The sequence below is a fragment of the Triturus cristatus genome, chromosome 9, assembly GCF_964204655.1.
Source record: "Triturus cristatus chromosome 9, aTriCri1.1, whole genome shotgun sequence".
Taxonomy (NCBI): domain Eukaryota; kingdom Metazoa; phylum Chordata; class Amphibia; order Caudata; family Salamandridae; genus Triturus; species Triturus cristatus.
This window is the reverse complement of record NC_140592.1, coordinates 841,401,943-842,372,365: the sequence shown is the minus strand read 5'-3', so window position 1 is coordinate 842,372,365 and position 970,423 is coordinate 841,401,943. Positions and strand designations below refer to the sequence as shown.

The 970,423-nt window shown below is 45.6% G+C and overlaps 3 protein-coding genes and 1 pseudogene across 12 annotated transcripts; 2 read left to right on the top strand and 2 right to left on the bottom strand.

Moving 5' to 3' along the window:
* The first annotated feature begins 40,650 nt into the window (after positions 1-40,650).
* Positions 40,651-41,993, top strand: LOC146798930 (18S ribosomal RNA; annotated as a pseudogene).
* A 9,109-nt stretch (positions 41,994-51,102) lies between these two features.
* XRCC3 (X-ray repair cross complementing 3) lies at positions 51,103-229,143 on the bottom strand. Of its 4 annotated transcripts, none has more exons than XM_085626282.1 (11): positions 229,031-229,143; positions 219,987-220,048; positions 219,788-219,839; positions 203,942-204,068; positions 165,802-165,911; positions 138,437-138,574; positions 138,050-138,262; positions 116,379-116,533; positions 82,021-82,233; positions 66,908-66,954; positions 51,103-51,482 (listed from the first exon to the last, which is right to left on the bottom strand). In XM_085626282.1, the coding sequence occupies exons 5-11, from the start codon at positions 165,854-165,856 to the stop codon at positions 51,233-51,235; spliced, it is 1,071 nt and encodes a 356-aa protein (XP_085482408.1). In that variant the 5' UTR covers positions 165,857-165,911; positions 203,942-204,068; positions 219,788-219,839; positions 219,987-220,048; positions 229,031-229,143; the 3' UTR covers positions 51,103-51,232. The 4 variants fall into 4 exon arrangements, with proteins under 4 accessions (XP_085482408.1, XP_085482409.1, XP_085482406.1 ...); XM_085626283.1 differs by having other exon boundaries at positions 228,985-229,082; XM_085626280.1 differs by lacking the exon at positions 219,788-219,839.
* A 608-nt stretch (positions 229,144-229,751) lies between these two features.
* Positions 229,752-445,493, top strand: ZFYVE21 (zinc finger FYVE-type containing 21). Of its 2 annotated transcripts, XM_085626284.1 has the most exons (8): positions 229,752-229,955; positions 299,219-299,269; positions 303,513-303,681; positions 307,705-307,780; positions 307,883-307,974; positions 308,399-308,452; positions 386,173-386,315; positions 444,574-445,493. In XM_085626284.1, exons 1-8 carry the CDS (start codon positions 229,836-229,838, stop codon positions 444,607-444,609), a joined length of 741 nt encoding a protein of 246 aa, XP_085482410.1. In that variant the 5' UTR covers positions 229,752-229,835; the 3' UTR covers positions 444,610-445,493. The 2 variants fall into 2 exon arrangements, with proteins under 2 accessions (XP_085482410.1, XP_085482411.1); XM_085626285.1 differs by lacking the exon at positions 308,399-308,452 and having other exon boundaries at positions 229,765-229,955.
* A 70-nt stretch (positions 445,494-445,563) lies between these two features.
* On the bottom strand, positions 445,564-954,699 carry PPP1R13B (protein phosphatase 1 regulatory subunit 13B). 6 transcript variants are annotated; one of them, XM_085626276.1, is made up of 17 exons: positions 953,486-954,699; positions 795,306-795,453; positions 790,488-790,607; positions 743,850-743,920; positions 658,752-658,853; positions 653,885-654,059; positions 650,611-650,807; positions 647,924-648,088; positions 635,616-635,796; positions 605,730-605,881; positions 599,425-599,917; positions 575,906-576,660; positions 568,391-568,528; positions 568,169-568,302; positions 537,809-537,975; positions 507,396-507,595; positions 445,564-447,677 (listed from the first exon to the last, which is right to left on the bottom strand). In XM_085626276.1, the coding sequence occupies exons 1-17, from the start codon at positions 953,492-953,494 to the stop codon at positions 447,636-447,638; spliced, it is 3,249 nt and encodes a 1,082-aa protein (XP_085482402.1). In that variant the 5' UTR covers positions 953,495-954,699; the 3' UTR covers positions 445,564-447,635. The 6 variants fall into 6 exon arrangements, with proteins under 6 accessions (XP_085482402.1, XP_085482400.1, XP_085482401.1 ...); XM_085626274.1 differs by lacking the exon at positions 953,486-954,699 and adding an exon at positions 835,865-836,079; XM_085626275.1 differs by lacking the exon at positions 953,486-954,699 and adding an exon at positions 835,865-836,079 and having other exon boundaries at positions 647,948-648,088.
* Between the last annotated feature and the right edge of the window lie 15,724 nt (positions 954,700-970,423).

Genomic DNA, 970,423 nt, shown 5'->3' with positions numbered 1-970,423 from the left:
CAGTCCTATGGATACTATGGTCACCTATGGCGTGTGAATATTTCAGGTTTCAATTAAATAAAAACCAGAAGAGTCTTACTACAGAAGACTCGGTACCTTTGACAATTGCCTGCATAACGTCTGAAAAAACGTTGGACAAAAGACCCTTAGTGTCCTTGTCTACACAGACAGGGCGTTTGATAAGACGAGAAAAACAACAATCACGAAACACACAAAAAACAGACCAGATTCTACTGGGCTGTTTGTACTTGAAGGCAGCGATGTAGTGAAAACAGCGAGCGCTCCTGCCTTGGGCTATCTAAGTTGAAAAATGCTTCAAGCACGCTACGGAGTTAACAATATGTTTACTATCCTACCTGTTCATCGGTACCTCTATGCAGACGCAGAGCTGGATGGGGATGTGCCTAGACAGGGTAACGTAGTTCTTTAAAATGCACAAATCCATGGTGTGCCTGTGACAAGGCGCTCGTAAATGACATCATCAAAGCGCACTGAAGTAAGATGGGACTTGTAGTTCAACGCTCACAGGTTTCGTCGCAATTACAACTATTAATGTCAGCTATGTTGTAAATCAAAACAAGGCGGAAACCTCTACTCGCAAGCAAATCAATTCTCATCTTTGAAGTATTATAAAATATTATCGAACTGTGTAGGCAATATAAACAATATACAAAATCTCGCTGTAAACTGCCCATTAGTACAGCGAAAATTGTGTATACAGGCCCTCTAGCGGCCAAAGAGAAGAATATTTATACTCTTGTTTGCCAAGCTATAACAGTTTAAGGCAGGGGTACTCACAAACTTTCTGTCGGGGGCCAAAATTACAGTGTGGTTAGTGGCCGAGGGCCGCACTGGTAGGGGTGGAGTCAGTGGGGGCGGGATCAGTGGGGGGCGGAGCTAGAGTAAAAAAAAAAAAACTTCCAAAACATTAGGCAATGCTGTATTTCACAATCAGATGCAACTACAAAGATCACATTTTCATAATACATTTTTATTTGAAGGCATTTAGTGAAAGTAGAACAGCAAGTACAAAGGCAAACATAATGGGGAAAAGTCTTTCCCAAGGCACAGAGTTTATCCACTAATTTTACATTTCATGTCCGCAATTAACTTCTTATATTCTGGAACCTTTTCAGAGAGTGCAAGTCTCATGAGGTGATCCAGATGTGCATCAGTCAGTTTGTTTCTTAGTTTGTTTTTTATAGCACCCATTGTAGAAAAGGAATACTCGCATACAAATGTGGAGCCAAACATGCAAAGTATTCTCTGTGCCAAGGTAAAAAGAAGAGGGAATTTCTCAGGTGGCACACTTTGCCAGAAATCTTCTGGTTCCTTCCCCAAGAAAGAGGACTCGAGCACAGAGCTGAATTGCATGTCAATTAGTTCCATCTCAGCTTGTGCCCTTTTCAAACCAAGAAGTTCAACAGCTTCAAGATTCCTTGCACTAACCATCCATGGATTTTCTACAAGTCTGAAAAGTGGGGTGAGAACTCTGAACTGAGAAAATCTCCTCTTAATGTCCCCAGACACTTCCTCCAGATAAGTACACAGATTGAGACTGAACAACATTTCCTGAGCTTTTTCAACCCTCTGTGTTAAAGCCTGCAACTTAGGAAAGTGTGTGAGATCACCATCGTTCATCTGCTCTCGGAACAGCTCGAGTTTACTTTCGAAGGAGTATATGGCACTCATCATTGAGGACACAAGTTTCTGTCTACCTTGAAGTGCCAGATTGAGTGTGTTGAAATGTGAGAAGATGTCACACAGAAAATGGAGCATGGTGAGCCATTGCAAGTCATATAATTCTGGGAAGGACTGCCCTCGGCTGATTACAAATTGTTCAATTTCAGGAAGCAAACTAATAAATCTTTCTAGCACTCTACCTTTGCTCAACCACCTAACCTCAGTATGCAACAACAGATCTGCATATTCACTTTCCGCATCCCTCAGCAATGATTTAAAAAGTCTGTGGTTGAGTGCTTTCGCTCGAATATAATTAACAATTTTAACGACTTGCTTCATAACCTCATTTAGTTGCCCTTGTTTTATTTTGGCGCATAATGCTTCCTGATGGATTATACAATGATAATCAATTAAAGTGGATGATTGAAGTTTTTTTCTTAAGAGATACAAAGCCCTTCTCATGTCCAATCATGGAGGGTTCCCCATCTGTAGTGACACTTACAAGATTGTTCAATGGCAGGTGATGAGTATCAAAGAAATTACACATGCTGGCCAATACATCCTCTCCTCTTGTGTGACCATGCAATGGCAAAAGGCAGAGTAGCTCTTCCTTTGGAATGATTCCTTGTTCCAAATACCTCACCCAAATCATTAACTGTGCCACATCACCTACATCTGTTGACTCATCCACAGCAATGCTAAAGAAAGGGGACAGCTTGACTGCATTGATGACCTGCGCTAGAACATTGTCACCCATTGACTCGATGCGACGTGTGCATGTGGAATCTGACAGTTGCAATGCACCTATTTCCTTCATAATGTTTGCTTTATTAGGATAGTTGGCAAATAAAATGTCTGCTGCTGAGAGAAAACACTTCTTAACCAGCTCTGCTTCTGTAAATGGCTTTTTATGTTTGGCAAGTAAGTAGCAAATTTGGAAGGATGCCTCGGTTACTGCCTCGGATTCTTTCATCTGGCACAGAAAGAGCTTTTGTTGGGATACAAGTGCTTCCTTTAGTGATGCCACCTTCGCAGAACGCAGTTTGGAGTTCAGTGGATAGTTTGCAGTGTATCCAGAGTGCCGCGTTTTGTAGTGCCGTTCCAGATTATATCTCTTAAGCACATTTACTTTCTCTTTGCAAAGCAAACAAGTGGCTTTTTCTTTTGGGCATTCCACAAACAAGTACTCTTCTTCCCATGCTTCCTGGAAGGTCCTGTGTTCACTCTGGATCGATCTGGGTCGTTTGCAAGGCTTGGAAACTGGACTGTAGGCCATTGCGGAGCTCTCCAGCTACTTTGTTACTACACAATAAGTAACACGGACCAGGATTCGGATTTTGCGCCCGACAGCACCCTACGACTGGTAAACCGACACACTCCACGACCGATACTGCGTCACGACCGATGGACCAACACCACTTCGCGCAACAGATCTGTGAGCAACATCAAAGTAATGTTTTGTTTAAACATACAACATAATGGGTAAACCTGCACATGTCACTCAATAGGGATTTGAAATAAATGGCATGCCCACACACGTATTTAAAAGCACACGTTCACGCGCAGGTATCTTGGCGCTAAATAACAGATGTTTGTTGCTACCCAACTCAATTTATCGACCTCAGATGCATGAAGGGCAGGACCCGCCGGGATTTGACCCTGTGACCATGAGGTAGAACGCAGGCACCTGCAGTGGACAAGGGGAGGGCCCTGGTTTCAGGTGGGGACAATTTTAACAAAACATTGTAGCTTAACTTTGCCCTATATGCCAGCTGGTATCTATGCTTGAGGCCGAACCCGATCAATCAACCGCCATCAATCAATGCCCCTACTTCGTGCAAATTTGTTCACGCGCAAAGCTACTTTAAAACAGAGCCAACTAAATCTCACATAATAGGATATTTTGCTGTTTATGTTTGCACTGCTTTTGTGGAAAAGGGGAGGGAAAGCGCTGATGACAGAAACTGCACGGCTGAGAGACAAATGGCTTCTGATAGCACTTTGAAGCGTATTTGGGACACGTATCCCAATTTGTCAATGTATTTTAATGTCTGAAGGCAGTGCGTGTTTTTCGCGGTGCCTGGTAGTGGGTCACAAAGGTGTGACTCATCCAGTTCTTGGCCTTTCTGGTGAACTGAGGAGGGGATAGGGAGGAGGCCAAAAAGGGTCACATTTAGAGCTCTGAGATTTACAATTGACCTTACATCCTCATATGCACAAAACATGAAAGCCATGTGGTTAGCAAAGGGCTGCCAAACAAGCAGCACTGTCACACAACATACACCGTGGAAAATTCAGCCTCAACTTACCATGCCCTAAAACGCATCACAGCATAATTACCTACCAGGATTGTGAATCATGTTAGAGGACACTTTACTACTGATTAACATGAACAATTGACCACACAATCCAAAGAAAAGAAAGAGATTGTAAAGGTCCTTTTGGCGCACCCACCCATACACAAAAGGAACTAAAAAGATCTTCAGAGCGAACACAATTTACTGTCCTGCTAATAAACAATCCAGTTCTAAACTAAATATCATAACATACTCTCTGCTAACCTCATAATCATGTGCCAACATGCGCAAGAGATCGATGGCCTCCCCAGATTACTGCAAAAGGGGGCCCAATGCTATTGTAATGGTAGTTGTTGATATACAAATGCAAATAACATGAAATAGTAGGATTACTGTTTGCTCCAAACACACCTCTATGGTCAGCCCACCCAGAGCAGCTCACCAATCCGAAAATGTATTTTCCGGTACAAGGACAACTATACTTCACATTAAAAGTTGATTCGCACACAAACTAGCTCCCAACATATCAGAAACAGCCCTTCACTTGACTGTGATAATCATTAAAATATTGCACTTTCCCCAAACCCTAGAATAGTTTCAAGAAAAGTACTATGTGAGAGACAATTTAGTAAATTGTGTGAGTCAGCAAAACTTGTAGCATTTATCGCAGGATTACAACACCACTAATAGAGAAGCACCCCCTGCGCCATCAGCTAGGTAACGAAAAAAAAACAGATGGGTTTCATTCACTATTAATTATTCCGGTCCAAGAACACAAATAAAAGGTATTGCGATTGGCCCGTCTTCCATCTCTAGAAGAGCTGAGTGGGGTGAACGTGCAGCAGGGCGATGGTTGATGGGAATTAGTGGCAGTAAGCAACTGCGTGGCCCGGCAGTGGTCAAAACAACTATTTTGTGCGTACAAAAAAAACATACCAGTTCAGGCGAAGAGACGCTTTTCCGGACACCAGGCGGCTGCGAAGGTTCTCCGGGGCTGCGGGCTGGAAGGACGACACCAGGCTGCTGCGAAGGTACTCCGGGCTGGAAGGACGACGACACCAGGCTGCTGCGAAGGTACTCCGGGCTGGAAGGACGACGACACCAGGCTGCTGCGAAGGTACTCCGGGCTGGAAGGACGACTACACCAGGCTGCTGCGAAGGTACTCCGGGCTGGAAGGACGACGTCGTCAACAGGAAGCTCACCAAAGGGCCTTTAAAAGTCAGCTGTAACTAGCGCTAGTTACAGCTGACTTTTAAAGGGCCTGAGCTTCGCGCCGGGTCCAGGTGTGACATCAGAGAGGCAGGCAGGCGAATCGCAGGCAAGCAGTAAACAGGGAAGATGGCCGCAGGAGGAAACATTGTGAATACGTATGCAAGCGTATTCACAACGTTTGCTCCTGCGGCCATCTTCCTTGTTTACTCCAAGGAAGGGCATACCAGCATAGTGTATGATCGAACATGGTCCGCGGGCCGCCAATGAAGGCCGGGCGGGCCGCCACCGGCCCGCGGGCCGTACTATGAGTAACGCTGGTTTAAGGGGATAGGCATAAAAAATCCCACACGGAGTGTTAAGACCGTTTTGTTTGCAACATGATTGCAGGGGATGTAAATTATATATAACCAATATACAATAACGTCAAAGGAAGGGCATAGATATTCCCATACCTGATGTCAGCACTAGATAGAATAAAAACTTGCTGCTATATAGATTGAAGAATCAAGTTCTTAATTATAGAGCTACCCACGGAATTTCGTCGTTCAGACCCTGGACATCACTTTTGAGCTTGAAAATCAATTACTGTTCCTTTATGAACAGAAATCTAGCGATGTCACTTATATGTGATGGAATGATTGGTTGCTCTAATACTGTCCATCTCAGTTCCTCTGCTTTATGTTTGTGTAAGAAAGTGGTTTGTCAACCTAGTGGCCTGTTTATTGCACCGAATAGTGCTTTTGTGTTCATTTATACGCAGCTTGATTTTGCGTGTGGTCATTCCCACGTATCTAAGTGAACACAGACATGTGATGATATAGATAACTTTCTCATTATTGCAGTTTGTGTGTTTTGTGAGAACCCACGGTCTATCCATTCCTATGTCAACTGTTTTCATTTGTTGCGTTTGTGGGAAAGCAGTACATGAACCACAAGGAAAATGCCCTTGTACAGCAGGCAAATTCCAAAGGGTATCCAGTCTCATAGGTGGATTACTTTTCGGTCTGGTATACACCAAACTATCTCGTAGGTTGGTACCTCTTTTATAGGAAAACAAAGGTGTCGGAATAGTATCTTGTCCCACATTAAGGATGCACCAATGTTTTCGTATGCTTTTTTGTACCTTGTTGGTAAGTGTACAAAAAGTATGCACAAAAGTCAATCTGGTCATCGGTGTTTTCTGTACTGGGGGCTCCAGGAGAGCGTCTCGATCGTTGTTAGAAGCTCTCTTCCATGCTCTTTTCACTAGATGTGGTGGATAATGGCGATCACTTAGTTGTTCAGATAAAATCTTCGCATGCCTTTGAAAGGTAGCTTTGTCCGAGCAATTCCTCCGAATCCGGAGGAATTGCCCTACTGGCAATTTTTCTTGAAGTGCCTTCGGATGATGGCTTTCAAAGGTAAGCAACGAATTTCTAGCCATAGGTTTCTTGTATAATTCGCTACCTAGATAACCCTGTGTAGGATGTATTCGAATATCTAGAAAAGGCAAACTCTCTTTACTGCATTCAGCAGTGAATTTTAAGAAGTTGTTCTTAGTATTGAGCCATTTATGAAATTCTAGAATGTCTGCTCCTGTACCTCGGAAGACAACAAAGATGTCATCTATATATCTTTTCCACAGCAAAATCCGATCCTGGAATGGATTGCTGTGAATAAAAACATGATTTTGTTCGAACAAATAGACATACAGATTGGCCAGACTTGGGGCAAAAATACTGCCCATTGATGTCCCGGAAGTTTGGAGATAAATATTATCTTCAAATCTAAAGAAATTCTCTGCCATGGCCGATCTCGCACATTCTAAGATGAAAGGTACCGGTGTAATGGTGTCCAAATCTTTATCTTCCAAGAGACCATGTATGGAATCTAGAGTTTCCTCTTGAGGAATAGAGGAATATAAAGATTCGATATCGAATGACACTAAGAAGTCAGAATCGATGTTAAATTCAATTTCTGGTAGCAACCTTAGGACATCTTTAGTGTCCTGTAAGTACGTGGGCATTTCTTTGACCATGGGTCTTAAGAAATGATCAACAAAAGTGGACAAAGGTTCCAACAATGAGCCTATTCTAGATATAATGGGACGCCCAGGTGGTGGCCTTTGGGCCTTATTTATTTTGGGCAGAGCATAAAAGTGGGGCATAACCGGATATTTGGTCATTAGAAAGTCAGCCTCATTTGGTGTAATCCATCCTTCTATTTTAGCTTCCTCCACCAAATCTTTGATTTCTTTGGTAAGTCTCGCCATTGGATCTATTTCAAGAAGATGATATGATCGAGAATCACTGAGTTGTCTAAGGCATTCATTCCGGTACACGTCCGTGTCCTGAATTACAGTGGCGCTACCCTTGTCTGCAGGTTTTATTGTTATACTAGCTTCATTGGCCAGAGTTCGCAAAGCTCGTTTCTCAGATGAGAGTAAATTTTGATAAGACTTTTGTTGGGTGGCACACAGGTTGACCATATCTTGTGTGACCGCCTTCTCAAACGTCAGAACTTGATCTGGTATCAAGTGATGAGGTGGGTTGAAGTTTAAAGGGGGTTTAAGACCTGTGTTGATAGATACAAGCTCTAACGATGAAGCTTCGGTGTTGGCCTCGCTATTTTTGAAAAAGAAATGTAAGCGGATTTTTCTAAAGAATCTCGCTAATTCGCACCTGATCTGGAAAGGGTCACCCATGTTCGTAGGGACAAAACCTAGTCCTCTGTTGAGGACCAATGTCTCATCTGTAGTGAGTGTGCGTGAACTCAAATTTACTACTAGATTGTCATGTCCGTGCTGGTACCTGCTTGTTGTTGACCCTTCCTGCTGCGTGTGTTTGGTGGAGGTGGTTCCGGCTCCCAATGTACTTGTGGTTGACCTCGTCTTCTGCCCCTGTGTCTTCCCCGGCCTTGTCCTAAAAAAGACTGATTACCGAAGAATTGAGGTTGTGGTGGAAATTGTGGCATTGTCTGTTGGAATTGGGGGAGTGGGTAGCCCCATGGGACCGGTGGCCACCAAGGACCTTGTTGTTCCTCGTCTACGATTGTACCTGGAATACGATCCCTTGCCTCTGTTTTGTTGTACATTAGAGGTGGAGGACTCAGAGTCACTAGAATAAGTATCAGAACCGGATGAGGAGTAATATTGCCAGTACGCCTACCTTTCCTGTTAAACTCGGGGGCCACATAGCTTTCACTGGTGTACGGATATACTTTCTCCAGTGAAAAGCGAGCTAGGTCCTTTTTAAACTTCTCTATTTTAGTCAAAAGAATTGAGTCTTTGTATTCCTTGTTGGATTTGTTGGCTTCATCCATATTCTTTCTGTATATGGTGTTGGTAATGGTTGTTTTAATCTGACCCTCTAGTACCTGGATCTCAATTAGAATAGCATCAGCCATTCTTTTAGCTGTACTGATGATCAGTATAAGCCAATCGCGTGTGCAGCGCCAAGCGATTAGTGACCAATCTTTCATGAAAGTTTTGTCAGAAAGAAACAGTCTAGGGGAGTTCGTAACTATCAATCTGGTAGGGGCACAATTGCCTTGGAGATATTCCGTCATTATGGCACCGTGAATAAATGTCCGTGAGTGGGATTTCTTCAGATTCAATAAGGTTTGCCAGTCATCTTGTGTGTTGGTAACTGTCTCTTGTATTGTGTCGAGAATACTCAGATTATTTGTCAAAATGAGATTGTAAGACATAATCATCAAAGCTCAAACCAGTAAATTCAGCCATGATGAAAACAAAATATATGATTAGCAGAGTAGAAATGTATCAATCTCACATTGGAGAGATATGAAAAAGGGGACCCGTAGCCAAGGCTGCTCAGAACAATAAACAACAAAACATTAGAACAGGGGGTCCAAGCGAAAATATTCAAAGACCCAATGGTTTCAAATCCCTTAAAGTCAACATGAGAACAACCACAGAAACCTAGGGCCTAAACAGTTGAGCACTTTAAAGCATAGTAGAGTAATTCATAACGTAAAGTAAAATCTCATGACGTGGAAAGAAATCCCATCAGCCACCGAAGAAGCATGAATACTTCAAAGATGAGAATTGATTTGCTTGCGAGTAGGGGTTTCCTCCTTGTTTTGATTTACAACATAGCTGACATTAATAGTTTTAATTGCGACGAAACCTGTGAGCGTTGAACTACAAGTCCCATCTTCAGTTCGTTTTGATGACGTCATTTACGAGCGCCTTGTCACAGGCACACCATGGATTTGTGCATTTAAAAGAACTATGTTACCCTGTCTATGCACCTCCCCATCCAGCTCTGCGTCTGCATAGAGGTACCGATGGACAGGTAGGATAGTAAACATATTGTTAACTCCGTAGCGTGCTTGAAGCATTTTTCAACTTAGATAGCCCAAGGCAGGAGCGCTCACTGTTTTCACTACATCGCTGCCTTCAAGTACAAACAGCCAAGTAGAATCTGGTCTGTTTTTTGTGTGTTTTATGTTTGTTGTTTTTCTCGTCTTATCGAACGTCCTGTCCGTGTAGACAAGGACACTAAGGGTCTTTTGTCCAACGTTTTTTCAGACGTTATGCCGGCAATTGTCAAACGTACCGAGCCTTCTGTAGTAAGACTCTTCTGTTTTTTATTTAATTGAAACCTGAAATATTCACACGCCATAGGTGACCATAGTATCCATAGGACTGACACATATTATTAGCTTAATACTGGGCACAAACACGTGGGTCTTTGCATGTTTGTACAATATCGACATCTGAGGGTTTGGTAAAAAAACCTGGGGTCACTGGCTCAGTTTAGTTCAATGATATGACGTGCGCATACACAGAGAGAGAGAGATATATATAATTCATGTTTGACATCAATCCAGTCGACTATGTTCCAAGAAATCACTCCAGCCTTGATGATACAATAATGTATGATAGCAACTAATATAGAGGTACACATTTCTATAGTTGGTATGATTGTAGGAGTGTTTTTTCCATATCTGTTTTACCTCAATACAGAGCGGGCCTCATTTCCTGAGCGGATGCCAGGTGAGGTGAGGAGAGCTCCTGCGTAAAAACGGGTAAGCTAATTAATCTTTCTTTTAAACTTTTAGCGAATATGTACATGATTTCGCTAGATGAGACGACAATGAGTATCTCATAATAATAATATATGATAAAAATTACCATATATTGAGCACTTTTTTGAATAGTTGAGCTATTGTAAAAAGTTACCTTTCTTTTACAGGACTGTGGTCGATAATCCTGTGAAAGTCTCCAACATTTTCTGGAATTTACAGGGTAATGCAGGTGGTATTATATTAACCACTTTTCACTGTGTTTTATTTTTACACTAACACATTGATTGCAGTAGCAAAAGTATGTCTAGGTCCTGACGAAAGCCTGGATCAAGTTTGATCTGAGGGCTGAAACATGTAGACCTTCCTTTTGGACTTAAGTAGTTATTATTTGAAACTGCATTTGCACTGTCTTTTTAATCTTGTCACCTGGACACCATCTATTAAAGTTTTTCTAGTGTCCCGAAGTGATCCACAATGCACCAGCACACTTGCTCCACTTCAGATTTTTTTCTGCCATCGGCTTGGATGTTTGGGAGCACTGCTCAAAAAAATCAGCGTTTTTTTACACACCCAGTTTCTTGTTTCAGTATTGGGTCCAGTAGCTCCCTCTTCTAAATGGCAAAAGAAAGCGCTGCTGCATCAAGGAAAGCTTCCTTTCACACAAATGGTCAACGCCTCGGACACTTCAACACATCGTAACCTTAATCCTCCATCCTCTCCAGGGTCTGCCGAAGTTTACTCAAAAATGCACCTAGGACAATGGTATGAAATGCACCCCGTTCCACTTATGTAATAGGTGTAACACGAAATACATCTGGACCAACCGCAATGATGATTCTGCAGCCTCTGCCTCTCACCAGAGCATATTGAGACATCCTGTGAAGCCTGCTTCTCCTTCCATTATAAAAAGTCTCTCCATAATCAGATGGAGAGAAGGTCGGCACATTATAAGATGCAGACAAAATTGTTTTCGGGGTTGCCAAGACGTTTGTAGCTAAATATATGCCAGGTGCAGAAGAATAAGAAGCCGGCCCTTCCCCTCATTCCATTAGGCGAAACCCATGAGGCAGTGTTCTCCAAGGCCTCCGTCATTGAGGAAGATGTCAAGTTCCTCGTGCCAGCAGTGAAGCCAACCTCCGGTCTAAAGTCACAGTTCCCACCTCCTCCTGTGAGAGTCTGACATCAAGGCTGGAGTTGAGCCTGAAACGGCATAAACCTTGGGGTCTTGTACTTCCAGCCCGTAAACCGGAGACTTGAGAAATTGCTTCAATGCTCATTAAGGCACCCTCATAGCTACTGAAGCCCCCCATCCTGCGCTCCCCCCCCCCAAAGTTACAGAAGCTCACCATGCTGCAACCCCCCTCCCCCGAAAGCCAACCTTGGTATCAAAGTCCGTCCCACGCAGACACCAAGTTGCAGAGAAACCTCACTTAGAGCTCAAGTTGACACAGAACCCCCCCCCCCCCTCCCGCACCCACCACAACTGGCATCGAAGTTGGCCCTAAAGCTCCCTCACTTCAGAGGTCAGACATCTCTGAGTGGTCAGTCTTTGAAAAGCTTGCTGGTGTTCTGTACTAAGAGCAAAAGAACATTTTCATTCACCTAGACACAGGCAAAATTCTTGCCAAACTACCAGCCCCAGGACTCATCCGCATCCCTAAGAAGCAATGCCTCACCTTTGAGGAGAATCCATAGTTTCTGCCTCCTGTGCCCTCAACCCCAAAAGGGTTAGAGACTGACATCAGCCTTACACCATTCTCGCAGCAACCATACACACCAAATCCACCACTGCTACCACTTCACTCACCTTCACATGTTCCACAAGATACTGACTCCGAGTCACGCATTCCATATTATCCCCTGGATCCCATTGATAAACTATTTAGGCAACCAGGGGCAGATAACCCTTGGTAGCATTATGCCATAGACACACACACAAGCACTAGAGCCTTACCCTAGCAAGCTAGCCACCCCAAGATGACACTTCAGCATTCCATACAGTAATTCAGAGTGCGGCACAGAACAACCACATAAAACTTCAAATAGTGGAGGACTACGACGTCTTTCTGATGGATACATCTGCCTGTGGATTCCTCACCTTTTGAATTACTCCTGCGCCAGCATTTCCACTGAAACTTTTTTCCTAGCTCTCCCACATTGAGGAGAACGTCACCATGACATGGCTCCGCTCGTGACTCCGTCTGACGTCATCGGAGCCACAAGTAGACCTCGTCGGCGTGCTGACGTCAGTTTCCTTTTTTCCGTGCCGACGACTCGTAACTGTTTTCTGGGGCTCTCCATTTAGTTCTTAGGTTACTTTGTTTCTACTATTTCCCTTGGAGTGGCAGTGCGATGGCGTCGAAGATGTCAGGATTTAAACCTTGTAGAGAATGTGGGGCCCATATGTTGATCACGGATCCCCACGAAGACTGTTTGTGGTGCCTCTCTTCAGACCAAGATGTCGATGGTTGCACCAGCTGTCGGAAGATGAACCCGAAGGCCTTGAAAGAACGTGAGGCCAAGTTGTTCATGGCAAAGGCAAGGAAGGAGAAAAGAGGTCGAAAAAGATCGAAGTTGAAGTAGTCAACTTCGCATGCTTCGAAGTCGAAGAAGCACAAGAAGAAGAGGAGGCATGGTTCTCTACGTCATTCGTCGAAAGGTAGGGCTTCGAGATCGCCCTCTCCAGCTCTGAGGCATTGTTCTAGAGATGTCATCTCTCCATCGCCTTCTCCTTATCCAGTGACTCCGGCTCATTCGCCGACACCGAGAGGTTCTCTGGCGCGTTGACCGATGCCGAAGGGTACTCCTGGGCCGAACTCTTCGCTGGCGCTGAGGGATTCTAATGAACCTGTACCTGCGGCCTCTCCTGTCTTGGGCCCGACGTCACCGGCGCCTTCACGGCCTCATGTGTATCTGCATACGGCTCCTTATCCATCCTTTCCTGGGTCTGGTACAGATCCATCGCAGTTACTCAACGCGATGTATGACATGTTTGCCAAGGCTGCCTACCCTACTGGTGCGCCTTCGGGCCCCGTAGGTCTGCTTGCATTTAATTTGGGTGTTCCTCAACAATATGCCCAGGTGCCTTTTATGCCGACGGCGCCGTCCAGGCACTTTCCGGCTCTGAGGTTCTCGAAGCCGGTCTCCCAGTCTGTGGCTCCATCTGGTGGTCACTCTTCTTCTCGGCTTCGAGCGGCGCCGTTGCCTGCATCGGAAGCTGTACCTTCGATGCCGGTGCCTGTTTCATCAGCGCCGTGTGTGGGGGCTTCAACACTGATTCCTGTTCCGAAGATGACAGCTAGGAGAGAGACACAGTGGCTTCTAGAGGAAGAGGAATATCAGCAGGATGAGGCTGAAGAAGGTGAGATTGAAGAAGATGAGTTTGAAGGCCTTCAGGAGGCAAGTGGATTAGACACTTCCCCAGAATGGGAACTTTCATCTCCAAAGGCTTTACCCTTGCAAGATGTTGCACCTTATCATGCAGTTATTAGAAAGGCTGCTGAACTTTTAGATCTTCAGCTACTCGCTGCTGATTTCAGACCGAATATTCTGACAGAGGTATTACATTCTACTTCCTCTGTGGTTGAGCCTCTTTTGCCATTTAATGAGGCTTTAATTGAGCCTATTTTGGAGGTGTGGAGGAATCCCCTTTCTGCACCTGCAGTTTCAAGGATGTGGTTTTGGCAGGATGTCTTCCTTTTGAGGCCGCCAACAACTTCAGCAGCAGCAGAGTCTACAATACAAATCTTATAGAGGGAAGAACAGGGGTCATTTGCGGGGTGCAGCCCGTCAACTCTCCACCTCCTCCTCTTCTGCCCCTGCCACTGGTGTCTCTGGAAAGCAGCCCAAGATCCCCCCCATCTTGGAGCATGCTGGTCCTGTAGGGGGTCGGGTGTCCCATTTTCTACAAGATTGGAAATCTATGACGCTGGTGCACGGAGATCAGGTGGGCTTTATTCCGACCCAGGACACCGCCATGAATGTTCGTAGACTCATGCGCATCCTGGGGTCCGACACATATGATAAGGAGGAGGCCTGCATTTTCGCGGTCGATATTGAGAAGGCCTTTGATAGGACTAATCTAGGCTATCTTACTAGTGCACTGCGGGAGTTTGGGCTCGTGGAGCGGTTCATCCGATGGACAGCGCTGCTGAATCAGTATTGGGGGCCTAATTTCTGCTGCCTGTGAGGTTGCCCGAGGAACGAGGCAGGGTGTCCGCTGTCCCTGTTGCTGTTTGCTCTGGCAATGGAACCAATGGCTGCACATGCCAGGTCGGGCAGTTATTACGCTGGGCTTTTTGTGGCGGGACAGGAACAGCATATTGCGCTATATGCGGATGACTTACTCATGTTCCTACCTGACCTTCGAAATGCGCTTCAAGGGGCGAAGCAGTTATTGGAGACTTTGGGGAGAGTGTCGGGGCTTCGTGTGAATTGGGCCAAATCGTGCCTGATTCCTACCAAAGCAGGCGGGCGAGATCGGCAGACTGGGGGGGGGCGATACCATGGGAACCTTGTTGCCTCCCTTACCTGGGAACCCGGATTTATCATGACAGTAATGACCTGATGGAGGGTAATGTGGGGCAAGCGTTGCGTAGTGCCAAATCTAATTTTGAGTTCTGGGGGTCCTTCCCGCTCTCTGTTGCGGGTAGGGTTGCCTTGGTGAAGATGGTCACCTTGCCACGGTTCATTTATTTCTTTGGGACGCTCCCCGTTTGGATACCCACTAGGTTCTTTGTACAGCTCAATTCTTTAATCACGGTGTTCCTGCTGGGAGATGGAGTCGCGCTGCTTACTATGAAACGACCCACGGTGGATGGGGGCGTTGCGCTGCCAGATCTGGAGGGCTATTATCACGCTGCGCAATTTCAATGGTTTACTGGCGGGAGACCATATCGGTCTTAACGACTGTGACGGAGAGGGAGATAGCACTGACACCAGGGGTTTGTTTGCTACATGAGTTTCCCCACACTGCGAAGACCAAGGTCACCAGCAAGTTCATTGACCTGGGATTAGTGCTGGCGAAAAGAGCTTACTAGCCGGTGGAAGGCGAGGCAGGGACCTTCCCTTGAGCGGTGGAGACGGGAGCTTGTAAAGTGGGCGGAGAGTGAAGGCAACTGCAGGATGGGCATGGCTAGACGTACGGGCAACGAGAAATCAATGGAGCTGGCCAGGGCATGGGTGGCGCTTGTGGAACTGACTAAGCATCCGCCTGGTGATGAGGAGTGTGTGTTGGCTGAGACGGGGGCGCTCAAGACATCTGATATTGCGGGCTCTAACTAACGGAGAAGTGCATTGCAGCCGATGGCAGGGCAGAGGGGGGTCGCCTCCAGTCTTTCTGCCCTACCAAGAATGCAGATTTGAGTGCTGGGGAGTCAGGCAGTCCATGGAGAAGAACTGGGAATACCTGGAACCTTTTAGTTAGTAGCCAGCGGCATGCTTTGGTGGGGGGGGGGGGTCTACAGGGGACTTGAGGGTTAGTAGGGGAGGGGGGTGTTGGGGCTGGGTGTTTTATTGTTTTTGTTTTTTCTTCATGCCTACGATGACCCTGCACTCTGAACGATAATATACATGGAGCTGCTAGGGATTGTATAATTGCATAAAGCGAGGACTCAGGGGAGGGTTCAGTATTGGGGCATGAGGGCCATGGGGAGTCACTGAGCGGCGCCCTATGGGAGGCTGCGGCTATGACACTAATTGCACTTGTAATGTATTGCTCCCCAAATCATTAATGTATGCTGTCTATGAAGCTATTTGTTTGACCTTCTCAGAAACTCAATAAAAATCTGTTAAAAATAAAAAAAAACGATTGGAAATCTACAACATCAGACCTTTGGATTTTGAATCTTGTGGAAAATGGGTACGCCCTTCCCTTCCAGGAGTTTCCTCCTCGCCAGGGCGGGTGTTCAGAGGACCATTTGTTGTTTCTACAGCAGGAGGTTCTTGTGTTATTGCAAAAAAGGTGAGATAGAGGTGGTCCCGCAGCAGGAAAGGGGTCAAGGGTGCTGCTCCCGATATTTTCTGATCCCAAAGAAGGATGGTAGGTTAAGACCTATTCTAGACCTCAGGGTCTTGAATTTTTACCTCAAGCAGGAGAAATTCAAGATGTTGACCCAGCTCAGGTTCTTCTGGCATTGCAGCAAGAAGACTGGATGGTTTCGATTGATTTGCAGGGTGCGTATTTTCACATCCCCATCCTGAAGTCTCATCGGAAGTATCACCATTTCACAGTAGGGTCCCAACACTACCAGTTCGCGGTCCTCCCTTTTGGACTGATTTCCGCGCCTCAAGCCTTCACAAAGGTGGTGACGGTGGTGGCAGCACATCTCAAAGTCAGGGATTCCAGTTTTCCCTTACCTGGACGACTGGCTGCTCAAGGCAAAGTCACTGGAGATGGTGCTTCATCATTTGCAGGTAATAGCGCAGCTGTTGTACGTTTTGGGTTTCTCAATAAATGTACACAAGTCTCACCTCGTGCCCTCATAGCGCAACCTGTTCATAGGGGCAGTACTGGATACTACAGTGTGTCGATACTTTCCACCTCCGCAGAGGATTCTCGACATTCAGGAAATGATTCCCTTGTTTCACGATGGAGCGGTTGTTCCAGTCCTGAAGGTCCTATGCCTGCTCGGTCTGTTCGCTTCCTGCATTCTGTTAGTCAACCATGCACGCTGGCACATGATAGCACTCCAGTGATGTCTCTGCAGGCAGTGGTATTAGCTCAACGGAGATCTCAGGGAGTCAGTCAGGATCTCCAGAAAAAACTGCAGCGGATCTGTCTTGGTGGAGTGTGCAGGACAACTTGTCTCAAGGAAAGCCCTTTCAGCTTCCTCCACCGGTGGCCACAGTGATCACGGTTGCCTCCACTCTAGGGTGGGGTGCTCATCGGGAGGTCAAAGGTCTTTGTTCTCCAGAGGAAAGGTTGCTTCACCTCAACCTTCTAGAATTGCGGGCGATTCGTTTGGCACTAAATGCCTTCCTTCCGTCCCGTCGCGGACAGGCAGTTCAGGTCCTGACAGACAACACTACAGCGATGTGGTACATCAACAAACAGGGAGGTGTAGGGTCATATAGCCTCTGCAGAGAGGTTCTGCGTCTCTGGTCTTGGGTTCAGGGCCATCAGATTTGTGTGATGGCAAATCATCTGGCCGGTGTGCTGAATGTACGTGCGAACAGTCTCAGTCTGCATTACTCGGCCGATCAGGAGTGGCGGCTTCATCCAGAGGTGGTCCAGCTCATCTTCAAGATGTGGGGATTTCCTTGGTTGGACCTCTTTGCCACTCACGAGAACACGCACTGCCCTTCGTTCTGCAGTCTCCAGTATCCGATGCAGAGAGCGTTGGGGGACGAGTTTCAGTTGGATTGGAGTTCACAGCTCCTTTACGCGTTTCCCCCATACCCTTGATTCTTCGAGTTCTGAGGAAGACTTGCCAAGACCGGGCCCAAGTCATATTGATCGCCCTGGATTGGCCAAGAAGGGTGTGGTACACAGATCTGCTTCACCTCTCATCGCACCCTCTGCTCCGTCTCCCTCTCTGGGCAGACCTCCTCTCGCAGTCGCAGGGGCAGCTTCTACACCCCCACCTCCAAAGCTTGCACCTTCATGCCTGGAGATTGAACGGGGCAATCTGAGTTTTTTCACTCTCCCACCAGATGCGGTGGATGTTATTTTATCATCCAGGAGACATGCCACCAAATCTATTTATTCCTCTAGGTGGTCCAAATTTGTTAAATGGTGTTGAGAGAGGTCCATTGATCCTTTGAAAGCGTGTTTGCCTAACATTCTGAAGCTTTCTCTTTCTTTGGCCCAGCAGGGTTGTGCTGTGGCTACAGTAAAGGGTTATTTGTCTGCTTTTATATGTTTGCCGGACCAGCCGTCCTTATTTAAATCTTCCATTGTTATGAGGTTCATTAAGGGCCTTACCAATAGGTTTCCTACCTCTCCTTTCATTATGCCTCAGTGGGATTTAAATCTTCTTACATTCCTGATGGGTTCTCCTTTTGAGCCTCTTCATAGTTGTCCGTTGAGGCTTCTTTCTTTTAATACGGTCTTTCTGCTTGCTATTACCTCGACCAGGAGGGTAAGTGAGCTTCAGGCTTTTAGTTTCAAACCTCCGTTTTTGACCATTCATGCAGAAAAGTTGGTTCTCAGGACCAGGGCTGCTTTCCTGTCTAAGGTGGTTACTCCTTTCCATCATGGGCAATACATTACCTTACCTACCTTCTATCCTCCCCCTCACCCTTCCAAGGAGGAGGAGAGACTTCATTGCCTCGACCTTGAGAGCTGTCAGTTTCTATCTGGACAGAACCAGGGATCTGAGGTTGTACGATCAGCTCTTCGTGGGATATGTTGGATGAATGAAGGGCAAGGCTGTGCACAAGCGGACTCTCCCCAGGTGGATCATCTTGTGCATCAAGATCTGCTACGCCTTGGCCAAGAAGGAACCACCTGAGGGTATCTGAGCTCATTCTACTAGAGCTAAGTCTTCCACATCTGCTTTGGCTAGAGGTGTTCCTTTAGTGGACATTTGTAAGGCTGCAACATGGGCCTCCCTCCACACCTTTGCGAAGCATTACTGCTTGGATTCGGAGGTTAGGAGGTATGGCCCTTTTGCACGTTCTGTGCATCAGAATGTTTTGGTATAAGCAGGTGGACACCCTGCTCCAGGAGTGGGACTGCTGTGGGATTCAATTCCAAAGGTGAGGAATCCACAGGCAGATGTATCCATCAGTAGATCAAGTTAATCACCTTCAGTAACGCAAATTCTGGTGGATACAGTATCTGCCTATGGATTCCTCACTGACCCACCCTCCTCCCCGTTGTCCACCTTCGTATACCAAAGGTATTATTGTTTATTTATAATAAATATCAAGAGGGGAAGAGGGAGGAAAAACTAGAGCTAGTTCACTTCCCGTGGTAAAATACTGAATCAAAGAGAACTAGCTACTGGGTAGAAGCTCCTAGTGTGTGTTTGTTTCAAAGGAAAAAACATTTGTTTTTTTAAGAAGACCTTCACCCACCAACCTAGTTGGTGGCATGCTTCATCATCGGGTCCCACCCAAGGCACCGAGTGTACCTTGGGTGTGCTTCAACGCCTGGTTACAGCGGCGCAGGTTTTGAATCGTGAGTGTGCAGTGAAGGTGAGATGCATGTGAATTAAAAAACTGTCCGCAGGGTCCCAGAATTCAAAAGACTATTTTAATGTTGGGCCCTTGGCAGTGGTTAAAAACTGAGAAGTGGATATCAATGGAGATGATTAAAGACTCCGGTATCCAGCGTGGTCGACATGTTTCAGCCAGGTCTCAGTATTAAACTGGCTTTCATCAGGACCTATGTGCGTGAATTTAAGAGTGGTCTAAAATAAAATGTTTAAGACCAACTATGTGGCGCACACACTAAGGTGCGATATGTGATAGAGGATGGTTTCCTCTAGTGGCTCATTTCCTGTAGAGGAAAAAAGACAAACAGACAAACACATAAAATAATGCCTTCTTTTAGACATATAATTATATATTGTTCGTGTGATTCCAGAGCGTTGTGTCCGTGCGCTATACGGAAAAAACATAGTGAGAACCCAACGTGTCGATTTGTGGCAGGCCTCTATGTTTACCAATTTGAAAAGGAGCACATCCTACCAGCGACAAACCCCTACAGCAACAACATCCAATTTTGGCGTCAATATATCGACGTTATACTTATGATCTGGACAGGAACATGTGACTCACCGGCCACCTTCCTAACCTGGCTCTACGAACGGGATCCATACCTGCGCTTCACTAGCAGTGCTATCGCTTCAAGCATAGCGTTCCTGGACCTCACCATTGAGTCCAATGAGGGGGCACCTCCAGACTACCACGTATTATAAACCCACGCCCAGGATCTCACTACTCCAATTCGAGAGTTTCCACCCTAGGCCCCTAAGAGAGAAACTTCCCTTGGGCCAATTCCTACGTATACGTAGGAACTGCAGTCTCACACAGGTTTACCAGAAACAGTCTACTGACCTAGCCCACAAACTCACAGAACGAGGGTACCCTGAAAAAATCATTCGAACAACAAGAAAACGGGCAAGAAACCAACCTAGAGAGGCTCTCCTGGAATACACCAGACGTGACAACACTACTATCCCTCTCACATGCGTCACCACATATAACACAGCTTCCAACCAAGTGGCAAAAATAATTAGAAAGAACTAGTGCATCCTGAACACGGGCACCATCAAATGGGAACTACCACTTTTTTTCATATAAGAAGGCAGGAAGCTTGAAGGACCGTCTCGTCAGTAGTCGGCCCAATAGAGCCCAACCACCAGCTGCCAACACAGTGCTTAATGCATGGGGACTACCAGTTGTAGTCGGCCACTACCCCTGTGGTGATTGCAGTGTCTGTCACCTCACCTTGGCCACAAAAGCTCTAGACCTGGAGGCTGGAACCATCTGGTATCAAAGGAAACACACAAACTGTAATTCCACTAACGTCTACCTCATTGAATGCCCGTGTAGACTCCGCTATATAGGAATGACTAGCTGTAAAGTGAGAACACGCATTGGGGAACACCGCAGCACCATACAATGCAAAAAGAACACGAGCAGATTGACAGATGACTTCATTGAGAGAGGTCATACCCCGAATGACATAAGGTGGACAGTGATTGAACAAATCGATTGCCAGAACTCCACAAACAATAAAATACTCGTACAAAAAGAACAGCGATGGATATATCGCCTTTCAAATCATAAAACGGGATTAAACGATAATATCCCATGGAATAGCCTGAATCATCACTGACCAACCCTTATTGACCTCCACAGGCATTAGTCCCCAATGAAACTGTTTATATCAGGCTTATATGGGCACTTGACCCAAGGGTGCGACCATGTCCAACTGAGACCTATGACCTCATGCCAGCAGAGACAATTAACAACAGAGTGCTCATCACCTCTTTACGGAGGCAGAAGTGGTTTTGCACCTCACACATTTGGCCAGATTGTTCCCAATGGTCCCTGGGGAAATCCATAAATGCGCTATATAGATGCCCTGCACACCTTCAGGCATCGTTCCACTGTTTACACCAGGCTTATAAGTGCGACCATGTTCGGAACTGCACCACAGCACACTTTATAACAAAGTGCTCATTATCACAGCACAGTGGCCTCTTAAGTACTAAGAGACCTACGACTCTATACCAGTAGGGACACTTCACATCAAAGTGCCCATCACGATCTGAACACACTGAGACAGAGGTGCCTTTGTACATAACATGTTTGACTATATATCCGGCCAACAATTTTTCCCATCATGGCCCTAGGAGATACCTCGAGAGATATATATATATATATATATATATATATATCTCAAACAAAGAGAGTTACCCTCGTTGGACCAGCCACACACAGGTAGGTTTTCTAAGCGTGTCTTTATTCTGGAAGCTGCAACAAGGAAAGTCGATACTTCCCAGAGAAACAGTTGCCTGACGCGTTTCGTGAAATGTTCACTTTCTCAAAGGCAGGATATTTGACACATGCAGAGCATAATGGGCACTTTATTGCTGTTCTTGACACGCCCAGTGGCGGTTTGCAGAGCTAGCAGGTACACACGCCCAGTGGCAGTTCGCAAGGTTTGCTGGTACCTGTAGTGCCCCTAGTCTTCCTACAGTGAGGTGCACTCCGCTGCCAAAATCCAAATGAAATCCCCAATGGGTCTGCAGAAAGTCTCGCTGTTCCTTGCTGTCAGGTACGAACTTCCAGCACGAGCCTCCTGTCCTGAAAGACACCAAATGGCGTCTTCGACGGGCCACTAGAGATGTGCGGCGGGGCTAGTCCACGGCTGGGTCAGCCGCAATCAACATCAAACAAAGAGAGTTACCCTCGTTGGACCAGCCACACACAGGTAGGTTTTCTAAGCGTGTCTTTATTCTGGAAGCTGCAACAAGGAAAGTCGGTACTTCCCAGAGAAACAGTTGCCTGACGCGTTTCGTGAAATGTTCACTTTCTCAAAGCAGGATATTTGACACACGCAGAGCATAATGGGCACTTTATTGCTGTATATATATATATATATATATATATATATATATATATAGAACGCGCTCCCACAGACTTTATTAGTGGGTTCCCAAATGCTCAGTCTTTCTTCTCTCTTTTTCTTCCCTCTCCTTCACGGAAAATCAATACCTCGATTTCTCCACACTGAAATTCAGGAATCGCCACCATACAATTCCTTCTTACTCATTTAGTATTTACCATTGATTCAAAAAAACATTATGTGTCACACTATTAGAGCGTAGATCACAAATAGAAACAAGTGCCCGCGCTCTCTCTTCTATGTCTTTTCCTTTGCAGACGCTACTCGCAGAAGCGGACTGCTCGCACCTGGAGAAGTTTACAGGTATTTAAACTCCCGCTGAACGCTCGGCACACATCAACGGAGTTCCGATGTGGCCGCAGTAGGTACAGGAAGCAGGTCCCTGACTTTGATGAAGTACGTGGGGTAACCTAGGGGGGTGATTTTCAGTTTCCTCATGATATGCCGACATGCGGAATCCTCACGCAGCCGGGCTCGCTTTCAACAATCTTTGTGTCATTTTCTCTCCCTCATTTGCGTGCACAGAGTGTTACAATAGGTCGGGCTCCCCACGGAACTCATGGGGCGCATACCTGAAAGACTGAGTAAGAATTACTGCTCATTGGCATGTTTCTTTATATATCACGCAAACGCTATTTGTTACCACCCGATAGTGCATATTACAAGGCGTCTTTCTTTAAATCATAAAGCACAAATTGCCACGTTCCGTTCTCACTACGTATTTTTCGTATAGATCATGGCCACAACGCTCCGGAATCACATGAATGATATATAACTATATGTCTAAAAGAAGCCATTATTTTATGTGTTTGTTTGTTTGTCTTTTTTCCCCTACAGGAAATGAGGCACTAGAGGAAACCATCCTCTATCACATATCGCATCTTAGCGTGTGCACCACATAGTTGGTCTTAAACATTTTATTTTAGACGACTCTTTTAAATTCACGCACTTAGGTCCTGATGAAAGCCAGTTTAATACTGAGACCTAGCTGAAACATGTCGACCACACTGGATACCGGAGTCTTTAATCATCTCCATTGATATCCACTTCTCAGTTTTTAACCACGGACAAGGGCCCAACATTAAAATTGTCTTTTGAATTCTGGGACCCTGCGGACAGGTTTTTTTTAATTTACATGCAATTCACCTTCACTGCACACTAGTTTCAGAACCTGCTCGCTGTAACCAGGTGTTGAAGCACACCCAAGGTACACTAGGTGCCTTGGGTGGGACCCGATGATGGAAGCATGCCATCAACTAGGTTGGTGGGTGAGGGTCTTCTTAAAAAACAAATGTTTTTTCCTTTGAAACAAACACACACTAGGAGCTTCTACCCAGTAGCTAGTTCTCTTTGATTCAGTATTATTGTTTATTTGACATGGTTGTTTTCCTGTGTCTTTTGAATGCCTTGCTTTTCGTTTATAGGTAATGCTTAGTTTCTTTTGCTTTTTCTATGATTCTTTATACTGTGGATATTTCAATTATGATGTCGGTCCACCCGTTTGCCTCGGAGGCACGGAAAAAATGGGTGGAACTGACGTCAGCACGCCAATGAGGTCTATTTGTGGCTCCGATGACGTCAGATGGAGTCGCGAGCGGAACTGTGAAATTGTGGCGTACTTGTTTACGTGGGAGAGCTAGGAAAAATGTTTCCGTGGAATGCTGGTGCAGGGGTAATTCAAAAGGTGAGGAATCCACAGGCAGATACTGTATCCGCCAGTAAAAGCGTTACTGAAGGTAAGTAACTTGTTCTTCTGGCCAAAACGTTGTTGTAAGACCAAACGTCAGATCCATTATCTACAGATGCTTAAACAGTTTGTCAGCCAGTGACAACTTCAAGAAGGCAGTAAAAGACAGTGTGGTCATCCCATGAGTTAGAAAAATAAATATAAGCCTACCACGGATGACCTGGTTTATATTTGGGGTCAAATAATTCCAGGCTTCTTGGTAGTGCCAACTCATATAAGAAGCATTGGCTTTGCCAATAGGTCTCGCCTTTGGGACTTTTTAAGTGTTTAGCCATGTGGCACATTATCCCGGGTTCTACAACATCTACAGTTAAGAGTTGTGTAGGAGGTGGCAGTGTATACCTCACACATTGCGGAGCACTCCCACTTCATGCTGATCAATGGGCACAGGCTTGCCTCCTTACCGTGTGTTAGTGCACCCCCTACAGAGTTGTGTATATTCAGCAAGCCTCAGGACTGAAAAACGGAGCAGAGTGAGTTTTAATGTCAATGTACAAAATGCACGCAGCATTAGTTCTCCGCAACAGACGCAGAACCTGCTGAACTATCTCCCCACCAACAAACACAAGGAAAAATATTTTTTGAATTAAAAAATAAAAAAACGACAAAAGGAAAATGTTTCGTAGAGACACATCTGATAAAAACAATATATAAAATATAATATGAGGTCTTGAAAGACACCACATCTTTTGATAAAAGCTCAGCTGAAAAAACAAACCACTTTAAAAAGAAAATGACGAATTGGAGAGCAGGAAAAAAACAGATTACAAAAGTGCCACAAACAAAAACAAGAACACCCTGGCAACAGTATTGAAATGTGAATTTAATTATAAAGAAATGCACGTTCAAAAAAGTGAAAATGTGTAATTAAATACACAGTAGTCTTAAAGATTATACCATGAGTAGACACAAATATGGTTATGTCATAAGCTTGCAACTCCTGACCGCAGAGCACACACTTTAAAGGAATTATAAAAATTACAAAAAGGATATTATTTTGATCGCCGAATTCTCCAGGCTTGGGGGATGCGGCAATGCAACTGCTGCCTTAGTTTGAAATTAATTTACACAAATGCTTACGGAAGCAACAAGAGGTCAAGCATGAACCCATTATGTTTCCATCGAAATAATAAACAAAATATCAAAAACACACTGGAGATCCCCAGACTCTGTATCTGTCCCCACCCACACAGAACTCTGCATTCCGGGGAGCAGTTCATTTGGGATGATTACCGGAGCAAGACCTCCGTTTGCTACTTGAACAAGTACATCAAGACGCCACTCGGTGCACAGTGGGCTCCTAGACAGATGAGGTACAAAGAAAGTTTGCAACGGGGGTGGGTGGAAGCCATGCTATAGCGCTGCTTTAAGAGGCAGTAATGTGTGTGACTGAATATAAAAGAAGCCATGAACCGCATGCAGTGCATGCTTCACCTAGACATTCATTAACACCTAACAATTTTATCCGCTTGTGTGAATCTAGTCACATACAATACGCCAGGTAAATATGGTGGAATAGTTCAGAACTCACAGCTGAATTCTTGGGCGGTCCCGAAGCGAGTGCGTCTTTCACTTAACTTCAACATCAGCGCTGTTTATGTGTCTAGTTCTCATGGCGATTAGTGGGCCATGCAAAAATTGAGTGCGCAGGAGGGAATCTGTTAAACAAGCGAAAGTACATTGTACTTTACTGGTGCTCCTCAGCCTTGAAAGGAAGTGACATATCGGCTGCAGGACGAGACAGGAGGCAGCAAAGCAGAGCGACGATGGACTGCACCAATGGTAAGTAGGAGGCGGGAATGCCGTAAGTTTACTGATAACAGTAGGTCTTGCAGACAGTGCATGCGCACTGTAGCTCGACCTAAAGAGCGCATCTGCACAACCACAGGGGAGGGTCCCCTGTCTGACAATGAGTTCAAGAAGATCGACACTGTCAGGATGGATGCGCTGGTAAAGCACCTTCCAGAGGCCCATTGAAAGAGGGGACAGGAGCTGGGCACTGAGGTAAACTATTAACACTGCTAATATTAGGTGGGCCTTCGCCGCAGACACAGTGGCTAGGGGTGTTAACATAGCGTCCTCCTCCTCAGGCATGCCTGGCCTAGGGTGTCCGAGTTTAGGCTCAAGGTGCAATGGCACCTCTTAAATGTATTTTCATACCTCAGGTCGCCGAGATGCTTGAAAAGGAGGATGTAGCCAAGTCTATGGACACCATACAGTCCCAAATCTGCTTTTTGTAAGCAGCAAACCAGGGGCTTAACCAAACCAGGAGCCTCAGGCTAGAGACCCACTTCACAATACCGGCAGTCCTTTCAGGACCTCCAACAGCCAAAGTCCTTCCACAAAGGGGCTTCTAGAGGGAATGAGCTTGGGAAAGGCAGTAGTGGCCGCACAAGGGGCTCATTCACTACAAAGCAGTGAGTCCCCTTCCCCTCAACCACATGACACCGGTCATATCTATAGCCAAACATGCTACAAATGGAAAATGTTATCCTGTAACCATCAGTTCATAGCGTGCACTGCTGTGGATTCACATGCGCCCACCTTCCTCCACGTAAGTGAGCCATGATCAAAGATATTTTCTTTATCCTTTAAGTACTTCTACTGTGCACACCACACTCTGCCTTTGTACTCCACTTACAAGGAGAACTGAAAACTATCTGAGGTGGATCTAGTGTGCTGGTGGACTCACAGCATGGCTTGTGAATCAAACCTCTTTGAAGAACCTCAAATTGCAAATATATGGGCCCAACACCCGAAAGCCGGATATGCAGAGCATGGGGACTATACAGCACTACACACTACAAACTGACAGGTACAGGGTAAAAAATATTTTCCTATATATGTAATCTTTAGTGATTTACACATTTGGTCTTTAGAACATTAGAAGATACAATTGAAAATGGGATATCATAGAAAGGCCTTTTTTTATGCCCTTGTTCCATCCATTGTAGAAAATCATTTGATGCATCTCCATGGCCAATCATGATCCAACAGGTATGAATGTCCATTGTGGAGTTGAGGCATCCCGTGCAAATCATTGGGGTAGATTTACTAAGTTGTAGTGCAGTGCATCACAGCACACAGACGAAAGTTGTGCAAGGGGGAGAGAGCAGCGCAGAGCCTTATTTTCTAAATATTATCTGCTGCCACTCTTCTAATGCTGAGCAAGGTCCACACACAGGCTGTCTACCGCCACACACACACACACACACCTTTGCTCCATAGATGTCTAACATAGATTTTCCCCTTCAAATACAAAATCATCTGCCTAGACAAAATTAACACATTTCATGCGTTGGATGTGTGCTGTACAGTGCAGCATACATGCAATTTGTCAAATATTAGGGGGGAAAAAGATTTCTTCTTTCTGCTTCAAAGAGCCGTTATTTTTTTTTGCAAAGCCCAGTCTAACAATTTTAGTATATAGAGCTACCAGGTCAATCAGTACTGTTTATGTCGCATAAACAGGACCGATTGATCTGGAACTTCCAGATACCACACATGGAATGCCTCCTTGATGCCAAGCACCGCAAAACACTTTTTGTCTTAAAAAGGGCACTTAACCAACACAAAAAAAAGCTTAGTGCTGAAAAATAATTACCCTTTCAAGAATTTGCGCTGAAATGGTTGTCTTATAGTAAGGATTCCTTGAGCAGTGAATAAAGAGATGATAAAACTGCCTAAAATATATTCACAGTACTTCTGTAAAACATTGCTGTAACTGAACTTCAAAGTACGATAACGCAGCTTCCTTTGACAGTATCCTTTTCTCATTCTGCAACTTCGACCACCTCTTTGTCATTAACAACTGAAATGTCCTTTCATCGCCCAAAAGGCCAATAGCACTGACTGCCTCGCTATCATCTCCTACTAATACATACCACTGGGTGGCTGTTTGCTGCTTGATGCTCATACCATCCATAAACAAGATTCTGTTGTCAGGGCCACTGGAATATATGCTGCAGTGAAGTGTAAAATTATGTATCAGGGTTGAGTAAATTATGCAGCATGATAAGCCAAATTATGCAGTGTAATGCAGCGCATTTTATTTATAGTATTACTTCATTATTTTGTCATTTTTCCACTAATCAACACTGAGCAATGGTTGCACCACATTAGCACCAGTCTAACATCCTAACGTAACAACGAGCAACAGAAAGGTTACCATTGAGCTATGTTCCCTCTAACGTGCGCGCCTGAGCGCCCGCGCACCTTAAAGGCACTGAGCGCGCAGTGCCCCATGTGAAGCGCGCACACATTCTCGCCACCGCCCGCGTTTAAAACGCGAGCGGCGAAAAACGGCACTTTACTGGTTGCCTGAGACCTTTGTGAAAGGATTCCTGTTAATCCCAGTGCCCGTCATGCGCTGCAATTAACAGGAATACTTTCACAAATGCCCACAATCAGCTTCACAAATGCCCACAATCAGCACCCAGCCGTGCTCTATTGAGAAAAGACATGCATAAAGTCCAACAGCACGACGTGTGCTTTACACATCGTGCTTTCGGACTTGCTTAATTTCTTTTCTAAATACAGCTGGGTGCTGATTGTGGGCCATTGTAAAAAAATTCCTGTTAATTGCAGCGCATGACGGGCGCTGGGATTAACAGGAATCCTTTCACAAAGGCCCAGTGGCGTAGCTAGGGGGGGGGGGGGGGCGGCAGGGGCGGTGCACCCCAGGCGGCACTATTTTGGGGACGGACAAAGGCATTCGGATAAGGCTCGGCTTGCTTTCGTGGACGTTTGGGGCAGAGAAGGAATAGGACTCTGGCAATGTCCTCTTCTTTTTTTTTTTTTACAAATCAAGCACTGACCAACACTACTTCTCCCAGAATGCATTAGGCTGTTGGATGAAGCCCTGGGAGCAAGGCCATGGTGTCCTGGTAACATTCTGCCGAGATTCCCCTGGAAACCCTACAAAGAAATGTCTTCCAGAGATAGAACAACAAGCTCTGTACCACAAAGGTCACCTTCGGTCAGTCCTGGTACTTTACAATATGAGAGTTCAAGTTTTGTTTTTGTGAACATGTACCTCAAGTCTCGCTGTACAGACGCTGCTCGCTGATAAACCCGGGCTGGGCATGTGTGCGGTGGGAACCAGGCTGGGAGTTTGTTTCCCTGGGCGCTGCCAGCCCTCGTGTCTGTCAGCCAGTGGCGTAGCTAGGGGGGGGCCGTCCGCCCCAGGCGCCACTATTTTGGGGGCGGACAAAGGCATTCAGATAAGGCTCGGCTTGCTTTCGGGGACGGGCAGAGAAGGAATAGGACCCGGGCAATGTCCTCTTCTTTTTTGTGCTGGCAGCTGCCCCCCCCCCCCCCTCTCTTCCTATTATTCCCTCTCTTTCTGTCTTGCTCCTTACTTACTGAAAACCGTGACTTGAAGAAACGGTTCACAACCACTCTTTCCTTCTTTCATTTAGTTGCTTCCCTGTGAAATGGATCCAAAAAAGAAAAACACTCTTGCGGGAAATGCCCTTTTTCTGACATTTTTCTATTCCAAAGTGCAGCGGGATGGAGAGAAATAGAAGGTTTTAAATATGAAAAATAAATACATACCTAAATAAAGCAAGACAGTTGCAAAGTGGCCAGATTGGTTTTATTCACATCCAAATACATCAGCCTCACTTTACAGAGTTTGCCAGTGAAGCGCTACTTTTGTTTCTCGTCTTTCTTTGAACAGCATTGTTGTTCCCGGGTGGGAAAGTGTACCATTCCTGGAGGGACTGCAATACCTGGTTGATGGGTGGATTGGAAAACAAAATGTGTACCATGGCTCTGTGTTTATGGATGTGGTCTTTTTAAACCATACTGCTTACGTTTTGTAAGGATATAAGCAATGGACTTTGAAACGAATCCCTTCAGGGCCCTGTAGTCATGTCCTTAAGTTTTCAGGTAAAACCACTCGCTGATTTCTGAATAGTGAGTGAGAGATCGTTAAGGTAACCATGTTGTTTCTGCTTACATTTCACATGCTTTACTTAATCTTGCATACCCTATGAGTTTTTGCTTTTACTTTTTTTTTTAGGCAGCATATTACTCTTATCAAGTGCATAATTTGAATTGAGCCATATCCAAGTGTTTATAGCGGGCACAATTAGGTTGTAGCAGAAGGCAGTGCGAGTTTCTCTCAGTGGGGCAGTATGGTGTTCAGTGGGGGAGAGGATGTGGCACTATGGCCAGAGCTGTCGAATTTGGAACTGGGGAACTGGGTTCAGCCTTCATGACCAGTCCACCAGACCACTCTACTGAGGGAGCATATTCCCATGCTAGACCTTAGAAGGCCCCACTAGACCTTAGAAGGCTTGATGTCTTAACACAAGCAGGTGTAGCCTAGTGGTGTCAATTGTGAGTTAACCTTGAAGGCCTGTCCATCACAATCCATACTGAAGTTCATCTCCAGTCTTGCAGGCAAGCCTACGAAGCAGCACACCCTAGAGCAACAGTGATCCAGTCACTGTGACTGTCACTGAGGTCACATGAACCTTGAGCAGGTTAGGGCGGTGCGAACGGTGTGACCGCACTGGGTATCTATTTCGGGTGGGTGCGTAGTGTTTGCAAGTATATTATGGTTTGAAAAAAACTTGCTGCCTCCTTCCTGGCCTCCAGCAATTTTCAGAAACAATAAAAATGTCATGACAACTTCAGTGATTAATGCTCTTCCTAGTGAGAGATCCCAGTTTTGTCTAGTGGAAGGGTTGACTCCTTGAAAGGTAACACAGAGGATTAATGTGCCTGCTGCAAAGAACATGTACCATGCAGATCAGAAAGTGCACTGCTTTAATGGGTGGACCATGATGAATGGTCATTTAATGTCAGCTGTAGATGATGGATCCCTGAACAGTGTCATGTATGTGCATGTTTGCATTGTGCTGAGGGGATTACCAGGTAATTGTTCACGCAGCTCTCTGATGGATGTCACATGCGGTTTTTCTGAGTCCCCAGATAGATCATGCAGTCTGTGTGTTCTCTTTTGTACTGCCAGTCACTGGTGTATTCAACTGTGTAGCCTTGGACCGTGTTATGTATGTGCATGTAACTTGCATGATCGAGCTAACTATTAGCGGCGATACTACGTGTCTCTCGGACCTCTTTCAAGTGCTTGCCGTCCTTTTTCCCCAGCAACCCCCCCTCCCAGGGACGGCAATCTGAGGGATAGCCGCGGGCGCCACAAGCTCTAGCTACGCCTCTGCAAAGGCCCACAATCAGCCGCAGCCAGGATTCATTACAAATGCAGCAAGTCCAAAAGCACGAGTGTAAAGCACACGTCGTGGTTCTGGACTTGATGCATGTCTTTTCTCAATAGAGAGAAGCTGCGGGCTGATTGTGGGCATTTGTGAAAGTATTCCTGTTAATTACAGCGCATGACGGGCGCTGTGATTAACAGGAATACTTTCACAAATGCCCACATAATTCACATGCAACGTCCATGTACATAGCTGCCAATGTGTCAGATTGCTGTGTGTGACATTTTCCTAGTTTTGGTATATTTGAGTGACATTTCAACAACAATGAGTGACACTTTTTGCGAGCAGAATCACACAGTGATGACCAGGAAAACCTATAAATATCAGAAATTACACTCTGTCCTCCCTAGAAGAGGTCCTTTCATCCCTCCTATCTATTAATCTCTCCACCCTTTAAGCCTTTCATCCAGCGTCCATTTCACCTGTCTATTCATGCTCCCATCCGTCTGTCTCATCATCTAATCCATCCATCCTTCCTTTACCATTCCATCCATCCATCATTTCACCCACCTTTTATCAATCACCCATCCTTTCACCCTTCCATCCAGGTTTCCATCCATCTATCCAAACATTCATCCTTCAATCCATTCTTACGTGCCCCCACCCATGCAAATATAACTTTATTCTTCCATCTCTCAAACCTTTCACCTTTGTATCCATCCTTATATTGACCTCTCCTTCTTGTCGCAGTTTCTTCCTTCTTTTCATATTTCCTATATTTCATTCTTCCTTTCTGCCCTCTCTTTCTCTTTCCCTCATTCTTTCTCCATCTGTTATGGTTTCTACCCCGCATTTAGAAAAGAAATGCAGCAAGTTTTTATATAGTGCGAACACAACCCAAAAGTATTGGAGCGCTTTACATGATTTATTATTATATATTTTTTTGTATGCATGGGGAGATTAATTGATTTGCCCAGAATCACCGGATGTTAGGCTGACCCGAAACTAAAAACCCATTTCCTAAACTGACAGCTCGAGCATTAAGTCACAACCCCAACCACAAGAGCGGAAGCATTTTCAATATTGTATACAACTTGATGCAAAAAACAACCATTGACAAAGAAATAGTCTTGGCTTCTTGTAAGTGTAATGTTACTTGTATTATATATCTGGATGCAATGACAGAAGCAACAAAATATCAGTAGGGTGGCACACTATGCGATGCACATATTTTTAGCGTAATTGCTTTAAAGCCACATCCTTAATTGCATTGGTTACGCCCCTTTGAAAGATCCCCGAGTATTTTCATCCCACTCAAAGCCTTGGTCTACACGCGTGGTCAGGTTCTTGGCGCACATAGCCTTGGCTGCAGCGCACAGAGACCTTACTCTGCTGCACACAGAGGAAAATAATTTGAGGGAACATTGCCAGTGAGGCTTTGCAAAGGGACTTCCACTGCGCTGCAACACGTGTTGCTGCATTTTTATTAACTTTTGAACCGTTTCAGCTAAAACAATTTTTTTCTGCACATGATGGAATGTGGCAAAACTATGATAATGCAAAAAAAGAACGCCACGGCCGCACTATCACATAATTTGAGTGGCCCTGGTTATTTTCCATCTTTAGCACAAGAAATATTTTACTCTCAGTCTTATTCATGGATATTATCACACCTACCTCTCTCCACCCGCACCTCACCTTTAAGACCAAAACTACCGCCGGAGCTTGGCACAACCTCCCCAGCAGCTCCCAGCTATCCACAACTCTTTCATTCCCTAGATATCACCAATAAGGACTGCTAGTGTATTCTGCTGCTAGAACTCTCACTGATAAAGCAGGTACACAGGTCTAACGGGCCCAGAGGATCAGCACCAACTGCAAGTCAAGGTGTTCTAATACTCTATTCCCATAGATTCCAATACAGAATTACACTTGGTAGAAAGACATAACAAATTCAGAATTCTATACCATAAAGGACAGGAAGAGGGAAAACAGTAATATGCAGAACACCACACCTGGCCACCCTCTCTGCTCAGAAGCACCCTCATGTCCGTGTGGCTTTCACATGTCTTTATTAGAAGGCTCTTCTCGAACCAAGAGCTGTCACTTGCATCTACAGTTTGGAAGAAAGATTTGCGTCTTCCTCCCTCCAGACTGAAAGTGGCCCTAGCCATCACTCGCCTTTGACTCCGACCTCAAAACTAAAATGTGGGCCACGTAGTACTGGTGATTTTTTTAAGATAATGTGTTTGTTCTTCCATTCATCATCATTCTTATACACGTTTGTGCTTATCAGGTGCATTATTTCTTTCATAATATGCTTTACTAGATCTAGGTCCCCAAGTCCCGCAATTTGTAACAAATACTTAGTGAACAAAGAAATGCATTTAAAAAATAAGCATTAGCAATTGATATAGGTTTGTTGCATGCAGTCAATTGCTGACAAATGTAACGAAAACAAGGCTGTCGCAGTGCAGGCAACAATAAGCATAGTTTGTGTACACAAAATATGAATATGGTAAATAAATAAATGTGTGATCAAAGTGTCCTTTTCAGATTTAAAATAACCCCTCTGGCGTTCAAATGGAGGCAGAAGGATAAAGGGAAACAAGCAATAAAAAGGTAAAATGTGCATGTTGCTGTGATACAATGTTATCAACCAGATCTTGAGCTAGAGGGTGAACCAAAGCCAGTCCCCCTTTTATCTCCAAATTGCTTAATATCTCTGGAGGCTCAAGAGACACGAGGGGGCGGAGCTCTATTTATTTGCAAGTTCCTAAATTCAGGACATTACTGCTTTGAAACATTCTTTTCCCCGGAGATGCCATCTCCATACGGAACTCTTCCATCCAAACTAAGACAAGCATTGGCATAGCCAATAGGTCTCGCCTTTGGGACCTTATAAGTATTTAGTTATGCAGCACAATATCCTTGGTGCAACAACATTAACTGTTGCATGGCTAAACACTTATAAGGTCCCAAAGGCGAGCCCTATTGGCTATGCCAATGCTTGTTTCTCCAGCTGACAAGATAGTGGGACAATTAATTGTGTTTCCAGTGGTTGGAGGGGGTGGAGTGGAAGGACCTATTCAGCTAGATGTGGTTGAGTGGGTCTAATGGCCATCAAACGTGCACAAAGTAAAAAACACAATTAGTGCTTTTAATATCAGTGTGGCAAGGTTTATCGTTGAACGCGAACACTATTGTTTATTCCGATCTTCTCTGCCCAGCACTGGTTTACACTGACCAAATAAGTGCAGTGGAGAGCAAACAGTACATTTTTAAGCAAGAATAATCGTGCTAATATGGTTTTACAGGCGTAATGCCTCAAAATCGAGTGTGGCTGGTCACTGTACCTACAAAGTAAAAACTTGTCCGCAAAAAAAGGTTTGCTTTTGCCACATTAGAAAACTAGCCCTGTGGTGGGGGAGGGACAGTTGTGAGAGGCGCCATGAGGAAACAATCTCTCGGCATGCGGGGGCGGGGAAGCGCATTCCAGGCGTGGGAGCGGACCCTTTGAAGTATGATGCAGAGGCTGTGGCTAAACGTGAAGCGCTTCCCCAAACGCATTGCATGGCGGCACAATGCACGTGATTGTGCGCGTGCTCGCCATGCAATCCACTTTTGGGAGCACTTTGAAATGCCCCTCTTACTAGAGTCTCGCATAGCGATTGCTTAAACGCAATAGCTAGGCGAGACCTAAAAAATTAGACCAAATACTGCCTTCAGGAAACAACTCAAAGTTCACCCAGTCAGTCAGTGCCTGATTGAAACTATAATCTGCACCATCATCGCAAGCCCACCTCAGACTGTCCTTCATGGTTATAATAATGCTTAGTGTTTTATGTTTATCACTCAGTTGCCTTCCCGTGTATAATCATTGCTATCAGTGAAGTGCCCTGAAAGCCACGGGACCAGGTGCTTTTTCTAAAGGTGTAAAATAATTGAATAAAACCCTAGAGTAGCAGTATAGAATACAACGTTTAAAAATACAACGTCTAAAAATGCACTATAGAAAACGATAGTAGGTGGTACTGAACAAAACAGTTTTTGTCACATAAACAGGGCTCATCTGAATTGAAAGATTTCTTGATGTGATCGTTTGGAAACTCTATACCAATTCTTTTTTTAAGAAAACTATAACTGTACGAAAAGAAGTGAAATTAGCCACTACCTGAAACATTTACGAATCGTGCATACATTATATATATATGAGAATCCTGTATCACACTGAACTACTCTACTATGAAGTGATCTGTCATCAACAGAACGCTGACCCTGTGAAAACATTTCCATCCCAAAAAAAAAGAAAGTTTGATGTTTGATGCAACGGATTAACTTTCGGTAAACTTGTGAAACAAACATAAAAAGGGGGGGGGGGGGTGTTAAGAATTCCATAAGATCCCATTAAACTGTATAGTTCTCCTATTTCACACATGAAAACATTTTCACATTTTGTCAAAACGCTTTGTACCAATAGGGATACCAAATCTTTTTCATGCATATTTCTACCCTCCCTCCAGAATCTCTTTTGCCTATCTTGTTTTCTTATTCTCAAGTCCTTTAGTTATTTTCTGCTTTGAACCAAGTATTCCACGGGTATTCAGGTCCAAAGACTTTTAAGAAATTATGTGAAATTTCAGACGTCTTAGGGGATCCTGCCAAGAGGTGTGTCTGCTTTGGCATACTAGAGGGCAGATTTATCATCAAAGTCACAATTACGCACATTGTTGATATTGTACTTTACAGCGGAGATCTTCATCTACGCTGCAAACTAGCCTTAACATTTAATGCTAATTAGAACTTTGGAATGTTGAGAGCTCTGTTAAAGATAATGGAGGGGTTTAAGGCTGGTATAGTCCTTCTGCTCCAATATTCAATTTTATGTGTATCCCTTTTTAATTTAGAACATTATACCGTCAGTGGGTGGAATGTGCTAATAGCCTCATTGCTCTTCTGCCTTCGGCTAGAACAGTTCGTAAATACCTTATTCCTTATTACCTGCATAGTCCATGGCAGCAGGCTAGAAGGTTATATAGCACTCTGCGCTGAGGATGTCCCATGCGTGAGTGGTATATGGACATCCTGATGCTACCACACATGGTTTTTGATGCGAATCCCCATCTCTTAACAGTAGTAGATCGGGCTCTGCACCAAAAAATGCTTTCTCAAAGCTGGTGGTAAGTTGGAGAAATCATTTAATTTTGCCAAACATTTCGCACATTGCATATATGCTGCGCTGTACAGCACGCAATAAGGGAAAAATGTAAAGTTAGTCTAAGCATAGTATTTTCTATTGGAAGGATACCTTTCCTTTATAAAACTTAATGGTTTACATCTCATACACATTCCTTTGCACCACGGTGCAAAGTTGTATGCATGGTGTCAGGTACCTGTCATTGGTGGAGTGGTTGCCAACAGCAAGGCAATATCTTTGTACATATGGCTCTGCACTGTTTTTTTAGTTTTTTTTTTTTTTAAACACAACGCAGCAACTGTGGTTTTTAGTCTGATCGAAACTTCAAGCTGCAGATTCCTTACCTTAGAATAATCCCCAGGCGTCAGACTGGATCCAGAAGTTTTTGAGCAGTATCCCTCCGCACCAGTAGGTGGTGTCATTTGGCTCCGCGTCCGCATCGTCCGCGCGAGAAGTCATGTGCGCGGTATCTATATAGGCTCCACCTTGGTGTGCTTATGTCAGTTCTTTCCTTTACGCACCAGATAGCGCTGATGCAGGCAGAGCTACCCTTAGTCATTTTTTTTGTCTGGCTTTTTACTTGACCTTTTGTCAACGCTTTTTTGGGACATTTTCTCTCCTGGTGTGACAGGATGTCTAAGACGGGGTTCGCTCTACTCTCCTGGAGCAGGAGCGATCCGAGCCCAGCTTAAGACTTTTTATGAGTTCATGCACCTCTCATATCTAGGCGGCCAGGCCCCTCTGGAGTGCCCCCAGAGCACCACAGGCTTGGGAGGGGCCCCCCACTGAATCCTTGCAGGCGGTTCGCCCTTGGCACCAGTCACAGGCCCCATGGAACCCATGTTGAATGCAGAGCCGCTGGCAAAACTGAAACCTTCCTCGGCACTCGCACCAGTGCCGCACCCACAGCAGCGCCATCCCCATCCTCATTCCCAACTCTGACACAGAGCCGGATGGGCATTGCACAACGCCGGTTGCGGCGCTGACTGACACCATGCTATCCGATCGAAGCCAGTGCCTTTTACATTTCACAGGCTTGGAGAGGGAGACAAATGAAGGTGTCTCAGGACCCTTAAGGATACCAGCATCTCCAGATGAGAATGAGGACAATCAGCATGGGGAACTGGTGGAGGGCAGTGGGTTAGATGCCTCACGGGACACTGGCCTGTCCTCCTACCATGGCTACAGAGGAGGAGCCTCTTTCGCTGTGGTGGAGCGTAGGGCAGCTGAGGTCTTGGACCTTTAGCTACCCACAGTGGCAGTCAAAACATGCGTCTTGACGGAGGTGCTTCAGTCAGGAGTTGCCCCTTCCAAACCTTTATTGCCCTTTAAAGAAGCCCTTACCAATGTCCTATCTTATGGCATCTCTGCACTCCTGGCATGGAAAGTCACAAAAGTAACTGACATCAGCGCACCAGGGTAGCATTTATATAGGTACTCTGCACGTCACTTCTGGCGCGGACGACACAGAGCTGAATCACGCCACCTATTGGTGTGCAGGAGTACTGCTCAAAAACATCCGAATTCAGTTTGACACATGGGGATTATTCTATGGTAAGCAATCTGCTGCTAGTCTCTACCAAATAAGGCGTTACCAGTGCCTAATTCTTTTTTTTTTAAAGTGTGCCAGTGCCCAGGGTTCTGCTTAGAAGTCATGGGGCAGTGCAGATAAATGTCAGTATTCGGAATACTTTAGGCTGTGTATTCCTAAATCCACCTCATGCCTCTTTAATCCACTGCCAGACACTACCAGTTTCTCTCACTCTTGCAGGTTCCTGCTTTCTTTCGGAGTCGCATTTTAGCTTTGTGTGTTATTCCCTCACTTGTATTTGGTAAATGTCTAATGCAGAAAAATAAATGCTGGTTGCCCCATCGGCTCAAATTAAGCACTGTCTGTGTGAAATTGCAATTAAAGGTCATTTACAACATCTACAGAGGTGGTGCAAGATGTGCCACCCCAATGGTGACATTTTGTACATGAAATAAATAAAACCTGTCATTTCTTACACATGATTCAGTGCTCACGATCCCAAGCTGTCCTGGTAACCCCCAGGAGGGATAATTTGAAGCTTCAAGCCCAGTCAGGGTTCTATGAGGCAGAATACATTCTCTCAAATGCCACTCGAACTACAAGGATTCCAAGAATAGGTGGGCCAAGGGTAAGGACCCCAGCACCTGGTGTTTGTGCACTAGACTGCTGTTTAGCAAAGTGCCTGGGATGGTGTCCCACATGCTTAGGACAGGTCCCCCTGCCAGGTGAAGAAGCTTTGAATGGGTCCTGGATCAGAGCTCCAGTTGGCCCTGAGGTGGAAGCCCCCATCCTGGGTTCCATTGTCTGAGCTGCTATGTCACAAAGCGCCAGGGACGAGGTCCCACAGGCCTTGGACCTCTCCCTTGCATGTGGAATGATTCCCTACAGTCCAGAGGATCGCTCCCTTGCCTGGCCAGGTGTTGAAGCTCTGCCTAGGCCCCAGGACAGAGCTCTAGCTGGCACAGGGGTTAGAAGCCCGCATTGTGGGCTCCATCATCAAGGCTGCCATGTTGTCAAGTGACCAAGATGGGGTCCTGGAGGGCTCCCCAATTTGGTTGTTTGAAGAAGCTCTAACTGAGACCCAGGTTGGAGCTCAAACTCTACCGGGGCTTAAAGCCTCTGTCACTTGGCTCCATTCTCCCAGCCCACCGTGTCACAATGTCACCAGAATGAGGTTCTGTAGTCACATCTGGAACGGAACATCCTAATTGACCCTCCGAATCCGGATTCTGCAGCAACCACAGCAATGGGACAGCCCTCATCCCGATAACCGACATCATCTGAGCCCTACTCAACCTAGGAGAGACTGCAGCTCTGATCCTGCTGCTCTCATTTGGATTGCCTCTCTTCTCAACAGAACGCAAAAAAGCCGGCTTCTCCCCTTCACCTCCGAACCCAAGGAAATCATCTGTGGAGTACCCCAGGGATCCTCGCTCAGCCTCACCTTCTTCAACACTTCATATCCTACACCGACAAAACACAACTCATCCTCTCACTCTCCGAAGACACCACCAAGACCAACTTCCACAACTGCATGACAGACGTCGCTAGCTGGATGAAGGACAACTGCCTGAATGAAGCTCAACACAGACAAATCAGAGGTACAGATTTTTGGAAACAAAAACCCCCAATGGGACGTATCCTGGCGGCTATCAGAACTCAGACTTATTTCTATCCCCACTGACCACGCTAGACACTTAAGCATCATTCTGAACAACAATCTAACCTTGACAGCTCAGGTCAACTCCATCTCCTCCTTTTGATTCTTCATCCTCAGTAAGATATTGAAATGGCTACCCCAAAGCTCAAGGCACACCATCACCCAGGCCCTCATCTCCAGCCATCTGGACTATGACAATGCTCTCTACGCTGGGAACGCGGTTAATCTCCTCTGACAACTACAGACCATACAGAACTCTGAAGCCAGACTCCTCCTGGATCTCCCTGGACAATGCCACATCACCTCCTACTGCATACCAGGCCCTACCTACTTGTTCCACCGTCTGAACATAAATCAGCCATCCAGATACCTCAGCTCCACGTTCCTTTCTCTAAGCCTCACCCACGCATCCGAAGTGGCAGATGCGAGGGTCGCTCCTCCTACCTAGCAGCAAAGACATGGAACAAGCTACCCTTTCATCTACGGACCACCCCATCTCTTCCAGAGTTCCGAAAGTCCCCGACGACCTAATTATTCAGTTAGTCAACAGAACCTTCTCAGTCTCACGGGTTACAAAAAGCACTCTACAAATCTACTGATTAATGGGTAGGGCACTCCTGTCTAGCATGGTAAGAACCTCTGATTGGTCCTCTCAGGAGAGAAGCCCCTGGCCTGCCATCTTGCAGTATACCTGAGATGGGGCTGCACAGGCCCAGGAAGGCCTCTGCTGCTTGGCCGGGAAAAAGCTGACTTACAGGGGTCAGAGCTCCAGGGGGCACTGGGTGGAAAACCTCCCTGTCACTTGGAGACTGGAACGGGGTCCCTCAGGCTTTGGAAGGACTCCACTGCCTGCCCATGAACTGATGCCTTGAATGGGACCCGAGTCAGAGCTCCAGCTGACCCATCTGTGAAAGCCCTGGTCTCCACTCTCTAGGCGTCTGTGTCCCAAAGTGCCCAGTAAGGCCTCCCTTACATGTCTAGGTTAAGAAGATCTGAATGGACCCCACGTCAGAACTGCAGCTGACCTCAAGTTGGATGCCCTAGCCCTGACCTCTATTTTCCAGCCTGCTGTGTCCCTTGGAGCCCAGGACAGGGTCCTGCAGGCCCAAGCAAGACTCCCCTGCTTGGCTTGGTGAACAAAATCTGATTGGCCCGGGTCAGAGATCCTTTAATGGGCATCCATTGTAGGGTAAGTCTTGTGCCAGCATCAACAGTATTTCCAGCTTCAAAAGAGTATATTAGTTGCTTCAGTTAGAAAGCTTTTATTTGGATCTTGAAATCGAGCTGGTGGTACACCGAGAAATGAACTACTACCTCTTTCAGCCTCTGCCACTAAGCAACCCGATTGTCTGAAGTTTTTACTTTGAAAAAATGTGTGGCAAAGCAGGCTGGTCCCCTAAATACTGCAGCTAGGAGTAATGGACAGTGGTACCATTTGTTGGTTTTCAGAACTAGGGCTTCGATTAAGAGAGATGGCTGGGGGCCCTTATATTGTGCTTTTAAAGGTGAAATTCTTGGACTGGCACAAGACAAACCAAAGTGAAAGCATTTGCCGGGAATGTTTTCATCAATCAAGCCTGAAAGTCGGAGGTTCAAAGACCATCACATACCATTGTAGTTCCAACCATAAACCATGCAGACTAGTGTACTGGCTGCGTTCCCATGACCAGCCAAGCAGCTTCTGGGAAATCAAAGTAGGTACCAGGGGGGTGGTAGCTAAAATGTAAAGGAATTGATGGAAGGGACCCACCAGGAGTCGAGCCAGCAACTTAATTTGACTAAACATGGGAAAACTCACCTGACCTGGACACAGAAAGGATAGAGAGATTAATAGCTCTTTCATGAATCTGTAGGTGGTCGTGCATGGCCGTTCCTAGTTGGTGGAATGACCTGTCTGGTTAATTTCGATCTCCTCCATGCTAACTATCTACGCAACCCCCAGTGGTCGGCATTCAACTTTGTAGAGGGACAAGTGGCGTTCAAGCACACAAGGTTAAGCAAAAACAGGTCTGTGATGCCCTTAGATGTCAAGAGATGCATGCTCGCTAGACTGAACGGCTCAGCATGCGTCTACCCATTGCAAACAGGCACGGTTAACTCGCTGAGACCAGTTCATGACAGGGGTTGGAAATTGCAAGCATTTCCCACGAACAAACTCACAGTAAGTGTAGGTCATCAGCTTGCATTGATTAGGTCCCTGCCATTTGTAAACACTGCCTGTTGCTACTCCTGACTGGATAGTTTGGTGAGGTCTTTGGAACAGCAACGGCCTTGGTGGATTGCTGAGAAGACACTCAATCTTGACTATCAAGAGGAAGTCAGTCGTAACAAGGTTCCCGTAGGTGAAACTGTGGAAAGAACACATAACAGAGCTGCGTGAGCGAATGACAGCGCCAGCTCGAACCCTCGGCCACCTCCCAGACAGCAGAGTGGTCTGCCCCTGCCTGGTTCTTGGGCAAGAACCAGGCATAGGACGGGCTCCTACTCCGGTCTGGAGGTACCCTGGTGGGCGACCACAACCCCTCCAGGAGGGGCACAATGGCACAAAACCCATTTTAACCCAGTACAACCCGAGGGGAAACTATCGCAGTGCCTCCCTGGCCTGGGACAGCCCCCCTCTAAGGCCCGGCTGCCTGGGCCCTCCCATGACTGATCTCAGCCCTACCTGCTTGCCAGCAACTGAGGAACTGCCTGTATCAGACAGCAGAGCAGTCTGGATAAGAAGGAGCTGGATCAATGAGAGAACCTTGGCTCCTTGCCAGAGACGCTATGCCCCTCGAAGTCAGTGCAAACTGCTTTGAGGAACGGGAGGTAAAGCAGCCCCCAGAAACTCTGGCTGTTCCCTTGCGCCTCCCCTTGGGCATGGAGCCCCAGTCTGTCAGCATGTTTCAGCTGGGAACTCTCCATGCACAGGGGCGAGCCCTGGCTCCTGCTGGGTGGCAGATAACTGACATGCAAGTGAGTTGACCCTCCCTCATTGCCAGGTATCTCGTTGCACGGTACTGTGTGGTCAGGCTGGGATTTGAAAACTTGTGTGGTCCCTCCTGGGAGGGCCAGTGCAGAGCTGCCTACCTCTGTTGGAGCAGAGTGCCTGCCTGCTGCGGTAATAGAGGGGGGCTCCCAGGTGAACGCCTGGAAACATTCTTTGAATTATAGAAGCCACCTCCGAGAGTTGGATCATGAAGGGGGTGCCAGGCTGTCTTGCGGCGAGCACAGTGGATGGGAAGCGCTGCCTTCCTCCTGCCTCTTCTTCATCACGCAGGTGGGTGAATGTTGCAAAAGTTGCCAGTGACTTTTGCCAGTGGATCACTCGGCTAATGCGTCAATGAAGAATGCAGGTAACTATGAGAATTAGTGTGAATTCCAGGGCACATTGATCAGGCACTTTGCAGCCAGGTTCTACCCTGGGCTATGCCTCTCCGAGGGTTGCCTAAATATCACTTGCTCTAGGGCTCTCCCAGGGTGTGATTGCTGTGGTGTCATAGGGGCTCCGCTCTTGTCCTCCCCCCACCCCCCCTCCAATCAGACCCCCAATAACCCATCAGTGCACACCCCCTCTCCCTTAGTCCTGCTGCAGAGGTCTGCCACTGCCCACCTGGCTTCACCCCACCAGAGTGGGACAGGTGGGTGACCAGTCCACCCTGGTCATAAAAACCACCTGGGGTCCCACGGCTGATTGTGCGCACCACCTTAGGTGCCTACTCCTGAGGCTGGGAAGTCCCCCATGCCTTCCCTGCGGGTGCTAGTTAAAGCTTGCATCGCCATGACCCCCACCCCCCGCAGCCCAGGGATTAATTCCCTCTCCCCATGCTTCAGCATCCAACTACAACAAGAGATCAGACATGACCATCCACTTAATTCAAGCATATTACTAAGTGGTGGAAAAAAATTAACCAAGATTCCATCTGTAATGGTGAGAGCTGAGTCTAGCGCCAAACCCAGGCCTGGCGGCTTGTGCAGAAAATGTGGTGCACAGAAGACAGTCTACCTGCATCGCTCAGAGGACAAGTTAGACCTTTAACAGTCACCGGGGCCAGGATAGGCCCTTCTTGCAGTCAAGTTGCTTGAGAATGCGGCCTCAAGTGGGAGGTGAAATCCATCTAATGCTAAATACAGGTGTGAGACCACTAGCCAAACAAGTAGCATAAGAAGAAGTTGAAAAGAACTTTTAAGTTTAAGAGGGCGTGAAACCCTCTAGAAGTAAACGGTTTGGATCTGTGCAGTCCGTACTGTGGATTCACATGGTGAAAAGGTCAGTCACCTGAGAGGTCGGAAGACTTTGGGGTGGTAGGTGGCTCTCCCCTCCAGTGGAGAGTGTTACATCTCCCTGGCAGCATCTCATTCGTATCTACAGTGCTGGGGGGAGATTGACCGCCTCCTCACCCTCATCCCACAATCACCTGGCCCCTCACGGTGTAGGGAAAATTGGTGGGACCCCAGCTCCCATCATGCCTATCAACTGGGGTGGACTCTGCTCAGTGCATCTCTACTGTGTCGCACCGCTGGGCAGGGAGGTCCATGCCCGTGGTTTTTGGTGATGTCGGTAACCCACCACATGACCCGTCTTAAAACTCAGACCAAGGAAGCGAACACATGTGGAAGTTGAAGAGCTGATCAAAGTTGTAGAGCAATGAAGGTGAGGGTCGGCACCTGCACCCATTCTGTCTAGGAGGTGGAGTTTGAGTGTGTGTGATAGGACCCGAAAGATGGTAAAATATGCCTAGACAGGGCAAATCCAGAAGAAATTCTGGTGTGATTTGTAGCTGTCCTGACTAGCAAATCAATTGCACAACCTAGGAATAGTGATGAAAGACTGTCGAACCATCTAGCAGCTGGTTCCCTCTGAATTTTCCTTCAGGATAACTGGCACTCGGAACCCCCTGTTTTATCTGATAAAGTGAATGATTAGAGATCTTGAGGGTGAAACAATCTCCACCCATTCTCCATCTTTAAATGGGTAAGAAGCCCGGACCACTGGTATGGCGCAACACATTGAATGCATGTGCCTAGTGGATAAAGTTTGGTAAGCATAACTGGTGCTACGGGTTGAACCGAACGGTGATTGAGGCACCCAATGCTAACGTTCATAAGTTTCCAGAAAAGGTATTGGTTTATACAGACAGCAGGACAGCGGCCATGGAAGTCGAGATCTGCTAAGAAGTATGTATACAAGAACTCACCTGCCAAAGCAACTAGCCCTGAAAATGGATGGTGCTGGAGCCACAGCCCATACCTGGCTGTCGCCGGCACAGAGAGTCAAGTTGGTGTTGCAAACTATGGCTGCTTTCCTTCCAGAGGTGGTGTCAATCCATCCCCCTACCAAGGAGGAAGAGAGGCTTCACAGGCTCGAACTGAAATGTGCAGTAAGTTTCTGCATCAGCCACACAAAAGAATTTCACTCTGACTACCAGCTCTTCATCTGAGACACTGCTGTAAAAAAATTAAACCTGTAAGAAGCGAACTCTAGCTCACTGAATCATTTTATGCATCAGGATCTGCTATGCTGTAGCCAAAAAAGACCTACCTGATGAAATCGGGCCTCATTGCATTAGCCAAAATCTTCCACTTTGGCCCAGGTTAAAAAGTTTCCCAGTGGCTGATGTCTGCAAGGCAGCTACATGGTCCTCTCTCATACCTTCACCAAACACTACTGCTTGGATTTAGAGGTTAGAAGAGATCGCCACTTTGCCTGGCGTATCCTTCACAAATTTCTGGTTTAGTTCTCCATTTCCATCACCCAAGGGGAGTATTGCTTGGGAGTCTATATAAAGGTGGTGAATCTGAAGGTAGTAGCATCCTTCAGAAGACAAAATTGCTTACCTTCAGAAACTATCTTTCTGGTGGATTCCCAATAAGATGGCAAGTTAGTTTTGCATTGCACCTTTGCTTGACTTTCAGTCTTCTTGATAACGCATCGGAAATCGCTGCAAAAACAGTGTTGAACTGACATCAGGGCTTCGATTATGTCATCTCAATCCTTATCAGAGACTGTGCCATCTCCGTCACTGGACAGTTATTGCAAAAAGTTTCAGACAGCCTGGCATCTGAGGAATATTCAAAGGTGAGGAATTTGCAGGTAAATGCAGAATCAAGTAGAAAGATCATTACCGAAGGTAAGTAACTTTTTCACTCCAACTATGTGATGCTCCTAGAGTTCTATAAGAACATCTGTCAAAATGGTAAACATTGAGTACATAATTCAACCATTAAGAAAAGTCTGAACAAGTACAACTAATATGACAGTGTAGTATGGAGAAAACCCCTTCCCTACAAAAAGAACATTGCTTAGTTTTGCTAAACAGCCCCTGAATGAACCACAAAACTACTGATGCCCTCTGGACAGATGAGCCCAAAGTGGAGTTGTTTGGCTGAAATGCACAACAACATATTTGATATAACTCAAACACTGTGTATCTTCGTTATAAACTCATGTCAGCCTGGACGCCACATAGTCCTTGGGCCCACCAGGAATTCCTCTCTATACCAGATCATTTGAGAGGAACATGTGAGACCATTGGTCCGAAAGTGGATCAAGCAACAGAATGACCAACAAAACAGTAATAAATCTACAACTAACACGTACAAAGTGGCCAAGTAAAAGTCCATACCATGCACTAATTGAGATGCTGTGGCAAGACCTAACAGATCTGAGCATAAATAAATACTCTCACACAACACCAATTTGAAGCAGTTTTGCAAGGAGGTGTTGGCCAGTATCAATCATTTGTAAAGCGCACTAATCACCCGTGGGGGTCTCAAGGCACTGAGGGGAGGGGTGCAGCTACTGCTCAAATAGCCAGGTTTTGAGAAGTCTCCTGAAGGTCAGCAGTTCCTGGGTCTGCCTCAGCTGTGCTGGTAGGGTATTCCATGTCTTGGCGGCGAGGTAGGAAAAGGATCTGCCAGTGGTGGCCCTTTGGATGTGTGGGACTGTGGCGAGGGCAAGGTCTGCGGAGCGAAGCTGGCGGTTCGGGGTGTAGAAGGTGAGACGTTTGCTGAGGTATGCTGGTCCGGCGTTGTGGAGTGCTTTGTGAGCGTGGGTGAGGAGCTTGAAGGTGATCCTCTTGTTGACTGGGAGCTAGTGGAGGTCTTTCAGGTGGGCGGTTATATGGGTGTGGCGGGGTATGACGGGGATGAGGCGTGCGGAGTCTTTTCTGGAGTTTGGCGGTGGTTCCTGCGTAGAGGGCGTTGCCGTAGTCCAGTCTGCTGCTGACGAGGGCTTGGGTGACCGTCCTTCTAGTTCCGGTGGGGATCCATCTGTAGATCTTTCGGAGCATGCGGAGGGTGTTGAAGCAGGAGGAGGAAACGGCGTTGACTTGCTGGGTCATTGAGAGCACTGAGTCCAGGATGAACCCCAGCTTGCGTGTGTGGTCGGTGGGTGTGGGTGCAGCTTGCAGCTCCCGGGCGGTCGGCCACCAAGAGTCATCTCAGGCGGAGGGGGTGGAGCCGAGGATGAGGACCTCTGTCTTGTCTGAGTTAAGTTTCAGGTGGCTGCTCTGCATGAGGTTGGTTTTGGCAGTGGCGGGGTTCTTGGTGAGTGAGAGGATCGGCTGAGTGTCATCAGTGTAGGAGATGATGTTGAGGTTGTGCGAGCGGACGATGTTGGCAAGCGGTGCCATGTAGAAGTTGAAAAGGGTGGGCAGAGGGATGATCCTTGGGGCATGCCGCAGATGATCTCGGTGGCTTCAGAACGGAATGGGGGAAGGCAGGCCCTCTGGGTTCTGTCGGTGAGGAAGGAGGTGGTCCAGTCCAGGGCTTTGTCGCGTATTCCTGTGTAGTGTAGGCATGTGTGTAGGGTGTGGTGGCAGACGGTGTCGAAGGCGGCCGAGTGGTCCAGGAGGGTGAGGGCCGCGGTTTCTACGTTGTCCAGTAGGGTCCTGATGTCGTCTGTGGCAGCGATGAGGGCGGTTTCGGTGCTGTGATTGCTGCGGAATCCAGGTTGGGACGGGTCCAGGATGTTGTTCTGCTTGAGGAAGTGGGTCAGTTGCCTGTTGACTATCTTTTCGATGACTTTTGCCGGGAACGGAAGCAGGGAGATGGGCCGGAAATTCTTGAGGTCCTTTGGGTCTGCTGTGGTTTTTTTGAGCAGGGTCGTTGATCTCGGCGTGCTTCCAGTTTTCCGGGAAGGTGGCGGTCTCGAAGGAGCTTCCGGAGTTGGGGTGCGATGATGCGGTTTGCTTTGTTGAAGATGTGGTGAGGGCACGGGTCGGATGGTGAGCCGGAGTGGATGGTGTTCAATGTCTTGATGGTGTCGTCGTCATTGACATGGGCCCATGAGAGCAGGCGGTTGGCAAGGCTGGGGGGTGGTGAGTTTGCAGTGTCGGCGGCTGTAGGGAGGGTCTGGGCATTGACGCTGTCGTGGATGTCTGCAATCTTGCGGTAGAAGAAGGTGGCTAAGGAGTCGCTAAGGAGTCGCATAGGTCTTGCGACGGCGGGATGTCGTTGGAGCTGGGGTTGGAGAGTTCCTTCACGATGTTGAAGAGCTCTTTGCTGTTGTGTGCATTGTTGTTGATGCGTTCCTTGAAGGAGGTCCTTTTTGTGGCTCGGATGAGTTGGTGGTGCTTGCGGCTGGCGTTCTTTAGGGCTGCGTGGTTGTCCGGAATCTGTTCGTGGCGCCACTTTTTCTCGAGTCTTCGGCAAGTCTGCTTGGATTCCTGGAGGTCGGTGTTGAACCAGCTGGCCTTTCTGTCGGTGAGTCTGTTTGAGGGTTTTTTGATCGGGGAGAGTGTGTTGGTGCAGTCGTGGATCCACTGCCTGAGGTTGAGGGCGGCTGTGTCGGTGTCGTCTGTTGGTGAGACTCGGGCGAGGGTGGTGATGAGCTGGTCTTCGGTGATCTTGTTCCAGCTGCGGTAGGAGATCCATTGTGGGTGGTGGTCCGGGGTGGGTTTCTTGAAAGTGAAGTGGATACAGCGATGGTCGGTCCAGTGGATTTCTGTGGTGTGGCTTAAGGAGACATGGCTGCTGGCAGAGAGAATGGGGTCGAGCGTGTGTCTAGTGGAGTTTACTGTCTTGATGTTTTTGGGTAAATTCCTTATGCAGGATATAGGTTTTCATGCCGTCCTTCGAGTTATCAAGCCCTTCAGTTAATGGAAACTTGTCCACTAAAGTGTGCACAGTTTATGAAGGAAGTAGCATATTGTTTGGGGTGAATGTTGTTACAAAGAGAGATATACACCGAGTTTGATGTGGAGTTGTGTTCACCAACCTGCGTAATTTTTGTTGTGCTTGCTATGTTCAATTATTTAAATTATGACGCCTGCATGCAGTCTTTCACTGCAACTTTTGAAAGCGTATACTCATTTGAAGCCGAGACATTACATGCGGTTGAAGGAATTCGCATTTACTGCTACTGACCAATGTTACCTTGGCTTGAGCATGCCCCTTTTTTTAATTTTATTTTTTAAATGTTTTTATTGAATTTTCATCCATATACCATCACAATATGTAGCGATCATGATTACCACTCGTATACAATCAGTCTGTCCCATTACCTGAAAAAAGAACACATCTTTACATTTCTTGTTGTTTAGGATCAATTTAGATCGCATATCCAGTACTGTACAACTCCTGTTACATTGGGATATGAAAGAGCAATATCAGAAAACATATCTAAATTATTTAACTGTTAACAACCCACCCCCCGGGTCACCTAGGTATACACCTCCCGTTATCTAATACCAGTTGCTGTATCTTTCCCGTGGACCCACTAGTCTGAGATCATCTATATTAATTCTCTATCTTTCAAGCCTTGGCGAACTAACTAACACAGGCCACTGCCTGGGAGGCAGTGGCCTGTGAAGGGGAAACCTCCTCCTCCACTTCTAGCGGGACCTCTGAAATCATACCCTGCCATGCTCTCACATAGTCATCTAATTTTTCGTCCCTCCAGACTCGTCTCATGCGGATTAATTCCGCTGTAGCCAATGCCTCTAGGTCCCTGGTCCAGTTTTTCATTGTGGGTGGTTGCGTGCTCATCCAGCTAATTGCCACCCGTCTCTTTGTCAACACTAACCCTAGCTGCAGAAATCGTCTCGTAAGCTTTTTGCCCTGGGGCCTTGGGATAATTACCAGCTTGCTGGAGTGCTGAATCAACCACCCCGTTACTTGTTTCAAGTGGTCCAAAAGCGCCTCCCAGAAGGGGGCATTTTTGGGCAGTCCCAGGTCATGTGTAGGAACATAGCGTCGTTATACCCGCACTTGGGGCATTGAGAGGACCTGTCCGGGTTGATTCTATGTAATGTACGTGGGGTCAGATATGTTTGGTGTACTATATTAAATTGAGTAATCCTAAATCTCACGTTCGAGCTAATTTGATTGAACTCTACCCTCCTCCACTCTGCCTCTGTCAAGGGCTCTTCGAGTAATCCATCCCATCTGCCCTGTACTGGCAGCGGGTCTACAGCAAGGTCCTCTCTCAACGCCTTGTATATTTGGGACACCAGTCTGCGGCCCCCAGCCATCGTGACGAGGGTCGTAAGTGTGGTGGTTATGGGTGGCTCTTCAGGGAATGATGGCCCTATCTCTCGCGCAATCGCCGAGATATTGGCGTACTGGAGATACTGTCCCTGTCCTAGATCAAACGTCAATTCAGCTTCCTCTCTTGTGAGGAAACATTGACCCAGATATAAGTCTCCCATAGTGGCTCATCGCCCCGCTGTCCACCGAGTGATGGACATATGCTGGCTTATTTTCTTGAACTGTGTCACCGCCCATAGCTGGGCCTCCGGGGCGTACGGTGCCCTTTTCACTACTGTTTTTACTGCGTATTCCCATATAGTGGCCACCTACCTAATGATGTTGGGGAAGTGCGCTGGGACCCCCGATCCAATCATGAGGATTTCTGGGAGAGGAGTTTCCCCATAGGTACCCTCAGCTGCTTCTCCCAATTGTCATTTTCGTCCAGCCAGTGTGTCGCGTGTTGTAGTTGTGTCGCTATGTAGTCGTGTGTGAATCTGGGTATCTAGCCGCCCCTGATCCCATGTTAGCTGCAAGGTAGTTAGCTTCACTCTTTCCCGTTCGGATCCCCACAAGAGTTCCACCAACAGTCGAACCTGTCGTTTAAAGTACACCCATGTGATACGATAAAGAGAGCTCTGCAGGACATAGAGGCATCGTGGAAGAACCACCATTTTAATCAGGGCAATCCGCCCCATCAGAGATAGTGGAAGGTCTCGCCAAAACGAATGGAGTTTTGAACCCCTTCTATGCATTTCCCCACATTATGATGATGGTATGCGTCTTGCGTGTGTGCCAGCCTGACCCCGAGGTATCGGACCGTGTCAGTGACCCAGCACATTCCCACTACCGGCAGAGCGTCTATTCCCACACCGGCTTGAGCATGCCCCTAAGTCTATATAACTGTGTTTTTTGTACAAAATAAAAATAAAAAAACAAATATATCAGACAAAAAAAAAAGAAATTCGAATTGGCAATACCATTGACACCTTAAACTTTTTATAAAGAGCTGGAAAAATGTTGTATACGCTTAGAAATATTGTTTATTACCATAATAGGAAAGTAAAGGCAACAATAAGGCACCTTCCAAAATGGCTTTTTAGCCAGGAAATCTCTTAAAGTTAGATTCTTTCTGTGAGAATATATTGAAAATCATGACATTCCCTCTTTATCTTCCACTCCTTTCACACCTTCCACATTTATAGTGTAACAGCAAAATGACTGTGGAAGATGAGGTGCAAAGACAACCTCCAGAGTCCGCACTACTCCGCTGCAGGACAGCGATGCTTCCCCAGCACACTCCTCTGGTTCACTGCTCCGGGTTCGAGTGACCATCAGCCGCATCAAGAGTTGATTGGACCATGTGATTCCAAGAGCTGGGGATACCTTTTTATTCAATATACTGACCAAAAAGATAAAAATATATTAATCATTTAGTTCCTGTATGATAAATAAACTGCATTAATATAATCAAAAGCTTGATTCCACGTACAAAAGCCACAAATACAAGAAAATTGAAAAGCTATGTGTAGGAGTCTTTCTTAGTAGATGGTGCACACTTATTTAAGGGAAGCAACCTGCACTAATCCACACAACCCTTTTGGTGATTTTAGTGATCTTAGACAACCGTATATAATTCTCTAAGTGGTAGCTGTGGAGAACAGCCATCGGGCTTCGTTCAGAAGTGTCAAGCAGCTTGATTTACCAGTACTAATCATAATCATATAGTGTAGGTTAAGTGAAAAAGAACCAAACTGTATTTATAAAAATATGTATTTACTTTAAACATTCACTTACATGTTGCAATACCTCCTACCCGGAGATATAATCACAATACACACACTACTTCAACAACAGAACAGGTAAGTAGCACAAATACATAGTGGTCTCCAGGGGGAAACCAAACATATACTAATAAAGTGGAATGCAAACCGCGACCGAAGTCGAGACTGGACCCAGAAGACTAACCCAAGGTAAGTACCTAGGAAGCCCGTGGAGGCCGCGTGCTCAATACAAATCGATGGGGAAGTCGCGGTTGCATATTTCAAGAAGAAGTACCCTTCCCAAAGGACGCTGAAGAAACCCCGTGGAATATAGAAGGTCGTGGATACCCCAGGAACCAGGACCAGGGAAGCCGGGTGCATAGGTGTGAAGTGACATCAGAAACCACCGTAGACCACAATGGAGGACTTTAGTGAAGATGCCACTGGTGAAGAAGGTGAAAGAATCCAGTGGAATCCAAGGGTGGATTCTTGAAGAACAGTACCTGCAAGAAGAGGGGACAGAGTCTAGCCCCCTCTGGAGTGACCAGGAGGCACAGAAGATCAATGACCACTGATGATGGAAGTTGCAGGATAGTTGACGGCGCCCTTGTCGCTGCAGCTGTGAGGACCAGGCAGCGCTGTGGAAGACCAGGAGCCATTCACCAGCTGTCCCAAGTCGAAAGTCGAGAGCCAGGGGGTCGGTGTCCAGCGGGAGCGCCAACAAGCCTTGGCAGCAGCAACAGAGGAGGAAAGCGAAGAAGGTGCAGTATCGGGACCAGCAAGGTCCAAGGGACTCACAAAGTGCAGGAGAGTCAGACCAGCCCCGAGCAAGCAGGGGAGCCCACTGGAGCCAAAGAAGACCCTCAAGAGGACCCACAGGCTGAAGGCACAGGAGTCGCAAAAGGACCGTGAGCAGCTCACCAAGAGTGCAGGCCCACGGTGCAGAGGATGCGGTGAGGACGCAGATCTTGGTAGCAGGAGATGCTGGAGACTGGTGCTTCTTGGAGCCCGAAGATCTCTGGAGAACAGAGTCAACAAGCCTTGGCAACGGCAAGTCGATGCGGTGCATAGGGATACTACTCCAGCAGTTCTGACGAGGGATACTGACTTCAAACTTGACAGTGCAGGCCTCGAGGGAGTTGCAGAACCACCACCTGTGTTGCTGAGCTTTTCGGAGTCCATGGGACGGCTGGAGCAGCAGACTGGTCAGCTTGGTTGGGTGCCTGCAGATACAGCTTCATCCGGGTGTCTTGAATGTCCACAGGCCTGGAGAAGAACCTGTATTGAGCACAGGCACAGACAACGCTGAAGACTGGTATGATGACAAGACAGGAAGCAGCAGGAGTCTTCCCAGATGCAGTCTCTGTTCCCGAAGCGAAGTCCAAAGTGCCCAGACGGTTGAAGATGAAGTGGTTTCGGATCAGAGGGAAGGCTGGACAGAGGTTAGGATACTCACATGTCCTTTGTCCAGTTTCGCGCCAGAGTGGGAGCAAACGGCTCCCTGCACTGGTTTGAACTGGAGTATGCAAGGAGGGCAGATCTTGGTGCCCTTACACACCTGTTAGGGAGTCATGCTTCATCACTGGGCGCTGCAATGCCTGATAGGCCTGAGGACTCTTTGTTGGAGAACTTTTGATCCAAAGACACCGGATAGATGAGTGCAAGTGAGGGAGCTAACTAACCGTGTAACCAGTGAGTGGTGGCTTAAATTGGCTCTGGTATCCTAAAAACAAATTTTTATAGAGGAAGGGTACCAGGTCCAAATAAAAACAGTGGTGCTATCATGTGGTCATTAAGTACCAGGATAGTTTCTAGTGACGAGTAGTCAACATGTTTCATGCACGAGAGCCAAAGAATCGGGCAGCACTTCGTCAGGACCAAAAAAACAAAGTCTGCCCCAATCTGGGGCTTCAGGTCTCCCTTCTAATAAGGGGTGACTTAACAATGTTCACCGGCTTGCCCCTAAGTGTATGTCGGCCTATGATTCCACCAAAAAGAGAGGGAGACATAAGGAGGAAAAATACATGCAACAGGTAATTAAAAACAAGTTCTTGGTCCACCGTAGTGATACATAGGTGAACTCATACATGTCTTTAGAATACATGTAACAGGGGGTGTCCTTATAGGAGATTACAAGAAGGGACAAGACGGTACTAAGGAGTGACTACTAAGCCTACTGACCAAGGCAAAGCCACCATTTACATAGGACAGGGACAGGAGCCACATAACAAGATGGGCGGAAAGTGGGCGGACCTTTATGCCCATATCATGAATACACATTTTTAGACAGACAAGGGAACCCAATAAATGGTCAGGGACCTTGAGTATGAACTGTTTTAAGGAACAAGGGTCCCTAACAAGAAGGTTTTTAGCTCGCAGCAAATACAAATAGAAATACAATGATGTCTATTTTTGATGTCCTATTGGACATGATCATTTAATGTAAAACTAAAGAGAAAAATATACAAGTGGGAGCATAATTAAAATAGGGATTTCAGGCAACCGGAGTTGTGGCCGAACAAATTCAACATTTAGGCCACTAATGAATACATTTGCACATTTCCTATAATAAATATTTTTCAGGACTAAAATCATGTGAAGAGGACTGAAAACTTCATGAGAAATGCTTTTGAAAACATGTCTATGTGCAAAAGGTCGGGACAGAAAGATTTTCAAATGTTCCACGAGAGATCTGATAAACCCGTCCAGTCCGGGTTTACTTTTGGGATTCTGGCACATGTAGTATTTTATTCGAATAAATGTGGGGCCTATATTACAATCCTACCCAAACATTTGGGAAGAAATAAACCCAGAGCCCAGACATTTTCAAAGAGAAAGTTAATTGTTATCCCCTCTTTCTAATATATTTAGGTGATGAACAAGTTACTTACCTTCGGTAACGATATATCTGTAAGAGACATAGATCAGTTATAGATTCCTTACCTTAGAATTACCCCCAGGCATCAGACTGGATCCGGAAAGTTTTTCGTCAGTAGTACCCCTGTGCGACGAAATGTGGCGTCAGTCGGCTCCGCGTTTGTCATTGATGTCGTAGTTGCCGGGATGATGTTGCGGTAGCTACTTAGACGCCGCCCTCGCGCGCTGACGTCAGTTCTGTACATGACTTTCCACGCCAGAAGCGCAGAGCCATGAAAGACACTGACCACTGGTGCACAAAACTAGGGCCCTGAAAGGAAGCCCTTAACCTTGGAAATCAGTTCTCAGAACAGGGAGGATGGGTGGGGCGGTAAGGAATCTATAACTAATCTATGTCTTTTACAGATATATCGTTACCAAATGTAAGTAACTTGTTCATCTGAAAGAGACAATTAGTTATAGATTCCTTAACTAAGAATAGATACCCCAGCAATACCAACCCCGGAGGTGGGTCTGCAAACCAAGTTCACACTAGAAAGTCCTGGAGAACAGAACGGCCAAAGAAGTCGTCTCTCCGGACTTGGCTGTCCAGGCAGTAGTGTTTTGTGAACGTGTGCAGCGATGCCAAAGTAGCTGCCTGACAGATGTCATTAAGGGGGACTCCACGTCCCAAAGAAGTGGTAGCTGCCGTCGCCTTGGTGGAATAGGCGCGTAACCCCACTGGAGGCTCCTTCTTTGCCAAGGAATAGCAAGCTTTAATGCACAAAACGACCCATCCAGAAATGATCCGTTTCTGCACGGCCCGACCTTTCTTGGCACCCATGTAGCCATGAAAGCGCACGTTTTGAATCCAGATGGTGGAGCCTCTCTTCTTTGGAAGGATGCGGAGGTGGGAAGAAGCTGGGCAAAGTGGTGGTCTGTCCAATGTGGAAAGAAGTAACCACTTTGGGAAGGAAGGAAGGACGAGTTCGAAGGACAACCTTGTCTGGATGAACAGCCAGAAAAGGAGGTTTAGAAGAAAGCGCTTGGAGCTCACTCACCCTGCGCGCAGAGGTGATGGCCACCAGAAAGGCAGTTTTTAAAGTCAGAAGCCTGAGAGGACAGTTATGTAGCGGCTCAAAGGGAGCACACATAAGATACATAAGAACCAAGTTCTAGTCACACTAGGGCATTACGAAGGGAACAGGAAGAAAAAGATGAGTAATGCCCTTAAGGAAGTGATTTACAACAGGGGACTTGAGAAGAGAAGGCTGATCAGGAAGCCTAAGAAGAGCTGAAATGGCCAAGAGGTAGCCCTTAAGAGTGCCCAGAGCAGAGCCCTGCTAGGCCAAAGAAAGGAGAAACAAGCGAACCTCAGAAAGAGGGGCGGAAAGGGGATCCACAGCCTTTGCTGTGCACCATGCCACAAATGTGTTCCATCTGCAGGCGTATATGTCTTAGTGGAGGGACGCCCGGCTGCCAAGAAAACATCACAGACTTCGGGAGGAAGGTGGAAAGCTGTCAACTGTCACCGCTCAATCTCCACGCAATGAGGTGGAGGCTGGACAGGTTCGGTTGGAGGATCGTCCCCTGCTGCTGCGACAGAAGATCCTCCCGAAGAGGCAGTCGGATCGGAGGATCGATGGTCATGTGTAATAGCTCGGGATACCAGACTCTTTGTGCCCAGTCTGGAGCCACAAGAATGACTTGGGCACGGTTGGCCCTGATCTTCTTCAGCACTTTGGGCAGAAGTGGTATAGGCGGAAAGGCGTATAGAAGACCGCAACTCCACTCGCAATGAAAAGCGTCGCCGAGCGAGTGCTGCCTTGGAAATTTCAATGGGCAATATTGCTGACATTGCATGTTCTCTTCGGTGGCGAATAGATCTAACCAAGGCTCTCCCCACTGTTGAAAGAGACCTTGCACCACCTATGTGTGAAGACGCCATTCGTGATCCATCATGCACCTGCGGCTGAGTTAATCCGCCCTGGCGATCAGCGAACCTGCCAGGAGTTGAACCACCAGGGATATGCCCTGATGTTCCAGCCATGTCCAGAGGCGGAGGGCCTCTTGACATAGGATCACGACCCCACCCTACCTTGTTTGTTGCAGTACCACATGGTGGTGGTGTTGTCCTTGAACACCTGCACTACTATTCCCCGGACAGAGGGAAGGAATGCTTTGAGTGCGAGACGAATCGCCCAAAGCTCCAGAAGGTTGATGTGGAGCCCGGACTCCACCGGAGACCAGAGGCCTCTGATCTCCGCCTCCCCCATGTGGCCACCCCATCCCAGATGTGATGCAGTGGTCACCACTGTGAACTCTGGTTGGGGAAGGGAGAGGGATCTGACGTCGACCAATCCTGGTTTATTAGCCACAACTGCAATTGGTTTGTAGTGCCCTCCGAGATCCGGACGCAATCGGACAGGTTCCCCTGATGTTGTGCCTACTGGAACTTCAGGTCCCACTGAAGAGCCTGCAAATGCCATCTGGCATGGTCCACCAGCAGGAGGCCATCCGGCCCAGTAGCTGAGTGTCATCGTGACCAAAACCTGGGATAGAGGCTGAAAGATCGGAATCATAGCCCGAATATCCTGGACTCGCTGTTCAGGAGGATAGACCCAAAACTGCTTCGTGTCCGGAACCGCTCTGATGAAGAGGAGCTTCTGAGAGGGAGTCAGCTTCAACTTCTGTACGTTGATGGAGATCCCCAGCGAATGCAGGAGGTCGGCCGTAGTCTGGAGGTAGGAGACGACAGTCTGGGGCGAGCCCGCCTTCAACAGCCAGTCGTCGAGATAGGGGAAGACTGGAACCCCTGATATGCGCAGATGGGCTGCGACCACCGCCATCACCTTTGTGAACACCCAAGGGGCGCTGGTACGCCCAAAGGGGAGCTCGGTAAACTGAAAACGCTGGTGGCCTATTTGTGAACCGCAAATAGTGCCGGTGGGCCGGCAGGATGGGGATGTGAAAATAGGTGTCCTGCAAGTCCAACGCTACCATCCAGTCTTCAGGGTCGAGGGCAGACAGGACCTGAGCTACCGTCAACATTCTGAACTTCTCCTTCCAGAGGAAGCGGTTGACGTTCCTGAGATCCAAAATAGGACGCAGGCGTTTGTCCTTCTTGGGCACCAGAAAGTAGTGGGAGTAGCAACCACAACCTACTTCCGGGACAGGAACAATAGAGCCATAACTTCCTGTTGGAGAAGAGACAGATGATCCCCGACATGCGATGGCACTGAGGTGGCATGCAGGGGGGGCGCAAAACACCCCTGTCCGACGTGATGGTGCGCCAGTGGGAGAGGTGATGGCGAATCCTGCCGCCCACTGGTGATTGGTGGCCCTGGAAGGTCGGACTAGGAGGGTTTGGAGGCTGCTGCAGAGGGAGAAGTGGTGGACTGGCCTGCTTGCTGGCCCCCAGACCCACAACGGTGGTTCCCACATCCCCGGCAGCACAGGGGCTGAACAGCTTGCGCCGGCCTGTGGTCTTGGGTGGAACGTGGTGGGGCACCCCTTCTGTGCCCACGAAATGGGGGAAAAGCAGACTGCGCAGGGCAAGTGGTGGAGAGGCCCAAGGAGACTTGGCCTTAGCCTGTGAGTCCTTGAAGCGCTCTAGTGCGCTGTCTGCCTTGTCTTCGAACAGGCGACGGCCATCAAAGGGCATGTCCATAAAGGTAGATTGGACATCCCCAGAAAAGCCAGGCAATCTCAGCCAGGCGTAGCGTCCAAGGGCTACCGATGTTGAAATCGCTCTACCTAGCGAGTCGGCAGTGTCCAGTCCACAGCGTATGGTAAACTTTTCTGCGTCTCTCTGCTCGGCAACTGCACGGGAGAGTATGGCCCGGGACTCTTCTGGGCACTGGGGCAGCACCTGCGCCACTGTATCCCACACGGCCCAACAGACATGCTGTGTTTACCGACTGCAGTCCCAAGCTGGAGGAAGAAAACATCTTCTTCCCAAGATGGTCCAGCTTTTTGGATTCCCTATTAGGTGGTGCGTTGGGGAATGCACCTTTGGATGTGGAGGCTTGAGCTACCAAGCTCTCAGGGGTGGGGTGTTGGGAGAGGAAAGTGGGGTTGCCGGAGGCCGGGCGGTGGCGTCGGGTAATCATCCTATCCACAGGAGCCGCTGTGATGGGCCTGGACCAGGTGCCCAAAAGGATGTCGGTTAGGGCTTCATTGAACGGCAGCAGGGCTCCGAAGAGCTCGCTGCCGGCTGAAGCACCTCTGTCAGGAGGTTAGTCCTGACTGCCACCATAGGCCGCCCTACGCAACACCACTGCGTAAGAAGCTCACTGCTCCGTAGCCACGGTAGGAGGAGACAACATGACAAGGTCTGGGCAAGTATCTAGACCACTGGCTGCCCCCAGTTCCTCTCTCTAGTCCGGGTCATACTCCAACTCCAAATCTTCACTTTGCTCTCAAACTTAACCCTAGGCTGACTTTAAGAGGCATTTTATTGTATCGGCCTCCAGGCTCTAGAAGCACCCCCATTTCTAATCTAGATAGCCTTCTGGAACCCACTCTTTTAAACAATGATTTTACCATCCCCGGATATTTTAATTTTTACCTTGAAGACAAGGACAACAGGGAGACAGAGACTCTTCTAGACACATTGGGAGCCGTAGGCCTAACTCAACAGGTACAGACCCCCACTCATGAGGCGGGACACACGCTAGACGGTATCTTTACCTCGGTTCAAGGTCTCATACTCAAAGAAACTCTCCCTTTGACATGGTCAGACCACTCATTAATTAAGTTCAGTGTTCCACACATCACTGTCGGGATCGGAGGTATCTCCAAGCCCCCTGTCTCCACCCATATAGAGTGGAGTAAAATGGATAAAATGACCCTCCATACACAGTTGGAGAGCTCTCAAGCACAATTAAATGGTTACTCAGAACTAGCTGCCACCAAATAGACTGAATGGCTCAATGAAGCTGACAATGCCTCAGTACCCACAAAGAAATCGTCAGGGAATAGGAGCACCCCCTCTGCCCCCTGGTTTTCTGACGCACTACGGAAAGAAAAGCAAATATGCCGTCGACTAGAAAGGTGTTGGCTAGCAAATTATCACTCACCTGAGAGGAAAGCGTACAAAACTGCCCTAACACAATATAAAAATGTACTCATATCAGGAAAGAGGGATTATTTCACCAGACAGATTGAGAATGCAAAAAAATCCCCTAAAGCACTATTTGCAGCAGTAAATAAACTTACTATACCCAAAAATACAGGGTTCAAGGGCAATCAAAAGTTCTGTGACAACATCGCAGCTGCTTTTAAAACCAAAGTCCTGGACATTTTTAAGATCTTTGAAGACACATCAGTTGACCTCCCCACCACTCTACCGACAAGCCCTGTTTCTGAAAATACTACCCTGTGCAGCTTCTCCCCCACTTCATCTGAAGCAGTGGAAAAATATATAAAAGAAGCTAAGTCGGGATCTCCCTCCGACCCATGCCCGCCGGCATTTCTGATAGAAATAGCAGATCTGGTGAGTCCCGGGCTCACAGAAATTTTTAATTCTATGTTTGAATCTGGCAATTTTCCTTCCAGGTGGAAAGATACCTCCATCTTTCCGCTGCTGAAAAAACCCAATCTGGACGCGGCTAACCCGAACAACTATCGACCAATAGCCCGGTTGCCGTTGCCAGCCAAAATAATAGCCAAAATCATGAATACTCAATTAACACAATTTATTCGTGTAAATAACCTGTTGGATCACTTCCAGTTTGGTTTCCGCCAAGAACACAGCACGGAAACGGCACTTATCAAAGCCACTGAGGAGATCAGAGCGGTGATGGATGGAGGAGGCACAGCCGCCCTTGTGCTCCTCGATCTGTTAGCTGTCTTTGATTCGGTTGACCACTCTCTCCTGGAACAGTGACTGGAGTGTCTGGGGGTCAGAGGCATGGCACTAGCCCTACTGACCTCCTTTCTTAAGGACAGGAGATTAACAGTCTCGGTTGATGGGTATCATTCAGAGCCTTACACCCTCCCATGTGGAGTACCACGGGGCTCCTCCTTGAGCCCTTCTCTTTTTAATGTCTACATCTCCGAACTGGCTCCTCTGATCCGGGACTTTGAGTTTAGTCTGACGTCGTATGCTGACAACACCCAGGTAGTGGTGGCTGCTTACAAAAATCAGGCTCCCCCGATTCAACAATTTTAGAACTGTATGTGTACCATAAACAGATGGATGAGTACACATTGTCTCAAACTCAACTCTAAGAAAACAGAGGTCATGATTTTTGCAATATGCAGCCAAACTGGGGTAATCTGTGGTGGCCGGCTGAGATGGGAGAACCACCAAAACCAGTGGTCAAGGCTAAGAACCTTGGAGTTTGGTTTGATAACAAACTATCGCTCTCTCAGCAGACAAATGCAACTGTCTCCGCCTCCCACTTTCTTATCAAGAAAATAAAGGAAGATCTTTCCTTGTATTCCAGCGGACACCAGGAAAACTGTGGTAACTTCGCTAATCCAGTCTAAATTGGATTACTGCAACGGGCTTTACTTGAATGTAGAGAAACATTGTTTAAAAAAACTTCAGATGGTTCAAAACTCAGCAACACGTTTACTGGTCAATATCCCCAGGGGCAAATCTATCTAAAGAGATTCGTAACCTGCACTGGCTTCCTGTGTCACAAAGCATCAAATTCAAGGCTCTTTGATTGGTGTATAAAGCAATGACCCACACAGGTCCTTCCTTTCTTCAAAACCTTTTTGTCTGAAATGAACCAACAAGACATCTCCGTTCCACAGGGGCCAGACTCTTGACAGTGCCCAGAATTCGAACATTGTGTTGGGGTGGCCGCTGCTTTCACTACGGCACCTCCAAACTCTGGAACACTCTTCCGAGTGAGCTCAGAAGTGCAAGTTCCCTCTCCACCTTCAGGAAAGGACTAAAAACTGTCTGTTCATGAATTAGACGTTAGAACGGCCTTAATGTGTCCTCAGCGCCAAGACACCCGAGGGTATTCGTGTGCTTTATAAATACCATTAACATTAACTGATCAGTCAGAGGGTCTCCAGACACCTCACAATCCTCCTCGCCCTCCTCTGGTTGCCAATCTGGCCTGATTGGAGTACCAGGGTAGAACAAGGACACAAAGTTACCAATCAGCGCCAAATTTGGCGTCAGTCGACGCCGGTCCGGCTCCGTGTCCAGTTCAGGGCAGAGGCGGGGGTGGACACCGGCTGGGGACACAACCGGCGTCGGCTGCAGACGTGGTGCCAGTGGAATCGGTGCTGGGGGAGATGTAATCAGGTTGACCAGTGCCAATCCGGATCCAGGCCTGGATCCAAGGGGTTCCTGCGGTGCAGGGCTGGAGCTGGCGGCGGCAAAGGCCCAGGGCCCCCTGACGAGTCCGCGGGGCCCAATGGCGCATCCGCGGCATTGGGCTGCCCAATGGTGGCATGCATCGCTTCGTAAAAGGTGCAAAGCTGGGCAGGGGTCACTCTGGGTCCTGGGAAGGGAGGGAAACTCAGAGTCGACCCTTCGGGCTCCGCACGTGGAGCCGCAGGAGGGGCACAACCCGCATCCCTTGTCGCGTCGCCCGACCGACGGGGAGAAGTCGAAGAGCGACAATGCTTCTTTGACTTCTTCTTGTGCTTTGACTTACCTGAGGAGTGCGAAGACTTTGAAGAAGACTGGTGGTGGTGGCTCGACGACCGGTCCCTCGACCTCCCACGCGACCAGGACCTCGAATGGCGCAGAGCCGACAGCCAGGCCTCGAGGCGCTTTCGGGACCGCCCCCGCAAAGACTTGGGATTCATGGTCCGGCAGTCGGAGCACGACTTGGGATCGTGTTCGCACTCCAGCTAAAACAGGCACACGCAGTGCGGCTCCGTCATGGGATCAGCCGGCTGCAGGAGCCGCAAGCCTTGAAACCGGGCATCCCTAACGTGCACCAGGAGTTGAAGACTCAAACGGTGTCGACAAAAGTTGCCAAAAAGTCAGTCAAAAAGTGACAGGAGGTACCGCTCTCTCCGGAACTGCGCTGACTGGCGCGGAAAAAGAAAGAACTGATGTCAGCGTGCGAGGGCGGTGTCTAAGTAGCTACTGCGACGTCATCCTGGCGACCACGATGCCAACGACGAACGCGAAGCCGACAGACGCCACCTTTCCACGCGCAGTGGTACTGCTGACGAAAAACTCTCCGGATGCATCTGACGCCTGGGGATACTTCTAAGGTAAGGTATCTATAACTAATTGTCTCTTTCAGATATGTTTACACGGGCAGGATGTTATTACTACAGTAAATAAAACAGCCTCTTGTATATAGACCCCTTTTACATAGGTAATAGATAGGGGCATTGTGGTATTGTTAGTATTTGTTTAAGTTGGTATATTTCTTTCTCCCCATTTTGTAATGTATTGTTTTCCTATTCCATTCTTTTATGGAATGCTTGTATTCAGTTGGACAAAGAGTTGGATCTGGTTGAGGAGCTGGAGCTCTGTGGCTGCGCCTGGTTGTGGCTGGAGTTTCTTCCTTAAAATAAACAGGACTCTGCCAGAACTATGTGTACTCCTCTTAATTACCTGCTCTTCAACAAAGAACTTCACATTGGCATTGATCGGTTCTGAACCCCTGGGAGAAACTTCAACACGCGGTTGAGGTGAGGATTATTTGTTTTCAGCCCTAAAGACTTCATTCACGCTCTAAGGTACTGTGCTTTCTGCCGTGGGTAACTTGGAAACGAAAGGAAATTTGCTTGGATTAATATTTAATGATTTGCCCTTTCTACTCGTGCGCAGGGCATTTGAGCTTATTCACTTGTCTCCTGAGGCAACCATGCGCACCTCCATTGACGCCGACACTCGCTTGCTTCTTGCGCTCACTCTCTGGACACACTCTACAGCTGTTTCCAGCTTGTGCGGCTTCACCCGCCCCCACGAGCCGAGGCGTCTGCGGCTTCACCTGCTCCTGAGAGCCGACTCTACGGTGAATTCCTGCATGCGCTGTCCCATTCACCTTCCTCCCCTCTTGGGGGTTACAGATATGTTAAGGCACCATTTGGATGATGGTGAAACTGTAGCTCTCATCCGGCTAGCTCTTAGAGCTGCCTTTGACATCGTGTCCCACCATATTCTGCTGGGGAAACTGGGTTGTGATGAAGTGGCCCTGGAATAGTTTAGCTCCTTTCTGAAGGACCGAACCTTCCAGGTCTCCTCCTCTTCGGCTAGATCAAACTCCCACGCCTTTTCCTGTGGAGTCCCTCAGGGCTCGATGTTAAGCCCTCTGCTATTGAACATATAAATTTGCCCTTTAGCTGAGGTGGTTGAAAATGCTGGGCTGTCTCTTTTTTCTTACTCCGACGATACCCAGATTATGTTCTCTCTTTCTCCAACGAATAGACACAGGCCCTCTGATCTTAGTTTGGGTTTGAGTAAGGTCTCTCTCTGGATGCAGAACAATCTGCTTAGACTCAGAGACAAAACCAAAGTTATAATTCTAGGTAAAAGGTCTGATCTCTGGAGCCCGCAGCATTGGCCCACTGACCTGGGAGCTCTCCTCACTCCTTCTAGCAGTGTTAAGAACCTGGGGTTCAATGTGGATGAGTCACTATCCATGAAACAAGAAGTGGCCAAGGTGACGTCCACCTGCTTTGCAGTCCTCAGGTGGCTAAAAAAGATCCTATGGCTGATTCCTCTCTTAGCACAGAGGATGGTGATCCAAGTCTTTGTGATTTCTAGACTGGATTTTGGCAACGTTATGTATTTGGGAGCCGACAAATCCACCATCCACAGACTGCAACTCGTGCAGAACCCAGCTGCAAGGCTTCTCCATCGCCTTCCCAAATTCACTTCGGTCTCCAGCATTCTTTGTGACCTACACTGGCTGACCGTGGCGAACCGCATCCAGTTCAAAGTACTTTGCTATATCTTTAGAGTCAAATATGCTTCTGCTCTGAAATACCTCCTGGACTTAGTCCACCTCTACTATTCCTCCCGTCCATCGAGATCTGTTCTGCAGACTCGGTTTGTTGTACCAAAAACCCTACTGGCTCGCATGAAAGTCCGTTCTTTTTCCTACTTGGGGCCATTACTATGGAACTCCCTGCCAGCTTCCTTGAGAGACTCAACATCCCTTCTTGCTTTCCGTAAGGGTCTTAAAAACGGGCTTTTCTAATCACTGTTACAGATCTCTCCCTCTCTGTTCCTACTCCCGCCCCGCACCGGGAAACCCCTCAGGGTAGCTGTGCGCATTACAACTCTCGTAATAATAATAATAATTCAGCGCCTGCCACACAAGCTCAGTCCTCGCGCTGGGCTTCAACAGGACCTTTGCATTGTTATTATCGCAGCTTCATGCGACACCACGAGTCAACACTGCGCTCATCTCACAGAGGGTTGCTCTACCTTTCCATAGCGGCCGCCAGTCCTGCTCCTGACTGCTCAAAGAACTTCACAGGTATGTGCAACTCACAAACACGCATGCAGAGGCCCGTGGCATGTGATTCCTTCAGGCAATCTTGTTTTTTTTTTTTCAACAGCCCTTAATAAGCTGGAATGTTTAAGCATAAACTTAATAACTGAAAACCAACCCAACACGTCCTAGAATGCAAGGTTCTGCTGGCATCTTAATGATGTTGAGAAGTTGACTTAATTATCTTTTTCTACTTTAAAGAGTTCTCTGCTTTTTCAGATTCCCACATTCTGAACAAAAGGGTATCTACGCTAAAAGCTTCACTTTAATTCATTTACCTGGCTCCTCACCAACCTTTTATAGCCAGTGATTGCATTTGTATGCATAGCTCCTGAATGCTCAACTGTATTATCATCAGACAGCGTACTGCCTGAATCGAATGATTTTCGTGAAGCCTGATTTTTTTTTGGTTGCTAACAGTGCACCAATGAGAACATCCGAAACAATATTAGCTTGGTGAAAGGGCTACACACTTCTTAAAGCACAAGACTTGCCTGCCTTTCTCGATGAAATCCAAAGCCTGCAACTCCACATAATGTACCCAGCTCACTTAATCTTATATCCTTTAAAGGATTTGGCACATAAATGTTGTCAGCATTGTTCATAAAGCGAATCCCCCCAAAATGCAAAATCAGCCATTGGTGCAAACTTGCATGTTTTTATGAAATGCTTGACGACAGAAGACACAAGGAGCCCTACCACGGAAATTACTAGGATAGGATTTACATATGTGACAATAAAGATGGTGGCTTACAGCAAAGCATGAACCAGTAAGTGTGAGGAATTAGACAACCTTTAGGCTGCCAAACTAAAATTCTTACAGCAATACACAGAAGGTGGCAGGTGGAAAAGGACAAATAAATCAAACTGCTACAATAAACGTTTACTCCAAAACCCTCTTAACCACCTTACTTATTACTCGTACTCAATTGTTAGCCCGATTCACAAAGGTAGGGTTTCAAAAGCTGTAAATTCACTCCTGCGTGGTTAGTCTTACATATGGAAGTTTTGCTTTTAAGGAATGTACATGGAATCTGTTAAGTACTCCAGTAAATCTTTGGCAGATCTGTGATAAATGTGAGTGAGTAATCCAATTCACAAATGTAGCCACGAGGATTGAATCGCGGCAAACTGTGCATTCGTACAGATGCCCCTTGAGGTAGGCGAGAGTTCATCTTCCGATAAGGCTGCACAAACAGGCGGTAATCACATGTGACATTTGATTTTTACTTACGAGGATTGTTGTACTTTTGTCTGTTTAACATTTGGACAGTAAACATTTTCTTCTCTGGCATGGAAAATATTATTCTAATGGGGAAACACCTCTTAAAACCCCTTTAAATATCGGGATATTCACTTTAAATATTTCCGTCCAGGAATTGCACTTGCTCAATCCCCTTGCAAAAGTTTATTTTAGTGTACCAAGCAAAATTAGAAAATACGAGTTTGTGGGCATTCATATACTTCTGCAGGGTGGTCCGTCCTAAAAAACAAGGCTCTTGTCCTAGCTTTAGAATGGTGGAAATTCATCATACTAGCTGACTTACCACCATCACAAGTGCATTTTATGACTGTAATATATCACAAATCACGCGCGAATCTGCTAGCTTTACAATTACAACTTTTTTGTGTGCACTTAAGTAACGCTCGGATGTTCAAAATGTTTGTGAAAAGAACCTTCTGGATTTAATATACAAACATTTATGTAGATACATATTTTAGATACATAGTTATGTATATATATATACGTTTAGATTGCTATAAAAACATACCCAACATGACTCTGCCCAACACTCGTGTCGCCAACTGCATCAGTAACCTGGAAGAAATCAAATTATATCAGTTTGATTTATATACTCCACCTACTAATCAATACAGATAAAAACGTGGTTTACGCGCTGACCCACCGTTTTAGCAGTCAAGTAGGGCATCGCCAAAGCAAGAGTTCCCCAGTCAGACCCACAGCTCCTGCTTTGGTCAGCGCAGTGGCTCACCTCTCCCAAACAGTTTGTAAACAATGTAAGAGTAGGCACATCAAATGCTCATTACCACGTCGAAACCTCACATTTTTTAAAAGTATTGAAATAATTTCTTAGGCTGCTGGGATCACTGCAATGCTTGTGGAGATTCATGAACTAGAGGAAATGCTGAAGAATGTTTTGAAAATCCAGGCATGCCGATCTCTTCGAACATAGCAGACACCAGGAACAGCTTATGAACGCCCCCACATATAGGCATCAATTAAGTGATCTATCTAGAAAATACCTAGCAGTATAAAAATTGAGAACACAAATATTCTCTGATGACCAGACGTTGCGTCGTTGTTCTGAGGTAAAAGCACACTTGGGGCTTCAACGCCTCCTTCAGCTTGTGGGGTAGCACAGGCTAGCAGTAAAGATCCTGCACAAAGTTGAGCTTTCAAAGCACCATTGACTCTTGAGTGGTGTAGATAAGATGTCAAGGCCTACCTCGTTGGAGCTTGTGTGAAGGCTCAGTCAGGTACAGTGTAACAACACTGATTATTATTTATCACAAACACTGTATACCAATGTTCTTTCAGGCCTACTAACCTTTTCGGACCCCTTTTCCCTGTTTAATACTCTGCAAGACCGCTACAGGTCTTTGTTGCCTGGAATAGATGTTTCCCTGATAGCTCAAGTCAGATCTTTCTTGGGTTCAAACCATCTGCCCGAAACAAGATGCCTCAGAAAATACACACATTTCTCAGACAAACTGCACGTCTCCTTCCTCATGGTCATTACACTCTCATTTTACATTTAACACTTTTTCCTACGTTGTATCATGTTCCTTTTTATCAGATCTAAATATCAGGATATCATCCTGAAAAAATGCTACCCTCTCATTTCTTTAAAAGGGATAATGGGAAACCATTACCAACAGCAAATTCTGATGCTGATCCAAACGGCATCCTTTTGTACTGAGAAGCTCTTTCAAAGATCACAAACTAGGTTAAATGTTGCAACTCCCTGTGGAGGTCTACCCGATGGTACGCTGACAATGTGTCCAGTGTAGAAGACTGAGGCACATTCGTAGTCACCAACATCTCTGTGATGTTTTGGAGGAGACCGCGGTCCAGCCAGGTGTTTCTGCCAAGGTTGTGCAAGTACAAAAAAAATCTTAAGTAATTTTGTAATTGCACACCACACTGACATCTCCATCGCTTTGGTTGTATAAGTCACAAAGTTTCTTTAGTTTATTTCTGACCTCCTATCTTAAACTCCAATTGGAACGCTGCAATTTTTGTGAACACAACTCTGGGTACTATCTCATGACTGAGTCATTTGAGCTTTCTACCTTTCTCATTGAACCCACCAGGAATCTCACCACTCAACTGGTGCCATTCACTGTTCAAACTTTAAATACCTCTTTGCCACTCCACCTACTTTTACTGGCACATAAATGCTGATCTGGGTGTTTGGGATCTAATCTAACTTTAAGATTTCTTTGCTCACCCCAACCAAGAATGCAGGTTTCATCCCTTGCTACAAACACTATCATTCCTATCTCATTTACCCTAAACTCCAGCACGGCATCAGCCTCAACCAATACCTCAAACGTGTTGCAAATGAGGAAAAAAATACAGTTGACTTTAAATTTCCTGAGTTCTACCCCTAGTAAACTGTCAAACATGACCTCTCAAACAAGCGTATATGCTGATCCTGAATCTGCCATGACCCTTAAATTACCATCCAAAGCATAAGTTTTACAATTGTTTTTTTAATAAGTAACTTTATTGGCATTTCAACATGTCATACAGAAAATAAAGAAAGGAAGTATAAATGGACATCAATGTAGGTTACTTAAAAAAAAAAGGTAATTTAAAACTTCAGATACCGCCATCAATCTCATGCCTCTTATCCATTCAGCAGTACAAAGGAAAAATGAATTAAACTAAATTGGAGTTACTCATCCAATTCCATCCACCATGCCATAGTGTGCTGTCCAAGGGCCCCATATCATTTACCTACAAATGTTAACAACTTTCCCTAAGGTGTCCGATGTGATCACATACTGAAAGTCGGAATGCCTGATCTTCATCTCCACAGGATAAGGCGCACGGGGCCACCAGGAGTCAGCAGCAGGTAAAGCCATACTTCATCCTTCACCGCCAAATGTCAACAACTTCCCACTTCAGCAGAAAGCCCCTGCATGGACATGCTGGGGTTGCTTTTAGAGCAACTTGGTCAGTGAACAACTGAAACTACACAGTCAGTTAAACACACAATTTGTGTCCCGCCAGCTCTGCTAAAAACAGCGCTCCATTACTGGACAAAGGCATGTACCTACGCTAAGATCCAAAATCCATACTCCCCAAACATGCCACTGTGCGGCCTCCCCACAAGACGGGGGGTGTTGCATGCCGGGCAAATACGGGCATGGTCGCAGCAGGGGGTGGAGACTATAGGGGCTTTTTTCCAAGAAGGCAACCTGATGCCTCACGACGAGTTTGTGAGAGTTAACAGGGTGCCCGACGCCCAGTTCCTGCTCCACGCTGCGATCGCGCGATATATTCGAACGCATTGGCGGGCGCTGCCGGCGGAACCCTCCACATTTCACCTTCTGCGTTCCCTCCACATGATGGGCCATGGACGATTTTTGGTTAAATGGCTTTACCGGGGCCTCCGGGAGCACACTCAGGTTTCTGTGACTGCTCTGCGTACGCAGTGGGAAACGGATTTATCACGGACTTTAAGTGATCAAGAGTGGGCGCACGTCTTGGCATACCCTAGAAAAGTATCCCGTAACTGTCGATTAAAAACTATACAACTCTTTGTCCTTCACAGGGCCTACCTTACTCCTCATAAGCTGGGTAAGATGTACAATACGGCGGATGCAACCTGCCCCCGCTGCGTGGCGCCGGATGCGGACCTGGTACACATGCTATGGGTTTGCCCGAGGTTGCGGGGGTATTGGGGTGGGATAGCGCACGTCTTGAGCACGGTTGCTGAACGTCCCTCCTGGGACATGGCAGAAGCTTGCTTACTGGGGCTTTTACCGCTCCCCTTGAAGGCGAAGCTGCTACGCCGCTTCGCTAACCTGGCATTAATGCTGGCAAAGCGCCTGATAACACAACGGTGGAAATCCCGCACGCCGCCACGTGTTAAGACTTGGGGAAAAGAAGTGTTACGTTGGGCGGTGGCGGAACGCGAGGCGCTGTATCGTGAGGAGAGTCGGGGGCTGCGTAAGCGGCCTATCTCACTGGAGTGGGCGCATCTGACTGAATCATTCAAGAGTGAGATGGAGGAGGCGGAGGGAGGAGCTACGGTGCCTACCCCCCCGGATTCCCCCCGCATCAGTGGTGGTGATCGTTGATAGAGGTGGATCGGTGGGAGTGAGAGGGGGTGCCTGACTCCGGGTGTTGTGCGGTGGGGTGTATGGTGTGATCGGGCCCCTCTGTCGGGATACATGGATTGGCCTCTGTTCGCCCTCATCCATGTGCTTGGGATGGGGTTGCCCTCTGCCACGGCTGGCGGTCCCTTCCATTCCCCCCCCCCCCCAAGTGAATGCTTCGAGGCCCCCAGACTGTGACTGTTTACTTTGTGGCATGGGTGGGTATGGAGGGTGGGTTTTGGGTGGGATTGGGGTTTGTGAATAGTTGAGCGGTTCCCGCTCCTCCTGACCACATTCGTTCAAAAGCTGGGTATGGAGAGCATAATACTGAGACGTACAGGCGACCCTCCTAGCGTGATTGGGACGTTATCGTGTTCTATTGTGGACAACAGCGCAACTTGACAGGATAATACACAAAACCTGAATTGTATCCTGTGTTTCCGGAAATAATTACCTGTGCAATGTGAGGTGTAATTTGTAATACCTGCATATGAAAATCACAATAAAGTTTGTTTAAAAAAATAAAAAAAAAAACACACAATGTGTTTATTCGAGCAAAAGCGAACTGCTCCACAACTTTCCCTAACAAGCAGCAAGTTAAGCATATAGAATCCATCCTCTCCTTCCAGGTCTCTACCCATTACTTAAGTATTAGCAATCTAATTGCTTTCTTCATTCATCTAACACACACAGGAAAAATATCACTTTTTATGAAACCTGTGGCACATTTCAAAACATGCAGGACATCTTATAGAGTTGCTCTCATAAAACTTGCTTTATATCGAGCATGCCCTTTAGTCGTATTTTCAGTCTGTCTTCTGTCTCTTTTTACTTTCATCCTGTTCTCAAGCTCTGTTTTTAGATTCCGCTTTTCCTCGCGGCTGATACTCTTGTCAGATCCTGACAGCTCTCTCATGTAAAGTGCAGCATGTTCAGTACCAGGTGGTATTGCCACTTTCTGCTCGAAGTGGAATTTTCCATTGATATGTTTTTCTTGCACCTACTTACTATTGGTTGCGTCTATTAATTGATTCCTCTATGGTACATGTCAGGGATGCCAAATTTCTCCTACTTTGATTGCCTTCTTCAAAGACTTTTTAGTGATTTCTCTTCAAGAAGATGGTGTCCTTCTACCACTAACGATATTGCTGTCCAAGTTGAAATTATATGTGGCTAGTGTAGTACTTTCGCTCAAGGTAACTGTTAGATTTGGGGATCTCTAGTTGGCAGAGGTAGGTACCTTTGACAAATAGGGACCCTTGCGTCTAGTCAGGGTAAGGGGGTACACTCCTAAAATAACCCCTGCTCACCCCCTTGGAAGCTTGGTACGAGCAGACAGGCTTATCTCAGAGGCAGTGTGTGGACGCATACAGTAACCAAGTGACAACACTACAGATGGACACCACACAAGTTTTGTATAAAAAATAAGTATTCTTTATATAGATTTAACACAAGACCACAAACGACAAAAATCCATAATACTGTACTTAAAATGGTAGAATTAGCTTAGTTCTCTTCAGATGTTAAAATGCGACACTTTGAGTCAATTTACCTGTGGATGTGTAATGCTATACAACGAAAGTGTTGCAGGGAAGGTGATGCGTCGGTTCCTTATACATAGGAACAGTGATGCATCGGTTTCGTACTGCGCTTCTGTGGCGATGTGACCCGCAACGCCGTGGTGCGATGAAGATCCTGTGCAATAAAACAAAGATGGCGTCGTCTTCTTGTTGTGACACGATGCGTGCACGCCCGACGGAGACTCAACGATTCTTCTGAGCCATGACAGGCCCTGCCACACGCTTCTCCAATGATGGGAGATGTCTCGACTCGATGAGACAGCTGCAGTGGCGACACCCTTCTTCAGTGATGCGACGACAGCGGCGACACTATTCTTTGATGATGCGAGACGCTTCGGCTCGATGCGACACCTGCAGCAGCAACACCCTTGTTCAATGATGCGACGACAGGGGCTGCAGCACGCTTCCCTGGTGATGCGAGACGCTTCGGCTCGATGCGACAGCTGCAGCGGCGACACCCTTGTTCAGTGATGCGACGGCAGCAGCACGCTTCTTCAATGTTGCGAGACGTTTCTTTACGATGCGATGCGACAGCTACAGCGATGACACCCTTGTTCAGTGATGCGACAGCGACACGCTTCTTCGTCGTGAGTCGCGCTTCCAGCTCCTTGCAACACGCTGTCCCTCAGAAGGCCCCAGTACAGCTGCAGGCACTTCCAAAGAACTCTGGGGAGCTGGTGGTTGAAGTCTGTTGTCCCTGAGACTTCAGCAGGAGGCAAGCTCTTTTCTCAAGCCCTTGGAAATCCTTTACAAGTTGAATAAAGTACATACAAAGTTCCTTTCTCCTTTCTTATTGATTATTGAATGCCATAAGCTTGATTTAGTCTTTGTAACAGACACTTGGGCGGACGCAACTTCTGATCCTGATCTGACACTTGCACTTCCCACTGTATTTACAACAGAGCTGATAGGACAAACAAACGGGGAGGGGGGCTAGCCATTATTGCCAAAGAAGACCTATCAGTAACAGGATCTTCGCCTGGTTCCTCCCAGGACTGCGAACTTTTATCATTCCAGATACTGCTAAATAACAACTATTCTCTAAATGGACTGTTAATTTACCGTCCACCCAAGGCTCAGACCCTCAGATTAAGCCCTTTTCTGGAAGCCAGCATAAACTATACAGATTACACAATTTTAGGAGACTTTAACTACCATTTAGAAAACTTAGCTGATCACAAAAGTATCAAACTCACTGATGTTATGTCAGGTCTCTCTATGGAACAGCTAGTCAGAGAAGCTACTCATGTTGCAGGGCATACCCTGGATGGCATCTTTACCTCTAATACCATGCTTAAAATATCTGAGGTGCTACCAGTCCCTTGGTCTGACCATAAAGCTATTATTTTCTTAATTAAAGCTAGCTCCCAACAAATAGCAACAACTATTACACCTGTTGCATTCATGTACCAAGACTGGGCCAACATTGACATTAACTCTCTCCATACTTCACTAATGGAAACCAAACCTGTGCTGGCAGGAGATGCGAACGAAGCAGCTTACACTCGGACATCTTGGGTCAAAAAGGCGGTAGACGCCGCAGCACCCTTAAAAACTATCATTTCCAGAAGGAAAAAACCTTCCGAACGCAAAAACAATTATGTAGAAGAACCGAAAGACAGTGGAGGTCAAACTACGACCAGGCGTCAAAAATAATATATATGCTCAATCACTGCCGTTATATAAGAGACTAATTATTGAGGAAAAAAGCAAATACTATACAGCAAAAATCTTGGAGGCTAAGAATTCCAGCAGGGAACTTTTCTCCACTGTTAAAAAACTACTCAAGCTTCCCGCCAAATCCAAAATAGACAGCAGCCCGGAGTTTTGTAATACTCTAGGTCAGGCATTCGTCAACAAGGTAGAGACCGTATATAAAAGATTTTTGAATAGCAATGCTCCCTCCACCAAATCTCCAAAATCAGTGGCTGATCCTTGCACGCCCAAAACTAGTTTTTCCTTCTCGATCCCTTCGTGGGAACAGATCATTGGAATAGTAAAGGCAACCAAATCTGGGGCCCCAATAGACCCTTGCCCCCCAAAAATCTTCAACTTATTCCCAAAAATACTAAGTGAACAACTGGGCTTACTGTTCTCAGAAGTAATACTCTCAGGACAGTTCTCTGAGGCCTGGAAGGTAGCTTCCGTACTACCTCTGTTGAAGAAACCCCATTTGGATCCAGAGGATCCTAGTAAATATCGGCCAATCTCCAGAATACCTTTTCCATCGAAGGTGCTGGAGAAATTGCTTAATACCCAGCTTACCTCTTATATTTCCTCGAACAATCTTTTAGACCACTCCCAATATGGCTTCAGAGAGGGCCACGGAACGGAGACTGCACTGATTACAGCAACAGAGGAGCTTAGGAAACCGCTAGACGAAGGAGGGAAGGCCGCCTTGATTTTGTTAGACCTATTGGCGGCCTTCGACACTGTCAATCATACAATACTAATTGACAGATTGGTGGAGCTGGGCATGCAGGATTCCGCTATTGCTCTACTAACCTCATATCTTGCCGATAGATCCTTCTCAGTAGAATTGGGCGGCTCCAGTTCCAAAGTCTTCAATCTACCGTGCGTGCTGCCTCAGGGCTCGTCCCTGAGCCCCACGCTGTTTAACATTTATGTGGCTCCTCTGGCCACAATAATCAGGCAGTATGGTTTTTCCGTGATCTCTTATGCTGACGACACCCAGGTGGTCGTGTCCATAACTAACAACGAGGACGAGACTGCTGATCGCTTTAACAATTGTATGTCTCGTGTTAACATCTGGATACAGACCAATTGTTTAAAGCTGAACTGGGAGAAAATGGAAGTCTTGCTGTTGGGCTCCAACCCATTTATCTGGTCGCCGAAATGGTGGCCGGCTAACCTGGGAGACTGCTCAACACCGGTCGTCAAGGCCAGAAATCTAGGTGTGATCTTTGATAATAAACTGATCTTTGACAGCCATATTAACAACCTCTCGGCCACCTTCTGGGGCATTTTGAAAATGATCAGGAAGATTCTCTCCTTTATTCCCGCCAATGCCCTAAAAACTCTAGTAACTACCTTAGCGCTGTCCAGGTTGGATTATTGCAACGCCCTCTATGTGGGGATCCAGGCCCAATATCTAAATAAATTGCAGCGCCTACAGAACGCTGCAGCTAGACTGATTTTGGACATTCCAAAATATGAATCTGTGTCACAACGACTAGGTGTGCTGCACTGGTTACCAGTGTAAAAAAGAATAATATTCAAATCGCAATGTATTGCATTTAAAGCATTCTACGGCAGAGGTCCCCTATATCTGAAATCACATCTGAAATGCTATGTTCCACCTAGCACTCTTAGATCCTCACAGTCAAAACTGCTTCAAATACCCAGGTACAGACAGGCACGTTGGTGAGGCAGAAGTTTTCTAGTAGGAACGGCAAAAACCTGGAATATTCTACCACTAGTGATTAAAAACAGCACTTCTCTTATTGCCTTCAGATAATCTTTAAAAACATGGCTTTTCGCGAACTGATCACGGAGTCCTGCTAGTTAAGGCGTCATTGCTCTTTATTTACGTCCAGCCAATTAAAGCGCCAACACGCCCTTGGGCAATCGTTGCGCTTTACAAATCTAAATATCAAATCAAATCTTTGGCAGTCAGGCAACCACTGCAGACCAATCCCCCAAGCAGCACTTCAGCTTAGGGATAGTCTCTCCTCAGTATCTCTGGTTCCTCTCCTCAGCAAAGGTTTCTTCTTGTTTCCCAAAAGTGATCTAAAGTTCTTGGGTTTGGGTCCCAATATTTATACCCAGTTTCTCTTTGTTCTCTGAAGGCAGAGAGGCCTTTGCCTAGTCCAAACCAGTTCTGGTCAGTCCTGGAGCACTTTGTTGACAAGACTCTTTCTTTCCTTTCAGAGTGCAGGGCAGAGACATCAGACGCACCACATGAGGTGGAGCCAGCATTGTGGAGGGAAGGCACAGCCCTATTCAGGTCCCAGGTGCAACGCCTCCAACCCATCTAGATGCAGATCTCTCTATTCAGCCTTGTGCTGACTCACCCTGTCTCCTGGAATCCCCCAGCCAATGTCACTCAAACTCCAAACAAGGAATACACAACCTAGCAGAGGCAGGTTTGGATGGTTAGACCAGAAAATACCTACCTTGCAATAGTGAAAAACGAAAATAGCTGTAATTCACTATTAGGACATGCCACACACACCAGGGCTTGTCCTACCTTATACTTACAATGCAACCTGCCCGTGGGCCTACAATAGGGTTGTCTGATATGAAGAAAAGGGAAGGTTTAGGGACTGGCAAGTGAGTGCACTTGCCCAGTCAGCATGGCAGTACCAGACTGCACACAGGCTCTGCAATGGCAAGCCTTAGACACACTTTTACAGGCTGCTTCTGTGGGTGGCACAACCAGTGCTGCAAGCCCACCAGCAGCATTTGGATTACCAGCTCTGGGCACTCCTGGTGCACTGTACTAGGGTCTGACAGGTAAACCATTCCAGCCAATCATGGAATCACTAATCCACACATCAATTTACAATAGGGAGCACTTGCACTGTGGCCCTGGGCAGCAGTGGCACAGTGCCCAAAGCATCTAACACCAGCAAAAACACATGAGGCAACAGCAAAAAATGGAAGGGAGACCCACGCCAAGGTGCCAGGTCTAACAGTAACTAGAGAGAACTTAGAATGGGGTTTGTAAATATGAATTTCTAAATGCAAAAATAAATGGATGAGCCATCACGACCAGCACCACCGCTTATCTTAAGACAAGCTCACCAACTCTGATGATTCTCGGCACACCCGCAGGCAGGACATCATCAGACTGCTGATGACTAAGAAGGGCAAAAAAGACAAAATAAAGCATCAGGCCTTTTCCATCGTTCCATTCAGGATCTAGGTCAACATCCCTATATCCATCAGGACCGCATTAACGCTGCTCCAATTTAGGAAGCAGTTGAAGGCTCTCCTCTTTATAAAATGCTACATCAGAATTCATTAACCACCCACAACCCAGCTGCCTTGCCGGTCACTTTTTGGTGTTAGCTTGTCTTGGACTCCGAGCAGCTCTGCTTCCTTTGGGCTAGGTTCACACTATAGAAATACCATATACATACTTATAAACATGCATACAATGTATTGGGAAAATATTTAACATGATATGATCCAGGTGTGACATTTTTACTAAGGATTTGTAAGGATAAGACCATAAGCATTCGATTGCTGGACTTTAGATTTCATCCTCGCCTACTTATTATACCATTTAATTACTGGAGATCTTAAGAATGAAATATTTTAAAAATTTGATGTTCCTGCTTTTGGACAAAATATTTTATAGAAAGAGCTTGCAGTGGTAGTTCTGAAGATGATGCCCTTGTGTATCACGATGCCACATGATTGTACATTTTTTTTTTCCTATCGTGCAAGGTGTCCATAGTGATAACATACTGAAGGTCTGAATGCCTGACCTTTGTCTCCACAGGAGATCTGGACCTCCAGGATTCAGCAGCTGGTGAAGCCACACTTCAGCCTCTGCTATACTCTTACACAATGCCAAATGTCAACAAATGCCAACTCCAACAGAAAGCCGCTGCATGGACATGCTGGTGTTGCTTGTAAAGCAACTTGTGGTCAGTGAACAAATAAAATTACACAGTCCTTTAACACACAATAGTGTTTATTCAAGTAAAATCTAACTGGCCCACAACTTTTCCATACAAGCAGCAAGTGAAGCATATAGAATCCCAAAGCCTTCAACAGTACCAAAGGACATCACTTGTAGCCAGAACATACAAACTGCATCAACACAACCCTTGCCCTCCACTTCTACCTTCATTTTGTTGCCTTAGACTTACTCCAGGCTTTCCATACCAATTTAACACCATCTCTGCCCTCCTCTTCCACCTTCATTTTGTTGCCTTAGACATACGCCAGGCTTTTGATAACAATTTAACCCAATCTCTGGGTTCCAGCCTTGTTTATGCAATCCCATTCTGGGATATCTGGATTGTTTAGAGAAAACTTGATCCCCCCTCTTCCCCCCCCCCCCCCCCCCCCCCCCATGTTTTATGTAGCGCGAACTTAACCCGGAAATTTCAGGTATCAGATCGCTTCACATGAGCAGCAGTTGCGTTACACAAGGACACATTCATTTCTGGGTTTTTTTAGGCACGGGGAGATTATCAGGGGTGGGTGGAATTTGCGTAGTCGCGCTACACAAAGCCCTGCGAAACGGTAAAAAATCTCTGCAAGCGCGCAAAAGTTCAGCGAAAATGCGAAATTGCTTGTTCCGCCCGTTCGCGATGCTTTTTTCTTGTTCGCGAACGCTGTTTGCATGCTCGGGAGTAATATCTCGCGAACAGGTATTTTGAAAGTGCGAACAAGCAAAAAATTCCACGATGCTGCTCATCGCTGCATTATTGGCAATTCCACGTTCTCCGCGGAACGCGAAATTACCCAAATTCCGCGAGCGGAACGGAATTTACCACCCTGGCCTAGAGATTATGTGATTTGCCCAGAATCACAGGATGTTGAGCATCCCTGCCGAGACTCGAACCCGGTTCCCCAGCGTCGAGGTCGGCCACTCTAGCCGTAAGGCCACATCCTCTCCCTGATTAACGAGGCCTTTGTGAAGGGTCTTGTGATGGGAGACTCATCTGTTGACGAAATGCTGCCAAGATAAACAGCTCCAAAATACTTTAGGCCACACAATGAGTACTTATAGGAACCTGTAGGTTTACACTTAGTCTCCCACCACATTTTCTGTGTATTTATACATTTATTTAGATGTGCAAAGGGCACACTGTAGACCAAACCACATTTAGAAGATGAAAAATAGGTGGTTGTTTATAGACAGTTGTGCATCATGTTCAGCAAGAAAGTTTAAACTTAACAGTTTTTCTGAAGGATAACAAACTCTTTTCTCCAGATATTTAATGATTACTTGGTGCCAAGCTCTGGAGCAAGTTATGAAAATCTTAGGTCACCTTGAAATTTATATTCGGTTTGGGGGGCGGGGACTACAAGCAATTGGGGGTTACTAGAAAGCAATCTTAACTGATAGACAGATTTGCTTTGCAAAGTACTATGGTTTTAGTCCAAGCAGGTACTGAAGTCAAATTTTGAAGTACCCCGTTCCCTTCAAAGGAAGCGAATGACTAGCACTTCTGAAGTTCGAGACAAGGTCCGTCCCTATTACAAACTTCAAACGGACTTACCCTGGAGGATCCACTGTGAACATTGATATAACATATATCTCTACTCGTCACTTTCTAATGAGGACTGACTCCTATGGAACACACCCTACTTTCTTAGCTCAAAAATTAGCCAGACATAACACAGATAGAAAAACAACTATCTGATAATGGTTATACCATACTTTCAAATGAGCACATTCAGCCTTTTAACCCTACTCACTCCTCGATCATACGCATCCTAACACATCTCTAAAGTGAGAATGAAAAGAGCCAAACCAATGTGAACAAACTATGAAAAATATAATCTATCCATTAACAGAACAAGCATTGGAAAAGCCAACTGGTTTTGCATTGTCTATGTTTTTTAGCCATGTTGCAGAGCAGCGCTATGATGAGGTTAATACTGGCTGCATCATAGCATGTCTTTTTTTTTACTTTCAACCATGCTGCACAGCAGCTGTGATGCTGTGCAGCACGGCAAAAGAAAATTGACAAATACAGCAAATCTCTCATAAGTGAGACCTATTGGCGTTGCCAATGCTTAGGGAAAAAACCCTATGACCCGGCCAGTGCTAGCCGCATCATAGTGCTTTTTTTCTGGCGGGATGGGGCAAGGGGGTGAGGCAAACAACATTGGAGTGAAGAGGTTGGGGCAAGCAACGGTGAGGTGAAGGGGCAGGGGTACGGTGCAAGCAATGATGTGGAGGTGAGTAGGATAACAGGATAAACAACGATGGGGAAAAGGGACAGGGTCTGGGCAAGCAACAGCGGAGAGGGGTGCGATGGGTACGGAGAAGCAACGACGGGACGGGCAGAGCAAGCAATGACTGGAAGGGGTGCAGGGAATTGGGGAAGCAGTGATGGGCGGAGGTGGGGGAACAGCTCAAGCAATAACAAGTGAGGAAGGAGGATGGACAGGACAGCCGCAACTATGGACAAAAATGCAGAAGGGGAGTGAGGGATCAGGCAAGCAACAATAGGGGGTGTGGCGAACAGGTCAAACAGCAATGCGGTAAGGGGACGGGCAAGGAACAACACACAGCGGGACGTGGGGAGAAAGCAAGATGGTCTGCGAGCACATGCACTTTAATAGAGTGCTACAACTTAAAAAAAAAAAGTTCTTCTGGAAACATACAATAAGGGGAAGGACACTGGCCGCCAATTGGATGTAGTACTTGGTCCATGCTCAACGGAAGGGACAAACACACAAACAAAAAGTGAAACAAGTATACAGTGACCGAGGAGAAGCAAGGAAATAAGAGTGACAATGAAGCCAACCAATGGTGAGTAATTTGCAGGCTATGAGCCCCCTGAACGTAACCAAAATGTCTTGCAAGTAACAGCGCATTAATTGTCTCAGGTGAGACCTAAACATGAGGAGCCCCTACTTTCTCCTTGTTGATCCCAACCCTTTAAGAATTATTCCGGCCTAAAGTTACCCCATGTATATAATCCCACCCTCCCCATCCACTGCTTATTTTATCTATCCGTGAAGGGCAAGAAGGTGGCACAGGCCACCAGCAGGACAATACTTTGTATTCCTCTTCCTGCAGGGAAGAGAGAGACCCCTACAGGTGGTAACATAAACTTGCAAATAGCCAAACTATCTAAGCACTTGAGATAGTCAGAAATTGTTCAGAAATATTTGTCAACTGCACTGCAACATACTCAAGCATTTAGGTATCTAATTGACAATTGACATGGCAAGCCTTGCTTGCTAATGTAATCTGAAAAAATGCATCATATTAATAGTACTTTTACAAATGTTAGGGGCTTTGGGCCAGACTTCCTTTAGCCATTGGTTTATTGAGATGGTGGACCAGCCATCAGGAAAGCATACATATAATGTGGTAATGTGTTAGTCCTCTTCAGTTATTGACTTGATTGAGGTGTCAGTTTTATCTTGGATCAGCACACAGGACAGCCATGTGGTAGTTACACTGTTAATCATGTTGAGTGATGGCATTTTGCCTGTGCATGGAGTCTATGATTTGAGGGGGCAGAAAGAGTGTGGGAATGCCTCTGCATATTAGACTTTTTATTTAGCTTTGGTTGTGACAAAATTGGAAAGGACGTTATTGTGAAGCTGTTGTTTCTCAGAGCAGGCACATGTAATTGGTGTAGTTTTATTCCTTGCAAAATGAATTATAGCTAAATGTGAAAGTATTTTACTGTTAGTCTGATGTTTCGCTTCGTTTTTTGTTTTTATAAAGTTTGAATGTTATTTTTTTAACAGTACGCTATTAATATACTTAACTCTTAAATACTATATGCTGTGAATAGCATGAATCCTTTAACAGTGTGATATTGCTTTGTATAGCGCACTAATCACCCGAGAGGGTATTAGTGCACAAAGTCTGTGTGCTTCTCTAATAGTAAATGGGTGTTATGGGCACATTTTTAGAAACTATGATGTAATATAAATCTAATCTGCCCGCAGACTAATAACAATACGAGTTTTTGCTTTATATGGCTCTACTGCACTGTTGCTATTTCGAGATGCTGCCAATAACCTATGATATATGTAGCAGCATCCTTTCTTTCTTTTGTTGCATATGTTTCTGTTACGTCAACGTGTGCTTCACGAAGGCCACACACCTACCTTTCTTGTGAATAAACAGTTAACCATCGCTCTAGGACTGATTCCAGACGGACAAGGCCAGACCTATTGCTTAGCAAATGCTTATTTTTAAAGTGATCTTGGAAAAACTACTAAAGCTTACATTTATAGAGGTTCCAAATGGCAGGAAAGATGTATGTTCCCAATACCTGATTGATGCAGAAGACTGGAGCCAGGAACCTGCTGCTCAGGCTGTGAAGCTGCGCCCCCAGCGTCTGCAGATGCTTCGCTTTGACGATTGAATCCTTGGCTCCAAATTCGCTTCGAAAGAGAGCAGCGATGGAGTCGATGACAATCAGTCGGGCCAGGCCCCTCAGGAGCAGTATGGGCACCCTCTTCGCAATGCAGCTGTTAAGAGTCTCCTGCAAGAATACACAGCACACGCCTTGCGAGACTATTCAGAAATTGAAGCCTATATTTGCATTATATGCATACAGTTCAATAATATTCAGGTAATCGTTTTCAGACAATAATGGATATCTGCCACAAGGGCTATGAACGTTTAAAACAGTATTTTCCATTTTATGACAGACACTTTTATTTGCTGTTACTTTACAGACTATGGGTGACACTTATTTACATGTAAATAAAATACCACTATAAGTTTCCCCTCCAGGAAAAAAAACATGTTTCTTTCTTGTTCATGAAGCATATGGCATGCTCAGTCTTAGAGGAGAAATGTTACGTTAACTTGCTTATGAATAAGGGGAAGGAGGAAGGCCCATGGAATACGGACGGTATAGGTTGGAATTCATGATTCTCACGGATATAGCACGGAATTGATGGAGGCACACGGACAGACCAGGAAGGGGTAGGGAGGGGGGTAATTTAATTTAGTTTGGGAAGAACAGTATAAATTCCAGCCAAGATAACTTGGAGATTTTCGAAATGCACATATATGATCCTGCATGCTACATTCATAGCATTATTATTTCCGTACTGTGGAACTGAGGGATATGAGGGTTGAAATGTGTATATTTTCTTATGGAAACAGATGAGTCAATTTTACACCTAAAATGAAAAATGCCATGGATATTTGTTGTATTGTAATGTGCACTGAACAATGGCTCAAAGTTTGTTATAAAAAAAAAACTTGCTTATGAATAATAGCACTGCCTTAGCAAAAGTACTACAGCTACAATATGGAACAGTCAAACAGTGGCGCTTAAAAGAAAGCTAAATTACAAGATCAAAATACAGCTGGAATTGTTTTATGTTATATGCGAGTTGTATTTATTTATTTAAGCTCAGAAGTTCGCTTTGCATTGCAGTACCTCCAGAAACATGTTGAATCAAATACATAGAAATATGGATCAGATTCGGGAAGTAATAGACACCCGTCGTTCTTGTATAAGCAGCTGATGGAATCAGTCAACCTTGAATGATGCAACTAATACGATGAGACCATGGAGAAGAGTGAACAATCTGAAGTGAAGAGGATAAAGGGGCAAAAGCAGGGTTTAGCCATCCAATCAACTAGAAAGAGAACCTAGCCGTTGAGGCAACCTGCTCAAGTTGAGGTTGTCTGATTCCATCCTTAAAATCAGTGAAAGAGTTCCACAGAGAAAGGCCATGCACATGGAAGATCCGTCCTCCAAATTTATTATAACAAGATTCGGATATAGACAGTAAGTTAGGATTGGCTATGCTTAGGCATCTGATGGGAACAACTAAGGCAAGAGATACACCACTTGGCCACGTAACACTTAATGACCCAGGCAACCTAATCTAGATTTTCTTAGTATTTACGAAGGAAACTCTTAATTTTAAAAAGAGCGCAGAGATACTTTTGCTCAAACAAGTAAAGGCAGTAATATTACAGTACAATATACATAGTAATTATCAATAACTTTATATAAACTGGAAAAATAGTGGAATATATACATATCTTGACTGCGAGCAACAACAAAAGAGGACTGTTTGCAGTCAAGATAGGTATAATAAGTGGTCTATGGCCCTGATTGGTTAAGCATTTGGGCTACAGTTTGCTTCCCATTGGCATATTGTTTCTAAGCCTCATGGGATTAGTAGTTTTTCTAATAGTCTTGACTGCTGCTATTCAATAAAGCAAGTTTAGAGAAAGCATAATAAGAACCTCTGTGACTTGCCACAAAATTTGGTCTTTCATTTACCGGGCAGTGGAGTGACTTCATAGCCGGCGTCATGAGACTGTGATTTAAGGCCTTCAGAAGAGAAGTCTAGAGTTTGGATATTTGTAGGCGAGTTCAGGATAAAGATTGTTTTATACAGACAAGAGAAAATCCCAGCGAGGATTGAAGTAATGTTCTAAACAAGGTGAAAAAGTCGTAGAACGCACAGTAAGTTGTGGAAAACTGATTTAGAGACAACATTTGTGGGACATGAAAGAAAACTTGCAGTGAAATAGCGCACAAACTCTGCAGGTTTCTTACCACAAATGCAGGGTAAATCCAAGGATTCTGGTTATGGCATTGGCAGTGATACCTTATTTAAATAAATTTTGGACAATCCACGACCTACAATTTTCATTCTTTTTCTAGCCAGTCATGTATAAAAAGGTCATATATCATAAGCAATCCCGACCCATCAATACTTCAGGAGTATGGCAGCCATGTTTTCTTTCACATCTTGGCTCTAGAGACAAAGTATTGATTAGCTTGCTCAGCCGAATAGGTTACGTTCTTTTACCAACTGAAGGTTGTTTCCTTCCTTTCTCTTGATCTCAGTCTCATCAAATGCCTGTTAGTAAAATACAATGCCTTTGAGTCTTGTTTCTGCTAAGCAGCTCTTATTTTTAGGTCGAGCCTAGCGCAGCGCGCATGCGCTGCTCTAGGAGAAGGCCTCTTGGAATCACTTCAGACTTTCTGCAAACTTGTGCGTGTAGTGTTCGATTTTCCACACATGCTATTGGCCTTAGCGTGTGGCTTTCAAAAATGAAAGCACGCAATTGGCCAAAGGCTGGTGCATGTCGCACCTTTTCTGAAAATGTTTACTCCCACAGCGTTTAGCGGTCGGGAGCGAGCAGCGGCGCGCAGCATGCCATCTGTTGTGGATCATGTTTAATTTCTAGACCTTGCAGCTTTCCTTACAAGGCACGTCCCCTCCACCCCGGCCAAGGGACAGACCCCACCTCCACAAGAGTGCGAGCTTCTTTTTACAGCACTTGTATTTCATCTATGTCAGCACTCTCTTCCTGCACGGTTATCTTTTTTTATTAATATGTTATTGTGAAGACATTTGCTGCACTCTGTAGTTGGCCTCTATAGTCGCCTCTTTTAACATTAGCGTTTTTCATCACAGTGGTGCGCACTTCCTTTCACACCTCTGCGCAGCTGTGGTGCGTGCTACCTTTGACATCTCTGCATAGTGCACAGCTGTGGTGCGTGTTTCCTTTCTCCACATTGCTTTTGGTGCTCGCTCGATCCAGGGGCGTAACCCAGGCCCTTACTGGGGGCTTAATTTGAGCCGGTGTCTGCCGGTGCGCACATGGGCACTTAATTATTAGAACTTGCTTTTTGTGCGTGCTTGCTGGCACCGGTTGCTAAATAATGCCTCTGCTTAGCTTTGGTGTGTGCTACCTTTCGCATTTCTGCACAGTGTACAGCTGTGGTGAATGCTTCCTTCCCCCCACTGCACAGTACACAGCTTAAAAATTGACCGCACCTTTTAACATTCACGTTTTTTCACCACCGTGGTGCACGCTTTCTTTCACACCTCTGTGCAGCTGTGGTGTTATATTTCATATTGGTACCTTAATATAGGTCCAGAGAACATCGTACTCTTTCCCTAAATCATCTCCCCTTCATTTCATATGAACGAGCCTAATAAGGACGTAACTCCTAATAAGGACAGAATGCCTCATAGGGACATAACGCCTTACCTACCTACTCACATGCTAGGTACACTTAGGTAAAGCTAGACAGGCATCTTAGGAGTATGCGCTTTATTTTATAAATGCATTTTATATTCAGGTATATGTTCATGACTATTGCAAAATGGTAGAACTGTACTATTGCTTTTTATATACTGTACTACTGATCCTATATCTCTGCGATTGTGTAACAGTTGTAGCAGCGCATATATTTTACATGAGAAGAACAACGGTACAATAAATTCTTATTTTAAACATGCCCGACTGTTTCTTCTGTGTATCTCTCTGAGAGAAAATGAGCAAGCACGAGTGACTGGGTGAAAAGTAGTATATTGTTTCCACGAGTCTGAGGAATCGGGGTTTGTTGTGTTCTGAGGTTGCCAAAAACGAATCTCTCTGATAAAAAGAGATTCTAGTGGCACTGAGGGCTAGCTAATGCATAAAGAGGCTAACATACTTGGTGGGGGTGCACAGAGTCAGTCTGCCACCAGACCCACAGTATATGTTATTCAAAAACAGCGCAGGTCCTGCATGAAGGGTACTATAGGAACTACACTACATGGCGCCACCAACGTTTGGTACCTATTTAACAGTAGAATCTGAGTAGCTCAGTCATGCTTATTCTCAGAGACCCTACTTACAAAACCAGAGACGTCTGGAGTGGGTGGGCACAAAAACTCCACCGCAGCTGGATAGGCGAGATATCCTATCTATTGGCTGTTGGTTAATCAAGCTTGAAGGAATTTTCTCAAATTGTGCATAAAACCTTATATTAATTTCCTTGGACAAATAGTCTGTGTTCTATACACAATGGCTAACGAAGAAGGAGCTTTAAACCCAATAAACCAGGCACTTAATCAGTCTGAAGAAGATGATGCCAATGCAATACAGATTGCACCCAATGTAAGACATACTCTGACAGTTAAACTACTAAAAAATGGGTTACCACCCAGAGGAGGTGTAGTAATATTCGTGATAGAGGCACAAGAAGATTTCCAAACAGAGGTATTCTAGTCATGGGTTATATTCCCAGCAGCGAATGCCGTAACAAATACTTTTCATTATTACACACATGAAGAAGTTCCAGCGGTCTACACTCCATTTGCGGAGATTGAAATTCCGCTTACCTACAAGGAACCTTTTTCTGGTTTAATGGCGCCCTTCCCCACGGTACAACAAGAGCAAGGCTTGGTCCTTTAGGAAGACCAGGAGCAACATGGCCGATATTAGCGACCTATGCACCACATCCTGACATTGATACAATGCCACGTGATGAACTGCTTGTTCAACTCAAAGAGTTGATAAAACTTTACAGAAACATGACACACTTCGTATTGAGGAGACAAGCGGTCCAACCTACAGTAATTACACCTAATGCAGCTCCTACACAGAGCACAGGTACTAAAATTACTCCACAAACATTACACGCGGTAATGGGCAAAGTGCCCACAAAACGTGAACAAATTCCTTTCTGGGTAGCTCAGAAAATAACCCAGTTAGAAGCAGTATTCCCAAATACAACACTATTTGAAAAACACAGAATGTTAACAATGTGCTTGCCTATGGGGATTACACCACAGTTAGAGGATTGTACCTCTTGGGGTACAGTCTTTGCTGCCATATATACCAGAACTCACGGTATTCCTTCATTAGCAGTAATACCAGATGTATTAAAACAAATACAAAATGAGTACGGAGCAGAACCTGCCCTAAACTTAGCGATGAAGTTATAAATAACTATGACCAGAAATCAGCCATAATACTAGCTAACATTAAAGGGGAAGCAGCATTCATGGCAATCCGCCAACGCCTATGGGAGTACTCTCTATTAGAAGAGGGGAATAAACTACCCAAAATGACTGAAACTGCGTATGCAGAATTAGGCAGGGATAGTTTGGGGGGGGTGAAGAGCTTTAAAACCTCAACTACAGGGCAGTCCTGTGAAGGACACTTCTAAGCAGACACCTACTTCTTCTAAAAAGAAGTGGGATAATAAAAAACAAAACTCTAAAGACAAGAGATCTCAGTCCCGAGGTAGGTCTCCTCCATAGGAGCCCTCTGAAAAGAGGTACAACCTTAGGAATAGGGATAATATTAGGAAACCTGACATATCAGGATACTGATACACGTTCCTCTCGTTCCTTTCAGGGCTTGAAGAAAAGCTCCGAAAGAGAAGGGCGGTCAGAACACAGAGAGGAGCGCACACAGCCCAGAGACAAACAGCACGCTCAAGATTTTACTTCTAAAAAAGAAGATAAGCAAAACTCAAAACCTCAATTTAAGAAAAAGAAAGTTGCTGGTCTGAAAATCAGTCCTGCCCAGAATTCTGAGGACAACTTCTGAACGGGGAACAGGCTCTGACGATGCTAGACAGTGTGGCAGAAGTAACAATAGCTCGCCAGAACCTGAAGGAATTTCTGGTGACAGCGGACTTGAATGATTACATCACTGTGGAAACACCAGACACCAGGTTGAGCGTCCCACATAAGTTTTATGAAATAACACTCCGGTTGGAGGGTGACAAGCCCAGGAAAGTAAAAGGACTTTTTTGGAAGAACTTATCATTTGGTTATGACATCCTGTTAGCAGAACAAGATTGGCCGCCAACATTCGTAATGGAGTGCCCCAGGGGAGAAAGTGAAATTTTTCCTGAATTTTCCAACCACTTTCCCGTTCACCTTAAACATACATATGCACAGGAGTGGGCAGTAGCCCAAGCTCCAGCATTGTACAAAAACTACGCTGGGTGGGATGAGAACTCAACCTACCACGTGATCCCGTTAAAAGTCTCACCTAATGCTCAGAGGCAATATCCAATAAAGCAAGAAGCTAAAAAACAGGTCAGGGAGATCTTAGATCAACTTGAATACCAGGGGGTCATTGAAAAATGTACCGCTCCAATGAACAATCTTGTTTCCTGTCTCTAAACCAGACAATACATATCATCTAGTTTTAGATTACAGACATTTAAACTCATGCACAAAGACATTTGCTGTCCAAAATGCACATTGTGCGCAAAAAATACAAAACCACACTTGATATCTCAAATGGATTTTTCTGCCAAAATATAGCGCCTGAAAGCAGGTATCTGATCGCATTCAGTGCATTAGGGTTCCAACGACAATTTTGTCAACTAGCCCAAGGGTTTAAGAATAGCCCCAGTGTATTTTCAGCAAGAGTAACAGAGTCACTTCAAAAATTTGATGAAGAAGCTTTGTCCTACGTGGATGATATTTGTCTAAGGACGACGACTTAGTGAGGCACTTGACCTGGGTAAGCACCATTATTATGCGATTTGCCACAGAGGGCTACAAATTCAACTTTAAAAAAATCGAAAATAGCCAACCTCAATGTCCTATTTTTGGAATATGAGCTGTCAAATGAAGGCAAAAGTCTGGCAGCTAACGTTTTAGAAAAGTGTGCTCTGGTCCAACAGCCCAAATCATTAAAAAATGTACAATCAATACTGGGATTTCTAAATTTCATCAGGACATGCATTTTAGATTACGCACAAAAGGTAAAACCTTTCTACGACTTAATAAAACCGGACTTTTCATCCGGAGATTGGACACAAGAACATACTAATATTCTTTGTTTACTCCAGGAAGACATGATTGCTTCCAAACACTTGTAAACGTTCGCCACTTGGTGATCCGAATAATTGCGGGTCAATGCGGGTTCACTTATTTGACCTTCAATGAAGGAGAAACAGTAACAATCGCATACAAATCACACCTGTACACAAATTCAGAAATGCGTTTCACTTCAACAGAAAAAATACTGACAGCCGTTCAGACTGCGGTAGCAAGAGAAAGGGCACTGGCTTAGGGGAAACACATTATTGTCGTAACCCCGGTACCGGGTTTAGAAGTTGTTACAAAGGCCAGCATCCCAAATGCGAAAGCGTTACATCCAAGATGGATACAATGGGCTAATTCTCCTACTGCAACAGACGCTGAATACAGATTTGATCCAAGTTTAAAAACACATGCATTCCTGCAATACGAACAAGAATATCTTCTACCAAATGAAATCTTGCCTCTAGACCAGTATGAATATATTATTTATACTGACGGATCTGCTCAACCGGGCATTGGAAGTAAGCAGCAAGTTCCATCCTAGTTGCACAAAAACGCAATCTTTAGGAGACTGCACGGCTCAGTTGGCAGAATTAAAAGCACTGATACTGGCACTTGTAAATACGATCACGAATTTCCCACACTAATTGTGTGCCATTCCTTTTACTGTGTACACTCGTACAATGAGTACTTACAACATTGGGAACAAAACTGGTTAAGGATGCGAAAGGTGGCACAATTAAGCACAAAATGCTATGGGAACAGGTAACAGTTAAAAGCAGAGCTACCGAGGACTCACGTGATCCATACACTGAGTCATCAACGTGATGGCGTTCACGTTGCAGGGAATTCATTGACTGATGAAGCCGCAAAGAGGGCTGTTCGCACGGCTTCCTTAGCTGCTCTGACTAGTTTAAAAATGAGAATAGACGGGGATATTATGGTAGCTGTCAACGCTTCACGCAAAGGCAGCACAGCAGTACCTAAGAACATTTCCACTCAAATACTCCTACAAGTTAGATGCACAAAACATTCAATGTGCTCAGATTCCTGGGGTGGAGAATAGAGTAATACCAAATATGGATCGTAGGCAAGGCTTAAAACTAGCTGCACACAAGGGTTTGGTTTGGGCTCTGCGCACACAGGCGTTACAGTGACTATTTCTTTCCTGAAGCAGTGCTATTGGTTGCCAGGGTTAACTAAGCAACCTAAAGACTATGTCTTGAAATGCGACATCTGCCAGCAGATGAAAGGCTCCACCATTGCACACCCGGCACAGACGCCATTATTAAAATCAGACAAACCTCTCGCATGTGTGTACTTGGACTACTGCGGCCCCTTACAAACGGACGGGGCTTACAGATATATTATGGTTGTAGTGGATTCCTGCTCGAGATTCCTATGGGTATGGCCTTAGCGCTCGGCTGACGCCCAAACTGTTATCACAGATTTGCAAGTCTTTATCGGCACATACGCAGTTAGCACGTTACATTCTGACCGCGCCTCTGCGTTTAGCTTTCGGGCTTACAAAGTGGCCATCGAAGGAATTGGCATAGCATTGCGCTTCTCATCTCCGTACCATCCCGAGGGAAATTCGGTTGTGGAGAGAAAAAAACGGGACTTAAAGCATTCTTTAACAGCTAGGGTATTAGGCAAGGGTGGTAGTTGGGTCACACACCTTTATGGGGTACAGCGGGCATTGAACAACCAGCCAAGAAACTCTCTAGGGGTTGTCACTCCATATGAAGTCCTCTTTGGGACACGAATGTGGGTACCTGATCTTGATTGTGAAGGCGCATGGCGGATGAAAAACCATTTGATATCCATGATTGTTTGGCTGTTTTACAGGATCTAAATGAATCCACGACAAAACAAAGCAATGTCCGTCTAAAGCAGACCGCCACTGAGGAAGTCAAGGTAGTCACGGCAAGACCTGTCTGGATCCCAGAAATCGGGGATCTGGTCAGAGAGAAAATTGCAGACTAAAAGGAATTTGGTCTTTCATACAGAAAACCTGTACCAGTCCTTGAAGCAAGAACTGTGCTGCTCCCGCCTCTTGCCGGAAAAAAGGAGAAAAGATTTGTCTCAATCGACTTAATCAATCCACACTATGTGGCAGATACTAAACAGTAGGCCTCGTTGGACACCGCTGTAGCAGACTCCCTCCTCTAGCTACAATCCAAGAAGTTCAAACAGAAAGACTCATCACGTTTGAAGAGCTACCTGTAAGGAATGAAGGACTAAGCAACAATGCTATGGAACTTGTTCTACTTGAACCAGACATTCAAAATGAAAATCAGAATAATTCACAAGTTGCAATTAGACCTAATACAGACGTCTACATCAACATGCCTTTGTCGAGAGGAAAATAACATTTCAACTAATCCCGATGCAATTCCAACAGTTGATCGAACTGCTTCTGGCTACTTCATTAACTTTGATACGTTCTCTCTGGATCCAAGTGAGCCGGAAACGAAGCCAGCCAAAACACCGTTCAAGCAACAAGCAAATAACTTTTTTCTCTTTCTTCAAAAGACATACTTGGTGTCGCCTTGGATTGAACTCTGGGTAATTTCTGGGATATTGTTTTTTCTTTTCTGGCTAGGCTTGGTACTAACTTTTAGTATGCTTATTAATGGACACTATCTTCAACAAAGTTCCACAGCCCAAAAGGTCAACATCCTACTGAAGTCACATACATCATCACATCGTGAACAAAGAGACTTTTCATCAGTGAACATTACAGCAGTTCCTATACCCGATGGTATAGTATGGGACAAGGTTGATTTTAACATATTCGGCCCGACCGAACTTTTAAAAATTAATCATGTATTTAAAATACCATTAAGTGATATCATTACCTCAAGTACATTTTCTGATGATTGGGACACTGAAACAGTAAATAACATGTTGTCTGATTTAGAGAAAACTGCTGCATTTTCTAATAATGAAATGCTAGAGGGTTTTTCAGACTATGATACATTGTACTGTTACCAACATTATGGTCATCATTTCCTGCACAAATCCATTTAACCTAGGAATGTTTTTGAATGCCATCAGTGGGAACATTGCCCAACACCAACAGAAAGTAGTTCACAAGCGTTTGAACAGAAATAATCATACTTTCAAAATTTAACACAACAGATCCAGCCTCATAATACTATAAGGTTGCACCAACATCAACACTGAAAATTATGTTGACAAACACTAAACAGATTTACTCTGCTTCCTCTTTGGCCCAATTGTCTGAACAGGGTTTCAATCTATGGAAAGACAAAATTGACTCAAAATCAATTTGGGGTTCGAGGGACTGGCAAGTCCAGGGTACAGAGGCACTATTTAGAGCATGCCTCATTCCACAGCAGATGATCTTTTTAAATGATACTGTGCAACAGACATCCTGTCTTGGACTAGCCAAGTTAAAGGACCTGAACACTCCAAGGTATCCTACACCAACACAGGGGTGGGAGAATTCTTCTACAACAGAAGGGCCAACAGTTGATGACATACTGAAGTACAATAGATCAGACGCAAATTGGAAGGAGTGGGTGGTTTGGCAGACATAAACACGTCATAAACAGTTCCTGAACATCACCGAGGGACTCAGCATGCATAGGCCAGACCCATGTTATCTACAGAGAGAACATCCAGGGGTAGTGACATCCTACAGTGTTGGGAAGTTGTGCCTAGATTGGCTAGAAACCTCAACACTTGCAGAAGTGAAACAACACTTATCTTTACTCTCACATCACATGGACCTTAGGGACTTTTTACAAGGACCCAGGAAACAACGTCAAAAACCTTTCATATATGCAGGCATTTATGCTGCCTATAATGAAAACTGGAAGATTTCCCAACAAGAAGCCGCAGAGAGAATACAGGAAATAGACCGTGTAAACTTAGTAAAAGCTTTAGCTGTGGTGGATAATGGGTTAACAACTTTGACCTCCAGGATATATTCATTGGGCAACATTGTATCTTCTGCTATTGACATGCCGGAATAGGATTTAGCCATATTACAACACGGCCAATCACAGTTCCATTCTATTATGTTAATGAGCTGGACGCTGCAATCTTTGCGTGCAGGCCTTGTGCCTTGGTGGTTTATAAACAGGACGTCTCTGTTTTCAGAATACAATCCAACTGATACACAGATTGAAATGGCACAAAGGGGAGCTAAATATACAATGCTGCAAATTGAAAAAGTGGACAGGCTACCATTCACTGTGGCTGAATTACAATCAACAGAGTGGCTAATTCACGGCCAAATCACTCTCCCGGTCACGACCTTTCAGTTTCACTATTGCCTTGAGCAAAGGCAGGGAGGCAGATATGAACAATTGGGTAAAGAATACATTAAGAAATCCTGGAATTTACCATATAGATTTCGATGCCGGAGTGGGGATCAGGAAGTGTTTCTTATTGGTACTAACTGCAAGAACGCTTTAACCGGTTCTCTCATGTGCCAAGATGTTGTTTTGCACGGAGCTTGTAAAGGTTCAATTGCGAATCTGTCTTGCCACATGAAAGGGACTCCAGCTGCCGTGATCATGCCAGTGTTAGAGTTACTTTCGAATGGGAGTTACTTGATGCTGAACGATCAAGGTTGCTGTGGGATGCTTCCGGGCATTGCCTATCTGATTACCGTGAACACCAGAGTTACTTGCTGTATGCAAGTATTGTTTCCTCCGACAAATACAATCAGGGAGGCGCTGCTAAGGCCTTCACTAAATGTTTCTTTTAAACAGTTTGATGCTTTGAGCAGAATGAAAGCCATGCTTTTACAGCAGACCATACCCTTAACCTACGCTCGAGAAACCTTTGAACTTCAAGACGCAAGGACCTCGACAGAGATACAGGCGCTAATACGTACTAACTGCCCCCGACATTTCGTAGAAATGGTGGGTCGTATCGTTAATATGTCAGATACGAGCGGCATTGTACACCTATTTAAGACCATAGGGTCAGGATTCCTTAGCACCTTCCAGACAATCCTCAGAGTTATTCCAAACTTTATACACTCTGTATTTGGAAGCATTTTCGGGGGTCTACCTCTTATCCTGCTCGGAATGGCTGGAATCATGATTGTCGTTTACCTGCAACGCAATGGACAGACCAACCGCCAGCGAGATTGCAAAAGCTCTCCTGGAGAGAGATTACCGTGAGCGCATGGTACAACATCTGGGTGCACCTCACCTTCGAGAACTAAGTGCTTCTTGGTTCTTATCCTTCAGACCAGTCTTCGAAGACTGCATCGTACCGGTTTTCCGATGCCAGTTTTGCGGAGGAGAATGCGAGTTGGACATCTGTCTGGCACCTCTAATGGAAACGCCGGCGGACTTAGACTCCAGACTGGAACCACTGCGTTCCCATGCTCAACTGTCCTCCGCGTATTCCCATCTTGACATATGCATTCCTCGAGGATCCGCAGGTGCCCCTTTTCAACTGAGTTGAATTTCAGCTCCACCATTGGCACCGAGGTATCGACTACAGCACCGGCTGCCTCTCCAACAGCTGTTGGCAGCACAGAATTTCATCTGTGCACTCTTTACGTGCTTTGCGAGGTATTACAATGTTTGCAGCGATAATGTTATGTCTCCCAGCCAGGATATTTAATCTAAATCTGGCTCACCGTGTGCTGGGAACGAATCAGCTTTTTCTTTCCCCTTTTTCTCAAAATAACTTTTTTCAAATTAACACTTTCCATAACTAAGCATGGCCTTCTAAGTACAATTGCAGTAATACAACTTGTGTGATCAAACTCATTTAGAACTGTGATTTGCGGAACTTTACTACGAAAGTCAAACTTTGTCAAAGAACATTTTTTTCCTTTTTAATTAAACTGTTTTGAAATGAATTGTTAAAGTTTTTTTAAAACATTTTAAATGACTCATTGATAATATTATGCACTGACACCTTTATAAATGTGTATCTCAAATTGTGTATAATTATTGTTGAGTATTAGGTGGAGTGGGTGTTATATTTCATATTGGTACCCTAATATAGGTCCAGAGAACATCGTACTCTTTCCCTACATCATCTCCCCTTCATTTCATATGACCGAGCCTTATAAGGACATAACTCCTAATAAGGACAGAATGCCTTATAGGGACATAACGCCTTATAAGGACTGACGCCTTTTATGGACTAAACCTTTCACCTAGTTCCAGGCAGAAGGTGGGGTTTTCCAAATCGATATTGCTAAGTCGTCATCCTTAGTACATATGAATAATTTATGTGAACACTCTCCAGGGGGTATACTTCACCTCTCATATCTGCACACAAGGTTTCATCCCCAATGTCATCCTCATACTGAACAATGGCTGACACATGCACATGGACTGTATAAATACAGCACCTCTTGCTATCAGTAGGCAGGAGGGAACCGAGACTTCAAGGCCGACACACTGACCAGAGATGCTGAAGCTCTGACATGCAGTTGCTCCAGCTGACAGTAGTCTAACCATCCCTCGCGGGGTGTCCAACTCGAGTCCAGGACGAAGTCCCACACACTCACTATTCAGGTAATGGGGTTCGACTAAATCCTAGCGTGATTCTTGGCTCTTAGACTTTTAGGCTCTTAGGCTTATTAGCTCTTTCACACCTACTCACATGCTAGGTACACTTGGGTCCATTTAGACAGGCATCTTAGGAGCATGCGCTTTATTTTATAAAAGCATTTTATATGCATGCATATGTTCACGACTATTGCAAAATGGTAGAACTGTACTATTCCTTTTTATTCACTGTACTGCTGATCCTATATCCTATACAGTTGTAGCAGCGCATATATTTCACACGAGAAGAACAACGGTACAATAAATTCTTATTGTAAACATGCCCAACTGTTTCTTCTGTGTATCTCTCTGAGAGAAAATGAGCAAGCATGAGTGACTGGGTGAAAAGTAGTATATTGTTTCCACAAGTCTGAGGAATCAGGTGTTGTTGTGTTCTGAGGTTGCCAAAAACTAATCTCTCTGATAAAAGGAGACTCTAGTGGCACTGAGGGCTAGCTAATGCAAAAAGAGGCTAACATACTCGGTGGGGGTGCACAGAGTCAGTCTGCCACCAGACCCACAGTATATGTTATCCAAAAACAGCGCAGGTCCTGCATGAAGGGTACTATAGGAACTACACTACATGGCGCCACCAACGTTTGGTACCTATTTAACAGTAGAATCTGAGTAGCTCAGTCATGCTTAGTCTCAGAGACCCTACTTACAAAACCAGAGACGTCTGGAGTGGGTGGGCACAAAAACTCCACCGCAGCTGGATAGGCGAGATATCCTATCTATTGGCTGTTGGTTAATCAAGCTTGAAGTAATTTTCTCAAATTGTGCATAAAACCTTATATTAATTTCCTTGGACAAATAGTCTGTGTTCTATACACAATGGCTAACGAAGAAGGAGCTTTAAACCCAATAAACCAGGCACTTAATCAGTCTGAAGAAGATGATGCTAATGCAATACAGATTGCACCCAATGTAAGACATACTCTGACAGTTAAACTACTAAAAAATGGGTTACCACCCAGAGGAGGTGTAGTAATATTCGTGATAGAGGCACACGAAGATTTCCAAACAGAGGTATTCTAGTCATGGGTTATATTCCCAGCAGCGAATGCCGTAACAAATACTTTTCATTATTACACACATGAAGAAGTTCCAGTGGTCTACACTCCGTTTGCGGAGATTGAAATTCCGCTTACCTACAAGGAACATTTTTTCTGGTTTAATGGCGCCCTTCCCACGGAAGGAATTTTCTCAAATTGTGCATAAAACCTTATATTAATTTCCTTGGACAAATAGTCTGTGTTCTATACACAATGGCTAACGAAGGAGTTTTAAACCCAATAAACCAGGGACTTAATCAGTCTGAAGAAGACAATGCCAATGCACAGTGCACAACTGAGGTGCGTGCTTCCTTTCCCCCCATTGCACAGTGCACAGCTTAAAATTGAATGCACCTTTTAACATTCACATTTTTTCAGCACCGTGGTGCGCGCTTCCTTTCACACATCTGTGCAGCTGTGGTGCGTGCTATGTTTGACATTCCTGCACATTGCACAGATGTAGTGTGTGCTTCCTTTCCCCCATTGCACAGTACACAGCTTAAAAATGGACCGCACCTTTTAACATCCTATGTTTTTTCATCACCGTGGTGCGTGCTTCCTTTCACATCTCTGCGCAGCTGTGGTGCGTGCTACCTTTGACATCTCTGCACAGTACACAGCTGTGGCGAGTGCTTCTTTGCACCCCACTGCACAATAGTGGTGCGTGCTTCCTTTCACAAAACTGCACAGTGCAGATATGTGGTGTGTGCCTCCTTTCACCCCAGTGCACAGCTGTGGTGCGTGCTTCCTTTCACCTTATTGCACAATGCACAACATCACTCAGCACCACCTAAGTATCATTCACTACCACCACAGCATCACTAAGCATCACCTCTGCATCACTCAGCACCACCTAAGCACCTCATCACCACATAACAATATTAGCATCAACACAGTAACGCCTCCTCATCAGTGCACCACCAGTGCAGCAACAAGTCACCATCAGCACAGCACTACCTCAGATGCACTACAGCAACACCTCATTATCAACACAGCACCATCTCAGCATTAGCACAACACCACCTCCACATCAGTGCACCAACACCAGTACAACACCAGCTCAGCACCTGCACAGCCCCACACCAGCAGCAATTCAGAACCAACGCAGCACCACTTCAGCATCAATACAGCAACACCTCAATACAGAACAAAAACAACATCACTTGGCACCACATAAGCACCAGTTCAGCTACACAACCTCGGCATAACTCATCACCACAACATCACTCAGCACCACCTCATTATCACTCAGTACCACCTATTTATCATTCAGCATCACATAAGCATCACCTTGGAACCAGCGCACCACCACTTCAGCATCACCTCAATGTCATTCCGGATCACCTGAGCATCACCTCCACCACTACTCACAACCACCTCAGCGTCACTCCACACCACTTCAGTTTGGCATAAAAATTTGACATCTATTAATTCTCCACAAATATTTCTCCACTACTCCCATCTATTTAAAATACTATTTCACAACATCCAGCCTCCCGTTGTTTATATCCCACACCTAACAACAAACCCTATAACAAAAAGCAAGGAAATTGACAGAATTGCATAAACAAATAAACTAGAACACATTTTTTGTATTAATTTTGGTTTTTAGTACGATACTTCAGTTGCATATAATGTTTTAGATACAAGGTGACACAAATAGTTATAACACTTTTTTAAATTATAACTTATGCATTTTCAACATGCTGCACAACATTCACAATGCTCTACAACACATATTAAAAATGTTAACACAGCCAATTGCTCTGTCTAAACACTTATAACGCCCAGAGGCGAGACCTATTGGCTATGCCAATGCGTGTTATACAGTGGAAGGGAGACCTCTTTTTAGCAGATTCCGTGAGTCACAGATATATATATTTTTCTTTTGTTATTGAACACTTTAAGACTTTCCCTGCCCTGAGCACAAAGTTTTCACTAATCGAGACCAGATGATTTCCCTTATGTTGTCATGTTCTGGGACTGACAACCCTTGCATAAAACGTGAGATACAAATTGAAAAAAACTGTATGATTAAAGCGGTCTTGTAAAATTATGCCTCAAACTCAAATAACAACAATCATTTAACTGACAATGCTGAGTCCTCAGGCAAAGCCATTAGCATGATTTTAATATGAAAGTTCCATTACAGTAGCCAATTCATAGAACAGTGTTGTGTCAGCATGGGATCATGCATCAAGTGTGGCAGAGTAATAGCCATCATTTATCTGGGTGAAAATATAGGCAGGCTCCCCAAACATCAAATTATAGGTGTCGGTCTAGACTGTGGCCTTCATTAAGAGTGGCCCAGTTGAGTAAGTGAGTCAGACCCTGTGCAGAAGGGGTGGCAGCATGAAGGGGAGGCACGGGACAAGTAGGGGCAACTGGGCCTCAACCGTGGGTGCTGAAGTTGTGTGCCTCTGATGTCCCGGGGTCCATCCTACTATGCCTCTAGAACAGCTTCCACTTGATTCTCAGAGGCTGAGATAGTGAGCAAACACAGGAAGGCAGTGTGGAGAAGCTCAAGCTCAGACTTAAACATTCAATTACCAATTCATAAAGGGATATCCAACCCAGTGTGTACCTTTCCAAGAATGAAAAGTACTTCATTTCACCCTAGAACGCAGTATGACACACTAATATCAACCTAAACAATTTATTGTCCCTGGGTGCTATTGAGGGCAGTGCTAGGTTTCCTCCAGCTCCCTTCCTGCGCTCTCTAAATGGGATCAGGCTCTCTCCCATAGGAAATGCAGTAGTACAGACTACGCACTGCCAAATAAGTCTGCTCATAGTCTGAGGTCTCAAGTTCTTACCACAATGAAGTGGAATCAGCCCTTGTAGGTTGGCCTTGCCACCTAGCCCTCAAACATGCCTGCACACTCTCTGCTTAAGAAGCAGCTCAGTGGCCAGCAGCTCTTCTCTATAGCCTTGGGGCTGGGGCACTACAGGGCAGTGGACCCACAGACAGCAGAGATCGTAGTCCTGGCTTGGTGTGGACCTTACCGGACAAATGATGAGTATCTATGGCTTTGGGGTCTTGGCACTGGGCCCATGCCGGGGTCTGCGGGTCCTCACTGTGACCCTGATTGGGCTTGGCAACACTGGCAGATGCAGCCTCCTAAGACTAGTCACGACCTGGGTGGCTGCAGCTCTGCATGGGCGGGATACAATGGGCATTTGCTGCCCCCGCAAAGGCTGGTCACACTGGGCAGTTGCAGCCAGACACAGCCCGGTATCTGGCTGGGCACAACACACTGCAGTTGCAGCCATATGCAGGCCTCACACAGGCTAATCCAGACACTCATTCACAGCCTGACCGCATCTTGTCAATTTCAGCTATGGCATCACAGTTCCCGCCACAAACTGGCACAGAAAAAATACTGCAGGCCAATTGATGCTCGGGTCTGGCAGATCGCTCTCAACAGTTCTCTCGTATGAGTGTCCGAGAGACATACTGCACCTTGCTCCTTTCTGAACCGACATGCCTCCTGCAAGGCTGGCAGGCTGCTTCACTTTCTAAGGAGGCAAGCTTCTAGGTACCTCTGACAGGCATAGGGCTCATCCAGGAAGAGACCAAGCTTTCAGGTCACAGCCTCTCGCGACTGGGAGACTGGCTGTCAGACAGACACCAGACCTGGTTGCACAGCAGTACTCTGACTACTCTGCACAGCACGCTCAACCTTGGCCAAAGAGGACTTGGAACCGGAACAAGTGGAGTGGGGGGTCCCATCTTTATACACAAAAGACGTGGCTCCGTATTCTCAAAATTGTAGGTTTGGCTTAGGGTGACAAATTATCCCGCTTCCTCTCCTCCCCTTTAGGGACTGCATACCTAGTTTTTTGTACTCTGAGCAGGGCATGTATGCTGGACCTCTCTTAAAATCACTTTGGTCCCCCTTCTTTGATTGTAATTTACTCACGTTGCCACAGATGTAGAATCAAGACTTTTATGTTTAAATACCGAAACCGACCGTAAATGGGCAAGTCTTGATTCTACATCTTTGGCAACATAAGTAAATTGTCGGACTCGCGATGGGTTTTTGTTATAATAATTTTTTTTCACGTTTTCTCACATGCTTTAGTTAGAGGATAGCACTATTTAGCCATTTCATTTATTCATTTATTTGTCTTTCTTATAATAGTACGCACAATTTGAAAACAGTGCTAAGGACTGCATGTTTATATACAATAAACATCTGCTTTACTATATGTTTTACCTGATGTTTAGGTGAATGTTTATTTAGATTCCCTACGATGTTGATGAGCCATTTACTATTTTTACATTTTAGTCACTCCTAAAGAAGGGCCTTAAGCCCGAAATGCATTGGGTGGATTTCCATATGGTTGCCCAGGACGTACAGTGAATTTCCATTGTGCTATTAGATAAAGCTTGGATGGCATGTCTTTTAGCATCTGAAGCTTGGAATCACATTGCTTCTATCATTAATTTGAATAAAACTTTGAACGTTATGGAATAAATATGGATTACTTGGATCAAAAAATCGTTATGTTTGTTGACTCGTGCGACTCGCACTGCAACTTGAATGATGCATGGCGATGCACCAACAACCTTCATGTTCTCGTTTGTGCGGTTAGGACACGGCATATCAGTCAAGCTTGCACGCATAACCTTTGCCTTAAGTACTTAACAGTTAAGAAGGAGCCAGAGCGCTTCTATCACCTATTCGCACACATATCTGCCTCCCATTCAGTCCCCAATGACCGGAGAGTGTCTGGCCTCCTGTTTTGGAGGGTGTGGTATGTTAGTGCTGTCGCTTTTGAACGCATCTCATTCTGCTCTCCAAGGGACCATTGTCCTCTAGTGCACCACATGGTATCCCTTTCATTTGTAGTGCGTGGTGGATGTGGATGTAGCGGAATCTTTGTGTTTCTTGCAGGTTGTATTCTGCCTGCAGGGCTTGGGAAGATTTGATACCTACCCAAATCTTGGAAATCCCGCTCAGGTTCCATGGGGTAGTTCCTAACACCCCCAAGCTCTTTAAAGGAGTCGCTTATCCACAACGGGGTTGCGAAGAAGAGTTTATTCCTCCATCCCACACATGCTACTGCTTTGTCCCAGGCTTCCAAGGTGCTTCTTGGGCAGAGCAGGTGCTGGCAATACCCTTTCCCATATAAATAATGAGGTGAGATTTGTCCTCCATTACCGACCTCTCAGCAGGGTCATTGCGGCGGATCAGTATGAAAAACAACATTTGTTAACTGCCTGGGCTAGGATGCCCAGTAGTATACACTGAGATTTGGCAGTGAGATGCCCCTATTATATACATTTCTCTGTAAGGTGCGGGGACAATGCTCGGGGGACCTCCGTCTCCTAGTAGGGTCAGCAGTGAACTGTTGACTTTATCAAATAATTCTTCAGGTATCGGCCACAGGGTGTTTTCTAGCAAATACAGAAATTTGGGCAATATAATCATCTTAGAAAGAGCCGTCTTCCCTTTGATCGAGAGGGTCAATCGCCGCCATTGGTCCACATCTTGCTGGAAGGACTGGTGGACCACTTCCACATTTCTTTCAAAGAATTCCTGTTTGGTTGTCCTAATTTCTATCCATAGGTATTGGAAACCCACTCTGATTGTCACCATCTGGGGCAGGACTGCAATATCCGGGCTCCACGTGCCCAGTTGGTATAGGACAGATTTGTCCCAGTTAATTTTATATATCCTCCATACTTATCAAAGTTCCTAAACACTGAAAACATTGCCAAAATCAAGGCAACTGGTCTGAGAGATACAGTAATATGTACCCTCACAAAAAGAAAAGGAGGAATATGAATGATCCGAAAGATCAGAAGCAATTTTTAGGAAAGACTCAAAGTTTCTTTAAAATGCCCTCACCAACATCCCCGCGTGGACCAATGCCTGGGATGCAGCAAAGGGAAGGAGAAGGACAATATAAATATAAATCCTGGGATCTCTGCAGCACAACCTAACAACAAGTTGAATTTAAATCTACCTCTGGGGTGCACTAAACTCTCTGATGTGCAGCGTCATCTCGTGCACCTGACCAGTCCCACTGGCGGCGGCATGTCAAAAGCAGGCTTCGGGTTCCCGCTCCTCACCAAGTACAGAGAGGGCGCAACGGGACCCAGTTAACCTGCCATGCCAAGTAAGAAAAACCATTGTTAAACGGACAAAACTTATCTCCAATTTCAGCCAAGGGTAAATAGTCACTGTCCCACTATTGTGAACCATCTGTCCCCAATAGGTCACCATGGGTAAGGGGAACCCACAAAGAATCTAATACCAATGAAGTACATACAACTCTTACCCTACTAAATAGGTACCTTTACAGCCTGTGAACTTGCCCTTATATTACTCCTGCAAACTAACACTATTTCTGTTTTGCATTCAGATGTGTATGTACGAAATGTCTGCCCATTGTACCTCTATGCTGCTACTGCGCTGAGTTAAACAGCAGCAAGCCCTTAGAGGTTATTACGTTGATGCCACGGAATGTCATCATTCAGACCACCATCATGGCTACAGATCCTATAAATCCATTTCTGCTCCCTTTTTAGCAGAAAAGGTCTGTGTGTCTGTTATGAAGAATTGTGTGTTTATCAAGTACAGTCTAATGGACATCTTCCACTGTGTGACTCATTTCAGCTAAGTGTGCTGTGAGCTTGGTCTTGATTTTTGTGCACTTCACATTACTTTTATGTTCCATTATTCTCACCTTCACCTTCCGAGTCGTCATTCCTATATAGAGTAGATTGCAAGGGCACCGAATCAGATAAATGACATTATCCGACTTGCAATTAGTGTGTTTAGTTTGAATCAATCCAACGTCCACTGATTTAGAGTTCTCAGTCAGATTGCAAACGCCACATGATCCACATGCTGTCTGGCCTACCACCAGCGGGAGATCCCACACCATAGGTTCATGATTTTGAACATTTTGTTGTGGTCTAGCGTGGACCAACATGTCTCTGATGCTTGCACTCTTTTTGAAAGAAAGCATGGGCGTTGTCAGTTTCAAACCACTGGAGTTCAGAATCCGCCAGTTCCTATTAATGAGCCGTTTGACTTAATTGGACGGTGTGCTGAATATAGTGACACAAATTGTTCTATCAATGTTAGGTTTTGCCCTATGTTCCAAAAGGGCATCTTTGTTGTGATCGTTGGACAACTCAGTGTGAATAGTTCTTTTCTAGCAATTTCTTGCATAACTTTTGTGATTCCATCTTGAAATCACTCATGCTAGAGCAATTCCTACGGTGTCGCAAGAACTGTCCAAAGGGGATATTCTTGCAAAGGGATTTGGGATGAAAACTGTTAAAAGACAACAGATTGTTCCTGTCTGTTGGCTTATAATATACTTGTGTAATCAGTTTTCCCCTCCATTGCCTTGATTTCTAAGTCTAAAAAAAGGGCAGAGAAGTAGTAGTGAAAGTAGAAGTAAAATACAGAACGGGATTTCTACCATTAAGCCAGTTCACAAAATTGTCAATGGAATTCTGATCTCCTTTCCATATCAGGAGCACATTGTCAATAAATCAATGCCAATGTTTGATATATCTTCTCCAGGGCTTATCTGGTCCAAAGATGTACAGTCTTTCAAATTCTGAGACATACAGGCATGCTAGACTAGACGCTAATGCGCTGCCCATGGAAGTACCACGGACATGTAAATAGACGGTTCCATTAAATTTAAAGACATTTTGGGCAAGCGTTATCTTTGCCAGATCCATTATAAATGCTCTCGGAGTTTGGTAATCCCAGTCCTCTTGGCATAGAATATCTTCAAGTACTCTCCGTGTCTCCATCTGAGGTATGTTTGTGTAGAGGGATTCTATATCTAAGCCAATCAGAAATTCGGAAGTGGGATCAAATTTCATGTCCGTGATAAGGTTCAGGACATCCTGAGTGTCCTTCAGGTGTGATTCAATTTTTTGGACTAGAGATTTCACAAAAAAGTCACAAAATTGTGACAATGGTTCCAATATTGACCCAATCCCAGAAACAATCCGGGGTGGGGGAATGGGTTGGGGGTGTTGGTTTGTACAGTTTTGGAAGAGTGTAAAAATATGGAATTGTTGTTTTTTCTTTGCATAAAAAGGAACCTTCGTTATTGGAGATCCAACCATTGCTCACAGCCTCATTAACAAAGGAACCAATCTCTTTCCGTGATTCAAGAGTAGGGTCCCCTTGAAGTACTTGGTAGTTGCACCTGTCTGACAGCAGGCGTAAACATTCCTGTTCATAGGCCACCTTAGTTTGTATTACGATGGCTCCCCACCTTGTCGGCAGATTTTATGACTTTGTCTGGATTTTGCCTGAGTTCTTGGATTGCTTCCATCTCTAGGCTAGATAAGTTCCTGAAGGGTTGGTTCTGTGGCCTGCTCAAGCCCTCCGCATCATGTATGCTGCCAATTCAGGAGGTAATTGGGACAACTGCGGTACAAATGTCGATTTTGGATGGAGGGCCGCATCTCCCTTCCTCATTTTTATCAAAATATATTCTGAGGCGTACTTTCCTAAAGAATTCAGCCAGTTCTTGTCTCAGTTGGAATGTATTCAATATGTTGTTGGGAACAAACCCTAAGCCATTATTCTAGACTCTCTCTTGTTGTTCCAATAACGTGATATCCGTAAGGTTCATGACCAGATTTACTCCTTGCTTGTCCCTGGCATGAATTCCCTGCTCATGCTCCTGGTGGTCCTCTGATTGAGATCCTCCCACAGGACTCCCTGTCCTCTCTTCTGCCTCCCTCTTCCTCTGCAGCTTCCTCTTCCTAAAAAAGGAGGTGGGTTCTGGTGGTATTGAAAGGGTTGCATCAATTGCATATGTGGATACAATGGGGGCCACCCATAACCTTGGCCAGGGGGTAATGGGAACAGATGGTCTTTTTATTGCACTTTAACTTTGGGGTGTTGCTTATTAGAGATGGTAGTCTGCCGACGGAGGTGGACAGATAATGGGTATGATTCAGTATATAAGTGCATGACAAAAATGCTTTTCAAGGGTAAGACAACATTCAGAAAGTGTGGTGAGACATTGATCTGTGGGGAGCAATCCTAATTGTGTTACAGAAAGACGCATTGTGTTGTACTTATTTATGTGGTTTGTCATTTCAGGAATCTCGAGTGTGTGATCATAGAAAGTGATGCATAAGGTCAATATATTGGGATAAATATATCCTACAAAATCATTATTTAATTCGTGAAGGGGACTGAAATAAGTGGGGTCTCAAGTCCTGTGGAAGGCCGAACGACCCCTTATGGACGATGAATAACGGACAAAACATGTTGTCAAAATGAGCAGTATAGAGGGATGAAGGGGCAATAATTACACCCTGTCCATCCCCAGGTTTCACTCTTTTTTAATCCTATCCGGGGAGCCTTAGAATAAAGAGTTTAGAGCATTCCTGAGATAGCTTTAAAATCAATTTTTTGTATGTTGTTGAGTTGTGCTGCATGGATCTTAAGATTTAGGTTTGTATTGCCCTTTCCCTTCGCTCCATCCCAGGCTTTGGCCCGCGGGGGGATGTTGTAGCAGCCCTATGATAAAGCATGCCACTATTTTGTGGGTGAAGGCATTTCAAAGAAATGTTGCATCCCTTCTAAAAATTGCATCTGATCTTTGGGATCATTTATATTCCTCCTTTTCTTTTGTGTGTGGGTACAGTTTTTCATAGTGTGTGTTGAGATACAGTAGTATGTCATTCGCATACAGGGGAACCTTATCCGGTTCCTCCTGGAATCCGTACACGTCTCCTCTGATGCTCAGCTAGCAAGGCAAACAGGACTGGCCGGGGGGCATCTTTGGTGAGTCTGCCTCTCCAGCCAAACTCCCTTAAAAAGATACCATTCCTCTTGATCCTTGCTACTTGGTTGTGATGTAGCAGGCATATCCATCTGTAGAATGTCGGGCCAATCCCCTTCCTGGCCAAGACCCGAAAGAGGTACTCCCACCCTATGGAGTCAAATGCTATCTGTGTCCAAAGAAGAGCTTAAATAGAAAACAGGATGCCATTAGGCAGTATAGAAAAGATGTCCCTAAATCAGTATAAATGATTTTACTGTAACCGCAGGTACCGTCAAATATTTCACTCAAAAATGTACAAAAATTCGGTGTGACGAGGGTTAAAAGTAGTTTCATCTGCGTCAATGTATCACAGTAAACAGATCAGTTAATTATTAACAAGTATTTGCAGTATGCATTTTGTCAAAGGAAGGGTTTACCTAGAAGTCAACCTTTCTCCTAACTTCACATTTGGTTGTTCAAAAATGGGCAATAAACCTGTAACTGTGTTATTCCAGAAATGCAAAATTATATTGTGGATATTTCCAATTATGTGAAACCAAGGGGTTTCCGAACTTTTCCTGTACTGAAAGCTACCGCTCAAGGAAAATCACCGTCAACTACGAAAAATCACTGCACAATAGTGATCAAATCTGTTAAAATTACAGTAGTTACCACTCTGGTATGGATTGTCAGTAACAAACTCAATTTACATAATTTCTGCTTTCAAAATATCCGTTTTCATATGTAGTAATAAACAGTCCCCAAACATAAGCTTGTCATTTTCATCAATTAATTAGATGCACAATTGTCTCACATGGACAGATTCTACTTTAAATTTCCAGGCATTACAACCACATGCCATGGATGATCACCATGATCCTAAATATACCAACGATATGTCAATAATGCCAACCCTTATACTAGCATCACTGTGCCAAGGCTGAATACCATAAAGGCCAGGTTTCCTATAATATGTGACTAAATTACAACATTATTATGCCAGGGCAGCCATCATTATGTGAGGGATCGCCAAAATGAGGTCAGTCATGCTCACAATATGTAAATGATGGCTGCTACTATGCAACAACTTGACCACAAATGCCCAAAATATGTCAAAGATAACCAGATTTATGCCAGAATTAACACAATTGTGTCAGAGATTAACCCTGTGTTAAAGAAACCTATATATCATGTTGATGATACTGGACACCATGCAAAGCTTTCAGGGAGCAACACTGTAAGGGAAAGACACAATGCCAGATATGTACGCAAACATAGCCTTGTACACATACATACAGCCACATGCAGGCTTATACAAACATTCACATCCACACACATGCATGCATGCACACACCACGCACCCATCTCTCTGAAAGGAGGGAGGCTCTTAATTGCCTCAATTCTTGATTCAGCCTCTGCTCCCCTCAGCTCCTGGGTTAATAATGCACCCAACTGGCAAACGCTCCCCTCAGAGTCCTGCAGTCACACACTTCAGTGGCTGCACTTGGACTTCTTTTCTGGCTACTGCTGGTACTTTTATTTCCTGGACCATTGTTCACACACATATTGTGATTGGCAGAGCAGAGCCTATAACATGACCTATATCCGGGTGACTTTGCTAGTTTGAGAATGGGAACAGATGGTCATGTGGCAGGCCCCAGAAGCCGAAACAGTGTTTTTCAGGCCCCAGAGGCAGAGACAGTGTTTTTCAGGCCCCGGAGGCCGAGACAGTGTTTTTCAGGCCCGGAGCCCGAGACAGTGTTTTTCAGGCCCCGGAGACGGAGACAGTGTTTTTCAGGCCCCGGAGGCGGAGACAGTGTTTTTCAGGCCCCGGAGGCCGAGACAGTGTTTTTCAGGCCCCGGAGGCCGAGACAGTGTTTTTCAGGCCACGGAGGCCGAGACAGTGTTTTTCAGGCCACTGAGGCCGAGACAGTGTTTCTCATGCCCCGGAGGCCGAGACAGTGTTTTCCTGTGTTAGCATGAGGCCGACTTAGTTTGGCTGGTTGCCACTCAAGGGGTTTGAGCTGAGCAGTAGTGCACACTGACTCTCTGAATGATGTACTGGCTGAACTCTCCCACTAAGACCTAATTCTAGTGTACTGGAGAGCTATCAGTAGCTCTCAAGCTACTCTTTGGAGGTCCTTAGTTAAATAAACCAATCAGCCTCAGCAGTGCACATTTTGCACAACCATCCAACAAGTTTGTTTCAGTTGAAACAGATTCTTTTGTGGGTCCATTAAGCATTTAACTGAAATCAGTGAGTGCATCTGAGCTGAGTCTGGACTCAGTGGCATGCCATGGGCAGTGTGATGGCATGCTGCTTGTTGCTTGTATAACGTTTATGCTGCCCCAGGACTGCTTCGAAGAGCTGAGTGGGATGAGAGAGTGTAAAGGGGCAGCAGGAAAGGGAAGAAGCTTAGGTCTGCAGGGACCTGGGAATTAAGCGTGAAATTTCGACATGCATCATTACAAAAATATCCGTCTTTTTTACAGGCAGGAATCCCTCGGTAGGGACAGAATTAACAATTAATTCAATTCCAGTGGCTTGAAGCTTCTTGCAGCACAATATAAAAAATATAAAAGCCCAGAAATAATTACACCGACAAAATGAGATAAGTTATCCTGAAAATACCACTCCAAACTCTTCACAGCAAACGCTATGAATTTATCTCTTTCTGAGAAATGTGCTTACAGTGGCTAGGGCGTCCATATTTCCATGGAAGTGAATATAAAAAAAGTCAGTTGGTTGTAAATCTGGGAAGAATAGTGGAAACGCTCTGGGTATAAAAGCTATTTTTAAAAAATCCAAAGGAATGTCATGTGGTTTGGCCCAGTAAACCACTGGCACCAGCTCTGTTTTGTTACAGATTGCTCTGCCTTAATTAAACTTGGGTACAATTACTGACCCAACCTGAAAGATAAACAAAAATGTAAGAAAAGTCTGGGAGAGATGGGAGTGGGCTTTCCGATACAAGAATATGAGATTTTGTATTAAATGGCTCTTACTGGTCATGGTTACCACCAGGGAAAATCCGCCAGGAACTCTGATGGAAGCCAGGCATTTAATGGTAAGAGGAGAACTAAAGCAATAACAGGTGGAGTTAGTTAAATCTTTACCTTGGTATTTATTTTTTACATTCCTTTCCTTTCTAGAATTACAAGCTTTCATTAAATTAAAAACGCATGTTCAGTTTCTTGCTTCTGAATGAAATGTCAATATTTTTTTTTACCTACAAGAATGAATTAGGATTTCCAACATAAATCATGAAAGTTGAAATGCTACAACTCAATGCAACATGTTTTGGAGATTCGTTCTTTGAAAACATGACAGCATTTTTTCAGGCCTCATGGGTTGGCGAGACAATTTATGTTTCTAGGCATAAGCCAGCTACATTGCTTATGCTTCGCCGGGCATGTTACATTTTTAAATAATCGCAACCGTTTTTAGGCCCTCATTCCACACTAGCTGGCAATTCCAATTTGCACACAAACAGAGATTTATGCCTAAATCAAGATTTGAAGCAGTACGAAAATACTACCCTCTTTCACTCCAAACAAATTTCTCTGGTACTGGCTGGCACAACTTGAGCAGGGAAAATTCCACAACTTCGAATTTTGCAACTCGGAATAGTGAAAACATGCAACATTCCTGTATTATCTCCCAGTGCTTGGCGCAGAACTGGAAATGGGGAGGTAATACCTGATAGACGTTGCATCCTGGGGTATATGTTTTTAACGGCCGCGGTATTCCCTCCATAAACAACGTGCCACTCCAACTGAGGCTTTACTTTGGTTATGCCTGATCAAAAGTAAGTAGCAACCCAATCAATTCCGGATATTGATGTTCTAAAAAGAGGAGGTGTCAGAAGTTCCAACATAGACCCAATACCCATCTTACTCTTAAAAATAAGAATTTTATTGCATGGATGGAAATAAATTGCACACCTGTCACTGTATTTGTGTAATCTCAGCCGGAAACTGTAGTGTGTCACTCAGGTGCCCTCCAAGTAAGATGCCCGAGGTAAATGGAATGATCCCCCGTGGGCGCTAGGTGTGTTGGTGCAGTCCGATGGACAGGTCGGAAAGTTAATATAAGCCTGGGTAGAACCGGGTGTGGCCAGTTACAAGACCACCATTTTCTTGGGTCACTATTGCGCCACCAGTTCACTACAGAAACCTCCTCTGTTCACAACATACAGAAAAGCACTGCCTTGTGTAAGTTTCAGAGGCTGTGTAGTGAGAGGACACAAATGAACACCTGTGCCTCTACTACCTAGTTACTTGGGACCTGAAACGGCTTCTCACCTTGTTAGGTAAACTATTTCACTGTTACACTCCCAGTTCGGGCTGGACTGTTCCCATGAGGCACAGGGTCAAGACTGATTTGCATATGGCTGGGTTCAAAGTGGAACCGCATGGTGAGCAAAAAAAGATGGATTTAGGCCCAGATCTCTGTACTGGGGTGAATGTATGACATTGTTCTGCATTCTGTCCATCAACTGTTGTTTTTGTATTTGTCACCCCGAGTGGGAAGGGTATGCCCAGACGTGGGTCCCGTGCTTTCCATGCCACTGAAATCAAGCTATCCTGGCTGAAAAGGGGTGAAACCCCAAAACCGGTCCTAAGATGCTCGTTTCCAGTCCAGGGCGGACCTGGCTTGGCAGTTCGGGCTGGACTGTTCCCATGAGGCACAGGGTCAAGACTGATTTGCATATGGCTGGGTTAAAACTGGAACGGCATGGTGAGCAAAAAAACGATGGATTTAAGCCCAGATCTCTGTACTGGGGTGAATGTATGACATTGTTCTGCATTCTGTCCATCAACTGTTGTTTTTGCACACTCCCAGATCCTGACACTTAGCCAAGCTCCATACGCACAGCTTCCACTTGGGTCCAAAGCGAGCAGGTTGGAATAAGGCAACTCCAGACACAAGTGATCCTTGTTCCATTGCTCATATGAGTCTGGCTTGTTCCTCAAGAAGCAGGAGGCAGCAAAGGGGAAATTCAGATATGTAGCTGTTCTCAGAGGATGATCCAACAATAGGTGCTGAGAGCCAGGGAAACCTGGCCCGTGACTGCACCAGGCAGACCAGAGCAAGGTCCTGCTCTTCGAAGATCTGGAGTGATGGCGAGGAATATGGAGGTCACAAAGTCTTGGATATGGTACACCTCGAGAGTTTTGTCAAACAAGAATGTAGTAGATGTCAAGCTTAAGGTGTTGGGATTATCGGATTAATGTAAGCACCCTGCATGAGGCGGAAGAATACATTTAATTACCAACAAGTTACCTGTTAGAAATGTAAATTATTGGTGGCAAGTAAAATACACTCTTTTGAATTAATTACTTTGAATAATATATATATTTTCACTAAAAAAAACATAGGTTTCAGGGGCGTTATAGTTAGCTGGACATTTCCCTCGTACAAAACCCTAGAAATTCCCACATTATAGTTAGTTCAGCTAACTATAACTCACGCCCCCGCAATGCACTGCTGATGATGTCACATATTACATCACTCATGACATGGTCAGTGACATCACTGATGACGTCACTGATGACGTCATCCAGTGAGTCTGTGTTTCTGTAAAGTTTAAATATGTTTAATATATATAGGGAAAGGCCTATGGAAGAATGAGTGGGTGTATAAGTGTGTGAATGGATGATTTAGTAGGTGCGTGACTGACTCTATAAGTGAGTCTTTAAACGTATCTCACTACAGACTAGTGACTAAACTGTGTGAATGTCTGTATCTGTCTATCTGTTGGTGTATAAGTGGCTGCATGGTTTTGTGAATAGCTATAGGAGTGTCTATATGGGTTATTGATTGGTTGTCTGAGTTTCTGTATGGGTGCCTGAGTGTTTGTGTGGGTAGGGTGTGTATGACTCTGTGCATAGATGTGTGAGTGGGTGATTCTATGGGTGCATGGTTTTAAGAGTGCATCTGTGATGGACTGCATGGGTGGGTGAGTGTGTGTATGGTTGTGTTAGTGATTGAATGTATATCTCAGTGGTACATGTGACAGTAACTACATATGTGAAAGGCAGTATATATGTGTGTAAGAGTATATAACTGGCTATATATGAGTGTGTGATTGTGAGAGTGTGTGTATGTATGAGTGTGTGCTTGTATCATTAATTGTATAAGAGCGTAAGAATGTGGTAGTATTTTTATGAGTAACTGAAGTTGTGTGTGTATAACTGTATAGGTGAGTAAATTGGACTGTGATTAATTATTTGCATGACTGACTAGGTGTGTCAGTACCTCGATGGATGATCGGCGGTGTGTGAGTGTCTATATAGGTGTATAAATGCATATGATAGTCCTGTACTGAGTGACTGTAAGTATGAGTGACTGTACAGGTCAGTGAGTGGAGGTGTATGTAGACCTAAGAGCCAATGAGTGGGTATGTAGTTATGGGTATTGCAGTATCTATGGTTTTCAAAATGGCCGTCTGAAATTTTGAGTCGGTGTATCAAAGGTTATATTAGGGTGTGAGAAGATGCACTAATTTATCACATGGATGATGTCATCATTGATGTCATTTGAGATGTCATCAGTGATGTCATCAGTGATGTCACTGACCATGTCATGAGTGATGTAATATGTGACGTCATCAGCAGTGCATTGCGGGGGCGCGAGTTATAGTTAGCTGAACTAACTATAACGGGGGAATTTCTAGTATTTTGTACGAGGGAAATGTCCAGCTAACTATAACGCCCCTGAAACCTATGTTTTTTTAGTGAATTTCTAAGGTTTTTTAAATGCCAATTCCTAACTATAACGTGCATGAAACCTATGGTTTTTTCAGTGAATTTCAAAGGTTTTTTAAATGCTAATTCCTATCTATAACTTATCTCTAAAGCTGTGATGTTTAATGATTTTCATTGGATTTCTAAATTTTTGTATTTCAGTGTGTTAATTCCTTTAATTATGTTTTTTTAAATACTTTTTTATCACCATTTTTTAAACTTATTTTTTCAATTAATTCTTTTAAAAATTATTATTTGTTTTTATTGTACTTTAAAAAAATATATATATATATTTTTTTAAATATTTTGTAAACTATATTTTCAAAACTTTATTTTTTCAATTTTTTGGGGGATTCGCGCACCCTATGCGCACCGTTCATTTTTGTCCACAAATTGAGAAAGCTAGGAAACATGTGAATAAATCTGTTTCTGCTTTTCTCCGAGACTATAGAATGGGGTCCATTTACAATAACAATCTGCGCTTTCATATGCAAGAGATGTATAGGAGAGATGGAGTACACTTTACTGATGAAGGAAACAGAGTTTTCCTCAACAACTTTAGACTCTGTATAGGTACTTACTTATAAGTACCAAAAACTCTAAATGAACACAACGGCTCTTTTTAGAGCCACTCAAGAACAAAACACTTAAGCTTGATGTTTATCTCCCAAAAATTTCAGGATTTTTTCCTTGGATCCGCGCACCCAACGCGTTAGGAACCGCGCACCCAACGCGAGAGAAACCGGGCACCCAACGCGTTAGGATGCGCGACTCCTAATTTGACCGTAAAAAAAAAAATAGCCCCATCACTAATTTTTAATATCCCAGGGGACCCCATCCCCCAGGGCTTATAAAAAAACGTTGGGAGACCGTGGGGGGAGCCCCAACTCCCCCACGGTCCCAGCCGGCTCCCTGCGTCCTTCAGGAGCCGGCATTGCTTTTCCACATGGGGAGCTGCGGACATGCAGCTCCCCGTGTAGAAAAGCAATATCGTTTGGATTTTGAAAGAGAGAGCAGGTTTCCGTGCTCTCTCTTTCAAAATCCTAACAAAGTTTGCTATGGCAGGGCGGGAGACTCCCGCCCTTTCATAGCAAACAGTGTCCTGGGGGTGGGCACCCCAGGACACTGTAGGAGCCGGCCCTGGGGGGTGGCGGTCCCCAGGGCCCTCGAGGGCTCCAGGAGGGGGGCCATGCAGCCCCCCTCCCCCTATTAAGTTATAAACATTTTTCCCCCGGGATTTGGCCCACCCGGGGTCTAATTATTAACGTAGCGCGGAAGCCCGCGCTTCGGGTTTTTTTTTCCCCAGCCGGATCCGCGCACACTGCGCGCATTTCGCCGTTTAAAAAAAAAAAAAAAGGGAGCCTCAGGGGTCCTTCTGGGACCTCCTAAGCAACACTAGAGGGTCAGAGTATTTCTACCCTGCCCCCTCTACATCTTTCACACACTTATTTCCCTTACTTAATCAGCCTCGCTTCTACCGAGGCACAAAATGGCTGCCAACAGTTCCTGGTTTCGAATATAGACAGACACTCGACAGCCAATGAGCATTCAGCGCGTGATCGGGAGGGTGCGCGCTCGGTTCGCAGAGGGTGCGCATAGGGTGCGGGGATCCTCCGAGGCCATAGATATATCGATCTTTTTTACTCTAATTTTCTCAGGAACTACTGAACGGATCTACACCATTTATGCAAAAGGCACGTGTCTGAACTGAGGACTACCTCTTTGCCAAATTTGGTGTAATTCCGTTCAGCAGTTCGGGCTGTAGCTGCGTCAACAGGTCCTATGGGAAATTGCATGGGGAAAACGCGTTTTGAGACCCCCCTTTTTTCTCAGCCCCGCTTGACGAATCACCACGAAACTTTCAGGATAGGAGCGGACCGGAGCTGGCCAAAAGTTTGGAAAATTTCGCGACGATTCGTCAACCGTGGCCAGACTTATTGGGAATAGAATGTTGTGGATTTCCTATGGAAAATAGGTCCTAACTATAACTACCTACTGGCGACCGTCAGTAGGTAATATATATATATATATATATATATATATATATCCAAAGCCGTCCAACGGTTCCGGATTAAATGGCGCTCAAATTGAAGGTGCGGCGCCCTTGCGGCTTGGACCGCCGCTATTATGCCAACAATTTTTCCTCCGTTTGAAAGAAAAGACAGGGTCGCACTCCAGCGAGTTGTAATAATCCTTGTTATTTTATTCACAAATCCACAGGTTCCGAGATGCACAAGAGAAACCAACGCGTTTCGTCAGCGTCCGCTGACTTGCTCACGGTTAATTCACTCATTTCAAATCAAGTTTTTTTAAACAAAAAAAGACAGGAAATTGACAAACCCTCCTTTCCTGTCACGTGCGGGGTGGTTTAGAGTTCCCCGGATTCCCCACCAGAGGGCACACCGCAATGTCGACCCACTAGAGGGTATTTATTTACAATGTGATTGTGAAATTGAAACACGGGTTTTTGACTTACCATGAAAATTGTTTTATTCTGGCATTGCAATCATTATTATATTATGTTTGATATTTAGCCTTTCGTTTCAAAATCCAGATGAATACACAAGTAAACATTAGTCAATTAACGGGACTACACTTCCCAGAAATCCGGGGAACTCTAAACCACCCCGCACGTGACAGGAAAGGAGGGTTTGTCAATTTCCTGTCTTTTTTTGTTTAAAAAAACTTGATTTGAAATGAGTGAATTAACCGTGAGCAAGTCAGCGGACGCTGACGAAACGCGTTGGTTTCTCTTGTGCATCTCGTAACCTGTGGATTTGTGAATAAAATAACAAGGATTATTACAACTCGCTGGAGTGCGACCCTGTCTTTTCTTTCAAACGGAGGAAAAATTGTTGGCATATATATATATATATATATTCATTTGTTTGATCCACTAGAACAACCTCCACCCCTCCAAAAAAAGCAACCAGCTCTGCAACTTACAATATCTGCTGCATGCTCAATGAAAATATTGTCTCCGAACTTTATTTGCTTGATGACCTCTACAGGAACGCAGGTCCTCAGTTTGTTTTGTAGACTAATCAACTGCTGCAAACGTTTATTAGGGAAAACATCTTCTGTGCAGATATAAACAGCGCCTGGAAATAATAAGAAATATAATTGCACAGCAAATAGTGAATATTTAGTTTCCACACTTCCATTTTTCCGACCACATCACGGACGGCAAGCACTCAATTCATTTTTTTATAATCTATTGTATTTAATTTTCATACATTCAACACCTAAGACAAAACAGTGAAAAATATGTTTGTATCAACTGATGCATCTAATCATATAACATGAGCAACCTCCAAGGAACTCTTCGGGTTAAAATAGGCAAGCAAATTGAACAGCAATATTGGTCCCTTGGTGGGTTTACACCGAGGTATCTATTTTTGTATTTCAAATACTTTATTGAATTATCACAATAAACAAAAATGACGTTTGGAAAAATGTACGAGCTGATCAATCGACCCACTGTTACATAAGATCAAAACATAAAACTTGCAAACTACCAATAATTAGGATTCCAAACCATACATAAACCAATGATAAAAAAGAAGAAAGATTCCAGAAAAATAGAAGAAAAACAGAAGAAAAGAAAAGAAAGAAAAAATAAAATAAAAACCCTAAACAACTAAGCATCAAGAGAGAACCTATATAAAAGGTACTAAAATCATTTACATAAGACTGTTGATAAGCTTACTGTAGACACAGGGAACGATGGTGAACAAACATATCAAATATAAACAAAATACTTTTACAAGGAATACAAACTGCACTTGTAAGTTCACAGAGGTTTATGTGTGTTGAAGTAAATGTCCAAGGAATTCCACAAAGTTCTAGAAAAGGGTTTCCATGGAGAATACTGTAGAGCAATATTGTCTGCACCCCTGAGATGAATAACCCAGTTCATCCATCCTTTAAATGAAGTCTTATGTGCATCTTTCCAATTGTTAAGTACCATTTTCACTGCTGACATAAGTAAGAGAAATAGAAGGGCTTTGTCAATATCATTACATATATCAACCATTAAAAAACCAGTAGAGAATTCTCTTTTCATCTCACATATGAATAATTTCGAAAGAACGTAAAAAACTTTTTCCCAGAAGGTCAACACGGACTTAGTGTAAAATAAGATGAGCTAAGACACCAGTTTCTGTTTTACAGTTCCAGCACAACGGATCATCACAAATACCTAAAGAGTGTAATCGAGCAGGTGTCCAAAATACCTTGTGCAAAGGACAACACTTAGTTTGAGAAAGTACTGGAGATATTTTATTGCTTCTTATTAAGTTCCACACTTGTGGCCACAAAGATTCGGGAATCGGATCAGAAGTATGCTAATCCCCAAAAGCTACAAGATTGTTATTGAGTTTGGAGGTTTTGGGGTGAAGAAGTTTATAAATATGAGAAACTCGGTGACCTAATTTATTAAGCTGTGACACAAACCTTGGTAAGGGCGGTAGGGCATTATGTAGTTTGGCTTTAGTTCGTGCCGCTCTTACTTTTAAAAAATTATAATATTCGATGTTGTCTAATTTATAACTGGTTTGAAGTTCCGCAGACGTAATTGGATACGAAGAGTGTTCTAGCTGCTAAGGGAAAAAAATATCCTTGTTGATCCAAGTATGACATTTTAAAGTTTTCCCTTTATATACTATCCTACGATTAAGCCATAAGGATTCCATCTTAGATCCCTTAATACTTATCTCAAGTTTCTTGTCTATCAGCAGAAGTGCCAATTTTGTGTTTCTAAAGATAGATTTAGATCTATTCGGATAGAGCTGGTTAGAAGTAAGAAGTGACAAAGGATTGATATTACCTGGGGTGAGGCCAAGCCGCGCGCGGCCTTTAAGCTCCATATGGTAGCCCTGCAAGATACTGGCTGTCTCCGAAATAACGGCACATCGAGCCGCCGAAATGCCTGGTACGAGCTCCGCATCTACTGGTGCACCGATGGACCTGCTATCGACCCCACAAACCGCCTGCAATGAGATTAATCATCGCTTCAGGCCTTGGAGGGGCGGAGTCGGCGGCGGCATCCGGCGCGGCCTCCTGAAGCTCCGGCGCTAACGAACCAGAGGGGCGCCTGTATCCTGCATCAGGGGCTGTGAACGAGTACCTGGGTGCAGCATCGGCAGCGGTGAGTGCGCTTACGGCTCCCCCGTGCAGTGACTGCTGCGGGCTCCCCCGGTTCCCAGATCTAGTGGGGGGCCGTGAAATCCATCGGCGGTGCTCCCGGAAGCCTCAGAGGTGACAGGGTCCTCGAGAGTGCCAGGGAGGCGGCCATCCGGCCGCAATCGATAGCGGGGGCGGGGATGAGTACATTGGAGCGTTGCGGGCCTGCCATTCTCTGCACGAAGGCCTGCTTGGGTGCGACCGAGCGCGACCCCGCCTCCGGCTCTACAACTTAGCCGCCCGGATGAACGTTCCATCTTCACCTTGAGCCTGCGGACTAGTTTTGCATCACCGTCTGCCCACCCTTCAGCTCCATAGCCCACAGTCCCTGGGGATCGGCCTGCCTGCTACTCCTGCCGGGGCCCCTACCGGTGTACCGTGGAGCAACATATACTCCAAATCTTGGCCGTTGGAGGTCTGGGCCAGCCACCGCTGACTCTCAATGCTGTTTAGCTCCGCAGTAGATTAACTAACGACTACTTACTAGTGATCCTCGCCGCTGAGTGGCTGCTTACAGTAGGACTACCAGCTCCCCCTTGACACTGCTGAGCAGCACCCTCGAACTGTGCTGCAACTGCTGGCGCTGTGGGCGGCACGCTCTTCCCCACACCTGGGCCACTTAGATATGGGCAGGAAGGATCCCAAGCAGAGGATACTCACGTTCCCTGTGGCCACAGAAGGAGTTCAAGATCGCGGCGCTGACAAGGCTGAGGGTGGCCAAGTTTCAACCACTGCTACGGAACTGACAACGTCTAATCCCGATCTACTGGCGGAGCTCAGGGCCGGGTTCAAGGCATTGGACAATAGGTTTGACAAGTTGGAAAACCGCTTGGATACTCTGGGCGCAAAATTAGACATCCATGACCGACGTTTGGACACAGCAGAAGGCCGGATATCGGATCTGGAAGATGGCTCTGCGCAGTCAAAGAGGCTGGAGCGCATGGAAAAAATCCTAAAAGATATTGCAATTAAGAATGAGGACTTGGAAGCGCGCAGCTGCCGCAACAACCTCCGTATTACTGGAGTTCCGGAGTCGACGAACACTGGAAAAGTGGATAAGTTTGTGGAATCCTTGCTAGTGGATTTATTTGGGAAGGAGAAGTTCACCCCTGGATTTGTGGTGGAAAGGGCACATTGATCACTGGGTCCTCGACCCAACCCCGGCTTTTCTCCCAGGCCTATAATAGCTTGCGTCATGAACTTTCGGGACCGGGACACTGCGCTGGGGCTCGCCAGGGAACGAGATGCGCTGAAGTGGCAGGGGTCATCGGTGTCACTATACCCGGACTTCACCCTCATGGTTCAGGAGGCTCGCCGCAAGATTTCAGGTGTCAAGGTGACGCTGCGGAACCTGGGCCTTAGATATAGAATGTTATATCCGACACGTTTAAGGGTGGACGTCAACGGGCGTTCCCGAATCTTTGACAACCCTACTGATGCACAAGCTTTTTGCAGGTCCGATAAGAACTCAGACGGCCAACGGGGGGAGGTTGGACAAGCCCCTTACCCCCCACATAGCGGATCGGTTGCCCGTGTTGAGCTCTTCTCAAGTGAATGACCGGCAGGCCTGAACTGTTGTAGTACTTGTCTATAATTGCTGCATGATGTGTATATATTATAGTTCGATGTTCTGCTATTATAATGATTGGGGCAGTACACATAGCTCATCATTGTTATCCTGCACTAGCTGGGCGCCATCGAAGCGTTGCCTCCCCTCTAGGTGCGTAGCACACTGTTGTTCTTACAGCTTGTAATGCATCAGTCCTGGTTTTTGACTATACATATGAGTTGCTTACAGGATGCATTTGATGCATGGTTGATGGGTTCTTTGCCTTGTGAACTGGGTCGCGAGGCTGGTTGGGGGGTGGGGAAGTTACCTATAACATTTAATGTTCTCATGATTCTCACTCCAAACATGATATTTGCCTATTATCAGCCACTATGACTTTCTTCATTACTCTAATCCATAGCACACATGGTTGCTGCCCCTGAAATATCTGATCACTCACTTCTCTCGCTAATCACCTGGAATGTGCGTGGGCTTAATAACCCTAAAAAATGCAAACACGTGATACATTATCTGCAGCGACATAACGTTGACATAGCCTTTTTACAGGAGACTCACTTGCCCAGAGCGGACACTACACACTTTGCGGGATGGGGGGCTCGCCACTTTTTCTCCAACTATAGTAATTATGCCAGGGGTACTGCAATCCTCATCCACAAACGTCTCCCTTTCTCCTTTCTCCTTGACATGTTGCCTGACTGACCAAGAGGGGCAATACACTATTGTAGTTGGTAGGTTGATGGGCCACACGGTCACTCTTGTGTATGTGTACGCCCCAAATGTTGACAGCCCCGACTTCTTCCATGAACTAGATGCCAAGCTGGTACGGGTATGCACGGGTGGGTTGCTGATGGGTGGGGATTTCAATCTACTCCAAGACAGTTCCACTGATAGTTTACCCAATGTAGCGGCCCCCAAACCTCGGGCACGGCAGGTTTTATTGGACATCTGCGAGGAATTTCTGCTCTCTGATTCATGGAGAACTCATAACCCAGCGAATCCGGGGTTCACACACTATTCTGCTCAACACAACACCTGGACCAGATTAGACTTTTGGTTACTCTCCCCCACCCCCACCACTTGGTACACTGCTATAGACATACTCCCCTGGACTTATTCCGATCATGCCCCGGTCGTGCTTAAGCTTAGTCTCCCTAGACCTGAGGGACACGAACGGCAATGGAGGTTTCCGGGTAGAGCGTTAAATGATTACTTATTTGTTTCTGAAATTGGGGATGCCATCGAGGAATACTTTGAACTAATTACGGGATCGGTGGACACATGGCGACTCTCTGGGATGCCTTTAAGGCATACATACGCGGTGTGGCCATCGCTAAGCATGCTGGGGTCCTGAGGAATCTGCGGAAGCCCTTAGCTAACATCGATTGGCAGCTTTTAGCTACCGAAGCCTCTATACTTTGCTCCCCGACTCCGCTGAGGATGAGCGGCGTCGACTGGCCCTACTAGTAGAGTTCCGGGAGGCGGCGGAGCGGGCAACTCACTTCCTCAGTAAATATGCTGTGGCACGTAGATATGGCGAGGGCGAACGACCGGGGCGCACTTTGGCACAACTGCTAAGACCCACGTATTCCAAGTCCTGCATTACAGAAATCTGATCCGACGAAGGAGCTATACTGACTGACACGTCCGACATCAGGGACACGTTGTTAGCCTATTATGAACGCCTGTACACCTCTAAACTAACACACACCTCCACGGAGCACGAAGAGTACTTTGCTGAAATTGCGTTAGTATACCTGGAGAAATATATGCAGGACTTCCTCGCAGAGCCATTTTCGAAAGACGAAATAACAGATGCCGTAGATGCTCTGAACGGCTTGTCTGCCCCCTGCCTTGATGACTTCACAGGGGACTTTTATAAGCAATATAAAGACATCCTAGCTCCGAAACTTATAGAAGTATATCACGAATCATTAGAAAGAAACCAGCTGCTGCCGACCCTGCGGGAAGCAGTGATAGTTTTACTACCCAAACCTGGCAAGGATCCCTTGCTTTGTGGGTCGTACAGACCGTTATCCCTCTTGAACTTCGACTATAAAATATTAGCGAAAACAATCTTGATGCGCCTTGCTTTAGTGGTGGACAAAATCATATCTTCTGTTCAATCTGGGTTTGTCCCACGCAGATCTACTTCACTAAACCTCCGTATGCTTTTTGCGATACTACCTAGAATCAACCCGGCCACTTCGGCCGCAGCAGTATTACTAGATGCTGAAAAGGTTTTCGATTCCCTTGAGTGGCCTTTTCTATGGACGGCCATGCGCAGGCTGGGCATGCCCTTTGGGTTCATCAACCTGTCGATGCTGCTATACTCGGCCCGACTGCCAGATTGGGCTTAAATGGCACGCTTTTCTGATCCTTTGCCCTATCCCGCGGTACTAGACAAGGCTGCACCCTGTCCCCACTGCTCTTCATTCTAGCAATGGACCCCCTCATTCGACACTTCCAGGAGCGACACCTTCATAGGGGGCTCCAGTTTAACACCGGGCCACTACTGGCTTCTTTATATGTGGACGATATTATCTTATACGTCCGGAATCCCCAAGAAAACTTAGATCCTCTCCGGGAGATCAGCAGATTTGGCTGCTTTTCTGGCCTTGGTATCAATTGGAATAAGTCTGTAATCTTTCTCCTTACTGCGGGTACGATCAGATGGGAATGTGAATGCCCACTGACTTGGTGCTCGGACTTCGTTAGATATTTGGGTATAAACTTCCATTTGCATATCAACGAAATAATATTATCAAACTATGGTACAGCGATACATACACTGGAAAAGCAAGTGGACAGGTGGATTAGGTTACCACTTTCAATTGCGGGCGTATCGCACTGATAAAAATGATTGTCCTGCCCAAACTTTTGTATTTATTCAATAATATTCCTATTCCGTTACAGAATCGTTTTTTTGACTCTATACGCACCCACCTCATTAGGCTGACATGGGGGGGCAAACGCCCTGGAGTCCACCGGGAGATCATGACACTCCCGTATCACAAGGGCGGTTTTGGCGTTCCTAATTTTCAGATGTATTACTTGGTCGCACAATGCAGCTACGCTCACGCTTGGTTCCATCCGGACGCCAGAATCCCCTACTTATGCCCTGAGGCTGATCTAGTCCTTCCGGACATGTTACGTACAGTCTTGCCCATGGGTTACCCACGTGTCCCACACGACATTCAGACTGTCTCCACAACAAGCTGGGCTTGGCTAAAACTGGTCCGGATGTTGGGATCACCGCCACTATACTCCCCGAGCCTACCACTCCCGAATCCACGGTGAATTTCCATCATGGGGGAGGGAATAGTGCAGCAGACTCTTTCACGGTTTGACATGGTCTCCATTGGGGACCTCTACATGGACAGACACGTTTTTTCTGCCTCTGATGGACACAAATTTGCGGGGGCGTCGTTTATGGACAAGTTTATACTTACTCGACTTGGTCCCGCTGTTAAGGCCAAGCTTCCTGGTTACCCGGTCGAACCCGACCCGTTCCCCCCCCACCATAGTTCCAGACAGCGACACTGGGGAACATTTGATCCTGTATGGAGATAGTCCCAGTACATGATGCTAAAGTACGGGCCGCATGGAAGACTGATCTGGGTCACCCAATTACTGACGACCAATGGGCTGCATCCTGCGCCGTATTTACATTACTCCTGCGATGTCCCATAAACTAGACCCCAACAGATCCCATTGCTGCCTAAAATGCAAATCCCAACAAGCAGACTTTGCACATAATACATGGACCTGCAGCAAAATCGGCACATACTGGTCCGACATACACCATATAATTGAGACAATGACGGGCTTAGTCCTACCCCCAACTCCGGAATTGGCCCTTTTGGGATACGTGAAAAATATGCCAAAGGCTGTTCGGAAATTCACCGCCGTTGGGCTACTCTTGGCGAAAAGGGAAATAGCGCTGAAATGTGGGAAGAGGGTGGCGCCGACGAGTAAAGATGGGCTGAATAGTATGGCATATTGTAACCTGAACTACAATTTATATGCCTCCACATTGCCCGGCCCTGTACCATTTGGGGCCCTTTCAAACAATATACGGCAATAACACAGTCTACACCAGACGCACGGATGGAAGCCGGTCTGGAACCAGCGGGTATTGGTTAATCCAGGACTACCCACACAATGGACTTGGACACAAACTTTATGATGTTACAAATAAATTGTTACTCGCATTAATTGCTGATTGGTGCGCAGGTTCAGGCGTTGGAGAAGTGATGAGTGAGGTATCATACTGTGCAAATGTACTTTTGTTTGAACACACTGTACATTTTGCCAAGATACTGCATATCATATGTTAGACAACTTCTGTTAAAGGCAATTGTTTGTATCCATTGTCATGAAGCTGGAACGATATTTTGCTGTCATTATGAAATTGATAAATAAAATTGATTGATATTACCAAGGATAGACTTTTCTACTTCCAACTACACCAAAGTATAGTGGGCAGGGGTGAAATCCAGAAAAGCTGATTGATATAACTTAAAATCTGCTAGATTCACTCCACCCAAGGATTTATCAAGTCTCAATTTTTTAATTTCAATTCGAGCTTTCTTGCCACGCCGTAAAAACTTTGTAAGGAGGATATCTAGTTTATGGTGAAAGTCCTCCGTCAAGATGAGTGGGAGCATGCTTATAAGAGAGTTAACCAAAGGAGTGATCATCATTTTTATGGATTCTATCCTCCCCCACCATGTAATAAATTTTGGTGACCAGGAATCCAAATGTTTTGTGATCTTTTCCAATGTTAACTTCTCGTTGCGGTGAAGGGTGTCAATAATATTACTACCAAATTCAATCCCTAAATATTTTATATATCTCAACTGCCATGCCAGGCCAGAGTTACCTAAAACGTCTTTGGTACAGTGCACCTTCAATGATTTTACTTCAGATTTATTTTTGTAGCCCGAGTGAAAAGAGTATTCTGCAATCATAGACATCAATGCTTTAAGTGAAGGACCCGGAATTTCAGTCATTATCAGGATATCATCCGCATAGGCAGCTAACTTAACCTGAATGTCGTTAACGCCAACTCCCTTTATATCTGTATTCAACTTAATATCTTGAATTAGAGGTTCCAATGCCAGCAAAAACAAAGACGGAGACAAGGGGCAGCCTTGTCTAGTACTTCGTTGGAGGGTAAAAGGTTCCGAAAGAGAGCCATTGATCGCAATGCAGGCCCATGGAGTCAAATAAAGGGACATAACCATATTTATGTATGTCTCCCCCACATTAAACGTATGCATACATTGTTTTAGAAAGGCCCAAGAAACCCTATCAAAGGCCTTTTCTGCATCCACTGTAATTGGAATTGTTGGATCTAATTTAATCGCAGCATTCTCTAAAATATGGCATAGCAATCAAGTGTTATCGTTAGACATACGACTTTTGAGAAATCCTACTTGAGAATTACTTATTAAACGTGGAAGGACAGTGTCAAGTCTTATAGCTTAAGTTTTTGCATACATTTTACAGTCAACATTGATGAGAGATATTGGCCTATAGTTCTTTGGTAGTAAAGGATCCTTCCCTTCTTTAGGTATGACTATTATATTGGCTTCTGTCATGGAGTCCGTCGTACGCCCTTTATTAGTTATATTATTAAAAACTTTCAACATGGTCGGTTGTAATTGATCTGAAAAAGTTTTATAAGAGGTGGCTGTAAAGCCGTCTGGACTAGGGGCCCTATTATCTTTCATGGTTTTTATCGAATTCATAACTTCCCTTTTTTTTTTTTTTTCTCTTTTTTTTTTATTATTAAATACCTGGTTTGATAACAGTAAATACATTTATATAATAGACAATCTGACATAACTAGTTTTTTACATTATTGGTCAAAAATAATACATAGTACATAATCAGGTGTTTCATAATCCCATTAAACATATAGTACAAAAATATATACATTAAGAAGGCAGTTAATTCATGAATATTAAAAAAAATATATATATATATATATATATATATATATTTTAAGAAATCTGAATACAATCTGTATGCAGCTCTGCCCTACCATTGGGAGTTCCTCCACCTCTTCAGAGGAGCCCATACTTCTAACCCCACTTCCCTCATCTTCCTTCCTCTTCGACTGTATAAAGCAGATTCAATATTATGTATACCCAGAAGTCTAGATAACCAAAGTTGAAACGTAGGGGCCAAAGCGTCTTTCCAACTTCCTGCTAACATTATACGCAAGACAGCTAGACATAAAAACACAAAAGCTTCCTCCTCCATCTTCAGCCCCAAATTGCTGTCAATACCTGTTATCATTAGGGTTGGGGATAGGTTGATCTTTCTACCTAGCAGCCCCTCCCAAAACTTTTCAATCTCTTCACAAATTTTACTCAGTTTATTACATTGATAAAACATATGGATCAGATTGGCGGGCCCCTCCAAACACCTTGGGCATTTATCGTCTTCCCTTTTATTCCACTTATATAGTTTGGAGGGTGTATAATATAAGTTGAATACAGTTTTGTAATCTTGTGACTTTAAATTTGTGGAGCGAAAGATTTTCCCTGCCATTTGCAATGCTTTGTCCACATCGACATCCGGATCACCTAATTTCAACATCCAGGAAGCTTCAACTTTTTCAATGTCATCTTGTAGACTTAATAACAGGGTGTTATATACCACTTTAATTTTAGTCCCCCCACCTAATATATAGTCAAACACCTTGATTCTACCACCTGGACATATCCGGGGTCTGATACCCATTAAAGTATTACGAATCTGTATATATTTAAAGCCTTGATTATCTTGTATACCAAATTTCTGTTGGATAGTGCCAAAATCTAGCATTTGCCCCTCTTCCCAGATATCCCCTATTCTTGTAACCCCTTGTTGTTCCCAGATTTTCCCCAATCTATCATAGCTAAGTTGAGGAAAAAGACTTGAATTCCAAAGGGGGGTATAATAATTTATTTTATGCATTCCTATTAAACTATAGAACCGATTCCAGACCTTCCAGGCGCTATCCATCAATTTATATCGTGATTTTGTTAAATATCTTTTATCCGTTCTCCGTAACAGAAATCCTATGGCTTCCCTGCCCAGCATTAGTTCATATATAGATGGCAATTCAGAACTACCATATAGGTTATCTGTATGATGTTTGGCCGGTTCAATTAGTGTTGCCATTTGGCTAATTAGACAAGCATAATGGTAGAATCTGATGTTAGGCATAGCGAGTCCACCCTTCGCCTGAGGCTGCGAGAGATATTTCATGGATCGTCTTATTTTGCCATACTGCCAAATAAAGTTCATGAATGTTCCCTCTATTAATTTCATTAATCCTTCATCAATCATATAGGGAATAGAACGAAAGAGATAGAGTATTTTGGGGAGCATAGTCATCTTCAATACATTGACTACCTATTATTGTCAAATGTAGAGCGTCTATTCTTTTTAAATCCACCGTAATATTTGCTAATAAGGGAGCAAAATTATCTTTTATAATTGCTTCAGGTACCGGGCTCACTCTGACCCCCAAATATACTGCAGAATCGATGCGTCTTTCGTCGTTCATTACAATATTACTCGTACAAACTATCTGGGTCTTACTTTCATTTAACAAATATCCGGAGCCTCGTCCAAATTCATTAGCGATCTCTCTTATACTATTCATAGCCCGGCCTGGTTCAGGGTTTAATATTGCAAGATCGTCGGCATAGGCCAATAGCTTGGTCTCAAATCCATTACTAACTATTGGTCTAATATTATCACAGCCTATCAATCTTTGAATTAACGGGTCTATATATAAAGCGAAAAGAATTGGTGAGCAGGGGCATCCCTGACGTGTCCCCCTGGATATAAATATTCTTTCCGAGCTTGTGCCCATTAATTGGATTCTGGCCGTCGGTTCAGAGTACATGGCCTTGATAGAGCTTATAATTTTAGGCCCAAAGCCTCTATATTCCAATATCCCCCAAAGATATTTCCATGTGACACGATCAAAGGCCTTTTCTGCGTCGAGAAGGATCATGGCCATCTGTCCACCCGTGGCAGCCTGCACATCAAAAAGTGAAATAACCCGCCTAATATGTTCTGTAGTCCCACGTCCCGGAATAAACCCATGCTGCCACGGGGAGACGAGTCCGCCTATGATCCTTCCAAGCCTTTTGGCCACAACCTTTGCGTAGATCTTAGTGTCACTATTAATGAGGGCTATTGGTCGATATGATGCCGGGTTCTCTGGGGGCTTCCCTTTTTTATGAAAAACTATTATGTTGGTATCTTTCCATGAATCCGGGATTACCTCAGAGCTCATTATACCATTAAATAAGTCCAGAAGTATCATAATGATCTCATTCTGTATACATTTGTATACCTCTAGCGGAATGCTATCGGGCCCAGCAGCCTTCCCAGTACGTAAATCTTGTAATGCTTCAGCAACCTCCCCTTTTTCAAAATCTTTCTCCAATACCGCTAAATCTTGACTACCTAGACGTGGGGCTGAGTCTAAAAATTCACAACTGTCATCGTCTGACAGGTTTCCTTCCTTATATAAATACTGATAGAAGCGTTTAAACACATTTATTATATCTTCAGGTTCAGTATAAGACCTTTCCCCCTCTACTATATTAGTTATTTTATTCTTTATATTTTCCTTTCTGATCCGTAGGGCTAACAATTTTCCTGCCTGCTCTCCCGTCTCATAGAGTTTATCCCTCTGAGTCTGATATTCATCAGCAGATTTTTGTGTTATCCCTTTAAGTATCTCTGCTTTAATGCATAAAATCTTCTGCTTAATCCCCAAAATCTCTCCCCCCTGGCTAATATATTTAATATGTTGCTCCTCTGCTTCTGCTAGCTGACCCATTAATCTCTTATTATTTTCCCGCTCTTCTTTCTTCCCTCTAGCTGAAAGACTTATTGTTTCCCCTCTAAGAGCTGCCTTAAATGCATCCCATACAGTGTTTCGGGATGCACTATAGCGATTCATATTAAAATACTCCTGGGTCCACTTCCTTATATGTTCAACAAAACTGGGATTAACTAAAAGCTTCCTTTCAAATGTCCATTTTGTTTGTTTCCTATTCGGGCTATCTGCCGGAATCTCCAGAATTAATGGGCTATGGTCCGACAGAATTTTTGGAAGCTTCTCAATTGTGACATTCTTAATTTCAGAGCTAGAAATCAAAAAATAATCTAATTTGGTATATTTATTAAATGGGTGGGAAAAATATGTAAACCCAGGTTCATTTGGTTTCTTATTTCCCCAAACATCTATCAGCTCGTGTGAATCCCTTAGTGCTTTTAATGCGCGATATACCTTGGGTTTACGGCCTGTGTATATACTATTTTTGCCAAAATCGCCCGAGATATTGAGATCCCCGCATACTATCAGGGGTCTTATCCAGTTAACTAGTTCAATCTCCAGCTGTTCAAATAATTCGGGATCGTCCTGATTCGAACCATATATTGTGCATATTGTGTATCCCAAATCAAGTTCTACTAATGCCCATCTGCCAAGGGCATCTGACATTTGGCGTTTTGCCCCCCCTATAGATGATTTAGCCAAAATTGCAACCCCTCTGATGTTAGATGTCTGGGTGGATCACGCCAACAAATCAAATCCTCTAATATTTAAAAGAGATCTTTTTGCCCAAGGAACATGGGTTTCCTGAAGACAAACTACGTCTAAATGATTTGACCATACAAACTGTCCTAGCCGTTGCCTTTTCCTCCAATCATTCAGACCACCAATATTCATCGTGCCTACCCTAAGCCTCCCCATTTTCCTCTACTAAGTAACCACACCAATTGATACAACCAACATCAATTTTATATATCGAACCTGTTTCGAAGTTACCATACAATACCAGGTATTTCTTTTTCTCCCCTCCATCAGGAGCCCCCCCACCCCACCCGACCCCCCCCTGTGAACCCCCAACCCACCCGATCATCTCCCTCCCCAACACCCGCCGCTCCCTCCACTCCCTCCACCCTGTAGAAGCGCTCAGACCTTAGTCTGTGCATGTGATGTGTGTGTGAGGCACTAGCGGCCTGGGTCAATCCAAATATTTTTAAATCACCCCCATAATTCAAATTCAACATATGGCCCAAGTAACGGAATATCTCTTCCTTTGGTTTTCAAAGCCATCCCAAAACCGATATTACTGCGTCTTTTATAGGTCTTTTATAAGTCCAAAGCATCCAGGTACTCTCTGGCTTTTATTTCCGATGCAAAATATCTCGTATGCCCGTCATGAATTATCTTAAGTTGCGCCGGATTTATTAGATGTCTCTCTACAGTTGAGTGACAGAAATCTGGCCGTACAAAGAAGGAGACCTCTCCCACTGATCTCCTTGCCTCTGGCCTAGCCTTTTCTGATATTGCCTGGCGCAAGAGGAAATTGCCAAAGTAAACAAGAATCTCCCTTGGTTTGTCCCCCTCAGTAGATCGAGCACGAGGTTTGAACGGAGTTCGGTGTGCTCCTTGGATCTCTAAAGCCCACCTCCAATCTGACAACTCCGGAAAAGCTGATTTGAAAAGATCGATTATATATGCCCTCATATCCTGTCTCTCCTCCTCCTCGGGGATCCCCAGCACCCTGAGATTATTCCTCCTTTGTCTGTTCTCGAAATCTTCCAGCTTCCACTGAATATCCTTTATTTGAGTGCCTTGGGCCACCGTCTGAGTTAGTGCACTGGTAGCTTCCGCTTCTGTTGATACTATTCTTGCCTCAAGATTTGTCACTCTATCGCCCATGTTAGTGCATGCTTTGGAAAGTTTTCTGACAACCCCCTGCATCTTTCTCATTGCGGCCTGTGCCTTTCGGCTATCTTGACGTGTTTCTTCTCTGTGAGAGAGAATGGCCTGGTGTATTACCTCCAGAGTGGGGGAGATTGTTTCGGCGTCTTTCGGTGATGTACCAGTACCAGATAGTGGTGAAGCCGATGAATAGTCCCAGCTTAGATCTTTTTTTCTCCCGTCTCTGAATTCCGGGACACTGCGTTAATTTTTTTTCCGTTACCGGGGGCTCTGGGTCACTATCCTCAAGCTCTGACTCTAGGTTACTGGCCCCTGGCGATGAGCTTAACACGTCATCTGACCACTCTGCCCCTTCTGAAACAGAAAAAAAGGCGTCGCTTGGCTCCTTATCCGTGTCAGTTCCATTCTTACCCCCTACCACCGTATCTTTTGCTAGAGTCAAATTATACAACTCAGATGTCGAGGGGGAATGCCAAGAACCCTTTCCTCCATCCTCTTCTCCTATTGGTATGGGAGCTTCCTCCTGCACATTTTTGCCGTTTTCTTTAGTCTCCTGATTCCTAACAATAACCATTGCTTCTGTCATACCTTGGGGGAGGGAGGCCGGGGAGGGAGTCGAAATTACAGTATCCAAACTAACTTCAGCATCAATATTGATACAGGAACCCTCGCCTTCAGGCTCACCTCCTAGAATCTCTCCATCGCCCCCCATGATCTTTGTGCTCGGGATCACTAAGGTACTCCTAAAAGTTCCAGAGATCCTTGCTGGGCTCACCTCCTTACTCCGCTTCTGCCTTGTAGCAGCTTTCTCCGTTTTCGCTTTTGTTGCAATTGCTGTGTCTGTCTCCGCCTCTGCCCGTGGTTCCTTTCCCCGCATCAACAGATCTGCAACGGAGGGGCCGGCAGGGCGATTCTTTCCCGAAACTCCGCCCCTCCCTCTCCTCGGCGGGTCCGATGCACTGGGCTGGCGTTTTCCCTCGAACGACCGTTCGGAGACATCCAGGCAAGCCGGTGGATCACCCCGTGTCCCTCGAGCCGATGCTGCCGCTGCCTTCGATCCGGATGCACTCGCGATCTTCGGAGCCATTACACTAACTTCAAGAAGCAGTTGAAGCAGGTATTTTTGGACAAGGCGTTTAGTTGATCGAGAGTTGGTTTTAAGCAAAAACGCCCAGGCTCTCTTGGTGAGAGTTCGTATTACAAAATTAGGGGGGGGGGCTGAGTTTCAGTAACAATACACCAAATGGGGGCCTAAATTTAAGCGTTTAGACCCAACGTAGCCCGCTAGTGTTTCACTCGGCCACCTAAGCGTCCGCCATCTTGCTTCCTCATAACTTCCAATGCGCTGATTGGTTTTCCTAACGTAAGTTTGTCTGTTTCAGACAATTGGGGCAACTTAAGTCTATTCAAATATTGGGTACTATCTCCAGATTAAGTTCCTGATCTTTTTTGTATAACTCCTCATAGAACGATTTAAAGGTGTTTAGGATATCTTTCTGTTTTGTATAAGTTTGATTATTGACATCCTTAATGGATGAAATAACATTCTGGTTCTGTTTATGTTTAAGATATGAAGCAAGTAATTTACCTGCTTTATTGGCTTCGCAAAGATTATGGGCTTTAAATTTATTTACCCATACTCCTGCCCATTCACTCAGAATTTTATTATATTCATATTTCTTTGGCGTTAGTAATGTGAGAATAATATTATCTTTTAAAGAAGTGGCATGAGAGGGTTTTAATTTCTTGTTCTAGTTTAACTTATTTAGCGTTAATGCGTTTGTTTATATTTGTTTTAATTTCGATAATTATTCCCCTAATGGTGGCCTTCAGAGCATCCCAAAGAGTATTTACATTAGTTTCTGCAGAAACATTATGTTCAAGATGATCTATGATAGCCTCTTCAATTTTTTTTTTGTCCTCAGGATCTGATAAAACATCATTGTTAAAGCGCCATCTTTTAGGCGAAGGTTCATTGTGACTGCCCGCCAATTTAACACTAATACACGAATGATCTGACACTAGGGGATATATCTGAGTGTTCAATTAAATGTGTGAACGAGCCTGAGATAAGAATGTAATCTATTCTAGTATATGAATTATGTGGTGTGGAATAAAAAGTATAATCTCTGGAATCCGGGTGTTGGAGACGCCAGGTATCTTTGAGATTAAATTTAGAACATATAGTGTGAATTATGGCATGCGATCTGGTGGGGTGATAATTGCAAGTAGTTTGTCTACAGATTATCGGATCTAGTGGAATATTAAAGTCTACACCAACTATGATAAGTTCTTCCTGGGAGAGATGTTCTATGGTGCTTGAGATACCCTCCCAAAAGTATGGATCAACTGTGTTAGGGCCATATATATTCACCACATGTATAAGATCTTCTCCTTTTCTTAGGTGGGTAACCAATAATCTACCGTCATTATCATGAGTTTGTGACTCCAACAAAATATTAGCCTTTCTAGATATCAGAGCAATTACACCCTTTTTTTATGATCTGCCGGAGAGCACGCAACTTGTGATGTCCAATTACATTTAATGAAAGTAGCATCTTCTTTAGATTGTTTTGTTTCTTGTAACAATATGATGTCCCCTTTAGTTTTAGCTAAATAATCAAATATTTTCCGGCGTTTGATTGGGTGATTAAGTCCTTTGACATTTAATGATACTACATTGAGATCTTCTGCTATATTGTATGACCTAGCTTGAACCATCACATATAATACTGAAAATAAGATGTATTGAATATGTGCATTATAAAAGAAGTCCTGACTTCCAAAATAGTCCCTATGTTGACAATGAACACTCCAAAAACGTCAGCAGTATTGATGAAATAAATAGAACATGGGTACTCTTGTTTAGTAAAGCCAAAGTACAACCTAACCAATAAAAAGAATGAAACAGAAGACAGAGGAGAAAAAAAATGAAAGATGCAAAAAAGAAATAAAAAACAACTGGGAATACCCAAAGAGCAAATCACAGCACACCCAATGACATTCCACATCATCTGGGCATTCTACCCCAACCTCTCCTCACCCACCTCCCTTTCCACCCTTCCCTGCATACCTCTAATGTAGGAGGTGTGACGGCAGGAGCGTCCAACTGTCAAACGGAGTTTTGCTTAATCTAACGTTATAAAGCCTTCCAGAGTACATCGCATACATCAAAACGAATTATATACTACATGTACACAAAATCACAGGTCAGTCTGTTATTAAGGAAAAAGAATAATCCCAACATTTTTAAACCTATTAAGGAGCGATAAATGCAACAAAAATAGACACTCCCTTAATATAGAGACTCAGAGTATTGAAAACTGACTATAGCACTCGTAACACTCACATAGCGTAAGAAGAAATAACCAGTGAAGGTGGAACATTTAGTACATTCACCCATGAAAGCTCACCAGAGAGCACCAAATCTGTAAGCAGAAAAAATTTGAGACATGTACATATCACGACTTCCTCTTGTTGAGAGAGGATTGAGAAGAATCCATGTCCTGAGTCGGTGGGCCTGCTAGAAAGTTCGATAAGTCCATAGGGTCCGTGAAATAATGGTGACGACCATTAACTAGGATTCTGAATTTAGTCGACTGACAAAGGAGAATAGAATATTTTTGTCTCTAAGCTTATCTCGTAATCTGGGGAAGCCCTTCCTTGTATCCACAGTAGGCTTAGAGTAGTCCTGCATGAAAATTATTTTATGGCCATTCCAGATGAGCGGTCTAGTTTTACAGGCAAAGTTGAGGATAGTTTCAGTGTGTTGAAATCTCAAAGGCCTACAGAAGATATGACAGGTTTTTTGCAGTAAAGCAGAGTTAAAAGTAGGGATTCTGTGGGCTCGGTCAAACTATAGAGGGTTTGAAAATTTTAAACCAGTGAACTGAGGTAACCAGTCCTCCAAGAAAGCTAGACAAGATCCTGCGGCATCTTCGGAACCTTCTGGAACACTTAGAATTCTAATATTGTCCCTCCTATTTCTATCTTCAAGTTCGGCTGTTTGTTTTTGAAGTTTGGTTGTCAAATCCCTGAGTGACTTCAGTTCCTTGCAAGATTTGAAAGAAACATCCTCAACATCGCTAATTCTTTGTTCTGCAGATGTTATTTTAGAGTTAATAGTACTCATGTCAGCACGGATGGCAGTTAGTTCTAGCTGCATAGTGTCCGTATTCTGTTTGGTGGACTAGATCGTGAACCTCCGCTAATTTTTTAAGAATCATGTCCATGGTACTGTTAATGTCCGCATTGGCTGTGATGGGAGAGTTAGACAAAGAAGGTTCCCCCTTATTTTTTTGTACTGGATTCTGGACTCCTTTTCAGCCATTGTGACCACCTTATAAGGAAGGGGGGATGAGACTCTGTTCAGATTGAATTTATAGTAGAGGTACCAGCGTTAAGTATTAATGAGATATCTCCTTAGAAATGCAGAGTAACACACTTGGACATGAGCAAAAGGTAAGCGGCGGGGACAACCTAATATTATTATAGCCTCATTGATTGAGCAACAAGGTGCTCCCCTTTTGAAACAGGCGCTGACTCAGTGACTGTTATTTACGCGCCAGAATTGCAGCATTCAGCATAACCAGAAGCTACACCATGTCGTCATGAGGCCGCCATTTTAAGGTAAGGCATCAGTTGTGATGAAAACATCAGGCATTAGCACGGTCCCTCCGTAAACAGCTTCACATGGGACTCATACGCTGCATCACCAAGATCGCTCATATGCTCAGACTTTCCAACACTTCCTAGCCCTTCACACTTGCCGGCGACTCTCCGATCATCTCATTGTAATCATAGTAGAGTCAGGCCACGTACATGGAAAACCCTCCGCAAAAACAAAGGGATCGGTTTTAGAGGTAAAAATACCTTAATGGAAGTTGTGACCAGTCATATCCATATAAATCAGGCGTTGAGAAGGTTCATGATGATATTACTGGCATCTTGTGAGGTCTGGTGTAACGACGCTTGCGATCCGCCATTTTATGATTACGCTGTTTCTATCGGCAAAAATTCTTACCAAATAATGTGCCCGAACCAGCACACTATGGACATACCCGGTAGCACCCACATGAGCAGTGCACCATCTTCAATCAATTTCTGGTGCTCCGGTACGGCCACGATCACACTGTCTCCGGAATCGCTCTATTCAATCTCCGTTCGAGACAGAGGAACGCACTCAGGCAGTCATCCGCACTGCCGTCCAAGCCATGCCCCCCTATACTGAGGTATCTTTAACCCAACTTGGTCCAAAGGGCACAAGTAGGTGGACCATGGACTCTTACTAGCCATGGACAGCCTAGGAAAAGCAAGGGGATTGGAAACATGTTTTAGAACAGTGTCTATCTATGTTGCCACTTACCCTGATATTCAAATATCCTCTACCCATATATTCCTTTCACTGTTCACCTTCATTGGAGACTTTAGGCCAGATGAATGACCATTCCATTTTGTGAGTCGCAAATTGCGATGTTTTGCGACTCGAAAGTAGATTCCCAAATGGGTCGCAAATGACGAGCCTCATTAATATTCATAAGGCAGGTCGTAATTTGCAACCCATTGGGAATGGCCAGCACTCACAGGGATGGTGGCCTGCTGGGGTCAGAAGACCACCATGTCTGTGACTGCTTTTTAAATGAAGCAGTTCTGTTTTTTTAAACGCACACAGTTTTCCTTAAAGGAAAACAGGATGCATTTAAAAAAGAAAAATTTAATGTATCTGTTTTATTTTTTAAGAATAGGCAGTGGTCCGTGGTACTACTGCCTGCTCTTAAGAAATATTTTTGCTGGCCAACACAAAGGGGAAGGGGTCCACTGGGGACCCCTTCCCGTTTGTGACTGGCTTACCACCTACTTGAAGTAGGTGGCAAATTGCGATTGTTTTGCGACTGCATTTGCGGTCGGAAAACAATGGTACATACCATTGCGACTCGCTATTAGGAAGGGACGTCCTTGGCCCGGCCATTCTTAATAGTGACTAGTAAACCCTATTTTGCGAGTTGTAATAGGTTACCAACTCGCGAAATAGGGTTTATACATACCACACACCTTTTTAACGGTCACAAACAGACCGATTTCCCATTTGCGACCGCTAAAAAGGGTTGTACAACTGGCCCTTTATTCATTACACTGAGTGACTTTTTGAGGAAAGTAATTTCAAAAGAAGGATTTCTAAAATAGTGTTAATTTTCTGAAATGTTTATAATATGTATGTTTTCAATGGGCACTTCACATAGGATGGGGGCACTTAAATAAAAAAAATAAAGAATAAACAAACCACACCTGTTCTAGTTAGTGTTCAAAGAGATACCAAAGGGGATGATGGACGGAGCGTTTGAGCAAATCAAACACTCACCCCCAGTCAACTGATCTGGGTTTAATCCATCATCATTCTTTAGTTCACTCCACGACCCCTGTTCAGACATGGCCGTATGCAAATCAGTCTGACCCTGTGCCTCATGGGAATAGTCCAGCCCGAACGGCCAAGCCATGTCTTCCCTGGACCGGAAACAAGCATCCTGGGACCGATTTCGGTTCATAACCCTGCTCATAAGTGAGTTCCGTGCTCTCCATGCCACTGGAATCAAGCTATCCTGGCTGAAGAGGGGTGAAACCCCGAAACCGGTCCTAGGATGCTTGTTTCCGGTCCAGGGAGGACCTGGCTTGGCAGTTCGGGTTGGACTATTCCCATGCGGCACAGGGTCAAGACTGATTTGCATATGGCTGGGTTCAAACCGGAATGGCATGGTGAGCAAAAAAAACGATGGATTTAGGCCCACATCTCTGTACTGGGGTGAATGTATGACATTGTTCTGCATGCTGTCCATCAACTGTTGTTTTTGCACTTGTTAGTGTTCAGGCCTGGGTTGTATTTGCAACTATTGTAAAAATAATAAAAGGAATCACCCATACAAGCACTCAAATACAGTCAGTTTGCTTGACATATGATTACTAACTGACGCGTGACTGAGGTATATTTGTTTAGTGATAACTGGAGACTCCATCTTCGCGGTCCTTATTGGGCCATCCCATTTGTTTTTATTTATGTCCAAACATAACTAAGACATCTCTAACTAAAACGAAGAGTTCTACTTTGAGATGTTATACCTGCTTCCAGTCCTCCATACGTGCACGGATACTGGACAGAAAGGCACAGCTGTATGGCTATCTGAGTCTTCCCTGCAGCGCTCTCCCCACCAAGCTCTGTGATGCCCGTTATGGGTAGTCCTCCTCTTAACAAGCGGTCCAACACTGGGCATCCAAGGCTGAGTCTGCGATGCTGTGCTACAAAACAAGCCTTTTCATGGTACATCTGGAGCACTGAGTAACACAAAAAGACATGCTTGAATTATTTCCTTAAATAGAACTGGTGTGGGCATGCATCACAAGAGAGAGAGTAAATGAAAATGTGTCTTATCCTTGGTTCCTATCGATAATCTGCTTCTTAATACTCTTTGCAAAATATATTGTGTCTATCCCTTGAGGCGCTCTCACCTGTAAGCACTGTTGGCTTCTGCAATGCCGCAGAGACTGCGACAAGTAAGTGCTGTACATCAACATTAGATAATTTCGTCAGCCTCTGCAAATCAGGTCCAGAAAACTTCAAAATGTCCTCCGCTGATTTTATCCTAGCTGAAAAAAATGTGAAATTACACTTTTTTGTAGAAATAAAAGCGAAGCAGTGAAAGAGAAAGATGTCTATGCATATAACAAGAGACATTCACCTCTACTGACTTGTGATATTCAACATCCGTAATATATAGATTGACCTTATTATTGAGCTACAGGCTTTTTCTAATTAATCCATTGTTAAAACAAGTATTACATTTACACCTATATGTAAAAGAGAGAGTTTTTTTAAATTACAAAAATGGGATATAACTCAATCAAAAATAATATTAATCCACTGGAAACTATCAACAGTGTACACTGATATTCATAACAAATTCGATTTCTATGTAAAACCAATCAACTGAATTTGTTTTGGGAAACTTTCTGAAGGACTACACAATAGATACAAGAACGGTCACATCTTTCTTGAATCTATTGTGTGGTGTGATGCACCTTTCTTGAATCTATTGTGTGGTGTGATGCACATTCCAACATAACAGTTGTGCACTTGGCCTGTATGCAAGTACTAATTCACAGGCGAGACCTGCATGTAGGAGGACAAGGCATTTCCATACACTATCGCAAAATCTGTGGGTGTACCTCCACTGCTTTAATGTTCACTGTTTTTAACCCACATAAGGAGGAGTTCCAGGAACCTGTTCAAGTTAATAAGTAACGCTACTCCATTGTTATTCCCTGGACCAATGCTAAAAGCTTTAGCTCGGAAAAGTTAAGGATATCGGGCCACATGTAAGTAGGTTTTATTTTGCGAGTGCCTAATAGCGAATTTTTGCGATTCGCTATTAGGAAATCGCAAAAACCTATGTACAAATGTGTCCAAGACACATTTAGCAATTCCTAATCGGGGTCGCAAATGACCTACCTCCTTAATATTCATGAGGTAGGTTGCAATTTTCCACCCATTGGGATTCGCTAAAAACACCAGGATGGAGGTCCTGCTGGGGACAGCAGACTACCATGTCCGTTTACTTTTAAATGAAGCAATTTTTTTTTTATGCAGCCCCTTTTCCTTAAATAAAAACGGACTGCATTTCAAAAAGAAAAATGTAACTTTTCAGTTTAATTTTTTAAGAGTGGGCAATGGTCCCTGCGGGCCACTGCCTGCCATTCACAAGGGGGAAGGGGTCCCCTGGGGATCACCTTCCCGTTTGCAACTGGGTTACCATCTACTTGAAGTAGGTGGTAAAATGCAAATGTTTTGCGACCACATTTCCACTCGTGGTCGCCTGTATCTCCTCTTTCGTAGTTAGGTAAGGGGAGGTATGACGGCATGTACAGCTTTTGATGTAGTCTGATACCTCCTGTTTGAATTTTGCATTCTACATATACTTTTTTTGAACAGTGCTACCACAAAAGCTGCTGAACAGAATTACATATATACCATAGAGAAAATATTCTATTTTGCCACAGTCATGCTTAATTGGTCTTGCGAAGAGATATCACCTATAATCACCTTTTTTGTCCTTTTATGAAAAATATTACAAATATCTTTTAACTAAAAAAAAAAAAGAGAGAGGTGCATCTGAGATGGACTCTTTGAATAACAGTAAAAGGACATGCCTTAGTAGTCAATAGTCTGTGTCATCAAAGAAAACTTACAGACTAACTTGGACAGCTAAGGGCACAATCAGGATCCCTATGGGTAGTGTCCTTCTAGATATAGCAGGACCAATTTATCAAAGTGAACCTGAGGTCAAACGATATCTATTTACCTACTGAATAGTGAATATGATGTAGAACACTGCCAAATCAGAAAGAATTTACTTACCTCACGTGGAGGAAGAGTGAGTAATAGTGAAAGATCAAGCTATCCTGGCTGAAGAGGGGTGAAACCCCGAAACCGGTCCTAGGATGCTTGTTTCCAGTCCAGGGAGGACCTGGCTTGGCAGTTCGGGCTGGACTGTTCCCATGAGGCACAGGGTCAGGACTGATTTGCATATGGCTGGGTTCAAACTGGAATGGCATGGTGAGCAAAAAAACGATGGATTTAGGCCCAGATCTCTGTACTGGGGTGAATGTATGACATTGTTCTGCATTCTGTCCATCAACTGTTGTTTTTGCATAACATCAAGGATTGTCATGAGGAGGTAAATGTCAACTCAGCAATGGCTGTGGTTAATAGTTATCTGTAAGCATGGTTAATATCTTGCAGAACATGCTGAAAAGTAGACAATGGTCACGCTCTGTGTCACAGTGCAAAATGAGAAGTTGTGCCAAAACCAGTCTGGCGCTGCGTGTGTTCCAGTCTGGATCACCTTCCTCACAGAGACCTGGACCAACGGAAGCTCTGCACCCAACATCGCAACCTCCATCCCTGACAGATACAAGATCCTGAGAAAAGACTGCCCAAACCGCCCAGGAAGAGGCCTCTCCATCGTCCACAAAAGCTCCCTCCAACTGACAACCACCAACTCGGACGACGCCTCACCCCCCATGGAACATACACTTCCAGACCCAGCCCAACCCCAAAATGACGCTCCACGGAACACTTGCCTACAGACCTCCTACAGACCTCCTGGACCCCTCAACCCCTTCACCAACGCCATCGCCAACCACATCACACCCCACGCCCTCGGCTCTACAGACTACATGCTACTCGGTGACCTGAATTTCCACCTGGACAACCACCGCCCTGCTGGAGAACCTCACGAACATAGGACTAAAGCAACTTGTCTCAACCCCCACCCGCACAGCAGGACTACTCGAACCCATCTTCGCCGGAGGAAACATCATTTGCTACAGCCACACCACGGAACTGCTCTGGACAGACCACCACTGCATCCACTTCTCCTTTATAATACCCACCACACACAAACACATGCACCGCCTCCCACGCAGAAGCTGGAACAAAGTCTCCGAAGAACACCTCACCTCCACCCTTACCTACACTACACTCCCAACTACGACTAACGCCAACACATCGGCAAACAACCTCCACCAATGGATCACCAACTGCGCCAACACTCTTGTCCCCTTTCCAGAACACCACAAGACAACACAACAAGAAAGCTAACTGGTTCACCACGGATCCCTGAGAATCCAAGCGCTCCTCCCGGCGACTGGAGAAGATGTGGAGAAACAGCAAAACCCCGGAAGCACGCTCCACCTACAAAACAGCCAACTCCGCACACCACCAACTAATCAAAGCAACAAAGAAAAGCTTAATCCAAGACAGAATCCACACCAACGCCCACAACTCCAAGGAACTCTTCGCCATCATACAGGAATTCACCAAACCCAACAGCGAAACAACCGACGTCCCTCCCTCCCAAGACCTCTGCAACAAACTCAGCTCCTTCTTGCACCTTAAGATCAAGATGCTCTACAACTTCAACAACCAATACCAAGACCACGGCACTGCCTCTACTCCCACCCCCAACGACGCCACCCAACAGACCCTTCTTACCTGGACCCCTCTCACCACAGAAGACACCTTAAAGACAATGAAGAGCATCCACTCCGGTGTACCTTCTGACCCCTGCCAGCCGCGTATTCTTCCACAGGACCGCCATCGAACCTGAGCTAAGCCGAACTACCAACTGCTCCCTCGAGACCACCATATTACCCGACAATTTGAAGCATGCTAAAATCAACCTCCTCCTAAAGAAATCCTCCACAGACCCCACGGACCTGAAGAACTTCAGGCCAGTGTCATTGCTTCCTTTCGCTGCCAAAGTTATGGAAAAGGCCGTCAACACCCAGCTAGCACACTTCATAGAAACCAACAGAATCTTAGATACCTCTCAATCCGGATTCCCCAGCAACCACATTACTGAGACCACCCTCCTGAACCTATCAGCAGCCTTCAACACTGTCTCCCACCGCACACTATCCACCAAACGCCATGACGCCGGCATCCAAGGAAAAGCCTTAGATTGGATACAATCTTTTCTCTCAGGCAGAACTCAGAGAATAATACTCTTGCCCTTCCTCTCAGAACAGACAGAGATCAGATGCGGAGTACCCCAAGGGTGTTCCCTCAGCCCCACTCTCTTCAACGTTTACATGGCCCCCCTGGCACCCATCGTCAGAAACTACAGGCTCAACATAGTCTCCTATGCTGATGACACCCAGCTTATCCTCTCCCTCAACAAGGAACCCAATATCACCACGCGCAACTTCCAAGAAGGGATGAAAGCCGTCGCAACCTGGATGTACAACAGCTGCCTGAAGCTAAACTCAGAGAAACCAGAAGTCCTCATCCTCGGCTCCACCCCCTCCTCATGGGACAACACCTGGTGGCCTCCTGCCCTCGGAAACCCTCCCACCCCAACAGACAATGCATGCAACCTCTGCATCATACTCTCCCCTTCACTCGCCATGAATTGCTAGATCAATGATGTATCCTCCGCATGCTTCAACACCCTCCGCATACTTCGCAATACGTTTATGTGGACCCCCGACTCCAGGAAAAACGTCACCCACACACTCATCACCAGAAGACTGGACTATGGCATTGGCCTGTATGCTGGGATCAACAAGACACTCCTCCGCAAACTACAGACCGTCCAGAACGCCGCAGCCAGATGTATTCTCGATATCCCACGACACGACCACATCACCCAAGACCTCCACGACCTCCACTGGCTCCCCGTCGAAAGACGAATAACCTCCAAACGGCTCACACATGCCTACAAAGCCCTCCACAACACCTGACCCTAAAATCTCAATGACCGAATCTCCACCCACACCCCCATGCAAAACCTCCGATCAGCTGACGACGCCTTAGCCACAATCCCTCGTGTCTACAAGACCAGAGCAGGTGGAAGATACTTAAACCTCAAGATCTGGCTCTTCGAATGACCACAACTGAGCTGCTGCCCCACCAACCCCCCCCCCCCCAGCGCCTTGAGACCCTGAGACGCCTTGAGATAGATTGATTGATTTATGGGACCTCATGGGAAGTCTGGGCTTGACTGCTTTTACTGGAGCAGGTCCAGGACTGATTTGCATAGTCTAGAGTGGTTTAGTAGGTGAAAAGTAATGTGTAGCATCCTCCCCAGCCTGGGTACATGCAAATGATCACACCACACATGGAGCTTGGTATTAGACATCTTTATTCCTCAGCATATAACCATTAACTGAACATTCTACACCCTTAAGTCATCTCTAAATCACAAGACATACGTCTCCCCCTTTGTTAAATAAAAAGTACAAATAATACAAATATACATCACAACTCTTCAATAACACGTTTTGGTGCACAAATCAATTGCCCAGATCTGCTCATGTGAGGCTGCGGAGATACCAGAGAAATCTCCATGGCTGGCACTGGAGACAGAGACATTGGTGCAGTTGTTGGGCTCTCCGAATTCCCAGATGGGTAAGCCTCACTTCCGACATCAGTAGTTGGCGAATGTCGGGGCATGTGCTTGAAATGTTAAGTTTCTCGCGTAATGGACTTTCCAGGACAGTGATCAGCCACCGTGTGTCCTTTACTCATCACAATCCTCAGTGGGTCAGCATCAAAAGGACCATCAGACTTGCGTTTCCGTTTCTGCCGGACAATAACTTGATTATCTCTTTGACACACAGTGCTCAGAGCACAACGGCGTCAGTCAAGTTTATCAATGTCAAAAGATCTTTCAGTGGTCCATGATGGCAGTTCGGTTTTTATGGCTCTCCCAAACATTAAGGTAGCAGGGCTTTTACTTGTGGTAGAATGGGGAGTTGACCTGTATGCATGAAGCGTAGACAGATGAACTGATTTGAGTTTAAGCTTTTCCAGTGCAGTGCACTGAACGGTCTTCTTGATGGTGCGCTTAAATCTCTCGACAACACCATTTGTTTGTGGCCATAGAGGTGTGCTTTTCTTATACTTGACATTTAGATGAGTAAAGAAATCTTTAAATTCTCGACTATTGAAAAGTGGGCCATTGTCGGATTTCAAAATCGAAGGAACACCCCATGTTGCAAAAATACTTTCTAATCTCTTAATGACTCTGTCATGAGTAGTTAACGACAGATCTTTAACAAGGGGAAAACGGAAAATTAATCAACAATTACTAGTAGATGATGTACATTTTCATGGGGTCCAAAGTATTCAATTGCAATAGTCTCCCATGCATGCTTTGGAAGATCAGAAATGTTTAACGGATGCTGGGTTGTTTTGGATGACAAGCAATTGCACAAATGACAAGCTCTTAACTTTTTGTTCAACTCTTTCATCAAGACGAGGAAACCACACTCGGTCCTGTAGAGCTTGTTTAGTAGCAAAAACCCCACGATGTCCCTCATGAGCCAGTTCAATAACTTGTTATCTCATGACGATTCTTGACCCTCTTAAGATTATGCCTTCTGGGGTAACTGAAAGTTCTTTCTGCACATTTATGAATTTCTGGTATTCAAGGTCATCATGAAGAGGTAGAGTGTATTTTTGCCACGATTGATGTGTAATAATGTCTCGGAGTATTAGCAAACCTCTGTCAGCGCTCATGGCAGTAATTATTTGTTTCACCGATATGGCAGCAGGGATACTAGATTTGATCATAAAGTTAACATACACATCAGCTGCTTTAGAAGTAGTGTTATGACACTGTATTGGTACACATGAGAAGCAGTCAGCAGGGTTTTGATTATTTCCTGGACGATGCACAATCGTATATTCACACTCCTGCAATCGTAACCCTCACCTCACAATGCGAGGAGGAATCTTGGCTTTAGGATTGCTGAAAATGGTGAGCATTGCTTGGTTGTCAGTGACAACTGTGAAATGCTTTGCATACAGGAACACTTTTTTTTTTAAACTTTATTTTTCGTTTTAAAACATACAATCTTATTACACCCCCCTCCCCCCCGACATCAGTGAAAAGCAGTACATACAGGTCCAATCAAAACACATATACTTATGTAGTACCTCAGAGTGAGACAGATCACAGTCTATATCGTGTGAGAATCCGGTCCAGCCCATCTCAGTGCAGTACAGGAGTAGCCTCGCCGTCATCTCCTCCCCCCTCCCCCTCAGAAGTTAGCGGGGAATACAACTCTCCACTTGTTCCCTCCGACTCACTCTGTGACAATTGCCCCTCCACCGCCAATCCTTCCATACACAGAACTCGCCACGCCAGAAGGTCCTCCTGCAATTTTTCGTCCCTCCTAGAATACTGCATATGCGTTTCTTCCGCCAGCGTCCATTCCCTCACATCCCTGAGCCATGTGTCAAGCTCCGGGGCCGTCCGTCCCATCCAGGTAACCGCGACCCTACGCCTTGCCAAAACTAGCATTAACTGCAGCAATTTATAGGATAGTTTCCGTTTCCTCGGCTTGGGAACCAGGGCCAACAGGCAGTGTAGGGGTGTCCGTTGGATTCGGAGGCCAGTGGCGGCCGCGATGCGGCTTACCACCCCAATCCAGAACCTCTCTACCAGCGGGCAGTCCCAGGCCAAGTGTAAGAATCCCGCCCCTGCTGCGCCGCACCGAGGGCAGTTGTCCCCCCTGCCCGTTCCAAATCGACTCAGCGACTTCGGGGTAAGGTAGGTGCGGTGCATAAAGTTAAAATGGGTGAGCTTGAATCGCGCGTTACAGGATACTCGCCTCGTCAAGGCTCCGATTCGCGTTCGTTGCCCTTGATCTAATGGTTCTCCCAAGTCCGCTTCCCAGGCCGCCCACGCCGGAGGTTCCGGAGGAGCAGAGTCGCGTTTCATTGCCGCATATAACAATGCAATCAATCTGCGGCCCCGGCCGCACGTCAGCATTACATGAAGGGTCTGAGTCATCGGGGGTATATCCGGGCACTGCGGCCAGACCGAACGCACCACCGCGCGCAGTCCCTGATAATGTAGGTATTGTCCCCCGCTAAGGCCATAGAATTCCTCCGCTTGCTCAAATGACAGGAAGGTTTCCGAGGGGTACAGATCTGCCAGCACTTCACAACCCCCCTCTTTCCAGTCCCGGTAGGACACCTGACGTTCTAGTTCCACCATGGGGGCCAGTATCCAAATTGGTAAATCCCTATGGAAGGGTGCCGCACCCAAGACCCGTTCGATAAAACGCTGCCATACCTGTGCTGTATGTTTCACCACGTAGGGCAACGCAGCGTCCGCTCCCGACCCCTGCATCAAAACCAATTTAAGTTCCTTCGCTGTAGCCCTTCCCGCCAATAATCTCGTCTCCCACACATCTGTGTCTGCAAACCATCTGGCTGCTGGGAGAAGCTGCGCTGCATAATAATATAAGTCGAAGCACGGGGCTTCCAATCCCCCCTCCTCAAAGGCGCGCACGACCATCCTGAGGGCCACCCTACTGCGTCCCCCCGCCCAAAGCAGGGATGTCAGCAGCGAATTGAGGGTCCGGAAAACCCTAGGAGGGAGAGGGCACAGCGTATTCTGGAGGACGTACAATGTCCTCGGCAGCATTACCATTTTGGCTACAGCCAAGCGTCCCATTAGGGAAAGCGGCAGGGCGTTCCAAAATGTCACAGACTGCCGAAGTGAAGCAATCACCCGGTCTATATTCCGTGCGAGCGCCAATCCCTCCGTGGCAGCCACTTGAATACCCAAATACCGGAAACTTGTTTGTTCCCAGCGCAACCCAAGCACCGGCAGGTCCTCGTAGGGCACTGCATCAAAGCCCGAAAGCAGGAATATAAGCGATTTACTTCGGTTGATCCTCAGGCCCGACGCCTCCCCAAAACGGTCCAGGTGGAGCAGCAAGACTGGAAGTGCCTCTGTCGGTGCCCTCAAATAAAACAAGGCATCATCTGCATAGAGCGATATTACATTACGCGTATCCCCCACCTGGATTCCCCATTGCTCCATTTCCGCCCGGATCGTAACTGCGAACGGCTCAATCGCAAGTGCGAAAAGTAGCGGCGAGAGGGGGCATGCCTGTCTCGTGCCCCGTCCCAGCCGCCACTCCCCCGATCCCGCGGCACCCAGGCGCACCCTTGCCCTCGGAGCGCTATATAAGATCTGTATCCACCGGCGAAAGTTGGGCCCTAGGCCCACCCTCCGAAGGACCTCCTGCAAGTATGCCCAACCCACGGTGTCAAACGCCTTGGCCAGATCAATAGAGACCAATACCGTCCGTTCTTCCCTACCTCTCACTTCATGCTGAATGTGGTTCAGGCGTCTGAGATTAATCGCCGTATTCCTCCCCGGGATAAACCCACATTGGTCCTGGTGCACTAAATGCCCCATATGGGGAGCCAGCCTGGTGGCCAACAATTTCGTTAGGATTTTGACGTCCGTATTCAACATGGTGATCGGGCGGTAGGACGATGGATCATACTTATCTCCCCCTGGTTTGAGGATCATACAAATTTCTCCTTGGGCCATGGTCCGTGGGAGGTCACCCCTCTCCAACGTCTCATGGAATACTTGCAACAGAAGCGGGGCCAACTCATCCTTGAATTCTTGGTAGAACTCTGATGGGAAACCATCACTGCCGGGCGATTTAGCACGCGGCAAGCTGGCCAGCGCTCCGCGGACCTCTGCCAATGACAAGCCCTCCTCAATCCTTCCCGATCCGAGTCGGCCAGGGTCAGCATACTCAGCCCTTGTAAGTATGGCAAGTATTGGGCCTCTGAGATATCTGGGGCCGCCTCGTACACCTGCCGCAAATGAGTTTGGAGTACCCCCAGTATCTCCTGCTCCGAGTATACCACGCGGCCGGTGGAATCCCGCAGGGCCACGATACGCTCGGGGGTCTGCTCTCTCCTCAGGATCCATGCCAGCAGCCGCCCAGATTTATCCCCCTCTCTATGGAGGCGCTGCCTATATTGGCCCAGAGTGAATTTGTCCAACCTATCTAAGGTGTCCTGCACCCTTGCCCGAGCCTCCCTTTCCTCCTGCTGCTGCGCCGCATTGGGGTCCCCCACCCTCTGGATCTGTCGGAGGAACTCCTACTCTTTTTGTAGATCCCGGAGAAGCTGTTTCCGGACACCGTAGGTGAGCCCCATACATGCGCCCCTCACTACTGCCTTCAGGGCTTCCCACTTTGTGGCCACTGCAATGTCTCCTGCTCCCTAATTTAGGTCCACATAGTCCCCTATGGCTGCCTCCACACACGCCCTCCCCACCTGGTCCCGGAGGAGGTCCGTCGGAAGCCTCCAAGTACGAAGATGGACCACCGGGGGTCCCCACTGGACCACGCATGCCACTGGCGAGTGATCCGGGTGTGTGACCTCCACTGACATACCCCTCCTCTCATCCGCCACCAAGACCCGATCCAGCCGACTATAGGTGTTGTGCGTGGGAGAGAAGCAGGTGAACACCTTCTGTGTGGGGTTCTTTTGGGGTTCTTTTGGCACCAAACATCCACCACCCCTATGTTTTCCATCACTTTTTTGAGTTGGTCAGTCATACGTGGTTTCGTCCCCTCCCGAGGGGGCGCCCTGTCCAGTACCGGATCCAGGACACAATTGAAATCTCCACACCAGAGTATCGGGGTCCCCAGATCATAAGTCAAGACGTCCTGCAAGGCCCTAAAAAATGCGGGGTCATCTATATTGGGCGCATATGAATTCAAAATGACTATTTCCCTGCCATCTAATTGCGCCCGGAGGAGCAGGTATCGGCCTTCGATGTCCGCCTCCATATATTGGATGGCGAACAGCACCCCCGGTGCCACCCAAATCAGGACCCCCCTGGCGTATGTAGAAAAGGACGCATGAAACAGCTGCCCCCGCCATTTTTTCCCCCAACTTCTGCTCCCCTTCATCCACTAAATGGGTCTCCTGGAGGCACTCTATCGACACTTTGTGCCATCGAAGGAAGGAGAGGACCCTGTATCTCTTTGTGCACGTGCCGAGCCCCCTCACATTCCAGCTCAAAAACTTGTATCCCATGATCTCTTAATCACTCCACCCCGCCGCGGCCAACTTGTCCCGGCGTAGCCCCACTCTGGTGCCTGACCTGCAATACAACTGATGTCATCAACTTTCCCCTTCAACATCCCCCCCAACAATGCCCCCCTCACCCCTCCCACGAGCACTATACCAGCAACAACCAAACATGCCAATATGCCCTTACCCCGCTGGTGCCAGGACGTGCACAGCCACCCCATTCACACAGCATACAGGAACACTTAACAATGCTCACAAGTCCATACAACAGTGAGGCTTTCTTTTTCAGGTTGTGAATAGGCACATTCCGTCAATGACAAACTTCGACAAGAATAAACCACAATGTCTCTTGGGGCATTGGGATGTCCAGTGTGCTGGGCAAGGATGGCACCAAACCCCATTGGGCTTGCATTGACAACTTTCATCGGCAATTTCGGTAAAAGTATGGCATTTCAGTGGTATTTTCAACTACATGCTTTATTTTCTTGAAGCTTTGTTCACATTTATTTGACCATTGAAATATAATATTTTGTTTTGTAAAGTCTCTCAATGGGGCACTTACAGTGGCAATGTCGCATATATACCTGGAATAGTAACTGGCCATACCAAGGAAAGATCGCAGCATAGTTACAACTTGTGAGGGAGAAGTGGATGACAAGGCTTGTACTTTATTTGTATCCAGAGTGTTTCCCCCTTCAGAAAAAATATGACCCAAAAATTTCAGTATAGTTATATGAAACTCACACTTTGGCGCAGTTATAGTGAGACTTGTGTTAGAGCTTTATCATGTTCCATTCGTGTGGCCCCAAAAATTAGAATGTCATTATTTATTTCAAAGCATTTTGTGACTGGGCTGTATTATGCGACAAATGACATCCTTAAAGAGTTCTGCAGCCGATGATACTCCAAAACGCCAGTGGTTAGTTCGTAGCGGCTGGATTAGGATACATATTGGTTGGGTCGGAAGATCACGGGAATGGAAAGCAGAAGAGTTACTTATCGCTATGATGCTCATGTTGGAGAAGGTGACATTTTAGAATTGTTTTGAATGCCGAAAGAGATGACTATCCTCAGATCATCTAAAAGTAAGTTCCAGTGTAGGCACTTAGGAGGCTGAAAGACTGGATCTAAAAAACACACACTGGAGCTTGAGGGCTGTAATATGCAGGGCACAGGTTTCTGGCAGGAGTGTAGTGGGAAGCATGTCTGTGGTATATATAGAGGAAGCTTCAAGAACGGCCATGAAGATTAGGGCCAGGCATTTGTACAGCTCCTTATTTTGACATTTTAGTCATATGGCCTGGTGTTGGTATCTGGAGATAGGTTTAAGTGTGGAGATGGTGTGCACTGCAAAAGTACCTGGTCTATCACAGGACTATGTATTAGGGGAGGCAAATGGCAAAGAATAATTAACTTTGCTCCGTACTATAGCACTGGTCGTGCCTTGGCCTTATGTAAGGTATTGGTGGGGCCTTTTGTTTCTTCAGTACCTGGTTCACTGCTGCTGCAGCTGTAATAAGTATGATGATTTACTGGTGCTAAACATAATGCAGGCAAATCTAGCTGAAGGGGCTGGCATGAGTAAGTCAGTGAGAGCATTAATGAATGAAAAGCCATACAACAAGGGATTTCGGTCAGGTAGTCTGAAATACTGCACTAGACATGATGGGAAATTATGGAAAAGAGAAACAGATTTAAGTGTCATCAGCAAAGAGGCAAAAGATGAAGCCAAATAAAGAGATGTTATCTTGTATGGAGGAAGCTTAACAGTCTGACCTTCATGACAAGTCACCCAGAAAATGGCCATATTTTTCCCAACCCTGGAATACCGGTAACTGTGGGGTGAGGAAAATCTGGCCCATTATACCCTAAGAGTTCACTGAGAAATTGGTAGTTCTGGGTCCTATCCCCCCGTAGTACCTTATTTATCCATAGACTTTCGAAGAGAATTTCAGCTGTTTCAGCAGGCGTTCAACGTAGTCTTTTATATCTATATAAATCAACATGAGTCGAGAAGGTAGTAATGTAACTGCAGCTTTCCAGTTCGAGTTTGCTCATGGAGGGAAAAGACTTTGGCTCTATTCAGCTGCGTAATCATGTCAGCAATGTGCGGACTTGGATGCGGTTCTCTTTCAATCGCCTTGTTCGCATAGCACATATAAACACAAATGCACATGGCTCCTCCACTATCCTTCTTCGGCACTACCACTATGGGTGATACCCATAGCGTCGGACCAATGGATTATGTTATGCTTTCATAGTGTCTCACAGGTTTTACAAGGCGACTGTGAGCTAATGTGATCAAATCATCCTAAAGCATAATGTTACTTACCCAGTAAGCATCTGTTCTTGGCATGTAGAACTGTAGATTCACATGCTTTGCATACTCCTGCCATCTTTTGTTGGGTCCGGATGTTTGCAAGTTGTTTTTCATTGAAGAAGTCTTTCCAGTCACGAGGTAGGTGACTCCTCTATTCGGTGATAGTGCGCATGGGCATCGACTCCATTGTTAGATTGTTTTCCGGCAGAGGGTGAGAATGGAGATAGTAAAGGTAGAATAGAGATGGCCATGCGTATGTATGTAAAGTAAGAAAACTGCAACAGGTATAGGGACCTGGGGAGGCGGGTGGGCGCATGTGAATCTACAGCTCTACATGCCAAGAACAGATGCTTACTGGGTACGTAACATTATCCGTTCGAGGTATGTGAGCTGTAGATCACATGCTTTGCATAAACTATACAGCAGTAAACTCCCAAAGCGGTGGCTAACCTGTAGCAGTTGTTTGAAAAAGTGTTTTAAGTACTGCCTGGTCCACATTAGCTTGTTGCCTCGCTAACACATCTACACTATAGTGTTTGGTGAATGAGTGCAGTGTAGAACATGTTGCTGCCTTACAAATGTCAGCTAGGGGAATATTTCTCAAGAAAGCCGTAGTAGCCCCTATTTTTCGGGTGGAGTGCGCTCTAGTGGGTATTGTCAAGGTTCGTTTTGCTTTCACATAACATGTTTGGATACATTTCACGATCCATCTTGCAATGCCTGATTTAGAAATTGGATCGCCTTTGTGTGGTGGAGAAAAAGCAAAAAAGCTGTTTCGTCTTAAGAAAATCTTTTGTTCTTTCCACATAATAATATAGTAGAGCTCTTCTAACATCTAGTGTGTGTAGAGCTCGTTCTTCTTCAGAATCGGGTTGAGGAAAGAACACGGGTAACAACTGATTGATGTGAAAAGCAGAAACCACTTTAGAAAGAAATTTGGAATTGGTTTGAAGAACCACTTTGTGAAGTTGAAAGACAGGCTCTTGCATAGTTAGTGCCTGGAGTTCACCAACTCTCTTCAAGGAAGTGATTGCAATAAGAAAAGCAACCTTCCAAGAGAGAAATTGTAGTTGATACTTGTGCATTGGTTCAAAAGGTTGACCCGTTAACCTCGTAAGGACTATGTTCAAGTTCCATACTGGTGCAGGTAGAGCTCTTGGTGGTATTACTCTTTTGTGTCCTTTCATAAAGGCTTTAATCAATGGTACTCTGAATGGAGATAAGTGTTGTCTGTTTTGTAAGTATGCAGCTACTGCTGCTAAATGCAATCGAATGGATGTGTAGGCTAATCCAGATTGCTGTACGTGTAAGAGATAACAGATGATGTTTTGCACTGAAGCATCACAGGTATTGATATTGTTACTGTATATAACAAATCGTTTCCACTTTGCTGCATAACATGCCCTAGTAGTAGGTTTCCTAGCCTCCTTTGGAATATTCATACAGTCTGGTGGTAATTGTAAATAACCAAACTCTATGACTTAAGAAGCCAAATCGCTAGTTTGAGTTCCTTGGGATTTGGATGCCTGATTTCTCTATGGCTCCGACTGAGGAGACTGGAGTTGAGATGCAGCTTTTGGTGAGGGACTACTGAGAGCTCTAGAAGGGTGGTGAACCAAGGTTGACGTTCCCATGTGGGAGCTATGAGAATGAGTTTGAGGGATGATTGTCTGAGCTTCCGAACTACCAGCAGAATGAGTTGGAGAGGCAGAAAAGCGTAGGCAAATATCTCTGACCAGTTCATCCATAGGGCATGTTTGAAGAGCGGGTGTGGGAACCTGGAGGCGAAGCTTGGGCATTTTGCGCTTTGAGCTGTGGCGAACAGGTCTATGTGAGGAAATCCCCATTCCTGAAAGTAGGGAAGAAGAATATGGGGATGAAGTTCCCACTCGTGGATTTGCTGTCAGTCTGCTGAGAGGGTCTGCAATTTGATTGTTTACTCCTGGAAGATGCTAGGAGATACATTTTGTGATGTATGGCCCATTTCCAAATGGCTTGTGTTGGGCGTGACAGTTGGAGAGAGTGTATCCCCCTGGTTTTGTATATAGTACATAACTGTCATGTTGTCTGTGCGGACTAAGACAGTTTTGTCTATTAGGTGAGTTTGAAAGGCTTTGAGCGCTAGAAACACTGCTAGTAGCTCTAGGTGATTTATATGGAGGCTCTTGTACTTTAGGGTCCATAATCCTTGGACTGTGTGACTTTATAGGTGAGTGCCACAACCAGTGAGCGATGTGTCTGCTGTTAGCACTTTCTGTGGAACAGGGTCAAGAAAGGGCCGCTCTTTGGATCCATTGCAGAGAGCGATGGGTGCGGCCATCTATCAACACTAGATCGGTCAAGTGACCCTGGGACTGGTTCCACTGACTTGCTTAACTTTCTTGAAGGGGTCGCATGTGAAGTCTTGCGTGGGGAAAAATTATAATGCAAGACGCCATCATCCCTAGCAGTTGCATGAATACGTTTGCTGGTAATGATTGGTTGGGCTGAAACGGAGTGAGAAGGGACTGAATACTGTGAATTCTGGCTGTATTGGGAGAGGCTAGAGCTTTCTGAGCGTCTATCATGGCTCTCAGATAAGTTTGTGTGTTGGAAGGCTGTAGATGAGACTTCAACGCATTTACTGCAAACCCTAGTTGGTGAAGTAAGTGAATAGTGGTTTGAGTACGTTGGAGACACATTTGTTAAGTGCTGGCTTTGATGAACCAGTCGTCCAGGTATGGGAAGACATGGATGTGTGTTCCTCTGTGCTGCAACCACTGTCAGACATTTGGTAAAAAGCCTGGGAACAGTGTTGACTCCAAACGGTAGTACTTTGACTTGGTAATGATGATCGGCTCTAATGAATCTGAGGTATTTGCGATGAGCGGGATGATTTGGAATGTGGAAATAAGCGTCTTTTAAGTCTAGAGTAGATATAAAATCGCCCTGTAGTAGAAGTGGGAGCACTTGTTGAAGTGTCACCATGTGGAAATGCTCTGAACTTATGTAGAGGTTTAGTTCTCAGAGGTCTAGAATAGGTCTCAAGGTGCCGTCCTTTTTGGGGATGGGAAAGTACAGGGAGTACACGCCTGTCCTTTGATGTTGTAACGGCACAGGTTGTATGGCTCCTTTGGACAAGAAAGACAGGACCTCTTGCTGATGTAAATGTTCTGGTGACATTTTGTGAGAACGTGGTGGAATGTTTGGAGGATTGTCGATAAGCGCCAGGCAATAACCATGTTGGATAATTCCTCACACCCATTTGGCTGCGGTGATAGATTGCCAAATGGGGAGGAATTGTAGAAGACGTCCCCTGACAGGTGTTGTTTGGTGGGGAAGTGTAGGCAAGTCACTGCTTTTCGGGGGAGGGGGCATTACGTGATGTGGAACCCCGGCCTCAACCTTTGTTGTTGTTGCCACTGTATCCTCCTCTAAAGAAGCCCCTTGTAGAGGAAGATTGACTGTTGTCTTTGTAGGAGGTAGCAGTATTGTCTGAGGACATGGTTTTCAACCCTCCACAGTAGAAGGAGCGACAAAAGGAGCTCCCATAGACTTGGCTACTTCTGTGTCTTTTTTAATTTTTTCTAATGACTTATCTAGTTTGGGCCCAAAGAGATGTTCCTTGTCAAAAGGAGTATTACTGTTGTACTTCGGGTTTGAAACCAGAAATCCTCAGCCATGCATGTCTCCTTAATAACACACTAGTGTTGATTCCTTAGCTGCTGTGTCAACAGCATCTAAAGAGCATCTAATTGAGAAATTGGATATGAACTTCCCTTTCTGGACTTAATCCTGGGCTTTTGCTTTGTGCTCATCTGGGAGGTGTTATAGCAACTGCCCCATTTCTTCCCAGTGTGCCCCATCATATCTGGCTAGCAGGGCCTGGGTGTTGGCAATGCGCCAATGATTTGCTGCTTGGACGGCTACTCGTTTACTGGAGGCGTCTGATAGTTTTGACTCTTCGACTGGAGGGGGAGCATCGCCTGTAGTCTGTGAATTGGCCCGTTTACAGGCATTAGAGACTACCAAGGAGTCTAGTGGTAACTATCCTTTAATAAAGACTAGATCTAAGGGAGCAGGCTCATATTTTTTATCAATTCTGGGTGTGAGAATGCGAGCAAGCACTGGATCTTTAAAGATATCATCGGCATGTCTCCTCATGCCTTTAAGCAGCAAGAGTGTGGCTAGCCCTTTGTGTGCTACTGAGCATTTCAAATAGGAAATCTTCCTCTAGAGATTCCTTGTGTAACTGTACCCTGTGATATTCTGCAGCTCTAGCAAGTAATTCTAGATATCCTACATTGTCGTCAGGAGGGGAAGGCTTTGCAGGGTAATGATCTGGGTCATTATCTGTAGGTGAATCTGTGTTATAATCCTTCCAGGGGTCTATTGGTAAAATATTGTCCCCCCCCATCTCCATCATCATCATCAGGTGGTGGTGGTGGTGAGTTAGTTGGTGTAATCAGTAAATGCTGGAAAGGTCGAGAAGTTGGTGAAGGGAAACGTGGTGGAGGAGGAAGAGGAAAGGAGAGCTTAGTACCTACATTCTTCCTCTTCAAAGGTAGATAGATATGTTTATTGTGCAGTTAATTAAAACCATTACAAAAAAAGTTGGCCTCTTATAAACAATAAAACATCAGTTTAAAAGGCTGGTAGCCACTTTTACAAACACACATTAAAATTACGGAAAAGGTCCCCACACCCGGCCCTAATGGCCCATAGTCCTGTTTCCTCATTTTTGTTTGCAGAGATTAGCAGCAGTTTGTGAGATAAAAATTACCCCCCTTGTCAGAGTCTTTGCTACAGAGTGAGGGCAGGCAAATAAGTGCAAGTTTAAAGTGCATAGTACCGCATTACCATCCGTTAATTTGTGCAAAGACATCCTATGGTTAGCCGATTGATGCTTTTCCTTAAAGCTTACATGTGCAAACATGCTTGAAATTATGTGCTTGAAGCGCTGTTCCAGTTATTACGCGAAGGGTTGAAAGGGCGTCCCCAGCTCAGTTCTAATCAACTTCTTTGATGATCCGGCGGTAACTATTTTAAGCAGAGATCGGCTGCAGTTAAAATTTTTACCAAGCAGCAGCTTAGTTGAATGTCTTCACCAGAGAAGCTTGCAAGCACCGCTTGTCTGCACGACCGTATTTGATTCTTAATAAAGATAGGTCCTCTTCAAAGGAAAATGGTAAAGGGTGTCCTCTGACTCAGGTTTGCGTTTCTGAGGTGATTTAGTAAGAACACGTCCTATATCTGGATTTATATAAAGTTCCTTTTGTTTAGGGTCCGATTTGGGTGTTGGGGCATTAAAAATCGGATCCTGCAGCTTCGGATGAACAGTTTTACGTTTCGGCACTGAGGATTTTGGTGCAGGGGTAGAATGGCTTTTCATCGTGGAAGGTTTCGGTGCCGAAGGAGGCTTTGTTTTTGGTGTCAATGATTTCAGCTCCGGAGCAGTTTTCGGCTTCGAGCCTGAAGATTTCGGCTCGGCGCCAGGCTCAGTGACGTGTTTTGGTGCCGAGCAGGAGGGCGGGGCATCAGAAACATCTTGTCGGTGCCGACCGTGGCCCGTAGGCGGGGGTGGGACTGAAGCCTTTTGTTTCGGTTGAGCTGGAGTTTGGGTCAAGGGACGTTCAGTACTCCCGGGACGTTGACCTTGTGGCAAGTCTTCTTCCATCTTAAAGTCCGATTCTGGAATGAAGGCAAGTCCTTCTTGTGCTCCCTTGGCCCCTTGTGTGTCAAATTTGTGCTCGGATCCTGTGCCGAAGATGTCCGCCGTGTATTTGACGTTTTGACTCTGCCTTTCGCGCCGTCGATCCCGACGATCATGGAGGGGTTTCTTTAATTGAAATGATCTGCGTGCATCGCAGTCCTGTTCGTTGTGCTCCGGAGACAAGCACAAGTTGCACACTTCATGCGAGGATACTTGACATGGCATCTAGGGCAGAATATGAATGGCATCTGTTCCATCGACTGCGAAGTGGACTGACACGGTTAGGCCAGATGGCCTTCCCGAAGGTCTTTGATCGAAATAGAGGTTTTCCTCGACAGATACAATATGCAGAGAAGTGGGATAACCGTCTGAAACAACACCGACATGGGCAGAGTGGATTGTGCACCGAGGGGAACCCGAAAAAACAGTTTCGAAGCGAAGCGTAGCAATACATGTTCGAACCCGATGGCGGGAAAAAAACAATCTAACAATGGAGTCGATGCCCATGCGCACTATCACCAAAAGGAGGAGTCACCTACGTCGTGACTGGAAAGACTTCTTTGAAGAAAAACAACTTGCAAACATCCGGACCCAACACTAGATGGCAGGAGTATGCAAAGCATGTGATCCACAGCTCACATGCATCAAACATATAGCATTCTACATCTCAGGCGTTAAATCTGAAGCTCCCCTTTACTGTTTTGACTTTTATTACTCTAGTATCTCTACTAATAATACTGTAAATAATTACAGAAGCAGTCTTGAGAAATTGAGATAATTCATTTAGAGTAGGTGCAGAACATTTATGGGGATTTATAGCACGCTGGAGGCACACTAACACAGACAAACTATATATATAATATATTGTTTTCTTCATAGCCAGTGGTCAGGACCAGATAGGCAGCAACATTCTGGATAATCTGGAATCTATTGAGCGTGCCTCTATTAATATTAAGGTGTAGGGCACTGCAATAGTCCATGTGCGATGTAATAAGTGCAATGACAACAGTAACTCTAAGCTTGGCAGCGATGAAAGGAAATACCTTCCTTAAGAGTTTGATGCTATAGAAACAGGACCTCACAATCCATTTCGCCTGAGTGTCAAAGGAAAGGGAGGTATCAAAGACCACACCTAAGTTTTTAGTCTTACTAACAGGATTAAGTAGGGGGCCGTAGAGCTCTGGCCATAACTGCTCTGACCATACCGACCCTTGTTCTCCAAAAATCAATATCTCAGTCTTGTCAGTATTCAATTTCAGCCATTTCTCCTTCATCAAGTTGTTAATGTCCACCATACAATCTTTAAACTTTTCAGCCACCACTGGAATATCGTCGGCAATTGACACAACCATTTGCATATCATCCGCATAAGATAATATGAAGGATCTAAACAATTCAGCCATGGGGGCAATATAAAGATTAAACAATGTTGTGCTAAGAGAGGAGCCTTGTGGCACCCCACACAGTAGCTGGAAGGAATCAACCCTAAAGTTACCAAAACTCACGGTGTGAGATCTTTTGTTGAGAAAGGACGCCATCATAGCAGAGTGGTTCCCTCAGCCCAGCACGGCGTAGTCTATGTACAAGGAAGGAGGAGGACAGTATATTGAACGTCGCTGAAAAGTCTAATACCACCAAAATGGCAAATGCTCCCTGGTCAACCTGATGATGAATAGTGGCAGTGGCAGCCAGAAGAGCAGACTCTCTGCCATGACTCCGAAGAAACCCACTCTACAACGGATCAAAGCGATTCTGGGAATCTATAGATGCTACCAACTCTTGATTCAGATATTTTTTTTAATATCATGGATGTAGCAGGAAGGAGAGATATCAGGCGAAGATAATTCAAGTCTTCAGGGTCCCTGGTAGTCTTTTTTACAAGTGGACCACTATATCCTCCGTCCAGGAATGGGGGAAGATGCCTCTTAAAAGGATACAATTGTAAACTTTTTTGTGGAAAAGAACGATCTGATCAGAAGCTAACTGCAAGATGCGAGGTGGACATGGGTCATCCGGAGAACCGGAATTCAAATGAATAAGAAACTGCTTAACTTGGGTGCAAGAAACTGGGGGAAAGACGGACAAAGTTACAGAAGTGGTGCTGTTGGTGACCTCCTCGTCTTTATCTGAGGGGAGGGGGTGATCATCATCAAGATCAAAACAAGCAACAATCTTTAAAATGTCCCTAAAGTGAGCTGCCACGATGTTAGAGAAACCTTGGGAACTTTTGACGGCTAGCTGGTGGAATGGAGAGATTTTTAACCACCTTGACGAGTTCTTGAGGGACATTTGTGGCCAACTTCATTTTAGTAGGGAAATAGGAGAACTTAGATAGTATGTTTATAACTGCATAAGTTCTTTATGTTTCTCTCTATCTTTGAAGGAGGAGGTAAGTAGCCACATCCGTTCCTGCCTCCTGCGCCTATGCTCTTTAAGAACCTCTGAGAATCAGGGGGCAGAGAGTCTGGATCTAGTCTCTGTATCAGAAGCATGCGGAGCAAGCTGATCAATAACGGTCTCAACACACGTGTGGAAATCCTCCGCAGTATATACAAGGGAACTGTTGTACCTTTCTAAGTATTCACAATGTGCAGCATCTATGTTCTCAGCAGAAATCTTATTTCACCTCCTCAGGATGGTAATTTTACTCTGCGACTGGCTACTAACCTTGTGTATAGTGAATGTAAAAAGTACTGCACTGTGGTCAGTCCAGCAGAGGGGAATAGAATCTCCCAAAGTCAGAGCCACAAAAATACCATCCAAAGTATGTCCTGCCCTATGAGTAGGTGAATTCACCAAATGGCTGAATCCAAAATCCTTCATAAATTCCAGAAACCTGGTGGGAGTCCATACAGCCGTTATCCACAAAGTAGAAATTAAAATCCCCAACAACGGGGCATGGCTTGGCGAGCCAAGATGGTGGACGTGCTTTGAGCCGGCTCCCGCCCGCCCGGTACATTTATCCGTCTATTTATCCTGTTCTCCGAAGCTGAGGCGCCCTGATTATAGGCTGTGGGGGTGTGACCGGCGCCAGCGGCTGCAGTCCGAGTGATCCTGGAGGTCTGGGGTCCCCTGTGAGCCGCCGGATGATCGCGCGGTGCTTCTGGCCTGGTGCGGCGGTTTGAGCCGCGGCATGCGGGGCTTGGCCCTCACGCGTTGAGCAACGGTGGGGATCCGCATTGAGCCCAGCAGTCGCCGGACGGGGTGTGAGCGGCTGGTGGCGCCGCGAGGCAGAAGAGACAGCCCTGCCTGGAGGGGTCCTGTGGTGGCTTCCTGGAGCGCACTTGCCTGGAGGGGCATACGAGGCGGAGAGGTGCGGTGAGTGACTCGGCCAGGCTGTGGGCCCCGCGTCAGCGTCACTCCCCGGCTCCTTGTGGACCGTCTTCCCCCCCTACACCAGTGACCAGGGGGGTTCGGCGGCCGATTCGGGTCGCAGGGGGAGAGGGGACCTGTTGGGGGCTGCCGGGACGGACCGACAGATCTGGCCCAGACACGGTGGGCTGCAACATTCTTGACCCCTGAGACGGTGTGGCCTAACCCAGTCGGCCTACTAGGCGGGTGCGGACGGCGTGCCCCCAACGGGGCATTATCCTAGAGATGGCGCATGGAACCTGCTGGTGGTGATTGGACCTAGTTCAGTGAAGGCCTGTGGCACACGGATCGGGCGGCGGCGGCGGCCTGGCGCCTGGGGCGGGGAGGCCAGGACCCTGATCCCTATAGCTCCCACCAGACGGTTGGCGATATTGACTCTCCTCAGGGGCAGCATCCCGGCAGCGGTGTCGTCGGTGGCAGAGGAGACTTACCTGAGGGCCCGTCGGGTTTTGCACGGCAGTGGCCTTGCAGCAGGGCCTGAGACGATGACCAAAGACAGGCATGGTGGAGGTGCGGCGAAGCAGGGGCCGATAGACAAATTCACGGGCCCGGGTCTGGCGGGGGCGGCCGCAGGGGGCTCCTCGGCCGCGACGCCGGACAACGCAGATCTCCTGGCAGCTATAACGCAATCCCGAGACATGCTGGATGCCAAGATTGGGGCAGTTGGATCGGCTGTGATGCTGCTGCGCCAGGATCTGCGCAATGCGGTTGTCCGTATCACGGAGACTGAAACTAGGGTGTCAGGGTTTGAGGATGAGGTGGTGACGCTGAGGAAGCAGGTTGCGGCTTTGGAGTCGACCCAGCGGGGCCTAGCGGGCAGGGTCGAGGATGCAGAAGGGCGGGCCCGCAGAAACAACTTGCGCTTTGTGGGTTTTCCGGAAGGTTGCGAGGGGAGCAATATGGAGCGCTTTCTTTCCCCATGGCTAGAGGGCTGGCTCCCGCCTGAGTCACTGTCCCGCTGTTTCGTGGTGGAGCGGGCACACCGGGCACATATCCAGAAGCCGCCAGTGGGTGCCCGTCCACGGCCAGTCATCGCTAGAATCCTTAACTATCATGACAGGGACGTCATTCTCCGCCAAGCCAGAGAGAAGGAGCCTCTTCACTTTGACAACTCCCGCATCCTCGTCTTCCCGTCTTTCCTGGCAGCCAAGGCTCGGCTGCGAGAACTCCATCTCTCATACGCTCTTCTATATCCAGCTCGCCTGAGAGTTGTTTGAGTTCCGTACGGTGTTCTTTGGAGGAAGTATTCAAATGGACAGATGAGACAGTAAAGCTGTGCCCTCATACACCCCCTGGTAGGGAGTCGGACTCGTCCCAGAATGAGGCGTCAGGAAATAATCCGCAGGGATTATCGAAGAGACAATGGCGATCCAGATCCCGCCGTCGCAACAAGTCCGGGGGGGGCCCGGCATGGGGTTTGTTTGGTGACTGGTCATCCGCCGTCTGGGTCCTGAGGGCCCAGGAGTTACCTGGGTTCGAGTTATGTTTGCTTTGCCTCATGTGCTAGCCTTCGGATGTTTCATCTTCCCGTGTGCGTGGGGTTTCCTTGGCCCCGGAGAATGTTGTGAAGGGCAGATACCATCGTAGAAGGTTGAAGGTGGGGATTCTGTGTTTTAGTTGTGGGAGGCAAGTTGGGGATCCATTGGTTGGGAACTCCTGAGGTCCACGGTTGTGGCCTTGGGATGTCTCTCACCGCGACAGGTACTTCAGTGTTTGTGAGGTATGGGGTGGGGGAGGAGGGGGTGGGGGGTTTGTTTGTTAGTCGGGCTTTCAGTTTGGGTTTTGACTGCACTTTTATACAGAGCTGGGCATGGGCAGCGGCAGACATCTGAGTCTCTTCGTTGCTACCATACTATTGTCATACCTCCCATGGCGGCTGCTTCCCGGGGGGCTAGTGGGCGATTGGCCACAATAAAAGTGTTGAGCTGGAATGTCCGGGGCGCCCTGGACAAGATCAAGAGGGAGGCTATCCTGCAATATGCAAAGAGGGCCGCTGCTGATGTACTGCTCCTACAGGAGACGCACCTTTTGGGGACGAAAGTCCTGTGCCTCCAGCGCTATGGCTACACACAAGTGTTCCACTCGGGGTTTGTTCAGGGCTCCAGGGGCGTAGGCATATTGGTACACAAACGGGTCCCATACACGCATCATCGGACTTGGACAGACACACATAGGAGATATATCTTCGCTCAGGGGCAGATAGGGGCCGATCAGGTAGTTTTTGGTAGTGTGTACGCCCCCCCCACCCCCTTGTCCTGGACATTTGCTGAACAACTTATGGCGCTCTGGGCGGACATCCCGGATGTTCTGGGGATTATAGGAGAGGATGATGTGATGGATCTCTCAAGCGACCGACAGTCCGGGGGCCGGGGCGAGGGGATGGTGGGCCTACAAAACTCAATGCACTGGTCGGTGGCCTGGCATGGGTGGATGCCTGGCAGCGCCGCCACAGCAATGCTCGTGAATACACTTACCTGTCTGCAGTACATGGCTCCTTCTCCCGCCTTGACTACATTTTCCTCTCTGGGGCCGCGGTGTCCCGATTGGAGGAAGCGGAGATACTTCCGCGAGGTCTTTCGGATCATTCCCCAGTGTCCGCTGTCTTCCAGATGGGGGGCGCGGGGCGGCCATTCCGTTGGCGACTTTCGGTGTGGCACCTGCAACAAGATGACTACAGGCCACACAGGACTACTGCATTAGATCAATACTGGACACTGAATGTGGGATCCGTGTCCAGGGCAGACATGTTGTGGGAGGCGTGGAAACCGACACTAAGCGGGCTGATATCTCATACTGCGCAGCGGCCTGCCGCAAGCGTCGAGAGGGGTTGGTTCAAGCGGAGGCCGAAGTCGTGGAACTGGAGAGTAGGGGCGGGGAGGATGGGGGAGAGGTGACTCGCCGGCAGCTACTCTGCGCACAGCAGACGTACGGTTCTCTCTTGCTCGACGAGGCACATCAGGCCTGGTTAGCCACTAGGAGCCGAATATACCAATGGGGGGGGGATAAATCGGGCACAATGCTGCACAGGTTGTGCCAGGACATGAAAACAAGTTACTTACCTGTAACTTTGGTTCCCCAGTATTGGTAACTTTCATAGATTCTCATGCTTTGTATCATTCCCCGTCGTCGGAATGGGAGCCTCGGTAACAAAAATATATATATATACATATGTATAACCATAGAAACAAAAGAGAAAAAATAGGCCTAGGCCTCATCTCATTTTGTAGTATATCACCCTCTTTGTGTAAAAGAGCCCAAACTTTTGCCAGGACCAATCAGCACAGCCTCACCCTCTGGAACCTTCCTGTTAGCCCAGTCGGAAGACATGTCAATCTGTTGGCCCTGGGACCTCACTTTGGACCCTGCCACGTTCATTTTCCAAATGACACTGACCCAAGGCCGTCAGGATTGACTGTGAGGGGGTCTGCCTGGCTTGGTCGATTGCCGGGGCTCGGTGGAGAGCACACGGACCAGAGTGATTCTTGGTGGGTGTTGGGGGCCAAAGGGACCGGAGGCAATATGACCCCTTTCCTGACGCTGTCTCCACCCCGCAGCGTATCCAGACTTGGCATTACTGCGAGCCGGACAGTGCTGCCCCCTGCCTACATTGGCCTCCACATTCGACATCCTGTGATCGGGGTCTGTGCAATCTAGCTGAACACCTGGGGACCCTGCATCCCAAAGTGAGGTCCCAGGGCCAACAGATTGACATGTCTTCCGACTGGGCTAACATTTATGACTCCCCTTCGAAGCCACTGACCGGCTGAATGGCGAGTCGTGAGGCAACAAATGAGGCGATACTATGGTTGTGAGACTGGTCTACACTTCTTCTATCCATGGCAGCCAGTATTGAGACCCCCATTGTTCATCTGCCCACTGCTTGCCACTGCGCCTAACCCGCTTGCCACCCTTTGATCCACTAAGCCAATCTTCTCATGAACTTTAGTCTAATCTCTTGGAATGTTTGTGGCCTCCTGTATCGTATTAAGATTACTGAGGCCCTCAAGTTTCTCTGCCGCCATCAACCAGAGGTTGCATTGCTGCAAGAGATGCATCTATTGGATACCCTCTGCCCCATCCTGCGCAGATTTGGGTATGACTGTGTCTATCATTCCGGCTTCAGTAGGGGATCCAGAAGGGTGGAGATCTTCCTTTATAAAAAACTTACTTTGGTGGCTATGCAGATTACATGACCCCCAGGGCTGCTATGTGGGGTGGTGGGGATCCTGGAAGGAAAACCGAATAACCTGTTGAGCGTATATATACCTTCGAGTCTGCATGGGCCGACCCTCCGAGACCTAACTGGGGGGGTCGCCATGTTACCACATGTGATGTTTGGCAGGTGTGGCACCTACGGGAGAGGGCTTATTCTCACACCTCTGCATCATGCGAGTACTCCTCGTGTGATGATGGCGCCATCGTCACACGAGGAGTACTCACCTTACGGACCGGAGCTTTTTAGAATACCGCTTAGATGACATTGTTGTATTTACTTTTTGAATATGAGGACATGAGCTTATTTTTGATGTTGCCAGACTATTTACAGTAGCTGCCCTGAAGAAGTCAGTGGATACTTCCACAGAGATGAAACAAGTGTTAGCTAAGAGTTGTGTTGCTGTTGGTCAGAGTTACTGGCTAAATATTGTTTTGCTGATGGCCAAAGTAACTATTTTCGTACATTGCTTGGAATAAACAATAACTAAGAAGATTTCTATGAAGAAAAACTGTGTGGACTTATCAATTTATTATGGACTCTTGTTGCTCCGGATATTGAATATTTCAGGGTGAGCAGGGGCTGGGGAGATAACACAAATGGCGCATCCGATGCAGCTCGTGGCACAGCACACAGCCAGCAACTGCTGCTCGTAAGCTGCCAAAGCGAACACCCACCAAGAATCACTCTGGTCCGTGTGCTCTCCACCGAGCCCCGGCAATCGACCAAGCCAGGCAGACCCCCTCACAGTCAATCCTGACGGCCTTGGGTCAGTGTCATTTGGAAAATGAACGTGGCAGGGTCCACGGCTAATTTAAGAAGACATGGTCAGAATAATAACATTTACCTTTCTTTACAGCAGCAACCACTTTAGGATTAAGGTCCAACTGATCCCAGTCCATTTCTTCATACAGGGTATTGGTTTTTGAAGACTGGACTAGAGGACAATTTGACTTCCTAACACAATAAAAAAAATACACAATATTACATACATGCTGTGTCTAAACAAACTTTAATTGGCATACAGACATTAATAAGTACTTTGTTGCTTTTAAGTGCTATGACCACCATACTTTGAAAATGAATCAAAGACAAATGTATTCAAGGAATTCCTATTATCGGTAACATCCTAGCAAAGTATTAATTTATTAAACTCCTTTGGTGTTTTACTGCATTGAAAACACTTTTATTGAAAACAAAATGCACAAATGGGGTCATTTCCAAGCACTTCCAGGCTGCAGAGAAAGAAACAGGGTTTATGCATTATAAATGATGTTGAAGATTGGTGTGCAATATGTTTCTAATTGCTACCAATTTTGGTGAACATGGAAACAGTCAATGGAATATATAAGATATTTTTCTCTTTAGTACACCATTTTGATCAAGTGTGGAAGCAAGAACTACAATGGAAGTCTCTTAGTTAGAAAGTGCCCAATTTAGACCATTCATCTGTCAAACACACCGGCAAGAACAAATTCAATCCATAGCTACAATAATGGTGATACATGGCTTGTCTAGAACATAGAAACAGAAAATTTCCTCTCGCTTGGTTTGAGGCGCAGAAACGAAGACAAGGGCGTTCACCAAAAAAGATGGCTGGCTTGATGCTGAGACCCATCATTGGATGTTAGCGAACGAGATCCAGCTGGAAGGCACTTCCCGCAGAAGACAAACCTGAGTGCTTTCTTGGATACTTGTACAACACACACAAAACAACTCTCATTAAAGACAAAGGAACAGTTCTCATCCCACAGAAAGATGACTGTATAAAGTCAAGCAGAAGGGCTTCAATTTGTTCTAGTTGCCAACCAATAAAGAATAAGAGCTGGCACTATGTACACTTTTTGAGAGCGAACAAAATAGACAGTGTAAAGTGTCTGGTTGTAAAACACTCATTGTCAACTTACTTGTGCCTAAAACCTGCCCCTTGCTTACCACTTGTTAGCTTTATTGTCAGTGTAATTTGCTTACTTCGTCCATATTGTGTTTTCCGTCCCCTGGAGCATATCCTCTTTACTTGTGGCCTTCCACTGCTCATTTTTAGGGAACAACATTTTTCTTTTTGCTTATCTCTCGTTTGCTTCTCTTTCCCACTGCACTCCGTGCTGCTCTCTTGTCTGTGTACTTCTCTTACCCCACATTTTGTGTTGCTCTCTCTCGCCTCGTGCTCCTGTCCCTTCACGTTCCAAGTTCTTCTCTACCGCGTGTGCTCTTCCCCCATTCTCCTTGTTTCTGACTCCTGCATGTTCCGGTTTTATTTACGCTTTATAAATAAAAGCGCTTTCTACGACTTCATTTTTTTAATTTTAAAATAACAGTCCATATTGAATCAGTAACTTTTTTTAATGGCGCCTACGTCAGGAAGCATGCACGCACCTACAAAATGACGGAGTTGTCCGCAGCTGCGTCAGCACCCCCCCCCCCCCCCCCCCTTGTTTACACTGAACACCATCTTGGATTTTGCCAAAGTTGTACAGCATGAGCAATAAGCATTGACAACGCAAATATTTCTTAAAGGCAAGACTTGTTGGCTTTGCCAATAATTGTGATTAGCTGCAAATGCAGTCCTTCAGTCTTCTGTGTTATTCTGCTTCCATCTGTCGGCCTGTACCAGGAAGGACAGAGAACCAGCAGCGATGGGTAATCTCCACACAGGACATGGTTACACTGAGGCCCTATACTTCATAGCAAGTTATCTCTTTTCAGCTGGCAACTCTCTGTGCCACTGAACAAGGCTAAAAATAAGACTCTCCTATGCAGACCTTGTGGGCCAGTAAACAAACTGCCACCATTTTATGGCATCGGGTTTCAGGACTCAAGTTTACCTCAACAAAATTCCACTGGGAGACCAACCAACGTTACCCATGTTAGCACAAACGCTTCCCTCCAAGGGCACTACTACCTTTTGATTATAAATGAGCACCTTTGTGCAATATCACACGTGCCTCTTGTCTCAACTGAGACCTTGTTAGAAGATTTCCAAAAATCCCAAATGTTTCCACAAATGACATCATCAATAATATCATACCCTAGTATGCATGTCCCCATGAACTGTCCAAGGGACTGGTTGTTGCTGTGTCCTTAAACGGTTTCATGTATGAGATCATGAGCCCACACAGCTGGTTGAGAGTTAGAAGTGCTTAGCTAAATTCACTGGAAAATGTTCATGTTTTTGAGACTTTTGGTGGTAAACACAATTCCAAATGAGCTGAATTTTCATCTCCTAATGTCATCCAAGTCAATGTTAACTGATACTTAAATAAGTTGCTGTCGATCATTACTGTTTTTTTCCACTGATATAAACAACCGTGCATGGCAAGTGTGTGGCAATTGAAGAAGGCTGTAGAACCAACCCCCATACCACTGAACCAACAATGCCCAATACTCATGCCTCCGAACACACTCAAACAAACTTCGGCAGTGGGCCCTAGACACAGGGAATGAACTGGAGCTGCACCCAGTCTCATACCCTGTGCCGTTCTACATAGGAGCACTACCACTTACTATGATCTGTGCATGACTTTTGGCAGTTTGAGTAAAGGGCACACTCCCCAAACCCGCAATACACATATACAGAAGAGACTGGACACAGTGATTGTCTTTAAGCCACGAGATTCACTTAAGCCCAGCACCCCTGAATCCACTAAGCAAAATCTTCAGGCAAGTGCTATGGATACTGAGCACAGAGAATGGCCACTAGCATGCCTTTGTGTACAGTCACCTTGGCCACCAAAGGGACCAAGCACAACTGCTGGTGGACTGCAGCACACGTTCAGAGTCTGTGGCCTTTGGCCAAACACTGATATCAACCCTCATACCCCTAAACTTCCTGAGTATGACCTTTGGCCATGTACAAGAGGCACTGAGGTTCATGGCATGCCGGTCACTCAGCGTCCACACCCAGTCCCGAACGGTACACCCACTGTGAATGATGAGCGCAGAAGCCAGGGTTAAGGAGATGGTCTGCAAATCATGCATGCTAGCAGCCAGGTCCTTGTACCACCAAACACACTGGATACAGCCTTCACCAGTGCTCAGTCTGCTCAGGGCACAGAAAGTGGCCAACAACCACACCCTGAACTCAGTCCTCATGCACTCTGAACAAGGACTACTAGTGAAATCTGAAAGCTGTAGGTAGTAAATACCTGCCCAAATGGGATAGAGTGACCAAGCCAGTCTTTCTCTAGAGTGATTCAGGGTTGGGGAGCTCTCCCCAAAGGAAGGGACCTGTGGTGCCATTTACAACATATCCTTCTTGTATTGAGCGAGTTCTCCTTTTTTACACTCCAGAGTCACAAAATATTCTTAGTGTCGCTCCCTGCACTCTTCTTCAAAGTGGTTGATGGCAGGCCTAAAGTACCAGTACAATTTGTGCGGTAGTCTTTCCGTCACCTGGGTCCCAAGGGCTGGAATTCTGTCAGGACGGGAGATAAGGATTAGGCAGCGAAGTTTGAAACTTTCCTTCCAAATAGCTAGGATTTTATAGATTCTCTTCTTTTGCATTTGAAAGGAGAATATAATTTCGCAAGAAAAAAATAAAACCTGTGCATTTTGATAGCTATTTGCTTTTAGCCTGCACTTTGCATACCTCATTTCAACAGCGACCTACCATTTTTGGGTGATAGTCTCCCCGCTTTACAAGAACCTATATAGATAGATGGGCGTAAATTGCATAATTCAGAGATGCTGAATGACACATTGCAATACTTCTGTGGTATGCTTTGCTCTCCCCAGGGTTGCTGGTGCTAAACCCTACCCAAGAAAACTTTAAAAATATAGTAGGAAAATAGTTGAATTGGTAGCACAATTGCCATACAAAAGTGCTAAAGAACTACACGATTACAAACATGTTTTAAAAAAATCTAGTTATGCAATGACACATGCCCCATCACATTTCAAAATGGATATAGCATCTGTTTTCACTTTATTTTGGCTGTGTTTCTACAAGGATGAGGGAGGTTGGAAAAAAGCAATACAAATAACAAAATGATATATAGACAGAGCTGGACGAGCCCCACTGGGTCAAACAGCACTGCTGCTGCCCAGTCAAACATAAATGAACAGGATCAAACTGGTTATGCCAAGTGTGCTGTTCAGGCCTCAGACTGTCCTAGCAAAAAGCTTTATCAATGGAGATGATGAAACACCCAGTCATGGAATAACAACCATAGCTACTGGCTAAGGGTCCTTTGGTACCAAGAAACCAAAATCGACAATAAGTATGCTTTCAAAACTCAGCATAAGTTTTGTTTCAAATATAATATATTTAATGAAAGCAAAAATTCTTAAACAACAACACGCCTGTTTCTGAAAATACAAGCATTTTGCCCAGAAGTACATAACATTCATTTTAAAGAAATAAACAGATGTGCCTCATTTTCAGAATAAAAATAGTCTTTTTTATCCAAAACAACCAATGTAACCTTTTTTTTATTTATTTTTTTACTAAAAACGTGTTTTGTCCGCACACAGTAGCCTGCCATTTCCACCCGTGGTAATATCACATGGGCAGCCTTTGCCTTCACTTATCATTAACATCATCTTCAGGTGCAAGGGATTGTCATCATATAGCAGGAAGATTTGCCACAACTAATGCCAGTGATAGCCAGAATAGTCACTACAAGCCATGTTTGGAAACCATAGTCTCAGGTCCATGAAAAGGAAGGTCACAATTAAATCAAGAGCACACACGTGTCTAGGGTGGATACCATTATTCAAGGTACAGCCAGAATATTGCCAAGAATAGACATAATGTGCCAAGAATGGCCAGCTCACCATAAACCAGCTACAGCCAAGAAAATGTACTCCAAAATACTGCAAATTGAGAACATTCCCTCTCCAAAGACATAGAGCTGTAAACCATGGTTCTTGGAAGCAGCTGCTTTTCATGGGCAAGGTACACAACCCATACTCAGTGGATGTGTTGGGTCTGCAGCACACCAATTTGTGACACATCAGGGTTATCAGGGCTTGTAGGTGCCTCCATTTTTTTAAACCATTCTCTTTATTTGCAATTTATAGTTTTCTTATGAAATACAATGTAAAAAGGATAAGTTCACACTTGTCCGCGCCAACATATGGCAAGTTTCATTTCCACTATCTCGACATGCACATTTCTTACATAATACTTTATGACGGGCAGATAAAAAAAATGGATGTCAGTAACATGGTTCACATATTTAATATCTAATAATAAATTGCTGGTTTAGGTTCGCTCTATATGTGTATCCCATGTAATCATGTACTTACTTTACTTGGATATTTGCAATGCAATGCTGATGCTATTTACTATTCAAATGCTCAACACAATAATACAACTTCATTGACAGTTTGAGCGTCTCCCACTGTATTTAACCCTCTCCCTTCCCATTTTGGTTCCTCTCCCCATGTCTGTAAGTCGGTAAGTTGTATTTACTTATACGTCAGTCCTCTCCCCATTTATTCTCACTGTAAGTTCGTGGCGACCCAAGGCTGCATGCCTTCTTTGATATAGTATGTTTGCAACCACTGTTTATCCTTTCTTCAGTCTCCACACTGTGGTGTTACCCCAGCCTGCATTGGCCCCGTATGTTGTAACGTTACCAATATGGTGTCCCCATGTTGCTCAATGGAGTATTTACGCAGACTGGCTGTATCTTCTTGGCGTAGAGATACGCTTTCAGCCTGGGCCCACACCAGGAGTGATCGCTGCCAGCACTCTGGTAAAGCAGGATATTTATTCTTCCACCTACGGGTGACCTGTCTATCATCTGCTATAACGCCTAGATCTATAAATCTGGATTTTACTTTGTGCTTTTTTTGGCCTGGGGAACACGCCTTGTATGCATACCTCCAAGGTTTGTAACAGTGGGAGGTCAGTGCACTCCGACAAGCAGGCCCGACCTTCTGCCAATACCTGCATAATAGAGGACAGGACCACAGCATATGAAGAAGGTCAGCTCCGGCCTGATCGCAGCGGGGGCAAGCTGCCATGGTTAGTTGAAAGTAAATATTTTGTCCGGGGATAAATAGGCTCTATGAATGGTAAAAAAAGGAATGATGCGGAATTTTGAATTCTGTGGAATTTGCGTGACGTTTGCCAGTAACATTTCCCATTCATTTTCTTCCCAGAGCCTACCTCTGTCTGCCTCCTAGTTGGTACGCAGTCTCAAAAGGTCTAAATGTGAGTGTTAGTAGTGCTTCTGTTAGCCAATGCACTATATAGCTGCCCGTTCCCAAAACATGCAGGTATTGTATTACTAAATGGGGTTGGGAATCGGTGCTCATGTCCCCCCAGGTCCTTGTCAGCGTAGATATTACTGAGTTGTAGACTATAAATTGACCCGGTGGCATGTCTGTGTCTTCAACTAACTTATCAAATGATAATAGTATTCCATCTTCAAATAAGTCACCCAATGTCTGTACCCCCGGAGGATGCCACAGTTCTAGCACACCACTTGATGTAACCACTCCACGCCTCAGGTGGCCAAGAAGGGGCAGTGCAGGTGCATTACGGGTTATTCGCCGGGTGAGGTACAGGCTACGTCTGTAGCAGCGGCGAGCCAGGTCTAGTGAGACCGACGTTGGGGTGGAGTTTTTGGCAATGGGGTGAAACAGGTGGCAGATCTTGGAAAGCAACCAGGGTGGTTGTACAGTGGCCATGTCAGCTAGCTGCAGTCCTGCCAGCCATTCTGTAGCCCACTGCAGTTGCGCGGCTAAATAGCATAGTTCCATACTGGGAACTGTCAGGCCCCCTTTCTCCATTGGTGCATATAGCTTCCATAGAACTACTCTGTGGCGCCCTTTATTCCAGATGAAATCTCTAAGCAAATGTTCCAATTTGCGAAACGTTTTAGCTTGAACTTATATGGCCAAATTTGTGAAATAATACTAGAGTCTCGGCAGTATCACCATTTTGGACATGGCTATTCTGCCCATGACGGGTGAACGATATGGCTCTAGTGAGATTGCCATCCAGAATATCTTTTGCAGAGTGATGTGTGTATGCCTAGGTACCGAAAGGACGAGGGCTGCCACTTAATAGACACACCAATCTCCACTATGATGTCCGGCACATTATCAACGTCTCTTAAATATAGTAGTAGGTCATCTGTGTACAAGGACACCACGTGTAGACCGTCACCCAGACAAATGCCCCAGCCATTACCCCTCCTGCGGAAGTGTGCCGCAAGCGGGTCCATTGCCAATGGAAATAATAAAGGATAAAGGGGGCACCCCTGTCTAGTTCCTCTGCCTATAGGGAAGCTCTCTGGTATTTGTCATCCTGTGTGGATCCGTAAGAGAGGCTGTGTGTATAGCAGCCTCACAACATTCAGAAAAATTATTCCGAAACCATATTGGTGGAGGACTGAGAATAGATAGGGGCATTCGAGGGAGTAGAAGGCCTTCTCTAGATCTAGGACCAGGCAGCCCCAGCTGGGCCAAAGCTGTGTCGCATATTATTGAAGCCGGAAGAATCTCCGTATATTAAGGGAAGTGTTGCTGCCGGCACAAGTCCATTATGATCCGGGTGCACCAACGACTGTACCAGTGGGGCCAGCCTGGCCGAGATGACGCTAGCTAAAGTTTTATAATCAGTGTTGAGGAGTGCCAGCGGTCTGTATGATCCCAGTTGTAATGTATCTGTATCTGGTTTAGGGAGAGATATTAGTAATGCCTCCCGTTGTGATGCCGTAAGTGTGGAGGCCGACAGTGCGGCATCATACACTGTTTTTAGCTGTGGCACAAGCAGTGTGGCGTATGCCTTGTAAACTTCAGGCGGCAGGCTGTCCGGGCCAGGGGACTTCCCTGTAGCCAGAGGGCGTATACCTGCTAGGATTTCTAAGGGGGTGACCTGAGCGTCTAACTTTAATTGTTTCTCGTGTTGGGGCTGGGGGGGCAATCTTTACAAGAAATTGTTGGATCTCCTCAGGCTGTGCCGTGGTAGTGGATCTGTACAACTCTATGCAGTACCTTGTGAACTCCAAGTGTATTTCTAGTTGTGTGTACAGTAGTGTGTCATTCGGTGCTGGAATCGCTGTTATGGGCGCCCGGAAATCCTCTTGTCTGATAAGCCATGCAAATAGGCGTCCTGCCCTGTCTGCGGCGCGGTGTGTGCGTGCTGAGTGTGACTTATAATTGAGGCATCTCAATCTCTCCAGCAATGTGTGATGCTCTATTCTTTTCTCTTTGAGTTGTGGTCTCAATAGAGAGTCTTCTATCACTTGAGTTTCTAGGTGGAGTAGCCCATCTTCCACCTTCCTGATGTCAGTTTCTGTAACTTTTCGCAGTCCTATTTGTGTGTTTAGGCAATGACCCGTATTACCATTTTGAAGGTGTCCCACTCTATAAGGCGTGAAGAAGCTGTACCTGTATTGTAGCTAAAGTAATGAATGATTTCTGTGTTGAGAGCTTCGCGAAATGGTTGATCTTCTAGTGTCTCGGGTTGTAAGCGCCACCTGGGGATGGCAGCATGGGCAGTATCACATGACATTTGCAGTAATTGTGAATTATGATCTGAATGGGTCCTGCCCAAGTATTCAGTCTTGGTCACTACCGTTGCTATCTCTTTTGAGCAGAGCAGCCTGTCCAACCTCACATGTATCCCATGGTAGCCTGAGTAATAAGAGTATACCTTGTCGGTGGGGTTTCTTTGCTGCCAGACGTCTATGAGCTGCCAGTGCGACATCCAGGCATTTAATGCCCTCATGGCTAATGTCGTGGGTGTACCAGGAAGGGGGAGGAGGAACGGCCAAGAGCTATGTCCAACACACAATTGAAGTCCCCACCCAACAACCATGGTATCCTGTGCCAGTTAGAAAATTTGCCAGTCAGCGTATCTAAGTACGATGACTGATCTGTGTTGGGTGCGTATATGGAGCCTAATACTATGCATCTGCCATCCAGATGGCCTTTTACAAGACCATACCACCCCTCTGTGTCTATCGCTGATTCCTCAATTTGAAAGGGGGTACCTGGTCTGATCCAGATCAGCGTTCTTCGTGCGAAGGCTGAGTATCCGGTAGCGTAGAGCTGCCAGCGCCATCTCCTCTGCAAGTTCGCTAATTCTGGAGTTGTGAGGTGTGTTGTTTGCAGAAAGACTATTTGGGCCTGGTGTCTTTTAAGGTAAGAGTATATTGAGGACCTACGGGAAGGTATGTGGATTCCCTGGTCTGTAGCATGTATGTGGAGCCATGTCGAGAGTGGGATGGTGTATTATTGTTGGATTCTTGTGGGTTCGTAATCTGGCTGTAGTACAATAACAAACTGAACAAATATAAACTATCATATTAAATACCACAAGGGCGATTTCGCAACATGCATCCATCCAAACTTTCATCCAAAACATTGTGCCAACATTGGCTAGTAGGGTCGGGCAATGTGTTTGCCGGGTATTAAATGGGTGGATATGTGAATCCTCTCGGTGGTTATGTCATGCGTGGGAAACAGTGCTACTTCTATACCCGCTTGGGTTTGTGGCTCGTGTTTAGTGTTGTGTGTCAGCCATCTAGTTACTAGTCCTGTATATCATCACTAGCTCGTTTGTTATCAGTGGCAAGTGCAGTATCAGTCTATGCTCATGAGAGCGTGCTATTTAAGCAAACTTTAAACATATAATGTCCTGGGATACTTGCTTGGCCTTGGTTAATGGACAAATGTTCACAACAGCATAGAATCCAGTGTGCAGTTGTATGATGTAATCTGCTGTTTGTGGTGTGACCTCTGGTGGGGTGCCGGATTCTTGCGAGTAGGAAGCCGCCTCCACCGACTCCGTGTAGATCATAGACCTTCCTCGGACATCAAGTCTCTTCGATTATCACTGATGTCTGCTGCTGCCTGTAATGCTTTACGTTGGTCTAGAATAATTTGCTCAACATTGGGTGCATGGCCCATGGGTGTCTCCTGCGGTTTGCGTCTCTTCCCTCTGAGGAATCCAGAGGTTACTCCTGGTTGAGGTTTTCCCTGTATGTCTGCTAGTGGGGTAGTGCCCCCCAATTTGGCAGAGTCCATCCATTACCAGGCAGCAGTGGGGGTGTCAAAGAAGTGCGTCTCGCCTTTTGCCACTATTCTTAGGCATGCAGGAAATAGTAGCGAATATTTAAGGTCCAAGCTACGCAGGCGGTGTTTCACTTCTAAACATTAGTGCAGTTGCTTCTGTTCTGCGACTGTGTAGTCTGGGAAGAGCATTACCTGACGGTTTGCAATTTGTATAGACTGCAGCTTTCGGGACTCCTGCAGGATCGTGTCCCTGTCTCTGTAGTGTAGAAAGCGGAATAAAAAGGGCCTGGGGCCTGCCCCTGGGGAGGTGGTCTTGTTGGGAGCCTGTGCGCTCTTTTCGCGGCAAAGTGCTTCGAAAGTGTGCCTTCAGGCATTAATCTCTGTTATGTTATGTTATTTATATTTTTATAGCGCACAGCTGCCCCAGCAAAGGGGCGTCCTGGCGCTGTGACAGATGCTACAACATAACACACAATAAAAGAAAAGGAAATTAACCAGACACGGGAAACAGTAAAGTTTTAATCGCCTGCCTGAAGGCGAGCAGGTCTTCAAGAGCTCGGATGTGTACCGGGAGCGAGTTCCACAAACCTGCCGCGAGCACCCTAAAGGAGCGGCCACCCATTCTACTCAATTTAAAGCGCGGACAGACCGCCTCTCCGATCTCAAAGGAACATAGGGCGTGAGTAGGTTAGCAAGTGCCGGGGGCGAAGAAGATTTCAAAATTTTAAAGGTCAGGCATAGCGCTTTGAACTGAATTCGCTGTCTGACCGGGAGCCAATGTAAGGCCGCGATGGTACCAGACACTGAGCAATGTCTAGGGAGGCCCACAATGGCCCGAGCCGCGGCATTTTGCACCCTTTGGAGCCTAGAGGCCTCCTCTTGATTCACCCCTAACAGCAGTGAACTGCCGTAGTCCAGCCGAGATAGTATAGAGGCCTGGACCACAAGCTGTCTGGTGGGGGGATCAAAATACTTTAAGACCGGCCTTATTCCCCGCAGAATGCCATAGCACGTGGCAGCCACCTTCTTAGTGTGGTCCTTGAAGGTGAGCGCAGAGTCCAACCAGATGCCTAAATTTCTCACTCCAGAAGCTGGAATGGGAGTGACCCCCAACTCTGATGGCCACCACTGGTTACCCCATAGCTCAGCATGCTTCCCTAATACCAACACCTCTGTTTTGGTGGCATTTAACTGAAGGCAGTTGGTGCGAAGCCAGCTTGCTACTGCCAACAAACCCGCTCGAAATTTGGGGGCCTCCACCTCAGGGTCTCCACTAAGTGTCACCGCTAGCTGTGTGTCGTCCGCATATGAGGCCATCGTAAGACCCCCCTGTTTAACGACACCAGCCAACGGTTTCACATAGAGGTTGAACATAGTAGGGCTCAACGAGGATCCCTGTGGTACCCCCAGCTCCAGGGGATAAGTGGCAGATTGGCCAGGTGGTATGGCCACTTTAAAAGAACGATCTGATAGAAAAGACCGAAACCACTGGAGAGCGAGATCAGTCACTCCCGCCTCCTGTAAGCGTTGGATCAGTATATGGTGGGACACAGTATCGAAGGCAGCGCTTAGATCTAATAGTAAAAGCGCTGCAGTGCGACCTGAATCCAGAACCTGGCGTAGATGTTCCGTGATGTAAAGTAATGCCGTCTCGGTACTGTGTCCCGACCGGAAGCCGTTCTGACTGGAATCCAATATCTGGTTGCGAGCCAGATGCTCAGACAGAACAGAGTTGACATGGGCTTCTGTTACTTTGGCAATCCAAGGCAGCAGGGATATGGGTCGATAATTCTCTGGCAGCCGGGGGTCAGAGTTGGCTTTTTTTAGTATAGGAGTAACCACTGCCTGTTTCCAAGCCGTGGGTACCATTCCGCTGGACAATGACATATTGATAAGATTCAATATGGGGTCACGGCAGAGTGGGGAAAGTGTGTTAATTAAGGCTGGCTTTAACGGGTCCGAGGGAGAACCTGACTTGACCCTGAGGCTAAGCCTATCAAAGGTCTCAGTAGTCAGTTCAGGTAGCATTGCAAGAGTCTCATATCCCAACGTATCGGGGACAGTAACCTCTCGGTTCTGGTGGAGTGTGTCAAAGCTTTGGTAGATTGTTTCCACTTTCTCCACAAAAAAGGAGGCCAGCTTATCACAGTGGGAATCTGTGCAAATCACCTCTGAGGTGGATCTGTTTTTCATAAGATCCTTCAGTATCTTAAAAATCAGTTTTGAAGGGTTAGGGCTGGTGGCAAATTCTTGAGCGTAAAATGCGGCTCGTGTTCTGCAAATAGCTCTATGATAGAGCTTCAGCTCAGTAAAATACCGAGTTTTCAGAGCAGGGCTGTAGGATCTTCTCCATTCCCTCTCTGTTTTTCGGCAGGCTTTTTTTAGTTCTGCGAGTGAGTCATTATACCAAGGACTAGGTGTTTTTGTCCGGCCTTTCGACCACCGTAAAGGTATGAGAGAGTCCAAGGCATCGGTGATCCAGGCGCAGAACTGTTGGTAACCTTGTTCCACATTAAAAAAGATGCTCAGAGGTTTCTGTTCCAGTATGCTATAAAACTCCTCAAGCCTAAGCTTATGCCAAGGCCTTTTTAGAATAGGTCTGTCAACAGCTTTAAAAGGCGTATCTGTATCCAGTTCTCCTCTCCCTCTGGCAGGCCAATCACTCTGACGTTATTCCAGCTGGATCGGTTTTCTGAGTCCTCCGCCCTGTGTTCAAGGACCCGCACCTGGGTCATCAGTTCTTTTGGGCTAGTTTCTGCTTCCCTTGCCTTGGGAGACAACTCTTCCATGGCGACCTCTAGTGTGTTGATTTTTTCTGCTAGTTTACAATGGTCTGCATGTAGGAGGTTTTGGTCACTCACTACTGTGTCAATCTTGGTTTCAAGTGAGGTGCGGGTTTGCTCCAACGTGTTCCCCAGTCTTTCACCTGTAGCTAGGACTGCGTCCAATTTAGTGGACATGGAGTCGGTGAACGCCACCTCGGGCATCTTATCTGTCTGAGCTCGGGTCGGCGGCAGGTGGCAAGAGGGTCCGCCGGCGCCAGAGCGAAGCCTGCCCATGTCTGACATGTGCTACCTTATTAATCTCAGTGGTCTACGTCTCTTCCATGTCTCGATTATGCTTGCAGCTCTGGGGACATCGATCTTGTGTGTGCTGGCCAGGGGGGTTTCCTTCACAGCTTACTGTCGCTGCCGCCCAGTGTGTTTAGTGCCTTCATGCTCCAGTTTGTCACGTTGTCCTAACCAACTGCTCGGCACCCTTACACCATCCACCTCCAACCAGTGGCCACGCAATTGTGCCTAGTAGTACTCGGCCTGTTGGTGTCGGATCAGTCCTCAACGCAGGCCCCTGCTGGAGTTCACATCTTGCCTTTGGCTGGCTACACCATGCTTTCAATGATCCCGTCGCACATCCAGTGCATATGTCCGATCGGAGCACCCGCTGCTTTCCAATCCTGCAATGCACCTGTTAACTTGCTCGCTTGGCTCCACTCTGTTGAGGCCTAGCACCACAAACCACCTCTGTCTGGGGTCGCCTCCACGCCTCAATCACTCATAGACATGTCTCTGCTCTGAGACTCACAGCGTCTTGTGGGGTCATAGCCCTGTGGTCACTTCAATCTTATTTCGCCTTTATCAGTTTGAGTACCTCTAGCTTCTAGTGCAGTTCCAGTTATGCCTCCGATATCGACTTGCCAGTGGATTCAGGCTCCGGACGTTCCGGGTTAGGCAGTCACATCAACAAGTTCACACGCCCGTTTGATACACCTGTGATTGCCTCGTACCAGCTCAGGCCAGTACACTCCGAGCCGACGGCCCTGTGGCTGTGTCCAGTAGGGTGCGGTTTGCGACTCAATCCTGGCTGCTGCTACAGCCTCGCGCCCAGCCCTGCTTCTACCCCCAGCCACACGCATCGATATGCTGCCCATGGTGGGTCAATACAAGGGCCCTGGGTATGTGTGCAGTTAGGCCCGATGGCGCAGTCTACCTCTCCATGCATTCGGCCGCGGGCTCGTCAGTCCTCCTCCGCAGCACTGCGCCTCTGCTCTGCACGACCCAGATCCAGATCATCGCCACACACAGGTGAACTACTGTTCTTTGACAGACTTCGGGATGTCCGTTGAGGCTACTGGATTGTTGTACAGCCACTGGTCCCGCTTTTTCCCAGATAAATTCACGATTATGAGGGATGGATGGCGGAGCTCTAACGAGATGCATCCGCCATCTTAGCAAGCGTCCTTGTAGGTGCCTCCATGATATGCCACTTGCATAACACAACAGCTACTCCAGTGCAAGATCGCTACTGTTGCCGATACCACTTGTATGACCACTCGGCTCAATCCACAGGAGCGACGAGAATTCCCCACACTCCCAAAGCCCTTCCCTGGGTGAGCCCTATGCAAAGGAACACACACCAACAGAAGAACCCTCGGAGATGTGGGGCAGAAATGTGAAGGCAGCTACACTTCGGAACCCCCAGTTGGTTGTTTTCAGAAGGAACAGGATGGGCACAACCTACAGAGGAAATAATGAAGAGAACGTTAATGATTTCTGTCCCCCACCCCTACTTAGGAGACACCCACACACCCAGACTAATTACTAAATGCTGGCGTTATGTATGACACACAAACACAATGTCCCTTACCAACTGAACATCTCCTCTCGGCATATGATGAACTGAATGACACAGCAGTGTAGAAGAGACTTGATGACGGCAATCTTTGGGAAAGAAGGCAGCAGCATTTAAGGCCTCTAAGAGTGTAACCAAGGGAGCAACCAGCGTATACCTGAAACCAAAGGCTACACTGACACAAGGTCAAAACCACTGTATTCCGCGTGGCTTAATCTGCTACCACCTACAGCAGTGTAAGAAGGACAGAACACCCAAACTATGGTCAGAGGAAAACGACACTGCTAAAGACACACCAAAAGGGAAAAATAAGGGAGTGATTTCTCAAGAACACTCTTGCGAGTCTGGAGTGCACGGGGTACTCGCTACACTGTTTCTCTCTTAGAGGATAACTGACACGCGACCGCGTTGTAAGTAGGAGGTTACTGTCGATACGGTCGATGTGTCTAATCTAACCATACACAGTGAATGCAACAGTAGAGCTCGCCTATGTCTGGTCAGGGAGCGGGGAATTAGAACGCCGACGCACGGCAAAGAGATAGGGAACGCGGCTCAACAGGAAGGCGGGGCAGCAGTCACACGCGGTACTCAGGAACAAACCGCTACTTACTGCCACCGCCGTAAACACTCGCCACCACAACATCAGAAGGGGAAAGCCTCACCCGCTTACTGCGAGCATACACCCACGCGAGCATACACCCACGGGACCAAACGAGGAAGGAGGCAGCACGAGGGAGGAGGCAGCACCAGGACAAACAACACGTGTCGACCTCCGTCGTTTTCACGAAACCAGGAACACTAAACTTCACAGGAAACAAAGGGGCGTGGACTAGGGTCGGTAATCCGAAAGCCAAGCACCGGCTTCAAGTTCCATCAGCGTTTATATGGAGGGAACGAACGAAACCACCTCCTCAAGGGACCGTCTTAAAATTGTGTATCATCACAAGGCCAGCAACCAATTCTCTATTTCGCAGTCGATCCCCAAGTAATAACTGCGCAAGAGACCCTACCTCTAATAGTTCTCCCACCCAAAGGCCGACTGACAGGGCGAGGTTTAGTGGGGTGGAGGGCATGAAACCTTCGAACCAAGACAGGGGCGTGTACATTTTCAGCCGGTTCCCAAGAACGATCTTCCGGAGTATAGCCTACCCAGTCAATTAAGTACTGTAATTTACCCCTGTGTCTACGGGAATCTAGGACTCGCTTTACTTCGTATTCCGTGTCCCCACCCACTAGGATGATAGGAGGAGGCTGTTCAGGATTCAGAGAGGGTTTGTATTCTTTGAGTAAGGAGGTGTGGAATACGGGATGAATCTGCATTTCGTCGGGTAATTCAAGTTTAAGTGACACAGGAGTGATAATTTTCATGATCTTATACGGACCCACATAACGAGGTTGTAACTTCTTTGGACCCGCTAACCTTAAATTCTTGGTGGACAACCAAACCTGATCGCCTACTTGATAATCGGGAGCAGGTTTACGATGTTTGTCAGATTGAGTCTTCAAGGCTTCTTTGGTCTTTTTTAATTCTCTGGTGGCGGTTTCCCATATCTCTAATAGGGTGGCATGATGTTGTTGGACAGCAGGAATATTGTCTAGATGACTGGGTGCTGGGAAAGGAAGGAATCTAGGATGATGTGCATGAACAAAAAAGAAGGGAGATATCCCCGTAGAGGAATGTGTGGAATTATTGTGCGCAAATTCAGCTAAGGCCAGAGCCTGTACCCAATTGGACGTGATAGAGGATAGTAAACATCTAAGGAATTGTTCAAGAGTCTGATTAGTCCTCTCGGTTTGTCCATCAGTCTGGGGATGATAGGCTGTAGACAATCTGTGATCTATTCCTAAGGTTGCACATAATCCTTGCCAGAAACGGGAAATTAATTGTACACCTCTATCAGTGATGATCACAGACGGAATTCCATGCAACTTAACTATGTGGTCAATAAACACTTGTGCTAATTCCTTGGATGATGGTAATTTCTTTAAAGGAATAAAGTGTGCCATTTTTGTGAACAAGTGTTGTAACCCTGCACGGGAGGCAAATCAGTAATGAAATCCATACTAAGAGTATGCCAAGGGACTGGAGGTATGTGTGTAGGATGTAACAATCCAGCAGGAGCAGTGCGTAACGGTTTTTGTCTGGCACAAACAGAACAAAAGGAAACCTAAGCCAGCACGTCTTGATTTAAACCTTTCCACCAAAACCATCTCTGACAAAGTTGTATGGTCTTTTCACCCCCTGGATGACCTGTTAAGGAGTTATCTTGACACCATTTGATGATTTGTTGTTGCAGATCTGATACAGGTACATAGATCTTCCTATCATGCAGATACAATCCATCTCTTATCGTGTGTTGTGGCTCTTTCATCCATTCTATCGGTGATATGTCTTCATACGCTGTCATCAATTTATTTAAGAAGCAGGTGGTTGGTGAATCCCTATCACTGACTCCCACAATCTTATGGCAAGGAATGAGAGGGGGAGGTTCACAGTTTACAACTCTTTTGTCAGCTCCCAAGCGAGATAGTGCATCCGCTTTTCCTTGTTGCGGTCCAGGACGATAGGTAATCACAAAATCATACTCACTAAAGAATAAAACCCATCTCATTTGTCTTGGTGTTAACGCCTTAGCGGATTTAAAGAATTGTAAGTTACGATGGTCTGTGTAGATTGTAACTGTATGTGGAGACCCCAATAAATAATGTCGCCACTCTTGAAAAGCAAGATTTATGGCCAGGAGTTCCCTTTCTCCTATGGTATAATTCTGTTCCGCAGGGAGAAGGGTTTTAGAAAAATATGCCACAGGATGTAATCGACCCGTTGTGGGATTTCTTTGAGATAAGACACCACCCACGGCATATTGAGACGCATCAGCCTCCACATAATATGGTTGTGTGTTGTCAGCATGACTAATGATGGACGCCGTAGTGAACCTACTCTTGAGCTGAGAGAATGCATTTTCCGCCTCAGCGGACCAATGAAAGGTAGCACCCTTGCGCAACAATCTGGTAATGGGAGCAATCAAGTCTGAAAAATGATCGATAAAGCGTCTATAAAAATTCGCAAATCCGATAAAGGATTGGACCTCCTTTACCGAAGAAGGACTAGGCCAATTGATCAGCGCTTCTATCTTTTTTGGATCCATATGGATTCCTTCAGGGGAAATGACGAATCCTAGAAATTCTACTTTATCTGTGTGGAAGGTGCTTTTATCCAATTTCGCGAATAAATGATTCTCCTTCAGTTTTAGCAATATCTTCTTTACATGTTCCACATGTTCTTTTTCTGAATTTGAAAAAAATCAGGATATCATCTATGTACACGATCACGAAGAGATCTAGATATTCACGCAGTATGTCGTTTATGAAAAATTGAAAGGCCGCGGGGGCAATGCAAAGACCAAACGGCATGACGCAGTATTCGAATAGACCGAATTTCGTACGAAAGGCGGTCTTCCATTCGTCCCCATCCTTGACTCGTATCAAATGATACGCCCCTCTAAGATCGAGCTTGGTGAATATTTTGGCTCCTCGCACTTGATCCAGTAGGACCGAAATGAGTGGTAAAGGATATTTATTTTTTATGGTCACTTTGTTTAAGGCGCGATAATCTAGGCACGCCCTTAACCCTCCTTCACGTTTAGGGATGAAGAAGAGTGGGGAGGACACAGGAGAGGTGGAGTGTCTGATAAACCCCTTCTCTAACATCTCCGAGATGTATTGTTGGAGGTATTCCGTCTCAGGTTCAGTTAATGCGTATACTCGGCTCACTGGCAAGTCGGCCCCAGGAATTAAATCAATCCTGCAATCATAACTCCTATGGGGGGGTAAGACCGAAGCCTTTTCCACGTCAAAGACTTCACGAAATTCACTTTACATGGTAGGGAGGGCCCTTTCGGCTGCTTCTATTACACAACATAAAGGGGTTTCCCACTCCTGTGCTTCTTGATAGCAATTTAGCATGCAATATGCGGATTTTTAGGTGATTTTCCTTGCATTCAAATCAATGTGTGGATTATGAGCCTGCAACCAAGGCACCCCAAGGATAGCCCCGAAATTGGGGGTGTCAATTAGATCGAACACTATGTCCTCTGAATGCCCGTTGCTACAGACCATAGTCAATGCAGGAGTGTGGTAAGCTATTAACCCGGAGGACAACTCGGTTCCATCCACGGCTCGAATGGGCTCAGGTTTGATCTTGGGAATAAAAGGTATCTTCAGTGTCTGAGCCAAATGTATGTCGAGAAAATTACCCATAGCTCCTGAGTCGAGCAGAATGGGTAGCGTCTTGCGACTCTGTACAGAGACTATCAGAGTAACAGAGATGGTAAAATGGCGGGCTACAGGAGCAGTAACACTAGCTACGTCAAAGGAGACCTTTGCTTGCGAACAACTTGAAGAAACGGTCTCTCTATTCTCCAAGTTCACTAGTTTCCCTTAGGGTACTCAGAGTCCTGACAAATTGCCGCCACCTTAGTACTAGGGCTGATTTTGGCAGGACAACTTCTGGCATAGTGACCACCTTTGCCACAGTATAAACAAAGATTTTGCTTTCGTCGTCTCTCTTTTTCTTCGGTAGTCAATGGCTTTCTCATACCACCGATTTGCATCGGTTCACTAGTATCTTTCTGATCTTTACCTTCCTTTTTATCTCCTCTCACCACCCAAAAACGAGCTAGGGTTCCACGGGATATTTCTCCTTTCCGTTCTGATACCCTGTGATTAAGCTTAACCACTAAATCTATGAAAGCATTACATTCTTCGGGGGGGGATCTACGATGTGAGAAAGAAGGTCTTTCAGATAGTCATTTAATCCTCTATAGAATAAGGACTTCCGTTTGTCCTCTGGCCATTGTGTTTCAATTATTAGTCTATTAAACTCTGTTACATAAGTGATTAGATCTTTATTCCCTTGTTTCAAGCTAAGTAACTCGCTGTCGCTGGCTTGTACATAGGCATGACGTGCGAATAACCCTTTCAACTTATCTTTAAACAACGTGAAATTATACAAAAGGGGGTCATTACTCTCCACTAAAGGGACGGCCCAATTTGCCGCATTACCTCTCTAACTCTGTGTGGAGATGTAGATTCTCGCCTCTAAGTCTCCCTACTTCTCTTTGGAGATCTATAAGAGCTGCCCCCAACTCTTCTACGGTGGGACTATGCAAAGGAGTCTCTGTTGAGGAAGTAGCACCTTCGAGATTCATCGTCGTTCGGGTGGACCTAATTCGTGGGCTTGGCTTTCTGTTGCCGATACCACTTGTGTGACCGCTCAGCTCAATCCACAGGAGCGACGAGAATTCCCCACACTCCCAAAGCCCTTCCCTGGGTGAGCCCTATGCAAAGGAACACACACCAACAGAAGAACCCTCGGAGATGTGGGGCAGAAATGTGAAGGCAGCTACACTTTGGAACCCCCAGTTGGTTGTTTTCAGAAGGAACAGGATGGGCACAACCTACAGAGGAAATAATGAAGAGAACGTTAATGATTTCTGTCCCCCACCCCTACTTAGGAGACACCCACACACCCAGACTAATTACTAAATGCTGGCGTTATGTATGACACACAAACACAATGTCCCTTACCAACTGAACATCTCCTCTCGGCATATGATGAACTGAATGACACAGCAGTGTAGAAGAGACTTGATGACGGCAATCTTTGGGAAAGAAGGCAGCAGCATTTAAGGCCTCTAAGAGTGTAACCAAGGGAGCAACCAGCGTATACCTGAAACCAAAGGCTACACTGACACAAGGTCAAAACCACTGTATTCCGCGTGGCTTAATCTGCTACCACCTACAGCAGTGTAAGAAGGACAGAACACCCCAACTATGGTCAGAGGAAAACGACACTGCTAAAGACACACCAAAAGGGAAAAATAAGGGAATGATTTCTCAAGAACACTCTTGCGAGTCTGGAGTGCATGGGGTACTCGCTACACTGTTTCTCTCTTAGAGGATAACTGACACGCGACCGCGTTGTAAGTAGGAGGTTACGGTCGATACGGTCGACGTGTCTAATCTAACCATACACAGTGAATGCAACAGTAGAGCTCTCCTATGTCTGGTCAGGGAGCGGGGAATGAGAACGCCGACGCACGGCAAAGAGATAGGGAACGCGGCTCAACAGGAAGGCGGGGCAGCAGTCACACGCGGTACTCGGGAACAAACCGCTACTTACTGCCACCGCCGTAAACAAGCGCCGCCACAACAACAGAAGGGGAAAGCCTCACCCGCTAACTGCGAGCATACACCCACGCGAGCATACACCCACGGGACCAAACGAGGAAGGAGGCAGCACGAGGGAGGAGGCAGCACTAGGACAAACAACGCGTGTCGACCTCCGTCGTCTTCACGAAACCAGGAACACTAAACTTCACAGGAAACAAAGGGGCGTGGACTAGGGTCGGAAATCCGAAAGCCAAGCACCGGCTTCAAGTTCCATCAGGGTTTATATGGAGGGAGCGAACGAAACTCCACCTCCTTAAGGGACTGTCTTAAAATTGTGTATCATCACAAGGCCAGCAACCAATTCTCTATTTCGCAGTCGATCCCCAAGTAATAACTGCGCAAGAGACCCTACCTCTAATAGCTACTACACTTGTTCTCCTGCAAAACTAGTGTATAAGAGAAGGTGTTGTACGCTTTGGGAGATTTTCACACCCAACCTACCATTTTCTCACACAGTGTAGAGGATTTAGATACAGTGATATTGGCCCTCATGTCAAAAATTATTATTTCTACCTCTCCTCTCTTTCCTCCTTTTGAAAGAGGAAAACCACTGAAACATATAATTAAGTGTTTTGTGAATAGTTCTTACAATTCAATCTCTATATCAGCCTCTTATTCAGATTTTACCCTTTTCCTTCTTAACCTGCAAAGGTATCCGAAATATTCCTGCTTATGTTAGGACTCTAAATGTTGGTTTTCTCAATTATCTGAACCAAGGCTTTGATATCATTTGAAGTGGCTCCAAGGTTAAATGCCCCAAAATTTTGCAATTTTTTCTACACGCTATCACACAGCAAACAGTTAGGTTTTTGGCAAAATCAGAAAATTCATGGTTAAAATATGTTTGGGCTTCTCGGTCCATAAAGTTGTTAGGGTTCATAAAAATTGCTCTATTTAACAGCCCCAGCCAAATGTAGTCTTATAGCTGAATGTCACGGTTACTGCAGTCAAAAGTAGAGTAAGTACTTGGCTTGTAGAATAAGAGAATAGATGCTCTTTGATGCAATTTCAGAAGGTCCATGGACTTGAGCTTTTCTGTATTAACACGGATGAGTGAAACACTGGCCAACTGGGAGGTGCTGATGCTCAGGCTGAGTGTGGTGATCTAAAGTGGAAAGAGGTATTCGAACTACAATACCACCCTCTGGGGCCACAAACAACTAGAAATCTCAATGTTGACCTCTCTTCCATGGTCTCTTCCCACATCGGCTAAATCTGATGATGTTAATAAAGCTGCCCAAAGCCCTTGCGATTGTGCAGGGCAGGGTCTGCACCTGGGGCTGGGGTGTAGACCTAGTCTGACACCCCAGTGGGGAGTCCTAGAAGAAGCACAACTACCCTATGCAGATATTCACTCATGAAAAGAAGTCCGCAGCAACCTCTGAAGACTGCTGGGGACCAACCTGTGCAGGATTGTCCACTGACTTGGGTGGAGACCCTACTGCTGCCACGGAGTACTGATAAAAAGCTGCAGACTAGTTAATGAGCACAGCAGATGCAGTTAACCCTGGGCCCACCATAGAGAGACCATCATGGTTGGGAGTGGCTTAATAAAAAAAGACAAATCAAAATGTTTCCTTGGCATGGCTGAGGACCTCTATTGCTTGGTGGAGGAGTGGCACCATGTCTTCTGCTCACTTTCAGGTGCATAAGTTATTTAGGGACATATCCCTGGAAAAAGTCTTGTATCCGTTGAAAACTCAAGAGAGAGCACTGAGATGTGTAAATGGAGTGGAAAGTGCGTAGAGGCTTGAGTGACCCTTAATAGTCTTAAGAGGGAACAGTGAAATAAAAAGAATGCCCAGGGGACCCCAGAAGAACTCAGAGTGGGAGCCTGCTGTGAAATGTGCCCAGAACAAGGGAATGAGGCGATACAGGGACCCTACAATTTCCGAGGCATATCTTGAGTGTGTCTTGACTCTACAACAGGGAATGAGAAATGAGGGAGCAAAAACAAAAAGTTTATACTTTCAGACCTTCCTTTTTAGAGTCGTAGAGGTAGCCTCACAACTACGTGAGCAATGGAGCGAGGAGCAGATAGCCATGGTAGTAATGGTACTGCACGTAAAGTGCTAAAACGTGTATGATAATGAGATGGTCCACCACTACTCTGAACCCATTGCACACAAGTTTTGGCTGTGCAAAAGACTCACTGGTTATAGAGTGTGGCCCTCAACCCTGCCTTGCACCCTGGTCTTGTGGCCTCAAAACCACTATACACACCTTTTGATCATGCAAAAAAGGCACTGGGTGGAGGGTGTGTCCTCTGACCATACACCACAGCTTATCACCATGCCCAAGAACTCTCTGTACACTGCCTTCAGATGTACACAGTAGGCACTGCTCTGCACCTACTCCTCCCACCTATAAACCTCCTGTGGGCGGTATTCAGTTGTGAGCAGGGGGCTTTAGTTCACAAGACAAGGTCCTAGGCCTTTTACTATGCCCTGGACTAGTCCGCTTCAGACCAGTGCCCTTTTTAGCACTAGGCAGGGGGGGGGGGTCAGTATTTTTTTAATTGGCTTGCAAGCTATCTTCAGCAAATCCTGAGCAGCTACTACCTCAAGATGATCACCATCAAGTTAAAATAGCCATTTGCGAGCAGCAATTGTCGATCTGCTATGGTTTGACAGAATTGGTGATTTTTTTAAAAATAAATAAATCCCTCAGAGATGGTTCTGAAATCCAGGAATTTTATTTTACAAACGAAAAAGCCATGATTGCTGTTTTGTTTTAGGAATTCCATCAGCATGTCAGTCTTACTCTCACAGCAATTGTTGGAAGAATATCAGGGCAGCTGACAGCCAGGCTTAAATAATTACAAAATCTTAAGTGAAGCAACAAAAGGATCACCATACCTGGCCTATGTTATTCTATTATCTAGAAAAGAGGCAAGCCGGAGCTATGCAGTCTATTCAATCCAACCTCAGAAGACAGTCTCTCCAGTAATAAGCCCTGAGATATAGCACTGAAAGCGGCAGACAGGTCTACAGAAGTCACTGCATGCATAGCTGGTCTGTGAACCTTGTTTTGCGCCCAGCCCTTGTTTTTGTGAATGGGCTGGGTACAAGGCACAGCTATGAGCCACACCTACCATCCAGCTTAGTATCTTCGGCCACATGCTGCACCCAGTCCCCTGTCCCCCAAACTCTCCATACATAACCTTTGGCCCTGCAACAGATCTCCATCAATCTCGAACAACTGTGCAATGTATTCTGATATACAGTAAGCACTAGATGCAGCGCTTGTCTCTAAGCTCTGCTCTGCATCCAACCCTTATACCCCTACTGTGGCTTGCGGTTGTGCCCATTAAGCAACGGACATGACCTTCAGTCATGCCCGAGCCCCATGACTTTAACCCCTGCACCTACTGTAACAGACTTCAGCTGTGTGCAGTTTTCGTTTAAAAGATATGTCACCAGATGATCACAAATCGTGAGAAATCTTTCCTAAAAAGCAAAGCCACTTGAGCAGCCCTTTTTTCACCTGCATTAGCATTACAGCATCACCAGTTCTCCATCTCCACTAGCACTTGCCAGGAGCTATGGCAAACAGTTGCCCGTGCATCTTTAGTAACCGATGTGTACATATCTTGAAAATGCTCTTTGTTTTCACATGTGCGAAGGAGGCATCTCATCTGGACAGATTAGCATTTTTCCTAAACAATCTCCTCCACTGTTCAACTTTATCTACAGGCATTGAATCAATGTGTGTCTTTACCATATGCAGTGCCTCCACCTTTGCCCATTTCTGTAGATCATTCTGCCATTTCGTCAATGAGAGTCCCTGTAACCAGTGTATGGCAACCCTTCTCAAGTCCAACAACATACAGAGGGCTGCAAACTCCTGTCTATGTGTTGCCTTTCCAGATGCGTGTGTGCAGACCGAGCAAACAAGGTTTCATATTTATAATGGACATTTTGGCTACGACGTGCTTCCAGAAAATCTCTATTGCAGAGCAGGGCTAAACCATCAGCATGTAGTGAGCGTGTTACCTACATCTATGACAAGAGTCTGTTCTTTCCTGATATATGCATCGCAACAGGTGTCAAACGGGTTCTATGTAGAATTTTAACTTGGATCAATTCAAATCTGATGTTGCTCTATATTCTTTTTTTTTTTAAACAACCTGAAAGGCTGAATGCCATTCTGGCCCAGACAGTTTCACCTCACAATCTAGGTCCCAATTGGCTTTAACAGCCAATGAGGATGACCAATAGTCCTCCCTAAAGGCTTTGTATGTTGATGTTGTTCCGTGAGACCTTCTATGCATACTAAAGTATCAAGTAAACATCACTATCTTGGTTTCCCAGGGAATTCTGTCCATATCGATAATGTTATTTGTATGCTGCCTGTAGAAGTCTTGCATAAATTAAAAAAAACTGTCCAGCCTGTAAATTGAACCGTGTCCACGCTTCATCATATTTAATGAAAGTATTGTTTTCAAACAGCTGTCCCATCTTGGAACTACTACCACTTCTTGTCTGAGTGTTAAAAGGTTTTGGTATATCTTACAGCAGTGCTTCATCGTGATATGCTACAACGCCTCTTGCTCGTCTCCTACATCTTTCACACATATAGGATGTCAGGTGGACCAGGTAGGGCGAACAGGTGCCAACACATCCCATCAGAAATTGGTTATTTCAGTTATTTCCAGCATGGACTTCTTTATAGTGGGTTTACTACCTAGCCAATCTCTTACATATTGTAGATGTGTCGCATAATACTATAATTCTAAATTAGGAAGCATCAATCCAATCTCCTCACAGGATCTTTTCAGGGTGGCCAGCTTCATTCTTTGTCTTATAGTTGGCCACAAACTGCCAGCATAACATGTGGGCGTCTTATTAATAGTAGGGTAGCTTGGCTCACAACTATGCTGATTGCTCAAGGCTCATTATCACTCTACTAATGTTCAGATCTAGGACATGTTGAACTCTATTTCTTATCTTTTTCCTGGATATTTCAGTGCCCCCAGCCTCCATGTTAATCCCTTATTCGGAGGTTCGGTATTAACTACTGGCTTACTGTACCCATCAGGAATAATTATGATTTACTCTAGTTCGTATTGAGTCTTGGGAGGGTGTGAGTTATGGTTAACCATAACAGTCAATTTAATGTCCTGAGTTTTTTTTTTAACTCAATATCGTAACCATAACTTCAAATGAACTGTGTTTCTCCACTCACAATAGAATGCAAGTATACACGTCTGCAATACCAACCATTATGTATTGAACATAGTTCACAGCTACAAATGCACACAAAATCATTATGTAATGTGAACAACATTTATTAGTCTACGTGCAGGGCATTACCAAAAACATTTTTTTAAACTGTCAATGAGGACTATATTACACTCTGGTATGTTCTGTGCAGGTGTGATCTGAATTTCACGAGTGTACAGTCATATGGATATTGAATTAGGAAACAAAATGCGTATCAGCCATTTCTGGACTAAATTTGTAGAAGGAGTTGCGGATGTGAGTGATCAGTAGGATTTCTCTATATAGCAGGCACTCAAGTAATGTACCCCACAGAACACACTGCTGTGAAACATTTGCCACAAATGTAATGAAAATAGAACTCTTTTGCTCACTCTGAAGCATTAATCACACAATTAATCAATCGAGTTCCTCTCAAAAGATTGATTTTAAAAAGCCAGGAAGAAGACATGGTTTGCTTCCATCAGGCAGAACTACTAACACAAATGAAAAAGAAATATAAATATGTTCCCTCGGTCTGTGTCACCAACTTTAGTTCAGCAACAACTCGTACTAAAGAATGGTGAAGCAAAATTTGCACATTTGGAATTTTTCAAAGAAAATAAGAAAAAACAATGCTTGCCCTGAAACAATGCAAGCATATAAAGCAAAGCCTCTTATGGCACCCTGAACCAAAAAAAGGTAGACACACTAGTTACTTTCTACCTGGGGCCTTCGTGCTCTGGACACACACGCTATGAAACTACTCAGTGTGCCAATTTATCAACCACAACTATACGAAATAATTTCCACACAATGGGATAACCTTGCCACTATCACACTTCAGCAACTAAGTGTAATACAAACAATGTAGACTGTACCATTTCCAGAATATGCACCTGGCCTTACGGCTGGCACAATGAGAACAAGATCAAATAGACAGTAATTTGCGTGGTCTCCTAGGATCCGGTAGTAGAGTGACCTACGTTGACACAAAAGCAGGTGTTAATGATCCTGAGATTCTGAACAATCGAGCAAGGTCCATATGAGCCATACATAGTGAAAACATTGCTATAAGAATAGAGAATAAAAACTATATATTGCAATACAACTGGCAACACCAGAACCCATCTTTGAGGACAGCAAAACAAACAAACCTTAATGACACATGCCTAGCACTGTTCCATTTAATATAAATTAGCATATATATTTATGTATTTCACAGACACAGGGGTTGGTCCAGATGCACATTTAATCAAAAAGGCATTTTTAGATTGGTAATAACGTTGGTGCCATTTCACTGATTTTTCAGCAAATATTTCACTGCTTGGTTCAACCTACTACGTTTTGGCATGTCAAGTCTGTGTAGATTCACATGGTGGGTGGGGAGCTGAAATCAAGGGATGGGATAAAAAAGTAGTGTTTCACCCAAAAGAATTGTTGTATTCTTTGCAGCAAAAACATATAAACCAAATTTCAAATAAAAGGTGATCTTTACTCAAAAACATGTTTTTTGAGGTATGGGGTAAGCTATTCAGTAGATTCAGAAAAATCAGTGCTACAAAAATAAATTGGGTAGGCTTTGTAGGCTACTCCCTTTATTTAATTTGTCTGCATGAAACGTGAGTTCTGCAAATGAAATTTGAATGTTTAGAGTGGTGAGTCGTCAATGAAGATCTGTTTATTTGTATCCGATGTCTTGAATTTGCAAGCTTCATGAAACTTGCAAGTTTGGCCTGCTGGACAATTTTTACATAGATGAAAGGGGAGGCATCATGAGTGCTGTTTGAGGACATGAGGAAAGACAACAGTCCCAATACGAAAAGAAAATGCTTTGAGAGGGATAAACTATTTAGATGTGCTGAATTTGGACCACCATTTAGGATATGCAAATGATGTGGTTAAGATGCAGTGTCCTTTAAATCAGACATTTTTCGTTTGTTTTAAAATTTGGGGTTGTTTTAAGAATGTGCAGGAAATTTGACATTTCAATGAAAAATAAGCAAAGTATATCTTTAAATGCTTTTCATGACTGTAGCTATTGTTTTTTATTTATTCAATGTAAATACCATGAAAGAAATGACAGAATAATCTAACGAGACACACATACGTTTTACCAGAGTTGTAAGTTAACATCAAGTATATTAGAACTCCTACATGAATAAGTAATATTGTGAATATTTAATATTTTACATGTCTTGGCAGTGAAAAACCTTCAAAGTTGTTTTTCACTGTGGCAAGGCTGTCTCTTCCATAGACGGGTTTACACTATTACTTTTAATAAGGTTTAAACTCAGTTTGGGAATGGCTAGATAAAGGTTTCAATGACTCATTTTGAAAGTAATTTAAAATCCAACATAATGGTCAAATCGGAGTGTATAGTTTTATTTTAGAAATTACACTTATAGAAAGTTGCAATTTTCCTGCCTTAAACCAAAAGACATTTCTGTCAGTGTCCAGCTGTCACCTAAGTCCTGATAGCTCCCCTGTGGTGAGTTGTGTAGTGATCTCAGACCGTGGACGAAGGGCTCAGGGTGTGGGGATGGACTTTCCTTGCTGGACAGCATGGCCTAGGGGCTGTGACCTACCCAATCCTGAGCTTCAAAGGATGCTTACATTGTCACCGGCAGATGAAACTCACACCCATGCCTGTCTCCATTTTGTTTCAACAGTGAGTCTGCCTTCAAATCCAGTGAGAGGGGAGTAATTGCTCCGATTTAAAGGGCGGACCAAGGATTGCCCTGCACCCACATGCTGGAACTAGGCATAAAAGTGGATCCCCCCCCCCCCAGAACTCTTCTCAGAACAGCCCAGGGCTAGTAAAGAATTAGAAGAAGCCTGTCCTGCTGTCTGAGAGAGGACTGGACTACTTTCCTTGACCCCAGGTCCCGGACAGTGACACCAGGGTCAGTTGGCTGACTTCCTGTTTGAGATACAGGGAAACAACAAGCTTTCAGAGACCTCTCTCTCTCTCTCTCTGCAATTACACAGCTGACCTGTTCCAATTGTACCTGTCCTGCACCCTGCTGCTGGCCTCTGTTGGTGTGAGTCCTAACCCCCAAGTGGTTCCTCCCAGGGCTTGGACCCTTGGCCGGTGTTAGATTGCACTCCTCCTGTCCCCAAACTGCAAGATGTGAGACTTACAAACTTTTTGTGAACTTTCTGCCTGGAGAAAAGACAGACCAGAATTGCAGCTGAAACCAAAGCAGTCAATGTTGAATTACCGGTCGCCCTCAACTTGCTGGTTTGCCCCGCTGAAGGAGATTCCATTTCCAGAAAAGTTTCCAAGTCTGATTGTAGAGGGCTTTATTGGGACCGACGCTGAACAGCATCCGATCGATGTCAAGTACTACACCCACTCTGAGCTTTCCCGCTTTCGTTGAGGACCTCACTAGGACCCCACTCGAGTAATTTGTCGTCATCGTGCCTTGCTTCTGATCCAGCTTGGAGTATGCTCTGCCGACAACTAGTCATTGACCACTTTTTCACTATATAATTTCTAAGTCAGAAGATAAACTTTCCACCAGGATGAAACTGATCGTGTACCTGACTCACGCTCCATCGCTGTCGGCCTTAAATTTTGGCTTGGTCTAGTGTGACCAGATACCCATGGTTGACGCTATGTGCATTTTGTCACTATTTTTATTCAAATTCTAAAAGTTCATAGCTTCGGTTCTACTTACTGGATTTTTGTTGTTTGCTGTCATTTTATTTTTTTTAAATACTTACTATTTTCCTAAATTGATTTGGGATTTTTTTGTGTTAGGTTTTCACTTTATTACTTTTTGAGTGCTGCATAAATACTTTACACATTACCTCAGAGATAAGCCTGGTTGCTTTGTGCCATAGATACCAGGGGGTTGAGCATAGGTTTATTTAGTGACTTTTGTGATTCACCCTGACAAGGACTATGATCATTATTTGAGGTGGGTTCACGCTGCCCTCAACTAATACTGCAATTTCTTACAGTCTTGATTAACAGAGGTGTTATAAGACATAGTCCATTATGTATATACTGAGAGCTGACAGCTATTTAAGTTGCCTCAGATTAGTGGTGGTGTTAACATGGGGCTGAGACCCCAAAATGCGAAACAAAATAGGTTTTCTACTGTTGCTACTTCATAAAGAAATTCCAGGCTGCTCTGACAGGTCTCTTTGAGAGCCTGATCAGTGCAATGCTGGCTCTCTACTTAAAGGAGAGGAGAGAACACAGCTTCAGGTGGGGAGGGGGGAGGAGGGAAGGCAGAGGTGGTGGTAGGTAGGAGACCAGATGTTTTCTTTTTGTGGTTGGGGGGCATGTTATAAATAACCTCATTACTCATCTACCCCATTGTAAATAATCAAAGCAGAGGCAGGTGATTGGGGGAGATGCAGGTAGAGGAACATAAATAACATAAGATTTAAGATGGGTAAAAACTGAATAATTAGAATGCTTTTTACCTCATGCTTTTCAGTGACATCAGAGGCTATTGGAGCTGTCCTCTCACTGTCGATTTGATGTCACTCAGAATCCCTTAACGAAAAACAGCCTAGCTCAGAGGTCTCCAAACTTTTCTGTAGTGAGCACTACTTCTGATAAGTGAAAATCATTGTGAGCTACTGAAGGCTAAACAATGCATGCATTGTTACCAGACACCCCCACAAGCAGCTTCATTAACTTTAAACCTTATTTCCATAGAGCCAGATACTGTGGCTTGCACAAAATACTTTGACAAAGGGCCCTATGACAGGGCTGCCATTTGTGTCAATGAGAGCATGGTTTTTGGGAATGTATGAGCATTTGTGCGTATGAATAGGATTTATTTGTATGGGTAGCTGAGAGTCTGTGTTATATGCACTTGCAGCACAGGACATACCTTTCGCCAAATGTGGCACCATTACATGTATAACACAAACATACAATCATTTTTTTTTTAGACAGGAGAAATTTAAATTGCAGAGAAATGTTCTGCAAAAATGTCCATAATATGAAACATTTTATTGCATTAAAATTTCTCTAATTTAAACAAAAATTGAAGTATTTTTTTGGCTATATGTATCGCACAGTGTCTACTGGCCGCGGGAAGTAAGAGGCCTGCTGTTTGTAAATGCAACTCTTTGAAATGGGAGGAACTTAAAGAGTTAACTTAATCATTAAGGCAGCTTTTCATCCTAATTTTCTCTAATTTAAAAGCATTCAGACACATCTTTTTGTTCACAGCTCCAATATTGAGTTGACAAGCAATTTTATTTAACAGTTAAATTCCTCAGTGCTTCAGTTGTTTACCTCTGTGCCCTAGTCCAGGTCATAAATCTGACTGCTCAGTGCTCGTTATCAGGCCCTGCTATCTGCAGCTTGCTGCTAATAATGTTAAATAAACACAGCCTTCTTTTAACCTTAAAATGAAAATGTGACCATGAGCTTATTTAAATGAACTCAAGGCTGTGAGCTACTCTAAAGGTGTCTGGGAGCTACTAGTCGCTCGCGATCGACTGGTTGGAGACACCTGGTCTAGCTGTTCACTGTTACCCAACTAGAAATTCTCCATATTATTTATATAATGCTTTCCATAACCCTTTAGAAGTCAGAACTATTACATTTCTAGAGAGAAATAAACAAACATTATCGATCTAAGGCATTCAGTCAAATGATACAGCACTTCTTTATACTTCTTTAGTATTTTCTTAATAGCCATAAAATTTGTTAATGCCGTTGGTGATTAATAGTGTGGCCACGAAATATGACGATCGACTAGCGCTGCCAAATGTCAGGAAGTACTATGAAGCATCCTAGGTCAGCATAGTTAACGAATGTGCATAAGCGGCCTTGGATGACCCAGCTTACCGGATGCATAGATGGGGAATGGGCAAAAGGAGCTACCTGCATGCACTATATGAGGGGAGACTGGACACACGGCGAGGCCGGCCACATTGACAGTAATAACTACATTGCATAGATTAAACAGAGAAATGAAATGGAATGATAGGTTAAACCCTAAGACACCATTATGAGAAGGGACCAGACGGGAGTCTATGGGAGCGCTGCAGGGTTTTTTACAGGTGGGATGACATCGGCCTTTCTACGTTAGAGGATTGTGGAATCCAAATGGGATTGTCCCATTTGAGCACTTGCGGAGAGAATATCAGATGTCCACAACGCAATGGCTTAAATATAGACCGCTGTGGCATGCGCTAAAGTTGAGCATACTCAGGGATGAAGAGACCCAAGAGGAATCCCCACTGGAAATGAGATTACTAGTTGGGCATGTCCGAATGAGGGCTATATCGTTAACATATGGGACATTTAATGAGAAATACACAGGGGGAGTTGGTGAGGCTGAAAGACTGCTGGGAACGAGAATCTGGGTGAAATGGATGAGGAAGATTGGCAAACTCGAGTTGGTTTCACTACGGAAGTGTCAATCAAAGAGAGTTATCGACTGATCCAACTGAAGATTCTACATATAACGTACTGTACAAGAACACTGCTACATAAAATGGGGATCGTGGGGGATGTGCAGTGCCTTTGAAAATGTGGGGATGGAACCTCGCTCATACACACTCTTTGGCATTGCCCGAAGGTGTGATCCTTCTGGGAGGCAGCCACAAAAAGATGGAGGAAGCGACTGGCGAACACATGGAGATGCAAGCCAAACTTGCGTTGCTAGGGATATGGGACCCTTGTGAGGCAGCACAGCATAAGAAGATCCTGATGAATGTTGACTTTTACATGGTGGCAAAAGGGATATTGCCCAGAAATGGGGGAGAAATGTTATCCCTTGGCTTCAGGATTGGGAGACAGGTATGGATAGGTGCATGCTGGTGGTGGGTGTATAAGGGTAGGGGTTGTCCACAGAAAATTAAAACAAGCATCGGCAAAGCCAATAGGTCTCAGCAATGCCCGAGCTATTGGCCTTGTGAATGTGAATGTCTTTTAGCCATGTTGTCTAGCAGCACATCTGCTGTTCAGCATGGCTGAAAGCCTAGAATCACAGAATGTTGAGCTGGCACAAAGTCTTTTTGCCCCCTCCACCCCATGTTGAGTTTACTGTCCTGCCCCTCCTGACACAAAAAAGTTATACGAAATGGCCTGCGCTGGCCGCATCATATCGCTTTTGTCAGTGAAGTTCAGCCATGCTGAACAGCAGATGTGCTGCTAGACAACATGGCTAAAAGACATTCACATTGACAAGGCCAATAGCTTGGGCATTGCAGAGATCGTTTGGCTTTGCCAATGCTTGTTCAGTGTTGACAGGTCTTGTTGAACAAACGTGGAAATGACAGTGAGAAACAGTTGAGTAGCTTTGAAGTAAAGTTAAAATATGGCGTAAGGGCAAAAGCTGCCGACAGGGAAACTGGAGAACCAGGTTCGAATATTGGGGTTGGCTGGGCAAATCACTCACGCTTCCCCCTCCATAAGAACAACGAACGAGTCACTGTGTAATGTAACTCGATCAGCATTTAAAGCACTCCAATACCATCGACTGGTGTTACCACTGAGGCAAAATTGGAACAAGCGTTCCAAGACCATCAGATCGTGCAAAAATAAATAAAAGCAGCAGCGCGAGGGAGGTAGTGGGGGGGACTGGTCAAGCAGGGAATCAGTAGATGGGCAAGCAACGTCAGGAAAGGGTGGGTGGAAGCAACAACGAAGTGGGAAAAAATACCTTAATTGAAGCAGGATCAGCGACAAAAATGAATGTGTCAATCTGGAATGTAACTGGTGAGCATTTAAAGCGCTCCAATAGCATAGGCTTGTGTTCGCGCTATGGCAAGACGGAGGACGGAGCAAGTGCTCCAATACCATAGAATTGTGCAAAATAAATTAAATAAAGAACTTCAGTTCATTTTTTAGCAACTTTTTAAGAAATGCATGTTTATGTACACATGCATGCATTTTAGTGGTATGTGTACATGGGAGACTATGGCAAGAATGAGGACGGAACAAGTACTCCAATACCATTGGATTGTACAGTTGAAATAAAAAATAAAAGCAGCAGCAACGAAAGAGGTAGTAGGAGAATGGGTCAAGCAGAGAAGCTTGGGGATGGGGAGATGAGCAAGCAAAGATGGGAGAGGGCAGGAGGAAACAACAATGAAGGGGTAAAAAAGACATTAATTGAAGCAGGATCAGCAAGAAAAATGACTATCATTGTGGAATGTAACTGGTGAGCACTTAAAGTGCTCCAATACCATTGGCTCGTGTTCGTGCTATGGCAAGACGGAGGATAGAATGAGTGCTCCTAATGCCATTGGTTCGTGCAAATAAATTAATAAATAACCAAGTGCAGTTTGTGTTTTAACAACTTTTTAAGAAATGCACTAATTTATGTACACTTGCATGCATTTTAGTGGCATGTGTGTCTGTGTACAAGGGAGACAGCCTGAAAATACAAGTACTCCTATGGAGTGCTTGAAAACAAAGAAAGAATAGCAGCACAAACCGGGAGCAGTGTAAGGAGACGAACTTGGTCCATGCGCTAAGGAAGGGCCAAACACAAGAAGATGACATGACGCCCACATGCCATGATGAATGGCATCAAAGAAAATGAGAGCAACGCTCAAGTTTACTAATAGCAGGAGATGGACAGCCTGTAAGCCCACAGATAGAACAAAACACATCTCTTCGAGACAGCGCATGCACTGTCTAGCCGAGAAGCACATGTGCTGTCTAGTCGAGACCTAAAAACAATAGATTTCACACAGGCGAAACCTACCAGCTTTGACACTGCATGTTGAGTTTACAAACGGGGAGATTAAGTGGTTTATCAGTATTCACAAAATGTGGAACTGAGGCCGAGGCCAGGGAGAGGATGTGACGTCCGCTTGCGAGAGGATGTGGCAGAAGGGTCACAGCTGCAGACTATCAAGCTGAGAAACCGGGCTCGAGTTTCAGCTTTGGCTTAATATCCTCGATTCTGGGCAAATCACGTAATCTCCCCGTGCCTACAAAAGTTAATGTGTCCTTGTGTAAAGGAACTGGTGCTAATGTAAAGAACTCTAATATCTTTGAGTGATGTTGGCGCTACAAAAACTGCACACAAAACAAACAGAAAGAATCACAGTGTTAGGCTGGTTTACAGTGGTGAACATGAGAAAAAAAATAGCATCGGCAACAACATTTAAAGGACTACTTTTGCCATGAACACATAGAGGCAGGCAGTTCTTGATGACATCAAGACTTAGCTTTGCTCCTTTGAAGAGAATTCAAGTTAAGCAACAATCGCGCATAGAAACACTTCACCACTTCACCTGTGAATAAGGAAAGAGTGAGAGTGTCCAGACGGGAAAAATTTGACGAAATGGAGTCCCACCCTATGCAATGAGAAGCAATAAGGTGAATACAAACAGTTCAATCATTTCACACAGGAGAAATGTGGCTATGCAATTACAGTAGAAGACACTTTAGAAGCTCTGACATGCCCTGTGATAACGCATAATTGATTCACTTGAAGTCTGATTTTCCAGCTATAAACACCAATGCCGAATTACCACATATGGTGTAAACATACACCCACACCTAGCACTCACATGCGTGGAAAATAAACACAGACTGCACGTGTGCCAAGTAATAGCAGCCGTGCCCACATGTTCCAACCAGCACATCAGTTATACACTAACAGGACGTTAAAAGGTAGAACACCATCACTCACTAGAACAAAACAGCCTACAATGGGGGTTTAAAGCAGTGACGAAGTTGGGGGAGGGAGTGATTTATGGACGGGGCAAGCACTGGGAGGTGCGAGGGAGCAAGCAGAGATGGGAGGGAGGAGGTGGGGGAAATGGAAAGAAGCAGCGAAGGGAAAAGCAGTGACGTGGAGGCGGAGGGAGAGGGTGCGATCTGTGGACGAGCTGGTAAAAGCACAAGCACTATGTAGAGTGCTGAAAAAGAAAGGAAAAAGTAGGTCCTAAAATGCTCGTAAAAATGAGAGCAGTGGATGTTTACAAGTACCTGGTCTTTGTTCCGGGGGGGGGGGGGTTAAACACAAAAAGAGGCATGACCATGCATGCCAGGGACAAATGACAAAGAATAGGAGACAGACGATGGAGCAAGCAAATGGGAAGCCTGTGGGTAGGCTGAAGCCCACAGATTAAACACAACATGTCTCTTCGAGATGGCGCATGCACTGTCCAGCCGAGACCTCAAAATATGGGGAGGCTGGGGCACAGGTAGTGAAAGCTAGGGTCAGCAGAAGTGCAAAACGGGCCATCATGGAAGGATATGGGCAGAGGGCACGGAAAGTCTCTGTTATAGATGGGCTGCGCATGCATGCTTAACCATCTAGAGCAGGAGACGACGGATACAAACTGTATACTCCGTGAACTGTTACCGGTACTAGACACGGACTGACTTGATTAATCAGTCGGTACTGGGGTGGGGGAGAGGCAGACCTGGTAAGAGGGATGCATTGTACGATGTGTCTTTTCACTGTTTATGGCTGTTGTATACTTAGAACAATAAAAAAAGTTATAAAAAAAAAAAATAGTGTGGCCTCGGTACCTGACTCTTCTAGGTGAGATTACAAGTGGCACGATGCAGGGATTTTGAAATTGTTGGGTCTAGCATCATCGAATCCAGCCAGTAATTGCACCCCCTGCTTCATGCAATTACATGTCTTTTGTCTTTCGAATGGGTAATAACATGTGGACGGAGAACTATGTGTCTTTTCCACGTGTGCATTTCCCATTCGGGAGAAAACTCTTCTCCCATTTACTGCTTACCTTTAGCAGGTGGTAAATGGGAGCAGGGTGGCCTCAGAGGGTTGTGCGAGAGTGCATGGCAAGGGTGGAAAAGAGAAGGGCAGTCACAGCTAAGAGTTTCATGTCACCGTACCTGGTCAAACGGATAGAGTGACACTAGGGCACTTGCGATCAGGGCTAGCAGTATCTTCCCCCAGAGGAATAATCCTGTCTGACTGATAGTTAGGCCCTAAATAGGGTAGATCTTTGCCCATGAGTGAATAATTGAATATACTCCTGCTTTGATCTACTGACACTAATTTTGTTTTTTTTAAATAAACAAGTCCTCTCACGAGTTATTTTACACTCTTGTTTTATACACTTTGCATCTTTGACTGTACATCTGCTTACAAGTTGCTCAATAATATATATCCAGGTAGCATCCTGTTCCAATGTACTTTCAAATTAGAAGACATCCCGCAAACGTGAAGTGGCACATTGTATCTGGCATTCCAACTGGGACTCCCCCATCTGTGACTGTTCTAAAGCTTTTTAAACGGCAACCGTGTTTTTGCCAACTTATGTACGGTATTTGCCCACTAAACTAGTAAAGATTGGGCTAATTGTTGTTTCCAGAACTGACAAATAGAAAGTCTAGTGGTCAAAAGCAGGTGAGTGATTAGTTTGTCCATTGGAGTCCTGATTAAATACAGTCAACGCAATGGTCCACCAAAAACAAAAAACACTTGTTTCTTTATTTTTAGTGTAGTGTTACATGAAGATGTTCAAGTTACTTCTAATAATTTTATTTGCAAACATATTACAGAATACTTTTTCCTCTCCATATTGCAGGAACGTATCCCTGGGGTGTATTCTTGACATAAACAGAAAAATATCTATACTTCTAGCATATTTAGAGAACACTTGTTGGTAGTCCACACTATAGACGTAGATCTAGGATACATATAATTAATTATAAGTGATTGTTTCTATCTATGCCCATACATAGTTCAAATTACACTGTAATTTTACCTTCAGTGGTTCCACTAATTCACACCCGTGTGTCTACTAGATTGCTTTACTATTTATTTTTACAGTAAAAACAATAACCTAATTCTCCATATATTTTCCAACAATGTTACTGGATGTTGTATAACAATCTCAAAAAGTAGTAATGGAAAGATATAGGATTATTTCAAATTTTTTGAGAATCTTCAATTTAAGAGTTTCAAAAATGCACTTGCTTTGCTGTTACTGAATTTTAAATATTTTATAAATGGCACTCACCAACGTGATTAAGTGCATACTGATGTCTTCCTTGCCGTTCTTAAGCGATTCATTCCGATCTATAGATTTCCGCTGCTTAATCTATACATCATGTGACTTTTCATATGACTGTACACACGCACAAACACTGTGAGAGAAGGAACAACATTCATCATGAAAAAGCACAGTTATATCACCACCATGACAAACAACATGCAATGCATAGCATAACTATTGGCAAGTCTGACCAGCTAGCCTACCTTAATACCTGTTCACTTGAAAGTGGGACAGATAAATGCGACTTAAGATGGACAGGGATTAAAGATTTGTGAAAGAAGGCGTTTCAGTTGAACACTTGTGTTAAGAACTGCAACAGGACATATCTGTGGATGGGATCTCCTGCACATGCTAGGCACCATTCCCGAGTCCACTCGCACACCTCAAAGAAACGTTTGGACCTTCAAGGGTTCAAACAATTTAATAATTGTAAATGCATTGTTCTTAAAAGTATTTGTTGGATGTGCGAAATATAATTTAAACAAACAAAAGAAGGAGTACATCCGGGAGACGGAGCAAAGTCTCCAAAAAGTTGGGAAAGGTGCACAAGGCAAGAAAAAATGTATTTTCTTTAGAAGACCCCTCACTCACCAACCTGGTTGGTGACATGCTTCATCATCGGGGTCCCACCCGGATAGCCGAGTGCTTCGACACCTGATTACAGTGGAGCAGGTAGTGTTTTGGTGCAAGTGAGTGAATAGTGGATTAAAAATAGGCCAGATATAACTCACTAGGAAGATTTATTCTGGAGCGACTGGCCAATCTTAAAAACGTTGGGTGGCTACCTTGTTTGGTTAGATTGACCAATGGTATCTAGAGGTGGAAAATAGTGCTAATAAGTGCAAAAAACGGTCTACATGTTTCAACCTGTGTGATGGTATTGTTAGGTTTTCGTCAGGACCAAATGACGTGACCCGGGCGGTATACACACGCTAAGGTGTACCCTACCCTTGATCACTGTGACCTAACCATCTACTCACGGTCAGGTGTCCTGTCATCCAGTTTGAAGACAGGAAGAATTAAAAGACGCGTAATTGCATGCCTCATGGGAGTCGGGGTCGTGGTGCTTGCTCAGAAACATGATTTGGTGGAGCCAGTCACCGGCCTGTATGCCTACCCTAAGCGACCTGTATATGCTCCCCGAGGAACCCCGATGATGAAGCATGTCACCAACCAGGTTGGTGAGTGAGGGGTCTGCTAAAGAAAAGAACATTTCTCTTGCCTTGTGCACCTTTCCCAACATTTTGGAGACTTTGATCCGTCTCCCGGATGTACTCCTTCTTTTGTGTGTTTAAAGTATCTCAAGGGGACTAGGAGTATTTCCCTCCATTTTGATGACAATTCCCTTTTCGCTCTCACTTGTTTTGTATACGAAATATAATTTAGTCAGTTCAGAGGTAAACTGTATTGATGAAGGAAAAGGACTGCGCTTGATCATAAAAAAAATCCTTTTGTCTGATCTTTTTTATTAGCTTTTGTGGTTATACATGAGACATTTGTTTCCAATTATTGAGTATGGTTACATTACAGGGGTGCAGAATGGTTATACAGTAGGGGCATTCGGTAATGTCCGCAACTTTTAATCAGTCGCTTACATTTACCGATTGACAGAGTACATGCATTTCAGGCGTGAACCTGCTATTCAATCAAAAAGGGGGGAAACCCCTGTACATAAGTCAAGCAACCATAAATCCTGGGAAATTGCTATTTGTCATTACAACAACCTCCATCCCATGCATGTGTTATGTGGGCACAGGCGTCCATGCTAAACATTAGAAGGAAACTGCACACCATTGATCATAAAAAAAAATCATAACTTATTCTGGTGTCTGAGAGTACGCAGGAAGAGAATAGTCATAAGGGATGCACCCCCGGACTCATTTTTTAGAGTGAGCGGTAGAAGCAATGTTCAGAAGTGCATCCGGTTGTCGGAGCTGCTATCTCGTTCAGCCATTATCGCATGCACTGACTGAATTGTTTTGTGGACTTCCTTCAATTTAGCTTCTGCTGTTCAAGAATCCCATCATACCTTCAAATGTCAACACTGTTCAATGTATACTGTCCAATTTTTTATGCAGATCTCCTAGAAAGACAGTCACTGTCCATTTCACTTTGATCATTCCACCATTTAGCCCAAGTGGTTACTGCTGGGTAGCAAGACTCTTTGTCAGATGAGTGTGGCCCAAAGAAAATCCTTCCACCAGGCTTCCCTTTTTTCTTGCCACCCCTTTTCTCCTCAAAACAAATGGGACCTCAGAGAACTTTAATTGCTCAAGCTTTCCTTTAGTGTGGATTATCAGCAAACATTGAGATGGCCAGGCCCTACAGTTATCAAGATAGAATAATGCCAGTTCAGTTTCTGTCTGTGGTATGATGTCAGTTAGTCTCCCTCATCTTTCTGGTAATGAGATGTCAATATTGGTGATATCTCCTGCTCATCCAAACACTCCATCACGGGGTTGGCTGCTCCTTGTCTCAGTTCTGATTGAAAAGTAGCTCTTCGATTTCCTCAAAACAGGAAAATCAACACTGGTTCTTCAACAGGGGCATTAGTTTGTCACTTAGCACTTGTTCATTTTGTTTTATGCTAGCTACGACAATGGTCACCATCACTCCTAAGCCAAGTGGGAAACTCTACTTTTTAGGGGAACGGAGCAGGCCTCCAAACAGCAAACAGACGAGATTGATGCATTACCACATTTCCCATACACAGCCATAATTTTGAATCATTTTCTTAAATCATCTTTACTGGCATTTTGTCATGAATGAAAAAAACAACTTCCACGGAGGAACAAATTAAAACATTTCGCACTGTATAGGTAATAGAATATATTAATGAGCTGACGCGGAATAGAGAAGGGGCTTGATTCATCCTATGTTCGTGCCATAACCCAGTGAGACAATGTCTGCTTTCACAAACAATTTCATACAGGTTAAAAGGCAAATTTAAAAAAAGGGAAACTAGGCCAGGTGCTGGGTAGCCACAATCTCAATCACGCTTCATAGGAGGAGCAACTATAACTCCCAAACCCCACCCCCTCCATGGAGCATATGGACACGGGGCACATTAGGGGCAACCGCGGTGTATCAGATGTATTGACAGAGTCACTGTCAGGAGGAGAGAGAGAGAAGCAGGAAAGCGCTGGGGGTGACCTCCTCTTCAAAATGGATTCCATCTTGGTGGAAGCACAATATCAGGGAGCCACATTGCTGACTCATATTAACCCATGTCTGAAAACAGTGTGATCATGTCCCCTATGTAGTTACTAAGGGATGTCTATGGTGGCATAGAGTTATCCGTTGGTATCTGGCAGGGTGTTAGGAGTCATATATTGAGTAATGGAAAAGCTACGGATAAAACAGAGCTGCACTGTGTGAACCAGGTAAGGTAATCGTGTCTGGGATTGAGTTTTGGAAGAGCCATCTTTTTTTTCTCCAACCTCCGCTATACTCAGGGAAGGACCAGCCACAGAGGTTTCTTCTAGTGAAAAGCACGCTAGCCAATGAGACAGTCACTGGAGCTGCGCAGCACAGCTAAATATAGTGCTCTAAATTGTGGAACTCAAACTACTGCCACTCAATGGGAAGGTACAGATTGATCAGGGTGACCATTCAACGACCACAGGCCCAGAAGAGAAGATCTCCCAGAAGCGCGTCCAAATCCAGACAGAATTTCCAGGTAAGGAAAACAGGGATAATACCATCACCACCTTGGACAGGGCTAAGCGTCCAATGTTAGAAAGTGGGACCCCTCCAAAAGGCCACCTAAGCTCCGAGGGCGCTCACTGCCCTGGACAGGTTGCAATTTAAAAGGTCACCTTCAGAGTGATAAATATAGATGTCCAGGTAGCAAAATGAAGTCCCATCCCAAGTATAGGGAACCCGCCAAGGGTTAAGCTGAGCGATGTTTCTCTGGTGACAATGGGACAAACAAGACTTCTATGAACTAGTTAGGAAGCCGAATGATGCTCCAAACTCAATGAGGGTGTGGGTGATGCTAGAATGTTATCCATTATCTTTAAGGTAAAGCAGGATATCATCAGCATAACGCGAGACTGCATGAGTCTTGCCCACCTCTGGGATTCCCACTCAACTTCCTCCAATCACAGATATATTGCCAATGGCTCCATCATCGGCATAAAATGGGGGGGGGGGGGGGGGGGGGGGGAGGGGGTTGTTGTTCCAATGTTCACACTCAGGGGGGCCTTTCCCCACCCACCCAACCGGACCATAGCAGTAGGATGCATGTAGAGCAATGGTTCTGAAATCATACAAGGAAATATCTCCTGCCAAAAAAGGTAGAATCTCTCTCTTGGCTGTTAGCTGAACAAGTATCAACACCACCATCCGACTAATGAAAGCACTGTTCACTGAACCAACTGTCAGATAAAAATGCAGTTTAGAACGAATACAAACAGCAAAGACATTACAGAAAACACCAAACTAAGTCAGTAAACTGATTTTCTAGAGCTTTCATGCGTCTGAGGATATTCCTACTAGCACATCATTTCTACTGGGTGTCTTGTGAAACAAGATGATATTTGGCAAGTGACCCAAAGTTTGGATCAAGGAAAACAAACCACCTTCCAGACCCTAAAAACAAGTATGGAACTCTTGACGGTGACCACTATAAACACTCACATCTTCCTCAAGTATCTGAATAATCCACAAACTGCTAAATCTGCTCCTTATTGTGGTATTTGATCTCACTGCAATTTTGAACAAGGGATCAACCAACTACAAAATGAAATCTATAACTCCCTGGGAGTCTTGGTGTGGCTCGGGCTCGTTTCGGCCTGCTCTTCTGTCCTCCTCGCTCTTGGTGGGTTGCTGCCTGTGGCTTTTTCTCCCTGTGCGCTCCTGTTCTGTCGGTCCTTCTTTGTTGGGCTGGGCAGGGCCTGGTTGTTGGCTGGCTGGCTGTGTGCTCGCTTCGGGGGCTCGCTTCCTTCTTCTGCGACATTCCTGGGTCGGGTGGCTTGGTCCCTGTTCCGGCTGGTCTCGGGCAGCCTCGCTGCGTTTCCCTTCCTGCCGGGCTTTTCGCTGTTGGCTGGTTGGGTTCCCTTGGTGGCCGAGTCTCTTCGGTGTCGCTTCCGGCGCTTTCCTGGGTCCATTTGGCCTTGTGCCTGCCTGGGTTCTCTCCTTGGTGTCGCGATCCCTTCCGGGGGGTCCTTTGTATAACTGGGGTCTGTGTCCCACCTGTTTCTCTTCCTGCGGGTGTGGTTGTGGTGACCCTTGCTCTTTTTGTTGTTCGGTGGGCATGCTGGTTTCCTTTGCACCCCTTTTCCCGGTCTGTTTGGTGGCGTCTGCTTCCGCTGCCCCGTTCCTCTAGTGGTTTCGGTTCTCTTGCGGGTGGTGCGCATCCTTGTGGTGTTGCTGTGTTTGTCGGGCTGCGTCTCTTTCAGTTCCTCTTTGGGTTTTTGATCTCCTCTCACTTTTGGCTGTCCGTTGGGCAGTCTTGGTGTGTCTGGGCCAGCTTGCTGCTTTCTGTTCTGGGCCCTGTTTGCTGTTGCCTTTGGTCCGTGCGGTCTGATTCCGTACCTTCTCTGTCCTACTCCGGCTTTGCTTGGGGTGGTTTTTCTGGCTGCACTTCGGGTCTCTGGGGTCCTGGTTTTCGGCCTTCCCGGTGTCTTTCTGTCCCGGGCTGGTTCTTCTTGCTCGTGGTTGCCTCTCTTGGAGGGTCCTTCCACTCTTCGGATCTGTTGGGTTTGCCCTCTTTCGTGGGCGTCCCTTTCTGGTCTGTTGGTTTCCTGTGAGTTTCCATGAAGCCGCTTGGCTTTGGTATGTGCTCAATTTGTTAGTCATGTGGCGAGGAAAACTAACAAGGAGGTAATGCCCCGATTACTTACCGGTAATCTTCATTACTCCGAGTATAGTCTTCCTCACCACATGAGTTCCTATCTCTCCCTCCCTGTCTGGCTATCGGCTTCATGTTTGTGCTTGGTAGTTTCAGGCTGATGGGTTGGGCCGGCCCGCCTCTTATAGGGGACATGGGTGTAATGGGTCGGCCATATTGGGAAGGGATGGGAGGCATGGGAGGCTGACTTTTTTGCTTTGGAGGGTTCTGGTGTGGAGCTGAAGCTCACTTTGTTAGTCATGTGGCGAGGAAGACCATACTCGGAGTAATGAAGATTACCGGTAAGTAATCGGGGCATCCACGTGGAACCAGTAGCATGAAGTGACATTGCGCCACCAGAAAATACAGCTGTAGTTAACACTCACCAAATCCCTCTTGTTCGTTCGGGAGTGTTAGGAGATACCATCTGATTCTGGGTCTGCGGCTCACCCAGATGAGCCAAGTCAAGAGGCTTTTTAAAGTGGCAAAAAAACTATTAGTTGGATTGGTATGTTCATTAAAAAAAATGTAAAAACAGGGGAAGGACTACCACTTTAATAATGGCAATGTGCCCTGCCATTGATAAAAGTTATTTGATCCAGAGCTCAATTTGCGGGGTACCTTGTTCACGCTGGGCCATAGTTCATGCAGATCACCATCTCCTTCTGTTTATGTAGTATAATACCTAGGTATTTAGTAGAGTCATTGCACCAGGAAAGAGGATACTCGAGCTCGAATCGTGTCATGGTGTCAGTGAGTGGGAAAAGCTCTGATTTGGTCCAATTAAACGGAGAGGCCCGAAAGGCTCCCAAATCGTATAATTTTGCAAATAATGGGGGCCAAGTTAGCGGTGGGGTCTCTGATAAATAGTAAAATATCATCCGTACACATGGACACCGGAAGTGATCCATGGCGAAACCGCAATCCGAGATGTAGATGCCATTCTTGTGTCGGACCAGCAGTTTGGTTTATGGCCTTTATTTGTCCCACATTTTTAGGTCTCCCCTGGAGTATTGGCCTATTACGTGTATCCTTTCTTTAAAGGCTTTTTACCTTTGTGTTGGCGCACTATTTTATTTTTGTGCAGGCTGCAGCATTTTGTAAAGAATGTTCCTTTTTGGTCTCTATAGTTACAAAACCCTATGCGCGATGTATTGTACGCTAATTCCACTGTTTTGACTAACATAGTATAGTGTGCACTTTTTGTAGATAAAATCCTTTTTTTCCTATTTTATTTAAAACAACTTTCACACGCTAATTCAAAGCCTATTAGCCGATGACAAACATTATTTGTTAACTCTTCACATTTTGTAAACGTAGCCACTGTTTGTGTCACGTTTACTTTCGTTGCAGACTCGATTTTATTCTCATAATGTTAGTTTATTTCTGGGTTTAACGTGGATGCAATACCCTTATTCCAGGCACAAGATTTTACTTCGTTTAATTAGCGGAGTGAATTTGTATTTTTTGCTTTCTATTTGTTCACCATTATTGATGCGAAGGCTTGACGAATTTTGGACAGGACTTAGAATGAGCTCCATTCTATATTCCTTCTGTATAATAATGTCCTAAAAACACAATTATTTGCACTAATTGGGGTAGGGAATAGTCCCCTATATGGATCGGGACTCTAAGTCCTCCAGACAGTTCTGTTGGCTGCTTCTCTGGTCCCATCTGTGATTCCTCTTTCTAAGTCCTCAAAGCAGTGCTCCTAGCTGCTTCTCTGGTCTCACTGGTAAGTCTTCATTCTAAGTACTCAGGCAGGGCTGTAGCTGCATCTTTGTTCCCAGTTGTAAGTCCTCATTCATAGTCCTCTAGACAGTGCTGCAAGCTGGTGTTCTGGTCCCAGTGGTAATTCCTCATTGTAAGTCGTCGGGGCAGTGCTGCAGCTGTGTCTCTAGTCACAGTGGTAATTTCTTATCCTTAGTCCTCTACGCAGTGCTGCTAGCTGCTTCTCTGGTCCCAGAGGTAATTACTCGTTCTACGTTCTCTAGGCAGTGCTGCTAGTTGCTTCTCTGTCCCAGTGGTAAGTACTCATTCTAAGTCCTTTTGGCAGTGCTGCTAGCTGCTTCTCTGGTCCCATGGGTAATTCCCAATTCTTAGTCCGCTAGGCAGTGCTGCAAGTGCGTCTCTGGTTCCAGTGGCAATTCCTCATTCTAAGTCCTCTAGACAGTGCTGCTACTCTTGTCCTGTCGGTAATTCCTCATTCTAAGACCTATAGGCAGTGCTGAAGCTGTGTCTCTGGTCACAGTGGTAAATTATCATTCTTGGTACTCTAGACACAGCTGCTAGCTGCTTCTCTGGTACCAGGGGTATTTCCCAATTCTTAGTCCTCTAGGCAGTGCTGCAGGTGCGTCTCTGTTCCCAGTGGTTATATATCATTCTAAGTCCTCTAGACAGAGCTGCTAGCTGCTTCTCTGGTACCAGGGGTAATCCCCAATTCTTAGTCCTCTAGGCAGTGCTGCAGGTGCATCTCTGTTCCCAGTGGTTATATCATTCTAAGTCCTCTAGACAATGCTGCAGTTGCTTCTCTGGTCCCAGTGGTAAATCCTCAACCTTAGTCCTTTAGGCAGTGCTGCAGCTGCTTCTCTGGTCCTGTTGGTAATTCCTCATTCTAAGTCCTCTAGGCAGAGCTGAAGCGGTGTCTCTGGTCACAGTAGTACATTATCATTCTTGGTCCTCTAGACAGTGCTGCTAGCTGCTTCTCTGGTCCCGTCCATAATTCCTCATTCCAAGTCCTCTAGACATTGCTGCAGGTGCGTCTCTGTTCCCAGTTGTAATTTCTTATTCATGGTCCAATAAGAAGTGCTGCAGCTGCTTCTCTGGTCCCAGTGGTCATTCCTCAATCTTAGTCCATTTGGCAGTGCTGCAGCTGCTTCTCTGGTACCTTCGGTAATTCCTCATTCTAAGTCCTCTAGACAGTGCTGCTTCTATGGTCCCGTCGGTAATTACTCATTCTAAGTCTTCTAGGCAGGGCTGGAGCGGTGTCTGTGGTCACAGTGGTAAATTATCATTCTTTGTACTCTAGGCAAAGCTGCTAGATGCTTCTTTGGTCACAGTGGTAATTCATCATTCTTGGTACTCTAGGCAAAGCTGCTAGATGCTTCTTGTACCAGGGGTAATTCAAAATTCTTAGTCCTCTAGGCAGTGCTGCAGGTGCGTCTCCGTTTCCAGTTGTAATTCCTCATTCATAGTCCTCTAGACAGAGCTGCTAGCTGCTTCTCTGGTCCCGTCCGTAATTCCTCATTCCAAGTCCACTAGACACTGCTGCAGGTGCGTCTCTGTTCCCAGTTGTAATTTCTTATTCATGGTCCAATAAGCAGTGCTGCGTCTGCTTCTCTGGTCCCAGTGAAGTAAGTAATGTATTTATTGTGCAGTTAATTAAAACCATTACAAAAAAATTAAACATCTCGTATGAACAATAAAACATAGATTTAAAAGACTATTAGCCACAGTTAAAAACGCACATTAAAATTGCAAAAAAGATCCACTCCCCCGGCCTTAGTGTCCCATAGTCCTGTTTCTTCATTTTTGTTTGCAGAGATTAGCAGCAGTTCATGAGATAAAGATTACCCCCCTTGTCAGAGTCTTGGCTACAAAGTGAGGGCAGGCAAATAGGTACAAGTTTAAAGTGCATAGTGCCGCATCAACATCCATTAATTTGTGCAAAAATATTCTGTGGTTAGCCTATTGATGCTTTTCCTTGAGGCTTACATGTGCAAAAATGCTTAAAATTATATGCTTAAAAAGCTATTACGGTTGTTACGCAAAGGGTTAACAAGAAGTCTCCAATTCAGTTCCACTCAACTTCTTTGATCATCCGGCGGTATCTGTTTTAGACGAAGATCAGCTGCAGTTAAAAATTTTACCAGGCAGCAGCTTAGTTGAGTGTGTTCACCAGAGAAGCTTGCAAGCACCGTTTGTCTGCACGACCGTATTTGGTTTTTGTTAAGGATAGGTCTGAGTAGTAACCGGCGCTCCCGCATCAGCTCACGGCAAATGGTTATGATATGGACTATGTCCTCCTCTCCTTCCCAGCAGAGACGGCACATTGCGGGCTTCGGAGGGCGCAGCCACTGAGGCAGATGGTATGCAGATGGTAATAAACCTAACCTGAATTTTAAAAACTTCTCTTTGGTGGTTCTGGGGAAGTTAGAGAGGAGGTAAGCTTGAGGAGTCGCTTTACTGTAAGATTGTATATTGAGCCAGCCATGCGAGCGTTCTATCAAGGCCGCTTTGTTTTGTAAGATAGCTTCTTTTTTGACAAGGTTATTTACAATTTTTTTTAAGCTTGCCATGGTCCCCGACGTTGCCCAGAGTTGCCGTAACCCCAACTGGTCCAATACAGTGTCCAAAAAGTGTCTAGCTGGGCAGGTTTCTGAAGTTTCTACTTCTCTCCACAAGTAAGAGTTTAACGTTTCTGGCTGCCCTTTTTTGATCTTAAACCAGGTTTTAACAAAGGCTCCTTTTCGGGACAGCTCTTGTCTTTGTATCCCGAATTCAAGTCTCATTTGCGCCGGAGATGTATATCCAGGCAGCCGTATATTATTCTCAGTGCTCTTGCGATGGTGCCGTTCAATGTTTCCGCGTCCCTCTCTCTCATGGCTTCACTTCCATAGGTGATTGATGGAATCAGTTTAGCCTGTATCACCTTGGTCAGAGGGAGAAAGCTTGGTCCAGCGGTCATATTTTTCAGGTTTCTTAATGCTACCGCTGTTGTTAATCCCCTCTTTTTTATTGCCTCGCATTGTGCTTTATAATTGCCTTTATTGTCGATCATGACCCCCAGATATTTGTAGTCTTGTACGACTTCAAGCTTGACTTTTGCCAGGTACAAATTGTTTTTATTTTCCGGTGATTTACACACATGACTTTTGTTTTATCTTGATTAATACTTAGTTTGTTGGTCTCTGAGTATTGAGATGTCATGTCCAGCAGGCGTTGTAATCCTATGGGTGTCCGACTGATGAGTACTAAGTCGTCTGCGTATAGGAGGTTGGATAGCTGCCGGCCTCCTAGCTTCGGGTAATGCGAATTGCTTCCATTAAGTTGAACTGAAAGCTCGGCCATAAATAGGTTAAAAAGTGTTGGGGCAAGTACACACCCTTGTTTTAATCCTGAAGTTGTGTTAATCTTTTTCGTTAAATGGTCTCCTGCCCCCAGCTTTACTTGTACCCAGGTGTTCCTATGCAGAAGGATTAGGTGTTTTAGGAGCAATGATGGAATACCTAACGTTTTTAGTATTTGCCACAGGATATTTCTGTTTATATGATCAAACACTGAACTGTAATCAATGAAGCAGATGTACAGGGGCTGTTTAATTACAAGTGCAGCGTCTATCATTAGTGAGAGGGCGGAGATGTTAGTGGCAGTGCCCATATCTCTGCAGAAACCGGTTTGATTGTAGGGTATTGCTTTAATTTCTGTGGCCCATGTTAGTTCTTGGAGGAGTACCCCGGCATAATGTTTGGCTTCATTGTCTAAAAGAGCTACCAACCGATAGCTCTTTGGATCACTCCTGTTGCCTTTTTTATAGATGGGAGAGATTATTGAGCCCATCCATGATGATGGTACTGTTGATGTCTGCAGGATTCTGTCAAAGATCGGTTTTAAGACTGTAGCCCAAAATTCAGGGTCTTGTTTGAATAGTATGGGCGGAATCCCATTTGGGCCTGGAGCTCCCTCACGAAGGTGATACGTTTAAAGCCGTAAAAAATAGAGATTTGTCTCCATCTGTCAAATAAATATATGGCAAATAAATAAGAAATTCTATAATATATACATATGTCTTACAGCCACGAACGAGGCATCTGACTGGGAGATAGAATTGAGATTCATCAGTAAAATCGTTGTTTTAACCAGAAAAGAGTGGTTAATCTGAGACACTGCGGAATTGATACAGCGCATTGAATGGGGATATAGGTAAGAGGGTCTTGAGTAAACACTGATGAATATAAGGTACAGTATACATGTTCCATAGATATCGACTAATTAACTAAAAATGGACAATTATATTGCCTTGTAGATTGAATAAGAATAAGAAATACTAGATCCATAAAGAATTCCCCATAGAGACTGGAAAGGTAAACAACGTCGATGTATAAAACTTTTTTGATAAAAGCTCATGATGATGAAAGAATGTGATAGTAATAGAAGTGATATATGTCCTCTATTTTAGAAAAAATAGGGAAAACTGTCCTAATATTCTTGATGACCAGTGGGAGAAGTCACAATACCTAATCTCCGAGTGCAGGTTTGCACCGGTGAGTGCAGAAAATAATTAACTGTGATTCAATTACAAAATTGTGAGCAAGTATGATTGCTTTAAGTGTTGGTGGAGCACTGTAGGGATTGAAGCACTTATGGATTATAAATGTTATAAGAAAAGTATAGAAGATTATGCTGAATTAATGGATAAATAAGCTCGCTGTAAAGAACTACTAAGAGGGTGGTATATAGAGATAAAGAATGATGTAGTATAGAACTGATATAGCCGGATGTATATGCTTACTTGTTTATTGTCTTATTTGTTTATAGGTCCGACATTTAACAGATGGTTTTAACTATATGAAATAAGGAGAATAAACTCAATGTCCTGAAGAAGGTGGTTCCAATAAAATACACCACCGAAACAAGTCGACGCATAATTAAATGTTGTAAATTGGGCAAGAGCCAGTAGCAAATTATAGACAGGAAAAACTATACTCGTGCTATATGCCGGCTACAAATCAAGCCTGATTAACACAGGAATGACATAGTGTATTGTCTTTATATTGTCTTCTTTTTATTTTATATGTATGTTTTTATATTTCATACAACAACTGTTTATTATAAATGTATTTGTGAAATTGCTTAAGGTCATTTGATTGAACAAACAGAAGAATAAATCTATATGATTTTATTATCTTATTTTATCACTTGTGTCCAATTTAAAGATTGTGTGTATGAATGCTTAAATGAGAGTGTGAGAAATTGAATCTGCCCGTTATTCAAAGGAAAAATCTTTTTCTTAACTTTATGGTTCTGGGTGCTCCATTCCTTTGGATATAAGAGCCCCCTCTCCTTGTTATTCAAGGCTTCCTCACGTCTGCCTTTCGAGATTCTTTTGCGGACTTGGGTATTTGTGATTGTGAAATTCTGTCCATGTTCTGCATTAGAGTTTGGCTGGAATGGTTGAGTTTCCATTCTAGTCGCAGGGTTATTTAGGCCGATTTGGGGAGTCTGTTCTTTGTTAAAGTGTGGTTCGAGGTACGTTATCCATGCTTCTTCTGTGACGTTGGAACGGATGCACTGACCTTGCGGGTTAGATAGGGCATTAATCTTCTTACAAAACTGTGCACTATTGTTGTTTTTGATGTCATACAGGAGTCTGGCCCAAACAGATTCTTCGGCATCCTTTTTGTTTTGCCAAATAAGTTTTTTACGGGTGGCTTTTAACTGCCTCAGTTCTTGTAATGCCGAGGGGTCTTTCTTCAACCTCCGTAATGTGAAGTTTATCCGTGCTTTTAGCTGTTTTAATTTGGCGTTATTCCATAGGTTGGAGCCTGACCGTAGGTTTTGATGGCACGTTATTCTCCTGTTTCGAGAATGTCCCTCTTTATGTCCATAGCTGTTTCGTAGGGTTTTTGTGAATGCCTCCCAGCCTCCAAGTATGTCAAGGTTGGCTGCTTCCCCTTCTTCCCAGAGTTGTTTCGCAAAAGAGAGGAGGCCTTCGGGATCGTTGGTGCTGCATTTTACTCTTCTCTCATTGTTGGTATATTCTGAGCAGAGTGTATTTGCTGGGGGCAATTTGTATACTGATGGCTCTTCTACCGTTGTCCCAGTGGTAATTCCTCAATCTTAGTCCATTAGGCAGTGCTGCAGCTGCTTCTCGGGTACCTTCGGTAATTCCTCATTCTAAGTCCTCTAGGCAGTGCTGCGGCTGTGTCTCTGGTCACAGTTGTAATTTGTCATTCTTTGTCCTCTAAGAAGTGCTGCTAGCTGCTTCTTTGGTCAGAGTGGTAATTCCTCATTTTAAGTCCTCTATAGAGTGCTGCAGATGCGTCTCTGTTCCCAGTTGTAATTTGTTATTCATGGTCCAAAAAGCAGTGCTGCAGCTGCTTCTCTGGTCCCAGTTGTAATTCCTCAATCTTAGTCCATTAGGGGGTGCTGCAGCTGCTTCTCAGGTACCTTCGGTAATTCCTCATTCTAAGTCCTCTAGGCAGTGCTGCGGCTGTGTCTCTGGTCACAGTTGTAATTTATCATTCTTGGTCCTCTAGACAGTGCTGCTAGCTGCTTCTCTGGTCCAAGGGGTAGTTCCCAATCCTTAGTCCTGTAGGCAGTGATGCAGGAAAGCCTCTGTTTCCTGTGGTAATTCCTCATTCTAAGTCCTCTAGACAGTGCTGCTAGCTGCTTCTCTGGTCCCAGGGGTAATGCCCTATTCTCAGTCCTCTGGGCAGTGCTGCAGGTGCGTCTCTGTTTCCAGTGGTAATTCCTTATTCATAGTCCTCTAGACAGGGCTGCTAGCTGCTTCTCTGGTCCAGTCTTCAATTCCTCATTCTAAGGCATCTGGGTAGTGCTGCAACTGTGTCTCTCGTCCCAGTGGTAATTCCGCATTCTTAGTCCTGTAGGCAGTGCTGCTAGCTGCTTCCCTGATCCCATCAGTAACGCCCCCATTCTAAGTCCTCTGGGCAGTGCTGCAGCTGTGTCTCTGGTCCCAGTGGTAATTCCTCATTCTTTGTCCTCTGAACAGTGCTGCAGCTGCTTCTCTGGTCCCAGAGGGAATTCCTCATTCGAAGTTCTCTAGGCAGTCTGTACAGCAAGTCCATGAATAGTGCAAAAAACAACAAGCGGGCAGCGACGAACTTCTGTAAAAAAATAAATTAAAAAAAATAAAACACTATTCTGAACAAGTTACTTTTTTTTTGTAAAAAGAAAATTAAGTGCCAGGGCTCTCGTTAGGAGGTCACTGCATCTTGTACTACACATTGCTGCTACCATGCTGCCAATGATAGTAACCACACAACTACTTAACCATCACACTCCTCCTACACGTGTGACAATTCTGGGGCTGAATTCTTTGTCAGTCCAAGGGTTTTCATGCAACAATAACAATTTCAAGATAACGCTGATGAATAATGAGTGCCAGAGCAAGATAAGCGTTTTGCCTACTGAAAGTTTTCACAAAAGAACATGAACTTTGCAAAACTGTATTTTCTGAAGATTAGCTGTGAGATAGTACTTTTTACTGGGTTAGTGCCCATCCATTTCTGGTGCTTTAAAGCAGTTTTAAAATCTTGCTAGAGTATCTCATTGCTCAAATGGGAATAATTTCTGATATTTATATGTTTCCCTTATCTTAATTTCTTGATTTTTCTCGTGAGAATATGTCCCTCATAGTAATTGAATGTCAATCATCAATGAATCAATCAATGAATCATGGGTATGTAAAGAGCGGCTACTCACCTGTGAGGGTCTCAAGGCGCTGGGGGGGGGGGGGGGGGGAGGGGCGGGGGGCTGCTGATCCGCCTGGGTGTGGAGGGTCAGTCGAAGAGACATGCTTCATCATCTGGAATCTCCTCCTGGTTGCACACTAGTGTAACCAAGGGCTACAACCCTCTCACTAAGAGAGGGGAACTCACAGATGTTTTCAAAACAGTGTGATCTAACTAGGGAGCTCTATAGGATCCAACAGATGTGTGGAAGAGTTTAAGTGTAAGAGTGATGGGTGCAGTGCATGAAAGTGAAAAGTGAACTTAAAATTGGATAGCAAGAGAAAAAGATTTAATAGGTATCTCTTGTTGTCCAAATTAAAAACAGTGCAAAAGCAGTATTAACAAAATAACTGCAAAGGTGTAATAACTGGGTCTACATGTTTTAGCCAAAGGGATAATTGATAAGCCTAGGCCTTCCTCAGGACCACAAAAAAGTATTGCTACTGCGTAGTGATAATAGTGCAAAATATACAAAACAGCGTTGGAACAAATACAACCATGTACCCTGATATTCAGGTGTTCACATCCTCCATAATTAACAGGATGCTGGTGGCACCTGTAAAAAGAAATGCTTTTGAGAAAACAGGAAATAGGTCTAGTGCTCATGTTATTTACCAATATACAACGTGGTGCAAAGGTAACCATCAGTTTGTGTATATCTAACTAATATACAATTCAATATCATGTATAAGATTGTGCTTACCCGTATCTTACGAGGAATGGACCTCACCTCACCTGGCGCCAGCTCAGGAATTGAGGCCCGCTCTATGGACAAGAAGAAAAAAGCTACCAATGAAAAGCAGACACAGAGCTTCTCCCCAAGTCTGTCATATCATTTGCTTCTATATTCCAAAATATGCATTTGTGCAACTCTGTAAAGAACATCAAGATAGCAGAACTAGGTAGTAACATATGATTGGTGTATCTGACTAAGAAACGCCTACGCTACCATGAATGGGCGATCTTAGGGTCATGATTCATTTTAGAATGTAAGAACAGCAATCTTCCAAGCAGCTAAAAATCAATCCAATCAAGAACCACAAACATATTGAAAAACGGGGATGATGGACGGTGACCCATGCCAGGGAGGGCTCCTGGAACGCACTTAAGTTGGTAGAACTGGGACAGACCACCCCTGCAAATAATACGTTACGGGAGTAGGGCTTACCATCGATAGACTAGGGGTAGGGGGCACACTGACAAGGGTGGAGGGGGGTGGAGGGGAGGGGGGCCCACAAGGGAAGAGTATTTATGTAATTGTATAATTGTGTAGTCGGACTCATATGATACTCTTTTGTGCCCTGTTGGTACCCTCGGGGGCCCTGGGGAGTTGTGTTGTTGAGAAAACAATAAAAAATGTTTTTACAAACATATTGAAAAACGTGGCTTGACATATTAGTAGTGAAAAGGCAACCTGTAAAACGAGCGTGGTGCATGCCTACATACAGTATCATTTAAGACAAAGTGTTTAGCACTAAGCATACCGTCATAAGGACGGTGGCGTAGTGTGTCTTCTTATAGTGAATATATAAGGGCACTATGTGTAGTTTCAAGGTCTCTCTAAAGCCGTTCTTTAGATAATGTCGAGCGTATGGTTAACACTACGCTAAAAGTTATTTACACCAAACAAAAGCGAATGCCTAGGTGTGCTCTAACTCCAGCGACGCTGATTAAGCTGCCTGAAGTGACTAGGCAACAAGGCTGCCCTATCTAACCGGACCGGCGCACTCTACCGTCAAAACCCCAGTCAAACGCTCAGAGCTTTACCGCCATAAAGTGCTGTCAGAAAATAACCAAAGCTGTCACAAAAGCCCTTACCTATCCGTCCGTACCCCAGGCTACTTCTGAGCCATGTTCGGAGGTGCCGACGTCAGGAAGGCTCCATATTTATGGTGTCATACCTTCGCAGGTGCCGCGCATTACCTGCCGGTATTCACATTTTGATGACATTGTAGTACCAAGTCAAAGTCCCTACGCCACTCTCTCTTGTCTATATGTAAATAATGATACTGAGCTGAAAACTGTAGCGTGAATCTCGGTCGACTGTAATGTTGATATAGACGTAACTGTCAGTCAAATATATGTATATCAGTGCGACTACGCTACACACCTAATGCCATAGTAGTGCATATATTCTGTTGATACAGATGTATGCTGGATTTCAACACAGTTTGAAATAGAGATACCAACAAACTCCCCACATAGGAAGTATAATTTGCGCATAGACACAGTACACTTGTCATGCTCAAGTGTGATAGAGGAATTACTCTAGAAGTGTACCGAGGCGTTGAGCAATAAAGCGCCGACATGTAATGTGTTGTTGCATAAGTATCTAAACATGCACAGCTCACACTGTTAAATGGACCCATGCCTTAATATATGCATCAGTCTAGATGACTGTGTCGCCTGTTCAATTAACTCAAAGTGTCCAATAAAGACATAAAGAATCAGGGATCAAACACAGTCATAAAGAAGAAGTCCACGGTATCTTGTCATTCAGCCCCTGCTTGTCGCTCTGCAGTTTAAAGACCCACTTCTGCTCTTTAGTGAACTGAAATTTAAACCCATCAGTAATGTGATTGGGAATAAATGGTTGTTCGAGAACAGTCCATGTAAAATCTTCAGCTTTGTGGTTAAGGTCTATGAAATATTTTGTCAATCTAGTGGCCTGTTTCTTGCACCTGATTGTGCTCCAGAATTCTAGATTTGACCTTACGGGTGGTCATGCCCACATAATGATATTTAGAGGGACATGTTATCAAATAGATCAGTTTATCGCTGTTACAATTAGTGAATTTATTTTGCACCCAAGGTTTTGGACTGTTGAGTCTGTGGACACGCCGCACAAGACCCACAGGGGATAGGTCCTTGGACTGCTGGACCAAAAACACATCCAATTCGGACATTGGGGACTCTGTGGGATCCACAGAGTCCCCAATGTCCGAATTGGATGTGTTTTTGGTCTAGTATGAACTAATTTATCACGTAGGTTAGTACTTCTCTTAAAAGAGAATAATGGTAATGGGATTTTTTCTGTACCAATGTTCAATATTCGCCAGTGTTTGCGAACACTACGTTGAATCCCATTCGACAGTGTACTGAAGGTATTAACAAATGTTAATCTAGTCATCGGAGATTTGGGTGTTGGTAGGTCCAAAAGTGCTTCTCGGTTGTTATTCGTGGCTTGTTTGAAAGAACGCCGCACCAGTCTCTTCGGATACTTCCTAGCTTGAAGTTGTTTAGATAATGTTTTCTCATGGTCCTCATATTTCTCTTTTGTAGAACAATTCCTCCATAAACGGAAGAATTGGCCATACGGTAAATTGTCACAAAGTAACTTAGGATGATGGCTGTCATAGCAAAGGAGAGAATTCCTGGCAATAGGCTTCCTGTACAGCTCACTCTCCAGGCCAGTGGGTGTAGTAAATAACGCTAGATCAAGAAACGGTAACCTGTTCTCATCAAATTCCACCGTAAATCTGAGGAAATTGTTCCTTGTGCTGAGCCAGGTTTGGAAGCAAACGATGGACTCAGGGTTTCCTCGCCATACAACCAACACATCGTCGATGTATCGCTTCCATAAGCGGATGGAATCATGGAAGGGATTGGCTTCATACAAGATGTGCTCCTGCTCAAATGCCTGAACATACAGGTTAGCCAAGCTGGGCGCAAAAAAGTTTCCCAAGTTGGTCCCTGAGATTTGGAGGTAGATGGTATCCTCAATTCTGAAGAAATTCTCTTTCATGGCCAGCTGAGCACAGGCCATGATGAATTGTACAAGAGTGATGGAGTCCAACTTTCTGTTAGCCAGTAGTGATGCAATAGTGTCCAGTGTCTCATCTTGAGGAATGGAGGTGTGGAGAGACTCGACATCGAACGAGACCAGGAAATCTGTGTCCATGTCGAACTCAACTTGCGGAAGCAGACGTGGGATATCCTTCGTATCCTGAAGATACGCCGGCATCTCTTTAACCATAGGCCCTAAAAAGTAGTCCACAAAGGTGGACAACGGTTCGAGAATAGAACCCAAACCAGATATAATGGTCTGTCCAGGTGGAGGTCTCTGTTGTTTGTGTACTTTAGGTAGTGCATACAAGTATGGCATGGCATCACAGGGTGTGCAGTTTGCAGAAAGGCAGCTTCATGAGTGGTGATCCACCCTTCATTGGTAGCTTCTTCAACCATATCGGAGATAGCCTTCTTAATCCTCTCTGTAGGGTTAGTTTTAAGAGGGCGGTAAAACCTACTGTCCTCCAGTTGTCGCAGGCATTCTGCACGGTACGCGTCAGTATCCAAGATAACAATGGCACCGCCTTTATCCGCCGGTTTGATTTTTATACGACCGTCCATTGTCAGTGTGCGGAGTGCCGGTTTCCTATCTTGGGAGGTTGTTATAAGATCTCTTCTCAATTGTGCATAATGTAGTCACGTATTCAATTACTGCCTTCTCGAAAGTCAAAACCAGGAACGGCACAGTGTGCGCCGGTGGATTAAAGGTCGAGCGTTTTTTCAGGCCAGTATTGGCATCCTCAATTTCCAACGGTGCTCCTTCTTTGTCCTTAAAGAAATAATGCAAGAGTATTTCGCGAAATTCGCACTGAGTCTGGAAGGGGTCTCCACTGAAGGTGGAGACAAACCCCAGTCCTCTGTTGAGTACCGACTGCTCATCTGGCGTTAGGATCCGTCTACTCAGATTCACCACTAAGTTGCCTCCGCACTGGTCCCTGGTTGTGGAAGGGTTTTCTTCTTGTTGCTGCGGGTGTTTCTGGGAGATGGTGGGGGGCTCCAGTGTACCTAGGCCTGTTGGTTTCTCCATCTGCCTCTGGAGCGCCTGCGGCCAAACCCTAAAAAAGGTTGGTTGTTAAAGTCCTGATGATGGGGTTGAAATGGACCCATTTGTGGCTGAAATGGAGGTGTAGGAAAGCCCCACGGAGTGGGGGGCCACCATGGTTGAAACTGTGGAGCTTGCGGACCATTCCTCCAATTTGATCTGTTATTTCTGCCACGACCTCTATTTTGTTGTCTATTTCTAGTTGACGAATCAGAGTCACTCGATTCTTCTTCGGAACTAGTGGACGAGTAAGTTGAACCATACCATTGTCCTTTTCTATTAAATTACAGCGGAGTGTAATTATCACTTGTGTACCGGTACACTTTGTCATGTGAGAAGCGTGCCAGATCTTTTTGGAATTTCTCAATCTTATAAAGTAAAATGGAGTCTTTGAAGTCTTTATTAGTTTTATTTAATTCTTCTAGGTTCTTTTTAATAAAGTAATGGTAGTTTTAATTTGAGACTCAAGGAACTGTATCTCAATGAGAATAGTATCAGCTACGCGCTTGGCTGTGCTTATATTTAGTATTAACCAATCGCACGTGCAGCGCCAAGCTATAAGAGACCAATCTTTTAAGAAAGAGAGGTCTTCTGTTGATGGAAATCCGTCTTTTTTAAGGATTTTACTGCTCTAAGGATTTTCCTCTGATAATAGGATTACAGGTATTTGGGTCTATAGTTGCTTCAGGGTATGTTTTGACTCATTAGACCCATGGATATCTTGGTTGTTTTGTGAGTTATCGCTGGGGAATACATCCACGCTTGGTCTTTAAATGTTCCCTTAGACCGTCTATTCCTTGTTGGTTGTTTTTGGGTCAGTCGAAGAGCCAGGTCTTGAGGTCCTTCCTGAACTGGGTCAACGACACAGATTGCCTATGGTGGAGGGGCAGGGTGTTTCAGGTCTTGACTGCAAAGTAGGAGAAGGATCTTTCACCAGTTCTGGTCTTGTGGTTCCGTGAGACGGAGGCCAGGCGATTTGGGCAGAGTGGAGTTGTCTGGCGTATGTGTGGAAAGCGAGGCCATTGTTCAGATATTCTGGTCCTGTCTCGTAGAGAGCCTTGTAGACATGTGTGAGGAGCTTGAAGGTGATTCTCTTGTTGATAGGGAATCGGTGGAGTTGTCGGAGATGTTGTGTGGCTGTGCCGAGGGATGTGGAGGACCAGTCTGGCTGCGGCGTTTTGGACATTCTGTAGTTTCTTGAGCTGTTTCTTGGTGACACCGGCGTATGGTTCGTTGTAGTAGTCAAGTCTACTGGTGAGGAGTATATGGGTGACCGTCTTTCTGGATTCTGTGGCGAGCCATGTGAATGCCGTTGGGAGCAGGCAGAGTGTGTGGAAACAGGATGAGGATACTGCGTTGGTTTGGCAGTTCATTGAGAGCAAGGAGTCCAGTATTTCTTTTTTAAACATACTTTTATTGATTTTTTATCTTTTATGTATCATATCATCATGTTACACATCTTGTACTGCCATTCTTATCACAATAAGTAGACACATGACTACTGCATATTCTATCTGAGATGTTGGTATACATAATGCTTTCTAGTAACATTATAAAAGTCCATAGTCATTTCGTTGTGATGTCGATCTTGGGAGCAAGGAGTCTAGTATGATGCCAAGGTTGTGTGTGTGTGGTCCATTGGGGTGGGAAGGGCCACCGGGAGTCGTCCTAGGCTGAGGGGTGGGTCCCAGGATGAGTACTTTGGTCTTGTCTGAGTTGAGCTAGAGGCAGCTGTCTTCAGGGTCCGGACTGGGAACAGAAACTGGCCCTGGCAAACTGCTTGCCCAGCCCCCCTGGGAGGTGCGGCCAAGCTGTTTGCTAGGGACGGTTTTGGCCGATTTGGTTACAGGGGGCCGATATTGCCGACCCCCTTAACAAAAATAGCCCCCATCCTGACGGCCCACCAGGGAAACGCCCAGTGCGCGCTACGGCCAGTCCGGCCCTGGCTGTCTTTCATCTAGGCAGAAACTACCTTCATTCCGTTGTGAAAGTTACACTGAAATTACGAAACTGTCACACATAAGCAATCTGAAAGCTTGGCAGCTATGTTTGGTCCTGACAGTAATCCCTCTAGACAGTGCTGTTAGCTGCTTCTCTGGTCCAGTCAGTAATTCCTCATTCTAAGTCCTGTAGACAGTGCTGCCTCCTGGTTCTCTAGTCTCAGTGGTAATTCTTAATTTGAATCCCTCTTGACAGTGCTGCAGCTGCTTCTGGAATCCCAGTGGTAATTCCTCCTCAAGGCAGTACTATAGCTGTGTCTCTTTTCCCAGTGGTAATTCCTCATTTTTAGTCCTCTACCAATATGTACATCGCGAAAAGCTCCAACTTTCACAAAAGCGAGACTGACTGCATTGCAAATGCTTGTGTAAACTGGGAAGCCAACTTTCCTCATCGCAATTGATGGAGCAGGGGAAATACAAAAATTAACTACCCCCTTCGAAGTTAATGACCTCATAACGTTAAAAATCCTAACTGTTTGAATGCATGAAGTAATCAATAAATGCACCTTTAATTGGACACTATACGCGGGAAACTAACTGGCATTTGCAAAAATCTAATTTATTTAACAACATGAAATTAATTTAACATAGGTTTGTGATTTGTGTAGAAAACAGAAGTAAATTGCATGTATTTCGTTTGTAGTAAAATATATTGTGGCAAAACGGTTGCTCACTGCTAGATGCAGGGACTGTGGAGAAGGTTGCAAGTGGATGTGAGAGGGATGAGACGACGTGCGTGCCGGGGGCGGGGGGGGGGGGTGGGTAGTCGTTGGGATATGGTTACGGACACTCAGGGATTGGACCAGGTTCGTAGGAGTTGGTGGGCATGGGTAGGATTGCCTTAAGATAGGGCGGGCTGCGGTGTAGTCTCGGGTCAGGTGCAGGCACTGTATTTCAGAAGTAAAGGTGACGGGTTCACCACAGGTGAGGGTTCTCCTGAAGCGCCGCCGGTCCTCCGGGATGTCGGCTGAATGGCTGTGTAAGCGATGTCTGCACCCCCCCCCCCGTTCCCCCCCCCCCGCTGATTAGCGGGGCCAACTTATGGTTTCGTGACTTCACGGTGTATTGACTTGTCCGTTTTACATTTATCAATAAAGGTTTTTGAAAATTAAAAAAAAAAATAATAATAATATATTGTGGCAAATAATGCAGATGGTAAGTAAAATGGCTTTAAATGTGGCTTATGCTAGGTAACACCTAAAACGGGTCATTAGAATGGCGGGTGGTAAACAGAAGGGCTTATTTTCTATGTCTAAATTAGCTATGTTGTTTTCATATTAGTTCCGTACAGGCCTGCTAGGCCTCGCTGGGAAAATGGCTGCAGCCGAGAGATGTGATTACGTGTAATAAAGATTGCCCCCGCGCATGAGCAGAATGGAAGTCCCAGTCACGAATGTGTGGCCTATGCCCGGAGTGAGAGATGTCAAGGACAGAGTGACCTAAGACCAGAGTTGTGCCAAAAATCCCTGCATGAATGCTTGAGAACGAATGAGAGACTCGAACTGCAGATGATGATTTGATTCCTAAACTGATGTTAATTGTTGCAAATATATTAACATAGTTAAAATATTGGGACTTGATAAGTCACGAGAGTTGTGCATGAATATAGTATTTACAGAACCGGTTTAGGCAAGGAGGACAATGAGGTGACCATCACCACCCCTCCAAATGGACCAATCAGAATGAATGTAGCCCCTAAAAGGTTTCAATTTTTGGGTATAGCAAGTTAGTGAAAGGGTATAAAAGAGTTGTGCTTATAATGACGTGGTCGCACTCGCTTATTCTACATCGATCTATGCAACACGACACGCTGTCTGTTGAGACGATTTTTCTTCCTGATGCTGAAAAGACTTTGACCATTTTGAACTTCGAACATTGATGGGGAAAAGGAACGAGACAGTCGCGGGATTCTATCCTGGGAGGGAATACGTCCGAGGAGGTTAGAGGGACAGTCAGTCAGTTTTGGGAACCTATCCTGTGACCTGCGGTTCATGTTCTGGTGAACCATTCTTGTCATCGCCCTAAGGCCAAGGGTAATGAGTATTTTCAGTTTCTATTCAAATCTTTACTTGAATGCTTATGAAAATAACGTTTGGAATTTTGTCTAATAAAGCTATTCTTATTCAATGGATCTAGATAAAATTTCATGCTAACAAACTGAGTCTGTAGTTATTAGAATTAAAGTTATGATCAATAACTGATAAAGGTTTAATTGTGATTGAGCTGGACTTAATCGCCATCAATTGATTCCTACTAGTTGGTCCATCGACCCAAATAGCGGAGTACCTTGATGTTTAGAACCGACAATTACAGAGTCAAATGTATATAATGTATATAGATATTATTTAGGTAAAAATAGTAACAAGGTACCCCGTATGTCTTGCAGCTCGTCAGCTTATCACTGCTCCAGAAAACTGAGTGAATGTGTGTATCGGTGTTACAGGCCCCATCGATGAATAAGTGGCGTAAGGGTTTTTCTGGGTTGGTGTCATTTGTAAAAGTTTGTTAAAGTCACGCTGCATCACAATGCACACTCACTAGCCCCGGGGGACGGCGCTTAGGTTTAAAAGTGAATATATAAAAAGCAGGTCTTGGCACTCCATGTTACAACAGGCCTACGCTGATGCTGCCATTGCTGGCAGAATTTGCATCTTTACCGGTTTCTTTGAAAAATAAAGATTTTGAACTCTGGTCAGACAGACAATATGATGCCGGCAAAGTCGTATTTAACAAGTACCTTTGCTCTCTAGTTCATCTAAAAGAAACCGCATATGCGCGGGGTAGCGTTAAATAGGTCTAAACTGCCTATCAACGTCTGCTTCTTTAAGAGGTCTCAATCACCCGAATGTTTTGACTCTGCTGAATATTACCTCCTGCAGTCAATCACCCGAATGCTTTGGCTCTGCTGAATATTACCTCCTGCAGCTGTTTGTGGCTCGTCTTCGTTTCTATTAGTTGTAGTTCCCGCCTTTCTGACGTACAGTTAGCCTGAAGAACGGACTACGAATATGAATGACCCGGCAGTCTGGAGACCCGCCCTAATGACCCATTTTCAGGAATCTCCTACGATTGAACAAGGAGACGTCGGTATGTAGCAGCCATATTGGAACATGCTTGTTGTCTACGAGATTATCTAAGCATTGGTAGGGTAGATGATATTAATGTAGCCACCAATCGTGATATTTTGTAGCTGTGTATTATTTATTTCATCCACTTTTCGCGTGCTGCAAATGAGAAACAACGCGTTTCCTTATATCCAGGAGAGGATGTAGCGTTACGTCAGCAGAGAAGCCTTCGTACAGACGTCTCTCTTCAATGACTTTCAGAGGAAGCGGTGCTTAGAATTTGGGTTACGCCTTTTATGTTTATGGTCACTATAACCTATTTAATCATGATGTTTTATTGGTTTACCCAGTTGCCACGAAACACTATCATCGCAACATTGGTGTTGAAGTGAAATGTGATTGGATGAAGCTCGGCGGTACAGAGCAACCGATTGGCTGAAGCGTGGCAGGACAAAAACGGAGACTGGCTGATTTCTGACGGGACAGACCCTCCCTTTCAGTGTTTAGTCAGAAGTTACAGATCTCAGCACAATGTTTTGTAATTCTCGAAACCACAGCCAATAGTAGCTCGAGACCCGCCCTCGTGGCGCCGAGCATGTACGCCATTGGCTGGGACAGACTGGTGGCCACGGGGATGGTAAGAGGGCGGTGAAAAGATGTCTTCCGATGGGAAAAAGCTTGTCCGTTCACCTAGCGGGCTGCGCATGGTTCCTGAGAGCAGCGCGTACTGCAGCCCCTTTTGCCTGGAAGAGCCGCCTTGGGTGCCAGACAAGGAGGTTAGTGTAGATTCCTAGCGGCGCTGTCTGCAGACGGGTGCACGCATATCTTTGTGGAGACCCTTGATGTTAGTGGAGTTACAGTGTGACAAACCTTTCTTTCATCTAGTATTGAGTGCCCGCAAAAGCAGTCAAACATTTTGGACAAAAAGTCATTGTTTCTTGTGTACGGCATCAGGAAAACATACTGACAATATCTCACATTTGGTCATGTAATACAAGTAGTAAGATTGATGAATTTTTCAGAAGCATTATTTCTGCATTACTGTGTTATCTTGGCAAACCAGAGTGGGTTAATGGCTGTTTCGCTTGCATGTGTTTAAAAGTGTTGAAAAGGAATATCTTGCAGTTTCGAACGGTTAAGAATCGCTTAGTGAACTCATCTTCCCACGTACCCTTTGATCTCTTTAGGAGGGAATAAGATTGATTTTACAATCTGTGATTATAATAAAGAAGGTGTCATTTATCTAGAGCCTTCCCAATATGAAGGGAAAACTAAAAAATGCTGGCGTTAAAGGCAGATGACGAATATTGTTTAGCCTGCTCGATGGTACTCCAGTAGTGAATACTGTGTAATAGTATTCGCATACATGATGTATTTGTTGGGAAAACGGTCCTTCCCACAGAGGGTTTTGTCCCTTTACCATGCGAAGTTTGAAGAGATTGAGAGGGCAGAGGTGACCAGGAGAACATGACGAAGATAATTGTAGAAATACTGCTAGTTCTTAAAAAGAAAAAGAAGGTTGATATTGACAGCGAAAGACATACAGGGCAGGAGGGATGGGGTGGGTGGGGGTTGTGTGCTGATGGTGGCTGTTTTGAGATGAAAAGCGTCATTAGTGTCATCCCAACTGGCACAAAATATTCGTGGACATCGAACCTGTAACTCCGCCTTCACTTTGGGCTCAGAAACAGTGCCTTATAGCTCAATGTGATAATACAGATCCATAAACAGTGAGCTGGATTCATTCTCATCAACTTGGTACTTAATGGATAGTGGACTGTTCCAGCTGTCTCGATAACTGAAAGGCAAATCAACATATTTTCACAAAAGCTGTCATGCCTCACACAGAGCATCGCTCGCTTAATTTCATTTGATATACCAGAATAGGGATACGACTCTGTTGATTCACTAGACAAAGGTTGTCATGCCTCACACAGAGCATCGCTTACTTCTCGTTTGATATACCAGAATAGGGATACAACTCTGTTGATTCACTTGATATCCCAGACAGTGCCATGGCTTGTGGATCTTCAGGGGTTCACTCACATCGTTGTGCAATTTAATTTGTTCTCTCGCCTTCTGTAGGGTTTTTGTTAGACACTTCAATAGATAAAGGGCATGTTTGAGCCTTTAGAGAATTAGACGTATTTGCTCCCTTAGTCTCTGTGATCTATATTGCAATAGCAAACACAAGGACCTGGCCTGGCAGTTTGGACTGGACTGTTCCCATGAGACACAGTGTCAAGACTGATTTACATATGGCTGGATCCAAACTGGGGTGGTGAAGTGAGCTAAAGAACTTTAATGGATTCAACCCGCATCTGTGACTGGGGGTCAAACTACCAGTATTAAACAGACCCTCATCTCCTTCTCTATCCCCTCTGCCTACAGAGGCAGAAGTCATCTTGTGAACACCCATTTTGTTTGGGGACATTACAGAGGAGGCTTGCCATGCGTCACCCATTTTCTATCTAACCTTGAGACCAATGAATGAGTGTGTTTATGTTTGGTTCTGACAAGCTGCAGAGACAAGTGCTGCCCTTGGAAATGTACCTGCCAGTGTCACAACTCGGAGTCACAAGCATACACTATCCTTCCAACAGCATCTGAAGACTCATCTTTTCAGACTTTCTTTACCCCTGAATCACTACTCTCTCATGTTGTAGATATTTTGTTTCCCACGTTTCAGCCATCAATATCTCTGATAGCTCACTATTAATTATTCTTCTCCACTGCCTCTTTGAGTATTCAGTGGTTGTTTGACACTATACCTAGTCTCTGCCCTGGCTGAGCAGACTTGCTCCGTATATCACAATCTTTACGTTACAGCAAATCTGAATTTGTATCTGCTGTTAACAGTGCTGCTAATATATATTTTTGCAATACTTCAAAAGCCCCTTCAACCTTGGATTTATCCATCACTGTTTAAAGCCACTGGTTTTCTACCCTCATCCTTGCTATTGTATAATTATGTCCCATTGTCTTAAATTATATTGTACAAGTTGAAATGTAAAGTGCCCCCATACCTTTCAGGTCACTACGTGCTATATAAAACTGTAAATACACCATCACTTACTGGCAGGCACTCCTCCAGTCTACTTCTCATTTGCTCCAGTTGACGTGCTACATTCTGTACCAACCACCCCATGTACCTCAAAGCTTACCTCTTTAATACTTCCTGCCAGTCTTTTTCTCTCCATCTCTCTCTTCTGTGACAGCAAACCTGGTGATTCGTGGGCATCACAATTGTATCCACAGTGAAGAGATTCCTTTACTCTTCCTCTTCTCCACATGGACAGGTCCCTCAGATCGGTATTTATGCTCAGCGGTCAAATATGCAAACACCTATCACCATGCCATTACCATATCTACAGCTATATGGGTCTCATCAGATCCCACCAGGCCCACCCACAGAATGTACACCCACCTGAGTACACTAACCACTATTATTTCAGACACAGTCAGACTTGACATATGCATTATCCAAACACATGCTTTATGAGTTTGTACTGCTCTTGTATTACCATGACTTCCTTTACTAAATCTCCACATTGTTTGTGCCTTCCATGAACAGCCTTACTGCTCACACTTTGATTGGACCTTCAGGATCTATATGTCACCTAGTGGAATCATCCACGTCAGCCACATGCCAGTCATCAGACATATGAGACCCACGGTGATTCTGAGATTCTTCTTCCCACACCATGTGGGGCACTTCAACTAGATTTTGAATCCACCCTCCGGTTCTGCTGATAGCTGCACTTTAATCCTGCAGAAATCCAACTAGAAGTCACGGGTTGCACCCTACTTAAATAGGCTTCCTGCTCATACCAGCAATCTCCCACAGAGGCATTCCTCTGGAGATATGCAGACGCCCCTGTTCCCCCTAGTCAAAAGCTAGGTTTAGCAATGCACACATTAAACCAGCACATTCCATCTTCGAGAAATTTTAAATTCATGACGAGAATAGAGATAAACAAATGTTCAATTTTACTTAATACCAAAGAAATGATGGTGCATGGCACGTAATCATTTTTTGCACCATTTTCTGTTGGACAAGTTGCCCTCACAAAACTATTAGCTAAGCCATGCAATACTTGTAGGCCTTTCTTGCTTTGGTGCGAGATTCAACACTTGATCTTCACTACCATTGCACATTCTTTGGCGAGGTGTATAATGACTACCATTCTGACCATCTGCACTTGCAGTTGAGTGCTTGCTGTGCCTCAACTCTTCTTTGCCCCACTCTGTGTTCCAGGGCATGGAGAATCCCCAGCCCTCTGTCCCCATTCAGTGGCATGTCTTTTGTACACCATAGCCCTTATTTACTCTGGGCTTTCCAGTGATCGATATAGGAAGCCCTGCACACATCCAAGCTAGTTACCAGCATTGAAGTGACTGACCCACACAGCAGAATTCAGGAGCAGAACCCATCCTAATTTATTCTCACCCAGCTAGGTTTAAGGACATACAATGATAGCTGCTTTTTTAACTGATCTGCAGCCCAAAGCACATCGGTTTCCTTGGTTCTACACTGCCTCCTGATTCGGGAAATTTGCTGAGATGTCGAGTGGACCATACTGGATATTCTGCCGCTAGTAATTCTAGTCAGCCAACTGCTGTTTTTTCTGCATTGGCTTCCCGGGATTTCACTTCTACGTCCAAGGGAACCCTTTTCTCTATCAGGATCATTCAGGAAGCTAGATTTCTCTGCTGCCGCCTAACTGTGACTGAATGACCAGACAGCTCTGCTCTGGGGGGCTTGCCTGCACATTCAACCCCAGGAACATTTTTCTTTATGAGCATGTCACTTGCTTGTAAATTCTCTTAGACTGAGTCAGAGAGACCATCAGTCGTGCCAGGATCTGCCTTCAGTAACACAATCCTAATGAACATGCCTCCATTCTCTTTTGGCACACTGCTGTGGGCTCATAGAATCTCTTGTACTCACACACAACCATCTGCATGGTAATTAACCAGATAATCAGCCACTCTCTCAATCTGACCAGTAAAGAAGATGTATCTACACTTCCATTCAGCTATTTGGAAGGAGCAACCCTATAAACTCTGGAAAAATAAAAGAAAGTGTGTCTTCTGACTTACAGAATTTAGCTAAAAATAAATGGGCCAGTGTTGGCTCCTGCCCCATTGCCAAAGAAATCAGTGAAAAGGCAGCTGTCAGTTGTATCTTCCAGTAGGGACCGAAAAATAAACATAGAAAACATCAACTTATTTTCTCAGAAAAATTAAAGCTAAATATCCTGACCACTATCTCCAGTGAAATCAGCTTAGGACACAACATCCTGCTGTCTTCACAGAATAAATATCCAGGCAGGCGTTCTTAACAACTCCGCCAGCACATGTATAAACGGGCAGAATGGTGACTTCTTTGCACATACTTCAATCAAATTTTTTATCTGGAGTTTTATATAGCGCAAACTTGACCAGAAGGTATCAGAGCGCTTTACATGAGCACCAGTTGCGTTACAGACGGAGATTTTTGATTTTGTTAGGCACAGGGAGATTGTGATTTGCCCAGAATCACAGAATGTTGAGCATCCCTGCCAAAACTCGAACCCGGTTCCCCAGCTTCGAGGTCGACCGCCCTAGCCTAGGCCACATCCTCTTCCCCTATGGGCCAATGCAAAACCAAATTCAGGAAGTAGAAATTGTAACATTTCAAGTCCATGGACGCAATTTAGAGAAAATACACATGCTCTCCCGTAAACTTTCCTAATTAATTTATGTTTCTTTGTAAAATGGGAGTGTTGAATTAATAACATAAATGCAGATTGGGGGAGTTGGAGTCCAGTCAAATGGGTGGAAGACCATGGCTGATATTCTTCAGCTGCACACCCAGGTTCAAGAAGGGCTCAATTAAGATTAGTCTGAAATCTAATTTTTCTGAAATTGTCATTTTTTGTGATTGAGTTCAGATCTCAAAGTAGGGGTTTGAGCATACCAAAGTTTGGGGTAATGTACACCCAGAATCTTGGTGTTTTTCCCTCTGAAAGATTGTTGGTTAATTATATGAGCAGATGCTCAGTGTTTCTATTTATTTTTTAGCAGGCATTCAGCCCTTTACCCCAGCATTCCTTCTGAACAGCGCAGAGAACCTTAAATTTGGTTTTACGCAACTGGAATCCAGCGGGGTGCTTCATTACTAAAGAAAACAGTCATCAGATATAATAAAGGCTGAGGAAATATCTCTCTAAGGCAAATGTCATGGACCAATAAATATACATATTCGAAGAGTCACAAAAACTCTTATATTTAAATTAAGCTGATCACAGAATTGTCTGCAGTGAAATCCATTGCAGCTCCCATGATCTCACAGGGGCAAAGAGGGTGGCAGAGAGAAGTATAATGAAATACAAGCAGCTAACCTACTTTTAGACCAAAAGCGTCCTTTATGGTCTACACCATCGACCCCCTGCGTGTATCATTTCTGGAAGTAGCATTCACCTCCACCTCTCTGAGGTTAGCTTGAAATAACACATTGCAAACCATCATATTCAGCTCGGCTGGGAGTGTAAGCCTTCCAGAAAGGCTGTGGTTGATTTCACTTTGGAGAACAGTAACACAAACAATGGTTCGGGATGGACCATAAATTTAAAAGTGGAAAGGTATCATGTGGTTATACCCTTAATGAAGATAAATTTCTGGAGAGACCTGGTTCACTTGCATTAATAATTGTATTAAACTCCTACACTTTGACAGTATCTAAAAAATAGTGCATTGTGCAGCACATTGTGCTCAAGTGATCACACAGTGGGAGGCAAAAGCCAGTGCAGTGGTGTGCAATGGAACAACAAGCAAAATATACAATGTACAAGCTTGTACAGTTCGATGTTCTCAAATAATCAGACTCCAGTTCGACTGATAGCTGTATTTTATACACATGACTTAAGTTGTTGACTACGTTTTGATCCGTGGTGGCTTGAGGGTCCCCCTCAGGCCTAGTGAATAAATATAGAAGAGCAGGGAATCTGTGAGAAAAAAAAAATGAATTATAGAAGTGCAGCGGGCGAGAATGCGGGATTCAGGTGACCCAAAACTTAGCTGGGTAAAAAAAAAAAATGACTTCAATACCAGGCTGCCGGATGCCAAGTATATAAAAAGGATTCAGTAATGAAGCCCTGAAGAATTTAGGAACAATTAACAAATAAAAAGTAAGTTCCTGAATCAGAGAATGGATTAAAGTTCATGAACATTTGTAAAAGCGGTTGGATACTCACAGGGCTTCACGCAAGTCTGCAGAAAGAGCAGGACAACCGCAAATGTCTGCGCCAAGCTTCTGTCTGGCACTTGGCACATGACCCTTCTGGGTTCTGTAGAAACTTGACAAAGAACACAAGTGTTGATTTGGAATTGATCAGACAAAGTGTGAACAGGTTTAAGGAGCGGGGCAAATCTACATTTGGTTCACTTTGTGCAAGAAAAATTAACTTCTGTGTAGTTGATCTCGTTAGCATCAAAAGTCCCGCAAGCAGCCATCCTTTAAACTTTGCCTTGGAGGTGTCTTTCCAGTTATTGAGTAAAATTTTTATTCCTGCTGTTAGAAGGAGGTCGAGTAGGTGCCCGACAGGAAAATGTGGGCATCCCTGGAGAAATACCTAGACCCGTATGATCCGCCCTGAATAGGCCCAGTAGAACTACCCGGATAGCAACCCACATTAGACAATAGTGAACATGCTAACTCTCATTCTATTCAAACAACAAGGTAACCGTTCCTATAGCGGGCAGTCCCAGTAAGGTATACTGCCTGAAGGGTGGAGAAAAAGTGGTCGAGGAGGTTCGTGGTGATGTCTGAGATGTAGGCCAGATACTCCTGGGTGGTGTTCCAAGTGCCCTCACACACCCTTGCGGGTGCAAAGCATCATCATCGGGCGTTGCTCCTCGTGGGGGTGGCGCTGCAGTCCCTCACGGGCCCTTCAAGAGGGCTCTCTGTCGGAGATCTTTTTGTTGGAGTAGCCGTAGTTGTGCGTGCGGGTGTGTGGGGATAGTGGGTGATGTGGTGAGACTAAAAAGACCCGTAGGTACCCCAAACGGTTTATCAGTGAGTCCGTAGGGTCTGATTAAAATCTAACGGGGAGTGGTGCCTGAATAGCACTCTAAAAAATAGGGGAAAGGTAGATTGTTCTGCTACTCTCAACCCGTGTGTGACAAAATTAGAGTGAGAACGTGAGGTGGGTGGTCAACATGTTTCGCGCTGCCCGCGGTCCCTAACGGATCCGTAGCGCTTCGTCAGGACCAAAAGTAAAAAGAATTACAAAAACTGAGCTATAGGAGCAAGTGTATCCTATATTCCCATCTTAGAGGGAACACGTATTGTTCGTGTCCCAAAGAGCGAACCTAAAGGGAGAAAGGGGGGAAAAAAAGGGAACAAGGAGACAAAAAGAGGCAAAATAAGGTGGTCAGCAACGTATCCAGAGTGCGTAATACAAGTCACCGGTGTACAGGCGAACCGGTGCAGAGATATACTCGGATAATGGTTGTGTCACATGCCAGAGGAAGGGGGGGAGGGAGGGAATGTGTCAAAATAAGCCCTCAATTGGGCAGGTGCAAGAGAGACTCGTGGCTCTATCAACTCTGTGGATATCCTTAATCATGCAAGTCCGTTTAGTGGAGAACAAGTGCATGATGGACAGTTCAGGGCTTCGCAGTGCTAAGGTCATGCAAGGTTTATAAGGGAATATTGAACACAGCTGTTAAACTAGTGTCTACATACCGACTAATGTCGAGTTAAACTGGGTGTTATCGACATGCCGGAAGTTCGACCGTAGAAAGTGGCGAGGATGGACGAGTGAGCCAACAAAATTGTTTAACAGTATTCCGTGACCATGTGCAGACTACATTATAGTACTAAAGATGTGTGGAGCTGGTGGGAAACCGGTAAACCTACCCAATATTAAGTGAGTCCAAGCTGTACCGGATAGAGATCAGCTGGGGCGGGGGCGCCAGCTAAAAAGAGACAGCCAGCGTTTGTGAAAAGCTCATACTACGGGAGGAGGAAAAAGACACAACAGTAGTACTGCTCGAAGCAGAGTAATAGTAATCGTTAATATACAAAGAAGTAAGAAAGAAGATAGTGACATGTACTTACTTAAGCCCCGGGTAATCTATTCCGAAAACCTACGTGCCTGCAGGATCGCCGGTAGTTGAATCGGTGTGGAGGTTCAATATATACCAGGAGTTAATTGGATGTTCGTCCCGGATGTGGGTCAGCTGTGTGTGTGGTAGAGACTAAGGAGGGACTGAATATCCATGGTACTGCGGATGGCGGCCATGTTGGAAAGGTCCGCAACACACTAAGAGGTGTCATAGTGTGGATGTCTCCGTGTCACGGGGTTGGGGAGACTCATGGAGGGGTATTGTAGGGGTGGTACGTAAAGACCTATGTAACGGTCCCTGGGAGTCGGGCGGAAAAGTAATGTCCTAATACCCCCACTAGCCTCTATGGTATAAGCGTCGGCCATGATGGAACGGGTCCGTGGCTATGTTTACGTATGTGTCGACAGGTTTACTAATCGTGTTTGGTCAGACACAGGGGCTGGGTTTGGATCTCGTAATGTCATCGAGGTATGGTGGTATCATAGTGTGCTCAGAGAAAGTGGTCATAAGTGAGCTGGAACTCATAACTATAGGTGTATGCACACATATTGTAAGAGTCTGTTTACTGCAAGTGTCTGTACATAAACTATAATGGGTCCACACAATTTTTACTGCAATTGTCTGTAAACAGACTGTGAGGGACCCGCAGTGTTGGTTCTGAGGCTGGAAACAAGGATGGCACTTTGGTCATAGCAGAAGATGGTGTCAGGTATGCAGTGGAGAGCATGATGGGAATGTGCTGCCGGATGTTATGGATTAAGGGAACTCCATGGGATGTCGTCGTTAAGACCGGTGACATCAGAACGGAGTCTGAAGACCCAACGTTGTTCAGTTTTGAACAGATTGGTTGGTGTCCACGAAGGATTGTGATCAATCACAGTCCAATTAAGACTGTCAGGAGAATGGTTGTGTTCCAGAAAATGGTTCTGCAGTCTGGTCTGTGTTTTCTTGCACCGTATTGTACTCTTATGTTCCCCAATGCGGGTTTTGACAGGTCTAGTAGTCATGCCTATGTATCGGAGTCCGCAAGGGCAGGTGATAAGGTAAATGCAGTTTTTAGTTAGTGTGGCGTCTCAATTGCCATGGTCTGGGTAGTCCTAGATCCAAGATCCAACTCTTTCATAGGTTTGGTTTGGGGACAGGCGATGCAGGAGCCACATGGGAAATGGCCTACAACTGGGGGTAGAGCCCAAAGGGTTTCTCGTGGTTTCATATTCTTTCTAGGGCGGGTATGCACTAGAATGTCTCTTAGGTTCTGAGTGCGTTTGAACGCAAACAGGGGGCAAGGACCAGGGTCAAAAGACCCAGTTTTCAGTATTTTCCAGTGTCGTCTCACTATCCTCTGAATGTTGTTAGAGAGAGGGGTGAAAGACGTCACGCACGTTAGTGTCGTGTTCTCTGATTTGGCCTTGGTTTCCAGCAGCGCATCACGATGGTTGTTCCTAGCCCTTTTATGTGCTGTTTTAATGATGTTGGTAGGGTATTTCCTGGTAATAAGGTTCTTTTTGAGGATGGCCGCTTGAGCTTCGAACTCAGTGAGGGTATTGCAATTCCTTCTCAGTCTTAGGAACTGTCCCACAGGGAGATTGGCCCTCAATGCTTTCGAATGGTGGCTCTGATATAGTAGGAGACTATTCCTATCAGTTGGTTTTCTATAGTTCGTTGTTAGTAAACAGCCATCTTTCAGGGATATAGAGAGGTCCAGGAAGGGAATCGACTCGTGAGAGTGGGTACCTGTGAATTTGAGGAAAGGGTTAATCGTGTTCATCCAGGCAAAGAACGCAGCACAATCATCTGTACTCCCCCTCCAGAAAACAAGAATGTCGTCGATGTATCTACGCCACAAAAGGATGTTATCTTGGAAGGGGTTAGATGGATTTTGGATTTTGTCTTCCTCCAGTTTGGCCATATAGAGACAGGCCAGGCTCGGCGCAAATGTGCTCCCCATGCACGTGCCCTGTGTTTGATGGTAAAGTTTGTTGTTGAACTCAAAAAAGTTTTCTTTGAGTGCGAGTTGGGCACATTCGCAGATGAAAGGTATGGGAGTGACAAATGGCCATGGGTCAAGAGTGTGTAGAGCATCTTCCAGGACCATCAAAGTGTTGTCCTGGGGTATATTAGTATATAATGCTACTACATCTAGGGTAACTAGAAGATCAATCGTGTCAGGGGAACTGAACTGTTGTATCAGATTAAGAACTTCCATGGTGTCTCTCAAGTAGGTAGGGGTTTTTTCTACGAGTGGTCGTAAGAAGAAATCACAGAATTTGCTTAGTGGTTCTAATACAGAATTGATCCCTGACACAATAGGGCGGCCCGGGGGGGGGGGGGGAGGGGGGGGGGGGTTGATACCCTTATGGATTTTGGGGAGGCAGTAGAAGAATGGTGTCCGTGGATTGGTTTGGTTAAGAAATACTGCTTCATCATGTGAAATCCAATCTTCAGCTTCGGCTTCGGTGGTCATGTTCTGTATTTTGGTCACCAGGCGTTTCGTGGGGTCCACGTTGATAGGTTGGTAGTATTGCATGTCCGAGAGTTGGCGTTCGCATTCTGCCTGGTCCCCCTCTCAGTGTGTTAACTCTCATTCTATGCCATCCTCTCTCTCTCTGCTCTGGACCCCTGTCCTTCTCTGTGCTTTCTATAAACCATAAGAGGACAGTGGGTGGAAGATAGCCAAAACAGGCTAATTGTAACTCAACCCACACAGCCAAAGTGGGCGACCCTGTAACAACAAACAATGCAGAGTGCATGTTAATTGTTTTATGTATGTGTTATGGTATATGTTATATGTCATGGGTTTTGGGGAGAAAAAACAAAATCTTAATAAAAATCTACTGAAATTAAAAAAAAAAAAAAAAAAAGTCCCGCAAGCAGTGGGAGGAACATATCAAAGTTAAGCTTTGGTGCACACCCTTGCACTGTCCTGAAGGGGTGTAGAATCACAAGGCCGAAATGTATCGGCCATCCATTCCAGGAATCTTGCCTCGCAGGAATAAGAAAATGGGGTTTCAGTTTTGCCAAAGACCAGTTCTCTAACTTGCTAGAGACAATTGATTATTTACTGTAAGAGCTGGTCTCATCTTGGACGACTTACCTGGTGACAGACTTTACTCCCGAATAATGGCTTTGTCTGTATTTTTTTGTGCTCGATATCCATATATGTGATTGTACTACAACATGTTAACTTGAAATTGCTTATGATTGCGCAACAATTTTTTTCCATGTATTTGATTTTGTATTATTTTTGCTCAAACACTAGACAAAAGTACAATCCTTTCTTTGTCTATATGCATGCCAGCTGCCCATCTTTTTTGCACAACAATGATGCCTTGTTGATAACACAAATACTGTTAGGCATAAAAAGGTTTAAATAACAGTTTGATATGTTCTCTTTTCGATAACTAAGAAGATGTTATCACTAATAAATTGTTCCTAACTCGGTAAATTAAAGTCTCAGTTAAAGTCCTGTTAATCAATCCCTCTCTCCTTTCCCTCCTCTCCCTGCTCTCTCTTTTCCTCTTTTCTCTCCCCTTCCTCTTGATGCTGCCTACCAGCAAGGAAACCTCAAATCAAAGAAAATACAAAACAAACAAAAGTGGTGTGGCTTTTCTGGTGCACTCAGAGTAAACTAGTTAGGAAGGTACTGTCACCTCTGGTAAATTATACAGATAGTCGACGCCACCCTTTTTTCTGTACTTCTCAGATAACTGTATCAGTGACATTAGTATGAACCCTGTTCATCAAAGTCTTTATTTCGGGAAAAATACCATAAAAGACACAAGGGATTGAAGGATAAGTTTCGTGCATATCAAAATAAATAGGACCATACATTTCGATGATAAAAGCAATATAGTCTAAAAATATCATTAAGTATAAAGATTAAGCTAGCAGACGTTAAGAAAACAGAAATTAGGACCTACAGATACTATGTAGGTCTCAATTATCGTCACGAGTTCATACCAGCTAGGAGGATAGATATGCAACCTGAGCAAAGTCCCATTTCAGAAGTAAAGACATATTCGATGACATCGATTATATCCGCCAGTGCAACAGTCCATAGTGATCATCACAAATACCATCCCTCAAAAAGGGTTGAAGTGCTAATTTAACAACGTCCCGTTGCTAAGGTGCAGGTAAACTTTGGGATTAACAAATTTGGCATGAACCAGAGTCTGATGCAGATGCCTTGGCTGCTGTTAATTACATTCTTCAGTTATGCAAGCCATTTTCCATCACGGGTTCATGTCCACATGGAACATAAGTGTGCAAAATCTGGCAAAGAGCCGGTATTAAAAAGGCAAGTGCTAAAGGATTCAGTCACCTGTCAATGTAATAAAAACATTAAAAACACATTTCATACTAACATATAAAAAGACAAAAAAATATTACTTCCAATTTTTCAGTTTGCTGTTCTGTGTAGCAATTATGTATACTAAGGAACCCATTCATCACCTCTGACGCACTTAAAAATAACCCCCAACACTTATTTAAGCCACGATTCTGATTGAGAACCGTGACATGGGAGCATTGCGCCTTCCTCTCCAGTACTGCGGTCCATCTGAGCTCTCCTGGTCTCTAAAGGTGCTAGTCTCTCTTCCCTTGTTCTACTTACTCATGAATCTCTGCCTTAGATAGTCTCTTATCTGGCCACAGCTCCTCTTGTCTTGCGTCAGTCTCTTCCAGTCCTGAGCATCCACAGTGTCTCTTTTCTCTGTCTACTTGTCTGTTTTTTCTCGTTGAAGTTCTGACATTCAACCCTGTCATGCCTTTCGCTTTCATTCTTATTGGTTGCATGACTTTCTACTTCCTGCCCCCTTGCGGAAGTCCCTCCCTATAACAAAACTTGTTCTCTGGGCGCCACCATCTTGGAGGTATATGGTTGCTCCTTATCCTCTCTATCACAAATACCCGTTTCTCGCTTTAAATACTAAAGTAGAGGAAATTAAAGTATAAATGGCTTTCTCAGGGGAAGCTGAAACAACGCAGACCTTTTCCCCCAAATGATTTGAGATTTCAGAAGATACATCACAGTAGAGCTGTCATAAGAGTTTATAGGCAGACTATATGGTGAAGGTGGGAGAGGTTGGGGAGGAGTCCGTTGTCCTAGAGGGCCAAAGACTGCCATTATAGTTGTCATGGCTCACAGCTATAAATTAGGAGCCCTATCTTCTGTGAGCGGTCTAAGACAACCAAAGGATAAGTAGCCCAAAGCCATCAGTGAGTGCAATCACTACCTTTTATTAGGTTTGTAATTTTATATCCGCTATAGGAAAGAGGAAATGGGCTAACAAGAAGCCATGGTTATACAAGTGTGGTTGGAGGCCTCTCCGTACCACAGAAGCTGAGAGGTACCGTAGCAAATTGGTAGGTTGGAAGCTGCAGGGAGCTAGTCAAGGAGCCACGGGTTGATAAGACCAGGCCCTTGAGAGTTAGCACTTGAAGATCATGTCACAGGAACTGGGCTGATTACCAAAACCTTTAATAACCATTCCCAAAAAGTATAAATTAGTTTTGTATCTTGCAACAGAACCATGTATGCTTCTGTGCACTAATGGAGAGTCTGATAATATTTCCGATTGAAACATACTTGTGATCGGACAGCGTCTGTAAATTAGGCTGTTCTTAAGCCTTGCAACTGATCTAATGCCTAAGACGCACCTTAACATCAGTAGTTGATATACGCTTACTAATTTACTAATATGTCTCTAGACATGTCACCATCTCCCTGTATGTTATTTAATGGAATAGTACAGTATAGGAAAATACTCCTATAGCGTGTGGAGTCCTTGTGCAGTAGCAGATTTAAAACATTTAATACATACAAAACATAATTGGCCTGTTACCTAGTCATATGTAACATCATATAAATTGGGCAAATCATAATCTGAAAACTACTAAAATAAGTTAATACTTGAAAATGATGTATGCAAAAACATTTGCTGTACACCAATATATCGACAATTAAACCAGTCTGGTTGTGCCAGTACTTGCCGTTTTGATACTGATTGTGAGACAAAGTACCATACATTTCCATTCTAGCCCCATACAGTTATTTAAGGTGCAGTGTGGATTTTATTTATTTAAGGGTGGCTAATTTTATCATTGAAAGGCTAGAGAATGCCACTGAGCAGCTGTTCATAGAGTAATTGGTGATGCAGATAAAGTTTTTTCTTGAACATTTAGCCATCTTTCACGAAACCGTCATTAGGTATAGTGAACTAGACGTCTGATGTGAGGCATATAGTGGTTTAACAAGAGCATAAAGTTTGGACCCGCCCATTACTTACCACTGGCTGGCTTTCCTTTCACTCTCATTTGCCTACTTATTATTCTTGACCCAGCTTGCCAGCGTTGTTTGCCTCCCTATAGAACATTGCTTCTCTAGCATCTTTTTGATTAGCTAGCATCTCTGCTTCCACTGCTTTCTTTTCAAGCACAATTTTTTATTTTCTATTAAGGACTCCATGAGAGTTTGTGTTTTTTTTTATTTTTTTTAGGTCTCCCCTGGCGTTAACAGCACGCATGCGCTGCTCTCGCCATGCGAGGGCTTCTTGTAATCGATACAGTTTTGAAAGTGGAGTGTAGCGTCATTGTGCACGCTAAACCCTGGCTTCCCATTGTTAGTGAGGCTTTTTAGTCCTGCCTGGTTACCACCCTGTCCAGTTTTAGTCGCGCCCACCTGGACTGGATGCTTTACTGGCGGTGTGACACTCCTTTTCATTACCCGGTGTTCGCACTTTGTTTTTTCATTAAGGGGAGAGCCTTTCCGAAATGGCGACAGCTTGTTTATTTTTGCATTGCGCTTTTACTTAAAGCGAAAGCGCGATGCAAATGTAAACAAGCGGCTGCCATTGCAATGTCGAGAGCTTGTTTAACATCCCCGCGTTTCCCTAAGATTATTTTGAGCCACGTCGCTGCGCCGGTTGTGATGTGTGCGTTGCAGGATTTAATTTCTCACCTAAACCCTCTGGAGTCTTGCGGACTGCAGCCCGGGGCAGGATAGGCGTAATATGAAAATGTAAAGACAAATGAGGAAACACGTACTTCTTAAAGCTAAGCCCGCCCCTACGAAAATGCCCTTACATAAAGTCATTTGTTTTTTATTGCGAGCACGGAGAAAACCATAAGAAAGATACAGTGCTACCCTTAAAGGCATGATTTTTTTTTTTTAGTTTCTATTAAATAGAAAGCATCACAAATGCGGTTTGAAAATTTAGAATAATCCACATTTATTCTCTTAAAGACGTTCGTAATAAGGTGGGCTGTATACCGTCTCCTGTGGACGAAACTTTCACGCTGGTTTTAAGTGGTGGGGCGGGTTTTCGTTCCAGACCCGACAGTCATCGTCGGACCCCTGCATTTAATCTGTTGACTAAATTATTAAACGCAGAACCAGCCCCGCAGAAGACTGGCTCAAAACAAGCAGCTGCCTTGGAGGCGATCGCTGCTGCAGGGGAGGCAGCTCTGCCTTCAAGATCAGACATAACCCTGCAGCAAGACCCGGCGCGCCCTTCCCACAGGTGGACCAAGTAACCCCTGCCCATCGCCCCTCTCGGCTCCATGATAGGCACCATTCGTCCGATGGGGGTGGGGGAGTTAGGGAGTCTAGAGGGGGGGGTGGTTGATGGCACTTACCCCCAGATGCCGAGCTGCCGGCTTTGGGCTGTAACAGCAGGGAGCTGGCTCCCACCCCCTTTGAAGCCGGACCGGGCTGGAGGAAGTGACGGGTCTCCCTTAATGGAAAGAGAAAGAGCTGCGGGGAGGGCAGAGCAGCACCGTCCCGGGATCTCACGGCAGAGCCAGCCCCCGGGACAGAACAGCAGCCAGTCCTGGGACAAAAGAATCACCATCCCCCGGAGTACTGCCCTCCCCTGCCAGACTCTGGGGGAAACATTCTGCAAACTTTAGAAAGTTTGATGAACCCGGAGAGCAGGCGGGGAGTTGTGTGTGTTTTTGCCTTCACTCCCCCCGCATTCTTCAGGTCTGCATCTCTTGCTTAGCATTCAACTCTCACCCGTCTTCTATGACGGTGTGTACTCCCTCACCAAGACTCCTCTCCGTAACCTATTGGCTCATCCTTTGATGCTCCACTTCACAACAATACCTCTAGTTGTTTCTTCTATCACTTGACTCTCTTCTGGCCATCATTTCTCTCCGCCCATTTTGTCCTGTTTCTGTCTGTTTCCCCGGTTTGCTTCCCTCAATTGTTTGTCCCCCCCCCCCACTCCCTGCTTCACTCTCCCCGTAACTTAACTCTGCTCCTCCACTCTGTGGCCCCTCCCCACCCCCTGTGTCTGGATGTGCCCGGGGGGATGTGCTCTCTGCTCTTCACCTCTAGCCTCTCGTCTTTGGGGGGTCTTGTGCCTCCTGCTGGCCCTGTTGCCAAGGTCCATGCTGGGATTGGCCGAGCTCCGCCTCAGGGTCCGGCTGGAGGATGGAGGTGGACAGCGAGCAGGACTGCATCAGCGTGGAGTACAAAAAAGCTAATGGGACATTTATCACCCTCCTGGCAGACTTTAAGCAGGTGAAAGGCGTGAGTGACATGAGGTATTTATTGATTACAGTGGGGTACAGAGACCCATGGCCAGGGAACATAGCAAGGGAACATAGGACAGATTAGGGACGAGTCACTGACGCCTGTGTAGGTTGTAGAGTACCCCAAAAATTCATTTAATTTGGCCCCTCATGCCTCTGGGTCCCGGTGCCACAGAACCTGCTGCACAGTTGATAGCTACGTCCCTGCCTGAGCATTCCGTTTGCAAGGTCGTTTTACTTGCATTCCTTTCACTTATGGGGTAATGCAAAAGCCTAATGGCATGCTTTATGCAAATCAGCGTTGTCTCAATACCAGTGTTGCCTCACATGAGTTTGTATGCACAGGACTGGTGCACTGCGTTGCATTCTCACACATCGGCTGGGCATTGCTGCATAAGTTCGCCAGCAGTAGGCATAAGTTTTATACACTTTTTAATATATAGCTCAAAGAGTTCTGCTGTACCACAATTGGTGTAATTCGTTTTCCAGCAATTAATAAGAACGTGAGTCATAGAGCTTTTACTTGCCATAAACATTATTCAACCCTGCCACATAATTTGTTTGTCCCCGTATTGCATAATTTCAGGGGTTTGAGCTATTAATCGGTTGACCGCAGTGCCAGTGTGAGTACAATATTAAAGCTGCAGTGTTTCTCACAACTCCATAGCCTGTAGTTGATAGTTTTCCAGTCCTAGCCAGTTAAACGTCCAGTTAATTGAGCTTTCATTCTAATGGGAAGATAGTCCTACGCTCTCTGTTTAAGCTTTGTTTATTTTGAACATAAATGCTGAGCATGGCGCCCACTTCAGGGACACCGCGCTCTCTGTAATGCAATAGGTCTCGTATTTTTTCCAAACTTTGACCTATTGGTATTGTAAATGAGAATGCCTTTTATTATCTCAGTTTTTTTTAAACATATAAATAAAAGGCATTGTCATTTACAGTGCCAATAGCTCAAAATCTCGCAATTGCAAGACCTATTGCATTGCAAATGCTTTTTTTTTTTTTTTTATGTTATGTTATGTTAAAAAATATTTGTAACGCGCGCTATCACCATAGGTTTCTTGGCGCTCATTGATAGGTAACGTGATGCAGAGTGAGAGGGTTAGTCATATGCGGACTGAAAAAGCAGGGTCTTTAAAAGTCTGCGGAAACAGTCGTACTTTGGGCAGAGACGGAGTGAGGGTGGCAGAGAGTTCCAGGTGGAAGAAGCCTGGACAGAAAAGCTTAAGCCGCCGTGCTTTTTCCTTTTAAATTTGGGGACCTCAAGGAGATTAAGAGAAGCTGATCGAAGAACTCTAGAAGGGATGTAACGAATCAATCCCGAAGAGATGAACGCGGGGGCTGCATTCGAGAGGGCCTTGAAGGTGGAACATGCCAGTTTGTGAATGCAACGTTTGGAAATAGGGAGCCAATGCAGACTATGGAGGAGGGGAGTGACGTGCTGATGTTTAGGCTGGTGGAAAATCAGGCGGGCAGCTTGATTCTGCACCAGCTGTAATCGGTGAAGGAAGCAAGCAGGGATACCCGCGTACAGCATGTTGGCATAGTCGAGCCTGGAGGTGATGAGTGCAATGACAACTTGGGTCAGGGCTTCTTTGGTGAGAAACCTGCTGATCTTGCGGATCCGCCTGAGGTGGAAAAAACAGGCTGAGGTGACCGAGTTGATTTGCGGTTTCATCGAGAGATCTTCAGAAATGATCACCCCCAGGCTTTTGACTGAGCGCACGGGAGTGGGTGCTGTCCCCAGAGATGTTGGCCAGAAGGTGGAATTCCATGGGTGATTGGGGCCTCCTACCAGGACGAGCTCAGTTTTGGTAGGGTTCAGCTTTAAGTGGCTGTGGTACATCCACTCCGCTATGGTCAGCATGGTGGTCTGGAAATTAAAACGGGAGGAAGGAAGGGAATCTATGGGAAAAATTAACTGAAGGTCGTCCGCGTAATTAAAGATTGTGACCGGGAAGTTGCGAAGGGAGGCTAAGAGGGGTTGGAGATACAGATTAAAAAGAAGCGGGGATAATGCAGAGCCCTGTGGGACTCCGCAGGGAAGGGATGTGTAGGGTGCGGACAAAGTGGAAAGATGAACGGACTGTGATCGCTGGTGAAGGAAAGATCTAAGCCAGTCAAGGGCCACTCCCTGAATGCCGGCATTGTGGACACGGTCGATCAGGATGGTATGATCGACCGTGTCGAATGCCGCCGAGAGATCTAGTAGGACAAGGGCCTGGGGGGTGTTATTGTCAGCGCCCTTCCTGAGGGTGTCCATGACTGCTACTATGACTGCCTCGGTGGAATGGAGGGGTCTGAATCCCGCTTGTTGAGGGTCCAAATAGGAGGATTTCTCTATGAAAGAGCTCAAGCAGCGGGTGACGTAGGTCTCCAGAATTTTTCCTAGGTAAGGGAGGAGGGAGATGGGTCTATAGTTACTGAGTATGGTGGGATCTGCGTTGGGTTTCTTTAGGATGGGTAAAATGGCAGCTTGCTTGAAGGAGAGAGGGACCTCCCCCATTGCAAGAGAGTTGTTGAGTAGTGCTAGGGGGGGGCCTGGACATGCGAGGAAGGCTTCTCTCAGGATCTGCGGGGGACAACAGTCATTGGGGGAACCCGACCTGACTTTGTGAAGGAGTGAGGCGAATTCTTGCAAAGAGATAGGTGGAAACTCCGACAAGGTACTAGTATTTCTGGGGGGGAGAGGAGGGGGAATAGGAGATGCCGGGATCGGGATATTGTTTTTTATTGTTGTTGTTTTCTCTGTGAAATAGGAGTTTAACGAGTCACAGAGGGTTTGGGTCGGCTGGGGCTGGGGGGTGACCCTATCCGGCAAGGAGAGCTAATTTACAATTGAGAAAATATCTTTCGATTTGTTATTTGAATCCAGGATTATTTGTGAGAAATATGCCGTCTTGACTGCCAGGATCGATTGTTTGTAAGATTTTAAAGCCTCAGTGTAGACAAGTTTAAGCTGTGGATCATAATGTCGACGCCAGCGGCGTTCAGCTTGCCGCAGGGCGAGTTTGTCTGCTTTGAGTTGGTCCGTAAACCATCGTTGTGCGTCGTGGGGGCGCTTAGCTTTGATCTTATTTAAAGGGGCTACTTTGTCACTAGCCTGACGTATCCATTCATCAAGATTGTCAGCCTGACCCTCTAGAGAGGTCAGAGATGTGGGAGCAGTAGAAGCTAGTGAGTCGTGAAATTCAGACAAATTGGCTTTTTTCCAGTTGCGGGCCATGAGATTCTTAACACGGGGGGGAGGACACAGAATGTGCAAATGAAGGTAAAAGGAAATGAAGTAATGGTCAGACCAGGAGCAAGGGAGAACTAAAGGAGATGAAATGTCGAGGTCAGATGTCCAGACTTGGTCGAGGATATGACCTTTTTGATGAGTGGGGATGTGAATGTGTTGGGAGAGATTCATGCCTTTTAGAAGGTCAGTGAATTCGACCGACAGTTGGCTTTCGTGGACATCAGAAGGCCAATAATTAAAATCACCAATCACCACGATGTTGGCGTGGTTGATTGCTAATTGGGCGATAGAATCGCTGAAAAGTTTGGGAAAGAGAGGCATATAATCGGGGGGTCTATATACAAGAACACAGATAAAAGACAACTTAGGGGAAGTAAATTTTAGTGCTAAATAATCAGTTTTAGGGATAGAAGTCACCGTGACATCGGAGAAAGTGTGTTCCGAGCGGATGATAGCCGCCACTCCGCCACCAGTCTTCCCCGCGGGTCGGTTGGCGTGCATAATATAGTATCCCGTAGGGATTGCTGCGAGAATGTCGGGGGCTGAATCTTCAGTGATCCAGGTTTCTGCTAAGAGAAGAATATCTATGGAGCTTTGATGCAGTAGTTGGAAGATCTCAAGCTGATGGCGGATAAGGGAACGGGTATTAAGATAATAAATCAGTAAAGAGGCGGAGATCTGCGGTAGTGAGGGGGAAGGGTCGTACAGAGAATCAAGAGTCGAGAAGTCAGATGGAACAAATATGCCACATGCCTGAGCCGCTCTGACAGCACGGGCGGGAATGGGTCCTGAGGATTTGAGTCTCAGGAGATCGGAGGAAGAATAAGAGAATGATTGGGCATTATGACAGGGCCCTGGGCCTGGTCGGCCGCGGACGGGCGCAGACGGGCTTGACTTGTGCGCGACTTCGGCGCGAAGTCGGCGCTCCCGCTGCGCTCGTCCGCTGCGCTTCCTCCATATTGCCATTAAATACTAGGGGGTGAGGGAGCACTAGACCGCTAACCTGCGAAGGTTTCGTGCAGGGCGGAAGTGGTGTCACGAGCAGGAAGTGAGACTCCTCGAACTGACCCTCCGCACAAACGGCACAGAGCCGGGGCGGAACGGGGTCACGAGGGAACGAAGAAGCAGGTCAGTACAAGAAGTGCAATTTACAGTTTAAAATGCTTTTTAGGCGTGCTCTTAAAATCAGCAGCAAAGTACAGTTTATAAACAGAGTCCGCAACAACATACAACACGCAGCCTAGATCGCCGCGTTTTTAGCAGTTCCCCTCGTGTACTTCTTTCCCCTTACACTTGTGTTGCTCTCTGGTGCCTGAGTGCTTCTCGCCATACCCCTGTTGAGCTTACACTCATGTTTCTCCCCATTGCCTCCGCGTGCCCTGTTTTGCTTTCCCTCACTCGCGTTCTTCTTCTCTCTTCCAGTTGTTCCTTCCTGCACCTGTGCCCACTGTTGCCTTCCCCCAACTCCAGGGTTTCTTCCTCGTACCTCCCTCCCCATGTTGCTTTCGTCTCCCTCCCACCATACCCCTTATTGCTTCTATTCCCCCCCTCCCAGGCTACAAACCATCTTGGACTGGTAACTAAAAAGAAAAAAAAAAACATCCACGTCATTTTGTAGGAGCGCGTATGCCCACAAAATGGCACAGTGGCTTGAATTTTTTTTTTTACTGCTCTTTAGCCACTCTGCACAGCTTTGGGGATGCTGTGCAGCGGGACTAAAACCTACAGGCAAAGCATTGAACAGTGTAATGAGCCTTCCGATGCTGACTTGGGTCCATAGAAGGGATGGCTTGTTATCACATCTATGTTGAGCGTGCATAGTTTAAGAGTGTACCTCCACAGCTATCATTAGTGAAGCGAATGGTCACTTTACATGGCTTTGGGAAGACTGAAGAATAAGGGGTGGACAAATAAAAAGAACCAGAAAGAACTTGGCCCGTTTGGAATGTTGAATGTCCCCTGCTTGTGGTAGTGGCCAATATATCAGGCATGCTTGCAGCTCTGAGCGTTAGGGAAACAAGGTGGTGTGTTGGGGCAAGGATTACGCTCACTCCCTGCTCGCCTGCCTCAGTCGTGCAATAGCATATTAGGATCCTACAGTATCTGGGTCTGCCGGGGAGGCGGGGACAGAGACTTGTGCATCACCTGGTTGTGATCCCTGAAAGTCCTGCAGATTAGCATCCCAGGTTGCTGCTGTATGATTTTTGCGGAGGACTAAGTGCGCAACGCCACACTTTCCGCCCCAGCCCACACCAGCAGCGACTGTCTCCAGGCCATTATTGTGGGAGGGTCGGGTGGCTACTATCGTTTTGTGCAAAACCAAAGGGGATGATGGACAGAGTGTTGAACATTGCAAGCACTCGCCCCCAGTCAACTGATCTGGGTTTAATCCATCATCATTCTTTAGCTCACTCCGCCACCCCAGTTCAGACATTGCCATATGCAAATCAATCTGACCCTGTGCCTCATGGGAACAGTCCAGCCCGAACTGCCAACCATGTCTTCCCTGGACCGGAAACAAGCATCCTGGGACCGGTTTCGAGTTCATAACCCTCATCAGCCAGGCTATCTTGAATCCAGTGGCAAAGTGAGCAATCGTTTTGTGATCAGACGCTTGGCTGTCGGTATACCCTGGTCAAGAAAGCGGGAGGTGTCCTTCTGCCGTTTACCTCTAGGGTAGAGGTGTAATATATACTCCTCCAAGTTGTGTGATAGGGTGCAGCCAGTACAGGCGGCTAAGGCAGTGCCGACCAAGCACCAGTAAGTGTGCAAAGATGGGCAGGCCCACAGCATGTAAAGAAGATCAGCATCAGTGACCTGGCACCTAAGGCAGGCTGCATCCGCGCGGTGGAAAAATCTGTTTATTTTGTCAGGAAGGAGGTATGCTCTTTGGATTATTCTCCAGTATTGGGGTATCTTTCGTAGATTCACATGCTTGAATCCTTCCCCGTCGTCGGAGGGGGGAGTCCCACGGTACATAAAAATAGCAATAAATATGCATAAAATAGCCATGTCATAGGTAAATTAGAACCAGGAAGTAAAATAGTTACAAGTTAATAGGATTTATTTTTTCACTTTTATGACTCGTCCAAGTCATTATATACAGTCCAAACTACAGCCAATCAGGTGATGGCACCCTCCAGAATGTTCTCCCCAGAGGCTCAGGCTCTCAGATTTTCTACCGCACGTCATGTGAAGGGAGTCTCCCTGAGCTCTGCTCAGTACTTCCAAGTTTTTCTTCAGAATTTCTTCATTTTATGATGTCTTTTTCGAAGAAATCTCTCTTCAGACCTTGTAAGTCTTGTGGGAAGCTCCGGCTGTTTTCTGAAGACCCCTACAAGAAATGCTTTTACTGCTTGTATCTGGACACCAGGTGAGGGACTGCAAGATTTGCAGAACTTTCCCTCAAAAGACTTTGAGGGACAGAGAGGGACGTCTACTTCTGTGGCTATAGAAGATTAAGGACCAAGGCTGGCAGGTTCCTCCATTCCGATGTCCTCAGGGCTGTGCTGATGCTGTAAAGGGGCCCACCTCTGGACAACCCCAAGTCCGGCATGTAAGTGAACATGGACTGTTGGGGTAATCGAGCGGGGGAAGGAAAGGGTAGGGACTGCGGGGAGGGAGATCTGAAAAGCAAAGAAAAGACAAACACCATATGAGCTCCATGTCTGTAATAACTCTGTATGAACTGTTTACACGCAAACCAGCATTACATACACTGTCTCGCCCAGCTCACCTGAAAAGCAAAGAAGGTGCGGCCTAACTTATAGGGGAGAGCAAGAGACAGTGGCAAGGATGCTTCAGGCAACTAGTATTAAAACAATAGAAACAAAGACCACACAAATCGGATCGACACTTCAGTGATAATAACACATGGAATATAACATGCCTCAGTCTCTTCACTTGCATATACCCACTTGTGTATGAAGCACTATTCTCATGCCCAGCGGGTATGGCACCACCCCTTCTTGATGAGGCTCTCTCCTATATCTAATAGACGGAACACAAGAAAAGAAACAAAAATGAGGACTGGCTGCTGGAACGTGACTTGCTACACGTCCTGGCTTCTGCCAGTTTCTGGGTTATGCCAGTATCAACTATGCATCATTGGTTCCACACAAGATAATTCACGCACACTGGCAGTATGTCTTTACTGCCCCGAAATGCAGTCTATGAACGATATGACTGTTGCCAATAGTGTTTGTTTGATAGTGTGATTGTGTGATCTCTAGCCACTCGGGGAAAGTCAGGGCTGAGAATCACTCACGCTCTTTCACCCCCCTCCTTGCTTGAGCTCCGGAACGGACCTCCTTCAAACGGAGTGATCATGAGGCCCTTCTGGAGGGTTGAGGAGCTTCAATACCAGAAACGCTCCTCTGCATGGGACCCTCGAGTTATGGTCTCCTCCAACAGAGGGGCGAGCTGGCTCGAGGGTATTGAAAACCCAAACGCTCCTCTCCGTGAGTCCCACTGTTTCCGGGTCTCGGTCCTCGGAGGAGTGCAGGTATGAGTTAGCTAAAACACGCCTACCTCATTAGTCTTGTTGTCCCAGAGAGGGTGCGCAGCCCTCTCGCTGCCCGGTTCTTCAGTACTACGGTGCTTCTCTCCAGTACAACGGTGCTTCTCTCCACGCATCTAGCCCGGAAGAATTATCGGCTCCGAAGGAGTCGACCTTTGCCCTTTTGACGTCCGCGACGGGCGTTGCGCGAGTCACGTGAAACGTCTCTCGCAACGCCCGCCGGGACTGGTAGTCTCGGGACAGACTCGTTCTGAGCCGCCGCGTATGGATTTCATGGCAGTTGGTGCGCTGTCGATCGAGATCCTGACAAAGGCAACCCCTTATCTGTCAGAACTGCTTCCTCTAGGAAGAGGTCAAAATAAAGGGTAAACCCATATAAAGTCACTGGGACCTGGGTATAGAGCAGTATGAGAACAGTGGTCCCAGCATACAGAATCCTTCAATACAAAACATTTAGAAAAACAATGTACCAAGAAACCTTATTAAAGGGGTTCAAATGCCTATTTAATCACATTGAACAGTAGTAATTTGTTATTACTGAGCTCCATAGTACAGACAATATTTGAGTATTATAACAGTGCCCAGAAAAGAGGAGGAGGAGTCAGGAGGTGAGTGATAAAGTGTAGGATTTGGAAGGAAGTGAATACAAAAATTAGATACATTCAAGAACACAATCAAATTAATCGGCAAAATTAACTCTCTGCCGTATTTACATTCCGATCAAATCATGATTCAGATATCTACAATTCTTAGAGAAGCCATATGAAGACAATCACAGTACATCCTGAACTGGTGATAGTATTGGCAAAGATGTTGTGTCGACGTTTCGACCCCTTAAGGCATGTAGGTACTCATTGCGACCTTACGGGATGGGGTCTTCATCAGGACTGGGGTGCAAGTGGAAGGGGGGGGTTGGTTGTGGGCACCTAAAAAACAAAATTAAACGAGCGTAAGGCTAATGGATCTATAAAAACGCAAAAGAAACTAATTGCATAGTTTTAAAAGAAGGTTACCCTATCTGTCAGAAGACAGGACTCTAAGACGTCAAAAGATCGTCAAAGGTGGAGGGTAGCAAGCTCCTCGAGGGTAATAACAGAAGCGGGAAAGGAGGTATCCACCTAAAAACGAATAGGTAAATTAGTGGATAAAGTGGAGATAAATTACCAAACAAATACGCTCCACGATTGAGCGCATAACTTACTGAGTCGCAGAAAAACTTTTCTGTCGAGTTACATCAGGAGGCTCCTATTATTCGGCACTCCCGGAAAGAAATCCAATTCAGTATGAACAAGGCAAATGGGGACTAGTCACCACTGATTCACCACCAGGGAATTAATCTAAAAAGGAAGGGAGGGAGGGAGAGGATTAAAAAAAAACCAGACGTCAGACAGGACCTGCATAAATCACAAAGCATGAATGAACGCACCAGGGTCTTGCTCCGTGGAGCTAGTGAAAAAAGACCGTGCCCTTGATACGCGCGTTGACAACAGAATCACGAAGGTATCGTGATCTGAAACATGTGACCCCAAGGGTTCTTGAGTTTGTTAAAGAATACCCAAACGGGGCCAGTCACTAAGGATAGTAGGACATAGGACCGTGTTGATCAATGAATTAATCAAAAGTATAAGAAAGCGGCTTAAGTCTAGGGGCGACACCGCAACTAAAGGAAAACAGTACAGTTGTCAGGAAATTAAACGGACAAACTGTACAGAGTAATACAACATATAGTTAAAGGGAAGCTACAACGGTGCTCTTACCCTGCTTCTCCGGTCCCGTGTGAAGGATGAAAGGGGAAGCGGGCCGAGTGAACGTAGGTTTACTTAAGACGCGAGATCAACACGTGATCTCCGTTACTGATCACGGAGCAAGACCCTGGTGCGTTCATTCATGCTTTGTGATTTATGCAGGTCCTGTCTGACGTCTGTTTTTTTTTTTAATCCTCTCCCTCCCTCCCTCCCTTCCTTTTTAGATTAATTCCCTGGTGGTGAATCAGTGGTGACTAGTCCCCATTTGCCTTGTTCATACTGAATTGGATTTCTTTCCGGGAGTGCCGAATAATAGGAGCCTCCTGATGTAACTCGACAGAAAAGTTTTTCTGCGACTCAGTAAGTTATGCGCTCAATCGTGGAGCGTATTTGTTTGGTAATTTATCTCCACTTTATCCACTAATTTACCTATTCGTTTTTAGGTGGATACCTCCTTTCCCGCTTCTGTTATTACCCTCGAGGAGCTTGCTACCCTCCACCTTTGACGATCTTTTGACGTCTTAGAGTCCTGTCTTCTGGCAGATAGGGTAACCTTCTTTTAAAACTATGCAATTAGTTTCTTTTGCGTTTTTATAGATCCATTAGCCTTACGCTCGTTTAATTTTGTTTTTTAGGTGCCCACAACCAACCCCCCCCCTTCCACTTGCACCCCAGTCCTGATGAAGACCCCATCCCGTAAGGTCGCAATGAGTACCTACATGCCTTAAGGCAGTGGTTCCCAAACTTTTTTGACCAGTGGCTCCCTTTACATAATTGCCACTTGGCCGTGGCTCCCCATCATGTCACTTTTGTTTTACCGGTGGGGGAGGGGGGGATGTATGCCCGACCTAGGGAGTACTTTGTTTTCTGCCTGAAGGGCAGCAGTAGCCAGAGGTGCTGGGGCACTAGAGGGGGTGCTAGATTGCGAGAGCTCAAGAAACTGCCATGCCAGAGAGGTGCCACCCTTGATGGTGGCCATTCCTGCTGCAATACTAGAGATGAGAGATATTGCTGTGCTGTATTACGTGGGACCTCAGAGTGCTGAGGCTGTGCAGAGCAGTGCAGGCTTAGGTGAGGGTTTTGGGTGCTGCAGTGCCTGAGAAGTGCCAACCTGGGTGAGGGTTTGGGGGTTCTGCAGAGCTAGAGAGGACCCAGATAAGGTGATGATTAGGGTTGCTAACGTGATATAGGGAGGTGCTGGCTTGGATGAAAGTTCAGTGCCAGGGATTTGCCACACAAGATGATTTCTAGGGGGCTGCAGCGCTAGAGAAGTGCTGGCCCTGTTGAAAGTTCAGGTCAGAATGTTGCAGTGCGAGAGTTGCCGGACTGGGTAGGTGTTTATCAGGGTCCGGTTTTTGGTCTGGTTAGGTTGCTCCAGTGGTAGAGAGATGACGGCCAGGGTGAGAGCTAGGGGTGCCATAGTGTCAGTCAGACCGGTGCTGCCCCGGGTCGAGGGCTCGAAGTGCTGCAGAACCAGAGGCCCAGAAGAGAAGCTGGGTGGGTGAGGCCATGAAGTGCTGCAAAGCCAGAGAGTTGCTGGGTGGGTGAGGGCTCGGAGTGCTGCAGAGCTCAGGCTGCTGTGCCTGTCTTCATGTCAGTGCATGCAGGGGTAAAAAAACATCCTGTTTATCTCTGCTTTGGTAATCCGGATTCGGCCATCACAAGTTACCAGCTGAATGGAGATTACAATTTCCACAGAATAATCTCCTGTTGGTGTTTACCCATCCCCCAGCATTTTTATGAGCTAAAAATGGTGAAATGTCTGGGTGAGAAATCAGATGAAAATGGAAAATTGCCACACAAATGTGTGCACCGCGGTAATTGCAATTCCTGAAGTAAATCAGCATTTTTCAAGGTCAATGTCAAAATAACAGTATTTCCCAAAATTACAGATAATTATTTGCAACAATCAATATTTTATTTGGGAGCGGAAATACTGCATCAGCCTCCTTGCCCTCCTTATTTTATATATCATGTGTATGTGAAACATTCACACAAAATAGGCATATGGCACACATGATCTTATGGGCCCGCTCGGCTTTTAGCAGAATTTAACATAACAGGACATTTGTAAAACTGGCCGTTTTATGTTTACTTTTACCAGGTAAACCAGACAAAACTCTGCGCTGCCTTTTTCGTGTCTGCCCCAATATCGAGTACGTCTTAGTAACAAATGTAGAGAAATATAGGTTTCTTATTATATGCTCAACAGTTTGGATATTTTTGTAGTTAACCGATTTACCCCGTCACATTTTAATTTTACATTTCTCTCCCCAGGAAAGCGGTAAAGATGATTGCCTCTTTAAAAATACACGGTCTTGGTGGTTTGTTTTTGTAGTTATTCTAGTGACCTACATGATGTAACTTTTAAAAATACACAGGCCTAATAGTCACAAGTTTGTCTTTACGGTTATCCTAGCAACCTACTTGATGTAACTTGTGAACAGGGTCCCCAGAGGCGCTGCAAAACACGGGCAGCAATAATGCTCGACAGTCATCCTGCGTATGCGGAGGCTACATGAACACGCACACGCGGAAGGCGGCCCTGCGCTCTTGGGCCAAACAATGAATCCGGACTTTACAGGTGGCGCTTGTAACTCCCCAGTATGTTGCGCTGCAGCTGAGTGTATTTAAATGAGGCACACTTGCTGGAAGGCTGACGACACAGCCAAGGCTGCCGGTGTAAATAAAAAAACAAATGCAATTATCTTCGATTCATTGAGAGCTCAGCAGAAACTGACAAAAAGGGAAGACCTATGCATGAGTCTGATAATATTAGAACACTGGGCCATACCACGATTCCTGACGCCGGCTGACAGGTAGGGCATCAAAAGACGCATCATGTTAAAATTGCTCACCACATGATTTGCACATTCCAAAGATGTGCTCGGCGCCCCTGGCTGCTACTAACGGCGCACCGGGGTGCCGCGGCGCACAGTTTGGGAACCACGGCCTTAAGGGGTCGAAACGTCGACACAACATCTTTGCCAATACTATCACCAGTTCAGGATGTACTGTGATTGTCTTCATATGGCTTCTCTAAGAATTGTAGATATCTGAATCATGATTTGATCGGAATGTAAATACGGCAGAGAGTTAATTTTGCCGATTAATTTGATTGTGTTCTTGAATGTATCTAATTTTTGTATTCACTTCCTTCCAAATCCTACACTTTATCACTCACCTCCTGACTCCTCCTCCTCTTTTCTGGGCACTGTTATAATACTCAAATATTGTCTGTACTATGGAGCTCAGTAATAACAAATTACTAGTGTTCAATGTGATTAAATAGGCATTTGAACCCCTTTAATAAGGTTTCTTGGTACATTGTTTTTCTAAATGTTTTGTATTGAATGATTCTGTATGCTGGGACCACTGTTCTCATACTCCTCTAGGAAGAGGGCTAACGACACGGATTTGTCTTCTCCTGGGGCTAAGGTGTTAAAAAAACAGCACACCTCTAAGATTGCTGAGTTGCCTTCCACATCAAAAAAGGCTCCTCCACCTCTTAAGGGTAAAACTCTGCCCTCTACACCCCTGAGAAAGACTGTGAAATCTCAGGCTTCAAAACCCATTTCTGACAGAGATTTACCTCAGAAACGGGGTCCCTCATCGATGAGCTTGATGACGATGTCTTCGTCGACGAAGCCTGTCGTCGCCGTGACGACATCAACTGCAACTTTCTCGTCTCCAAAGCCTCAAATGATACTGTCGTCTGCTTCCTCGCCGTCGACGCTGGTGTCCGTCTCCTTGAGACCAACCACGTCAATCACTTCCTTCTCCTCGTCGTCGACGAAGAAGTTGAAGACTGCCGTCGACGCCCCTTCGTCGACGAAGAATAAGAAAGCCTCGTCGACTACTCCCTCGTCGATGTCCGCCTCGTCGGCCGCTTCGTCGACGGTCACCTCGTCTACGCCCACCTCGTCGACGGCTGCCTCGTCGACGCTGCAACTATCTTCATGCACTGATCTCCAGGGTTGGTTTTGGTCTACTGGCACAGCATCCTTAAAGTCATTTATGGTACCGTCTACGCATTTACCACCGTCGATGGCAGCGTCTTCCTTGCTTCAAAGACTCAAATCTTCCTTGGAGGTCCTCTCTCCAGTTCACACCTCCCCAAGTAAAGTTCCTCTTGCGTTGCCTGAGCAGTTATTGGATTATGGGGCCGATGAGGAGGAATCGGATGAAGACGATAGATTTCGTATTGCCAGGAGCCCTTCAGAGCTCTTCATTAAATATCCAGATGAAGATCAAGAGGGTGATTATTACCCTGAGACTGCTGCTTCAGCTCCAGAGTCAAACCCTACTGCACAAATGCCTCTAACTCTTCTAAACAACTTGCAGCACATGTTGGATGATTATTATTGCCGATTACCTCCATCTGAATCTTCTGTCCCACCAACACCGTTCCTCAATCTTCATCAGTGCTGAGGTCGCCCAGCCCAATTTCTCCGGTGGCTTCGGTGTCCCATCACCCTCAGGAAGCTCACACCACGGACGATGACAGAGTAGATGGAGAATTGGATGATAGATCACTCCTTACGGAATGGGATGACTATCGGATACAAACTCGGTCTCCTTCTACTCCTGCTCCTATTGACTCGCCTCCAGTTGACATCGGAGGTTTTCATATTCTGATGGAGAGAGCGGCACAACGGTTCCTCCTTCCTGTGGAAACCAAGACGGATGATTGTTTCCTTTACGATTTTAAAGATCAGCCAAGGAGACCAGTACGCACAATCCCTATTATCGACTTCATTTGGCAGGAAGGACTGAAAATCATGATGATTCCTGCCTCGTCTCGAAAAGAAATACAAGGCACCGGATAATTCACCAGCATGTCTGATAGGTCAGCCTAAGGCAGATTCCGTTATCTCCCAAGCAGCACAACGCCGAGCACGGAATCCCTCCCCTCCATTGTCGGCTCCCCCTGATCGGGATAGGAGATGTCTAGACTCCATTGGGAAGAAAGTTTCTACCATGGCGGCCACTACTGTCCGTGCAGCCAACTAGCTGGCCATCTTAGGCCGCTATGATAGACAGATGTGGTCGGACATCTCTCCCTTCATCGAGATGTTACCTGAGCCCGCCAAGTCAGAAGCGTTAAAAATCCTCCAGGAGGGCAGGGCTGTGGAATTTAATAAAATATCTACTTGTCCATGTGGCAGGTTACTTCATAAATCTACTTGTCCTGTAACAAAATCCACTTTGTCTCTTTTGTGCCATGTAATGCGGTGACAAATTATGGCAGCAATACCCTTATATAAGAACTCAAAAATAGCCTCTCTGAATATGCCAGGGCTCCTTCCATAGCAGGGTAGGAATACTAGCAATTCCTTTATGTTGCCACGTTTCCGCAGATCTACATACTGGCGCTAAAGTTAAGCAACAGTTTCAGGGTTGGAATGCCCTTTTGAGTCTGTGCAAACCTACTAACTTGCATGTTTGAAGGGTTTTCACCAACTCTTCTCTAATGTTTTCCCATACTGAGATAGGTTGGATATTTACTCCTGACAATGGCAGACATAAAACTTCTTCCTGGGTTGGGGAAAAAAGTGGTTGGAGGGGGATTAAACTTGCAAACGCTCGGATTTTCGCATGAGCAAATCTACACATGCATATTTGCTCATGCTAAAATGTAGTTCACAAAAATTTTCTAGTACTACTATTTCTTGGCCTACTTCTTTAAAGTCTTGTGAATTCAGGAAAGTCGTATATCTGCACCTAATGCAAGGACATAAGTGCACTTTTGAGACTTTACTTAATAATTGGCCCCCTAATTAGGTCTGGCGTTAACCAGGACATGTGTTTATTAAAATGTCTCTCTCTGTCAGTTAGCTAGCTTCACTGTGAATGACCGCATTCTGTTCTTTCACAAGGAGCATAATTGACAGTCGTTTTGTTCAGTGCCAGGAACTACTGTGGCAATGTGTGCTTTTTGAGACCGAAACAATTTTTGCTTTTGCCAATGTTTGTTATAATGAGGAGGGCCCAGCAGCACCCACACCAATAACGTTTTACAAAAAACATGCCAAAACAAGTCACGCATTGATAAAACCAAAAGACTGACCAAAAATTTCAGACCAATTGGCTTTACCAATGCTTGCTTATTTTTATGTTTCCCATAATCTTATTAAAACTGGTTAGTGATTTTCAATTATGAATATTTTTGGGAAATACTAGCATGCATCAACACATTTTACTAAATGATGCTGCAGAAAAACACTACCTACAATGTTACAGTAGTTTAGCTAAATGTTTTTGCTTTTTTTGTGAACATTTTATCTTGAAAGCAAAGAATAATCAATCTTGCTTTCAAGCATCTCCATATATTTGCATCTAATCAGAGAGCATTCTGGGAGCAGTATGCATAGCCTCACAGTGCTAAACAATGAAAGCGTGCGCACCCATTTTTATACTTTAACCACTGGCAATAGTAGTCTGAGCTTACAACATGTACTTAGATCGCTCACCCTAATAATAAAGGGTTTGCAGTTATGAACTATAAATACAAGGTTGAACAGCGTTAAAACATGGAAACAAATATTACCTTAACTGCAGGCAATGCTTTCCCTGATCCATCATGTGGGACTATAAACTGGCAGTCAAAGGGTTTGTGATGTAAAGGATTGGGCCTGCTTGTCCCAAGGACAAAATACACATGGAAACTTGTTGCCCTTGACCCCAAACAATATGTCCCGGGCGTCGGACTATAGGAATTCCACATCCCTGGGAGGGAGAACAAATCTCAACTGAGATTATCGTTTCTGCTGTGGATGTTACGTCTACAGGTTTTCGGCAACTGGCAGGAGCTGCGGTCCGACGGCGACAGGGCTGGTTGAAATCCACCTCATTTTGTCAGAAAGTTCAGACAAAAATAATTTACATGCCCTTTGACGGCAAGTCTCTTTTTGGTCAGCATATTGACGATGCCCTCCAAGCCATTAAAAAAGATACTGAGACGGCAAGATCTCTCGGTACTTTTCAGTTTCGAGAACCACCTTTTCGAGGCGCTAGGGGCCATGGATCCTTCTCCGGTCGAGGAGGCTATAACCAGTTGAGACAATACCAGTCCTATCAAGGAAACCAACGTTGCTCTTCTCAACGACAACAATCCTTCAGGCAACAACCAACTACATCATATACTCAAAACAGAAGGAATTCCTCCTACCGCAGACGTGATAAGTCTAAGAAGCAGTGACAACTGCCACCTGCTCTACCGCTCATTCCTACAAAAGTTGGAGGAAGGATCTCCTGTTTTTACTCAATCTGGTCTGCTATAACCACAGACAAATGGGTCTTGGACATTGTGGCCAGAGGCAACGTTCTAGAGTTCGTCAAACTTCCTCCGATTTCTCCTCCCAAAGGCCCACCTCCAGCTCATCTCACAGAGCTTTTCTCCCAAATAAATTTGATGTTCAGGAAGGGAGCGTCGAAGTGGGTCCAAAATTACAAAGAGGCACCGGTTTCTATTCTAGATTTTTCTAATAAAAAAGAAATCGGGAGAACGGCGCCCCATTCTGGACCTTTGTTCCCTAAACAAATATCTCAAAAAGCAATCCTTCCGGATGTTGACTCTCCAAGAAGTCCTTCAACTCCTCACTCTGGAGGATCACATGACCACCACCGACCGCCAAGACGCTTACTTTCATGCCCCGATTTCACCCAGACACAGAAAGTTCTTGAGGTTCAGAGTGGCTGGCAGGGACTTCCAGTTCAAAGTCCTTCCCTTCGGGCTACGTTCCGCACCCCGTGTCTTCACCAATGTCATGGCACCGTTGGCTGCACACCTTCGACAAGAGGGAATTCAAATATTTGCTTATTTAGACGACTACCTTATCAAGGCGAAATCCTTCGCAGTCGCAAACGCCCATACTCCGAGATGTCTGTCACTTTTCCAATCTCTGGGTCTCTCCATCAATCTAGACCAGTCTCAACTCATCCCCTCGCAAACAAAAAAACGTTCTTAGGAGCCACCATAGACACTCTAAAGACACAAGCCTTTGTCTCAAACGAAACACAACAAAAGCTTTGCAAGCTTGCCCAACCACTACGATCAAAAAAGTGCGTTTCTGTCCCACAGTTCAAGTTACTTCTGGGGATGCTCTCATCCTGCATTCCCCTGGTCCCTAACTGTCGTCTCAAGATGAGACCCTTGCAAGAGGAGCTCAACAAACAATGGCTTCAGGTTTCAGGGTCCTTCGACGATCTCATCCGCATCACACCTCCGATACGGAAAGCACTGCTCTGGTGGACTTGCAAAACGAACGTTGCAGCAGGCCTCTAATTCCTAGTGGAGGCTCCAAGTTTTGTCATCACCACAGACTCCTCCCTTGAAGGGTGGTGAGCGCACCTTCAAGGACTTACAGTCAATGGCAAAAGGGATGCTCAACAAAGGACTTGGCAGATCAACCTTTTGGAGTTGTATGCGATCTTCCTAGCTCTGAAATCTTTTTGCACCATCATTCTCGGAGCATCAGTGTTGATCCGGACGAACAACACAACAAGTATGCACTACCTAAACAAATAAGGAGGAACAAGATCCACTTTGCTGTCCCTGCAAGCCCAGGAAATTTCGGCTTGGGCAATCCGGCATCAAATAACTCTGGCAGCGGTCCATGTCCCGAGAGCATCCAACATCCTCGCGGACTCCCTCAGCAGTTCAACAGCGTCCAACCACGAGTGGGAGCTCCATCAACCAATGTTGGATCGCATATTTCAGAAGTGGGGTCGACCCAATTTGGACTTGTTCGCGACCAGTCTGAACCGCAAATGCCCATTCTGCGCAAGTTGGCTTCCCCAACTGGACTCGTGCTGGAATGCGTTTTTGATGAACTGGTCGCATATCTATGCCTACGCTTTTCCGACGATACCGTTGGTTCCCAGGATTCTCAGGAAAATGAGAAAGGAACCTTGTCACCTACTTCTCATAGCTCCCAGGTGGCCTCGCCAGTTCTGGTTTACCGAACTCCTCCTTCTATCCAAATGCAATCCCATTCAGTTGCAACCAATACCGAATCTCCTATCCATTCACAACGGCCAGATCTGCCATCCGGATCCTGCATCTCTGCGCTTAGCGGCCTGGCGCCTGAACACCTTGAATTTGCTCACTTAGATACCGAAGAATGTAGGGAGGTCTTGGCTAACGCTGGAGCGCTCTCCACAATAAAAACCTACATGCTCCAATGGAAGCGATTTTTTTTTTGCATGTGGTGTCAAGCCGCCAACATTCACCTGATCCATGCAAAACCAGAGCAATTTTTGCATTTCTTTCTACATCTGGCATGGTCAGGCCTTTCCCATTCTACTCTTAAAGTATTCTTAGCGGCTATCTTAAGATTCCGACAGGATGGTTCACACTCTCTTTACCCCTCTAGGATCAGTCAACAATTCTGCAAAGCATTGTTTTGTATGTTTCCTCCCATCCGTTGCCCACCTCCACCCTGGCATCTTAACATTGTTCTGTTACAACTCATGCGACACCCTTTTGAACCTATTCATAGGGCCGATTTGAAGTTTGTTTCGTGGAAGATGTCTCTGCTGTTGGCTCTCACATCAGCCAGGCGGGTCAGTGACATTCAAGCCTTCACTATTAAACCGCCTTTCCTTCAATTCACCAGGGACTCTGTAGTGCTCCGCACTAACCCCATTTTTATGCCTAAAGTACCTTCTGATTTCCATCTCAATGAATCGGTCATTTTAAAGACTTTCTTTCCTAATCCTCAATCACACGCGGAAAGGACTTTACATACACTTGATGTCGATGTCTAAAATTTTATTTTCAAAGGACATCCTCAATACGTAAATATGATCAGCTTTTTATAGCCTATGGAAAAATGCATAAGGGACACCCAATATCAAAACAGTCCATTGCTCGTTGGATTTCTGCTGCGATCTCTTTCTGTCATCAGCAAGCGGGTAGACCTCTACAGGCGACTCAGAGAGCACATTCTACTAGAGCAATCTCTTCTACTGCTTTCTGTGCTGGTGTGCCTCTTCATCAAATATGCAGAGCTGCAACATGGTCCAGCAGGCACACCTTCACCAAGCACTACTGTCTGGAAGCTGCCAGCAATGCAGACACGTCCGTGGGACAAGTGGTTCTCTGTAATCTCTTTAAATAAGGTGAGCCTCTGTTCTTCCCTCCTCCTCATTGATGGCATTCTTATGTACATAGCTATCTATATTTATATATTGTTACATTTATACATATGTGTATTTTATGTGGTTGTGGGGGGTGTGTGTGTGTGTGTATGTATATATATAATTTCTTTGATGATCTCACAAGCATTATTATGGCATTTCTGCTTACTACTCTGATTCAAGCATGTGAATCTATGAAAGATACCCCAATACTGGTGAAGAACAAAAGTTACTTACCTGTAAACTGTGGTTCTCCAGTGTTGGTGTGTTTCATAGATTCACATGCGACCCACCCACCTCCCCTCAGAGGCTCTCCTATGCCCTTTTACTCTTTATCACTTGTGCTGGAAAATCTGAGAGCCTGAGCCTCTGGGGAGAACATTCTGGAGGGTACTGTCGCCTGATTGGCTGTAGTTTGGACTATATATAATGACTTGGACAGTCATGAAAGTGGAATTTTGTTTTCCTATTAACTTCAAACTATTTTACTTCCTAGTTCTAATTTACCTATGATATGGCTATTTTATGCATATTTATTGCTATTATTGTGTACCGTGGGACTCTCACTGCGACGACAGGGAATGATTCAAGCATGTGAATCTATGAAAGACACCAATACTGGAGGACCACAGTTTACAGGTAAGTAACTTTTGTTCATCTGCAGAATACTGCAAAACTCTAACACAGTTGGCAACTGTATCAGGGAAACTGTAACCACCCTCAGTTGTCTTATTACGGGCATGCCACAAAGATGCAGAATGATGCCAAACGTATTTCCACTGCGTGAATTTCGTTCCAATTCCGATTTTCTCTAAATGTTCACCTTTTGTACCTGACAGGAAAAGCTACAATAGCTACATGTCCTTTTTCCCATCCAGTGTAACAGAAATTGTGAAGCAAGTAAGGGAGCAGTAGTACACCCAGGCCTGTTCCTTGCCTGTTTCCTACATGCCCTGGCCACGTGAGTGACTGAAAAGCTACGTAAAGCATTGCTTTAAAAACCTTGGTTAGAAGGAGTAGCACTGGAGCTTATGCCTACTGCATTTTCCACTGTAAACCTACTGTCTTCCAGTGGTTGCTCTTTCTCGAAAATGACTGATCGAAAACCATTAACAGGCAGGCAACAATCCATCTAATCGAGCCATTCAGCGAGTGAATGTTCTCGAAGTCGTGCACAGGAATCTTTTTCTGAAGTGTTGATTATTTCGGCCAACTTTTCTACACTGCACGATTTAGCAAAAGCCCTGTTCTGCTTAATATGCAAAGTTGTGTGGTGTAGTGGGTGCAGTCGGTTTTACACTTAGTTCTTCTTTAGAATGTAGCGGGGGAACACAGAATATTGTCTCACTTTGTGTAATTTCCAAAGCGTCACTGTGGATATTCCTTTACTTTACAAATAATTCTCTAACTACAGTTTATTTGTCATAAATATATTTGAATCATATGTTTTTTTAAAGTATGCTGGCTGCACGTATTAATTGTGAACTGTACTGGGGTGTTTTGATTCGATGACCTCGAACAATAAGTGTTTGAGCCTTGTACATGATATCATTTTTAATCATTCACTCCCTCCTGTCATGACCTTTGGTTATAACAAAAATTGTGCTTGCTCCAATATTGATTTTGTTTGACACAAGGTAAGGTGCAAGTTTCCTTTTGCTGAAGCCCTATTATAGAGTGACGTTTTACATTCTCAGCAGCAGGGTATGCATACACGCACTATTATTTAGTAAACCTAGAATATGATGAAGAACATAAGAATAGTTTAGGAGGATCTGTATTACCGTTGAAGGCTTTTCTGCACTTGACGACCACTGCTCTTGAACATAATACGACAGCGAGTTGAGTAGTATATGTTAATTTCTGTTACAGAATTCCAGATAAGGGATATTAGTTGTGTAACATTGATTTACTTGTTTTACTTTGTGTCCCCCAACCACAATGTCTCTGCTTACAATTCTATGCGTCTTTTTTTTAATTTTTTTTTAGTGTTTTGTTTTGGGACGATGACATACTTACTACCCCAGCAAACTTTTTGTTGTCCTATACCCCACTTTCCATCCTTATTTCATGGATCGTAACATTTTCTACACTTTTCTGAAGCCTTAATAAGTGGATGCTCCTTCGCCTGCAACGCAGGTTTACACTAAGAGCACTTTTTACTCCTTATGATGTAACTCCTCCCACCTTCTGTCTCCACATCTAGTCACAGATTGTTTGCACAGAGAGGGTTACAGGAGTTTAGCATTAAATCATTAAAACGGTCATTTGCAGATGTACATCAAAGCAGCAGCATCTGTGGTGGCAAAAGATGAACAAGTTAGATGGGTGTGTTTGCGGCCAGGGCAAAAAATATCCTTTGTATCAAAATAATATAGGAAGGGGAGTTATATACTGTGTTTGGGGCAAATATGATGTCATCCAGTACTGTAGCTGGGAGGCAGGCAGGAGCTGGACTGCTGGGAATTGGTAGCAGTTGAAACAACATTGGCATAGCCAATAGGTCTCGCTTTTGGGACCTTATAAGTATTTAGTTATGCAGCACAATATCCTTGGTGCAACATCATCACCTGTTGCATGGCTAAACACTTATAAGGTCCCCAAGGTGAGACCTATTGGCTATGCCAATGCTTGTTGTGCCATGCCACTTCACAGCCCACTTATGAATAACTCCCACATCCTGTGGTGGAGGGACTGAAGGTGAATATTGTGGCCAGAAGCAAGATGAAAGTCCCCTCCACTAATATATCCCGAATGTAGATACCACGTTTCCTCTACCCGTCTCTTGCACCAATACTTTCAAGGAAGCCTGAATGGTGAGTAATACCACATTCCATGGTGTTTACCTCATAATTTCACAGCTGTGGCAGGGTGATACTGAATCCACCAGTAATTAGTTACAGATGCAGAGTCTGCGCCCGCCTGAACCGTGCAGCTCGTAATCGGAGGCATCAAACCTTGTTCCTTTTTATATTGCTTATTGGTTTTGAAATCCAATTGTTTGAAAATCGAAATACATAGGAATTATGTCATCACTCGGAATTAAAATGCACAGTTTACCGACATTACATGATTTCTATTGATTATGATTTTTGAAAAACGCTTGTTTGTGAACTAATAACAGCCAATTACTTGGAACAATGATTTTTATAAACAGTATTTTTTATGGAAGAAAGAAATAAATAAATTGTCAGAAGTATCAGGATATTCCATAAACAAAGAAAAAAAACCTAGGGATTTCCACAGAATAGTCACTGTTCCTCAGCAGTGATAAGCTTTTCGGGTGTAAAATTGCAAACCTATAGTTTTGAGTATCTAGTTTGGTAGAGACCAAAAAGTCTCCTCCCTGAATGAAAATACAACCGTAACAAAAATTTAAAGATTTACATTGCGCATGGTCACCTAAATTCATCACATTTTGGGGAAGAATTGAGACCATAAAGATAACCTCCCCCATAGTCAACTTCCTGTCCGATGTGTTTTGCTCTCACTATCTTTCTTCAGAACATTAGATAAATATATTCCAGACTTCCTCTGGCAAGGTTAAACAGCAAGAATAGCTCCACACAAACTTAAATTGAACAAAATAAAAGGAGGCATACATTTCCCACACTTCAAAAGATATCAAACAGCATTTCTAGTTGTTCAGGTGGGCATGGTGGTTTAATTTAGACACACAGAGCAAACCGATATGAGTACTAATTGAAGCCCATTTGTTAAACCCTCTGCCTTTTAAGCACAACTCTAACAATCCGCGATATCAGTCACATCAAACTTGAGCACTCTCATAAGTCAATTGTTAGCACTACAGAGGCTCTAAAAAGACTAGACAAGAAGCTCACTCTACAGATGCTGAATTCTAACCTGGCTTTCCTTTGGCAAAAGGAAAACCTCAAGATAGAGGAGAATACCATCTACTGGTAATGCTGGGTGCTCAAAAGGGCATTGGTCTTAATGTGGACCTAGACTCACAAAAGGAGCATAAATCTTTCTCTGAATCAAAAAACAAATACAACCTTCCCAACCTGATTTTCTACAATTTTCTTAAACTTATTGTTGACCTCAGGAAATTGGAGAATGTCACACCCCTGATCTCTCTTCCTTAATGTGCAAACTAATAGAACTAGGACGTGCGGTGTCTAAGCCCTACAAAACACTAGAACCAACAAAAGCCTACGTGATGCAAAATGTAATAAAAAAAATTAAACCTACATCGTGTGGACACAAAGTGTCATCCTTACTTCAAAAGGATGTGGCAAAAAATTGTCTGCTCCCCTTTTTCGGCTAAAATCGCTCTCTCGTTAGCACAATTAAGACTTTGAGCAATTAATAAAGCATGCTGGACACTAGACACATTTGACAAATTAAGATCATTTGAATCCAACCAATACTGGAACTGTGGAGGGGGAACAGGAGATACAGAACACATTCTAATTGAGTGCAGACACGTTAAACCATTTTGAATTAAGATACAGAGCCTCACGCAGAAACCTTTTAACATCCAGTTCCCCATGTTTTTCCTACAGTATCAGGGATTCTCTTTGTTCACTCACCCCTCCCCCCCCTCTTAAATTACCAAACCTAATGCCAACTGACCTTCACTTATTATGAGAGATCAAATTGCACTATCAGAATGGAAAAGCTCAAAAAAGATATCTTTCCGAACATGATGGGCCTGGTTATGTTTCACTAGTGCATTCTACTTAATCAACTCAAAAACACAATTGATACACAGCTAAAAAAACTATGGGACATCATTGATACCTACTTGCAAAAAAGTTATCCCCTATAAACCTAAACCCAAGGTAGACCGCTCTCTGCAACAAATGCTCCCAACAATGTACTCATACAACACATAACGTCACACAGATGCAAACAAACCAGGGTCGACAAAAAATAGTGTTTATAGTATGATTACAGCACCTGAGGGAGTCCTTTAACTCTGGCTGCGCGGAAGGAGCTTCCTGAGCAGTCAGCTTTGTTTTTTTGTTAGTGGAATGACGATCAGACGTCATTACACTAAAGTGAAAGTAAAACAAACCGATGATACTCTTTACTTTCACTGCATCAGTGCTCAGGGGGCTTATATCAGCCCCAAGCACTGATTGGGGCGGGAGAGGTATCGTTGGAAAGTGGAGAATCTCTCCTTCCCAATGATATCTCTCCCCAGCAGGTGATCCCTGCTTGAGCATAGCGATAGAAGAGCGATCCTCAATCAGGGATCCACCCACTAGCACCAGCGATTTTGGGGGGAGTGGCCCCTTGGGCAAGGGCTTGTGCAGAAAGTCCACTAGACGCCAGGACCGTTTTTTTTTTAGCATAATTATAGGGGGTGGGGGCTGTCCATTACTATGACAGTCTTTCTGCCAGCCCTGGAGGGCAAATGGGGGTGATTACCCCCAATCTGCCCCCCCCCAGGGGTACAGAAAGCCCACTAGACACCAGTGAATGTTTTTATTTCTATAAACAAGAGAGATAGTCTTTCTGGATAATTCTCCTGCTCTGCCCACTAGACACCACGGTCATATTTTTTAAATAATTGTAGGAGGTTGAAGCTGCCTATTATGAGTATGCCCTGCTCCCACCCCCAAAAACTATAGCAAGTCGTTCTGCCCACCCCCGGAGCACAAGTAGGGGTGGGCAGAAAGGCCACCCCAACAAAAGAGAAAGTCTTTCTGCCCCCGCGGGGGGCGGATGAGGGCAATCACCCCATATCTTACCTGGATTGGGAGGAGGCACAATGGTCACTAAGATGGGGGATTTTTTTTTTCTTCGGGTGGAGGGCTGTCTGGCATGGTTTTACCCACACCCCAAGTGAGTGGGAAACCAGTCTTTCTGTTCCCCCTGCTGGGCAGATGGGGGTAATTGCCTGCAGATTCCAGAACTTTCCATCACAGAAATGTGAGGAAAATGTGTTTTTTAACGCAATGTTTGTGGTTGGTTGGGGATTCTGGGTAAAACAACCTGGATTCCCCCAGGTGTCTAGTTTTCAAAAATGTTTGTTTGCTAGGCTTCCCTAGGTGCCGGCTGAGCTAGGGCCCAAAATCCACAGCTACCCACTCTGCAAAAAATGGATCAGATTTGAGTGGAAAAATGTGATATATCCATGTTGCATTTTGGGTCGTTTCCTGTCACAAGTACTAGGCCTACCCGTACAAGTGAGGTATCATTTTTATCAGAAGACAGATGGGAGCAAAGAATAGTAGAATATTTGTTATACCAATAGTATTTCCCTGCATTTGTGCCTTTCAAAGGCAAGCTAGTGTGTAAGAGAGAAATTACCTCTTCTGATTATGTTGCATATGGACCCATGGCATTTGCTCATGAGTGCTGTCTTCTCAGAGCACATTAACACTTTCAATACACCATTAGGTCCATACAGAAGCTGCTGATTTTCAAAACTAAACATTTAGGACAATGGTTTGCTTGTTTTCACATGGTTCACTAACACGTGTTGGTGCTACTGATCCTGTTTATCTACGCTTGGCTCACTGAATGTTCTCCATTGTGAACCTGGCTCTTTTAGCTCAGTACACATAGACTGTTTTCTAATCCATTACCTCTAAATGCTTTGCGCACACACGTTCTTCAGTTGACAAGCGTTGCAAAAGCCAATAGGTCTGGCCTTGGCAAACGTGCAGTGGTTTTTATTTTATTTTAAAACAAATGCAATAGAAATTTGAAGCTAAAAAGTACAAATGCTGTCCTCTGAAGGTGACATGCATATGTTCGCCTGGAAAACTAAATAAAACGAGCATTAAAAATGCAATAGGTCTCGCCTTTCATTAAGTTAAAGCCATTTGCTTTGCTATACAATACCATTAACAAAGCAAATGGCAAAGGCGAGACCTATTGCATTTTCAATGCTTGTTCTGCTCTGACACTAGGTTGTGAACTCATCAGATTATATAGCATACCTTGTGCTCAATACTAGCTGTAGGTATAATTTGAACAATTTGCAGTAGCATAATTACATAAAATTAGAGCCAAAGTAATGTAATTGAGATTATGCAAAAAGCGTAACCCAAGAGGCACTTCGTGCTAAAAAAAAAATAGCACTAAATGCAACATAACATGAAGAGGAGCAGCAAACAGCCGTTCTCGCTCCCCAAGTTCACTGTTCCCGGGCTCCTGCCCTACGACCTTCTTGCCAAATTACTTATAATTACGACAAATGAATGGGTCTAATGAATTTCACTACCCTGCACCAGGAAGCGGTACAAAAGGACAGTGTGAACTTTAATAATACACTATCAATCCAAACAGTCTGGCCAAGAGCATTACTGGCTGGTTTGAACAACTATAGGACTTTACATTTAGGAAAAGTTTAATGACAAGTTGCCAAATAATTCAAACATTTTATCTTCCTATGTATATTTATAATTTTAAAAAGCCTCTTGTGTACTGGTTTTTATTAACAATGCAATAAACTTAAACTGGAGTCTCATAATTTTCGTGTGAAGAATAATGCAAAATTACTTTTTTACCTTCTCCCAGGCCTATGTAAAACTCTATTATGGGCAATCTGCAACACTGCACTGAAGTTCAGACACTGATGTATACCATAGGAGGCTGTGTCTACAATATTTGATATTTTGATCCCTGTATATTTGTCCTTGTGTGGCCTTCAAAGTAGATTAGCAAAACACATCAACACAAATAGAGTAAGATTTTAAATAATTTTGATGGCTAAATAGAAATATATCCAAAAGATGTTATACTTGTTGGTGGCAGTATGCTTCTTTCATAATTAACACATGTAAATGAATGTGTTATACATATTTTGATTAAAAGTAGGTACCCTGAAATGATGATACAGCTTTCTGTAAAGTGGAACATGTCGAATGTTGATAAGTCATTAAAAAAGATTTAAACCAAAAAAGTAGGTACCCTATAGAAAGCATCACAACACCTATTGTTTCACTACAATATACAAATATTTTTTCACGATAAAGGTCATAATTAAAGATTAACCTAATTTTTAATGTCGGGACTCTTGTTTGACAGAAAGGAGGAAATATCAGAATGAAGTTTACTATTGGAAACAATCACTTATGCAACAGTAATACACAGCACATGTTTATGAATGAGCTGCGATTTGAAAAGCATATGCAAGTTTTTCCCAGAAGGAAATCCTTACCTACAGTGATGCACCAAATATTGCCCCTTTGCATCTCTGGAAAACTCCTCTTGTTCAGTGTCATGCTCTGACATATTGCTTGATCACTCCCAGCCACGCAGATTAACTGTTCTTCTCCGAGACCTTCACAAGTCAATTAGACTGCGCTGTCGCATGAGGAGCAGAGCTGGGGACAGTTAGCATTTCATAGTAGCTCACTGCGGAATCACCGATAGATACCTCAAAGACAGGAGAATCCAACAGAAATAGAAACAGTTGGCCATCCTATCCAAGGTTTCTCTCTGGAAGTTCAATAAACACATGGCTAATTGAAGGGTATTTTACAGAACCTACACCTAGGGGTGTAGAGTCACACCTCACTTGTGCTTCCATCTTACCCAAACGGGACAGCAGCCTAACAGAGCTGATCCATCATGTGTCTCCTGCTGATTAGCCTTATGGATGATCTTGGTTTCTTTTGACATTTGCCACTCTCTGCATCTTCAAAGGCAGAGAACAAGAGTGTGGGAATCTCCTACCAGTAGCTCAAACCAACTCATTTTCTGAGAAACTGATTTCAAGCTCCTCTTCATGGAAGAAAAGGCACTGCTCGTCCTAGTCCTTCACCCTGTGGAGTAGATCGGTTCAAAATTCTTCATTGCGTCCATATTACTGGAACATTATCTCGACAAACATGCAGACACTTCCATTCCAGTGCAAAGCTTATCTGTTTGCAGCAGGTGCTGCCATTCAATGAAGTGCAGGATTACCAGATGACTCCATTTCAACAGGCCAGCTTTTTACAGCCTTAAACTTGCACTTCACAAGTCAGCGCATTCAGGGAGTCATAGTCCTGTTACAGTCAGACTGGATTAACACACTGGCAAACAATGTTTTAACAAAGGATCCAGGACCCCTGAAATACCGACGGGACACTACTCTTCTTCAGTCACATACCGGCACAGAACACAGTTCGGTAAAGTTAAAAGCTCTGTCACTTCCAGTGATCATTTAATTATGATATTTAGTATTCCTACTAAATAAATTGAAAGCCTGCGAAGTACATAGCACTCTTCCACATGAATTGTTAGTCTGTTTGTCAGGCTCACCGTACCTGTGACGTCACTCAAAGGCATGGTCACTATGCAGTGGATCGTGGGTTTCGGAACCTCCACCCGGTTCCATGGTTCAACTTGCGCTACGACCGCATCCATTTTGCTTGCCACGCACGGTGTCCTCGTGAGGGCAGGGTTTGTAGCTATAAGGCGGAGGCATGCACTGTGCCATGCTTTTCTTCAGTGTTTGGGTCCTACTCATAACTCGTTTGTCGCATAGAAAGAGGACATGGCTGTTTCTGAATTTGCCAGTATTGGATGATCATTCAGTTTAACACTGAATAAGGTGTTCAGAATGGGACGAGGATTAATATTGGGGTTCGTGATTAAAAGGACACAGTCAGTTTCTTTTGTCTCAGTGAGCGCGATAAAACGTCTTTTGGCTGATGACGACGTTGTAGAGCCGTGTTATACTCCGGTTCGTTAAGACTTCGGAGACTCGAGTGGGTTGGCAGAGAATACATCGCTGTTGAGGGAGGACAGATTGAGTGTTTTCTGATTAATATGGTGTAAATGGTTAGATCCAGGGCATGGGCAAGCTCCGCAGCGAATATGTTTACGTTCATTATCAGTCAGTGAGTCCTAGCAATTAAAAACAAGCTGTCGGCGTTGGGAACAAGTGCTCACCATTGCCTTGTCCACCCCGTGACCCCGTGCGCCTCTGAGCCCCGTACCTGCTTCACAGCTGTCGTGAATCCTTTTCTTATCTGCTTGTTAAATAGACAAGCAGATAAGAAAAGTCTTCACCACAGCCGTGAATCAGGCGAGCCAGTCAGGCAAAAGCGAAAGGAAGGCAACGAAAAACCCTCCTTTCCAATGGGAAGCCAGCGTTTACCATAAACGCTGATGCTACCCAATGGAAATGAGGGGCGGGGCTTGAATCCCCTTCTGAAAAGTAACTTGTTTACTATAGCTCTCACAGGCGAGGAGCGCATGCGCTCCAACGCCAGGCGAGACCTAAAAATTGTCATTAAGCGGGTGGCCACTAAATCAGACACAAAATACTTCAAACAGTTGCTTAAGAGTGAAGGACTGGTACACCAGCTTGGCATTGAAGTGCACTCCTTTTCAGGCAGCTGTGCACATGTGATCAATCAAAGCGCTGATTCAGTGCATGACAGCCAGGGGTGGAACTGAACTGAGCTGTTTGCTTCATTCTGTATGCTTTGGTGAGTGGAAGCACACTGTGAAGGGCCTTTGTTTAATTGAAGCGGATGAGACCGCTAAAGCCCTCCATTCCAGACCTAAAATTAATAACACACAATAGTATGTGCAGTCTGCATCATTAAAATAGGCGACAAACATATTTATCATTAGATAATGCAGTTTTTTTCCCCCCAAAATCAACCATCATAAATTTCATAACATTTGCTTGGTTTATCTAGATTACATACATTGTCTGGAGTTATCCTATGATCAGTAGGCTAATATATATATATTTTTAAAAAATTTTAAAGTCATTGTGCTGAATGCTTTTTATTAGTGCTTGGTGCTTTGTCATTGACTAGTCTTTTGTATGGTGGTTGCAAGACTGATGTTTTTGGCACAGGGACTTCTTTTTCGTCTTCAGACGTTGACCCATGGTAGGAGATGGAAACGCAGCAAATGGAGAAATGAGGAGGAAGAGCAAGATGGATTAATAGTGAGAAAGGAGGAATGCAAGGATGAAAAATAACCTGTAGGAAATCCGCCTTTTCTGCGTGGTCTCCTCATATTCTTCACCTTTTGCTTGATCCTATAAAATCAGAATACCTTTATTCGAGTGCAAATTGCACCCATAAAAGTATAAAATCCAAGTAAAAAATATAAAATATATAAATTGCTCGTTTAAGTACAGTTTAAAATAGCACAACTGAATCACGTATAAAAATACCGCCAGACAAAGGCATACTAGAACATATCAGGATACAGAATTAATACATTATTCAAAGTCCTTCGTGACTGCAAAGTGGCTCTCAAAAAAGAGCCAACATAGAAACAAGACTCCTCATCTATCAAATATTGTAAAAAGGCTTGACTGCACTGCCTAAGGTTCTTAGACCGAATGAAAGAAATTAAAAGTTGTTTGGTGTATTGATGTAAAGATAAAATGCTACATTGACCCTATATTTTTGCTAGCTTTAGAGTTGTGTGCACTTTACTCCTGCTAAATAGTAGTAATGTGCCTATGCTCCTCATTTAAAAATGGTCGAATATTCCTAATTGGTATATTTAATTTACCTCTAAATCCCTAGTATAGGGTACAGAGTGTAGCTGGGCTTGTGAATTAAATGCCGCTAGTGAACTGCAACACCTATTGTACCATCCTCTACAGTGACAATGCAAATATGGGTTCAGGCCTACTATAGCAGCTGGACTGTAGCAGTGTAAAAACTGCAATTCGACCGGTCACAATAAGCCCTTATTACTGTTAGAAACCTGCCTCTTAAATATTAATACGTCACCATAATGTAACCCGTGATGTCCACAAGGCAGGGTGCGTTGTATAGTATGTGCTTACTATGGTTAGCACCTCAAAGCCATTTTCACTATGAAAGTGCTGGCTGGCCCATAGAGAGACTGGAATGTTGTATTAAATCCTACTGAGTTCAATTTTTAATAAATATTAAGCAAAAGTACGTTTTTAAAAGTTACCTTTTCCCTGCCTGATGCTCCTACAGGATGATTTGCATTTTGTCTCCAACTTCTCCTATTCAGATATTAGCATTTGAATAGACGTGAAAAAAGGTGTGAAATGTCTCACAGGAGCTACACAATAGGTCGCTCTGATTGACAGGTAGACCTGAATGAGCAGGGGCCAAAGTGGGTAGGGTTGGCCCCGGGAACGTTTATATCTGTCTTACTGAAGATCACCTCTATCTCCTATGGCATTATCCCTGAGCATCGCCATTCTGCATTTTGCTTTTCTTCACTTTTCCCTTCCAAACACTCACCTCGTTTCCTTGACTCAGCAAGACAGTTTGCTCCTTGGGAAAGTGAATTCTCGGACTCCCAGCAATCCTTTTTTAGGATACTTGCTTTCAGGGGCTTCTCTCCAAAACTGCAGCTTTGTATAAACGCAGCAGAAAGCCATGGAAAGTGGAGTGATCTGGCCTTTAAAGGAAAGGCCATTTCACTGTAGGGTCATGTCGGAGCTTCCTCTGCCCAGGAAAGAGTTGAGCCACCTGTCCTCTATTTAAGACCAGTACCTATTTCAGGGAGGGTTTGTAGGAGGTAATCGGGACATCTGCAATTCTCCACTTCTCTACTCTATAGGGCACCCGGAGGAGAACTACTACAGTACTGAACACGGTACCCAGACTATACAATCCTAAAAGTAAGAATGGCCTGTGATTGGGAATAAATCATAAACGTCGATTCCCTGGCCTCTTGCGTGGTTTATGGTAATAGCTTTTCAGCTGTGGCACTTTCAGGTGCATGACTGGGAACGCCCTTCCAAAGACTTGTATGTAAACTATGCATTAAAAAATTACTCCGCTCAATATTTATTATGCTAATGTTACAAATTTAGTGTACTTTAGGATTATGTGTTTTTATTCCATTATTCAGGCCAATGTAAATTTTAGTTTGACATTTGTGAGTATCTTAACTTCTGATGGTGTAACCTTATTGGCATGTTTGATTAGATTTCATGATGGAGTACTGGAATTTTTCACAATTATGTAAATTGTTTGTTTGTACAGTTTGGATAAACTGGAATTAAACATACATTTAAAATAAATGGTAATATGTAAGCATGTTTTAAAATTAAGTCTACGCAATAAGACTGATTTCGATATCTAGCATTATCACTTTCTTTATTTGTAAACATTTGAATACTGAAATGCCTTAAATCTTTTCATCTGTAGGTGCCACTTCTTTAAGTATTTACATCTTTGTGAAATGCCTGTTGCGCATTGAAGCTATTTCACAGTATTGGGCAGTATTAGACTATTAGTATCTCGGGAACCCAATTATTTCGATGTAGGTTATTTTTAGACCGTCATGTGGTAAACTTGACACCATTTCATTTTTCATCTCGTTGTGTTTTGTTAGATATGCCTTTGTAAACTATCCTTTCTTTGACGCAAGCTTTTCTTTCTTTGGGATAGGATGCTGTACATTTGATTAAACTTCATATGTTTTCTTTGTAAGGACTAGACCAGGAAGAAAGCTGTTTCAGGAAGAATATTGCTGTTTGGTATGTAAGTTTGTGATGGGCTACCCTCTCTGGAGCAAGATTTCATTGCTGGCAGTTTGACCAGAGGAAAATTGGAATAAGCGTATGATTTCTTGAAAGTGTTTACAAGCATGCACAGGATCTTTCTAAAAGATAAATAGGAATTTGGCTTTTATTTACCAGTTTATAAATATTGATTTACCAGCAGGCATGTTTGACAAACGTAAAACATAAACATAGATATAATAATAATAATGTAATATTATTGATATCCCACTCAGACTAGACAAGCATATTTCTTGTTGGTTTATTTAGCCATTGTAAGAAAGTATATTTTCATTCAGTGTACATAACCGCATACTTCTAACCATTTTACATATGATTCCTATTGTAATAATTGGGTATCTTTTATAGAAAGAAATAACTTTCTAATTGTGGACAAACCGCAGTGCTACAGCCAAAGGGTCACTTAGCTCTCTGCTAAGTGGCTGCAAAGAGACATGTATGGATTTGAAGGAGCTGAATGGTGTTTATAATGGGCCTCATAAATGTCTATAAAACGTTGACTTAATCTGCAAAGTTACTCTTCCTGTGCAACTGATTTTGGGTGACTTCCGTGGGACTGTTGGTGAGGTAGGGATTAGCTGTTATGTTTGGTGAGTAGATGGACTATTCTAGCTAGTTTATGCAGGTACCTTGAAAGTAGGTATTGGAAGTCTTAGTAAAGTGTCCATTGTCGTCAGCATTAAAAAATTTCCTAGGTTTGTAATCTGGGACTCTTCGAGCATTGTTGAAAGGGATCATTTAATTTGTCTCCACACGTGAGCCTTTTTTCTTTCATGTTTCAGATGTAATTACTTTATTCGGTCACATTTGCTATCTTTCCATTGGCTGAATGTTTGCATGCAACTATTTGACCAACAGTGCAAATGCAAAGGAGATGGGGATTCCTTGTTTAATGGCTTGAAACACAAATGACTGTATTCTAGTGAACTGCAGCACTGCGACATGGTTTCTTACTGTGTTGGAAGCCCTTTACCTGTAGGTAAAAAACAATTCTAACCCCAGCCTTAGCACCTGATTGTTCATAGTAACGTATACATTTGGTAGTATTTACTTGACATCCAATAGATGTTCTTCCTCTAGAGGCTTAATGAACGTTAAAGATGGTGGATCTATTTGAATAACTCGCAGTTGTGACAGTGGCTTACATATTGGCTATGTGCTATAGACCATGTACAGCAAGTCGATTCATGGATGATACTTGCCTTTCCCGCACAGAATGGGGAAGAATGTAAATGGTGGTGTTGTAGGGGAGAACAGTAAAACATATAATTCTTACTTGATACATGTTGTGTAAACCGCAAAATTCTGCATGCATATGCTTCTTCTCCCTCCCCTCCAAAAATGATGAAATTAACTTTGTGTGGGGTGAGAATTGCTGTGTCATATACTTGTACGGTCTAAAAATATTTTGTTTAGGGAATTTATATATACAGTAATAGCATTTGAGAAACTGTGATGAAGCTGCCACTGCTCAAGCATCATCCCCTTCACCTTGCACTAGATTTCTAAAAGGAGGTTGGAAGAAAGGCTGAACCTATCACAATCTAGATTTTTAAAAAAAATCATTTCCATTAAGACGTTGCATAAAATACATGTAGACTGAGATTACTACATGTCCTGACGTATAGGAGGGTTAACCTTCTTTACTGTGATCCCTCTCCTCTGAAAGATCATTAGCGGGATCCTACAATGTCTTAGACATTTGTAGAATCCTCACCCAAGTGATTAGTGGGATTCTAGCATATCTTAGATATTTTAGTAGGATCCTCACCACAGGTACCATCTATGGCATGCTTCATCATCGATCCTCACCCACTGCACCTAGTGTGAGTGGGTGGGTAGCAAGCAATTCGTTAGTGGAGCATGAGGGATTTAAGTGAGAATTAAAATTGCTTTCTGGATTCTCCTCATTTACTTTGAGGTCCTTTGGCAAGGTTGAAAACGGTGAGATGTGTCTGTGTATAAATGACCTGTAACATCAACGGGTTGACATGTTTCAGCCTTTTGTGTGTCTCTAAGGGTCAGCAGGCTTTCTTCAGGACTACTGTGTATATTTAATCCCTGCAGACTGTTGTTTGGTATTACCAAAGACTAACAATTTTTAAACATACAATATAAAGCATGTAATGCTGCTCCCTTGACCCTGAAGGAGTAAAACTTAACTAAGATGTCCCGGGGTCGTTTCCGGTCACCAGCTTCTAGCGTCCCAACTATGTGCACCCTGTCATTTAATCTTTGGTGGGGCTCCCCTCAGCAGCCCTGCAAATAGGCTTGTGATGTAAGCTTCAGGGTCAGGTCCCTCCACTCCTTCTCCCAGGTCCTGTATGCTAAGATTATCCTGTCGAAATCTGTTCTCCAAATCTTCTGATTTCAGTAGGGATGTGTGGAGTTGTTTTTGTAAGGAGGTGGAGATCCTCCATTTTATTTGTGTGTCAATCCAGCTCCAGAACTTTAGAATCCAGATCTACTACCCTAGTGCCCACCGAGTCCGTCTTGTTGCATTGACACCAACTACTCATTAAGAACAGATTTAAGCATCTCTAGAGAGGAGGCCATACCCGCCTTGAGTTCCTTATGGAGTTCCTTTTTAAATTCCTTCAAGGAAAGGAGCGGATCCTCTTTTATGAGAGCCATGGGATCAGCTTTGTTAGGTACAGAGTGAACAATCCTAGTTTCCGCAGTGAAAAGTAGCTTGAGACCCTGTTAGATTGGGTTTTCTTTGGAGGCATATAGGTAAGGAGCGCCCCTATGGGCCAGGCCAAACACTCACTGCCAAGAAAAGGGAGGCCGCCAAGCAGAGCTTGCTGGGATCTATCTTAAGAGTCACTAGCACAGATCTATTTAACTGCACTCCTTCAACCCCCTCCTTATGAATTAGTCGGGCCCAGCTAGTCAGCAGGCTGCCCCCAAAACCAGTCAGTGGGGGCAGCCCCCATATCCCCCCTCCTCCCCCCCCGGCTGCCTCTGACAGTTTTCTCCAGTACTAGTGTTTCCCTTGTGCGGGGTCAACATGTGGTGATCCTCCCAGCACTGGTTGGTGAAATAAAACTTCATCTCATCAGTCGCACGTTCCTCCCAGATGCCATTTTAGGGTCAGGCATTGATGGGCCTGTCGCGGACATAAAGAGTGCCCAAACCTAAAAAACCAGAGGGCCAAAAGTGAACTTGAAGTGCACCCTGCACTCTCTTCCATCTGGGCATCAACTGCACTGTTCTGTGGTCTCGGGTGCTCGGTTTCACCATTCTCTTGAGGCCAGCCGCCATCTTAGGGCAGGTCTGTCGCCGCCGTTTTACCCCTGGCTGTGGGCCCTTGACTTTATCACTGGTGGGGAGGGTCCTTCCATCGCCGCCAGACTCATTGTCGCCGTTGTTGTCTGAAGAAAGGAGGGTCCGCTATGACACAAGCCCCCCAACAGCCGTACAGGTGTCGTACCTGTGATCCCGTCACACACCGGGACCAGCTTAAAAGCCCCTACAGGGGCTCGCCGGCACACAGACCAGGTCCCTGGTGTAGTTGTTGGTCGAGACTTCACTCCGATAGGTGTCCCACACTGGTTCGGATAGGCGTTGTGCCTAGCGTTTCAGCAGACTATGCAAACTCAGAGCCTCGCGCTGCAGCTGCCACCATCCATCAATTCTGGGTCCTCAAACCTCCTCACTCTGATGTAAAGGTAATCTCTGCTGTCATCACCAGTGTCTTGCCTCCGATTATAGCGCTGAACACTCAGTTTCCCCTATCTTTGCAGCTAGATGCAGTGGAGCCTCAGTGGATTACATCTACTCAGCCATTTTGGCTGGCCACACCCCCTGCCTCTTTTTCTTTAGGAATACATAAAAGTGGTGCTGCTGTTGTGTTGACATTTATATCTGACAAGTGTCCTTGTGGTAAATGTTTCACTTTGTCAGTCTGGACCTTTTAACAGACATCGAAATGTATTCTGGAGCTTCCAATGTTGCTGTTGACATTCTATGGGTGGAAAACCCCAGTAGTTAAGTGCAGTTGGGCAAAAAAACAGGTTTAGCTGAATGTATCCCATATAACAATGGGACGTGTTGCCACTGTGCATTTTGTTGGTATGTGAAACGTCTTGTCATGTTTTTTTTTTTTTTGTGGAGTTTTATATAGCGCGAACTAGACCTGAATGTATCCGAATGCTTTACATGAGCACCAGTTACATTACATCACAGATGAACACATTCTTTTTTGTTAGGCACGGGGAGATTAAGTGTTTTGCTGAGAATCCTAGAATGTTGTGTCCATGCCGAGACTCGAACCCGGTCCACCAGCTCCGAGGTCGGCCACCCTAGCTGTTTGGCCACATTCCCTCCCAATACCTTGCTTTGACTGTTTAAAGTCAGGTGTTTGGCAGGTAATGTTTGTCAGGTTACCTGCTGTCAGTACTGACTGACTTAGAACATAGGACTGATGTATAACCCATTCGGTCTGTGTGTAAATGTGATACAGAATGGCAGAGGGGTGTGGAATTTAATAAAATATCGACTTGTCCATGCGGCAGGTTGCTTCATAAATCTACTTGTCCTGTAAACAAATCCACTTGCCCCTTTGGTGCCATGTGGTGCAGTGACAAATTATGACGACAATCTCATTATACAAGAGCTCTGATGTAGCCTTTCTGATTATGCCAGGGCTCATACCATAGTAAGGTTCATACTCCACAAGGAAGAAGGGAGCAACACTGGCTTTCTTGGCCGATATCTCAATCCATGACATCTTCATCGTTTCCACATAGTCCTCTGTGCATATCTTTAAGAAGCACTTCTGTGTTAAAATCAAAGCAAGCACAGGTGGGACACAAGGTACTGAAACAATTGTGTGCAAACACAAACTCGTTCTCTACCCAACCTCCCACATGACAAAAGAACACTCATACACAATCTATGCACAGCATTTGAATCCAGAAAGAATCAAGCTGCAAAACGAAATGGTTATTCACATGCAAACCTCCCACATTTGCTGGAAAACATGTATGGAGATTTGCAACATGGAGCAAGCAACACTTTATTAAGACACAAGGGAAGCTACATACATGAGGACGCCAGATAAAAACAAGCATTGGCATAGCCAATAGGTCTCGCCTTTGGGACTTTATAAGTGTTTAGCCATGCAACAGTTGCATAACTAAATACTTATAAGGTTCCAAAAGCGAGACCTATTGGCTATGCAAAGCGGCCACGAAAGGGAAAGTGATCACGATCACACATCAAAGCGGACGCGAAAGTGAAAGTAATCGCGGTAAAGCGCGGCGCGCGCGCACATGCACTGTAGCTCTAGGCTGGCCTGGTAGCACTTTTTGGAGCCCTCTCAATAAGTCTCGCCAGACCAGCGCATGCGCTGGGTCAGGTGAGACCTAAAAAGATCTGGAGATGGCAACCAAGCAATGGAGCTTCCTAGGCATATATGTGATGTCATTAACAAGGAACTAGCCACCAAATGTCAACGTGCCCACTCCAAAAAAAGTAATAGAGGGAAGGAAAGCAGAGACAAATCTAGACTCACCCAATTGTTTGTGCCCATATTCAGTGCTAACAGTAGACCTCTATAAAAGGCCTTTGATGCCTCACACTTGATGGCTAAACAAATGTCATATCCCATGTGTATCTCTAAATATTCTTGTACCTGCTCCCTTATTTCTCATACATGCACCACATTTTTGAGGAGATATTTTTTGAGTCGTAATCTTTATGCTTACTTTTTGAGGGTTAACAACCTTCCATTTCTCTTAGACGTGGTTATGGTCTGACAGCGATTTATCCCCCATCACCCAGTAGTCTAGCAACATTTTCTGGTCTCCAAAGAGATCTATTCCTATGTAAAGTTGAGTGCCAAAAAGAAATGAGAATAATTTCTCTGTGTGTAAAGTGTGTGTATATCTTAGTGTCAATAAGTCCGAAGTCTCACCTCGATTCTTACTGCTGCCCTGGTTTTCTGCCCCTGGGGACTCAATCTGTCAAGGCTTGCACCCCAGACTAGATTGAGATGGCCTCCTAGTATAACCTCTCCCATACGTAGGTTACTGAGTAAATATATGGTGTCAGTGAAAGGAGCTTTGTCCCGAGTTGGAAGCATAGATATTATGTAGACTTTTATCCTTTTGTGGTCAAACCTGGCTAGTACATACCTCCCTAGTGGATCTTTTTTCGTTGTGGCATATTCTAAGGGTACATTGTATTTAATTGTATTTACCAACCCACTCTTTTAGTTTTGTATGAAGAATGCTCAGGGGTGTGGAATTTAATAAAATATCTACTTGTCAGTGGGGCAAGTTGCTTCATAAATCTACTTGTCCTTTAACAAAATCCACTTTTCCCTTTGGTGCCATGTAATGCAACGACAAATTATGGCAGCAATCTCATTATATAAGAGCTCTGATATAGCCTCTCTGAATATGCCAGAGCTCATACCATAGTAGGGTTTGAATACTAGCAATACTAGCAATTACCTTATTTTGCCTAGTTTCGGCAGAGCTTCATACTGGGGCTGAAGGCAGTAGTAAGCAATAGGTACAGGATTGGAATGCCCTTTTGAGTCTATGCTACGCCACTAACTTGCATGTTTCAAGGGATTTCATCAACTCTTCTCTAATCTTTTCCCATACTGAGAAAAGTTGAAAATGTACTCCTGGCAATGGCAAATGTACAAAATATTCCTGGGCTGGGGAAAAAAGTGGTTGGAGGGAAAGTGAGCTTGCAAACACTTAATAGATTTTCGGATGAGCAAACCTACACATGCATATTTGCTTATGCTTAAATGCAGTTGACACATTTTTTTCTAGGAGCGCCATTTCTTGGCCTACTTCTGTAAATTCTTGTGAATTTATGAAAGCTGTAAATTTGCACTCAATGCAAGGGCTTATACCATGGGTGCACTTTGAGACTTTCTTTAATATTTGGATCACTAATTAGGTCTGGCGTTAACCATGACCTTTTGGGTTTATTACAATTCTGTCTCTCTCTGTCTCGGTCTATTGGCTGGCTTCACTGTGAGTGACCTTATGCTGCTCTTTCACAAGACCATATTGACACACAAAGTAGTTTCCGTCTGTGCCAAGAACTACTGTCGCAATGTGTGCTTTTTAAAACCAACATTTTGTTTCTGCCAGTGTTTGTTATAACGGTGAGGGCCCGGCAGCTCCCACACCAATAAGGTTCTACAAAAACAGTGCCAAAACAAGACACACATTGACAAAACCAACCAATTTCATACCTACTGGATTTGCCAGTGCTTGTTTATTTTTGTTTCCCATAATCATATTGAAACTGTTTACACCGATTTTCCCATTAGGAATATTTTTGGGAAATGCTAGCATACATCAACACATTTTTCTAAATGATGCTGCAAAGAAATGGTACCTAACATTTTACAGTAGTTTAGCAAAATATTGTTATTTGCATTTTTTGTGAGCATTTTATTTTGAAAGCAAAGAATCATTAATCTTGCTTACAATCTTCTGCAAATATTTGCATCTAATCAGAGCACATTCTGGGAGCATTATACATAGCCTCATATTGCTAAACTTTGAAAACATGTGCACACATTTTTATACATTAACCACTGTCAGTAGTGCAGTCTGAGCTTATAACATTTACTTGGAGCCCTCACCCTAATAATAAAGGCTTTGCATTAATGAACCATGAATACAAGTTTGAACAGCATTAACACACAGACGCAAATATTACCTTCACTGCAGATAATGCCCTTCCCTGATCCATAATGTGGTACTGTAAACTGGCAGCAGGGGGTTGGGCCTACTTGTCCCAAGGACAAAATAGACATTAAAACTTGTTGCCTTTACCCCCAAAAATGTCTTTTGTGCCGGCCAAAGAAATTCCACATCCCTGAATGCTTCTGGATAGGTTATTTCTTATATTTCATTCTCTCCTGGGCATCCTATCTTAAATGTGTTTCATGTAAAAACACATATTCTAAGCTGCACTCCTGCAAATAGTCCCGGCACCGTGGTGTTTATTCGGTGAGCTGAGACCTCTTAGTATTATTGATGGTAATTTGAATGCATGTTCCCTCGTTTATTCCCTTCTAATGCAACTTAACAAAAATGTCTTCTATGTGTGTTTTACCCCTTCTATCCTTCACTCTAGCTTTTAAAAAGCTTCAATTAGCATGACTATGGGAAATAACTGAACAATCAAAATATTGTAATCTATCCATATTTTAGTCTTCTAAGTGTGTCCTCTATCACCACAGATATAGAAGGCCTCCCAGGAGGCAATTTTGTGATGAAAATGTGTATTTGCACTGCTGATATCGCCAGCAGAGGAAATGGCAGAATCAGTTGAGATGAATTGGTTGTTAAAAATAGAACACAACCTGTCTGGAAGCCGTAATGTAATGTGAGTTAATGCAAAACAGCAAGCAGCACAGCAAATAAGACATATGTAATTTCAACTAATCGGCTCTCATGCTGGAAAATGGTCCGTTGGGCCTAATGCTAAAATTGTTTTAATTTAGGACAGTTTATAAATATATTCTTCCTAGTACAAGTCTATGGAGCCAAATCATGTGACAGAGACTTGTTACTTTGTGAAAAAACGCACCTAATGAGCCGGTGGTAGACTCTTCAGCTAGAGGAAAGGCAAGATATCCTTGAGGAGAAGATCTTCATGAATTCAATACTGAACTCATTATTCTCCCAAACTTCAGTTTCTAGTTGCCTATACTGGAAATGCAGAAATGTGCAAATGTACCGCCCTGAATAAAATGGTTTCTTTTTCTACTAGACCCATGTAACGTAGCAATCAAATTTGTGGTTAAGGGATACTTTAAATCAATAAGAAATTACATCCATATTTGATTATAAAATATATTGTTGCACATTACACCATATGGATATATATAAAAAATAACACTGCAGTACATAGAAATATGATTGTTTTCAGATGGCTATATCTCTACTGTAGAACATCTGCCTTACCACTAAGAGGTCAACCTAGATTTTTTTACCTTTTACTTGGCCCCTTGAAATTATGCTGGCTGTAGAAGTCTGAGCATTTTACCCTTGCTAAGATTAATAAAGTGCATGTGCTCCCCCTTTAAACATTATTATATTGGAATAGTCCTAATTAGTATATTTAATATACCTACCTAGTTTATGGCAAGATGTACCCTAGGCCTGGAACTTAAATGCCACTAGTGGACTGCATCACCTATTGTGCAATCCACTACAGTGGCAGTGCAAACATAGCTTCAGGCTTTCCATTCTAATTTGTAGCAGTGTAAAAACTGCAGTTCGACCTATCAAAATGAACCCTTTTGACATGTCAAACCGTCTTTCAAATAGGAGTAAGCCACCCTTATGTAGGCCTTGTAACCCACAAGATAGGGTGCATAGTATTTAAAAGTAGGACACGTAGAAATTCAATGTTAACTTGTCCTTATAGTGACTAGCACCCATAAGCTAATTTTCACTGTGGAAGGCCTAACTGACCTATGGAAAAACCACAGTATAGCTTAAAATCCTTGCACTGTATTTTAGGGACGGGACTCGCTTGAATTTTAGCCTTTGGGTATTTAATATAGATTAAGGAAAAGTATCTTTTAGAAACTAATCCTCTCTCTGCCCTAAGTTCCTGTAGGTTAATTTGCATTTGCTCTCCAGCACCTCCCAACAAGTAATTAGCATTTGAATAGGTGTGAAAAAGTCAAGAAATGTTTCACAGGAGCTAACAATAGGCTGACCTTACTGAGCAGAAAGACTCCTATGTCTCTCAAAATATGCAATGTGGCCGTGGGCATCTTTTGACATTGCATTGTCAAATCCAGCTTGAGCATCAAACGCTGCTTTACTGGTCTGCTGGTCTGCTGGTGGGGAAGGTAAAGTCTTTGACCAAGGTGAACCTGGTTGGTGTGTCCCTTCCATGATCCATCGCGGCCAGCCTCAAATTGCTCAAGTGTCTCGGTCTATCATGACCATTGATGATCATTGGCACTTTTTACTTTTTGGCTCTATTTCTACTTAAAACTTCCAAATTCCCTGTCTCCTTTTACCCTTATTGGTTGTTTATTTTGGTGTTATTTTCTTTAACTTTTTTCTAATCCAGTTTGGGATTTTTATTGTTTTGCATTTTACTTTGTTACTCTTTTGGTACTGCATACTTTACACATTGCCGTAAGTTAACCTTGTCTGCACTGTGCCATACCTAGCAGGGAGTTGAGCGCCGGTTAATTTACTGACTTTAAGGGTTCACCCTGACAAAGGCTGAGATTATTCTTTGTGGTGGGTAGTCACCCACCCCTTTTAATAATCCAGTTTCTTACAGCTACTTATATAGCATTTCTTTTATGTTAAATTTAGTTGGTTCTTTTCATCTTGTACATGCAATATAGTTCTATAGCCTGTATTCCATAGTCCAGGAGTCTCCTTCTGTGGGTTTATACTTTTTCAGTATAAGTATCCCTACATGTTGAGCTGATCAGAACGTACGTGTGCAGTGTCTGTATATGGTCTATATGTTGTTGTTTCCTTAATGTTGTTCCCTGTGGACTTATTGCGAGCAGTCTGGTTGCAAAAGACAAATTACTATGAACATACAGGGGCTTGTAGCCTGCCCGCGGCTTTCCGTTGGCTTTACTATCAATCTTATTTGCTTGCTTTCTATTCAATAGCTTTCCTTATTTATTAATGCATTTTTATATAGTGCAAACTTTACCCAGTGGTGTCAGAGCGCTTTAGAATAGAGCAAAGTAAATTACATAAGGAATAAGAGTAGCCTAGAAGTAGGTAAAACTACTTATTTGTACTCGTGGTGAGATTTATAGATTAACAAGTTAGATTCATTCAAGAATATATAATACGAAAAGGTGGAGCTATTAGGTTTATACAAGTACAGATTACATATTTACAAAATTGAGCACTCGTGAGTGTCCTGTGACAATCGGGGTCATGGCCTGAGATGAGGCGAATTATTGATAGAAGTGTCTTTGGAAGATGAGAGTTTTAAGATCTGTTTTGAAAATCTGGAAAGAAGCAGTGATCCGAAGGTTTGGAGGTAACTAGTTCCAAATTCTAGTCTTATTGCCCGAGAAGGGCAGCGCTATAAGTCTTTCCCTTTTGAAAAATGAAGGTTCGAGCAGTAAATTTTCAGCATTGTGTGAAGGTCTGGAACCGCTTGATATTTTGAGTTTGTTGACCAGGTAGTGAGGGATGGAGGTGCGTATGGCTTTATGGGTAATGCAGACAGTCTTGTAAATTGACATCGCTTCAATGGGAAGCCAGCGAAGAGAAATCAGTTTGATTTGAGACTTATAAAGCGCACAAATGCCCAAGGGCGTCTTGGCATTTGGGTGTAATATGGTCATTTCTTTTAGCCCCATAGACTAAACTGACCACTGAATGGAGGATGGATTTTAGAGGGGATAGGTGGGCTTTGGGGAGGCCAACAAGGAGAGAATTACAGTAGTCCCGTCTGGAGAGTACCAAAGACTGAACCAGAGTTTTCAGGTCTTGCTCAAGAATGAAACGCCAAATCCCCCAGAGAAGGCGCAGTTGGTAGCGTGTGTCACCCTTTCATATTGCCCCTTCCTGGTTAAATAAATGACTAAACAAAGGAATGGAGGTAATTTTAATTCTGATCAACTCTTTTTTTACACTATTCACTCTCTAATTTCAGCTGTCTTAAAACCAGACGGTCTCCCTCCAGGTGGAGGAATGCAGATCACTTGGAGAACTGAACACTCAAGTGAGCAAAGACACAATGATGCTACTCACCCAACCAACAGAGCGGAGAACCAACCATAATGCAACCTGAGTTATATGTGAATGAGGGTCTCCAGAACACAAGATCGTAAGACCCTGGCAAAAACGGGATATGTGATTCATTCTCCTCTGATTCTAACAGCATGTGTTCTTGGCCATGGTGTTCATTTGGGAATGTTAGTTGGGTCTTTTGTCAAGGATGACACCTAGTGATTTGGCCCAGTCAACAATGGTAGGTTTGTTGTTAAGAATGTTCAGATTGTCCATCCATGATTGAACAGGAGGTGGAGAGTTTGAGGTTGAGAGCAGAAGGAATTCAGTTTTAGAGGGATTCCGAATTTGATGATGCAATGTCATCCGATCTTGGGTGGAGTCGAGGATTGAAATGTTGTGTGCGGAGTACACCTTTAGGTAGAGTTGGGTGTCATCAGAATGGAGGTGATAATAGATCACAGACCTTTTTAGAAGCTTTTCCATTGGTTCCGTGTAAAGATTGAAATGGGTGGGCACGAGGATCGAGCCTGGAGTGACGCTTGATCCACAGGCTTTGATGTAGAAACAGTTTGCTATTATAATCATCTGAAATCTGCCCGAGAGGTATGATTCAAACCATTTGAGCACTGTGCCTTCAAATACCATTCTTTACTTTAGTGTGTTAGTGTTACGGTTAGCAGTGTTAAAGGCTGCAGATAGGTCAAGAAGGATCAGGAGACAGAAGGTGCCCAAGTCAAGTACTCGCAGTGCATCGTCGATAACTTGTAGCCATTCTATTTCAGTGCTGCATCCTTGATTAAAGCAGGATTGAAATTCATCAAGAAGGCTGTTGTCCTTTATATGTTGAGAGAGTTGCTCCGCTACACATCTTTCAGTGATTTTAGCAAGGAAATGGGGGTTGGTAATAGGGCGGCAATTGTTAAGGTCATTCACATCGACAGAGGGTTTCTATAGAAGTGGAGTAACCTGACCTGTTTTGAGGGCATCAGCTAGGGAACCTTGGAAGAGGTTAACCAGACTAGTCTAGTAGGGGAGCACGTAGGTGTAGAAGTCTGTTGCAATGTTGCTAGGGATGGCTGACCTGGTTAATGTGCGATTTCACTTTTCCATAGAAGAATTGTGCAACTTCTGTTGCTTTCTTGGGAGGGGTCATCAAATTTGCTGGTTGAGGACGAGTTGCTGGTGGTTTTGACGAGGTCAAATAGTTGTTTAGATCTGTTCTCGGCAGAGTCGAGGAGAGTTCTGAAGTGATTCACTTTTTCTCCAAAGATGCATTTGTGATAACGCGATCTTGCATAACGAAGATAAGAGAGATTAACGGTGTAAGGGGACTGTCTCCATTGCTTCTCCAGGAACCTCTGGTTCTTTCTTTCATCATAGTAGGACTTACTGAACCATGGGGCAGAAGGTGTGGGTTCTTTCTTTTTGCTTTGTAGTGGAGCAACATTGTTTATCAAGACGGAAAGACTGGTGAGACACTGGGTGGGCAAATCGACGTCAGAGTTTGGGATGAAGACTGGTTGTGCAGTGTTGCAGAGTGTCACATGGTCAATGTTTTTGGTGTTGCGAAACCAGGTAGTTGCCATTTTAGATTGGCCAAGGGTTACAGAATGAGATCGGTGTAATAAGAAGGGTCTGAGGAAGTGGTCAGACCAGTCTACTGGTATAGGATTATCGACTGTAAGCATGTCTTCTTTGGAAATAATGTCAAGCATGAAGCCGTTGGAATGTATTGGTTTTGTGCTGTGTTGTAAGAGATCATTTCCTGAGAGAAATGTGGCAAGCTGGTTGACAGCTGAATCTTCCAAAATGCCCCAGTGAAGATTAAAATCGCCTAGAAAGATCAGTTTATTACTTTGTGAGTATTGGTTATTTGCAAAGTCAGTGAATTCCTTGGCGAAGGCAGAGCAGTCAACTGGCGAGTGATAAATGGCATAAAACCTGAATGGGGAGCTGTGCTGTACATGTAGTTCCAGCGAAAGCTATCTGAAGGTGAGGAAAGAGCTACTGGGGATTTCCTTGAATTGAAGGGAGTTTCTGAACATAGCTTTGACGCCTTTCCCCCCTACTTTACCCACCCTATCATTTCTGATAAGGGAATAGGCCAGGGGATGCAGAAGATCGAGAGTAGTGTGAGAGGTGTCTTCGAACCAGGTCTCATTGAGGAAAAGTACATCAAGATTGTAGTGATTGACGTCTGAGATTTCCAGATTGTATTTTTTTTTCCAGATCTTCAGTTGTAAAGCAAACCGCACAGCTCTGATAAAACTGTTTTGGTGAAGGGGGTGTCGGGCTTTTAGAAGAGCTAGGGGGGATGTTTCTAAAGGTTGATGCCTGGGTTGTAATTGGCTGGCGTTTGGTTCAGACCAGTGAGATGGTTGGTGTAGTGCAAAGATTTGTGTTGTCTGGAGAAGAGAAAGTAGGGGAGTTGGAGGTATTGTAACAAGCCAGTAAATTGGAAATATCTGTTGGGGACGGATTGTGTGTAGCTCTTTTGGGGCGTGGGAGGAGAACACTCCTCGGGATAAGGAGTTTAGGGTATTGTGTACTCGCCAGGGGAGTCTGGTACAGTAGACATTTTATAACTTGGGTGGGAGATGGTAGCTTCAGGCTGGGAGTTTGAGTGGATGAGGTGGCCTAGTTTTTTTCCTAAGGTGAACAGAGCTGAGCACAGAAAGTTATGTTGCTCGAAAGGGGGGAGTTCAACTTGAGAGGCACAGTAAGCAGTGGGGGAGGAATGAAGATGTGGTAGAGTAATGTATTATGATATGGAGGGTGCAGAGTCAAGTGGTGTTGGTTGGAAATAAGAGTGGGTGCTGCTGTGGTGTAGAAACCATTCTCAGGGCATTCATTGAAGGAGATAGATATATTGTGTATTAAATGAGGTGGAGAAGGGTGAGGTCTGTAGTGTGATGATGGTATGTAAGAAGGGGAGAGATGTAAGTTGAAAAAAGGCAGGGGTTTGGGTAAGGTGAAGAGAGAAGGAGGGGTGATGGCACGTGAGCGAAGTAGTGTGAGTGTGTGAAGGCCGGAGACATGGATGATGAGGACAATTATCCAGGAGGGTAGATGTAGATGTGGATGGTTCTTCTTGATTAGGCAAAAGGGGAGTGGAAATTGACCTCTCATACGGGAGTAATGGGTTGAGCGGCAATACAGGAATGAGGGTGAGGTGTGGAGAGATGTATGGGATGTGGTAAGGATTCAGGTTAAGGGGAGAGAAAGCAGGGGAAGAAGAGTGGGGTGAATAAGAAGGAAGAGCGTATGGTGGAGGTGTCGCTAGGTGAGCTGGGTAGTCTGGCTGTTGGAAAAATGGACTGGATAAGTGGGTAAATAACCTAGTTGGGGGAGGGTTTCTTTGAAGTCCCGAGAAGGTACGTGGGGGTAAATGAGATTGCTGGCCATTGGCTGGGATGTGGTGTTGAGGATAATTCCTGGCTGGAGAGATTGGAAGGAGGGGAGCGGGTGGGCCAGTGGAGGATGCTGTTCCTCTTTGTGGGAAATGCCTGCTGGTGTCCAGGTGGACTGGGAAAGGGGAGTGTGAAGTGAGGGAGGAGTCCATTGGAGAGTCGGGAGGGATCGCAGTGCCAAGGATAGTGATCAGGGATGGAAATAGGTGATCAAAGAGAGAGAGAGAGACCTGTATTTAGCTTGATGCATGACCTTACTGTTGTTGTAAAGGGAGATAGTGAGTGATCCATTGAAGCAAGCTTAAGGGTAAATGTTTAATTGGTATCTGTGTGGGATTGTGGAGGGGGAAGTAACTTTAAATGAGTTGTTGAAGACAGTGGTTCAAGATGAGATGTTAGTGAAGATGAGGTTAGTTTTGAGCCTCCCATGTCAGCCGCTGTGGTATTGGTTGACAAAAAGGTAATTAGGAAGTTGTTCAAGGTAATATGTTTGAACCTTTTTCCGACTCTTTGGACATATTGGGAGGGTAAATGATTTTGTAGCAGTTGGCTCCACTTTTAATTGTTTGGTCGACATTATTGTAGAGTAGAGAGGGTGTGGTGGGGATGATGGTGGGGAAAGGAAGAGCACCACAAGTGTAGTGGCAGCGTAGAGAAGCCAAAGGAGGAGAAGGCACGTATCTCAGGGGAGCCTAGGTAAAAGGAGAGGACAAAATGAAGGGTTATTTACCAGTTGAAGCTTATAGCACGTTGACGCCGCTGACCTTCGGCAATGTAGGAAGGATCTGGTGGGGCCTTTTTACCATCTCTTATTGGCTGGCTTTAGCCCTTCCACTGCTCACTTTTAGAGAACTTTTTTTCCCATTTTGCTTAAGCGCTCATTGAGTGTGTTTTTTCCTTTCCAGCCCCTCATCCTATTCCCATGTCCCTCCTCCCTGTGTACTTATTCAGCAGCATTTTTCTTTTGTTCTCAGTTTACTCTCCTTGCTGTAAATGTGCCCCGGGCTGTGCTGACCATGTCATGTCTTCACGTGTGGAAATAAATCTCCAGAACATCTTCAAGCAGCACACCGTCTGGAAGGATACATTACTTTTTTGTTAATGTGCTGAATGACTAATCATCAGAACTGTATTTCAATGCTCTGCCCCTAACCAGCTACTCAGGTCCGCAACTCTTTCTTCTCTATACATCTAGGGGAAATTCTGCCTCGTCACCATTTTATTCTGTAATTTATCCTGACGCTCTTTTAGAAAGCAAAGGGTGGAAGAGCTCGACTACAGCTCCCATCAAATGTCCTTTTGATTTGTTAACAGCTGATAGGTCCGGAGGCTGTACATCATTGCAGTTAACATGTGATGAAATTGACTTCACAACAAGATGTCTTCAAAAAACCACTGATCATGTCTCCAATTACAGCCTCAATGCCTAGTTCCAAACTGGTTCCTTACCACATCCGTTCTAAATATCTTATCCGAAGACTTCACTGCTCTTTACACAGACATCTTCATCCATTGATATCACTGCCAATCTCTCAAAAGCTGAAGCTATTTGATCCTGGGCAGAGGAACAAACCAATTTTCACTGATACCGTTGCCATTTAAAACTCCTATCTGATATCTTTTCCATTTTTAAGTTGGTGCTTGAACAATGCGTGGCAATTATCACTTTTGAGTTGCCAGATGAAGTTATTGGTGGGGTTCACTAATTATCCATAAATGTTCACTCCTCATAGTAAGAGGCACTTGGCTCTTTCAATTTTAAAGTGAATTAATGTGTGCTTATATTAACAATTACATCCACACCGTGAAGCTCTTTACTCCATAAAACAGCTGCTGTAAAGCTATAAGACACCATGTGTTTAGGTCTGGCTAAGAGACTGCTTTTTTTTGATAACTTATGTTTTAAAAAAACATTATCTCCCCCCCCCCCCCCCCCCCCCCTTATTTGCTTCTTGTCCGTTTGCTAGGTTGAATACAGAATCTTCATCAGTGTCCTGGCTCATTACCTTCACTGCCATAGGTCTTGTCAGCCCTCTGCTGCCATCTTGCCTTTACGGCTTCTTCTGGTTCTTGTTGCTTAGCCAGTCGTTTTCTGGCAATTGGTAAATGGCCACCACACTCTGTAACGAGTGTTCCCATTGTGGCAGTGCCTGCCTATGGGAAGCCTTTGTGTTTTAGTCTGATCGGGTTTCCACAATCCTCATCTTTGAGTCCAATCACTCACCACTTCTTCTTCACCTCCTGAGTCCTGTTCTGCAGACGCAACCCGGGGTGCCGCAGCAGCCTACCTAAGGTTCCCTGGCATACTGTGACTAATCTCTGAATGGAGTTCTGTATATTTGTCTCATGCATATTGGTTATTGTTCGTGTGGCGGAGCTCTGCGGTTCAGTTGTACATTGCCGCCATCATGACTCCTTTCCTTTTAGACCATTATTTTTAAGCAGCATGGGAGAAAGGATCTGGGCCTTCCAAGACAAGGATGTGCCTTTAAAACAAACATACAAACCGTTGTCTAATCAGTTGTGTTTTAATGTTCTTGCCGAACAACGTGTACTTTGAAGAACTTGGGAGTTTGTTCCAAGATATCCCACTGCGTGGGTCCCAGAACAAGGAAGGCCAGACTAAAGCAAAGTATCCCAGTGAGAGTATAGCTTGGTACCAGTTCTTCTTTACATTTTGTGCCCTTGCTTGTTTTCATTTTATACTTTGCATCTTAGGGAGTCAGTGGAATGACTAAAAGGCTGGGCATATATGTTTTTCTGACTAAAGTTGCTTCCTTGCTGCTTAAAAAAAAAATAATCCTTTACAGATATTCGGTTTCAATTGTATGTAGACTTGAGTACACTATATTCAAATAGTACAAACTTGCAAGGATTGACAATCTTGCTACTTCACTATGAAAATTGTAAGCGAGTATCTTCAAAAAAGTCTGCTTTCCTGTTCATATCATATACCCTTTTCCTCACCACAACTTATTAAGAGGGAATTCACACACTTGACAAATATATTCATGTGTATAAAGGACGCTGTGCTGTCAAAAGCTGCATAGGTTTGTGGCTGTTGCCACCATGATGTTGGTCACCTGTAGCCATTTAAGAGACGGGGGGTTGATGGAGTCATTGTCAATTAACTCCAAGTATAAGCATCTTTCTTTCAACCAGTTATGGGTGTGATAGACATTCTGTTATGTTTCTCTGGTTGGGTGTGGCTCTGGGCATAGTCTACTTACATACAACCGAAACTGTACGCAGTATTGCTTTTTGAGTTAAATTTGAGGTCACTTGTAAATGTGGAATAAATGCTGTGACTTTGATGGTCATGTTGGGCCTCACCAGGTAGGATGCAGGAACTTTAGTGCACCGAATCAGTTTTGATGTTAAAGCTTCAGTGTTGGCAGCAGGATTCCATCAAGCTGACAGCAGTTCCAAATGCCTATCCACACTTATGTAGTCATTTAATAAGTAACTGGTGATACACCATGCTGTGAGCAGTGAATATATTTAGAAAGAATGTGGCTTCTAGCTGGTGGTCCTCTCTACCTACAATGATTCCTTCATGATTATCATTCATTATGGACTTGTTTCCTTAGGAGGGTGAAAGCCTGAATGGCAGTCATGAACTCTGTTGAGTACTTTTACATACTTGTGTAATTATTTGATATTCTGTTGTCTTGTTTGGAAAAGAAACTCTGCAAAGGGGGCAGTAGTTAGCTTGATTATATAGGTTATAGGGAGGGTCCTTTCCTAGTAAAGGTGTAATCTGTGCAAATTTCAGTTGGTTAGATTCCCTGGAATGAGAAACAGACTTGGATAATCACTGATGTAGAAAGCAAGAATAGTTCTCAACCTCCGAGTTTGTCATAACTATTAAAACAAACTATGTATAATAAACTATAAAATGACAGACATTGAAGTAAATAATATGGACAGGCAAACTGATTCAGGTTATTTTAAAGTTTGGCCTGAATCATCAAGTGAACAAGAAAAGAAGACCCCTTCACTGTGCTTCAATTCATTGACAGTTTTATTAATGGAACATACAGTCTGACCAAATCAAGAGTGAAAGAAATGTTTGTAGTGCACTAGACTAGATCAAGTATACAATGTGTAGTGGTTTTTCAAAGTATGCCTTTTTATTTTTCAGTGTCCAAGATGTATGCAGTGTGACACCAAATTCGATTTCATAACTAGAAAGGTAAGGAAAATATTAAATGCTTTGAATGCTCGGTTTAAGCTAGAGCGTGAAGAAAGACTTCAGTGGAATTTCTATAAGGCAAAACAGCCTACTTTAAATATCTGTTCTCAGGAAGATAATTTTCTCCCAGCTTAGTTATATATATGTATAGTACGTTTGTATTCCAGGGTTCTCTTAAAAATGCTAGTAGTTCCTTTTAGCAGTTTATCAAGTTGTTATACTTTTGCACCCATCTTGTTGATCGCCTCACTTGAATTTTCTTTAAAAACAAAAAACGGCTTGTTGTGCAGTGCCAATCAGCCTCACTGGAGTTTTGGTACCCAAACCATTGCAGGTCAAATTTTGCAAACAGATCAAACTTGGCATGCCCCCCAACGTTTTTCCACAGCATTGTTGGTATTCTTAGCCAGTTCTGAATGCAATGTTTTGATGGAGTGTATCAGGACTCGCTCTTCATTAATGGAGTCTCAGCCTTATCTCGCAGTCACTTGTTACCTGCATTTCTGTGAGGCAAGAAGAAATCCTCCTTTTTTCTTCCTTAAAACATTGAGAAATCCAGAATATATGTTGATTGGAAATGAGCAATCCGCTTCCACAGGATTTGTAAGCATAACAAATGGTGTGACTTGCAGCTCCACTGACCTGCATCCAGAGTTCTACTCCAGTTATGGAGCAGGATCCGGCACTCATTAACATCCTATCTTGTCTTCTGGTGCATGATGGATTCCACTGTTGGTTATTCAGGTGCATCCTCTTGGTATCATTTGTTTCCCTGATTGCCATCTTAGTTTCACTGCAGCCCAGTTAGGCAGCAGCATGCAAGGGATCTGATTTCTCCTTCATTGCAGGTCCAGCACTGCACACTGCACCAGGGCATCCCAAGCCAGGCTCTACTCATCCTCATTTTCAGGCCATCAACAGAGTGCCACCACCAACTCTGGTCGATTGTGGGTGGGGTAGTGCGCTGCTGATTGCAGGCAAGGAGATGGTTACAAGAGCCCCTGGCTGAAGCTTCCACCACCAGCAGGCTCCAAATGTCAGCACTTTTGTGGGTGCCAAATTGTGTTTCAGCCTTTGATCTTTCAGCAGCCCAAAAATACCTTAAATTAATCTCCATGCCTAATACTTTCTGATATTTATATTTGTCCTGATTTGATGTAAACATCAACATCTTTGTTTCAGTCAAACTGTATTCAAATTTTCTAAGTTTCCTCGAAAACCTTTGGCTGCTGAGATACTATCACACACATATTAGGAAAGTAAGAGGTCCAAAATGTATTTATACTTCTGCTATTTGTAAGCCTGTTTTTGTTCCTATAATGTTTAGTATCGGACAGTGGTTTTAGGCTGTAAAGCCAGTGTTAAAGAGAAATAACTTAAAAGCTTTCTTCGGTGAGAGTGGTCTTTATTCTGGCATTCTGTTCCATGCAACATCAAGAGAGAGGGCATGCATTTATTGAGGTGTGTCTGTGTAGTCTGTTCAAACATGGTTGAGTCTGGATATGTTCTGTTTTTTCGGTAGTTGGTTATTTGGATCATTCACTTACATAAGATTCTGATTTTAGAAAGAGATTAAATATTGACAGGTGACCATGTCTCAGGTTATAGACCTTGTTTCTCGCATTGGAACATATGCTTGGCTTTTATTGTACCTGATTAAGAAAATCTAGTACACTGACCACAAACCACCTCTGATCAATCCCTGTGGGTAGACTGTTTTCAAAATAATCCTGAGGTGCTGCAGCCCATAGACTGATCTCTGAAGAGAAGTAATGTCCTGCCTACTACAAGTCAATATGTTACTAACTAAGGCTCTGTTGTACACACGCCTAGTTTATGTGGTTACAAAGTTCGGAACGCGGGGACAGGGAGACCTGGTCTGTTATTTCTGGAGAAAAGAGAGCAGTGAGACACCATTGACACGAGGAAATAGGCATGCATTCTGGGACTGGAATGCAAGGCCCTCATGACGAGAAACATGGATGCTCCTGATGTAATGTATCTTCAGGTTCAAATTTATTTATTAACTTTTACTATGTTGTATTATTGAGCATAATACAATTGCGACATTCACCAGGGACAAAACCCAAAGGCAAGGTGCAACATTACATATCCTTAATAAAATAAACGATAAAACTAAGACAATAATACATTCCCAACATAAGTCCCTCCCACCCACCTACGATTCCGGTTTATTATTTCAAGATACTGATCCACATTACAAGATTGCGTCGGAGCTGGAACCTCCCTCCGTCTCCGTCAAACGCAGAAGATATAGATATTTTGGGCATGTAAATTCCCGAAGTTCTTGAGTAAGGATCGCCAAGAAAGGACCCCATAGTTTCTCAAAGGAGGTGCCCTGGCCTGCGAGCGTTGTGGAGATTCTCTCCATACCCAGGATATGCCAGAGGCTATACAACCATCCCCTGTGGGTGGGCAATTGTGTTGTGCGGGGTGCGAAAGTATATTTTGGGTTGCAGCTCCTAAGGCAAGGCCTATTTGTCTGCCCCATGATGTATCTTTATACAAAAGTCTAAGGAAGTAACAGGGGAACCCTACTCACGACGGAACCAGGGTAATGTTTATATATAAGAAAACAATGGTTCCTGTGGATAAATAGAACTAATATTTGAAATACTTATGCACATTTGCAATAAAAAGGACCATCTAATGTCGGAGGGCAAGAAAAACCTTCTACACAGTTTGCTCGGTATAACATATTTTATGAATAAATAAATAAACAATAGGTACACTTCTTACAGTCCAAAGTAGTACTGTTTGTGCATTGTGTCCCCAAGTGAAGAAATGGAACCAATAAGTGAATATACAAAGTGAATTATTATGTACACGGTTTCCATCAGTTGTGAAAAACGACCATTCTTATACAGTATTTTTTACAGCTTCAGTACACAATGATACGGGCTGGGTAGTCTGTTCTTTTTTACTTGTCGATGGCGTTTCTACCCTTCTATCAATGGGGATCTCCTCAGGACTAACGATGTAGGGACATCTGGATGAAGAGAGTGCTGCCTCTGTGACAGTGAAGTGAAAGGTGAAAGTAAAAACTCACGTGAGGACCCAGCCGGGTTCTCAAAGTGAGGTCAGGCCGGCACTTCCGGATGTTAGATGGCCGGTAAGCTCTTCTATAAATTCGCTACAGCGTTCTGCTGATTACAGTGACGGTGCACTATAGGTTATTTTTGTTCTTCTCTGGATAAATCAATTTCTTAGGCAGCAGCGTGTGTCCGCTGCAGTGAGGCCTCCCAAGTAGGCTCTGGGTGCAATTTATACATAAACACGAGGATAGTGATAAACAAACTGGAATGGTGAGCCATGCCCAGAGAGTCATAGACCTTGACATGGTGGGAAGAGGCATTGGACAGGAGCATAGACCCGGAATTAGGAATGCTACCACACGGACGGGAGACACTCACACTGGAGCACAGACATGTACCCTAAGACAGGAGTGCAAATCGATGGAGACACAGACTGGTAGGATGATTCATAGACCGTTAGATCCAACAGTTTGAGGCAGGGATATACGGACACTTTGCAACATGGATACACGCCACCTAGACAGTTAACATTGAGACCACCCTAGTATCAGGTGTCCGCCTTATTCTCAAATGCGTCACTTCACAAATACCCCATAATGGTAGCAGAAGTAAAAGTTTAACCCTCAAATGTGGTTTCCTAATCAAGAATCTGTTCAAGTGCAGTATGTGTAAGTGACTGAGTTTTGGTTGTAACTCAAGTGAAACACCAAAAGGAATGCAGCCTAAATTTTGTTAAAGATCGAAACCATACTTTTGTTCATTCACCTTTATCATTGATCAGTGCCAGATTAACCTGGTCTATAATATTCTACGTAATAAAGCTGAATAGCTGCGTGATCTTGATTCGTAAGCTAGAGATATTTACAGGGCTAGAATCCATGATTAAAAAAAAAAAAAAACCTGCTATCCATGTGTAGATCTCAAAGTACAGAAATGCGTGAACCCTTGGAGTTAATCTTGTTCTGCCAATGATTTTCTAGTAAAAATTCTTTGTTTGTGGTGTTACTTAAATTTCGGTAAAAGATTGACACAGCCTAGCTTAGATTGGTACAAACTGGAACGTGGTTTAATTATAAAGTGTTTTTTGTCCCCTCTCTAAACTTTTAACTATAGCAGATTTGCTACCTCAAAATATACAGCTCCCTTTCCAGAACCTTTAATGATATGGGTACCTTGTTTTTGTCTAGCATCATTGTCGGAGATGTGGGAAGTGTTACTGCGATAAGTGCTGCAGTAAAAAAGTGCCTCTGCCTCGTATGTGCTTTGTGGACCCAGTGCGCCAGTGTGCAGAATGTGCACTGATGTCACAGAAGGAAACGGAGTTTTATGACCGCCAGTTAAAAGTACTCATGAGTGGTATGTATCACTGGTGATATAGCTCGGTGAGTTCTGTACTTTATGCTGAAATCTGTGTGTAATTTGCAGATCACAGGCTTAACTCCTGGGAGGGCCAACTTAGCATCTCGTCCTTCTGAAGGCAGTAAGATGAGTGCCTGTAATTTTGGTAATAGTAACGGCACAAACAAATGACAAAAGTGTGGTAGCAAGTGTTTACAAAAAAGTATATACATTTATATATTAAAAGGTTGCTTTTATTGTTTTAATTATTGTTGAGCCACTGCATAAAAAATGCCCCCCACCCCCAGTTTTTAGGTCTCGCTACTAGACTGCGGATATAATATATGCTTTGCGAGTTGCCAGTAGTCTTCTGGACCACTGCTTACTTGGCCAGACAATATTTTCAAAATTCACAAAGGGGACCCTTTTCCCATTTGTGAATGGATTGCCACCTCCTTTGCATCTTTACTAACAACTCCACTAATTTAGCAAATTGTAGGACTTGCGACCATCGAAATGTGTTGTACATGTGGCCCATAAAGTTTGGGCCTGTTCCTTTCAACAATTTTCTTTCTTAAATCAGCCTCTTTTTTGACTGAAAGCTACTAACTGTTTGAGTCCATCCCTCTGACTCCATTTGAGTGCTTGCGTTGAGCTGCATGAAGGACAATTCTACAGCTATAGCCCTTTAGTCCCTATCTGCTGGCTCTCTCATATATTCCTCACACCAATGTTCATGTGCAAGTGTGTTAATTTAACACCTATTGGCTTTGCAAATGCATGTTTCTCTAGTTGTTCTTCCCTGACGTTTTCTCTCTTACAGTCACTAATCTATTTTATCTCTTTTTAACTGTCCGTGCTGCTTTAATTTCTTATTTGCCGTTTACTTTAACTACCTTCCTACCAGCATCTTGTAGTTTTGGAAACCTAGTTATTTAACTTTTAACATGTCTAACCCAGCCTTTGTGACCTGAATTTGGTCCAATTTTTTTGTGTTCAATATCCTCTTTTGCTGCACCAGCAATGACTTTTCTTTTCCACAACACATTTTATTGTTCGCAATCACAATGGACCTGGCCAACCAATACAAGATACATGTTGACTTTTTTGATATCTATCAAACCATAGAAGAACAACAACAATATAGCATAATGCCCCAACAGGGAGCTGTAGTGTCACATTACTGCTGCATTGCATATCACATATTAGGTCTAGCCACATTTCTCCGTCATACATACCCACACCCATGTCTATCGCATATCCCCACTTCCATTGTCGCGAATATTAATCTATGGAGGCCGCTGGGATAGGTTTCAAAACCAGCCCACGGTATTCCGCCCACCGCTTCCAAATCTTGGGGTGTTTCTGCGGGCATCCTCTCGCTTTAAAGATAAGCAGTTCTATCCCCATGCAAAAATCAAGACCCTTCTTCCACACCCCAACCGGTGGTGGGGACGCGTCTTTCCATGTCCGTGCAATGTCACACTTAGCCAATGTAAGGCCCAGCAGTTGTAAATGATGTTTATAGATATTACCCCCGATGTCATCGGTAATGTAGAGCAAGACCAGGTGAGATGTGTAGGGGATATCCCACCGAGAACATCCGATAAACATGGAATAACCCCACGCATAAACCCAGAGAGGGTGGTGCACTGCCACACCGTATGTATAAGAGTACCATCGGACATTTGGCACCACAAGCAAAGCGGAGATGCAATCCGTCCGGCCCGCCAAAGCTTATACCTGGTGTAGTAAACGCTATGAAGATATTTAAATTGGATATATTGTAAGCGTGCCGCGATGGCTGCAGTTATTGGGGATTTCAGAGCCTCTGCCCAGTCTTCATCATCAAGTGGGCCAATATCTTGCTACCACGCCGGTTGTGTTTTATCTAGGGTAGTGGGGCTGTTTGTTACTAATGTTCTGTAGATCTTGGTAATTTTATGCTCTCCTAGGTCTCCCATAAATACTTTAGCTTCGATGGGGCTGAAGTCTGGCACGGTACTCTGGTGTGTGAGATATGGGGAAAAGGCATGGCGGAACTGGATGTATCTATAAAATTGCGGTCTGTGCATGGTGTACTCTTGTTGTAGTTCTTGAAAGGACCTCCGTGTCTGACCATGAAGGACATCAACTATATTAGAAATACCTATAGCCTCCCAACCGGAGAATGCCGATAACTCAGCCAGGGAAGGGAGGGAGGCCATTGTGCCATAGAGGTGTCTCTCTTGTTAGCCTGCCCCACCATCCCATTTGTTTCAATGATCTCTTCCAAATCTTAAATACTGTGACGGTATCCGGAGGCAGTGTTCTCAGGGTTGAGTTTGTTTAAAGAATCATGTGGAGTGACATATTACCCATCTGCAGGCACTCCAGTGCATAGGCGGGATCCTCTCTGTTCCCATACCACTAATCATTCAGGATAAGAAGATGTGAGGCTGCATAGTATGCCTGAACATCTGGTGTCGCTATGCCACCACAGTAGGTGGATTGGAAGCACGTTTTCAGTTTCACCGAGCTGCATCCCTCTCTCAGAGGAAATGTCGAAGAATGGAATTGAGTTGTCTAAACCAGACTGGTGGAATCGGGTATGGGTGATTTTGAAGCTGGTACAATAAACAAGGCAGTATGACCATCTTAAAGATGGTGGATCTGCCAAATAGGGAGAGCAGTAAATGGGACCAGGAAGGATTCTGTTCCTTGATCTGCGTCCACAGTGGGACAGATTCTTTTCCCAGGATATACGTTGGGAGTACGACAGAAAGACCCCAAGATACGTAAATCCCTCACGCACTGTCGTCACCTTGCGTTCCCATTCGCCCGCATGTCTTCCGCTCGCAGATACCACAGATATGATTTGCGGGTATTCATATAGAGACCAGATGTCTCGCCAAACATTTGCATAATTCGGAGTAGTCTGGGCCGGACCTATCTGATCGCGTCAGGAAGAATAGAACATCGTCCGCATAAAGTGTAATGCGGTCAGAAATCTCTCTGGACCACTCAAAGCCGTGAAACTGTGCTTCAATCCGCACCCAGGCCACGGGGGGCGCCATGGCCAACGCTAAGAGGTATGGAGAGAGGGGCAGCCCTGACGTAGAGTCTGCCACTCGGATGGAGGTGGTAATGTCAGTATATAGGAGTTGAATGTATTTGAGGAGACTAGGGCCGAAATTTAATCTGCTCAGGAGTGCAAATAAATATATCCAACTAAGGGAGTCAAATGCACGGTCTGTCTGCCAACAAGAGTGCCGCAGGCTTTCCGAGGCGATCCACAGAAGCAATGGCATTTTGTACACTTCGGATATTGTCGTGTAGCGCGGCCCGGCATAAAGCCTGCCTGGTTGGGGTGGACTAGACTCGTAATGTGTGGTACTATACCGTTGATAACTTTGGCTAGGAGTTTGCCTTTGATGTTGAGGAGCGAAATTGGGCGATACGAGGCATGTTGTTCAGGGGGTCGACCGGGAAAACGACGATTTCTGCATGGTGCCAGTCCACGGGTTGACTTTTTTTTTGTTTTTGACTTTCTTTTTCTTCTGCACCGAGATACTCCTCTTCCAGTGGCCTCTGCGATTTGGCCCAGCATACAAGCTGGCTTTTATAAAGACTATTGTGTTTGATTTATTTTCATTTCTTAGATTAAACATCTGCATGTGTACTGTTCTGCTTCCCCTGCTAGCTGCCCCTTCCTTTTGACCGTAATGTGCTTTGACTACCTAAATGTCCTGCGCGCCCTTTATTATATATTTGCAGTGGTAACAATTGCCCTCCAGATCTCCCTGTACCGGATTTTATCACTCAACTGCTGATGTGTGCACCAAAAAAACTAGGTTTTATCCTTATCTTTCATGATTCTTTGCTTGTATTAATATTTTTTGCAGACAAAATCTATTTATTTGTTATTTTCATATGTCCTGTTTTGGAGTCCTTTGTGTGTGATGGGTGAAAGTGTGTATGAGAGCATCAAACAAAATTGCTCTCCAAAACATAACGGGTGTAATTCTTTATTGTTAATTCTTTGCCTACACATTCGCATAGGTGCCACATTCTTTGTAACTGCGGAACCATCCGAAGAATCTGAGACCATGGTTTGTAGGCTGTCCAACAACCACAGGTGAGACCGAAAGGGCAACATATACATCCAGATCTTTTTTCCAGTTTTGTTTTTGTGCTCCACACATCCTTTTTAACCTGTGAGTGTTACGCTTTTCCTCAGATATCTGTTTTTGGATGGAGGCAACCATTACGAAATAGAAGTGGCTCGGATTTCAAGTGTTCAGATCCTTACAGAAGGATTTACTCCTGGAGGTAAAGCTTGTAATTTATTTTAATCAATTTTTGAAAGATGTCCTGTTAACATTTAAGCTCAGTGCTAGTGCCCCAGAAGTGTCTTTCTCCACCATCCTTGTAAATTGAGAACTTAAACTTTTGAATGAACTTTTTGGCTCTTTTCTCCTTTCTGAAATATGCCACTGTAAGATTGTTGTGGCAACTGGATACAGTTGCACTGAGTATGCTAATCCATTTTTGCACCGTAGTTTAGGTCATCTTTAGGAAAAAGTTTCTCGATATTAGAATTAAATGTTGGTAATTAAGCAGTTGATCTTGTCATAGTTACCGTTTACTGTTGTGTCCATGTCTTGGAAATGTGTTGCCTTTGTCTCAGTAAAATTATTGATTTAAATATTTAATTAATCCTCCTTTTCATCCCATGCATGCTTTCTTGACGTAGAAAAAGATATTCACACTTACACGAGCCTACTGGAGAGCCAGTACATTACTGAAGGTCAGAAATACCTATGTGAGCTCTGCTTCTCAGTCTTGTGCCTGGACCCTGCGGTCACCTTCACACAATCAGCTCTTAAGCGGCTTGCCTTCTCTTAATATTGTGGATTTAAACTAGTAGGTGTGACATGGGATATCTAGCCACCACTGTCACTGCTTTCCCAACACGCAGCGGACGTATTGGTTGAAAAACAAATCTGCAGTGACTGACCTTTTTGTCTGATTCACAAGTGAAATAATTTAAATTTTATTAGTGACTCAATATATTTCATTAACATACTCCCTTGATCCTAATTTACATTATGTGAAGAGGCATTCAGCATATAGATTACCTGAAAATTCGACCGTTCAAATTTGCAAACAGGAGGTTAATTTCTTTTAGATTGTATTACAGCTGTTAGCAGCAAGCTTCGCAGCTGCTGACAGTCTGGTCATTTGGCAGCTAGCACTCATTTGTAAATCTTTCTACTGTTCCTAAACACGTCAAAAACCTTTTCACTGATGTCTAACGGAAAAATTTGTTCTATTATCAAAACAAATTTACACATTTTTACTATTCCTACCAAACAAGATTTTGCGCGTCCATACATTGTTAAATCCAAGAAATTTATTATTCAGAAGGCAAACCTTTAACTGCTGAAAACTGTGGTTTCTTGCGGCATGTTGATCTGTGTTTGTTTGTCTTTACCTCCTACAAGTCTTCGTGTTATACGGTTGGACATGAAACATTATTTTGTATGAACGGAAGTATGATAAATTTGCGGATGCGCTCGGCACGCTATGTTTTGCCTGAAGCCTTGTTGCAAATACTAAAGCCTAGATCAAAAATATGTGTTTGGGTGCATTCTCTCTCCTGAACCACAGTCAACAATACTCTGGTTCTAGAGCCTACAGCTGAATCTATGCAGCCCTTCCAGTAAATGTAAAGATATGATTAGGGAACGTGCGCTCAATGGTTTTATTTCCTTTTTTGGTGGACATTTGTTGGTGAACTCCTGTTGACAGTGTTTGTGGGTTACATTTCTGTTTTTTTGTGCTTTACAGATATTAACTGCATATTTTTTAATGCATGACTAGTGAAAGTTTCTGAATTCAGATAATATAAAGGGTTTTTTCATTATTAACTGATCTCACTTGTGACAAGACGCCATGAATGATCTCTATATTTCAGTAAAAAACAGATTCTTTAAGGATCGTCAATGCACATAAGAACTAGGGAAATGATTCATGACCTCTGAAAAAGGATCTTGTGCACTACAGATACTGTGACGTGCTTTGAACACATGGCTATAAACCATGATAACAAGTCGACATCACCCTCTACTGTTTCCCCACTGATCTTTCTCAAAAGCATGGACACGAATTTACTCTTGCATTATATCTTCTTGTTTGTTCTGTTAGAAAAGGATATCTCAAATAGCAGTTAGCAGCTGGTGAGTAAACCTGTATTCCTTGAGAAGGGCAAAGTATGTTTCAAAATATGTATGAAACAACTTTGGGAGTAAATTTAAGGCAACAGTACTTTTGCCAGCTCTAAAACTACGTAACTGGTCCAGAGTGTATTGCTGTTCTAGTATGCGTTTTCGCTAGTTTTTTCTCCACGCCACAAACTTTTAAAAAGAAACGTCTTTAACTTTGAGAAGCAAAATGTATTATGTACCAATTACTTCAGTGTACTACTTCGGCACTCCAACTATTACCCTGTGAGTACCTTGCCTCCGATTGGCGGGACCGAAAACTGCTTTCCCAATGTTGAATTCTGAGCTTTGTGTATTGATTGCCATGCATATGTAAGCCTGTTTTCAACCCTTGTCGCTTCCTACTTGGAGGTATGCACTTCTCCTTTTCACGTTTTTACCACTGATAACTGTGGACTGGATTCTTCCTCTCATCCTGCTCTTATTTTGTACCTGTACTGTTTTTGTTGTTATGTGTTTTTTTTTTTTTAAATCTCTCAAGCTATTCTTTCCTCTTGGGCTGCCTGTGCCTCCACACTCTATTTCCAAGCCATTTGTACACACCCAGAAACATATCCTTGCAGCTAGTCTACACACTTATTGTACACCATTTCTGGGGACCTACGGTATGCTTTCATTGCCTCTATCTGGTCCAGCTTCTCAAGAGCGGATTTGCTTGTATGCAAAGAATGGCACTCCACCTATAAGATGTTTGACTTTATTTTTAAGACTGAGTTCTGTCATAAGGACAGGTAGCCACAAACCGAATTCTGTAGAATCTCCCTATCCATAGTTCGTTGGCCACCCACGCGGATGCCACGCTCAGTGGCTTATAGCAATGTGCTACTAACCCTTAGGCAGGTGAAGGCATTGAGTTGACCAACCTATTTTCACCTGATATAGGATTACGTGTGCTGGGGCTGGATCTGGTTGGCAAGACCCAGGAAGGAGCTCATCTCATCCAAAAGTAGAAGGCCTTTCTGGTACTACATGTTCCACTGCTTCTCAGAGGTCATTCTACATGGGTTCTATCCCCCTGTATAAGTTTATGGAGGCTCTCCAACTGTTGCATCATAGAAACAACTTGCATCCACTCGTAGTGCTCTGGAACCTTATTGGGGAATAGAGGCAGTCTCCTTTTTTGGTTTCCTGATACTTGAAATCCAGAATACTGAATCTGGGGATTATATCAACGAGTGAAACTAGTCGAGTATTTTCCTGATCAGTCTGGTCATGTTCCTTTCCAGTAGTCGAGGCTTGTTTTTGTTGGGTGTGCCCAGCTTTAAGGAATGTTCAAACTAGATTGTGGCCCGGGGTTTCATTCTCTTAGGCCCACCCAACTTTCACCCTGAGTAGAAAATCATCACCTGCCTTCCACTCCTCCAGAGTCCTTGTAGCCATAAGTGATAACATTGTTTTGAGTACACATGTTCTTGCAAATGCCATTTTATTTAGTTAGTATCAGGTAGGTGAGGAGGTGGAAGTCAATGGGGAGGGGAGTTGGCCTATCGGCTAGGGCGCTCGACCTCGGACCTGGGGGACTTGGTTCGAGTCTCGGTAATGACGCTGAACATCCTGTGATTCTGGGCAAATCCCGTAATCTCCCCGTGCCTAACAAAGAATGAATGGGTGTCCTAATGTAACGTAACTGGTGCTATGCAAAGTGCTCTGATACCTGATTGGATTCGGGTCAAGTTCGCGCTATATAAAACTCTGCAATCCACAAGATAGGAGGTTGAACAAATTGCTCTTTGCATTTAATGACCATGCTGACCATTAGCTTTATTACTGAGTAATGACACCGGGTATTACTAAACTGCCCAATGGTATATGCATTCTGAATACTGTATTGCAACACAAATAGCACACACTGGTGAGAAGGTCATATTACTTTGCAGTGCTTATTGCTCAGCAGTTTCTTGTTTCAGTGTGTTAACATGTTGCAATGTTGAAAATGGCATTCGTTCTCATCGCTCTGCTTGGAGCACATGTATGTCTCTTTACATGTTACTGCATTTACTAATCTGTTTTCTGCAGCAGGCCTGCCAACTCCCAAAGTGCCACTGTGTCTCACAATCACCCGGTGAAGAGCTGATAACACACGGTGAGCTTGAATCCCCTGCTCATAGTGATGTTCCAGCTCGTGCCTGAAGGCTCTGCACATACACGATCCACTAAGGCTTCCAAAGCAGCCTCCGGGGTCACAAGGACATACAAATCTGCTTCAGAAGACGTTGTTTTAGGTTTGGGGGCTGCGAGCAGTGGATGCTAAACTTGTGTTTGACATAAAGTCCTACCCTTCCATGGCACCATGGTTTTTTCCTCCCCACCTCCTATTTCACACGACCTGATCATCTCTCACACTATGAAATGTTATTAAAGGTTGGCACGTCTGCTGCAGATAAATAGAACAACCCGTGCTAGCCGGGGAGGGGTCTGGATGCACATGGAGCATATATCTGTGCCTTTCTGTTTGCTTAGATGCTGTCATTGATTTGGAGGGACGTTTTCACAGCTGCTTTTGATGCTGTATATGGTCAATGATGACGCCCTTAGCTTCTACAGTTGCTGCCTGCACCTTACCTCTTATCTTAGTGAAGTTGGGTGTGCTTTGCCTGTTACGTCTGTCTCAAGGAAGCTTCACCACTGCTGGCATGATGGTCCTGTTGTGTATTTAATATAGATGTTTACTGCTGCTGCCGGCGCCGTACAGGTTGTATGTAATAGATGCTCACAGACCCGCTGTTGTCTGTCAACTCTGTTCGAAGGACGATTATTCTGGTAGACTTTATAAGTGTGGATGTAGCGGTTAACTAAAAAGAAAACTGCCCTTTATCTTGGTATGCCTCTTTCTAAGGTGGCGGCATCAAACCTACCCTTTATGAATAGCTTTTCTGTCTGAAATGTGACGTAGTTAATTTTCTGTAACCGGTCATATGGTGGTTCTGTCTGATACGTCAGCCTAAAGATACTTGTGACTCACTGGATTGTTCTACTGTCGGAGACTCGGGTCTGTGCCAGCCTGAATCTAGAGATTTTTTTCAGCAGTTCCCTTATGTAGGGACGTGGGTTTCTGTTGCAGTACCCCCCCCCCCCCACACCTTTTGCCAGACTACTGATGCACTTTTTCTTGGTGTGTCCTGGGTCCCTGCCAATCAGGTTCCCAGGGCCTGTGTTCTTTACCCAAAACGAACCCAATTGGCATCTCTGGCATCAGGTCAGCTCCTGGTAATTGGTACCACAGGTACCCAGGGCACTGTTAACAGGAAATACCTCTAAGGGCTGCAGCACTTATTGTGCTACCCTTAGAGGCCCTGTACCTTTACACACACACACACTGCCTTTGCAGGCTGCGTGTGTTGGTGCAGAACAAAGTAAAGGGTCGACATGGCACACATCCCTGTGTGCCATGCCTTCAACCCACTGCCCTGGCATAGATCAGTCACCCCTCTAGCTGGATGCCCTATGCCAGCTGTGAGGGTACAGGGGGCTGAGCCCTGTACCCCTACAGTGTCTAAGTCCAATTTTAGACATTGTAAGTGCAGTGCTGCCATTAAGAGTATATGGTGCTGGGAGCTTGCCATTACGAACTCCACAGCACCATAATGGCTACACTGAAAACTGAGATGTGTGGTATCAAACTTTTCTCTTTTTATTTTTATTTTTTAAACTTTTATTTAACGTTTTACACATTACAGCCATTTCACGATACAGCATGAGTATATAGAGTAACGTATACATCTAGCAAGTAAACACAGATCCCAACACCATCTGACCACATATTTCCGTCAGGGAGCTTCGCACTTGTCCAGGTCTGTACATGATACATATCCCACCATGTCCCATGGGCCCCCTTCATTGGGATGGCTTAGTATTATTGTACAGCATAACAAAGCCATATATCTTGTAGACTTCACACTCTATCCCTGCTGCCCTGAGATACAGATCTGGTCCTCTTCTCGTTATGTACCCATGCCAAAAGCTACCTTCAGCTGCGGCAAGGACCCCCCCAAGAGGAGTCTGCACAGCATGAGAGCGGAGTTAAGCACCGTCCGGGTTGTACAGTTTGCGTATCAACAAGAGCCGCAGAGGAAGCGAACCCCCCCCCCTCTAGACTCCTGCCTCCTGCTCCAAAGAGGATGAGACCGCCGCCTCCGCGGTGGTCAATAAGAGATAGTTCTGAAGGGGTCCCCAAATGTCCTTCAGTCTGGACATTGACGGAAGGGTCTCGGCGTACGTAGCCAGCTGCCCCTGGCAATAGGTCAGGTCATCAATCCACTCTTTGTATTTAGGAGCCCTTCCCCTACCCCACCTACAAGCCACCCTGCGCCTGGCCAAGAGCAAAACCATACCAGTGAATCTGCGATGTGCCTGAGGAAGGTGTGCAGTGTAACCTAAATGTGCCAATACGGGGTCCCTCTCCACTGATGCACCCACCATCTTCCCGAGAGCCTGGAAAACCTGTGTCCAGAAGTCCTGTATCCTCAGGCATTCCCATGCTAAGTGGAGAAAACCTGCTCCTGGACGGTGGCACCTCTCACACCGATCATTATCCGCCAGTGCAAAACGAAACTTTTTAGCAGGCGTGTAGTAAAGGCGCTGTAAGAACTTGTAGTGAATGACCCTCAGTCTGCTACTAGCAGATACCCTTGCAGTTTGGAGGCAGCAGTATTCCCATTGCTCTTCAGTCACTTCCCTTCCCAACTCCTCACTCCAGTGGGTCCGCGCCGTACATTGAGGTCCCGAAGAATGTGTGCGTATATTATGATAGTCGGGAAACTAGGTGTTTGCCATCTGCCGATCCCAGCATCTGGTGCAATGGCACGAAGACCTTGGGCTCCTGCGGGAACCCTGGAAGGATAGAATGAAGGCCCTGCCGCAGCCGGATATATAGAAATGTATCTAAGGCCGAAGGAGAGGCCTCACCAAATATTTGTGCAAGCGAACCAAACTTACCACTCCGAAAGAGGTCTCCCCAGGTGGCAATATGCACCCGTGCGCACAGTTGATGAAAGACCCGTTCCTGCAGCAGCGGCATACAGGGATGATAGGAGAGTGGAAGCTTCGGGGAGTACAGCAATGAGGAGCCACAGAGTCCGACTAAATCATGCCACGCGCACACTGTGCACGTTACATTGGTGGGAGGAATATCTTGGGTACGCTCAGGGGCCAGTATCATTCCATCTAATGGGAGGGGGTCCACCAGCCAATGTTCTGCGGCCACCTGTGGCATGTACGGGGGGGGGATGAATCCAATAATACGCATAGTGTGCTTGCGCACTAAGATAATATATTTAAAAATCTGGAATTTCGAACTCTCCGCGAGCATAAGGTTGGGTTAGTATGGACCATTTGAGCCTAGGCTGTTTGCCACCCCAGACCAGCCTAATAAGTTCCGATCTGAGGGTCTTAAAAAAATATCTCCCTGGGTGATAAGGTATGTTCAAAAACAAATACAGAAATTGCGGAAGCGCCATAATCTTTAATAAAGATTATGGCGCTTCCGCAATTTCTGTATCAGTGTCTCGAAGTACAATGTTATCCTATGGCGGATAGGGGGGCCTCCAGTTGGTGGTTGCTGGCAAGCAGGCCACACGGCTGTGGGAGCAAAGCTCCTAGAGTTTAGGTCAGGGCAAATAGGGAACCAAATTAGGACCAAAGGTGCACCCTCAGCGGCACTAGGGCGGCCGGGTGCAGGGTGCTGTTTTGAGGTCAGGTGCCCTGTTTTCAATTGAGAACCTCTGGTTTGCAAAAGCACTGCAGGCAGGGAGACGAAGGACTTCTGGGTGCGACCACCACTTCAAGAGGTAAGTTGGGAAGTTAAGGGTTGGTTAGGCACTGTTGGTTTGGGCACACAAGGCCGTGAGGCGTAGGGTGCAGGGGTGCCTTTTGGGGTCGGATCTTCTTACCAGCTCCGGGTCGCGGTCAGGTGGGCCTTCTGGATTTAGGCTGGAGGCTTGAGGCAGTTCAGGGGTCGCAGGATCTCGGGTCATGATCGCGGGGAGGGGGGGGGGGGACCTCCTCGTTGTGTTTTTCCGCTGGAGCTCGGGCCGGGTTCGGCGAGTGCAGAGTGGCCTGGATTCGCGGTATCCGGCCGGAACCAGAAGCTGCAGTTTAAACAAATCCGGTGTTCACTGGAGAAGCAGTCTTGGAAGTGAAGGCAGACAGGTCCTCCGGGGTTTGAGGTTGCTGGCTGCAGGACACCAGGATTTCACAGGAGCAGGTTCGAGGGGATACAGGCTGGTAGGGCTGGGGCCAAGTCAGTGGGCGTCGTCCTCTTGTTAGCTGGCTGCACAGCTGTTCGGTCCTCCTCCTTTTCTTCTTGTTGCCAGGCTGGATCTGAGAAAGCAAGGTTCAGGGTGCCCCCTAAATACTAGATTTAGGGGCGTTACAGGTAGGTAAAGGGCAGGGACCAATGGGTCCCTTCCCTGGGGTGGGCACACCCCCTATCATGCCACCCCCAAGTGGGAGGGGGGCAGAAGCCTGTCCCTGGTGGGTCGGTTCCCTCCATCCTCAAGATGGCAGGGACTCAGAGTTGTGCTTCACCTCACCTCCCCCACCTGAGGGGTGGAGTTCGCAGAGGTGGGCACACCTCTTTCCCGCACTTGTTTTTCCCACCGGCTCTCCCGCCCAAAGTGGGGGGGTAGAACCAGTGGGGACCAGTTGCTGAAAGCAGCAAATGGTCTGGGGAGGCTCACAAAGGCGGCATGCCTTTGAAGCGTCCCCTTCGTGAACCCTGCCCATCCTGGGGGAGGAGACTTGGCACCTTGTCCAAGGATGTACATTGTTTCAGGTCCAGAGAGCAGCAGGCTCTCGGCCCAGGGGTCCAGAAACATTTTTGGTGGTGGCAGCTGAAAGCAGCCACTCAGCCTAGACACTAGTGGTGGGTTAGTTTTCAGGGGGCATCTCTGAGATGCCCTCTGTGTGCCTTTTTCATTAAATCCCACACTGGCATCAGTGTGGGTTTAATGTGCTGAGAAGTTTGATACCACACGGGGGCGCTAGGTGGCGCCGCGCAAGATGGCCGCACGGACGTGAGGCTCCTGCCGCCCGGCGCCGAAAATCCGAAAAATATCCTGCCCACAAGCGATATAGAAGACCGCCCGCGCTTGTGCCTACTGCCTGACACTGCGGGGGCCGCTGGCAGAGATTCCGAGAGGCTGACGGGCTCCCGCGGCAGGGAAACGGCTGCGGGCGCCGCAACGCTGCTCCCAAGAAATCACAGGCAGCGCGGAGTCCGGCGGGTGGACTGACGCGAGCCCGCGGCTGCACGCGTGGCGGGTAGGCCTCAGGGCCTGGAGGCGGCAGAGGACGTCGGATCTGGTCTGGCTTGACCCGGCGACTTCCTCAGGTGAGGGGCTGAGCTCCGGCCGAGGCTGCCTGGGGGAAGAGAGATCCGCGAGGGAGGAAGGAGGCAGCTGACGGTGCGAATCCCCTCTGGGGCCTGCCTTGGAACTTCCTGGCCGGCTTGGCCTAGGGGTGAGCGGCCGGGGACGACGGGTCGAGGCCCCATGCCTGGCTGCTGCAGACAGAGGGGAGTGGACATTTGGTATTGCTGCGGCGCTCCCTGGGCCTCTGCTTCCCCCCCCCCCCCTCCTTCTACCTGGAGGTCTGTTGTCGCCCTGGGGGGGCTGTGCGGAGACCCACAACAGCGCAAGAGACTGCGGATGCTGACCGTGACCCGTCTGTCGGCACAACGCACACCTGTGGCTCCTGCTAGCCGGGGAAGAGCGTGGATCAATCGGATGGTGTCCCGGGGTGCGTACCCCCTGATCGCCCTGGCCGCAAACCTGCAGAGCTAGACATTGTTGGTTGCCCCCAAGCGAGAGGTGTACAAGAGTGTGGACTGCCGGAGGAGCCAGATTGAGGCTCCGATACGCTGATTGTGCGGAGGTGGGTGTCTGCATATAACTGTGTTCAACTACACTGCACCCCGGAGGAGTGGGCCCGCGGTGACTTGCGCGGCTTCCCAGCTGGCGCTCAAGATGGGAAAATCGGACGCCAGACAATCTCGCCTCACGTTTGAGGCGAAGAAGACAAATCGCACCCCGCAAGAAGAGCGGGCCGCATCGGCAGAACTGAGTCCTGTTGGCTCCGCCCAGCCGAGACGACGGGAGAGCTGACTTCAATCCTCCAAGAGGTTAGGCAGGGCTTTGCGACCATGGCGGAAAAAATGGATGGCATGTCCACGCGCATGGATGCCATTGTGCATAAATTGGATAATCATGCAGATCGCCTACGGGAGGCGGAGCGTCGCATTTCGGATGCTGAGGATACCTCCACTCGGGTCTCCACTCAGGTAGCACAAATGGACAAACTACTGAAAATTATAGCAGCCAAGAATGAGGACTTGGAAGCGAGGAGTCGGCGAAATAATATCCGCGTTCTTGGCGTACCGGAGACCACCAACACGGGTAGAATGGAACAGTATGTGGAGAAGTTGCTGACCTCGGCCATCGGTGCGGAACACCTATCCCCTCACTTCATCGTGGAGCGTGCACACCGATCTCTGGGGCCTCGTCCGCCACCGGGCAGTACGCCTCCCCCCATCATCGCTAGGCTACTCAACTACAGAGACCGGGATGCGGTGCTCCGCGTGGCCAGAAGCAAACAGCAACTCAGCTACGAGGGAGTTACCCGTTCCATATATCCTGATTTCACAGCTTCGGTGCAAGAGGATAGACGTAAATTCATGGCAGTAAAAAGTAAGCTAAGACAGGCGCAGATAGACTACGCTCTGCTGTACCCGGCACGCCTCAGGATCGCCCACCAGGACAAACAACGCTTTTTTACTAATCCATAGCAGGTGGAGGAGTTTCTCAAGCATCTCAAACACGCTGGTGGTGGCTCTGGCTCGCCGGCTGCCTCGCGGCGCTCCACCTCGCCAGACTGATGTATATCGCCACCGGACATGCCCCGAGTGGGGGGCAGGAAGAGACGCGATGGACAAGAATAAAGGACCGCTGGTACATTTTGAATTGTAAGATATGGGCGGCTTGGCGCTGCACCTTGCCTGAATAAGGCGCACCTGTGGGTCTGACATTTCCCCCCCCCCCCCCCGGTCCCCTACAGGGTTCGTCTACATCACCACCCATGGACTCTGGGGGCGGGGGGCTTCCGGATTGCCACCTAGGGTTTCCCCCCAGCGAGCAACCCCCTTTGGTTCTAGTTTGCAAGTCTAGCAATGTATTTACGAAGTTGTGGTTTGGAGGGAAGGGGGGGGGGGGAGGGAAATGTGATTCTGGCAAGTTGGGGCTGCTTCAGTGGGAGGGGGGAGGACATCACAGGGGTTCATCACAAGTTGGGGAACACGCGACACAGCACTGCGATTTGAGGGATAGGAACGTATCAGACGTTGAGAGCATGATCACAGCACAAGACGATACTCAGGAAAGGCCTCTTCCAGCCCTCTGCCCAACTGTGAGGGAGGGAGCACTAATCTCTTTCTTAGCCCGCATCACATAGGGGACACGAGCGCCAAGATCTCTACGTCCCAACTAGGGGTCATATCATGGAATGTCCGGGGCCTGGGAGACCCTAGGAAGAAGCGGCAGGTCCTGGCTTACTTGGATCAGCATCAGATTAAAATTGCTATGTTACAGGAAGCACATATCAATCCTACACTCTAATGCGTTTGCTGCTAAATGGGCGGCGCATAGGCTGTTCTCATACTCCTCCTATGCACGTGGCGTGGCGATTTTAATAAAGAAACAGACGCTGTTTGCTCTGGCGGAATCTGTAGCGGACTCACAGGGGCGCTTTGTTATTGCCTGGGGAAGATTGGGAGCAGACTCGGTTACACTGGTCTGCTGTTACGGCCCTAACTCAGACACACACGATTTCTTCACCACACTCTGGGGTAAGATAGTAGACATAGGATCAACTCATATCATATGGGGCGGAGACTTCAATGCGGTGATTAACCCTGCGTTGGACAGATCAAACCCTGCTCCCCACCACTATAATCGCACCCAAGGGGTGCTACAGGATATATTGAGAGAGGGAGGTTTGGTGGACGCCTGGCGCCATTTTCATCCTCAGACCAGGGAAGGCACACATTTCACGACTCATGCGGCTACCTGGGCGAGAATAGACTACATTCTCCTTACAAGGGGGTTGGCGCCGACGCTGAGTGCAGCGACACAGCCGGCTAGAACGCTCTCCGATCATTGCCCAGTGAGAATAACACTTCATCCACCAGGATATGACAATCCCAGACCTAGGTGGCGACTGCAGCCTACAGCGCTGCTAGATTCAGTGTTTCGGCATGAGTTGGGGGAAGGGATACAGGACTTCTTTCAACGGAATAGGGGCTCGGTGGATAGCGTGGAAACGATCTGGGAGGCCTTCAAGGTAACGATAAGGGGGTTCTGTATTTCTAAAAGCTTCGGAGTGCTCAGGGATATACAAGGGACGTTAAAGACCCTGGAGACAAAACTTAAGGCCTTAGAGCATCACATGGAACTGGGCGAAACGGGTAAGGTACAGGCTGACTTTCGGGCACTTCTGTCTGACTATGAGGAAACCGCTCAGCGCGAGGCAAAATTCCGGGGGCGATACTGGGAGGCCCGCAGATATGGTGAGGGTGAGAGACCGGGAAGGGCATTGGCGGAGGTGATAGTGAGACCACGCTTCTCTACTTACATCTTATAGATTCTGGACCCAGCGGCGCAGAGACACAGGGACACTGCACACATACTAGATACGTTTACAACGCACTATACCAACCTATACACTACATAGCGCAGTGGCTCGCTGGATCTTGAAGAATTCCTGGGAGATGTTACGCTGGGCTGGCTCTCCGATATACATCGTGGGTTTCTCTGCATACCGTTTGAGCTAGACGAAATACGAGAGGCCATTATGAAAACGCAATCGGGTAAAGCGCCGGGCCTAGATGGCATCCCTATTGCATTCTATAAAACATACATTGACATAATGGCTCTGGTACTCAAGGAACTGTACGAAGAGTCGCTGGAGGTAGGGGAGCTTCCTCGATCGATGCGTGAAGCACTTATCATTTCATTGTTGAAGCCGGGCAAACCTGGTGACTCGTGCGACTCATATAGGCCATTATCCCTCATCAACTGCGACATGAAAATCTTGGCAAAAGTCATTGCCAACAGGGTGTCGCTGCTACTGGAAAGGCTCATACTCCCCGACCAATCGGGATTTGTGCCGGGACGGGATACATCTCATAACCTGCGTACCTTCTTCTCTCTTTTACAAAATGTTGCTCCGGAGCTGCCTTTGGCCGCGGTGTTCCTAGATGCTACGAAAGCGTTCGACTCCGTGGAATGGGACTACCTGTTTGGGATACTGGGACGGATGGGGTTCCCCCCGCTCTTTATATCTTGGATTCGGCTGCTGTATTATAAGCCCACTGCAAAGGTGTTGATCAACGGGCACCTATCCGGGGCCTTCCCCATAACCCGGGGTATGCGCCAGGGGTGCCCGCTTTCCCCCCTGCTGTTTGCCATAGCATTGGAGCCATTGGCCTCCAGGTTGAGGCAGCGCCATGGTGACAAAGTGTTCCGATGTATCCAGCGTCAGATACAGTTTTCCCTGTACGCAGATGACATTACATTGTACGTGAGGGACCCTCAGCAGAATATAAACCCATTGCTCCGTGAATTTATTACCTTTGGTAGGCTATCTGGGGTACATATTAATTGGGGGAAATCGCAGGTATTCCCACTGACAGCGGCAGCCACCAGGTTTGATCTAGACTACCCGCTGACTTGGTGCGACTCAGATCTTCGGTACCTCGGGATACAGCTCTCTAGGGATCGTGACGAGCTGATCCGCCTTAATTATGGTACCGCGGTGCAACGCCTCTCTGATAATGTCACCTGATGGATTTCCCTGCCTCTGTCGCTTGCTGGACGGGCGTCCTTGGCTTAGAAGAACACCGCACATCAGACTTCTCCCTGCATACTGCCTAACTAGTTTTGGTGGAAGGACAGCTGGCTTCCAGAATGACATTTACTACCTCATGAGGAAGGTCAAAAGCAGCTGTTGCTACTCAATCCCGAGCATATAGGTGTAAATTATTCAGGCTCTGGTGTAGGATTCTGCCCTGCTGCTGTTAAAGAAGATCCTCTCAAAGAGGCAGTCAAATAGGAGGACAGATAGTCATGGCCAGAAGTTCTGGATATCTCACACTCCTGGCACACTCCGGAGCCAAAAGAACAACTTGGACTTTGTTGTTCCTAATCATCTTCCGAACCTTTGGCAGGAGACATAGAGGCAGGAATGTCTACAGGATTCCCAAACCTCATCCATCTGAAAGGCATCTCTGAGGGTAGATTGCCTTGGAAACTCCTATGCACAAATGTTTGGACCCCGCACATTCTTGGCAGTGGCAAATAGATCGAGACCGGGTTCTCCCCCATTGCTGGAAGATGCGCTGTGCCACCTCTGAGTGTAGCCACCATTCCTGATCCGTTACTCAGCTCCAGCTGAGTTGGTTCACCCTGGCATTTAATTATTCTGCCAGGTTGTTGTATTACCAGAAAAATGCCCTGACTACGTGGCCAGTTCTGGCGGCATAGACTTTGAGATGGAGGGAAGGGTCCTCGAAACAGCACCGTGCCCAGGATGGATCCAATGAAAGGGAGTCTCTGTGAAGGAGTCAGATGTGACTTTGGCACATTGATGGTAAATCCCATGGAAGTCAACAGATTGTCCGTCAACTGGAGGTGGTTCATGATTGTCTAAGGCGAGCCCACCTTTAGCAACCAGTTGTCGATGCACAGGAAGACTGGCACTCAACCTCCACAGGTGGGCAGCAACCAACACCATACATTTCCTGAACATCCATGGGACACTGTAGACGAGGCATAAGGGGAGAACAGAGAGCTGGTACTGTTTGTGACTTACCTGAAACTGCAGTTAGCATCTATTGGATCGCAGCACAGGGATGTGGAAATGGGCATCCTGCAAATTCAATGCCAACATCAAGTCTACTGAATCTAGGGTAGACAGAACATGGGCCAAAGTGATCATCTTAAACATGTCCTTCTTGAGGAAGTCATTCAGAGGGCATAGGTATAGAATAAGGCATCCTCTGCCCTTTTTTAGCACCAGAAAGCAATGGGAGTTGTAACCAGCCCGACTCCAGCTGCTGGCGCAGTTTCAATATCTCTCCTTTTTCCAAACTAGTGTGAGCTTCTTGTTAGAGAATGGACAATTGGTCCTTGGGAAGCCATTGTGGTGGAGGTTGCATGTCTGGAGAGGCGGTCAGGAGAGGGGGGCATTCTGGTGGTAGGATTGCAGGACTCAAAGGGCCACACACACCTGTTACCGGTGGGCAAGGGGAATTGCTGACCGAAATCTCCACATCCAATCTGGTGCCTGGAGGTGTTCACTAGGTGAGGAATCTGTGGTTAGAACTATCCATAAAAAATATCTTTTTTTTGTCCAACGCCTACATCAGTAAGATCTGTGTAACACAAGAGATAGACATGCTGTTGCACTCTCTGGCCTGTACGATCTGTGTAACCTAAAATAATGACTATGTTGTGTAAAGTTTCAGCATTTGAGATCTGTGCAACATGGGGTAGAGCTCTGCTGCCTTTACTGTGAGTCTAGATGATCTTTGTAACCTGGGAAACATGTTTGAGACTTGACACTGAAGAAACTTTGACCAAAGGGATTACTGCCTGAGCCTGTAACATATGCAATAATTGATTAATAGTTCCCCAGTAAGAAGATTGAGCATGTAGTTCCTTCACTGCATTCAGAGGGATAGTGCTGATGTTAAAAACAAGACTCTATGATTTGCATAACTTGAACACTAGACAGATGTTCTAAGTAATGTTGGAAAATACATCTGTCTTGATGCCAGTTAACTAACTAATAAATGTTTACAGCATTGAGTGTTTACGTCTTATCTAGCACGTGTATGTGGTGCAGCTTCCACTAGTGTGGTGTTGCATCACTGTGGAGCAATAGCTGACAGACCTGTATGTTTGCTTTAATTGATATGCGTTTGTATTATGACCTGTGTGGGAAGTGATGATGGGTGTGGTCCTATTGCTGTAACATGGACGCTTCTGGGATACATGTATATTTTTATAGAAATGTGTGAGGAAAAAGTCTGCTGCATGTAGCATTTATTCTCTATAGTTTCCTGCAGATTCATCACAGGATGGGGGAGTTGCCCTTTTTGTTGAGGGTGGTGATATCAACCAAAATAGTATTTGAATGTCACAATACATGGTGCTGTGGGTTCATCCAGCAGTAATGTAGATGCAAACCAGAGGTAATTCATAAATAACAATGTAAACGGTCTGTGGGGTCTACCCAGAAACTGTGGTGGCACAACACAAGGAACTTTACAGAACCCGGTAAATGGGTCACTGGGGTCCCCCAAAGAGATGAATGCTCAACCTAATGAAATCCCAATAGAAATCTCTATGAAGACCAGTCAGTAGAATTGATGCCCAACTCAAGAAAATCCAAGCAAAAGTTCTGTGGTGTCCACCCAGGAGCAGTGATGGCACAGCCTACTGCTGAGGGTGAGGATTAAGGGAGAGAAGTGAGGATTTCAATTGGTAATCCCGTGGAAGGAATCTAGTTAAATTACCAATGATGCCATGTTACAAGTGGTTGTGAAGATACAAGTAAAGGATAAGAGGAAGGAGAACAGAGTTCAAGGGCCTACATTTTCGACTTAGGTAGACACCCTTCACTTCTCTGCTCCTTATGTGTATGACCTGGAAGAAGAAACTAGGTAGTGAAAAGCTGGTCCCTGTGACTGTCACAGACAGCCAGTGACCACATAGGAAAGGCTGGATTGTGCGGAAACATGATCCAACAGGAAGGTGCTTTTGGAAAGTAAGAGGGGGATTGAAAATGGAATGCAAGTGGATTTTGAATCACCTGGCCGCCTGAACAAATCCCTCAGGAACGATAAATCCAGTGACTGAAGACAAAGCAACAATATCTTGAGCATTGGGCACACAGTACATTAAGTGGCAAATTGTAAGAAATAAAAAGTATTTGGAAATGCACAACTGAAAGGTTACATGAAATCTGCATCGAGCTAATTTCGAATTGGTTGACGCTCACTTGAAAAGCGGAGCACTGCATCTCCCTCGGTCTGGTTGAATTTATCACCCCTAAACACATCTCTTAAGGATCAAAGAGCATCTTTTGCTGCAATGTCCCCTTTGTTGCAATCTTGTTAATAATCCTGGATATTTAATTAATCTGCTTCACAAAAAATAAAAAACCCTTGCAATCGAAGGTCTGAAACCTGAGCAGACACTGTTTGTACCAAGACTGTTGCTATCTCAATGCTTTAAAAAACAGGTTATTTCAAAGGAATCTGAAGAAGGTCCTGAGTTGAGGGCCTGTGTGTGCAATTCTGTTCAAATTCATGTAAGGGTTAGGATGAGCTACACACCTTTGATTCTGCACCCACAAGGATTTTATTTGTTTTTCAACAAACTTCAAAGATTGATCCAGCATGTAAGAAGAAGCCAGTTTGGGTAGGGTACATTTAAGAAAAATTGAGAGCATGCTTGATTATGGGACAAGGACAGATATACCGTCTTTATATACAATATGGTATAAATGTCACAATTGGGCATGTTGGGCTTTAAAAACATATGTTCGAGGCATGTGAGCTGCAGATTGTATAGTTTTGCATAGATCGCCATCTGGTGTTGGGCTCGGATGTTTGCACGTTGTTTTTGTCTTGGAAGAAGTCTTTGTAGTCACAAGGTAGGTGACTCCTCCCTAGGACGATAGTGCGCTTGGGCATCGACTCCATCCTCAGATTGTTTTTTTCTGCCATCGGGTTCGGATGTGAATTGCTGCGCTCTGGGTTGATATCGGTTTCGAATCCCCCTTCGACGCGCAATCCCTCTCCACTCGACGGTATTGTCTCTATTGCGTTTCCCTTTTCAACGCGCATCTTAAAATTAACTCCTCGACCTTCGACGCGGGCCGTTGGACCTCTCTGCGCCGACCACGCCTGCAGTCAATGGAAAGGACTCCTTTAAAAAAATGCCCCAGGTGTGGTGCTAAGTTCCCACACACAGACTTGCATGAGGTGTGCAATCTCTGCCTTTCCCCGGAGCATGAAGATACAAAACTGCAAGACCTGTGAATCGATCAGGACGAAGAAAACCATCCGTGATCGTCGGGCTCAACGTCACGAAATGTCTCGTGGAAGCAGTTCAATTCCAGACATTTTCGAAGCAGACCCCGATATCCAGCCAGAACAATCAGGAGATGAAGAACACATCTCCGTCTCCAAGGCCGATGACTCCGACGCCGAACAAGAGACCGTCCGGCTCGGGTCGACACCGGCAACCTGTTTCAGACGCCCCGTCCTCGGGCCCGGCTTCAAAACCTAAACATAAGCCTTCCGACTCGGTCTCGAGCCAACCCCATACCGAAGCCGGAAAGTCCTCCTCGGCACCGAAGCAACTAGTCAAACACTTGTCCACAAAGAAGACAGCCTCGATGCCAGAGCCCTCGGTATCAAAGCATAGCAAAAACAAACACTCGGAACCGAACAAATCTTCGGAGCCGAAAAAGGCTTCTGACTACAAAAAATTTCCAGAGCCGAAAAAACCTAGAGTGTCTAAGATCCCACAGAAAGCCTCACAAACTCCCTCCAAGGAAGGTTCGGATCCAAAATCTTTTACACCGAACAAAGACATTTTGCCCACGCAGCCTGCACCTGATTTGGCAGATCCAAAGCAAAAAACTTTTATTGACCCAAACACAGACAACCTAGTCACCAAGCCTCCAAAAAAAGGAAACTGGACAGTGCAGAAGAACCTGCTATACTTCTCAAACGACAGGACATGGGCACTAACACGTCCCCACCTCCTTCTCCCCCTCCAGTTAATCCACATCTATGTATTTCTCCACCACACTCCCCACAACCTATATTTTCACCTCAACCATCAGATAGTGAGGATGACACAGGTAGAGATATAGACCCACATGGGGATGATCATTCACATAACATCCCACATGAAGTAGACACTTGGGGTGACTACCATACAGATCCCGATCCACATAATGATCCGGATCTCTATCCATCTAAGCCGTCCCCACCAGATGACAACACTGGGTTCGCGCAACTAATCAACAGGGCTGCCCAAAACCATGGGGTCCCCTTACATTCCGATCCCTTAGATGAAGAATTTTAGCTAGAAACTTTCGCACCCTCGCAAAAATCAACAAGCACCCTGCCAATGTTAAAAGGCTTGCTAAAACATGCCCCAGAAGTTTTTAAGGACCCAGTCAGAACCAGGGTTCTCAATCCCAGGGTGGATAAAAAATACAAGGCAGCTCCCAATGACCCAATTTACATTAAAGGTCAGATTCCCTTAGATTCCCTTGTGGTAACTAACGCACGCAAGCAAGCAAACTCACAAAGTACAGGCGACACCCCCACTTCGGATAAGGAATCCAAATTAATTGATGCATCTGGGAAACTTATTGCGTCGCAAGCTGCAAACCATAGGCGGATCGCCAATGCCCAAGCTTTATTGGCCAGGTACAACAGGGCTCACTAAGACAAGCTTGAAAAGCTCATGGAACACCTTCCCGACCAGTACAAACAAAAATCCAACAACCTTATCCAGGAGGGCAAACTTATTACCAACACCTAAATAAAATGTGCACTCGATGCGACCGATACCGCATCTCGTGCAATTAACACTAGCATCTTATTTCGTAGGCATGCTTGGCTCCGGGTTTCCGGATTCAAGCAAGAGGTTCAGACTGCTATTTTAAATCAACCATTTGATCAAGAACATCTTTTCGGCCCCCGCAGTTGACACATCACTAGAAAAGATGAAGAAGGATACCAAAACTGCTAAGTCTATGGGGACCTTACAGTTTCCTTCCCCTAGAGGCTCTTTTCACCGCTCCTTCTACAGAGCCGGCTACAAAACCATGGGTTCAGAACATCCCTCCTCCTGCAAAAACCCAACTCAAACATCCCCCGAAAGCATACTTTTGCTGAGGCTGCAGAGGCAACAATAATAAAGGGAGAGGTCGTGGCAACAATAGCTGCACCCCCCCCCCCACCACTAAACGGTGACTTCCCTCCACTTCCCCCCGATCATTCCACTCCTGTCGGGGGGACGTCTCTTACAGTTCCTACCTGTCTGGAATTCCATCACAACAGACAAGTGGGTAAGAGAAATTATCCAGTATGGTTATTGCCTGGAACTCACTTCTACCCCCCAAACATTCCTCCCAGACAGCGTCCCATGTCCTTGGAACATCTGACACTTCTCAAACAAGAGTTTCTCTCTCTATTACAAAAACATGCAATAGAACCAGTCCCCTTCCCTCACCAATGCCAAGGGTTTTACTCACTGTATTTCCTAATCCCAAAAAAGGATGTCTCCCTCAGGCCCATACTGGACCGCCGACCGCTAAACCTCTACATTCAGTCAGACCACTTTCACATGGTCACTCTCCAACAGGGCAACTGTCTCTCCACTCTGGATCTAAAGGACTCCTACTTCATATTCCCATTCACCCAACTCACAGAAAATCTCTCAGATTTGTGGTAGATGGTCAACACTACCAATTCAAAGTCCTCCCATTCGGGATCACTACAGCACCCAGAGTCTTCACCAAATACCTCGCAGTAGTTGCAGTCCACTTAAGGAGACAACATATTCATGTCTTCCCTTATCTGGACGACTGGCTCATAAAAGCAAAATCAGACAGCAGCTTTGTGCAACACACACAGCACAATTCAGCTGCTTCCCAGCTTGGGATTCACAATAAACCTCGCCAAATCCCATCTCCAACAGTCCTTCATACAACAATACCTAGGGGCTACAATAGACACTTCAAAAGCTCTAGCATATCCCAGTCCAGTCAGGATAAGCGCCATACAGACTCTAATCCAAACATGTACGCCTCAACACTCCCTACCGATGCACCGATGCAGCAAATTGGGATGATGGCCTCCTGTATTCTTCTCGTCCCTTATGCAAGACTCCAAATGCGTCCCTTACAGGAATGTTTGGCACGTCAGTGGAACCAGGCTCAAGGTCAGCTAACAGATCTGGTGTTGGTAGATGACCGCACCCATCGCTCTCTGCTGTGGTGGAACACACAAAACCTTTCCAAAGGGCGGCCGTTCCTCGACCCGGTTCCACAGACCGTGCTAACAGCAGACGCATCGCTCACTTGCTGGGGAGCTCATCTTCAAACCCATACCATCCAGGGCATATGGACCCCCAACAAGGACAATTCCACATAAACTACCTGGAAGTGTTAGCAATCTTCCTAGTGTTAAAATCTTTTCAACTTCACCTCCTGGGCAAAGCTGTCCTGGTCTGTACAGACAACATGACAGTAATGTACTACATACAGAAACAAGGGGGAACACACTCTCTGCAGCTTTCACACCTAGCTCAGAGCATATGGAGATGGGCCATTCCGCAAAACATTTATCTCCTTGCAGAACACCTTCCAGGTGTACACAATCAGATAGCAGATCTGCTCAGTCGACAAACAGAGTAGATCCACGAATGGGAACTCCATCCTCAAGTTCTTCTTCCATTCTTTTGCATGTAGGGCCTCCCAGAAATAGATCTATTCGCCACACACCAAAACGCAAAATGCCCAACCTTCGCGTCCAGGTATCCACACCTATTGTCCAAAGGGAATGCGCTATCAATCAATCAATCAATCAAAGACATTTATAGAGCGCACTACTTACCCGTAGGGTCTCAAGGCGCTTTGGGGGGTGGGGTGCCGTTACTGCTCGAACAGCCAGGTCTTGAGCTTCTTCCTGAAGGAGAGGTGGTCTTGGGTCAAGCGCAGGTCGGTCGGGAGGGAGTTCCAGGTCTTGGCGGCCAGGTAGGAGAAGGACCTTCCTCCTGTTGTCGCTCTTCGGATGCGGGGGACGGCGGCGAGGGCGTGGCTGGCTGATCGAAGGTGGCGTTTGGGAGCGTAGAAGTTGACTCGGTTGTTGAGGTAGCTCGGGCCTTGATCGTGAAGGGCTTTATGTGCGTGGGTGAGGAGACGGAAGGTGATTCTTTTGTTGACGGGGAGCCAATGCAGGTCTCTCAGATGTCCGGAGATGTGGCTGTTACGTGGGATGTCGAGGATGAGTCTGGCTGAGGCGTTCTGGATCCGCTGGAGTCTCTGCTGGAGCTTGGCGGTGGTTCCGGCGTAGAGGGCGTTGCCGTAGTCCAGTCGGCTGGTGACGAGGGCCTGGGTGACCGTCTTCCTGGTCTCCGTGGGGATCCACCAGAAGATCTTCCGTAGCATGCGCAGGATGTTGAAGCACGACGAGGAGACGGCGTTGACTTGTCTGGTCATGGAGAGGGAGGAGTCCAGGATGAAGCCCAGGTTGCGTGCGTGGTCCGTCGGTTTGGGTGCGGTGCCCAGGGCGGGGGGCCACCAGGAGTCGTCCCATGCGGAGGGCGAGGAGCCCAGGATGAGGACCTCCGTCTTGTCTGAGTTCAGTTTCAGGCGGCTGGTCGTCATCCACTCTGCTACATCTTTCATCCCATCGTGCAGGTTGGCTCTGGCGGCGGCGGGGTCGTTGGTCAGGGAGAGGATCAGCTGGGTGTCGTCGGCGTAGGAGATTATGTTGAGGTTGTGTTGGCGTGCGATGGCCGCGAGGGGGCTCATGTAGACGTTGAAGAGGGTGGGGCTCAGCGAGGATCCTTGAGGGACGCCGCAGATGACTTCGGTGGCCTCTGACTTGTACGGTGGTAGGCGGACTCTCTGTGTTCTTCCGTCGAGGAAGGAGACGATCCAATCCAGTGCCTTCTCCTGGATTCCGATGTTGCTGAGGCGCTGCACTAGGGTGCGGTGGCAGACCGTGTCGAAAGCCGCAGAGAGGTCTAGGAGGATGAGGGCCGCTGTTTCTCCGTTGTCCATCAGGGCTCGGATGTCGTCGGTGGCGGCGATGAGGGCGGTCTCTGTGCTGTGGTTGAGCTATGGATGAACTGGTCAGGCAAATTTGCTTACGCTTTTTCGCCTCTCCCACTCATTCCGTTAGTGGTTCGGAAACTCAAACAGCATTCCCTCACAATGATCCTAGTTGCTCCAACATGGGCACGACAACCATGGTTCACAACCCTATTGGAAATATCAGTAGTCTCTCATCAAAAACTATGTCTCTCACCCAAGCCTCTCACTCAGAACCATGGAGAGATAAGACCTCCAAATCCCAATCAACTCGACCTTTGGATTTGGCACCTGAAGTCTTAGAGTTGAGCTACCTAAATCTTCTGCCAGACTGTATGAATATCATTAAAGAAGCTAGACGCCCTACCACCAGAGCATGCTATGCAGCAACATGGAAACGATTTGCCACTTATTGCACAAACAACAAAATAAATCCACTAGATGCTTCTATTCAGAACATTATCTGCTACCTCTTGCATCTACAACAATGTAACCTAGCATATACATCTATTCGGCTACATCTAGCTGCCATAGCAGCCTATCTCCAAAACAGACAACATTTGTCTTTGTTTCGAGTGCCCGCTATCAAAGCTTTTATGGAAGGGCTTAAAAGAATTATTCCACCCAGAGTCCTGCCCTCTCCAGTGTGGAACCTATATATGGTCCTTACCAGACTCATGGGTCCCCCTTTTGAACATCTCCACAAATGCGATTTACAGTTCCTCACTTGGAAGGTAGCTTGTTTGGTTGCTATCACATTTTTCAGGGGAGTTAGTGAACTCCAGGCATTAACCATACAAGAACCATTTTTACAAATCCATGATAACAAAGTGATTCTTAGGATTAACCCAAAATTTTTACCCAAAGTCGTATCTTCCTTCCATCTCAACCAATCTGTGGAACTCCCAGTGTTTTTCTCTCAACCAGACTCAGTGACAGAACGAGCTCTTCACATGCTAGACATTAAAAGAGCAATACTCAGGGCCGTGGCTTAGGAGTCGAACATGGCGGACACGTCTTCTTAGAGCTCCGCTGTTCGCTCCCTTCCAGGGTGATCATCCGCCATAATCCTGGACCCCAACACTTGTCCGTGTGAGCTGCTTACACGCAGCGATCCCGCTGATGTGATCCAGCGGCGGCGGGGAGCCTGATTCATCTGATACACCCGCGGACCGTCTGACCAGAGGAGACCGCGCACACATCAGAGGGCGGCTGCAGCCGAGCTGCGGCGGCTGCGCTTCACGAGCTGCACGGCCGTAGCTGACAGCGCCTTGCCCAGGAGCCCCCCTCGGGGGTACAGATTGTGTCCTGGTCCCTGAGGGTGGCAGAGGGTGTGATCCGCCGGCAGGGATTGTATCTCCTCAGCCATGCCATTGCGGCGCCACTCCCCCAGCTGTGCCTGCATTGGATCCCGCGCTGGAGGGCTTTGGACCTGGTGAGGCCTACCTTGGGCCTGGATTTTGCCGGTGGGGTCTGGAGGGCCTACCAACGGCTGGAGACTGCCGCTCTGCCTACAAGCTCCTGTGGACTCCATTATTTCGGTGAGCCAGGCGGGGGCTCACCGGGTCAGACTCACCATCTGCGCACATCGCGCCCATTTCCTGCTGCCCCACGTGCCTGACCCCCAGTTGAGGAGAGAGTGATCCGCAGGTCGGGGCCTTCTAGGCCGCGGAACTAGACGGGGAGTCGGTCCGTACCATCCAGTCTCTTCCCCTCCGGACTGACGGCTGCCTGGGGAGGCCACATCGACCATCCTAACTTTCCTGTTACACTGGAGGCCCCGGGGGATCTTTGAGAGGCTTCCTGATTGCATCTGCTGGGATCGGGAGCGCCCGGGCTGGAGACACAGTTGCGGTGTCCCACCTGGCCCTGCGGTGGGTGGCGTACCCTACTGCTCCTCCTTCACCCTTACCTCTGGCTGTGGCGCAGACTGATCGGGAGTGGACCCTCTGAGGAGCGCCCCACATCAACATGGGCAAGGGCAACACTGGTGCGGCGGCACCCAAACAACCTACCATGGACCATTACACCACAGTCGCCTAGGCAGGTAAGGGAGCCGTGGAGGGCCTTTCCCCAGACACGGCAACACTCCTGGAGGCCATTAATCAATCGAGAACCACCCTTGAGGCCCAGATTGAGGCGGTGGGGTCCGAAGTGTCGTTCCTCCGCCAGGACCTCCGGAAGGCGGTCGACCGAATCACTGAGGCGCAGACTAGGGTTTCCACAGTGGAGGACACAGTTTCCGCCCTCCAGAAGAAGGTCGACAAGCTGGCCAGGACTTCTAAGGAACTGGCGGCGTGGATCGAGGATGCGGAGGGACGGGCCCGCCGCAACAACATCCGCCTGGTGGGTTTTCCAGAAGGTTGCGAGGGTTCCTCGATGGATGGCTTCCTTTCGGACGGGCTTAAGACACTGCTACCCGCTGAAGACATCTCTTCCTGCTTCATGATCGAGAGGGCTCACTGCGCTCTGACCAAAAAGACGCCGCCGGGGGAGCGTCCGTGACCAGTTATCGCCTGACTTCTTAACTACACTGACCGCGATGCCATCTTTCGTTTTGCCAGGACACATAAAGAAAAAAAAATGTGAGTCCCCTCCCATCATGGTCTTCCTGGACTACACCCGGATAGTTCAGCATCCTTGTCAATCCTTTGTTGCCACCAAGCGGCGGCTGCATGAACTGAGCCGATCCTATGCACTCCTGTTTCTGGCCCGTTTGAAGGTCATCTACAATTCGAAAATATACTTCTTCGATACCCCGGAGGAGTTATTTGCATGGACGGATGAGCGACGCAACCTCAAGCCGCACTCACCACCCCCTTTAGACTCTGACTCTTCCCAGGACTCGCATAGGACCAGCCTACAAGGCGGAGACGCAGCTCATCGACGACATCGATCCGGTTCCAACTGGCGTTCCTAGAACAGGAAAGATACTGAAGACTGAGGTAGCCCTGAGTTTGGACATACTTTGTTATATTGACCAATTCTTTTCTCATTTGACTGAAGGGTCCGCTGGCTGCGGTGACATGCCGAGTTATCCCGCCTCTAGGAAATGGGGCCTATGCTATTTCCCTGGAAGGGGCGAGACCTTACACGCCTTCCCTGTTTTGAGTTCTTAATGGGTGATGTTGGGAGGGAGGGGATCCATTGGGGGTTCCGCCAGGGTTTTCACGTTTGGGGGCCAGGACGATATTCCTCCGCGACAGGTACTCCATATTCTAGGATGTATAGGGTCATGGGGGGAGGCGGGAGCGGTTGGGGTGGGGAATTTTTGTTTGTTTGACAGTTCTTTGCACGATGCATGCACCACAGTGTCCCATATTTCCACATCATCCTGCACACTACACCTTAAAGATGGGTCATGACCCCCACAGCAAGCGACATTCCTCTAGGAGATCTCAACATTGTTTCCTGGAATGTATGGGGCCTATTGAATAAGATCAAACGGGGGTGCGGTATTGCACCTGGCAAAGCGTTACTCAGCCGATGTCTTGCTGCTGCAAGAAACCCATATGCTAGGCAACAAGGCCCCATGTCTTTCTCGCTATGGATATGCCACAGTGTATCACTCCGGCTTCTCCAGGGGGGCACGCGGTACAGCCATACTAATTCATTGCAGAGTCCCATTCCAGGTTACTCAGCACTGGTCTGACCCTGGTGGCCGCTTTACTGTAATTTCCGGTACTCTGGCTGGGGAACAGATCTCAATCGGGAGCATATACGCCCCACCTCCATTCGGCCAGACATTCATCGACAGACTGACGCAACTCTGGGGAGACCTCCCTGATGGCCTGACTATCCTCGGTGGGGACTGGAATGACATCATGGCTCCCTCGGATAGGTGGCGAGCTTGACCTCCTGCCACCCCTCCTCCTAGGTGTAAACTCAACATATTGACACATACATTGGGTTGGGTGGTCGCCTGGCGGGCCTTCCATCCCTCTGCGGCCGGATTCACTAATGCATCATCCGTACACCCCACCCTCTCACGCCTAGATTATCTGTTCCTCCCACGTAGCTATATTCATAGTGTCACATACCGCTATTCTACCACAAGGCTTGTCCGATCACTCACCAATTCAGCTCAAGCTCCGCCTGCAGACCAGTCATGCCCCATATCGATGGCACATGTCCCCTTGGTTGCTTAGAGATACTGGCTATCAGGAGATACTACATCGGGCCACTGCCGATTATTTTAGTTTCAACGCTGGGTCCACTCAGTCCCCGATAACTCTGTGGGAAGCCTTTAAACCTACAATTCGGGGGACCTATATCGGCTATCGTACTGGGGAAAATAGGCGCCGCATGGCACAGGTTCAAGACCTAGAAGATAGACAACTTGCTCTTCAAACCATGTTGGTGGAAGGCTCCGACGTAACTTGCTCCATGTCCAACAGCAGCTACACCAGTTGCTCACGGATAACGCCAAAGAAGCCTGGCTGGCGACTCAATATAGGATCTATCAATGGGGTGATAAATCTAGTCAGATGCTCCACAGATTATGTCAAGCAAGAGCCTCCCAGACGCAAGTCCCCCTCTTGAGATCCCCCTCCTGGCGACACGTGCACCTCCCCCGGGGCAGTGGTACAGGCCTTTGCCGATTTCTATGCTGCCCTATACCGCGACCGTGAGGGACTCGCTGAACCGCTTATAGATGCCTTTCTTTTAGATATCCCCCCCCAGGCGCCTTTCGGACAAGCAACGGAACGCCCTAGATAAGCCCATCTCTCTGGATGAGTTGCAGGCAGCCCTCACCAGTACACACCCAGGTCGCGCACCAGGCCCAAACGGGTTCCCCTGCGATTTTATGCGCCCTCATATAGGGACCATTGGTCCCCACCTCCTTAACACGCTACACCAGGCATCGGAACAGAAGATCTTGCCTCCAGACTGGCGCCATGCCGAAATAGTCGTTTTCCTAAAATCGGGCTGTCCTCCGGAGGCACCAGGCTCATACCGCCCCATATCCCTACGAAACTTCGAGCCGAAATTACTGGGGAAGGTGCTGGCGGACCGCCTCCGCACCTGCATTCTGGACCTAGTGCATGTGGACCAATCTGGCTTTATGCCTCAACGCTCTACCAGGCACAACATCAGGCGCGCACATACTGCTGTAGCTGAGGCCCACCGTTTAGGATGCCCTGCGTCTGTCCTGCTAGCTGATATTGACAAGGCGTTCCACTCATTGAGCTGGACCTATCTTTTTAAACTTCGAGAAGCGGTTAACCTGGGGCCCCGTTTTCGTGCTTATGTAAAATTGTTGTATACAGATCTTACAGCCTCAGTTCGCGTGGCCGGCTACCATTCTGCCCCCTTCCCCATCCGCAGGGGGACCAGGCAGGGTTGCCCCCTCTCTCCACTCCTCTTCACCTTGGCAATAGAGCCATTGGCTGTGTGGGTGCGCTTAGATGCAGTCTATCGGGATTTGGACTGCTCACCTGAGTGCTCGGATAGGATAGCACTGTATGCTGACGACGCAATATTCCTTTTCACTGGGCCGAGGGTGCTTCAGATTTTGCGGGTATTCGGCTAAACGACCGGACTGCATGCCAACCCGTCCAAATCGGTTCTTTTCCCCATATGCGGCGAACAGGCGAGTCAAACTTGGGCCACACATCTGGTCACTGCTGACGAGGGGTTTAAGTACCTCGGCGTCCATATCACCAGATGCCCCACTGTGGCGTGGTCGCTCAACATAGCCCCCTTGCTCCCGGCGGTACGTGAGGAGATGACTGTGTGGTCCCACCTTCCCTTATCATTATTTGGCCGGTCCGCTATTTTCAAAATGGTGTCCCTGCCGCGCTTGCTCTATAGGCTGCAGAATTTCCCGTATCCCATCCCTCCGTCGTGGTTTCTTCAAATTAATGCGCTCCTAAACAGATTCCTCTGGGGGGGGGGAGGGAGGGGAGGGGGGCGATTCGGGTTGCCCTGGCTACCTGTATCCAATCAACCTATTGTGGCAGAATTGCAGCAGCGGACGTGCGGGCGTATTATTGGGCATCTCAGTTCTTGGTAATCAATGAATGGTGGTACAACCCTCAAGCCGATCCGGCCTAAAGGCTCTTCCTGGCGTAATACTCACTACTTGGTCTCTTATACAGTAATTCGTCCTTGGAGGCCCTTCCCCCGGTCTGCCGTACGGTAATTCATATCTGGTGACGTGTGTCCCGGTCCATAGGCTGGTGGGGCATGCTGACAGGCACAACACCCTTTTGGCAGGGCACGCACCTCCGGCCCGTCTCCACCCTGACCGGATTTCGCAGATGGGATACTATAGGAATATCTACACTAGGAGATCTGATGCGTGGGCCCATGCTCAAATCCTTTCAGAGGCTGCAGAAGGAGTTTGACCTACACAAATCTCAGTTCGATAAGTATTCACCGCTCCGCCATGCCCTGTCCCCTCCTGATAAAGCACCTCAAGTCCTTACCTGAATTCCACCCTTTGGAGGGCAGACTGTTAATGGGGGATCTAGGAGGACATAAAATCCGCCAAATTTATTAAACTTTGACCACACACTCCAAGACGAACATACTTCGGACAAGGGCAGCGTGGGAGGCAGACTTACCGGCCCTGACAGATGATGATTGGACAGAGGCCCTTGCCAGCCCCAGGTATGCTGCTGTCTCCTCTAGGTACCGGTTGATCCAGTTCAAATACCTTCACAGAAGATATTACACTCTCCTTCGCCTTTGGAAGATGGGGGCTATTCAGTCACCTACATGTCTCTGCTGTAACTCTGATGAAGGGTCGTTTTTTCACACGGTCTGGAGTTGCGGTGCACTACAACTCTTTTGGTCAGGTGTGCTGGCCTGTCTGGGGCGGGTATTGGGGTGGGACATCCCGGCTGACCCTCGTCTGACACTTCTTCACAGCACGGAAGACATCGAGGGGAACAGATATGAGACACCTCCTGTTCCTAGCCCTCACCTTAGCCAAGTGCGACATCACGCAGCATTGGAAGTCTTCCTCTCCCCCCGGGGTGGTGGCATGGAAAACAGCCTTAGATGTATGTCGGCTGAAGTAGCAGTATTTCAGGCACGGGGTTGCCCGCAGAAACATGGAAAGATCTGGGCCAGGTGGGCTAAACACAGGGGTATCGACCTGTCCTTCCTTTTACAGCCAGCAAACCTAGACCCTATTGAACGACTGGTCATCAATGACTTCCCAATCTAATGTGCTAATTGGTTGTAGCTGTGGACCTATTCTTTTTATCGTGCATGTATTTATTGTTCCTTATGGGATGTGTGGTGCAGGGTTTTGGGGGAGGGGAAGAGGGGTGGGATGTTGGATCGAATGTTTTGCAGACCTCCTGGTGAGGCTCTCTCCAGTATCTCATTTTCATGCATTCTGTCATTTGCCTATATGCTGCTTACTGGGTTTTGCCCACTTGGAGTTATAAACTCAATTAAATGGGTTGTTAAAAAAATAAAAAAAAAAGAGCAATACTCTACTACATTGAAAGAACAAAATCCTTTAGAAAGACCAAACCACTCTTTGTGGCTTTCTCCCCACCTCATAAAGGCAATCCCATCTCAAAGGCAGGAATTGCATGGTGGATTGTTAAATGCATCCAAATAAGCTATATCAAACCAAACGCACACTAACCATTCCCCCTAGAGCTCATCCCACACTCAAACTAGGGGCTTCCATGGCATTCTAAGGGAACATTCCCTTAGATGACCTCTTCAAAGCAGCATCTTGGGCTACACCACACACCTTCACAAAACACTATTGTGTAGATGTGCAGGCAAAACAACAAGCTAGTGTGGACCAGGCTGTATTACGAACAGTTTTTCAAGGAACTGCAAAAGATGCAGGTAGCCACCGCTAAGGAGGTAACTGCTGTATAGTCTATGTAAAAGTATATAATCTGCAGCTCACATGCCTTGAACGGAAAATGCTACCTACCGGTATGCATTTGTTGGCATGTAAAGCTGCAGATTCATATACGCCCACCTGCCTCCCCGGATACCTATATCTGTTCATTACTATCTTTCTTAGATACATTACACATGGACATCTCTTTCTACTTCTTACTACTCAATCGTGACCCTGCATGGCAAAAACAATTTAAGGATGGAGTTGATGCCCAAGCGCACTATCGTCCTAGGGAGGAGTCACCTACCTCGTGACTACAAAGACTTCTTCCAAGACAAAAACAAAGTGTACACATCGGAGCCCAACCCCAGATGGCGATCTATGCAAAAGTATACGAATCTGCAGCTCTAAATGCCAAGAACAGATGCATACTGGTAAGTAGCATTTTTCTTACACTTGGTGAGTTGAAGTTTCATACTTACATTTTTGAGGAGCAGATAGATTCAACAAAGAAAGAATACATGTGGTGTTCGGTGTCAAGCAGATGGTTGTTGTTACTATTGGGAAATTAAGTGACACTTCAGATGGTGACTTCATGTTTTAATTTTCTTGGGTAAGTATCCTAAGTATCTGCCTCTGTTTAATGCAAAGGGAGACACTGAACTCTGCCATTGAGACTGGCTGTGAACTGAGCTGATCTTTCTGGCTTTATCTGGACTAATGAGTGATCTGTGTGAGCTTAGAAACTGGTCATCTCTCAGGTCATTGAGAAACCACTATCTATTTCTTTTCATTGTAATACGTGAATGTTTATTTAAGACCTTTGTCTTTCAAAATCCTTTATAATATTACAATAAAACTGTATACCATTTGCAGAACTATTGAATCACCATTGCAATAAAATTGTCTCAATTGTCAGCATAATATCGTTATCGCGTATCTTTGGGCTAAACAATGGTGAGTTCCCTTCAGAGCTGATGGGCGTTCTGCAAGGTAAAAGTCAAATAAATGAGGTGCGAGAATCCAGCCTTGTTGAAGCCAGTTGTAGATCAATATTCTCTACAAAAGATGGCTGACTGACTCCATTTCAGCCTGGACCAGTTATCATTAATAAGCAGTTGTAACCTGCAGAGAAGCCCCCATTTATCTAACTTTGTCCTTAATGTGGGACAATCTATTTGTTTAAAGGTTGCCCGAAAATTCACAAAACCGCAACATAACTAGCTGTTCACATCAGTGGACTATCAGTCAATCAACCTTAGAGCAAAGCAATGGTCCATTGTTGAACAACAAAGCTGGAACCCACCTTGTCACAATTCCTTTATCCGTTGACCATGCCACTAACCTTTTCTACCACCATTCTAGTGAAAAATGTAGCGATGCGTCCAAAATGTGATGAGTGTATAAATTAAGTGCCAAGGAGTTGCCCTAAGGAAGAGACCTTTTTGGGGGTGCGCAGGAGGCTAGAGGCTAGAATCCCACTACTCTGATTCAGAATTTCTTGTGGGAAATTGTCAGGTACAGCAGCTTGTAAAATTACAAAATTATTTTAAGAATTCCACTGAATTCATCAGAACCAACAGTTTATACCACAATTTTGTGGGTCCGACCCCTCCCAGTTGTGAGCTAGAGCCTGATCATGTAAAGTCAAGAGATAAGCAGCTCATGCTTCTTCCAGAACTGAATGGACTGCGGTAGAGGGGATTGCATTAGTATTCTGAATTGCAAAAGACCAACACTTTTGAGAGTCCCTGAGCTCAAATCACTTCAGTCTTGGCTTGCACTATGAGACCTGTTTTGTTCCAAAACATTTCTATATTTTGATTTTATTTGTTTCACTTTTTCAAAAAGCACTAAATGTGAATATTTCTTTACTTCTCGCGCCATACAACTCACCCTGGATTTCATGAATTTTCATCATTAAACCTTTGCTCCCCAGAGAGATTAGCCACCCTGTAGGAGAGAGACCAGGACCATGATCTAAATGCCTTAGTTATGCGCTTTTGAATCAGCTGTACCAAAGTATAGTACCAGACCATTGCTGTCCATATCCCCTCATGATTAGCTTCTGATGGAATCAAAATGTTGGATTGGAGTTGAGCCGAAGCCAAAAGCAAATCTGTATATAATCAGGCATGAATCATCTGTGGCTAATTTAATGAATGAGAAAGACCACTCTTACAAGAACTTTGGAGACAAATTTGCCATCAATTGCATTTTATCCCTGTTAGTCATTCCTTTAACTTCAGAGTTAGAAAATAAATTAACATGCTCAGTTGAGACACAAATATAGTTGATAAGAGTAATATTACCAAATCGAAAGCTGGAGCGTGCAATGGTATTATCATTGGACTACTGGCCATTTAAACAAATATGCCCCGGCTGGGCTAATAAAGACCCAAGGGCTGCAGTATTTTCTCTTGGTTGAAAATGATTGAAATCATCTTTGGTAACCCCACCCCAGCCTCGAGCTGATTTGACAAGGAGTCATTAGCAAATGCTGGATGAATTATGTTTAAATCACTTGCCAATATTAATACAGACATTGGAAAGGAAGTTCTTGGGTCGTTTAGGTCCTGTTCCAACAAAGCAAGAAAATCAGCATTGTTTGATCGATCAGACGGTATATTTCCATTAAATAATATTATGGAATGGGACACTCCATCCCCCATATCGAATGCACCTTTGCAACTTAGGGACCATGGGCACTTCATATTAAGCTCACAAGTTAACATTATGTAATTAGTTGAAAGTAAGGTCAGCAACCTACCTGAAGGTCCGCCACTGTTTAATTTATTTTTCGCTGCTGCTACAAATCCTTCAGTATTGGGGCATTCCTTCTACTAGGACTCTTGGAACAACGTTACAGCAAGAGATGACCCTAATTTATCAGTGACTTCCTTTTCAGTTAGAGCTTTAAGGCCCTGAATGTCCCAGGATAAAGTTCCTCGGCTGACTGGGAGCCCGTACCTCTGGGATTATCATGGGACCCAACTAATCTTCCCTTACATTTAAATAGAGCAGAAATATGGACATGGTAGAATTTCTTGAAAACCCAAAGACAAGGTGTGTTTTGGAGTTCAACCTTAAAACTTTTCTTAAGTTATCACAATGATCACCAACCTGAGAATTGAACTTGGGGCACTAGTCACCCCTATTAAAGCACCAACGGCTGACACATACCAGAATAGACACTAGGCCAGCATGGCAAGTTAAAGCTGGAGTATGTTTTTTAATGTCATCTCCTTAAGGAGAGCAACAACCAGTTGTGCCTCTGCTGATTTTTGTTCTCTTCGTGACCAAAGCTGATGAAAAGATGGCTTTGGTCAAACTTCTATCCTGAGAAATCTCACCTGCTTCACATCCTTCAAGTCAACTACTGCCAAGTTTTTAATGTTCTTAAAGGCCTGAGGACCTTGCTCTAGTAAGAGGTCTGAGTTTCTTTTCCCCCAACACTCTTGATGTTTAAATGTCAGTGTTTTGACTGCTGCAAGAGGGAAAGGCTGGGAAAAGATTGGGCAGAGCCCACTGCAAAACCATGGGGTTTCATTTGTCAACCCCCAACCAAAGTCTTATGTATGTCAGTCGCACACTACACATTGCCCTGTACTGAAGTTAAGTGGATGCCATCATGTGTTGCTTGAAGAATCGCTGATTTAAAATGTTAATCTAGAGATGTCTTGATGGATTGAGTCAGAGGAGTGTGCGGACCAGCGGCAGTAGGTTTATAAGGTGCAGATAGCAAAGCAGAATCAGATATTTACGAGTCCATCTTCACTAAGAGATTTTTTCTTGAGCAGAGAGACCTCATATTATACATATATATATAATCACAGGATTTAATGCATACCACACTACACTGAGAAAAATCCTGCACAAACATTGACAGACAGTCCGTAGTGATCCGGTTTTGGGACCAAAATGCCCCAAAACCCCGGCCATTAGTTACAGAAGAGCTAAATCCATGCGGCAGGAATTGGTACGCAGCGCACCTTCTGTAGCGAAAAGTCAAACTTGGCTACAATCACCTAGAGGCTTTGTTAGGTGTAGTAGATGCAAAGCCTGCAAACACGGCAATAACACCAAGTCTGTTATAATGCCTTTCAGACATTCACCATACGTTATCCGTGGCAGCTTCAACTGCAAAACGGACTTTGCCGTGTACGTGCTACAATGCACATGCCCAAAACTGTATGTTGGCAGTACGATCCACCAAGTCCACGTTCGCATTTTGCAACACCTGAGAGCAATTGCGAATGATGACCAATCATACCCAGTGGCACGCCATATCAATCTGTGCCACGGTGGCAAGACCCAGGACCTCTCCTATTTTGTGATTGATAGTGTCCCTAAAAATCCTAGGGGAGGTAACAGGCAATTGGCATTGAGGAGATTGGAATCAAAATATATCATTCTCCTCAACTCCAAAATCCCACATGGGATGAATGCCGATGAAGCGCTTAATGTCCATCTCTGATTCTTTATTTGAGAAGATTGGCCTCTTCGTTTGAACCCTTTTCTCGGAGCATGACTGTTCTAAACCTTAAAAATCTTTTCCATTTTTTATGACATTTCACATTTACCTGTAAATACCACCCCACTATACATGTGCTTCTATTCCTGTATATTCTTTGTTCAAGTACAGTAGGAGGGCAATAGGTAATTCATTTCCATTTCTGGCCTGCCAATACAGATCGTATTTATTCTTTTTGCCCACTTGGGCGGAAGAATCCCTTAGCTTTGTATGTACTCCTTATCCCCTGGATTAGCACTAGGGGCTCTTTATGGTGATATTTAACCCACCCTTTTCCTTTTAATCTTTAACCGGTAGTGGCACTTGTCATCTACGCTGTTCCCCACATGTGGATGTAAGGAAATTCTCCAAGTGGCAGTCCCCACTTTCTTTACTTTGCATTACGATGTATTTGTGGTCTCGTATTCTGAGACTGTACACACTAGCGTAGACTGTGCAGGCCGGTTAAGTTCGCCTTTATGGTTGTATGATAATCATATGTCACATTCCCTCCTCTGCACGCCAATACAGCCACATTGGTTTAGAGCACATTACAGGGGACACACTGAGACTGGATGTTCCGCCTCTATTCGAGCGGTACTCCTAATCACTTTTGTGTTTTTCTATTTTTAGAGTGACTTTCGAACTCTATCTTTATTTAGGAAATAATTTGCCTAAAGATGCGAATATATATTGTTTAAATTACCAATGTATGTTATTACATATGTTCACGCACAAATGTATTTTGCAAAGTCACGGTGAAAAAACTTTTATGTCTATGACATGTACTGGTTGTCTAGGCAACCACAGGTAAATGGTGGAGGTATTTGTTTGGCTGACACTGACAGAACATTTCATGCAGTGAGCAAGGCGGTTTTACCGCCGAAACGCGTCTGACCTGAATTTGAAATAAATCGCCGTCTGTGCCATAATTCTTCACGGTGTTGGTGCCTGTTTGTGGAAAGACGATCAGGGTGTTAATAAATATATATATATATGTGTTCACTTAAAAAACCATAGGTTTCACACATGTTATAGTTAGGTGGATATTTCACTCGTAAAAAACCATAGGTTTCACACATGTTATAGTTAGGTGGATATTTCACTCGTAAAAAACCAATGTAATTCCCCCGTTATAGTTAGTTGAGATAACTATAACTCGCGCGCCCGCAATCCTGTGCTCATGATGTCACATATTACATCACTCATGACATGGTCAGTGGCATCACTAATGACATCACTCATGACATCATCCTTTTGATAGAGTGGCGGTCGCGCGGGTTATAGTTATCTCAACTAACTATAACGGGGGAATTTCATTGGTTTTTTACGAGTGAAATATCCACCTAACTATAACCTGTGTGAAACCTATGGTTTTTTCAGTGAATTTGTACGGTTTTTTAAATGCTAAGTTATGTATGTATTTTTTTTTTTTTTTTTGTAAACCTTTATTGTGCACATTTATGTTATCTTACAACGCACAGTCACCGTCCAGGTGGTAAAGCAGTTGGGTAAAGTGTACATCTCCAGATATTAGAACACAGCCATTTAGCCGACAACCCGGGGGTCCGGCGGCATCATTCAGGGTAACATGCGCACAGAATGGAGGTGTGTGCATTGGGAAGGGAGTAGGTGCCTAATGTTACGTATGTGCTTTTTAAATTTTAGTGGTGTCCCAGGTGCATGCTATCAACGGTAGAGGATGGCGCTGTGGTTTAGCCCACTCCACGGCTACACCGGCCGCCACCCAAGCCCCGAGCCAGTGACTCAGCGTGAGTCTCCGTTTCCCCAGAGTGTAGAGGCCTCCGGGTGGTCGAGCGCCAGCAGCGCGTTCAGAGTGTGGGCCGAAGCGCGGCAAGGATAACGCAGTATAGCTCACAGCTAGCTAAGTTATGTATGTATTATACATTTTTTTAATATATTTATTTTTCAATAAACTACGTATTAAAAATGTTTTTTTTTTTAAATGGTTTTTCACCATGCGCGCACCCCCGCGATTTAAAAAAAAAAAAAAATGTAAATGTTTTTTTCTGCCTTCGGGGTCCTTCAGGGACCCCCTGACCAAGGCTAGGGGGTCAGGAACTCTCTAACCTGCCCCCTTTTCACGTTCGCCACCTTCCTTTTCCACTCTCGCACTGAAAACAAACAAAATGGCGGCCGACACTTCCTGATTTCGACCGATTCGAACGTTGACTGACGTAACAACCAATCAGAATTACGCTTGCGCACGTTAGGGTGCGCGCACGGTGCGCGGCTATAGATATGTATGTGCTTTTAACTGCAATTTTCTCAGGAACTACTGAACAGATTGACTCCATATATGCAAAAGGCACATCCCTGACCTGAGGACTACCTCTCTGCCAAATTTCAAGTAATTCTGTTCAGCCGTTCGGGCTGAACCTTCGACTAAAGGTCCTATGGGAAAATGCATGGGGAAAACGCGTTTTGGGAACCCCCTTTTTTCTCGGCCCCCGCTTGACGAATCCCCCCGAGACTTTCAGGGTAGGAGCTGAGCGGAGCGCCCCATTAGTTTTGAAAATTTTGCGAAGATTCGTCAACCGGCGCCAAAGTTATTCAAAATAGAATTTTGAGATTTCCTATGGAAACACGGTCCTAACTATAACTATCTACTGGCGACCGCCAGTAGAATATATATATATATATATATATAATATATTTCTTAACCACTCGTAAGCACACTTCCTGGAGGGAAATCACGAGCGCAGACCTCTTATCGTGCCAACAGTTTTATTTATTTGCAATCCCCATAACGGATGTCAGGACGCGTTTCGGCCGTCACAGCAGCCTTGGTCACCTGACCACACATCCGTGCAGACCCAGTATTTAAAGTGCAAATGCAACACATTTTTTTACTTTTCTGTCATAGACATAGAAAACATGTATACACGAAGAAATACTATATAGGCACAATGCGATTGAAATGGAAATTCAGTTTTCACAATTTCATAAATTGTATTGCATTGCGACTGACAATAATAAGAGCCTAAATGCATATATTAATATCAGTAAAAATACTTCAATTGTGTCTCTTTGTATCACGTCATAATATGTCACATTAATATTCCTATAAAGTGCTCACCGTGCTAAAGAAAAAAGCCCTAAATGAGGGACAACTTAAAAAGAAAAAAGGATAACCACAATAGTCCGTCAGATAACAAGTATGTTAAAGTGCATAAATGCCCCACTGATGGGAGGACATAAAGTGGCTAGTGCTAATCTAAATAGAGTGAGGCGAACAAACCTATAAAATCAGATAAGGTGCATAATGCAACAGTACTTGATAATCTAGTTTAACTAATGCTACTAGTGCTTGTCAAACTCTATGTACAGTTTCAGATAAAGTGCATAATGCAACAGTACTAAATACCATAAAGTGACCAGTGCAACTAGCGCAAAACACATCTCGGCAATCAACTAATGGAGACTACCGATCTAAAAATACAATTCAATCCTATTATGTAAAAATACAGAATGGATGGAGAAAATTTCCCATACGCAGTTCATTTTTTGCAATCAAATTCATCTGAGTCACGAAAGGCAAAAAGAATATACAGACATTATATATGAGGGATAAAAACCAATGACATAATTAAAATGATCAATAAAAGGAGATGGGAATATAAGATTATTAATACTACCCTACAATGTCCTAAAAACCAATCATTAAAATACGCACATAGGACCCCAATATGTATTCCACCTATATTTGTTGTGTGATGGAACTAAGGAATGGATGTGTATGCCTGTATAAAATTCAAAGAAAGGTGTAAAGATCCTCCGTGGCATTGAGGCCACCTGGCCATTTCGAATCGAACTCTAAAATGTATTGAGTTTCCAAACGACGCAGTGTGGCCTCCCTATTGCCACCTCGTTTTCTCAGTGGTACAGATTCAATGGCAAAATATTTCAGGCATTTAGGGTTGCTGTTGTGTACCTTTTCAAAGTGCCTAGCCACGGGGTAATTTTGATCCTTGTTATTAATGGCTCTAATATGTTGCAAAATGCGTTTGTGTACCGCCAGCTTTGTGCTGCCAATATATTTTAAAGTGCAGTCACAATCCAGGACATAGACACAATAGTCCGTTTTGCACGTAAGGTGTTGTTTGATTTCCCGTTGTGTATTGGGGAATTTCGTGCAATAAGTTTTGGTATTTGTACCAAATTGGCAGGCCTTGCATATAGAGCATTTGTAAAAACCATTTCTAATAGGCAGCCACATTTGTTTGTTGCAGGTATCTTGGCTATTGCCAGTTAACATGTTACCCATACTTATTGCTTTGCGGAAGGTGATAGAGGGATTGAGTGGCATAAGTCCCCCTATCACTGGGTCTTCACGTATAAAATGCCAATGTTTCCTCATGATATTCCTTAATTCCTTTTCCTGTTTGGAATATGTTAAAATAAGGCGTATTGGTTCATTATCAGTATTTAAAACCTCATTTTTATCTTTTTTTCTGTATTCCAAAATTTCCTCTCTTGGTTTTAGCCGGGATCTTTTCATGGCCGCTTCCACTACTTCCAAACTATACCCTCTATCTAAAAACCTAGTCATACATTCTTTTTGTTTAATTTCCATATCCAGAGGGTCACTACATATACGTCGGATACGGAGCATCTCCCCATACGGGATGCTTTTAATAAGATGTGGGGGATGCGCACTGGTTGCATGAAGGAGTGTGTTGCCTGCCGTAGGTTTTCTAAAAAGGGTAGTAGTTAAAATGTTATTATTAACTAAAACCTGTACATCTAAAAATGTCACTGTCTCATTACTAACATTTGATGTAAAAGAAAGATTAAAATTATTACAATTGATTTCCTCTACAAATTTAAGTACACTTTCCTTAGATCCCTGCCATATGATAAAAAGATCATCAATATAACGAAACCATCGCATCACATTTTGAGTAAAAACCTGCTGATATTGTCGCCTGATCACCAGCTCCTCCCACCAGCCCATAAATAAACAGGCATAGCTGGGGGAGAAGCTGGCGCCCATAGCTACTCCTCGTAGTTGCTGGAAAAAACAACCATTAAATAAAAAAAAGTTATTTTCCAAACAAAAGGATAGCATGTTCAGTAACATTTTAGTATGATCAGCAAATTCAATTGTCCTGGTACTCAAATAAAACTCTGCCGCTCTCAGGCCATCTTGATGTCTGATGCTGGTGTATAATGAACATACATCCAGGGTGACTAATAGATAATCCTCTTTCCATTTAAAATTATCAATCTTTTTAAGGAAGTCACCTGTATCTTGGATGTATGAATCCAGTTTTTTCATATGGTCTTGCAGTAAATAGTCAATGTATTTTGAAAGGTTCTCAAAGGGGCCATCACAGGCAGATATGATAGGTCTGCCCGGAGGTGAGGTCAGACTTTTATGGACCTTGGGGATGAAGTACATGTAAGAAGTTGATGGATATTCTTTTTTGATGAATTTGAATTCTTCCCAGCTAAGGAGACCCAAACCTTTCCACGCCAATAGGTTTTTAAATAGAGTCTCCTGCGCATTTTTATATTTGAAAGGGGTACTTTTGCTATAACATCCTACTTCATCCAATTGTCTGTACGCCTCTTTGAGATAGTCCGCTGTAGGCCAAAGTACAATATTTCCCCCTTCATCGGAGTTGCGGATTATTAAATCAGCCTTCTGTAGCTTGGAAATCAATTGTTTAAATCTCCTTTCTTGATTGCAATATTTCTTTTTTCTTACTGAATTGCTCATGTACATAAGTTTTTTTAGTTGAACTGTCACATGGTCATTAAAGGTGTCCAGCCCGTTATGGGACGAAAGAGGGATACATTTGGATTTGGGTTTGAAGGGAGTATCAGGCTTCTTTTGATTGAGAGTTGGCATTGATTCACCTGCCTCTACATGGTCGCCTGTTGCCAGTTGATATAAATCATTGTATAAGGCTGCATCAGAGACTTGGAGGTTGCTGGGACTGATACTGTTGCTAGACCTTTTGTCAATATCCAGGGCCGGCTTCTGTAGATATAATTTTTTGAGTTTTAGTTTCCTAATAAATAGGTACACGTCTGCCCTGGTACGAGTATAATGGAAACTCGTTTCCGGGCAGTAGCTCAGGCCCAAGCTCAATAGTTGGTTTTCTGCTTTCGTGAGGTCTATTTGTCCCAGGTTGATGATAGTCTTGATTTTCTCAGCCTGAAGAACAACATTCTCTGTCTCTAATACCTTCGGGAGCGTCCGCGACCGCGTCCTCTCTTCCTTGGTTCGCCGTTGCTTGTTTGCCCGACGTCTCGCCCGTCTTCTTTGGCATTTTGTGGTGCCTTCATGTCTTGTGGTCTTGGTCTCAATGTCTCCCTTCTTCCCTGTTTTAAAACATCCAACTCTTCCCCCACCGTTAGTTTAATTCCTGATGTATTACGTGTCCCTTCATTTTCAGATTCACTTTCCAGTGCAGAGCTGGAAAGTGAGGAAAGTTCCACTTGTTCCATTTGAGGTCCCTTATTCCCATATCTTTTTTTGGCTGTAGCTGCTCTCAGGGAATCATAGCGCCGCGAGAAGGTGAAGATTTGACCATTTGCGTAATCATCGCGGTCCCTTTTAAACTTCCATATCTTCCGTTCCTTTATTTTCTCCTCCTCTTTTTCCAGCCGCTTGTTCATCTCTTCCATTAATTTTGCTTGCTGCTGGGGATCATGTTTTTGTTGTTCAATTTGTGCTTCATGCGCGTCTATTTTTATTTGCAAGGCTGCCCCATCTATTTCAGCATATTTTACTAAAATCTGGACTAGACGCCTGGAAGAGTCCAGATTACATTCTCCCCATTCTGCCATCATAAGGGGATTGGGTGTCTCATAGCTGGGGGCCAGCATAATACGAAGCCCCCTTGGAATTCTTCCAACGTCTAAATATCTTTTAAGTGATCGGGCTTCCCACCACTTGGCAGTTTCTTGTTTTTTCATTTTCTCCAGAATTTTGAATTGTTCTCTTAAGCCAGTAGGCTCTTTGTTAGTCTCATTTGATGCCTTTGTTTGTATAGTCGCCTCATTCTCTAAAGCATCAGAGAATATTTCATTAGCGGCAAGCTCACGGGCTGCACGCGTGTCAGCCGACATCCTTTTTGAGGGGTTTTGACTGAATTAAACTGCTTTTTTGCACACTGGGGAAACAATATTACGGACGGAGCTAAGAACACTTGTAAGTCCGTTTCTCCTCCCAGTGCGGGCACACCTCCTTCCTGGTAACCTCCAAGCCAGAAAGCAAACGTAATTTCTTACCGGAGGGATATATATATATATATTCATATTCTACTGGCGGTCGCCAGTAGATAGTTATAGCTAGGACCGTGTTTCCATAGGAAATCCGCAACATTGGGTTGACGAATCCTCGCAAAATTTTCAAAATAGGTGGGGCGCTCCGCTCCGCTCATACCCTGAAAGTCTCGGGGTGATTCGTCAAGCGGGGGCCGAGAAAAAAGGGGGGTCCCAAAACGTGTTTTTCCCATGCAATTTTCCATAGGGACCTTTAGTCCAAGGTACAGCCCGAACGGCTGAACAGAATTACTTGAAATTTGGCAGAGAGTTAGTCCTCAGGTCAGGGATGTGCCTTTGCAGGTCTGGTGTCAATCTGTTCAGTAGTTCCTGAGAAAATCTAAAGTAAAATCATATATATATGTGGGCGGAGCCTAACCACACATCTCATCCTGAGATCTGATTGGCTGTCAGCACTTCATCCAAGAAGTGTTGGCAGCCATCTTGGGACCAATATACATGATAGCACCTCATTAAAAAGCATTGCAGTTAATAGAAGGTTTTAAGTCTTTAGTTACATTATAAATCATTTGTTGATGGTACCATTCTCATTTTAGGACTTGTGGTATGTTCTAAGGTGATTTCACCATGTGAAAAAGCCTTCTGCTGGGATATCATGATTGAGAGAAAAATATTTTCTCATGCTTTTCCCACAGAGGTTTGGAAGGTGATCTATAAGCTAAACTGAGAGCTTATTTTCTGTAAATTCACATTATCTTTCTCAGTCATGTGAGAATGAAGTCTGATATTCTCAGTAAAACATGTACATCCAACAAGGGCAGAGACTGTCAGTTGATTCCTTTGTGTTCTACTGCAGCTTCCCAGAGTGTTCCAAAGAACAACTAGAGCGCTAACAGTCCTACTTATGATAAACGTATGGCACACCTGAAGCCATCTTGCTTGGATTAAAGTGGTAACTCTTAAAACATTTAATTTAAAAAGGAACAAAATGAGGGGGTTCATTTTTCCATAAAAAGTATGATTAGTGCTGCAGAAAGAAAAATTAGGGCACATTTTGAGTGACTTCTCAAATCCTCTTCTAGTTCATTAAAAAATTCTGACATACAGACTGAAACATGCACTTTCAATACCAGCAGCAGTTTCCCCTGGTGATCAGTAGCTTTACTACAGTGATCTAATGAGCAAAAAGAGTGCTAACATTCTGAATTTATGGCAAATGTGTGACACATCTGAATGCCTTCTTGATGGAATCAAAGTAAAAAATAAAGTATTTCCTACTGAGGAGACTGCAGTAAATGAGGAAATTAGGAAACTTCATAACAAATAAGTCTCCCAAGATGACCACCAGAGACAAAAGAGCCCAAATATAGCCCAAATATCACCCAGATGTAGCCTAAGTATAGCCCAATGACAGAATGTCCCAGAGTGTTCTTAAAAACAACTAGAGCGCTTACTGTCTTCATTATGACAAAAGTATGGCACACCTGAAGCCATCTTGATTGGAATAAACTGGCAACACTTAAAACATTTAATTTAAAAAGGAACACAATGAGGGGGTTCATTTTGCCATAGAAATTATGATTAATGCTGAAGAAAGAAAATGAGGGCACATTTTGAGTGACTTCTCAAATCCTCTTCTATTTCATTAAAACATTCTGACATGCAGACTGAAACATGCACTTTTAATACCAGGAGCAGACTTCCATGGTGAACAGTAGTTTTACTACAGTGATCTAATGAGCAACTAGAGTGCGAACATTCAGAATTTATGGCAAATGTGTGACATATCTGAATACCTTCATGATGGAATCAAAGTAAAAAACTGAAAGCATTTCCTACTGAGGAGACTGCAGTACATGAGGAAATTAGGAAACTTCATAACAAATAAATCTCCCAAGATGGCCACCGGAGACAAAAGAGCCCAAATGTAGCCCAAAATCACCCAGATGTAGCCCAAATATAGCCCAATGACAGAAGTGTGCAAAACACTTATTATTTTGTGTTTTTGCAGTGTTATATAGTGCAGACTTGTCAGGTATTGGAGTGCTTTACATGAGCATTGGTTACATCACACAAGAACAAATTCATTTTGGTTGTAGACATGGGGAGACTAAGTGATTTGACCAGAATCACAGAATGTCGAGCTGAAGCAGAAACTCCAACCTGGTTCCCCAGTTGCAAAGTCTGCAGTTCTGGAAGTAACACCACATCCTCTCCCCTAAGTGCAACATTTAATCAAGTGGTCAACTGGATAAAAAAACATAAAGATAACAAATAATTTAAAAGTGCATTGTCGCTATTTGAAAACTCAGAAAATATGTCCTTATTTTAGTCTTTTAGAGCACTAACCATAATTTTTTTTTTGAAAAACCTTTATTACAATTTCAGAGAAATACAAGTATGGGCCTACAACCAACAGGCCGGCCGCTAAAATGCAGTGTGACCCTAGGTACAACTGGAACATTCACGTCGATAAAGCCATAAAAGGGGGTCACTGGAGTGTAAATCCTTGCCGTCGGCCGCAGTTGCAGTCCATGAACAAACAAAGGTTTCATATTTTTAAGAAACGAAAAACAACAAACACACAAGGCAAGGAATTTTAGAGCAGTAGCATGTGCCCATCGTATCGAGGGAGTAAACCAACCCGGGTAGACAGAGGGGGAGGGGGGCAAGGTCGAAGAAACCAAACTCGCATGTCGCAGGAGCGTACAGGAATGCGCGGGCTAGGGCGACAGCGCGGCATCTATCTCACGCGTCGGAGGCGGGGCACATATATCCCCGCGATAGGCGTTCCAAGGACCCCACACCTTACTCCACTTGCCAGGCTTGCCTCTCGCCACGTACACCGTTTTCTCTCTGAACATACACCAGTCCATGTGTTCTTTCCACTCGCTGACCGTGGGCGGCCTCTGGGAGCCCCACAATTGTGCAATGTCACGCTTCGCTACCATATAGCCCAGAGTCACCCACTGCGTCTGCGTCGCATTGTAATCAGTAGGCTCCCAGACATTCAACAGACATCGCCGTGCCTCCGGCAACAAGGCCACATGCGTGACTTCTTCTAACACAGCATGCACTCTGCACCAAAACCGAGTCACCTCCGGACATTCCCACAGGATATGGAGGAAACTCCCCAGTAGCCCACAGCCTCGCTTACACAACCCATCCACCGAATATCCCATACGCATCAAACCAGGCCCCGTGACGTACACTCTGTGGAGTATTTTAAGCTGGACGAACCGCAATCGGGCCGGGATAGCCACCTCTTTCGGGGAGGCCACCGCTGACACCCAATCCTCGTCGTCCAGCTCCAAACCGTCGGCAATCCAAGTCTCCCGCAATGAGGCCAGCAAACCCACCCGATCATTAATAAGCTTCTTGTAAATCAGCGAAATGGTGCTATCCGGCACATGGCCGTCCAAGACCCTGTCCTCCAACGGGGAATTCTCCGGAATAGCCGCCGCGTCCGGAAACACGGAGCACAGGGCATGATGAACCTGAGCATACCGATAGTATTCCCTATCATTCAACTGATATTCAGTTTTCAGCATGTCGAACGTCTTGAATTTCCCTTTCGTCCAGAGATCCCCTACCGTGCTGATACCAATCGTATCCCACTTCTCAAAGCCTTTCGTAGTATACAGATAGCCCAAGCGCTGAGATGTATACAGTGGTGTAGCCCGAGTCAAGCGATCCCTCCACCCCATCGCCGCATTTGCTGCATGCCACACCTGTACCGCGACCCGCGTCGGGCCCGTCAACCGCGCATCGAGGGACCCCGAGTATAAGCTCGATTATAGTCACCGCCCGGCAATAGCAATTTGTCCATCTCAAAAGCCGGGTTCAAAGCGGGGCCATACATCCCGTGATTGACGGCAGCCAACTGGGAGGCCCAGTAGTATCGCTTAATGTCCGGGAGGGCGACTCCCCCCATCGTACCATGGCAGGGTTAGTTTGGCAAGAGCAATCCGCGGCCGCCCATCCCAAAACAATCGACGCTGGAGACACTCCACCTCCCGAAAATAACGGGCCGGCACCAGGTCCATGGTGTTCTGTAGGGCGTACAAAAAGCGGGGCAGCGACATCATTTTGAACAACGCTGCCCGGCCAAGTGGCGAAAGCGGCAGCCGCCGCCAACCCGCCACATCCGCCCTTAGGCGCTGGAGGGGGGGGGAGAAGATTCCGTTCGTAGCGGGCCACTGGGTCCAATGTTATAAAAATCCCCAAATAAGTGAATCCCGATGTCGCAATCTGGATAGGGCACCCCCGCGGAAGGGGGGGGGGCCTCCCCGGAAAGAACGTACACACAGGACTTAGCCCAGTTGATGACCAATCCGGAGTTGCGACCAAACGAGCTCAAAAGGTCCACCAACACGATGAGCGATTTGCACGGCGATGCAAGATTCAAGAGTATATCGTCCGCGTATAGGGAGACCCGGTCCTCGTATTCCGGCGTCCATCTAAGACCACGCATCGAGGGTTCCCATCGCAACCACTCCGCAAGGGGCTCCAAACAAAGCGCAAATAGGAGAGGCGACAGCGGACAACCCTGTCGGGTGCCCCTGCCCAAGATAAAGGGAGCCGATACCCGTCCGTTGACCACTACCTGTGCCAGCGGATTGTCATAGAGCAATTTCACCCAACCGATGAACCCCGGGCCAAAACCAAACTTCGCCAATGTTGCCCAGATGTATGGCCATTCCAGGGTATCAAACGCCATGGTAGCGTCCAAGGACACCAAGATGGCCGGTTCACGAAGGAATGGTGCGCGAGCAAGGACGCCATGCAACCGCCGCAGGTTCAAAGCGGTATTGCGATGGGGTATAAAGCCGGATTGATCCTGATGAACCAGGTCGCCCACAACCCGGATCAGACGATTGGCCAGTACCTTGGCGAGGATTTTAGGTTCCGCGTTTAACAAGGAGATGGGCCTGTAAGAAGCACATTGATCACGGGGCTTCCCCTCCTTATGGATAACAACAATGGTAGCGAGACGTTGGTCAGAGGGGATAGAGCCTGCCGCCCTAGCCTCGAGGAACATGTCCCTGAGATAAGGCGCAATAACATCTGGGCGCAACTTGTATAATTCAATGGGGAGTCCGTTAGGACCCATGGCCTTGCCCGATGCAATCGAGCGGATGGCCAAAGCAATCTCATCTGACGACAGGGCCGCATCCATCACTACTTTATCCTCATCGGACAAGGAGGGCAGAGCTACGTCCCGAAGCAGCAGTCGAGAGTCTTCTACCGAGCGTTCCGAGACCGGAGAGTAGACCCCGTGAAAATACTCCGCAAAGCAATCAACTATATCACCGGGGTCAGTCACACGCACACCGTCCACCCTCTCAACCTCTGGTACCACTCGACTCGCTCTCTCCTTATCCAACCAAGCAATCAATTTCCCGGCCTTATCACCCATATCATACAAACGTCCCTGTTGCTCCCTGCTCACACTCCTAGCAGATTCAGTAACCAGCGCCTTGTAGTCGGCCTGCTTGAGCTCCAAGATATGCAATCTGTCATCCGTTACACCTTGCTCCAACTCACTCTCCAACTCAGTAATCTCATTTTCTAGCCGAACAACCTCCTGCGCAGCGCATTTTTTGGTGGAGGAAATGAGAGAAAGGGCCTGTCCCCTGAGCACCGTTTTAAAGGCCTCCCAAAGGGAGATGGCGGAAGACACCGACCCCACGTTGTCCTTGAAGTAATGTTCCAGAGACTTGACCAAGTCTGCACGAATCGTGGGGTTCCGTAGGTACCAGGGGTTGATCGGCGCCACCCTCCCCTCCGCCCCCAGGGCGATATCCAGGTGTAACAAAAGGGGGGAGTGATCTGAAATACCGCGTGCCAAGTGTCTCACCTCCCCGATCATCCCAGCTTGGGCCGCAGGAACTAGCATATAGTCAAGCCTCGAAAGACTACCATGGGCCCCAGAATGGAAGGTATACTGCGCCTGTCCAGGGTGTTTCAACCGCCAGCAATCTATCAGTCCCAGGGCATCCAGAAAACCCCCCAACCAACTCTGGGCCCGAGGGAGGTCCCTAGGGTGGTATCGATCCTCAACTCCGGAAACAACAGCGTTAAAATCCCCCCCCAGGACCACCACCCCCCCCGGGAGCCCTAGCAGCAGACGTCCCAAATCAGCATAGGTGGCCGTCTGCAGGCCCGGCGGGACGTAGACCGTGACCAGCGTAATCAATCTACCCTCCCACCTCCCCACCAGCGCAGCGTAGCGCCCTCTGTCGTCGTGGATCACCTCATCCACCACTAACGGGAGAGAGGCCCTGACCAAAATGCCCACTCCCCTCGAGCCAGAAGTGAAGCCAGAATGGGCCAGAAGGCGATACCCTCGTCTATTCATGGCATGGAAAGAGTTTCCTATGAGGTGTGTCTCCTGCAGGAACACAATGTCTGGCGAGATACGTTTCAGAAACTGCAGGACTACCCCCCGCTTTATCCTGTCCCCCAGCCCATTCACATTCCAGGAAAGAAGTTTCAGCCCCCTACCCCCCATCCCTCCCAGCACAGAACATCCCCCTCCCGGGTGGCACAATCATAGTAGAACAGCATGAAATATTGTCCCGCCTTGTGAAACAAACAAACAATCCCCAACCCCGTCCCATCAACCCCAACAAAACTCCCCCCTCCCTGCACCCCTGCGTGAGCCCGAACAGCCCCCCCAACCTGCAGTGTGCCTGTCGCCCCATTATAAAATTCACTACAAAAAGGACAAAAAAGAACCCCAGAAGGAGGAAAGGGCCCCAGCAAGCCCCCCGCAACCTCCAAACACCACGGGGCAAAGTGTCAACAACTGGAGTCCGGTGCAGCCACAGGCGCAAAACGTTACCAAAGCAGTCCAGCGCCAGAATCACAGTTCCATTCCTACTCCGGCGAACCTTCTCCGCTCTCCGTCATCCGCCCCTCCGGCTCCCGACTCTTGGGCAGGGCATCCAGCCACTCTCCCACCGCCTCCGGCCGGTCGAAGAAGTGTGAGCGACCATCTAGCTCGACTCGCAGCCTAGCCGGGAAGAGCATCGCATACTTAAAGTCCATGTCTCTCAAGCGCCGTTTGATGGCCGAGAAACCCATCCGTTGCTTTTGAACCGCTTGCGTAAAGTCTGGGTAAAAGCTAACATTAGAGTTCTCAAAGCGTAATGGCCCCGCCACCCTCGACGCCTGCAGGATAGCGTCTCTATCCCGGAAATTAAAAAGTCGGGCAATGATCGGCCGCGGGGGGGCACCCACCTTAGGCGCACCCCCTGGAACCCTGTGGGCCCGTTCCACGGCGAAGAATTTGCTCAGCCCTTTGGGTGCTAGATGAGTCACCACTAAATCCTCCACAAAGAGGTCCACAGCAGATTCCTCCGATCGTTCGGGCACGCTGATAATGGGGACGTTGTTCCGCCTGGCCCTGCCTTCAGAGTCCTCGAGGCGACGCTCGGTCAGATCGCTTGCGAGCTGCAACCTCCGCACCGTCGTCTGCAAAGCGGCCACATCCACCGTTACGCTCGACGTCGCTTGGGCCAACGAGTCGACCCGGTCGTTGGTTTTCGACAGGTCTGCTCTGACCAAGGTGACATCGATCAGCACCGAGTCCAACTTATTGGCCAGAGTATCCAGTTGCTGGTTCACGGTCACCTTCATCTCCTCGATGGCCCCCATGACATCCAGCAGAGTCAATTCGGGTGATGCGCCCGAGGCCTCCTTGGGCGGCTCAGGCGATTTACGTGATCCACTAGGGGATCCCTTTGGCTGAGCATAGCGGTCCATATTGTTGGCCTGAGAATAGGCTCCCCTCCGGGTAGATTTGGGTTTTAGCTTGTCGCCATCCACTCTTGTCGTCATCGTTGGCGATCAGCAAGGTCAGCACCCGGAGGAAGGCCCGGGGATCCGGGCCGCTAGCTGATGTCCAGGCTTGGCACTCCGCACTCGGTGCAGCTCTCCCGATGTCTCCTCAACAGTTTCGGCCGGTCAACTCGAAACCGAAAGTGAAAGTACGAGTTCCAGGGCAGGCCCAGCCTGGCATGCCGCTGTTGTTCACTTTGCAGCCTGGCACCTCACCAACCCGAGTCCGGGACCAAAGCCGGAGAAGGCCGCAAACTTCAGGTCGCCAAAAAACCAGGTTCCCGGAGTCCAATTTCGATTTGGAAAACGAGTGGCACCTTAGCGTAAGATCATAGACAAAAGCCCGTCGAAAAGATCAGGATTATGACAGGATAGACGTGGGAGGTTGCGGAGGCCCTCGGGAGCCACAAGCCTACGCGGCCATCTTGGTTGCGCGCTAGGCTCCTCACTAACTAACCATAATTTTGATGCCAATAAAACCCTCTCATATATGTAATTTTTAAAGGAAATGCTCTAGGAATTACAGTTTTGATTACATTAAGATGACGTCAGGCGTTCCACACTTTTGTAATAAATATAGAATGTTAGCAATCTAGTTGTTCATTAGGATACTGTTGAGAGGCAGAGGCCAGGGGCACGGAAAATTGAAGGCAGGTAGGAGGGTGCAAAGGCAACAATTTAACCACACTGAGCAGGCAGGAAGGGCCGTGCCAGCACAACAGACTATGGAGGGCAGTGAAAAGGGGGGCAGGGGCAACAAACCAACAATACAGGACTTGCAAGAGAGGCTGTGGCAATGTAATAGACCATTGTGGGCAGAAGGAAGAGGCAATGGTAGTACAACCATACATGCCAACAGACCCGATTCAGCCAGGAAACGTCCAATGTTTTTAAGCTCAAATGGGCTTTATTTGATCTGTCTCCTGTCTACAATCTCCTCTTTTTCAATGTAACTCAAAGGGGAAAATCAATACCCCAGTTTTTTTTCAAAATCTCCCTCTTACCAAGTTCAAAATGTTCGCAAGTATGCTACATTGGATCATGGAAGGAAATGGGGTAGGGACATGGACTTAGATAACAGAGGACAGGAGGGACATGGAGAGGTGCGCCAAACTGACCCTGCAGGGCAGGCATCAGGGTTTGCAGCAGCACAATACACCACACAGGGCATGCGGGACGGGAGTGCAGCACAACAATCCATAGAAAGCAAGAGGGAGGGGACAGGACCATGCACATGGACAACATAGAACAAGAGAGGGGCAAGAGGCAATGGTAGCTAGCTGACCATAATGGACAGACAGGAGAGAAAGCTGCAGCATAACAGACCATAAAGGGCAGGAGGGACGGATCAGGGGCATTACAATGGAACAGACCAGCCAGGAGGGAGGGAGTAGGGGTCTGCACATGTAAACAGAGGACTGGGGGCAAGGGGGCAGGGCAGGAGCAGCAAGATAGCCATGGAGGTCAGGCAGGATGGGCACTAGAAGCAAGACACACCATGAAGAGCAACAGTGAGACTGTGATGGCATACACACAGACCATGGAGGGAAGGTGGGAGGGGGTCGGGGGCAGCTAACTGACCACACAGGGAAGGTGGGAGGGGCCATGGCAGCACAGAAGACCATGCATGGCAAGTGGGAGGGTTAGTGGCAGCACAATGGCTATGGTGGGCAAGAAGGAGGGTGCAGGGGCATGCACAAAGGACGATGGAGGATAGAAGGGAGGGTCTGGACCTGTGCACAGACAAGAAATTTCAGGGGAAGGGGCCTCACAACAGACTGCACGGGGCAGGCAGGAGGAGCAGTTGCAGCACAACAGACCAGGGAGGGCAGAAGGGTGTGGCAGTACAATGGACCATGTAGGACAGGAGGAAGAGGATAGGGGCATGGCATGTGGACAGTCAGGGTGGAGGTGGCAGGGACATGTTACAGTCATCTGACCATGCTAGGCAGGTGGGAGGGGAGTGGCAGCTCAACAGAACACTCAGAGTAGATAGGAGTGGCAGGTCCATGGAACATGGTGGGCAAAAAGGATGGAGCAGGAGCATGCACATAGACATCGGAGGGCAGGGGGAAGGAGAATAGGGGCAGCATGCTAAGCACAGAGTTTAAGCAGGAGGTCAATGATGGGGCATAGAATTGGGCAATGGAGGGCAGGAGGAGTGGACTGTAAATCATACTAAATTGAGGGCAGTGGCAGCACATCAGACCATGCATGGCAGGAGGGAGGCTAGTCCATGGATTCACACAACAGAGGATAGGGAGGAGGGGGATGGGGCAGCAATTTAACTGTTCAGAGAAGGCGGGTATTAGGAACTTTATTGTTTTTAAAACGTGTGTCTGTGCGAACTACTTAAAATATGAACAAGTATGCAGCATAATCTCACTTTTATTCAGGAAGAAGAGGACGTTTGTGACTGTGACTCCGGGCTCACTTGGCAGAAACACCCCCTGACCCTCCACCCCCTATCGCAAAATGTAATGCCCGTGAAAAGGGTAGGTGAACACAGTGTTATATAGAACATAGTCCTGAGAGCACGATTGAAAATGAAAACTAGATATAGTGTATGGTATGAACTATGCACCAAAAAGTGTGATATAAGATGAACCGGGCGTGAAATATAATATGCAATACATTGTGCGCAGTGACAGATTAATTGGAGAGCGCGAGATAGCACAGGCACTAGCGCGTGCTATGCTATATGCGCCTTGGAGTGTAATATGCACAGGGCAGTGTTGTGTAACCTAACTAGTCTGTAAAGTTGTAATATAAAATATGTGCTGGGGATTGTAACGTTGCATATGCACTGTGACAAAGATATGGATCCCAGATTGTAATATGTATGGCATAGCACTGTGCGTTATAACAGAAGCATCGAGGAAGGCACGTTAGATGGGGCAATATAACCCATGCGAAGACAAGTGTGGCATGACATATTCACGGGGTGGTGTTACAGTGCACATGGGCTAGAGAGTGTCATAGTATATGCACTAGCTAGTGGAATACAAGACAGAGGTGTGTGGCACTCAGCAGGCAATGGTGGGTGTAACACAGCATTGGGCTCTGCCAGGAGCGCGCTGTGACTCTCAAGTGATGTTCGTCCCCTTTCCAGAGAGTAAAATAAAAAGTATTACACATCCGGCAGTGGATGTGTGTTTTATTAACCGTGAGGTGGGTTTCTTGCATAGTTTTGGTCGAATTTTTGTCGAATCCCCTTTGAATGGCTTGGTGTGCATGTGTATTAAATGTGCCCGTCAATAGATACCCATGTTTGTATAAATAAACGACAAGGGTGTCTACCGGGATTAGGCACGGTAGGCCATCAGACATGTCAGAGCTTCACTAGTGGTGTAAATACATTCCACGTGGATTCATTGTATGCATAGTCGCCTTTTAATGAATATCAGGCAAATCGTCGTGGTGATAGGTACGTACGGTTTGTCCAGCATGTCCTAGGTGTGTCTATAAATATATATTTTTTAAAAATAATAAACAGTGGCCGGCCCTGAGGATTGGGGTCAAAAAAATATAATTAGGAGACAGGCCCTGGGGGTTGGGGTCATCAGGGCCAATAAATTAGAAGAAGGGGAACCACACAGCCCCCCTTCTTAAAAAATTAAAATAAATAAAAGACTGGCATCGTGCCGGAGGCCATGCCCCCTCCTTGCAGCACTCTGCAAACGCGCCCCCTGGCGAGTTGTAAGTTGGGGAATTAATTCCTCTTCAATACTGAGGGTCCCTGAGGGCCAACTAGCCCAACAGGCATCTCCAGTATGCGCCAGGGAGCTGCGCTGCAGACAGGTGTTCTGAGGCCAAGCCCTTTTTTACACCTCTCTGCAATGCAGCTCTGTGGCGCTTACTGGAGGTACCTAGTGGTCCAGTTTGACCCTAGGGACCCTTAGGATTCAAGGGGACTTAATCTCTCAACTTAGAACAGCCACAGGGCGCGTTTACACAGTGGTGAAGGGAGGGGACGGGGCCTGAGGTGACGTGTGCAAACACGCACTATGGCACGTTTTAAATTGGGGATATAATTTCCCTTCAATACTGAGGGCCCCTGGGGGCTAACTAGCCCACCAAGTGCTTCCAGTAAGCGCCACTGAGCTGCATTGCTGAGAGGTGGTCCAGGCCGTGCCACTTTTTACACCTCTCTGCAACGCAGCTCTGTGGCACTTACTGGAGGTACCTAGTGGGCTAGTTGGACCCTAGGGACCCTCAGGATTCAAATGAACGTAATCTCCCAACTAAAAACGGACACAGGGTGTGTTTACACAGTGGTGAAGGGAGGGGACGGGGCCTGAGTTAACGTGTGCAAAAACGCCCTGTGGCCTGTTTTAAGAGGTAGTTTGAATCCCCCTGCCCTATTATATACTAGGGGCTTACAGAGGAGGTCATGCTAATCACAGGGGGGCCCCAACGCATAATGTTCCCTAGTGTATGTAGGTGTTTTCACTGTATTCTAAGTGTCTTTTAACATAGCACTGGCTCTAGGACTGGTAAGTCAGACTCAGTTACCACCAGTATCCGTCTGAAAAAGTTGAGGGTACAGGATGATTTTGCAACAAGGCTTCTTTCTGCACTTCTTTTTTTTCTTTCTGTGCATTTTTTCTTCTTTCTTCACATGTCCTATCTCTGTAGGCATAGTTAGAAATTAGCATTTAAAACACCTTTGAAATTCACAGAAAAAACCATAGGTTTCAGGCACGTTATAGTTAGGAATTAGCATTTAAAAAACCTCAGAAATTCACTGAAAAAACCATAGGTTTCAAGGGTGTTATAGTTAGCTGGACTTTTCACTTGTACAAAACCATTGAAATTTCCCCGTTATAGTTAGTTCAGCTAACTATAACTTGCGCGCCCGCAATGCACTGCTGATGACGTCACATATTACTTCACTCATGACATGGTCCGTGACATCACTCATGACATCACTGATGACATCATCCTTGTGATAGAGTGGCAGGCCTCCTCTCACCCTAATATAACCTTTGATACACACATTCAAAAATAGAGACTCACATTTTCAAAACAATGGACATACCAATACCAGTTACAACAACCTCTTCAGTAATTCTAAGATCCACATACACATCCACTCATTCACCAACAGTCCTATACAGTCACTCATACATGTACTCACTCTTCATATGTACCCATACACCTATACATCCTGTTACACATGCCACTCATCCATAGTTACTCACACACATAGTCACTCATGCTAATAAAGAATCAAACATACATTTACTTGCATATACAGTTATACACACACCACCACACTTACTTCTACGGAAACGTACACATACTTAGTCTTTTAAACAATCACTTATAGAAACACATACTTATTCATACAGGAACTCTTTCAATCTCTCACTCTCACATATACTCACTTATATACACCAATAGTCACATATACTAGTTTAAAACATATGTAGTTACTCATAAAGACACTATTGAGACAGTCATTCACTCACTAACACACCCATACACACACTCATCCACCCATACAGTCCTGCACACATGCTGTGTTCAACACATACAAACAGTGAGTCACTCATTCATGCACCTATGCACTACGTAATACCCCCCACCGAACCATGCAGACACTAAGACTGATACTCAAAAAACCAACTAATAACCTATATAGACACCCATGTAGCTACTCACCAACCCATGCAGCCACTTATACACAAAGTGAGAGACTGATACAGATATTTACATATTTAAACATTACTCACTAAGCCATGTATTCACTATGATACACTTAATCAGTCAGTTACACAATCAATTTTTCAAAAACAAATCATCCATTTAGACACTTATATACCCATTTATTCTTCCATCGACCTTGAGATATACATATATAAAACATATTTAATTTTCAGAAAAACACACATTCACTGGATGATGTCATCAGTGATGTCATTTGAGATGTCATCAGGGATGTCATGAGTGATGTCACTGACCATGTCATGAGTGATGTAATATGTGACGTCATCAGCAGTGCATTGCGGGCGCGCGAGTTATAGTTAGCTGAACTAACTATAACGGGGGAATTTCAATGGTTTTGTACAAGTGAAAAGTCCAGCTAACAATAACACCCCTGAAACCTATGGTTTTTTCAGTGAATATATATATATATATATATATATATATATATATGTATGTATATATGTATGTATGTATATATGTACATATGATTACCTGCATACTATTTTTAAGCGGCTGATGTAAAAATTGATAGGCTTTTGGGCCCCTGACTGCTTGAACTGTCAGTGACACGATTTGGGGTCCGTATCGGCTCTTGGCTTTTTGCGGGCCGAGTTGTCACGGAAGTCCAAAAACTAAAGCATCACAAGCACAGAAGCCCTCAAATACAAGGATCCTCTGAAGTGCACATGCAGCAGCAGTTAGTATGTCCATGAGTTCAGTGTTTGTGTGCAATTATCCAGCCCCACTTGTAGAGACCAGGCCTAACCTTTCCACTTGGTTCATTAGGATAACTCCGTACTGGTGCAATTCACAAAGAGAAGAGACCTGTCTAGCAAAAATATTTCCCTTCCCAAGCACGCCAACATATCTTCTATTTTCATTTTCCAAAACCCATCTAACTCAATACTTTCTCCTTCCATATCTCTTATTTGCTTTGATTTCACTGTGCTGGTATTTTTGATTAACTCCTATATCTGTTGATCCACAGTAGCTCTTTGTTGTCAGTGGGGTCTTGAAAATTATAGTGCGTTTACACTACTTAGGAATTTGCATGGAGAAAATTGTATGTGTGTATATACATAAACAGTGTACAATTTGTAGCCTAGTCCTGGCAAATGAGCAAGGTAGCACTCTGCACAGTAGTGGGTATGTGGTTGCTCTTGGTGTAGTTTTCAGCTCTCTTCTGAAGATGAGGTGTGGAGGATCAGGGCTATTATTTTGTACATTGGTGATCCCATCTCCTGGGTGCATAGTACAAGTGAGATTGTCTTCAAGCCTTTTCTGTTTTTTTGTGTGCCTAGATTTCAAATCTCGATCAGCCCTGGTTTTTGTGCAGTTTAATGGCCACTTTAGATGGCCTTTTGAGATAGTGATACTAGGTAGAGAATAGTGTGTCGTTTCTTTATTGTATGTGATGCAGGAGATCTTGAAGATGATGCAGTCCACAAGGTCTGCTGAGGCTGTCAGTGTAGCACTATTAGTGCTGGAGTAGTGTGGTCGTACTTGTTAATTCATGTGATGACTTATTTGGAAGGCTTTGTTTTGATCAGGTCTGTAAATCTGATTGAAAGTGGAGATCTGAGAGCGTGACGTGGCTGGTAAGTTCCACAGTCTTGGTTGTATTGGGTTTTATAGAGTGCATACTCATGAGGCCATGCGCATCACTGCAAGGTCTTGGAGATATATCTTTAACCACTTATGTCCAAATGTTGTTACAAGTTGGACTATTGTGTACTACCAACTTGACCTCAGACATTCTGTACCTGACCAAAACCCTCTTTGTTTGTCTCAGACTCTCAGTTCAAGAGGGGGTGGCTGGGCGAGCAGAGGTACTCACTACTTAGTATGCAACAGATGTGAAGGAATAACAATTGCTTACCACATGGCTGAGCTATCCACAAACACATCGCTACTGAGCTATCACAGCACTCGTGAGCATAAGAAGATTTGTTGCATGTGCTGCTAATAGACTGGCCTTTTTGGAAGATCTCCTGCTGCCCTAGGTCGATCTGTTATCCCGAGAGGATCTACAGCTGCCCATAGCAGACCAGGAGGTCAAAGCAGCCATTCAGGTGTCAGCTACATGCAAACTCCCGGATTGGATGGCCTTCTGGTCGAGTTCTATAGGCCTATGTAGACCTCCTAGTCCCAAAATTACTGGAGTTGTATCAAGCGGCGCTAGAGGAGGGAAATCTACCTCCGACTCTTCGAAAATCCCTTCTAGTTTTGTTGCCGCAACCCGACAAGGACCCATTAGAAATGGCGTCTTACCGCCCTTTGTCAATGTTAGACACAGACTGTAAGATACTTGGTAAGGTTATCGCGGGCTGTCTTCCAGAACATATGCCCCAGCTGGCATACACAGACCAGAGCGGTTTCGTCCCTAATCGCTCAACCACCCTTAACATCCGAAGATTCCATAGAGTGTTGGAGCTGGCGCCGGCCCACTGCTCGTTCACAGCTTGCCTATTAATCAATATGGAAAGAGCGTTTGACACAGTGGACTCGACCTACATGTTTGCAGCGCTCTTGAGGTTCGGCATCCCCAGGTGCCCTTTCGCTTCATCCGCTTCTTTTATTCAGCCCCCATGGCTCACATTAAATTAGGCCAACCAATCTCGGCCTGATAGTGGGCATCCCTGGCGGGTGCCCTGGCCGATCTCTATCACTGCTCCTTTTCGCGTTGGTAATGGAATTGCTTGCCAACGGTTGCGGTGTGATGGGGAGTAGTCGGGTATTCTCTCAGGGAATGAACTGCATGCCGTTTCTCTCTATGGGGCAGATGTCCTCATTTATATTCGGGTCATCAGGCAGGGACTCGGAAGTATTGAGTTCGCCCATGACTAATTCAGAGCTGCCTCAGGACTGGGTGTGAAATGGACTAAGACCGGTCTGTTCCCCCTGAGCCCAGATCACCCGTCATATAACCTAGTGGTGGGCCCTCACCTTGTACACAGGAAGCCACGCACATTTTGTTACCTTGGTTGTTACCTTGGTATTCGTATTTGCTATGGCACACTTAATAGACTGAATCCTTATTCGGGCTGTTGCCTCCCTGCGAACACAACTGATGTTTTGGAGCAGACTCCCACTAACGATGCAGGTCCGGGTTTCACTGTCCTAGATGGTAATGCTTCCAAGTCTTGTTTATTATTTTCATAACCTACTGGTCCATATTCTGAGCTCCACATTCCGTACTCTCCATGGCATGTTGGGGACTTTCATTTGGAATAAGGGAAGACAGCGAATAGCCTTTCAGAAGCTCCAGTTGCCGTTTGAAAGAGGGGGTTTGAGCGCCCCTAACTTTGAGCACTACTATTTGGCAGCACACCTGCAATGGAAAACTTCCTGCACGATCGAACAAGCTCCTGGCTATAACACAAGCCAGTTACACTAGAAGCTTGCGGCTATCCTCAACTCTAATACGGTACATGTCGAATAGCTGCATTAACTCCATACGACCCTTCAGGGTGTTGCTTTTGAGGGAGGGGATGAAGCTCTGGGAGTCAGAGGGAGTAGATACCCTGAGTGCTCTATTCCAGAATTCCACCCTTAGTTCATTTGAGCAACTCTACTTGGATTACAAACTGCCCGTTGGACATTTTCTGGCTTATCATATCTTACTGGCTCAATTACAGCGTAACTGGCAGCTTATAGACACTGAACCAGGCACACGTTCCCTAGTACATGCGCTCCACATAATGGGTAGTGGACGTTGCCTTATCACATGGTTCACACGAGCGTTGGCGTACACCCCCACAAGACTTATTGTACCACATCAGACAAGATTGGGAGTGGGATATCGATCGTGCCCTGTCACAGAAAGCGTGGGACAAGATCCTTCTATACATGCACAAACTTACTCGCAATGCGCAACATTCTGCATAAAGCCTACCTCAGGCCTGCGTGCTTACATAGAATATACGGCACTGCACCAACTTGTCCCAGATGCAGCTTCAAAAACGCTGACATGGTTTGCATGTTTTGTACTTGCCCAGAGGCAATGTTGTTGTGGAAGGCAGTTCCAGATGTCCTGACAACTATCATGAGGAGGGAGAACCTGTGAATTATGAAAATGGGTTTATTGGGCTGTACAGGCGTAGGAAGGCGGGAAGCTCCACTAACAGTTTTATAGACCTGGCATTACTAATAGCTCAGAGAGCAATTGAAACGAAGTGAAAGGATGCCCTCCCTCCTGGATTACCATATTGGTACATGGCCACCCTCAAGTGGGTTAAGGTCGAATCGGTTGCACTCTGTAAGGAAGAAGTTAGAGGTTTGCGCAAAGTCCCCATTGCACTAGAGTGGGACACACTCCTCCATGAGCTGCAGGTACTCTGAGGAGCCCTGATGTCCCGAGATAGCTGGGGAGCTGTGACGTCCAATACACTCTCTTGCACTCTGCGAGGGTTCTTTGCTGTGCCCCCCCTATTGTCTCTTGGTTCAAACATAATGTCGGTAATTGGATTGTCCTTCCGAGCAACTTTTACTTTATTACACTAATCGCGTTTGGATACAGTTCCTGTGAGTTTCATCAACAGGTACTGTTATGCTTATATATTATTTGAGCAACGATTTAGACTAACTATGACTGTTATGACCTGCCAGTTGCAATTGTTTTACAAGTTTGTTGATTTATGTAATGCTTTGAACCAATGTCTTCTGTAGTGCTCCATGCCATTGCTAAGGGTATCTAGATCCTCTGGGAACCTGTAATGTGATGTAGCTCGTAACTGTCTACTGTAATTGATGTAAAACTGTCTGCATCAATTGAATTCGATAAAAATGGTTCAAAAATATGTGAGCTTAAGATGATGATGGTTGTCTTTTTCTTCACTACCACACATGGATTTAAGTCACCACAAGCCCTAAGGTTTGTGAGACTGTTTTGTACAACTCCCTTAATCGCAGCCACTCCTGCCTCACTCATGAAGGAATATCTGGAGAAAGCGTGAAGGCTATTCCTGTTAAGTGCAATATAGTGAGAGCCAGAAGAGGATAGTTCTAATAAACCCACAATTTCATTATCTATAAGTAGTGAGGGGGGCTTCTCTCAATACTGGAGCAGTATATTCTTAGCCACTTCTTCCACCACCAGCATTTAAGATGATTATTGTGGTTCTGGTGGTGGCAGCCCTTCCTTGGCAGCTAGCAATCTAGGCTTGTTACAATCTTGGAGTTCCTCTGAACTGAATAAACCTATCTCTAAGTCTACCTGAAAGATAGATATTTTGTGGTTGTTCTGGATTTGGGAATGTCGCATTCACACTTTGTTCTCCCTTCCACACTCCAAAATGTGTGTTCTGTATAAGGTTGTACTACTATGTATGAGAAATGCTTCATAACATCGTGGCAGGAGTCCCAAGATTTTTTATAAGATGGGGTTGTGCTTGATGGGTAAGATACATTTCAGTATGCCTTTTTTCAGACTCCTTTCCAACCAAGAATGCTGCTAAAAATCAACACCTGGGGGTCTTTGTTGTTTGTTGGGACCTTGGCCTGGTCTTCTGATGTGGTACTACACTTTTTTCTGCAGTCACTCAACTTTAGTGTTTGATTCCTGAAGAATTAGCCTTTGCTCATCTGGGGGCACGTTATACATGCAGCACATTTTCCTACTTTGTGCTGGGCACACCTTTTAAAAGGTGCGCCCTGCGTAATGAAGGAACATGCACCTCATTATGATGACGGGGCAGCATATTTCTTGTGAAAAACAGAGTGGCTGCTTTGAAACGGCTCAGTGTTTTCACAGTGCAGTTGGCAACCCGCCTGCGCTTTTAGAGGGTATTAGTGATCCCCTTGCATCCGGGTGCAGTCAGTGACTGCACCCGCCTGCAAGGGGATGTCTGGGGGGGTCCATAGGACCCCCTCTCCTCCCTCCAGAGTGCTGCTCTCACGGGGCACACTGACAGTGCGCCACCTGATAGCTTCTTTGCCTCTGCACCCGTGTCTGTAGTACGGCACGGGTGCAGAGGCAAAGGGATTCCCAAATTTGCATGGGGGATGTCCCCATGCAAATGAGGGAACGCCCCCTGAAAAAAACACTGGCGCTTTATATGCGCCAGCACTATCTGTATTACAGAAGGGAGTGCACAAGCATTCCCTGCCCCTTCTGTAATACCAAAGTGCCCCAGGGGTGTGCAAAGTGGGCACAAATGCCCGTTGCGCCCCCGGGGCACTTTGTGTAATATGACCCCTAGGATTCTTCTCTAATATCTTTTGGAATTCAGGCAGCCACATGGCCAATTAATGACTTTCATGACTTTAGCTAGAGCAGCAAGATTGACTTGTGGAGAAGAAACATATAAACCACTCTCAGCTGAAGTACTACATATTCTGTTGACACATGGGTAGAATAGGCATGTCATGACATTATTCTACAAATCCCTGTCGACCTGCATATAATCCAAACATTATGATATTGAAAACAAAGTGGCAGGAAAAATTAGGCAGAGAAAACTCCGACAATGAGTGGACGAGAAGTATAGGCTACATAAGAAAGCTATTTAGAAATCTTCACTTCAAATGAATTCAGTTACTAACATCAGACATACCTCTCCCCAAAAAGACTAAACAACATGTCCTGAGGGCTTCTGGTCGCTGCCCTTGGTGGGACAGGCAAATGGTAGACTTTTACCATTGTGTGTGGGCATATACATCAGTCCTGGAAATCTACCATCCCTTATTGTGGAAATAGCGAGGGTGCTTAGAAGAGTCAATGGCTTGCCTGCTGGGACACATACTCAGTCCTTACAGAGATAAAGCCATCAGTAAATTCATAATCTTTGATCTTCTTTTAGCCAAAGGCAGAATAGCCTTGAATTGGAAAGTGAGAAAGGCTGCAAGTTTCATGACTTGGCTTGACTATTAGACTTGAAGGAATCAACCACTGCCGAAGTATGCCATCACTTTACGAAAAAGGCGATAAGATTTTGGTGATGGGGTTGGCAGCATCTTCAGCAGCTGAATGAAACTTGCACTGAAAATAGATGAGCATTTGCCATAAACATAATGCGTCTCACTGGCATAGTATTCCACACACCCAGTAATTGCAGCCCTTTCACACGCAGCACTTTGCATTGAAGGGGCGTTCCATGGGTGTTGCTGTGACACATTTCCAGATTTACGAGAAATCGTAAATTTGGAGATGCGTCTGAATGCTACGCCACCCTAGAGGTGGCGTAGCCAGGCGCAACGAGGAGAAATGTTTTCATTTCTCCTTTTTTTTTTCCTCTTTCAATGCGTGCTGCATTCTACATCACACATTGAAAGAAGAAAATGCCTGTAGTGATTGTTTTTGTGCAGGAAGGTGCCCCTTCCTGCACAAAAACAATCTCCCCACGACGCAGGCATCCTTGCACCATGGTTCAAGGGTACCTGTGCCAGCGCATGGCTGCAGTTTGTGCGCCAGCGCAGGGTGAAGCACAGAGAAGCGGCATTTTATTATAAATATGTCGCATCCCTGTGCTTTGGAAGTGCCGCAGCGTGGCGCAGGCAAAGGGCTTGCGGTGCCACACTGCGGCACTTCCTTGTAGATCTGCCCCGGAGTCTCCACTTTCAGCAGATAAGCAGATTGGCTCCTCAACAGCATTTTTATCCAGGATTAATGTTGTATAAGCTGGTTTAACAGAAAGGACCTGCAACTCGCTCACACACCTAGCTAATGTTATGGCAATGAGAGACTGTTTTTAACATCAAAGGTTTCATGGGTCAACTGTGCAGCTGCTCATAAGGGGTGCGCATCAAAAAAGTGAGCACTAAATTTAAGTCCTACTTTACTATCACAAAGGGTATTGGTGGAAATAAATGATGCAAACTTTTCAAAAATCTTATCACTACAGGTAATTTAAATAAAGAAGCCTGGTCCGGCAAACGAAAAAACCCTGAATGAACCGACAAATAGCCTTTACCAGTGCCCAAAGCAAGTCCATGCTGGGCCAAAGACAAGATAAACAACATAACTTCAGACAACTTGGTTTGCAGTAGATCAGTTTGGCGGGTACCGCACAAAACCGCAAATTTGTCCTGACGACTGGCGTACACTGATTTTGTAGAGAGACTCTTCACCCCCAAGAACACAACAACCTCAGGAGAAAGGTCAAATGAGGTCAACGGTCGCAACTTGATCTCCAAGCATGGAGATGTAAATTGTGCAGGCCCGGGTACAGCACCCAACCCTGCTGCTTTGACAAAAGATCCTCTCAAAGCAATAGCTTGATCGGAGGACAGATTTTTATGCCCCAGAGTTCCAGATACCATACTCTCACGGCCCAATTTGGTGCCACTGGGTGGACTTAGGCCCATTCGTTCCTGATCTTCTTTAGAACTCGGGACAGAGGAGGCCATGTTAGGAAAGCATACAGGAGTCCCGAGCTTCTCTCCAGATGGAATGTGTCTCCAAAAGAGAGCGTTCTTGGGAACACCTGTGCGCAAAAGTGGCGACATTGCTCGTACTCGTAGTGGCGAAAAGATTAAGGATCCTCCCCATCCATGGAAAATGCCCTGCACTGCCTCAGGATGTAAGGGATAATCGTGGTCCGCTAAGCATCTGTAGCGGAATTAGTTAGCCCACCTTTTAGAGATTCCACCAGGTGGTTCACCCACAGAGAAATCCCTTGGTGATTCAACCACTTTCAGAGGCGTAGAGGTTCCTGGCACAGGACCCAAGATCCACTCCATCTTGCCTGTTGTCTGTGAGCACCTGCACCAGCCTTCCTCTCATGGTAGACAGGAAGGCCTTAAATATCACGCGGATCACCCTCAACATCAACAAATTGATGTGGAGTCGAGCTTCTGCCTGAGACCAGAGACCTCTCTGATCGCCACTTCTTCCAGTCAGCCTCCCCAACCCAGAAGGTATGCATCTGAGACCACTGTCAACTGGGTGGGGTATGGAGAGGGGCCTGTTACTGACCCTAACATGGTACAGCAGCCACCACTCTTCACTGTGGGAGGAAGGTATGAACCTGTACCATTTCCAGAATAACTCAGATGAAAGGGAGCGATTTGTGTGTCAGGTGTGACTTTGGCACGTTGATAGTGAACCCCAACAAATGAGGTTTGCTGTCATCTGGAGGTAGTTGATGACTCCCTGTGGAGAGCCCGCCTTCTACTGCCAGTTGTGGAGGTGGGGGGGGGGGGGGGGGGAGACAGGTACCTCCAACTGCCAAAGGTGTACTGCAGCCACTGCCCTCACTTTTGTGGACACCCAAGGGGCACTGGTGAGGCCAAAAGGAAACACTGAGAACGGAAATTACTACTGGCCCACTGAGAACCACAGGTAGTGCCTGTAGGCCTGCAGTACAGGGATATAGAAGTAAGTGTCCCACAGGTCCAACGCCACCATCTAATCTGAGTTCCAGGGCAGAAAGGACCTCCGCTAGCGTGAGCATCTTTAATTTATCCTTTTGCAGAAAGTCATTGAGAGGGTGGAAATCTAAAATAGGTTAACTGCCTCAGTCCTTCTTTGGCACCAGATAGTAGCAGGAGTAGCACCCAGCTCCTACTTCTGATGCGGGACCTCTCTATGGCCCTGTGGACCAAAAAAGCTTGCCCCTCCTGCTGCAAGAGGGACAGCTGGTCCTCAGTTAGCTGCCTTGATAATGGTGGAAGAAGGTGCGATTGGGTGAAAAGAAATGGGAGGGTGAAACCCTGATATACAATTTGGAGGCGCTGGCTTGCCACCCCTGGAAGGAATATTGGATCCTGCCTCCGACAGGGTGATTTTGTGCTTGAAAAGACACACTAAATTGGTTTTGCGACTGCAGTTGTTTGAGGGACGGCGGTCAAGGTTGCATGTTCCTGAAGCCCTGAGCATTGTTTTGGGAACTGCATCAACAGACACGAAAGGGCTGGAAGGCCTGCTGGGCTGGCGGAGGGCCTTGATGTTGATGAAACTGAAAAGCCTTTGCAATATCCTTAGACGGAGTGAAATTGCTGTTGGAACTGTCTGGTCTGGGTATATGCTCTCCTTAAACCATTCCAGGGTTGAATCCCCTCGGAAGGCAAAAAAGTATGAGAGCCATCAAATGGCATGTCCATTAAGGATGCCTGGACCACATCCCCGCATGGTGCTAGAGTGCCACACTTGTATCCATCTTCCGACCTAAACAGTCAGTCGTGTCAAAGCCAGAGCACATTAAAAATGTAGTTGTGTCACAGCCATCCTGAATAGCTTGGGTCAGGGACACCTTAAGGTCTGGAACTGCCTGTAGAATTTGTGCCACCATGTCCCATAAGGCACAAGAGTAATTGCCTAAAAGACATCTGGTGTTTTCACACTACAGAGTAAGGCTTATGGATCAGAAGATACACTAACCAAAATACTCTATCATTTTAGAATTGCATTCTGGTGGGCTGGCAGGAAAGGGGTTAGGATTAATGTTACTGGTGAACACCTCCTCAGCCAAACTCTCTGGTGTGGGAGACTGAGTAAGGAAGTCCTGGTTCTCTGGTACCTAATGACTTGTGGTCCCTAACATGGTTTCGCCCCGGTGCCCAAGTGAGGGCTTCTTTGAATGGCAATAGAGGTTCTGTAAGTGCTTGACCACCTGGAGTACAACTGTCAGAACATTTGTCTTCACCTCCATAGTAGGGAGTTGTAGATCTAACGCTTTTGCCTCCCTCTGCTTAATCACCGCAGGGTAGGTGCAGGGCAGGGAGGAGTAACAAAGCCAGTGCCTGTAGAAAATATCCGGGCCAACTTGTATTTTTTTTTTTTAACCAATTATTCTCATCATATTCGGCAACAAAATCATTCCTTTCATCAAATTGTCATCCGAATCCATGCCGAAATGCAAATTCTGGGCCTGACAGTATGGTGAGGGCAATGTATCCGACTCAGAAAAGTTACCAACTGGCAGAGCTCCGGTGGGATCACTGCGCAGCCTCAGTCGGTGTTTCGGTTTTCTCAGAGTCTGAGATCACAATAGGTTGTGTTTCCTTCTTCGGTGGTGGCACCAATGGTGTTGTGAAGGGAACAGGCACAGTGGGTGGCGCCAGGACCAAATCTACACTGGAGATTGACCAGAGGTGGGTTCAAGAGGCACAGACAACACTGAGAAGGCCAACTGGAGGCCTCTGCAGTTCCTTGAGGCCTGAAAGTGCACTAGAGGGAACCGGTAATGTGCTAAAAAAACGACGCATGGCCTCCATAAATGCATACACTTGCTGCAACGTTGCCGAAGGACCCAGAAACTCTTGAGTGCACCAGGACTAGATTTAGGATCGACTGATGGAGCTTGGGAGTGAGACCGGAGCCAATATATGTTAAAAAATCTGTTAGTTTAGACATTCTAGCTGCTTGTTTCCCATGTATTATTTTATTGCAGTGAAATCTATCCAAAGGCTGGTGAGATGCAGACCTAGAATAAGAATATTTGTTAGTGGCTGAGCACAATATAATGCCTAAAACACAGGAGTCTATCTTGTTTATGCCTGGAAAACACTTGCTCCAGGTTTCTTCAGAAAACAATCCTGTACATGTTGATTCACATAAATCCTCCAAGAGGCAAAACTACAAATGTATTTTTGGCAAGTGTGGCGTTGGCGAAACAGCGCACTTCAGCTGAGCTTGTTGCTGCCAATAAAATGGTTTTACAGCCTCTACTTTTGACCCATCGGTACCCAACTTTACAAGAAAACCGTTTTGGCCATTCTGATTTTTGCTTTCTCCCCTTGGACAAATTTCATGAAATTTCCAATGTTATTTAGGGGATAGGTGTTTGCCACACTTGTGATTTCTTGTTAACACCCCCAAATGGACTTTTGCCACTACCTGGCAAAAACAATTCTGAAAGAAAGTATAACATTTTGGGAGACACTTCATGTTTGGCTGTATTTGATGTTTTCATCTGAAAAGATGGCATAAAGGTCTATAAAGGTTTATTATTAAAATATTTATTAAAAGATCCTTGAAACTAACTGAAAATGCTTCTCCTGAACTGCTTTGACATTAAAAAGGCACAATGTGCCCAAATGTACAATATAAGGAATTTAATAAATTAATGAATGAATGTCTTCTATATAGCGCACAGCTACTCGGACAGTGTCCCGACACTCAGCATAGAAGAACAGGTGAGAAGGGGCAGAGCCCCCAAAAGTGTACCAAGTCCTAAAGGTTTAAAAACAAATTGTGTCTTCAGGGCCTTCTTGAAGGGTGCTTCCTTGTTTATTAATCCCACATGAACAGGCAGCTGGTTCCACATACTTGCTGCTCTGAGCATAAAGGAGGACTCCCCATCCTGGATGTTTTCGAAATGGGGGATTAACAGGCTAGCGCTACTAGACCATAACAGTCTTCCTGGTCTGTACTCCTTGATCCTCTCATTTAAGTAAGCAGGACCTCTATTATAGGGGGCTTGGTGGGCCAGAGTCATAGTTTTGAACATTATTTGCTTGTGGACTGAAAGCCAATGAAGTTTCTCCCGGTAATGAGACACAGAGGCAGGTTTAGGTAGCCTGAAAATAAGGCATATTGCAGTGTTCTGTATTACTTGTAGACACATGGCTGAGTAGTCAGGAAGACCCAGATTCAGAATGTTGCCATAATCCAGTAAGGACATGATCAACATCCTGACCAAGGTTACTTGAGATTCTTAAGGGAGAAGACACAGAAATTTCCTGAGCATTCGGAGGATCCAGAGACAATATCTAACCACCACCGAAACCTGGGCCTAAGAGGAAAGTTAGAAGTCAAACATTAAGCCCAGGTTTCTGGTCACTGACGTGGGTTAGGTCAGAGGGGCAACTTCACTGGGCCAAGCTCCATTCCACCCTAAAGAGGGGTTTAACCCAAACAGAAGGATCTCTGTTTTGTCTGGGTTGCATATTTTTTTTTTTTTTATATAGTGCGAACTTGACCCGAATCGGGTATCCGAGCGCTTTACATAGCACCAGTTACGTTACATGAGGACACACATTCATTTTTGTTAGGCACAGGGAGATTAAGTGATTTGCCCAGAATCACAGGATGTTCAGCGTCATTGCCGAGACTCGAACCCAGTTCTCCAGGTTCGAGGTCGAGGTCGACCACCCTAGCCGTTAGGCCAACTCCTCTCCCTGATTGCATTGTAATTTATTAGACTGAAGCCAGATTAACAGTGCCTTCATACAGCAAGCAAAAGATTATTTGGCGCTCACTGAATCCCCTTGATAAGAGAGCAGGACCATTGCATATCCAAATGCTTAATTGCAGTCTCTTACTCACACCTAAGGACCTAACCCCAAGCTTAAGGCAGGAGGAGGCCAGAAGGAAGGGAAAGGAGAAGGAGGGGGAAAGAACATCAAGAGAACAAGTTATCCTCCGTAACAACCCCAGTGTAACCCAACCCACTCCAGCCGCACAAACCGGCTGGGTATAGCCTCCCAGTCCCAACATAGCCATCTATGGCCAACAATTCTACAAAAAAATAATCATTCTTAAGGGGGATCCACTAGGTGCCCAGCTCATCCCAGCTGTGGGTAGCTGGATGGCTGGACCATTCTAATTCAGCGGGATAGCCTCCCCCCCCCCCCCCCCCCCCCCCCCACTCCCCGCTGGGAAGGCAGACCTCTTCAGACAATTCAATAGCATATAATTAAGGTGGTGAATAGTTAAGTTCCTGTAGGCTGCCATTTACTGCCCCACGGGCCCAGTACCGGGCTCTCGTCTGTGAGGGGCTGATGTACCAGGCCCGTTTAATTGTTATCGCTGATGTGGCTATTGACCTCTTGACGAGGAGACCACCCAGCCGAGCCGTGGTTGCGCACAAACTTGGTGGCCATCTTTGGATCAGTAAAGTACAAAGTCTTGCCCGCGTGAAAGATCCTTAATTTCGAGGGGTATATCAGAGACTACTTAATGTCGTGTTTTTGAAGTAGTCTCTTCACCCGCATAAACTCTTGTCTAGTCACCTGCACCACCAGGGTGAAGTCAGGGTAGAAAGACACCGTGTTCCCCAGATAGACAACTGCTTGCTGATCCATTGCCAGCCAGAGTACAGTGTCCCTGTCCCTATAATTCAACAGGCCAGAAATTATTGGTCTAGCGGGAGTCCCCGGCGGAGGTCTTGGGCCTAATGTCCTGTGTGCCCTTTCCATGATGCATACTGGTGAAAATGAGTTTCCGTAGAGGGACCTCAACATTTCCTCAATGTAGTCTTCCACCACTGTCGTCATGGCAGTGGACTCCAGAATTCCCATTATTCACAAGTTGTTCCACCTATGCCTGGCTTCTAAGTCCTTGTTTTTGTTCCGGATCACCTCCAGAACTTTTTCCATGCTGAGCAGCTTCTCATGTGTTGCTACTCTGTCGTCCTCTAAGCGAGAGGTGCTTTGCTCGAGTTGTTCGATGTGTTAATCGTGACTTGATACCTTGTCTTTCAGTCTATCAAGTCTGCCCAAAAGGGAGTCCATTTTATGATCAATGGCAGGGAGAGATTTCTTTTAGTCCTTGAACATCTCACGAATATCTGGCACCTGTGGGGGCTTCCTCCATAGGTGCCATGCTTCTAGGTGGTTTCTGCTGTTCAAATACCAATTTAGATTGACGGGTGTCTGTCTTCCCCATGTTGGTCTGGTTCTTCTGTGCACTCACAAGGCTACCCTGCAATCACCGTGCAGTAGCCTACGCAATGTTCCTGGTTAGAGCGCTTTGCTGGCTAAATCCAGAGGCACTATCTCTGGCTCCCGCAGGCCTCCACAACGCCCTCCACAACGCAGCCTGGCTCCCCGGTAACGTGGACAGTTGGGTGCCGCCTCACAAATTATCATCAGCTGGGCAGATTGTCAGATGCTGTTAGCCCTTCTCACTTGTTCCCAGGCAGGAACTGAGTCCTCGGCTCACCGGACGCACAGGGGCCCTCTCAGTATAGATGGTACTGCACCTGGCTGTGGCACTATGACCCTGCTCACTTGGCCACCTCCCACAGCCAGCCAGGAGTCCAATGGTGATGGCTGCAGCGTAGGCAGTCTTCCTTTTCAAGCTGCTCCTTATTGGCTCTCCACAGCCGGCACAGGAGGCAACGGTGTATCCATCTTCAGCAGAATCACTATCAATATACTCCAAAGTCTGAAAGCCGCGTTGATCCTCCACTAATGTTTGCCAATATGTTCAGGTCAGAGCATTCAAGGTGTGCCGTCAGTTGGACTCCACTACCGCCTCGGGAAACCCATCATAGCCCTCAGTGTTGCAGGCCTCAGCATACCGCCATGTTGAGTCGTGGTCCACGTGGCTGCATTGCTCTGCGCCCTTTACTGTTGCTCAGTATCTGAGTCAGTCCCATCCGAGCCTCTGGTGCCAGCAGAGCATTAACCATTTACTTTACAGGTACAATGTCTACCAGAAAGGACGGATAAAATACGGATTGGCCTGCAAAGCCTCACAAAGTGGCGGTCATCTTGCGGCCGGGCTCTGTAGCGCCCCCTGCTATGGATTAACCTTGTAGTCGGATCTTAGCTAGTGTCTTCCAGTTAGGGTTGCCTTGCAGTGCTCCTGCTTTTTTTGTAGCACTGGAACTTGTGGTCCTTCATGATCACATATTTCCAATAGAATCCCTAATTTGGCAAATTATCAGCACATCACGTATCAATGTGAATGATGAGTGATTTTTTTTTTAATCAGAAACCCTATTTCAGATGTGCGACATATGGGGGAACCTGGTGAGGGTTTGGGCTGATAACTGGCTGCCTGGTGAACCTTTAGCTAACTAAGAGTACAAAAATACCAACCTAACGACTGCCATTAGAGACACTATACTGTGCTGAAGGAGGCAACCTATGTCTGTAATTGTCAGAGCAGATAAAATGATGATGCTACCCTGTCTCTTTTTATTTTCATAATTTACTGCCATGTTGGGCACTCCCTTCTTTTGAGAGCTTCAACCTCTTGACAAGTCTAATAAGGGTGTGATGGTCGGAGGAGGGTTGTAATGGACAAATTACAGCTACCACTAGTGGTAGGTGGGATGGGTGCCTCTGCCATGGAGTCGTAATAGCTGGCATTCCATCAACAGTTTGTGACCATGTGATTTCTGGCAAGTGAGTCTCTGGCGAAATCCTAATTTAAGAACAGCATTTGGCCAATGAGTCTAGCAGCTGCAATGTTTATTCAGTGGTCGTCTTAACTTCTCCATGCTGCTATGTGGTGGCTAATTGTTGGAGGAGGTGCTCCTTACAGATGAATGATACCAGCTTTCTCCCAGTAATTTCTATCTGAGGTTTACTCCATTTTGCTGAAGTTGCACAAGGCACCTATATATCTCTGTGGTCTTGTGTCTATAACACATGGTGGTGAGTTGTATAATTCTGATGCTTTGTGCAAGGATGCTGAAATGAAACTGGACCTCTCGATCCCTGCTTGCCGTTTCTGGTATATGAACTTCTCACCTATGCAGTCCATCAGAAGACAGGATGTGACCCTATGGACGTTTCTATCCATAGATTGGCAAAGACCTAGGGGGAAGATGATCATACTGTTATTGTGGTCGATGTTCTCATTATAGTGCCATATGCTGGACAATGTACAAGCCAAATAGTGATGGGATGTGAGGGTGGACTTCATTGATGAGTAATAGGACATCGTAGTCGCTCACGCTGCCAAAGTGTCCTGAAATGCAAGATTTAAGTTTATAGAATGTGATTATCTGCACTGCACCTATTTGGCCCCTTATCTACCAGAATACCTTTTGTAGCATGTCGTAGGTGTAATGGAAAAAGTCCTTACTCTTAATGCATGATCTGTGCCCAGGCCTGCAACCAGTTTAGGCCTAAGTGGTTGATAGGGTTTCTTCTCTGACTGTAGAAATCCATGTACTCCAGCCCTAATTTTTTGCTCGGCCTACCGATACAACCTTCTCTACAAATGCCTGCCATTTATTTTGCGAAATGTAGGATTGCCATGTCATGCAAGTGGATATCTATACTTAAAATTGCTTGACTGTAAGAGGGAACTTTCTACCTCAACCACTCTGGAATACATAACATTGAGGGGTGACCTGAATGAATTGATCATGACTGCACAAACACCAAAAATGTGCACACTTTGCATGTACCAGCAGTCTCACAGAGTAGTATGCAGGTGAATAACGTCAATTAAAGCTCTGTGCGCTTTGTTGTAGTGAGATCTTCTGTGGGCGGTGTATTTTCTTTATTTCTTTCCGCGCAAGTTTTCGTTGTCCGTATTCCCATTACTCTCTCCTCCCTTGTCCATGTCCTTAATGACTACATAGGCTGGCTCCTGCTGCCACGTCCTAGCCTCACCTAGGTCCTCTCCTTCATCTCCACTCCTATGTAAACTCTAGTCTTCGGGCACCTGGCTTAGGGGTTGAAGTTTCCGGTTGTTCAGACACGTGTACTTCTTTGATCTCTTTGTGCACCCATACAAAGTATTTTTTTAGCACATTCATGGGTATGTATTGGTGCAGACCCCACATCCACTTCTCATTGCAGCCTGAAGAATTAGTGAAAAATGTGGATTTTCATTTTTTTTTTTTTTTTATAGTTTTGCTCAATATTTTGTTGTATTTCTCAAATGGGCAAATCTAAATCCCGGAATGTTAACTTAGGAAATGGTTATCTGGATGTCTGGAGTCCAATATCAAATATATGTAGGTTTTCCTTGAGAATGTAGTAAGCACAATCATGTTTATGTTGCATTGTTCATTTGATGACAAATATCAAATTCAGGACTATTTTTAAAGTATAAAAACTATATATTTTCTAATTCTGTACAACCTAAGGAATCTAATGATGCAAGCCAGGGCACCCTTGCCTTATGACGAGCTAGTTTGGAAACTGCTCTGGACATGACCTTTGTCAGATTTTCCGTATTTTTTTTTTTTTCCTAAAATGGTAATTGCCTCCATTTGATCTTGTGCATGAACAAATCCCTAGGGGTGGGGTTTCTGGACATGTATGTGTGTTTTTTTATGAGTTCGGGGTGTCCAAAGGAGATGAACTGGTTGCGGTGTTCTCAGGAAACTTAGAAAGTCAATGACGGTGGAATACCACCTTAGACTTCCTGCCCTCATCGCAGGTATGACCCTTTGGCCATATGAAAACATACCACAACCGTATGTTTTCAACGTCTGCACTTCCTAAGATTTCTATTGCTGTGTGCCTAACCAACTTCGACGTTGAATAGCTGGCTAGGAGAACACGCTGATTAGGACGTTTGTCAGATTTTCAAAAATGTTCTCCAAAACATGATAGTCTCCTTCAATCTCTTCAATCTGCCTAATACATTTCCGCCAAGGCTTGACCAATGTCTGTGTTCACCTGGGTCCTCTGAGTCGGAGTGTGAGGGTGTCTGGTGCGTGGGTTTCCAGTGTGTTCGAGCAGTGATCCGCACACTTGACACTAGGGAATGTTTTCGATGGAGATTTGCTGGTGAATGTCTGCAGTATTGGGGCTCCCCCCTACGTAAGGGGAACGTATCAACTCTGGACATTTCCAAGACTAGAGTCTTATGTGAATCTAGAATGATCTAGCCTGCACATATCTAAATATACTGTATTACCCAGAGCCACGTGCAAATATCAAAATGAGTAAAACAAAATTAAAAAAAAGATTTTTGGGACCTTTATTTGATAGAAAACTTCAGAACTTCCAGCAAATGGCAGAAGTCTTACTGTTCCCACATTTATCCCAATAAAAATGGTACTCTACATGTCTGGGTGGACGTATTGCTCACATAGTATGCGTGAGGTGCTGTATGTCTGTGACCCAACTAGAGGCCTCTGTTTTTGCGGGTTGTCTCTGCCCCGACAAGGAGCCAGAAGCTAATCGATTTTGACTTGACACAAGAAAACATCCAAACTGCATCTGGCTCTTTTGGTTGGACACAGACACACCGCTCCTCCCTCTCATGATGCTTATCATGGAGAAAGAAGGAATGTGAGAGGAAGAAATTGTGCATTTGTCTGTGACCAAGCAAAAAACATGGTTTGGATTTTTTCCTAGCCTTAGAAAAAAATCAAAGCAGGTCTGTCTCCTTTCTGGGGTACAGACTTTCAAATCTTTACTGTTACAATTTTAAAAATCCACATCATCTAACCCATTTAAATTGGAGGATAACTTAGTTGATATGTATAAAGGTCAGCAGATTGATTGGCTTTGACTGTTAGACATTTTGTGATGATGACTTCTACCTCCAGATTTCTCACCTCTTCAATCTCCTGCAGACGTGCCAGACTGGATCCAGAACGTTGGAGTACCTAACCCACTCTCGTAAGTGGTACCTCAGCTCCGGGTTCCATCACAGAGTCGTTTAAGGTGCCACACCAACGCACTGATGTCATTTTGGTTTTTTTTTTCCATGTACCCTTCGACACCAAAACAGAGTTGCTCTCCCAAGTATATTTTCTTGCATTTACAGTATTTTCAGGATGTCTTCCCAGACAATATCAGGATTTGAACCTTGTTGCGCCTGTCAGAACAAGATATCATCTCAGCCCTCATGACATCTGGTACCCAAACGTGAAGTGTGGCCTCATGCATGCCAAACCCATCAAGGAGAGGAAGGCCAAGCTGTTCATGGTGCATGCCTGGAATTAACAATGAATTCCAGACCCAGAACCCGTTCTAGCTTGTTTTTTTACCAGCAAGTCCTCGAAGTCCAAGTCTTCACAAAAGGTAATGACAGAGGTCGCAGCACGTCTTTCCAGGTCAGGGATCTGTTTTTCTGTACTTGGACGACTAGCTGCTGTTTGGCGGGGGAGGAGGGCCCACCTACAGGCCACGCTCGCCCATGTTCTTTGATCAGGGGCTTTGATCAATCTTCCTGTTTTACCACCTCCAGCCCACCCAGCATGCCTCTTCATCGAGGTACAGCTGGACAGTGCCTTCTTCAATCCCAGTCCACCACTCCAGTGAGTTCAAGACATTCAGGCTATGACCCTGGGTATTCTACTTCTGGCACTGACAATGTCCTATTTCTTGGGCCTGCTCACCTTGTGCTCCCTGCTGGTGCCCCCATGCTCAAAGACATATGCATGCATGACAGTGGTGTTTGTTTTCAGTGGGCCCAGCATGGGGCAGTTCTGAGGGACAGCATTCCGATTTCTTAAATGCAGTTCGAGACCTGCGGTGGTGCATGATGTTGGACAATCTCACATGCACAAAGCCCTGGCAGTGACCGATTCCTCCTTCCTCGGTAGGGGCAGTCATCTTGATTCAGAGGCCTGTGGCTTCCTTCGGAGGAGAAATCGCAGATCAACCTGCTTGAGCTCTGGGAGATATACTTGGTACTCATGGCACTCCTGCCTTCCATCTCTGGTCAATCAGTCTGTCATGTTGGACAATACGACTGCTGTGGCTTACCAACGAGAAGGCTGATGTGTGCTGGTGCCAGTTGTCTCTTGAGATTTTGAAGCTGTGATCCAGGGCTTAGGCTTCCAGTGACTGGCTAATTGTGAACCGACTGGTGGGCTCACTGAACATGCTGTATGACAGTGCTGATCACAAATGGTGTCTTCATCCAGCCATCGTTCAGTCCATCTTCATGCACTGCAGCAGTCCTCTTGTGGACCTCTTTGCCACTTATTAGAACTCTTGCTGCCCATAGTTCTGCACCTTACAGTTCCCGCTGCAGGGAACCCTGTGAGACTTGGACCCTCTGAGGTAGGATTTCCCTCTCTACTATATTTTTTTCCCATTGTGATCCTTCCGATTTGGAAGATGGTCCATTAGGATTTAATGCAGTTATTTGCAGCAGACTGGCTTCGGAGGCTATGGGACTGAAATCTGCTCCTCCTGTCACTCTACTGCCTTCTCTTGTAATCCAGGCCGAACTACTCACTCCGTGAAAGGGGAAGGCCTTAAATCAGATCCTCTAGAGCCTTCACTTCCATGCCTAGAGATTGAGCACAACAATCAGAATTTCTTTCATCTGCTAGCTTTGTCTCTCTGTGCGCTGTGGCTGAATTTAATCCCCTCAAGGCATGCTAATTCGAGATGTTGTACTTCACATTTTACTTGGCCGGCAGATCTTTGCTGTCGGAAACTGTTAAGGGCTATTTGTCTGACCTTTCGACTTTTCTTTGCCAACTAGAACAGCTGCGGTTAAATCTCCCATTGTTATGCGTTTTCTGTAGTGGTGAACTGGTTAGTCCCACCCAGTTATCTCACTTCGTTATACCTCAGTGGGACCTTAACTTGATGTTCATGTTCTTGATGGGTTTACTCTTTGAGCCCATCCACATTTGTCCTTTTCTGCTGCTTACCTCAGACTATGCTCTTGATTGCCGTTACCCCTACGCGTAGCGAGCTAAATGCTTTGTCTGTTAGTCCTACTTTTACTAAAAAGAAATTGCCTGGATACTCATAGGACCCTCAATTCTTTACATTGACAGGGCTCACGTGTACTGGATTGATGATCAGCTTTTCCTTGGATACACTGGTTCCAAATAAAGGCAAGGCGATTCAGAATTTGACTTTTTCCTATGGATTTGCGCTGTGCATCATATTCTGCTACACTTTTGCCAAAAATGTGAACCGGGAGGACATCCGGTCTCATTCCACCAGGACAAATGGCACTTGTTCAGTACTGTTCAAATACCCCACCTTGGAGGCCTGCTTGGTTACTGATTCAAGAGGTGAGAAATCTGCAGTTAGAAATATCCATCAGAAGAAAAAGTGACTTTCCTCTTGTGATGATCCTTCTGGTGGATAATGTCTACTTGTAGATTCCTCGCTGATCCCACGTCCCTGCCTCCCTGCACCCCATCCTTCTGAGGAGTGGTCACTCGAATTTTATGAGGTCCCAACTTCGATTTGGTACACTGTAATATCTGTTAATTGTGTCCACCTCTTGATGGGCTCTGAGCATGTGGAAAAAGGGACAGGGAAGTAGGTCATCAGTTCCTGAGTGCTCTTAAGCATGTGGCAGTCACTTCTGGCTCAAACTTGTTCCTTTTAACTCAACAAGTTCTTATCAGGGAGTACAGTCTCTACAGTTTGCTGCTTTTCTTCCTCAAAAGAGTGTAGAATTTGACTAGATGGTTGTATATTAAAATCTGGGACCACTTAACATAGACTTGAGTAACCACCTGCATCATAGTGGAATTTACAACAGTCTTCAAGCGAAGATCACGTGCAGTGTTCAATGTACAGAACATTAAACTATAGTCCTTTAACACTTACATTTTTCTGCCAACTGTACTTAGTCATTTGAATTTTATTTGTGTGTAATACTTTATCTCTCTATCATCCAGGGGGAAATACCCGTGCTAATGGCATGCTGCTTCAGTACAAGGTGTCCGGGTCGGAGGACTTCAAACAGATGAAATTTACTTCATGTGAAGATGTAAATTGCAACAAAAAGCTCTCTGCATCATGGCTTGCAGCTATGCACAAGGTAATTTCTTCATACCTTTTCAGTTGCTCTACCAAACAAGTCATATGGCTTTTTATAGATACAAGTGTATAAGAAGGGAAAATCCAGAATAATTTCTTTCTGGCTTTACTCCAGAAAATCTGAATGTTCGAGGCCTATGTTGCTGTAGATACACATGATGTGTATAATTCTGCCTTCTACTGTTGGGCTCAGATAACTGCAAATTGTTTTTCTTCTAAGAATGTGTTTTGAGTTACAAGGGTGTGTGACTTCTCCTCTCTGTGATACTGCACATGGGCATTGACTAGCGCTCCAACGAGATTATCTCAGCTTCCCTTCGGTTCACAGGTATTTCAATTAACTCAATGGTATGGTCTTGATCACGTAGTTCTTTTCCACCTCAAGCACAAAATCAATCCGCCACGTCGAATCACTCGAGTCACCGTAGCAGCCTTCGGGCCACGCCCGCCTGGGCGTTTTTACCTTCGTCCAGCTCAAACTGGAAATGCGCTGCAGATGGAATACACTCTGTTCCACTTTTGTTCAAACTGTCATTCTAAATACCTCCATCCCACCCAACACTTGGTCTATAACATATGCCTCTCACCCGCTCATCGAGAAGATACATGCGAGGACTGCAGGTTCTTTCGATCTAAGAAGATCCTTTGGGACCAACATGCACTGCCTCTAGAAATGCAGCGCAAAGACTACACACTGGATATCTTTGGCCAGTCAGAAGAGGAGGTAGAATATGCCTCAGCAGCAGTGGTAGAGTCCATCGCCATACAAGACTCCAGCTCCGAATTCAACACAGGAAAAGACACAATCCACTTGGAGTCTTCAGAAGATCGTCAGAACGGGAGTGCAAATGCCCCCAATCCGAAGCCCAAAAATTCTGCTCCGGCCAAAAAACCTGTTCACGGTGCGCCACTGCACAAAAGTCATTGCGCGCACCAAACTACATTCGGACGCCTCGCCTTCTGCATTGAAACTTCGGCCAACAGCAAATTCTGCTTCAGAACCAACACACCAAAGCATATCCACAGTACCGAAATCAAAAGCACACAGTTCTTAGACGCCGACCACCCAAGTACTGGAACAGGCATCGGCAACAAAATGCACCAATTTGGACCAAAAAAAACACCTGAGCTAATTCGAGACAACGCAAGAATGGCCCAATCAGAGGCAAAAGACATTACAAATTCAGCCCGATACAAAGAAAATAGTTGTGCAACCGGCAAAGCCTCCAATACCCAAAGACAACTGGCTTTTGAGGTTGCTATTAATCCTTTTATACAGCCTAGGAGAGGCTACACATCCAACAGATACTTGGAGTGCAAATAATTTAGATCCGGGGGGGGGGGGGGGGGGGGGAGGGGTACTGACCCAGACATCTACCCTGCCTGCCCATCCCCACCAGGTGATGCTTCAGCTTACCAAGATTTAATAGCTAGAGCTGCAGAATACCACCAGGTGCCCTTACATGAGGACCCAGTAGAGGATGACTTCCTTTGTGACATCTTCGCCAGTGCCCAAAGAGGCTCACAATATTTTCCCATGCTTAAGGGAGTTCTAGGTCACACGGATAACGTTTTCAAAGATCCTGTAAGAGCAAGGATTATAACACCCAGGGTTGACAAAAAATATAAGGCAGCACCATCTGACCCCAATTACATCAGAGGCCAGTTAACCCCCGGCTCATTAGTGGTGCCAATGCAATGAAGAGGACAAACTATTAGTCAACAGGAGCTGCAGCTCCCCCAAACAAAACTACAATTAATTGATGCATCTGGTAAACTGGTGGGTGCACAATCGGCTAATCAATGGCGAATAGCAAACAGCCAGGCCTTATTAGCACAGTATGACAGAGCATACTGGGACGAAATGGAGGGGCTCCTCCAACATCTCCCAGACTAGTATAAAAAGCGGGGGCATAGACCAAAAAATGAGGGCAAACTCATTACAAATAATTTGATTAACTGTTCTCTAGATTCTGCTGGCACAGCAGCAAGAGGCATTAACACAAGCATACTATTGCGAAGACCTGCTTGGCTGCATGTTTCTGGGTTCAAAACGGAGGTTCAGCAAGTTGTCCTTAATCTACCATTTGATAAAGAGCACCTTTTTGCACCACAGGTAGATTCAGCCCTAGAAAAGATGAAAAAGGTCACAGATGTCGCAAAGTCTATGGGTGCCATGCAGTCACCCTCCTTTTGTGGGTCATTACGTCACCCCAATTTTAAACAAGTTACCAAACCTGCATCAACAGACACCTATAAAATCCAACAAAGGGGAAACATCAACCTATAGAGGCTTCTACAGAGGTACTAAATAATTACAAAGGGCGTGGATGAGAAAATAACACCCGTACCGCAAACACTTCCTCCAATGGCTCCCTCCCCATTCCCCTCCGATCATCTAACACCTGTTTTGGGATGTCTACAACAATTCTTTCTATAATGGCAAACCATTACAACAGACCAATGGGTGTTGGACATTATCCAACATGTTGACTGTCTGGAGCTCAACACAACTCCTCCAAACATTCCACTGCGCAAACACAAACTTCCCATACAACACTAACTTCTGCTCAAGCAGGAAATAACAGCTCTTTTACTAAAAGGAGTCATAGAGCCAGTACAACCTCAACATCCAGGAGCAGGAGTATATTCACTATACCTTCTCATTCACAAAAATGATGTGTAACTTCACTCATTTTAGACCTCCGGTCTATAAATCACTACAATCTTTCCCTGCAGAAAGTAATGCCCTTACTACGAAAGGGTGATTTCATGTCCGCATTTGATCTCAAGGATGCCTACTTTCATATACCTATTCATCCTGACCATTGCAAATACCTACGATTTGTCTTCTAAGGACAACACTATCAATTCAAAGGGCTTACCACGGGTATTCACAAATACCTGGCAGTAGTTGTGCAGAGAAAACATTCATATACTTGGGTGATTGGCCCATAAAAGCCAACAACTCCCAAATTTCAGTCAACATACCCAAAAGACAATCCGCCTACTACATTGTCTAGGGTTTACCATCAACATGCAAAAAAGGCATCTCTAACAGTTATAAATACAACCATCCTTGGGGGCCATTCTAAACACGCAATTAGGGTTAGCATACACAAATACAGCCAGAATTCAAAACATTCAAACTCTAGTCTAACAGTTTCAAACAGGGAAGTCATGCGCCTTTTAGGCATGATGGCATCTTGCATCGCAGTAGTTCCACATGCACAACTACATGTGAGACCACTGCAAGAATCAAAACGGTTGCGTGATATTGATGATATCAGACCCAGGATGCATCGTGCCAATGGAGGTAATGAAATCCTCGTAAACCAAATGTATTCAATGTCCACCACGTTTTCTCACATAAGATTCATTTTATGTACATTCGTTGAAATTATAGAACAAGGTGATTCCAATTTTCAAGTGCTGCACAATGCCCAAACGCCTTAGATACAGCATGTTAAAATCCCAAGCTCCGAATAATGTCAGAAGTTTAACCCAATGCATTTCGGGCGATTACTGCCCTTCGTCAGGGGTTCTTTTCTGTAAAGTTAAAAAACAAAAGGAATTGCCATTACACTAATATGGACTTGGTATTCACAACATTACATCTTCTCTTCCCAGTTCTCCAAACTCCCATGAAAAAGACACTTTCCCTCTACGAAAGCGCAACTGAACGCTTTCACAATTAATTACCAAATTTGACCAGATAGTTATCAACCTCCCAACATCCTCCATATTCTGCAATAACCATAAACTGAAATTGATAAGGTGATCCTCCATACCTCAAATATCCATTCAGATGCAAACATAACGCATTTCACCTTCCCCGTTCGGTTCGGTTCGGTTCGTTTTACCCTCCCACGTGATGCAACACAATTTATACGTAATGATTGTTCCCACCTGATTGATCACAGGTTTCAACCCGCCCATTATACTCTGTTGAAAAACTACATTCCCCACAAATCACCCTGTCTGTCAGTTAACCTTCCTGAACCAAATCTTTATTAATTTGTGTACTTGCTGTTATGAAACCTCCCTTGGTAATACATATAGAATGCCCCGCTCTTCCCTGAGATGTCAATCAAATGTGCCGTTTCTATACCAACGTTGTTAACAATATTTAGCATGTGTACGATAAAAATCACATATCGAGTTTGAAACTTAATACAATGTTAAAAGTCCAAATTTCTTATATCCCAATGTAGCAAACAACCCTTGTTTTCCACTTGTTATAATGTCCATGAATGATTTGCTTATTTTTAAATTGAGTGTAATCCTTGGGTGCTGGGTCACGGTATAGGACGATGAAAAGATTCCCTGGTCATATGCGGCACCTTCCCACGGCGACCCAGGGGCGTAGAGGTGGTAGTTACCGGAGGCAGCGAGCACAATGGGACCCCTGAGAATGCGCAACGCACTGCTGTGAGGCCTCACAGCCGGGAGTGTGCTGTGAGGAATTGAGGGGAAACCACACTAGCTGGACTGCAAGTTTTGGCACCGCCGCTTCCACACTTCATCGGGCTTGCGCTGCCCAGTCCATCGCGCATAGCTGGGATACTCCTTTGTGGCTTGGCAGAGGACTTGCTGCCTTGTCATTCGGGGGCTCCTTTCACAACCCGAGACCTTTGCTTGCTCCCGGAAGGCCCTTGGCCCGCATCGTTGTCCATAGCCCCCGAGAAGGAGCTCCACTGACGTTTGACTGTGATCGTGGGGGACATTGACCCAGTCCCATCCCTGATCCCCCTGGTCACGTTTGGTTAACGACAGCTGGGCCATGACTGGAGGTTGTGGCGTGAGGTCAGGGTCCAGGCCAAGCTGAGTAAATTTGCATGGGACAAGGCCCCTGGGGTAGAGCCGGAGGCGGATGCAGCCGCAAGGGAGCGGATGTGACCCGGAGGAGAGGTGAAAGAACCCACGTTGCAGGACATTCTCGTTGCCATTGTCTGTACGTACCTCGTTGGAGTTGTGGATCGATTCTGTATCCTCTTAAGTCTCCCTCATTTGTGCGAACATGCGCTCCATGAACACCCGACTGAAGGATGTGGAAATTAAAGCGAGCTCCCTAGTCGAGGATACGTCTGACCTACAGCGCAAGATGAACGACCTCCGGGCCCACACCGACAAGCTAGAGGTGCAGCTGGACGACTATGAGGGTTGCTCTCGATGTAACAACGTCCGCATCCTGCGAGTCCCGTAGAGGGCAGAAGGGCCGGCACCGGACCTGTTCGTGGAGGAACTGATCACTACCTACCTCAAACCAAGCTGCCTATCCAATTTCTTTTCTGTGGAGAGCGCACACAGGGTACTGGGCGGCAGGCCTAAACCAGGTGCCCCTCCACGGCCCTTGTTGGCTGGGATCTTTAACTTAAGGGACAGAGACATCATCCTTCAAACGGCCAGATCAGCGCCCCCATTGGACTTCCAAAATAGCAGGGTCACCTTTTTTTCCGGACTTCACCCTTAAAGTACAGAGACAGCGCCGTAGCTTCCTCGACGTCAAGATAGCACTTCGTGAAAAAGACCTGAAATATGCCATGCTCTTTCCGGCCAAGCTGAGGGTAGAATCGAATGGGAAAGCTTGGTTCTTCACCTGGGACTAGCACACTGTGGGCCGAAAGGGCAACCGTGCCCGAGGGACGATAAGGGCACTGATGGATCTGATGGCGACTCGCAGCCTGGGGAACTGGAGGTGCCGTCTGTAGGGTCTCAGTGACTTGTCTGTATGTTTTACTCTTTGAGGGCTGGGAAACTTTCCACTCCTCGCCGAAACTGAGTTGCGGTCAGGACCCTTTCTGAGAGTGAACTGCTCTTGATCCATGATTTCTAGATTTCATAGTGATGGGCATAAAGTGTTTTGATATTGATTACCAGTTGCCCATATCTAAGGGGCGGGTGCCCGGTTGATTACACGCACCCACAAGTTTGAGGGGTGGGTGATAGGCACTCTGCAAGTTTGGGTGGGCGGGAAGTTCTGACACTGCCATGCCCGGAGGCAGGGAGGGGGATCTCGGCTAGCGAGTTCTGGGCACTTGCTGGGGATGGGGGGCGGAATTGTTCTAAGTTGTGTTGTTGTTTTTTTCTGTTTAGGTATGGCATGTTCGACAGGCTGCAGGTATTGACTGGTATGGGTTCCATACTCTTGGTATATATATTTGTGATGGTCCGGGGGTCTATGGGAATGTCTCCTCCTGGGGTCCTCCACAGTGGGTTTCCTCCGCGACTGAGTGTACTCTTAAGAAGAGGTGATGGGCACAACGATTAGACAGGAGCTCAAGTTGCTGTTGTGGAATGTTAGCGGCCTGGGAGATAAGATCAAGCGCAGAGTAGTTCTCAGATTTTTAAAACGTCACTCCCCGGATGTAGTTCTCCTACAGGAAACCCACCTGCTTGCGAATGCCTGCAAGGCCCTGTCTCGCTGGGGCTTCCACCTGGTGGCCCACTCGGCCTTCGGCTCTGGTTCCCGGGGTGTGGGTATATTGGTCCGGAAGTCGTTCCCCTTGACTGTTGATTTGGTCCACACAGACGTTTTGGCTAGATTTGTGGCTGTCTCCGGGACTTGGAGGGGCACACCCTCAATCTCTTCTGTCTACATACCACCGGGATTACACACTCAGGCCTTCATAGATCTTGGGAACCTCCTCCTGAACTTACCCAATGGCAGATTGTTGATTGGGGGCCATTTTAACTCTATTGTCTCAGACTCCCTCGACCGCTGGCCCCTGAGGGCTCTACCGCCCTCCGGCAGGCGATCCACAGCATTTTGGGAGCAATGTGCCTGGTGGATGTGTGGAGCAGCTTGCACCCGCCAAACTACAGTACACCGATCTCTCAAACCCTCTTGGCAGTATGTCCTGTATCGACTACGTACTGACGCTAGCGCATCAGCTCCACATCGCCAGGGACGTACAGCACCTTGCTTTCTGATCAGTCACCTATTCAGTGTCGCCTAGAGGTGGGCAAGCCCACAGTTGGCCGTATTGCCCCGATCAACTCCTGGTACCTCATGGCCTCCCAGACTAGGGACAAGGTCCTAGACGAGTCTGAACTTTCCTTTCAGGAAAATGAAGGGTCGGTTGACTCGAAGGTTACGCTCTGGGAGGCCTACAAGGTCGTTATACGGGGGTGGTGTCGGCCCAGATCGCCAGACAGTGCAGGGAGAAGGCAGCAGACGTGACGCGCCTAGAGGGTGAAATCTTGAACATGGAGGATGCCGTACGGACGCAAGACTCGGCGGAAATTTGCCAGAAATTGCGTATAAAAGTCAAGGAATTCTCTGACCTAGCGACGGAGGCCGCCAAGACATACTATAGGGTCACGCTCAGCAGAATCTACGACGTGGGCGACAAGTCTGGTAAATTATTGGCTTGGCTGGATCGCAGAGATAGGGCCCAACGGGTCATGGTCGAGATAGAAACAGACTCGCACTCTTGCCTCACCGCACCACAGGATATCGTGGATGCTTTCGGCCACTACTATCAGTCACTTTGCACATCCCACACGTTGCATACGGAGGACGAGGCTTCCTTGCTTCTACACGATATCTGGATGCCGTTGCTTACTGAGGAGTGCTCCGACTGCGACATCACTGTCGCAGAGGTAGAAAAAGCAATACAAGACTTGGGGGGGGGTGGGGGAAGCATCGGCCCCTAACGGTCTCCCCATTTAGTTATTCAAGCTCACGGCGAGCAAGAAGTCTCCTTATCTCACCGAAATGTACCGTGAAAGTAAAAAAAGAGGGTATCCTTCCTGAGGACCAGCGACTCTCCAATATTGTCGTAATCCACAAAGTGGACAAATCAGCTAACAAGTGTTCATCTTATCGGCCGATCTTGCTGCTTAACTGCGAAGCCAAAATCCTAGCAAAGGTTCTTGCCACTTGCCTGCACGGGGTTCTCGCCCGCCTGGTCCATCCGAACCAATCGGGATTAATGCACGCTAGAAATACCTCTCTCAACTTGCGTCAGCTCCACAGTATATTGTGCCGGGTTGACACGATTAGGGAAGACGCGGTCGTGGTATCCCTTGACGCTGCCTCAGCGTTCGACACCATCGAATGGCCCTATATGTTCGCAGTTCTTCGTAAACTTGGCTTCGGGCTCGAATTTATTAACTGGGTGCGGCTCTTATACCATCAATCACTCGCCCAAGTAGTCGTTAATAATAGGAAATCTCCAGTGTTTGTTCTCGGCAGGGGCACCAGACAGGGTTGGCCCCTGTCTCTGCTTCTCTGCGCCTTAGCCTTGGAGCCTTAGGCGACATGGGTTCACCAGGACCCCGCCATAAGGGGCCTTAAATGGTCGTCAGGCTGGGAGGACCGCATATCGCTGTATGAGGACGATATCTTGCTTTATCTGGCCTCCCGGCGGCCTTCCTAAATCTGGTCCTAGACATATTCCACGTCGTTGGTAGGTTTGCAGGGTATACAATAAATTGGTCTAAATCGGTGCTGTATGTCCTTTATGGCAAACGGCCTTCCCTCCCTCGGGGTTGCCAATTGGTGGAGGCAGCTGATGGCTTTAAGTATTTGGGTCTCTAAAGATCTATCTAGATTCTACACTTGTAACCTCCTGCCGCCTCTAGTGCATCTTAAATCTGACGTCCACCACTGGAAATCGCTTCCGCTGAACCTTCTGGGACGAGCGGCCCTATTCAAAATGATGTCCCTTCCCAGACTCTTATATGCATTGCAGAACACCCCACTTCCTTTCGCCCCCTCGTACTTCAAAGACATCGACGTTGTCATTTGGGACTTGCTGTGGGAGGGTAAACCACCTTGTATCGCAACACACAAGCTCATGCTAGGATGGTATGATGGGGGCATTGGGCTTCCAGACATTAGGAGGTATTATTGGGCATCGCAACTCGCAGCAATCAACCAATGCATGTACAGACCACATGGGGACCCCGCTTTTCAGATCGACAGGTTGCTCCTTCCGGGTGGTGGCTTTGAGGGTGCTCTTTATGTACGGTCTTTGAAACCGGCTCTGACTGGGCCTACTGGACATGTGGTGCATGAGTGGAGGGTGGCGGCTAGGAGTCTGGGCTGAGAAGGAAAACTCACACAGGCCACGCCACTCTTGTACAGTGAACAATTAGGGAAACTGATCTGCTCGAAGGGCTTCGATAGGTGGGATCTCATAGGCATCTCCAAAGTGGGTGATTTATGGAAGTCAGGTGATGTGGTCCCCTTTCCCCAGTTACAGCAAGAATACGACCTGGCCCAGTCTGAATACTTCAGATAGCTCCAAATTAGACATGCCCTACTAGCTGTGCTTCTCAGGGGTAGTGAGCTCCCTGAATCCTCTCCACTCGAAGATGGGATCTTAGACGGTGAACTATCGGAGAAGGCTATTTCACTCCTCTACAAAAAACTCATTAACAATATGGCGGATCCTTTGACCCGCTTGAGAGCCAAGTGGGACCACGATGTGGCGGGTCTAGAAGATGAAGAGTGGCAGGCGGCAGTGGCCATCTCCTCTCGGCTGCGCCTGGCGCAGTTGAAGCTTCTCCACAGATCCTACTTGTCGTGGCCACTGATGGTTAGCATGGGTTACTCGATGGTGCGACAATGTAGTCAGCAGGGGACCTTTATCCATACACTCTGGGGATGTGCAGTGATACAGAGCTTCTGGGAGGGGATTGTGCGTCCGATGGAGGAAGTGTTGGGGCAACAGATCCACTGTAATATTAAATTGGCACTGTTGAATATATGATACCCTACTGATTTGAACTCCAGGGAACGAACATGGGTCACTTTGGGGATGATGGTTGCGAAAAGGAATATTGCCTGTTTGTGGAGGGCACAGAACCCGCCTAGATTGGGGCAACAATATGGACTGGTGTATGGTGACGGAGAAGTCCATCAATGAAGCCAGGGGGTGCCCGAACAAATGGACGCAAATATGGTGGCACTCGAATGTCCAAGGGGAGGTATTTGTGAACCTCCGAGACCCAGAGAAGATGTTATCGGTTGAACCTAGTTTCGTACATCTGAGACCGTCAATGTCACTTTATGCTGCATGTTTAAAACTCCATTTTATGTACAACATTAATTGCCATCTTGAATACTACTGTGTAGCCTATATGGCATGCCTTTTTTCAATAAAAAACTTTAAAAAATAAAAAAAAAAGACTTGCCATATGGCTCCTGAAGTCACAGAATTTGGATATCTAAACCTTCCACAACAATGTATGAACATCCTTACCAAAGCTTGCAGACCTACAACTAGAATATGCTACTCTGCTAAATGGAAATGTACTTTATTGCCGCCAGCAGCAAAATGTTACCCCTTGACAGACGCAGGTACAAACAATTGTTTATCTGCTGCATCTTCAACCATCAGATTTAGCCTACACTTCAATACGTCTACACCTTGCTGCCATTGCAGCCTATCTGCAAAATAGACAAAATTTATCTTTATTCAAAATACCAGTCACTGAAGCATTTATGGAGGGACTTAAAAGAGTAATTCCCCCCCTAAACTCCCACCTGCCCCAGCATGGTATTTAAATTTTTTACTAACAAGGCTAATGGGGCATCCATTTGAGCCACTACATTCATGCCAACTCCAATACTTAACTTGGAAAGAAGTCTTCTTGATAGCAATCACTTCACTCAGACGTGTCAGTGAGCTCCAGGCACAAACCTTGGAAAAAACTCTTTTCCAATTCCATATAGACCAGGTTGTGCTCAGAACAAACCTAAAGTTTCTTCTCAAAGTTCAGCCTGATTCAGTTGCAGAAAGAGCCCTACATACTGCCGATGTTAAAAACACTTTAATGTATTCTGTCGACAGAACAATGGCATTTAGGAAAACCAAGCAATTATTCATTGTTTTCTCACCTTCTCACACTGGAAATCCTATTTCAAAGAATGGAATTTCTATGTGGATAGTTAAATGCATTCAAACTTGTTATGCTAAAATATTTGTTCGAGGCATATGAGCTGCAGATTACACACTTTTGCATAGATTGCCATCTGGTGTTGGGCCCGGATGTTTGCAGTTTGTTTTTCCGCTTGGAAAGTCTTTGGAAGTCACGAGGTCGGTGACTCCTCCTTTGGTTCGTATTGCGCATGGGCTTCGGCTCCATCCTCAGATTGTTTTTTTCTGCCATCGGGCTCGGATGTAATACTTCGCGCTCCGGTTCCGAACTTTTCAAGTTCAACGATCGACGCAAAATCCTCGCTCATCGGTATTCTTCAGATCCAGATCTCCTCAATCACCTTCTCTTCGACACTTCTTCGATTCCAGTCGTCGACGGCGGCCTTCGGGCCTATCCCAGCTCCGGTCTCGGCTGATGGAAAGAACTCCATTCAAGAAGTGTCCGAGATGTGGGTCCAAATTCCCCCACACCGATCTTCATGAGGTGTGCAACCTCTGCCTCTCCCCTGAACACGAGGCTCGAGACTGTCCCGCCTGCAAGTATTTTAGATCGAAAAAGACTATTCGAGATCGAAGGGCCAGACGCAACATGGCGCACGCCTCGACCTCCGCTCCAGTCGACATCTTCGGGTACGACGCCGAAGCTCCGGCACAGCAATACACCGAAGAAGAAGACCTCGTCAGTGCTTCCGAAACCGACGACTCGGATGTGGAGGACATCACCCCGGCGCAGAGGGTTTTGAGTACCATACCCCCTCCCACACCCACGCCGACACCCTTAAAGGCTCCGGTCACGCCTTCGCCTTCGGGCCTAAGCAAGACCAAAGACACTGCTTCAAAGACCCCACCTTCGGGCCCGGTGAAGAAGCCACATAAGCCTTCCGGTGGCTCGGGCTCGAGCCAGCCTGCCAGCGGTGCCGAAAAACACACTTCGGCACCGAAAAAGACTTACCAAGGATCCAAAAACTGGACATTTGACTCTCTCTTCTAAAAAGAGACACTTGGAAAAACCGGCTCCGCCTCCACCTCCAAAGAGGAAGGACTCTGCTACCTCCCCTTTCAGAATTCCTTCCCCACCTCCTCCACCTCCTCCACCCTCTCCACCTCCGCCCCCTCCACCTTCTCCACCCCACCTCATCGCTCACCGACCCCGCCTCCAGACGATGATGATCAGGGGGACCCATATTATCCAGGGGATGTGCCACAAGACCCCACCCCTACAGGATCCCCAGACCCTTGGGACGACTATAATAATCCAGACATTCCAGATGTCCCACAAGATGTCCTTTACCCATCCAGGCCATCACCACCGGAAGACTCATTAGGTTTCCATCACCTACTTCAGAGGGCGGCACATTATCATGGGGTAGAGCTACACACTGACCCGGTAGAGGAGGATTTCCTCCTCGACACCTTTGATACGCAACATAGGTCTACCGCTATACTACCTATGCTCAAGGGGGTAATTAAACATGCACCAGAGGTTTTTAAAGACCCAGTAAGGGCTAGGGTCATTAACCCACGTATAGAGAAGTACAAAGCAGCCCCCACAGATCCTGCCTATATCAAAGGGCCGGCGCCACTGGATTCCCTAGTGGTTTCCACTGCACGGAAGAGGTCAAACTCCCAGCCGTCAGGAGAAGCACCACCGCCTGACAAGGAGTCAAAGCTACTAGACGCGTCAGGAAAGCGCACTGCGTCACAGGCAGCCAATATATGGCGTATCACCAACACTCAAGCGCTATTGGCCAGATACGAGAGAGCGCATTATGATGAGTTAGAGACCATCTTCCAGAAAAATAAAGAAATAGGGCCAATGAATTCATTCAAGAGGGTAAAACCATAACCAACACCTCTATAAGATGTGCCCTAGACGCAGCAGACACAGCCTCCAGGGCCATTGACACTAGTGTCCTCCTCCTCCGCCGTCATACTTGGCTCAGAATCTCAGGCTTTAAGCCTGAGGTACAGGCCGCCATTCTAAACCATCCCTTTGACCAAGAACATCTATTCGGTCCAAAGGTGGATGAGGCCCTGGAGAAAATAAAGAAGGACACAGATACGGTGAAATCTATGGGAGCCCTGCAGTCACACCCTCCTAGACGCTCCTTTCGCCGCTCTTCCTTTCGGGGTACCGCAAGAGGATACTCCTCAGATAGCGCGTCCACTTCCTACAAATCCCCTGCTCAATCCACCTTCACAAGGGGTTATCAAAGAGGCGGATATCGGGGCAATAACAAAGGCAGAAGCAAAACAAATACCGCCCGCTCTGCCACACCGCCTACCCAATGACTTCCCCCCTGCTCCCTCCAGACCATCCCACTCCGGTCGGGGGCAGGCTACAAAATTTCCTTCACGTCTGGGAGACCATCACCTCACACAGATGGGTGACCCAAATTATTCGTTCAGGGTACTGTCTAGAATTAACATCTACCCCCCCAAACATTCCACCCAGACAACGCCCAATGTCACAAGAACATTCCACGTTACTAAAGCAGGAGGTAACCTCCCTCCTACAAAAACATGCCATAGAACAAGTCCCTGCCAATCAGCAAAATTTAGGGGTCTACTCCCTGTATTTTCTGATACCAAAAAGAGACGAGACTCTACGACCTATTTTAGATCTCAGGCCTCTAAACACTTACATACATTCGGACCATTTTAACATGGTAACACTTCAGCAGGTACTTCCGCTCCTCTCCCAGAACGACTTTCTCACCACACTGGACTTGAAAGGCGCATACTTTCACATTCCGGTACACCATACGCACAGAAAGTACCTCAGATTTGTAGTGGACGGGCAACACTACCAGTTCAAGGTGCTTCCATTCGGGGTCACAAAAGCACCAAGGGTATTCACCAAGTGCCTAGCGTTAGTGGCGGCACACCTCAGAAGACAGCACATTCACGTCTTCCCATATTTGGACGACTGGCTAATAAAAGCCACGTCCTACAACCAATGTGCACACCACACCGCCACTACAATCCAACTACTTCACCAGCTAGGTTTCACGGTGAACCACCAAAAGTCCCAGCTGATACCATCCCACACAAAGCAATACCTCGGTGCCACCATAGACACCTCAAAAGCCATAGCCTATCCCAATCCTGCCAGGATTGCAAGCATCCAGGCTTTGCGTCAAAGATTCATACCTCAACACTCTCTCCCAGCCAGAGTGTTTATGCAACTAATAGGGATGATGGCCTCTTGCATTTTCATAGTGCCTCATGCAAGACTCCAGATGCGTTCACTCCAGGAGTGCTTAGCACGCCAGTGGAACCAGGCCCAGGGGCAACTGACAGATCTGGTGTTGGTAGACGGTCGCACCCATCGCTCTCTGCAGTGGTGGAACACCACAAATCTTTCCAGAGGTCGACCGTTCCTGGACCCGGATCCACAAATAATCCTAACAGACGCATCGCTCTGCGGCTGGGGAGCTCATCTGTTACACCTCACAGTGCAGGGCACATGGACGCCGCAACAAAAGTTACTCCACATCAACCATCTGGATTTACTGGCAATCTTTCTAGCCCTAAAATCCTTTCAGACGCAGATTTCAGGCAAGGCAGTCCTGATTCGCACAGACAACATGACTGCCATGTACTACATTCAAAAACAGGGGGGCACACACTCTCCACAGCTCTCTCAACTAGCACAGAGCATATGGAGATGGGCAATTCCACACTAAATCTTTCTCCTAGCCCAACATGTCCCAGGAGTCCAAAACACCATGGCAGATCTGCTCAGCAGACAGACGCAGCAGATCCACGAGTGGGAACTTCACCCACAGGTTCTTCACCCATTCTTTCAGATGTGGGGGCATCCTCAGATAGACCTCTTCGCCACCCACGAAAACAAAAAATGCCCAAGCTTCGCCGCCAGATACCCACACCCATTGTCCAAAGGCAATGCGATATGGATGAACTGGTCAGGCAAATTTGCGTACGCCTTTCCACCTCTCCCACTAATTCCATTAGTGTTGCGAAAGCTACAACAGCACTCCCTCACACTCATCCTAGTAGCTCCAACATGGGCCAGACAACCGTGGTACACCACGCTGCTGGAACTCTCGGTAGTGGCACACCAAAAGTTACACCTCTCACCATGCCTCCTAACCCAGAACCATGGAGAGATCAGGCACCCGGACCCAACTCAGCTCAACCTTGCGATCTAGCTCCTGAGATCCTAGAATTCGGGTACCTTAACCTTCCCCCTGACTGCATGAACATTATCAGAGAAGCTAGACGCCCTACTACTAGGGCCTGCTACGCTGCAAAGTGGAAAAGATTTGTTGTTTACTGCCATAACAACACAATCAACCCTCTAGACGTATCTATACAGCACATCATCTGTTACTTGCTCCATCTACAAAGGTGTAACCTAGCATATACATCCATTCGGTTACACCTCGCAGCAATTGCTGCTTACCTACAGAATAGCCAGCACCTATCACTTTTTAGGGTGCCTGCCATTAAAGCCTTCATGGAAGGCCTCAAACGAATAATTCCACCCAGTGTGCCACCCTCACCTGTGTGGAACTTAAATATAGTTCTCACAAGGCTAATTGGACCTCCTTTCGAACCTTTGCATAAATGTGAACGGCAATTTCTCACATGGAAAACAGCCTTTCTTGTAGCCATCACTTCCCTTAGAAGGGTCAGTGAGATACAAGCACTCACTATACAAGAACCTTTTCTCCAAATGCACCAGAACAAGGTTGTCCTCCGTACCAACCCAAAATTCCTACCCAAAGTCATTTCCCCCTTCCATCTAAACCAATCGGTAGAATTACCGTTTTTTTTCTCGCAACGTCAAACTGTTGCAGAAAGGGCTCTACACACGTTAGATGTTAAAAGGGCCTTACTTTACTATATCCAGAGAACACAACCTTTCAGAAAGACCAAACAACTGTTTATCTCTTTCTCTCCACCACATAAAGGCAACCCCATCTCTAAATCAGGGATAGCTTGGTGGATTGTAAAATGCATACAGATTTGCTACCACAAGGCAAAACGAACGCTATCTGTTCCCCCTTAAGCCCACTCTACAAGGAAGATGGGGGCTTCTATGGCTTTTCTAGGGAACATCCCATTAGATGATATCTGCAAAGCAGCAACATGGTCAACACCTCACACTTTCACAAAACATTACTGTGTAGATGTGCAAACCAAGCAACAAGCTAGTGTGGGCCAGGCTGTACTAAAAACACTATTCCAAACCACTGCAACGGATACCGGTGGTCGCCGCTAGGGTTGGGTACTGCTATATAGTCTATGCAAAAGTGTGTAATCTGCAGCTCATATACCTCGAACGGAATATGCATCTGTTCTTGGCATGTAGAGCTGCAGATCTACACACGCCCACCCGCCTCCCCGGCTACCTGTATCCGTTCCAGTCTATCTTATTTAGATACAACACACATGGGTTTCTTCACTATTATTACTACGCTCCATCTTTCCCTGCTGGCGAAAAACAATCTGAGGATGGAGCCGAAGCCCATGCGCAATACGAACCAAAGGAGGAGTCACCGACCTTGTGACTTCCAAAGACTTTCCAAGAGGAAAAACAAACTGCAAACATCCGGGCCCAACACCAGATGGCGATCTATGCAAAAGTGTGTAGATCTGCAGCTCTACATGCCAAGAACAGATGCATACTGGTAAGTAGCATATTCCTTACCTTTCCCCTCTATGGCTCACTTTATTTAAAAAAAAATATTTTTATTAGATTTGTCCGTCAGCACAACCAAACCAACAACATATAAAAGACTCATCCCTCGATGTACATGCCAGAAGAAATCCGTACTACCCACGTTTCCTCCCTAAGGCCCCAACCCTCCACCCTCTCTACCCCCACCTTCCCCTGCCAGTGTGCCCGCGTCAACCCCTCCTTCACTTCTGCTGGGAGGGGCCCGGGGTCCGAGAAATCCAAGCCCAAGGCAATCAAAAGAGCATGTCCACTGTTAATCTATGGCTCACTTTATACGTAAAATAGGAGCCTCTGGCTTTTTTAGGGAACATTCCTATTGCTGACATTAGCAAAGTAGCAACATGGTTCCACAGCATACACTTTCACAAAACATTATTGTGTGGATGCCTTGGCATGTCAACAATGTAATGTTGGACAAGCAGTACTACGTACTCTCTTTCCAACAACTGCAGCCCCCACAGGTGAGCCACCGCTTGGAGAGAGGTACTGCTTTACAGTCTTTGCACTGCATGTGTACCTACAGCCACACATGCCTCAAACAGATTGTTACTTACCCTGTAAGCATCCCTTTATTCATATTACTAGCATAAACATCACAATACTAATACTTACTCCAACTCCATTCTCACCCGCCTTTGCCAAAACAATCTAATAATGTAGTTGATGCACACATCCTCGTGACTCCAAAGATTTATTGGGAGAAAAACAACTTCCAATCATCCATACCCAACACTAGATGGCGGACTTATAACCAGGATGTGAATCTACAGCACTACATGCCATGAACAGATGCTTACAGGGTAACAATCCTTTCATGCCTGCACCAATTTTAGATCTGTCTGCAAAGTTTAAAATTCAGTCAAATGATACCTTGCGGGTGCTGTGTCACCAAACATATTTTCTGCATGATGCTCACTGCCCGTGAGCTTCATCGTGCCTATACAAATGTCTTTCAATCTGCATTTGAACTCCTCAGACCACAGGAAAAACAGAAATGTCAACCACAATGTTTCCATCGGAAAACAATGTGGTTTCCCTTCTCCCGCAAACAGTCATCCATACTGGTTATGGGATGCAGTTTCAGCTGTCTTCTTTGTCCTTAATTTGCTAAATGTTCTAAGGGAGGAAAACAGGAAAATTTCGTCTATATGGTAACTCAAACTCTTTGATAAGATTGACTCTTTTTTTTCCCATTCATAATATTCCAAAAGAATCATTGGAAATTTTAAGATAGTTGTAGATTCCCAGGAGCACTCAATTGTGCAAGTATTTTAACATGCAGTAACATCACACACATTTTTGTTGTTGCGTTTGGAAAATCTTTGTCTATATGGAGAAGCTCTTTCCACAACACCCCGTTAAATTATGATGGTTGCCACTTTTCCCATCCTCACTCTGAACACACACTTACTCCTTCCCATAGTAAGTGTAAATCAGTGCATTATTTCATCTGCAAATCTTCAGTGAATACCTTCAGGTGTGAAAGTTTGTAGGTGCTCACCAGTTTTTGCCTGGGGACCTAACAAAGGACCATACATAAACCCTGTTCTTAAAATAGATTTATCATTGTGGAAAGTCCATCAAACTAATCAAATTTTCAGATCCTATTTGCAATGATAAATGTCAGTCAGATTTCTTATTCAAAGAATGGACAATTATTGTGTGCTCTTAAATTGAATTTACGTTTGCAAAATACATTTAAGAATCAGGCCCAGAGTAACCTGAAAAGCAAGTGCTTAATAGCTCAGGCTTTCATAACCAGACTCATTTGGCCCACTACCATGCCCACTGTTCTCATAAATGATGTCATGAGTGTTGTTCTGAATGCTATGATTCAGTATGCTGTAAGTGTTGTAATATGATAGGGTATAAGCAGTGCCTGTGGAGGGCGTGAGTTATAGTTAATTTAATCTGGCTAGTGAGTTGACCACTCTCTGCACGAGTTATGGTTACGTTTTGGGTGGGGCATAAATTATAACTTTAATTATAACTATAACTTTCGAATTTCTAAGGTTGTGTAGTTTAAATAATAACGAAAATGTTACTTACTCTATAAGCATTTGTTTGTGGCATGTAGTAGTGCTGGAGATTCACATGCTATGCATACTTTTGCCACCTAGTGTTGGGCTTGGACAAGTACAAATTGTTTTTTCTTCTGAGGAAGTTTTTCGGGGTCACGGGGTCTAGTGACTCCACCTATTACTGATATTGTGCATAGGTATTCACTCTATTTTTAGATTATTTAGCGAATACAGTAAAGATGACCATGCAAAGTAAAGAAAATGATAGGAAAAAATAGAATCTGCCGTAGGCAACTGGGGAGAGGGTGTGTTCATGTGAATCTGCAGCACTACATGCCACAAACAGATGCTTACATGGTAATAGCATTGTTCGTGGCATGTGTAGCTGTAGATGCACATGCTGTGCATAGACTGTAGAGCAGTCCTCCTAAAAGAGGTTACTTAGCTAGAGGATGTTGCAGAAGCCTGAAAAATTGTATGTAGAACACCCTGGGCAATTGTAGCTTTTGGTCTGGCCAGAACGCCCACCCGTTAATGTTCAGTGAAGGTATATGGGGTGAACCAGGTAGCTGCTTTACAGATGTCAGCTAATGGTATGGGTTTAGTATTAAATGTTTTTGTATTAATTTTCCATTGCAACAAAAACAAACAAAATAAAACATCAATAAGACTACAAAATCAGCAGGCAGTACACGTGGAGGCAAAATCTTTAGTAAGTGGAAGGGCCAGCAGCTCTGGAGCCACCGCCACCAAGAAGGAAACGAAAGCCCAGTAGAAGATCCCAAACTACCACAAAACCAATACACCAAGCACCACCAGTCTCCCATTGATTTCCAGAAGCTCTACGGCATACTCCGAAACTCTGTGCCATGATGGTCACGTAAATCATACACCTTCAGCAGCAGACATCCCCAGCCTATGCCGTGACCAATTAGGCAGCTTAAGGGGAAGATACCTCTGAGATTAATTCATCCAAGATAATTTAACCCTCATGTCCCTCTTGATGACAAGCCATGAATATGGAGTCCCGTGCAGGCATAATCGGTACCTTTCACACTCCTCTGGCCTCTTCCTTGTGAAGTGCCGCCCATCTCTCCAACTCCCATCTATAAATATCTGGCCCGAGCCAATTTCCAGCTCATCGTTATCTGCCAACAAGCAAGGATCCGAGCCAGATCCAGAAGCTTATGCAAAATATTCCAAGTCGCTGCGCGGTCATGAAAGGGAGTTTGAGCTTAGCTGAGGGCTAAGCTCAAACTCCCGATCGGTAACACCATGAATCACCTGAAGGACCAACATCCAGTATAGCGACACAACCACAACATATGCAAAAAGCTGGTGTCCTCAGCAGCACATTAAGGACACGCTGATGCTGCCACAGGGAACATGGTTTATATGCGCCAAGGGGTAAGGTAGGCCTGAGTCGGATAATAAAATTGAATAAGTTTGAAGCAAGCATTTCGGGACACCTTCGAGGTGCACTCCAGAAGCCTCCTCCAAGCCTAATCAGTCAGCGGCGACCCAATATCCATTTCCCAACTCGTGCGGAGCTCCATAAGATCTATTTGTTCACCTGCTGGAGAGCCCTAGACAGTAAGATGACCACCTTTGTCTGCTCTGTGATTAGAAAAAGAAGGTGGAGGTAATCGTGCTCTGGCAGCTCCTTCTTGCCAATCATGCGGATCAGCGTGCTGTGCAACAAGAAATGCCCCGTTGGAAGGTCATAGGACTCCGGAAGGGGCACAATTCACCACCTACAAAAAGATCACCCAACACGGCTGTCATCCAGCGGTGGAGACCAGGCCGACCCCCTCGTTGCTCCCAGCGTCGAGCCAGCATGAGTTTGCGTGTGTTCAGGGTCATGGTACGCATCCTCATAAGGGCCCTGGCCCATACATACAGTGTTGTTCTAATGAGCACATTCTAGTTCTGCACACTAGGGTGTGGCCTTAACAAAATCCTGGTCAGTAACTCCTCAGTCGGAAAACCACTCTCCTGGGTACCCACTGCTTCCCACAGGCAGGACTGCCAGCAAGCCACCCACTAGCTAATGGCATGTTCCCCTCAAAAAGCCATGGAAGCCCCTTTCTTACGAGTGGAATGAAGTTTGGGAAGGGTTCTTTTAGCTTTGGCTTAACAAGTTTGTATGCATTTAACCAACCAATGTTCTACACCTGCTTTGGAAAGAGCACGTCCCTTAGAAGGCTTGGAGTATGGCACAAACATTTGTTTGGTCTTGCAAAATGTTTTTGTTCTAGCAATATATTACATGAGTGCTCTTTTGACATCAAGAGTATGCCGAGAGTGTTCTGCTACAGATTTTGGTTGCGGAAAGAAGACTGGCAGATCAATCATCTGATTAAGGTGTAAGCTGTCATTCCCAGGTTGTCACCACAAGAATTAGCCAGAGGGCTGTCTATCTGAGTTTACTCACCACGAATGATAGGAGTGGGAGAGGTGGAAAAGCGTAGGCAAATATCCGTGACCAAGTCATCCATACTGTGTTGCCCATGGACTGTGGTACTGAGAGTTGAAGCCAGTTGAATTAGCACTTCGCCAATGGGACGCAGATTGCACGGACACTCTCCCATCCCGGCATCAATTTTCTTGCTCTCCCAATCAGGGGGAGGGGGTGCATCACCTGTGCCCTGCATGTTAGCACGCTTTCTGACTGTGAACCAATGAAATTGTTAGGGTATTGGGCCACGGATGTATGGCCGGTCATTAGGGGAGGCTTTATACTTTCTTTCCACCCTAGGTGTGAAAACTCCACCTTGACAGGATTGTTACAAATCTCGGCGGTAGACTTGAGGGCACCCTTAAGCATGTGAAGATATTGAAGGGAACATTGAGTGGAAGAGCGGGTTTCAACAAGGAAAACATCCTCCTCTTGCAGCACATGGAGTTCTACATTGTGGAAAGTGGCTGCTCTGTGGAACACCTCTGTACGAAGTGACATCCTCAGGTGCTGATGGCTTAGTAGGGAACAAATCTGGGTCTGTGTCTGCGGGGGGGTTCAGCATCATAATTATCCCATTGGTCCAGACCCTGCGAGTCATATGGGGTGGTCATACGGAAGCCTTGGACCTCCAAATGTGAAGAATCTCTAAGTGAATGCTGTGGTGACCCTTGAGGCAAGACACAGGTGGAGGAGGAGGCAAGGTAGAGGTTGCTCTATTTTGTCTCTCTTGCTTTTTGTGGACTGGAAATTCAGGTGGGTTGATGGCCTCCTCAAAAGTCAGCTTCCTCTTGTGAGGCGTAAAGTCCTTTGTCACGTGTGGAGGTTTTGCCAGCATCCAATTTGTGCCTGATTGGATATGAATTGCTGTTGTTGGGCATCATTGTTCCTGCTGCAGCTCAAGAATTGTCTGATCAAGTTCCTCAGAAGAGTCAGTTGAAGGCGGCCTTGATGGGGCTGCAGAAGTTTGCCGAGTGGAGGGTGCTGAGCTATATCTTGGTTCAGATTGCTTTAAGTTGACAGTCCTCGATGACTAACTCTGCCTCGGCTCCGAATGTTTTGGTGTAAACTGTCTCGGCTCCGAAGATTTCAGCCCCAACCCTTTTGAGTGTGAGGGTGGCTGAGTATGTGCCTTTGGGTCCAGAGGCTCGAGGCTTGGAGTGGGACTTCGGCGCTGAATGTGGCTTCCATCGCTGGTCCATCGCCAAATGTCTGTCTGCCATGACCAGAAGGCAGTGGTGTACCAGAGGCCTCATAAGCGATTGAGAGCTAGAAGCATGCAACCTCTGTGTGGTGAGTTATGGCATCATCTGTACTCACTGCGATCTGAGGGTGCTGGGTATTACCCAATTATCTCTATACCTCACCATGCTTTAGATACACTGCTTAATTTGTGCTGGTGGTTGAGGGGTGGTGGGCATGCTCATTTTTTAGAGTTTGGGACTTAATTATCATGGCTAGAGTTTGAAACAGAGTAAGATAGACCATAGTAAGGGAGAGTAAAGACTGAGAAGGGAGAACGTGGGAGGAAGAGAAAAGAGGAAAACTGTGATAAAGAGAAAGAAGGAATAAAAAAGTGCAAGGGTGAGACAAAGAGACAAAAAGTTAATGGTGTGGCCGACAGAAGCATGGGATGGAATCAAGACTATACAGGCAAACTTTGTATTTCAAATCCTGGCATTCCGCAACACTGGTATACTCTCTACAAATACCTATCCATACATACACAGGACAAACCTTTTAATAAGAACACTTCAGAAAGACTATCCTCATAGGGACAGAGCATAGGGCGACATTCTACAAGATATAATTATAGTTAGGGGGCAATAAAGAGACTTCCCAAAAAGAGAGAGGGCATAGAATAGGCATTTACCAAGAGATCACTGCAACTGCAGAGAAGATGTGGCGTAACTGCAAGAGTTGCCGACCTTGGAGCTGGGAGACCAGTTCGATTTTTGGCGTCGGCTCAACAGCCTGTGATTTTGAGCAAATCACTTAATCTCCCTGTGCCTAACAAAAATGAATGTGTCCTTATGTAATGTAACTGGTGCTCATGTAAAGCGCTCCAATACCTTCGGGTCTAGTTTGTGTTGTATAAAACCACAACTTAAAAAAAAAAAATGTTTTTAAAAACTGGACCACACTGTGAGGTACAGCACTGCAAAGAGAGCTCCTAGAGGAGACCGCACAAATAAGATGAAATACCATCACAAACAATTTGCTGTAAAGAGACTGGGTCAAGAGAATAAGACCCCTACCAAGAGACTGTCACGACGAGGATGCTCTAATGAGGATGATGTATTAGGGAAAGTGTGTAGTGTAGGGGTCTACAAAGAGATCGTTTGAAAGAAAGCAATGCAAAGAGACCGTCCTTTGAGAGACAGAGCATAGGCTAAACCTCTTATACATCTGCAAAGAGACTATCCTGCAATGGAGATCCCTGTGAATAGAGTGACCACTCCCAGCGGAAGAGAGCGCAGACGTATGAGCAAATAAGAGACCTCAGCAGAGACAATTCTAACAAGGAGAGAAGATAGGCAAGACCTCTACAAAGAAACTAATTCAAAAATACTGCTCCAAAGACTGCTTCCTAGCAGGGAGAAGAATGCAAAGAGACAGTCTTTAGGAGGACAGATCAAAGGGTAAACCGCTATCGAGAAACCACTGCCAAGAGACCAACCTCAGATGGCGATGTTGCAGGAGAGATATCTGCAAAGACAGTGGCACTGATGCAAAGAGATTGTCCTGAGTGAGTAGACCGCTGCCAGGTGACCACTGTGAGGTGTAGTGAGCACAGGACAGGACTATGTAGAGTGACCATCGCTAAGAGACCACAACAAGACAACTCTGCAAGGAGACCTCTGCATGGACACCCCTCTAAAGATACCAGTGTTAGGTGAAGAGAGCACCGGAGAGAGGGGGAAGAAAGAATGGCGCAGGGAGAGAGATGTAGGGGTGGAGATGGGGACAGGGAAGTGTCGTAGACAAGATAAGAAGAAACAATGGCAGAAAGGATGGGAAGAAGGTAAAGTAAGGGAGAGAAAGAAGGAAAAGGAGAAAGCAGCGAAGAAGGATTGTGAGGGAGTTACATCAGCACAAGAAACAAGAGGTGGTGAGTGGAAAATGGAATGAGACGGAATGGGAGCGGAAGAAGGAAGAGGAGACACGGTGTGGAGATGTTAGAGAGACAGAAAAGAGACACCAATGAGAAGAAGGGGTGGGGCGGGGAGAAGGGTCGGATAGAAGCTGGAAGGAGAGCGCCTGGGGAAGGCTAATTTATGTTGTAAGAAAAGAAATGAGTGATGGAGAGGTGGAGAAGAGAGTATGTGGGGCTTGGATAAAAAGGAGGGTAGGAAGGGAAACTGGGGTAAGGAACAGCTGACAGAGCCATCAGGGGTAGAGGAAGGAAGAGAGATGAAAGTGACTGCAGAGGAAAGAAGGGGATGAAAGTGCGACAAGGTAGTCGGGGAGCAGCGCCGCCAGGCAGAAGGGATTAGGGGAGATGCGCTCCAGTGATGGAGGGAGCGCAGACAGCTGTGAATGGCAAAGCTGCAGATACGGGCCCGGTATCTCCGGCGCCATCAAAGGCCCAGGTGTCCTTCTAGTCGAGCCTGGCGCTGGCGGGCACGAGACGGAGCTTAGAGACCCGTGACGGGGCTGAGAGATGGGGAGAGGGGAAGTGACGGCCATGGAGAGACAGAGGCCGACAGAAGCAAAGATACCCAGGCAGGGCCCCACACTAAAAGAACTGAGAGACAGAGGCAGGTGGAGACAGGAATGCTGTAACAGAGGAAGACAGAGCGGGAGAGTGACAAACACGCAGAAACTGAGGCAAAGATAGACAGAGCGGCAAGAGATGATTTGCAGAGTGGTGGCGACAGACAAAGAAAGAGCCAGACAAAGGCCGACAGAGATATGCAGAGTCAGATAAATGCAACAGAGACCGAAACTAACAAACATCCATAGAAAGACCCCCAACAGCAACAGACAGTGGCAGGAACAGAGGCCGACAGAGATAGAGAGCGCCAGGCAGTGGCTAGAGAGGGATACAGAAGCATAGACAGAGACAGGAAGTAACAGATTGGCAGATACAGAGACCTACAGAGTCAGAGAAAGAAAGAGACAGGCAGGGGCACAGAGGCAGAATTAGAAGGAGGTAGACAACAAGCCGACTCCGAGATCGCTGACGCCGTGCAGGGTCCCCGGGAGCTTCCGAGATGATCTGGAGCCGATGGGGGGAGGGAGGGAAGGTGAAAGCGCGCCATGCGCGCTGTGTTGAAACGCCGCATGCACATCTCCTGTCCTTTCGGACGCGTGCACATCTCCTGATGATCTGGAGCCGACGGGGAGGGAGGGAGGGAGGGAAAGTGCGCACTGTGTTGAAACGCCAGCCCTACGCGGGGACAGGAATTTTGCACGTGTACGGAGTGCACATCTCCTGTCTCCCTTCCGCCCAAAAAGCGACGAGAATAGATCCCCCCAAGGCGAGCAGCGCATGCGCTGCGTCGCTAGGCGAGACCTAAAAACAACCTAACCATGGATCTGATGGCCATGTGCAATATCATTAATAGGTGAAGTCCCTAGAATTCGTGACCCAAAAGACTTCCTTCGAAGAAAAGAAAGTTGTACATATTGAAGCCCAACACCACATGGTGGAAGTATGCACAGCATGTGTATCTACAGCTATACATGCCCTGAAGATAAAGTTTTAATAACTATTCTTAAACCTTTTTTCTTTTTTTTTTTCATTGAATTTGTTGTTTAAAAAAACCAAAATTCTAATCATATAATGTTGCCTATTATGGTGGTGATTATTATTATTTTTTGGTTGTGCTGTACTTTCACAGTGGGTCAAATTTCATTATGAACGTCATCATCATCGGGGTGCTAGTTTTGCTTTCAATAGGGGTTCCCCAATAGTGGCCAATAATCCAATCATTTAAGTCTTTATAGATTTGTTTCTCTGCCTCTGTGTTCCATATTCATGTATTAGTCAGATGGTTAGGATTTGTTTTGTTGAGTAGTTTCATTTGTCCTACATTTTTGTTTATAATTTCAATAAGTACCGCCGTACTTTCTAGATAATTTCAAGAAAACACCACAGAACTGTGTAAACGTTTCAAAAAAGATATAGCTCAATAAAAATACTTTTTTCTACAGTTTGCTAAACTGCCTCAATTTTTACTATACCCATTATAAAAAGATTAATAAGCTATATTACACCTTAAAAATGCATACCAAAGATAAAGTGTGGTCTAAACAATGTGGCTGCCTTTATATTTTGCAGTGGCTTCCATTAACCAATAATGTTGTGTTTTGTCATCGGCATGTACTGTGGTATACTGTGAGGGCACCTTGGTCCAATACATCACAATCTTTGGTCCTTATTACTTATAAATAACTGAGAAAATTCAGAACAATTAACAAAAAGGATCCTTTCCACACTGTAATCTATCTTGCTGCCATATTTCATTTAAAACATTCAGGCAAATTGCCTCTACATCTGTTTAAAAACTCTATGGAAAATGGATTGGTGGAAAGGATAATGTTATCCAGTAAGCATCTTCTCTTGGCATGTAGAGCAGTAGATTCACATACTTTGTATACTCCTGCCATCTAGTGTTGTGTCCGGATGTTTGCAAGTTGTTTTTCTTCGAAGAAGTCTTTCCTAGTCACAAGGTAAGGTGACTCCTCCTTTTGGAGATGGTGCGCATGGTCATCAACTCCATTGTTAGATTGTTTTCCTGCAAGAGGGTGAGAATGGAGTAAGTAAGTGTAGTATAGAGATGTCCCTGCGTATAAAGTGAAGAGCTGTAACAATTATAGGTACCCGGGGAGGCGGGTGTGCACATGTGAATCTACAGAGTTACATGCTAAGAACAGATGCTTACTGGGTAAGTAACATTATCAGTTCGAGGCATGTGTGTTGTAGATACATATGCTTTGCATAGACTATAAAGCCGTATACTCCCAAAGCGGTGGCTAACCTGTAAATGTTGCAATTGTTTGAAACAGTGTTTTAAGTACTGCTTGGCCTACATTAGCCTGTTGTTGTGCTGAAACATCTACACAATACTGTTGCTGCTTTACATATGTCATCTAGAGGGATGTTACCTAAAAAGGCCACAGAAGCCCCTATTTTGCGAGTGGAATGCGCTCTAGGAGGCATAGTCAAAGTCTGTTTGCCTTTAGCACAGCATGTTTGAATGCATTTAATAATCCATCTCACAGTACCAGATTTAGAGACCGGATTGCCTTTGAGGCGGAGCAAATGCTACAAACAGTTATGTTTTGCGGAAGTCCTTTGTTCTATCTATGTAGTACAATAAAGCTCTTTTAACGTCAAGCGTTTGAAGAGCGCGTTCTGCTACGGAATAAGGTTGGGGAAAGCGAACTGGTAACTCCACCAATTAGTTTATATGAAAAGCAGAAACTACTTTGGGAAGGAATTTGAGGTTGGTATGGAGAACTATCCTGTCTTTGTGTATCTGAAAGCAAGGGTCTTATAGCGTTAATGCCTGTAGCTCACCAACTCTCCTCAGTGATGTGATAGCAATGAAGAAAGCAACTTTCCATGAGAGCAACTGTAAAGAGCATTTGTGTAATGGTTCAAAAGGTGGACCCATGAGCCTTGTGAGGACTACGTTCAGATTCCACACTGGGTCAGGAGGAATCATTGGTGGTATTAGCCTTTTTTTTTTTTTGAACCTTCCATGAAGGCCTTGATTACTGGATCTCTGAATAGTGGCAGATGTTGTCTATTTTGTAAGAAACCAGCTGCAAGGTGCAAACAAATAGACGTGTAGGCCAGTCCTGTTCGTTGTAAATGTAACAAATCATGTTTTGTTTAGAAGCATCTAAAAGATAGATTTTGTTGTTGCGATACACCACAAATCTGTTCCATTTTGCAGCATAGCAAGCTCTGGTGGTAGGATTTATTGCTTCTTTTAGAGTATTCATACAGTCTGGTGGTAAATTTAAGTAAGCAAACTCTGACTTCAGGAATCAGGTCGCTAAATTCAGTTCTTTGGGATTTGGATGTCTGATTTCTTCATGGTTCTGTGTGAGGATACTTGAGTTCAGGTGTAGTTTTTAATGTGGAACTAGTGATTGCTCAACAGGGTGGTGTAACCTGGTTGACGAGCCCATGTGGGAGCTACCAGAATTGGTGTGAGGGATGCTTGCCTGAGCTTCAGAGCCACCCATGGAATGTGCGTGAGAGGCGGAAAAGCGCAGGAAAATCCATTCTTCCATAGGGCATTGCCTTTTGATCGCGGGTACCTTGCATTTTTAGCCATGACGAATAGGTCTATTTGTGGAAATCCCCACTGTTGGAAGTACGGAAGGAGAACTTGGGGGTGAAGTTCCCTCTCGTGAATTTTTTGCCTTCTTCTGCTGAGATCGCCAATTTGGTTGTTTATTCCTGGAAGATGTTCTGGCAGGAGATGAATCTTGTGATGGATCGCCCAATTCCAAATGGCTTGAGCGAGTGTTGACAGTTGCAGAGTGTGTCCCCTCCCCCCTTGCTTCTGCACATAATACATTGCTGTCATGTCCGTCTGGACTAGGACAGTTTTGGCAATGAGATGAGTTTGAAAAGCTTTTAGTGCTAGGAAGACAGGTAAGAGGTCTAGATAGTTGATGTAGATAGTTTTGTGCTTGTTGCTCCACATGCCTGTATTGTGTAATCTTTGAAATTAGCTCCCCAACCTGTTAGAGATGCGTCTGCTGTGAACACGATATGTGGAACAGGGTTAGTGAAAGGCTGACCTGCTGATAGGTTTTGTGGGTTCCACCACTGCAAAAAGTCACCCCACTGGCTTGGGCCAAGGCACAGGCGCCTCCTTTGCCTCCTGGCATTATGGAGGTAGACTTAACACTTTCAAATTTTAACATGTCACTGAATGCAGTTTTTGACAAAATTGCACCTTACAGCCATGGCAATTTTTTTCCCCATAGACCTTGCGTCCCTTGGTATACTCCCGACCTAAGGACTGACAAAGCCTCTTGTAAAAAAATTGGAAAGGAGATGGCGTTTGACTAATCTATCCGCTGACCAAATAACCTATAAACTGGCCATAACAGTCTACCACCGTAATATCAAGACCGCACGTAAAACTTATATTGCAAAAACTATTGATGAAGCTGGGAACTCATCAAAAACTTTTTTTAATTCTAAATTCCTACATAAACCCTGCGACCTGCATCTCAGATCCAAGCCCATCCCAATCTCTCTGGGACGCTTTAGCTGATCATTTTGAGGGCAAAATAAAGGAGATTTACTTAAACCTCCCACCTATCATCCCTGTGAAACCTATAGTCCCTTCTCCTTGCACTGATTTTCCCAATAGTCTGTAATTTTATGGTAATCTCCACAGAAATTCCTCCTAAACTCTGTGAAGTCTGGCTCTTCTTCAGATATCTGCGCTCCCACAGTCCTGTTGAGTCTTGCTTCCGAACTAGCACCGCAAATCTGTTCCCTAATTAATCTATCAATCATTTCTGGGAAAGCGCCCTTAGACTGGAAGGCGGCCTTGATCATGCCCATTCCAAAAAAAAAAAAAAGCAACTCTGTTTAAACCGATTTGGCTAATTACCGCCCAATTTCCCTCCTCCCTTTGTTGGCTAGCTACTTGAAAAACCTATTAACTATCAATTAACTAGCTACCTGGAGACTCACAGACTACTAGATGACTCTCAGTCTGGTTTTAGAACCCTTCACAGTACCGAGACAGCCTTGCTTGCGGTCACTGACCATATAAAATGTTTGCTTGACGCTAATGTTCCGACAATATTGGTTTTATTAGATCTGTCAGCGGCATTCGATACAGTGCATCACCCCCGACTTCTCGACAGACTCCATGACCTAGGGATTCAAGGAATGGCCCTCAAATGGTTAGAGGATTTCCTGTCAGAAAGATCCCTAACAATCACCCTAGGTGATTTAGGTCTAAAACAATGCCACTGATGTATGGAGTCCCTCAGTGCTCCTGCTTGAACCCCATGCTTTTGAATATTTACTTGGCCCCTCTTGCTAAGATAGCCAGAGGCTTTGGAGTTGAGATTATCTCATATGCTGATGATATGCAGCTACTGTTCTCTTTTGGCTCTAACCTGTCCAAATCTAAAGCCCTGCTCCGGGATGATGGCCATAGCCACCTGGATGTTGGCTAACTGGCTGCAACTCAATCCTACAAAAACTAAAATTATGCTATTTGGACAAGCCCAACTTTTCTGAGCCCCGGAATGGTGGCCTGCTGAACTGGGACCCAGCCCTTCACCTAAATTGGTAGTAAAAAATCTTGGTGTCCGCATAGATCAATCTCTTTCTATGAAAGAACACATTGCTGCCACCACAGAGTCCTGTTTTCACATGCTATGCCTGTTGAGAAGAGTTTTCCCCTATTACCTCTTTCCTCAAGGAAAACCTTGGTTCAAGCCTTGGAAGTTAGCCGCCTCGATTATGGCAACTCACTTCTGGCATCCATCAGCGAGAATTTGCTGTCCAAACTCCAGGTAGTCCAAAATACTGCAGCACGCCTTGTCTGCAAACCTCCCTCTGCGCTAGTCTTCAGCCCCTCTTCTGCGGTCCCTACACTGGCTTCCGGTGAAATAAACAATTTTCAAATTATGCTGTCTAACCCGCTGTGCTTTTCACGGCCAAGGGCTCTCTTATCTAGCTGCCAAGGTTCTGCCTTACACTCCAGTGAGACTCCATAGATCCAGTGACAAAGCTCTGCTTAAAGTCCCTAGGTTTAAGAAGGCCAGGGCTGGCTACAGATCTTTCTCGTTCCTTGCCCCTCATCTTTGGAATAATCTGCCCATGCAGCTTCGTCTCTGCGAAAACCTCTCCTATTCTAGTCAACCTCAGCTGGTCCTCAGCCCTTGTCTCGCACCGAGAAAGCCCTTAGGGGCTGATTCGAGTGTGGTGTTAAGTTAAATTAACATAACAGAGAGCAATGTGTACGGCCGTTTACCAACACTAGATTGGTTAATAGACCCTGTGATTGATTCAACTGATGTGCTAAGCACTCTTGTAGGGAGCGTATGTGAAGCCTTGCATGGGTTACAATTGCTATGCAAGGCACCATCATACCCAGTAGTTGCATGAACACTCTGGCTGTTAATACTTGGTTGGGCTGAAACTGCTGAATGGTAGCCTGAATATTGTGTATTTTGGCTACATTGGGAGAGGCTAGAGCCTTAACTGTGTCTAGAGTAGCTCCTAGATAAGACTGCATATGTTAGGGGTGCAGATGAGACTTTTGTGCCTTGTTGGTGAAGCCCAGTCAATGATGTAGATCTATTGTGATTTGTGTGTGCTGCAGACAGTTTTGGTGAGTGCTGGCTTTGAGACAGTTGTCTACGTAGGGGAAGACGTGAATTTGTTGTCTTCTGAGATGAGCAGCGACTACTGCCAGGCATTTGGTAAAACCTCTAGGTGCTGTAGTCACTCCAAAAGGAAGTACCTTGAACTGGTAGTGCTTGCCTGCTATCACAAATGTCAGGTATTTGCGATGAGCTGGATGAACTGGAACATGAAAATATGCGTCCTTTAAATCTAGAGTAGACATAAAGTCTGCTGTTTGCAATAGTGGGAGTACCTGTTGAAGTGTCACCATGTGAAAATGCTTCAACAGTATGTAATGGTTTAGCTCCCTCAGATCTAAAATAAGTCTTCAGGAACTGTCCTTTTTGGGTATGAGAAAGCACAGAGAGTAAACCCCTGAGCCCTTGTACTGTATTGGACCTGGCTCTATTGTGCCATTGACCTCTTGTTTTAGCAAGGGGGAGCGTGGACAAGTCACTGTTTGTTGGGGGAAGGAGAGTTACAGGGTGTGTTACCCTTACCCTTCAAGTTGTTGCCTCTATAACCTTCTCAGAAACAACCTCTGGAGGGAGAGGACTGGTTGTTACCTTTGTAAGCGGAGGTATTTTGATCTGTCGAGGAACGACGAAAGGAACCTCTGTTAGATCCAGTCTGAAGTGCTGCCATAGATTTAGCAACTTCAGTGACCTTTTTCGTCTTATCTAATTCCTGGTCAATGTTAGGGCCAAATAGTTGTTCCTTATCAAATGGTGTGTTAAGGATGGATTGTTAGATCTCAAGTTTAAAACCTGAAATCCTTAAACAAGTGTGTCTCCTGAGCAGGATACTGGTGTTAATCTCTCTAGCGGTGGTGTCTGCTCCGTTTGCAAGGCTCCCATTGATTTGGCAGTGTCTGTGTCCTTTTTCATCTTTTCTAAAGATGAATCTACATTGGGTCCAAACAGGTGTTTTTGATCAAATGGTTGGTTTAATATAGTGGTTTGGACCTCCGGCTTGAAGCCGGAAATGCGTAGCCATTGATGTCTGCGTAAAAGGACGCTGGTGTTAATAGCCCGGGATGCTGTGTCTGCAGCATCGAGAGCACAACAAATGGAGGTATTTGTTATGACCTTGCCTTCCTGGATGAGATCATTAGCTTGTGTCTTGTATTGATCTGGAAGGTGTTTTAGAAGGGTCTCTAGCTCGTCGTAGTGTGCCCTATCATATCTGGCAAGCAAAGCCTGTGTGTTGGCAATCCTCCACATGTTAGCTGCTTGGGACGCTGTTCTTTTACCCGACGCGTCCAGCAGTTTTGATTCTTTATCAGGAGGTGGGGCATCTCCTGTGGTTTGCGAATTGGCCCTTTTGTTGGCGTTGGAGACCACTAAGGAATCTAAGGGTATTTGCCCTTTAATATAAACAAGGTCAGATGGGGCAGCTATGTACTTTTTTTTCTACCCTGGGGTTAATGACTCTTGCCCTTACAGGATCCTTAAACACTTCAGGAGCGTGTTTGATTACCCCTTTTAACATGGGTAGAATGGCACTGGACCTTTGCGATGGTTTGAAAGTGTCCATGAGGAAATCTTCCTCTATAGGGTCTGTATGTAGGTTTACCACGTGATATTCTGCTACCCTGTGCACAAGTTGAGTGAACCCTATAGTGTCCTCAGGAGGGGATGGCCTAGATGGGTAGATGTCGTCCTGAGGTGTGTCTGGGACATCTGGTGTGTCATAATCCTCCCATGGATCTTTTGGGGCACCAGGAGGACTGGGTTCCCCTAAAGGGTGATCATCCCCCATGTCGTCAGAGGTGTCATCACCATCTGGCGGTGGAGAAGATGGTGAGGGAGATGAATATGGGATAGGAGAGTGGTGTGGAGGGGGGAGGAGGAGAAGGAATCCTTAAGGGAGAAGTAGCGATGTCTCTCTTTCAAAGGAAGTGGAGCTGTTACAGGTTTGTCCATTTTCCGTTCCTTTGAAGGGCTAAGTATGAGTTGACCTGTTTTAGGGTCTTTATGAAGTGTTTTTTTGGGTTGGATCCGGTCGAAAAAGCTCCTCCACTGACGTGTGTTCTTTCGGTGCTGGCTTTTTGGGGACAGATTGTGTGTGCGTCAGGGGTTTTGGAGTCGTTTTGTGCTCTTTAGGCCTGGAATCTGGAATTTTCTTCGAATCCGATGGTGTTTTTTTTCGGTTCCAGTGGTTTTTCGGATCCGTAGGCCTGTGCTCCGAAGGCTGAGAACCCGAGGTTTTTGGAGCCAGGCGTTTGCTCGGTGACGAAGATTTTTTCGGAGCCGGGGCGTCCGTGCCAGTAGATTTCGGCGCCGAAGGAGTCGATGCGGAGGTAGGCGTTGGCGTGGAGCAAGGTATTGGTTTCTTTTTCGGTGCCGGGGATGGAATTTCGGTACCGACGGCAGGCTGGCTCGATCCCGAGTGGCCTGAAGGCTTTTGTATTGGCTTCTTTGCCGAGCCCAAAGGCGGGTCGTGAGAAGTTTTGTCCCGGTGTGCACCTAGGCCCAAAGGTGAGACCGAAGCCTTTATGGGAAGGGGGGGTGGGGAGGGGTCGACGTCAGTACTTACGACCCGCTGCCCCGGAGTGATGTCTTCGATGTCGGAGTCTTCGGCTTCGGAGGAGCTGACAGCGCTGTGTTGGTTCTGCTCCTGCTCCGGTACATTGATGCCTTCCTGGAAGATGTCGTCGGGAATGGATGTCGATGATTGAGCCATTGTTCTTTGAGCTCGACGGTCCCGGATCATCTTCTTGGAGCGGAAACAGGACAGTCTTTGGCCTCTTGCTCTTGTGAAAGGCAGAGGTTACACACCTCATGAAGATCTGCGTGTGGAAACTTGGATCTACATTTAGGGCACTTTTTAAAGGGAGTCCTTTTCATGAGCCGAAGGCCCAATGGCGCAGGTAGGCCCTAAGACCTGTGTCGATGACTGGAATCGAAGATTTGAAGGTCTGGAGAGATGCGCGTCCAAGGGGAACACGATCGAAACAATACCGAAGTATGGGTGAGGATTTTGCGTTGAAAAGATGATCGGTAACGACACCGAACAGGAGCGCAATGAACACATCCGAGCCCGACGGCGGAAAATAACAATCTGACGATGGAGTCGATGCCCATGCGCACTATTGTGCAAAGGAGGAGCCACCTATCCCGTGACTTTCAAAGACTTTCCAGGACAACAACAAAGTGCAAACATCGGGGCCCAACACCAGATGGCGATCTATGCACAGTGTGTGATCTACAGCTCATATGCCTCGAACACTTTTGTTTAATGTGGTGAATCAACTCTGGGCAGCCAGTGTGTTTCTGCTTCCCCCACTCAACCGCAATGTGATGAGTTGGCATCGTTTTTTTGACAACAAGGTCCAGTCTATCCACGCTCAACCCACGGTGGATGTTGTTCAACAAGGGAGCATATTATTTCCTACTAGTTTCTTGTCAGGCTCCCAGGAATTTTCTCCTCAGACCTCTGTGTCTGAGTACTGCCAACAGATCAGCTCTTGGCCTATCCTGGATTTGCCTTCCTTGAAGCGGTCATTGAGCTCTATCAAGTCTAGCTCTCCTGCTGACCCCGTCCCCCCTTCTATACTCAGTCGCCTGGACTACACAGTCCTTCCTGTGATTCATGACTTACTCAATAATTCCTTAAGTACAATTTTGGTACCAAAGGGGTGGAAGCATGCTCTTTTTCCTTCCTTTATTAAAAAAGGAACGTCTTGACCTGCTTTGTTGGTCCAACTTTCGTCCTATTTCTCTTCTTTCTGTGTTCTCTAAAATTCTGGAACAGCATATTTAATACCTTACTTTTCTATTTTGTTACAACTTTAATCTGCTTCATCCATCTCAGTCTGGGTTCAGACATAGCCACAGCACGGAGTCCACTTTCTTTGGGGTCACTGAACATCTCAGACTACAACTTGACTCCGGGGGAACCTATGCGCTCATCCTGTTGGATTTGAGCGCTGCGTTTGACACGGTGTCTCATTCCATTCTGTTAGAACGCCGTGAAGCCAGTGGGATTATGGGCTTGGCTCTGAAGTGGCTGAGGTCTTTTCTTACTGGTCGTACATTTCAGGTTTTTTCTAACAATGTGAGATCGCATACGTTCGAGTTAACCTCTGAAGTTCATCAGGGCTCTAATTTGAGCCCTTTACATTTTAATATATATGTTCGCCCCTTGGCTGACATTGTGGAAAAGTTTGGTCTGACTATCTTCTCCTATGCTGACGATACTCGGATCGTCTTCTCCCTTTCTGCTGCTCGGCACCAAGATCCTTCCTTGTTGCAGCGTGGCTTGAGGAATGTATCTGCCTAGTTGACCAGTGATGCCTTGAAGCTTAACGGTTCTGAAACTGAGGTGCTCATTCTGGGAAATAACCCTGAGCTGTGGGGTATCAAACACTGGCCTGATGATTTGGGCCCTATGCCTGTCCCTGTGTCCAAAGTTAAGAATCTGGGCTTTGTTTTTTTTTTTTTATTATAAATATTTTTATTTTTAGAAGAAAACAATACATCAAACAAAGCATGGGTACACCATACATGAGGAATATCAACCCACCACATTCTTGTAAGGCAGTTATAAGAGTACAATGTATTTTGCAGGTTAGTCTGTAGCTGGACTTGAATGACCTGTGTGCAGAAAACCAAAGGTTCACATTGACAGTGCGCGTGGCGACCAACATCAGGGGCAAACATTAAATCGTTCAAGGTTTTTCTACCGACCTTTCTAACAGCAATCCCCTTCCTTCTTCCTCTCCCACCACATCCAGCCCATAGTAGTCTATCCATGGTGCCCAAATCTTTCGAAATTTCCAAGGGCAACCCCTAGCCCTGTATGTCACCTTTTCCATCACCATATACAGGTCCAGACTAGCCCTCCATTACTTAAGTGTAGGTAGTTGCGGGGCCCCACAGTCCTTAGCTATATCCTGTTTGGCTACCACCAACCCCAAGTTGGCTAATATGCCTTTGGGTCTCTGGATGTCCACCTCCATAGGGAATCCCAGAAAGAGAAACTTTGGTTCTTTAGTAGGGGATCTCTGTGTATAGTCATAATCTATGAATAGTCCCGCCCATGTGCGGGGACCCCGGAGCAATCAAAATATCTCTTAAGCTGTCCTGCATTTGCAAACCTGCAAAAACACTTAAGAGACAGACAAAATAATACAGCCTAATAACAATATGGCTGCACTGGCCAGCACTTCATCTGAAGTGAACACAAAAGCCAAAATAAAGTTTAAATGTCATTTTTATTAACATCTGACATGTTCCTTTATTGTATCACACTCCCTTCACCAAAATCCCTTTAAACAATAGAGAGGAAGGGGTGGACAGACAAGCCCTATAGGTTGTCATTATGTGTCTGCTAAAAGGATACCGTGCCTTTAAGGAACTCTCCAGAGACCCCCGGTATCCCAGGATGCACAGCCAAAGCAAGTTACTTTCAGTTCTTTTTTCCGGCTCCTGCTAGCAGGACCCGGGAGCATTGAGCTCTACCCTTTTGGGTGGAATTTTTGGACTAAAATTGTTTTTTTGAAGATAAAAGTTGTTCATTCGCCGTCTGGAGCCTTTCTCTGCTGCATCCTGTAGTTGGGTGCAGTTTGACCCACTCTATTTTATTTAACATGGCTTTATTTGATAAATGAGTGTGGGAGGAAAATGGCCAAGACGGACCCACATGATGTCTGTATTCTCTGCTTATCATCTTCGCATGTCCCTGCTACATGTGACATCTGCAAGGCCTTCTCCAAGAGGACCCTGAGGGACAGAGAGAAGATTCGCCTTCAGGGACAGGAGAAGCAGAGAACAGGTGGGACTTCTGGGCATGGAGGATCTCCTTCCCCATCCTCTGCCCATGCTTCAGCCACTGGAGGGACCTCCGGGCAGAAAAAGGAGCAGAAACGACGCCTACCGGCTGGAAGATCCCGTTCAACGTCAAGGACGACGTCGACGGCGAGAGGTAAAGCACTGGTGTGTTCGCCGTCGATCCAGGGCTCTGGATCTCGGCGTCCTCGACGTCGAGAGAGGGGCCGGTGAGACCTAGGTCTAGGTCGCCGTCGAAGACTTCACAGTCGACGTCGACACGCCATCGATGTCGTACTGAGCCCCGCAGACAGCGCCGCTTGCCGTCGAGGCGAACCCGCTCATCTCCTTCGCCGTCGACTCATAGATCGACGTCGACGACATCGACGCTGAGACACCGGCGAAGGAGATCGCCGTCGAGGCGAAGGAGATCGCCGTCGAGGCGAAGGAGATCGCCTCGACGGCGATAGACAAGGGACGCCGTTTGTGTTCAACGGCGAGGAGAAGCCGTACGAGGTCGACGCACAGTTCGACATCGAGGTCGAGATCACCTGGTAACACTTCTTCAGTGATTACGATATCCAGTCGTGGATCTAGGAGAGGAGGACGCTCTCCCTCGTTCACTTCAGCCTCTTCACAGGATAGACCCGCAAAGAAGAGAAAGGTGGACGGAAGTCCGGACAGAGCTAGTCCGGGTTCTCCTGTAAGGGGTAATGGACGGAGAGAGTCTCCAATGGACCCCCTGCCACTACCACGGCCGCAACCTCAGCCTGAACCGCAGCCTCTCCCTCAGCCGCTGCCTCAGAAGCCTCCTACGCCGCCTCCTCCTCCTCCTCCTCCTCCTCCTCCTCCTCCTCCACCGCCTCCGGTGCCACAGCTCCCGCCTTCTCCTCGGTTACCAGTGGCTCCTAAGACCCCACGCAGACTGAGATCACGCTCTAGATCTCGCCGGAGGTCACGGAGCAGACACAGATCGTCCAATCACACAAGGCATGGACGACGGAGGTATAGATCTCGATCCAGAGGCACGAGGTATACGGACTCTTCTGGCACTGGACGGCTTTCCCCCACGTTATCGGAAACACCGCCTACTAGAATCTCGCCAGTGGATGATATTGCCACTTTCCAAGATGTACTGATGAGAGGGGCGGCAAAATTGGGAATCTCAGTGACAGTACCAGTTCCCACTACCTCTGTGATATTCGAGACATTACACAAGGCGCATCTATCACGCCCCCTCCTCCCTTTGGTTCCAGGTCTGGAGGAACCAGCCATGGACGTCTTCTTGACACCAGCCGTGGTGAAGTCTGCTCCCTCAAGGTTGCAGAAGTAGTACAGGGCCCCTGATTCGGACCCGGCGTTCCTCAGGGTGGACCCTACCCCGGACTCTGTCATTGTGGTTGCGGCTAGGAAACAACATTCCACGACGCCCTCTTCAACAGCTCCTCCGGATAAGGAGAGTCGCAAGATGGACTCCTTGGGGAGGAGGATGTGCTCTACGTCGGCCACGACTATGAAGGCTGCTAGCGCCTCCGCTCTGCTGGGTCGCTATGACCGATCATTATGGGACTCCCGGCAACGGTTTGCTGACTCCCTGCCTAGGGATAAACGGGAAGACTTCCAGGAGGTGTTGAATGAGGGCATGATGGTCTCCAACCAGATCATGAGTGCAGCGGGGGATGCGTCATTGCTGGCGGCCCATGGGTACTGTCATGGAGTACACATGAGGAGACATTCCTGGCTGAGACTTACCTCTCTAAAGCCTGAAGCGCAGCAAAAGATTGCTAACTTACCTTTCTCTGGCACGACGTTGTTCGGGTCTCATGCGGATGACGAAATGGCCCGCATGAAGGCCGAAGCAGAAACCCTGAAGGCCGTAGGGTTGGAAAAACCCAAGGAACAGAAGAGATCATTCCGTTCCTATGGCAGGCGTTATTCTAAACAACGCGGCCAAGGGCGTCCGTCTGGTCAACAACAACACCAGCAACACCAACAGTTCCCGAGGCAGTCCTTTCAAAAGCGCCAGAGGGGCAGAGGACAGCATCAATCCTCGCCGGGGAACAAAGGCCCGGCCGGGTCGAAGCCCTGAAAGGTCACTTCCCCCTCATCCGTTACCCGCTCCGGTGGGGGGAAGTATTCAATCCTACCTGGCAGAGTGGAGAACAATAACTCCGGACAAGTGGGTGCTGAATATTGTTTGCAATGGGTACAGTCTTCGTTTCACCAGCCCGCCTCCACAGATTCCACCAGTGCGCTCTCCCTACATGGTGCGAGAGCTCCAGTGGGAGGCGGACATTCTGTTAAAGAAGAAGGCGATAGAGACTGTTCCTTTGAGGCAAAAAGGAAAAGGTCTTTACTCAAGGTTCTTTCTCGTCAGAAAAAAGGATAAGAACGAGTTCAGGCCTATTCTAGATCTGCGTCAAGCAAACAAGTGGATCCGCAGAGAAAAGTTCCGTATGTTGTCCCTGCATCAGATTTACCCTCAGTTGCATCGAGGAGACTGGCTGTAAGCCATAGATCTGCAGGACGCTTACTTTCATGTGCCGATCGCACAAAAGCATCGCAAGTTCCTGAGGTTTCTGGTAGGCAACAACCATTACCAGTATACAGTACTCCCGTTTGGTCTGAAGTCTGCACCACGGACGTTCTCCAAGTGCATGGCAGTGGTGGCAGCACACTTGCGGAAGAACAAAGTGTTTGTGTATCCATACCTGGACGATTGGCTGATCAAAGCTTCCACGTACCAGGAAGCCCAGTGTCATTTCAACAGGACAGCTGCCTTGCTTCATCGCCTGGGACTGCACATCAACATGACGAAGTCAGTGCCGATCCCTGTGCAGTGTCTCCAGTACTTGGGGGGCCTCAGTCAATACTTTGAACGCAAGCGTGTGTCCTTCGGAGGAGAGACGCTTATCTATCCGTTAGAAGGCCCTGCACCTCCTCTCAGCCCACTCTCCTGCAGTGAGGACGGTGTCCTCTTTACTGGGGTCGATGGCTTCATGCATCTTTCTCACCCCCAATGCACGTCTGCATATGAGGCCTCTGCAGGAATGTCTGGAGGATCAATGGGACCAGAGGCGGGGGGCGTTGGGAGGACAAGATTCATCTGTCCCAACACGCTCTACAGTCTCTGAAATGGTGGTGCTCCTCAGAGAATGTCTGCAAGGGGACTCCCTTTCACAAGGATATTCCGGTCCAGACCATAGTGACTGATGCGTCTCTCCAGGGCTGGGGAGCGCATTCGGGCCCTCTTCAGATTCAGGGGATATGGTCACAGACGGAGATGACTTACCACATAAACTTTTTGGAACTCAGAGCAGTACACTTGGCCCTGAAGGCGTTCCATCCCTCCTTCAAGACGAACTCCCTGCTAGTTCAGACGGACAATACTACTACCATGTATTACCTCAACAAGCAGGGGGGCTCCCGTTCAAGCACGCTGTCTCGGGAGGCACAGACGATCTGGAATTGGCTGGTGGCCAGGAACCTAACGATCACGGCAACCCATCTGCCGGGAGTGCAGAATGCCCAAGCCGATGCGCTCAGCAGGCTCGGTCAAGAAAATCACGAGTGGGTGCTAAACGACGGCGCGCTAAGAGACGTCTTCGCAGAGTGGGGCACTCCGGATATCGATCTGTTCGCTACGGCAGAAATCAGCAAATGCCGCGACTTCGCGTCCAGGTACTACCAACCCGGGACGCTGGGGAATGCACTATGGATCAGCTGGTCGAACAGCTTTCTCTACGCCTTTCCACCCATTCCCCTGATTCCGGCGGTGCTGATCAAGCTGTCGCAATCCAGAGCCAGGATGATCCGGATTGCTCCGGAGTGGCCGAGGCAATGGTGGTTCACCGACCTTCTTCACCGGTCAGTTATACCACACCGGCGCCTGCCGTGTCAGCCGGACCTTCTCACGAAATTCGGAGGACAGATGGTTCACCCCAATCTCTCGTCCTTGAGTTTGGCAGCATGGCTCCTGAGCTAGTACAGTATGGACACTTGAACCTACCTCAGGACTGTATGGAGATCTTGAAAGAGGCGAAGAGACCATCTACGAGGACTTCTTACGCCTATAAGTGGAAGAGATTCTGCTTATGGTGCACGGCAAAAGGACATTGACCCTACATCCTGTAAAGAAGATGTTATTCTGCCTTATCTGCTGCAGTTAGCTCAATCTGGGCTTAACTTTCAGTCTATTAAAGTTCATCACGCAGCTTTGACTGCGTATAGAAAGGGCCCTTCCCAAACCTCATTTTTTCAAATCCCTGTGATTAAAGATTTTTTGAAGGGTTTGCGTAAGGTGTTTTCCCCCTGTTAGACGACCTTCTCCATGGGAATTGAACGTGGTGTTGTCCAGATTAATGAGGGAGCCTTTTGAGCCTATTCATAAGGCTTCTTTGCAGCATTTGTCCTGGAAGGCTGCTTTCCTTGTGGCCATTACATCGGCCAGGAGAGTAAGTGAGATTCAGGCTCTGTGTTGTCAAGAGCCGTGTACTGTATTCCATGCTTCTAAAGTGGTAATGCGTACTCATCCTAAGTTTTTACCTAAAGGGATATCTGATTTCCATGTAAATCAAATGATAACTTTGCCTACATTTTTTCAGCATCCCTCCTCTCCGGCGGAGAGGTCTCTGCATTCACTAGATGTGCGTAGAGTGTTGAAATTCTATCTAGATAAGACAAAAGACATCCGCAGGTCGGATCAACTGTTTGTAAACTATGGTTCGGTAAGAACTGGTCTAGCTACCTCAAAACAGTCCATCTCCAGATGGATTGTGTCCTGTATTCAGCTCTGTTATCAGAAAGCTAATAAGACGTTAGGGGGTAAGCCTACAGCGCATTCGACTAGGGGCAAAGCAGCAACTACAGCTTTGCTTAGGAATGTTCCAATCGCTGACATTTGTAAGGCTGCCACCTGGAAGTCGGTCCATACGTTTACAAAGCATTACTGCCTGGACTTTGATGCTAAGGCAGATGCGCAGGTTGGACAGGCTTCGCTGAGGAATTTGTTTGCACAGTACTTTGTTGGTGTTCGGTTTTTACTCCACCGCTGTTTATTGGTTGGGATGGGCTTGCCATTCTATTCATAGATTATGACTATACACAGAGATCCCCTACTACAGAAGGAGTAGTTTCTTACCTGTAACTCCAGTTCTGTAGTAGGGGTATCTCTGTTATAGTCATAAGCGACCCTCCCTCCTCCCCGGTGGAGTAAACTGACAGTATCAGGTCTGTTGTTATACACCTTTAAAAAGAACTGAAAGTAACTTGCTTTGGCTGTGCATCCTGGGATACCGGGGGTCTCTGGAGAGTTCCTTAAAGGCACGGTATCCTTTCAGCAGACACATAATGACAGCCTATAGGGCTTGTCTGTCCACCCCTTCCTCTCTATTGTTTAAAGGGATTTTGGTGAAGGGAGTGTGATACAATAAAGGAACATGTCGGATGTGAATAAAAATGACATTTAAACTTTATTTTGGCTTTTGTGTTCACTTCAGATGAAGTGCTGGCCAGTGCAGCCATATTGTTATTAGGCTGTATTATTTTGTCTGTCTCTTAAGAGTCTTTGCAAGTTTGCAAATGCAGGACAGCTTAAGAGATATTTTGATTGCTCCGGGATCCCCGCACATGGGCGGGCTATTCATAGATTATGACTATACACAGAGATACCCCTACTACAGAACTGGAGTTACAGGTAAGAAACTACTCCTTTCAACTCCAGTTAGACTCCCAATATGTTATTAAGCTCCCTCACAATCCGTCCCCAATAAGTTTGGATTGCATTATTTATTTATTTTGCAAGTTTCATAGATCGCGGACAAGACCCAAGGGGGTATCAGAGCGCTGTACAGTGTTGTCCGCAATTATACAGAACATAAAGAAGGTGATACATTAGTATCATTGGTGCAATCTAGCGCTCCGAGTAAAACATCTTACAATCAACAGTTGATGCAGTTAAAGGGGCTATCTAGGACTAGAACAAACAAGCATTTGCAATGCAATAGGTCTTGCATTTACACAAGTTTGATCTATTGGCATTATATATAACAATTCCTTTTTTATGTTTTGCTTTTTGTTTTGTTTTGTTTCAGCTTATGCTTTTGCTGTGAAGCCTGTCACAAATAAGATGTGCCTGTAGAAAACTCCATATGTTGACACTGAACGAGAAAAAGAATTTTCATGAAACCTGATAGAACTACAGGATCTTAAAAGTAGAAGTAAACTCCAACACTTACGAGACAAAAAATATAGATCCCAAATGACTAGCCAAGTAATACCGCTCTACTATTTGGGTTAAATAGGCAGTGGCTTTTCTTTGCTCACGTACGCCAAACTTCATTCACACACATTTCACTGCATATTGCTCCATACCGCACTTCAATATGACAGTTGTAGTCTTTTATCAATGTCCTCTGCACACCAGCTCTTATTTTGCCGTAGTCCTTTGTTTGTGTTTGGCACACCAAACGTTGTCCGCTTGCCAATAAAGCTTCTTGTTGTTGTACTCGCGTTTAAAGTTTCACGTCCCATGGAGCTGCGCGGTACGGAAGAGGCAGGGTCAGCGACTTTTTATATCATAAGGACCAATCAGCTGCGCGTAAGCGAGTCTTAACGAACCGGCGGGTGGGTTTGAAAGTGAAACGGAGTCAGAGAGAAGTACAGGGAGAGGAGGAAGGAGTCGGAAAGTTAAGCCAGAGGATTTGCTCGCACCCCTGTATGCTCCTAACTCAACGCAAAAAGTCCTCACGGCTCTTTGTGGTCCTCCATTTGTTTTCATAGCGCGGACGCTCATTGCCTCCCGCGGACATCCCCCATCCCCGTGGATCTTTACCCCCAAATCCCCCAACCCTGCTATGTCCGCCATCCCCGGGAGGGCAGGTGCACCGGTCGCCGCGATGAAGCAGCCCGAGACGGTGCGGTCCCCTGCCCCGGTGCCCAAGGAGACCCCCAAAATACTAGTGGACCCCCGCACCTGGCGGCGCTACAAGCGCGGCCGCTTCCTGGGCAAGAGTGGCTTCGCCAGGAGACGGAGGAGCTGCTGGCCGGAAAGAGCGTGCCCAAGAGCCTGCTGCTGAAGCCGCACCAGAAGGAAAAGATGAGCATGGAGATCTCCATCCACCGCAGCCTGGGCCATCAGCACGTGGTGGGCTTCAGCGGCTTCTTCGAGGACCAGGACTTCGTTTATGTGGTGCTGGAGCTGTGCCGGCGGAGGGTAAGCGGCGGGAAAGTGAAGGCCACAGGGCTGAATTTTGTATTGCTTTAGGAGTTTATGGGGAAGTTGCGGGCGTAACACTAGTGGGAGGCGTAAAGGACTGCTATGCATGGATCGGTACTGGTGCATTAGGTTTAGGAATAAGTGTGCGAAATTCTGAGCGCATTTGTAAGTATTACAGACTAGCTACGTTTAATGTTGAAAGTATAACTTTAACAGCCAGAGGAGCCTAGCGGCCTTCATGCAGTAGTTGGCGCATCTTGACAGTGGGTTACTTGCATAAAGGCAATTACGGAGATGCTGATGGTAGTGGAAGGGATGTGTATTGCAGAGATTTCAATCGCGCTTATTCTGTGGTCCTGGATTAGCAGAAATTGAGGTTAATTATCCTCCACAGTACAGATCGAAACCACCCGTTTTAAACACTTTCGACAACACTACAGTCGGGTTCTGCATTGATGACTGCAGTGTTGCCTTTTTTCGCCTTTTCAAAAACATGCCACGCCCTACCCTACAACAGAGCCTATGCTGACCGTCGTGGGATCAAGGCATCCACATTTCTTGCCTTGAGCAGCAGAACTAACCGCTATTCTACATGTGGGAACTGATCATGCACACCTACTAAGACTGTGTGTGGTGTTTGTAGCAGAGCCTCATCCATCAAATCTCAACCACCCAGTAGCTTACACTCCCTATGACAGCACCTTTCCCCAAACAGAACAAAACTTTGCGCTGTCATGAAAACCGTTTCTGAAATGTCACCCCTCGGTTTACGAAAGGCGCTGATTCTATGCAGAGGTCTTCTCACGATAGGGCGTGTTGCGGTGCTAGGAACTTGTGTTGTAAGGACATCGGCAGATGAAAACTTTTACCGTGTGCAAACGCACATAGTAATTATGATCTTGCCGTGGTATCACCTGCTTCCTTAAGTTATAACTTAATGGATTTAATTTTGCGAAGTGTTGCAGTTTTGTGGCAGATGACAGTCTGATTGTGTTGTATAGATTTACTTAGTTGTTTGGATTGAGGTGTGGGGGTCAAAGATAAAGGAGCGTTTTAGTTGTCTATGGGGTGTATTTGTTCTGATTCTTCTGAATTTAGAATCAGAACAATTCTAACAAGGAATTGCAAGCAAACACAAGGATGAAACCCTAATACTACACTGGGCACAGGTGGTAATGGGCTGTGGCTGTCAGATGCACGAAGGGTGGGGGTGCTAGGTTATGTGATCTTGGCTGTGTACGAGGTGGGTGTATTATACAGCATCTGTAACACTGCCAGGGAACCTCCGCTCGAGGGTGAAGCTCAGCATCCATGGGGACCGCTTGACGCTCCCACTCGGTATCCCGGGAAACACGGAGGCGGGAGATGGCGCGGGCCACCCGCTCCGACTGTCTCAACATTCCATCCTGTAGCTGAGCCATGTTTAAAGGGCCGCGCATGCGCAGTGTTCTCAAGTTACATAGCTGCTGACTCAGCTGCGCTGACGTCACTTGCGGTAGAGAAAACAAAACAAGGTGACGGGACAGCCCCCAGCCTTTACAAAAATATGATACAACAAGTAACATCATACCTACAACACGTCCGGATTATTGGCTTTGACAATGGTTGTTAGTTGCATAAGATAAATAAGCCGCAACTATGGCTTGTATATAATATTGAACGAGTGGTGTGTGTGCGTGCGCACGCGCCACAGCGAAACATGTGGTTTCACTTATCACGCCCGTGTCTGGACACGATAATTGAAACCACATGGCCTTTGGTGCGCGTAACAGACACCAATAGGCCATGGGCGGAGCAATGCGCCCGCCTTTGGACTATTGTGTGCTGTCTTAGTAAAAAACACGCAGGCAAAGGCCAATAGCGGGCCACCAAAGAAAAAGCACACGCACGAGTGTGTGCGATTCCAGGCTCCGTTTCTGAACCCCGTGCAAAAGGACTCTCGCTGCGCGAGCAGTGCTATGCGCTGCATCGCTAGGCGCAAGACCTAAAAAGGGAAAAATGTCAGAACATCAGTGAGAAATATTTCAAGATTTTGGTTATTAACGGAACACACTAACATTATCAGCGCGCTTAACGTTCGTTCATTAGTAGTCTTTTGACCAATTTTCTAAAGGAAGTAGTGGAAGGATTTGATCTTATCTCTGATGGCAAGGAGTTCCAAATTCTTGGAGCAAGACCGGAGAACGTACAGTTGTACAATCTTTTCTTTTTGAATCTTGGGAGGTTTCAGGAGAAGGGTGGACATACTTCTGAGGTTCCTGTTGGAGCCCGATAGTTCAAGTTTATTAGCTAAATAGTATGGGGTATTGTAGAGTATGGCTTTGAGTCAGACAGGCTATCTTGAGTCGGATTCTTGCTTCAATAGATAGCCAGTTTAGCTGCAAAAGGTCGGGTGAAATGTGATCAAATTTTCTAGAACCCGTTAAAAGCCTGGCCGATGCATTCAATGTAGCTAGGAGAGAGGCCAGGCTAGCTTTGGAGAGAGGCCAGGCTAGCTTTGGGAAGTCCTGCGAGGGTCATCAGCCCGTATTCCAATCTAGGGATAATCGGGGATTGAACTGCCGGTCTGAGATCTTCGGGGGGAAGGAATGGTTTGATTTTCTTCAGTGTGTTGAGTTGGAAATTGGCTCCCCTAGTAGTAGCACTGATGTGTGCCTGCATGTTTAGGTGTTTATCCAAGGTTATGCCTAAAGATTTGGCAGAGTCTACAACATGAGGAGTGCAGTTCAGAGCAGTTAGGTGTTTAATCCAGTGTACGGTAGGAGCTGAGTAATTAAGTTGAGTGATCAACAGAAATTCAATTTTGAGAGTATTTAGTAGGAGATGGTTCTGAGCTAGCCATTGTTGAGTTTAGGCAAGTGCAGTGTTTGACATTTTTATGTCCTCTTGCGAGGAGATCTTCCGGTACAATTGCATGTCATCCGCATACATGTGGTATTGGATGTTGGCTCTGTTCAAAACGACCACAAGAGGTTCCATAAATAGGTTGAAGAGAGTTGGGGAGAGTGTAGAACCTTGTGGGACTCCAATCAGGACAGGGGTACTGGAAGCGAGGGCATGATTAACTTTGATCCTTTGCGTGCGGTTGTGAAGGAAGGAGGCAAACCGGTTTAGGACCGGGCCCGACAATCCTATCCTATGTTGTAGGAGATCAATTAAGTTTTTGTGTTTGATGGTATCGAAGGCTGAGGACGGGTCTAGAAGGATCAGGAGACCAGGAACATTTTGGTTGAGGGCTCTCACGGCGTCATCAACAATGTGAGTTAGTGCCGTTTTGGTGCTGTGCCCTGCTCTGAATCCTGACTGATGGGAATCCAGGAGTTGATATTTCTGAATATGATTGCAGAGCTGCGAGTGAACGCATTTTTCAAGCAATTTTGTTAGTCATGCTGCTGGTGATAGGTCAGAAGTTGTTTGGATCTGATAAGTCCACACTGGGCTTCTTGGGAATGGGAGCAACTTGCCCAACTATTAGGCAGTCCGGAATCTTTCGCTGTAAGAGGGATTCATGAATGATCCTGGACTAAAGAGGGAGAATGGCCGGGATTAAATCTTTATAGAGCTTGGCGGGGAAAGGATCACCAAAATGGTTTGAGGGTTTGATGGATGCCATGTTGCGAAGTAACTCCGTGCCGTCTGGCAGGAGAAAACTGCTCCAAGAGGTGTTGTTTTTGAGGTCCAAAGGCGAGTGTATTGTCGAGGATTCTGCCACCTTCCCTAATCCTGCCGGCAGTATCTTGAGTAGCAAAGTTGGGGTAGTGTGTAATAGCTCCAGCTCTATTTTCATTGTGTTTTCAGTGAAGTGAGCTGTAAAATCATCACCACTGGGGAGCAGGGATAACTGAGTCGAGCTCTGGTTAGAGGATTGGTTAGATTGTTCCTTAATGATTTCGAAGAGTTTTTTTGGTCTGTTTTTGGCTCCATCCAGTTGAAGTCTGAAATTATCGATTTTCACCAAGCGTATGTGTTTGTTGTAAATGCTTCTCATTTTCCTCAGTTGAGAGAGATTTGTGGTGGAAGGAGTCTCCGATAGTCTTAGATTGCGCCGTTCATCATTTAGGGCACCATTAAACCATGGTTTAGAGCGTTTGACTGGGATCCTTTTGAGCTGTTTCGGAGCAACCGAGTCAAGATTGTTAGAAAAAGTGTTAATGTAAAGACATTCAAGGTTGGTTAAGTAAGGGGGAGGGGCTGTAGTCTTATTTTAGTGATTGAGGTTATCAAACTAATGTCGAAATCCCAAAGGGTATGTATGAATGTTCCACATTCCGTTTGGCATCCAAGACAATCTGGACTCGCCCCTTTCCCTAATTTATGCAGTCATGCTCTGTCAAAATAAGTTCGGTGCAGAATTTTGTATTGGATGAGGCGCAACCTCAGTTTGATTGCCACTTCCCAATCAATATCGTCCATTTTCCCAACGGTCCGTTTTCATTTCATACGAAGTGGACCCAATTTATCGGGCATATTATTGAGCAACGTTTTGTAGGTGAATGAAATTGCTTTGGCTGGGATCTCCTCCTGCAGGAGTCGACTCTCTAGCTGAGCATAATCCGGTATTGTCTCCTCATCCAGCCCCTCTGCAGCCTATGCATGCTTCAAACGGAGGTATGCATATTCTTGAGTATCATGAAGCTGGTATCGGGCTTGGAGTGTGCTGAAAGAGGCCAACACCCCTTTCTCCAGGACAGCCCCTATTTTAGAAATACCAATTAAATCCCAGTGCCTATAGGCTCGTAACGTCCCAATCTTGGTCAATCTAGCTCCTTCCCACAGTGGGATCTCTGGTTGATTTCCGGTCCCACTTAATTTGCTGCTCAGCGCTTTTCCAAGCCTCTAGCGCCCTCTGGGTCGCTTGTAACAACGGGCTACGTCCCTTCCCTCCATAGATATAGTGTAGGTGGGTACGTTCTCTAAATTGCAGCCTTTCCAGCCTTAATGTCAGATGATCCCCAGGTGTGTGAATCCATTCATCTGAAAGAAACACGTTACTTAGATTCCTTACCTTAGAATATCCCCAGGCATCAGGCTGGATCCAGAAAGCTTTTTCATCAGCAGTACCCTTGCACGTCGGAAGGCGCTGTCTGCGGCTCCGCGTCTGTCGTCGGCGTCGTGATCGCCGGGATGACTTCGGAGTACTTAGACGCCGCCCTCGCGTGCTGACGTCAGTTCTTTTTTCCGCGCCGGGAAGAGCGTACCATTAGTAATTTTTTGACTAACATTTTGGACATGTTTGTCTATCTTTTTCGGGTCGACTTCGACTCCTGGTGCGGGTAGGGATGCCCGGGTTCAAGCTGTGTGACGTTTGTCACCGACTAATGTCGGTTACCGACCCCCACCATCGGTGTCTCTACTGTCTTGGGGCAGACCACGATGACAAGTCGTTCCCCGACTGCCGGGCCTTGACCTCGAAGGCTAGGCGGGAGCGGTCCCGCAAGCTCCTCGAGATCCAGCAGTCGGCTCCGTGCCGTTCGAGGTCCCGGTCGAGGAGGAAGTCGAGGGACTGGTCGCGGAGCCGCAGTCATCACCGCTCGTCGGGATCCAAGTCCTCGCACTCAGGTAAGTCGAGGCATGGTAAAAAGAAGTCGAAGAGGTGACATCGCTCTTCTGACTTCCCTCGCGCGACTCTCTTCTGACTTCCCTCGCGCGACTCGACCGAGGGTTCGGGTGGCCGCGTCCGGCCCCAAACCTTCCAGTCCCTTGGCCTCATGCGACTCCGGGTGAGATTCGAGACTTCCTCGTGGCCATGAGGGGTCTCTTTCCGCCGCCGAGGCCTGCTGGCGCGCCTCCGGGACCCGCAGGTCCGACTGGGCGTCCTAACGAGCCGGCAGCTTCGGCGCCGACTTCAGTCCCGACGCCGCAGGTCCCCGTGGGATCCAGGCCTGGATCCCGGTTGACGCCAGTTGAACTCACGACTCCTCCACTGGCGCCGACCCCCATGGTGTAGCTCCCGGCGCCGTCCCTAGTTTCAGCCCCGGTCTGAGTACGGCGTCGGAGTGGCGCCGCTCGGCGCCATCTCCGGCGTCGATGGGTGAGCCTTTCATGTATGACTCGGCTCCGTCATTTCTGCCTGTTTACCAGGAGACGGATGAAGGGGAGGACTGGGCAGATGAGCTGGGGGATGCCAGTGGTCTAGACACTTTGCCTGACACTGGTTTCATCTCTCCTTCCGTTATGCTGTGGTGCTGCGCAGGGCGGCCCAGGACTTGCGCCTGGAGCTTCACTAACGTGCTTCAACTGCTGCAGTTTAATGAGGCCCTCACTGACGTTCTGATAGGCACTTGGTCCAAGCCCTCCACAGTCTCTCCTGTGGATCGGAACGTGGCCCAGCGCCACCGCCCAGCTCCGGGCGACCCCAGCTTTCTGTCCGTACACCCCACCCCTGAGAGTCTGGTTATCCAGGCCTCCACGTCCCAAACCGCCTTCCCATCCACACCTCCGGATCGGGAATCCAAAAGGATGGAGCAGTTTGGCAGGAAACGGTTTTCCTACCTCAGTCTGAGATTGCGGTCCATTAATACAGCGTGCCTTTTGGACCGTTACACCCACTCTCTGTGGGATACGGTGGCGGACGTGCTGCCCCAGTGTCCAGAGGAGGCCAGGACACTGCTCTCCCAGGCTCTTGCTGAGGGGCGTGATGCAGCACGGTATTCCATCCGATGTGGACTAGACACCACGGACTCGCTGGGTAGAGCGATTGCAACAACGGTGGCGATTCGTCGTCACGCCTGGCTGAGGTCCACAAAATTTTCAGGGGATGTCCAGAGCACTCTCATGGACATGCCCTTCGATGGCCGTCGCCTTTTTGGCGACAAAGCAGATGGGGCGCTTTAAGGACTCCAGGGCTACGGCCAAGTATGTGGGCCTGTCGGCATAAGGGGCGCACCCGCATGTTCGTCCAGCCACAGGCCGCAGACCCCGCCTCAACGCAGTCGCAGATGTGGATTCTGCCGTGGCGGAGCAGGGGGGCAGAGAGCCGGTCAGTCCACATCTGCCCCTGCAGCATCTGCCTCAAAGCCTTCCTAGTCAGAGCTTTCAGGCCCATTCCACGCCAGTGCGAGGCAGAGTTTGCCATCACCTGCTCCACTGGCATACCATCACTTCGGACAGGTGGGTGCTGCAAATCGTCGGAAGGGGCTACTCCCGCCCCTTCGAGGCCACCCCTCCAGCCATGCCACCGTAGTACCACCGCATGTCGGGGGATCACTTGCAACTTCTGCAGGAGGAAGTTACGGCCCTCTTGGCCAAGGGGGCCATCGAGCACGTTCCTGGCCCAGAAGTCAGTCGGGGTTGTTACTCCCACTACTTTCTAATTCCCAAGAAGGGAAAAGGGGGGCGTACGCCCTATCTTGGACCTCAGGAGCGTCAATGCCTTCCTCCGGAAGGAGAAGTTCAAGATGCTGACATTAGCTCATGTTCTGGCTGCCCCAGACCCTGGAGACTGGATGGTAGTGTTGGACTTGCAGGACATCCCCGTTCTGCCGGCCCACCGGCGTTACCTGCGGTTCACGGTAGGCCACGAGCACTTTCAGTTTACCGTGCTCCCCTTTGGCCTCACCAGTGCCCCACGGTGATGGCGGTGGTCGCAGCTCATCTGTGCAGATTAGGGGTTCCAGACTTCCCCTATCTCGACGACTGGTTGTTGAAGACGGGCTCGCCCCGAACAATCATCTTCCACCTCCAGACTACGGCTGACCTCCTGCATTTGCTGAGGTTCTCCATCAACGTGCCGAAGTCACATCTGAGTCCCTCCCAGAAGCTCCTCTTCATCGGAGCAGTTCTGGACTCGGCGCAGTTTCGGGTCTATCCTCCCGAACAGCGGATTCGGGATATTCAGACTCTGATTCCGATCTTTCAGCCTTTATCCCGAGTTTGTCAGGATGGCCCTACGGCTGCTGGGTCTGATAGCCTCCTGCATCCTGCTGGTACATCACGCCAGGTGGCGGATGCGGGCTCTGCAGTGGGACCTGAAGTTCCAGTGGGCTCAACATCAGGGCAACCTGTCTGACCACGTCCTGATCTCGGAGGGCACTGCAAGACAGTTGCAGTGGTGGCTCACGGACCGCGATTGGGTCAGTGGCAGATCCCTCTCCCTACCCAAACCGGAGCACATAGTGGTGACAGATGCGTCCCTCCTGGGATGGGGGGGCCACATGGGAGAGACTGAGATCAGAGGCCTCTGGTCTTCGGTGGAGTCCCGGCTCCATATCAACCTATTGGAGCTGCGGGCGATCCGGCATGCATAGAAGGCATTCCTTCCCTCTGTCCGGGGAAGTGTAGTGCAGGTGTTCACGTACAACACCACCGCCATGTGGTATTGCAACAAACAGGGCGGGGTGGGGTCGTGGACCCTTTGTCAGGAGGCTCTGCGCCTCTGGACATGGCTGGAACATCAGGGCAACACCCTGGTGGTTCAACACCTGGCGGGCTCTCTGAACGCCAGAGCGGACGAACTCAGCTGCCGGCGCATGATGGATCACGAGTGGCGTCTGAACTCTGACTTGGCGCAAGGCCTCTTTCGGCAGTGGGGAGAGCCTTGGTTAGATCTATTCGCCACCGAAGAGAACGCGCAATGACATCAGTTCTGCGCGTTGGAATTTCGTCGCGAGTAGAGTTGCGGTCTGTTATACGCCTTTCCGCCTATACCACTTCTGCCCAGAGTGCTGAAGAAGATCAGGTGCGACTGGGCCCAAGTCATCCTTGTGGCTCCGGATTGGGCACGAAGATACTGGTATCCCGAGCTACTCAGTCTGTCAATCGATCCTCCGATTCGACTGCCTCTTCAGGAGGACCTTCTGTCGCAGCAGTAGGGGACGGTCCTCCACCCGAACCTGTCCAGCCTCCACCTCCATGTGTGGAGATTGAGCGGCGGCAGTTGATGCCATTTGACTTGCCTCCTAAAGTCTGTGATGTCATTCTGGCAGTCAGGCGTCCCTCCACTAAAACGGTATATGCCAGCAGGTGAAACATATTTGTGGCATGGTGCGCAGCAAAGGCTGTGGATCCCCTTTCCGCCATTCTTTCTGAGGTTCTCCTCTTTCTTCTTTCCCTGGCCCAGCAGGGCTCTGCTCTAGGCACCATCAAGGGATATCATTCAGCTGTTTCAGCCTTCTTGAGGCTTCCTGATCAGCCTTCTCTTTTCAAGTCCCCTGTTGTAAATAGATTCTTAAAAGGCATTACTCACACGTTTCCTCCTGTTCCCTTTGTAATGCCTCAGTGGGACTTTAATCTGGTGTTAACTTATCTGATGTGCGCTCCCTTTGAGCCACTTCGTAACTGTCCTCTTCGTCTTCTGACTCTCAAGACTGCTTTCCTGGTTGCCATCACCTCTGCCAGAAGAGTGACTGAGCTCCAGGCTTTTTCTTTTACACCTCCTTTCCTCTCTGTCCATCAGGACAAGGTTGTTCTGAAGACTCGCCCTTCTTCTCTTCTTAAAGTGGTTACTGCCTTTCACATCGGGCAATCCGTTACCTTACCCACCTTCTTTCCACCTCCGCATCCCTCGAAAGAGGAAGAGAGGCTCCACCGTCTGGACCCAAAACGTGCGCTCTTTTATCTGGATCGCACAAAACAGTTCCGGGTGGACGATCAACTCTTCGTTGGCTACGTGGGCGCTAAGAAGGGGCGGGCAGTGCACAAGCGAACCATCTCTCGGTGGGTCGTTTTGTGCATTAAGGTCTGTTATTCTTTGGCTCAGAAGGATCCTCCTGTGGGGCTGAGGGCCTGTCCACTCGGGCCACAGCAGCTACTACTGCCTTGGGACGGGGAGTCCCTCTGCACACGTTTGCCAAGCATTACTGCCTGGACAGCCAAGTCCGGAGAGAGGGCTTCTTTGGCCGTTCCGTTCTCCAGGACTTCCTGGTGTGATCTTGGTTCGCAGACCCACCACCGGGGTTGGTATTGCTGGGGTATCTATTCTAAGTTAAGGAATCTAACTAACGTGTTTCTTTCAGATGCACAAGTTACTTACCTTCGGTAACGATATATCTGTAAGAAACATTAGTTAGTTAGATTCCATACCGCCCCGCCCATCCTCCCCGTTCTACGAACCGATATCTAGGGTTAAGGTCTAGTTTCATGGCACCAGTGTCGATTTCTTGCATGGCTCTGCGTTCCTGGCGTGGAAAGCTATGTGCAGAACTGACGTCAGCGTGTGAGGGTGGCGTCTAAGTACTCCGTCATTCCGGCGATCACGACGCCGACAACTGACGCGGAGCCGCAGACGACGCCTACCGACGTGCAAGTGTACTGCTGATGAAAAATCTTTCCGGATCCAGCCTGACGCCTGGGGATATTCTAAGGTAAGGAATCTAACTAACTAATGTTTCTTACAGATATATCGTTACCGAAGGTAAGTAACTTGTGCATTAATTACAATGAGGTGGGATGCTCTATAGTATGCCCTAATGTCCGGGAGGGCCAAACCCCATATAGGGGTTTCTCTGTAGTGTTTGAAGCGCAATGCGTGGGCCCCATCCCAGAGGAGCAGGCACAGCTCGTTATCTATACTTTTGAACGTTGTTTCAGGTAACTTAGTGTAGGTGTTTGGCAGTACGTAAAGCAACTGGGGAAGCGTAATCATTTTATACATGGCGGCCCTACCCATAACAGTCAGTGGAAGCCTCCTCCATCTCTTAACATCGTCCTGGAAGTTTAAAAGGACCCGCCTGATGTTGCGAGCTAAGCTAATTGCCACATCAGTGGTAATGTAGAGGCCCAGGTATGTAAATCCCTCAGTCAACCATCGCCGACAGCTAGGGTAGGTCTGGGGCTTCACCAAGAATCCGGGCTTTATTATTGATCAAAAGCTCTCGTTTAAACCTCAGGTCTCCAGGGTAGCTTCATCTTGCTTTGCTGTTTTCAGATGGATTAAAAAATCCTTTGGGTAATCCCATTGGCAGCCCATAGAAGGGTTCTGCAGGCCCTGGTGGTATCCAGGTTGCACTACGGTAACGTCCTGTGTCTGGGTATTGATAAAGCCTCTTTACATCGGCTACAGGTCATCCAGAATGCTGCTGCTAAATTGTTTTCATCTGCCAAAATCTGCCTCCGCTTCTCCTTTACTCCAGCAACTCTATTGGCTTAAAATCCATAAGCGCCTTCTGTTTAAGTTCCTCTGCTACATGTTTCGCGTCAAATGGGGCCTTGTTCCTTCCTACATTCAAAGCCTACTCACACTCTATGTTCCAGCTCACAACTGCGTTCCCAGCCTTTCATTGTTCTAAGTTCCCAGGTTTCGGTTGGTCAGTATGAGGGGTCGCTCCTTCTCGTCTCGGCCCCAGACTCTGGAATGCCCTTCAGTTTGAACTTAGAAACTGTCAGTCCTTGAGAACTCAGACGTTGCTGTTTAGGGACTCTGTTTGATCTCTCTGTTTTTCCTCTGTATTTCCTTCTTTTACCCCTGCTTAGCTGTGGCGGCCTCCACACGTCCAGCACCGGGAGACCCTGTTGGGTAGCTGGGCGCTTTATAAATGTAAATACAAATACCAATGTGTATCTGCAGCACACATGCCTCAAACTGCATGTTTCGGGACCCCACCTCTTCCCGCCCTTCATTTCTTTGCGCTTCCTTAACTAATCACCACAAAACTTTGGTTAATGATGCAATCTAGAAAACAGAATAGGTCTGCAAACATTCATGGGTATTCATCAGTGACAGGTATAAGCAAGAAAACATCTGAGAAATGTCAGTCTCTGGGAATCCTAACTATTTTTTTCCCACTGAACGGTTAAAAATTGAGTTATGGTTCTTGCTCTCAAACGCATAAAACCACTGAAATTCGCCAGTTGTGGTTATGAACGCGCACAACATACTTACACCATCTGCCAAGATCTTCTCCTGTTAACTGTTTTTGTGTGTCTAGATATTTTGTGTATGGTGGAGTCATGTCATGTGTTGTATGCATGCATAATCATAACTCGTTTTTTCTATATAATGAAATGTAATGATTTTTTTTTTTTTACATAACATGAAAACCAACACAGTGCAGTAGTGTTGCGGGTAAATTGGCGCTAAACACCTCCTGTGCACAACGTTTGTTGAGGAATCTGCACCAAATTTGGAAGACCTTTAAAAGCAATTGATATCTATTGGTGTGTACGGTTTTGTGCCAATCCATGGGGGGAGGCGCAAAGTTAAAAATGCTGGCACTATTTAATGAATCTGCAGGTATTTCATTCAGCTGCATCGAGGGGATGTCCCGTTATATTGAGAGATGGGGAGGAAGTTTGACTAACAAATACTTTTTGCACAGTTTGAGGGACCTGCATAAAATTTGGCACAGATTTAGCATGTTTAACTTACTCATGATGTTATAATTTCATGCAGGTCCATCAATAGAGGGTACATTTAGAAGGGGACAAAAAGTGTTCATTTGCTAGTAAATCTATCAGATTTTGTGCAGATTCATCAAACAGTGCTGTTGAGCTTTCTGTTGGTATGTTAGGTTTTGAGTACACCTATCACAGGGATGAGGGACATAGATCTATTTTGTCTAGGTCCATGGGACCGTTTTCTCCACCTTCAAGGGACGCACTGCGTATGCGCTAACTCATATGGTGCAAGATCATTATACCTGGACAGCTCCTTTCTCTGCTCCTGAGTCTATACAACGGTGCAGATGCAAATTTCTCTCATTTACATGGGGACACACATTCATGCAAATGAGGAAACACCCTCTTGAGATCACAATGCTACATGTAAGCAACAATCTGTACAACAAAAGGGCTTCACAAGTGTCCGAAGCCCTTTCTAGACTATCAAAACCCACCACCCTCCCGGCGAAGAAAGAAGGGACACATTCTCCCGTTACACCCTCTGGTCCACTTCAGGGTACTTGCCTTTGGTTAATGGTTAGACTTGGACATTATGCGTACATTAGAACAGTTTGGTAGCTCCAGTAGCCACAAACATCTTTGCCACACTGTAAATTAGCACTCAACGTTATGGGGACAGTGATGCTGGCAGATCATTCGCTGGCCACCACTGGCAGATGGATTGAATTCTGCATCACCAGTGGCTTTATACATGGAGCTTAACTTTCTATGGCAGCATTGGTGGCATTCTCCTGGCATGTAGAATATTGGGCAGATGGTCGGTGGTTACCTTGTTACTCAAAGCGCATACAGCTAGAGCAAGCCTACATTTAACTAGTAAGTTTTGCACAACCCCTTTGTCTTTTCATTTCCTGTACTTAATTTTTGTAGAATGGGGATAGATCCAGGATTACATTGCCTTAATAAAAAATTAGTCTAAGGCTGTTTTACCCTTATCACTGCTATTTCCACCAACTCAATCACTATAATGTATGGCTCAACTTAATGACAAAACAAAATGCATGTGGATCACCCGTGTAACTACCTCCCATTGCACTTTGCAGATGGTAGATTAAAAAATACTGTGTCTTTCTAAAAAAGGTCTGTTAAACCAAATGTAATAGTTTATTTTTATTTTGCCTATCCATCCTGTTATTGAGTAAGAAAGCCTTCCGGCTTTTGCCACAACAACAAACTTAATCATAAAAGATGATACTTCAATGGCTTCTTTTTAACTCGCTCACTTTTCAAACAGTTGTTGTGTATTATAAGAAATTAGATGCTATACCAAATACGATTTTGTAGTAACTTCTATTGTTAATGTATTATGCAGTCCTAGGGCTACTGCCTAAATACTATAGTTATTCTCAATTTTTTCAGCTGTCGTGCAATTCTGTATTTGAAGAAAATCAATGGTAATTTGAATATCACGTCTGTAAAACAATGTAATGTGTTATTTAGCGTTCTCATTAAAGACATTACTTTGTTTACTTATTTTACATCTCTCTTTTTCTTTTAAACAAAGGCAGCAAAACTGCTTTATGAATCTCGGGACCAGTAAATACAGCTCTTCCAATGAAACATGAAAACCTTCGAGACCAGCTCCAATATACCTGCCATTGTTTGTGCTGTCATTTTGACATATTTGGTATATTAGGCTATTGACCCTAATCTCTATATTACATATGCGATTAAGTATGTAACCCAGGCAAACGCAGTTGGTTATATTGGTACAGTTAGTATTCACCTACTTAGTGTGCAATATTTATATATTTTATTAATGCTTTAAATTTAGTCTCATTTAAGGTTTTTGTAAACCTTACTATTTTCAATCTTGTAAAAAGGCCTATATAATGTGCACTACTGCTAAAATATAGCACAATTTATTTTTTGTATGTAAGATGTTGTAATTTGTGGGGTTTGCAATACAGCTAATCAAACAGGATTTCTAGTTCCATCTTTTGTGCACACAGATTATCTTTTGGTTAGCAATCTCAGGTTTGGCTACAAAGATGTACCCGTAAACTATTTGCCTTAGACACCTTTTATAGAAATCATGTTTTTGGAATTATATTGACATACAATAGGGTTAACAACAGATTTGCATCACACTAAATGAACTACATACAAAGATTAAATCATTCTCAAAAAAAGAAAGATTGTGAACTATTTTTCTTTGTATTAATGTTTCAAGTTGTCACTTTAAGGTATTCTTTGAACATACAGTATTTTTATGTATAAATGATTGTTTAAAGTATGCATTTAAAATAGTATTTACGTTTACTACTTTTTATTGTATTAAAAGTAAATGCATACAAATAGCTTAAATAAAGCCTCTGTATAGATATTTGGTAATGTTGTATGGCATGCCATCTTTTCTTAACCATAAATTGGGGGTTGCTACCTATTTATATATAAAGGTACAATAAACCACTTTGACATATATATATACCTTCATGTTCTAGTTATTTCTTTTCACAATTTGGTATAATGCAATTAATAAGACACACTGTCATGCTGTAGTCACATTTTATTGTGCACATTTACATCTCCTGCATTAGCTGTGGCTTGTACAGTAGGCTCTATAAAAGTAACCATTTAGTCACATTCAAGTTATTTAACAAATCTTTACTTTCAGTTATCAAACATAGGCAATTCATGCTAACTTGCGGTACAAGGTACAGCACAGCATAAAATGATACAGTATATAAATTATACAAATAACTTGTACATTGGAAAAAGAAATGGCCTACATCTGTGGGAGAAAACCAAGTTCCAAACACAACCACAATCTGCAGGAATAACAAAACAATACTGCAAGTGTATAAAATAATGTATGGAAATCCAGAGAAGTGCATTTTTTTTCTTTTTCTTAATAAAAATTACAATGTAGTGGTGAACTTAATTAAAATAAATTATTGCATTCCGTGCTTGATGCACACTTATAAACCATCCTCATACATTAATTCTCGACCTCCCGCCAACAATTTTTCTATCAACCTTAATCATTTACTCTCAAAGCACCTTATTTTCATAGTAATGAACACATTCCCATTCTCTACAACTTAAACCAGCTAACTGCATAACACTAGAATAGGATCATCTATGCTTTAGCACAAAACAATTGTGATGGCACAGTAGTCAGCAGAGATGATGCATCCGGGCAGTTACCATTTTTCACAATGTCAGTGGACAGTACTTCAGGATTCAAATTGGGTTTTATGGAAATGTAAATCCAGTTTTATTTCTTTTTTTAATGAGCCTCTTATGAACGATTTAGTATGTTGGTTCCTGTCGTTGCACTGTTTTCTTTTCCCCAAACAGAGTGACAAAATGTAGAAAAGCAGTAAGCAAGTTATGTCCATACCTTCGACAGGCAGTTAATACAGTGCACTGAGTACTTGTCTGCCCATACCTACATATTTACCCGCTGAATTTAAGCTATATTTAAACACCCCCAAAGTAATGCATATATTTGATGGTCTTACAAAGGTTTATTATCAAAGTGCAAAAGTAACACTAACATTCAAAGAGTAGTTTTGCGGTGTGGAGTTTAAACGCAAAAAAACAGTTCAGTTGGCAATAAAACTTTTTCATTTTTTAAATGAATGCTTTCTTTTACAAAATTATGAAAACTGATAACTTTAACTCTGCCTAAGAATGTTTCAAATTTGTTCATTACATGTTTAATTTGTGGGGGTATATAAATATATTTTAAACGCAACCTGGTATAACTGCATGTACGTTTTTTGTTGAATCCATATAGGTGGGTTACTTGCTTTTCTTTGGTTTATCATAGCAAGAGTTTAGTTTGAGTTGACATTGAGCATCCATACTATAGGTGTAACACATCAGTCCTTCTGGCATAACAATTTCTTTAAAACAAATTGTTGCTTCAGACAACTAACTTTCTCAACTATTGCACATTCATTCAATTAGACATACAAGCTCCCTTCAGTAGTTTCAAACATATTTGTAAAAGCAAAATAGTGCTGCATGTGGAATAGCAACATAAATTACAAATTGTGACCTTTAAAAAAAAAAGAGAATCTTTTGTTAAAAGATTTGTTTACTCTCATTCTTGCTTTGACCCAAAGGTAATTTTAATGGCAATTTGAGGAGGGCACAAATTACTTTAACAACAAACGGAATCTGTTATTCCAGTATTGCCTCTAAGAATTTCTTGTCCTAGAAGTTATGTATTTTTTTGCAGCATATCTGCATAACACCCACAAAAGTGACAGAATTAGGACATTTGTTGGCGTTTTATATTTTTACATTTTATTGATAATTATTTACATAAAAGGAATCTACATGTGTTAATATTTCAGAGCACATGAGTTTTTTTTCCAGATTTGGCATTTGAAAAAATTGGCAGACAGGAAAATGCATCTCCCGAATTCACTAGTGTTATTAAAGTTGTACAGTTCCAACCTTCTTCTTAACACACGCTGTCCTGAGAATCGCGGGGGAAGCACCATTCTTTAATTTCCTTTATGAAATGTTGTATGGAGAATGTCCAGTGTATGGTTTGTATCCAGTTACTTCCAGGATATTGCACTTCCAAATATGAGAAGAATTTGACATTCAAGCGAGTGTTCTCTGCCGTGGCTTTATCCTTGGGTACAACTAAAATAAAAACAGTGTTAGAAGAGGTGTGAAAACCATGCTGGTCAACTTGTAAAAAGTACTTAGATCAGTCATATAGGAATTAGGTATGCCAACATTAATGAAAAGATCACATTACTTTTTAAGCTACTTACAACACCTATAAATAAATTCTAAGTTTTGTGTTTTCACAAAACACATTAAATTTGTCAGGGAATCAGTATTTGTTACTCTTGCAAGAGGTCAAAGGGAAGTCTTTCTCATTAACGTGGCCGTGTCAGTTCCCAGGCGAATAGAGCAGATCTAAATTTATTAAAGGCATCGCTATTTCCTCAATAAGAATTCGATATCTAGACTAACCCTAAGACCTTACCTATACTGCTGTTCTACCAAAGGTCATAATATTTTAATTTCTGATGAATGGTAGTCTAGCCCAGGGGTATAAAACCTCTTCTGTAGTGATAGCTACTTCTGATCAGGGAAAATCATTATGAGCTACTGCAGGCAAAGCAACTCGCTCATTGTTACCAGACACCCCCACTCCCACCTTCATGGACTTTAGGCCTAATGTCCATAGAGCTATATACTATGGTTTGAACAAAATACTTTGACTAGGGGCAATATGACATGGCTGCTGTGTGTCTCAATGAGAGCGTGGGCTTTGGGGTTGCACGATCCTGGCTGCGTATGAAAGGGATGCATGTGTAAGGATGACTGAGAGCCTGTGTCATATGTACTTGTGGCACAGAGCATGCCTTTCCTCATAGGTGGCACAGTTAACTGTATAACACAAACATACAACTCGTTTTTTTTTTTTAAATGGAAGAAATTGTGCATAAAAATGTTCTGCAAAAAATGTCCATATATAGAACATTTTTCTGCACTTTAAATTTCTCCCCTTTAAAATAATGCCACGTGTTTACCAGCCACTGGGAGCAAGCTGCCAGCTGTGTGCAAATGTGCTACTTTGAAGTGGGATAAAATTAAACTGAAGCGTTAGCTTTGTTTACATGGATTCCATAAAACTCATCATTTTAATTTTCTCCCATTTCCAAGTGTCACATTAACAGACAGATATCCTGCTCCCAGTGGCCTGTAGATACAGTGCCATAATTATAACCGAAAAATACAGCCATTCGTTTAAATGGAAGGAATTTTAAGTGAAGAAACATTAACGTAATTGGCTTAATTAAAAGTGGAGAAAAACAGTAAGATTTTATGTTTTTTTATAGAAATATTTTTCATCACTTTAAATTTCTCGGATTTCAAAAAAAGCCTTTCATTTATAAATATGGCACAGTGTATACTGGCCACTGGGAGCAAGAGGCCTGCTGTTTGTAAATGCAACACTTTAAAATGGGATAACATTAAAATAAAGAGGAAACTTAATCATTAAGTCAACTCCTGTTTAAAAGCATTGAGAAATAACATTTTGTTCACAGCTCCAGTATTCAATTGACAAGGACTTTTATATAAAAGTTAAATACCTCAGTGCTTCACCTCTGTGACCCAGTCTGGGTCATAAATCTGCTCATTATGAGGGCCGCTATCTGTAGCCTGATAATGATAATGTAAAATAAACACAGCCTTCCCTTAACTTGAAAAAGAAAATGTAATCCTGTGTTTATTTAAAAATTAAATCAAGGTTGTGAGCTACTCCTGAAGGTGTCTGCAAGCTACTGGTAGCTCTCAATCGACTGGCTGGACCTGCTCTGGCCCATCTTTCGGACACATATAAAAATCAGGCTTGAATTGCCAATCTACCTTAGGAACAGACCCTTATTGGGGATAGTAGGTCCTAAACATCTCTGGAACCAGTAAGGGGCTTTTTTACACTCCCTGAACTGACTGATCAAGACCACACAGAGGGAGGCCGGGACCCATCGGCTGCAGCCCCCTGGTGCGCTACGGGAGGTGACGCTTGCCTGGCAGGAAAGCCGGCTTCCCGATCTCCTGCGGGTCCCGGCCAGTGGCCAGCTGTAGACATGAGACAGACCGGAGGAAGCTGCATTATAGATGGGCAAGCCTAATCCTTGGCTTATAAGGCGAGAACAGCACCTGAAGCTGGGACACCTACCGTAATCAATAAATCAAGACCTGGGACAAGGTCCCACTGGTTTCTGCCTCCTGGCCCCTTTGGATTGCTACAGGAAGCACTTACCCAGGCAACCTGTAATAAGTGCACTTTTCAGGAAGCTCCTTTGCCACCCCTGTGAAGACCCTAAAGGCAAATTATCCAAGCTGCCTAGAGCCAAGGCATGCTGAGGACTGGTCCTCAATTACGCCTGTGGAACTCCTTACGGCATCTGCTCTGGTTACATCTAACCCGTAAATTCCACGAGCTGCTACTCACTTATCCATGGGTGGGCTATGGAGCCATTTAACCTCTCGTCTATAACCAGTATATATCATAAGCAGCCCCTCTAACACCCAGGATGGTGGATTACTCCTTATTGGCACCAGAGTTACTGCATTAACCAGAACATCTACCGTCTCCGGCTGTCTACCATAGATACCTGAGGGTGCCTCACCAATTGTTACAGAGAAAGTCATATTGAAAAAAATCGAGACCTGGAATGGGGTCTCACAGACCTCATTTAGTCCACACCAGTGCTTGTCGAGTACCTGCTTGGGGATTCGGGCTCCTCTCCACATCAAAGGCACACCCCTGGGGCAGCTGCTCGTCCCAGGCGGAGTGCAAAGTATAAACAAGCATTGGCATAGCCAATAGGTCTCGCCTTTGGGACCTTATAAGTGTTTAGCCATGCAACAGTTGCATAACTAAATACTTATAAGGTCCCAAAAGCGAGACCTATTGGCTATGCAAAGCGGCCGTGAAAGTGATCACAATCAAACATCAAAGCGGCCGCGAAAGTAATCGAGGTAAAGCGCAGCGCCCGTGCCCATGCACTGTAGCTCTAGGCTGGCCTGGTAGCACTTTTTGGAGCCCTCTCAACAAGTCTCGCCAGACCAGCGCATGCGCTGGGTCAGGCGAGACCTAAAAAAGGAGCACAGGACTGCAACAGACCCAGCTGGGCTGCCAAATGCACCCAGTCTCGCTGAATGGCCGGAGGACAACCCGGAGTCCCTCACTGCACTCATGGCACCATAAGGTCTGCCAGGTCTAGAGGAACTAGCCCCTCGGCAACAGTTGGGATCACTGGCTGATACTTTGGACTGCAACCATCCAATACAGAATTACCATCTTCCTTTTAACATCATACTGGGAGAGCCCCAAAGTCACAATTTGGATACTTCATTTCCGACTAGCCTTTACTCTTGTTTGGCAACTACACCACGTTCCCCACGAGGCTCCGCTTGGCCCGTTCATCCCATCTTGCACCCCTGATCGCAATGCACCATGGGCAAAGCCAGGGCAAAGGCAGTGGAGGGACTCTCCGACAAGGGGGAGGACTCGTCCGAACTCCAACAAGAATCGGAGGCACCACCGATGACGCTGGACCCTGTGCAGCAAAAACGGACTAAAATCCTGGACCCCATTGCAGATACTAAAGCCACACTCCACCAAGACATCCGTACTCTGTTGGTTGGACTAGGCTTGTTGAGAGCCGAACATCACAAGCTAGCGGAAAGAGTGAAAGTGGCTGAGGACATAATTGTGGAGCTCCACCCTGCACAACAAACTAACTCAGAAGTTCACAGAACTCAGTGACTGGGTTCAGACCCTCGAACCCAGAGCCGAAGACGCGGAGGGACGAAACAGAAGAAACAACATTAGAATTGGGGGGACAGGCGGAGACATGATCTCCTTTTTAAAACCCTGGCTGCGTACGGTGGTGGCACCAGAAGGCCTCTTCATATTTAACACCCTCGAGAGGGCACATAGGGTGTCTACCCGCCCCCTGCGCCATGTCGCCCATCGCGAGAGGTGGTGGCAAGGCACCAGAATCTGGATGGGGCCTGCTGTTGACTTTTGACTACTTGTCTGCAGTTGGGGCGGCTTGCCATTGCCAGACTGCTCTGGGGAAATGGGAGTTTGGTTTTTCAGGGTGTTTACTGTTCTGTTCCTGGTTTTTGTGCAAGCGGGGTCTTGGCTTTCAAATTTATGGGAGGAGGGCGGGGCGGGGGCTGACTAGCTTGAGCACATTAATATTAGTGAATGGTATCCAATTTCCATACATTAAGGCTCCAAACATGGAATATTAGGTTGATGGGCTCAGCCGTCAAACGGCACAATATACACAGATACCTACACCGACAAAGGATTCAGATTGCACTCCTACAGGAGACACACCTCACCCGCAATGAGGCAGAGAAACTACGTAGAAGGTGGTGAGGGCAAATATTTGCAACATCCTATTCTGCATATGCCCAGGGATTTTGGGGGGGGGGGGCTTTTCTGTATATGAGCAGGAGTATTCTTTGAATCACTACATATCATAATAGATTAAGAAGGTAGCTATGTCTTATTGAAAGGTAGGCTATTTGGTCGGGAAGTGGTTTTGGGTAGTATATACGTGCCTAACCAGGACGAGGTATCCTTTCGCCTGGCTCTTTCCACCACATTGGTGGAGATGCTGTTGCCAGACATGTTTAGGAGGTGACTGTCAATGAGGCTGCACATGATTGATCATATCCCTCATTGCCAAATGCTCATGCGCACCATACGACAGCGGGATTCCGAGACTGGCAAGAACACTGGAGGTTGGTAAACATATGAAGGACACAACATGGAGCAGGAAGGGACTATTTCTACTCCTCCCACATTGACCAGCTACACACAAGAATGTACCTCTTCCTGTGTACACCTGGACTGGGTAGCTCTATCACATACACCGAATATTTAGGACGCACGCTTTTGGACCATAGCCCCCTCTATTTGACCCTCCAACCTTCAGGGACATGCCCGCCTGTACCCATGTGGTGCCTCAATCCGCTAATGTTAGAAGACACTTGCAGTAAAAAAACCATAGGTACAGCAATTGACACTTATTTTGCCACTAACATCAAGACGGCATCCACAGCGCTGATGGAATGAGAGGCGTTTAAAGTGGTGATGAGGGGACACTCTTTGGGGGACAAATGGAACTACATCAAGAACTGACAGCTAGAGAGTAAACTACATGAAGTGGACAAAACACAGGCCCTGAAGAATTGAAAAGCGAAACGTAACCTGTATCACCAGGCCCTAGAATGACTGCGGTGCCATGACTATAAGGCTTACCTTACTCAGGTCCAAGAGGAGGAGGAGGAGGAGAAACCTGCTAGACTAATGGCAGGGCTCATAAAGCCAGAACTTTGTGGATACCCGATCACGCAAATCCAATCACACACTGGGACCCCAATACACCACCTGAGGTGATAAACTACCATTTCCGCCTCTACTACAAAACCCTCTATAAAACACCTGCCCCGATCTCACTGGGCACACAGGAGGGATTCCTGGGAATGTTGCTGCTTCAGTCACTAGACCGGCAGGCTAGGGAAGTGTGACAATTGAGAGCATGGCCACCGGGAGAACCCCAGGACCAGATGGCCTCCCTGAAGAATTCTACTCTGGCTATGTTACAGCATTGGCTCCCCGCCTAGAGGTACTATATGCTGAGTCACTGAGGCTGGGGTATCTCCCTGGATCCACACGGGATGCCTTAGTGGTCCCGCTCCATAAGAAAACCATAGAGGCACAGGTTACAGACTTTCGACCACTCTCCATACTAAACATGGACTTCAAAATCCCAAGCAAGATTCTAGCCCTCCGCTTGTTGAGATATATGCCTACTTTAGTCCATGCAGACCGGAACTATTTTATAACTAGCTGAAATGCATCTTACAATCTACGTAGACTGTACTCAGTGATGTTCAGCCCTACTATAAGACAGTCACAATAGGACTCCCTTTTAACGATTGACCTTGAAAAGGCTTTTGATACAGTTAGACAAGACCACCTGCTTCAGACAATGAGATGGATGGGGCTGGGAAAGGGCTGGTTGAAAGGTGTATCACTGCTGTATGAACGCCCAGAGTTAAAACTGGTGAAATTGTTTCTGGGCAATATGAGATTGGACGGGCACAAGACAAGGATGCCCAATGACGCCTCTCCTATTTGCGTTGGCGATCGAGCAACTGGCGACACTCTTCAGACAGTGTGGGGAGGGACTGGGCCTGACGGTGGGTGGATATACTCATATTATTTCCCTATATGCCAGTGATTTACTGATCTGTCTCAAAGACGCCGCTGTAGGCACCGCTACAGCACTAACTGTAATCAGTCGATTTGAGGAGATAGCAGAACTAAAAGTAAATCGACACAAGACATACTTATTCCCCATGGCGGCGGGACTTCCTTGCCCGCAAGGCCTCACAATAGACCTCAATCGGGCCCCTCCACTTTTAAATATCTTGGTATCCGAGTCTTCCACTTTCTGGAGGACCGTTGTGACGGGAACCTTGTGAAGGCACTCAGATCATGTGTTTTGGTGCTCGCTCTGACTGCCTATCATTGCCCGGATTTCTGTTGCAAAAATGGTAATGTTACCGCAGCTGTAGTATTTTTTTTATTTACCTCCCTACCAACGTACCTACCTCATAGTTCCGACAGCAGGACTCCTTACTATGAGACCTTTTAGCGGAGGGTGTCATAGCTACTTTACAATGGCCCCTTACAGAGGTGGGGATTGGGAGTACCGAACTTTGAGCTCTACTTCTTGACCTCTCAGCTACGGTGGTAAGCACAGTGGCTGGAAGGAACAGGCCCGTAGGGAACAGACTTGACTGACCTAAGGACCCGCACTAATATACTTGTAGCCAAAATGCTTGAAACAGCAGTAACTATCCCACACCAGTCACTACTGCAGACCACTGCGCTAGCGTGCTGGAAGCGCTGCACGGCCAGGGTATGAGGAACCCCATTATATACCCCAGTCCTACCTTTAGCCGGTCTGCCACCCCACAGACGATACTGTCTCCGGAACAATTGAAAGCTTAGACCAAAGTTGGTCTGGTAACGGTAGGCGACTTATCAGCAGTCAGACCGGTCACCCTTTGAGGAACTAGTTGAAGATTTCAGCCTCCCACCTGGTCAATTCCTGTTATACGAAGTGGTAATTCGGACCTTCAGAGAGCTATGGGGAGGGTACCGTGAAGAACGCAAGACACATGCAGTTCTGCACTCAGTTTTTAAATTGGGGACAGCGCACCACCAAGCGAAATGGTTCAATATCACTAATGTAGATGGCCTGCACACCGCTAACAAAATTAAAATACAGATGGGAAACCATTCTGGATAGGGAAATCACAGTCCCGGAAAGGAGCTGGATCCTCGCATACCCCAAAACAGTTTTAAATAACACTAGACTAGTACACTCAATTAAATTATACTTGTATGACGTATATGACTCCCCACAAACTTAAGATTTTATATGTAGGGTAAGAACGTAAATGCCAGAGATGTGATGACCAAGATGCAGATTTCATACATATGACTTGGGGATGTGCTGCTGTGCATAGGTTCTGGGAGGAGGTGTTGCGATCGGCACGGATGGCAGTGGGGCGTACACTGCAGAACACAGTTGGAGTGTGCTTACTTGGACTGTTCCCAAATTCGTTCCCTAGGCCACCTAAACGTAAAGTTGGGACTAGATTTCTGGACGTTGCCCTGGTCAGAGCTAGAAGACTAATAGCACTAACTTGGAAATCAATGGGTGGGCCTGTAATAGATATGTGGAGAAGAGACATGACCTACTGGGCTGGAGCTGAGGGCAGAGTCTTGGTCGGGAAACAGGAGAGGGGGCTCAGACAATGTCCCTTCGCAGAATTATGAAGGGAGGTCCTGGTGACCTTGAGAACCTGGAGCAGGGACAGAGTGACGAAGGTAGTTCATAAACCAGCCATTAGTTGAACGGTGATCCGATGGTTGGGTAACCATAGACATGATACACAGTCACCACAAAACTAGGGCACAGGCAGAGCCCACATGCATACACTTCCCCACAGATGAGGTATGGTATGGTTGTGTCCAACATTATGTATCTGTGTGCGGGATCCCCCTCGCCCCATCTCTTCACACATTACCCTCCCCAACATCCTACGTAACCATAAATGATACACACAAACAGTCTGGGACAGCTGCATAATCAGTTGATTAATAGTTGTTTTGGTTATTTTTTGTTTGTTTTATACAAACAAAATGTTGTATATTCGTAGACCTTCCACTCCGATATGTATACATGCAGACTAGGTTCGACCCTCCTTCAACTGCATAGAATAGTATATATTAAAATGTTATATCCTTGGAGAACCTACATTTAAGCTGGTTGGAATTATCACACCAGTAGTATGTGTATTCTGAACCAGGTTGGTAGCATGTATCACATAATGATACACATCTATAAATGTAACTTTTTGATTTGCTATATTCCAACTTGTGTGCTTTGTATTGATATGCTGGATTATTTCTGCACATGATGTACCAAATGGCAAATAAAAAGATGTTATAAAAAGTAGTTTTACAAAAAAAAGGAACAAACCCTTATTTCTGACTAGTATGGAGAAACATTAACCTAAAATATAATTAACTTTTGTGAGAATGAGCCTTAGAGTACATACAAGAAAGTGTTACTTATCTGTAACTGCAGGTCTCCAGTATTGTTACTTTCATAGATTCACATGCTTGAATCATTTCCCATCGTCGAAGTGGGAGTCTCACGGTACCATAGTAAAGGAGGATGTAATAGTACCATAGGCTATAATGGCTATGCAAAGTCATCTTAATAACCTATCTATGTCCTTTTTAAAAAAAGGACCAAACCTGAATTATAACCCATCAGGCAACAGCACCCTCTCGAACACTCCAAACAGAGGCTGAGTCTCTCAGATGTTCGGCACATGTGGGAATAAATAATCCCGATCTATGAGGGGAACCTCCATGGGAAGGAGGATGGGTCACATGTGAATCTATGAACGATACCAATACTGGAGAACAGCAGTTAAAAGTAAGTAACACATTTTCTTCTCCAGTATTAGATCTTTCATAAATTCACATGCATGTGGGTGCTCATCCATGTTGCAGCACGGCATATCTTTTGCAGTGAGGCACCTGCAAAGAGAGCAGCTGAGGTAGATACTGCCCTTGTGGAGTGTGCCTTCGCTGTAGATAAGTGTGGTTTACCAGCTTTGCTGTGACAGAATCGTATGGCAGCAGATATCCATATGGTGTTGGTAGATTTCGCAACTGCCTTCCTTTTATGAGAGAGTCCGTAAGAGACTAACAGCTGATCTGAATTGATTGGTACAATGCAGATAAAATGGAGAATGAGAGGACCTCCTGAATCTTAACATTGCAGCTAGGTGAACATTTATAGATGCATGCACCAATCCTGATCTAGCAAGAGACAGTAGGTTTGGCAGAATTTGTTCAGGTGACGCTTCCAAGGATGGAGATTGCCTCCATCTTTATCTTGGTGAAGATCCTCCATATGAGAGGGAAGGGGGGGGGGGGGGTGTAATATGCATAAATCCCGGACATCTCAATGAAAGGGCATTCCCCAGCGACTCAGGGAGTGGCTATCAACCAGGGCGGACTGGGAACCAAAACCGGCCCTGGCAAACTGCTTGTGGGCGGGGCTATTTGGTTACAGGGGGCCGATATTGCAAGCCTCGGTAACAAAAACGACCCCCTAGGGGCCAAAACTAGCCCCCACCCTGGCAGCCCACCGGGGAAACGCCCAGTGCCCGCTACAGCCAGTCTGGCCTTGGTATCGACTGGCGTAAAACTGGAATTTGGCGTTCCTGTTTGTCGCAAGAAGGTCAAGTACTGGTTTACCCTAGTATGTGAAAACCCTTTTCAACACCAGCTGATCCAGTTCGCACTCATGACAACTGTTTGCTGCTCTGCTGAGAGTGTACGCCAAGATGTTCACTCCTGACACATGCTTGGCTTTCAAAGTTATGTCATGGGCTGCCTGCCAATTTGAAAGATCTTGAGCGACAGAGATATAGGGACCATGTCCCCCCTCTTGCTTACTGATGCAATACATGCTGGCTGCATTGTCAGTACGGACCAGCATGAAGGCTCTTGCTATACGTGGCAGGAAGGCTTAAAGAGTGAGGAAAAATAGCCTTGAGCTCTAGATGACTGATGAGCATCGACAGTGGGAGTGCATACCATTTTCAGTGGATTTGCAAGTCCTGCAAATGGCCGTCCCAGCCTTCCATGGAGGCATACATTGTGATTATGTAATCTGGGATCGACGTCAGGAACGTGAGGCCGTGTGAGAGATGAGACTGTTGTGACCACCACACTAGTGTCTCTCACATCTTTGAGGTAATGCTGATCAAATCTTCAAAGGAGCCTGTTGCTTGGACCTATTGCAACTGGGGCTCCTTCTGCCATGGCCTCATTTTCAGCCGTTCCAGGGATATTGTAGAAGAGATCATGAAGAGGAGCTACCTAAACATCCGCACTGAAACAGACCACTCACAAGACAGACAATAAAATGATTATCAAACCTGGCCCTAAAGGTCTCAAAAAGGAAGTCTGTTTCAGTGCGGATGTTCAAGTCAAGATAAGCCTAGTTTCTGATGGTATCGTAGATGGAACCCAAAATATCCTTGTTTGATTTGGGATGGCCGTGAATTTTGGGTAAACTACTGTGAGGCCTACCCTGTGAAAAAGTGAGAGGCAGGCCGTAGTAGTCCTGGAGGCTTGTTGCAGTGTTGAGGCTTTTAGCAGGAAGTCGTATAGGTAAGGGAATACCTGATGAACTTGCTTGTGAAGTGTGACTGCTACCGGGGCAAGACATTTTGTGAAACTCCAAGGAGCAGACTTGAGTCCAAAGAGAAGGACACTGAACTGGTAATGGGCACCAGCTACGGTGAAACTGAGATACTTGCGAAGCTTTGGATGTATGGGAATGTGGAAGTAAGCATCTTGTAAATCCAGGTAGGTCATGTAGTCTCCGCTGTTCAAGAGGTGGAGAAAGTCAGAAAGGGTAATCATATGGAAAGTCTGTTTGTGCAGAAATGTGTTCAGTCTTCTGAGGTCCAGGATGGGTCTCCACTCTTCTGATTTCTTTCAAATAAGGAAAAAACAGGAGTGCTTTTGTAGTGGGCCTTGCTTGTGGTAGGCTGCTGATGGTAGTTGGCGGTAGGCCAATATTAGGATTGAGGCTGATAATGTTGGGGTCACTGGTAGCCCCCTGTAAAGATGGAGAAACCTCTTCCTCTAGTTCCTTGAAAGGGCAACCGTTTGAACTGAGGAGTGCCAAGAGATCTGGTGGTGTCTGTCTTGATGGTTAATAAGGCATCATCGATATGCTTTCCAAACAAAGTCTCGCCGTCATAGGTCATATCCAGTACCTTTGATTGGACCTCCAGTCCGAAAAAGGTAGCCTTAAGCCATCCTTGTCACATTAAGACCAATAAACCCACCAACTGATGAAAGCCTGTGGAGAGCACAATTGATAATTACTGAGGAAGTGCATTCCTATAATATTTTCTTTGCCTCTGCCTTCCTGTCTTCAGGGATCAAATCGAGCAGAGTGCTGACATCTGCCATCAGTCATAGCGCCTCATGATCGCTAGTGTTTTGGCTGCTCGGACAGTGATGGAACACATGAGTGAAATTCTCCTGGACCTCAGCGCCGCCTGGACCTCAGCGCCGCCTTCGACACAGTTAATCACCATCTGCTGCTGACTCGACTCAGGAACCTTGGGATAACCGGAAAAGCCTTGAAGTGGCTTAGATCCTTTCTGGAGGATAGATACTTCCAGGTGTTCGAGGGCAATAGTTGCTCCCGCTTGTTAGCATTACAGTGTGGGGTACCACAGGGCTCGTCCCTCAGCCCCACACTGTTCAATGTATATATGGCTCCGTTGGCAGAACTGGTTGCCCCGTTTGGCATCCAGCTAGTAAGTTATGCAGATGATACCCAGCTGGTGTTTTCTCTGCAACAAATAGAGTCCCCGCCTAACAACTTGGCTAATTGTCTGGAGACGGTGGTAAATTGGATGAATCTGTCTCAATTGAGACTTAACGGAGGAAAAACGGAACTGATGCTCTTAGGCGGACAGGATATTCCAGACCATCTTACCTGGCCTACCAGTATGGGTGCCATACCATCGCCTAAGACAGAAATAAAGAGCCTAGGCTTTTGGCTTGATAACGTCCTATCCTTTGAGAATCAAGCCAGAAAGACGTCTGCAGTCTGTCATGGGATACTGAAATCCCTGCGTAAAATCCTGCCCCAACTTCCAGAAACAGCAAGGAAGACCGTAGTCCAGGCCTTGGTCTTATCGCGAATCGATTACGGGAATGCTATATATCTTGGGGCCCCAACTTCCACTCTTAAAACCTTGCAAGTGGCCCAGAACCATGCTGCCAGGATCTTAACGGGCACTAGTAGGTACATGTCGGCGATGCCAGCCTTAAGATCGCTTCACTGGCTCCCGGTGAAGGAGCGGGTGCGATTTAAATCGCTCTGTATCACACATAAGATCCTACATGGAGAAGGCCCTTCCATATTGGAAAACATGATAAGTTCCTACAGGCCCCAACGCAATCTTCGCTCGAGCGAACATAATCTGGCAATTATCCCTAGGATAAAACGAACCCGTTCAGGCGGCCGACTCTTCTCTCTGCAAGCCGCAAGAGAATGGAATTCCCTCCCGGGTTATTTGAGGCTGGAACATACCTTCCTTAAGTTTAGGAAGCAACTTAAAACCTTTTTATTCCCCAGAATTTAATGTAGTAAAATAATGTGATGTGAATTAACCTTAGGCTCACTTTTTGTGCCAAAAAGCGCTGGGATGCCTACGGGTAGCCATGCGCTATACAAATGATTTTTACAATTACAATTACAATTATATTGGCCAAGCACCTGCCCTCCTCGTCTGGTGGCGCACAAATGGGCGCAGAGGGATTTTTGGAGTGTCTTTGTGCCGCTTGAGACGTGACAGAGTCAGGCTTGGGATGACTGATGAGGCAAGCAAGGGAATCAGTGGCCTTATATTTCTTGTCGAGGCGAGGTGATAGTGGTTTTACCGTAGCCGGATTTTTCAAAATTTTTAGCCTATCTCAGATATAATCTATATTAGGATGAATCTTACAGAATTTCTAGCTTGCTTGCTCTTTGAAATTGTGAAGAAAACAGTTGGATTACTTGACAGAAGTTGGCAGATGAAATCGGGCTGCAGCTCAGTCCATCAGATTATGAAAACCCATGTTGTCCTAAGGGATAGAGTCTGCAGGATGAGGTGGCGGAGGAGATGGAGGAGGGACCATGTAATCATCCCATTCCTCTCATGGTCGCTGAGGATCAGGAATCTCTCCTTCTTTCATCGTCAGAGAACGAGTGGTCCTCACCTGGAGGTGTGCAATATTGGAAGCAGGTGTTATCCTTAGTGTAATTGGTCGAGGGACGTTTCTTGGTGTAGAAACAGGCTGGGGTGGAACGGTTTGCTGGTCCTGGGGAGGTTCTGGAAATCTCCTCTTGTAATCTTGCAGCATGGCTTACAGATCTTGCACTAGAGATGCGGCATGAGCATTTAGTCATGTGTAGGCTGGGGAAGCGGGTGATATTCATAAGGTTTATAATGGCGCCTAGGAAGGGCATAATATGACTGGTAGTATTGCTCTTCATAGAGTGCATCCCCAAAAGGCCCATCGTCATCAGACTCTTCCACATCCATTATATGGCTAGGAAGTGACGATAAGACCTTACTTGGAGAGTTCAATTCAGCTCTTAATGCAGTCTTGGTTATCTTGATAATTTTTATTAGACTATGTAAAAGTACACTGTGGCGTCAACGGTGCTTTCATCGATTATGTGCCCGTCGTCAGTATCACTGTTGACGCTGAAGGTGGTGCTGCCGTCGATGTCATTGTCGACGGCTTAATTGTTGACGATGTTCCTGTCAACTATGCATTTGACGATATACTTCTTTGTTGTTGGACCAGCCAAAGGCAATTCCGACATCAACTGATTTAGAGGAGATCACGTTGGTCGACAAGAGGGGAACATCATCTGCTGCCGTAGTCTAAGTCATTGACACCGATGGTTTCATGAACAAGACTGGGATGACTGTCGTCTTCATTGTTGATACCGGAGCCGACGGATATCTAGTCCTAAATGGTTCTGAGGAGGGAGAAAGTTTTTGCTCGATTTCTTTCCAGCCAGGGAAGAAAGTTGGGAGAATTCCTCCTCTGTGGAGATTAACTTAAGTTTCTCCTTTTTGTAGAGGGGCTTAATGGTGTGTCTTCAAGGCCGTTTTACTCCCCTCAGAAGCTCCATGGTTAGAGGATCTTCACCTTTTGTGGGGTCTGTTGGAAGAATCGCTGCCCTCAGACGAGCTGGAATTTTGAGATTCTGATGTCTGTAGCCACATAAGTAGCCTTCCCTCTCTGTCTCTTAATGTCTAAGAAGAAAAAGTATGACAAATCTTGCACTCCATTACCTGATGTTGGGGGTAGAGACAATGGGGTCATTCTTAGATAGTCTTTGTGTGTGTCATCCACATGCAGGCTTTTCTTCCCACAGGATTTGAGGTTCTGAAGAGGCCTTTTTTATTTATTTATAGATTATTTATATTGAATATGCTACTTACCAGTATGCATCTGTTCTTGGCATGTAGGGCTGCTGACATTCATATCTGTGCATAGATTGCTGCCTAGTGTTGGGTCCGGATGTTTGCACGTTGTTGTCCTGGAAGAGTCTTCGAAGTATCCTGGGATAGGTGACTCCTCCCCTGGACTACAGTGCGCATGGGCATCCTCTCCATCCTCAGATTGTTTTTCGCCATTGTGGCAGTGATGGAGTAGATACAGAAAGTGATGACCATGCTATACAGTAATTCTGAGAGCTGCAGCTGCTACAGGCGCCGGGGAGGAGGGAGGGCGATATGAATGTCAGCAGCCCTACATGCCAAGAACAGATGCATACTGGTAAGTAGCATATTCAGTTCGAGGCATGTGGGCTGCTGAATTCATATCTGTGCATAGAATACATAGCAGTACCTCCTATTAGCGGCGGCTACCAGTGCCAGCTGCAGCGGTCTGAAAAAGAGTTTTGAGAACAGCCTGTCCTACAGCTGCCTGCTGTTTTGATTGCACATCTACACAATAGTGTTTGGTAAATGTGTGTGTAGTGGACCAGGTGGCTGCTCTACATATATCATGTAAAGGAATGTTTCCCAGGAAAGCCATGGAGGCCCCTAACTTACGTGTTGAGTGGGCTCGTGGGGGAATCGTTAATGTGCGTTTAGCCTTTTGGTAGCAAATTTGAAAACATTTAACGATCCATCTGGCTATACCTGCTTTGGAGATAGCGTTACCTTTGTGGTGTGGGGCAAAGGCAACGAAAAGTTGTTTAGTCTTCCTAAAGACCTTAGTCCTGTCGATATAGTACATGAGGGCTCTCTTTACATCTAGTGTATGGAGTGCTCTTTCTGCGACAGTTTGTGGGTTTTGAAAGAAAACAGGCAGTTCAATAGTTTGATTTATGTGGAACTGCGACATCACCTTGGGCATGAATTTGGGGTTGGTACGTAGTGAACCTGTATAAATGGCTCTTGAACGGTTAGTGCCTGGAGTTCACTAACCCTCCTCAAGGAGGTGATTGCTACGAGGAAAGCTACTTTCCAGGTGAGGAATTGAATCTCGCATGAGTGTAGAGGTTCGAAGGGTGGACCCATCAGGCATGTGAGGACCAAGTTGAGGTTCCACATTGGAGCTGGTGGGTGGCTTGGAGGAATTACTCGTTTGAGTCCTTCCAAGAATGCTTTGATGGCCGCCACTCTGAATAAAGAGAGGTGCTGCCTGTTCTGGAGATAGGCTGATATTGCGGTCAAATGGACACGTATTGAGGTGTATGCCAGATTGCATCGGTATAGGTGTAAGAGGTAACAAATTATGTTTTGGATGGATGCGTCTAGCGGGTTAATGTCATTATTATTGCAATAAATGACGAATCTTTTCCATTTGGCTGCATAGCAAGCTCTGGTAGTGGGTCTCCTGGCCTCCTTAATGATGTCCATACAGTCAGGTGGCAGGTTTAGGTAGCCAAACTCTAGGACTTCAGGAGCCAGATGGCCAGGTTCAGCTGTTGCGGATCTGGGTGCTGAATCTCTCCATGGTTCTGCATTAAATGTGCGGGTTCGATCCGCAGCCTTTGATGCGGCACCACGGAAAGTTCGAGAAAGGTGGTGTACCATGGCTGGCGTGCACACGTTGGAGCAACCAGGACGAGTGTCAGTGAGTGTTGTCTGAGTTTGCGTGCCACCAGCGGTATCAGTGGTGCTGGGGGAAAAGCGTACGCAAATCTGCCGGACCAGTTCATCCATATCGCATTGCCCTGCGATTGCGGATGTGGGAACCTGGCGGCAAAGCTTTGGCATTTTGCGTTTTCGCTTGTGGCGAATAGGTCTATGTCTAGATGACCCCACTGCTGGAAGTACGGTTGGAGTACTGATGGGTGTAACTACCACTCGTGCATCTGGTGGCTGTGTCTGCTGAGCAGATCCGCCATCTGATTGTCCTTGCCGGGGAGGTGTTCCGCCATGAGGAACATGTTCCTCTGAATGGCCCACTTCCACATGCTCTGAGCCAGATGAGACAACTGTGGAGAGTGTGTTCCTCCCTGCTTCTGTATGTAGTACATGGCGGTCATGTTGTCCGTCCGGATCAACACGACTTTGTTGCACAAGTGTACTTTGAATGCTTTCATAGCCAGGAAGATTGCTATCAGTTCTAGAAGGTTGATGTGCATCTTCTTTTGTTGTGTTGTCCATAGTCCCTGCACTGTGTAATTGAGTACATGAGCTCCCCATCCCTGGAGAGACGCGTCCGCTGTCAGTATTATTTGTGGAACAGGCTCTTGGAACGGTCGGCCCTTGCAAAGGTTTTGTGGATTCCACCAATGCAGAGAGTTGTATGCCCGACCGCTCACCAACACTAGGTCTTTTAGTTGCCTTTGAGCCTGATTCCATTGACGTGCTAAGCACTCCTGAAGCGGGCGCATATGTAGTCTCGCGTGTGGGACTATGAAAATGCAGGAGGCCATCATGCCTATCAACTGCATGAACACTCGCGCGGGAAGGGAGTGTTGGGGTTTGAACTTGGAAATGAGCATTAGCATGCTGTTGATTCTCACTAAATTCGGCTGAGCTGTGGCCGCCAGAGTGTCTATGGTCGCACCTAGGTACTGTTGTACGTGTGCGGGTTGGAGATGGGATTTTGGGTAATTTAGTGAGAACCCCAGACTGTGAAGAAGGTGAATGGTGCGGGACATGTGGCTGGCACATTGCTGGGCTGACTTTGCTTGAACAAGCCAGTCGTCCAGGTAGGGGTAGACATGAATGTGTTGCCTTCGTAAATGTGCGGCCACAGTAGCCAGGCATTTTGTGAAAAGAACCTTGAATTGGTAGTGCTGCCCTTGAATAGTGAACCTGAGATATTTCCTGTGTGATGGGTGAATGGGTATGTGGAAATACGCATCTTTGAGGTCTAGCGTGGCTAGGAAGTCTCCCTGTTTGAGCAGTGGTAGGACTTGTTGCAGGGTGAGCATGTGGAAATGCTCCGAGAGAATGTAGCGGTTGAGGGGTCTCAGGTCTAGTATAGGTCTGAGCGACCCATCCTTTTTCGGTATTAAAAAGTACAGGGAGTACACCCCCGTACCTTGCTCGTGGACGGGTACGACCTCTATTGCGCCTTTTTGTAGCATACTTAGCACTTCCTGCTGTACTAGCGTTAAGTGCTCTGAGGACATAGGACGGTGTTATGGCAGTATTGTGGGTGGAGTGGAGGTTAATTCTAGGCAGTAACCGTGTTTGATAATATCTTTGACCCACCTGTCCGTGGTGATGGAGTTCCACGTGGACAGGAACCTTTGTAGCCTTCCCCCGACAGATGTTATGTGGTCGGGAGGAAGGGAGAGGGCGTCACTGTTTGTTCTTGGGGGAGGACCTGGTGTTGCCATATCCGCGTCCTCTGCCCTTTGTGCTTGAGCCACGATATCCACCCCGGGTGTTTTTATCGTAGGAACTTTGTGTGTTTCCTTTGTTGTAGGTTTGCTGTGACCCCTGTCCTCTACCTGCTCCTCTATTTCCGGGGCGACGAAAGGAGCCGCTCCGAAAGGTCTGCGTTTGGAGAGCCCCCATGGACTTTGCAGTGTCAGTGTCCTTTTTTATTTTTTCTAGGGTGGTGTCAACCTCTGGCCCGAATAAGTAGTCGGGGTTGACCGGCTGGTTGAGGATGTTATTTTGTACCTCAGGTTTGAATCCGGAGATTCGTAACCCGGCGTGTCGTCGTAACATGACGCTAGTGTTTATGGCTCTGGCAGCTGTGTCTGCGGCATCCAGTGCACACTTAATGGATGCGTTCGTGAGGAGTTGTCCCTCCCTGATGAGGATCTCTGCTCCCTCTTTGTATTGGTCAGGGAGATGTTGGAGTAATGTTTCTAATGTGTCATAATGTGCGCGATCGTAGCGAGCTAGGAGCGCCTGAGTATTGGCAATACGCCATATGTTAGCTGCTTGGGCCGCAACCCGTTTGCCGGAGGTCTCTAGCACCTTGGACTCTTTGTCCGGGGGAGGAGCATCCCCTGTTGTCTGCGAGTGCGCCCGTTTGCGAGCGTTCGCGACTACTATGGAATCCAGAGGCAACTGGCCTCTAATGTAGGTAGGATCCCCAGGCGCCGACCTGTATTTTTTGTCGATCCTGGGGTTTATTACTCTTGCCCTGGTGGGTTCTTTGAAAGTGTCCTTTGCTGGTTTGAGGACACCTTTCAACATGGGTAGAGTTTTGATATTCCTTTCTGAGGATGCGAAAGTATCCATGATAAAATCGTCCTCGATGGTGTCAGAGTGGAGTTGCACACCATGATTGGCCGCAGCGCGTTCAATGAGGGCGTTGAATGCGGCAGTGTCCTCTGTGGGAGACGTTTTTGCGCCATATAGCTGCGTGTCCTGTGTATCCAAAGGTGCACCCGGGTCTACAGGGTCATCCCAAGCCTGGTCAGGGTCCTGTTGGCCTTGAGGGTCCATCTCTCCGGGGTAGGGGACGTGGTCACCCATGTAGTCCTCCAAAACGTCGGTTTCGGAGTGTGTTGGAGAGAAGGACAGTGGATGTTGGTAAGAGGTATGGAGAGGTTCGTAAAGAACTAGTTCCGAATCCACTGGCAGCTTTTTCTTTAGCGGGATCAGGTAGGAGTCCAAAGCTGGCTCGGAAGTTATTCTCCTCTTGTGGAGCATCATTCTGCCGGTGTCGGCATCGATGATGTGTGATGGTGACGTCTCAGTAGGAGAGCGTTCGGCAGGTGTGATCCTGGTGTGGGTGACACGTGTTCTGATTTCGAACAGTTTTGGGGCCGTGGATGGTGGCAGGCCAAAAGTGATGTTGGCCAGTGCCGGAGAAGCTTTTTGAGCTTTTTTCGGCTCGGAGCTTGACGTGTCCTGGAGGGCTGCTTTGTCTTTGATGCGTTGCAAGGACGCTGCAACTTGCCGCACCTGGAGCGCCGACGGTTCTTTGGCGCCGACCGGGTCTGTAGAGGTGGGCGTGGACTTTTTCGGCGCCACTGGGTCATCGAGTCGAGGAGAGGTAGTGGCTGTCGACGGCGTCGATGATTGTGCCTTCGGTGCTGCTTTCGAAGCGGTGTGAGACGCAGCAGCCATTTTGACCTTTGTGGCCGGAGCCGATTGTTTCGGTGCCGGGAGCCGAGGCGGTTTAGCGGTACCGATGGTCTTTTTCCGTGTGTCGGCGCCGACGTCGGCTGCTGCAAGCTCGGCACCGAAGTCCCGTTTGGTGCGGTCGGTGCCGACGGGTTTGGCTGGCGTCGAAGGTGTGGTGGGCTTCGATCCGACCAGTGTCACTTTCAGTTTCGGTTTCTGATGAACCAATACGGCTTTCGGTTTCGATGAAGGGAAACCAGTCGTTTTGGGTGGTAATGGCTGCCGCTGAATGTCCGAGGCCGGGCCAGAGGGCGGGGCCAAAGAACTGCGGGATAAGTCTTGGGTAAGGCCCGAAGGCGATTCCCTCGACCGGAGCCATAGACTGATGCATTGGGATATCCTCAGTCCGTACGGGTAGGCCTTGCTCGTCACCGGAGCTACTCTCTTCGGCCCCTAAGGCCTCATTGTAGTCTCCTACCTCGGTGTCGGCGTCGTCTCTGTGAGAGAGCTGTTCTTCGACGTCTTCCGATCCGGAGTCGTGTTCGGAAGCGGGGCTGGAGGGTAGGTTCTCCACTTCTTCGACCTCTTCGTCCTCGGCGATGAAGATGTTGGTCGGGGCCGGTGCCGCGTGCTGCGCTTCAAGTCTTGCTGCTCGTCGATTCCGGAGAGTCTTTTTGGATCGGAATCGGGCACAGGCCATACATGTGGACTCGTCGTGGTCCGGTGAAAGGCATTTGTTGCACACCGGGTGGACGTCGACATGGGGATATTTCGCATTGCATACAGGACACCGCTTGAATGGTGTCCTCGATTCCATCGTCGATGTCGAGTCGATGGTCGGGTAAGATGCGAAAAAGTTGTTTTTGAAGTTAGTAAACTAACAAATAACTATTGATACCGATCGGGAACAGTACCGACGCGAACTAAAGGCCTTTTGGCCTGTAAAAAGTTTTTCCTAACTTGAGTCAAGATAAGCACATCCGAACCCAATGGCGGAAAAAAACAATCTGAGGATGGAGAGGATGCCCATGCGCACTGTAGTCCAGGGGAGGAGTCACCTATCCCAGGATACTTCGAAGACTCTTCCAGGACAACAACGTGCAAACATCCGGACCCAACACTAGGCGGCGATCTATGCACAGATATGAATTCAGCAGCCCACATGCCTCGAACACATATATAAGAGTCCGACATTGTAGATGTAGAAATATACTACGAAAAATTGAGAAACGCTTAGGTAGATTCCCTTCACACGACGTGCGGTAGAAAATCTAAGGGACTCAGCCTCTGTTTGGAGTGTCCTAGAGGGTACTGTCGCTTGATTGGTTATAGTTCGGGTTTGGTCCTCTTTTAAAACAAGCATTTGCAATGCAATAGGTCTCGCTAGGTTGAGCTATTGGCATTGTATAGGACAATGCCTTTTATTTATGTGTTGTTTTTAAAACAGATAAATAAAAGGCATTGTCATTTACAATGCCAATAGCTTAAACTCTTGCAAATGCGAGACCTATTTCATTGCATATGTGTTTAGTGACCATGCTATAAAGATTTTTTTTTTTAAATGTCAGGAGAGAGCGTGTCAAAGCTATTTGAGAAAATAGTACTCGTAGGCACATGTAACAGGGGGTGTTGCCATGGGAGGGTACAAAATTAGAGCAGGCAATACTAAGGAGGGACTACTAAGCATATTGCCCAGTTAAAACCCACAGTTTACAGTTGACAATGACACAGGCCAATGAAAAATATGGGCGCAGAGTGGGCTGAGCTTCAAGTCCATACTTGAATACAGCATGCCTTGCAGAGCAGCACATGCGCTGCCCAGGCTCGACCTATATAATGGCTCTTTAGCATCTCTTGTTGCCAGTTAAACCCGAAAACAAACTGGAATTTCACTAATTGCCAGGTGAAGAATTCCATCAAGTTCACAGAGAGCTGCCTAAAACAGAGGTGTTGCTTGTCGTTGAGATGAGCATGGTGGGCCTTTGCAGCGATTCCACCCCGAGTGCAGGGACTCGCTTTGAGAATCAGGTCCGGTATCTATTGTAATGCATGCATCATACATTGCAAGATTCAATAAGTATTGAGAATTGCATACTGTTTGCAGGCAAACTGATTGTATGTTCAGACCACCTTCAGTGAGCACCAGTGTAATGGCAGTCCGTGTACAACAAACCCAGGCATAACGAGACACTTTTCAGGTAGGGAGCAAATATTTGGTTGGCCTCCCAGTACAGTGACCGCACCAAACTATATGGCTTTAAACAGTCAAAAAGATACACATTGGTTTTACCTCTGTCATGTCACAGCCTAAAGAGAACCAAATTCAAGAACTGAAATCTACTCGCCGGATGGAACAGCAGGCAACTACATTTTTCCCAGGGACAGAAGAATATCAAAATACTGAATTAATTAAAAATAATTGTGTCGGACTGCAGCAAGCTGTCAGTTTATATGTAAATTCATAAAAAAAAGTTTTGCAAAGAAAACTAAATGCGTTGAAAAGGCTCCAATCCATTGTGACATAGGTCATATCACTGGCTTTCTTGCATATTCCAACACAGAATTGTGTCATGGTACAACAGCCTCAAAAAGATGCACACTGCAGTAACAAATTCCCACTTTGTAAACAATTGAATGTGGAAAAACAACAATTGAATGTGGAATAACAACAATTTCCACTTTTGTCTCACTCATGGACTCACCATTCACAAGCCGTGAGAGTATAATTTTATTTCAATCATTATTTCGGCCATAAACGTGGGTAAAAGGACAATAGAAAAAAGACAGTACATGTCCAGTTAAAAATGCATCGCAAGTTAGATAAAATTTCATCATCAGGATAAAAGCAATCAGTGATCTTACTGGCATTAAAGGGCATATATCTTTTAGCTCCTGTGGCTTTTTCTCCAGATAAAAACAGCTGAAATTAGAGGAACTAAATGGGTAGCGCTGTGATGCTACTATCGTTGCTTAAAAATTGCTCAGACAAAAACCAACTAAAACAACGAGTGCCTCCTTTTTATGGCACATTTTAGGAAGGAGCAAATATTGACTCGGTTCGAGGGGGACTCCGTAGTTTGCAGATATTCCTGGACAGCCAGACAGCTCTGAATGCCCCGATTCCTGACAACCGGAAGCAAATACATCTTACTAAATCCCTGATCAAATCTACTCAAACAAGCATCGCGGCACCGACGACGCTTTACTTTTAATGTTAAAAGTGAAGCGCGGGTGCCGAAAAAAAATCTATTTCTTTACTTTTTGGTATAATCGCCAAACTCAAAACCAGTCCCTAACTTATTTGCACCAGAAATTTCTATCAAACAGAGGACTAACATTTTATGGTTTAGGCTCTCAAAGGCCACAGAAAGGTCTAAGTAGACTAAGCCTTCATTTATTACATATAACAGAGTGATCTTTGTTCACTGACTTTTTCTGAAGCCTGACTGGTTACAGTCTAATAGGTTATATTTCTGTAGTGCTTTGTCACAGTTTGTTCCAACACTGGAAGGTCTGCAATCGGACTATATTTTTTGAAGTCTTCTGAAACAAATTTGAAACGTTTGTGTAGAGGATTGGCCATTGTTTTATTTAATTGGTCTGAACATAACCCCAGTTGAATTATAAATTTATTTATTAAACTCTTGCCCTCTATCACTTTCTCATTTATGCTTCGAGGTTGAGCGCAGACATCACATATTGCAAATAAGACTCCGCTATCCTGATACTGATGTGAAAAACGTTCAAAAGAGCAGAAAACTAGAGAGAATCAAGAGAGGATTTTCTGGTATAAGATAAATGCAGGTGGTAATCCTAGGTGGGAGAACTTATCTCTTTAGAAATATGTGCTTGATCTTGCGTTTGGTGGTCAGCAGTGAGTGGTCTGGATATGAGTGGGAAAGGATGTGCAAAGAGTTTACTTCCCATGAGTCCTGACATAAACCTGTCATTCTACCCTTGATCAGGGATCTGAAATGAGACACCACCTGGAAATGCAATGACAAGAGCAATAGAAAACACGAGAACACAAGGGTATGACGTCACTGCCTCCTTGCAGAAGCCAGTGTTGCAGGAAAAGAAGACCGCTAGACCGCTGTGATTGTAGTCCTAGTACAGATGTAAAAAAGAGCTGTAGCAATGCAAGGTTATCAGCACCTTTACTTTTGGTATAATCGCGGCACCCGCGCTTTACTTATAACATTAAAAGTAAAGTGCGGGTGCCGCGATTATAGCAAAAGTAAAGAAATAGAAAAAAAAAATCTATTTCTTTACCTTTGTTATAATCGCGGCACCCGTGCTTTACTTATAACACCAAAAGTAAAGCGCGGGTGCCGCGATTATACCAAAAGTAAAGAAAACATGCGGCTATTGTCAACAACTAGTGGTGCGCGTGAACCACAGAGGAGCGGGGGGAGGAGCACGCCAGCGACAGCAAGGTGAATGCGCGCTGCTGCGCATGCTGGCCACCGTCGGGAATGGGTGTTTCAAAGGCAGGACATTGTCCCGCCTTTGCCCAATCGCGTGCCTTTTTTTTAAAATGAAAAAAAAAACACGCGCAAGCCAATGCCAGACGGGGAAAGCACAAGCACGAGCGTGTGGGTAGCTTTCTAAACCCCGTACAAGAGGTCTTGCGCTGCACGAGCAGTGCTGCGCACTACAATTCTAGGCACGAGACCTAAAAAAGGACATAGATAGGCTATTAAGGTGACTTTGTATTGCCATTTTAGCCCGTGGTACTATTACATACTGCTATACAATGGTACCGTGGGACTCACACTTCGACAACGGGAAAGGATTCAAGCATGCGAATCTATGAAAGATCCAATACTGGAGAAACATTGGTTTTCAACAGCATGCAGTGAAGAAGATGGACGTGTAGGATGGGCTTTGGGGATCTATGTCACCACATCGACACACCATACCATGGGCATGCTTCCACAATGAATTAATTCTATTTAGTGAAAACTATATAATGTGTTTCCACTAACCTTATACAAGTCATTGATTGTTAGCCCATGAAATATTACATTAAAATACTTTATTTTATCAAATAGCTCTAATATCAAATGCACATATCAGGACAATAAAGATTTTTTTTATTTTTTATTAAATTGTTCTTATTTTGGATACGTTAAATGTAATTTTTTTAAAGATCTGTTACTTACCATTTTTGAAAAAAGTAATGTTTCAAACTGGTTGGATTAAATTAAATCATGTGATATTAAATAGGTATTAAATGGGAATTGCCCACACATGCTCCCTTTTTAAAACATTTCAAATGAGGCTACGTAAATGCTGAATGTGTTAATTTGTTTTGATAAACCAGCTTTATCAGGTTTTTCATGTAGACAAGCTAAACACATAACAGTCAGTTCTAACCTCTGTAGACAGCAGGATAAGAACACCACAGGACATCATTGTGAGAAAGTGCTATCTTTCTTGCATGTTATGCCCCCACTTTTTGCTGAATGTACTTTGACTGAGTGTGCCCTGGACTCCAGCCAATCAGGGCCTATGTTACTTCCCTAAAAACCTCAAACCCAAATTGGCAAACCCTGGCCACATGTCAGCCCCTGGTAAATGGTACCCTAGGTACCCAGGGCCTTGTGACCAGGGAAGGCCTCTAAGGGCTGCAACACTCATTGTGCCACCCTTAGAGGCCCTGTACCCTAACACACACACACTGCCCTTGCAGGCTGAGTGTCTGGGTGCAAGACAAAACAAAGTCAACATGGCATACATCATCCACCCCTCTAGCTGGGTGCCCTATGCCAGTGGTGTGGGCACAGGAGCATGAGCCCTGTGCCCCTACAGTACCCAGGTCCATTCCTGGGCACTGTAAGTGCAGTGCTGCCATTTTAAGAGTACATGGTGCTGAGAGCTCGTCAAACACGAACTCCACAGCACCATAATGGCAACACTGAAGACTGAAAAGATTGGTATCAAACTTCTCAGCACATTAAACCCGCACTGATGCCAGTGTGGGATTTAATGTACCAAGCACCCCAGAGGGCATCTTAGAGATGCCCCCTGAAACCTAACCTACAATCCACGTCTGGTCTGGGAGGCTGCCACACAGCAGACATGTTGCTGAACCCATGGGTAGGAGAGCCCCGCTCTCCTGGGCCTGCAACAATGCACATCCTGGGCGAGGTGCTAGGTCTCCCCCCCCAGGATGGACAGGGGGAAGCTTCAAAGGCATGCCGCTTCTGTGAGCTTCCCCAGGCCACTTGCTGCCCCCACTCTGGCGGGAAGCCTGGCCGGAAACCCCAAATAAGGACAGGGGATGTGCCAGCCTGCCAACCCCACCCCTCAGGTGGGGGAAGCGAGGTGAAGCACATCTCCGGGCGCTCGCCATCTTGAAGATGGGAGGCCCTGCCCAATCAGGTCTAGGCTACTGCCCCCCTCCCACAGGAGAGTGGCAGGATAGGGGGTGTACCCACCCCAGGGCAGGGACCCATTGGTCCCTGCCCTTTACCTACCTGTAACGCCCCTAAATCTAGTATTTAGGGGCACCCTGAACCTTCGTTCCTCAGATTCCAGATTCCGAAAAACAAAGAAGAGCAAGACCTGCCGTGCAGCTGCTAAGAAGAGGAAGACACAAACTGCTTTGGCCCCAGCCCTACCGGCCTGTCAACCCTCGAACCTGCTCCTGCTACATCCCGGCACCTCTTGTGACCAGCAACCTCACAAACCCCGGAGGACCTGGCTACCTTTTGGCTCTAAGCACCTGGGACTCCCATGAGCAGAGGCTCTGCTCAAAACCAGCTTCTAATCCCTGGCATCAGCCCGGAACCGCGAACCCTGCACACTCTGCACCCGCCAAGCCTGGCCTGTGCCGGAGTGAACAAAGACCCCAATGACGTCCCCCCCGGCGACTGTGACCCCGAATCCGGCACCCTCGACGCTCCTGACGACGCCTGTAGCCTCAGAACCAGGTACCCCCCCCCCAACCACAATCAACAGAGGGTAAGATTTCCCAACACCAAAAGGCACCCCTGAACCCGGCGCCCTGCAGCCCCCTGTGCCCAACTCCTGGGTACGTACATATCCTCCAACTACCCAACTTACCTCTCAAAGTGGTGGTGGCACCTGATGAATCTTCATCCCGAGCTTGCAGCCTTTGTTCAACCAGGAGCTTTCCCATTGAAATCCATTGAGCGCCCGAAGGCTCAAAAGCACCCTGCACCCAGCCACCTGAGTGGCCCTGGCAGTGTAACCTCTACACCTATCTACTTCCCCATATGCCCTGAGCAAGTGACCAGGAGCCCAGCTCCCACAGCCACGTGGCCTGCTAGTCAGCAGCCACCAACCAAGGCCCCCCTGCCTCCCATAGTATAACATTGGGCCTAACTCGCTCTGCACCCGGCTGCCCCTGTGCCGCTGAGGGTGTAACAACTGTACCTACCTGACCCTGGGAGACCCCGGAGGCTGTGCCTAGAACCTTAACTCTGCCAGTCGAGAACTTACCCAAAAGCCGATAACCCAATTTTCCTCCATAGGGTAACATTGACTGGTTTCTTCTGAAATTTCTTTTAAGTGTGGAGTTTCTAAAACTTAAAGTATTCACCAAAAATCAACTGAGTAACGAAAACGAAAACACTCACCTGCTATTAGGAGAGATCCCAGTGCTGGATCTTGCTGCCCAGCACTGACCCTGAAAAATATTCACAACCGTACTTACCAGTAACCCAATTTTCTTCCATAGGAAATCATTGACTGTTTTTCTGTGAAATTTCTTCTAAGTGTCGATTTTTGCAAACTTCAAATATTCTTTAAAAATCGTACCAACTGTGAAAACGTAATTACTTACCTGTTTTAGATAGAGGTCCCAGTACTGAGTCTAGGAGCCCAGTACTGGATTACAAAAGTAACGAGAACCTACTTTACCTGCAACTTGAATTTTCTCCAATAGGGAATCATTGACTGTTTTCTATGAAATTTCTTGTAAGTGTCAACTTTTTATAATAGCAAAATATTGCCTAAAAATCACAACAGTAACTAAGTCGACTTTTATCACTTGTTTCTAAGAACTGTCCCAGGACTGAATCTAGGATCCAGTCCTGGAGTTACAAAAGTAATCCTGAAAGTAATCTATTGCAAATAACTTAAAACTTCCATTGAACTCAATGCATTATTGTGTTTGAAATTGTGTTGCCTATTGCAACAACCTGTAACCAGTATTTACAAAAGTCAATTGCATATTGCAAAAGTATTTACTTAAAGCATCTCATTCTGAGAAAGTATATTTTAATACCTATTGTTGGTTCTAAAATAAAACAACCATATATTTTTTATATAAACCATTGGCCTAGAGTTCAGTTATTGAATGTGTGAGACCATTTGCTGACTGAGTGTGTACAACAAATGCTTTACATTGTCCTCTGATACTGCCTTACTGCTCGACCAAGCTACCACTTTAGAGAGTAAGGTTATATCTAACTATAGCCACTGCCAAAACTCTGGGGACTGTGGACTCTGTATACACTGTACCTATTTGGGAACAGCATATACAGAGCCACTTTCTCACAATCATGACATTAGCACTTATTACCTCAGTCAATCTCACTGTAGCCGATAGTGTTCCCACCATTTACCTCATAGCTTAGCGCGTTTCTGGAGGCATCCCCATGCTTGATAAATTGGCTGTTCCAGCCTAGCACAGCAATCCGCTCCCACCCGCCATTCTGCCAGGGTAGGCGGGTGCGGGGACCTCCATTTGAGGGCAATATCTAGTTTGGCAACAACTGTGGCCACCCCCATCATTGCATGTTCTCATCGGGGTCCGCTGAGGTACTCTAGTATGCCCAGGATAGGTCTATTGGCTGCTCCAGATCTTAGGAGAGTGTCCTTACAATTCCTTGCCAATACGTGATTATCTAGGGGGATGTCCGCACCATGTGAAAAAAGTCTGCTTCTGTGCGGGTACATCTAAAACAGGTCCTGCCTGCATTCCATAGGCACCGTGGTGTGAAATAATAGATAATTTAGCTGGATCAATCTGTGAAATAATAGTTTATCTGTATCAATCTCATTTTGCAAGAGATGGCTATTCCACATGTCCTAACAGTCAACATTGTCAAGGTGGCCAACCCATTTTTCCTTTTCCCCTTTAAGGGATGTAAACACATCGGGAGTGCTAGTCACTAGAGTACAGACATTTGGGATATTGCTCCTTTGCCCAGTCGACCCATATAGAGTTTAGCTTCAAGCGGGTTGTAAGGAAGCAACTCGGGTACCCCAGCCATATGGCAAGCCAGAGCATGGAGGAGCTGCAAACATTTATAGAATTGTGTGTGGGACAGGGAGAATGGATTTTGTACAGCCTGAAATTATTACATATGCCAACCCTGCCAGATGTTACGCAGGGTTGTAATGCTAATTTTCTCCCATTACATAAAGCCTTCTTGTTGAGCTGTATGGTATACCCAGCTTTCCTGCCACAGCGGGGTGAGTTGCATCAGTTATTTGTCCCCTTCAAGAAAGCAAAAGCCAAGTGCCAGATCAGAAAGACCATGCTGGTCACCTCTGGAAGATGGGAGGGGGATCACCATAAAGCAGCCTACACTGCCTGGGCCTAACTGGGAGAGTTATCTTCGATATACTCCTTTATTACCAGTGTCTGGGCCCCCCCAGTAGTACACACAGATGTCCACCACCCTGGTCTCCCCCTTCATATACAGATTGTCGACACCCCTGGTCTCCCCCTTCATATACAGTTTGTCGACACTTATTCCAGGGCTATGCGGGATGAGTTTGCCGCCCATAAAAAGTAGCGAATTGTAGAGATGAGTTTCCAGAACCATTGGTTTGGGATCATAAATGGAAAGGCTTTGAAGGATGTAAAAAAAAAAAAAAAAGCTTGAAAGGATCATCATTTTGAATAGGGCCACTCTCCCATGCAGATGAAGTGGGAGCTGCTCCCATCTACGAAGTCTTGTTTCATTTCAGTGACTAGGGGTGATATGTAAATGCTCCATCTCAAGTCGGGGTCTCTGGAGATAAAAATTCCCAGATATTGGAAGCTAAATCTTTTAATGGGAATACATGTTTGCATGATACAGCTCCTGGGTCTGCTTTGTGTGGAATCAAGAGGGATTTATTCCAGCTCTCTTGGAGCCTTGATCATATATCTTTAGGGTCTCTAGGGATCATTTCCCAAAGAGATGTGGGTTGGCTAGGAAGTAAAGTGCAAGCGGATGGGACGTGCTAGGGCTCAATAGCTAGAGTGGAAAGAAACTGAGATTGGGTAGCCCTGTCTGGTCCCCCTTCGATTGGTAAATGGACTAGAGACCATACTTAAGTCGAGCCTGGACAGGAAGTTGAGTGCAGAGATGTTTTACATAGCTTCGGAATGGCAGGCCAAAGCCCATTCGCTCTAGGACCTTGGTCAAGAAGGACCAGTCAACTAAGCTGAATGCCTTCTCGAAGTCTATCAGCAGAGCACAAGGGTCCTGATACATTGGAGATGTGCGAGAGCCATGTGTACGCAGTGTATAGTGACGATTACTGCAACCAAGCATCAAGCCACATTGATCTGGGAGGATAAGGGTACTTAGCGCACAGTGCAGTATGTTGTAAGCGCAGATCTTGACCTCTGCATTGATTAGGGATATCAGTCGATATGAGAAACAACGTGAAGGTAGTTGGTCCTCCTTAGGGAGGACTATGATGGTAGCTGAATCACTCTCTAAGGGTGAATGTTCCTTTTGAGATCACCTCTGTATAAAGTGTCAGGAGTTGATGGTTGAAGATCTCAATGAATGTCCCGTAGTATTCCAGGAGGAAGCCATCCGACCTAGTAGTTGTGCCAGTTTTCATTCCTCACAGGGCGTCACCTATCTTTTCTAACGTAAGGGGACTATCTGGGTCAGCTCTAAGGGAGGGCATGAGCCGTGGGAGGGGAAATCACATGCCAACCCATTCATTTATGAATGGGTTGGCATGTTCGTTCCTGGGTCTGGTATGTCAGGCGTTTAACATCCAATAGTACTCAGCAATTTCAATGGATTTACTTCCGTGCTCTCCGGAGGATTTTGAGATTTTCGTGGACAACTCTAAAGGCCATCTTTCTAGTAGCCAATCAGTGCAGTAATTTCCTACTCTTATCCGCATACTCAAACTAGCCTGTTTGACACTCCCCAGTGCAATCTGTTTCAGCGACGCTCTGGCGTCCCTGTAACCTTTGGCTTTTTTTAGGGAATTTCTAAGGTTTTTCTTTTATTCTATTTGCGAACTATAACATTCTTGTAACAATTGGTTTTTTCAGTGAATTTCTAAGGTTTTTTTGAAATGCTAATTCCAAACTATAACGTCCCTGGTGGAGAAAGGGGGCTGGGCCTCCAACCAGCTCTCAGGAATTTCGCTGCATAGGACTTACAGGAAGTACCATGAAGGCTTCTTGGCCCCCAAGGTCCCTCAGGAGTAAGGTGGGACTTCATCCCCCAACCAGTAGTGTTCCAGGAAAAGAGTGGTGGCGAAAGGGGGGGACGTGGCCTCCAAAGACCTCTTAGCAATCCCACTGGGTGAGACTTACTGTAGGTAACAGGAGGGGTAGGTGGCCCCAAAGGACATCCTTGGAGGGCAACTACCCCTTCTATTACCTCCAGCAGGTCCCACACACCAAGATTACTGAGTTTTAATAGCAGGTCACGCCCCCTTTCTTCACCACTCTGCAAACGCGCCTCCTGGCACATTACTGCTTGGGGGATAAAGTCCACTTTAGTCCTGAGGCCCTCAGGACGCAAGGGGACGTCATCGCCCCACCAGCAGTGCGCTGAGAGGCGCGTTTGCACAGTGGTGAAAAAAGGGGTGTGGCCTCCGACCACCTCTCAGCAATTCCACTGTGTGGGGCTTACTGGAGGTAACAGGTTGGATAAAGACCCTCAGGAGCAAATGGGACTTCATTCCCCAACCAGAAGCGTGCCAGGAGACGCGTTTGAAGAGTAGTGGAGAAAGGGGGTGGGGCCTCTGATTTTTTAAAATATTATTTTAGGACGGGAGGCTGTGTGGCCCCCCTTCCCATGATCCTTTTGGGCCCCGTGGACCCCATCCCCGGGGCCTGACCCAAAAAAAAAATTGTTTTTAAAAATAAAAAGGGAGGGGGGCCGCGTGGCCCACCTCCTGAAGCCCCGGGCACCCCATTCCCCGGGGCTAGGCCTTTCTTTTTAGGGGGCAATCCTCCCCAGTCCGATTTCGGCCCTGGGGACCCCATTCCCTGGGGCATGGGCATTTTTTGGGGGGATTTTCAACGGAGGGGAGGGGGGCGGGGGAGTCGGGCGGCCCCCCTCCCGGGTCATTTTCAGCCTCAGGAACCCCATCCCCCAGGGCCAGGCCATTTCCTCTTCATTTTTTTTTTTTAATACATTTTATTTTAAGGGAGGGGGCCGGGAGAACCCTCTCCCCAGGGACCCCATCTGCCAGGGCCTGGACATTTCTTTTTAAAGGGAGGACCGAGCAGCCCCCTCCCGGGCCATTTTTTGCCCCCGGGGACCCTAATCCCCCAGGGCATGGCCAGCTGATAGGGGACCATGGGGGGAGCATAAAGGCCCCTGTGGTACGGTGGGCACCTGCCTCCTGCAGGAGCCAGCACTGCTTTTTAACCTCAGGGAGCTGCTGACATGCAGCTCCCTGGGGGTAAAAAGCAAAGTGTGCTACTTGGTCAAAGCTGGCACACTTGTTTGCTATGGGATGGCGGGGGGACTGCTCCCGCCATCCCATAACAAACTACAATGTCCCGGGGGTGGGCAATCCCAGGACATTGCTGGAGCCAGCCTTGGGGGTTGGCTGTCCCCAGGACCATTTCGGGCTACAGGAAGGGGCCACATGGCCCCCCTCCCATCTTTAACATAGCACCGGGGAGGTGGCAGTCCCCATGGCTGCGTGGGGAGGCCATGTGGCCCCCCTGCATTTCACATACTTAGCCCTGGGAAGGTGGGAGGCTGGAGCCCCCTCACGCTTTTTAAAAAATTTAAAATATAGCTTCGAAGAGGTGCCGATTATCGGGGCTGCGCGCAGGCAGCCACATTTCTTTTTATTATTGCCCCCTGGACCAGGCCCACCCGGGGGCCTACAGGAAACCAAGTGTGGGAGGGCGCGCTTCATTTTTTTTTTCTTCTCTGCCACATTCGCAAATTCACCGTGAATCCCCGCATAAATTATTTTTTCAAAATGCTTTTACTGAACAGGCCTAGGGGGTCAGGGTGTTTCTACCCTGCCCCCTTTTCTTGTTTTTTCACCTTTTTTCTTGTGACCTGGTTGAACCTGGTTAGAAGTGTTGGTAGCCAATCAGATCGCAGACACAAGATTGGTAGGGTTCGCCGATCCACCGCGGCCACAGTTGTATATCTGAGAAATCTTTACATTTTTCAGGAACCACTGAATTACACCATTTAACAAAAAGAGTGCTTTTTGAACCAAGAGCTACCTTTTGGGCAAATCTGGTGTAATTCCGTTTGGCAGTTCAGGATGTAGTCGTGACTAAGTTTTCTAAGGAAATTAACATGGAGAAAAAGCGTTTTGTCCCCCCTTCCCCTTTTTCTCAACCCCCACTTAATGAATCACTCCGAAATTTTCACGACAGCAGCAGACGTGACTGCCCTATTAGTTTTGAAAATTTTGCGGAGATTCGTAAAATGGCACCAAAATTATTGGCAAATCAAAAAACGCTTTTCCTATGGAAACTAGGTCCTAACTATAAATACCTGCCAGTAGGTAATGTAATTTATCAGTACTGTGGCCATCAAAAAAAGGACACAAGAACACTTCAGAGCCATCACTAAACAAGAGCCCAAGTGACCCTTAGTGGAACATGCCATGCTGCTGCTTTCATAGAACCCTCTGACCATTTTGTTCCACGGCAAAGACAAAATTCAGCCTGGAAGAAGAAATGGTGAAAGGGCAATCATGCTAACACAATTAAAGGCATGGTAGATGGCCAAATTATAATGCATAGGGATGGAACCAAATGTGGAGAGGGACCTACACCAGTTCCTCAGAGAAAGAAAAGTATCATGGACTCCAGCCCATCTCATAAGCTGGAAAAAATAGCTGCGTAAGAAGGGTGATTTAAGTAGTGGAGGTGCTCTTGATGGAAAATAAAACCCATCTGAATGAGTCAGTGGTCCTGTGGGCCAATCCTGTTAAAAATGAAGAATGATTGATACACAACTTAGATCTAGACAGCACTGCAAACCCTTGTCTTGACACAGCAGAGCGAGGCCCTGAACTCCTTGATTGTGTCACTCAACTTTGAATTTTTCAGTTTGAAAACATTTGAATCAAGAGAATAAAAGGAGCATGTGATCAGAAGATGAAAAAGGTAATTTCTTTGGAATAGGACTTCTTGGTGAGCTCCATGTCTTTAGTTGCAAAGAGGACTGACATTCTCAGTTAGAACTCTTTACATTGCACATTCTTGACATCTGAAAGATGGGCCTCTAGCATCTGAAGATAAGCTATAAATTGGGGTAAAAAAGTGAGAGGCCTTTGTAGAACTTTGTCATATAAACTGGTCTGTTTTACTACCACCTTGGGGTTAACGACAACCTCGGAAGTTAACCATAGAAAGAACATCCTAAAAATCCTGAAAGTATTTTTTCCCATCCTAATATGCTGATTAGGACCAACTCTTTTGGGATCCAGAATCACTGGACTAGCAGATGATCCATCAAATCTCTCTTAACTAAGAATAAAATAAAACCGAATAAAATTCATTTCTTGCATGCAACACTACTTAACGTATTTCAGTCACTTGCCATCGCAGGATATGGGAAGGGGAAAATCCCTGCGCATTGACCATTCTCTGGCATCACTGATCTTCTAGACCCCTTTAATAAAACCTTACAAGATTCTGCTTGAGAGATAAAGAGTCAATAGAATTACTTTTAAATAACGATAGGGATACGTCAGTATACAGATACGTCTGAATTACTTAGAATTCTACAAAACCATATCCAAATAAGAACTAACCTTCTCTATGGAGAGAAGTCTGATGGTGGTTTACATAGATTTGTGTAATACTTAAAGTATTCAGGAATCATAAAAAAACTCCCTTTCACCCACATAAAGCACCATTAATATGCACTAGGAGTAGCTGTGAGGCACTGTTTTAAGCTCAAATAGAAATAAAACTACATTTTGTAAAAGTGCTTACAATAGACCATGATCTTTGAAAAAATAATGAAGACTATGACTCCGATTAAGCCCACGAGTTGAGCAAAGCACACACTTGGAGAACATTATTCAATTTATTCACTGGCAATACAAGTATGTGTGGAACAATGTGTTTCTAGGAATGCTATCTATCACAACTGCATTCCATCATAATAAGTGGGGAAAAAACCCCGATTAAAAAAACAGCCTCATAAATCTTCTTACCATATCCATTTGCACATTACGCTCCACTTAGAGATACAGTTCAATCCTGTCTTTGTGTGAACTACAAAAACAGTAGTAAATGAACAAGTTACTTACCGCCTATAATGTTCTTTCTCATAAATGCAGTGACGCCTATTGATTCCTTAATTGATTCACTATCTCCCAGGTATCACACTGAATCCAGAAAGTTCTGAAGCAATTTCTAGTTACTGGTGCCAAGTAGTACCATTCAGTATCGAATGGCTCTCCCTGAAGTAATATGCAATGTATTGTAATGTATTTATCTAGCACTTTGCATATCCGCTTTAAGCCTAAAGCACTTTCTGGGTGGTCGGACTGCATTAGTTATGGTTTAAATTTGTTTTATTGTTACAGTTTTACATGCACTCTCAAACAGCAGCTTTAACGTATTGTGAAATCTATCATATAGATTGAAACCATAAAGTGCAACATGTTCAAACAAGCCTATCCGCCACCCGAAACCCTCCCCCTCCCTCCCTGGGTACCGATCGCAGTATGACAATACAAGAAGGGAATAGTGAAACGAGTGTCACTCAGAGGAGGCCTCTTTGTCATTTGTAGAGGTGGGTGCTGTGAGGCATAGTAGCCGCAGTGGAGGCAAGTCAGTTCCCTGAATTCCTGGGAGAGGAGGCCTATGATTGGTTGCCACAAAGTTATATTCAAGTCATCTCGGGCAGAGAAAAGTGAGGGTCAGCCTCTCCATTCTGAGAATGTGCCAGAGGCGCTGAAGCCATCCTAGGTGCATCAGTGTAGTGGCGGTGCCCCAGAGTGGCAGAATGGTTTGATGGTCCGCCCCAGTGCTATACTAATACATCACCCCCAGCGTGTTGTGAGCGGGTATGTAAGGGCATTGGGGAGTCCTAGTAAGGTAAATGACGTGAATCTGGGCATCAATGTAGTTTAACACAGAATCCCAGCATGAAGTCAATTTAGGACAATCCCATAAGATATGAGTGAGGGTGCCCTTAGCCCTGCACTGTCACCAACACTCATTGCTACAGGCCCTGTGAATCCTAACGGGGGTCAAATACCAGTAAGAGGCAATTTTAACAGCTATTTCAGTGCTGGATGAGTTGTATGCTGTGCGCCTCATTCTATAGAAGATATCTTTCCACTATTTATTGGTGGGCTGACTCCTCAGCTCTGTCTCGCAGTGTATTTGGGCAGGGGATTTATCCTCAGCACTTGATGGTAGAAGCAGAGTGTATAGCTCTGTGATGAGGCGTTTATCTGTGCTTTAGGCCAGGAGCCATTTTTCAACTTTTATTAGTGGCTGAGCTCCCTTTCTAACCTGGGTGTGAAATCCAATGTCTAATCTGGAGATAACGGAACCGTTCATCTTCGGGAATGGAAGTCTGCCCGAATAGTACCACAGGGAATGGGACCATACTCATCGAAAAAATGCTCAATTGCCCAGCAAATGGCCTTCCGCCAGGCTTCGAATGCGGACCCCCCAGACCCAGGGTGAAAGCCACCACTGAGGGCCGGGGGGAGGAGGGGGGGGGGGGGAAAAGTGGTTACGTTCCCTCAGAGTTTGAGTGCCCCACACACTTCATAAGGAGCTTGGGACTGGGGATATGCATAGGCTGGGGGCTCTATGTGTGCGAGGGAAAACAGGATCTTCTCCAAAGAGATCCCAGCGGATGCTCGGTCCATGAAGAGCCATGGATTTTCAGACTCTGCCCTGGACCACTCAACCAAGTAGCGAAGTAGGGCTGCCTGGTACTAATGCAGTAGACTCGGCCCTCCCACACCCCCCGCCTCCCCCTTCAGCAGGTGGAAGCCAGCTTGGCTCTTTCCACATACAGGGGTGCTTGCCCGCCCGGATAAAATGATAGAGCAGCGCCTGTAAGGCGGCAATCATGTCTGTTGGGGGTGTCAAAGGGAGGGTCTGAAAGATATCCTGGGGTGGTATCTTCATCTTAAGCGCCGCAATGCGGCACAGCAAAGACATTGGGTAGGTTCGCCTGTGGGCCAGGTCAACCCGCACTAGCTTTAGTAGATCCCGTTAATTAAGGGTTTTCGTTTTCTCCTGCTTCATGGCTAACTGCACTCCCAGGTAGGAGATGGAGCCCGTTGCCCATTGAAGTAGGTAAGCCTGGTTTAAGACAGCCAGTGTGGTTGGCGAGACCGATACATTAAGGGCCTACGACTTAAGGAGGTTCATGCGAAAACCCGTAGCCTCTCCAAACAACTTAATTTCCCCCAGGAAGTGGGGAAGAGTCTCCTGGGGGTCGTCTAACATCACCATGACATCGTCTGCGTATTAACTGATTAGGTGTTCCTCCCCCTCCAAAGAACTCCCTTGATTCGGGGATGGTCCCTCACTCTATGTGCAAACGAGTCCATATAGAGCGCAATTAAGAGGGGTGACAAGGGGCAATCCTGCTGCGTGCCCCTTCTCAGAAAGCACGCTCAGTTTCACCCATTAAATTGCACCAAGGCTTTCGGGATCCCATAGTCGCTTAAGACCCAGGAGCGAAGCTGCTCCCCCATGCCAAAGTGGGCCAATGTCACTTACAGATAGGGCAATGCACATGGTTGAATGCTTTCTCAGCATCGACTGATAGTAGCATTGTTTTGCTCTTGACACGGTTCGCTTTGTCTAGGATATGGAGGAGAAGTTTCGTATTATCGGCACACTGCCTCTGTGGGATAAGGCTGTTTGGTCAGGGGCCACTAAATCCTGCATAAAGGGACTGAGACGAGACGAGACGGGCCAGGCCGCTAGCACATCGGTTAACAGTTTTGCATCTACATTCAGTAGAGAGATGGGTCGATGGTGCGCACAGTGCCGTCCATCTTTCCCGGGCTTAGGAATGACGACGATGGTCGCCTTGTGCATTGAGGACGGGAGTGTGGCTGTGTCCAATATTGAATTGAAGAGCCTCGTGAGGATTGGGGCTAGTTCACGGAAGGTTTTATAAAAGCCTGATGGTAAGCCGTCAGGACCTGGTGACGTAAGAAGTTTTTGTCTGGATATAACAGCTATGACCTCCTCAATGCGTATCGGGCAGTCAAGCAATGCCGCCTGTGCTTCGGTCAGTCGAGTAGTATTCGCAGTACGGAGGTAATGAGCCGAGTTCTCAGGGGGAAGAACTGCTCTGACTATAAGTCTCTGTAAAACTCTCTGAACCTGGATCCCCTTCGACGAATGCACCCCCCCCCCCCCCCCCCCCCGTCGGTGGTCTGTGGGGTATCAACCCTCGCCAATCGTCTCTGTGCTCTGAGCTTGTTTGCCAGGAGCCTCCTGCATTTATTCCCCTCAACATAGGAGTGCTTTAATCCAAAAAGGTGAATATTCAGCTATGTCTAAGTCCAAACCCGAAAGCTGTTTCCTGGCCATTTCCAGTTTGGACCATATTCTCGGAGCCCCCGTGCGGTGGTGGATATGCTCCAGTTCACGCACCTGTCTCTGTAATTCTTCCATCTTGGTCTTTCGCAATTTATTCCCTGCCACTGAGAGCACAATAAACTCACCCCTAATAACTGCCTTCAGGGCATCCCACACTATGGAAGCGGTAATGTTGGAGTTATCACGGAGGTTAAATTAGTCCGTAATGGCTTTCCTAATCTGTTCCACCACTTTCGGTCTTCCACAGTGTCTACTGCCTAGGAGTGTCTTCAGCCAATGGAGTGCGCAACCAGACAGCAAGCACGGAATGGTCAGGGAGAGATCTCAGTTCAATCTCTACCGACGTGATCAACCGCTGGAGTTCCCTGGAGCCCAAGAAGTAATCTAGGCGGGCGTGTGAACAGAAAGTGTAATACCAGGTGTGGGGATGGTGTTCTCTCCATAAATCGATCAGGCCTATCTCCCGGAGTCAATCTACACACTCCCCCGAGAGTGCTCCTGCACCTCTATCCCTGTGGGCCGAGCGATCTATTTTATTTTTAAATACCAAATTGAAGTCGCCCCCTATTAAAACTACTCAATCCTGCGAGGCAAGGGGGTCTGCTATGGCCGTCCGTAGGAAGCGTTCCTGGCCATAGATAGGGGCATAGAGGGAGCCCAAGCGAAGTGACTGAGTGTCTAGCTGTACGAGGTAGACCAGGAGGCGACCTCTAAGCTCTGTCAGTTTACGTTCGATCTTCCCCCGGAAGTTACATGAGAACAAGATGGCCACCCCAGCTGTTTTTCGACTTGAAGAGGAAAATAATTTGTGTGGGAATGCTCTTGATTTCATCCTGTGCCAGTCCCCTGCAACCAGATGGATCTCATGGATATCTGCCCGAACACGCTCCAAATACGAGAGGACAGCCGCCTATTAAAGGGGTTATTAAGCCCCTTCAAGTTCAACAAGATCACCTTCAAGGGGTCACCTAGCATCTGAGGGTGTATGTGTACCTGCATTGAATCCCAGAACCCAGACCAGTTTCGCTGAGTGGCATAAGAGGGCCCAATTTGCGTGTGAAAGTATATTCGTGTATAGCTTAAGAACCAGGTATGTGGGTACCCTCGTAAAACCCCAACTATAAACATAACTATAGTAGAAAAGTAAAGAAAATCATAGATAAAGTCTCTGGAAGGAACAAGGCCTCCTGCGACGTCAATGCCAGTCCAGGAAAAAAATGAAGAGTAGGGCCCATGGTCGACCAATCTCCACTATGAAGTTCTTCCTCTCCCAGCCCCAGCCAGCCTAAGAAACTTAGGAGAAAAGGTGGAGGAGCCACCTCTGCACCTCAGGCAATGTCTTGTGATGTTGGATCTTCAGCCAGTCTCTCCTGAACGCCCGCCTTTCCTGGGCAACTGTGGTAGGGTAAGGCCATGTGGCCCCCGTACCGCGAAGTTTCCTCTTCCATTGGGAGCGTCGACCAGCCCCGGGGGCTGCTGCATTAAGCGGGGGAAAGGGCCCTCAGGACCCTCAATCTGCAGCAAGTAAAAGACTGCCCAAAGGGAGCGAATTTGATGGAGTTTTCCCTCCCACGTGAACATCTGGCGAAAGGGATGGCCCGAGAAATACTTACGTTTTTATCGCAGTGAAAAGTTGTCACCGGGCAGAACTGTCACCTTTTCTGCAGCATGATTGTCGAGGGATCTTGAAACAACTGAAGCGGATGACCACGGAATTGTACTGGGTTGATATCTCTGGCCTTGCAGAGAATCCGCTCCTTCAGGGGAAAATTGTGGACACAAGCCAGGATGTCCGGGGGTGGCATATTTGCGGACCTGGAAGGATCCACTCTGTGTACTCTGTCTAGCCAGATGTCCTCTGCCTGAGTGTCCCTGACGATCTGGGCAAAGAGGGCAGTGCAGTTAGTTACGTATTCTCCAATATCCTCCACTTTTGTAGCTCTGGGGACCCCTCCTATTCTGATATTATTGCATCCAGACTTATTTTCAAGGTCCTCAGCATGGGCTTGCAGATCGATTTGCTGGTCCGCGAGTTGAATGAGTTCTTGCTGGAGCGGTTAGATATCCTCGTCTCTGGATATTTCATGATTTTCCAGGGTGTCAACTCTGTCCCCGATCTTTCTGGACAACTTGAAATTCCTGCGTCAGGTCCCTCTTGATTATCTGCAGGTCTTCCCTGAGGGAGGAGAACAGCATTTCCAAGTAAGAACATGTCTCCAGGAGACGACGGCCTGCTTGAGGCGCCAGGGCGCTCCGGTGGCAAGGAGGTGGAGGGGTTCATGAGCATGTCTTTGAGGGAACAGTTTTTTTACTGCATTTTGCCGCCATTCCGGAATTGTGGGCTACTGGCCCATGCGGCTTAAGGGTTGCGAGTCATAGACACTACACTGGGGCCAAGGGTGGACGTGATGTCCAAATGTCTGGGGTCCCAGGCAGGGCCAGATTGGCCATAGCGGGCACCGGGCGTTTCCCCGGTGGCCCGCCAGGGTTGGGGCCGGTCTTGGGCCCCTGGAGGGCTGTTTTTGTTAACGTGGGCCAGCAATATTGGTCCCCTGTAACAAAATCGCCCGCAACCGGCCCTAGCAAACATCTCCCCCCTCCCCAGGTCAGGATGCGAAAGGCCCCCAGGTACGCACAGCAATGTTTAGGCAGAGGGAGACACACCTCACATTCTCCCCAGCAGGATGCAGAGAAGGTCACGCGAGCCACCCAGTCTAGAGTGCATCCGTCCAAACCCTCAGCGCACCTTCAGCCACCTCAGGTCCCCCACGGGAACGCCCTCCAGTCCAGCAGGCCCGCGTCCTCCACGTTCCTTCGGGGGATCGCTGTTGGTTGCCGGACAGGCCATTCGCCAAAGCAGCAGAGGCAGAGTCAGTGCAAATGGTCCTTGATCAGGCATTTTCAGCAGGCCCCAGGGCGTTAGGGTGATAACAGGTGCTACCACAAGTGGTTAAGTCCACTCTCCAGCTGGCGTGGTACCCGCAGACCAGGTGAGGCTTTCCCTGTGTTGGGGGGTGGGGCTGTACTAACACAACGGCCACCAGACCTGTGGATCTGGTCTGCCTCCTCCAGGCCCTCTAGCTGCGCACAGACCCGCACCCGGGCTCCCAGCTGACTTCACGGTCCTCTGCGGTCACTCGCCGTGGGTCGGTGTCAGAGCAGGGCCGGGCCTCTCGTGTACACTCCTGTGATTGCTCCGTCAGGCGCATCTGCCACACGCCTCAGTCTCTGCGTTTCAGGCCCCAGTACAGTGGGCCCACTCTATTGTCATCCATGGGCCGCCTGTTGCCCCCAGCACCCGAATCACTCAGGACGCTGAGAGGTAGGGGAGTCAGCCCCCCACCCGGTACGGCTGCCCTCCGTGGGCCTCCCTCTGTCTTGGCCGCTCGCAACGCGCGACTCAGCATTGCGCCTCTGTAACCGCAGTAGCGGCTGTCCACACAGCCATGACTCGCCGCAGGCTGCTCGAATGGGGCATCTCCCACCAGGGTCTGCAAGCCCAGGACGGCCCCCCCCACTCTCGGCGCCCCCAGAACCTGGCTAAGCGTTCGTTTGGGTTTGAGAGCAGAGGTAGCTGGCTGTATTGTCGGGGTCAGAGCAGACAGACCTCGGAGCACGACTGCTCACTCCATCTTGGCCACGCCCCTGGACTGCATTAATAATAAAGAGCCTAATAACCCTTGTGAGGTAATGATGCAGAGTTCTACAAGCAAACTGGTGTGACCAGTGTGCAGATTACACATATGAAAGGAAGCCCATTTAGCCGCCTGACAAATGGCCAGAAGAGGAATTCTGTGTGCCAACAGAGTGTTAGCAGCTTTGGCCATGGCAGAATTAGCATGCAGATCTTAATGAAAGCCTTGCCTTTTTTTGCCCCAGAAAACCCCCACAAAGAGCTGACTGTCCACTCCAATGTTCTTTGGTACAATCTATGTAAAAGATCCGCACTCTTTTAGGGTCCAAGCGATAGAGGCGCTCCTCCACCTTGGAGAGGTGAAGCATAGAACACCAGCAAAGTGATGTTCTCACCAACGTGGAATGGTGTCAACTTAGGCACGAAAGATGCCCAAGTCCACAATACCAGCTTGTCTTGGAAGAAGGTGGTGTACGGCAGGTTGACACAAAGTTTGAAGCACACTTATATGCCATGCCGATGTAATGGGGGCGAGGAGCATTGTCTTGAGGACTAGAAGCCACAAGTGGCAGCTGTGAAGCGGCTCGGAGAGAGTGCACATCAGAAATGTATTGGCCAAGTTAAGGTCCCAGTGTGGCACGACAAAGTGAGAAGGGGGAAACAAATGTAACCCTTTCAGAAAGCGCACAAAAACTGGAGACAAACACTGAGGGCCGATCCGGCAACAGCAAACAATCCAAAAGGTACCCTTTACTGTCCACAGTGAGGATCAAAACAAATAACAAAATGTCAGATAACTTTGTCTGGAGGGGGACTTTCTGCTGCGTGTCGCACCAAGTTTGTCCCAAAAACAAGCATATGCAGTTTTGGTCAAGGAATGCTGGCTCCTAAGATGAGCCACCTCCGGAGGAAGCTCAAATGTGGTCAGCTGTCGCTGCTCAACCTCTAAGCAAGAAGCTGGAGATTGTGAATGCCTGGGTGCAGAACCCTGCTCTGCTGCTACGATATTTGTTCTTTCTGGGGGGGCAGCTTGATCGAAGGACAGTTGCTCAAGCCCAGTTCTGAATACCATTCATTCTGTGCCCGATCCAGAACCACTAGGAGGACTTGGGCCTGGTCGGTCCTGCTCTTCTTAAGGAACTTGAGGCAGAAGCGATATCAGCAGAAAACCATGCAGGAGTCCAGAGTTCCACTTGAGGTGAAACACGTCCCTGAACAGGAAATGCTGTGGAAACTCCATCACACAGTGCTGACATTGTGTGTTCTTGGCGGTGGCGAAAATTCCTTGGTGGTCCAGCCATTTCCATAAGCGCAGGGCCTACTGATACAGGGTTTAGTTATAGCTTTGTGCGTTATTCATGCCACCTTCAATTGGATCCTAGCTTCAACTGGAAGCCAGTTGAGGGCTCTGAGTAAAGGAGGAATGTGATCATAACAGCGTGTGCCAGTTAAGAGCCTTACTGTAGTATTTCTTGTCGCTTTCATGGGGCCTTGGCTGGTTTTAGGTAGGCCTGTAAGTGTGGCATTTCCCTCGACCAGTCGGGAGAGCACTATGAAACCAGACCGAATCCAGAATGGCTCCAATGAAGGTGAGCGTCTGAGGAGTCAAGCGTGACTTCAGCATGTTGATAGTGAACCCCAAAGATGAAAGGTTTGCTGTAGTCTGGGGGTGGTTGACGACAGCCTGGGTGAGCTCACCTTCAACAGCGAGTTGTCGAGTTAGGGGAAGCTGGCACCCCTAATCTCCGAAGGTGTGTAGCTACCATCACTTTTGTGAACACCCGAGGGGTGCTGGTGAAACCAAAGGGGAGCACAGCAATTTGAAAATGCTTCTGTCCCACTACGAACCGCAGGTAGCATTGATGGGACTGCAGGACGGGTATATTGAAATGGGTGTCCTACAGGTCCAACGCCAGCATCTAGTCTACAGGATCGATGGAAGACAAGACATGGGCCAGGGTGAGCATTTTGAATTTCTCCTTACAGAGGAAGACATTAGGAGGGTGCAGGGCTAAAATAGGACAAAGGACGCCGTCCTTCTTGGGCACCAGAAAGTAGCGGAAATCGCAACCATGTTGTACTTCTGCCGCTAGCACGCTCTCGATAGCCACTCTGGACAAAAAGGATTGCACTTCCTGCCGCAAGACGGAGAGATGATCCTCCTTCAATTGTTGGAGGGGATGGTGGAAGGGGAGGCTGTGATAGAATGAAACTTGGGGTATATTCTTGCCAAACAATCTGCAGCACCCATACATCTGATGTGGTAGCCTGGTAACCTGGAACGAATCGTCAGATCCTGCCTCCCACGGGTGGCAGTGTTTCACTAAGGGCACGCTAAAGCGATTTGGCCGGTGGGGCTGCAGCAGGAGGAGTAGTGGACTCAACAGTCCGGTGACCTTGCCCCCTGGGGCGGTGAGCATCATGGCCTCGCCCGCCAAACTGCTGGATGCTTTGTGGAGGTTGAATTGGCTTGCAGTATGGGTACCTCTGCCAAAACCTCTACCAAAGCCGAGAAAAGGTATGGGAGGGCTGATGTGGCTGGCTAGGTGGGGGAGAGAAGCCCAGGGAGCGTGCTTTGGCTCCACTCTCCTTGAGCAGTTTAAAAACAAAGTCTGCCATGTCCCCAAACAGGTGAGTCCCAACAAACAGCATGCCTGTGAGGGATGACTGGACATCACCTATAAAACGATGGACCACAACCAGGCGTGGCAGCAAATGGCGACACTGATGCCAGTGACACACCTGATGTAACTGGTGGTGTCCAAGCCACAACAAATTATGAACTTGGCTGCGTCAAAACCTTCCTGTATGGCCTGGGAGGAAACTTGCCAGAGATAGTCTGGAACACATAAGAGGACATGAGCTACGGAGTCCTAAAGGGCATGAGAATAGTGCCACGGCAGGCAGTTGGAATTCACTGACCTGGGCACCAAGCTGGTGGATGAGAAAGGAATATGCTACTTACCAGTATGCATCTGTTCTTGGCATGTAGAGCTGCAGATCTACACACTTTTGCATAGATCGCCATCTGGTGTTGGGCCCGGATGTTTGCAGTTTGTTTTTCCTCTTGGAAAGTCTTTGGAAGTCACAAGGTCGGTGACTCCTCCCTTGGATCGTATTGCGCATGGGCTTCGGCTCCATCCTCAGATTGTTTTTCGCCAGCAGGGAAAGATGGAGCGTAGTAATAACAGTGAAGAAACCCATGTGTGTTGTATCTAAATAAGATAGTCTGGAATAGATACAGGTAGCCGGGGAGGCGGGTGGGCGTGTTTAGATCTGCAGCTCTACATGCCAAGAACAGATGCATACTGGTAAGTAGCATATTCCGTTCGAGACATATGAGCTGCAGATTACACACTTTTGCATAGACTATATAGCAGTTCCCAACCTTAGCGGCGACCACCGGTATCTGTTGCAGTGGTTTGAAATAGTGTTTTTAGTACAGCCTGGCCCACACTAGCTTGTTGCTTGGTTTGCACATCTACACAGTAATGTTTAGTGAAAGTGTGCGGTGTTGACCATGTAGCTGCCTTGCAGATATCATCTAATGGGATGTTCCCTAGAAAAGCCATAGAAGCCCCTATCTTTCTTGTAGAGTGGGCTTTAGGGGGAACAGATAGCGTGCGTTTTGCTTTGTGGTAGCAAATCTGTATGCATTTTACAATCCACCTAGCTATCCCTGATTTAGAGATGGGGTTGCCTTTATGAGGTGGGGAGAAAGAGCTAAACAGTTGCTTTGTCTTTCTGAAAGGTTGTGTTCTCTGGATATAGTAAATAAGGCCCTTTTAACATCCAGTGTGTGTAGAGCCCTTTCTGCAACAGTTTGAGGTTGCGAGAAGAAAACCGGTAATTCTACCGACTGGTTTAGATGAAAGGGTGAGATGACTTTGGGTTGGAATTTTGGGTTGGTACGGAGGACAACCTTGTTCGGGTGCATTTGGAGAAAAGGTTCTTGTATAGTAAGTGCTTGTATCTCACTGACCCTTCTAAGGGAGGTGATGGCTACAAGGAAAGCTGTTTTCCATGTGAGGAATTGCAGTTCGCATTTATGCAAAGGTTCGAAAGGCGGTCCCATTAGCCTTGTGAGAACTATATTTAAGTTCCACACAGGTGAGGGTGGCACACTGGGTGGAATTATTCGTTTGAGGCCTTCCATGAAGGCTTTAATGGCAGGCACTCTGAAAAGTGATAGGTGCGGTCTGTTTTGTAGGTAAGCGGCAATTGCTGCGAGGTGTAGCCGAATGGATATATATGCTAGGTTACATCTTTGTAGATGGAGTAAGTAGCATATGATATGCTGTATGGATGCGTCTAGAGGGTTGATTGTGTTGTTATGGCAATAAACCACAAATCTTTTCCACTTGGCAGCGTAGCAGGCTCTAGTGGTAGGGCGTCTAGCTTCTCTGATAACGTTCATACAGTCGGGGGGAAGGTTAAGGTATCCGCATTCTAGGATCTCAGAAGCCAGATCGCAAGGTTGAGCTGAGCTGGGCCCGGGTGTTTGATCTCTCCATGGTTCTGGGTTAGGAGGCATGGTGAGAGGTGCAACTTTTGGTGTGGCACTACTGAGAGCTCCAGCAGCGTGGTGTACCACGGTTGTCTGGCCCATGTTGGAGCTACTAGAATCAGTGTGAGGGAGTGCTGTTGTAGCTTTCGCACCACCAATGGAATTAGTGGGAGAGGTGGAAAGGCGTACGCAAATTTGCCTGACCAGTTCATCCATATCGCATTGCCTTTGGACAATGGGTGTGGGTATCTGGTGGCGAAGCTTGGGCATTTTTTGTTTTCGTGGGTGGCGAATAGGTCTATCTGTGGATGCCCCCACATCTGAAAGAACGGGTGAAGAACCTGCGGGTGAAGTTCCCACTCGTGGATCTGCTGCGTCTGTCTGCTGAGCAGATCTGCCATGGTGTTTTGGACTCCTGGGACATGCTGGGCTAGGAGAAAGATTTTGTTTGGAATTGCCCATCTCCATTTGCTCTGTGCTAGTTGAGAGAGCTGTGGAGAGTGTGTGCCGCCTTGTTTTTGAATGTAGTACATGGCCGTCATGTCTGTGCGAATAAGGACTGCCTTGCCTAAAATATGTGTGTGAAAGGATTTTAGGGCTAGAAAGATTGCCAGTAACTCCAGATGGTTGATGTGGAGTAACTTTTGCTGCGGTGTCCATGTGCCCTGCACTGTGAAGTGTAGTAGGTGAGCTCCCCAGCCGGAGAGCGATGCGTCTGTTGTCAGGATTATTTGTGGAATCGGGTCCAGGAACGGTCGACCTCTGGAAAGATTTGTGGTGTTCCACCACTGCAGAGAGCGATGGGTGCGACCGTCTACCAACACCAGATCTGTCAGTTGCCCCTGGGGCTGGTTCCATTGGCGCGCTAAGCACTCTTGGAGTGGACGCATCTGGAGTCTTGCATGCAGTACTATGAAAATGCAAGAGGCCATCATCCCTATCAGTTGCATAAACACTCTTGCTGGGAGAGAGTGTTGAGGTATGAATCTTTGACGCAAAGCCTGAATGCTTGCAATCCTGGCAGGATTGGGGTAGGCTATGGCTTTTGAGGTGTCTATGGTGGCACCGAGGTATTGCTTTGTGTGGGATGGTATTAGCTGGGACTTTTGGTGGTTCACCGTGAAACCTAGCTGGTGAAGTAATTGGATTGTAGTAGCAGTGTGATGTACACATTAATTGTAGGACGTGGCTTTTATTAGCCAGTCGTCCAAATATGGGAAGACGTGAATGTGCGGTCTTCTTAGGTGTGCCGCCACTACCGCTAGGCACTTGGTGAATACCCTTGGTGCTGTTGTGACCCCGAATAAGAGCACCTTGAACTGGTAGTGTTGCCCGTCCACTACAAATCTGAGGTATTTTCTGTGGGCATGGTGTACCGGAATGTGAAAGTATGCGTCTTTCAAGTCCAGTGTGGTGAGAAAGTCGTTCTGGGAGAGGAGCGGAAGTACTTGCTGAAGTGTTACCATGTGAAAATGGTCCGAATGTATGTAAGCGTTTAGAGGTCGGAGATCCAAGATAGGTCGTAGAGTCTTGTCTCTTTTTAGTATCAGGAAATATAGGGAGTAGACCCCTAAATTTTACTGATTGGCGGGGACTTGTTCTATTGCCTCCTTTTGTAGGAGGGAGATTAACTCTTGTTTTAGTAGAGTGGAATGTTCTTGTGACATTGGGCATTGCCTGGGTGGAATGTTGGGGGGGGGGGGGTAGATGTCAATTCTAGGCAGTACCCTGAACGAATATTTTGGGTCACCCATCTGTCTGATGTGATGGACTCCCAGATATGAAGGAAATTTTGTAGTCTGCCCTCGACCGGAGTGGGATGGTCTGGAGGGAGCAGAGGGAAGTCATTGGGTAGGTGGTGTGGCAGAGCGGGCGGTATTTGTCTTGCCTCTGCCTTTATTGTTATTGCCTCTATAGCCGCCTCTTTGATAACCCCTTGTGAAGGTGCATTGAACAGGGGATTTGTAGGAAGTGGACGCGCTATCTGGAGGAGTAGCCTCTGCCCGTGCCCCGAAAGGAAGAGCGGCGAAAGGAGCGCCTAGGAGGGTGTGACTGTAGGGCTCCCATAGATTTCGCCGTATCTGTGTCTTTCTTCATCTTCTCGAGGGCCTCATCTACTTTTGGACCGAATAAATGGTCTTGATCAAATGGATGATTTAATATGGAGGCTTGTACCTCAGGTTTAAAACCTGAAACTCTGAGCCAAGCATGGCGACGGAGGAGGACGCTAGTGTTGATGGCCCTGGAGGCTGTGTCTGCTGCGTCTAAGGCACAGCGTATAGAGGTGTTAGTTATGGTTTTACCCTCTTGAATGAATTCATTGGCCCTATTTCTGTATTTTTCTGGGAGATGGTGCATGATGGTTTCTAACGCATCATAATGCGCTCTGTCGTATCTGGCCAATAGCGCTTGAGTGTTGGCGATACGCCATATATTGGGTGCCTGTGACGCAGTGCGCTTTCCTGACGCGTCCAGTAGCTTTGACTCTCTGTCAGGTGGTGGTGCTTCGCCTGACGCCTGGGAATTTGACCTCTTCCGTGCAGTGGATACCACTAGGGAATCCAGTGGCGCTGGCCCTTTGATGTAGGCAGGATCTGTGGGGGCAGCTTTATATTTTTTCTCTATGCGTGGGTTTAGGACCCTACCCCTGACTGGGTCTTTAAAAACCTCTGGCGCATGTTTTATTACCCCATTGAGCATAGGTAGTATAGAAGTAGACCTATGTGCGGTATCAAAGGTGTCAAGGAGGAAATCTTCCTCTATCGGGTCAGCGTGTAGCTCTACCCCGTGATAATGTGCCGCCCTCTGAAGTAGGTGGTGAAAACCTAATGAGTCTTCTGGTGGAGATGGCCTGGATGGATAAAGGTCATCTTGTGGGACATCTGGAATGTCGATTATTATAATCGTCCCATGGGTCTGGGGATCCTGTAGGGGTGGGGTCTTGTAGCACATCTGCTGGGTCGTAGTATGGGTCCCCCTGATCATCATGGTCTGGAGACAGGGTCGGAGAGCGATGAGGCAGGGGTGGAGAAGGCGGAGGGGGCAGAGGTGGAGAGGGTGGAGGAGGTGGGGAAGGCACTCTGAAAGGGGAGGTAGCACAGTCTTTCCTCTTTGGAGGTGGAGGTGGAGCTGGTTTGTCCAAATGTCTCTTTTTAGAAGACAGTGCCAAATGTCCAGTTTTTGGATCCTTGGTAAGTGTCTTTTGCAAAGGATCCGGTGTAAATAGTTCTTGCGACACTGGCTGTTCGATCGGCGCCAAAGTTTTCGGGGCCGATGGCTTTTTAGGCTTGTCTGTGAAGTGCTTTTTTGGAACCTCCGATTTTTTGGTCGGTGCCGAGACAGGATTTGGTGCGGGAGTGTCGGTGCAGAGGGCCTTATGATGTTTGGTCGGCACCGAGAGGCTGGGTTTCGACAACGAGGGCTTTGGTGCGGAGCTTGGTGTCGAGGTAGAGGCCGATCTCTTCTTCTGTGCCGAAGTGTGTTTATCGGCACCGCTGGCCGGCTGGCTCAATCCCGAGCCGCCGGAAGGCTTATTAGGCTTCTTCACCGGGCCCGAAGGTGGGGTGTTCGAAGCAGTGTCTTTGGTCTTGCCTAGGCCCGGAGGCAAAGGCGTGACCGAAGCCTTTTTGGGTGTCCGCGGGGATGTGGGAGGGGGTATTTTTCTCACGACCCTCTGCACCGGGTTGATGTCCTCCACATCCAAGTCGTCGGCTTCGGAAGCACTGACTAGGTCCTCTTCGGTGTGCTGCTGTCCCGGAGCTTCGACGTCGTCCCCGAAGATGTTGACTGGAAAGGAAGTCGAGGAGTGCGCCATTTTTCGTCTGGCCCTTCGATCTCGAATAGTCTTTTTGGATCTGAAAGACTTGCAGGCGGGACAGTCTCGAGCCTCGTGTTCAGGGGAGAGGCAGAGGTTGCACACCTCATGAAGATCGGTGTGGGGGAATTTGGACCCACATCGAGGGCACTTCTTGAATGGAGTTCTTTCCATCAGCCGGGACCGGAGCCTGGATAGGTCCGAAGGCCGCCGTCGATGACTGGAATCGAAGGTGTGTCGAAGAAGAAGGTGATTGAGATCAGGATCTGAACAATACCGCGAAGAGCGAGGATTCCGCTTCGATCGTCGAATTGGAATGTTCGGAACCGGAGCGCGAAGTATTACATCCGAGCCCGATGGCGGAAAAAAACAATCTGAGGATGGAGCCGAAGCCCATGCGCAATACGATCCAAGGGAGGAGTCACCGACCTCGTGACTTCCAAAGACTTTCCAAGAGGAAAAACAAACTGCAAACATCCGGGCCCAACACCAGATGGCGATCTATGCAAAAGTGTGTAATCTGCAGCTCATATGCCTCGAACACCATCTTCCCGAGTGTTTGCGTCTGTTTCGACTCCCTATCGGGGAGAGCCTCCAGGAATGTGTGGGATTAATTGTACTGCAGATGAATGCACCACCAAGCTTTCAGATGAGGGGTGCTAAAATAAGAATGCAGGGTCACCTCTCGCACGGCAGTGGTGTTGTGCAATCTGGCAGCTGACCGAAGGATGTGAGCAAGGTTTGGGCCATGCACCCAACAAAAGATCCGTAAGGGCCTCATTAAATGGTAAGAGGGGCTCAGTTAAATGTCTGCACTAGCTGAACAACCTCTGTAAATAAATTTGTCTTCACCTCCATGGTGGGAAGTTGGAGGTCAAGGACTCTGGCCGCCCTATGCTCAACCATGGCATAGAAAGCACTCTGCTCACTGGCAGGGCCAGGGGTTGAGAGGGGACCGGCTCCAGAGGAGGTATTAAAGCCACTAGTCTCCTGCAGGTCATCCTACCAATTCTCCGCCTGATAAGGATGGCTAAACTCATCACTTGCATCGTTTTCCGAATCTGGGCCGAACAGGGAATGAAGGGTGTGTTGCTGCTGTGGAGGAACAGGAGCCTCAGTAGTATCTGGGGTGATTTTAATCTAGGTTGAACTGACACAGACTTGAAGCCCAAGGTGGCAATTGGGGCCTGGTCCTACGGCATCAACAGACGTGAAACTGGTGCAGACTGTGGCACAAGGTGGAGTCCAGAATGGAGCCAGAGATTGCCCTGTTATGGGTTCAGACGGTCCAGCTGACGTGGATGGTGAACCAGTCCGTGGGAACCCAGCTAGAGACCCTCTTGGCTCCTCTGAGCCCACAGGCGCAGTAGAGGGAGTCAATAAGGATTCGAAAAGTCAGCATCACCTAATGGAGCACTTTGATTTGCTCAGGAGTGGCAGAAGGCCCCAAGAAACTCTGGTTGAGCTCAAACACGTTGCCAAATCGGATCCGAAGTCTAACAGCATCGAGAGCGAGATGTACGGTGTCGCCCCCGCTGCTTCTCAGGGGAGTGTGATTAGTGGGAAAGGGGCAGAGTCCCACTTCGATTTCTTGTATTTTTTCTTTCACTTACCCAAAGATTTGGATTGAGAGGAAGACCAACCCCTGGAACGACTCTGGTGACTTCCGGAGCTCAGATGGGACTCGGACTGAACTTTCGACTTAGACTGGTCTCATCCCGGGGACTTCCGGTGCTTGGCCGTGTAGTTTCGCTTTGCATCTCGTATGGCCTTATGGTTTATCAAAGCACAGTCCCTGCAGGCATTAGAGTCGAGGCCTAAACCCAGGCACCATAGCAAGTTTTGTGAGAATCTGCCACAGAAATGTGTTTGCAACAGTGCTGATAGGGGTTAAATCCAGTCGTATGGAGGTGACATGTCCCTTGCACACTATAAAACAATTTTTTGAGCCAGGTAAGGGTCTCAAAGAGACAAGAGGTAGCTCTATATCTGCGTTTTCGGTGGCGCCGAAGAAAGGAACTGATGATAGCACGCAAGAGTGGCACACGCCATTTTCAGAGTGGAACAGCATCAGTGCAGCGCTGCACAGCACCACCTGCCAGAGTGCAAAGGTACTGCTGAAAGGTTTGCAGATCCAGTCTGACACCTGGGGAATATTCAAAAGGTGAGGAGCTGCAGCTAAAAGTCTCTATCAGTAAAACTACTACAACAGTTGCAAATATTTTTATTAGGATATGATCACCGAATAGGAGCTTAACTCAAGATCCTACATATACCAAATAATAGAAACTATTGTGTCCCAATTCTATAAACTTGTTTTTTATTGCCATTTTTACATTAGACACATTGTACAACGTATAGATCATTCAAATAGTTATGACAGATTGTACATTCCATAGTGGTACACATCATCTGCATATATCCGTGATACGTCATCGGAGAGCATGACCCACGTGCAAACTTGATATGAGGTGTATACCCCGGTGTCTCAGGCTCCAGATATGGCACAGAAACTAGGGTAAAACGAAGGCCGAAACTATGGGGGGGGGGAGGCATGAACAGGCACAACCAATGACATCAGCGAGGGTATGTAGCGTCGTAGGGGTAAGGCACCACTGTGTCCCATGAGTGTCTATCCTATTGGGGGTCGACCTAGAATTACGTTAGCATAATCGATCTTGGAGTATGTAAGAATATCATATGGGTGGAGTGTCGAGAGATTGGTTGGGCGGGGTCTGTGACTGCGCGTGCAGGGCCGACGGTGTGAGTGGGTTGTCTATTGGATCTGCACCCGGGGATAGCTGCTTGAACTGGTACAATAGCATGGCCCATTCCATTGATATGTGGTGTTTGCGGACCCCTCTCACCTCCTCCTCCCGCAACGTCTCCTCCTCTGCCGCCGCCCACTTGTGTGTAGCTCCCACCCAAGCCGCCAGCGGTGGACCTGTGGGGGAGCGCCAGTGCATAGCGATGCTGCGTTTGGCCAAAAGCACCGCCAGGGAGAGGAAGCGAGTCCGCACCTTGTGTTGCTTACCCGCGCGGAAGATGCCTATGGCGGTGGCCTCCCATGTGGTCATGCAGGTTAGCCCCGTGAGGGTACCTAGTGCGGTGTGAATGTGGTGCCAGTAGGTTTTGATGATGGGGCAATTCCAGAACATATGTTGGAAATCTGCGTTCTGCTCTTGGCATCTGGGACAGAGGAACTGAGTGTCAGGGTAGAACCGTTGGAGGCGTGCGGGTGTTAAATAGGCCCTATGCAGGATGTAATATTGAATGTTCTTGAAGCGTGCGTTCCTAGAGACCTTCTTAGGGTACTCCAAGGCTCTCCCCCACTCCCCCTCGTGAAACGCACGCCCAATTTCGGCCTCCCAAGTGGCTCTCAGCGTCTCCAGTGGTTGGTAAGACAGTTCCCGGATGGCTTTATAGATCCAAGTAGTGAGATGGCGCCCCGCGCCCATGCGTAAGATCGCGTGGAGGACCGGATGTGAGTGTGGCTCCCCTTTGATTAGGTCCTGATGCGGTCGGTAGCTCGCTAAGAGTTGGCGATGTAGCAAGAATTGTCCCGGGGGAAGATCAAACTCTTCTACTAGGCTACGGAATGGTCTTAGTTGCCCCTCCTCAAATAAGGACTCCACCTCAGTTAAGCCACACGAAGTCCACGTGCGGAGCTCGCTATTGGTGTAGTAGTGTTCCTGTTTGGGCCACCCCACCAGGGTGAGTAGAGGGGAGTACAGGGGAACCCCCGGGGACATGCGGTGTATCCTCATCATGCACTTACGCGCCACCGACACTTGTAAAGGGTATGTGCGCTTTGGTTTAGTGCCAGGGAGGAGTAGACGACGGATCTCCGGAGCCGATATCCGTCCTGCGACAGTGTGAGTTTCCACAGTGTATCTGTCTGCCGTCCAGTGAGACGGCCATTGCAGTTGTGCTGCCAAGAAGTAGGCCTCAAATGAGGGGGCTCCCAAGCCGCCCTGTGTGGTGGGTAGCTGTAGTTTTTTCAGGGCTATCCTGTGCCTAGTGGATCCCCAAACGAGTGCGCTAAGGAGGGAGTCTAGGTCCCGGAAAAAGGCCCTAGGCGGGATCACTGGCAAATTGGTAAAAAAATACAACAATCTTGGGACTATGATCATCTTGGCTAACGCCACTCTCCCAATTGGAGCCAGTGGAAGACTCTTCCAAAATCCGATCGCAGCCCTAATACTAGCCAGAGCCCTGTTATGGTTACCCTCAAACATATCTATGGAGGAGTGGTAGAGACGGACCCCAAGGTATCGAGGGGCCTCCGCACTCCAGGGCACCCCCTGAGCACCCAGCCGAATCTCCCGTGGGGGTAGGTCCGGGTGCAGCGGATATATCGTGGACTTATCCCAATTCACCCGCAATCCCGAGACCGTCGCAAACTCCGTTAAGGTTTCCCAGAGGGGGGTCAGGTCATCGGTGATGTCCCGCACATATATCAGCAAGTCATCGGCGTATAAGGAAACACTATGCACCGTGCCCGCCACCGGGATGCCCCAACTCTCCCCTTCCTGTCGAAGGCGTATGGCGAGCGGCTCCACCGCCAGAGCAAAAAGTAGAGGGGACAGTGGACAGCCCTGTCGCGTGCCCCTCCGAACGGCGAACTCCGTCGATATGTATCGACCTAGGCGCATCCGCGAGGTAAGCCCAGTATACAGTAGGCGCGTGTAGGCAAGGAGGGTGGGTCCAATGCCCGCTCGCTGCAGTACCGAGAACAGATAGTGCCATGTGAGGGAATCAAAGGCCTTCTCAAGATCCAGGATGAGACAGGCTGCTCGGGGGTATATTCCCCTTACCTGATCCTGAATGTGGAACACCCGACGTATATTCTGGGACGTGCGTCTGCCGGGAATAAATCCGCACTGATCCGGGTGGACCAGGGTGTGTATGATTTGTACGTATCTGTCCGCGAGTGCTTTCCCGAGGAGTTTGCAATCGGCGGACAACAGCGATATCGGGCGATAGGAGGCCATGTGTTGCGGGTCCCTATGGGGTTTTAAGAACGTCACAATGACGGATTCTCGCATGGATTTCGGTAGCTCCCCTTTCTTCAGTGCCGCCGCAAACATTTCCACCAATCGAGGGACTAGGTGCACCGCGAATGTCGTGTAGTATTCTAAGGGGAACCCATCTAGCCCCGGAGCCTTATTGCGGGCCAGGGCCTGCAGGGCCCGCTTCACCTCTGCCGCGGTTATTACGGCGTCTAGGGTCTCCCTCTCTGTCCTCATAATGGTTGGGATAGGGAGAGGATCGAGGAATCGATCCACCACAATTTGCGGGGTGGGGACAGGGTCGCTATATATCTCAGCATAGTAGTCCCGGAAAGCCCCTAAAATCTCCGCCTGGGAGCGCACCAGCCCCCCCCCACGGTCTAGTACCTCGGTGATGGGCTTGATGTCCGTGTCCTGCCTGGCCAACCACGCCAAGAGAGTGCCCGTTTTGTCCCTCTCTTTATGCATCCGTGTAGCATACGACCGGAAGTTGTACCTTCGTAGATCCGCGGAGGCAGCCTGATAGGTCGTTTTTGCCTCGGCTACACGTCGCGCCTCCTCCTCGGATGTGACCTCCCGTTTGGTGAGAGCAGCTAAGCGTTGCTCCGTCGTTGCGAGAGCCTGTTCTAGCACGCGTTTAGCCCCCGTTATTTGCTTCAAGCACTCTCCCCGGGCTACCACCTTGAATGCATCCCATTCCACTAATCTAGATGATGCCGTGCCTGCGTTGCTCGGGAAATAGTCTTGGATGCTACTCTCATGATCGTGCCGGAAGACCTGGTCCGCCAGGCAGTCCCGCGGTAAGCGCCAGGTGGGGACCGGTGGGCATGGGGGCCGCCAGTGTAACTGGAGGATGTGAGCATCGTGATCGGATATGATCCTACCCAGGTAGTCCGAATTGACCACCTTAGGTAATATAGCCGCCGAGCATAAAAAGCGGTCAAGACGAACGCGCAGATTGTGGGGGATAGAGTGGAAGGAATATACTCTGATCAAGGGGTGGCGCATTCGCCAAACATCGGCGAGCGACCAGTGATTAATCCAAGCCCGAAATCTATCAGTTTGCTTATGTGCCGGGGAGTGCGGTGGAGGGGGGTGCGAGCGGTCAAGGTGCAGGTCGATCGTGCAATTATAGTCTCCTCCCAGGACCCAAGGTATGGATGCAAACGGGGCAAGAATCCCTGTGAGATGGTCCCAAAACTTGTCTTGATCCACATTAGGAGCGTAAATGCTACCAAGAAGTACCGCCTGCCCATCCAATAAACCCTCCAGCAGTGTATATCTACCTTCTTTGTCAACCACCCTCCGGAGCTCCTGAAAGGGGGTTCCCGGCCGTACCCAGATCAACGCCCCGCGTGCATACGCGGAATAGGTCGTGGCGCATATGAGACCCCTCCATTTTGACGGTAGTTTCCCGACTTCTTTTGCGACGAGATGCGTCTCCTGTAAAAACACTATCGGGGCATTGTGACGCTTGGCGTAAGAGTACGCCGCGTATCGTTTGCGCGGAGTGTGTAGCCCCCGGACATTGAGGGTGAGGATAGTAACGTCGTTACGTGGCGCGTGAGGTGTCATGTCCGTGTGCCTACTCGCCATGCGTAAGGACTGCACCTACCGAGGAGGGTAAAACTCCGTTGCGCGAGCTGGCTAAGGGTGCCGGTGTCCCCCGACGCTGCGCGGTCATAGGTAGTGGATGTGTGGATCTGTGTCATGCCATGCGGGAGGTGAGGGAAATACTGAACTGGGATAAGCAACAGAACCATCGGGGTCGGGGAACATTCCCAATGCGTGGGGCCCATCGTCGGCAACGATGCGCCCAAACCTGTTTACCCAAAAAAAGGGGGTACAACAATATAAGAAGGGGGCGGCGGTGCATGCGTACTGGGCCAGAGACTAATCGGGCCATTAGTAGGGAAAATGAGCGTTGCTCCTGCTGTAGCAAATAGTATGTCTGATGTCTAAATACAACGGGTGGGAGGAGAGTATACTTAGCTCCATGTCAGTTTCTAAAGTCCCATCTCATTTCGTTCAAGAGCTAGATTGTTCGTCCAGAATGTGGTCCGCCGTCTGTGGAGTGACCCTGGGGGGCGTCACAGAGTCCTCCCCCGACAGTGTTCCGTCACTTTCATTTTCCCCTTCCGAAGTGAAGATATGCGGCGGTCTATCTATGTCGTCCGGCAGGGGGGATGCTTGCAGATCGATTACAGCTTGCAGGGCCTCCCTCCTTTCTTTCACAATCTGCTCTAAATCCGGAGAGTCCTGGGTGCGTGCCCGATCTCTGCCACCCACTCCGCCTCGTGGGCGCCGCTGTGAACGCCTTCCAGATCGTGAAGGCTTGGGGTGGGGGTCTCTTGTGCTCTCTGCTCTAGACTGCCGCGTGCAATGTAAGTCTGCCCAATCCTGAGCCTCTGTGGCATTAGTAAAGAATACCGTGGATTCGGCGTGAACCACTCTGAGGCGAGCCGGGAATAGGAGGGAGTATTGGATGTTGTTCTCTCGCAGCCGGCGTTTGACATGCAGAAAGGAGGCCCGTTGTTGTTGAACCGCTCTGGCATAGTCCGGGAACACCATAACCCGTGCCGCGCGTAATACTGCATCCCTGTCCCGGAACTTCGCTATCATCGGTCTTGGGGGTGTACCCGGCGGCGGTCTGCGAGCCGGGACCCTGTGGGCTCTTTCCAGGGAGAAGAATGCCGAGCGCTCCTTTTCCGGAGTGAAGGATTTCACCCATGTCTCCAAGAAGTGCAAGGGGTTTGCGCCTTCAATTCCCTCGGGTAACCCCAGGACGCGGATGTTGCAGCGTCGTGAGCGTCCTTCCAAATCGTCCGCACGTTCTTCCATAATCGTCAGGCGATGAAGCACCTCCTGAAAAGTCTGCTGGTGCTTATCGATCGTCGGCTGCATATCCGCCATCTTCTGCTCCCCGTCTTTCACTCTATCCGCCAGTTTCCGATGGTCGTCGCGGATAAGGTTGATGTCTGTCGCTAGTGTCCCGAGCCTCTCCTCCATCGAGACTCTGGAATGTTCAATGGCGGCTAGAACTTGGTCCAACTTGACGGAGACCGATGCGTCGGGTTGCGTCTCCACCGCGCCCACCCATGTCCGGGATCTGGGCATCTTCTCCGGGGCCGTCTCCGGAACCGCCGTCTGTTGGGTCCCCCGGGGCTTCCCCATCGCTGCGACCAGGGCACCTCCGCGCTTCGTGTGCGTCTGGCGCAGGATCCCTCGTCCTCCAGGGAGGTAAAGGCGTCGCCTCGTCGTCGGACCCGCGCTCACTAATGGATTGCGCCCTCCCCGAGCGCTGCCGCCCTCTGCTGCAGGCCACCACGGGTCCAGAAGGCACCCCGTTGCTAGTCCTCTGTCCGCGCACCACAAGGGGGGTATCACGCGGCGGCACCAGGAGTCAGCGGCCAGAGCGGGAGATGTGTACTGTCCAGCCTCGTGACCCCCCACCAGGTGAGGCCCCAGGTCCAGAGGACGTCCCACAGCGGATCTCCAATGGGGCTGCCCTCCGCAGACTTGCAGGAAACTTTGTAGGGGGGTGATGTCAGGTGTCCTCCAGTCTCGCCGACCCCCGCAGAGCAGGGCGCCTCAGGCCCGATATGAGAAGAGTGCAGGACGCTCACTGTTGCTGCCGGCAGTCTCAGTCCTCCGGGTCACACTCCAGGCACTACCGAGGCAATGTCCCGATTGGGCGCCATCTTGGAATCAGGCGTCTCGATGTTGCGCCGGGACACACCGGGGCTCCCCTCCCGCGCCGCTCTCACCGCTAACGCTGCCTCCGGTAAGCTCACTGCAGGGGATGAGTCGTCTCTTCCCAACACCGGTCTGCCACTTCACATACTGCGCTGGTCACTGTGTCGGGTGCGCGCCGCAGGCAACATGGCGTCCTGTCTTCTGTGAGCCGATTCCGGCGCGATGTCCCTCGGTCGCCCAGGAAGCCTCCGGGGCTCCACCAGCGCTACTCGGCCGTTGTTGCCGCTTCACACGGGTGCTGCAAGGGTGGTCCGTCGGTCTCTCGTGTGCCCCACAGCCGTCCTCCGGGAGCGCTATTTCTGTCTTTTTTGGGCGCTCGCCGCCATCTTGGGTCACCGGGACTCAGCCTGACCCTGCTGTTCGCCACCGTGATGGTTCTCTTCCTCTGTGCGCCGAGTCAGCGCATCCACAGACTCCGGGAGCGGTCCGGCGCCCAGGGTTGCATTTGTCGGCTGGAGAAACGCCTGGAAACGTTCGTTCTGCTGGCCCGGTCTCGGAGCCCTAGCAAGCTGCAGCCGCCATGGTAGCCTGCTTGGCCACCGTTTGTGTCCCAATTCTATTGTCAGTTCTCTAAGAAGTAGTGCATACTAACCATATTCATAATCTAAATTCAGTTCCTAATAAAATGTAAAAGAAACTTACCCCCAAGAGATTTTTGGGTACATAGCCTTCTTTTTCATTGAGACAAGCCCACCACCATTCAGTCTCATTGTCATCTTTGCGCCTTAAAATGGTTATGGCATCACCTTCATGACAGGAAAGCTCATCACTGTTCTGGGCTTCATAATCCCAAAGACAATAAACAACTCCTTTGTTCATTACGCCCAACTTTTCTTGAACACCTGTTCAAAATATAGAAATTAATTATTTATAAGGAAAACACTGGGAAAACTGATTATTTTTCAATACTCAACCAAAATTCATTCATGACTTAAAAGAGGAAATCTTCCCTCCAACATCTAGAACAAATTTGCATGAGTAGGGCTCAGATACACAAAAGATGGCTAAAACATCATATTAGTGTGTCTTCACATAAATGTAAACAGACTGGACTGTCTCCCTAAAGCCACATTGCTTACTTATCCATTTTGCTATAATTAATATTTCAATATTACAGTCAGACAAGTCTAATTTAAGAGTGGTGGGAGAAGTGGATCAAGAAAAAGCCAATTTAAATTTAGAGCTCAAGGAAGGGAAGCTGAAGGAAATATTAATTTTTTCATCACATACACTGATATAGTAAATTTTTCATCAGACTTCAAATATCAATGAATAAAACTGGAAAAAAAAACTTCATAAAAATTCCACATTATTAGTTCTTACTCTCCGCTGCTTTTACATCTGGTTGGAAATGGCTGCAAAGACTCTTTAAACGTCTTTCAAGTAGACGCAAGTAAATGTTAACAAGCATTTGCAATGCAATAGGTCTCGCTTTCGCGAGAGTATGAGCTAATGGCATTGTAAATGACAATGCCTTTTATTTATGCGTTTTAAAAACCTGTAAGCGGTGCTTGAACATAAGATGTGTACTTATAGTCGTTGCTCACGAGAAGCAAGGCTGGCAGTAACTGTGCCTCTTTTACTGCCAGCCTTGCTACTCCTAAGCAAATGGATTGCAGCACTCACGCTTTAATCATCTTAAGGTAAAGCGCGGGTGCCGCGATTGCTTCAAAAGTATTGCTTTACTTTTGAAGCAATCACAACACCTGCGCTTTAGCTTAAGATGGTTAAAGCTAAAGCGCTGGTGCTGCAATTGTAACAATAGTAAACAAATAGTAAACAATGGCGGCTACACGCTTTTTCTATTTGTTTACTTTTGCTACAATGGCGGCACCCCCGCTTAGGCTTTGAACATCTTAAGCTACAGCATGGGTGCCGCAATTGCTTAAAAAATAGAGAAATAGAAAATACATTAGAAATAGAAAAAAAATTGCAATGTATTTTCTATTTCTCTATTTTTTAAGCAATCGCAGCACTCGTGCCTTAGCTTAAGATGTTTAACGCTAAAGCGCAGGTGCCACATTGTATGAAAAGTACATAAACAGGGGGGAAAAAAAGGCTACGCCGATCGCAATTAATAAAAAAGGAAAGCGCGGCCGCCATTAGTAGTGCTATGGCGTGCCATGCTGGTTAAATAAAAAAAATTAAAAAGCGTTGCAGGGAGAGTGTGTTCTGCCTGCAACAGCAGGCAGGAGAATGGCATCTAAGAAAATAGTGCTCAGAGGCTGTAACTAAAGCATACAGAGTAGCAACATATGAAACAGGGGTGTCCCCATGAGAGGTTATAAGAGAAAAAGCACTACTAAGGATGGACTACTAAACCTATTGATCAATGAAAAGCCACCATTTACGAAGAACAGTGGCAGGAGCCAATTAAAAAGATGGGTGGAAAGTGGACAGAGCTTCATGCCTACGTCGAAACAAATCAATAACGTTTGGGAGATATGGTAATGCGCCTATTCCTTCAGCATAAACATTTAGAGGTAGCAACCCCCGATAGCCTACACCGGCAGGAGATATTGTGTTACTAACAATAATGACATTTCCCCAGGTGAGATCTTTGTTCAAGGCTTAGTCTCTGGGGGAAGAATACTCGCAACTAATCAATAAGGTTTGGGAGATATGGCAATATGCCTATTCCTTCAGCAGAAATATTTAGAGGTAGCAGCCCCCGGTAGCCTACACCGGCAGGACATATTGTGTTGTTAACAATAACAACATTTCCACCAGGTGTGATCTTTGTTCAAATGAAGGACTAGTCTAAGAAAGGTTACTTTCATTATTTGTTTTTGAATTGAATGAACAAAACTTTGTCTTTTTGTCATAAGTTGTGATTTTTATATTGTTAAAATATGCTTGAAGTGTATAATTGAACCTCATCTCCCCCCCCCCCCCCCCCCAAAGGCTTGCCCTTCAAAAAGACATGTACAGGAATGTTACATATTGTTTGAAATTAATATATAAGGAAAGTGAAATGAATCACAAGGGCCACTAAAAATAAGAGCTTTTGTTCCTGTATGTTTGAATTGGTATACAAAAATTTGGAAACTAGACATTTTGTTTGTTTATATTCTTCAGGGAGGCCCAGTCTAGCGTGCTATTAAGGGCCCAACCCCCTTCTTTTTTAGGTCTCGCCTAGTGTTGCAGCGTGCATGCGCTGCGAAGGCTAGTGTGATCGAGGAGATTTCAGAAGGGGACTTGAAGCCCCGCCCATCATTTTCATTGGGTCGTGTCAGCGGTTATGCTAAACGCTGGCTTCCCATTGAAAAGGATGCTTTTTGGATACCGCCCCGTCTCCCTTTTGGACGGCCCATCCGGACTGGGTCATTAGCTTCACGGCTGTCGTAAGGATATTTCTTATCTATGGAGGCGTGTAGTGACGGATCATGTTTCCTTTTATTACTTAATGCTTGTGTTTACTTTGTTTAGTCCGGGCAGGCACAGAACTTAGAGGCGCTGGGGGTCACGGGGAGGACAGGGGATTCCGGCAGACTGTGGGTGCTTTTCCGCCGAGGCAGCAGCGTGTTTATTTTTGCATCGCGCTTTCATTTAAAGTGAAAGCGCGATGCAAAAATAAACACCCTGCTGTTAGCGGCACTGGCACGCGCTATCAACACCCGTGGAAGAACTGCTTTTACCCATGTTATGTGGGTCACACTGGATACGGCTTGGGCCACGCAGAAAGGAGGCCAAGGTATGTGAAAGGCTGCCACCGCATGCGCTCTTACACCCTCACGTGCATGTATTTGTGGTGATTTTCGAAGCTTGCCATGTAATGAACCTGTTATTTATGCACAGAGTTTAGATGCCACTGATGTGCCATTTGATAGTGCTACAGACAACAGGTGGAACTACTATGCCACTAAATAGTATTCATGTTATCTGCCTCAGATGGATGAAAATCTGAGACGGCCCTGTGAGGATTGGAATCTGTAACCCAGTGATTACACGCACATCCTGTCTAGGCAGAGCAGCGCGTAACTCACACATTTGTCTTGTTCAGTGTTTTGACGAGTCAGAGTGCTAATTGAATCTGAGGAGAGCAGAAGCGGTGGGGAGGGGAGAGTGGGCACAGGAGGACTGGTGGAAGCAGGCGTCCATGCACTAACAATGCGCCTACGTGTTGTATTAGTGCAGCAGCGGAGGGGGCATTATTCTGTTTGTGCTTCTGTTGAGAGAGGAGTAGCTTCTAGAGACGTAATTACAGTGATATCCCACCGCACACAGTAGCAGCTATTTACTGATTCAGGAGAAGTTAATAACATGTAGTAGATGAGGGGGGTAGCAGCACCTGCTGCAGTGATTAAACTGGGAAACTGAAGCGCTCTTTCACTACAATACCCTCCTCAAATATACCAACACAGAGAAACGCAATAGAACATTTTGAATACCCATCTGCTAATGTGCGCACGCACACACACACACACCCCCACCCCGCCCCGCCCCACAGCTGCATATCCTATCCGGTTCTTCACACAATCAACCCTCACAGAACTGACAGTACATGTTAGACCATCCCATGCACTCGAATGTAAATCACAACACTAACAAAGTGATATTTACCAACAAGGCAATGACGTCCTCATGCACAAGTAACAACAAAAATAACAACTGAACATTTTTGAGTGCCGATGCTCACAGAATGGCTCCATTGCCATCTAGCTGGCCAATTGATGCCACACCAACTGCGCATTCTTCTCCATACACTATCACTCCTTACAGAGCCAATAGAACAAGCTTGTTAGTGCACCTGGAATCCTGACCTCCACTGCACATCACCAAAGTCACATCTGTGGTAGTTGGAGGCCCCCTAATTGCATAACTAAACACAACTCTCCAGGCAAAGGACAACTGTTAAAGCTTGTGAAAGAAGATAGGTGGCAAAGTCCTGCTGAAAAGTCCCTAAAACAAACACACTTCTCAAATACTCCATCTTGGACCACAAACTGGTTGTTCCTTTAAATAGTTAGGAATTATTACCAAACACACATCTGAACAGATCCATAAAGACACAAACCTCACACGAAAACACCTTGTAAGGACTACCATCAAAGGAAAAACTCCCAACCATGTGGAAGGGCGACATTAGACGGAAGAGATCATGACTACGTCTTAGAAATGTGAGAAACACCCGTAGAAGCAGTGCAGAGGGTTAGAGCCTCATATTTATCTTTAACAATGCCCATAATTATGTTCAGTCTAATGCGATGTGGCAAGCTGACTGTGCAGTGATGTGTTTCTCACCCTACTGAAACTGGTAACAATAGTAAAAAACTAGTTACTTACCTGTACACTATGGTTCTCCAGTATGGATATCTTTCATAGATTCACATGCTTGTATCTTCCCAGTCTTGGTGGGAGTCTCACGGTAAATGAATAACAATAGCAGTAAAAGAAAAACTGCATAGAAAACCATAGGGAAGTATAGAGTTTGGTAGCCAATCATCATTATTATGTGGTCCAAATGCCAGCCAATCAGCTATCAGCCCTGAGATCACACACCCCAGCAGAGCCACCATACCTCAGATTTCCAGACCCAAGTGTGAGCCAAGGTTGTATCTAGAGATAAAAGCAGTCTACCTGAGAAAATGGGGAGTCGGGCGGGCCGCATGTGAATCTATGAAAGATATCAATACTGGAGAACCATAGTGTACAGGTAAGTAACTAGTTTTTTCTCCAGTATTGAATCTTTCATAGATTCACATACTTGTATCAGAATAGAGAGCAGTACTTATACTTTGTTGCGTTTCCAGGATGGAACCCTTTTTTCTTAGGGCTCTGCTTCTTATTACCAGAATACCATAATGACTTCTAATAAAGAAATGTTTGTATGTCTCAGTGCATATCACATTGGGAACATGATACCTGAAAATACCAACCATGCATAGTAAGACCGTCCAATGGAACACATAAGAAGAAAATTTAACAAGAAATAACATAGCATGTTAGATATGGTCTGAGAAATACCTTAGTGAAACAGGTGCCGTAGAACTGCTTGTCCCACCGCTGAATCCGCTTTCCAAGCTGTGTCCAGACAGTAATGCCTGGTAAACATGTGCGCATTTGTCCATGTTGCCGCTCTGCAGATGTCCGGGAGCAATACTCCCGCGAACAACGCCGCTGAAGTTGCCATCTTCCTTGCTGAATGAGAGCAAACTCTGGATCGCAGAGGCTTTCCGCCTTTCTCATGGCTTGCAGAAATGGCAGAGGTTATCCATCTAGAAATACTAGATCTTGACAGAGCCAAGCCTTTTCTGGGCCCAGCAAAGGCCACGAACAATTGGTTTGTCTTTCGGAAAGATTTTGTTTTGTCGATATAGAATTTGAGGCCATTTGATGTCCAGTGTATACAGAGATTTTTCCGCTGCAGAAGATGGGTTTTTAAAATATGTAGACAACACAACAGGTTCATTGAGGTGAAAAGCCAAGGGGACTTTGAGAATGAAATTAGGATTTGTTCGGAGTATGACTTGATCTTGTTTGAATTGAAGAAACGGTTCTGCGATCGAGAAAGCCTGGATCTCACTGACCCTCCTGGCTGAAGTGAGGGCGAGTAGCAAAGCCACCTTCCAAGAAACGAACTGTAATTCAGCTTTGTGAACTGGTTCGAACGGGGGCTTCATGAGTTGCATCAGGACTGTGTTGAGCTGCCATGGGATTGACGGATGCTTAAGTGGAGGGAACACCCTAAAGAGCCCTTTCAGAAAATTCCTTTATCACCCTCTGAGACCAAAGAGATGGACGATTTGGTGTTCTGCGATATCTTGAGATAGCCGCAAGATGTACTTTGACCGATGCATGGGAGTGTCCTGCATTGGCTAAGTGTAATAGGTAAGGAAGAATTTGCTCTGGAGAAGAGTGAAAAGGGTGCAGAGCTTGAGTAGAACACCACTGGCAAAATCTCTTCCACTTTGCTGTGTAAGTTTTATTCGTTGAAACTGCTCGAGATTAAGAGAGGATATCTCAGCATTCCTAAGGGATATTCAAGGAATGAAATTCGTGCTCATGAGGTTCCATGCTGACAAATTCAGTGATGTCAACTGAGGATGAAGAACTTGTCCTTTATTCATTGAGATTAGATCTTGAATCAAAGGAAACTACACTCTGGGAGCCACTGACAGCTGGAGGAGCTCCGAAAACCAGAACTGTCTTGGCCATACTGGGGCTATTAGAATAAAGTGGCACGGTTCCAACCTCATTTTCCGTAATACCCTCGGGATAAGAGGGAATGGGGGAAATGCGTACGCAAACATTCCTGTCCAGCGGAGGTGTAGAGCATTATCCCAAGATCCCGCATGAGGGAATCTGCTTGCAAAATGTTTGCATTTCTTGTTGTGGCGATTTGCAAACAGGTCCAGAGATGGAGTGCCCCATAAGCGAAATATTTGCAAGAGTTGATCCTGAACTAACTCCCATTCATGGGAAACACTGGCTGATCTGCTTAGGATGTCTGCCTTGTGTTGTGAACTCCCGGAACGTGCTGAACCAGCAGAGATGTTGTGCAGCAGAAGCCAGTTCCAAATCTCTTGAGCTTGTGCCGATATGGGCTTTGATTTTGTACCCCCTTGCTTTAGCAGATAAAATATCGTCGTTGTACGGTCTGTCCTGACCAGTACAGGTGAATTGTGGATTCTGGGAAAGAAAGCCTAGAGGCCCAAGAACACTGCCTTTAGCTCTAACAAGTTAATGTGTAGCTGAGTTTCCTGAATGTTCCAATGGCCTTGTATTTCGAGATCTTGGAGGTGTGCTCCCCATCCTTCAGTGAGGTGTCTGTTGTCATGACATAACTGGGACATCGAGGTTCGAAGAGCAGACCTTTTTATAAGTTCTCCCTGATCCCCCAACATGACAGTGCTGTCTGTATTTGAGGAGTGATGGTGATTTGATCCTCGAAGGACCCGTGGGATTGCACCCATTGCATGCCAAGTAGTTTTGAAGGGGTCGCATGTGTAGCCGGCAATTGGGAACTAATGGGATGCAGGAAGACATCATCCCCAACAAGGATTTGAAGATTCTCACTGAAGTGGACCTTTTTGTTTGTAATTGTGACGAGAGTCTTAAAAATGTTTGGGTGCGTTCTTCTGAAGGATATGCTTTTGCTTCCTTCATCTGGAGCCTGGCCCCTAGGAATTGAAGGGACTGCGATGGAATGAGAGAAGATTTTTCCATATTGATCTGTAGGCCTAGAAATTGGAAGAGATCCATGCAGCATTGTAGAGATTGCAGGATGTCTTGGTATGATGTGCCCTTTATTAGCCAATCGTCCAGATACGGATATATCTGGTGGCCTTGTTGTCTCAAGTGCACTGCGTCCGGCGCCATGCATTTCGTGAAAACCCTTGGCGCGGATCTGAGGCCGAAGGGTAACACTTTGAATTGGTAGTGGAACCTCCTCTATTGCCCCTTTCACAATGAGGGACAGAATTTCTGACTTGAGAGCTGAGAGATGTTGTTGCTTTCTGCGAACAGGCGGTCGATCCGGAGGTTTTTGTATGAACTCTAGGGTATGACCCTGATGGATAACGTCCAGTACCCATCTGTCCGTTGTTATGGACAGCCATCCATGATAAAAGCGAGAGAGGTAATGGTTCTGCTTGAGGTATGAGGAGGTGGTCAGCGCCTTGGCATTGTCACCGTCTCCGATTGGAGTCCTGTGATTTTCCCCTCGCAGCAGGCTTCCTTCTGGGCTGGTAGGAAGTGTTCAAGGAACAAAACTGCGGGTTGCTGGAGAATTGCCGGTACCCCTGTTGGTGAAAAAGGTTGGTACCTGTTAGATTGGAAGGAAAATCTCTTGATCATCTTCTACGAGAGGACTGGAACCTATTTTGTTGAAGGGAACCTAACGCTCTCGCTTTGTCTGTGTCTGATTTTATTCCTTGAAGGGTATCATCAACGTGTTTGCCGAAGAGATTCTCCCCATCAAAAGGCATATCGACAATCTTTGCCTGGACTCCAGGCCTAAATGACGTAGCCTTTAGCCAACCTTGTCTGCAGAGCGCCACTGCTCCGGCTATTTGTCTGAAAGCCACCGATGATATGTCCATGGCTATATCTATGGATTCGGAGGCTGCCCTAGCCCTGTCCTGTAAAATGATAGTAGCCTCTTCTTTTTTGTCTTCTGACAGATGAGATAAAAGTGGTGTGATGTCCGACCACATCTGCCTGTTGTAGCGGCTGAGAAGAGCCAGCGCATTTGAAGCTTTAATGGAAGCTGCTGCCAGAACTGCAAAGCACTTCCCTGCGCCATCCATTTTTCATCCTTCCTTGTCGGGAGGAGCTGAACAAGCAGAGGCCGGGTTCTTGGAATGCTTCTGCGTCGCCTGCATTACCACAGATTCAGGCCTTGGATGCCCAATCAGGCACGCTGGGAAGGACTCGGTAGCCCGATATTTTTTCTCGATTCTGGGTACTGAGGCTGGGTTCTTCATGATCTTTAAACCCTCATCCCAGATATGATTTATCATTGGGATCGTCCTGATAGACTTCCTGGATGATACCTTGAAGTCAGAGGAAACAATCCATTTCCTTTACTGGCAGAGGAAGATCAAACCTCTTGGAGGCTCTTTCCATGAGGTCATGGAATCCTCCGATGTCTTCCGGCGGAGAGCTTGGCGACGGAGATGGAGAAGTTGGTATGACATATTGATCTCATTCTTCGCCCACTGGATTATCTTGAAGAAGTACCCCTTCCTCTGGCTGTTCTTCCCCTTCGCTCTCCACAAAGTCATCCTGAATTGTAATTATTGTAGGGTGCGCACTTTCTGCACCGGAGGTGGAGGTTGAATCACAAGAGCCTGTGCCGCAGGTTGTGATCTACCTGAGGTGTCCGAGGCAGAGGCGTTAACAACCGGGAAGCGGCAATAATAGTAATTAATCATCTGTCGTAAATCAGACACTAGCGAGACAAGCATGGACATCGACTCTTCTCTCACATTAGGGTTTGTGTCCTCTTCCTCCTCTTAATCGTACGATTGCTGGAAAGACTCATATCTCTTGTAGCCGGATACCGGGCGATCTTTAAAAGAGTTCTTCCTGCACTTCCTGGTATTCTTCCTTGTCTGTATCCTGGCTTTTAATTTGCAGCTGTGAGGGGCTGCAGGCCACTCCATATGGTCCATCATCTTCCGACTCTTGCATATCCAGAAGATTTGAGGGGGGAAGCGGCGTGATTTTAGTCCATGTGGTATATTCCATGTTCTTCTTGTCCGTCGACGAGCCTGTCGACGGCGGAAACATCTTTATCGAGATCGTCGTCAGCGATCTGGTCATCGGAGATTTGAAAGTCGCTGTCGACGGAACTCCCGTCGACGAGATCGACGACGGGGAAACCAGGCTAGTCGTCGACGAGGTCGCCTTCATACTCGTCTCTATCCATCGATGGTGCCGTCGACGATCCTGCCGTCGACGGTGTCATCTTCGTAGATGCCGTCGACGCCGCTGTCGTCTTCGTGATGGTCGTCGTCGACGATGAAGTTGACGTCTTCTGGGCATAAGTGCCGGGGACACTCTGGTCTTCGTCGACGAGGCCGATGACACAGCTCTCGCCTCGGAGGGCTTCTTTAGAGGTGTATGAAGATGCCTCGTTCTCCTTAGTCTTCTACTTCTCATTAGAAGATTCAGTCTTCCGTTTTTTAGAGGAGTGTGCCTTAGAGTCATCCTCTGAATCAGTCTCTGAGGTGGCCTTTTTCTAAAGCCACAACAGTAAACAAGCCTCTCTGTACTTAAGAGTTTTAGCAGAGAAGGTTTGACAATGTTTGGACTCCTTAGGAACGTGCTTGGGAAGAAGGCAATATAAACAATCTTTGTGGGGGTCCACAGAATATAATCTGGCCTTCCCACAAGATCTGCAAGGTCTGAAAAGCCTCTTATTAAAGCCTTCAGACATTTTGAGAAAATAGAGGAAAAAGAAGACCTCAAATCCAGTTGAAAAAACTGCAGCAAGACAGGTCAAAAGTTCACCAGGGAACAAACTGAGAAAGGTTCAGGGAGACTCCTTCTCACACGACGGCGGTTGGAAATCTGAGGTATGGTGGCTCTGCTGGGGAGTGTGATCTCAGGGCTGAAAGCTGATTGGCTGGCATTTGGACCACAAAATAATGATGGGCTACCAAGCTCTATACATCCCTATGGTTTTCTATGCAGTTTTTAGGGCTCGCCTGAGCCAGTGCGCATGCGCTGCTCTGCGAGACTTTTTGTAAGGAGGCTTCAAAATCTGACCACACGCGTGTGGCTTGTTTTTGGTCAGAGGCTATTGGCCTTTGCGTGCGTCTTTCTAAGAAAGACAGCACGCAATTGGGCAAAGGCGGGTGCATGTCCCGACTTTGCTCCGCCCACGGCCTATTGCTTGCGCTTACCCGCACAGGCACCATCTGTTTTGAATTATCGTGCCCAGACGCGTGCGCGATAATTCAAAACAGATGTCTTGCTGTGGCGCGCAAACCACTCGCGTGCTTGTTGCTGCAGGCACTAAATACGTGAGAGGTTGTGTTGGCCCATGAATGCATGTGAGAGGGTGTGTAACGGAAGCCCTCCCTCTTGTGTGTTAGTGGCAGTGTCTTACAGAATGAAGATTGTGTAAGAGAAGTGTGCCCTGTGAAATAGCAGTGTGCCCTTGCACTGAGCTCCCACCATCCCGCCCCTGCAGCCTTCAGATACCGGTGTGCCCTCGCACTGATCTGCCATTGGCCTTTACTGTGATCTCCGTCTGCACTCCGGCAGCCTTCACATACTGGGGTGCCCTCGCAGCTAGCACTGAGCTCCCGAGCAGCCTTCAGATACCGTTCGTGCCTTAGCACTGAGCTCCCACCATCCAGCCCCAGCATCCTTCACATACCAGGGTACTGAGCTCCAGAGCAGCTCTCAGATACCGGTGTTCCTTCTACTGAGCTTCCACTAGCCCACCCCTAGCAGTCTCCACATACTGGGGTGCCCAGGCACTTAACTCCTGCCAGTCCGCCCCTACCAGTCTTCATATACTGGGGTGCCCTCACAGCTCGCACTGACTTCCCAAGAAGTCTTCAGACACTGGCGTTCCCTTGCAGTCAGCTCCCGAGCAGCCTCCAGATACCGGGGTGCCCTGGCACTGAGCTCCTGCCAGCCCGTCCCTACCAGCCTTCACATACCGGGGTGCCCTCGCAACTCGCACTGACTTCACTGGCGAGCCCTCGCACTGAGCTCCCGAGCAGGCTCCAGATACCAGGGTGCCCTTGCACTGAGCAGCCTCCCCCTTGTCTGCCTCCACTTGTTTTCCTTCCTGGCCCCGGCTCGCTGCATCGAGCCAGCTTAATGAATGGGGCTCGGTTCAGGGTGGCAGGAAGGTCGGGAGGCTAGAGCCAGGGACTTGATTCCTTTGGCAATGGAAGATAGGACAAGCATTGGCAAAGCAAATAGGTCTCGCCTTTGGGACCTGCTGCATAACTAAATACTTATAAGGTCCCAAAGGCGAGAACTATTGGCTATGCCAATGCTTGTTCTTTTACTGCTATTGTTATTCATTTACCGTGAGACTCCCACCATGACGACAGGGAAAATACAAGCATGTGAATCTATGAAAGATTGAATACTGAAGAATGTACCGCTAGCCTAGGCATAATGAAACCGGATTATTTATTATGATGTGAATACTCAAAATTAAAATTAAATGAAAAAATAAGAAATGTGAGAAACATAACAAAATAATGTCTGATGACATAGCATACATTAAAAAAACGCATGCATCTAATACCTCTAAATGAAGACTTTGCTTGCTACTGGTGTGAAAGAAGATTGTGATTCCGGCTGTATGTATGGAAGTATGTACATCTAGTTGGTTTATATGAAGCTTGCGAATCATAACGGTCTAATTGAAAATGGATCCGGAGTGTTTTAGCGTAAACTGTGAATCTAACTACTTAACTCAACACTGTGTATCCAGCTGGTTTAAACGAAGACTCTGAGTTCAGTTGTTTCAAAGGAAGGCCGCGAATACAACTGGTCTGAGTTAAGATTGAGGATCAAAACGGTTTAAGTGTTAACTCTGATTCCAGTCATTCTAAACAGCTAAAGAGATTAAAATAAAGACCATGCCCTGGATTCAGCTAAATAAAGTTTGTGCTTTGGAGGTGTCTAAATGAAGCCTGTGCCTTCTATTGGTGTAAATGAGCACATCTGCAGACAGTGCATCGATCTGATCTAAATAAAAACAGCATCCCCTCCTTTTAAAATTATGCCTGTGGGCCAGCTGTCTCTGGGTGAAGACTGCACTTTGTGTAGTTCAAATGAGACTCTACTTTGATGTACCAAAATATTAAGACTGTGTTTTTTAAAAATAAATCTTTTTATTGATTTTGTGGCAAAACAAGTTCTCTCAGACAGCTCAATGTCAAGCCAGACCTAAAAATCACCCCGAGGTCAGCAATAAAGGGACAGATTTAAGGGGCAGGCTCAACTCCACAGGCCAATCAAATATGCAGGTGGAGTCTGGTAGACGTCATAGGTCTATTTCCCCATCTTACCTGCATTAAGGGGCAGATACTTGTTGCCTATCTATTTTTAGATCTTGCGCTGTCTCTTCAAGACATGCTTAATCTAGGATATGGACTTGAAAAATGCTTGTCTTTTTCATTGGTTCCTGTTGCTATCCTTTAGAAATGCTGGCTTTTCATTGGTGAATACACTTAGTAGTTCCTCTATTTTTAATTTGGCATCCTCCCATGAGGACTGTCCCTCTTACATGTATTCTTACAATTAAAGTTATTAATACTCAGAGAGAATAATTTTTTTAGTTAGCTTGCCTTTTTGCTAATTAACTGTTCTGTTTACTTGAGTATTGAATCTTCTGGTGCTTCATTTTCTTACTATCCCTTTATCTCCCCATGCTCCCCTCTCACCCCTCCCAAAACACTGCTAGCAGGCCCCCACCATCCCTCTGAGGCCACTGTTTTGCTAGTTTTGTGGGGTTTTTTGGGTTACTTTGCATATACATTTGCATGTAGTGCCCTTGTTTAATATCCCTTTGCCGTCTACCCCCACCCTCCTGCATGAAACTGCTTGCCTGCCCCGAAATCGCTGCATTGAATCTTATGTTATTTTACATTAAATGCTTTTATTTATATTGCGCACATAACCATGGGCTCGGGAGAAATTAAATAATCAGACCATTATCACAGGATGTTGAGCAGACTCCAACATAGACCCCAGCTCACCGGTCAGCAGTTCTCACCGCTGTGCCATATCCTTTGCCTAACCATATTGCAGGCTGCAGTACCATATGTGGCCAAAAGCGGTCCAAAGGGACACCTAGTGACACCCTGTGTTACCGCCCCCTTCACAACCTTGCTCGATTTAACATGGAGTCGGAACTGTCAATTTTACTCCCATCGCTTAGGCACCATTGCAGGTGTCCTACAGAAAAAGACACCCAACAGAGTTCTTTATTTTATTAAGGTGGGGAGTGCATATCTATTGCATAGGTAAAAAACTTTGGTATTTACAATTCCAATAGCTCCAACTCCAATAAATGTGAGACCTATTGCACTTCCAATGCTTGTTATATCCTGAATGCAGCATGTCTTGAAGAGACAGCGCAATCGCTGCCTAGGCGAGACCTAAAAATAGTATACTGGAACTGCCAACTATCCGTACATCCCAAACCATCCCTGACCAGTTCTCATATTTTTCTGCCATAAAAGGTTTCCGCTGCACATATGTTCACTAGGGTATTCCAGGAACGGTGTTGTGAAAAAGGAGAGCATGAACTAAATGTACTATAACTACTATGAATCCAGTTGTGTATGCTCTTTCCCACTCTTTTTCCCCCCAGTTGATTGGGAGGGAGCCAGGTTTGCGTCCTAGTGTCGGCTCAACATACTGAGATTCTGGGCAAATCATTTAATCTCACTTTCCTTCAAAACAGATACGATATGAAGCTGAGGAATGTAAGGGGTTCTCATCTAAAGCATTGATACCATTGGTGCCCCACAAAAAAAGAAGAGTACCTCAATAACAGCGCAAGCAGTGGATGGACACTAACATTAATTAGTCTGTACTTGGTCCATGCGCTTGCAAACAAAAGGAAGTGACGCTTCGCATAGTCTGCCAAATTAGAAGGCAGCAAAGAAGAGTGATAAGAATGCCAAGGAATCCTCCCAGGGGTTTCGGTACCTGGGTATATATATCACTCTTGACCCGGAGGCCCGCTATGAGCGGAATTTGCTGCCCCCCCTCCAGCGCTTGAAGGAGGACGTGGTGCGCTGGCGGCGTCTGCCGCTTTCGCCGCTCGGCCGAGCGGCCTTGTTTAAAATGGTGTCCTTGCCGCGCTTCCTCTACGGCCTCCAGAATACTATGGACTTGGTTCCGGCACGCTACTTCCGTGAGGTGGAGGGCCTCCAGCGGCGCCTGTTCTGGGACGGGAGGCCGCGCATTGCTCTGGCTAAATTGACGCTCCCGTGGTACGATGGGGGAGTCGCCCTCCCGGACATTAAACGGTATTACTGGGCCACCCAACTGGCTGCAATTAACCATGGCCTTTACGGGCCCGCCTTGAACCCGGCGTTTGAGATGGACAAGATGCTCCTGCCCGGTGGCGACTACAATCGAGCGCTTTACTCTGCCGCGCCCGACCCCCGTCTGACGGGACCGACGCGTGTCATGGTGCGTGTCTGGCACGCGGCTAATGCAGCTATGGGGTGGAAGGACCGTTTGACCCGGGCGTCACCGCTATATGCGTCTGAGAGGTTGGGCTCCCTGTGGACATCGAAGGGCTTTGAGAAGTGGGACACGATCGGAATCAGCACTGTGGGAGATCTCTGGACGAGGGGGGGATTCAAGACTTTTGCGACGCTGCAGACGGAGTTTCAGCTGCAGGGCAGTGAGTACTTTCGGTACCTGCAAGTCCGCCATGCGCTGGGCTCCGTCTTCCCGGATGTCGCGTCCATTCCGGAGTCTTCCCCCCTGGAGGACAGAGTGCTGGATGGCCATGTCCCAGACAGCACAATCTCCCTCATATATAAAAAACTGATCAACGACAGATCGTGCCTGCTGACTAGTCTCCGCGAGGCCTGGGTTGCCGACGGGCTAGAGCTGGACGACGAGGATTGGATTTCCGCGGTGGCCTCTCCAAAAGAGGTGGCCATCCCGGCTCGCCTTCGTTTCGTCCAGCTTAAGATCCTTCACCGGGTTTACGTGACGGGGCCAAGGCTTCTACGTATGGGCTTTGCTGGTGACGGAATGTGTAAGCGTGGCTGTGGCGCGTTGGCAACTTTCATGCATATACTGTGGGAGTGCCCAAAGGTGGAGCGATTCTGGCGTGGTGTGCATGAGGTCCTGCGTGTGGTTACGCGTGTCGCGCTGTTGCCTGAAGCGAGGAGATGCTTGCTGAATGTGTGGGAACCAAATGACTATTCGGTCCCGCAGACGCGGTGGGTGACTCTGGGATACATGATAGCTAAGCGTGACATTGCTCAATTGTGGGAATCCCAGAGGCCCCCTGCGGTGTTGGCCTGGAAAGAACATATGGATTGGTGTATGTTTCGTGAAAAGGTGGTGTATGTGGCGAGGGGTAAGCCTGGGGCGTGGGTGAAAATCTGGGGCCCCTGGAACGCCTACCGCGGGGGTATTTGTGAGCCGCCACTGCTACCGGCTGCCTCGCCTGCTCCGTCTCCCTAGATGGCCCCCCTCCCTCGGCCTTGGGCACGCGGTCCCCCAGTCCCTGATCTATTCCCATTCCCCTCTCCAGAGTTCTGCTGCTGGTTGGGATCCCCCACTTATGGAGCACGTGCTGTCACTTTGGATCGCGGGTTGCCTTGCGGGTGTGGTTTTTTGTGTTGTTTTGTTTGATAAAAGGGAACCGTACTGTGGGCATGGAGCTATGCGGCCTGCAACATTGATTTCTCCTGTTTTGCTAATCTGCACTGCCAAGAGACTCTTACTGTATGTATGCAAAATGCTTTTGTCACTCTAGCGGCCGGCCGAGTGGTTGTAGGCCCATACCTGTAACTTTTTCAAACTGCAATAAACGGTTTCAAAAAAAAAAAAAAAAAAAAAAAAAGAATGCCAAGGAATGGTAAGTAATGGGGAGGGGGGGCTAAAAGCCCTTTTTTAGAGTTTAAAAAAAAAAAAGACGTTGCAATAGTGACAGCACATGTGCGCTGCGTGCAGGATCGATCTATAAAGGAGAGTTTGAACTAACAGCACTGTAACCACTGTGAAGGTTGTGTAACCTATTCTTTCCTCCTCTGTTTTGCACAGCTGGTTAGGAATCAGAGTCTGCATACACAAAAACGTTGAGAGGAGGAATCAGCATATGACAGCTTTAAGTTAATAGGTCACAGACAACTTCCTGGTCAAAAACTCGAACTATTCGGCAATATTAGTGCAGTCAGTTAAACTTACAAAAGGCATTAGGGGTAGCATGAGTATACCTGCCTGACACATTTCAGCAATGGTGCTTTAGCTCTTTTGGAATGACAGTGAAGTTTCAGAGGTGGCTGGACTCCACACGTATCATAAACAATGTGATGGAACACAAAAGCTTGATTACACTGAAGAACTTCAATTCACCTTTGGCTTCACATTGGAACAACAGCAATCAGTTCTGGAAATCATTCAACAAAAAACGGACGTCAACACGCCAAAGCGATTGTAACACTGCGAAACATACTTGATCATATATTTGGATTCTCTAGTACCCAGAGGTCTAACTGACAAACTGGAAATGGCGTGCTTTTTGTAAAATGCTACTTGCAAAGCATCACATAAGACTCGCATTCATAAGCACTCGCCTGAAATTCCGCACATATTTTCTCACTTCCTTCTTTACCACATCAGCATATTATTCATTCAGTATAGACAGATTTCAGTCACGCATCTTACAGAGTCACTGCCATCCACTCTCTGTGTTGTTTCAGGACTCATTACATGTCATTAATTTACAGTTTTAAATCTAGGATTTGAGAAACAATACATTTTTACCTACTTTTTATTTCATTATGTGATGCCAGTAATGCTAATGCATTGTAATTCAAGGAGTTATTGTTGCTAACACTTTGCATTTGTTATTAGCGATCAGATAATGCATACCTTGTTCACTATGAATATGCGGCTACTTTTCATACTCATCGTGCATTCTGTTCAGAAACAGTTGATGTTAGCACTTCAAATAAGGCCGTAGAGATTAGATAACCGCATGACTACATTTGAGTTAAGAGACCAATACATTTACTCCCATACCAAGTAAGTTTTCAATTCACGTCACCTAGCAAAGTTTTGTCGAATTAAATAACACAACATAACATTCTTCACTCCAATCCCGAGCTCTCTCTGTGCACATTAAACACGGGGCTCAAACTAGGAATAGCCTGTTTTCCCTTTCAATTTCAAGCACATACATTGCGCAAGTCGCTGATTATTAACACCTGGTTAAACAGCGAGGTTCAGGCTCTGGCTCAATACCCTCTGTGTCTCAGCTTGCCACCAGTTTACTGGAGGATCAGGGCGAGTTTAAATTTCTACTGCCGATCTCCGTGCTTTTTGGACAACACCACTTTGTAGCGCGTTTCCTTACATTATTTTGGTTTTATTTAGCCAGCTACCACACATGATGCCTTGCGAATTAAAAAAAGTATGAAAATAAATATTTTCTGGTAATGTTTGACTATCCTTACGGCTCTTACAGCCATTTCATAAGATGTGAACTGTCTCAGACGCCTTTTTCATTCACACTTGAATGGTGTTGTGTTTCTAGTGCACTTTAGGTTTTTATGATGCTCTTTACTGGGGGTGAATGTACGATTAATTCATCATTCCGTCCATCATTTGTTTGCGTAACACTCTTCGCCCTAAGTGGGATGGGTATGCCCAGACGTGGGTCCCTTGCTCACTGTGCCACTGGATTCAAGCTAACATGGATGAGGAGGGGTAATACCCTGAAACCGGTCCCAGGAATGCTTGTTTCCTGTCCAGGGAGGATCTGGTTTGGCAGTTCGGGCAGGACTGTTCCCATAAGGAACAGGGTCAAGACTAATTTGCATATGGCTGGGTCTAAACTGTGGTGGCAATGTGAGCAAAAGAATAATGGATTTAACCCAGATCTCTTGACTGGGGATTTGAATGTATAATTAATTCAGCATTCCGTCCATCATTTGTTTGCGTAACACTTGTACGATATTGTGCACGTATTCTTATCACATTGCATCGTTGTGTCCTGAATTCAACACCAATGCATGCTGGATTGTGAAGTCATTTGCATACTCTTTTATAACACCGATCTGTTCCTTGTTAAAGGGACTCTGGGCGCATGTTGAATCTACTGTCATCCAACAGACACAGATTACAATGTTTTTCTTCTTGGTGTATACACAATGACATGTTGAAAAGAGGTTATGCATGGAGATTGAAAAAGGTCTGTTCTCATTGTAAAATTGGTTGTTCTCTTTTATTCTTTCAGTAACCTCTGACGAAGGGTATCACACCTGAAATGCATGGGGTTCTACGTATGGCTATTGTGGATACAGTGTTGAGGGAACAATATATATGTTGTGTCAACTTCAGCCACAAGTGTAAATTAGAGTTTTTTACTTTGATTTAAGAAAATTTGCTTTTGAACACTGAAAGCCTTTGGGCTTAGCAGTGCATGCTGGTTCTAGAACACTTGTTCTAGCTATTTTTGCAAAACTGTAGGAAGACCTGGCCACCATGTTCAGATTTATGCGATATGTCTCATCCACTGGGAGGTACAAATATGCACGAAATCTTTAAGGATGTCATGTGTAAGGTTAGTTTACGTAAGTCTTGTTGTCCTATTTCCCTCCCAGGCAGTATCAATAATTGCCATAATGCTTGTTCAATTGCATTATTTCACTTTGACAAATTCTGGACATGCCTTCCTCAAAAGATGGCCAAAAACACTATAGTCTTTTAAATAGTTAATTTACCGGATATCAAGCAACTTTTGACCTTCGGATCAGTAGTTGCAGTCACATTTATATGACTATGTTCACAACAGTCTGGGGCAGCTAGAATGGCAGCCAACTGACAGCAGTTTCTGAAAAAGACTCGAGTCTCACTTTTGCATTACCTTTTGGGGGGGGAAACAGCCCTTGAAGATGCACCTAGTATGTAGTAAGGCGTCTCATTCTCTCTCATATCCTGGCAGTCCCCTCTGAACTGGCAGGGTGTCTCCAGTGGTGTGAGTTACAAATTATCTAAATAACATTTTAAGACTGTGTTTTTTAAAAATAAATCTTTTTATTGATTTTGTGGCAAAACAAGTTCTCTCAGACAGCTCAATGTCAAGCCGATTCCCGATCCGGAGGAGCGGACGGGAAGGAGGATTGGGAAGTTGAGGCCTGGATAACCAGACTCTCGGGGTGGGGTGTTGGGACAGGAAACTGGGGTCGCCCGGAGCAGGGCGGTGGTGCCGGGCCACGTTCCGATCAACAGGAGGAACTGTGGAGGGCTTGGACCAAGTGCTCTGCAGAACGTCTATGAGGGCCTCATTGAACTGCAGCAGAGGCTCTGTGGAGCTTGCTGACGGTTGAAGCACCTCTGTGAGGATGTTAGTCCTCATGGCCACAGCAGGCAACTCGAGCCCCAGGGCTTCGGCCGCCTTGCGCAGCACCACTGAGAAAGCTGCACCTTCCTCCGAGGCCACAGTCGGAGGAGAGATTAAACCAGCGTCCGGGGAGGTGTCCAGACCACTGCCATCCCCCAGTTCGTCTGCCCAGTCCTTTGAAAGTTGGGGCTGTCTGACCATAGGGTCCTCAGACCCCTCCCAGTCGCCCCCGTCATCCGATTCCTGATAAACAGGAGGAATGATCGGAGCCGGGCGGTAGATGAAAGGCACATCCATCGGCGTCGGGTGCGGCGTCGAGCGGCGCCGCACCGGACCCGGACAGGGCTAAACCGGGGAACGGCGTCGTCCGGGGACGGCGCCAGAGGCAGAACCGGTGTCGGCGCCGGCGGAGGAGGCGTCGTGAGGTCGACCGGCGCCGGCAGAGATCCAGGACTGGATCCCTCGGGGACCTGTGGCGTCAGGACCGAAGTCGTCGGTGGCGCCGGGGTCTGAGCCACCGGCACGCGAGGTCGCCCAGTCGAGCCCGCGGGGCCCGAAGACAAGCCGGCAGGCATCGACGGCGGAGCCAGGCCCCTCATGGCCGAGAGGAAAGCACTGACCCCTGCCGGAGTTGCGTCAGTCCCAGGGACCGGCGGGTATGAGACCACCCTGACCCTCGGCCGAGTCGCGCGACCGGCGAGGGGAGTCCGAAGAGCGGTGTCGCCTCTTGGACTTCTTTGATCGCTTCGACTTACGCGAAGACTTCGAGCCCGACGAGCGATGATGGTGGCTGCGGCTCCGCGACCGGTCCTTGGACCTCCTCCTGGGCCGGGACCGTGAACGGCGTGGAGCCGAGTGCCGAAGCTCGAGAAGCTTGCGACCGCTCCCGCCTAGCTTTCGAGGTCAAGGCCTGACAATCGAGGCACGACTCCGCGTCGTGGTCGACCCCCAGGCAGTAAAGACACCGGCGATGGTGGTCCGTCACCGACATCAGTCGATGACAGGAGTCACAGGCTTTAAACCCAGGCATCCTACCGGCACCAGAGTCGAGTCGACAGAAGACCATAAAGAGTCAAAAAAGTTTAGTCAAAAAGTGACTAAGGGGTAAGCTCTTCCCGGATCGGCGCTGTCTGGCGCGGAAAAAAGAAGAACTGACGTCAGCGCGCGAGGGCGGCACCTAAGTACTCAGACGGCGTCATTCCGGCGCACGACGCCAACGACGGACGCGGAGCCGCAGATGACGCCTAGCGACGCGCAAGGGGTATTGCTACAAAAATCTTTCCGGATCCAGCCTGACGCCTGGGGATATTCTAAGGTGAGGAATCTAACTAACGTGTTTCTTTCAGATTTCATAATTACTTTTCAATTAAACCTCAGAATATTCCATTATTATCCATAATCCATTATTATTTTACCTTCTGTTGGTTCAGATAGACTTTGCTTCCACTGTGCTGTAAACATACAAATATAGTTAGAGGAATAGACAATACAGCATGTAGGTTTTCCGTGTTGCTCTCTTATTTTGATTACAGAGCTCACTTTCCTTCTTAGGTTAATAAAAATGTTAGCCAAAACTGCTCATAGATTTGTCAACAATTAAAGGACAGCAAAAATGTAAAGTTTTTTTAACAATACCCCCATCTCATGGCTGGAGAAACAGATGGCAGATGGTCAAGAACTTAGTCAAGGTTTTGTTTGTAATCTGTAAAAGATGGAAATATTTCCAGCTTAAAACAGACCTGCAGCATTGCCCTCTTTAAATCCAATGGCCATGCATTTCACCTTGCTGACAACAGACTCCCACCTGGAAGGATCTGCAGCTACAGAAATCAAAGGATTTAGAAATTACATCCATTTAGATGATTGAACGCTGTCTCACTGGGAAGAAGCTGCTAGAATATGAAGGACCATGACTATTTATGTATAGTGAAGACCTGATGTCCAAGGAGAATGCAGGTAGTATTTAAGCGCTCGAACATGCAACTTGGCAAAGTGGCCCCCTTTGAACTCATGGGGCACCATGCCAAGAATTCTCTGAAACCATCAAGCCATTGTTTAAGAATGTGTACATCAGTAAAATCAACTAGATATACAATGGCGTGATAACACACCTTATTATGAGGAGCTCCCAATTGTATGACCTACTGAGTCACTTTGCTCTCTGGAATCAAGACTCTGCACTGTGATCTCCTTAAATATTCAGTTTGTGTATTCAGAAAGCCGAATCTGGTTTAGTTTGCATTGGCATAACATGATTTCACCATGTGATTAGTGACATGCTCATGCTGGTAGGGGAACCAGATATGTGACTGGTTACTCGTCACAAGGACAGCTATTCAGGTAGAAAGAGTCCATTATCTTTCACTATGTATATTGAAAGCTGTGTTTTAAATTCAGTGTTAACAAACTGAAGGGAAGAACTATCTCACTGATAATGTATGGAAATAGTCTTATCAGAAAAATAAACTATCTTAGTAACCATCTGTGGAACTTACTTCGACACACAAGGGATCATGTGTTTTGCTATTCCGCTGTTTAGCATCAGAGTGAGTGCAGTGTTGCAGTGGATGTATGATTTTAATATTTAAGCATCAAAGTAAATATCATAATCAATATGATCTGTCACCTTGTATACACTAAATACTGAAGAATGAGCTGGTAGTCGGGATTAGAAATGTGCCATGATAATAATGACAATTTCTCGATTTGGTGCTCATTCATGCTCTTGCCACGCTTTACTGGGATCCTATTTAGATATGGTTGCCCAAGTTCGGCAAAGCACAGAGGAAAAGGAGAGGGAGTAGTGTACACAGGGTAATTATTACCAGTGGTACTAACCTGCATACTTAATTGACTTATGTTGTATTTAGTAGTGCTGTGTGATTCAAAATACTTTTGTTCCATAAGACATGCACCGGGCATGACATTATTTTTGTGTCTGTTAGTTGATTTCTGCGCATGATGCGCCCTGCCCCCAACACTACTTCCATGAGAATTATGTGACTGGCCACCCCACTACCCAACAGGTCAAGTGCTGAAAGGGGTGCACTTGGTCCAGTTTACAGAGCCATAGTTTGACGGACCCCAGGTCACCAGTGGCAAACAACTTCCATCACTACAGTTAGGGTCCAGTAGCACTCGTCGGCTTGTGAACACCAGGGCCAGACTGGGAACAGCAACCAGCCCTGGCAGATTGCTGCTTGACAGGCCCTGGAAGGGATGGCGTACTAGTAAAAAGCACTGCTCCAGCTTTGTTACTGGGGGCAGATATTGCCCACATGACCAGAAAGTCAGCTAAAGGGGGAAACGCTTGGTGCCCGCTATAGCCAGTCTGGCACTGGTGAACACCCATCCCTCCAAACAGGGACTGACAAAAACCCTTTAATTTTGTTGGCCAAGCAGGTTGTGTTCGTCCTCCCACCTTAATGAACTGTGTTAGGCCCACCCTAGACTGTCAATCTCAACCCGTGTCAGCGGGGTTGGAGTCACTATATTACCATGATTGATAACTGAGATAGGGTCCTCCATATGTACTAGTGAAAATGGTGGTCTACTTCTACCTGGAATGTCATTTACAATATTTCATTTCTTTGCAGGTGGAAATGTTCCTGTTTTATGAGAAATGCCTTTCTCATAGGTTTCTTCTAAACTGGTGCTGTCCTTTGTTTGAAAGGGATCAAAATCGGAACTACGATGTGGCTACATTTTGGATGGATGTTAAATTGTTCTTTGCCTTATTTCTTGTGTTTGGTTGATGTTCAGGCTTAACCGCCAGTGACCTTTGGCTGGACTCTGATTCAAGTTCAGTCTCCAATAGAGGGGGCTCTTTCAGATAAAACCAATCTTCCTTTGAAGGCTCTTCCTTCATTCAGGGCCCTCTTTTTTGAGTAACTGAAATGGTCATATCTCAAGGTGGTCAAACTTGGTTTGATTTAGAGTAAGGCTTTTGTTTTTGATAATTTATGAGGTGGAGTCATGTACCGGTTTTATGGCTTCAGTCAGTGCATTTGTAGTAATCCATCGAGGGACTGGGCCACTGGAACTTTATTAATAGGGGATTGCTCCAGTCCTCATCTACGTAAATACCCATAGAGGGGGCTCTAAAATAAAGGTCTTAAGCCTCCCCCATGCCCCCTGGCTTAGCATGTACCTGTTCAAACTTTCTGAAAAAGCTACAAAAAAAGGCTCAGGACACTCCCTTTCCATGATTAATAAGGAGCTGAAAGACTATTGCTTCCACAATTTAATATTTTTTTACATGAAAGCATCTGCACGCTCAGCTGTTGTAAGACAAAAAAGTATTATCAGGTGGAGTTTGTATCCCAATAGATTGTTAGGTTCAAAGAAACACAGGGGTGAAATAACCATTCATGTTTGACTATTAAAAAACATGTCAGGCCCAGATGCAAAGGACCTATGCAAGGTAATAGGATGCAAATTAATGCAGACTTTAGAACATGGAATGACTACATTCAGAAATAAGCTTAGTACTTGGCTGGAGAGATCTTAGTGTAGCTGTTATTGTTGGTTCTCTTACCTACAGGACTCCACAGCACAAATTCACCTGGAATTTAATCTAACAAGGCAAGAGCGGATACTACATACCAGATTTATACCCTACTGGGTGAAACTAAAGGAGGCCGGCCCTGACTCTTTAGAATGTCAACTGTGGCAGATAATCAAAAACGAGGCATTAACATAGACCAAATATTTCAAATTGTCACTCCAAAATCTAGAAGCAAACAAACTATGGGAAGCAAATATCTCGAATAAACAACTGGTAAAGGTCTTGGTAAAGCAAGCCACAATGTTATCAACAGAAATGGACCTAATAGAAATCAGCAAGAAAGCGAATGTTGAAACCAACATCTGATAGAGACTTCTAGCCGCAGATTCCTTATTTTATAACTATCCCCAGGCGTCAGACTGGATCTGTAAATCTTTTTGTGATCAGTACCCCTGCATGCCGGTAGGTGGCGGCGTTCGGCTCCACGAGGGTATCAGCACCAGAGGTGACGTGTGCGGTTCCTATATAGCTGCCTTCTCAGCGCATGGGAGCCAGCTCTTTTCTTTCCACGCCAGTCAGCACTGATCAAGAGAAAAGTCACCGCATTGTCATTTTTTGACGAAACTATTTTTTAAAATTTTATATATGTCTTTTTGAGGTTTTTCCTCCTAGTGTGGCAGGATGTCATCAAGGAAGGCTGTCTCCAAGCCCTGCAGTGCCTCTGGTGCCTCAAGCACGACCACTACCCTAAGGCCTGCACCAACTACTGCACCATGAAACCGAAGGCCTTGAAGGAGCGAGGTCCCGATCTAGAGGAAGGTCCCGCGAGCGGTCGCGGAATCTGAGATTCTCGACGCACTCGAAGTCAGTGGGTCATTAGAATAAGTTGCACCACCACAAGAAGTCTAAGAGATCTCAGACCCCCCCCCCCCCCACCACCGTCTGTTGGCCAACTAGACGAGGGAGCATCCACATTCGAGACCTGGCTCTGGGGTAGAGCCTGCGCCGTTTCCCCACCTCCCTGAGTTTCTGAGAGCCGGAGCACCACCGCCCAGCTAAAAGTGTTCTATAAGGCCAAGTGCCTCATATTTGGGTGGCCCATTCCCTCCATTGCGCCTTCAGGCGCCGAGGGCTCGACAGGAGCCCCTTCTGGTTCCACGGCTAGGATCAATTCCTGGATCTGGACCAACACCAGTCGTACCACTTCGACCTTCCCTGGTGCCGTTCCCCCCAATGTTGACACTGACGGCGCAGCCCCCATTAGAATCCCCGACTCCGACACGAAGTCAGAGGGGCCCGGTCTAATGCAGTCTCTGATGCCGACTGAGGCCATGCCTCTCAGGCCAGAGCCTGAGCCCGTGGCCTACACTTATTGGCCAGGACTCGGGGTGGAAGGGGAGGGGTCGCTGGGCCCTGAAGAATACCAGTCTTATGACACCTTAGACTGGTGTGACTATCTGGGTATAGCCAGTGGACTGGACACTTGCCCAGATACTGGCATGCTTTCTCCCTCAACTGTGGCTACAGAGAAAGGAGCTTCCTTCGCAGTGGTGGTGGTAAGGAGGAGGGCGGACGAGGGTCTGGACCTCAGCTTGCCCTCGGTGTCAGTCAAGACGAATGTCTTGACAGAAGTGCTTCAGCCAGACGTGTTCCCACCAGAACCACCTTTCCCTTTTAATGAAACACTAACTGATGTCTTCCTTGGTACTCAGTCTAAGTCCAGCACAGGAGCTGCTGTGAACTGGATGATTGCCGGCTGCCACCACCTCGCACCTGGGAACCCAAACTTCCTTACACAACACTCCACCCTAGAGATTTGGTGGTCAAAACCTCCACCTCCCATGTAAATCCTGGCGCATTCCCAACCACACCTATGGATCGGGAATCCAAGAGGCTTGATACCTTAGGAAAGAGGATGTTTTCTTCCACCAACCTGGCACAGGGATACGGTTGCGTAGAGGCTGCCAAAGGTCCCGAAGGAGGCCTGGGCGGTACTCTCCCAGGCTGTTGCCAACAGGAGGGACGCAGCAAAGTTCACCATACGATGTGGATTAGACATGACCAACCCACTAGGTATAGTAGTTTCATCAACAGTGGATTTCCAGCTCCATGCCTGGGTGCGGATGACTGGCTTTTCGCGGGATATTCAAGCATGGTTTATGGACATGCCCTTTGATGGCTCCCGTCTCTTCGGAGACAAGGTGGATTCAGCGCTAGAGTGCTTTAAGAACAGCAGGGCTATGGCCAGGTCCTTAGGCCTTTCCATAGCCTTTTGCCATCCCAATCCGCTGTTTGCTCATTTATGGGCCACAGAAGAGGCTTCCAGCCGCATCTGTACCCGCTCAGCCACTGTGGTGCGCAAGCTTCACAGCCTCTGTGTGGCAGAGTACGCAGGACCAGACAGCCATGGGTTGCAGCCAGCAGTTGGATCAGTCCACCAGTCCCCTGGCAGCCGCATCCTCCAAAACGTCCTAATCTGCCCTCTTACCATCCTGGGCAACCAGATTTGCCATTATTGGCGAGGGAGAGAGTGAGAGGGTGTGTGTGTGTCGGACACAACTCCCATGTCTATCTGCATTTCTGCAGCTTTTCTTTTTTTTTTTTAAATTCGAGTCGAAGATTCAGACATTTGTACTGTAGCTAAATTTGCATAGAGGCATGCACACTTCGAGCCAGCCGTATTCACTGACCAAGATTTTTTTTTTGTTTTTTTTCACTCTGGCGTTGGAGAAGCTGCATATTTATGCAGGAATGCATTGTTGATACGAAAACATCCTGAATCATTTGGCAGGAAAAGGACCCCAAAACACTATATAAGATGGCTCTTTTGTTGTACTCTGAATAATACATTTAACGTTCAATTGCGGCATTTGCACAGTGTTTTGTACTTTTTAAAATGAATGATCTGAACACTAAAACAAGTGATTTATTCTATTTTAAATTCTGTATTTTGTCTTGCATCGCAGCACACATGCACAGGCGGATTCATTTGCAGGGATCGGGGGCTTTGATCGCACCATTAAAGTATTTCTTCCTCTTTGGTTTCTATTTCAGACAAGCATGGCTCTTGAGGTAGCACGCGTTTACAGGGTGCCATCACTTGCATGGACGTGTCAAAGGAACGGCAGGAATATATGGCCTTTGTCAACAAGGCAATGCCCTATTCTGCCCTACGCTTATGAATACAAGCATCACTGTGATGGTGCTGCATATAAGATTGGTGTTTTGGGGCTGGCGTACTTTAGTCCGAGGCTTCCAGGCAGTGCAGGCCATGGTGCTGCAGAGCCAGCTGTATCGTGCCCTGTTCTACTAGTGCCCAGCCTTCACCAGTCCCTTCATCCTGCATACATGGTCCCATGTATAATATTGCAATAGTGCCTAGAAAGATCACAGGCCCGATCCTATCAATATGCCCTCTCGCAGCCAGATTACAATGAATAGATACACCCCCAACTGAGACTAACACTTATTTTACAAATAAATAGAGTTTGGTGTGCTGGTAGTGAAAAACCATTACTTGTGTTATGACTCTAAAGCATGAAATTCAAGATACCATTAAACACACGTTATGTTTTTGCTATAGAAAACATTACATTGATTTTTGAAGGTTTGTATTTCCTACCAGCATTACCATTTTTGATGATTAAACACTATTCATGTTATTTCTCTATCTTAAGTGAAATAGGTTTTTAAAAGTACTTGCTACTTTAATAGGGGTGTCAGTATAAAGTGTGTAATGCCTACTTCACAAATTCGTTGCTGTTTTATAGCATGTATTCTAGAATCAGACTGCATGACCCAGTGTGTAGTAATTGGAAAGCTCTTGAATTTCTGGCGGCACAACACCAAGGATAATGTGCCTCATGACTAAAAACTTCTAAGGAACCAAAGGCGAGACCTATTTGCTATGCAAATGCATGTTAATATATGTAAGCCAGCCCTAAAGCAGGTCTAACGAACCCTAAGGAAAGCTGCTGTACATTAGACACTAGACAGTGGAAAAAGTACTTTTACAACCTGCAATTGTTGATTTTTGTAGAGGAAAAGGCTAATAGCCCTATTGGCAAGTGCAGAGTTACAAGCGGACACCTCGGCTTTGCTAACTTTTATCTAGGACTGCTAAAGTGGATACTGTAAGGTATCAAACAACTCGTTGCAGGAAGCCCGACTTGATGCCCAAGTCAGAATTAATGTAATTTGTTGCAGTGTGCAACTTTTAGAAAGCTGCCACTTTGCTGGCCTAAATCTCCTTTGCCCATCTACGGCTGCACACAGGATTTGTCCCAGAGACAGCTTTCTGCCAACGACTTCCAGAAAAGGATACAGTAGAAGCCTGTGTAGGGGAGAGTTATCTCCTCTCCTTGACAGGAATCCACTAGGGTATTGGCCCAAAAGGCGAGCTTCAAATGAGAAGCTACCTTGAAGGGCTCAGGTGAATACTTGGGAGAGGGGCTGCTCTACTCTTTAGGTAGATGGGCTGGCACTCAGGAAGAAAAGGGAAAGACAGTTCCCAACCATTTTTTCAGGTACATGTAACCCCCTTGATAACCACAACTCTGGGTTGGGCAAGGGAATGCTACATGCGGACAAAGGGGTTCTGCAATCTTAACAGTGGGCAGAATGAAGTATTCTGGGATAGCCAGATGCCACACTCCGCAGAAAGTGGTCATCAGGGGGAGGGAACCTAGAAGCCTATCCGGTACTGACCGCGTCCACCCAAGGGCATTTTCTGGGTATGAAAAGGGCACCCTTGGCACCCAGAACTCAGATCTTGATGGACTGAGAAGAGGAATGGGGAAGGACTGCCCTGCTGCGCCCTGGACCCAGCAAAGAGAGGCTGCACTAGTGAACCTGATTGCTTGCAAAGGAGTTTGCTATGCTGTGTCCTGTCAGCCAAAGCATGAGACTCTAAGGATCAGTTGACTGACCTGTTCGCAGCACAGGGCCACAAAAGCTGCCGAAGCCTGCTAGTGAAAACTGGTAGCCCGAATCTTCTGACCGGTGCTCCTCGACGCAGGACAGCACCAGGGGGCCAGCACTAGTGGGCCAGAACCAGACTCTCAAAGTTGCTATTGAGTTTGCTGAACCCAGGAGAGTCGTCAAAGAGCAGTTTTGGTTACCCAGAGGCAAGTTATCATCCAGAGAAGGATTCCACTGTGACCGCGATACCAGGTAACTGGCAGCCCAGTTCTGCCAAGACCGGAAGGACTTCGAGGGACGTTGTCCCCAGTGGCCAGGAACGCCTCACTTAGCCCCTGTACCGAAGAATAGTCGCAGGAAGACCCCTTCAACTGTATCACATCTACAGCATCCTTGAGCATCCTGTATTCCTAGCATCAGGTTCTCTTCCACAGGAGTCTATGGCAAAGAGATAAAATTGCCTGAAACTGACTGAAGACTGCTCTTTCCTCCGAGGTATCTGTTTCTGAAGACCTTGCTGGTGCCTCTGAATTGCTCCCTGCCGGAGTCGGGGATGTAAAGCAACTAAAGGTAACTGCATTGACACTTACCCACATTTTTCTTGAAAAAGTTTAAAGTGTCAAATGAGTTGAATTTGCCAATGCTTATTCAAAGTTAAGCAAAAAGTGCATATTTACTGTAAATTTACTGTAAATGCTGAATCTCCAATACCCTCTGATGGATCTATTCATTTTGGTGTACAAAAATACAGTCTATTTTAATAAATTGGTGTTGGATCTCTTTCTTTTTCTTCAATTTGTTTGATGCTGTTTAAACGCTTTGCGCTTAATCCTTTGTGTAAGCCTGACTGCTCAGAGTCACAACTAATGAGGGTTGACCTAAGGATCTGACAAACGAAATCTACTGGTCCTAAAGGGGCTGGTAAGTGTATTACATAATGAGGTAACATAACCACACAATATATAATACACACCATTTCCTCACAGACCTGCATCTCTTATATGTTAGTTAGTGAAATATACTTTACAGGACCCAAAATCTACAGTTTGTTTGCAAAATGACTACGTTCTACATAATAATCTAAAATTCCCAACCTACCATACAGAAATTGTGAACACTGGATGTAACCTTCTTCCATCTCTTCACACTTGTCTGCAGCGGTTTCAATGTCGCTTATGGTTGTGGCAAATATTGCTGCTCCAGACTCCACAAGTATTTTACAAAGATGCACACTGTTGCAAGAAGCTGCACAATGCAGAGGGGTCCTAAGCAAAAAAAAAACATATACAAATCACAGAAATTCTTGTATTGCCAATATTAAAAAATGTGTTGTACTGAAATCTTTTTCCTGGGAGTTTCTCTAGCAAAGAAATTGTATTAGTAGAAAGAAAAGCTACGTACCAGAAAACCCGGTACTTCGTTTGCATGGATGAAAGCATATGACCAACAAGGGTGAATGGCAAATCGATTATCCAGCATTTTTTTGAAAATATGAATTAGGCCTGGACACTGCACATGTGTTTTCTTTATTCAAATGCATTTTTCAGAATGATTTCCTCTGATCTATTTGGGAGGCTCTGACAAACAAGTAGAACCTGTGAATAACATGTAGGAGTAATTGCTCCGTATAACCCACTGTAAATAAATAGGTCAGCAATACAGTAAAAATGTACTACTGAGGTGCTTTCAGAAAACTTTAACTTGAAGATGCATGCTGATCAAAATGATTAGGTTATTATTTTAGGTTGTTGGTCTGGTCATACACAACTGTTAACGACAGTAGAGAGACTAAGGGTTAGAGCTAGATTGAGCCTAACCCATAACAAGATGCCCCACTGTCAAAAGAACGAGATACAAACGGTTTAAAATTTCAGTAGGATTATTTTTTGAGTTATTGTAAATAGACAATTTATGAATTTAGCTTTGAGATGCTCTTGTATCTGGTGGTAACATGGCTAACAATGCCATGACCCACTGCAAGCTGAAGGATATACATTGTATTGGAGGACATGTTAAATTTGAGGAGTTTGTAGGTGAAAACTACAGACAGATGGTTAGGCTTGAAAACAATAGCAAATGTACCATAAAGAGCATAGCTATTGAGTGACGCTATATCTTTATTATCAGAAAACAGAGGAAAAATTTAACAGGATGGTTCACCAAGTTGACTGGCGCTGGATGTGCGTGGGGACACAGAGTGAACCTATGTATTATATTTAGATATTTTATGTATGTTTGCATATATAGGTGGGGTGTATAAATCACAAATATATTTATAAACATATAGATGTACACAGTTCACATATGTGAGGTAAAAGCTGTAGATTATTACACTATCTTCCTCCTTGTTTGAGTGTCTGTTGTGTAATACCAACCATAAAAATTTGCATACCGCTGTGATCGAGAAATAGACACCAACCACTGCATCAGACTCCGAAGTTGTGAGATTGATACATCTTATGATTTACTTATCTTTTTATTTATTTTTCATTTTATGCTGTTGAAAGTCCAAAGTGAAACTATGGTTTCATTTCGTATTATGGAACATACACGATGTTGTCCTTTCCATGGGTGTTAGGCAAGTTATTACTCCTTGTGTGTGCATGTGCATTATTGATTCAGGCAAAAAGCCAACTAAACTCTACTTTTTCAGAAAATTTCTACTTGGATGCTCGTGTTTGAAAACGCAGTATGGTCTAGATTCTGAATATGCAGAGGGACCTCAAATGTTGAGGTGTGTAGAAAGACATGCTGTTTTCCTTCTATTTCAACTGGAAGGATTATGTCTTTAGTTGAGGTGTGTTACTTTGACAGAGAGCTGACTTCACCCATTTTTGGTGGAGTGCAAAACTCTTATCCATTTCTTTAACAGGTTTCGCTTAGAGTAGGGCGACTGAATGGTAGATATTGATTACCCATTCTGGAATCTGACTGGTACAAGATCATTCTATGGGAGGTAATCCTTTCTGACAGATGCTTCAACCTTCCCACTCTGCATGGGTGTTAGCTCGTACATTCCCTCTTTGTTCTGAAACTCCTCCAGACTACTTGCTTTATGCTTGTTGTAAGCTAAATCTGCAAATTTTGTGGCTAAGTGTATTGTGCGAGGACCTAGTTGGTTATTGCTATAGCAGTACTCGACCACCAATGTCTTTGAAAATCTTTATGCAGAAATAACATTTTAGAGTTGACAACCATAGACATAAAGGGGAAACTGTTCTTTTGGGACACAGAGGTCTGCTGTACGGAGTTATGCTTTGCTTCTGCAATATGGCATTGTTTCTGGTAAGAAACAGTACGATAGACTGGCACCTATGCCCCTGTAAATCCTTCGGAAGACTGCATGCCACATAGGGAAGATTTGCCTGCCATGGTTCTTTCCCTTATGCCTGCATATGTGGAAAAAGATAGTTGATTTTTTGCCCGTTGTTGTAGTCATTTATTTGGCTAACGCCAATATGGTTGATTTTTATTTTTTTATTTTTTTTATAAAGATTTTATTATTATTTTGCCCAAGAGATACAGTACAAAAATAAACATACAATTAATACATGAGGATCACATTTTCCATCAAAATACAGTACAAATTCATATTATCCAATGCATGTTAAAAACCAATAGAGCATTAATTCATCTTTATAATTAATATCACAAGGGCCTATTTAATATTTACACATCATTATGAAATTATTTCAAGTCAGCTTAAGGAATAGGCTACTTACCAGTATGCATCTGTTCTTGGCATGTAGAGCTGCAGATCTATACACTGTGCATAGATCGCCATCTGGTGTTGGGCCCGGATGTTTGCAGTTTGTTTTTCCTCTTGGAAAGTCTTTGGAAGTCACGAGTTCGGTGACTCCTCCTCTGGTTCGTATTGCGCATGGGCTTCGGCTCCATCCTCAGATTGTTTTTCGCCAGCAGGGAAAGATGGAGCGTAGTAATAACAGTAAAGAAACCCATGTGTATTGTATCTAAATAAGATAAGTCTGGAACGGATACAGGTAGCCGGGGAGGCGGGTGGGCGTGTATAGATCTGTAGCTCTACATGCCAAGAACAGATGCATACTGGTAAGTAGCATATTCCGTTCGAGGCATATGAGCTGCAGTTTATACACTGTGCATAGATTACATAGCAGTACCCAACCCTAGCGGCGACCACCGGTATCCGTTGCAGTTGTTTGAAACAGTGTTTTTAGTACAGCTTGGCCCACACTAGCTTGTTGCTTGGTTTGCACATCTACACAGTAATGTTTTGTGAAGGTATGCGGTGTTGACCATGTCGCTGCCTTGCAGATGTCATCTAGTGGTATGTTCCCTAGGAAAGCCATAGAAGCCCCTATCTTCCTTGTAGAGTGGGCTTTAGGGGGAACCGATAGCGTTCGTTTTGCTTTGTGGTAGCAAATCTGTATGCATTTTACAATCCACCTAGCTATCCCTGATTTAGAAATAGGGTTGCCTTTATGTGGTGGGGAAAAGGAAACAAATAGCCGTTTGGTTTTCCTGAAAGGTTGTGTTCTCTGAATATAATAAAGTAAAGCCCTTTTAACGTCCAGTGTGTGTAAGGCTCTTTCCGCAACTGTTTGGGGTTGCGAGAAAAAGACTGGTAATTCTACCGACTGGTTTAAATGGAATGGAGAAATCACTTTGGGTAGAAATTTGGGATTGGTGCGGAGTACAACCTTGTTGTGATGCATCTGAAGAAAAGGTTCTTGTATAGTGAGTGCCTGTATTTCACTAACTCTTCTGAGGGAAGTGATAGCCACTAGAAAAGCTGTTTTCCATGTGAGAAATTGCAGCTCGCACTTATGTACTGGTTCGAAAGGGGGTCCCATTAACCATGTGAGAACTACATTCAAGTTCCAAACAGGTGAGGGTGGCACTCTGGGTGGAATCACTCTCTTGAGGCCTTCCATAAAGGCCTTGATGGCAGGTACTTTGAAAAGGGAGAGGTGCTGCCTATTTTGTAAATAGGCCGCAATTGCAGCGAGGTGTAACCGAATGGAAGTATATGCTAGGTTACACCTTTGCAAATGGAGTAAATAACATATAATGTGTTGTATGGGTACATTTAAAGGATTGATTGTGTTGTTGTGGCAGTAAACAACAAATCTTTTCCACTTTGCTGCGTAGCACGCCCTAGTAGTAGGGCGCCTAGCTTCCCTGATAATGTCCATGCAATCAGGGGGAAGGTTAAGGTATCCAAATTCTAGGACCTCAGGAGCCAGATCGCAAGGTTGAGTTGAGCTGCGTCCGGGTGCCTGATCTCTCCATGGTTCTGGGTTAGGAGGCATGGCGAGATGCGTAGCTTTGGTGTGGTACTACTGAGAGTTCCAGCAGTGTGGTGTACCACGGTTGTCTGGCCCATGTTGGAGCTACTAGGATTAGAGTCAGGGAATGCTGCTGTAGCTTTCGCACCACTAATGGAATTAGTGGGAGAGGTGGAAAAGCGTATGCAAATTTGTTTGACCAGTTCATCCATATCGCATTGCCTTCGGACAACGGGTGTGGATATCTGGCGGCGAAGCTTGGGCATTTTTTGTTTTCGTGGGTGGCGAATAGGTCTATGTGTGGATGCCCCCACTTCTGATAGAACGGGTGAAGAACTTGTGGGTGAAGTACCCACTAGTGGATCTGCTGTGTCTGCCTGCTCAGCAGATCTGCCACGGTGTTTTGTACTCCTGGGACGTGTTGGGCTAGGAGGAAAATCTTTTGCGGAATTGCCCGTCTCCATATGCTCTGCGCTAACTGAGAGAGCTGTGGAGAGTGTGTGCCCCCCTGTTTTTGAATGTAGTACATGGCAGTCATGTTGTCTGTGCGAATGAGGACTGCCTTGCCTGAGATCTGCGCCTGGAAGGATTTCAGGGCGAGGAAGATCGCCAGTAACTCCAGATGGTTGATGTGGAGTAACTTCTGTTGCGGCGTCCATGTGCCCTGTGCTGTGAGATGTAACAGATGAGCTCCCCAGCCGGAGAGCGATGCATCTGCTGTTAGGATTATTTGTGGGACCGGGTCCAGGAATGGTCGACCTCTGGAAAGGTTTGTGGTGTTCCACCACTGCAGAGAGCGATGGGTGCGACCGTCTACCAACACCAGATCTGTCAGTTTTCCCTGGGCCTGGTTCCACTGGCGCGCCAAGCACTCTTGGAGTGGACGCATTTGGAGTCTTGCATGCGGCACTATAAAGATGCAAGAGGCCATCATCCCTATGAGCTGCATAAACACTCTTGCTGGGAGAGAGTGTTGAGATTGGAATTTTTGACGCAGCGCCTGTATTTTTGCAATCCTGGCAGGATTGGGATAGGCTATGGCTTTGGAGGTGTCTATGGTGGCACCGAGATACTGTTTTGTGTGTGAGGGTACCAGGTGGGATTTCTGATGGTTCACCGTGAAACCTAGCTGGTGAAGTAGTTGTAAGGTAGCGGCGGTATGTTGCACACATTGTTGGTAAGACGTGGCTTTTATCAGCCAATCGTCTAGATAAGGGAAGACGTGAATGTGCTGTCTTCTGAGGTGTGCAGCCACTACTGCGAGGCACTTGGTGAACACCCTTGGTGCTGTTGTTACCCCGAACGGGAGCACTTTGAACTGGTAGTGTTGTCCGTCTACCACAAACCTGAGGTACTTTCTGTGAGAGTGGTGTACTGGGATGTGAAAGTACGCGTCTTTCAAGTCCAGAGTGGTGAGAAAATCGTTCTGGGAGAGAAGTGGAAGAACCTGTTGAAGGGTTCCCATGTGAAAATGGTCCGAATGAATGTAAGTGTTTAAAGGTCTGAGATCTAAGATAGGTCTTAGGGTCTTGTCTGTTTTTGGAATCAGAAAGTACAGGGAGTAGACCCCTAAATTTTGTGGATTTATGGGGACCTGCTCTATTGCTCCTTTTTGCAGGAGGGAGATTACCTCTTGTGTTAGTAGCACAGTATGTTCTTGCGACATAGGGCGGTGCCTGGGTGGAATGTTGGGGGGTGTTGATGTTAATTCTAGGCAATACCCTGACTGAATAATTTGCGTCACCCATTTGTCTGAGGTGATTGTCTCCCAGACGTGAAGGAAATGCTGTAGTCTCCGACCGGAGTGGAATGGTCTGGAGGGAGCGGGGGAAAGTCATTGGGCGGGAGGTGTGGCAGAGCGGGCGGTATTTGTTTTGCCTCTGGCCTAATTATTATTGCCTCTGTATCTGCCTCTTTGATAACCTTTATTGAAGGTAGACTGAGGGGGGGATTTATAGGACGTGGATGCACTGTCTGATGAGTAGCCTCTACCTGTGCCCCGAAAGGAAGAACGGCGAAAGGAGCGTCTGGGAGTCTGTGTTTGTAGGGCTCCCACAGATTTCGCCGTGTCTGTATCTTTCTTCATTTTTTCCAGGGCTTCATCTACTTTAGGGCCAAATAGATGATCTTGGTCGAACGGGTGATTTAGTATAGAGGCTTGAACCTCTGGTTTAAAACCTGAAACCCTGAGCCAGGCATGGCGACGGAGAAGGACACTGGTGTTTATGGCCCTGGAGGCCGTATCTGCCGCATCTAGGGCACATCGTATTGAGGTATTGGTTATTGTTTTCCCCTCTTGAATAAGTTCATTAGCCCTAGACTTGTACTTTTCAGGGAGATGGTGCATGATGGATTCTAGCTCATCATAGTGCGCCCTGTCGTACCGGGCCAAGAGTGCTTGCGTATTGGCAATACGCCATATATTGGCAGCTTGTGATGCAGTGCGCTTCCCTGACGCATCTAGGAGCTTGGACTCTTTGTCTGGTGGGGGCGCTTCGCCTGACGCCTGAGAATTTGAGCGCTTCCTGGCTGTAGATATCACTAGGGAATCTAATGGTGCAGGGCCCTTAATGTAAGAAGGGTCTGTAGGGGCGGCTTTGTACTTCTTTTCTATTCGAGGGTTGAGGACCCTGGCCCTGACTGGGTCTTTGAAAACCTCAGGGGCATGTTTAATTATGCCCTTTAACATAGGTAGAATGGCAGTGGACCTATGTGTATCATCGAAGGTGTCTAGGAGGAAGTCCTCCTCCAGTGGGTCGGTGTGTAACTCCACACCGTGGTAGTGTGCCGCCCGTTGTAACAAGTGGTGAAAACCCAAGGAATCTTCAGGAGGGGATGGCCTAGATGGGTAAAGGTCATCCTGTGGGACATCTGGGATGTCCGGATTGTTATAATCATCCCATGGGTCTGGGGATCCAGTAGGAGTGGGATCTTGTGGCACATCTGCTGGATCATAGTAAGGGTCCCCCAAATCGTCTGGGACAGGAGACAAGGTGGGGGAACGATGAGGTGGAGGGGGTGGAGGTGGTAAAGGAGGTGGGGAAGGCACCCTGAAAGGAGAGGTAGCAATGTCCTTTCTCTTTGGAGTGGGAGGTGGAGCCGGCTTGTCCAAGTATCTCTTTTTCGAAGACAATGTCAAGTGTCCGGTCTTTGGATCCTTGGTGAAGGTTTTCTGCAAGGGATCCGGTGTGAAAAGCTCCTGTGACACTGGTTGATCGGTCGACGCCAACTGTTTCGGGGCCGACGGCTTCTTAGGTTTGTCGGAGCCGTGCTTCCTGGGAACCTCCGGTTTTTTGGTCGGTGCCGAAGGGGATTTCGGCACGGGAGTGTCGGTGCCGAGGGTCTTGTGATGTTTGGTCGGCACCGGAGCAGGTTTCGGCACCGAAGGCTTTGGTGCCGGGTTCGGTGTGGAGGTGGAGGCCGATTTTTTCTTCGGTGCCGAAGTGTGTTTGTCGGCACCGGTGGCCTGCTAGCTCGAGCCCGAGCTGCCGGAAGGCTTAGAAGGCTTCTTTACCGGGCCCGAAGGTGGGGTGTGAGAAGCCGTGTCCTTGATCTTGCCTAGGCCCGGAGGCGAAGGTGTGACCGAAGCCTTTTTCGGAATCGGCGGGGAAGGGGGAATTGTACTCATGACCCGCTGCGCCGGGGTGATGTCCTCCACATCTGAGTCGTCGGCCTCGGAAGCGCTGACGAGGTCGTCGTCCTCCTGTTCGATTTCCTGCTGTCCCGGAGCTTCGACGTCGTCCCCGAAGATGTCGACTGGAGCGGAGGTCGAGGAGTGCGCCATGTTCCGTCTAGCCCGTCGATCTCGAATGGTCTTTTTTGAGCGAAAAGACTTGCAGGCGGGACAGTCTCGGGCCTCGTGTTCTGGGGAGAGGCAGAGGTTACACACCTCATGGAGATCGATGTGGGGAAACTTGCACCCACATCGAGGGCACTTCTTGAAGGGAGTTCTTTCCATCAGCCGAGACCGGAGTCGGAATAGGCCCGAAGGCTGCCGTCGACCACCGGAATCGAAGAAGTGCCGAAGAGAAGATGAATAAGATGATTTATGTCTTTGAAGAAACTCGATGAGCGAGGATTTTTGCGTCGATCGGTGAACTGGGAAGTTCGGAACCGGACCGCGAAGTTTTACATCCGAGCCCGATGGCGGAAAAAAACAATCTGAGGATGGAGCCGAAGCCCATGCGCAATACGAACCAGAGGAGGAGTCACCGAACTCGTGACTTCCAAAGACTTTCCGAGAGGAAAAACAAACTGCAAACATCCGAGCCCAACACCAGATGGCGATCTATGCACAGTGTATAATCTGCAGCTCATATGCCTCGAACACTCTCATTCACAGCTTCCTTCCAGCTATAAATAGGTTCCCATATGTGCCTGACAACTTTTTTCCCTCTCTTGCCCTTTCTTTCATAGATCTCTTTCTCCATATTATATATAGTTAACAATTTAGTGAGCCATTGCTGAAAGGATGGGGCTGATTGGTCCAGCCAGGCAGAGGCGATAATACATAGTGCAGCCATAGCGAGAAACAGGAAGTAATTATGTGAGTTTTGTCTTCCGCTCGATTGAATCCCCAGGAGTATTAAAGCTGGATCTAGAATTGCTTGTATATTCAAAGTTTGGTCCATAAATTTTCCTATTGCTTTTATTAAATTTACCAGCAGGGGGCAGGTCGCGAACATATGAATTAAATCAGCTTCGGTGCTATCACACCGGGGGCACCTAGTTCCCTCCTGTTCACCCCATTGTGCAATCCTTGCCGGCGTGTGGTACAGCCAGTAAATTGTTTTGAAATGCTGAGCCTGCAGTCCCGCTGAGCATAAGATACTTTGAACCATTTCTAACGACTCAGAAAAGCAATTAAACCTGCCAAGACCCATTTTCTTTTTAAATGCAGCCCAGATTTTATGTGCAGCCAACAGTGTCTTAAATTTCGGGATTTTTTTAATAATAGCTAGGTTCAGTAAATTTCATAAAACAATTATTTGCGCCCTCTCCTAATAACAATTCATATACATCTGGAGTGCCTAAGATATCCCTAGAGTCACCCACAGTCCTCCCGATCAGAGCAAACATATATTGAAACGCCAAAGCCCAATAATACATCTTGAAATCTGGGACTGCCCACCCTCCTCTCTCCCTAGGCAGTGACATATATCTTATAGCCAGCCTGGTTTTCCCATGGGCCCATATAAACCTGTTCACAATGTGCTCGAGCATACTGAACCAGTGCTTCTCAAACTCTAACGGTATGGCCCTAAAGAGATAAAGTATTTTGGGGAGGAAAATCATCTTTACCACATTGCTGTGGCCGACCAAAGTCATATGAAGGTTATTCAATCGATCAAAATCTTTTTTGGCTTTCCCTACAATTGGTTCGATATTCTTTTTCACTGTTTTTCCCATATCTGGAGTAATTTCAATACCTAGGTAAACAGCTGAGTCAACCACCCTCGGGTCTACTAGTTTAGCCCATTTATTTTGGACTATCAGCGTCTTCTGGCTATTCAGTGCATACCCGGAAATTGCTCCAAAATCTTGAGCCTCTTCTTCTATTGCAACCATTGTCTCTTGGGGGTTAGAGGTGACCACAGCGACATCATCCACGTAAGCCAATATTTTAGTCTCCCACCCATGATACCGCATTAGACTAATACCAATAGAGGCGTCCAGCTTCCTTAACAGGGGAACAATGTAAAATGCGAAAAGCAGGGGCGAACAGGGGCAGCCCTGCCTTGTACCACGGTTAATTATCACTGGTGCCGTATACCCCCCATTCACTCTGATCCGAGCCTTTGGAGCTTTGTATAGAGCCTGTATGGCCTTAATGTAATTGCTACCAATCCCGAACCATTTCATCACATCCCAAATGTAGTCCCAGGAGACCCTATCGAACGCTTTTTCAGCATCCATGAGTATTAAAGCCATAGGGTCCCCTGAGACCTCCGCTGCATCAAATAGTTATAATTCTTCGGGTATGTTCTGTAGTCCCCCTTCCGGGAATAAAGCCATGTTGGCAGGGATGGGCCATTTTCCCTATTATATGATTCAGGCGGGTTGCCAAGGCCTTTGAATACATTTTGACATCGCTGTTTATCAGCGTTATTGGCCTATATGAGCCAGGTTCCCTTGGTGGTTTCCCCCTTTTTTTTTTTCAAACGATCAAATCCGCCCCCACTCATGAATCGGGGATAGAGTCACCTTGCTGGGCTAGACCAATTATAGCCACCAGGTCCGGTCCAATGACCTCACAAAATGTTTTATAGAACTCTAATGGGATTAGATCTGGTCCAGCAGCTTTCCTGGACGGAAGGCTCCCTAATGCCCCATATATCTCCTCCTGAGTCAGCGCTGTATCAAGTGCCTCTCTATCTTCGGAATCAATACTTCGCTTTGAGATTCCCTGTAAGTATTCTTGGTTTAAACTCTGTTCCCCTGGTTGTTCTTCCCTATATAGATCTTCATAAAATTGGCGAAAAACCTCCAGAATACCTAATGAGCCCTCTATTAGCTTTCCGCCACTGACCATAATATCCCTAAATTTCCCCAGCCGTGGTTTTTTGCCTGAGTCGTACTGCCAGAGTGTGTCCACCCTTTCGCTAAACTTATAGTACTGTTCCCTTCTTGCCAGAAATTTTTCAGCAGCCTTACTTGCGGCAAATTCTCCGATTTCAGCCTTTGCTATTGCCAACCTCAGTATTATATCAACAAATGGTTTACTCATTTGAATAGCGCTAGCAAGCTCCTCCTCTGCATCCATCAGTACCTTGCATGATGCTTTCATCCGTTGACCCTCCCTCTTCTGCTGACCCAAGCTAAAACTCAGTGACTCCCCCCCTCACCCCGGAATGAACGCATCCCAGGTCTAGCACTCCCTCTATTGCTCTCCCAGAACCCCTTGATCCATTCATTCATATGGGTCACGTATTCTGTATCTTTTAAGAGACCTCGCTCAAAGGTCCAGCCCTTTTCTTGTCTTTCCGCCCCTCCCCAGGTGAATGTTAAAACTAAGGGATTGTGATCTGAAATTATCTGGGGGTGCTTTTCTATCCTACATTTTGATTTTAAGGAATGAGACACGAAGAAGTAGTCTAATCTGGTAACAATCTGACAAGGTGCAGAAAAGAATGTGCAGCCACGGTCAGTGGGATTTTGCTGAGCCCAGATGTCTATAAGCAGGTTATTTTGAACCAGATTGGTAAGTGCCCCACAAACTCTTTTCTTTCTGCCTGAATAGCGGCAGAACCCCCAACCCCCTCCCCAAGACGCCCTAAGCCGTCGATATTAAAACCCTCACAGATGACAACTGGGGAGGGCCAAGTTGCTAATTCAACATCCAGGAATTCTAGGACTTCGAGATCGTCCCCAGTAGAGCCATAGATAGAGCATAATGTGAGCGTTTCCTCTTGCCACTTACATTCAGTCAGCACCCAACAGCCCCATTTATCAGCTATTTTCCTTTATAAAAACGTCATTTTGGCGAGATAGGATATGCAACCCCTCTTGTCCTAGTACCCTGTTTGGTGTTAATAATTAATTTAAAGCCCAGCTGTTCCATAAGATTAGCCCTGCTATCCTCAATATGAGTTTCTTGGGCGCATAATATGTCTACCAGCATAGTTTTTAAGATTACTGCCGGCCTTTGTTGCTTAGTCAGATCATTAAGGCCGCATCTATTAATAGATGCTATCCGGAGACTCATTGCTTAATATTAGTAATCTTGCCCTGCGCGATCCCTACATTATCGTGTCTTTTGCTCTCTTGTTTTAGCCCTTTGATTTCAGCTCTTTGATCCTTCATTTTTAAATGCACCCTGTATTGATTCCTTGTATCCCCTACATTCATCCTCAAGTAGTGTATCATGCTGTGCAGTACCGTGACCTCCCTCCCAAACTGTCCCGCTTGTCCTCCCACCCATTTACCACACAGGCAAATAGGTCAGGCATGACCTATGCGTGACCGCTGTGACTCCCATCTCGAGCCGCTGTCGGCTTTCCCCCCCGATCACCCCAACTCCAAATAAACTCTGGAAAAAACACCCCCTGTGCCTCGCTTGTGTCTTATATTCCTAAAAAAGTGAGAAAATGGAAGAAAAAACAACACAAAGGAAGAAAAAAAAAAGAACATATCTATACATTTTATGAAGGTAGGAGGGCTCATCCTTTAGTTAAACAGATAAGAAGGCTAGCTGATCGTTCCCTGTAGTAGAGATAGAAATAGAAGTAACAGCCATACAGGTGCAAAAGCTTATTCCTACAGGTAACCTCAATTTAAATCCTACCGCAGAGGAAAAAGTATCTCCTAATGAGGAAGCGGTAGCAGCTGCACAGCCGATCGCCACTGAGGGTGGTGACTGATGGGAGCGGGTCTGGCTCAATGGTTCAGGCTTGTGCAGAGAATAACTTGAAAATCGGCCTGTCGGAACTCAGTGAATTTGCTCTGAGTGAGGCTAGAGGGGAAAGGGGAGATGCAGGTTTAAATGCAATGGCCTTATGGTCTCCAGAGGGGGATACATTCTTTTCTTTAAATGATGATACAGACATTTTATCCACAAGCAATGTGAATACATCTTTAGGGTCTCAATCTGATGATTCCTTTGGGGACTCCTCAACTACTCAAAAGACCCAACGCTTGAGGACCCTATCCCAGAAACGGAGATCTAAGTCTAAATCTGGCACCAGCCCCTCTAAGAATGATACTGCAAGGAAACTTAAATGGGATTACCCTGCAACAACTCAAACGTATATTGAGGAAGGCGAATTGGTCATACCAGAGAAGACTGGACATTCAGAAGCTCCTTCTGCCCTCTTTGTCACTAGAATTAGTGTATTCTACGCTAAAGCAGATGCAGGGGAAACCAAGATTAGAAAGTCAGAGGGCACACCAAGCAACCAAGAAGCTGCAGGGATCACTTCGAAAAGTTAATAAACTGTGCTCCAATATGGCCGAAAGGGTTACACATGTTGAAGAAAGAACTGTCACTCTGGAAGAGGAAATGGTAAAACTACAGAGCTTTAAGGAAACACAAGAGAGACAGTCTGATGATGTGATGTGGAAACCAATACGGTTGAATGGTTATTTTCCATGTTGCAAGTAATATTCTTCCTTAGGATTCCTGGATCTGCACCATATGAATTCATTCACATCATCGTATGGCTGGGTCCAAACTGGGGTGGTGTGGTGGGCAAAAAAAAGATGGACTAAACCCAGATCTGTTGACTGGGGGTGACTGTTTGCATTGTTCAGCTTATCGTCCATCATTGCTTTTGTCGCATCAAGTGGGAAGGGTATGCCCAGACATGTGTCTTGTGCTCATTGTGACACTTGATTCAACTGGCTGATGAGGGGTGTTACCCTGAAACAAGTGCAAGAATGCTTGTTTCTAGTCCAGGGAGGACCTGGCTTGGAAGTTTGGGCTGGACTGTTCCCATGAGGAGCAGGTTCAAGGCTGATTTGAATATGACTGGGTCCAAACTGGGGTGGCGTGGAGGGCACATTTTTTGATTAAGCCCAGATCTGTTGAATGGGGGTGAACGTTTGCATTGTGCAGCATTACACCCATCATCTGTTCTTTTTGCTTTCATCCACAACAAAGTACAATCTCAATGGCCATGTATTCACAAACCTTTAACAGGGGTGTTGAAACTTAGCTACTTGGAAGGGCCCAGTATGGGTTTACATTTCCACCAGCATTCTCACATTTCTGGAGAAAAACGTAACACTTCAGTGATGTCTTTCTGGTGGATACTCTATCTAACCTCGGAATCCTTACTTTTACAATATACTAGAGACGCCAGACTGGATCCAAATGTTTTTCACAGCATAGTTCTTGTGCGATGCAAGGTGGCGCTGTGTGGTTTGCGCTGGCTTCCTACCGCCTTGATAGTGGTGGAGCAGGGGGGAGGAGTCTAGCGCGCAACCAAGATGGCCGCGTAGGTGCGAGGCTCCCGAGGACCTCCGCAACCTCCTACGACTATCCTGAATTTATCCTGTCTTGGACGAGGGGAATGTGTTGGTGAGCCTGAGCTGAGGTGGCACCCGTTTCCCGTTGTCAAATCGGACCTCGGACACCGGAGTGAGCACCGATTGAAGTCTGCAGCCTTCTCCTCGCCAGACCCCGGATTTGCGCTGAGGGGCGACCCAGTGACGAAGTGAACAACAGCGGCGGGCCGGGCCTGGCGAGTCGCGTACCCCGCACTTTCGCTTTCACTTTCGCACCCCCTTGCTGTCTCTGCAGGGTTGGGTCGCGGGGCTCTTTGTGTTGGTGTGGTTTCGCGGGGAGACTCGGCCTGCCCGCCGGCTGTGACCCACCCCGCCGATCTGAGGTGGCCCCCCCCGGAGCTTGTGGCCCTGATTGCCTGCTCTTCACGTCGTGGCTGGTGCGATCGGGGGACTGGTGGCCATGGCCACGAAACAAGATGGAGACCGGGCAAAGACCAAATCGACCCGGCGTGGCACCACCCATCAGGCCAACAGTATGGACCGCTATACCCTCCAGAAGGGATCTCCTGGCGGACCGCTCAAATCCCCTGAGGGCCCTCCTGATGCCCCGGACCTGCCCACGGATCTGACTCTGCGTGATGTCATGGGTGCCATTGCCGAGATGAAGGCCTCGGTGGGCCAGCGGTTCGACACACTGGCACAGAAGATCGACTCGGTCCTCGAGGATGTTGGCCTGGTGAGGGCCGATCTTTCCAAGAGCAACGACCGAGTAGATTCTTTGGCCCACACCGCATCGGGCCTTACTACTGAGGTGGCGGCACTACAAAGGGAGGTGCGCCGGCTTAGTCAGGCGAGCGCCCTTATGGATCGGCGCCTGGAGGACTCCGAGAGTCGGGCCCGGAGGAACAACATTCGCATCATCGGGGTGCCCGAGGGACGGGAGGAAGCGGCGGCAGACCTATTTGTGGAGGACCTGATCGCTACCCATCTCCAGCCACGGGGGCTGAGTAAATTCTTCGCGGTGGAGCGGGCCCACAGGGTTCCCGGGGGAAGGCTAAAGGTCGGAGCCCCTCCGCGGCCTCTCATTGCCCGGATTTTCAACTTTCGGGACAGAGACGCTATCCTGCAAGCCTCCAGACTGCATGGGCCGGTTAAGCTTGACAATATGGAGGTGAACTTTTATCCTGATTTCACCCCAGCGGTCCAGAAGCAGAGACTGAGCTTCCAAGGCGTCAAGCGCCGTCTTCGGGACCTGAACCTTAAATACGCTATGCTCTTCCCAGCCAAGCTGCGAGTGGAGGTAGAGGGTCGCACGCACTTTTTTGACCGTACCGAAGCGGCCGGAGACTGGCTGGACACTCTGTCTGGGGATCGTGATCTGGGGGGCGGGGGGGGGGGGCGGCGGGGGGAGACGGCACACTGGATCGGGACTGAGGGGGTAATATTCTGCTTCACTCTGGACAAAAATGATGCCGCTCTCGATTAAGCGTTTGTCTGTATAATTTCCCCTCCTATGGAGGTTGTGTGGGGTCTACTGGGGGTTCTCCTTCCTCCTCTAGGGGGTTTAGCTAGTTTTTTGCTATATATATGGGGCGACAGGCACACTGCACGTTGGGGGGGCTGTTCGGGCTCATGCAGGGGTGCAGGGAGGGGGGAAGTTTTGTTGGGGCGGGTGGGCAGGGATGGGGGGGTGTTGTTCGTTTTTACCACAAGGCAAAAGTATTATTGTGCTAGCTCTATAGTGCTCTCCGGGGGACAAATGGTGGCTTCTGTCTACGATGGGGGGTAGGGAACTAACTTTGTTGTCCTGGAACGTGAATGGACTGGGGGACAGGATAAACGAGGTGTGGTCCTGCAGTTTTTGAAGCGAATCTCGCCCGATGTAGTTTTTCTGCAGGAGACACACCTCATTGGCAACTCCTTCTGCGCCATGAATCGGCGTGGCTATCGCCTAGTGGCCCATTCGGGCTTCACGTCTGGCTCAAGGGGTGTGGGCATCATGGTTAAGAACTCGCTCCCGTTGGAGATTGATGAGGTGCTCCATGACGACAGGGGACGTTACGCGGTCTTAGTGGGAAGGATGGAGGGCAAAGTGGTCGTTTTTGTGTCAGTATACGTCCCGCTGGGGCTGCAGTCGACTACCTTTGCGGACCTGGGGCGCCTCCTCCTTGACCTTCCGGGGGGGATTCTGGTGGTGGGGGGGGGGATTTCAATGCGGTGGTTTCCGGGACTGTGGATCGTCACCCCCCTAGGGACCTCCCCCGGGCTCAAGCGTGGCTATCTGGTCTATTGGACACCTTGGGATTGGTGGATTGCTGGCGTTTAAAACATCCCACGCAGTTACAGTATACCTTCCATTCGGGGGCCCATGGTAGTCTCTCACGACTAGATTATGTCCTGGTCCCGGCGGCATATGTTGGGAGGGTGGGAGAGGTGCGTCATTTGGCACGTGGTATCTCGGACCATTCCCCGCTCCTGTTACACCTGGATCTTTTTCCGAGGGGTGAGGGTAGGGTGGTCCCGATCAATCCCTGGTACCTGCACGACCCCACCATTCGCGCTGAATTGATCCAGCGCTATTTTGACGAGAATGTGGGGTCCGTGCCGTCGGCTGTCTCACTGTGGGAGGCATTCAAGACAGTACTACGAGGAGAGGCCCTGTCCCTCATTTCCCACACCCGGAGGCGCGAGCGGGAGGAGGTGACCCGGGTGGAAGCTGAGATAGCCGAGTTGGAGGGTAACCTAGAATGTGGGGTGACGGATGCCGTATTACATGTCCTCCAACTCAAGCAAGCGGCCTATAGGGCCCTCGTCACGGAGGCGGCCAGGGGCCTCAGTAGAGAGCAACAGGGGAGACTGTATGATGTGGGTGATAAGGCTGGTAAATTGATTGCGTGGCTGGACAAAAGGGAGAGAGCGAGTCGTGTAGTCCCGCTGATTGAGAAAACAGATGGTGTGTGTGTTACTGAGCCGGAAGAAACCGTCTCCTGCTTCGCGGACTATTTCCGTGGGGTGTATTCCCCGGTGTCTTCCCGCTCTGAAGAGGATTCCCGTGCCCTGCTCAGGGATCTCGCGCTGCCTTCCCTTTCGGAGGAGGACAGAGTGTCGTTGGACGCCGCTCCAACCTCCGACGAAATCGCCCTCGCCATACGCTCGGTCGCTTCCGGCAAGGCCATGGGTCCTAATGGTCTCCCCATCGAGTTGTACAAGTTGCGACCGGATACGCTGGCTCCACATCTCCGATCGATGTTCCTGGAGGCTCATTCGGTGGGCTCTCTCCCGCTGGACCAGCGTCTGGCTACAATCGTGGTTATCCACAAGGAGGGGAGACCTCGGGACCGGGTTACATCCTATCGGCCCATTTCGCTACTGAACGCGGAGCCCAAAATTCTCGCCAAGGTCCTGGCCAATCGGCTGGTCGGCGTGGTGGGCGAACTGGTTCACCAGGATCAGTCCGGCTTTATTCCCCATCGTAGCACGGCCCTTAACTTGCGGCGTTTGCATGGGGTGCTCGCACGTGTTCAGTACATCCGGGAGCCGGCCATTTTGGCGTTTGACACGCTTGAATGGCCATACATCTGGGCGATGCTTGCGAAGTTTGGCTTTGGCGCTGGGTTCATCAGTTGGGTCAAATTGCTGTATTCGGGCCCATTGGCGCAGGTGGTGGTGAACGGTAGAGTATCGGCTCCGTTCGAGCTGGGCCGGGGCACGAGGCAGGGTTGCCCCTTATCGCCGCTCCTTTTTGCGCTTGCCTTGGAGCCCCTGGCGCAGTGGCTGCGGTGGGAGCCTTCCATCCGTGGTCTCCGTTGGACCCCCGAGTATGAGGACCGCGTATCCCTATACGCTGATGACATCCTCCTGTACCTAGCTTCCCCACGTAAATCACTGATAGTACTGGTTGATGTTTTGCATTCATTTGGTCGTAACTCCGGCCTTGTCATCAACTGGGCTAAATCGTGTGTGTATGTTCTCTCTGGGGAGGCTCCTATTCTCCCGCGGGGCTGTCCGATCCAGATCGCCCCGCAGGGATTTCGGTACCTGGGTGTCTTCATTACTCTGGACCCGGAGGCCCGGTATGATCGGAACTTGCTTACCCCCCTCCTGCGCCTGAGGGAAGATGTCACGCGCTGGCGGCGCTTGCCGCTTTCGCCGCTCGGCCGGGCGGCATTGTTTAAGATGATGTCTCTGCCGCGTTTCCTGTACGCCTTGCAGAACACCATGGACCTCGTCCCAGCGCGCTACTTCCGTGAGGTGGAGAGTTTGCAGCGCCGCCTGTTCTGGGACGGGAGGCCGCGTATCGCGCTGGCGAAGCTGACGCTCCCATGGTATGACGGAGGGGTCGCCCTCCCGGATATCAAACGGTACTATTGGGCCTCCCAGCTGGCTGCGATTAATCACGGCCTGTACGGGCCCGCCTTAAACCCGGCATTCGCAATGGATAAGATGCTACTCCCGGGTGGGGACTATAATCGAGCGCTCTACTCCAGCGCGCCCGACGCTCGGCTGACCGGCCCCACGCGTGTCATGGTGCGAGTGTGGCACGCGGCCAATGTGGCGATGGGGTGGAAGGACCGTTTGACCCGGGCATCCCCACTATACGCGTCCGAGCAGTTGGGCTCCCTGTGGACCTCGAAGGGCTTTGAGAAGTGGGACATGATAGGCATCAGCAAAGTGGGGGATCTCTGGACGAGGGGAGGATTTAAAACGTTCGAGATGCTGCAGACGGAATTCCAGTTGCATGACAGGGAGTACTTTCGGTATTTGCAGATCCGTCATGCACTGGGCTCCGTCTTCCCAGACGTTGCATCCATCCCGGAGTATTCCCCCCTGGAGGATAGAGTGCTGGATGGACACGTCCCGGACAGCACGATCTCACTGATCTACAAAAAACTGATCAATGACCGCTCGGGATTGCTGACTGCCCTTCGTGAGGCTTGGGTTGCCGATGGACTGGAGCTGGACGACGAGGACTGGACCTCTGCGGTGGCCTCCCCGAAAGAGGTGGCCATACCGGCCCGCCTTCGCTTCGTCCAGCTCAAGATACTCCACAGAGTCTACATGACGGGGCCAAGGCTCCTACGTATGGGTTATGCTGTGGACGGGTTGTGTAAGCGTGGGTGTGGCGCTTTGGGGACCTTTCTACATATACTGTGGGAATGCCCGGAGGTGGAGCGATTCTGGCGTGGTGTGCATGAGGTCCTGCGTGTGGTTACGCATGTGGTGCTGCTACCCGAAGCGAGGAGATGCCTGTTGAATGTGTGGGAACCTGCCGACTACTCGGCGCCACAGACGTGGTGGGTGACTCTGGGATATATGGTGGCCAAGCGTGATATTGCTCAACTGTGGGGATCCCAGAGGTCCCCGACTGTCTCGGCCTGGAAGGAACATATGGATTGGTGCATGTTTCGGGAAAAGGTGGTGTATGTGGCGAGAGGTAAGCCTGGGACATGGGTGAAAGTATGGGGCCCCTCGAACGCCTACCGAGGGGGAATTTGTGCTCCGCCGTTATTGCCCGATCCGTCGCCTGCCCCATCCCCTTAGCCGACCCATTTTCCTTGTTCCGGACATTGAGTTTACCCAGCCCTAGTCCTGATCTCTTCCCCTTCTTGATACTCCTATGGACTGGTAGGGTCCCCCTCTCAGGGGAGCACATGCTGCTATTTCGGATTGTGGATTGCCTTGTGGGTTTGTTTTTTCTGGTTGTTTGTTCAGTTTAAAATGAAACCGTACAGTGGGGTCCGGATGGGGTGGCTATCAACGCTGCTAACTCCTGTGCATCTTCCTCAGCCGCAACGCACGCTCTACAATGTGTATCATATGCTCCTTTTGTCTACTAGCGGCCGGCCGGAAGGTTGTAGGCCCATCTTTGTATATTTTTTGAGTTTTGTAATAAACGGTTTCAAAAAAAAAAAAAAAAAGATAGTGGTGGAGCAGAGCTGCATGTAAGTGCCACCTCTACGCGCCAATGTCAGTTTCTTGCTTGACACTTACAGCACCCTTGGAGGTGGGGCACAAAACAATTGTCGGTACCACAGCGCCAATTTCTAATTTTGGACCTTTTTAGATGGTACAAAAGAGATCACTCCACTGAACCGGGGTATGAGAGCAGTGAGGAATCTGTGGTTAGATAGAGAGTATCCACTCACAAGGTAAGTAACTTGTTCTTCTGATGGATATTTCCAACAGCAGATTTCTCACCTTTTGACAATATACCAAGCCAGTACCACCCAAAAGTGGAGGGTCTGTGGAGTGGACTCGGACCAAGAAGTTCGGATGGACTAAGCATGTGAAATGGCCTTTCTACCGGTCGCGGCTGTTAAGGTAGAAGTGCTTCATTATCATGTGACCAAAGGTCCACTTCGCGGCCTGGCAGATGCGTGGCAGAATTATATGACCTCTCAGATCTTCTGGAGGCTACATTTTGGCCAATGTGTAGCACATTTCAATCCAGAGGGCTATCCACCTCGACAAAGTCTTCTGCACTGCCTTTGATTTATTTGCCCAGAAACCCCCACAAAAGGCTGATCATCGCCTGGCAGCAAGGATGACATCCACGACCTCAGGTGGTCGATCGAACGCAGTCTACTGTTGCCACTCAATTTCCATGTCTCACGGTGAACACTGCACTGTCTTGGGTGCAGAACCCTGCCCTGCTGTTGCAACAGAATATCCTCCTGAAGTGGAAAACTAATCGGAGGACAGATGCTCATGCCCAGAAGGTCCTGATACTACGCTCTTAGCCTAATCGATGATCAGCACTAGAATGACTTGGGCTCGGTCATTCCTGGCCTTCAGAACTCTGGGCAGGAGCGGCAGAGGCCAGAAGGAGTACAGGAGTCTTGTGTTCTAATCCCGCTGGAATGCATCATTTAGTGTGAATTTCCATAAAAACTCTAATGTGCAAAAGTTTTGACAATGCAAATTCTCGGGGGTGGGAGAAGTCCCCCCCCCCCCCACTTTCTGAAGTTGCCCTGTGCAGCCACGAGGTGCTGGTGCCATTCATGATCCACCAGGCGCCAATGACTGAGCTTACTTGCCCTGGTATTCAAAGATCTCCCCACGTGGCTAACTATCAGGAAGATGCTCAGATGCTCCAGCCTACAACTAGAGGTCGCACCCTGCCCTTCTTGTTGCAGTACTATATGGTGCTAGTGTTGTCTGTCTGAGCAAACATACACCAACCTTGTCTTGATGGACGGCAGGAAGGCATTCAGCGCCAGACAAATGGCCTGCAACTCCAACAGATTGATAAGGAGCCAGATTTCAGCAAGAGACCAGAGTTCTCTGATCTCCACCTCCCTCAGATGACCACCTCAACACAGCAGTGACATACATGTCATCATCATCAGCTCTGGGTGAGGAAGGTGGATCTGCTAAAGCTGTAAATTCTAATGCAGTGCCCACATACCCCACATTGTGCAGGAGGCTAAGAGGCCAAGAAGCCTTGCAATTGCACACACCAATATCCTAGACTGAAGAAATCGGGATCCTAGCCAAAATGTCTTGGACTCATTGTGATGGAGGGAAGGCCCTGAATTGTACAGTTCCTATTAAAGGAAGCCTCTGCAAAGGAGTCAGGTGTAACTACAGCTCATTGACAGAGCACCCCAATGATGTCAGGAGGTCTGACGCCATGTGGAGGTGAGCCCACCTTCAACAGTCAGTTGTCAAGGTAGTGGAAAACTGTTATCCCCAACCTCCGAGATTGAGGACAACCCAAGCCATCAATTACGTGAAAACCCGGGGGTCTCTGGTGAGGCTGAAGAGAGCATGACAAACTAAAAATGGACCTGGCTTACCTTGAACTGAAGGTACCTTCTGTGGGACTGAAGGACATATATTTGAAAATATGCATCCTGCACAGCCAAGCCCACCATTCAGTCACCTGGATCCAGGGCAGACTGAAACTGAGCCAGCTTTAGCATTTGGAATTTGTCCCTGTTTAGGAAGATATTCGGAGGATGAAGACATAAGCCAGGCCAAAGCCCTCCATCCTTCTTTGGCATGAGGAAATAGTGAGAGTAACAACCCATCCCGAATTCAGAGTCCAGAACCCTCTCAATGGCTCGTTTGGAGAGTAAAGTTTGCGACTCTTGCTTTAGAACAAACAGGTGCTCCTTTGATAGCCATTCTGATGTGACAGGAAGGTTATATCAGGGCGACAGAAAGGATAGGGCATAGCCAAACTGCACGATTTGGAGGACCTATCTGTCAAACGTGATGCATCACCACCTTGGAAGGAAGTGCTTGAACCTACCTGCCAAAGATGGGTGTGCACCACTAATAGCAAGCTAAAGAAACTTGGAAGCTGTTGCTGCAGGGGAAGAGGACTCAGAGAACTGACCCCATGCCTGCCAGATCCACGCCCCCGGCCACAAAGGACTGGGGTGATTGGAGTGGGGGAAGACTGGAGTTGCCTCTGAATTTCCTGAACCGGTTAAGAAAATGTTTGGCAGGGTCCAAAAGACACAGAGAGCAGGATGTGGCTGTACTCTCATTAAAGCGTTCTAAGGCAAAATCTGCTTCTTCGATGAATAGGGTGACCCATCAAATGGCATATTCATAAGGGAGGCCTGTATGCATCCGGAAAAAACCAGTGGAACGCATCCATGCATGGCAACGGGGCACCACACTGGGGCCAACCCATCACCCTAGACAATAAGTAGTATCTAGGCCAGCAAAAATCTTGTATTTGTCCGCATCTTGGCTGTCTTCAAACATCTGAACCCAGGAGGCTCAAAGCTCTTCCGGAACTTCAAGCAAGATCTCGCTGGCCATGTACCAGAGGGCATACATATACCGGCCCAATAGATAAATAGCACTGACCGACCTCGAGGATAACAGATGAAAACATGTGTTTTCCGAACGCCTCATTCCTCTTCAACTCCCTATAGGGAATGAAATGGGGTTAACCTTGCCAATGGAAACCTGGACCCCCAGACTTTCTGGAGTGGAATGCTGTGAAAGAAACTCGGGGTTGACAGGAGCAGGTCTAAAGCATCAGGCTACTTGCTATTCACCAGTAGGCAAGAACAGGGTTCAGATCAAGTGCCCATTAAGGTGGCTTTATTTGACAGAAGCAGAGGCTCAGACGAGGCTGGCCCAGGTTGCAACACTTCTTTGAGAACCTTTGTCTTTATTTCAACAAGTTTAGGACCTCAGCCACTCGTCAAATTAGCAGAGCAAAGGAGGCACTTCAGTGCCCAAAAGGCACATTCAACCCTGTATCAGGAAAAGTATCAAGTTCACTGGCCTCCTGTAAGTCCAAGTGAAGGTTGTCATCATCATGGTGGCGGGAGTAAATTATCTCCATCCCCACCATCATCTTCTTCAAATGTTGGTAATCTATTGTCAGAGTCAAAACCAAAAAGACAATAGGACCTCCAGGCACCTCTGCGGCAGTAGAGGCATAGGGTCAATATCAGGTAGTGTGGGGACTGGGTGCACTGTTGCATAGTCTGAGAATGACCTTTGTCTGTTTGAGGTCATCAGCATGGGTATCAGATTCCCCTCCACAGTCGTCAGCACCAAAGTCAAAGCCATTATGGAACTCTGCACCAGAGATAAAGCTGAACCAAAAGCGGATCCCAGGGATTCAGATGGTGTTGAGGATGGATCTGCTGGCAGCAATCTGACTGGAGGACACTGTGTATTCTTGAGTCCAAAGGCACTTCAGAAGGAGCAGGAGAAGTATCAAAGATCATCAGCATGGCCCTTTGAAAGGCCTCAACGTGCTGATGTGTCGCCAATGGCCTGATGAACTTGGGTCGCATCGAGATCATCTGTGAAGTCGACTCCTCGATCGGGAACGAGATTGGTTGGCACCATTACGTCCTTGCGACTTCTATTTAGATTGAGAGTGATGGGATGGGAACCATCACAACCAAGTGTGCACCACATTCAACATATTCATAATCATTTACAAAGAATATCCATTAGCCATGCTGATTTTCATAAATCCAAAGGGTATTTCTCCTTTATACATGCTTCTTTTTAGTACTGTAAGAGCCAGACAATGCGTTTCGTCCAAAAGATTTGGACTTCTTCAGGGCATTGATTTGGTTAAACAACCACAAACATCCTCCAATTATGTTTATAAGAATGTAAGCAATTCGACTGTATTATATAAAGGCTGAAAATTTTCCACACCAACTCATCCAAAAAGCAAGTAACTAAAGTTCAAAGACGTGAAATTTAATTCCACCCAATTGTGGGTTTTGTATGTAAGGTTTCATGTAATCGAGGCATCATTATATAGAAGTCATGGTCGCCATGTGTGACAGTGGCGGTGCGTCCATTAGGGCGCTGGGGCATTGCCCCACAAGCCGACCGCGCCCGCAGCTCCCTCGGCGTCTGTGAACATAAGTAAAGTGACACAGTTTACTTAAGTTCAGAGACGCCGAGGGAGAACTGACAATCATGACACTCACAGCACAGGAGTTTCATCCTCTGGCCTGCCGTGCCGGCACAGGTAAGGTGAGGAACTTGTATCGGTGCCATTTTTAAGAGGCAAGACGCTGTGGGAAATACGGACTTTAAGATGACAGTACTGACAGCGGCGTGACTCGGCCAGGTGGGGTTCAGAATCGGACCAGTTTCAAACCCATCTACAGTGCAGTGTGGCTTGATCATAGCGCAGGTGTGCAGTAAGTCTTGAGTTCTTGACCTCAGCCGATGCACCGTTTTATTTAACAAGCTGCTTGCTCAAGAATTGTTCTCTTGCTTTTAGTGTTGTTGGGCAATGAGACACCCTGGTATTTTTGTTTTTATCTGACCAGTGCTAGGGCAGCTGTGTCCTCTTGCATTTGAAGGTTTTTAATCAGCGTTGTGGGGAGCTCCGCATGCATGCGTTGCCTGAACTGGGGTTGACACTTGACAGCCAAAAGAACTACATTTGGTAGGTAATCTGCAAACTGAAGGCTTTCTTACAGTCCAAATTATTTATTGGGCCAGTTAGTCCACGAATTGAGTATGGTATAACCTATCCACCTTGCCTTCTTTGAACATCAGACATAATATTCCTAGCACATCAACAAAAGCGTTCTCCTGAAGGTAGTTGATGATTATCAGACTGTTTTCATTTATTCATTTTAGGTTTTGGGACGTATTGAGTGGTCTGATAATGTGCTGCATGACTAAACATTTATATGGTCCCAAAGGTGAGACCTATTGGCTATGCCAATGCTTGTTACTCTTATCGAGGCCATGGCTGTCCAGTACTCCAGTCTAGGCCCAGGAGGGATGGTTCCATGTCACAATTACAGGATACACACTCACAAAATATATGAGTCCCATTGAGGTTAATTGTATGTACATATATTTGTGTTGATGTCTTTTGCTGGACCTGTGTTGGATACCCCTGAGAGAGGGGGCTTGGCGTGACCATAAAATGTAGTATTGTTGCTTTTACAGCGTGACCACTTCATTCCACTGGTCAGTTCCAGTTTGACAGTTGCTTCATTAACCTTCTTTCATTCTCATATTTGCTTGAAAATCCCCAATTTGCCCACTCTTTTTTCTAAATTATCTTGGGTTAAAGACCCCTTCTGAATCTCTTATGCCAGTCAAGCATGCCACAGGGCACGCATCCTCAACTTTTACGCCTCACCGCTTTCAAATGTCACCAGCCGCCACTGATGTGTAAAGCACTTCGATTGGTGCGGTGGGACAGAGAAAAGTTCTTCCCGACCTGGAGTGGTGAGATGGGATCTTATGTTTCCACCTGAACTTCCACTGCGGAGAAGACTTCTTGCGGGAGCAGCCTAAGGTGACATCGTAGATCTGCTCCCTAAACCTTGGAGTGAAAGTGGAAGTTGCGTGAGGCCCGTTACTTCTTTCTGTGTTAGGCGACATACAGCTTTGCTGTATTGGATTGCCCTTTGGGTGCATGAGGGCATACTCAATGTGTGACTCCGAGTGATACCCCGATCCTAAACACCAAATACACACCTCACGCAAGTTTGTGACCAACATCTGTTTTCTGCAGTCACAGCATGGTTTGAAGCCTGATATTTTTGGAGGGGTCCTCATTTTCTTTGCGCACCAATTGTGTTTTGAAAAACGTCCAAAAGAACAACAAAAGTGGGAACTTTCAAAAGCGTGAAAATAAAGTAACGGATGTTGGTGCATGAGTGGTACTTGTATGCAGTTCTGCTCCATCAATTCTGGGGAAAAACAAAGCAAACTGACAGCCACTTAGCACCACCAAGCAGGGAGCTGGAGCAATGCTATGAAAAACTCTCAGATCCAGAGCCCAGGAAAATATTCTGAAGGTGAGAAGAACAAGTTACTTACCTTTGGTAAACCTTATCTGGTACAGACTTTACCTAGCAGCAGATTCCCTACCTTAGAGTATTCCTCAGGCGTCAGACTGGATCTGGAAACTTTCGAGGAGCACCTCTGCACGCCGGTAAGTTGTGTTGATTGGCTCCACGTTAGACATGCCAGATGTGACATGCGGGATGGCCATATAGGCACCACCCCAGCATGCTGACATCAGTTGTGTTTCATGACATTTCCATGCAAGAAGCACAGAGCAATGGCAGAATGCAGATGTACAAGTGTGCCTGCACCAAGGGCCTACAGGGGCAATATTAGTTTGAAAAAGCAGGGAGAATGTAGGTGTGGGTAAGGAATCTGCGACTGCATAGTCTCTACCAGATAAGGCATTACCGAAGCTAAATAACTAGATCATCTGATAGAGATTGCTAGATGTAGATTTCTTACTTTACAATACATACTTAACCAATAGCTTCCTGAGAACAAATTCAGACCAGGAAGCCCTGGAGGACCAAATGGGCAAAATGTCCAGGCAATAATGATTGGTAAACATGTGGAAAGATATCAACATTGCAGCCTGACAAGATGTTCAGGACAGAGACTCTGCGAGCTAACGCAGGGGTTACTGTCTTGGCTCTGGTGGAATGAGCCTGCAAACGCTCAGGAGGCTGATTTCTGGCCAGAGTGCAGTAGATCTTCATGCAGAGTAAATCCATCGGGAGATCGTCCATTTCTGCACAGCTTTAGCTTTCTTTGCTTCGACAAACCAAATGAAGCAATATCATCCACTCAGTGTTCTTTGGTACGTTATGTGTGGAACGACAACGATCTTTTTGGGTACAAAGAAAGGAGTCTCTCCTCGTCTGTGAAAGGGTGAAGCGGAGCAAAGAAGCTCATCAATGTGATGGTCTGGCCGATGTAGAAGGGTGTCACCACTTTCAGCAGGAACAAGGCAAGTGTTCTCAGAACCAGTTGGCCTGGAAAACGATTTGTGTATAGAAGGAACACAGAGAGCGTTTGCAGCTCGCTAACCCTCCTGGCTGATGTAATGGCCTCTAGAAAGGCTGTTCGAGGGACCACCTGTTGACTTTAAGGGCGCAGCAGACAAGCAGGGCCTCGGACGCGCTTTTCCGTTTCGCAGCTAAATTGGGGCAGAAACCAGTTAAAGAATGATTAACTTTATATCGCCACTTATGGGGTGGGGTATGGGGGTATAGTAGGAGTAATAAGCTTCAAGTTGTAGAGAACAACTTCAGTAGAAGACTACTGATGGTACCTAAAAGTGCCTCTACAACATTCTGCCCGGCTGAATTGGGTCTGGGGTCTATTGAGGATCGCATTGGCCTTGTCCCTCTGTATTTATGGGCTAAGATTTGGCTAACTGAAGAATCATCTTTTTCAAGAGATATCATTAGGGACTGTCTTGCCGTCTCCAGTGTCAATAAGATCCCCTGGTTCCATTATTTGAAAAGCAGGTTCCATGGGATTGACTTAGGTGGCTTTTTTGAAAATCCCCAAAACATGACCCCTAAAGCTAAAGACACTATTAAAAGATAGTCCAAAATATAGTTGACAAGTCGACTGAGGTAGCTCTCTCCGGATCTGAGCTGATGTGATGGCACGAAGAGAAAAGAACGAATATTGTGCTGGGGTGGCACCTATATAGGCACTGCGCAAGTTACATTAGGCCTGGATGGCGCTGAACCAATCTGTGACACCTACCGGCGCAAAGAGTTACTGCAGGAAAATGTACAGATCCAGTCTGATGCCTGGAGAATACTCTACGGTAAGGAATCTGCAGCTGTAAGTCTATATCAGATATTTGGAGTTCGAATTAACGATCAGAAAAAAACATTTCTCCTTAGAAAACATGCTCAACTTGAGTCTCCATTGACCTAGATAAAACAGCAAAGAAGAGACATAGCATCCAACATCCACCTGTCAGAAAATTATACATTTATTCTGTAATGGGTAAACAGGAAATATAATAAATTTCACACAAGAGAATGTATAAGAAAAAAGCGAACTTTCTGGGATTCTAATAACAGAACCATAACAAAGAACATGAGCTACATAAAATATGTATAACATAACATTCATATAAGAAAGGGATCAAATCCTCTGCAGAACATGCACATGCCAAGGACATTAGAAGTTACAGTGCATATGTGTGCACTTACATTGCAATAAATCAAAAGCTATTTTGCAATTGTACTTAATTCAGGACAGAATCATAAAAATGTGTGCACCTTCTAAGCACAGATACTCATAAGAAAAATTGGACTGATGGTTTATAGTTAAACAGTATTGTTCCAAGAATGAAGAGATGTTGAGTGAGAGTATTGTTTTGTATGACTGTTTGAAGAGAGTACCACTCTTTGTTTGCAGTCTCAGAATCAGGGGTGTGATGAATTGGCCATAGGTTGCGAGTTTCCTTCAATCCTCCTAAATAGGTATAATGTACATTGGAAAGCAGTGAGAAGAGAGCAACACTTCCAAGTGGCCTCCTATACCTTTAATGCTATAGTTATAGGACTTTTCAGGAGAGCTGATGCACTATTAATGGCATAACAGCAGTACTTATTAGCTGTAACAGAACACCCTGAACACCCATCGAATGGGCACAGACTGAACTCCTGTCACCTTCATGAGGATATATGATGTATACTGGTGAAAAGTATGAGAAGCTTCAATTGCTATGCAGGATGTCAGGCCATAATACTTTCAATCTGTCACGTTTTAAAACCACTCATGTTCTCATACCGGAGACTACAACTTCCCCAAAAAACCCATCACTCAAATCCTGTAAGTCTTTCAGCTGCAGCAACTTGTCAGGAAATGAGATTACTTAAGTACCAGATATTCCTTTTAAATGTCACTAGGGATTAGACAGAGTGAATCACAAGCCAAGGATAACTCACATATAAATGGCACTGGTGTAGCCTAACAGCCCCATTCAGAGGCCCCATTTCTCACTGGGATTGAAAAACTTTCAAATGAATGGACCTCCCATTTTTAAAAATTCAACTCCATTGGCAGATGGAGGCCACTTCCTACTGTAAAGTCAGCATCCAAAAAGAAGACACAGAGATTGAAAGTCAATAACTACTATATTTGTAGTGGCTATATGACAACATGCAACAGGTTTAAAACAATCTACACCAAAAATAGGAAAATGGTTGCCTTATGTTTTAAAAGGAACATGTGAACACTTTAATGTACGTCTGCCCTATGTAAAGATGTGTCATGGCTGGATCTCAGCAAACACCTCATGGATAAATATTAAGTCTTCTGGATAAACAGAAGCTCAAATAAAGGACTGTGCGTGCACTGAACACTTCCATTGGAAAAAGCAGCACTGCATAGTTTTACCTATTCCTGCAGCAGCTGCTTATATGCATTCTCAAACTCAATGCACAAGACTTTGGGCCTGATTCAGATCTTGGCCGACGGGTTACTCCGTTACGACACTGACGGATATCCTGTACGGTGAAATATAAATCCTATTCGATATAATGGGATTTATATTTTGGAGAATGGGATATCCGTCACTGTTGTGACGGAGTAACCCGTCCACCAAGATCTAAATCAGGCCCTTTATCACGACACAAAGCCAAACCTAATGTAGTTTCTGTTTCCTGATTTTATGTGGCACAAGCCAATACCTGGAAGGGAAATATGTGATTATATTCTAGGTATACCCACAATTGCTGAACGATATGGAAAATCTTGGAATTGAAGAAACAATGATAAGATTTTTGCTTTTTTTGTTTTTGAACAATGGTTCTGATATTTACCAAGCAGAGAGTACAATTTAAAGTACTGCCCAGCAGCAAAACCATATTAAGTTCTTGTTTTTTTTTTAAATGTTTCCCATGCATGCCTGGAAAAGAATCCAATAGCCTTAAGTGCTCTACTAAGCACAAGCTTTCAAGTAGATTAAAACACGAAAAGCAAACACACTTACCATCCATCACTGTCAGCAGCATTCACATTGACTCCAAAATCTAACAAGAATTTGACAATATGGTGATGGCCAGCACACACTGCATTATGGAGTGGAGTGATACCTTCATCGTTGGGTTTGCTTGGATCATCCACCTAATGAGAATACATTCAGAGTTACAGCAAGCAGTTCTATCCATGCCAAAACTGCAATACCATATTAAGGCTACATTGCCTTATTTACCTCATAGATGATTCTTTGTACCAAGTCAAATTCACCTTCCAAGGAAGCATCGAGGAGGAGGGCCAGAGGGTTAAACTTCACCCTGAGCCCATGGCCAGTGCGTTCAGAGTTCGGTTTCTTCAGATTGGTGCGTTTAGGCTATGTTAAAAATACAAATACACATACAGTGACACAATGATCAAGATGCACGCAAACAACTAAACTCATACACCACTTGAGTTTCAAACTAATCTTGTTAAATAAGATTTGCTGATTTCATTATGGGGCCTTGTATATGGGCACATTTAAACAATGGGGAAGACAGAATTCTCTTTTTAGTAATAATTTTCCTCATAAGGTACACTTCACAAGGTAAACAAGCTGTATGTGCATATTTGTGACGCAGCATTATTTGCCGCTCTCTAAAGGCATCATCTAGCTTTTCTTCATCCCATGACATCTTCAAAGTAGAAGGTTAAATTCACTAAAAAAACACACTGTCCTACCTCCTACCACCGTGAAGCCAGCTGCAGCTAAGTTCATACAATTTCTTCAGCTCCTGGAAGCTCCACCTAAATTCTGAGCTTCTCTTTTCTACCAATAAGGAAATGTTGAGTTCTAGAAGAGCCTGCCCACCAGATGAAGCAAGCTGTGGTCAGTCATATACCTTCCCATCTACCACCACAGTCCAATCTAACAAGGCCTCGTTGAAAATGCTGTCTATGCCCCTTCTTCCAGTCGCCACAGGAATCCTCACTCGTGAAATAAAAGACCGGATGAACAAATAAGGGTGAATCTGTTTGATGCTGTTGGGGGAAATAAAAGGCAGAGGGTAAGCTTAAGCCTCTTGCATAACAGCTAATTAATCATCAAGTAACTGATACCCAGCAGACCTTTACTATTTTGCGACTAACTCTCAAATATACCATAGTACTAAATCCTACCTTCACCAGCCTCCTTCACATCTATTATCTGAACATACCAGTGCTAAAAAACACCTCACACTCATCAACCTTCACTCCATAGTTTGTCACACTGCTATCTGAAGAGACACCACCACCACACTTTACATGCACTGATCATCATTGAAACATGTTTCACCCTTACATTCATGCAAATCCTGGACATTACTGAGCACATCCACTGCAAACACTAACCTGGATGAAGAATGCGCGTCAATCATCATGGTCCTACTCTCACCAAGAACTCGGAAACTTAACTTCCATCAGACTCTTCACAAGCTACTCAACAACCTCCCCCTTCCAAACAAACATATTCAACCTAATCTAGATCCCACCAAGAAATATTACCATCTTTGTCTAGAGGATCACTAACCCCACCACAAACAAACCAATTAACAATATCTACCTAAAGTACATCAACCTCTTAGACAAAATAAAACTGTAGGCCAAGGTGGACTACATTATCCTGAATTCTCTTAGGGCTAGAAGGGTAAGGAAGCCTCCCCTAAAGTGTGGCTTTACACTTCAGAACACACTCACAGTGCAGTGAATTAATAGACAAATACACATTTCTGCAATGCTCTCAACATAATTATCTTCATAACATATGTGGGGGTATCAACCACTATCAACATATAACTGGCAAGATCCTCTCTGGCATCCAGTCCTTGACTACCCATCACAGCCAGTCAAAATCTGTGAAACACTAAAAATTCATCTTAGAACATTTTCCCGCTGACACATTTGAGCAAGACTTACTCATTCTATCAATCACCATGCAACCACGAGCCAATGGCAACTCACTCATGCCCCAATAAAAGGACTATCCGCAAAACTGAAACCCTTCTATTCCCGGTACATTAACAAATCACTGTCCACAAAATGTCCATCAGCAGCAAAGAACACACCACAAATTACCTGGCAGAGTCGTAAAATGTGTTACAGACGCAGTAAGCTCATCACTGAAGCCCTCTACTACAAATCTTCACTTCCAAAAATCTGTAATCCTCTTCAGCTCCAGTCCACACTGTATTACACCCTTGCCAGACATAGCTAAAAGCCAGCTGAACTGACAAATGCAACACCATTAACTTATTATTTGTGTAAAGGCAACCTATAAAAGGCACCAAACAAATTACCATCTGTCACAAATCCCACCATGTACCATACCCATGTGGTCCACCTTCAAGGCACTCAACTGTAGACCTGGAGGCCACCCTCAGAGCTCTCTATGCATTCACCCAGGAGGAGGACATACTCCACCTGACCATCATGAAAAATATTTATGGAAAATACTTTCCTCACACAAGTCAACTTTCAAGACACTCAAATAAGGACAAATTCTCCAGCAGCACTAAAAACAAACTCAGACTCTGACAGCCTAATAAACTACCAGCCTCCAACCTACCCTTTATCAAGGAGCTTGTAAAAAAGAAAAGCAGTGCTCATCCAAATACAAGAGTAGATTGGCAGCAACAACGGTTTGCATGACTTCAATGAGGCTGCAGAACCAAGATGCCTACTGTTGAAGTTGTATAATAATAGGCATTACCTCAGAAAATGGTGGCCCTCATTACTTGTTGCACGTCATCCTCCAGGATGTTAGGGGATTACACAGACAACATACTTTACTGATTCTCAACATTTCCAAACAATCCAAACTCATAAATGGAAATCACCAGTTTTTATTGTGAAGTTCTACAAGCATCCATTCTTTCTCTTATGACTTCAATTCCTTGGAGCTGTTCTGCCAACTATGGAAACAGGATTCTATGGCAGGACACGGAGGCGAGGATTAGGCTTTACTTCCTTTGCTTTATTACAAATAATCAAGCTCCAGCAGCCATTTCATAAGGCCAAACATGAATAAAAACCTACATTTCCCATGAAACATAGGGAAGAAAATACACAATCAAGTCCACCCAATCAGGATCCAGCCCATCGTATAATGACCCTTGAAGCCTCTCTAGCCTCCTCTTTCTTCGCTGCTCCAGCAGCACTTCAGATAAGTGATGGTTTCTCGTTTTCTGTTATGGTGATTATTGTTATGGTGCTAGGTGCCGCGGGAGTTTAGCGCTCCTATGCGGTCGCCGTTTTTCTTAATTATTAGTCTGGTGTTTCTCTGAGCCACAGGAGCTCCTATGCAGCTCTTTATCTTGTGGCTAGCGGCGCGGTGCGGTCTTCCGAACGGTAGAGGGCCCACGGCTCTCAGGACGCGCACAGTGCACGCCTCAACCCTCCGGCAGCCGGAACACGTCAGGCATGCCAGTTTCTCTGTTTGATAGTGTGGAGTGCTCCGACTGCAGCAATTGTCACGGGGGAGCCCAATTAGTTACCGCATAGCAAGCGGTCTATTTTTGGAGTGATTTGCAAGTCGGATGCTGTAATTAGCAGGGCACCGCTCGCGTAGGTTATTTAAAGAGAGTTTTTGTCCTGATTGCGAGCCGGCACCTGAGGGACAACACACTACGGGGTAAGACCTGTTTGACTTCTGGGACACCCCAGGCGCCCATTAACCCCTTGAATACCAAGGGGGCAGTCCCACTATCAATATAGTTTAAATCTGCTACTTACCTGTAAAATCCATCTTTTTTAACGTGGGCATTGTGTTCCCAGGTGGCAATGGACTCCATGGACTACGATGAGTCTGTGGATTACTTGGAGGAGGAAGAGGTTACTTACCTCCCCATTGACGACCAGTTCTGTGAGGTAATGGACGCCTCCATCCTGAGGGCTGTGTCGCAGGTGGTAGCCCCCCTGGAGAAGAGATAGGCGGCACTCCAGCACAGCAACCAGCAAACCCTCAAACTGAGGGACGATGTTATTGGGCCCCCGACCCCACTACCCCCAGGGCAGGTATTAGCTCTGCAGGCTACCACACCGCAGAGCAAGGACAAGCGCGCGGACGACCCTGGGGTCGATCTCGTCGCCTTTGCACACCTCAAGAATGTTTTTTGGATGTCCAACCCATCCTGGACCCCCAGACTCCGGGCCCTTTGGGGTCGGCTCCACTGTCTCCACCACAGTTGGACCAGGGGGAGGGGGGTGACTCCCCCAACACTTCAGATGGGGATAGTGATGGTCCTTGACTGTGGCGCCCGGTGACTGCCCACCTCGGAGGGTTGGACCCTCCCACAGCCTCTGGTCTCACGGCGCAAGGGGATCTGCTGGACCCGGATGATCTTTTGCATAGGAGATCCGTGGACTGGTGTCCTGCACCCAAGGTGGCGGCCTACATGGCAAGCGTGATGGTGGATAAGCTTTGAACTAGCCTAATCCTCGCCTCAGTGTCCTACCATAGAATGGAAAAGTTCCTAGCTAATGTAAAGAAAAGTTTCAATTTTATTTAGGACACGGAGGCGAGGATTAGCCCACCCTATTAAATGTTTCTCCCAAAAAAAATCCCCTCCCATTGCAGAAGATGTGTGAGTTTGGGGAGGTTATTTGTCATCAGTTATGAACACTCAGATCAGTTGTGTTATATTAACTATTGTTCTATGAGGTTGTGTTTTTATGCTGCCTTCGGACGTTAATGTCGACATGTATTGTATTCTGTGATACATTTGGCCGGTTCGGTTGCAATAATGTGCTAATTTTCTGTCTCCAGGGGCAGAGTCCAAAAAACAGGAGTAACCAATTTGGAGAATCGCAGCCGTCGCAGGAAGAAAGAGGAGGCTAGAGAGGCTGCAAGGGTCATTATACGGAGGGCTGGATCCTGATTGGATGGACTTGATCGTGCATTTTCTTCCCTATGTTTCATGAGAAATGTAGATTTTTATTAATGTTTGGCCTTGTAAAATGGCTGCTGAAGCTTGATTATTTGTAATAAAGTGAAGAAAGTAAAGCCTAATCCTCGCCTCCATGCCCTTAATAGAATTTAAACTTTCCTTTATGTTAGCTAGGAAATTTTTCATTCACCACTATGTCATGATGATGACACCCAATAGAACCTTAAAGTTTGTACTAAGGAGGGCATTTACTGCTTCAATAACTGCTTTAAATTCATCCAAAACTGAATGTTGATCACCTGTCTCATGTTGAACCAAACAATGTGCAACTTACCCTCAAATTCAATGGTATCAAACAAGCTAAAAACTGCAAAACGCTCTTAAATTTTTAACTATAATGATTTACTCCACAACTTGCAACAAACAAAAACTCACTCAGCTTCACCCATGATTCCAAACTCTTCTTCAAAATCCACCACACTGACAAAAACAGACTGGCTGGTGCCAACTCTCACTACCACGAACTGTCAAGTAATACCTATCAAAGAAAACTTCAGAACCATAGTTCAAGCCCCCATCCTCACTTGGAAGGCAAACATTGCATATTTAGCAGCCTTCTTGACTCCACCAAAGAATTACCTCCACACACTACTTGGTACTTTGTATCAATAAGAAATTAAATCATAGAGCTCAATTCTAAAACATCTACACTGCCTAGGACTCTAAGCCAATCTAATGTTCAAGACCAGCTAAATCATAAACAAACATGGCTCTTCTGAGCAAAAAAACTGAAAACACCCTGGAGCCAGCAATGTACCAAATCCAATATAAAGAAATAAAAAATAAATGGAAGCACCCAACTGTATATCTTCTCCAAACCATGCGGTCTGGATCTTAAATAACAAATCCCCAAATCTCAAACTTTCTCAATTTCTCCAACTTTTCCAGAAATAATGAAGTGTCAACTCTTCAAGTTGCACCTCCTCTGTCATTAGTAAGGGATCTTTTAGCTCCCACTGCCACCCTGAGTGCCACCCAGAAGAGATCCACCTTAACACCTACCCATCATCAACTATTTTTTAATCTTGTTCAATATAAAGAACTTTGTTGCTGCCCAGTTCGTAAATGCTACACAGGTAATGATACATATACAGCATCCGAAATGGTGTGTGGCAAAAACTCTTATTGGTCAAATCGTCACAAGACTTCAGCTTAAATATCATTCTACGGTCTAGCCTACTTTGTCATAACATTTATTTTATAAATCCGTTTAAGCACAAAAACCCTCAAATGCAATTTGCAATGCATTTTTAAGGTGCTGTAAGGGTTCTGAATCTTTCTATGCACTATGTGTGGAAACTCTACAGTGTATGCATAATTCGCACTAGATCACTGGTCGGAGAACATTCTCACACTTTTGTGCATGTATTGGGATTCCTAAACTGGCTCTCCCATAAAAGTATAAAACAAAATGCGTCATTTTATATTTGTTAAAAACAGATTTAGAAAAAAAAAGGTGCACACCTAATGAAACCAGGCTACTTCGTAACAAACTAATCATTCCAACCTCAGAAGCCCGTGGCACAAGACTTGGCATATTGGCACTTTAACCAAATCCAAGTCTCTACTAATTTCCAAGAGAGGGAAATGGCAGCCTACCCGTGATCTAATTTCCAATCCACTGACCCAAAAACGTCTCCTCTATGGCTAAGCAAATGTACTTTAGTGCTTTCAGTGGTACGCCCATCTTCTTTCAGAAACCTTTAGAGTGAATAAACAGAACCAGTGTTTGAAATATAAACTATTTTGAGGTTCTATTTGGCTGCACAAAAAGATAGTAAAGGAGCACTAGAACAGCATCAGGTAGACTAGTTTTATTTTATAACATTATTTAGCTACCGCTCTTGTTGAAAAATGTAATATTATTAACTCCCCCACCCACTCCAGTACAACAGTGTATAGTATTTGCTACAAACATTGCTGGAAATGGCTCAATATGCACTGCACAAAATAAATTAATAAAAGAAAATTTACAAGAAGTAATGTTAAAATCTAATAAATGACCCTAGAAGAATACTTCACACCCCAAAGAAAAATTACCAATGACAAAACAAAGAAATAGCTGACCAATAGTACACTGACAAGAGAAGGTTTTGTTAGTTATTTCCATTTTGCAACCCTTTCATATTATCAGATGAGGAAACACTATTCCCTGTAAGTAATTGTAACACTTGTCACTAGGAGTCCCGCATGAAGCTTCTTAGCTGAACAATCATGTAAATACAGATTCAAAGCATATGCTTTTAAAGTTAATGCAAGCCCTGTCCCTAACTTGTCACACTTAGACACACAAAAGGCTGAAGAAAAAATATGTATGCAATGACATGAGGGGATAGCTGGCCTTGTCAATGAGTGGGCTTCAGATTTTCCAGCAGAAAGTGCCTTTCTGGTTCAACACAGAGTCACAGTGTGCAGTATTTTTGTGAGGTAAAGGTAGCTCTATGGCAATAACGTTGTGTAGCAGTGAAAATGCACTTTAATGCAGATTATGCTACAGACTATCATGTTTCACAAAAGCTAAAATGCGTGTTGTGCTACCGGTCTGAACATTTTAACAAGTGAAACAGCAATCTTGGGTAGCATTAATCCAGGAACACCAAATTCTCTTTAATGCAGATCGTTGTGGGCTGCAAAAATGTTTTACAAATCTAATTTTGCACATAGGGAATGGCAGAGAAACATCAATTCCCACATACAACTGTAAAACGAAACAAAATGGTTTTGAAGCACTCACTCACTATTCCTCCATGCAAGCTACTAGCTCCTAACTAATGGTAGACACTTACTGTTGGGGCTGGCAGAGGGATAGCAGGTGGAGGTGGAACTTCATCTTCAACTGGAGTGACGACCTCTGCAATAGGGCTAGGTAACTGATCAACGGGCTGTGTAGCAGGAGGGTTATTGTTGCTGTCTTCATTTATTTCAGAGTCCTTGTTGATGGTTTCGGTACTAGCCAGTTCCTCAGTTTTAAAGGGATGGAACTGATTATCATTAGCATCTGATGGAGGCTCGGGTTCCGGAAGAAGAACAGGTACAGGAGGTTGCACAGAAACTGCCTCTTCGAGATTGCCATTTGTGTTTGTATTTCCATTATCAACATCTGCCAGGATCCCCATAAAGTCCTCAGGGTTACTTGCCTGACAGTAAGGAGGCGTCTCAATACCTCCTGCAAGAGTATTAAAGCGCTGATATAATAATTTCTGTATGTTGGGGCCACTGGGGCCTTCTGGTTCTGTGATAGAACTGCGCTTTTTCAAAGGTCTTGGAGCGTTAGCCAGCCTTCTCCGCAGGGCTTCAAGATCGGCATCACTTTGATACCGCATGGGTGAATGAACAATGGGGGTAAGTTTTGTAGGGCTAAGGGGACGAGGAATGTTCTCAACATTGCTGTTTTCACCAGATGGTGGAACGGAATCTGGCTCTGGATCTTTTTCAGAGCTCTCGCTCTGAAGATGCGGCGTATGTAACGGCAAAGATCCATGAAGGAAAGGTAGGGGTGATGAGGTGGCTGAACCAGACTGCAAGACAGGTTTTCCATACACTAAGTAAGAAATAAAAGAAAAAAAATCAGGTACACATCTCGTTTTCATACTGTTTTCTCTATTTATTATGACTGCAAGTAACAACTACATTACAGACAAATGCAATCTTCCACATTGCAAAAAAAAGACCGACACATACGTCAAAGTTACGATGAAACATCAGACGGTGACAAGGATATGGACTAGCAAGGAAAACTAGATCTAACAAAAAGTTGTCATTCGTTTTTAGTGACACTATTTGCTTTACACCTGCATGGTTCTGTGCAGTTATTAACAACTAAAACAGTATTCTGACAAGCAAAAATGAGCTTTTATTCCAAGTTGCATTCAAATACGGCAGGCAGCTGCTTATGAACTAAACACCAGCCACTTAACCTTACAATGTCGTAAACATATTAACCTGGTGGGAGGAGGTGGAAAAAGACACCGAGGGCCCCATCCATCTGAACACCTAAGTCCAAATTCTGAGACTGAAGGACAGACATTAACAATTCACCACTGTTCTGCAAAATGCTTCCTCATAGTTGGCGAAGGAATCTGAATTCCAATTTGTGCGGTATGTACTACATGAGGGACATACCCTAAGTATGGCTATTTACCTCATGTGCCGATTAAGCATATCTCTGCAATTTTCCCCAGACAGTAAGGAGGCAAAACATACAGAAATCAGTGCAATAAATATTAATATCATTATTATGACTTATTCTGACATACCTAAATCCAAATAAGAGTTATTTACCACACCTAGCAAGTACCACAGAATAGGGTGACAGTTTTTAAGAGATGCAGTAAATACCACACGCTGTTCAGCATTGCTCGTATACCGGGCCTAAGTGGCAGCACTGAAAAAATCTCTATCTACTGCTTTCTGGCAACATTTCCAGTGTTACCAAAGGAGAATATAAGTAATTCTAACTCGTAATTAAAAATAGTGCGAGAGAAGGAAGCAGAGAGTAATAAACTGAGTGGGGGAGAGGTGCAGGGTAGGTCTGAGAGTCTGAGTCATAAGCCTACACTACAGTTAGTGTGCGCCTGCCAGGAGTTTGGAGATTTGGAATGCATAGCCATTTTTTGAGGGATTACTTACTCCAAAATAAACCTTGGGAAGGCAAAAAATGGTGGTCCACCCCAAACTGCTCTACCTCTTCATTAATATTCCCTATGCCCCCAGCCGACATTTTTTTAAAGCCCTTAAAACTCAACTCATTCGTCTTATATGGGGTGGGAAACAAGCCAGGCTGCGCTGGAACACTCACTCGACCCTTCAGTGCCGGAGGATTTGAAGTACCAGACCTGGAGTTATACTTCAGCTGCACTCAGGCTCACTTTGCGGCATATTGGATAAATCCTCTCCCTTACATGACCCACCTGGCGATAATAGATGGGTATATGGCCCCAACCCCGTGCCCTGCATACTTAAATACCCCTGCCGTTCCGAGGCGCTTAGCCTCCACCACTGTACAATGCACCACCAGTGCCTGCCGCGATCTAGCTAGCCAACTACACAGCACCATCCTATACTCTCCCCTATTGCCCCTTTACGGAAGGCTTGACCTCCCGGTCACGCAGGAAGAAGGCTGCTGTCAACTCCTTCAAAACCTCTCCATCCAGAAATGGGGAAAACTCTATGTCAAGGGCACATTTTGCACCAGTGAGGAATTCTTAGGCACTTCACTCCCTACCCCTCTGGAACGGTTTTTCTAGATCAGGCTGCGACAGGATGTGTGGACCCTCACCCCGTGCTTTCTGCAGGAGCCCCCCATCATGCCCCCCTACATACCCTTCTGCAGCAAACTACCCCGACACACGTGTTATCACTGCTATACTGCACCACCCAAAGGGAACGCACATATGACCCTCCCTCAGCCAAGGGTCGGAGGGAGGAGGAACTGGGCTCCCCCCTTACTGATGAACAATGGTCATTTTGCTGTTGCCAAACTGGAAACATCTCCGCCAGCGGTAGACTGCGCATCATTAACAACAAATATATTCACCGCCTTTATTACACACCTGGGCATTTGCAACGCCTTCACCTTCGCGACAACGACCGCTGTGACCGCTGCGGTAGTGTAGAAGCAGACTTCAGACACATAGCTTGGGACTGCCCACCCATACGAAGCTAATGGACGGAGGTGTGGACGGCGCTTGACCGAATGACCAGGCTACATGTCCCCGACAACCCCCTAACTGCGCTTCTAGGATACACCGAAACGCTGGTCGCCAAGGTGCGGAATTAGGTTTCTCTAGTGCTCCTCCTCGCCAAAAGACAAATCGCCTGCAGGTGGGGAAGAGGTAGAGCTCCCAAATTCAATGATTGGCTGCAGGATCTTATCTATTGTCAAGATCAACTGCACATTTATGACGAGCTCTTACCGCCTTCCTACCGTCCACACGATATATGGGCTCCCCTTCAAACCTATCTTCTGGAGCAAACAACCGATATAGACACAGCCGCTGAGCCTCGCACTAGCAGCGATGGGGTACACGACAGATGTGCACTGATGCATATGGGATTTCACTTATGCCAAGGTACAACTCCCAAAGAGGCGACAGAGTATATGGTATAGTCACTTGTGAGCTCAGCAGTTAGCTTATGTCATTATAAATGGGCAAATTCTACTGTTAACTATGCTTAAGTGGTAATGTTGTTTTCTCATGTTTTTTGATCGAAATGCTTAGGACCGTTTAATGATACTTGCCAAACTTGTCCCACTTGACACGGCCGGCCCGTTGCGATTGTAGGCGGCTTGCTGTGTACCTTTACCTCAGCCTATATTGCTATGCAGAACACTACTTTGCGATGCCGGCCCGTCCAGGGATATAGGCATAATGCTGTGGTCAACGACTCTCGCTTTCAATAAAGGTTTTTTTGTGGGAAAAAAAAACCTTGGGACTGCAGACTAGGTTTTTTTCGAAGGGATATATCTTTCTAAATGAAAAGCAAGGAAGGGCTAGTCAGTTGAGAAGGCCGTAAATCATTAGCCCTGTGGCATTGTAATCAAACATACTACCTTTAAAAGAGAAACAGTATGGTGGCCAAACGCCAAGCATGGCGGACGTGTGGTAGAAGAGCTCCAGCCCAAGTCCCGATACTGTGGCAATTATTCTGGCAGCCGTAGACTACCCGTGCACCAACGAAGGCGCACCGAACTTTGGAGTGCCTGTGGAGCCCAGGGACCCTGGGAACGAGCCGCCCGGTGCTGATCCTCATGGAGTTTGACTGGATGGTGCAGACCGCTGTGATTGGAGAGCTGCCGATGTGATCCGAGGGCACTGAGGCGGACGTGGTGCGGCGGACACCCGACGCTGTGACAGGGAGCCCAGAGGTGAGGAGAAAATATAGCTGCCCCCCCTGTGGTGGTCAATAACTGAACGGGACAAACGAATCGGCGGAGTAATTCCACCCGAAGAAGCGCGGCTGGCTTGTAGATCCAAGATGGCGAGCGGAGCGCTTGCGAAGGCCTGAGTATGGGACGGCTGATAGAGGAAGTGAATCGGAGCTCTGGGGATCCCTCATTTCATGACTAACTGCACGCTTGCTAGGGTTGATGAGGGATCCTATACGGCCTGATATTTATGGCAGACGAGAAGGCGGAAATTGCGAGTGGCTTGTTTGCTGTGTCGCACCCGACTCTACGAGTCTCCTCGGAACGCCGACCACGGCGACGAGAGGAGGAGAGCAAAGCACTGACTGTTGGTATGTGGGGCTCAGCTAATTGACGCTGTAGAGGAGCACAGGGTCCACGAAAGCAGAGGGAGAGACACCCTGGAGTGAGGAGCCTCAGAGAAAGTACCTGTTTGTGGGGACACGCAATGGTGAGCCATAACTAGTTGAGCTGATCTGGACTGTATTAACTCCTTGAGAGCGACACCCCAAATAGCTACTACCACTGCTGGCAGCAGAGGCTCCTGAGCTTTCCTGGAGAGATTACTTGGCGCCGCTGTGTTCTGTGTCCCCCCGCATGCCAGAAGGCGCAGTGGTGCTGCTGCGGAATCAGAGACGGGCCAAGAGGGCTGTGCTATGGCCTCTACCTACCCCTGAGGCTGGGGTGACTCAACGGCTGCAACCGGACCAAAGCGGGGAAGAACTAGCACAATAGATTCGACACTAGAGGGTCAGGCTCACGCAGGGGGTCGTCTCGGAAGTGCTAGTGTCCTACCCCATAATTTCTAGGAGGGGCTGCTGTGATTCACGTAAGGAGGCACTGATTGCCTCGGTTCCTCGACGATATGGGACGTCCCAAGACCAAGCAGCCGGAACCGCCCCCCCCTCCCCTATAGAAGATGCACGGGACATGAACCAAGACAATCAGATGAATAGACCGGACACTGACGTGGTGCCGCCTAAGGAGCCCACTCCTAAAACAGACAAATTAGATCTGATCCTCAAAGAAATAAGAGACTCCCGGACAGCTATTGAAACCCAAATTGGAACACTGACCACTAGTGTTACCTTGCAGAAAGCGGATCACACGAAACTAGTGGATAAGGTCAAATCTAATAGATTGGCACTGGATGATCTATTACCCCAACAGACGATGCACACCTCTCAGTTGGAACAACTACAGCGTCAATTGAAGGGGCTACAGCATAGAGTGCATGATGCGGAGGGCAGATCTCGACGCAACAATGTCCGCATCTTAGGCATACCGGAACGGAGCAAAGGATCTAATCCCACACAATTTGTGGAGCACTGGCTGAGGGACAAGGTAGCTACAGGGGGCCTCACAGAGCATTACAGCGTGGAACGTGCACATAGAGTCCAAGCCCGACCTCCACAACCTGGGGCACCGCCCAGGCCACTCATAGCGATAATCCTAAATTACAAAGACCGCGATACGATCCTGCGAGCTGCCAGGGAGAACGCTTCCATAACGTTCGAAAACAAAACAATCTCTCTCTACCCGGACTTTACCCTGGCAATACAGAGGGCGAGAGCAACGTTCCAAGACGTTAAAAGGAAACTACAGATCCACAATTTGAAATATGTGCTGTTATTCCCTGCTCGTCTGAAAGTCTTGTATGGTCAAAAGGCTGTGTTCTTTGACAGTTCAGAAGAAGCGGCGGACTGGATTGAAATTACTTAGTCCCCACTATCATCACAACGCTCTTCTCAACCCAGAAGCCAACAACCAGGGACTCAGCGGGTGCGACACGACAGACCGGGCAGGAAGACTCAATCAGGAACCGGAAAGTGGACGAAACCCATCACAGGAGCAGATTTCGAACAGTCAGAGAGACGCCATACTGACGTCGGTGGCGCTAGCAGCACACGACGCACAGTCAGTGGCAGAAACTGTGGACTCATCTGAGGACGCTAATGTACATTCCGACTCTGAGGGCAGAGTGGCGCCGTTTCCTTTGGTCACCCCGCAGACTGCCAATGATTACCTGGGTTGACTACAGAACAATGATAGACTCTGGGTGCTGTATTGTCAGATGAGTATGAATCACTATACACTGTGCCAAATATGTTTGTAAAATAGATGCCTAGGAATGTTTCTTACTGGGTGGTCTGGGCGCTTGTAACACATTAGCTAAGATGGGATCTCGGGGAGAGTTCAACGAGAAGTGTGCATTACGACTTGTATGCAGTACGATACGAGAAGGGCGTTGGCCACCCCCCCTCAGGCGACGACTGCACTTGTTTATAGTAAAAATGTAGTTATTGTTGCATTATTTTTATGGTTTGGTCCTCGCCAGTTGTAAGGGGGAACCTCGTATTGGGTTGTTGAAAGGGGACTATGGACTCAACTGTATGTACAAAATTCAGAAGTCAGTACTTGGGGAGTTATCCCCCTAGCAGATGGTTTTGCAACGAACTCAATGACGCAACCCACTAGATATAAATACCTATCCTGGAATATATGAGGTTTGGGCTCCATACATAAGAGGCATAGAACTTTAGCGCAATTAAAACGTAGGAAGGCACACATAGTACTACTCCAAGAGACACATCTAGTACATATGGAGGCTTCTAAACTCCCCAAAAAATGGAGGGGGCAACTGTATTACACTTCCTACTCCGCCTTTGCCCGTGGGGCGGCGATTTGGATTAGAAATGTAACTCCCTTTGCGCTTTTAGAACAGCGGATTGACACAAATGGAAGATATGTATTGAATCACGGATTGTTAGATGGGGAGCACTTAGTGGTAGGCAGTAAATATGCTCCAAATATAGAACAGGATAAATATCTTGAGCTTCTTAGCAATGTACTGGTTGGTTGGGAGGGATACCCTTGGGTAATAGGTGGAGATTTTAACACAGTAATGGACATCGATCTGGACCGTTCGCACCCTCCCCTACAGGACACAGGATGTAGGAGACCGGTAGATGCACTACAGACATGGGCTGAGGGTTGGAACGTGGGAGATGTATGGCACAGGATGCATCCCAAAGACAAAGAGTACTCCTTTTTCTCAGCACCACATGGACTCCATATCAGAATAGACAGAATATTCTGCTCATTATACTTAATGGCAAACGCTATAGACACTACGTACCTGGGCAAAACATACTCAGACCACAATCCACTAGAAGTCATACTAACATGGGGGTTGGTCCCAACACCCATTCCAACGTGGAGACTACACCCCACATTATTAGAAGACTCTGTGTTTAGCACTACTCTCCACGGCCATAACCAATTATTTCACGGAAAACGCTGATACTGCCAGTACACGACAAATCAAATGGGACGCATTCAAAACAGTGATACGAGGGATGGCGATCAGTACCAAGGTAGGAGCACGCAAAGAACTTCTCGGTAGACTTAAGGATGCGGAAGACAAACTGGGTATACTGGAAAAGGAAGCAGTAACAAATACTGAAAGCAAGGGTAAATTACAAGAGATTAATATTCTATACGCTGAACTCCTAGAGGAGCTACGTATCCTGGATTATTGCCTATACACCCAGAAACAGCACCGGACTGCAGATAGGGCGGGCCCTTTACTTGCCAAGATCATTAAAGATGCGCCACCGATGTCTGTCATTCTTGAAATAACCACCTTGGACGGTGATGTAGTGCGCACACAGATGGAAATAAACGCTGCCTTTCATAGCTATTATGAACAGCTGTATGCGCCTCCGGAGGAGGCTGGGGAAGGAGAAATTGAAACATTCTTTGAGGGGCAGCAGCTTCCCCAGATACTCAAAAGACCAAGCGTCTGCTTTGCAGGGGCCTGTGACTGCAATGGAAATCAAAGCAGCGACTAAAGACCTACCCCGTAATAAATCGCCGGGTAATGATGGATTGCCCATAGAATTCTATGCCACATACTCTGTCTGGATTGTTGGTCCCCAGATTACGGGAACTATATCAAGCAGCATTTGATGGGGGTTTCCTCCTGCTCAGCACACTACAAGCCATAGTGATCTCACTCCCGAAGTCGGGCAGGGACAGTAGAGATATGGTAGGTTACAGACCCCTTTCACTTCTCAATACCGACTACAAGATATTGAGCAAGTTATTGGCAAACAGACTATTGCAATACATTACTAGACTGATCCACATAGATCAGTGTGGTTTTGTACCGGGAAGAAGTATGGGCCTCAATATTATAGAGACTATACCAGATAATGTCTCATACTCCCGTAGATACAGGGCCGCAAGGCTGCATCTCCCTGGACCTCTGACAAGCATTTGATTCACTGAACTGGAAATACATGTTGACCACGTTATCCAAGTTTGGAATTCCGATGGAATTCATACAATGGGTGCGACTGCTCTACACGAACCAGACGGTGCGGGCACGTACGGGGACTCACATCTCCCAGCAATATCAGATAGCTTGGGGCACCAGACAAGGATGTCCAATTTCGCCGTTATTATTTATTCTTGGGCTGGAGCCCTTACTTCTCAAGCTCCGCTCCCCGACGAATCCTAACGGAATACGCATAAATGATGTGAAACATGTGGTATCAGCGTATGCGGACGACCTCATTTTATACTTTAATAACCTGGATGACGACTATGAACCAACTCCGACTCTCTTTGCTACATACCAGAAACTCTCTGGGATCTCGATCAATGAAAACAAATCCTATGTATATTTTATTAATGACACGACCAGGACTGAACCAATCCGGTTCGGTAACAGGACATTTCAGGCTGCGACTGTTACGTTCAAATATCTGGGCGTCCAAATATATAGAGACGTAGAAGATATGTTGGATGGCAACTTGACAAGAGCTATAACATTGCTTAGAAAGTAGGTTCAGTTTTGGACACAATTGTCCAAATCGGTGCCGGGACCCGTAGCCATTGCTAAAACGGTAATGTTGCCAAGGCTGTTATATTACTTTGTAACCCTGCCTATTATAGTCCCGCTCCAGACGTTTAAGGTACTCGACACTCCTCTCATTGAAATGATATGGGGTCCGAGACGTAGACGTATAGGTCTACCTCAACTACAGATGACCTCTAAACAAGGGGGAATGGGAGCCCCGGATATGAGAGCATACTGTTATGTGGGCCAGCTGCAATGGTTGGCATACTGGATAGTGGGCCACAATCTCGGGGAAATCGCTATGACCCTCCGGGAATGGGAAAATGGGGAATTACACACACTGTTGTTTCCAGGCAGCAAAATTCCTATGATAGTGTCACCACTTCTACGGGTGGCCTTGTTATATTGGAAAAAGGCAACACGGTACACTAAGACAGTGGCGCCCTATGCTCCTAACATACCCCTACTGGGACTTCCTCTCCTATCGGGGACGGTGACAGTTAGGCATATCGCAACATAGGAAAAGGCCGGAATGACCACATTAGGTACGTTTTTTATTAACGGTATTTTAATGGATCATGAAGCATTTATGAGGGAGACAGGGGCACCAGGTAGATTATTTTTGCTCCACGCACATATATCTCGCTATATACAAAAGACATGGGCCCCAGTAAGGGAGGAGCCAACGACGCACACTTTAACCCACATGCAATTTAATGGGCAATGGAAGTAATTTAACAAGGTGGTTATACCGGGGAATTCGTGCGCACACCTTAGTGTCGCTTCAGGAAACCCGACAAAAATGGGACAGGGATCTTGGCCGGGTGCTCACAGATAGGGAATGGGAGACACTGTTGGGAGTACCCACGAAAAATCTCCAAAAATCCCAAATTTAAGTTCATCCAGCTCATGATAGTCCATAGAGCATATTTGACTCCACGCAAACTAAGCTTAATGTTTCTGGACGTACCAGACAATTGCCCCCGCTGTCACTCCTCAAATGCAAGATTAACACACATGATATGGGACTGCCCAAGATTAACTCACTACTGGTTGGTTGTACACAAACTAGTGAACGATGTAGCCCCGATACAGAATATTGTGACACTGGAATATAGCTTATTGGGTTTATGGCCGAAAGGCAGGAAGGAAAAGGAATAGCCCTGTCAGCAGATTCGCACATCTAGCACTGATACTGGCTATAAGGAATATTACTATGAGATGGAGGGCAGCGAGATCGCCCTCTACCTTAGACTGGTATAACGAGGTGGTCAGATGGGGAAGGGCAGAGGGAGCGGAACTTTAGCGAGAGGAATTGAATATGCTACTTACCAGTATGCATCTGTTCTTGGCATGTAGGGCTGCTGACATTCATATCTGTGCATAGATCGCCGCCTAGTGTTGGGTCCAGATGTTTGCACGTTGTTGTCCTGGAAGAGTCTTCGAAGTATCCTGGGATAGGTGACTCCTCCCCTGGACTACAGTGCGCATGGGCATCCTCTCCATCCTCAGATTGTTTTTTTCCGCCATTGGGTTCGGATGTGCTATCTTGACTCAAGTTAGGAAAATCTTTTTTCAGGCCAAAAGGCCTTTAGTTCGCGTCGGTACTGTTCTCGATCGGTATCGATAGTATCTTTGTTAGTTTACTAACTTCCAGAACAAACTTTCGCATCTTACCCGACCGTCGATTCGACATCAACGATGGAATCGAGGACCCCATTCAAGAGGTGTCCGGTATGCAATGCGAAATATCCCCACGTCGACGTCCATCCGGTGTGCAACAAATGCACAGATATGAATTCAGCAGCCCACATGCCTCGTACAAAGGGGGTTGCGAAAGATACCCATCTCGCTAGAATGGAATGCAATGCTGGAGGAATTTGTGAACATAGTTTTGCAGACATAGATGGGGAACATATAGATGGGAGATGCAGTCATGGTCTTCCTAATATGTGCGGTGAGATATGGAACGCTGTAAATTCAGAGTAATACTTATGTTTTGAAATGTCCACCTGCTATTGTAAATAACTGATAGATATTACATGGTACTGAAGGCAAATTAGCAAGTATATGATGCCATACTCAGTCCGGGGTGGGATGGTGGGGACAGTTGGATGTTGTTTACAATTCTTGCTTTTGTCATTAGATTTCCCTTATATTGTATATGATACACACTGTGGAATACGAGAATTGTATTGTTATAAAAATCAATAAAACTATGTTTACATTTTTTTTTTAAAAAGAGAGCGAGAAACAGTATAAATCTACAAAAATCAAATAGTGTAAAGTGGTATCTAGGAGCTTAGACAAAATAATAATGAAGCCGGTCTCATCACCACAGGAGGCATCTTCTTCATCCCACTTTCACTCAAAAAGAAAAGGAATAGTTGGTTTAAGCCTGGCTGGCCACAAGTACCTCTAAAGCATCTGAGGGCAAGCCCCAATATCCATACACGAGAATCTCCAGAGCCTGTATTTGAAAGCCAAAATCATGAGAATGGGGTGGGGAAACCATACTCCCTATTCTCGAAAGTGGGCGTGGTCTACGTGGAAGTCTCATAAGTCTATAAAGTGGCATCCATAAAAACCAGAGACGGGGCTAATAACTTATTATTGACCTTACCTACCAGCCACTGATTTCAGAAAAGACAAAGCCTCTACCACCGCTAGGCATTTGGTAAACATCCTGGGATATGACTTGAAAAATGGGTAAGATTCAAAACGGGTAGTGATCTTTGCATAAGGTTCTACCATCACCACTTATGCTTCCTTGCTATATGGCTTCATCGAGTGCTATCCTTCCTGAGTTTCATGCGTAGGCCTTTCAATCCCAGCCAGGACAAGTGTCATATGTCAGCCAAAGCAATGATGGGGTTATTTCTAACCTGGCCTCCCTGCTGAATGAGAAATTGATCTTCTGCAACTAATTGGTCATCCAAAAACTTCAGAATGTGAGATGTTCTGTTCTGTATAACTGTTCATGTCTTCATAGCACTGCAGCAGTGTCTATGGCTGTTACTTTGGTAGATCATGCCGTGCATCTCACAGAGTCCCAACATCTATACTGCCAAGCAGGCCGGCTGCACATCTATCCTGTGCCACCACTTTAAAACATTCCCATAGGCCGTACCTCGCCCAGGCACGCAGATCACAGGGGTCAGTAGATCAGCGGGGTACAAGTGGCACACCCCCACAGCACACCATAGCAGAGAGGTAGGACCCGATATTCACTGTCGACCACCATGGCCGCAGGGGGGTCTGCGCGGTTAGGGCTGCGCTCCAGCACCAGCAGGCCGTGGCCTGGGCTCCTGTGCCACAGCGCAAAGCAACAGGCTGGGGCGACAAAACTTCGCTGGCAACAGCACCACTCAGCCAGCTGGGGCCATGGCAACAAGTAGGCTCAGGGATGAGGCCGCCAACAGCAGGATTCGTAAAGGATAATGAATCAGCCAGCAGAGCCCTCTAATGAGCAGCTATCTTGCAGCCCGGTTAGGCTCCACCAAAATAGCTCAAACTGATCCAGCCTCTTTATGAATGTTGAAGACTGCACTCAACATGCCAAGAAGTGAGTGTGTTACAGTTTATTTTGGAGCTCAAGGAAGATGTGAGTTCATAAGACTCCTTGGGGAGAGGAGTTGACCTAACAGCTAGGCAGGTCGACCTCGAATCTGGGGAACCGGGTTCGAGACTCGGCAATGACACTGAACATCCTGTAATTCTGGGCAAATCACTTAATCTCCCCATGCCTAACAAAAATGAATGTGTCCTCATGTAACGCAACTGGTGCTCGTGTAAAGCCCTCTCATACCCGATACCTTCAGGTCAAGATCCCACTATATAAAACTCAGCTAAAAAAAAAAAGACTGCAAACAGATGTTTTGCCGCTGAATTAGCAGCGGGGCTATAGATTTGGACTTAACAGCCATAGTGAAGAACAAGAAGTAACTTACCTTTGATCATGCTTTTTCTGGTGCATACTCCAAAATAGGGCAGAGGCATCCATCCTCCTTGGGCGTGTCCGTGGACAAGAAAGGACTGGGCTTTGGTGGCTGGGTGGGAATACTACTACTTCCGATGCCCCTACTGTAGCCACGGAAGGGGCAGAAAGCAGAATGGGGTTGGCGTGGGGCCATGGCAGAGACTCAGCGACCCAGCACTGGCCTGGCTGCTCTTAAAGCGCTCCAAGGCAGATTCTGTCTCAAAGCCGAAGAGGCAGGTGCCACCGAAGGGCATGTCCATAAGATATGTCTGGACATCCCCCGAAAAGCCAGTAGATCTCAGCCAGGCATGGCATCAGATTGCCACTAAAGATGCAATCACTCTGCCCAGCAAGTCAATCGTATCCAGTCCGCAGCAAATGGGGAACTTTGCTACATCCCTGCCATCACCGATAGCTTGGGTCAGTATGGTTCGGGGCTCCCCTGAGACATGGACAGCACTTTTGTAACCAAATCCCAAATTGTGTCGGTATATCGGCCCAAGAGGCACGTGGTGTTCACCTACCACAGGGCAAGGCTGGCAGAACAGAACATCCCCTTGCCAAAGGTATCCAGCCTTTTGGATTCCCTATGCAGTGATGTGGTAGGGAATCAGGCCCTCCAAGGTGGTGTGCTGGGAGAGGAAAGCCGGGACCCCAGGAGAAGGGTAATGGTGGTGGGCAATTGGCCTGTGCACAGAAGCTTTTTTGCAAGGTTTGGCACATGCCCTGAGCAGGACATTTGTGAGCGATTTAAGAAAAGTGAGGTTCTGTGGTGGCGACTCTCGGCTGAAATACCTGTGTTAAGACATTCCTCATACTACTTGTCGCCAGCCTCTTCTAAGGGGTTCTGGTGGTCAAAGATCCTCAGATCCTCCCCAGACAGGAAATGTCAAAAGGCATTCCAGGAGAGTTGAGTAGTCTCATAAAACTTACAAAGCTGGGCGAGGATTGGTCCGGCCCCTGGATATTTGGGGAGCTGTTGAACGTACTCAGAGACAGGCCGCGTAGCTGACTTGTTGGTGCAGGGCCTACAGTGGTGACGTCGTTCCCACGCCTCTTCCGATGACTCGGACTGGCAAGTGGAAGAATATTGCTATGATTTTGTTTCTGGGACTTACCCAAATCCTTCAAGCTCAATGACGAGTAACTAGAACAGCTACACGAACGGGTGCAGGACCGTCCATGCAACCGGGACCTCAATCGTCATGGAGTCGATCAGTGATCACTCAAGCAGCGTCTTGGAATTCATGGCAAAATAGTCTTCAAATGCCTTGGAGTCGTGGACCGGCTCCAGGCACCAAAGGCAAACATGTCGGGGGTCTGTTACAGACATCTGTCTGTGACAAGAACCAAAAGATTTAAACCCCACAGGTTTTTTGGGTGACATCCCTGGCACTTTAGAAGACCAATATCAAAATGAGTCGACAAAATGTCAAAAAATTTGTTCAAAAAGTGGAAAAAAGGTAGCTCTCTTCGGATCTATGCTGATGGCGCAGAAAGAAAAGAACTGATGTCAGGAAGCGGGGGGGTGCCTTTGAGTCATTGAGCATGTCATTTTCAGCACGGACAAAGCTGATGTGGTGCTGAATTATGCCACTTACCGGCACGCAGAGGTAATGCACTAGAAGACTAAGGAGTGGCTTAGATTTGTCGCGTTGCTACACGGCATACACATTTAAATAGCTGCCCTCCAATGGGCTCTCAGATGAAATCCCCGTGTCTCCTGGGAATTGAAGAGTGTCCCGCAGCCTGCATTCAAACCCATGTTGGATTAAGCCCAAAACAAACGGTCCCACTGGGCCGCCAAGTGTGCCAAAATGTCTGTGATCCAAAGGACCTGCTTCCCCACTCTAAGCCACGTCTTTGATAAAGGAATTCTCCAAAACACGTCAGGCGGACTTACCCGATATGTAAAATGTGCTTCCTCGTCTGATGGTGAATAAAGATATGCTCTTCTGTTTCCCGAGTACGCCCTCAATTTGCTGAAGCAAACTGTTTGATGATATATTTGCGGCGGTTCAGGCTGCACCACCCTAAGGATATGACAGGGGCCATGGGGCTCGGAATCTTCCGATGCTCGTTTTGGGGAACCAGGTCCTTTGGATCACAGACATTTTGGCACACTTGGCGGCCCATTGTCTTGGATATATACAGGATTTGCAGTACACATATATATATATATATATATATATATTGGAAAAAAAATAAAGTTAAAGGTTAATCTAGCTAAAGAATCAACATGTCACCCAAGGAGGGCTAGATCCTATAGAGCCCATACTCCAATTAGCACCCAAACTACCTTACCCCAATGACAAGACCAATCTGAGCCAAGCATTAACCAAAGTGGGTAGAAGATAGTAGAGGGCCCGATGATACAGGAGATAAGCTCCAACACCAAATAAAAGTGATCTGGTGGAACATCACTGTGTTACGGTCGAAACTGTCGGATTCCAACTGGGCTAATCTAGTAGACGGATGCCACATATGCCTGTTTCAGGCAACATGGGCGACTGAACCAATCTTCAGGGTGGAGTACACAAATTATAGTGCTTAGACCAGATCATCGTCGGCGGGGCGTCCGGCAGGAGGTCTAATCATCTGGGTTGACATGTTTGGCCTGCAAAGTCCGCAGGATAAACATCGAGTCAGCTGGGAATTGATCTTAAATCTTTCAAAGGGGAGTTTGCATTAAGGTTAATTAATATATACAATCGCTTAAAGAATCAAAATCAGGAGTCTTCCACAATAGCATCTCTGATTAACTTTTCTAGAGAACTCAGAGAGGGGGCAGTATTTAATAGTAGCTTGAGTCTTAAATGTAACCTATGAGCCAGTGGTTTATGTCCAGGACCTCGTTCAAGAGGATGAGTTAGCAAGAGCCATTAAAACAAGCATTGGCATAGCCAATAGGTCTCGCCTTTGGGACCTTATAAGTAGCCATGCAACAGTTGCATAACTAAATACTTATAAGGTCCCAAAAGCGAGACCTATTGGCTATGCCAAGAGGCCGCACGGCTGCGAAAGTGATCGCGATCAAACATCAAAGCGGCCGCAAAAGTGAAAGTAATCGCGGTGCGCGCCCCCGCGCATATGCACTGTAGCTCTAGGCTGGCCTGGTAGCACTTTTTGGAGCCCTCTCAAAAAGTCTCGCCAGACCAGCGCATGCGCTGGGTCAGGCGAGACCTAAAAATTGCAGATACCTCCACTTAAGAGACGCTTAAAGATGGGGCAGCAAGTCTTGTCCTTTACCCTAGCCTATGGAGTACATGCTTGCAATGGGTGGATGCCATCTAATCCAGATGCATCCTTTACCTTTAAAAGGGCGAATGCTCAAAGTAGGATCAACTATATAATGGTCGATCTAGATCTGTGGCATAAAGTATAATATATATATAATATGTCCATCATACCCAGACATGATAGTGATCACAATGCACTGGTTATGGGGCTAATTGATATCCCTTATCTGACAAGCTGCATCAATAGAGTGGCCTTGCCCATAACCACAACAAATAATGACAGACGGATTAAATGGTGCCATGTAGTAACAGACGAGAAGTCATTAGCCGCCATATACGCAGAGGTAATCTCAACTCTCCTTAACTCTCCTTATCCTGTGTAACTCTGGGTGTGATGACTTAAGAATTATGCTTAGTTTTTCCTATCTTCTCAAGGCAATTAAAAGTTATTTCTGTAGACAATTTCAAAGTATCTGTGTTAGGCGGAAAGACACGCCCTGGTATAATGGGAATAGTAAACAGGCCAGAACCGCATTAGTTACTGCAGTGAAGAGCAGAAACAGCACTGTTATAGCCTTAGTTGAAGCATCTAGCATGAAAGATTGTAAGTTATTCTGGCACTTACTGGCCAAAGGAGCAGTGCAAATGGTAAAAAATGACTTTTTTATTCAATCACATGTATGGGAAGAGCATTTTACCTAGTTGTTCTCAAGGGAGGATAGTGAAACAGACACTGAGATTACTAACGTTGGGCCAAATCAGCTAACTGAAATAGAAGCAGCCGAAGTAGTTACTTTTATATTAGAAGAAACTGTGTCTGCAATCTGCAGCCTAGGAAAAGGTAAAGTACCAGTGCTAGATGGAATACCTGGAGATCTCTACCGATCGGAGCCCATCATATGGTTATCCGTCTTTCATTCAACATTCAACGCTATTGCTCTGGGGGTGGGGGGATGGGGAGGGGGGGGGGGGGGGGAGTTATTACATGTACTTGAAAGAGTGCCAAAATTACACCGATATTTAAGAAAGGATATAATAGGGACCCATCCAATAATAGGCCAATTAATCTTACAGGTACTGCACAGAAAAACTTTTGCTAACTGATCATGACACACTAACACACTTGGATTGAGGAAAATAACATACTGTTACACGTGCAAGCAGGCTTAAGGGAAAGAGCAAGCACTTTGGACCAAGTGTTACGTTTTTTATTGCTTATTTGAAAGGAAGTCACTATCAGGAAGGGTCACCTCTACATTGTGTTCATAGATCTCAATCAAGCATTCAACTCTATCAATCGCACTGAACTATGGGCCACTCTTGAGGGATCTAGGGCTGCTCAATGGTTTGCAACAAATCATAATGCACATGGAACCAAGATTCCTATGTTCAGGTTCGGTGGAACCAAAGTGGTGAACTTACTGACAAGATAAATGTGCAAAAGGGAGTCCGCCAAGGTTGTGTTCTACCCCCAACCCTATTTACTTTATATATGAACTGGCTAATTAATGCATTATTTGACTGTGGGAGTGATCCTCCCAAACTTGCGGGCAGACAAATTTCCTCACTCCTGTTTGCTGACGATACGCTCTTGATTGCAAAAACACCAATGGGCATGCAGAATGTATTATATAGGTGTGCAACTGCTTGTATCGATTTTGGTCTGAGGTTAACTGCACAAAGATTACATTAATGGCCTTTAACCCTCACCGTTCCTTTAAAGGGAAGTTAAGGCTGGCTTCAAACACACTCGAACAAGTCAAGATTTTTGAATACCTGGGGTTAGATTGAATAGTAACTTGAGATGGACCGACCAAATCCAAGAGTTGTCTTGCACTCCAGCATGTAGACACCGCAGTTGTAATAAACTCAATCTGTCTATCGCCTTATCACCACAGCTATTGAAATACATCGAGCTAGAAACTTGGGCGTTGCTCTTTATGATGCTGAATTGTGGGGTATGGAACAGACAAAGTGCCTAGAGCTGGTAGAATATAATTTCATAAAATCCCTACCAAATCTTCCAATTAACACCGAACTACTACCAGCCGGGCTAGATCTTGGGCTAAAGAGCATTAAGCATATTGCAGAACCAAAGGCTTTAGTGTTCTGGGTTAGACTATGGACTAGCAAAATTTGGATCCCAGTCAAAGAAGCCATGGCTGAAGTACAAACTCTTGACAAAGCAGCCGGACGAGTTAAGTGGATCAGAGAGGTTAGGCAATGACTGTTGAGATTGGGGCTGAGGGATATGTGGGAGAATCCCAAATCCCTTACGAAAAGAGCAGGAGCTCTTTTAAATGCAAGGTTTTGGGTCCATATCCGGGATTCCTGTTTTAATGCTGCATTACTGGGCACCTTAACAGTAAGGTTCCTAGATTTCAAATGCATTTTTTTATTTGAAGTGGTTATAGATGAGACACACTGTTTGCAGACAGTGAAACTCCCAAACCACAGAGTATTAAAATGTATCAACTAAGAACAGTGTTCACTCTATGCCAAACTTAACCAAAGAGAAACTATTCAATAACAAAATACCCAAGGTCTGAAGATGCCAAAGGTTATACAACTAGCAGACTTCATACTGTGGTGAAAACTTTCAAGACAGACCATCTTTTGAAGCTAAACAAGCACATGTACAAGGGTTAGTACCAGGTGCACACAGTTTCTATGTTAATGTTGAAATTGACATGCTACAAAGTTTCTGTTTAAAAACACTAGGCTGCTTACAATACTTATTTGCCCTGTTGGAAACTTTTTCTCCAGAAACAATAAACGTTTGTGGAACATACTGGGCATAAATCGTCAACTGTCATCTGCATACAGGGTTAATCCTGAACACAAAGATTTATAATGTGTTCAACACATTTGCATACCTATAATGCATTAGGAGCACATTTTGTAAACAATTACACCCATTAGCTGGACACAGGGCTGCACAAATTAGGTCCTCCATTATTTATAGGTGGATGCCCCAGTGCCCACTTTGGGCACTGACGAACCACTACATTGGGAGTCGCGGTGGTAGCCCCAGGACCCCCACACCCCAGCCAGCTCCCTGCATGCTGCTGAAGAAGCAGGCATTGCTCCTGCACCAATGGAGCAGCTATTTCATACTTGCTCCCTCCGGACAAGAGCAATATGTGCTCTGTTTCAGAACACAAGTCTGCTCCCAGCCGGCAGGAGCATCTTTAAATGTCCCGCCAGCTGGGATAATACTTACGTGTTTGCTTCCATTTGGCAGGAGATTTAAAAATGCTCCCGCCTGACAGGATCAAACATATGTTTCCCTGCCCGAACTGGTGGGGGCAGGGAAATTACTGTGTCCCGGGGGTGGGCTCCCTAGGACACAGTCACTGAGCCGGCTCCCTTAAGACTCTTGCAGTAGTCCCTCACACCCAACAGTCTAGATATACAAATATTTTGAACTTTATTTTCTGAAAAACTACTGAATGAATTTACACCAAATCACAAAAAGCCAAATATGTAAACCAAGATCTAGCTTTCTGACAAATTTAGTAATTCTGTTCAGCAGTTTTTGCGGTAGTGCTTCTTAAAGAAGTCTATGAAAAATGCATGGGGATATTCTGTTTAGAGACCCCTCTTTTTTCTGGGCCTTGCTTGATGGATCACCCCGAAACTTTCCATGCACAAACTAGACAAAAAAGAGAATCTTTTCAGAAAGTTTTGTGGCGATTCGTAAAACAGCCCCAAAGTGATTGGAAATGCTTACCTAACTCCCCAGTGGAGACTGATTTAGTCTAGCTATCGTCTTTGGGGACTTCTCTAGCTGCTACATTTACTGTCTTTTTATCCTTCTCAGGGTGACAGGCATAAATGATATGTGTCTGTAACAGTGCTTGCCGCATGACTTTTCTTTATGTATCTAGTATCAGGATGAAAAAAATGTCAAAGGAAGTTTTAACATAGATGGGGGGATCCAATATTAACACTGAGGAGTGCCATGCTATTGTGAATAGGCTGAGATTGAGAATAAATATTTAATGTTGAGGAAAACTTAAAGGAAGGTAATATCAACCTTAGGAAACATCACATAAGTTATTTGGCACAACCTCAACCTGGCCAAAGAAGTTAAATGTTTTTTTTCTTTTTAACTGTAGAAAGTATGAAGGAAACTCTAGTAAATGTAGGGGAAGCAATCTTCAAGCTGGCTATCCACACAATTCTACCATGGCGGAGTAGACTGTTGGTGGAGAATCATGTCCTCAGAACATGAAGGCTTCAGCCTGTCCGTATCTAAAAAACATTATGTTAGTGTTACCTCTCACACAGCCCTTGAATTCTTTTTCCATGTGCAGCGTGCAACACTCCATAGGGCAGCCAGGACCAAGGCAGTATAAACACAAACGTAAGCAGCTATGGTTACTCTTGTTCTTTGAGAGACAGCGACACTTTGAATAAAGGATCATGGCTTGATAAAAAAAAATGTAATGGGACTGCAGTGAGAACAAAGATAAAACGGCTGTGTAAGAACCCTGTGAAGAAACACAAGGTCAACAGAAAGAATAATTGAGGGGGAAGTTGGAAAAAAAAACAAAGTGGATGAATATTGCCTAAAGGTTTTCAGAGATTCTAACACACAGAGTGTTGAAAGAAGACATAATGCAAGTAGATCATCTAGGGGCCTATGCATCAACAATGCCATTTGCGATTCCTTATTAGCGAAAAATAAGGAATCGCTAATAAGGAATAGCAAAAGGCTATGCATGTAGGAATCGCTATTCAAATAGCGATTCCTTAATATTCCTTATTACCGAATCGGTAATACCGAATCGGTAATAAGGAATACCTACCCATTCATTCCTATGGGCTTGGAGGCCCATAGGAATAAATGTAAAGCCAGTCTGTATTAGCGATTCGGTATTACCGAATCGCTAATAGCGGGAGCACTTTCAAGGGTGCCAGGGTGTCAAAAGGACACCCTGTTGCACCCCTGAAAATGATATGTGCACATATGTTGCACACACACATGCTCTAAGGGCATGTGTGTGCGCAACATGAAACTTTGAAAAATGCACAAAAGTGCATTTTTCAAAGTTTTTGCAAATTACCATGCAGTTCATCTTCATGGTAATTTGCTCCCCTTATTAGCGAAATCGCTAATTTTTTAACTTTGATGCATTGCATTTAAGGAATCTCACTTTGGGATTCCTTAAATGCAATCGCTATTTAAGGAATCGGTATTTAAGGAATCCCTATTTAAAGAATCGCTATTTAAGGATTCCTTAAATAGCGATTTCTGCTTTTGGGTTGATGCATTGGGATTGGGTATTTTTTACTTAATACCAGGAGCTATTACCGAATCGGTATTTTACCGACTGGATTTTGGGTTGATGCATGAGGCTGCTAGAGGCCTAAATGGGAGTGGGGGGGGGAGAGGAAGAGGTCACCTTAGCCTTATTTAAGAGTTAAGAAAAAACCCTCAGTTTTGGAATGGTAACTAAACAATGGATTAAGTCACAAAGGCAAACACGTTCCTCTAGAAGCTACTGACTGAGCAAATACTTGAAATAATGTGCAGTCAAACCATTTGTGTACTATGAAGCAATCAGTCATTGAGATTCTAAATGTGTCAAGCCCCGGGGACTTGCCACCTCAGATATTCTATCCTACTATATGGCATCCCACCTGCTGGTCCTGAATGAATGGTGGTATGGCGACAGGTCGGATCCGGCATATAGCCTTGAACGCCGCCTAATGGGGGATCATTCGCTACATACACTCCTCTATTCCGCTCCGCTGCGACGTTTACTACCAAGTGTGACGCAACTGGTCTTTCAGATTTGGAGGCAGGCGCTGCGGAAGATGGGTTGGTGGAATCTCCTCACGGGGGAGACGCCACTATGGAGAAACGGGGGTCTGCCGCAACTGGCGGCCCTCCCGGATTTCGGGACTGGGATGCGATAGGGATTTCCACCTTGGGTGACGTTATGAGGGGGCCCATTCTGAAATCCTTCCAGGAGCTCCAGAAGGACTTTCATATGCCGCGTACCCAATTCTTTAAATACTTGCAGTTCTGGCATGCTCTTTCCCCCAGTCTGGTGGGTCTTGAGTAGTTGGACGATTTTAGTCCACTTGAGGCGAAGGTGTTCATGGGGGACCTACGAGACCACAAGATTTCGAGAATATATCAATCCCTGGTGACTCACTGCTCCCCGTCGTTGCAGCATCTCCGTGTGGTTTGGGAGGAGGATGTGGGTCAGCTGGAGGAGGAGGACTGGACGGAGGCCCTGGCCTCGCCGCGTGGGGCGGCTGTCGCTGTGAGCCTTCGACTCATCCAGTTTAAATATCTGCACAGAGTCTATTTCACCAGAGTTAGGTTGTATAAGGCGGGCCTGGTGGCCTCTCCGCATTGCCTCCGTTGCCTGAATGCAGAGGGGACGCTGCTACACACGGTATGGGACTGCCCTGTGTTAACTAGGTTCTGGCGGGGGGTATTGACCTGTTTGTCAGAGGTGCTGGGTTGGGATTTCCCACGGTCCCCCAAATTGGTGCTCTTGCATGTGATGGAGAATATAGGGGGCAATGTCTATAAGCGCCATCTGATGCTCCTGGGTTTTACTCTTGCCAAGCGCGATATAGCGAGGGCGTGGAAGGCGACAATCGCACCTTCAATATCTGTCTGGAAGACCGGTCTCGATTTTTGTATGGGACTAGAGGCCCCCATCTATGTGGCACGGGGCTGCCCCCATAAACATTATAAAATATGGAAGCGCTGGGCGGACTACAGGGGACTGGAATTAGAGCCCATATTAGAGGAATAATTGGATGGGTGGTGGACCATCTCCCTCCAGCTTTAAAGGGGCATGGCACACTGGAGTACCAGGCGCAGCCGGGTCTGGGGGTTATGGGTCATGGAGAGAACAGAATAGTAGTCGTGTATAGATCAGCTGCTTTGCCTAGATGGGCAGTGCGATGGGTGGGGGAGTGGGGTGGGGGGTGGTGTTATGTTTTTTTAAGGGAGGGGACTGCCTTGGTTCTGCATGTCTCCTTTGTAGTCTTTATACGATATTTCATAAGGAAAATGTCAAAGCTGGTATGTTGTATCTTGCTATGGTTGAAGTCTCTGGGCCACAGATCGTCGCTTAATGTGTCTTTGACGAATAAAATTTGTTTACAAAAAAATGTGTCAAGCCCCACACTATTTTCATATATCAAAACACCACTCTTATCAAACCTCTATCGTTTAGTAACACAATGACCTAATTTCTGCAGAGTTTTTTTTAAAGACACCAATCTAAGGAATAGTTTCAGTTTGCTCTATGTATAAATGAAAATATAATAAACACTACCTGCTTTGACAGATTTGTTTAGTGAATTGTACACAGATTGTTGATAGCTCTTTGGTGGCGCTGACTGCTGAAGGTACATGGAATAAATGGAACTTGAGTTCACAGTCTGAGGGCCTTTCCTGGGAGACTGTGGCCTGGATTCTTTATCAGCCAGAAAAGGTCGGATTGCCACAGTTATAGGAAGCTCTGGTCTAGGATCTCCACTCGGGAAGAAGGGGGAGGAAGAAGAATGATAAGTAGGACTTGGCGGTACAGATATTCGCTGCTGTATTTGCTGAGAAGTGCCTGGTTGATTCGTGTTGCTGGGCGGCGGTAGAGGAAGAGGTCTTTGTCGGTTTGGTAGTGTAGATCCTGGTCTGGGCAGGCTGCCATCCTTTCTTCTCTCCAGTGAGTTTGTAGAACCTGCTCCCAGAGCAATAGAGCTTGGATACGTTCCATAATTGTGTGACAGTTGCTTAGTTATGGGAGGTGACATTTTCCCTATTTCAGAGCCCTGGAAAAGGACAAAGAAATTAAGTCAAAATTTTCAATTCAGATATTTTCATGTACAATTCTTTATCAAAAATAGTGGTAATGTTGAACTTGCAACACTACCACACATCTACTATTTCAAGAAATGTGTATTTGTTCAATAATGGGGATGAGTCTGTTTATCAGATGGTGCATGCAGGGGATTTGGAAGATACAGGACTGTCAAGCGAAATGGGCAATTTTTGGTTTTTGAAACCATAAGATGCTCCCAACTGAAAACTGAGTAGTTGTGCTGGTATGGACATCTTAAGGATTTTGGGGACCCTGAGCCAAGCATATTTTGAGGGACCCTGTCCGGAACAGCTTTGAATTCATGATCCAGTTTCAGCTCTTTCATGCCGTCTTGGGTCAGGTCACTGACAAAGGAAAAAAAACATGAAAAAGGGGGTGTTCCCTTAAATGACAAGGAAAAAAGTTTAACTATCAAAAACAGTATACCCACACACCACAACAAGAATAAATTTATTCAAAACAGTTTTTAATTTTCATTTTATATATATATATATATATATATATATATATATATATATATATATATATATATATATATATATATATATATATATATATATAGATATCAACATGATTTTTTATAATAAATAGAGTAATTCCATTTGAACAATACAAAACATTTAGGAAGAATATACATAATCAAAAACATGCAAAAACAGTCTGAAACCTAGGACACGCAGTGACACTTCAAAAAAAGACACCAATTAGATCCACTCATACATCCAAACATCCCTTTTATACAGTCAAATTCATACACAAACATTCACGTCCATATCACTATACATAAGGACAAGAAAAGCGCCGACGCGCGTTTCGGACAAGTGCCAAATAGAGGCTTCCTTCATCAGGGCGCACTTGAGATATTACACAGGCAGACAAAATAATGTCTGTGATACGGTCCTGAGAAGCGGTCCTGGTAGCAGCAAGGCTGTGGGTGGGTATTCTAGATACCCTACAATCACGGGGCCCCTTTAAGTATGTAAAAGGTCAGCAGATTGTAAAAACATGAATACGTGGATAGAAATCCCAGGATTCCACCGGTCAAGATTTCGCACTTTTAGATAGGCCCACAGGGGATCCAGGCGTAAGAGGGAACCAGGTTTAAAAGCAAATCAACGAAAACATTCCAGGTATCTCAAAAGGAAAGATAAACGCTGATAAAATACAGGAGGTAGTACCGGAGCCAACAATGAAAAACGACCTCAATGCAAAAGAAATTAGCAATCCTTTAATTGCGGTGAGACGAAGACGGTAGACATCATGATATTGAAAAACTTCAGACCCGGGGAATAGGGGGCCTGAAGCGGCCCAAGTATAAATGGTGTCCTAGATAGAAGAGAACGCGGGACTCCTTCAACCTCCAGCAAAAAGGTTTTGTCGATAAGCTTATCGACAAAACCTTTTTGCTGGAGGTTAAACCTGGTTCCCTCTTACGCCTGGATCCCCTGTGGGCCTATCTAAAAGTGCGAAATCTTGACCGGTGGAATCCTGGGATTTCTATCCACGTATTCATGTTTTTACAATCTGCTGACCTTTTACATACTTAAAGGGGCCCCGTGATTGTAGGGTATCTAGAATACCCACCCACAGCCTTGCTGCTACTAGGACCGCTTCTCAGGACCGTATCACAGACATTATTTTGTCTGCCTGTGTAATATCTCAAGTGCGCCCTGATGAAGGAAGCCTCTATTTGGCACTTGTACGAAACGCGCGTCGGCGCTTTTCTTGTCCTTATGTATAGTGATATGGACGTGAATGTTTGTGTATGAATTTGACTGTATAAAAGGGATGTTTGGATGTATGAGTGGATCTAATTGGTGTCTTTTTTTGAAGTGTCACTGCGTGTCCTAGGTTTCAGACTGTTTTTGCATGTTTTTGATTATGTATATTCTTCCTAAATGTTTTGTATTGTTCAAATGGAATTACTCTATTATAAAAAATCATGTTGATATCTATATATATATATATATAAAAATGAAAATTAAAAACTGTTTTGAATAAATTTATTCTTGTTGTGGTGTGTGGGTATACTGTTTTTGATAGTTAAACTTTTTTCCTTGTCATTTAAGGGAACACCCCCTTTTTCATGTTTTTTTCCTCTTGTTCTCGCCCTGGCGGGTTGTTCCCCAATTGTAGTTATTTCTTAGATTCAGGGTCCCTCCTCTGTTTTTCAATCAGGTCACTGACAGTGCACAAGCACACTCATCCGAATTATAAATATGTTTACATCGAATGTTCAGGGATACTGACGTGGGTTTCCAATATTACAACACAACAGCAGCTCACTAATATTACTGCACATAATCTCTGTGACATGCTCCCATATCTCATATGTGAGGTCCTCTTTTGATCTAAAAAAAATTTTTTATGGCTGTTGCATGAATCAAACAAAACATTTCTCGGCAAAATGTCTGAAATCCTTTCACGCACCATACACATTAAAACGAATTAATTAAAACTTTATTTAAAACAATATTTTTAAGAATGATTAAAGGTCATCAGGACAATACTCTCTGCAGAACCCCTAGCAAGGCTGGAGCCCTGGGCCAGAGCCCACTTTGCCCATGCCTTGAAACGGCTGTGTGCTGGTTCATCCTGCTAACAAAGACAATAACACATCACCAGAACACACAAATGTATGGACCTCAGGTATGGACTAAAAAAGCAGTATTAGCACATCTTTAACATTCCCTCTCCATTTAAAACGCACTTAAATAATGGCTTACAGTTGCACTCGAGGTTTTTAAACAAACTTTTAACAATGTGCAAAAATCTAAAAAACCAACAAACATATGCAAGTCCACATGAGCTTCCAAATTCAACGTGTATTTAGGGGACATATGGTGAATCGTGCAGCCTTTTTTACTTTTTATGCTTTTTTAAGCTTTGAACATGAGGGGAATCAAGTAAGAAGCTGATTCTGAATGCCCCACAGGCAGGGGCACTAGATAAACATGGAGGCAAACACATTAATGACCTTTCAATGACAGAAAAAGCTCTGATATCAAGACTTTCCAGTGATAATGACTGACAAAAGATCTGGGATTTTCCAGTGAAAGAAACTGGACACAACCCATTGGGTATAGAGCTATTCTTTCAATATGGCTACGTTAGTACATCCTATGACTGTGGATCAGGTCAAAGAAACTTCAAAAGATCCAGAAACAGGTCTTTTGTTGTGATGACTTCTGACCTTCTATGCATTGTTACCTATTCCCCCTGGGTGCTTGTCATCTTTTACTTTCATATGTTCAGGATGGATGCGAGGCATGTGGGGGATGAGATTAATAATTTTACTAAATTAATCTCTAGTGTGCTCGAGGTGAAAATCCAAGTACTCTCATGTCAATCATGAAACCCTACACTTGAAAGACTGGAAGGCTCTGGCTAGCTAGCTGGAAAAGTGAAGATCTGGTAAGTAATGATTGGTTATTTATGAGCAATATGGCCATGATTGTGTTCATCTTCTACAGCTATAGATCTCATTCATCTTGGGTTCATACATGGTCTTCCCATCAAAGAACAATTACTTTTTCCTGGGCCTTTAGCTTCATGACTGAAGGTATGTGCCATTAATGATGCTCCTGTCTAGACCACAGATTAGGATTCCAGTTTCATCGCATTTTTTTTTTAACAATTCCGTCTGTATTTACCCATATTTATTTTTTGGCCATCTGATTGGTATTTATACACATTTATTTTGTGTTTTGTGAACAGATGAGGTGATAACTCGTATATTTCAGGATTTATTTAACGGACAAACGTGCACTCATACTTTGATGCCTGTCAGGTTTTAGCACATTACATAGATAGAAATTCTAAAATAATAAACCCACATAAAAATGAACATAATAGCACAAATACATGTTGAGATATGCAGACATGAATAAATGTCATTAAGCTTTGTAGCTCCCCATGCTGCCAATATGTACAGCTATTGGATTGAAAGTCATTAATCCCAGCATGGAGGGTCACTCAAAAGAAGCCAAATTATATGTTTTCAGCTTTTATAAAAAATAAATACAGGTTTTCTGTCTGTATTTATCTGTAAAAATTTATAAAAACTGAAAACTGGGAGCCCTAATTATGATCCTGGTGGTACACTGATGAAGTCTCTGGACAGCTGTCATTTCTCTTCCCAACTTCTTTGCCCAAGTTGAACATGAACCACCACTCATCCTGGAAGGGAGTCTCGAGAAAAAAAAGTTTGTAGTCCAGCTTGACTAGAAGTGGAGATGGAAGCTGCCCATGAGGTCCTTAGCACTGGCATGCTGCAGGGAGAGACTACTGAATTACTAAATGTTTGTGACACATGGGTCCAGGCACTTTGTCCGCTTGCTAACGTAGGAGGATATTGCTTTGGTCTAATTGGAAGCGGTCAGTAACACTGAAGCCCGGGCAGGTGGATTCCTGCACACTATGTTCTAGTGGTTTCACCACCCCATCTGAAGTGTAATGTAGCCAAAAAATCAATAGTGAACCCAGTATCACAGACTGCATTGTCTGACAACAAGGGTGGGTTACTAAAGGTGACAGCTCCAGTCTTTTAAACAAACAACAGAACAAGTTACTTACCTTCGGTAACATATCATCTGGTAGAGACACAGTCTATATATATATTTATTATGACTCATTACCTTTGAACTTATTTTACTTTAACAACTCTCATTGACGTAAAATATTGTAGACTATTCTTCCTGTATTTTAAAAAGTTAAATGATTGCTACTGGCCATTATCAAACAAACACATTTACTCAACAAGCCCAGTGAAAATAATTAAAAAGTACCAATTTAAGGCGCACTTTTGTCTAATTCAACTGCAGTAGTTTTGCACATTCAAAATGAAGTGCAATGTTCTCTCAGACATGTAAGGACTCCAGTAAGAGAAAACTAGGCTCTTTCGATGTCCACATGGTCGAAGCACATGAGGAGCGCATGAAGTGCTCCATCCGCATAGCTGGAATATTAGTTTTGTAAAGATAACTCACATGGCTCTACCTTGAAAGGTGACTGCAAGACAGGCTGATTGAGTCATTAAAAGCTTCAGTGTCACTGTAGTGGTGATTGCAAATTGTGTATTCAAAAACAATTTAAGAACTTGTCTCAAAAGCAATATGGCTTTGTATATGTCAGTTACAGAAAGGTCTCCAATCAGAACAATCCATTAATTTGGCACATTTTGGATGTTGTCATCAACTTCTGGTCAGCAAATTGTCATTTAGAAAGTATCTTGCTGACTTTACTAATCTGTAAAGTATATTGACCTTTTAATAGGAGTACAGGTGAGCTTGCACTCATCCAAAGCAAATACGTGGTCTGCTCGCTCTTTGAAGAGAAACGGACTGAAAGTTTGCAATCAATTCAATATATTCAAGGCCTGGTGATTAAAACTCCACTGAGATATAAAGGGGCAATTTGTCAAAAAGCTCAAAACAAAGAGAAAAGGCTCACAGAACCGTAGGCTAAAAAGCATATGTAGTTCGATATCATCCAGTTAAAGAGAAAAAAAGGATAGCAAAATGTTAACAAGGTGAAATGTTAATAGGATATTTTTATAAATCAATCAGACCAAATTAAAATGGTAAGGTGGTTTCTAAGGTTAAAAAACTGAAGGTGTACATTTATTTCAATAGCTTACACCTGTAAATAGCATCAACAAGTCTTAATGTAATGTATAATGTCTAAAATAAAATATTAAAAATAAATCAAAGGCTTATGGCTTTATAAAAATGATATTTTAAAGCGATCCGCAGAAATCTTACCAACTTCTCATTAATTGATACGGGTTGACTTGAGATGGGTCCTTGTTTTAAACCAGTATCCATACTGGATTCCTTCCAATCTGCACTTGACAGTTGAGGCGTTTTTGCAATGGTAGTGCCTTGTTTGAGAGTAGGCCAGTTTCCATCATTAGCTTGATAAAAATAATATGAAGCATTGTTACTTAGAATTACATTTAGAGATAGCATGCACATACTACACATGAATAAAATACAATATTGCACAATGTAGACATTGTGGTTCAGAAACACAGATTTAGGTGGGGAATACAGATTTAAATTTAATTAAATGGAATTTCCAAACATGAACATTTGTTAGCGCTTGCATATATATTCTGTAACAGGTAAACAAAGTCAATTTCTCTTTTCATTCATAGATCAGTTCATTAAACCGATGCACTGCATTTTTAGCATAATGATGGTAATGAAGCCGTACACAAGTATTGTTCAGAGCAGTAGAACTACACAGACAAAAGAACAGACATCAATATTTGCAATTATTAAGTCCTAGTTGAAAAAACAGTCTGCATCTCTGAATTACAGAACCAGTATGTTGCTTAGTTCCTGAAAAGATAAGCTCAATTTTTTTTCAAAGAAGGTACCTAAAGAGGTGGTAATGACCCATGCTTGATTCTTTACCATTTGTAACTACAACTCAGGTGGTTTAAACTATGTTTATTGGGAAATGCTAAAGGAAGCAAATAGTATGAAAATAATTTTCCTGTATTGATACAAATTACTTTTCCAAATTATTTTAATGTAGAAAGCCATCAGTTTGGTGCAATGCAATTTTCAAGTAATTTCAAGGCATCACCAGAAAGTTCAGTGCGTACCTCACCAATGTTTGAATGAAATCTTGGACATGGCCGCAACTTCCAGTTACCCATATGAAATCCTCTGAGGATGGAAAGTGCAATGGAGTAAGCAATTAATAATTGAATTAAAATGTTTGCAAAACAAAAATGCTGCAACAAATATTTTTCAAGGCAGAGATTACATAAATCACAGCATTTCCTTTGCAGTTATTGACTACAGATGCCCAATAAAGCGTAGGTTATAACCAGAATCACACATGGATCACAAAGTTTTCTCTGTACCCTTTAACCTTTGGCAACATGCTCTGTTAGCACTGTATTCTGCGTCACTTTATTTAAAAGATGATATATTTGATTAGTTGAATATAATTGCCCACACTTTGCTTTTAGTTTTTTGTCAGTAAGTGTTCAAGTTTGTTCTACTGCAGTCTGTTTGCCATTTCGCATTTTGTCCTATAAGTGTTGTTGGATGTGTGTTGAGGTCACGTTTTTAACTAATATAACTTATGCATTTTAGTATCTAGGGATCTAACGTTTTATATATTTTTATAGTGTTTTTGGATTTTGTTTGTTGGGGAGGTTAAGCTTAATACTCATGTTATCACTAGGTTAAAGTCCTTATTTACTCACTCAATGATTCCATTTCCACTGTAAAAAGGTGTGAAAAAGTTCATACACACTATAAGGTCATGAAATGTCGTGCTCTATTAAGAGTAAATATATGAAGCCAATGTGTCCAGAGAACTGTTTGAACATTTAGCGGTTTATGGGCAGATGGTTATTTACAATGTGTAAATAGTAATTGGTTCACACAATTCCCTCTAGCAAGGGTATAGTTTCCAATCCTTTTAGTAATTGAGCATAAAGAAAGGAGGTGATAGCAGTTGTTATGATTGAGAATCCTCATTCTGTTCTAGGGCTAGTCACAAAGGAGGCTCTAAGAATCTTTAGGTCATTTCATCAGAGAGCAAAAATATACCAATGGATGCATTCAATTTTGTATTTGGATGGAAACGAGTCCACAATATAGAAAAATAGCACTGTCAGTCTTTCATTTGTTCAAAAACATGGCTTGTTCCAGCAAGTTTAAGTTTAAAAGAGGGAAAGTAAATACCAGTCAGTCAAACTCACATAAGTAGATTTTAAAAGAAATGTCACATTCCTGTTCTCCACTCCACTATCCAACAGCCCCTTGCCCAGCACTTGCATGAACGTCACAAGAAATATCAAACTGTGGTTAGAGAACAATCTGAAGGCCAGATTTGACGTTTGGGAGATGTTTTCTTTGCACAAGATATTTAATCTCTGTGAGACGATTCAGGTGAAACAGACACACCTCATTTAGGGGATCTACTGAATGTAAACCAAAATATGCTTCATCTCTGTGTTGCTTTAAGATCTAATGAGTTATCAAAACACTCATGATAGATATCAATTAAGTGGTAAAGCTCAACATTACCTCTTAACCTCTCTGCAATCTAAAGCTTATGAGAAGGCCTCTCAAATGGACAGAATTTCATTGTATTTTGAATGTTATCAGTTAGTTTCAGTTGAGGGTAGTACAGGTTTCATTTACGTAGGATAGTCATTTACATTGCTTTCCCACAGAGTAATCCTTCTCGTCCTTGCACTTGATAAGACAGCAATGATAAAGGGCTCCAATGTCACTACATTCAATATAAGAGGAAACCAGAAATAGCCTGGTTTTATCTCCAAGGAAAGGGAAAACATCTTGGCTGTCAGCATTCTATGGACGCAGTAGCCATCTGCTTTAAATAAAACAGTTTATGTCTTGACAGGAAATTATAAATCTGGCCAATTAAGTCTATCTAAATCAACTGTACTAATTAACAGCCATTCACAGATAATACTACAGATCAAAAGTCAAATCGCAGTTTATTACCATACTTGGCACCATAAAAGGGCCAGGAAAAAAACACTATGCATTGCCTCTCAGCCCGCAGGTAACAATCACTTTATACATGGAAACAACTCTCCCAATTGTCACAAAGCCTCTTCACTGTGACTTTACATTGCAGCATAAATGTTTCCCCTTATGTCCTAGTTTTGGTTAAACACCTTTCATTAAAAAAAATACACATTAATAAATGCTATGACAAACAATATATGCAAAAGTTATATTTTATTTATTCCCGTTGCTGAGGAGGGACATCATGCCCTACTCGAAGCTTCACCTCTTACTAGTCATGGGCCCTCCCTACACTCAAAAATGATAATAAATGGCAAATTACACTCTATGTATCTATGTATCTACATATATACAATTTAGTCACTTGTGCGAAGATAGAATTCAGTTATAAAGCACAGCTATGGCACGAATGGTTGCTTGGATATGAACCTGCAACAGATTTGTCTATAGATCAGATGCAGAGCCTCATGGGGGTACGTTGCAAATTTCAGGATGCAATGATGTTTATGGTGATCAACAATGCTATTGGTTTTGGTAGGCAATACACTCTACAGCCATGGAGATTAGATTAAAATGGCAATTCCTCCACAGCCGCTTTCTTTACCGGGGGATTGTTTTTGTTTTTTACTGCAGGCAAGCCTTGAAGCAGTACTCTGCAACAGCAATACTTGTAGTAGTTCTGGTAGTAGTTTGATAGCTGTGAATACCAAAAACTGTAGAAGAATCTGACGTCAGTCCATTTTCCCAACACGACTGGTGCAACCTTCCTACAAGATTGAATGCATTAAATGTTGCTGTTTTTATTTGTAAAAGTGTTTTAAAAATGTACAAAACAATCTAAAAGATATAACAATAGTAATTGCTGATATTTTTACAGCAGTGTATAAGGAAATAGTTTGTATACATAATCTCTTTTGTTATATGTCTGACTATTTATGGTCTTATGATTATTGAGTTCTAGTGGAGTTGACCAATCTTGTCTTTGTCCCGTTTATGCGTTTGAATGAGTGAATGGATAAGTGCGGTGCCGAAAAGAATTTATGACGATGTGGGGTTATGGTGTATAATATTTATGGTTTACACGTCTGGTTGGGAGGTGTTTTTGTAATTTTTTATACATATATGTGTTTTGTTGCTATTTTGACTATTTATGATCAATTTATGTATATTGATATAATTGCGTATTATCTATTTGCACAATAAATTAAGGATCTATATCCTAATAAAATGGAAAATTATTTATCGACTAGTCATATATAATTGCCCCTATTTCTGCACACTGTGTCTGCTCGGTAGTGAGGAGGTGACCTATTCCCCTCTGTTTTATATCAAGACGTGACGCTTTATTTAAGAAATCATTTTCAGGCAGTGCGGTTTGGTTTGTTTGATTGTAGATTTCAAGCAGAAGAAGTCAGTACCCTTCTGCCCTGGGTAACGAGTGGGATCAGTGGCGGCCACAACTTAACGGGGGAGGTAGGGTGGGGTGTTTGGGGGGGGGGGGGGGGGTTACATTTAAGTCTTCCTGCTTCATACAGTCAAAGACGGTAAGAGGGCAATGTAGGTTTGGGAGGTATCAGTGCATTTTAAAAATTATGCTGAATGTTTGTATAGCTGTTACCTTTGATAACAAATAAAAGATTAACCCAGAGAGACCGAAGTTCCTCTAAAATTCAGCAGTTAGTTGTGAAGGGTTAAGGTAAGGCTAACACTTGGCATGTGGAAGAAAAAGGAGTAAAAATTTGGTGAAGAACTCTACTGATAAATCCAGGACATTTGACTTCTGTTCAATTAATGCAACATTTGGTGCTGTATTGGGTTGGATTAGAACACACAATTGGTTTGAATGAAGGCCACCGAGACACAGGCAAGATACTGGCACCCTATAAGTAGTTAAATGAGTAATTGAGGCCTGTCCCGTGACACCGCACCTCATACGGCATCTCATGCAGCCTGCATGTAGTGCCCTGTTTGAAACTGTTAAGAGAAGGTGGGTAGTCCATGCAATTATTTGCACTGTGTGAAATTATTTGCACCTTTTTCCTGTGGTGTACTGCTGATGGTAGGACATTTGTGGACTATTAATATCCATGGGTGAGGCCAGAGGAGCAACTAGAGCCAAATTTCGGGGGCGGGGGGGCTAAGAAAAAATTTCGGTGGGGCGGGGGGGGTAGGCTGAAACTTTAAGCAATAGGCATAGTGGAGCTGCAGGGGCTCTTGGAAGGGGTGAAACAACAGCAAGGCCTCATTAACATGCAAATGGCCTTTTAAAGACCTGTGAAGTGCTCGGGTGCGGCTGTGTGTGGCCCGGGAAGCTGTCTCATCCAGGGCTGCCACACACGACGGGGGGGCTGAATCTCTTTGAGTCCAATGGGTGTTGCGCGCCTGGGTGAGGCTGTGGAGGCAACAGGATGACATGAAACCCAGAAGCAGCTCACTACTCACTTGTAATCATGTCATCCATTACAGAGATCGTTCTGCCAGTAATGGACCTGAATCCTCACTACTGGGTGTGAACAATATTACCTGACTAGATGAATGTTTGCACCTGCGTAGTCACAGCCAATTTCAACAGTTCTGAAATACAAGCAAATTGAAAACATGGTTGGCATCTTGATGGCTCTAAAAGAGTTCAGGTTGCTCTTTTCTCAAAAGCTGAATTACCATGGCTCATTTTAGAAAAATCCAAAGCTTAGTGACCGCTTTATTTCCTAAAAACTGAATTGGATTTCTCATATTAGTTTGAGAGGTAAATATGGTGCGCATATTTTAATGCGTCAAGCAAAATTAGCTGAAGGCTGGGTCAAGAACGATGCAACCTCCATGGTAACCATGGAAGGAAGGCTAGTTAGTAATCAATATGCTGAACTGCCTAGTGAAGTCAATTTAGATATTACTGTTTGTAACGGTTAAGGACATTATTTATTTAAATGTTATGGTTTTGCATCACACACCTGGCCCAGACAGTTTCATTCCAAACCATATTTTAGTAATTTAGTGCACTGTCCTACTCACACAATAACATATAACATAGCCTATTTGGACAAAAAAGGTCTGGTCCTCACACCACCATACCCATTGTCTGATGCATGTAGTCTATCAATTCCTTTCAACTGATTGGGACACGTTAACCAGACTCCTCCCCTACAAGCATGATGCTTCCTAACAGTGAATGGCAGAACTAAGAATGTGAACCTCCAATCCCAGACTTAAATAATTTTATCATGCCTGCGATAGTCATCTCTATGAAGCCCCTGGACACTCAGGACTATTAGCTGCAGTCAACCCTAAATACCATTATCCAGAAAAAAAAGAAGAAATCACATAAACTGAGAACACCCATCCAGATTGCTCAATTAATTAAAGCAGCAAAATTAGAAGTGAACTAAGAGAAAGCTAAAACGTAAGCACAAACTGGATACAAGTACTACTATGAAATTTTATTTAAAATGTGTCTTATTTCAAAGAAATGTCAGAATCAGTTGCACCATAAAGACACTTTCACACTCAATTACACTTGGAGAACCGGAGTCTCTTGACAATATTCACGCACAATGATATTGCATTATGCTTTGCTCAAAAAATGCTTTTATCCATAACTCTCAAAGAGTAATGGGAAACCGATGTTAACTATTTGCTGACCCTACTCCCAGACTTGATTGGATGGCCTAATTTACAACTAAGATGGTTCAGTTGAACTAATCCCAGAACTCACTGAAGGGTCTTTAATAGCATTAATCTACAAAATAATCTTTAGAGACTAACAACTTAGAACGTAGTCCAGATTCTTATTGCTTTATTAAACAAAGGCTCCATCCTATCAAAAATGAAGGCGGTCACAGTAACACCACTGTTTAGAGAGCCGTGTGTATTACCACTGGACCCTGGAGATTTTGGACCTCTCCTCAATCTCCCAAACCTCTCAAGATATTATAAAGAATGTTTATCACCCATTTCAAAGAGAAATTTGAAAATTGTATTTTCCTTAACAGGTTTGGTGAGTGGTATCTGGTTTTATAGCAGCTAAGTTCAACTTACGACAAAAGGTGAATAGAGATGGATATAACTCTAATTTTATTCAATAAGAGCGTTTCAATACCTTCAACCATCAAATCTTAGTAAAAAGTCTTAGTGATTTGGAGGGTATAGTCTAAAGCCTGGCCTGGAACAAATGCTCTTTTTGCAGAAGGTTACTGAGTCCATCTATTTCCAAATGTAAACAGCAGCACAATGATGTACTTCAACACCCTGTCTTCTCATCACTGATTTTCAAAGTTTACATAACACCCCTACTTGGAATAATCCAAGACTTTGGGTTTCAGTTCCTCAATGATAACAATTAGACCCAAATTAGTTCATAAATGTATTCCTCAGATAGGTCTGAAGTTAATTTGCCAACTGCCTTCTTGCATGGTTCCGTGGGTCATTTTTGGCTCACGCTTACTCATTTGATGGTCAAAACATTGTTGGCTCATGACCTAAAACAGGGCCTCAAACTAATTAAGTTGTCTGGTGTTGCTTTCTATTTTGTCTGGGAGTACCATAACAATGGTCTAAAGAATGTTATTATCAGACTGCTAAAACAACTAGTATGAATCACATATTCATCTGACTCATGAACTGACCGCTTTGGAGTGCCCCATATACCCCAAACTGTTTATTGATTTCAAGTATTTATACTATGCCAATGCGGATGCTGGTCCTAGTGCATCAAGCATTTTCTTTACCGAGTCCTGGAGCTGGAGGGGCCACTACCTGCCCTTAAAAAATGAAACGAAAACGTTTCATTTTTCTTTTTTTAAATGCATCCAACGGGCTGCATTAAAAAAATATTTGCTTTATTTAAAAGCAGTCCCAGACATGGAGATCTGCTGAGCCCAGCAGGCCACCATACCTGGGAGGGCCACCATTCCAAATGTAGTTGCAAATTGCAAGTGCCTCATTAATATTCATGAGGCATGCAATTTGCGACCCCATTGGGAATGGCAAGCAATGTCTCAGACACTGTTGTACATAGCATTTTGCGACTCGCAAATTGCAAACCGCAATTGAGCGCAATTTGCGAGCCGCAAAATGCTATGGTCGTACATCTGGCCCTAAGTGCTTTCCATAGAATGTTAGTTTAATAGTTTAAATAAGTACATTTTACAATGCTTTTGCTTTTTTGATGGCCTTTTATTATAGCAGCTATGAATCCAGCAAAAGCTTCATCGTCAAAGTGCATAAAAGAAGAAAATCTCTTGGTGGGATGTTAAAGTGGAACAAAAAAGGCAGGCAGATTTCAAGTAATTTAAACGGCTTGCCTTCGCAAAACAACAAATGCAATTTATAAATATTGAGACAATAGTGGTGAAACGTCCTTTCCAGATCATCTGATCTTTCGTAATGGAATGAAAAAATATGTATTTTTGGTATAAATGAGTTTTTTGGGATAGAATATCTACATTAGTTGCTCACACTTCAGATACAAACATCTTGAGAATAATAATTTGTCTCTGTAAAGCATTTAATAATGTGGGATTGCTGCTACAGAGAGCTATACATAACAAGTTAATGGTATTCATTTAATGGTACTTGTTTTCTCTGCCACAGAAAAATGAGAAGCAGAGTTGTTCCTCTTTGGATTTGATCAGATCACACGAAGTAGGTGAATCATCTTATGGGCATGTAGAACAACACTATAAAGGGAAAGCCCTATTAAGAAAAGCCAACAAACCCATCTTCCATCCCACTCCCTCTCTCTGTTTCCGTGGTCCCAAGAAGAGTGGTATGTCTCTAGTTTAGCGTACATAAAAGCACTCTCTGCAGAGTTAGAGAAGTTTGCTCCATGTCGTTAGGCGCAGGTCAAGCTGGATGGAGGGTAATGCATCTTATGCACAACTCTCTGCTTTCCTGGGCCAAGCTGTGCCTGCAACTCTTCTGGGCAAAGCATGTGTGCATTTTTAAGTTTATCCTTTAAACATTAAATTAACAGCCAACAAGACATACAGTATAGATCCATGCTTAAGACATAGCTATGTGAAATGGAAATGAGCATAACATTCTGTTGGCTTTGCTACTTAAGACAGGAAGCCACGTTACTGAAGGTTGCTCTCAAAAACTACAACAACAGCAGCTAATGCTATTAACTTGTACTGATTTTCTGGATTATTTAGTTCTAATTACTATTTATAAGTGTACACATGTACAAAGACAATTTCTGTTGCAGTTTAACCCACAGTTTAGGAAATCTTTTAGAATATTCATGACTATTACTTTCCATAAACATGGTTTCTTTGTGTTCAGTATATGCATAAAGGTAACTTTTGTTGGGATGTAAGAGCTCAAATGACCAAGCAATTACAATAGGCTTGACAGCAAGCGAAGATGTTCCTTATCCAGAGACTCACAGTGCAGACTGGCAAAAAGAGTAGGTGCTCGGTGACGGACACTACGATCAGTAGAATGAAGAGCGGAAGGAGGAGATGACAGTACATGATCCACTATGACGTCTAAATCAGAAATCTTCCAGGTTTCTGGAGGTTTTCTCAAAACCTCCTTATCCGTCTCTATAGGAGACAGGAGCCCCAGGAAGAACCAGACACCAGAAGAGAAAGACAAACACAGCAAGAGAAACATAAGAGCAAGATGACTAAAGAGAGTATAGACAGGACGAACAAGTTACTTACCTTCGGTAACGATGTATCTGTAAGAAACATTAGTTAGATTCCTCACCTTAGAATATCCCCAGGCGTCAGACTGGATCCGGAAGATTTTTCGTCAGCAATACCCCTTGCGCGTCGCTAGGCGTCGTCTGCGGCTCCGCGTCCGTCGTCGGCGTCGTGCGCCTGATTGACGTCGTCGGAGTACTTGTACATAGCGTTCCGCGCCAGGAACGCAGAGCCATGCAAGATACCGACACTGGTGCCAAAAATTTCTAGGGCCCTGAAAGGGATAGCCTTAACCCTAGATGTCAGTTCGCAGAACGTGGAGGATGGATGGGTCGGTGAGGAATCTAACTGACTAATGTTTCTTACAGATACATAGTTACCGAAGGTAAGTAACTTGTTCATCTGAAAGAAACACGTTAGTTAGATTCCTCACCTTAGAATAGATACCCAAGCAATACCAACCCCGGTGGTGGGTCTGCGAACCAAGATCACACCAGAAAGTCCTGGAGGACAGAACGGCCAAAGAAGCCATCCCTCCGGACTTGGCTGTCCAGGCAATAATGCCTGGCAAACGTGTGCAGCGAAGCCCACGTTGCCGCCTGACAGATGTCCTGCAAAGGGACCCCCCGTCCCAAAGCAGTAGTAGCTGCTGTGGCCAGAGTAGAATGGGCGCGCAGCCCAACAGGCGGTTCCTTTTTTGCCAAGGAATAACAGATTTTTATACACAAAACGACCCACCGGGAGATGGTCCGTTTGTGTACAGCTTTTCCCTTCTTTGCACCCATGTAGCCAACGAAAAGCTGGTCGTCCACTCGGAACTGTTTTGTGCGGTCCAAATAAAAGGAGAGCGCACGTTTTGGGTCCAGACAGTGGAGCCGCTCTTCCTCTTTGGAAGGATGCGGAGGCGGAAAGAAGGTGGGCAAGGTGACAGATTGTCCAAGATGAAAGGGGGTCACCACTTTCGGTAGAAAGGAAGGACGAGGCCGAAGGACAACCTTGTCCGGATGAACAGATAGAAAAGGAGGCTTGGACGATAGAGCCTGGAGCTCACTCACCCATCTAGCCGAGGTGATGGCAACCAGGAAAGCAGTCTTAAGAGTTAGAAGACGAAGAGGACAATTGTGAAGAGGCTCAAATGGAGCGCACATCAGGAATGTCAAGGCAAGATTCAAGTCCCACTGAGGCATTACGAAAGGGACAGGAGGGAACGTGTGAGTAATGCCTTTAAGAAAGCGTGACACTACAGGGGACTTGAAAAGAGAGGGCTGATCTGGAAGCCGTAAGAAGGCAGAGAGAGCAGCAAGATAACCTTTCAAGGTGCCCAGGGCAGAGCCCTGCCGGGCCAAAGAAAGAAGAAAGAGGAGAACCTCAAAAAGAGGGGCGGAAAGGGGATCCACAGCCTTTGCTGTGCACCATGCCACAAATTTGTTCCACCGGCAGGCGTATACCGTCTTTGTGGAGGGACGCCTGGCTGCCAGAATGATATCACAGACTTCAGGAGGCAAGTCAAATGGCATCAACTGCCGCCGCTCAATCTCCACGCATGGAGGTGGAGGCTGGACAGGTTCGGGTGGAGGACCGTCCCCTGCTGCTGCGACAGAAGATCCTCCCGAAGGGGCAGACGTATCGGAGGATCGGTCAACATACTGAGTAGCTCGGGATACCAGTACCTTCGTGCCCAATCCGGAGCCACCAAGATGACTTGGGCCTGGTCGCGCTTGATCTTCTTCAGCACGCTGGGCAGAAGTGGTATAGGCGGAAAGGCGTACAACAGACCGCAACTCCACTCGCGACGAAAAGCGTCGCCGAGCGAGTGCCGCCTTGGAAATTCCAACGCGCAGAACTGCTGACATTGCGCGTTCTCGCCGGTGGCGAATAGATCTAACCAAGGCTCTCCCCACTGCTGAAAGAGACCTTGCGCCACCTCGGATTTCAGACGCCATTCGTGATCCATTATGCACCGGCGGCTGAGTTCGTCTGCTCTGGCGTTCAGAGAGCCCGCCAGATGTTGAACCACCAGGGTGGTGCCCTGGTGTTCCAGCAATGTCCAGAGGCGCAGAGCCTCCTGACAAAGGGTCCACGACCCCACCCCGCCCTGTTTGTTGCAATACCACATGGCCAGGGCCGGATTGGGAACCAAAACCGGCCCTGGCAAAGTACTGGGGAGAGGGGGGGGGGACGGGCGCTGAGCTCTTTGCCAGGGCCGGTTTTCGGACGATTTTGTTACAGGGCCGATTATGCTGCAAAAACGGCCCTGTAACAAAAACAGCCCCCAGGGGCTCAAAACCGGCCCCCACCCATGCGGCGCACCGGGGGATTGCCCGGTGCCCGCTACGGCCAGTCCGGCCCTGCACATGGCGGTGGTGTTGTCCGTGAACACCTGCACGACACTTCCCCGGACAGAGGGAAGGAAGGCTTTCAGTGCAAGTTGGATCGCTCTCAGCTCCAACAAGTTGATGTGGAGGCGAGACTCCGCCGGAGACCAGAGGCCTCTGATCTCCGCCTCTCCCATATGGCCACCCCATCCCAGGAGGGACGCATCCGTCACTACGACATGCTCCGGTAGGGGTAGGGAGAGGCTCTTGCCCGTGACCCAATCACGGTCCGTGAGCCACCACTGCAACTGCTGTGCAGTGCCCTCCGAGATCAAGACATGGTCGGACAGGTTGCCGTGATGCTGGGCCCACTGAAACTTCAGGTCCCACTGCAAAGCCCGCATGGGCCGCCTGGCGTGATGCACTAGTAGGATGCAGGAGGCCACCAGCCCCAGAAGCCGCAACACTAGCCTGACCGAAACCCAGGATAGAGGCCGAAAGATGGGAATCAGGGCCTGAATATCCCGGACCTGCTGTTCCGGTGGATGAACCCGGAACTGCGCCGAATCGAGAACCGCTCCGATGAAAAGGAGCTTCTGAGAGGGGCTCAGGTGTGACTTCGGCACGTTGATGGAAAACCCCAGCAAATGCAGGAGCTCCGCCGTAGTCTGGAGGTGGGAGACGACTGTCTGGGGCGAGCCCGCCTTCAACAACCAGTCGTCGAGATAGGGGAAGACTGGAACCCCTGATCTGCGCAGATGAGCTGCGACCACCGCCATCACTTTCGTGAACACCCGAGGGGCACTGGTAAGGCCGAAGGGGAGCACGGTGAACTGAAAGTGCTCCTGACCCACCCCGGCAGGACGGGGATGTGGAAATATGCATCCTGCAAGTCCAACGCTACCATCCAGTCTCCAGGGTCGAGGGCAGCTAGAACCTGAGCCAAAGTTAACATTTCGAACCGTTCCTTCCGGAGGAAGGCATTGACGTTTCGCAGGTCCAAGATAGGGCGTAGGCCCCCTTTGCCCTTCTTGGGAACCAGAAACTAGTGGGAATAACAACCACGACCTACTTCTGGGCTCGGAACGCGCTCGACGGCCCCCTTGGCCAAGAGGGACGAAACTTCCTCGTGGAGAAGATTCAAATGATCCCCCGAGATACGGTGGTGCTGCGGTGGCATGGCTGGAGGGGTCGTCTCGAAGGGGAGGGAGTAGCCCCATCGGACGATTTGCAGCACCCACCTGTCCGATGTGATGGACCGCCAGTGGAGCAGGTGATGGCGAACTCTGCCGCCCACTGGCGTGGAATGGGCCTGAAAGCTCGGACTAGGAAAGCTTTGAGACGGATGCTGCCGGGGTGGATGTGGACTGACCGCGTCGTCCTCCAGTACCGCCTCGGCAGAAACCACGTCCGCGACCGCGTGCAGGTTGGTTCTGCGGCCGGTAGCTAGGCGGACGTGAGGAGAAGCTCCTTCCTTGGCCACGAAAGGAGCGAAAAGCGCAAGTTTGTGGCCGCGGGGCCGAGAGGCCCAAGGACGTGGCCGTAGCCCGGGAGTCCTTGAAGCGAGCCAGTGCACTGTCCGCTTTGCCACCAAAAAGGCGAGCGCCATCAAAAGGCATGTCCATGAGGGTGCTCTGGACATCCCCTGAAAAGGACGTGGACCGCAGCCAGGCGTGACGTCGAAGCGCCACCATGGTAGAAATTGCCCTACCCAGCGAGTCCGTAGTGTCAAGCCCACATCGGATTGCATGGCGCGCTGCATCTCTCCCATCGGCCAGGGCCGAGGAAAGCCGCGCCCGGGCCTCCTCCGGGCACAGTGGCAGCACGTCCTCCACCGCATCCCACAGAGAGTGGGAATAACGGTCCAAGAGACAGGCGGTGTTCAAAGACCGCAGGCCCAAACTGAGCGAAGAGAACAGGTTCTTACCAAACTGTTCCGGTCTCTTGGAATCCCGGTCCGGAGGAGCGGACGGAAAGGAGGATTGGGAGGTAGAGGCCTGGATAACCAGACTCTCGGGGGTGAGGTGTTGGGACAGAAAACTGGGGTCGCCCGAAGCAGGGCGGTGGCGCCTGGCAACGTTCCTATCCACAGGAGGGACTGTGGAGGGCTTGGACCAGGTGCCCTGCAGAACGTCAGTGAGGGCCTCATTGAATGGCAGCAGAGGCTCAGTGGAGCATGCGGCAGACTGAAGCACCTCAGTGAGGATGTTAGTCCTCACAGCCACGGCAGGCAGCTCGAGCCCAAGGGCTCCGGCCGCCTTGCGCAGCACCACAGAAAAGGCTGCACCCTCCTCCGAAGCCACAGTCGGAGGAGAGATGAATCCAGTGTCTGGTGAGGTATCCAACCCACTGGCCTCCCCCAGTTCATCTGCCCAGTCCTGTGCAAGTTGGCTCTGAAGGGCCATAGGGTCATCAGACCCCTCCCAGTCGCCCCCGTCATCCGATTCCTGGTAAACAGGAGGAATGATCGGAGCCGGTCGATAGACAATATGTGTCTCTAGCGGCGTCGGATGCGGCGTCGGGCGGCGCCGCATCGGCGTCGGGACCGGACAGGGGCTGAACCGGGGATCGACGTCGACCGGAGCCGGCGTCGGGGGTGGTATCGGTGTCGGCGCCGGCGGAGGAAGCGTAACGAGGTCGACCGACGTCGACGGGGCCCAGGCTCGGGCCCCTCTGGGACCTGCGGCGTCGGGGCCGGAGCCGGAGCCGCCGGCATGCGAGGTCGCCCAGTCGAGTCCGCGGGGCCCGAAGGCGCGCCAGCGGGCGTCGACGGCGGGGCCAGGTTCCTCATGGCCAAGAGGAAGGCACTGACCTCCGCCGGCGTCGCGTCAGTCCCAGGGACCGTCGGGTATGGGGACTTGCGCGGTGCCTGCGGCTCCTGTGGAGCCGCGGGGGTGGAACCACCCGGACCCTCGGCCGAGTCGCGCGACCGGCGAGGGGAGTCCGAAGAGCGGTGTCGCTTCTTGGACTTCTTGGAGTGCCTCGACTTACCCGAAGACTTCGAGCCAGACGAGTGACGAGGTTGAGTGCGGCTCCGCGACCGATCCTTGGACCTCCTCCTGGACCGGGATCGAGAGCGACGCGGAGCCGAGTGGCGAAGCTCGAGAAGCTTGCGGGACCGCTCCCGCCTAGCTTTCGAGGTCAGGGCCATACAGTCGGAGCACGACGCCGCGTCGTGGTCGAGGCCCAAGCAGTACAGGCACCGGCGGTGATGATCGGTCACCGACATCAGTCGGTGACAGTCGTCGCAGGCCTTGAAACCAGGCATCCTACCGGCACCAGAGTCGAGAATTGACCAAAAAGAGTCAAAAAAGTTAGTCAAAAATTGACTAAAGGGGTAGCTCTCCCGGATCTGCGCTTACTGGCGCGGAAAAAAGAAGAACTGACGTCAGCGCGCGAGGGCGGCGTCTAAGTACTCCGACGACGTCATTCCGCGGCACGACGCCGACGACGGACGCGGAGCCGCAGACGACGCCTAGCGACGCGCAAGGGGTATTGCTGACGAAAAATCTTCCGGATCCAGTCTGACGCCTGGGGATATTCTAAGGTGAGGAATCTAACTAACGTGTTTCTTTCAGATAAAAAGTCTACAGTACCTAATAAAAACACGTAACATCACTGCACTTCCAAGGATCTCCAAATTCCGTTTAAAACACATCTGGTGTAGGTGTTTCTTTACTAACACTAAACATATATTAGATTGCTTGAAGAAATTCCACATTTTACTAACAAGTGATATCAAATATTGTTATGGATCAGAAACATTATATAAGCCATGCAAACTACACCCAATTTATAAGCTACATTTACTCTATTAAAAAACACTCCGGAGCTATCAGTTGGAAGTCTGCAAAGAGATGCACACATGTGAAAATAATAGGAATGCAGTTAAGTAAACTTTTCTCATCCATGACAAAGTCAGAAGACCTTTTATCAAACCAAAGTCAAGTGGGTTTTCACAGAAATAAGGCCATGTCGAGATTGTTTAGGAAGATGGATGTATCTTGGTCCATATCTGAGGCTCTTACCATTGATGGTTTTAATATATGTCTTACTCCAATCCAGTTATTTTTCAATAAGAGAAGAAAAGGCAAATTCTGTAGCCTTATGTAAATGACTGGCCTAGTAGAAAGAGTTTTTTTTATATTTAATTAGGAGAGCTACATATATTTAAAGTGGGCAAAACTGAAGTAAAAATGGTAAATGGCTCCAAATTTTGTAAACACTTGATACAAATGAAGTAGTCGGTGCTACAGGTAATATGCAAATAATTGTACAGAAGATTTAATTGAAGGCAAAGAACAGTGAACACTTAATTGCACAGCCAATGCCCCCTACTTTCTGCTACAAACTTATGATAGCATGAGAAAAAAAAGTATGGACACGGATCATGCTGCATTTTGTGCAATTAGGGTGAATGCAAAGTCAGCTTATTAGAGCATCCTCTCCTTCTCCAATGTCAAGTAAAGTCATGTAGTTAAGTGGCATGACTGAATCTGAAGTTTTCCAATTTTAGTACGAGGTTAAGGAGACCGTAGCTGTTCAAGTTAGGATTTCCTTTATGGGCAGGAATAGGGGGAGTAGCCACCACAAGTGATATGAATAGGGGGCACAACCCCCACAAGTGATATATCTCACTTGTGGTGGCTGCTTCCCCTATTCCTGCCCATAAGGGGACACTAACTTGAACAGCTATGGTCTTCTTAACCTCTTACTAAATATATATATATATATATTTCCTGAGGCATAAAATAATAGAGGCTGCGGAATCACTATTGTCTTAGAACTTATAATTTTGCCTTGGCAGGGGGAAAAAATAAGTAATGAACTTCAAGACCAGCCAAGCACATTTGGTAAAAAAATTCAAATGGGATAGAAAAGAGTTACAATTTTCCAAATTACGATTTTAAATGGCACAGATGTACAAAAGTATTAACTCCTGCAATGTGCCACGATTGCATTTTGAATGTTAAGGTTTTGATTAGCCTTCTCAAATAGCCTGCTAATTGAACAACATCTTTTGGCTAGGCTGCAAGATTTTTGAAGCGTCTGCTGTAATTTTCAGCAACCACTGGTGATAATCTGAACCTTCAAGTTTTGCTTTTATGAAGAGATTAGTAATTAAAGAATGAACAATTGTGAACCTGTGCAGATGGTCAGGAGCGACTGCTCCCAGGAAGCAGCAGCGGGTAAGGGGGAGGACGGAGGGGTTTAAAAAAAAAAAAAATAATACACCTGTTGGCCACTGCCGCCTTACCTCCGTCCTCTTCCTGGCGTCTTCCCTGTAATGGAAGCAGGAAGCATCGGGCTTCTAGACTCCCCTGATCAATCACAACTCTGAAATGCAGTGTTGTGATTGGTCTGAGCGCCGAACCACTGTGCTCATCCCGGGAATGGGAGGCTGGGCATGTTCTCTACGCAGCCTGCATGGAGAACATGCAAAGAGCACATACATGTTTGGCCAGCCCCAGAGAGTCGGTCTAAATAAGTATTTTTTAATATCACTGAATTTTGTAAATGAAACCGAAGCATCCAAACATCATACTGCTTGAGGAAGGTGAAAGCTGAAACTTAGTCGAAATATGTTATATCATATCAACGGGGACATTCAAAAGGTGCTGGTGCACCTGAGGCCTAAACCCGGACACCCTATGGGCCAGATGTACAAAGCATTTTACCAGTGGCCGTTTGCAACAGGTAATATGCATTTTGCCATGTACAAAAGGCAAATGCGACTCGCTAACTTGTTACCCAATCGGATTTTGCTTTTATGATTAGGAAGAGATGTGTTTAGAGCGTCCCTTCCTAATACCATATAGCACTGGTATGTAAGAATGCTTTGCGACCGGAATGCGGTTGTAAAACATTAATAATTTACCAACTCCGCAGAAGAGACCGTAACCCATTCGCAATTGGGAAGGATTCCCCAAGAGACCGCTTCCTCTTTGTAAATGTGAGTGAAAACAGTTTAAGAGCAGACAGTGGTCCCACGGACCTCTGCCTACACTTAAAAAATAAAAAGAAACAAACTTTTCATTTTTATAATGCAGACCGTTTTCCTTTAAGGAAAATGGACTACATTACAAAAAAAAATATTGCTTTATTTAAAAAGCAATCACAGACGTGGTGGTCTGCTGACCCCAGTAGGCCAACATCCCTGTGATTGTAACCATTCCCAATGGGTCGCAAATTGCGACCTGCCTTATGAATATTGATGACGCAGGTCCATTTGCGACCCATTGGGAATTGCAAACAGTGTCTGACACACTGTTGTACATAGCTGTTTGCAATTTCCTATCGCAAACTGACTTTTTTGTCCATCTGGCCCTAAATGAGTCCTGCATGTGAAGGAGGATGCTGTTATTAACAACTCTTGCTGCCATATAAGCCACATCGATGGTGTACCTAATGTTGGTATTGCTGATGGTTTTTCCATTAGCAACCAATTCCTGTCCACATTTATAATGGGTCTCATGGAGGTTCTTTACCAGCTCCTCCATTTCCCCCCGATTGTACCAGTCATATAAGTAGAGGGGACCCAAAAAGTTTGCAATGAGCCATTGAGTGGTTGGCCCGAGCGCTAAACGCTCCCCAGAGATTTTAAATATTTAGAATCCTTATCAGGTGAAGGGATGTCTCCTGTGCCAAAGCTCTAGGGAGTCTGGGACAATATGTCCATGAACATAAGCCTGATAGTCAAGGGTAGGCTTATACTTTTTTCAACTTCAAGGAGAGGCCACATGGGCCATAAATGGCTACTTAAACTAGTAGAATGCCGACCTAAATATTCCCTTCAACAAAGGAATGTAATGCCCCTTTCTTGAACAGGGTCTCAACCAAGAAATCGTCCTTATCCTACACTGTATGCAATTTGACCTGACAATGCTATGCAGATCGCCTTATCAGTGAGTTGGCAAAGTAGGGCTCAAGATCTGGATTGTTTTGGGGTAGATCACATAGTCCTCCCGGGGATTAACTCCTTCCCTGGCCCTGAAGGTCTCATCATAGGCAACCTGTGGGAAAGTAAGGGCTGCCAAGGTGTCCAGTGGGTCAGGTGGAGGAGAGTGCAGGGGCAGTGGTGGTGGTGGTAGAAGAGAAGGTGTGGGTGGCAATGGTGGGAATGATGTAAGGCTAGTCACTGAATCCCTGATCCTTTTTGGAGTTGGTGACATGGAAGGGTTGAGTACTGGTTTCTTCTCAAAGGCCAGCCATCATTTGTTCTAGTCCTGGAGCAGGACTATTGGGAAGAACTTAGCCGGTGTCCGGGTGGATGAAGAGCTTCTTTTGATCTGCATCCAGGACCTCTGATAGCTTCTCAATGACCGGCCCCTCTGGGGAGTCAGACTTTGGCATCCAGGTGTGCTTCAGGGCCAGCTTTGAAGCTAATTGCAGAGGAGCCTTCCGCATCGATTCAGACTCCAAGTGTGGCCTCTCAGAGCTTTGAGGCCAAGGTGGCGACAAAGCATGACACCATTTAATGGATTTCGATAGGGGCTTCCCAGGTGTCAGCCTGGCCTCCTTAGTCTGCAAAGTCCAGTCAGAGTACCAAAACCCAAAGGTCTGTGCAGTTTTCGACTCAGGAGTTGATGCCCAACTTCCGCAGGAGCAGTTCTCTGCCTCCATTGATGGGTTATTCAGGGCTCAAGACTGATCTTGTAGTGCTGTGGAGCTGTGTGAAGTCAACCTCGTCTTCGGCCCAGAGGCTTGCACAAGTTGCACCGCTAGTTCAAGGACTTCTGCCTCTGCTTCAACATCTGAACCCTCTAAGAATGCTCTAGGCTTTTTTCTTCTTGTCCTGCTAGAATGCCTAGTTTTCTCAGTACCTGGCATATCTTCAGTTCTGAATATGTCAGGCGTCTCTGATCAGACTTGTCTTTGCATCCTTTAATAGGGGCACCCCTTCAGTAACTCAGGATTTTCAAGAAGCAGAAGGCGAGGCAGGCTTTGTAGGAAGTCTTTACATGGTCAGGGGAGAGGCAGAGATTGCAGACTTCGTTATGGTCGTTTCAGGGGGATTTGGTGTTACACCTGGCACACAACTGTAAGGGTATATGTTCCATACTCTTACAAGTGCATTCTCCACGAAGCGTAGGAGAGGACTCGCGGCTAGTCAAGGATGGCGGTTCGAGGCCACGGTGCATCAAAGTATACTGGTTAGTGTCTGTTGGATCCGAAGTCCTGGCACCATAGTTGGATGCTTTTGTTGGAGCAGTACCACAGGGTTTGAAAGGAACCAAGAATGAAGAACCAGTATTAATAAGTCGATCCTGGAGAAGCACCCCTGAAAGTTCCAGCCCTATGGCAGAAGAAAACATTGGAGGTGCTGCCAGATCAAGGGTGGACTCACAACAGGTCTTCTGACTTAGACTTATTTGAAGAAATACAAGATGCAAATGTCCAGGCGCAACACTAAATGGCAAGAGTATGAAGAACATGTGCATCACACATGCCACACACACACACACACACACACAACCACACACACACAACCACACATACACAACCACACATACACAACCACACACACACACACATACACAACACACACACACACACACACACACACACACACACACACACACACACACACACACACACACACACACACACGCGCGCCACACACACACACACACACGCCACACACACACACTTTGAAATGAACATGCATTTTTTGTTTTGCTTATAATTTTGGAACCAAGTAACAATCCTGCTTGAAAATATATTAAAACTGATTTCGGTATTCCATGTGTTGAGCCAATTAGGGGAGTGAGAAATAAGTTCTGGGGCTAGCAGAGGGTGGGTTAAGGGGCTAAAAATGAATTGTTACCATTTTAAGTCCAATTTACATTAAACTTGGGCTACTGTGGGAATTTTGGGCTCGGGGAAGCATCTTGTTTAGGGTGACAAGGGTGTTCTTAGAATAGTTGCCGTTAGGGCATAGAATGGGGTTTTTAGGGTACAGAGATTGGTGGAGTGCAATGGTGGTGAGGGCTTTTCAGGGTTCACGGATGAGTGGTATTTAGGTGTGTGAGGTGTTTTTTAGGTTTCCGGTACGGGTGGTGTGCATGGGTGTTGAGAGGTTTTAGGGTTCATGGATAGGCGGAGTTTAGGGGTTTTGAGTGTTTTTAATTTTCAATTGTGGGTAGCGGCCAGGGTGATGAAGAGTTTCAGGGTGAAGAGTTTTTAGGGTTCAGGATGGGGTGGAATTTAGGTTAGTGGGGGTTTTACAGATTCAGGGATGGGTGGAGTTTAGATGTAGAAAAAGGTTTTCAGGGATGAGTAGTTTATGGTAGAGTTCTTTTGGGTCATGGATGGCTGGTGTTTAAGGACGGTGAGGGTTTTATAGAGTTCAAGGAAGGGTGATGTTTGGGTGTGCTGAGGTGTTTTAAGGGTTATGGGATGGGGGTTAGGTGTAGAAAGGGGTTCTAGGGTTCAGGAATGGGTGGGGTTAGGGGTAGTGAGTGATTTTGGGGGTCAGGGATGGTGGAATATTGGGGTTGATAGAGCTTTTAGGCTTCAGGGATGAGTGTTTTTAGGTGTGGTGAGGGGTTTTAAGGGGCAGGGACTGATGGTGTTTTGGAGTTGTGAAGGGTCAACAATGGATGTTGTAGCGGGCCATCGATGGCGCGGGACAATGACACCAAGACTCAGAAGCAGGGAAAGATGGACAAATTCATGAAACCGCTGCCGGCGCCCAACCCCGTTGGGACGACCCTGGCAGACCCACCAGACAACGCGGTACTCCTCCAGGCGATTCAGTCCTCCAGGGAGGTGCTCGAGGGCAAGATCGACGAGGTCAAGATTGATGTTAACCTACTCCATCAAGATCTTCGCAACGTCTCTGAAAAAGTCACGCAAGCTGAACAGCGCATCTCTGAAGTCGAAGATGTGACTCATGCACTGCGGGGTGAGGTTTCTGCCTTGAAGTCAACTCTGAATGATGTCCTCTGGAGAGTGGATGATGCCGAAAACCGAGCGCAGAGAAACAACCTGCGCTTTATTGGATTTCCGGAGGCACTCGAAGGGGCGGACGCCGGTACCTACCTGCACAAGTGGCTGCTGGATACCTTCCCAGAGGCCCGTTTCTCACCGTGTTTCGTTATTGAGAGCCCACAGAATACCTGGGGCCAGGCCTCAACCAGGGGCGCCCCCCAGGCCACTGATTGCTCGGTTTCTCAACTATCAGGATAGAGATACTATTCTCCGGTTATTCCGCCAAAAGGGTGAGATTCGAGTGGACAATGCACGGATCATGGTATTCCCGGACTATTCTAGGGAAGTCCAGAAGCAACGGAAAACGTTCGACTCTGTCAAGGATAAATTACGGCAACTGCAAATCCAATACATGCTCCTTTTCCCTGCCAAACTTAAAGTGATCTTTCAAAGTAAAACCTTCTTCTTTAACACCCCAGAGGAGGCTTGGCACTGGCTGGAGGAGCGTCCCTTGCCAAGGGTACCTCCTGATGAGCCGCAGCGCTCCAGAGGGGCCTCGTCGCTGAACACTACCACTTATAGGCCACACAAGCGGACACGGAAGAAAAAGAATGTTGCCCCAAACATGGCACTCAGAGCGACATCATATCGGAGCAGGAGGATGACAGGAACTGAGTCAGGGGCATGACATCCTGAGAGCGCCATGTCCAAAGACTTTGTTGCACACCGCTTGGAAGACTGCACGGACCAGGACATTACCACGGACTCGGAAGGCGAACACCCTCTGCTACAGAATATCAAGCTGCTGGAACGCACAGGAGAGGCCACCAGCGAAACAGGACAGGGCACCCAGGCACCATCCATGGTCAACGATGCTACGGAGTAATGAATGACCTGAAGGAGCTCCAGGTGAAACGGATTCGTAACACGCACTACACGCCACCCCGTACATTCTACCCCCAATTCCGTTTGTAGTTGTTCTCATTTTCTCTCCTCCCCTCTTGGTTTTCTTTTTTCCTTCCCTCTTGTTGGTTTGCATTTGTTTGAGTTCTTTTTTTTGCCGCTCGCCCCCTCTTCTCCCCCTTGTTTGTTGTATTTTTATGTATTGTATTCTTTTTTTTGATGGACCCTGCAGCTGATGGTTTGAGGTGTGACCTCCAAGACTGCATAATTGGGATTTGTGTGTTTATGTGAGAGACAAAGGGGGCTGAACACAAGTTGAGTTACAGGGGGGGTAGGCGACAGACCTCACCAATATGATCACGACACAGTTGGTCCAGTTGACACTTGGAGTAGTCGGATGGATGTTGGGGGAGTTCGGGGGGGGGGGGGGGTGAAGCGTTGGGGGTTTGTTAAGATAGTATGGCATAAAAGTACACCAGCATACATTTGCGGATCGCAGGGGCTGCAGCAGAGGAGAGGAGGGCATGGGCTAGACAACAGGCTGAATACGACACACCATGCCGATGGCTATACCTAATCAAGGACAATATTCCGTCCTTTCCTGGAATGTAAATGGGATGGGAAATAAGATTAAGAGAGGACTGGTAGCTGCCTACTTTAAGCGGTTAAAACCGGATGTCATCCTTCTACAGGAGACTCACCTAAAGGGGACTCAATGTGGTTTCTTAGGTAGAGGCACATACAAAACACTGGCACATGCAGGGATCTCCACTGGAGCACGAGGCGTAGCAATATTAATTAGGAAAAGCCCTCCCTTACGCCTTGAACGCACTTGGACAGACCCCAATGGCACCTATGTAGCGGTCAAAGGGGTGTGGAACAGACGACATGTCACTTTTGTTAATGTTTATGCACCACCCAAACTCCAATGCCAAACACTAGACAAACTTGCTAACATTTTGTTGGAGGCCGGCTCTGACGCACACATTATCGGGGGCGACTTTAACGATGTGATGGACTTGGAAGCTGACCGCACATCCACCCAGTCAAGAGACCCCAGAGAGACACCGTTGGGGCAATTCGCGGACACTCTGGCACTAACTGATCTATGGCGCAGGCAACATCCACATGTTAGGGCTTATTCCTTTTAATTGGGGGCCCATACAGTCTTCTCCAGAATAGATTACATATTTGCTCCGGCGGGAGACCTGAGGGAGGGATACGAGGTGGAATTCTTGGCCAGAGGACTCTTGGATAACTCACCTATGCGACTCTCAGTAGGTACCCGCACACATGACAGACACAGGGAATGGAAGCTTAACGCCTGGGACTTGAAAGATGAACAGATTGCGCAAGAACTTAGGACGGATACCGAACTTTATTTTAAGGAAAATGTTGGGACGGTAGACTCGGCGGTTACGCTATGGGAAGCATATAAACCAGTACTCCGGGATCGGGCACAGAATATCATTGCGCATAAAAGACGAAAAGACGATGAGGAGATTACTGAGATTGAGTCCAGACACCTGCAGCTCAAAAAAAGAGCTCATACGGGAGACGATCCCTCCTTACTGCGTAGGCTACAACTTCTTAGGCAAGAATATCTTGTGTTGGCCAGGAAAGACGCACAACATACTATAAAAGCACTTCACAGGAGGTTATACGATGCGGGGGATAAGACGGGTAGATAGCTTGCCTGGCTCAGCAGAAAAAAAATGGATAGCAGTTGGGTGACACAGATACAGGACGAGGGAGGGCAGGTCCACATTACTGCAGTTGCAATAGCTATCGCCTTCGCCGACTATTACAAGGCCTTTTATACACAGCGCCCCTTAGCTGAAACTGCACAAATACAAGAATATTTCCAGGCGGTACAGCTCCACAGCTTAGAGGAAGAAGACCGGCAATCCCTAGACAGTAAGATTACAAGCGAGGAGATCATGACGGCCATTGGCCAGTTGAAAACTGGGAGGGCTTCCGGACCAAATTGGCTCCCCCCGGAGTTCTTTAAGCAGCACGCGACGCTCTTTTGCCCGTATCTCCTCCAGCTTTATTTGGAGACGCATGATGTAGGGAGCCTCCTTAGGAACTTGAGGGCAGCCACGTTAGCGGTAATCCCTAAGAAAGACTGACCCCCAGATCATTGCAGCTCATATCGTCCCATCGCCCTGATTAATCTAGAAACCAAAATACTTGCCAGGGTGTTAGCGAACAGACTCACCGGGGTCATCTCCGGTCTTATCCACAGAGACCAGTCGGGATTCATGCCCTAAAGGTCCACAAGGCTCAATCTGAGACGGCTACACAACTGGCTAGAAGTGGTGAGTAAGAGACGTGACCCACATTTCATTCTATCCCTTGACGCCGAGAAGGGATTTGATAGAGTCCATTGGCCCTTTCTCATGTCCGCTTTGGAGATATTTGGCTTTGGACCGGTGTTCCGACAGTGGATCACCATCTTATATGACAGCCCCGTGGCAAAAGTCAGGGTTAATGGGGTATTATCGAGGGAATTTTCCATAGGCAGGGGCACTCGCCAGGGCTGTCCTCTATCCCCGCTGTTCTTTGCCCTGGTATTGGAACCACTCACGTGTGTAATCTGACAACACCCTGACATAACAGGTTTTCAGATGGACGGGGTGACAGTCTGATGAGCGCATATCCCTATATGCGGACGACATATTGTTGTATGTGACTAACCCAGACACTACAATCCAATGTATTATGGGGTGCTGTGAATTCTACGGCACACAGGCGGGTTATAAGATTAATTGGGGGAAATCCTGTCTGTACCAGACGGACGAGTGTGGCGGATACATTATAGACCCAAGCCAGCTCCAAGTGACACAAGAGGGCGTTAACTACTTAGGTATTTATGTAACGACGAACACGAAGCTGGCGCTGGATCGCAATTTGTACAGGGTGCGACGAGACTTTCGTGAGGACGTGGGGAGGTAGAGGTCCCTGCCGCTGACCCTCCTAGGCAGGGCAGCTCTATACAAAATTATAGTGATCCCCAAATTCCTTTACGTGCTGCAAACCACCGACCAGTTCATACCAGTGGAGGTGTTCACAAGAATTGATGATGTATTACGGACATTCCTTTGGGACGGAAGGCTGCCAAGGATCGCATTGGCGACACTGCAGCGTAACCAGTACACTGGTGGCATCTCCCTGCCAGACCTCCGGGCTTATTACTGGGCAGCCCATTTAATAGTAGTGAATGAATGGGGACATATAGAGAGGGATCATCCCACGTATGCTTTGGAGTTTACACAATTCACTAACCTCCCATACACACATTACATATATGGGGGGAGGGGGGGCAACCCAGCTACTCACGGCAACAACGATTGTATTGGCTGCATGGAAACAAGCGGAGAGACAGATGAAGTGGGGTGGACGGGTTACTAGGGAAACCCCGCTATGGGTGGGAAATCGCCTGCCAGAAATTAAGAAGCTGAAAGGCTTTAGGAAATGGGACCTGTTGGGTATTTCGCAACTTAAGGATATTATATACCGCAAAGAGCTAGTCACCTTTGCTCGTCTACAGATGGAATATAACATGAATTCGACCCAGCACTACAAGTATTTACAGTTGCAACATGCCTGGCGGGCGCAGGGCCTAGTCACAGCCGATCTCCCCGAACACGCACCTTTAGAAGGGCGACTCTTGATGGGAGAGATAGCTGAAAAAGCGGTCTCTCTGACGTATAGGACGATCATAAACAATAAGCCAGACACACTACAGAAACTGCGCATAAAATGGGAATCGGAATTGGGGGAGAATGGATGATTTGGACTGGGAGATGGCTTTTGATGCATCCTCGTGAAGTAGCCATCAGATCGCGCCTCAGGCTCATCCAATATAAATACTTACACAGGGCATATTACGATAGAGCACGACTACACCGCATTGGGAGGGCTGAAACACCTACATGCCTGCGCTGTTTAGGGGCGGAAGGCACATTTTACCACACAGTGTGGGAGTGCTCCAAGATCCAAAGGTACTGGACGACCCTGATGGGGGAGATGGAGAAGGTCTTGAGGGCGGAGGTTCCACTTACCCCCTAGTTTGTCCTACTGGGGATATCTACAGATATTGACCTCCCCAAACCTGGGTTGGTCTTGCTACAATTGGGGTTGGTGGTCGCAAAACGAGATATAGCCAAGACATGGGGGGCCACAGAGGGACCATCTCTTGTCGAGTGGAGGAAAAGCATGGACATGTATATGCTAGGGGAGAAGACAACGTATAAAACACGGGGCTGCCCTAAAAAGTTCTGGAAAATATGGAAACCTTGGCTTAGACACTACAGACTCATGCTCTCTGACTCGCAATGATAGTGCAAGGTTGGGTATAGGGTTGGATGGGAAAGATGGGGCCCGCCACATTAGACCGACCCATTATAACATTGTTTGACCCGCCTTTGCTGCTGATTGGATATGCTGCCGCTATTTATTGGGAAATGCTTATGCATCTCACTGGTGACCACTGTTTCTGCTTTATAATGAGAAAAAATGTTAATAAAAATATATATATTTTTTTAAACTATGGATGTTGTATATGGGTGGTGATGGCTCAGAGAATTAAAAGCATCCAAAGTAAATGTCTGACAATGTAGACAGCATAAATATGAACTAATGGTCCCTGAAGTAAAGCACTGAAGTAAATATCTCTGACAAATGTTTTTCTGAAATTTAGGCCTGCAACCATTGCACTTACACATAATAAATAAGCATTAAAAAGCCAATTTCGACCAAAAAGATTTTCTATGAATAAGTTTCTACAAAGAGGTAAATGTCATTCAGTCTGAAAATTTCAGATTAGATGGAATGGTTTCTCCGTAACGGTATTCCATGAAACCGTTTTTCTATGAAAATACATACAACCCCCCATTATGGCATGGGTCAAGGTTGAAAGAAATTAGAAAGCTATCATGTTTTGGAGCATGGGATCTTATCGGAATCTACAAGATAGGCAACCTCTTGGAGAATGGGGGGCTAGCTCCCTTTAGCTCCCTTCAACGCGAATGCCAATCAAATGCCATGCAATATTTGAAACATACCCAGCTTAGACATGCTTGGATAGTGGAGAGGTTGAACACTACAGACATCCCTGAGTAAGCGCCACTGGAGAGAGGGGGTGAGAGGGAGGTTGCTACAGGAGGAAATAGAGACAAAAGCGACCTCATGGATGTATAAAACAATTAATGATAATATACCCAACTCCTTAAATAAACTGGGAGAAAGATGGGACAGAGAGGTGGGTGAACTAGATGATATGGAGTGGGAGGTGGCCCTCATGCACCCTAGAGAGGTGGAAATTAAATCACGGCGAAGACTGATCCAATTTAAAATCCTCCACACGGTTTACTAAAATCGTGTCCACTTACATAAATCTGGAAGAGCAGAATCACCCCACTAGCGAAGATGCACAACTAACAGGGGTACATTCCTACACACAATTCGGGGTTGTCCAAACATACAACCTTATTCAAGTGGGTGAATTAGGCATGGCATTTGGGGGGGGGGAGGGTCCCAATAGAATAGAGATTTGTCCTACTGGGGATACCCACAGAGGTAGACCTGCCACTCGCCAAACTTTTATTGAGCAACCTAGGCCTGGTTGTGGCCAAAAGAGATGTTGCCAAATACTGGGGGGCATCATAAACACCCACCTTAAGGGAATGGAAAATAGAAACGGACCTGTATATGGCAGCTGAAAAGATAAGCTACACAGCGCAAGGATGCCAGAGGAAACGTTATGAGGTATGGGGTCCTTGGATTAAATATTATGGATTGTACAAGAGAGAAAATGTGTCTGCCTCCTCGCTGATACAGCCTTGATGATTTATGCTGTGTGACCATCATCAATGATGTAAGATTGGATAATTCTTAACTGAAAAACATTTCCTGTGCATAATAATATGTCAGAGTAAATGTGAAATAATGTATATTCACCCCAACTGTGTTACTGTTATGGGTGTGATGTTGAGCAGCATTAGTTATCTGACTGAAAAATCAAATAAACTATATATATTTTTAAAACAATAATAAAGGAACAACAAGCTTTATTTTCATAAAACAGAAAGACTAAGATTTACATAATAATTCAACATAATATCTGAGTTACTAGTAATTCATAACAGTTTTTTATTCACATAAATTACACTTTTCTTTGCAAAGGGCACAAACCACTAGTAGCTGTCTCTGGGTGGCACAAATGCTACTTTCTTGCTCCTGTGGCTGTTATTTTAGTTTTATGTAGTGGCATTAAATTCTATTTCACTAGCCATTTCCATCCTCGATGACTGATTTACACTAACTGCTGTCTGAAGGCTCAGCGCACAAGATTAATGTATTGCACGTCTTTTCTGAGCCTGTAAAATGCGTCTAATTTGATGAATAGTTCTTTCAATATGAGATTGTGAGAGTTAATATTGTCATATTCTCATCCTTTGCACATCAGTAGAAATTCAGCATATAAGATGTCAGACAACTGTCCTGTGAGGATTATAATGGTGGAAAAGGCAAAAAGAGTTGAATTTTCAGTGAAAAGAGAGGTCTTCAACTTTTGGAAAGTGACAAGAGGCCCTGACATACTGCACATGTTTGACATTGGGGTATAAGCCAATTTCACAGGGAAATTGAGCTCTAAAATCTTTTCAAATAATTTTTGGGCAGACTTCATTTGGTAGATTTCATTAAAGCACATTCTTAACTGCCTATAAAAAAATGTATACCAATTTCATTGGAATAATGTGCTCTGAAAATATATCATTTGATGTAATTAAGAAAAACACCAATCCTGAGCCCATCACTTGGCTGCTCTATACTCCTATGGAGTATTGGTCGGGCTCGCTCAGTGGAATTCAAACTGTTTGTAAGTTTCGGACACGACTGCTCCTAAGGAGTGGGTGACCAGCTGGATTTTAAAGCGTAAGGATCAGCTAGGATTTCAGCTCAATATAAAACCCATCTGCTCATCTAAGAATAATATTCAATCTCAGAGTAAAGTGATGAATCTGTCATAAAATTTAAATTGTACAACTGGGACCATTTCAAAATGACAGACTGCTACCAATTCAATACAAAAAATAAAGGCAACCTGGACAGGACAATGACTGAATAGATCATCATGGCCAATTGTCAAATGGATAATCAAGCCAAAATTGACTTGCTTTTTATGATTAACACCAACATTTTTAAAACCAGTTTGAAAACCTGCAATTTGATTTAGTTTGTGGGCTCCAATTTTAATAATTCTTCCAGTCAAAAAAGGAACAATAAGTTAAAAATATGTTTTTTTTAAAGCTCCTTACCAGGTTTAGCTCTCCCAGTGATCGTGTTTGCGGCGATTGTAAGAGACTGGGGTTTCACTGGATCCCCTGGCACAGCATAGGTGCCTGGACTAGGAACTTGTATGTAAGGTCCTACAGCTGCCACTCTACCGGATGTACTTAGCGTTGACTGAGGTGATGGTGTTCCATTGATACGATTCAGCTGAAAGGAAAAAAAACAGTAATTTGTTTTTACTTGCTCAGGGAATAGATTCAACCAGGGAGAGAGTTCCTAAAGCAAATAGAAATATTATGCATTTCATTCATATTCACTCAATTCCACGCAAATACTACTGAATCAGAAACTTTTGCACATACATTGCTCATTTGAATAAATTAATACTTTCAAACTAAGATTTAGGCTGCAGGCATGCTCTATTCTGTCACTTTTTTCAAGTTACGAACTCAGGAAGTCTGCTTACAAAGAAAACATAAGAGAACGCCACGACCAAATGGCCAATTCACTACCTTCCCGGTGGAAGCCTGAATGTAAGGCCTCGTGTATTTTCTTCAAATGCAAGAAAAGCCTAGCACCTTCATACTTAAAAGAGTATATCCCCGCACAATAACTAACAATGCCTTAGTCTCAAGATTTGAACTTTATAATTCAACACCCATACAAAATTTGGACATCGTATGGATTTCAACTGTGCTCTGTAAGGGCTCAGTTATCGAATTATATTTCTCCAGTTCAGTAGTAAAAATCTAGCTTTACAAAACCAAAATTAAGACTTCTGCCCCCTTTTGTAACTGACCGTTCTCTCCCTTGCAAGCACTGTTCACTTCAGACACAGTCAAAATGCAACTGTGTAGCTGGATTGCGCACAACACAAATCTATAATCCATCTATTTTAGGGATCTATGTCAGATATGGTCAAGAATCTCATCTGCTCCAAAGGCAATGTTTAGTTGCAGTGATATCCAAGCAACTATGTAGCTAAAAATGTATTTAAAACCTCAGATAATGAGGCCTTTAATCTGTACTCGTCAGAGGCCAAGCTATTCACTGGATAACTTTTGTTCAGGAGTGAAAGATTAATTGACGAGAATATCTGTGATGGAGAATAGGTACAATTAACATGAGTCGTGGATGTGGTGTCTGCGAGCTTTTTAATTGACTTGAGGTCACCCAAAGTTTGGGGTCATACCAGGTAAGTAATGTTTCCTGTATTTGTGCTGTATGTATACACCCAAAGTCATGTTTGTGGCATAAAATTAGATGCATATATAAAAACATAGCTAAAGGGTTTAAGTAGGCTAACTTCTTCTAAATAAGTATTTCATTAAGTAGGTAGACTAATGTTGTTTGGTGCAAGTGGGACAGCCACCTGCAACTGTTATGTTAAGATAGTCATAAACGTCATTTTCCTTGAAGACATCCATCACAAGAAGGTTGCATTGCCCACCCATCTTCTGCTATTTCCACAGAGTGACATTTGGGGGAGGGTTCCAGAAATTGCTCTTCTTCTTTTGCTTCGGTTATAGATGTGATATGGAAAATATTTATTTTCTTCAATATCGTATGGGAAATAGAGAAGATGATCTGCTCTACAGGGAAAATCCAACTGCATATAAAGAAATTAACTGCTTGAAAAGTGTTTCTTCCTCAGAAACCCAATAATGGTAATGCTTACATCTATCTCTTCGGCTACCCATGAGAAGGATCATATCCGCAACCAAATCTTTTATTTTTTTTGTTTAAATCGTTTTTATTAACCTTTTTTGTTTGTGTTGCACATTATCAATAAAGCATACAGTCAGAACAGCACTCATGTCATCGGTGGAAAAGAAAGAAAATTGATTGCCAGTGGCATGGTACACAATAACTATTAGCAACAGGAAAGTGAGATACAGGGTATGGGGAGTACAGCAAATCGTGTGGCAATATCTCAAAAAGGAGAGACCATTGCTGACAAATCACGGCACCAGGTAGCATGCGAATAATGCAGGTGAAGTGCAGTTCAAACTCAACAGGGGACATAAGGTACACCCAAATGAGGACAACTAAAGTGAAAGAAGGTTAGGGGAGAGTCGCTCAAGACCTGCTGCCGCATCCAATGTAGCGGGGGGGCCAAAAACCGCTAAGACTTAGTGACAGTGGGGCTCTGAGACAGAGAGGTTGAAGCAGTGCGGGTGTCGGCGTTATACCGCATTCACGCCATTGGGGGATATATCCTGAGTGATAACTCTTTGTGTTGTAGTCGGGGTCCCTGCGTCAGTGTCCACCCCCAGGAGTTTGAAAACCATTGTATCCCATTGAGGTGCCTGGGGAAACATTCGAATGCCCAGTAGGTCCTCCCTGCGTAGCGCCGCACCCTCCGCTTTCGCCCAGTTAAGCAGGGATCGGCGCCAAGCAAGCGGGTGGGGCGACAGGGGAGATTTACACTGTTTGGTGATCAAACGCTTGGCTGTTATTAGACCCAGGTCTATAAATTGTGTGGCAGCTCTGTATTTCTTGTTTCTGCTGAAGAGGTGCAGTACATGGGCCTCCCAAGTCGCTGGAATGGTGCGTGAGGTGCAAGTTGTGAGGGTGACCGTTACCGTGCTCCAACAGTCAGTCAGAACCGAAAAACCCCAAAGCATATGAAGCATGTCGGCATCTAATTGGCGGCAACGTGGGCAAGCCGCACCTAAGCAGAGGAAGTACCTGTTGATTTGGGCTGGGGTAAGGGAGGCCTGATGCAATTTGAAAAATGTTATCTGTTTGAATCGCTGGTTACGAGGGATGCGGGTCGGACTGTCTAGGGCTGCCAACCACTTCCTATCAGTAAATGCCCTCCCAGGGTCTCCTCCCAATGAAGTCGGTGAGATCTATCTGTGTGTTATCGAAGTGAAGATGCGAACCAGCGCGTGAGGTGTCTCCCTTTCCCCATCACATGAAGGTACTGAAAAGTGTGGTGTGTGGGAGGTTCCTGGGTGAGTGTACCCCATTTGGACACTAGCGAAGCTATGAGTGTTATGTGTAACAGAAACTGCCCAGAGTGTAGGTTCTCATCCACTATGAGTTCCTGGAACGGAATAAGAGTGCCCTCCTGAAAAATGTCTCCCACATCCTGTATTCCTTCCGAAGCCCATTGATGTAACTCCGCCGCCGTCATGTAGGCGTCCCCCCTTGGGTTTCCCAACAGCGGGATAGCGGGCGCGTAGGGGACGGTGGTTCTAGTGAGGAAAAGACACCTATGGAAGCATTTGTATGCTACAGTAAAAAGAAGAATATCGGGAGGCCTAACCTTGAAGCAAGGGTGGAAAACTTGTAAAAGGGTGTTCAGCAGCAGCGGAGGCCGCAGAGAGGCCGTGTCCGATAAGTAACGGGAGGACATCCACTGGGCGATCCATTGCAGCTGGGAGGCCAGGTAGTAATGTTCGAAATTGGGTACTGCAAGGCCCCCTAGCTCAGTAGGCAGATAAAGCTTTCCCGTGGACACCCTATGACGCGATGTCCCCCAAATGAAATCTCCCATCACCCTTTCCCATTGTTTGAAGAAGGGGGAAGAGATCATTAGCGGCAAAGTGGTAAAGTAATAGAGAAGGCGGGGAACAACCACCATTTTGACCAGGGCGATTCTACCAGATATCGCCAATGGGAGAGACTTCCAGAAACCCATCTGGGACCGAATCGCCGTGGCAGTCCGGATGACATTCCCGTCGAAGAGGTCAGCTTTGGTGCGATACAAACAGACCCCCAAATAGCAAAAAGGGATGATGCACCAGGCCACAGGCGTTCCCCCAAGCGTGTAGCCCGGATCAGGTGTATCTCCTAAGAACGGAGAAAGTATGTATTTTGTCGGGTTAACTCGTAGCCCCGAGGCATGCGCAATATGTCTAAGGGTTCGGTCAAGGGAGGGGGGGGAATGTCATGCTATAGTAACAGATCATCTGCGTAAAGCGAGATGGTATGTATGCCATCTCCTAGCTCAATCCCGCGCGGATGTGGGCCGCCAGCGGCTCCACCGCCAACGCAAACAGAAGCGGGGACAACGGGCATCCCTGTCGGGTTCCCCGTCGCACCCCAAGCGGATCCGAAATATATGGGCCTGTTCGAACCCGAACCGACGGTTTATGATATAGTAGTTGCACCAAACGAAGGAAGGAGGGGCCAACCCCAAAACGAGCCAGAACAGCAAAAAGGAAGTTCCAGGCCAGGGAATCGAAGGCCTTCTCAAGGTCCAATACCATGCAACCAGAGATCAAGATCACTCCACTGTAGGCGCACTGGATGCGGTTGTGTCGAGGACTACGTTAGTCGCTTAACCCGTGGTTCAGTGTCTCTCCAGTCTGATCACCAATTGCATGTTGCAGGCGCAGCCCCCAAGCGAGACACCCCCTCTCCACAGCGGGCAGCACCGAGAATGACAGCCATCCAGTGCACCCCACTCGAGCTCCTGCGAGACCACCGGGCGGTTCCCCAGCTGAAGGCCCGGCAAACAGTGGCAGTTGAAATGCAGGCGGAAGGCTTCCCGCTCTCAAAGGTAGGCAGCTCGGACGTGTGGGTGCCGATCTCATAAAGTATAACTGGGGACTGGTTGGAGCGGCCGCAGCGAGGAAAGTCTCAGGCAGAGTCCTGCAATGCGCATTCGTCCCTCGGGCGATATCCCGGCCGATGGGTTGAGAGGGGGAGACCGTTCTCCCGCATGGGCCCTAAGGTGGGGAGGCCAACGATTGCAGGGACCCCACCACGACAGGGGGCCCCAGCCCTCACAGAGCCGCACCGACCCACCGCCACTGCAGGCAAGTGGGGGCCATGGGCCCCCACTTGTATGTTTGTCTGAGTTCCTCCTGAGGCGGAAGCCGGGAGGCTGTGTGCTGTATATTTTAATTGCTGCTAACGCGTACAAATTGTACTATTTGCACCTTCACCGACTCGGCGTTTTAATTCTGCTGACAAAAAGCTTGACTTCTAGCATTAGGAAGCTCTCCTTACCTTCCTTGTCCTCCCTGTGTCCTGCTGCCCAGGGTCCACTCTCAGCTGAGTATCGACGCTGTGGAGCCGGTCCCGGGGCACAGAAGCGCGGCGGCCATCTTGGGGGTGGATCGGACTCTGAGCGCTCTAGTTGCACATAAAAGGGAAAGGCCATGGCTTCGCGCAGTGAACGCGCTCAGCGGTCGCGCCTGACTCGCGCCGGAGTCGTGCCAGAGTCATGCCCGTCTGCGCCCGTCCGCGTCTCGAACGCGGCTGCGCCAGGCCCTCCCTCTTCTTCGCTTGGGCTCTCTAGTTCCATTTCCTACAGCAGGGAAACTTTACTGCGCCTTAACCTGTAATCTTGTACTTGGACACAAGCACTGTTCACTGACTTGACGTCTCGTGTTTTTAAACCTTGCTGTGCACTACACAGAGATAACCGTTCTCACCCTACATGTCATTTCCTTCAGTCCTATCCCCGTCAATCCTTGGCTCGTAAGAATACTATTATTAAAGCTGGATTGATTAATTGTCGCTCGCTTGTGAAACACTCTTTAGACATAGCTCAATCGCTTGAGGACAATCAGTGGGATATCCTTTTTCTCACCGAAACTTGGTTGGGTGCAGACTCCAACCCTGCCCTCTGCCTTGCTATCCCGTCTGACTATAAAATCTTATGCGCCAACAGACAGCACTCTCACCCCGGCGGAGGGGTGGCCATTATTTACAGATCTATCTGGTCCATCTCTTCTTTCCCCTACCCTCAAATAGAGTGCATCGAGGCATTACCTTTTTGCATTAAACTGGCTGCTAATTTCACCTACTCAGGTTTATTAGTTTATCGTCCTCCTAAATCTAAAATCTCCTATCTTCCGGCTCTTCTTGACTTCGCCCTACAAGCCTCCTTCCGATATGCCAACTTCACCCTCTTAGGGGATTTCAACCTTCATGTTGATAACATCAATGAACCCTCCATCATTAACTTTCTGTCAACCCTATCTGATGGTGGCTTAAAACAAATTGTTCTTGGTCCTACGCACAAGGCTGGACACACCTTGGATCTGATCTGTACTAATTTCACAGACATTACTTTAGGTAATCCTTCCCCTGTAATTTGGTCTGATCATTTTATGATCCCTTTTTCTATTTCCTTCCGTCTTCTGGACCGATCCAGACCTCTGTCCAACTCTGTGGGTCGTAATTGGAGGGTGATTTCTCCTGAGAGTCTAGCCCCTCTTCTCTCCATGTCCGTTCCCGTGGAGGCTAAAGATTAGGACTCCCGAGTGGCCAGTTTTAACCATTGGGTCACTTCGTCTTTGGATCTCCTAGCCCCTATTAGACCTATAAAATCCCCCCGTGCCACTCCCTCTGCACCATGGTACTCGGAGGAACTCCGAATCTGCAAATCAGCTTGCAAACGGCTTGAGAGAAATTGGAGACGGGCTTACTCTCCTGATAGTAAATCTAAATATAAAACTTCCCTCAAGGAGTATAGGAAGAAAATCATTGATCACAAAAGATCCCATCTTGAGGAGGAAATTACCCGGGCACAAGGATCTTCTAGAGTCATTTTTGACACTGTCAGAGCCTTTACTGACCCCCTGGCCCTCAAGCGCCAACCTTCGGTATCCCAGTCCCTATGCGACAATCTCTCCAGTTATTTTGAAGATAAGATTGCTACTATTCAGAGCTCTTTCCCCTGCAAAATCAACCCTTCCTATCTGAAATCATGTCCAGTCAGTTCCAACTCTGATAAGGCCTTCTCCAACTTTGAGGTGATCACCCCGGAACAGTCACTGGCAGAATTACTCAAATGTAAATCTGGTTCCCCTTTGGACCCCTGGCCGGCTAAACAATACAAATCTCTTGCGCCTGTGCTTAACCCTTTTTTAAACAAAATTTGGAATGACTCCCTCCAGGCAGGAATCTATCCTGATTCCTGGAAACATGCTAGATTGGTTCCCATCATCAAAAAAGCAACTGCAGACCCCTCTGAACCAGCTAACCATCGTCCCATCTCTTTGCTTCCCGCCCCAGCTAAAGTACTGGAGAAACTGGTACAACGACAACTGGCCGGTTTCTTGGAAACGAGCGGCGCTTTCCACACCTCACAGCATGGTTTCAGGTCGGGTCATAGTACCGAATCTGCCCTTATAGAGATGGCTGACGCCATCAGATGGAAGTTAGACGAGGGCTCTAGAGCGGTGTTGGTGCTGCTTGACTTGTCGGCAGCTTTCGACACCGTCTCTCATCCCGTCCTCCTGTCCGTCTGCAGGCATCCAGGGCAAGGCCTTGGAATGGTTTGCCTCTTTTTTGTCCAATCGTACACAGGCTGTATTCACTCCCCCTTTTACCTCAGACAGTCGTCCCCTTAGATGGGGCGTCCCTCAGGGTTCTTCACTGAGCCCTCTCTTTTGTTTAATGTATATTTTTCTCCGCTGGCCGAGATCATTTCTCAATCTGGAATCCAGGCCACCTCTTATGCGGATGATATTCAGCTTCTGTTTTCATTTGACTCCCCCTCCCAGTCTACCTTTGATCCGTTGAAGATCTGCCTCCGGAACATCGCTAGCTGGATGGACAACAACTCCCTCCGGCTTAATGCTGGCAAAACCGAGGTTATATTTTTCCATCAACCTTCGCCGTTGGACCCTAACCTGTGGTGGCCTCTCGATCTGAGCTCTCCCCCTTTGCCTAAAGACTCAGTTAAAAATCTAGGAGTTATCTGGGATAGTAATCTCTCTTTTCAGAAGCAAATCCAGTCGGTTTCTGCTGCCTGTTTTTTCAAGATGAGGATGATGAAAAAATTTATCAATTTCCTCCCTAGTCACACTAGGAAAACGATTGTGCAGGCTTTAATCCCTTCCCATCTTGATTATGCAAACGGATTGTACCTAGGTCTTTCTTGGGGCCTTCAGCGTCGTCTTCAAACAGTCCAAAACGCTGCTGTCCGCCTGGTTTGTGGTCTTCCACTTCGGGAACATATCACTCCCCATCGACTCAGGTTGCATTGGCTCCCAGTTCACAAAAGGGCGGAATTTAAGGCTCTTACCCTCGCTCATCGCGCGATTAATGGTAAAGGTTCTGCTCATTTATCTTCCTGCCTTCGTCCTTACAGCAACACCCGACTTCTTCGCTCGAGCTCTAAACATCTTCTTTCTACCCCTAGAGTCAAAAAAGCTCGATCTGGGGGGAAAGCATTCCAATTCTGTGTTTCCTCCCATTGGAACAATTTACCCCTGTCCATTAGGACCATCCGGGAGGAATCTTCCTTTCGGAGAGCCTTGAAAACTTTTCTTTTCTGTTAATTCCATCTGAGTTCTGGCACTTCCTCTGCCTTCACACTAGCGCCGGGACACCCCGTTGGGGTATCTGCGCGCTATACAAGAGTTCTAAATAAATAAATAAATGGGCCCGACCGACCCCCGTGGCCCCCACCGACAGAGTGGACACCGCAGCAGCACCACACAGGCCCTCTGCAGCAGTAGGCCCCTCAACAGGAGCAGGTAGGTGGAAACCACAACGACCAGGGCACCCGCTATAGCGGTTCAGGAGAAGGCATCAGCGCCATGCTGAGAAGGAGCCCCACGTGCAGCCAGACCCGGCCGCCGCATGGGTCATCCCCAGTCTGGTATCCTGCACTCCGGGTGCGCCGTGGTCAACACCCTTCGATGCCCTGTAGAATCAGGCCCCTAAGGAGGGCCGCAGTAGACAGACCAGAAGCCCCGAAAAGTGGAGCGGTGTGCCCCGGCCAGAGTCCGATAGAGGGCCCTAGGTCCAATCGACCCCTGTGGCCCCCCACACCAGGGCAAATGCTGCAGCCACCGCCCGTATGCTCGTCACAGCAGCCATGCCGCAAACCTCTTACTAAGTCCAGGTGGGGGCCCTAGGCCTGACCGACCCCCGTGGCCCCCCACCGCAGTGCAGAAGCAGCAGGCTCAGCCCGCGGCACGCCACAACAGGCTCCCAACGATCCCAGTGCAGCACCCCAGCGGGGGCCCCAGGCCCGTTCGACCCTAGTGGCCACCCACCGTAAAGTGCTGCAGCACCAGCCCCAGAGCATGCCTCAGCAACCACGCTGCAGCCTCCGCGCCGTATCCAGGCGGGGGCCCTAGGACCGACTGATACTGTGGCACCCCGGTGCTGAGCAGATGCTGTAGTCACAGATCAGAGGCCTACCTAAGCCGCCGAGGATCCATCAACCGTCACCAGGCAGACGGCGGGGACAGCCCGCTCAGCAGCAGTACAGGCCTTCACGGCAGGCACCATTCATGGCAGGCTCCCGCGCGGCCTCCGCCTCCCCTTAGGACACCGCCGGCAGAGCACCCTACCCTCTCCAGGTCCTCACCGATTCAGAGGGCAGTAGCGTGTGACAGTCCCGGGGGGGGGGGGGGGTTACGTGTCCACCTCTTGTGCCCTGTCGGGACCAGACCCCCGCCAAGGCACAGGCCGCAGCGCCCAGGGCCTCCGCAGACTTTCGTCAGGGCTCAGGAGGCCAGCATAGGATGCAGCCGATCTTCACAGGCACGGTAGACGTTCATCGTGGCAGGTAAAATCGCCAATTAAAAGGGGATGCTCAGGATAAACAGGGGATTCAGCACGGAGCGTTAGCAAGATGCGTCCGCCATCTTCGGTGCTTGGCCATGCCCCCGCGATCAAATCTTTCATAATTTTGACATATCAGCCGATCCTCCTCTTCTTATCACTTGGTCCGACCACTTCCTTTTAAAATTTGATATCCTCTACTCTGCCACTGCCCCTCGGGCGATCGTTGGGCCAATGGCCTCCAATTATAGGGCATTCCACAAATTATCCATCCCAAAGATAGCCGACGCCCTAGGTCGCTCCCTACTAGAGCAGTCTGGCACCACGAATTTCGGACGCCCTCCATATAGATTCTTGGCTTCGCATCAATATCGAGGCAGCGGTTCCGGTTGTCACCCGTTCCTCCAAGAGGTCGGCCCTTCCGGCTCCCTGGTTCAGTTATCACCTCAGAGCTAGCAAAAGGAATTGTAGAAAAATGGAATGGAAATGGCGTAAATTCTACCTACCTGAGGATAGGAAGGCTTACAAAGACAATTTAAAAACTCACTACACTCTTGTGAAAACAGCCAAAAAGAACTTCTTCCAAACCAAGATTGAAAATGACCAAAATAAGAATAAGGAAATCTTTAGGATAGTCAAATCCTTCACCTCGCTGAAAGCCGGCTCAAATGAAGGGCCATGCACAGAAGAATGGTCAAAGCAGATTGCTCAATTCTTTCATAAAAAAAATCTCTCTGATCCGACAAGCTTTCTCTAACATCTCGGAGGATGAGCTGACATTCTATCATAGTGTAAACAGCAAATTTCACAACTTGGATCCTCCGCCCTTACATGCTTTTCCGGTGCTTCAGCTGGAAGAGTCATTATCCCTCCTCCAAAGCACTAAGTCGGGTTCTCCTACCGACCCTTGTCCAGCAAATATCTTGACCTTATTAGCCTCCACCATTAACCCTTCAGTACACCAGCTCTTTAACGCTTCCCTCTCCACAGGCACTATGCCAAAATTGTGGATGCACGCAAAGATTCTTCCACTGATAAAAAAGGCGAACACCAATTTGACGGATCCTTCCAACTATAGGCCCATTTCTCTGCTTCCGGCCCTCTCTAAAGTATTAGAGAAGCACGTAAATAAGGCCCTGCAAAAACACATTGAAGATGAGAAGCTTCTTCATGAATCCCAATCTGGTTTTAGGACAAACTTCAGTACGGAGTCCACTCTGCTGGAAGTGATGGAGTTTACCAGGGGGAAGCTGGACCAGGGAGGCAAGGCCGTCCTGATATTGCTTGATTTTTCAGCGGTCTTCGATATGGTCCCACATGAGAGGCTCCTAAATAGACTTGAAAACATCAGCCTGGATGGGACCGCCTTAACATGGATGTCCTCCGTTTTGGGTAACAGATCTCAGGACATCTGGCTTCCACCGTTCTCATCTCCGGTTCCGGCCATCAATGTAGTGGTCCCTCAGGGCTCCATACTTAGCCCTACCCTCTTTAATATTTATCTAGCTCCCCCTGCATCTATGGTAGAGGAAGAGGGTGCCAAAATTGTTTCCTATGCTGACGACACTCAGCTGATCTTCACATGTGATAAAGGCTCTGACTTTGACGAGGCAAGGATCAGGTCCTGCCTCACGAAGGTTTTCAACTGGCTTAAGATAAATCAGCTTTATTGTAATCCGGACAAAACAAAAGTTCTTTTCTTTGGAAAACCGGAAGCTCCTGAGTGGAGCTCCTGGTGGCCCATGGACCTGCCGCCCCCGCCCATAGAAAAGGAGAACGCCAAAAACGTAGGAATTGTGATAAACTAAACACTCTCCATATGCTCTCAGATCCAAAATCTCACTGGTGCATGTTTTGGCATACTCCGAATGTTAAAAAAATTCCTACCACGGGTACCGCTGGAGAACAGAAGGATTGTGGTGCAGGCTTTGGTGACATCAAAGCTTGACTACATCAACTGCGTTTACCTCGGTCTTCCTAAATCTCTGACGTCAACTGCCTGTACCTCGGTCTTCCTAAATCTCTGATACAGTGTCTACAAGTGGTTCAAAACGCGGCAGTCAGAGCCATCCTGAGACCTAAACCCAGATCTAATATGACTCAGATTCTTAAATCTTTACATTGGCTCCACATAAAAGAACTGATAGACTTCAATGCTTTGACCATCTTCTTTAAAGCGTTCCACAACATAGGAGCCGGGTACCTAATCATACGTGTTAATCACTATACTACCTCTAGACTCTTGCGCTCCTCCAATGCCAACCTGGCCATCGTGGCCAAGATAAGCCTTGCCCATACTGGAGGCAGATCATTCAGCTTTCTTGGCGCAAAATTGTAAAACAGCCTTCCAGAGTCCTTGAGGCTTAACACAGACTTACTTTCCTTCAGGAAGAATCTAAAAACTTAGCTTTTTAATAACTAACTGGGTTTTTCTCTACTCATTGTCTCCCTGCTGTTTATGCGCCAGGACACTCTAGCTTGAGTAGCTGTGCGCTTTATCAAATACATTTCATTTGGGAATTATGCAAAAAAGAAAGCTGGTACCGAACAAAGGTAAAGAGAAAATATAGAAGCTAAGAATCTGGAATTTATGAGCACACAAGAGGACACCATATTGATATGAAATGATGAGAAGAATGATAAGAGTTGTAAGTATTGCAATTTTAAAACATGGTTTATGGCCAAATCACTTTAGCATTTTATCAGTTATTAACATTACATACCTTCCCTATGCAATATAGGAAGAGCATGAAGAAAGGGCTCAGGGGTTATTTTGTACATAGTAAATTTTACAAGTACCATGGCTATTACACACGTTATGGTTTCTCAAGAAAGCTCATCTTACAGGAATGTTTTCTTTTTGACGTGCCTCCATCTTTTTTTTGTACAGTCGCTCACGGAGTTCACCAATGCGTTTATCCATCATTGCCACCTCTGTGTTGCGTTTGTTCAGAAGTTCTTTCTGTTGTTGAAGTTTTGAATTCTGCTCCTGGTTTAGGCGGTTACGGATCTGATGAACCACATAGTAAAACACAATTACTGGGATAATAATTAAAGTTATTTTCAACTGTACATCAATGCATTCATGATGAAGTACACACAAACTAGGATTATCACGGACACTAACTAAATACTCAAGGACACCCAAATCACTTGCCATTCAGTTTTCAAAACCAGTAATTGTGGTTTTGTTCAGTTTAATTTGTATTCATCATATACTATATTCACGTGTACACACCTGCTCAGTGGCCTATGATCTGCAGTTGCGTGACCATAATCCCCTTTAAAAGCAGTACAAGCATAACTCAGCTTTCCTAGCCAAGCTATCAGACTTTTCACACACACAAGAAATAATGAGCTAATATTTTGGGGAAAAAGGTAATTAAAAAATAATCAATGTGTGGCCGGACAATTGCAGTGTTAACAGCAAAGTTATGACATTCCACTTTGTGAGCTACTGGTGCAGTGGGGGAATGGGGGTTTGTTTAGGGTAGCTTGTGAGTTTGTATGGGGTGGGGTTAGGAGAATTTAACAGGGCAGGGGTTCTCCCACGTCTCAAGTATGAGGAACTAGTTTGGCACTCGAGACTCTGAGGAGAAAAGGAGGAGCAGAACAACTCCATGCAGAGGTAAAATGGAGTGTCCGATAAGATGGACCTCAAAATCCCATCACAGTGCTATGTCAGAGACATGCCAAGCAGAGGAGTTGATGTAGGAGGCATTTCCTACACAGCCATGTGTTAATGCAAAGTGAAGAGGGACTAAGTATGGTTGAAGTAGCGGAAATCTCATTAATAGGTGTGCGATCTTTCCATTGAGTGCAGTCTTGAGATTTTCCAGGAATTGTTCCATTCTAAGTTTCGTAGTTTTCAATGAACAGGGGATCTGCACAGTAAGGGGCTCACAATTGGATATTTTGCACACCTTCTGCATCCCTGGATGAAAAACGGGCCCAGAATTCTCTTGTGTTCTTGCCTTCAGCTCACCCATTGCTACGTCTCACCACCAAACAGTAGACTTTGAACAAATCCTGTCTGGCGGATGGGTTGTGTGATTGAATGGTAAGTTGGTTACGAAACAAAAGTGGTATGATCAGTTTGTAACTTGAGAACATTAGTGTGCTTTGTACAAAGCAAGAAAGCGTTTACTTTTAAGTTACAAATATATGCTTTTAAAAAAATCAAAATAGACAACTACGAAGTCAGACAGGGGACAATAACTCCTTGGAAAAATGTAGCAACAGACATCATGGTTATTAGCGAGGGATAAATGGAGACGCACCACAAAGTGTGCATGCAATGGATAGTGCTATTTGCACAGCACCAGTTCAGATTGTAATGAGAAGTGTGCACTGCAAGCTTCACTCTCTTTCCCATGTCCGCCAGTTACAACCTTTCAACATTTTTCTTTCAATTTACACCTAAAAGAAAAGAGAGAGGAGATGCAAACACTCCAAGAGCGCAGACACACAATAATGAGCACACACTCAACCAGGGACAGCTACCCTCGAGCAGATCCTGTCACAGACGCTGTCGAGTAGGGGCAAACACAGATGTGGTGTGATGGCACTGATGTTAAAGGCTAGATCTTGGAACAATATTACAATTGCAGACATGAGCAAAGAAACAGCAAAGTCAACAGAGTGACCTTGATTCATTTTTATTATCTGAATGATAACCAGCTATCCATGTTCATCATTTCAGCTACTGGCTTCGCCTGCACCCTTGAAGTGAGAGAGGAAGATGGGGGTACTATGGGCAACATTAGGTGACTGGAGAGAAGCATCAATTGTGCACATAGCGACTGGCAGATCTTTCATAGCACTCCTCAGATTTCACCCAGTTTGGCTGTCCTGATTAACTGAGTTGCCATAACTGAGAGTGAACCCAATACCACCTTCGACCTGGTGCTTCTGCACACTGCCTCATATCCCTAGGCCTGGTGTTTCTGAGCATTCTACAATAATAGCCAAACCATTGACACTCAGGCACCATCCAAAAGCCGGCCATCTTCCACAATCAGAAACTGGGAATGTGTTCTCTACTTGCCAAAACATAGTGCTATAGCCGAGAGTTACAAGACAAACAAAAAATACAGCCTGACTGCATGCTGATGGCAAAGTTAAACTATGCTGCGGTCAGGATGAAACAGGATCTGAGAAATAATAAACTGCATCGGCACAAACACCTGTCCAAAACAATCTTGAAAGGATAGGGAAATATAGACCTGACCACTACAGTGTCCTACATCACAGCAATAAAAAATGATTTGATAAATGGATTGAAGCTAAGCGCTTTGAGGATTTCATGTCAACAGCACAAACATGATCTTTAAATCACACCCAGTTATGTTGCCGAGGTGCATATTATATATTTTTTAATTACTGTTCTGGGCACAGAAAAATAGTTGTAGAAAATATAGCACAAGGATGCTCAAATAGGCTGTTACGGTTCTACAAATCTACAAACCGTATGTCCAAAAGGTTTATGCCAGTAGCAAACATTTCATTGAAATATATATTCTCATCACTTACCTGCAATTCTTGATACAATTTTTTCAGCTCCAATGCCGCTGGTCCTGTCATTTGTCCATTATAAGACTGGAATCCATTCAATTTTCCTTTCCTCAAGTCTTCTAACTGCTGAGTAAGCTGATCTACTTTAAGTACAGCAGTCTGCAACTCTTGTTGCTTTTCCTGAAACATGTCACTGATGTGCTCAATTTCAGTTGCTGAAATTATATTTTAAAAATGGCAAGTTACTTATTCTGTTTCACACCAACAGAGACTCAGCGAAAATATACATTATTTTAGTATTGCCATTGACAAGAGTAGGCATGTTTTGTATTTTGTATTCAACTATACTAGTTCAGTGCTGACCGAGGCCTACGTGCAGGCAAAGGAAGGTCTCAGTTTGGATGTCCTGCTAAAACAACTTAACAGGACGAGCCAAAGACATAGTCTAAATTAATAGATAATGCTTAAAAGTCTTAAAGTAATCACTTGGGGTTGAAGTGGTCACGGCCACCAATTTTGAACCCCAGGCCTTTTTATCACACTAAAGGTGAACTGACCAATCAGAAAATTTACTTTATTCTCGTGATATCAAATAGTTCTAACTGAATCTTTTAAATGTTATCATCTGTATCAGAAAAAGGAAATACCCGCAATATACAAAATTATCCTGCATGTAGGTGCAGCTGTTTATGTCATATAGTGGTGTATGGATAACAAGCCGTAAGGGGTTTCTAAGGTAACAGCATCATAAATGAGGATATATAATAACTAGGAGGTCTCATACATGGAAACAACTTGCATGACTTTAAGGAGGCAATTAAGGGCATACTCAGAGACCACAAGAATATGACTTTTAGGAGGCAATTAAGGGCATAATCAGAGACCACAAGAATTTAGGGGTAAAAATAATAACACTATTAATAATAATGAATTCAGATCTCAGGCCCTGCAAGTGTAATTTCAGCACGCCTTCAAATGTACTGTCTGCACCAAGCCAAGCAAAAATGTAGTAAACTCTCGCTTGAAAGGGAACAATTAAAAATTCAAACACAAATTTGCTTATTTTCCAATTAAACAGCAAAAAAGGGGAAGACCCTTCACAGTCACTTAAAGTTCTTTGAATTGATAAATAGGATTTCCTGTGCTCTCCAAATATTCCCAAACCGTGACAAACAATATTTCTCTCTTTTAGAAGGGTTATGTACCAAAAGGACAAATGACTAATTCTGAAATAATATCCTCAAAATAGGATTTTTGACAAAAACGTCCCACCTTCTAGGCGTCTAAGCTATGTTACCATTCCAGAAACTTGACAAATAGTCTGCATATTCGATAAGTAAAGGAGTCTTCCGAGGGTGCATTTTGGCTAAACTTACTTGGTCCTGCACACTATTAGATCTTGAAATAACATTGTTACGGTCCACTATCCTAGCTGTACATCAATTAGTGAACCTTTAGAATAGGTTATTGTGTAATGTACACTCCTAGTGCAGTAAGAAAAATTCAGTAGTTGCAGTCTCTGGGCACATAAAATCAAGTGGCTCAACTACAAAGTAACTTCTGCTGGTTTAATGAGAGGTGTTACCCATTCTTGACTCATGTATTTGGTTTTAAAAAAAATAAGCAGTAATAGGTCTTTCTCGAAGAGTCCATCATGTCACTTGGTCAATGGTAGACAAAAGGTATACCAAACAAAACAATTATTTGTCAATAGTGGAGAACAAAGGCAATCAGGCACCAGATCAAAGTTATAAAGCTGACTTGTCAAACTTACTATTAGGCTTGGATGCCGCACCCAGGCTGTCTTGCGTTGGGAAAAAAAGCATAGCGAGTAGTCCAAATAATTGAGATCCCTAGGTGAAACAAGTTAATCACATTCATGGCTTGCAGCTAAATGTTTTCACTGTTGTCCCTACTATTAGAGGGTGCATGATGTCTTGTTGGAACAATTGCACTTTACATCTCCCATCACATATAAAGACCTGCGAGAAAGGAAACTGTCATGGACAGGGAACCACAACTCATGCTCCATTGCATGCAGCAAGAAGAGGTGAACCTGAAAAGTGAGGAGTGTAAAGTCACAGTCTTGCTCCTTGTAACTTAGCAGCTATCACTAAACTCAGCCGTTGTTGTTTTTTAGTAGAGCCCTTGCCAGGACATTGTCATATTACTGAACAATAACAGACTATATTTATACTGCCTGAAAAATGCAGGCAGAGTCAAAGGAAGACAATGATTTCAAATTAGACACAACTTGTGTATTTACTGAAATGACATACAAAACTCATAAAAGATGTAGCTTAATTTGTTGGACAAGACTAATAACCAAACGCATACTATGCAAAATCAGCATGTGCAATGAGCACAGGACATTCTGGACGAAATCTCTTATTTACAGTACAAATGAACCTCCTAATTGAAGAAGATATAGTTTTCCTAGACTAAGAAAATAAACTTTTGAATACGGAAATTAATGTGCAGAGTTAATTATAATGAATGCAAACAACAAAAAAGATAAAAACAAGTCCAGGATTTGCAGGGGGTTTGAAAAAAGGGACTTTTGTGATGATCATGGGTATGTTTGTACCAAACCTATCTACGTTTAAAGTGAAAAAAAAACGTGTGTATAGATCAAAATAACACATTCCAAATATTTACACACTTTTACAACACCACATAAAAATGTGTATTTTTGTATACCTTTCAGTGACACTAGCTATACACAAATTACCGTCTCACAAACTCTGCGTTGCACTTTATAAAACAGAACTCGCTCATAGTTTTATATGTTTTTATGCACAAGACAACAGACCTTTTCCATCTGGGCACCCGTGATCTTGAACATTGTTCCTGTATCCATCAACGCTGCTCTAATTTAGGAAAGCGTTGAAGACGCACCTTTTTAAAGGACAGTACATCACAATGCCTTAACTGTCCAAGACTCAGCTTCTCTCACACTACTCGCCGACTTAAAGCTTCCTTTTGACCATGTACAGCACTCTGCTGCCGTTTGGCTAGGTTCGGTGTATAGAATACCATTTACATACATACATGTATGACATTTTTTATAACTTTTTTGACGTCAAGGTACAGGACAGTAAAAGTTAATGGCAAATAAAAACAACCAAGCATTCTAAGACCGAAATAAAAAATATGAATAAATAACATGATCAGTTAGTAATAAAAAGGATAGTGTCGAATATACCTATCATATCATATGTATTAAATATCTGTGCATACACAGAAAAGACAGACACAACTTGGAATATGAAAAGATAAATAAGCTACGTACAAAGATTGCCGTTCGTGACTTTGCTGTAGTCCACTTGTCCACGCATGGCTCGGATTTTTTTCAGTTTGCTTTCCTGAGCTTCAACACGTTCCTTCAGCTTTTGAAGTTTTTCGCTCTCTGAAACCGACTGCAGCTGCCGCCGTTCCTGCTGCTTCAGGTACCGCAACCGTTGTTCCTGCCAAATACCCAAGTATAAAATCAAATTCACCATGAATACACTCTATTTTTCTTCCTTTGGATTTTTGTGCAGCAGTTACATTTACCAGACTGATTTGTTCGTATCACAAGCACCTCTTGCTAGCTTCTGCTCATCCACGCAGATACCCTTGATCTTGTATCTTTCCTTACAGATACGCTCGCTTCTTTTCACTTCACTATCTCCGACTCTTTCGGAATAACACCAAGACCACACCCCTCGTAAGCACTCATTCCAGCACATCTGCGACACTTCCTCTCAACACTCACTTCCTGTTGCTAGCTGCACTCTTCCGGTCCCTCGCAGGCTATTATCCCTTCTCCCAAAGGAAACAAACACAGCAGCAGAGGAATAGAACACTGGAGAAATCGTACATATGATCCAGGTCGTACATGTAGCATTTAAATAAGCACTGCTAGGACAGTGGGCGTTATTTCAATATAAAAACAGTGACCCTCCTTGATTTCTGGATGAATGTTTTTTTAAAAAGTCCTGCGAGGGTTATGCCATGTGTATCTGTTTATGTTGAAATGTATATTTTCCTCTGTATTTTTGCTATAACGAGTGTTCCCTATTTTTTTGGCTTTCTGCTGAAGCAGGAATATTCCCTGCAGAGGTGTACCCAGCCCAAAGTGCCCGACTGCATGTGGAAAAGGTACTCTGACATTTATTTTGACCATGGTATCTTGCTAACCTTGCTAACCTATTGTGTGTGCAGCGGCCTAGGCGTATCCATGGCAAAGTGAGGTCCAGGACCAGGTCATGTGTCCTAGAGGGGTGCACAAAGGGTGCCCTGATAGAGACAGTCAACAATGGTCTCTGTGCTTAGTGTATCACATGAGGCAGGCGTGGCAGCATGTCGTGTATTGTGATTTATAGTTTGACTAGACATAGTTTTCTGTGTCAATCAAAGCGTGTTCTACTGGCTCTCATGCAATGTTTTGCTATTAAGTGAAACCCAAAACCTTGCTCGGACATCCCATGAGCATGTCGTGTGTTTGTGTATGGTGAGTACAGTTGGAGTGCGATTCCACTATAGCAGTATGACTATGTGTGTATCCGTGAGCACTGAAGCCAGTGGGATCCATTTTGAATGCCCCGGGTTTAGCATGACACAAGATGGAGAATGACAACTTCCCCAAGCAGAAGAAGTGTAATGTATGCACTCCTGTAGCTAGAGGGTGAGGACAACAGGGCTACTACCTTTATAAATTCCATGCAGCCTATGTTAGCAAGGGGCTGCTGGTTCGTTATTTTCCTGAGAACTGGCATTTGATTGAGAAGTGTGACTGAAGTTTCTGTTGTTTAAGGTGTGGAAGTTTCTAAGTCAGGCCTGGCCTTTTGTCTGTCTCCGATTATACATTTATAAAAGTGAGATCCAAACTACCACACTTTTTTCAAGGTCCAAGTTCATTATGACTGAGAATGGGAGTGCTCTCAGAGTGCTCGAAGTTCTGCTGTGTGGTCTGGACAGGTGTCTGCCCGATAGCCAGTCTCACAGATGGAACATTACCTGAAGTATGCACTTGCTGCAGGAGGAGAGGAGGGTCTGCCTAGTACCTACACATATGCCTGCCTGCTGTCTGCTGAGAGAACGAAGGATTTCTGCTTGGCCCTGCAGCAGGAGTGACGGTCCAGGCAGAGAGCCCGGCTCCCACCGTGAGGAACATACAGAGAAAGTGGACTACTTGAGAGAGTGCAGTCAAGAGCAACCTGTGCTGAGTGGGTCTTTTTGCATCGTTCCTGCTGCAAAGTGCACCCAAAGACTGCACAAATTCAACCACCATCTGCCTGGTAGCTGTAACAAGGCACGATCTGGTGCTGCTGCTGCCAAAGGAAGTAGAAGCCGTGTTGCAACCAAGGTAGAGTCAGTTGGCCAAGGTAGACTGCAACTGCCAGGGGAACACACCTTTGCTGACCAATCGACCCAGTGGAGGCCACAAATGCCTTACCTTAGGACCTGACTGAATTCTGCCTGTTGAGCGCAGCACCTGCCCAAGACGCCATGCAAGGCAGGCTTGAGGGCGGTGCAACCGATGTCACCGCAGCGGGCGCTGACTATGGGGGCGTCCTGTTAGCAAATATATGATGGTTTTAAAAGCACCTGCTGCCACGTTCCTTGTCTCCATCAATTTTCAGGCAACTCCGGTGATTAATGTTCTTCTTAGAGAGGGATCAGAGTTTTGTATAGTGGAAGATTTGACTTAATATAAAGTAGCGCAGAGTGTTAATATGCCTGCTGCAAAAAACGTGTACCAAGCAGATAAAGTACATATAATGTAAATAGGTCAGGGGGTTACAGCTTTTGACAGAGAGACCTATTGTTACTTGCATTTATAAGTTAAAATTCTAATATCGAACAGTGAACTATTAACTGTAAAAAAAAAAAGCTGCATGCAACCTGAGAGGTATAGATTACAGCGTTATGATTAATCTCCCCAGTCTTTCATTATCCTAATGTTTCAAAAAGGGTTAATTTGGGTAGAAATCAATTCTTAATATTAAAGTGAACCCTAACCATTGTGTTACGTTTTAAATTCGGAGTGTGTGTGCTTTTCCAGACCACGCACTCTTAAAACAACACTGTCTACCAGTATGGATCACATGTGACTCCTACACCTGGTAGTGCTCTGTCTTATGTAACATTTCCTATGCATTGATTTACCCACATGATTGTCTCTGTGTAACGTGTGTGTGTGATGGAAAGTGCCCTAACAACCTACACCGGTATGAGTGGTTCTATAAAACGAATTAAATGCATCTGAGAGTGGTTATGGAGACTTGAGGGGCACTGTTAAAGGGTAGTAGTGAGGGAATCCGTGGCAAAGGTAGTTATTGGGGGGCGGCAACAAACATCTCCACACCAGGCTTTGACAGGACCCAATGTACTGCTTTCATATGGCAAATGCTGTTGCAAAGGGACGCCTCCGTGCACACCAAAGACCAGGGCTGCACCCAACCTTCCCCGACAATTGCTGCAGAACCAACCAGCAGGTAACGCTGGCTCTCTACCTGCAGTCGGAACAGAGTGACAGTAATGTGCACCAAAGACTCGAGAGCATGCACTTGAGAATGTCATGGCCAAGTCAATAGTGGGGTAAGAATGAGCGAACTGAGTGCGCACCCATATGCACCTGCACCTAAATTCATGCCACTGGCACAGAATGCTAGAGACCATAATTGACAGGGTCACCTGGTGGAAGAGAGTACTGGAAAGGGATGGGGGGATCTAGCCCTCACAGGTTACTGTAAGCAGGGGTACCATTCTGTGTTCGCTAATCGAATTGCACTGTGTAGTAGTTTGTTCTGCTGTGTGATTAACCTCTTCTATGCCCATGACGAGATAGTCTCGTCATGGAGCGCGGTTGCGATGTGCCCATGACGAGACTATCTCGTCATGGACCCCGCCCGCTAATACAATGCCCGGCACAGGAGGAGGAAAGGGCGGGGCACTGAAGGGGTTAAAAACACTTCATTATATATAAAGAAAAGCACTTGAATGGACGTTGAAGTTATTGTTTATGTTGTTGGCTGTTGAATTCTGAGTTCCTTCTCTCCACACTAACTCCAGAAGAAGCCATGAATGTTGGACCTTGCTTCGCTGACAGTTAAGGACGGAAAGATTTGTACTTGGCCCATTTTGCACAGCCATAGAAAGACGGACCCACGGACACCAGTGGCAAAAAAATCAAACCACTATAGTAGGGGCCCAGTAGCCTCTGTCTGCCCTGCACTTCGCCCCCTCCCCACACACCTCATACCACCCCCGAACATGGTCTGACACATCCCAGGTCATGAAAACCGCTTAATATCAAAATCCCTCAAGCTTTGGTAGTCTTGAAACATGTCAACTGAATCACAATGGTGAGATGTTGAAGGGGTAAAAAGCATTTGTGATCGCTGAACTTTACTGATCGATGTAGGTCTCTGACAAAGTCAGTGTGCCCGATTCAATAGGTTTCTTCCAATAAAGTGTGCGACTTACTGCTGGAAATTCAAAAGAATGTCAAGAACAGGTCAAAAGTAACTACCTACAAAAATATTCATAAATTGAGGTCAATGTTTTAGGATCATGACATTCCCTTGTACCATGCGCTAAATCCTGAAAGCGAACACTGGTCATTTCTGGTTGAAGACATGCATGCACACAACTTCTGCCTGGTCTCAAGTGGAATTGCCTGATCAACTGAGGGGTAGGAAGCTGTCAGGCGTACGTGTTATAGAGTGTGCTTTCTTCCAACCACACATTTCCAACATTTGTTTCCATTTTGAGCTCCTCGTTACAGAGAATTGGAAAAAACAATCACCCCTTGCTGCATATTTGTAATAATTTCATTTACAAAAAATATTTGATGAATGTGAACCGTGCAACCTATTACGAAGAATTATATCCATGGTCAGAATAACCTCTGCAAAGCGTCTTCAGAGGCAGTTAAGTTCTAACCTCAGTGTATCTTCTCTCATGGAGAACTGCACGAGAACCGTTCATCTATATGTGCACTTTTACAGCTGGAGGACAGAGCGCACACCATTACAAATGTTCACCAGTATACAGCAGAGGAAACAGATTCCTGAGCACATACTTTAAGAGACAAGTCTGGATAGGTAGAATATCCTATAGGGTACTACATTACATACGTGTTTGCTTGTGTATTCCTACAACAACTTTACCTTGGCCACGAGAATCTGCTGCTGGCTCTCAATCTGCTGCTGCTGTCTTGACGCCATGTCTTGTAGCTCATTAAGCGTGAGCTCTACACGTGGATTCCCAACCTGTAGAGGTGAAACATTTATCAGTTAATGGTTTGAGGAGGAACATGCGCAGAGGATTGTAAAATGGAAAAGAGGGACAACAAACACTTGTCTTCAGGCAAATGTGCTATGCTGTTTAAGTTTATGTCTAACCACATTCATAGCAGCATTACTCTTCACAAATATACTTACTTGAATGACAAATTAGAAGCAAGTGAATACAGTGAGAAATCGCTTCTATGAAGAAAAGAATACTCTATTCATTACATTCTTCATTCAGCAAGATTTTACAAGAACACGGAGTACTCAATCAGCAACAATGTCAATTTCTCTTACACAAAAAATGCTGATAGTATCTGTGCCAAACTCTGGCTTGTAAAGAATGCGGCCTAGGCTTGTCTTTTCTGAGCAGGAAGTTTCAACTGCACTATTCTAAACGCACCCTTGAATCTAAAAACGTAAGGCTGCTTGCTCATAATTTCACTTTGGAAAGAAAGAACAGAAGGACACCTCTGGAATCTGTGTTCTCTACATCTCAGGTACACTCATTCTGAATTTCAGGAGATCGCTAAAAACCTGTCAGATCCCACTGACTACAATGCAATCACATCTGAAGGATGACCGACTTTACATCTGTGAAAGCTGCTCTCGCACAGCCCCTCTACTAGTGACAAGAGGCTATAATAACAAGCATTGGCATAGCCAATAGGTCTCGCCTTTGGGACCTTATAAGTGTTTAGCCATGCAACAGTTGCATAACTAAACACTTATAAGGTCCCAAAAGCGAGACCTATTGGCTATGCCAAGCGGCCGCAAAAGTGAAAGTGATGGCGATCGCGATCAAAAGTGAAAGTGATCACGATCAAACATCAAAGCGGCCGTGCGGTCGCTAAAGTGAAAGTAATCGCGGTGAAAGTAATCGCGGTAAAAGTGAAAGTAATCGCGGTAAAAGTGGCGCGCGCGCCCGCGCACATGCACTGTAGCCCTAGGCTGGCCTGGTAGCCCTCTCAATAAGTCTCGCCAGACCAGCGCATGCGCTGGGTCAGGCGAGACCTAAAAATGGCACATTTGCACTACACATACCGAATTAACACGTGTCGGAAGGTAAATGACTGCAGGGCTGGACCTTTTCCTAGGTCATTCCTTTAGCTGCAGTGAATGGGAACACACTCTTTTCCTAAACAGACTTTCTGCTAATCACTATTTATGTTTGAATGTCGGCTGGATTTTTCAATCAGAAATCTTTTTGATTAATCTTATTTTTAAACTTGTAACCATTTTTCTTACTTGGGTTATTACATTTTGAAAGCTACCATTAACTTGAAATGATTTGCAAAAGAGAATGACTGGAGCGTAGTCTAAGATCCATGAAAGCAACAAAATAACACCCCACACTAGGCCACACCGAATACAAACGTGCACCGATTCTAATCACTATGCACCATATGTTCAACAAGGAAGTGCCTGAAGGAAAATCAATCCACACCACTGCATTACACCGGTATTCACATCCCCTTCATTTAGTAAGGAGGTTAGTAAGTGACTTGAAGTAATCTTCAACTACAAGGCGGATGGCAGCGACCATTATCATTGTTACTTTCCAAAAACCACAAGTAAATGAAAAAACAAACACAACCAATCAAACCTCCCTGTCAAAGCTGTGAAGAATGTGACCAACAATAGGGAATCCTTCAATAGTGCTTCAGGACACTGTACCAGATTCCATGATCATGGTTTTCAAAGATTAACAGCGAATGGATGCTAGACTCACTCAGCCACTTAAATCGTCCATCGACAGGTCATTTTAGAAAGGACGAGTACACTTTAAAACGATTACCCAGCAACTTGAATACGAAAATCTAAGTATGTAAATTTCTACTATGCTCTTTCAAATTGCATCAAAGCTAGTATCGAAATTTTCTACCCACTTCGTTCTCGTTTTCCGTCTCTGTCTCTGTCCTCTATGATCTTTATGTGTTCCCACGCCTCCTTTGCCACATTTCCTTCCTCTGCTCTTAGCCCTCCCTCCTCTTTCTCTTTTCCACCTATTTCTCACGTCTCCCCCTTTCTCTAATCTGTTACTACCGTGGCTTCTTCTCTCATATCCTCTCCCATGCCTTCCCTCACTCAAACATCTCTAACTCCTTCTTTAACCACATTCCCCTCTTCTTTTCCTCCTTGTACTAACCGTACCCCTATCAGTTCTTTTCTCCTCATTCTTTCGGCTGTCTCATTTTTCCCTTCCCTCTCTTCTTCTGTTTGGCATCTTGAACTCTTTTCTCACCCCTGTCCACTCTCTTCGTTGCCCTCCATTACCTAGCATCTCTCCCTTCTTAGATTTCCTTATGCCGACCCCTTTTTGCTCATCTTTCACGCAGTTCCCTTTCCCACTAACTTGAATGTCTTCTCCTGCCTGGTTCAGTCTTCCTCTCTCCTTATTTGCACCATCACTCACCTCCCTTCCCAGTCCACTCTTCTCTGCTTTAATTCACATCCATTCAGTTCGCATTCTAACACCTCTTCTCTCACTTCCTTGAAAGCTTTTCCTCTCTGGACTTTGTACTCTCCCTCGCTTCTTTGTCGAACCTCCCGTTTCCCTTTCACTCCACACTATTCATCCTCTCCACAAACCTCTCCCACCTACAACCGTTATATTCTGGAATTACTTTTCACTCTTCCCTCTCCACACCCACCCTTTTCTCTTTGCCCTACACCACCACCATTTCCGATCTCTTCATTCTCCTTTAACCCTACTTTATCTCACTTTACTACTTTTTTCTCTTTTTACCTTATATCCAACAGTGTTTGGAGGATGGGAACTACCTGAACAAGGACTCTCAGCAAGGTCACTCACTGGGCCAAATGACCACACACAAAAATTCCCCATTAACAACCATTACCAACTATGTCCATGTCTGTTTGGAGAAAGACTGCAAGAACCTCCCCTGGGAGCACATGAAACACATCCACAAAGTGACTGACCACATGTTAGCAATCTATCAAGTGCTGAACATCTAGGAAATTGTGAGGTTGGGTCTAAGCAGATGCGACCGACTGCAGGGGACAAGTTCAACAGACACCTCAGCAGTACCAAGTGGACAAGCAACTGGCAAACTCAATGTTATATAAAAATAGCAAACATAACATTATACTGAACTACAAATTTATTGTTTTGGGGAGTGGTGCTAAAGTGGGAACTAGCAATTGTGCTTGCACGATTTACATAACATTATGTATGTGTACAGCATAATTAATAAAGAACTATTAACAAAACGTGCCACCTGAACATGTATATGTTCCTTTAATAAACGAGCATTGGTACAGTCAACTGTTCTGGCTTTAATGTGCCGACAGGCATTCACAAATGCTGTTCAGGTGCTGAAGCATAAATGCTAACGCCTGCCCTACTGGGTTTGCTAATACAGTAAAAATCAAAGAAGCAGAGCTATCTGTTTAGAAGACCTGCAGGAGATAAAGACGTGAACGTGACAGCGTGATGATCAAGGTAACGTTTCAGATATAAAATAGTCCCTCGTAAATTATTTTTAAATTCAGTACATTTTTATTGATTATTGCAAAAACAATACCAGGAAAACAAGGCAAAACAGAGAAATAACATATCAGAGCTCTCGTCGTTAGTCAGAGAGGATAGAAGGTATTTGTTCTGATCATACTTTGGCACTGGTATTTACAGACGGTACAATTGCGAAGACAGTAATAACATAGCATATTTAACAAAGCACATCAGTGAATTCTAATGGAAGCACTTCCTGGAAAGCAGAATGATGCACCAAATAGCTAACAGTATTAGTTGAGAGAGTAATTCTCCTCTGGGTGGAGCCAAAATTCACTCTATGTGCATTTCTAAAGAGTTTGTAATCATACGTCACGTAGACATCAATGCTGTCAAATAAGCTTGATGAATAACCTTTAAAGACATTAACAAATCCGACATGGGCCCAGGGATAAAGTACTCAAATGCTAGTTAAAAATAGTAAATTGAAGCTAATTGATAAATAACAAACACCCCCAATTAAGATCAAGAAGGGATTAAGAGATTGACAGTTATTTGAAAGTACTGGTAGCATTGGCAAATATTCTTCTGGGACATAACTGTACATGCTTGTTGATGGTAGCGAATCTAAAAGGACGGATGACTCCGTGTCAATAAAACTTACACTACTTGGGGCTGTTGAAGTTTTAATAATTACACTGTGAAAAACCACAATGACTTGTTATTCTATTTTACTGACAAACTAGATAGTGGAGAAGGACTAAGGCTGCAGGAAGCATGTAAGAAAACCTAAATTCCAGTATAAAACCCCAAGATACATTAGGGAAATTAGGATATGCTGCACATAACTTGCAATAAAAAGAGCCAAAAGTTCAAATGTTATTACAGGACTATTACATGACACTATTCAAGAAATGCTCTCAGTGTAATCGCACTCCTGTGACTTTTAGTGACTGGGGGGTGGAGACGGCTGGGAGTACTTGGGGAGGGTGAAGAGGGAGGGACACGTCATTTCGATTGTCAGGATGATGAATCTCACGGTGACGAACCTACATTGACTCACCCACGCTGATGTATATGAAACAAAGACATTTCAAGGTGGTTCAGTATCTTAGATGCTGATCTTTAGACGTGGGTTCTAATCTACGCTCCGGCATGTGAATGAAAAGGTTATTACTGTAGGCAAATCCCTGAATCTCCTTAATCTAGATGTGTGACATTACATGATTGTGTAATGTAATGCTTATATATTGAAAATCCAGTTGCACTATTCAATCTTTAATTATTCTACAAGCATCCACATCCCCCGCTGATCTATACAGAACGCTTTTCTGCCAACACTAGCTGTGTGCTGTAGAAATACCAATACATAAATAAGAACTGCGTATTTTACTGCCAGCCCAGTCAGGCAAAAAAAATAATACATCAAATATATAAATAAGAAAACAAAAAAAAGAGTAAAACATTTACCAAAACATCTCATAAATCATAAAACAATAAAAAGTTACGATTTTGTACACAAAATAGAATAAAACATTGTTAAACGTGGAAACAATTAATGTACCATGGATATTCGCTGTAAATGAATGTCAACAAAACAAGTATGAAACAAGAACATAACAGGAGGCTGGACACGGGATTAAGGAAAAAGGAGGAACCTGATTGAGGGTAAAGGGCACAATATAAGTAGGAAGGGTGAAAGGTAAGGCTTCCACATAAGAAACAGTGGAGCTGAGAAGCGAGGGAGAATGAGGGGCATTGGGAATGGACTTTGAAGAACAGGTAATGAGATAGTCTACAACGTAGAATATGGGCAGGAGGTAAAGACGGAAACTAAACAAAAGCTACGCAGGAGGGGAGATAATAGAAAATGAAAGAAGGGATAAAAGAAGGGAGGATGTGGCTCTGCACTTGTCAATTTCAATTAAATGGATATAAAAGAAGGTTGAATCATCAACTTGGTTAAACCGTGTTAATATGGCATTTCCTCGAAATTAATTTGTCAAGCAGAGTTTGTCAGAGTAACTTTTATTAGCTTACCATTTCATTGAAAATACAAGGCACAAAATGACTTAATTCTGTCTGCTCTTAAAAAAGGGTAAATCTTCCTAACCTCGGTTTTCCCATCTAGAAAATACACTGCATGGTAAGCAAACCGCCTAAAGCAGCTCGCAACCACTCGCCTCTCAGGTACAACGATAAGGATTTTGGGGGCCCCTTTCTGGAGCTACTTTGAATTTATGAACCAATTTCAGCCTTTTCATGTCCTCTTTTTCTAGGTCACTGACACTGTACAGACACACTAGTCCAAATTCTAAATGTGTTTCCTTCTAATATTCAGGGACAGTGATGTGTGTTTAGGTCGAGCTTAAGGGCAGCGCGCATGCACTGTTCGCTCTGCGAGGTATGCTGTATTGGGGTATGCACAGGAAGCCCCTCCCACTCTCCTCCCAGATTTGTCATTGGCTTGTGTCATTGTCCTTCGTAAATGCTGGCTTCCGATTCATTATTAGGCTCGTTAGTCTTCCTTGGTACCGCCTTGTCTGAATTTGTTACCTCCCATAATGACTGGACATTTTACTGGTGGTGTTACACGGTCGGTCTGCTTTATAAGTTGGTGAGCACTATTTTGTTTATTCACTAATGGGGACAATGGTATCTGCTTTTTTTTGTATCTGCAACGCGCCAACACAGGACAATGGCGCCAGCTTTTCGTATAGAGTGCTATGCGGCTCTAACTTCTAACTTTAAAAGTGGCTGCCCCTACCAGCACAGCACTCACGGCACAATGGCTACGTTCATTTGCCTTTTTAAAAAAAAGATATAAATATCTTGCTGAGTGCGGTGCTTGCTTTAGGGATACCGCACTATATTTAGTTATTTTTTTCTTAAACTATAATGTGGAGTGCGACGCCCGCTGCAGGTACACTGCGCTCTTTTTTTTGTTTTGTATTGTTTTTTTACTTTATTGGTGAGTGCGGCGCCCGATTCACGGACACCGCGCTCTACAATGCAATAGGTCTTACTTTTGTCAAAGTTTGACCTATTGGTATTGTAAATAACAATGCCTTTTACTATTATAAAAGGCATTGCCATTTGCAATGCCAATATCTCAAAATCTCGCAATTGCGAGACCTATTGCATTGTAAATGCTTGTTTCAATCGTGTAATATAGCAGCAGATGGCTAATATTCCTGCAAATAATCTCTGTGAGCTGCTGCCATTTCTCATATGTGAGGTCCTGTTTCGATCTAAAAGAAACTTTTATTCTGGATGTTGCATAGTGTTGAAAAACATTACTCTGAAAAATGTCAGTAAACGACTCCCACAAAACACCCGTATTAAAAATAAGATAAAAGAAAGTGGTATTTAAAACAATTCATGTTTAAGAATCATTCAAGGCCATCGGGGCAGGTCTGAGTGGAGAACAGAGCCGGATCTATCAAGGGGCTCCCTAAAAGGCTTGGCCCCAGGCCAGAGCCCCATACCTTAAAACGTCTTTGTTGCCTCTGGAGCAACGGTTCATGGCTTCAGTATATTGGTAGTATACAACTGGGTGAACGCAAACAGTACTGGTCTATGATAGGATATTATGGGAAAGGATATTATGGGAAGCAAACAAACTGCATGAAACACTGTATACCGATCCAAGGCAGTACATTGGTTCAGAATGTGTACATCAGTCATTCGTGAAGGCAACTGGTAAAGCACTGGATAACGCAATGACACTTCCTATGTAACATTAGATTTTTTTAATAATAAAAAAATCTATACAGCTTGTTGAGTCCCGTTGCCACCAGCTGTGGGAGGAAGATGGTTGAAAAGTGTGAGTAGCAAAGTAGATGATTTTTTAAGCGGAGAATACAAATTGTGTGCCAGGCAGGTTGGGTTAATAACTATGGCACTAATCGCGCTTGGTGATGACCAGAGAGTTGATGAGGAATTTGAAAGGGAATTTTTTGATGCACTTGGTCGATTGTTCAGTAGTTGGAACTAGTTGGAACATGGCAGCAGAGATGACGAAGAGGTGCCTGCCTAATGTGGGGGTCGAAAGCACAAGGGAGATCTAAGAGAGCGAGAGGATGCGAGGGATTCGGCGGAAGAAGCATGAGGTAATCAGAGCAGCAGGGCAGATGTTGCTTGGAATTAGATTATGTCAGCATTATATGAGTCAAGCGTAATAGAGCGGAGGGCCATCTGTTTGATGGGATGAGACAGTCAAATATCATACTGGAGTTGGGGGATGAGGGACGTAAAGAAATGTGTCATGAAGAGATAAAGGATATTAGAAAACAAATACTGGCAAAGCCAATAGGTCTTGCATTAGAATTATTTTTTATGTTTATTTTATTGCAAATTCCACGAAAATAATAAAAAGGAAAAAAGAAAACGGGTCTCTCTCTGCCCAAGCATATAGACCATATGGTTGCAATAAAAAAATATATATATATAACAGTACGTGTGCTTCCCAAAAGACATGCGTACTTAGAACAGGTATAGAATAGAAGCTATCTTTGTTTACAGCACTTTAAAGGAAACTATATTCTTAATCGAAAAAAAGAAAAGATACTATCAGTGTTGAACTATTGTAAAAAAAACAGCATAGTTTAAGGCAACAAAGAGGACTCCAAAGTTAAATAGGATACAAAATGGAAAGAGAAAGCCTCTGGCAAAGTACTGGCCCACCAGTCCTAGAAGTGAAATTGACTTCTTTTTAAGAGAAAGTGCACATGTGATCAGAAAAAATGCTGCCACTCACAGTGCAGGAGAGCCATTGGCTGAAGTGGGCTGAACCATTGCCACATGCATTACAGTTTGGTGGGTGGAACTCAAATATAAGTAACAGCTAAACAGGCCAATTGATGAAGCAGGCTGACCCAACGCTCCTCTAGGTACGTATTTTTTCTTTTACTTATGTTTTTCATTAAACTAGGATGATTGGACAACTACAGTGGTCTATAAGCCAGACCTAAAAAAAAGAGGAGGAGACAAAAAAAGAGGACGAAACGTCAATGAAGCTGGATTTGAAAATGAAAAAAAGCAGAGTAAATGATTGTGGTTTGATGTATGCTTGATACAAGATAGAGTGAGAACACCACAAGAAGAAATGGAGCAATTATATACTGTATCAGCAAGTCTATACAGGTAAGCATTGTGGAATCGGTAACGCTGTCAAATAGAGCTGAAAGGTTGAGGACGCTAAGGATAGACGAGAGGTGGTTGGGATGGACTGATTTAGTGTGGTAGCAGGGGAGAGAAAAGCAAAGTAAGAATTTAAAATAGCTGCTTGGAGACCAGGTTGGAGCAAAGTGATTAGTTCTTGCGAATAGACCAGTTTTGCTGCTTGATGGGCAGCTGCGAGAATTTGGAGGGCATGCTTGCAAGTTGGTAGGAGTTTGGTGGAAGAACATACCCCAGTAACAGAGTTGAGTGCAAATCTTTGTCATAAGGGAGTGGACGTGATCCATTCAAATACACAAAGGGGGTCCCCTGAAGCATAAATTCAGAAATTAAGAGACCAGGGAACAATACTAGTAACAAAAAGTCAACAAACTCTTCTACAAAATATAAATAGGTAAACACTACGTTTATGATATAAATGTACAATACATCAGACCAGTGTTATTAATTATTTATTGATTTTTTAATATAAACATTTTCCTTCTTTTTTTTGAGTTGTCATTTTTTTAATTAGAAAAACATATATGGTAGTGATATTTAACAATGATAAATACATGAATATTCTGTGCGCTCCACGAAGACAACAACAGATTTACTACATCACAAGTTCAGACAACACAATCACATACGTTCGTATTGAAACACAATATATATATTGAGACATGAAAAATAAATAAATGACTCTTAATTCCTAAAGTGATAACAGTAACAGTGCAGTATAAAAAAATTCTCTAACGTACAATGGTGTGTAGACACAAGTGCACCGACGCGCGTTTCGTCGTAAGTTACAAGCAGATGGTGCGACCTTCAGCAGGGTGCTATATATATATATATATATATATATATATATATATATTATATACACACACACACACACACGCAGCTGTTGCCATCCAGTCTGCACGCATTGAGAGAGCATGTATAGGAGGCTCACAACATTCTACAATTACTGAAATATGAGGGAATATAAATTAATATAAAGCAGATAGGACGAGGGGTAGGAGAGGTAGAAAAAGAGGACGGAATAGCGAGGACACAATTTGCTAGTGTGTACGAAGACGTAACGTGGTACCACATGTATAAGTATTGTACTTAGAAGACAAAGTAAGGGATCAGAACCTAAGCATACACCCCAGATGTGATTCAGGCTTGATAACAAGGGACTGAGGGTGCACATACACAGAGGGGATAGTAGGGCACAAATGTGAATAGTAGTATCTCTTCAAAGATGTAGGAAAAGAAGGGGAGAAAGGTTGTAGTGTGTCAGATTAACGGAGTTGACAATTGAGTTAGTAGAAACTTACGTTTGGACATGGGGGCTATGGTGATCTGGAAAGACAGGAGCTGGAATGTCAACTGTCAATAAGAAGTAAGGCACAGTAGAAAAGGTGCAGACAGTGATAAATAGAGGAGCGAAACTGTGACTAAAGATCGGAATGATGTTAATGCAGTTGCAGTGATAGTTGGTGGGGCTAGAGAGAATGTTGGAGAGATGTATCCAAGAATAATTTGAGATGGAGGATTTTTTGCTCATAAAGCATCATTATGAGGTTAAAGATGCCGGGGCTAGGGAGGTAGAAACCGAGCCCACTTCACAGAATGATGTAGAGGGTTGTGGGATTCAGTGTATGGAATAAAAAAACGAATTGTGGTACAGCACTAAGTGTATATGGTACAGCGCCTGATCTATACTAGTCGTTTTTATAGACGTACAGATACATAAGACTGAGTTATAAAAACAATACTTCATCTAGTCTCTTGTATGGTGCCATCAAGGCATTCCCCTACAATGAATCCTAACAATCGCAAAGGAACATCTAACAGTGAGGGATCATGGAAGACAAACACCAGAACACTGCACAACAGATAGCTCTGTTGAAGAAAAAAACATACCAGCTAGCTCACGAGGCATTCGTGCGACAGAGAGGTATGCAATTTAAACGATTCCAATCATCTTATACAGAATGCAAAGCCACGGCGTGTTCCTTTTTGCTGATCCCAAATGGGGTCTATCAATTAATACTTATAGCACTTTTGGAAATGCGAACAACAAAAGACATATGGTAACCTGTAAGGTGACCCGCTGTGCTCTTCTTTTCATCCACATCTTGCCTGGTGCCAGTCCAGTTGAAAAGCTGTACTCCTCCCAAAAACAAGATGCTTATATTTCTTTAAAGAAGAGCGCTCCTAATAAAAGGCCCCATCCACGGCAAGCAAGAGCTGCCCCAGTCCACCTCCGCGCCACATGCTTCTCCGCCAAGATCAGTGAAAGAGTGAAGACTCCGAGAAGGAGGGCGAGGCCGAGGGCTGCAGCAGCTGCTTAAATCAACACGGAGTCCTGGCATGTCAATTATCACTGCGCAGCACAAGGGGAGGAGAGGCCCGAGATTTAATGAGAGTCGAGCACTCCCTGCAACCCACGTCGACGGTTTTTCTAGCTTCTCTGTTACTTCAACGCATTTTACAATAATGCAGCATTGTAACACATCCCATGTTTAAAATGCACACTTCTACACGTCATTAATTGTACTGATACACTGCACTTTTCAAAAACAGATGCTCCTTTCACATTTTGCTCTACATTATATTTAGTGCGTATCTTTTTAATATCAGTTGAAGAAGTGCACCGTGGGTAAGGCATCGCTCTGGGAAATCCCTCGAGGTCGTCAACTAGATCCACAGGCACCTGCTTATCCTGCTCATTTGAATCCTGGTGGCGACACACCCTGCACATTACACAGAGAACCCGCCACACCCGCCCCAAGACTATGTGAATTTGTCACTTGCCAGATTGACGTGCCCAAGAGCATTCATGTAAAAAATTACGCCCCTTAAGTGTACTTCCCTCACATTCCTTTTAAGCTTTGGGAGATATCCCAAAGATCCTTCTTCCGCCTCGCTTCCCCAATACTCCCTCACTTGTCTTGGTGCCAGCTTAACTTTTGTTCCTCACTTGTGCTCTAATCTTCCTCCTACTCTATTTTTTAGGTCTGGCTAGAGGCAGCTTTAACTGTTTTCCAACGTGCATGCGCTCACCCATAAAGAGAACGCGTGTTGAGCAGAAGAACGGGCGCTTGATTTAGCAGCGCTTGAGGTAGCATCCCTGTGAAGTAGTTCGATTGCTCACAATCGACAGAGACCTGGTTAACACGAGCACAGTAGCAAGGGACACTGCATGATGTAACCCCGTGACAAGTAGAGTGAGAAAGGGGTTTTCAGTGTGACCTCTTTGGCAAATACCACAGGAAGGGGTTTAGAAAGTAAAACATATGTGCTGGATTTCGTCTGTCTTATTTTGTGTTTCTGTCCCGCTACCCTGAGTCTTAAGCCGGACAGGTTCACTCAATGCTCATGTGGGTTGAACAAGGTTTCCAAAGGACACCAGAAGTTAAAGACACCAATTGTCACATATGAAGTCCAGTAACCCAGTCTCCCCTGGGACACCCAAAAAACAAGATCCCACATGACCTGCAATGGAGGAGGCTCATGCTGACTAATGTCTCCCTGATCCCTAATGGGAGACGGTAAAAAAATACGAACAACAAAAGCATTCTTTTACCAGCATGGCCGGTATATTATGGCCGATGTGCTGCAGAATTACAACTTCATAGATGGCTGCCTCATCCAAACGTAATGACGCAGACACTCATTAGTGAGCAGGTGGGCAGTGCGTTTTGCGGAAAATAAAACAGCTGGGCAACAGTAGTGTGCGTCCTGCCTTCCCCCAGCGGTACCACATTATGTATTATACTGACTGCTGTTCGGCTTCCGCCAGAGCTGCAGCCACTTCATCCCCGTGCAGTGGACAATGACTGTGATCGGTGGGTCTATACTGCAGTACACTGGTTTATCTTCTGCATGATATGACACTTTTTGGTACATGCACAAGTATGGGCTCTTCGTCACATATACCAGCGTTAGGATACCCGAGCGGGGGATAGTGCGCTTTACAAATACACACAACATATGCAGTAAAGTTGTTCTGCACTGTGGAAAATTAGCTGGTCACTGTACCACACATGCACCCTGCGCATGAAGGGCACTGAAATGCATATGTGCACGGTTTGTGGATGCATATTGGGCAGCTGGAGGGGCTTCAGAGTTGATGCACTGGACCAGCATCAGCCGGAGAGACAGCTGCTAGAAACTGCTGTGAAGCTGCTCATGTAAGGCAGGAACAAACACAACAATTGATGGACAGAATGCAGAACAATGTCCTACATTCACCCCAGTACAGAGATCTGGGCCTACATCCATCGTTTTTTTGCTCACCATGCCATTCCAGTTTGAACCCAGCCATATGCAAATCAGTCTTGACCCTGTGCCTCATGGGAACAGTCCAGCCCGAACTGCCAAGCCAGGTCCTCCCTGGACTGGAACCAAGCATCCTAGGATCGGTTTCGGGGTTTCACCACACTCCAGCCAGGATAGCTTGATTCCAGTGGCATGGAGAGCACGGGACCCACGTCTGGGCATACCCTTCCCACTCGGGGTGACAAATGCAAAAACAACAATTGATGGACAGAATGCAGAACAATGTCATACATTCACCCCGAAACCGATCCTAGGATGCTTGTTTCTGGTCCAGGGAGGACTTGGCTTGGCAGTTCGGGCTGGACTGTTCCCATGAGGCACAGGGTCAAGAGATTTTGCATATGGCCAGGTCTAAACTGGGGTGGCATGGTGAGCAAAAGAATTATGGATTTAACCCAGATCTTTTGACTGGGGGTGAATGTTTCGATTTGTTCTGCATTCCGTCCATCAATTGTTCTTTTTGCACATGTAAGGCAGGAGGCAGAGTCCTAGAGTAGAGGGTTGGTGCCTCCGAGCACTAAGGAGTCCAGGCGGAGGGGCATGAGAGTTTTTCCACTGGTGTAAGTGGTACTTGGTGATGCCAGGAAACACAACTTCTTGGGCACGTGATGTGAGATGAAGTGATTCACACTCGTAGGCGGGGGGTGCAGGGGGAGGCCAGCTATAGTGTCCAAAGGTTCTCGAAAATAAATAATCAGACAGAAGAGGGTCCTCAATGGCCCCTCAAAAGGGCTGACCAGCCTCATTAAAGAAAGCAGACAATCAAGGCTCGCAAGCAGAGGAAGAGGACCTAGATGAAGAACAGCTGCTGCAGCACTGTTTCAAGACTACGACTCATCTATTATTAAATAAGTAAACTGGGTCAACAATTGCCTCAAGGAAAAAACACAGAGAACCATTAAAGCACTTATGTGGAGAAGCAGAAAACCCTAAATACACACAATACTCTCACACCCATCACATACTAGAAGTCTCGTATTACCAACAACACTCTCACACCTATCAAGGTGGCGTTCACACAGAACTAAAGGCAACCGCACCCCTCACAGATTAGCAGTCTCAGACTACCAACAGGGCTGACACACCAATCACAGACATGCAGTCACACATTACCAATAGCACACTCACAGACTAGTAGTCACACCACCAGTAGCACTCTCACATCTCTCACAAACTAGCAGCAAAGTCGGAAGGTGTGGCTGACTCTTCATTGATTAGTAAGAATACAGGCGTGTATTATTGAGAACGGGAACGTGTGACTGCAAGAATGAGTCAGGGGTTAATTGAAAGAGTTTATGGACGAATGCCTGGGTGTATAGATACGAATAACTAAGAGCATAGATGGATAGGTGAGTTGCTGCATGGACAAATCATATAAGCACCTGCAGTTATAAGCCAGACCTATTGGTTCTGCCAAAGCTTGTTTTCCTTTACAATGTATACTCCTTTTCTCACCTTATGTATATTCTTTTCTGTTCATTCTTACATACACGTTTCTCCCCCCATACTCCATCACTTCCAACTTTCTTTTTAGGGTCATGATAGAAAAACACAAGCACAGTCCCACAAACCTAATACCCTTGTCTGCTGCTCCATTTCTACAACATTCTAGTTCCCATTTTAAATTTCATGGATGTTATTTTGCTACATTGTCAATTTGTTGGCGTCAACCTCAAAACCTAGTATTTAATACCAAGTGCATCACAGCTGAAAAATCCTGGGGAATGTCAGTTTAGAAATGTATCCAAATTGATTTTCTCTGGAGGACTGATTTTTGTGAGCTTGGTTTTCCCAATTAGGCATTCACCACTTTTTTTTTGTTGCATAAACTACATAGTTCTATATGCATGAACACCTCATTAAGCAGGCACAGTTAGAAATAGATATCTTTGGGAGACAATCAGAGCCTGCAGAGGGCTGGAGTGTGTTACTGGAGATACTTCTTTATCGCCAGGCTTGCATCCACCCTGATGGAGCATGTGCTATGAGAATTTCCTTGGAATGGCACTGGAATCTCCTCACTTTCAACGTGCAATATATATGTACAACTAGATGTCCTGCATGTGTATCAGTTGAAAAGGAGATTTTGATGCGGTATTCAGTGGTTGTGGTGAACGTTTGTGGTCATCTTTATAGAGAGGTTGCAGTGGTTGAACTGGAGTGGGGGGATTGGGAATGCCCTTTGGATACATCATATTTTTGCAAGCTGTAAACTCATAAAAAAAATCATGAGAAAATCTACTTTCTCTAAACAAAAAAATACAAGAGATGTCAATAGCTAAAGACAACCTCTGAAGAAAGCGTTTAGGTAGCATGCATCCCCCCACCAAAAAAAGAGGAAACTAAAAATATTTGAAATATATATTAAGTTATTTATCCTCTAGTCTAAAGTTTCTATTTAAATAAGATTTATCTGGGCAAGTTTTGTATTTTTAAAATAACATTTTCTTTTCTAAATGTGCCTGTTTAAAGGCACATACCTTCAACTTAACTTCCTTTTATTCAAATACCATTTGCCCAAGTGATTTGTTCTATACACTTGCAGCGTCATTTAGAACTCCCAAAACAAAACATGAGTTATACTGATTGATGATGTATGTACCACATCTTTAAAAACATAAACCTGAAGAGATTAAAAACCGTTGCAGCGGGTCTATCTTTCACGAAAGGATTTAAAAAGTGGGGGGGAAATATAATTTTAACAGAAGCAACAATCTCAAATATTTCAACCTTTTTAGCTTTTTATACTTGCTTCCCCTAGTAGATGGCCGTTTGGGGGAGGCAGTCATGAGGAACTTTTCTTTTCTACTAGATCTGTTTACTTCCCTAACTGAAGGTTAACGAGGGGAAAATGTGCTTCTTTTGCAATTCCCCTGTCAACAAAACTGACTGCACATCACACTCCTCCACATTCCAATGTTTTATTTGCAACAGAAGGCAGATAGTAATGGCAATGTGTCCATCTTTATATGATAAAAAAGCTATATATTTCTTAACTACAGTGGTACGACATGTTGCCTCTTATTACAGTTAATAATGCATACGGATTAGTTATGTGCTTTTATGCAGTTCATACAGGATTATACGTTACCAATCTACATTCTTCATATTGGTCACATCCAGGTTTATAGAATTAAATTCAGAAGCCAGGTCTGGGAGGTTACTAAGTATGGGAGACAGATGAGTGGGAAAGGTGTATGCTGCAGGCTGATGGCTGGTCTAAATGTAAGGCGAGTCTAGTGTTCGGATGTGTGCAATACGCTGAATTCTTGTTCATAGTCAACAGACACCTGCTGTTGTAGCACAGTTAAGAGGTGAAGCTAGATGCAAATTTAGCTTTCTTCATGTGATCGTGGGTCTGCAGAGGTCTACTCACAGTAGGTCACGAGTGGAATGCTCCAAATGGGACAGATGTGCAATACTCAAAGGTCAGCAGTACAGCACAATACTCTACCTCCTCTGGGAATTGACAGTCACGGTTCCCACCCAGTCTGACTCGCGCTGAAGCATGTAAATAAAAACTGCAGCTCAAAACAGAAAACACACAGTGGCCAAAACTGAAGACCCACCACTTCTGCGTTTGCGTAGTCTCTCCTGTCTAGAGAACTGTCCTGGTTGTCACATTATTCTAATGCCAGGAGCCCAAATGATGTCCATGCCAACTTCCACGTTTGGTTTACTTACTCTGAACTGATAGAGACTCCACCGCTCAATACTTAAGCACGAAGGTACTGCTAAAAGCCAACTTTTGCGGAAATGTTTAGAACAGGGTGTTTTATCGAGGAGGCAGGCAAAAATGAAAAGAGCACTGGATTTACCTTTATAAAGTGGCTTAATAATAATATGTTTACCACTCAAAAAACGTAAGTTAAAAAAAAAGAAAAACACGGGGATATTTATAGGCCTTCATCAGATAACAATTGATGCGGGATACTGGTCACCGCCGAATTATATCAAACCAAAAGCGTCACATGAAAATAACATGACTAAAGAACAGGAAATCATAGTAGAGACTTAAAGTCGGAGTGGTTAGCTCCCAACCTTGTGCTTAGTACATTCTGCTTACTCACTGTTTTAGCATTTAATGAGGGGTTAGGGATTTAAAGGTAATACAGAGACACGTGGTCCGCAGCCACAAAGTATGCATCAACACACACCTTAACATGCTTAAACTGGCACACAGCTGGCCTGTCGACTGGAGACAGTGCTAGTGAACAGAACAAACTGCCTTCAAAGTCAGAGCAGCAGTCATTATTCCAGAAACAGCTGACAGCTACAACGGTGTGGGATGCACAGACTGTGACTCATTTCAAATTTGTATAGATTTAATAAATTTAGGTAGGAATTGAACTCTTCTGTGGTCGCTAGGCCAATGAAGACAGCTTGCTCTGTAGGCAGAGCAAACTCTATGGGCCCTATTCATATAGGTACAGAAGGTTATAACAGTACATTTATAGCTGAAAATAACTAATTTATGCCTGCCAAGAATTGACAAAAGTGTTCGTACCAGATGTATAAGTAGAGTAACCACCTCCCTGAAGGTTTTTGCAGAGACTGGTTCAGTCATGAACTTTCACCCCACTAATCAAAGACGTCAAGTGTGTTAGTCTAATCGGCTCAAGTGTTGCAATGCAGGACTATAGCATCCAGAATTCATAAGGTTATTAAGCAAAATTCCAGGATGAAAAAAGGGTCCATATTGACCTGGATCGGGTGGCCTCCCTACATATATGTATTCACTGCTGTAGGTATCGGTTCCATGAATCCAGAAAAATCTACAGGAGTAAATCCTATCCAGGGGGTGGCAAATGGGAGTTTTGGGGCATATTTAGCCTAGTAAGTTTGTGAACATCCACAAACATGTATGCTTGCAAGCGTTCACAAACTCAGATCCAACATCACCCAACTCACAAAATGGTCAGAAAGTTGGCTGGAGTAAATCCCCAGTTGGGACGTGAAGGGCTTTCTCGATGTGGAAAGAAAATTACCCACAGAGAAAAAATAAGGCCAAACCTTACTTGCATTTGAAAAGCAGATCCAGTTTCCCCTGTTCTGATATCAATGCTATGTAGATTTCAGAACATGGACATAGGAGATCGTTGCAGATATTACATGAAATTCCCGGCAGTAAGGATGGAAACCAGCCTCTGGCACAGCTTTTCATACACTTCTGGGAATGTTAGTGGATTGAAAGAGAAAAAAAAAAAGTACTTCGGGTGGAGATCTAAATCTCCACCCATACGTTTTGATTTTTTTTCGTGAACTGCTACTTTCAATATTATTGCCTGCAGCTAAGGGCTAAGCAGGTCGTTAAAGACCCACTCCACGAGTTACAGTCCAGAGTCACCGGTGATCAGATCTTACTTTGGAGTCTAAGAAGCCTCATTCAGACTTATCTGTGCTGTGGTCAAACACTCAATTCAGATTCTTGACAGTGGTTATGTATACATCTAATTTTCTAACAAACAATTTTAGAATTCTTTTAAAACTTTATTTAGAATCAGTTTTCAGTGTTTTTCTACAGCTTCAAGCTCAGTTATCACAGTGACATTCACTCTGTAACAGATAACTCCCCCCCACTTACATTCCCTCTGTTCAGTGTCTGGGATAATTTTCTATTTGTGGAAACAGATCAGCTTTTAGATGTGTACAGTGGACAGGCCGAACATACCAGCTGATAACTGCCCACATCCCAAGTTACCCAGCAGCATCACAGGTGAGAATAGAACTGAAGGGAGAGTGGTCAATTACAAGCACGTATAGATCACATTGAGAGGACTATATTGTTTTTTTTAAACTCTGCTTAATTAGACAATTTGTAATGGTAGTATGGTAGTAGTAACAACAATAATTATTTTTCATCCCAGGCTCATCAAAGAATATAAAATGCAGTCCCCTCCTCCGTCGCTCCCTAAGTATCTTCTGCAACTAATTTACTGTTACACCATGGCTATGTTTTCCTGCTCCCTTTGTTGTAGGTCAATGAGAATGTTTCTGCTGGCCACTTTTGGGTAAATTAAATCATGGCTTGCTATCATGGTTTGTACTTTGTTGCCTTCAGAAGTGCTTCTCAACTGACACTGGGTTTAATGCTGTTCAAGGCTAAGTGTATAAAGGAGATCAGTGGTACATAATCACCCTAGACCTCTCCAGAGGATTTAGCGGTTATTTGTGTGATACTTCATCCAACCCTTTTATGGAGTTCTTTAAGAGGACATTTCACAATTTGCTGCTATCGTGGCATTCAAAAAGCCCTGTACATAGTATTCATGCCCTTTATAATTGATGAGGCAAAACTAAGGCAACAAAGTACAAACAACACAGGTAGCCATGATTTAATTTACCGAAAAGAGCCCAGCAGAAACATTCTCCTTGACCTACAAGTAAGACAGCAAGAAAACATGGCGGGAAATTAAGACAGCAATAGAGCCTATATACAGACTAGGCTTGTAACAGAAGACATGAGTAGGGGAGGAGCTAAGCCAAGTAGGTGATAATAGAGGGAATAATGATTAATATATGCAAGGTTAAGATAAATATAGGTGGATCTTCCAGACAGTGGTTTGACTCTATGGTCAGCTTTAAGTGTGGACATCCATGCTTGAAATTAAAGAAGTTTCCTTAGGAAAGGTGGTATGACAGCCTAACAATTTCTTCTCACTTAGGAAGTGCCCTCAACAAATATAAAGGACATATATTCTAGGTATGGGGCTTTTCGAGTGCCACTACAGGAGCAAACAGTGAAATGTCCTCTGTAAATAACTTCAGAAAATGATTGGATGAAGTATCACACATTTAACAGCTTAATCCAACACTCTGCCATTAAACATATTTCTGTCCCCGCTTTTTCTTTGAGCCTGTGATCTCTGAGCCACCCTCCCTCCTGAGCTCTTACGGTAAATCCCTGCTCTCCCTTCCTCAGCCTGTCACTCACCTAACCTTCTCCACCCTGTACTTCCTCCACTCGAAGCCGGTCACCCCGGCTTCCCATCTTTTCATAGCTTGCCATCTATCTGGCCTCTCAATCAGCTGGGCACCGTCATCCTTAAACCATCACCACTTTTCCCTCTCTCTCAGCATGTCACTCTATGCCCTTTGTCAGCCATTACACCCCCTTCGATGTAAGTAATTAAACACATTTTATGCAATTGCTCTTATTGTCCTGATGATAATGAGTGTCAATTTAGACGGACATTAGTTGGAAAAAAAACAAAAAAACATAATATCCTACAACCTCGTTTTGATCAGTTTGTCACCACAAACAAATTGCGAATAGCTATTGTTTTGTATAAAGCGGGCAAAAAAAGGCTTAAAGCTCTCACAGTTAGTTCCTGCATGTCTCTTTCAGTGATGTATAACTGTTAACCGTGTCATTGTTTACGTTATCGTTGGGAAAAGCCTTTGACATTTTCTTTTGTTCACTTTCCGTTTCCTTCCTTCTTTCTTCTTCTCACTTTTCTTCTTTCCCTCTTGTCGGCTCAAGTGAGAATTGCGGATCTTATGCAGCTTGTGCGCAATGCAACAACTCCACGGACAGGTAGGGTGACTCTTCGCTTTTTGCAGCTAAGGGAGGCGGGTGGCGATGAGGCGGAGGGTGTCCCTTTGGATTGGGGAGCAGTCCAGAAGGGTACATGGGGGGAGGTGAGCGGTGTGCATCAATTGTTTTTCTTTTGCTGGGCTGCGCTGGTTGCCTACTTTGAGGCCCTACCCGACCTCCCCTGGCACATGATGAGGTTGTCCTGTTGCACTAGAAGTCCACTCTGTGGAGCTCTCGTGGGTGGAGTGACGGCTGGCACTGGGAACTTGGGGTGAGTCGAGCGGGGGAGGAGTGGGTGCCTGAAGGTGGCTGGTGTTCTCTGCGACAGGTGTGCCCAGTGTGCGATGGAGCCCCATTTCCCTTTTCCATGAAAACGTCTTAAAGTAGTCATTATGAGCTTCAATGTGCGGGCCTTAATTCACCAGTGAAAAGGTACGCGCTCCTAGCCCTGTTGAGGGATGCTAAGTCGGATATTTGCCTCCTACAGGAGTCTCACCTCATGCGGGCGGACTGGAAGCGGCTTCGGTCTCCTTGGTTCGATAGACAATATTTCTCGTCAGGGGCGGGAAAGAGGGCTGGTGTGGCGATTCTTCTGGCCACACATTTTCAGGGGAAAGTGGTGGGAACTCCCACGGAGATTACGGGTCGCCTCCTGACCTTGAGGGTGCTACTGGGTGAGAAGGTACATACGGTGGCCTCGGTCTATAGTCCCAATGAACATCAAGAAGCATTCTTACGAGACGCTATAAGCTCGATTTTGGAGTCACCTGACGAGGATATTATCATCGGAGGGGATTTTAACTTCGTCCCCAATGCGGAGCAGGACAGGTCGCCACTGCGGGTGGGGCACACTGGCTCGATTTCTGACATGATGCTTCAGAGACTGAGGGAGGCGGGTCTAACAGATGCTTGGGGCCATCACTTTCCGACAGCACAGGAGTATACCTTCTTCTCTGCGGCCCATCAAACGCATGCTCGAATTGACCTTTTTTGGACCTCCCCCAGGGTCACGGCGGCCACCAAGGACGTATATATTGGGGTCGCGGTGCTCTCGGATTACTCTCCGGTCGTTTTGGCGCTCCTTCTCCCGGGCGGTGCCCCGCGGCAGAGTTCGTGGCCCTTAAACCACAAACTACTCACGTACAACACAAATATCGCTACACTACGTGATGCTATGAGGGCGTACCTGGAGGTGAACGATGGGGGCTTGGTGGGGATCACTGTGCTTTGGGATGCTCTGAAGGCGGTCATCCGTGGCCGCTGTATCGCTATTGCGGCGGGCTGAAACAAAGACAGTACGGCTAAGAGGGGGGGAGTTGGAGGACCAAATTCGAGAGCTTGAGGGGGTACACCGCCACACGGGGGCGGTCCACACTCTGTGCCTGCTCACACAGGAGAGGAAACAACTGCGGGCATTGGACCTCGATGGCGCTGAATACGCCCTACTCCGTACTAAACAGCGCTATTATGAAGGGGGGAACAAGGTGGGACAACTCCTCGCACGCGCTTTGCGGGCTGAGACGACGAAACGTCGGGTTTTGGAAATCACAACAGAATCAGGGGGGGATCTTGTGCGCAGATGGTTATATAGCCTCCGAATTTGAGGCCTTCTATAAGGCTCTCTATTTGGCCGATAGTCTGGATCCTGCTGTGGCCAGAGACTTCGCGCAAGAGTCACTGGTGACTCAGCTGACGGTCCCGTTCGCTGCCAGTTTAGACGCGGACATTAGCCCCGATGAAGTTCTACGAGCTATCCAGGACCTTTCAGCAGCCAAGACGCCGGGAGATGACTGCTTCCCTGTCGAATTCTATAAAGTCTTTGCGACAGACCTCGCTCCTTTGCTGGCGAAGTTGTTCAACACCTTTAGTGTATCTGGGGATCTCACTCTGTCGCTGTCCATGGCGGAGGTAGTGGTCATTCCGAAGCTGAAAAGGACCCTCGCGAGTGCGCTTCATACCGCCCCATTTCCCTGCTCAACGTGGATCTGAACATTTTCACCAGTATTTTAGCCTCCAGACTCGCTCCCCACATGCAGGGCATGGTGGATCCCGACCAGTCGGGTTCTATCCCGGATCGCAACTGTGGGGATGGGACTCGCAGACTCTGCCACTTATTGGACAAGACACAACTAACCCAGATCCCGGCGTTGCTCCTCTCAGTGGATGCCGAAAAGGTGATCAAGTCCACTGGACTTACCTGCAACAGGTCCTCTGTCGCTTCAGACTTGGTGACAGGTTTCGGAGCTCAGTGAATTGCGTCTATCACGGCCCACAGGCTTGCATCCGGGTTAACGGGGTGGTTTTGCGTCCCTTCCAGATTGGGCTAGGCACGCGGCAGGGGTGTCCTCCTTTTTGCGCTCTATATGAAGCCATTCGCTGAAAGAGTCCGCCAACTCCCCTCGATTACTGGGATCCAGATGGGAGGCAGAGAACATAAGATCTCCCTATACGCAGACGACGTGCTCCTTTTCTTAACTCATCCATTGCTCTCTCTTCCCCCTCTGCTGGCAGAGGTCGCGGCTTTTAGTGCAGCGTCAGGCTTTAAAATTGATTTGAAAAAGACTCAAGCTTTGAGCCTCACTCTTCCCGAGGCGGATCGGTTCCAGGTATCACTTAATTTCCCATTTTCTTGGGCGGCTACTGATATAACCTATCTGGGGTTACGGGTTTTATCTACCAACGCGAAGACAGCGCAGGTGAACTACACGGGGGCACGGAACAAAATGCACCTCGAACTAAACAGTTGGGAAAAGCATGCCCTCTCCTGGTTGGGTAAGATTACCGCCGTCAAAATGACAATTTTACCTCGCCTACTTTATAGAATGCAGACACTCCCCCTAAGTCCGCCACCCACGACATTGGCTCGTATGCAGCAACAGCTTTATCTGGGGGGGGGGGGGGGGGGGGGGGGGGGGTAAAAAGGCGCGTATGGTGCAACATCTCACTTATCTGAAGCAAGGTGAGGGCGGCCTCGGTATACCGCACCTCAGGCACTATTATGAAGCGGCGCAAATGCGATGGATGGTTGAATGGTACCAGCTGGAGTCGGAAAAACATTGGTGTTTTATGGATAGAGGGGTCACCGGGATCCACATCTGGAAGGTTCCCTGGCTACCCAGACGTCACCGGCCGCTGGGTGCATATCTCTCCCCTGTCCTGCGCGCTACTATGCAAGTATGGGATAGGGTCCAAGAGAAGTGTCGGCTGTCGTCTGCCGTTTCGCCCTTGACCCCTTTTTTTGGGAACCCGGATTTTCCCCCGGCTCTAGAGGGCAATACCTACCAAAAATGGCACGGGGCAAACTGTAAACGTATAGGCGACCTCTTTGACTAGCAGGGAATACTGGAGTTCCCCAGACTCGTGGCTCACTATGGGATCCCAAAAGATGCACACTGGCAGTATCTGGCGCTGCGCCATTGGGTCACACAGCCCCAGGTTCGTCCACATGCTGGTCAACTCCTCACAAAATTTGAGATTTGGTATATCACATGCACTTCCAATAAACGCCTTCTGTCAGATATTTACAACTTCCTCAACAAGGCGGGAACTCAGGCTAAATCCCTGGCGCAGCGTAGGTGGGAGGCGGAATTGAACCGGGAGTTCTTCCCTAAGGAGTGGGCGGATATTATTCACAGAGCCCGGGCCTCCTCGTGCAGCACTTCAGGGAAGGAGATGCTCCTCAAAATTGCACACTATTGGCATTACACCCCCATGCGGGTCGCTAAACGGAAGCCCCGCAGCAGCAATCTCTATTGGCGCAACTGCGGGAAGGAAGGCACACTGTCTCATATCTTATGGCATTGCCCTAAGATACAGGCATTTTGGGACACTGTTTTGCCTCTAGTCGATCAGATATATCAGACGTAACTTCCCCGCTTCCCTAGTTACATCCTGTTGGGGCTACCTAACCCTCTCACATATCCTCTTCGATCCTGTAGGGGCAGGGCAATCACTTTAGCACTAGGGGCAGCCAAACAGGTCCTCCTGGCAAAGTGGGGCACAACCGACATCCCGACCAGGCTAAATTGGCTACACAAAATGTGGGAGGTTGTGGAGATGGAGCAGATTACAGCAGGAATCAACCACACACTACCCAAATTTGATAAGACTTGGGGGTCCACGGTGGCCTACTTATCTTCCGAATTTAATGACCTTACCTGTCCTCGCTATCTGTGTCCTGCGATTCCCTACAGCCCACTTAACGGACCCGCCGACACCCCCAGAGGTCGCACAGGCCTAGACACCTCTGCGTCACACCATATGCCTTGGGTGGATATCTGTCCTTCAGTCTCTCTAGCTTTCTCAATCTATTCTTTACTTTCCTTCACCTTCTTTTTGCTTCTTTATCTTCCTCTTGAATAAAGTTTATCTCTGCACAAATTCGTTCCCCGCCGGCCGGTGGATGTAGGTGGGCATATTGTTTATGAATGCAATATACTTAATAAAAAGATTTAAACCATAAAATAACTATACGACTATATTCTACTATACCGTACTCAAAACAATATCTTCACTTGTCTGACCTTAATCCTCTCAGTTAATTAATATGTTCAACAACAAAGTAAACTGGACCAAGAGAGATTATTTGTGAAGTCTCCATTTTCATTTCACAACACTTGCCAACAAGAAAAGCTGATAAGAGGTGGGAAGTCAGAAGGGAAGGTACGAAAGTCACGGAAGGAAATGTTATTGCTATAATTGATTTCACAGGTCCTGAAATGAACACCTGAAGTTACACAGATTGCTCCTTTATGGATTACAAAATCCATTTTTGTTTAGCAAAATGTACCCGTTATATTAATATATAACTAGGCAAGACAACCCCAATACCTTTATATAAATTTAAATATTTTAAAAAATTAAGTGGACTCTCGAAATTGCACATCAAAAATATCCAATTGTCAAAATAATTGCCAGAAAATCCAATGGTCTTTAGAATGGTCTTTCAAGTCAGATTCGAAAAAGGCATAATTCTATTTTATCGTTGTTGGAGATTCACTTTTTCTCCTTTTTCTTTCTTATATGTGTCTTTTTCAATTCCATTCTTTGTCACAGCCACCCAATGTCAGCTTCACCGCAGATAATTTGATGGGATTAAAAGCATGTTTTTCAGTTCACAGAAAACACAACTGACCGCAAAGACGACAACATAACTCAAGTATTGAAAACAGTCTGGTGCAGAAAATAACTTGAGGAAAACCAGCCTCTCTTTTTAAGGAGGTCGATATCAAGTTGTACACAGTATACTAAGCAACAAAGCTAACAAATGGCTATAGGAAAGACTCTCCTAAAATCTTACTAAAGTGGAAGCATCAAAATTACTCCGACAACTCCAGATTTTTTTTCTGGTTTAACTAATCATTTCTGCAGAATTGCGATATTAAAAATAGCCTCTTCACCTCATAATGCCGTAAATAGATTACTTACAGCAGAGGTCACCTGACCATATTAAACCATGATAATCCAATACCGAAAAGCAGTCTAGTGAAAAAGGCATAAACCAGTCCAGGACTTCAGAGTGTTTTCCACTCTCCATTACCCTTCCCTACTTCACTCAGTTTTCAAAACCTGTCAAAAACGACAAGAAATGTAGCTCAGAATTGTGTCAGCCTAAACACAACATATCAATCATGCAGGCGCGGTGCGTCCGTTGGGGCGTTGCCCCCCCCGCCCCCGCCCGCAGCTCCCTCGACGTTTCTGAACTTAGTTTACTCAAGTTCAGAGACGCCGAGGGAGAACTGAAAATGCAAGTCAGTCAGCATGACGTCGGACCGTGGCCGGTCCGGTGTCATGTTGACTGACATGCATTGTCAGACCAGCAAGGGACAGGCAGCACAAGTGCGCATGAGTGGGCAAGGTGAGCTAATTTTTAGCCCGTGCCCAGTCATGCGCACTTGTGTGTTCACTGACTTGCGCATGCCCATTAGGAGCCCCTCGATCTCCTAATGGGCAGGCGGCGGGCAAAGAGTAAGCTGTGCCCTCAGCCAATCCTGGTGCTGCAGCAGCGCCAGGATTGGCTGAGGGGTTGCCACTCCAGTACTGTTCCTGTTTCAACTCAAGAGGCGCCATTGCCAACGCGGAGCAGAGGCGTAAGGTAAGTTTTCGTCTTAATTTTAATGTTATTCTCCCGCGCTGCCCCCACCCCTGCGCTGCCCCCCATCGCGCTACCGCCCCCGCGCGATCTCCCCCCCCCCTCCCACCCCCCGCGCGACTGCCTCCTTGCTCTTTAAAGAATGTTTTTGCGTGCATTGGAAATGAAAAATACATACTGCGCGCGCGGCTCTGTATATTCACAAACGTTGTCTTTTTAAACCATTCTGCTTTCGAATGATATAAGCAATGGGAATTAGGTCAGCTACGTTACTCTCACTAGGCGCTATAGATAGATAGTTCATGATGTTCAACCGATTCTTGTGTGAGATGTGCTCTGTCGTAAGTCACTGCTTGAGTCCGTTCCCCTACTTTCTTAAACATGCCTCCCAGACGGCGGAATTTCCAAGGGGCAAGGCCGATGGTTAAGGCTCGGCCTTTGGGGACGGGCGAAACGGGCAGAGAAGGAAAAGAACTCTGTCTTTTCCTTTGTGCCCAAAGAAGACGAGGACAGTGTCCAGTTCTCCCGCTGCTGGTAGCTGCCCCCCCCTCCTTTGTTCCCACTCTTACCTCTCTGTCTCGCTCCTCCTCTTGTAGTAAAGACCGGTCAGAGACTTCAAGAAACAGGTATTACCTTCACTTTCCTCCTTTCGTTTATTTGCTTCCTTGTGAAATGGATCCAAAAAAGAAAAACACTTGCTGGAAACGTAGTCTTTTGCTGACATTTCTCAATTTCTAAGTGCAGCCTCAGGGTAGAGAGAAATAAAACATTCAAAATATGAAAAATTCAAGAAGTGAGGGGAAAAAGGTCCCAATCCCTTACTAGCCGTAAAATAAGCATGTGTCCTTTGTGTGTTGTTTCTTGCCCAAAACAGGGGGAGATGCCCCTATCCCCCTAATTTTAAAGTAGAGTTCTGAAGAGTGTCTTAGGCAAGAGTTCTGGTCTCGTAAAGTGAGGAAACAAATTTCCAAATTCGTACTGAATTGATCCGATTAGGTGAGTAATTCGTTTGTATTTTATTCGTAAGAGTGAATACACAAGAAAAGCTGGCACAGCCAACACGTGTTTCGCCCCCTACAAGGCCATCAGGCCTGGGGCTTCCTCAGGGCTGTACATTTGCAAGGTAACAGAAAGCATTATTTGTCATACGGTTGGTAATGATAACAGGTGTGAGTGATCGATGATGTGTGGTTATTCAGAGGGACAAAGAAAGGAGGAAACACGAGGAGAGAGAGACACAAACATAAAGATGTGAATGGTTAACGTTAACAGAAGTGCATAGGTGGGGGAGTGAAAAGGGAATAATTCACAGTGATAGTAAGTGTAAGTATATTTGTCGGATGAGGATTAGTATAGGTCATGCGAGGAGGATATGGTAAAGGTTTATGTTTTGGTAGGAATATCCACGTGAAATTGACATGAGATTGGAGTGAGTAAGAAGGAGTAAGGATGGATAGTATGGTTGAGAGCGTATGTAAGGCATAGATAATATATGTGCCCATTAATATTAATCAATTCGAATTTGAGTCATTTTAGCAAGACGTCAATCCCATAGGGAGTGCATAGTCATGTAGTCAGGAGTAGATTTAATAGCGGATATTAGTTGGATAGTGAAGATGGGAAAAAAGAGTGTTTGGCGAGAAGGAGAAAAGGGTTGGCATTATAAATATGTTTGTCAGACATGACATTGATTAAAACCGGAAGTTTCAAGGAGATCAAACAACATTCATATGATGAACAGACAAGAAACCAGTATTGAGAGAATTGACATTGGCAGGTACATATGAAAATCGCGCGCATGCGTTAATCATGTTGGCAGGTAGGTAGTGGAAAAACCCACGTACACATGCAAGACGGTAATTTACATAGAAATCAGGTAAATGTTCAAGACAGTGGTCATATCAAAGCATGTTGGTATTGGAAAGAAAATTTTTCAAAGAAAATCAGGTAAGACAATGAGAAGTAAGAAAGGGAATATTTACAAGGTAATCAGCATCAAGGGCGGCGGGGCCGTGGGTCGCATTGAATGTTGAGGAAGATAGAGTCCAATTAGTAATTTAAAGCGACATCGTCGGTTGTAAGGCGAAAAGATAGTGAAGGAGTGATTTAATAAGAAGGCGAAATAGTGAATCTATTGTTGTATAATATTTGTGGTGATAAATGGGTCGTAATTGTGAAGTTGCCGTGAAGGAGTGAACAGGAGTAGCACGGAGGTTCGGACAAGGGAGCACAATGGTGAGATCACAATTGAACGACGGTGATTTAATTGGAGCGACGGTGATTGTGTAAAGGTCTATGCATGCATGTAGAGAATAGCCAGTTGGAGCTTGGGCCGAGGTCGGTAAAAAACATTTCGATTCGGTCTAATTAGGTGAAACTCGATCATTTAATCCTAAGGTGACACAGTAATGCATTATGGTTATTTTCATATCATGCTCCGATTGCGGCGCAGGTGACTAGAACGTGAAGCGGAGGTTGCCAGATTCTAGTCAGGAGAGCTAGCCAGTGGGCGGTGTGTATTAAGGTGAGGTGCGCTTACGGGAACTATTAGGGCAGTGTTTTAAGGGATCTCATAGTACGAACAGGTCGGTTCTTCACTATCTTTTCGCCTTACAACCGACGATGTCGCTTTAAATTACTAATTGGACTCTATCTTCCTCAACATTCAATGCGACCCACGGCCCCGCCGCCCTTGATGCTGATTACCTTGTAAATATTCCCTTTCTTACTTCTCATTGCCTTACCTGATTTTCTTTGAAAAATTTTCTTTCCAATACCAACATGCTTTGATATGACCACTGTCTTGAACATTTACCTGATTTCTATGTAAATTACCGTCTTGCATGTGTACGTGGGTTTTTCCACTACCTACCTGCCAACATGATTAACGCATGCGCGCGATTTTCATATGTACCTGCCAATGTCAATTCTCTCAATACTGTTGTTTCTTGTCTGTTCATCATATGAATGTTGTTTGATCTCCTTGAAACTTCCGGTTTTAATCAATGTAATGTCTGACAAACATATTTATAATGCCAACCCTTTTCTCCTTCTCGCCAAACACTCTTTTTTCCCATCTTCACTATCCAACTAATATCCGCTAATAAATCTACTCCTGACTACATGACTATGCACTCCCTATGGGATTGACGTCTTGCTAAAATGACTAAAATTCTAATTGATTAATATTAATGGGCACATATATTATCTATGCCTTACATACGCTCTCAACCATACTATCCATCCTTACTCCTTCTTACTCACTCCAATCTCATGTCAATTTCACGTGGATATTCCTACCAAAACATAAACCTTTACCATATCCTCCTCGCATGACCTATACTAATCCTCATCCGACAAATATACTTACACTTACTATCACTGTGAATTATTCCCCTTTCACTCCCCCACCTATACACTTCTGTTAACGTTAACCATTCACATATTTATGTTTATGTGTCTCTCTCTCCTCGTGTTTCCTCCTTTCTTTGTCCCTCTGAATAACCACACATCATCTATCACTCACACCTGTTATCATTACCAACCGTATGACAAATAATGCTTTCTGTTACCTTGCAAATGTACAGCCCTGAGGAAGCCCCAGGCCTGATGGCCTTGTAGGGGGCGAAACACGTGTTAGCTGTGCCAGCTTTTCTTGTGTATTCACTCTTACGAATAAAATACAAACAAATTACTCACCTAATCGGATCAATTCAGTACGAATTTGGAAATTTGTTTCCTCACTTTACGAGACCAGAACTCTTGCCTAAGACACTCTTCAAAATATGAAAAATAACTAACTAACTAAAGCAAGTTGGCCATATTGATTTATTCACACCTAAATACATTAGCGCCACATTACAGTGTTTGCCAGTGAAGCCCTACTTTTGTTGACTCCTCGCTCTTTGAACAACCATGTTTTCCCTGGGTGGGAAAGCACACTATTCCTGGAGGTACTGAAATACCTGCTTGTTGGGTGCGTGCATTGGAAAACAAAATGCATACTGCAGCTCTGTATTCACAAACGTGGTCTTTTTAAACCATTCTGCTTTCATTTTGTAATGATATAAGCAATGGGCATTAGGTCAGCTCTGTTACTCTCACACGTTCCTTTCTGCACCCTCGTTCCCTTATGTCACTGTTTCCTTCTCTTTCTATTCCCCGGTTAACTGACTTTTCTCTCTTGCTCTGGGGGTGAAGGCCGATGATGAGAAATACGCCCTGGACCAGACGCCGGACCTTAAAAGAGTGCCAGCGTTAAGCGCCCACCACCTGCAATCACCGGTACATATTAGGCGCTATAGTAGAGTCTAGAGATAGTTCATCCGATTCTTGTGTGAGATGTGCTCTGTCGTAACTACTTGTCATTTGCTATGACGGGGAATGGCGGTGCGGAGACATAGAAAGAGACGAGGGAGGAAGGGATACTGAGATGTAGGGAGGGATAGCAAGCAAGATGGATGTGACAGCAAAAAGATAGGAAGAGATAGCAAGATAGGGAGAGAGGAGAGCATGGGGGGTTGCGAGACAATGGAAGGGGCAGCAAGAGACAGTCACCGGGCAGTGGCAGCAGCACCCAGCCAGTGACAGAGGAGGAGAGATGCTGAGATAGCGGAAGAGATAAGGTAGGAAGGGATACTTAGATGATGGGAAAGTGAGAGTGTCACTGGAAGAGAGTGACGCCGACAGAGCAGCTCGCAGCCACTTACAGGTGAAGGTGGTGAATTTTGGAAGAGAGATAGGTAAAGAGAAAAGTGACAGTTCACAGAGGAACTTTCACAATTGCTTTATTAACCTTCCTGCTTTCTCAAATTTGCTTGAAAATGCACCATTTTTCTTCTCTTTTTTCAAAATGTTCACGGGAAGAGAATCGCAAGGAACCCCCCTTAGGTGGTTCGGGCTCGCTCGCAACGGTGCAGTATGCCAATCATTTTACGCCTCACCACTTTCAAATGTCACCAGCCGCCCCTGCAAACATGGACACCTGCCAAAAACAGTTGTATGTTTGAATAAAGCTGTCAATAGTGGTACTTGAAAAATAAATAGAATTCACCTCTTTCCAAAACAAAAGTAGATCACTGAATTGAAACTAAGTGACTTACAAACCGTAACAGCTTAAAAGATCTTGTTGCAAAATTATTTTTTCACGCTTAAAATCGTACATGCTTACATTAAATCTGACCACAAAGGAAAATGCTACTAAAAGTTGTAATTTCGGTGCACACTTGGCCATCAAGAAATTCTCTTAACCCAGTAAGCAGTTCATGATTCTGCGTGTGGGACTATTTCTGGTTAACACCCAGTGGTCAAAGTGGGGGAAAAAACAGTAGGGGAACTGTGGGCGGAGAATCAGAGGGCGGGAATAACCCGTGCATTGGGTCAGTGGGCGGAGTCAGAGGTGTGGCAGAAAGAGCAAAATATCTACATTTTTAGTATTTGTTTCCCTTTTCACTAACCGATTACAGCTTATTAAGTTATTTAACTTAACTAATGGATACACATGTTTATTTAAGGTTAACATGAGTTATTGACATTAAAATACATTCACAAAGTGGGATACATTTCCAATCACAGAATGTCCCAAATATCCTTAAAAGTAGAATCGCTACATAATTATGGCTCTGCCATATTTGCCCCATAATGTATCATCTGCTACATAATCTGACGATTTTAACTAATAAATTGTTGATAGCTCAAACGGATCAAAAGTTACTAAACAATGTGACTTGTGCTACTGTGAAGTGGAGGGCCCTTTGCAAAGGTTGACTGGTCACCTTTCTCACTGCTGCAGTTGTATATTCCACTGGTACTAATAAGGAAAAATATTTGCAGAGACTGTTAGCATTTGTAAAAATGTAAAAATAATAAAGTATCAGAAAAATGACAGCACCACTAATACCAGTGTAGGGTGTCAGAGCACAGTACATCACACATATTACACAGACAATCATGTGTGTAAATCAATGTATAGGAAATGATACATAAGACAAAGGAGTACAAGGTGTAAGAGTCACATGACAACAGACTAGTAGGCAGCATAGTTTAATAGTGATTGGTCTGGAGAAACACAAACTCAGAATTTAAAACGTAATACCATGGTTGGGGGTTGTCTTTAATAATAAGAATTGATTTCTACCCAAATAAACCCTTTTTTGCAACATTAGTATAATAACAGACAGGGGGAAAAAACATAATGCTCCAATTTATACCTTGCAGTTTGCATGCAGCTCTTACATGACAGTTAATCGCTCACTGTTCTATGTTAGGATTTTAACTTACTAACTGCAAGTAACAATAGGGTCTCTCCGACAAAAGCAGTAATCCACTGACCTATTTACACTATGCGCACTTTGTGATCTGCATGGTACATGTTCTTACCAGCAGGCACATAAACCCTCTGTGCTTCCTTTCCATGAGTCAAAACGTCCACTAGACAAAACACCATCTCTCTCTACTAAGTACAATCACTGGAGTTATCATATAATTTGTATTGTTGCCGAAAATTGCTGGAGGCAAGGAAGGAGGCAGCAAGTGCTTTTAAAACCATATTATACTTGCAAACACGACGCACCCACCTGAAGTCAGCACCAGCCGCGGTCTGTGCAGGTAACAGCGGTGGGGCCAGGTAAAGGGGGAATTCGAGGGACGATGCCGATGGAAAATTAATTATTTATTTAATTTTCCCTCTGCATCGTCCCTCGAAAACCCCCTCTTACCCGGCCCCTCTGCCCCACCGCTGTTACCTGCACGAACCAAGCTGGTCAGCACCTGGCGCGGTTGCACTACACTAGAGCCACCCTGCTCAAGGGTCCTGTGACCTCAGTGACAGAGTCACTGTCATTCTATGGTGTGCTGCTTCATAGGTCTGCCTGCAAGACTGGAGGTGAACTTCAGAATGAATTGTGGTGGACAGGCCTTCAAGGTTAACCCACACCTGCCACTGCTAGGGTCCACCTGCTGTTGCTAAGACACAAAGGCTTTTAAGATCTTGCGGGCATTCTAAGGTCTAGCATGGGAATGTGCTCCCTCAGGGGGTGTTGTCTGGTGGACTGGTCATGAAGGCTGAACCTGGTTCCCCAGTTCCAAATTTAGCAGCTCTGACCATAGTGCCACATCCTCTCCCCACTGAACACCATACTGCCCCAGTGAAACTTGCACTGCACTGACCCGCTATAAATACCTTGATGTGACTCAATTCAAATTATGCACTAGATAAGAGCAAAATCCTACCTAAATTTTTTTTTTTTAAATTACAACATCCTAGAAAAAGCAAAAACTCATAGCAAGATTGAGTAAAGCATGTGAAATGTAAGCAAGAACAAAATGGTTGGTTACCTTTTTCTTTTTACACTCATTATTCAGAAATTAGTGAGTGGTTTTGTCTGACAAGTTAAGGTCCCTGACTTCAGGGTCCAGAAGGGACCCGTTTCAATGCCCTTTGCTTATATCCTTACAAAACAGAAGCATTATGGTTTAAAAGACAACATTTGTTAACACACACAGCCGCTGTACACATTTTGTTTTCCAATTCACCCATCAAGCAGGTATTTCAGTACCTTCCAGGAATAGTACACTTTCCCACCCAGGGAAAGCAATGTTGTTCAAAGAGAGACGAGAAAACAAAAGTGGCGCTTCACTTGCAAACACTGTAAAGTGGCGCTAATGTGTTTGGGTGTGAATAAATCTATCTGGCCACCTTGCAACCACTCTGTCTTGCTTTAGTTAGTTAGTTTTCATATTTTGAATGTTTTATTTCTCTCCACCCCGAGGCTGCACTTAAAAATTAAACAATGTCAGAAAAGAAAAAGACAACGTTTCCAGCAAAAGTGTTTTTCTTTTTTGGAGCCATTTTACAGGGGACCAAATAAACGAAAGGATGAAAGAGAAGGTAATACCGGTTTCTAGAAGTCTCGGTTTTCACTAAATGAGGAGCGAGACAGAAAGAGAGGGAAGAGGGCGAACAGAGGGGAGGGGGGGGGCAGATGCCAGCGGCAGGAAAACTGGACAGTGTCCTGGTCTTCTCTGTGCACGAAGGAAAAGACTGAGTCCTTTTCCTTCTCTGCCCGTTCCGCCTGTCCCCAAAAGCCTAGCCTTAACTATCGGCCTTGGCGATTTCTGCCGTCCAGGAGGCATGTTTAAAATAACAAAGTAGGAACTGACTCTGTGAAATTAAAGAAGTTGGGGCACGCCGTGCCCTGACGATCACGCCTATTCATTCTAAATTATAATTAAGCAACTAAATACTTTAGGTGTTAATAATGCATTCTAAGGAAGATGTCTGTCATCAGTTACAATGCCAAATTCCTGGATGTGCTAATGTTTGATAACTAAAGCAGCATCATATATCAACATGTTTAAAAGGCGACGTAAAGCTGCGTGTCAATACCTTTTGGCTCTTTTCCCACGTAATCGAACAAGTCGAAATCTTTACTCTGCAGCACTCCCCGCCAGCGGTTAACTGCTGCACAGCTTCGACGTGTCTCAACTCCATCTTTCTGACTGCCGCTGCTCTCGGCTCTCGACGATAGTGTCAACTGCCCCCACCCCTCACCCTCCAGTCAGCAAACCAGGTCAACAAAATGTAGCCACAGGAGATTACGGGCGCATGCTGCGCGGATGACGCATCCCATTCCGAGCTGGTTACTGCACGTCCTGGGCCGCCAGTAGGCACCGGACAGGGCTGCGCCGCGGCCCTGTGCCGCCCGAGAAGGCCGGGTTCGAATTTTAGGGCGCGGGGCCCGCTCAATATCGAAAGCTGTCCGTCTGCATCCGTCAGCTATAACGGGGCAGACGAGGCTAGTGGATTTTGCCAGCAGTCAAGAGAGACCTAATCACGGCGCGATCAGGCCGACTGTCAGCTCTAATCAGCTTGATGCACTGCGCGTTTCTAGATGGCGTGCCAAGCACGCGCAGCAGACTAGGTAATTTACCGACTACAAGATTGAAAATAAAATAAAAAGATTGATCTAATAGAGGCGAACTGTTTTGTTTCTTAAAGATAATCTACAATCCATTAGTGGCCAACATTTTTTATTTTAACCCAGTATTCTTTCTTACCTGTATTTTGTGAGTAAAACGGTCATCAACATAAATATCCAATGAGGACATTTAAAAATAATGTTCACATACATTAACATCCATATTTAAATCTATGTGGATTGCATGAGAAAGTGCAGGCCTCTAAACAGACTAAATAAAGTGGAACATCATAAGCAGTGCATTTATGGCTATAGAAAATTACATTTTAATTGTTTTATTGCATTTTGATAAGCTTCTGTGCCGAGTGCCTTAATGAAAAGTTCCTCTCCTCATAGGGTCGCTCTACCCTCTAGTCCTGGCACCCGGTTCCGCTTGCACCTTGTTCTCCTCTGCGTCTTTAAAAGCCTCACGCCATCCTTGTTCCAGAATTTAGACTAATTGCCAAATACCGTCACTTCCTCCACCCCAATCAGCCACTAATATTTCTCCTATTAATCTTAATCATTTACCCAAAATTCACCATTCAATTCTCTTTCAAAACACACTCCACAAATCTATGCTGATACACTCAGAACATGAATGTACACTACTGTAGATAAGGCCAGCTCTAGCTCACATGTGGATTCTCTTTCACTTTAAAAGGATGCAGCTCAATCCTGAAACGTTGGTTCTCTAACAAACACATTCTAATTGAAATGAACAAAGCATGTCTCTTTCCTCTACTAGAGCATATGCGGTGGATTAAAAAAAGATGCACCTTAACATAAGCAACCCCAAGTTCTCATTTTAAAACAGTGTAAACATTTCTACGTAGAAGGATTAATTCCTCAGACTATCGGCTGATCTCTTTTCCAAGGATGTTGAAGACAGTAAATCGCTTAATCCGTCACCTAAAGTTGAACTTCTTCATTACAATTATGTCTGCCTAATACACACTATCCGAAGCCACAGACCCTTTCATTGTCAACACCTGTTAAAGAAGAGCACTTATAAAAAATCTCATTCAGATTCAACTTGATCCAACCCTAAACCCATCCCGAAGGTGGCAAGGTCTCCCTTTCTCTATCTGCTGCACAACTGCAAATCAGTGGTCAAAGATGGACAGGAAAGAGCAAGAATGAGTAGAGGCTTTAATAAAGGTTTCTCCTACTTGAGGGAAATACCTCACAAACTATCATGGATTTTTCTCTGCGAAACCAGATTACACCTTCACCTGAACTTTGCAAGGGAGATATCATGCACTGCGTAGCGCTACAATCGTGTACTTCGTTATGCAGGAATAATGTCAGGCGTCATAAGACAGTTCGGCAGTTCGTTAGCAGCAATATTGGCAATGTGCATTATGACAGTCAGCCTCTTCGAGAACAGCTGCCCCCCACACGGATCAACGATGACACACAGTACAGCTTCTTACTCGGGCCTCGGTACTGCCACTCCTTTGGTCAGTACAGGCCCCAATCTGAGCCGATGCAAAGGCTCACGTCGCCAGCAGGACTGAGAGGCCGAGGGAGTGTCCCTCCGAGCCTGCACCCCGCCCAGGTAATGCTCCACATTACCTGGGGGCTCGACCCCACTCTCCTCTCCTCCTTCCGCGAACTGGGCCTTCCGTGTAGAACTTTCTCAATGGGCCTCAGAGGCTGGGCCTGGCAGCTCAGCTCCTCCGGGGCTGCCGGTCAGAGCCGCGACTGTTAGGAAGGTCTCAGGCGGCCACGGGGCACACGTACTCTACGCCCCTGAGATAGCTTTTACTCCGGCTGCACTTTCACCACAGCACCTTCCAGGTCTCCTCGGGCACGAACCCACACACAAAACGCTGATGGGTCTTCACTTTGACTCCAAGTGAACGCTCACCAGGCACTCCCTCATGCGGTCTCAATTTGCACCAAAGAACAAGTTACTTACCTTCGGTAACGCTTTTTCTGGTGGATACAGTATCTGCCAGTGGATTCCTCACCATGTGAATATCCCCTGCGCCAGCAACATTCGGAAACTTTTGTAGCACTCCACGCCGATGAGGTCGAAGACGACGTCACAGAGGCACTGATCCGCTCGCGACTCCGCTGACGTCACTGGACCCATAAGAAGACCTCGTCGGCATGATGACGTCAGTTCTGCCCTTTTTTCAGTGCCTTCGAGGCACACGGATGGACTGACAGCAATATATGTACAGTATACCAGTATACACAGTACATAATATACAAAGCAACAAACACAGTGTGGAGATAATATAGGAAGGCAAAAGAAATAACACAATGTCTTTGACAGTAACAAATACATTTCGAAACACCAGCATTAGAATTGTAGGTATACAAGGGTGGACAACGGGGAGGCGGGTGGGTCAGTGAGGAATCCACAGGCAGATACTGTATCCACCAGAAAAAGCGTTACCGAAGGAAAGTAACTTGTTCTTCTGATGGATACATCTGCCAGTGGATTCCTCACCTTCTGAAAAGATTCCCACAGCAGTCCCACTCCCGGAGGAGGGTGTCCACCCTTCTATACCAGAAAGTCTGAAGGACGGAACGAGCAAAGTGTCCGTCCCTCCTCACCTCGGAATCCAAGTAGTAATGCTTCACGAAAGTGTGGAGGGAGGTCCAAGTTGCCGCCCTACAAATGTCCTCCACAGGAACACCCCTAGACAAGGCAGAAGTAGAAGACTTAGCCCTAGTAGAATGAGCCCTTATACCCTCTGGAGGTTCCTTACCGGCCAAAGAGTACCATATCTTGATGCACAAGATAATCCATCTGGAAAGGGTGCGCTTGTGCATCGCTCTGCCTTTCCTGCAGCCAACAAAGCCCACGAAGAGCTGGTCTTCCACTCGAAAGTCCTTAGTCCTATCAAGGTAGAAGCTCACCGCCCTCTTAGGGTCCAAGCGGTGAAGCCACTCCTCCTCCTTGTAAGGGTGAGGGGGAGGATAGAAGGTAGGAAGGGTAATGGATTGCCCCAGATGGAAAGGAGTTACCACCTTAGGCAGAAAAGCAGCCCTGGTCCCGAGTACCAGTCTTTCAGCATGAATGGTCAAGAACGGGGGTTTTGAACTCAGAGCTTGAAGCTCACTTACCCTCCTTGCCGAGGTAATAGCAATGAGAAAGACTGTCTTGAAAGACAACAGCCTCAAGGGACACTTATGCAATGGCTCGAAGGGAGAACCCATCAAGTAAGTTAAGACAAGATTTAAGTCCCATTGAGGCACAATAAAAGGAGAAGGCGGAAACTTATATGTAAGGCCCTTAAGGAAACGTAATACAATGGGTGACTTAAACAGGGAAGGCTGAACAGGGAAGGCTGATCCGGCAAACAAAGGAAAGCCGATAACGCAGATAGGTAACCCTTCACAGTAGCCACAGCAAAGCCTTGCTGAGCAAGAGAAAGAGCAAACTGAAGAATGTTAGATAAACGAGCCCTCAAAGGATCAATAGATTTCTCTCCGCACCAAAGAACAAATTTAGACTACCTATAGGAACAGATAGATTTGGTGGAATGACGTCTGGCCGACAATATTACATCCACCACGTCAGGTGGGAGAGAAAAAGAATTCAGGTTGCCGTGTTCAATCTCCAGGCATGAAGGTGTAAGCTCTGGAGGTGGGGGTGTAGAACCTGCCCCTCCGACTGCGAGAGAAGGTCTGCCCTGAGAGGGAGACGGAGCGGAGGGCACGAGGAGAGGTGGAGAAGATCTGTATACCACACCCTTCTTGGCCAATCCGGGGCGATCGATATGACTTGGGCCCGGTCTTGGCGAATCTTCCTCAGAACCCGAGGAATCAAGGATATGGGAGGAAACGCGTAAAGGAGATGTGAGTCCCAACTCAACTGAAACGCGCCCCCCAAAGCCCCTTGCATCAGATACTGGAGACTGCAGAATGACGGGCAGTGAGCGTTCTCGTGAGTGGCAAACAGGTCCACCCGAGGAGTCCCCCACGTCCGAAAGACGAGACGAACCACCTCCGGATGGAGCCTCCACTCGTGATCGGCAGAGAACTGACGACAGACTGTCTGCACGCATGTTCAGAACTCCGGCCAGAAGATTTGCCATCAGACAAATCTAATGATCCTGAGCCCAGGACCAGAGACGCCGAGCCTCTCTGCAGAGACAATGCGACCCCACTCCTCCCTGCTTGTTGACATACCACATAGCGGTAGTGTTGTCCGTCAGGACTTGAACATCCTGACCGCGAAGGGAAGGGAGGAAGGCCTTGAGCGCCAAACATATCGCCCGCAATTCCAGAAGGTTGATGTGAAGCAACCTCTCCTCTGGAGACCAAAGGCCCTCGATCTCCAGATCACCCAGATGCGCACCCCACCCTAAAGTGGATGCATCCGTTATTAATGTGGCCACCGATGGGGGTAGATGGAAGGGCTTTCCTTGGGACAGATTGCCCTCCACGCTCCACCAAGACAGATCAGCCGCAGCTTCTCTGGAGATCCTCACAGACTCCCTGAGATCTCCCTTGTGCTGATACCACTGCCTGCGGAGGCACCACTGGAGTGCCCTCATGTGCCAGCGTGCATGGTTGACCAACAGAATGCAGGAAGCAAACAGACCGAGCAAACAAAGGACCTTCAGGACTGGAACGACCGCTCCATTGTAAAACAAGGGAATCATTTCCTGTACATCGAGAATCCTTTGCGGAGGAGGGAATGCCTGACACACAGTATTGTCCAGCACCGCCCCTATGAACAGGTTGTGCTGAGAGGGCACCAGGTGAGATTTGGGCACGTTTATCGAGAAACCCAATTTGTACAACAACTGGGTTGTAACTTGCAGATGATGAAGCACCTTCTCTGGCGATTCCGCTTTGATCAGCCAGTCGTCCAGATAGGGGAAAACAGGAACCCCCGACCTTCTGAGATGGGCTGCCACCACTGTCATCACCTTGGTGAAGACTCGAGGTGCAGTAGTAAGACCAAACCGAAGGACCGCAAACTAATAATGTTGCGACCCTACCGTAAAACGGCGATACTTCCTGTGCGACTTCAGGATGGGGATGTGAAAATACACATCCTGCAAGTCGATCGACACCATCAGGTCTTCCTGTTGCAGCGCTTGAAGAACCTGCGCAAGGGTGAGCATCTTGAACTTCTCTTGCTTCAGAAAAAGATTCAAGATCCTGAGGTCCAGGATTGGACGCAGCCTGCCATCCTTCTTTGGAATCAGGAAATACCGGGAGTAGCATCCCTGACCCCTTTCCTGCTCTGGAACCACCTCTATCGCACCTTTCTTTAACAACGTTAGGACCTCCTCCTGGAGGAGAAGAAGATGGTCCTCCGAGCAAGCACCTTGGCAAGGAGGGTAATTTGGAGGAAATTCCCGAAAGGGAAGGGCGTACCCATTTTCTACAAGATCTAGAACCCAAAGGTCTGTAGTAACCGATTCCCAATCTTGTAGAAAATGGTTAAGCCGGCCCCCCACAGGACCAGCATGATCCAGAATGGCGGATCTGGGGCTGCTTTGCAGTGGTGGGAGGGACAGAGGAAGAGGTAGAGGATGAGAGCTGCCGACCTCGAGCACGACCTCTGATTCTGCCCCTGTAGCTCTTATACAGGGTGTTCTGTTGTTGTTGCTGCTGCTGTTGGGGCTGTCTGTAAGAACGAAAGGACAATCTTCCAAAGCCCCTGTACCTCCTAAACGAACCTCTAGGTTGAGTCTGCAGACCCAGAGATTTGACCGTGGCTTTGCATTCTTTAAATCTTTCCAGTGCCGCATCAGCCTTTTTACCAAAAAGCCCCGAGCCGTCAAAAGGCAAGTCCAGAAGAGTTGCCTGCACATCAGGGGAAAACTCAGATGACTTCAGCCTCGCACTCCTCCTTGTGGCAACAGCAGAGCCCATGATTTTAGCTACAGAGTCCGCAGTATCCAGGCCGCTTTGAATTACTTGACGTGCAGCCGCCTGAGTGTCTGAAAGCACCTCATTAAAGTTCAGTCTATCCTCCTCTGACAATTTAGGGGCCAGTTGTTTCGCTGAATCCATTAGAGCATGGATATATCGGCCCAAAAGACAGGTGGCATTTGTCGATTTTAAAGCCATACTGGCAGAAGAGAAGACCTTCTTGGCTGACTGGTCCAGTTTTTTAGCATCCCTGTCACTAGGGACTTGGGGAAAGGCACCTGTAGATCTTTTAGAACAGGCAGCCTGAACCACCAGACTCTCCGGAGAAGGATGGGAAGTCAGAAAGTCTGGGTCCCCTGGAGCCGCCCTATATCTTCTTGCAACAACTTTAGAGACAGCAGGAGCAGAGAGAGGTTTACGCCATACTTCCATGACCGGTTCAATAATGGCGTCATTAAATGGAAGCAAGGGTTCTGAAACAGAGGAAGAAGAATGCAAAACCTCTGTGAGGATATTCGGTTTAAACTCAGCAGATGGTAACTGCAGATCCAAAAGCTCAGCCGCCTTTTTAATAACGGAGTGGTAGAGAGCTACATCTTTTAAAAGAGTATCAGCCGGAGGAGTAATCTCCCACTCAGGTGACAAGTCCAGGCCACTAGCCTCTTTCAACTCCTCAAAGAGATCGTCAGATTCCATAAGCTCACCTTCTTCCACCTCCTCCATCTGGTACCTTTTCTCTTCAAGAACCCTTTGCGCTTCCCTCCTGGATTGGATTCTTACAACAGGAGTCGGCACCGCCGTAACCGAATCAGACGGCGCCGGAGCAGGCGGCGAAACCGGATCCAGAGGAGCAGCCGGAGTCGAACGAGGTTGAGCCGGCGCCGGTGAAGATGGAAGCGGCGTCGATGTCCTCGGCGCTGGTAAATGCCAAGACTGGGTCGCCGGGAAAAATGGCATGAAGAGAGCTTGAGGGTAAGCTTGAGGAACTCCCAAGTTGAAAGCCATGGGACCCATGGGACCCGAAGGCGCTCCAGAGGGGTACAAAGCTCTAGTAAAGACCCCATAAATCGCATTTAAATAATGCGTCAGATCTTGACCCGGGCCTGGAAAGTAAGGATAAGGCTCAGGCTGAGGCATCACCGGACTCAGGCCGATCGGCGCCGGCGGTGGAACCAGCGTAGTCGAAGACTCGTCCGGAGCCAGAACTTCCTCAATTGGAACCGGAGATGGAATCGGCGCCGGAGATGGAGCCGGAGCTGGAGAATGCTCCGGTGAAGCTGCAGGCATGGTCAGGCCAACAGGAGAACCAGGCACAGAGACAGGAGAAGGAGACACAAAGTCCTTACGACGTCGAGAAGATTAGGTCGATCTCGGAGCAGCATCCCTGTCCGAATGATGTCGAGAGCCATGCCTTTTTCTTGGATTTTGATGCATGCCCCGACGTCGACTTCGACCTCGATCTTCTTCGACCTCTCTTCTCCTTTTTCATTCTGGCAATGAATAATTTGGCCTCCCTTACTTTCAGAGCCTTTGTGCTCATCTTGCGGCAGCAAGAGCATCCCTCGACATCATGATCTGATGAGAGGCACCAGACACAGTCCTCGTGCGGATCCGTAATCGACATGTGCTTACCGCACTCCCTGCAAGGCTTAAACCCGGACATCTTAGTCGACATTTTCCAACAAGAAAAGAGATTCCAGCAGGAAAACAAAGTAACCAACAAAAGCTACAGAGAGAGTCGCCAAAAACCGTTAGCGTCGACGGTGCGGAGAAAAGGGAACTGACGTCATCACGCCGACGAGGTCTTCTTATGGATCCAGTGACGTCAGTGGAGTCGCGAGCGGAGCCGTGCCTGTGAGACGTCGTCTTCGACCTCATCGGCGTGGAGTGCTACAAAAGTTTCCAAATGTTGCTGGCGCAGGGGATATTCACAAGGTGAGGAATCCACTGGCAGATGTATCAATCAGAAACATGCACACCACGCTGCAGAGACTCACTTTCTTCCGGTGCATGCGATGATCAGCCGATCACCTCCACAGTCCCATGTTGCACCAAGCACACACGCTGCTTCACTGAGACTTACTCCAACTCCTGGTGCTCCGATATCCAGGCGGTCTTCACTAACGCCTCCAGCCGCACCTCGACACGTTCGCTGTGTCCGAGCCTCACTTCTCCTCCAGCGCACCCGATGACCAGGCGCTCTTCACCAACGCTCCTGTGCACCACGACACGCACCCTGCGCGTCGGAGTCTCACATCACCTCCGATGCACACGCTGACCAGGCGCTCCTTACTAATGCCTGCGGTGTACCACAACACGCACCATGCGCGTCCGAGACTCACTTCACCTTCGGTGCACACGTTGACCAGACGCTCTTCACCAACGCCTCCTGTGCACCACGACACGCTCCCAGCGCGTCCGAGTCTCGCTTCACCTTCGTGTGTCCAAGATCACAGGGCACACCTTCTGAGGGTCTCAAGCTGCCACAACACGCGCCCACCGCGTCGTTTGAACTCTCTGGAAACTTTTGTGTTCCTGTGTTTTAAACAGGGAGCCTGCTCACCTCGGTCCCTTGGGGTTACAAGACACAGCACAAAGCACAGTCTTCTTCAAGCAGGGGGACCCAGGCGCACAAAGCACAGTCCCAGCAGCCTCTTCCTTGGTTAAAACAGCAAACTACAGACCAGTCCCAGATCACGAAGCAAGGATTGCCCTTCCCAGCAGTCTATTGAGTTGTTCCTTCCTTAGCAGAGGTTTCTCTTGCCCACGAAATGGGTCCAAGCATTGTCAGTCTCAATCCATTTCGATTTCCATTTCAACGTTCAGGGGCCTCAGCACTCATAGTTATACCCCTCAATGTCTTTGAAGTTAGTTGTACTCAGGGGTCCCTGACCCCTGCCTAAATCAGTTCTGGGTGTCTCCCTCCCAGTGTCACCTTTCTCTCTTTGATACTGGGGTCTGGATCCTTAATCACTCAGCTGGAGATGGGTCAATTGTTTTATAGCTGCAGCCCAGGCCCCTTCACCTCTCGGGGTTTCTCCTACGCCCTCTCTCCAGATGCAGGTGAGCCTAGTGCCATCGCACCCCTCCCCTCTGAGATCCAGACAGTCAATCCACATACAGCAGACACACACAGAAATGCTTAAAGCACAAAACTCTGCCATTTTCTAAAACACACAGTGACAAAACCACCTTCACAGAAAGATGTGTTATGACACTGAGTTCATACATCATACATACTAAACTTCACCTATCCATTTTAATCCTTTGAGAAACTAGGCTAACAAACACAATACCCAGCCTCCCCATTCTGTCCTATGGGCAAAATGGCCTTTCACCAGTGAAAAACGAAATGGAGTGGTTTTCACTGTCAGGACATAACACACACCTTAGGATATGTCCTGCCTTTTACCCACACTGCACCCTGCCCAGGGGTTACCTGGGACCTACCACAGGGGTGCCCACTGTGTACGCAAAAGGGAAAGTAAGGCCTGACAAGTGGTTGCACTTGTCAGGCCAACATGCTAACTTAGCAAACTGCCCACAGGCCCTACACTGCAGGCCTGAGTTCCCTTCTCCGCGCACCTTTGCATTACTAGCCCTGGCACACACAGGGCACATTACTAGGGACTTTACTAGTAAGGCAACATACTAATCATGGCCAACCAATTACCATTACACTTTACACAGCGAACCTTTGGTACTTTGACACTGATCAGCAGTGGCAAAGTACCCAAAGCATCTAAATTGGCAAGAGGCAGAGGCAAAAAAAATCAGGGGTAATCACGCCAAGACATGCCGGGTCCAACACAACTCATATGTATAGTTCCTCAAATTTCTTCATTCCTCGAGGACACCATTTTATTCTTTCATCCACAACGCAATTCCTTTCTTTCATCCAAGTTCCCTCAGGCTACAAAGTGCCTCTCATATCATGAGTTATACCATCTCAGTGGGTCTTTAAATCCAAAATGCGTCCAGGGGCAGGGAAGGAATTCAGAGGGTGAATTTCCTTAATGAACGTGTGACTACAGGAGTCGCCCTCACCCCGATCAGACCATTAGATAGAGGGATATACCCAGTTGGGTAAAAATACCTGGGATGCTTGAGGGAAGACAAGTCCTCTTCCTTATCCCTCCATATCACTAAATATGATTGCTTAGGGATCCCTCCTAGAGCCCTGATGAATATCCAATACCAGGTTTGGCTATTTAAGGGCACAAACAATTTGGCGGAATTGAGGTACATAATGGTCCTTGTACCTAAAAATATCCTCTTATCATACTTTTCAGTATTTTTATCCCTATCCAAAGTACTACCAAATAAAGTATTCTTTGAGGTATTCTCAACTAATTAAAACTGGATCCGAGGAAGATTATCCCGAAAAATATTTTTAAAGAACTCCCTCAAAAAGCTACTTGAGGGCGCGTGGCCAACTGTCGACGGGAATGGCCACACTGTAGCCTAGCTCCGCTGCACCACTCCCGAAATATCCGTGTAAACTCTTCTGCCCAGGCCAAATTGCCGCTCCGAGGGAAGGCACGTGATCTACAGCTGCTGCCCCGGTAACACACGCACTTTGAGGGAAATTGGAGAGGCCACGGTGTTCGGCGGCTGTCACTTGCGGCGCCCGAAGCGGCTGTGCCGGAGGAGAGAGCTGATCCTCTGCCGCGACGCTCTCCGCGACACCGCGGCTGCGGCTTGGGCCGCAGACCGACAAAGAAGAGGCAGACGAGCGGCGCTCATTGACTAGTGAACCCAAATGTGCAGGAGGCACCCGGCAGGTTGGTGGACAACGGGGTGGTGAGAGATCTGGCTCCAGCAGAGGCCAATCCCCAGAATAGCCGCCAGGGCCCACAGTTAGACAGAACCTTGACAATAGAGGTGGGCCTGCCCACAAACCCAGACACTGCCGTGGTCCCGGTCCCATCCGACCCACCTCCTCCAGACAGAGTTGGGTGGGAAGCCACCACCACTGTGCAACATTGGAGGGCTGATCTTGAGAGGGGCCGCGGCCACGTGGGAACCCCTAGAGGAAGGAGCAGTGCCACCAACTGCGTGCAACGGCCCTTACGGTGCATTGGACGTCCTGTGGAGACTCGTCATCCTGATTGCAGCCCGATGAGTGCGAGTGGCCGCTGTGTGTTTAACTAGCCGGGCTCCACGGCACTGCGACATTTTCCTTAGGCCGAGAGAGGCACAAAAGGCGGCCGTTGCTGAGCAGCAAGAGGAGGTGGTGGATTAGTGCTCCTGTTAGCGGCCGGTCCGGGGATGGTCTTGACAGGGAGTCAGCTTGACCATCCGAAGGTTGATTAGTCGCATTAAGGCCTACGGTACAAAGAGGAGCCAGGGCCTCCAAATACCTTGTCAAGGTGAGAGACCAGCACTCTTTACATTCCTGAGGGGTGCCACTTAGCGATCCATTGGCTTGGGGGTCGGGGTGCTCTTTTGTTATTTCTTATGCATCTGCCTTGTATCGCCTAGTGTAAACTGACATTTATTCCACTATATATCTCGCCTTCGGAGCATATTGGCCGGGGCCAGCTCTCTGGGCTGTATATTGTTGCTATGGGAGTGGGGTTGTTCACGCACCTGAATTTGATGAGGGAGGGCGACAGGCACTCTGCAAGTTGGTGGTGGCGGGTGGTTCTAGACCCGTTGTGCAGGGTGGCAGGGTTCGTTGTTGATGTTTCTTTTGTTTTCTGTATTGCCATGATAGGTTCCCTGACGAAGCGATTAGTCCCGCTGTCCCTTATGATCACGAACACTATTTGCGCTGTCTTTCTCCACTAAATAACTACTGTCATGCGGGGGAGGGGTGGATGGATCCCTCGGGATGATTTCTTTACTCACCAAAACGATTAGATGGCACCTGGCGGGGCTCTCAATTTATTAACTTGGAATGTTCATTACCTGGGGGACAGGATTAAGAGGGGCATCATGTTGCAGTATATCAAACGGCTGGAGCTAGACATTGTGATGCTGAAGGAGACACTTGGTGGGGAACTCCTGTGGGGCTCTGAGCAGACGAGGGTACCGCCTGATAGTTCACTCAGGGTTTTCCTCTGGCTCAAGGGGAGTGGGGATCCTCCTACGCAAAGGCTGCCCCTACATAATACACAACACCTGGACTGACGCTCAGGGTAGATACTCAGCGGTCACAGGCACATGGGAAGGACAGGTCCTTAATGTAGTCTCCGTATATGCCCCCCCTGGGTTACAGAGACTGACCTTACGAGAGGAAGGGACTCTCCTGAATTGCCCTTGGAAGTGTTGATACTGGGGGGGTGACTTTAATTTAACTATGGAGGGATCTCGAGATCGTCTCCCACCCCGAGCGGATCCACCACGGGGCACGCAGCTCCACGAATTCGCCAACGCCCTCGGAGTTGTGGACATATGGAGGTGGTTGAACCCACTCACTACCCACTTCACGTTCCAATCAGGGGCTCACGGTAGCCAGTCTCGAATCGACTATATGTTTACACATGCACAAGATATTCCTGCCTTCACTGGGTCCAAATGCTTAGCACGCGGGATATCTGATCATTCGCCCATCCTTACTACTCTCGGTCTCCAGCAGGCCAGACGCCACGGTACCCTTACTATACAACCATGGGTGCTCAATTTACCTCAGAAAAGGGAGGCGCTACGTAAAGACACTGATTACTATTTCGCGGAAAATGTGGGGTCACACTGACACTTTGGGGAGCGTTTGGCGCTGTTATCAAGGGCAGAGCACTGTTGGCAATGGTGGGACATAGGACTGAGCGCTCTAAGAGGGTGGCAGAAATGGAAGCAGACATACTCACCAGGGAAGAGGACATCACACGTGTCCCTGACCCGGACGCCCAACATAGTTTACATATCATACGGCAGGATTACAGACAACTACTTTTTGAAGAAGCCACAGCGCGATCCCTAGCTCCCAGTCACAGAATCTATGAGCATGGTGACCGCATGGGTAAACTCCTGGCATGGCTGGAACGGAAGGAACAAGCCTCCAGATGGGTCCATGTCATAGCAGGCCCGAGGGTACACTTCTCACTGACCCACCAAAAAATTGCCGACACCTTTGCTGCCCACTTTGAAGAGGTCTATAATGTACCGGAGACATCTCAAGCCCCGCTGTCAGCTGATCTCCTTGCCACTATAAATGTGGTGGGTCTCTTCCCGCAAGATAAAGACGGCCTAGAAGTGGATATGACAGACGGAGATTCAGAAGGCCATACAAGATGTCCGTTCTGGCAAAGCGATGGGTACCAACGGACTCCCCATTGAGCTTTTTAAGCCCATGGCCACTAAATTAGTGCCTCACCTGTTGAATATGTATATGGAATGTTTTGAGACGGGCGTACTTCTGGCTGATATCCCAACCGCCTCTATTGTAGTTGTCCATAAACCAAATAAGCCACCAGACGACTGTAAATCATACCGTCCTATCTGCCTCCTCACTGTCGAGGCTAAGATCTTGGCCAAACTACTGGCCAATCGACTCCTTCTGTACATTACTGAACTGGTTCATCCGGACCGATCCGGTTTTATGCCGGGGAGGAACACGGCTCGGAACTTGCGACGGGTGAACGGAGCCCTTGGTAGAATCGGAACCATCAGGGAAGAAGCGATTTTATTGTCCTTAGATGCCACCATGGCATTCAACACTATCAAATGGGATTTCTTTTTTGCAGTATTATCTCGCATGGGGTTTGGACCCAGGATGATGAGATGGATTAGGCTTCTATACACACAACCAACTGCGCATGTCACCGTCAACAATCATCGCTCGGCTACATTCCCCCTTAGACGGGGCACGAGACAAGGCTGCCCGTTGTCTCCGCTGCTCTTTGCCCTTTAATTAGAACCACTGGCCGTTTGGGTTAGGGGTGATCCAGAAATAAGGGGACTAAAATGGACAATAGACCACGAGGACCGTATTTCGCTTTAGGCGGATGACATTCTTCTCTATCTGGCCTCTCCGTCGCGTTCTCTGTGGCGTGTACACTTCACATATTTCATGTCTTTGGCGCCCATTCCTGTATACACGATTAACCTCTCCGACGTCTCAAATCGGATGCCCTACACTGGCATTCAATCCCCCTTACTCTCCTAGGGAGAGCGTCCCTCTTTAAGATGCTTGCGCTCCCGCGCTTTCTGTAGGTGCTACAAAACACCCCCAAGTCTATCCCAGACTCCTATTTCTCCAAAATTGATGATAGCGTCGTGCGGGGGCTACTGTGGAAGGACCGTCCGCCACACATTGCAATGAATAAGCTCACCATGGGATGGTATCACGGTGGCATAGGGTTACCTGATAAACAACTTTACTACCAAGCTTCGCACTTGATAGCAATAAATAGGTGGGTATTTGGTCCACATGACGACCCCAATTTCCGTAAGGAACACTGACTCATGGGGTAGGGCATCTATAATAGGGTGTTGTACACCAATCCCCGCAAGCTTAGCTTGACGGGCCCTACAGCCCGTACAGTTGAGATCTGGCATGGAGTCACAAGGAAACTAGGGTGGCAGAACCGATGGACAAAAGCAACACCACTCTGGGAACCTGATATATTGGGACGGCTTAGTAAATGCCCTGGGTTTGACAAATGGGACACAATCGGTATATCCACAGTGGGGGACATATGGGTCAAGGGGAAGCTAGCCACATTCGCGGGCCTTCAGACTAAGTACCAGTTGACACACACAGAGACCTTCAAATACCTCCAGATCAGTCATGCCATTTCGGCTGCCTTGCCCAAGGTGCTCCATCTGCCCGACTCTTCCCCTCCTGGAGGACCGGTTGATACTGGACCCTATGGACCATAAGGCAGTATCCCTCACTTATAAAACTAATTGGTAAATAACCATAAGGACCCGATGCAGAAACTAAGAGTGGGATGGGAGGCGGACCTGGGTAGTATCGAGGAGGAGGACTGGCGAGAAGCACTGGCCTCCCCCAGGGAGGTGGCCATCCCCTTGAGACTGCGTCTCATTCAGCTGAAAATCCTCCACTGAGTATACTTTGACGCTAAACTCCTTTTTAAAATGGGTTGACGGCCCATCCCGCTCTGTCTCCGTCATTGTAACCAAACTGGCACTTTTGTTCATATACTTTGGGAATGCCCACACAAAGAATTACTGGGAAAAATTCACACGGCAGATGGAAAGGACATGTGATAAATTCCTAAAGCCATCTCCCCAGCTCTGTCTTCTTAATATATGGGAGGCTACTGACCTTTCCCAGGCGGAGCAGGCATGGGCCGCAATGGGTAGGGCCGTAGCTAAACGGTACATTGCACAGAAATGGAGGGTGGACACTGTTCCACTATTACGCAAGTGGGCCAGAAACATGGACAGTGCAATGATTGCAGAGAAGGCTTAATTTAAAGGTAAAGGCTGCCCCAGGAAATGGGATCACAAATGGGGGAAATGGAACAAGCACAGAGGGGACATATGCATCTCACCTACTATAGAACTGCAGCTTGATAGGATCACCCTGATGTCTCGGCTATCAGATAATGTTGAACCCTCTGCCGCGACACATGAATAAGGGATATGTCCGCTGGGCCTCTTTTACTTCACTTTTATGTACGCGTTTTCCCTTCTCAGTGGTTTGCTACATAGAAGGCTGGACATTGGCTGCATGCGGCGATATGATGTAACCTGTGCGCCTTCTCCAGTGGGTATTAAAATGTTTGAGTCATGAATCAGGGGCCTTCATACGGATTTCATACTGCTCTGTACTGATGAAATTTTGTTGAGATTGGGTCCACCCTGGTAGCACTATCTTACAAGGGTGGGATGAGGTGGTCGATAAAGCATGCCACAATACGAGGCTGAAATCACCTCATCCAATTTCTTACATGCTTGAAGTTAGAGAGTCCACCCAGGATAGGTAGACACTAACTTCAGCTCATCAGGCCACATCCTGTGATATTTGTGAGACTTGTGGAGGTAGTTTTTGCTTTAAAGCACAAGGTGACTCCAGGCAGCTGCTCAAGATAAGGAAATGTATTGCACAGCAACATCTAGGGCCTCATGTAGGTAGCTAAATACCGGTCGGTAACGGCCGAAATTCGGTAAATATCCCGTTACCGACCGGTATTGAGATAGTTGAGATGTAGGAGGCCAAAAACACATATTCGGTAAATATGAATCGGTAAATACCGATTCAAGTTTACCGACTTCAAAAACACCGCTTCAAATTTACCGAATTCATATTTACCGAATCGGTAAATATGAAGTGGTAAATATGAAGTGGTAACACGGAAAAATGAGATGTATGTAAAATCGGTAATTAAGAAATCCTCCAAAATCGGTAAATAAGAGTCGGTAATTAACACTGATAGAAAGCAGGTGGTAATTTCCAACAGTGCATTTAAGCAATCCCAAAATGCAACAGCATGGACAACATGGCCGCTCTGTATGTCATTGCAAGGCGGCTACGTCTACAGGCTGCAGGACTGAGGATATGGAGACGGGAGGAACGGATCTACAGACAGCGCATCACACTCTTCCAACTCACTGACGCAGAGATACATGAAAGGTACAGGCTACACCCCCAAACCATCTTGGACCTGATAAGGGACCTGCACCCACTCCTGGACCAGCCAACAAGAAGGGCCCATGCCATACCACCACATGTGCAGGTGCTCTGTTGCCTACACCTACTTGCATCTGGCAGTTACCAGGGGGTGATAGCTGCGGTGGGCGGTGTATCCCAGAGTTGCCTGTCCCGTTTCTTCAGGAAGTTCCTGGATGCCATGATGCAGAGAATGCACCACTACATCAGCTTTCCAAACACACAGGCTGAACTGCAGAAAACTAAAACTGACTTATCAAATGGCACAGTTCCCCCATGTCATTGGCTGTATAGATGGCACACACATCCAAATCTGCCCACCAGCTGCCACTGAGCACATCTACAGAAACAGAAAGTCCACCCACTCCATCAATGTGCAAGTAATCTGCGATGCAGGGAACATCATCACTGATATCGTTGCCAAATTCCCTGGGAGCACCCATGACTCCTACATCTTCCAGAACAGTGGGATCTACACACGACTGCTTGCGGGAGAATTCGGAGAAGGATACCTGCTAGGTAAGTAACAGTGAAGCTACATAGTACTCAGTGCCAAACATAGTGTATTGAGACATGTGACTGATGTCTCCCTTTTACTCACCTAGGGGACAGTGCATATGCCGTGCGGTCATTCATCCTCACTCCCTACCTACACCCATCAACCCAGAGCGAGAGACGATATAATGTGGCACAAAAATCTACTCGCAATGTGGTGGAGCGCACGTTTGGACTGCTGAAGAGCAGGTTTCGCTGCCTCCATAAGAGTGGAGGTGCACGCCAGTACACACCCATCCTCTGCTGCAAGATTATTGCCACTTGTGCAATGCTGCACAACCTTGCCACAAAGAGAGGCACAGAGGTCGAAATGACATATTGAGGACAATGATGATGAGACTGCGCATGCAGAGGCCAACGCAGCAGGAGTACACACAGCAACAGATGGAAGAGTGAGACGGGCAGAGATCACATCCAACTATTTCTGAATGAGTAAGGGGACACAGCCTGTAGTTGGATGCCATGACGTAGTTTAATCATGCAGCACTACGCCACAACACAAAGGAAACTGTATTGAAACAACAATGAAATAATAAATCATGTGACTTAAGGGTTACTTCACCCAAATGTGTTATTGTTTTGCATGGGGCATTAATGTTTGCGGCCACGCGCAGCAGTGCGGGAAGGATTTGAGGGGGCGTCCTCAGTGGCTGGGGTACCAGTGGCACCACGGTGACGCCTGTTGCTCCGACGAGTGTCTGGGACGGGGGGGTTATGCTGCTCCTGCTGGTCGTGTCTTCAGTGTCGCCAGCATCCAAAGCGCCAGTTGCTGCAGACTGGCTGGTGAGCAGCACTTCCAGTGCACTTGTAACCCTAACCATCACCCTGGACACATCTGTGCTGCACTGTGCAAGGCCCTCCTGCATCGCCACAGAGCGCCTGCAGATCAGCGATGTGGCAGTTGCCAGTCGGTTCACCGCCCTCGAGGTCTGATCCTTCCTCAGATGTCCCCTGCGCCGTGTGGCCCTGTCCTCATCGAACCTTGAGCACAGCTCCATGATGGATTGGGACATGTCCCGCATGCCCGCTGCAATATCAGCAATGCCCCCTGCCATGGTGGTGATGCCCTTTTCAATGTTTCCAAAGGTGTTGTTTAGCCCACGCATCTGTCGCTGAACGGACACCATTGCCCTTGCCTGGACGCGTTGGATTTTCACCATGGTGCCCTCAAGACCTGAGAACACTCCATGGCCCTGCCCAAGGGGAGGTGGACTCTGCGGCCGAGCCCTGCGGCGCCGTCTGCCAACTGTGTGTTCTCCCTCAGACTCGGAAGGCACACTGGCATGGGTTGCATCCTGGGGTACAGTGGACGTTTCCAGGCCCCTCGACTCCTCGGATGATGAGTCGGTCACATCCAACCTAGCTGCAGGACGCCTCCTCAACCTGTGCTGTGCAGGAGGTGAAGATGGTGGTGAAACCTGCAGGACTGGGGATGCAGGCAGGAGCGGCGATGCTGGCTGGGGTGGTGTAAGTGCCTGTGGTGCCGTTCCCTGGCCGGAACTGGTGGTGGCCTTCTCTGTGCTGGGTGTGTGGTGTGCCCTCTCTCCCTTCTCATGGCCAGTTCTGTGGGCAGTAGTGCCTGTGGACAGAAAAGTGACATCAGCTAAGTGTACCTGAAGCATTGATTTGCTGACATGACAAAACATTTTCTAAACAGTATCTCACTGTCCTCTGTCTGCTTCTCGCTACTGTGTGTCACATGCCCTGTTAATCTGTGCTAATCATATCATGTTTGGGCTTTCAGGGACTACATCTCCCATGATGCATTGCTAGCATGCACTAACACCTGCACTGGAGTGGGATTCTCATTGCACATTTGGGGAGTTGGGTTAGGGGTAGGGGGGGCACATTGCTGTGCAAGCGTCTTACCTTGTTTGGAGGTGCCTCTGGCGGAGCTGTCAGCGTCCCCAATCCCCACGATGCTTTCTGGCTCGATCGTTGTCTCCACTAGCTCCTCAAGTTCTGTCAGGGCTGGTGCTCTGTTGCGTCCACCTCCTGTCTGGCTGGCCTCTTTCTTTAAATCTGCCACCTTCCTCTTTGTGATAATGCGGATGTCATGCCACCGCTTCTTCAGGACATCGATGTCCCGGGGGGTCACTCCTATGGCATTCACCTGTGCCTGGATTCCAAGCCAGATCTTTCTTTTTTCTGACTCAGGCACTTGCTGTGACAGTTTCCCAAATAATTTTTGGTGCTGCTTGACGACCTCCTCCACCAGAACTTGCAGCTCCTTCGGGCTGAATTTGAGCTTTCGCTTCCTCTCCCCTCCTTCCCTCTCTGTGTCCTGGCTGGCCATTCTTTCAGTCTCCAGGTCAGAATCTGGCAGTTGCTCTCTTCCTCTCCTCAGCACTCCCTGCCTCTGCAGAGTCTGCTAATTGTGTGCACCTGCCTGGGTGTGGCCACTCCCTGGTTGGGTGGGGTTGAGGTTGCACAGGATTGGCTGCTTGGAGTCATGTGTTTTTGAACTGCCGATTCGGTATTTACCGATTCGGTATTTACCGAATCGGAATATACCACGTCGGTATTTACCGAATCGGAATATACCACGTCGGTATTTACCGATTCGGAAAATACCGCTTCGGTATTTACCGAATCGGTAAATACCGATTCATGTTTACCGAATTTTACCGATTCGGTAACTTTTACCGAATGTTGACCTACATATAACTTACCGATTCTTAAATACCGATTCGGTAAAATTCGGTATTTAAGAGTCGGTAAAAAAAATTTACCTACATATGGCCCCTAGGGAGATATGGGAGGCTCCATATGGTTACTCAAAGTGAGACCAGTTCACCTGTGTCCCCCTCCCCTGTGCTGTGGGGGCTTTCCGTTACCATCTGTAGCTGGGGAAGACTGCTCTGCTCAAGAACTTACCACGTGAACCCCTGGTCCCTTCCCAATGGTTTGCATAGTTTCTAGCTTTGTGTCTGCTTGTCGTATGTTAGTAGCAAGCGGCACTGTCCACGTGAGTAGCCTGCTACTAGAAAATCTATAATGTAAACAGTGGGTTTTGTAGTGCAGGACAATCCCTTTTTATGTCATCCACAGATCTCAGGATGGACTGAAACCATGGCCAGTCACTCCCATAGCTAGCCAGTGGCTACTGGACTAGTCGGAATCCAATCACTGTACCAAGACACCAAGCACTCTAACCAGACCCTGACACCACTAGAACGGTATTCTTTAAAAGAAAGGGTTGGCACTCCTGTTGCTTTGGGCGCACTAAGAACATTTGACTTCATACCAAGTGCTGAGGCCATATCACTGCAATACCAGGATTAGTACCATTGCTCTAACTTTGAAGAGTAACCCTGTGCAACATGGTCTGTATTTTACATTGTCAACTGATTTTACAATGGGCATATTGAGCTACTATACTATTTGGGGTCAGAGCTCTGGCCCAGAAGGTGGTAGAGACTGTTTTTTACTGACTATTTTAGTTGTATTTGTAGTATATTTTTCTTGTGTATTAAAGTACTTTTGTTTTAGAAAGTAAAGAGCTGCCTAGACATAGATCATATTAGCTTGTATAAATATATAAACAGTATTCTCAATGTTTAACTCACCTCACCTACTTAAGTAAGCCCTGGACTGTTCTGGTTCACTACCCTGAGAGCCTGATCAGCATCATCGAACTCCAATTGATGCAAATGGAGCCATGTAACCCCTGACCGCCCTGGTGCCTTAGGAAATGGGTCATCACGCCAACACTAACTTTAAACAATATCTCTGAGACGGAGCTGTTAAACCCTCTGCCAACTAATTTGAAACCATCTAAGTTCCCAAACTATCTTAAAACCAGTCAAGTCTCCGAGCATCTGAAATGGACATCTTCACACAATGCTGATCCTGAGAAGGCTAGGGCCTCCTACTTAAGTAACAGCATATTAATGAAAACAAATTTCTGGATGAGGCTACAATGAAGAGAAGGCCATAGTTGATGATTCCTAATGTATCACTGACCCCGGTGACCCCAGCGGGTTGATACTACTGGATTTACATGGCTTTTTAGGGACCATCAACCAAAATATTACTAGAAACACTGCAGAAATGCATATGCCTTGGAACAAAAGTTCCACACAGTTTTATCTCTAACACACCTAAAACATGTCAGCAAATAAAAGTAGTTAACTTTTTTTGTATCCCTCTCCTACTCCTGCAAAGGAGCCCCAAAAGGATCCAGTCTCACTCTGTTCAACAAATACCTTCAACCTTTCAGATAGATAACACCGCAAATGTATTATCAAGCGATGACTATTAAGGACATACAGGCCTAAAACCACAAGCTAAAACTGAATCCACTCATAACAGTTTCTTCAATTTTACTCCTTATGAAAGCATACACCTGTTTCAAAACGTATGGATTCCCTCAATGTACTCAAGTACAAGCCTGTATCACTGCATGCATGAAAACCATCAAATTTACTCTTGCCAATAAACTAAACCACCACCCTGAAATGAAGAACACTGCCAAGTGTAAACAGTTTCAGCCAAAAATGTTTTGCAGAGAAAAAAACATTAGTACCAGAAAAACTTTTCAAAACAAATGCCCAGTACTTTGATTCAACAAGACTGGATTATAAAATTCAATTTTCATAGGAATGCTTTAAGTGCACATAGTGCCACTAAAGGTTGCCTTACCTGCCATGCCGGGACGGGCTCAATCAGTAGTTGCTTTGACTATATGGCCCCTGTACACGTCCTGCTCCAGTGGTTTCCAACTGAAGAAAGATGCATATGCAAAACAGCTTTCTTCATTTACAAAATCCTTCACAGTGGCTCACTGCACTGGCTAGCCAAGAAGCTGAACATTCTGTCCAAAGCTCTGGAGCCTAAGATACACAGAACACCCCCCCCCCCCCCTTATTTTCGGCTGTACTTTGAAAGTCCGAATCTATACCCAACCCTCATTATGCACTACTCCCTCTCTCTGTGTCTAACACTAGTTTTAGAGCACACATTCACCCAGGGTTTACCGGCACTTCTGCAGAACCATATGAAACAAACACAGTGAATGCTGTGAGGAAATATAATTTTATTATGTGAAGGATACCGATACTGGATAACCGTAGTTACAGATAAGTAACACTAATCCTTTATGGGTTCCGGAGTAGCGTGCTACTCGCCGAAAAAGCGCTTCAACACCCCATTAGGTGTAACAAGCGCTATATATATATGCAAGCCTTTGTCCCTCTTCTATCCCTCTGCTACCCTTCCCAATCCAAAATAACTAATATCCACCACTAAAATTACTTTCATACTTCACTATACTAATTCACCACTAATGCTTATGGGTTCCGGAGTAGCATGCTACTCACCAAGAAAGTGCTTCAACACCCCATTAGGGGTAAAAAGAGCTACATAAATGCAAACCTTTTTTCCTCTTTTATCCTTCCGCTATCCTTCTCAATCCAAATAACTGACTAATATCCACCACTCAAATTACTTTCATATTCCACAATACTAATGCACCACTAATCCTTTATGGGTTCCGGAATAGCGTGCTACTCGCTGAAAAAAGCGCTTCAACACTCCATCAGGGGTAACAAGCGCTATATAAATGCAAACCTTTTTCCCTCTTCTATCCCTCCGCTAACCTTCTGAATCCAAATAACTGACTAACCTATCCACCACTCAAATAACTTTCCTATTTCACTATACTAACTCGAAACTAATTGTTTATGGGTTCCGGAGTAGCGTACTCGCCAATAAAGCACTTGAATGCCTCATAAGGGGTAGTAAGCGCTATATAAATGCAATTACAATACAATACAATATGTAGGCCAAGGAGGAAATCGGGGAAACTGATAAAACAGCCTTGTTATAAGCAGTTTACCTAATGAAGTAAGATTGAAATAAGTCCAAGAGTGGATATTGATTCAACAAGGTCAAGCCAATGACAGCAAAGCAGTACTCACCTTTGCACTGCTTCCAAAATGGAAGACTGTTTATTAAACTAAGATTCCGAAATCTGAGTCTGCAAGGGGAAAGGTATTGTGAGAGTTTGTTCGTAATGAATACATTGGAGTGTCCACAAATATTAATGGGCAATGAAATTAAATTCCAATTAAATACAGAAGACAATCAGTTTCATCTGGATTGCATAAGCAACCCACATTCATTGTGGCTTAAGATTTTGGAAAAAAAGCTACGATTCTGCACACCTCAATGGAGGAGTTGCATAGCAGCACTCAAAGCGGTTTCTCCTACTTTTTTTCCTGACGGTTTAGTTGATTATCAATGATTTTAACCTAATGAACACACATCCATTCTTTAATGTAGGAATGAAGTAGCGTATTCCCTGTTGTAGAGGATAATTTTCTACATTAACTATGGACTAGAGCTTCTTCTAGGTGGTGTATGTACACCCTCCATCAATTTACCTGCAGTGGTGGAAAATAGACCTCTGCATGGGTCTAGAAAACATGTACCCCTTTGCCCCCTGGTGCAAGTTCATTATAGCAAGCTCTGTAGATTTTCAACGCCAGCCTCAGCACACACAACAATTACGCATCTGTGTTTGAGACCCATGGTTGACAGGGACAGTGACCCAGAACCGGGATCTGTGGTTTGGCCGGGTACACGATGTGCACCCTCCTTGCTGAGCAAGACTATCAGCAGCTCGCTGTGCTACGCACGGTAGACAGTGGGGGCAGCGATAAGACTGCACTGGCAAGACAGTCTTTATTACCTATCTCTGCCAGCGAGAGTTAATAACTGACCTCTGTTGCATTTTTAAATTGGGCTGCCAGTCTCTGCAATTGGGTCCTTTTTCCACCCATGTGGGACTCTGATGTAGCATGTGTATACATTACGTCTGTGAGTACAGGAAGGAACTCAAGCGTGTAGGTCAAAGGTGGGTACAGCCACACTGGAATCACGTTTGTTTTTCTACATCCTACTACCACATAAGATGCAGGGTGGAGACAGCCCCAGACAACAATGTGATTTGCTGGGCTCATCCAGAACATTCCAGAGATCCAGTATAGAGGGGCTGACTTTTGATTGTGGAGAAAAGGGAACAAAGGTTAGAGGTTTAAGGAGATTCTCCCTGACCTTTCCTAACATACTGTTCAATGGAAGGGCAGCACCACGCAGGTTAACAAGTAGTTATGTATCCCCTCATTTTGGACCTACCCCCAAACAGGAGACTCTCAGCTCCAACCCACATGGCACCTGACCATTATGGTAGGACCATTCTGTGTCGCACAAACAAGCAGGAATTGCCCAGAACCGGTCTCAGAGCTGACTGTTGGAATACACAAACACTGTCTGCAACTTTGCTATAAAGATGGAACAAAAACCTCCAGCCAGTGTGCCAAGAGTTCTCTACTAGAATCAAGCGTCTCCAGTTCAGTGGCGAGCAGGAAACTCAAAACTCCAGGGTTGGGGTAACGATGGACAACTTCTCTTGCTTGGGTCAGCTCCAGAAACCTGCAAAGTTCTACCAACCATCCAGGAGAGGCTGCCTTTACCCTGCTTTGAGACAGAGAGCTGACCAGCTCCGCAGCAGAAGTAATGGAGGTGTCATTGCACAAGGATAATGCTGCTCAGAAGAAGAGAAGCTGAAAAGAAGCTAAGGCAGGATAAACCAAAGCTGTCTGCTGCAACTCATGTCAGACTTTGTACTATCTGCCAAGAGTGAGGCCTGGAAGCCCAAAAGGGACTACTAACCAGGGATTGAAGAATATACACCTGGAACAAGATACTGCACGAGTTCCACCCAAGAGCTGGAGTGCCAGGAAGCAATAGGAAACCAGATAATCTTGACAGCATCCCATTATTTATGTAAGAAATAACCAAAGTGCAGGAGAAAACAGTACACTGATGGAGGGGACTTCAATCTTTCCAAACTACTCACCGCTGCGACTGGAGGTGGCACTAGATTTTTTAAATGCTGGATTTTGTGATTGGGAGGAAAAATCTGCTGAACCTTAAGTACAGCTATTTAGGTACAACCTACTTTCCATTCGGACTGGTGCTGCTCACCTGACCAGTGAGCACAATTCATGGATCGTTACCACATCAGTTGGGCAGGGAAGAGAGACTATAATCCTCACTCAGCTGACCGTAAAGTATGTGCCCCCATCCAGAGCATCACTGTCTGTGCCAACCAACGAGACCACAGGTGCCGCCTGCGATGACAAGACTACAACAGACCAAAGGAATTTGAAAAACTAAAGAGGGTGGATTTCTGGTGGGCAGCAATGGAGGTTCAAATTGAAAAAATAGTAAGTGAGTGCTTTCTGTGCTGTAACAGTGTTAAAGTTCTATCAGCTAATAAACCCCTCATTCATTGTCGCAAACTGCCTGATGGACCGTAGAAGTGACAGTGGATATTGTGGGTCCCATGACTAGTAAATCAAAATTTCCATACATGATAGCTTTGGGGGAATTTTGTTCAAGGTGGCCTGAAGTAAAGTGAATTGTATATATCTACACCAGAGTGTTGTAAAACGTTTGGATGAGTGGTCCAGGAGAGAGGTTTTTTCTAACTCTATTCTCACTGACAATCTGGTATTGTTCTCCTCCTTGGAAATGCAAGAATATCTGGTCAACAAAAGAATTGATAATTGAAAGTGTCCCCTATATCATCTAGAAACCAATGGTGTAGTTGAGAGATTTCCAAAATTGTCAAAGAAAGGCATTGAGTTGGCCAAAACAAATAGTCTAGAGTGGCGAGATGAGATTATGGAACATTTAGTTGCATTCACACTTCTCATCAGGTAACAGGTAAAACTATGTTTGAGTTATTTAGAAGAGGGAAACGCATCACCAAACTAGTTCCCAGTTGAATGAAATAGCAGAAAGGCTGAGTACACACAGACATCCAAGATGCTTAGAGACAGGGAAAGTTAAGCCTGCAAAAGAGAAGAAGGGAGGAGTACAGGTGGTGAAGATGAGTGTTACTGGTCGGGTGAAGAGGAGAGCTGCAACTGGGAATACTACATAGTCAAAATTCAATGCACCTATGAAGGTTGTGAAATTGTTCTGTAAAGCAGTTAAGACCCAGTATGGGAGAATTTGGAATGAGTGGTTAAGTATACAGAAGGGTTGTGTAGAGATGTAGAAAGAAGGTTGGTGGATGTACCAAGTAGTAGTGGTGGAAGTGTGTATGATTGGAAGCACACACCGCAGAGGCCTATGTTTTGCCATGCAATAAATTCCACAGTGCAAATAGAAACATTCAGATTTAGTGCATACTCTGGAGTGGTCTAGTAACTGCATTTCACTACCCCTGGGTTTTCTGAAAGACTAGATCTACAAAGGTTAGATAGAGTCCCTACCAGATAAAGTGTTACCGGGGGTAAGTAACTTGTCCATCTGAAAGAGACTCCTACCTGCAGAATCTTCACCCAAAAATAGATACCAAAGCAATAACTCCCTGGACGTCGGTCTGTGAAACAATGTCATACCAAAAAGTTCTGCAGGATCGAACAGACCAAGTGCCCATGCAGATAGACTGGAATGTCCAGATAGTAGTGTTTTGTGTGCTTCTGCACAGCTTCTACCTTCTGTGTTCTGATATCCCCCACAAAAAGTTGGTCCTCCCCCCGGAACTCGTTCTTGCGGTCAAGGTAAAAGGACAGCGCTCTTCTTCGGTCCAGACGGTGAAGTCGCTCCTCTTCCTTAGAGGGATCTGGTACAGTGTAAAAAGTAGGCAGAGTGTTGGACAGGCATACATTGAAGGGAGTGAGGACTTCCTGCAGAAAGAAAGCTCTAGTTCATAGAACCAGCTTGTCTGGGTAGTTGTTAAGGTATGGAGGATTGGATGACAAAGCCTGAAGCTCACCGACCCTCCGGGCAGATGTTATTGCCACCAGGAAGGTCGTCTTGATGGTAAGGAGACAGAGGGGACAGTTGTGGAAAGGCTCAAAGGGAGCGCACATCAGGAACATCAGGAAGTGATTAAGTTCCCACTGAGGCATAAGGGGAGAAGTTGGGAACATATGTTGCAAACCTTGTAACAACCTATGTTCAATAGGGGATATGAAGAGGGATGGTTGGTCAGGCAACCGCAGAAAGGTTGCGAAAGGAGAAAGATAACCCTTCAAAAGTCCCAGAGCAGAGTCCTGTTGGGCAAGAGAATGAATAAAGAGAAGAACCTGAAAAGAGGAGCAGAAAGGGGGTCAACCTGCTTTTCTGCACGCAGTGCCACAAAATTGCCCCACAGCAGGTGTATACCGTTTTGGTGGAGGGATATCTGGCTGCCAGAATAAAATCGCAGAATTCAGGCGGAAAGTCGAAGGCTGTCAATTTCCACCATTCAATCGCCATGCAAGAAGGTGGAGTGCTGACAGGTTCAGGTGGAGAACCCTCCCCTGCTGCTGCGACAGAAGGTCCTTCCGAAGGGGCAGTCTGAACGGAGGACCGATGACCATGATCAACAATTCGGGATACCAAAGTCTTTGAGCCCAGTCCAGAGCCACAAGGATTACTTGGGCCCAGTTGTTCATGATCTTTTTGACAATTCTGGGCAGGAGTGGTAACGGCGGAAAGGAATACAGGAGGCCTGAGCTCCACTAGAGAGGAAATGAGTCTCTGAGTGAGAGCCGCCTTGGAAACTCCAGCACGCATAACTGCTGACATTGCAGGTTCTTGGCATTGGCCAACAGATCTAACCAAGATTCTCTCCACTGCTGAAAGAGACCTTGCACCACCTCCAGATGGAGACACAATTCATGATCCACTATGCATCTTCGGCTGAGTTCGTACATTCTGGATTTCAGAGAGCCCGGCAGGTGTCAAGCCAGGGATATGCCCTGCTGTTTTAGCCATGTCCAGAGGCACAGTGCGCCTCTTGACAAGGGTCCACGACTCCACCCCGCTCTGCTCGTTGCAGTACCACACGGTGGTGGTGTTGTCTGTGAACAACTACACTAGCCTTCCCAAGATCATGGATAGAAAGGCCTTTAAAGCCAGACAGATTGCACAGAGCTCCAGAGGGGTGATGTGGAGGCCGGATTCCGCTGGAGACTAGAAGCCTCTGATCACCACCTCTCCCAGATAGCCGCCCCATCCCAGGAGTGCCGCATCTATCACTACCATCATATTCAGGTGCCGATTCCGATCCGTTAAAAATTTTCCCCGTACGAATCGTATCCGGATTTTTTTCCGTACGAATCGTACAAGTCCTGTACAAACTGGCAAGTACGATTCGTATGTGAAAAAGTCCATACGAATCGCATTGGGAAAATTCCCCGACACGTCCTCGGGTCGGGAAAAGTGTCTGACACGTCCCCGGACAGTTTTACGTACAAATCGGAAAACTGAAGTCCGAGCGCGCAAGTACGATCCGTCCCGTCCGTCCGATTGTACAACCGTATGGAAAAAAGACCGTCCGGAGCGAACTTCTATAGCAACCATGGAGACGTCCAAACAAGTGCCCGGTAGGCGCCGAACACCCCCCCCAGCCCCCCCGTATGTACGTGCCGTACACTCAGCCCCCCGTGTGTACGGAGCGTACCCCCACCCGTGTATGTACGGAGCCTACCCCCACCCCCGTATGTACGGAGCGTACCCCCACCCGTGTATGTACGGAGCCTACCCACACCCCCGTATGTACGGTGCGGACCCCCAGCGTGTAGTGCTGGGGGTCCGCACCGTACATACGGGGGTGGGGCTAGGCTCCGTACATACACGGGTGGGGGTATGCTCCGTACATACACGGGTGGGGGTACGCTCCGTACATACGGGGGTGGGGGTATGCTCCGTACATACACGGGTGGGGGTACGCTCCGTACATACACGGGTGGGGGTACACTCCGTACATATGGGGGTGGGGGTAGGCTCCGTACATACACGGGTGGGGGTACGCTCCGTACATACACGGGTGGGGGTACGCCCCGTACATACACGGGTGGGGGTACGCTCCGTACATTACACGGGTGGGGGTAGGCTCCGTACATACACGGGTGGGGGTACGCTCCGTACATACACGGGTGGGGGTACGCTCCGTACATACACGGGTGGGGGTACATTACACGGGTGGGGGTAGGCTCCGTACATACACGGGTGGGGGTACGCTCCGTACATACACGGGTGGGGGTACGCTCCGTACATACACGGGTGGGGGTACGCTCCGTACATACACGGGTGGGGGTACGCTCCGTACATACACGGGTGGGGGTACGCTCCGTACATACGGTGGTGGGGGTAGGCTCCGTACATACACGGGTGGGGGTAGGCTCCGTACATACACGGGTGGGGGTACGCTCCGTACATACGGCGGTGGGCTGGGGGTACGGCTCGTCCATCTGTGGGGGGGCTGGGGGTACGGCACGTCCATCCGTGGGGGGGGCTGGGGGTATGGCGCGTCCATCCGTGGGGGGGGGGGGCTGGGGGTACGGCGCGTCCATCCGTGGGGGGGCTGGGGGTACGGCGCGTACATACGGGGGTCTTGGGGGGTGTTCGGCACGTACCGGGCCCCCTTTTCCTCACGCTTCGCGGCGTACTTGGCTTTTCCGGCACTTTTTGGGTGCCGTAAAAATATTGCCGTCCGGAGTGCTGTCGGTACGAATCATACTTGCTGGTACGTAAAAAGCTGCCTAACTCCGTACGAATGTCGCGTATGCGCTGTCCCGCATCACATTCGTATGTATTTTTTCATCGGTTGGTGCTTTTTCCGATTCGTACGGAAATGGTGTTTCCGTACGGATCGTACTTGCATGTTTGTACGGTCTTTTTTCCGGGTACGAGTCGGACGGAGAAAACGCTCCGTCCGACGATTCGTACACGGTTTTTCCAGGATCGGAATCGGCACCTCAGTTGGGGAAGGGAGAGGATTCTGCCTCTGACCTAATCATGGTTAGTTAACCACCACTGCAGATCTTGTGCAGTTCTCTATGAGATCTGGACCATGTCAGAGATTTTCATGATGTTGTGCACACTGCAGAGCCCGCATAAGCCAGTGGGCATGTGACTGAAACATCGGTATTATAGCCTGAATATCCTGGACTCACCATACGGGAGAATAACCCCAAAACTGCACCCTTTCCAGAACATCTGCAATGAACGGGAGCATTTGAGAGGTAGTCAGGGGTGACTTTGGCACATTGATAGTGAACCTCAGCAAATGTAGGAGGTCCGCTGTAGTCTGAAGGTGGGGGGACGTCAGCCTGGGACGAGCCAGCCTTCAACATCCAGTCATCGAGATAGGGGGGAAGACCGGCACCCCGATATTCGCAGATGAGCTGCAACCACTTCCATAACCTTGGTGAACACCGAGGGGCGCTGGTGAGGCCAAAAGGGAGCACAGCGAACTGAAAGTGCTTGTGGCCCACCGTGAACCGCAGGTGATGCCTGCGGGCAGGCAGGACAAGAATGTAAAAATATGCATCCTGCAAGTCCAACGCTACCATCAGGGTTCAGGGCAGACAAGACTTGAGCAAGCGTTGAGTAGTTTGAACTTCATCTTGAAGAAACAATTGAGAGGGTGCAGGTCTATGATAGGACAAAGGGCTTCATCCTTTTTGGGCACCAGAAAGTAACGGGAATAGCAGCCATGACCAACTTCTTGCATCAGCACCTCTTTATGTCCCCCTTGACCAAGAGAGCCGGCACCTCCTGACAGAGAAGAGAAAGAAGGTCCCCATTCAGCCTGTCACAAGCAGGTGGCAATGATGGAGGGGTAGTCTCAAAGGGGAGGGAATAGCCCGTCCAGACATTCTGCAAAACCCATTGGTCTGATGTGATAGACAGCAAGTGGTACAGGGGAAGGAGGATCCTGCCGCCCAGTGGGTACTCATGATAAGGGGACTGAGTATAAGGGCTTTGAGGCTGCAGCTTCCCAGGATGGGGTGTGTGGACTGGCCCAACCGCTTGGTGCCACACCTACAAGGTCTTTGGGTACAGCACCTTCAGCCACACAGAGGCTGTGAAACATGCGCACCGCCGTGACTGAGCAGGCACAGACACAGCTGGAAGCCCCTTCTGTGGCCACGAAAGGAGCAAAAGGCGAATTAGTTGTGACGAGGGGCCATGGAAGTCTCAAGGACCTGGCTGTTGCCCTGCTGTCCTTAAAGCTCTCCAGCACTGATTTCATCTGGCCTCTGAAGAGCCAGGAGCCATCAAAGGGCATCTCCATCAGTGACGCTTGGACATTCCTGGAAAAGACAGTCATCCTCCACCAGACATGGCGCCACTGTCGAATAAACTGCTCTGCTCATTGAGTTGGTGGTGTCCAGTCCACATCTCATCGTGAACTTAGCTGCGTCTCCCCTGTCTGCAACTGCTTGGGAGAGTATGGCTCAGGCCTTCTCCAGGACTGTTGGCAGCACCTGCACAACCTGGAGAGTGTGGGAACAGCATCCCAAAAGGCACGCTGTGTTCACAGACCACAGTGCCAGGTTGGTGGAAGAAAATATCTTTTTGCCCAAGTTGTCCAGCCTCTTGGATTCCTGATAGAGTGGTGCGGTTGCGAATGACTCAGAATTTATGTGAGAAGTGGAGGATTGGACCACCAAGCTCCCCAGGGTAGGGTGTTGCGTAAAGATGTTGGTGCCCCCCTGGGGCGGAGCGAAGGCAGTAGTCCTGTTCACAAGGGGACACTCCTGGTTGAAGCACTTCTATCAAAACGTTCGTCTTGGCTGCCACGGAGGGCAATCTAAGGTTTAAGACCACTGCTGCCTTCCTCACCACTGCTGCAAAGGATGGTTCCTCCTTCATAACCACGGTAGGGGGATAAAGCATGCCAGTATCTGGATAGGTATCCAATCCACTCGTGTCCGTCAAATTCTCACACTAGTCCCGGTTAGGGTAATAATGCTCGTATTCTTAAGGTTCCAGAGAATCCTCCCATTCCTCCCCGAGTCCTAGCCCATAAGAATAGGGCTCAGGCTTTGACCTGGAAGGCATGGCTCCAATCAGTGTCGGGCGATTTCCACCCGGCTCTGTGTCAAAGTGAGGAGTGGCACTGGCGAAGCTGACAAAGTCAGCTCGACCAGCACCAGTCTGGATCAATCTGTGGATCCAAGGGGCCTGACTGGTGCAGGAGCCACTGGTGTGGGTCCAGTAGGGCCCCTCCCAAACCCACGGGTCCCAAACATGTGCCAGAGGGAATGAACCACCCAAATATGAGGTGAATAGCCTCATAACATTCTCTTAATTGGGTGGGTGTAGCTCCGAATCCCAGAAACTCAGGGATGTGGTCCAGGCGCTGGCTTAACTGCAAAGCCAGGCCTCGAATGTCAATGCTCCCTGGACTCGTTGGCTGACGGATGAGGGGAAGCCCAAAACTTCGACGACTTCTTTTTGCCGGACCTAACCAAATGAGCAGACGACTTCGAGTCCTACAAGGATCTCAGACTCTGTGACCGCTAACGGGACCTTCCTCTCGACCAAGACCTGGATTGTCACAAGTTTGCATGTCGAGCCAACAGGAGCATAAGGGATCGTTCCCTCAAGGCCTGTGGGTTAATGGCATGGCAATTGGAGCAGGCCTTCGGATCATGGCTACGCTGGAGTCACAAAAGGCATACAAAATGCGGACCGACATCGAGCGGTGACAGGCGCCGCAGGGTTCGAAGCTGGCCTTCACGGTATATATCCCTGCCACACCAGGAGGCCAAAAAATGCAAAAAAACTCAATAAAACGTTAAAAAAAAAGTTTCTCAAAAACTTGACTAAGGGGTACCCTTCTCTGGATCTGAGGGCGGAAAGAAATGAACAGACATCAGTTTGTTGGGATGGCGCCTATATAAGAACTACACACGTCACTTCCAGAGGGGACGACGCCAACAATGTCACGCAGAGCCGAACAACGCTATCTACTGGAGCGCAGAGGTACAGCTCATGACAAATTTCCAGATACAGTCTAACGCCTGAGGATGATTCTAAAGTAATGAATCTGCGTCTAAAACTCTCTATCAGATTAAGTGAATATTGGTTATTTTGTGAATATTGGTCAATTTGTTTTTTTTTTGGGTCCACTGATGTTAAAAAAGTATTTATTTTCCTCCCACTGTAATGGATTTATTATTCGGTTCTGCAAAGAAGGAGATGTGTGATATCTTCTATTAGTATGTGTATACCCCTCTGTCATTTCTTCTTGCTTTCTTCTGCAACCTTTGTTTATATCGGTTCTGAAATGTTTATTTATGAAAAAGAAGCTGGCGTTCACACTAACGAAGGGGGAGAAATTCTACAGGGAAGGGAGTATACACTACCACAGCCAAAGGCCAGGATGGCCTTCCCCATGGACACCTAACCATGGTGGAACCCCTGGAGAGCCCCTCCAAGCAGTTTTTTTTAACTGTACTAGGAGTACCAACAAGAACTGTCTAACGGGAGCAGACCAGTCTGGTATGCCTTTGAGGACCACAAGAATTATACTGGAGTGTAGAGTAATAACTGTTGCATTCCGATTTCTATGTACCGTATAGTATTAATTGAAAACAAAGTGCTTTCTCATTTAAAACAAGATCAGACTGGGCATTAAGATATTCATTTTTCATAAATGGTTTGAGTCTCTAACCCACACCACCTCCTACAGTAACCCTCTGACCGCTCGTCTTCATTACATGGTGTCAAGTTCTAAAGGAGTGTACCTGGCGCTTACTTTTGGCTCAATGGTAAAGTTAAGCCCCAGGACACCAATGGTAAAATCTGCTAATTGTCACAATTGACGCAAGTAACCCCCAATGACCATGATACTCTTGAAAAAGTCCCCACAGTAAACAGCAGGTAAAGAAGGGAAGTCCAAGCTTTCTTAACCATCCCATGGATCACCACATGCAAACTGCCCAATGCCAATAGTTAGTGACTCTCCTCCGAAGCCTTTTGGATTTTTTTAAATAAGCATACAATGCAGGCAAAGAAAAAGGCCAACGAAAAGCTTTACATATTCAATACAAGACACAATACTAACATCTCTCTATGTAGTTTTGCAAACTATAAGGATGATGGTTACAACTTGCAAGACATAATGTTCACTGTTCTTGTGCACAAGATAGAGTGGGAGGGACATTACTCCGGAGAGGGCATCAATTAAATACAAATAGTAGGATAACTAACAGCCATAGGTCTAATTTTAAATACTGTGGCGAGAGTAGCTCTAATTAACTAAAATAATGTAAATAAAGCGGCATACATAATATTTTAGTGCCAATAACAACTTATCTTCTCTCCAGTCGGTTACTTCCCTTTATTTTCTCAGTATTTCAGTTCCAATCGGAAACATAACCCAGCAATAGTCAACTAAATTGAATAATGCCCTTACCCTAGCATTCCATTCCTTTTTTATTTTAAATATTTTTTTATTTTGTACTTTCAACAGTGCACATTTAATACATATAATACATTCGTTTATTCATTTTCGCAACCTAGTCTTTCAAGTAAATTTCAAAAACAAGAAGACAATTAAGAAAAATAGAAAGACCAAGTATCATGTAAACAGACTAATATACCAATATAGCTCTCGTCAATCCCAAAGTCAAATTTTTCCAAGTAACCAGGTTTGTCAGATTACCTAGTTAACAGTTTACCCTACTCCAACTCTCCACCGCGCTAAGGGCCCCCAAATTCTTATGCCTAGAGCTCTCCCCACTCTCCCTTTCCTTGCATAGATAGGTTTTTCTAAATTAAATATAGATATTAAATTTGCTAGCCATACATGCATAGACGGAGGGGATTTGTCCAACCAAGCCCTGGCTAGAATTAATCTATACACTGCCATTGCCACAAAAATAAATTCCCTCTCTATATTTCTGTTACCATCACAATCTATTCCTAGCAGAATACATAATGGTGACATGGATATCTGTAGGCCTAGAGTATTGTTAAAAAAAGCTTTGATATCCCTGATTAGAGTATATAGTTGTGGGCAAGTGGCCAGCATATGAATTAAGTCAGCGTCTAATGTGCTGCATCGAGGGCAATGTATCCCAGTTGTACCCCCCCATTTAGCAATTCTAGCAGGCGTATGATATAGGGAAAACAGAGTCTTATAATGTTGTGATTGTAGGGGGCCAGAGCATAAAATATTAGACCCCAAGTCCAATGACTCCTGAAACTCCTCCATTTCTCCTCCCAACTTCTCTGCCCACTTACGCTTATGTTTTTCTAGGTCGTCCACTTTAGTTTGAGCTAGTATTGCGTAAGCTGACCTGATACCATGGTGGCCGCCCGTAGTTAAAATCTCTAGAAAGTCATTTCTATTATATCCTGCTGAGCCACCACTTTTCTGTCCCAAAAAGCTTCTTAGTTGTAGGTACTTAAAAAAATCTCTCCTGCTCAACTTAAACTTGTTTACCAATACCTCAAACTGCACCAATCCCCCATCCCCTATTAGATCCCCTGCTTGGTTAACACCTTTTCTGTTCCATTCTGCCATTACTGTATCAGAAAAAATTTCTGAGGGGAGCGATTTGTTTTTATATAGTTTAAGATACCTATTATACCGCCCAAGACCCATCTTCCTCATAAAAGCATTCCATACATATAGGGCCGCATTTAACGTCTTGAATTGCTTCCTTCTGAGATACCCATACTCAGTGGAACATAGCAAACAATTTTCTGCATCTTGTCCTAACAAAATTGCGTATATGTCGGTAGATTCGGTCGTTACTCTTTGAAGCATCCCCCCTCCTCCAATTAATCCTTGCATATATTGAAGGGCAGTTGCCAGATAGTATAGTCTAAAATCCGGGGCTCCCCACCCCCCCCTGTCTCTCGCCAATGTCATAAATTTATATGCCCTACGCGTTTTCCCATGTGCCCATATAAACTTGTTAAGGATACCCTCCAACATATTAAACCATTTTGTTTCAAAGATTAACGGAATTGTTCTAAATAAATACAGGAATTTCGGCAATATACTCATTTTTAACACGTTGGTACGACCTACTAAAGAAAGGTGTAAATTATTAATCCTATTTAGATCTGATTTTACATTCTCAAGGAGGGGAGCTATATTATTCTCTACAAGAGTGTCTAATTTTGCAGATATTGCTATCCCTAGGTATATCGCCGAGGTGGTCACCCTGGAGTCAGTGTACAAAATGGCTGCGTTCAGAACTATCTGCGTCTTAGATCTATTTAGCTTGTAGCCTGATATTTTTCCAAACTTATTAGCCTCCCTTTCGATCTCTGTAATAGCTAAGCCTGGATTCGGAGTAAGTATCGCAACGTCGTCTGCGTACGCCAAGATTTTAATTGACCGACCGTTTAAAACCATTGGTAGAATCTCTCTATTTCTGTCCAGTTTCCGCAAAAAAGGTTCCAAAAACAACGCGAAAAGCAATGGAGATGAAGGGCAGCCTTGTCTCGTCCCCCTAGAAATTGCAATTGCTTCTGAGAATCCTCTATTTACCCTAATTTTAGCTGTTGGGCAATGGTATAGAGCTCGGACGGCTGTTATAAAACCTTCCCCAATACCACTCCATCTCAAAACTGCCCACAGGAATCCCCAGGCAACCCTGTCAAAAGCCTTCTCGGCATCCAGCAGCAGTGCTGCTGCCGGGTCACCCAGGGATTCCGCGGCGTCAAACACCGTTATAAGTGTCCTAACGTGCTGGGTAGTTCCCTTTCCTGGTATGAAGCCGTGCTGGGATGCGCTTACTAACTGCTCTATATCGCCTGCCAACCTAGTTGCCAGCATTTTTGAGTAGAGTTTAATATCGGCATTCATAAGAGTAATGGGTCTATACGAGCCCGGGAGTGTCGGAGGCTTGCCTTTTTTTTGGATGACTATAATATCCGCTGCTCCCCAAGACTCAGGAGGTGAGCCTCCTTGCTGTGCTAATAGCATAATATTAAACATATCCACCCCTAAGCTGTCTTGGAAGACTTTATAAAATTCTACTGGAATTTGGTCTGGCCCCGCCGCCTTCCCTGAGGGGAGACACTTGATTGCGTTCTTAAACTCATCCAGATGGAAAGGAGCATCAAGCCCAGCTTTGTGTTGTACCGACAAAGAGGGAGCTAGGACATCTCGTAGATAGTTATCCACCTCAACCTCTGCTAAAATATTCCCTTCCTCACCAGTATACAATTTAGTGTAGAATTCCCGAAAAACCTCCCGGATAAGCTCGGGATCTGAAACCAAATTCCCCTGGCTATCCTGAATTTCCTTAATATCTGTCATAGCAGTTCTTTGCCTAGTTCTGACAGCCAAGAAGTGCCCAATCCTCTCACTTAATTCATAAGAATCTTGTTTATGCCCCATGTATTTTTCAGCTGCTTTCACGCTAATCCCCTCGGTAGCATCCCCTTTGAGGGTAGTTATAGTAATCAAGAGGGATTCAAGCGGTAGGCCTTGCGCTATAGCTCTAGCTAGATTTTCCTCTGCCACAAGCAGTCCTTGTCTTATATCTTCTAAATATCTTCGGTCTTTTTTCTGTTTAGCCAATACGTAACTCATAGTTTCTCCCCTTACCCCCGCCTTAAAACAATCCCATACCACCCCTGGGGGCGCAGTGCCTCTGTTAATATCCCAGAAAAACAATATCCATGATTTCATATGCGTCTGGTATGCCCTATCGCTTAGCAATGTTCGCTCAAACGTCCACTGAGGTTTAATTACTTTAATATTCCTAGTAGCTAATGTTAAAACCAGAGGGCTATGATCAGAAAGGATTCTGGGCTGTTTTTCTATTTCTGTATGGGAGATAATAGAACTAGACACCAAAAAATAGTCCAATCTCACTAAAATTCTGTGTGGGGCCGAAAAATAAGTACTGCCATCCACAGAGGGATGCAGCTTGATCCATGGGTCCACAAGGGAGTTATGTTGGACCATACTAGCCAATGCGTTATAAGTCTTCCTCTTCCTCCCTACATAGCTCCCCCCAAGTTCTGTAAAGGAGCTCGTACTATCATGGATATTAAAGTCCCCGCATAGCACAATGGGCTCCGGCCAATGTGCTAATTCCAAATCCATGAACTGCCAGACATCTGGGTCATCTTCAGTGGAGCCATATATTGTGCCTACTGTAATTTTAACCCCCTTTATACTCAGTTCGACAATAGCCCATCTCCCCCATTGATCCTCCTTTTTTCGATGTACCACTACCTCATGTTTCCTCCCTAGTATTGCAACCCCCCTAGTTCTAGTCCCCTGCTTGCTGGCAGCTAATACATCAAAATTAAGCTGTTTTAACAAGTAAGTCTGTGATGACTGAATATGGGTTTCTTGAAGACAGACTAAGTCCAATTTCAAGGTCTTTAACAGCCCTGCTACATTAGCTCTCTTAACGTGATTATTCAACCCGCACACATTAATCGAAGCAATCTTACAAGGCATTACAAAGGAGCATTAAAATTCTTACATCTGAATAACCGAGTATTAAGCATGAGCATAGACATGATCATGGGCATCGACAAGAGACTAACAAATCTGTACCTAGAAATGTGCATTATTAAACTAAAAAAAAGCCAAATTTTAACCCCTATTAGACCCCCCAGTGACCTCCCCCCTGCCCAACCACCCTCCTCACCCTCCCCACGGCCCCCACCCCCACCCTCCCCTACACAGGCAAATAGGTCGGTCAGACCTATGTGTAGCCGGTTTCAGGCTGCTGGAGCCGCTAAGTCCCACCCCTCTCCCTCCTTTGTCTCTGTCACTATATATCCATCTTCAGCCATCTAGCACCCGCCTGCTTTACCGCAAAACTTTCTACCCCCCCAACAAAATAGTTAAGTACTCTCCCTGCCAACGCCGATTATTTTTTCACCTCATCTAGATACTGCTGAGCCTTAATCTCTGAAAAGAACATTCTAACTCTACCCTGCGCGATCGTTTTCAGCTTTGCAGGAAACATTAAGTAAGCCTCTAAGCCTAACTCCTGGAATTTCGGGATCAACTGCCTCATCCTCCACCTCCGTTCTACGGTAACATGGCAGAAATCTGGTCTTGCAAAAAAGGAGGTGCCTTCGAATGATCTCTTACTTGTAGGTCTAGCTTTTTCAATGATTTCCTGTCTAATAAGGTAATTGCCAAAGTAGACTAAGATTGCTCGCGGAAAAGAGGACTTCCTGCCCCCCTCTGCCATGGATCCCCCTTTTAGCGTAAAGGGAAACCTGTGCACTCTCTGAATCTCGCTATCCCACTGCCACTGAGACTCTGGGAAAGCCCCTCTTAGTAAGTTAACAGTAAAGCGCCTTATATCCTGCCCTTCAATCCCTTCCGCCACACCCAAAATTCGAACATTATTCCGCCGCTGGCGGTTTTCTAAGTCCTCCAGCTTCCATTGCAAGTCTTCTACGACTTTTTCTTGCTCCATTCTTGAGGACTGCCAATTTCCAAAGTCATCTTCAAGTTTATTCGTGCGCTCCTCAACCTCCGTCACTCTACTGACCAGATCTTCGTAGAGCTTATTGGTTTTTTTAAGTGAGACTTGTATTTTTTTTGCATCTTGCCTTGCTTTGCGATTTGCAACTCTAGCTTCCGCCTGCATCTGTTTGAGAGTATTGAGCAAGATGTTAGACGGTGTGTTTTGACTCGGTGCGCCGGCGGATTCCTCCTCGTGATATGTTTGAGAAGTTCCCAGATAATCCCATGCTAATCCTCTCCCAGTACTTCCCATGAGCCCAGCCGGCTGACTGCTTGGCTTTATTTTGCTCTTCCTTTTTCTTAAGGTTGAGTCGTTTCCTGTACATACGTCATTGCAGTCGCTCCCTGTCGAGCTAGAATCCGTCAGCTCGTCCTCCCCTGATATTACCATCTCCTCTTCTCCCTCTGTGCTCTCCTCTAAGCTTGCGTCTCCATGCTGCACAGAGTGAGAGTCCGAATCCTCATTTAGAGAAAAGAATTTTTCTCCATCTACCTCACCGATGCTGTTTTTCTCCGTTAGCGCTGTCGACACTGGCTCGCAACACCCGTGCCGTCCTGCCTCCTCCACTGGGCTAATACATTTGCCCACTGAAGCTGCGGACCTGACCCCCTTGATATGACTCTTTTGTACAACTTCAAGGGCCTTAGGGGTTCCTAGCTCTGCCTCGAGCAACAAAATTGCCTCCATCATCTCATCGGTTGCACCCTGTTTCGCTAATGAGTCGATTTTGCTTGCCTGGGGGTCCTCAGTGCTCACGGTACTCACAGTACTCACGGTGCTCACGGCTCTCTCGACTGACAGTGACAGTACCAAACCGGACTGTGGAGCAGGCTGCATCGAGACTCCGGCGTTGCCGATCTGCTGATCCCCCTGTTGCTTAGCAACCTGAGCGTCCGTGTTTGACGTGCTTTCCGCGTCCTCGAGGACGCTGAGACCGGAGCTGAGGCTGCCGCTGGTTTCCTCTCCGCCGGTTTCGTTGCGACTCACAGCGGATTGAATGGAGAAGACTTCCGATAAGGTAGGTTGTCTAAGGGTAGTCGCTCTGCTTTTTTCCTCGCCCCTTCCTTGCCCCAACTTTTTCTCAACTCCATCCTCCTGCTGCCGCACTAATCTTGTCATCTTCAGATCGGTGGCTCCATCTACTCGGTCAGTTGGGCCCGTGGGGGTATTTACAGCCGCTTTTTCCCCCCTCCGTGACTCAGCTTTCCTAAGCCTTTGCGCTACTGCCGCTGTCTTCCGAATTGCTCCTAGATCCTTTGGGGCTGGCGGCGTCACCTTAGCTGGTTCCATAGGAGTATTCTCGAGCTGATGTACTTCCTTATGCTTCTCCTGTTTCTCCTTCATTTTGTCCGTCTTGGCAGAGCGCGGGGGCATCTTGTAGAACTGATTGCCAAGCACTGTCAGTGGCAGTGTCAGAATACTCAACGTTCTCCGCGTGCTCTCCCACTTCCTCCAGGCCCTCTTGAAGGCTACCTTCAGCCAGCTCCGTTTAAGTATCGCAGGTAACTTCCACGTTTCTGGAGAAATTCGAGTCGGCGCAAGTAGGGTTGCGTGCCAGAGACTGATCATAGCCTTTGGGGGGGGGGCATTTCCATCACCAGTACATGTCTCAGGGCGCTAGATTATTACCACCGGGAGAGGTATGGAACAGCGACTGCTCAGCTCAGCCTGTCCGCGGCCATCTTGCCCCAATGGACAATTGTTAATCTCATTGCAGAAACTAACATCTCTCTATGTAGTTTTGCAAACTATAAGGATGATGGTTACAACTTGCAAGACATAATGTTCACTGTTCTTGTGCACAAGATAGAGTGGGAGGGACATTACTCCGGAGAGGGCATCAATTAAATACAAATAGTAGGATAACTAACAGCCATAGGTCTAATTTTAAATACTGTGGCGAGAGTAGCTCTAATTAACTAAAATAATGTAAATAAAGCGGCATACATAATATTTTAGTGCCAATAACAACTTATCTTCTCTCCAGTCGGTTACTTCCCTTTATTTTCTCAGTATTTCAGTTCCAATCGGAAACATAACCCAGCAATAGTCAACTAAATTGAATAATGCCCTTACCCTAGCATTCCATTCCTAATGATGTCAAATAACTGTCAAAAGCTTCCATTAGTAGAAGGAATGCATACTTCGAAACAGTAACGTAAAAAGAAAAAAAATATTTATACTAAGAGAAAAATCTCCTTTTCTTTCTAATCTTGTCAGTTCAATGTGTAGAATTTGGTGAGTACGAAGCACACATTTAGCGAATACATGCCATGTATCATTAATATCCAACACTTTTTTTTCACTTCTAAACAAAATATCTATTTAGATACAATACCAAAACAGACAAACACGTTATCAACAAATAAAGACTACTTTCTTATGGTATTGTAAGCCTGTAAGCCCACCTCAGATTTCAGGTGATATTAATGTGGAAATCAAGCTTGGATCCCATGGTTGATGACATTACAAAAAACTCATGAATTGGTTCAATGTACAGCAGCAAGTAATTAATTCTCTTTTTTTGTAATTAGTTATTGAGTGGCAGTATGGAGTGTTAAAGCAGGTAGCCATCGCTTTTCGGTACTACACTCACTCCTTGCAGAATGCCCTTAGAGGCTCACTCATTTCTTCTTATAATGACCTTCACATGATTACTTTTGACAACAATTTGGCAGTTCACAACGACGTTCCACAAGCACTGGAACACTGGCACCTCGGAACTGCGGGCACTAAAAAGCTGCCACTATGAGGCTCTTTCTGCAGGCACTAATAAAGCAGTTTGTGCTGATATAGGGTGATTGGGGAGGATGCCCATCGACCGTCGGAGCGGCTGCAGGAACGGTGGGAGGAAGGTCTGAGCATCCCAAGACCAACAGGGGTTGGGACACCATCCTGGATAGAGTACCAAAGGTATCCAAAAATGCCCTATTTAAATTGATTAACTATTATCCCCTCCACAGAGCATACCTCACTCCGGAGCATACTGGTAGTTATTTCCTTGTGGCTGATGCAGCCTACCCACGTTGTGGGGAGGAGGGAGCTAACTTCTTACAAATGCTCTGGTATTGTCCCTTGCTGCGCACTTTCTGGGAGGAGATTACCCATATGATTGCGGATTTTAAAATGAAGGAGACCCCTTGCTCTGTTGCAGGGATTCTGCTTATGCACAGAACTATGCACAGGAAACCAGGACCTCGGTGAATTGTGGTGTACCAAAAACTCACCTCAGAACCCTTTATCCGACCAGCATAAGTGTCCCATTCGTTATCCGAGTTTTATCTCGGCGGTCCCAATGTATAGACAACCCAGAACAAGCGACTTAGGGTATTCTCAGGAATGGTGGGAATCAGAAATACCTGTTCGTAATTATTCTCATATCAGTACACAACAGAATAAACAGAGACACGGTAGAGTTTTAAGAGTTTATTTTATAAACCTCGTGTCCTAAGATGCAGTACTTTGGCTAACATAAGCAGACAAATGATTAAGATCAAAACCATCAGCATAGTTACAATACCATAGAAAATGAAAGGAGTAATCATACTAAAATGACAGTGGATATCAGCCACCTTCCTTTCGCTAGTAAACTAATATTATTAGACTAATAAAATGTCTCTAGGCTTGAATAGGGAACCCCATACCGTAAAGATCAGCTCAGTGAGATCACATCACAGGATCAGCTAGACTCTGCTCCTGGGAAAGCTCTTCTTCCGAATGTAATGAAAAACATGCAACACTGCAATATTAAAAGCACCCGACTTTCAGGTATTTGCAGCTGCGTGCGTGCGTCTGAAACGGGGGTCGTTACGTGCAGACTCGTCCTGCTTGTCTTTGTCGTCAGTCTGGTGGGGCTGCTCACGACTTTGGGCACCCCTTCCTTTCCCACGGTCTCCGCCACCGGATTGTGAAGCCGATGTTTCCTGTGAAGAACGAGGAGAGTGTTGTTCAGAAACCTGAAATCTATCAGGTGACTTAATACGAGATCGATCGCGCAGATCATATGTGCGTTCGGTGGACGACTGCACGGGCGAGGCAGGACGAGACCCCTGTTTCTGTTGCTGCTTCCCCTGTTTGTTTGCTCGCCAACTTTGTTTAGGAAAGTTTGGGCGTTCGTCTTTAGTTGACGAGCTCACCTTAGTTTGCTGTACTCTATCAGGAATTATTACGGCTGGTTTAACACCCAACGCACTACGGCCCACTTGCCTGTAGGCTTGCGCAATTATTTTTGCAAACTCCTTGGGCTTGTCGACTTCATCCACGCTGTCCAGCTTATTTAGTACTTGGAACTGCATGGCATCGCCTTTGAGGTTGTCCATTACCATGGAAGCCACCACATCGAACACTCCGACAAGCCTCATTCCCAATTCAACAGCAGCCTCCGCACCGTGATTCTCTTGAACACGTTTGATGACGGAGGGGAGTACAGACATAGACGGAGTGCCGAAGCACTTCGAGTAGGTCGCGGCAAAGACCTTGCCCCAGTTTCTGCAATCAGACATATCTGGGACCAAGTCTTTCGGCAAACTAATGGTGAGTATCCTGTGTTTCTCCACAGAAGTGGTATGTGGAAAAACCGCCTCCAGTTGGTCAAATTTCTCAGCAAGCCAATAAGGAAAATCATCCTTACTCTGTGGGCGCTTGCCCATTACCGAATTAACCATAACAGGACTAATAACCACCACGTGGTGGTCCGTTGGTTGTCCCGCAACAGCAGGTGTCCCCACCTGCACGTTGCGTGACACGTACTGCACTAAAGCCCTATGAATTGTAATCAGGGCTGCGTGTAGTACTCGCAACTCAGCCACCGCCACCGTGAGATAGCGGGGATGAGGCGTATAGCCGTCCAGCACCGGCCATGTGGCCCCTGCAATAGACAACGGGCCCATTCTTGCCGGTGCAACAACATGGGGAAGGGCGCCATTAAACCAAATGGTATGCTGCCAGGCAGAGATTGGAATTTCTGGTGTCCTATACGGGGTATAGACCGCAGGTAGCTGTGTGGCAGTAAAGGAATGAAACGTATCATCGTCATCCACCGCCGGAAAAGTCACCCAAGAGTAAAACAACTCATACGGGTAAGACGCATCAGCGCTCACCACAAAAATAACAGCCATCCCATCATCTGGCACCCCATACGTCGTCAAATGACGGCGTAGAGGTGCACGACTATGCGCGGCTATCTCGACCGCCATTAGGACACACTAAAGAGTATCAACGATATCAACAGTAGCACTGGGGTTCAGTAGAAATAACCTTTTTAATGATCAAGCTTGAATTAACCTATTAGTCGAAACACAGGTAGGTTAAACCGTCACTCCTGTCAACCGGAAACCAGAGTGAGGGTGTTGTGGACTAATACAAGCACTGCTAAGACGTTTCAAATCAATAGACCAAACATTAGGTGCGCCATGTTGCAGGGATTCTGCTTAGGCACAGAACTATGCACAGGAAACCAGTACCTCAGTGAATTGTGGTGTACCAAAAACTCACCTCAGAACCCAGAACCCCTTATCCGACCAGCATCAGTGTCCCATTCGTTATCCGAGTTTTATCTCGGCGGTCCCAATGTATAGACAACCCAGAACAAGCGACTTAGGGTATTCTCAGGAATGGTGGGAATCAGAAATACCTGTTCGTAATTATTCTCATATCAGTCCACAACAGAATAAACAGAGACACGGTAGAGTTTAAAGAGTTTATTTTATAAACCTCGTGTCCTAAGATGCAGTACTTTGGCTAACATAAGCAGACAAATGATTAAGAGCAAAACCATCAGCATAGTTACAATACCATAGAAAATGAAAGGAGTAATCATACTAAAATGACAGTGGATATCAGCCACTTTCCTTTCGCTAGTAAACTAATATTATTAGACTAATAAAAGGTCTCTAGGCTTGAATGGGGAACCCCATACCGTAAAGATCAGCTCAGTGAGATCACATCACAGGATCAGCTAGACTCTGCTCCTGGGAAAGCTCTTCTTCCGAATGTAATGAAAAACATGCAACACTGCAATATTAAAAGCACCCGACTTTCAGGTATTTGCAGCTGCGTGCGTGTTATGGCTAAATAGTGGGCCGATCAACCTGAACCCAACAACATGCACAGTCTAGCGACCCAGACTGTTTCTTTACACGATGTTCAGACCAAGGTCGCTGCTCACTGTTCGGGATGTCAACAACAGACAGTTCTCATGTGAAGCAAAGTCGAGCAAGCATTTCTCAATTAATAAGATGCAACTACCGTGTCGTGTGCAAAAGCAGCAAAAGCGGCAAGATGGCTTTCTCACATCTAACGCGGTTGTGCTAACTTAGCATTGTACGTATATAGATAGCAATCTTCACTACAGCTCCTCTTGCCATTGTCTCGTACGGTGGTTGCCACACACTACCAAAACCAAGTAACAAGTAATTTCAGAACCTGGTTTCTATACTGGCCAAGCGAGAAATCGAAAAGAACTGGAAGCCACCTGGGGGGCTGCAAATACATGCATGAGGAGAGAAACGGAGCAGTGGGTGGGGTGGGAGGGGAAGAGTACTCCTGAGGGAGGCCGGGCAAGGGATAGGCACATTAGACATGGCCGTCCTTGGGAAGCCCTGGTGGTTAGCTTTACTGATCCAGACCCCAATAAGCACACCCGTGGGCTCTCCTGGACCAGCCGCACATTAGAGCTCAACACATTGATAAGAATGCTTCTGGTGCCCCCTGCCCCTCGCAGCCCCTACACCGACAAAAACAGCATTAGCGGCTAGACCTCTATCCACTTCACTGGTGCTGCTGTTTACAATGCACGATATTATAGCACGTGTATGACCTTAAGAAGAATCATGGGGGGGGGGGGGGGGGGGGGGGGTTTGGGTCCTGTTCAGTTGCATACAAGGGATACCTCACCGTGTATGATGAAAAATGACTGCTGAACCTATGCAACCACACCATTTCATGGGAAACACTCAAATTTGTGTGATGTACGTGCTGTAAAATCCCAATAAAATCTGTTTAAAAAAAAACTTTAAAAAAATGTATTATCCTTGTTGTTGCATTTCTTGTATCTGTTTCTTTCCTTCGCATCTAACAAAGCTGCAGCTGTATATAGCTCTTTTAAGCTTCACTTCAACAAAAACTGCATTGTTTGTTGCTAAAGAACATACAGCACCGAATTTGGAACAATGATCATATGTTCTCTTAAACACAAAGAATGATTATTTTGCAAGACGGGAAATGGAAAGAAAGGGGCTTAAATGTATGTTTTAATCGTCAAAACGAAATAAACATGCAGAACAAATGCGTTTAATCGCTTGAATATATTAAATCTAGTGTGCAACGCATACGATTGGTATTATTACCCGTCACAACATGGACCTTTGCCATTTCTTATATTTATGGTCTAAAGAGTTTTCTTTTCTTTTTTTTTTTTAAATCACTTTTTCAATTTTTTTTATTTGATGGTTATATTTTCTAGTTTGACTGCATTCTCCAGAGCTGGCACCTACATCCAAACTTCGCCTTGGGGAGGCAACTGAAGATGGATGTTCAAAAGGAACGAAGCGTTAATGAGGAAATCTAATGCTCGCTTGTGTTGTGTGTTTCACAGTTTACTACCTTTTTAACCAGGGAGGGCCTTTACCTCGCCTCTCTACTCTGTTCCTGCTGTTTTTAAGATTCTCTTTTAACATATTGTGTTTTTGTCCTATTTGATCATGCCCACTTGACGCTTTGTTTTGTCTTTGAGCATCATGACCAAGTCCTCTCCTACCTGCCAACTTTTGATTGCACTTGTATGGTCTCCTCCAAACAACAAATATTACGTTTAAAATTTTACTTTGCAGCCGCCATCACAAAACCATAAAGACAATGAAACACGGTGTATAAATTACATTACAACACTGAAATGTTTGGAGCTTCTTTGAAAAGAGTGGAATGACAGAGGGCATTTAATGGTTGGTGCAGACTTTCTGCTCCAGCATTTCAGTGTTTGCCTTGTTTTTGTGTGTTTAATTTAGAGCGATCTACCTTTAGTGGGCGGAATGCTCTGACCCCATTATAGCCCACCTATCTCTGGCTATGTTGGCTATAAAAGACACTCTGATTCGTTATAGGCCTTTGCCTGTACCTCAAGCTTACAACTTAGGCAGAGGACTTTCAACGACTAGTGGCTTCCTTGACAGAGGGCTACAATGCTACGAACACTGCTATGTTGTGACCTCCATTGCGGAGGATGGCGAGGCAAATGGCCTGTAATGGTTGGTGTACACATATTTTGGTTCAGCATTCAAATGGATGTTTTATGTTTTTCACTGTTAGACGTTCTGCTCTCGGTGGGTGGAATGCTCTAAAAGCATTGTAGTACTTCTGCCTTCAGCTCTGCGAGTTGATAAATGCCCTTGTCTGCAGATCAGGCTTATAACTCGATATGAGGGCCTTTAACAAACAGTATAGACCAGGACAGTGAGCTATAATACTGTAATACGAATAAGAATTTGATGTGTGTTCAGTATATGTTCAGTATTTAACATCAAGTGTAAGCGCACTCTAGGCCATGCAGACTCGTTGGCTTCGTTATTTATAAAATGTGTTCAACTTTTTTAAGTGTAGACACGTTTATTGGTTCTATGCCTATTATTTCCGATTTTTCATTTTCATCAAACAAATACAGGAAAGTACAAACCAACTCAAATTTTCTCCACTTGCGGCTTAAAAAACGTTAAAATAGATTACATTTTTTACAGGAAATTGATACATATTAGAAAGTACAGTATATATTGGTTCCTTATGCTGCCATTTTATGAATTTTAAAAGAAACAGTGGTCCTTAGAACAATGAGGGTACAGAAAGAATAAATATAGTCCAGAATCGAAACTATATTAGGGGGATGTCCAGCCGGACAAACCCTTTTAATTCTTCAATGTAATATTCACATATACGAAAACATACTTTTTGTGGGACACAGTCCTGTATCCTTCAGGGAGAAATGACATCACATAAAGATCAATTACATACAAGTGAACAAAAGGGCATTTCAGGCAAGACGGGAAGAGCTTATGTACATTATCCAATGTTAGAAGCTTTTTATACAAGAACAATTGCACTTTTTTACACAGTGGATTAATGTGCACGTTGTTAGCTTAGGTCGAGCGCAACTTTTTATTTACGGTCTCACCGTACTTCCCCCTTCCGGACACAAAGGTTAACTGAGCCCATTGGGCAATTTCTTATGCTCAGGCCAGCAAATTATTTTGTCCTGATGATGATCCTAGTATTTCACGACAGGATCGAAACGTCGTCGACCTAAGCCAACAACGTGCACATTAATCCACTGTGTAAAAAAGTGCAATTGTTGTTGTATAAAAAGTTTCTAACATTGGATAATGTACATAAGCTCTTCCCGTCTTGCCTGAAATGCCCTTTTGTTCACTTGTATGTAATTGATCTTTATGTGATGTCATTTCTCCCTGAAGGATACAGGACTGTGTCCCACAAAAAGTATGTTTTCGTATATGTGAATATTACATTGAAGAATTAAAAGGGTTTGTCCGGCTGGACATCCCCCTAATATAGTATCGATTCTGGACTATATTTATTCTTTCTGTACCCTCATTGTTCTAAGGACCACTGTTTCTTTTAAAGTACTATTACCCAAGGTCCTTGATTACCTGGTTTGGGTTCCCTTGTTTTTTTCAAAGCCATTTTATGAAAACAGAACATAATTATCAGTCTATGCATTATCCACGAGGAAAATGTTGTTAATGTCTATGGGCAACACACGGGAAACGCCCCAAAAGGGCTCGGTATTTGTTGGCTAGAGGATCGATTTATCATTTATGGGTTGAAAACCAAGGAAAATGGCCTCTAACCCCTGTTACGATAACACAACCCACACACTAAAAAGTATAGAGAGTGAAGTCCGACCGTGAACAGAGGAACCGAAACGGAGTAAACCGATCACTTACTCCATTTACAATTTACCAAATAATATTACAGATAATGACTGCAGTGAGAATAGGCAGATGAGACAGCAGTTCAACAAATACAAATTTTCCCCCCTAAGGTATTTAACTTGTGAGTTAACAAATTAATTGTAACAATACTACTATTCGTCTTCATTTTGCCATCAAAGTCAGTATACATACATTTATTGTATTTCACGTTTATGACATACCCCATTTTCAATCCTCTTCTCCGTTGAAACACTGCTAGACCCACTTCTCTGATTTGGAGCCTGTCGGACACCTACAAGTAAGTTTCCAACAATTTTATTAAAATTCACACAAATACAAAAGGAGTGCAAATGTTATACAATTTTAAACAAGTTAATGAGGATCCAAATGCCTATTCTTAAATGCTCATTTTGCAATCTCCCTTATAATTTTCCATCCACAAATTGAGCGTCCGCCCTCTGATTGGGCTAAAAAACAAGAAGCATTAAATGCTGTTACCTATTAACTCAACTGTGGTCTAGAACCATCAACATTTTGCCCACCTCGAAACAGGATGGAAATATTCAGGTTTCTTTCTAACAGGTAGACAAACTAATTCACAGTGCACCACGTAATACAATGCAGGCACCATGTAATGCAATGCAGGTCCCACCCCCTCCACACACAAATAAAAGGGCTATGGTTCAATGTGTGGAAGTTCTAAAGGGGCATTGACATAGCTCACTGTAGGAATCAAACTGCCTGTATACACAACCTTTTAATTACTACATACTTAATGAAAGTGCAATGCAGTAGCGATCTACGGCAAACCATCATACCACTACTTTAGTATAGTTGGGCTATTGTGACATTCAGTTCACTGGTATTCCTGGCAACATATTCTACTCCACAAGGAGCACATGTCTTTCTATTTAAAGCTTCCTGTCTCTTTAAGACAAAAGCGTCGGACAGGTACTTTATGCTAGCCAAGTTCTTTGAACAGTGTGTTGGGAATTCTATATTATTTATGGTTTCTGGGCTGCATCATATATTGTCTGGGTTGGTTCTGTTTGGAAATGTTATTGTGGTGATGCCTCCAAGATTCCAAACTTGACAGCTGCTGCCTCAAGGGGGAGTATGAAGCCTGTTTTAAGAACGGGTGACAGCGACTAGGAGACTGTCAGGAGAATTAACCATTGATGCAAGTTTGATGAGACTGACATGGGCTACTGGTTGTGTCTGAGGGTATGCATTACAAAATGCTTCAACTAGTACCTGTGGGCCACAGTGGGATTCATGATATCAAAAGGTGTGTGCATGAGGGCCTCAAGCGGTCAGGCCAGAACAGGGCAGCTGAGCTTTTCACCCAAGATTGTGATGTGTCTATGTCCTTAGCCTTAACTTTCCCACAACTTTACTAGGCCCAATAAAAAAACCTCAATGGAAGTTTCTGTTCAATCCTGGAGAAAATTGGCCAAGAGCACAGAGGTAATTTTGGGGTGTTGGGTGCAACTTCAAAATAGGCTTTGGTAATTTATGGCTACACAATAAAAGAGTCTGTAACTTGCATGGTTGAACTAAAATTGTGATGTTTACAATAAATAAGGATAGTCGAAGGAGATAATGATACCAATTAGGTTCAGAAGAGATGGTCATCAATTTGGCATTCATAATAATATAACAATGAGGTCCAACAGGATGGCCAAGTGATTCACCCAGGTGACTAAAGAGCAGTTAAAACTGACGTTTAGAAAAAGGTGTTCAGGGACACTGTGTGGTCTATGCAAACTATTCTGCACTCTAATATGAGCATACCTCTTTTTGTAATGCTGAAGATGTAGAGTAGACGGTACACTGATGAACAGATAATGACTGGGACAGAAGGGTCTGCAAGTAATGCTAGCTTGGCTGCACAGGCTATCCAAAAGTACTATGAGAATGTTGGAAAGAGGAAGAAGCAGGTTATGGATTACAATTATGTGAGAGCGAAGAAAAGAGGGTGGAAATGCAAAGACGAGAATAGTTATTCCGGTCCCAAGCAAGTGAATGAGGTGAAGGATAACGTGGGGGTGTTCAGTAAAGTTAAGGTATGGAATACGAATAAATTGTCATTTGTGCCTGATGGTAAAGCTACATTTGTCAATAAGAAGCTGGATGTGCAATGTCAACAAGACAAGGAGGGCACAGGAGCTGTCCACTGCTGCCAATGCTCAAAACGATTTGGGTCCAAGCAGAAAACTGATATTTCGAACGGATTTCTTATACAAGGTCAATTATGTCTATATTGTACATATCTTGTCTTTTGTGGGATTGGACTTTTGATAGAGAGGGGAATGTGTCAAGAACTGATTATTGCTTAAGGTAGCTGGCATGACATTTCTTTTATTACATGACTTGGTTCTGTTTTGGAATATTGACGATGTACCCAACAGGGGTGTGGAATTTAATAAAATATCTACTTGTCCATGGGGCAGGTTGCTTCATAAAACTACTGCCCTATGACAAAATCCACTTCTCCCTTTCGTGCAATGTAGTATTGTGACAAATTATGGCAGCAATCTCATTATATAAGAGCTCGGATATAGCCTCTCTGATTATGCCAGGGCTCATACCATAGTAGGGTTTGAAGACTAGCAATTCCTTATTTTGCCACCTTTTGCAGATTTCAGAATAAAGTTCAAACGGGTATACAATACATTAGCCACCACTGCATGTGTTCAAAAAACCAACAGTGCTGATTCTTTGGATCATCGGGCATCTCTGCAAAGGGTGTCGCGTTTTTCGACTTTGGAGGAGGATCAAGTTGTCAACTTGCTGCTACAAACTAAATCGGGTTCACCTCTGGACCCTTGTCCTCCTTATATACTACATCCGATACCACGCGAAATAAGTTTTACCTTGACCCCTCTATTAAACGCGATTATTACTTCCGGCGATTTTCCCACTTTTTGGAAAAAAGCATGCATTAGGCCCATTATGCAGAAGGCCTCTTTAGATCCCTCAGAATCAAAACACTACCGCCAAATCTCCTGTCTCCCACTACCATCCAAAATCTTGGAGAAAGCCATGTATCTAGAACTGACAGAATATTTGGTTAGTAGTAACATTCTGGACTCCACACAACATGGTTTTCGCTCCCGGCACTCCACCGAGTCAGCTTTAATCATGGCCACAGAAGAGATCCGTAAAGTGATGGATGGGGAAGGCAGAGCCACACTCATCCTGTTAGATCTGACTTCAGCCTTCGATACTGTAAATCATGCGGTACTGCTGCAACGATTGAAGGATGTGGGTATTGAAGATGTGGCTCTGACCTTACTCACATCATTTTTGACATCTCGAGAACAACTGATCCACTGGAATGGCCTGCAATCGGGAACATTCCATCTCCCTTGTAGAGTCCCACAGGGCTCAGCCCTGTCGCCAACACTATTCAATCTATATGTCAGTCCCCTGGCACAGGTAATTAAAGATCATGGCATAATGTTGGTATCGTACGCTGACGACACCCAACTAGTGGTCTCTGTAACCCAAAGTGTCGGGCAAACAGCTGAGCGGTTCCGCAACTGCCTTACAGATGTAATGGCATGGATGAATTCGAACGTTTTAAAGATAAATACAGAAAAGACTGAGGTCTTAGAGTTTGGGCAACTTCTTTCTATCTGGAGCCAAATTTGGTGGCCACCAGAGGCAGGCACCTGTCCAGTCCCGGTGCCAAAGGCCAGGAATCTGAGATTTGTGCTTGATAAAGATCTTAAATATGCCTCACAAATAAATCAAGTTACCTCAGCATGCTTTTTCACATTAAAAATCTTGCGGAAGATTCTACACTTCATTCCTCTGTCACTTCGGAAAACTGTGGTCGGAGCCTTGGTTTTGTCCAGAATCGATTATTGTAATGCTCTTTATCTGGGAGCAGGCAAGGGACAGATCAAAAAACTTCAATCGCTTCAGAATGCTGCGGCTCGGATACTATATGGCTTATCTAAGTATCACCCGACGTCAGCGGCGATTAAGGAACTGCATTGGCTTCCAGTCCGTCAGAGAGTGAACTTTAAAGCCCTATGCTTATTGCATAAGGCAAAATATGGAGGAGGGGCTGTGGACATTCAAACTTTGTTTTCTGTATACCAGCCCCAACGTTCATTCAGGTCTGCCAATACAGGATTGGTCTGTGTTCCCAGAACTAAAAAAGTTAGATGGGGACAAACTGGGTTCGCTTACCAAGCATCCATCTTGTGAAACTCCCTCCCTGAGATAATCAGGTTAGAATCAAATAGGGCCTTCTTTAGGAAAAATATAAAGACCTGGCTCTTCCCAAGGTCTTAAGATCTGCTGTTGTCTGCATCATACTCACAGCGCCAAGATGCCACGGCAAAAGTGCGCGTTTATAAATGTTTCAGTCAGTCACGGGTATGTAGTGCGCTTTATAAATGCTATGATTGACTGATTGATTGATTGATGCTGTATCCGCTGTATCTACATACTGGGGCGGTAGGTAGCAGTAAGCAATATTTCTAGGATTGGAATGCCCTTTTGAACCTACTAATTTGCAGGTTTTAAGAGTTTACCAGCTCTTCTCTAATCTTTTACCATACTCAGAAAGGTTGGAAATTTACTCCTGACAATGTCAGACGTAAAACTATTTTCAGGGTTGGGAAAAAGTGGTTAGAGGGAGAGTGAATTTGCAAACGCTCAACAGATTTTCGCATGAACAAATCTACAAATGCAAGTTTGCTCATGCTAAAATGCAGTTCTCAAATATTTTCTAGGACTACAATTTCTTGACCTACTACTGAAGATTATTGTGAATTCATGATGCAGGGACATATACCATGGGTGCACTTTTGAGATTTCTTTAATAATTGGACCCCTAATTCGGTATGGCGTTAACCATGACCTTTTGTGTTTATTAAAATTCTATCTCTCGGTCTGCTTGTTTCAGTATGAGTGACATCTTTCTGCTCTTTCACAAGGAGCATATTGGCACACAAAGTAATTTTGTTCAAGGCCAGGAACTAATGTGGCAATGTGTGCTTCTTGAGACCAAAATTTGTTTTGCTTTTTCGCAATGCTCGTTATAGTGGTGAGGGCTCGGCAGCTCCCACGCCAATAAGGTTTTCAAAAACTATGCCAGAACAAGACATACATTGACAAAACCAAAAGGCTGACCGCCAATTTCAGACCTCCTGACTGGCAATGCTCGTTTATTTTTAGGTTTCCCATAAGCTTGTTGAAACTGGTTACACCGATTTTCCCATTAGGAATATTTTGGGGAAATATTAGCATGCAACACATTTGATAAATGATACTGCAAAGAAATAGTACCTAAAATGTTACAGAAGTTCAGCAAAATGTTTTTTCCTAGTTGCATTTTTTGGTGAAAATTTTATTTTGAAAGCAAAGAATCATCCATTTTGCTTCAAGCTTCTGCAAGTGTTTGCATCTAATCAGAGAGCATTCTGGGAGCATACACACAGCCTCATACTGCTAAACTTTGAAAACGTGTTTAGAGATGTTAACACTTGAATATCTGTCAGTCGTGCAGACAGACCTTACAACATTTCTTTAGAACGCTCACCCAAATAAAGGCTTTGCATTAACGGACCATAAATGGAAGTTCTAATAGCATTAATATATGAACACAAAAATCCCCTTACCTGGAGACATTGCACGTCCCTGATCCATAATGTGGTACTGTAAACTATTACTCCCCGCCTCCGCAATTACACAATACAGATAATACGCAGGGATGACCCTAGACACAACCACCACTGCTGATCGAGGCATGTCGCTGGCCAGGACACAAGCAAATCACCTAGTACACAAAGCGTGAATAATATGTATACAGATGCGAATGTGATGTAACCAAATATGTGCAGTTGCTGCTGTTTATTAGAATCTTGTGTCAACTGTACCAAGAACTGTGAAAATGGAAATATAAATGTCTACTCTGTTATTGAAAAATAAAAACAGACAAATAAAAAAGTGGTACTGTAAACTGGTAGCTAAAGGGTTTGTGCTGCAGGGGGTTCGGCCTACTTGCCTCAAGGGCAAAATGCACATGAAAACTTGTTGTCCTGGGCGTCAGGCTTTAGGAATTCCACACTTCTGCTCCTAAACTTCAAGCTCTAGCCGTTGCTGCCTCAAGGGGGTGGGGGGATAGTGGTACAATACATCTGGGCTGGTGAAAATGAATTGTTTACCTTCACCACCTGTGTGTGCAGTACCTTTGCGCAGAGGTCTTCGACAGCCATGCCCCTGAAATGGATTTCCCTAAATAGTGTGCCAGCTTTTGCTATCAACAGTCATTTGTCAGCAGCAAATGCTATTCACCTCTCAATGGTTTGGAAAGTGTCGAGATAATGTGTTTAGAAGCAGAAGAAATTAGCCAGAACACCTTGCAGAGTACCAGATGTGGAGCTAATAGATACTTTCAGAATTGTCACCCTTAGCAACAAATACTAGTCCTCTCATAGCAGCATCATGCAACACAAATAACCATCACCGTCATTATTATATATTCAAAAAGTATTTAAGGAATCTTCCAACGACCTTACTGAATTCCCACATAGTAGAGGGTTGAATTCAGGACACTAACAAGGTCTCACTTGGTTTATACTAGCTTCAGGACTAACTGAACCCAAAAATGTGTGAGCTAAAGCACTAAAAGGAACCCAGAATATCCATATCACAAATCCTTTTAAAATAATAATTTTTCATGTTTTGGAGGAAGCAGATTATCTGTATGTATCTGTATGTTTAACTGACAAAATCAAATGATCTTTAGACACGAAATCTACCTCTTCAAGGAAGCCTTACAAAGAAACGTGCTCACCCTCGTTAGGCCACATTTGGCATCTAATTTGGGAAAGCTTCCAGCCACCGCTGGATAAGGCAAAATATAAACAACTTATTTAACATATTAATCTGATCTAATCTACCAAGAACATTCCCACATTTGAGAATGAAGAGGTGAAGTGGCGATAAGGAGAATTTCCTGAACTCGGTCATCAATCAGTCTTATCTACTCCCACGCCAAGCAACCACACTGAGTCATAAAATAAATCTATATACTGCAGTTTAGTCATACTGACTGAAATCAATGAACCTTTATAAATGTCCACGTTTTTGGTCAGTTGAAGGTAAAGACATTATAGATGGAGTCTAGGAACCAGCTCAGATATGCAATGCTCTCGGTTTACATTCATTTGTTAGCCACAAAGCATGACTGAAATCTGTTTTTTGTTGTTCACATTTCCACCCATAGGTAAGAAAATAATAAAAGATCTGGCTGACACCAACCACAGCTGGTAGATAAATAAAAGCAGAATTAAAAAACAGAAGCTACGCATCTGTCTAGGCATTTGACCAGACTTGAATGCAACTAAAAAAAGCAGTAGCAGTTGAATATGACAAAATCACATGCTAAGATTAGTAATAACTCACAAGTGACCTACATGGATTAAAGCAGATCAACAGTCAGCTATAAGTGAGCCTCTAATTGTTGAGGATGTTCTTGTATCAATTAAGGAATTTAGAGGAACCAAGGTCTAGACCTGGAGGAGTTAACCACAAAATTATCAAACCCTATGTGGATATATTTGGCATGCAACTGTTTTCTCTCTTGGGTGAAGGCATTTGATAAATAGATTTGCTAAAGGCGTTGTTGCAGGGATTCTGCTTATGCACAGAACTATGCACAGGAAACCAGGACCTCAGTGAATTGTGGTGTACCAAAAACTCACCTCAGAACTCAGAACCCCTTATCCGACCAGCATCAGTGTCCCATTCGTTATCCGAGTTTTATCTCGGCGGTCCCAATGTATAGACAACCCAGAACAAGCGACTTAGGGTATTCTCAGGAATGGTGGGAATCAGAAATACCTGTTCATAATTATTCTCATATCAGTCCACAACAGTATAAACAGAGACACGGTAAAGTTTAAAGAGTTTATTTTATAAACCTTGTGTCCTAAGATGCAGTACTTTGGCTAACATAAGCAGACACATGATTAAGATCAAAACCATCAGCATAGTTACAATACCATAGAAAATGAAAGGAGTAATCATAATAAAATGACAGTGGATGACAGCCACCTTCCTTTCGCTAGTAAACTAATATTATTATTATTAGACTAATAGAAGGTCTCTAGGCTTAAATGGGGAACCCCATACCGTAAAGATCAGCTTAGTGGAATCACATCACAGGATCAGCTAGACTGCTCCTGGGAAAGCTCTTCTTCCGAATGTGTCTAAAACATGTAGCCTGCAATATTAAAAGCACTCGACTTTCAGGTATTTGCAGCTGCGTGCGTGTTATGGCTAAATAGTGGGCAGATCAACCTGAACCCAACAACATGCACAGTCTAGCGACCCAGACTGTTTCTTTAAACAATGTGCAGACCAAGGTCGCTGCTCACTGTTAGCGTTGTGAACAACAGGCCGTTCTCATGTGAAGTAAAGTCGAGCAAGCATTTCTCACTTAATAACATGTGACTACAGTGTCGTGTGCCAAAGCAGCAAAAGCGGCAAGATGGCTTTCTAACATCTAACGCGGTTGTGCTAACTTAGCATTGTACGTATATAGATAGTAATCTTCACTACACCCCCCCTTGATCGGACCATTAACCAGTAGGGGCGCACTAGCATGAACGCAGAGTTCAAGTTTGTTAGAACGGAACCAAGGGTATAAATGGTAAGTCCATATAAGGTAAGTGAAAAAAAAAAAAGGATTAAAAAAAAACCATTTAAAGGGGGAACTAAAAAATTATCGATGGATGTACAACCAAATTAAGGGGGGAAAAAAATCAATCCATCAAGGTATAAGCACAATAAGTTGCAACAGCTTCCAAGAGGAAATCATTGGAACGTTCTGCAAAATTATCTGCCATCCAGTTCAGCAAGGGGAAGGAACACACATGTTCCTCGACAACCGGAGCCTCCAGCACCACTCGAGGACAACTGGTGTGTTCGTCAAGATAACTTCTCGCTAAGAATTCAGCTGCAGCCGTTCCGATGTCCCAATTCCCTAGGACTCCATGTGCTGCTCCACAGGCCATAATCCTGACGCCAGAACAGTCCAACTCATGGGCCACTAAGGGGCTCATTAGCCGATCATAATCCAGGGCAGGAGACACCGAGTTCGACAGGCACAAATCCAGAGCCCATTGGAATGGACAATCTAGGCAATGAAAGACAGGCTGCACACAAATAAAGTAGGGAAACCGGAAGGACAATCCATAGGCTATGCTTAAAGTCGCCAGTGGTAAAGTGCCATAGTAGTCAAGCATCCGGTTACGAAGATGGAGCAGCCGGGACATGCTGTCGTGTGACGCAAGTTGTGCATCCATAGCGTAGTGCGCAGATCAACAAAAGCACCCCAGCTACAAGGGCGAGAAGCAAAGGGAGACCTCCGAAGACGCTGGAAAAAATAGAATGAAAGAATGCCGGGATCACACCAAAAATAGTTTGAAAGGAGGTCACGAGGCCGGAGCCCACAATTTTTTAAAAATGTGCCAGGCCACTTGTTGGCGAGGCATTAAAGATAGTCTAAATCAGGGCCCCAAAATGAAGTGGGAGATCAGTAAACCAACTAAAAAGAGAGGGGGACCGAGGAGCGAATAATGGTCCAGTGTCCATGCTCCTCTAGCATAACTTGAATTACCAAAAAAGGACACTGTTCCAAAGGTAATGTAACGGGGAATACCCCGTGCCCATTACCAAAAGTCAAACAAAAAAAGAAGAGGAGGGAAAGACCTAGGTATAAATGGGGATCCCCTCATAAAGGAGAAAGCACAAGGCCTTTTCTCCTGTTGCCCTCACACACCCCGAAGGATGTCATGCTTCATCATCGGGCATTTGCTCCTCGTCGGGCCCGGCACTGCAATGCCCAACGGGTCCCCCGAAGGGTCACTTTAGCGGAGATCTTTTTTGGGGAAATGCCGGATGGTGCCTGTGGTCACACCCACAGGCACCATCCGGCATTTCCCCAAAAAAGATCTCCGCTAAAGTGACCCTTCGGGGGACCCGTTGGGCATTGCAGTGCCGGGCCCGACGAGGAGCAAATGCCCGATGATGAAGCATGACATCCTTCGGGGTGTGTGAGGGCAACAGGAGAAAAGGCCTTGTGCTTTCTCCTTTATGAGGGGATCCCCATTTATACCTAGGTCTTTCCCTCCTCTTCTTTTTTTGTTTGACTTTTGGTAATGGGCACGGGGTATTCCCCGTTACATTACCGTGGGAGATCAGTATTCAGAAGCGCTTGCACCTCTGTGCGCGTATTTGCTACGTGAAGGACAAATGTTTCCCGGGACGAAGTCAACGCGACTTATTCCGCTCATCTTATTGAACTCTGCTTTCAAGGTTGGAATGGAAGGCCAGATGGATACATCGAGCCGTCCATGCGGGGGTGGGAAAAGGACGTTATTACAGCAGACTACTCTCTGTGATACAGTCACTATGTAGGGAATTCCCACTAACATCTCACAGCAAGCTTCATTATTTAATAGCAAATAACTACCGTTAGCAAGCAGCGTAAAAGACGGTGTTATAACTGGTACCGGGATCCCTTTCAGGACGCAAGCTAAATTAGGAGCGTGCACATTACATGCACCATGCAATTGAATGTGCCTACACACCACAGAGTGATCTGGAGTGGAAGTGCACTCTTCACCTTTTAAGTAAACCTCTTTTCAGTCCCTCACGCATCTATACGTGAATGGGAGTGACCAAACTTCGTGCAGGAAGGCAGTGCCAAGTTTTTCATATCCGCCAAGGGCATAATGTTTCATGCACGAACTGAACTTAAACAGGGGGAATGGCAATGTGATCAACCCGTGGATAAGCCACACAGCGGAGTTTAATTCGGTAACAGAGAAAGGTAAAGGTTCTAGCTTTTCAATGTGCAGCAATGAGTATGTTGCATCTTTCATGGACATGAACTGTTGTTTCCCAGTTAAATTAAAAGGGAGGAACAAAGATGAAGTGTTCAAGTAATCCCAAGGGACTTTCCCAGCCTTTAACGTTTGCAAAGTCCATGCAAACTGCATAATGGAACGCAATTGATTTTGACCATGATACATGATACTTCGTTGTAAACAGCATATACCCATCTTTTGGACCTGCCAACCGCAGGACCCTTAACAAAATCATTCAAATCTATTTTGTCGTTCAATTGTGATAAATGAAGTTTAACAGATGCTAAGGTGGAATGTTGCAGCCAAGATTGGCATAACTTCCCTACTGAGTAGGTAGTTACTGTGTGAGAAGATTCAAAACGGGGGTCTACACGAACTTGTGTATACCCCGGTGCCAAATCCAGAAACCGATGTTGACAGGAATCTGAGCTCGTTTGCCATACTAACTAGCCTTCCGGATTTAATTCAGAAATATTGAAGCATGTGTTGGAAATGTATGACTGCAACGTAGCAAGGGACAGATCCGTATGATTATCCCAATTAGGATAAGCACCCAGACCCGGAGTGGAGGGAGAATTTAATTTTTTAGACGTAGCCAATCCAAAACAGGTGGTCTGAAAAATTGACGAATTCAAAAATAACATGTGGTTCGGGATGAGGCAGGCACGATGCAAAGCTTCTGTTCCCTGTACCTGCCATGGTTTAGAACCCCAAACCGATTTAAGATCGATAGTAGCTTTCCGCAGATCATAGCCTCCGATTGCCAACTCGTCCATAAAGGACTTGGAATACAACAATTTGGTGTGTGTCAGTCTAACTTTAGAAGCAGACTCAGCCGCAACCTTAAAATAAAAGGAGGCCGGATTCGACACACTGAAATCAGAAAAATATGTGAATTTGTCCACTAACGTGGTGGAGCTGCCCAGCCTAGGGGCTGGACAGTGTTCCCATTGTGTATAATTTACAAAATTTCTAAACGTATTTGCTTTGTGTAGGAAGTGCGTGCCATAATGTTGATAGCAAAATTGCTCATCATAATTAGCAGAATCTAAATCCAAATCTTCAGCATCAAATGCAGCATAATATTTCAAATCAGAAAACAGTGCTTCTATTGCTTGTACATCCCAATCATCCGAGTGGATGTTCTGCTTAACTATATCACCCATAGAAACACGAAATACATTTGGCACATTGATTACTTCAGTGGGGCCATGAATTTGAAATTTCACAGCATCCCAAGCGATTCCATCACGTACAGGCCAGGCAGTAATGTTCAAAAAAGTCTGGTCCCTTTTCATAATATGTGATGAGGAGTGGGGGGCCAATGTTCCATCAATTAGTCTAAATGTAGATCTTTCTGTCAGGTAGTGTCCATTGATTAGTCTAAAAAACACTACCACAAAGCCAGTGGACATAAACAAAAAAATACATATGAGCACCAGCCAAATGTAAGTCCAAGGGGTAATTAAAAAATGTCTTTTGAACCAGGCAACAAAAATCGAAACTTTTGATGGGGCAATGGAAGTCATTGAATTAGTGTCAAAGGAGTAGCGCGACTGGGTAACTGTGGTGGATTGTAAAACAGGCAACGGGATATCCGCAGGATAAGCATACTCAATATTTTCAGGTAGACCACCAGGTGTCGGTGGTAATAAAGGACCAGTAACTGTATGCATCTCATCAGGCAAGGTGTTAGAAGCTGGGGCCACAACAGAATTTCTCAGCATCGAAGGGCAAAAAACCGCTGGTGTCATACTAAGAAGAATCGGCCACTCGCTGTAGCTTGACATTGTCAAAAGAGATGTACCTGTTATCCTTGCGACCAGGAAGTGGAGGTAAAATGACTGTACATGTACCCTGTACTCCAAGCACCGGAACTGGTGCACGATAAGAGGGGCCGAACTCCTTCTTGTTCTCCACCTTCTCAAGGACCAGATCACCAACTCGAGGTAGCCAGCCGACTACCGGAATCTGAAGCGCAGCATCAGATGTGGAGGGTACGTGTTCCTTCGCTAGACTGTCTCTGGCTTCTTGAAGATTCTGCAATACAGCACAGTGATCATCTACGTCAAAGGGTGCGGCTGACGCCGCCATGTCTAGACCATCAAGGTCCGGGACAAACATTTGTATGCCAAAGAGAATCATGTATGGGGTCCGCCCACAAAGAGACCTTCTAGGGAGATTATTAAGTGCACGTTGCACGTCATACAAGTGGGCTAGCCAGTTCCGGCCAGTACCTAAAACCCTGGCTGTTAAAGATTTTTTTAAGTCACGGTTCATTCGCTCCACCACACTATTACCCTCAGGTCGGTATGGAGACGAAAATTTGACTTGGACCCCCAAATTTCTCATGGCTTCTTTGTACGCTTGAGAGGCGAACGCAGGGCCCTGATCCGAATGAAAGGTACCACACGCAAAACTTCAAAAAAAAAAAAAAAACGCGAATCCTTGATGACAGTACGGGCATCAGCACTCCTTTGTGGCCACACCCACAGAAAACGTGTCCACGAATCCACTGCAACGAAGATGTATTTGTACGCAGTATCAGAGGTAAATGGACCGCAATGATCTAAATAAACACAACCCAGTGGTTTATTAGATATGTACAACTGAGTTTGTGGTGGGCGCGCCGCAGTTGAAGGTTTTATCTGCTGGCAAATGTCACAATTAAGAACATAAGCACAAGCTTGTTTATATAAACCGCACCACCTGTAACGTTGTTGTAACAGAGATACAGTAGCTGCAACACCGGCATGCGCCCTCGTGAGCTGCTAATATCAAAGATGGTCTGCAGTCCGCGTTGGGAATCAATCTGTCACCAACGTCGTTAATCCTCACTAATGGGACGTTATCAGGACTTAAGCGATAATGGTAACTAGAAGGGAAACCTCTTGGATATTTTGTTCCCTTCTCCGTAGCAGCAATAGCTGCCAAGATGTCATCATCGATCTTACTTTGTGATCTTGTAACTGCTGCTACTAAGTATGTCGCCACTGCTGTTTTTGCTGCCTCGTCAGCTAGGCTGTTGCCTACAGCATGGACACCAACTCGTTGGTGACCAAGAGTGTGAATAACATTCACGAGAGGCAGATGTTCTTTAAGTTCTGCCACTCGAACCCAAAGCGTTTTATGCTTAATTGTGCTACCTTTGGAATCACGATAGTCATTTCGAGACCAAAAATGTAGATTGTCGTTGTAAGATTGTACACAATAAAACGAGTCACTCACTATAAGAGTAGTGACTCGAGGATCAGCAAACTCGAGTGCAAGCACCAGAGCACGAAGCTCCGCCAACTGTGCGGTACAATGACTGCATATGCACGACATCGGATTGGAATTCACCATTCACGAAAGTACCGACCACACCGTCAGTGTAAATGACACAATGGTAATCCTCGAGCGGGCGCAAAGACAAAGGAGCTGGATGAACGAATTCATACTGCAAGAACTCCTGAGTCTGTAGAGCCGCGTCAAAGATATATGTGACGCCGGGCGATGTCAAGGAAGTGGCCCATTGTATCCACCTTGGATGCAAAGCCTTAGAATTAGGTACACTTGCTTTCGTCACCGCCTCAAGGGCAGGATATGGTGTTACCACCAACATGCGTTTACCTTGCGATAGCGCTGGTTCTTTCAGAATCGCCATCTGCACTGCCGTCAGAACTTTCTCGACAGCGGAAAATCACAGTTCAGCCGAAGTGTACAGGTGTGATTTGTAGGCAATGGGGACGGTGTCGCCCTCATTGAACGTTAAGTATGTGAAACCCACTGCGCCCGGCACGATTCTTATGACCAGGTTAGTGTGGTTATCACGCGTCAGTAAGTATTTAGAAGCAAGAAGGTCAGCTTGCAATGATTGCAATATAGCTGAATGCTCCGGCAGCCAACATGATTTGGAAAAAGTAGGTTGTACCAAGGCATAAAGCGGCTTGATACGCTGGGCATAATCAGGAATGTACGTTCGACCGAAATTCAGAAAGCCCAGCAGAGATTGTAATTTCTTCAGTGTCGTAGGAGCACATAAGCATGCGCATTTCTCTAGGAAGTGCGGAGCCAATCCTCGACCTTCATTGCTGAGTTCGTATCCCAAAAACAACACTGTATATTCCGCAATGTGAGACTTCGCAAAATTGAATTTGTAACCGAAGTCTGCAAACAAAACAATGATGCGATCAACGCAACGCAGATGCTGCCACAACTCGTCATCTGTGAGATAAATATCATCCACATATGAGTACGCATCAGGGTCTATGCTCTCTAACAGAGAGACTACACAAGCGGCAAAGACACCAGGGCTGTTTTTATAGCCCATCGGTAATCTTTTGAAATGTTTTTGTTTGCCACCCGAGGTAAATGCCGTCCACTCACTACTGAGAGAGGACAGGTTATGGCTGTAAAAGCCGTTGGAAATGTCAAGTGTGGTTTTAAACAGTTTCCTCACGAGACTATCGACGAGAGCCGAACTGTTGGTATTCTGTACTGCGCATGTCCGGCAATGAGAGTTTAAATGCCGGTAAGCCAAAACCAGGCGGTACGACCCGTCAGGCTTCGTCACAGTGAATAAAGGATTATTCATTGGTGACACACGTTTCAACTACCCCTTGATATTCCAATTGTTCAAGGATAGCCACGACGTGAGGTCTTGCTTCGCGACGCATGGGATATTGGGGTTGTGGCTGGGGCGTGGACCGCAACGGAATTGCATGGCTGGGGGACAATTTATCCCAGTCTACCTGATTACGATACAACGCAGGTGCAAGCACCAGAGCCCACTCCTCGGCAAACTTCTTAGCTTGGTCCTTTGGCACCGTGTGCGCAAAGGACGGGAGGATCACCTCCTCCCCTCTAGGAGCATCTAAAACGAAAGCCGGGGGCCAATCAGCCTCTGCCAATAGAATATCATATGAAGAGGTCAGATTATCCCCAAAAATCCCTTTAATCGTGCGTTGTATGTCACCTTCAATTAAAAGGACTATATTATATAGTCTGTCAGGGGGAGCCACTCTAGTGTCAGCAGTTTCTACAGTTAAGAATGTATCAGTTGCTGTCGCCACCAGATATGGACGCAGTGCTTGTCGCACTACTGTAACTTCCGCCACGCTGTCGAGCAGCGTTAGGGCCAATGTCAGGTTCTGAAGCTGCGTCCGCACCATCTGTGGCATACCTCGCTGTTAGCGCAGCAACTTTCTTCTTCTGAAACGGGGGTCGTTGACGTGCAGACTCGTCCTGCTTGCCTTTGCCGTCAGTCGACGGGGTTGCTCACGACTTTGGGCACCCCTTCCTTTCCCACGGTCTCCGCTACCGGATTGGGAAGCCGATGTTTCCTGTGAAGAACGAGGAGAGCGTTGTTCAAAAACCTGAAATCTATCAGGTGACTTAATACGAGATTGATCGCGCAGATAATCAATCAATCAATCAATCACGAAATTTGTAGAGCACGCTACTCACCCGAGCGGGTCTCAAGGCGCTGGGGGGGGGGGGGGGTTTGGGGGTGCTGCTACTGCTCGAAGAGCCAGGTCTTGAAGTGCTTCCTGAAGGAGAGGTGGTCCTGGGTCAGTCGCAGGTGGGTGGGGAGGGAGTTCCACGTCTTGGCGGCCAGGTAGGAGAAGGCTCTTCCTCCGGTGGTGGTTCTGCGAATCCGTGGTACGAGGGCGAGGCTGGCGGAGCGGAGCTGGCGGGCCGACGAGTAGAAAGTAAGGCGGTTGTTGAGGTATTCGGGGCCTCTGTCGTGGAGAGCTTTGTGTGCATGGGTGAGGAGCTTGAACGTGATCCTCTTGCTGACGGGGAGCCAGTGCAGGTCTCTCAGGTGGGCGGAGATGTGGGAGTGACGAGGGATGTCCAGGATGAGTTGTGCAGATGCGTTCTGTATGTGCTGAAGTCTTTTCTGTAGTTTGGCTGTGGTTCCAGCGTAGAGAGCGTTCCCGTAGTCCAGCCGGCTGGTGACGAGGGCATGGGTGACCGCCTTTCTGGTTTCGGTGGGGATCCATCGGAAGATCTTTCGGAGCATGCGAAGGGTGTTGAAGCATGAGGATGAGACGGCGTTGACTTGCTTGGTCATCGTGAGAGAGGAGTCAAGGATGAAGCCCAGGTTGCGTGCGTGGTCTGTGGGCTTGGGGGCGGTGCCCAGGGCAGGGGGCCACCAGGAGTCGTCCCAGGCAGAGGGGGTTGGTCCGAGGATCAGGACCTCCGTCTTGTCCGAGTTCAGTTTCAGACGGCTGAGCTTCATCCATTCCGCGACGTCTTTTATTCCTTCCTGGAGGCTGATTTTGGCGGTGGCGGGGTCTTTGGTGAGGGAGAGGATCAGCTGGGTGTCGTCGGCGTAGGAGATGATGTTGAGGTTGTGGTTGCGAGCGATGGCTGCGAGGGGGCTCATGTAGACATTGAAGAGGGTGGGGCTGAGCGAGGAGCCTTGGGGTACGCCGCAGATGATCTTGGTGGCCACGGCGCGGAAGGGCGGGAGGCGGACTCTCTGGGTTCTGTCGGAGAGGAAGGAGGTGATCCATTCCAGGGCCTTTCCTTGGATCCCGGCGTGGTGGAGGCGGGTTGTTAGGGTGCGGTGGCACACTGTATCGAATGCGGCCGATAGGTCAAGGAGGATGAGGGCGGCAGTTTCCCCGTTGTCGAGCAGGGTCCTGATGTCGTCGGTGGCTGCAATGAGGGCGGTCTCGGTGCTGTGGTTTGCTCGGAAACCGGACTGCGATGGGTCGAGGGAGTCGTTGGTCTCGAGGAAGGCGGTCAGTTGCTTGTTGACAGTCTTTTCAATGACTTTTGCGGGGAAGGGGAGGAGTGAGATGGGCCGGAAGTTCTTGAGGTCTGTGGGGTCCGCGGTGGGTTTCTTCAGGAGGGCGTTGATCTCTGCGTGCTTCCAGCTCTCCAGAAAGGTAGCGGATGCGGAGGAGTTGTTGATGATGTTCCGGAGTTGGGGTGCGATGATGGAGTCGGCTTTGTTGAAAATGTGGTGGGGGCAGGGGTCGGCTGGGGAGCCAGAGTGGATGGTGTTCATCACGCGGGTGGTGTCTTCAGTGCTGACGGGGGTCCAGGAGCAGAGGGTGGTGGTGGGGGCGATCATATGTGCATTCGCTAGACGACTGCACGGGCAAGGCAGGACGAGACCCCTGTTTCTGTTGCTGCTTCCCCTGTTTCTTTGCTCGCCAACTTTGTTTAGGAAAATTTGGGCGTTCGTCTTTAGTAGACGAGCTCACCTTAGTTTGCTGTACTATATTAGGAACTACCACGGTTGGTTTAACACCCAAGGCACTACGGCCCACGGTCCTATAGGCTTGCGCAATTATTTTAGCGAACTCCTTAGGCCTGTCGAGTTCATCCAAGCGGTCCGGCTTATTAGCTACTTGGAACTGCATGGCATCGCCTTTGAGGTTGCCCATTACCATGGAAGCCACCACATCGAACACTCCGACAAGCCTCATTCCTAAATCAACAGCAGCCTCCGCCCTGTGATTCTCTTGAACACGTTTAATGGCGGAGGGTAGTACAGACATAGACGGAGTGCCGAAGCACTTCGAGTAGGTCGCGGCAAAGACCTTGCCCCAGTTTGTGCAATCGGCCATATCTGGGACCAAGTCTTTCGGCAAACTAATGGGGAGAATCCTGTGTTTCTCCACAGGAGTGGTATGCAGAAATACCGCCTCCAGTTGGTCAAATTTCTCAGCAAGCCAATAAGGAAAATCATCCTTATTTTAGGGGCGCTTGCCCATCACCGAATTAACCATAACAGGACTAATAACCACCGCATGGTGGTCTGTTGGTTGTCCCGCAACAGCAGGTGCCCCCACCTGCACGTTGCGTGACACGTACTACACTAAAGCCCTATGAACTGTAATCAGGGCTGTGTGTAGCACCCGCAACTCAGCCACCGCCACCGTGAGAAAACGGGGATGAGGCGTAAATCCAGCCAGCACCGGCCATGTGGCCCCTGCAATAGACAACGGGCCCATTTCAGCCGGTGCAACCGCATGGGGAAGGGCGCCATTAAACCAAATGGTATGCTGCCAGGCAGAGATAGGAATTTCTTGTGTCCTATACGGTGTATAGACCGCAGGTAGCTGCGTGGGAGTAAAGGAATGAAACGTATCATCGTCATCCACCGCCGGAAAAGTCACCCAAGAGTAAAACAACTCATATGGGTAAGACGCATCAGCGCTCACCACAAAAATAACAGCCATCCCATCATCTGGCACCCCATACGTCATCAAATGACGGTGCAGAGGTGTACGACTATGCGCGGCTATCTCAACCGCCATAAGGACACACTAAAGAGTATCAACGATATCAACAGTAGCACTGGGGTTCAGTAAAAATAACCTTTTTAATGATCAAGCTTGAAAGAACCTATTAGTCGAAACACAGGTAGGTTAAACCCGTCACTCCCGTTAACCAGAAACAAGAGTGAGGGTGTTGTGGCCTAATATAAGCACTACTAAGGCGTTTCAAATCAATAGACCAAACGTTAGGTGCGCCATGTTGCAGGGATTCTGCTTATGCACAGAACTATGCACAGGAAACCAGGACCTCAATGAATTGTGGTGTACCAAAAACTCACCTCAGAACCCAGAACCCCTTATCCGACCAGCATCAGTGTCCCATTCGTTATCTGAGTTTTATCTCGGCGGTCCCAATGTATAGACAACCCAGAACAAGCGACTTAGGGTATTCTCAGGAATGGTGGGAATCAGAAATACCTGTTGGTAATTATTCTCATATCAGTCCACAACAGAATAAACAGAGACACGGTAGAGTTTAAAGAGTTTATTTTATAAACCTCGTGTCCTAAGATGCAGTACTTTGGCTAACATAAACAGACACATGATTAAGATCAAAACCATCAGCATAGTTACAATACCATAGAGAATGAAAGGAGTAATCATAATAAAATGACAGTGGATGACAGCCACCTTCCTTTCGCTAGTAAACTAATAATATTATTATTAGACTAATAGAAGGTCTCTAGGCTTAAATGGGGAACCCCATACCGTAAACATCAGCTTAGTGGAATCACATCACAGGATCAGCTAGACTCTGCTCCTGGGAAAGCTCTTCTTCCGAATGGTTCTAAAACATGTAGGTTGCAATATTAAAAACACTCGACTTTCAGGTATTTGCAGCTGCGTGCGTGTTACAGCTAAATAGTGGGCCGATCAAACTGAACCCAACAACATGCACCGTCTAGCGACCCAGCCTGTTTCTTTACACAATGTGCAGACCAAGGTCGCTGCTCACTGTTAGCGATGTGAACAACAGGCCGTTCTCATGTGAAGCAAAGTCGAGCAAGCATTTCTCACTTAATAACATGTGACTACAGTGTCGTGTGCAAAAGCAGCAAAAGCGGCAAGATGGCTTTCTAACATCTAACGCGGTTGTGCTAACTTAGCATTGTACGTATATAGATAGTAATCTTCACTACAGCGTTCAAGTACGGGAATTGAGAAAGGGATACGCTTCCGTTAAAAATGGATACCCTAAACAAGAAAGGCCACAATCAATATACTATGTAATCAAAACAAAGCTACAATAAGTGTTCTTCATACAGATGTTTGTTGTTCATAAATTCAGTCAGTTAAAATCTATTAGAAAAAATTGCAAAACCGCCAACATCTTACATGACACTTCTAGGTTTGCCAGAGTCATCAGGCTCAATCATGGCAAATCATTCTAAACAAGTAAGTATCAGACTCTAGGCACGACTTAGCTCTAAGATTCAGGTGCATTTGCTACATCGTAAAGCTTAGGCACTGGAAAGCACTAGCTCGATTTCTTTTACAAATACCAGGCAGCAACAGACAATTTCAAAATGTGTCAAATTCAAAGTAAGCTGAAGATTGCGGAAGTGTCGACACCAGGTCAAAAGAAGAAGTCTACACCCACCTGGGTGTTCATCATTTCACTAATTAAGTAAATCAGTTGGGAGAGGATGAGGGATTAAGTATGGTAGTGCAACAGTTAAGATGACTGTAAAGGAATCCAAAGCATCAAAGCCAAAAGCTGCTGTGATGAACCAGCCGCTGAGGTAGTAAATAGGAGTAGATTCTGGATGGTACATAGATCTCAGCTCCTCACGTACACTGCAAAGAACCTGGAGTAGAACCCGGTCACGCTTTTCTACAAGAGGGAGTTTTCATGAGGCACAGGTTCAAGACTGATTTGCATATTGCTGGATCTGAACTGGGGTGGCGAAGTGAGCTAAAGAAGGATGATGGATTCAACCCAGATCGGTCAATCCGGTGAATCAGGCATTGTATAACACCTCCAAGGAACAGCACTTACTCTTTCTTCGCTGCTCAGCAGCCAGATAAGTGCTCTTCCTTGGAAATGTTTATATAATGTGTGAAATTTAATAGGCTATATTTTACTGTTTAATTGTCTTCTGTTCAACAAGTACAAGTACTGTTTCCACGTCAATGTACTGATTGCACCGGGCGGGATACTCTTAGCCATTTTTAAGTCTTGCCTAGCGTTGCAGTGCATGCGCTGCTCGCTCGGCGAGACCTATAGTGAGAGAGTAGATTTGAGAAGTGGACTTGAAGCCCCGCCCCTCATTTTCATTGGCTGGCGTCACCGTTTATGCTAAACGGTGGCCTGCCATTGGAAATTAGGTTTTTTTGTTGACGCCCTTTCGCCTTTTCGTACGGCTGATCTTGACAGGGTCGTCTGCTTTGCCGCTGTTGCAAAGCAATTTCTTATCTTATGGGGGCCATCTGTTTTCACTCAGCCCCGTGTTTATTTTTGAATGGCGCTTTCACTTAAAGTGAAAGCGCGATGCAAATATAAACACGCAGCTGAGTGAAAACAGATAGCCCCCTGCCTTCCCGCAATGGCGAGCGCTTGTTAAAGATGGTCCTGATGTCAAGGAAAGTTAAGCGCTATGAATGATTTCATATTAGTGTGTATGTTAGATTTTCGTGCTGAAATGTTTTATTCTAAGACTGGCATGTTCTGTGTGACTACATTGTTGACTGCATATGTTTGGGTGTTGCTCTCGTCTGACGCAGAAACGTAATTTAATCGCCTTAATTCTGACGTGTGTATGTATATTTTTTTTTTATTAAGAGGGGCGTTCTCGAGCAGTGTGTGGTGTAGGCTTGTGTTAAGAGAGCTTGTTTTTTTCCTTTTTATTTATAAATCTGTTTATGAACAGTTCTGCCTGTGTGGTGTTCAGGCAGTACAAGCTGTGATCCGGAAGGGGGTGCTGCGCTCTCCATTAGGGTTTTGTTTCTGCTCACAGTGACTCAGCACAACACGCTGAGGCCGCAGCGTCGCCTGTTGTCCGTCTCAGCAGGACTTCAAGATACTTAGTGCCTGTGACCAATGGCGACCCTCCCACTTCACAAAAAACGAGGATCCGGCCCGCTGTATGCAGACAGCTGGCTACTGAGCTCTGGTGCATGCTACAGTGCATCATATTCCAGGGTCCCGGAAACACCTGTCCTCGGCAACCCACTCCCTTTTAGCCATTGGATGGGCATGTATTCCCATGTTAAAGCGCCAAAAGATTTCCGTACACACATGACTTTACCCGCCCCATCACAGCTGGGTTTCCGCTCATCTGCACGAGCCTTGGCAGAACATGCCATCCTATTCGACTTTATTTTATAGCTCGAGTGCTTAAAGTCCTGAGGAAGATGAAAGAGGAGGCAAAATACCTTACTTTTTGCAAAATTAAGAAAGGACCCAAACTTTCTGAGGTTCGACAGCATCCCCAACAGCCAAGATTTGCATAAACCACAGCAAAGCAAGCATTGTAAATCCAAAAGGCTGTGAGCTGACTTCAGACCTATTGGCTTAGCCAGTGCTTGTTTCTGTACTGCACCCCATACCTTGTAGGATATAGGTGGTGTTACATAAAAACCGTCTGTGTTATTATAGATCAGGAAATGTTTATCTCAAACAGCTGGCATTTCAACCGCTCTCGAGTGTAAAGAGCAACAGAGACGGAAGTCCTGTTTGGGGGGGGGGGGGGCGCAGAGTGGGCCATACAGGTCAAAGGCTAGTTGATTCATATCAGCGGAGCGCTCTTTGCAATGAGTGTTGTACAGTTCAGTGCTGCCGGTAAACCAAACGGTCAGTTTACCATATTGATCAAAAGTCAGTAAACGGTGATGATTTCCATGGGGGTAACAACTTGTTTCCATGCCTACACGGTTCAGGTATTTAAAGTGGATTTTTAAAAAACTTTTACAGCTATACATTTAGGACTTCTGCGGATACGGGGTGACAGTGGGGATGACTACATTAACAAAATTAATAAATGCCTGCTTCATGGCAATGTGCTTTTGTCAGGCTACGTAATGGCGCTATACAACACAGAGAAGAAATCAGCACATCTTTACTTCCAGACACCGCCCCATCCAAAGCTCCTCGTATGTGCCCATCTTGCTCTCCCAGCCTGTCCTCTTTGACTTCCGTAGACAGCTGTCCCTTCTTCATAGCGCCACAAAGCGCTCTGAAAGTACATCTTGGAGCTCCTCTAAAGTTAAATGAATCCACCATTCCTTGCCTAGTCCCTTTTCTCACTCTCTCCTTATTGTCCCCCCCCCACTACATAAGTACACATGGGAAAGAATCCTAGAATAATCTCCATGCATGGAAACACCCCTAACATTTATCCTTCACCATGCATTGGCCCTAATTTTAGTTCTTATAAAATTTCCTGAATGTCACATCGCCTAAAACATATTTGCTAACAAGCAACATTTGTTTTAAATTTTTAGCACAAAAATTGAATTTTCATTGGGGGTTCGTTATTTGTTTCTGCATTGGTGCACTGTCATTTGTTTACTTATTTTCGCATCTCTCGGATACCCCCACCCTCCTCGGGACCTGTGTGCATCGTACCTGACTGTCCTAATGACTGAATTCACCTGCACCCTAACAGATAAACCTACTAACCAGCTCTGTGCGTGCTTCAACCAACTGAGCTATGATCTGGCTCCATCAAACTGAGCTGTTCACCAGACACCTGCTTAAAGCGAGGCTGTCCTTGCCACTAGGTAAATGGGCTGTCCCCATGGGGCATCTTTAGTTTCAGAGCTTGGTGATGATAGGAGATCACCGACTACCATCTTATGATATCTTCATAGTACAAGAAAAACATGTTCGAATTGGAGGAACATTTGTTCCTTAGATGCCACAATCCGGTGATTCCCACCTTTTACTACCTACCGAAGGTCCACAAGGACATTATGAATCCCCCCGGAAGACCTATTGTAGCATCTATGGGCAGTTTGACTGAGCATATGTCTGTATATATAGATCATTTTCTCTTTCATCAGGTGGAACAACACAAGTCTTATCTAAGGGACACTAAAGATTTTCTTGTGCATATTGGTAAAATCAAGTGGGAGGAGGGATTCTCACTTACGGTGTTGGATATTGCCAGTCTTTACACTTGCATAGCACATGCAGGCGGTTTGAAAGCGGTTACATTTTTCTTGGAACATCGCCCATTACGTTTTACTGAACATAATACCATGCTCGTAGAGTTCATAAGCTTCTGTCTGAACCATAATATATTCATTTATCAGAAAAAACTTTATAGACCGGTGTCCAGTACGGCGATGGGCACCTGCTTCGCCCCCAGTTACGCAAATCTTTTCGTGGGCTGGTTGGAGGAGCAGGTGGCCCAACCAAATCTGGACAGATGGGATTATAGCATGGCACCGCTATATTGACGATCTTTTCCTTGTCTTTAAGGGTTCACCAGAGCTGGCACGTACGTACATTTAGGTACTGAACTCTAATAACATCAGGGAGACAGGATTCAGAGAGTTAGACACCTTGAATCTCGGTACATTATTGCTCTACAGAGCAAAACTCCCCACGGCCTTAACAGCAGTGAGGAACTAGCAGTTCATTTGGGAGACTAATAGTCTTTTTTCTTTATGAATTTTTCATCTATGAATTCTTCTCTCCTTTTCATGTATTAAGTTGGGATCCATGACATGCTACAGGTCACATTACAATATGAAATGAAATGTTGCGTTTAGAGGGACGAGCTCAGTCTTTCATGAGCTGGTGAACGTAGCGCCTGGTAAAGGGCTTCATCCTTTAATCTTCACTGTTTAATGAGCTAATAATTGTGAAAGTCACTTGAAATTGAATTTGAAGTTTTTAAAATCATAGCTTTTCACTGTTTTTAAATTCACTCATTATACCTGCACAGTGCACTTTACAACCGGCCAAAGCGTCTTCCCCGGTCCACCACGGATTCTTCCGTTTGCGTGGAGGGAAACACGACGCAAAACCGGAAGTGCGGGCTGCCTCCATTACGCTCACTGTGGTTAGCAGTCTAGCTGCTGAAACTGCATAAATTAGGACGCTGACCCCGAAGCGCAGCGGACGCGTTTAGAGGGTCGTGCTTAGTATTTCAAGAGCTGGTGAATGAAGCGCCTGGTAAAGGGCTTCATCCTTTCATCTTCACTGTTTAATGTGCTAATAATTGTGAAAGTCACTTGAAATTGAATTTGAAACTGTTTTTAAAATCATAGCTCTTCCCTGTTTTTAAATTCACTCATTATACCTGCACAGTGCACTTTACAACCGGCCATAGCGCCTTCCCCGGTCCACCATGGATTCTTCCGTTTGCGTGGAGGGAAACACGACGCAAAACCGGAAGTGCGGGCTGCCTCCATTACGTGCACTGTGGTTAGCAGTCTAGCTGCTGAAACTGCATAAATTAGGACGCTAGCCCCAAAGCGCAGCGGACAAGCGCAGCAGGTGTGCCGCTGGCGCGCCTAAGGCAAGCCCGTCTGCGCCCGTCCACGCCTGGCTCGGGCCTAGGGCCAGAAACCCTGGTCGCCCGTTTAGATACTCAGGGCCTCTTCGTATTCAGAGATTGGTACAAACTAGCACACTCAAGTATGCCCCAAAGCAATTAATGGCCTTTCACATACCCGTGCTTCCAAACTGCACTAGAGCACATTCATTAGAAAATTACAAACTTTGCCCAAACTGTGGTTTCCGTTTTTCTCTCAGTCTGGAAGTTAAGATGGGAAATCAATTACCCAGTTCTAACCCATTAATTCCTCAAAATAAACTTGTCTCTTTTATTAGTATTAATTGTCGCTCTTTACCTAAACACAAATCAGACATTTTTGATCTACTATTAAACGACCAACCTGATGCGGTCTTCGTCACAGAGACCTGGCTCCATGAGAGTTCAGGTCCAGATATTGGTGCGGCATTACCTGTAAATTATGCCATAGTGAGGAAAGATCACAATTTGAAAATGGGGGGTGGGATAGCGGTTGTCTTTAAGAAAGATTTTAAATGCGAATTTGAACATATCCCTTTCCCAAATTGTGAGGCTGCTTTTTTTAAGTTGACTCTTTCCCCTAAATTTACCTTTTCAGGTATACTCGTTCATCGAACCCCTACCTCCTCCTCATCTTGGACCTCGACCTTCGCTGAACTCATAGCTCCTTTAGCTATGAAAACATCCAATTTCTCCCTCCTAGGAGACTTTAATCTCCATTTAGAAAATAAATCATGTAAAAACAGCTTAAATCTTATTTCAGATTTGGCTTCCTTTGAATATTAATTTACTAAATTCTGGTCCTACACATGGAGCAGGGCATTTCCTCGACCCCATTTTCTCCAACCTAACAGAGATCTCTTGCTCTTCGGCCCTTCCAATAAGTTGGTCCGATCATTATCTTATTAAATTCAACTTAACACTCCCAGCACACCTCCCATCTATTTCCATCACGCCAGTTTCACAAATTAGAAATAGTTAGATATCACTGCCCTTAATACTTTTTTGGACTCCCACAAACCTTGTTCCTCGCAACAAGTAAACCAGCTATCATCTTCAGTGCAAAACTGGCATTTAGACGTCATAAACACATGTTTACCTCTTACCAGCCAAAAAATTGATAACCATCGACCACCAGCTCCATGGTTCAATGAGTCACTGAAAATTTAAAAAGCAAACTGTAAAGTTTTGGAGAGTAAGTGGAGAAAGAATTACACTTCATTATCTAAATCTGTCTACAAAAATGCCTTAAAAAAACTATCATAAACTCTGCAAATTAGCTCGAGCAGACTTTGTATCCACTACCATTGGAAAATGCGGTTAACCTCTCCAAGACTCTCTTTAATACTGTCAAGGAACTCGCGGGCTCCAAAACTCAAGTGCGGCCTCCTGCACTAACTAAACCCAAATGTGATGCCTTGGTCTCTTTTCTTGTTCAAAAAATTGATAAAATATACCAAGACATTGTGCTGGAACAGGCAAGAAATCCCCCCCGCTGCTCCCTCACCTCAACTTTCCCTCTGTATTATTGCCCCAATCCTAAATCAAGCAGAGAAACCGGATCTCCCTGACCATTCTCTAGCGACTTGGCCTCTACTTACTACAGAAAGCTTAACTAAACTCTTAAACAACATTAAATCTGGATCTCCAAATGATCCACTACCTGTTTCAGTATTAAAGCAGTTGAGCTCTTCTTCACTATCTGTGATAACGGATCTCCTTAATGCCTCACTGCAGGAAGCCATCATTCCATCAACATGGAAACATGCTATGATCCATCGCCTTCTTAAAAAGGCAAATGCTGACCCTGATGTGTCCTGTAATTACCGCCCTATATCTCTACTTCCTGTCTTTTCAAAGATTCTGGAAAGACATATCCACTCTCACTTAACTCAGCTTGTGACAACACACGGACTTCTTCATCCCTCTCAGTCAGGCTTCAGAGCGTGGTTTTCACCAAAACCACCTTACTTGGGGTCACTGAAAGCATACGTCACCATCTGAACAATGAGGACACCGTTGCGCTCATTTTACTAGATCTGAGCGCCGCTTTCGATACATACGGTGTCTCATGCTGTGCTAATAAATACACTTAAATCACAGGGTATCGGCGGACCCGCCTTAAACTGGCTTATTACTTTCCTTTCAAATCGCATTTTCCAAGTTTTCTCACAAACAGCCTGCTCTGAAGTCCACTCTTTTGCCCATGGGGTGCCACAGGGATCCATCCTCAGCCCCTTGTTATTCAATCTTTATGTAAGACCACTGGCTGAGGTAGCAGAGAAATCAGGGTTATCCCTTTTCTCTTACGCCGATGATTCTCAAATCATTTTCTCCCATTCCTCACACAATACAAATGCTCCTTGTATTCTCAAAATTGGCTTGAACAAAATAGCATCTTGGATGCAGCAACATTTTCTTAAGCTAAATGGAGAGATATTGGAGTTAGGAAAAAACAAAGATCTCTGGAACCCCCAACATTGGCCTTGTGAAATGGGTGATCTTCCGTCCCCTTCTCCCCAAGTTCGAAATCGGGGTATCACGATCGATGACTCACTCAAAGTGTACCCCCAATCAGTCAAAGTCGCAGTGACTTGCTTCACCATTCTCAAATGGTTAAGGAAAATCTGTTGGATGCTACCGGAATCTACCAGAAAAACCGTAGTCAATGCCCTAATTACATCTAGGCTTGACTATGAAAACATACTTTATCTGGGCTCAAACAAATCTGTAGTCCATAGACTACAGATGAAAATTCCTTTTGTTATTTAACCCTCACACACCCTATTGGTGTCATGCTTCATCATCGGGTTCACCCTGACTCCTAAAGGTCAGGGTGGGCTCCACCGTATTGAAGGGAGCTCTTAGGAGATGTAGGCCAGGAGGACTTATAGATAAAATTCCTACTGCACCCCAGGTATCCCTTTATTAATGGGGGTGTAGTGGATGTTAAATAAAAACTGGTCTTTTTTGGAGGTTATGGTCCTAAGACCCTAAAAGATTGGCAACATGTTTTAGCCCAAAGTCAGGGCACAATGAAATTCCCTCCCTCGTTCAGATCAATAGACAAATTATGCTGACCTATATATTAGTTTTGAAGGTGCAGATAGCTGCAACATTCGTGACAAAAGTGACAGTAAAAACAATCACAATAGGGAGAATACTTATCTCCCTTCTTCAATTAACGAAAAATTCCGCCTGTAAGGAAAAAAAAAAAAAAGAAAGAAAAGGACAAAAATCACATTGCATCACAATAACAATTTTAAAGTGCACCTATATACATCATGCATGGGTGCACATGTCCTTTACATGCATAGTCTGTGTATTTTTGTGACCACAAACAGCAGAGCCTTATTGAAACCATTTTTCCCATTTTTGCCCATTTGGCAGTGTGCATATTAATTATCATAGCGTGCAACATGTACTTAGAAGTGAAGTTTGCCTCTTCAAGTTTCACCACACTCATTAAAACACAAACAACCTGTGTCGCAATGCGTATGTATCAAACCAGTGGTCTCACGTATGCAAAGGGTTGTTATTCGGGACATCAGAAAATCACTACATGCCACTGTTGACTCAAATTCATCAACACACTCATTTTACAGAGTTAGTTTAAATGTCAATCGTGCCTCGTTTTCCCACACATATACTCTCAATCATCCTTACCCAATCATAGGGGAATACAAGTGTCTCGGGGTCACGATGGGGTAGCCTTGTAGTCAAACTCTGTCCATAGGACAAAATAGAAGTAAAATAGTTCTGCGTTAGCTTTCAAATAATAGCTATACTTCAGAGTACCTCTATCGTTGATTCAGGCCTCATCATGTTTGCGTCTCGTCTAGACCACCATCTACCACAGTGCTTCAGTTTGAGACCGGATCCCACTGGCTTCGGCAACTGATGCATTCCTACAAGACTGACTGGAGTTGGATACAGGGCTAAGCGTTTCCCCCCATTGTCTATGATCACCAGGCTGATGGCTCAAGTCAGTTGCCAGCAGGTGCTGGTGATCCTGGTAACTCCGGTTTGGAGGTCACAAGGGTGGTTTCCAGTTCTTCTGGAACTTTCTATGGATTCCTCATTCTTTTTTATCAGAGGCAATACATGCTGCGAGACCCAATGGGCAACCTGCATCCGTTGATTCTGGATAGGTCGCTCCATCTGATGGCACGGATGATTTCAGAAGATGCTGGAGCTTTCCAAACGTTTTGAGACGTGCTGCAATCTTCATCAGACGAGCATGCCCAGATTCCACTTCTAAGCAGTATAGTCAGCTTGATGCAGATGGAACCTTTGTTGTATGCGACAAGATTTGAATCCCTGTTAGAACATATATATAGTCCACATTTTGAATTTCTTGCTGGAGCATCCTCTGCCAGCTGGTCAACTCGTCCGGTCAGCGATTTCCGTAGGAAATGAAACATGGCATGGTCTCCCGGAGGGGAACATCCAGTGATGTGCCAATTATTAAGAGGTGTTAGGATTACTAAACCCCCTCAATGCAGATACTCTCAACTGTGGGATGTCAATTTGGTATTGCACCTTTTTAAATCCTGGCAGGACAATATCCATCTTTCACGGAAGGAACTTACAGAAGCAAGCTATGCTGTTATGTTTGGTTTCATGTAAGCGTGTTTCCAATATGAGGGTTTTTGACCCCATAATGGGTTACCTTTAAGGTGGCATGCAAAACAAAGACCAGTATAACAACGGTGCACTATCCAACCTTCCTAGACCATCCAAAAATGAGCGTATTGCAGTTTGTCGGAGCTTACGAAACATCAAACGCAGATTTCGGACTGGCTGGTGGCAGTCAGTTGTTGACTGCATTGAAAATAACTTTTCACCAGGCCTATTCCTGAATGGTAGACAAAAAGGTCCGATGGTTGATGACTAAAGCAGTCATCAATACCTTCATTTTTGTAGCTCTTAGGTTTTCTATAAGGCAAAAGTTTGAAAGACATTCTGAAGGTGACAGATTTATCATTCCACTCTACTTTTAAGAAGTTTTATTTTAAGCCCATCATACATATGGCTTAAGTGCTGGTAAGTAAGCTTTAAAGAAGCATAGTCTGAGCCTCCAGTCCAGACATAGAATAGAAAATGTCCTAGCTACAATGAAGGAAAGTTTCAATTCTATTAAGAACACTGAGGCGAGAATTATCCCACCTTGGACGGTCTTGGAAGTTTATTTCCACCCGACATACAAGTGTTGAATCCACGATGGGTAAGGTATAGCAATTTTAACTGTAGATTTGTTCATGTGCATATGGTACAGTGGGATCTTTCCAGTACCTTTTGTTTGCACTTTGATAAATATTGATAGTTGTACTGATCTTGAATGTTTTGGATCTCTCATGGCATCCGCTTCACTGATGGCAAACTGCCCATCCAATTTAGAGATCAGAGCCCACCTGCAACTGCCAATGCAAAGACTGCAGTAACAGCTTCTAACTTTGCTGCACCTGTGCCATGTTTGATGCACCCGATTAGCCAAGATGTAGCTTTTTTAGAAACAAACTGCCCCAGCAGAGTTTCTTTCTGAAAAAATGAATTAACTGCTCTGAAGCACAAGGAGATTTCTTCTACTGCATGGGTCCCACCAAGACATGTCTCTGTACAGGACTGCAATGACTTGCATGTCAGTCCCTATGTAAGGAGCTCTACGAGCAGTCTGCCCACCCTAAATAGGCCAGGACAACTGTCACTATGACCAAGCCCAGTGACAATACAGGCCTCAAGGCCAGGGGTTTCCAATGGCAGAGCTGGCTGAGGCTCTATCAAGAGAAACACAGAAGTTTCCCCACCTTTCGATGATACTAGGAAACAACAAGTAGGGTGGGGGTGGTGCATTGCCGATTTACATTGGTGCACCTGCCCTACCAGCTTCTAAAAGACCCCCAAAGTCTTATGCACATCCGACAAAATGTCTGGTGTTCATTGGGCTAAGGATTTATGCCTACTGAAAGAACTACACACTACCAGCACCAGCTGAAGGTACCATTTAAAAGTCAATAGCCATCAGCAATAGGTGGGCTTTGACTCAGGGTCACATAAGAGCAAGCATTAGTGAGGCCCTTTGGCCCAGACTGCATTTAGAACCCTCTGTAATGGGACGGACAAATTCCCTTGCATGGTGATAGACGTTATTTCAGCCCTGAGTGCCCCAGCTGCAACAATGTCTGAAACCCTGGTGTGTTGGTTTTTTTTTTAAGTCCTGGGCGAACATGGATAAAGTGTTTTGCACTATGACAGAGGCTGGTCTCACAGACTGAGGTCTTGCTGGAATAGGAAAGGCATCCAAAGCACTACCCTCAGGGTGGTGAAGGGCTACTGCCTTTACCAGGCATTAAGCAGCACAGGCGCGGTGTTGGCAACTTACTTTGTAGTGATCAGTAGGAGAAACCAAGGCTTTTTACCTGTGTCCCTGGAGTGACACTACAGGCCCACTCACGTAAAGTTCAGCTGCTGTGTGCTTAACTCACCCACAGCTTACTGAAATTAGTATGCAGCACTATGCAGAGCACATATGGTTGCATATGTGTGCTGGGTGTATGTATGTCTGTAAGTGGTACAGTAAATGAAAGACACAGGGTTCCATTTTGGCAGACCCGGGGCTGAAGGTGGTGAATCCTATGCCTCCCCATGCTCCTTCAGACAGGTTTGTGGATTGCTGCATTCCGAAGACCTGGGTGGGACACACACTGAAGGAAGGAAGAGCCAATCTCGTCAGTACACTTCGATGGGTGCTCTTTGATTCTGAGAGAGGTTAATGAAAAGGAGTCTTGACACATCTTAGGAAGTTTGGGTTGATAACAGAATTATACAGAATAGATAAGGAGTAAGACTAGGGCCCTTTGATAAAACTTTGATGCACATATCACTGTGGCTGACATCCAGGTGTGAAACTCCAATTACACCAATGGCTTATGTTGTGGGGCTATCAGATTTGGAGTCGCTCCTGCTTTGACTGTCCTGCCCTTCCTCCAGAAAGCAGTCTGAGAAGTGAGCACTGCAAAAGGAAACAAACCACCAACACAAAAGACTAAGACACTAAATCACATTTTGTGTCTGGAAATGGAACTCTAGGCCCCCAAATGGTCAACTATCAAGCAGCCAGTCGGGATGCAGGTCGAGGAGGAGAATCTCTGCAAGACTTCTACTTGTGACCAGGACTGGAGGCTAATATATGAATATACATCTCTTTGAAAATGATGGTAGAGAGAGAGCTGTAGGGGCCGAAGATCTCCCAACAATTTATGAGTTGGCACTTGGGGAGGGAGGCAAGGGTGCTGTTGCTTTGTCAGCTTGAACCTAGTTATTTTAAGAAGGTATGATTCAAAATCATTACGAATGCCTGGAAAACGTGGGGAAAAATTCGAAAATATATCAGCATTGAAAAATATACAGGGTATACACCTATTTGGCGATCATCCTTTTTTTCACCTGGTTTTTAGGTCTCGCCTGAGCCAGCGCATGCGCTGCCCTGGCGAGACATTTGGTTAGTGGGCTTTTAAAAGCCCGACCACAGCTTTTTGGCTGGCATAGAGCATGCGGTTACACGCACAATCACGAGCAGAGGCGCCATCTGGCTTTCCTCTCTCGTCATGGTGAGCGCACATCGCACACCACTCGCCAGCCTGCTTTCACTTTTGCCTTCGCGCGCGCACCACTCGCGTCCTTTTTTTCCATCTTTCCTCTGTATCTTGCTCGGTCTTCCTCGATTTCGTCGCACACCACTCGCCAGCCTGCTTTCACTTTTGACATCGCGCGCGCACGACCAATGCTGGTTTATTTTAAGTTTGAGGCAGGCGGTGACGAGTGGATGCGTGTGTGCGCACGTGGCATACTGAAGCTGCAGGAGTGGACGGATGGCGGATTTCACGCTTGCCACCAGCAGCCCGTCACTTGTTTTCATTGCTTACACCGCATTTTTAAACTGTACTTGATGTTCCAATGTTTATTTATTTATATTGCTTCGATTCACTTATACGGCCAATGCTTGTTTCCCCCTTGCAGTGTGTTTTCATAGTACAGTATTGTTTGACGTGTCACATCTACTACACACGGTGCGAAACTCGGACCGAAAATAAACACATCCGAGGCCAGGTTGTAGTTGGGACATGTTTACTTAAGCGTTTTCTTTTCACTACTTTTACATTCTCCAGTGTTTCAAAGAATGATTGGGTCAAGTGCTGCGTTTTCTTTGTTTCGACCCGGGGCATGCTTTGTGCATGCTCTGTGTGACGTGCTTGTTTGGTTATCCTTCTTCTCCAACCCTCTATCGAAGGCTGCTAGCTTGAATGACCTCTAATAGATAGCTGCCTGGTACCGCCAGAAGACACTAATCCCGACTAATCAGCCTGTCACAGCACAGAAACCTTTAAAATTGCTGCAGGGTAACAAGAAATTGCTCTATTGGGCGCAAAAGACGTTGAAGAGACAATGCAAAAACAGACATCGTTCTTTTCAGTCATTTGTAGTAAGTGGTAAATTTACTGCAGTTTCCGTTGCCCAACTGTGGTGACAGCAACCTGATTTTCATGCTTGAAATTTCTTTCTTAGCAGCTCTTCAGGACACTTCTAGGCCTGCGGCACTTTTTTGCGCATCTTCCTTGCATGTGGGATGGCATTTGGCCTAGCGCCCGGCTTTCACTGTGGCATCCAGACAGCGCCGGCATTGTGCCGATAAGCTGTGGGGGTTTCTTTCATGTTCATTAATTCAATTAGCTAATTTTGTGGCAATTGCCTTTGACGGGATTAATCGCCTCTTTAAGAAGAGCGGTTTGTTCTGCACAAACAAAGCACCCCATTTTCCCAGAAGGACATTGCCCTTCCCGGAAGTGGCACTCCAGGCTGAACCCGGCCCCCCAGGTTGAGTTTGCTTTCTTTCCTCTGTTGACATTTCCCACGGGCCTTCTCCAGATTCCGTTACAAGTGGACAAAGCACTACAGAAAGTGGTTGCGTGTATGGAACACCCTCTGTGGAGGCCACAGCGTTGTGGCGTTCTCATGCGGACAGGGGGAAGTGGACGCTACCACCAGGGGGGATTTGCTAGCTTTTCCAAGAGGGGCGGATTAACTTTTGAAACTTGAATTAATTCACTGCAGCAGGTTTACAGTGTAACGAGCATTTATTTTATCCTCCAGAGACACCTCCATGCATAAACGGGATGAAACCACACAGAGCATATTTCAGGCCAATAAATATTTTGATGAACCTGGCAACGAGTTGTGAATAAATATATATTTTTTTTAGCTCATTCTAAAATCCGCATGAAATTCCCCCTATGTTGTTTAGGCTTCTCGACACTCCTCATAATATTAATAGCTTTGTTTTATAGATTGCTTCATCCTGCACCTTGGCTATTTTAACCCTGTAAATAGGTATTACTATTATTAATCTCCTTTTGATGCGGGCTGTCCGGTTCTCGCTAGGCAGATACTGTTCTTTCTGGAATTCGAACTCCTAGCCTGTAGATCTACACAAATATCGCCACCTAGTGCTCAGCTCAGCAAACCAGACAATTGTTCCCAATGTTTGTGGATGTTTATTTAGCCAGACATAATGGAATGTGGCCAGATAAGCCAGGATTTTTTTTCTCTTTAGGCCGCTTGTCGGGGTTTGGAACTGTGCTACCACTAGCCTGGCTAAATATTCAACTTTATTTTAAAATTTAATTGCCGTTTTTCAATTAGGCCACTTTGCCTTTAGGCCTAGTTGTATGGCCACACTTCTCTACAGCACAGCTTAAAGACATTGGCAAAGTCAATAGCTCTGGCTAAACACTTATAGGGCCCCAAAGGCAAGACCTATTGGCTATGCCAATACTTGTCTATGATGCAATAGGGAAACAATGGGGACAGCTTGGCTTGAGTACAGTGGGAGATATTCAGGCAACAGATCAATTATCTCCTTTCCCAGACTTGCAGAAAGAGTATGAAATCCCTGACAGGCATTATTTTAAATATCTTCAAATTAAGGGATTTTTTGGCAAACGTAGACAGGTGAGCTCAATGGCAAAGATTCTACTGCTTGAGACCCTGGGGGATCTGTTTGTAAAATAAAAACTTATATGGCATTATGATGGAGGAAGCCCACAATGACATGGGGAAAAAGGAGATGAAATAGGCCCACAGATTAGAGAATGAGGATATTGATATGTCACTTGAGCAGGACAAAAGAACGCTTCTATCAGCTAACCTAAAGGCGCAACATTTCAAGACGGTTTTTAACTTATACTTTACCCGTCTCAAATTATTCAGCTGGGGGAAAAGGGAAGATGATAAATGCACCAGGTGCGGGATCAGACCGGCAGAGGCGATACACGTGTTTTACCACTGCTTCAAGCTAGATCCGTTAAAAAGGGAATTGGAAACATTTTGGGAGAAGATATTACGAAGAGGTGTCCGCTTAAGTCCCTCGCTTATGATGGTGGGTCACTACAATGACATAGGGTTGAACCAAGGCCAGACCGGCATCGTATTTATTTCAACAATGGTCAATAGGCTAATAATAGCAACTAGATGGAAAGACTCTGAGCCCCCTGGGTTCCAAGAGTGGCTGGCCTGCTTAACCACCATTTATAAATTGGAACAAGCACTTTACGTATGTAAGGGCCATAAGGCTAAAAGATGGGGGAGGAAACTTTGGCTCCCAATATCAAATTGGCTGTTCGGGGTAGGGTAAATGTATCAGAATTGTAAGAAATTGGAACTACAATTAATTTGTATGTATGAACTGTTATAAATTGATTCTATATTTATAATAGGAGATGAATTATGATGTCAACTGAAGTAATTGACAATGTACAACGAATAATCAATTGGTGTAAATATATGTGCTGGGGCTAAGGTCTGCCAGTCTCCCAGCTGGGTGAGGGGGCATCACCCAGAAAAATCCCAAACCACCTGCCCTGGAGCACCAATACCTATCTGCCTGCCAAGACCAGTGTGCCCTGTGAGGCAAAGGAAAGTAGTGAGGTGTGAGAAAGCAGATGCTGCTCCACAGTTCAGGCCATCGCCCATTTGCAGACTCAGGTTGGCAACCCCACATGCCAGAGGGCTCCGCAGTGAAGAGTGCATTGCTCCAATGCCGATCAGACCATAGCCCATGAGTGAAGTACGTTGGCAACCCAGTATGTAACAAGGGGGGCGGTTGAGAAGGGCAAGAGTCGTCACATGGCTTTGCTAATGCCGAGAGGGAAGGCAGTTATGGCGGCCTGTGAGCGCCTGAACCCCGACTGAAGCACTGGAACCCGAACAATCTTCCACCTACCTGTGAGATGTATAAGAGGAACCTACTGCGTCAACTGAGCAAGCACCATAGATAACCAGCTGCTGCCCATGCAAAGCTGAAAGTGCTACTCACCACCGGCAGACAATGTAAAACTGATCACAGGGCGCAAGAACACTTTTGACTTTGAAAGTGTTGGTATGACTCCTAAGACTCGGACCTCTAGTGGGGCCTAACCTAAATGTAGCCTATCGTGAATGGGGAATAATCACTGCCAAGTTACAGAGGGAAGTGGTACTCCGAGACCTTCCTATCTAACACTAGGGTACTCCTCAGGATGACTGTTTTTATTATTTGTGTATGCTGTATTTTACTATGTGTTCATATATAAATACTCCTTTTTTCATAAAATCAAGTATTTGACTGTACAATCTTTTATTGCTGCTATTGAACTTATTTTAAGTTGTGAGCCTGAGTCGTCTTCCCCCCCCACACCCACCCACCCACATGGATAATTTGCATGTGGTTAACTTGAGTCAAATATTTCCCTCCTCCCGTTCACTTAAACATTCATCCAAGGGTATTATATCAATTTGTTATCTTCATCAAACAATTTTATTTTGGTTCAAAGAACCATAACAGCACACAAATACAAAACTTTCATTAAAACAAAATTAATTACAAAACTCAGTTTGCTACAATGCAATTGATTGAACTGGTATAAATTCAAATTGCGACTTTTACACAAACAGTCTGATGGATCCAATACAGTGACCTCAATAGAATAACTATATATTAAAACAAGGTGCCAGAAAGGCAAAAACCTCAAGAAAAAGCCCTAAAATGGCTCCTGGTGGGTCCCTTATGCCATCCGGCATACCAATATAGGACCTGTAGGAGGAGACTCAAATCCACTGGCCATCACAGAAGAATAAAGTGCATAGTGCAATACATCTAATCTCTCACACAAAAACGGTAAGATTAAAATTCATAGAAGATTTTGCGATAAAACAGTGTTTGAGACAGCTTAGAACGTAGACGAAGTACCTAAAACTGAAAGTATACAATACATGATGGGTTTGGTTAAAAAGATAACATTCTGCTGTTTAGGACATTCCTTCAGAAGGAGCATTTAGAATTATTGAATTAATTTCACATGCCTACCCACTACAATCAATCCCCTCGGCTAGGTTTTCCTTGCACAACTGAAGAACTCCAAGCCCCCCCTCTCTTAGTGGTTTCTAGCTTTTTTTTTAGCACAGATGCACTTTGCCCTCTATATCCAGACTGCCTGGAGGTATGTTGTTACCATGAATACCACAACCTAGAGGTGTCAGATCTTAGGATCCTGGTAGCAACCAGGTAACTCCCAACAACCAGAGGTCTGCTCAAGGTTAGTAGTCCTTTTCTCCTCTGAACATTATAAGAAGGACAAAACAAATAAAAAGTAGGACAAATCTTCAAGAGGCTCCTTGAATGCCGGGCCCTCTGTTCTCTGATGGATTGCATTTGCCCACTTGGCACGAAAGGTTATAATGGGTAGGGGCTAATATCTAAAGTGTAGACACAGTGCCCAAGCCAGAGTAGGGGTAAGCTAGTCGATTGTGTACTCATAGCTAGGAAACAGCTTAAACTCCAGAAAATCCAAGGTCAAAGTACCTCTACTACTGCCTATAACCTCCTGTTGTACCATCTGCCAATAGGCCAGTTTCAGTGGTGTTTTGGAACCAGGCGTGAGGGCCTCTGGTACAGCCCAGAAGCTTCCCAGGCCCAACTTTCTAAACAAGGACCCATTTTGCATAAGCCAAGGTATCCACTGGATGCCTGTTTGGGCTAGTATATGTTTGAGAGAATCTCTATAAGCCACTAACAGGATGATGTGCATATCCTGCGCAAATAGAATAGGAATCAAAGCTCTACTTTCCTGGAAATTTTCATGAGTGCCAGATCTAGATGGAAAGGGACCAGCGCTGTGCTCTTTGGGAGCGCAAATAGATGCCTACTAAACCTATTCTCAGAGTTTGAAAGGATGCTACAATTAGCGTTGCCCCAAATCTCTGCACCGTAAAGGGCTGCCCCCAGAGCCTTAATATTATAAATCTCAAACGCTGGGGAGACTTTCTTGGAGAACGTTTGTTGTATAACTTTAGCAGTCACAATGAATAATGTATTGGTGTACAGTCAACTGTTTGTACCTGCAAGGACCAGTCTAGACTGACTGGTTATCATTTTAGGCTGCCAATAGCTGGGCCTATTTCCAATGAAGTAAATCTTCTGTTCTTGCTATTTTGACATGAGACACAGTACGATAAGTATGGAAGGTAGATGCCCTGTCCTTCCGTTGGCCAAGAGATAACCTATATACTTATAAACACCTTTTTTTCTTCAACCTTGATGCAACAATCAGTGATGACCTTGTGGCAAAGCCAGGTTGAGAGTTCAACGCGAGCGTTGCTAACCTTGGTTGCCTTTACTGATGCAATATGCAGGTGCACCTTCATTAGGTCAAAGTCCTCCATCACCAAACGTTACAGTGTTGTTTCTCAATGTTAGCTCTCCAGGGCCTTTGCCTGGCAGCTTGAGAGGGTAGTGTAGCAAAGGAGAGGCTGTTCGAGGGAGATAGCAATTGAAATTTAGTAATTATGATGTCTACTTTGAAGTTACATACTTAGTACTTGAACTTGACGTTTTCCACAGACTAGCATACTGAAAGACATCTGCACCCAAAGTCTTGAGATCCATTCGACATCCACACATTTTTTGGGGATGGATCTCAGTACCAATTGTTGGTCTTACCCTCATGAAGCAAGATGGTAGCAATCAAGGCATTCAAAGTTTTCTCAGCTAGCTCCTTTGGCTACTAGATTCATAAAGAACTTTAAGAATTTATAAAGAACTTTCAGCATGGGACAGGCATTTACATTTCCTGATACCATTGTGGAACCTCCCCTTCACTTTTTGGCAGCAAAGGACTTTAATTTAGCAGCCATATATTTACCAGATTGACTGATAAGCTAAGAACACTTATGGCATTTGTCATTTTTCTAGAAGAGAGTAAAAGTTTCACCCCTATCCAATTCCCGCCCCATTTTATTTGCAACAAGGTATTGTGCTAATGCGGTTTCTAAAACAATTTGCTCCAGAGACTTTAGATATTAATTCCCTGGATATGTGCAGAGCTCTATCTATCAATTTTCATTACGAGATTCACAATCCCTATTTGGCCCTCCTTATGAGCACTCCCTAAAATCCTGATAACAGGAGTTAATGGCCACATCAAGATTACAACAATTGTGGTAACATCGTGGTTCAGGAGTTTAACACAGAATTCGCCTTCTGAAAGAAGACGTATGGGCTCTCAGAATGGACATTAGATGACAAATACATTATTCGAATTCTAGGATAATGAATTATAAAAGTCAGTGACGTTTGGCTTAGCTTATTAAAATCACCTGTTGTAGCAAAGCTTGATGCACACATTTTTAACAGAATATTGAAGCAGCTTGATGCATCCTTATTAGATAACGTATAGTTTCTTACCGGTCGGTGTAGTTTTGTAGCTTGAAGAATTTTCTGGATTCCCATGCTGAGCGCATTATTCTACCATCTAGTGCTTGGGTCCAGAATTATTGTATTCCCCCCCCCCCCCCTTTTTTTCTTTTGTTCTTAGGGGGCGTCGACATACCACCATTTGGTGTCCTCCTGTGACGTTGATGAAGCTCCCACCTTTGGTCACCAACTTCAGATTTTCTTTTTTCACTCTGCCGTCTCATCTTTCTGGCGGAGGAGGGTGGGTTCGCTAGTGAATCCAGAAAAATCTTCAAGCTGCAAAACTACATCTACAGGTAAGAAACTATACGTTTTGCAGCTGGAATCTTTTCTGGATTCACATGCTGTGCATAGACTTTGAAGCGGTTTGCTAGTCTTGTGGTGGCGGGGTGGAAGATGAGCACTGGTTTGTTGAATATATGTTGAAAGTCATTTTGTCCTACTTGCGCTTCTTTATTCATTTGAATGCCCACACAGTAATGTTTTGTGAACATGTGCACTGAAGACCATGTTGCTGCTAGACAAATGTCTTGAATTGGAGTATTTGCTAGAAATGCTACTGATGCTCCTTTCTTCATTGTTGAGTGAGCCCGTGGGGCTCCTTGCAATGTTTTTCCTGCTTGTTTGAGGCATAACTGTATGGCTTGTGCAATCCATCTTGCAATGGTGTTTTTGGTTACTGGTCGCCCTAGAAAACTGTTAGCAAAAGATACAAAGAATTGCTTTGTTTTCCTGCATTCTTTGGTTTTTTCAGTGTGTGCAATGCTTTCTCTGCTTGTGTCTTTGGTTTTTGAAAGAAACTTGGTATTTGTATAGTTTGGTTTATGTGGAATTAAGATACCACCTTTTGCATAAAGTGTGGATCCGTTTTCATGCCAATCCTGTCATTATGTATTTGGAAGTAGGGTTCCTGTTGTATTATTGCTTGCAATTCACTAACCCTACATAGAGATGTAATTGCTACTAAAAATGCAGTTTTTAGCGTGAGCATTTGTGGCGTTGCTTTGTGTAGTGGTTCGAATGGTGCTTTCATCAGCTGGGCGAGCACTATATTTAGGTTCCATGTGGGTGCTGGCACCATCTTTGGAGGTGCTATCCTTTTTGCTCCTTCCAGGAACCTTTTGACTACATGAGAAGTGAAAAATCTTTTCCTTGTTTCGCCTCTTGTATACATTTCATTTGCTGCTAAGTGTACTTTTAATGATGTGTAGCTTAGTTTACTTTGTAGTAAATGTGTTAAGTACTAAAGAACTGTTGTTTCCCTTGTGGGATCTTTTTTTAAACATGTCTTTTAAGGCACCATTGAGAGTATCTTCTCCATTTCGCTGTGTAACATTTTCTTGTTGTTGTTTTTCTAGATCCTCTTAGCACTGCCATTGTGCTTTCTGGTGGTTTCAGGTGTGCAAATTCTAAGTCCTCATGAGCCATGCTGCCAGACTTAGGCTTTTGGGTTCTGGGTGAAGTACATTTCCGTTTTGCATTTTAATAGGTCTTGCCTTTTGAGAATTTTGTGCACTGTTCCTTAAGTTATCTCCACTATCTCAGAGAACTAAGTCTGTCTGGCCCACTGTGGTGCAAAGAGAATCATTGTCATGTGGCTGATCTTGCATTTGTTTATCACCCTGTGAAGACGTGGTATTGGAGAAAGAGCATAAGCAAATATCCCTGACCAGTCTATCCATAGCGCATTCACTAGATACTGTTTGCAAGGTTGCCTGGATGAGAAGCGTTGGCATTTTGCATTGTGGGGAGTTGCAAATAGGTGGATTTGCGGAGTTCCCCATTTCTTGAAAATCTTGTGGAGTTCCGATTGTTTCAATTCCCACTCGTGGGATGATGATGATGTTTGTCTGCTCAGTTTGTCTGCTTCTACATTGTCCTTTCCTGGCAGGTGTATTGCTAATATGTCTTTGCTCTTTGGGATTGCCCATCTCCAAAGTTGTTGAGCTAGAGTTTAGAGTGCTAAAGACTGTGTCCCTCCTTGCTTGTTTATGTAAAACATGGTCGTTGTGTTGTCTGTTTGTATTAACACTTTCTTTCCATACAGCTCTTTCTGAAAGGCTTTTAAGGCTAGGTACTGTCTTTAACTCCATGAAATTGATGTGCTTTACTGCATCCTGTTGTGTCCATAACCCCTTACTTTGAGGTTTCCATGTGCACTTCCCATCCTATATGGGAAGCATCTGTTGTTATGGTCACTGTTGGAGTTGGTTATGTGAAAGGTCTACCTTGTGCTATGTTTGTTTTGTTACACCATGCCTTCTCCTGATGAACTGTCTGCAGGACAACCACTAGATGTTCCCAACTCGCTGTTGATTGTGACCATTGCTCTTGAAGCCATTCTTGGAACGGTCTCATGTGTAATCGTATGCTGGGGATTAAATGAATGCATGAAGCCATCATTCCTTGTAGTTTCCCCACTGTCAGAGCTTGCCCCCTGTGGTATAGTTGTGTCTCCTTTAGCAGTGCTAATGTTCTCTTTTTACTTGGGAACACCTTCCCTAAAATCGTATTGAATTCTGCCCCTAAAAACACCTTCTCTTGTTCTGGCTCTGGCAACGATTTGTCCCAATGTATTGAAAATACGAGTTGGACTAGTGTCTCTATCACTTGTTGTGTGTGGTGTTTACAGTGACTGTAAGAGCTTGCTCGTATTAACCATTCGTCTAGGTACAGGTATACATGAATTCCTTGTCTTCTCAGATGAGCGGCTACTGCAGCTAGGGACTTTGTGAAGCCTCTTGGTGCTGACTTTAGTCCGAATGCTAGCACTCTGAATTGGTAGTGTATTTTGTTGACAACAAATCTTAATAGATCTTTGTGTCTTTTGTTCATGGGAGTGTGCAAGTATGCATCTTCTAAGTCTATGGTTGCATTATAGTCTCCTTTTTGCAACTGAGGTATCAACTCTTGCAGAGTTGTTATTTTGAATCTTTGAGTCTTTATGAATTTGTTGTGAAACCTTAGGTCTAGTATTGGACGCAATGTTCCGTCTACTTTTGGAATTAGGAAGAATGTGGGGTTAATTCCGCTGTTCCTTTCCTTGTATGGACCTGTTCTATAGCCTCTTTGGCTAGAAGTTCTTGCACCTCTTAGAGTAATTGAGATAATTCTCTTTTTGAATGTATCTTCTTGTTTGGTTTTTTGTTTGGCGGTTGCTTGGTTAGCTCTATGCAGTAACTGTACCTTATTATGTTTAATATCCATTTGTCTGAAGTGATCTCGCTCCATTTTTTTGGAGGAAGTATCTTAACCTGCCTCCTACTGGTGTAGCATGCTGGAGGAACTGTTTGTTTATAGGATGTTGTCTTTCTATTGATTGCCTCTTTGGGAGTACACTCCGTGATTTCCTTGTAGTGTGCACAAACTTTGGATTGCAGTCACTTTGTTGTGGTTTGCGGTCCTCCTTGTTGTGGCTAACCACTTCCCTGGAGGCGCCCTCAAAAGGATTGTCTACCCTGCTGGTATTGCCAATTCTGCTGCTGCCCTTGCTGTTGTCCCTGGCTTACTCCTTGGTAAGATTTTTGATAACTTTGATGCGAGGTTGTAGGTTGATGGTTACCTCTACCCGCTGGTCTCCTTGAGGCAGTGCCTCTACGTAAGCTTTGGAATTATAGTGCGCCCATAGACTTTGCAGTTTTATTGTCCTTTTTTAATTGGTTTAGCTTGTCGTTTATGCCGCTTCCAAACAGTTGTTCACCATTGATTGGTGAGTTTAGTATGTTGTTTTATACTTCTGGCTTGAAACCGGAGATTCGCAACCATGCGTGCCTTCTTTCGGTGATGCCGATCATTATCTGTCTGCTAGATGTCTCTGCAGCATCTAGGGCTGATTTTAAACATGTGTTCGCCATATTTTTCCCTTCTTCCACTAAGTGGTTTGCCCTTTTTTGGAACTGTTCTGGCAGGTGCTTTAGTAGTTCTTCTACCTCTTCCCAATGTTGATATGCATACCTGTTTATCAATGCATTTGAATTCGCTATGCAACTGATTTGCCGCACTCCTCTCGACCTTTCTTCCCATTAGGCCCATCCTCTTGCTCTCTTTGTCTGGTGGTGGGCCAACATTGGTTGGTACATTAGCTCTTTTCCTAGCAGTGGATGTTTTATTTGAGTCAGCTGGCACTGACCCCTTGATGAACATAGGGTCCTTTGAGGAATGTTTGTATTTCTCTCCTCTTGGTGTAACAGTCTTGCATGTGGCAGGCTCCTTAAATGCTTCTTTCCCTTGATCTAATACACTTGGCAGCATGGAAAGAAATTGGTTCCTTGACTGAGTAGGCAGCAAAGTCTCTATTAGAAAACATGATTGGGGTTTCTCTTCTTACAGTTGTACACCATAAGTGTCTGCCACCCCTTTTTATGACTTGGTTGTACATCCGAATGTCATCTGGTGGTGAAGGCCTCAATGGATATGTATCCACCGCCTCCTCTGGTCATTCGGCGTTGAGATCCTGCTATTGTAAGTCTTGAACCTCCGAGGTCGCCAAACCGACATAAGTCTGTTCCTCGTCATCTCCGTCTTCGAAGAAGAATTCCTCTTCTTCGTCGATCGCTTCGGGTGTTGCTGGAGGCTGTAATTCCTTGACTGCCTTTTCCACTTCCGTAGAAGTTGTCAGCAGTATCTTGAATTGCTTCAAGCTTTTGACTAATTCTTTTTTGTGTTGCAAAATACTTGCCATTTCGAATTCTAGCCTCTTTGTCTTCTCCATCTCAGATACGTGAGTTTTGGTGTCGAGACTCTCAGCCTTTCCTTGCGTGCTTGACGACGGCGACACACTCGAAACATGTTTTGACCTCTCTCGTTTCTACGTGTCTTTTTCGTAACCGTCTTTCGAAGTCTTCGATTTTTCGAGGGTCTTCACTGTCAGAGTCCTGGTCTAAGGATCCGACGGAGTGTTTGTCTCTGGACACGACTGCGGCCGTAGAGTGTTTCGACGCCGAGGCTCCTTTTGAAGACTTTGAGTTACATTTTCGTGACTGGTCTATCTTTGTCGAGGGCGATGGTTCTCTTACCTCCTTAGAAGTGTTCTCCTCGACATCTACGACTGGGACGTCTGTGTCCTCATTGACTTCAGGCCCTTCGGCGACATTGTCCTACACTTCGCTGGAGAGGCCCAGGTCTCGAAGCGATGGTGGTGGGCCTTGGCCCTGCATGTTATAATTGGCTCTTCTCCGCCTCTCTCTTACACTCAAATTCTTTAGGGTGAAAGCAGAGCATGCGTTGCAATTGTCACTTCGGTGATCCAGCGGCAGGCAAAGGTTGCAGACCAGATGCCGATCTTTTTGTGCGTACTTGTGATGACAATTTTTGCAGAACTTGAACTGTGTCTTGTCCATCACTGCGCCCAGGGAGCCCCCTGCATGCGCATTCTCCGTATGTTGTCCAAGTTCTGTTGTTTTCACGTCTTCGGCGCGCTTCAGCTCCTAGGATCCAAGTCCCGTATGTCAAAAAACTTGTATCGCTATTCTGCAGATGTTTTTCCCCTATTTTCGTGGATTCTTCTCTGCAAATCTCAGGAGCTCCTTCTGTATCGATCCAGATCCAACAGCAGAAAAAAGGAATCTGAAGATGGCGACCAAAGGTGGGAGATTCCGGAGGAAGCACGTCGACGTCACAGAATGGTGGCATACAGACGCCCACCTACAACAACAAAAAAATGGGGGGGGGAGGGAATGCAAAAATTCTGGACCCACCCACTAGACGGCGGAATAATTCACAGCATGTGAATCTAGAAAAGATTCATGCTGCAAAAGTACTGCGATGCAGAAGCATGACAAATCGGTAATCTTGTGCTTTCTTACAGGTAAACTTGATTAATCAAAGTTATAGACTTCGTTGACACAGACATTGTGTTTCGCCCTACCAGTACAGAAGAAACCTGGACAAAATAAAAAGCTTGTGATATCAAACAACCAAACAGGAAGTGGAGGAGTTTAAAACAACATTGAAACAATTAATTTTTTAATGTAAAAGTTCCTGCAGGCAGGAAACATCATTTATGGTTGTATGGAGACAACTAAGTTTGCCTATCTCAGCAATGGGAGCTTCTAATTGAAGAAAAAAAAAAAGAACTAACGAGGAAGCATTAAAATTCAGGTGAAATGGACTTTACAAATAAGTAAAAGAAACAGTCAACAAAGAAAAGGTAATTACTTTTTTCCTCAAAGTAGTAGCAAATGCACACAGATACACAGTTGGGTATCCTCTAAATGTAGAAAAACATGTGGCCTCAACATATTAGGGAATTAATTAGATCCTCCTTGTATGGAGGAATAGCTAAATCAAGCCTTCTACCCATTTAACACAAGGAGCTTTATTGACGGCTTTTGTACAAGTGTTATATACGTGTTGAAATTTTATTTTTCATCATAATTTGAAAACAGAAATGGTTATTTTAGACTTTTACCTTGTTCGTTGTTCTCAGTGGGCGATTCTTCATGCCGAAGAAAAAACTTCACCTCTTCTCTGCGAGGACCCCACTTTTGCAGATGTTCATACATCATATGATCAAAAGGTATGGGACGTTCTGGAATGAGTAACCAGTTATGTCAATTTTAAGTGTAAAATGGATCCAGCAACCATCTGTGTAAGCTTTCTGGGCACTGTTTTTCAAACCTAAATAGTCAAGGCATGCTCAATAAACTTTTTGTGTGCCATTTCATTTCAAATAAAGCTCTATAAATATACACTTGTGGCCTACTCATAAAGCGCAGAGCTTAAAAATGTTATAATCACAGGTGTGACATAATTGCTATATAATTATAAGTGAGCTGTAACCCACTAACATTCTGTGTAAATTTCTGTTTACGGACACAGTTGTGTCTGCCTACATTTGATGAGGCCACATTTTGCAAATTATAGGATCATTTCAATGTTGACATGTCATAGTTCGCCTAGCTAAAAAGAAGTCCTGTTAAACAAAAACATTACGACCAAGACTACAAAGGTTATAACCCTCTAGACCTACATTTCTTTAATTTACGGCTTCTCAAAGCTCAAAGTTAGGACATAAAGAACATTATCCTCCACACAATAATAATTGGTTATTCTTACAGTTTTTATTTAATTTTTTTCCTTTTTTTCCCCCCTTTTAATATTTTATCTTCTAAAAAAATACATATATCTTTTCAATTAAAATCACAATATTTTACTCATATATGACTGTCTTCATTATTCAAATAATACAGTACATCTGATGTGATTGATTTCAACACCTGTGAGTTCACAACTGAGTAGATGATATAAATTTAATACAAAACTCCCCCACAGTACACTCACACTCTACACCACATAACAACACTGCATGATATCTGGGGTGTCACACTCTTGCTGGTCAACGTCAATTCTTTTCACTTTTTATTTTTTACTTTCGTTTGAGCATGAGCACTATTAACCTAACATTAGGCAGATTAATTTTCATGAAAACTCTTTTAAGTGGCACATCCGCTTAGTATATATAAATATATGTCAGGAGAAATTTAAGATATCTCCTAGTGCTACTGTAAAAAAAGTCTAATTATTCTCTATAATTACAGACTCCCTCCTTCCACCCGTTATAAATGATAAAATAACAGGTCCTGAAGAAGATGGTTTACAATTTATGATTCCATCGAAATGTACATGGACCAGCAAGAGTGTGACACTCCAGATATCAGCACAGCAATCGAGAGTTGATTTTATCACCTCGATTCCTCCATCTGTGCATGCAGTGTTGTTATGGGGTGTAGAGTGTGAGTGTACTGTTTGCAAGGGACATGATTGCAGAGTAGAGAGAGGTGCGAGTATGTGTGGGGGAGTGTTGTATTAAATTTATATCATCTAATCGTTGTGAACTCACAGATGTTGAAATCAATCACATCAGATGTAATGTATTATTTGAATAATGAAGACAGTCATATTTAAGTAAAATGTGATTACAATTGAAAAGATAAATGTATTTTTTTAGAAGATAAAATATTAAAAGGGGAAAAAAAGTAAAGGAAAGAAAAAAACATTGTAAGAATAACTAATTATTATTGTGTGGAGAATAATGTTCTTTATGCCCTAACTTTGAGCTTTGAGAAGCCGTAAATTAAAGAAATGTAGGTCTAGAGGGTTATAACTTTTGTAGTCTTGATTGTTTTTTCCCCCTGTTCCCGGACCTCTGAAGTAATCTTTTTTAGGGGGTTGGTTTGTCAATCCAAACAAAAACATTACACCCTGACTCTTTCTTATCACCTAACAGACAGCAGCCACAGAATAAGACTTGACAACCCACACTCTGGTTATCAAAATGGCACTATTATTCTGAATCTGAAACTATGAAAAGTTAGACCAGTACAGCAAGGTGACAAAATGTGCAAACATGTGCATGATATGGTTGAGTTTTACATGTATAGGATTATTCCTAGATGGCTGAGAAACTACAGACTGAAACTGAGAAAAAAAAGAGGACTAGCATCTACTCACACAGGTTTGACATGATGGTCACCAACAAACAGGGTACTTTCGTTACTGGAGAGCTCTATGCTTTTCTCCTTAGTACATAGCCACGAGATCAGCAATAGCCTGAACACTCTGTCATGAGTCTAAACATAGGGGCAGTTAAAGGGCAAAACACCACACGGCTATTGATTAGGGTGCCTTCAGCAAGGAAATGGCAGATTGCCACTACAACCAATAAATCTAGTCACCTCATTGCCAGGTATAAATTAGTATAATGTAACTTCCCACAGAATATCAAAATCCCTTACATCAGCCATTCACCAGTTAATACCCCCACAGAGTAGATGACAAGTTTTAACGGGGACATGGACATCGGGACAATGTGTATGTTGTACATAAATACCAAATAAAAACAAAAATCACTATCAGAAACGAAATAGGTGAAAAAAAACCTGCAGTTAAAAAGGCATTGGTGTCAATGTATATTAGGCCAAACCGGTCTGGGATTGCTTGGGTTCCCATCAGGAGGGGACATGGCTTGGCATTTAAGGCTGGACTGTTCCCACTGTGCAGAACCAAGACTGATTTGTAAATGGCAAATCTTTGTCTAGAGTGTCACAGTGGGCACATAACAATGGGCTGGAATGTGGCCTCTGAGCGATCTCCACAAGCTGAGATTCATTCAAGCATTCCCTCCACCACTTCGTTGTGAGATGGGTATGCCCAGACCTGGGACCTATGTTCACTGTGTCAATCATCATGTTTTGTACATAGAGGTCATCTTGAGAGTGGACGTTTTTCTTTTATATTATAGGTAAGATGACTCAAGTAGTGGACTCACTGCTCGTCACCTTTATCTGTGACACACAATAGAATACCACCCTGATTAACAGCATTAATTGATACCATGCACCATTATCTAAATATAGGATGTCATGTTGAAGCTTTTTTTTTGGTTCTTTCATCATTACAATACTGTTTTTTTGTTTTTTTTTCAGAGAAACAGTCGACCCAGCGCAATCTTGGCCAGTTTGACCTTTTTGTGGCCAGTATATCTTGATGTATCACCTTCTCTGAGCAGAGGGACACATTTTTCAGGTCCTGATGAATGCCCCTGAACCCAGTTTGTGGTCTACCATGGGTAGAAACATGTGGCCCATCATTAGGGGTATATTTGATTAAATCCCTGAGTCCTCTCATTTGTAACCCTGTCCCAGAAGACCACTGAATAAAATGAATTTGGCCCCTGGAGATAGTTTTATTCACACTTTTTCGTTGCACTCTACCCCTCACTGCCCCTCTAATATTCCGCAATTCTAAAACATCTCAGTTCCTCCTCGTTAGGGAGTTGTAGCACACACCTTGGTCCTTGAGGTCCAGGTGTGAGGAGGGAACTCAATAATGAAGCATGTCACCCTCAGGTGAGAGAGGGTTCTCCTCCTGAAAGTAGGTCTCTTTTGACAACTATATAACACACCACACACATACACACTATAGGTGTGTACTGTGCTTTCTGCTTTTTTTCTGGCCATACGTACTTTTTGTGAGTTCTATGACAGACAGGGAGTAGTACGTAGTTGGGCCTCTTCCGCTAGTTCCTTTGTGTGAATTTGATACGAGCTGTACACCACAGTGATATCCCTCAAGCGGGTGTGGTGGGTTAGTAGCACTGTGCAACTAACAGAATCTGAAACCTCGGTGTAAGGAGCCCAACCACAAGAGCAGGGGGGTGAGAGGCAAATGTCTTCACAGTGGTAATGGAGGAACACAAATTAACAGACATTCAGAAAACAGCAGATTAATCGGGTGATTAAATCTCAACATATTTTAACTTTAAGTTTATTAACCATACTGTAAAATTGGTGGTGCATTCTTTGGAACTGCATTCAAATATACATTCTGAGCGGAAACGCTTGACTGCATCAAAGACACACATAAGACTGTACCTCCAGTAGGTTTTATCATATGATAAAAGTTTAATAGTTTATGATTTAAAAGTCTGACAGTTCATGGTTTCGAAGTTTTGATGTTCAAATCAATGTTTAGGTCTTTACATGAAATCTACATATTATGTGATTTATTCCAAATATTTTCCCACTTTCATGGAGTTGCGTTGGAGTGGTAGAGACTACTCATAAGACATGCAAAATTACCAGAAGAACGTGATGGAATGAAAGTATGACGGATTACGGAAAAATTAATTAATGACTAGAATGTTGGTGGAGTTTATTATTAAAGATGCACTTAAGAGAGACGAAAAACTATACATGCAGAAGCTAAATGACATCACAAATAATTCACTACTGCAGTAAGGTATTTCTTCATTAGGTTGAGATTTTTGCCAAAAGTGATTAAAGAAAGCTCACTCAAAATACTAGTTTATTTCCTTTTTTATACAGCAGTATGAAATATTCATAAATTCTTTGTCATTCATTGATAACTGACAAAAATAAATATGTGGTGTACTGGTATGTGACTTATGGCAGACTATCCTTGTTGATATGCTTGACAAAATGTTTATTACTGTAATTATTTTAATTACATATTCAAGTTATTTGTGAAGAGTGTTGATTCCGTTCAGAATACCTCCAACAATACAAATTTGAAAAACATATTACAATTATTAAATAAATAATATATTGGACGCGTGAAATGTTTTAGATCAAATCTTATAAGCAGAGTCAGACAATCTAGCCTTTGCCAGGAATACAATCTTCCATTAGAGCAAATACCACAGGAAAATAATACATCATATAGGAGTGCAATTTTGGTTCAATCATTCGAAAACAATAGTTCTTACCATTTCCACGCCAAACTTCAGCAAGATGACAACCTGTCTCTCCTGGCTCTTTACAAAATTCTACAACATCTCGACAAGTTGTTTCTGGTGTAACTGGAACTTCCGTCAAAATATGTTCATTGTTACTCAAGAATACAGTTATTATCATCTAAATAAAAAAAAAAATTATTAGAGTGGCTACAACTTCTAATTCCACTCAACATGTAAAACATCTTTTGTAGAATTAGCCTCTTACATCAACTGACATTATAATTTGCACTATTTGTTTTCTAGCTTTGCTTTTACAGAGGTCTTGCAAAATGGCTATAAACCATCTCCAAACTTCCATAATTTTCATACCACTCAGAGTTGGAACAACTTCAATCTTTTGGATGTTCATGCAAAAGGCTTGTTAAAGTGTGAATGTGTCAAACTGTACGAGTATCTATGCAGGACTATATTTAGAGAAATACGTGTGGCAATGTTTTTTAGGGAAGGTTAAGGAAAATATTAAAAAGGAAAAGTAACAGGGAAAGGCACTTAAATTACAAAAAAATCTGGAGCAAATTTATTTCAATGACAACCAAAAATATTTACGAGAGATCTTTGCCTGTTTAACGTTCTATAAGTGAGACAACAAATCTGGAAAACACCAAAATTAAAACTACTTAATATCAAGTTACAAAATAGAAGATTGAGCCAGTCTTCTCGAAGGAAATGCTACTTTCGACACTCAAGAGACATTGGTCCAAACGTGTCACCCTATGCCAAACATTCCTGGGGGTAGGGTAAGGTTCCGAACTGATGAGTGATTTACTGTAGATGTATCTTCCGCTAGTTTTCTTAATATGGATTTTGAGAATACTGCATCTCCGCTAAGAGAACTACTACCAGCACATCAACAACTGAAGCAAAGGGTAATTACAAGTTAATGTAGGATTCTGTACTGCATCCAGCTTCAAGTCATTCCATCACAATGTCAATACACTTTGGTACACTTAAACACACAGAGTAGCAGTCAGTGTTGTTAAGGACAGTAGTTCATGAGCAAGTACTAAAAGCTGGTCAGGTGATGGGGAGGATCAGTTCATTGAATCTTGGGTTGCAGAGGCAGTATTTGAGGATGAGCAAGGAAGATGTCAGGAAAAAGGTCATATGGTGCAGAAGAGCAGCCTGTTTGGTTGAAGTTCATACAAAGTTCAACTGCCTTCAAAAAGATTTTGGAAATGACCAAGACATCAAGTAATGTGCCAGACACAGCTTTTTTCCTCCGACTTGATGAAAATGGCATTTCACTGATCCAACACAATAAAGCAGGCAAAATAAAAAAGTGTCACTTGTGGATTATTGTACTTCACTTCTAATGCTCCAACTAAAAATGGAGGGCATCCTTTGTTCTTCTTTATGTTCAAAGGTAAAAATATTTATTGTTTCAATTAATTAAAGACCACAACAATAATTTCTTATAAAAAGCTGAGAACAATAAAAAGTTCTTTTGTAAAACCTAAAATCGTAAAAATCTTTTCTTTAGCAATTGTTAACCCCCAAGTATATATAAAAAATGTCATTAAACAGTTTTTTTTTTCAATCTCCATTATATTCAGAATATAAAGTTCTCTCTCAAGACCAGTCAGTCCTATTTAACATTAGCGTGCAGTAGAGCGAGATTCATTTTTTTTTTTTTTTTTTAATGCTTGCTCGTGTATGGTAAGAAACTTTATTAATTGACAGTTCAGTAAGGTGTCAGTTGGGTCCAACCCCGCTATAATTGCAGATATGCACGTCCTTATTCCTCTGATGTTCATGACGTATTTTAGTAAAGTTGCTTGTGCTTTTAACAATTTGAGACATGTGCAGACTAGGTGGATGAAATCCTCTTTGCTGCTTCTACATAATCTACATTCTTTCAGCTCTTTGTGGACCCATGTTGGCTGATCCACGATGGACGGCAGTTTGCCTAAGCGCAGGACCATTATTTGTAACTTCGATAGGCCGAGAACATGATATTTATGTACGGCGCTGGGGTGAGTGTCTTATAATTGGTGATTACCTTCCAGGCGCGTTTTCTCTTACTGAGGATGTTTTTGTCAACTAGCAGAGATTTAAATGTTGCCGGTTTGTTTACAGCTTGTTTGAAGGATGAGTAGGACAGGCTGGTTTTCCAGAGCTCACCTGTACAAGTTACTGATAATGCTTCTATTATTAGGTATTGGTTGTAGGGAGCCTTTTTGTCTTTTTCTAGTTCCTCCCACAGAGCCTTGTTCAGTTCCAATTCTGCTGCGTTTTGCTTCAATCAATACCATTGCTTAATGGTTGCGTACATTCTCCCCAGCGTTTCATTGGTTAACCCAAATTCTAGTTTCATCTGTGCTGGGGATGCAGCCTGATGGATTTGAAAGACTCTTTTATATATTGACACTTGTGATTTGTTTAACAGGTCGGCGTCTTTCCCATATAATGCAGTACTGCCATATGATAAAGTTGGTAACATTTTAGCTGTTATTACTGTCAATAAGGGTTTGAATCATTGCCCCTTCAATTATTTTACTAAAGATCTGAAGGCAAATGATAGGACGTTTGTCCTCAGAGTCATGTATGCTTTTTGTTCCGGATGATTATGCCTGTTGTCGATGTAAAAACCCAGGTACGTATACCTGGAGACTACCTCTAGTTTTTTCCCCTCTAACTGGAATTGCTGTTTAGCCGTCTGATGTCTACTGATCAGCATTGTTTTACTTTTTGCGGTGTTTATCTCTAACTTGTTGTTGGCTATGTATTCAAGCATTCATACAAGCGACCTTCGTAGGCCGATCTTAGATAGGCTCATCAGGACTACGTCATCCGCGTATAATAGGTGGGATAATGACAGAGTGCCTAGTTTGGGTGGATGAGAATTGAGCTTTTGAGCCAGGTCTGCCATGAAGAGGTTAAAGAGATGCGGGACAAGAACACACCCTTGCTTCAGCCCTTTAGTGGTTATGACCTTTCTTGATAGACTTGAGCCATCTCCCAACTTTACTCTCATCCATGTGTTGGAGTAAAGAAGCAATATTCCACCGAGTATTTTTTCTGGGATGTTCCACGCAGCAGTTTTACCCATAGAATGTAAAGATCCACGCTGTCGAAAGCCGCCTTTAGGTCAACAAAACAGAGTTGCAGTTGTTGTTTCCTCCGGATGTATTTGTCCGCAATCAGCCAGAGCAATAGGATGTTTGTAATTGTCCCGCACCCTTTTCTGAAACCTGTTTGAGTGATTGGTATCCATTTTGACTTGTCAGACCAGGTAATCAGATCTTCCAATATTAGTGAGGCGTAGTACTTTGCGTCTACGCCCAGAAGGGCTATTAAACTGTAATTGGACAGGGTGTTCTGTCCCCTCCTTTAAAGATGGGAGTAATTACTGATCCTGGTCAGCTTGGCGGAATTTGTCTTTCATTCTCCACTTCATCAATATGTTTTTTAGCCTTCCACTCCAGAAATCCGGAGCCAATTTGAAGATTATTGGGGGTGGTGCCATTTGGTCCTGGGGCCCCATTTCCACGACCCTTCAAAATTATTCTTTTTACATCTTCGTCACGGACGCCTGAGTTTCCAGGTGTAGACCCTAAGCTACAGGCACTCATTACGGCTAGTTTTAGACTATGTAGAGTATGTTCCCCCACCTAGGACTAAGATGCAGTGTTAGTTTTAATGGTCATTTGTATAGCACATCATTAATTGCTACATCACTTTGTGGATTTGCCTGCAGTGGTGGGTGTTTCGCAGGAGATGGGCAGACTAGAGCAAAGGGTGGTGATGGTGTGGATTCTATTAAGTCAGATCTTTGTGGGTGATGTGGTATGGAGGGCTTGGGTGGACTACACAGGGTTACGGGGAGGGGTCGTCACCTGCTAATCTACCCGTGTAATTGTAGAGATAGTTTGTCTCTGCACCACAGCATAAACCGAGGGCTCAGATCTTGGCCCGTTACAGCTAGGATTTCACCAGTCCCTTGTTTGCATGGTTTGTGTGGTGTTTCAAACACCCATTCTCTTCTTTGCTTTGGGGGGTTCTGGCACTTTGGTGGTACTTTGTTCCAAGGATTAATTCTATGATCTGGTGATTCACAGTAGTTGATGCTGTGTGTCTGATGAAGAAAGGCCTTATCCCATTGCTAATACCCCAGTTAAGCAATTATAAAAAACCTTATTACACTCCCACATTCGCTTTAAAGGGTCTGATTCGCACGTTAGGGTATTCTTAATAGGTTAATTTAAAATAAACACGCAGTATAGGTCTTATGAGAGCTCTGGGAGTGGAGTCTCTGCACACCTACTTTCAAGGCTCAACAAACAAAAGTTTTTTTTGCAAGTATTTGTTGAATACCTTGCATCGATCATCATTGGAAAATTTCAAACTACATTTTGGTAGGTACAGCACTGTATACCAGCGGAAAAGACATATCTTTAACACAATGGGAATGTGACCAACCAGTGAACAAGGAACATCCCACATGTTATTAACAGCACACTCCTAGAGGCAGGAAATGATGTTTTTGAACAAGCCCACCCTGTTTCTCTAAGGTTTTGAAAGCAAACCCCCAGAAGGGAGGGATCGTATCTGCGATAATTTAGCAAGCAGGGGAGCTTAAGTTGCAGCCCCAGGGATTTGTGACTAACAATAATGGCACTAATTACTTCAGTCCTACAGGCCTTGGAATAAACATTCTCACATTTCACAAGTGCTACAGCTGGTTGTGGCATTTTGTGACTCAATGCAAGTTTGTGGGCCACATGCTTCAAGTGGTCAAAATATAAATCTGCCTGCATTTCTATCATTCTTACAGTGGAGTAGAAGCAAGGTATTGTTGGAATATCACAATGAGCAATAATGTCAAGCCGCCACCTTGAGATTTCACATTGCGCGTTAACTTAAAAAGAAAAATGACAGATCTCGATTCAAAATTCCTTATTCAGTACAAACAAGTTGACCACAAAATAGAAGTTATACAATATCATTATTAATATAAACAAGATAAAATAAGGCATTCATTCCAACAATTAAAATATATATTAACAATGTTAAATAATAACTATTATCCTTTTCTCAGTCCTTAATTATAACAATAACATTTCAAAATAGACGTCAATCCTACAGACATTCTAGATAGGTATAGCAATACAAAAACTTTCATACATCACACATAGCTCAAATTTGACAGATTTACAGGACCCGTCTTTTCTGATAATTCCTAGAGGAATAGATCTATTAAAAGTGCTTGAATGTAAATACTTCATGTTGGCTAAAAAGGAATACTTTTTCTAATATTTACTGCTCCCCATATAAATGAAGCAATGCTAAGCCATACAAAAGGATCGATCAGAATACATAAAAATGATAACGCAACTTTGAGGTCCCTAAAATTATCCACAATAAAAAGTGGTTTCAAGGAAAATTGTCTCAACCCACCATAAAACCTGCAGAAAAGTATAAGTGCTTAGGGCTTTGCTTAGAGGTACCATCACATGGGAAAGGGTTCGCCTTGATTGGTCGTTGCTTCTTTACTGGGAAGGCGACTAAAAAATGCTCAATTCCCATCTGCAGCCTAGTTGACACATCGGTGCTGGGGGCGTGTGACCAAAGACAGGTAAGGTGAAAACCTTTACCAGATGAGAGTGACATCTATAATAAAACAAACCATAGATTCCACCCCCCCCCTTCTGTACTATAGATACTGCATTAAAGAGACCCTACACTGAACAGATCAGAATCAATATTTTCATTCACAGAGGAGTTAGTTGTGTTCTACCTACTGATCAGCCCTGCCAAGTACTACGCATCAGGGGGTAGGCTAATGCATTGTAGTGTGATGTACGCATCATCACACTAAAATGCATGTCACATATTTTTTGCACCGCCCCTGACCTCCTCGAACGAGTCGCACTGACCGCAGAGCTGCATCTAGCAGCGAGTGCACCGATGGCAGTGAGTGAATACAGTCACGCGTTGCCTGAGACTAGGCCTGCTAATACTGGCCCTTTTTACTTATTCCCAATCCAATGTGTGGAACTTACTTGTTCACTACTCAAAGTTAAATAATTGGCACCGCCTCGGGCCGGCGCTGTAGTCAATCAAACTGAGCCTGGTTCTCAAAGGATTGTCACAGCAATTCACACTAATAAAAAGACATGCTTTCCACAGGACGTAGGACCAGATGCGTAGATTTGGGGGATGGGGGGTTTGGGGTGTTAAACCCTCCCTAATAAATGTATTTCTAGATAAATAGGTGGGTACAGGGGCTTCTAGTTCGGGTATTGTGAGTCGTCAGATTTCACCATGAATTTTTCCATACGCACAGACTATAAACACTCACAGACACTCACCTTCTCTGTTTTGAAAGTCCTGAAAATGTTATTTTGCATTTATTGTTTTTTCTCTTTTAGTACCCCACCAACCCGCATTCCTCTCCCTTTCCACTGCCCCTTTAGCCCCTATTGTGCGCCCTGCTTGTTGTATAGTGTATTTTAACATTACATGCCAGCGTGACTGTTGGAAAATCTGCAGCTCCCCTCCTTCCCCCCAATCTTACTGAGTAAGTTAAGCCCCTGAGTAGGACATATCAGTGCCCACGAGTATCTAAGAGGGAGGGGGGCAACTTGCCTGTTTGTCTGCCAACTGGCACCACCCCACCATCAACAAGTATGTGTTGATTGGCCCCCTCAAACACTGAGGCGGCAGCTGTGTTTTCCGTACCTGTTCGCTCTGTGGTCTACGCGTAACCACTCAGTACCACTCGCTGTGAGGTCGAGGCGCTACAACTGACCAGAATGTCTCAAACTCTTCCATCCCTGCCAAACTCAGCTTACCGCGACTGAAGCAGAACTGCCTGAGCTGCCCCCTGAAGAGGGTCGGAGAGTGCTGAGACTGCTAGCCAGCACAACACTGGCACGACTAGTCTGACTCCAGCAGCACTGTCTGAGCAGGCAATAGCAGAGCACAGCTCATTAGTGAGTGCACCACACTGCAGCTGGAAATTTCTACAGCTCACGTCCAACATTTCCCAGCAGTTCGCAAGTGGCCAGCTAGTACAGAAGGCGGGGCAAGCATTGGCTAGCGGTGTCTGTTTGGAGAGGTGTAATGTGTGCTACCACAAAGAAAGAAAAGCATTTCTATTTGTGACATGGTGTATATAGCCAAACCTGGTGTGAAAATTGTGTACTGGTTGGAGACAGCAATGTAATTTGTCTGTGGTACTTACTACACGCAGGTGCAGTGGTTGGAGCAGGTTTAAATTGTAGGATGTGAGGATATTGTGCAGGCGTATGGGAGTGTTTTGAAGAGTTTGTGCATGGCTGAAGAAGAACGGTGGGGTATTACAAAGGGGAAGTAGGTAGATGACCTTCCATTTCAAGTGGTTTGTAGCAGTTTCAAGATATTTTTAGAGCTTCTCATTGCTCAAATGTGTGCAATTGCTGATATTTATCGGTTTCCATGGACTTCATTGCTTGGTTTTGAGCGTACTAAAGTGTCACTATAAGTGTCACACATTTGATCATTGAATGTCATTCATAAGTACACTGAAATAATGAAAATGTCACACAAGTAATCTGAAATCTTGGCAGCTATGTACAGTAAGATTATCACATGTCTCCATTACAGAAGGACACAACTTTTCCAGTACTGGCCTTTCCTTTTACAAATCATCGTTTCAAGTGTGATAGTGCATAGGACTCAAGTCCCAGAACGTGCGAAGAGGTAAATGAATACCACAAGAGGCTAGATGTGTGGCACAGTGTCCAGTTAAAATGGAGTCCTTTTGCAACCATGAGTTATAGTGCTCTGATCGAACAGAGCAGCACTATAGGAAATCAAATACATTCATAAAGGCAGTTTTTAAAGGGTCCTTCACTAAGGAAAGCTCTAGCTACAAATCCAATGTGTATTTGAAGGAAAGATTTGCGTGAAGGATTCCAAATATAAATTGCACAACTCACCCACTCAAGTCTGAACAGAGTTGACTACATGATGGTGGTATTCAGGATAATGTTTTGTCCACCATGTTATTGGCAGAAGGGGCAAGGTTTGCATTGCTAATGTATTTTACATCAGGAATATTTAAATGGCTAAGTCATGGGAGCATGGACCAGGCTCCACTTCCAAATTCTGCCTTGTGAAAAATCTTGATATGGATCATTACTCCATTTGTAGCAGATATCTCCTGAAATGTCTTCTTGGTAGATTATTAATTTTAGATTTTTTATGCTTTATACTTATTTAGTTCTAAATCAACTTTCCCACAAAATCAAACACTAACTCCATTACCTTTGTTAGCTACACAGTGCCCAAAGTACACTGCTAAAATATAAGTAAAGTTTGAAATAATAGTAAAAAACATGTTTAGAACCCAATATACCTTTGAGGATTTTCTTTTTTTTTTAGTTTTCTGGATTCATTTTAGTCTTTTGTGTTTGCTTTTCTGTTTCTCTGCGTTATATATTTATGACTGGCTTGACATAAATGCTGTCCCAAGACCTTACATGGTCAACAGAATAAGAGCTTTCAGAACTATCCCTGAGAGAGGAACTTTGCTCCGCCCACAGAATTGGATTTTGCATAAGTTGTATGATTCCACAAAAAAGGGCGATTCTATTGCATTTTTGTGTAGTGTGGGACAGCTTTTTCTCAGTACAGTAGGACTGTGTTGGTTATGGTAGCAGGCCAATAATCACGATTATAGGATGGATCGATTTATTATTAAATGCTAATACTACAGCAGTAGGCTGGATGTATTTATTTTGCGAACCTTAGTTATTTAAATTCAATAGCCATTAAAGTGTGAATTGTTATGAATCTGTATGAATGCCAGTGACGATGTATTTTCTTACATGGACTCTCACAAATTTTTAGGCTAGGGTTTTGGTGCTTATTACCCACTCTAATAAACCACAGGGACAGAAGATTTGCACTCTTGTAATGCTTTGTTATGAGAGGTAGAATTTTTGTTTTGCCAACAGTAATTATAGAAATATTTGGAATTTTATGATTGTATGCCTGGTAGTTACCTTGTGGAAAGCTCGTGCTCTATACAGGTCTGCAGTGGTTATGGTGACAAGCCAATACTGAAGGACGGATTTTGGGTCAGTGGGAAATGTTATGTGCTTTAGGTCTGTCTAGTATATCACAAAAACATATGACAAAGGCAATAAGCCTGACTTACTGTGAAAAGCGTGTGCTAAAGGCAATGGGCTCTTAAAGATGGCATGCCATTACACTGAGATTATACCGGCAGAAAGGTTGTTACATGGAATCTGCTGGATTATTGAATTAGGCAAGGGTTTTGGTAACCCCCTCCAACAAAGTGTGGGGGATAGACATGTTACACAATGATAATCCTTATTAGGAGCAATTTTATTTTGTGATAACTGGAATTTTGTACATTTCTGATTTTAGTACCGTGTACCTGAAGATTGCCTTAAGGAAATGCTTATACTCAATACTGTAGGGATGATCTGGATATGGTGACAAGCCAGTGATAAAGGCAATAAGCCTAATTTGTTTGATGTGAAAGGTTATGTCCGATCCATCAAAAGTATATTTTTTATTAAGAAAAGTTATAACAAAGGCACTAGGCCTGATTTATTAATTATGAAACACATATGTTAACACCACTAGGCATTTAAATGTGTATGTGACATGGAATAGTCTTTCTCTTGCTCTGCTCCCCCCACCTCTATAATGTCCTATATGATTGCATTGACATTCTCCCTCCATCCATGACAGCACATTGCATAGGACAATGAGACAGCCCATTTCAACAAGTAGCTCTGTTGCCCCGTGAGTGATAGCATTTATGTGAACACATATGCACATCTGCCTGAAAAGGAGTGGGCTTCAGTGACTGGGCTGGTGGGGCAGTCTTTTAGTTAAGTTAGTTAAGTTAATCCAGTTTATAAAGCGCACAGTTACCCGGAGGTGTCCTTGCGCTGGTAGCAAATTCTTCTAAGAGCACAGATGGGCCAGGAAGATAGATTAAAAAGCCATGTTTTAAGTTGTTTCCTAAAAGCAAGAAGGTTAGTGGAGTTCCTCAGATTCCAAGGGAGGGCATTCCACGCCTTGGCTGCACCCGTTATGAAACTTCTGCCCCCCCACGAGGCTTTACTTGTCCATTTTCTCATTTTGCAGGTCCCCTTTCTTTATTTCCTTCTCTTAACTTAAATGTTTTAGGGCATACTGCAGCACTGTACAACGTGCTTGCAGCTCAATTAATCTGCAGTGGTCTGCATACCATGAGACCATTGCCTCTAAACCAGGTGACCATCACATTGTTGCAGCTGTAAGAAAATGCTTCTTCCTTCTGCATGATCACACCCATTTTTTGAACTGATATTGGTTTCTTAGGTTTCGCCTGACCCAGCGCATGCTCTGGCCTGGCGAGACATTTTGTGAGGGCTCCAAAAAGTGCTACCAGGCCAGCCTAGACCTACAGTGCATGTGCGCGGGCGTCGCGCTTTACCGCGATTACTTTCACTTTCGCAGCCGCTCCGTGAGGCTTCAATAGATTGCAGCAGTTAAAACAAGCATTGGCATAGCCAATAGGTCTCGATTTTGGGACCTTATAAGTGTTTAGTTATGCAACTGTTGCATGGCTAAACACTTATAAGGTCCCAAAGGCGAGACCTATTGGCTATGCCAATGCTTGTTGACTCTGTCCACTGGAACGTGGCTAACCAGGCTCCCCATGTATGTGCTCTAACCCTTAAAATAGTGTTGAATTGGTTAAAAACACAATTGGCACATTTAACTTACCTTTATAACCCTGGTATATGACACTCAGTGTACACAGGGCCTCGAAGTTAAATGTCCCTAGTGGACCACAGCACCTATTGTGCCACCACTAAAGTGACAATCCAAAGCATATCCTTATGCCCAGAGTGTGCAGTTTTAAAATAGCGAACTTCACGGCAGAATAAAACTTTTGCAAGGTCTAAACTTTCCTTTTTAATGCTTATAAGTCACCTAGAGGGTAGGTCCTAAATGTCAATAGGGAAGGGTGCATGGTATTTAAAAGGTAGGGCACGGATACTGTTTTACATGCCCTGGCCGTGAAAAATCTTCAAAGTCGATTTTTTCACTGTGCCAATGTTGACTCTCCCATAGAAAAGCACTGGATTACATTTGAACACCTTATAATGTATAACTTCAGTTTCGGAATAGCTAGAACAATAATTCAAGGACTCAAATTAGTAGCAATTTAAAAAGCAATCGGTTAGACTTGGCATCTTTTGGCGTTTCCCCTGAGTTTTTGCTTTCTGACCTCCCGGTTTTTGTTGGCGTAGTGTTTCTGCGCATTTTTCTCACTGCTGATCAGTGGTAAACTGCAAGTGTTCCTGTGGTAAATTGTGTTATGGATTGGTGCTTCCATGATTGGATATTTGATTTACTTGTTAGTCCCTGGTAAAGTGCACTGAGTGTGCCACGGCCTGTAAATCAAATGCTACTAGTGGGCCTGCAGCACTGATTATGCCACCCACGTGAGTAGCCCGGAAAATGTACCTCAGACCCGCCATTGCGGAGTCTGCGCGCAGTTTGTAACTGCCATGTCAACTTAGCCAGTGCACGCACTTGCCAGTCCCTCACCTTCCCTTTTCCTACATCAGCCACGTCCTAAGGTAGGCTCAAGGTACCCCTGTGGGCAGGGTGCAGTTTATGTGAAAGGTAGAACATGCCCTGGTGTGTGTGGCATGCCCGGATTGTAAATTAAGGCCAATTTCGTTTTTCGCTATTGCAAGGCTACCTGTTCCCCATAGAAGAGAATGGGGAGTTTGTTTATGACATCTTATAAACACAACTGGGCCGGGGAATTAGGTAGGAAACTAACGTTTAGTATGCCTGAACTCAGAATCTAAAGATGCATCTTTTAGTGAAGGTGATTTTCTACATTCTGTGTTTGAGAATACCACTTTTAGAAAGTAGGTATTTTCTTGTTCAGTCATCCCATGTGCCTCTGCTGGAATGTGGTTTTGCCTGTCTGGGTTTTGGATGACAGAAGGCTGGGGAGCAAGAGTGGCTCCAGATAGTCTAGGTGGGTCAGGAAAGGGCTGAATAGACCTGGGCTGCAATTAAGGAAGGAGGAGGAGATTTCCTTGCACCTCAAAGGGCCTGGTCTGCCTCAGACCATGCCGTCCCCACCTCCTAACAGTAAGTCACACCAGAGAAGGCAGAGCTGGTTCTGGCTGGGCACAGACACACTCTGCTTAAGAGATTAAAGGATTTGGGGATATAAATATTGGGGCCCAGACCCCTGAACTTAATAACTCTTTTGGATCAAGAGGACTACCAAGGAGAAGAGTTGGAGAAGCTGTAAGGAGGGACTACCACTTTACTGTGTGCTTTGCTGTGTTGGCCTGCTGTGGCTTCTTCTGTCTTGCGCAGTGAAAGGACTGGACTGAACTTTCTGCAATCTACTTTTGTGAGTTTCTCCAAGGGCTTGAGGCAGATCTTGCCCCCTGTTCAAGACGTCTCAGGAACAGCATAGACTTCAAGCTCTTCTGCCCTCAGCACTGGGGACTGTGTGTTTTGTGCTGCAACAGAGGAATAAGCAACCAGACGCCGTCTACGACGCCGCTGCTGACTCCGTGTCCTGAAGGCACCGCGACCGTTGTCTCACCGACGACGCCTGCTGATACCGCTACCGAGCCGAGGCTCACGCCGCAACCTGTGGGCACCGCACTGCGCATCGCCTCGCTTCCCGACAACGCCTTGGTATTCCCGACGACGACGCTCCACGCCGCTGTTTGCACCGTGGTTTGAGGGCACCGCTCGTAAAGTTACACGACGCACCGCCTCATCCCGCACTGCAGCCTTGGCCTACCGACACCGGCACCATCGACTCCAGTTTGTCAGCCAACGGCAGCGCTTCAGTCACGACGACGCAGCTGCTTGCACCGTTACCTGCCAGCACCGCGACGAGCACAGCTTTCACCTTGCATCGTGACCCTGGTCTCACCGACTATGCCATCTGATGCCGCTACCGAGCAGCTGCTCGCACCGTGACCTCAGGGCACCGCACGCCGCACCGCTGCACTTCGCACCGCAGCACCCGAAGCCTCCTGACTGCAACAGAGGGGAGTTCGACCTGCAACGCGTGCGACTTCAAGTGCCCCGACAACTCCTGCACCGACCTGCGGACACCGTGCTTTCGGAAGCTCAACGACAGGTCGCCGATGCCCTGCATTTCTAAAAGGTACTGTTTGCGGGTCTTCCCAACACCGTAGCTGGCCCACAACGCCGCGGTCAGCCGAACTGTTTGGATTTGTTTGCTTGCGACACCATGATAGCCCTGGACGGAGCTAGCGACATCAAGGAACTATTTATCAAGCATATTTTGATAATTGAAGATTTTTAAGTACTAAGGATTTTTATCATTTTTGGTCTTGTCTTAAATATATAAAAATATTGGATATTTTTCTAAACTGGTGTGGTGTCCTTTTGTAGTGCTTACACTGTATTACTGTTGGTTATGTGTAAATGCTTTACACACTGCCTTTAAGATCAGCCTGACTGCTCGTGCCAAGCTACCAAGGGGGTGAGCAAGGGTTATTTTAAGAGTGTAACTCCCTTATCCTGACTAGAGTGGTGGTTTCTGCCCGACTTTGGCACATGCCCTAGCCAACCAAAAATCCAATTTCTAACACAATCCAATTGTCAAATCGGAATTTAAATGACTATTTTGAAGATGCTTTTCCCCATAAAAGAATTGCCATCTGGGCTGTGTACCAGAAACTTAATTACACTTCAAAAGACGCCAACCGATTCACAAGCAAATTTAACTTGCATCTAGGCCTACCACCTTCATTATCCTACTAGCCAACAGGCACCAATCCCATTGGGAAAGAGGCTGCACACAGACTATTTTGAGTGACCAAATAGGAGAGTCTGGCCGTAATCATAGCCACACCTATGGGTGAACACATGGAGCGCTGCACAAGGGAAGAATGTTCTGCCATTTTGGTTTTAGGTAGAGAGGGACACTGTACGTGATGTATTAATGATTGAGGGATGTGGTGCTGGGAGGTGCTGGGAGGTGGGGGCAGATTCTGCGCTCAGTTTAGCCAAGGTTAATTGTTTATCTTCTTTTTCTATTATTTTTTTAACTTCTCTAATTGGTACAAGACGACATTTATATTGACACCTACTGATGTGTTGGCCTCCGGCCACTGCTGTACCCTTATAAGACTGAATAAAATGTATTTTAAAACAAAAGAAAAATACAAAGAAACTGCTCAAAAAGTAGTAAGGGCACCCCTGGGAACTTTTCCCTCATTGGCTAGGGAGTAGCCATGAGGTTCTAACACCAACAGGCTGGCAATGGGCCTAAACGCAACACCCTTAGTACCAGTTTCAGAACACACCTGGACCTGTAGAAGATAGAAGAATGACTGTGCCTGCTGTTGAACCTATGGAGAGAGATCCCAAGGATGGACCTGCGGGTGGCTTCCTCAAGAGTGAGTCCTGACCTCCAAGTGGTTTCCCTAAAGTCCTGTGGCTCTTGGATAACTATCTGAGTGTATGCCTTCTGCCTAACCCTAAAAACTGAGTTGTGAAACTTTTTCAAAGATTTTTGCCTGTGGACCGACAGAAGACTAGAAACAACCTGCATGTTTATCCATCAAAGGTGCTCTGCTGTTGGGCCAAAGATTCAGGATGCTCCCACTCAGAGTTTTTCGGAGCAGCAAGTCTGTTTTAGTGGGATGTCGCAGAGAAGGTATCCGACATTGAGGAGCCCTTTTCGGCTACTTCTTGCAGTCTTGCCCCAATGGAGGAATCTGTGCTCCAAAAATGTGACAGTCTGAAGGGAGAAATCTTCACCGGGTGAAGGCATTAAAAGTACAGGCTGGTAAGGGGCCTTCTACTGGCGCCAATTTTGAATATCACCTCCTCGGATCTTTCCAGCCAAAAATCTTCACAGCGACTTCATGTGTCGACTATATGGCCTTGTGAAACCCATCTCGGCCACAGCCTGGTGCCTTGTCCCGCTGAGGATCTTTGACTTCCATTTCAGAGGCCAAGTCAGAGTTAAAATTTCTGACCGGGTCGAACTTGGTCTCTGTATTCAACCCATATACATCGTGGTCAGCCTTATCTTTTTACTTTGATCTGGTCTAGTGCGACCATTTCCCTGCAGTTGGCGCTTGGGTAACAAAAAATGAGTTTAAACTTTTAAAAAATCATATCTCCTGTTCTCCTTATTGAATTGTTGTCATTTTGGTGTCTATTTGTTCATTAAAATGTTTTCTATTTTAAGGTTTCGCTTGAGCTCTGCTTCTGAAATTTCTTATATTTAATCTATCTTGTGTGTGGAGCTTTTTTTGTTAATGTTTTCTGTTCTTGAGAATTCTGGGCAAGAGTTGTACAGGCGGAAAGGCGTACAGGAGGCCTGAGCTCCACTCGACACGAAAAGCATCTCAGAGCGAGAGCCACCTTGTAAACTACAATGTGCAGAACTGCTGACATTGCACATTCTCTGCAGTGGCGAATACATCTAGCCAAGACTCTTCTCACTGCTAAAAGAGACTTTGCACCACCTCTAGATGGAGGAGCAATTTGTGATCAGCTAGGCATCTCTGGCTGAGCTTGTCCGCCAGGTGTTGTAGGTGTTGAACCACCAGGGATATGCCATGTTGTTTCAGCCATGTCCAGAGTTGCAGGGCCTCTTGACAAAGAGGCTGAAACATCAGTACTACTGCATGAATTTTCAGGACTCGCCATTCGGGAGAACAGACCCGAAACTGCACCTTGTCTAGAAAAGTTCAGATGAAGGGAAGAGTCTGTAAAGGAGTTGGGTGTGACTTAGACACATTAATATTGGTCTTCCGTAGTCTGGAGATGGGAGACGACAGCCTGGGGCAAGTCCGCCTTTAACAGCCAAACGTCACAATTAGGAAAGACTGGCATCTCTGATCCCCCCCAGATGATCATCTCATACCTCTCCGGCAGAACACAGAGAGTACGCCTCCCTCCGTTCCGCTCCGAGGCCACCGAAGTCATCTGCGGCGTCCCGCAAGGATCGTCGCTCAGCCCCACTCTCTTCAACATCTACATGAAACCCCTCGCTGCCATCGCACGCCAACACAACCTCAACATCATCTCCTACGCCGATGACACCCAGCTGATTCTCTCCCTCTCCAGAGACCCCGACACCGCCAAAGCCAGCCTGCACGAAGGGATGACAGACGTCGCTGAATGGATGAACACCAGCCGCCTGAAACTGAACACGGACAAGACAGAAGTCCTCATCCTGGGACCATCACCCTCCGCATGGGACAACTCCTGGTGGCCCCCGGCACTAGGCACCGCACCTGAACCGACGGACCACGCACGCAACTTGGGCGTCATACTGGACTCCTCCCTATCGATGACCAGACAAGTCAACGCCGTCTCCTCAGCTTGCTTCCACAACCTCCGCATGCTCCGAAAGATCTTCCGATGGATCCCGACCGAGACCAGGAAGACGGTCACCCAGGCTCTCATCACCAGCAGCCTAGACTACGGAAACACCCTCTACGCCGGTACTACAGCCAAGCTTCAGAAAAGACTTCAGCGTATCCAGAACGCCTCCGCCCGACTCATCCTGGACGTCCCCCGACGCAGCCACATCTCGTGCCACCTGAGAGACCTGCACTGGCTCCCTGTCAACAAGAGGATCACGTTCAGACTCCTCACCCACGCACACAAGTCCCTCCACGACCTAGGCCCAGGGTACCTCAACAGCCGCCTCACCTTCTACACGCCCACCCGCCAGCTACGTTCCGCTAACCTCGCCCTCGCCGTTGTCCCTCGCATCCAGAGAGCCACCGCTGGAGGAAGGTCATTCTCCTACCTGGCAGCTAAGACTTGGAACTCCCTACCCGTCCACCTGCGGATGACACAGGACCACCTGGCCTTCAGGAAACAGCTCAAGACCTGGCTGTTCGAGCAGTAGCAGACCCCCTTCCCCAAGCGCCTTGAGACCCTTACGGGTGAGTAGTGCGCGATATAAGTTCCGTGATTGATTGATTGATTAACCACTGCCATCACATTGGTGAACACCCGAGGGGCGCTAGTAAGGCCAGAAGATAGCCCACCAAACAAAGTGCTCGTGGCCCACCATGGACCACAGATAAACCTGCATGCAAGCAGGACGGGAATGTGGAATTATGCGTCCTGCACATCCAACGGTATCATCCAGTCTCCCAGGTCCAAGGCTGACAAGACTTATGCGAGCATGACCATTTTGAACTTCATCTTGAGAAAGAAATTGAGAGGTGCAGGTCCAGGATAGGACAAAGGCCTCCATCCTTCTTGGGTACCAGAAAGTAGTGGGAATATCAACCATAACCTACTTCTGCCATTGGCACCCTCTCTATGGCTCTCTCGGCCAAGAGAGCCGTCACTTTCTGGCAGACGAAAGAAAGATGGTCCTCAGTCAGCTAGTCACAAGCAGGTGCCATGGGTGGAGGGGCAGCCTCAAAGGGCAGAGAGTAGTCCCTCTGGACAAACTGCAGAACCCATTGGTCTGATGGTCTAGACCACGAGTGTGGCAGGTGATTACATATCCTGTCTCCCACTGGGTGCCCATGATGGTAAGAGGCAGACTATAGCGGTTTTAAGGCTGGGGGGGTTGTAGACTGGCCATACCTCTGGCTGCCTGACCCACGTGGTCTGTAGGTACCATGTCCTCGCAGAGGCTGGAAAGCTTGTGTACTGCGGTGGCTGGGAGGGTACAGTCGCTGCTGGAGCAAAAGGAGGATTGGGGGTAACGAGGGTTCATGGAAAGGCCCAAGGACTGGCCAAAGCCCTGCTGTCCTTAAAGCGCTCCAGTGCTGAATCTGCCTCGTCACCGGAGAGGAGGGAGCCATCAGCGGGCATATCCATAAGCGATGCTTGATCATCCCCAGAAAAACACAGTCATCCTCAGACAGGCGTAGCGCCACAGGGCCACCATCTATGCCCAGTGAGTCGGTTGTATCCAGTCCACATTCGATACAGACCTTAACTGCATCTATCCAGTCAGCAACATCTTGGGAAAGGACAGCCCAGGCCTCCCCCGGGACTGTTTGCAGCACCTGCGAAACCATATCCGACAGAGCGTGCAAGTAGCGCCCCAAAAGGAATGCGGTGTTCATGGTTTGTAGTGTCAGGCTGGTGGAAGAAAACATCTTCCTGAAAGTATTCAGCCTCCTGGATTCCCTATTCGGGGGTGCGGTAAGGAATGCCCCAGGATTTACATCAAAGGTGGAAGCTTGAACCACCAAGGTCTCTGGGGTAGGGTGTTGAGTGAGGAAGTTAGGGTCCCCTGGAGAAGGGCGGTGGCGGCAGGCAATCGTCCTGCTCACAGGAGCCCCTGTTTTTCGCTTGCACCTGGTCTCAAGCAGGACTTCTATAAGGGCCTTATTAAATGGGAGAAAGGGTTCTCTAGGGGTCACTTCCAGTTGAACATTTGAATCAAGACGTTTGTCTTGACCACCACATAGGGCAGGCTAAGGTCCAGGGGCTAGCCGTCCTTGTCACCACCATTGCAAATTACGCTCCCTCCCCCGTAGCCACAGTAGGGGGAGAAAGCATGCCAATAAATCGAGAGGTGGCCAGTCCGCACGGGTCCAGGTTTGGGTCAAAAGGCTGGTATTCATCAGGGTGCTGCGACCCCTACCAATCCTCCCTGAGTCTTAGCACATAGGAATAGGGCTCAGGCTTCGGCCTGGAAGACATGTCTCCAGTCGGCACGGGGCGAAGCCCATCCGGCTCTATGTAAGTGATCAGAAAGTGGGGGGCACCGGCATCGGGGAAGATCGAGGTGGTACGACTGCCGCAGGTCCAGATACATTTGTGGATCCTGGCACCGGGTCTGTCGGCGTGGATCCAGTAGAGCTACTCCTGAGCCCACGGGCCTGAAGGGGCATCAGCAGGGGCGGGCAGCTCAAATATGGGCCACATGGTCTCATAAAACTCATGAAGTCAAGCGGGGCGCTCCAGGAAACTTGGGGAAGCGCTGAGTCGACCTAAGCACTGGCTCAACTGCAGAACCAGTCATCGAATGTTGATGTTCCCTCATCTCGTTGGCTAACAGTCGAGGAGAAGTTTAAGACCTCTTCGGCTTCTCGCTCTTCTTTTTGCAGTAGGACTTACCTGAATGGCCAGACGACTTCAAGTGCAACGAAGATGTTGGACTCTGTGACCGACCAGGATCGAGACGGTTGCAGTGTCACATGTAGAGCGCCAGGAGGTTGAGGTTTGTCAAAGCCTTTGGGTTCATGGGCCAGCAGTGGATGCAGGTCTTAAAGTAGTTGTCCCACTCAAGGAACCAAAAGCAAATAAGATGTGAGCCCATCATCGACATAGGCCGGTGACAGGTTGCACAGGGCTTGAAGCCGGCTTTTCTAGAGGAAATTCTTGCCACACTAGAAGAAAGAAAAACACTAAAAAATCTTACAACTAAAGTAAAAACAAAGCTCAGTGAAAAAGTGACTGAAGGGGTAGCTCTCTCCGGATCTGCACTGACTGGAGTAGAAAGAAGAGAACAGACATCAGCGAGCTGATTTGGCACATATATAGGCATTACGCACATCACATTCGGCGCCGACGACCCCATCCGGAGCCGATAGATGCCACCTTCCGGAGCGCAGGGGCAATGGTCACAAACAAATATCCAGATCCAGTCTGAAGCCTTGGGTTAATTCTAAGGTAAGGAATCTGTAGCCAGAAGTCCAGCAGATAAGAAAGCAAAGACTGTGCTGATGGGAAACTCTAGTACTGATACCACAAATTTTTAAGCAGATAAGGCTACCTAGTAAACAGTTTAGATGGATTTAATACAAGTCAGTATCCAAACATCCAAGCTTCAAAATGGTCTAGGAAACTTTTAAGAGAGCTACATCCTGACAAGAATCCACCCTTGGGTTCAGTTCAGTGCCAATCCCAGTCATGCTTGCAGCTGCCCTCTCCTGGTCATTAGGGGGCAGCAGGAGGTGGGCCCATGGGAAAAGGAGGCTATGTGGCATAACCTAAAATGTAATCTGTACTAGACCACACGACAAGCACTTCAAACATTACATTTCTATTTTTTCACTAGCTATGAAAAAAGAGCACATTTTTAAAACAACCTACAGTTATTCAATGGAAAGCCAGCAGAGGCAGATCAAAATATGAAACCTTGCTTGCCATGAGAACTAAGTGGCTACTATTCTCGAGAAAAGACAAACTAAATCGAGCTATTTTCGTCATGACAGACAATAGGCCTAAAGCCATTGCAAACTGTAAACTGTATATTGGTGGAAGCAATATTACTTTTTGTTATACAGCAATTCTTCCCAAATCCAAACTTGTGACAGAAATTCACATGTCAACATTGGGGGTTTCATTTAGTTAGCTTGAAGATTGTAATTATGAAAAATGTACTATAACGAGGGCTTTTAGAAAGAGAAACTATGATAGGACGATGAGGGCAAATTAGGCAAGAATGGTTTAGAAGTAAAATGAGACAATATTCTTTAGTAGGACGGGTAGTGAATGAATGTAAGAGCCTTCTAGGGGACGAGGATAAGCAGCATAAGACAACAATAATAAGCAGACAGTTATAGTACTAAACAGTTCAAATTGAAGAGGACACCTAAGAGTGTCAGTCACAGACTGCAAAATGGTCAAGTGGTATATGGCTGGTAGTCCTTATTTTCTGTACAAGTCAAGTGCTTCGATAAGTTAAAGCTTTATGGTGCCATCTACTGATTTTTGAAATTATAGGCTTTTTAAATTTACAGGGACCACTCCAACTGGAACAATTGAGATGCTGTCTGAAAACGGATAATTGGTGCACCGTTTCTGCTTCAGTCAATGGCTATGTAGATTTCCTAATTTCTATGTAGCTTGAAGAATGCCAGGCTTACTGCTAAAATGAAGCCTAAAGCCAGAACGAGAAGATTTTAAGAGAAAATAATTCTTAGCATGGAGTTAAAGCAGATTAGCTATACATTTGGTAAGCACCTTCCACTAACACTGGGTTCGCTCTGTGCATCTCCAAGTTTTACGGAGGATTTAACGAGAGTCAGAATCTATTTTGTATTGTGAAACAGAGCATGTTCTTCCACTAGAAGAAAACACCCCCAGTCTGGAGAATGACAATAGAATACAAGCATTAGCAATACACTTACACTCACACAAACATCTCACGATTGTGAGCTCACCTAGCAACAAACTTTGTTGCTGGTGAGGAGCAATCCAGATGATGAAGGCTGCCACCTGGTGTGGGTGATGGCCGGTATCCTTTTTTTGCAATAACTTTTTTTTTTGCAAGAGACCACCCAGTGGACTTGGTCGTAATAGGAAGTCAGCTTTTTCCTACGTTGAAGGAGCCCCCAATGCTCCTCATATAATAAAGCCCCCTAGTTATTTGTGCGTTTTTCTCTTATGGCATTGTACGCACAAGTCTCTGGGCCCAGTGAATCTCTTCAGGCCTATCAGTTTGCCAAGAACACTATAGTCCCAGGTAGTTCCGGAATAGGAAAACACAGGACCCACTTTATTTGGTTCAAAATTTCTTTTCAGACTAATTGGATGTCTGCAGAAGACATCCGTGTATGTACTGGATTGCCTTCTACAAAATAAGAATTGGCAGAATAATATACAACCCCTTTCAGGAGGATCCAACAAGGATTCTCAAACATGCAAATCTTCTAACCACAGAAATGTCAACAACTGCCTCAAAAAGACCACCATGTATACTGAAGTGCCTGCTATCTCACACCTTCTACATTTCCAATCACATATTGGGAACATTTGTGAGGGAGGGGTAACATCCAAATTGCCTAAGACTTTCTGGCTCTCGGTTGGAAAGAATATCCAGATCTTGTGACACCACACTTAAGAAGGTACCGTTGCCCAGCATTTCATGCAGTTTATATGGCTAGGCAAGTATTAACACAAATTATAAAGATGCTGAGATTGAATCAACCAGATACTCCAAAGGTAAATATGATGCAAATGTCCCTGAACCCGCTTACACATTTTAACCAAAAGCTAAGTGTTCTGTAATAACTGTGAAATGGATTATATTTACTAAATACCGCTCAGAAATCATGTTTTACTATTATTATATTTTGAAGCTTTTACAAAACACTGCCTGGAACAGGGATATAGGAACACTACACATAAAATCAATTAAAACATTATGGCCAAACAGGAAAAGAATGTGATAGGATATATAAAGGGAACAGCATAAGAAAAATGAATCTATGAATATCGATGGACAGCTATATTTACTCCAGTCTTTCAACATGTACAGACAGAGGTTAGTGAAGAATAGTTGGGTAATAGTAAAAATAGATGTGCCTCTTCAGGATGCTGCGTAGAGGAAAAGAGTTCCAGACAAATTAATGTGAAAGTGTGGACAAAGAAGGAACCTAGAAATCATGGGGTTATGTTTTTTGAACGGGCATTCCTCTTAACATCAATGGAAGTTAGACAATGTCATATTTTCAGCTTTTGCATTGACCAGTCACCTGGCTTATCTCAGAATTGAGCCATGTGTATTCAAAACTCAGCCAAACCATCAATTTTGTCAATCATTTACACATAGAAGTGAAAAGTCATAGTCAGCTCTGTATGAAAAGAGAACTTGATCCAAGTCATCACTGTTTCGAGGGCATGGCAGTGGATGTTCAGGTTGACATCACTTTAAGACCTTATGCATACAGTAAACAGCAGAAGAGACCACACAAAGTGCAGGGAAGACCAGTGCAGTGCATGTCAAATGGAGTCACCCAGTAGTTTGTGAACCCCTGCTATAGTCTATCTTGCAAGAAAGCAGCGCTCCACTAGAAACTTCCTCTTACAGCCACTTGGCTAGTGTCCAACCTTACAACACTACCTTCTGATCAATAGCATTTACCTTTACTCTCTAGTCTCATTTGACAAGAACAAAAAATTCTCACGAAGCAAATGACTGCAGCTGCTAGACGAGGGTGCAAATCTAGTCATCCATTCATAGCAGTAAGCAAGACAAAAAGCACCTCAAACAGTATACATGTCTATACAAATGCAACCATGCTTTCGATGTATTCAGGGAAGATAATGTGTAAGAAAGAAAGTCTCAGACTCAGTGAGCAGCTGTCCCCATTGCCAACAATTTGAACTTTTTCCTAGAGGTTTTTTGTGTTTTATCCCCTTGGTGCCTGTGTTAGATGGGCCTCTACAGCCAAGGAACACCTTTTGTGTACACTATGACAGGGGAGACCCCAACTGATCTCGCTACACTGTACTGTTGCAGCGGTACCTCTCTCAAACTCTTTATGGAGGTTGTGGCTAGTTGCAGCATGTATATACTCTTGGGAAAAAAATACCTGCTCCAAGAGTCATGCTGGACTACTGAATGAAAATTAAATTCAGTGACGATCGTAAATGGGGCCATTGGTGTTTATTTTATTTCAATGAATGCTTGCAAATATTTCTGAGCATCCATTTGCAATACAGTTTGCAAATTCTGGATTAAGTACAGGTGGCCAATTGACTAGGACGACCTTCAGAATACCGGTTGTAAAGGTTACCCACGGACAATAGTGCACAATTTTTCCATGAATGGATGTCTGCTGACCACAGAGAAACAACAGGAACAAGTCGATTAGCTTATTCCCCTCTCTAGCCTACTTGTGTGGAACATCTGCCTGAGAGAAGAAGAAAAAAACTTTTCCACCTATGTAGACCCGGGAGCATATACTTGACTGATGACATGGTCCCATCAGTACCCAAAGTGTTTTCTGCCAGCAGGGCAAAGCATGCTTTACCCGGCATGTTCTCAGGGAAGATAACGCTTGATCCAACCAGACTACATTTTTTAACTAAAATGCAGTGGCACTGAATAGCAGTGACTGCTGTGCAACTTATAAAGACCTGATCACCTGTGCGGGAGACCCGCTTAGCTAAGGAAAGATGTCAAATGGCAATACGTTGTAGACAGACCCAGTTGTGGGGATTCCTGAGCCTGCTGCCCGTTCCATACTGGTTAGGATTAGGCCTCACTCCCTGCCTTGCAGCTGACCTTATGTATACACTAATTTAATTGATCAAATACAACCACTAACCTAAAACATACTATTCATTGGACTGACAGAGACAAATTAGGATTGTCAGAAATCAGAGAGCTTGGTCCAGTGATTTCTGTCTTCACTAAGAAAATGTACTATTTACTTGTTTTTTTTCTATTTATTAATCTTTTAAAAAATTTGAAATAGGAAACTTTAAAAAAATATAATGGTAACACCAACAACTTAATTTTTCTTCTAGATGTATACATATTTAATTTTTTTCGTAAAAGCCTGAATAAGCATCGTGTTACAGGACACTAAATATGCAGTACAATTATTTAAATAGGAGTATTATTTTTTAACTACAGAGCTGAACACAAGGCATTGTTATTCTTGCCTCTTCCGTTTTTTTTTTAAACTGACATTTGTTTACCCACTTGCTCAGTAATCCTAAAAGGAAATGGTTTGTCATGCTTCTGTGAACTTAAAGCTTAATGCGGGATTTCTGATGACCTACTTTCAGACGTGGTAGCAGAATTTGCTTTTAAAGAGACCTCAATTCACAACACCATTGCATGCATGTAAGTGTTCACGTCTGGGACACACAAACTAGCTCGTGAACTAATGCCTTCAGTGCAGAGGGCTCTGTTTCAACCAAGGTCAAAGGTTCGAATCCTGGTTGCTCCACTTAGCTTAACATCCATGAGAGGATGATAAAATGAGTATGATAAAATGAGTAGGATAGTGTTGAGCAACAACATGTATCCATTATATTAGGATCATTTGTAGGGTCTGGTAGTGCTCTTGGTGGTCCAGGGGTTACCACCAAAATGGCTCTTGCCCTTGACAGTGTTTCATGCCAAGGTGTCCTTTTGTCAGGTTTGCATACCAATGGGTCAGATGGGTGTACTGCTCAGTAAGGGTACCTTCATACTTTAATTGTGGACCTCTGTGTGGTTATATGTTGCCTTTTTTGTAAGAAGCCTCTGATAAGTGTTATGTGCATGAGCGAGTGAGCTCTAGGACTTTGCCATTTCTTTTGTTTCTCCAAGACAGCTGAACAGCTGTTTTCATCCCAGTGGGTTGCGCTGGTTTGTATTTTTAGACGAGGATTGTGTTGCTAAATACATACTTCTGGTGCTGTGTTGTATGTTTGAGGTTTAAGATGAAGTGTTTGTTTTTAATTTGTGTGCAGCTTTGCATGAATTTCACTTCTTGAATGGGTTTAATAACTAAGACAGGATTAGGATAACAAAGCTTGGAGATGTATGGGATCATAAGAGTCTGAAGACCTTTTAGGCCCTCAAAACTGAATATGGGGTACAATTAAGAAGCTCCCTCTCTAAAATACATGAAAGGCCTGATGGAAATTCAGGAATGCTCAAGCCGAGAAAACACAGAGAGTGCTCTTTCCCCAAATTTGGAAAAAAGCAATATGCCAGAGGTATAGGACCTTGGTAAGCAACATCCCAGACGCTCTGAGCAAACTCAGAGAAAATTGGGAAGGTGATATGACACCAATAGATGGCGATAAGCGAGAAGATGCTTGTGGCAGTTACTGCACGATCTAGTTTTAGAGTAGTGCAATTTAAAACTTATCACGTTATCTATTATAGGACAATACAATTACAGACATTTAACTAAACTATTGACCACAAAGCATAAGGTGATATGCACAGGAGGGTTTGCTGAACCTTATTCTTTGGTAATGTCCCTGGATAGAGAGTTTCTGGAGGGAAATAGTGGATAACATGGCAAGGATGCGTGGAGGTTCTTTGGAATGCACCCCATGATAACACTATTGGGCACATTAGATGACTCTGCTCTATCAAAATATTAAAGAAAGTTGCATGATATAGGTTTGGTGGTTGCTAGGCAGGATGTGGCATGGATTTGGGGTAGCCAATTCCCTCCGCAATTCGACACATAGCACTGCAATATGATTTAATGTATGATGGCCAAAAAAATAGCTATCATGCTGTGGTTGCCCAGAAAATATTGACAAATGTGGGGAAAATAAGATGCGTCGTAATTTTAAGTGACTGATTGTATCAGGGTAATCAAACTGAAACTGCTTCTGTGTCCTCAACAACACTGGTAGACTTACTTACATGTTTAATTCCTATACAAGTATGGGAGAGCCTGCCAAAAACTGCAAACATAAAATATAAAATTGCCAATGTAACTTAAAGGATCTGTGATTGTAATTATCCTGTCCTCAAAGATATAAAAGTGTACACATATTCATGGTTCATGTTTTTTCATGATAACAAATAAAAAATGTTTGTTTTATTTTTCAGCCTTGGTATACGAGAGGAGTCTATTGTGGTGAAGGGGAATGCTGGTTTCTCAACTAGATTGCTAAATATCTTTATGCAGGCTTGATGTCTGAGAAGGTTTAGCATTTTGCAGCACATCTTGTTTTCTCTGAATAGTGTGACAGGAGTCGGGTCTATTTTGGGAGAGCGTCTTTTTGTCAATGATATGGTTTTAATTCAGGTTTAACAACCTTTGCCATCCCTCCAATCAGACAATTGTGAACTAAGCTCTAAAAATATCTCTTTTGAACTGAGGGGAGGGCAGCCAGAGGAGGAGAATACAGAAGCCCCTTAGGTGCTTGTTGCAAGTACGACCAAATAAATAACTGAGTGGGGACTGAGGGTTTCGTTTGTAGTTTTGCAGTTATTGTTTTCAACTAGGAATAGTCTTGGGGTTCCGTTTTGGCAAAACGATGTGCCTGGGATCTTCGTTTGCCAGTCCGGGTTTCCCAGTGAGGATTTTGCTTTAACTGTATAACAGTGTGACTTTTAAGTTTATTCCTTTTTCCTTCCAGGCTTCAACATACAGACCAATTGCTGGCATTTTCAGAGGAAGAAGAAAGAAACGTTTGGTAAGTAGACTTTTATTCTCTTTCCTTCTGTTTCGATCTCTCTCACGTTCACCTGAACTTTGGATTCCTTTGCTATTGTTTCCTGCCGCCAACATTTTTCTTTGCCCCCTTTTTCTCTCTCCAGGTTTGAAACAGTCTCAGCTAGTTTAGGTTTTCCTTTCCTCTTTCTCCCACTTAGACTTTTTCCAGATTGGTCCTGCGTCCCTTCTCCATCCCAGTTTGGTTTTAACGATTTTGATAATCTCCCTTATTGCTCGTTTGTCATCAGCATTCCCTTCTCCCTTCAGTATGGCCCACGCTATAGGTCGTGGACAACCCAGCACTCTTCAGCTCACATGGGCAAGCTACATCCTTAAGGAAACTGGCAGACGTCAAGTGCAGCTCAGGTCTATTCCTAGACTGGGAGGCACTTATTGGTAAGAGCTTGTCTACCACAGCTTCCAGCTGTAGCCTATCCCAGTGTCACAACTCGGATTAATGGCAACTTCGCTCTCAGAAGTGCATTCCTTGTCCTCTCCCTCCTTTCTCCCTCTTTGCATTACCTGTGGTCCACCTCCTCTGACTGTACAACAGCCTCGGGATAGATGCCACAAGAGTCTGTCTTCTCTCTTAAACCTCTTTTTTTGTCTCCATCTGCACCTTCCCTGTATCTTTGTTCACCTTTCTTACTTTGCTTTCTTCTTATATAGGTTCTGTGGCATTCCGGTCGCACCACAAAGCAAGGAGAGCTCCAGGACCTCAAATAAGTCTTTCGACAACTTAGAATCCTACAGAAGGACTTTACCTTGAATCATTTTTGGTTAGTTAATTAGATATGGGAGCCCCTAAAGGCGCATATCCTCAGCACATCACCGTACACACAGCTGAAATAAGGGTTTGCAGTACCAATGGGTCAAGCTTATAGCTGAAAGTGTAGTGAAGGTGTCCACATACATTGCTATGTTAGCATAAGCGCGTTAGCTTTTAGAAAGCCATCTTGCCACTTTTGCACGCGACACTGCAGATACATGTTATTATTTGAGAAACTGCTTGCTTGCCTTTGCTTCACATGAGAACCGTCTGTTGTTCACCTCCCTAGACCTGCACTGCGACCTTGGTCTGAACATTGTGTGCAAAACACTTTGAGCAGCCAGACAATGTATGTTTTTGAATCCAGGTTGATCGGCCCACTCTCTAGCCATAAAATGCACACAGCTGCAAATACCTGAATGTCGAGAGCCTTTAATATTACAGTTTGCATGCGTTTGAAACACATTCTGGAGAAGAACATTTCCAGGCGCAGAGCAAAGCTGATCCTGTGATGTGATCCACCTAAAGCTGATCTTTACGGTATGGGTTCCCCATTCAAGCCTAAGAGACCTTCTGCTAGTCTAATAATATTAGTTTACTAGCGAAAGGAAGGTGGCTGTATGCCACTGTCATTTATGCTATGATTTCTCCTTTCATTTTCTATGGTATAGTAACAATGCTGATGGTTTTAATTATAATCATTTGTCTGCTTATGTTAGCCAAAGTACTGCATCTTAGGACACGTAGTTTATAAAATAAACCTTTTAAACGTTACCGTGTCTCTGATTACTTTGTTGTGGATTGATATATGTATAATAGCGAAAAGGTATTTCCGATTCCCACCATTCCTGAGAATACTCTTAGTCGCTTGTTCTGGGTTGTCTATACATTGGGACCTCCGTGATGATACGGATAACGAATGGGACACTGATGCTGGTCGGATAGGGGTTCTGGGTGCTGAGGTGAGTTTTTGGTACACCACAATTCACTGAGGTCCTGGTTTCCTGCGCATAGTTCTGTGCATAAGCAGAATCCCTGCAACATGGTGCCCAACGTGTGGCAAGATGGATTTCTAAAAGCTAACGCGCTTATGCTAACATAGCAATGTATGTGGACACTTTCACTACAAAAGTACTTATTTAGTAATTAGTGGGTTTAGGCACTCAGTAAGTCGTCATACATCAACAAAAAGCATACTTGGTTTACTGCAAAGTCAGTTTTCAGGATTCTGCTACTTCTAGACTCATTGGTTTGGAGAAAAAGTTAAGTAGCATTTTAAATAACAAAGCAAACATTCAAACAGGCCATCTTCCCAACAAGATTCTACATTCATATGGAATTAACTGAGTGCAGAAAAAGACAGAAAATAAGGCATCTGAACCCTGGACTTCACGTCAGTCGTAAACATGGATTTAAAACAATGCCGCGTAGACAGAGGTACAAGTGTCTATTATTTGAAATACACACTTCGACATCTTTTAGCTTTAAACACTAGAGATTTTTCATTAGCTTCATTCTAATTAGAAAAAGAATAGGATTTTCTACAAACTTTCCACATCTACTGGCATTTAATATGTTGACTCCCTGACAGGCGTAATGAATAATGCATTGTGTTTGGTGAGAAAAAGCAATAAAGCTTAATTAAAGAACATCTGCACCCCCAAGGCATCCTACTCCTGACTGGTCGATATCGGATTCAAATCTAAACCATTCAATTGGCTTAGGTTTTAAAAAGAAGACCATTGAGTAAACAAGCGATTAAATGACACATTCATATTCCCACAAATGATCTATGACTGGACCTTAAGGTATTTAATTAATTACTCCATAATCAACCGGAGAAAAATATGTAGTAAGAAAATATGAATTAAAGAGTCACACACTCGCATTTGGCTACACTCTAACTTATAGGAAGGAGGCAGTGAACAATGCCCTGCGCTTAAAAAAAAAAATAATAATTTGGAGCCAAAATACCTGGATTTGCAGCTAGTACAGTAATTAAAACTCCTGAGATGCCCTGACAAACTGCATTCTAGCATACTTTCCCTTCAAGACTTCTTTTATACAGCTTAACTGCTGAAAAGGTCCGTGCATTTGACTTCAGTGGGTTTTTAAAAAAACTTTTTTCTATTTTTACTTGTATTTTCAATGTTCCTAGTCGACTGCTATCGAATGTTAGAATAAATGGTTTTCTAGACAAGGCGGAATGTGTCACTTTTCTCTTTCTCTGTTTCCTAAAGTCTGAATATATACTGGTTTTTCACTCAGTTTGAAACAGAGCTTGTTGTGAGAGCCTTCCGGTCAATGACTAATACTTAAAAGTGCATGACGGATTTTTCAAGCAGGACCGGACATCCTCCATAAACCATCAGAAAGGGATTCTTATGGTCCATGCTCAGGAGTGCTGTTATCTCAGCAAACATAATGTTAGAAGTCAAGGATCAAGTCGCATGTGTGCCCACTCTGAAACCCCAATCTGTGAGCAAAAGCTAAAGTATGGATACCTCAGCATGGGTACTCCTCTGTAAACTTTACATGTATAAGAAAGGACGGTTAAAGAGGGGCAAATCCTTACTCCACCAATGGCTGTTCTAGTTCACACACATGCCCTGGATGGGGTACATGGTGGACATTTTTTTATATTATTAAAAACAAGGCAAGGGATACCCTAGGGCACTAACAAGATCAGCAGGATTTCTTGCCGGCATATAGGCAATGCCTCATAGGTGCAGTATATGCTCCGTATGTAAAGAGATTGAAAGCTTCGAGCATGGTTTTACAAACCTTTTCCGTTTGTTTGCTGAATGCATGTCTGTGTATCTTTTCTTGATAAGACCATGGGACTCAAGAACAAGTTGGCAGAGTCTTATCGTTTGTAGTTTCAGAGAAAAGGTGAAGCACGGCCACTGTTGGATGAGAAGTATCCCAATCGGTCAGACACTGTGCAGCCAATGTACTCAACCTTGGGGTACATGGCAGCGCGGTGATACACAACGATGGGCTGTATTCCACCTTAAAATAATGATGCAACTTTCACTGTCAGGTGGGTCAATATTGGGGCTGACACAAGGTAGTCATGAAAAAGTTCTTAATTTTGCAGCTGGCATCCAAAGTCAGAAGCTAGTTTCAGGGAGCAACAATGCCAGCCTTAGGTTTGAGTTAGGCAATGGCAAAAAGCATCTGGTCTTGGCAGCATTCATCATTCAAGCAGCAATCCCCAGGGCAGCACCTGAGCAACTTGGCCCTGGGTTCCACTGCTCATTTAAGGCAGTACACACAGCAGTCTCCCTCCTTCTCGTTTAAATGCTAGTAAAGCCACACTTCTCGTCAGTCCTTCACATCAGGTAAAACGCTAGGAGGGCAGCTAAGCTTTCTTCCCATGGTTGAATTCTTCTTCTGAGCACAAAGCCCACTTAAATTCAAAGGTAAAATGTAATACTTGGGTCACATAACTTATTTGTACTTATAGACCAGAATTTGAGGTCAGACCCACTGAGAATCCCTTCAATTCTTAAGGTGATCAAATTGGTTTAAAGTAGATCTTTATACCCAATGTGACTCGTTACTATCAAGCTGCGCTGTTGCGCTACTTGGTGGAATGGAATCACACGCTTACGGAGAAACACTGGGTCTTTATGGACCAGACGGTTGCAGGACGGCATATATGGAGGAAAGTATGACTACCTAGGTACTCCCGAGCATGGGGGCTTTACTCTTGTCCAGTGACACGTCCGACTTTCCAGGTTTGAGACAAGGTAGCAACTTTTGCAGGCCTCACTACGTTCCCCTCATCTCAGACCCCTCTATTCTTTAATCCAAATTTCTCCCAGGCATGGCTAAGGGTGTCGACATTTGCTGGGTAAAGGGGGATGTAAACGGCTGGGATGTCTTTTTGATTACAATGGCCCTATCCCATTCACACAACTAAAGGAAGATTATGACTTATCTGAGCTCGACCCATTTCTCCACTCGCAAATGTATAGCTTCGTCGTCTTTTGAGATTTTCGCATTTTGGCTAAATGGATTTATGTATATTTTATAAATTATAGATATTAACCTATTGAAAAAAGAAAAATAATTTTGAAAATAAAATAAAAAAATGTTATAGATTAAGAGTTATCTTTTCTGTGGGACAGTTCTAGCGTGAATATATTACTGAAAGAGGCTGTTTGTTGTTTATTGATACTGGTATTATACTACCTCCCGGATAATGAAGTGGAACTCTCAGTGTGACGGTCAGAGCTGTGGCAATCCCGGCACAATACTCCACCTCCTATGGCATTGCCCAAAACTTACTAGATATTGGGAACGGATTTTAGATGAGATTGTCCGGGCCTTTGACACTGCCATCCCCAGGTTTCCCGCTTACACACTACTGGGCCTACCCAACGCATTAACATTCCCGCTTTGCTCAATAAAGGGTAGACAGATGGCCCTGGCACTTAATACCGCCCATCGAGTGCTCTTGTCCTGCTGGAAATCCGATAGAATCCTGGACCACATGCAGTGGCTTCACCAGTTGTGGTCTCTACTTGGCATGGAAAGATTGTCAATGGCAACTTTGGGGGATGAATCTGATTATACAGAGATTTGGGCCCCCTTTAGATCTATCCTCTCCTGTGAGTTTCGAGATTTGACCTGTCCTAACTCGCTTAGCATTTTGAGATTGATCCCGGACCCTAAGGAGGAGAGGGACGCCACTGGTACCATCTCACGGTCACTATAGGCTTGCTTTTCTCAGTGGGCACTATTTCTAGGTTCTTGGCTCGCTTGGAGGGGGCTGGGGATGGGAGGGTGTTTTTTTTTTCTTTCCCTAGGGAATCTTTTGTTCAGTTTTGAAATGGTAAATTGGACAGCTTAGCAGCTAATCCTTTACGAGAGTAGCATTTGGAGGACATAATACAATGTATAATGATTTTCTCTTTTATTGAATGTGTGTGGGCTGTGGATCAGTCCCCTTTGCTCCTCTGTTGACGCGGCCGGCCCATGCTGGGTTGTAGGCGGCTTGCTGTGTAACCTCTATTTAGTATTGTGCTCTCAAATGTTGCTTGTATTGTCTTCTCTGGTAACTCTTACTGAGGCAGGCCCATTAGGGTTGTAGGAGGATTGCTGTGTATAGCTATCATTAAGCGTTCTGCTAATAAAAACTGATTTAATCCTAAAGTAGATCTTTATCGAAGTAAAGTTTAGTCTCTTAGTACAAACATACATACATAATGTTCTCTGCCTTCCCTGCAGAAGCAGTGCCACTGTTATCCCATAATGTCACCTAGTAGAGACAGTTCACAAGCCAATCAAGTACTAATGCCTTGTTTAAGCTCTCTTCTGCCAGAGCTGGCCAAAAGGAGTGAAGCTGGTCACTTAGTGCATAATTGTTCAGGCTTTAGTAGTGGCCAAGCTCTTGACAACAGTTTTGTCAAGTTTATGCTTAATTGCATGCCACACTTGTCTGAACTACCAAGCTGCATACAAAGGATCCTTCAATGCTCTGTTGAATGTTTGCTGATCTAAACCAGACAAACTAACGTGTGCAATGAGGGGTAAGCAGACCACAGACATGCAGGACGATAAGGGAGACAACTATCTTAAAGTTCACACTGTCCTAGTATGACAATCCACCTCCTTGGGAGTACACATATAGGGGAAGACTCCGAGTCTGGTCTAGTTCAACCCCCTCATCCACTCAACAATGTGCTAACTGCACACATCTTACAAGCAGGGAAGAATTAAAGGTCCCATCCATAACAGACTAAGTAGACTTAACAAGCAGGGCTAGAAGAAAGTCTTCAAACTTGGGGTGTGAGTAAAAAGGTCTGCATCTCATGATTGTTAACTAGATGCAACCTATTTTAGCTGTGGCATAATCGAAGTGTAAGGAAACAGGCTTTTTGCAGGTTTACTTCCACTTATTGCTCCCATATTGACCACTAGGTATTGGTGTAATGAATGGCTCTGAAATCGGTTGAGCCCCCACAAACAGGACTCCATGCATGTGTTCTGACCTTTAAAATGGGGCATGTTTAATTGGCTTGTCCCTAATTGGCATTGCTTAATTTACTTATAAGTTCCTAGTTTATGGTACCAGGGGTACCTGGGGCCTGTAAGTTGAGGCATCTCTCGTGGACTGAAGCACTTGTTGTGCTACCACACGTATGATAAGGTAAAACATGGCTCCCAGTCTACCCTTGCAGACTGGAGGGCAGTTTAAAACTGCTAACTCGACTTTGCCATTTAAAGTAATGGCAAAGCCCAAACCTCCCTTGTTAATATATGTAAGTCACCCCTAAGGTTGGTCTAACGAGCCCTAAGGTAAGGTACTTTATGTGAACAAGTGGAACATATACTTTTACATGCTCCATCAGTAAAAATCCAAAACTGGCGCTTTAACTGTGGAAAGGCTGGTAGCCCCATTGGCAAGTACAGAGTTAAAGGCTGACAACCCAGCCCTGCTAACTTCTGAATGGGACTACTAAAGTTGGTATTGTAAGATATCAAAATAATTACACTGTTAAGCCAGGTTTAATGGTTAAATCGAATTTTATGCAATTGGTGGGCACAGTGCAACTTTACAAGTTGCCACTTTAGTTGCCTAAGATCTCCAGCACCCATTTACTATTGTACATGGGGTCTGTCCTGCAGACAGCTTTCTGCACTACTAGTGAGACATGCAAATGACTCCCATGACAGGAGCCAATAGGGGCCTCCTCAGGAAAGGGGTGTTATCTCCCTCCTGCAGGAAGCCACACAGGTGTTGGCTCAAAAGGTGCGCTACAAAGGATTAGCCGCCTTTGAAGTGTAAATGGGAAACACTTGAGAGAGGGGCTGTGACTGCAATACTGGGCGACTGGTAGGTTAGTGGAGACTGGACTTCTGACAGGACCAAGAGGACTTTGATTGGCATCGACCCCTGTAGCCAGGCTCGTCTAACCCGACCATGGACCGTTCAGTTGCTGCGGAAAGCCCCCCGTCTACCTCATCTACAGCATCATTGAGTATCCCTTGCATCAGTACCACTCCACAGGAGCCTACAGCAAAAGGATAAAAGTGCCTGGAACTCACTAAAGACTACTTCTACCTTCAAGGTAACGGGTACTGGAGGACCTTGCTGGCCCGCCTCACTGGCTCCCTGCCATAGTTGGTCACCTAAAGTAACTGCATTGACACTTGACCAAAGTTTTCCTTGAAAATGTTTCTATGTGTCAAATTCACTGAATTTGCCAATGCTTGTTCGCAGTTGAGGGAAAAAGTGCATATTTACTACACCTTGTAAATTCTCTATCTCTGGAACCCTCCAGTGGATCTTCTTCATTGTGGTGTATAAAATTACATTAAAATACAGTCCGTTTTTAGGTTGAGCTTGAGCAGCGCATGCACTGCTCTGCGAGGCATGCTGTACTGAGTAGGGACTTGAGATCCGCCCACTCTCCACACACATTTTTAATTGGCTTGTGTCATTGTCCACTGTGACTGTTTATTGGTCAAAAGGCTTAGTAGTCCCTCCTTAGTACCGTCTTGCCTCATTTTGTAACCTCCCATGGCCAACCCATTACGTGTGTTGTTGCTCGGTAGGCTTTAATTACAGCCTCCGAGCCCTAGTTTCTCAAATAGCATTGTCCTACCTGATGTTGCAGGCAGGACACGCTCTCTCCCAACGTTTTTCTAAACATTTTTATGGAAAGCATTTGCAATGCAGTAGGTCTCACATTTGGGAGGAGTTTAAGCTACTAGCATTGTAAATGACAAAGCCTTTTTAAATCTGTTTTAAAAACAACACGAATAAAAGGCATTGTAATTTACAATGCCAATAGCTCAAACTCTCATAAATGCGAGACCTATTGCATTGCAAAGGCTTGTTAAAACTTGGTGTGACATTTCTGGAGTGTCTTGTGTATTTCTTTTGTAATTGTTTTAGTGCCGTTTAAATGCTTTATATGTGTTCCTTTGTGTAAGCCTTGCTGCTCAGAGCCAAAGCTGCCCAGGTTTGAGCTAGAGGGTTTAACAAACAAAACCTACTGGTCTTAAGGCGTTGAAAAGTGTACTACAAGGTGTGGTCTAACAACCACACCACACCACACCATATTATACACCCCATTTTATCAAACTGAGCATGGGGAGAGAAGACACCCATGCTAAAAGGCTTAACGGCTTGAGGGAACTCGAGCAGCAGTAAATACTTCAAAAATGTTCAAAGAAGCAGCAGGGTGGTAGAGGGCTACAATGACAAGAAGCCAGAAGTAGTTTGAAGTCCCAACACTATCTTGTCCAGGCAATCTCATCCCGTACAGCGATTATCATGGAGGTCATTGAGGCCCCGAGAAAAGGTGAGCTCCAACCTAATCCTGAAACAACAAATAACTACCTTAGTACTGCAATACAAGGGAGACTTCCCAGCAAGTACAGTTGCCATACTGGGTTGCACAGAAATGCTGGTACCAAAAGGAAAGAGATAGGCTAGCTCCAGAATGAAACCAGTTCTACTGTACCCCCATCTAAATGCAAAAGCACATCATCCACTGCTTTTAGGGGCACATCCAGAACGCCATCATTAATATTTTCTGCTGTTTTACAGTCTAAGAAGCAACACCTAAAGCCCAACAAGACACTCATAAATGAGCCCAACGCCCAGAATCATAAACACATCATTATTGCCAATTGTTAGCTCCTCTGTGAGAAAATCACAAAGTGATGATAAATGTTACCACATATTAAGGATGAACAATTGTGGGTAACTTCGCAGAGCCAGCACTATCACTATAAAGGCATTCATAACAGTGTTTAACATGAGACGTAGAATACTACAACAAATTATGGACCCTCATCTTGAGGGGACTATGATATGTTCGGCTAAGGTTGAGATAGTCACCAGAGAATGCAAGAAGTCATTGGACAGTCCTTTCAGACATCATTTTCCATCATCAAAAACAATCGAAATTTTACATGATGGAAGAAAGTATGTGGTGAAAATGTTTGCAATTGTGCTATGATAAAAAAAGACTAAATAAGGCTACAATGTGGGTGCCTTCAACTAGGTTTCTTTTATGGGCATTTGGTAAGAAGCACTAAAAGCAATTTAAGGTTTAGAAAACATTTGGATCTTGGGCTCACGTTTCTTGCCAAGAAGAGAGAAAGAAAAGGAGGGCAAGGCACAATAAACAGGAGTTAGGCAATGAGAGGCAGAGGAGATGGAACAAATGGATTCAAGGATTGGGGTTAGGTGCCGAGAGGAGGCAGAAGAGAAGTACAGATGGAAGAGGGTGAAAGACCAGTTTGGGAGTCAAAGATTCAATCATATTTCACCTACACTGAAGGACCTACATAACTTTTCATCAGAAGCGCCAACCAAACTTAATATGCTGCTTGGCTTATAAACAAAATTCTCTTTATTTGGCAATTAGCCAACATTCCATTTGCAGAGGGAGACGAGATCCTAGAAGCAAGGTCTCATTCCTTCTGGAAACTCTTAAATGTTGAACTTCTCAAGCCTTAAAATAATTCTTAGCACTGATTGACAAAACCTATGGAACGCTCTTCCAAATCGCCTGAGAATTCAAACCACTGTACCATGGTATTGAAGACAGATCTCCTCAGGATGCACTGAGGCTAACCCATAGGTTCGTCCCTCTTTAAACGTTCTATCCTAATGCCCATGATACCTTTGGCCAAATGCCTGTACCATCTTATTATGCTCAATTTTGCCTCCAATGGCTCGATTTGTGTAAGTTTCCACTACAATGTAAAAAACACTTGGTGCAACTGCACTACACTAGAATGTTAAATAAATAAGAGAAAATGGGGAATTGCCATAGAAAATGAGGACATTAGAAGAGTGGCAAGGAACACCCTTTTTCTTTCCTTGCTCTGTAAAGGAAACTAGAAACCTTTTAAAATGATCTTTGCACAGTTTTAACCAAATCACACGAGTTTTACCTACACAACAAGCCCTCAATCTGCTTATGTTGCACAATTTTTAGAACTTGTTTCTCAAAGTCAAATATTCTGCTGGGACGGACTTCTATTATTCTACAGTTATTTCTTATATAAGGTCATGGCATTCAGATGTTGAAATCAAATACACATGAATTACAGATCACAACAGTCGACTGTGTCAAATTACATAATGTACAACAAATTAGGTTAGAACACCCACATACCAAATCTGGGCTACACGGTTCCTGCAACTACGGGATCAATAAAAAGATCTGCATTGACATATGGAAGGGGAGCTATCTGTCCAACATGTATGGTTACCAATTCTAAATTTGTTCCAGCACTTATGTATGGGTCATTGTGTTGTTCTCCAGATAGAATAAGCAAAGTAGAGACAATATTTCTGAAGAGCATCAGGAAATTGTTTAACTTATGGAGCTCGATGCCGCAAAGAGAAATAAGGCTGGAGTTTGGAATTGCATCTTCTCATACACTGACCACAATCAACTTACCCATTATTCACAGACTGTTATTTGGTGGAAGATGATACTTCACAATTTCACAGCAACAAAGAGCTGCTAAACCCCTCCAATGCAGTACACCTAACAAACATTTCGTTAAGGTTGATTTGGCCAAACATAACTTGTCAGCTTTAACCAACTTGTAGAAAAATCTTCGGAATGTACTCATTTTACATAACACAAAATAAAAACACCTTGCGGTCTATCAGGCATCGAGAGTCTAACCAAACATAACACAAAGTACACCTTGGGATCATATACTATACAGAAACAACCATATATAGATTATAACATGAACACGAAGGGGCATGCATTATTCTTACGTTTTAGGCTTTTTGATCTATCTTTTTATCTTTTTTGATTGACAATGGAAAACACCCCCGGGAACTGCCAGTCTGTGTTGGCTTAACAACACTAGTTATAGAAACATGCTATTACAATTTAGGGTTATCCATGCTACATGTTTGTAGAATGCACACACAATAGAATATTTTCTTCTTGCCGATTTGTAGAATGCACACACGATAGAATATGTTCTCCTTGCTGACATTTACGATTGATGATTGCGAATACACGTTACATACATCTCCTCGGTCTAAACGCCCCTGAAACAAATTGACCTAATCGTACTTCCTTTCCACTCATGCACCTGCACTGGCTCTGAAAACCTTGCTGCGAACTGGCTCACCTACAATATCCGACTCCTAAGGTGTCCTTTTGATGTAATCGTTTTCTCACTTCCTCACACAGGGGAGCCCTCAGGCGGTGTTATTCATTTGCTTAACTGCAATTATTTCATTACGCAAAGGAGCAGTTTACTGAAGGGCAGTTAATCAGAGCACGACATCCTTGAAGAAACGCTGAGGCTGCTCGGACAGGACTGGCAGCCTGGCTTCCACGTGGGAGAACCCCAGGTCCCGAAGTAGCGATGCATCACATGAAAGGATGGTGAGGAAGAGCCCCGGGTAGAGTCTTACGGGTGAACGCACAAACGTTACGTGACCAGCTTGTTCTAAGAGGCAATCTGCTCTGCACGCCCTGCGGCGCGTGGTGCGCGCACTGCACAATGTCCGACTCGCTTCACCAACAAACATCGGAATTATCGACTCAGTGAGCTTGATAAAAGTGTTGGTATAATGCCACACGAGAGGCTTAGTTTCAAAATCTCCACGGCGCTCCTATGCACAACGGACTCTCTTGCCCTGCGTTTCACGTTCTTTCCAGCGTGGGGAATAAGGGAGCGGGAGCGAGGAAGAAGGGAAAGAGAAATTAGAGCGACGAGGGAAAATAACATGGTGAAAGATGGAGGGACAGAAAGTTAAAAACGAAGATAAAAGGTGGGATGAAATTGTTTAGAGGGTATCGGGCACAGCGGGAGAAGATGAAGGAGAGGAGTGAGGACGAGAGAAGTCATTCATTGGAGAGAAGAAAACTGTGTGACAGAAAAGAGAACAAATTGTGAACTTGATGCATGCGAGGTTGGAGTGTGCGGGGCGGTGCGGTGCGTGTTGGGGTATATATATCAGGGTGCATACAGGGCAAGTGTGTGGTTTTATGCCAGACCCGGAAATTGGAGTGTAGCACAATATATGTCATACAGCACAAGAGTGCTAATAAAACGGATATATATGCATTCATTACCAGGGCGCAAAATTCGGATACCCGTATTATTAGCATAGGACTGCATACCACTGCCTCACAGATGACTTTTTACAATGCTATTACCCATTGTCGAGGGCGGTAGGGACATCATAGCCCAACTGAGGAGCTGCCTATTGTGATCCTGGCTCACACTCAAAATGGTACACTCGAGACGTGCATATATGCTACATCTATACATTCTTATTCATAATGGCATGAAAACAGTTCAGAACTAAAAACCGCTTTGGGAACATTTGGATCAATTTAAATGCGGACCGTGCAGGACAACTGCACATCCTATTTGCAGGGATTTATGAATAGAGGGTTAAAAACCTACATTGGTTTGTCATTCTTCCTACTGCCATAGACACATTATAAAAATATATTTTCTATAAATAAACTCAAGATTGAGTGGCTGAATACAGGTTTACCCAGTTGTGATCCATTACAACCGACAAGGTTACATTTGTTAAAAAATACAAATACATATTTATATATGGAGTACAAGGTAAAGTCCAAAAATACATTTCACATTAATTGCAAAAGATTAATCGTTTTTGTTCAATTCTTTACTGCAGTATCCAAGATGATAACCATCACAAAGTACTGAAGGCACAAACACCAAGCAAACACGGTAATCAAAGCTGCTTCAGCTACAGAGGATAAAACAAAATATCTTAAATGACACACAAAAACAAAGTACAATAATCGTTAATTAACACGAGAAAGTTGCAGCTAGAGCAACTGCATTTACCGTCAAGGCCAACTACAAACACGGCTCACCTTTTTCAGCAATAACCTATCCTTTTTTCGATTGGAAGGTTTGATAAAGGATTTTTCGGACAATACAGATTTTCCTTTGGACTTGTTAACGATGCCTTGAAGAATCATTGTAAAAAAATTCCTCATGTGGACGTAAACATGAAAGAAAACAGCGAGCAAAAAATGCAAAATATATCCTACTGCGTGCACGAGAATGCAACCTGAATCAATGTAGAGTGATGTGCTGGCCGCCTACAGGCATACAAGCCATCAGCAGACAACGATGACATGAGAGGTGATAAGGTATTCTGCAGACAAGAACCAGAGCACAGCAGAGGCATTTGGGAGATACGGAGATTCAAGTCTTACCTAATTAGGTAAACTTCAGAAGAGGAGCTTTATGTTGTCACAACACCACGACATTCCATGTTTGTACACTTAAACTAGAACGCGCTTCAAGTCAAACCAAACTCAAATTCTTACGTGTCCAAATACCCAAATCTTGACATTTAAAGACCACTGCTTTTGAAAGACCCCTGGTTAAAGAAACATGCAATGGTTTCATGCTAGAAAACTCAATCGGCACAAATAATCTTTCTATTCCTAAATGTTCTGAGTTTCCATTGCATGCAAACAACCTTGCAGTCAGCATACGTGCAAAATTCCTTATGCAGTTTGAAAACTGCGTCTCGTCTCTACTCCAAAGAGATCTCTCGTATGTAATGGCAATATATGATCATACAAATGTCAGGTAAAGCTGTGCTCAGAGGAAGTTAACATATGCTCAGATTCTTCTGTTCTACAAGGATGCCAACTGAAGCTAGAACAGAGACTACTAGACAGTTAAAAGGGGAACTCCTTTTATAAATAAGTGCATCAAAACCTCACCCCTTGAAGACAACCTTCTCGCAACTCTCCTCTCCCATCAGCTGCCCCACCACTACCTTCACCGCGTAATCCTTTCTGTAAAGATCAAACCTGCTCCTTCACCTCTCCAGGTCATCTCCTCTCTTTAGCACTACCCACTGTAAAACCTACCCCGTAAACATTTCTTCAAACATTAGTATATATCCTGCAGGGTGTATGAAATGAGTCAAACAAACCTTTTATATCAAATCCTCTATAATTTCCAGGATCTACTAATCTATCATCTACTAAAGGATCAAAGTAAATTGGTACGGTCCAAGTGACACAGAAAAAAGCTAATATCTCAAACACTTTAAACTTCACGTTAAAGAGGTGCAATGCAGAAATCTTTGTAAGTTGTCCATCTTAAGACTACATTTTTACCATGGCTAACACCTAGAAGGATGTTGACTTGAAACAGGGACTAATATTTTCACCATATCGCACTCCATAATACCTCAAAAGCAGAAAATATTTAGACGGGGGAAAATGATTGGAGATATTGGTCAAAAATGGATTATATGAACAGCCTATAAAAGGTGCAGAACATTTTTTAACATTGTTGAAAAAGTAAGGCTATGCTGTTTTAAAGTCAGACACTTGGTGAGTAATGTGCCAATAAGAGAAGGAAACACAGAATTCGGACAGTATTTCAATGTGTCTTAATAACAATTTGATTGTTTTTCAATTCCAAGTCAATTACTGTAGGTACCTCAAAACGAAATATACATAGTAAAACCATTTTTAGAAATTAAGAAAAAAAACTTAGATATTGGCCTAAAAAATGCATTTAAACAAGATTCTTTTTTTCCAATAAGTTTTTAGGATTTTTTAAAAAAAACGTGTCCATACACAATCATCAACAGCATCCTGAAGTGACCAATAACAGGAAAAACAACCACAGTTTCGAGGTCTTCTTAAAGGCAAGGAGATTAGTAGCGGCACACAACGGGCATGGAAATAAATCTACAATTTGTCGCCAGAGCAAGCAAAAAAACCAACTAAAAAAACCAGCTACCAATAAAACTTTTTATTGCCAGGGACTAGAATAAACTGCATCTTTTAAATTCACAACAGTGGTTTTACAGACTATTCAAAATGAAGTGTCACAATGCCTTCTCCTTTGCCCCCAGAAAGGAAAGGAACCAGTATATGCTTACAGACTGATGCCTCTCAGAAAAAAAGCACACTGTAGATAGCATCATGTCTAACAGATCCTGTAAGACTAGGTGCTCACTGGGGACAGACTAGAAAAGCTAGTAAATTAAGTCTAAAATAGAATGCCAGTCCCTTCTCAGGAATAATTACAAAAAAAACATGCTGATACTGGTGCGAGAGAAACCATCTTCCAAGCTTTCTTCACAGAAGGAGGATCCAGTGAAGGTCACGTTGTATCAATAGCGCATGGAGGGCGGGACACCAAAGAAAACAAGCTCAATCTCAATTAATACTAGTGAGAAATAAAAATGTAAAAGCAAACATTTAAAATAGATACTATACACTGTCAGCCAGTTCATACTTTGATTGCACTAAACGAACTATGATTAATACAAAACAAAGGCAAGACACCTCATAGGTTGATATTCTTTAAGAACATAAAAAGTAGCACAAGAATATCATACAAACAGAAAGAAAATTTCACAGTGTGGGCGCTCAGATGAGGCTTGCTATCTGGGAGAGTCTGGGCTGGGAGTGTTGATATGATCTTGTACATAGCCCTTTCTGCTGTTCACCAGCCAGTCTAAGATGGGAGCTAAGTATTTAGCGAGATTAGAACTGAATTCACAGACATGGTTTCCAATATACAATTCCTAACTATCATTTTATAATAAGGCTCGTTATAGTTCAATTCTTTCTGCTTTCCAAAACATTACCACAAACCCATAACACTGTCCAAGAGACTCGCTTACTGGCATTCAAAATGCTGCAGACACTGGGCATACCAAAATACACATTAAGGTCAAACATGCATTAGCAAAGCCACAAGGTCCAACCTTCAGGTGATAAATAACTATTGACTTTACCAATTGTTCTTTCCACTGGCACTGGCAAAATAACATACAAATCCAAAAAGGCCACTAGTGAGCCACAATACATGAATATGCATGCATGGTCATCTTTTAATGTTTTTTTTTCCTTATGAGAAAAATATGATTGTCTTACAATAATATGAGTATACATGGGCAGTGATCTTGGAATTGTTCTTCTACGAAAGAAAAAGCCTTCTAGAATGATAACAGACGTTAGCATATATGTTGTGATGCACCAGTTGCCATTTTGGAGATTTAATTTACCATTTTAAGATAGCCAAAAACTATATTAAAAAATGTAAATTTAAAAACAAAGAATGCATACAATGCTGCACAAAGAAAAAGAAGCAAGCATCCCAGCAGCATGGTGCAACTACTGTGCCCTCGCCAAAGCAACAATTTAAAAAAACAAACAAGATATGGTAAGGGTAGGGGTACGGGAGCAATGGACGAGAGGGAGGGGAAAGCCTCAAGAAAGAGGTAGTAAGACATGACAGGAAAATTAAGAAGTAGCTTCCTCACGTCAGCAAGGGTACAGCTCAACTCATCGAGTCAGGAGTAGGATAAAACCATCAAGCTTCATGGCCGGAAAAAATCAAGAACAGAGAGTAAAGCATTAAATCAAGAGCAGGGAACAGAAACAGACAAGGAAGTCATCTAAGCATTAGCAGAGGTCTGTCCGCAAGCCGACTCTATGTATTGAATTCTGTATAAAAGGTCTTGTACAACAACCAGCAAAAGCAGTCTGACCTAAAAACTTTTAGACTTACTTACCATAACATCAAACACAGAGCACTAAGAACAACGAAACCTGCAGCAAATTTTATAACACTGGGAAGAGAAAGACCGCAGTGACAGCACATGAGAATCATATTGCATTTGATTTAAGAATCATATTGCATTTCATTTGAAAATCATACTGCATTTAATGGTCAACAGCAATGTTTTGTAGGAGTACTGTGAAACAATGTGTTCATATCATTAGAAAATGCCTTGAATAGTATCAAAATTAGAATAAGCTAGTAGGTCGCTAAGGCCCAAAATAAATCATATACAAAAATAACATGCAAAAGAAAAAGCAGTCCATTGTGGAGAGGTTTAATTGCTTACATAACCGTCTTGCATGTAAAATGGGACGTAACAGGGATTTATGAGGCGCATTAAAGAAGAAAAGGTGTTCTTAAAAAAAGAAAAAAAACAATATGCATCAACTAGTTTCCCTTTTGAGAAAGGGAGATTACATCTAGAGCTATGCAAAACAAGCATTTGCAGTGCAATAGGTCTCGCATTAGTGACTGTTTGAGCTATTGGCATTACAAATGAAACAAGCAAAAGTAAACCAGAGACTGTGGTGTAACCTCCACAACTGCCAATTTTGGCCCTAGGGAACCGGGTTTGAGTCTCTGTATAACTGCAAATAAAAAATACAATGTAAATACATGACGCTGGTTGTCCCTAAAACAATGGCACGAATGCCGTTTAACTAAAAAAAAAATCCAGCAGGAGCTGCTGAGTGTTGAGCAGTCGAGCCGGCCACAAGAATCCCTGAATGCTGGAGAGGGGTAGGGGGGGGGAGGGGGGGGGGGGGGGAGTGGGAGGGGAGCTGGAGGATTGATGACAGGGGAAGCACCAAGAACAAAATGAACCTTAAGCTAAGCCTGTAAAAGTTTAAATAAACAACAAAAAAAACATTCAGCGAAGTGCAGAATGTGCATCAGTGCAGAAGCACTGGTTAATGATTCGGGCGGGATCCTTTCAGACTACGTAAGTAAAGATAACAGGCATGAGCAGAGGCATGCCAACAAAAAGAAAAGAGTGCTCACCATGTCCTATAAATTAACATGAAGCGTAACAGCATATTTAAAAAGGGCAGTCCTTGTGGGAGGTTACAAAAGTAGCAAAGGAGGGACTAGTAAGCATATTAACCAATGAAAAGCAGGCATTTAGGAAGGACAGCAAGAAGAACCAATGAAAATGATGGGCGTTTTATCAAGCCCATATCCTAGATTCAGCATGTCTCGAAGAGACAGCGCAAGCACTGCCAAAGCGAGACCAAAAAATGGGACGAGTGATTGACACTGGAGGACTGATACTGGAGGACTGATACTGGTATATGTAATAAAACGAGAAGGACACATTACTTTCAACAGCCAGTTTATGTGGAAGTCAAAGGACAACCTACCAGAAGAGGGGTAATCACCCTGCTTAGCCACTTTCTGGTCACCTCCATGGCTTGTCACCTCCCCTGACCCCAAATGCCCCACCGGGCCACGCGCAATTCTGCATTACTCTAAACCCTAATCCTGCATATCCATGCATTACACCAAGCAGTCTTGTGCGTTGTTTGGCAGGACTCTTTGAACCTGGCGTGTCTGCCAACCTCTTAACCTGTAGCCGGGGACCAATGTACCATCTGCAGCGCCTGGCAGCACCTAGGTCTGAAGAACGCTGCCTGGCACCGCGGGTGTGTGTCAGGGCGTTCTGGGAGTAGTCCGGGCATGTCATAGACGCGAGCCTCAGGCGGAAAAAACAAACAACACAAGGTTATGGCCGCTCTCGCAATCAAACCATCAGTTTGTGTCGTGTTTGAGACCAGAACGCCATATTAGTGAAGCGCCCAGAGGCCCTGCGAATGGTACAGCGCTCAGCACAACGTCGGTACCAATAGAAGGAGGGTGTCCTTGCTCCTGATCTCGGAGACCTCTTTCATGGACCCTCATTGGCCGATACCTGTCTGCGCACGAATACTGGTACTAGTGTGCCCTCCAGGCTTGGAAATAATGTGAGCCACGGACTGACATCAGAAGGGCAGGTTGGAGAATCTACGACTGTTATTGAAACACAATGCGGAGAGGTGAGGGTGTGGTGATAGGACCAGTCATTGAACGCTAGCGTGGTTGGTTGCGCGCCTGCTGCAGAGATCTCGGTCTACATTTCAGGTCAGCAGTTTGAGTTCAAGGGGCCTACCCAGGCTTTCATCTTTTGAAGGTTGATACATCGTGTACTGTTTGAGGAAGTAATAGCAGTCGAGATGAATTGATAATTCCAGCGCAGCCTTCAGGAAGGCACCTTAACACATTACAAATATACAAATGCATCAATGAGGTGCCAAGAGACACTCCCGTTTCAGTTCTTCAACTCACTTGCACACTCCTGTGAACTCTAGGGGGTAAATGAATGCGAGCACAAGGGACGGGAGAAACTTTGGGAATATAGGTGAAGACACCACACAAAGTGGGTGTTGACTCCCTTTCCAGTCACCACTCCTGCCCTCGCTCCACCCCTAACTCTAGAGCTCCCGACATTGGAGCTGGGGAGCCGGGTTCATGATTCTGGGCAAATAACTTAATCTCCCCGTGCCTAACCAAAAAAATGTAGCTCCGGTTACCCTAGTGCAATGCGGCGGGCGATTTACTATTCGGGATGCTCCCTGGCCTCAGGCGCAGCTCCGCTTCCTGGAACGAGCATGGGGATGCCCTCGAGGCTGGGACCAATCCCAGCGCCGCACGGCAATGACGAGGCGGGAATCCATGAAGGCTGAGACCAATCTCAGCGCGGCATGACAATGACGTTAGCGGACTCCAGGCCAGCAGCAGTGAAGCGGGGGCGAGGGAGCGCGCCAGCAAAGCGAACGCGCGCTAATTACAAACACATGTCTGCTGCGCGTAACAGACACCGTCGGGAAATAGGCGGTTACAATTGTAAAGAATCTGGGACATTCACACACCTTTAACGAATGGTGTGCTGCCTTTTTCACAAAGACGCACGCTACAGCCTATAGCAGCTGACAATAACAAAAGCACACGCACAAGCGTGTGGTCAGCTTCCAGAACCCCCTTACAAAACATCGCGCACTGCGTGAGAAGTGCTGTGCACTGCAACGCTAGGCGCGAGACTTGAAAAAGATCCGTTATAGTCGGGGCCACCAACTATGCAAGAACGTACTTGAAAGGCTGCCAGAGTAAACAAAGCTGCCAGTGGGAACAAATAATACAAAGTTCAGTGTTCTAAGTGTTTCATCCGTGCTGCCACCAGCAAGTAGCAAAGGATCGAGGACACCCCCCTCCATATATATATAGCCCGACCCCCAGGGCCATTCTTTGACCGTACACCACAAGATAGTTTCCCTGTTCGTTGGCGGCTGTACAACCTAGGCCTGCAGACTTACTTTCAACAGTCTTGGCAAGCCAAAATGACATGCATGCAGTATTTATGTGGTATACGTGTAGCAAAAGACAGTGCAGCATTGTGCAGAGTCAACGGAAAAGGTACAGTAAATCGAATGAAGTAGGTGGGCTCTGAGCACTAAAGGACAGCTACTACATCACGATGTGAGGTTGCAAATACGTCTGGCCGCTACCAATATGGTCAAAATCTGAAGAAAACCCACTCTACCTACCACCATCAACCAATTATCCACAGGTAGGTCTTTCATAAGTATTAATGATAGGAGTAGCAATGACCCTCCACATTATTAACTCCTGCAAATGTGCCCTCTCCTTGCACTGAAATCACTTGAATATATGTCAAATTCTTCACTTCTGTGAAAAATGTATGGCACTAGTCTATTTCAATAACGTTTTATACGTTTTATAGCATGCTCAAATCCTGGGATACCAAGAACATGCCAAACAAGCATTTGGAATGCAATAGGTCCCGCATTACTTATAGTTTGATGTATTGGTGTTGCAAATAATAATGCAACGTCAATAGCTCATACTTTCAGAAATGCAAGACCTAGTGCGTTGCAAATGCTTGGGTAGTGAGCCAGGAACCAACACTGTACGTCTCAGTACAGTACCGCAAGCTGCTCCTAGAGGTCCCTAGTGGGCAAGGCACCAGCACTGCATGTCTAGGTGCAGTACTGCAAGCTGCTTCCTAGAGGACCCTAGTAAGCGAGGCACCAGCACTGCATGTCTCGGTGCATTACCGTAACTTTCTCCCAGAGGTCCCTAGTGAGCAATGCACCAGCACAGCAGGTCTAGGTGCAGTATCACAAGCTGCTCCTAGAGGTTCCTTGTGAGCAAGGCACCAGCACTGCATGTCTAGGAGTAGTACCGCAAACTGCTCCTAGAGGTCCCTAGGGAGCAAGGCACCAGCACTGTATGTCTAGGTGCAGTACCGCAAGCTGCTCCTAGAGATCCCTTGTGAGCAAAGCACCAGCACTGCAGGTCTACAAAGTTGGAGCTATTGGCATTATACATTGCAATTTTTTAACTAGCCATGTTGAAGGGTTCAGTATCATATATGGCCAAAAGGGTACCTCTTTTGGTCACATATGGCACTGCACCCTGCAGAAGATATGGTAAATCCACACTTCCCATAATGAATTGCATGCAAGACAGCACTAAGAGTACATTCAAATAGCTATATCCATATATACAATTAGTAGCTTTGAAATGTGACAGAAGAATTATTACATTAATTTCGGATTAGGTTGTACTCTGTGTGGCGCTGATGAAGGGAAATTTATAGACGGTCTCATTTAAATCTGAGATGTTCTAGTGAGTGAAGTAACCACTGCCAGCCTAGCTTAGGACCAAGTGTGTGTCCTGCCTGAAGCCTTTTAAGAAAATAGTGCCATGAGGCTGTAATTCAAACCTACGGTGTAACAACACATGAAACAGGGGGTGTCCTCATATGAGGTTACAAGAAGAGACAAGGTGGTACTAAGAAGGGACTACTAAGACTATTGACCATTGAAAAGCCACCATTCACAAACGACAGGGACAGGAGCCAATTAAAAGATGGGCAGAAAGTGGGCGGATCTTTCTGCCCATATCCTAAATACAGCATGTCTCGAAGAGACAGAGGAAGCGCTACCTAGGCAAGACCTAAAACGTGCAAAACACTGGGAGATATTTGCCAAAACTCGTTGTCTTAAAAAGAAGGAGAGGGAAAGCTTTGGCTTTCTTGAATGATAGAAATATTTTTTCCTTCTAGGATGGTCACTGTTTGAATCAGAGTTGTGATCAGAACTCTCCAGTGTAGAAGATCTTTCATCATTTTTGTCTGCTAACCACATAGCTCCTGAAGCTGTTCATCTGGTGATTAGTGGGCTTATCCATTATGTGGCATTTCCATGCACTCTTTTTCACACTGTAGTTAACATTAGTAATGTTAATATACTACACAATCATTTTTTAATTATCTTTATTGGGGGCTACTGTGCACTGTCACTATAATGGATATTTATTATTAAGAAAAGGCAGGCATCAGACCATCTCCATCTACACATCCAGGATCTGTAACATCTCTGTATCCATTGGGCCAGCCCATCCTGCTTTATTTTAGGAAAGCAAAAACCAAAGGAAATGATGGACGGAGTGTTGAACATTGCAAGCACTCACCCCCAGTCAACTGATCTGGGTTTATCCATCATCGTTCTTTAGCCCACTCTGCCACCCCAGTTCAGACATGGCCATATGCAAATCAGTCTGACCCTGTGCCTCATGGGAACAGTCCAGCCCGAACTGCCAAGCCATGTCTTCCCTGGACTGGACATAAGCTTCCTAGGACCGGTTTCTGGCATTTCAGCCGTCTTCAGCCAGGCTTGCTTGAATCCAGTGGCAAAGTGAGCAAGGGACTCACATCGGAGCATACCCTGCCAACTTATGGCGAACAAAGCAGTACAAAAGGGGGTGGTGATGGACGGAGCATCAGAACCAATCAAACACTCACACCCAGTCAACAGATCCGGGTTTGATCCATCGCCGTTCTTTAGCCCACTCTGCCACCCCAGTTCAGACATGGCCATATGCAAATCAGTCTGACCCTGTGCCTCATGGGAACAGTCCAGCCCGAACTGCACAGGGTCAGACTGATTTGCATATGGCCATGTCTGAACTGGGGTGGCAGAGTGGGCTAAAGAACGGCGATGGATCAAACCCGGATCTGTTGACTGGGTGTGAGTGTTTGATTGGTTCTGATGCTCCGTCCATCACCACCCCCTTTTGTACCGCTTTGTTCGCCATAAGTTGGCAGGGTATGCTCCGACGTGAGTCCCTTGCTCACTTTGCCACTGGATTCAAGCAAGCCTGGCTGAAGACGGCTGAAATGCCAGAAACCGGTCCTAGGAAGCTTGTTTCCGGTCCAGGGAAGGCATGGCTTGGCAGTTCGGGCTGGACTGTTCCCATGAGGCACAGGGTCAGACTGATTTGCATATGGCCATGTCTGAACTGGGGTGGCAGAGTGGGCTAAAGAACGGAGATGGATCAAACCCGGATATGTTGACTGGGTGTGAGTGTTTGATTGGTTCTGATGCTCCGTCCATCACCACCCCCTTTTGTACCGCTTAATTTAGGAAAGAGCAGAAGACACACCTCTTTAAAGAAGACTCAATCACGTCAAAGTAACAATCCACAACCAGTCTCACAACCCAGCTACACAATCAATCACTAATTGACTGTTCCCTTGCCTAGGACTCCTTTCAGCTATGTTCATGTTGCACAAATACCACAAACTTGCAAAGGGTGGTACACATATTTATGGGTTTTACTTTTTAAAACTTACAAACAATAGTCTCCTGATGAACAGCAAGTTGGTTTCATGTACGTTTCGGTAACATTCGCTAGTGAAAGATTTCTAGTCAACAGTCCCTTCAGGAAACCTACATTTCTATCAAGGACTGTGTGCAGCAATGACAGGTTTCCCTAATGGCTGAAAGCTAGGAACGGAGGTTAACTATATTAGGTGAATTGGACAGGGGAATTAACTAGTATAGAACAGATCAGGCTGGTATGGTGGGTAAAATACCTGAGCTCAGGCAGCAATGGGAGAAAGCCGACAGGCTTAGAAGAGTTTTGAAGTGTAAAGTTACCTTACCTATCTAAGGTGTTGGAAAAACTAGTCAACAGACAGTTGTCTAACTTCCTGGAAGTCAATGATCTACTGGATATATCTCAAACAGAGTTCCGGATTAACAACAGTACGGAGACAACTCTACTAGCAGTGATGGATAACATCAGAACCCAGGTAGATCAAGGGAAAACAGTCGCCCTGATATTACTAGACCTCTCGGCGGCATTCGATACCGTACCCCACAATCGGTTACTGGAAATCCTTGCAGCGAAAGGAATCCAGGAAAAAGCCCTAGGGTGGCTACAGTCTTTCATGCAAGACAGGACACAATCAGTACAGATGGGTGACCTCTTATCCCCTCCCCGGACTATCAAGTATGGGGTCCCACAGGGGGCGTCATTAAGCCCGACCCTGTTCAATGTGTTTGTCTCCTCACTGGCCAAAATAGGACGAAAATGAGGTGTCGATATGTGTTCCTATGCAGACGACACCCAATTGATGATCACACTGGACGAGGAGGATGACCCTAAAGATAGATTACTCAATTGCCTTACGGAATTAGCCACTTGGATGCATAGTCACTGTCTTAAACTAAATGCAGACAAATCTGAAATAATGCTGTTTGGCAGACATTCACAGCTATGGGACAACAGCTGGTGGCCCGCAACACTAGGCACCCCCCCTAACCCTACATCGATGGCCAAGAATCTAGGGGTGTCACTAGATAACACCTTAAGTATGAAAACCCACGTATCAATCTGTGGTAAAGGCTTTGCATTACTAAAAATGCTCAGAAGAGTCTTTCCATGGATTCCCATTGCATGTAGAAAGATCTTGGTTCAGTCCCTACTTATGAGTAGGCTGGACTATGGAAACTCCCTGTTTGTAGGAATGGCTGACCATCTCTTTTCCAAATTACAGGTCGTACAAAACGCTGCAGCCAAGGCAATATGCAACAAAAGAAAATACGACTCAGCCAAGAGCTGTATGAGAGAACTACACTGGCTGCCGATGAGACAAAGAGCTATCTTTAAGCTACTGTGCATAACGCATAGAATACTACATGATACAGGCCCCGGTATTCTAAAAAATAAAGTCAAAATTGACGTCCCATCTAGGAATCTACGCTCCCAAACTACAGCTAGAGCCAGAACCACACGCGTGAAAACAACAAAGATGGGCGGGCGAGCCTTCTCCCACCTGGCGGCAACCAGTTGGAATGAGCTGCCTGTGAATCTTAGACTAATAAACAGCCACCTGCTCTTCAGGAAGCAGTTGAAAACATTTCTCTTCCCTAAACCTGACTAAAATTTAACCATCTTGTATTTACCCTTCACTTCCTTCACTGCCACAGTAGCGCCGTGATATCCTATCTGGGATGATTGTTTGCGCTTTATAAGTACCTTTAACATTAACATTAAAGATGGGAGCCGTGGTGTTTTGCGGGGATGCTGGAGTCGGATCTTAAATGCTACTCAGTAATCTGCATACTGCTTCTACTAGACGAGGGTTCATTAGAGATGCAGCCTATTTATATGGTCTCATAGACTGACAGATTTTCTTTCCAGTGGCTGTTGCGTTGGTGGCTGAAATCTTATTGGCATGATACAGGATTCCTTAACATTTTGACTAGCAAACTGGCAAATGAATTTACCGCAGACCTGAAGTAGTACTAACCTTAAACGGATTAATTTGGGTACTCAAATAGTTGCTTCAGCCTCCAAGAGGCAAGGAGTCTTGTTGCCTCTTTGTGATAGCAAAATATGTGTTGTTAATCTTCTCGTGATCTTTTTTACCTTAAGCAGGAAAACAAAGCCTACCTGGCAAAAGAATGCTACTTGAGCACTTATTCCTCACAAAAAAAGATAAGGCAGCCCTGTTTTCAAAACGTCCACAGCATTTTCGGGGTTTTTAATCTGAAACTTTTGAGGTTTTCAGGAGATGGGGAGTCCAGCAGTTCATCAGCCACGAATTGGCTCAGTCAAGAGGAAATTCCAACTATGTCCCATTGTCAGCAACTGCTCATGCCTCTAAAATTCTGCTGTATGCAGCCATCAGCTTGTTGCACCATTGTGCAACTTTGGAAGATGGCATCAGTTTCCTCAGCTGATGCAATGGTTACAGAGTAGCTTTGTTTCAAATGCATTAGTATGTCCCTCCACCTAGCTTCTCATGCCCTCTGATTTAACAATAATGTTTCTTAATTGTCAAACTTGATGATGAGAAAAATTATGGTCTGCCGTATTTTCAGCACAATTCAATGCTTTAGGACCATCATGACTGCAGGATGGCAATTCAGACACCCCAAGTTGCGGAGACTAAAGGAAAGGGATTACATTAGTTCATCCATAGCAGATCTACATTGCTTCAGTCCACCACAGAACAACTCACAACACCTTGTGTCTAGTTACCTGAGACCAGGTATTGGGACAGTCAAATCTTATCAAATTCACAATACCTGTCCAATCGTATTCACTATTAACTGAATGGGTCTTCCCAGCCCAAATACAAAAAAGCAAGGTAAGGAGGAAGAGTGAGAAAGTGCTCAGGGGGAATGTCTCCTTAACAGCACCCACGTGATTGTTTCAAATAGGAGAGAACAAGCTAGACCCATACATTCTCACTGCCCTTTATTTAAATTAGATGGGCACATATTTGGAACTCTTCCATGTGCTTCCCCTTGTTTCAAGCTAAGCTATTCACAACTTTTTGTTGGGTCAGTGCTCCAGGCTCGTAAAGTTCCTTTATTTCCCTAGTTTTGGAAATTGGTGTCTGTTGCATATTCGTCTTTGAACCTCTTAGGCTGTATCACTTTTTCAGCATCAAATGTTTAAATATCGCCCACTAAGGGGTGCAGGACGATGCTCACCATGATGCGCCCTCTGTGAGACAGGACTACATTCGTCTAGGATCTTGCTATGATCCCAAAGGATAGGCCCTAGATTGAAACTGGCTACTGTTTTTGAAAGAAACAGTGTCTCTCTTGCTGAATTCCCCAGGCTGGAAGGTCTTGCTCACTCTTGCTCACTGTCCCTTCTCACTCTTTGTCAACATATCGCATCAACTTCATCATAGCTTTACCTTGGTCTAGGTGTCATACTTCAAATGAGAAGTAGAATACATTGGACTGTAATTTCAGCCGGACAAGTACTGCAGTAGCCTTAAGAGTGCTACCCCAGTATGTGATATTGGGGTTTGTATGAGTCTGCATATCTCTACTGCCATGCAACTCTAGTTGTTCTCCATTTCACCCCAACCGCCTCTCATGAGGGTCCGTCTACTAGGCTAGCCAGGCATTTGCTGTGGATGGGATGGGGAGGGTGCACCGGCCACATTACAGGAGGGGTGATCCACCTCCACTGTCCAGGCTGCTATGTAATGTCAACATACGTTTTCTTTCCTCACAGGTCCCTTGCTTTGGGGAAAGCATCTGATCAACCCGACTGCCTGCCCATTAGGTTACATGCCATTAACCAGTTACCCATTATTTTACAAAAATGACCATGCAAACTCAACTATGCATCTACATAATCTGGGCTAAATACATGGCCATGAACTATATTGCTACAGTCGGACAAGCCCACTTGCTTGAAAAAACAAAGCATCTGAAATTAACTCATTGCAATGGTCTCCATGGAGCCATGAATGACTGACCAGATTTTATAAAGCGCACAGCTGTTCCAGCTGGAGCGTCCCGGCGCTGGAGATTGTCAGAAGGCTGCCCAATGGCGGCTTAGCTGCTAAAAAGCTATGTTTTCAGCTGTTTCTTGAAGTGAAGGAGGTCAGTGGATGCTCTCAGGGCAGCTGGCAGTTTGTTCCATGCTTGTGCTCCTAGAAGACCGAAAGACCTGCCAACTTTACGCGCCAATAGTGTTTTGGAGATGCAGGCCATATTTGCTGAGGATGACCTAAGTGCTCTAGAGGGTGTGTAATGGCTAGCTCGTTTTCTAAGGTATCCGGCACCCATGCCATGGAAGGCTTTAAAAAAAATTACAATGGCCTTGAATTTAATCCGCTCCCTCACTGGAAGCCAATATAAGACCTTCAGATGGGGGGTCATGCGACCGGGGTTTTATTCTAAGGATCGCCCTGGCTGCAGAACTTTGCACTACCTGAAGGCACTGAAGGAGGAAGTCCGGTAGTCCCAGGTAGAGGGCTTTAGCATAGTCAAGTCTGGACGTGACTAGCGCCTGCACCACTAGTTTCCTGGAATCCGGGGGGAGAAGCAGAAGAAATGTTTTCAGCATCCGCAATAAACCAAAACAGGTTCCCACCAGTGTCTGAACCTGTGAGCGCACTGAAAGCATATTGTAGATGTGGATATCCAGGTTCTTGACTGTGGATTAGGCGGGGTGGGGTCGGTGCACTATTGGTTCCCATTGGTCTTTTTTCCTTTTATTCTTTTTTTTAGCGTAAAAAGCATGGCAAGCATAGTAGCCAGAATACATATGCAAACAAATAAGTTTGCCAACTCTCCAATCTCATATTATAAAGAAACAACAAATAAAACAAGATGCATAATCTATTTGTACCCAATAAGTAAGACATAAAAAAACCATATAAAAAAGGAGAAGACCTATATAATATTAGGTCTAATTTTTCAGCTGTGCACTAATAAAGAACGCAACTTTATATCTCATTTTCCATGGAGTAGCAACATTCTAAATAGCAGCACATACGCCCCCTTTTTAGGTCTCGCCTGGCGCTTTCAGCAGCGCGCATGCGCTATTCTCGCCATGCGAGGGCCTTTTGGAATTAATACGGATTCCAGATGTGCACGCGGACGGACAGAAGATGTGCATACGTACGGGTCGCGGTGCACGCAACGGAGTCATCTGAAAAAGGACAGTGAAAAAAAAAGTTATGCGAATTTGTCTAGTGTTAAGCTTATTTTCTTTACCTTGATATATAAACCTAGTTGTAGTTAATGCTTATGAACATTGAATTGTTTATAACTTTGAATGTGTTAAATAAAATAGTCTCCATTTTAACAATCTATGTAAATATCTGCATTTTGCTTTTCGTTAATGTGGCCACATCGCTACAGATGGTGCTGGAAACTTCAGTCAATATGGTGTATGATTTAGTGCTGTGGGGGTTGTGACTTGTTTCCATTGGGTGTTCTAGACCTCTTTCAGAGGCCCCGGTCTTTCTCATCCGGACCAGATTTCTAGGGATTGTTGGGTTGGATTTAGATCACGAACACCCAAATGGGCTTAATCTTTTAGCAGTAGCTCTGTAGGCTAGCTTACAGCACTGTGATAGTAATGCAGCATATTCCACAATTTACAATCCGTATGAAGCGCTTTACAATTTTCTTTTTGCGGGGGGGGGGGAGGTTGGCTATGGAATGATTTAATTGCTTTGTTGCTGCAGTGGCAGGCAGCTTAAATTTGAAGTAGAACTGGGGCAGGTCAGCACATTAAACTTCTCACCAGTTGTACAATGGGACAATTAGTCTTGCTGAATACAAAAGTTATAAACAAACCTTAAATTAAGCATTTTTATTCTCCAACAATCCCCAGCAGCTGCAAGAATCCCTTGGAGTTTCCATCTTGCAATTTTTAAAGTTAAATGTTACGGGGTTGCCCTGGTTCTTGTGGGTTATTTTGCGTTTTATGAGCGGAGTGTAAGGCAAAATGATGCAAGTATTAGGGTAATGTTTACGCGGAAGGAAAGAGCAGTACTCTACCTCTCTCCAATTAATTGTTTTCACGAATCGCCACCGACAGCTTTATGGCTCTGCAAATGTTTTATTTAACGTAGCCATAGCTCGCAAATAATTGGCTGGGTACAGAGCCCACAATCTTCCCTTACTTGGCATTTTACATACTCATCTGAAGAATGTAACCCCCCCCCCCCCCGCGCGCGCGCACACACACTCTTAAAATTCACTTTCATTTCGTCTTTGCACCAAAAAGCTGTGCGAGTTTGAAATGCGTGCTTTACACAGAAGAGGTTGCACGTGTGTGGTAACTTGTCATCTGGGTCCTATTGCTCGCACACAACACGTAGTTTAAAACCCTAACCAACGCAGAAACAATAACCAACCGAAAAACGGAATACGTGCAACTGCGATAAAACGGTCTGCTCTTTTTAAAGGATCCGTCATTGGTGTGACGCTCACGAAGGGTTGCCCTTAATTCAATCAAGAACTTACACTGGCACACCTCGCGAGGTGCCAGGGCACAGGTAGCCTGAAGTACCCCCAGCCACCGGGGACGAGTCGCACCGCACACGCAGGAGATAAAGACACAGAAACAGACTGATTCAGTAAGGCACGTGTGCTGACAACACTCACGCAGCGGCACTTCCAGCGCTAGAGGATTGCTAGCCGTCAGTCACAAACAAGTGCTTACGCCCAAATGCAAAATTCACACTCCGATGCCCGCTCCCAAATAAAGTGTACTTTGACGCACGTGCATAAGGAGCGTGCGCACAAATTCGGGTCCAGTAAAAATGCACAATGTTTTCTGCACTGTACATCCGTTTGTAAAAGTGAGCGTTCTGTCCAGTTGTTATGCATGCAGTGACCTTTTCTTAATAGTGAATCTTACTTCACTCTATGCATGTTATGATTGTAGTTTTTGTTGAATGAAATAGGAATTCCTGGACACACATATATATACTTAGTAACATGTTTTTAAAGAGGGTTAACAGTTTTTAGTTCGGCCATGGGCAGCGCATGCGCTGCTCTGCTCTGCAAGGCATGCTGTATTGGAGTATGGACTTAAAGCCCTGCTCAGTCTCCGCCTATATGTCATTGGCTTGTGCCATTGCCCTTCGTAAATGCTGGCTTCTGATTCGTTAATAGGCTTCTTAGTCCCTCCTTAGTACCGTCTTGTCTTCATTTGTAGCCTCCCATGAGGACTGGCCCTTTTACTTCTGTTGTTATACAGTACGTCTTATTTAGTCTGTTAGCACTATTTTCTTTAATGAGTTTCTCCTACTGCAGGCACTACAGGCTTTACGGCAACATTCAGCGCGCCATGCCAACTTGACAAACAAATGTTTGAGTAAAAGCTCCCCATACCGCGCTTTCAATTTAATAGCGCCCATGGATCTTTCTTTAGACACTGCTGGTCCAAAGAAAGGGGCGTCTGTACTTTTCCACATGTTGTTTTGAATGCCACCAACATACACACCAGCAAAACACACTACACACATACATCCCACCAACACACATCATTTCACAACTCACCACTACATTCCACTCCATGGCACTGCCGTTACGTCACTACACTAAGCACAACTTGCACACAAACTTTTCAGTACTAAACACAGCAGCTACATTGCTTGACAACATACCTTAAAAACATTGCCAATATCTCTGGCTAAATACTTATAAGATCCCAAAGGCGAGACCTATTGGCTATGCCAATGCATGTTACTTATGGGGACTACCCTCCTTTTAACTGTTACAGTTGCATATAAAGGCCAAGACAACCACTGCTGTCCAAAACATTTATACCAAAGATACAGGAGTTACACCTTATCATTTGGATACGTAGTTATAGCATAGCTCTCCCATATCATCCCAAACCTCCGCACTGCCCCTATCCTCTTCGCGTAGGCCTCTTCAGTCCTTTCCAGCTTAAGTAGCCACTGGGTCAATGTAGGGACTTTTTGAGATCTCCAATTCTGTAATAAGGATCTGGCTACTGCTATAGCTAAAAAGATAAATGTTTCCCTATATAATGACAGCTGCCCCACAGCATAGGAGAGGCCAAGTAGTGCCAATGATGCGTCTGCGAGGATATCTATTAGCAGACAATAATAATAAACTTGAACACCTCCTTCCAAAAGTAATGTAGTTTTCGGGCATGTGAAAAATATATGCGTCCTGTCTCCCGCCTCTGACAGATTACATCTAAAACAGTCATTTGTGTCGTAGGGAACCATTTATAAAGTCTGGAGGGAGTGTAATAGGCCACCCATCTAGAAAAGAAGGACATTCTTTGAAAATTGGCCGCCCCCAAAGCCCTGTGACCAATCTCACAGACTCGTAGCCATTCCTGGATACTGAACCAGCAACTGGTTTCTTGTGCAATATTTGATAGCATTGTTTCGACGAGATTCTTATTAATCTCCTGGCGTAATAACCTATACCAGTTAAATTAATCCCAGAGGCTGCTTTTAAAATCAATTTGGCTCTCACTGATTTCTCTATAATTGGTCCGTAAAAAAACAGGTAATCTGCCTGAAGTTTAGCCAAAAATCCCATCTCTGAGGTTGAAATTGTCTTACGAAAGCATCCCACGACATCAAATTTGCAGCGTTCTAAAAATCGCCTAACTTAGAAAAACCCGAGGGGCGTGGCTTGGCTGCAGAGCGGAATGGCTGCCTGAAACCGCAGCTCTGCCGATCGAGCGAATAAATCCGACATTTATCGGCTTCACTGGTGTCTGGGCTCGGACCTCTCGACCCTGGAAGGGTGCTTGGAGTGTCTGCCCCGCCCGCCGTAACTTCTGGACCCGTTGTTGGAGCTGTAGCGGTGAGCGGCCTGGTGGAAGCGGAGCGACGAGGAGGCCTGGACCTCACGCGGGCGCCGGGGGCTGGCGTGAAGCTTGGCCCGAGAGCGGAGCGTGCTGTGGGGCGGCGGCCGATCGATCGGCTCGGCCTACGGAGCACAGCCTGCCCAACACATTCCCCCGCAGCTGGAATCGGGGTGCGGAGACAGCGAAAGCCGGCGCAGCGGACCGCTGCTGCAAATGCAGAGGTGAGACGAGGGGAGGAATCGGTGATTCACTGCAGGACGCCACGAAGTCAAGAGGCGGACGCCGGTGTCAGCGGTAGGCGGGAACTGCTGGGCCGGGGGTCGGAGGGGCGCCGGTCCCGACCTCGTGGAGTGAGAGGCCACCCCGTGCCCACGGTTCGCCTGGACTTCACTCGCGCCATTGGGAACTGAGGCGGACCCGGAGGTGCCAGTTGAGGGGCGGCCATTTTATTCAGGCCCGGCTGCGTGGCGATCGCCTGCTATCGGGGGCCCCAGGGCGACGATCTGAGGGACGTGATCGGCTGCGGGGTCCTTCCCTGGCCTTGAGGCGGTGCCGGAAAATACACGCTGTGGAGCAGTGACCCCTGATGTGGCGACTGAACCGTTAGTGGTGCCGGGGATCGGCTGGCTCTGGCACCTGATTGCGAGGCGTGTGCTCCCCTCCTGACGGACGCTCCGCTGGGTGGCTGCCCGGATTGAGGCCGAGGGCGCGGCTGCTGGCGACCGGGAGCGCTGAGCGGCTCAGACCTGTGGGACGGCGGGGAGCCACTGCACAAAAGCCGGCCCGGGGCTGGGGGGCTCACGCTGTGCCTACCCCCGTTTGGATCGCTGCATAACGGGTATACCCTGAACCAGTGGAAATAGCCCCCTGGACTGCTGGGTACGTCTGCCCTTCCCGCTGCCTACCGTGGGAACCTGGTGAGAGGTGACCTGTGCCGTGAGGGGAGCTTGTGGTTCGACTGCCCGCGCCGACGGATTGCGCTGGGAGGTAGCCATGGGCAAGCCGGACACGCGACAGCCGAGACTCACGTTCGACAAGGCCAAGCAGAAAACGTCGGACCAAGAACACCGGGACGCCGAGGCTGCGCGAGGCGAACAGAGTGGCTCTCAGGACGCGGACATTAAATCAATGTTTCAAGAGCTGAAGGTGAGCCTACAGGGCATAGATGGCAAAATGGACGCGCTGGCGGCACGAATGGATAGCATTACGTCTCGTGTGGACAAACAAGAAAGCAGAGTAGAGGCGCTTGAAACGCGAGTGGCCGACGCGGAAGAAAGCCAGACCGACCTTGTCACAAAACTGCGGGGCATGGATAAAGTCCTGGCGCTCATACAACAAAAAAATGAGGACTTGGAAGCGCGCTCGAGGCGCAACAACGTCCGCGTCACGGGAGTGGCGGAAACAACGGACATCACGAACATGGAACAATATGTCGAACAGATGTTGAGAGACCTGTTTGGTTCGGGTTTATCACCGATGTTCCTAGTTGAGCGGGCGCACCGAACATTGGGGCCAAGGCCTAAACCAGGAGCACCGCCTAGGCCTATCATTGCGCGCGTCTTAAATTATAGGGACCGAGACACGATATTGCGAATGACAAGAGACATGAAAGACGTGCAATATAAAGGCAACCACATCGCAATATACCCTGATTACACTATGCAAGTGCAGGCCGCTCGAAGAGAATTTATGCCAGCGAAAAAACTCTTCCAGCAAACAGGAACGAAATACTCCCTAATATACCCTGCGAAGCTCCGGGTACAGGGTCCCGGAAAACCATCTTTCTTCTTGGACGCGAAGGCGGCTCTGCAATATGCGAAGCAACTGGCGAGAGACCAGAAGAATCAAGCACCTGCAGTGGGGCCGGACCTGCGGGACAGGCTAAGTGATGTTGAATAAGTTACACTGTGTGGTTTCAGATATGCCGCTATGTTTCGCCTGTCCTGGCCGGTTCGGGACCTAGTGACTGTTTGGTATGTGGGAGGGTTGTTTCATGCCGCTGGGAGGGTGACGTGTAAGATTGCGGGTTCGGGGAAGGGAGGTCCTCGAGCCGCCACGCTAGGTCAGCGCTCGATCACCCTGTCAAAAGTACGGGGTTAGTGGGTGGCCAACCTGCGTACCTCAGGGGATGATTCCCACTAATTGGTTACGACCACTGGCTGTAGTTACAGCTTTGCTGGTAGGGAGGGTGACCTGGGGGGACATTGCACAACCTAATTGGGGGGTTGGAGCGGGTGGGGATTGGGCTGAATTGAATTTGGGGGGTATGTTGGGGTTTGTGTGTTTTACGGTGTTGAGTCGGAAGAGGCGAGATATGGTGCTGCAACGCAAGCCGTACACTGTTCACTGCTTTGTCGGCAGTCATTTAGCTTACTGTGCTCTGGCCATCTCCACGCATGGTGGCCCGCTGGGCCGGTGGGGTATGTTTTGCATTTCAGCGGGGAGTGGCCGGACGGCTTGACGCACGGAACAGGTCTGCTGTTTGAACGAGATTTTTTCGTATACCTGTCGCTGTGAAGAACATAACATGTATTACTTGGAATGTACGAGGTATGAATGATAGACGCAAAGCGAGATTGGTGCAGGCCTTCCTACTCCGAAAAGACGTAGACATCTGCCTCCTGCAGGAGACGCATTTGACAGCTAATGCTGCGCAGCTGCTCAGACATAATAGATGGGGAGAGGTAATTCATGCACCTTATTCTAACTACTCCAGAGGGGTGGCGATACTAATTAGAAAGGGTCTTCACTGGACGACGCATGAGGAAATCAGAGACACGGGAGGCAGATACATTCTACTAGTGGGGTCGCTGTGCGGCGTGAGAATGACACTGGTGAATGTGTATGGCCCGAATGACGATAACCCAGAGTTCTACGGGGAATTATGGCACAAGGTGCGGGCCCGCGGACCGGCAGCGATATTGTGGGGGGGGGGGGGGCTACAATGTGGTAATTTCAGATACCATGGATAGACAGGGCACAACTAGAGAACATCACCCCAGGGCATCAGAGGCGCTCGGCTACATTATGCAGGATGCAGGGCTGGTGGACTCCTGGAGGACGCTGCACCCCGGGGTCCGCGCGGGTACGTGTATAACAACTCATAGAGCGGCCTGGTCCAGACTGGACTACTGGTTGCTGTCCAGAGACTTGCACTCGACAGTGTTAGAGGCGACCCACTTGCCGCGGTCTCTCTCTGACCATGCCCCGGTATGCCTAACAATGTCCACACCGCCACAATACATTCAGCCGTTTAGCAGGAGATTCCCATCCCGGGCGCTGCGCAACCAAGTTTTTCAGCAGGCTCTGCGGGAAAGACTGGAAGAGTACTTTGAAATTAACGAGGGCTCTGTGGATTCGCCAGGCACGCTTTGGGAGGCTTGTAAGGTGGTGGCGAGAGGGCACTGCATGTCGCTAAAAACAGGAGTGCTGAGATCCATAAGAGATACATTGAGTAGGTTAGAAACTGAACTTGCGCAACTGGAGACTGAGTTGCTAAAAGCCCCGTCTGATAGATTGCGTGCAGACTTCAGGTCGAAGCTTACCAGGTATCAAGAGGAGGCAGACGGGGAGGTTGCGTACTTGTCTAAAGATTATCAAGCCAGAAGGTATGGGGAAGGTGACCGTGCCGGACGCACACTAGCGAACATGCTGCGTGCGCCGCGAGGGTCGGATCATATCCTCGAGCTACAGGGGGCAGGGGGTGGCGTGGTACGAGAGCCACCGGCTATACTGGCAACGATGACAGACTATTACAGGGACTTGTACACCTCTAGGGTGACACCTGAGGACACGGTGCTAAGCGAATATCTGGACACCATAGCTCTAGCGTGGTTCAGTAATAATGCTAGGCAATATATGGACTTGCCATTCACGCAAGAGGACATACGTGCGATAATAGCCGCTCTGCCACTCAGCAAGGCACCGGGCCCTGACGGGCTGACGGCGGCCTTCTACAAAGAATATGCAGACCTCCTGGTCCCGAGATTGCATAGAGTGTTTGAGGAGGCGGTAGAAAAGGGAATCCTCCCCCAGTCGATGCGAGAAGCATTAATTATCACGCTGCTTAAACCTGGTAAAGATCCCGTAAGCCCAGACTCATATCGCCCTCTTTCACTAATCAACCTCGATGCAAAAATATACGCGAAGCTGCTCGCCGACCGCTTGAAATATATGCTGCCACAGATAGCGCTGTCCGATCAGTCAGGATTTGTAATGGGGAGGTCAACTTCCCACAACTTGAGAGTATTGTTTGGGCTCCTGCATTATCTGGATCCCAAGGTGCAGGCCGCAGCTGCATTGCTGGATGCCACTAAGGCATTCGACTCCCTGGAGTGGAAATTCCTACGGACGTTATTCACTCGCATGGGGTTTAGCCCATCATTTGCCAGGCGTATTGGCATACTTTATAATGATCCGACGGCTAGGGTGCGGGTGAATGGTCAGACGTCTGCCCTGATCTCCATAACCCGAGGGACTCGGCAAGGTTGCCCGTTGTCGCCGTTGCTATTTGCTATTGCGACGGAGCCGCTGGCGGCCCGCTTGCGACAACATCATACTCAGCGCAGTATTGGATCCACGTCGCGGGGCCTACTCATATCTATGTATGCCGACGACATCACCATATACATGTTGAATCCGTCGGAGAATTTCGATCCGCTGATGAGAGAGGTGACACGCTACAGTGGTCTCACAGGCATAGATATAAACTGGTCAAAGTCGGCAATATTCCCACTGACGGATAGTACGAGAAAATGCCACACGGAATTTCCGATCGACTGGGTCACGGACGAGGTCAAGTATTTGGGCATAAAGTTGAGCCGCTCGGTTCAGGATATAGGGCTGGCCAACTTTGGGGTGGCCGTGGAGTGGCTGGAGAGCAAGGTGAAAAGATGGAAAGCGTTGCCGCTGTCTTTGACGGGCCGCATAGCTATTGCGAAAATGGTGGTTGTGCCTAAATTTCTCTATTTGTTTGCAAACATCCCCGTGCCCCTCACGAAGGCGTTCTTTTGCCGACTCCGCTCAGCCATGATTGAACTGGTCTGGGCGGGTAAGCAGCCCAGAGTAGCGTGGAACCTCCTCACACTCCCCTTCCGTCAAGGGGGCCTTGCCGCCCCGGACTTTGAGCTGTATGCGTATAGTGCACAGGCTCAATACTTGCATTACTGGCATCACCCGATCCCTTACCAGCCTCACGTGGCAGTAGAGATGGACGTGGCGGCTCCCTGTCCCCTTCGGACAGCGGTGTACCAGAGATACAAACGCTCCCAGGAGGACTGACACCGTTGAAATGGTGCGCTGGGCTTGGTCGAACATTGCTAAGCGTGCGGGAGTAGGAGACTTATACGCGCCGAGTATGCCCCTTGCGGCTAATCCACTGCTGGGTCCGTTGACAGACGCGGCGGTGGTGCGTCGGGCGCAGGCCTGTGGCCTGAGGGTGGCGGGAGACTTGTATCCGGACGATACCTTCCTTACAGTGCAGGTTATGGTAGCAGCGCCTGAACCGACGGCATCGGAGATTCTTCTGTACTATCAACTGCGGTCGGCCTGTAAACACAGGTACCCTATGTTCCCGGATGCTCCGCCGACACTTGCGGCTTTGGAGGACATACTCTCGAACTCCTCCTCGCGAAAACTGATTACACGCATCTATAGGACTACTCAAAACGCAACGCCTGTTGCACACGCGGATTCCAGGTCCCTGTGGGAGGGTGAAGCGGGTATACGTATCACGGAGAAACAGCGGGAGTATTGTTGTTCCCAACTAGAAAACCTGTCACCCAACTATAGACTGCGGTTGGTACATTTTAACTATTTACACAGGACCTACCGTACGCCCATGCAACTGTTTAAAATGGGGCTACGGGCCGATGCGAATTGTTGGAGATGTGGCGAGCGGGAGGCTACGTTCTACCACCTCGTTTGGGTGTGTGGACCAGTACATAGATTCTGGGTTACAGTCTTCAATACCATAGGACAGATCGTGGGTACGGCGATGGTACTGGACCCACTTGTGGCCCTCCTGGGATTTGTGAGAAATGTGCCTAAAGTGTCGCGTAGGCTTGTGGCCCTTTTACTGTTGCTTGACAAGCGCCAAATAGCGATACACTGGAAGAAAAAGGCTCCACCGAAAGCGGTGGCCTGGGTAGGAGCGGCGGTGTACTGTAGGGAGCAACTGACTTCCTACTGGGACCAGATGCCACAGCGTTCAAGGCCCGTAGACATATGGCAGCCGTTGGTGGATTGGTTGGCGAGAGCGGAAATGTCGGAAGATGACTGAGGGGATGGGTTGTGAGTCTGGCGCAGTGGCGCGCTGGTATGTGACTGCGTTGTGAGACACACAAGTGGGCCGCCTGATATAAGTGTTCTGGAGGCTGAGGTGCGCCTTGCATGGGGGAGCTGTCTGGTGGCTGCGCAGACATGGCACCATGTGGTCGCAGCGTGGCGGCAGTTGTGACATTTCTCCTTGTCATTGATCGCTTTCTTTCGACTCTCGCTCACTGTTAGTTTTGTTGAATATTGATTAGCGTAAATTAATGTAGTGCTGCTCAAAGGTACGATCAGAAATCACTCGGGCAGTGGTTCGCCACGTGACCAAGCTGCCTGCCTCCGGGTTGTTGGCTGAATAGCAGTGTAGACTTTGATGGAACAATAAAGGTTTTTGAAAAACTAAAAAAAACACAAAAAAACTTAGAAAAACCCAACATAATATGGCTGGACCCTCTTTTGCGAGAGCTCGAGGCCCAATAGCTCACAGTCGTATAAAGAGGAATATGTGTGGCATAACGGAATATTATTATTTTTATTAAACCGCTGCATGCGGCTTAAAAATTTACTAACAACCTTGTATGTTGTCTTTTTTGGTAATTTTACAGTGCAGAGGAATGCAGATAGCTTAATTGCACTCTACCTTAACATACGGTCAAATAAAAAATTATCAAAATTCGAGACGGGAGCCAATAGCAGAGTTGTTAAGCTAAGAAACACAGCTTGATGGTAAGTAGCTAAATGAGGTAGTGCGAGGCCCCCATGTTCTACATCCAGATGTAAAATAGAAAACTTGACTCAAGGTTTTTTCTTAGCCCAGATAAACTCCCGAATCACCTTGACTACTTCGTTAAAACATGAGATTGGAATCTTTAAGGGAAGGTTCAGAAATAAAAATATCAACAAGGGGAGGAGACATATTTATCAAGGAAACTCGGCCTATTATCGACAGGGGTAGAAATGTCCATCTTACTAGCAGACTTTATCTTCGCAAGTGTCCGACCAGAATTCAGGTGATAAAGTTGAAAGAAGTCCACTGTCGCGTACAGTCCCAGATATCTAATAAGTTTGAGGAAGAAATTGTAATCCTTCCGGCATCTCTATTCCTGATGCATTAAATAAGAGAAGCACCCTTTTATACTGATTAACCCTGTAGCCCCCCCAGTTCTGTAAACGCCTGGATTCCTCCCAGCGCTTTCTGAATATTTGATTTTCCAGGTTCAGGACCAGATCATCAGCAAACAACTTGATTTTTGCCATTCCTACTTAGGGAGCTTGAATTAATCCGTCTGAATGGATTATTATCGCTAGTGGCTCAATAAAGAGTGAAAATAAAAGGGGGGAAAAGGGGGCATCCATGCCCAGTACCCGCCTTAACAACACTTCTCCCGCTTCCACAGAATTTATAATTATTTTTGCGGTGGCTCCCTTATACATTCTCTCTAGCATCTCGATCAGGTGGCATAGAAAGCCAGACTCGCCCAGAATAAAAAAACAAGCATTGGCATAGCCAATAGGTCTCGCCTTTGAGAATTTATAAGTGTTTAGTTATCCAGCACAATATCCTTGGTGCAACAACATCAAGTGTTGCATGGCTAAACACTTACAGGGTCCCAAAGGCGAGACCTATTGGCTATGCCAATGCTTGTTTGGAGTGAGTGGCTCGTGCAAGTATGCCACTGTGAGGTAGAGATGCTGCGAGTGCTTTTACAGGAGCCCCTGTGACATTGCGCCTCTTCAAAATGTATCTTGGGTCTGGTGTGATACTTCTAGCCCCTATTCCCCTTTTCTCGCACCCAATGCATTCTTAAATGTCCCATGTAGAGCCAGGGTTGACACTCCTATTACCCCTGCCCTCCAGTGACACTTTACCTGTCACGGGTGTTGGTGGACGTGGTGGTGGACATGATGGTCGTGGTGGTGGTGGACGTGGAGGCGGTGGTGGTGGTGGTTGTGGACATGGTGGTTGTGGACATGGTGGTGGTGGTGGTGGACGTGGTGGTGGAGGACGTGGTGGACGTGGTGCTGGTGGACGTGGTGCTGGTGGACGTGGTGCTGGTGGATGTGGTGGTGCTGGTAGACGTGGTGGTGCTGGTAGACGTGGTGGTGCTGGTAGACGTGGTGGTGCTGGTAGACGTGGTGGTGCTGGTGGACGTGGTGGTGATGGTGGACGTGGTGGTGATGGTGGACGTGGTGGTGATGGTGGACGTGGTGGTGATGGTGGACGTGGTGGTGATGGTGGACGTGGTGGTGATGGTGGACATGGTGGGGATGGTGGACGTGTTGGTGGTGAAGGTGGTGGGTGTAGTGGTGGACATGGTGGGTGTGGGCGTGGTGGTGGTTGTGGAAGTGCTCGTGGAAGTGGTGGTGGTGGATGTGGTGATGGTGAACATGGTGGTGGCCTTGGTGGTGGCCTTATAGGTGGTGGTGGTGATCATGTTGGTGGATGTGGTGGTGGGCGTGGTGGTGGTGGACGTGGCGGTGGTGGACGTGGCGGTGGTGGACGTGGATGTAGTGGTGGATGTGTGGTGGTGGACGTGGTGGTGGTGGGCGTGGTGGTGGTGGACGTGGTGGTGGTGGACGTGGTGGGACTGGTGTTGGTGGTGGGCCTGGTGTTGGTGGTGGGCCTGGTGTTGGTGGTGGGCCTGGTGTTGGTGGTGGGCCTGGTGTTGGTGGTGGGCCTGGTGTTGGTGGTGGGCGTGGTGTTGGTGGTGGGCGTGGTGTTGGTGTTGGGCGTGGTGTTGGTGTTGGGCGTGGTGTTGGACGTGGGCGTGGTAGTGGACGTGGGGGTGGAAGTGGACGTGGGGGTGGAAGTGGTGGGGGTGGAAGTGGTGGGGGTGGACATGGGGGTGGTGGACATGGGGGTGGTGGTGGACATGGGGGTGGTGGTGGACGTGGGGGTGGTGGTGGACGTGGGGGTGGTGGTGGAAGCGGTGGTGGGCGTAGGGGTGGTGGACGTGGTGACAAATAGTGTGAAAAGGTAAAAGCAAAACACAGAGTGAATGATAAAAAAAAAGAAAGCAAGATAGAGCACGAGGGAAGAAGTGATGAGAAACCTGTCACAATAAATGCAAAAACACAAAGTAAATGATAGCCGTGCACGAGTGAATAACTAATGCTGCTATTTTAAAGCACAAGCGGGCTTGTCACAGTAAAAGCAAATCACACTGTTGGCACTGCAATCGTGTGTTTGCTGGCCCGGGAGTGGTGCGCGCACAGTTGGCTCTTTTTAGAAGCACATAGTCGAGCTTGTGGCGCGCCCCCTGCTCGCTCCCGCATGGCGGATGCCGCCACAAGCACGAGTATGTGCTTCGAAAAAGGTCCTCCTACGAGACCTAAAGATATGTGTGCTCCTAGAAAAGCTCCTTAAATCAGACCCGAATGGGTCACGATATAGATAATGCGTTCATGTGAAAGTGCAGAGAGCAACAACCGAGATACCTATTATTTTAAGTGCTTGCATTCAATCAATGTAACAATAAAGAAGTTCACCTGAGGGGACCTTCCGGACATGTGAAGGAGTGGTGGCCAGGAACTCCATTGTTCATAGTATTATGGATTAGGCTTATCAAGTGACTCCCTGCCTTCTTCCTTGAGGCAGCAGTGTTCCAGCCTTGGACTTTAATTCAACACATAAATGCATTATGGGCCTTGTAGTCTTGCTTTGCGTTCACTTCAAGAACAACGTTTGGAATAAAGTAGCAGATTAGTCCATTTTAAGGGAGAGTCTAGGACTAGAAGATGCAAATAAGTACGGCAAAATGGAGTCCTCCAATCCCATTCACAAGTAGTCCAGCAAGAGTGATGCTAGGAAAGATGTTTCTGAAACGGGAGCATGCAGAGCACAATGATGCAGGATTACCGGTGCCTGCCGTGCACATTGTTTGGCTGCTTTGGTGTGCCTGTGTTAATAGATGTGCCGCTGGAGTTCTAATTCCCACCTTGGATATACCTCAGGAGGTGGAATGCAGGCCATGCCCAGGGCCTGTGAGATGTCTTTGGATGCAGAATAAGCTTTAACCATTCAGAGAGCAGAGACGTTCCTTTGTTGCCCGGAAACACTGCACGGTGAGAGGTGGCAGGGCTTAAGAAGGGAGTTAACGTAACCTGGCAATCTACCCGATACACTCCCACTCAAAAAACTGAATTGGTTTTAGGGCTGAAACTCTACAACCTGGGCAATATGCGTGCCAATTTTCTTTTACAGGAGATACTTTCAGTATGGTTGAAATTAGCAGGTACCGGAATTTAATTTTGTTGTTACTAGCAAGTGCAGGTTTACATGGCCATGCTGTGTGTTGAAGTGTGGCGCTCAGCTCTGCCGCTCCTTAAATTTAAATTGACACTGTTCAGAAATGAAGAAAGCTGCACTGCCATGCCACTTCCTAAATTTAAAGTGAAAACGACACCGTGCAGAAATAAAGAAAAGCATGCTGCCATGCCACTCCTTAAATTTAAAGTGTCAAGCAGTTTGGTTTTTCCATAGTAGGCAAAATAAAAGCAGAAAGGATTCTTTGTGTTGGAAAGTGGCCCCGGGTGTCGGCAATTTTAGACAATAATGCATTCAGCGTGCTTTTTGCTCGCCACACAGAGGAATAAGCCAAACGAAGCAGACTGAGTAAAACGCTCTGTGAAGACTTAACAGATGCTTCGGAAGTAAAAAAAAGTCATTTCGTTTGAGAGTGATTGATGAAAGAAATAACAAGGCATACCTACCGCCATTAGGGAAGGTTACTGTAAGAAGTGAAAGCAGGGATGCGCGCGCGACGGCGGAAAAAGTAAAAGCTCCAGATGCTGAAGGCTGCGCGCGTTCCAGCTCGCGTGAACACAAGCTTGTCACCAGCCAACATCACTTTGAAAACTCACCCATTAACCCCTTCGACGCGCATGACGGAACGGTTCCGTCATGCACGTCGGTTGCGCTGTGCGCATGACGGAACCGTTCCGTCATGGCCCCGCCCGCGCACGGAATCTTCAGCGTGGCGCGGAAATCCGCGCCGCGCTGAAGAGGTTAAAGTCTCTCTGAGCAGCGCATGCGTGCTGACTCAGCGAGACCTAAAAAGGGCCTGCCAACCCACCAAGTCGAACGTCTTTTCCGCGTCTATCATTAAGATGGCCGCAGCATCCTTGCTAGCAGAGAAGTAGTCAATAGCCTGTATCGGATAAAAAGTATTTGCAGCCATAGATCTCCCAGGCAGAAATCTTTTTTTTTCCCCCCTCATTCTACCAATTCTCTTGTTGGCGATACTCTGATCCCGTTTTTCCAGGTTCCCTAGCCAGGGATAGGGTCGCTCCATCCAAGAAAAAGCTGCTTCCATTTCAAACCCTTCACTGGTGTGCCCGTAGCAAAGAAGGGGCCAGGACCAACAGCAATTCTTTGGCTTAATCATTGGACCCCCCTAGATCTTTGACTCCAACCGACCAGCATTGCCCATACTTTCTCCTGGCTGCTTGGATCACAGGCTATATCAAACTGGCTTATAGATATGATATTTTTCATACAGTGCGATGAAAATGGGGGGGGGGGGGTCTCCTGATTTGCAAGACCTGCAAATCTCCCGTCTCCCCAATAACGTTGCATAGAAAATTAATCTTGAAATAACATTATTAAGTCGAGTGAAACAGTCCTGACGTAATCCAAAAAATATAAGCATAGGGCTAACCTTAACTTGTATGCCCGTTACTTCCGTCAAAAACTTACGCAACTCGATCCAATAATCAGTGATCCTGGGGCATGTCAAAAACATATGCATGTCGTCTGCCAAAGGGTACGTACATCTCCGGCATGCATACTGAGTTCCTGTGACTCATAATAATTTTGCTGGGGACCAATAAACTCTATAGACAGTAAAAAGATGGTCACGTTTGAGAAACACGGGTTTTACTACCGAGCGGAGCATTGCGAATGAGCCAAGCCAAGCCTCCCTAAGGTTTAAATTTACTAGATCTTCTCACCAAAGCTTTCGGATATCTGTATCCAGTTCATCGTCCCCCTCTGACAAAGTAAGATACCACAGAGAGACTTCCTTTTAAAAAGAGCCAGTTTTTATCGCCTTATCCATCCAGGAATCCTCTTCTTCCTCTTCCCAAGCTTGTCGTATCCACCACGAGGAAACTCATTAGTACTTAAATCTAGTTAATTGGCCCCTTGTACATGGACTCAGAGTTTCCCAGCTAACTAACTCTGAATGACTTAAGATCCCCCTCACCCGGAAACCCCTGTAGCTTTCAGAGGAAGACTGAGCTGATCATTTAAACGCTCCGGGGTTCCTGGTGAATCCTAGATCGGCGCCTTGGAAGAATAGTATGGAACGCCAAGTTTTTTGAGAATGAAAACCCACATTCTCAGTGCCTCCAGCAAAATCTTGAATCTCACTTTTTTTAAAACTTCGGATCTCCGTATTTAAATAGAAACTGATCTTGTCCTTCCCTTAATCCACTCAGCATTGCCCCAAAAAGTATTCCAAGTGGTGACCCATCCACTTTATTTACCAACATGCGAAAGTTCTTAAAATGAAATGCATAGCAATATATCATTAGATCAGGAAGAGCCAGTCCCCCCCTTCTCGAGCCTCCTCCTTCGCTTTTTCCAGGATATCCGTGGACACTTTGAAGACCAAATAAAACTGCCTATTTTCCCCCTGCAATTTGGCGATCTCTCCTTTATCAAAAGGTAAGGGTATAGAATTAAAAAGGAAGGTAATCTTAGAGAGGACAATCATTTTGATGAGGTTTACCCTGCCATATAATTTCCACAGCGTCCAAACGTAGATTTTAAGGTACAAAAAGCGTCCTGACAAAATTTACAGGTCAAGGTACAAAAACATGAAATCTATGACTCTGCCAAGAATGTTATTATAGCAAAGTAACTCTCCAAACGTGAAATCTCTCAAAATAATTTACAAAGAACAGACTGGAAACTCTAAACTACACACACTCAATACGTTCTCCACTGGTCGCCCTATTCTCAAGGAATCTTTTCAAACAGGATTTCCAACAAGATTAGAGGTGTAACCTTTCCATGTTAAGCACACTAAAACGAGGGATGAAGTGGTTTTAACACCTTTAAACTGTTGACATTTTAAGTGTAAACTGTTTATCAATGGTATCCGTACCTCTAGAATTGTTTCTGCCCTCCCTTTAGAGCACTGCGTTCAGACTTATCATGCCTCCTTGAAAAACACATCTGCCTGGGTCACAAAGTTTAAATCAGCAAACAGAACCCATATGTGCAATGTACAACGTTTTTTCTGGGGATGAACTGGTTACATTAGCTCACTGGCACATTGTAAAATACATAATTTTAACGCCAATACAGTTCACATTTACCAACATTTATCACCCTAAGACTCAAATGTAGCCGTTAACTGTTTAAAAACAAATTGAGTTACATCTATGCCTAAGCCACAATGAAGTAAAAGGATCCAGCCAACATAAACAAATTCCTAAATTCATGCTAAACTCTGTTCACTGGAGACATTCTGGGCTTGAGTCCAAGGACCCAATATCGTAACAGTACTTTTGTGACTAAGTACTGCAGAACAATGACAGAACTACCCCCAAAATAACGTCCCTCTTGTAATTAGCCACACAGCAGGGGGCTGTTTTACTAATTATACTGAAGGGAGCACTGGCTTGAGGCCCAATGCACACGGATGTTTTGCAGATCACCAATGGCAGTGGCACGCAGCCTTCCGCAGAGATGACTAATATCACAGAGGATTGGGTAGCTCCCAGATACACATGGAAGCCTGGCCCTATCTAAAGTAGTTTGGCTGTAAGTCTGAGCATCATTTTGAGATATTTGCAAATTCATTTATCCTGGTCAATTAGCTTCCAATGACAAATTACTTTAAATAAAGGGTAAATGAGTTCCATTCTAAGAGGTTTTTTAATATTTTTTGTTTACTGCATAGGGTGCTGCCATTTCAACAGAACCTCATTAATAAACAAAAATATAAACTGAAGAGATAGCAGGAATTGTGAAACATGACTCTGCTGGAGCACTGCCTGGATTGTACTGTTGCAGACAACACAAGAAGCAAGGAATATTCGGGTGGCAAAAAGGGGCTGTGGTTTTAAAACGTCTCCCATAATTCTGTCCAGCTCTTTAGGCCTTTCCTTTCATCAAGGATTGTGAGTACTATTCTGACATACAGACGGAGCCTGGCAGAAGCAGGCCAGTAAGCTACAAGAGTACTGTTCCTCCAACTCCCAAGACATATTGTTTGGGGTCAAGGACAAGTAGTTTTCATGTTTATTGTGTCCTTGGGACACGTAGACCTAACCCCCTGCAGCACAAGCCCTTTGGCTGCCAGTTTGCAGTACCACATTATGGATCAGGGAAGGGCATTGTCTGTAGTGAAGTTAATATTTGTGTCCATATGTTAATGCTGTTCGAACTTGCATTCATGGTTCATTAATACAAAGCATTTCTTATTAGGTTCAGCGCTCGAAGGAAATGTAAGCTCGGATTGCACTACTGACAACGGTTCCCGTGTAAAAATGAGTACACGCATTCCTAACGTTTAACAATATGAAGCAACATACAAGACTCTCAAAATGCTTGCTAATTAGATGCAAATATCTGCAGAAGCTTGAAAGCAAGATAGATGATTCTATGCTTTCAAAATAAAATGTTTACCTAAAAAACAGTGTAGGTAACATTTCTTTGAGCATCATTTAGTAAAATGTGTTGATGCATGTTAGTATTTTCCCCAGAAAATACATCATGGAAAATCAGTGTAGCCAGGTTTAACAAAGTAATAGGAATTATGAAAATAAACAAGCACTGGAAAAGCCATAGGTCTGATATTGGTGGTCAGCCTTTTGGTTTTGTCAATGTGTGTCTTGTTTTGAAGTGTTTTTTGTAAATTTTTGTGGGAGCTGCCAGGCCCTCACCATTATAACAAATCTTGGCAAAAAACAATAGTATTTTTTCGACTCCATAAGCACACATTGCCACAGTAGTTCCTGATGCTGTACAGAACTACTTTGTGTGCTGATATGCTCCTTGTGAAACAGCGGAAGCCAGTCGATGGATAGCGAGATATCACTTTAATAAAAACTACATTTCTAGGTTGACTTAAGACCTACTTTGGGGCCCAATTCTTAAAGTCACTAAATTGCAACCATGGTATATGTCCTTGTATTGGTGCAGATTTACAGCTTTCATAAATTCACAAGAAATTACAGAAGTAGTCCCGGAAATCGTACTCCTAGAAAATATTTGTTAACTGCTTTTTAGCACGAGGAAAACTTGCAGGTGTAGATTTGCTCATGCGAAAATCTGTTGAGCGTTTACAAATTAACTTTCCCTCCAACCACTTTTTTCCCCAACCCTGGAAGAAGCTTTACTTCTGCCATTCTCTGGAGTAAATTTCCAACCTTTCTCAGTATGGGAAAAAATTGGAGAATAGCTGGAGAAAAGCCCTAAAACATGCAATTTAGTAGGTTTGCACATACCCTAAAGGGCATTCCAACCCTGGAAATATATTGCTTAACGCTACCTCCAACCCTAGTATCTAGATCTGTGGAAAGGTGGCAAAATAAGAAAAATGCTAGAATTCAACGCCTACTGCAGCATGATCCCTGACATAACCAGAAAGGCTAATATCAGAGTTTTGATATAATGAGATTGCGCCATAATTTGTCAATGCATTACGCTGCACCAAAGGAACAAGTGGATTTTTTTTTACAGGACAATTAGATTTATAAAGAAACCTGTCCTATGGTCAAGTAGATGTTTAATTAAATTCCACACCCCTGGCGCAACAAAAATCTGAGAGTTTTATACAAACACAGTGCAATAGTGACAAAATTGACAACCAAGAAGCCTGTTACTACAGGAAAGGTAAATGCTCTTCATCAGGTCATTTCTAGGTGGGGCCTTATAGATTGATTAATCTTCTATAACATTATTTGCACAAATAGGCTTTCTTTAAAATGTTTGGCCTTTGATGGACTACCAGTTCTTGTGTGCATATTAAACAAAGCAATCTAATCACAATTCCTGAACATTATATGAACAGTAGGAGAAAATAATCGTAGAAAAAAAATGGAAAAGGGGGTTGGTAGAAGGAGCATGAAATGAAAGGATACAATGGCAACAAGCATTGAAAATGCAATAGGTCTCGCCTTTGATTTAGTTAAAGCCATTTGCTTTGCTAATGGTATTGTACAGCAAAGCAAGTGGCTTTAACTTACTAAAAGGCGAGACCTATAGCATTTTTAATGCTTGTTACTCTTTGTTACTTTTTTGTCTTTAATCTTTGCCAGTACCGCTGGTGCCCCCTCCCCGGTCTGAATGCTGTTGATACCCCACCAACTGCCTGAGTGTTGCTGGTGCACCTGCCTGAGTGCTCTTGGTGCCCCGCACCTGCCTGAGTATTATTGGTGCCCCACCCCCTTCCTGAGTGCTATTGATACCCCATCCACCCTGCCTGCCTTCTGCTGGTGACCTCAGCCCTGTGTCTGCCCTGCCCTCTCAGCGTCCCCTTCGCCGCGGTGTCCCAGCACACTGAGTTGCCTCCCAGTGATGCAATGACTCGCATAGCTGCGGGATAACAGCTGAGCCCCGGACCCAGCTGGCTTTGATCACAGACACTTTCTGCCCTCCGCTTCCTGAAGGTCGGAAAGACGGCTCCCTGCCCGAGAGAGCCAGCACGGGAGGGCGGAGAGTGTCCGCGAGCATTTAGGGACTAGGGTAGAGAGAGACATGGGAGATCAGAGTAGAGAGCTATGTGGCGCTCGAACTCAGAGCAGCGAGAGCCCATGGAGAGAGAGAGAGTACTGGGCAGAGAGCCCTACTTGAGACACAGCCTTTGGAGCAGTAGAAAGGGCAGAAAACTTATCAGAGGAGCACAGAGCACCAAGGACACAGAGAGTCTCAAAGTGCTTCCTCGTTGAACCCCTGACGTCAGGGGCCCGGTGCGCTGGGATTGGACCCAACCGTGGGCATTGCCTGGTAACAAAGGGGCTCGTCTGGCCGCAGCAACGCTGGGAGTGGAGGAGGTGCGGGCGTTTCTTGGCAACCAGGCCTCCGCACTTCCCCCACTGTCCCCGCCAAACACCGTATCTGGAACCGGGGAGCAGCGAAGGAAAAAAGCTGCTTAGCCCGGGGCCGGCGCCGACAACGGAGACTCGGTTTCCAAAGTAATCGGAGCAGAGTGGCATTTCAAAGCTGACAGTAAAGAAGTAACAGTCACGACGTGCACTCGCACATGGGGGCAAAGAGAGTTTTTGGTCAGCACAGTGGGGAGCGCACGCTTGCAGTCGAGCGCCATAATTATTCCTCCACCTTGGGGCAGTGATTTGCGATCTATTAAGTGGGTCGGTTTACTCAGTCCCCACACGCTGGTTGCCATGACAATGGCACAAGCAAAACAAGATGGCGTCGGACTGTCCACTGTCCGTACGTACGCGTGCATGTTTACCTTTGGCTGAATGGCGAGAGCAGCCATCTTTGTCCATCCGTACGAGCTTTGGCAGAATCGATTGCAAAAGGCACTCGCAATGGCGAGAGCAACGCATGCGCGCTGCTATCACCAGGCGAGACCTAAAAAACGCCTAAGGACAGATTAGAGGGCAAAGGGGCATAGGGTTGATGGTTTAAATAAGCATTTGCAATGCAATAGGTCTCGCAGTTACGCGAGTTTAAGCTATTGGCATTGTAAATAACAATGCCTTTTATTTATGTTTTTAAAAAGAAAACAAAAATAAAAGGCATTGTTATTTGCAATGTCAATAGCTCAAACTCACGTCAATGCGAGACCTATTGCATTGCAAATGCTTGTTTTCTGTAGCTGTGAAGAGACGCCCTGGAGTATTCCAGAACTTGGTACTGCAGCTGACATTTTGGGCAGGCCACGGGGGGTGGGGACAGAAAGGAGATCGGCCCATATTATGTGGTCACCTAACAGGAGCTTCACTAGAGGGCAGTCACAGGAGTCAGATGGACCACAGAGCGATGCAGTGTCCAGGTGAGAGGGCCCTGGAGGACACAAGATCTGATTGATCTCATGACCGCGCGCCAGCCAAAAAAGTAAATTTTGAGCAGAGCAAGTCAGTACAACTAGGAGATGATTACTGTCAGTTCATGCACTTACTTCTGCAAGGCAAGCAGCACCACGTTTACAGGTGGGCCCCGTGGTGGCTGGCCCGCTAGGACTGGAGGAGACTACCGCGGCAACCAACACAGCATGATTCTGGCACACAATCTGCCTCACAGGACTCTGATGACAGGACTCTGCTGCTGAACCACTCTGATATATCTGGATGCAATGACAGAAACAGCAAAATACAAGTCGGGCGGCACACCTAAGCACAGATTTTTAGTTTATATGTTTTTATGCCACACCCTTAATTACATTGACCACGCCCCTTTGAGAGACCCCCCCCATTTTTCATCCCACTTAAAGCCCTGTATACACCACCTATCTCAATGCCGATCTACAAAACAGAGTTGAAAGCCTGTCTCCTACAATGACATTTTGGCCTGTTATCCCCTAGCCAATCTCTTCCATGATAATGGACCCTCCCTGATATGAGACTAACTGCATTACCTTGTCTCACTTGACCCAACATTGCTGCTTCTACCTATTCCACCTACATCCTTTAACAATCTTTAAGTCCATGCCTTTGTAACTATCGTAACAAACTAATGTCCCTATGTATCTATCTACCTACCACTTTGTACCTTTTGTAATGATCCTAACTAGCAACCGTTTGTAAATTTGTAAAGCCTGTAATGAATCATGTTTTATTAAAGTGCTCTAACACCTTTATAAAAGCAGAAATAAATCAAGGCTCGAGTGTAGCCTGGGCAATGCCAGAGCCAATGCTTCAGTCTTCACTAGATGGCAGTGTTCAGTGGATGGGAAGGTGGTCAACGTCCTTGGCATCTAGCTCCTCATGCCCCTCACGAGGCCCACAAATGCCAGTCTTGAGCGCGGCCTTCACGAGGCGCGCATCGCGTGCCCTTGAACAGCCCCAGAGGGTGTCCATGTTTGACCATGACTGACCTGGTCTGCACAGGGGCCAGCGAAGGAGGCTGCCTCAGTGACAAACAACCGAGCTGTCCTGACTTATCCTCGTTTTACATCCCAAAATACCCACGTGGTAATGCAGTCAAATTGTATGCAGCTGCACGCCGGCATGCAAGGATGGACGGACGGCCGCCACACGCCAACCATTCCTGTACTCTGAACTGGCATAGGCTGCACACTGCTGCTCCACACAGGAAAACACAGCACACATGAAATACGCAACCCTCTCTATCAGACATCCATTTTAAGTACACATGGCTCAGTCCTATTCACAAGCAGCCCGAGGATGTTTATCTTTTTCTGCCTTGGCTGACTGGTCTTGGGTTACACAAACGCAGTCAAAATTAATGTTCGAAAGTAACTTCCCATTTGCAATGCTTTGCTGAGGTGAAAGCACTTGCGCTAGTTTCTGGCCAGCACAGGAATTCACGGGAATCAATGTCCATCGTGTATTCTGCCAGATACTCAGCGGCAATAAAGTTGGACAAGTACATTTTTGGCAAACACGCTCTTTTTAAATTACTCTTTTCATTGGGTCAGCTTCCACAAACACTTTGCTGTTTCACGAGAACTGCGCTTTTTTAAATTTTTTTATTCAATATGGACGTTTACAGATGTGTTGCCGTGTCCAAGGCACAATTTTTCATGCTGCCTCGCATGGACGACCAATAGGGGTAGCCAGGCAGCATGGATGACCAATAGGGGTAGCCATGCATAGCAGCGGTTAACCCTGTCTTGCCCATTGGTGTCCCTGGCACAACCGATGCTACCTTTGCGTTCAGAGTCCCTGAAAACTGGACAAGAACAGAAAGTGTACAGGGTTTTAAGAGCCCTCTTCACTTTCTATACTTCCCAATCTCTACCATTAACCTACGCCCTCAGTAACAAAAATGGGACTGTTATGGAGATACTGGCACATAATCTGCCTCACAGGACTCTGCTGCTGAACCACGCTGACGGCCCGGGCTGGCGTGGTTCACATTCAGCAGCCTGGCACCGATGGGGTCGACATCAATACTGCCGTGGTGGTGGTGCGAGCGACTTGCTCAGCCATTGTGCCCACAGGGGGTTCGGCGGGCGCACAGCTGTGCAACACTTCGTGCAGTCTCCCCGCAGTGCCCGATCAGCATGCGGCGCCACTGATCATGCCGCCGCCGCGCGGCCATGATGCTGTCTCTGTCCCCATTACGCCAACGAAAGCTGCTTGTTTATATTTGCATCGAGCTTTCACTTTCCAGTGAAAGAGCGATGCAAATATAAACACGCGTGTCTGAAAGAGACGCCATGCGCGAGCAAAAGAGACAGCGTGCACGAGCTAAATCTCCAGTCTGGGTGGGCGGGGCCTAAGGGAGACAGGGCGGACACCAACCACGCGTCCAAAAAGCAGGACAGAAAAGCAACGACTATAGATCTCGCCATGGCGAAGCAGCGCATGCGCTGCAACGCAGGCGAGACCTAAAAATACAGAACAACAGAGAGCAGTGCATAAACACAAAGAGTCGGGAGGAGCACATGACGAACGACACAGAGGATAACAGTGGTGTGCCTAGAAAGAAAACAAAGAGGAAAGGGCCACTATCAAGAGGTGAAAGTGGAAACCAGCAGTAGTAAGAGGGTGAAGAATGTGGGGGGAATCAACTGGTGCCCAGAAATTATTCAAGATTGGGTTGGTCAGTCGAATGAAGGGTACACAAGATTATCATAAAAAGAGGAACCGTCACATACTGGGCAGAATGCAAATAACAGCAATGGCTTCCAGCATTACCACAAAGCAGAATTAGCTATGGTCAGTGGAATGAACAAATCCAGATATATATAGTGCATTGTCAAATAATGCACACTACTAGAGAATTATATAAGTGGTTAAAACATGGTCACGTATAATACAACCTAGACATTTTGTTGAGGTTAATTTTATTACTGCAGATGTCTTTAACATGTACGGAGAAATGATACAGCCCGATTCCTTTAAAGGACTCCAAGCATACAGTTCCATTGCCTATTAGCTTTCCCTCAAAGGTACAACAACGTTATATGTTCATCTTTTCAAAATGGTTCAAATAAAATGCAATCTCTTTAAACAAGTCTTCTCATCCGGCAGTTATCAATTGTATTAACACTCTGCAATATTAACCATGTTTGAGGGGAACAGAAGGAGTTTGACCAGTGGTTGGAAGGCCCGTTGGATTTCACCATTATGCTTTAGAGAGAGCTGCATCTCGGACGAAGCAAAAAATAAACCCTTGGTATATTACGTTTTCCTGCTTTTACTGCACAAAACTCAGTGGTATAAAATCCCATATTTCACAGTGAACCGTGATTTATTGGAAATAGGTCACGGTTCCCTGTGAAATACTGTTTTCATAATCATAAATGACAACCCATAAACCACTTTGGAGAGCTTTTTCTGGGCCACAGGAATTATGTGGCAACGAGGACCCTATTATGCAGCAAGGTTTTCTTAATTATGGAGCAAAAATTCTAAATTATGTAGAACATTCTCTGGGAGCATTACTTTCATCCATCTTAGCTACAATCACCATTTTATTGTGAATTCTGCAAATGCAAAACATACCAAATGCAGTATATCCATAATTATGTGGGAAACACAGCAGCTGCAGAATTGCATAAGTGCTCTGACCCTCATCACTGTATAGTCAACACTTTATTCATGAAAGATAAACCTAAATATTTCTAATTGCAATCACTGCCCATTGTTAGCTGAAATTCGAAGAATACCCTGTTCAAGAGCACTACCACAAATAAATACAAAATTGGACACTATCACACATACACACAACCCACCTTCGAAGGTGTGATGGGTAAAAAATGCAAAGTCCTCTTCCAACGTCAATGTTGGTTTACAACAATTAAGTCATTTAGTTTATCTTCCCTGTACCCTCTTTACTATTGCTAAACTACAGAGCATATCAACAGCCACTACCCGTGAACAGAACCGTTATACAAGGATGTAAAATGAAATAAAACAAGTTCCTGTATTACATTCCAAAAGTAGTTTGCTTTGTGTACCAAAATCTAACTTATTGTATATATTTTTATCTCACTCAACTGTCTCCATCAAGAGTTGTCAAAAATGGCTGCAAAGCCACATGTTGATGCAATATGAGAAAAATCAAACATGTCCAATCTTCACATTCTCTCGCAAACTGTATAATAACAATTGAGAAAAACATTCAAGTAGACCTATACAGACACGACCTTCAACGGGGAAGGTTACTAGCATGTTTAACTTTCATCGCTATCATTATTGTGATTATTAAACACCCTAACTGCAACGAGGAGGTATTTTAAGACACAAACATTAGTTTATATTCGAAATGTAAGGAGTCAGGCCCCGAATGGTTTTTGGTGCATAGGAGGTCTGTGTGCTTCGCTTTATTCGCTGGGCATGTATTTCTTGGCACTGTCATTTTAACTCCTTCCACAATGCCTCAGGTGTGTTGGCAGAAGAGGAGGATGGAATACTGAATGGCTTTTATAAAACCCAAGTACGTTAAGGCTGTGGAAGTCGAGCCTGCTTAACGGGTATTTACATTAAAATTAAGTGCCTAGAACTTATGCAGGGCACAGAGCCCAGGGCTGCTGAAGGAAGACTTGTACAGTATTACATTTCAATATGAGCGGTTTAGCCGTTAAGAAACCAGGTCGTCGGCATTGAAAACCTCTCCAACTACACTACGAAAAACAACCAGCAAGTCAAGGGTCAACTGATCTGCAGCACACTCCATCTTTTATAAACACACACCTCAAGACTACATTTTGGCACACACTATGGAAATTCATTTAAATAAACACACACTACCATTTAACATATCTACAAACAGATCTATTACACATAAAAAACGAAATACATTGCCCGAGTGTCCATGGTTAAAGAGAAAAACCCAGAATCGGGCATAAGGACACCCAATGACTATCGAGAGAGAGGAACAGCGATGCAAATGGCAAAAAAAGATTCATATAAAATGCTCATAACATTCTGAAAGACACATAGGGATAAACAGGGGGTAATCACAAAAGTCTGATTATCTCCAATATCAAATATGGGATTCTAGGGTGCAGCCACCGGTTGTTTACACCTTTAAATTATTCTAGGTTGAAACTCAGGTGTGATCTTCTGCAATGAAAAGTTCAAACTCTGAAACCTTCAGTGGACTCTGCCTTTGGTACTAGTGCCAGCACCCATCCATGTCCTGCCTTCTAATTGTGCCCCTCAATGTTGCTTCTATTCTTTTGTGTTTAAATGGATAAATATATTTTATTCAATCTTTGGACTCATCGCTGGTAAACAAACATCTATGTGCTTCAGAATAAATCCAAGGTAGGCTTCACCAGGTCTTGTGGCAGCCGGCAATCAACTTTACTACTGACAAACTGGAACTTAAAAATATTCCACTGAGCTGCGTCTAGAAAGCTTTATTGGAACATTTGCAACCGAAAGGGAAACAAACTCTACTGCTGATCGTAGCAGAGATTAGGCCCCACTTACCTTAAACATGCTTATGCATTTCAGTATGTGCACAAAGGAGATTTATGGAATGTTGTCCCTCACTGATTGAATCAGAAATAACTAGAACGTTGAGCAGACCAGACTAGACTTCATCATTCAAGGCCCTGTTGCCATGCACTCTAAAGCTTCTTAAATTCATCTCCTTTATCCTGGCCAGTTGCCTGGGAGATAAACAACAGCATCTGACAGCCACATCCGTAAACAGACCCAGAGAACACTAGAAGTTTGATGCGGTTCCTCTCTAACAGCTACTTTTCACTGAAATGTCCTGTAATACACTCCTAGATAAACGTGCTGTTTTAGTTGCCGCCAATCCTAAAATAGACACAAATGATTAAGCTCACTAAATCAGACCAACTCTTAGGGACAAAGACAACCATGGAAAACTTTAATTTTGGGGAAATTGTCCTTAACACACCAAGGCAGTGAGGTTTAATCATCTGCTATGACATAGGCACAAAAAAGGTCCCACACCGCCTGCGATCCAAAATAGCGTAATTTCGGATCGCAGACGGTGTGGGACCGAACGCCGGATTGATGGTTAGACAGCAACCTCGCTGTAAGTAAGAAAATAATGTGTAGATACACTGGATTGGATTTCTGGAATTTATAAAGTGAAACATTACCAAGGAGATTCCAGTATATACAGCGATAAATTACACAGATTAACACGTGCTGGGACATTGATGAAGATTTACCGGGACAGAAGTATAACCGGTTTTAAGCCCTGAAGAGGCCCTGAAACTCTTAATCCGTATAATAAAGCTATTCCTTTGTCTGCTGTACTGTACTCTTCTACTAGCCAGGATATGATTAACAGTGGCCACTAGGCTAATATTGGGGGGAGGGTGGATCAGAGCAATGGAGGACCTCTTCAAGGGCTAAACTCATCCACATGGGAGACATACAAGCGAGTTTTGTTTTTAACAAGAGGAACCAGGAGCTATATTTAAGCAGGTCCTGCACACGAGCTCCAAGGCAGTAATACGGAATACAAGGGTGTGCAGTTCCTATGGGTAGGGAAAACAGGTCTTTTCTAAAAAGTGCCCTCACACACCACGAGGGATGTCATGCTTCATCATAGGGCCTTGCTCCTCGTTGGGCCGGCGCTGCAATGCCCAACGGGCACCCGCGAAGGGGCTCTTTAGCAGAGATCTTTTGGATGGAGCCGTAGGGTGAGTGCGGGTGTGTGGGCTTAGTAGTGAAGTGAGTAAGAGGGTGGGTTAAAATAGGTCTAGGGCCGTCCTCGCTAAATGTATTTGTTCTCAGGGGGCACTGGCCTTATTAAAAGTAATCTGCTCACAGGGCCCAGACCACAGGTAGGACAGCTGCTAGTCGCACTGCCTCCCAGCCAGCAGAGCAACGAGGTGCTCTGACATCCCGCCGGCACAAGCCCTGATACCCAGGGGTCTTTCACCTTGGGAGCACTCAACCCGGGGCGTTCTATGTAGTTACTAGCTTGGAATTCACAGAACCAGGCTTTCGGTAGTGCTACAAGTACCCATTTTTAATTTTTTTGTTCCTGATGAAGTGCCGCCAGACCAGTTAGGGGCTATCTGGCATGAAACATGTCGACCCCATGCACCACACTAGCCCTATAGGAACATTATATCCAGTTGTGGCAGATTATTTTTAATTAGGCCAGTGCCCCCTGAGAATAAATACATTTAGCGAGGGTGGCCCTAGACCTATTTTAACCCACACACTCACTCACTGCACTACTAAGCCCACACACCCACACTCACCCTACGGCTTCATCCAAAAGATCTCCACCAAATAGCCCCTTCGCGGGTGCCCGTCGGGCACTGCAGCGCTGGTCCAATGAGGAGCAAGGCCCTATGATGGAGCATGACATCCCTCGGGTGTGTGAGGGCACCTTTTAGAAAAGACCGGTCTTCCCTACCCGTAGGAACTGCATACCCTTGTATTCCCAGACATAAGCAACTCCGTAAGTTCAGTGAGCTAGTACTCTCAACGAAAAGCTAAGTGTAAAGCATGATGGCAGAAGTTATCAACTGAGCCTTTGACTAAACGATTGTTTCAATGTTTGCTGTGGTTAGATGGTCGTCCCCAGCTAGTGACAAATATCCAAACTCTTTGTGTACCCTTTCCATGATGTACTCGTAAGGTTCGCACAGATTTTGAAACCGTTGATGCATTGCCTGTTTCCCATGCTGACGGTGCCTATAGGGGGGTGGGGCCGTTGACCAACGAGAACCCCCCTTCCTGCGCTAGATGGTAAGTGTAAATATATTAAAAGTATTTTCTAGTAATAAACCCTTCTGCCCTAGCTCAAATATTAACGGACAGTGACAGATCTGATATAGTTGATTCCTTCGGATCTAGAGACTATTTTGAAGAAATGCATAGTTGTACTCAGACATACAGTCCTATGCTATTTTCAAATAAACCATAACCCATATGGAGAGAAAAATAAATCGCCATCTAAGGAGGCTATCATATATGGAAAATCGTTTTTAGCTAGCTATTTCCCCAGCCTGTCGATCACTGCCCCTTATACATGGTGCACGTTGTGTGTCCCTCCACGCAGTTTCATCTACTCATTTGTTCTCTGCCTTTATCACTATCATCTCAGACTACTTTGGTATTCATTTTTTCAGTACTTCCCCCACCGCACATCCTAGTACGCTTTCCTCTCCACACCTTTGCTTCCCTTCTCTTATCACCCTGTGCTGCGCTCCCACATTTCTCAGTGTCTTAATGTACTCTTCTGACCTCAGACGTCCATGCCCGAGTGGTGTTGTACTTTTCGACCCTAGGTGCCCATTCTTCTCTATAGATCTTCCTGCTACGCTTGGGCTTCTGAACAGATTGCAATAGTGCTATACGTTCTATGGCATTTATGAGGACATCGTTTTCTTTTGCTCTCCCATTTCTTATGATACTATACTGGTTGGCCTCCACCATTTAGTACTGTGTTTCTGTTTTCTTCCTAAGACACTCCCAAGCCTCTGACAGGTCATATATGACACCTTTAATATCTAATAAAAGAGAAGTACGACTGATTAATTATCTTATAATTACACAAATCTCTTGTTTCTTGGGCTGTATAGCAATTTATCTGGTTAAATGGTTGGTTAGCACATCCCAATAATTTCACACAGAATGTAAAATGGGCTTACATTTGGAAACCAAGATCATCCCAGCAGCCATCATTTATGTTGTTACCACAGAGACAGACTCAGGGTAGTCGTCGTGGAATGAGAATAGTCAAAAGTAGAACTTCGGTTCTGAGATGAAGTGAGATGTTCCTTTCAAACACATCTGTCCAAAATGTCTGGACAGTACACAAAATATATGTCCTATGCTCCTCACCAACACCTACTGGGTAACCCTTCATTTATGTGGGAGCGGCTGTCTGGCATAAAGTATATACTTACACTAAGTATTTTGTTAGAAGGATTCGATAACTGGACAAATACAGAGGAACAGGTAATCCTCCTCAGAGTAGTGTACCATGCTCCCTCCTTTAGTTCAGTGTGCTTGAGATCATCTAATTCAGGAGATCATGCCATAAGATCCTGGCAGATGGGGTCATAAAATAGTGGAGAAAATGCTATGAAATTCTTCCTTTTAACCCTCTGACTTTTGAGTAGCTGCTCTAGTAAGAAGAAAATGTGTACATGGTGTATACTCCAACAATGTCTGCCCGTTCAATTGGAGAAAAGTCAGAGCGGATAGGGGAGCAATACCGTAGCGAATTGTGACACAGCGCAGCCTAGAAGAGTCCACTTTGAATAAATTTAAGACACTGGAAATGCCAGATTTCATAAGCTGTGTACATCCAGAAGGGATCCCTAAGAAGTGCAGAGGGGCAAATCATAAAGAAGACATGGGTGAGGGTCACATGAAACCACTTTATCAGCAAAGAGTTAAGCAGTAAAAATAATGATCGCAGCCAGAAAGGAATGTCATTTTGCGAACGTGGAGACCATAGAAATGGAAGATCATAACATCCACAGAGATATATTTTCAACCTGATGCAATTCAATTTTTACCCACTGCTCATCTTCATTTGGAAAGTTGCAGTCAAGCACAAGTCCTCAAAGTATTCATAAATTTGATTTTGCAAAGTAAATCTGTGACCAATAAAATGTAAAGTCTCCCTTGGTTACAAGAAGCGGGTGCCCATGATGCAGGTTATCATCTTATTATGCTATGTTAAAAAGTTTTTGTAAAGCGCAAAAATTACCCAGAGGCATCTTGATCTTGCCAGGATAAGGAGAAGTGCATGTCCATTAATTATTAAAAAGCCAGGTTTTGAGAACCTTTCTAAAAGTCAGGTCAGGCAAGGACTTGTGCGTGGGGAGGGAGTTCCATAGTTTTGAGGCCCCTACTAAGAAATTCCTTCCACCCCAAGCAGAAAGCTTACATTTACAGACAACAACATTCAAGGCAGTGCTTGAGCATAGCAACTTTTCTGGCTGATACCATCCGAGTTGTGTAAGGCCCTATGGGTGATACACAAGGACTTGAAACTCACTATGTTTTATTGGAAGCCAATGTAGTTTCCGTAAAGCGCGTTTGGCTGACTGAGTTTTAGGAATTCCCAAGTGCAGCCTGGCTGCTGCATTTTAGAGAACCTGTAGCTTGATGGATTATTGTAAACATAAGTTGAGATATAAACTGTTACAGAAGTCAAACTTGGCTAATATAAGAGCAGTTACTACAATTGTTTGTAGCATAGGGGATATAAACTGCAGGATTCTTTTGATTATCTTGTGAGTGTAAAAGGATGCTGATAGAGTGGTTTTCACTTGATCACCGTACGCAAGTCTGTTATCCATTAGGATACCCAAATTCTTAACTTTGCTAGCTGGTGTAGGTAAGGTTCCTAAATCGAAGGCCAACAAGATGGCATCCAGAAGGAAGTATCCTTCCCAAGAGTAGAACCTCTGTCTAGCTGGAATTTAATTTGAGGCAGTTACAGTCCATCCAATCACTAATAACTAGCATGCAATTTTGAAATCTTTGGATTGTAATATTAAGAGGGTCGAAGAACAGCAATCTGGGTATAGTCGGCATAGGAAGTAAAAAACAAAAAACAAGAAAACAAAAAATAAAAATTATTCAGTCAGCGCTGCCTGGAGCATCACATAAATATTAAACAATGTGGGACTTAAAGAGGACCTCTGGGGAACTCCACAAGGCAAGACAAAAGAAGGTTCTGACTCAAAATCATTCAGGTATACCGTTGGCTCCTTTCCATTTAAGAATGAGCTCAGAAGGAACAGATCAAGTCTCTTAATCCTGATACTGTTTAGACGGTCAACCAACAAACTGTGGTTGACCGTATTGAACACTGCTGATAAATCTAAAAGAATGAGCGTGGCACATCCACCCTTGTCCAAGATCTGTCCGATTTCCTCAGTGGCCTTTAACAGCGCGGTTGCCATGCTGCGGCAGCTCCTGAAACCGAACTGGGTGTGGTTCAGGAGGGCATGCATCTGTATAAAAGCAGTCAGTTGCTAATTTAAAGCTTTTTCCATAATTTGGGCATGGAATGGTAGTCTAGTTATGGGCCAATAATTGTTATGGCCACTGGGGTCTAGGCTAGGTTTCTTCAGCAAGGGGAGAATAGATGCCTTTTTCCAAAGAGTTGTAAGCTGCCCTAAAGAGATCATCTCATTAAAAATTGCTGTGAGGCGGTTGGCAATGACCTTAGGCGCCTGTTGCATAATGGAGGCAGGACAAGAGTCGAGAAGGGAGTCTGTCTTAGTGATTTTAAGTGAACTGGTGGGGTTTCCAGGACAGTCTGTCCTATTTGTAAAAGGCCAGTGATCAGCGGAAACACCTCTCCAGCACTGCTTTTGGTAAACACACTTAACTAGGAAAACAACACAAGTGCTGTTGATGAAAGAAGGTTAAGTGTATAAGAAAAGTCACTTCTTTCCGCTGGAATGTGTGAAGATTGGAGATCTCAATCATATTTTATACTGTTGAGGCACATCTGTCCATATTTAATAATGGTGTTAAACTGATGGGTTTAGCCATCCCAGAGTGGAAGCACGCTGCTGGTATGAAATGTGAATTGTAATGGCCGAAATCTCTGTACAAACGTAACCGAAACTTATGGCTAGTAACATCATTCACCCACAACTTTTACAGCTCTGCACAAGCCAAGGAGGTCGGTTTATTAAAAGACTAACAACAACCACCATTTTAATGTCATACGAAGCTACCTACACACTCCGGTGATGTGGCCTTACTATGACATGAAATGAAAAGGAACTTCCGTGCACTTTACTCTCGCTGTGGATGGAAGAAAGGAGCAAACCAGCTAATCTGTTAAGTGTTCGATATCTGCGGTTTAACATCAACAACAGCATAAACACATGGGCATGGCCGCAATCTTGTTTAAGCCAGCATACAGGCCCAGAGATAAAATGCGGACAGTGAGCGCAAGGTTAAGCGATGAACAAAGGGAAGGTACGGCTGGCTCCCCGATAAAATATCACCCTGGTAGAAAGGGATGTGAATTACCTCCATCGGCTTCTTTAGAAGACCCAAACCAACGGCAAAAACATCTAACTATTAATCTCATACAAGAGGAGGGACGGAAAGAATGCATTTTCACTAAGTGCTGCTGAGAGATGGAGCGATTTTCTCCTGGACTTCAGTCACTTACCTAACAATGGGTATTCTGTTCTTTGGGCCAGTCGAAAAGTTAAGTTGAAGGTTAAAAAAAAGGCGTGGTTACAAAAACTTCCGACAAACCACTCCAATGGGACGAAATGTTGCCAAACTGCAAGCACAAGCATGTACATTTTAAAAACGGTCCCATTGTGCGAGCCTGAGAATTTGAAACCTAGTTTCATAATCACTCTGTCATGAAATGCTGAACCATAGCTCCAGATGAGCTTCTCACATCGTCACTGTTCGCAAAAACGAAAAAACAGATCACATCCACAAGCAAACACAGGAGCAACATAAATGTTTAAAAAAAGAGAACGATAAAAATAAAAAAGAAGCACGAATTAAGGAACGTAATAGACACAAAGGGATGGGGAGGAGCTGTCCTAATCATAAAAACCCATGCAGAGCCTAAAAAACTAAATTAGTCATCGCAGTCCCTACGGTGTTAGAACAGGGAAACGGGGCACAATGAATCACTCAAAAACATTATTTTTAGGACTATCCAGTGCGTCACTAGGTGACGGGAAATGGTCTCAGCAAGAGCTGAGCTGACGCTTCCTTTGATGGCCGTTAGAATTGGCGAGGCACAATGAGGTCGACAGTAATGTCTTAGAACGATCAGCTTTAGGCTAAGGTCTCAGGAATCGTGTTACAAACTTGGGCGCAGGAGCACTTTTCTACCGTTCACTCGCATTTCCTCACAATGCACCTGAATATTGTTTAAATTCCGACTTTACCAGCAGGGTGATTCATAACATCTGTTTGCAAGCAGGCCAGAGACCGCAAGAAATTGCGCGTTTTGCTGTTTAATTTAGCCACAGACTCACCTGATTAACGCCTCCCGTTGACCAGGTGAGACTGCAGCCACTTTAGGAAATGGAGTGACACTCGCCGGTGCGGCGAAGGACCCGAGTTTCAGAAACGAAGGTAACCTTGGAGCTGCAAATAATATTTTACGCTCTGGGGTGGTAGTGTGTCCAGGTAACAGCATTCTTTCAAAGTGAACGACAACACACAGCTACCCCAACCCAAGCCCTAAAGTGAATAGCAAGAACAGGTATTAAAAGGGTCCAAAAAAGCAGGCAAAAGGGGGAGACCAGTAACAAAGGTGCATACATATTAATTATGTCCAGGGGAAACTCAACGTAAGTATTAATAGCCACTCTGTCTAAAAAGTAGAACTGCCCCAACCAGGAACAAAACATATCAGAGTAAAAAATTCAAAGTTATATTTCATTTAAGAAAATACATTGTGATGATAGATTATTTTTAACAGGAAACGATTAGATCTGCAGAGTGAACAGTGAGAATTTTCATCTTGCTGTTTGTCTAACATTAATCATTTGGAGGTTCGCAAGAAGTGGATTACAGATTTAATGTTGGCATTCGACCATTCTTCTCTAAAATCTAGAAGTCTTTAGAAGCCAGGATTACGCAACCTGGATTTCATGATGCCTCAGTCTCAATTCCTCGTGCAGACCTGTTGCAGACAACTAGCTATCCTTGTGTTTATTCCAGCGCTCAGTTCCTTCATCTCCTCACCTTTGTGCAAAGCAGATGCAAGCTTATTGCCATTGGGAATTTAGGACCGCAGCAAATGATTTGTTTGGGATCCTGGCTTTGTAGCGATATGGAGCATCTTTACAATTCATACAGGTAGAAAAACGATTATTCACAGTCACTGGACCTACACAAGGACAAAGCACCTGAAACCCCACTCTTGAACACCTGGAACATCATTTGACTCTCCAACAGCTCCAAACCGATACATATGTCGTTGGTAAGTAAAAAATCTGCCTCGCCTGTAAATTAATTGCAACGGGCTTCCCTGTCTCAGTGTGACGGGGATAACTTTGAATGAGTTTTGAGAGGCAATGTGATAAAAAACAGACAATGTAATAGTGCAAGGTATAATCACAACTATTGCTTTATGCACCCACTACAAGCCACTGCTATCTGCAACACTGCAGTTGCAAGGCCTCTCTACTAGGAGCCGTGTACCGTCTGTCAATGTTCTACGCATTTTGAGGGATACTGGGAGTGGATGAACATTTCCAGCAAAGTTCTAACTTTTTCATATAAAGACAGACAGACAGACACACACACACAAAATACTGCTAGGATACAGCCTGACCAATGGCCTCCGGTCATTTCAGCTGTAAGTTATTCATCCAGTCCGGATGGTTTCTTTGTACTTTAGTACTTGCCCTATTGTACATTTCGGACTAAAACACAACTTGAAGCATATGAAAGCTTCAAGGAAACCTGTGCTTTTTAGCTACTCCCCACACACAAAATCAGATCACTTGGGATGTTTTCTTCACGCAGTCCTAGATAGAACTTGAGTGAACATTATAATTTGTAAACAATGTGTGAAGACTGGGCATCAGCTCTCGGGTGTTCAATTTCTTCTCCACGGATTGATTTTACTCTACGGATTGATTTTCCTTGCAACTCGTGGCACAATGCCTGCTACTGTAAAGGGGAATTCAGAGACCGACTTTTCGTGACTAAGTAGTAACAGTTTCGGAGACTTGCTTCTACTCTCAATCCATCACAATATTTCAAAGGTGTTGTCGCATCAGGTCTACGAGGATCCCTTTCACAAAGTCTTTTATGTCGCCTTAGGAAATGAAGAAGCAAAACGCTATCCTGTTTCAAATGGTAATGCAAGATCACCTTAGGGAGACAATGACAATGAGTGCAGAAAACACTTTGATGTACTGAATGCAAATGTGTTTCCTCTTCAGTAAATAAAAGCTATGCTGCAAGTAAACAGATTGCTTTTTTATTGGAAATCTTTTTGCTAATATTTTGTTGAACGCATGCTTACAAAAATAGCATACTTTTATACGCAATAAGGTGCACAAAATAGCTATATTTGTAACGTAGTTTTCATTAGGATCTCACTCACCAACTTGCTCTTTGAAGCGAGAGAGCATTTACAGGATTACTCTGTTGTGAGAACTCCTGTCCTGTCTCTAAGCAAATACCAATTCCGCTTCTGTGAATGCACACGTGGGGTATACTCGGTGGACTTAAATCTTGATGAAAAAGAAACTGAACAAGATGATTTTAGAGGGGGTGGCAGGGTAAGGGTCTAGCCTAGCCTCTAGTTGATTAGTGTTCTCCTATGTTGACAGGTGCTTCCTGTAGGCATTCCGAGATTACATGATATTTGGAGCAGTGTAATTCTGACTGCTTCCACTTTCAATTTCCATGGAGGACACTAGTCACCTGGTGCATTGTGGTTCCATGAGTCACATTTTATGTACCACGAGGAGGTGCTATAATTCTCAGAAGCATCATCTAGCCTCGGGTAAGGTGTTCCTGTACCCTGTATGCACAATCCCAACCTCACAGTTTTTGGGTTTTGGTTATAGGTGCACTAGTGCATCGATCATCTCCAGAGGTAGCAATGGATTAGGCTTTGCAATGTAGCACAGCGTCAAGAAGACACACCCATCACCGCAAGTCCAGCTGCACCCACCTTTCTAGCAGATGCTGTTGCTGACCGCTCTGGGGTGTATTACTCTGATCTACCGGAGAGATATGGGTCCTAATCGATGTAATCAAATTAGGGACGGGATAATCCCATGCTATTGGTTTGTATATTAATACTGACAATACTGGACACGAAAGCATCTTCACAAAAACAAATGTAATGCCCATGCAGATAAAAGACGCATCTAAGCAAGATCACAACATGGTTCAGAGTTCGTCTGAAAACGTGATCTGTCATGCTAGAATTGACGCTCAATACCCTTTACGCCGTCCTTAATAACATGGAGAGAGAAAAAGAAAGGCAGCCCAGATATAGTTAGTTTTATGTGCACTCACAACTGAAATAAAAGTCTACAAAGTCCAGCTTAGACTATCTATTCCAGTTAATACCAAAGACGCTGGTCATACAAGATTAACGAATGTAAAAACTCACTAGTGATTGTTCAACACCAATAGACTATGCAAATATTCAAGGTTTTTCTTGGAGTCACATAGTTAAAGCACCAGAATTTTTGTAAAATTGCCTTTCCCATGGTTTGCGGCAGTTGATTGACGCTGCAGCAAGCTTTTTTGATCTAAAGCTCTCGTGAAATGCACAAACTGAAGACTTGTACAATTCGTTTTGTTTCCTCAGTGTCACCTAAATAATTTAGTAATAAGTTCAAAAGGCAAATTCTACCAACACGGAAAACAATACGGCAGCGAGGTCTCTGCCTCGGAGGCATTTTCGCAGACAAAAAGTCTTGCAAATTAAGAGAGCAATCGATGTATTTTAACATAATATACAAGGGTACCTTGATATTGTTTTCCTAAATCTGATTCAGTCAAGAAAAACTGCCTGTAAACTAGTAGGGACACTAAATAAACCTATACAAATTAATCTGATTTTCTGGCTCATTTACTTGGCACCGTGGCCAAATTATGATTCAAGCAAAAAACATTCACCCCACGAATCAGCAGAGACAGGGATCTAAACTCATGAACTGTATGCATGCATGCAAGTGGTATCTATCTAGAGTGAAACCAGCCAAAACTCAGCAAGGTATTGTACATATTCAAAGGCAGACACCGTCAGCCTGTGATAGGAGGGGTAGCTGGTTTCTAACATGTCCAACAGTAAAGGTGGACAGTTACTGCCTCACAATGTAGTGTTTTTTTAAGCGTTTTTTTCAGTTATTTCCTAAACTGAAGGAAGGCTAGGCAGTTTTAATGGATACGTGGATGCGATTTCAAAACTTGGATGGATAGATGGAGGAGGTCTGTTGTCTCTTTTTTGTTGCACTTCTTCATCCCAGGTCAGATACCTGCATGATGGTGTGCCAATAGCCACCAGAGATAGTGAGCTTTGTGAGCCCGATAAGGTTGTCTGTTGAGATTGATTTGTAGTGGACAGATTTGTTTTGAAGATGGTGTCTGTGGACAGGGCAAGGAGAGACAGTGTAGTACCATCGGGGAGGGGGTGATGTGGTCATATTTATTCAGGCCCTTACTAAGGCATGCTACAAGATGTAAGATACTCCTAAGTGGGCCCAGGGTGTAGTCTCAGAAGCTGTATAACAGGAAATTGCCACCATCAGTGTAGAGAGTATTAAAGCTTGAACATAAGTTCAGACGTCACTTTATGCAAGAAATTATTTCACTTCCTTTAGTGAAAGAGCGGTTATCAGGCAGTCTTAATTTTGTTAGAGATGATTTCTAAGTCACTACTCCACTTTAGGCCACTCCACTTTACGACACTATTTCATGCCTCTCCACTCTAGGCCACACCACACCACTCCACTCCACTCCACGACACTCCACTATATTAAACATCATGCCACTTTACTTCACACTACGCCCCTCCAATCCAGTCCACTCTACGCCACTCCATGTCACTCTACGATACTCCATGCTCCTCCACTCTACAACACTCACTACACTCTATGACCCGATGCCACCCCATGATACGCCACTCCGCGTGGAGTGAAGTGGTGCAGAGTGGATTGTGTACGGTGAGGCATGTCGTGTAGTGTAGTAGAGTGGACGGCGTAGAGTTGAGTAAACGGTTAGAGCAGAGTAGAATGGAGCAGATTGGAGTGACGTAGTGTGGAGTGATGTAAATTGCGTAAAGTAGCAGGGAGTGTCATAGCAGAGTGAGGTGGAGTGTCAGAGCAGAGTGATGTACAGTGGCCTAGAGGGAAGTGGTATAGCGTGGCATAGAGTACTGTGTCATCAAGCGGCCTACAAAGAGTATTGTAGAGTGGCGTAAATAATAGTGTTGTGAGTGAAAAGTTATAGTGTCGTAGTGTGAAGTGTTATAGAAGGGAGTGGTACAGAATGGAGGGGCGTAGAGTGGGGTATGCATGGTGTGGTAGCACACTTCCATTACAGACAATACATTTTCAATCAAAATGACAATTACATTTGCACATACAGTTTTACTGATAAAACTATACATCACACAAATGATAAAGAGTAAAAATGCCATCACCTAGTGTACTGATTTGTTTGGATCGTATTAAAATATTTGTTCCCACCACACTTACGAATTCCCCAAAAAGAATGGTTCATTTGTGCTTTCCTAATTCCGATATTTTCTGAAATACTTTCAATATTAATTTACAGGCATTTAAATGTTGTGTGCTAGAAAAAAAGCTTGTCTTTCCCGGCAGCACAGTAACATTGTCACATAAATCCTCACTATGAAGTCAGAGAAAAAAAAAAGTAAACACACAGCTACCTGCAAACCAGAGCCTGACATTTGACATCTACCTTTGAACGCACAGCAAATGTGACAAGAAAAGAACAACATATAAAGGCTTGTTAACAGAAAGGAGGACTTGCAGTATAGAGGGAGCAAAAGGTAAACAAAAATTGCTCCACGGGAGGGACAAAGACAAGCAGGACAGCCTAAAACAAATACAGCCAGAAAACAGAAAGTCAGAAAATGTGAGTTGCAAACCATTAGCACCCAGAAGAAGTATTTTCGCAACCATCACCTGTGCTGTCTGGTAGGCTTTAACCTAAAAATTAACCAAGCTTTCACCAGACATGTGGCTAGACTTTGGAATAACGTAGCCAACATATACTAGACTCAAACCAACACGTTCTCCCTTTGAAAATATTTAAAGACTTGCTTTGTCAATGCCCCTCTAAAAGATAAACTGTTTAGCTTGTCTACATTGTTTCTACGTCCTTCTTTCTATTCCGCATGGATTGATAACTTTTGATATTCGTAAACACTATGTTGCTGTCCATGTAATTAAGTACGTTTAACAAATAAATAAACCTTTGCCTCGAATAATGTGCATCCCCTTATGCAATGATATTACAACCACAGCCAGATGCCCATGAAAAGATTTTTGTGGGGTTAAAATTTACAATATTTCATCTTTTCTACCCCCAGGTTACATGAACTGTAGAAGCTGAAACATGATGCATTTTTAAAGCTCTTAGTGTAAACCTGAACAAACAGAATGGATTTTGTTACAGGGTGCCTGGAGGCACCCTTCTATTTGTAGTTCAGTAAGCTAAGCAATGAAGTAACAAAATGCTTAGCGAGAAGAAATCTGGCACAATGATTTAAGTATAATGTGAATAGTCCTTGCAGCAATAATTCTTTCAATGTTTACTGCTATAAAATGGCGTTCCGTCAGACAACATCTTTTCATGTGCTTCAAAGTGGTAGATTGTCGCTTACACCTGTACAGCAAGTACCAAGGGGGCATGTACACAAGTTAGGTAGAAGGAAACTAAGCTGCAAACAGGATTCACTCATTTTTATGGACTACTTTAAAATCACAGTCAATCGAAGGTAGTCATTTCATATACACTAACATTCCACTGCTACTTCACAGCTTGTATTTTACTGTTATCTAAACACCTTGCCATCTTCTAAACAGATATTCAGTTCCACATATTTAACCTCAAGAGACAAAAGGCAGAGCAAGCACCTCTCATCTGTCCACCAAAGAAGTGGAAACAACAGGTACGCAATTCATGTTCCTAAAATTGCATTAAATCAAGCCCCGGCACACATTTTTATTATTTTTTTTTAAATGAACTTTGTATAACTTTATTCAGTCATAATGTTCTTTGCGCAACAAAAATACACAAGTTACAATTTTAAAATTTAAAACATTTGTCAAAATAAGCTTATTTCAAGAAACCATGCCCAACCCGGCACACATTTATGTTCATTATAATATGTCAATAACACGGTTTCCAAGCGAATATATAAATACAAATGAGTAATTAAATAATTTTTTATTACTGGTTATGGCTCCAGCCGACACGTGTTTCGTCATTCGGGACAAGACACCCGCGACTTCCTCAGGGCTTAAATCAATAAGAAAATTCTCAAGTGCCTTCTGACTGGTTTTAATTCCGTCCAAGCCTAAGTTTGGCTGGGCAGATGCATGTATTCATCAAGACGATTATTCAAGCCATTGTCGACGATGCACATTGGCGAGTAAACACCGTGCTGTGTGATGGGCTGCGAAATCACTCAGCCCACAACACGCTATATTGTGCAGCGTCAAAGTCTACGTTCAATCCTCCGGCATCTCAGTATGGCCGCAATGTTCCTAAAATTGCATTCCACATTGCAGATAAGTCAAGAAATGTTTCTGCTGAACGCCCCTCAGAGTGTAGGGCCGGATGGCCCATTCTGCCACAGTGGCTGTTTTGCGGAGGGCTCCAGGCTAGTGGGAACCTCCAGGCTCATAACCAACCTTCAGGCCTGGATGGACTGCCATAACCCAACTAACAATGTTCCCCGTGGCCCCAAGTACTTGCAGCCTACTGCAGAGTGGAGTTGGTTTAATCATTTTTGCCATAGTTAATTTCGGTTCCCAGGGCGGTCCACCACAGTCGTGACATCCCCAACGTTGCGGCTTCACATTCCAAACAGAAGAGCTGCCTCTAAAGCTGTTAAATGCATTCAGAACATACACCACAGAGCTCTTCAGACCCCAGCTATACAACTTGGCAGAGGGGACAAAACATCAACAATTTTGAAAAATGCCTCAGCTCCTCAAGCAAAACAGATCATTAACCCCTGGCTGCTTCAACCTTTTGATCATGTCACACACAAACATCATTGGGAGGAGAGGAGCCTCTTGAGCATGGAGACGGAAAGCTGATTTGGCGAGGTTTTGTTGCTGGACCAGGGGGAAAAGATGCCAAGGCATGGCATTCATGGCCTACTTCTGCCTTCATGAATCAGGCATAAGCTACCCAAAATGGACCATCGAAGCATGCAGCATTACAGGGGCGAGCTTCAGAACTGGCATGAAAAGTCTAGGCGCAGTGTTTAATTAAAGCTCATGAAATGAGCATTATTACAAAATATTTGAGCTGATGTATCTTTAAAAATGCTTACGGATTGGGTAATAGATTACAGCGTATCATCACTTTCACATGACAATCCTGCCCACTTTATTTAAACTCAATTCTGTTTTTATTGTTTCTTATGGTTTCTAAGGTTGTCATGTCATAAGCAGCAAGCCAACCGAAACTAGAAGCAGGTGTACAGATCTACAAATAGAGGATAAAAAACAAACACCTAGGAACCCAAAGCTATGAACAAAGTATGCAGGGCATGCTCAGCAAAAAGATGCATTTGCATGCAGACACTTACACGCGGCTTTACTACAACACGTTCAAAGTGGCATGGATAGGCTTAGACAGTAAATACCACTGAAAATTCTCAAACTCTTAAGATTGACGACTCTTTTTTTTCAATATTTGATGCTTTTAGTAAGCAGCGCAGCATGCCGCGCTGCTTATTAAAAGCATCAAATATAGTAAAGTACTGTTTGCCGAGCCCCAAAAAAAAGTCCCCAGAGTGTCACGCCGCCAGTGAAGCATCCAGCCCTTGCATGCACATCTTCTGTTCCTCCGCGTGCATGCTTTGAATCCGTATAGATTCCAAAAGGTCCTCGTATGGGCGAGAGCAGCACGTGCGCGCTGCAACGCCAGGCGAGACCTAAAAAGGGGGAGATTCTCAGTATTAATTTGCCTGTGCCAATTCAGTGTTCTGTACTCAAATTTAGAATATACAACAGAGACAGACAAGAGGTGGAATGTTGAACGTTAAATATTATGAATACTTGAAAATGGGCTAAAAGCTGTAAATAGCAATGTTTTAAAAAATGGACGTAAATGTGTAGCTAAGATGAAAAATGACATAAAAAAAATAAATAAAAAAAAGAATAGTCTCCAGATTAAAGGCCTGATTTAGTTTTGGCAGACGGGTTACTCTGTCACAACGGTGACAGATATCCCGTCCGCCGAAATATAAATCCCATAAGGTATAATGGGATTTATATTTCGGTGGAGGGGATAGCCAAGGGAGGGATCAGTCCGAGGAAGGGATCAGGCCCAAAGTTTTGAAAAGGGAGTACGTTAGGGTCTACTTTAGAAGCTGAAATAAAATGGTTCAGAGGTTAGTAAAATAAAATCTTATACCGGATTTGCACATTTTTAAATATGAAAAATAGATGAAAATTATATATTTTTACATTAGAACACGGATATTCATTTTATGGAACCCATACATTTTTCGCAGATTAAAGTTCATGTTTATCAAATGATATACTTCATCTTAAAACGCTCTTCAAATCAGGAAGCTACAGCAGTACTATGTCTTTTATTGGCATGTCACTACTGATGCCAGAGTAGGACGAGTGGAAGCAGTGTATACATTACTTTCATTCTCTCTGCTGGGAGTATTAGTCTGACTAGTGAGAGGAAAACAAAGCAGTAAACCGCTTATCTGCTGGTCTGGCGATGCATGGTTTAATTTTGCTGTTGAATTTCTGCTTCTCTGTAGGAGTTACTAACAGGATTTATCAAGAGACGTTGCCTAGAAAGAACAATAGTCCATGCTAGTTATTCAAAAATCGACCAAGAATAACCTTCAATGCGCTCAAATCTGACTATCGTTCTTTCCAAATGCCTTCCTTACAGACAAAACAAAACCCCCGTTTGATTGCAAAAAAACCAAATCAAAATATATTTCATATATTCATTCCTCCACGAGACGACCTTGATTACCGGAGTCAGTGGCCCACTGACAGGTGGTGCGTCACGCCGGGCAGGTCTCCCGGCAAATATATGTATATATGTTTTTTTTTTTTTTAAACAAGCATTGGCTAAACCAATAGGTCGCGCCTATGCAAGAGCTATTGACTTTGACAATGTGGTTTTGCCATGTTGTACACCAGTGTGGCTGCTCTTCAGCATGGCTAAAAGTTAGTGGCTCAGTGTCCTAGAGTGGAGTGGGGAAAGTAGAGTGTCATAGACTGGATTTGTTGGAGCAGAGTGTCCTAGAGTTGAGTAGAAGGTAGCAGAGTTCAGTGGCAGAGACTGCAATAGAGTGCAGTGTCAGAGTGGCGTACAGTGGATTGGAGTGGAAAAGGGTGGAATGGATCGAGGTAGTGAGGTGGACTGGATTAGATTGGGGTGGATTGGGGCAGAGTGGGTTGGATTGAGAGGAGTAGGGTGGGTTTGAGTGGGTGGACTGGATGGGGTGGTTTGAAATGGGGTGATGTGGATCAGACTGCGGTGAACTGGAGTTAGGCAGGTTAGAATGGTGTGGGGTGGATTGGGTTAGAGTAGGGTGGTTTGGAGTAGGGTGAATTAGAGTGGAGAGAGTGAACTGGAGGGGTTGGATTGAATGGACTGGGGGTGGGTTGGAGTGGTTGGGTTGGATTGGGGAGGGGTGGGGTGCATTGCATTCGGGTGGGGTGGATTGGAGTGTGGTGGGCTGGATGGATTAAATTGAGTGGGGTGGACTGAACAGGGACGGTATGGGATGGGGTGGATTGTTGTAGAGTGGGTGAATTATAGTGAGGTGGAGTGGAGTGTGGTGGGATGGATTGGAGTAGATTGGATTGCAGTTGGGTGGGGTAGATTGAATTGAGGTGGGGTAGACTGGATGAGGTGGGCTGGACTGGAGTGAATTGGGGCGAGGTGAGGTGGATTGAGGCAGATTGGAGTGAGTAGGATGGTTTTGGATAGGAGTGGGGCAGATTGTTTTGGACTGGAGCGGGGCAGACTGGAGTATGGCAGATTGTTTTGGATTGGAGTGGATCTGCTTGTTTTGGATTGATGCTGATTGTTTTGGATTAGAGTGGGGCAGATTGGAGTGGGTCAGACTGTTATGGATTGGAGTGGGGTGGATTAGATTACAGTGGGGTGGATTGGGGTGGATTGGAGTGGGGCGGACTGGATTGGATCTGACCAAATTAGAGTGGGATGGACTGGAGTGGCAGATTGTTTTTGATTAGAGCAAAATGGAGTGGGATGGATTGGAGTGGGACAGATTGCACTGGCTTGGAGTGGGGTAAATTTTTTTGCATTGAAGTGGGGTAGAATGTTTTGGATTGGAGTGGGGCAGAATGTTTTGAACTGGAATGGGGCAGATTGTTTTGGGTCAAATTGTTTTGGGGCAAATTGTTTAAGATTGGAGTGGGGCAGCTGGTTTTGAACTGAGTAGGGAAAATTGAGTGGGGTGGATTGGAGTGGGGCAGATTGTTTTGGATTGGAGTGGGGCAGACTGTTTTGGATTGGAGTGGGGCAGACTGTTTTGGATTGGAGTGGGGCAGACTGTTTTGGATTGGAGTGGGGCAGACTGTTTTGGATTGGAGTGGGGCAGACTGTTTTGGATTGGAGTGGGGCAGACTGTTTTGGATTGGAGTGGGGCAGACTGTTTTGGATTGGAGTGGGGCAGACTGTTTTGGATTGGAGTGGGGCAGACTGTTTTGGATTGGAGTGGGGCAGACTGTTTTGGATTGGAGTGGGGCAGACTGTTTTGGATTGGAGTGGGGCAGACTGTTTTGGATTGGAATGGGGCAGACTGTTTTGGATTGGAATGGGGCAGACTGTTTTGGATTGGAATGGGGCAGACTGTTTTGGACTGGAATGGGGCAGACTGTTAGGGATTGGATCGGGAAGGGGTGGAGTGGATCGGAGTGGGCTGAGGTGGAGTGGATCGGGGTGGGGCAGACTGGAGTGGGGCAGATTTTTTGGGATTGCAATGGGGAGAATTGAGTGGGGTGGGTTGGGAGGATTGGAGTGTGGTGGTTTAGAGTGGATTAGACTGGGGTGAGTGGTTTGGATTGGGTTGGGCTGTGGTGGATTGGACTGAATTGTGCCGGGCACATTAGAGTTGGGCCAACTGGGATGTAATACACAATTATATTTTAAAGCATCATTTCAGAAATTACACATATGACAGAAACAATGTCGCATTGAAAAAAGAAAATACTCATCTTTTGAGAATGGCACCCACACGCAAAAACAAAATAAAATGTGTTTTCAAAGTGAACAAAGATTTCTTGGTACAATAAAATAAAAGTATCTATAGAAAATACACATGTTCAATTTTGTTTGTTCTGCTGGGTATACTTTTGCCAGTCACAAGCCTTTTGTTTGCAGGGCACTAAAAGTTAACCAGAACAATATAGTACCTCAATCATGTCAGGAGCCGTGGACGTACACCGATTAAGTTGAATCAATCAGTGCTTGGTCCCTTCTCCACAGGGAGGAACATGATAGAGGTTAGACCTCCGTGACCAATTACGAGGCTCTAACGAAGAGTGCCACACAAGCCAACAAATGGTAAGGGCTCCAAGCTATCGCATGCTCGCGCAGGCTCAACCCTAAAAAATAAAAAAAAGGCTAACTCCATGAGATATTTTCCTATTGAGGACAAAAAACGAGCCCCACAATCTGAACCCCATTTTAAAACAAAAATAAAATGAAATAATTTTTAATTTTTTTAATTTTTATTATTATATTTTTTCTTTCTGGTGTGGCTCCGACAGTTGGCGCCTGACTGTGGGTGGTGCCGTACGCGGTGTCACACCGCAGGGCACCAGTAGTATCCAGGAAAACTTATTTTCCATGCACAAAAGAAGGTCAGCACTCAGAAAGCGGGTATAGGGTAAGCCTGGGCAAAGCGCTACGCTCGCGTAGTTTGTGAAGTTTGCGCTACTTCGCACTACACGAATTGCACGTAGCACAGTTCAAACACGCGTAGCGTTGCGTAGTGCAGCGGTCATTTTTTGCTTTCTTGCGGTCCTCAACGTCAAGTTGGCGACCGCGAGCAAGCAAAATGACATCCCGGCGAGACCTTTTCCTCGTTCGCGATCAGCAACATCAAGTTGGCAATCGCGAGCGTGGAAAATAAACCTCCCAGCGAGATTCTCAACGCGGGGAGGTCAGGTTTCTCATTGCGAGTGGTCGCGTATGCTCGCGGCCGCTCGCGATGAGAAACTACCAGTCCGCGTTGAGAAAGCTGCCGCTCGAGTAAAAATCTTCTCGAGCGGCAGAAAACTACAGCTCGCACTGTGCAAGATGCCATTTTCAATGATTGCACAGTGCCGGATGCTTGTCCGCACTGTGCAATCATTGAAAACGACATCTTGCACAGTGCGAACAGGGTACTACGCAGTTCGCAAAGTGCTACGCGTAGCTCGCGTACTGCACTTTGCGTAGCTACGCGTAGCGCTACTTCGCGAACTAGGCCCAGGGTTAGTATAGGTCCCATTTAATGCTTGGCTTCAGCAAAGAATAATCATGGACGCGTTTCAGCAACCTAGTTGCCTTTGTTAAAAATAATACACATCAATTTGCTTTATCATTATATAGTCACATGTTAAGTACATCATCACAGATATAGAAGTAAACCAATAGGAGGCATTATTTGCCATGTTAAAATCCGCACAACGTTTCATTATTGCTATCATAATGTGTAATTACAATTCCAGAAATTATCAGTGCGTTAACATAGTGCAGCTGGGATATGTAGTGGGCTGGTCTGTTTGCGGAGAAACAGCGAACCATGTGCATGCAAAATCAAGAGCATGTGCAAAGGTCACTCTGGGCATAGTACGATATTCACAGCCGAGACCATGCCGGTGCCAATCCAGAGTAAAATGTTTATCTGAGGCCTGCCTCATCGGTACAAATCATGCACATTTGTATAAACAGACCCATTGGTACTACAGATCGCTGTGTCAGTGCTATCAGTATTTCAACTTCAGCAGCTACATTCACTGTGTGGAAAGCTGTAAGCCTACTCTGGTCATCTCCTCTCTGCAGTCATTGTGCTGCCCACCTAAGTTTGGAAAGTGCATGTGCCAGCAAAAGGTTCCTGCCTGGCCGTCTGTAAAGCTAAGCGTTAACAGCGCTGCTGATTCCGCCCAAGAGGACTTACGTCGGGGGTGCGGGCTATGGTATGTCTCACTGCCTAAATGGAAACATCTAATGTAGTGATAGGAGTGGGCTCTATTGCGTTATGAGCTTCCTCACTAGTGCAAAATCTAATCCCATGGTGTAATGTACAATCAAGTTTTGTATTCTGTACTGCCCCAGTGGGTCTATCTTCCTGGGCCTGTCTAAGACTCTCTCTCATACAGTGCACTCCACGCCGAGTTCAGTTGCAACTCTGAACAAGCATTGAAAATGCAATAGGTCTCGCCTTTGCTTAAGTTAAAGTTGCTTTGCTAATGGTATTGTATAGCAAAGCAAATGGCTTTAACTTAATGAAAGGCGAGACCTATTGCATTTGTAATGCTTTTTTTTTTGCGAGTTGTTCCGACTGCATGCATAGTACCTGCCAAACCCAGCCGTATTCCTCAGAGAGTTGGCGAAACGGCTGCCGTCATTCTTCTCATGAGGACTACAGTGCACCGACGGGAGTATGGTAGTAAGAAGGGGAAAATAATCTGTCAAATTATGTGCCCTGATGTGAAAGATTTTTACCCCAGAGATGTTTTTTTTACAAGAATGCCATTACAGTGCAGAGCCAAGCACTGATGGAACGCACACAGGTACAGCGCCAAGCATTCATGGTAATAACACACCTTCGTGTTAATTGTAAAGTGATGCAAAGTTTTATAATTTACCAGTTTTCAGTCAATTCTTATCTTGGATATTTTGCAATAATGAAACGCCGAGGTTAGCAGTTCCATGGCCTGCATCTGTGTTACTCAAGATAAAACATATAGAACGCAAGCTTTGAAAACAGTTTATCTTTCCATATGTACTGTCGATAAGAGCAGCAATCTCTCCAACTTTTCTCTCTTCAATACAGAACTAATGCTGTAGTCTGATTGTACCAAGCTTCAATGTGCTCATGCGCAGCATTTCGCTCGACTCCTCTAAGTAACAAGATGAAAACAAATGTAAAACCATGATGGAGTAGCGTTTACTGCAGTTTTATTTAGCGCAAACTCCACACAAAGATATTGGATCAATGTGCATGAGCACTGGTTAAATTACACAAGATCACATTTATGTTTTGAGGCATGGGGAGAAGTGATGTGCCCAGAATCACAGGATTTTGAGCACGCCGAGATTCAATAATGATTCTCAAATCCGAAATTCTGCACTTCTGGTTGTAACGCCACAGTCAACCCTGCAGCTGGACAGACATGGAGATTAAGACGCACAGCGCCATTAAACGGACAACTTGTATTTTGCTGCTTCTGTCATTACATACAGATATATAATAAGTGAAAGAGGACCTCGCTGCAGCCGGAGCATGGGGATCTCTTGTCTTTATTGGGCCATGTGTTTCTAATTAGAAACACATTGCCCCATAAAGATAAGAAAGTGCTTTGCGACACCAGCAAAGCAGGCCACCGAGTCCGTATCGGAGGCGAAAGGGCGTGAACCCAAAACCCTAATTTCCAATGGCAGCCCACCGTTTAGCATAAACGGTGACGCCAGCCAATGGAAATGAGGGGCGGGGCTTCAAGCCACCATTTGAAAGTCCTCCTTAACAATAAATCTCGCCGAGCGAGCAGAGCATGCACTGCCACGCTAGGCGAGACCTAAAAAATGCAGTTCTCGCTTAACCCCTGGCCAAAGGCCTGTCCAGAAAATATTAGCTCCAGAGCTGCACAACGCTTACAGCCGGTCTGCCACCAAACCCGACACAGAGGAGAGAAACCATCGGAGAACGAGAGGACCCTCTGTGAAGGAACCCTACTGTGCAGAGGTGAGTGGATCCAGTCTGTGTGTTAGCAGGGCATTTTGGAGTGGGATGCTACCAGTATGCACGGGTGTATGTGCAGCCCGGCGAGAAATTGTGTACAACAATTGAATGGCTAATTTAGCAGCATCAGTGTTTGCTGCCAGGCAACAAAGGATGGCTTCTATTTTCAGTAACAACAGGACTTACAGTGAAACCACTATGGGAACACCTGTAACGGCAGATGGGGAGAACATTTTCTATATAAACTAAAGAAAGCAGTGTAAACAAACTGGTGGGACAGCAAGTCTCTCCAGAAATACTTGGAAGTAGGCAGAGCACCAAGAGGCTTTCGTATTCTAACAATACCCAGCTATGAAAATCCACACCCAGAAATGCTTTAAAAAAATGGACGGAATACACAGCGAACAGTTCAGCAGGGGCAATGCGAATCCTGGTTAAATATGCCCAAATAGACAGAGAAATTATAATGAAAGAAATTAAAGGAAGTTGGTGAAGCAATTGAAAAACCTGAGGGCCAAGACCTGGTGCAATCACCAACAATGACCATGACAGAAAGGCTGAGCATAGTAGAAGAAAGCATTATCCAGAAAAAAGCAATCAAGCAGCCACAAATGATTCCATTGACCATTTAGTTGATTTTGTTACAAAAGCACTTGGAACAACTGGTATGAAGTACAAGAGGAAATTAGATAGAAACTTCATTAATACTGTTGCCAAATTGGCAAATAGCCCACAAGTGGTGGTCTGTGGTTCAGACAAAGGTGGAAATATAGTCCTTTAGTCCAAAAAAGCGTATATGTTTGAAGTATACAGCCAATTAAAAGACGCCTCTTGCTACAAAAAAAAAAAGTAGATTATGCACACTTTAAATCTACGGAGATTCCGTTTAACTATGCCCTGACTGAGTGGAGAACACAGGGTTTAATAAGTAGTGAAGAATACAGGTACCTCAAAAATGAACATCCTAAGCTTCCAGTCTTTTACCTCATATGCAAGACACACAATGACACACAGAAACCACCCCCCCCCCCCCCGACTGACCCATTATAGCAGCACAGGAAGGGATGTTTGAAAATGCCTCAAGGTATATCAACACATTTTTTTAGATATTTTGTAGAGAGCCTCTCTTCATATATAAAAGACGTCACAGACTTTTTGAGACATCACAGACTTTTTGAAACGTGTTTGCTGAATTTTATCTTTACAGCGGAATTTACACGAAGCTTATTTGCACTGTTTTAAAGTGACATACCTGCTTCCCTGATTTCCTCCGCTGCTGTCCCTGATTTGGTCACCCCTCTCCGATCCACCACGGGTCTCGTCCCGATTGAGTGCAGGGAGGAATAGGGGACTTCCGGTCTGAGAGGGGGGGGGGGGTTAGCTCTCTAGTGGTTGCGCGCACCCCCTCTACAAAACCGGATGCCCTGCTCGACCGCAGCAGACGTGCGCGCCAAAGGCAAGCCCGGCTGCGCCCGTCCGCGCCAGGACTTAGCCAGGAGCCAGGAACCTTGCTGGTTCCTCACAGGATTCTGTAATACCTTTTAGAATCTCTTACTCCCGTGAGGCATTGCATAATATAAGACTTGGACTCTCAAACCTCAGTGGGGATCCCGTCTCATCCACAGCCTTGGTTAACACCTGAAGGCCCTTTTTCTTGTATCCATTGCCAAATCCAATGCAGCTCCCTTAGTAGCACGTCAGCCTCAACAGATAGCTCCTCCCCTCCTATCTCCGTCCCCAAAGCAGTCTCACCCCTCTCACCGGTATCTGGGAAAGAGCCTAACAAATCCATCAAAGGATAGAAGAGCGTTTTATGTAATGTGAGATCCCTCCCTAAACATGCTATAGAAATATGGGATTTACTCACTTCAGCAAATCCAGATTAAGGATTTTTAACGGAGACTTGGCTTAAGCCACATTCTACCCCTGCAATCACTTTAGCGCTCCCTCCTCGTTACAGGCTACTCAGGGTGGACAGACCATCAAAAGTGGGTGGTGGAATTGCTTTAATCCACAAAGAAGGCATTGAAGTTTCAATACTTGAGCAATGCAGCAACACCAATATAGAAATCATGGTCTTTCACATTGACTTACACCCCCAGCTTAGCTGGAAAGGGGTCTTAGTATATCAGCCCCCCGGTTCGCTGGTAGATTTCTCTATCCAGCTTGCACAAATTATCGCTCCCTAAGTAATTTCGACTAACACATTTTTACTGTTGGGTGATTTCAATGTGCAGAGAGAATGCGAAGCACTCTCTGACACATCGTTGCTCCTGGACGACCTATCTCTCCTTGGCCTCAAAGCTCAATGATGGCCCAACTCATTCTGCGGGCCACACACTGGACATTATTTTTTCTAACGCCTCCTGTATCCAGTGTGAACCCCCTCAACCTTTGACGTGGTCAGATCACGCGTCCATTGAGTTCACTATTCAGGGTCATAGCAGGACTACCACCTCTATTGCTAATGTCCCCAGCACCCGCCGACAATGGCATAAGATCTCCCCTAATAACTTCCAAGCAGTTTTATTACCTTCCTGGGAAACCAAAGCTAACCCCCCCCACCCCCCCCCCTGTTGAGGAGGGACTAGCTAGGTTTAACTCGCTGATCACCAGGACCATCGACTTACTGGCGCACCCTTAAATACGTTTCTAACACACCCAGGCGCCCTCAATCAGCATGGTAGTCTCCTGAGCTGCGTGCTGAAAAACAAAAGTGCAAAAACTTGGAGACGTTGGCGTAGGTCCCATGCACTGAGGGACAAAGATATATTCAAGAATGCTCTCTCCTGCTATCATAAGACTATAAAAGGAGCACGGAAAACGTTCATTGCCCATCAGTTAACTAAAGCAGAGAACGCACCGAAAACCTTATTTCAGATACTGAAATCCTTTACTAGTCCAAAGGCCTGCGAAAATCCTGAGACTGCCTCTCAAGCCCTTTATGACGACATTGCTCAGTATTTCTCCAAAAAAATAGATCTTATTTATGATAAGATCTCCCCCTTGGGGAGTCAACAACTGATTACATCTCCTCCTACTTCTAATGATTTTACCACCCCACAATTGCTTGACAGTTTTCCCCCCATGTCAAATGAGGTGGCAGCAGCCTTGCTTCGTGCGGTCAAATCTGGCTCTCCCATGGATGTTATTCCAGCAAAAGTTACCTCCTCCCTTTACAACGAACTTTCCTCACCAGTAGGCACCTTACTAAACCTTTCCATGGAAGAAGGACATCTTCCACGGGCCTGGAAGGCGGCTCAGGTAATCCCTATTCGAAAAAATACCAAGGCCTTCATGGAAGAACTATCCAATCTCCGCCCCATCTCTCTATTACAAAAAGAACTATTGATGGACAGAATGCAGAACAATGTCATACATTCACCCCAGGGCCTAAATCCATAGTTTTTTGCTCACCATGCCATTCCAGTTTGGACCCAGTCATTTGCAAATCAGTCTTGACCCTGTGCCCAATAGGAACAGTCCAGCCCGGACTGCCAGGCCTGGTTCTCCCTGGACTGTAAACAAGCATCCTAGGACCGGTTTTGGGGTTTCACCCCTCTTCAGCCTGACTGGGGGTGAATGTTTTGATTTGTTCTGCATTCCGTCCATCAATTGTGAGTCTTTTGCTTTCTCGCCCTAAGTGCGCCAGATATGCCCAGACGTGGGTCCTGGGCTCACTGTGCCACTGGAATCAAGCTATCCTGTCTGAAGAGGGGTGAAACCCCGAAACCGGTCCTAGGATGCTTGTTTCTGGTCCAGGGAGGACCTGGCTTGGCAGTTCGGGCTGGACTGTACCCATGAGGCACAGGGTCAAGACTGATTTGCATATGGCCAGGTCTAAACTGGGGTGGCATGGTGAGCAAAAGAATGATGGATTTAACCCAGATCTCTTGACTGGGGGGTGAATGTTTTGATTTGTTCTGCATTCCGTCCATCAATTGTGAGTCGTTTGCCATCTCTCTATTACCTCATCTCAGCAAAATCTTGGAAAAATATATCTATCAACATCAACCCGCCCATGTCGAAAACAATAGCTGCCTGGACCTCTCTCAATCTGGCTTTAGGCCCAATTACAGCACGGAGTTGGCCCTACTTGAGGTCACTCCACCATTCTTGTGCTGTTAGACCTTTCTGCAGCATTCGACACGGTGTCGCATCCGATTCTGCTGAGGAGACTGAAGGAGATTGAACTCAGTGGAATGGCCTTGCAGTGGACGACCAGCTTCCTGTCCGATCGCACTCAGACTGTTAATCTGGGTCCTTTCCGGTCAAAGACAATGGAATTGACCAAGGGTGTTCCCCAGGGCTCTTGTTTGAGCCCTACATTGTTTAACATCTATATTGCCCCCTTGGCCAACCTTCTTAGGTCCCATGGTTTTCTGCCCATCTCTTATGCTGATGACACTCAGCTTCTCTTCTCTTTTGAGAAATCTTCTTCCCGGGTCGTGTCCACCTTTTCGGGAGGAATGGCTACTATTGCAGAATGGATGAAAAGTAATTTTTTACAGCTTAACGCTGGTAAAACATAGGTAATGCTTTTTGGAGACGCCTCTCTTCTATGGTCCACGATTTGGTCGCCGGTAGCGCTCGGCTCGTACCCTAATCCCAAATCCTTAGTCATTCGCCTTGATCGTGCGTTAACAATAAAGGAGCATGTCACTCACACGGCTAGCACTTGCTTTTATGTTTTGGGTCTGTTACGCCGAGTTTTTCCTCTCCTGCCTGACTATACGCGGAAAACTCTCATCAAGACAATGGTCATGAGCAGTCTCGATTATTGCAATGCTCTCCTGGTCTCTGCCAATGAGTCATCCCTCAGCAGGTTACAGGTGGCTCAGAATACTGCTGCGCGACTTGTTACGAACTTCCCATTCAAAACCCAGTCCCTCCCTTAACTACAAAAAGTGGCTTCCAATTTGCAAGCGCGTAAAGTTCAAGGTTTGCTGCACAGTCTACAAAGCCTTACATAACAAAGGCCCATCCTATATTTCCAGGAAGATTAAGCCTTACGCTCCCTCAAGAACTCTCAGATCAGGAAGTAAATCACTTCTACATATGCCCAGAATTAGGGAAGCAAGATTAGGTGGTAAATTCTACTCATACCTCACTCCCCTCTACTGGAACCAGCTGCCCATTCATTTGAGGCTCTGTCCCGATTACCTGCGCTTTAGGAAACTTCTTAAATCCACTTTGTTTTAACTCCTTTTATTCAGCCTGCCAGCAGCCTTGTCCTAAGCGCAGAGATACCGCTCAGGGGGTGATGAAGGAGCTCTACAAATCCATTAAATAAATGTGTGATGCGAGTTGGGATAAAGGACTGATTTTAATGATGCTTGATGTGGCATCCTTGTACACAAGCATACATCAGGATGATGGTCTGAGAGACACAGAATACATTCTGACACTAGATCCATAAGATTCTACAAACGCAGCAGGATGGTATTGGACATGATGGGGTGGTGTCTGAAACACTATATATTCTTTTTCAATCAGCTACTTGCCAATCCCTCCTTAGACAAATGAATTGACCACAGTACTTTGGGGTGATGTTTCATAGACAATATCTCTGCTATCTGGAGAGTAAGCAGGGAGACAGCAGAGGCATTTTTTCAGTGATATTAATCCAAACGTTTTGAATTTAAAATTCCCTAGCAACATAAGTGGATGTGAAAATCTGAGCTTAACAATCACATACTAGTTACCACCCTATTTAGAAAACCCAGTGCTGGCAACAGCATCTTACATGCCAACAGCCTCCACGCACTTACTCTTAAAGAAAGTATCCCTTATGGAGAACTCATGAGAGCTAAAAGGATATGTAGTACAAATAAAAGCTTTGTGCCCATTTTGTAATGAAAAAAGCAGGTTAAGACTCCATTTATAAAGACCTAAGGCCGGAGCCCCTCCGAGGCCTCTCATTGCCCGGATTTTCAACTTTCGGGACAGAGACGCTATCCTGCAGACTTCTCGGCTACAAGGACCGGTCAGACTCGACAATATGGACGTAAACTTCTATCCTGATTTCACCCCAGCGGTCCAGAAGCAGAGACTGAGCTTTCTCGGAGTTAAACGTCGTCTACGGGACCTGAACCTCAAGTATGCGATGCTTTTTCCAGCTAAGTTGCGGGTGGAGGTGGATGGCCGCACGCACTTTTTTGATCGTCCCGAAGCGGCCGGGGACTGGTTGGACTCTTTGCCCGGGGATCGGGGCCGGGGGGGTGGGGGGGCGCGGTTGGAGGGGAGGGCTCGCCGGATCAGGACAGAGGGACTAATAGTAGGCCTCGCTCTGGACAACATAATCGTCACTTTTGACTGTTCGTGTAAGTTCCCCTCCTGTGGAGGTAGTACGGGGTCTCCTGGGGGCTCTCCCTCCTCCTCTGGGGGACTAGTTAGTTTAATCATTTATGGGGCGACAGGCACACTGCACTTTGGGGGGGCTGTTTGGGCTCATGCAGGGGTGCAGGGAGGGGGGAGTTTTGTTGGGATGGGTGGGGTGTTGTTTGTTTTTACCGCAAGGCAAACCCTTTATTGTATTGGTGTTTTTAAGGTGCTCTCAGGGGGACGAATGATGGCTTCTGTACGTGATGGGGGGTAGGGACCTGACTTTATTGTCTTGGAACGTTAATGGACTGGGGGATAGGATCAAGCGAGGTGTGGTCCTGCAGTATCTGAAACGAACTTCGCCAGATGTGGTCTTTCTGCAGGAGACACACCTTATTGGTAATTCCTTTTGTGCCATGAATCGGCGTGGCTATCGTTTGGTGGCCCACTCGGGCTTCACGTCGGGCTCACGGGGGGTGGGCATCATGGTGAAGAACTCGCTCCCGTTGGAAATAGACGAGGTGCGCCATGATGAGAGGGGACGCTACACTGCCTTAGTGGGGAGAATGGAGGGCAAAGTAGTTGTCTTTGTATCAGTGTACGTCCCACCGGGGTTACAGTCTACCACTTTTGCAGACCTGGGGCGCCTCCTTCTTGACCTTCCGGGGGGGCTTCTGGTGGTTGGGGGGGGACTTCAATGCGGTGGTTTCTGGGACCGTGGATCGCCACCCCCCTAGGGACCTCCCCCGGGCGCACGCGTGGCTGTCCGGCTTTCTAGATACACTGGGATTGGTGGACTGCTGGCGCTTAAAACATCCCACGCAGCTGCAGTACACTTTCCACTCGGGTGCCCATGGTAGCCTCTCTCGGCTTGATTATGTCCTTGTCCCTGCGGCCTATGTGGGGAGGGTAGGAGAGGTACGCCATTTGGCGCGGGGTATTTCAGATCACTCCCCGCTCCTGTTGCACTTTGATGTCTTCCCGAGGGGGGAGGGCAGGGTAGCTCCAATCAACGCCTGGTACCTGCGCGACCCCACCATTCGCGCTGATTTGATTAAATCCTTGCAGCGGTATTTTGATGAGAATGTGGGGTCCGTCCCTTCGGCTATCTCCCTGTGGGAAGCCTTCAAGACAGTTCTTAGAGGGGAGGCCCTCTCCTTTATCTCCCATGCCCGGAGGCGCGAGCAGGAGGAGGTGACCCGGGTGGAGGCCGAAATTGCTGAATTGGAGGGTGATCTAGAGGGTGGGGTGACGGATGCTGCACTACATGTCCTACAACTTAAGCAGGCGGCCTACAGGGCCCTCGTCACGGAGGCGGCCAGGGGCCTCAGTAGAGAGCGACAGGGGCGACTGTATGATGTGGGTGATAAGGCTGGTAAACTGCTTGCGTGGTTGGATAAGAAGGAGAGAGCGAGTCGTGTGGTCCCGCTGATTGAGAGGATGGATGGTGTGCGTGTCACCGAGCCAGAAGACATTGTCTCTTGTTTTGCGGATTATTTCCGCGATGTGTATTCCCCGGTTTCTCCCTGCTCGGAGGAGGATTCCCATGCCCTGCTTAGGTATATCGCGCTGCCTTCCCTTTCGGTGGAGGACAGGGTGTCGTTAGATGCCGCTCCCACCTCCGACGAAATTGCCCTCGCCATACGCTCGGTCGCATCCAGCAAGGCCATGGGCCCGAACGGCATCCCTATCGAGTTGTATAAGCTGCGACCGGATGTACTGGCACCCCATCTCCGCGCGATGTTCCTGGCGGCCCACTCGCTGGGCTCCCTCCCGCCGGACCAGCGTCTGGCTACAATCGTGGTGATCCACAAGGAAGGGAGACCCCGGGACCGGGTTACATCCTATCGGCCCATCTCGCTCTTGAATGCGGAGCCCAAAATCCTCGCCAAGGTGCTAGCCAACCGGCTGGTCGGCGTGGTGGGCGATCTGGTCCACCAAGACCAGTCCGGCTTTATTCCCCATCGCAACACGGCCCTCAATCTGCGGCGCTTGCACGGGGTGCTCGCGCGTGTCCCGTTTGTGCGGGAGCCGGCCGTATTGGCGTCCTTAGACGCCACCATGGCGTTTGACACGCTCGAGTGGCCATACATTTGGGCGATGCTGGCGAAGTTTGGATTTGGCCCGGGGTTCATCAGCTGGGTCAAATTGTTGTATTCGGGCCCTTTGGCGCAGGTGGTGGTGAATGGAAGAGTATCGGTCCCATTCGAGCTGGGACGGGGCACGCGACAGGGCTGCCCCTTGTCGCCGCTCCTGTTCGCGCTGGCCTTGGAACCCCTGGCGGAGTGGCTGCGGTGGCACCCTTCCATCCGTGGTCTCCGTTGGACCCCCGAGTATGAGGACCGCGTGTCCCTATACGCTGACGATATCCTTTTGTACCTAGCCTCCCCGCGTAAATCACTGATTGTCCTGGTTGATGTTTTGCGCTCATTCGGCCGCAACTCAGGCCTTATCATCAACTGGGCTAAATCATGTGTGTATGTGCTTTCCGGGGAGGCTCCCGTCCTCCCGCGGGGCTGTCCGATCCAGATTGCCTCTCAGGGGTTTCGGTACCTGGGTGTTTATATTACTCTGGACCCGGAGGCCCGCTACGAGCGGAATTTGCTTCCCCCCCTCCAGCGCTTGAAGGAGGACGTCGCGCGTTGGCGGCGCCTGCCGCTTTCGCCGCTCGGCCGGGCGGCATTGTTTAAGATGATGTCGTTGCCACGCTTCCTGTACGCTCTCCAGAACACTATGGATTTAGTCCCAGCGCGCTACTTCCGTGAGGTGGAGAGTCTACAGCGCCGCCTGTTCTGGGACGGGAGGCCGCGTATTGCCCTGGCGAAGTTGACGCTCCCATGGTACGACGGGGGGATTGCCCTCCCGGATATTAAACGGTATTACTGGGCCTCCCAGCTAGCTGCAATTAACCATGGCCTTTACGGGCCCGCCTTAAACCCGGCATTTGAAATGGACAAGATGCTCCTGCCTGGTGGCGACTATAATCGAGCGCTCTACTCTGGCGCGCCCGGCCCCCGCCTAACGGGACCTACGCGTGTCATGGTGCGAGTATGGCACGCGGCTAACGCAGCTATGGGGTGGAAGGACCGTTTGACCCGGGCATCACCGTTGTACGCGTCTGAGAGATTGGGCTCCCTGTGGACCTCGAAGGGCTTCAAGAGGTGGGACACGATAGGCATCAGTAAAGTGGGGGATCTCTGGACGAGGGGGGGATTTAAAACATTCGAGACGCTGCAGACGGAGTTTCAGCTGCAGGGCAGTGAATACTTTCGGTACTTGCAGGTCCGTCACGCACTGGGCTCCGTCTTCCCAGACGTCGCCTCCATCCCGGAGTCCTCCCCCCTGGAGGATAGGGTGCTGGACGGCCACGTTCCGGACAGCACGATCTCCCTTATTTACAAAAAATTGATTAATGACCGATCGGGCTTGCTGACTGGCCTCCGCGAGGCTTGGGTTGCCGATGGACTGGAGTTGGACGACGAGGACTGGATTTCCGCGGTGGCCTCTCCGAAGGAGGTGGCCATACCGGCTCGCCTTCGCTTCGTCCAGCTTAAGATACTCCACCGGGTTTACATGACGGGGCCAAGGCTTCTGCGTATGGGCTATGCTGAGGATGGGTTGTGTAAGCGTGGGTGTGGTGCTTTGGCTACTTTTTTGCATATTTTGTGGGAATGCCCGAAGGTGGAGCGATTCTGGCGTGGTGTGCATGAGGTCCTGCGAGTGGTTACGCATGTCGCGCTGCTGCCTGAAGCGAGGAGATGCCTGCTGAATGGGAACCAACTGACTACTCGGTTCCGCAGACGCGATGGGTGACTCTGGGATATATGATTGCTAAGCGTGACATTGCTCAACTGTGGGGATCCCAGAGGCCCCCGGCGGTGTCGGCCTGGAAAGAACACATGGATTGGTGCATGTTCCGAGAAAAGGTGGTGTATGTGGCGAGGGGTAAGCCTGGGGCATGGGTGAAAGTATGGGGCCCCTGGAACGCCTACCGCGGGGGTATCTGCGCGCCACCACTGCTGCCTGCTGCCTCACCAACCCCGTCCCCTTAGTTGACTCCTTTCCTCAGCCCCGGGCACAGAGTTCCCCCAGTCCTCGATCTGTTCCCCTTCCCCTCTTTAGACTCCTGTGGATGGCTGGGGTCCCCCATTCGGGGAGCACGTGCTGTTACTTTCGATTGCGGGTTGCCTTGCGGGTGTGATTTTTCGTGTTGTTTGTATAAAATGAAACCGTATTGTGGGGTCAGAGTGATGTGGCCCACGACGTTGATACCTCCTGATTCTGCTTCTCTGCAAGGCCAAGTGTTTTTTGAACGTATGTCATATGCTCCTGTCATTCTAGCGGCCGGCCGGAAGGTTGTAGGCCCATACTTGTATATTCTTGAGATTGCAATAAACAGTTTCAAAAAAAAAAAAAAAAAAAAAAGACTCCATTTATACTGACACGGGGTAATGGTACTGCATAGAGTAGCACCCTAATCATGCAAGAATATGTGGACTAAATGCTATATCATCTAGTACCCTCACCAGAGTCTATTGCTTTCTCGTAAAGATAGGACTGCTATAAGCCAGAGGAGGCTACCTGGCTAATACGCAAGTGAAAGGAGACATGGTTTTGAGAATTAGTTCATCTGTTAGACATAAATAGATTCCCCTTTTCCTCAATGGTGGTAGATAAATATAGAATAAACAACAGAACACTTTTCTCAAAGTACCTCTAACAAGTGAGAGTAAAAGCCTGTAATATACAAGATCTTTCATGTAGTTTTACACAAGACCTTTTCACTTGGATCTAGAGAATCTTGTCCAATCTACACCCACCAAAATGAGCAAAGGAACTTCAACACAAAATGATGGCGGACAAGTGGCAAAACTAAAATCTAGATACTCATCAGCTTCAGTGAGCTCAGATCGAAGGCAAATACAATACTTCTCAAATATTGGGAAGGTTGCCTTTTGGAAAACTTTCACTCAGTACAGAAGGCTTGAGTTGGTTATGGTGATAAGCGAATGATAAAGGTCATAGGTCTGATCTGTTTATTATGGTAAGTTAAAATAAACGCAGTAGGCCTGAGAAAACTGATAGTAAAAGCATATGTTAAAATCAACAGACATTTAAGGGTAGATTGTTATTTCTTAGTATTGAAATCTACAGCTAAGGATTTTGTCAAACGAAATGTTGGATTACTATTGAAGGGAATAATATTTGCCTCCGACAAACCCTAGAGGGAAAAAATCTGCACAGCAATAATTGTTGCTAGAATCTCTTCCTAGCTGTTTGCCAATATCTTGTATTGAAAAAATAATTAAATAATACATACATTTAAATATACATCCATATAGCTACATAAAGGACCTCTGGGTTGGCCTTGTTCTGCTATTGGTCTGTCTGAGCATCATTTACACGCTGCTTCCATCCACGAGAGAACTGCATAGGGTTATAGTTCAGTCCAAATCAGTCATTTGGCTCTCCTGTCTTTTGCATGCGAATGGCAGCATTTTCTGATCATATGTGTACATCCACTTGAAAATTAGCATATCTCAGCATCAGGGCTGGTTGACAAGTCCTTTAGTTTTCAAATTTTTTTTTGTCAACTCTTTTTAAGTTTTGTCAAAACGGGCACGGGACCATATATGCATCATACAGTTGAATAAAGTCATTAAACCAATTTTCTCCTGTTATAGTTTAACTTTCATTTCTTTGCTTCTCTTTTTATTTTAATGTTTCTTTTAAGAGTATACGACAGCTCTCCGGGCGTCACTGACGGGTTGTTTGCTTGCTGCTCTTTAAGATGCAGTATACCGCATCCCACATGCCCACCTTTTCTAAACCAGGAGACCATTATGGAAGGCTATTGTCCACAGTGCATCACTGTTTTACCATTTCTGTATGGACAACACGTTGGTTCTAAACGTGGAGGCCATGCAGGAACTTTAAAACAATTATAGACTATTTACAATACCTCAGTAAGATATACACCCAATATCATGACTAGGTTTTTATTCCAAGCATATGCCCACGTGTTTAAACACAGCATGTTTTCTTTTTTGCACTTGCATTCTTTTATCTTGCATATGTTGCTAAGTTTGTGCGTGTTTTATTGCAGTTGTGCCTATGAGTCAGTGAATAGATGTAGGAGTGTAAAGATGAGTGACCGAGCGCACATATGATAATGTATCAGTGCCTACACCCTTCAGTGGCAAAAAAAGGCCCTTTCATCCATGAGCCAGACTTACTGGCATCGCCAATGCTTGTCAGCATTTAAGTTGAAATCAGGCCTGGCGACAGAACTGTTTGTCCTGGGCTTTTGGACCTACTAAAACAACACGGGTTTAAATGGCCCTGTATGGAAGGAGGTCCACGCGGGTGGCGCGCTTTACTTATTAAAGGACTTCTGACGAATTTCATTTAAGGGATTAACGTGAATGAACCATTCATAAACACGGGTGTGTGGCCCAGGTTAGTGGAGCTGCAGGACAATACGAGAAAAACGTCCAGTAGTGCAGAGCAAGCACAACAAGAGCTGATGTTTTCAACTAAAACATCCAGTCAGTGTATTCCGGCCGCGCGTGCTACGAGCGGAAATCGGCAATCTATCCAATGACTTCAGCAGCCTGCCAAGGTCAGGACCCCGCACACTGCCAGAATAAAAGCAGCATTTACTGTTCTGTTAAACGAGGGCGGAAAGTCACAGGAGCAGGGGAGTGCAGTTTAGAGCTTAGTCATCTTTTTGAACTAAGAATTTAGAACAGGAAGTACAAACATTTATTTTCGTTGGAGGAGTATATTACAAAGAAATATTATGTTCGGCATTCCTCAAAACTATGCCTCTGGAAAGCAACCATTCGTTGGTTGGCCAAGAGCTAGTACAAGAAGTGGGAAAGGAAATATTTAATTTGAACACACAATTGCTAGGTTAGGATAACACTTTGAGGAAGACTATGAAACAGTCAGCGTGCGTTAATGCATGAAAGCATATTTACCAATGTATTTACATGTATATGGGCAGTCACTGCATTATCGTTGTAAAATGGTAACAGGTGAGCTCATTCAGAAATATTTATGGTCAGACACCACATTTTTGTCACCATCGCAGTGAGCCATACACATTTGCTCTTGACATCTGGTGTAACACCATTTACAAGTCCTTACATTCTAGTTTATTTCTTTGACAGGTGCTCTGAGATTAGAGAGGCAACAAAGGCAGTGATAACCTCCAACTTGTGGCGTGTGCTAGTTTCTTGATTGTATACTTGAGTATTAGAAAAAAAAGGATGCACATCGAATTTTTAGTGCTTGTCTAAATTTGTTTTAACAATCACTTCGCTGCCCGTTCAATGATGCATAACAATAAGAGGCTTCAAATATATATATTCATTTTAGATTTTCAATACCAATACAATTCCTCAGAGTAATGTGGGATATTACCTGCCATAGGTCCTGGAGCACTCGTGTTACACATGGGGTCCCAACAACTTGAGTAAACAGACTTTTCTAAATGATGTTATCTACAGCAACAACCAAATATGTGCTGCACTGCTGTGATGTAACAGTTGGGAACTGTCTATTCAGACAATGCACCATTGTATTCTATAGGATGGGAATGGAACCCACCATAAAAACGTAAAGACAACCTGTGCTTTTCTATGGTTGTATATTTGTTGTCACTCAGTACCCCTAGGTGAAAAATAACCCTTTATAATACATGGAACTGCATTCCCTGTATTAAAAAAACGGTCTCTAGTTTCTTTATAGCCGGCAACATGTGACACACCGAGTCGCCGATTATAAAGAAATGTAGTGAGAACTCAGTTGTAATAACTTATTACAGTTTAGTTCTGACAGAGTAATGCTTGCTGCCAGAGCCAGCAGCAGAGGAGAAAGGTAGGTCGGTTCACAGAGAAAAATTAAAGGAGCTGTTTAAATAATGGAAAACAAAACATTGCTCTGTTTTTCTAGCTGTACGTTAACAAGAAGAAAGGAGGTATTTATGGCAATATGCATATTTTTGCACTCTTTGGGTAATAAAAGAAAAATCTGAATCTTTCTGCAGATTTCTACTGTCCCTTTTAAAAGGAAAACTTGTATTAATCTGCTTTTAACATCTTTTAGCAACAGATTAGCAACAGTTTTTTTAATGTGTTTAGTTTTGCACTAGATATTCTATTTTTATTCTTCATATATTCAAACATGCTCTCTCTTTCATATGAAGAACTAAGCACGAAGGATTTAAGACTTTGAGGGAAAGGTGATGGTGTCACCATGTATTATAAGAAATAATGTACATGACATGGTGTCGGAGGGATGGGCGGAAACAGAATCTAGGAGGCTTAATTGGTGGCTGAATTTTGGCAAAAGTTTATTGAATATTTGAGGAGGCAATAAGGTTCATCAACTTTGGTGGTTAAAGATGCTCCTGTTGCTGTTTGCTCTGTTGATCTTCTCTTCTTTTTCTAGGGCTCTCCGTTCGCCAAGGTCAGGATGACGTACCCCTAGAGTCTCTCCAAATAGAAGAAAACAGCGGTAAGTGGAATGGCCTTACTCTCAATATGGTTCACTGTCACCACACCCAGAGTGTAGGTAAGAAGTGCATTCACTGGGGTCAGTCAGAATATAATAATTAGGGGATTCTTTAACTGAAACTCCCGAGTTCTATGTACTCTCAGCAGGTGTTATTTTCCTAGATAAGTAGCTATTTCTTCTACTTTCCCCTATACAAACTAAGAAAGAACAAGCATTTACAATGCAATGGTCTCGGCATTGTTAAAGTTAAAGCTATTGGCATTGCTCATGACATTATTTTTGTTTATGTTTTTAAAACATTTAAAGAAACGGCATTGTTATTTACAATGTCAATAGCTTAATCACTCTCAAATGCGAGACCTATTGCATTTGCACCCACACACAGAGCCACATACACAAAGCCACCCACACACACAGAGCCACTCACATAGAGTAACCCACACACAAATAGAGCCACCCACAGAGCCACCTACACACACACACACAGTTACCCACACACAGACAGAGCCACCACGCATAGAGCCACCTACAAAAAAAAGCCACCCACACAGAGCCACACACACACACAGCCTCCCACACACACACAGAACCTCCCATACACACACACAGAGCCACACACACAGAGCCTCACATACATACACAGAGCCACATACACACACACACAGCCACACACCCACATACAGAACCACACACACACACATAGAGAGCCACACACACACACATAGATCTAGACATACACATTGATCTTGGGAGCCAAATGTTAAGCGCCGTATTCGCTGCTACCTGCAAGTACACCAAGCTTACACTGATCAGTCTGCTAAACACGTCTCAACGCCCGTCAGCCGGCACCAGGGGCCGCATCCTCTCTGGAACACCCACTTTAACAATCACACCCAACACAAGCTAGAGGCGGGTTTCACTCGGTGCAGATGGAGGAGCACGAACACGCGCAATTGTGCAAACACCATTACTTTGTGCAAGCATTACAGCACACACCACAGCCTCCAAGCATTACAGCCACACGCACACACCACAGCCTCCAAGCATCCTCAAGCACACACCACAGTTTCTGTCTTGGTATCCCCGGTTCCGGGGCGTGCTCTCATTTACAGTAAGACATCATTGTAAGGCACATAGGCCCCCCTTGCGATTGCCTCGCCCCACCGAGGTGGTGCCCTGCAGAGGACTGGATCCAGCAGGGTTGCAGCCTCGGCTTCTGCTCGCCGCCCTTGCTCGGCAGCAGCAAAGGGGCCGGAGTCCAGGGCATCCGAAGTGAGGCTTTCAAGCCCAGGTTAGAAGTTAAAAGCAGCATTTCCAAACACACTTCAATGAAAGACGGCTACGATTTCTAATACAGCATTATTTAAAAAATTATTATTGGCTCCGTTACGGAGCTCTCAACACAAACTAAATTGTTGCTGCAAAAGATCAGAAATGTAGTTGCTGACTCACCTGGGCATCCTCCAAAATAAATTGACGCCGGGACACCGAGGGTCTCACTTAACCCAGACAGCAGCGTAGGGTCGGGGGGGGGGGGGGGGGTGAAGAGAGCCCAGGAGAAGGGAGGGGCCGAAAGTATGAAGCAGCGCTGAGGCGAGAGAGGGCGAGGGGACAAATCACCCAAGCGGCAGGCAGCAGTTTCTCCCGGAGCAGGCCCATCCGTCAGAGCTGCGCGTCACGTCACGGGGTAGCTTCTGCCCGCCATGAACACCACCATCTTTAGCCCGAGGAGAGGGGGCGAGCGCCAGGGGGAGGAGAGCGAACAGCGCCAGCCGGAGAGGACAGGGGGAGGAGACCAGAGCAGCAGCCGGACACAGGAGCACCGAGGGAGCCGAGAGCAGGGGGAGGGGACGAGCACCAGCCGGGCCGTGTACGGGGTACCATGGTGGACGGGGATGACGCCATAAACACCACCATCTTTCTCCGAGGTCAAGCTGAAATGCCTCGGAGAAACGCAGCGTCATTTTCGGATTCGGGGGCGTGTTTTTCTTTCTCTCCTCTTCCCATTGGCTGGAATGTTTACATTCCAGAGGAGGGAAAGAAACTAAAAAACACACCCCCGAATCCGAAAAAGACGGAGCTTAAATGGACAATCGCCCCTCTCCTCCAATAGCTGGCCTCCGTTTAGGAAGCAAGCCAGCCAATGGAGAAGAGGGGCGGGTTCAAGCCCCACACTAAGAAACTTAAGATCTCGCCGGCGAGACTGCGCAAGCGCAGCCTACGCAGGCCGAGACCTAAAAATGAGAAATAAAATCTCCAAAGGATAAGGCGAGAAGGAGTTTTTTTATATGGCGTGAACACAGTCAAGTACAGCTGGTGCTCTGAAAGAAAACATGCAGCTAGGCTCCTTTTAATCGAGGAAACCCTTTTTATGACGGAGCGTGAGACATAAGTGTACAACAATACATGCAGGTTTAGGTGCTTGCATACCGAGTGGCGTCAGGGTTTAGTGTGTCCCCGGTTTAGGCACGTTATACCCTTGGCCCCCCTCTTTACCCTTCTCACCGTCTCTTCCTACCTCCTGCCCATGACACTCACAGCGACCTCCGGGGGAGTCCACCAGTCCTCATAGTAGCTCTTCGCTTCTTCCCCGGGTTTCCTCCTCTCCCGCAGTTGTCTTGTGGTTCTCCCGGTCTTTCGGCGATTCCTTTTCTGCGCTTCGATCCTTCAATCTCATGCTCAGTTCCGAGTCTTACGGGTTCCACCTCCACGACACCTCTTCCTCCGAGTCCGTCCTCTTCAATGCCGGTTGTTACTCCTCTTCCGGTCTTTCCCTGGCTTTCCATTCGTCGAGCCTTCCCCACCGACTTCCTTCTTACTTTATGGAGGAGGGCGTTACTTTGGTTAAACCTTCCCTTCCCACGTTAACACCCGGGCAGACATGGGTGAAATATGGAGAGTCTCTGTCCTTGTTCCGGACCACCCACTCACACATGGATATTGTAAGTCATCTCAGAGTTCCATAACCTTGTAAAATAACTTGTCTTCAACCCCGTTGCTGAATATGGTCATGGCACTCCTCAGTGATTTGCAATATCCTTAAACTATACGGCAGGGGGTAATTTATCCCATATATTCACAGTTGGACATCTATAATTCTATATCTCTTCCTTAACAAGTAAAAAAATTATCCCCCATCGTGAAACTTGCCATAGACTGTAAAGATCTTAATTTGTCTTTTTACATGTTGAGCAGTAGACAACTGATAAAAAGGTGTTTTAACGTTCTCATAACACCATTTATGACCAAACTAAGCCTTCATATAGTTCAGTGTTTATCTTGGCACTCTAAATGCAAACAATTAACTCTCAAGTTCCAGCATTGCTGTATACCATAAAATCATACTCTTCGTGCAAGTTTTTTTTAAATATATAATCCAAAGCCTGGTTCTATTAATGGGAACTTTAGACCAGAACCACACTCTCAGTAAACAAATGTCTTAAAGAATCTTATATACATCACTATTGAATATGTAGTACTTTAGTGTTTCCAGCAATCTCCTGGATATAGCAATCACAACAGAGATCGTTTACGTTAGTAAAGGAGGTATATCATAACCTTAATGAAGGCCTATATTATAACGAAAATGTGGCATTTCGAGCAAGCCCGGTGCATATTGCCTAGATTTGCCTTGTGCGGTCATTCGTAATAAAGCACTGTCCCGCTAAGTTACTTTTTTTACCAACTGCATGCTTAAAGAGCTGAAGGGGGATCAAAAGCTGATAGTATCGAATTTTATCTGTCCTAAGTCAAAGGAAATCAAACCTGCAGGTCTCCAGCATTGAGAGGTGTTACATGGACACACGCCGCCTGATATCTAGCCTGCAGCCACCTCACTTAGGGTGGCCCTTCCAGGAACAATTCCTGTAGAGTGACCTGCTGCCATTTTTCTTGAAGCAAACTCCCGCCGTCCTGAGGTGAGAAATGTTCACCACTTACAAAAAGAGGAGTGACCTGGTTAAAAATCTGGCTTATAAAGAATGTGAATTCAGAGCAATCAGATTTGTACATTCTTAAAATCTTCAGCATTAGCCATCCTGGTGGATTTCTTTAAGGCCTTCGACACGGTCTCCTGGCACTTTCTCGATACAGTCCTTCTGCGGGTGGGTCTGGGGCTACATTTCATAAAATGGTCCATCTCTTGTACAGTACTCCGGCCACCCAGGTTTGAAGGAATGGTGTGCTATCTGTACCCTTTCCCATCCGGCGGGGTAGGCGCCAGGGCTGCCCACTTTCCCCCCTTCCGTTTGCCCTTTGCGAGAGAGCCTTTGGCTCGTCTTATTTGGTGCAATGCTTGGTGCGGGGATGGCAGTGGGGGGTGGGTTTGGGGACCGCATAGCGCTATATGCTGATGACATTCTTTTATTTCTCAGAGATTCCCGTATTACCATACCCCGATGTCTTGAGATCCTTCATCTCTATGCAGAAGCATCAGGACTACAAATTAATGCTAGCAAATCTAACTTGGTGGAGGTGAGGGGGGTGCTAGGGGGCACGATTGGTGCCCTGACATCCCCATCCAGCGTAACTCCTTTTAATATTTGGGGAGTCAGGTTTTCTATCTTCCTGACTTGGCATTGGCTCTTCATTTTCAGGGCCTGAACCAGGCTTTCGATCAGGACTTACACCGCTGGGTTGGCTTACCCCTTAATCCCATGGGGCACATCGTGCTCTTAAAAATGATATGCCTCCCCATTACATGTATGTCCTAGGGAATTTTCCCAAACCCCATCCCACATAGATGGTTCCACTTCTTGACCTCCAAACTTGCAAATTTTTTGAGAGCTGGCTTTCTCCTCGGCACATAAATCGCCTTTTGATGGTGGTCTTGGGCTGTCCGACATATACACATACTACATGGCGGCACATCTGGTACCAATCAACGATTGGTTCACCGGGCACTCTCTGGATCTTGACTGCCTCCTCTGGCTCCTTTACAGAGCACAGCTTACCTTGACGTCGCTGTCCTGTACACAGGTGTCAATTCTCTGCTGGATGGCGGCTTTGAGCCTTATCCGTTGGGACTTAACTGGGATGGCCCCTTTTTGGCAAGGATCTAGGTTTCAACTTCTATCTTCGCTCTAAGGCTTTGCTTAATGGGATTGAATTGACATTTCATACTGAGGGGACGTATATAAAGGGGAAAACTTAATATCCTTCCAGGACTTGAAAAATTTGTATGCACTGGTGAACTCACTGTTCTTGCCCTGTGATCACATATTGTGCCGTTCTCTGGTCATTCATGCCCCCGATGGCTTCGACCTACTCAGACAGAGATGGGTAAATTAGGTGGGAGATCTTTATGAGAATGACTAGAAGGAGCCCTGATTAGCTCCACATGAATTGGCAATCTCCACCTATATGCGCATGATACAAGTCAACTATCTCCACGCGACCTACCTTTCTCCTCATCTCCTGCATCGCATATCGCCCAGTGTTCAGGCTGCATGTCTGTGATGCTCCCTCCCTGCAGCAGACTTCTTCCATATGGTCTAGGACTGCCCGGCGCTCTGCCCCCTCTGGGATAGGGTGGCCAGAGAGCTCTCGGCAGTCCTTGGGCTTTCAATCAAATGGACTCCGTGCTCTGCACTTTTGAGGTTGGTGGAGGAGTTTGGGGACCCCCGGCCGAGCAAACTTTCATTGGGGTGGCCTGCCTTGTAGCTAAAAGAAATGTGGCACGTGCGTGGAAGCGGCCATCACCCCCCTCAACTTCGAGTTGGTGCAGAGGGGTCAACTGGGGTACGCAGCTTGAGAAACCTATATACACGGCACGTGGCTGCCCTCACAAACTTGACAGGGATTGGGGAAAACAGTGTTCATTTTATGGACTTCCCATGCAATGTAATTGATGCCACCTGCTGGGACAAACATAACACTTTCAATTTTATTTTGTGCTCAAAGTGTGCTGAAGATGTTGATGAATGTACCTGCTGTGATTTGAATTGAAACAAAATTGGTTTATAAAAAAATAAATCTTCATCATTAAGAGTGTCATTAAAATAATACATTTTTAAGAATTTGTTCCACATCACCTATGAACATTAGAGGCTAGGGGCCTAGGACCAATTACAGTGAAGCATAGCAGAATCTTGAGCTGCACAACTTGCAAGTGTATATAAGTATTCATGAAATGATTTTAAAAGTGCATTTTGATACTTGCATGTGAAATGCACCTGTACAGCTAGCTACACATTATATCTAAGTCAGCGAGAGAGGTTTGCAAGCTACATGATCCACATGGCCGCTTTAAAAATTCTGCAACCCGACAGTAAGCCAGGTAAGGAGCCATGAAAGACAAAGGAAGGGGAATCTTAGAAAGGAAAAATCAAGAACTAGCCAAGGTGTGGGTTAGAACGTCATACTCTGCAGAGCTCTTAGTCCTACCATCTTCAGACTGGAACTCTCTAACTTTTGATAGAGCTAGAATTCATCAAGATTAGGCATTGCTTTATTTTTGTGTTTCAGACAGACTGCATTTAAAATGACGCAGATTTTGGAGCAAGTGGAAAACACAAGGCACATGAAATGAGGCCTAGTCAAATGCTTTTTAAAAGGTGCACTTTGGTGCATTCAAAATGAAAGACATGAAATGAGGCCTGGTAAATGCTTTCAGTCTGAAATGCTTGTGCTGAATTAACATGTGTTTTGATTTTAGTGGCCTCTTTAGCTGCGTAGATTATCTTTGAATGTGTTCTCTCTTCCCAGCTCATTTTCCTTGTAATCTACACTCCCTATTCCTGTCTTAAGAGACTTTGGCTTTGTTGCATATTTAGACAAATATATTCAGTTCATAACACATCTTATAATGTGTGTTAATTAACCATGCACCAAACTCTACATGCGGGGCTAAAGCATTTTGCATGAAAAGCTATCTAAAACATTAGAGCATGTTGCTATGAGTATGTATTAACTGTGTGCGCTTTGGAAATTGGCACTGTTGCATGTTTATATGCTATGTTGTACATTGCACATTTTTGCATGTTGAGCACAAATAATAGAAAAGCTGCTTTCAACTAATAGCTTTTGCTAGGAAATATAAATACAAGGTATTAGTATGGGGAGGAAAACAGAATGGGTTCTATTTCGTAAATTAATACTGTTTTTGTGTTAGTTTTATTTTTGGGCCCAAGATAAAATGGCTGCCTGTGAATCCAGCAAGGCTGAGAATGGTGTTGAATTTGAGAGCATGCGCAGATTATACCAGCTTGCCTCGAGTGAAGACCTAGTTCAAGGCCACTGTGAACTGCAAATTCTTGCTATTCTGCCAATGTACCAGTGTTTGTGGAATGTGCTTATCCTGCATGCGATGTCACAGGATGCAGGAAACTGGACTGAAACATTTTTCCTAGTAAATGTTGCTGAAATATAGGATTATATTATTATTAACGCTTCTTTTGTTAAAACGGGATTTGCAATGAGAACAGGATGGTGAGACCCTCATGTCATCTATGGTAACCAATCAGTGCAAGCTTTACTGAAAACTGCAACAATTATTAGTGTAGTCTGCCAAGAATTAGAGTATAAATAATAACCCCATAGGGGGCGTGTCAGCCTTGAGCCTTAAGCCTTAGCTTTAGGTGAGAGGAGAGGCAGCAGATGAGGCCAGACATCATATGGGTTAGGTACGTGATCGTCGCGGTGCAGCCTGGGTGGAGATTGCGTCCGAGGAGAAACAGAGGGAGGTGGGGAGCCTTTTGCTCATAATTCTTTCAGAGAGTCCTTGCACGTCATATTTTTGGCAAGGCAGATCACATTCCTCTGATGGTCTGCCTTACTCCTTGTGTAGCACAGAGACACAGAGGATCAGACCAGGGCAGAGAGTGGAGCTGGATAGAACAGGTTTAGAGTTAGATGCTAACACTTTTACATTCATGCTTTGACTAATTCATTAGTTTTGAAAAGATTTGTCTTATGCATTTATTTCTCTTTATGGGAGATTTTTGCCGATTAATTATTGATTAGCCTTGCATAACTCATTCTTGAATTATATTTCCTGAACTCTTTAAATAATTCTGACTGACATTTGATGCCTTATTCCCTTCTTCATGGAGTGCTTTGTATGCAACCTATAATATGTTCTGTATTAATTTTATTTTTCCTGTTTTCAAAATTCTGTAACCGGATTGATATTGGACTAATGAATAAAGGGTCAGAAAAACTTCACTTTTAACTAAGAAAATAAAACCCTTTAAAATACTCACAACTCTCTTTATTGGCCTAAATATTAAATGAATTTTTGATTTTTCATGTTTGTGTAAAATCTACTTAAGGTAATATACAGTGGCAAGGGTCCAGTACCTTTACAGCGGTAAATTGGAGGTAGAGGTTTTTCATTCAGAAAGTACCGTGAAATTACCGCTGCATCACCTTTCTAAGTTCAAGCTTGGCAGATGCCTTGAGACCCTCAGTGACGAGAGTCTGTCCTTGAAGGTACATATTGTTAAGTATGAATGCAAGTATTTATGTGGTATTTGTATTGTGCAGATTTAGCCAAACAGCAGTAAAGCCCTGTGCCAACTACTTGGGAGACCCCTAAGCTTTAGCTAGAGTGAAATCAAGATTGGCATCTCCAGTGACTTGCTAACCTCAGAGGTGTGTGCTAAACTGCCTAGAGGCATCTCGCCATGGTGTGCGTGAGTAGCATTCCCAAGTTATGTGAGCCAGAGACTATAACATTTACCAACCCAGAGGGTGCTTCAACAACTAGAGATAATGCTAAGGACTGCATGTGCACCAAGTAACAAGAGACTTTGCAAAAATATATGTTTTAATAACTAGGGGCTGCGAACGTTTATGCTCTGTGACACACGCAAACCCAGTATGTGAATTTTTAGGAAAAAGAAAAAAAGACAGCAAGTTGGTTCAGAGAGTTAAGTATTCACTGCTAATATATGCTGTAATCTGAGACATTATGCATATAGTTTACAACTTGCTTTGTTTTTTTATAAGTAGCACCTAAGAAACAGAGGTTTTCAGGGCAACGGGGCCGATCGGGTTAAATCCATGCAATGAGATAAACTTTCATCAGATACGCCTTGCAATTACAAGCCTTGTTGTTTTCTTTATTTATTGTGTAGGCCTGAGAGAATAACAGCTATATACGCAGCATTTGGTTGCAACTGATCAAAACAGGAGCTTGGTAAATAAGTTTAATATTTTTACAAATCTCATTCAATAGTCAGCGTTGGAATGTTACTACATGATTACCCAATAAAATGAGTCCCTATCCTTGAGTTAATGGACCATGTAAGAAAAAAATACACACTGCCAAATCAATCCACAGCCTCATTACCTCAGTTATTGCTGCCCACTGACTATCGGGTCATTCCAGGTAAACCAGCTCTTCTTTCTTGCTCTGGGACATGTGCCATCTTCCACCCCTGTCAGTCCCTCATGTAAAGTGCGACACATTTTCTCAAAACGGCAGATCTTACTGGATGTCAGGGCCATTAATTTCTCCATTGCAAAAATCTACCACATTTTTGGCCACCAAACCTCAAAGGGGGTGCAAAAAGAGGGGTTTTTGCTTCCATCACTGTGCAACCATCAGCCTGCCTGCTAATATAAATGGGGAGATCAGTTTCCACAATACAATGTGCAGGAGGTAAATACTATCAAAGTACAGGGTTTCCAACAACACAACCAATGGGTCCACAGGCAACACAACCGCTGTAACATTTTTAATAAGACATACAAAGAGCGCAAGTAGGGACACCTCCACAAATATGTACCATCGTGCCCCTAGACTGACTGCGCCTCCAACAAAGACCAGATCTCCCACACAGGAAAGTCAGGGACACTGGGGTAAGGTACCAGTGGGTCAACAATTTATGGGTACATATCGAGAACTTGGATGCTCTGAACCAAATTGTGCTCCATTGTCTACCAGCATTTCTAACTCTAAATTCTTGTCCTACAGACACATGTATTTCTGCTGAGTTGAAGCTGTAGAGGCATCTAACGCTATATATAATTGTGAAATCCTTTTATAGTAGGAGCCTGAGAGAGAAGGGTTTTACTTAAAAACAATAAAATCTCGGTCTTCAGGGTCCAGACATGCCCGACTCTATCCAGTTGAGCACTTGCATCAGTCTAAACTAGTCCTCCGGCCTCAAGTGATACTTTGTCATGTAAGGTTCCATAAATCCTAACAACCAACCCTCAAACAAGTCCCTGAGCATTTTGGGACTCTGGTCACCCTGACTACCGACATAGCAGACAAAAACAACCTGCCTACTTGTATAAAAAGGGAATATCTCACCTTGGTAAAAACACTGAATCGTCACAATAACGCCAAGCGATTCAACAGATCAAATAATGAAAAATTCAATATCTTTTTCATGAAATATACTACATTATATTTATTCCAAATTCAATATATCATTTTTAAAGTACACATGTAGATTAAATAAATAACGCACAAAGAACAAATACAGAGAATATAGAAATACTCGCTCTGTGAGAATTTATACATTGCCCACCAAACAAACACTCCTGTTTACTCACGTATTACACACCTCACTATCATACTACAAAATGTATTCATACAATAAACACCTATAAAAACAAGACGGACATCATCATAAAGGATTAAAAGGACCAAGATAACAGTCTCTTATCAAATCTATTCAAAAGTCATGTGTATCTTATATATAGTCCATACTTCATAGCCGATCTATGCAGTCCAAAACATTAATGAATTCAAATGTTCAGGTCCTTGTTCTTCCATCCTAGGTATGCGCAGACGCACGTTTCGGTTAAGACCCAGATATCGGTCACACCTTCTTCAGGGCAAAATGCGGTATAAAGACTGACCAAAAGGGAGGAAAGCAAACTAAGGCAGTTCTCAGAGCGAGGTCAGATAAGAAATATCGTAAGAATATCTAAGTTTCATACACATAAGGACAATAAGTGCCCAACATTTACTGCATTAAGGTGGGCATATCCTTAAACAGAATCAAATGCACCTTGGAGGAGGTGGACAGGGGACCATAAGCCAGATTCCATGCTTATTTGTTTGGTTCTGATTCTCCCCCAAAAGAAGGTGCCCCGGCTTCAAGATCAGCACTACAGCTCAAGAGTACTGTTTGGCAATTTCTAACAATCTGCTAGCATACCATCAGTGTAGTGTTCTTGTCTGCTTGGCGATCTTTTACAAACTCTGACTAATATAGATACACCATTGAGGGCCAGACTGTGCGTAGTCTTAAAACCAACACTCTTGCAAATATTTTCATGTCATAACCGAAAAGTGATATTGGACAATAAGAGCCCCATAGTCTGGGGTCATTAATTCAAATTTAACTACAATGTAGCTGACCACCTCATCTTGGTTTCTGCAACTTTCCATGAGTTACCAAAGCAATTAAAACACTTCACCTAGGGGGAAAGGCCATCAGGCCCAAGGGATTAATGAGGCATCATTGAATTGCTATTTTAACCTCTATGAGAGTTATAGAAGCATCCAACTCCATCACCACACGGGATCGCTCAGAGTTTGTAGGATGCCAAGTAGGTATCATGGTCTGCTCAATCCAGTATGTGCCTCTAAAATAATAAAAAAAACAATCTTCTGAATGTTTGAAGTATTTCAGGGGTAATTACCTGTTGATCGCTTCTCGTTCATTATTTTGCAGACATGCTTGTTTCACTCTTAATTTGCATGGTAAGAACTGCAAACTTTTCCCCCTTTCTCATAATTAATCTAGCCCACAAATGGCATCGCTCGTGCCATTTTGTCCATCAACAAGTGTTCGGACTCTTCCCCTAGCTGTGCAAACAGCCTATTTGTTTTAGGCCAACAGCCTGCTTAACACAGTGATTCCAAAGCTGTTGTTACTCCGTCCCATCAACTCTACTCTTTTATCCCTAGCCTTCCTCAAGAGGAGTTAAGTATTTGACATCAGTTCTGCTAGTCTCTGTTTTTGCTGTGTTCCATAAGGCATTGCGGGTCACCTCTCCAGTTTAGTTTACCTCAAAAATAGTGGTAAATAGCATGTGATGTAGCACCTCCAAGAGCCACATCGCTAAAAGCCATTTTATTTAAGCATTACACCTCTGGGGTGCGGAGGTATGCAAGAAATTTCCCATATCAGAACTGCATGAGACTGGTCTGGGAGTGCCACAGTATTGATGGAGGAGTCCTGTACCATGTCAAAGGGCAATCTAGTTAGCAAATTCAAATCTATCCTTGTGAGTGTCTTCTGACATAACAGAATATATAATCCACTCTGTGCATGCTAGGAAAGTCATATATGGAGGAATCCCAGTTATTCCAACCCCATTGTTATGGCATCAGGTGTAGAGTAGCATAGAAGTGCCATCCAGATGGCCTATCAAAGATTCCATCTAGCACATTGTTGCAATCCTATCATCGCATGACATACTGGTAATGCAATTTTAAAAAGGGTTGTGGAATAGTTCTGTTTCTATCCTTGAGCACCTACAGACACAAGATCGAAAATACATCGCTCTTAAAATCTCAACTTCCCTTCCAAGTGAATCTGTATATACTTGGTCTAAAACAAATGGGAAGCCTCTCCTCAGTAATATGGCTAACTTCTTTGTGGAAGCGTGGAAGTCAAACTGACAGGGGTACCAATAGGAAAGAAATCTTAGCACATCTTTCCTCAGGAGATGAGATTCATTGAAGAAAAGAATAATTATTTCTTCAGCATGAAGGAAGCGCAGAACAGCCAGTCTCTTATTGGGTATATTCAAACCCTGAGTATTTAGCATAACTGTCTTAATTGTAGACCTACAGTCATGCTATCGTTGATATTGGGGGCACCTGGGTCGAACATTCTCAGGTCCTGGCCTCACTTAAACTATGTAGCCACTGATATGCATGAGGGGTGTCGATTGGAATATTGGTGATCCTTGAAACAACTGCTATACTGTTACCGCTCTACATCAGAGTACGAAGTTTGTAATACCACCTTCAACTTTGTAGCAAAACACACTATAAAACATACTATTTCCAGAAACATAAATTGCACAATCTTAAGCATAAGGTCACATATATCAAACACGCCCGAGGTGCTCAACATGCAGAGTGGACAGCTACCATAGTCCCCAACAAATATTGGTACCAGGTCTGATACCACCAGGACAACCATTTAGATGGAGTATAACCCGGGCCACTGGAATTATTCGATTGTGCCGCGATTTTCGCATAACTACAGATTTGCCACGTTTTCCAAATGATCCATCATTTGCTGTATAGCCTGCAGATATGATCAAAAAAATTATTTCTAGTTCAAATGTTTCAAAAGTTAGTAAAAACGCTGCGACGTGTTGCCATGCAGTGGAAGCCCCTTTGCAAAGGTTGACTCGCCACCTTTATGTAGCTTATTGCTACATTTGGGTGCTAAACTGGTACTTATGAGGTACAACTAATGCTCAGACACTGTTCACAAGCATACAAATGACAAAATAACTAATAGTATAAAAAAAAACATTTTGCAGTTTCTTGTCGCATAATTTGACCCTCCCCTGCTGCATAATTCCAGTGGTCCCGAGTATAACAAATAAATTTGTCTTGCATAAAAAGAAGAGAAAGGGATTGAACTAAAGCCTGGTTAAGTTATGTGAAGATTCAGTAAACTACAACTTCTGTTACCGGATACATTTTTTTGTTTTTTTCATATATCACGAACAATAAGTGTATGAGCACCACATTAATACATCAGCAGATTGTTATCCAAACAGTACAGTTCTGATATATTATACCACCTGGTACAATATTTAAAATTAAAATAAGAGTTCAGAAAGTAGCATGACTTCCTGGAGGGTCCGTAGGCAGCAAGACTTAAATGGGCCGCACACTGGGACCGATCAAAGGCGAATCTTAACAGTTAGTACAGTGCTGAGCATCAAGTTGTCCAAAGAGGCTGGTCAGGTTAGCGCTCCTCTCTCCTCCGCATCCTACTTGCTGTGCATTCAAACTCTGTTAATCTTTTGTTTCTTCCGTTCTCCTGATCAATTAGGTCATTGAGACTGGACACCCTCTTCCGACAGGGTTTTCAATAGTAAAAAGCTTATGCCAATCTGCTGGCGTCCATATTACACGTGATTTGCCATCTAGTGTAAACATGAGATGCTATTGCCTTCTGCTGTAGGATGCAAGTTATGTAGCTGAAGTTAGCATTACCCATGAGACATCTTGAAATAAAACATCTTGAAATAACTCATTTTGGTCTTGCTTGAGCTGTATCCACTCCTTTGTCTTCGCAGCTGAAATGATGATTTCCTGGAGTTTAAAAAATGTTCTCTGATAAGAACATTAGAGGTGATGTTTTATGGGACCTGGTAGGTCACAAAATCTTTTTGTATCCTGTCTTCAATGTCATAGCTTTTATTTTTGCCAGGAGGCATTTGAAAGAATGTCATGACTTGATTTTTCAGTTCAACCTCACAAATACCACAATGGATTCCTTGGATTCTAATACAAATCCTCTTGGAGCGATTTTTGGTATCCTTGAGTTTTTCCAACACGTTTTGGTGATGGGACTGTACGGCTGCAAACCTTTTAGCCATTTTGCTTTGTTTGTGGACTTGGCTAAGTTTTCAATTTGGTCGAGCATTAACTATGCTTTCTGTAAATTGTGGTCCAGTTCTGAGATGTCTTGATGGACCAGAGGTAAGAACATTATCTCAGCTTTGAACTCCAGTATCATCAGGCGTTTGTCCTGTTTTCCCAGCCGGCACCTAACAGCCACAATGTACACCTAAAATGTCTATCTCAAATGGTCTCTGATGTACAGTTCATTTCATTTAGCTTTTTTTTTTGCAAACCGAGCAAATTCTTTATTGGGCATGTTTTAGCCTGCTTGTTTTTCTGCAATGCAGTCAAATATCTTGGAATGCTAGTTGGTATGGCAGTCAGGCTCATTATCTCCTCCTGACGAAAACAAATAGAATGATTAAGACATTTTGTGGGTTTTTGTTTTGTCTTGTGTTTTCTTCAAACTGATTTGGATTCAGCATTAGTGTCACTTTATGCCTCATAATGAAGTGTACAGAGTCAGCTGATAATGAGCAAGTTAGTCAAAGGGTACAGTGACCGTAATAAATGATGTTTCTGATGGCCAGGGTGCTCCTCACCACTCCTCCATGCTATCCTCGGTTCTACCTCACCCCATCAATGATATGGGTCTTGCTACTCATACACTGAGACCAATCTCTTACTGTTTTTTATTCAACCCGTCTAGTGCTGACCTCTGCAAGGATCATTCTTGTTCTTGATTATTTTGAGTGCTGTGGCTGGGCCGCAGCTTCACACAGTGCATGGGGTGCCCATTGTTTAAATTGGTCGCCTACCAACCAGCAGCATGTGACCACACACCAAGGACTGTGGTTTCCAAAGCAGCACCACTCCACAAGTCCCAGTGGCATCACTCTATTCCTCCCTGTCCAAGTCTGCAAATCCGTGCCCTCCTACTTTGAGCAACAGCCTCTGCAGCCAATCTGTTGAAAGTAGTGAAAATCTTTGGCAACTAGAGCCTTTCTGTGCTGCCAGCAGCAGCTCTCCTGTGTGAAGGAGAAGTAGCCCTGTTCTTTGGCAGCATACTGCTATGTCTATATAGAATGCCCTGAAATGCTTGATGGGGCTGACATCTTGGTATCCGCCATGCACGCTTCATTCAATTCTCCAAATACAACATCAAACTTTGCTGCTATAGGACAACCTCAAGCTATTGGAATCAGTCCATGACCGCTGTGCCTTCTGCTCTACCAGCCCACATCTTTCACCATCATGTGACTGCCGACAGGCACAACCAATCAGGGATCTACGCAAGAGCTCAGCTAGAACATGTCTCGTCTGGACCATACCTTAGCCACATCCCCCTCTGAAGTGATTTCTAAAGCCAGTCACACGATACTGTGGTAAGAGCATGGACCGCGACATTCAAACTGTAGTAATAATATGTGTGAACGTGTGGGTGATAAACGTGTGAAAGTGGCTTCAAATCACGTATTAGTTTGCCGCATTTACTAGCATGATTAGGCAGAAAGATACTGAATTGTCTTTTGACTAATTCATAGAAATTCTAGGGACTGTGTCACTATAAGTTCATGATTAGAAACTTATTTTAACAAGGCATCCTTCATAGGAGATATATGATGCACCACATTAAAACAAACGGATATGTTTTTTGAATGCTGAAGTGCCTTCTTATATCTTGACATGACATCTGCGGCATTGTTGGTTAACAAGACAGTTATTTGGTTCCATTGTAGTTTAGCTAGCCTTGAATCCTGAGTGCCTATGCCTTTAAACAAAAGCAAAAGGTTTAAGTTATCTCTGTAAGGAGAAGTGAGGTTAAGAGAGGAGTTAAAAGTTGTGGTTACAATAGTACAGGCCATTAGTTCTCTGCCAGCATGTTCAGGCACGAGATGGGTCGGCAAGCTCTCCTGAGACTACAAAAGTGCAAAAGATTTTTAAAAAACACAACGAAACCTGCTTCATTACTGTCAGCACAAGTTAAGCAGATAACGTTAATTACAAAAGAGTCAGTAAAAAGGCACACAAAACTAAAACTGATAAATACAATTTCACATGTTTATACTTATGATATGTCTCGAGAGGTGTTTTTATATTTGTGAGTTCCAATTTAATAGATGGAGTTAGGCTGACAAGGCATATTATATTTATCTTCCTGAACTGTGGGTGCCATTGTAGTAAACAAACATTTTTCAAACTGCGTAATTGACAAGTCTACAAAATTCACTGACTGGCTTCAAATTATTAACAGAAAGCACCTCACTGTTGGAGCACAAGATTATAAACAGAGTCGAAGCAGTAAACACACTAAAAATACTACTTTTCTGAATTTATAAAATACTCCTCGACTTCTCTTCATGGCGTTGGCTGCTGGTTCTAGAACTCCGTTCACAAAAGCCTCCCACATTTCAGGTCAGGGGGTCATTAGTCGCAAGTGGCCAGGCAGACACTCCTTGAAAGATATCCTGCTTCCACCCACCAGCACTTCTACTTAAACATAAGGGAGTCAAAGCTTACTCAGCAGAATAACCTAAAAGCATATATGAACAAACCCAAAAATAAACACTGTGTTGCTCTGGGTGTTAATTAATTTTGATGGTAAAATTAGTTATATAATTAAAATAAAAGGAAGACAGTTGTTTGTCCTACTTATGGTTTGCAGTTCAAGTGTGATCAACAGTTGCTCAAACCATAAAAGGCACTATGCCATGGGTAGGCTTTCTGCCAAAGATGCCTTATAATCAGCAGCCAAAAAGGCATTCAACACTTTCAATTTAACCGGAAAATACTCACGTTCTAACCATTCTAAGATAGCCCCTGCACAGGCTTACTGTGATAAAGGCCATCAGAGTCAGGGCAGATCATAGGAGCAGTGGCGGAATGCAAAATAATGTTACCACCTACGCAGAATGTGATCAGGGCCCCCCAAATCTCCAATACTTCACAAACATTCACTGGCTTTGGGCTCAATGTGGCCCTCCCTTGAAGGGTTGGCGGCTCAGGGTCCTGCATTATGCCCCTGCATGGGAAGGGCTGTGCAGTAAGCAGGAAAAGATTTGGGACGGCGGTGTTCCACCTCCTTCTCTAACAGAAGCAGGCAACCAGTGAGGTAGGCCTTCATTGTTTGGGAAGGGGGTGAATGCAATGGGCTGGCAGCCCAGCAGACCCGTTACGATGGGATAGGGCAAACTGGTGCTGTGCCCCACTTCCTTACGGGGGCCATGCCTGCCGGCCTAGGCGCACAGCAGGCCTGCAGTTTTGTGTCAGGTGACAATGCTTGCCAGGCATGGTAACAAAACAGGCTTTGTTACAATGGGAGTTGGGGACAAGCTGGCACTTTGCTCTCCATGAACAACAAGCATTGGCATAGCCAATAGGTCTCGCCTTTAGGACCTTATAAGTGTTTAACCATGCAACAGTTGCAACAGTTAATGTTGTTGCACCAAGGATATTGTGCTGCATAACTAAATACTTATAAGGTCCCAAAAGCAAGACCTATTGGCTAGGCCAATGCGTGTTTTATATAGTTATTACCCCAGGTCCCCAGTGATCCTTGGGACTCCCTTGTTAAAATGTAAACTCTATATAGACAGTTAGACTAAGGCAGCAGCTTCAACAGCATGCATTCCAAAATGTTACTTCCAGCATACAATACATGGTATTGCAACTGCATTACTGGGCCCTTGCTGATTTCTGTATGCTCCCGATTTCTATACAAAATTTCAACTGTGACTCCGACTGAAGCAACAACGGACCACATATTCTAAAGTATATATAGAGAGACTTTTGGGGCAGAAGTATATATATATATATCTGTCTCAATGCTTCAGGTGTTGACATTATCTGAGAATTCCCTGCACTGAATTAATGAGTAATCCCATGATGGGAGCTAGCTTGGAGTGCAGGGAACGGAACGCTCTATTTTTTTTACTCCATGGTTTCTAGGAGAACAGATGCTCTATCAACAAGCTTAACTTCTCAAGGAACAGGGTCACACAAAAAAGAAAGTTGCATTTTTGGGAGTTCAACAGTGAAAAACTGAGAGGTGAACCAAGAATTTAATATGCGATTACAAGTTCATGAAGGTTTGGACGTATCTATATTCAAGCTTAAAGCTAGGGTATGTTGCTGAATTGCAAACGATAGCTTCTATGTTCCTTTATGTTGTTTTGCTCAGATCAAACAGTCAATTAAGACTACATTTAGCGATCTGTGTGTGGCAGATAGGCGATGTGTATGATACTCAATTTTACAGTTTCACTGTAAAGAAGAACAATATCACGGTAGAAGATTTCAAAACCTGGCAATGACGGAAGGAAAAAAAATAAAAGAACTGTACATAAACCGAATGAGGTTAATGAGTCAATACAATAAACCAAACACTGGGCTAAAAGAAACAACACTGATGCAAGCTGTGACGGTAATTAGAAGACCTTCCTTAACAGCTTTTATGAAAGTAGGTATGAAATGTGGTCTAAAATCATCTTTATTGCGAACCACTCAATAATATTAAATCTGAAAGTATTACTGCTACTGGATGTGGAAATACTGCTTGACAATGTAAAATCCTGCGTCAAAATAACAACAATAAAAAAGGTAATACACATTTTTCCCTGACTGCTGCTTTAAACTGAAAACGCCCCCAGTTATTATGAGAGTTAGAGAGGCCCTGCTCCATCGCTACAATATATCAGTTTCCAGTTAGTAATCTCTCTTAAACTGCCCATGCACTCCCACCCACACAGAAATAGTACTGCGACTTCCTCATTTCTACCTATGTTTGCATCTGTTTCTCACTAGAGCTAGGGGTTGCACACGCTTACCCTGACACAGTAGTACTCCTTTAACATACTGGAGGCTACGCTTGCCTCCGTCTCACACCGCCCTGTGAAGCCCCCAGAGACACTCTGATGTAACCCCACCCTCTCGCAGATGCTGGACTGCGGGGACAGCACACATGGACCTTAGAAGGCCAGGGAGTGCACGCAAGCCTCTTACGCTGAATAAGAAAACATGGCTCGCCTACCCCGCCTGCCCAGAGTGGAATCCCTTTCTGAAAAAAATGCACCATAGAAACATTAACCCTGACGACACCTTGTAAGAGGCTGGCATGCGGAGAGAACGCTGCGATCGCCCGCCCATCGCTCTCTTCCCGGCAGACACACGATAGGCTTGGAGCCACGAGAGGCACTTGGGAAAGGTCTGGTCGTATACGAAGGCTCCTCCTGTAGGTTTTTTTTTGTTGCAGTTTTATATAGCGCGAACTTGACTCGAAGGTAATGGAGCACTTTACACGAGCACCAGTTATGTTACACAAGGATACAATCATTTTTGGTATGCACTGGGAAATTAGGCAATTTACCCAGAATCGCAGGATGTTGAGCCTACTAAAGGATCCATCAACTCCTGATTACGGGTTGCTAAAGGGCTATTAATGCAGTCTGTTCTCTAGGAGCGTTTTACCATCAAGTCCAATGGAACAGTATTTGAAATGTGCGGCAGTGGCCGACTGCATCACCACATGCCGCCAGAGCTTAACGCAGGAATTTTTAACCACAGCGGGCATCATCTCATCTGTTACTCGTTATGTAGTGAAATGTGCGACAGGGCTGGGTGGCAAAATTAAGGGTGGGTTTGTGGCAAAATTTTAAATGAGGGCGGTCGCTCTACATGCATGGCGTTGACATTCTAAGCACTGGCTCGTTAGGCTTGAAACCAAAATCGTTCATAGTGATGATATGAATGTCACGGGTTCAAACCCAGGCACGGCCATCCCACCCTTTCATCCAGTCGAGGTCAACCAAAAACAAGCATTGGCTGCGCGGCCCGCGAAAGTGACACAGCCGCGCGGCCCGCTAAAGTGAAAGCGATCGCGATCAAGAGCAGCGAGTTAAGCGGTGGGGGAGAAGCAATCAACGGAGGAAAGACAGATGGCGGCTGTGCGCATGCACGCTCACGTGCACGCAAGCTTTAGGCCACCAAAAGCCTGTGGCACCACTTTGAAATCCCACTTACTAAATGTCTTGCAGAGCATGCGCTGGCTCAGGCGAGCCCTTAAAATGGTCCTCCCATGACGTAAGCACTATACGGTTTAAAAAAACACAAGTAGGAGATTGGTCAGAGTGTCTGGGGGACCAGCTCACTGAAGGGACGAGGCAGAAGCAGGGACAGACTGGAGAGCTAGTGAAGAGTACACTGGCCAGCAGAAACATTAGCCATTAAGCTCCCTGTGCCCTTTGATCAAAGCAAGCATCAGCAGCTGCCTCTGTATACTTCACTGTAAAGCATAAAGCGGCCGTAATGCTGTATTCAACCACCTGAATGTGATTAAGATATCAGAGAAAAACACTAAATGTCTTCATCCTTCTATTCATTTTCACCAGGAGATAATGACCCTCACTGTCAGAACAAGTAGCACTCCATGATCGAGATGGTGTTGCAGAAAGATAAGCAGCCTAAAGCAACCCTTGCCCAGAGTGTAAAAACAAGGTACATATGATGGATCTGCACATCAGAGACCCTCGGTGACCCTGGATATAGAAGGTTCAGATGAACCTTGTTGCTCCCGAGTGATGTCTAAAAAAAGAGAACATATGCCTGATGATAGTGGAGTTAAAGGACCAGACAACGTTCTTACGCCAGGATGTGTCAAGACATTTTGGACCTGGAGCATAGTCTACAAAAAGCAGAGTTACAGATCCGCCAAGCTGAAAAGACCCACAAACAAAATCAATTGTCAGAGAAATTTGCAGACCTAGAGTCCCAACAACAAACCAAAATGGGAAAAATTCAGGGATATCAAAAATGCTCCCAGAGGAATAGTGTTGGAATCCGAGAATTCAATATTGGTATCAGAGGAGTCGAGCTGGAAAATCAAGTCAATGTATTCTCGTAAACACGTACTGGCAAAAATAAGAACATGGATGTTAAGTTCTACAGGACACAAAGTTTTTGCAGCATACCAGATCAGAAATCACCCCTGATGTTCTTAGCAGAGCAATGTTTTTCAAACTCAAGGAAACTATCATGGACAAGGGAGGGGATATTAAGGAGACACGATGGAGTTGTTCAAAAGAATCTTCGGTGATGTAAGTTGTATCCTGCAGCAGAGACAATACCATTCCTTTGGGGGTTCCCAGTGCACCACATGTTTACACTGCATAGCAAATCACATGTGGCACCAATACCAATAAGCTTCTTATCAGTGAAGACCCGGTCACTAGGGATGAGAAAGGGAGTGCTGAGCCTCAACGTGCCAATTGTTCAGTAAAGTGGAAGAAACAAAAGATTATCAGGAAACGAAGGGCAGCTAGCAGGAGAAGAAGGAGGGAGGAACAAGAACCATGACCAGCCTCTTAGGAGGAAGGTTAACTTGTTATAACTGGATACTCAGCAATGTAACTGTTGTTAAGATTCTTTTTTTAATGGGTCCCAGTGTGTGGCCCTTGTCTTGCTGCCTTGTTAGCAAGCCCAATGATAAATCAGGTCATTATTAGTGGGTGAGGGAACACGTTTGCATCGCACTCATCCGTATGTGTTTTTCTTTCCTATTCCTTTTTGTGTGTGTAAGATATGAACGGCTTGCCACTCAACAAGAGTGTGAAGTGAGTGGCGCCCAATGGTGCAGAACAAGATACTACCTCCGTACATACGATCCTTTGAGAATTTGTTTTGATGGTAAAAGGAGCACCTTATGACACAAGAGAAAAAAAACGGTCGGTGCAGTTCAAGTATGCCTTGAACCTGGTAAGCAGATGGTGACTGCAGCAAACCCAGTGCTTGGAGGACCTGACGTGTAGGCACAGATAAAGTGGTGCATGGGGTTCTCCTCTGATAATCTCGGGTAGGAGTCGGATTCACCGGGACAGGCATACAGAAGTATCCTGGGTGCCACCTGGCAGGCATAGTGGACTGTGAGCACGACAAAGCCAAAAGGGAAATGTATTTAATCTGTTTTATACAGTGTAAATCATGTCAGTCAGTGCACTGTACATATTTGCAAACTCATTAAAGCCAATATGTACAAGTAGAGAGCAAACGAATTATAGTAACATCAGAATATCGGACTACTTGCCATCATGAGTAATCGTTAAGTAAAGATCTTTCCCCCTTAGTTATTCCTTGTCGTTCTGGCTGCATTTATAAAGAGTGTGGAAGTACTACTAAGTGTTCCTTGCTGAGTCGAAAGTGTTCTCCAGTGTTGAGGTTACTAGAACTTTCCTACAGGGTTGAGAGGGGACCTTTCTAAGAGGTGAACGGGATTTTTTTCTGACTGAACGCTTCCTGTCCTCCCCTGGCGGAGGTATACAGCCTGATCCTATTTGTGATCATGCGATTTGTGACTTTCAGACTGGAGAAACATGTTTCTGAACTTCATGGTATCTTTATTGTCCGTGAGATCAGGATCATGCCTATCTGTCCCACATATCATACTCCACTGCCTTTTAGTACCCATGTTCGAACCTCGTTTATGGTTGGGTATTAGTGTTTTATTTATTTATACCACCAGGGATTGGATAATGGTCTGCAGTCTAGGTTGGCGATTTTAAGAAATTTTCTACGCATTGCGTTTTGCAATGTGGTATGTGCTAGAAAGATAGTGAAACCTGAAACCTCTTCAAAGACATTGTATTTGGTGTTTTTGTAAAGACTGTGCAATGCATTATGGAATGCAACAACATCTGGTAAGGTTGAAATAATAGCCTCGCACTGCTAGGCTACGGAGGAGAAAATGCAAGCCCACATGAAAGAGCCTTCATTCGTTTTCGAGTACGTTAATAAGGCACTTTAAAAGCCTGAGAGAGCTACCCTTTCCAGTAGTCTTATCAGTTTGGGACGTGTCTACAGCATCTGCAGGGGCCTGCCTACACTGCTCATGTCTGCATTTCTTTGTAGAACATATTACAAGTACATTATTTTTTTAAAGATTTTATTTGAAACAAAAGTGACACACTTAAATACCCCCGTCTACTGACTTCGACCATCTTAAATGCTAGCACATGGATAATACCGCATCTCGACCAAGAGACAAAACACGGCAAATGTCAAGTAAACATATCCCAGGTCCATTATCAGTAAAGTGCCACAGCAGTGAGATAGGGTGCAATACACAAGCTGGTCTGAATTAGAATGTAAACATGGCTCATTGGCGTGAATGTTAAAGAGTAAGAAGGGTAGGAGCAGAAGTAATTCCCTTCAATGCTCACTTAACAAGCATTTACAAAGTCAACAGAATTGGCATTTTATTAAGTGAAAGTGCTTCCTTAACATCTGTAAAGTTTGTGCGTGTGGTTCTGCAGTGGGGTGAGTGAATTAATCAACGGTTGGATGAATGGGTGGGTGAGTGTGTGTATGGATAAATGAGAGGACTGATGAATAGGACCTGTTTGAAATGTCTTTGAAGCCTGGGAGTGTGGTTTGCTATCAAAATAGTATGGTGCAAGGGGTCTCTCTCCTTCCATTGTGAAGTAATGTTACAAACTATCATATAAACTTTAACTTGCATACAACTGTCAGCACATGAGAATGGAGGCCAAAAACCGGTCAAAAATTGCTAACATGATGCAAAACTGAAAACCAGCAGGCAAAGTAAGACAGGTATCTCCAAGGAGTAGCTCGTGAGCTACTGGTAGCTCTCCAGCTATATGCAAGTTGTTCTCCTGTATGGATCCCAGAATACTACATTTGAAATGTTTGCTTGGTTGAATTAACATATGTACACCGAAAATAAAATGTTTGTATTTTCAGAACTCATAAGCTGGTGTTTGAAGAAAAAAAATTGAATTTTCAAAATGTATATTGATATTTGAGTTATAAATCATGTGGCGCTGGCAGACACATTACTCATAGTATTAACTTGATGGAGGGGGCAGTGCAGCTCTGGCCGTTATGTATTATCCATGGCAAGACATTCCCATTTGACAAAGCTGTGTTTACATTACTTCTGGCTACACTCCTTTTGCACTGAGGTGATCACTGCTAGTAATCTTACATAGGGAAACCAATAAGGCAATCTTGTCTGGTGTGGTCACTAGTACAACACTTAAATGGTAGCTTAGGGTGATTTTCATTGAACAAAAGTAGCTCTTATTCCAGAAAAGGTTAGAGACCCCTGGGCTAAGGATACCAAGGCAAAAATGATGCAAAGGGATGGAAAAAACAAGTTAAGGATGCCCACAATATGCCAAGAATTATCACCAATGTAACAAGGCTAGAAGTACTCTTCAATAGTCAACAGGCAGAAAATGAACTCAGAAAGCAGAGACTAGTTGCACATGTTTGTAGCACGGGTGCTAGTTCGGGTGGCATTTAGCACCACAAGATGCCACAGAGGGTACAATGTAGCCACAATCCAGTAATCCCTCCACGGACAAGACACATGAAGGGGACCGTGGGCATGTTGCTGGCCTCACCACCTGTGCCTTGATGCATAGGTGCTTCAAAGAGGGGGTGGTGAGGAGGCAGTGTCTCCAGAGGACAAACCCTTAACTATGCAGTGCTTGACCCATCCAATTTGAGCTTATATAACTGCTCCCCCAATTAAATGTCTACGTCGGTAAAGAGGAAACACTACATACCATATTATGGATAGTTGGAATCAACCAATGACTGAATGTGGGTTAATCAAAATGTGATCAGCAAAATAACCAAGGCCTGAGGACGGCGGACGTATTGCCCCTCTATCATTATAGATAATTATTCACAAGTGGCATTATTAATTTTCCTGAATCCCAAACTATGTTGTGTATGACTTTTAGTAGATTAACAAAGGTAATAAAGAAACGTTATTATCAGTGATAGACTATTGAGTTACGGTTGAATGATTCAGACCATAGGAAAATCACAAATCAACTTTTCGTTCACCAATAATTTTGGGTCAGTTTTACAAATATGCGCAACATGTTCCCAAAAAAGTATTAGACCACCTAGAAATGTGTCTGCCAAATATATACGGTGGAGGAAACTTGTTGAAATCTCTTGGGCTCACCTTCGATACATATTTCTTCAAAGAACACATTGTTAAGACTACCACAATAGTTTGATAAAACTCAACCTCGTCAGAAAAATACATGTATAGAAGAAGCAGTGGTACACGTTACAGGGTACAGCAAAAGTCCATGCACTGTGAACAGTGCACAAAGGACACGGACATAGATCACACTTTACATGTACACTGGTCATTGGTACAGAGCAATGTCACAGCCACAAACCATGTTCACATGCCACACCCAGTTGAAAATTCAGGCCGGCATAATAGCACAGGACATGGCCAAAGGTGTGCAGAGGGTTCAATGGGCCTGCCCAGAGACAAAGGCATTCCTAAAAGCAGAATCGATGTGCGCAGTGTATGCATAGCATGACCAATGACCACTGTTTATGAACTGAAGGTACCTGCAGGCCAGGAGTCTGGCCCGAGGGCAAGCTTCACCAGAGCTTATTACAAAAGGTTAACAGCACAACAGGTTTGTGGGAAAGTTTTAGCCTGTATGATAAACATGGGTAAAGGAGCTTTGCAAATTATTCACCAAATGTCCAGACAGTAAAACAGACTCACTCTACCACCTAGAGGTGTGGTTTCAGCAAGTACTGCAATGGAGCACCAGAGAAATTACACTACTGGGAGAATTTATGGAATTTTAAAACCACACAAATTCCACACAAACTCTGTGGGTTTCAAGACGGCATGTCAATCTGTTGTAGTTTGAGGGTAGAGTCTTCTTACAAGAGTCTGGAGACACAAAGAAGAAGTGAAGTTCTTTATTTGCATGTAAATCCTTTAGGCTACAGGAAAAACAGGTATGTCCAGGGCTTAATCCTCCCTCCAACAGTCCCAATCTCCTAGCTTCCACTACGGACCACACACCAACATCTTTACGAACACCAAAGAACAACCATTACCTTGCATATAAAGTGGAGGAACAATCATTCACAATGACTCAGTCTCCAACATGCCTACCTCACAAGTTCAGCCGACTACAACCTGGTAAACTCTCCAATACCCATGCAGACACTCAAAGACAATCAACAGCAGTCACAGAAATTCTGCAACAAGTAAAAAAAAAAAAAAAAAAAGAGGGTTCCCACATCTCATGTCCAACAAAGAAACAGGACATCAACTAGATGGTGACTACCACTGCATAATGGTCAAAGGAATGCATGCATTGCGAACTCCTAGGACATGAGGCCCTACAGCCACGTATGCACACTCACAAAGACATCATACAATATTTATGATCACAGGACAGAGCTGGCTACTTTTGATAAAGGATTTCCCGGTCATCCTTAAGTCTATAGAATCACAGCAGAAACAAAACAGAAAGTGTAATCGTATATCCCCTTAAATCAAAACTCCCTTGACAAGACTCCAATACAGAACCAATCACAACAACATCCATACACAATGATCCCAGATGCTCATCTCACATTACTAAACTACACAGGTGACGGACACAATTCTCACACTTTTCCATCTTCCGCAAGCACACATACAACCACAGAACAACACTTCACAACATACCCACATAAGTGTGCAACCTAGCACTCCAACAAACCCAACACCCAGTCACACTAGCTGGTCAAACCAACATGACTAAGTGCCAGGTCGGTAAAAAACACGTTATCTGCACCCATTACCATACCCTCTGGCACCTGCACATAAAGGTGCAGTGGCGTCTTTCCTTTTCAATTATGACACCCTCCAGTAGATGCATATGGGAAAATTGACAACAATGAAATAATAGAACAGTCCAGCAATACCACTAATACCAGACCACGTCAACAAAAAAACAAATACTCACCTACAACACAACAGAGCTACATTAAAACACTACAGTTCAAACACAACATTTACTAATGTCACTATATTCAAACTGAACAAAAAAATCACAAATTTACTCCGTCACTAGTACAACGCAACTGTCAAATCTTCCATTCCGAAAGGCAACTCGGGCAAAACTTGTAGCTCTCACTCACAACACTCAAACAAAACTTGTGGCTATGACCCACATCATCACATGTACTATAGTTCCAACATTTTCACCCCACAGGTACTTACCCTTGCACCCTCTTGCAATATGGTACTTCTCTTCTCCCACATTGCACCCATGCAGTACTTCCCCAAACAACTTCTCACAACATTATACTACATTTCCCCAACTTGGTAACCCACTGGATACTCCCCGGCGCAACTTCTCATGTTACAACTTAGCGTATTACAGGGTACTCCTCCATGCAACATCTAACAAGGAACTACACTTTTCTAACTGCATACTATAGGGTACTCACCCATATAAATTCTATCTACAGAGTACTGCTTCTTCCACAGTTCCCATCAACACACACAGTGTACTAGACTTGTATATCTTGCAACAGGGTACTACTCTTCAATCAATCAATCAACAGATTTGTAAAGCGCACTACTCACCCGCAAGGGTCTCAAGGCGCTGGGAAGGGGGGGGGGCTGCTATTGCTCGAACAGCCAGGTCTTGAACTGTTTCCTGAAGGAGAGGTGGTCCTGGGTCAGCCGTAGGTGGGTGGGGAGGGAGTTCCATGTCTTGGCCACCAGGTAGGAGAAAGATCTTCCTCCGGCGGTGGCTCTGCGGATGCGCGGGACGGCGGCGAGGGCTAGGCTGGCGGAACGGAGCTGGTGAGTGGGTGTGTAGAATGTGAGGCGGCTGTTGAGGTATTTGGGGCACATGTCGTGGAGAGCTTTGTGAGCGTGGGTGAGGAGTCTGAACGTGATCCTTTTGCTGACGGGGAGCCAATGCAGGTCTTTCAGATGGGCGGAGATGTGGCAGTGGCGGGGGGATGTCTAGGATGAGTCGTGCAGAGGCGTTCTGCATGCGCTGGAGTCTTTTCTGGAGTTTGGCTGTGGTTCCTGCGTAGAGGGTGTTCCCGTAGTCCAGTCGGCTGGTGACGAAGGCCTGGGTGACCATCTTCCTGGTTTCGATGGGGATCCACCGGAAGATCTTTCGAAGCATGCGCAGGGTGTTGAAGCAGGATGACGAGACGGCGTTGACTTGCTTGGTCATCGTGAGGGAGGAGTCTAGGATGAAGCCCAGGTTGCGTGCATGATCCGTTGGCTTGGGGGCGATGCCCAAGGCAGGGGGCCACCAGGAGTCGTCCCAGGCAGAGTGGGATGGTCCCAGGATGAGGACTTCCGTCTTGTCTGAGTTCAGTTTCAGACGGCTGAGCTTCATCCATTCCGCGACGTCTTTCATTCCTTCCTGGAGGTTGGCTCTGGCTGTTGTGGGGTCGTTGGTGAGGGAGAGGATCAGCTGGGTGTCGTCGGCGTAGGAGTTGATGTTGAGGTTGTGTTGACGTGCGATGGCTGCGAGCGGGCTCATGTAGATGTTGAAGAGGGTGGGGCTGAGCGAGGATCCTTGTGGGACGCCACAGATGACTTTGGTGGCCGCGGATGGGAATGGGGGGAGTCGGACTCTCTGGGTTCTTCCGGCGAGGAACGAGATGATCCACTCCAGGGCCGTTCCTTGGATTCCGGTGTTGCTGAGGCGATGTATCAGGGTGCGGTGGCATACGGGTTCGAAGGCTGCTGAGAGGTCCAGGAGAATGAGGGCAGCTGTTTCCCCGTTGTTGAGCAGGGACCTGATGTCGTCGGTGGCTGCGATGAGGGCGGTCTCGGTGCTGTGGTTTGCTCGGAAGCCGGACTGCTGAGGCGCTGTATCAGGGTGCGGTGGCATACGGTGTCGAAGGCTGCCGAGAGGTCCAGGAGAATGAGGGCAGCTGTTTCTCCGTTGTCGAGCAGGGACCTGATGTCGTCGGTGGCTGCGATGAGGGCTGTCTCGGTGCTGTGGTTTGCTCGGAAACCGGACGGTGAGGGGGGGGGTCGAGGGATCCGTTGGTCTCGAGGAAGGCAGAGAGGTGTTTGTTGACGGTCTTCTCTATGACTTTGGCAGGAAAAGGGAGGAGCGAGATGGGGTGGAAGTTCTTGAGGTCGGTAGGTTCCGCGTTGGGTTTCTTCAGGATGACGCTGAGCTCTGCATGTTTCCAGCTCTCCGGGAAGGTGGCGGATGCGAAGGAGCTGTTGATGATGTCCCGGAGTTGGGGTGCGATGATGTAGTCGGCTTTGTTGAAGATGTGGTGTGGACAGGGGTCGGTAGGGGAGCCGGAGTGGATGGTAGTCATCGTGTGGGTGGTGTCTTCGGTGTTGACCGGGGTCCAGGTGCAGAGGTTGCCGAGGGTGGTGGTGGGGGGTGCCGGTTGGGTGCGTGGTTTGTGCGAAGCTGTTGTGTATGTCAGTGATCTTGCGGTGAAAGAACGAGGCGAGTGAGTCACAGAGGTCCTGCGAGGGCGTGATGTCGTTGCTGCTGGCGCTGGGGTCGGCGAGCTCTTTGACGATTCTGAAGCGTTCCTTACTGTGTTGGGTGTTGTTGTCCAGTCGTTCTTTGAATGCTGTCCTCTTGGTGGTGCGGATCAGCTGGTGGTGTTTGCGGGTGGCGTTTTTGAGGGCTGTCATGTTTTCTGTTGACTGGTCGTGGCGCCAGGCTTTCTCGAGGGAGCGGCAGGTTTTCTTGGAGCTTTTGAGGTCGTCGGAGAACCACGAGGTCATCTTGCTGTAGGGTCTGCTGGACGGGTTCTTCAGTGGTGCGAGGTCATCGGCGCAGTTGGTGAGCCACTGTGTGAGGTTACGGGCTGCTTCGTTGGGGTCCGTCGTGTTGGTGGGAGGGTTCTGGCTGAGGGAGGTGGTTAGCTGGTTGGTGGTGATCTTGCTCCAGCTTCTGCGGGGTGCCTGTTGCGGGTGTTGGTGGGTCATGGTTCTTCTGTAGTTGAAGTGGATGCAGCTGTGGTCTGTCCAGTGTAGTCCGGTTGAGTGGCTGAAGGAGATGTGCTTGCTGGAGGAGAAGATGGGTCAAGCATGTGGCCGGCGTGGTGGGTGGGGGTGTTCACCAGTTGCTTGAGTCCGAGGTCGGCGAGGTTGTCCAGCAGGGCGGTGGAGTTGCTGTCATTGTTGTTCTCCAGGTGGAAGTTGAGGTCTCCTAGGAGGATGTAGTCTGGGGAGGCTAGTGCGTGCGGGCTGACGAAGTCTGCGATGGCTTCGCTGAATTGTGCACGCGGTCCAGGGGGTCTGTAGATGAGAGTGCCTCTGAGGGTGGTTTTGGGGTCGGTGTGTATCTGGAAGTGGAGGTGCTCGGCGCCAGTGAGGGTGTTGACGGAGTTGGTCGTGATCCGGATGGTGTCTCTGTGAACGATGGCGATGCCTCCTCCTGTTTGGTTGACACGGTCCCTCTGGGTGATCTTGTAACCATCTGGGATGGCTATGGCGATGTCAGGGGCTGAGGAGGCGTTCATCCAGGTTTCAGTGAGGAAGGCGACGTCTGGAGAGGTTGTGTCGAGGAGGTCCCATAGCTCGATGGCGTGCCTGTGGATGGAGCGGGTGTTGAGCAGGATGCACTTGAGGTGATTGTTGCTGGTGTCTGGTCTGGCGGGTGCGGTGCAGATTCGGGGGCTGGTGTATTTGCAGGCAAGGCAGGCGAAGGGTCCGTGTGTGTGTTTCGGGGTGGCTGGGTAGCAGGTGGAGTTGAGTGCGTAGAGGGTGACGCAGTGTAGGTCCGTCGTGTCGGCTGGCCTCGTCGAGGGCCACGGGTCCTGGCGCTGGGTGCGGTCCAGGCGCGGACGGGTGCAGACGGGCTTGCCTTTGGCACACCCGCTGCACGCGCCCGCAGCACGCGTCCGCTGCGCGCCCGCACAGCGGGCGCCATAAGAGGGAAGGAGGGGAGGAGGGGTCAGCTGGGAGGCGGGAGGGAAGAGCCAATGGGAGCAAGGGGGGCAGGGCCGCACGGGAGGCAGCGGCGGGAAAGACGGGGCTGAGGAGCCCGGCGAGAGGAGAAACCAGGAAAAACACTCACTCCACACTCGGGGTACAAAAAGAGAAGGGGGGCGGGCAGGCACAGAGGCGAACGGGGAAACCAGGAAAAACACTCACTCCACACTCGGGGTACAAAAGAGAAGGGGGCGGGCAGGCACACGGGGACAGATGTATAGCTGTAAACTGGAGGTCACCACACAGCGGTCAGGATCGGCGGAGCTGCAGCGGTGGGGAAGCGACCTACCCGAGGGTCAAGTGTCGCTGTCTCTGCCGCGCAGCGGTCGCCATATGAGGGAAGGAGGGGAGGAGGGGTCAGCTGGGATGCGGGAGGGAAGAGCCAATGGGAGCAAGGGGGGCAGGGCCGCACAGGAGGCAGCGGCGGGAAAGACGGGGCTGAGGAGCCCGGCGAGAGGAGAAACCAGGAAAAACACTCACTTCACACTCGGGGTACAAAATGAGAAGGGGGGCGGGCAGGCACACGGGCACAGAGGCGAAAGGGGAAACCAGGAAAAACACTCACTCCACACTCGGGGTACAAAAGAGAAGGGGGGCGGGCAGGCACACGGGCACAGAGGTATAGCTGTAAACTGGAGGTCACCACACAGCGGTCAGGATCGGCGGAGCTGCAGCGGTGAGGAATCGACCTACCCGAAGGTCAAGGGTCCCTCACATAAGAGACACTTGGACATGCACAAACACCACGTATCTACACTACGAAATTTAAATGGGTACTTCACTCTTTCCCCCAAACTGCTAACTAAACTCAATGTTGAGTCCAACATAATTGCTCACAATGCACTCCCAAAATAATAAGCTGGTGGATAATATAACCCCCCCCCCCCACATGTCTTGCAGTACTAAGCATTCAGCACTCTACAATTCTTAAACTGCAATACCCAAACAATTGAGGTCAACTTACATGGAAATTTACTAACCCGACAAATACATTACCAATAAGATTTATACTGTACAGGTCAATAAGCAAAATTACCAACCAAACTGTTCCCCAACCTTATGAACCTCAGTTAGTGAGAATCAGGATACATTTCTTACCGAAATCCAAAGAATGCTACTAACTCCAAGAATAACAAGCCATTTGATTAATTAAATGAATGTCATGTCTTGACATTGCAGTTACACAAAAAGGCAGGCAATGTTTCAACTTCCCATAAATTAAGGACACAGTTTAATTTTGAACAACCCCGTCTCATTTCAAGCTCCTGTGTCTATAGAGATAGTCCTACTTTTCCTTCTAAATCAACTAGGATGGATGACATGGGTAGTCTTCCTTCAGTGCCTACAGACATGTCTCAATTAAACATCAGCTTGTTGCCCTCCTTCAGGATGTTCAGAGTGTACAAAGCCAGTGACTCCTCTCCGACACCCAGGCTTGGCATCAAAGACATTTGCAACGTTCTCATGAGCAAGTTGAGCTGCTATACCCTCAAACCCCATGCCCACTTTTTCCAGCGTTGGCTAACTCATGTTGGAGAGAAAAGGCCATATTAATCAGATGCTACGAATGGTCACAAGACCATTGGCCACTGCCTTAATCACAGCACTAATAGAAGTCATGTCCTCTCCTATGGTCACTACACAATTAATTGACATAGGACCCTCCAAAGGAATGGACTAGCCTGTGCCACAGTCAACTTAATTGAGAGCTCATACTGCGCGATCACCAACACTGTTCCTTATGTCAGCATTAAATGTATCACTGCCTGAAGCTCCATGGGTCACTTCTGAGATATGCTTACTGTAAAGGAAATTTCCTGCATCTTCCCACTGAATCCACAGCACTCGCTCCACAGGCCTGTGGTATAACACTGTCTCTACAATAGGGTCCTAAATCTTAGTAATTACTCGGACACATCACCTCACTTTATAATTGCCTTCGCTAGCTTGTTCCCCTTGCCGGGCTTTGCTCACCCTCCTCATTGGGCTCCTCCTATCCAACAGCCAGTGCTGACACACCACTTGAAGGTTGACAATGGATTTGAGGGTGGGCGGACCAAAACTAGTCCTCAAAGGTCCATCTTCCTTCTCAGGACAGGCCTCCTTCCCTGCCAGGACTGGCTCCCAACTGGCACCAGAAATGTGCTGCATTTCATGCAGGTCCGTCACAACTCATTGCCAAAATATTGTAGTTAGAGGGCAGGGTATTCATACAAGATTCTGGAGCTACTCAGACAGGTGGTACCCTCTTTTTTTGCATGTTAGGCCCTTGGGTCAGAGCGACAGCAGGTAAGTCCGGGTTCCATCCAACCTCCAACTGTCCAAATCCCCTAGCTTCTACTGTGGACCACACACCAACATTCTATTACATAATTCCTTCTCAGCTTTCCAGACACCAGCTCAGACAAACAGGGAATGGGACACAGGATACTACACCACCCAATCCCAACAACCACCCCTCTTAATACTCTAAAAGGACAGTGTCATTATTAGGGATTGGGTGAATGGTGGGGGTCTATCCGACGAGAAGTGGATGACAATGATAGCTGAAAGAGGAGTCAACACTCATTGCATGGAGTACGCCCTAATGTACATTACCCCCAACTGCTTCACCAGTATACACCACATGTAAGGCTTGGTTGCAAGTTGAAAGCACCAACTTGTTCTACTGCCCATAACATTCAATGCTTAATGATGGCCAACATGATGCCAACAGTCAAGGTTCAAAACAAGTAATAAAGCACAAGAACTGGAGAGTCCTAAGCTAACCTCCTCGTTCCACACTGGTTTTGGGAACAACAGTGATCCATACTGTTCAACAGGAAAGTTTCAGAAATATTTTATTGTGCCAGTGGAATGCAATTGATATCAACTATTTCTCCCTACCCATTAACCACTTTTTCTTTAATAATGTAAAGTTTTCATACACAAGGGATACATGAACAAATCAAGTGAAGGAAAAGGGTAAACGTACAAAGATTTAAAATATGCAGGTGAGTGGAGACGCGTTTCAACAACGCATAGTACTTCAGCTGAGGATACCACAGAATATAGCCAACACAACAAGATGATGAACGGAGTGCTGAAACTTTTCAACCACTCACCCCCAGTCACAGATCTGGGTTTAGACCATTGTTCTTTTCCTCAGTATGCCACACCAGTTTGGACCCAGCCATATGCAAATCAGTCTTGACCCTTTTCCTCATAGAAACAGTCCAGCCCGAACTGCCAGGCCAGGTCCTCCCTGAACTGGAAGCAAGCATCCAGGAACCGGTTTCGGGGTCACCCGAAGTGGCCAAGGGTATACCCAGATGTAGGTCACTTTCTCGCTGTGCCACTGGATTCGAGCTAGCCTGGCTGATGAGGGGTGATACCCCGAAACCAGTCCTAGGATGCTTGTTTCTGGTCCAGGTAGGACCTGGCCTGGCAGTTCGGCTGGACTGTCACCATGTGGAACAGATTCAAGACTGTTTTGCATATGGCTGGGTCCAAACTGGGGTGGAATAGTAAGCAAAAGAACTATAGATTAAACCCAGAGCTGTGACTGGGGGGTGAGTGGTTGAAAAGTTTCAGCACACCGTCCATCATCTTGTTGTATTTGATACCACAGGATAAACATCACACTATGCAATTACATACGGTTTAGTCTCCCATAGAACAATGTGAAAGGGGAGAACCGTGAGTTCAAAGAGGAGTTACATTCTTCCTTTCTCTATAGGTTTTAAATTGTAATCGTCTGTTAGCTATGTGGCCAGTGCCCCTTGCCCTTCTCAATCCTAAATAGGCTTATCTAATACGCTTCTATACAGTTTTATTTTCTTCAACAAATTCACAGTGCATCTGGGCAAAACCTTTGACCTATGAACTGCCTCAACAGTAGAAATGTTTATATTGAACATATTTACAAATGACTAAACATTCATGCTCAAAAAGCATATTTTACTGGAGACACATAGATGCGAGGCTTACAGCTTGTACGCTAAATTAACACAAAGGTGATAAACGCCCTCTTGAAGCATAAGTAAGACCAAAAACCATCTAGTTATTCTTTCAACTTGGATGCATATTCGGCACTGCAACTGAGAGCCAAAATACCAATTTTAGAAACAGCGGATAATGGTCTAAGACAGCTGTTAAACTGTCCTTGTCCTGATAATTCTTCAAATTCACACATATAAATGGACAGACAAGACACGTGTGTCAATGATGACACTGCAAAAGTACCAGGATAAAGAAACGTAATGTGTAAACACTTCAGCAAATGACAAACGTGAATCACGAGATATAAACTACATGCATCTACTCCCAATGATGAAAGCACGTGCCGTAGTGACAGCATACCAGTTAAAAGCATTTTGCATGACCATGTCCCAGAAGAGGGTAACTGTACTGCAGAGTAGTATCCAATGGATAGTAAATGACTGGATGCGATAATGTGCATGCCCACTATTCCAAAGGGTGTGCTGGCAATGGTCAACAAGTCAGACTATTCTGAGCAATAAATTTAGCAAACCAGCAGTCGTATCTCAACAGCAGAGTCACTCTTCAACGAACCGGCATTGGCACAATTTAATATCATTATTCTCAATGATGCAGTGCTGGCACTTATTACCAATAACGTCAGTCTTTAATACACAAATTTGACGACCTGTTAATCGTTCTTTAAAGAACAGGTATTTAGGCATGGCGATGATGTCTTTAATAGACCAGTACGGCCATTTCTCAAAAATAACACACTATAATTGTACAGTAATGGCACTTAAAAGATCCATATATCCTTAGCTAGTGAGTACACATATTTCCGGTGCTGTAGATCATGAGAATTGGTATTAGTGGCTTAAAGAAAACCGCTTGACATAAAAATGTTTGTCATAGCAATCCATGAAAATGTAGTTCAGACTGAAGGTCTTTGGCGCTGTAGCCACATGGAAAAATGCTGCTGCATGTACGGAAGGAATGTGTGATATGCCGCTAGTGAAAGACTGCCATAACATGGTAATTCCGTTTAAAGCAGTCGGGAAATGAGAGAAATGCTCACAAAAAGGTTGGTTCCACCGCATCAAAATACGTACGTTTTACATGCATCAAATAAAAATAAATCACAGAGCATTGGTCTGTAATAGTCCGTTTTCACAACATACCTCTATTTCTACGAACAATGATCCAAATAAAAGATCACGGTTCTGTACAAAATGCGAATACTGTATGTGCACTGCCTCCCTGTGAGGAATCCTGGCCGCCAGCCCCTCCCCCATCATGACCCAGGGTCAGGCTCTTACCGGCATCATTTTGGGACCACTCAGAGATCTGAACCTGTGAGCCCCCACAGGCCTCTCCGGTCACCGGCGGCGTGTTGCTGGTCTGTCCTTCCTTCCTCAGTAGCTGCGGCCTGGACGTAGGCGAAACGCTAAGGGAAGGAAGGCGTCACGAACATACGAGAAAGAGTCGCTCTCCGCCTCTGCCAGCCCGGCTCAGTCTAATCTCATCCCAAGATCAGCGCGGCCCCGCTGAGGCCCTGGCCACAGCTCCGAAGGACGAACGGTGACAAGCTCCTCCTCCTACTGAAGGTGTGGAGACGCAGAGACCGCCCCCTGCGCTGACCGGGTTCACCGGAGGGAGGTGCTGGTGAGCAGACTGTCAACACGGGCTTTAAAGCTCCTCTGCACTCGGAGAAACCGAGCGCTCGTTTGTAGCTTCTTTTATGACACAAGCAGTTCTAGAGTCGTAAGAATAATGTTTTTGTGGCGTGTTCCCGCCACTGCATTTCTCTAATTAAAAAAACTAACACTTAAGAGAAAGATGTATGTTTGTGAGATGCTTAAGTGTGACAATTTAACTAGGGCGGGGGGCAGCATACTGTTAGAAAGAATACTCGTGCAGATGAAGGGTTCTTCAATGATTTATTCTTGTAGCTTGAACACCACGCGACAGCTCCGCAATGCAAGTCCAACTGCACACAGGCAGCTCCGAATCCAAAATGAATAAACTTCTGGAACACTAAACAATGCATGTTGCACATTACGTCGAACTCATTACCTTTGACTCGAGCAGAAGCTCGAGCACTACACGTACGTTGCTGCAACATATAAACGCGTTTTACCTAAAAAGAGCGTTTTCTATTTATGCGGGGAGCAGTTTGCCCCATGTACTCTCTTTGAATTGTCAAGATCCCTTTTGTTGTTCTACTTGTCAAAGGTAGTTGTTCTTGTACGTGTCACTGGGCACCCAATTGGTTTGGCCAACCTTCCTTTTAATTACACTACATTGGGGCAGTCAGTGCAGGGGTGTGCGCATATGTCACTGTAGACCAACAAGACAACAACGCACTTAAATTTGGAGTCTAGGCACAAGGCAATGCTTATAAACACACCCATCCACCGCTTTCAAAGGCTGCTGTCGTTGTCTCTTTCACGGAATTTCAGACACAGTTCCACACTCCCTATCAAACACACCGCCATCTTGTTCTGTTTAACTGCCTCCTCCTCCCGTTTGTGACGTTTCAGGGACTCTCACAGCACGTGCCCTTGGCTACGTCGTCAAGGCGTGTGTATCGGAACTCTTGGAATGCGGATACAGCTCGAGCCGACACGCCCACTTTCCCTGTGAGTGCTCTTCCATTTCCTGCCTTCCTGCCCCCTACAAATGACAGGAAACGTGGTTCAGGAAGAGCCATGTGCCACCCCAAAGGTAGTAAACAAACAGTAGAGTGCAGAGAAGACAATAGTGCTGTGCTCCTGCCAGACATTTTTTTCTGGCAGTTTTGTAGAGTGGAACGGGGAGAGGATGTGGCGCTATGGCCAGAGCTGCCGACGTTGGCATTTCAGAACCAGGTTCAAGTCTTGACGTCGGCTCTGGGCAATTCACATAATCTCCCTGTTCCTATAAAACGAATATGACCTTGTGTAATGTCAATGTAACTGGTTCGCATGTAAAGTGCTCAAATACTTTTGGGTAGAGTTCGAGCTGTAAAACTGCTAAAAACAGGTCCAAGCACCCAAGAGTTAGTAGCATAGCGGGTGTTACATTGAGTCCTCGCTGGCTTTCAGCTTTCTTTCTGATTTTTTTAATGCTATCTTTAATAATGAAAAAACATTAAAAGTTTTATTTTTTTATGCCGTTTTGTGTAACGCAGACATTACTTAGAAATGTTAGAGCGCTTTACAATAGAATTAGAACATTACTAAACCATCACAAGTTACACCAATCTTAAATATACAGTGCATTTTTTGAAGCGGTACAGTCTAGTAGTTCTCCCTGAAGAGGATTGTGCCGTAAATCGTTAATTATTAAAGGCAGGAAAGCAGTGCGTCCATGAAGATCTACTCCCGCCAGATTTGTTAAGCTTTGCACCCATGGAAGCTTAGAGGTGTGAAAGGCCTTGTTAGATATACGGGACATTTTATGTATAGCTCTCTTTTCAATAAGATTTAGCACTTTCAACGATAGTGGGTTGTATACAGCACATGAATGGTTATACTTTTTGTAAAAATTACATGTTGTCAAAATCCTACTGACATTCAACCGAATACATTTCTGCCTCTTTAACCTATCATAGGCTCATTACAACAAATTTACTTTCGCCCGTAAACCGAGCATCACATAATTAACGTGCTTTTCCAGCTTCCTCCATGGAAGTAGCCAATAACGAACCAACATATGTAGCGAGCATATTAACTATATAGTCCAGCGCCTAGTATTTGTTGAAATATTGATACTATTTCCATGCTCGCTCTCATTTCACAACTTGATATTGCCTATCTTACAAAATGCTGGCAAAACAATCTTTATTGGTTAACCCTATTAATAGCGCAAAGTATCAAAATATGATTTGTCAAATCTTAACTCATTAATTAATTAATGTGTTTTCATTATTCATATTACTATACAAGTCTGAATTTATCAAAAGTCTCTGCGATTCAATACTAAAATAAAATGTCTCACACATACTGATCCGGTTATTACTTAAATTGCTAACGATTTCCAGATACCAAAAATCCCTCTTTAACGGAAAATGTCATTAAAAATACGCAAACTTTCTTTGGCCAAAATTATTTTGATACATTCATGAAAACACTATAGCTCGAAAACTGCTATTTACCTTGTCCTAATTTTGAAATATACAATAGGTGTTGTGGAGTAACTAGTAACCTGACCGTAGTCACTTTAGTCACTAATTCAGGGAATAATCCTATGATCCTGAATTGACATAATGAAAGAGAGCCAATGCCCAAAGTCTATATTCTCCCAATTGTATCATTCCAGAAAATAATGAAGCTCATTGTCACTATTAAGTCCAAGCTCCACCGATCTACAACGACTAATCCATCTAGCTTCATTCTGCCTAACCCTTAGCTCCCAATTACCTCCTCTTTTACCTTGCAAAATTCTTTGTATGCCATGAAACTTAATCTCATTCTCCCTTGGGTGCTCCTCCTTGATATGTTGATACAATGGGGATCTAGTGTCATGATTCTTTATTGATCTTTTATGTTCCTGGATTCTAAGCTTCAAATTACGCTTTTTACTTCCTATATACATTTTTCCACATGCACAAATTATGACATAAATGACTCCCACGCTGTTACAATTGATGAATTCCCTGATACAATATCTTTTCTTGGTGTTTTACATAAAATCTTTAATTTTATTGATTCTTGAACTACATATATTGCAGGATTCACACACATAGAAACCAGTAGGCTGCTTTAGCAACCAATTGAAATCCATAGTTTTTATGGGTTCAATATAGTTTCTGGTTACCCTTTCTCTTATAGTAGGACTACGTTTGAACATCACTCCTGGTTTTTCTCCAATAATACTGATTAAACCCGGAACACCCTTCAAAAGATCCCAATTTTTTCCCAAGGCCATACATATTTTGTTTTTTTTGTGAACAATAAGTCGTCACAAATGAAATTCGCTCAGCAGAGCAACTTCTATCTTTTTGTACCAAGGTGTCATTTCTCTTGACCTTTATTATTTTGTCTCTGGCCTTCTTCAAACTACTTAAATGATATCCTCTCTGAATTAAACGATGTTGGAGATTATCCAACTCCTTAATGAAATCATTCTGTGAACTACAATTCCGGCGTATCCTTATCATCTCCCCAAAAGGGATCCCTCTGATTACCGAAATGGGATGAGCACTTTCAGCCCTTAAAATAGAATTGGTAGCAGTACTTTCTCTAAACAGTCTACTTTTGATGGCTTCACCATCAATGAATAATTCCACATCTAAGAAGTCTATCCTCTCCGTACTATAATTCATTGTGAAAGTAATGTTGAAATTATTACAGTTAAGATACTCAAAATATTCATTCAATTACCCTGAACTCCCTCTCCAAATCATTAAGACATCGTCAATAAAACTGACCCAAAATAAAATATGATCCGTCCATTCAGAGGAACCTCGACCCCAGGCATGCTCCCTCTCAAACCAACCCATAAATAAGTTGGCATAAGAGGGTGCAAACCTAGATCCCATCGCCGTGCCCCTGATCTGATGAAACCATTGATCCTCAAATAGGAAAAAATTATTGTTCAAGATTAGTTGACTCATTTCCACTAGCATTTTAGAGTGGTCCCTCAAACTGGCACTACGGCTTCCCAAGAAACGATTCAGAGCCTGTAAACCTTTCTCATAATCAATACAAGTGTGAAGTCCAACCACATCCAATGTAACTAGACTCATGCCCTGTTCCCATTTGGTGTCCTGCAATTTATTTAGGACGTCCATAGTATCCCTTATATAAGATGGTAAAATAGTCACTAATTGTTTTAAAAACATATCGACAAATTCCGACAAGTGCTCGGTCATGCTTCCAATACCCGATACAATCGGTCTTCCTGGTGGATCAGTTCTAGATTTGTGCACTTTGGGCAGAGTATATATAAACGGAAGGGTGGGGATTTTTATATATAGATATTTAAATTCTGCCTCATCTCACAAACCCTCTTCTTTCCATACATATAATCTTTCCATGATATGCCTGTTTGCTTGTTCAATAGGATTAGAGGACAACTTTACATAACTAATATCACTAAACTGTCTATAAATTTCTTTGCAGTAATCCATTCTATCCATAATGATAATATTTACGCCCTTATCAGCTTCCCGAATAATTATACTTTTGTCTGATCTTAGGCTGTTTAGGGCTACTCTTTGTTCATATGTCAAGTTATCCTTTATTTTTGATTTCCATTTGTCCTTGTCTCTATGATCCTCCAATCTGTGAAACTCCTCTTTAGTTCGTTTAACAAACATATCTATAGCAGCAAATTGTGTGCCCTGTGGAATACATTTTGATTTAGGCCTTAAACCACTAGTACAACTATAGTCTGTAGACACATCTATTAATGATGCAATATCATCCACTCCAAATCTCTCTCCTTCAGTCAAAGACATAAGCAATTGAACATCTTGTAACTCTGTAGTTGTCATTTCAGATCTTCTAATATTAGCACATACATTTACATTTACATTCTTATCCCATGTTGAAAAGAAACTCTTCAATTTCAAAATCCTTGAAAATTAAAACAAATCAATCTCCAATTCAGTATAATTACATTGATTCATAGGACAAAATGATAACTTTTTCCATTCCTTCCGGAGATTGATGTACAAGTAAGTAGGTACTTTATTCCACCTCAGCCATCAGCTGCCAGTAGCTGTCATTCCAGTGATAACATTCCACTTGACATCATCAGGGTTTTCACAAAGGAATCTGGATGATGCCAACAGGCTGCATATAGTAAAACACCACCTTCTATCCCCTTTACAAAACACCCCTCAATATTTAACAATAACACTGTGATTGTATCAAACAATGATCAGCTTGAAGAAAGATTGAACAAAAAAAAGTAAACTAATTACTAACATATTCACTAAGGTATGCAGGTCGTTTACATAATCTGCAGCTCCTTTTATCTATTTCTCTGCTCTTATTACGATACACCATCTTCCATGATGGTATTAGACTTTTCCAAGCTTAATCCTAACTGTCCACTATCCTTTAGTGGACTTGCTCCTCCCACAGCGCAGTGCCATCTGGTAGCTGCTGCTGCTGTCCCCATCTGCTGCTGCTGACCCGGAGGTCAGAAGTTCAAGGCTCTCCTCCACCCGCAGGCTCCTGTCTGCTCCTCATCCGTGGTGGTCCAGTGGTAGAGCATCACCGCTCTGCTTCTTGACTGCCCTTCTGTCTCTTTTGCTGCTGTTTCTGTCCCTCTTTCTGCTTTTTTTTCCCTCTCTTTATTTTTCTGCTGTTGCCTTTTGGCTTTTCCTTTTTTCTTTCTTCTTCCTCTCCCCTGCGATCCCAGCGACCCTGCACCCCCCCAGTGTCCCTTCCTGCGTTTCCCATCTCCCAGCTGTCCAGCGCCCCCTGCAGTGCTATGTAATGGCGGCTTCTGGCGTGTCAAGAGGCGCGCCAAAGGTAAGCCTGTCTGCGCCCGTCCACGCCTTGACCGCGCCTAGCAGCAGTGATCCTGTAACTCGGACTTTCCACCGCTACGATGCCTACACCCTCCTTGCCCTCAACCCAGGACGCTATGCCGCCTGCCATTTAGCATCACCGAAGAAGTCCCGTGGACCCTTCGACTGCCGGAACGGCAACCGCACCTTTAGCCACACCAACATGCCAGCTCCTCTCACCGCCCAGCCAACCAACATCACACCTGTCCAGCTCAACAGCATCCTCACGCACGTGCGTTCCCTCCACAAACATGCCACAGAAATCTGGGACCTCCTCGATGCCACCTCTCCTGACATCGCTTTCTTCATGGAAACCTAGACCAACCCTCTGCTCCGGACTGGACATCGCCATCCCCGACGGCTACAAAATCACCCGCCAGGACCGCCTGGGAGGAGGCATCTCCATCGTCCACAAAAGCACACTCCGACTGACTACGCATTCCCACGATGACCATGGAACACCACTTCCAGATCCGAACCAACCTCAACACGACCCTCCACTGCACCCTCATCTACAGGCCCCCTGACCCCCATTCACCAATGCCATCGAAGGCCCAATCGCACCCTAGGTTCTCGCATCCACCGACTACATCCTACTCGAAGACCTCAATTACCACATGGACAACCCTAGTGACCAGAACACCACCTTCCTTCTGGAGGACCTCGACAACATCGGACTCAAGCAGCTAATCACCGGACCGACCCACACAGCCGGACACACACTCGACCCTGTCTTCTCCACTAGTGGGAACATTAGCTACAGACATACCACCAAACTATCCTGGACTGACCATTAATGCATGCATCTCGCCTTCGCCACACCCATCGTACACCACCATCATCATCGCCCCTGTCGCAACTGGATCAAGGCCAACAAAGAATTTCTCATAAACTCCCTTAGCACAACTACTTTGCCAAACGCCAACGGATGCAAACACCGCAGCACGCAACCTCCACCGGTGGATCTGTAACTGCACCAACTCCCTGGTACCCCTCAAGAAAAGACCAGGCAAGCTACACTTCAAGAAGGCCAGCTGGTTCATTCCCTCCCGCACGAGTCCAGACGCTCCTGCAGACAACCCGAGAAGAGATGGGGGAACAACAAAACCCCGGAATCTCACACAACCTTCAAATCCGCCATCAACTCACACCACCTCTTGCTGAAAACTACAAAGAAAACAGCCCTCCAACACAGAATCAATGCCAACACACACAACAGAAAGGAACTCTTCACCATCATCAAAGAGTTCGCCAGGCCCAACAGCAAGACCACAGGCGTTCGCCCCTCCCAAGACCTCTGCAACAAACTCAGCACCTTCTTCCACCACAAGATCAGGAAGATCTATGACAGCTTCAACTCCCTAGACCCAGCCACTACGCCCGCCACCATCGCACACAACCAAGCCACACCCCAATAGACCGTGCTGTGCTGGACCCCACTTACAACAGGGGACACACTCAAGACCATGAAGAGCATCCACTCAGGAGCCCCGACGGATCCTTGCCCGTACCACATCTTCCACAGAGCAGCCGCCGCCATCGCCCCCCCAGCTTCGCCGCACCATCAACTAATCCATCGAAACCGCCACCTTCCCCAACAACTGGAAACACGTCGAAATCAAGCTCCTGCTGAAGAAGCCATCCTCGGACCCGACAGACCTCAAGAACTTCAGACACATCTCCCTCCACCCCATCCCAGGCAAGGTCATCGAGAAGGCCATCAACGCCCGGCTGTCCAAGTTAATCGAAGTGAACCACGTCCTGGACACCTCCCAATCCAGCTTCCGAAGCAACCACAGCACGGAGACTGCACTCCACGCCACTACTGATGACACCCACTCCCTCCTCAACCAGGGCGAGACTGCAGCCCTCATCCCACTAGACCTCTCGGCCACTTTCAACACAATCTCCCACCGCACGCTAATTGCGAGACTCCACGACGCAGGCATCCACGACAAGGCTCTGGACTGGATCCACCAGACCCAGCGAGTCGCACTACCACTGTTCCTCCCAGAACCCACAGAGATCAGCTGTGGATTGCCCCAGGGCTTGTCCCTGAGCCCAAACCTCTTCAACATCTACATGGCCCCCCTCGCAGCCATTGTCAGAAGCCACAGACTCAACAACGTCTCATACGCCAACGACACCCAGCTGATCCTCTCCCTCACCAATGAACTCACAAAAACCAGAACTAACTTCCACAGTGGAATGAAGGCCGTTGCTACCTGGATTTATTTATTTAGAAGCTTATAAAGTGCAGGACTCACCCCCGAGTGGTTATCTCCACGCTGCGGACAGGCAGCGCTAGGGCTACAGATAATTAAGCCATAAAGAGTACAGTTTTCAGGAGTTTCCTGAAGCGCAAGTGGTCCTCGCAGTTGCGCAAAGTAAGGGGTAAGGAGTTCCACAGCCAAGGAGCCCTATAGAGAAGGCTTTGCCACCAGACCGTTATTTCTTCATGTGGGGAATAGTGAGCGAATTTTCCATACCTGAGAGTAATACCCTGCTGGGCTGGTAAGGAATATGTTTCTGAGCTAGGTCCTTTTAAGGCTTTGTGGACCATACAGCATACTTTGAATATAACTCTCTGGCGGATGGGCAGCCAGTGTAGTTGCTGTAGGAGGGGAAGAGAGGCTGTTCTAGGAGCCATTTTAGTAACTAAATGCACCGCAGTGTTTTGTACAACCTGTAGTCTATTTTATAAAGAGTCATTGGCCGTGTCCAAAGCGCATTGCAGTAGTCCAGGTGACTCATAACTGGTGCCTGGACTAAGGTTTTGCGTACCGCCAATGGAAGGAGGGAGAAGTCTCTGTGTAGCAAGCGTAACATATAGAAGGAAGTCCCGAAGGTCGCCCCCACTTGGTCTTGCATAGACAGTGTCTGATCTAAGTAAACACGCAAGCTTTTTACCACTGTCTTAGGGATGGGGGCAGTCCCCAAGTCTGCTGACCAGCAATCCGTAGACCAAAATCTCTTGGCATTACTGAACAACATAATCACTGTCTTATCAGCATTTAGCTGAAGGTAGTTGTCCATCATCCACGTAGAGATAGCTTTCATGCCCTCTGAGAACCAGGATATTGTGCTTGGAGAATTATTATTGCAGGATAACAGTAGTTGGGTATCATCCGCATAAGAAACGGGGATGAAACCAAAATCCCTAACAATCAGCAGGCGGAGCCACCTATATATTAATCAACGTGGGTCCTTGGGGTACTCCCTTAGAAATGTCCATCACAGGGGACCGGAAGGAGCCTACATTGATTACCTGGGTGTCGTTGCGTGACCTCGTGGGGCTATCTGGGTTCTCCCCCCTGGTGGATATGAAGCACAGACGTTTGAAAGGTTTGAGGGTTTTATTTATAGATACTAAATTATAAAGGGCTCTTCTCTCCAAATTACAGGTGGCCTTCTCATAGTCTCTTGGTCGACTTTTGGAGTCTTCTTCTCTCTTCCTCTTTTCCTGGTGGTTTGCGCTCTGGGGGGCTTGCAGCACTCGGGAGGGTGTGGAAGAAGAAAACAAAAAAAAAAAGAAAGAAAACTTCAGGCTACTGCCTTCTTAAACATACAATGGGGAGGGGTAAGTGCACCTTCACCAGTGGCCCTAATTGTGCAGTGCCTGAGTGAGGGATTTACTGTGTTGTCGTAGGTGTGGCCCTTAACCCTGCCCACCAGCCCTTTAAAGTAAAGGCATGCGCAGCTGGCACTTGCCTAAGCCCACGACCCTCTGGGGCCGTGGTAAGGTAAGATCCCACCTCCTTGTTTCCGTTCGGAGTGCCGATCTCGCTCGTGGTGCTCTGGGAGCACGTCACTCTGCCTCTCCGCCAATGTCCTGGAGTCCAGAGTCGTCTTCTTCACTGGAAAGCCTTCTCTCCTCCTCGCCGGTCGTGTTGCTCTCAATCCTCTCTCTCTCTCCGCGTCTTCTTCCACCATTCCCTCGAACGTGTTTTGAGGAAATCACATGGATAGCAATTGAGTCCAGCAGTTTAAGGATAAAATCTTGAAATGGTCCTGTAGGACAGTATACTAACGCACCCTTCCAGCATTCCTGTGGTGATAATTCAATTTTGAAGAAACAGATTTCTATTTTGTCCTCCGTACGGGCTTTAATCATAGATACTTTTAATAACTCTTTGTAAATTAGAGCAATACCTCCACCCATCCTACAGTCCCTATCCACCATTCAAATTCAATATTGCTCTGGAAGGACAAAGGTAATGGCATGTGTGGAGGTGGGTTTTAACCATGTCTCCGTGAGGAAGCCCAAATCGGGCAATTCTAAGGACAATATATCCCATATTGCCATATCATGTTTAGGCTTGGATCTAACCTTGCAGAGGTAGCCCTTCCATTCTGGGGTGAGTGCCGGGCTTAAGGTAGAAGCTAACTGTGAAGGTGTATCTAAAGCAGAGATAGACTCACTCTTATAGGGAGTTGTTGCTAAACTCAGCTCCAGATCCTGAGTGAGGCTCTGGTAGCGACAACAGGAGAGGACAATTTCTAGCACCTACAATTAGCCCCGGAATTACTTACTATGGCAATACTGATTAGTTCCTCCCCGATATCTTAGGCAGATCTTAGTTCGTTCAAAGTAGTTGAGGACAGAGGAGCAGGGGCCCTGGCGACGTCCAGGCGCGTACATGTGCAGACGGGCTTGACTTTGGCACACCAGCCGCGCCTCTGCGCTGCCATGCGGATTAAATAGTAAACAAGGGAGTGCTCCCTCCCATGACCTCCACAGCCCAGAAGTCGCTTTGCCCACTCTCGCTGGCTCCCTCCATGCAAATTGAAAATCCACGGTAGAACGGGGAGCGAGCACGAGGCAGGGAACCGCCACAGGAGACAGCAGTAATCAAAATTCAGAGAGCAGCAGGAGAATGTGAGTACTAAAAAGTTAAAAGTGCTGTGTTCAAATAATCGGCATCTAAAACATAAAGCTAGCCTTCACAGTAACTGAGCCCAAATGCAGAAATGATTTGTAGCATCTAACCTGCAATACCGCTGCGCATCCGTGCTGCCATGCGGATTAAATAGTAAACGAGGGAGTGCTCCCTCCTGTGACCTCCACAGCCAGAAGTCGCTAAGCCCACTCTCGCCGGCTCCCTCCACGCAAACGGAAAATCCACGGTAGAACAGAGAGCGAGCACGAGGCAGAGAACCACCACAGGAGCCAGCAGTCACCAAAATTCAGAGAGCAGCAGGAGAATGTGAGTACTAAAAAGTTAAAAGTGCTGTGTTAAAATAATCTTCTAAAATATAAAGCTAGCCTTCAAAGTAACTTAGCCCAAATGCAGAAATGATTTGCAGCGTCTAACCTGCAAGACAGCTGCCTCAAGCTCAACTCGGACAAGACCGAAGTACTCATCCTGAGACCCACCCCTTCAGCTTGGGACGACTCCTGGTGACTAGCGGCTCTGGAACCTCCCCCGACCCAGACAGCTCACGCACGCAACCTCAGCATCATACTAGACTCATCGCTTACCATGAACCGCCAAATCTACACAGTTTCCTCAGCCTGCTTCTACAAGTTCCGCCTGCTTTGAAAGACATTCAGATGGATCCCCACAGAATCCAGAAAGACGGTCACCCAGGCACTTATCACCAGCAGACTCGACTACGACAATGTACTCTACGCCAGTGTCAGCCAGAAACAGCTTAAGAAACTACAGAACGTCCAAAATGCCGCAGCCAGACTGGTATGCGATATCCCCTGCCGCAGCCACATCACGCAACACCTCCGACAACTCCACCGGATCCCAGTCAACAAGAGAATCACTTTCAAGCTCCTCACTCACACCTACAAAGATCTACAGGACAGAGGACCAGCATACCTCAACCACTGCCTCACATTCCACGTACCCGCCAGATAACTCCGATCCTCCCAACTCACCATTTCCGCTGTTTCAAAGATCCACAAGACCAGAACTGAAGGAAAGTCGTTCTCCTACATCGCTGCCAAGACCTGGAACACCCTGCCCCTCCACCTCAGGCAATACACGTCACTGACCCAATTCAGGAATCATCTCAAGACCTGGCTCATCGAATGAGCCTTCACACAGACTGACCAGCAGCCCCACTCCCCCAGTGCCTTGAGACCCTCATTGGTGAGTAGCTGTGCTATACAAAACTCCGATTGATTGACTGAACTGTTCACTCACACTCATTTTAGGAGAAAGAGAATTGAGCACTAGTACTCGGCTCTTGTTCCAGATTCTACCATCATCTGTCTAAATGGCATTTTTTAATATTTTCACCACCCTCTGTGCATTGGTGAACTTGGAGCATTGGACACAACCAACCTACACTCTTATTTTCACCCAATCACCACGTTCAACTCGAGCTTCGGATCACATCTCTTAGAATCAAAATACTGTTACCTCTTACATTGCAACCTTCTTCACAATTCCTCCAAGCTTTTACACCATTGTATCTCACCCCTTTTCCCCCGATTCATCCACCCTGGACATAATACTGTATTGGGTGTCCTCCCTTTGAAAAGTTCAAAAGGAGTTTTATTAGTGGTAGAGTGAGCAATCATCCAATAAGTCGTAATCCTTTGTAGTAGTTCTTTTCTCCAATCACAGTTGTTAGCCCTTGCCAGCTGAATACTTTCTGTTAGTGTCTTATTGACTCTCTTAATAGTCCCATTAGTTTCTGAACGATAAATGTAGCTATTTTTGTGAAGAATGTCACAATCAGAAAAGTATTATTCCATCGTCTCAGAAAAGCATTGTGGATCATTGTCCGATTGAATACGCCTTGGAAAACTCTCCCTTTAAAAACACGTTCTAGAAACGTAATGATCTCTGAGGAAGAAACATCTTGTACACATGAATCCTCAACCTGAGTAGGTTATTTCAGAATCAGGTAAGCATCTGGAAGCACATGCAATCAAACATTAAACACCATGTCTTTTCTGTAATAAGATCACACCTAGTCCTTTAGAGCTGGCATCAGGGACAATAATAGTCTCTTCACCAGGTACAAAAGCCTGTAATCATGGTGCATCTTTCCATTCAACGTTTAGCCCTTCATACTCCTCCTGTCATGCCTGGTTCCACTTAAATTACACATTGTTTTCAAGAAGAGTTATCAAATGCACTGATTTGCCTGCATAATTCTCAATGAACCTACCTTAATATTCAACCATTAAGTAGAAAGAGATTAACTCTTCCTTAGAAAGGGTTCTTTGACGTCAACAATAGTATTCACCTACTCAGTCTTTGGTACAACCCCTTTTCTTAAGATATTGTGACCAAAATAGTTTACCTCACATACTCCAAACTTATATTTATCTCTTATGAGAGTTAAACTCAGAAGCACACAGACTTGGCCATCATGCTTTTCCCTGGTGCTGCCAAAGAATAAGACGTCATGTTAAAAACATCTCACACCACAAACTCCCTTCTACACATTGGACATCACTCTTTGCTGAACAGAAGCCACAGAAACAAGACCAAAGGCATCCTCTTAAACTTGTATTCTCCCTTGGGTGTAATGAAAGAAGTGAGCTTCTGTGAGCATACCTCCAATTATATCTGATAATATGCTGCATTTAGATCAAATATGGTCTGTTAGATCTGGGGGTCTCTAGTTGGCAGGGCTAGGTAGCACTGTCCAAATAGGGACCCTTGCTTCTAGTCAGGGTAAAGGGGATACACTCTTTAGATAACCCCTGCTCACCCCCTTGGTAGCTTGGCACGAGCAGACAGGCTTATCAAAGGCAATGTGTAAAGTATTTGTACCAACACTCACAGTAACACAGTGAAAACACCACAAATGGACTCCACACCAGTGTAGATAAATAAAGTACATTTATATAAACTACACAAGACCAAAACGACAAAAATCCAACATACACAGTTCAAGAATATGGTTTCAAAAAGAGTTCTTAGCTTAGCGACAAAATCATTCACCTTAGCGTCAATTTTTGCCAACAGTACCTGGTGATGCGATAAAAGTTCTTAGCGGCGCTCAGGCGTCGAAAAACAAGCAACAGCGTCAGTCCTGAGACCCTGGGGAGGCGAGGCGACAACCCTGCTGCACGCAGCGGGCGTGGGCGACGAATCCGGTCTGTATGGGGAGTGAGGCGATACTTGTATGGATTCCAAGGCGTAGCTTTTCCGGTAGAAATGTACTCGCTAAGGCACGATGCGACAAAATTCGGCCCGCTAACAAGCGGGGCGACAATTTCACCAGCGATGATCTGGGTTGGCTCTGCGCCGATATTCGCAGCGATAAAATTTGGCACGCTAACGAGGGGTGCGATGATTTTGGCTGGCTCTGCGACGATGTTCGCAGCGATACAATTCTGCACGCTAACGAGCGGTGCGATGATCTTGGCTGGCTCTGCGACGATCTCACCCAGCGGCGGCAGGCTCTGCGATGATGTTCGCAGCGATAAAATTCTGCCCGCTAACGAGCGGAGCGGGGATCTGGGCTGGCTCTGCGACGATGTTTACAGCAACAAAATTCGGCCCGCTAACGAGCGGGGCGACGATTTCTCCAGCGATGATCCGGCTCAGCGGCAGCAGGCTCATGACGATGTTCGCAGCGATAAAATTTTGCCCGCTAACAAGCGGAGCAACAGAAATGTTCTCACTAAGCCGGCTGTGCGTGAAAAGTGTAGATCCTTTGCTTCTTTCTTCTTGGTCAGCTTCCCAACAGCAGGCACAACTTCCAGAGGCCCCACAATTGGATCAAGCACTCTAGGAAGGGCAGAACTCACTCAGCAGAGTTCAGGGGGAAGCTGGGGGTGAAGTCCTTTTGTTCCTGGGACTTCTTAACAGGAGGCCAGCTCTTCTCAGGCCCTTGGAGATCTCTTCAAGCAAGGGGACACAGCAACAGCAAAGTCCTTCCCCTCTCCTTGACAGCAAAGCAACTGCAGGTCAGCCCACAAACACACAGCGGGACAGTCCTTCCTCTTCAGTCTTTCAGCTTTCTCCTTGGCAGAGGTTCCTTCTTGATTCCAGGATGATCTAATTTTCTGTAGTCTGGGTCCCAATACTTATACCCCAAAATCCTTTGTCCTCTGAGGGCAAAGGGGCCTTGGCCTAGTCATAACCAGTTCTGGCTAGTCCTGGAGCACTCTGTTTACTTGTTTTTTTCTTTCCTTTGAGAGAGAGGGGCAGGGTCGTCAGCCGCCCAGCAAGGGGTGGAGCCAGCATTGTGGAAGGCAGGCACAGCCCTATTATGGCCCAGGTGCTACTCCTCCCACCCATCTGCAGGGGAATTTCATCCAGCCTCTGGTAGCCACCCCTGTCACTCACAAACCAGACAGTCAATTCACAAACAGGCCAAGGCACACAGAAAGGGCAGAAAAGGAAGACAGCCACTTTCTAAAAAGTGCTGTTTTCACACACAGGATTTAAAAAACATCCTTCCTAAAAGATGTGTTATTAAATTCTGAATTCAGGGACACCAGACTTTAGCTTTCTATCTTGCTCCTATGGGAAGATATGCAGGTAAACATTATACTTAGCATTCCCCATTATAGCCTATGGGCAAGATAGCCTTTCAATAGTGAAAAACGAAAATGGCTGTAATTCACTACCAGAGCATGTCACCTACACCAATACATGCTCTACCTTTCACATACACTGCACCCTGCCCAGGGGGGTACCTAGGGCCTTCCATAGGGGTGTCCAATGTGTACAGAAAGGGAAGGGTTAGGCCTGGCCAGTGTGGACACTGGTCAGGTCAGCATGGCAGTTAGCAACTGCACCCAGGCACTGCGGTGGCAGGCCTGTGACACCATTTTAGGGCTACTCCTGTGGGTGGCACAATCAGTGCTGCAGGCCCACTAGTAGCGTTTGAATCACCAGCCCTGGCACACTCAGTGCACTTTACTAGGGGCAGACAGGTGAAACAAATATGCCAATCAGGGATAACCAATCAATATAACAATTTATACAGAGAGCATATGCACTTTAGCACTGATCAGCAGTGGTAAAGTGCCCAGAGTCCTATTGCCAACAACCACGGGTCAGAAAAAATAAAGGCGGAAGAAGCAAAAAGTTTGGGGATAACCCTGCAAAAAGGGCCATTTTCAACACAACCCCCTTCCAGCCTAAAGCCAGGGTAGACCAAGCGATACCTCGATGGGATTCCCTGCTTAGGGCGATAGAACACGGAAACTGACCCAAACAGCAGGGCACTATTCCTGTTCTACGCCTTCCTGAACCCGGTTGGATCTCTCCATCCATACTCTCAGGGTCCGCCACGCCAACCCATGTGGAACCCTTCTCCTCACCTGTGGATACCACCTGTGCAGCACCTAGCCTTAACTTGCTCACAGGTGTGTCCCAACAGACAGACAGGAAGCCGCAGTTACCACTGACAGTGGTCAGGGATGAGACCCAGGCCTTATGCCTCTCAGGGCTCTCAAACCCCTGTGGCGTCTGAGGGTGGGGGGCTGTAGCCCCAGGTGCTTGGCACCCTTTGTTCACTCCCTTTCCTGTCAGGTCGGGCCTGACAACCTGGCACTGGCCCACCTGCCCCGGGCCTGTATCCGGTGGCTGGACAGGGGGCTGGGGTGGGCTTTTCCATACCCGGTCCTCCTCTTCCTTGGGGCTCTGTACCCTCCCACCTGGAGCGGTTCCCCCTTCTAGAATAGTCAGGACACCTGGGGCAGGTGTCCTGAACCATTCGCCACCAGTTCAGGGGTTCTATCCTGCAACTGGGATTCCAGGTCAGGGGGGACACCCCGGACCTGGCCCTCTAACCTGTGGTCTACACCCTTCAGGTGAAC

What these genes read in the sequence shown, in the direction of transcription:
- XRCC3 (XM_085626282.1), bottom strand. Translation starts at nt 165,856, where the DNA reads ATGGACTGGGATCAGTTGGACCTTAATCCTAAAGTGGTTGCTGCTGTA. An exon ending in GGTTGCTGCTGTAAAGAAAG is followed by an intron (nt 138,575 to 165,801) that starts GTAAATGTTATT and finishes CATTTTTTTCAG; the next exon opens with CTAGGATAAAATCAGCGGAG. An exon ending in TTGAGCATGCAGCAGATATT is followed by an intron (nt 82,234 to 116,378) that starts GTAAGTTGCAGA and finishes GTATTCTTGCAG; the next exon opens with GAGACTCTTAACAGCTGCAT.
- PPP1R13B (XM_085626274.1), bottom strand. Translation starts at nt 835,990, where the DNA reads ATGAGGAATTTTTTTACAATGATTCTTCAAGGCATCGTTAACAAGTCC. An exon ending in CACTGAGAACAACGAACAAG is followed by an intron (nt 743,921 to 790,487) that starts GTAAAAGTCTAA and finishes ACTTACTTGTAG; the next exon opens with GTGTCCGACAGGCTCCAAAT. An exon ending in TACAAAGAATCATCTATGAG is followed by an intron (nt 568,303 to 568,390) that starts GTAAATAAGGCA and finishes TATTCTCATTAG; the next exon opens with GTGGATGATCCAAGCAAACC.
- ZFYVE21 (XM_085626284.1), top strand. Translation starts at nt 229,836, where the DNA reads ATGTCTTCCGATGGGAAAAAGCTTGTCCGTTCACCTAGCGGGCTGCGC. An exon ending in CTTGGGTGCCAGACAAGGAG is followed by an intron (nt 229,956 to 299,218) that starts GTTAGTGTAGAT and finishes TTTATTTTTCAG; the next exon opens with TGTCCAAGATGTATGCAGTG. An exon ending in AGAAGGATTTACTCCTGGAG is followed by an intron (nt 307,975 to 308,398) that starts GTAAAGCTTGTA and finishes TTCTTGACGTAG; the next exon opens with AAAAAGATATTCACACTTAC.